At 46.2% G+C, this 1153433-nt stretch overlaps 1 protein-coding gene across 3 annotated transcripts; it reads left to right on the forward strand.

Annotated features, from left to right (window-relative positions):
• The first annotated feature begins 64287 nt into the window (after positions 1–64287).
• LOC141192795 (cyclic nucleotide-binding domain-containing protein 2-like) lies at positions 64288–542353 on the forward strand. 3 transcript variants are annotated; one of them, XM_073662058.1, is made up of 15 exons: positions 64295–64556; positions 79155–79305; positions 92927–92994; positions 168131–168242; positions 169557–169631; positions 180929–181020; positions 259920–260082; positions 306643–306726; positions 328964–329109; positions 337894–337954; positions 396350–396410; positions 402407–402456; positions 467604–467807; positions 511854–511998; positions 542199–542353. In XM_073662058.1, the coding sequence occupies exons 1-15, from the start codon at positions 64513–64515 to the stop codon at positions 542267–542269; spliced, it is 1527 nt and encodes a 508-aa protein (XP_073518159.1). In that variant the 5' UTR covers positions 64295–64512; the 3' UTR covers positions 542270–542353. The 3 variants fall into 3 exon arrangements, with proteins under 3 accessions (XP_073518160.1, XP_073518159.1, XP_073518157.1); XM_073662056.1 differs by having other exon boundaries at positions 64296–64556; positions 511854–511988; XM_073662059.1 differs by lacking the exon at positions 92927–92994 and having other exon boundaries at positions 64288–64556; positions 511854–511988.
• The last annotated feature ends 611080 nt before the right edge of the window (positions 542354–1153433 follow it).

Here is a 1153433-nt window from a genome sequence, read left to right on the forward strand (position 1 = left end):
GAATTCTAGCTTGAAGGAGCTGTAATTCTCCGGGTTCCTCTCGGTGGGCCTCAGCTTCCGGCTGGCGTATGCGATCACCCGTTCTCTGCCCTGTTGGTTTTGGGACAGTATGGCTCCCAGTCCCACATTACTGGCATCTGTGTGGAGAATGAAAGGCTGGCCGTAATCAGGGTAGGCCAGGATCTCATCCCCCGTGAGGGCCATCTTTAGCTGGCGGAAGGACTCCTCTTCCGGTTTATCCCACTGGAAGGGTGGCTTTTGACTTCGGGACTTAGACTGTCCGATCAGGAGGTCCTGCATAGGAGCTGCCATCTTAGTGAACCCGGGGATGAACCTTCGGTAGTAGCCTACCAACCCGAGAAACTGTCTCACCTCTTTGATGTTCGAGGGGCTTGGCCAGCTCTTGATTGCCGTGACCTTGTCAGGGTCGGGGGCCACTCCTTCCGCGCTTACCACGTGCCCTAGGTACTGGACCTTTGGTTTCAGCAGGTGACACTTCGATGGTTTTACCTTCAGGCCATAGCCTGTCAGGGCTTCGAACACCTCGGCCAGGTGCTTTAGGTGGTCCTCGTAGGTTTTCGAATAGACGATCGCGTCGTCCAGGTAAAGGAGGACCGTCTCAAAGTTTCGGTGCCCTAGACAGCATTCCATCAGCCGCTGGAAGGTCCCTGGTGCGTTGCAGAGCCCGAAAGGCATACAGTTGAATTCGCTCAGTCCCATCGGGGTGGTGAAGGCGGTCTTCTCCTTGTCAGCCTCTGCCACAGGAACCTGCCAGTACCCGCTAGTAAGGTCCAGAGTAGAAAAGAAGTTAGCTGATTTTAGTGCGGCTAAAGACTCCTCTATTCTAGGCAGCGGATATGCGTCTTTGTGGGTGATACGGTTGATTTGTCTGTAGTCCACACACATTCTCATGGTGCCGTCTTTCTTTTTCACCAGAACCAAGGGGGCTGCCCAGGGGCTACAGCTATTTCTAATGACCCCAGCTTCTTTCATCTCTCTTAGCATGCCCTTTGCGTTCTGATAATGTGCAGGGGGTACAGGCCTGTGTCTCTCTTTTATTGGTGGGTGGCTCCCTGTGGGGATGTGGTGTTCCATCCCCTTTACTCTGCCGAAGTCTAGCGGGTGCTTACTAAAGACTCTCTCGTACTCCTGTACCACCCGGTAGACTCCTTGTTTTTGGTGCAGGGGAGTGGAGTCAGCACCCACGTGGAGTTTTTGGCACCAGTACTCCTTTTGTTTCTGGGAGCCATTACCCTCCGCCTGTGGAGATGGAGGCAAGGGTTCCACGGCCCTGATAGCTTTGTGTTCGACAACAAACAGTTTGGCGAGTGTAGCGTACCTGGGTAAGTGTACTTCCCTCTCCCCAATGTTGAGGATGCGGACGGGCACCCTCCCATGACGGACATCAACCACCCCCCGGGCTGTCAAAATGGTGGGTCTGCTGTCTGAGTACACGGGTTCTACCATGGCTTGGTAGTCTCTACCTCTCAACCCGATTGCAGTCCAACACCAGATCATCATTTCACTTTTGGGAGGCATGGAAATGGGGAATAGGTCACTCAGTCTTACGCTACCGATCTCACCACCAGACAGTTCTACCTGCTGCCGTCTCACCAGGGCTTTTATCTCCTTGTTGAGGACTCTCTGTTGGCTGGAACTAGCATTCACCGCCACCTGTTGTAGAATTACAATTACCTCTGAAAGACAATTTTCAATTATGTTAGTACCCACAGTTATTTTAGGGTGACTTTCATGACGGTCAATGTCCACGATAATCACTCCCTGTGCCGGTAGTTCAACTTTACCAATTTTAATGGTCATCTCCTTGAACCCCATCTGCGGCACGGGTAAGCCATTACTGGCGATGATGCTCAAGTTACTGTCTAGATACCGTGTGATATCAGCATCAGTCCAATACTGCTTAAAAAGTACATAAGGGATAGTGGTTACTTGCGACCCAGTATCCAGCAAGGCGCTCATGGGGATACCGTCCAGCATCACGGGTAAAACCGGGCGCCCCCCAACGTACTTATTACGCCAATTGTAAGGGCCTGGTGATCTTATGCCTGGGGGTTGGCCCTCTGCCCCAGGTTGGACCCGTTTAAATTACAGTACCTGGAAATGTGTCCGGGCTGGTTGCATCGACGCCAAATGGGCTGTCCATCCTCTGCGTAGCGGTCTGTGGGCCTCCCTCGGAACGACGGGATCCTCCTCTGTCGACGCCACGGGACATCCTCCGGACTTGAAGCCAGCTCGATGGGTCTTGACGGGTCCACTTGCAACGCCTGGACGGTCCTGGTCAACGCCGCGACGCTCCTGGTCAGCTCCTGGACTTGGTGGTGCAGGTCTTTCGACGGGGCTTGGTTCAGGGCCTGTGCATCAGCCCCCACGGGGTCCATAGAGGAGGGCGCCGCCTCCCGGTGGTAGGTGAGAGCAGGGCGCCGGGGGTTTATAGCGCCACTGGTTGCAGATTCACGGAGCACCCTTATGGCCCTGTCCTTAAATTGGGCAAAGGTCAGGTCGGGGTTCCGAAAGAACATGAGGCGCAGTTGGGCCCTGTGGGCGCTAGACAGCAGACCTTCTATGAATTGTTCTGTTAGCAGCTTATCCGTTTCCTGCACACTGCCAGGGTCAGTTTGTTGAATAGCCCTCAGGGCTTCTTGCAGATTTAGGGCATAGTCTCTGATGCTGTCCTGTGCCCGCTGCTTACATCCATAGAACCTCATTTTAATTTCAGCGGAGGTACGTGTGTCAAAGGTACCCCGCAGCCGGGCCAGAATACCCTTCACGGTTCTTTTCTCCTCAGTGGGCCATGATTTTACCTCCCTTTGGGCTGCACCAGTTAACTGCCCTGTTAATATGCTGACCTTCTGTTCCTCTGTCAGGGGGTAAACGTGGAACAAACTGTATAGCCTTTCCTTGAAGTCAGTTAGGGCATGGGGCTCCCCTGAGTATTTGGGCAGCCAGGCCGCTCCAGGGATGTAGGGCAGGGAAAAGGGCATCACCGCTGCTGCGGCTGCGTTGGTGGTAGTGGGGGCCTCTGTGTCCGACATCTTCCTCCCCCCTAGTCAAGCGTGGCCTACCTTCCGACGATCCTCTTCTGTAGGCCGCGGCTCCGCTGCTGCTGCTATGGACGAGGACCTTGCGTCGCGTCCTGATGACGTCAGCGTCGCTGTCTCTCCCTTCCAGGACCTTGCGCAGCGTCGGTGCGTGGGGCGGAGCTTCGGATCTCGCGCGGTTTTGACGTCTACGCCCCTCTTCTTCCCACGCGGCGTCCTGAAGATGGCGTCCGATGGCGGGAAGCAGCTGCGGATGGCGGGAAGACGGCAGAAGACGGCGGGAAATGGTCCAAGATGGCGTCTGATGGCGGGAATCGGCTCCGGATGGCGGGAAACTTCGCCACAGGTAAGTTACAAAAGTCTTTTTCAGGCACGCATTACCCGTTGGTTGCGGGCACGAAATCCTGCCGACTACGCCAAAGCTGACTCGCCCCCTGGGCCGTGGGGCACTCGGATCCGGGCAATAGGGAGACGATGGGGGTAGTAGTGGCGACCCGGTTCCGTGGCTCAGGGTGGTCAGGCCAATGGTAGTCTGCTACGTTCTGCTGATAATGTCCGACTACGCCACCGGTGGATTGCGGTTATTAGGAACCGCCGCTGCATGCAGACCGCTGGGGCTGATGAGGTGTGCAGCTATGGTAGTGTGACTCCCCACGGGAAGAGTGCGGCCCCAGGGCAGTATAATGGATGGTGGGAGTGATGGTAGTGAGAGTCCCAGTGCTGGTAGTGCTGGAGGAGCAAGGAGCACACAGACAACAGGTTGCAGTCCAGGGTCTTTACTGAAACAGGTAAACTAACCCATAAACAGTCCCAGCTAGGAGGGGACCTGGATGTCTGAGAGCAACGGGGAAATTGGCCCTGGTCAAGGTGAGGGTGTAGGCCTACCGTGCTTTCTGCGCTCCTTCTGGCTATCTCCTCGTTATAGGGTAACAGCCCACATTTCCAAGCTTTCCGTGTATTCTCGCCTGTATGGCCTGCGACGTGGGTTCCTTTCTGCTCCCAGCCTTGCACGGCTTTACTGGTCCCTTCAGTTGTGGCAGAGCCTCCAGGCTTCTTAGGCCAAGGAATATACAGTCCCTTGCGGACTGGTTCTCTGCTGGAGGATGTAGAATCCTCTCAGCCTCAGACACCAAAGTCTGGTAAATTAAGTCCTCTTTCTGCCAAGACAGGCTCTCTTTGCCTCTTGTCTCTGGCTTGTGGCTCTCCTCCTGCCACACTTCCTCTTAGGTGCAGTGCAACTTTCTGTCCCTGCTCCACTCTGGGACATGTCTCAGTGCTGAGACAGGCAATCCAGTTCTCTCTAACCCTGCTCTCAGTACCAGCTTTTATAGGGGCAGCCAGCTCCCCCTACTGGCCTGAGACAGGAGGCATTGCATGCTAATGTTCCCCTGACTAGAGAACCTCCCCCTTGCTCTCAGACACAGCTTTAATTACACTTGTGGCATCCAGGCCAGGGTGACACACATGTCCTTAAGATTATCAAAGGTGGCCTCCAGATGATCCAAGGACCACCAACGTACAGTCCTGCTCTCCTCTGGAGACCTCAGTCCCCGGACAAACTGGTCCTTCAGCATTTTGTGTTCATTTTCAATGCTGGTTGGACTGACCTGTTTAAGAGCCCGCAGGGCCCCCTGTAGACGCCAGGCGTAGTCCCGAACATTGTCCTCCGGTTGTTGGGAACAGTTGTAGTACCTCATCCGAAGGTCCGCCTCAGTAAGATCCTCAAAGACAGTCTGTAGCTTTTGAAATATTGCGGACACTGACTTCTGGTCTGCGGCCGACCATGTTTCCACTTCCCGTTCCGCAGCACCGGTCAGCTGTCCCAATACAACAGCTGCTCTTTGTTTACCTGTCATGGAGTACATGTCTAAGATACCACATAGAATCATAGAATCATAGAATGGTAGAGTTGGAAGGGACCTCCTGGGTCATCTGGTCCAACCCCCTGCTCAAAGCAGGATTCACTAGATCATCTCAGACAGATGTCTGTCCAGCCTCTGTTTGAAGACGTCCATTGAAGGGGAACTCACCACCTCTCGTGGCAGCCTGTTCCACTCATTAATCACCCTAACTGTCAAAAAGTTTTTTCTAATATCTAATCTGTGTCTCCTCCCATTTAGTTTCATCCCATTGCTTCTAGTCTTTCCTTGTGCAAATGAGAATAAAGATGATCCTTCTACAATGTGACAGCCCTTGACATATTTGTAGACAGCTATTAAGTCTCCTCTCAGTCTTCTTTTTTGCAAGCTAAACATTCCCAAATCCTGCAACCGTTCCTCATAGGACATGGTTTGCAGACCAGTCACCATTCTGGTTGCTCTTCTCTGAACTTGCTCCAGTTTTTCTATGTCTTTTTGAAAATGTGGTGCCCAAAACTGTACACAGTATTCCAGATGAGGTCTGACCAAAGAGGAGTAAAGACCGATAATGACTTCACGTGATCTAGACTGTATGCTTCTGTTAATACATCCCAGAATTGTATATGCCTTTTTTGCTGCTGCATCACACTGTTGACTCATGTTCAGTCTATGATCTATTAGTATACCTAAGTCTTTTTCACATGTGCTGTTGCTTAGCTCTATTCCTCCCATTCTGTATATGCTTTTTTCATTTTTATTGCCCAGATGTAGTACTTTGCATTTTTCCCTGTTAAAAACCATTCTGTTGGTTGCTGCCCACTGCTCTAGTTTATTTAGGTCTTTTTGAATCTTCTCTCTCTCTTCTCTAGTATTAGCTATCCCTCCTAGCTTTGTGTCATCAGCAAATTTAATCAGTTTACCCTCAATTACTTCATCTAAATCATTGATAAAGATGTTGAACAATACAGGTCCCAGGACGGAGCCCTGTGGTACCCCACTTGAGACATTCATCCAGCTGGATGTGAAGCCATTTACAACCACCCTTTGAGTCCGATCACTAAGCCAGTTATGAATCCACCTAACAGTTGCCTGGTCCATTGCATACTTGGTCATTTTTTCAATAAGGATGGTGTGAGATACTTTGTCAAATGCTTTGCTGAAGTCAAGATATACTATATCTACAGCATTTCCCTGATCCACCCAGTCAGTGATTCTGTCATAGAAGGAAATTAAGTTAGTCTGACATGACTTGTTAGTTACAAACCCATGCTGACTCTGGTTAATCACTTCATTCTTATCCATGTACTTACATACATGTTGTTTAATAATTTGTTTAAAGATCTTTCCTGGTATAGAAGTCAGACTCACCGGCCTATAGTTCCCTGGGTCCACCTTCTTCCCCTTTTTGAAAATAGGAACAACATTTGCTCTTCTCCAGTCTTCTGGGACTTCTCCTGTTCTCCAAGAATTTTCAAAGATTATGGAGAGTGGTTCTAAAATTTCTTCTACGATCTCCTTCAGTACTCTGGGGTGTAATTCATCTGGACCTGGAGACTTGAACTCATTTATGTTAGCTAAATATTCCCTCACAATCTTTCTGTTTACAGATAACTTGGATTCCTCTATTCCTTTAAAAGGACAGTGAAGATCAGTTGATGTTACATTTTCTTTCTGAGAGAAAACAGATGCAAAATAGGAATTAAAAAGTTCGGCCTTCTCAACATCCTCTCTTACCATTTCTCCATTTTCATCCTGTAAAAATCCTATAGCATCTTTGACTTTTCTTTTACTTTTGACATACCCCCAAAATCCTTTTTTATTGCTTTTGACATCTCTTGCAAGCCTTAATTCATTGTCAGCTTTAGCTAACCTGATACGTGCCCTACAGGATCTACAGACTGCATTATAATCTTCTTTAGATATGCCTCCCTCTTTCCATTTAATAATCATTTCTTTCTTTCTTTTTAGCATGTGTTTAAGTTCTGTGTTCATCCATCCTGGTTTCCTTAAATGCTTCCCATTCTTCCTACTTTTCGGGATTGTTAACGATTGTGCTTTGAGAATCTCATTTTTAAAAATTTCCCATCCTTCCTGGACATTTTTGTCCTTAAGGACATCCAGCCATTGGATCCCTCCTATTCTCTTTCTGAGTCTCTTAAAATCTGCCTTTCTAAAATCTAACCTTGAAGTTTGAGTCTTCACATGTCTTCCTCCTCTAGTTATCCAAAATTCTATAATAGCATGATCGCTGCCTCCTAGGGTCCCAGCCACCTTTACCTCCTCAACCATTTCCTCCCTGTTTATAAGGATTAGATCCAAAGTAGCAGATCCCCTTGTTTTCTCCCCTACCTTTTGGAAGATAAAGTTGTCAGCAAGAGAGGATAAGAATTTGCTTGACCTGTTAGTTTTACTTGAGAGAGATTCCCAACAAATGTCTGGATAGTTGAAATCTCCCATGACCACTACGTCATATTTTTTGGAGAACTTGGTCATTTAATACATAAAGAGTTCATCCATATCTTCAGCTTGCCCAGGTGGCCTGTAGTAAATGCCTACAATGGTGTCCTTTCCGTTGTTCTCTCCTTGTATTCTTACCCAAACAGTTTCCACAGAACTCCCAGTCTCTGAAGCTTCAATCTCTGTGCAGATATACATATCTTCCGTTTGAATCCAGACAGGGTATCTGGTTTGCCGTTGTACTGGCAGAGCCACTTTGCTCCAGGAATGTACGGCAGAGTTATAGGAATGACAGGTGTTACAGGCACTGCTGGTGGAGCGGCGGCTTCGGCCTGGTCATCATCGGACGCGGGTTGCACTTCAGGGACGTTGCCCGGCATGTCGGCGTTCTGCTGTTTGTCGGACATTTTGGCGCCCCCCTAGTTAACCGTGGCCTACCTTCTTAGTTTTTCTTCCGGTATGCCGCAGCTCCGCAGGTGACGGTTGTCTTCAGGACCTTGCGTCGCTTGCGTCCTACGTCAGAGCGTTCAGCGACGCTCCTTACAGGACCTGGCGCTTCCTGGTTTGACGTCGAGGCATGGGGCGTGTCCGGGGCTTCGCGCTCTTTTGCAGGTACGCCCCTCAGTTTCCCGCGGTTACGCCCTTCTTCTCGCTTGGCGGCCCAACAATGCCGGCAATCTTCACCACAGTCAAAACACACAGTTCAGAATAAAGGCGTACAGTACCCGGTAGCAACGGGCATAACACTGCGGCGTTGCAGCGGGCACGCAATCCTGTTCGCGACGTCAGAAGAGATGACTAGCCCAGGGGGATGGGGATTACTCTGTACCCGAGCCTTTAGCCTGGCCTTGGGGATGTCGCGGTGGTCGGCTCCCGGGCCCGTACCCTGGGGTCACTCTTTAAAAATGGGATTGTTTGTTAATTTTTATGAAAGTTCGTGACGCCACCTGTGACTTCGGGTGAGAATCACCAGCGCTGCGCAGTCCACTGAGGCCGATGATAAGGCAGCTCGATGGTATAGCTCCCCACAGGTGGAGCTAGGCGTCAGGGCAGCGTACCGAAAAGGGGATGCAAGACAGGCGAGACCCTGCCGGGTCAGAGCAAGAACAGGGACAGACACGATAGTCACTTCAGTACCTTTTACTGATGGAAATTCAGGCACGTCCCGGAGCACTGTAGGGTGAAGGGTGCATGTCAGGATCCTCCCCAATGAGCGGGTTTAGGGCCTCCTGTTTCTTGCCTCTGCGTAGTAAGTTTCTGACCTGCCTGGAGCTAGGCCTAACTTTGTCTCTGTCCTGCGCTGGCTGACCTTGTGGTAGGGCCTTTTCTTGGAGTACACGCTCCCAGTATGCGGGGCCTAAGCATCTCCCGGCTCTGTTACGTATCAGCACTTTAGTGATCCTGGGACCTGTAGTTCTCCAGGGATTCCGGTTTTGCCTTACTGGGTCATAGAGATCCCGGTAAGCTTCGGACCCGGTGTCCGGTAAATGCTTCGGGGTGAGCAAGTTAAGCTCCTCTGTCCCCTATGTACTAACTCTCCACTCGCCTTCGGCCTACTCGGACCCTCACTAGGCTATACACACTACGGCAGCTTGCCGCGCTTCACCGATCTTATGGCGCCGGCACACCTAAAGCTCACTATTCTGAGCTACAACTCAACTGAGCTTGACTCTGTATTCAGACCTGCACTTACTGAACTTTCCAGAGGAACTTCTGAATCACTGAGCTCCACTGCAGACAGACCTTTCTTTGGCTCATCTCCTGCAGGAACTCCTCAACAGACTAAACTGCCTGGTTCCACCTTCCCTCTTTATCTCCCTAACGGGCTCCCTCTGCTGGTCTGAGGTGGAAGGTGGAGATGTGTGAATGTTTATGGGGGCCTCTTGTGGAGGAATCCATCAATGCACACTTCTAGGATCTGTGATACCAAGCGCAGCTGGGCGTCACATACATCCCCTGCCTACTACTAGAGAGAGCTTGTAACTTCTGTATCACCCGTTTTCTACCAAAAAAAGTCTGTGAGTCCTGCTTTCTCCATCACTGATAAAAAAGCCTGTGAGTCCTGCTTCCTCTATCACTGATAAATAAAGCCTGTGAGTCCTGCTTCCTCCATCACTGATATTAAAGCCTGTGAGTCCTGCTTCCTCCATCACTGATACATAAAGCCTGTGAGTCCTGCTTCCTCCATCACTGATAAATAAAGCCTGTGTGTCCTGCTTCCTCTATCACTGATACATAAAGCCTGTGAGTCCTGCTTCCTTCATCACTGATAAATAAAGCCTGTGAGTCCTGCTTCCTCCATCACTGATACATAAAGCCTGTGAGTCCTGCTTCCTTTGTCATTCATAGAGAATGCCTATGTCCTGCATTCCCTACCTACTATCAGATATAGCTTCAGACCTACTCAATCATAGAAAAAAAGCTTATGAGTCTTGCTTTCCTCTCTCAAATAAAGTTATTGACAACTATATCTGTATTCAGAATCAGGAAAAGTTAAGTGTGTAAAAAAGTAAGTGGGTAAAGTGGGACTCACAGGCTTTCTGTATGAAGGGGAATCAGGACTCACAAACTTTCTCTATGAGTGGAGGGCACAACTCACAAGCTTTCTCTTTGAATGGACAGGAGAAACAGAACTTTCTATATGCGCAATAATAAAAATAATAATAATCTTTATTTATATAGCACCAACATATTTCGCAGCTTTGCTTTGCAATACAATGGTAAGTGTACGCTGAGAGCTGGGGATGTGTTTATGGTCTTTAGAGTTTTGTCGGGTGGTCGATTTGTGTCCTCCCTATAAGGGCTCATTCAAACGTCAGTTTTTCACATACGAGTTCCATCCATGTTTTTCACTGATGTGACTCATATCCTTTATAGTCTGAGACTCTTCACGTCTGTGTATTTTTGCAGACCAAGTCGTCTGCACCAAAATATGGAGACCTGTTCTATTTTCATCTGAGTAACACATTTTGATGTGTGAAATTATGTCCAATTTGCCTTTTTTCTCAGTTTTTTTTGTGTTGTTCCAATACACACAAGGTAAATAAACGTGTATAACAAAGCATGTGTAATTGCAATAATTTTCTGGAACAATTTTAAGGGTGCCAATACTTTTGGTCATGACTGTATATGTAGCGCTGGGGTCCTGGGTTCAAATCCCACCAAGGACTACATCTGTAAGGAGTTTGTATGTTCTCCCTGTGTTCCCGTGGGTTTCCTCCGGGTTCTCCAGTTTCCTCCCAAACTTCAAGATATACTGATAGGAAATTTAGATTGTGAGCCCCAATGGGGACAGCGATAATAATGTCTGTAAAGCGCTGCGGAATATGTTGGCTATATAAAAATAAGGATTATTATTAGTGATGAGCGAGCGTGTTCTGGTAACCCTTTTGGCGAGCATGCTCAGATGCTCGCCGAGTATTTGCGGCGTGCTCGAATGTTATGTTTGAGTCACTCTGTGTGCATGATTTGTGACTGTTTGACAGCTTTAATACATGTGAGAAATGCCTAAGAAACAGGCATTCCTCACATGTATTAAAGCTGTCAAACAGTCACAAATCATGCACACAGAGTGACTCAAACATAACATTCGAGCACGCCGCAAATACTCGGAAACTACCCGAGAATTCTCGGAAATCTTTTATTATTATTATTATTATTATTATATATACAGTATATGTAATATATGCACTGTTTTATGTTTTCTACATTTTTAATTAGTCCAATTAGGGGACTTAACCTTGTGATCTCTTGATCATCCGTACAATAACTGTAGTATTGCTTTGTATTGTGAAATCATTGTTCTCTTATGATGATCAGCCACAGACTAGGGTTGAATGGAGATTTGACAAGGCAGATCCGAGGGCCTTCAGAAAGTTCCCAGCTGCCATGCCGACTGATCGTGTTGCATGAATTGGGGTTTTGGTGTCAGTAAGATGTGACAGCCATTATGTTGAAGTCTCATATTTGCCTCTATTTAAGAGGTTAAACTGTGGTGATTGGAGCTAACTCTGATTGCGTCAGTTATAGCTATGTAATAGAGGTGGCAAACACACTGCTTGGGGCAGGCTCAACTATTGAGTCCGTTCCATACAGTGATAGCGCACGACCACTATACATGTACACTAGCCATCGGTAAGGGGTTAGTGACTTTTACTCTGGACACCAGCACCTGAAATCTGATTTTGGTAGACCATTTAATGTGTATGGGGTTATTCTGATTTCCCCCAACATCATATTGAATTTACAATGCCCAATCCTGTATGGAGCACCTTACTTCCCAGATAGTAAGTTATCCCATCTCCATAGGATAAGGTGTAACTTACTTACTAATCTCTAGTGGTCCAACCACTAGGATATCCTACAATTTCAAGAATGTGATTGGGGAACCTAGGATCAGGCAGACCCCTCCTTGTTTGGAGTCGAGGTGCTCATGCTTCATTGTCTATGAGAGTGCTGGAGAGAGTCGAGAATAGCGCTCGGCAATTTCCAGCAGTCCCATAGACAATGAGTGTCGCTGAGGTCGAGCATACGCACCGTGGCTCCATTCGGGAGGGCTTTTCAAAGTCCAGTCCTCAGGGGTTCTACAGCCCCTTTTTCATGATCACTAGGGGCCTCAGTGGTTGGACCCCCAGCAATCAGTAACTTGACCCTTTAGGTCATATGAGTGTATAGTTCTACCCTTGTCCCTGCAGTGACTGATTGTGATAGGTGGCCCTTTGATGGTCGCATTTGATCAGATATTAACCCAATGGAAATCACTTAAGATCAATGGTGGTCAACCCTATGCGTTGGGTTGACCGCCATTGATCTTAAGTGATTTCCATTGGGTTAATACTGTATCTGCCTAATCCCTACAGGACATTGAAATCCGAGTGGGCCAGAGAGGGATTAAGATTTTTGCTTTTCATATTCAGCTTTTAACTTCATTTCAAATCCTGCTGGCTAATTATATGTAAATAGTCACAACAAAGAATCAGCAAATCTCAGAATAATTCATGAACGGAATATACATAATTCAGCAAAACAGGACAATTTCTGAAAATTAAACAACTGTAATTCCCGGTGCTATAATCAGGACAATTTCTTTCTTCAATACTGATTTTTCTTCATAATGCAGGTTAGACTGTGAGGAAAACAATGCCGACACTTGTACATGTCAATTTGTATAAAATAATATACCAAAGACTCCGGCGATACTTATCCGGTGTAACGCGAGACAATGTGCAGTAATGAGGCCGGGAGCGCAGAACGGTGAATGCACTTTTTAACAGTAGGTGACATTTTGCTTAGCGTTGTTGGCAGACTTTTTTACAAAAAACAGTTTTCATATTATATTTCAATTGACTTTGGATTTTTTTGCCATTTTCCCTTGTAAATAAAAAAAAAAAAAAATCCTTTGCTGGTAAGACTTCCTTTTTTTGATTTTCCCCCAAAACGATTTTCCCCACCCATGTCCATGGCCTGTATTTGGTATTGCAGCTTTCACTTAAAGAAACCAGTTGTTTTATTTTTTTTTTCAGAAATCAACAATTCACATGAAAATAAGAAACTTTTGCAAAATATCTTATTAGAATATCTGCTTCTTTCTCCTCCTAGACTCCAAATTCTCAATTAATGGGTAAAGTCTGTCTTCAGTGAATACAGATTGGTACATTACTGGGATAGGAGATGACGATTGGTGCTTAGAAAGTTCTATGGAACTAGCATCGGCATTACAGTCTGCCTCTGGCTCCTCCCCTCTCCATTGAATTTTAAAATCACCAACTGTCTTGATAATGGGAAGATCTTTCTTCTAAAAATACAGATTTTACCCATGAATTGAGCATGAAGGGTCAGTCCTAGAGGAGATAAAAGCAGAATATCCACAGTCTCTTCTTTGTACGTAGGGAACGGTTGCAACTGTAGAAAACTGCACTCACACACAGAGGTCAAGTGTAAGTATAAAGGCTTTTCCAAACTTTTCCAAGCTCATATAACAAAGAAGTCACCTAGCAAAGTTCATAATGCACAAATGCAAAGGATAAAAAACATGAATTAGTAAATCTACCATATTAATGTAAGGGTCGCACGGGCTGAGGTGTTATCTTGCCATCCTATGCACTAGTGACATTAGTTCCTCTGGGTGTGTGATGTTATTTACTAGTAATGTTTCTCAATTAAGCCGCATACTCTTAGATGACATAGGAATTGTAGCGCCGGTGTCTCTGCCTCCTGTCCTTCTCCCCCAGCTGAGACGCCGACCCCCTTACCGCCGCGGCCCCCGGCTGGAGTGTCCCACTCCTCCGTCCTCCTCCTATGCTGCCTCTGCCCGGGGTATGCGCACAGTGCACAGATCCCTGGGCACTGTACTTAGGGCAGGCAAGCGCTCTCTGCCTCTTAAAGGGGCCGCTCACACTGTCCTAAAGTGTCCCCGGCCAATGGCCCGAGGACACTGACTACTTAAGGCACCTCCTCCAACATGGAGGTGCCTGTGCAACATGATAAGTGTGTTTGTTAACAGTCTTGTTAGTTCTCAGGTCCCAGTGCATGTATCGACATTTACCTCCCTGTCTATCAGCCATGCCCGCCTGCTTTTCTACCAGCCGTGCCTGCCTGTTTATCAGCCATACCCACCTGCCTGCCATTCTGCACCTACCTCCTGTTCCTTGGGGGTCAGCTACCATTTACCGGAGGTCAGACCCAGAGAAGCACCTGGTCCACCTTCCTCGTCCTTCCTCGTCCTTCCTCGGATCACGGAGTTGTCTAGCCACTTTACGTCTGAGGTCGGATTTGGTGAGGTGCCTAGTTATGCCCATCCAGGCTCTCCTCGCACAATGGCACAGTGGTTTCACCACCTGCCCCATTACAGGAACCCTCGGATGTATGACAATAGCAAGGAAGGATTCAGTCTATTTTATGAGAATATATTCAATTTTTCTGATGTAACTGTAAGGAAGTGGAAGTGTCGCCCACAGTTCCCCTTGAAGATCTGTGGAGTGATGTAAAGCAGTATTGTCATGTGTCTGTGTTTGAACCCTTGATCCTGTGCTTTGTGGTCAGCTTCTCTGTCTGCCGAACCACAGCAGAGACACCTTTTCTCTGGGTGTTTAGTTTCTGTTATCTTTGCTTCAGTCTTTTTAGGGTAAAAGATGTTTTCATTTATTAATTTGTCTGCCCTACCACCTTTCGGGTGCATCTTTATATACTTTCCCCCTCCTGGTATTTCCTGCTGGTGGTCTCATTTGGATATCCAGCCATACTGCTGTAGTTTAAGCCAGTCAGTGAAAGATCAGATAGGGTTTATCTCTCCGCTGTTTATATTCTTTACCCTGTACCTATTTTCTGTCTTTTAGGATTAGGCGGCATAGTTTCCCTTCTGTAGGTAATTTGCACTCTGCTCTGCCCTCCGGTTCTTTAAGAGGAATGTCTAAGCGTTTGACGGCCTTTCAGGCAGCATAGGTCCGAGTTGCCATCGTCTAGTCTGTGGTTAGGGCTATCTCAGCTCATGCAGGAACCACTAGGGTCTGCAGGGTCAGGATCTCTAGTCTGTACAGATACCAGCGGGGTCGGTTGCAGTTTTAGTTTGTTACCTATTTTATCGAGTGAGTTGCTAAACTATCATAACAATTATGATGTGTTGCGTGTTTAATGATTTGTATTGTTAGTGATAGAGTTATGTTCTGACCAGCACTAAGTAGTCCACAGGGAGAGACACAGTTAATAGTTGGGACTAGCCCAAGAGGGAGGATCTATGTGACAGCACAACAGAGAGTTTCTGGGTGAAATGTCAGATAGGGACGACCCTGCAGTAGTAGCAGACCTTAGGTCTGACTGAGTAGCAGAGCCGCATGCAGTGGGTGTCCTGTGGCAAGAGAGAGACAACCGAGCGGATAGTAAGATCCTACAGAGAAGTGAGTCACAGTCCAGAGTCGGTCCATAGTGAAAGAGAGGAAAGTAAAAAGCACCAGGGTCTGTGGCAGGAAGCTTAGTGGGTCGGGATGGAGTTGTCTGTCAGTCGGGATGGAGAAGGAAGGATAAGCGAGACGAACAGGAAATGCCCCATGTGGTAATTCAGAGGTGTCAATAGAGCGGAAAGCTAAGTAGCGGCCATATTGGCATAGAAAACTCCCCTAAGAGAAGGACACGGAACCGCAGGTGAAAGTATTGGACTCTTGCTTGCGGTACTTTGGTGCCGTTATTGGGGATGAGGAGGTGTCCGAGATAATGTGTAGGGCTGTGTTGAGGCAGAAGAGCTAAGTGAAGTGGAAAGCGAGAGGGACTCAAGGATAGGAAAGAAGAAATGTATGACAATGTTCCATGTAATAACAGAAACGTCCATGAAGATGAATGCCTACTATCTTCTGTACATAGTTCCTCCAAAGTTATTGTTCAGTAAAAATATGTTTATTTATGAACTATGGCCTCTCTCATTGAACTCTGCAACATCTGGTCCTGGCCTGCTAAATAGAGTGGCACCATGCGGTTTGCAGGGGCGTATCGCCATTACAGCTAATGTCCACATGCCCAGACAGGACATTCATTTTCATGTAGCGTGTCGGGATGTGAAGCACGAGTACCTCGCCCATACTTACAGCCCTGCACTACGCTACATAGCTTAAATACAGTAAGTAGCAGGTACAAAGCTTAATCTTTACATCTTCTGCTGTTAGGCTCACCTGGTGAGGTGGATTCTCTAAGTCTCAGGTCTGGGTGGGCATATGGACCCTGGGCGTTCATGCAGCAAGGAGGAAGGCATGTGGGCAGTGAGGCCTTGGCAAACAGGAGTCTCAGGAGCAGCAGGATGGACGAAGTAGAACCCAGCAGAGATGGAAGCAAGTTAAAGCACAGTATCAAAATCTGGAGTCTCAAATTCCAAGACACAGATTTGTATCCTAATGGGCCTTTAAATAAGTCTAGGGCAGTGGTTCCCCAACTCCAGTCCTCAAGACCCACCAACAGATCATGTTTTCAGGATTTCCTTAGTATTGCACAGGTGATGGAATTATTGCCTGTGCAGGTGATGGAATTATTACCTGTGTAATACTAATAAAATGCTGAAAACATGATCTGTTGGTGGGTCTTGAGGACTGGAGTTGAGAACCACTGGTCTAGGGAGCTGATGTCACTGAGCCACACTGGGCAACCTACAAAACTGGATGTAGAGGACAGCACACCAAGGAGAAAGAAGCAGAACCCAGGATACCCAGGACAGGTGTATATGTGTCACCCCAGGCCTGGATGCCACAAATATTAAAGGCTGTGTCTGAGAGCAGGAGGCAGGTTCCCTGGTCAGGGACCATTAGCATGCAGCACCTCCTGTCCCAGGCCAGTAGGGGGAGCTGGCTGCCCCTATAAAAGCTGGAACTGAGGGCTGGGTTAGTGAGACCAGGACCCACTTCTGAAGCATCCAGAAGGGTTCCCAGAGGAAAAGGACAGGTCAGCAGCAGCTGAGGAGTCCGGGAGGCAGAGGAGGATCAGCAAGCCAGGGACAGAGGCGACGAGAGCCGGTCCTGGCTGAGAGAGAACTACACAACCGGACACTGGGGTCCGAGGCTGTCAGGGTTGCAAGCCCGGCAGCAGATAACCAATCCGCGAGGGATTTCAGGTCCCTTGGCCTGAGAAGCCTGGAGGCTCCGCCACACAGAGGGACCGGTACAGCACAGAGAAGCAACAGGTACCTAAGGCCCGAGTTGCAAGCCATACGGGCGTAGTACACGGCCAGCTCAGGGACGTGGGCTATCACACCACGAAAAGGGGGATAGTCAGCAAGGGCAGAGAGAGAACGGTAGGCCTACCCACTCACCCTGACCAGTGGGGCTCGCCCGAATGCTCTCAGACACCCAGGCCCATTCCTACCCTGTACTCCTGTTGGGTCATTAGTACTAACTACAATAAAGACCCTGGACTGTTTGAAGCAGACTCTGAACCCTTATTATTGCGGCCTGCACCATCACCCCCAGTATCCTATTACACTGCCCTGAGGCTACACTCTTCCCGTGGGGAGTTATCCTATCCCTGTGCTGCATACCAACATCAGCCTCAGCGGTCTGCCTTGCAGCGGCGGTCATCCCTGACCGCAATCCACGGGTGGCGTAGTCGGACATTCAAAACCCTACAAATAGACTACCACAGCATTTGGTCTGACCACCCTGAGCCACGGGATCGGGTTGCCACTACTACCCCCAACATTGCACTGAAGCCCGGTTCCGGGTGCCCCACGGCCCAGGGGACGAGTCAGCTTTGGCGTAGTCGGCAGGATTGTGACCAACCCACCACAAACGGGTATTGCGTGCCTGAAAAAGACTTTATACTTACCTGAAAAAGAGGTTTCCCGCCATCCGGAGCCGTTTCCCGCCATCTTCAGCCGTTTCCCGCCATCCTCAGCCGTGTTCCCGCCATCGGGCGCCATCTTCGGGATGCCGTGTGGGAAGAAGAGGGGCGTGGACGTCCAAACCGCGCGAGACCTGAAGCCCCACCCTACGCACCGACGCTGCGCAAGGTCCTGGAAGGAGAGAGAGCGACGCTGACGTCACCAGGACGCGACGCATGGTCCTCGCCCGGAGCAGCACCAGCGGAACCGCGGCCTACGGAAGAGGATCAACGGAAGGTAGGCCACGGTTAACTAGGGGGGAGGAAGATGACGGACGCGGAGGGACCTTCTACCACCAGCATGGCTGCAGCAGCGGTGATGCCATTCTCAATGCCCTACATCCTTCGAGCGGCCTGGCTGCCATAATACTCAGGGGAATCCCATACATTAACTGACTTTAAGGAAAGACTGCACAGTTTATTTAAAGCTTATCCCCTGACAGAAGAACAGAAAGTGAGCATTCTGACGGGGCAGCTAACCGGTGCAGCCCAGCGGGAAGTGAAATCATGGTCAGATGAGGAGAAAAGGACTGTGAAGGACATTCTGACCTGGCTGCGGGGTACCTTTGACACCCGTACCTCAGCAGAAATCAAAATGCGGTTCTATGGCTGTAAGCAGCGAGCCCAAGATAGTATCAGAGACTATGCCTTGAACCTGCAAGAAGCTCTGGGAGCAATCAAGCAAGCTGCCCTGGCAGCGTGCAGGACACCGATAAACTGTTGACTGACCAGTTCATAGAAGGTCTGCTGTCCAGCGCCCACAGAACCCAGCTGCGCCTCATGGCCCTACAGAACCCCGATTTGACCTTTGTGCAGTTCAAGGATAGGGCCATCCGGGTGCTCCGAGAACCCGCACCAAGTGGCGCTCTAGCTTCCCGGCACCCTGCCATCACTTACCACCAGGGGGCGGCGCCCTACCCCGCAGACCTTGTGGGGGCTGATGCACAGGCCCTAAATCCATCCCAGCCTGCGGACCTGCACCATCAGGTCCAAGAGCTAACAAAGAGTGTGGCTGCATTGACCAGGACCGTACAGTCGTTGCAGGTGGAACCGTCAAGACCAATCAAGCTGGCTTCCAGTCCGGAGGATGTCCCGTGGCGTCAACAGAGGAGGATCCCGTCGTTCAGAGGGAGGCCCGCCGACCGTTACACTGAGGATGGACAGCCGATTTGCCGCCGTTGCAGTCAGCCAGGACACATAGCAAGGTACTGTACTTTAAATGGGTCCGACCTGGGGCAGAGGGCCAACCCCCAGGCATAAGGTCATCAGGCCCGTCTAATTGGCGCGATAAGTACGTGGGGGGACGCCCAGTCTTACCCGTAGTGCTGGACGGTATCCCCATGAGTGCACTGCTGGACACCGGGTCTCAAGTGACTACCATCCCCTACGTACTTTTCAAGCGGTACTGGAGTGACGCTGACATAACCCGCTATCCAGACAGTGACTTAAGCATCATCGCCAGCAATGGCCAACCCGTGCCGCAGGTGGGGTTCAGAGAGATGACCATTAAGATTGGTAAGGTGGAACTACCTAAAATAACCTTGGGTACTAATGTGATTGAAAACTGTCTTTCAGAAGTAATTGTGATTTTGCAGCAGGTGGCGATGAATGCGAGCTCCAGCCAACAGAGGGTCCTCCAGAAAGAGATAAGAGCCCTGATGAGACGGCAACAGGTAGAACTGTCTGGTGGTGAGATCGGTAGCGTGAGGATGAGCGACCCGTTCCCCATTGCCATGCCTCCCAAAAGTGAAATGATGATCTGGTGTCGGACTGCAATCGGGTTAAGAGGGAGAGACTACCAAGCCATGGTAGAACCCGTGTACTCAGACAGCAGGCCCACCATTTTGACAGCCCGGGGGGTGGTTGATGTCCGCCATGGAAGGGTGCCCGCCCGGATCTTAAACATCGGGGAAAGGGAAGTACACTTGCCCCGGTACGCTACACTAGCCAAATTGTTTGCTGTCGAACACAATGCTCTCAGGATCGTGGAACCCTTGCCTCCATCTTCCCCAGTGGAGGGTAATGGCTCCCAGAAACACAAGGAGGACTGGTGCCAGAAACTCCATGTGGGTGCTGACTCTACTCCCCTCCACCAAAAACAAGGAGTCTACCGGGTGGTTCAGGAGTACGAGAGAATCTTTAGTAAGCACCCGCTAGACTTCCGCCGAGTAAAGGGAGTAGAATTAAACATCCCCACGGGGAGCCACCCACCAATAAAAGAGAGACACAGACCTGTACCCCCTGCACATTATCAGAACGCAAAGGGCATGCTGAGAGAAATGAAAGAAGCTGGGGTCATTAGAGATAGCTGTAGCCCCTGGGCAGCCCCCTTGGTTCTGGTAAAAAAGAAAGACGGTACCATGAGAATGTGTGTGGACTATAGACAAATCAATCGTATCACCCATAAAGACGCGTACCCGTTACCTAGGATAGAAGAGTCTTTAGCAGCCCTAAAATCAGCTAACTTCTTCTCTACTTTGGACCTTACTAGCGGGTACTGGCAGGTTCCTGTGGCAGAGGCTGACAAGGAGAAGACCGCCTTCACCACCCCGATGGGATTGAGCGAATTTAACTGTATGCCATTCGGGCTCTGCAACGCGCCCGGGACCTTTCAGAGGTTGATGGAATGCTGTCTAGGGCACCAAAACTTCGAGAAGGTCCTACTTTACCTGGACGACGTGATCGTCTATTCGAAGACCTACGAGGACCATCTAAAACACCTGGCCGAGGTGTTCGAAGCCCTGGCAGGCTATGGCCTGAAGGTGAAACCCTCAAAATGTCACCTGTTGAAACCAAAGGTCCAGTACCTAGGGCATGTGGTGAGTGCAGAAGGAGTAGCCCCCGGCCCCGACAAGGTTACAGCCATCAAGACCTGGCCAAGCCCCTCAAACATCAAAGAAGTGAGGCAGTTCCTCGGGTTGGTAGGCTACTACCGAAGGTTCATCCCCAGGTTCACAAAGATGGCAGCTCCAATGCAGGACCTCCTGATAGGTCAGCCTAAATCCAGAAGTCAAAAGCCACCCTTCAAGTGGGACAAGCCGGAAGAGGAGTCCTTCCGCCAGTTGAAGATGGCCCTCACGGGGGATGAGATCCTGGCCTACCCAGATTATGGCCAGCCTTTTATCCTCCACACAGACGCCAGTAATGTGGGGCTGGGAGCCGTACTGTCACAAAACCAACAGGGCAGAGAAAGGGTGATCGCGTACGCCAGCCGGAAGCTGAGGCCCACCGAGAGAAACCCGCAGAATTACAGCTCCTTCAAGCTAGAATTCTTGGCAGTGGTGTGTGCCGTCACAGAACGGTTTAAGCATTACCTGGCCTCCGCAAAGTTCACTGTGTACACGAACAACAACCCGCTGACACACCTGGACAATGCAAGACTAGGTGCGCTAGAACAGCGGTGGATGGCCCGGCTATCCAATTAGGACTTCACAATCAAGTACCGGGCAGGCAGGACCAACGCCAACACAGACGCCCTATCAAGAATGCCCCACCTACCTGAAGGAGAAGAAGACTCGGAAGAGCTGGAGGAAGTAGAGCTCCCTGCGTTCCACCGGTATAGGGCCACTCAGTATTCTCACCGGGTAAGAGACAAAGACCTAACCACCATCATGTTCAACCCCTTACCCCACCACGGCTGGGCTGAAACGCAAGATAGTGACCCTGCAGTACGCCTGGTGAAAGACCTGTTAACCCAGGCAGACGCTAGCCCTGGCCCGAACGCTCCAGAGGAAGCCAAGCAGATATGGAAGGAGAAAAGCAGGCTATTCCTCTACGAGGGTAAGCTGTGCAGAAGGCTTGTCAACCACCGGACGCACGAGCTGACCTGGCACATAGTGGTCCCAAGGCGAGATGCAGCAATGGTCCTGGAGGCCTACCATGACAGAGCGGGACACTTCGGGTGGAAGAAACTGGAGTTCCTACTGAGAGAGCGGTTCTACTGGATCGGTATGAGAGGGGCCATAGAGAAGTGGAGCAGGGACTGCGGCCCATGCCACCTCAGAAGGAAGGACCGTACCAGCCAGAAGACACCCTTAAGGCCGATCGTCACCAGGCAGCCTCTTGAGCTAGTAGCTCTGGACCATGTGAAGTTGGCTCCAAGCCGGTCTGGCTACACCTATGCCCTCACGATTGTGGACCATTACTCCCTGTTCCTGGTGGTGGTTCCTGTTAAAGACCTGACAGCCCAAACAGCGGCCAGAGCCTTCCAGCAACACTTCTGCCGTCCACACGGGTATCCGGAACAGGTCTTGACAGATCAAGGTCCAGCGTTTGAGGCTGAAGTATTCCAGGAGTTCTGCAACCTCTACGGCTGTAGGAAGATTCTGACAACGCCTTACCACCCGCAAACCAATGGGCTGTGTGAGAAAATGAACAATATCGTCATTGATCTCCTCAAGACGTTACCCCTGGAAGAACGTAGCCTGTGGCCGGAGAAGCTGCCAGACCTAATAGACTTGTACAACCATATCCCGGTGAATGCTACAAATTGCACCCCGGCTTACCTGATGCGAGGAAGACCAGGTAAGCTGCCGACAGACCTGGAGATGGGAGTCCTGACACCCGAGGACACCTCCCCAGATGCGGACTGGGATACAGAACGGCGGCTACAGTACAAGAAGGTACAGGAGAGTGTGGAGAGGAGTCTGGCTCAAGCGAGAGAAAAGCAAGAGAGGCTCTTCAACCAACACGCCCCTGCTGGTCCCCTGGAACCTGGTGAGCAGGTCCTGAAGCGGAAGAGAATGCTTCACAAGCTGGATGACCAGTGGGAGAGAGACCCGTACACAGTACTGCAGTCTGACCACAACAACCCGAAGGTATGTGTGATCACCAAGGATGGAGGAGAAACCACTAGCACTGTCTCCAGAGACCACCTAAAACGGTGCCCCGAGCAGCTACAGAGTCCAAGTGAAGATCAAGATGACCTTGAACCCGCAGAGGACAAGAAAGAAATGATCAGCACCGTTCTCGGAGAGTTCCCCCGGTCCTGGACTCGGATAAATGATGCTATAGTGGTACCCGTCCTACACTTCCTTCAGCCTACCCAGCAAGAGCCTACAGGAGAGCAGGAAGAGCAAGAAGAACAAGCAGCCCCAGAGGCAGAAGAACCCATGCCAGCAGCCCAGGAGAGTCAACCCTCTGCTGACAGTGAGCCTGCCATGCCTGCGGTAAGCCAAAGAACCTGCAGACAGCTGCCTGCCCTGCCTGTAAACTCAGCTAGTAGCTGTACCCTAAATGCTAGTGGGGAAAGCCAGGTTAGACCACCACCAGACAGTGGGTTACGCAGGTCAACCAGGAGCACTAAGGGTCAAATGCCAGCTCGCTGGAAGATCTAAATGCATAATGTATATATTTAATGTGTTATGTTTGTACCCTGGTTATTAATAATGTTTCTCCAGTTTTCCTAGATGCAATGGACTGACAGGTTATGGACAGTGAATAACCGGAACTACCATGTAGATAGTTGCACCTGGTGCCCTCTTGTGAAGTTGGCCACAGAAGAAAAACCTGTCCGGAGTGGCCTCCTTGTGGTCCAAAGTAGGTAGCTCAGCCTTGCCGCCATGCCCAAGGCCTGGAACTTGGGGTTTACAGGGACAGGTCCCCACATCGCTCAAAAACTTTGCCTTATTGGGTGAAATGGACACCCGGTCACGGATCATACTGTGACCCTCTTCTTTTTTTGGTGATATGGACACCCGGTCACAGACCATACTGTGACCTAAAGAACTCAATATGTGGTGTTGTTTGTTATTTCTTTCCCTGTTGTGTTTATGGTTATGCATTTTTACCTTGCATTTGTGTTTCTTGTTTAGTCCCGGAGTACTAAAATTTACTAGGGGGGAATGTGTCACCCCAGGCCTGGATGCCACAAATATTAAAGGCTGTGTCTGAGAGCAGGAGGGAGGTTCCCTGGTCAGGGACCATTAGCATGCAGCACCTCCTGTCCCAGGCCAGTAGGGGGAGCAGGCTGCCCCTATAAAAACTGGAACTGAGGGCATGGTTAGTGAGACCAGGACCTACTTCTGAAGCATCCAGAAGGGTTCTCAGAGGAAGGGGACAGGTCAGCAGCAGCTGAGGAGTCCAGGAGGCAGAGGAGGATCAGCAAGCCAGGGACAGAGTCGACGAGAGCCGGTCCTGGCTGAGAGAGAACTACACAACCGGACACTGGGGTCCGACGCTGTCAGGGTTGCAAGCCCAGCAGCAGATAACCAATCCGCCAGGGATTTCAGGTCCCTTGGCCTGAGAAGCCTGGAGGCTCCGCCACACAGAGGGACCGGTACAGCACAGAGAAGCAACAGGTACCTAAAGCCCGAGTCGCAAGCCATACGGTCAGAAGACTGAGAGGAGACTTAATAGCTGTCTACAAATATGTCAAGGGCTGTCACATTGTAGAAGGATCATCTTTATTCTCATTTGCACAAGGAAAGACTAGAAGCAATGGGATGAAACTAAATGGGAGGAGACACAGATTAGATATTAGAAAAAACTTTTTGACAGTTAGGGTGATCAATGAGTGGAACAGGCTGCCACGAGAGGTGGTGAGTTCCCCTTCAATGGACGTCTTCAAACAGAGGCTGGACAGACATCTGTCTGAGATGATTTAGTGAATCCTGCTTTGAGCAGGGGGTTGGACCAGATGACCCAGGAGGTCCCTTCCAACTCTACCATTCTATGATTCTATGATTCTATGATTCTAGTACACGGCCAGCTCAGGGACGTGGGCTATCACACCACGAAAAGGGGGATAGTCAGCAAGGGCAGAGAGAGAACGGTAGGCCTACCCACTCACCCTGACCAGTGGGGCTCGCCCGAATGCTCTCAGACACCCAGGCCCATTCCTACCCTGTACTCCTGTTGGGTCATTAGTACTAACTACAATAAAGACCCTGGACTGTTTGAAGAAGACTCTGAACCCTTATTATTGCGGCCTGCACCATCACCCCCAGCATCCTATTGAAGTGACCGCGGGGAAGGTCGCGCATTGGTATCTATGATCTGGCCAAGCAAGATCCCCACACACAGACTCCATCTTGATAACAGTATCTTTACTCGTATACATTTTTAACACAGCAAAGAAAAAAAAAACAATAAATGACAACCGTAAATATGTACAGTAATAACGTGTAGTGATAAGCTGACCCTCACTGTCCCTACTCACACGTTACCAGTCCTTTACTCCAGAAGGATGTGTCCCCCGTCGCAGGCCTGTCTGTCTTTGCAGGAAGGGGTCCCAGCCGGAGAAAAAAAAACAGGAACAACAAATTACGCTGAAAGGAAGGGAATACTTCGGCCTCTCGCCAGAGGACCCGCTTACAGTCTCTCTGATCCGGATAGCAGCTTTGGTGGATCCCTTATGTAGTCCACACTCCAGTAGCAGGGAGTGTAATAGCTGTATCCCTCAGCAGTGAAGAAGCTGGGGAAGGCCCCGAGGATATGGTGTCAGGTAAAAGAAATCCCGTTGAGAGTCTCTCCTGCGCCACACACGAGGACCTGCACACCGTCCTGGCTCTTTTCACAGACCACAGCAAACTCTTTTCGCGCTTTTTTCTGCTTCCCACTTTGGTCACGTGACTCTCTAGGGCCGGACACAGGAGGCTCAGTCTTTTTCTCTGTCATAGAATCATAGAATCATAGAATCATAGAATGGTAGAGTTGGAAGGGACCTCCTGGGTCATCTGGTCCAACCCCCTGCTCAAAGCAGGATTCACTAGATCATCTCAGATAGATGTCTGTCCAGCCTCTGTTTGAAGACGTCCATTGAAGGGGAACTCACCACCTCTCGTGGCAGCCTGTTCCACTCATTAATCACCCTAACTGTCAAAAAGTTTTTTCTAATATCTAATCTGTGTCTCCTCCCATTTAGTTTCATCCCATTGCTTCTAGTCTTTCCTTGTGCAAATGAGAATAAAGATGATCCTTCTACAATGTGACAGCCCTTGACATATTTGTAGACAGCTATTAAGTCTCCTCTCAGTCTTCTTTTTTGCAAGCTAAACATTCCCAAATCCTGCAACCGTTCCTCATAGGACATGGTTTGCAGACCAGTCACCATTCTGGTCGCTCTTCTCTGAACTTGCTCCAGTTTGTCTATGTCTTTTTTAAAATGTGGTGCCCAAAACTGTACACAGTATTCCAGATGAGGTCTGACCAAAGAGGAGTAAAGACCGATAATGACTTCACGTGATCTAGACTGTATGCTTCTGTTAATACATCCCAGAATTGTATTTGCCTTTTTTGCTGCTGCATCACACTGTTGACTCATGTTCAGTCTATGATCTATTAGTATACCTAAGTCTTTTTCACATGTACTGTTGCTTAGCTCTATTCCTCCCATTCTGTATATGCTTTTTTCATTTTTATTGCCCAGATGTAGTACTTTGCATTTTTCCCTGTTAAAAACCATTCTGTTGGTTGCTGCCCACTGCTCCAGTTTATTTAGGTCTTTTTGAATCCTCTCTCTCTCTTCTCTAGTATTAGCTATCCCTCCTAGCTTTGTGTCATCAGCAAATTTAATCAGTTTACCCTCAATTCCTTCATCTAAATCATTGATAAAGATGTTGAACAATACAGGTCCCAGGACGGAGCCCTGTGGTACCCCACTTGAGACATTCATCCAGCTGGATGTGAAGCCATTTACAACCACCCTTTGAGTCCGATCACTAAGCCAGTTATGAATCCACCTAACAGTTGCCTGGTCCATTGCATACTTGGTCATTTTTTCAATAAGGATGGTGTGAGATACTTTGTCAAATGCTTTGCTGAAGTCAAGATATACTATATCTACAGCATTTCCCTGATCCACCCAGTCAGTGATTCTGTCATAGAAGGAAATTAAGTTAGTTTGACATGACTTGTTAGTTACAAACCCATGCTGACTCTGGTTAATCACTTCATTCTTATCCATGTACTTACATACATGTTGTTTAATAATTTGTTCAAAGATCTTTCCTGGTATAGAAGTCAGACTCACCGGCCTATAGTTCCCTGGGTCCACCTTCTTCCCCTTTTTGAAGATCATCACACCCTGCGCAGGTGCAACCTCTGGCCACAAGGTGGCAACATCATCATGTGTAATCACTTCTGTAACAGGCTCTATATCAATAATCACAGAACAGCCAGAGCCGGCCAGCTCACTACACGCCCCCCCACTCAAAGGTTGGCAGTCCCTGTCAACGACCGGCTCCAGGGCGGCGATGGCTGTGGATGTGACATGGGGCGGCTGGGAAGAGGGCCACACATATTGGTCTCTGTAGGACTGTCCTGGAGGTACCCCTGCAGTGGTCCTCGTTGTCCGCCTAACGGGTTGGATCCCCTCTCTCCTATCAGTCACCCCACTCTCTTTCCCAGTCAACATGTCAGTAGAGGAGGTAATTGGTTCAAGTGCGTCAGTCGGACGGACAGGGGTAGGCATGCGTTCAGTCTCTACATCCCCGGGGTCAGTGTCTCCGACAGTATTAGTGATATCCATCTCTCTAGGTATCACAGTAGGGAAGCCAGGCTGGGAACGGCAGGGGCGCAACATATTACGGTGCAAAGTTCGGATGCTGCCGCTGTCTTCGCCCTGCACTTGATAGACGGGGCCACCGGGGTACGGCTGTCCAATTACTCGATAGACTTCGGTCTCCCACTTGGGCCGGAGTTTCCCTTGCGGCTTCTTTATTCGGACTAGGACCAGTTGACCTACATTCAGTGGGTCTTCTTGTACTGGAAGTGGGTCAGCGTGCACTTGATCCTGAATTTGTCGGCCTACTAGCCGGTAGACAGTCTCCATTCTCTGGCGGTGTGTTTGTAGCCAGGAAGGATAGGTACCACAGGTATCTTCTTTGGAGCTAGACAGTTGCAACTCATGGATGTCTTTGCCTGGACGGCCAAAGAGAAGGGTGTATGGGGTGTATCCGGTGACGGAATGGACCTGATTATTATAGGCCCACAGCAGTTCCGGGAGGAATCGAGGCCAGTCGGGCTTTTTGTCTTCAGCCAAAGTCCGGATCAGTTGTAAGAGGGTCCGGTTAAAGCGTTCACACGCGCCATTCCCTTGTGGATGGTAAGGGGTGGTCCTGGACTTCTTGATTCCATACATCCGTTGGAGTTCTTCAATGACTCGCCCTTCGAAACAAGCCCACTGATCAGAGTGTAGCCGCTCCGGACACCCGTAGACCCGAACGAATTGCTGACAGATAGCCTGTGCAGCTGATTCAGCAGTCTGATCCTTCGTAGCAACAGCGACAGCGAATTTCGTGAAGTGGTCCACCATCACCAGACAGTACTGGTAGCCACTATTCGCCGTTCCGATCAACAGATAGTCCACCATCAACAGCTCGAGGGGCCTCGACGTCTTAATAGTCTGGACGGGGGCACGCTGCTCCGCGGACTTGTGGAATTCACAGGTACGGCATGCTTGACAGACGTTTTCAACCAACTTACGGAGCCCCGGACAAAAAATGAACTGCTGGGTCCACCGGAGGGTCTTGTCTATGCCGAAGTGGCCGTTCCTCCTGTGAGCTTCGCCCACCATCTCATGGGCCAACTGCACCGGGACGACAATCTGCAAACACTCCTCCAGCATATGGGATAAAAGGGCCCTGCGACACAGGACTCCATCTTTCACGATCAGCCGATCCCACTGGGCAAGCAGAGTCAAGGCTCCGGTCGATAGTCGGGTTCTCACTTCGGAGGGCGGTTTCTCTTGTTTATTCACATACTGTTTCAGTAAGACGTGCTCGGGATCTCGATCTTGAAGCTTGGCCCATTCTTGCTGGAACAGGGGAGATCCCACTACGGCTTCAATCCCTCCTACCGCATACTGGCGGCTATCTTCTATTTGCTTTGTGAGCCGGGCAAAGTCAGGCATCTCATCTTCCTCCAACTCTTCATCCCGGTCCCCCACTGGCGGGGATGATGTCACTCTAGACAGGCTGTCAGCATTCTGATTCTCATTCCCCGCTCTGTATTTAATTTTGTACTGGAATCTAGAGAGCCTGGCCATCCAGCGCTGTTCCATTGCCCCTAGTTTGGCATTCTCTAGGTGGGCAAGAGGATTGTTGTCCGTCATGACCAGCACTTCCGCTCTTGTCAGATAGCCAGCAAATTTCTCCGTCATAGCCCAAGTCAGAGCCAGGAGTTCCAAGCGGAAGGAGCTGTAGTTGACGGGATTCTTTTCGGTGTCACGGAGAGACCTACTGGCATAGGCTATCACGCGTTCTTTATTATCTTGAACTTGAGAGAGGACTGCCCCTAGACCTTGAAGGCTGGCGTCGGTGTGCAACTGAAACGGTAATGTGTAGTCTGCATATGCCAGAACAGGGGGTGATGTTAGAGCAGCCTTAAGTGCCTGAAAGGATTTTTCTCGGTCAGGCCCCCAACTGATGCGTCGTCCTCTGGGGCTGTTCGCGGTCCCTCGGAGAACCTCATGCAGTGGTTCAGCAAGCCGAGCAAAGTCCTTGACAAACCGACGGTAGTAGCCTGCTAGCCCCAGAAAAGCCCGGACTTCTTTGACGGTAGTTGGCTGCGGCCACTCTTGAACGGCTGCTATCTTCTCCGGAGAGGGCTGGACGCCTTCGGCCGAGATCCGGTGACCCAAGTAGTCGATTTCCTGCTGGAACAGACGGCACTTGCTGGGCTTCAACTTCAAGCCGTGTCGCCTCAAGCGCTGGAACACTTGGCCAAGCTTGTGAAGATGATCTTCAAAGGTGGCGGAGTATACCACGATGTCGTCAAGGTATATCAGCGTAAACTCAAAGTTGAAGTCCCCCAGACAGCGTTCCATTAGTCTCTGAAAGGTCCCCGGTGCGTTATTCAAGCCAAACGGCATCCGGTCGAACTCATACAGGCCCATGGGAAGGATGAAGGCGGTCTTTTCCCTGTCCTTCTCACTCATTGGAACCTGACAATATCCACTGGCCAGGTCTAGGGACGAAAAATATTTGGCCTTCTTCAGGGCGGTCAGTGACTCTTCGATCCGAGGAAGTGGATATGAGTCCCGGATAGTGCAAGCGTTCAGCCTACGGTAGTCCACGCAAAACCTTAGGGAACCATCTTTCTTTTTGACTATCACCACGGGTGCAGCCCACGGGCTCTGGCTTTCACGTACCACTCCGGCGTGTAGCATAGATTCTAACAGGCTTTTCACCTCCTGGTATTGCTGAGGTGGTATCTGCCGGTACCTCTCGCGGATAGGGGGGGTATCGCCCGTGGGTATCTCGTGCTGGATACTGGTGGTACACCCAAAGTCTGTGTCATGCTTTGCAAAGGAGTCTTGGTGTTCCCGCAGGAGTTCCTCCACTTGAGACACTTCTTGTTTGGTGTACTGAGACGTGTCTAGCTGCACTTTTTCCCGTAGTTTTCTCCCAATGTCTTCATCGTCTACTTGAGCGTTTATGGCTGAGACGGTTACCGTCCAGTCGCCTTCTGTAGACGGGGTGAATTCTAGGGGTCCAATGGGATTCACTTCTGTGGGTAGAGCATATACCCGGGCAAGTTGAGTGCCGGCTTCAAGGGCTAGGCCTACGTCTGCAGTGTTGTTTAGCCTGACAGGGACTCTCCCGTTCCTCACGACGGCTAGAGTGCGAGCAACTAGTGGGTTTAGCTTACCCCCACTTAGGGTCCTCGGCTCGATCAACACTTCAACCCCCTCAAGTTGTCGGTGGGTGTTAAGGGGTAAGGAAATGACTATCTCTTTTTCAGCGGTCAAAGTAATCCGGGTACGACGTGGCACCGTAATGGCGGCTAGGGGTAGTTGTTCCTCTGCCATCTGTTGAAGTCCAACGGTCCGGATTACGCGCTGGAACGCCAGACGAGTCGGCTTATGTTTGGTGACTTTCTGCCAGTATTTGGGTCCTTTTCTTGTCAACAGCATAAGATCTAGGTCTTTCAAGATGTTCATTCCAACTATCACTGGGGTCTCGGAGCCGAAACCTTCCTTGACGATGACGATCCCTCGTTTCCCTAAGTCCTGTCCGCAGGCCTTTGTGTCCATCCAAGCAACTCCGGTCACTGGAATGGGTAGATTATTAGCCGCAATAATCTTAATGGCGGTGTCTGGGTCACGAGCAGTTCTTGGTTTGAGGTAATTTTCGTAAAACTGTTCAGAGATCGTGGTCACTTGTGACCCGGTGTCCATCAGTCCCTGTACGGCAATTCCTTCCAGGACAACTTCAAGTGTCGGGCTATTCGAGGCAAGAGCACTCCGCCATCAGCTCTGTTTTTCCACACCCCTCTCCTTGGCCTCCCCTGCTGCGCGAGCCTCAGCTGCAGGGGTGTCTAGTTTAACGGCGGCCATTGTGGTGAGGCCCGGCGTGGTAGCTCTGCTTGTGGATATGGCTGGGGTTCAATTCGCTGGTCTGATCGAAATTCCCTTCGCTGGGGTGACTGAGGGTTTGTTCGTTGGTGCGACGGAGGTTGTTGCGGAGGGAAGTGTTGAGGACAACGATTTGCCCTATGGCGAGGATCACCGCATGACCAACACTGTCCCACGGGACGACTAGGCTGTCTTCGCTGGTCTCCCTGTCGGTCTAATGTTAACTGTAATATCTGTCTCTGTAAGTCTGCTACCATCTGTTTCAGGTCTTCCGTGTCACTGTTCGGATTTTTAATGTCAGATATGGATCTGCACGCAGCACCTTGAATCCCCACATCCATGACGGGTCCCCTTGAACGTTCTATGGCTTCCTGTTTGACTTCAGCAAAAGTAAGAGCCGGCATCATCCGGATCAAGTCCTGTAACGTGCGGTTAAGATACTGGTCTCTCAGTCCTATTACAAATTGGTCTCTCAGTACCAGGTCACGAGAAGCCATACCAGCTAGTTGCTCCCCTTTTCCACAGGTTTGTTCAAGGAGTACCTGAAGGGCGTTCGCATATTGGAGAATATCCTCCCATTCAAGCTGCATCCGTCTAAAGAACATGTGTCGCAGTGTTCCCTGGTATGTGGTCGGCCCATAGGTGTTCTCCAGCACCGGCACCAAATCATCTACTGTACGCTGGTCCCTGACCGTCTCCAGTCTGACTGTCGTCCATGCCTCCCCCTCTAGCGTCAGTACCGCCATTTCTGCCAAGGTCTTAGGGTCAATATTATACATTTCCCCCAGTATCCATACTTGTTCCGCCCACTCTGGTACAGGGTAGTTTCGTCCGCCAAATTTCCTGACCTGATTCACAATAGACACCGGCGGGGCTTTCTGACTGTACACATGGCCTGGGTGGGAATCTTGTTGGTCACAGATCCTGCCGACTACGCCAGATGAAGTGACCGCGGGGAAGGCCGTGCATTGGTATCTATGATCTGGCCAAGCAAGATCCCCACACACAGACTCCATCTTGATAACAGTATCTTTACTCGTATACATTTTTAACACAGCAAAGAAAAAAAAAACAATAAATGACAACCGTAAATATGTACAGTAATAACGTGTAGTGATAAGCTGACCCTCACTGTCCCTACTCACACGTTACCAGTCCTTTACTCCAGAAGGATGTGTCCCCCGTCGCAGGCCTGTCTGTCTTTGCAGGAAGGGGTCCCAGCCGGAGAAAAAAAAACAGGAACAACAAATTATGCTGAAAGGAAGGGAATACTTCGGCCTCTCGCCAGAGGACCCGCTTACAGTCTCTCTGATCCGGATAGCAGCTTTGGTGGATCCCTTATGTAGTCCACACTCCAGTAGCAGGGAGTGTAATAGCTGTATCCCTCAGCAGTGAAGAAGCTGGGGAAGGCCCCGAGGATATGGTGTCAGGTAAAAGAAATCCTGTTGAGAGTCTCTCCTGCGCCACGCACGAGGGCCTGCACACCGTCCTGGCTCTTTTCACAGACCACAGCAAACTCTTTTCGCGCTTTTTTCTGCTTCCCACTTTGGTCACGTGACTCTCTAGGGCCGGACACAGGAGGCTCAGTCTTTTTCTCTGTCATCACACCCTGCGCAGGTGCAACCTCTGGCCACAAGGTGGCAACATCATCCTGTGTAATCACTTCTGTAACAGGCTCTATATCAATAATCACAGAACAGCCAGAGCCGGCCAGCTCACTACACTATTACACTGCCCTGAGGCTACACTCTTCCCGTGGGGAGTTATCCTATCCCTGTGCTGCATACCAACATCAGCCTCAGCGGTCTGCCTTGCAGCGGCGGTCATCCCTGACCGCAATCCACGGGTGGCATAGTCGGACATTCAAAACCCTACAAATAGACTGCCACAGCATTTGGTCTGACCACCCTGAGCCACGGGATCGGGTTGCCACTACTACCCCCAACATTGCACTGAAGCCCGGTTCCGGGTGCCCCACGGCCCAGGGGGCGAGTCATATAGCATCTGCATTAGCTTTCAGCTTAATGATTACCATGTGGCAGCACATTACTGGTTAACAACAGCAGTTCAGTAATTCAGCAAATGTGGCTTGCATACTTTATCTCTGACAACTGACCTTCACTGACCACAGCCCTCATCAGCGGTACCCATGCCCCGGCATATCAAGTCCAGTATTAGTCCAATAAGACATTCAGGTAGGTCCAGCTTACACGTTACCTCTTCAGCGCCACTTCGCCTCTTCTGTCTCAGGGTTACCCACAACCTACAACTCTACCCCTTTGCGCTTCAATCTGCACCCATTGCAGCTGAGTTCTCATTTTTTTGTTTGTTCCACTACCCAGGATCCAGGATATTTTGGCTGTATTCAGTCTCTTGTGTTTTCCAGTTACAAATCTTGCTACTCAGCACAGTTTTCTCACAGACTAGTATGTGACTGACAGATGCAACATCTTTCCTTTTCATGGTCAACTTTCCCCATCTAATCCCCAGCAACTGCTCCCACTACCTGGCTGTCTAGCTGCTAACCCCTTGTTGTCCCGTCTGCTACAGCCCCCAAATGTGAGTCACTATGTCAAGGAAGCAGAGCCCGGGAGGTCACGCAGATCCACCTGCCATTATCTTTGGAGCAAAAAGCTCACTGCTTCTGCTGCCCCCTATCATCCAGACAATTACGCGATTGACCGACAATCAACCGAGGAGGCCGCAGGTTGTTTCCACTACTAGGCCAGTTATTGGGAAACTAATAGTGAGCATATGGTATATACACCTCCGATTCCAACCTATGGAATATATGTATATACCCCTTATATGGTCACTGCGAATTCCACAATAACCCAAGACTATTCTCTTCTACCACTGGTCATTTTTTATATACAGACCAACTGGATGCCTGGTTCTGGCTTGGTTCTGGTAGCTTATGGCTTTGGGGTGCGGTTTACAGAACAAAAGGAACAGAACTATTAAATGTTAAATTTAATCCAGAATGATAGGCAGTGTTTATAAAAAATCTACAAAGGATTTTACAAAGGGAACAAAACAATACAGCATATAAAGTTACATAAAATAAAAGGGATTAGCTGAGAAACTCACTACGCTGATCACAGAAATGGCTCAGTAAGTGGATGGAAGCAATCCGATTTAAAATTCCTGGTTAACGGGATCAAGCCTACATTGATAGGTATCTTCCTTAGCATTGAACACAGATCATAATTCGCCTTGACCTTTTATCAGCACCTGAGTTACATCCACACATTTCACCTAGATGACCTCACGTGGACCGGGCTGTGGGATGTTCTCACCGTTCAGGACTTTATGAAATTGCCAACATTAACAATATCTTCACTCCAGACCACAGATGTTCGAGATCGCTGCCAGATTTTTTATCGGGATTTTACCTTTCCATAGATAGTAAGCATGACATGGCTGGTGTAGATTTTATGGTTACTATTGATTTGGGGCTTATAGGCAGGTGTCACAGTTATGAAAATATATGTATCTTCTTCCTTGATTCATCCTGAATTTGAAAATGTACGTCCCATAAATATCGGGTTTATACAAGTCCCAATATCTATCTTTTCACCAGTGCCTCAGCATCTGCCAAATATATTTTGATGAAAGGAAATGCATCATGGAGGACAATAGGTATCCTGTCTTAATTACCTGTCCAATCTATAAATCTCTGTCTCACTCAAAACAGACACCCTCTTTAACACTGCAGGGGTCCTTTCCTTGAAAAAGAGCTGCCAGCATTTTAATTAGGATTGTCACTTCCCAGCTACACCTAAGTGTCTACTCCGATTGTCAGCTCTTGTTCATACTGCAAATCTGTATGAGAGAGGAGGAGGGAGGGGGTGAATGTTACGCGCCCCCTGGGCCGTGGGGTACTCGGTGCCGGGCCGATCGTTGCTATGGGAGATGTCACAGTGGCGATGACCTGGTCCGTGACCCATGGCGGTCAATAAAAGGGGATATTTACAGGGGATTTATACTTTTTATATACAGTTTGTGACGCCACTTGTGGTATGCGACTAAAGGGAGCCGCCGCTACGGAGCAGGTCCTCTGAAGCTGGTGTGAATGCAGCAGAGTTGGTTTAGCTCTCCACAGGTAGAGCTTAGCTCCATGGCAGTGTAGATGTTGCTGTATGGTGTAGTGCAGAGGATGGCGCAGATAATGATTACAGAGACAGTAAGGTGCAGTCTTCAGGGTTTACTCACGGTTTCTTAGACTTCCAGTTACCAGTACTAGAGTAACTTCCCATGGCATCTTGTGCTTACTCAGGGAAAGGTTCAGCAAACTCCCAGGTCTCTCCGGAATACGTAACGGGACCCCCTTCTGTGTGTTCCTTCTGGCCGTCTCCCTGCATCTCACACCCAGTGTCTCAGGTCAGTGGCCGCTGACCTTGCCGGGCAACTTCTTCTCTGTCCCCTGGGTCCTCTATGGCCACCTTTCTGGTGATTAGATGTGGCTTGTGGCTGCCGTACCTGAAATACTGCAGCTTCCGGTTTCCTAGTTGAGGCTTAAGAACTTTCCTAGTTTAGGGACCGGTCCCCTCTGTGCGACCTGACCCCTCCACCTCCTGGCAGATTCGGGCGTATGGGTGGCCTCCAGCACTACCCGTACCCCTGGGGTCCCTTCCATGTTCCTGGAGCCTTTCTCCTGCTCCTTTCTCTCTCTCTCTTCAGTCTTGGACCTCTCTGGCTAGGCCCTCCTCCTGAGCAGCGCTCCTACAGAGCTCCTGCTCCCTCTACTTCTCCTCTCAGACTGATCTGTACTGACTGGAACTCCCAAGATGGCTTCCCTCTTTATACTATTCCTAACTAGTGCTCCTCTGATTTACTTCCTCCACACACACCCACTAAATGGTTCATCCTACTTTGGTTCCCCCCACTCCAGCCCGGGACAGGGCTCAGCAGCGCAGCAGTGCATCTTGCCCCTCCTGCCGATCTGGAGTAGTGTAGTGTTGGATGCAGGTGTTAGGGTCCCGGGCAGTACTCCTTCCTTACCTGAGAGTGAGATACCACACCTCTGGGTGAGATGCAGTACCTCTGTGGCGACTGAACCCTCAGGGGCGCCACAAATGCCCCTTCACTACAGTGGCTTTAGAGATCTTAATATTTTATATGACCCACTGCATAAAGTATATTAAACAACACACAGCAACATTGCATTAGAATTATGTCAGTGTCAAACACATAAATTTATTTTCTCTTTACTCGTATGTAACTATTCACATAGTCCCACCAGAAGAATAGTGTAGCCCACTCAGAGCATGCTTCACTTAACTATTGGTATACACAGCATGCCGATACAGTTAAACTCTGTCGAAGAGCAGGGAGCCTGATCTTCCTGCCCTACCACTCTTTGTTCTGTAGTCCGCAGGTCACATTAGCCTACAGAACGGCAGGGGCAAGCACAGGATGTCAGAGTCCTTGTGCAAGGTGGAAAAATATGGTGACATCACTGTGCCGAGACTCTGACGTCTTGAGCGTGCTCTGAAACAATGATGTTGACTGTGCAGGTGGCATCTCCAGGATCTTGGGTTAGTTGTGTAAAGAGTGTTTAATTTTTTGAGTAAGTGCTTGTATGTGCATTATACTGTATGGGGGACTGTGATGGCAATCATACTGTGCAATGGGGGCTGTGGGGACATCATACTGTGCATGGTGGACTGTAGTGATCATAATACTGTGTATGGGGGGTTGTTGTGGCTATCATACTGTGTGTGGGGGCATCATACTGTGTGTGGAAGCTGTGGAGACATCATACTACAGTATGTGTAGGTGTAGGTGTGGCACCCCAGGGGTCTGGTTTCCACAGTAATAGCAGTATTACGTCTGTGAGCAGGTGGGAGGTCTCCTGGGCAGGAATCCTAAGCATGCCACACCTCCTGCCCAGTCCGGAGAGGGGAAGAACTTCCCCTATATAAACTGGGGCTGAGGCAGGGTTAGAGAGAGGAGTTCCAGACAGAGACGGAGTCTGGTCTGGACACGCAGAAACAGCGACAGATAGACCTCAGGAGCTCTGTAGGAGCCAAGGAGAAGCGCCAGGGGCTGTAGCTGTGCAGAGCTCGCCCTGGGAGAAGGTACTAAAACCGGACACAGGAGTCCGAGGCTGTGGGGACTAAGATATACCCAGCAGCAGAATCCATCCGGCAGGGGATTCCAGGTCCTCTGGCCATAAAAGCCCGGAGGCTCAGTCACAACGAAGGGACCAGCACCGCCATCCCAGAGCGGAGGCTAACAGGAGGTCCCAGGTCACCAGCCATATGGGTGAGCACCACACGGTATACCCAGGGACGTGGGCTACTTGTAACCGCCGAAAGCAGGGTAGCCAGGAAGGGTACAGACTAACGGGAAGGCCTACAACTCCACCTGGCCAGGGGAACTCCGGCTTACTCGCAGACTAACCAGGCCCCAACTACTAGCCAGTACTCCCGGGGGAATTTGCCTTGTACCATCAGTAAAGGCCCTGAACTGTACCCTCGCGTTTCCGTGCTTCCTTGTCGCACCGTTAGTGCTGGGACATCCACACCATCACTCCCAACATCATCCACATCCGCTGCCCTGAGGCCATACCTCTCCCGTTGGGGGTTATATCAACATTGCTGCACACCTATACCACCGGCCTCAGCGGTCTGCCCTGCAGCGGCGGTTTCATAACCGCATTCAACGGGTGGCGTAGTCGGACACTAATACCATCATACCAATAACCGCCACTAAGTTTGACCACCCTGGGCGCGGACTGGGTCACCGCCACATGAAGACTACTACCCCCATCGGATCCGGCTCCGGGTATCCCCCGCGCGCACGCGCGCCGCACTACAGCACTGGCCCAGGGGGTGAGTCAATTTTGGCGTAGTCGGCAGGATTACGTGCCCGCAACCACCGGGTACTGCGTGCCTGAAAAAAGAGACTTTTATACTTACCTGTGGTGAAGTTTCCCGCCGTCCGGAGTCGTTTCCCGCCATCTGGAGCCGATTCCCGCCATCCGACACCATCTTCTGCCTTCTTCCCGCCATCCGTGGAGTTTTCCCGCCATTGGACGCCATCTTGAGGGCGCCGCGCGGGAAGAAGAGGGGCGTGGACTCCGAAAGCCCGCGAGAACTGAAGCCCCGCCTCACGTCCGGACGTTGCGTAAGGTCCTGGAAGGAGCCCAGCAGACGCCGACGTCACAGGAGCGCGACGGAAGGTCCTCAACCCTGACGATCCACTGCGGAGCCGCGGCCTACGGAAGAGGATCATCGCAAGGTAGGCCACGGTCCACTAGGGGGGAGGAGAATGTCGGATACGGAGGAGAGCTTCACCGCCACAGCCGCCGCCAGCGCCACCGCTGCTGCGGTCATGCCTTTCACCATGCCCTATATCCCGGGGGCAGCCTGGCTACCCCAGTACTCAGGGGAGTCACATACCCTAAATGACTTCAGAGAAAGGCTGGATAGCCTCTTCCAGGTGTATCCCCTCACGGAGGCGCAAAAAGTGAGCATCCTGGTGGCCCAATTAATCGGGGCAGCCCAAAGGGAGGTAAAGTCCTGGCCACCTGGGAGGAAGAGGACTGTCAGAGACATACTAACCCGGCTGAAAGACACATTTGACACCCGCACCTCAGCCGAAATAAAACTAAGATTTTATGGGTGCAAACAACGGGCACATGAGAGTATAAGAGACTATGCTCTAAACCTACAAGAGGCCCTGAGAGCCATTAAGCAGGCAGACCCTGACAGCGTGGGAAATGAAGATAAGCTGTTGACTGAACAATTCATTGAGGGTCTACTGTGCAATGCCCACCGAACCCAGTTGCGGGCAATGGCCTTACAGGACCCTGACCTGGACTTTGCACAGTTCAAGGACAGAGCCATCCGGGTGCTCCGAGAACCGGCACCAGGTGGCGCTGTGACCCACAGGCGCCCTGCTATCACTTATCACCAGGAGACGGCGCCCTTGTCTGCAGGGCCTGTGGGAGCTGATGCGCAGGCTTTAAACAGTGACCCGGCTACAGACCTGCACCATCAGGTCCAAGAGCTAACTAAAAGCGTTGCCGCGCTAACCCGAACTGTGCAGTCTTTACAGGTTTCTACTGCAGGGAAGATCGAGCTGGCATCCGGACCGGAGGACATCCCGTGGCGCCGACCAAGGAGGACCCCACCGGCCAGAGGAAGACCCAGCGATCGATACAACGAGGACGGACGACCTATTTGCCGCCGCTGCAATCAACCCGGACATGTGGCAAGGTACTGTCATTTAAACGGGCACAACCTGGGGTAGAGGGCCAACCCCCAGGCATAAGACCATCAGGCCCATCAAACTGGCGTGATAAATACGTAGGGGGACGTCCAATCTTGCCTGTGGTACTGAATGGCATTCCTATGAGTGCCCTACTAGACACTGGGTCACAGGTCACCACCATCCCGTACGTGCTCTTCAAGCAGTACTGGAATGATTCGGACATAACCCGCTACCCAGACGACGACCTGAGTATCATCGCCAGCAATGGTCAGCCCGTGCCGCAGGTGGGATTCAAGGAGGTGACCATTAAAATCGGTAAAGTCGAACTGGCGGCACAAGGACTGATTATAGTGGACATAGACCGTCATGAGAGTCACCCTAGAATCACCCTGGGAACCAATGTAATTGAAAATTGTCTTGCAGAGGTGATTCTCATTTTACAGCAGGTTGCCAAGAACGCCAGTTCCGGCCAGCAGCGTGTGCTCCAAAAAGAGATCCGGGCACTGATGAAGCGGCAACAGGTGGAACTATCTGGTGGTGAGATAGGTAGCGTGAGAATGTGTGACCCGTTCCCTATTGCCATGCCCCCAAAAAGTGAGATGATGATTTGGTGCCGGGCAGCTATTGGTCTAAGAGGTAGAGACTACCAAGCAATGGTAGAACCCATCTACTCAGACAGTAGGCCCACCATTTTGACAGCACGGGGGGTGGTCGATGTACGCCATGGGAGGGTGCCCGTTCGCATCATAAATATCGGTGAGAGAGAAGTACACCTGCCCCGGTATGCCACGCTAGCTAAATTGTTCACCATAAACCAGAATTCTGTACAGGCCGTGGAACCCTTGCCTCCATCTCAACCAGAGGAAGGTAACGGCTCTAAGAAACCAATGGAGGACTGGTGTCAGCAACTACATTTGGGTACTGACTCCACTCCCTCACACCAGAAACAGGGAGTCTATCGGGTGGTTCAAGAGTACGAGAGAGTGTTTAGTAAACACCCGTTAGACTTCGGGCGAGTAAAGGGGGTAGAACACCACATCCCCACGGGAGACCATCCTCCCATAAAGGAGAGATACCGACCCGTACCCCCTGCACACTACCAACACACCAAGGGGATGCTTAGAGACATGAAGGAGGCCGGGGTAATCAGGGACAGCTGTAGCCCCTGGGCAGCTCCACTAGTCTTAGTGAAAAAGAAGGACAACGCTATGAGAATGTGTGTAGACTACAGGAAGGTCAACCGTATCACACACAAAGATGCGTACCCGTTACCAAGGATAGAAGAGTCCTTAGCTGCATTAAAATCTGCTAACTTCTTCACTACTTTGGATCTCACTAGCGGGTACTGGCAGGTTCCTGTAGCAGAGGCAGACCGGGAGAAGACCGCATTCACCACCCCGATGGGTCTCAGCGAATTTAACTGCATGCCGTTCGGGCTCTGCAACGCACCAGGAACCTTCCAACGGTTGATGGAATGCTGTCTGGGACACCGGAACTTCGAGACGGTCCTGTTATACCTGGACGATGTCATCGTCTATTCCAAGACCTACGAGGACCACCTGAAACACCTGGCAGAAGTGTTCGAAGCTCTGGCAAGCTACGGCCTAAAGGTGAAACCCTCCAAGTGTCATCTCCTGAAACCAAAGGTGCAATACCTGGGACACGTGGTGAGTGCTGACGGAGTGGCTCCTGACCCTGATAAGATCACCGTGATTAAGGACTGGCCAAGACCCTCCAGCATAAAGGAAGTGCGGCAGTTCCTCGGGTTGGTAGGCTACTACCGAAGATTCATTCCCGGTTTCACCAAAATGGCAGCCCCTATGCAGGACCTCCTGATAGGTCAATCTCGAAAAGCCAAAAACCAGAAGCCGCCCTTCAGGTGGGAAAAGCTGGAAGAGGAGTCCTTTTGCCAGCTGAAGATGGCCCTCCAGGGGGATGAAATCCTGGCATATCCAGACTACAGCCAGCCCTTTATCCTCCACACGGACGCAAGTAACATCGGGCTAGGAGCCGTGCTGTCCCAGATCCAGCAAGGAAAAGAACGGGTAATCGCTTACGCTAGCCGAAAGCTACGACCCACCGAGAGGAACCCTGAGAATTATAGCTCATTCAAGCTGGAGTTCCTGGCAGTAGTGTGGGCAGTGACCGAACGTTTCAAGCATTACCTTGCCTCCTCCAAATTCATCGTGTACACGGATAACAACCCGTTGACACACCTGGACACTGCAAGGCTCGGTGCTCTGGAACAGAGATGGATGGCTCGCCTGTCCAACTTTGAATTGACCATCAAATACCGGGCAGGACGCTCAAATGCCAACGCGGATGCCCTGTCTAGAATGCCGAACTTACCGGACGTAGGGGAAGATCCAGAAGATCTGGAAGAAGTTGAGCTCCCTGCGTTCCACCGTCATGGGATTACCCTGTATTCCAACCGTGTGAAGGACAGGCGCTCCGCGACGTTCAATCCCTTGCCCCACTACAACTGGGCGGAGACGCAAGACAGTGATCCTGCAGTCTGCCTGGTGAAGGAAATGCTGACCCAAGCCGATGCCAGTCTGGACCCAGACGCCCCAGAGGAGACTAAGCAACTGTGGAAGGAGAAAAGTAGGTTGTTCCTCTACAGGGAGAAGTTGTGCCGGAGAATGGTTAACTCTCGAACGCATGAGTTGACCTGGCAGGTAGTGGTCCCCAGACGAGACGCGGCTATGATTCTGGAGGCGTACCACAACGGAGCAGGACATTTCGGGTGGAAGAAACTGGAGTTCTTATTGCGTGAACGGTTCTACTGGGTAGGCATGAGAGGAGCCATCGAGAGGTGGTGCAGAGACTGTGGACCGTGCCACCTAAGAAGGAAGGACCGTGCCAGCCAGAAGACTCCCTTGCAGCCCATCATCACCCGACAGCCACTGGAACTGGTAGCCCTGGACCATGTGAAACTGGCTCCAAGCAGATCTGGGTATGTCTATGCCCTCACAATCGTAGATCATTACTCCCGGTTCCTGGTGGTGGTCCTGGTCAAGGACTTAACGGCTCAAACAGCAGCTAGAGCCTTCCAGCAGCACTTCTGCCGTCCACACGGGTACCCGGACCAAGTGCTGACAGACCAAGGGCCAGCCTTCGAAGCGGAAGTCTTCCAGGAGTTCTGCAACCTGTATGGCTGCACAAAGATAAGAACAACGCCCTATCACCCACAAACTAATGGACTCTGCGAGAAGATGAACCAGGTGGTGATAGACCTCCTGAAAACATTGCCCCTGGAAGAACGCAGTATGTGGCCTGAGAAGCTGCCTGATCTGGTGGACCTATACAACCACATCCCTGTAGGTTCTACCAACTGTACCCCGGCTTACCTAATGAGAGCGAGACCTGGTAAGCTGCCTATCGACCTGGATATGGGAGTCCTGACGCCCGAGGACACCTCGCCAGAGGCAGACTGGGATACAGGGCGGCGGCAGCAGTATCGGAAAGTGCAGGAGAGCGTGGAGTGAAGTCTGTCTCAAGCTAGAGAAAGGCAAGAGAGGGCTTATAATCAGTATGCTCCCGCTGTTCCCCTGGTACCTGGAGAGCAGGTCTTGAAGAGGAAAAGACGGCTCCACAAGTTGGACGACCAGTGGGAGGAGGACCCGTACACCGTACTGCCATCAAGCCATGAGAGCCCAAAGATTTGCGTGATCAGTAAGGATGGAGGAGAAACCACAGCCGTTGTCTCCAGAGACCACCTGAAGAAGTGTCCCGAGCAGCTGCAAAGCCCTGAAGAAGAAGATCGAGAAAACCCTCGACCCGCAGAGGAAAGGGAAGAAATGATCAGGACTGTACTCGGAGACTTCCCCCGGTCTTGGACACAAGTAAACGGTGCTGTCATGGTACCCGTCCTCACCTTTCTCCAGCCAGCCCCGCAAGTGCCTACAGAAGAACCAGTAGAGCTGGAAGAGCAGCCGGCCCAAGAGGCAGAAGAGTCCACACCAGCAGTACAGGAGGATCAACCCTCTGCTAGTAGTGAGCCTGCCGTGCCCCTAGTGAGCCAAAGAGTGCGCAGAAAGCTGCCCAGCCTGCCCATAACACCTCCTACACCCTGTAGTGCAGGACCAGTTAGTGAGCTCCGTAGGTCCACTAGGGTTACCAGAGGCCAGATGCCCGTACGTTGGAGAATCTAAGTTGGCTAGTTGCTTTAACTATTTTATGTTTACCTGTTTTGTTGTAGCCATTGCTAATTATGTTTTTCAGTTACAGGTTTCTTTATATGGACTGACAGGTTATGGACAGTGAGTAACCGGAACTCTGTTGTAAATATGTTTGGAGCGTAACCCAGGAATGGACTACAGACTGTTAAAGACTCGGGGCAGGACAGACCCCTACCTGGTTACGGCTCCCTGTTCTTTGGTGAAATGGACACCCTTATTGCTTCCCGGTTACGGACACGCCGTGACCATCTCATGTATTTAATTGTTATTGTTTATACCCTGTTATGTTTAGTCCGGGAGTACTAAATTTCACTAGGGGGGAATGTGGCACCCCAGGGGTCTGGTTTCCACAGTAATAGCAGTATTACGTCTGTGATCAGGTGGGAGGTCTCCTGGGCAGGAATCCTAAGCATGCCACACCTCCTGCCCAGTCCGGGGAGGGGAATAACTTCCCCTATATAAACTGGGGCTGAGGCAGGGTTAGAGAGAGGAGTTCCAGACAGAGACGGAGTCTGGTCTGGACACGCAGAAACAGGGACAGATAGACCTCAGGAGCTCTGTAGGAGCCAAGGAGAAGCGCCAGGGGCTGGAGCTGTGCAGAGCTCGCCCTGGGAGAAGGTACTAAAACCGGACACAGGAGTCCGAGGCTGTGGGGACTAAGATATACCCAGCAGCAGAATCCATCCGGCAGGGGATTCCAGGTCCTCTGGCCATAAAAGCCCGGAGGCTCAGTCACAACGAAGGGACCAGCACCGCCATCCCAGAGCGGAGGCTAACAGGAGGCCCCAGGTCACCAGCCGAAAGCAGGGTAGCCAGGAAGGGTACAGACTAACGGGAAGGCCTACAACTCCACCTGGCCAGGGGAACTCCGGCTTACTCGCAGACTAACCAGGCCCCAACTACTAGCCAGTACTCCCGGGGGAATTTGCCTTGTACCATCAGTAAAGGCCCTGAACTGTACCCTCGCGTTTCCGTGCTTCCTTGTCGCACCGTTAGTGCTGGGACATCCACACCATCACTCCCAACATCATCCACATCCGCTGCCCTGAGGCCATACCTCTCCCGTTGGGGGTTATATCAACATTGCTGCACACCTATACCACCGGCCTCAGCGGTCTGCCCTGCAGCGGCGGTTTCATAACCGTATTCAATGGGTGGCGTAGTCGGACACTAATACCATCATACCAATAACCGCCACTAAGTTTGACCACCCTGGGCGCGGACCGGGTCACCGCCACACGAAGACTACTACCCCCATCGGATCCGGCTCCGGGTATCCCTCGCGCGCACGCGCGCCGCACTACAGCACTGGCCCAGGGGGTGAGTCATAGGGTGTTCTGGGGACATCATACTGCATGTAGGGGGCTGTGGAGGCTATCAAACTGTGTAGGGAGCTTTGGAGACCATCATATTGTGTGGGGCTGTGTGTATATGTACTTTATTTTTAGTTTATTTTTTACTTTTTTTCTCTGGCGCACTACTACTAGTTTTGAGAGAGAACTCAGGGGGGCATTACTAGCTTATGTGAGGGGACTCATGGGATATTATTTCTGAATGTAAGAGGGCTTGGGGGACATCATTACTGCATGCGTGGATGGACTTAGGTTCTATTATTATTATATGTGGCAGGGCTGAGGGACATTATTATTGTATATGAAGGATTTCAGGGGATGTTATTACTATGCTTTATATGCAGGACCTCAGGACATTATTAAAGTTTTTGGAGGGACTGAAGGGGCAATATTAATTTTCTTGACGCACTTGTGGAATTATTAAATGCTAAGGGGACACTCAGGAGACATTTTTTCTTTTTATGGTCACTTTAGGGACAATATTAATTGTTAAATGAGCACTTAAAAGACATTATTTCTATTGATAGGTGAGCATGCTCGGCATTGCTCAATACCCAATTGAGCATTTGGGTGCTTGATCGAGTACCAAGCACTGCCGAGTATTGCATGGTGCTCGAGTGCTCGGATCCCTGTAATGAGCTCATTTAAATCTGAGCCAACGCTGCATTGAAGCCGGGAATCCCACTGCTGACAAATGCCTCCACAAGCCAATCACTCGGACTATCCTAGCCCACACAGTTGTCCAGTGTACATACCCGATTGAGCATACCTCCCTCTTAATGATCAGGAGCAAGTCCAGAACCATTAGGGTATGTGCACACGTTGAGTATTTGCAGCAGATTTTTCTATTGCAAAAACCAGAGTGCTGGAAGGAAAAATGGTGAGGAAAATAAGCACGTGTTTTTTGCCACGTTTTTACCTGCATTTTTGATGCGTTTTACTTGCGTTCATTTGAACGGTTGCAAAAAAAAAGAAAAAAAAACACTGAAAGAATTGACACGCTTCAGATTTAAAAACAAAAAAACACCTTGAAGGTTCATATCTGCAAGGAAAAAAATAAGCAGCATGTGCATGGGATTTCAGAAATGTCATTCACTTTGCTGAAAATGCTGTGTGTTTACTATGGCAGATACGCTTAAAAAAAAGACAGCAAAAATGTGGCAAAAGCACAATGTGTGAACAAGCCCAATAGATCTTACGGCATTGACCAAGCTATATAAAAAGCTTCCTTTATTTCCAAAATTATTAATATTATTTATTATTATAGCGCCATTTATTCCATGGCGCTTTACATGTGAAAGGGGGTATATATAATAAAAAACAAGTACAATCATTTTTGAAAAATACAAGTCGGTGACTGGTACAGGAGGAGCGAGGACCCTGCCCACGAGGGCTCACAGTGTACAAGGGATGGGTGAGGATACAGTAGGTGAGGGTAGGGCTGGTCGTGCAGCGATATGGTGGAGCGGGGGTTACTGCAGGTTATAGGCTTGTCGGAAGATGTGGGTCTTCAGGTTTCTTTTGAAGGTTTCCACAAAATAAGTGCATGTCACTAGGGAGTGTTGCATGGTGTGGGATTGGGTAACAGCAGTTTCACATTCACTTACGCTTTATCTGGACCTTGTCTTTGGTGTCTGGTAGTGTTGAGCGAGCATGCCCGGTACTTGAGATTTACGAGCATGCTCGGGTGTTTTACGAGTATCTTCAGCGTGCTTGGGTGTTAGGTTTCAGTCACGCCGTGCACATGATTTGTGACTTTTTGACAGCTTTAATACATATGAGGAATGCCTGATTCTTAAGCATTCCTCACATGTATTAAAGCTGTCAAACAGTCGTAAATCATGCGCACGGCGTGACTCAAACAAAATGGCCGAGCACGCTTAAGATACTCGGTGAGCACCCGAGCATGCTCGCCGAAAAGGTTAACAGAACATACTCGCTCATCACTAGTGTCTAGCACTTCTATTTCTTTGGATATCTGAACATGCCCAAGAGATTAGAATCTTTAAATGACTGCAAATTAAATTGTAGACTAATGGAGGCATAGTAGGGCCCTGTAAAAGTTCATGGGAGCTGTACTAGGGCACTGTAAATCTTATTGGTTGTGCATGAGCACTAAGGGGCTTTTATTATGGGCACCAACAAGCACCAATTAACAACATGAGAAGTCGATCATTTAAAGACCTTTATTCAGAGGCTGATTATCCCCATGCAGTTGATCTTGTGATCATGAGGGATCATTGTACGTCAATTGATCTTTGGCACGTTTACACAGACCAATAATCGGAAACAAGTGCTGGTTTAAAGGGTCTTTATTCGGCCAAATTGTCCGGGGCGACCTATGACTATACCAGAGTCCATAAAGCTCCAGTCATTCAGTCCATAAGGCTCCGGTTCTCTATATCTAAATATATGAAAAACTCTTCATTCTTGTCGACATTACCAAGTTCACTTTGTTTAGTTTTCTATTTGTAAAGTCACTTTAGAATGAGAGAAAAGAACATCCAATTTACAATCAGACGCACTAAACAAAACTCTCCAGACTTTACCCTTGGGTTAATGTTTAATTTTCCTCTTTTGAGTTTTTTTTCTTCTTTACTTTTCCTCCTCTCTTCAATGCTCTTTATGAAGCATCTTGATTTTTGAACATGATGGTAGGCACAACAAAAATGTTCCCGTAATTGCACTAACAAGACACTGATGCGATTTCCAGTTTCATCCCATTTATCAGAGCATTGCCTGTAGCTGTGAACATTGCTGGGTAATGGTTTGGGGGTAATGATGCTTCAAAGAGCTTAAAACTGTTGACCTGACATAGCCTCTACAAGTGAATGTCTCCGAGAGGAATCAGCTGTTTTCAGAGCCCGTGGTCGAGAACAATAATAACTAAATATAATTTTGCGAGGACAAAGAAAGGTTTAGATGATACAAAGCAAGAGAACTGGATTGAATTTACTTGGCATCTCGGAGGGCAGAGCATGGTTGTTTTTGAAAATCCGATCATAATTCATGAAAGTTATGGGGTCGGCCCTTTCTGGCGTCTGCACGGGTGATTCGAAGAAGGTGCCAGAATGACTTGTTTGCCCTCACTGGAAACAAACGATCTCTGCTTCAGAGATGATCAGAGGAAACATTATCACAAATGACCAGCTAAGAAAAAAAAATTATAAAAAAAGTCTAATTGGCAAAACTTTCTGCACATTTACTGGCCATTAGTTTAACTTGTTTGGCATCAGTGCCGGTAGCCTTTAATCCCCCTGAACTCCATAAAACATCCATCTACAATGAGGCATGTTAATGAACATCTGTACAAAGTGTTAATAACTGAGTGAACTGGGAAATATGGCACCGGCCAATGCCCATCTCGCGGCTGTCACTTTTGATTTGGTGGTGTTAACATTTTTGATAATCATATCATGGCATTGTGGATATTATGGGTTTGCAGTCCCATGTTCTACATTAGAAATATTACATTCCAAATGATAACGTCTCCAATTTCTGGAGCATCTGTTGAGATTTTGTGAATTCAAAAAGTTTGCGGAAATGTTTCATAACCTAACTGTTTTCAACTATACAGTCATACCATGAAACTGCTCTCTGCCCTGTCTGCTAATGGGGTCTCCAAGTTAGATGACTCCCTTCCTATGATAGGGTTTTAATATTTGAGATAGTATAGGACCGTCCCAATTTGGGTACACTTTGTCATGGTGGAATGGCTTTTATACATTTTTTTGCTCAAAAATAGTGTTTACTAAGTACCCTATGTTATTTATGTGTACCATTGCTTTTTACTTACAACAGGGTTTCTGTTCATTTTGTTTCTAGCTTTTGGTTTTGTTAATTCAAAAAGTCTGCAAAAATATTTTGTGACAGGCCTTTTTGCAACTATGCAGTCATACTGTCACAGGTTTACCACAACAGAAAGGGACCAGAAAATCACACTGTCTGATTTCTCCTACTCCTGCACTGATTAGATTAAACAGTGCAGGTTTCTTCTAGCAGTGCATTGGTTAATCTGTTCAGTTGAGAGATCCTGGAAGCTTTCTTGCTTTGATGATCTCAGCTGTTCAGTGTTGGCCACTTCCTGCTCCTATATGTACTCGCCTCTAGCAAGCAGGAATTGCCAGAGTTAGCTTCATACTTTATGGTTCAGGAATTGGGGGAGTTTTGTTGTTTGAGGAGGCGTTTGGTGGATGTATCTAAAGACTGTTGCTTGGTTTTGGTTGTGTGCAAATCCTCTCCTTCTCCTACTTTGATTTTTCCCATCCTTCACTCCCCAGTGTTCGTCTCTGTTGTTTGTGAGAGCATATTTGTATGATTGGTATTTTCCTTTATCCCTGTACGTATTACCTTGTAAGTCTGGTTGGTGTATTGCCATACACTACTAATCCTCTCTTTCCTGGGTGGGGGAAGGAACATACTAAAGGTGGATTCAGGAGCTCGGCAAGGTACGTGGCCCTGGCATCTTCACCATCAGAAGTAATCTGGGGAGCAGGAATAGCTAGGGCGCCCATAGAGCTAGGGACAGGGAAGGAGCCCCTGGCCCCGGGATACCCGACAACAGAGTTGTCACACATACTATGAAACTGCCCTGTCTACTAATAGGGTTTCCCAGTTAGATAACCCCCTCCTATGTTGTCTACTTTGCCTAATAGGCCTATGTCCTAATGGGATATACCATTTAATTATATAATGAAAAGTTCTAGAAAGATATTTTGTACTCCAACTTTTAGCCAGAAAACTGGTGTAAAAACATTGAAAAGCATCAAAATTTTTGCATTTTCTGCAACTTTCGACATTTTCATGCTAGTTTGAATCTTCTCTGCGGACAAGAGGTGGAGCTGGGGCGGAGCTCTGGGGTCAGGATGTGGCAATTTCCACACAATTCACTATTCTATTTGTGCCTTTTTTAAGTCTTTTTTATATAGTATGTGTCAGCCTGTTTTTTAATGTTTTGTTTTCTGCTTTGTGGTTAGAATTTAGCGATTTCAGATGTTTTCGACTGATTCTTTATGGGCTACTTTTTAAAAAGGTAACCGGATGCCACACGCAGATGGACACGAGGAGGGAACAGTCAATGAAGTATTTATTTCCTCTGATATGATGGAAACTTACAGTAGTTTTGGAGACAGTTAAACAATACGAAACAGAGTAATCACAAGTAAATTATACAATGCGGAACATATAATGAGTCTTTGAACGTCAGGGTAGTCTCTTAGGGATTATGCTTATGTCCCTCTGACAGGGGTGATACATCCATTCCTGTTGAAGCTACTCCGTTAGGGCCTCCTGAAGCAATGGTTGCTTGGCTGCAATTCCTCCTTCCTCCTTCCACCACTCCTCTATTCCTCCTTCCACCACTTGGCCGCAATTCCTCCTAACAAAGTCTACTAAAGCACATTAGGCCTCCTTCATTCCAACCGACCCCAACCCTATCTGTTGTCCTAGCCGAGTTTGGGCTCTGGTTCTTGACCGGCGCAGATCAGGTCCTTGGGCCTTGACCGGCGTAGTCTGGGCTCTGGGTCTGACCTGGTGTCGTTTGGGTCCTGTTTGCAAGTGGCCAGCAATCCCCTGACACACGCTTTCTGCAGAGGCCTGTCACTTTGGCTGCAGCATCTTCTCCTGTGTACATCTGCATCGCTGTTTTCTGTTGCAGCACTGGTGATCCTCACCAGACACCACGGGTGGCGTCACGAACATTCCCCTATCCCATATAACTTCCCCCCTTTCTTTTAAGAGTGACCCCAGGGTACGGGCCTGGGAGCCGGCCACCGCGACATCCCCCGAGATCAGGCAACAACAAGGCCCGGGCGCCGAGTCGTCCCCATCCCCTGGGCGCGTCATCAGCAATAGACATGCAAAAGGAGTTGCAAAGTAATGCAAGAAGAGATGACATTTCTATAAAATATATACAGTGAGTACGGAAAGTATTCAGACCCCTTTAAATTTTTCAGTCTTTGTTTCATTGCAGCCATTTGGTAAATTCTAAAAAGTTCATTTTTTTTCTCATTAAAGTACATGGACAGCATGTGACTTAAATATGAGTGTCTGAGCAAAGGGTCTGAATACTTATGACCATGTGATATTTCAGTTTTTCTTTTGTAATAAATTTGCAAAAATTTCTACATTTCTCTTTTTTTCAGTCAAGATGGGCTGCAGAGTGTACTTTAATGAGAAAAAAATGAACTTTTTAGAATTTACTAAATGGCTGCAATGAAACAAAGAGTGAAAATGTAAAGGGGTCTGAATACTTTCCGTACCCACTGTGTATATATATATATATATATATATATATATATATATATATATAGTCAGAATATGACTGTGTGTGGAGTAGATATGAAAGTGCAAATGCACAAAATAGGTGTGACAATATTTTGTTCAGCATTAAGATTACCGGATTAATACATGAACCACTATTATGTATAGAACTGACTTTTAAATAAGTTTAGATATCGATAGACAAAGTATTACCCCTTATCTTAAAAGGAAAAATTCATAATACAGAGCAAGAGCCTATCAATGTGTGGTTAAGGTATATAATTTAAAGTGCAAGTGGCAATAGAGAATAATAACATACTATGTCCAAAGATAATCCCTATATAGGGAGACCGCTTGCAATAGATACATTGAGGTGTACATTTGAATAGATCATATATATCAAAAGGGATACGATGCAAAACGATATCTACCTGAGTTTAAATTACTTTCTAGATTCACGGTATGCACCCACCCCGATGCGCGTTTCGACGTACCTTCATCAGGGGGTGGTCCAACACACATATATACTAATATATGCAATCATGTACCTATTGTAAATAACTTTCCTTTACAGTCTCTATTTGTGTGTATATGTTTGTCTTTTGATACTTTTTCTACGAGTTAGTAAGTTGTAGGTTTCAAAGTTGTTGTTGTTATTTTTGCAATTTTAGTCATTTAAGAAATTGAGACAACCCCTTTAATGTAGAAGATTGGCCCGTTTCAGAGTATTATAGTTATTATTTGTCCAGATACTCGATTGTCTAAAGCCAATTAGAGCTACACGTGGGGCCATGTGCCCACTTTGTAGGTCTTGTTCTTCACAAACCATGTAGCTCTTTATTTTCCTTGTTATAGTTGCAAGAAACATGGCAGAAGTTGCTTTAAAGAGCAGTTATTTAGTACAAAAGGAGAACAAAGTCATCTATCTAATCAGCAGAGTTTGTTAGTAATCCCTATGGGAGCCTTCATTGGAGTCTTTACATAATGAACTTCAACATCGATCTAAATTACGGTTAGATGAACGAATAGTCAACATCAAAGAAGACGTTCATTTCCTCAAGTGCAGTTCAATGGCACCAAGCGGCTTCACCTTTTGCTGACAATAATTTTAGCTGGGGAGGATTTTATTCCATTGAAGTAATCAGCGGGTGACGGATCTCCTCACAAACGATAAGATGCCTCAAAACAGAAAGAAATAAAAAGGCATAAACACGTTGAACCAGTAACTATTTACTATCCATTCAGAACTTCTTAAACTGGTTAAACTGGTGGTTGAGCAACAGGAACTTGCCCCCTTGATAACAAAATGTTCCCAGATTATTTATCACTTTCTTTTACAACTTAGTAGTGTTGGGGATAATGTTCTTCTAGCAACTTTTCAAGACTAACCTGGATTATGAGAAGTTGAATGTGAAAGATGGATACCAAACTTTTCTATGGCCAAAACAGTACCCCCCCCCCCAGTAAACATATTGGATAAGAAAGCTAAAAAGGTGCTCAGAGAATAAAATTTAGTCTATTTATCAAAGAGAGGAACGATGTTCTCCTAGCTTCCATGCAAAATTAACCCAAATTCCATAAATCAACATACCGATATACCCATCCAAGGAGCTAAAAACTTCTTACAGATTAAAATATGCTCAGACCAGTCAACGATGATGAGGAATAATATTCTCCGAACTATTATAGAATACTTATCCAGACCAGCAAAAATTGAGTTTCACACATGAAACTCAATAATCTTTAGAAATTAGTGTGGATCCTCCCAGTATAATTGACCACGGAGCTGAAAATGTGCATAAAGAATTATGGTAAATGGCATCCCACCCCACTTCCCCTAGAAGAACAACCTATGTAAGAAGTTGAGTTACTTGACTCTCAGGTGTCACATTCAACTTGTTCTAACCAGGGTTGGTCCTCTAGTGAGGAAAATGTAATTTACCATCACTGATGATTAGTCTGAGCATCACTCGTTTTTTGTGCACATTTTTAGCTCTACTGACCATCATAATGGTAGGAGAACCCACATTGATCTACTGTATAACACTCAACTTTTTTAAAGACTGGATTAGTCTTCTACGGGAATCTAAGGAGAAGCTAATTTATTGCAAAGTTGACCAGTCTCTCCATATTTTGCATTCTTACAATTTTTTTATTAACTCCTTGGTCCAAAAATTTTAGAATGGGACCCACTGTAATCTATTGATGAATTGGTTTTCATATGTCAAAGTTAATATATGGGTAACAATATGGATTAAAAACCTTCAAATAGTGCTAACACAGCAAAATGTCAAGAGACTTGTCTTCTTTGACAGTGAATAATGTTCTCCTGAATCCTATTGAATACTAATTCAGGCAAAGAAAATGTAATGTGTGAAAGTCAATAATCTCCATTGATTATTGTGGCTCCTCTTCTCACCATAATGTGGTTAAAGCAGCTAAAATGTGCACAAAGACCAAATACGACACCAACTGGCCATTAGTAAGAGTGAATGATTCTTCCTCTCCAGTTCCCCAAGGTGACTAACCTCTGATATAAGCAGCTGAACATTTCATATGTCACATGAAAGCAAGTTTTTTTCCAGAGATCCAAATGGCTGTCACTACTGACATTAAATGGGTTGTCTCCTACTTGGACAACCCCTTCTGAATCCATATATTTCCACCCAGTAAAATAATAACACTCATACTCATCTCTGGTGCCGGCATTCCAGCAGTGTCAGCACCTGCTATCCGGGGATTACGTGACATTATGTGACGCGATCCCTGAGACCAATCAGCGCTGGCTTCACTCTTTCCTCCTACGGATGTTGTTGACATCCGGAGGAAGTGGAAGATATTGCTGCTGCTCTCTCACTTCCTCCAGTCGTCTTGATTTGTCTGAAGGAGAGGAGAGTGAAGCCAGTGCTGATTGGCCACAGGAATCGCGTGACTTAACAAGGTCATGTGATCTCTGGGAGAGACAGTCCTGACATTGCTGGAACACCGCCGGCAGCGGAATTGATATAGGTGTTATTTTTCTGGGAGGAAACACAGGAATTCAGAAGGGGTTGTTGAAGTAGTAGTCAGCCCCTTTAAGCACCAATGGGCTATAGAAAATGTGCTGAGAGTTCAAAATGTGAACACACTAGTCAACTGTGATTGACTAGTAACCCTTCTACCTCAATCGATTGGTGATTTTAAAAATGTTCAGTGAATAAAATGTGCAGAAACCAGGCAGTAGTGAGAAGTAAAGAAATTCTCTTTGCTTTCATGGAAGAAGCTCTGTTAGAACCCTCCTGTTTGTTTTTTACTTCTTGAGTTTTGCGGTCACGTGACCATCTGCCTTTATATTCCAGCTCAGCCCTTTTGGCTGTGCTGGACTTCAGTGTTTGACTGTTTCTCTAGCCAGGTGCTTCTGTGCCTTTCTCTGTCAGTTCGTTTGGTCCTTCTGGGACCTCTAGTACTTTTTATCTGTTTGTCTTTTTGTGTTCTGCAACAACTTCTCTGTTTAGGAGGTGTCCCATTTTTGTCCCAGTCCTTAGTTCTTTCAGGGACCCCTCCCCTTATGCTATAGGTCTTCGTTCAGACTAGCCGAGGACTAAGGCAGGTCTGTTTGCTAGGAACAGGCAGCCCGCTACATCGTAGGGATTCAGCTTAGTTTTACTGTAGGGACAGTTTTCCCTTATCTTTCCTTAGTACATGTTGCAGATCATAACAAGCTCAATGTCACAATTCTGTTGTAGGATATTCTGGGGCTAGGAGGTCCTTCCCTATCCCTAAAGCTGAGTGCGCCCTAGCTATCCCTGCTCCTCGAATCACTTTTGATGGTGAAGACACTGGGGCCACATACCTTGCTGAGCTCTTAAATCAGCCCTTATCTATCGCCTTCCCCAGCCAGGGAAGGAAGAAGTTGTAGTGTATAAAAATACACAAACCAGACTGACGAGGAAAAAAGTACAGGGATAAATGAAAATACCAATCATACAAATATGCACTCACAAACAACAGAGTGGGACACAGGGAAGTGACGGAAGGAAAAAACAAATAGGAGAGGATGAGGATATGCACACAGTCAAAGCAACAGTCTTCAGAACAACACTCCAAAACGCCTCCCCATACAACCAACACCTCCAACTCCAGAACCAGGCAGTATGAAACTAACACTGGCAATCCCTGATTGCCAGAGGCGAATATATATAGCAGAGGTGAGTGGCTAACACTGAACAGCTGAGACCATCAAAGCAGGAAAGCTCCAGAAGCTCTCAACTGCACAGATTAACCCCTGCACTGCTAGCAGAAACCTGCACTATTTAATTTGATGGCGAAGTGCTTCTAATTAGTGCAGGAGTACATGAAAATAGGAAACCGCGGTCTTCTGGCCTCTCTCTGTTGTGGTAAACCTGTGACACTTAATATGACACGCGAAAGTCAGTGATCTCCATAAATGAACAGAGTATCCAATAGAAGTACCTATATGCTTCATTGTGCTTCACAGGGCCAACCCTCAGCTGACTTTAGCCCCTGTGGTATTTTCTGTTAATGTTCTCATAGCGCTTAAATAATAAGCCATTGGGTTCTCAAAGAATTAAACTTTCGAATATCTTTTCATAGCCTTGGCACAAAATGTGGGATCAAGGGGGCTTATCTCTGGGTTCTCTGGCTCTGCAGGACGTGACATTCTCAAGCGAAGATGACAATCACAGAGCTAATAAATTCAGAGTGTTTAAGTCACCTGCAGATAGATTGGTACGCTAAGAATTTTGATTATTGTCAGTTTAAGGCCACGGCCCCACTATCAGTATTTGGTCAGTATTCGGTCAGTATTTTTTCTCAGGAGTGGGAGCTAAAACCAGGAGGAGTGGGTTTTAAATGCAGAATTGGTGACTTGTTTCTATTATACCTTTATCTCTGATTGTTCCTCACCTGGTTTTGGCTCCCACTCCTGAGAAAAAATACTGACCAAATACCGATACTGGGGCCATGGTCTTAGAGGTGCAATATGCTTTGTGGTTTCTACACTCTTGTGAGGGATTATTCTTGAACATTACCGAATAACCCACTCTAGAAGAACACAGAAAAAATCTGTGCAATTCTCTTACTTGGGTCTCTGTCCATTTCAGAGGTTCCATACCAACGAGATTGTGTTACTTGAAAATGTCTCACACCAATCTCTCAGTCACGCATCAAGTAGCGTCTCATACACACCCTACTCATTAGTGATACGCCTTTTCAGCTCAGAGTTTACTTTCAAAGGCTGTCTCTTCTTTGGTTCTGGTATTTCGAGGGTATTGTCTCTTTCTACTCCACCCCTCCCATATCCCAAGGACTCCATCACTCTGTTGCTTCCTGTGTATCAACGGTCCTGTCTTTTGTTACTGTTCCTTGCATCCCATGAACAGATACATGTTCTCTCCTAGTTCCATCCAGTAAGGAATCTCACTACTGGACTTTCAGACCACGTTACAGGCTCGCAATCACCCTCATTATCTACTCCATATATTTCAGTATCACTGTACCACCAGGCTACACCCTACGTCTATAAGGTAATCAAGGCATACTGTATGTTCCCCACAAAAAGAGATCGAAAATGGACCCATAAGGTTATTATAACTGGAAATGAAAATATACTGGTCAAAAATAGGCTCACCTTAAGTAGTTGTGCTGTGGGCACAATTCCATTGAAGGCGTCTCAGGAATACAAAGCCAGAAGAGACCTCTACCAGTGTCCTATAACCCAGTTGGGTGTGCCAAACCTCAATGGGATGTGAATAGAGTTTATGTATAGTGAAGGACACTCTGTTTGGTGTAGATGACCAGATGGCAATGTAAGAGATGAATAAAAGCTTGCAGGCCTTCCCAGCGCCGCTCTGCTCACCATGCGGTTTTTCCTTATGTCCGGCTGTCCCGCTGAGGCTGCTTCCTACAGAAATGCTGCCCCTGCACGTGGCTTCCATCCATCCTCAGGGAGACATGGCCGGTTTCTGCAGGCATTTAACTCAGCTGTGTCCTGCAGAGATTGGCTTCCCCGGCCTATTCTGTGCAAGCAAGGTTTATATCAGGCAGCACCACCCACCACTCCCTACTCAAATGTTGGTTCCTAGCTAGTTCGTCTCCTAGTGTCCTGTTTGTGCATTTGCTTGTATTGATTCTCCGTTTTTGATCCGGCTTGCCTACTGGTCCTGTCTGACCTCTCCGATCCTGACCCCGGCTATTCCTATTGATCCTATGCTGCCTGCCCTGACCTTAGAATGTCTGACTTTGCTTTGTCTTTGCCCTTCCATACTGCGCCTCTGACCCTCCGGTCATCTGCTGCAGACCCAGGGACTGCCCTGGAGTGGCATCTGGTGACTACTTGTGGCCAAGCCTAACCTCACCACCGGAGGCTCTAGTGAACACCAGGTAGTAGCTTAGTCACGCTCCTCCAGGGTAAGCCCGGCCCATGGTGCAGTAGGTCTATATCCACCAGTGTTTCAATCAGGTACTGGTACAAAGCATTTGAGGCTCTTGAGCCTCTTTCTCAAGTGATGGAATACCTATATCTATAAGAAAATCAGACCACACTTTAGTCTCTACAGGACCATAGGGAATCTCTCTACTAGACCCAATTATAGCCTTCCACAAATTTGAATATACTGCCCTATTCTACGACTGGTTCCCTCACTGGGCTATTTACCATGGCCCTAGAAGTATCCATTCAGGCTGACCATACATGTCAGGCATTAACGGTTATGTGGCAGTCTACTCAAAACACTTGCAAGCCTAAATCTTTTCAGACATAGTTTTATATGCAAATTTCCTCTTCAGAGAGGAAGAGGACTAGATCTCTAGTGCCACCTATTGGAAGTGTCAATCCTAGGAAATTTGCATATTTAATTTTCCAGAGAAGCATTGCATGTTGTATATAAGTCTCCTCACTCTGACATGCCAGGCCTGACTTCTCACTCTCCACAAGGAGAAACCTTACCCCTTAGATCCCAGTCTTAACCCTCTCACCTAGCCAAATCAGATCTCATATTTTGCACTGACAAGAGGCAATTGTTAGAACCTTGCTCTTAGGTTTTTTCCTTTGCTGGTCACATGACCTTGTTGGCCTATTTAATCCTGCTCCGCCCTTCTGGCTTTGCTGGACTTCATTGTATATCTACTTTCTAGCTAGCCTGTGCTCTGTATCCAACTCTGTTAGTTTGCTTGGTCTACAGACCTCTATGTTCTTTATATTTTGTTTGTTCGTCTGTCTGCTACTATTTCTGTTAGGAGGTGTCCATTTTCCTCCCAGTCCTTAGTACTTGTAGGGATTCCATCCCCACTTCTATAGGTCTCCGTACAGACTAGCTTAGGACTTTAGCAGGTCTGATCGCAGGATCAGGTCCCCTGTTACATCGTAGGGATTCAGCTGAGTTCTATCGTAGGGACAGATCTCCTCTCTTTCCTTAGCTCTGGTAGCAGAACATAACAGTAAGTCCAGCCTGCAAATTCTCTAAGGAAAGATTTTTCTGTTCCATCATGGTGTCGGTTCAGGATTTGGCTCATCGCCTGCAGGGACTCTCTCTGGAGGTGGCCGAGCTCCGTCAGCACGTGAGTAACTGTCCTGGAGCACATTTCTTGGAGCCTAAGGTATGTTTGCCGGATTTATTTTTTGGTGAACACCGAGAATTTTTTTCATTTAAAAATGCTTGCTTATTATATTTTCGTTTGAGACCCAAGTCCTCTGGGGATGAATCCCAGCGCATAGGGTTCATAATGTCACTTTTGCGCAAAGAGCCTCAGGAGTGGGCCTTTTCTTTGCAAACTAGTGATACATGCTTCAGATCAGTGGATAGTTTTTTTTCTGCTTTGGGGCTATTATATGATGATCCTGACTGTGTCGCATCAGCTGAGACTGAGTTAAGACGTTTGAGACAGGGATCAGGTAATGTGGAAAAATATTGTACTCATTTCCGTCGATGGTCTACTCAAACAGGGTGGAACGATTCTGCTCTGAAAAGTCTATTTCTTGCTGGGCTCAATGAAAGGGTTAAAGACCTGCTAATTGCTTATCCTACACCTGAAGATTTGCAACAGGCTATGCAATTAGCTATACGGGTGGATAGAAGACTGCGTGCAAGGGTTAATGAAAGCAAATCCTCTGCTATGTCAGTTTTTGGTTATGAGAATGTGTGTACTAACAGTGGTGAACCGATGGAGATTGGATCGGTGGCACCTCGCTCTCAAGAAAAAGACCGTAGATTTTTTGAAGGCTTGTGTTTCTATTGCGGAAAATCTGGTCATTTGATTAAAGGCTGTGAGCTTCGTATGAAGAAAGAAAAAAAAAATGGTCAGTCATGCCCGTATTGCCTGTTTAAATTCCAAGGGTGTATTTTTAGCTGCTTCCACGATTGCTCAGGAAAAATTAATGGAATTTCGGGTGTTTGTCGATTGTGGGTCTACTCTGAATGTAATTGATGGGGGATTCTTGGAAAGACTCAATTTAAAACCCGAACCTTTATCATCCCCCATTGCTGTGGTTTCTGTGGATGGTTCCCCTTTGAAGAATATTACTCTCAAGGTCTGTGAATTTCCTCTCACTATTAATGGTGTTCACCATGAGAAATTGGATTTGGTAGTGTTGAATAACTTGCCTTCTCCAGTAATATTGGGATTGCCCTGGTTAAAATTTCACAATCCTGTACTGGATTGGTCTACCAGTGAAATTAAATCCTGGAGCCATAAATGTTATGACAAGTGTTGTAACGGGCGTATTGCAGCTTTGGATAGGGGAGAATTGCCTGTTCCTATTCAGGATTTTTGGAGAGTTTTTTCTGAGAAGGAATCGCAGGTTTTGCCTCCCCATAGAGACTATGATTGTTCTATTGAATTTGTCCCTGGAGCGACTCTTCCTAAAAGTCGTTTATTTAACCTTACTATTCCTGAGAGGAAGGCTTAGGAGGAATACATACAGACAAGTTTGGCCGCCGGTCACATTAGGCCTTCTAAGTCTCCTGTGGCGGTTGGATTTTTTTTTGTAAAAAAAAAGGACGGCGGTTTACGTCCTTGTCTGGATTTTCGTGAGATTAACAAAATTACTGTACGCAATCCTTACCCACTGCCATTGATTCCTGATTTATTTAACCAGTTAATGGGGGCCAAGTGGTTCTCTAAAATTGACCTTAAGGGGGCATACAATCTGTTGCGCATGAAGGAGGGTGACGAATGGAAGACTGCTTTTAACACTCCTGTGGGTCATTTTGAGAATCTGGTTATGCCTTTTGGTCTTACTAATGCTCCTGCATTTTTTCAGAATCTTATTAATGACATCCTTAGACCTTTGATCGGCAAAAATGTGGTTGTGTATTTGGATGACATTTTGATTTATTCGCCGGATCTGGAGTCTCATTGGCGGAGCGTACGTGAGGTATTACAGTTGTTAATGGACAATTCGCTTTTTGCTAAGCTGGAGAAATGTGAGTTCGCTGTACAGAGAATTAATTTTTTGGGTTACATTATCTCCAGCGAAGGTTTTGAGATGGACCCGGTTAAAGTTCAAGCTGTACAGGAATGGCCTAGGCCTATTGGTTTGAAATCGATACAGAGGTTTTTAGGTTTCGCCAATTATTACAGAAAATTCATAAAAAATTTTTCTAGTATTGTCAAACCTCTGACCGATCTCACCAGGAAAGGTGCTGATGCGGTTCAGTGGTCTTCTGAGGCTATTGAAGCTTTTGTGTATCTCAAGGAGAGGTTCACCTCTGCTCCCATCCTTATGCAGCCTGATGTGACTAAGCCGTTTTTGGTTGAGGTTGATGCTTCCTCTGTGGGGGTTGGCGCAGTATTGTCTCAGGATAACGGGGATGGATTACATCCCTGTGCCTTTTTTTCAAAAAAATTTTCGGAGACTGAACTGAATTGCGATATTGGTAATCGGGAATTATTGGCTATTAAACTCGCATTTGAACACTGGCGCCACTTCTTGGAAGGTGCGGAATTTCCCGTTCAGGTTCTTACGGATCATAAAAATCTGATATATCTTGATGCTGCCAAGCGCCTGAATGCCCGTCAGGCTAGGTGGGCACTGTTTTTCTCGCGGTTTAATTTCTCCGTTACTTACATCCCTGGTACTAAGAATGTTAAGGCGGATGCCTTGTCTCGCAGTTTTTCTCCCATAGTCGGTGCTGAGAAAGAGGAGAACATTTTACAAGAAGGTGTTGTGATAGCTGCTTTGGACTCCGTTTTGGAAGATGAGATTCTTAAAGCACAGGAGAATGCCCCATCTAACACTCCTCATGGGAGGTTGTTTGTGCCTGGGACCTTTAGGAGAGATTTGTTTGTTGAGTGTCATGAATCTCGGTTGGCAGGTCATCCCGGAATCTCTGAGACCAAGAGACTGGTGGGTCGCAGTTTTTGGTGGCCTGGATGGCAGAAGGAAGTCATTAAGTGGGTGCGTCAATGTACTATATGTGCTAGATCTAAGTCCTCACATACTCCTGCTGCGGGGTTGCTTTGTCCTTTGGAGGTTCCCAGTGCTCCTTGGACACATTTGGCTATGGACTTTATAACTGACCTTCCCCCCTCTGAGGGTTTTACTGTCATCTGGGTGGTCGTGGACCGTTTTAGCAAGATGTGTCACTTGGTTCCCTTCGTCAAACTGCCCTGCGCTAAAACTCTCGCTAAGGCCTTTGTCAAGGAAATTGTCAGACTTCATGGCGTTCCTACTGACATTGTTTCTGATAGGGGTCCTCAGTTCGTGGCTCGTTTTTGGCGTGCCTTTTGTGACAGGTTGGGAGTTCATTTATCGTTCTCGTCCGGATATCATCCTGAATCTAATGGCCAGACAGAAAGGAAAAACCAGGATGTTGAGCAGTTCTTGCGTTGTTTTGTGGCAGACAATCAAGAGGGGTGGTCTGAGTTTCTGCCACTTGCTGAATTTGCTCTGAACAATCATACATCTTCTTCTGCTGGTTGTTCGCCTTTTTTTTGTTGTTCTGGGAGACATCCGTCGTTTGGGTCGTTCTCCAAGTTGGGATCTGCCGTGCCTGAGGAGGAGAATTTTTCCGGTGATTTGGAGAGAGTTTGGACGGATGTGCGGGGTAATCTTCAGGAGGCCAACAGAAAATCTAAAGACTACTTTGATAGGAAACGACAGGAGGTTTTGTTCGCTGTTGGTGACATGGTTTGGTTGTCCTCTAGGAATCTGCGGTTGAGGATTCCTTCTAAGAAATTGGGTCCCAAGTTTGTAGGGCCCTTTAAGGTGCTTCAGGTTGTCAACCAATCTGCTGTTAGGTTGGAGGTTCCTACCTCCTGGAGAATTAATCCGGTATTTCATGTCTCTCTGTTAAAAAAAGCTGTTGTGTCGGATGGTGACGCCTCTGCCTCTGTTCCTCCGGTGGTGGAGGACGGGGAATATGAAATTTCTCGCATCCTTAACTCTAGACGGTATAGAGGTAGTTTGCAGTATCTTGTGGCCTGGAAAGGTTTCGGACCCGAGGATAACTCTTGGGTGAGGTCAGATGATGTTTCCGCGTCCAGACTTATCAGAGCGTTTCACAGGAGATTTCCTGATAAGCCTGGTCCTAGGGGATCCGGAGGATCCCCTTAGAAGGGGGGGTACTGTTAGAACCTTGCTCTTAGGTTTTTTCCTTTGCTGGTCACATGACCTTCTTGGCCTATTTAATCCTGCTCCGCCCTTCTGGCTTTGCTGGATTTCATTGTATATCTACTTTCTAGCTAGCCTGTGCTCTGTATCCAACTCTGTTAGTTTGCTTGGTCTACGGACCTCTATGTTCTTTATATTTTGTTTGTTCGTCTGTCTGCTACTATTTCTGTTAGGAGGTGTCCATTTTCCTCCCAGTCCTTAGTACTTGTAGGGATTCCATCCCCACTTCTATAGGTCTCCGTACAGACTAGCTTAGGACTTTAGCAGGTCTGATCGCAGGATCAGGTCCCCTGTTACATCGTAGGGATTCAGCTGAGTTCTATCGTAGGGACAGATCTCCTCTCTTTCCTTAGCTCTGGTAGCAGAACATAACAGCAATATCCTGAAACACCATGTTTGGAAATTGAGATACTGATTTGGCTTTTATCCTAAGTCATATGGCAAGGCTCATTAAAGGGTCGATATTGACTTTTAGGATTGCCACTTCCAATAGGTGGCTCTAGAGTTCTAGTCAACTTCCTTTCTGAAGAGGAAATTTACATATTTAATTTCCCAGAGGAGCATGCAAGGCATTAAAGTGTCCACCTACTGGCGTGCCAGACCTGGCTTGTCACTCTTCACAAGGAGAAACCTTACCACTTACATTCCAGGCATACTTTTAACACTTACCAGGGCTCACTCCATATCGCTCACTCTGAGATGTACTCACTCTAATGCAGGTATCCCTTTCCCTTCACAGGCCTCCCTGACTTGTTTCCCAGTTGCTGGTTCACTACAACCTTTCATTTTCCCCACCCTTTCACAAAGGGACATGTTTCCTTTCCAGTTGATCTAGCACTGTTCAGACTTACAACCCTCTGGTCAAGAATCTAATTTGGTAAAATGGTGCCAAACCCGCAGCTTACAGGGGCTGTCCTCCGCCCACAACTGACAGCGAGGTGGCACAGAGCAATAGCACTACCATTCTCTCTTTCCCAGCTAGCCCTGGAGTCTTATTGGGTTTACCGAATCCACCATACCTCCCCTGTGACCGATACCCAGTCTAGTCACAGCATCACACATGGAGGGCACCGTGGCCCATCCTCCGGGAGACCTATAAAACAAAACTTATATACAGTGCAACAAACAATATATCTCTCGTCAAATTGGAGTCCTTAAAAGAAGCAAGCAACAAATATAGGATACATGTGAAGTTCATGGTCTCCATGTTATCCTCCATAAAAAGCCTCCTAGAGGTGACATGTGGGGCCAAATTATTGGTTGATCCTACAAAAATCTTGCTGAAATTGCTGTACAGAAGATAACTAGAAGTTTTTTGTTAATGCAATTAATCAAATAAAGTGAAATAATTCATCATCTCGGCACCCCGTACAATGAGAATATGTTCTACACTTAATGTTTGCCTTGGAACAATCAGTTCTATGTTTAGCAGAACACAGCCTTCATTTTTCTTCGCCCTGTTGACCATCAGTCATGGAGACATGTGAGTTACTGACTCAACCTCTCTTCCTTCCATTCATCCCCAACGCATTATTTATCCTTAATTTGGAGGTGCTTTTATGTTTAATAGAGTAAATCCTTTTAAACCAGTGTACTATTTCTGTACAAACAGAAACATGGCAACTGCAAGCTTCAGTTTTGCAAAAGTCAACAATCAACATTTCGTTCTATCACTTGGCGGTGAAACATGACCCTCCCAGTACATAATCTCCGATAACATTGTTTACCACTTAGCTGAAGTGCTTGTAATACCTTGGATAAAAATCAGATGGAAACATTATACTGCAGGGAACATGACTATATTAGACAAGGGCCTCCTGGATCCAGCTTGGCATTGTTGCTTCTAACAGAGTGGAGAAGGTATGGACAAAGAGATGACCGCTGAGGTCCCACTTCACCCTGACAAGTAAGTACAACCTAAAGTGCCAGGTTGGGGCGTCAAGCGGATATAAGTCAAGTGCACGGTGAATATAGATCTATGCAAAGAGCTGGAAAGTCGAAAAGGGTTGTCCACTCTTGGCCATCAATATTAAGACCATTTACCATATGTAACGAGCAAAATGGATGGAAGTACTTGTAGAAGATTCCTAAAGATGAGATTTGGACTATGTCTTCACAGCTCTTGGCTTGATTTTGATTGGCGGAGTATACATGTCCTCTGCAACAAAGTTTTGGGCAAGTCGAATCCTTGATTTTACCCAATGGTGGCTGTTAAAGGGTAACTGAACGGTCCGGATTTCACCGCCGTTTATCTAATGTCTGTCATTATCTTATCAATCTTTAGCTTATTCAGTTTAGCGCATCAGTGGCTTAAAGTGTAACTGTCATTACAAAAAAATCCTTTTGACATTTGATAGATACATTTTGAAAGTTTTTATTAATGTGGGAAAGGGTGGCTGAGACTCCCACTGTTCACTAAAATGTAGGAGCAAAATTGCTCAACCAGGCATTGCTTTACTTTGACACTGAAGGTGGACTCTAGTTTTTTATTAGTAGGATAGAGAATAACTTATTTATCTCTGGGGGTCTTAGCACTGGTACCACCTGAGATTCTGGGAATGGGGCTCTGGATTCCAAAAATAGAACCTCGTCTGGAATGAAACAGAGGGTCTTTTCCTCCATCGTCTACAAGACTGCCAGGGTAAGCTAAGAACACTGCTCAGCTATTTCCAATAGTCCCATATTCAGGATCACTGGCGGCCTGACCACTGGATAGGGAATAACTTTCAAATCCCGGGAGCACTCATTTCATTTAAGCAATGTAAAGTATGTACACAGTGACTGCACAAGCAGAACAGTGAGTGCAGCTCTGGAGTATAATACAGGATGTAACTCAGGATCAGTACAGGATAAGTAATGTAATGCATGTACATAGTGACTGCACCAGCAGAATAGTGAGTGCAGCTCTGGAGTATAATACAGAATGTAACTCAGGATCAGTACAGGATCAGTAATGTAATTTATGTACACAGTGACTGCACCACCAGAAAAGTGAGTGCAGCTCTGGGGTATAATACAGAATGTAACTCAGGATCAGTACAGGATCAGTAATGTAATGTATGTACACAGTGACTGCACAAGCAGAATAGTGAGTGCAGCTCTGGGGTATAATACAGGAGGTAACGCAGGATCAGTACAGGATAAGTAATGTAATGCATGTACATAGTGACTGCACCAGCAGAATAGTGAGTGCAGCTCTGGAGTATAATTTAGGATGTAACTCAGGATCAGTACAGGATCAGTAATGTAATGTATGTACACAGTGACTGCACCAGCAGAATAGTGAGTGCAGCTCTGGGGTATAATACAGGATGTAACTCAGGATCAGTAATGTAATGTATGTACACAGTGACTGCACAAGCAGAATAGTGAGTGCAGCTCTGGGGTATATTTTACACAAAGTACATCAAACCTTTATATAGATTTATACTTCTATATACTATAAACTCCTCTGGGCAGGGGCCTTTCACTCTATTGATGAATTGTCATTATTCCTGTTTGTTACCTCCTCAGTTGTAAAGTTGATGCGCCCCCTGGGCCGTGGGGTACTCGGCAGCTGGGCCTCTGGTCGCGGGGGGATATCACGGTAGCTGGCCCGGTCCGTGACCCAGGGCGGTCAGTAAAAGGGGGAATAGTTTATAGGGGATTTGGGAAAGTTCGTGACGCCACCTGTGGAATGCTGCTAAGGGGTGCCGCCGCTGCGGAGCAGTCCTCTGGATCTGGTGTTACGGCAGCAGGGATAGTGTGCCTCTCCACAGGTAGATCTAGGTCCACGGCAGCGTGGGGTGTAATGGATGGTGGTGCAAGGGAGAGACGGCAGGACGGTCCTGGAGGAAAGACGGACACTCACACGGGGGTAAGCTTCAGTACCTTTACTGGTGATGTTGCAGGCACGGTCCAGGGTACTCCAGGTGAAGGGCGCACTTTTGGACTCTCCCCAGTGAGCGGGTATAGGGCCTCCTGATCCGTTGCTTTATTCTCTAAGCTTCTGACCTGCCTGGAGCTAGGCCTAGCTTGGTTACTGTCTCTCTTTGCACCTGCTGACCTGGTGGTAGGGCCTTCTCTTTGGAGATCACTCCCCCTGGACGCTGGGACCTCCGTGACTCCTAGCCCTGGTACTGTAGTCAGCGTTTGGTGAACCTGGGACCTGTAGTCCTCCAGGGGTTCCGGTGGTTCCAGCGTGCTGCCTCTTGCAGCTCTCTGAGCATCAGCACGCTCTCAGCTCAACTCTGAGCTGTGTTCCTCTCTGTCTCTGAACACTGACTGAGAACTTACTGAGCTGCCTAGCTCCACCCTCCCTATATATGTCCCTAACGGGCTCTCTCTGCTGGTCTGAGGTGGTAGGGTGGAGGTATGTGAATGTGTGAGGGCCTCTTGTGGAGAAGTCCATCCATGCACCCTTCTGGGTTCTGTGGCACCAATGCGCAGCAGGGCGCCACAAAGTGATACACAATATTTTGGCCCTTTAAATATATAAAGATGATTGTAAATAAGTTTAAAAAAAGTGTTTCTTGGTGATCATCCTCTATAGAGGGGTAAGAGGATTTCCCATTAGTGGTTGGGTGAATGTAGATTGCAAAAAAAAAACAGTCCAGTGCTTCCTCAGGTTACATCATCCTCAGGTTACAGTATTTCTTCTGTACAATGCTCTTTCTTCAGCTCTGGCTAACTTGAAACCTCATTGAACAATATTGCTACGTATGGTCCAGATTTGCAACACATATTATCAGCAGAATCCTTTCATCACCTCCTCCCCATGTATCTGCCACATCTGTCAAGGTGTAGGGGTAATGCTGGTGAGGAAATGGCAGATACGGGCAGGGTGAGTAGGGAAAACTAGTCTGCCCCTAGACTGGGAACCCTGAATAGCCCTGACTCCAAAGGTATCTCTGATGGTGAGAAGGTTCGGGTCTCCACCCTAAGCCCTAACTCCTCCACAAGCCCTGTGCTAACCCCCCTCACCTCTCTCCACTAAAGAGGGTACAGCAACTTCAAAGGACAGGACATCAGCGGCACAAATGAACAGGTCAGCACAGAACGGCTTCCAGGTAGAGAGTGAAACTCTATCAGCAGCACCACCTGGTAGAAGGAGAGGCTACTTAAAGGCTAGGAGGAGGAGACTCACACATTAACTCACATCCACCAGGACACGGCAATAGAACTGGCATTAACTCATGCAGTACTAGAGGAAATAACACAGTTAAACTTACAGCGGCATCTAGAATAGACCTCAGATACTTAGCGCTAGACAGCGCGTGACAGTACCCCCCTCTTTTAAGAGAGGCCTCAGGACTCAAAACCGGACACGTCCGGAAAATGTCCACATTTCCTGAGTGACGAGATATGAAAAACGTTACGGGTTTCCAACACTGGGGGTAGTTCGAGTTGGTATAACACAGGGTTATAAATGGCCGATATCCTAAATGGACTAATAACCCTGGAGCTAGGACCCCCAGCAGCACGCCTCCCCCTGACGTGCTTGAACAACACCAACACATACTCGTTCACTCTCAGGTCTGGACCTGCATGTTTATTTCCACATCTGCGGTTACAGTCATAGGGCACACATTCAGAATGGAAAACAGCAGCAATGTCCCCCGGGGCCCAGTTCTCCCTCCCCTGGAGAGCACAGTAGGAAGCTCTGTCCCTCCCCGGCCCCTCCTCCTGGAACGACGCCTAGACCCACCATTAATCTGAGGTGCAGTCCGGACTCCACCCCCTTTTCCAGGCTCACTCCCAATCACTTCTGGTAGTAGAGTAGGAGTTGGTGCAACCAGTACAGTAGAAATAGTTGTAACTAGGCAATTACTCACACAGAAAGCCCCCCAACTTACAAATTTTCTGGCCCTCCAGTCAACCACCGGGTTGTGTTTCTCCAGCCAGGGATGGCCCAATACAATGGGAGTGGTCAGGTTCTCCAAGAGGTGACAGGACAGGAGCTCCTGGTGGAGAGTTCCTATGCTCAGGTTCACATTACGCACCACTTGGGAGAGGACCTTCTGGCTGAGAGGAACTGAGTCGATCGAAGTGATGGGAATGGGTCTCACTAAAGCACTGCTGGCGAGACCATGAACCCGAGTAAAACGAGAATCCATCAAATTGACACCCGCTCTGCTATTGACCAGTACTGGTACAGTCTCGGTTTTACCACCTACCACAACCTCGGCAAATAGTGTGAACGGAGACCTAGCGAGGAAGGAAATAAAAACCTTCTGGTCGTCTCCTCCCGAACGACCTGAGGTAGGCTGCTTCTGAGACTGTGTGGTTGTCTTGGAGCGAAGTGGACAAACCTTAATAAAATGGTCAGATTTTCCACAGAAAGAACAAGCTCCACCCACTTGAGGAACAGTAGCCACAGGAGGTTTAACACGAGAACCTACTACCCCCAACTGCATGGGTTCATTGGGTATAGTCTCCTCAGCAGGGATAGGAACAGGAGACAAAGTAGGTCTCGGTCTCTCCCTCAGGCGTCTGTCAACCCGTATGGCTAGGGACATCGCAGCCTCCAATGACTCAGGTGCAGTGTACTGAACCAGAGTGTCTTGCAGTCTAGCTGACAAACACAAGCTGAACTGACTCCTGAGGGCTGGGTTGTTCCACTGGGTGTCAGTCGCCCATCTCCGAAACTCCGAGCAGTACTCCTCCACTGCCCGTGTTCCCTGCTTGAGTTTATGGAGATTAGACTCGGCAAAGGTCACCCTATCAGGTTCCTCACTTCCAGATGAACGTGGCCGGAGCCTGAAATAAAGCTTACAGACTTCACGGAAAACAAAAAGTTTGTCTCTTCCCCCAGAAAACCTATCTGGAAGAGAGACCTTGGGTTCTGGCACGGCCTGAGCATGAGGTAACCCACAACTTGCTGCAGCTGTTGCACTACCTGAGTTCGCAGACCAACTACCTAATCAGAGATGGTCTGCATCAGGCGGGAAAATGCATCAGCTGAAGCAGTCTGAGACATAGTGACTCAAGAAAAATGGTAAGGCTGCTGATAATGTCACGGTGTAGGGGGAATGCTGGTGAGGAAATGGCAGATACGGGCAGGGTGAGTAGGGAAAACTAGTCTGTCCCTAGACTGGGAACCCTGAATAGCCCTGACCCCGAAGGTATCTCTGATGGTGAGAAGGTTCGAGTCTCCACCCTAAGCCCTAACTCCTCCACAAGCCCTGTGCTAATCCCCCTCACCTCCCTCCACTGAAAAAGGTACAGCAACTTCAAAGGACAGAACTTCAGCGGCACAAATGAACAGGTCAGCACAGAACGGCTTCCAGGTAGAGAGTAAAACTCTATCAGCAGCACCACCTGGTGGAAGGAGAGGCTACTTAAAGGCTAGGAGGAGGAGACTCACACATTAACTCACATCCACCAGGACATGGCAATAGAACTGGCATTAACTCATGCAGTAGTAGGGGAAATAACACAGTTAAACTTACAGCGGCATCTAGAATAGACCTCAGATACTTAGCGCTAGAAAGCGTGTGACAGTATCTTTTAGCTTATGGTATCCATTGCTAATCACTACATCTATTGGTTTTCTGGATATTGATTTCTGTTACCGAGCATGTACAGGTGTAATTTCTTGACTCCTGTCCCCTTCAGTCGCTTGTTGCTTCTGCACTGTGGACTCAAGCTGTCAGTCATGGCTCTTTGAGGCAGAAGCAGGGGGATGGTGCATATGTGGAGAGTATATCCCTTTGCCAAGAATGAAATCCATGGTAAAATCCACAGATATGATGCAAATTTCAAGTCCACATGGAAGGTCAATTTCCACTGTGGATTTTCTCAGTGGATGAGATTTTCATAAAATTGCATCTACTTTGAGGGTACTGTAATACACATCCCATTTTCCGCACTAAAACCTGTAGTTCCATGTGGACTTATCTCACGTGATGGTACATTGTTAATGAGCAGTTCAAGTGCAGAAGAAAACAGGTTGCACTGATGCAGCGGAATGGAAAAGTCACTGTAGAGGAGATGCTGAACCGATGTATCAAAACTGGATAAGTGTGGAGTGATGTAGCAGACCTGGATCAGTGAGGAGTGAGGTAGCAGAGCTGGATCTGCAAAGACTAGTGCAGTAGAGTTGGGTTAACAATGGCTGGTGCTGCAGAGCTGGATATATAAAGTAGCAAGACCATTCCAAAATGTAGGAGTGCTGGAACCATGGAGTAGCAAAGTTGTATAGCCAGGTTCATGTAGCTGTGCTGAAACCACAGAACAGTAGAGTTGTTCAGCAGGTTTTGATGTAACAGTTCTAGAACCAGAGAGTAACAGAGTTGTGTTTGTCAGAAGGTTCCGATACAAAAGCTGAGGAACTTCTCCCAGGAAACCAGCTATCTGTATTCCAAGGCAGTAGCCTGCAGCTTGAACTGGGCTAGGCAGCTCAGGAGAGTGATATGATACTGTTGACTTGGGTCATGGCACTGGAGTACCGGAACACCGGAATGATGGACCATTTAAAAGGTGAGTTGTGGGTATTTTTTTAATCACATTGCCTGCTTTGAGCCAACTTTCCTAAAATCCTGGACAATCTTTTTGTTTCTCATGGGCTAACTTTTTGTCACTTGGCCATTGAAATGTCATTGCTTTGCAGACAGCTAGCTAATCACAATGAGAGGAATACACTAAGTAGTCTGATCTTACTGTTATTAGAGGGTCGATATATCACCAAAAGCGAAGGTTTTAGTTTCCATTCCTCTTTATCACCCTATATGATAATAGCAGATCCATCCTTGTCGGTTTATAGTGTCATTACCTTTCCGGCCATTAGATGGCAGTGTATTTCTACCAATCTCAGCTGTACACAGAACTGTGGCAGGTTATAAATGAACATGGTGGATAGTTTGCTCATTCTGGGGTGTTTGGAAGGATGTTATGACCTCAGCACAAGCAAAATGTGTACGGGAAAAAAATAACAGACAGCTGCGAGTGACTTGATTTTTTGTGGTGGTTTTATTGCTTTTCGCTTGGATAAAAAAAATAGAAATATTTCTGCTTCTCTTTCAAATCAACTGGAAAATGCTGATACAATATATGATGGCTGAGTGGAAGCGGCGAGACAAGAACAAATATTGTGATCTGATGCTACTATCAAGATGCTGAGTGTAGAGGTTCCCCAGACTCTTCTATGGTGGGAGATAGTAATATCCAAACATGTCTGCCCCCTCCTATGGGGGTATAAAATAACTCAGGATTGATCTTACGGAAGATAATACGCAGCTCAACTGCTGCTGAACCCCATAATACACCTCAGCTGCTGCAGAACCTCATAATACACCTCAGCTGCTGCAGAACCTCATAATACACCTCAACTGCTGCTGAACCCCATAATACACCTCAACTGCTGCAGAACCTCATAATACACCTCAGCTGCTGCTGAACCCCATAATACACCTCAGCTGCTGCAGAACCTCATAATACACCTCAGCTGCTGCAGAACCTCATAATACACCTCAACTGCTGCTGAACCCCATAATACACCTCAACTGCAGCTGAACCCCATAATACACCTCAACTGCTGCAGAACATCATAATAAACCTCAGCTGCTGCAGAACCTCATAATACACATCTCAGCTGCTGCAGAAACTCATAATACACATCTCAGCTGCTGCAGAACCTCATAATACACCTCAACTGCTGCTGAACCCCATAATACACCTCAACTGCTGCAGAACATCATAATAAACCTCAGCTGCTGCTGAACATCATAATACACCTCAGCTGCTGCAGAACCTCATAATACACATCTCAGCTGCTGCAGAACCTCATAATACACCTCAGCTGCTGCAGAACATCATAATACACATCAGCTGCTGCAGAACCTCATAATACACCTCAGCTGCTGCAGAACCCCATAATACACTTCAGCTGTTGCAGATCCTCATAATACACCTCAGCTGCTGCAGAACCTCTTAACACACCTCAGCTGCTGCAGATCCTCATAATACACCTCAGCTGCTGCAGATCCTCATAATACACCTCAGCTGCTGCAGAACATCCTAATACACATCTCAGCTGCTGCAGAACCTCATAATACTCCTCAGCTGCTGCAGAACCCCATAATACATCTCAGCTGCTGCAGATCCTCATAATACACCTCAGCTGCTCACCTCAGCTGCTTCAGAACCTTATAACACACCTCAGCTGCTGCAGAACCTTATAATACACCTCATCTGCTGCAGAACCTCATAATATACCACAGCCGCAGCAGAACCTCATAATACACCTCAGCTGCTGCGGAACCTCATAAAAAAAACCAGTTGCAGCAGAACCTCATAATACACTTCAGCTGCTCACCTCAGCTGCTGCAGAACCTCATCATCCACCTCAGCTGCTGCAGAACCTCATCATACACACCTCAGCTGCTGCAGAACCTCATAATGCACACCTCAGCTGCTGCAGAACCTCATCATACACACCTAATAATATTATTCAGTGACTGTTTGGATACATATATTACGGCATTATTGTAGTCTATGATTGCAGTCCTGCTCTTCCCCCATTATCCTGCGCTTACTGCTCCGCTTTGCAGAGTTGGTGCTGGCGGTTCTGATCACACTGATATACGGCGCTCACCACAGACTGAGAAATTGGATTTTGATTTAAATGCAAATAATTCGGTGTCCACTTTACATTTATATATTCCTGGAGGTTTGGTGTGTTACAGCGGCAACACTAATCTCCCGCTAAAGTCGGAGCCCTCATTTCTCTCCCGGCCTCATGGAACAGGATTTATTACACTGATTGGAGAATTAGGAGATCACAAGAGCACAAATAACCCAGGACTGTAATATCAAGAGGAACTCCACACAAAGAGTACGACACCTATAACGTAGCATCATAATATAATATATAAAGCTCCACATAATTATAAAAATAAGACATAAGACAAAAAAAAGCAAAGTCTGACCTCTGCAAAGTTATTAAAAACGAATAGGAAAGCTGGGTGACATCAGAATGCTGGGTGACAACCCCTATGAGAGCTGTAGTTGCACCATGCGGGTCGTCACTCTGCTTTTCCACAGACGGTATCATAATCAGGACCAGGACAAGGTATTTTGGTGCCTTAGGCAGATGAAGCCAATAATGCCCTCCCCACACCGCAAAGCAAAGGCATGGGTCAGAGACTAAGGTAGCAGCACCCCTAATACACCTCCCCCTCTCCCTCCGATTTTTTAGGTAACAAGCTCTGATGAACACTTCCACTAAAATTGTTACCATTTTCACAAAAAAATGTCATCAAAAGTAAAAACGTGGCGTACTTTAGGGATGTCACTTAACAGAGAATTTAAAAAGTTAGACACAGAATCAATCATTTTTTTTTGCAGACCATTTACACAATATAGGGAAAGAAATATCGATATTCATTCCCGACGTCCTATATTTTAAATGTCAAGTCCAAGGATAGTCATGGAAACTAATATAGCTTAACAATAATGGGGGCTGTTTTGTTTCAATTAAGATGTCCAGCATTTAGCAGATACCCTAATGGAAAATAAACAGACCCCCATTATAGATAAAGGGATAGGTCTGATGTTTTTTGTGTCCAACATGCGACAAATGCAGCTTGCAAAAAACTGCTATTGGTTCTGTTGATGTGCTTTTGGTGATGGTGGTTCTGGTGACATGTTCATGTAGTGATGGTTGTTCTGGTGCTGTATTCATGTAGTCATGATGATTCTGGTGATATATTCATCACCACAACCATCATCAGTACATGAATATGAAAACAAAATCATCATCAGTACATAATTAGAGTACCAGAGTCATCAATAGTACATGAATATGGTACCAGCAACAACTTTTGTTAATAAATAAGTCACCAGAACCACCATCAGTAAATGAATACGTCACCAGAACCATCATTAGTACATTAGTGCATCACTAGAACTACCATCAGTACATGAATACATCAACAGACCCACCATCTGTACATGAATACGACATCAGAACCACCATCGGTAAATTAATACATCATGAGAACCAGTACATGAATACATGACCAGAACCAAAAGTTCTTGAATACAATCAATTGTAATGTTAAGTCAGCCCCATTAAGAATTGTATCACATGAAACTACAACCCTACCACTCTCAGTATGTCCTTAACAATGGTAAGAAGATAATGGGAGTTTTTATTAACAGCTATCATCAGACTGCGGACCATACAGGAACCAAAGTACTGATGAGACCTAGTAAGTATCACAAATAAACATTTACATCCAGGTACTTTATAGGTGGCATCTTCTCTGGAATCGGCTTTCTTTTCATCTCCATTTTTTCTAGATGCCATGATGACTTTTCACATGCACAGCTGGTATCTGCAGACCGGCCTCTTCTCTGGTCTATTGCAGCACATCCCCACACAGTGCCCTTAAAATAAGAGTGTTATTAAAATGCCCTCTGTATAAAAATATCTGCGAATACTGTACCCTAAATAAGCCTCCTATGGTATATGACCTCCACATTGTCTACTATTATCAGTTATAACTGCCACACCATCCGCTCTTATGAACCACGGCCGATACCATTGGTGTCCCCTCTCCCTCTCTAATTTTCCATTACACTTTCTAAATCTCCACACTGTCCCCCTGCCATGCTAATGTCATGCTAGGTATGGGAAGAACCCAGCGTACGATAATGGGAAAAGGGGAAAAGCCCAGCAACTAGGGAAAGGGGGAGTGGAGACCTCTAAGCAGATCTAACAAATCTCTGACTCCCCTATCGTTCTTAAATAGGTTCCTCACCTATCGCCGAGCAGGATACCTTAGCCCTGGCTGACCGTAGAGCTAGACCCTGGGTAGGGAGGGGAAGGGGTGAGCACTAGTCAGCTCCATTGCAGCTAAAGACAAACAAGGGAAACATACAAGGGGATACATTTAGCTTTGAGGAGACACCAGAGAGATGATGACTACAATCCACAAAGGAACTCCAAGGAGAATCTAGCCGACTACTATAATTCAGACCTGAACAGAGAAATTTACTCTATCACCAGTAAGTCTCTGGAGAAACTGAGTGTATTTAAAGATACAGCAAGGGTGTGTTAATCAGCAGCAGAAGGTGGAGATCACTGCTGGGTCCTAGAGAGGGAGGGATGATGAAAGGATCAAGAAGGTGTCTGCAAGGCAAAGCACAGCAACCTTCTACAGCCGGATCCAGAAGGACTGTCTGTTCAACCTGACACAGCCGTTACAGCTAACTCCTCTCCGTATTTTGCCCCCATTTCACGCTGTCTCCTGTCCATATCCATTCTGTACCCCCTTTTCACACTATGACCTAATATTGCCCACCATACTGCCTTCTTCAAATTGTAGCCACTCCTCACACTGTCCCTCTACACAGTATGATGGTCACCATAACCGACCATACAGTATGATATCCACAACAAGCCCCCAATATATAGTATGGTCATTACCACAGCCCCCCATATAGAGTATGATGTCCACCACAGCCCCCTATAAATAGCATGATGTCCAAAACAGCCCCCATGTATACTATGAAGGCCCCCACAGCACCCTACACAGCATTATAGTCACATAGTTACGTAGGTTGAAAAAAGACCACCGTCCATCAAGTTCATCCTTTCTCCACCAATTGTACATTTTGTCACTAAATTAACTAAAACCCACAACGCTATGTGTACTGAGGAAATCATCCAGCCCTTTTTTAAAAGCTGTTATAGTGTCGGCCATTACTACTTCTTGTGGTCGGCATTCTACAGTCTGACTGCTCTAACTGTAAAGAACCCTTTCCTGTTTATCTGCGGGAATTGCCTTTCTTTCACCCATAATGAGTGTCCCCTGGTCCTTAGTATTATGACCCACAAACAGTATGATATTCACCACAGCCCTCATATACTTTGCTGTCCCCCGCACAGCCCTTCATTTGCCGTCCCTCCGCATAGCCCCTCATTTCATGGTCCCCCGCATAGCCCCTCATTTTATACCCACCCCTCCCAACAGCCCCTCATTTCATTGCCCACCCGCACAGCCCCTCGTTTCATGGCTCCTTACACAGCCTCTCATTTCAAGTCCCCCTGTGCTACCCCACATTTCATGCCCCCCGCAAAGCCTCTCATTTCATGCTTCCCTGCACAGCCCCTAATTTTATGCCCCCATGCACAGCCCCTCATTTTATGCCCCCCAGTACCTGATTTCCTGGCAATGGAATATATGAATTAAAAAAAAAACAACTTATACTCACCTAATCCAGGCTCCCCGTCCACCGTCTCTTCTTCTATCCTGGATAGCAGTGGGTGCTTGATGGCGCGATGACGTCACAGCATCGTGCCAGCCGATGTCCCTTGCGTGTGCCGTCCGTAATAAGGCACAGGCCGGAAGTAACCTGTGTCTTGCTAGAGTTCCTGGAGGGGCAGGGAGCAGATTATAGCTCCTCTGCTCCTGTCCCGGGCAGCACTCACTGAAATTGTATTCGCGTCTTACTGACGCAAATGGGATGGGAATACCCCTTTAAGCATGAAATGAAGAATTCAATGGATTCTCCACCCTTCTTAGTTATTTTACAAATGGTTCACGTCTTCTGGACAAAAGAAATCTACTACTGACTGGGGATAAGGAAGGAAGTGTGAACCATTTAATATTTTTTTTCAATTAAAGGGGGAGGGGACCCTTTATGCTGTGTATTGTTTGCACTTATCCCTCAAACTCCCATATTATGGGTGCAGTGACGGGCGTGCTGCGGAGCATGGACAATTGCAAGCTTGGACTGGCCCACAGAAGAACAGGTGAATTCCCCGGTGGGCCCCTCTGCAGCCCCGCAACATGAGCAGAAGTTTGCCAATACATTAATTTTTAATTCACCATGTACAGACAAAAGCAGGATCTCATCATTCATTCTACAAACTACCTAGTTTACTTTTATGTAGAAGCAGAAGTAAATTTGTGAAAGAGGGAAATATAATATTTGCATGAAGTTGAACAATTGCCCCCCCCCAAGTCAATGTTTCTGGTGGGCCTTTGCCACTTCAGTCCGACACTGGATAGTTATATCTTGCTGCATCCCTGATCTCCGATTGCTGCTGTTTAACTATTTACATACTGCTGTCAATCACTGACAGTGGCATATAGTTAATCATGTCAGCCAAGGTCCTGCTGAAGTCTCCACCGTCGCCATCTTTGACCTTCTAGGAGGACGTAATTTTGTCTGTATAATGCAGCGTATAGAGCAAACGATCAGACGATCACAGTTTCCGGTCCTCTAAGGAGTCTAAAAAGTAAAGTTAAAGAAAAAAAAAAAAAAAAAACACATCAAAATAAACTCTACAGGTTTGGTGTCACTTTAATTGCACTGCCCTGGAGAATTATGCTACCAGATGATTTTTTCCCATACAATGTACAGTGTAAAAAACAAAACTCTGGCCATTTTACCACACTTTTTGCAACTCGTCCTATAAAAAAAAACAAAAACGAGCCATCGTTCGGCTATGTCGGAGGAAAAAAAAAAAAAGTAAGGGGGAGCGGAACAAAATGAAAAGCACAAAAAAAAAGCCAGTCATGAAGGGGTTAAAGTGTGTGGATGAATAATAGAAAGAAAATCACTGTGCGCTGGAGTCTGCATTATGTTATGGTGTTGAGACAGATATATTATATTTTCTGCTGTTTCAGTGCATATGGTAATTTTTCACGTGGGTTGAGGGTCTGCTTGGAAAAAATCTCAGCGTGCGCTAGTTTAATCTCTTTGACGGACCAATAAAATGCATGCAATGTAAAGGCAGCTCCGGCACACCGGTCAGCAATAAGGACGAATATCCGGTGCTGAATGCATTGCCTATCACACCTCGATTGGGAAGATATTCCATGCTGCCATCTGGACCTGACCTAAGGCTAAGCTCAAACTAGCCTATCAAACAATAATCTGCACTTTTTAGGTACTAGGAACCAATTTTCTTCCTGTACAGGGTGAAGGGTGTGCAATGATATCATATGAAGTACAAAAATTAACAGGCTAATGCACCAGGTACTACGAATTCTTATGCGAATTGTAAAGAAGACTTAAAGGGGACCTTTCACTGGGTTTCTATAATTTAAATTGTGCGCCTCCTCCAGTTGCTGCTGTTCCACTGATTCTAGAACAGTTTTTATTTTTCTTCCGTGCTCCTCTGTTCCAAAGTTATGCCCCTTAGTATAGTAATAACGGTACAAGTTTTCCCTTCAAGCAAGGGAACTTTTCTGCGGGCATTTCCTTTTCTCCTCGGATGCTGGCCAATCAAAACAAGGCCGCGCCCACAGGGAAGTTCTGTGGTGCACACCCAGTTACTGAAAGAGACAATTTGCTTCTTTATTACAGGGGGTATAACTTTGGAATGGAGGGACATGGAAGAAAAAGAAAAACTGTTCCAGAATCAGTGGATCAGCAGAAATTGGAGGAGATGCTCCATTTAAATAAAAAAATCAAGTGAAAGATCCCCTTTAAAAGGGCTTGGATATTTAATGTACAGTAGGCTACAACGGTAAACATAGAAAAGATTAATGCATTTTCTGTTTTGTAGCCCTCTACCCAATGAACACCATACTGACACCAATGAGAGAAGAATTGACGATGATGAAGATGATATGGACGCGGCTCTAAATGCGATCCAATATTTATTACAGCCCAGTGATCCCGAAGAATGTAAAACAGAAACTCTCCCGGCAAACAAGGTATGAAGGAAATTATTTTATACGTAGAAGCTCAGTGGCGTGCACAGAAATCAGAGAGCTTTCCAGCATATCTCAGAACGGGCTCCACCCCTGAATAAATGCCCCACCCATGAAACCTCTTTTTAACCCTTTGGTCAGCAAAGTCATACATGTGCAGTGTATGTGCTCCATCACTATACTGAGCAAGATCCATACACCGCGTGTGCCATCGGTTTTATGGTCTGCAATGAGAGACAGGGGCCAAATGAAGGCTCCTGTCACCACCTTCTTGATACTCCTGTGAAGCCCAGCCCATATTTGGCCACCTTCTAAACATCCCAAAATAATTGACCACTGTTTTCTTGGTACTGCTCAATGACCAAAATGGCGAAAGGGACTGAATGTTACATTTAACATTATTTTTTTTAGGCACCTTGACCACACCTTTAATAACCATTACCACCATGCTCACTGTAGAGCCAGTCCCAGTCTGTTTGATGGCAATGACATTGCCTATTTCATCTAGGTTTAATGCAAGCTCCCGCATTGAGATGCTGAAAGGAATCATTATTCACAATAGGTGATGTCACAGCTCACCTCCTCCCCTCTTGTACAATGGCCGATAACACCTCTATATACAGTAGATAACACAGGATCCACCATTCACAATAGGTGATGTCACAGCTCACCTGCTCCTCCTGTACAATGACTGATAACAGCGCTATATACAGTAGATAACACAGGATCCACCATTTACAATAGGTGATGTCACAGCTCACCTCCTCGTCCTGTACAATGACTGATATCTGCTGTATATAGAGGTGTTATCAGTCATTGTACAGCAGGAGGAGGTGACCTGTGACATCACCTATTGTGAATGGTGGATCTTGTGTTATCTACTGTATATAGAGGTGTTATCAGTCATTGTACAGGAGGAGGTGAGCTGTGACATCACCTATTGTGAATGGTGAACCCTGTGTTATCTATATAGAGGTGTTAACACAGGGTTCACCATTCACAATAGGTGATGTCACAGCTCACCTTCTCCCCTTTTGTACAATGACTGATAATACCTCTATATACAGTAGATAATACAGGATCCACCATTCTCAATAGGTAATGTCACAGCTCACCTCCTCATCCTGTAAAATGACTGATAACACCTCTATATACAGTAGATAACACAGGACCTACCATTAACAATAGGTGATATCACAGCTCACCTCCTCCTCCTGTACAATGACTGATAATACCTCTATATACAGTAGATAACACAGGAACCACCATTCACAATAGGTGATGTCACAGCTCACCTCCTCCTCCTCCTCCTGTACAATGACTGATAACACCTCTATATACAGTAGATAACACAGGATCCACCATTCACAATAGGTGATGTCACAGCTCACCTCCTCCTCCTCCTGTACAATGACTGATAACACCTCTATATACAGTAGATAACACAGGAACCACCATTCACAATAGGTGATGTCACAGCTCACCTCCTCCTCCTTCCTTCCCAGCGACGTTTGCACTGATTGGAGCAAGCGCAAAAAATACTTCAGTACAATTCAATCTGAATCAGTCTATTGCTCTTAATGTTCATGAGCCCAACAGGAAGTAGAATACTAAATTGCAATATTTTTAGCTTTGTAAATAAATAAATAAACAAATAAATATATACAGTAATATATATATATATATATATATATATATATATATATATATATGTATATATATATATATTTTGATATATATATTGATATGAAGAGTACATACATTAAAAAAAAAAAACGTTTTACATAGAAATGTGGTGAAAAAAGAGCAGGTAATGACACATGGCCTTTAATATAGGATGTACAGTATTTACTGCACTTTTAGTTTTGCACTTTTCCAGCCCTCTTAACTCTTTTTCAGTAACTGAAGGCGATGACCCACAAGTTCTGTAAATCACATATGTACAATGTCATTTTTCCATCTCGCCGCTGCCGGTGCGACTCGCTCTGGTTGCTGGAAGCTTCTGTACATTTTCTTCCAGCACATGTGGTTCACATTACACCAGACCTGTCATTTGTCATAGGTTCCACCTTTGCGCCCAACAGGCATTACCAGCGATGTGGGTGAAATTGAGACGTGGCGTCTGTATAAAAACCCATATATCATGACTTTAGAACGTGGGCGGGGGGTAGTGCGTTTACTCAGGGGTCAACGATTGATATAAATTAACAATGACTCCCATCGGTATCCACTGTAATGTAAGAGCTGATTGCAGGGTGATGAGGAGATTGACAAATACCAATGAGCATTTATGTATCCCTTTAAGGGCCTGTGTTATAGCAGAAAGAAAAACTCAATATGTGACTGCCTGAGAAAATATTAGGCTATGTTCCCACATTGCGTTTTTTTCAGCGTTTTTTTCTGCAGCAGAACCTGATCTCTTGACAGGAAAGGAGCTGCGTCAAAAGCACAGGTTTTAGTGCATTTCTTGGTGCGTTTTTCAGGATCCCAAAGTTTAGCTTTGCTTCCACCACAGAAGCATGAACACAGGTCACCAATGCAAGACATATGTGAAACAATATTAACCAGAATTACAAATGTAACAGAGGGGGTTAGGTGAATTGTTCAGGAATAGTTTACCCAAGACACTGGCAGTGCATTGAGTTTGTAGGACACTATTTACTTTCACACTATGGTCTGCCATTGAGTTGCTCAGGTATTTTTCAACTTCACACCTCCTTGGGCCACAGTTATTGTTCAATCTGACACCTAGATCAGCCATGTTTACACATCACTAATTTAATTAAACTGTTCTAATGCAAACTGCCATCTCAGTGATCAAGACAAGATGGTAAAATCACAAAAATAAATGAACTTCACATACTGCTCTAATAGCTTATTTTCACTAAAAACGCAGCAAAACCTGATAGCTATGTTCACACTATGCATTTTTTCAGCATTTTTTCCACTACCCATTACTTTCAATGGGTGAAAAACGCAGAAAAAATGCTGAAAGAAGTGACATGCTCTATTCTGCAAAAAAACGCACAAACTACTGATGACACAAAAACCAATGTGTGTGCATGAGATTTCTAGAATCTCATAGACTTTGCTGGTACTGTAAAACGTAGCTGAAAATTTGCTGAAAAAACGCAATGTGTGAACATAGCCTTAAAGGGATTTTCCAGTATTTATGCAAAAAAAAAAGGTTTTCTCATTTTATTAGATAACTCTGTGCAATTTGTTCACCAGCTTGCTGTTAGTGAATGGGCAACTCACACCCATTATAGTGTATAGGGCTGTTTGCATGTTCTTGTTGTTTTGCAGTCCCTGTATCCGTGTAAAAATCATGAATTGTGTGTGTTCATTTTTTACCGGCAGCGCTGATGAAAAGGTTCAATACAAGTCTATGAGTCCGTGAAAATCATAGATGCCGTCCGTGTGCTGTCCGCGATTATCATTGAATGGATGGGAGAAGCTTTGTCATTTATTTATTTATCCATACATGAAAATCACTGACGGTAAAAATGGACAAACAGATCAAAAAAATTGGACCATTTTTTTGTTGCATATGTGAATAAAACATGTCTGAACGAGGCCTTAAAAGGAACCTGACTGCTTCCTGCGGTCCCCTAAACCGCCACCTTGTATTTATTGCTGACTTAAGCCCCTTTTTACTGTCTTATTGATTTTTGCATATGGTAAAAAGCAATTTTTTAAGTGCGGTGGCGATAGGGTAATTAGTGGGAGGCTAGTTGTGGGGGGCAGTGTGTTTCCACAGACTAATCTGTGGATGTGAGTAACACTATTTGCAAAATCGGCTTCATCGCTGCCCCCCTGACAATGCACAGTAATCCGAGTGTGCAAAACCCCGGCTTCATCGTCACAACGCACATATCCAGGGAGGCAGAAGTGATTCAGGACACAGCCGCAAGATTTGCAGAGCCGGTAAGGACGGCTTGATGTGTCCCGTGTCACTGCTGCCTCCCTGGACCTGCGCGGTGTGCCGATGAACCCGGGGTGCACTCTGCGCATTGTCAGGGAGGCAAAGATCTCCAAAGAGCTGGCGGTGATGCCATTTTAGCAAATCATGTTACTCATGATAACATGATTTATATGAAGATTAGTCCAAGGGAAAACAAGGCCCCACGACTAGTCGCCCACTAATTAGTTTGGCGCCACCACAGCTATAAAATAGTTTTTTGCCAAATGCGATAAGAAATAACAAAAAGAGCTTGTTGGGAAGGGTGTAAAGAGAGAAATAAATACATGGTAGAATTTTTGGGGTGCTGGAGGAAGCTGATAGCTTCCCTTTAAAGGGAGCTTGTTAGACAGTTTTTACATATGGCAGAAGAATTATGGCTGTGTAGGGGATTATTATCCCCCAATAAAAAAGATTCATTTTTTTTGCAGAGATCCGATGTGCCAGTCATGAGAAATCTACCATAGAAGCCATATGCAAATCAGGTTGGAAGTGCACTGGGGCGTGTCACTGTGACAATGCACTTGCACTGCTTCTTCACAGTGCACTTCCAATCTGATTTGCATATGGTTTCCATGCTTGATTGCTCATGACTGGCACAATCAGATCACTACCAGCTCATTGTGACCCTGCCCCTATAAGCTAGGCCTTCTCCTAATAAACTAATTACTGTTTGTAACTCCTTTAACCTCTTCAGCTCCAATGCTTCTAAATGATGCAAATTGGCAAATAATTTTGATTAAAAATACTTGAGACTTGACTTTTTCTGCAAAAAAATTCCCAGATATTGTGAGAGACCTGGCAATTATGGAGTACGCCCCAGATGACAATCACAGTGGTCCCACTATATACCCCAGGCTCATGACAACTTTAGGGCATGTATACCCAGATTGCCATGGCTCGTCCCAGGTCTGTTGGTGCTGATAGAACCCCACTTGATAATGATAATATGGCTCTTTTATTTTTTTTTTTAAACCATGGCCCTTTCAGGCACAACAGAATGGGTGCATCCTCAGCACCCTCCAAAACGACAGACGTATCCACAAATTATAAGGACTCTAATTTTTCACTATACATATTCAATATTCTAGCAAAACCCTCAACAAACTGTAATTAACATCACAACCACTTGGAGGCTACATTTATGCACATAGAGTATAAATATCTCCCAACAGAGTATCACGAAATTATGTTTTTTTTGTTTTGTTTTTTTACCCCTTAAGGACCGGACAATTTTTTTCACTTCTTGCGTTTTTGTTCTTTCCTCCCCTTCTTCAAGAAAGCCATAAAGCCTTTTTATTTTTCCCATTGACATGTTTTTCACAAGACAAGCTGTTGTTTTGAATGACATCATTCACCGTATCATATAATATGCTAAAAAAAATAGTAAAAAAAAAATATAAGTGGAACAAAAATGGTGATAAAACACAATACCACAAGTGATATTTTGGGTTTTACTTTTACGGCAATCATTGTACAATAAAAAAGACCCTATAACGCGATTCTCCTGATCAATATGATTACGTGATACCAAACTTGTGTAATATTTTTTTTTTTAAAGTGGTGAAAAACATTTGGGAAATTTGTAAAAAAAAAATTCTGAGATGTGAAATTTCTAATTTGGAACTTTTGATCACTTTTTATTGCATTTTTGGGGCAAATTGCGGCAACTAAAATCCACCACTTCTAATATTTTGATTCCTTTTTCCAATTTTTGCAGTCACCATTATTGATGAATATTATGTTTTATTAGTTTGGGCTATTATACAGGAATACCAATTTTTTTTTTTTATTCTTGGGTAAAAGAAGGGTGATTTACGGTAATCTGTTATATATTTTTTATTTAGTCCCCATTAAAACTGCAATCTTTTAATTTCCACCCTCTGCAATACTTGCAGGATACACAATCTCCTATGAAGCCACAAGATGGGCTAGTCCTTATATTATAGGAGATCTTACATTTCCACACATGGGGGCCTCAAGAAGGCTTCCAGCTGCCATCACAGTCTTGCTTGGCCATCAGAAGTGGTAGTGTCATGCTTTATACCTGGCATTTAAGAGGTTAAACTGACGCGATCTGAGCCAGCTCCAATTGCATTAGTGACTGTTGGGTGCTGACTGTGTATTACAGTCGGTACCCGTGCTGCATTAGGTGTACTCAGCACCAGAGCCCTCTCCATATAGCGCACATGTATGGTGGCAATTGCTAAGGGGTTAAAACTAGTCATCTTGCACCACTTATCTCAGAAATATGTAGAGTCAACAGGAAAAATAAGGAGTGACATTTGATTTTAAAGAGGAAAAATGTCATTGGATTTTTTAATTTAGGCCATGGCTCAACTATCAGTATTTGGTCAGTATTCGGTCAGTATTTTTTCTCAGGAGTGGGAGCCAAAACCAAGAATGGGTGATAAATGCAGAATTGGTGACTTGTTTCTATTATACCTTTTCTCCTAGTGTTCCGCACCTGGTTTTGGCTCCCACTCCTGAGAAAAAATACTGCCCAAATATTGATAGTGGGGCCGTGGCCTAAAACCTAGTATCTCCTCCAATTTCCTCTGCTCTGCTGATACTGGAACAGTTTTCTTTTTTCATCTGTGCCCCTCCGTTCCAAAGTTATGCCCCTCGGTAATAATCGTGGACATTTTCCCTTTAAGAAACTGGGTGTGTACAACAGAACTTCTTTGTGGGCGCGGCCGTGTTTTGATTGGTCATTGTTAGAGGATGAAAAAGCCAACGCCCACATAAGTTTTGTGACGTATGCTCAGTTGCTTGAAGGGAGAATATGCTTGATTATTTCCAGGGGTATAACTTTGGAACGGAAGAGCACAGAAGAAAAACAAAAATGGTTCCAGAATCAGAGAAATCGCGCCAATTAGCGGACGCACTCAGTTTAAACAAAAAAAATCCAGTGAACGGTCCCTTTTAAGCCATTGATTTTGCTATTCTGCAGCTGGTTTGTGTACCAGCCATTAAAACCGCACTGTCCATCTCTGCCGGTTCTTAGTTTATGGTAATGGCGACGTTTCCTTCCCATGGCTGTGATTTCCTCATCATCCACACTTTCAGTTTCTTCTTTTCTTTGAATTAGACTTCACAAGTATCAGCACGCGGCATAAAACAAGCAGACAGTCAATAGACAACCATTTCCAGAGGAGACATAACTCTCAGCAGCCGCCGTGTTTCTGTCAGACGTTAGAAAGAGAAATATGAACATAAGAAAATGACTGGAGCGGAAAAGCAGAGTTTTGCTTGAACCTATCACGGCTCATATTTCACCCTGGTTTACTATTAATAGAGAAAAAGTTTTCCTGCACAAAAATAACTTCAGTCGGGCACAGTAAAAATAGAGCGCTACATCGTCCTTTATTTCCCATCTGTAGATGTAAAAAATAGTAATTTTACCCTACCATGGTTATATGGGAAAAAGACTTAAAGGGGATGAATTTATGATGACCCTTTGTTTTCTGGCATATGTGCACTCGATGTCTTTAATCCAGATGCGATGCCACCAAAGTTTTCACTCACGAATTCGCTTCAGTAAAAAAGCAGGTAGCTTTTTCCTGAAGCCGCTCCTTTGGCGTTTTTGCTCTTACATTTTTTTCCTAGATCTACTATTGTACTATCTACTTCCAACAAAGCCGCCCGAAGTATGAACTCGTTACTTCTCTTAACCGCTCCAGGGTTTCCAAGCTCGACTTCCCGGCTTATAGAGCTAAGAGGACCTCTAGTCCAAGGCAAGGACCAAGCATCGACTATGGCCTCATTGAGAAGTCCACTTTTAACAAACGTGTTCAATCCGTGTTTTTCACGTCATATCTATGAGGCTGTTATTATAGACGTGTTTATTTGCAGATTACGATTTGTCTGAAATAACATGTAGTGTTTTGACATAGGATGCCTGACTTGTGTCTGAAACGCGTTGCACTATTTGTCCATCCTTTTTTTTTTCTCCAATGGATATGTCATTTTAAAGAATCCTGAATAAATGAATTGTCTTTAGCGGAGCGTGTCCGTTTTTCAGATCAAACTCAGCCATTTAAAACGGGGAGTCTGTAAACAAAATGGACAAGACGTGGGTGCCAACCGTGTGCCATCCATGTGTCATCTGTGTGTCATTTGTGTATCATCCGTGTGCCGTCCATGTGCCATCCGTGTTTCGTCCGTCTGGCATTTGTGTGCAGTCCATGTGTCATTAGTGTATCATCCATGTGTCATCCTCGTGCCATCTGTGTTTCATCCATGTGCCATCTGTGTGCCATTCGTCTGTCATTCGTGTGTCGTCCATGTGTTGTTGGTGTATTATCCATGTGCCATTTGTGTATCATCCGTGTGTCATCCATGTGCTGTCCATGTGTCATCTGTGTGCAGTCTGTGTGTCATCTGCGTGCCATCTGTGTATAATCCATGTACCATCTGTCTGTCCTCCATGTGCCGTCCATGTGTTGTTGATGTATCAGCCGTGTGCCATCTGTGTGTCATCTGTGTATCATCCATGTGCCATCTATGTGCCGTCCGTCTGTCATACGTGTGCCATCCATGTGTCATAGGTTTATCATCCATGGGCTATCCATGTGTCATCTGTGTGCCATCCATGTGTCATCCGTGTGTCATTTGGGTGCAGTCCATGTGTCATTAGTATATCATCTGTGTGCCATCTGTGTATCATCCGTGTTTCATCCATGTGCCATCTGTGTGCCGTTCGTCTGTCATTCGTGTGTCGTCCATGTGTCATCCGTGTGCCATCCGTCTGTCATTTGTTCGCAGTCCATGTGTCATTAGTATATCCTCCGTGTGCCATCCATGTGTGTCATCCATGTTTCATCCATGTGCCATCTGTGCGCTGTCCGTCTGTCATTCGTGTGCCATCCATGTGTGTCATCCATGTTTCATCCATGTGCCATCTGTGCGCTGTCTGTCTGTCATTCGTGTGCCGTCCATGTGCCATTCGTGTATCATCCGTGTGCCATCTATGTGCCATCTGTGTATAATCCATGTGCCATTTGTCTGTCATCTGTGTGCCGTCCATGTGTTGTCGGTGTATCAGCCGTGTGTCATCTGTGTATAATCCATGCGCCACCTGTGTGCCGTCCGTCTGTCATTCGTGTGCCGTCCATGTGCCATTCATGTATCATCCGTGTGCCATCTATGTGCCATCTGTGTATAATCCATGTGCCATTTGTCTGTCATCTGTGTGCCGTCCATGTGTTGTCGGTGTATCAGCCGTGTGTCATCTGTGTGTCATCTGTGTATAATCCATGTGCCACCTGTGTGCCGTCCGTCTGTCATTCGTGTGCCTTCCATGTGCCATTCGTGTTTCATCCGTGTGACATCCATATGTCATCTGCGTGCCATCTGTGTATAATCCGTGTTTAATCCGTGTGCCATCTATGTGCCGTCCGTGTGTCATCTGCGTGCCATCTGTGTATAATCCGTGTTTCATCCGTGTACCATCTATGTGCCGTCCGTGTGTCATCTGCGTGCCATCTGTGTATAATCCATGTGCCATCTGTCTGTCACTTGTGTGCCATCCATGTGTTGTTGGTGCATCAGCCGTGTGCCATCTGTGTGCCATACGTGTATCATCCATGTGCTGTCCATGTGTTATACATGTGTCGCCCGTGTATCATCTATGTGCCTTCCATGTGTCATCCGTGTGTCATCCATGAGTCATCTGTGAGTCATCCGTGTGTCATCCATGTGCAGTCTGTAAACTACCGTTTAACGGGTAATAGAAGCTTTTTTTTTCCACACCCAAAAAAAACCCAGATGAAACACTGATGATAAAATTGGACACACGGACCAAACACTGATGAAAATCGGATCCTTCACACTGTTGAAAAACGGTCCAATTTTTCTTTCATTTGTGGAGAAGAAGACAGTGATGATGGGGATAAAATATAGATTTTAATAATTTGCGGAAAATCTGTCGACAGGAGCGGCGCCTAATGACACCGAATGACAGAGAATCGACGTCCTGGAAAAAAGGAAACTTTATAACTTCTGCTGAAAGAGACGCAGGACGAAGAAGAGCCAAGTCAAATAAGGGGAATGGGCTCATTCAGTGAATATTGTAATATGGGAAGAAATTTCTTACACCGTTACCGAGATTTATAAAAGTGTCATTTGGCAGACAGTAGGTCGTATAGAGGAAAAACTTTCTACTTTTACATCTGAATACAGCTAAAGATTTTTTTTTCCTATAGATACTAAGTTCAAAAAAGAAAGGAACCATTATAAAAATTGGAGCAGTTTTTGGCAAACAAGACGGCATTTTGTACTGAAAAAAACAGCTGTAGATCAGATGAGACGAACAATGTGGGTTTCTTAAAGGCAAAATGTGATGTAGACGGGATCTGACATTTATTACAACAACAGATATGTGCACTCAGGATATTTTGGTAAATGTAAGGAAGGAGTTTTTGGATATGTCCACATGGGACCTTTCCACTGCCGAAATGCTGAGGACATGCCACGCATTTTACCCTTTGAATTGACATTAAAAATCCATGATGAAAATTGACCACTGTAGATTTTTCCAGCATGTGGAGATGAGATTTCTGAAAACATGTAGTGAATTTTACAAGCATAAATCCGTGTAGAAAAATTATCCTTGGGGTATGTTCACACGGCATCTTTTTTTTCTGCTGTTTTGTTGTGCCTGAGAGTGCTGCAAAAATAAACACGTTCCATGGTAAAACAACCTAACATATACATTCTTCAGGTTTTTTTCCACTAGAAAGATGTTCTATACTTAAAATACAAGTCACTGAGAAGGTTAAAAAGTTGCCCTGAACCTGCCCCTGCTTTTTCTTGTGCATTTTTTATTCTTTCCACCCAAAAAATTGCTAACGATTTCTTCATTGCTTAATACAGTTCAAAAAACTACTGGAAAATGCCAGAAAAATGCTCAAGGAACAACCAAAACAAGTGAAAAAAAGAGCTTCAGGATTAAAACTCCAGATAAAAGGAAAGGTTTCTGAAGCTTGGAAAACGGACGCAGAAAAAGACGCACACCCATTGAATATGTTCCAACTGAGTTTTTTGAGGAGTTTTTTTTTAGCGGTTCCTCTCCAAAATCCTCCTTAAAAACTTCTTCATAAACTTTTGTAAAACTTTTTTAAATTCATTTCTATGAGAAATCCGTTTTGCTGTTGAGTTTTTTGAGCATTTTTTTTGAAAATCTCATGTTTTTTGATCACCTTAAAAAAACTTGGTATGCACATAGCCCTAGAGGGCATCCACATGGGACATATCAGTTATACAACTGAAGTTTTTTAACCCTTTTCACTTTAATCCACAGCCTAAATTGCAGGGGTCAGTATGTCACATTTGTAACATCGCTCCATTTATTAGTGAACTTTTTTCTAAAATATCTAATATTTGGACTGTGCTCAACAGGTTCCACTATTCTTCTTTTATGATAGGAAAATAAAATTGTCTTGACGTGTTTCATTCATCATGCTTCAAATGGTAGCTATCAGAGATGAGCAAATTGATTTGTTACTAATTATAAATACTTATACGAATTCCCCAAAATTTTGGACTTGTCAGAATCTGAATTTATTTTGGATTTACACAGCCAACTACAATGCCTTTAAAAAGTATTTCATCTGACCAGAGCACACCAAAGTAGAAGTTTTAGGCTAAATACAAAACACTATGTGTGGTGGAAAACTAACACTGCACATCACCCTGAAAACACCATCCCCACCGTCACACATGGTGGTGGCAGCGTCATGCTGTGGGGAGGCTTTTCTTCAACAGAGACAGGGAAGCTGGTCAGAATTGATGGAAAGACGGATGGAGCTAAATACAGGTCAATCCTGGAGGAAAGGCTGTAAAAGACTTGAGACTGGGACATAGGTTCACCTTCCAGCAGGACAACGACCTTAAACATCTTGCCAGAGCTACAATGGAAGGTTTAGATCAGAGCACATTCATGTGTGTGAACAGCGCAGTCACAGTCCAGACCTGAATCCCATTGAGAATCTGTGACAAGACGTGAAAATTGCTGTTCATAGTCATCTCCATCCAATCTCACTGAGAGTGAGCGAGTGCAAAGAAGAAGTGGCAAAAATGTCACCTCTAGATGTGCAAAGCTGGTAGAGACAAAGCCCATCACTCTTCTTGCCCCTCACCTGTCCTACCCCTCACCTGTTCTGCCGCTCACCTGTTCTGCCTTTTCAGCTCCCCGACTAGTCCTCTGCTTGCATCAGATCAGTTTTTGGATCAGTCTTCAATTCAGATTTTCTGGGGCTGACAAGACTTCACACAGTGATTCGGGGCACAATACATGTCATTGACGTTAGCGACGTGCACCATACCTTGTGTGAAGCCTATTCAGCACCAGAAGATCCGGACTGAAGACTAATCTGAAGTCTGATCCAAAGACCGATCTGAAGTAAGTGAAGGACCATCCAGGGAGCTACAGCAGCAAGACAGCTAAGGGAAAGAGACATGAAAAAGAAAACAATTGTAGACTGTGGTGGCCAACAAGAAGTGCAATTCATCTCGGCATCCAGTGTCTACTATGTTCTGGTCTCCAAGAAACATGAGCTGAAAGATGTTGTTGGATCTTCTAACTAGAAGAGCACACCACTACTCGACTTCCTGTCTTTCTTCTTGCCGGACAACCATGCTTCCTCATGATTGACAGTTTGGACTAGCAGCATGGATGTGCCGATGGTCTGCACTGTTGGCTCTCCCATGTTCTTAGCAGAGATAGCTTTACCTCTGTAGCATCGGAGGAATGCAAGGAAACTGAAGCTGGCTGTAGGCCGCTTTAGAGCAGCACTTATAGGTAGGGATGACTGGACCCTTGTAAGTTTGGGTTCTAGTATCCGACCTAACTTTAGTCCAAAGTTCGGATTGGGTACCAGAACTTTACCCGAACTTCAACATGAACCTGAACCCAATTGAAATCTATGGGGACTCAAACTTTGGAATTTGAAAATCTCTCTATGTCTCCTCTCTTCCCACTCGGAGTTCAGCATCGGACTGCTCATGTCTACTTACAAGCTCTGTAAAAAAGAACTTGTAAGCGCTGTACTCATTGCTTAGGAGACTGGTCATCAGTGATAGACTGTCATCTTTAAAATATATGTCTAGGTAAGGGATTAGGTGCTCAGAATTCTAGTATATACAGAATTGGCACACAATTATGGACCTGTTTGGAGTAAAAAAAAAAAAACATTGACTTTCCGGATTGCTACAATGGTCAAGTCATGCGTGACTGTTACTGTGTAAATACCAGATAGCTGCCTTTTATTTCTGTTATTGCTCCTAGCAGGCCTCATTTAAAGGAGTTTTATACCTTCTTCTGCCAAACACTTCTCCATGTGATTGGCCTGAAGGGATTTCTCGTCCTTTTTTACCCATCCCTCAAATTTTGAAGAGCTGAGAGCAATATGGCTTTTATCACAGTGCGCTCTTGTAGCGTGTGTATTACCGTGCAATAATGCAGAGAATCCGATAGTCTAGCACCTTGTCACACTCGGTGTCCTGGATGTTCGGCACTGGATCGTACGGTACACGGGATCCTCAGCCTGAACTGCCGCAGTCCATTTACCACAATGTACAATGTGCTGGAACGTGTCTGATGTAGTAATGCCGATACGATGTAGTAATCTGCGCTCTGTCTCTTCTCATTCTCTCTTACAGCACATCCACAAGTTCCGCACAGCTGTCCTTGTTGTGCAAGTTATTCGCAACCTCATAAAAATTTATAGGTAAGAATTTCATCATCTCCCAAGGTTTACAGGCTGAAATAATAATTACAGGTAGCAATAAAATAATTATTGTAAAGGATGGGAATTAGAAATTCTGTAACAGAGGGAACAGCATTTAATGAATTGAATCGGCTTCTCCAGATTTTAGCATAATTCCTGAAAATGTAATATTGTTTTACGGACACTTCTGGCAAAACTGATTATTCAGTATCGCCTCGAGCATTCTGCACTCCACTACTATTACCACTCTTATAAGTATTTATAGGTTTTGTTTAACATGAACACAATCAACAGCTTTCTGCTGCCGCAGACACATCACAAATTACATTCTGTGTAATACCCCAGAGCTGCACTCACTATTCTGCCGGTGCAGTCACTGTGTACATACATTACATTAGTGATCCCGAGTTACCTCCTGTATTATACCCCAGAGCTGCACTCACTATTCTGCCGGTGCAGTCACTGTGTACATACATTACATTACTGATCCTGAGTTGCATCCTATATTATACTCCAGAGCTGCACTCACTATTCTGCTGGTGCAGTCACTGTGTACATACATTACATTACTGATCCTGAGTTACATCCTGTATTATACTCCAGAGCTGCACTCACTATTCTGCTGGTGCAGTCACTGTGTACATACATTACATTACTGATCCTGAGTTGCATCCTATATTATACTCCAGAGCTGCACTCACTATTCTGCTGGTGCAGTCACTGTGTACATACATTACATTACTGATCCTGAGTTACATCCTGTATTATACTCCAGAGCTGCACTCACTATTCTGCTGGTGCGGTCACTGTGTACATACATTACATTACTGATCCTGTACTGATCCTGAGTTACATCCTGTATTATACTCCAGAGCTGCACTCACTATTCTGCTGGTGCAGTCACTGTGTATATATACATTACATTACTGATCCTGAGTTACATCCTGTATTATACTCCAGAGCTGCACTCACTATTCTGCTGGTGCAGTCACTGTGTACATACATTACATTACTGATCCTGAGTTGCATCCTATATTATACTCCAGAGCTGCACTCACTATTCTGCTGGTGCAGTCACTGTGTACATACATTACATTACTGATCCTGAGTTACATCCTGTATTATACCCCAGAGCTGCACTCACTATTCTGCCGGTGCAGTCACTGTGTACATACATTACATTACTGATCCTGAGTTGCATCCTATATTATACTCCAGAGCTGCACTCACTATTCTGCTGGTGCAGTCACTGTGTACATACATTACATTACTGATCCTGAGTTACATCCTGTATTATACTCCAGAGCTGCACTCACTATTCTGCTGGTGCAGTCACTGTGTATATACATTACATTACTGATCCTGAGTTACATCCTGTATTATACCCCAGAGCTGCACTCACTATTCTGCCGGTGCAGTCACTGTGTACATACATTACATTACTGATCCTGAGTTGCATCCTATATTATACTCCAGAGCTGCACTCACTATTCTGCTGGTGCAGTCACTGTGTACATACATTACATTACTGATCCTGAGTTACATCCTGTATTATACTCCAGAGCTGCACTCACTATTCTGCTGGTGCAGTCACTGTGTACATACATTACATTACTGATCCTGAGTTACATCCTGTATTATACCCCAGAGCTGCACTCACTATTCTGCCGGTGCAGTCACTGTGTACATACATTACATTACTGATCCTGAGTTGCATCCTATATTATACTCCAGAGCTGCACTCACTATTCTGCTGGTGCAGTCACTGTGTACATACATTACATTACTGATCCTGAGTTACATCCTGTATTATACTCCAGAGCTGCACTCACTATTCTGCTGGTGCAGTCACTGTGTACATACATTACATTACTGATCCTGAGTTGCATCCTATATTATACTCCAGAGCTGCACTCACTATTCTGCTGGTGCAGTCACTGTGTACATACATTACATTACTGATCCTGAGTTACATCCTGTATTATACCCCAGAGCTGCACTCACTATTCTGCCGGTGCAGTCACTGTGTACATACATTACATTACTGATCCTGAGTTGCATCCTATATTATACTCCAGAGCTGCACTCACTATTCTGCTGGTGCAGTCACTGTGTACATACATTACATTACTGATCCTGAGTTACATCCTGTATTATACTCCAGAGCTGCACTCACTATTCTGCTGGTGCAGTCACTGTGTACATACATTACATTACTGATCCTGAGTTACATCCTGTATTATACCCCAGAGCTGCACTCACTATTCTGCCGGTGCAGTCACTGTGTACATACATTACATTACTGATCCTGAGTTGCATCCTATATTATACTCCAGAGCTGCACTCACTATTCTGCTGGTGCAGTCACTGTGTACATACATTACATTACTGATCCTGAGTTACATCCTGTATTATACTCCAGAGCTGCACTCACTATTCTGCTGGTGCAGTCACTGTGTACATACATTACATTACTGATCCTGAGTTGCATCCTATATTATACTCCAGAGCTGCACTCACTATTCTGCTGGTGCAGTCACTGTGTACATACATTACATTACTGATCCTGAGTTACATCCTGTATTATACTCCAGAGCTGCACTCACTATTCTGCTGGTGCGGTCACTGTGTACATACATTACATTACTGATCCTGTACTGATCCTGAGTTACATCCTGTATTATACTCCAGAGCTGCACTCACTATTCTGCTGGTGCAGTCACTGTGTATTAGTGTTGAGCCACCCCCGTAGTGTTCGAGTTCAGTTCGGTTCGTCGAACACCTTCGAACACCGTTAAAAACAATGGCAGGCAAACAAAAACACATAGAAACACATAGAAAACACCTTCAAAGGTGTCCAAAAGCTGACAAACTGCTCAGAAGACACAACTAACACATGGAAAAGTGACAAGTACATATAGTCATGCGAAAAGAAAAGAGGTGGAGGAGTAAAAGGAGGGGGAGACACAGATATAGGCATGTCATGCCCTTCTAAAATCCAAAAAGTGAGAAGCCGAGACGGCCAGTCCGCTCCTGCCCGTGCCACCTCCGTGTCGCCGGGTTTGTGCCAGAGCCGCGGTGAACCCTGACGGCCAGCCCCCCTCTCCCAATACTGGTGCCTGTCCGCTGGTGGGTCGAGAGAGCCCCCCTGTGGTGGAGGCAGCTCTAAGCTTTTTAATTTAAATTGTCCCTCTAATTTGAATGAATACACTTTAAATCCATTTACAAGGATCTATTGGAGGGCAAGTCTCATGCCAGCAGCCGCGTAATTCCAGCTCCAGTAGCGTCCACTAAAGCTGCTGCAGTTAAAAAGCTTTTATAAGGATCGAGCTCGGCTGTCCACCGCAAGGCATCCTAGTGCCAGTCCCAGCCCCTATGCCTTGGGGTGCCTCCTGATGCTCTTCACTAAGTATCCCGTGGTCCCGAAGCATTTCCTTTGAAAAAATTAAGTGTCCAAACTACAGGTGGTGTAGCTTGCTTAACAGCCGGGATAATCCGCTGACTAGCAGACACTGCTACTAGGCACAAAGTATTTCCTGGGCTAGATGCAGTTAAAAATTTGTAAGTAGATACTCTCGTTGGATGCTGAGAAAGCATTCCATAGAGTCTCCTGGCACGCCATATATGATTCTCTTAAAAAGCTTGGGGTAGGGGTCTAGGGGACCCTTTTATAGCCAAAATCACGGCCCTGTATCACAATACGTCACCTAGGCTGAAGATAAATGGAACTGTAGCACCGAGGGCTCGGTTGCTACAGACGTATTGCACCTCACCCAGAGGTGTGATATCTCACTCTCAGATAAGGATGGAGTGTGGATCAGGACCCGACACCTGCATGCATTACACCACATTGCCGTGGGGCAGGGCGACCAATATGCCCCTGAGATGGGCACGACAGTCCCTGTCCCTGGCTGGAGTGGGGGGAGGGAACACTGAGGAAGGGGAACCCTGCAGTGCAGGAGCAGGGAGGAAGCAGTTCCTGGGTGCATTGAGAAGGGAGTATAAAAGGTGGGCACCATCTTAGTTCAGTGCAGAGAAGTCTGAGCAGAAGTGGCAGGGAGCAGGGGCTCTGCATGAGCTCTGCTCCGGAGGCGGGCCTAGTAACAGAGGCCCAGGCCTGCAAGAGGGAGAAGGAAGGAAGAGGAGCGGAGAAGGCTCCAGGAACGAGGAATGAAGGGATCCCAGGGGTGCGGACGGGCGAGTCGCCACCGCACGCCCGAATCCACCTGCGTGGAGGGGTCAGGCCAAAGGGGGAGACCGGTCCCCGAACTAGTGGAGGCAGGAAACGACCCTCAGCTAGAAACCGGAGGCTCTGACATTTTATGTGGCGCAGCCCCTTGCTCCACCCGCTAGGAAGGCACCACATAGGGTCAGGGAAACTGGCGCCAAGTTTACCAAGAGGAGGCCCGAGGCAGCCGGACAGAAGTGTTGGTAAGAAAGGCCAGACAAAGGACACACAAAGGGGGTCCTGTGAAGCGCTCCAAAGTTATCTGGGAGTTGTCTGAGCCCCTCACCTGGTGAGCACAGTACGACGTGGGCAGCCGTTACCTGCAGACGTGGTCTGGATAATAAGAACTGTGAGTAAAGGCCCTGAACTGCATCACTGACTCCGTGTCGTTACTGCTGCTGCCCTGCACCATCACCCCCATCCTCCGCATACACTGCCCTGAGGCTATACTCCTCCCGTGGGGAGTTATGCTACGCTCTGCTGCACCCACAACACCAGCCTTAGCGGTCTGCCCTGTAGCGGCGGTTCACTCTGACCGCAATCCACGGGTGGCGTAGTCGGACATTTAAACATCAAAACCACATAAATAGTTCCGCCACTGGTTTGACCGCCCTGAGCCACGGAACCGGATCGCCGCCACGAAGCCTACAACCACCAGCATCCACCAAAAAGGGTCCGGCTCCGGGTGTCCCAAGGCCCAGGGGGTGCGTCAGAACATTTTCATCACCTTTCACAATCACCAATGGGACAAGCCAGGGATGTCCTCTGTCCCCTCTCTTATACATCCTAGTGACGGAGCACCTGCTCTCATCAATTCGCCATAACCCCAATATTAGGTGGATTGAGGTGGGAGGCACCGAGTACAAGTGCTCTCTATTTGCTGATGATGTCCTAGTATATATCACTCAATCACATATATCCATCCCTGCTGTTATGGCTGAAATAGATCACTTTGTTACATGGTAAAATTTTAAAATCAATGCAGCGAAGTCTGAGGCCCTCGATGTCTCCCTCCCTAAATCCATATAGGATTCCATCCAGTCCAACTTTCCCTTTGCCTGGCCCTCACAGGGTATCAAATACTTAGGAATTCCTATTCATAGAGACCTCTCCCATCTATGTTATCTTAATTTTGGGCCCTTTATTGAACAATTCCATACAGACCACGGTTGGCAAGTTAGAACTGTAAGATTCACTACGTGAACCACTGGTGTTTTGTGGAAAAGCACATGTACACCGCGTTCCAAATTATTATGCAAAAAGTGTTTAGGAGTGATAAGGGAAGAATTTGTTTGTTTGTCAGTTAAACTCATTGATGGTGATGTGTGTCAGGGCTCTTTATATCACTGTAAGCAATTGCAGACACCTGTGCTAATTAGTTTGGCAGGTGTGTCCAATGAAAGGCAAGACTACTTAAGAAGGCTCTCTCACATTATTAAGCAGCCTACATTTTCTGCCAAAATGGGAAAGAAAAAGGATGTGTCGGCTGCTGAGAAGCAACAAATTGTGGAGTGTTTAGGTCAAGGCATGACTACAATCAACATTGTGCGATGATCAGGATGAAGTGTCTTGGCAATCAAGAAGTATGTAGCTGATTCACAGTACACACGTGTGCGTGCTGATAAGGGCAAATTGAGGACTCTTTCCTACAGGCAATTACGTCAGGTTGAAACAGCAGCGGCAAAAAAGCCTTGACATAGCAGCAGACAAGTTTTTGAAGCTGCTTGTGCCTCCAACGTCCCCCGAACAACAAGATGCAGGGTCCTTCAGAGGTTTGCAGCTGTGCATATGCCATCCTGTCGACCTCCTCTATCCACTTCACACAAGCAGAAACGGCTCCAGTGGGCCAAACATTACATGAAGACTGATTTCAAAACTGTTTTGTTCACGGATGAGTGCCGTGCAGCGCTCGATGGTCCAGATGAATGGAGTGGAGGATGGCTGGTTGATGGACACCCCACGCAAACACGGCTACAGCGCCAACAAGGAGGAGGTGGAGTAATGTTTTGGGCTGGAATCATGGGGAGAGAGATTGTCGGCCCCTTTAGGATCCCTGAAGGCGCTAAAGATGAACTCCATAATGTATGTGGATTTTCTCAAACAGCACTTCCTGCCATGGTTCAAGAAGAAGAACCGTGTATTTCACAGCAAGATCATTTTTCTGCATGATAATGCACCATCTCATGCTGCACATAAAACATCTGCATCTCTGGCTGATATGGGCATAAAAGGGGACAAACTTATGGTGTGACCCCCATGCTCCCCTGACCTCTACCCCATTCAGAACCTTTGGAGCATCATTAAAAGGAGTGTCTATGATGGCGGGAGGCAGTTCACATCTAAGCAACAGCTCTGGGAGGGTATTCTGTCCTCATGCAAAACAATTGAAGCAGAAACCATCCAAAACCTGACAAATTCAATGGACGAGAGAGTTCAGAAGCTCCTTTCGAACAAGGGGTCCTATGTGAAAATGTAACATCACCTAGAATAAAGTTTTGAGTTGAAAACTGTTTGATTTCAGTTTCTAACAACCTGCTAATGCTTATAATTTCAAAAATGACCATTTTTTTGGTCTTTATTAAAATGAAAAGGTTGATCGAAAAGTTTCGGGGATCTAAGAGTGTGGCAACCCAGTAGTCATGATTACTTCGAATTCTGACAATATGAGGGTCATGCTGCAGGTAGTGCAGCAAGAAGGCACTTATGTGTCTTGCGCATCTCGGAGCCCCAAAATTATTTTCCGGGCTAGATGCAGCTAAAAATTATTTTTAATTTTAAATCTGGTGAAGCTTATTATAGATGGCCTAATAGGATCAGTGCTGCACACTGCTACAAAGCCCAAATTATTTTCCAGTCAAGATACAGATAAACATGATTAGTAATTTGAAAGCTTAAAACGGTTGGTAGGGTGATTTTAACCAATCATCAAGCTTTTACTCTCCCCAGGATGACACAGGGGTAGAAAAGTCGTTTCGGATCCATGATTTGTTCATCTTTATGAACGTGAGTCTGTCTACATTATCAGTGGAGAGCCGCGTGCGCTTATCTGTCAGCACACCACCAGCAGCGCTGAACACACGTTCAGACAGAACGCTGGCTGCGGGGCATGACAAGATCTCCAAGGCGTAAGTGGCTAGCTCCGGCCATTTATCCAGATTGGAAGCCCAAAAAGAGCAAGGGTCCAGTGACACAGTCGTGGCTTCAATGTTTACTTGGAGATACTCCTGTACCATCGTCTCTAGGCGTTGACTATGTGTCAGACTTCTTGTCTCCTGTGGCCTTGCAAAGGATGGGCTAAAAAAGTGGTGAAATGATTCCGCAAAATTGATGTTACCAGCAGATACTGTGGTTCTGTTACGGTTTGAGTGCTGAACACTTGACGGTCCCACGGTTGGCAAGTTGGAACTGTGAGATTCACTACGTGCACCACTGGTATTTTGTGGAAAAGCACATGTAAGATTCTGCAACAGTCTCTGCTGATACTCCTGCATGCGTGCATCCCTTTCTATGGCAGGAATAATTTCTGCAAATTTACTTTTGTACCGGGGATCTAACAGTGTGGCAACCCAGTAGTCAGGATTATTTCTAATTCTCACAATTCGAGGGTCATGTTGCAGGTAGTGCAGCAAGAAGGCACTCATGTGTGTTGCGCATCCAGGAGCACCAAGTCCCTGTTGTGTTGGTGGCGAGGTAGCAATCATGCTTCCTTCCTCTGTCCTCTCCCCCCAACCTCGCACAACAGAAATGTGATCAAGGTCTCCCTCATCTGATGAGTCTTCCATCAGTTCGTCCTCCACTTCTTCCTGGGCTCCTGCACCTTCCTCGCTAGTTTGGCTGCTACCATGCGCCCTGGTAAAATCATCTCCCCCACCCTCACATGCCTGCCGCCTTGGTGCTGCCGACCGTCTGGACCTTGCAGATGTTAGCCCTTCCGCATACAACTCCTCCTCCTCTACTTCCTCCACCTCCTCTTGTGCCACCACCTGACTCCGAATTCTGTTTAACATGTGCTCCAGCATGTAAATCACCGGAATAGTCATGCTGATAATGGCATCGTCAGCACTAAACATCTTCGTCGCCATTTCAAAACTGTGCAGAAGGGTGCATAGGTCCCTGATCTGAGACCACTCCTCCAGCGTGATTTGCCCCACCTCTGAATCTCGTTGGCCCAGGCTATACGTCAGAACGTATTGCACCAGGGCTTGTCGGTGCTGCCACAGTCGCTGCAACATGTGCAGAGTTGAATTCCACCGGGTAGGCACATCGCATTTTAGCCGGTGAAGTGGCAGGCCCAACGACTTCTGTAGAGATGTAAGTCGCTGAGCTGCGGGATGCGAACGGCGGAAGTGAGCACACAGCGACCGTGCCCTCTGCAGAAGGCCATCTAGTCTGGGATAGTGGGCTAAAAATTGCTGGACAACCAGGTTCAACACGTGAGCCATACAAGGCACGTGTGTGACATTGCCCCGGCGAAGGGCCGCACCCAGGTTTGCAGCATTGTCGCACACGGCCTTCCCTGGTTTCAGGTCCAGTGGAGACAACCATTCATGAAATTGGTTCTCCAGAGCTGACCACAACTCCTCAGCTGTGTGACTCACATTTCCCAGACATTTCAATGTAAAAACCGCCTGATGACGTTGAGCCCTACTGCCAGCATAGTAAGGAGGTGTGCAGGATCCCTTCTGCGCAGTTAGAAAGCTTGTGGCATGACCAGACAGGCTTTGGGTGCAGGTGGAAGACCGAGAGGAGGTTGAGGAGGCAGAAGCAGTGGAGGAAAAATGACATAAAGAGGATTGACGCACAACTCGTGGGGACGGCAAGACTTGGACAGCAGCCCCTTGTCCTGCTGTCACCATAGTTACCCAGTGCCCAGTCAGCGACATGTAACGCCCCTGTCCATGCCTACTCGTCCAAGTGTCTGTGGTGAAATGCACCCTGTCACACACAGAGTTTCTCAAAGAAGCGGTGATGTTGTGTGCGACATGCTGGTGGAGCGCAGGCACACCTTTCTTTGAGAAGTAGTGCCGACTGGGCATCTGGTACTGGGGCACTGCGACGGACATAAGGTCTCGAAAATCCTCTGTGTCCACCAGGCGGAAAGGCAGCATTTCTGTAGCCAAGAGCTTGCAGATGGTGAAATTCAACCTCTTAGCTTTCTCATGGCTAGGAGGAAATGGTCTTTTACTTGTCCACATCTGAGGGACCGAGGGCTGGCTATTGTGCTTAGACGGGGTTGATAAGGGTGTCCCCGGCAAACTGCCGGTCTGTGAGGAAGATGCAGGCGGACATGTTAGGTTGCCTTGATCCAAAGGTGGTGCTATCGATGTCGGACAGCGCTCAAGACCAGCTGGTGTTACCACCTCCAAAGAAAATGATGACCTGCCAATCACGCTGGCTGTTGCGGGTAAAGAGGTGGCAGGTCTGCGCCCCAAAACAGGTGTGACTGCTGTCCCCCCAGTCACAGAGGATGAAGAGGCCGCGGATGCACAAGATATGGCAGACGGTGGTTGGCCCGGCCGGCTAGACCGCATTGTAGCACACTGAGCTTCCCACTGCAACTTATGCTTCATGTCCATGTGCCGGTTCATGCATGAAGTACTCAAACTATGTATTTTTTGGCCTCTACTTAGCTTTTGCTGACAAATGTTACAGATAACACGAGTTGGGTCATCTTTATCGATCTGAAAAAATGCCCAGGCTATGCAAGGCTTAGCACCCATGCGACCTGAAGAGCCACCACGACTTGTGGTGAGAGGCAGAGTTGTGTTTGAGGATGCAGTTGTTGACGTGCTTCCAGTACTACGTCTCTGTCCAGGAAGGCGCAACCTGACCTCGTCGTCACTAGCATCTTCCTCCACCTCCTCTGCTGACCTCATCTCTTGGCTGACTGTGGGTTGACAGTAAGTGGGATCTCCGACCTCATCATCATCACCCTGTGCGTTATCACACCCGTCGTCCTCAGAGCCAACCTGTTCCTGCCCTGACAAAAAACTAAAGTTGTCGCTCCAATCAGGTATTTGAGTCTTATCATCGTCTTCCTCATTGTCTCCACCAACAGGAGTTACAGTTTGGGAATGAGGGTCTACATTATGGTCAGAACCTTCTGCGTCTGGTCCTGGATCCGACTCATAAAGATTCTGGGCATCAGTGCAGATCATTTCCTCGTCTGGATTCACAGAAGCGCTGGAGTCGACCTCTGATTCCCAGGCTATAGTATGAGTAAACAGCTCTGCAGACTCAACCATCTGTTCTACCTCATACTCAGACGGGCAGCTGGAGATTTGGGAGCTGTGAGGAAGCAAGTGCGATTTGGGTGACACCTTTGAGGACTGGAGTATTTGTGATGTTGAAGTTGATGTGGAGGAGAGCCCACTTAAAGGAGCACTTGATATCCGTTGAAGCACCTGCTGTTTTTGTGCCTCATCTGGAATTTGTAGCGATTGGCGTGGCCGTAAGAAAGGGATCTTATCACATTGTCCGCTAAAAGAAGTAGACATTTTAGTTTGGCTGGAAGATGGTCTTTCTTCTGCACCTACCCCACGGACACAACCTTTTTTCCCCTTCCCAACACGCCTATTCCCCTTTCCACCAGCAGCAGGCCTTTTTCCACTCATTTTGGTGGTTAACTAATTCACAACTCTGGAGTTGTTTGCACAAAAAAACAATGGATGGTAACCGAGCAGAGCTGAGTGGCCAAACTGTGGTATTAGGCCAAAACTATTGGCTGGGTTAGATGCAGAAAAAAATTATTTTTAATTTGCAACCTGATGGAGGTCAGTATAGATGGACTAATAGACCAAGTCCCACACACCGCTAGAAGCCCAAATATTTTTTCAGAGCTAGATGCAGAAATTTTTTTTATTCAATTTGCAACCTGATGGAGGTCAGTATAGATGGACTAATAGACCAAGTCCCACACACTGCTAGAAGCCCAAATATTTTTTCAGAGCTAGATGCAGAAAAAAAATATTTTTAATTTGCAACCTGATGGAGGTCAGTATAGATGGACTAATAGACCAAGTCCCACACACTGCTAGAAGCCCAAATATTTTTTCAGAGCTAGATGCAGAAAAAAATTATTTTTAATTTGCAACCTGATGGAGGTCAGTATAGATGGACTAATAGACCAAGTCCCACACACCGCTAGAAGCCCAAATATTTTTTCAGAGCTAGATGCAGAAAAAAATTATATTCAATTTGCAACCTGCTGGACGTCAGTATAGAAGGACTAATAGAACAAGTCCCACACACTGCTAGAAGCCCAAATATTTTTTCAGAGCTAAATGAAGAAAAAAATTATTTTTAATTTGCAACCTGATGGAGGTCAGTATAGATGGACTAATAGACCAAGTCCCACACACTGCTAGAAGCCCAAATATTTTTTCAGAGCTAGATGCAGAAAAAAATTATTTTTAATTTGCAACCTGATGGAGGTCAGTATAGATGGACTAATAGAACAAGTCCCACACACTGCTAGAAGCCCAAATATTTTTTCAGAGCTAAATGAAGAAAAAAATTATTTTTAATTTGCAACCTGATGGAGGTCAGTATAGATGGACTAATAGACCAAGTCCCACACACCGCTAGAAGCCCAAATATTTTTTCAGAGCTAGATGCAGAAAATTTTTTTATTCAATTTGCAACCTGATGGAGGTCAGTATAGATGGACTAATAGACCAAGTCCCACACACTGCTAGAAGCCCAAATATTTTTTCAGAGCTAGATGCAGAAAAAAATTATTTTTAATTTGCAACCTGATGGAGGTCAGTATAGATGGACTAATAGACCAAGTCCCACACACTGCTAGAAGGCCAAATATTTTTTCAGAGCTAGATGCAGAAAAAAATTATTTTTAATTTGCAACCTGATGGAGGTCAGTATAGATGGACTAATAGACCAAGTCCCACACGCTGCTACAAGCCCAAATATTTTTTCAGAGATAAATGAAGAAAAAAATTATTTTTAATTTGCAACCTGATGGAGGTCAGTATAGATGGACTAATAGACCAAGTCCCACACACTGCTAGAAGCCCAAATATTTTTTCAGAGCTAGATGCAGAAAAAAATTATTTTTAATTTGCAACCTGATGGAGGTCAGTATAGATGGACTAATAGACCAAGTCCCACACGCTGCTACAAGCCCAAATATTTTTTCAGAGCTAGATGCAGAAAAAAATTATATTCAGTTTGCAACCTGATGGAGGTCAGTATAGATGGACTAATAGAATGATGCTATGCCCAAAAGATTTTACTTCACTAGGTGCAGTAAAAAAATTGGTATTCTATACACAGGTGGTATATCTTGCAACACAGATAGGCTACTCCACTGACTAACACACTCTGCAATAGGCCAAAAAGGATTAGCTTTGCTAGATTCAGCCAAATGCTGTGAAAAAAACTTGCACAGCACTGGCACAGACCTGCCTGGCAAAAACTGATAGGAACTGATGTAACCTAGTCCTGAAAAGGACTCCAATTACAATTAGTCTTTACTCCCACAATCTATCTATTTAAGAGCACAGACCTGCCTGATAAAAGTCGTAGGAAATGCTGTAACCTAGTCCTTAAAAGGACTGCAATCACAACTATTCCCTACTCCCAAGCTATCTGTAGATTTGTGCGAAAATTGGCTTGAAATTAACAAGGTATAGCGCACACAGCAACAGCGGTGCCGTCTAACACGCAGCTGCAGCAGTGAGAAAATGGTGGCGACGGGGAAAATGGCTTGGTCTTATAGGGCAAGGACATGTGACATACACTGCCAATGACACATGCCCTTGCTTGTGTGAAAAAAAGCACTTCGCTCCGTGTGTGCGCTGCTGATAGGCTGACAGATTGCACCTCCCCACTGCAAATGCGGGAAAGAGAAAAAAAAATGGAGATCTTCATTGTTCCTGCAGAGATCCATCCCCTGCCCCTCCCCCCACCCCGCTGTACACTCAAACTGCGTATTAACATTAATTTTCATCATTACTGAGAAAAAATCCAGTTATGATTTTGGTGCACGAACAGTTATCGAACATAACCTCGAACAGCCGAATTTTTCTCAAATTGTTCGTGTTCGCCGACCGGCTCGAACACCGCCCAAAACAGCTCGAATTTGAGATTGGCGAACAGTTCGAGTAGAACAACGCTCATCTCTACTGTGTATATATACATTACATTACTGATCCTGAGTTACATCCTGTATTATACTCCAGAGCTGCACTCACTATTCTGCTGGTGCAGTCACTGTGTATATACATTACATTACTGATCCTGAGTTGCATCCTATATTATACTCCAGAGCTGCACTCACTATTCTGCTGGTGCAGTCACTGTGTATATACATTACATTACTGATCCTGAGTTACATCCTGTATTATACCCCAGAGCTGCACTCACTATTCTGCCGGTGCAGTCACTGTGTACATACATTACATTACTGATCCTGAGTTGCATCCTATATTATACTCCAGAGCTGCACTCACTATTCTGCTGGTGCAGTCACTGTGTACATACATTACATTACTGATCCTGAGTTACATCCTGTATTATACTCCAGAGCTGCACTCACTATTCTGCTGGTGCAGTCACTGTGTACATACATTACATTACTGATCCTGAGTTGCATCCTATATTATACTCCAGAGCTGCACTCACTATTCTGCTGGTGCAGTCACTGTGTATATACATTACATTACTGATCCTGAGTTACATCCTGTATTATACTCCAGAGCTGCACTCACTATTCTGCTGGTGCAGTCACTGTGTACATACATTACATTACTGATCCTGAGTTACATCCTGTATTATACTCCAGAGCTGCAATCACTATTCTGCTGGAGCAGTCACTGTGTACATACATTACATTACTGATCCTGAGTTACATCCTGTATTATACTCCAGAGCTGCACTCACTATTCTGCTGGTGCGGTCACTGTGTACATACATTACATTACTGATCCTGTACTGATCCTGAGTTACATCCTGTATTATACTCCAGAGCTGCACTCACTATTCTGCTGGTGCAGTCACTGTGTATATATACATTACATTACTGATCCTGAGTGACATCCTGTATTATACTCCAGAGCTGCACTCACTATTCTGCTGGTGCAGTCACTGTGTACATACATTACATTACTGATCCTGAGTTACATCCTGTATTATACTGCAGAGCTGCACTCACTATTCTGCTGGAGCAGTCACTGTGTACATACATTACATTACTGATCCTGTACTGATCCTGAGTTACATCCTGTATTATACTGCAGAGCTGCACTCACTATTCTGCTGGAGCAGTCACTGTGTACATACATTACATTACTGATCCTGTACTGATCCTGAGTTACATCCTGTATTATACTGCAGAGCTGCACTCACTATTCTGCTGGTGCAGTCACTGTGTACATACGTTACATTACTGACCCTGAGTTACATCCTGTAGATCTTTTATTATAAAAATGAAAAACATAACAATAATAATAACAGAAACATAACAAAATTAATAACCAGAAAATAAACAATGTAATGAACTGGTCCAGCCGCTCCCTCTCTCCTCACACACATATTATACATATATACACAATAATAACTACCTACACCATGACATCTGGTCCGGTTACCAAACAAATAATAACAATATAATAAACAATAACCGACAAATTATATACATACTAATATATACTTTTTTTTTTTTAAATAAATAAAATAAAATAAATACTAACTATACAAATATATACAAGACCAAACAAACCCCCCCACACTCAAGCCCACCAGTCCCTCCCCGGCACTGACCTGAGAGCTGGTCCTGCGCCTCATGCCTCAGTCCAACGTCCATAGGACAGATCAGGCAGTGCCAGTTTTTCACCCAAATAACCAGTGTCCCACAAGATGAACCCACCTCCCCCCTTTTCCCTCCACCCAACCTAACACCTACACCCAAACCCATATATACAATATATACAGAAACAAACAATACAATAACCACAACTGACAAAGCCCAAGTTCGGCGCCTGCAGCCCTACATCACTGTCTACTGATCAATAAAACAAAAATCTATGGTGTCAGCAGCCGCCCACCACCAGGAGAGGAGATGACCAGACTAGGGCACACTAAAAGAAAAGCCCCTCCAGAGGAGAGCGGCCCTCCGTGTACCCAGTCTCTCATACTCCAGAGAACGCACCTTCACCAGGTCACCGAGTATGGTCATAAAAACATCGTCCACTGGGAGGATTTTCCGCTGCGTCGATACTAAGCACCGTGCGTTCCACGTGTGATACCTAACCACTGCGCTAACTAGAAATAAGGTGCAGCGGTCCCGACCACCCAGGTCCCCGAATGCTCCATAGGCCCATTCCGCATAAGAGAGACCGGCCAGCCGGGGCCAGCCAATGGAGGCGCCCACCCTGTTGTACACCTCTGTGTTAAAGGGACAATGAAGCAGGAAGTGGTCCATGCTTTCAAGCATGGTACCACAATGCTCCCGAGGACAGTTCCTGTCCTCAGAGCTTCTACACTTCAGATTGTCCCTCACACACAGTTTCCCAAGGAAGCAGCGCCAAGCCAAGTCCCAAACCTTCGAGGGGATCCTGATAGAATTCAAAAGATGCAGACCCACCCCAAGATCCCGACTTGGGCAATCCCTGAGCGCCAGAGGCCTCTGAAAATGGGTCAACAGAACCCTTTTGTCAAGGAGCTTCCTTGGCAGAGTCCTGACCTCCCACATTCCCAGACCCCACCGGTGAATTACCTTCAGAACCACGGTAGCGTAAGCCGGGAGATGTCCATGCGGTGTGCGGAGATCCTTCACTTGCCCTCCTGTCTCCCATTCCTGGAAGAAAGGCTGAAACCATCCCTTACAGGAGAATACCCACGGAGGAGCCCTCTCTTTCCAGAGGTTTGCAATATTGATCTTAATGAAGGTATTCACAAGGAATACCACAGGGTTGACCATACCCAACCCTCCTAGTCTCCTCGTACGGTAAGTAACCTCCCTCTTGACCAGGTTCAGTCTATTCCCCCATAACAGTTGAAAGAACAAACTGTAGACCCGAGTCCAGAGAGGCTCTGGCAAGATGCACACACTGCCCAGATAGATCAGCAAAGGGAGCAGGTAAGTTTTGATCAGGTTTACCCTTTCCCTTAGGGTCAAAGACCAACCCTTCCATTGGTTCACCTTCTGAGTGGCGATCTCTAGCTTGCTGTCCCAATTTTGTTTGGGGTAATCCCCCTGGCCAAATTCGATGCCAAGAACTTTTGCAGAGACTTTGGGTTCTGGAAGGGTGTGTCCGGGAGATCAAAACCAGGATCTCCTCCTCCCAGCCAGAGACTCTCACACTTATCCCGGTTGATCTTAGACCCGGATGCCTCCGAGTAGCGATTTACCTCTGACATCAGCCATTCTGCCTCCCCATCAGAGGAAACAAAACGGTGACGTCATCGGCATACGCCACCACTCTCAGAGTGGCTTCCGGTGCTGCCCGGTCCATCCCGATCCCAGCCAACGGTCCACGCTCCACCCTCCTAAGAAGTGGGTCAATCGCAAACACGTACAATCCAACCGTTCACAAGCGGGAAATTCTCTGCCCCAGAGTACAAGGTCTTAAGCCAATCAACAAACCCCCCCGGCAGGCCATACCTCAGAAGGACAGACCAGAGGTACTCATGATTAACCCGATCAAACGCTTTTGCCTGGTCCAATGACAGCATGTACCCCTTCCAGTGGCCAGCCCTACCCTGCTCCACCGCCTCTCGGACACAGAGTACAGCACTAATTGTACTGCGGCCGGGAACAGAGCAATGCTGGGCCCCCGAAAGGAGCTGGGGTGCAAATTTCACCAGCCGATTAAACAGCACCTTTGCCAAAACCTTCCTGTCTGCATTGAGAAGCGCTATGGGACGCCAATTCTCAATGCAAGATGGGTCCTTACCCTTTGACAAGATGATCAGGGCAGACCTCCTCATTGACTTTGGCAGAGTGCCCGAGGAAAGACACTCATTGAATACCTCAGTCAAGAGGGGAACCAAGGCGTCCTTAAAGGTCTTATAGAATTCAGATGTTAAGCCATCCGGACCGGGAGATTTCTTCAGGGCAAGCCCTTCAATCGCCAACTTAACTTCCTCTTCCCTGATCATCTCTGTCAAAACGCTAAGAGAGGGGTCTACCCCTGGTTCGGGGACGGCTTCAGCCAGAAAAGCCGACATCTCATCCCAATCCAGATCCCTCTTCCCCAAGAGGTGCGAGTAGAAGGATCTGACGACCTCCAGGATCCCTGATCTGGATCTTTTCAGGGACCCCGCAGTGTCAACCAGTCCTGTAACAACTTTACTATTCACTGACATCTTGCAGTTTCTATAAGGGTCGCGCGAGCGGTACTTCCCGTAATCCCTCTCAAAAACCAAAGATGCGTGTTTATCATACTGACCCCTCATTAGCAAAGATTTCACTCTGGAGATCTCCTCGCGGCTACCTCCAGTTGAGACAAGATGCTCGAGTTTCCTCCTCAGGCCCTGATACAGGCGGTACCTGTCCAGGCTCCTGAGGCTCGAGAGCTGGCGGAAGAATCTCGCCACCCTTTTCTTAAACATCTCCCACCACTCTGACTTACTACTACAAAGATCCAGTAAGGGTACCTGGCTCTGAAGAAAATCCTCAAAGGACTGTCTTATCTCCGCTTCTTCCAAGAGAGACGAATTGAGCCTCCAAAAGCCTCTTCCAATCCGGGGGGTCTCTGTAACATTCAGGGAAAACAAAATCAAACAGTGATCGGAGAACTCCACCTCAACAACAGATACTGCTGAAGAGACGGCTTCCTCCTTTAAATAAAACCTGTCTATCCTGGACCTACAGTTACCTCTATGATAGGTGAACCCCTCGTGGCCTGCGGTGTGCCAGATGTGGACATCCACCAGGCGAGCCTCACTAGCTATACTATTAAGGGCGACGCTATCATAAGTCAGCTTGCCTCTGGAACCTCCTCTATCCCGGGGCCTCGTGACAGTGTTGAAGTCCCCTCCAAAGACGACCTGCCGACTCGTAAAAAGGTAGGGCTTGATCCTCATAAAGAGACACTTCCGGTCCCATTTAGATTGGGGACCATAGATGTTAATAAGCCGAAGCTCTTGTCCCTTCATGAGGACATCTAATATCAGGCACCTCCCCATTTCTAACTCAATAACCCGTTGGCATTCTACCGGTGCGGTAAAAAGGACCGCCACTCCGCTATACGGCTCGGCCGCAAGAGACCAATAGGAGGGCCCGAGTCTCCACTCCCTCTTAGCTATAAACACCTCTGCCATATTTGGCAGCCTGGTCTCTTGCAAAAAGAAAATGTCAGCTTCAACCCGGCTGAGAAAATCAAAGGCCGCAAATCTAGCCATGTTTGACTTAATGCTGGCGACATTAATGGACGCCAGCGTCAACGGAGTGGGTACCGCCATCATTGGTGATTGAGTTAGATGTCTTTCTTCTTCCCACTCCCCTTATCCTCTGCCTCAGAGGAGGAATCCTTCCCCCTCTTTAATGACACAGAGTTGTCCATTCCAGCATTTTTCCTTCTTTTTTCGTCCTCGTCTCCGGACTCTGGGCCAGTCCCTCCCCCCAAGAACTTTGCATCCCCAGGAGAAGGAGACTCGGCACCCCCTGTAAGCTCCGCTGAAGCCGGAACCTCACCCTCAGCCTCCTCCTCAGAGGAAGAGATGTTATCAAGGGCTTGGAACTGGTTAGAAAGACCAACTAGAGGGGAGTCGGTTTTACCTTCCTTAGGTACCTTGGTCAGAGTGGGAGAAGATGTTTTATCTCCCTTCTTTCTCTTCTTTTTGGTGCCGAGCTTACGCTTGTGCTCTAGCCACCGCTTATTATCCTCATCCATACTTTCATAATGGGAGGATTCTGAAGCAGAGGCAGTTTCCTCCCTGTGGATCCTCCTGACCTCCTCATCCAACTCATCATCCCTCGGGGCCTCAGCAGCAACACTGGCATCCAGGACAGGGGCTGCCCCGGTAGTCAGGGGCTCGCCCCGCTCCCTCTCCTGTCTGCGCTTGTCTAGACGCCTCAGCTGGGCAGGCGTCTTTTTATTGCTTTTCTTCCCTGGCCCCTCAGCTCCCCCACCCCTGCTAGTCCCCTCTCCAGCAGAATCGGCCTCACGGCTTACTCCCACCGGGGCATTAGCAAAGGAGCGAGGACAACGGCTGAATGGGTGGCCTAACTCACCACACAGGTGGCACCTAATCTCCACACAAGAGGCGGCAAGATGGCCGACACCCCCACACAACGCGCATTTCTGCACGGTGCAGTTTGCACTGAAGTGTGTGGGGTCGCCGCACCTGTGACAGAGCTTCGGTTGCCCCTGGTAGAAGACCAGGATACGATCCCTACCCAGGAAGGCAGACGATGGAATGTGGGCAACCGTACCACCTGAACGCTTAAGTTTTACCATAAACGTCCAGGCCCCTGACCAGATACCAAACTAGTCGCGGTTTTTCTTTGGCATCTCCACCACCTCTCCATACCGACCAAGCCACGTCATGATGTCATAGCAAGAAAGCGACTCGTTACGAGTCATCACGGTCACTTTCTTGATCTGGTTTTGGCGAGACACTGCCTGAACGGCAAAGTCTCGCCAGCCGGGCTCATTTTTTGCCAACTCATAATTCGCCCAGAAGAGCTCAAGCCCCTCCGGCCGAACAAAGCTGACATCAAACTCAGGCGTGGAATAGGGATGCATCAAGGCGTAGATGTCAATCGTCTTGAAGCCCATCCTCAGCAGGAGCTCCACAACTTTAGACCTTGGCGGACATGCATCACTGCCCCTCCACTGAAGACGGACCACATTCCTACGCACACTGCCTGGCCCGGCTCTTGGGAGGGACCACACTGTATCTCCCCCTTTTTGCTCTCGGAAGGCCCCGAGGCCATGCCTCTCTATCCAGAAGGATAGATCAACCTCTCGACCCTCTACCATTAGTGATCTCTCCCCCTTCTTTAGAGCCTCCAGAAGGCGCCGTTGCAACATGCCGTCCCCAAAGCCCGGAGACGAGGAGGATGCCCTATTTGCCCCGGAGGTGACACTGGCATAACTCTGGACAGGTGTTGCCACCCCCGGGGGGGCAACCGGACCAGTGACCACATCAGCCCCAACAGTATCACCATTACCCACCTCCATCTCACCCTCCACCAAACCAGCAACCACACCACTAGACAATGAATTATCCTCATTCACCTCCACCACCACATTCATTCCTGCTGGACCAGTAACAATGGTGGATGACCTTTTGACCTCCGCATCAGGCACAAGGGGCTCAGTCACCTCCATAGAACTGGAGGCGACCTCACCCCCGGTCTTATGTGTGCCCTCCACATCATCGGTCGGTAATTTCCGCTGTTTGGCATTTGGTATAATGTGCCACTGATCTCTAGCTGCAGTTAGGCGCCGCTGATCTTTAGCATCAGGATCTTCCGGACCAGCGACGCCAACACAAAATAGCACTTTCGTGGGAGGACCGGAACGCTCAGCCCCAACTGCCCCCTCACACTGCCGCCGCTTCTCAACTAAGTGATCAGCGGCAACAGCATTCAGAGGCGCCGAGGCTACCGGAGCTGCCCCCGACACCGGGCTGCTCCCCCCTCCCACTGAGGAGCGCACCACAGCATCGTGGCCTGATGGAACGCCCGCCACCGGGCTGCCCTCAGTGTCCAGCCTCTCGGCTGATGCACCTCCTGCTACGTCCCACTACTACAAGCAGAGACGGAGCTCTGCGCCTCACTACCGCGCTCTGTAATCTCCCCGCATCTTTGCACCGGATCCACAGCAGAACCCGGGTTGGGCTGGGCAACGGGGCTTATACAGCGAGCTGAGCCTGCCGCCGACTCAGGGGATACCGGGAGGGGGGCATATACGTATCTTACCGCTTCCTGCAGCTTTGGCTTGGTCTTCTTTGCCTTTTTGTGACCCCCAGGTGCCTCTTCTGGTAGATCGTCACCAAGATGGAAGTTTTGGAGGCACACTGGGGACTCCAGGAGCTTAATCTCCGCCATTAGCGCCCCTTCCTGGCCGCTGCTGTCACTGTCCTCCCCAGAGCCGGCAGAACTGCGACCTGATGTCACTGTCGCCTGTCCTGCAGGGAGCTCGCTGCACGTGGCCTGCGGGTGACTTTGCAGGCTGCCAGGTGGGGCTTGCTGCTGGTCATCATCACTCTCATCATCCACCTGGCTCCCAGGCTGCAGCCCTATCTGCCTTTGCTCTCTGGTATCAGCCATTTCTCTAAAGCGGTCTTCATTTATAAGTTTTTCTTTGAAAGGACCACTCTGCTCCCTGATGGTGGCTTTCCTAAGTTCCAGGCGTTGAATTTCACTGCTCAGTCTTTTTACCTCGGCTTGCAGTTTTGCCTTCCTTGGTTTAGAGGCCCCCGCAGCTTTGGCGCTTGTGCAGCGCAGCTCCTCCCGGAGCCTCCTGATGAGCTTACTGGCATCTTCATACTCACGGAGGCGGATCATGACCCGGGAGGCACAGGTGGACACAGACTCCCGGGGTCCCTGCAGCGCCCATTCCCCCTCAGGGAGGTCGGCCTCACCTCCGTGAGCACTCAGCTTTCCTCTGGAAGGAGCGCCATCTTGCACGCGGCTGTCAGGTTTTTCCTCCATGCTGGAAGCCTTGCGGCTTCTGGGGGTCTCCACAATCCCGGGGGGAGTAGGAGCCACATTGCTGCGACTCCTGGTGCAGCGTCTCACCCCCGAGTCCTCTGATGTGCAGGCCGGTTGCTGGTTTCTTCTGCCCCCCGCCGGCCTGGTTCGGGAAGCAGAAGCCTGGGACTTGGCTCCATCACTCATCCCAGAAACCCGCTCCCTCCCTGGGAAAGAGAGAAAGCAGGTCCCCAGGTGGAGAGGTGTTGGTTTCTCAGAGATCAGGAGCTCACAGCAGGATCTGCAGCCACCACACCCGCAATCACCACACTGACTAGCAGCTGATCAGAGCTGCACCCAGTATGTTGCTGGTGCAGTCACTGTGTACATACAATACATTACTGATCCTGTACTGATCCTGAGTTACATCCTGTATTATACTCCAGAGCTGCACTCACTATTCTGCTGGTGCAGCCACTGTGTACATACATTACATTACTGATCCTGTACTGATCCTGAGTTACATCCTGTATTATACTCCAGAGCTGCACTCACTATTCTGCTGGTGCAGTCACTGTGCACATACATTACTGATCCTGTACTGACCCTGAGTTACATTCTGTATTATACCCCAGAGCTGCACTCACTATTCTGCTGGTGCAGCCACTGTGTACATACATTACATTACTGATCCTGTACTGATCCTGAGTTACATCCTGTATTATACTCCAGAGCTGCGCTCACTATTCTGCAGGTGCAGTCACTGTGTACATACATTACATTACTGATCCTGAGTTACATCCTGTATTATACTCCAGAGCTGCACTCACTATTCTGCTGGAGCAGTCACTGTGTACATACATTACATTACTGATCCTGAGTTACATCCTGTAGATCTTTTTATTATAAAAATGAAAAACATAACAATAATAATAACAGAAACATAACAAAATTAAATACCACAAAATAAACAATGTAATGAATTTGGTCCAGCCGCTCCCTCTCCCCTCACACACACATTATACATATACACACAATAATAAGAACTTACACTACAGACTTCTGGTCCGGTTACCAAAGAAAATAATAACCACAAACAATAAATAAAATAAACATAAAATAAACAATAGCTGACAAATATATACAAACTTTTTTTTTTTTAATTAGGCGATGTGCCCACGATGCAGAAATGAAGCAGAAAATTTCTGCAGCATTTCTGCATCTCCCTTGCCAGAAAAAAACGCATGCAGATTGTACATGCGTTTTTCCTGCAGAATACATGCGGATTCACATGCGTTAATGCATGCGTTTCCGCATGTGGACTGACAAGCACTTTCCAGGCGATAGCATCACTTGGAAAGTGCTTGACAACTAAGTCACACTGTATAAATCCATGCAACCGGCATGGATTTATATAGTGTGACCGTAAAAATAAAAAAAATAAAGCTATACTTACCCCCAATGCCGCCGCGTGTGCTGTCGCGCTCCTTCCTGGTTCCTTCCTGGCTTGCCGGCATCTCGCGAGACAACCTGTGGTCACATGACCGCGACGTCATCTCAGGTCCTGGAAGGAGAAGCGCTGCAGGGGCCGCCGGACAGGTGAATATAAACTTTATTTATTATTTTATTCTTTTTTTTACAGGTACAATGGTACCCAGGTCTGGATGAGACTCTCCTCTCCTCCAGAACTAGGTACCATCCGCACATAGAGACGCATAGAAGCCGCTTGTAAAAATGTACAGACACGGATTATATGCGTCTCAATGCAAGTCAATGGCGGCAGTTCCGCTGCGCTTCCGCAAAATTAATGAACATGCTGCGGATTTATGAGCGCTGCAGAAACGCTGCGGAAAAATCCGCAGCATGGGCATTGACATTGCGGAATGCCATTGGGGACCATGGGGTGCGGATTACCAAGCGTTTTTGATGCGTTTCCGCTGCGGAAATTCCGCAGCGGAAACGCATGAAAAAAGCATCGTGGGCACGCAGCCTTAATATTCAATAAATACTAACTATACAAATATATACAAGACTAAACAAAACACCCCACACTCAAGCCCACCATTCCCAACCCCGGCACTGACCTGAGAGCTGGTCCTGCTTCTCATGCCTCAGTCCATGTCCAACGTCCATAGGCCAGATCAGGATCAGGCAGTGCCAGTTTTTCACCCAAATAACCAGTGTCCCACAAGATGAACCCACCTCCCCCCTTTTCCCACCACCCAACCTAACACCTACACCCAAATCCATATCCTTATATACAATATATACAGAAACAAACAATACAATAACAAACAATACAATAACCACAACTGACAAAGCCCAAATTTGGCGCCTGCAGCCCTACATCACTGTCTACTGATCAAAACAAAATCTATGGTGTCAGCAGCAGCCCACCACCAGGAGAGGAGATAACCAGACTAGGGCACACTAAAAGAAAAGCCCCTCTAGAGGAGAGCGGCCCTCCGTGTACCCAGTCTCTCAAACTCCAGAGAGCGCACCTTCACCAGGTCACCGAGTATGGTCCTAAATGTGGCACCCCAGGGGTCTGGTTTCCACAGTAACAGCAATGTTATGTCTGAGAGCAGGTGGGAGGTCTCTTGGTCAGGAATCCTATGGATGCCACACCTCCTGCCCAGTCCTGGGAGGGGAAGAACTTCCCCTATATAAACCTGGGGCTGAGGCAGGGTTAGAGAGTTGAGAGGGAGAGTTCAGCCAGGAGGGCTGACAGGGAGCTGTGGCTCCGGCTGGGCCCAGCTCCTGGGCCATGCCAGAAGTAGAGACAGAGAAGCAGATATAGGAAAAGAACATCAGGAGCTCTGTGGGAGCAGTGTTACAAAGAGTCAGGGGCTGGCAGCTGCAGAGCTCACCCTGACTGAGAAGATTTCTTACCGGACCCGGAGTCCGAGGCTGTGGGGACTAACTCCTACCCAGCAGCAGAATCCGTCAGGCAGGGGATTTCAGGTCCTCTGGCCAAGAAACCCGAAGGCACGGTCACACGCATGGGACCAGCACCGCCGTCGTGGAGCGGAAGCTACTAGAAGGCCCCGAGTCACCGGCCATACGGGTGAGCACCACACGGTACACTCAGGGACGTGGGCTACTTATACTCGCTTCTAGCAAGGTAGCCAGAAGAGTATCGTTAGTTTGGGAGGCCTACAACTCCGCCTGGCCAGGGGAGATCCCATCTGCTCAAGGACTGACCAGGCCCCAACCGCTAGCCAGTACTCCGAGAGGGTCTATCTTTGTCACCAGTAAAGACCCTGAACTACACCGCATCGTCTCTGAGTGGTTCCTGCTACCCCCATCATCCACGTCGGCTGCCCTGAGGCCATACCCCTCCCGTTGGGGGTTATACCATCCACGCTGCACCATCCTTCCACCGGCCTCAGCGGTCTGCCCTGCAGCGGCAGCTCCATAGCTGCATTCAACGGGTGGCGTAGTCGTCCAACATCTACCGCTGATACAGCGCCACTTAGTCTGACTCCCTGGGCACGGACCGGATCACCGCCACGAGACTACAACCTTCAAGAGATCCGGCTCCGGGTAAGCTCCCGCGTGCGCAACGCAGCGCGACACAGGCCCAGGGGCGCGTCAACTTTTGGCGTAGTCGGCAGGATCTCGTGCCCGCAACCACCGGGTACTGCGTGCCTGAAAAAGACTGTTCAAACTTACCTGTGGTGAAGATTCCCGCCATCCGGCGCCATCTTCCGCTTCCTTCCCGCCATCGGTGGAGTTTTCCCGCCATCCGGCGCCATCTTCGGCCTTCTTTCCGCCATACGTGGAGTTTTCCCGCCATTGGACGCCATCTTGAGGACGCCGCGCGGGAAGAAGAGGGGCGTGGACTCCGAAAGCGCGCGAGAACTGAAGCCCCGCCTCACGTCCGGACGTTGCGTAAGGTCCTGGAAGGAGCCCAGCAGACGCCGACGTCACAGGAGCGCGACGGAAGGTCCTCAACCCTGACGATCCACTGCGGAGCCGCGGCCTACGGAAGAGGATCATCGCAAGGTAGGCCACGGTCCACTAGGGGGGAGAAGGATGCCGGATACGGAGGAGAGCTTCACCGCTTCAACCCCCGCCAGCGCCACCGCTGTTGCGGTCATGCCTTTCACCATGCCCTATATCCCGGGGGCAGCCTGGCTACCCCAGTACTCAGGGGAGTCACATACCCTGCATGACTTTAGAGAAAAGCTGGATAGCCTCTTCCAGGTGTACCCCCTCACAGAGGAGCAAAAAGTCAGCATCCTGGTGGCCCAATTAACCGGGGCAGCCCAAAGGGAGGTAAAGTCCTGGCCACCTGGGAGGAGGACTGTCGCAGAGATACTAACCCAGCTAACCGAGGAGGAGCTGCAGTACTACCAATACGAGGAAAGCCAAGAGGACCCGGACGGGTCTGAGGACTACCCTCAGGAGGGAGCACAAAGAGGACATAGCTACTGAAGGGAAGTAGCGTGAATAAAGAGCTGTAAATAGTTACCCGTAAGGGTACAAGGACTGCTGCTAATTAAAATATGGTCCCCGTTGGGATTAGTGAATTGTTCCCCATGTGCCCCTATCTTAAACCAGGCTGAGGACTGTGAGCAGCCATTCCTTATCCCCACTGGCCGAGGACTGAGAGCGGCCATATCCTGTAAATAATTATGTGTTTCTAGTAATTTATGGGAGTCTTTGGTGGATTTACCGGGAATCCTTTGTACATGGTTGGAGCGTAACCCAGGAATGGACTAAAGACTGTTAAGGACTCGGGGCAGGACAGACCCCTACCTGGTTACGTCTCCCTGTTTTGGTGAAATGGACACCTTGCTTTTCTTCAAAACTGCACCCGGTTGCGGACACACCGTGACCATCTTTATGTGTTTTTCTTATTGTATTATTATTGTTTATACCTTGTTATGTTTTTCTAAAAATATGTTTAGTCCCGGAGTACTAAATTTCACTAGGGGGGAATGTGGCACCCCAGGGGTCTGGTTTCCACAGTAACAGCAATGTTATGTCTGAGAGCAGGTGGGAGGTCTCTTGGTCAGGAATCCTATGGATGCCACACCTCCTGCCCAGTCCTGGGAGGGGAAGAACTTCCCCTATATAAACCTGGGGCTGAGGCAGGGTTAGAGAGTTGAGAGGGAGAGTTCAGCCAGGAGGGCTGACAGGGAGCTGTGGCTCCGGCTGGGCCCAGCTCCTGGGCCATGCCAGAAGTAGAGACAGAGAAGCAGATATAGGAAAAGAACATCAGGAGCTCTGTGGGAGCAGTGTTACAAAGAGTCAGGGGCTGGCAGCTGCAGAGCTCACCCTGACTGAGAAGATTTCTTACCGGACCCGGAGTCCGAGGCTGTGGGGACTAACTCCTACCCAGCAGCAGAATCCGTCAGGCAGGGGATTTCAGGTCCTCTGGCCAAGAAACCCGAAGGCACGGTCACACGCATGGGACCAGCACCGCCGTCGTGGAGCGGAAGCTACTAGAAGGCCCCGAGTCACCGGCCATACGGGTGAGCACCACACGGTACACTCAGGGACGTGGGCTACTTATACTCGCTTCTAGCAAGGTAGCCAGAAGAGTATCGTTAGTTTGGGAGGCCTACAACTCCGCCTGGCCAGGGGAGATCCCATCTGCTCAAGGACTGACCAGGCCCCAACCGCTAGCCAGTACTCCGAGAGGGTCTATCTTTGTCACCAGTAAAGACCCTGAACTACACCGCATCGTCTCTGAGTGGTTCCTGCTACCCCCATCATCCACGTCGGCTGCCCTGAGGCCATACCCCTCCCGTTGGGGGTTATACCATCCACGCTGCACCATCCTTCCACCGGCCTCAGCGGTCTGCCCTGCAGCGGCAGCTCCATAGCTGCATTCAACGGGTGGCGTAGTCGTCCAACATCTACCGCTGATACAGCGCCACTTAGTCTGACTCCCTGGGCACGGACCGGATCACCGCCACGAGACTACAACCTTCAAGAGATCCGGCTCCGGGTAAGCTCCCGCGTGCGCAACGCAGCGCGACACAGGCCCAGGGGCGCGTCAACTTTTGGCGTAGTCGGCAGGATCTCGTGCCCGCAACCACCGGGTACTGCGTGCCTGAAAAAGACTGTTCAAACTTACCTGTGGTGAAGATTCCCGCCATCCGGCGCCATCTTCCGCTTCCTTCCCGCCATCGGTGGAGTTTTCCCGCCATCCGGCGCCATCTTCGGCCTTCTTCCCGCCATACGTGGAGTTTTCCCGCCATTGGACGCCATCTTGAGGACGCCGCGCGGGAAGAAGAGGGGCGTGGACTCCGAAAGCGCGCGAGAACTGAAGCCCCGCCTCACGTCCGGACGTTGCGTAAGGTCCTGGAAGGAGCCCAGCAGACGCCGACGTCACAGGAGCGCGACGGAAGGTCCTCAACCCTGACGATCCACTGCGGAGCCGCGGCCTACGGAAGAGGATCATCGCAAGGTAGGCCACGGTCCACTAGGGGGGAGAAGGATGCCGGATACGGAGGAGAGCTTCACCGCTTCAACCCCCGCCAGCGCCACCGCTGTTGCGGTCATGCCTTTCACCATGCCCTATATCCCGGGGGCAGCCTGGCTACCCCAGTACTCAGGGGAGTCACATACCCTGCATGACTTTAGAGAAAAGCTGGATAGCCTCTTCCAGGTGTACCCCCTCACAGAGGAGCAAAAAGTCAGCATCCTGGTGGCCCAATTAACCGGGGCAGCCCAAAGGGAGGTAAAGTCCTGGCCACCTGGGAGGAGGACTGTCGCAGAGATACTAACCCAGCTAACCGAGGAGGAGCTGCAGTACTACCAATACGAGGAAAGCCAAGAGGACCCGGACGGGTCTGAGGACTACCCTCAGGAGGGAGCACAAAGAGGACATAGCTACTGAAGGGAAGTAGCGTGAATAAAGAGCTGTAAATAGTTACCCGTAAGGGTACAAGGACTGCTGCTAATTAAAATATGGTCCCCGTTGGGATTAGTGAATTGTTCCCCATGTGCCCCTATCTTAAACCAGGCTGAGGACTGTGAGCAGCCATTCCTTATCCCCACTGGCCGAGGACTGAGAGCGGCCATATCCTGTAAATAATTATGTGTTTCTAGTAATTTATGGGAGTCTTTGGTGGATTTACCGGGAATCCTTTGTACATGGTTGGAGCGTAACCCAGGAATGGACTAAAGACTGTTAAGGACTCGGGGCAGGACAGACCCCTACCTGGTTACGTCTCCCTGTTTTGGTGAAATGGACACCTTGCTTTTCTTCAAAACTGCACCCGGTTGCGGACACACCGTGACCATCTTTATGTGTTTTTCTTATTGTATTATTATTGTTTATACCTTGTTATGTTTTTCTAAAAATATGTTTAGTCCCGGAGTACTAAATTTCACTAGGGGGGAATGTGGCACCCCAGGGGTCTGGTTTCCACAGTAACAGCAATGTTATGTCTGAGAGCAGGTGGGAGGTCTCTTGGTCAGGAATCCTATGGATGCCACACCTCCTGCCCAGTCCTGGGAGGGGAAAAACTTCCCCTATATAAACCTGGGGCTGAGGCAGGGTTAGAGAGTTGAGAGGGAGAGTTCAGCCAGGAGGGCTGACAGGGAGCTGTGGCTCCGGCTGGGCCCAGCTCCTGGGCCATGCCAGAAGTAGAGACAGAGAAGCAGATATAGGAAAAGAACATCAGGAGCTCTGTGGGAGCAGTGTTACAAAGAGTCAGGGGCTGGCAGCTGCAGAGCTCGCCCTGACTGAGAAGATTTCTTACCGGACCCGGAGTCCGAGGCTGTGGGGACTAACTCCTACCCAGCAGCAGAATCCGTCAGGCAGGGGATTTCAGGTCCTCTGGCCAAGAAACCCGAAGGCACGGTCACACGCATGGGACCAGCACCGCCGTCGTGGAGCGGAAGCTACTAGAAGGCCCCGAGTCACCGGCCATACGGGTGAGCACCACACGGTACACTCAGGGACGTGGGCTACTTATACTCACTTCTAGCAAGGTAGCCAGAAGAGTATCGTTAGTTTGGGAGGCCTACAACTCCGCCTGGCCAGGGGAGATCCCATCTGCTCAAGGACTGACCAGGCCCCAACCGCTAGCCAGTACTCCGAGAGGGTCTATCTTTGTCACCAGTAAAGACCCTGAACTACACCGCATCGTCTCTGAGTGGTTCCTGCTACCCCCATCATCCACGTCGGCTGCCCTGAGGCCATACCCCTCCCGTTGGGGGTTATACCATCCACGCTGCACCATCCTTCCACCGGCCTCAGCGGTCTGCCCTGCAGCGGCAGCTCCATAGCTGCATTCAACGGGTGGCGTAGTCGTCCAACATCTACCGCTGATACAGCGCCACTTAGTCTGACTCCCTGGGCACGGACCGGATCACCGCCACGAGACTACAACCCTCAAGAGATCCGGCTCTGGGTAAGCTCCCGCGTGCGCAACACAGCGCGACACAGGCCCAGGGGCGCGTCACTAAACACATCGTCCACTGGGAGGATTTTCTGTTGCGTCGATACTAAGCACCGAGCTTTCCCCATGTGATACCTAACCACTGCGCTAACTAGAAATAAGGTGCAGCAGTCTCGACCACCCAGGTCCCCGAATGCTCCTTAGGTGTTATGATCTGCAACAAGTACTAAGGAAAGATAGGAGAAAGCTGTCCCTACATTAAGACTAAACTGAATCCCTACAATGTAGCGGGCTGTCTGTTCTTAGCGAACAGACCCGCCTTTGTCCTCGGCTAGTTTGAACAAAGACCTATAGCATAAGGGGAGGGGTCCCTAAAAGAATTAAGGACTGGGACAAAAAAGGGACACCTCCTAAACAGAGAAGTTGTTGCAGAACACAAAAATATTTAGATTTGAGAGTCCTCAGTGGTTGATACCTTTTAATGGCTAACTGAAAAGATGGTAACAAATTGCAAGCTTTCAAGACTACTCAGGTCTCTTCATCAGGCATAGTATACCACAAAATCTGAAGTCACATATTTATAAACAATAAGACACACAAAAAATGCAATAGGTAACACAGGTGATGAAAAGCAGAGTTATTATGGAAGAGATAAACAGCTATAAATATTTTAGCAGTTAATAGATAAGGAGTGTGAAGGTTTTATTGTCCTGTGACTAGGTCCAGTCTTGTGATGGCCTCACAGGTCTGAGAGTCTGAGGAGCACATTCCTTAGTTGATGTAGAATGACATAAATCCATGCGACACATTCATTCCTGCTCTGAAAAGTCACCATCATTTTGTATTCTGAGATTCCTCTTTCTCTTTGAGATTTGAAGTTACAGTTATATGAAAAAGTTTGGGCACCCCTATTAATCTTAAGCTTAATGTTCTATAAAAATTGGTGTTTTTGCAACAGCTATTTCAGTTTGATATGTGTAATAACTGTTGGACACAGTAATGTTTCTGCCTTGAAATGAGGTTTATTGTACTAACAGAAAATGTGCAATCTGCATTCAAACAAAATTTGACAGGTGCATAAGTATGGGCACCTCACCAGAAAAGTGACATTAATATTTAGTAGATCCTCCTTTTGCAAAAATAACAGCCTCTAGTCGCTTCCTGTAGCTTTTAATGATTTCCTGGATCCTGGATGAAAGTATTTTTGACCATTCCTCTTTACAAAACAATTCCAGTTCAGTTAAGTTTGATGGTCGCCGAGCATGGACAGCCCTCTTCAAATGATCCCACAGATGTTCAATGATATTCAGGTCTGGGGACTGGGATGGCCATTCCAGAACATTGTAATTGTTCCTCTGCATGAATGCCTGAGTAGATTTGGAGCGGTGTTTTGGATCATTGTCTTGCTGAAAGATCCATCCCCTGCATAACTTCAACTTTGTCACTGATTCTTGAACATTATTGTCAAGAAAATGCTGATACTGAGTGGAATCCATGCGTCCCTCAACTTTAACAAGATTCCCGGTGCCGGCATTGGCCACACAGCCCCAAAGCATGATGGAACCTACACCAAATTTTACTGTGGGTAGCAAGTGTTTTTCTTGGAATGCTGTGTTTTTTTTCCGCCATGCATAACGCCTTTTTGTATGACCAAACAACTCAATCTTGGTTTCATCAGTCCACAGGACCTTCTTCCAAAAAGAAACTGGCTTCTCCAAATGTGCTTTTGCATACCTCAGCCGACTCTGTTTGTGGTGTGCTGGCAGAAACGGCTTCTTTCGCATCACTCTCCCATACAGCTTCTCCTTGTGCAAAGTGCGTTGTATAGTTGACCGATGCACAGTGACACCATCTGCAGCAAGTTGATGCTGCAGCTCTCTGGAGGTGGTCTGAGGATTGTCCTTGACTGATCTCACCATTCTTCTTCTCTGCCTTTCTGATGTTTTTCTTGGCCTGCCACTTCTGGCCTTAACAAGAACTGTCCCTGTGTTCTTCCATTTCCTTACTATGTTCCTCACAGTGGAAACTGACAGGTTAAATCTCTGAGACAGCTTTTTGTATCCTTCCCCTGAACAACTATGTTGAATAATCTTTGTTTTCAGATCATTTGACAGTTGTTTTGAGGAGCCCATGATGCCACTCTTCAGAGGAGATTCAAACAGGAGAACAACTTGCAAGTGGCCACTTTAAGTAGCTTTTCTCATGATTGCATACAACTGGCTATGAAGTTCAAAGCTCAACGAGGTTACAAAACCAAAAAAAGTGCTTTAGTAAGTCAGTAAAAAGTAAGTAGGAGTATTTAAAACAAGAAAATGATAAGGGTGCCCATACTTATGCACCTGTCAAATTTTGTTTGAATGCAGATTGCACATTTTCTGTTAGTACAATAAACCTCATTTCAAGGCAGAAACATTACTGTGTCCAACAGTTATTACATATATCAAACTGAAATAGCTGTTGCAAAAACACCAATTTTTATAAAACATTAAGCTTAAGATTAATAGGGGTGCCCAAACTTTTTCATATAACTGTACCTTTTAATACCAGTAATTTCATGTCTTTTATGCTGTGATCAGGGGAACAAAAATGCTTGGCTACAGGTAAATCTATTCTTATTTCATTTATTGTGTGGCGATGATGAATCATCGCCACAAAAATCTCTGTATAGATTTCAAACCAATAGGCCTAGGCCATTCCTGCACAGCCTGAGCCTTCACAGGGTCCATCTCAAAGCCCTCGCTGGAGATAATGTAGCCCAAAAAATTAGTTTTCTGCACAGCGAACTCACATTTCTCCAGCTTAGCAAAGAGTGAATTATCACTCAATAACTGCAAAACTTCACGTACACTCTGCCAATGGGACTCTAGATCTGGTGAATAAATCAAAATGTCATCCAAATACACAACCACATTCTTACCAATCAAAGGTCTCAGGATGTCATTAATAAGGTTCTGAAAAAATGCAGGTGCATTGGTAAGACCAAAAGGCATCACCAGATTATCAAAATGACTGACCAGAGTGTTAAAAGCAGTTTTTCATTCATCACCCTCCTTCACTCGTAACAAATTGTATGTCCCCCAGAGATCAATTTTAGAGAACCACTTGGCCCCCACTAACTGGTTAAACAAGTTAGGAATTAATGGCAATGGGTAGGAATTGCGTACGGTAATCTTATTAATTTCACGAAAATCCAGACATGGACGTAAACCCCCGTCCTTTTTTTTAACAAAGAAAAATCCAACTACCACAGGCGACTTAGAAGGTCTAATGTGACCAGCAGCCAGGCTAGTCTGTATGTACTCCTCCAAGGTCTTTCTTTCAGGGATAGTCAGATTAAACGAGCGACTCTTTGGAAGAGTAGCTCCCGGAACAAACTCAATGGCGCAATCATAATCCCTATGAGGAGGTAAAACTTGTGACTCCTCCTCCGAAAAAACCCTCCAAAAATCTTGAATAGGTACAGGTAATTCCCCTTTTTCCACAGCCGCAATGCGACCATTACAACATTTATCATAGCACTTCGGACTCCAAGACTTAATCACATTAGTAGACCAGTCCAGCAAAGGATTGTGCAGTTTTAACCAAGGCAGACCTAAAACGACTGGAGGGGGTAAATTATCTAAAACAACCAAGTCCAAAATTTCTTGGTGAACTCCATTGATAGTGAGGGGAAATGCAGCAACCTTGTGAGTAATACATTTCAAGGGAGTGTTATCAATTGCAATCACAGAAATAGGTGATGATAAAGGTTTGGATTTCAAGTTAAGTGTAACGGGTCTGGGAGGCGGAACCTCTGGGCTACTATACAAGGGAGCGGTCCTTGTAAGGGAGCGGGTGGCGACCAGGCAGGCAGTCACAGCAGGTGACCGGGACAGTCTCTGGGTGTACGGGCAGGAGGTCACGGCAAGTGATCAGGGCAGTCTCTGGAAGAACGGGCTGGAGGTCACGGCAAGTGACCGGGGCAGTCTCTAGGTAAGGGGTAGGTACGACCTGTGATGGCTGAACCTCCAGGTAGGCTAGCAAGGCAGATGGAGGATGTGTGCTCCCAGGTGAGCAAGCGAGAGTCTCTGGAATAGCAGGTGGTCACAGCACGTGACGGCGGAGCCTCCAGGTAGGCAAGCAGGCAGGTAGCGGAGAAGCGCTCCCAGGTGAGCGGGCAAGAGTCTGGAATAGCTGGTGGTCACAGCACGTGACAGCGGAGCCTCCGGGCAGGCAAGCAGGCAGGTAGCGGAGAAGCGCTCCCAGGTGAGCGGGCAAGCTGGTCCATAGACAGACTGACCGGAGTTGTAAGGCAGACCGTCGGACCTCAGGCAAGCAGGCAGGTAGCTGATGTGCGCTCCCAGGTGAGCGGGCAAGTTGGTCCTTAGACAGACTGACCGGAGTTGTAAGGCAGACCGTCGGACCTCAGGCAGGCAGGCAGGTAACAGGAAATCAGGCAGGATTAGGACAGCAAGCTGGCAGGAATCTGGGAGGTAACTGGCAGGTAACTGGCAACGGGACCTGAGGGCTGAAGCAGAGTAGAACGGTGCAACAACATTGCTCGGGCACCTCCATTTTGGAGGAGGTGCCTTATATATGGTAAAGTCCTCCGGCCATTGGCCGGGGACTCCTTATGACGGCGCGCGCGGCCCCTTTAAGAGGAAGGGAGGGTGCGCGCGCGCGCCCTAAGCACAGTGGCCGGGAAGGAGCGCGCGCTGCCAGCAGAGTGGGAGAGGGACGCCGGGCACGGAGCAGAGCGGTGAGGGGAACAGCGTCCCCCCCTTTAGGCCCCCCCTTTTTTAGGCCAGATAGAAATTTAGCTAGGATGAGAGGGGCATGGATGTTCTCCCGGGGCTCCCACGTTCTCTCCTCAGGACCAAACCCCTTCCAATCTACCAGAAAAAAGGTCTTTCCTCTTACCCTTTTGGTGGCAAGAATGTTCTCTACCTCAAACTCGTCCTCAGCAGAAACCGGAGCAGGAGGCGTACCTGTAGACTTGGAAAAAGAGTTAAGCACCACGGGTTTGAGGAGAGATACATGGAAGGAGTTAGGGATCCGTAAGTTGGCCGGGAGTTTCAATTTATAGGCCACCGGGTTGATCTGACTGATGACCTCCAGAGGACCGATGAACCGAGGCCCTAACTTGTAAGAAGGTATCTTGAGTCGAACATATTTAGATGAGAGCCAGACTTTACCTCCTGGACGAAATTGTGGAGGATCCAGGCGTTTTTTGTCAGCGTGTCTTTTCATACGCTCGGATGACAGAAGGAGTGCGGACCGGGTACTCTCCCATATGGAGGAAAATTTGCTAACGAGAGATTCCGCAGCCGGGTTGTCCACAGAGGTGGAGACAGGAAAAGGAATCCGAGGATGCTGACCAAAGACTACAAAAAACGGGGATTTGGAGGAGGATTCGCTCTCGTGATTATTATAAGAGAACTCGGCCCATGGTAGGAGATCCACCCAGTCAGAATGGTGGGCATTAACGAAGTGCCGGAAGTAACTGGTCAGGTTCTGATTGATCCGCTCCACTTGACCATTGGACTGTGGGTGGTAAGCGGAAGAGAAGTCCAGGGTGACGTCTAGTAGTTTACAAGTGGCTCTCCAGAAACGTGAGGTGAACTGTACCCCACGATCCGACACGATGTGGAGGGGCAGGCCATGAAGACGGAAGATGTGGCGGATAAAGTCTTTAGCCAGCTCGGGTGCAGACGGAAGGCCTGGCAGGGGAATAAAGTGAGCCATCTTGGAAAAGCGGTCAGCGACCACCCAAATGACCGTACAACCGGCAGAGACGGGGAGATCAGTTATAAAGTCCATTGCTATATGCTGCCAGGGGGCAGCAGGTACAGGAAGCGGAAGGAGGCGTCCGGCTGGCAGATGTCTCGGGACTTTGTTGCGGGCGCAGGACACACAGGCAGAAACAAAGTCTATTATGTCCTTGTGCAGGGTAGGCCACCAATAGTGCCGGGCAATAAGCTGGAGGGTCTTTTTCTGACCGGCGTGGCCAGCTAGTTTAGACGAATGGCCCCAGTGTAGAATCTTCTCCCGATCAGGTACTGAAACAAACGTCTTACCGGGAGGGAGACGATTTAGACTCACGGGAGCCACCTGCATTACTCTGGCGGGATCGATGATATGTTTAGGTTCTTCCTCGAGATCGGACACCAGAAAGGATCGGGACAAGGCGTCTGCTTTGACGTTTTTGTCAGCCGGGCGAAAATGAAGAACAAAATCAAAGCGAGCAAAAAACAAGGACCACCGGGCTTGGCGCGGGTTAAGTCTCTGGGCATGCTGGAGGTAAGCCAAGTTCTTGTGGTCAGTGTAAATTATTACCGGATGAAGAGCCCCCTCGAGTAGGTAACGCCACTCCTCCAACGCCAGCTTGATGGCCAATAACTCTCGGTCTCCTATGGAATAGTTGCGCTCAGAAGAGGAGAAGAGTTTGGAGAAGAAGCCACAAGTTACCATTCTCCCGGAAGATGATTTTTGAGTAAGTACCGTTCCGGCTCCAGAGGAGGAGGCGTCAACTTCCAGGAAGAACTGCTTGTTGCCGTCCGGGCGATGCAGCATCGGGGCGGAAGAGAAGGCCTGTTTTAGGGAAAGAAAGGCCTCCTCTGCTTCGGGCGGCCACTCTTTGGGATTAGTACCCTTACGGGTGAGCGCGGAAATTGGGGCAGTCCGGGAAGAGAAGTGCGGGATGAAGAGGCGGTAATAGTTGGCGAAGCCCAGGAACCGTTGAATAGCCTTCAACCCCTCTGGTCGGGGCCATTTCTCGATGGCAGACAGTTTCTCAGGATTAATTTGTAGGCCGGTCTGAGAGATAATGTAGCCCAGAAACGGAAGCGAGGTCTGCTCAAAGAGGCACTTCTCATATTTAGCGTAGAGATGGTTCTGCCTGAGCCTGAGCAGGACCTGACGAACATCCCTCCGGTGAGTCTGGAGATCCGGAGAGAAGACCAAGATGTCGTCCAGGTACACCACTACGCAGGAGTAGAGAAGGTCCCGGAAGATGTCATTGATCAACTCTTGAAAGACGGCAGGAGCGTTACAGAGGCCAAAGGGCATTACCAGATATTCATAGTGGCCATCCCGGGTGTTGAATGCCGTCTTCCATTCATCCCCCTGACGGATACGAACCAGGTTGTACGCCCCACGGAGGTCCAGTTTGGTGAAGATTCTAGCCCCCCTCAGACGATCAAATAACTCCGGAATGAGCGGACGGGGGTACTTATTCTTCACCGTGATCTGGTTAAGGCCTCTATAGTCTATACAGGGACGGAGAGAGCCGTCCTTCTTTTTGACGAAAAAGAAGCCTGCTCCCGCCGGGGAGGTAGATTTCCGGATGAATCCCCTGGCCAGATTCTCCTCAATATATTCGGACATCGACCGGGTCTCAGCAGCGGATAATGGATAAATACGCCCACGGGGAGGAGAAGTACCAGGCAACAGGTCGATAGGGCAGTCGTATGGTCTATGAGGGGGTAGTGTCTCTGCCTCCTTTTTATTAAAGACATCAGCATAAGACCAATAAGGAATCGGAAGTCCAGGTAGATTAGCTGGGGTAGGAGAAGGACGGACGGGATGAACGGGAACCAGACAGGTCTTATGGCAGCCCTGTCCCCAGCGAAGGACTTCTCCGGTCTGCCAGTCAAGAACGGGTGCATGTTTCTGGAGCCAAGGTAGGCCTAGCAAGAGGGCGTGAGAGAGTCCAGGCAGAACATGGAAGGAGATACTTTCAGAATGCAGCATTCCCACCTGCAGAGTAATGGATTCGGTGATGAGTTGGATGGGGCGTGGTAAGAGCCCCCCATCCACGGCAGCCACAGACAAGGGTACAGCCAGAGGTTTGGTGGGGATGCGGTATTTCTCTACCAGGGACTGTGAAATAAGATTCCCGGCTGCTCCAGAGTCCAGTTGGGCTAGTTCGAAATAACGGTTCTCCCCGTAGACGATTGAAACTGACAACAGCAGGGATGGAGAGGATTTATTCTTGTCTAGGTGGACCTCTCTGAGCGAACCTAGACACAGGCGTTTCCCGACCTCTCCGGGCAGGCACGGATCCGGTGCTCCTTACTGCCACAGTAGAAGCAGGTCCCCTCGGCACGGCGTAAGTCCTGACGGGTCTTGACCATCTTGGTCTGGTCGACCTGCATAGGCTCAGGAGGGTGTACCTGGTTAGAGACAGAAGGAGTGACGGGTTTCTGAAAAGTAGGAGCTAGACGTGGTAACCTCCTCTCACGGGTGACCTCTCTGGCACGCTCCTGGAACCGTAGGTCAATCCGGGTGGCAAGAGTTATTAAGTCATCGAGAGTGGTAGGAATGTCCCGACCGGCAAGTTCATCTTTAATACGGCCGGACAGACCCTCCCAGAAGACGGAAACCAGAGCGTCGTTATCCCAGGCCAGCTCCGAGGCAAGGGTACGGAACCGTATGGCATATTGGCCCACGGTGAGACTTTCCTGACGGAGGCGTAGCAACGATGATGCGGATGAGGTCTTCCGTCCGGGTTCGTCGAAGACTTTCCGGAAAGCCGTGAGAAAAGCAGGCAAGTTGGACACCAGGGGTCTCCTCTCTCCCATAGAGGATTTAGCCAGGCCAGGGCCTCCCCGGTGAGATGGGACATGATGAATGCAATTTTGGCTCGGTCGTAGTTAAACTGGTGGGACAATAGTTCAAAGTGCAGGGTGCACTGATTTATGAAGCCCCGAGCCTGGGCTGAGTCGCCTCCGAAGCGAGGAGGTGCAGAAAGCCGAGGTCCGGGGTAGGATATCATGGTGTTAGTGGACAGCGGAGCTGCCGGATTGCGAGACATGGCACTGGCGGAGGTTGTTGGTGGAACAGTCAGAGTGTCCAGGCGAGTATTGACATTCCGCAGGTGACCCAGGATGGACTCCTGTTGGGACCTTTGACGGGACAGTTCATGACACAGGTCCGAGAGCGAGGGAGCTTGGGTGCCACCGGGTTCCATGGCCCGAGCAAACTGTAACGGGTCTGGGAGGCGGAACCTCTGGGCTACTATACAAGGGAGCGGTCCTTGTAAGGGAGCGGGTGGCGACCAGGCAGGCAGTCACAGCAGGTGACCGGGACAGTCTCTGGGTGTACGGGCAGGAGGTCACGGCAAGTGATCAGGGCAGTCTCTGGAAGAACGGGCTGGAGGTCACGGCAAGTGACCGGGGCAGTCTCTGGAAGAACGGGCTGGAGGTCACGGCAAGTGACCGGGGCAGTCTCTAGGTAAGGGGTAGGTACGACCTGTGATGGCTGAACCTCCAGTTAGGCTAGCAAGGCAGATGGAGGATGTGTGCTCCCAGGTGAGCAAGCGAGAGTCTCTGGAATAGCAGGTGGTCACAGCACGTGACGGCGGAGCCTCCAGGTAGGCAAGCAGGCAGGTAGCGGAGAAGCGCTCCCAGGTGAGCGGGCAAGAGTCTGGAATAGCTGGTGGTCACAGCACGTGACAGCGGAGCCTCCGGGCAGGCAAGCAGGCAGGTAGCGGAGAAGCGCTCCCAGGTGAGCGGGCAAGCTGGTCCATAGACAGACTGACCGGAGTTGTAAGGCAGACCGTCGGACCTCAGGCAAGCAGGCAGGTAGCTGATGTGCGCTCCCAGGTGAGCGGGCAAGTTGGTCCTTAGACAGACTGACCGGAGTTGTAAGGCAGACCGTCGGACCTCAGGCAGGCAGGCAGGTAACAGGAAATCAGGCAGGATTAGGACAGCAAGCTGGCAGGAATCTGGCAGGTAACTGGCAGGTAACTGGCAACGGGACCTGAGGGCTGAAGCAGAGTAGAACGGTGCAACAACATTGCTCGGGCACCTCCATTTTGGAGGAGGTGCCTTATATATGGTAAAGTCCTCCGGCCATTGGCCGAGGACTCCTTAGGACGGCGCGCGCGGCCCCTTTAAGAGGGAGGGAGGGCGCGCGCGCGCGCCCTAAGCACAGTGGCCGGGAAGGAGCGCGCGCTGCCAGCAGAGCGGGAGAGGGACGCCGGGCACGGAGCAGAACGGTGAGGGGAACAGCGTCCCTGCCTAGCAGAGGGCAGGGACGCCGGCACTACATTAAGTTTTTCCAAAAACCCTTTATCAATCACATTAAGTGTTGAACCACAATCCACAAATACCTGAAATTCAATCAAATCTCCCAGCAAAGTAGTACTCCCAGAAAGAAATACTCCTACAGAGCGTAAACAAGCAATACGGGCGTAACTGACCTTTTTTTTTTCTTTACTTAAATGAACCTCACAATACTTATTCAAATGGTCAGCTTTAACACAATAATGACACAATCCCTCAGCGAACCTCCGGTCTCTTTGCTGAGAGCGAAGTGACATCACCCCAACCTCCATCGGTTCTCCGCCGTCTGAGCAGATTTTCTGGGGACTAGGACCTGACATTACAGGAGTCTTTACCTCATTAAGCCTGAACCTCAGCCTCCTATCTGTTATGCACACGCCCGGGCTAAGCGGCGTGTGCGTGGGATTGGTAGTGATTCCACTGGACCGTGCCGGAGAGTGAATGCCTGGAGGGGCGTGACTAAGTATTCACCCGATCCGACCAGGGTCGCACGACGGCATACGACGCCAGTGCACCAAGGAGGAACCGAGCAGAGGGACCAGGTGCTACTCCAGGACAGACCCCGGACACGGCTGTTGACCCACACAGGGGAATACAGGAACAGGCTGGTAGGCTGGCACACAGACTGGAGGGTATAGGCAGGCACGACTGGTATGCAGGCAGGCGGGTATGCAGGCAGGGGGGTAAAGGCAAGCACAGCTAGAGTGCAGACAGGGAGGCACTAGCAGGTAGGAACACAGGCGGGATAGGACCCAGTACACACCGGGACTCAGGAACAATACAGGCAGAGGGTTACAGGCAAGCACAGCTAGAGTGCCGACAAGGCTGAGCAGGGAGGACAGGGCTCTGTTCACACGGAACAGACAGGAAGGGAAAGACAGAGCCAGATACTCACACAGTACTTGCAGAGACAACAAGCAGGAGTTAGGTACGAGTTCAGACTCTGCAGAAAAAGGAAGGGAATGGACATAGAGGCAAAACAGGTAAAGGACAGGAGAGAGTTCAGACTGGAACTGAGTGTACGGAGGAGACCGACACTGCAGAGGGATACAGGAGCGGGTCTGGGAATACGGCCCCCAGAGAGGCGGAACGAACAGGCAAGGAGCGTGTTCAGACAGGACAGACCAGACACAGGAGCGGGTCTAGGAAAACGGCCACTAGAAGGCGAGAGGAACAGGCTAGGAGCGAGTTCAGACAGGACAGACAAGAGAACACAGAAAGGACTCAGTTCAGACAGGGGAACTAATACCACAAAGCAGGAGACATACAGGACTTAGTTCAGACACGGGAACTAATACCGCAAAGCAGGAGACATACAGGACACAGTTCAGACACGGGAGCTGATACCGCAAAGCAGGAGACATACAGGACTCAGTTCAGACACGGGAACTGATACAAAAAGCAGGAGACATACAGGACTCAGTTCAGACACGGGAACTGATACAAAAAGCAGGAGACATACAGGACTTAGTTCAGACACGGGAACTAATACCGCAAAGCAGGAGAAATACAGGACTCAGTTCAGACAGGCCTGGAAATACAGCCTCCAGGAAAGGCAGACAAGGAAACAAAGACGGGACCTGGCACCTTCAGAGTGCAAGCACACACTGAAGGAAAACACTATGCTCAGGCAGGGATAGAAGGGAGCTGCTGAGCTATATACCAAGTGACAGACAGCAATAGGCTGAGGACGCACAAGGGGTGTGACCCACAGCAGGTACAAAAGGCAGGAAGTGATCGGGCGCCGCCCTTAAGCAGCAGAAACAGACACAAACAGACAGCATGGAGGGAAGCCAGAGAGACATTCTGGACAGGAGATCAAGTGCGCCCTCTTGCACAGTGGGAGATGGACCACCATGCAAGGACGCCGCCAGGTATGTTACAGTACCTCCCCCCTTACGCCCCCTCTTCTTCAGGCCTGCCAGAATCTTCCGCAGGGAATTCGAGGGCCAGTCGTTCACTGGGTTGGAGGGGGACAGAGACTTAAGGGTAATCTCTGCTTCGAGGTACATCTTGTCAAGCTCACAGGAAGAAATAGACGGGTTATCACGTACATAATGAGGAAAAGTCACTGTCTCTTTGTTATCTGGTGGTATCCCGGAGGATTCAGGAAACAACTGGAGGTCCTCCGCCGGGTCAGAAGAGTGCAGAGGCTCAGAGAAAACAACTGCTTCAGAGTACACTAGGTCGGACTCACTGGAGGAAGCAGGCGAGGTATCGGGTACCGAGTATAGGAAAGTCTCTGTCCATTCACCACCAGGTGGCACCCCGAAGGGTTCTGGAGACAGCTGGCGGTCCTCCGCCTGGTCAGAGGGGTGTAGAGACTCACGGGTAACCTCTGCTTCAGAGTACACTAGGTCGGACTCACTGGACGAAGCAAGCGAGGTATCAGATCCAGGATATAGGAAAGTCTCTGTCCATTCACCACCAGGTGGCACCCCGAAGGATTCTGAACACAACTGGAGGTCCTCCGTCTGGTCGGAGGGGTGTAGAGACTCAGGAGTAACCTCTGCTTCGGAGTACACTAAGTTGGACTCACTGGACGAAGCGAGCGAGGTATCAGGTACAGAGTATAGGAAAGTCTCTGTCCTTTCGCTACCAGGTAGCACCCCGAAGGGTTCAGGAGACAACTGGAGATCCTCCGCCTGGTCGGAGGGGTGTAGAGACTCGGAGGTAACCACAGCTTTGGAGCATCCTTGGACATGCACACCGGTTAAAGAGAAAGAAGCATCTGATGCCGGGTGCAGGAAGTTCTCCTGTGTGGAGTCTGGATGGGCAGAAGTCTCTTCGGCCAGGAGAACTGGTGCACTACCCACGCACATTACCCATTGGGGTTTCTCCGGGATACAGGGAGATGAAGCTTCAGTAGGGACTTCAAGGTTGGGGTCAGGAGGTCTCAGGGAGGACAGACCCTGGCGTGACGGCTTGCCTCTAAGTCTAGCACGTCTGGGCTGCCTCTTGAGGTTGAGAGAAGTATTCCGGAAAGCGTAGTCACCCTGTGAGGATTCTGGGTGGGCAGTAGTCTCATTGGGCTGGAGGACTATTGCGCTACCCACACACATTACCCGTCGGGGCTGCTCCGGGATATTGGGAAGTGAAGCTTCAGCAGGGGCTTCAGAGTTAGGGTCCTCGAAGACCATACGAAAGGCCACCAGGAAGGCTTGCAGGTCAAGGATGACAGGATCCCATGCTTCCCATAGGGGGGTGACCCATTTCAAGGCATCACCCGCTAGGTAGTCAATCATAAAGGCCACTTTAGCCCAATCGGAAGGAAAATAGAGAGGGTAGGCCTTAAAGTGTAGCATGCATTGCTCCACAAATGCACGACACTGTCTTGGATCCCCATAGTAACGTGGCGGATCTGCAGGAACGAGGGCTGATAGATCCATCTGGACGGGTGCGTAATTCGCCTGGAACTCAGCTAAAGGGGGAAAAAAATTTATTTATTTTATTTTAATGCATGTATTCGCTGGAAAAACTTCTCAAAGAGCGAAGGCCGTGGGGCTCAACGGGAACCATGGCCTGAGCATGCTGTTATGCACACGCCCGGGCTAAGCGGCGTGTGCGTGGGATTGGTAGTGATTCCACTGGACCGTGCCGGAGAGTGAATGCCTGGAGGGGCGTGACTAAGTATTCACCCGATCCGACCAGGGTCGCACGACGGCATACGACGCCAGTGCACCAAGGAGGAACCGAGCAGAGGGACCAGGTGCTACTCCAGGACAGACCCCGGACACGACTGTTGACCCACACAGGGGAATACAGGAACAGGCTGGTAGGCTGGCACACAGACTGGAGGGTATAGGCAGGCACGACTGGTATGCAGGCAGGCGGGTATGCAGGCAGGGGGGTAAAGGCAAGCACAGCTAGAGTGCAGACAGGGAGGCACTAGCAGGTAGGAACACAGGCGGGATAGGACCCAGTACACACCGGGACTCAGGAACAATACAGGCAGAGGGTTACAGGCAAGCACAGCTAGAGTGCCGACAAGGCTGAGCAGGGAGGACAGGGCTCTGTTCACACGGAACAGACAGGAAGGGAAAGACAGAGCCAGATACTCACACAGTACTTGCAGAGACAACAAGCAGGAGTTAGGTACGAGTTCAGACTCTGCAGAAAAAGGAAGGGAACGGACATAGAGGCAAAACAGGTAAAGGACAGGAGAGAGTTCAGACTGGAACTGAGTGTACGGAGGAGACCGACACTGCAGAGGGATACAGGAGCGGGTCTGGGAATACGGCCCCCAGAGAGGCGGAACGAACAGGCAAGGAGCGTGTTCAGACAGGACAGACCAGACACAGGAGCGGGTCTAGGAAAACGGCCACTAGAAGGCGAGAGGAACAGGCTAGGAGCGAGTTCAGACAGGACAGACAAGAGAACACAGAAAGGACTCAGTTCAGACAGGGGAACTAATACCACAAAGCAGGAGACATACAGGACTTAGTTCAGACACGGGAACTAATACCGCAAAGCAGGAGACATACAGGACACAGTTCAGACACGGGAGCTGATACCGCAAAGCAGGAGACATACAGGACTCAGTTCAGACATGGGAACTGATACAAAAAGCAGGAGACATACAGGACTCAGTTCAGACACGGGAACTGATACAAAAAGCAGGAGACATACAGGACTTAGTTCAGACACGGGAACTAATACCGCAAAGCAGGAGAAATACAGGACTCAGTTCAGACAGGCCTGGAAATACAGCCTCCAGGAAAGGCAGACAAGGAAACAAAGACGGGACCTGGCACCTTCAGAGTGCAAGCACACACTGAAGGAAAACACTATGCTCAGGCAGGGATAGAAGGGAGCTGCTGAGCTATATACCAAGTGACAGACAGCAATAGGCTGAGGACGCACAAGGGGTGTGACCCACAGCAGGTACAAAAGGCAGGAAGTGATCGGGCGCCGCCCTTAAGCAGCAGAAACAGACACAAACAGACAGCATGGAGGGAAGCCAGAGAGACATTCTGGACAGGAGATCAAGTGCGCCCTCTTGCACAGTGGGAGATGGACCACCATGCAAGGACGCCGCCAGGTATGTTACACTATCCACACGAACAGCTAATTGCATGGCATCCTGCAGAGTCTCAGGTGCAGGGAATGCAATTAGCAGATCCTTAACCCTTTCACTCAGACCAGTAAGATATAAACATTTCAGAGCAGGATCAGTCCTTAAGACTTCTGAAGCCCATCTACTGAAGTGTGTGCAATAATTTTCAACATCACCTGACCCCTGATTCAAACGCCTTAGTTCTGCCTCAGCAGATGAGATTCTATCAGGATCGTCATATAATAGACCCATAGAAGAAAAAAATTCTTCTACAACCTTAAGCATGGATCATTAGGTTGGAGAGAAAAGGCTCACCCTTGTGGTTCATTGCGCAAAAGTGACATAATAAAACCAATGCGCTGTGATTCATTCCCAGAGGACCTTGGTCTCAAATGAAAATATAACAAACAAGCATTTTTAAAGGAAAAAAAATCTTGCTGTTTACCATAAAAAACATCGGGCAGTCCTACCTTGGGTTCCACAAAATGCGCTTCAGAACAGCTACTCACGTGTTGCTGGAGCTTGGACACCTCCAGATACAATCCCTGCAAGCGTTGAGCCAAATCCAGGATGGAAACCATACTGTTTTTTGGGCTGGACTTACTGTTATGATCTGCAACAAGTACTAAGGAAAGATAGGGGAAAGCTGTCCCTACAGCAAGAGTAAGCTGAATCCCTTCGATGTAGAGGGCTGCCTGTTCCTAGAGAACAGAGTCGCCTTTGTCCTCGACTAGTCTGAACGAAGGCCTATAGCATAAGGGGAGGGGTCCCTAAAAGAACTAAGGACTGGGACAAAAAAGGGACACCACCAAAACAGAGAAGTTGTTGCAGAACACAAAAAGACAAACTGACAAAAAGGTACTAGAGGTCCCAGAAGGACCAAGCAAACTGACAGAGAAAGGCACCGAAGCACCTGGCTAGAGAAACAGTCAAACACTGAAGTCCAGCACAGCCAAAAGGGCGGAGCTGGAATATAAAGGCAGATGGTCACTTGACCGCAAAACACAAGATGGAAAAAAACAAACAGGAGGGTTCTAACGGTAGGCCCATTCCGCATAAGAGAGACAGGCCAGCCGGGGCCAGCCAATGGGGGTGAGCACCCTGTTGTACACCTCTGTGTTAAAGGCACAACGAAGCAGGAAGTGGTCCATGCTTTCCAGCATGGTACCACAATGCTCCCGAGGACAGTTTCTGTCCTCAGAGCTCCTTCACTTCAGATTGTCCCTCACACACAGTTTCCCATGGAAGCAGTGCCAAGCCAAGTCCCAAAACGTCAAGGGAATCCTGATAGAATTTAAAAGATGCAGACCCACCCCAAGATCCTGACCTGGGCAAACCCTGAGCCCCAGAGGCCTCTGAAAATGGGTCAACAGAACCCTTTTGCCAAGGAGCTTCCTCGGCAGAGTCCTGACCTCCCACATTCCCAGACCCCACCGGCGAATTACCTTCAGAACCAGGGTAGCGTAAGACGGGAGATGTCCATGCGGTGTGCGTAAATCCTTCACTTGCCCTCCTGTCTACCGTTCCTGGAAGAAAGGCTGAAACCATCCCATACAGAATACCCACAGAGGAGCCCTCTCTTTCCAGAGGTTTGCAATATTGATCTTAATGAAGGTATTCACAAGGAATACCAAAGGGTTGACCATACCCAACCCTCCTAGTCTCCTCATACGGTAAGTAACCTCCCTCTTGACCAGGTTCAGTCTATTCCCCCTTAACAGTTGGAAGAACAAACTGTAGACCCGAGTCCAGAGAGGCTCCGACAAGATGCACACACTGCCCAGATAGTTTAGCAAAGGGAGCAGGTAAGTTTTGATCAGGTTTATCCTTTCCCTTAGGGTCAAAGACCAACCCTTCCATTGGTTCACCTTCTGAGTGGCAATCTCTAGCCTGCTGTCCCAATTTTGTTTGGGGTAATGCACCTGGCCAAATACGATGCCAAGAAATTTTGCAGAGACTTTAGGTCCTGAAAGCGTGTCCGGGAGATCAAAACCAAGATCTCCTCCTCCCAGCCAGAGACTCTCACACTTATCCCGGTTGATCTTAGACCCGGATGCCTCCGAGTAGCGATTTACCTCTGACATCAGCCATTCTGCCTCCCCATCAGAGGAAACAAAAACGGTGACGTCATCGGCATACGCCACCACTCTCAGAGTGACTTCCGGTGCTGCCTGGTCTCTCTCGATCCCAGCCAACGGTCCACGTACAAGGTCTTAAGCCAATCAACAAACCCCCCCGGCAGGCCATACCTCAGAAGGACAGACCAGAGGTACTCATGATTAACCCGATCAAACGCTTTTGCCTGGTCCAATGACAGCATGTACCCCTTCCAGTGGCCAGACCTACCCTACTCCGCCGCCTCTCGGACACAGAGTACAACACTAATTGTACTGCGGCCCGGAACAGAGCAATGCTGAGCCCCCAAAAGGAGCCGGGGGCCAGCCGATTAAACAGCACCTTTGCCAAAACCTTTCTGTCTGCATTGAGAACCGCTATGGGACGCCAATTCTCAATGCAAGATGACTCCTTACCCTTTGACAAGATGATCAGGGAAGACCTCCTCATTGACTTTGGCAGAGTGCCTGAGGAAAGACACTCATTGAATACCTCAGTCAAGAGGGGAACCAAGGTGTCCTTAAAGGTCTTATAGAATTCAGATGTTAAGCCATTTGGACCGGGAGATTTCTTTAGGGTAAGCCCTTCAATCGTCAACTTAACTTCCTCTTCCCTGATCATCTCTGTCAAAGCGCCAAGAGAGGGGTCTACCCCTGGTTCGGGGAAGGCTTCAGCCAGAAAAGCCGAAATCTCATCCCATTCCAGATCCCTCTTACCCAAGAGGTGTGAGTAGAAGGATTTGATAACCTCCAGGATCCCTGATCTGGATCTTTTCAGGGAACCCGTAGTGTCAACCAGTCCTGTAACAACTTTACTATTCACTGACATCTTGCAGTTTCTGTAAGGGTCGGGTGAGCGGTACTTCCCATAATCCCTCTCAAAAACCAAAGATGCATGTCTATTATACTGACACCTCATTAGCAAAGATTTCACTCTGGAGATCTCCTCGCGGCTACCTCCAGTTGAAACAAGATGCTCGAGTTTCCTCCTCAGGCCCTGATACAGGCGGTACCTGTCCAGACTCCTGAGGCTCGAGAGCTCTCGGAAGAATCTCACCACCCTTTTCTTGAACATCTCCCACCACTCTGACTTACTACTACAAAGATCCAGTAAGGGTGCCTGGCTCTGAAGAAAGTCCTCAAAGGATTGTCTTATCTCTGCTTCTTCCAAGAGAGATGAATTGAGCCTCCAAAAGCCTCTTCCCATATGGGGGGTCTCTGTAACATTCAGAGAAAGCAAAATCAAACAGTGATCGGAGAACTCCACCTCAACAACAGATACTGCTAAAGAGACGGCTTCCTTCTTTAAATAAAACCTGTCTATCCTGGACCTACAGTTACCTCTATGATAGGTGAACCCCTCGTGGCCTGGGGTGTGCCGGATGTGGACATCCACCAGGCGAGCCTCACTAGCTATACTATTAAGGGCGACGCTATCATAAGTCAGCTTGTCTCTGGAACCTCCTCTATCCCGGGGCCTCATGACAGTGTTGAAGTCCCCTCCAAAGACGACCTGCCGACTCGTTAAAAGGTAGGGCTTGATCCTCATAAAGAGATGCTTCCAGTCCCACTTAGTTTGGGGACCATAGATGTTAATGAGCCGAAGCTCCTGTCCCTTCATGAGGACATCTAATATCAGGCACCTCCCCATTTCTAACTCAATAACCCGTCGGCATTCTACCGGTGCGGTTAAAAGGTTCACCACTCCGCTATACAGCTCGGCCGCAAGAGACCAATAGGAGGGCCCGAGTCTCCACTCCCTCTTAGCGATAAACACCTCTGCCATGTTTGGCAAAAAGAAAATGTCAGCTTCAACCCAGCTGAGAAAATCAAAGGCCGCACATCTAGCCATATTTGACTTAATGCTGGTGACATTAATGGATCACAGCGTCAACGGAGTGGGTACTGCCATCATTGGTGATTGAGTTAGGTGGCTTTCTTCTTCCCACTCCCCTTATCCTCTGCCTCAGATAAGGAATCCTTCCTCCTCTTTAACGAAACAGAGATGTCCATTCCCGCATTTTTCCTTTTTTGTCCTCGTCTCCAGACTCTTGGCCAGTCCCTCCCCCTAAGGGCCTTTCATCCCCAGGAGAAAGAGACTCGGCTCCCCCTGTAAGCTCTGCCGAAGCCAGAACCTCACCCTCGGCCTCCTCCTCAGAGGAAGAGATGTTCTCAAGGACTTGGAACCAGTCAGAAAGACCAACCAGAGGGGAGTCAGTTTTACCTTTTTAAGGTACCTTGGTCAGAGTGAGAAAAGATGTTTTATCTCCCTTCTTTCTCTTCTTTTTGGTGCCGAGCTTACGCTTGTCCTCTAGCCACTGCTTATTATCCTCAGACATACTTTCATAATGGGAGGATTCTGAGGCAGAGGCGGTTTCCTCTCTTTGGATCCTCCTGACCTCCTCATCCAACTCATCATTCCTCGGGGCCTCAGCAGCAAGACTGGCATCCAGGACAGGGGCTGCCCCAGTAGCCCGTGGCTTGCCCCGCTCCCTCTCCTGTCTGTGCTTGTCTAGATGCCTCAGCTGGGCAGGCGTCTTTTTATTGCTTTTCTTCCCTGGCCCCTCAGCTTCCCCACTCCTGCTAGTCCCCTCCACAGCAGAATCAGCTTCACGGCTATCTCCCACTGGGGTCTCGACCGCTTTAGCGAAGGAGCGAGGACAATGGCTGAATGGGTGACCTAACTCACCACACAGGTGGCACCTAATCTCCACACAAGAGGCAGCAAGATGGCCGACACCCCCACGCAACGCACGTTTCTGCACAGTGCAGTTTGAACTGAAGTGTGTGGTGTCGTCGCACTTGTGACAGAGCTTCGGTTGCCCCTGGTAGAAGACCAGGATATGATCTTTGGCATCTCCACCACCTCTCCATACCGACCAAGCCACGTCATGATGTTATAACAAGAAAGCAACTTGTTACGAGTCATCACGGTCACTTTCTTGATTTGGTTTTGGCGAGACACTGCCAGCACGGCAAAGTCTCGCCAGTCTTGCTCATTTTTTGCCAACTCATAATTCGACCAGAAGAGCTCAAGCCCCTCTGGCCGAACAAAGCTAACATCAAGCTCAGGTGTGGAATAGGGATGTGACGCGCCCCCTGGGCCGTGGGGTACTCGGTGGCGGTGACCCAGTCCGGTCAATAAAAGGGGAAATTTACAGGGGATTATAGTTTTTAAAGTTAATGTTCGTGACGCCACCTGTGGTATGTGGCTAAAGGGAGCTGCCGCTGTGGAGCAGGTCCTCTGGAGCTGATGTTAATGCAGCAGAGTTGGTTTAGCTCTCCACAGGTAGCGCTTAGCTCCAGGGCATTGCAGGGATGTTATAGATGAAGTAGGTGTGCAGGGTGGTGCAGAGGATGATGGCGCAGTAATAATTCGCAGAGACAGTGGGGTACAGTCTTCAGGGCTTTACTCACGATTTTTAGACTACAAGTTACCAGGGCCAGGGTAACTTCCCACGCCGTCCTGTGTTTACTCTTGGAAGGGTTCAGCAAGCTCCCAGGTACCTCCGAAGTACGTATCTGGACCCCTTTCTGTGTGTTCCTTCAGGCCGTCTCCCTGCACCTCACACCCAGTGTCCCAAGCCAGTGACCGGGGAACTTGTCGGGCGACGTCTTCTCTTTTCCCTGGGTCCTCTATGGCTACCTTTTTGGCGAGTTAGATGTGGCTGTTGGCTGCAGCACCTGTAATGCTGCACCCTCCGGTTATCTAGTTGAGACTTGAAAAACTCTGCTAGTTTAGGGGCCGGTCCCCTCTCTGCGGCCTGATCCTTCCACGTTTCTGCAGACTCAGGCGCACGGGTGGCATCCGCACTGCCCGTGCCCCTAGAATCCTTTCTGTCTTCCTGGAGCCTTTCTCCCTGTTCCTCTCCTCTCTTCAGTCTGTCCTGGGCCTCTCTCACTAGGCCCTCCTCCTGAGCAGAGCTCCTGCAGAGCTCCTGCTCCCACTACTTCTCCTCTCACCATCTGATCTCACCTCAGACTGGGCTCTCTTCACAAGATGGCTTCACTTTTTATATCCTCCTTCTCAAGTGCTCCCCTGATCAGCTTCCTCCACCCACACCCACTACATGGTTCCCCCTCTCTTGGTTCCCCCCACTCCAGCCAGGGACAGGGCTCAGCTATGTAGCAGGGTATCTTGCCCCTCCTCCTGGCCTAGAGTAGTGTAGTGTTGGATGCAGGTGTTTGGGTCCCGGGTAGTACTCCATCCTTACCTGAGATGGAGATACCACACCTCTGGGTGAGATACAGTACCTCTGTGGTGACTGAACCCGCAGGGGCGCCACAGATGTATCAAGGCATAGATGTCAATCGCCTTGAAGCCCATCCTCAGCAGGAGCTCCACAACTTTAGACCTTGGAGGACATGCATCACTGCCCCTCCACCGAAGACGGACCACATCCCTATGCACACTGCCTGGCCTGGCGGTTGGGAGGGACCACACTGTATCCCCCTTTTTGGTCTTGGATGGCCCCAACACCATACTTCTGTATCTCTCTCCCTTCTTTAGAGTCTCCAGAAGGCGCCGTTGCAACATGCCGTCCCGAGGGCCCAGAGACGAGGAGGAGGAGGATGTCCTATTTGCCCCGGAGGTGACACTGGCATAACTCTGGACAGGCGTTGCCACCACCGGGGGGCAACCGGACCAGTGACTACATCAGACCCAACAGCATCACCATTACCCACCTCCATCTCACCCTCCAACAAACCAGCAACCACACCACTAGACAATGAATTGGCCTCATTCACACCCACCACCACATTCAGCCCTGCTGGACCAGTAACAACGGTGGATGACATTTTGACCTCAGCATTATCAGGCACAAGGGGCTCATTCATCTCCATAGAACAGGAGGCAACCTCATCCCTGGTCTTATGTGTGCCCTCCACATCATCAGTCTGTAATTTCCGCTGTTTTACATTTGCAGTAATGCGCGCTGCTGTGAGGCGCCGCTGATCTTTAGCAACAGGATCATCCTGACCAGCGGCGCCAACACAAAATAACACTTTGGTGAGAGGACCGGAATGCTCAGCCCCGGCAGCACCCTCACACTGCCGCCGCTCCTCAACTCAGTGATCAGCTGCAACAGCATTCAGAGGCTTCGAGGCTACCGGAGCTGCCCCCGAAACCGGGCTGCTCCCCTCTCCCACTGAGGAGCACACCACAGTATCGTGGCCTGACCGAACACCCGCCGCCGGGCTGCCCTCACTGTCCAGCCTCTCTGCTGATGCACCTCCTGCTGCGTCCCTGCTACTACAAGCAGAGACGGAGCTCTGTGCCTCACTACCACGCTGTGCAATCTCCCTGCGCCTTTGCACCGGATCCACTGAAGAACCCGGGCTGGGGTGGGCAACCGGGCTTATACAGCGATCTAACCCTGCAGCTGTACAGGGAGTGGGCATATACGTATCTTACCGCTTCCTGCAGCTTTGGCTTGGTCTTCTTTGCCTTTTTCTGCCCCCCAGGTGCCTCTTCTGGTAGATCATCACCAAGATGGAAGTTCTGGAGGCACACTGGGGACTCCAGTAGCTTTATTTCCGCCATTAGCGCCCCTCCCTGGCCGCTGCTGTCACTGTCCTCCCCAGAGCAGGCAGAACTGTGACCAGATGTCATTGTCGCCGGTCCTGCAGGGAGCTCGCTGCACGTGGCCTGCGGGTGACTTTGCAGGCTGCCTGGAGGGGCTTCCTGCTGGTCATCATCACTCTCATCATCCACTTGGCTCTCAGGCTGCAGCACCATCTGCCTTTGCTCTCTGTTATCAGCCATTTCTCTGAATCGGTCTTCATTTATCAGTTCTTCCTTAAAAGGACCATTCTGCTCTCTGATGACAGCTTTCCTTAGTTCAAGCACATTAATTTCACTTGTGAGCCTCTTTTCCTCCGCCTGGAGTTTAGTCTTCCTCGGTTTGGAGGCCCCCGCAGTTTTGGCGCTTGTGCAGCGCAGCTCCTCCTGGAGACTCCTGACACGCTTAATTGCATCTTCATACTCACGGAGGTGACTCATGACCCCGGAGGCATAGGTGGACACAGACTCCCGGGGACTTTGCAGCCCCCAGCCTTCCTCAGTGAGGTCGGCCTCACCTCCATGAGCACTCAGCTTTACTCCAGAAGGAGGGTCTTCATGCACGCTGTCTGACTTACCCTCCATGTTGGAAGCCTTGGGGCCTTCTCTGTGTCTCCACAGACCCCGGGGGAGTAGGAGCCATATTGCTGTGACTCCTGGTGGAACGTCTCACCCCCGAGTCCTCTGATGTGCAGGCCGGTTGCTGGTTTCTCCTGCCCCCCGCCGGCCTGGTTCGGGGAACAGAAGCCTGAGACTTGGCTCCATCACTCATCCCAGGAAACCCACTCCCTCCCTGGGTAGAAGAGAGCAGATCCCCAGGTGGAGAGGTGTTGGTTCTCACAGACTTCAGAAGCACACAGCAGGATCTGCAGCCACCGCACCCACAATCACCACAGTGAGCAACAGCTGATCAGAGCTGCACTCACTAGTCAGCTGGTGCAGTCACTGTGTACATACATTACATTACTGATCCTGAGTTACCTCCTGTATTATACTCCAGAGCTGCACTCACTATTCTGCTGGTGCAGTCACTGTATACATACATTACATTACTTATCCTGTACTGATCCTGAGTTACATGCTGTATTATACTCCAGAGCTGCACTCACTATGAGTTACATCCTGTATTATACTCCAGAGCTGCACTCACTATTCTGTTGGTGCAGTCACTGTGTACATACTGTAGGGATTCATACTCTCAGGTAGGTATTGGGTAGTGTTCACACAGGCAATGCGGTTTGGTCCCAACAAGTGCAGTTTTATTGCATTCATAAAACTCCAAGGGATTGAAAACCAAAAATGCCCTCTTCTGGCACAAAAGTATTACAGCAAATAAACTGTTCATTTAACAGGGCACATATGTCAGTGCAGGATCACCCAAACAGATTATTCTCCCGGAGCAAACTTCATACACAAAAGAGATACGATCCCACCTTTAACTTGAGTTCCAGCAGCTTCCAGCGCCAAACAGAAGTGTTCATCTCTGGGCACAGTTCACACTGAACAGGCTGCATCTTCCACACAGTCTTCTGCAGCGCCAACACACAGACTGCTCAACTTTCCTATTGGACCCATGCAGTCTCCATTCAGATAGAGACCTCGGCATGTCTCACTCTTAGCTATAGCTCACATTTTGGCTGGTTACTCACCAACTTAATTACATTCGACTTTGCTTCATCCAGCCGACTGATACATGATGAATCCATTTCCTAGTTCTGAGTTAAAGCAAGCCAGGTATACCTAATCAAGGATTGCAGTGCTAGGATTTAACCCTAACCTACCTATCTTTGCTATAATACATTACATTGCTTATCCTGTACAGATCCTGCGTTACATCTTGTATTATACTCCAGAGCTGCACTCACTATTCTGCTGGTGCAGTCACTGTGTACATACATTACATTACTGATCCTGAGTTACATCCTGTATTATACTCCTGAGCTGCACTCACTATTCTGTTGGTGCAGTCACTGTGTACATACATTACATTACTGATCCTAAGTTACATCCTGTATTATACCCCAGAGCTGCATTCACTATTCTGCTGGTGGAATCACTGTGTAGATACATTACATTACTGATCCTGAGTTATATCCTGTATTATACTCCAGAGCTGCACTCACTATTCTGCTGATGTTGTCACTGTGTACATACATTACATTACTGATCCTAAGTTACATCCTTTATTATACTCGAGAGCCACACTCACTATTCTGCTGGTGGAGTTGTGGCGCCCCTGTGGGTTCAGTCACCACAGAGGTGCTGCATCTCACCCAGAGGTGTGGTATCTCACTCTCAGGTAAGGATAGAGTGCTGCCCGGGACCCTAACACCTGCATCCAACACTACACTACTCCAGACCAGCTGGAGGGGCAAGATGTGTCACGCTTCCTGCTGAGCCCTGACCCTGGTTGGAGTGGGGGGAACCAAAGTAGGGGGAACCATGTAGTGGGTGTGGGTGGAGGACGTAGATCAGGGCAGCACTTGTTAGAAGTGGTATAAAAGAGGGAACCATTTTGGAAGACAGGTCAGTCAGAGGAGGACAGTGAAGGGAGCAGGAGCTCTGTAGGAGCTCTGCTCAGAGGAGCGGGCCTAGAGAGAGGCCCAAGACTGGAGACAGAGAGAGAGAGAGGAGCAGGAGAGAGGCTCCAGGAAAATGAAAGGGATCCCAGGGGTACGGGCAGTGATGGAGGCCACCCGTATGCCCGAATCTGCCAGGCGGTGTAGGGATTGAGCCGCAGAGGGGACTGGCCCCTGACCAGTGAGAATTACAAGGTTCAACTGGAAACCAGAGGCTTCTGTACTTTCAGAGTGCAGTTGCCACATCCGCACTCAAGTCGCCAAAAAGGTAACCACATAGGATCCAGGGAATTCCAGGTTGCCCAGAAAGATCCGAGGATACCAGCTTGGGACATTGTTTGGTGAGGCGCAGGGCAAGAAGGGTGAGGGCCAGCGCAGGAAGATGGCTGACTATTCTGCTGGCGCAGTCACTGTGTACATACATTACATTACTTTTCCTGTCCTGATCCTGAGTTACATCCTGTATTATACTCCAGAGCTGCACTCACTATTCTGCTGGTGGTGTTATACTCCAAACCTGTCTTGTATGAACTTTTAAGGCGTGTGGTTTATGGTGTGAATTTATTAATGTTAGGGACTTAAGGTGCAAGGCTTTTAGCATTTGCAGGTTAATGATGTATACAGTGCCTTGCAAAAGTATTCATACCTGTGAACTTTTCCACATTTTTTCACGTTACACCCACAAAAGTAAATTTAGTTTATTGGGATTTTATGTGATACCAACATTAAGTAGCAAGTATTTGTGAAGTGTAGGTGAAGTGATACATGCTTTTCTAATTTTTTTTTTAAACATAAATCTGAAAAGTGTGAGGTGCATTTGTATTCATTACCTAAAAAGAAATCCTGAGTGATCAATTGCCCCCAGAAGTAACATAATTAGTGCATTGAGTCCACCTGCTTGTAATTTATTTTCCATATAACTACAGCTGTTCTGTGAAGACCTCAGAGGTTTGTTTGAGAACATTATGGATCAAACAGCATCATGAAAACTAAGGAACACACCAGACAGGTCAGGGATAAAGTTGTGGAGAAGAGTAAAGCAGGTTTAGGTTATAAAAAAAATAGCCCAAGCTGTGAACATCTCACGGAGTACTGTTTAATCCATCATCTAAATATGGGAGTATGGCACAACTGCAAACCTATCAATACAGGGCCGTTCTCCTAAACTGACATTGCAAACAAGGAGAGCAATAATTAGAGAAGCAGCCAAGAGGCCCATGGTCACTCTAGAGGAGCTGCAGAGATCCACAGCTCAGGGGGGAGAATCTGTCCAGGACAACTATTGGTCATATACTCCACAAATCTGGCCTTTATGGGGGAAAGGCAAGAAGAAAGCGAGTTTTGAAAGTAATCCATAACAAGTCCCGTTTGCAGTTTTCAAAAAGCCACGTTGGGGACACCACAAGCATGTGGAAGAAGGTGCTCTGGTCAGATGAGACCAAAGGAAAAAATTTTTGGCTAAATGCAAAATTTTGTGTGTGGTGGAAAACTAATGTAGCACCCCGAGGGCTCGGCTGCTACAGGGGTATTGCACCTCGAACCAGAGGTGTGGTATTCCACTCCCGGGTAAGGATGGAGTGTGGACTAGAACTCAGTTAGCTGCATGCACCACATACATCCCATTTCCGGGGGACAGATCAACGGTACTCCCACCAGATAGATGTGCAGGTACGACAGCGTCTGTCCCTGGCTGGAGTGGGAGGGGGGGAGGAATATCCCAGTGGTGCAGGAGCAGAGAGGGGAGGGACTCTGGGCATAGGAAGGAGCCCATTGGTGGCTAGTCACCTGGGCTCGGGTGTCAGAGGGAGTATAAAAGGTGGGCACCATCTTAGGAGTTCAGTCAGACAGAAAAAGAGGAGAAGAGTAGTGACAGGGAGCAGCAGCCCTGTCTGGGTGCTGCTCCTGAAGGGAGCAAGAGAGAGAAAGACAAGAGGAAAGGAACAAGGAACAAGGAAGGAATGGAACCTGGAGAAAGGCCCAGAGACATGAAGGAAGAGGGAACCCGAACACGCTAGGAGTCAGCGGGTGAAGAGTTGGCAGATCAGGGTACCGGATCCCGAACTGGTGGAGGCCACTTATCCTCAGCCAGGAACCGGAGGTCGTGGCCACGTCTTGGCGCGACCACTCACTACACTCACCACGAAGGCACGCCACATAGGGTCAGGGAAACCGGAGATAGGTTTCGCCACCAGAAGGCCCGAGGAAGCTGGACATGGGTGGGTCCCTAGTGGGGACGGCCAGAGAAAGGAACGGAGAAAGGAGTTCAAGGTCATACTCTGGAACTGCCTGGGGGTTGGTCGAGCCCCGTACCTGGTGGACGCAGCACGGCTCGGGTCGTCATCACCTGCAGGACTGACACTGATAACATCTGTGAGTAAAGCATTGAAAACTGCAATCAGTCTCTGTGTTCCATCGCACTACCAGCACTAAAGGTACCGGGATGCCCTTTCTATCACTCCCTTCACCCGCACCAGCTGCCCTGAGGCCATACCTCTCCCGTTGGGGGTTATACCACCATTGCTGCACACATACCACCGGCCTCAGCGGACTGTTCTGCAGCGGCGGCCTTGCGACCGCAAATCAATGGGTGGCGTAGTCGAACATTCTAACATCTACTGCTAAAGACTGCCGCTCAGCTTGACTCCCTGGGCACGGACCGGGTCCCCGCCACTCGGAGACTACTACCCCCATCGGATCCGGCTCCGGGTATTCCCCCGCGCACACGTGCGCCGCACTACAGCACTGGCCCAGGGGGCGCGTCACTAACACTGCACATCACCCTGAAAACACCATCCCCACCGTCACACATGGTGGTGGCAGCATCCTGCTGTGGGAAGCTTTTTTTTCAGCAGGGTCAGGAAAGCTGGTCAGAGTTCATGACAAGTTGGATGGAGCTAAATACAGGGAAATCCTGTAGAAAAACCTGTTAGATGCTGCAAAAGACTTGAGACTGGGGACATAGGTTCACCTTCCAGCAGTACAACGACCCTAAACATCCTGCCAGAGCTACAATGGATGGTTTCAATCAAAGCATACTGTATTCATGTATGTGAATGGCCCTGGTAAAGACAGACCCCAAAAGACTGCAGCAGTAATTGCAACAAAAAAAGTATTGACTCGGGGGTGCTGAATACAAATGCACGGCACAATTTTCAGATTTAGAAAATCTTTAGAAAATCCGGCATCATTTCCTTTTCATGTCACAAATACTTTCTACTTTGTGTTGGAATCACATAAAATCCCAATAAAATACATTTAAGTTTGTTGATGTAACGTGAAAAATGTGGAAAAGTTCACTGGATATGAATACTTTTTCAAGGAACTGTAAATACAGCTGCATTTATTTTGTTTCTTTTATGATCCCTGTAATATCCGAGGTCTGTGGTTGCTTGACGTGACATTGTAGCACTTTATCTTTTTACTTCTTCATTGGTAGAAGATGACCGATTTGAGAGCATAATAAGTAAAAAGTAATAGACCAGGGTGGTAATGGTTGATCACTCACAGGCACAACATTTCTCCAAAAAGAACTTTATCATCTCCATGGCATAATATCCTGGTGGCCACAGTGCCACAGTGGATTATAGACCCTTTCATACAGTATGGTGGCTCTCTCCATTTAATATTATATCCCAGCCATCTGTCATCATGCAAGTCGTGTAATATATATTTTTTTACCTTAAATGCCTGTAATTGAGACTAAAAATAATATTTGCAATTTGGTTTCATTAAAAATATTGCATCACTTGCACTTGGCTTTTTCAAGCTCTTTGTTTCCTAACACAATGAACTTTGATGTGTTCTGAGGTCATAAATCAACTGAGATGAGCTCAGAAAAAGCAACAGATAAGGGTTAGAATTCTTCCATTGGATCCTGAAAATGAGCTCACTGACAGTTTCTCAGTTAACTCATTCTGGAGCCAGTAATAGACAGTGCAACCCAGAGACTACAGAAGGAAAACAGTGCAACATTTTTAATGTAACCCAATCACGAAAACCAATTTTTAGCCTAAAAAAAAAATGTTTCTAAAAATGGACAACCCCATTAACGTCCTGGCCCAAAAGCCTTCTCACTCTTTAGTAGGACATCACACACTCCCCTCCACTAAACAATTCCTTGCTCCTTAGGTCAATTTCCTCCAGCATTCCTTCTTCTGGCCTCCACCATGCCTGGGTGGTTCGTGATCAGTCAGAACTTCTCCGATTCTAGGTGCATTTTATTTCCAAGTCCATAATTGTGCTTTGGTGCAACTTTTTGGCAAGCCATTTGACATTCTAATTTACCTTCGCTGTATCATATGCTACTTTGTAGAACTAAATATTATTTGGAAATAAAGTTTTTATAGCATAATGAACCCTTTGTTAGCTTACCCCTTCTAAGGCCACGTTCACACGTTCAGTATTTGATCAGTATTTGACATTAGTATTTGTAAGCCAAAACCAGAAGTGGGAGTAAAATGCAGAAGTGGTGACGTGTTTCTATTATACTTTTCCTCAGATTTTTCTACTCCTGATTTTGGCTCCTGGTGTAAAATACTGACCAAATACTGAATGTGTGAACATGACCTTACGGTGATCGATTGATTCCTGTGAGCGTGTTATCGGGGACCTCTCGATGATCAGTTTTTGCTGTACATGCAATGAAGATTACTGAGCCATTTAGTATATGAACGAGACGGCTCAATCAGAATGGGAGCTGAGGAGAGGGTCCCGAGCAGCCATTTGATCAAATAAGTCATATTAAAATGTGCTGTCTTGATGACAAAACCCTTTAAAACTATTTTTCAGGAGCTCTCCTTACTAAACTCCTAAGAATCTCCTAGATTGGTGATGGTCTAGTGGCACCCCAGGGGTCTGGTTTCCACAGTAACAGCAATGTTATGTCTGAGAGCAGGTGGGAGGTCTCTTGGTCAGGAATCCTATGGATGCCACACCTCCTGCCCAGTCCTGGGAGGGGAAGAACTTCCCCTATATAAATCTGGGGCTGAGGCAGGGTTAGAGAGTTCAGAGGGAGAGTTCAGCCAGGAGGGCTGACAGGGAGCTGTGGCTCCGGCTGGGCCCAGCTCCTGGTCCATGCCAGAAGTAGAGACAGAGAAGAGAAGCAGCTATGGGAAGAAACAACAGGAGCTCTGTGGGAGCAGTGTTACAAGGAGTCAGGGGCTGGCAGCTGCAGAGCTCGCCCTGACTGAGAAGATTTCTTACCGGACCCGGAGTCCGAGGCTGTGGGGACTAACTCCTACCCAGCAGCAGAATCCGTCAGGCAGGGGATTTCAGGTCCTCTGGCCAAGAAACCCGAAGGCACGGTCACACGCATGGGACCAGCACCGCCGTCGTGGAGCGGAAGCTACTAGAAGGCCCCGAGTCACCGGCCATACGGGTGAGCACCAAACGGTACACTCAGGGACGTGGGCTACCTATACCCGCCTCTAGCAAGGTAGCCAGAAGAGTACAGTCAGTTTGGGAGGCCTACAACTCTGCCTGGCCAGGGGAGATCCCATCTGCTCAAGGACTGACCAGGCCCCGATCGCTAGCCAGTACTCCGGGAGGGTCTATCTTTGTCACCAGTAAAGACCCTGAATCACACCGCATCGTCTCTGAGTGATTCCTGCTGCCCCCATCATCCACGTCGGCTGCCCTGAGGCCATACCCCTCCCGTTGGGGGTTATACTATCACGCTGCACAATCCTACCACCGGCCTCAGCGGTCTGCCCTGCAGCAGCAGCTCCTTAGCTGTACTCAACGGGTGGCGTAGTCGTCCAACATCTACCGCTGATACAGCGCCACTTAATCTGACTCCCTGGGCACGGACCGGATCACCGCCACGAGACTACAACCCTCAACAGATCTGGCTCCGGGTAAGCTCCCACGTGCGCAACGCTGCGCGACACAGGCCCAGGTGTGCGTCAACTTTTGGCGTAGTCGGCAGGATTTCGTGCCCGCAACCACCGGGTACTGCGTGCCTGAAAAAGACTGTTCAAACTTACCAGTGGTGAAGATTCCCGCCATCCGGCGCCATCTTCAGCCTTCTTCCCGCCATCGGTGAAGATTCCCGCCATCCGGCGCCATTTTCAGCCTTCTTCCCGCCTTCCGTGGAGTTTTCCCGCCGTTGGACGCCATCTTGAAGACGCCGCGCGGGAAGAAGAGGGGCGTGGACTCCAAAACCGCGCGAGAACTGAAGCCCCTCCTCATGTCCAGACGTCGCGTAAGGTCCTGGAAGGAGCCCAGCAGACGCTGACGTCACAGGAGCGCGACGGAAGGTCCTCAACCCTGACGATCCACTGCGGAGCCGCGGCCTACGGAAGAGGATCATCGCAAGGTAGGCCACGGTCCACTAGGGGGGAGAAGGATGCCGGATACGGAGGAGAGCTTCACCGCTTCAACCCCCGCCAGCGCCACCGCTGTTGCGGTCATGCCTTTCACCATGCCCTATATCCCGGGGGCAGCCTGGCTACCCCAGTACTCAGGGGAGTCACATACCCTGCATGACTTTAGAGAAAAGCTGGATAGCCTCTTCCAGGTGTATCCCCTCACAGGGGAGCAAAAAGTGAGCATCCTGGTGGCCCAATTAACCGGGGCAGCCCAAAGGGAGGTAAAGTCCTGGCCACCTGGGAGGAGGACTGTCGCAGAGATACTAACCCAGCTAACCGAGGAGGAGCTGCAGTACTACCAATACGAGGAAAGCCAAGAGGACCCGGACGGGTCTGAGGACTACCCTCAGGAGGGAGCACAAAGAGGACATAGCTACTGAAGGGAAGTAGCGTGAATAAAGAGCTGTAAATAGTTACCCGTAAGGGTACAAGGACTGCTGCTAATTAAAATATGGTCCCCGTTGGGATTAGTGAATTGTTCCCCATGTGCCCCTATCTTAAACCAGGCTGAGGACTGTGAGCAGCCATTCCTTATCCCCACTGGCCGAGGACTGAGAGCGGCCATATCCTGTAAATAATTATGTGTTTCTAGTAATTTATGGGAGTCTTTGGTGGATTTGCCGGGAATCCTTTGTACATGGTTGGAGCGTAACCCAGGAATGGACTAAAGACTGTTAAGGACTCGGGGCAGGACAGACCCCTACCTGGTTACTGTAACGGGTCTGGGAGGCGGAACCTCTGGGCTACAATACAAGGGGGCGGTCCTTGTAAGGGAGCGGGTGGCGACCAGGCAGGCAGTCACAGGAGGTGACCTGGACAGTCTCTGAGTGAACGGGACAGTCTCTGAGTGAACGGGACAGTCTCTGAGTGAACGGGGCTGGAGGTCACAGCAAGTGACCGGGGCAGTCTCTAGGTATAGGGTTGGTACGACCTGTGGCGGCTGAAGATAGACGAGAGCTCCCAGGTGAGCAGGCGAGAGTCTCTGGATGAACGGGTGGTCACAGCATGTGACGGCGGAGCCTCCAGGAAGACCAGCAGACAGGCGACAGATGAGCGCTCCCAGGTGAGCGGGCAGAAGTCTCTGGACAGGCGGGTGGTCACAGCACGTGACGGCAGAGCCTCCGGGTAGGCAGACAGACAGGTAGCAGATGACCGCTCCCAGGTGAGCGGGCAGGAGTCACTGGACAGGCAGGTGGTCACAGCACGTGACGGCGGAGCCTCCAGGTAGGCTAGCAGGCAGATAGCAGATGTGCGCTCCCAGGTGAGCGGGCAAGCTGGTCCATAGACAGACTGACAGGAGTTGGTAGGCAGACCGTCGGACCTCAGGCAGGCAGGCAGGTAGCTGATGTGCGCTCCCAGGTGAGCGGGCAAGAGTCTCTGGAATAGCTGGTGGTCACAGCACGTGACAGCGGAGCCTCCGGGCAGGCAAGCAGGCAGGTAGCGGAGAAGCGCTCCCAGGTGAGCGGGCAGGCTGGTCCTTAGACAGACTGACAGGAGTAGTAAGGCAGACCGTCGGACCTCAGACTAGCAGACAGGTAGCAAGTAATCAGGCAGGAATCTGACAGGTAACTGGCAGGTAACTGGCAACGGGACCTGAGGGCTGAAGCACAGGTGAGACACAGGTGCAAACAACATTGCTCGGGCACCTCCATTTTGGAGGAGGTGCCTTATATATGATGAAGTCCTCCGGCCATTGGCCGGGGACTCCTTAGGACGACGCGCGCGGCCCCTTTAAGAGGAGGGGAGCGCGCGCCCTAAGGACAGGGGCCGGGAAGGAGCGCGCGCTGAGAGCAGAGCGGGAGGAGGACGCCGGGAAGGAGCGCGCGCTGACAGCAGAGCGGGAGAGGGACGCCGGGCACGGGGCAGAGCGGTGAGGGGAGCAGCGTCCCTGCCTAGCAGAGGGCAGGGACGCCGGCACTACAGTACCCCCCCCTTTAGGCCCCCCCTTTTTTAGGCCAGACAGAAATTTAGCTAGGATGAGAGCGGCATGGATGTTCTCCCGGGGCTCCCACGTTCTCTCCTCAGGACCAAACCCCCTCTAATCTACCAGAAAAAAGGTCTTTCCTCTTACCCTTTTGGTGGCAAGAATGTTCTCTACCTCAAACTCGTCCTCAGCGGAAACCGGAGCAGGAGGCGTACCTGTAGACTTGGAAAAAGAGTTAAGTACCACAGGTTTGAGGAGAGATACATGGAAGGAGTTAGGGATCCGTAAGTTGGCCGGGAGTTTCAATTTATAGGCCACCGGGTTGATCTGACTGGTGACCTCCAGAGGTCCGATGAACCGAGGCCCTAACTTGTAAGAAGGTATCTTGAGTCGAACATTTTTAGATGAGAGCCAGACCTTATCTCCTGGACGAAATTGAGGAGGATCCAGGCGTTTTTTGTCAGCGTGTCTTTTCATCCGTTCGGACGACTGAAGGAGTGCGGATCGGGTACTCTCCCAAATGGAGGAAAATTTGCTAACGAGAGATTCCGCAGCCGGGTTGTCCACCGAGGTGGAGACAGGAAAAGGAATCCGAGGATGCTGACCAAAGACTACAAAAAACGGGGATTTGGAGGAGGATTCGCTCTCGTGATTATTGTAAGAGAACTCGGCCCATGGTAGGAGATCCACCCAGTCAGAATGGTGGGCATTAACGAAGTGCCGGAGGTAACTGGTCAGGTTCTGATTGATCCGCTCCACTTGACCATTGGACTGTGGGTGGTAAGCGGAAGAGAAGTCCAGGGTGACGTCTAGTAGTTTACAAGTGGCTCTCCAGAAGCGTGAGGTGAACTGTACCCCACGATCCGACACAATGTGGAGGGGCAGGCCATGAAGACGGAAGATGTGAGGAATAAAGTCTCTAGCTAGCTCGGGTGCAGACGGGAGGCCTGGTAGGGGAACGAAATGAGCCATCTTGGAGAAGCGGTCAGCGACCACCCAAATGACCGTACAACCGGCAGAGAGTGGGAGGTCAGTTATGAAGTCCATTGCAATATGCTGCCAGGGGGCAGCAGGTACTGGGAGCGGAAGGAGGCGACCGGCTGGCAGATGTCTCGGAACCTTGTTGCGGGCGCAGGACACACAGGCAGAAACAAAGTCTATTACATCCTTGTGCAGGGTAGGCCACCAGTAGTGACGGGAAATAAGCTGGAGGGTCTTCTTCTGACCAGCGTGGCCAGCCAGTTTAGACGAGTGACCCCAGTGAAGGATCTTCTCCCGATCAGGTACTGATACGAACGTCTTTCCGGGAGGGAGACGATTTAGACTCACGGGAGCCACCTGCATTACTCTGGCGGGATCGATGATGTGTTTCGGATCTTCCTCGAGATCGGATACCAGAAAGGATCGAGACAAGGCGTCCGCCTTGACGTTTTTGTCAGCCGGGCGAAAATGAAGGACAAAATCAAAACGAGCAAAAAACAAGGACCACCGGGCTTGGCGCGGGTTAAGTCTCTGGGCATGCTGGAGGTAAGCCAAGTTCTTGTGGTCAGTGTAAATTATTACCGGGTGAAGAGCCCCCTCAAGCAGGTAACGCCACTCCTCCAATGCCAGTTTGATGGCCAATAACTCTCGATCTCCTATGGAATAATTGCGCTCTGAGGAGGAGAAGAGTTTAGAGAAGAAGCCGCAAGTTACCATCCTCCCGGAAGAAGATTTTTGAGTAAGTACCGCTCCAGCTCCAGAGGAGGAGGCGTCCACTTCCAGGAAGAACTGCTTGTTGCCGTCCGGGCGATGCAGCACCGGGGCGGAAGAGAAGGCCTGTTTTAAGGAAAGAAAGGCTTCTTCTGCTTCGGGCGGCCACTGTTTGGGATTAGTACCCTTACGGGTGAGCGCGGAAATTGGGGCAGTCCGGGAAGAGAAGTGTGGTATGAAGAGGCGGTAGTAGTTGGCGAAGCCCAGGAACCGCTGAATGGCTTTCAACCCCTCCGGTCGGGGCCATTTCTCGATGGCAGACAGTTTCTCTGGATCCATTCGTAGGCCGGTCTGAGAAATAATGTAGCCCAAAAACGGAAGCGAAGGTCTGCTCAAAGAGGCACTTCTCGTATTTAGCGAAGAGGTGATTCTGCCTGAGCCTGAGCAGGACCTGACGAACGTCCCTCCGGTGAGTCTGGAGATCCGGAGAGAAGACCAAGATGTCGTCCAGGTACACCACTACGCAGGAGTAGAGAAGGTCCCGGAAGATGTCATTGACCAACTCTTGAAAGACGGCAGGAGCGTTACAGAGACCAAAGGGCATTACCAGGTATTCATAGTGGCCGTCCCGGGTGTTGAATGCCGTCTTCCATTCATCCCCCTGACGGATACGAACCAGGTTGTACGCCCCACGGAGGTCTAGTTTGGTGAAGATTCTAGCTCCCCTCAGACGATCAAATAATTCTGGAATGAGCGGAAGGGGGTACTTATTCTTCACCGTGATCTGGTTTAGGCCTCTATAGTCTATACAGGGACGGAGAGAGCCGTCCTTCTTTTTGACGAAAAAGAAGCCTGCTCCCGCCGGGGAGGTAGATTTCCGGATGAATCCCCTGGCCAGATTCTCCTCAATATATTCGGACATCGACCGGGTCTCAGCAGCGGATAAAGGATAAATACGCCCACGGGGAGGAGTAGTACCGGGTAACAGGTCGATGGGACAGTCGTATGGTCTATGAGGGGGTAATGTCTCTGCCTCCTTTTTATTAAAGACATCAGCATAAGACCAATAAGGAATCGGAAGTCCAGGTAGATTAGCTGGGGTAGGAGAGGGACGGACGGGATGGACGGGAACCAGGCAGTTCTTATGACAGTCTTGTCCCCAGCGAAGGACTTCTCCGGTTTGCCAGTCAAGCACGGGTGCATGTTTCTGGAGCCAAGGCAGACCTAGCAAGAGGGCGTGAGAGAGTCCAGGCAGAACATGAAAGGAGATACTTTCAGAATGCAGCATTCCCACCTGCAGAGTAATGGATTCGGTGATGATTTGGATGGGGCGTGGTAAGAGCCCCCCATCCACGGCAGCCACAGACAAGGGTACAGCCAGAGGTTTGGTGGGGATGCGGTATTTCTCTACCAGGGACTGTGAAATAAGATTCCCGGCTGCTCCAGAGTCCAGTTGGGCTAGTTCGAAATAACGGTTCTCCCCGTAGACGATTGAAACTGACAACAGCAGGGATGGAGAGGATTTATTCTTGTCTAGGTGGACCTCTCTGAGCGAACCTAGACACAGGCGTTTCCCGACCTCTCCGGGCAGGCACGGATCCGGTGCTCCTTACTGCCACAGTAGAAGCAGGTCCCCTCGGCACGGCGTAAGTCCTGACGGGTCTTGACCATCTTGGTCTGGTCGACCTGCATAGGCTCAGGAGGGTGTACCTGGTTAGAGACAGAAGGAGTGACGGGTTTCTGAAAAGTAGGAGCTAAACGTAGTAACCTCCTCTCACGGGTGACCTCTCTGGCACGCTCCTGGAACCGTAGGTCAATCCGGGTGGCAAGAGTTATTAAGTCATCGAGAGTGGTAGGAATGTCCCGACCGGCAAGTTCATCTTTAATACGGCCGGACAGACCCTCCCAGAAGACGGAAACCAGAGCGTCGTTATCCCAGGCCAGCTCCGAGGCAAGGGTACGGAACCGTATGGCATATTGGCCCACGGTGAGGCTTTCCTGACGGAGGCGTAGCAATGATGATGCGGATGAAGTCTTCCGTCCGGGTTCGTCGAAGACTTTCCGGAAAGCCGTGAGAAAAGCAGGCAAGTTGGACACCAGGGGGTCTCCTCTCTCCCATAGAGGATTTAGCCAGGCCAGAGCCTCCCCGGTGAGATGGGACATGATGAATGCAATTTTGGCTCGGTCGGAGTTAAACTGGTGGGACAATAGCTCAAAGTGCAGGGTGCACTGATTTATGAAGCCCCGAGCCTGGACGGAGTCGCCTCCGAAGCGAGGAGGTGCAGAAAGCCGGGGTCCGGGGTAGGATACCATGGTATTAGTGGGCAGCGGAGCTGCCGGATTGCGAGACATGGCACTGGCGGAGGTTGTCGGTGGAGCAGTCAGAGTATCCAGGCGAGTATTGACATTCCGCAGGTGACCCAGGATGGACTCCTGTTGGGACCTTTGACGGGACAGTTCATGACACAGGTCCGAGAGCGAGGGAGCTTGGGTGCCACCGGGTTCCATGGCCCGAGCAAACTGTAACGGGTCTGGGAGGCGGAACTTCTGGGCTACAATACAAGGGGGCGGTCCTTGTAAGGGAGCGGGTGGCGACCAGGCAGGCAGTCACAGGAGGTGACCTGGACAGTCTCTGAGTGAACGGGACAGTCTCTGAGTGAACGGGACAGTCTCTGAGTGAACGGGGCTGGAGGTCACGGCAAGTGACCGGGGCAGTCTCTAGGTATAGGGTTGGTACGACCTGTGGCGGCTGAAGATAGACGAGAGCTCCCAGGTGAGCAGGCGAGAGTCTCTGGATGAACGGGTGGTCACAGCATGTGACGGCGGAGCCTCCAGGAAGACCAGCGGACAGGCGACAGATGAGCGCTCCCAGGTGAGCGGGCAGAAGTCTCTGGACAGGCGGGTGGTCACAGCACGTGACGGCAGAGCCTCCGGGTAGGCAGACAGACAGGTAGCAGATGAGCGCTCCCAGGTGAGCGGGCAGGAGTCACTGGACAGGCAGGTGGTCACAGCACGTGACGGCGGAGCCTCCAGGTAGGCTAGCAGGCAGATAGCAGATGTGCGCTCCCAGGTGAGCGGGCAAGCTGGTCCATAGACAGACTGACAGGAGTTGGTAGGCAGACCGTCGGACCTCAGGCAGGCAGGCAGGTAGCTGATGTGCGCTCCCAGGTGAGCGGGCAAGAGTCTCTGGAATAGCTGGTGGTCACAGCACGTGACAGCGGAGCCTACGGGCAGGCAAGCAGGCAGGTAGCGGAGAAGCGCTCCCAGGTGAGCGGGCAGGCTGGTCCTTAGACAGACTGACAGGAGTAGTAAGGCAGACCGTCGGACCTCAGACTAGCAGACAGGTAGCAAGTAATCAGGCAGGAATCTGACAGGTAACTGGCAGGTAACTGGCAACGGGACCTGAGGGCTGAAGCACAGGTGAGACACAGGTGCAAACAACATTGCTCGGGCACCTCCATTTTGGAGGAGGTGCCTTATATATGATGAAGTCCTCCGGCCATTGGCCGGGGACTCCTTAGGACGACGCGCGCGGCCCCTTTAAGAGGAGGGGAGCGCGCGCGCGCGCGCCCTAAGCACAGGGGCCGGGAAGGAGCGCGCGCTGAGAGCAGAGCGGGAGGAGGACGCCGGGAAGGAGCGCGCGCTGACAGCAGAGCGGGAGAGGGACGCCGGGCACGGGGCAGAGCGGTGAGGGGAGCAGCGTCCCTGCCTAGCAGAGGGCAGGGACGCCGGCACTACAGTTACGTCTCCCTGTTTTGGTGAAATGGACACCTTGCTTTTCTTCAAAACTGCACCCGGTTGCGGACACGCCGTAACCATCTTTATGTGTTTTTCTTATTGTATTATTATTGTTTATACCTTGTTATGTTTTTCTAAAAATATGTTTAGTCCCGGAGTACTAAATTTCACTAGGGGGGAATGTGGCACCCCAGGGGTCTGGTTTCCACAGTAACAGCAATGTTATGTCTGAGAGCAGGTGGGAGGTCTCTTGGTCAGGAATCCTATGCATGCCACACCTCCTGCCCAGTCCTGGGAGGGGAAGAACTTCCCCTATATAAACCTGGGGCTGAGGCAGGGTTAGAGAGTTCAGAGGGAGAGTTCAGCCAGGAGGGCTGACAGGGAGCTGTGGCTCCGGCTGGGCCCAGCTCCTGGTCCATGCCAGAAGTAGAGACAGAGAAGAGAAGCAGCTATGGGAAGAAACAACAGGAGCTCTGTGGGAGCAGTGTTAAAAGGAGTCAGGGGCTGGCAGCTGCAGAGCTCGCCCTGACTGAGAAGATTTCTTACCGGACCCGGAGTCCGAGGCTGTGGGGACTAACTCCTACCCAGCAGCAGAATCCGTCAGGCAGGGGATTTCAGGTCCTCTGGCCAAGAAACCCGAAGGCACGGTCACACGCATGGGACCAGCACCGCCGTCGTGGAGCGGAAGCTACTAGAAGGCCCCGAGTCACCGGCCATACGGGTGAGCACCACACGGTACACTCAGGGACGTGGGCTACTTATACCCGCCTCTAGCAAGGTAGCCAGAAGAGTACAGTCAGTTTGGGAGGCCTACAACTCCGCCTGGCCAGGGGAGATCCCATCTGCTCAAGGACTGACCAGGCCCCGATCGCTAGCCAGTACTCCGGGAGGGTCTATCTTTGTCACCAGTAAAGACCCTGAATCACACCGCATCGTCTCTGAGTGATTCCTGCTACCCCCATCATCCACATCGGCTGCCCTGAGGCCATACCCCTCCCGTTGGGGGTTATACTATCACGCTGCACAATCCTACCACCGGCCTCAGCGGTCTGCCCTGCAGCAGCAGCTCCTTAGCTGTACTCAACGGGTGGCGTAGTCGTCCAACATCTACCGCTGATACAGCGCCACTTAGTCTGACTCCCTGGGCACGGACCGGATCACCGCCACGAGACTACAACCCTCAAAAGATCCGGCTCCGGGTAAGCTCCCGCGTGCGCAACGCAGCGCGACACAGGCCCAGGGGTGCGTCATCTGCATGTAATAGATTTCTGTTATTCACAGCAGCCAATCAGAAGAGGCGAGGCTGCACAATCTAGTACTCTGAACCAATGATGACATGGGGGCGTGTCTCAGACTACTCTAAACTCCCTGTAGACACTGTAGCTAAACTATAGTCACAGATCACAGCTCTGCTCTAATAGAAATGAGCTAAATGGCTGGCAAAGAGTAATATTTTAGAAAAATATATATAATTTATACTTTATATACTTAGTAAATTACTTATCATTTTTAAGCTCACTGCCGGACAGTCCCTTAAATTCCGAACTATTATTTTATTATTATTAACGGATCTCGATCCATGGCAACTTGATGGATGAACGTTCTGTAGGAAGATCGATCTTGTGAAAGTCTAGATAGGACCACCAGGGTCTTATTATTATTAACGGATCTCGATCCATTATGATTTGATGGACAAACGCTCTGTAGGAAGATCGATCCTCTGAAAGTCTAGATAGGTCCACTAGGGTCTTATTTTTATTAACGGATCTCGATCCATGGAGACTTGATGGATGAACGTTCTGTAGGAAGATTGATCTTGTGAAAGTCTAGATAGGTCCACCAGGGTCTTATTTTTATTAACGGATCTCGATCCATGGAGACTTGATGGATGAACGTTCTGTAGGAAGATCGATCTTGTGAAAGTCTAGATAGGTCCACCAGGGTCTTTTATTATTAACGGATCTCGATCCATTACGATTTGATGGACGAACGCTCTGTAGGAAGATCGATCTTTTGAAAGTCTAGATAGGTCCACCAGGGTCTTATTTTTATTAACGGATCTCGATCCATGGCGACTTGATGGATGAACGATCTGTAGCAAGATCGATCCTCTGAAAGTCTAGATAGGTCCACTAGGGTCTTCTTTGCCGTTATCTTATATCAAGCCATCGGGTTGTTGGTCTTCTTCACCTTGTTCATTCTATTCGGAACTACCATGAGAAAAGGGGAATATAAGAGGTAAATTCCCAACATCTCACTAGCAGTCTGGAGATATTTCCATAAAGGCCGTAATGTTTAGTTGGAGCAGTGGAAATTAATTTCCAACACCTCCTCCTCCATATTAAACACTTCATGAGAAAAACATATGTATTTATAGAAACGGTTCCCCGTCGCTTTCCTCCTCCTATAAAATGTCTGTTGAACCCCCGAAAGCCGAGGCTATAACTTCTTCTAAGGTTAAAGAAAGCCTTCACCGGGGTTTATGAGAAAGATTTGACTTTATGTTGTAGACCCGCTACAAAGTGAAGGAAATTGAAAGATTTATATATTCCGAGGGGCGTCCCGGGGGAGCGGCTCACATATGTGGTTTACGTTGACTTTCTTGGAATCTCCTGAAGATAATGATAATGTGCCTTGTAAGACACAACAGAACGGAGTCGGTAATTTGTTGTCTGAGGCTGCTAGATTTTACACTCCGGCTCTGCACAGTCTCAGAGTCTCTATCAGCGCTCCTTCTTAACACGTCTATTTTAAAGCAGCCACAACACTGTCGTAAGGATGTGATAAACCTTCCTGAAAGGCCCAGAAGGGGAACAGAGTCAGCAACGAAATCTGTTACTGGAAATACGATGAGGCTTGTGTACTTTTCATCCTCAATCTATTATGGGTCTGTGGTTTTATGAAAAAAAAACAAAACTCCGGTTTTATTATGTACAAGTGAATATATGGCTCTCAAAAATTGCCCTTATCATAAAACCAGATGCTCAGCGCCCCACGGAGGTACCTCAGGTTCGGCAACCCTATGCCATAGTGCAAACTCTCCTTCTTTATCAGTGCTGAGATACTAGCAAGGAACTAAGGGAAGAATTGGCATCTAAAGCATATCTGTTCTTTCATACAAAATCTGTAGAAAAGCATGGTCTTGGTACCAGTGGCATAACTAGAGTCCTATGGGTCTTCATGCAAAATTTTGACTTTGGCCCCCACCTGCATATTGGTCAGACGTATGAGGTCTTGTTGCATTCTAGATCCTATAAAGACATATGTGTTCGCTCCTGATATAATCATGTCCCCCATCCTGGCACCTTCCTGTAATAATTTACTCCATCCTGATGACTTCTTGTAATAATGTTCCCTATCACAGGCCCCTTCCTCAGATAATGTCCCTCATCGCAGGCCCTTTCTTAGATAATGTCCCTCATCCGAGGCCCCTTCCTGTTATAATGTTCCCCATCCTGAACCCCTTGCTATAATAATGTCCCCCATCCTGGCCGCTTACTGATATAATGTATGCCATCCAGAGCCCCTACCTGTTATAATGTTCTCCATCACAGGCCCCTTCCTCAGATAATGTGCCTCATCGCAGGCACCTTTCTTAGATAATGTCCCTCATCCCAGGCCCCTTCCTGTTATAATGTCCTCTATCCCGAACTCCTTTCTATAATAATGTCACCCATCCTGGCCCCTTACTGATATAATATCCCCCATCCGATGCCCCTTCCTGTTATAATGTCCCCCATCCTGGGTTTCTTCCTGGTATAAAGTCCCCCATCCTGGAACATTCCTATAATAATGTCTTCCATCTTGGTCCCTTGCTGTTATAATGTCCCCATCGCAAGTCCCTTTCTGTTACAATATCCCTCATCCTGGCCTCTTCCTATAATAACGTCCCTCATCCTGGACCCCTTCCTGGTATGATGTCCCCCATCCTTTCCCCTTCCTATAATACCTTTCCCCGCTTCCACAACACTTGGCCATCTTCTAAAGCCGGAGCAGGAACAGGCAGCTGACTGCCGGCCTCTGATTGGCCAGTGGCATGTATCTCACACCATCCTTATTGAAAAAATTACCAAGTATGGAATGGACAAGGCAACTGTTAGGTAGATTCATAACTGGCTTAGTGATCGGACTCAAAGAGTGGTCGTAAATGGCTTCACATCCAGTTGGATGAATGTCTCAAGTGGGGTACCACAGGGCTCTGTCCTGGGACCTGTATTGTTCAACATCTTTATCAATGATTTAGATGAAGGAATTGAGGGTAAACTGATTAAATTTGCTGATGACACAAAGCTAGGAGGGATAGCTAACACTAGAGAAGAGAGAGAGAGGATTCAAAAAGACCTAAATAAACTGGAGCAGTGGGCAGCAACCAACAGAATGTTTTTTAACAGGGAAAAATGCAAAGTACTACATCTGGGCAATAAAAATTAAAAAAGCATATACAAAATGGGCGGAATAGAGCTAAGCAACAGCACATGTGAAAAAGACTTAGGTATACTAATAGATCATAGACTGAACATGAGTCAACAGTGTGATGCAGCAGCAAAAAAGACAAATACAATTCTGGGATGTATTAACAGAAGCATACAGTCTAGATCACGTGAAGTCATTATCGGTCTTTACTCCTCTTTGGTCAGACCTCATCTGGAATACTGCGTCCAGTTTTGGGCACCACATTTTAAAAAAAGACATCGACAAACTGGAGCAAGTTCAGAGAAGAGCGACCAGAATGGTGACCGGTCTGCAAACCATGTCCTATGAGGAACGGTTACAGGATTTGGGAATGTTTAGCTTGCAAAAAAGAAGACTGAGAGGAGACTTAATAGCTGTCTTCAAATATCTCAAGGGCTGTCACATTGTAGAAGGATCATCTTTATTCTCATTTGCACGAGGAAAGACTAGAAGCAATGGGATGAAACTGAATGGGAGAAGACACAGATTAGATATTAGAAATAACTTTTTGACAGTGAGGGTGATCAATTTGTGGAACAGGCGGCCACGAGAGGTGGTGAGTTCCCCTTCAATGGAAGCCTTCAAACAGAGGCTGGACAGACATCTGTCTGAGATGGTTTAGTGAATCCTGCATTGAGCAGGGGGTTGGACCAGATGACCCAGGAGGTCCCCTCCAACTCTACCATTCTATGATTCTATGATTCTATGTATTGCAGTGAAGGGAGCCAGTGTGTCTCTGCACTGCAATTCATATCAGCTGAATGTGCGTCCTCTGATATAAACTCCATAACTCCTCTGAAAGAAACATCTAGTAGTGCATCACATGATCTCTTTCAGATCCCTGCTGACTGTTTTCACAGAACTAGGAACGACTTTAGTTTATGCACAGTTTGATATGGGTTACCCTGAGGATTTGCTCCGGCATATTTGAACGTACCCACCAAGGATGCCAATAGACAGTAAGCTAAAGTTGGTGAAACTGGACAATACCAACCATAATGATTGATCAATGACTGTAGTGAGCAATGCTCCTGTTTTAGCTGGGCCATGTACAGGATGGAGTTTAATGTTTTGGATGTAAACAAGAATGGTAAAAGCCTTGTCTCATCATAACAAATCCTCTCGAAAGTCCAATTAGGGCATAAAGAGGGATAATCTCTTCTAGAGCTGTAGACCAAAGTACTCTACAAGAGTGGCAACGACTATGGCAGCCTCCAACCATTCACCTACATGGCCACCATCTAATTCTATGTTTGAACCATATGCAGCGAAAGCTAAGGTTTGGGCAAGTGGAGATGATCTCATTTCTGTTGGTGAGACAATCCATTAGATCTTCTCAGTTCCTGCTATGGTTTTTGTATGATGCCCAGATCTGGTGATCGTCCTTCTTTTCGTTTGCCATTAGGGATTACGCAGCTTCAAGATCTGAGCCCCTTTCCTTCAGCGAGTACGTTGGTTTTGAAACCGAGAGTGAAAACCTTCTGTTTGATCGTTCCCTCTTCAAGGCTAAAATGGAGGTAAAGTACTAAACAAGACTTTAAAGCAATCATTTTTTTCCCCCAGAGCTTTGTACTGGGGTTTATATAAGGGGGTCTTAAGTAGAGGGCTCTCCTCGATGAGACCTAGGTTCCCTGCTAAGAAATGTGAACAGGGGTTTTCCTATTAGGAAAATATTACACTGACTGCATTGATTGAGAAATAGTTTGGGATTGTATATTGTTCATGGCATCCAACTGAAAAGAACATGTGGGAGGAGCCATGTGAGGAGAACGATAACCAGTTGATTGAGTCACATTGCTCCATCTTAATGTTGTTATTCAACCCTGGGGACTTTGTAGACTTCCAGAGCTGCAATCAGAATTGTGCTGGAGTGTAACTGGATCAGTTAAGAAGACCCCCCACACATTAGGTGGCTGTTGGCCAAACAGCTATTTTGTCCAACTCTCCTATACACAGGAGCGCTTGCTCTGCCGAGTCCTCCTATATTCTCTATGAGAAAACCGCTGTCAGACATCTCTGCTGGCGACTTATCTCAAGGTGAACAAAAGAATCAGCAGTCCAAAATCGGACATGCCAGATACTTAAATAATTTATCCAGGACTTAGTTTTTAGGCCCATAGTAAAAAAAACAAAAAAAAAACAAAAAAAAAACAAAACAGGCAGGTAGTTGTTACCTACCCACTTGTTGTGCCCTTTGCCGATCTCTGCCGGCACAGAGCAGCCACAGACTGCTCCTTACAAGGATTCAGCAGCTTCTGCTCTGTTGACGGGTGTGACTGCCGACATCATGCTAATTTACATCTGGCTCCCTGCTGCGGGACTGTGGGGAGCCAGCTGTTAATCAGCACGATGTTGGCAGTTGTGCTTCATCGACATAGCAGACCGGAAGAGGAAGAGCTGCTGTGTTGACGTTGAGCAGCTGAATTGCTCAGAGGAGCGGTCCATGACCACTCTGTGCCGGTGCCGGATAAAACAGGCTGGTAGTTAACAACTGTCTGCCTGTTTTTTTTTTCCTATCAGCCTAAAAAACTTAGTCCTTTAACTCCGCCAACAATTAATTGTCCAGGGCTGCCATACTCATTAGACTATCGTCCGAATCCGGCACTGTTGTTTCGTTCGGCCGACGTTAGTCTAATGCGTTTGCAGGGCTTTGATATACAACATTATCTGCAGCTCTGGATGTGACTTGAGTAGAACTGATAACGATCAAAAAGTTAAATTAAATGGTTTTAAAAATATGTTATAATTATTTTTTATTAATACATCTTATTAAGTTGTTGCACGCTCTCTTTGTTCATCACACCGACCACATTCTCGTCTGCTTCGTCAAGATGGTTCTTAGCTCTGAAGCCAAACAAATCCTTACGAGCCCCCCGGAAAAGAGGACACCGGAAGAAACTAAACTGGTACGTGACTGATATGTAGGTTTTAGTTCTACCTCCTTGATATCTATTGCTGTAGATATTTGATGAAGTCTATCTTTCTGCTCAATTTTTTTACATAAGTGCAGTCATTAACATCACTAATACCCCAAAAGAGTCCTGGCAAAAATGAGGACCTGGCTGAATATTATTGGCCTCCACCATTAATGACTTTTTGCTATTCTCAGGCTTGGCAAAAAATTTTTGTAAAAAATTTGGACATTTAGTCTTAAGGTTTCTAGGAGGTTTGGAAGATGTCCCAGAAATATGGCAATTTTGGGCGGGAGGGGTGGTTTAAGTGCCCTTTGAGCAGAAATAGTCCTAAATGAGGTGCGTGATGTGGACACCTGTAGCTGTAGGTCTGTGATCAAACTTAGGATCCTGGCATTAGAGAGCATCGTAACAGTGATGGGGAAATTGTCCTCCAAAATGTAGTCATTGTCCGCATAATGGTGAAACACACAATGCCCCATAACAGTGACATGTATAGTGCCCCCATAACAGTGACATCTAAAATGCCCAAAAATTGGTTTCAGACTCATAGAGCTACAATCACATATTGCCTCATAACAGTGTCTCTCATAATGCCCCCGTAATAGGATCGGCCACAGTGTCCATTGTCAGTGACAACCAAAGTGCCCCAATTACTGTGGCAGCTAAATTGGTCCCAAAATAATAAAAGCTACTTAACAGATTCGGCCAAAATCCCTCCATGCAAAGTCATTAAGGTGGCCCTCATAGCAAGGATATCCATAGTGTCCCTCATAACAATGACTTCCATGGTGTCCCCATAGTAGTGACATCCACAGTGCCCCCATAACAGTGACATTGACAGTGCCCCCATAACAGTGACATCCAGTACCCCCATACCAGTGACATCCATGGTGCTTTCATCACAGTGACATCTACAGCATGACCATAATAATGACATCCACAGTGAGCCTATCGGTAACACCCACAGTGCCTCCATAAAATGGCGTGTACAGTGCCCCCCATAGACATCCACAGTGCTTTCACTGTCATATTCACAGTACGCCCATAACAGTGATATCCACAGTGCCCCCCATAATAACAGTGACTTCCACAGTGCCCCTATAGCTGTGATGTCCATGGTGCCTCCATAACAGTGACATCCACAGTACCCCCATCACATTGACATCCATAGTATCCTTAAAACACTGACCTCCATAGTATCCTCCCATCATTGTAAAGACAGTGTCTGCGTAACAGTAACAGCCATAATGCCCCAATATCAAGGACGGTCACGCTGCTCCCTTAATGACAACTACTGTATATTGGCCCCATAATAGTGCTGTGGAGCCACCATAATTATGACAACTTAACCGCTGCAATGTCATCCGTCAGCCACTACACCAATAACCTCTAGAGATACGCCGTGACCGTGCTGGGCACAGTGCCCCCATAACAGTAAGAGTCAGCAACATGTCACCCTTTATGTAGCGTCAGCTATAGAAGGACCACAACAGTAGCAGCCACAATTCCCCTTTATCATTGCCAGCCAGAGCCCCCCACAGAGTCAGACACAGGTCAACCATCGCAGTGACAGCCTGCGGACCCCGACAGCACGGCCACAGCGACATCTTCACTCAGTCACTACAATAGTGGCAGAGACTGATCCCCTTTTGTCACAAGAGTACCCTAATAATGAGCCGAAGCCCCTGGTGACCCCCACCAATCAACTACAATGTGCAGGATCTAAATCCCCTATAGCTCCCCCACAGGTGAAATGAAGCATTACATGTGGACCACTGAAATCAATGGACTCCTCCATGTAAGTCAGAGTTATGATTGTGTGGCACCCCAGGTCTGGTCGCCACAGTGGCAGCAATGTCATGTCTGAGAGCAGGTGGGAGGTTCCCTGGTTGGGGACAATTAGCATGTGACTCGCTCCCTGGGCCGTGGGGCACTCGGATCCGGGCAATAGGGGAACGATGGGGGTAGTAGTGGCGACCCGGTCCGTGGCTCAGGGTGGTCTGGCCAGTGGTAGTCCCTTTATAAGTTTTAAGTGATGTCCGACTACGCCACCTGTGGATTGCGGTCAGTGCGGACCGCCGCTGCCAGGTAGACCGCTGGGGCTGATGATGTATGCAGCTGGGATAGTGTGACTCCCCACGGAAAGAGTGCGGCCCCAGGGCAGTATAATGGATGGTGGGAGTGATGGTGGTGAGAGTCCCAGTGCTGATAGTGCTGGAGGAGCAAGGAGCACACAGACAACAGGTTGCAGTCCAGGGTCTTTACTAGAACAGGTGAACTGACCCACAAACAGTTCCGGCTAGGAGGGGACCTGGATGTCTGAGAGCAAATGGGAAGTTGTCCCTGGTCAGGGTGAGGGTGTAGGCCTACCGTGCTCTCTGCGCTCCTTCTGGCTATCTCCTCCTTATAGGGTAACAGCCCACGTTTCCAAGCTCTCCGTGTATTCTCGCCTGTATGGCCTGCAACGTGGGTTCCTTTCTGCTCCCGGCCTGGTACGGCTTTGCTGGTCCCTTCTGTTGTGGCAGAGCCTCCAGGCTTCTTAGGCCAAGGAACATACAGTCCCCTGCGGACTGGTTATCTGCTGCAGGACGTGGAATCCTCACAGCCTCAGACACCAAAGTCTGGTAAAATGGAGTTCTTTGTCTGCCAAGACAGGCTCACTTCGCCTCTTGTCTCTGGCTTGTGGCTCTCCTACTGCCACACTTCCTCTTAGGGTGCAATACAACTGTCCCTCTCTGCTCTGGGACACGTCTCAGTCCAGAGACAGGTCGTCCAGTTCTCCCTAACCCTGCCCCCAGTTCCAGCTTTTATAGGGGCAGCCTGCTCCCCCTACTGGCCTGAGACAGGAGGTATTGCATGATAATGTTCCCCTGACTAGAGAACCTCCCCCTTGCTCTCAGACACAGCTTTATTATATTTGTGGCATCCAGGCCAGGGTGACACATTCCCCCCTAGTAGAATTTAGTACTCCTGGACTAAACAGTAAACAAAGATAATATACATGACCATAAAACATTATCAGGAAAGTGACGCACAAATTGAGTTCTTAAGGTCACAGTGTGGTCTGTGATCGGGTGTCCATATCACCAACACAACGGGGAGCCTTAACCAGGTGGGGGTCTGTCCTACCCCAAGTCCTTCACAGTCTTAGTTGATTCCTTGGTTAGGCTCCGAACGCAGTCCATACAAAGGTCCCGGTTATAAAAAGTGCATAACCTTTGAGTCCTTACGGTAACTGCAAGAAACTGAAACACAGAATTACCAAACATGCATGTAACTTTGCAAACATTTCAACATTTGGCAACAGGGTTATTTACAATTTTAGTGAACCCTATATTCTCCAGCGAGCGGGTATCTGTCCCTTTGTGCTCCTGGTTGACCTCCTTAACCCACTGTCTGGTGGTGGACCGACCTGGCTTTCCCCACTAGCGTTAGGGGTACAGCTACCAGCTGGGTGTACAGGTAGGGCAGGCAGCTGTCTGCGGGTCCTTTGGCTTACCGCAGGCATGGCAGGCTCACTGTCAGCAGAGGGTTGACTCTCCTGGGCTGCTGGTACAGGCTCTTCTGCCTCTGGAACTGCTTGCTCCTCTTCACCTTCCGGCTCTGGTGCAGGTTGTTGCGCAGTCGGTGGCAGGAAATGCAGGACGGGTACCACTATGGCATCGTTTATGCGAGTCCAGGACTGAGGGAACTCTCCGAGAATGGTGCTGATCATTTCCTCCTTGTCCTTTGCGGGTTCAAGGTCACTTTGATCCTCTTCTGCACTACGGAGTTGCTCGGGGCATCTTTTGAGGTGGTCTCTGGAGACGGTACTAGTGGTTTCTCCTCCGTCCTTGGTGATCACGCACACCTTCGGCTTGTCGTGGCCAGACTGCAGTACGGTGTAGGGTTCCCTTTCCCACTGGTCATCCAACTTGTGAAGCCTTCTCTTTCGCTTCAGGACCTGCTCACCAGGTTCTAGGGGACCAGCAGGGGCGTGTTGGTTGAAGAGTTTTTCTTGCCTCTCTCTCACCTGGGCCAGGCTCTTCTCCACACTCTCCTGTACCTTCTTGTACTGCAGTTGCCTTTCCGTATCCCAGTCCGCATCCGGGGAGGTGTCCTCAGGTGTTAGGACTCCCATCTCCAGGTTTACGGGCAGCTTACCTGGTCTAGCTCGCATCAGGTAAGCCGGGGTGCAGTTTGTAGCATTCACCGGGATATGGTTGTATAAGTCTATTAGATCCAGCAGTTTTTCTGGCCACAGGCTGCGTTCCTCCAGGGGCAACGTCTTCAGGAGATCAATGACTATGTTGTTCATTTTCTCACACATCCCGTTGGTTTGTGGGTGGTAAGGCGTTGTCCGAATCTTCTTACAGCCATAGAGGTTGCAGAACTCTTGGAAGATTTCAGCCTCGAACGCTGGACCCTGGTCTGTCAGGACCTGTTCCGGATACCCGTGAGGACGGCAGAAGTATTGCTGGAAGGCTCTGGCCGCCGTTTGGGCTGTCAAGTCTTTCACCGGGACCACCACTAGAAAACGGGAATAGTGGTCCACGATTGTCAGGGCGTAGATGTATCCTGACCGGCTTGGAGCCAATTTGACGTGGTCTAGGGCTACCCGCTCAAGAGGTTGCTGGGTGATGATGGGCTTCAAGAGTGTCTTCTGGCTGGTGCGGTCTTTTCTCCTTAAGTTACAAGGGCCACAGTCCCGGCACCAATTCTCTACAGCACCTCTCATGCCGACCCAAAAGAACCGTCCTCTTAGCAGGAACTCCAGTTTCTTCCAACCGAAGTGCCCCGCTCTGTCATGGTAAGCCCCCAGGACCATAGCTGCATCCCGCCTTGGGACCACGACTTGCCAGGTCAGCTCGTGTGTCCGGTGGTTGACAAGTCGTCTGCACAGCTTGCCTTCATAGAGGAACAGCTTGCTCTTCTCTTTCCATAGCTGCTTGGCTTCCTCTGGAGCATCCGGATCTATGCGGGCATCTTCCTGGGTCAGCAGATCTTTCACCAGGCGGATTGCAGGGTCACTATCTTGGGTCTCGGCCCAGCTGTGGTGAGGTAGGGGATTGATCATAACGGTGGTTAAATCTTCCTCCTTCACACGGTGGGAGTATTGAGTGGCTCCGTACCGGTGAAACGCGGGGAGTTCTACCTCCTCCAGCTCTTCTGGGTCTTCGTCACCTTAGGATAAGTGAGGCATTCTTGATAGGGCGTCAGCGTTGGCATTGGTTTTGAATGCCCGGTACTTGATCACGAAGTCATAATTAGAGAGACGGGCCATCCACCGCTGTTCCAGGGCACCAAGTCTTGCACTGTCTAGGTGTGTTAACGGGTTGTTATCCATATACACGGTGAACTTTGCGGAGGCCAGGTAATGCTTGAAGCGTTCCGTTACAGCCCACACCACCGCCAAGAATTCTAGCTTGAAGGAGCTGTAATTCTCGGGGTTTCTCTCTGTGGGCCTCAGCTTCCGGCTGGCGTACGCGATCACCCTTTCTCTGCCCTGTTGGTTTTGTGACAGTACAGCTCCCAGTCCCACATTACTGGCGTCTGTGTGGAGAATAAAAGGCTGGCCATAATCAGGGTAGGCCAGGATCTCATCCCCCGTGAGGGCCATCTTCAACTGGCGGAAGGACTCCTCTTCCGGTTGATTCCACTTGAAGGGTGGCTTTTGACTTCTGGACTTAGACTGTCCTATCAGGAGGTCCTGCATAGGAGCTGCCATCTTAGTGAACCCGGGGATGAACCTTCGGTAGTAGCCTACCAACCCGAGGAACTGCCTTACTTCTTTGATGTTCAAGGGGCTTGGCCAGCTCTTGATTGCCGTGACCTTGTCAGGGTCGGGGGCCACTCCTTCCGCGCTTACCACGTGCCCTAGGTACTGGACCTTCGGTTTCAACAGGTGACACTTCGATGGTTTCACCTTCAGGCCATAGCCTGCCAGAGCTTCGAACACCTCGGCCAGGTGCTTTAGATGCTCCTCGTAAGTCTTCGAATAGACGATCACGTCGTCCAGGTAAAGGAGGATCGTCTCGAAGTTTCGGTGTCCTAGACAGCATTCCATCAGCCTCTGGAAGGTCTCTGGTGCGTTGCAGAGCCCGAAGGGCATACAGTTGAACTCACTCAGTCCCATCGGGGTGGTGAAGGCGGTCTTCTCCTTGTCAGCCTCTGCCACAGGAACCTGCCAGTACCCGCTAGTAAGGTCCAAAGTAGAAAAGAAGTTAGCTGATTTTAGTGCGGCTAAAGACTCCTCTATTCTAGGCAGCGGATATGCGTCTTTGTGGGTGATACGGTTGATTTGTCTATAGTCCACGCACATTCTCATGGTGCCGTCTTTCTTTTTTACCAGAACCAGGGGGGCTGCCCAGGGGCTACAGCTATCTCTAATGACCCCAGCTTCTTTCATTTCCCGCAGCATACCCTTGGCGTTCTGATAATGTGCAGGGGGTACAGGCCTGTGTCTCTCTTATATTGGTGGGTGGCTCCCCGTGGGGATATGGTGTTCTATCCCTTTTACTCTGCCGAAGTCTAGCGGGTGCTTACTAAAGACTCTCTCGTACTCCTGTACCACCCGGTAGACTCCTTGTTTTTGGTGCAGGGGAGTGGAATCAGCACCCACATGGAGTTTCTGGCACCAGTCCTCCTTTTGTTTCTGGGAGCCATTACCCTCCACCTGTGGAGATGGAGGCAAAGGCTCCACAGCCCTGATAGCTTTGTGTTCGACAACAAACAGTTTGGCAAGTGTAGCGTACCTGGGTAAGTGTACCTCTCTCTCCCCAGTTTTGAGAATGCGAACGGTCACCCTCCCATGACGGACATCAACCACCCCCCGGGCTGTCAAAATGGTGGGCCTGCTGTCTGAGTACACGGGTTCTACCATGGCTTGGTAGTCTCTACCTCTCAACCCGATTGCAGTCCGACACCAGATCATCATTTCACTTTTGGGAGGCATGGAAATGGGGACTGGCTCACTCAGTCTTACGCTACCGATCTCACCACCAGACAGTTCTACCTGCTGCCGTCTCATCAGGGCTTTTATCTCCTTGTTGAGGACTCTCTGTTGGCTGGAACTAGCATTCACCGCCACCTGTTGTAGAATTACAATTACCTCTGAAAGACAATTTTCAATCGCGTTAGTACCCACAGTTATTTTAGGGTGACTTTCACGACGGTCAATATCCACAATATTTACTCCCTGTGCCGGTAGTTCAACTTTACCAATTCTAATGGTCATCTCCTTGAACCCCATCTGCGGCACGGGCAAGCCATTACTGGCGATGATGCTCAAGTTACTGTCTGGATACCGTGTGATATCAGCATCAGTCCAATACTGCTTAAAAAGTACATAAGGGATAGTGGTTACTTGCGACCCAGTATCCAGCAAGGCGCTCATGGGGATACCGTCCAGCACCACGGGTAAAACCGGGCGCCCCCCAACGTACTTATGATGCCAATTATAAGGGCCTGGTGATCTTATGCCTGGGGGTCGGCCCTCTGCCCCAGGTTGGACCCGTTTAAATTACAGTACCTTGAAATGTGCAAATGGGCTGTCCATCCTCTGCGTAGCGGTCTGTGGGCCTCTCTCGGAACGACGGGATCCCCCTCTGTCGACGCCACGGGAAATCCTCCGGACTTGAAGCCAGCTCGATGGGTCTTGACGGGTCCACTTGTAACGTCTGGACGGTCCTGGTCAACGCCGCGACGCTCCTGGTCAGCTCCTGGACTTGGTGATGCAGATCTTTCGACGAGGCTTGGTTCAGGGCCTGTGCATCAGCCCCCACGGAGTCCATAGAGGAGGGCGCCACCTCCTGGTGGTAGGTGAGAGCAGGGCGCCGGGGGTTTATAGTGCCACTTGTTGTGGGTTCACGGAGCACCCTTATGGCCCTGTCCTTAAATTGGGCAAAGGTCAGATCAGGGTTCTGAAGGAACATGAGGCGCAGTTGGGCCCTGTGGGCGCTAGACAGCAGACCTTCTATGAATTGTTCTGTTAGCAGCTTATCCGTTTCCTGCACGCTGCCAGGGTCAGTTTGTTTGATGGCCCTCAAGGCTTCCTGCAAGTTTAGGGCATAGTCTCTGATGCTGTCCTGTGCCCGCTGCTTACATCCATAGAACCGCATTTTAATTTCTGCTGAGGTACGGGTATCAAAGGTACCTCGCAGCCGGGCCAGAATGTCCTTCACAGTCCTTTTCTCCACAGCGGGCCATGACTTTACCTCCCGCTGGGCTGCGCCAGTTAACTGCCCCGTCAGTATGCTGACCTTCTGTTCCTCTGTCAGGGGGTAAACTTGGCACAAACTGTACAGCCTTTCCTTAAAATCAGTCAGGGCATGGGGCTCCCCTGAGTACTTAGGCAGCCAGGCCGCTCCAGGGATGTAGGGCAGGGAAAATGGCATCACCGCTGCCGCAGCTGCGCTGGTGGTAGTGGGCGCCTCTGTGTCCGACATCTTCCTCCCACCAGTTAAGCGTGGCCTACCTTCCGACGATCCTCTTCTGTAGGCCGCGGCTCCGCTGATGCTGCTCCGGACGAGGACCTTGCGTCGCGTCCTGGTGACGTCAGCGTCGCTCTCTCTCCCTTCCAGGACCTTGCGCAGCATCGGTGTTTGGGGCAGAGCTTCGGGTCTCGCGCGGTTTGGACGTCCACGCCCCTCTTCTTCCCGCTCGGCATCCTGAAGATGGCGTCCGATGGCGGGAAAACGGCTGAAGATGGCGGGAACCGACGGAAGATGGCGGGAGACGGCTGGAAATGGCGGGAAACGGCTCCGGATGGCGGGAAACCTCTTTTCAGGTGCGTGTACAGTCTCTTTCAGGCACGCAATACCCGTTTGTGGCGGGTTGGTTACTATCCTGCCGGCTATGCCAAAGCTGACTCGCCCCTTGGGCCGTGGGGCACTCGGATCCGGGCAATAGGGGAACGATGGGGGTAGTAGTGGCGACCCGGTCCATGGCTCAGGGTGGTCAGGCCACTGGTAGTCCCTTTATAAGTTTTAAGTGATGTCCAACTACGCCACCTGTGGATTGCGGTCAGTGTGGACCGCCGCTGCCAGGTAGACCGCTGGGGCTGATGATGTATGCAACTGGGATAGTGTGACTCCCCACGGGAAGAGTACGGCCCCAGGGCAGTATAATGGATGGTGGGAGTGATGGTGGTGAGAGTCCCAGTGCTGATAGTGCTGGAGGAGCAAAGAGCACACAGACAACAGGTTGCAGTCCAGGGTCTTTACTAGAACAGGTGAACTGACCCACAAACAGTCCCGGCTAGGAGGGGACCTGGATGTCTGAGAGCAAATGGGAAGTTGTCCCTGGTCAGGGTGAGGGTGTAGGCCTACCGTGCTCTCTGCGCTCCTTCTGGCTATCTCCTCCTTATAGGGTAACAGCCCACGTTTCCGAGCTCTCCGTGTATTCTCGCCTGTATGGCCTGCAACGTGGGTTCCTTTCTGCTCCCGGCCTGGTACGGCTTTGCTGGTCCCTTCTGTTGTGGCAGAGCCTCCGGGCTTCTTAGGCCAAGGAACATACAGTCCCCTGCGGACTGGTTATCTGCTGCAGAACGTGGAATCCTCACAGCCTCAGACACCAAAGTCTGGTAAAATGGAGTTCTTTGTCTGCCAAGACAGGCTCACTTCGCCTCTTGTCTCTGGCTTGTGGCTCTCCTACTGCCACACTTCCTCTTAGGGTGCAATACAACTGTCCCTCTCTGCTCTGGGACACGTCTCAGTCCAGAGACAGGTCGTCCAGTTCTCCCTAACCCTGCCCCCAGTTCCAGCTTTTATAGGGGCAGCCTGCTCCCCCTACTGGCCTGAGACAGGAGGTATTGCATGATAATGTTCCCCTGACTAGAGAACCTCCCCCTTGCTCTCAGACACAGCTTTATTATATTTGTGGCATCCAGGCCAGGGTGACACACATGCAGCACCTCCTGCCTCAGTCCAGGGAGGGGAGAGACCTGCCCTTTATAAACTGGATCTGGGGCGGGGTTAGAGAGACAAGTTCCAGACAAGGTTCCAGTGAAGTTGCAGATAGGGACAGGTCAGCAGCAGGCTGAGGAGTCCCTGTAGGCAGAGGAGGAACACGAGGCGAGGAGGGGAGCTAGCAGAGCTCATCCTGGCTAGAGACTTACAAAGCCGGACTCTGGAGTCCAAGGCTGTGAGGGTTATAAGCCCAGCAGCAGAAAACCACTACGCAGGAGACTTCAAGTCCTCTGGCCCAAGGAAGCCCGGAGGCTCAGCCACACGAGAGGGACCACTAGTGCCCCGGAGGGGTGAGAAGTCCGGAAGGCCCAAGTCGCCAGTCATACGGGTGAGAACAACACGATACACTCAGGGACGTGGGTTACCACCACACTACAGCGGGATAGCTAAGAAAGAGTGAAGTCAGCACGGTAGGCCTACAAACTCCACCTGACCAGCGGGATTTCCCAGTTGCTCTCAGACTGACCAGGCCTCCATTGTTAATCTGTGTTCCGGACAGGTCCCTTAACACCACGAACAGTAAAGACCCTGACTTGCATGACAGACTCCGTGTGCTTACTGCTGCTCCCACGCACCATCACCACCAACATCCCTATTTACTGCCCTGAGACTATACTCCTCCCATGGGGAGTTATACTACCCTCAGCTGCACCCACAACACCAGCCTCAGCGGTCTGCCCTGCAGTGGCGGTTCACTCTGACCGCAATCCACGGGTGGCGTAGTCGGACATTTAATCACAAAACCCTATAAATAGACCGCCATTTGGGTTGACCACCCTGAGCCACGGGACCGGGTCCCCGCCATGCAAGGACTACAAACCCCAGCATCCACAAAAGGTCCGGTTCTGGGTATCCCCACACACACACAGCCCAGGGGGCGCGTCAACTTGTCCTCAACAGAGAGAGACCCTCTATGTGGCTGCTCTCTGCTCAACGTCAGACCCCCTCCTAAATAAGACACCACCTCTGAATGACAAAATCTGGCTCTGCTACATCTGCATCTTTTTTTAAATTCTGCATAGCACCCAAAAAACTGCCAAACAGTCAGGGAAGCGCTTGTCTATCAGCCATTAACTATGCATCCAGGTGTAGAAACCATCTGTTATGAGGAATAAATGACATTTACACTGATTTTCCTCCTTATCGATCATCCGGATAATTTTTGGGTGACATATTTTACCGATCATAAACAGTTTCTTTGTCGGCAGGAGTTCTGTCCGTGGAGGCCGCTGCCGCTGAACTTCTGAAGCTTTTTACTATCAGGATTGATTCTTAAGTCAATGAATTGTGTCAATGTCATATAATCTTTCCATATGTATGAGCCCGTCCCTTTAATTACAGGCAATGCTGTCTCTGAGGATGACGGTCAGCTCCTTTGCTGGATATCCGGTTCATATACAGGAGAAAATAGCCAAGGTCGGATGGTACGAATGGTAAGCAAAATCCGTGGAACATATTAAGATTATTTCCTGAAGTCCTTTAAATGGTCCTTGTCAGTTCAACAAACTTCGCATAAATCAATAGTGCAAGCGAATATTTGTGAAATATGCCTTTTCTCCATTTATGAGCCATTTCTTTTCCTCCCCTTTGCAACTTGTTGTTCCCTATAACTCATTTTCAATCAATAAAAACACTGGTACTCACCCCAGGTACCTACACCATTAAAGCAGTGTTGGCACTGGCTCTCTCAGGGCTTGCATGTCACTATGTCACGCGATCACTGTGGCTAATCAGCGTTGGCTTCACTCTCCTCCTCTTCAGACAAATCAAGACATCCGGAAGAAGAGGACAGCCGCAGCTCTCACTTCCTCCTGATGTCAATTCCGTCAATTAGGCCACAGCCCTACTATAAGTACTTGGTCAGAATTTTTTCTCAGGAGTGGGAGTCAAAACCAGGTGAGGAACAATCACAGAAAAGGTATAATATAAACAAGTCACCATTTCTGCATTTATCACCCACTCCTGGTTTTGGCTCCCACTCCTGAGAAAAAATACTGACCGAATACTGACCAAACACTGATAGTGGGGCCGTGGCCTTAAGAGGAGAGTAAAGCCAGCGCTGATTGTCCACAGGGATTGCTTGACATAACAATGTCACGAGAGCTCAGGGAGAGCAAGTGCAGAAATCGCTGCAACGGCACCAGCAACGGATGGTGAATATGGCCACGGCCCCACTATCAGTATTCGGTCAGTATTTTTTCTCAGGAGTGGGAGACAAAACCAGGAGTGGGTGATAAATGCAGAATTGGTGACTTGTTTCTATTATACCTTTTCTCTGATTGTTCCACTCCTGGTTTTGGCTCCCACTTCTGAGAAAAAATACTGACCGAATACTGAACAAATACTGATAGTGGGGCTGTGGCCTAAGTGTTATTATTTTACAGGGGGGAAATATAGGGATTGAGAAGGGGTTGTCCAAGTAGTGGACATCCCCTTTAAATAGGATGCTGTAATCTGATACATAAGGGATCAGTTTAGTCTTTATTGTTTTGACAAAATGTAGTTTATTAGAGTGGATGATGAGTTCAAGCTGCAAGGGGGATGAAAAGATATGGCTCATCAGTGGAGAAAAGGCATATTTCACTGTTCTACCTCACTCTAATGCGGGATTCACAGCCACAATGCTCAGTACTGCTGTGTAATGTCCTCCATGCTGTTATAGCTCCTGATCATGTACGACATAGAGAAGACAGAGGAGCAGGAATCCCTCCTGCCTGTATGTAATGTGCATGGGAGACCTCATGTAGTACAAATGAAGGTTATAATCTATAATGGCCAGAAATAGTGATATTCCTCATACATATACAGTACAGACCAAAGTTTGGACACACCTTCTCATTTAAAGATTTTTCTGTATTTTCATGACTATGAAAATTGTACATTCACACTGAAGGCATCAAAACTATGAATTAACACATGTGGAATTATATACTTAACAAAAAAGTGTGAAACAACTGAAAATATGTCTTATATTCTAGGTTCTTCAAAGTAGCCACCTTTTGCTTTGATGACTGCTTTGCACACTCTTGGCATTCTGTTGATGAGCTTCAAGAGGTAGTCACCGGAAATGGTTTTCACTTCACAGGTGTGCCCTGTCAGGTTTAATAAGTGGGATTTCTTTCCTTATAAATGGGGTTGGGACCATCAGTTGTGTTGTGCAGAAGTCTGGTGGATACACAGCTAATAGTCCTACTGAATAGACTGTTAGAATTTGTATTATGGCAAGAAAAAAGCAGCTAAGTAAAGAAAAATGAGTGGCCATCATTACTTTAAGAAATGAAGGTCAGTCAGTCTGAAAAATTGGCAAAACTTTGAAAGTGTTCCCAAGTGCAGTTGCAAAGACCATCAAGCACTACAAAGAAACTGGCTCACATGAGGACCACCCCAGGAAAGGAAGACCAAGAGTCACCTCTGCTTCTGAGGATAAGTTTATCCGAGTCACCAGCCTCAGAAATCACAGGTTAACAGCAGCTCAGATTAGAGACCAGGTCAATGCCACACAGAGTTCTAGCAGTAGACACATCTCTACAACCACTGTTAAGAGGAGACTTTGTGCAGCAGGCCTTCATGGTAAAATAGCTGCTAGGAAACCACTGCTAAGGACAGGCAACAAGCAGAAGAGACTTGTTTGGGCTAAAGAACACAAGGAATGGACATTAGACCAGTGGAAATCTGTGCTTTGGTCTGATGAGTCCAAATTTGAGATCTTTGGTTCCAACGACCGTGTCTTTGTGCGACGCAGAAAAGGTGAACGGATGGACTCTACATGCCTGGTTCCCACCGTGAAGCATGGAGGAGGAGGTGTGATGGTGTGGGGGTGCTTTGCTGGTGACACTGTTACGGATTTATTCAAAATTGAAGGCATACTGAACCAGCATGGCTACCTCAGCATCTTGCAGTGGCATGCTATTCCATCCGGTTTGCGTTTAGTTGGACCATCATTTATTTTTCAACAGGACAATGACCCCAAACACACCTCCAGGCTGTGTAAGGGCTATTTGACCAAGAAGGAGAGTGATGGGGTGCTACGCCAGATGACCTGACCTCCACAGTCACCAGACCTGAACCCAATCGAGATGGTTTGGGGTGAGCTGGACCGCAGAGTGAAGGCAAAAGGGCCAACAAGTGCTAAGCATCTCTGGGAACTCCTTCAAGATTGTTGGAAGACCATTTCTGGTGACTACCTCTTGAAGCTCATCAAGAGAATGCCAAGAGTGTGCAAAGCAGTCATCAAAGCAAAAGGTGGCTACTTTGAAGAACCTAGAATATAAGACATATTTTCAGTTGTTTCACACTTTTTTGTTAAGTATATAATTCCACATTTGTTAATTCATAGTTTTGATGCCTTCAGTGTGAATGTACAATTTTCATAGTCATGAAAATACAGAAAAATCTTTAAATGAGAAGGTGTGTCCAAACTTTTGGTCTGTACTGTACATGAAGACATATTGTGAAAAGTTACCTTAAATGAAAGTTATGCATTATTCTCATCAAGCCTCACTGAGTTCAACCAACATGTTACTACTCACCATTTTTTATTTTCTTTGTGTATTTTCTGCCTCTGTGTCAGTGTTCACTGCAGTCCTAGCATTCTATTTATGTAGCAAAAGGCTCTAAATGAACAGAGTTGTGGGTAACACCTGTATGTGGAACTGTCATCCTGTGTACAAGGAGCCATAGTAAGGTGCTCAATGAACAATGTAATGCTTTGGCTGAATTCACACTTCCATATACAGTACAGACCAAAAGTTTGGACACACCTTCTCATTTAAAGATTTTTCTGTATTTTCCTGACTAGGAAAATTGTACATTCACACTGAAGGCATCAAAACTATGAATTAACACATGTGGAATTATATACTTAACAAAAAAGTGTGAAATAACTGAAAATATGTCTTATATTCTAGGTTCTTCAAAGTAGCCACCTTTTGCTTTGATGGCTGCTTTGCACACTCTTGGCATTCTCTTGATGAGCTTCAAGAGGTAGTCACCGGAAATGGTTTTCACTTCACAGGTGTGCCCTGTCAGGTTTAATAAGTGGGATTTCTTGCCTTATAAATGGGGTTGGGACCATCAGTTGTGTTGTGCAGAAGTCTGGTGGAAACACAGCTGATAGTCCTACTGAATAGACTTTTAGAATTTGTATTATGGCAAGAAAAAAGCAGCTATGTAAAGAAAAACGAGTGGCCATCATTATTTTAAGAAATGAAGGTCAGTCAGTCCGAAAAATTGGGCAAACTTTGTATTGTACAGGAGGAGGAGGTGAGCTGTGACATCACCTGTTGTGAATGGTGGATCCTGGGTTATCTACTGTATATAGAGGTGTTATCAGTCATTGTACAGAAGGAGGAGGTGAGCTGTGATATCACCTATTGCGAATGGTGGATCCTGGGTTATCTACTGTATATAGAGGTGTTATCAGTCATTGTACAGAAGGAGGAGGTGAGCTGTGATATCACCTATTGTGAATGGTGGATCCTGGGTTATCTACTGTATATAGAGGTGTTATCAGTCATTGTACAGGAGGAGGAGGTGAGCTGTGACATCACCTATTGTGAATAGTGGATCCTGTGTTATCTATTGTATATAGAGGTGGTATCAGTCATTGTACAGGAGGAGGAGGTGAGCTGTGACATCACCTATTGTGAATGGTGGATCCTGTGTTATCTACTCTGTATTGAGGTGTTATCAGTCATTGTACAGGAAGAGGTGAGCTGTGACATCACCTATTGTGAATGGTGGATCCTGTGTTATCTACTGTATATAGAGGTGTTATCAGTCATTGTACAGGAGGAGGAGGTGAGCTGTGACATCACCTATTGTGAATGGTGGATCCTGTGTTATTTACTGTGTATAGAGGTGTTATCAGTCATTGTACAGGAGGAGGTGAGCTGTGACATCACCTATTGTGAATAGTGGATCCTGTTATCTACTGTACATAGAAATGTTATCAGTCATTGTACAGGAGGAGGTGAGCTGTGACATCACTTATTGAGCATGGTGGATCCTGTATTATCACTGTATATTGAGATGTTATCAGTCACTGTACAGGAGGGGGAGGAGGTGAGCTGTGACATCACCTATTGTGAATGGTGGATCCTGTGTTATCTACTGTATATAGAGGTGTTATCAGTCACTGTACAGGAGGAGGAGGTGAGCTGTGATATCACCTATTGTGAATGGTGGATCCTGTGTTATCTACTGTATATAGAGGTGTTATCAGTCATTGTACAGGAGGAGGAGGTGAGCTGTGACATCATCTATTGTGAATGGTGGATCCTGTGTTATCTAGTGTATATAGAGGTGTCATCAGTCATTGTACAGGAGGAGGAGGTGAGCTGTGACATCACCTATTGTGAATGGTGGATCCTGTGTTATCTACTGTATATAGAGGTGTTATCAGTCATTGTACAGGAGGAGGTGAGCTGTGACATCATCTATTGTGAATGGTGGATCCTGTGTTATCTACTGTATATAGAGGTGTCATCAGTCATTGTACAGGAGGAGGAGGTGAGCTGTGACATCATCTATTGTGAATGGTGGATCCTGTGTTATCTACTGTATATAGAGGTGTCATCAGTCATTGTACAGAAGGAGGAGGTGAGCTGTGACATCATCTATTGTGAATGGTGGATCCTGTGTTATCTACTGTATATAGAGGTGTTATCAGTCACTGTACAGGAGGAGGAGGTGAGCTGTGATATCACCTATTGTGAATGGTGGATCCTGTGTTATCTACTGTATATAGAGGTGTTATCAGTCATTGTACAGGAGGAGGAGGTGAGCTGTGACATCATCTATTGTGAATGGTGGATCCTGTGTTATCTATTGTATATAGAGGTGTCATCGGTCATTGTACAGGAGGAGGAGGTGAGCTGTGACATCACCTATTGTGAATGGTGGATCCTGTGTTATCTACTGTATATAGAGGTGTTATCAGTCATTGTACAGGAGAAGGTGAGCTGTGATATCACCTATTGTGAATGGTGGATCCTGTGTTATCTACTGTATATAGAGGTGTTATCAGTCATTGTACAGGAGGAGGTGAGCTGTGACATCACCTATTGTGAATGGTGGATCCTGTGTTATCTACTGTATATAGAGGTGTCATCAGTCATTGTACAGGAGGAGGAGGTGAGCTGTGACATCATCTATTGTGAATGGTGGATCCTGTGTTATCTACTGTATATAGAGGTGTCATCATTCATTGTACAGAAGGAGGAGGTGAGCTGTGACATCATCTATTGTGAATGGTGGATCCTGTGTTATCTACTGTATATAGAGGTGTTATCAGTCACTGTACAGGAGGAGGAGGTGAGCTGTGATATCACCTATTGTGAATGGTGGATCCTGTGTTATCTACTGTATATAGAGGTGTTATCAGTCATTGTACAGGAGGAGGAGGTGAGCTGTGACATCATCTATTGTGAATGGTGGATCCTGTGTTATCTATTGTATATAGAGGTGTCATCGGTCATTGTACAGGAGGTGAGGAGGTGAGCTGTGACATCACATATTGTTAATGGTGGATCCTGTGTTATCTACTGTATATAGAGGTGTTATCATTCATTGTACAGGAGGGGGAGGAGGTGAGCTGTGATATCACCTATTGTGAATGGTGGATCCTGTGTTATCTACTGTATATAGAGGTGTTATCAGTCATTGTACAGGAGGAGGAGGTGAGCTGTGACATCACCTATTGTGTACTTTGTGTCACCCCCACCTCATTGTAGATTGTAAGCTCTTAGGAGCAGGGTCGTCATTATTTTTGCTGTAATTATTGTATTATCTTTAGCTATGTTACTTATGACTGTTGTACATGAACCTGTGAATTGTTAAGCGCTGCGGAATATGTTGGCGCTATATAAATAAAGATTATGATTATTATTATTATTGTGAATAGTGGATCCTGTGTTATCTATTGTATATAGAGGTGGTATCAGTCATTGTACAGGAGGAGGAGGTGAGCTGTGACATCACCTATTGTGAATGGTGGATCCTGTGTTATCTACTCTGTATTGAGGTGTTATCAGTCATTGTACAGGAGGAGGTGAGCTGTGACATCACCTATTGTGAATGGTGGATCCTGTGTTATCTACTGTATATAGAGGTGTTATCAGTCATTGTACAGGAGGAGGAGGTGAGCTGTGACATCACCTATTGTGAATGGTGGATCCTGTGTTATTTACTGTGTATAGAGGTGTTATCAGTCATTGTACAGGAGGAGGTGAGCTGTGACATCACCTATTGTGAATGGTGGATCCTGTTATCTACTGTACATAGAGATGCTATCAGTCATTGTACAAGAGGAGGTGAGCTGTGATATCACTTATTGAGCATGGTGGATCCTGTATTATCACTGTATATTGAGATGTTATCAGTCACTGTACAGGAGGGGGAGGAGGTGAGCTGTGACATCACCTATTGTGAATGGTGGATCCTGTGTTATCTACTGTATATAGAGGTGTTATCAGTCACTGTACAGGAGGAGGAGGTGAGCTGTGATATCACCTATTGTGAATGGTGGATCCTGTGTTATCTACTGTATATAGAGGTGTTATCAGTCATTGTACAGGAGGAGGAGGTGAGCTGTGACATCATCTATTGTGAATGGTGGATCCTGTGTTATCTAGTGTATATAGAGGTGTCATCAGTCATTGTACAGGAGGAGGAGGTGAGCTGTGACATCACCTATTGTGAATGGTGGATCCTGTGTTATCTACTGTATATAGAGGTGTTATCAGTCATTGTACAGGAGGAGGTGAGCTGTGACATCATCTATTGTGAATGGTGGATCCTGTGTTATCTACTGTATATAGAGGTGTCATCAGTCATTGTACAGGAGGAGGAGGTGAGCTGTGACATCATCTATTGTGAATGGTGGATCCTGTGTTATCTACTGTATATAGAGGTGTCATCAGTCATTGTACAGAAGGAGGAGGTGAGCTGTGACATCATCTATTGTGAATGGTGGATCCTGTGTTATCTACTGTATATAGAGGTGTTATCAGTCACTGTACAGGAGGAGGAGGTGAGCTGTGATATCACCTATTGTGAATGGTGGATCCTGTGTTATCTACTGTATATAGAGGTGTTATCAGTCATTGTACAGGAGGAGGAGGTGAGCTGTGACATCATCTATTGTGAATGGTGGATCCTGTGTTATCTATTGTATATAGAGGTGTCATCGGTCATTGTACAGGAGGAGGAGGTGAGCTGTGACATCACCTATTGTGAATGGTGGATCCTGTGTTATCTACTGTATATAGAGGTGTTATCAGTCATTGTACAGGAGAAGGTGAGCTGTGATATCACCTATTGTGAATGGTGGATCCTGTGTTATCTACTGTATATAGAGGTGTTATCAGTCATTGTACAGGAGGAGGTGAGCTGTGACATCACCTATTGTGAATGGTGGATCCTGTGTTATCTACTGTATATAGAGGTGTCATCAGTCATTGTACAGGAGGAGGAGGTGAGCTGTGACATCATCTATTGTGAATGGTGGATCCTGTGTTATCTACTGTATATAGAGGTGTCATCATTCATTGTACAGAAGGAGGAGGTGAGCTGTGACATCATCTATTGTGAATGGTGGATCCTGTGTTATCTACTGTATATAGAGGTGTTATCAGTCACTGTACAGGAGGAGGAGGTGAGCTGTGATATCACCTATTGTGAATGGTGGATCCTGTGTTATCTACTGTATATAGAGGTGTTATCAGTCATTGTACAGGAGGAGGAGGTGAGCTGTGACATCATCTATTGTGAATGGTGGATCCTGTGTTATCTATTGTATATAGAGGTGTCATCGGTCATTGTACAGGAGGAGGAGGAGGTGAGCTGTGACATCACATATTGTTAATGGTGGATCCTGTGTTATCTACTGTATATAGAGGTGTTATCATTCATTGTACAGGAGGGGGAGGAGGTGAGCTGTGATATCACCTATTGTGAATGGTGGATCCTGTGTTATCTACTGTATATAGAGGTGTTATCAGTCATTGTACAGGAGGAGAAGGTGAGCTGTGACATCACCTATTGTGAATGGTGGATCCTGTGCTATCTTCTGTAGCGATTATGATATTAACACTTTAATAGGCAGCTGCTATTTATGTATTTTATATTTGGCTTTTTGAAGTATTGCACACAAAATAAGAAATAAAACAAAATAGTCTATGAAAGCCGATACAGTCCGTCGCTGGGAAAACACATGAAACGCGTTTTGAATTTTTGTAATTTTCTTTCCATGGCTCTGTTCCATCTCTCTGCCAGCGTCGCAATGTAATGGATAACTCAATTCCACTTTAATATTGATGTCGGTATGAGCCATTATGTAACGTGCGGCATTTATGGGTAAATACAGATGTGTACCATGGGAAGCTTCTCACGGAGAATTCATTATGATCCAGAGACGCAACCGATGCTGAAGCCGAGGGACGGAGGAAATACAACAGCTTTAACTGCTGTAAGCCGAGAGGGCGAGGAAATTAAATCTGAGCCTGCGACGAGTGATGATCGAAAATAGAGAGAGATTTTTCATAAACAATGGAGCGGTCAGTAGTAAGGAATACAATAATATCACATGGACTCAGTATGGGGGCCGCCGCCGACGACTAAGTGGGGGCTCGTTATGTTCCGTTACGAGCTCTGATCCGGGATTTGTAAGTCGCTCGCAGCTGCCACATTCCACACCTCGCCCGAGGCCGCCGGCCACAGAAGACAGCGCCGGACGGCAAACACGTGAGGCTGCTCCTGATCGCCCCCTAGTGGCTATTAACACTTCCGACAAATGTATACATGATGTCTGAAAATGAGGTGTTGTAATAAAGTCACATCCCAAAGGCAACAGGTATGAAAGAGCAGCGGGAGAGCTGTAATATCTGTCGGATATAAGAGAAAATTGTATTTTATTGTGTTAATCTCGACACTACGGCTTTCCATCTGGTTTGGGACTATAAATCCCAGCAATCCCAGTCCAGCTGTGGCTCCCTGCTGTGTCTAAACGTACTTTATAACTCTATTTATTATCTATTTAATATCTATCTAATACCTAGCAATCAATCTATCTATCTATTGATTATCTAGCTATCTAATATCTACAGTGAAGGAAATAAGTATTTGATCCCTTGCTGTTTTTGTAAGTTTGCCCACTGACAAAAACATGAACAGTCTATCATTTTAAAGGTAGGTTAATTTTAATATTGAGAGATAGAATATCCCCCAAAAAATCAAGAAAATAACATTGTATAAATTAGATAAATTTATTTGCATTTTGCAGTGAGAAATAAGTATTTGATCCCCTACAAACCATTATGAGTTCTGGCTCCTACAGACCAGTTAGACGCTCCTACATTAAAGACAGCTGTCTTACATAGTCACCTGTATAAAAGACTCCTGTCCACAGACTCAATCAATCAGTCAGACTCTAACCTCTACAACATGGGCAAGACCAAAGAGCTTTCTAAGGAAGTCAGGGACAAGATCATAGACCTGCACAAAGCTGGAATGGGCTACAAAACCATAAGTAAGACGCTGGGTGAGAAGGAGACAACTGTTGGTGCAATAGTAAGAAAATGGAAGAAATACAAAATGATTGTCAATTGACATCGATCTGGGGCACCATGAAAAATCTCACCTCGTGGGGTATCCTTGATCATGAGGAAGGTGAGAGATTAGCCTAAAACTATACGGGGGGAACTTGTTAATGATCTCAAGGCAGCTGGGACCACAGTCACCAGGAAAACCATTGGTAACACATTACGCCTTAAAGGTTTAAAATCCTGCAGTGCCCGCAATGTCCGCCTGCTCAAGAAGGCATATGTGCAGGTACGTCTGAAGTTTGCCAATGAACACCTGGATGATTCTGTGAGTTATTGGGAGAAGGTGCTGTGGTCAGATGAGACAAAAATTGAGCTCTTTGGCATTAACTCAACTCGCCGTGTTTGGAGGAAGAGAAATACTGCCTATGACCCAAAGAACACCATCCCCACTGTCAAGCATGGAGGTGGAAACATTATGTTTTGGGGAAGTTTGTCAGCTAAGGGCACAGGACTACTTCACCGCATCAATGGGAGAATGGATGGAACCATGTACCGTAAAATCCTGAGTGACAACCTCCTTCCCCCCGCCAGGACATTAAAAATGGGTTGTGGCTGGGTCATCCAGCAAGACAATGACCCAAAACATACAGCCAAGGCAACAAAGGAGTGGCTCAAAAAGAAGCACAGTAAGGTCATGGAGTGGCTCCAGACCTTAATCCCATAGAAAACTTATGGAGGGAGTTGAAGCTCCGAGTTGCCAAGCGACAGCCTCAAAATCTGAGTGATTTAGAGATGATTTGTGATTTTCTTGATGTTTTTTGGGGATATTCTATCTCTCAATGTTAAAATTAATCTACTCTTAAAATTATAGACTGTTCCTGTCTTTGTCAGTGGGCAAACTTAAAAAAACAGCAAGGGATCAAATAATTATTTCCTTCACTGTATCTATTTTATAGTATAATATCTCTGATTGCTGTATTTGTGCTCTGTTATCAGTTGCACTGTATTCAATATTTACTGATATATGTCTGTCCTTCCATCATTGTAAACTCTATCTGATGTGTGCCTTTGATCAGCTCTCCGCCCACTGGTGTGGTTCTCAGCTGTTAATTTATCCACAAGCAGCTCCCACAATCCCTCTCACCTGATGCTATAGTCCTCCTATAAATGTAGATGCATCATAAGGGGTGCACGCGGTGTGGGGTGCATGCACGTGTCCTCTTCAGAAAAGTGTCCTATTCGACAAGTGTCTGACAGTCATTTCAATGGCAGTCATTCAGGGCAGGAGTCAGGTAACACACACTTTGTACTCTCTAACTATGTACTTTATTCCTGCATCCATATTCCTGTGTGCTTTTTTTCATCCATATTCACCACCCCATCCCCCCTTCACCACCACTCATCCACATCTGCCCTCACTCCTTCCCTCTCCCATGTACACCTCCCATGCTCTTTTTAATTTCCTGAAAAATCTCACTCCATCTTATCCAAAGATATTGCACAATAAACCACGTCACAAATCCAAAAACTATTTGCTCTCTTTTTACTGCTACTACTCATTTCAGGGGATATCTCTCCTAACCCCAGTCCACCCTCCGCCAACCTCAACCCCTCCCCCACCTCACATCAGAACCCTTCTAACCTTATTAACATCAGTTGTACTCCTTCATCTCCTGCTTTTAATTGTGCACTGTGGAATCCACGGTCTTCATGCAACAAGCTTTCTTTCCTGCACAACTACTTTCTGACCAACTCTCTCAATCTGCTGGCCCTCACTGAAACCAGGATTCAGGAATCTGACACTGTCTTCACTGCCGCTATTTCTCATGGCGGCTTGCATTAATCTCATTCCCCGAGACCTGCAAACAGACTTGGTGGTGGAGTCGGCTTACACCTGTCTCCACAATGCTCTTTCCAGGTCATCCCCCCAGTTCCATCATTCTCATTCCCTTCTTTTGAGGTCCACAACATCAGGCTCTTCCATCCCCTCTGCCACAGAGTAGCGGTCATATAGCGTCTCCCAGGCTCACCCACCCAGTTCCTTGATCATTTTTCTGCCTGGTTGCTGCACTTCATGTCCTCAGTTTTACCAACCCTTATCCTGGGAGACTTCAACATCCCCATAAACAGCCCCACCTCCTCATCCGCATCCCAGATTCTATCTTTAACCTCTTCTCTTGGCCTCTCACAGCTTTCAACCTCTGAGACACACAAAGATGGAAACACCCTTGATTTGGTATTTGTCTGGCTTTGTTCAATCCCCTACTTAGATAACTCCCCTCTTCTCCTCTCTGATCATAACATTCACTCCTTCATGCTCACAAATCCTCGCCCACCCCAGCACACTCCTACCTATCACACATTCAGAAATCTACAAGCTATTAACCCTCATACACTTACAGACTCCCTACACTCATCATTGTCCCCAATCTCCTCTTTTTCCTATCCTGATCTTGCTGTAAATCACTACAATGACACTCTCAGAAGCACGCTGGACCAAGTAGTGCAACTCACCCTCAGAACCTGTAAACACAGAGTAAAACAGCCCTGGTTCACACGGCAAACCTGATTTCTCCAGCAATGCTCTAGAAGTGGTGACCGCCTATGGAGGAAAACTCGCACACTAGAAAACTTTATCCACAATAAATTTATGTTAAAAACCTATAACTCTGCCCTTCATCTCACTAAACAGACCTACTTCACCACCGTGATCTCCTTATTTTCCAACAATCCAAAAAAACTCTTCAACACCTTTCACTCCCTCCTCAGTCCTAAAGCGCAGGCTCCTATCATGGAAATTTGTGCTGAGGACTTGGCCTCCTACTTCACAGAGAAAATAGAGAACATCCGTCAGGAAATCAGCTCCCAGCCACCAAGTGCCGTGACTCCCATCCCTCCCCACATCCCCTCTGGATCACTCTCCACATTTGACCCAGTCACAGAAGACGAAGTCTCCAGGCTCCTCTCTTCTTCTCATCCCACTACATGCACTACTGACCCCATCCCCTCACATCTACTCCAGTCTCTCTCTTCAGTCGTCACTACTCACCTAACCAAAATCTTCAATCTCTCCCTCTCTTCTGGTATCTTCCCCTCCTACTTCAAACACTCCATCATTACTCCATTATTAAAAAAGCCCTCTTTTGACCCTTCCTGCACAAACAACTACAGACCAGTCTCCAATCTTCCCTTCATCTCTAAACTCTTGGAGCGCCTGGTCTACTCCCGCCTTACCAGTTACCTCTCCTCTCACTCTCTTCTAGACCCATCACAGTCCGGCTTCCGCCCCCTATATTCTACAGAAACTGCACTCATCAAAGTAACCAATGACCTTCTGACTGCAAAATATGATGGTAAATACTCTCTGCTCATTCTTCTTGACCTCTCTGCAGATTTCGACACCATTGACCACAACCTCCTACTCTCTATGCTCCACTCAATCGGCATAAAGGACACTGCTCTCTCCTGGTTCTCCTCCTACCTATCTGACCGCTCTTTCAGTGTATCGTTTGCTGGCTCCACTTCTTCCCCTCGGCCTCTCACTATTGGGGTTCCTCAGGGTTCAGTCCTTGGCCCTCTTCTCTTCTCTCTCTACACGGCCCCAATTGTACAGACCATCAGCAAATTTGTTTGCAGTAGCATCTTTATGCTGATGACACACAACTATACACCTCATTCCTTGACCTTACCCCCGCTGTGCTACAGAACACCAGTGACTGTCTGGCCGCAGTTTCTAACATCATGTCCGCTCTCTATCTGAAACTCAATCTTTCCAAAACTGAACTTCTTCTGCTCCTGCTGTCTACTCACCTCCCTATATCTGATATCTCCCTCTCCGTGTGTGGCACTACAATAACACCGAGCCAGCAGTCGCGCTGTCTGGGCGTTATGTTTGACACCAATCTTTCCTTCACCTTCCATATACAATCTCTTGCCCGCTCTCGTCGCTTACACCTGAAGAACATTTCTAGAATCCGCCCCTTTCTCACCTTGGAAGCAACAAAAACCCTCACTGTTGCCCTAATCCACTCCCGCCTTGACTACTGTAACTCTCGATTAATTGGCCTCCCCCTCACTCGACTTTCCCCTCTCCAGTCCATCTTTAATGCTGCAGCCAGGGTCATCTATCTGGCTAATCGTTACTTGGACGCTTCCGCTCTGTGCCAGTCATTGCACTGGCTGCCCATACATTATAGGATCCAATTTAAATTGCTTGTTCTCACCCACAAAGTTCTCCCAATGCGGCACCCCCCTACATCTCCTTCCTTATTTCTGTTTATCGGCCTACCCGTTCTCTACGCTCCGCAAGCGACTTTCGACTAACATCCGCACTAATCCGTACCTCTCACTCCGGCTCCAAGACTTCTCCTGAACTGCACCTATTCTTTGGAATGCTCTACCCCAAAAAATTATAACAAACCACAACTTACACAGTTTTAGGCGCTCCCTAAAAACACACCTGTTTAGGGTGGCCTATCACGTTCCCTAATCAAAGTCCTTTTGATATTTTTATAGCCAATTCATTATTTCTCCAAACATAAGTCTATATCAAACTTCACCGCACCCAAAAGCACTACAAATACTGGCTGGTGAGGAGCTCATGCAGCCTTTATCTATCCCTCTTCCCCTCAAGATGGCTGGACCATCATTGTAAATAAGCCGCTGTACTTTGTGTCACCCCCACCTCATTGTAGATTGTAAGCTCTTACGAGCAGGGACGTCATTATTTTTGCTTTAATTATGGTATTATCTTTAGCTATGTTACTTATGACTGTTATATATGACCCTCTAAATTGTAAAGCGCTGCGGCATATGTTGGCGCTATATAAATAAAGATTATTATTATCTATCAATCTATCTATTATCTATCCCATATATCTCTATCTCATATTTATCTATCTATCTATCTATCTATCTATCTATCTATCTATCTATCTATCTATCTATCTATCTATCTGTCTTAGATCCATCCATTTCTTCTTGTCTTTCTGTCGTTCCTTTTTATAATCATCTAACCTGTACATATGATAATTGCCCGGGATAACGACCCAGTGATGAGTACGCAGGTAGAAGCAGCCCCGCGTACCGTGTATAAAAGTCCCCAGGATGGGAGTTAGTGAATCATTTTGCATGTAATTTTTATTTCAGTTCTCTTATTATCAATCTCCTAAACTTTGTTTTATATTCCATTTACTCATTTTATATCCTTCATCTCAAAGTGACGGCATTACTAGAAGATTGGATTGTTCAGCTCCAGTGTTATAAAGAAGAAATATTCAGATAAAACTTTCAGTACGGCAATTTTTAAACACTTCAAAATATATAATGCGGAAATGAGCCAAGACTTTGCCCTGATTGCAGATGATACTGGAATCTGCGGAATTTAGTTAACGCTTACAGTTAATTCTGGTGGGGAATGCATCTGTCACAACACTGTTGTTTGATATCCCAGGCCTAGGGGCTCCGTCCCTATCCCCAAAGCTAGGGGCATCCTAGCATTTCCTGCTCCCTGGATTATTCTAATGGTGAAGACGCAGGGGCTACGTACCTTGCTGAGCTCCTAAATAAACCCTTTTCTGTCCCTTACCCCACCCAGGAAACTGGGGAGTAGTAGTGTATCAGAATACACAAACCAGAATAGCAAAGGAGGACGTACAGGGATAAATGAAAATACCAATCATACAAAAATGCACTCACAAACAACAGACTGATCACCAAGCAGCAGTCTTTAGAACAAAACTCCAAATGCCTGTCACGCACAGTGTGGGAAAGACTAAGTGCAACATGAAGGCATGAGGGGAAGGAAGCTCAGACACTAGGGAAAGGGGGAGTGGAGACCCCAAGGCAGATCTAATGACACCCTGCTTACCCTACCATCCCTATATTGATTCCACACCAATTGCCGAGCAATTGTCAATCAGAGCAGGAGGGAGGTTGCCACTGGGTCCAAAAGTGAGAAGGATTTAGGAAGATGTCTGCAATGCCAAACTCAGAGACCTTCTGCAGCCAGATGCAGAGAGACTGTCTGTCACATCTGACACACCCATGACAACGCCTCCTCCAACAACCAACACCTCCAACTCCAGAACCAGTATGAACTAACACTGGCAATCCCTGATTGCCAGAGGCGAGTATATAAAGCAGAGGGGAGTGGCAAACACTGAACAGCTGAGACCATCAAAGCAGGAAAGCTTAAGGAACACCCAACTGAACAGATTAACCCCTGCACTGCTAACAGAAACCTGCACTGTTTAATATGATGGTGAAGAGCTTCTAATTAGTGCAAAAGTATGTGAAAACAGACACTGCGGTCACCTGGCCCCTCTCTGTCGCAGTAAACCGTGACATCATCTTTAGAAAATGGTATAATATTTTTCATGTTTTTATTAGAAAACGTTTGTTCATGCTTTTGTTGCTTTTTATGTGACTATCGATCTATCTATTCCATATTTATCTATCCCATATCTATCTACAGTGGTGGCCAAAAGTATTGGCACCCCTGCAATTCTGTCAGATAATACTCAGTTTCTTCCTGAAAATTATTGCAATCACAAATTCTTTGGTATTATTATCTTCATTTAATTTGCTTGCAAGGAAAAAACACAAAAGAGAATGAAGCAAAAATCAAATCATTGATCATTTCACACAAAACTCCAAAAATGGGCCAGACAAAAGTATTGGCACCCTCAGCCTAATACGTGGTTGCACAACCTTTAGCCAAAATAACTGCGAACAACCGCTTCCGGTAACCATCAATGACTTTCTTACAATGCTCTGCTGGAATTGTAGACCATTCTTCTTTGGCAAACTGCTCCAGGTCCCTGATATTTGAAGGGTGCCTTCTCCAAACTGCCATTTTGAGATCTGTCCACAGGTGTTTTATGAGATTCAGGTCTGGACTCATTGCTGGCCACCTTAGAAGTCTCCAGTGCTTTATCTCAAACTATTTTATAGTGCTTTTGGAAGGGTGTTTTGGGTCATTGTCCTGCTGGAAGACCCATGACCTCTGAGGGAGACCCAGCTTTCTCACACTGGGCCCTACATTATGCTGCAAAATTTGTTGGTAGTCTTCAGACTTCATAATGCCATGCACACGGTCAAGCAGTCCGGTGCCAGAGGCAGCAAAGCAACGCCAAAACATCAGGGAACCTCCGCCATGTTTGACTGTAGGGACCGTGTTCTTTTCTTTGAATGCCTCTTTTTTTTCCTGTACACTCTATGTTGATGCTTTTTCCCAAAAAGCTCTACTTTTGTCTCATCTGACCAGAGAACATTCTTCCAAAACGTTTTAGGCTTTCTCAGGTAAGTTTTGGCAAACTCCAGCCTGGCTTTTTTATGTCTCGGGGTAAGAAGTGGGGTCTTCCTGGGTATCCTACCATACAGTCCCTTTTCATTCAGACGCCGACGGATAGTACGGGTTGACACTGTTGTACCCTCGGACTGCAGGGCAGCTTGAACTTGTTTGGATGTTAGTCGAGGTTCTTTATCCACCATCCGCACAATCTTGCGTTGAAATCTCTCGTCAATTTCTCTTTTCCGTCCACATTTAGGGAGGTTAGCCACAGTGCCATGGGCTTTAAACTTCCTGATGACACTGCGCACGGAAGACACAGGAACATTCAGGTCTTTGGAGATGGACTTGTAGCCTTGAGATTGCTCATGCTTCCTCACAATTTGGTTTCTCAAGTCCTCAGACAGTTCTTTGGTCTTCTTTCTTTTCTCCATGCTCAATGTGGTACACACAAGGACACAGGACAAAGGTTGAGTCAACTTTAATCCATGTTAACTGGCTGCAAGTGTGATTTAGTTATTGCCAACACCTGTTAGGTGCCACAGGTAAGTTACAGGTGCTGTTAATTACACGAATTAGGGAAGCATCACATGATTTTTCAAACAGTGCCAATACTTTTGTCCACCCCCTTTTTTAGGTTTGATGTGGAATTATATCCAATTTGGCTTTAGGACAATTCTTTTTGTGTTTTTTCATTGAAGACAAATTAAATGAAGATAATAATACCAAAGAATTTGTGATTGCAATCATTTTCAGGAAGAAACTGAGTATTATCTGACAGAATTGCAGGGGTGCCAATACTTTTGGCCACCACTGTATCTATCTATCTTTCTATCTATTATCTATCTATCTATCTATCTATCTATCTATCTATCTATCTATCTGTCTAATAGATCTTTCATTAAATTCTGCACCCACTAAAAATATTGAGATGACTTTGCGGACTCTAACTGATAGTGAGATGACTGTTAATTCTGTCCTAGTCTATACATTAAAGCTTAAATAAGTTGTCCGGTACTTTAATATTGAAGGCCTATCCTTAGGATAGCTCATCAATATCAGATCAGTGGAGTACAACACTCAGATCCCCATAGATCAACTCTTCTCGATGCCGGCAGCGGTTGGATGTAATCAATTGAGGAGCCGCACAAAGATATGGCCAGCAATATTAAAGTACCGGACAAACCTTTTAAGCTTTTCTGTGTAGACTAGGACAGACTTAACAGAGCCATCTCACTATCAGTAATGGTCAGGGTCATCAAAGTCATCTCATTATCTTTAGTGGGTGGAGGATAATTACACTTTACCCACAGATAAATTTCTGTATGCAACTCCCCTGTCATGTTATAGTCTTTGAGACAGGGACTGTACTTCATCTCTTCCTTTGAGACTATATTAGCATTTGGACACTTTACTGTCCATTAACTCAGTTATTTAAAGTAGATATCAAAGAACAGACTAATAACTGACAGCCAGCATGGTTTAATGAAAAAACAACATGCTGGTTTTTATCAGGAGGTAAGTGCAATCCTGAATGTCGATCATGTGGCTGATGTGATATATCTGGACTTTGCAAAGGTATTTGATAATGAACTGACGCACCCCTGGGCCTGTGTCGCGCAGCGTTGCGCACGCGGGAGCTTACCCGGAGCCGGATCTGTTGAGGGGTGTAGTCTCGTGGCGGTGACCCGGTCCGTGCCCAGGGAGTCAGACTAAGTGGCGCTGTATTAGCGGTAGATGTTGTACGACTACGCCACCCGTTGAATGCAGCGAAGGAGCTGCCGCTGCAGGGCAGACCGCTGAGGCCGGTGGTAGGATTGTGCAGCATGATAGTATCACCCCCAACGGGAGGGGTATGGCCTCAGGGCAGCCGACGTGGATGATGGGGGTAGCAGGAACCACTCGGAGACGGTACGGTGTAGTTCAGGGTCTTTACTGGTGACAAAGATAGACCCTCCCGGAGTACTGGCTAGCGATTGGGGCCTGGTCAGTCCTTGAGCAGATGAGATCTCCCCTGGCCAGGCGGAGTTGTAGGCCTCCCAAACTAACTGTACTCTTCTGGCTACCTTGCTAGAGGCGGGTATAAGTAGCCCACGTCCCTGAGTGTACCGTGTGGTGCTCACCCGTATGGCCGGTGACTCGGGGCCTTCTAGTAGCTTCCGCTCCACGACGGCGGTGCTGGTCCCACGCGTGTGACCGTGCCTTCGGGTTTCTTGGCCAGAGGACCTGAAATCCCCTGCCGGTCGGTTTCTGCTGCTGGATAGGAGTTAGTCCCCACAGCCTCGGACTCCGGGTCCGTGATAGCTTCTCAGTCAGGGCGAGCTCTGCAGCTGCCAGCCCCTGACTCCTTGTAGCACTGCTCCCACAGAGCTCCTGTTGTTTCTTCCTATGCTGCTTCTCTTCTCTGTCTCTACTTCTTCTCTACTCACTAACCCTGCCTCAGCCCTAGGTTTATATAGGGGAAGTCCTTCCCCTCCCAGGACTGGGCAGGAGGTGTGGCATGCATAGGATTCCTGACCAAGAGACCTCCCACCTGCTCTCAGACATAACATTGCTGTTACTGTGGAAACCAGACCCCTGGGGTGCCACATTCCCCCTAGTGAAATTTAGTACTCCGGGACTAAACATATTTTTAAACATAACAAGGTATAAACAATAATAGTACAATAAGAAAAACATATAAAGATGGTCACGGCGTGTCCGCAACCGGGTGCAGTTTTTGAAGAAAAGCAAGGTGTCCATTTCACCAAAACAGGGAGACGTAACCAGGTAGGGGTCTGTCCTGCCCCGAGTCCTTAACAGTCTTTAGTCCATTCCTAGGTTACGCTCCAACCATGTACAAGGATTCCCGGTAAATCCACCAAGGACTCCTATAAATAACTAGAAACACATAATTATACACAAGCAACAAGAAAAACAGGTAACCACAAATAAAACAATTTATACACTTCAAATCCTCCAACGTGCGGGTAACTGGCCTCTAGTGGCCCTAGTGGACCTACGGAGCTGACTGTCTAGCCCTGAACTACAGGGTGTAGGAGCTGTCAAGGGTAAACTGGGCAGCTGTCTACCGGCTCTTTGGCTCACTAAGGGTACGGCAGGCTCACTATAAGCAGAGGGTTGATCCTCCTGTTCTGCTTGTGTGGAGTCTTCTGCCTCCTGGACCGGCTGCTCTTCCAGCTCTACCTGTTGCTCCGTAGGCACTTGGGATGCTGGTTGGAGGAACGTGAGGACGGGTACCACAACTGCACCATTGACTTGAGTCCAGGACCGAGGGAAGTCTCCGAGCACAGTACTAACCATATCTTCCCTTTCCTCTACGGGTCGATGGTCTTCTTGTTCCTCTTCAGGGTTCCGTAGCTGTTCAGGACACTTCTTCAGGTGATCCCGGGATACAATGGCTATGGTCTCCCCTCCGTCTTTACTGATGGTACAGACTTTCGGGTTTTCGTGGCTTGAGGGCAGTACGGTGTACGGGTCCTTCTCCCACTGGTCGTCCAACTTGTGGAGCCGTCTTTTCCTCTTCAAGACCTGCTCTCCGGGTACCAGGGGAACAGCGGGAGCATACTGGTTGTAAGTTTTCTCTTGTCTTTCCCTAGCCTGACAGAGACTTCGCTCCACGCTCTCCTGTACTTTCCGGTACTGCTGCTGCCTCTCTGTGTCCCAGTCTGCCTCTGGTGAAGTGTCCTCGGGTGTCAGGACTCCCATTTCCAGGTCAACAGGTAACTTACCAGGTCTCGCCCTCATTAGATAAGCCGGGGTACAGTTGGTGGAACCTACCGGGATGTGGTTGTATAGGTCCACCAGATCGGGCAGCTTCTCAGGCCACAGACTGCGTTCTTCCAGGGGCAACGTTTTCAGGAGATCCATTACCACCTGGTTCATTTTCTCACAAAGTCCATTAGTTTGCGGATGATAGGGTGTCGTCCTTATCTTCCGGCAGCCATACAGATTGCAGAATTCCTGGAAGACCTCCGCTTCAAAGGCAGGTCCCTGGTCCGTCAGCACTTGGTCCAGGTACCCGTGTGGGCGGCAGAAGTGCTGCTGGAAGGCTCTAGCTGCTGTTTGAGCCGTTAAGTCCTTAACGGGGACGACAACCAAGAACCGGGAGTAATGATCCACAATGGTTAACGCGTAGACGTAGCCACTTCTGCTTGGGGTCAGTTTTACATGATCCAAGGCTACCAGTTCCAACGGCTGCCGGGTGAAGATGGACTGCAGGGGAGTCTTCTGGCTGGCACGGTCCTTCCTTCTTAGGTTGCACGGGCCACAGTCTCTGCACCACCTCTCGATGGTTCCCCTCATGCCTACCCAGTGGAACCGCCCGCGCAGCAGGAACTCCAGCTTCTTCCATCCGAAGTGTCCAGCCCCGTCGTGGTATGCTTCCATCACCATGGCTGCGTCTCTCCGTGGCACCACTACTTGCCAGATTAGTTCATGCGTCCGGGAGTTAACCATTCTGCGGCACAACTTCCCCTTGTAAAGGAACAGTCGACTCTTCTCAGCCCACAGTTGCTTGGCTTCCTCCGGAGCGTCTGGGTCAAGGCGAGCCTCTGGCCGAGTCAGCATCTCCTTCACCAGCCGGACGGCAGGGTCACTGTCTTGCGTTTCCTCCCAGTTGTAGTGAGGCAAGGGGTTAAACGTAGCGGCTTGCTTACTCCTTACCCGATGGGAATACTGGATAGTCCCATGACGGTGGAACGCGGGGAGTTCGACTTCTTCCAGTCCCTCTGGATCTTCTCCTACGTCCGGTAGGTTTGGCATCCTGGACAGGGCGTCCGCGTTGGTATTGGAGCGTCCTGCCCGGTATTTGATTGTGAACTCGTAGTTGGACAGACGGGCCATCCATCTCTGCTCTAGGGCACCGAGTCTTGCCGTGTCCAGGTGTGTCAACGGGTTGTTATCCGTGTACACAGTGAACCGGGAAGAAGCGAGGTAGTGCTTAAAGCGTTCGGTGACTGCCCACACCACTGCCAGGAACTCTAGCTTAAATGAGCTGTAATTCTCAGGGTTTCTTTCGGTGGGTCGCAGTTTTCGGCTGGCGTAAGCAATTACCCGTTCTTTCCCCTGCTGGATCTGGGACAGTACGGCTCCTAGCCCGATGTTACTGGCGTCGGTGTAGAGGATAAAGGGCTGGCTGTAATTCGGGTACGCCAGGATTTCATCCCCCGTGAGGGCCATCTTCAGCTGGCGGAAGGACTCTTCTTCCGGCTTCTCCCATCTGAAGGGTGGCTTCTGGTTCTTGGCCTTCCTGGACTGGCCTATCAGGAGGTCCTGCATAGGAGCTGCCTTCTTGGTGAAACCGGGTATGAACCTTCGGTAGTAGCCTACCAACCCGAGGAACTGCCGCACTTCCTTTACACTGGAGGGACTTGGCCATTCCTTAATTGCGGTGATCTTATCAGGGTCGGGAGCCACTCCGTCAGCGCTCACCACGTGTCCCAGGTACTGCACCTTTGGTTTTAGGAGGTGACACTTGGAGGGTTTTACCTTTAGGCCGTAGTTTGCCAGAGCTTCGAACACTTCCGCCAGGTGTTTCAGGTGGTCCTCATAAGTCTTGGAATATACGATGACATCGTCCAGGTACAACAGGACCGTCTCGAAGTTTCTGTGGCCCAGACAGCACTCCATTAATCATTGGAAGGTTCCCGGTGCGTTGCAGAGTCCGAACGGCATACAGGTAAACTCGCTAAGCCCCATCGGGGTGGTGAATGCGGTCTTCTCCCGGTCCGCCTCTGCTACAGGAACCTGCCAGTACCCGCTAGTGAGATCCAAGGTAGAGAAGAAGTTAGCAGATCTTAAAGCAGCCAAAGACTCCTCTATCCTTGGTAAGGGGTACGCATCCTTGTGTGTGATACGGTTAATTTTCCGGTAATCTACACACATCCTCATGGTGTTGTCTTTCTTTTTGACTAAGACTAGTGGAGCTGCCCAGGGGCTACAGCTATCCCTGATCACCCCAGCCTCCTTCATGTCCCTAAGCATCCCCTTGGCGTTTTGGTAGTGTGCAGGGGGTACGGGTCGATACCTCTCTTTTATAGGAAGATGGTCTCCCGTGGGGATGTGGTGTTCTACCCCCTTGACTCGCCCGAAGTCTAACGGGTGTTTACTAAACACTCTCTCATACTCTTGAACCACCCGATAGACTCCCTGTTTCTGGTGTGAGGGAGTGGAGTCAGTGCCCAAATGTAGTTGCTGACACCAGTCCTCCATTGTTTCCTTAGAGCCGTTACCTTCCTCCGGGGAAGATGGAGGCAAGGGTTCTACGGACTGTATGGAATTTTGATTGATGGTATACAATTTGGCTAGCGTGGCATACCGGGGCAGGTACACTTCCCTCTTCCCGATATTTATTATGCGAACGGGCACCCTCCCATGGCGTACATTGACCACCCCCCGTGCTGTCAAAATGGTGGGCCTACTGTCTGAGTAAACTGGTTCTACCATTGCCTGGTAATCTCTACCTCTCAGACCAATAGCTGCCCGGCACCAAATCATCATTTCACTTTTTGGGGGCATGGCAATAGGGAAAGGGTCACACATTCTTACGCTACCAATCTCACCACCGGAGAGTTCTATCTGTTGCCGTCGCATCAGTGCCCGGATCTCTTTCTGGAGCACTCGCTGCTGGCCGGAGCTGGCGTTCTTGGCAACCTGTTGTAAAAGGAAAATCACCTCTGCAAGACAATTTTCAATTACATTAGTTCCTAGAGTTATCTTTGGGTGACTCTCGTGTTGGTCAATGTCTACAATGATCAGTCCCTGTGCTGCCAGTTCGACTCTACCGATTTTAATGGTCACCTCTTTAAATCCAATCTGTGGCACGGGCTGACCATTGCTGGCGATGATACTCAAGTCGTCGTCAGGGTAACGGGTGATATCCGAGTCATTCCAGTACTGCTTGAAGAGCACGTACGGGATAGTGGTGACCTGTGACCCGGTGTCCAATAGGGCACTCATAGGGATGCCATCCAGTACCACAGGCAAGACTGGACGTCCTCCCACATATCTGTCGCGCCAGTTCGATGGGCCTGATGATCTTTTTCCTGGGGGTTGGCCCTCTACCCCAGGTTGTGCCAGTTTAAAGGACAGTACCTTGCCATATGTCCGGGTTGATTGCAGCGGCGGCAGATGGGTTGTCCGTCCTCGTTGTATCGGTCGCTGGGTCTTCCTCTGGCCGGTGGGGTCCTCCTTGGTCGACGCCACGGGATGTCCTCCGGTCCGGATGCCAGCTGGATCTTCCCTGGAGTGGAAACCTGTAAAGACTGCACAGTTCGGGTTAGCGCAGCAACGCTTTTAGCTAGCTCTTGGACCTGATGGTGCAGGTCTGGAGCCGGGTCATTGTTCAAAGCCTGCGCATCAGCTCCCACAGGCCCTGCCGACAAGGGCGCCGCCTCCTGGTGGTAAGTGGTAGTGGGGCATCTGTGGGTCACAACGCCACCTGGTGCTGGTTCTCGGAGCACCCGGATGGCTCTGTCCTTGAACTGTGCAAATCCCAGATGAGGGTCCTGTAAGGCCATTGCCCGCAACTGGGTTCGGTGGGCATTGTAATATAAACCCTCTATAAATTGTTCAGTCAACAGCCTGTCCTCGTCTCCCACGCCGTCAGGGTCGGTCTGCTTAATGGCTCTCAGGGCCTCTTGTAGGTTCAGGGCATAGTCCCTTATACTCTCATGTGCCCGCTGTTTGCACCCGTAGAATCTAAGCTTGATCTCGGCTGAGGTGCGGGTATCAAAGGTGTCCCTCAGCCGGGTTAGTATCTCTGCGACAGTCCTCCTCCCAGGTGGCCAGGACTTTACCTCCCTTTGGGCTGCCCCGGTTAATTGGGCCACCAGGATGCTCACTTTTTGCTCCTCTGTGAGGGGATACACCTGGAAGAGGCTATCCAGCTTTTCTCTAAAGTCATGCAGGGTATGTGACTCCCCTGAGTACTGGGGTAGCCAGGCTGCCCCCGGGATATAGGGCATGGTGAAAGGCATGACCGCCACAGCGGTGGCGCTGGCGGGGGTTGAAGCGGTGAAGCTCTCCTCCGTATCCGACATCCTTCTCCCCCCTAGTGGACCGTGGCCTACCTTGCGATGATCCTCTTCCGTAGGCCGCGGCTCCGCAGTGGATCGTCAGGGTTGAGGACCTTCCGTCGCGCTCCTGTGACGTCGGCGTCTGCTGGGCTCCTTCCAGGACCTTACGCAACGTCCGGACGTGAGGCGGGGCTTCAGTTCTTGCGCGCTTTCGGAGTCCACGCCCCTCTTCTTCCCGCGCGGCATCTTCAAGATGGCGTCCAACGGCGGGAAAACTCCACGGATGGCGGGAAGAAGGCAGAAGATGGCGCCGGATGGCGGGAAACCTCCACGGATGGCGGGAATCTTCACCACTGGTAAGTTTGAACAGTCTTTTTCAGGCACGCAGTACCCGGTGGTTGCGGGCACGAAATCCTGCCGACTACGCCAAAAGTTGACGCACCCCTGGGCCTGTGTCGCGCAGCGTTGCGCACGCGGGAGCTTACCCGGAGCCGGATCTGTTGAGGGTTGTAGTCTCGTGGCGGTGACCCGGTCCGTGCCCAGGGAGTCAGACTAAGTGGCGCTGTATTAGCGGTAGATGTTGTACGACTACGCCACCCGTTGAATGCAGCGAAGGAGCTGCCGCTGCAGGGCAGACCGCTGAGGCCGGTGGTAGGATTGTGCAGCGTGATAGTATCACCCCCAACGGGAGGGGTATGGCCTCAGGGCAGCCGACGTGGATGATGGGGGTAGCAGGAACCACTCGGAGACGGTACGGTGTAGTTCAGGGTCTTTACTGGTGACAAAGATAGACCCTCCCGGAGTACTGGCTAGCGATTGGGGCCTGGTCAGTCCTTGAGCAGATGAGATCTCCCCTGGCCAGGCGGAGTTGTAGGCCTCCCAAACTAACTGTACTCTTCTGGCTACCTTGCTAGAGGCGGGTATAAGTAGCCCACGTCCCTGAGTGTACCGTGTGGTGCTCACCCGTATGGCCGGTGACTCGAGGCCTTCTAATAGCTTCCGCTCCACGACGGCGGTGCTGGTCCCACGCGTGTGACCGTGCCTTCGGGTTTTTTGGCCAGAGGACCTGAAATCCCCTGCCGGTCGGTTTCTGCTGCTGGATAGGAGTTAGTCCCCACAGCCTCGGACTCCGGGTCCGGTGATAGCTTCTCAGTCAGGGCGAGCTCTGCAGCTGCCAGCCCCTGACTCCTTGTAGCACTGCTCCCACAGAGCTCCTGTTGTTTCTTCCTATGCTGCTTCTCTTCTCTGTCTCTACTTCTTCTCTACTCTCTAACCCTGCCTCAGCCCTAGGTTTATATAGGGGAAGTCCTTCCCCTCCCAGGACTGGGCAGGAGGTGTGGCATGCATAGGATTCCTGACCAAGAGACCTCCCACCTGCTCTCAGACATAACATTGCTGTTACTGTGGAAACCAGACCCCTGGGGTGCCACAGAACCACACACAGCTTTATATTCTAGGTCCAGTAGCAAGGACTAGGGGAAACTATATGCTCATATGTAAAAAACTGTTTAAGGGACAAGAAACAAAGAGTCATAAATTATACATTTTATAAATGGGATCAAGTAAGCAGTGAGGGTCACAAGGATCAGTTTTAGAACCTATTCTTTTGTATTCTCTTTATTAATGACCTCGCAATCTTTGCAGTAGATGAAGGGGATGACGATGAGGGGGAATACATTATGTGTGGAGGAAAGAAGATTCCAGCAGCTAAATGGGAAAGGGTTCTTGACAGTTCGAGCTGTCAAGCTTAAAGGGGTATTCTCATCTCCAAGATCCTATCCCAGTATGTAGCAAGTGTAATAATAATAATATTAGCAAAAACCTCCAATTAGAAATATTGTTTAGTTTTTTCTGATTCGCTATGTCTCTTTCCTCATGTGCAGGCATTGCAGGACCTTAGGTATCCATGGTTACGACCACTAGCAACTAACTGTCACTGTATCAGTGGTCGTAACCATGGATACCTAAGGTCCTGCAATGCCTGAACATGAGGAAAGAGACATAGCGAATCAGAAAAACGATACTACATTTCTAATTGGATGTATTTGCTTATATTATTATTACACCTACTACATATTGGGACAGGATCTTGGAGATGGGAATACCCCTTTATAGTCAGAGAGCGGGTAATGGTAGACACTAAATCAGGATTTATAATTGGGCTGGATGCTTTTCTCACAACAAAGGCTGAGTTCACACGATGCGTATTTCATGCGTTTCCGCTGCGTTTTTGCAGTTGCGTAAACGCCGCGGAAACGCATGAAAAACGCATGGTAGAAGGGAAGCAATGTTCCCCAATGGAAATCCGCATGTGCTGTGCCCATGATGCGGATTTTTCCGCAGCGTGAACGCTGCGGTCAAAAATCCGCAGCATGTCAATTAATTTTGCGGAAACGCGGCGATTTCGCCGCCATTGACTTGCATTAGAACGCGCCAATTCCGCAAGACAGCATTTGTACTTGCGTTATTGGCGCGTTCTAATATGCGGATGGTACCCGAGTGTGGAGGAGAGGAGAGTCTCATCCACACCCAGGTACCATTAAAAAAGCTGTAAAAAAAAGAATAAAAAATCGGCCCGCGCAGCGCTCCCGCTTGGTTCCCGGCACTTGCAGTGAGTTGTAGGACCTGCGGTGACGTCAGAGTCATGTGACGGGTCACGTGACGCTGACGTCGGCAGGTCTTTCAATTCAAAGTTGCCGGCAGCCGGGAACTTTGTAAAGCAGGACAGCGCGGGCCATCAGAGGTAAGTATATACACTCTCTCGGGTCACACTAATAAATCCATGCTGTTTGCATGGATTTATATAGTGTGACCTAGTTGTCAAGCACTTTCCAGGTGATGCTAAAATCGCCTGGAAAGCGCTTGTCAATCTGCATGCGGAAACGCATGTCAATCTGCATGTGGATCCGCATGTATTCTGCAGGAAAAACGCATGCACAATCTGCATGCGTTTTTTCTGCCAGGGAGATGCAGAAATGATGCAGAAATTTTCTGCTTCATTTCTGCATCGTGTGCACATACCCAAATGGTTTTGTGGGTTATAAATATTCCATTATTACCACACCTCCCCGACAATAAAGTGGACCTGTTACTTGCAATAAATAGGTTTTTATTTTACCCGGTGTAATTGCCGCTGTTCTTCTGAATCTGGTGTCATTTTTCGTTTGTTCTTGCTCCTCTCTATTCATAAGATACGGCCTTCTTTTCCCCCATTTATAAATCAAGTCTTTTAACCAACTGGGTGTGGTTCTTAAGTACATGCCCACAGAGAAGAGTTGAGGATTACGCCTACTTGGCTTACAAGACATTTATACAGTACATAGGGAAAAGGGGGCCATATCTCTGTCACGCTGTCTCTGTGTACTGGAGGTAGGGGGCCTAAGCTGACCCTGAGCTGGGGCCCTGACTAATCCCTCTACCTGGAGGTACTGTTAAAGGTACAGAGGTCCAGGCCGCCAGCGTAACCCCTACCTCCTGAGGATCCCTGTACCTAAGTAATCTAGTCCTGAGAAGGACCCCGATCACAACAAAAGGGGACAAGTAATAATATGCCCACACACAGTACTTAGACGAACGAGACAGTACAAGGGAAAAACCAAAACCACCTTGCATACAAAAACTACACAACTACAACAGAGGGAACACCAACGGGAAAGGAGATAAATGATAAAGCGAGGAAGGGAAAAAACACTCCAAATACACTTATCTCTGAAACTCCAAATACCACGATCCGCTCTGTTAGTCTGCATGAAATGCTTTCACCGACACTTCCCTAACAGACCAGCAGGCATTTGAAGGAGTCTCACTACAGCAGCATTGATTGCAGCTGGGCGAGGCTGGACCTCGTCTAGCACAGAGAGAGAGAGAATTAACTCCCTCACTGCCAAAAAACACAAAGCACCAAAAAGTCAGCTGCGAGAAGTCAGGCTGTGTAATCGTGACGATCTTCGTGGCGATACACCCGTGACAGTACCCCCCCTTCTACGAGGGGCCTCCGGACACTCAGGGCCAGGTTTATCCGGGTGAGTTGTGTGGAAGGCCGGAACTAATCGGTCTGCGTTAATATCCGACGCAGGAACCCACATCCTCTCCTCAGGACCATACCCTTTCTAATGAACCAGGTACTGAAGGGACCGGCGATTAAAGCGTGAATCGATGACCCTCGATACCTGGAACTCCAAGTTACCCTTGACCACCACTGGAGGGGGAGGTAAAGGTGACGGTACCACCGGCGCCACATACCTCTTAAGCAACGATCTGTGGAACACGTTGTGAATTTTAAACGTAGGGGGGAGGTCAAGACGGAATGCCACCGGATTAATAATAGAACTGATTCTGTACGGCCCGATGAACCTGGGACCCAGTTTCCAGGAGGGAACCTTAAGTTTTATATTCCTGGTAGACAACCATACCCGATCGTTCACACTTAGGTCCGGACCAGACACTCTCTTCCTATCAGCCATACGTTTGTATCGGTTCCCCATAGTATTCAGATTCTTCAGCACCCCTCTCCATACTGAAGCGAGTGATGAGGAAAATCGTTCCTCCTCAGGAACCCCTGAAGAGCCCCCCCCTACTGAAAGTACAAAACTGGGGGTGAAAACCATATGCCCCAAAAAACGGGGACTTACCAGTGGACTCGCTCTGCCTATTATTAAGAGCAAACTCTGCCAGAGGTAAGAAAGAAGCCCAGTCCTCCTGGTTCTCTGACACAAAACACCGGAGATATGTCTCCAAGCTCTGGTTCATACGTTCCGTCTGACCATTGGTCTGAGGATGAAAAGCCGATGAGAACGACAAATGCATCCCCCGCCGTGCACAAAACGCCTTCCAGAACTTGGACACAAACTGAGACCCCCGATCAGACACCACCTCGGAGGGTACCCCGTGAAGCCTCACAATCTCCCCAATGAACACCTGCGCAAGAGTTTTAGCATTAGGGAGAGCTGGAAGAGCGATAAAATGTGCCATCTTGCTGAACCTGTCCACTACAACGAGTATGACCGTTTTACCCGAAGACGGAGGGAGGTCCGTAATAAAGTCCATAGACAGATGAGTCCAAGGACGCTCCGGGATCTTTAAAGGTAAGAGGGCCCCAGACGGACGGGTATGTGAGGTCTTAGAGCGCGCACAAACCCCACAGGACGCGACAAAAGTTACCACCTCCTTATGTAAGTTAGGCCACCAAAACCGACGCGAGAGGAGATCCACAGTTGCTCTACTCCCCGGGTGTCCTGCAAAAACTGAGTTATGGTGTGCCTCGATCACCTTTTGTCGCAACTGATCTGGAACAAACAGTCTCCCCGGAGGTCCAACAGGGGCGTCCCCCTGAGCCTCCAATACCTCCTCCTCCAGCTCAGAGCATACTGCCGAAACCACCACCCCCTCCTGAAGGATAGGAATCGGGTCGTCCGTATTCCCGGCCCCAGGGAAACTACGAGATAAGGCATCCGCCTTTACATTTTTTGACCCAGGACGATATGTAACGACAAAATTAAACCTGGTAAAAAACAATGACCACCTAGCTTGTCTGGGATTCAGACGTTTCGCGGACTCCAGATATAGCAGGTTCTTGTGATCGGTGATGACGGTGACCGGATGGACTGCCCCCTCCAAAAAATGGCGCCACTCCTCAAAAGCTAACTTAATGGCCAAGAGTTCCCTATTGCCGACATCGTAATTCCTCTCAGCAGACGACAATTTTTTAGAGAAAAAGGCGCACGGATGCCACTTACCAGGGGACGAACCTTGTGACAATACTGCTCCCACCCCTACCTCGGAAGCGTCTACCTCTACAATGAATGGCTGTGACGCATCAGGTTGAATGAGTATGGGTGCCGAGGCAAAACATTTTTTCAAGGAGGAGAATGCTTGACAAGCCTTGTCAGACCACCTAGAAAAATCCGTCCCCTTTTTAGTCATGTCTGTGAGAGGCTTAACCATGGACGAGAAATTACGAATGAACTTCCGGTAATAATTAGCAAACCCCAGGAAACGTTGAAGTGCCTTAAGATTCTCAGGCCGATCCCACTAAAGAACTGCCCGCACTTTCCCAGGGTCCATACGAAAACCGGACGCTGAAACCAGGAAGCCTAAAAACTGGAGTTCCTGTACGGCGAACACACACTTTTCCCATTTGGCATACAGTTTATTATCCCGCAAGATCTGTAACACCTGCCTAACGTGCTCCTGATGAGACACCAGATCCGGCGAGTAAATTAAGATATCATCCAGATATATGACAACAAACTGTCCCACCAGGCGGCGAAAAATGTCATTAACAGAGTGTTGGAACACCGCCGGGGCATTAGTCAGACCGAATGGCATGACAAGGTTCTCATAATGCCCCTCCGGAGTGTTAAACGCCGTCTTCCACTCATCCCCCTCCTTCATCCTAATCAGATTGTACGCCCCCCTGAGATCCAACTTAGAGAACCATTTGGCGCCCACGATCTGATTAAAGAGATCGGAAATAAGTGGGAGCGGATACGGATCTCGGACCGTAATCCGATTAAGTTCACGGAAATCCAGGCAAGGGCGTAGGCCTCCATCTTTCTTCTTAACAAAGAAGAACCCCGCAGCCACCGGTGAAGATGAAGGTCTAATATGCCCCTTAGCCAGACTTTCTGAAATATAATCCTTCATGGCCTGCCTCTCAGGACCAGAAAGGTTATACAACCTAGCTTTAGGTAACTTGGCCTCAGGGAGCAGTTTTACAGAACAGTCATACTCGCGATGAGGAGGTAGTTCCTGGCACCCTTTCTCTGAGAATACATCCTCAAAGTCCGCCAGAAATGGAGGTAAGACCCAAGGAGTAACCGCACCGATGACCGTGTTCATGCAGTTTTTATTACAGAATTTACTCCATTGGCTTATCTCTCTGGTTTGCCAATTAATAACCGGGTTATGCTTAGTTAACCAAGGAAGGCCCAACACTATAGGAGTGGGAAGACCCTCCAACACGTAGCAAGACAACAGTTCTTTATGTATCGCCCCCACTTGAAGTTTTACGTCATGCACAGCTTGCAAAAAACTTCCCTGACCGAGAGGCCTGGCATCGATCGAGAATATGGGGATGGGTTTAGCCAACTCACTCAATCGCATACCTTGAACCCGGGCAAACCGAGCATCAACCAGATTAGCCCCGGCCCCACTATCCAGAAGAACAGATATCCTCTCAGTTCTCGTACCCACCACCACCTCCGCCGGTACGAGAAACTGAGACGAACCTAGGGACGAAATACTTACTCCCAGATTGCCGTCCACCACACAACCTGGGATCAACAGTTTTCCGACGACTCTTCACTCTGCAAGGGACGGGATGGACACCCCCCAATATAATGTCCCTTTCTCCCGCGAGGAGAAACACCTTCCTGTCTTATGGCGCACCACCGGTCCCCTCCCCCGAAATGATGTCCCTCCTAATTGCATAGGCTCCTCTGGACTGACCAGGGGAACCACCATATGAGGGGACCTTGTAGGAGGTGGAGTCATCACAGGGGGTAGAGTTATCCCGCACCTCTCCCGAAGCCGTCTGTCAACGCGAATAGCAAGGGCCATAGCGGCTTCCAGTGACGCGGGAGAGTCATACTGTGCCAACACATCCTGTAATTTGTCAGATAAACCTTGACAAAACTGGCTCCTAAGAGCCGAGTCATTCCACTGGGTGTCCGTGGCCCACCTACGGAACTCTGAACAGAATTCCTCCGCCGGACGATCTCCCTGCTGGATCCTACGTAACTTAGACTCAGCAAGGGAGATCCGATCTGGGTCATCATATACGAGTCCCAGAGCAGCGAAAAACCTATCCACTGACTGGAGAGCCGGGGAGCCCGAGGGAAGAGAGAACGCCCAAGATTGTGGGTCCCCTTGTAGGAGCGAGATGACAATTCCCACCCTTTGTTCTTCACTCCCCGATGACCGAGGCCGCAGCCGAAAGTACAACTTGCATGCCTCCCGGAAAACAAAAAACTTGTCCCGCCCCCCAGTGAACCTGTCAGGGAGAGCTACTTTAGGTTCTGGTCCGGCTTGCTCCTGAGGATACAAAACCTTGGACCTAATGTCCGCCAGCTCCATGGACAAACTCTGCAACTGCTGAGCTAGACCGGCTACTGGATCCATGGTAGCTGGAGAAAAACTAAGTGGTCGGTGAAAATGTCACGCTGTCTCTGTGTACTGGAGGTAGGGGGCCTAAGCTGACCCTGAGCTGGGGCCCTGACTAATCCCTCTACCTGGAGGTACTGTTAAAGGTACAGAGGTCCAGGCCGCCAGCGTAACCCCTACCTCCTGAGGATCCCTGCACCTAAGTAATCTAGTCCTGAGAAGGACCCCGATCACAACAAAAGGGGACAAGTAATAATATGCCCACACACAGTACTTAGACGAACGAGACAGTACAAGGGAAAAACCAAAACCACCTTGCATACAAAAACTACACAACTACAACAGAGGGAACACCAACGGGAAAGGAGATAAATGATAAAGCGAGGAAGGGAAAAAACACTCCAAATACACTTATCTCTGAAACTCCAAATACCACGATCCGCTCTGTTAGTCTGCATGAAATGCTTTCACCGACACTTCCCTAACAGACCAGCAGGCATTTGAAGGAGTCTCACTACAGCAGCATTGATTGCAGCTGGGCGAGGCTGGACCTCGTCTAGCACAGAGAGAGAGAGAATTAACTCCCTCACTGCCGAAAAACACAAAGCACCAAAAAGTCAGCTGCGAGAAGTCAGGCTGTGTAATCGTGACGATCTTCGTGGCGATACACCCGTGACAATCTCAGGAAGGGAGAGGCACAGGAGCGAAAGAAAAACAGCACTGAATTCAGGAGAATAGCGGCTTTAACACCGGGTAAAAAAAATTACATATTTATGGCAAGTGATTGGTTTTCTTTAATAGAAATCGATTAGGGAGTGATTAACTTGAAGGCCTAGGACAAAAGGAAAAATCTGCACCCCCAAACATGTAGTTTACAATTCTTATTTCTTCTTAAGAGGAACAGCCTTTGGGATGAACTCAGGCTCCAACTGCACCTGCTACAGGTATACCCCTCACAGGAATAGGATTCCAGACTACCTTAGACTCCAACAGACAGTGGAGCTTTGGTGAAGTCATTGATCATAGCTGTGTCCTAATAGAGCAGAGGACCTTAGACATTAAGTGGAAGCCTTACCCTTAGTGATGAGCGGTTTGACAGCTTTAATACATGTGAGGAATGCTAAAGAAACAAGCATTCCTCACATGTATTAAAGCTGTCAAACAGTCGCAAATCATGCACACGGGAGTGATTCAAACATATTACCGAGTACGCTGAAGATACTCGGTACTTGCCCGAGTATACTCGCCGAAAGGGTTAACCGAACATACTAGCTCATCACTACTTACCCTCTCTAATTATTCTGCATTTCTGTAAGATTAAAGCTTAGTGGTTTACTATGGGGACATACAGTCGTCCCCACCTGTTGGGTTTCGGAGAGATAATTCTGCATCTGCATATTTGGAGCATTTTCGGCTTCATTTTTGTAAATTTACACAATGTTAAGATTGTACTTTTTAATTTACAAGTGTAAAAAACTGAAATGTCCTTTTATCCTGGCACCGAGTGTAATGGATTGAACTTTATCAATTCATTTTTTTTTTTTTAATTCCCATTATTCAACTTTTAATGGACTATCAGGAGAATTCTTCAGAGATGAAATGAAAGTGAATCAGGCGTCTGAAACCTAGGAGGCATCTTCTTTTAAGTATATATCTAATGAATAGATCTTTCTTTAAACTATGTAGAATAAATGTCAATTATCGGGAGCTGCACAATTACCTCCATAGTGATGGATAATTAAACTGCCAGAGACACCTTGTGAAATATATTCAGAAAAACCTGTTCTGCCGTAAATATTGTACAAGGTAAGGTATCATTCACACATGTCGGTTTCACACTTTTTTTTAGCAGAGGTTTATCTGAAAATTGGGTTTGTTACACAATGTACAGTACCCTGAAAAAGTATTTATATCCTGTGAAATTTTCCACATTTTTTCACATTACACCATTCACAAACTTAAATGTATTTTAATGGAATTTTATGTGATATACCAACACAAGGTGGCAAGTATTTGTGAAGTGTAAAGGAAATGATACATGGTTTTCAAATTATTTTTAATATATAAATCTGAAAATTGTGAAGTGCATTTGTATTCAGTCACCTGTAGTCTAAAACCCTTAATAAAATCCTTTGTAACCAATTGCCTCCAGATGTCACATAATTAGTGCATTGAGTCCACCTGGGTGTAATTTATTCTCAGTATAACTACAGCTATATTTTGAAGGCCTCAGAAGTTTGTTTGAGAACATTAGGGGTCAAACAGCATCATAAAAGCCAAGGAGCACACCAGACAGGTCAGGGATAAAGTTGTGGAGAAAAGTAAAGCAGGGTTAGGTTATGAAAAATAGCACAAGGTCTGAACATCTCAAGGAGCTTTGTTTAATCCATCATCCAAAAATGGAAGGAGTATGTCACAACTGCAAACCTACCAAGACATGGCCGTCCACCTAAACTGACAACCCAAGCAAGGAGAGCACTAATTAGAGAAGCAGCCAAGAGGACAATGGTCACTTTGAAGGAGCTCACAGAGATCCACAGCTCAGGTGGAAGAATTTGTCTACAGGAAAACTATTAGTTATATACTCCAAAAATCTGGCTTTTATAGAAGAGTGGCAAGAAGAAAGCCATTTTTAAAAGCAAGTCATAAGAAGTCCCATTTGCAGCTTGCAAAAAGCCATGTAGGGGACACAGCGAGCATGTGGGAGAAGGAGCGCTGGTTAGATGAGACCAATGGAGAAATTTTTGGGCTAAACGTAAAATGCTATGTGTGGCGGAAAACTAACACTGCATATCCCTCTTGAAAACACCATTCCCACTGTTACACATGGTGGGGGCAGCCTCACGGGGAGGCTGTTCCTCAGCAGGGACTAGGAAGTCGGTCAGAGCTGAGGATAAGATGGATGGAGCTAAATTCTGGACAATCCTTGAAGAAAACCTGTTAGAAGCTGCAAAAGACTTGAGACTGGGAAGTAGGTTTATCTTCCAGCAGAACAATGACTCTAAATATACTGCCAGAGCTACAATGGATGGTTACGATCAAATCATATTCATGTGTGTGAACGGCACAGTCACAGTCCAGATCTAAATCCTATCTGTGAGAAGTCTTGAAAATTGCTGTTCGCAGACGTGTCCATCCAATCTCACTGAACTATAGCAAGTGTGCAAAGAAGGGGCAAAAATGTCTACTCTAGATGTGCAAAGCTTGTAGAGACAGACCCCAAAAGACTGCAGCAGTAATTGCAGAAAAAGGAGGTATTAAAAACTATTAAATCGAGGGGTCTGAAAACAAATGCAAGTCACAATTTTGAGATTTATATTTATAAAACCATGTATCCTTTCCTTTCCACTTCACAAATACTTCATCTTTGTGTTGGTATATCATATAAAATCCAAATAAAAGACATTTAAGTTTGTGGGTGTAAGGTGAAAAAATGTGGAAAAGTTCACGGGATATGAATACTTTTTCAAGGCACTTTAAATAGTGTATATGAAAATTCAAGGAACTTCCCCTCTTGAACTTACTGGCCTTTCACAACAAATTCTACTGAAAGGGATCGTTAATAATCACACTTGACAGCTTTTCTTTGTTGGTGTCCAGGTTGGGCAATCCATCTCACGCTGCATTAAATTTCAGGCATTACCATGCTCCTTTTCCCCATGCCATACCCCTCCAAGTTCATTCTTCCCCACTCTATATCCCACTCCCGACACCGTTAAATTATAAAAGCTCCAAGCTCCAATTTTCCAGGAGGTTTCAGGCAGTTTTGATGAGGCGTGGGAGATGTGCTAACTCTTCTGGGACTCAAGGAGGTCTCTGTTATTCTGAGAGTCTCCCAAATATTCGGGGAGAATTGGCAGGTATGTAAATAATACAGGAATAGATCTTCACAAACTTAGAGGGTGGACCGTACAAGAGAAATGCCTTCAGGTTGTAGCACCCTGAGGATTCGGCTGCTACAGGGGTATTGCACCTCAACCCAGAGGTGTGATATTCCACTCCCGGGTAAGGATGGAGTGTGGAACTGAGCTCAGTCAGCTGCATGCACTACACACATCCCATTTCCGAGGAGCAGACCAACGGTACTCCCACTTAGAAATGTGCAGGTACGACCGAGTCTGTTCCTGGCTGGAGTGGGAGGGGGGTGGATCATCCCAGTAGTGTAGGGGCAGATAGGGGGAGCAGCCTGGGTAAAGTTAGGAGCTCATTGGGTGCTGGTCACCTGAGCTCACACATAGAGGGAGTATATAAGGTGGGCACCATCTAAGATCAGGGTCAGTCTGTGAGAGGTCAGTCAGTCTGTCAGAGTGTAACCTGAAGAGCAGAGCAGAGGAGCAGAGCAGCCCCAGAGCGAGAGTGAGAGAGGAGAGCCAGAAAGACCCAGAGGGGGAGACAGAAAGGAACTCTGAGAACCCAAGTACAACCCCAGGGTGAAGAGTTGGCAATAGGGTACCGGATCCCAAACTGGTGGGGGCTAAAGCATACCTCAGCCAGAGACCGGAGGCCGTGGGCAGGATCTGCCACGGCCACCCACCACATCCACCCTGAAGGCAAACCACGTGTAGGGTCAGGGAACCCAAGGCCAAGGGTCTCCCAACAGAAGGCCCGAGGGAGCTGGACCTAGGTGGATCCCTGGTGGGGACGGCCAGAAGAAAGGACAAGAAGGAGGGCTCAGGGACACGCTCCGGACTTGCTTGGGGGTTGGCTGAATCCAGGACCTGGTGGACGCAGCACGGCTCGGGTGGTCACTCAAGGCCGGAGTGACCGGAATATCTGCAGTAAGTAAACACCCTGAACTGCACAACCCGACTCTGTCTTTAATTATCATCTACGCTGCACCACCACAACCCCCATCCTCTGCACCTGACCCCCTGAGGCCATACCCCTCCCGTTGGGGGTTATACTATCTAAAGCTGCACCAACACCATCAGCCTCAGCGGACCCTGCTGCAGCGGCGGCCGTAGTGACCGCAATCCAACGGGTGGCGTAGTCGACATAAAGAACTTTAGTAACATCAGTAAGGACTGCCACACACTGAGCTTGACACCCTGGGCACGGACCGGGTCACAGCCACTCGGAGACTACAACCCCCATCTGATCCGGCTCCGGGTATTCCCCTAAAGAATATGGCCCAGGGGGTGCGTCAAGGTCATGGTATCTCCAAAGGTGCCCATACACCACAGATAGCTATCTTCTGAACAGTTGTTTGGATAACAGCTTTCACTCCCGTGTCACCAATGCTTGGCTCAGATAAGTGTTCATGGGTTCTGATTGGATTGAGAAGAATAAGCCTCTGCCAGCTACTTATAGATGAGGGGGCATAACAAAAGAATTAGGGGTTGAAATACAACAAACATGAGCCTTCTCTCCTAACACCATCTGTTGGGCGAGAGTCTGGAACCCCCTTATGCAATATGGTTGGCTGGATTCTCAAAATAGGTGGATTTGGCCAACTATTCTCTAATTTTTATAGGGGACTGGAGTCATTAAAGCAAGCTTATTGTCCCAGGACATGACATGCAGCCCACTTCCTCCTGGTAGACAATAGCACAGGAACTGGAATTTACAAGTACATTTTCTTTTTGCATCATATGAGGACGGATAATGGAGATAGTAAAGTGTTGGGCTGATGGTAGGAAGGGTATGGTGGCTATTGCGGAAGGTATGGTTACTGTTACTGCTTTTTGGCTGGTACTAGATATTCTGTGACCATCACTAGTGACACTTTACAGTACATGCCCCTCTTTTGACAGGAATAAACTGGTTGAGTTGTTCAAGCATCACCATGGTTGGGTTGTCGAGATAGTGAAAAAAAGTTTGAGTAGTCTTGGCTCTGATCCTATAAGAGTCACATAGTCATGGGCATAACTACTAGGTTGAGCCACTGTTATTGGTCCCACCCCTGAGGAGGCAGAACTCCATCGTAAAAGGAGTCTGCTGTGTGGGTATGTTAGTGATCATTGTCAATGAAGCAGGATAAAAAAGTATGTACAGTGGGTACGGAAAGTATTCAGACCCCTTTAAATTTTTCACTTTCATTGCAGCCATTTGGTAAATTCTAAAAAGTTCATTTTTTTTCTTATTAAAGTACACTCTGCACCCCATCAAAACAGAAATGTAGAAATTTTTGCAAATTTATTAAAAAATAAAAACTGAAATATCACATGGTCATAAGTATTCAGACCCCTTGCTCAGACACTCATATTTAAGTCACATGCTGTCCATTTCCTTGTGATCCTCCTTGAGATGGTTCTACTCCTTCATTGGAGTCCAGCTGTGTTTAATTAAACTGATAGGACTTGATTTGGAAAGGCACACACCAGTCTATATAAGACCTCACAGCTCACAGTGCATGTCAGACCAAATGAGAATCATGAGCTCAAAGGAACTGCCCAAGGAGCTCAGAGACAGAATTGTGGCAAGGCACAGATCTGGCCAAGGTTACAAAAGAATTTCCGCATTACTCAAGGTTCCTAAGAGCACAGTGGCCTCCATAATCTTTAAATGGAGGAAGTTTGAGACCACCAGAAGTCTTCCTAGACCTGGCCGTCCAGCCAAGCTGAGCAATCGTGGGAGTAGAACCTTGGTGAGAGAGGTAAAAAGAACCTCAAGATCACTGTGACTGAGCTCCAGAGATGCAGTAGGGAGATGGGAGAAAGTTCCACAAAGTCAACTATCACTGCAGCCCTCCACCAGTCGGGTTTTTATGGCAGAGTGGACCAACGGAAGTCTCTCCTCAGTGCAAGACATATGAAAGCCTGCATAGAGTTTGGTCAAAAACACATGAAGGACTCCTAGACTATGAGAAATAAGATTCTCTAGTCTAATGAGATGAAAATAGAACTTTTTGGTGATAATTCTAAGCGGTATGTGTGGAGAAAACCAGGCACTGCTCATCACCTGCCCAATAAAATCCCAACAGTAAAACATGGTGGTAGCAGCATCATGCTATGGGGGTGTTTTTCAGCTGCAGGGACAGGACGACTGGCTGCAATTGAAGGAAACATGAATGCGGCCAAGTACAGAGATATCCTGGATGAAAACCTCTTCCAGAGTGCTCTGGACCTCAGACTTGGCCGAAGGTTCTCCTTCCAACAAGACAATGACCCTAAGCACACAGCTAAAATAACAAAGGAGTGGCTTCAGAACACCTCTGTGACCATTCTTGACTGGCCCAGCCAGAGCCCTGTCCTAAGCCCAAATGAGCATCTCTGGAGAGACCTGAAAATGGCTGTCCACCAACGTTCACCATCCAACCTGACGGAACTGGAGAGGATCTGCAAAGAAGAATGGCAGAGGATCCCCAAATCCAGGTGTGAAAAACTTGTTGCATCATTCCCAAGAAGACTCATGGCTGTACTAGCTCAAAAGGGGGCTTCTACTCAATACTGAGCAAAGGGTCTGAATACTTATGACCATGTGATATTTCAGTTTTTCTTTTTTAATAAATTTGCAAAAATTTCTATGTTTCTGTTTTTTTTTCAGTCAAGATGGGGTGCAGAGTGTACTTTAATGAAAAAAAATGAACTTTTTAGAATTTACTAAATGGCTGCAATGAAACAAAGAGTTAAAAATTTAAAGGGGTCTGAATACTTTCCGCACCCACTGTACATGTGCAGGAAAAAAGAAAGCGAGACAGTGGGAAATTCAGATGCAGTGTAACTTGAGGTTACTAAAAATGGAAAAATACACATACTTGTTGCTGATGTTGGGCATAGTAAGGGGCTTATGCACCACCCCTATAATATCCACCGTAAAGTAGATCAGCTCTGCTGTATATTGTTAAATGGAACAACTTTCTAACTTTTTTCAATATTTTCCACTTCAGCCAAAAATATCATTATTTTATAATGTAAGCTTTAGAAAATTTTTTTTTACTATCTTTTATGGTTTTACTGAAAGTACAGAAAGACATGCCATATCTTTGAGCTGCCCTTTCTGGTGGGCTTCTTTCACGTTCCTTTCATACTGTTCATTACAAAGAATTACCATCAAACACTCAACGTTGTCTTTCCTACATTGCCCTTTGGATCGACCTTGCACGCTGCTCCGTACTTCTAATCAACTAGTAAATTTACTGGTGCTACACAAGCACAGTAGTAGACACTTCTGCCACAAAAGTGTGGGGACTTTGTAGTCTCCAGGATGAGGCAGAACAAAGACCTAAAAATAATATTGAGCTTGGAACATAGGGATTTTGTAGCAAGTTGGCATGTCTGTCAGAACTTACTATCTGTATCCACTTTATTGTTTTTTAGCCTTTTATTGAGTGTATACGCTAACTTTCAAAACTTTTGAATATACTTTTAATTAGGTGAATGTAAATCCTAGAGCAAAATTTATTTCTACTTTTTATAGTGGTTGAAGATTTATTTTTTATACAAGGTTCCAAATTCCCTCATTTAAATGGAAAAAAATCTGTCTCTTTTCAGTCACCACTAGGGGGAGCTGATCAGGTTACCGTATACTGCTTTTACATTTAGCGCATTCATAAAACAGTATGCGTCGAGATCCTTTGCTCCACCTAGTGGTGGCTGCAGGTAGACAGAATTGTATCATTTTATGGGGTTTTCTGGTATTTTAGAAAAGTTTGTCAAAAGTAGGGAACATTACAAAAAAAGAAAAAATAACCATTGCTTACCCATTTAATTTCCCATCACTCCAATGCCGCTGCTCCAGTGGTCCAACTTCCCAATCTTCATGAAGTGATGATATCCTGGATGTCATTCAAAGTCTTAACCCAACCAAACTGACCAGGGACATCCACTTTTGGGTAGGGTTTGCATAAGCCCCACTCTTTGTGATTCCTATTGCGGGATTGTCCCAGCACAATTGGAATTATTGTCAAATATGCCTCAAAACTTCCACACAAATTATAGCCCATATATTGATGCAAGGAAGTGACTCGCCCCCTGGGCCGTGGGGGACTCGGAACCGGGCGATAGGGAGACGTTGGGAGTAGTAGTGGCGGCCCGGTCCCGCGGCTCAGGGTGGTCAGACCAATGGTAGTCTGCTACGTGCTTCAGATAATGTCCGACTACGCCACCAGTGGATTGCGGTTATAAGGAACCGCCGCTGCAAGGCAGTCCGCTGGGGCTGATGATGAATGCAGCTGGGATGGTGTGACTCCCCACGGGAAGAGTGCGGCCCCAGGGCAGTGTAGTGGATGGTGGGAGTGATGGTAGTGAGAGTCCCGGTGCTGATAGTGCTGGAGGAGCGAAAGAGCACCCAGACAACGTACTGCAGTCCAATGTTGTTTACTCACAGTTCAGGTACTCCAGGTCACTTCTGTACAGGTAGTGACCGCCCGAGCCGTGCTGCGTCCACCAGGTGTGGGGTTCGGTCAACTCCCAGGCAGTTCAGGAGCATGGCACAGGACCCCCTTTAATCCTTTCTCTGGCCTGCCTCACCAGTGACCCACTTTTGTCCAACTGCCGCGGACTTGTGCGGTTAAACGTGGGCCCCGTCCTCCGCTGTCCTATATGGTGCCCTTCTAGCAGGTTTGATGAGGTGTCGCACCAATAAATGATCACGACGACCGGTCTTTGGCTGAGGGTAGTTTCTCCTCCACCAACTTGGGATCCGGTACCCTTAATCTGCCTGACCCTTCACCCTGGATTCTCGTGGGTTCTTAGGGTCCCTTCCACCTTCTTGTTCCTGAGCCCTTCTGTTTCTCTGTCTCTCCTTCTCTTTCTCTGTTCCTTTCTGTTCCTTTCTCGTGGAGCTGGGATGAGACTTAATCACAGCTCCCTTTCACATCCTCTCTCTCTCTTCTCCGGCCTCTCTCTAGGCCCGCTCCTGAGTGGAGCTCCTACAGAGCCCCCACTCCCGGTCTTCTCCTCTGACTGAACGAACCTAGATCTAAGATGGTGCCCACCTTTTATACCTCCCTCTGACCATGAGCCCAGGTGACCAGCAACCAATGGGCTCCTTCCTACGCTCAGGAACCAACCCCTATCTGCCCCTACAGCACTGGGTGTTCCACCCCCCTCCCCACTCCAGGCAGGGACATAGTCGGTCGTGCCTGCACTTCTGTCTAGTGGGAGCACCGTTGAGCTGTCCCTCGGAAATGGGGTGTGTGTGCTGTATGCAGCTAACTGAGCCCTGGTCCATACTCCATCCTTACCTGGGAGTGGAATATCACACCTCTGGTCTGAGGTGCATTACCCCTGTAGCGGTCGAACCCTCGGGGTGCTACATTCCCCCCTGGTAAAGCACAGCACGTCCCCTGGCTGGAAAAGAGCAAAAACAGTTAATTACAGGACATGCAAACTTTTTAAAACTTTTCACATCAGAAAACAGGCAACATGGTTCAATTCCCTTTATGGGAAACACTTTTCTTTTCTTGTCACACTATTATAAAACACATACTAATACTTCTGAAACTCTTTTGACATATAAACACTATTAGAAAACATTCACATTACTATCTAGCAGCATATAAAAAACTTTTCATATAAAACATTTGCAGGAAAACATTTTTACAACACATTCTTGGATCCTGGCGGCGGTGCAACTTGCGACCAGATGTGCACTTTTCTTGTAAGTGCAGGAACTTTGGCAAACTTGTAAACACGAGGGACTTGCTGTCCCGAGGTAGACGTGGTAGTCTTTTTATAAAACCAGTAGGGGGCGCTTTAGGAAGCGCAACTATATACAAGGGATTGACCGCTCTCAGTCCTCGGCCAGTTTTGGGAAGGGAATGGCTGCTCACAGTCCTCAGCCTGTTAGGGGAAGAGGGATGGCTGCTCTCAGTCCTCAGCCAGGTTACTTAGGGGATAGGGCAACAATCACACAGTCCTATATCAGTCCCAACGGGGACCACACTCATTTTGTGAAACAGTCCCAAACAGTTCCTTTGTACCCTGACGGGTAACTATTTACATTGGCGCTTCTTCTTACTCTCTATCGTCGTTCTCCATATGCACCTTGCTCCTCCTCGTCATCTTCAGGCCCATCCGGGTCCTCTTGGTACTCAACGTCCAGTAGTGCTGTTCCTCCTCCTCTACTACTCTGTGGACGTGGAGGGCGTACCATCCCTTCACGCCTTGGTGTCGGGTGTAAGACACCACATCACCTGGAAATAGATCCCGCCCTCGATGGCCTTCCGGCAGGTGGCTCTCCACATCTCTCCTCGTCACGAATACATCGCTGATGGTCTCAGGGTCTCGGATGAATCCCCAGCCGCGCTCCATCAGGAACTTCACAACAGTTCCGGTGACTCGTGGACTGCGGGCAGTTCGGGGATCTCGCCGGGCCTTCATTTTCTGCTCCGCGCTCTGGACCTGCAGCTTCTCTTGTTTCACCCGCCGCTCTCGCTGCTCCCTCTCAAACATTTCCAGCTGTTGGCGGCAGGCCTCCTGCCGTTCTACTGCGCCCGCTCGTGTTTCCCTTGTGAACCCCATTAGGTCCTCCCCGGTGGGGTCCCATTCAAACTGGGCGTCCTCCAATGGCAGCTGGGGAATTTCCTGAGGCGCCAGAGCAGGTATGAGGGGCTCAGATGGTACTTCAACCTCCGCGGGCGGGTTCCTCCGAAAGCGGGGGTTGACAAACTCGGGGGGCCAGACGAAAGGCAGCCCATCCGGACTGGTGTATTGGGCGAAGAGATCTGCGCCCAGTGGTGGTACTGCAGCAGCAGGGGGCGCAAGATGGTTGGCGGTGCCCGGGGGCACGTGGCCTTGCGACCAGGCCGTGCTGGTCGTTTCCTTGTTGCTCCCAGGGGTGGTACAGCGGGTGCAGGGGGTTGCGTCGGGGCAGCGGCGCCCGGGGGCGCTAGGCCTTGCGGCCAGGCCTGCGGTGGTGGTTTACTGAGCACGCCCGGGGTCAGAGGGCACGGCGTGGGGCGGGGCTCACTGGCAGCGTCGACGGCCTGGGGGTCGGTTGATGGCGGTGGAGGCACAGTGTCGACGGCGGGTCCAGGTGTGTTGGGCTCCGCAACGGGGTGCAGGGGCAGGTCGGCGGCCCCAGGGTTCGGGGTAGGGGCGTCTCCGTTACCTGCATCCGCTGTCGCGGCCTCCTCCGCGGCGTCGTCTTCAGCCTCCGCTCTGTCTTCACTGCCCTCGGTGGCTGGTGCGCCGCTGGATGTTTCTGGTGCCTCCTGCTGCAGGGTCACAGCCCGCCGGGCCACTTCCTCTTTCCACCCGGCGATCACGTCCTGCTGCGCCAGGACCATCCTCCGGTCCAGCTCCTCCAGCGCCGCCCTCGTGTATTCGGGGTCCTCCTTGGGGAGATGGGCTAGCAGCTCGGTGAGGCTGCATGGTGGTGTAGCTTGCAGCAGGCCCCTTGCCAAAGTGCTGGAGCTTGTTCCCTTCTCCATCTCCGGGTGCGGCCTGGCCAGACTGATCCAGACCACCCCCTGCCCCGCAGTTTTCTTCTCTTTCCGCCCCCATGGGGGGTGGTCCTGGGGCATTCTGCTCACAATCACTCTCAGGGGCAGCCCCCCCACGTTGACGGACATTTCTACAGCCGTGCTCATGGTTGTTGGGGGTGGGCTTCCTCTTTGGCACCATTCTGGGACCCGGCCCACGATGGGAGGCGGCCTCCTCTGGTCTTTTGGCGCGCACATTATGGCGCTTGTTCTTCTGGGGCGGGTGCCATCTTTAGTACAATGAAACAGTCTCTTTTCAGGCGCGCAGTACCCGTGGTTAGCGGGCACGAAATCCCTCCGACTACGCCAAAGCTGACTAGCCCCCTGGGCCGTGGGTCACTCGGAACCGGGCGATAGGGAGACGTTGGGAGTAGTAGTGGCGGCCCGGTCCCGCGGCTCAGGGTGGTCAGACCAATGGTAGTCTGCTACGTGCTTCAGATAATGTCCGACTACGCCACCCGTGGATTGCGGTTATTAGGAACCGCTGCTGCAAGGCAGTCCGCTGGGGCTGATGATGAATGCAGCTGGGATGGTGTGACTCCCCACGGGAAGAGTGCGGCCCCAGGGCAGTGTAGTGGATGGTGGGAGTGATGGTAGTGAGAGTCCCGGTGCTGATAGTGCTGGAGGAACGAAAGAGCACACAGACAACGTACTTCAGTCCAATGTTGTTTACTCACAGTTCAGGTACTCCAGGTCACTTCTGTACAGGTAGTGACCGCCCGAGCCGTGCTGCGTCCACCAGGTGTGGGGCTCGGTCAACTCCTAGGCAGTTCAGGAGCATGGCACAGGACCCCCTTTAATCCTTTCTCTGGCCTGCCTCACCAGTGACCCACTTTTGTCCAACTGCCGCGGACTTGTGCGGTTAAACGTGGGCTCCGTCCTCCGCTGTCCTATATGGTGCCTTCCTAGCAGGTTTGATGAGGTGTCGCACCAATAAATGATCACGACGACCGGTCTTTGGCTGAGGGTAGTTTCTCCTCCACCAACTTGGGATCCGGTACCCTTAATCTGCCTGACCCTTCACCCTGGATTCTCGTGGGTTCTTAGGGTCCCTTCCACCTTCTTGTTCCTGAGCCCTTCTGTTTCTCTGTCTATCTGCCCCTACAGCACTGGGTGTTCCACCCCCCTCCCCACTCCAGGCAGGGACATAATCGGTCGTGCCTGCACTTCTGTCTAGTTGAGCTGTCCCTCGGAAATGGGGTGTTTGTGCTGTATGCAGCTAACTGAGCCCTGGTCCATACTCTATCCTTACCTGGGAGTGGAATATCACACCTCTGGTCTGAGGTGCAATACCCCTGTAGCGGCCGAACCCTCGGGGCGCTACAGAAGTACAAAGTCAATACAGGTAGCAGGCCATATGTACATCATGATCTGCAACATGTACTAAGGAAAGAAAGGGGAAAGCTGTCCCTACAGTAAGACTAAGCTGAATCCCTACGATGTAGCGGGCTGTCTGTTCCTAGCGAACAGACCCGCCTTAGTCCTCGGCTAGTCTGAACGAAGACCTATAGCATTAAGGGAGGGGTCCCTAAAAGAACTAAGGAACAAAAATGGGACACCTCCTAAACAGAGAAGTTGTTGCAGAACACCAAAAGACAAACTGACAAAAAGGTACTAGAGGTCCCAGGAGGACAAAGCAAACTGACAGAGATAGGCACCGAAGCACCTGGCTAGAAAAACGGTCAAACAACATTGAAGTCCAGCACAGCCAAAAGGGCGGAGCTGGAATATAAAGGCAGATGGTCACGTGACCGCAAAACACAAGATGGAAAAAACAAACAGGAGGGTTCTAACAGTACCCCCTTTTTTATGAGGATCCTCCAGATCCTCCAGGCCCAGGCCTATCCGGAAACCTCCTGTGGAAAGCTTTAACAAGCCTAGGAGCAGAGACATCATCCGCCCTTACCCAGGAGTTATCTTTCGGACCGAAACCCTTCCAGGAGATGAGATACTGTGACAGTAAAACCCTCGGACACAGGAAGATCAGTAATAAAATCTATTGTGATATGCGTCCAAGGCGCACTAGGAACCTCCAGAGGGCAAAGCAACCCCGCAGCAGGAGTATGTGAAGCCTTTGACCTAGCACACACCGTACATTGACACACCCACTTGATGACTTCTTTCTGCCATCCAGGCCACCAAAAACTACGACTGATAAGTCTCTTAATCTCCGAAATTCCTGGATGACCTGCCAACCGAGACTCATGACACTCCACAAACAAATCTCTCCTAAAGGTTCTAGGCACGAACAACCTCCCATGGAGAGTGTTAGATGGAGCATCATCTTGAGCTTTCAGAATCCCATTCTCCAAAACGGAGTCCAATGCCGCCACCACAACTCCTTTCTGTAAAATGCTCTCCTCCTCCTCGGCACCAACCGTAGGAGAGAAGCTGCGAGATAAAGCATCGGCTTTAACATTCTTAGTACCAGAGATAGAGGTAACAGAAATATGAAACCGAGAAAAAAAAAGTGCCCACCTAGCTTGACGGGCATTCAAGTGCTTGGCAGCATCCAGATAGATTAAATTCTTATGATCTGTGAAAACCTGAATAGGAAATCTAGTGCCTTCCAAAAAATTACACCAATGTTCAAACGCGAGTTTAATAGCCAGCAACTCCCGGTTTCCAACATCATAATTCAGTTTGGTTTCCGAAAATTTTTTCGAAAAGAAGGCACAAGGATGTACTCCATCCCTATTCTCCTGAGACAAAACTGCTCCGACCTCCACCGATGAAGAATCGACCTCGACCAAAAAAGGCTTGGCCTCATCAGGCTGCATAAGGATAGGGGCAAAACTAAACCTCTCTTTGAGATACGTAAACGCTTCAATGTCCTCAGTAGTCCACTGGAACGTATTCGCACCTTTCTTGGTGAGATCGGTTAGAGGCTTAACAATTACAGAAAAATTCTTAATGAATTTCCTGTAATAATTGGCAAAACCCAAAAACCTCTGTATAGATTTCAAACCAATAGGCCTAAGCCATTTCTGCACAGCCTGAACCTTCACCGGGTCCATCTCAAAGCCCTCGCTGGAGACAATGTAGCCCAAAAAACGAATTTTCTGTACAGCAAACTCACATTTCTCCAGCTTAGCAAATAGTAAATTATCACTCAATAACTGCAAAACTTCACGTACACTCTGCCAATGGGACTCTAGATCTGGTGAATAAATCAAAATGTCATCCAAATACACAACCACATTCTTACCAATCAAAGGTCTCAGGATGTCATAAATAAGGTTCTGAAAAAATGCAGGTGCATTGGTAAGACCAAAAGGCATCACCAGATTCTCAAAATGACCTACCGGAGTGTTAAAAGCAGTTTTCCATTCATCACCCTCCTTCACTCGTAAAAAATTATATGCCCCCCGGAGATCAATTTGAGAGAACCACTTGGCACCCACTAACTGGTTAAACAAGTCAGGAATTAACGGCAATGTGTAGGAATTGCGTACGGTAATCTTATTAACTTCACGAAAATCCAGACATGGACATAAACCCCCGTCCTTTTTTTTAACAAAGAAAAATCCAACTGCCACAGGCGACTTAGAAGGTCTAATGTGACCAGCAGCCAGGCTAGTCTGTATGTACTCCTCCAAGGCCTTTCTTTCAGGGATAGTCAGATTAAACAAGCGACTCTTGGGAAGAGTAGCTCCCGGAACAAACTCAATGGCGCAATCATAATCCCTATGAGGAGGTAAAACTTGCGACTCCTCCGCCGAAAAAAAACTCCAATAATCTTAAATAGGTACCGGTAATTCCCCTTTTTCCACAGCCGCAATGCGACCATTACAACATTTATCTTAGCACTTCGGACTCCAAGACTTAATCACATTAGTAGACCAGTCCAGTAAAGGATTTGTTCAGTTTTAACCAAGGCAGACCTAGAACGACCGGAGGGGGTAAATTATCTAATACAACCAAGTCCAAAATTTCTTGGTGAACTCCATTGATAGTGAGGGGAAATGCAGCAACCTTGTGAGTAATACATTTCAAGGGAGTGTTATCAATTGCAATCACAGAAATAGGTGATGACAAAGGTTTGGATTCAATTTAAGTTTTTCCAAAAACCCTTTATCAATCACATTAAGTGTAGAACCACAATCCACAAATACCTGAAATTCAATCAAATTTTCCTGCAAAGTAGTACTCCCTGAAAGAAATACTTCTGCAGAGCGTAAACAAGCAATACGGGCGTACCTGACCTTTTTTCTTTCTTTACTTAAACAAAGCTCACAATACTTAATCAAATAGTCAGCTTTACCACAATAAAGACACAATCCCTCGGCGAACCTCCGGTCTCTTTCCTGAGAGGGAAGCAACTTCGCCCCAACCTCCATCGGTTCTCCACCATCAGAGCTGATTTTCTGGGGACTAGGACCTGACATTACAGGAGTCTTTACCTCATTCTGCCTAAATCTCAGCCTCCTATCCACACGAACAGCTAATTGCATGGCATCCTGCAGAGTCTCAGGTGCGGGGAATGCAATTAGCAAATCCTTAACTCTTTCACTCAGACCAGCAAGAAATAGACATTTCAGAGCAGGATCATTCCATTTGACTTCTGAAACCCATCTTCTAAAGTGTGTGCAATAATTTTCAACATCACCTGACCCCTGATACAAACGCCTGAGTTCTGCCTCAACAGATGAGATTCGATCAGGATCGTCATATAATAGACCCATAGCCGAAAAAATTCTTCTACAGACCTTAAGCATGGATCATTAGGTTGGAGAGAAAAGGCCCACCCCTGTGGTTCTTTGTGCAAAAGTGACATAATAAAACTAATGCGCTGTGATTCATTCCCAGAGGACCTTGGTCTCAAATGAAAATATAACAAACAAGCATTTTTAAAGGAAAAAAAATCTTGCTGTTTACCATAAAAAACATCAGGCAGTCCTATATTGGGTTCGACAAAATGCGCTCCAGAACAGCTACTCACGTGTTGCTGGAGCTCGGCCACCTCCAGAGACAATCCCTGCAAGCGTTGAGCCAAAACTTGGATGGAAGCCATACTAATCCTCGAATTTCTTTCCTTTAGTTTTTTTGGGCTGGACATACTGTTATGATCTGCAACATGTACTAAGGAAAGAAAGGGGAAAGCTGTCCTTACAGTAAGACTAAGCTGAATCCCTACGATGTAGCGGGCTGCCTGTTTCTAGTGAACAGACCCGCGTTAGTACTCGGCTAGTCTGAACGAAGACCTATAGCATAAGGGGAGTGGTCCCTAAAAGAACTAAGGACTGGAACAAAAATGGGACACATCCTAAACAGAGAAGTTGTTGCAGAACACAAAAAGACAAACTGACAAAAAGGTACTAGAAGGGCGGAGCTGGAATATAAAGACAGATGGTCACGTGACCGCAAAACACAAGATGAAAAAAACAAACAGGAGGGTTCTAACAATGTATGGGTTTGAAAGCCACATTTGTCCACCAAGCCACTAGGTACAGGACTCTGCTTTAGATTATTTTAATAAAGTAAGTAAAATTGTGCATATATATATATATTTTCTAAGCAAACTTACTTCTAAAGGTGCTATTGACATGAAATTCTCTCCAGATGTCAGTAACAACTTGTCCATTCCACACAGGTATAGAAATGAAACCATAGATGTCCATAAAATGTTATGTGTAAGGCTGTGTGCCCACGATGCGTTTTTCAAGCGTTTACGCTGCAGCATTTCCGCAGCGTAAATGCTTGGAAAACGCTTGGTAAACCTTCCCCCATGGTCTCCAATGCAATTCCGCACTTTCAATGCCCATGCTGCGTATTTTTCGGCAGCGTTTATGCTGCGCTCAAAAATCCGCAGCATGTCCATTAATTTTGCGGAAGCGCTGCGCTTTCGCCGCCTTTGACTTGCATTAGAACGCGCCAATTCCGCAAGACAGCATCTGTACTTGCGTAATTGGCGCGTTCTAATGTGCGGATGGTACCCGGGTGTGGAGGACAGGAGACTCTCCTCCACACCCAGGTACCATTAAAAGCTGTAAAAAAAAGAATAAAATAAAAAATAAAGATTATATTCACCTTCCGACGCCCCCGGGACTCCTTCTCTTCGCTTGCCGACAGATCGCGCAGGACTGAAGGACCTGCGTTAACGTCACAGTCATGTGACGGCAGGTCTTTCAGTACAGCGTACCGCAATCGGCCGGCAGCCAGCACAGGAGCGCAGCAAGACAGCGCGGGTCATCGGAAGGTAAGTATAGGTTTATTTTTTTATTTTTAACCATTCTCTCGGGTCACACTATATAAAATCCATGCCGTTTGCATGGATTTATATAGTGTGACCTAGTTGTCAAGCACTTTCCAAGTGATGCTAAAATCGCTTGGGAAGTGCTTGACACCCGCATGCAGAAATGCAAGTGAAGAACGCTTCTCTTCCCCATGTCCCTGGCAGGAAAACGCATGTACAATCCGCATGTACAATCCACATGTACAATCCGCATGTACAATCGCATGTACAATCTGCATGTACAATCCCGCATGTACAATTCGCATGCGTTTTTTTCTGCCAGGGAGATGCAGAATCGCTCAGGAAAAAATCTGGACCATTTCTGCATCGTGGGCACATAGCCTAATACTGAGAAGTAACACGGGGAAAAGGTATTGAACACGCTTACTGAAATTTAATTAATACTTCAAACAAAAGCATTTGCTGGTGATGACAGCTTCCAGACTCCTTGTGTATATAGAAACTAGTTGCAAGCATTGCTCAGGCGTGATTTTGGCCCATTCTTCCACACACTTTGCAAATCCTGAAGGTTCCATGGGCTCCTTCTATGAACTCTGAGCTTCAGTTACTTCCACACATTTTCTATTGGATTCAGATCCAGTTATCGGCTCTGCCATTCTAGCAGCTTTATTTTCGTTCTCTGAAACCAATTGAGGGTTTCCTTGGCTTTGTGTATGTTTGGGATCATTGTCTTGCTGTAATGTCCATACTCATTTCATCTTCATAATCCTGGTAGATGGCAACAGATTTTTATCAAGAATGTCTCAGTACATTTGTCCATTCATCCTTCCTTCAATTGCATGAAGTTTGCCAGTGACGTATGCTGAAAAACAGCCCCACACCACAATGTTTCCACCTCCAAACTTCACTGTTGGTATGGTGTTTTGGGATGATATGCAGTGCCTTTTGGCCTCCAAACATGGTGTGTATTATGACATCCAAAAAGTTCATTTTTGGTCTCATCTGACCAGACTACATTTTCCCAGTATTTCACAGGCTTGTCTAAGTGTTGTTGATCAAACTGTAAATGTGCTTGAACATGCTTTTTGCTCAGCAATGGAGTCTTGCATGGTGAGCATGCATACAGGCCATGGAGGTTGAGAGAATTACTTATAGCTTTCTTTGAAACAATTGTACTTGCTGTTTCCATGTCTTTCTGTAGCTTTCCACAGGTGGTCCTTGGCTCTTGGCCAACTCTTCTGATAATTCTTTTCCCTCCTCTGTCTGAAATCTTGCATGCAGCACCTGGTTGTGGCCGGTTTATGGTGAAAAGATGTTCTTTCCACTTCCGGATTATGGCCCCTACAATGCTTACTGGAAGTTTCAGTAGTTTAAAAATTATTTTGCAACCAATGCCATCATAAGGTTGCGAAGGTCTTGAGACAGCTCACTGGTTTTACGCATCATGATATGTTTCTTGTATGGCACCTTGGTAATGAGACACCTTTTATAGGCCATCAGTTGAACCAGCTGATATTATTTTTCATTAAGTGACAGGATTGCTTTCTAATTACTGATAGATTTCAGCTGGTGTCTGGACTCTCCATGGCTTTTCGCACCTCTCTTTCTTCATGTGTTCAATACTTTTTCCCTGTGTCATTTATCACTATTACACATAACTTAATTTATAGACATCTATGGTTTGATTCTTTGCTTGTATGGATTGGATGGATGGTTAACGACACCTGATGAGAATTTCTTGTCAATAGCACCTTTAGAAATATATTTAATTAGCAGATTGGTGACATGTTCAATATTTATTTCATCTGCTATATATATATATATATATATATATATATATATATATATATATATATATATATCTACTATATAATGGCCTTATCCCGTCTGTCTGTCCGTCCAGGAAATCCCGCGTCGCTGATTGGTCCGGCCGCGGCCAATCAGCGACGCGGGATTTCAGAACAAGCTGGCGGCCCTTAGCGGCTCATCTGCCGCACGGAGGTCAATCAGCGATATTGGCGCGAAATTTAAAACACCGCTTCTCTGATTGGTCTCGGGCAGCCAGCCGCGACCAATCAGCCCTAGCCGCTGATCTCCCAACGGTAGCCGCATGGAGGTCAGCGGCGATGCAGCCGGGAGATGACCAGCGCTAGATGACCGGCCGCCGGCCGCGACCAATCAGCGATGTTGGCGCGAAATTTAAAACACCGCTGTCCTGATTGGTCACGGCCGGAGGCCGCCTCCAATCAGCAACGAGCGCAGTCAGGCCGCGAATTGGCGCCGGATTTGAAACACGCTTCGCTGATTGGTCGCTGCCAGGCGGATGCGACCAATCAGCGATATTGGCGCAAAATTTAAAACACCGCTTCTCTGATTGGTCGCGGCCAGCGACTGGCGCAGCCCGGCCGCGAATTGGCGCCGGATTTGAAACACGCAGGCCACCGTCGGGAGATCAGCGGCGACGCAGCAGGGAGATGACCGGTGCTAGCCGGTCATCTCACGGCTGCTGGCAGCAGAAGTACCCCGACCGGCGGCCTCACTCCCCAGTCCTCCCTTCACACTTGCTGTCGGGAGATCAGCGGCCCTAGACGGTAGCCGCATGGAGGTCAGCGGCGATGCAGCCGGGAGATGACCGGCGCCAGCTGGTCATCTCCCGGCTGCTCGCAGCGGAGGTACCCGCACAGGCAGCGCCGTTCCCCGGTCCTCACTAACACGGTTTGCTGATTGGTCGCGGCCGCCGGCCGCAGCCAATCAGCGATTTTGGCGCCAAATTTAAACAATTGGCGCCGGATTTAAAATAAGTATGCCACCGTCGGGAGATAGCAAGGGGGCCATACAAACCAGGATTAGGGGAATGACGGAGCCTTACAAACCACAATTAGGGGATGAGGGAGCCATACATACCAGGATATGGAAATGTAACAGTAGCTGCTGCATTTCCCACCCTAGGCTTATACTCAAGTCAATAAATTTTCCCAGTTTTTTGTTGTAAATTAGGGGTCTCGGCTTAACTCGGGTCACCGCGCACAGGCAGCATGTGACCCCCGGCTGCAGCTGGCTTTTGCTTCCGCTTATGTCACGACTATTTGCGGCTGCAGCCAAGAGGTCTCCTGTTTCGTGTTCCACGGTGAGTGATGGGCTGTGGGCGGGGTTATCCCCCATCCCGTCACACCCGGCATCCACCGCACTTACATTCATTGACAGAGCGCGCGATGGATGCTGGGTGTGACACGATGGGGGATAACCCCGCCCACAGCCCGTCATTCACCGTGGTACGAAGAACAGGAGACCCCTGGCTGCAGTCGCAAATAGTCGTGGTGTAAGCGGAAGCAAGAGCCGGCTGCAGCCGGGGGAATTACGTGCTGGCTGTGCGTGGTCAGCGATGTTGTCACAAGCAGTATTGACAACATGACGTAATTACAAAATTCATTAGGGGCCCCGGGGGGATACATTGGGGGGTTAATTTAAAATAGTGCACAACCCATTTAAACACTGCTTCGCTGATTAGTCGCGCCCGGTCGGCCGCATACATATTCTAGAATACCCGATGCGTTAGAATCGGGCCACCATCTAGTATATATACAGTACAGACCAAAAGTTTGGACACACCTTCTCATTTAAAGATTTATCTGTATTTTCATGACTTTGAAAATTGTACATTCACACTGAAGGCATCAAACTATGAATTAACACATGTGGAATTATATACTTAACAAAAAAGTGTGAAACAACTGAAAATATGTCTTATATTCCAGGTTCTTCAAAATAGCCACCTTTTGCTTTGATGACTGCTTTGCACACTCTTGGCATTTGGCATTGATGAGCTTCAAGAGGTAGTCACCGGAAATGGTCTTCCAACAATCTTGAAGGAGTTCCCAGAGATGCTTAGCACTTGTTGGCCCTTTTGCCTTCACTCTGCGGACCAGCTCACCCCAAACCATCTCGATTGGGTGCAGGTCTGGTGACTGTGGAGGCCAGGTCATCTGGCGTAGTACCCCATCACTCTCCTTCTTGGTCAAATAGCCCTTACACAGCCTGGAGGTGTGTTTGGGGTCATTGTCCTGTTGAAAAATAAATGATGGTCCAACTAAACGCAAACCGGATGGAATAGCATGCCGCTGCAAGATGCTGTGGTAGCCATGCTGGTTCAGTATGCCTTCAATTTTGAATAAATCCCCAACAGTGTCACTAGCAAAGCACCCCCACACCATCACACCTCCTCCTCCATGCTTCACGGTGGGAACCAGGCATGTAGAGTCTATCCGTTCACCTTTTCTGCGTCACACAAAGACATGGTGGTTGGAACCAAAGATCTCAAATTTGGACTCATCAGACCAAAGCACAGATTTCCACTGGTCTAATGTCCATTCCTTGTGTTCTTTAGCCCAAACAAGTCTCTTCTGCTTGTTGCCTGTCCTTAGCAGTGGTTTCCTAGCAGCTATTTTACCATGAAGGCCTGCTGCACAAAGTCTCCTCTTAACAGTTGTTGTAGAGATGTGTCTGCTGCTAGAACTCTGTGTGGCATTGACCTGGTCTCTAATCTGAGCTGCTGTTAACTTGCGATTTCTGAGGCTGGTGACTCGGATAAACTTATCCTCAGAAGCAGAGGTGACTCTTGGTCTTCCTTTCCTGGTGCGGTCCTCATGTGAGCCAGTTTCTTTGTAGCGCTTGATGGTTTTTGCAACTGCACTTGGGGACACTTTCAAAGTTTGCCCAATTTTTCGGACTGACTGACCTTCATTTCTTAAAGTAATGATGGCCACTCGTTTTTCTTTACTTAGCTGCTTTTTTCTTGCCATAATACAAATTCTAACAGTCTATTCAGTAGGACTATCAGCTGTGTATCCACCAGACTTCTGCACAACACAGCTGATGGTCCCAATCCCATTTAAGAGGCAAGAAATCCCACTTATTAAACCTGACAGGGCACACCTGTGAAGTGAAAACCATTTCCGGTGACTACCTCTTGAAGCTCATCAAGAGAATGCCAAGAGTATGCAAAGCAGTAGTCAAAGCAAAAGGTGGCTACTTTGAAGAACCTAGAATATAAGACATATTTTTAGTTGTTTCACACTTTTTTGTTAACCCTCCGTCACATACAATATCGGTTCTAACGAGTTCACATACAATGTGACTGTCAGGCGCAGGCTAGAAAAATACCTATAATATCTAATGTTTGCAATTTCAGTGCTCTAAAAGTGATCAGTGACCTTCATAGGGATGTAATAAAAGAGACTACACATAATCAGGTGCAAAAAAAACCCATTTACTTAACATAAAACTAATAACTCTGAAATACAAACATTTCAAAACTCCCGCCAAATAGTCCCCAGTTCGACTCTGTCAAAAAACTCTACAAAGAAAATTTATGGAAACAAACTTAATTTCAAGGTACCTTAAGTACTATTAAACACATATTCAATCAGAATTAGATCCTGAAGTTTCCCCAGAAAAATTACACTTGCAGAGCAAAGAGCAAGATTTACACATCATTTTTGCATGTGCCAGGCAGATTGCATTATGACATTTGTGACATTCATAATTAGAAAGCCTTCTGATTCCGCTTCCCGTGGTGCAGGTGGTGCATCTCCTTCTTTTGGGAGGTGGTGCAGGTGGTGAATTTTCACTATCATCTTCTGGGCGGAATCTTTTGAGCTGAACTTGAAGGCGAGAGGGGATACCGATTGTTTTCATACTTCTCCTGCGTAGCTCTCCAAGCACTGGTTCATGGGCCAATTTTTTCAGATAGAATCGTCTACGGAGTGGTTCAAGCTTGTTTTCAAGGTAAATGACTTGTGAATTTATACCACCCAAATTCAACATAGCAAAAAATATGACCATTGGCCAGCGTTTGGTGTTTCTGCTGACGTTGAAAGTTGAGCACATCTGATCAGCTGTATCAACACCCCCTTTGGTTGCATTATAAAATGTAATTATCTCCTGGTTTTTTTGTGCCTCAGTCCCAGGATCGATGGCATCATCATCATGAAGTGTTGATAGAAGAAGTACAATGTTTTTTGCTTGTGGTTCATAGGAAACCAAACAAACTGTGTAGGCAATTCTTTTTTATTTTTTCTTACAGTTCCGACATATGAAAGCTTCTGCATTTTCAGATAATCAATCAGATCACAATTTGAAAACCAATTGTCAGCTGTTATATTGCGACCCGATCCAAATAAGGGCTCAGCCAGTCTTTTTACAACATCACTGGGTTTGTTGCTGACACAGTAAGGACCTTCTGGTTGTTTTCCTGCATAAACTTCCAGGTTGTAAGTGTAGGTCTTACTGGCATCAACAAGGGCATACATTTTTATTCCATATTTGTTAGGCTTTGAAGGAATATATTGACGAAAGGCACATCTACCACGAAAACCAGGGAGCATTTCGTCAATAGTGAGATTCTCCCCAGGGCAATAGCTTTTTTTACAGTTTTCAACAAATTTTTGGAATATATCACGAATTGGAGCAAGTCGGTCATGTGTTTTACGTTCGGTTCGGGTAGTTCTGTCGTCAAACCGAAGGCAACGAATTAGAAGCTTGAATCTGTTTATGGACATAGCAAGGCCAAATTTTTCAACTCCATCCCCATCTTTACTCCAAAGTTCCTCCAAACTTTGTCTATTTGCCCTATAAGCTCCTGCAAGGTATAATAATCCAAAAAAAGCACGCAGTTCTATTTCTCTGTGGCCTTGATGGTTCTGTTGCAGATGAACTTGTCATTTATAATGTCTATATATTGGTTGGTATATGTGACAATAGAGTCCAGAATGTCATCTGTGAATAAACTATTCCAGCATTCAACTGCAGCTTTTGCATTACTTGCAGTTCCTATAACTGCAGGAAGGTGAGTAATAATGTTTTGAGGTTCCCTACGTTTTTTCTGGAGTGGCTTCTTGTTCCATTGTTTTTTTTTATCTTTTCCCATATAATAAGATTCTACATCTTCATCCTCATCACAGTCACCATCTTGCTCTGTTTCAGAATCCACTTCACATACTTCCACCTCATCATGAGAATCAATCTCACTTTCCTCTCCTAAATCCTCATTCAGTGTGGGGTCTGCATCATCTAACAGCATGTTTGTTACTTCCTCAACATCAAGGTTTTTTGATAAATTGTACATTTTCCTCTCCATTTCAGCAGATAATCTGAAGCAAGAGAAGGAATATGTGTTAGGGAACTACTGTATATGCCTGAGCAGCACACTTTCTTTTTTAATCTGCCTTATTTCTATGAAATATCCTCACACTTTGTGCTATACATTCATAAAACAAGCTAAATAAACAATTGTGATGAATAAAAACATAAAATGCCAACCTTATTGAGTGTGACGTGTTCACATACAATGAGCCTGAGAGATTAGCGCAGTTATATCTGTCCTCCTGAAGCTCTGCAATCCAACTGTGGTATGAGGTTTCACAGAGCTGCTAGAGACAGGAGACTACCTGGAGGGAGGGGATTTCCTCACAATCTGGTGAGGAAGGAGAAATGAAAGTAAAAGAGATGTGCCTGTCAGGCCTATTGTATGTGACGGAGGGTTAAGTATATAATTCCACATGTGTTAATTCATAGCTTTGATGCCTTCAGTGTGAATGTACAATTTTCATAGTCATGAAAATACAGAAAAATCTTTAAATGAGGTGTGTCCAAACTTTTGGTCTGTACTGTATATATATATATTTATATATATATATATATATATATATATATATATAGATAGATAGATATATATATATAATAATCAACGAAGATGAGTTTTTCTGACACAACCATTGCCCCTCCTTTCGGATCATGAGGAAAGGTGGTTCGCTCCTGGTTCTTTTAAATCCTTTTGCAGCAGGGTGATGAAAACCTGCCCAGGAGGTCCCTCCCCAGAGGAACCATCTTATGAGCAAACAAAGTGGTTGATTGGTCAAAAATACATTAAAAAGGCACAGAGGGAAATAAAGATCATTCCTCCAATCCTGGGTGGCAAAAAGAGGCACCATAATGGGCACTAATTTTGATCTTACCTATGGGACACTTTCTATTCTACATATGCCACTATTCTGACATTTTAAAGTGGAATTTCACGAGGTTACATTAACAACAACGGCAGATTTCTCTGACACGGAGTGATAATGTATGGCTTTTGACTAAAAAACTTTGTTAGATCTTTCCAGTAATTGAGGTGTTTCAGTGAAGGAAAATTGATTCTGGCAACCTATAGAGACTTCTGATGGAAATTGGTTTTGGCCAAGACTCTTGGTTTCTGTTTATGTGATCTTTTGACATCTGTGACTTCACAGTTGATTATTTTTTGGCTTTATTTTTTCTTTTATTACACATTCGTTGAGGGACAGACTTATGAGGCCATTCTTCAAACATTGCCCTGTATGTAATATAAAATTTACTTAAATTCGCCTGTTTGAAGAAGATTCCATCTAAACTATCATAACTATTTGGAAGTCTCAGTTCAAAGAATTAATGCATGGTATAGAAATAGAGAGGGACCAAAAACATAAAATATTATACTGTACATACAGATTTTTTTCTGTTTCTGTAGAAATCTTGACCAGAAAGACAAAATAAAACAGCAACTTGCTTACTTAGTTTATGCCTAAAAGTCACTGTCATTGAAAATATTAAAATCTCTGAAACCACATTCGCCCCCTACCTCCCCTCTCTCTGATGCAGTAGCAAAAAGGGCTTGCAATCCACAAATTTATTTTAGTAGTTGAATTACACAGTTTAACATATAGAAAATTGGATGTGTCTGGTGAGTGAACCAGCTTAATTAACAGGCAAGAGCTAGTTTTAGGACAAAAGACCCCCGGCAGTACTAATGAGGATGTCTATTGTGCATAAACAAAGAGTTATAGTTTGAACAAGTAATTGAGACAGGGGAAGTCTTTTGGAAGGGTTGGACAACAATAGACTTCAGGTATTTACACATAAACAGAGAGAGCAGTGGAAGCCCTTCTGTCCACAGGAAGTGCATGTTGGATTCAGGTGACACTGTGGTTTCCTGCAGGGATTATATTTACAATAGCCAGCCTAGACTTGATATCTCCCAAAGAAAATGTTGAGTATCGAAGTATGTATAAATCTGATAGTGATGGGACATGCATTTTCAGCATCAGGGCGAACCAGGGAAGAAGATGCCCATTTTCTTATAACTGTAACTCCTGCTTATAAGCCGCAAATCAATAGTGGGCAGACCAGTGACAACAGCCAGCTCATGTTTGGTCTCAATAAAAAATATGGCGGAGATCTCGAACTTCTATAATCATCCAAAGAGGAGTTATTGCATAAGTTGGGATTTTCATAAAATCCTGAAAGGCTGAGGACAGCCCACAACCCAGCCCACATGAGGGGAATCATGGGGGAATGTGTAGGTGTAACTCAGGTGCTCATAAAAGATCAAGGCAAATTATGATCTTTGCTCAATTCTGAGGAAGATACATGTCAGTGTAGACTTGATCCCGTTAACAAGATGTTTTCAACTGGATTGCTTCCGTCCGCTAGCTGACTCATCTCTGTGAGCAATGTAGTAAGTTTATTTTGTTTTATCCATTTTATTTTATGTAACTGTATATTCTGTATTGTTTTGTCCCCTTTATAAAATCTGTTGTATATTTTTCATAAACACGGCCTCATTTTTGATTAAATATAAAATTTAATAATTCTGTTCCTTTTGTTCTGTAAACCATGCCTCGAATCTATACGCTACCTACCAGGCCTCCAGTCAGCTTGTAAAATCCGACTGGTGGTGGCAGCTAATAATCTTTCTTGGGTTATCGTGGACTTCGCAGTGACCATATCAGAGGTATATACATACATTCCATGCATTGTAATCGGAGATGCATATACAATACGCTCACTGTTAGTATCCCGAAAACCGTCCTAGTAGTGGTGACAGCCTTCGGTCTTCTCCGTTATTCATCGGCCAATCGTGTAATTGTTCGAACAGTAGAGGGCAGAAGAGAGCTGTTCGCTCCAATGATCACAGCGTGGTGAGTTAAGTAACAACACCCCTGGATGCGATATCCTGACAGTCACTCCAATGCTCAGTGGTAATGGCTCCTGGGAAATTGCCCCTAAGATCCTGCATCATTCACTAAAGCCAAGAGAGAAAAAAAAAATGTGCTTGAAATAATTAAGCATAAGCCAATTGTCTCTCTTTCTTCAGAAAGTTTATTGCATTGTTATGTCATATTATCAGTGGGAGCTCGGTATGGAGTTCACAGGGTGGGAAGACTGATAATATCTGACAGACGCTTAAATCAGCTTTTCCCCATGATCAAACAGAACGACTCTAACGTGCATAAAAAACAGTGACCTAGTTTCATCTCCAGTCTTTGAGATCGAGGATTTGTTCTTCAGGATACAGTGGGTGTTCTAATGTCTGGATGAAGCCGGGCACTTTACATTTAAAAAAAAAAATTAATGTTGATGCTTAATGAAGTCAATCTCGGAATGCAAAGTTCTACAATGGACAGTTGTTCTGGGCCGACATGTCATGAAGAATTATGCTCAACTGGCATCTTCTTAACTTGATAGTAATTTATGTAGTAGTGAATAAGAGATACTTGCAAGGTTTTTTTTTTGGGCTATTTAGTGGTTTTCGGCTGTTGTCTTTACTTATTTTTTGCTGTTCTTTTCTATTGTCCTTGCAAATTCGGCAATGTTGACCCAATAGAACCTCCTTGAAGCCGTAGGGTCTTAGGATTGAGTTCTTTCAGGTGCAACATCTACATGTTCTTAAATGTATACAAAGATTCCCTTTACTATCCACCCACATTAATAGGCATCCCTCTCATTAAATTGTTAACACCTCCAAGGGACAGGGAAGAATGTAATTGAGCATATACTTGTATAGCAATATAGAATATGCTGTTGCTATGCTGTTGTATTCAAGATTTAGTTAATATTCAATATTAACTTAAAGTGCAGTCTCTCAGCTTTAATTTTGGGGTTATTCACATCCTAATTGGAGTAAGGGTTTAGGAATTACTACAATTTAATATGTAGCTACCTCTTTTTAAAGAAACCAAAAGTAATTCAACAATTATCTCACAGGCTCTTCAATGGGCTGCATGGGCTATTCCCTCGATAATCCATCATCAATTAAGCAGGTAAAGGTCTGGAGCTGATTCCAGGTGTGACATTTGCATTTGGATGCTGTTACTGTGAACCCACAACATCCAGTTAAATGATCTCTCAATGGAAGAAAAACAGACCATCATTGGGCTGGAAAAAAGTAGAAATTCATCAGAGATAGCAGAAATATTAGGAGTTGCCAAATCAACAGTTTGGTACATTCTACAAAAACAAACAAAAAGTTCACTTTTGAGCTTGGGAACTCAGAAGACCTGGACGTCACAGAAGACAACAGTGGTGGATGATCGCATAATCCTTTCCATGGTGAAGAAAATTGCCTTCAGAACATCCACCCAAGTGAAGAACACTCTCCAAGAAGTAGTTGTTTCAGTATCTAAGTCTAACATAAAGAGAAGCAAATACAGAGGGGTCACCACAAGGTGCAGACCATTAATCAGCCTTAAAATAGAAAGGCCAGTTTAGACATTGCCAAAAAAAACATCTAAAGAAGCCACCGAGTTCTGGAAAAGTATTCTATGGACAGACGAAACTAAGATCAACCTGTGCCATAATGATGGGAAGAAAAAAGTAAGGAGAAGGCTTGGAACGGCTCATGATTGAAAGCACAGCACATCCCCTGTAATACATGGTGGAGGCAGGGTGATGACGCAGGCATGCATGGCTCCCAATGGTGCTGGGTCCCTTGTGATTACTGATGATGTGACTGAAGACCGAAGCAGCAGGATGAATTCTGAAGTGCACAGGGCGTTACTTTCTGCTCAGATTTAACCAAATGCAGAAAGGTTGATTGGACGGCGCTTCACAGATGGACAATTGACCCAAAACACACTGCGAAAGCAACACAGGAATATTTTAAGGCAAAGAAGTGGAATATTCTGCAATAGCCGACTAAATCACCAGATCTCAGCCACATCGAGCAGCATTTCACGTGCTTAAAACAAAACGTAAGGCAGAAAGACCCACAAGCAAGCCACAACTGAAGTCAGTTACAGTGAAGGTGGCAAAGCATCACAAAGGAGGAAGCCCGGCGTTTGATGATGTCCATAGCTTCCAGACTTCAGGCCATCATTGTCTGCTGCAAAGGATTCTTTACAAACTATTAAAATGAACATTTTATTTGTGGTAAAGTGAATTTTTCCAATCACTTCAGAGTCCCTGAAATGAGGAGGCTTTGTAGAAAAATGGCTGCAATTCCTAAACGTTTCACAGGATATTTTTGTTCAACCCCTTTAATTATACTTTAAAGTCTTCACTTCAATTGCATCTCAGTGGTTTCATTTTAAATTCAAAATAGCGGCCTGAAGAGCTGAAATAACAGAGATTCGGTCACTGTCCAAATATTTCTGGACCTAACTGTATACAGTATATTTATGCTCAAAAAAATAAAGGGAACACTTAAACAAAACAATGTAACTCCTAGTCAATAACACTTCTGTGAAATCTACCTGTCCAGTTATGAAGCAACACTGATTGTGAACCAATTTCTCCTGCTGTTGTGCAAATGGAACAGACAACTGGTAGGAATGATCGGCAATTAGCAAGATACCCCCTGTAAAGGAGCAGTTCTGCAGGTGGGGACCACAGACCATTTCTCTGTTCTCATCCTTTTTGGTTGTTGTTTTGGTCACTTTTTCATTTTGCCATTGCTCTTACCCCTAGAGGTACAGTAGCATGAGGCGGTGTCTACAGTACAACCCACAGAAGTTGCTCAGGTAGTGCAGTTCATCCAGGATGGCACATCCGTGCGAGCTGTGGCAAGAAGTGTAGCTGTGTCTGTCAGCACAGTGTCCAGAGCATGGAGCAGATACCAGGAGATGTGGAGGGAGCCATAGGAGGGCAACAACCGAGCAGCAGGACCGTTACCTCCTCCTTTGCGCAAGGAGGAACAGGAGGAGCACTGCCAGAGCCCTGCAAAATGACCTCCAGCAGGCCACAAATGTGCATGTGTCTGCACAAACGGTTAGAAACCGACTCCATGAGGGTGGTATGAGGGCCCAATGTCCACAGACGGGGGTTGTGCTCACAGCCCAACACCATGCAGGACGCTTGACATTTGCCACAGAACACCAGGACTGGCAAAGCCACCACTGGTGCCCTGTGCTCTTCACAGATGAAAGCAAGCTCACACTGAGCACATGTGACAGACGTTACAGAGTCTGGAGACGCCGTCGAGAGCGATCTGCTGCCTGCAACATCCTTCAGCATGAACGGTTTGGCAGTGGGTCAGTAATGGTGTGGGGTGGAATTTCTTTGGAGGGGGGCACAGCCCTCCATGTGCTCTCCAGAGGTAGCCTGACTGCCATTAGGTACCGAGATGAGATCCTCAGACCCCTTGTGAGACCATATGCTGGTGCGGTTGGCCCTGGGTTCCTTCTAATGCATGACAATGCCAGACCTCATGTGGCTGAAGTGTGTCAGCAGTTCCTGCAATATGAAGGCTTTGAAGCTATGGACTGACCCGCCCGTTCCCCAGACCTGAATCTGATTGAGCACATCTGGGACATCATGTCTCGCTCCATCCACCAACGTCACGTTGCACCACAGACTGTCCAGGAGTTGGCGGATGCTTTAATCCCGGTCTGGGAGGAGATCCCACAAGAGACCATCCGCAACCTCATCAGGAGCATGCCCAGGCGTTGTAGGGAGGTCATACAGGCACGTGGAGGCCACACACAATACTGAGCCTCATTTTGACTTTTGTTTTAAGGACATTACATCAAAGTTGGATCAGTCTGTAGTGTGTTTTTACACTTTAATTTTGGGGGTGACTCCAAATCCAGGCCTCCATTGGTTAATAAATGTGATTTCCATTGATGATTTTTGTGTGATTTTGTTGTCAGCACATTCAACTTTGTACAGAATAAAGTATTCAATGAGAATATTTCATTCATTCAGATCTACAGTAGGATGTGTTATTTGAGTGTTCCCTTTATTTTTTTGAGCAGTGTATGTATGTCACATTCTTCTTCTTACGAAATTACACTCACTTTAAGTTTCCTAATGCTCATCTATAGTAAGCTACCAAGTGGGAATTTGTTGTTCCACCCATGTATTTTAGGTATTTAGTGTTAGGCTCACAAAGTGAAGTGGATCGACACGGACCCTGGGCGTTGATTTAGCAGGCAGGAAGGCACGTGTGGAGTGAGGACTTGACATCACCAGGAGACCACAGGAGGATAGGTGCAGAGAAGACACAGGAAAGTCCAGAGAAACAAAGGCAGCTGGTACGCAGGGTCACAATCAGATGTAGACCAGAAGCTGATGAAGGAGCCCAGCAAACAGACAGGACTAGGAGTCTTAATACCAAGACACATGTGTTTCTTAGGGGACCTTAAATAGGCCTAGGCAGAAGATATCATGGAGGCACGCCGGGCCACTTTAAAAACCGACGTGGAGCACAGCAAAGGGCAGCAGCCATAAGGGAAAGTGGTGAAACCCTGCCGAGCCGAGGCAGGTGCATAACATTTAGGTCTATATCTTATTTTGTTAAATTTCCCAGGAGCTGGACCCTTGGCAATCCACTGATTATCACAGCACCTCCTTTCTGAAATTGGTTGTCTCTGATGAAGGTTTTGGTGCCAGCAACAGAGACATTTGGTTTAAGCATAAGACAGGACCGTTCCACGAGTTATCACCATTCACACCCTATATGGCTTGATTGATGGCCCTAAGGACAGGAAATACGATCATAAACCATGTCCTAAGGGGTGTTAATTAGAGTTGAGCCACCCCCATAGTGTTCGAGTTCGGTTTGGTTCATCGAACACCCGTATGTTCGCTGAACTGTTCGTCGAACTGTTCGTCGAACACCTTCGAACACCGTTAAAACCAATGGCAGGCAAACAAAAACACATAGAAACACATAGAAAACACCTTCAAAGGTGTCCAAAACCTGACAAACTGCTCGGAAGACACAACTAACACATGGAAAAGTGACAAGTACATATAGTCATGCGAAAAGAAAAGAGGTGGAGGAGTAAAAAGAGGGGGAGACACAGATATAGGCATGTCATGCCCTTCTAAAACCAAAAAAGTGCGAAGCTGACACGGCCAGTCCGTTCCAGCCCGTGCGACCTCCGTGTCGCCGGGTTTGTGCCAGAGCTGCGGTGGACCCTGATGGCCAGCCCCCCTCTCCCAATACTGGTGTCTGTCCGCTGGTGGGTCGAGCGAGCCCCCCTGCGGTGGAGGCAGGTCTAAGCTTTTTAATTTAAATTGTCTCTGTAATTTGAATGAGTACACTTTAAATCCTTTTACAAGGATCTATTGGAGGGCAAGTCTGATGCCAGCAGCCGCTGGAATTCCAGCTCCAGTAGCGTCCACTAAAGCTGCTGTAGTTAAAAAGCTTTTATAAGGATCGAGCTTGGCGGTCCACCGCAAGGCGTCCTACCGCCAGTCCCAGCCCCTGTGCCTTGGGGTGCCTCCCCGATGCTCTTCACTGAGTGTCCCGGGGGCCCTACGCATTTCCTTTGAAAAAATTAAGTGTCCAAACTACAGGTGGTGTAGCTTGCTTAACAAGTGGGATAATCCGCTGACTAGCAGACACTGCTACTAGGTCCAAAGTATTTCCTGGGCTAGATGCAGTTAAAAATTTGTAATTAGATCTACAGGCGGTGGCTACTCCGCTGACTAGCAGACACTGCTACTAGGCCCAAAGTATTGCCTGGGCTAGATGCAGTTAAAAATTTGTAATTAGATACTCTCGTTGGATGCTGAGAAAGCATTCCATAGAGTCTCCTGGCACGCCATATATTATTCTCTTAAAAAGCTTGGGGTAAGGGGTCTAGGGGACCCTTTTATAGCCAAAATCATGGCCCTGTATCGCAATCCGTCAGTTAGGCTGAAGATAAATGGAACATTTTCATCACCTTTCATAATCACCAATGGGACAAGGCAGGGATGTCCTCTGTCCCCTCTCTTATACATCCTAGTGATGGAGCGCCTGCTCTCATCAATTCGCGATAACCCCAATATTAGGTGGATTGAGGTGGGAGGCACCGAGTACAAGTGCTCTGCATTTGCTGATGATGTCCTAGTATATATCACTCAATCACATATATCCATCCCTGCTGTTATGGCTGAAATAGATCACTTTGTTACATGGTCAAATTTTAAAATCAATGCAGCGAAGTCTGAGGCCCTCGATGTCTCCCTCCCCAAATCCATACAGGATTCCATCCAGTCCAACTTTCCCTTTGCCTGGCCCTCACAGGGTATCAAATACTTAGGAATTCGTATTCATAGAGACCTCTCCCGTCTATTTTATCTTAATTTTGGGCCCTTTATTGAACAACTCCATAAAGATCTTACTTCTTGGATGGTGAATGATTTTTCCTGGTTCGGCAGAATAAGTATGCTAAAAATGAACGTCCTACCTAAACTCTTATACCTCTTCCAAACCTTTCCCGTGGTAATTCCCTCAAATTTTTGGAAAAGACTACGCAGTAGCTTTTAGTCTCCCCAGGATGACACAGGTGGGGCAGATGGTGGTTGTCCCGGCCCGCTAGGCCACATTGTAGCACAGTGAGCTTCGCACTGCAACTTATGCTTCATATCCATGTGACGGTTCATGCATGAAGTACTCAAACTATGGATTTTTTGCCCTCTACTTAGCTTTTGGTGACAAATGTTACAGATAACACGAGTTGGGTCATCTTTAGCGATCTGAAAAAATGCCCAGGCTATGCAAGGTTTAGAGCCCATGCGACTCTGCTACTAGCAATACTATCAAATGATTGGCTGGGTTAGATGCAGAGCGTCTGGGTTTGGTTGGAGGTCCCCACAGTCTGCCTAGGCTAGATGCAGTTAAAAATTCTCATTAGATACACCGGCGGTGCAGCTTGCTTCGCAGCTGGGCTAATATGCCCAAAGTATTGGTAGACTCTATACTAAATAAGGAAGGATTCACTGACTGTTGTGGCCCCTCCGTGGGCCGTGGCGATTGGTGGAGATTTGGTGGATGATTATAGGAGAAAGCTCCTTAATAGAGAAAGTTGGTGGATTTATACTTTAAATACACGTGTACCAGTGGGTTTAAACATCAGACATGATTTGATGTATCATTATGAGTGATCATTTATAGATTATTATTATATATATGTTCCTTTTTTCTTATTTTCTTTTTCTTTTTGATTATTTACATTTATATGCATTGTTTCTATGCTATACGATTTTAACATGGTATGTGTGTTTAAATTTCTGATTAACTCAGCCTTGAACAGGTGCATAGCAGGACATGACATATAAATACCACTTCCTTGCTGTTTTTTTGCTATGCAATGATTAAGAACTCGTATATATATTGTGCAGAAAGAAGGGTGAAAATCCGCCCAGGCGGGAGGAAATTGGAGTTTCATAACACATATTTGAACTGGAGAGGTATTAGAGGCCTGCAATGGCTACAGGTACTAATGGAGGTAATCAAGGTAGGGAGAGAATCAAGAGGTCCGGTCATAGTTATACAGGCCGGGGGAAACAACATAGCTTATCACAAGAGTGCATAACTAATGGCAATAATGAAACTAGACACTGAGCGCTTCAGAGAATTTTTCACAAAACTAACTATAGTATGGTCAGAGATTGTGCCGAGAACGGTATGGCAAGGTGCGTGAGACATCACGGCCATCGAACGGACAAGGCAGGTAATAAATATTCGGATGGCAAAATTTATAAGAGATAGAGGCTGTGTAGTGATATGACACCGACAACTGGAAGGAGATAAAGCAGGCCTCATACGGCCCGACGGTGTTCACTTAATGGATATTGGACTGGACATATTACTGTCAGCACTCCAGGACGGAGTGGAACAAGCGTTAAGAGTGATGGATGGGGGTCGGAGTCCTGCATACGAGTAAGCAGGATCCTCCGTGGCCTGGAAATAGAAAGGACATGTTGGAGAGTTACACTTGTTGGCCAACTTGCCGTTGTGGAGACTGGAGACACAGGGCATGCTGCAACAAGCTGAATTATTTTAGAAATAAAATGCATTTCTAATGGAATGAGTATAAACAGTTAATAAAGCTGTGACCGATCCTTACACATCCAGTTGTAAGAGATACATGATTGTATTGTCAATGAAAGGGGGGCGTTAGTGGGCTGAGCGTCTGGGTTTGGTTAGGGGTCCCCACAGTCTGCCTAGGCTAGATGCATTTAAAAATCATTATTAGATACACAGGTGGTGCAGATTGCTTTGCATCTGGGTTACTACGCTGACTAGCAGACACTGAAGCTTTGGAGCAGACCTCTGAGTAAACAACTCTTCAGACTCAACCATCTGTGTTACCCCAAGCCATAGTGTATGTATTTTCTTACGGTTAAAAGGGGGGGGGAGACCCAACCCACCTCTAATTGACGATGGCAACGTCACGTAAAACAAAGCAAGGGGACTCCAAAAAGAGTCTCCATTTTTTCCAAAAATTTGTGGCACAGACACCAATTAAGTGGCATCAATTGCCCCAGAGTTGCTTAAAACGGTTGGTTAGAATGAGTACCACACACTGCTACTATGCCCAAAATTATTTTCCAGACAAGATGCAGCTAAAAATTATTAGTAATTTGCAAGCTGGTGGAGCTTAGTATAGATGGCATAATAGAATGAGTACCACACACTGCTACAGGCCCAAAATTATTTTCCAGACAAGATGCAGCTAAAAATTATTAGTAATTTGCAAGCTGGTGGAGCTTAGTATAGATGGCATAATAGAATGAGTACCGCACACTGCTACAGGCCCAAAATTATTTTCCAGACAAGATGCAGCTAAAAATTATTAGTAATTTGAAAGCTTAAAATGGTTGGTGAGGTGATTTTACGAAATCCTCAAGCTTTTACTCTCCCCAGGATGACACAGGGGTAGAAAAGTCCTTGCGAATCCATGATTTGTTCATCTTTATGAACGTGAGTCTGTCTACATTCTCAGTGGACAGGCCGCGTGCGCTTATCTGTCAGCACACCACCAGAGAGAACCGTTCAGAGAGAACGCTGGCTGCGGGGCATGACAAGATCTCCCAGGCGTGAGTGGCGAGCTCCGGCCATTTATCCAGATTGGAAGCCCAAAAAGAGCAAGTGTGCAGTGACACAGTCATGGCTTCGATGTTTACTTGGAGATACTCCTGTACCATCGTCTCTAGGCGTTGACTATGTGTCAGACTTCTAGTCTCCTGTGGCCTTGCAAAGTATGGGCTAAAAAAGCTGTGAAATGATTCCGCAAAATTGCTGTTACCAGCAGATACTGTGTTTCTGTTACGGTTTGAGTGCTGAACACTCGACGGTCCCACGGTTGTCAAGTTAGAACTGTGAGATTTACTACGTGCACCACTGGTGTTTTGTGGAAAAGCACATGTAAGATTCTGCAACAGTCTCTGTTGATACTCCTGCATGTGTGAATCCCTTTCTATGGCAGGAATTATTTTGGCAAATTTACTTTTGTACGGGGGATCTAAGAGTGTGGCAACCCAGTAGTCAGGATTATTTCGAATTCTGACAATTCGAGGGTCATGTTGCAGGTAGTGCAGCAAGAAGGCACTCATGTGTCTTGCGCATCCAGGAGCACCAAGTCCCTGTTGTGTTGGTGGCGAGGTAACAATCATGCTTCCTTCCTCTGTCCTCTCCCCCCAACCTCGCACAACAGAAATGTGATCAAGGTCTCCCTCATCTGATGAGTCTTCCATCAGTTCGTCCTCCACTTCTTCCTGGGCTCCTGCACCTTCCTCACTAGTTTGGCTGCTACCATGCCCCCTGGTAAAACCATCTCCCCCACCCTCACATGCCTGCCGCCTTGGTGCTGCCGACAGTCTGGACCTTGCAGATGTTAGCCCTTCCGCATACAACTCCTCCTCCTCTACTTCCTCCACCTCCTCTTGTTGCACCACCTGACTCCAAATTCTGTTTAACATGTGCTCCAGCATGTAAATCACCGGAATAGTCATGCTGATAATGGCATCGTCAGCACTAAACATCTTCGTCGCCATTTCAAAACTGTGCAGAAGGGTGCATAGGTCCCTGATCTGAGACCACTCCTCCAGCGTGATTTGCCCCACTTCTGGATCCCGTTGGCTCAGGCTATACGTCAGAACGTATTGCACCAGGGCTTGTCGGTGCTGCCACAGTCGCTGCAACTTGTGCAGAGTGGAATTCCACTGGGTAGGCGCATCGCATTTTAGCCGGTGAAGTGGCAGGCCCAACGACTTCTGTAGAGATGTAAGTCGCTGAGCTGCGGGATGCGAACGGCGGAAGTGAGCACACAGCGACCATGCCCTCTGCAGAAGGCCATCTAGTCCGGGATAGTGGCCTAAAAATTGCTGGACAACCAGGTTCAACACGTGAGCCATACAAGGCATGTGTGACATTGCCCCGGCGAAGGACCGCACCGAGGTTTGCAGCATTGTCGCACACGGCCTTCCCTGGTTTCAGATCCAGTGGAGACAACCATTCATGAAACTGGTTCTCCAGAGCTGACCACAACTCCTCAGCTGTGTGACTCACATTTCCCAGACATTTCAAAGTAAAAACCGCCTGATAACATTGAGCCCTGCTGCCAGCATAGTAAGGAAGTGTGTAGGATCCCTTCTGCGCAGTTATAAAGCGTGTCGCATGACCAGACAGGCTTTGGGTGCAGGTGGAGGACTGAGAGGAGGTTGAGGAGGCAGAAGCAGTGGAGGAACTTCGAGATAAAGAGGATTGACGCATAACTCCTGGGGACGGCAAGACTTGGACAGCAGCCCCTTGTCCTGCTGTCACCATAGTTACCCAGTGCCCAGTCAGCGACATGTAACGCCCCTGTCCATGCCTACTCGTCCAAGTGTCTGTGGTGAAATGCACCCTGTCACACACAGAGTTTCTCAAAGAAGCGGTGATGTTGTGTGTGACATGCTGGTGGAGCGCAGGCACACCTTTGTTTGAGAAGTAGTGCCGACTGGGCATCTGGTACTGGGGCACTGCGACGGACATAAGGTCTCGAAAGTCCTCTGTGTCCACCAGGCGGAAAGGCAGCATTTCTGTAGCCAAGAGCTTGCAGATGGTGAAATTCAACCTCTTAGCTTTCTCATGGCTAGGAGGAAATGGTCTTTTACTTGTCCACATCTGAGGGACCGAGGGCTGGCTGTTGTGCTTAGACGGGGTTGAGTAGGGTGTCCCCGGCAAACTGCCGGTCTGTGAGGAAGATGCAGGCGGACATGTTAGGTTGCCTTGATCCAAAGGTGGTGCTCTCGATGTCGGAGAGTGCTCAACACCAGCTGGTGTTTCCACCTCCAAATAAAATGATGACCTGCCAATCACGCTGGCTGTTGTGGGTAAAGAGGTGGCAGGTCTGCGTCCCAAAACAGGTGTGACTGCTGTCCCCCCAGTCACAGAGGATGAAGAGGCCGCGGATGCACAAGATGAGGCAGACAGTGGTTGGCCCGGCCCGCTAGGCCGCATTGTAGCACAGTGAGCTATCCACTGCAACTTATTCTTCATATCCATGTGACGGTTCATGCATGAAGTACTCAAACTATGGATTTTTTGCCCTCTACTTAGCTTTTGGTTACAAATGTTACAGATAACACGAGTTGGGTCATCCTTATCGATCTGAAAAAATGCCCAGGCTATGCAAGGCTTAGCACCCATGCGACCTGAAGAGCCACCACGACTTGTGGTCAGAGGCAGAGTTGTGTTTGAGGATGCAGTTGTTGACGTGCTTCCAGTACTACGTCTCTGTCCAGGAAGGCGCAACCTGACCTTGTCGTCTCTAGCATCCTCCTTCACCTCCTCTGCTGATCTAATCGACTGGCTGACTGTGGGTTGACAGTAAGTGCGATCTGCAACCTCGTCATCATCACCCTGTGTGTTCTCACACCCGTCGTCCTCAGAGCCAACCTCTTCCTGCCCTGACAAAAAACACAAGTTGTCGCTCCAATCAGGTATTTGAGTCTCATCATCGTCTTCCTCATTGTCTCCACCAACAGGATTTACAGTTTGGGAACGAGGGTCTACATTATGGTCAGAACCTTCTGCTTCTGGTCCTGGATCCGACTCATAAAGATTCTGGGCATCAGTGCAGATCATTTCCTCGTCTGGATTCACAGAAGCTCTGGAGCCGACCTCTGATTTCCAGGCTATAGTATGAGTAAACAGCTCTGCAGACTCAACCATCTGTTCTACCCCATACTCAGACGGGCAGCTGGAGACTTGGGAGCTGTGAGGAAGCAAGTGCGATTGGGGTGACACCTCTGAGGACTGGAGTATTTGTGATGTTGAAGTTGATGTGGAGGAGAGCCCACTTAAAGGAGCACTTGATATCCGTTGAAGCACCTGCTGTTTTTGTGCCTCATCTGGAATTTGTAGCGATTGGCGTGGCCGTAAGAAAGGGATCGTATCACATTGTCCGCTAAAAGAAGTAGACATCTTAGTTTGGCTGGAAGATGGTCTTTCTTCTGCAGAATATACTGTTGCTTTAACACCTACCCCACGGACACAACCTTTTTTTCCCTTCCCAACACGCCTATTCCCCTTTCCACCAGCAGTAGGCCTTTTTCCACTCATTTTGGTGGTTAACTAATTGACAACTCTGGAGTTGTTTGCACAAAAAACGATGGATGGGAACCGAGCAGAGCTGAGTGGCCAAACTGTGGTATTAGCCCAAAAGAATTGGCTGGGTTAGATGCAGTAAAACAATTTTATTACATACACAGGTGGTGTAATTTGCAAGCTGGTGGAGCTTAGTATAGATGGACTAATAGAATAAGTCCCACACACTGCTACAAGCCCAAAATTATTTTCCGAGCTAGATGCAGATAAAAATTATTTGTAATTTGCAAGCTGGTGGAGCTTAGTATAGATGGCCTAATAGAATGAGTACCACACACTGCTACTATGCCCAAAATTATTTTCCAGACAAGATGCAGCTAAAAATTATTTGTAATTTGCAAGCTGGTGGAGCTTAGTATAGATGGCCTAATAGAATGAGTACCACACACTGCTACTATGCCCAAAATTATTTTCCAGACAAGATGCAGCTAAAAATTATTTGGAATTTGCAAGCTGGTGGAGCTTAGTATAGATGGCCTAATAGAATGAGTACCACACACTGCTACTATGCCCAAAATTATTTTCCGAGCTAGATGCAGCTAAAAATTATTTGTAATTTGCAAGCTGGTGGAGCTTAGTATAGATGGACTAATAGAATAAGTCCCACACACTGATACAAGCCCAAAATTATTTTCCGAGCTAGATGCAGATAAAAATTATTTGTAATTTGCAAGCTGGTGGAGCTTAGTATAGATGGACTAATAGAATAAGTCCCACACACTGCTACAAGCCCAAAATTATTTTCCGAGCTAGATGCAGATAAAAATTATTAGTAATTTGCAAGCTGGTGGAGCTTAGTATAGATGGCCTAATAAAATGATGCTATGCCGAAAAGGTTTTACTTGGCTAGGTGCAGTAAAAAAAATTGTATTCTATACACAGGTGGTGTAGCTTGCAGCACAGATACGCTACTCCACTGACTAACACACACTGCAAGAGGCCAAACAGGATTTGCTTAGCTAGATTTAGCCAAATGCTGTGAAAAACACTTGCACAGCACTGGCACAGACCTACCTGGCAAAAAGTCCTAGGAAATGCTGTAACCTAGTCCTCAAAAGGACTGTAATTACAAGTAGTCCCTACTCCCAACCTATCTATTTAAGAGCACAGACCTGCCTGCTAAAAGTCGTAGGAAATGCTGTAACCTAGTCCTCAAAAGGACTGCAATCACAACTATTCCCTACTCCCAAGCTATCTGTATATTTCTGAGAAAATTGGCTTGAAATTAACACTGAAAGTATAGCGCACACAGCAACAGCGGTGCCGTCTAACACGCAGCTGCAGCAGTGAGAAAATGGTGGCGACGGGGAAAATGGCTGGGTCTTATAGGGCAAGGACATGTGACATACACAGCCAATGACACATGCCCTTGCTTGTGTGAAGAAAAGCACTTCGCTCCGTGTGTGCGCTGCTGATAGGCTGACAGATTGCACCTCCCCACTGTAAATACGGGAAAGAGAAAAAAAAAATGGAGATCTTCATTATTCCTGCAGAGATCCATCCCCTGCCCCTCCCCCCGCCCCGCTGTACACTCAAACTGCGTATTAACATTAATTTTCATCATTACTGAGAAAAATCCAGTTATGATTTTGGTGCCCGAACCGTTATCGAACATAACCTCGAACAACCGAATTTTTTTCAAATCGTTCGTGTTCGCCGAACGGCTCGAACACCGCTCAAAACAGCTCGAATTTGAGATTGGCGAACAGTTCGAGTCGAACAACGCTCATCTCTAGTGTTAATCAATACTAATGGTAGTTTTGTAGGGCAAAAAGACCTGACAGGTTACCTTGAAGGTAATGAACAAATTTTAATTCGCTCAGTCCTCTGCCCCCATTCCTGCAATCTTGCCTTCTGTAGGAGTGTTGCTAGTGGAAAGACTGTTGGGTCATGTGTTATGGGTGCTTGAAATTCTGGGACACTTTTTCCCCCAGTCCATAAAAAAAATCTGATATATCTGTGATTTTTTTGAAGCTGGAGAAACTTGTGCAGGTTATTCTGACTGTAATATTTATCATTTTCCAGTTTACAGTGAAGGCATGTCTTCATACCAGAATTATGGGGCTGTAGATATAGATCACTTATAATAATAATGATTGATTGTGTCAGTAAAAAAATATTGTCTGTCTGTGGTTTTCTGATAAGCTGTCTAGAAAAAAATCAAAAGTCCAAGTTGTCAACCCTGGTGCCGAGTGTCTGGGAGAAATTGCCAACAAATCAATCTGCCTTGGCCAGGCCAAGTTCACTGCGACATCACTTTTTAGAGGACATTTCAGAAGTTTTTATTGGTAGTAGTTCGAGTGAGTGCTGAGACCCCATCCAACGCTGAAGAGAAGTAGCATGGTCAATGGTTAAAAGGTCAATAGAGTGTTGCTCTCCTCCAACACTGAAGAAGAGCCCAATGGAAAGTCTATGGAGTCTATCTTTATGTTTGGGTAAGAGCAATGCTCTAGTGTTTCGTAGGAGCTTCAGCACCTGGAATCCAACTATTCAAAACATCTGATCTTTCTCCATGATATGTTAAATGTTTTCTAAAAAATGCAATATATTTGTAATACAAAATTAGTGCAGACATTTTCCCCAGGTGAAACAAGGATTATCTATAACTCTGCCTTTTTTGCTTTTTTAAAAAATGTTGTCCTATGTTAGCCATTTGTAATTTTAGAGTAGGGACTCGCAAGTGTGAGGACCCTTGATGTGGGTTACGAGCTTGTGTATTTTGGCCAAAATATTGACCAATATCTCATGTAATGTATTTATTTTATACATTATTTTTCATCTTTTTATTGCACATTTTTCCATTTTTACGCAGGATGCAGCTAGGCCCTTTACTGTTGGCTGGGTGAATTGGGGCGCCTGTCTTGTGGGGTGCACTTATATACTGCTGTACAGTCCGCCTTATCTTATAGTATGGACGTCATCAATGGACGTCATCAATGTATGACTGGCGTCCTATACCAGCCCCGTCTGTGTGCATATTTAATACTACACAGTCACTCCCTCCATGAATTGGTAGGTTAGTGAATGGTTGCTCCATCAGTATTTTGCACCTGTGCTGCCCCCACCTTTATCACGGGGGTCTGCTGCATCCTGCTGGTGCATTGGTAATCTGACCTGGTGTTGGTAAGGCTGTATCATTTTCTGTGATGTGTGATAGTGCCACCATGTGGCCAGAAAACATGGCTGCTGATTGTTAAAAGGGTTGTCCAGTGCTGTGATTTTCATGACCTATGCACTTATAGGTCACTTGCATCAAATAGGTGAGGGTCTAACACCTGGCACCCCTACAATTTGCCCTTTTCAGTTCCATCGGTGGCTGGATGTACACAGTATATGGACCAGAATAATATAGCTCTGTAGACTGTTTAGTGGCCATTCCCAGGTACTGCAGATCGCCTTCTAACTAAGTGAAAGGGAGCTGAGTTGCAGTACCAAGCACGGCCACTAAAACAGTGTAAAGAGCTGTGCTGACCAGCCGGGACAGCGGGATTGCCCCGTTATATCAGGACAGTCCCGCTGAATCCGGGACAGTTGTGAGCTATGCAGTTTCATGGGTGATATAGCTGGTATCCTGCAAATTTATAATTTATAATCCCAACTAACCATCAACTTAAAGGACTCAGCTGCAAGTCTGTACTGTTTCCGGACTCACTACAGCCTTGTCAGTGCCGCCCCGCGTGGCCTTACCCCGATGGTTGGCACAGTAGGGATGACAACTCTAACATAGGAAGAACTGCGTGGCTATGAAGTAGGAACGTAAACTTTGGTGTTTGGGTTTCAATTAATTTTAGTGAAAGGTGCCGCCATTGAGAAATCGAGTGCGTACACAATTTCCAGGGCGCCCCCCGAGACACGTCTCTTCGAATGAGCATCTGAAAATAAATATTCCCAGAGTATCTGAAATTTTAAGCAACCGAGACGCTATTAGCAAAACTGAACTCTGAAAGTTACGACGAGAAGGGAAAATTTTAAACTTTCTGCTAATTCTTCTTTATTGAACGAGCGCCAGACAGTTGTTAGAATGGAGCGTGATATCTTTAACGTGCTTTGCCGAATTAATATTTATGAAATGCGCGGCTATTAAACAGCCCCGACTTCTCCGTCTGGATGTGCTTTGCATTGTTAACAAATTGCACTAATTTACTTTCTAGTTTTGGGCCTGGAAGAGTCATCATAAGGCAAGGTCACGTCGCTCAGAACTTCTACCTGATTCTCTCGGGCATGGCTGTAGTCACCAAAGTGTCAAGAAGCGAGAAGACAGGGGAGCATTTTTCCAAGACGGTGGCCTTCCTAAAGAAAGGGAAGTACTTTGGGGTATGTGGTCGATGTTTATTATGCCGTTTGCATGATGGAGTCAGAATAAGCCGCTCTGCAGATAAGTGGATGTTTGTAAATTATAATGAGTAATTCATTCCAATTTATGTCCTGTGCGCTGGGGAAACATCCGCCGGCTCCGCGCTGATTTAAAATCAATCAATCAACCTTTAATGAAAACTCTCACACAAAAATCACAAAGCAGGGCTCGGTGCCATCGCTCTACCTGCGCCCGGCCTGAGACTCCAGCAAACTAACTTTGTTTAAAGTGAATGTATCCTCAGAAATTATCCCATTACTTACATCAGGTTTTTATGTTAAATTTATTTTTTAAACATTTTTGGCAATCATTTTTTTTTTTCGTATCACAATCTATAATAAAAAGAAAAGAGAAAAATACTGCAATTTTCACAGTGGCCACTAGGACTATTTTAGACGTACACTTCTTGTTCTTTCAGGAAAACTTTTCAGCAGTCTCATTATCTTCACAGGCAGGATTTTAATGACAGGTAACATAGCTTTACAGAAGAATTAACACAGAATCCATCATTCACAATAAGTGATATCACAGCTCACATCCTCCTCCTGTACAAGGACTGATAACACCTCTATATACAGTAGATAACACAGGATCCACCATTCACAACAGGTGATATCACAGCTCACCTCCTCCGGTAAATGACAGATAACATCTCTATATACAGTAGATAACACGGGATCTACCATTCACAATAGGTGAAATCACAGCTCACCTCCTCCTCCTGTACAATGACTGATAACACCTCAATATACAGTAGATAACACAGGATCCACCATTCACAATAGGTGATGTCACAGCTCACCTTCTCCTTCTGTGCAATGACTGATAACACCTCTATATACAGTAGATAACACAGAATCCACCATTCACAATTGGTGATGTCACAGCTCACCTCCTCCTTCTGTACAATGACTGATAACACCTCTTTATACAGTAGATGACACAGGATCTACCATTCACAATAGGTGATATCACAGCTCACCTCCTCCGGTAAATGACAGATAACATCTCTATATACAGTAGATAACACGGGATCTACCATTCACAATAGGTTATGTCACAGCTCACCTCCTCCTGTACAATGACTGATAACACCTCTATATACATTAGATAGCAAAGGATCCACCATTCACAATAGGTGATGTCGCAGCTCACCTCATCCTCCCCCTGAACAGTGACTGATAATGCTTCTATATACTGGAGATAATGCAGGATCCACCATTCACAATAGATGATGTCACAGCTCACCTCCACCTCCCCCTGAACAGTGACTGATAATTCTTCTATATACTGGAGATAACACAGGATCCACCATTCACAATAGGTGATGTCACAGCTCACCTCCTCCTCCTCCTGTGCAATGACTGATAACACCTCAATATACAGTGATTATACAGGATTCACCATTCACAATAGGTGATGTCACAGCTCACCTCCTCCTCCTCCGGTAAATGACAGATAACATCTCTATATACAGTAGATAACACGGGATCTACCATTCACAATATGTGATATCACAGCTCACCTCCTCCTGTAGAATGACTGATAACATCTCTATATACATTAGATAGCACAGGATCCACCATTCAGAATAGGTGATGTCACAGCTCACCTCGTCCTCCCCCTGAACAGTGACTGATAATGCTTCTATATACTGGAGATAACACAGGATCCACCATTCACAATAGGTGATGTCACAGCTCACCTCCTCCCCCTCCTGTACAATGACTGATAACACCTCTATATACAGTAGATAACACAGGATACAGCATTCACAGTAGAGGACTTTACAGCTCACCTTCTCATCCTCCCTTCACAATGACCTTTGCACATGCTCATTAGAAGCTTCACTAATAAAAGATAGGGAGGAGTCAGTCTATTTCTGCTAATGTACATGTGTATTTTCTATAAGAACAGGAAATATTGATTTAGCATACCCCAGTGTTCAGTGTGAAAATCACAAGATTTCTAATTTTTGTTTACTACAGATTGTGATATGGAACAATCTCACTGTCAAGTTTTTTCAAAACTGCGTTCAAGTACAAGTGTACGTAATACTGATGAAGGCAATGGACGGTCACCAAATATTGTTGTGATCTAGATTTCTCTTTTGTTTATTCATTTTGCAATTTACTGATCGATAAAAATGTATGAACACTTCTATTTTGGAAAGTATTCTTACTTTGCAGCATTTTTTCCACACCTGCCTTTGTATATGTGGGTCTCACTCAAATGTATAGAAGCCATTAGGGTGTATATGGATTCGCCCCAATGGAGGTAACAAATAGAATAGGTCAGAGATATAGGGTGTGGGTAAATGGTGAGCCACATGTTATATATGGGGACAAATTGGTGACAGGTTGTGGACCACAGTTTATATGTGGGAAAGTATCAGGAGATAAGGATGGAGATGTGTGGAGCTGACAGGTTGTGGACCACAGATTATATGTGGGAAGATATCAGGAGATAAGGATGGAGATGTGTGGAGGTGACAGGTTGTGGACCACAGATTATATGTGGGAAGGTATCAGGAGATAAGGATGGAGATGTGTGAAGGTGACAGGTTGTGGACCACAGTTTATATGTTGGAAGGTATCAGGAGATAAGGATGGAGATGTGTGAAGGTGACAGGTTGTGGACCACAGATTATATGTGGGAAGATATCAGGAGATAAGGATGGAGATGTGTGAAGGTGACAGGTTGTGGACCACAGATTATATGTGGGAAGATATCAGGAGATAAGGATGGAGATGTGTGAAGGTGACAGGTTGTGGACCACAGTTTATTTGTGGGAAGATATCAGGAGATAAGGATGGAGATGTGTGGAGGTGACAGGTTGTGGACCACAGTTTATATGTGGGAAGGTATCAGGAGATAAGGATGGAGATGTGTGAAGGTGACAGGTTGTGGACCACAGATTATATGTGGGAAAGTATCAAGAGATAAGGATGGAGATGTGTGAAGGTGACAGGTTGTGGACCACAGATTATATGTGGGAAAGTATCAGAAGATAAGGATGGAGAAGTATGAGGTGACAGGTTGTGGACCACAGATTATATGTGGGAAAGTATCAAGAGATAAGGATGGAGATGTGTGAAGGTGACAGGTTGTGGACCACAGATTATATGTGGGAAAGTATCAGAAGATAAGGATGGAGAAGTATGAGGTGACAGGTTGTGGACCACAGATTATATGTGGGAAGGTATCAGGAGATAAGGATGAAGATGTGTGAAGGTGGCAGGTTGTGGACCACAAATTATATGTGGAAAAGAATAAGGAGATAAGGATGGAGATGTATGAGGTGACAGGTTGTGGACCACAGATTATATGTGGGAAAGTATCAGGAGATAAGGATGAAGATGTGTAAAGGTGACAGGTTGTGGACCACAGATTATATGTGGAAAAGATTAAGGAGATAAGGATGGAGATGAGTGGAGCTGACAGGTTGTGGACCACAGATTATATGTGGGATAGAATAAGGAGATAAGAATGGAGATGTGTGAAGGTGACAGGTTGTGGATCACTGATTATATGTGGGAAAGTATCAGGAGATAAGGATGGAGATGTGTGGAGGTGACAGGTTGTGGACCACAGATTATCTGTGGGAAAGAATAAGGAGATAAGGATGGAGATGTGTGAAGGTGACATGCTGTGGACTACAGTTTATATGTGGGAAAGTATCAGGAGATAAGGATGGAAATTAGTGAAGGTGACAGGTTGTGGATCACTGATTATTTGTGGGAAAGAGTAAGGAGATAAGGATGGAAATGTGTGGAGTTGACAGGTTGTGGACCACAGATTATATGTGGGAAAGTATCAGGAGATAAGGATGGAGATGTGTGGAGGTGACAGGTTGTGTACCACAGATTATGTTTAGGGAGGTAGCAGGAGTTTAAATCAGTTGTTAACCACAGGATATATATGATGAAGTGAAGAGGACAAGCTGCACAGAGATTTTGTTTGGGCGATATCTAGAGATTATGCTAGAAATGTAGGTAGGGAACAGATTTTGGGCCAGAGATTACATGTCAGACATGACAAATTTATAAAGGTAAAGAGAAAATAAGCAAGACTACAGTTTTCGGATAAGTGAATTATTTTGATTTTTTTTCAGAGATGATAATGAAAGGAGAAGCCAAGAGGATAGCAGAGGAGATTAGGACAGAGATGTATGGAGGTAACAGGCTGCGGAAAGGAGGGATGTACCAAGAGATTAGGGCAGAAAAAAAGCTTCTGTATATCATTGGTGTCTTGTTCGGGAAACAGTTGTGATACAATGTGTACAATGTAGGGAACACTGGATTAAATAAACCCAGAAACCAGGAGATCAGTTCTTTAGAACTCATGTTCTACTTGTACTCAAGGGTAGCAGTTACTTTCATTTGACATAGAGATGTCATAGACATAAACACAATTACTGGGTCCTTTCCTTTGTATTCATAGGATTGATTGCTCTATGACCCTCTATACACACCTCCAGTTGTGTATGGCACCGCCGGAGTGGACCTCACACTGCAGTTTTATTCACATCCATTCTAAGGGGGGCTCATAACTGCAGCCCCCTGTCCAGGATAAATGCCATACTGTATGAGCAAGATACTGGGTCTGGACCCTTTTTATATAAAACCATGTCCACCTGCTGAAAAGTGCTACTGGTTCTGTGCATAAGGCAGAGGATATCCAACAGTCCAAGTGAAATAGAGGGGAACCACCAGTGCAATAAAAACTATTCACATACGAGCGTAACACATGTGTTGGAATAGCAGACTATTCTCACAAAATGCAAGTCTTCTGAGGTAGCTATTCTCACAGCAAACATTCTCACGCATCTTCTAACACATGAATCTTCTTGAATCTTCCCCACTTCCCATAGCATTACATGGCTTGTTTGTGACTCGCCCCCTGGGCCGTGGGGCACTCGGATCCGGGCAATAGGGAAACGGTGGGAGTAGTAGTGGCAACCCGGTTCCGTGGCTCAGGGTGGTCAGGCCAGTGGTAGTCCATTATGTGCTGATGATTATGTCCGACTACGCCACCCGTGGATTTGCGGTCATTAGGAACCGCCGCTGCAAGGCAGACCGCTGGGGTTGATGATGTATGCAGCTGGGATGGTGTGACTCCCCACGGGAAGAGTGCGGCCCCAGGGCAGTATAATGGATGGCGGGAGTGATGGTGGTGAGAGTCCCAGTGACTTTAGTGCTGGAGGAGCATGGAGCACACAGACAACAGGTTGCAGTCCAGGGTCTTTACTAGAACAGGTAAACTGACCCACAAACAGTCCCGGCTAGGAGGGGACCTGGATGTCTGAGAGCAATTGGGAAGGTGGCCCTGGTCAGGGTGAGGGTGTAGGCCTACCGTGCTTTCTGTGCTCCTTCTGGCTATCTCCTCCATATAGGGTAACAGCCCACGTTTCCGAGCTTTCCGTGTACTCTCGCCTGTATGGCCTGCGACGTGGGTTCCTTTCTGCTCCCGGCCTGGTACGGCTTTACTGGTCCCTTCTGTTGTGGCAGAGCCTCCAGGTTTCTTAGGCCAAGGAACATACAGTCCCCTGCGGACTGGTTATCTGCTGTGGGATGTGGAATCCTCCCAGCCTCAGACACCAAAGTCTGGTAAATTAAGTCCTTTATCTGCCAAGACAGGCTCACTTCGCCTCTTGTCTCTGGCTTGTGGCTCTCCTCCTGCCACACTTCCTCTTAGGTGCAATACAACTTTCTGTCCCTCCTCTGCTCTGGGACAGGTCTCAGTCCTGAGACAGGTCGGCCAGTTCTCTCTAACCCTGCCCCCAGTTCCAGCTTTTATAGGGGCAGCCTGCTCCCCCTACTGGCCTGAGACAGGATCTACTGCATGCTAATGTTCCCCTGACTAGAGAACCTCCCCCTTGCTCTCAGACACAGCTTTATTACATTTTGTGGCATCCAGGCCAGGGTGACACATTCCCCCGTAGTAAAATTTAGTACTCCGGGACTAAATAATAAACAAGGATTATATGCATGACCATAAAACATTAACAGACAGACGACGCACAGATTGAGTTCTTAAGGTCACAGTGTGGTCTGTGACCGGGTGTCCATATCACCAATACAACGGGGAGCCTTAACCAGGTGGGGGTCTGTCCTACCCCAAGTCCTTTACAGTCTTAGTTCATTCCTTGGCTAGGCTCCGAACGCAGTCCATACAAGGTCCCGGTTATAAAAAGTCCATAACCTTTGAGTCCTTACGGTAACTGCAAGAAACTGAAACACAGAATTACCAAACATGCATGTAACTTTGCAAACATTTCAACATTTGGCAACAGGGTTATTTACAATTAGTGCACCCTATATTCTCCAGCGAGCGGGTATCTGCCCCTTTGTGCTCCTGGTTGATCTCCTTAACCCACTGTCTGGTGGTGGACCGACTTGGCTTTCCCCACTAGCGTTAGGGGTACAGCTACCTGCTGGGTGTACAGGTAGGGCAGGCAGCTGTCTGCGGGTCCTTTGGCTTACCGCAGGCATGGCAGGCTCACTGTCAGCAGAGGGTTGACTCTCCTGGGCTGCTGGTACAGGCTCTTCTGCCTCTGGAACTGCTTGCTCCTCTTCACCTTCCGGCTCTGGTGCAGGTTGTTGCGCAGTCGGTTGCAGGAAATGCAGGATGGGTACCACTATGGCATCGTTTATTCGAGTCCAGGACTGAGGGAACTCTCCGAGAACGGTGCTGATCATTTCTTCCTTGTCCTCTGCGGGTTCAAGGTCACTTTGATCCTCTTCTGCACTACGGAGTTTTCTCGGGGCATCTTTTGAGGCGGTCCCTGGAGACGGTACTAGTGGTTTCTCCTCCGTCCTTGGTGATCACGCACACCTTCGGGTTGTCGTGATCAGACTGCAGTACGGTGTAGGGTTCCCTTTCCCACTGGTCGTCCAACTTGTGAAGCCTTCTCTTTCACTTCAGGACCTGCTCACCAGGTTCTAGGGGACCAGCAGGGGCGTGTTGGTTGAAGAGTTTTTCTTGCCTCTCTCTCACCTGGGCCAGGCTCTTCTCCACACTCTCCTGTACCTTCTTGTACTGCAGTTGCCTTTCCGTATCCCAGTCCGCATCCGGGGAGGTGTCCTCAGGGGTTAGGACTCCCATCTCCAGGTCTATGGGCAGCTTACCTGGTCTAGCTCGCATCAGGTAAGCCGGGGTGCAGTTTGTAGCGTTCACCGGGATATGGTTGTATAAGTCTATTAGATCCGGCAGTTTTTCTGGCCACAGGCTGCGTTCCTCCAGGGGCAACGTCTTCAGGAGATCAATGACTATGTTGTTCATTTTCTCACACATCCCGTTGGTTTGTGGGTGGTAAGGCGTTGTCCGAATTTTCTTACAGCCATAGAGGTTGCAGAACTCTTGGAAGACTTCAGCCTCGAACGCTGGTCCCTGGTCCGTCAGGACCTGTTCCGGATACCCGTGTGGATGGCAGAAGTATTGCTGGAAGGCTCTGGCCGCCGTTTGGGCTGTCAAATCTTTTACCGGGACCACCACTAGAAAGCGGGAATAGTGGTCCATGATTGTCAAGGCATAGATGTATCTTGACCGGCTTGGAGCCAATTTGACGTGGTCCAGAGCTACCAGCACAAGAGGCTGCGTGGTGACGATGGGCCTCAAGGGTGTCTTCTGGCTGGCACGGTCCTTCCTCCTTTGGTGACAAGGGCCACAGTCTCTGCACCACTTCTCTACAGCCCCTCTCATGCCGACCCAAAAGAACCGTCCTCTTAGCAGGAACTCCAGTTTCTTCCAACCGAAGTGCCCCGCTCTGTCATGGTAAGCCCCCAGGACCATAGCTGCATCCCGCCTTGGGACCACGACTTGCCAGGTCAGCTCGTGCGTCCGGTGATTGACAATCTTTCTGCACAGCTTGCCTTCTTAGAGGAACAGCTTGCTCTTCTCTTTCCATAGCTGCTTGGCTTCCTCTGGAGCATCCGGATTCATGCGGGCGTCTTCCTGGGTCAGCAGATCTTTCACCAGGCGGAAGGCAGGGTCACTATCTTGGGTCTCGGCCCAGCTGTGGTGAGGTAGGGGATTGATCATCACGGTTGTTAGATCCTCATCCTTCATGCGGTGGGAGTATTGAGCGGCTCCATACCGGTGAAACGCGGGGAGTTCTACCTCCTCCAGCTCTTCTGGGTCTTCTTCACCTTCAGGTAAGTGAGGCATTCTCGATAGGGCGTCAGCGTTGGTATTGGTTTTGCCTGCCCGGTACTTGATCACGAAGTCATAGTTGGAGAGACGGGCCATCCACCGCTGTTCCAGGGCACCCATTCTCGCATTGTCCAGGTGTGTCAGCGGGTTGTTGTCCGTGTACACGATGAACTTTGCGGAGGCCAGGTAATGCTTGAAGTGTTCCGTCACGGCCCACACCACCGCCAAGAATTCTAGCTTGAAGGAGCTGTAATTCTCCGGGTTCCTCTCGGTGGGTCTCAGCTTCCGGCTGGCGTACGCGATCACCCTTTCTCTGCCCTGTTGGTTTTGGGACAGTACAGCTCCCAGTCCGACATTACTGGCGTCTGTGTGGAGAATAAAAGGGTGGCCATAATCAGGGTAGGCCAGGATCTCATCCCCCGTGAGGGCCATCTTCAACTGGCGGAAGGACTCCTCTTCCGGTTTATCCCACTTGAAGGGTGGCTTTTGACTTCTGGACTTAGACTGTCCGATCAGGAGGTCCTGCATAGGAGCTGCCATCTTAGTGAACCCGGGGATGAACCTTCGGTAGTAGCCTACCAACCCGAGGAACTGTCTCACCTCTTTGATGTTCGAGGGGCTTGGCCAGCTCTTGATTGCCGTGACCTTGTCAGGGTTGGGGGCCACTCCTTATGCGCTTACCACGTGCCCTAGGTACTGGACCTTTGGTTTCAACAGGTGACACTTCGATGGTTTCACCTTAAGGCCATAGCCTGCCAGGGCTTCGAACACCTCGGCCAGGTGCTTTAGGTGGTCCTCGTAGGTCTTCGAATAGACGATCACGTCGTCCAGGTAAAGGAGGACCGTCTCGAAGTTTCGGTGCCCTAGACAGCATTCCATCAGCCGCTGGAAGGTCCCTGGTGCGTTGCAGAGCCCGAAGGGCATACAGTTGAACTCACTCAGTCCCATCGGTGTGGTGAAGGCGGTCTTCTCCTTGTCAGCCTCTGCCACAGGAACCTGCCAGTACCCGCTAGTAAGGTCTAAAGAAGAAAAGAAGTTAGCTGATTTTAGTGCGGCTAAAGACTCTTCTATTCTAGGCAGCGGATATGCGTCTTTGTGGGTGATACGGTTGATCTGTCTATAGTCCACGTACATTCTCATGGTGCCGTCTTTCTTTTTTACCAGAACCAAGGGGGCTGCCCAGGGGCTACAACTATCTCTAATGACCCCAGCTTCTTTCATTTCTCTCAGCATACCCTTGGCATTTTGATAATGTGCAGGGGGTACAGGCCTGTGTCTCTCTTTTATTGGTGGGTGGCTCCCTGTGGGGATGTGGTGTTCTATCCCTTTTACTCTGCCGAAGTCTAGTGGGTGCTTACTAAAGACTCTCTCGTACTCCTGTACCACCCGGTAGACTCCTTATTTTTGGTGCAGGGGAGTGGAGTCAGCACCCACATGGAGTTTCTGGCACCAGTCCTCCTTTTGTTTCTGGTAGCCATTACCCTCCCCCTGAGGAGATGGAGGCAAGGGTTCCACGGCCCTGATAGCTTTGTGTTTGACAACAAACAGTTTGGCAAGTGTAGCGTACCTGGGTAAGTGTACCTCTCTCTCCCCAATGTTGAGGATGCGGACGGGCACCCTCCCATGGCGGACATCAACCACTCCTCTGGCTGTCAAAATGGTGGGCCTGCTGTCTGAGTACACGGGTTCTACCATGGCTTGGTAGTCTCTACCTCTCAACCCGATTGCAGTCCGACACCAGATCATCATTTCACTTTTGGGAGGCATGGAAATGGGGAATGGGTCACTCAGTCTTACGCTACCGATCTCACCACCAGACAGTTCTACCTGCTGCCGTCTCATCAGGGCTTTTATCTCCTTGTTGAGGACTCTCTGTTGGCTGGAACTAGCATTCACCGCCACCTGTTGTAGAATTACAATTACCTCTGAAAGACAATTTTCAATCACGTTAGTACCCACAGTTATTTTAGGATGACTCTCGCGATGGTCAATGTCCACAATAATTACTCCCTGTGCCGGCAGATCAACTTTACCAATTTTAATGGTCATCTCCTTGAACCCCATCTGAGGCACGGGTAAGCCATTACTGGCGATGATGCTCAAATTACTGTCTGGATACCGTGTGATATCAGCATCAGTCCAATACTGCTTAAAAAGTACATAAGGGATACTGGTTACTTGCGACCCAGTATCCAGCAAGGCGCTCATGGGGATACCGTCCAGCACCACGGGGAAAACCGGGCGCCCCCCAACGTACTTATCACGTCAATTGTAAGGGCCTGGTAATCTTATGCCTGGAGGTTGGCCCTCTGCCCCAGGTTGGACCCGTTTAAATTACAGTACCTGGAAATGTGTCCAGGCTGGTTGCATCGACGGCAAATGGACTGTCCATCCTCTGCGTAGCGGTCTGTGGGCCTCCCTCGGAATGACGGGATCCTCCTCTGTCGATGCCACGGGACATCCTCCGGACTTGAAGCCAACTCGATGGGTCTTGACGGGTCCACTTGTAACGCCTGGACGGTCATGGTCAATGCCGCGATGCTCCTGGTCAGCTCCTGGACTTGGTGGTGCAGGTCTTTCGACGTGGCTTGATTCAGGGCCTGTGCATCAGCCCCCACAGAGTCCATAGGGGAGGGCGCAGCCTCCTGGTGGTAGGTGAGAGCAGGACGCCGGGGGTTTATAGCCCACTGGTTGCGGGTTCACGGAGCACCCTTATGGCCCTGTCCTTAAATTGGGCAAAGGTCAGATCAGGGTTCTGAAAGAACATGAGGCGCAGCTGGGTCCTGTGGGCGCTAGACAGCAGACCTTCTATGAACTGTTCTGTTAGGAGCTTATCCGTATCCTGCACGCTGCCTGGGTCAGCTTGTTGGATGGCCCTCAGGGCTTCCTGCAAATTTAGGGCATAGTCTCTGATGCTGTCCTGTGCCCGCTGCTTACATCCATAGAACCTCATTTTAATTTCAGCGGAGGTACGTGTGTCAAAGGTACCCCGCAGCCGGGCCAGAATACCCTTCACGGTCCTTTTCTCCTCAGCGGGCCATGACTTTACCTCCCTTTGGGCTGCGCCAGTTAACTGCCCTGTTAGTATGCTAACCTTCTGTTCCTTTGTCAGGGGGTAGACTTGGAACAAACTGTACAGCCCCTCCTTAAAGTCAGTTAGGGCATGGGGCTCCCCTGAATACTAAGGCAGCCAGGCTGCTCCAGGGATGTAGGGCAGGGAAAATGGCATCACCGCTGCTGCAGCTGCGCTGGTGGTAGTGGGCGCCTCTGTGTCCGACATCTTCCTCCCCCCAAGTTAAACGTGGCATACCTTCCGACGATCCTCTTCTGTAGGCCGCGGCTCCACTGATGCTGCTCCGGACGAGGACCTTGCGTCGCGTCCTGGTGACGTCAGCGTCGCTCTCTCTCCCTTCCAGGACCTTGCGCAGCGTCGGTGCGTGGGGCGGAGCTTCGGGTCTCGCGCCGTTTGGACGTCCACGCCCCTCTTCTTCCCGCGCAGCGTCCTGAAGATGGCGTCCGATGGCAGGAAAACGGCTGAAGATGGCGGGAACCCAATGGAAGATGGCGGGAGTCGGCGTGGAAATGGCGGGAAACGGCTCCGGATGGCGGGAAACCTCTTTTCAGGTAGGTGCACAGTCTTTTTCGGGCACGCAATACCCGTTTGTGGCAGGTTGGTCTCAATCCTGCCGACTACGCCAAAGCTGACTCGGATCCGGGCAATAGGGAAACGGTGGGAGCAGTAGTGGCAACCCGGTTCCGTGGCTCAGGGTGGTCAGGCCAGTGGTAGTCCGTTATGTGCTGATGATTATGTCCGACTACGCCACCCGTGGATTTGCGGTCATTAGGAACCGCCGCTGCAAGGCAGACCGCTGGGGCTGATGATGTATGCAGCTGGGATGGTGTGACTCCCCACGGGAAGAGTGCGGCCCCAGGGCAGTATAATGGATGGTGGGAGTGATGGTGGTGAGAGTCCCAGTGCCGTTAGTGCTGGAGGAGCAAGGAGCACACAGACAACAGGTTGCAGTCCAGGGTCTTTACTAGAACAGGTAAACTGACCCACAAACAGTCCCGGCTAGGAGGTGACCTGGATGTCTGAGAGCAATTGGGAAATTGGCCCTGGTCAGGGTGAGGGTGCAGGCCTACCGTGCTTTCTGTGCTCATTCTGGCTATCTCCTCCTTATAGGGTAACAGCCCACGTTTCCAAGCTTTCCGTGTACTCTCGCCTGTATGGCCTGCGACGTGGGTTCCTTTCTGCTCCCGGCCTGGTACGGCTTTACTGGTCCCTTCTGTTGTGGCAGAGCCTCCAGGTTTCTTAGGCCAAGGAACATACAGTCCCCTGCGGACTGGTTATCTGCTGTGGGATGTGGAATCCTCCCAGCCTCAGACACCAAAGTCTGGTAAATTAAGTCCTTTATCTGCAAAGACAGGCTCACTTCGCCTCTTGTCTCTGGCTTGTGGCTCTCCTCCTGCCACACTTCCTCTTAGGTGCAATACAACTTTCTGTCCCTGCTCTGCTCTGGGACAAGTCTCAGTCCTGAGACAGGTCGTCCAGTTCTCTCTAACCCTGCCCCCAGTTCCAGCTTTTATAGGGGCAGCCTGCTCCCCCTACTGGCCTGAGACAGGAGGTACTGCATGCTAATGTTCCCCTGACTAGAGAACCTCCCCCTTGCTCTCAGACACAGCTTTATTACATTTTGTGGCATCCAGGCCAGGGTGACACATTTGCAGGAATGAGAATATAATCACTTATCTTAAAAGGGTCGTCCCTTTAACAAAATTCATGAGAGATTATAATTATGTGATTACTGGAGACTCCCACAGATCCCGTGAATGTGGGTGCCCAAAGTCCGCCCTTTGAATGGAGCATGTGCAACCACCACTTCCATAGACCGTGAATGGAGCAGTGGTCGCCCATGCTCACTTCTGCTTTACTAACACATTTAGGTCCCACGTTCTCAGGATTTGTGTGAGTCTAAGCAGCCAGACCCCCAGTGATCATATACTGATCACGTATCCTGTGGATAGGTTATATATGACGTTTGTAAGAGAACCCCTTTAAGTCACATATATAAGCCAATGTGGAACTCTTAAAGCCTGGCAAAGCAAATCTTTCCAAGAACTGAACGAGACGAGTACTATTGGGGCTTAGAATTAGATTTAAAAGTTAATTAATTCAAATCTTTTAGCGAAACTTTCAGTAAGAAAGGAAGTTCGGTTTCCACGATTCCCAAATGGTAGGTAAGACCTCGGAGAATCACAGCTTCAAGAAATTTCCAAGAGCGCAGTGATGAGGAGAAGAGAATGCATGATACATCCTTGTAGAGAGGATGCTCGCTAATTAGTGACACCTGATTCCTTTACCTATGGGCTTCTTAATTAACTGGAGCCGAGGATTTCACTGCACTTATTGCAATGTAATAGTAGAGAACTTAAGGGAAGTTAGCAGCCGCACGTCGCCTCCTCTGTGAAAGCTCGCATGTATCTTCTCCCCGCTAGATTTGCATACTTTTTAGAAGATATGCTAATGAGTTAACTGTCTTTGCCTTCCTCGCTGTATGGTAGTTCTATCACATTTGCTAGAAAAATGACTGGTTTTGTTAATTGGCTCTAGAGACTGCCCTCATGGCTTGGGGTTTCACCACACGCCGCCTATAATTGGTCAATTGTAAAAAACATTAAAGAGCGATGTCACAAAGGAAACCTTAAATCTATCTATTTCTCTATCTACAAAAATGAAAAATATAGCAGCATCAGCTTATAAAGTGTTCGGGTACCCAGCCTCCCAGGTAGTTACCTCTTCAATAAAAGACAAAAATGGAGGCAGCTTTCCAAAAATAAGGTGTAATTCTCAAGCCAGAGAAAGGTTCAGACTGGGAATCAAAACTTTGCCTCATGGGCCTATAAAGTCATATATCTATTACACCTTATTTATCTATCCATCTATTTTTATTTTTGTATATACAGTATATATCTATGGAGAAAATTATCGGACACATGTCTTAATCATTGAATTCAGATTTTTCCTTCAGTACCCTTGCCCTTGGTGTATAATATCTGGCCTTCTTGCCCCTTATGTATAACATTCGGCCCCATTGCACCCAGTGAACAACATCCAGCTCAATTACCCCCAGTGTATAATGTCCGGCCCCATTGCCCCCGGTGCATAACATCCAGCCCCATTGCCCCCGCCATGCCGTCTGCCTTAACTAACATATGACAGAATGGCCGGTGGTGCAGAGCTGGTATCAGCTCACTGATACCAGCGTGGTCCTGTAATAGTAACAACCGGGGCAACAAGTCCGTCCCTGACATTTCTTCCTCCTGAATCTTCCCCCATCACCTGTGAGTGATATTATAGAGAAGTGGAAGAGACTGCAGCAACTCAGCCACGAAGTGGAGACCCCGTAACGTTACAGAGCGGGGGCTGAGTGTTGAGGAGCAGAGGGCAGAAAAGTCACCCCTGCTCTGCTGACCCCATAACTGCAGAATCCAGACCTCCTCTAGTATAACATCAGCACAAACACTGCTTCCTCTCCGGGAGCTTCATGGCCGAACAGCTGCCTGCAGCCGTACATCACCAAGCACAATGCCGAGCATCAGATGCTAAAGTGTAAAGTCGCCACCACTGGACTCTGGAGGAGATGTGTACTGTGCAGTCACAGATCGCACTTCTCTATCTAGAGTTTGTTGAATACCAGGAGAACGTTACCTGCCTGACTGCATTTTGCCAGCTGTAAAGTTTTCTGGGAGACGGATGAACTAGAACAGAAACTGTGAGCCCAGTCATCTCGTCCAATCGAAGGAGGGGTACAGTGCCAATCTGCTTGGGCCGGAACTGAGTTCTTTTTGCCCTGAAACCCCTCATCTAAACAAGAGTCTGACTTGTATGTGATGTGCTGTGGAGTTCTTTCTTTACTTGTAGTTCGGGAGTCCTTGTTACCTACTTGTCCATGGGACCGGCTGCAGTTACAGATATGACAGGAGACCATAGGTCCAATTCAACAGGTTTGGCTTTAATGTGCAATTCGGATACATGCAATTGCGGCACACAGAGAGAGGCAGAATCCCCTCCTGATGAAGTTCCCTTTGTCCAGTGTACTATTAGTCCTTGACTCCGTTCTGCCCAACCTGCCCCCGCCTCAACATCTTCTGTTGGTTCCAGGAGCTTCCTACCTAACATAACAGTTTCCATGAGACCCACCATCTTTCCGATTTGCTGTGGCCTTGCTGACATCTTCCTCACAGGAGAGACAGAGACATGACACTCAATGTCTCTTCCGGGCCCTAGGCCAAAGACTGTCCAAGTGCCACACAAAGCTTTGGATGTGTCCTCTTACTATTAGGAGTCTTGTACTGACAGAACCCTTTTGCCTCTCCTGCATCAGCTTTCTTAGAACCCATAGACACTGTCATTATCTAGCATTTCCTAATAAATACACTCACACACTTGATTCTCCTAGACTCCTCACTCCACTCTCCACTGACTATAAACTAGGAAGTGCTTCCCATAAGAACTGATCTAACTCCTCCTAAATAGTGGGCTAGAACCAATGTATTAACTCTATGCTAACCCAAGTGGTGCAAACTGTATCCCTATGCTTTGCATAGTTCCCCTAGTGGACAGACCTCCCCCATTTCCAGGGACGACCTTGAGGATAAATCCTCCAGGTGAATCGAGACACAAATTGGCCATAAGGATAAAATGCAACAACTTAGCTATAGAAATGCTGCAAGGTGCTGTAAAACTCATGCAATATGGTCACATAGATATATGCGGGTGGCACACAACTGCTCTGCTGCCTGAGTGTATGAATCGATCATAGTATTCTCAACATTATAGGAATCAATTGACTGAGCTGGGTGCTTCTTTCTAGTCATGGCATTCAAGTTGCAGGATGGCGCATCTATAAGCCCTGGCAGAAATTATGGAATCACCGGGCTCGGAGGATGTTCATTCAGTTGTTTAATGTTGTTGAAAAAAAGCAGAACACAGACATGGCACAAAACTAAAGTCATTTCAAATGGCAACTTTAGGGCTTTAAGAAACACTAAAAGAAATCAAGATTAAAAATGTGGTACTCAGTAAGGGTAATTTTTTTCAGACCAAGCAGAGGGAAAAAATTATGGAATCACTCAATTCTGAGGAAAAATTATGGAATCACCCTGTAAATTTTCATTTCCAAAACTAAAACCTGCATCAAATTAGATGTGCTCATTAGTCTGCATCTAAAAAGGAGTGTTCACACCTTGGAGAGCTGTTGCACCAAGTGGACTGACATGAATCATGGCTCCAACACGAGAGATGTCAATTGAAACAAAGGAGAGGATTATCAAACTCTTAAAAGAAGGTAAATCAACACACAGTGTTGCAAAAGATGTTGGTTGTTCACAGTCAGCTGTGTCTAAAATCTGGACCAAATACAAACAACATGGGAAGGTTGTTAAAGGCAAACATACTGGTAGACCAAGGATGACATCAAAGCGTCAAGACCGGAAACTTAAAGCAATATGTCTCCAAAACAGGAAATGCACAACAAAACAAATGAGGAACGAATGGGAGGAAACTGGAGTCAATGTCTGTGACCGAACTTTAAGAAACTGCCTAAAGGAAATGGGATTACATACAGAAAAGCTAAACATAAGCCATCATTAACACCTATACAGAAAAAAACAAGGTTATAATGTGCTAAGGAAAAGCAATCGTGGACTATGGATGACTGGGTGAAAGTCATATTCAGTGATGAATCGCGAATCTGCATTGGGCAAGGTGATGATGCTGGAACTTTTGTTTGGTGCCGTTCCAATGAGATTTATAAAGATGACTGCATGAAGAGAACATGCAAATTTCCACAGTCATTGATGATATGGGGCTGCATGTCAGGTAAAGGCACTGGGGAGATGGCGGTCATTACATCTTCAATAAATGCCCAAGTTTACATTGATATTTTGGACAGTTTTCTTATCCCATCAATTGAAAGGATGTTTGGGGATGATGACATCATTTTCAAGATGATAATGCATCCTGCCATAAAGCAAAAACTGTGAAAACATTCCTTGAAAGAAGACACATAAGGTCAATGTCATGGCCTGCAAATAGTCCGGATCTCAATCCAATTGAAAATCTTTGGTGGAAGTTGAAGAAAATGGTCCATGACAAGGCTCCAACCTGCAAAGCTGATCTAGCAACAGCAATCAGAGAAAGTTGGAGCCAGATTGATGAAGAGTACTGTTTGTCACTCATTAAGTCCATGCCTCAGAGACTGCAAGCTGTTATTAAAGCCAGAGGTGGTGAACAAAATACTAGTGATGTATTGGAGTGTTCTTATGTGTGTTTGTTTTTCATGATTCCATAATTTTTTCCTCAGAATTGAGTGATTCCATAATTTTTTCCCTCTGCTTGGTCTGAAAAAAATTACCCTTACTGAGTACCACATTTTTAATTTTGATTTCTTTTAGTGTTTCTTAAAATGACTTTAGTTTTGTGCCATGTCTGTGATCTGCTTTTTTCAACAACATTAAAGAACTGAATGAACATCCTCCGAACCTGGGGATTCCATAATTTTTGCCAGGGGTTGTATTAGGACTTTGGTTTATGGGGTCTTTCACAAATCCAGGACCAATATTATGCAAACATTTTACTCTGCGCTTACTACACTTGCTATATTTTATGGTCCCTTTTGCAAGCAAAAGAATATGCATTTAATTTATCATATTGTACAGTCTAATTAATATTCCCTTATCCTGAGGTTTAATGTGCTCAGATTTCTTCATTTGCTAGAACCCATTTAATAATGTGTTGCGTCGTTAATCATTAGGTCGTGTAGAAAAATCATTATAACGCTTCAAACATTTACAAATCAACCATATTCTCTGGCGTGAGGTTCTTTAAGTGCAAATAGACAAACTCTGAGAATTTTACAAACTCACAAAAAAATCTAAAAATATTACAAACTGACATAGATGTACACATCTTGGAGCCTATAACCTGCTTCAGATTGGGTAATACAGACAAAAATGATGTCTGACAGAGCAGACAGTGATTTTGTCTGTATCAGTACAGTCAATGGCCCCAGCACTGTACTCGAACTTCATTTTTCAGGGCTTCAGACAACAGTCGATATAAAAAGTCTACACACCCCTGTTAAAATGTCAGGTTTTTATCATGCAAAAAAATCATAACAATCACTTCAGAACTTTTTCCATCTTTAAAAGGAATTTGTCAGGCCGGAAACACTGTTAACCTGCAGTTATAGGGTTAATAGCATTTGACAGCAAAAGCCATGGTCCGTAAACAGCTTACAACACAGCAAAGGGATCCCATTGTTAAAAGTTATCAGTCAGGAGACAGAGTGAAATTTTTTTTCCAAGGCATTAGCTATACCATGGATCACTGTGAAATGGTTATCATGAAATGACATAAATTTGGCACAACAGAGACATTACCTAGAACTGGATGTCTCTCTAAAATTGATGAAAAGAAATAAAGAAAATTGGTCCAGGAGTCTGCCAAGAGACCTACAGCAACATTAAAGGAGCTGAAAGTATTTCTGGCAAGTACTGGATCCATACTGCATGTGACAAAAATATCCTGTATTTTTCATATGTCTGGACTGTTGAGTAAGGTGGCACAACGGAAGCCTTTCCTTAGAAATAAAAACACCCAAGCCTGGTTATGTTTTGCTAAAACATTCATTAAACCTGTTACAGTCTCTGGTTATTAGACTAAGGTTGAAGAATTTTTGGCCATAACTTCAAAAGGTATGCTTGGCATAAAGTGAACACTGCACATCACCAAAAGAACACCATACCCACAGTGAATCATAGTGGAAGCAGCATTATGCTTTGTGGTTGTTTTTCAGTAGCTAGAACTGGGGCTTTTGTCAAAGTTTAGGGAATTATGAGCAGTTCCAAATATCAGGTAATTTTGGAAAAATACCCTTCAGACCTCTACTAAAAGCTGAAGATGAAGAGGAATTTCATCTTTCGGCGTGACAACGATCCTAAGCATATTTCCAAATCAACAAAAATAGCTTTGCCAAATGAAGATCAAACTTTTGAAAAGGTCCAGCCAAAGCCCAGAATTGAAAGTCGATGGGTGATCTGAAGAGGGCACTGAACACAAAGATTGCCAATTCTAGATGTGCTGCCATGTGCTGATAGACTCCTACCCAAAAAGACTGAGTGCTGTGTAAAATTCAAAGGGGACGACAAAAAAATATTAATTTACGGTGTGCATGTCAATGTAATGATATTATTTTAGATCTTTATTTTTATTTATTTATTTATTTATTTTTTTTAAAAAGTTTATTTTTAAAGGATTTGTACAGATTATGTACAGTTTGGAAATGATTGTTCTTGGTATAATTTTTTAACATGACAAATACTTGGCATTTTTACAGGGGTGTGTAGACTTTTTATATCCACTGTTAGCTCTGATGGAGCCATTGCTGTTGAGATGACAAGCAATATGTGATTTCTTTGTCATTTTAAGAATTTTTGAGAATGGCTACATTTGTAGTTTGCATAGCCACTGTTAGCCCTGACGGACTAGTAAAACAACAGCATTTTATCACCAATCAGTGGCGTATTGTAGGAGGAGGCACAAGGGTGCAAAGTTTCAAAACCCCTTCCACTACTGTCAAATAATCAAGGAGAAATCCAATAAAGATGAGCATTTCCAGCAAGTGCTGATCCAAGAAGGGATACCCGCCCTGTGGCCAGCGAGCCGGATGAGTAAACTTCGTCCTCTAGGTTGCTGCCGCCAGTTCCTTTGTCGAGCTTGGAAGTCTAGATGACTTTATTAATGACTGCTGCGCTCTGCATAGGCAGCGACCGTGATGACAAAGCCCTCAGTATAATGAAGTGAGCTTTACATGCAGAGAACAGCAGCCAACGAACTCATCTCATCTGCTGCGCTCTGCATAGGCAGCGACCGTGATGACAAAGCCCTCAGTATAATGAAGTGAGCTTTACACGCAGAGAACATCAGCCAAGAAACTCATCTCATCTGCTGCGCACTTCATAGGGAGTGATAGAGATTTAGTTAATAAATCATGTGCTCTGCACTGTGCTCTTCTGCAGCTTCCCTCCTCTAATTGCACTTGTAGTTTTGTGAGGGGAGAGGTAAAGAAATCTTCTAGCAAAGCTGTCTCAATTTTAAAAATGTGTTTCCTGTAACTAGGACAAGGGAAGGGGCATAATTAAAAGTCATGGGGTCCAATAACATAAGTCCTAAATGGGTCTCCCGCAAAAATAGAAAATAAATAATATTTGTCAGGATCACAGAAGATCATATCCCACAAATTTTTAGCCTTTACTAAGTAATGTTGCTCCCTTTGAAACCCTTTTATGTTCCCGCATGCTAAGATACCTCTTTCATGGCCCCCATAAAGTACGGCAAAGTATGACACCCCCCACAGCAACCCTAACAAAGTGTCACACCCCCACAATGACCCTAACATAGTATGTTGGCCCCCCACACACACAGTATGATGACCCCGGTACATCCCTCCATGCAGCATGAAGGCACTCCATACAGTATATGGCCCCACACCCATCCACACAGTATGATGGCCCCAACACAATTCTCCACACTGTATAATGATCCCCAGATAGCGACCCAAACAGTATAATTGTCAACTGCATAGCCCTCCAAACAGTATAATGGCCCCTCACATAGCCCTCCAAACAGTATAATGGCCCCTCACATAGCCCTCCAAACAGTATAATGAACCCCCACACAGCCCTCCAAACAGTATAATGGACCCCCACACAGTCCTCCAAATAGTATAATGGACCCCCACACAGCCCTCCAAATAGTATAATGGACCCCCACATAGCTCTCCAAACTGTATATTGGCCCACGCACAGCCCCCCAAATAGTATAATAAAACCGACGAAAAACCCATTTTGAGAGAGAGGAGTTACAGAAATAGAGGGGAAGAAAAACCTCTTATTAAAAATGATTACCTCAATCTACCTGTTGGTAGTCCCAAAATGACACAAGAGGGATTTATATCATGAAATGTAAACTTTATTGAAACATGTGCATTTATATATTATTACACAAATTCAATAAAAATAGATAAAGAAAAAAGAGAGGATAAAAGGAGGGGGGGGGGACAGCTAAAGAGAGCAGGATAAAGTGATAAAGATCCTGCAAAGGGACTGACATCCCTAAATCAGCATGCTATATGTAACAGATGTAAGTCTGTGCTGCCAGCTAGGTAGTACAAGATTATAATCAAACTAGATGGTGGCCCGATTCTAATGCATCGGGTATTCTAGAATAGGTATGCGGCCGACCGGGCGCAATCAGCAGAGCTGTGCTTAAATTTGGGGCCAAAATCGCTGATTGGTCGCGTTCGGCAACCGCGACCAATCAGCAAAGTGGTGTTTAAATTTGGCGGCAATATCGATGATTGGTCGCGGGCGGCGGCCGCGATCAATCAGCGAACCGTGTTAGTGAGGACTGGAGAGCGTGTTTAAATTTGGCACCAAAATCGCTTAGTCGCGACCAATCAGCAGAGCGGTGTTTAAATTTGGCGCCAATACTGCTGACTGGTCGCGGCCGCTGACCGCGACCAATCAGCAGAGCGATGCATAGCGGGGTTTAAATTTGGCGCCAAAATCACTGATTGGTCGCCGGCCGCGACCAAACAGCAGAGTGTTGTTTAAATTTGGCGGCAATATCGATGATTGGTCACGGGCGGCGGCCGCGACCAATCAGCGAACCGTGTTAGTGAGGACTGGAGAGCGTGTTTAAATTTGGCACCAAAATCGCTGACTAGTCGCGACCAATCAGCAGAGCGGTGTTTAAATTTGGCGCCAATACTGATGACTGGTCGCGACCAATCAGCAGAGCGATGCATAGCGGGGTTTAAATTTGGCGCCAAAATCGCTGATTGATCGCCGGCCGCGACCAAACAGCAGAGTGTTGTTTAAATTTGATGGCAATATCGATGATTGGTCGCGGGCGCGACCAAACAGCAGAGTGTTGTTTAAATTTGGCGCCAAAATCGCTGATTGGTCGAGGCCGGCGACCGCGACCAATCAGCAGAGCGTTGTTTAAATTTGGCGCCAATCTCGCTGATTGGTCGCGGCCGGCGATCGCGACCAATCAGCAGAGCGGGGTTTAAATTTGGCGCCAAAATCGCTGATTGGTCGCCGGCCGCGACCAATCAGCAGAGCGGTGTTTAAATTTGGCACAAAAAGCGCAGATTGGTCGCGGCCGGTGGTTGCGACCAATCAGCAGAGTGAGGTTTACATTTGGCGCCAATACTGCTGATTGGTCGCGGCTGGCGGCCGTGACCAATCAGCAGAGCAGGGTTTAAATTTGGCACCAATAATGCTGATGGGTCGCGGCCGGTGACCGCGACCAATCAGCAGAGCGGGGTTTACATTTGGCACCAATAATGCTGATGGGTCGCGGCCGGCGACCGCGACCAATCAGCAGAGCGGGGTTTACATTTGGCCCCAATGCTGCTGATGGGTCGCGGCGGGCGACTGTGACCAATCAGCAGAGCGTTGCTTAATTTTAGCACAAAAAACGCAGATTGGTCGCGGCCGGTGGTTGCGACCAATCAGCAGAGTGAGGTTTAAATCTGGCGGCAATACTGCTGACTGGTCACGGCCGACAACCGCGACCATTCAGCAGAGCGGTGTTTAAATTTTGCGCCAATACTGCTGATTGATCTCAGCCAGCGACCGCGATCAATCAGCAGAGCGTTGCTTAAATTTGGCGCCAATCTCGTTGATTGGTCGTGGCTGGAGTCCGCAACCAATCAGCAGAGCGTTGTTTAAATTTGGCGCCAATCTCACTGATTGGACGCGTCCTGCGTCCGCGTCCAATCAGCACAGCAGTGTTTAAATGTGGCGGCAAGATCGGTTATTGGTCGCGGCCGCTATTTAAATGTGGCGCCCAAATCGGTGATTGGTTGCGGGCAGCGGCCGCGACCAATCAGCAGAGCGGTGTTTAACTTTAGCGCCAAGATCACTGATTGGTCGGGTGTGGAGAGCACGACCAATCAGCGAATCGTATTGGTGAGGAGCGGGGAGCGGAATCGTATTAGTGAGGACCGGGGAGCGTCGCTGCCTGTGCGGCTACTTCCGCTGCGAGAACCCGGGACATGAGCGGGCGCTCGGAGCAGAAGTATCCCGACCCGCAGCGCTGCTCCCCGGTCCTCCCTTCACACCCTAGCCACTGATGTCCCCACAGTATCCGCATGGTGTTACAAAGGTCCGGACATTTGTGTTAAAAATCACTGATTGGTCGCTGGCACTGCCCGCGACCAATCACCGATTTGGGCGCCAAATTTAAATATCGGCCGCGACCAATCACCGATCTTGGCTCCACATTTAAACACCGCTGTGCTGATTGGTCGCGGCCGATATTTAAATTTGGCGCCCAAATAGGTGATTGGTCGCGGGCAGCGCCAGCGACCAATCAGCGATTTTTAACACAAATTTCCGGACCTTTGTAACACCATGCGGATACAGTGGGGACATCAGCGGCTAGGGTGTGAAGGGAGGACCGGGGAGCGGCGTTGCGAGTCAGGATACTTCTGCTGCGAGCACCCGCTCATGTCCCGGGTTCTTGCAGCGGAAGTATCCGCACAGGCAGCGGCGCTGACATCCAATTGGTCGCGGACGCTATTTAAAATTGCCGCACAAATCGGTGATTGGTCGCTGTCTCGGCCCGCGTCCAATGACTGATCTTGGCGCCAAAGTTAAACACTATTGTGCTGATTGGTCGCGGACGCTGACCGCGACCAATCACCGATTTGGGCGCCAAATTTAAATATCGGCCGCGACCAATCACCGATCTTGGCTCCACATTTAAACACCGCTGTGGTGATTGGTTGCGGCCAATATTTAAATTTGGCGCCCAAATCGGTGATTGGTTGCGGGCAGCGTCGGCGACCAATCAGCACAGCGGTGTTTAAGTTTTGCGCTAAGATCAGTGATTGGTCAGGTCCGAAGACCGCGACCAATCATCGAATCGTCTTGGTGAGGATCGGGGAGCGGCGCTGCCTGTGCGGCTACTTACGCTGCGAGAACCCGGGACATCGCGGGCGCTCGCAGCAGAAGTATCCCGACCCGCAGCGCCGCTCCCCGGTCCTCCCTTCCGCATGGAGGTCAGCGGTGCCAGCGGTCCTTCCGCTGATACCGGCCGGGAGATGAGCGCCTCGCACCGCTCATCTCCCGGCTGCATCTCCGTCCCGCAGATGGGTCCGGCGGTCGGGTTCCTTCTGCTGTTGCCGGCCGGGAGATGAGCGCCTCGCGGCGCTCATCTCCCGGCTGCATCGCCGCTTAACTCCGTCCCGCAGATGAGCCGCTAACGGCCACCATCTTTTTTTAGAAATCCCCCGGCGCTGATTGGCCGCTGCCAGACCAATGAGCGACGCGGGATTTCCTGGACAGACAGACAGACAGACAGACAGACAGACGGGATAAGACGATTATATATATAGATGAAAATCCTAGTCCAGATTCGGCCAAGTGGTTTAAAGTCAAAAATCCACACTGGTGGGACCCTATGGCAAAGGGGGATGTGACATATAACAGTTCCCCCTGTGTAGGATGTCAGGTGTTGAAGGGGTTAAGTGCAAAATACTGAGCAATGCTCTCAGTTGTTATGCTATAACAACACCCACATCAGCAGAACAAAGAAAATGATATCAAAGGATTGACATTACCTTGGGTCATGTTGGCAGAGTCTGGGGCAGCTTAAAGCAAGATGCTGGGGATGTGTAATAGCCTCGACGCGCGTTTCACCCGGAAATGGCTTCATCAGGCCACCACATAGACCTCCAAACAGTATAATGGCCTCTCACATAGCCCTCCAAACAGTATAATGGCCCCTCATATAGCCCTCTAAAAGTATAATGGCCACCACATAGCCCTCTAAATAGTTTAATGGCCACCACACAGCTCTCCTAACTATATATTGGCCCACACCTAGCCCTCCAAATAGTATAATGACCACCACAATGTACTATTTGATTTAATAAAAAAAAAAATACTTCTCTCCGTTCCTCCGCTTCTTCGGTCTCTGCAGCATATGGTCTGAAGCTTTGCACAATGACGTCATCGCGTCCGCTGTGCTGAGATGTCAGAGCTCAGATGCACAGGAAGAATGATGGAGGAGGGAGCGGATGGCTCCCTGATCCATCATTACTTTCAACTGTATCTGCATCCAGGATGCCCAGAGGAACCCCATATTTCATCCTTTAACCTCTATATAGGGATTTAGACTTACAATGATGTCCGTTGGGTTGTGTCTCCAAAGTAGCTGCTGGCTGGAGGAGCCAGCCTGAGGTAGGGTTTGTCAGAACAGAAGAAACAGAACCAGAAGGCAAAAACATTATGAAAAGAATAGCCGGGGTTGGATGTTGGGAGATCAGTCAAAATGTGGTCAAACAGGATAGGGCCAGGATCAAGAGGGATCACAGGCAGACATAGCCAGGGTCACTAGTTGGCACAAGTACTAGCACCGTAGTTCATGGAATAATCCAGATGCAATATACGATACGATACACTTTATTGACCCTGAGGGAAATTACAGTATCACAGCAGCATAACATATACATGAATTACAACATAACAGTGGAATTTTGCAGCTATAATCTTATACATTCCTATTCATGACCGGTCAGTAAATAAGGTGTGGTATTGTCCCATTGGCCACAGAGAAGCTGGCCATAGAGTTTCCTCCATCACCAGCTGCGCCGCCAGAGTGAACATGGCAGCGCTTGGTGACCGAAACAGAAATTGCTGCAGCAGATCCAGGTAGAGACATGACAGGGGGCCCTTGAGGCGTTCTTACTTTTTTGAGGGACGCTCAGAGAATTACAACCATCAAAGAGCCACACTGGGGACTTCTATGGTTACTTCAAGACATCTCTTAAAGTTGAATGTGGCTCTCAAGATAAGAAAGGTTGGCGACTAGTGATGAGCGAGCACTAAAAAGCTCGGGTACTCGTTGCTCGGGTCGAACCGAGCAACGAGCCCAATATAAGTCTATGGGAAACTCGAGCATTTCAGGCGGCTCCCCCCGGCGGTCTGCAGAGGGCCTAAAAATTGCCCAAATCAGTGCTCAAATGACATGGGAACAGCATGGGGAAGACCCCTGGAAGCATCTCTGACTCCCAGATCACTGCTGTTAGCAATGTGGTCAGAGTATTACGCCACTTTTACGGACTCACAATAAAACATATAAAAACAAAACTAAAATGGATTTTCCTGGGAAATATGTTAAGGAACATCCTTTCCAGGGTAATGACTTGTATATAAGGCAAAATAAATATCCAAAAACAATAATACTCCTCCATAACTTGGGCTATGTTCACTTTTTTTTGATGCGTTTTTGCACTTTTGCATTGTTTTCAACCAAGACAAATGCATTCACCAGGAAATGTCATTTTAACATTTTACAACCTTATCTGGCCATGTGGTGTGTGACACATCATCAAACACATGCATAAAGTGCTGAAAAGACATGGGAACAGCATGGGGAAGACCTCTGGAAGCATCTCTGACTCCCAGGTCGCTGCCTAAAAGTGTGCCCATCATAAGTGATCCTTGGCGCATGCGAAGATGCCTCCCGCCATGCACCTGTCATTGCAGACTTGCAACAATCACCGTCCACGTCCTTGTCCCACTGCAGTGTTCAGTTGTCCCTACCCCATTCCTTGGAATGCAAGCGCAAGTATGCAGGCAGCCACCCACCCACAGGCTGCAATACTATACTGCCAAATTTTTGACAGCTGCTTGCACTTGAAATGTGGCCTTTTTGGTTTGTGGAGGCGGAAGCTTTTCATAACCTCATGCCGGCGGCGGCCGGGTGTCCATACTCGGTCCCCAGCTGCCACTATATTTCCCGGTATCGCCTCCGCCTTCCACAAGCACGGGTCCCACAACATTACCAGTGCCCTCCCCAGTGCACTTACTGGGAAGGACCGCCTAACCACAAACACGTGGTCAGGTGAATGTGGCGAGGGACGGTACGGAGCCAGTCCACAACTTTTTTTGCTGAGAGTTGTATTTAGCTCGGTGAAAGGACTGGCATAGAGGGAAACTGTATCTACCCTGCGTGTCATTTCTCCCAGGAAGTCCTGTAATTGAGCTTGTTGCAGAAGCAATGGCAGCTCGTCCAACATCAACTCGCACTTGTCGGTGGTGCTTGGACACACACACATCTTTCTTTGCGCATTTAATGTCTTGAATACAGAGTTGGACAATGGCCTGATCTGTAATGCGTTTTGAGAAATAACATGCATAAGCATGGCCGATCCACATTAAAAAAGCAGCCATAGAGTGTCCGGGAACCTTCCCCCACACTTTTCTTAGCCAGGGCTGCTTTTCGGCAGGGTTGGATGGGTCCACCAGAGAACCGGAGAATCCTCCGGCGGGCCCTGGCTTCTCCTTCAGGAGAGTTCATAGTGCCGAGGTGAGGCCATGATGATGATAGAGGCCACCATCTGCTTAGTTTTCTGTTACTTGGAATGCAAGCGCAAGTATGTAGCCAGCCATCCACCCACCCACAGGCCACAACACTAAACTGCCAGATTTCTGGGCAGCTCTTTGCACTTGAAATATGGCCTTTTAAGCTCGTGGAGGCGGAAGCGTTTCACAACCTTATGCCGGCGGTGGCCGGGTGTCCATACTCGGTCCCCAGCCGCCACTACATTTCCCGGTATCGCCTCCGCCTTCCACAAGCACGGGTCCCACAACATTACCCGTGCCCTCCCCAGTGCACTTACTGGAAGGACCGCTTAACCACAAACACGTGGACAGGTTAATGTGGCCAAGGACGGTACGGAGCCAGTCCACAACTTTTTTTGCTGAGAGTTGTATTTAGCTCGGTGAAAGGACAGGCATAGAGGGAAACCGTATCTACCCTGCGTGTCATTTCTCCCAGGAAGTCCTGTAAAGCTGCTTGCACTTGAAATGTGGCCTGAACATTACTGCTGGTACTTTTCTGTGGGAATTAGCTTGCCTCCTACCAGCCTGGAATATTTCCAGCAAACTATGGTACGACGCCATGGTATTAGCACTGCCCCCAGTACCAGTAGCGAAGCCATCCCCAAATTCCTTCTCAGGAATTTTATTTGGTAAACTGAGTGGCTGGCCAAATACATTTTCTCACAAAGGAGCTGAAGATAGAGTGGCAGTAGGTGCAAATTTCTTCAGCCTTTTAGATATTAGAGGGTGAACGGCAGCACATTGGATCAGTGGTTAGCACTGAGGCCTTGCAGCGCTGGGATCCTGGGTTCAAATACCAGCAAGGACAACATCTGCAAGGACTTTGTATGTTCTCCCCATGTTTGCATGTGTTTCCTCCTCAGTAAAAAAGCAGCCATAGAGTGTCCGGGAACCTTCCCACACACTTTTCTTAGCCAGGACTGCATCTCGGCAGGATTGGATGGTCCCACCAGAGAATCCTCTGGTGTGCCTTGGCTTCTACCTCAGGAGAGTTCATGATAGCGCTAACTTTGCAGCTGCTATGGGGCTCTTGAGCAGGTGAGAAAGGTTAGCCCTCAGAATCAAATCCTCTGGTGGGCACAATGTTTTTCAATCTGAAACAGCTTCTCAGTGGGAGTTGTATTTCACCACAGCCATATTCTTTAGCTCGGTGAAAGGACTGGCATAGAGGGAAACCGTATCTACCCCGGCTGTCATTTCTCCATCACCAGGTTCTGCCCATTGTCACACACGACCATGCCTGGCTGTATGCTCAGCGGTGAGAGCCACAGATCAGGCTGCGATGTTACAGCTTTCAACAACTCTGCAGCGCTGGGCAGTTTGTCAATTAAGCATTAAGCATGCTATCTTCAGCACACCCTGTTGCCGCTTGGCCAAGGCAGTGCTGCAGTGCAGTCAGCTTGTGACTGATGTGGTCATTTCGGAGATGGAGGAGGTGCATGAGCTGAACAATGTGATTACATTGAGGTTAAATTGGTGACACTGTTTTTTATACTAAAGAAAGATCCTATTGTTTTGTTTTTTTAAAGTTAAATTTTTAGACAAATGGATTCACCGGGAAATGTCATTTTAACATTTTACAACCTTATCTAGCAATGTGGTGTGTGACACATCATCAGACATTTCCTGTTTTATTTATGATGGAGGGACTCTGAAAGTCATAAAGTCTATTTTTATAGAGACATCAGACGGCCCTTACTACTCTTAAAAGGCCAGCAGTCGGCCCTAGCTATTGTTAGAGAGCCATCAGCCGGCTATGCTTTGTTGTTCCCATTATTAACAAGTGGGTCTCCTATACTGTTATTGCTTATCCAGTGACTGCAAGGGCTGCCAAAAATTTGGATGCAACCCAATACCCCTTTGAAGTATCATAGAGGAGGGTCTCAGTAAAAAAAATGTTCCCATTATAAAGGAGCGGGTCTCCTATAGTGGTAATGCCCATGCCGTGACTGCAAGGGCTGTCAAAATTTTGGAAAAACCCCACTAAGAATTTAAAGACACATAGAGCAGGGCCACAGTAACAAGGTACGACATGTTCCCATTAGAAAGGAGAGGGTCTGCTATACAGTTATAGGGTATGCAGTGAGTCCAACGGCTGACCAATTTTAGGAAAAACCCCACTAAGAATTTAATGACACATAAAGCAGGGCCACAGTAACGACAAATTCCCATTAGAAGGAGAGAGTCTCCAATAGTGTTGGTCTATGCAGTGAATGCAAGGGCTGCCAAAAATTTGGAGGCACTTCAATGCCTCTTGGAAGAGACGTGGAGGAGGACCTAATAATAAAATGTTCCCATTAGAAAGGAGCAGGCCTCCTATACTTGTAATGCCCATGCACTAAGTGTATGGGCTGACAAACATTTACCCCTGGGGAGTATACATGAGCATACTGTATAATTTTTTTTTTTTTACTGGCATCATAAACACCCTTTAAAAAAATTATGTGGGTGTTGCTTCACGGACCACGGTCACCCTGGTGATATGGTGGTGGAGGATGAGGAGAAGGACGAGGACAAGAGCAAATAGCCCAAATCAGGAAGCGTATACTCATGTGTGGGTGTGAAAAGGTGCATGGGAATACACCTTCCAAGAAAAGACACTGGATTTGAGTTTATGTTACGCTGCTATCATTCGGTGGTGTTGAGAAGTCTGACCCAATCCAGCCCTTGTTCATTTTTATAATTGTCAGCCTGTCAGCATCTTCAGTTGACAGGCGGATGCGCTTATCGGTTATAATTCCACCAGCGGCACTAAAATCCCGCTCTGATAAAATGCTGGCAGCAGGGCAGGCCAGGACCTCCAAGGCATGGAGAGCCAGTTCATTCCACGTATCCAGCTTGGATACCGAATAATTATAAGGCACAGCGAAATCACGGAGGACGTTGGTACGGTCGGCAAGGTACTCCCTCAGCATCTTCCCAAACTTTGCACTCCTTGTGAGCGTACCCCACGCCTCAGGGCCTGTGCGATGGGAGGGTCTGAGAAAACTCTCCCAGAACTTTGACAGTGTTCCCCTGCCTCTGCTGGATTGAAGTTGTGTCTCTCTCGCCTGTACTCCTTGGTTGTCCAACGAAGTGTGCCCTCTGCCGCCAGCGTTTTCAGATGCAAATTTTTTTAATAGTACCGCAACAAGAGCCTTCTGGTACTGCTCCATTTTTGTAGACCTGTCCGCCTCAGGATTAAGAGATATAAAGTTCTCCTTGTAGCGTGGGTCTAGAAGTGTCACCAACCAGTAATGACTGTCACCCAAAATTTTGAGAACGTGAGGGTCATGGGAAAGGCAGCGTAACATAAACTCAGCCATGCGTGTCAGACTACTAACAGGCAAGACTTCCGTGTCCTCACCAAGAGGATAACTGACCATGCTTTCCTCCTCCTTCTCCTCCTGTCTGTCCTCAGGCCATCCACGCTGAACAGACGGTATGACAGCTGTGCAGGTGGTACCATCTATAGTGCATGAAACTAGCTCCTGTCCTTCCTCCTCCTCCTCCTCTTCCTCATTGTCACCCAATCCACATTGGGATGAGATGAGGCTTGGCTGTGTGTAATCACCCTATATGGTTCCTTGCTCCATCTCATCGTGCTCCGTCTGCAATGCATCCTCTTTGATTGTGAGCAGAGAGCGTTTCAGAAGACAGAGAAGCGGGATGGTGACGCTAATTATGGCATCATCGCCGCTCACCATCTTGGTGAAGTCCTCAAAGTTTTGGAGGATGGCACATATGTCTGACATCCATGTCCACTCCTGAGGTCTTATGTGTGGAGTCTGAACTGAATACTGACGGCCTTGTTGATGCTGGTACTCAACAACTGCCCTCTTCTGCTCACAAATCCTTCCCAACATCTGCAGAGTAGACTTCCAACGCGTAGGGACTAGTGTTGAGCGCGCATGCTCGACACTGCTCGTTACTCGCCCGAGCATCACGCTACTCGGGATGTTCGGCGAGCACCGAGCATTTCTGAGTTACTCGGGCGGGAGCTCGGGTCTCCACCCTGCACGTTTGGCGCTCTTTACAGAGCCAATGAACATGCAGGGATTGCCAGCCAGTCACTGTAATGCCGCAGCCATGTTGTTTGTGGGCATTACAGTGATTGGCTGGCCGCACAGCGTCACCTCGAGTATTTAAAACCGGGCGCCGCCATCTTGGACACAGTCGCTCTGGATCAGCCAGTGTAGGGTCAGTGCTGCTGAGTTAGGGAGAGATATATAGTGCGAAATAGGTAGTGTAGGGTCTCTAAAGCCTGCCAAATCAAACAAACAGTCCTTCTCAGGACTAATATCCATCCCAGATATCAGGCAGGCAGGCAGGCTGTACAGGAGACGCAGTGGTTATACCAGCAAACGCTGCATTACAGTCCTGTGTGCTCCTGTTGGTCAAATTGCTAGACTTATCACCCCGGTCTCAGGGGCCAGGAAAAATTATTTTTTTTTCCATCTAAATCCTGTATTTTTTTTTTCCCTCAGTCAGACTGTCCAAATACGCGTCTTATTAACCTTTTGGTATTTCCACCCCCCCCAAAAAAAAAAAATTGAGTGTGTCTGTGACTGTTCAGACACCAATATATCTGTTTAAAAGAGTCTGGTGTAGGCCAGAGAACTAGATCTGTGGTTTTGCAGTTCCACGGGTCAAATCTCTGTATTATCCTGCTTTTGGCATTTTTTGCCATTAAAAAAAAACAGTAATAGTGTCTCCCTGACTGTTCAGACACAAATATATCTGTTTAAAAGAGTCTGGTGTAGGCCAGAAAAATAGAACTGTGGTTTTGCAGTTCCACTGGTCAAATCTCTGTATTATCCAGTTTTTGTCATTTTTTGTCGTAAAAAAAAACAGTAACAGTGTCTCCCAGACTGGTCAGACACCAATATATCTGTTTAAAAGAGTCTGGTGTAGGCCAGAAAAATAGAACTGTGGTTTTGCAGTTCCACCGGTCAAATCTCTGTATTTTCCAGCTTTTGGCCTGTTTTACGTAAAAAAAAACAGTAATAGTGTCTCCCTGTCTGTTCAGTCACAAATATATCTGTTTAAAAGATTCTGGTGTAGTCCAGACAAATAGAACTGTGGTTTTCCTCTTCCACTGTTCTAATCTCGTTTTTATTACCTTTTTTCCATTGATAGTGCGAGTGTAAGCTATTTTACTTCATTTACAATGGGCAAGGCGTGTGGCAAGGGACGTGGAACTGGACTTTCTAGTGATGGTGCGTGTAGAGGACGGGGCCGTGGCCAAGGTGAAAATGTGCCACAACCAACAGCCACATCTTCTCGCTCCCACTTCTTGACCGAATTACTTGGGAAGCACACTACAACACCAGTATTGCAAACTGATCAGTGTGAACAGGTTATTAATTGGATAGCAGATAATACTTCCAGTTACCTGGGCACCACCACCTCCGGTCTGTCTTCCACACGGTCAAGTTTTAGTAGCTGTGAGTCTCGACCGCATACTCCTCCTCACCCTGATGCTCCTTCCTCCCACCATGCCGAGTGTCATCAGACAGCAACTGATCCCACACTTGGACACTCTGAAGAGCTGTTCACTGGTCCATTTAAATATTTGTGCCCCTCGCCTGCTCCGCTTGAAGTGGTGGAAAAGGAGATCCCATGTAGCGATGCCCAAATATTTGAACAGCCACGGCCACAGGAAGTCGACGCTGGCAATATGTCACAAGAGGTGGACGATGACGAGTGTAACGGGTCTGGGAGGCGGAACCTCTGAGCTACTATACAAGGGGGCGGTCCTTGTAAGGGAGCGGGTGGCGACCAGGGAAGACGGGCAGGCAGTCACAGCAGGTGACCGGGACAGTCTCTGAGTAAACGGGCTGGAGGTCACGGCAAGTGACCGGGGCAGTCTCTGGATGAACGGGCAGGAGGTCACAGCAAGTGACCGGGGCAGTCTCTGGATGAACGGGCAGGAGATCACGGCAAGTGACCGGGGCAGTCTCTGGATGAACGGGCAGGAGGTCACGGCAAGTGACCGGGGCAGTCTCTGGGTAAAGGGTAGGTACGACCTGTGATGGCAGAGCCTCCAGGTAGGCTAGCAGGCAGATGGTAGATGTGAGCTCCCAGGTGAGCAAGCGAGAGTCTCTGGAATGGCAGGTGGTCACAGCACGTGACGGCGGAGCCTCCAGGTAGGCTAACAGGCAGGTAACAGGTGTGCGCTCCCAGGTGAGCGGGCAGGAGTCTCTGGAATGGCAGGTGGTCACAGCACGTGACGGCGGAGCCTCCAGGTAGGCTAGCAGGCAGGTAGCAGATGTGCGCTCCCAGGTGAGCGGGCAAGCTGGTCCATAGACAGACTGACAGGAGTTGGAGGGCAGACCGTCGGACCTCAGGCTAGCAGGCAGGTAAGCAGAATATCAGGCAGGAATCAGACAGCAAACTGGCAGGAATCTGGCAGGTAACTGGCAACGGGACCTGAGGGCTGAAGCAGAGTAGTGAACAGTGCAACAACATTGCTCGGGCACCTCCATTTTGGAGGAGGTGCCTTATATATGGTGAAGTCCTCCGGCCATTGGCCGGGGACTCCTTAGGACGGCGCGCGCGGCCCCTTTAAGAGGGAGGGAGCGCGCGCGCGCCCTAAGCACAGTGGCCGGGAAGGAGCGCGCGCTGCCAGCAGAGCGGGAGGAGGACGTCGGGCTCGGAGCAGAGGGGTGAGGGGAACAGCGTCCCTGCCTAGCAGAGGGCAGGGACGCCGGCGCTTTAACGAGACACAATTGCCACGAAGTGAGGAGGAGGATCGTGGTGCGCAAGTGGAAGAGGAGGAGGTGGTGGATGATCTAGTAACTGACCCAACGTGGCAGGAGGACACGCAGAGCGAGGCCAGCAGCACACAGGGGGAGGGAGGCAGAGTACCCCAACAGGCAGTAAGAAGCAGTGTGGTGGCCGCACACAGAAGGCGGGCAACAGTTCCCCATAACACCAACACGAGGGACGTTGCCAGTACAACCGGTAGGTCTTCCAGAGTCTGGAATTTTTTTAAAGACTCTGCTGATAACCCCAAAAAGGTCATTTGTACCACCTGCCATGCCAGCATCAGCAGGGGTGACAAAAGTACCAGCCTGACCACCACCAGCATGATCAGGCACATGGCAGCAAAGCACCCGACTTTGTGGGGCGAACCCCAGGGTCCACGACCAGTGTCAGCGGGAGTCATCACTGCTTCTTCCACTGTTGTGCGTGTAATAGAACCCCATGTTGTGCGTGCAAGGCAATCCCCTGTCCATACTGCATGCAAAGATGTCCCCTCCTCTCAGTCTTCACTTGTTATGGCAGTTTCTCAAGAAACAGCATCAACGTCCACGTGCACGTCCCACTGCAGCGTTCAATTGTCCATATCCCAGAGCTTTGAACGAAAGCGCAAATTCGCAGCCAACGCCCCACAGGCCACAGTCCTAAATTCGCACATTTTACGACTGCTTGCGTTGGAAATGCTGCTGACTCGCCCCCTGGGCCGTGGGGCACTCGGATCCGGGCAATAGGGAAACGGTGGGAGTAGTAGTGGCAACCCAGTTCCGTGGCTCAGGGTGGTCAGGCCAGTGGTAGTTCGTTATGTGCTGTTGATTATGTCCGACTACGCCACCCGTGGATTTGCGGTTATTAGGAACTGCCGCTGCAAGGCAGACCGCTGGGGCTGATGATGTATGCAGCTGGGATGGTGTGACTCCCCACGGGAAGAGTGCGGCCCCAGGGCAGTATAATGGATGGTGGGAGTGATGGTGGTGAGAGTTCCAGTACCGGTAGTGCTGGAGGCGCGAAGGAGCACACAGACAACAGGTTGCAGTCCAGGGTCTTTACTAAAACAGGTAAACTGACCCATAAACAGTCCCGGCTAGGAGGGGACCTGGATGTCTGAGAGCAATGGGGAAATTGGCCCTGGTCAAGGTGAGGGTGTAGGCCTACCGTGCTTTCTGCGCTCCTTCTGGCTATCTCCTCCTGATAGGTTAACAGCCCACGTTTCCGAGCTTTCCGTGTACTCTCGCCTGTATGGCCTGCGACGTGGGTTCCTTTCTGCTCCCGGCCTGGTACGGCTGTGCTGGTCCCTTCTGTTGTGGCAGAGCCTCCAGGCTTCTTAGGCCAAGGAATATACAGTCCCCTGCGGACTGGTTATCTGCTGTAGGATGTGGAATCCTCCCAGCCTCAGACACCAAAGTCTGGTAAATTAAGTCCTTTATCTGCCAAGACAGGCTCACTTCGCCTCTTGTCTCTGGCTTGTGGCTCTCCTCCTGCCACACTTCCTCTTAGGTGCAATACAACTTTCTGTCCCTGCTCTGCTCTGGGACAAGTCTCAGTACTGAGACAGGTCATCCAGTTCTCTCTAACCCTGCCCCCAGTTCCAGCTTTTATAGGGGCAGCCTGCTCCCCCTACTGGCCTGAGACAGGAGGTACTGCAGGCTAATGTTCTCCTGACTAGAGATCCTCCCCCTTGCTCTCAGACACAGCTTTATTACATTTTGTGGCATCCAGGCCAGGGTGACACACTGCCTTTTAGGCTGGTGGAGACGGAATACTTCCGCAACCTTATGGCGGTGGCCGTCCCTTGGTACTCGGTCCCCAGCCGACACTATTTTGCCCGGTGTGCCATCCCCGCACTACACAAGAATGTGTCCCAAAACATCTGCAGTGCCCTCAACAACGCAGTTACCCGGAGAGTCCACCTGACAACGGACACGTGGACAAGTGCTTGTGGCCAGGGATGGTACATCTCCCTGACGGCACACTGGGTAAACATAGTGGAAGCCAGGACCCAGTCGGACCTTGGGACGGAACACATCCTCCCCACACCGAGGATTGTGGGCCCTATGTCAGTCAGAGTTGCCCCCACAGTGTAAAGCTCCTGCGCATCATCCATCTCCTACTCCTCATGTTCAGCCTCCATCTCAGATATCACCATATCAGTTACAAGCTGGAAGCACTGCAGTACTGCCTAAGCCAAGCGGCAACAGGCTGTGCTGAAACTCATAAGCTTAGGTGATAAACCTCACACTGCTTGTGAGTTGTGGACAGCTGTGAAAGAGCAGGCAGATCTTTGGCTGAGACCGCTGAACCTACATCCAGGCATGGTCGTGTGTGACAATGGCCGTAACCTGGTGGCGGCTCTGAGGCGAGGCGAGATCACACACGTACCATGCCTGGCTCATGTGCTTAACCTCGTGGTTCAGCGGTTTCTTACATCATACCCCGTGTTGCCAGATCTGCTCGTCAAAGTACGCCGCCTGTCAGCTCATTTTCGCAAGTCAGCTACAGCTTCCGCCGCCCTTGCTGTGTTGCAGCAGCGTGTGCAGCTTTCGGCACACCGACTGGTGTGTGATGTCTCCACACGTTGGAACTCTACCCTCCACATGTTGCAAAGGATTTGTGAGCAGAAGAGAGCAGTTGTGGAGTACCAGCTGCAACAAGGCCGTCGATATTCAGGTCAGACTCCACACATAAGACCTCAGGAGTGGACCTGGATGTGTGACATATGTACCATCCTGACAAACTTTGAGGAGTCCACCAAGATGGTGAGTGGCGATGATGCCATCATTAGCGTCAGCATCCCACTTGTCTGTCTTTTGCAATGCTCTATGCAGAGAATTAAAGAGGAGGCATTGCAGCCAGAGTATGATGAGATGGATAAAGAAGCCGTAGCGGGCGATTACACACAGCCCAGCCTCATCTCATCCCAAAGTCCATTGGGGGACAATGAGGGAGAGGAGGAAGAGGAGGAAGAACAGGAGCTGGTATCATGCACTGTAGACGGTAGTATCTGTACAACTGTCATACCGTCTGTTCAGCGTGGGTGGCCTGAGGACAGGGGGGAGGAGGAGGAGGAGAAGGAGGAGGAGGAGAGCATGGTCAGTCGTCATCCTGGTGAGGACACGGAAGTCTTGCCTGTTACCAGTCTGGCACGCATGGCTGACTTTATGTTACGCTGCCTTAACCGTGACCCTCGCGTTGTCAAAATGTTGGGTGACAGTCATTACTGGTTAGTGACACTTTTAGACCCCGGCTACAAGGAGAACTTTCACTCTCTTATTCCTGAGGTGGAGAGGTCTAGAAAAATGGGGCAGTACCAGAAGGCCCTTGCTGCAGAACTCTTAAAAAAATTCCCATCTGAACACGCTAGCGGCAGAGGTCACAGTTCATTGCCCAATCAAGGCGTACAGGCGAGAGAGACGCAACTCCCATCCAGCAGAGGCAGGGGAACACTGTCAACGTTCTGGGACAGTTTTCTGAGACCCGCCCAGCTTACAGGCTCCTCCGTGATTCCTCTGTGCCTTTTAATTATTGGGTATCCAAGCTGGACACTTGGTATGAACTCGTTCTGTACGCCTTGGAGGTCCTGGCCTGCCCTGCCACTAGCGTGTTATCGGAGCGTGTTTTTAGTGCCGCTGGGGGAATTATAACAGATAAGCACACTCGCCTGTCAACTGAAAATGCTGACAAGCTGACCCTTATCAAAAATGAACAAGGGCTGGATTGGGCCAGACTTCTCATCACCACCAAATGACAGCAGAGTAACATAAAGTCAAATCCACTGTGTTATTTCGGAAGGTGTATTCCCATGCACCGCTTCACACCCAAAGGGAGGTGATCGCAGATACTCACCTCCTCTTCCGGCCTCCAGAGCTGTCTGCAAAGGCTTCCCGGATGTTGCCATGACCACCCGATGTCGTCATGACAACATCCGGGTCACCAGACAGCAGGAAGATTGTTTGAACATGCGCAGTGCATCTCCAAACAATCTTCTCACTGTGCAGCGCTGATAGCCTGTATGACACAGGGATGGTGCTGCATTCCTGTGCCATGCAGGCGATCAGAGAAAAAAAAGTGAAAGTCCCATAGTGGGACAAAGTAATAAAGTATAAAAACTGTCAGTAAGTGAAAAAAAAAAAAAAAAAAAAAATTGCAAAAATATAAAAAATAAATAAATAAAATAATCCACCAAAAATAAAAATATAATGTACCCATCAATAAATATTATTATAAAAAAAAACAAAAAAAACAATAAAAGTACACATATTTGGTATCGCCGCGTCCGGAACAACCTGACCTATAAAATTGTCCCACTAGTTAACCCCTTCAGTGAACACGGTAAAAAAAAGAAGAAAAAAACGAAGCAAAAAACAATGCTTTATCACCATAGTGCCAAACAAAAAGTGGAATAACACTTGATCAAAAAGACGAATGTAAATAAATATGGTACCGCTGAAAACGTCATCTCGTCCCGCAAAAAACAAGCTGACATACAGCTCCATCAGCCGAAAAATAAAAAAGTTATAGCTCTCAGAATAAAGCTATGCTAAAAAATATTTTTTTCTATAAAATTGCTTTTATTATGTAAAAGTGCAAAACATAGAAAAACGATATAAATGTGGTACCGCTGTAAACGTACTGACCCGAAAAATAAAGCTGCCTTATCACTTTTACCACACGCGGAACAGAATAATAAAAAAAAAAAACAATTCCTGAATTGTTGGTTTTTGTTTATTCTGCCTCCCAAAAATCGGAATAGAAAGCGATCAAAAAATGTCACGTGCCTGAAAATGGCACCAATAACAACGTCAACTAATCCTGCAAAAAGCAAGCCATCACATGACTGTCTGCCAAAATCTGGAAAAATTATAGCTCTCAAAATATGGCGATGCAAAAACTAGATTTTACAAAAAATGTGTGTGACAGCTGTCAGTCATAAAAACCCCATATGATTCTGGTATTGCTGTAATCACACCGACCCGAAGAATAAAGTCGTCTTATCACTTATACCGCACGAGGAACGGCGTCAAAAATAAACTCTTGGGTTAGGATTGGGCTAGGGTTAGGGCTGGGTTTGGGGTTAGGGTTGTGCTAGGGTTAGGGTTGTGCTAGGGTTAGGGTTGTGCTACGGTTAGGGTTGTGCTACGGTTAGGGCTGGGGTTGGGGTTAGGGTTGGGGAAAGGGTTGCGATGGGGTTGGGATTTTTTTCAAAAGTAAGAAAAAAGACGATATGGCGACTAGTGTTGAGCGCAAGTGCTCGCTACTTGAGTTTGCATCGGGTGCTCTGGTATGCATTGAGTATCGTGGGTATTTGAGTGACATGCTCGAGTCTCTGCCCCATATGTTTCGCGGCCAAAAAAACTTTACGGGGATTGCCTGCCATGCACGAGCGATCCCCGCATGTTTTTTTTTGGGTGTCTAATAACCGTGAAACATGCGGAGCAGGGACTCGAGCATGTCACTCGAGCACACGCTGTACATGGTGCATACCTGAGTACCTGATGCAAACTCAAGTAGCGAGCACTTGCGCTCAAGACTAATGACAACTTATTCAATATGATGACCTAATGTAAACAAATTCTGTGTCGTACCTCTGGGTTCAAAATGTTCACTATACACCTTAATAAAATCCTTGAGGGGTATAGTTTCCAAAATGGGGTCACTTGTGGGGGAGCTCCACTGTTTAGGCACATCACGGGCTCTCCAAACGCGACATGGTGTCCGCTAACAAATTGAATGGAAAATCGGCTCAAATTGTTAGCGGACGCCATGTTGCGTTTGGAGAGCTACTGCGTGCACAAACATTAAAGCTCCCCCACAAGTGACCCCATTTTGGAAACTAGACACCCCAAGGCACCTATCTAGATGCATAGTGAGCACTTGGAACCCCCAGGTTCTTCACAAATTGATTCGTAAAAATGAAAAAGTGAAAAAAAAACAATTTTTCATATTTATGAATCAATTTGTGAAACACCTGGGGGTTCCAAGTGCTCACTATACATCTAGATAGGTGCCTTGGGGGGTCTAGTTTCCAAAATGGGGTCACTTGTGGGGGAGCTCCATTAAAACCGTCTTGTTAAGCTACTGCCACCTCCACGTCTTTTCCAAGGGGCATTTAAACTGTCTTGTTAAGCTACTGCGACCTCCACCACTTTTTCAAGGGGCATTGATATTGTCTTTTTATTCCACTGCGACCTCCACGTCTCTTACAAGGTGCATTAAAACCGTCTTGTTAAGCTACTGCGACCTCCACATCTTTTCCAAATGGCATTAAAACCATCTTGTTAAGCTACTGCAACCTCCACGTCTCTTCCAAGGGGCATTAAAACCGTCTTGTTAAGCTACTGCGACCTCCGCCACTTTTTCAAGGGGCATTGATATTGTCCTTTTATTCCACTGCGACCTCCACGTCACCCGGCCGCCCCCAGGTGGCTGGGGACCGTGTGTGGACACCCGGCCGCGGGGTGGCTGGGGACCGAGTATGGACACCCGGCCGCCCCCTGGCAGCTGGGGACCGAGCGTGGACACCCGGCCGCCGGGCGGCTGGGGACTGAGTATGGATACCTCACTGCCGAAGCAGCTGTTATGATCTGCAACATAAACTAAGGAAAGAATGGGAAAAGCTGTCCCTACAGTAAGACTAAGCTGAATCCCTACGATGTAGCGGGCAGCCTACTCCTTGTGAACAGACCCGCCTTCGTCCTCGGCTCGTCTGAACGGAGACCTATAGAATAAAGGGAGGGGTCCCTAAAAGAACTAAGGACTGGAACAAAAATGGGACACCTCCTAACAGAAGTTGTTGCAGACCAAAAAGACAAACTGACAAAAAGTACTAGAGGTCCCAGAGGACTAGGTGACCTAGACAGAGATAGGCACCGAAGCACCTGGCTACAGAGACAGGCAAAAAACACTGAAGTCCAACAAAGCCAGAAGGGCGGAGCTGGAATATATAGGCAGCTGGTCACATGACCGCATAACACAAGATAGCAAAAACTAACAGGAGGGTTCTAACGGCAGCCATGAGGTAGTGGCCAGCTTCCGCCTCCTCCAAACTAAAAGGCCCCATTTCAAGTGCAAGCTAGCAGTATGGTATTGCAGCCTGGGGGAAGTTTCAAGGAGAAATAGGGGCAGCTGGGGACTGTTTATGGACACCCGGTTGCCCCCTGGCGGCTGGGGACCGAGCTTGGACACCCGGCCGCCGGGCGTCTGGGGACTGAGTATGGATACTTCGCTGCTGAAGCTGCCATGACGTAGTGGCCAGCTTCGGCCTCCTCCAAATTAAAAGGCCCCATTTCAAGTGCAAGCTAGCAGTATGGTATTGCAGCCTGGCGGTGGGTGGGTGGCAGGATGCACACTTACGCTTGCATTCCAAGAAAATAAAGCGGATGCTAACTTCTATCATCATCATCATGCTCCTCACCTTGGCACTCTCAACTCCCCTGATGGAGAAGCCAGGGTCCACCGGAGGAGTCTGGTTCTCTGGTGGGCTCGTCCAATTCTGCCCTAAAGCAGGCCAGGCTGAGAAAAGTGTGGGGGGAAGTTTCAAGTAGAAATAGGGGCAGCTGGGGACCGTTTATGGACACTCGGCCTCCCCCAGACGGCTGGGGACCGTGTGTGGACACCCGGCCACAAGGCGGCTGGGGACCGAGTATGGACACCCTGCTGCCCCCTAGCGGCTGGGGACCGAGCGTGGACACCCGGCCGCCAGGCGGCTGGGGACTGAGTATGGATACCTCGCTGCCGAAGCAGCCATGAGGTAGTGGCAAGCTTCGGCCTCCTCCAAACTAAAAAGCCCCATTTCAAGTGCAAGCAAGCTAGCAGTATGGTATTGCAGCTTGGGGGTGGGTGGGTGACAGGCTGCATACTTGCGCTTGCATTGCAAGGAATGGGGGAGGTACAATTGAACACTGCCCTGGGACAAGGACTTGCACGGGGATAGTTGCAAGTCTGCATCTTCTGATGCGGAAAGGATCACTTCTGATGGGCACGCTTTTAGGCAGTGACCTGGGTGTCAGAGATGCTTCCAGGGGTCTTCCCCATGCTGTTCTCATGTCTTTTCAGCACTGTATGCATGTGTCACACAGCACATGGCCAGATAAGATTGTAAAATGTAAAAATGACATTTCCCGGTGAATGCATTTGTCACGGTTGAAAGCAATACAAAAGTGCAGAAATGCATAAAAAATGTTACTTGTGAACATAGCCGAAGGTGTGGAGGAGTATTTTTGTTTTTTATTTTACCTTATACACAAGTCTTTACCCTGGAAAGGAAGTTCCTTAACATATTTCACAGGAAAACCATTTCAGTTTCGATTTTGAACGTTTTATTGTGAGCCCGTTAAAGTGGCTTAATACCTCTGACCATGTTGTTGACAGCAGTGACCTGGGGTTTCCGAAATGCTTCCTGGGGCGATGCCCATGCTGTCCCCATGTCTTTTGAGCACTGTCACTATCGTTTTGGGCACTTTTTAGGCTTTCTACAGACTGCCGGGGGTGCCGCCGCAAAAATGCTCGGGTCTCCCATAGACTAACATTGGGCTCGTTGCTCAAGTCGAGCACCCGAGTATCACGGTGAGCTCGGCCCGAGCTTCGAGCACCCGAGCATTTTAGTGCTCACTCAACACTAGTGGGGACATCACACACCAGTCTGTGAGCCGGAAGCTGCAAACGCTGCTGAAATACTGCAAGGACGGCGGAAGCTGTAGCTGACTTTCTAAAATGGGTGCACAGGTGGCGTACTTTAACAAGCAGATCCGGCAGCTCCGGGTAGGATTTGAGAAACCGCTGAACCATGAGGTTAAGCACATGGGCCAGGCATGGTACGTGTGTGAGCTCACCTCGCCTCAGAGCCGCCACCAGGTTCCGGCCATTGTCACACATGACCATGCCTGGCTGTAGGTTCAGCGGTGTGAGCCACAGATCTGCCTGCTCTTTCAGAGTTGTCCACAACTCTTCAGCATTGTGTGTTTTTTCACCTAAGCATATTAGCTTCAGCACAGCCTGTTGCCGCTTGGCCGAGGCAGTGCTGCAGTGCTTCCAGCTTGTGACTGATGTGGTCATTTCAGAGATGGAGGCTGAAAAGGAGGAGGAGGCTGAGGAGGATGAGGTGCAGGAGCTGTAGACCGTGGGGGCAACCCTGATTGAACTAGGGCCCGCAATCCTTGGCGTCGGGAGGACGTGTTCCGTCCCAAGGTCCGACTGGGTCCCGGCTTCCACTATGTTAACCCGGTGTGTCGTAAGCGAGATGTACCGTCCCTGCCCACAAGCACTTGTCCACGTGTCCGTGGTTAGGTGGACTTTACCGGTAACTGCGTTGTTGAGAGCATGGCTAATGTTTTGGGACACGTGCTTGTGTAATGCGGGGACGACACACCGGGACAAATAGTGGCGGCTGGGGACTGAGTACCGAGGGACGGCCGCCGCCATCAGGTTGCGGAATGCTTCAGTCTCCACAAGCCTAAAAGGCAACATTTCGAGCGCAAGCAGTCGTGACATGTGAGAATTTAGTAGTGTGGCCTGTGGGGCGTTGGCTGCATATTTGCGCTTGCGTTCCAAGGACTGGGGTATGGACAGCTGAACGCTGCGCTGGGACAAGGACATGGACATGCTTCCTAATGCTGCTACTTGAGAGTGTGCAGCGACAGGTGCAGGGCAGGATGCATCTTTGCATGCACCATGGACAGGGGATTGGCTTGCATGCACAACAGCGGAAGAAGCAATGGTGCCACCAGCAGAGACTGTTCCTGGACCCTGGGGTTCAGGCCACAAAGTCAGGTGCTTTGTTGCCATGTTCCTGATCATTCTGGTGGTGGTCAGGCTGGTTGTTTTGCCACCCCTGCTGATGCTCGCTTGGTAGGTAGTGCAAATGGCCTTTTTGGGGCTATTGGCAGAGTCTTTAAAAAACAACCAGACTGGGGAAGACCTAACAATTGTATTGGCAACTTCCTTCGTGTTGGTGTTACGGGGAATGGTTGCCTGCCTTCTGTCTGCGGCCACCGCACTACTTCTTCCTGCCTGTTGGGGTGCTCAGCCTCCCTCCCCCTGCTTGCTGCTGTCCTTGCTCTGCATCTTCTCCTGCCAGGTTGGGTCAGTTACTATATCATCCACCACCTCGTCTTCCACTTCCACACCCTGGTCCTCCTCCTGACTTTCTGGCAATTGTGTCTCATCATCGTCCACCTCTTGTGACACTTTCCCACTGTCGCCTTCGTGTGACCGTGGCTGCTCAAATATTTGGGCATCGCTACACGCGATCTCCTTTTGCCCCGCTTCAAGTGGACCGGGCGAGAGGCCCGAATCTATAAATGGTAAAGTGAACAGCTCTTCAGAGTGTCCAAGTGTGGGATCAGTTGTCTCTGGGTACTCGGCATGGTGGGAGGAAGGAGGATCAGGGTGAGGAATATGCGGTCCAGATTCACGGCTACTGAGACTTGACCGTGTGGAAGACAGGGTGGTGGTGGTGGTGGCTAAGTGACTGGAAGAATTATCTGCTATCCAACCAACAACCTTTTGACACTGCTCTGGGTTCAATAGTGGTGTGCTGCGGTCCCCTAGAAATTGGGACAGGAAGGTCAGGTGAGAAGATGTGGGTGTTTGTTGTGGCACAATTTCGGCTTGCCCACGGCCTTTTCCTCGGCCTCTGCATGCACCATTACCATCACGTCCAGTTCCCCGTCCCTTGCCACGTGCCTTGCCCATTTTAAATGGAGGACAGTATCTTCCACGCTCACTACAAATCACTGAGTTTGGAGTGAACTTATATGTGATCCGTGTGATGGAGAAAACAGAGTTTTAAATACCTGGCCTGTAGGTAAGTAGTTTGAACAGCAAACTGCGGTGAATTGCTTCAATAACACACTAAAGGAAATTTTTAATGGAGGCCAGAAATGGCAGTATTTTCTGACAACGTATATGTGATCCGTTTGAAGGAGAAAACACAGTTTTAAATAGCTGAATTTCTAGCGCTCTAATATGGAAAGGACCTGGCTGTATTCTGCAGTGCCAACAAGCAAATGGCGCAGAATAAATGGTGTTCTCTGGATTGCTTTCTAAGCAAATAATGAGGATTAAGATCCAAAGAAAAGTATTCCTGGCACCTGAGACCTGGGCCTTTGTATAGAAATATCTAACAGCAGCAGAAGGCAGAATTGGAATGGAGCCTAGTGTCCTATGTGCACTGCAGTCTGCTATATACACCGCCTGCCTATATACACTGCCTGCCTGTTATCTCTGCAGATGGATTAGTCCTCAGAAGGACTGTTTATTAAGATGGATATGTGTAATGTACCGTTTTTCTCCCTACACTACCTAATACACAATCAAATCTCTCCCTGACACAGCAGCAGCTCTCCCTACACTGTCTGATCCGGAGTGACTGTGACGAGCATGGCGGTGCCAGGTCTGATATACACCTGATGATGCTGTGCAGCCAGCCAATCACTGTAATGCCCACAACCAACATGGCTACGACATTACAGTACATGGCAGGCAATCCCTGCATGATCATTGGCTCTCTAAAGAGTGCCAAACATGCAGGGAGGGGACCCGAGTTCCCGCCCGAGCAACCCGGAAATACTCGGCGAGCGCCGAGCATCTCCAGCAGTGAGATGCTTGGGCGAGCACCGAGCAGTAGCGAGCATGCTCGTGCATCACTATTGGCGACCCTTGCGCTACAGTATGAGGAGACGGGACAGTAAGAGACGCTTGTGCTAAAACCTGTCCCCACTTCCAGTAGGTTGCCTCTGCCACTGCCACCAGTAGTACAGAGGCCAGCAATTTAGAAACCAATCAGTTCACAGTAACCAATCAGAGCTCAGCTTTCATGTTTTAAATAGCTCTGGCAAAATGAAAACTGAGCTCTGATTGGTTGCTAGGGCCAAACAAGACAGCTTTCATAACTGTGGCCTAGTATCTATCAAGTAAAAATTAGTTTGACAGTACATTATCCAACCAAATATAATGTGGCCTAGCTTGTCACAAGTTTTTCATATTTGGTGGTGGCTCTGTTCCAGATTTTGCATTGGGCCTAGGAGCTTTATGTTACCCCTCTGATTACATGTAAATTTAAACTTGTGAAGTTAATATGATAATAAGATATTTCCATATATAATGATCTAAATGTTTTATTTTTGGTTGACCTTGTTTTGAAGGATGTGGCCATTTTGACTAATACCAAGAGGAATGCAACGGTGGTATGCCATGACTCGGTGTCCTTGCTTGCAATAACTAGACAGGTAAGAACTTATTTTTTTCCTGATTTTCATGATTCTTTCCTGAAAATCAGACCTTAAAGGATTATTCCAAATATTAAAATATTAAAAGTTACTACCTATCAATGTTATAGATGTAATTGTAAAATGTATAAGCCATTTCATAGTGAATATTGAAGCAAGTCTAAGACACTCCAAATGACCCTGGTGCAGGTGGACCCCCTGCTGTGAACAGGTAATTAAAGTGGAGTATCTGATGAATCATGTACCAGGCACCACTGACCGAGGAATGTAGGAGGTGACAGATTTATGGCCAGTGGAGATAACTTATCACCTTTGGCCGCTGCGTGACCAAAAGGGCAATTGTTTTACAACATTGCGTGGTTACAGCAGCACCTTCAAATTAATATCAGTAAGATGGATGACAATATCCATGCCATGTTTTCTTTCTATAGAAGGATAAAATCGTCATAGAAAATATGGCATTAATATTTCCCACCTGGGACCTCCAGCGGCGAAGATATTGTGAAAGTTGGGGAGGTATGTGGGTGTGACTTGTGTTAATAAAAGCAAATACCAAACTATCAATGTCAATCCTGGGAGATAGTTTGCTGTAGTTCTATACCGTTACTTCCCAAAAACAAAGAGCTCCCCTTCATAAGAGTCAAAGCCAATCCTGCAACATCAGGTTTAGTACATTTCTTGTGTTTTTCCTTTAATATTTTATGTAATTGTTTTGTTCCCATTTTGTAACATCTTTCTATATTTTTATAAACACTGCCCACTTTTTAGATTAAATATCTAAAATTGAATAGCTTTGTTCTTCTTGCTCTATAACTTCACCCCAGAAGCAATATGCTATCTTTAACAGGTGTCCAATTAACCTGTATAAACCATTGGTGGTGACATCTAGTTCCGTTTGTTATTGTTGAGTTTGGCAGTGACCGTACTGGGATATATATATATCTATATATATGTATGTATATATACTGTATATAATTATATATATATATATACAGTACAGACCAAAAGTTTGGACACACCTTCTCATTTAAAGATTTTTCTGTATTTTCATGACTATGAAAATTGTACATTCACTCTGAAGGCATCAAAACTATGAATTAACACATGTGGAATTATATACTTAACAAAAAAGTGTTAAACAACTGAAAATATGTCTTATATTCTAGGTTCTTCAAAGTAGCCACCTTTTGCTTTGATGACTGCTTTGCACACTCTTGGCATTCTCTTGATGAGCTTCAAGAGGTAGTCACCGGAAATGGTTTTCACTTCACAGGTGTGCCCTGTCAGGTTTAATAAGTGGGATTTCTTGCCTTATAAATGGGATTGGGACCATCAGTTGTGTTGTGCAGAAGTCTGGTGGATACACAGCTGATAGTCCTACTGAATAGACTTTTAGAATTTGTATTATGGCAAGAAAAAAGCAGCTAAGTAAAGAAAAACGAGTGGCCATCATTGCTTTAAGAAATGAAGGTCAGTCAGTGCGAAAAATTGGGAAAACTTTGAAAGTGTCCTCAAGTGCAGTTGCAAAAAGCGTCAAGCACTACAAAGAAACTGGCTCACATGAGGACTGCCCCAGGAAAGGAAGACCAAGAGTCACCTCTGCTTCTGAGGATAAGTCACCAGCCTCTGAAATCGCAGGTTAACAGCAGCTCAGATTAGAGACCAGGTCAATGCCACACAGAGTTCTAGCAGCCCTACACATCTCTTCAACAACTGTTAAGAGGAGACTTTGTGCAGCAGGCTTTCATGGTAAAATAGCTGCTAGGAAACCACTGCTAAGGACAGGCAACAAGCAGAAGAGACTTGTTTGGGCTAAAGAACACAAGGAATGGACATTAGACCTGTGGAAATCTGTGCTTTGGTCTCATGAGTCCAAATTTGTGATCTTTGGTTCCAACCACCGTGTCTTTGTGTGACGCAGAAAAGGTGAATGGATGGACTCTACATGCCTGGTTCCCACCGTGAAGCATGGAGGAGGAGGTGTGGGGGTGCTTTGCTGGTGACACTGTTGGGGATTTATTCAAATTGAAGATGTCCCCGCTTGCCTGCGGTTTCTTGCATTCCGCCTACTTGCCTGTGGTCTCCCGAATGTCTCCCACTTGCCTGTTGTTAAATGCATCTTGCCTGCCTGTGGTCTCCTAGACGTCTCCTGCTTGCCTGAAGTTTACTACATCCCATTTGCATGCCTGTGGTCTCCTGGAAGTTTCCTACCTGCCTGCTGTTTCCTGTTCCTTGGCTTTTGTGTCCTGCTTGCCTCCTATCTGTTGCACCAATGCCCATGGCCAATGTGCCCACCTGGACCTTGGGCAAGGAGGATCCACCTCACTTGGTGAGACTAACCCAAGGTGAACAGAGGAAAAAAAGATTGAGGAATATCTTGGTCTCCTGTTGAAAACAATGTCAGGTGACCGCCATTTCTCCTCTGCAGCCCTGTATCCCCCTACAAAAACCATGTCATGTGCCTACAACCAATCAGTGGCCTCTGTTTAGTAGAAACCTTCGCAATCCTGTCTGTAAATGTAAAAGTAAATGTGAAGGTTACTGCAGTGAATGCCAGGAGACTGACAAGGAGAATGGCTGAGAGCAGAAGAATGGAACTGGTCCAGGACATGTCTAGATTTTCTTTGTTATTTATATAGTAACCCAGGTCCATTAATAAATAGTCCATTAGTCGACAACTCCTTCAATCAACAACAAAAGGGACGGAACAATCCCCTTTTTCCATGATACCCCTTTGCAGCTGCATGGTTTTCCTTATCTGTACTTGTATGTCCTTATGCCCATCCATCTTCAAGAGACCCAATGGAAAAAAAACAATAGAAAACTTTCTAAACTTCTAGCGATGACAAATGATGATCTCTATTTACAAACAGTAAAGTAAAAAAAGAAAAAAAAAAGAAAGAAAAAAATGTGAAAATTTTTGAAAAATACATCTATTAAAATGAAATTACCTTTCAGTCATAACTTTTGAGCATCAGTATTCAGGAAGAAGCGGTTAATTACTGCCTCGGTTACTTGTCAGCAGCGAAAGCAACATCGTGTGCATTTGGTTTCCTACGTAGTATTTCTAATTTTCACAATGCGCAAAAAATAAATCACGCAGTGTGTAATGAAATCCTCCTTAGTTTACATTGAGCAATATATGAGCGCAGTAATTCACGGCATAATTTTAATATGATGTTCTGATTATTCATTATGGTACCAATTTCAGTCCTGCCAAGTGATTAATGATAAAATATATTCAGAAAGAAAGAGTAATTTCTGCAAATGTTGTAGAATACGAGAGATTGATTATCACCATAATGTTTTACAATTGACTTAGCTCATCATTATATTTTCTACTGGAAAAAAAAAAGGAATAGATATTCTGCAAAACCTTCAGTTCCAGGAATCCATGTCCTTCATAGATCCTGAGCATATACATTCAGCAATCTGCTGCCGCAGCATCACAGGAGACGGTTAAACCCTTAACCCATTACCTCCGTGGCTAATTTTTATTTATACATTTTCTTTTATTTCCATCTTTTTCCAAAAATCAAAACTTTTTTTTTTTCTGTTTAGTGAAAGGGTTTAGTAGTTGCAGCAGATTTTTCCGCTGCAAAAACCCGATTATTGGGAGTAAGAAATGCTGCACAAAGTAAGAGCCTTTTTAATTAGTTTTGACTAGTGTTGAGCCACCCCCGTAGTGTTCGAGTTCGGTTCGGTTCGTCGAACACCCGTGTGTTCGCCGAACTGTTCGTCGAACTGTTCGTCGAACACCTTCGAACACCGTTAAAACCAATGGCAGGCAAACAAAAACACATAGAAACACATAGAAAACACCTTCAAAGGTGTCCAAAAGCTGACAAACTGCTCAGAAGACACAACTAACACATGGAAAAGTGACAAGTACATATAGTCATGCGAAAATAAAAGAGGTGGAGGAGTAAAAGGAGGGGGAGACACAGATATAGGCATGTCATGCCCTTCTAAAATCCAAAAAGTGAGAAGCCGAGAAGGCCAGTCCGCTCCTGCCCGTGCCACCTCCGTGTCGCCGGGTTTGTGCCAGAGCCGCGGTGAACCCTGACGGCCAGCCCCCCTCTCCCAATACTGGTGCCTGTCCGCTGGTGGGTCGAGAGAGCCCCCCTGTGGTGGAGGCAGCTCTAAGCTTTTTAATTTAAATTGTCCCTCTAATTTGAATGAATACACTTTAAATCCATTTACAAGGATCTATTGGAGGGCAAGTCTCATGCCAGCAGCCGCGTAATTCCAGCTCCAGTATCGTCCACTAAAGCTGCTGCAGTTAAAAAGCTTTTATAAGGATCGAGCTCGGCTGTCCACCGCAAGGCATCCTAGTGCCAGTCCCAGCCCCTATGCCTTGGGGTGCCTCCTGATGCTCTTCACTGAGTATCCCGTGGTCCCGAAGCATTTCCTTTGAAAAAATTAAGTGTCCAAACTACAGGTGGTGTAGCTTGCTTAACAGCCGGGATAATCCGCTGACTAGCAGACACTGCTACTAGGCACAAAGTATTTCCTGGGCTAGATGCAGTTAAAAATTTGTAAGTAGATACTCTCGTTGGATGCTGAGAAAGCATTCCATAGAGTCTCCTGGCACGCCATATATGATTCTCTTAAAAAACTTGGGGTAGGGGTCTAGGGGACCCTTTTATAGCCAAAATCACGGCCCTGTATCACAATACATCACCTAGGCTGAAGATAAATGGAACTGTAGCACCGAGGGCTCGGTTGCTACAGACGTATTGCACCTCACCCAGAGGTGTGATATCTCACTCTCAGATAAGGATGGAGTGTGGATCAGGACCCGACACCTGCATGCATTACACCACATTGCCATGGGGCAGGGCGACCAATATGCCCCTGAGATGGGCACGACAGTCCCTGTCCCTGGCTGGAGTGGGGGGAGGGAACACTGAGGAAGGGGAACCCTGCAGTACAGGAGCAGGGAGGAAGCAGTTCCTGGGTGCATTGAGAAGGGAGTATAAAAGGTGGGCACCATCTTAGTTCAGTGCAGAGAAGTCTGAGCAGAAGTGGCAGGGAGCAGGGGCTCTGCATGAGCTCTGCTCCGGAGGCGGGCCTAGTAACAGAGGCCCAGGCCTGCAAGAGGGAGAAGGAAGGAAGAGGAGCGGAGAAGGCTCCAGGAACGAGGAATGAAGGGATCCCAGGGGTGCGGACGGGCGAGTCGCCACCGCACGCCCGAATCCACCTGCGTGGAGGGGTCAGGCCAAAGGGGGAGACCCGTCCCCGAACTAGTGGAGGCAGGAAACGACCCTCAGCTAGAAACCGGAGGCTCTGACATTTTATGTGGCGCAGCCCCTTGCTCCACCCGCTAGGAAGGCACCACATAGGGTCAGGGAAACTGGCGCCAAGTTTACCAAGAGGAGGCCCGAGGCAGCCGGACAGAAGTGTTGGTAAGAAAGGCCAGACAAAGGACACACAAAGGGGGTCCTGTGAAGCGCTCCAAAGTTATCTGGGAGTTGTCTGAGCCCCTCACCTGGTGAGCACAGTACGACGTGGGCAGCCGTTACCTGCAGACGTGGTCTGGATAATAAGAGCTGTGAGTAAAGGCCCTGAACTGCATCACTGACTCCGTGTCGTTACTGCTGCTGCCCTGCACCATCACCCCCATCCTCCGCATACACTGCCCTGAGGCTATATTCCTCCCGTGGGGAGTTATGCTACGCTCTGCTGCACCCACAACACCAGCCTTAGCGGTCTGCCCTGTAGCGGCGGTTCACTCTGACCGCAATCCACGGGTGGCGTAGTCGGACATTTAAACATCAAAACCACATAAATAGTTTCGCCACTGGTTTGACCGCCCTGAGCCACGGAAGCGGATCGCCGCCACGAAGACTACAACCACCAGCATCCACCAAAAAGGGTCCGGCTCCGGGTGTCCCAAGGCCCAGGGGGTGCGTCAGAACATTTTCATCACCTTTCACAATCACCAATGGGACAAGGCAGGGATGTCCTCTGTCCCCTCTCTTATACATCCTAGTGACGGAGCACCTGCTCTCATCAATTCGCCATAACCCCAATATTAGGTGGATTGAGGTGGGAGGCACCGAGTACAAGTGCTCTCTATTTGCTGATGATGTCCTAGTATATATCACTCAATCACATATATCCATCCCTGCTGTTATGGCTGAAATAGATCACTTTGTTACATGGTAAAATTTTAAAATCAATGCAGCGAAGTCTGAGGCCCTCGATGTCTCCCTCCCTAAATCCATATAGGATTCCATCCAGTCCAACTTTCCCTTTGCCTGGCCCTCACAGGGTATCAAATACTTAGGAATTCCTATTCATAGAGACCTCTCCCATCTATGTTATCTTAATTTTGGGCCCTTTATTGAACAATTCCATACAGACCACGGTTGGCAAGTTAGAACTGTAAGATTCACTACGTGAACCACTGGTGTTTTGTGGAAAAGCACATGTACACCGCGTTCCAAATTATTATGCAAAAAGTGTTTAGGAGTGATAAGGGAAGAATTTGTTTGTTTGTCAGTTAAACTCATTGATGGTGATGTGTGTCAGGGCTCTTTATATCACTGTAAGCAATTGCAGACACCTGTGCTAATTAGTTTGGCAGGTGTGTCCAATGAAAGGCAAGACTACTTAAGAAGGCTCTCTCACATTATTAAGCAGCCTACATTTTCTGCCAAAATGGGAAAGAAAAAGGATGTGTCGGCTGCTGAGAAGCAACAAATTGTGGAGTGTTTAGGTCAAGGCATGACTACAATCAACATTGTGCGATGATCAGGATGAAGTGTCTTGGCAATCAAGAAGTATGTAGCTGATTCACAGTACACACGTGTGCGTGGTGATAAGGGCAAATTGAGGACTCTTTCCTACAGGCAATTAGGTCAGGTTGAAAGAGCAGCGGCAAAAAAGCCTTGTCATAGCAGCAGACAAGTTTTTGAAGCTGCTTGTGCCTCCAACGTCCCCCGAACAACAAGATGCAGGGTCCTTCAGAGGTTTGCAGCTGTGCATACGCCATCCTGTCGACCTCCTCTATCCACTTCACACAAGCAGAAACGGCTCCAGTGGGCCAAACATTACATGAAGACTGATTTCAAAACTGTTTTGTTCACGGATGAGTGCTGTGCAGCGCTCGATGGTCCAGATGAATGGAGTGGAGGATGGCTGGTTGATGGACACCCCACGCAAACACAGCTACAGCGCCAACAAGGAGGAGGTGGAGTAATGTTTTGGGCTGGAATCATGGGGAGAGAGATTGTCGGCCCCTTTAGGATCCCTGAAGGCGCTAAAGATGAACTCCATAATGTATGTGGATTTTCTCAAACAGCACTTCCTGCCATGGTTCAAGAAGAAGAACCGTGTATTTCACAGCAAGATCATTTTTCTGCATGATAATGCACCATCTCATGCTGCACATAAAACATCTGCATCTCTGGCTGATATGGGCATAAAAGGGGACAAACTTATGGTGTGACCCCCATGCTCCCCTGACCTCTACCCCATTCAGAACCTTTGGAGCATTATTAAAAGGAGTGTCTATGATGGCGGGAGGCAGTTCACATCTAAGCAACAGCTCTGGGAGGGTATTCTGTCCTCATGCAAAACAATTGAAGCAGAAACCATCCAAAACCTGACAAATTCAATGGACGAGAGAGTTCAGAAGCTCCTTTCGAACAAGGGGTCCTATGTGAAAATGTAACATCACCTAGAATAAAGTTTTGAGTTGAAAACTGTTTGATTTCAGTTTCTAACAACCTGCTAATGCTTATAATTTCAAAAATGACCATTTTTTTGGTCTTTATTAAAATGAAAAGGTTGATCGAAAAGTTTGGGGGATCTAAGAGTGTGGCAACCCAGTAGTCATGATTACTTAGAATTCTGACAATATGAGGGTCATGCTGCAGGTAGTGCAGCAAGAAGGCACTTATGTGTCTTGCGCATCTCGGAGCCCCAAAATTATTTTCCGGGCTAGATGCAGCTAAAAATTATTTTTAATTTTAAATCTGGTGAAGCTTATTATAGATGGCCTAATAGGATCAGTGCTGCACACTGCTACAAAGCCCAAATTATTTTCCAGTCAAGATACAGATAAACATGATTAGTAATTTGAAAGCTTAAAACGGTTGGTAGGGTGATTTTAACCAATCATCAAGCTTTTACTCTCCCCAGGATGACACAGGGGTAGAAAAGTCGTTTCAGATCCATGATTTGTTCATCTTTATGAACGTGAGTCTGTCTACATTATCAGTGGAGAGCCGCGTGCGCTTATCTGTCAGCACACCACCAGCAGCGCTGAACACACGTTCAGACAGAACGCTGGCTGCGGGGCATGACAAGATCTCCAAGGCGTAAGTGGCTAGCTCCGGCCATTTATCCAGATTGGAAGCCCAAAAAGAGCAAGGGTCCAGTGACACAGTCGTGGCTTCAATGTTTACTTGGAGATACTCCTGTACCATCGTCTCTAGGCGTTGACTATGTGTCAGACTTCTTGTCTCCTGTGGCCTTGCAAAGGATGGGCTAAAAAAGTGGTGAAATGATTCCGCAAAATTGATGTTACCAGCAGATACTGTGGTTCTGTTACGGTTTGAGTGCTGAACACTTGACGGTCCCACGGTTGGCAAGTTGGAACTGTGAGATTCACTACGTGCACCACTGGTATTTTGTGGAAAAGCACATGTAAGATTCTGCAACAGTCTCTGCTGATACTCCTGAATGCGTGCATCCCTTTCTATGGCAGGAATAATTTCTGCAAATTTACTTTTGTACCGGGGATCTAACAGTGTGGCAACCCAGTAGTCAGGATTATTTCTAATTCTCACAATTCGAGGGTCATGTTGCAGGTAGTGCAGCAAGAAGGCACTCATGTGTGTTGCGCATCCAGGAGCACCAAGTCCCTGTTGTGTTGGTGGCGAGGTAACAATCATGCTTCCTTCCTCTGTCCTCTCCCCCCAACCTCGCACAACAGAAATGTGATCAAGGTCTCCCTCATCTGATGAGTCTTCCATCAGTTCGTCCTCCACTTCTTCCTGGGCTCCTGCACCTTCCTCACTAGTTTGGCTGCTACCATGCGCCCTGGTAAAATCATCTCCCCCACCCTCACATGCCTGCCGCCTTGGTGCTGCCGACCGTCTGGACCTTGCAGATGTTAGCCCTTCCGCATACAACTCCTCCTCCTCTACTTCCTCCACCTCCTCTTGTGCCACCACCTGACTCCGAATTCTTTTTAACATGTGCTCCAGCATGTAAATCACCGGAATAGTCATGCTGATAATGGCATCGTCAGCACTAAACATCTTCGTCGCCATTTCAAAACTGTGCAGAAGGGTGCATAGGTCCCTGATCTGAGACCACTCCTCCAGCGTGATTTGCCCCACCTCTGAATCTCGTTGGCCCAGGCTATACGTCAGAACGTATTGCACCAGGGCTTGTCGGTGCTGCCACAGTCGCTGCAACATGTGCAGAGTTGAATTCCACCGGGTAGGCACATCGCATTTTAGCCGGTGAAGTGGCAGGCCCAACGACTTCTGTAGAGATGTAAGTCGCTGAGCTGCGGGATGCGAACGGCGGAAGTGAGCACACAGCGACCGTGCCCTCTGCAGAAGGCCATCTAGTCTGGGATAGTGGGCTAAAAATTGCTGGACAACCAGGTTCAACACGTGAGCCATACAAGGCACGTGTGTGACATTGCCCCGGCGAAGGGCCGCACCCAGGTTTGCAGCATTGTCGCACACGGCCTTCCCTGGTTTCAGGTCCAGTGGAGACAACCATTCATGAAATTGGTTCTCCAGAGCTGACCACAACTCCTCAGCTGTGTGACTCACATTTCCCAGACATTTCAATGTAAAAACCACCTGATGACGTTGAGCCCTACTGCCAGCAAAGTAAGGAGGTGTGCAGGATCCCTTCTGCGCAGTTAGAAAGCTTGTGGCATGACCAGACAGGCTTTGGGTGCAGGTGGAAGACTGAGAGGAGGTTGAGGAGGCAGAAGCAGTGGAGGAACTTTGACATAAAGAGGATTGACGCACAACTCGTGGGGACGGCAAGACTTGGACAGCAGCCCCTTGTCCTGCTGTCACCATAGTTACCCAGTGCCCAGTCAGCGACATGTAACGCCCCTGTCCATGCCTACTCGTCCAAGTGTCTGTGGTGAAATGCACCCTGTCACACACAGAGTTTCTCAAAGAAGCGGTGATGTTGTGTGCGACATGCTGGTGGAGCGCAGGCACACCTTTCTTTGAGAAGTAGTGCCGACTGGGCATCTGGTACTGGGGCACTGCGACGAACATAAGGTCTCGAAAATCCTCTGTGTCCACCAGGCGGAAAGGCAGCATTTCTGTAGCCAAGAGCTTGCAGATGGTGAAATTCAACCTCTTAGCTTTCTCATGGCTAGGAGGAAATGGTCTTTTACTTGTCCACATCTGAGGGACCGAGGGCTGGCTATTGTGCTTAGACGGGGTTGATAAGGGTGTCCCCGGCAAACTGCCGGTCTGTGAGGAAGATGCAGGCGGACATGTTAGGTTGCCTTGATCCAAAGGTGGTGCTATCGATGTCGGACAGCGCTCAAGACCAGCTGGTGTTACCACCTCCAAAGAAAATGATGACCTGCCAATCACGCTGGCTGTTGCGGGTAAAGAGGTGGCAGGTCTGCGCCCCAAAACAGGTGTGACTGCTGTCCCCCCAGTCACAGAGGATGAAGAGGCCGCGGATGCACAAGATATGGCAGACGGTGGTTGGCCCGGCCGGCTAGGCCGCATTGTAGCACACTGAGCTTCCCACTGCAACTTATGCTTCATGTCCATGTGCCGGTTCATGCATGAAGTACTCAAACTATGTATTTTTTGGCCTCTACTTAGCTTTTGCTGACAAATGTTACAGATAACACGAGTTGGGTCATCTTTATCGATCTGAAAAAATGCCCAGGCTATGCAAGGCTTAGCACCCATGCGACCTGAAGAGCCACCACGACTTGTGGTGAGAGGCAGAGTTGTGTTTGAGGATGCAGTTGTTGACGTGCTTCCAGTACTACGTCTCTGTCCAGGAAGGCGCAACCTGACCTCGTCGTCACTAGCTTCTTCCTCCACCTCCTCTGCTGACCTCATCTCTTGGCTGACTGTGGGTTGACAGTAAGTGGGATCTCCGACCTCATCATCATCACCCTGTGCGTTATCACACCCGTCGTCCTCAGAGCCAACCTGTTCCTGCCCTGACAAAAAACTAAAGTTGTCGCTCCAATCAGGTATTTGAGTCTTATCATCGTCTTCCTCATTGTCTCCACCAGCAGGAGTTACAGTTTGGGAATGAGGGTCTACATTATGGTCAGAACCTTCTGCGTCTGGTCCTGGATCCGACTCATAAAGATTCTGGGCATCAGTGCAGATCATTTCCTCGTCTGGATTCACAGAAGCGCTGGAGTCGACCTCTGATTCCCAGGCTATAGTATGAGTAAACAGCTCTGCAGACTCAACCATCTGTTCTACCTCATACTCAGACGGGCAGCTGGAGATTTGGGAGCTGTGAGGAAGCAAGTGCGATTTGGGTGACACCTTTGAGGACTGGAGTATTTGTGATGTTGAAGTTGATGTGGAGGAGAGCCCACTTAAAGGAGCACTTGATATCCGTTGAAGCACCTGCTGTTTTTGTGCCTCATCTGGAATTTGTAGCGATTGGCGTGGCCGTAAGAAAGGGATCTTATCACATTGTCCGCTAAAAGAAGTAGACATTTTAGTTTGGCTGGAAGATGGTCTTTCTTCTGCACCTACCCCACGGACACAACCTTTTTTCCCCTTCCCAACACGCCTATTCCCCTTTCCACCAGCAGCAGGCCTTTTTCCACTCATTTTGGTGGTTAACTAATTCACAACTCTGGAGTTGTTTGCACAAAAAAACAATGGATGGTAACCGAGCAGAGCTGAGTGGCCAAACTGTGGTATTAGGCCAAAACTATTGGCTGGGTTAGATGCAGAAAAAAATTATTTTTAATTTGCAACCTGATGGAGGTCAGTATAGATGGACTAATAGACCAAGTCCCACACACCGCTAGAAGCCCAAATATTTTTTCAGAGCTAGATGCAGAAAATTTTTTTATTCAATTTGCAACCTGATGGAGGTCAGTATAGATGGACTAATAGACCAAGTCCCACACACTGCTAGAAGCCCAAATATTTTTTCAGAGCTAGATGCAGAAAAAAATTATTTTTAATTTGCAACCTGATGGAGGTCAGTATAGATGGACTAATAGACCAAGTCCCACACACTGCTAGAAGCCCAAATATTTTTTCAGAGCTAGATGCAGAAAAAAATTATTTTTAATTTGCAACCTGATGGAGGTCAGTATAGATGGACTAATAGAACAAGTCCCACACGCTGCTAGAAGCCCAAATATTTTTTCAGAGATAAATGAAGAAAAAAATTATTTTTAATTTGCAACCTGATGGAGGTCAGTATAGATGGACTAATAGAACAAGTCCCACACGCTGCTAGAAGCCCAAATATTTTTTCAGAGATAAATGAAGAAAAAAATTATTTTTAATTTGCAACCTGATGGAGGTCAGTATAGATGGACTAATAGACCAAGTCCCACACACTGCTAGAAGCCCAAATATTTTTTCAGAGCTAGATGCAGAAAAAAATTATTTTTAATTTGCAACCTGATGGAGGTCAGTATAGATGGACTAATAGAATGATGCTATGCCCAAAAGATTTTACTTCACTAGGTGCAGTAAAAAAATTGGTATTCTATACACAGGTGGTATATCTTGCAACACAGATAGGCTACTCCACTGACTAACACACTCTGCAATAGGCCAAAAAGGATTAGCTTTGCTAGATTCAGCCAAATGCTGTGAAAAAAACTTTCACAGCACTGGCACAGACCTGCCTGGCAAAAACTGATAGGAACTGATGTAACCTAGTCCTGAAAAGGACTCCAATTACAATTAGTCTTTACTCCCACAATCTATCTATTTAAGAGCACAGACCTGCTTGATAAAAGTCGTAGGAAATGCTGTAACCTAGTCCTTAAAAGGACTGCAATCACAACTATTCCCTACTCCCAAGCTATCTGTAGATTTGTGCGAAAATTGGCTTGAAATTAACAAGGTATAGCGCACACAGCAACAGCGGTGCCGTCTAACACGCAGCTGCAGCAGTGAGAAAATGGTGGCGACGGGGAAAATGGCTTGGTCTTATAGGGCAAGGACATGTGACATACACTGCCAATGACACATGCCCTTGCTTGTGTGAAAAAAAGCACTTCGCTCCGTGTGTGCGCTGCTGATAGGCTGACAGATTGCACCTCCCCACTGCAAATGCGGGAAAGAGAAAAAAAAATGGAGATCTTCATTGTTCCTGCAGAGATCCATCCCCTGCCCCTCCCCCCGCCCCGCTGTACACTCAAACTGCGTATTAACATTAATTTTCATCATTACTGAGAAAAAATCCAGTTATGATTTTGGTGCACGAACAGTTATCGAACATAACCTCGAACAGCCGAATTTTTCTCAAATTGTTCGTGTTCGCCGACCGGCTCGAACACCGCCCAAAACAGCTCGAATTTGAGATTGGCGAACAGTTCGAGTAGAACAACGCTCATCTCTAGTTTTGACTCTTTTTTTCCCCCCTTTAATTAGAATGGGTGAAAAGCCACTGCAAAAAAACTCTAAAAGAATTGACACGCTGCGGATTTGAAAGAATGATTTGAAGGTTCAAATCTGCAAAGAACAAATAAGCAGCGGGTGCATGAGATTTTCAGAAATATAATTCATTTTGCTGGTACTGTTTTTCTTTTTCCGCGTGGAAAAATCACTGCAAAAATGCAACGTGTGAATAAATCCCATAAGCGTATGACGGCAAACACAGGAAAAAAGTACGGCGAAATGGTGAAAAAAAATTACTATTCCGTCATTATCATTATCATTATTGCTTTTGTTTTTACAACCTTTTCACAATTACAAAAATGCCAAAACTTGTCATTTAAAAAATAAATAAAAATAAACTTGGTTTGTGCTGCCATTTTTTGAAACCCATACTTTTTATTTTTATTTTTTCAACTGAGGACCTGTATAGGGGCTTGATTTCTTTTTCTTGGAGAACAGTTATTTTTATTGGTACAATTTTGATCACTGAATCTTTAGGGGAAAGTGCGGCAACGGAAAATAGATAATTCTGGTCTTTCAGTTGAGTATGAACTCGACGCCATACATGTACGGCGAATGTCGGGAAGGGGCTAAAGGAGTTTTCCAGCTTTTTATACAGAAGTATAAACAGGCCCAGTTAGTCCAAACATAAAAAATGCACAATATACTCCCCTACTAATCCCGTGATATCTTTGAGCTTCCTCTTGCTATTCTTAAAACTTACATCTAATTAATTAAACTAAAATTATGTACATAAAACAACCCCTTTAAAGAGGTTGTCCTGCCCTTTTTAAAAAAATTGGCCTTGGAAGGACCACAAATAAAAAAAAAAATATGTATACATACCTAGAGATCCCCTTCTCTATAGCATTGCCCGGGAACCTCGTTGGCCTCCAAGCTTTGTCTTTAGGCTCGGGATGGGCATGTGACCACTGCAGCCAATCCCTCACCAACACATCATGGTCATACATGTTCTGTATAGATGGAGGATGAAGCCAAGAAACCCGTTTATAGGGGAAGGGTCTTGACAGCACCTATTTCCAAGGATGCACATACAGCTGAAATGTATTCCTGGCTCTCTGCACTGCAATACATGCCGCCGTTCAATCAGAAGCCGGCAGCTGATGTCGGCAAGCTCGTCACAAACGGCACATGGCAGTGACGTCATGCGCTGCCTGTGATAGGCATGCTGAAGTCAGCTGCTGGCATTTGTTCCCCTTAGACCTCAGTACAGAGCCTCTCACACAGCCAAATCAGATCTCATGCTTTGCACTGACGAGGGGCAGCACCACGAAACACCGTGTCTGCAAATTGAGATTCTGATTTGGCTTTTATCCTAAGTCATATTGCAAGACTCGTTAAAGAGTTGAGAGTGACTTGTAGGATTGCTGCTTCCAGCAGGTGGCGCTATAGACTTCTAGTCCTTTTTCTCTCTCAAGAGGAAATTTGAATATTTAATCTCCCAGAGGAGCATTACAAGGCAAATAAGTCTCCTTACATTGGCATGCCAAGGCCAGTATGTCACTCTACACAAGGAGAAACGTCACTCTTTGGCTCGAAAGAAGGTTTTATTGTAAATGCATAAGCTGAATTTTAAAAACTTGGTAATGCATGGGGTTCCTACTCTCTACCTTCTAAGGGACATATCTCTTCAATTATTGCCTTCATAATTAGGATGTATGGAGGCTTTCGGGTATTTTTCGATATTACCTGATATCTTTTCACTTTGTCAAAAACTGTTTCTTTTCTATTTTATGCCTAATTGTTGTACACTGTCTAAAAGTATTGAATGTAACGTTTAGTATAATGACATCTGCGAGTGAAGTTCATAAGAGGGTTGTTTCAACTTTATAAGGACATTGGACTTCATATAAGGGGGTGAAATATGAGTCAAAATGGAGATCCTCTACCGAGGAAGGGGACCGCCGATTGGCAGACTCAATGGCATGATGTACCACATGGTGACACATAGTAAGGCACTCTATTAACATTTGAACCATCGATTATACTTGCCAACTTTCAGAATTACTCATTTAGGGGATTTGATAGTTCTGTCACTTTTGAAGACCAAGCTATGTTCCACATCCCATTCCCATCTTCTGAATTTGAGTCTAGACACAACGTCTAAGCCTCATGATGTAGTATCCTTGGACCACGTATAGAAAATATTCAGGGAATACTGTTTTTTTAGAGGGAAGATTGATCAACTCTTCCAAAAGTCTAGAGGTCTTCCCTTATTCTGGGAGCCTCACCAATGTTCCATGGGAATTTGCAAGTGTGCCATTGATGCCTGCGTAATCTCAGAACTTGGCAAATGTGGGAAGGTCTCTTGACTTGACGAGGCCAACGTTGATCTGGATAAATATTTCTAGGCTCGTCAAGATAAGGATGAGGTAGACGAAGTTTCCACTATGACTCTATCACTTCAGAGCCCAAAGAGAAAATATTCAGGGGATACTGTTTTTTGGGGGGGGAAGATTGATCAACTCTTCCAAAAGTCTAGAGGTCTTCCCTTATTCTGGGAGCCTCACCAATGTTCCATGGGGATTGGCAAGTGTGCCATTGATGCCTGCGTAATCTCAGAACTTGGCAAATGTGGGAAGGTCTCTTGACTTGACGAGGCCAACGTTGATCTGGATAAATATTTCTAGGCTCGTCAAGATAAGGATGAGGTAGACGAAGTTTCCACTATGACTCTGTAACGGGTCTGGGAGGCGGAACCTCTGAGCTACTATACAAGGGGGCGGTCCTTGTAAGGGAGCGGGTGGCGACCAGGCAGGCAGTCACAGCAGGTGACCGGGACAGTCTCTGAAAGAACGGGCAGGAGATCACGGCAAGTGACTGGGGCAGTCTCTGGGTGAACGGGCAGATGGTCACGGCAAGTGACCGGGACAGTCTCTGGAAGAACGGGCAGATGGTCACGGCAAGTGACCGGGGCAGTCTCTGGGTAAAGGGTTGGTACGACCTGTGGCGGCTGATGGTAGACTTGAGCTCCCAGGTGAGCAGGCGAGAGTCTCTGGATAAACGGGTGGTCACAGCATGTGACGGCGGAGCCTCCAAGAAGACCAACAGACAGGCATCAGATGAGCGCTCCCAGGTGAGCAGACAGGAGTCACTGGACAGGCAGGTGGTCACAGCACGTGACGGCGGAGCCTCCAGGTAGGCTAGCAGACAGGTAGCAGATGTGCGCTCCCAGGTGAGCGGGCAAGCTGGTCCATAGACAGACTGACAGGAGTTGGAAGGCAGACCGTCGGACCTCAGGCAAGCAGGCAGGTAGCTGAAGTGCGCTCCCAGGTGTGCGGGCAAGCTGGTCCTTAGACAGACTGACAGGAGTTGTAAGGCAGACCGTCGGACCTCAGGCTAGCAGGCAGGTAGCGGAATATCAGGCAGGAAAGACAGCAAGCTGGCAGGAATCTGGCAGGTATCTGGCAACGGGACCTGAGGGCTGAAGCAGAGTAGTGAACAGTGCAACAACATTGCTCGGGCACCTCCATTTTGGAGGAGGTGCCTTATATATGGTAAAGTCCTCCGGCCATTGGCCGGGGACTCCTTAGGACGGCGCGCGCGGCCCCTTTAAGAGGGAGGGAGGGCGCGCGCGCGCGCCCTAAGCACAGTGGCCGGGAAGGAGCGCGCGCTGCCAGCAGAGCGGGAGAGGGACGCTGGGCACGGAGCAGAGCGGTGAGGGGAACAGCGTCCCTGCCTAGCAGAGGGCAGGGACGCCGGCACTACAGTACCCCCCCCTTTAGGCCCTCCCTTTTTTAGGCCAGATAGAAATTTAGCTAGGATGAGAGGGGCATGGATGTTCTCCCGGGGCTCCCACGTTCTCTCCTCAGGACCAAACCCCTTCCAATCTACCAGAAAAAAGGTCTTTCCTCTTACCCTTTTGGTGGCAAGAATGTTCTCTACCTCAAACTCGTCCTCAGCAGAAACCGGAGCAGGAGGCGTACCTGTAGACTTGGAAAAAGAGTTAAGCACCACGGGTTTGAGGAGAGATACATGGAAGGAGTTAGGGATCCGTAAGTTGGCCGGGAGTTTCAATTTATAGGCCACCGGGTTGATCTGACTGATGACCTCCAGAGGACCGATGAACCGAGGCCCTAACTTGTAAGAAGGTATCTTGAGTCGAACATATTTAGATGAGAGCCAGACTTTATCTCCTGGACGAAATTGTGGAGGATCCAGGCGTTTTTTGTCAGCGTGTCTTTTCATACGCTCGGATGACAGAAGGAGTGCGGACCGGGTACTCTCCCATATGGAGGAAAATTTGCTAACGAGAGATTCCGCAGCCGGGTTGTCCACAGAGGTGGAGACAGGAAAAGGAATCCGAGGATGCTGACCAAAGACTACAAAAAACGGGGATTTGGAGGAGGATTCGCTCTCGTGATTATTATAAGAGAACTCGGCCCATGGTAGGAGATCCACCCAGTCAGAATGGTGGGCATTAACGAAGTGCCGGAGGTAACTGGTCAGGTTCTGATTGATCCGCTCCACTTGACCATTGGACTGTGGGTGGTAAGCGGAAGAGAAGTCCAGGGTGACGTCTAGTAGTTTACAAGTGGCTCTCCAGAAACGTGAGGTGAACTGTACCCCACGATCCGACACGATGTGGAGGGGCAGGCCATGAAGACGGAAGATGTGGCGGATAAAGTCTTTAACCAGCTCGGGTGCAGACGGAAGGCCTGGCAGGGGAATAAAGTGAGCCATCTTGGAAAAGCGGTCAGCGACCACCCAAATGACCGTACAACCGGCAGAGACGGGGAGATCAGTTATAAAGTCCATTGCTATATGCTGCCAGGGGGCAGCAGGTACAGGAAGCGGAAGGAGGCGTCCGGCTGGCAGATGTCTCGGGACTTTGTTGCGGGCGCAGGACACACAGGCAGAAACAAAGTCTATTATGTCCTTGTGCAGGGTAGGCCACCAATAGTGCCGGGCAATAAGCTGGAGGGTCTTTTTCTGACTGGCGTGGCCAGCTAGTTTAGATGAATGGCCCCAGTGTAGGATCTTCTCCCGATCAGGTACTGAAACAAACGTCTTACCGGGAGGGAGACGATTTAGACTCACGGGAGCCACCTGCATTACTCTGGCGGGATCGATGATATGTTTAGGTTCTTCCTCGAGATCGGACACCAGAAAGGATCGGGACAAGGCGTCTGCTTTGACGTTTTTGTCAGCCGGGCGAAAATGAAGAACAAAATCAAAGCGAGCAAAAAACAAGGACCACCGGGCTTGGCGCGGGTTAAGTCTCTGGGCATGCTGGAGGTAAGCCAAGTTCTTGTGGTCAGTGTAAATTATTACCGGATGAAGAGCCCCCTCGAGTAGGTAACGCCACTCCTCCAACGCCAGCTTGATGGCCAATAACTCTCGGTCTCCTATGGAATAGTTGCGCTCAGAAGAGGAGAAGAGTTTGGAGAAGAAGCCACAAGTTACCATTCTCCCGGAAGATGATTTTTGAGTAAGTACCGCTCCGGCTCCAGAGGAGGAGGCGTCAACTTCCAGGAAGAACTGCTTGTTGCCGTCCGGGCGATGCAGCACCGGGGCGGAAGAGAAGGCCTGTTTTAGGGAAAGAAAGGCCTCCTCTGCTTCGGGCGGCCACTCTTTGGGATTAGTACCCTTACGGGTGAGCGCGGAAATTGGGGCAGTCCGGGAAGAGAAGTGCGGGATGAAGAGGCGGTAATAGTTGGCGAAGCCCAGGAACCATTGAATAGCCTTCAACCCCTCTGGTCGGGGGCATTTCTCGATGGCAGACAGTTTCTCAGGATCCATTTGTAGGCCGGTCTGAGAGATAATGTAGCCCAGAAACGGAAGCGAGGTCTGCTCAAAGAGGCACTTCTCATATTTAGCGTAGAGATGGTTCTGCCTGAGCCTGAGCAGGACCTGACGAACATCCCTCCGGTGAGTCTGGAGATCCGGAGAGAAGACCAAGATGTCGTCCAGGTACACCACTACGCAGGAGTAGAGAAGGTCCCGGAAGATGTCATTGACCAACTCTTGAAAGACGGCAGGAGCGTTACAGAGGCCAAAGGGCATTACCAGATATTCATAGTGGCCGTCCCGGGTGTTGAATGCCGTCTTCCATTCATCCCCCTGATGGATACGAACCAGGTTGTACTCCCCACGGAGGTCCAGTTTGGTGAAGATTCTAGCCCCCCTCAGACGATCAAATAACTCCGGAATGAGCGGAAGGGGGTACTTATTCTTCACCGTGATCTGGTTAAGGCCTCTATAGTCTATACAGGGACGGAGAGAGCCATCCTTCTTTTTGACGAAAAAGAAGCCTGCTCCCGCCGGGGAGGTAGATTTCCGGATGAATCCCCTGGCCAGATTCTCCTGAATATATTCGGACATCGACCGGGTCTCAGCAGCGGATAATGGATAAATACGCCCACGGGGAGGAGAAGTACCAGACCCTCCCAGAAGACGGAAACCAGAGCGTCGTTATCCCAGGCCAGCTCCGAGGCAAGGGTACGGAACCGTATGGCATATTGGCCCACGGTGAGACTTTCCTGACGGAGACGTAGCAACGATGATGCGGATGAGGTCTTCCGTCCGGGTTCGTCGAAGACTTTCCGGAAAGCCGTGAGAAAAGCAGGCAAGTTGGACACCAGGGGGTCTCCTCTCTCCCATAGAGGATTTAGCCAGGCCAGGGCCTCCCCGGTGAGATGGGACATGATGAATGCAATTTTGGCTCGGTCGGAGTTAAACTGGTGGGACAATAGTTCAAAGTGCAGGGTGCACTGATTTATGAAGCCCCGAGCCTGGGCTGAGTCGCCTCCGAAGCGAGGAGGTGCAGAAAGCCGAGGTCCGGGGTAGGATATCATGGTGTTAGTGGACAGCGGAGCTGCCGGATTGCGAGACATGGCACTGGCGGAGGTTGTTGGTGGAGCAGTCAGAGTGTCCAGGCGAGTATTGACATTCCGCAGGTGACCCAGGATGGACTCCTGTTGGGACCTTTGACGGGACAGTTCATGACACAGGTCCGAGAGCGAGGGAGCTTGGGTGCCACCGGGTTCCATGGCCCGAGCAAACTGTAACGGGTCTGGGAGGCGGAACCTCTGAGCTACTATACAAGGGGGCGGTCCTTGTAAGGGAGCGGGTGGCGACCAGGCAGGCAGTCACAGCAGGTGACCGGGACAGTCTCTGAAAGAACGGGCAGGAGATCACGGCAAGTGACTGGGGCAGCCTCTGGGTGAACGGGCAGATGGTCACGGCAAGTGACCGGGACAGTCTCTGGAAGAACGGGCAGATGGTCATGGCAAGTGACCGGGGCAGTCTCTGGGTAAAGGGTTGGTATGACCTGTGGCGGCTGATGGTAGACTTGAGCTCCCAGGTGAGCAGGCGAGAGTCTCTGGATAAACGGGTGGTCACAGCATGTGACGGCGGAGCCTCCAAGAAGACCAACAGACAGGCGGCAGATGAGCGCTCCCAGGTGAGCGGGCGAGAGTCTCTGGATAAGCAGGTGGTCACAGCACGTGACGGCAGAGCCTCCAGGTAGGCTAGCGGACAGGCAGCAGATGAGCGCTCCCAGGTGAGCGGACAGGAGTCACTGGACAGGCAGGTGGTCACAGCACGTGACGGCGGAGCCTCCAGGTAGGCTAGCAGACAGGTAGCAGATGTGCGCTCCCAGGTGAGCGGGCAAGCTGGTCCATAGACAGACTGACAGGAGTTGGAAGGCAGACCGTCGGACCTCAGGCAAGCAGGCAGGTAGCTGAAGTGCGCTCCCAGGTGAGCGGGCAAGCTGGTCCTTAGACAGACTGACAGGAGTTGTAAGGCAGACCGTCTGACCTCAGGCTAGCAGGCAGGTAGCGGAATATCAGGCAGGAAAGACAGCAAGCTGGCAGGAATCTGGCAGGTATCTGGCAGGTAACTGGCAACGGGACCTGAGGGCTGAAGCAGAGTAGTGAACAGTGCAACAACATTGCTCGGGCACCTCCATTTTGGAGGAGGTGCCTTATATATGGTAAAGTCCTCCGGCCATTGGCCGGGGACTCCTTAGGACGGCGCGCGCGGCCCCTTTAAGAGGGAGGGAGGGCGCGCGCGCGCGCCCTAAGCACAGTGGCTGGGAAGGAGCGCGCGCTGCCAGCAGAGCGGGAGAGGGACGCCGGGCACGGAGCAGAGCGGTGAGGGGAACAGCGTCCCTGCCTAGCAGAGGGCAGGGACGCCGGCACTACAGACTCTATCACTTCAGAGCCCAAATAGAAAATATTCAGGGTATACTGTTTTTTTGGGGGGGAAGATTGATCAACTCTTCCAAAAGTCTAGAGGTTTTCCCTTATTCTGGGAGCCTCACCAATGTTCCATGGAGATTGGCAAGTGTGCCATTGATGCCTGCGTAATCTCAGAACTTGGCAAATGTGGGAAGGTCTCTTGACTTGACGAGGCCAACGTTGATCTGGATAAATATTTCTAGGCTCGTCAAGATAAGGATGAGGTAGACAAAGTTTCCACTATGACTCTATCACTTCAGAGCCCAAATTGACCCTGAGGTGGCCCTGATGGATATCTAACTCCATTGTGAACAAAATTGTGTACAATATTTCTGTTCACAGTGAAAAATTGTGAAACTTTACCAGGTTTCGTAGATTTTTCAGGCTTGTGAAATATCCACTTTCCTCTTTTATTAGGATTTCCTGAATATTTTCCTGACCAGTGAATCCCAAGAAGGACCCGATTACATACGCTTGTTGGAAAGCATTGATCTTCTTAGTGGATGGCCTGTTCATAAGCTTCCTTACAATAACCCCAGGATCTGTGTCCACACGTTCTACAGGTCTGTAACTAAAAGCAACATATTGTAATAATAGAATTAAAAGCATTGAAGCAGAGAACAGAAACCTCAACATGGGAACATTTTTCGATAAAATTTATTCAGATCCATTTTCCCCTGATTTGCCCACGCCTACCCTATAAAATCTGAAAATGTGCCATGAGCATCTAAGGCCTTAGGTGCATGACATGCAGCATTTATTAGTGTTGCCAAATCAGGCTCCATATGGTAAAGTTCTTCATATAAGGCATCCAATGGCGAGTGGGACATCTTTATTTCTGTATGCTTCTGAAATTAGAAACATACAGAGGTATAGTGAGTAGAGATGAGCGGTGTTCGACTAGAACTGTTCGCCAATCTCAAATTCGAGCTGTTTTGGGCGGTGTTCGAGTTGTTCGACGAACCCGAACGATTTGCAAAAAATTCGGCTGTTCGAGGTTATGTTCGATAACTGTTCGTGCACCTAAAGCGTGTCCTGCATGTCTGGCGCTATTTAGAGCACCAATCATGCAGGGATTGTCTGCCACTCACTGTAATGCCACAGCCATGGTGGTTGTGGCATTACAGTGATTGCCCAAATCGATGGGAACAGTGCCAACAGTGAAACATGAAAAGCCGGCAATTCAGCAGCGGCATACACCGGTACCCGACAATTTAGAACCGAAAGAATAGAGCTTCACACATAGATTAGATAGATATAAACATGTCAGCCACATATATACGAAGTACAGTGAAAGTGCTGCTTACTGTACTTGTCATTTAGCGTAAAGGATTTATCAAAAAAAATAACAGTGTTTTCATGCACCGTCTCTTTAAAAAAGCCGGCCGGCAATTCAGCAGCGGTACCCGACAATTTATAACAGACAGAATAGAGCATCATACATAGATTAGATAGATAGAAACATGTCAGCCACATATATACGAAGTACAGTGACAGTGTTGCTTACTGTACTTGTCATTTAGCGTAAAGGATTTATCAAAAAAAATAATAGTGTTTTCATGCACTGTCTCTTTAAAAAAGCCGGCCGGCAATTCAGCATCTGTACCCGACAATTTATAACAGACAGAATAGAGCTTCACACATAGATTAGATAGATATAAACATGTCAGCCACATATATACGAAGTACAGTGATAGTGTTGCTTACTGTACTTGTCATTTAGCGTAAAGGATTTATCAAAAAAAATAATAGTGTTTTCATGCACCGTCTCTTTAAAAAAGCCGGCCGGCAATTCAGCAGCGGTACCCGACAATTTATAACAGACAGAATAGAGCATCACACATAGATTAGATAGATAGAAACATGTCAGTCACATATATATGAAGTACAGTGATAGTGTTGGTTACTGTACTTGTCATTTAGTATTAAAATAAAGGATTTATTATTAAAAAAATTGGCGTGGGGTTCCCCTTAATTTTAGGCTCTAGCGGAGGTTAAGCAGACGGCTGGGGCAGATGTTTGAAGCCTGGGAAGGGGGTAATACCCACGGAGCTTCCCAGGCTACTAATATCAGCCCCCAGCTGAATACATAGCCTTTACTAGCTATTAAAATGGGGGGCCCCCCCAAAAAAATGACGTGGGGTCCCCCCTAATTTAATAGCTAGCAAAGGCTAGGCAGACAGCTGAGGGCTGATATTAATAGCCCAGGAAGGGAGCCATGAATATTGGCCCCCTCCCAGGCTAGAAACACCAGCCGTCAGCCGCCCCAGAAATGGCGCATTCATAGGATGCGCCAATTCTGGCACTTAGCCTCGCTCTTCCACGCTGCCCTGGTGCGGTGGCAGGGGGTAATAGGGTTGGGGTTGATGTCAGCTTATAATGCCAGCTGACATCAAGCCCAGGTTAGTAATGGAGAGGCGTCTATAAGACACCCCCATTACTAACCCCATAGTCAAAGTTAAAAAAAACACAAACACCCAGAATAAAGTCCTTTAATTGAAATAAAGACACAATCCTTTATTGTTCTAAATTAAACCATACTTACCGTCACGCCCATTCCAGCTGAAGCCAACGATCTCCTGCAATAAAAGAAAAATAATAAAGCAACCTCATCCTTACCTTTCCATGGTTCCCACGACAGCTTCAGCTCTGCTACATCGAGATGACAGGCTGGACCGCAGCAGAACGCTGCCATCCAGCCTCTCATCCCGCAGACACTGAGAAGCGCAGGCTTACTTGCGCTGCTCAGCGTCTCTCTGTGACGACATCCAGATGAGCCGAGTTCATGTCCAATGAACTCGGCTCACCTCATGCACGTCACTGACAGCGTGGGAAAATTCTCCTGCACTCAGCGCTTCAGCGTGAGAATTCTCCCGCTGAAGCGCTGAGTGCAGGAGAATTTTCCCACGCTGTCAGTGACGTGCATAAGGTGAGCTCATGTCCAATGAACTCAGCTCACCTCCTGCACGTCACTGACAGCGTGGGAGAATTCTCCTGCACTCAGCGCTTCAGTGTGAGAATTCTCCCACGCTGAAGCGGTGAGTGCAGGAGAATTTTCCCACGCTGTCAGTGACGTGCATGAGGTGAGCCGAGTTCATTGGACATGAACTCGGCTCATCTGGATGCCCTCACAGAGAGACACTGTGGAGCGCAAGCAAGCCTGCGCTTCTCAGTGTCTGCGGGATGACAGGCTGGATGGCAGCGTTCTGCTGCGGTCCAGCCTGTCATCTCGATGTAGCAGAGCTGAAGCTGTCATGGGAACCATGGAAAGGTAAGGATGATGTTGCTTTATTATTTTTCTTTTATTTCAGGAGATCGTTGGCTTCAGCTGGAATGGGCGTGATGGTAAGTATGGTTTAATTTAGAACAATAAAGAATTGTGTGTTTATTTCAATTAAAGGACTTTTTTCTGGGTGTTGTGTTTTTTTTAAATACTTTACTAGAAATTCATGGTGGTCATGTCTAATATTGGCGTGACCCCATGAATTTCGGGCTTAGGGCCAGCTGATAATGCCAAGCTGGCCCTAACCCCTTTATTACCCAGTGAGCCACCGCATCAGGGCCCTGGATGAGTTGGGTACAGCGCCAGAAGATGGCGCTTCTATGAACGCGCCATTTTCCGGGGTGGCTGCGGACTGCAATTTGCAGCGGGGGTGGCCCAGAAAGCTTGGGCCTCCCTGCGCTGCGGATTCCAGCCCCCAGCTGCCTAGTTGTACCTGGCTGGACACAAAAACAGGGCGAAGCCCCACGTCAATTTTCTTTAAATTATTTCATGAATTTCCTGAAATAATTTAAAAAAATTGAAGTGGGGCTTCGCACTATATTTGTGTCCAGCCAGGTACAGCAGGCAGGAACGGGCTGCCCCCATCCACCAGCTGCCTATTTGTACCTGGCCGGACACAACAATATAGGGAAGCCCTTTTTTTCTTAATTATTTCATGAATTTCATGAAATAATTAAAAAAAATTGAAGTGGGGCTTCGCACTATATTTGTGTCCAGCCAGGTACAGCAGGCAGGAACGGGCTGCCCCCATCCACCAGCTGCCTATTTGTACCTGGCCGGACACAACAATATAGGGAAGCCCTTTTTTTCTTAATTATTTCATGAATTTCATGAAATAATTAAAAAAAAAGTACGTGGGGCTTCGCCCTATTTTTGTGTCCAGCCAGGTACAACTAGGCAGCTGGGGGCTGGAATCTGCAGCGCAGGGAGGCCCAAGCTTTCTGGGCCCCCCCCCCGCTACAAATTGCAGTCCGCAGCCACCCCGGAAAATGGCGCGTTCATAGAAGCGCCATCTTCTGGCGCTGTACCCAACTCATCCAGGGCCCTGGTGCGGTGGCTCACTGGGTAATAAAGGGGTTAGGGCCAGCTTGGTATTATCAGCTGGCCCCAAGCCCAAAATTCATGGGGTCACGCCAGTATTAGACATGACCGCCATGAATTTCTAGTAAAGTATTTAAAAAAAACACAACACCCAGAAAAAGTCCTTTAATTGAAATAAAGACACAATTCTTTATTGTTCTAAATTAAACCATACTTACCATCACACCCATTCCAGCTGAAGCCAACGATCTCCTGCAATAAAAGAAAAATAATAAACCAACCTCATCCTTACCTTTCCATGGTTCCCACGACAGCTTCAGCTCTGCTACATCGAGATGACTGGCTGGACCGCAGCAGAACGCTGCCATCCAGTCTGTCATCCCGCAGACACTGAGAAGCGCAGGCATGCTTGCGCTCCTCACTGTCTCGCTGTGACGGCATCCAGATGAGCCGAGGTCATGTCCAATGAACTCGGCTCACCTCATGCACGTCACTGACAGCGTGGGAAAATTCTCACGCTGAAGTGCTGAGTGCAGGAGAATACTCCCACGCTGTCAGTGATGTGCATGAGGTGAGCTCATGTCCAATGAACTCAGCTCACCTCCTGCACGTCACTGACAGCGTGGGAAAATTCTCCTGCAATCAGCGCTTCAGCGTGAGAATTTTCCCACGCTGTCTGTGACGTGCATGAGGTGAGCCGAGTTCATTGGACATGAACTCGGCTCATCTGGATGTCGTCACAGAGAGACGCTGAGCAGCGCAAGCAAGCCTGCGCTTCTCAGTGTCTGCGGGATGACAGGCTGGATGGCAGCGTTCTGCTGCGGTCCAGCCTGTCATCTCGATGTAGCAGAGCTGAAGCTGTCGTGGGAACCATGGAAAGGTAAGGATGAGGTTGCTTTATTATTTTTCTTTTATTGCAGGAGATCGTTGGCTTCAGCTGGAATGGGCGTGATGGTAAGTATGGTTTAATTTAGAACAATAAAGGATTGTGTCTTTATTTCAATTAAAGGACTTTATTCTGGGTGTTTGTGTTTTTTTTAACTTTGACTATGGGGTTAGTAATGGGGGTGTCTTATAGACGCCTCTCCATTACTAACCTGGGCTTGATGTCAGCTGGCATTATAAGCTGACATCAACCCCAACCCTATTACTCCCTGCCACCGCACCAGGGCAGCGTGGAAGAGCGAGGCTAAGTGCCAGAATTGGCGCATCCTATGAATGCGCCATTTCTGGGGCGGCTGACGGCTGGTGTTTCTAGCCTGGGAGGGGGCCAATATTCATGGCTCCCTTCCTGGGCTATTAATATCAGCCCCCAGCTGTCTGCCTAGCCTTTGCTAGCTATTAAATTAGGGGGGACCCCACTTCATTTTTTTGGGGGGGTCCCCCATTTTAATAGCTAGTAAAGGCTATGTATTCAGCTGGAGGCTGATATTAGTAGCCTGGGAAGCTCCGTGGGTATTACCCCCTTCCCAGGCTTCAAACATCTGCCCCAGCCGTCTGCTTAACCGCCGCTAGAGCCTAAAATTAAGGGGAACCCCACGCCAATTTTTTTAATAATAAATCCTTTATTTTAATACTAAATGACAAGTACAGTAACCAACACTATCACTGTACTTCATATATATGTGACTGACATGTTTCTATCTATCTAATCTATGTGTGATGCTCTATCTTTCTGTTCTAAATTGTCGGGTACCGCTGCTGAATTGCCGGCCGGCTTTTTTAAAGAGACGGTGCATGAAAACACTAATATTTTTTTTAATAAATCCTTTACACTAAATGACAAGTACAGTAAGCAACACTATCACTGTACTTATTATATATGTGACTGACATGTTTCTATCTATCTAATCTATGTGTGAAGCTCTATTCTTTCTGTTCTAAATTGTCGGGTACAGATGCTGAATTGCCGGCCGGCTTTTTTAAAGAGACGGTGCATGAAAACACTAATATTTTTTTTAATAAATCCTTTACACTAAATGACAAGTGCAGTAACCAACACTGTCACTGTGCTTCTTATATGTGTGACTGACATGTTTCTATCTATCTAATCTATGTGTGATGCTCTATTCCTTCTTGTCTAAATTGTCGGGTACCGGTGTATGCCGCTGCTGAATTTGCCGGCCGGCTTTTTTAAAGAGAGTGTCTTCTGAGCAGTTTGTCAGCTTTTGGACACCTTTGCAGGTGTTTTCTATGTGTTTCTATGTGTTTTTGTTTGCTTGCCATTGGTTTTAACGGTGTTCGACGGTGTTCTAAGGTGTTCGACGAACAGTTCGACGAACAGTTCCTCGAACATCCCGGTGTTCGACGAACCGAACCGAACCCGAACACTACGGGGGTGGCTCAACACTAATAGTGAGACCCAAAGTAATTCTTTCTGCCCCCCATTACAGTTCCCAAAAGTACCAGATTTCACAATGCAAATTGCATACAATAATAATTAGATCTCTTAGATCTGATGAGGCTGGTGTACTTACTGTGAAAATCAACATCAGAATGGCTGTATAATCCTGATGTTAGGATGATCGTTTTACGAGTCCAGCTCTAACTGGACTCATAAAAGGTTCCTTTTAATGCCTGGTGGTAAACTTTTTAAAATAATATTTAACATGGTTTTCAAAGTAAGTACACCACTCTCATTGGGTATAAGAGATTGGTTTAATAATATATGCAGTTTGACATATCCCCTTTAAGTAACCATATTATGGCAATGTGCAAGAGGCCTAAAGGTATATTCGCCAATTTTTAGACAAAGGGTGTGGGAAATTTTGGAACACCCAAATATCTTAAAAACCCCACCTCCTTTGTATAGGCTACATCCTTACCCTTCCTTGTTTCCTTCCCCATGAATGTACGTCTGCATCTGATGGTAGAGCATACTGGTACCACACACGAGAATCCTTCCAGGACCATTGTTTTCCGAATGTATAGCAAATCTGAAAACAAGACCAAATAGAGAAAACTTAAAGGGATTGTCTACTAATGCTAAAGTGCTCTATATAAAATAAAAAAAATGCATATTCATCTTCTAGATCGGCACTGTTCTAGTGATGCCAGCGCAGTGTCTCCTGGCGGGCATGTAACATTATGTGACAGCTGCAGCCAGTCAGCAGGTGCTTAAGGGCTACAGCACTCAATCTTCCAGCTGATGGAAGTAGAAAGGCTGCAGCCCATTAGTGGCCTCTGATAGGCTGCAATGCTCACATGACATAACAATGTTCACAGTGCAGACATCGCTGGTGCAGCGCAGGTCTAGGATAGGAGTATGCGCTCTATTTCATTTGCATGGGTCAAGACGAATACAGCAGTAGTGGACAACCCCTTTTAAGATATTTCCAATGTTGGGATGTTGGTGACCTATCCATAGGAAACTAATCACAAATATCAGATCAGTTGGGGTCTGACACCATGCACCCCCACAATTCAGCTGATTCCACTTATGGTAGTGGTCGGATGCAAACAGTGAATGGAGCCGGAACAGCACAGTAGATCATGTATTCTGAACTGCCATGGTACTTGTCTGGTGGGGGCAGACACTTGTCTCGCTGAGGCAGGCACTTGTCTTGTGGCGTCAGGCACTTGTCTTGTAGCGTCAGGCACTTGTCTCGCTGAGGCAGGTACTTGTCACATGGCGACAGGCACTTTTCTCGTGGCAACAGGCCCTTGTCTCGCTGCGGCAGGCACTTGTCTCGTGGTGGCAGGCACTTGTCACGCTGTGGCAGGCACTTGCCTTGCTGCAGCAGGCACTTGTCACGTGGTGGCAGGCACTTGTCTCGCTGTGGCAGGCACTTGTATTGTGGCAGCAGACTTGTCTCATGGCGACATGCACTTGTCTTACTGCGGCAGGCACCTGTCTTGCTGCGGCAGGCACTTGTCTTGCTGCGGCAGGCACTTGTCTCGTGGTGGCAGGCACTTGTACCGTGGTGGCAGGCACTTGTCTCGCTGTGGCAGGCACTTGTCTTGTGGTGGCAGACACTTGTCTCGTGGCAGCAGGCACTTGTCTCGCTGTGGCAGGCACTTGTATTGTGGCAGCAGACACTTGTCTCATGGCGACATGCACTTGTCTTACTGCGGCAGGCACCTATCTTGCAGCGGCAGGCACTTGTCTTGCTGCGGCAGGCACTTGTCTCGTGGTGGCAGGCACTTGTACCGTGGTGGCAGGCACTTGTCTCGCTGTGGCAGGCACTTGTCTTGTGGTGGCAGACACTTGTCTCGTGGCAGCAGGCACTTGTCTCGCTGTGGCAGGCACTTGTATTGTGGCAGCAGACACTTGTCTCAAGGCAACATGCACTTGTCTTACTGCGGCAGGCACCTGTCTTGCAGCGGCAGGCACTTGTCTGGTGGTGTCAGGCACTTGTCTCATGGTGGCAGGCACTTGTCTCGTGGCAGTAGGCACTTGTCTCGCTGTGGAAGGCACTTGTCTTGTGGTGTCAGGCACTTGTCTCGTGGCAGCAGGCACTTGTCTTACTGCGGCAGGCACCTGTCTTGCAGCCGCAGGCACTTGTCTTGCAGCGGCAGGCACTTGTCTGGTGGTGTCAGGCACTTGTCTCATGGTGGCAGGCACTTGTCTCGTGGCAGTAGGCACTTGTCTCGCTGTGGCAGGCACTTGTCACGTGGTGGCAGGCACTTGTCTATCAGCGGCAGGCATTTGTCTTGCTGCGGCAGGCACTGGTCACATGGTGGCAGGCACTTATCTTGTGGCGGCAGGAACTTGTCTCACTGCGGCAGGCACTTGTCTCGTGGCGGCACCCACTAATTTGGCAGTGGCAGGCACTTGTTTTCTGGTGGCAAACCATGCCTCTTCCTTTGCTAAGCTTGCTCACTTTATAAGTAACTGCCAGCGCATGCCAAAAAAGATAAAAAGTCTCCAAAATGTGGACTAATACCATTTTTGATGCTACAAAACTGACGTAGGAGGCGAAGCAGATATACACAGCCTTGTTATTTGGTAAGTATAGAGCTCTTTCTACATTGCCCAAATGACAAATTTCTCAAATAATTTTTTTTCTATTTTTTGTTGTAGACCAGGTACAGTCATTACAAAAGACTCCAAGACGTCTTCAAAAATCTACGTGATCAAAAGTGTAAGTGAATCAAGTATGCCATTGTATTATTTCTAAAGCATCTATTCCTTAGCACATAACTCCCTGTCCTCACCTTTGTCTTGTGCGCAGAAAATGCAGAGTATTGCAATATGTTAAAGGAGTTTTCTGGTTTCGGAAAACCTCTTGTCCATTGGCTGTAGGTTGTTTAAAAAATACAAATTGTGCTTTATTCCCCCTCCCTGGATCTGACGCTGAGTCTCTACTGCTAATCGCTGTGTCTGTTCTACACTGTGTTCCAAATTATTATGCAAATAATATTTTCTCAGATTTTCCCAAATTACCTATATGAATTGCAGTCATTGTAATTTTCCAGTCAAATAACTATTAGAGTACAATTGAAAGGTTTTTGTACAAACTGCCTATGATAACAGGATATTTTTTAAAAAATAAAATACTCAAACTGCACTCAAAATGCATGTTCCAAATTATTATGCACAGCAGAGTTTTCAACTTTTTCATTTTAATAAAAGAACAAAAAAATGGTCATTTTTGCAATTATAAGCATTAGCAGGTTATTACAAACTGAAATCAAACAGTTTTCACCTCAAAACTTTATTCTAGGTGATGTTGACTCGCCCCCTGGGCCGTGGGGCACCCGGAACCGGGCTTTAGTGCGATGATGGGGGTAGTAGTGGCAACCCAATCCCGTGGCTCAGGGTGGTCAGACCAAATGCTGTGGCAGTCTATTTGTAGGGTTTTGAATGTCCGACTACGCCACCCGTGGATTGCGGTCAGGGATAACCGCCGCTTCAAGGCAGACTGCTGAGGCTGATGTTGGTGTGCAGCACAGGGATAGGACAACTCCCCACGGGAAGAGTGTAGCCTCAGGGCAGTGTAATAGGATGCTGGGCGTGATGGTGCAAGCCGCAATAATAAGGGTTCAGAGTCTGCTTCAAACAGTCCAGGGTCTTTATTGTAGTTAGTACTAATGACCCAATAGGAGTACAGGGTAGGAATGGGTCTGGGGGTCTGAGAGCATTCGGGCGAGCCCCACTGGTCAGGGTGAGTGGGTAGGCCTACCGTTCTCTCTCTGCCCTTGCTGACTATCCCCCTTTTCGTGGTGTGATAGCCCACGTCCCTGAGCTGGCCGTGTACTACGCCTGTATGGCTTGCGACTCGGGCCTTAGGTACCTGTTGCTTCTCCGTGCTGTACCGGTCCCTCTGTGTGGCGGAGCCTCTAGGCTTCTCAGGCCAAGGGACCTGAAATCCCTCGCAGGTTGGTTATCTGCTGCCGGGCTTGCAACCCTGACAGCCTCGGACCCCAATGTCCGGTTGTGTAGTTCTCTCTCAGCCAGGACTGGCTCTCGTCGCCTCTGTCCCTGGCTTGCTGTTCCTCCTCTGCCTCCCGGACTCCTCAGCTGCTGCTGACCAGTCCCTTTCCTCTGGAGCCCTTCTGGATGCTTCAGAAGTGGGTTCTGGTCTCTCTAACCCTGCCCTCAGTTCCAGCTTTTATAGGGGGATCCTGCTCCCCCTACTGGCCTGGGACAGGAGGTGCTGCATGCTAATGGTCCCTGACCAGGGAACCTCCCTCCTCCTCTCAGACACAGCCTTTAATATTTGTGGCATCCAGTCCTGGGGTGACACAATGTTACATTTGCACATAGGACCTCTTGTTCGAAAGGAGCTTCTGAACTCTCTCGTCCATTGAATTTGTCAGGTTTTGGATGGTTTCTGCTTCAATTGTTTTGCATGAGGACAGAATACCCTCCCAGAGCTGTTGCTTAGATGTGAACTGCCTCCTGCCATCATAGACACTCCTTTTGATGATGCTCCAGAGGTTCTCAATGGGGTTGAGGTCAGGGGAGCATGGGTGCCACACCATAAGTTTGTCCCCTTTTATGCCCATAGCAGCCAGAGATGCAGATGTGTTATGTGCAGCATGAGACGGTGCATTATCATGCATGAAAATGATCTTGCTGAGGAATGCACGGTTCTTCTTCTTGAACCATGGCAGGAAGTGCTGTTTGAGAAACTCCACATACATTATGGAGTTCATCTTTACCCCTTCAGGGATCCTAAAGGGGCCGACAATCTCTCTCCCCATGATTCCAGCCCAAAACATTACTCCACCTCCTCCTTGTTGGCGCCGTAGCCGTGTTTGCATGGGGTGTCCATCAACCAGCCATCCTCCACTCCATCCATCTGGATCATCGTGCTTTGCACGGCACTTATCGGTGAACAAAACAGTTCGATGGTCCAGATGGATGGAGTGGGCATAAAAGGGGACAAACTTATGGTGTGGCTCCCATGCTCCCCTGACCTCAACCCCATTGAGAACCTCTGGAGCATCATCAAAAGGAGTGTCTATGATGGCGGGAGGCAGTTCACATCTAAGCAACAGCTCTAGGAGGGTATTCTGTCCTCATGCAAAACAATTGAAGCAGAAACCATCCAAAACCTGACAAATTCAATGAATGAGAGAGTTCAGAAGCTCCTTTCGAACAAGGGGTCCTATGTGCAAATGTAACATCACCTAGAATAAAGTTTTGAGGTGAAAACTGTTTGATTTCAGTTTGTAATAAGCTGCTAATGCTTATAATTTCAAAAATGACCATTTTTTTGTTCTTTATTAAAATGAAAAGGTTGAAAACTCTGCTGTGCATAATAATTTGGAACATGCATTTTGAGTGCAGTTTGAGTATTTTATTTTTTTAAAAATATACTGTTATCATAGGCAGTTTGTCCAAAAACCTTTCAATTGTACTCTAATAGTTATTTGACTGGAAAATTACAATGACTGCAATTCATATAGGTAATTTGGGAAAATCTGAGAAAATATTATTTGCATAATAATTTGGAACACAGTGTAGTCTACAACATTGATGTCACATTGACAGCACTGGAGACAATAAATGAGCTCAGTGCTCTCGTCACATCGGCGTGGCCATGAGTTGGGTGCACCGTTACACCCCCTCAATTTGCGTTTTGGGGAATGCTCTAACTTGTGATGGTCATTGCTTGCTCGTAGAGCGAATGCTATCTAGCATGTGTGCGCATGTGCACCGATACTGGCTGTGCGCACACAGTGGCTGGTAGCGTTCTCCTACCCGGCTCTCTGCAAACGCCGCTCGCTACACTTTTGGGTCTACTAGCGGCATCAGCAGAGAGTGACCAGGGAAGAAATTGCACCCAGCCACTGTGCGGCCGCGGCCAACTCAACCCGTATCAGTGCACATGCGCACACACGTGGTAGCATTTGCTCTAGGAGCAAGCTCTGTCCATCACACAAGCTAGGGCAGTCCCCAAGACGCAAATTGAGGGGGCATAATGGTGCACCAAGGTCATAGTCACGCCGTGCTAGAATCCATTTAAGTAAAAAAAAAAAGTCTCCAAAGTTGGACAAAGTTTCATCGGTACAAATATATAATATTCCAACATGTGCAAAATAACTAGAAACATGAGTAAAAGGAACTGATGAGTGAGGAATATGCGAGCACCGAGCATCCGTGCTTTTCTGTCCTCGCTCTTAAATCAGTATCATTGTAGATGGAGCGTGGCCAAGTGAACGGTCCAAAAGTTTTGTCCTAGCCCTGAAAGCTACTGTGCCCAAGAGACAATTGTTCAATGCCCGGTCCTGCCAAGTTGCAGAAGATTTGTAACTACCTCCTTAATTAGTGCTCATGGTTACAACCTCCTTTAAAGACAAAGTAAGTTGTGTCTCTGAAAGAACCCAGTAACCGCTCCAAACATGGAAACTCCTATTGAGTTCTTCTTAGGCAAAACTTATGTTGGCTGCAGAAATCTAGTAAATTATCTTTTCATTAGATTTCCGAGACTGTAATATCAATGACTTATTCATAAGGAAAGGTCATAAATATCTGATTGGTAGGAGTCTGACTGGCACCTATGTAAAGTAGCTGAATGCTGGCACATGTATGCCTTAAAGTGAACGGCACCGCATGCTGTGAGCAACGAGGCAGTACCAAACATACAGTGCAGAAACCCTAAGGAGCACTAAGCTGAGGGGGACATGATTTTGGGAGGGGTAGACCTTTAATTACTGCAGCTTTGTTTGTATAGCTGTGCAGACTTTAAGCAAGAGTGATTCTGCTTGAAGAGGAAGGATCACAGTATTGTCTGTGCCTGGTGTCTTACTGTGAGGAGGGTGAGGCTTACGTAGAGGAGGTAACGCTCTGACTTGTCTTTCTCTGTTTCTCTCACCTGATAATAATAATCTTTATTTATATAGCGCCAACATATTCTGCAGCGCTTTACAATTCAGAGGTTCATATACAACAGTCATAAGTAACATAGCTAAAGATAATACCATAATTACAGCAAAAATAATGACGACCCTGCTCGTAAGAGCTTACAATCTATAATGAGGTGGGGGTGACACAAAGTACAGGGGCTTATTTACAGTGATGGTTCAGCCATCTTGATGGGATGAGGGATAGATAAAGACTGCATGAGCTCGTCACCAGCCAGTGTTTGTAGTGCTTTTGGGTGCGGTGGAGTTTGGCGGAGAATTATGTTTGGAGAAATAGTGAATGGGCTATAAATATATTGTAAGGCAGCGCTAGTCATCATACTGGGGGTTACTCGCTTCGCTGCGTCAATCAATGCACACGTGTAATGTCTTTACGTTTTTTCTCACAACGCTGCAGTTTATTACTTCATAAGCCACAGTTCACCGGGTCCAACTCTGTGGCACGCCGACACACATATCTACAATATTCATGAGCCAATTGGCACACAGGCCCACTTGCTCCAGGTTACAGCCTACGGCAAGGTAATAAATTATCAATGTCCATATCAATGTCCATATAACACAGGGTATTACCTTTGCCGGGTTTAGTTGCTGCAGTCCCTTTAATCCGCCACCACTGTGGCTTTGTGGCTTCCCAGGTAGGGGTCTCTAGCCGTCATCCCGTCTAAGGCTACTAGAATGTTTCCCTCACACACATCTAGTCGGCGCCTTTCCGGAGTCTTCACCAAGCCTCTGCCTTCCAAGGCCACTAGCATCCACACAGGATCCAGTCTCGGCCTTTCAGGCTGCCAGGCTTCACTCAGCCTCACTAGGCCTCACACCAACGGTGTCCCACACACATGGGAACAGGCCTCATGCCTCTCTCACAGAACACACCTGTCTCCCATCAAGCAGGGTTTATATATGCATCCCGTGCACACACATACACACATACTGACAGGACCTTAACTGTGTGCATAAGGACCTGTGTGATGTCACGGTCATGTGACCAGTCAGTTAAAGGGGAAGGTACATGGTCGGTAAAACACATCCTGGACCATTTACAGTAATGCTAGCAAGCTGCTGCATTACAATATAAAAGGACATCAATTAGGGAACGTGATAGGCCACCCTAAACAGGTGTGTTTTTAGGGAGCACCTAAAACTGTGTAAGTTGTGGTTCGTCCAAATTTCTTGGGGTAAAGCATTCCAAAGAAGAGGTGCAGCTCAGGAGAAGTCTTGGAGCCGGGAGTGAGAGGTGAGGATGTTAGTCGAAAGTCACTTGCGGAGTGTAGAGAATGGGTAGGCCGATAAACAGAAATGAGGGAGGAGATGTAGGGGGGTGCCGCACTGTGGAAAGCTTTGTGGGTGAGAACAAGTAATTTAAATTGGATCCTGTAATTCATGGGCAGCCAGTGCAATGACTGGCACAGAGCGGAAGCGTCCGAGTAATGATTAGCCAGATAGATGACCCTGGCTGCAGCATTAAGGATGGACTGGAGAGGAGAAAGTCGATTGAGGGGGAGGCAAATTAATAGAGAGTTACAGTAGTCAAGGCGGGAGTGGATTAGGGCAACAGTGAGGGTTTTTCTTGTTTCCAAGGTGAGAAAGGGGCGGATTCTAGAGATGTTCTTCAGGTGCAAGCGACAAGAGCGGGCAAGAAACTGTATATGGAAGGTGAAGGAGAGATTGGTGTCAAACACAACGCCCAGACAGCGCGACTGCTGGCTCGGCATTATTGTGGTGCCACACACGGAGAGGGAGATGTCAGATTTAGAGAGGTGAGTAGACGGCGGGAGCAGAAGAAGTTCAGTTTTGGAAAGGTTGAGTTTCAGATAGAGAGCGGACATGATGTTGGAAACTGCGGCCAGACAGTCGCTGGTGTTCTGTAGTACAGTTGGGGGTAAGGTCAGGGGATGAGGTGTATAGTTGTGTGTCATCAGCATAAAGATGGTACTGAAAGCCAAATTTGCTGATGGTCTGTCCAATTGCGGCCATGTAGAGAGAGAAAAGAAGAGGGCCAAGGACTGAACCCTGAAGAAACCCAATAGTGAGAGGAAGGGGGGAAGAAGTGGAGCTAGTGAACGATACACTGAAAGAGCGGTCAGATAGGTAGGAGAACCAGGAGAGAGTAGTGTCCTTTATGCCGAATGAGTGGAGCATAGAGAGTAGGAGGTGGTGGTCAACGAAAGCTGCAGAGAGGTCAAGAAGAATGAGCAGAGAGTAGTCACCATTACGTTTTGCTATCAGAAGGTCATTGGTCACTTTGTATGTGTGCAATATCTATTAGAATGTAGGGGGAAGCCGGACTGTGATGGATCTAGAAGAGAGTGAATGGAGAGGTAACGGGTAAGGCGGGAGTAGACAAAGCGCTCCAAGAGTTTAGAGATGAAGGGGAGATTGGAGACTGATCTGTAGTTGTTTGGAAGGGTCAAGATAGGGCTTTTTTAATAATGGAGTAATGATAGAGTATTTGAAGGAGGGGAAGATACCAGAAGAGAGGGAGTGGTGGAAGATTTTAGTTAGGTGAGTAGTGATGACTGAATAGAGAGACTGGAGTAGATGTGAGGGGATGGGGTCAGTGGTGCATGTAGTTGTCACGGGTGTGTCGCCACGAAGATCGTCACGATTACACAGCCTGACTTCTCGCAGCTGACTTTTTGGTGCTTTGTGTTTTCGGCAGTGAGGGAGTTAATTCTCTCTCTCTCTGTGCTAGACGAGGTCCAGCCTCGCCCAGCTGCAATCAATGCTGCTGTAGTGAGACTCCTTCAAATGCCTGCTGGTCTGTTTGGGAAGTGTCGGTGAAAGCATTTCATGCAGACTAACAGAGCGGATCGTGGTATTTGGAGTTTCTGAGATAAGTGTATTTGGAGTGTTTTTTCCCTTCCTCGCTTTATCATTTATCTCCTTTCCCGTTGGTGTTCCCTCTGTTGTAGTTGTGTAGTTTTTGTATGCAAGGTGGTTTTGGTTTTTCCCTTGTACTGTCTCGTTCGTCTAAGTACTGTGTGTGGGCATATTATTACTTGTCCCCTTTTGTTGTGATCGGGGTCCTTCTCAGGACTAGATTACTTAGGTGCAGGGATCCTCAGGAGGTAGGGGTTACGCTGGCGGCCTGGACCTCTGTACCTTTAACAGTACCTCCAGGTTGAGGGATTAGTCAGGGCCCCAGCTTAGGGTCAGCTTAGGCCCCCTACCTCCAGTATACAGAGACAGCGTGACATTTTCACCGACCCAGTTAGTTTTTCTCCAGCTACCATGGATCCAGTAGCCGGTCTAGCTCGGCAGTTGCAGAGTTTGTCCATGGAGCTGGCGGACGTTAGGTCCAAGGTTTTGCATCCTCAGGAGCAAGCCGGACCAGAACCTAAAGTAGCTCTCCCTGACAGGTTCACTGGGGGGCGGGACAAGTTTTTTGTTTTCCGGGAGGCATGCAAGTTGTACTTTCGGCTGCGGCCTCGGTCATCGGGGAGTGAAGAACAAAGGGTGGGAATTGTCATCTCGCTCCTACAAGGGGACCCACAATCTTGGGCGTTCTCTCTTCCCCCGGGCTCCCCGGCTCTCCAGTCAGTGGATAGGTTTTTCGCTGCTCTGGGACTCGTATATGATGACCCAGATCGGATCTCCCTTGCTGAGTCTAAGTTACGTAGGATCCAGCAGGGAGATCGTCCGGCGGAGGAATTCTGTTCGGAATTCCGTAGGTGGGCCACGGACACCCAGTGGAATGACCCGGCTCTTAGGAGCCAGTTTTGTCAAGGTTTATCCGACAAATTACAGGATGTGTTGGCACAGTATGACTCTCCCGCGTCACTGGAAGCCGCTATGGCCCTTGCTATTCGCGTTGACAGACGGCTTCGGGAGAGGTGCGGGATAACTCTACCCCCTGTGATGACTCCACCTCCTACAAGGTCCCCTCATATGGTGGTTCCCCTGGTCAGTCCAGAGGAGCCTATGCAATTAGGAGGGACATCATTTCGGGGGAGGGGACCGGTGGTGCGCCATAAGACAGGAAGGTGTTTCTTCTGCGGGAGAAAGGGACATTTTATTGGGGGGTGTCCATCCCGTCCCTTGCAGAGTGAAGAGTCGTCGGAAAACTGTTGATCCCAGGTTGTGTGGTGGACGGCAATCTGGGAGTAGGTATTTCGTCCCTAGGTTCGTCTCAGTTTCTCGTACCGGCGGAGGTGGTGGTGGGTACGAGAACTGAGAGGATATCTGTTCTTCTGGATAGTGGGGCCGGGGCTAATCTGGTTGATGCTCGGTTTGCCCGGGTTCAAGGTATGCGATTGAGTGAGTTGGCTAAACCCATCCCCATATTCTCGATCGATGCCAGGCCTCTCGGTCAGGGAAGTTTTTTGCAAGCTGTGCATGACGTAAAACTTCAAGTGGGGGCGATACATAAAGAACTGTTGTCTTGCTACGTGTTGGAGGGTCTTCCCACTCCTATAGTGTTGGGCCTTCCTTGGTTAACTAAGCATAACCCGGTTATTAATTGGCAAACCAGAGAGATAAGCCAATGGAGTAAATTCTGTAATAAAAACTGCATGAACACGGTCATCGGTGCGGTTACTCCTTGGGTCTTACCTCCATTTCTGGCGGACTTTGAGGATGTATTCTCGGAGAAAGGGTGTCAGGAACTACCTCCTCATCGCGAGTATGACTGTTCTGTAAAACTGCTCCCTGAGGCCAAGTTACCTAAAGCTAGGTTGTATAACCTTTCTGGTCCTGAGAGGCAGGCCATGAAGGATTATATTTCAGAAAGTCTGGCTAAGGGGCATATTAGACCTTCATCTTCACCGGTGGCTGCGGGGTTCTTCTTTGTTAAGAAGAAAGATGGAGGCCTACGCCCTTGCCTGGATTTCCGTGAACTTAATCGGATTACGGTCCGAGATCCGTATCCGCTCCCACTTATTCCCGATCTCTTTAATCAGATCGTGGGCGCCAAATGGTTCTCTAAGTTGGATCTCAGGGGGGCGTACAATCTGATTAGGATGAAGGAGGGGGATGAGTGGAAGACGGCGTTTAACACTCCGGAGGGGCATTATGAGAACCTTGTCATGCCATTCGGTCTGACTAATGCCCCGGCGGTGTTCCAACACTTTGTTAATGACATTTTTCGCCGCCTGGTGGGACAGTTTGTTGTCATATATCTGGATGATATCTTAATTTACTCGCCGGATCTGGTGTCTCATCAGGAGCACGTTAGGCAGGTGTTACAGATCTTGCGGGATAATAAACTGTATGCCAAATGGGAAAAGTGTGTGTTCGCCGTACAGGAACTCCAGTTTTTAGGCTTCATGGTTTCAGCGTCCGGTTTTCGTATGGACCCTGGGAAAGTGCGGGCAGTTCTTGAGTGGGATCGGCCAGAGAATCTTAAGGCACTACAACGTTTCCTGGGGTTTGCTAATTATTACCGGAAGTTCATTCGTAATTTCTCGTCCATGGTTAAGCCTCTCACAGACATGACTAAAAAGGGGACGGATTTTTCTAGGTGGTCTGACAAGGCTTGTCAAGCATTCTCCTCCTTGAAAAAATGTTTTGCCTCGGCACCCATACTCATTCAACCTGATGCGTCACAGCCATTCATTGTAGAGGTAGACGCTTCCGAGGTAGGGGTGGGAGCAGTATTGTCACAGGGTTCGTCCCCTGGTAAGTGGCATCCGTGCGCCTTTTTCTCTAAAAAATTGTCGTCCGCTGAGAGGAATTACGATGTCGGCAATAGGGAACTCTTGGCCATTAAGTTAGCTTTTGAGGAGTGGCGCCATTTTTTGGAGGGGGCAGTCCATCCGGTTACCGTCATCACCGATCACAAGAACCTGCTATATCTGGAGTCCGCGAAACGTCTGAATCCCAGACAAGCTAGGTGGTCATTGTTTTTTACCAGGTTTAATTTTGTCGTTACATATCGTCCTGGGTCAAAAAATGTGAAGGCGGATGCCTTATCTCGTAGTTTCCCTGGGGCCGGGAATACGGACGACCCGATTCCTATCCTTCAGGAGGGGGTGGTGGTTTCGGCTGTATGCTCTGAGCTGGAGGAGGAGGTATTGGAGGCTCAGGGGGACGCCCCTGTTGGACCTCCGGGGAGACTGTTTGTTCCAGATCAGTTGCGACAAAAGGTGATCGAGGCACACCATAACTCAGTTTTGGCAGGACACCCGGGGAGTAAAGCAACTGTGGATCTCCTCTCGCGTTGGTTTTGGTGGCCTAACTTACATAAGGAGGTGGTAACTTTTGTCGCGTCCTGTGGGGTTTGTGCGCGCTCTAAGACCTCACATACCCGTCCGTCTGGGGCCCTCTTACCTTTGAAGATCCCGGAGCGTCCTTGGACTCATCTGTCTATGGACTTTATTACGGACCTCCCTCCGTCTTCGGGTAAAACGGTCATACTCGTTGTAGTGGACAGGTTCAGCAAGATGGCACATTTTATCGCTCTTCCAGCTCTCCCTAATGCTAAAACTCTTGCGCAGGTGTTCATTGGGGAGATTGTGAGGCTTCACGGGGTACCCTCCGAGGTGGTGTCTGATCGGGGGTCTCAGTTTGTGTCCAAGTTCTGGAAGGCGTTTTGTGCACGGCGGGGGATGCATTTGTCATTCTCATCGGCTTTTCATCCTCAGACCAATGGTCAGACGGAACGTATGAACCAGAGCTTGGAGACATATCTCCGGTGTTTTGTGTCAGAGAACCAGGAGGACTGGGCTTCTTTCTTACCTCTGGCAGAGTTTGCTCTTAATAATAGGCGGAGCGAGTCCACTGGTAAGTCCCCGTTTTTTGGGGCATATGGTTTTCACCCCCAGTTTTGTACTTTCAGTAGGGGGGGCTCTTTGGGGGTTCCTGAGGAGGAACGATTTTCCTCATCACTCGCTTCAGTATGGAGAGGGGTGCTGAAGAATCTGAATACTATGGGGAACCGATACAAACGTATGGCTGATAGGAGGAGAGTGTCTGGTCCGGACCTAAGTGTGAACGATCGGGTATGGTTGTCTACCAGGAATATTAAACTTAAGGTTCCCTCCTGGAAACTGGGTCCCAGGTTCATCGGGCCGTACAGAATCAGTTCTATTATTAATCCGGTGGCATTCCGTCTTGACCTCCCCCCTACGTTTAAAATTCACAACGTGTTCCACAGATCGTTGCTTAAGAGGTATGTGGCGCCGGTGGTGCCGTCACCTTTACCTCCCCCTCCAGTGGTGGTCAATGGTAACTTGGAGTTCCAGGTATCGAGGGTCATCGATTCACGCTTTAATCGCCGGTCCCTTCAGTACCTGGTTCATTGGAAAGGGTATGGTCCTGAGGAGAGGATGTGGGTTCCTGCGTCGGATATTAACGCAGACCGATTAGTTCGGGCCTTCCACACGACTCACCCGGATAAACCTGGCCCTGAGGGTCCAGAGGCCCCTCGTAGAAGGGGGGGTACTGTCACGGGTGTGTCGCCACGAAGATCGTCACGATTACACAGCCTGACTTCTCGCAGCTGACTTTTTGGTGCTTTGTGTTTTCGGCAGTGAGGGAGTTAATTCTCTCTCTCTCTCTGTGCTAGACGAGGTCCAGCCTCGCCCAGCTGCAATCAATGCTGCTGTAGTGAGACTCCTTCAAATGCCTGCTGGTCTGTTTGGGAAGTGTCGGTGAAAGCATTTCATGCAGACTAACAGAGCGGATCGTGGTATTTGGAGTTTCTGAGATAAGTGTATTTGGAGTGTTTTTTCCCTTCCTCGCTTTATCATTTATCTCCTTTCCCGTTGGTGTTCCCTCTGTTGTAGTTGTGTAGTTTTTGTATGCAAGGTGGTTTTGGTTTTTCCCTTGTACTATCTTGTTCGTCTAAGTACTGTGTGTGGGCATATTATTACTTGTCCCCTTTTGTTGTGATCGGGGTCCTTCTCAGGACTAGATTACTTAGGTGCAGGGATCCTCAGGAGGTAGGGGTTACGCTGGCGGCCTGGACCTCTGTACCTTTAACAGTACCTCCAGGTTGAGGGATTAGTCAGGGCCCCAGCTTAGGGTCAGCTTAGGCCCCCTACCTCCAGTATACAGAGACAGCGTGACAGTAGTAGGATGAGAAGAAGAGAGGAGCCTGGAGACTTTTTCTTCTGTGACTGGATCAAATGTGGAGAGTGATGCAGAGGATATGTGGGAAGGGGGGATGGGAGTCACGGAACTTGGTGGCTGGGAGCTGATTTCCTGATGGATGGTGTCTATTTTCTCTGTCTGTGAAGTAGGAGCCTGTACTTTAGGACTGAGGAGGGAGCGAAAGGTATTGAAGAGTTTTTTTAGGTTGTTGGATAGTGAGGAGATCAGGGTGGTGAAGTAGGACTGTTTGGCGAGGTGAAGGGCAGAGTTATAGTTTTTAACATAAATTTATTGTGGATAAAGTTTTCTAGTGTGCGAGTTTTCCTCCATAGGCGTTTGGCACTCCTAGAGCATCGCTGGAGAAATCGGGTTTGCAATGTGAATCAGGGCTGTTTTTCTCCGTGTTTAGAGGTTATGAGGGTGAGGGGCGCTACTTGGTCCAGGTTGCTTCTGAGAGTGTCATTGTAGTGATTTACAGCCAGATCAGGACAGGGAAAAGAGGAGATTGAGGACAGTGATGAGTGAAGGGAGTCTGCAAGTGTATGAGGGTTAATGGCTTGTAGATTTCTGAATGTGTGATAGGTAGGAGTGCCCTGGGGTGGGCGAGGATTTGTGCATGAAGGAGAGAATGTTATGATCAGAGAGGGGAATAGGGGAGATACCTAGGTAGAGGATTGAACAAAGCCGACAAAGACCAGATCAAGGTGTTTCTGTCTTTGTGTGTCTCAGAGGTTGAAAGCAGTGAGAGGCCAAGAGAAGTGGTAAAAGACAGAAGCTGGGATGAGGATGGGGAGGTGGGGCTGTTTATAGGGATGTTGAAGTCTCCCAAGATAAGGGTTGGTAAATTTGAGGACATGAAGTGCGGCAGCCAGGCAGAAAAATGGTCAAGGAACTGGGTGGGTGAGCCTGGGGGACAGTATACGACCGTTACTCTTAGGGAGAGGGAACGGAAGAGGCTGATTGTGTGGACGTCAAAAGAAGGGAATGAGAGTAATGGAATACCATACTGCTAGCTTGCACTTGAAATGGGGCCTTTTAGTTTGGAGGAGGCCGAAACTGGCCACTACCCCATGGCTGCTTTGGCAGCGAGGTATCCATACTCAGCCCCCAGCCGCCTGGCGGCCGGGTGTCCATGCTCGGTCCCCAGCCGCCAGGGGGCGGCCGGGTGTCCATACTCGGTCCCCAGCCGCCCGACGGCCTGGTGTCCACACACGGACCCCAGCCACCTGGGGGGGGGCGGATGTCCATAAATGGTCCCCAGTCGCCCCTATTTCTCCTTGGAAGTTCCCCCCACACTTTTCTTAGCCCGGCCTGCTTTAGGGCAGCATTGGACGAGCCCATCAGAAAACCAGACTCCTCCGGTGGCCCCTGGCTTCTCCATCAGGGGAGTTGAGAGTGCCAAGGTGAGGAGCATGATGATGATGATAGAAGTTAACGTCTGTTTTGTTTTCTTGGAATGCAAGCGCATGTATGTAGTAGTGGCTAGGCCTGAGGTGGTCAGCGTTTTGGCGCATATCCTACCTCCTCCGAGGATTGCTGGATGTTTTCCTGCTACTATCCCAGTTCTATGACTCCCGTTAAAACAAAGCTTCAGGTGATGAATGGTGGATGAGGTGGTGGCAAAGGAGAAAGAGCAGGAGGAACAGGGACCATTCACATCAATATCAGGCCAGTCAACCACACATGTCTTGTAGGATATGTTTCTGTACAAAAAGGAGCGGTTCGGCTACACAGTTATAGGGCATGCAGTGAGTGCAATGCCTACCAAAAATTTCGAGGCACTCCAATGCCCCTTGGAAGTGACATGGAGGTCAGAGGGCCTTAACTAAACCGTTTTTTCCATACATAGCAATTGGGTCTCCTGTGCACTGTTGGCCTAAGCAGTGAATGAAAGGCTTTCCAAAAATTATGAGGAACTGCAATGCCCCTTGGAACAGACGTGGATAACAGCATATCAAAAACATTCTACCCATTATTGGGGAGTGGGTCTCCCTTAGTGTTCGTCTATGCAATGAAAAGCAAAAGCTGACTAAAATTAGGAGGAAATGCAATGCCCGTTGGAAGAATGGTGGAGGTCGCAGTGGAATAAAAAGACAATATCAATGCCCCTTGGAAAAGTGTTGGAGGTCGCAGTAGCTTAAAAAGACGGTTTTAATGCCCCTTGTAAGAATGGTGGAGGTCGCAGTGGAATAAAAAAACAATATCGATGCCCCATGGAAAAGTGGTGGAGGTCGCAGTAGCTGAACAAGATGGTTTTAATGCCCCTTGTAAGAATGGTGGAGGTCGCAGTGGAATAAAAAAACAATATCGATGCCCCTGGGAAAAGTGGTGAGGTCGCAGTAGCTTAACAAGACGGTTTTAATGCCCCTTGGAAGAGACGTGGATGTCGCAGTAGCTTAACAAGACGGTTTTAATGCCCCTTGGAAAAGTGGTGGAGGTCGCAGTAGCTTAACAAGAAGGTTTTAATGCCCCTTGGAAGAGAGGTGGAGGTCGCAGTAGCTTAACAAGACGGTTTTAATGCCCCTTGGAAAAGTGGTGGAGGTTGCATTAGCTTAACAAGACGGTTTTAATGCCCCTTGGAAGAGACGTGGAGGTCGCAGTAGCTTAACAAGACGGTTTTAATGCCCCTTGGAAAAGTGGTGGAGGTTGCATTAGCTTAACAAGACGGTTTTAATGCCCCTTGGAAGAGACGTGGAGGTCGCAGTAGCTTAACAAAACGGTTTTAATGCCCCTTGGAAAAGTGGTGGAGGTCGCATGAAGCTTAGCAAGACGGTTTTAATGCCTCTTGGAAGAGACGTGGAGGTTGCAATAGCTTAACAAGACAGTTTTAATGCCCCTTGGAAAAGTGGTGAAGCTCGCAGTAGCTTAATAAGACGGTTTTAATGCACCTTGGAAGAGACGTGGAGGTTGCAGTAGCTTAACAAGATGGTTTTAATACCCCTTGGAAAAGTGGTGGAGGTCGAAGTAGCTTAACAAGACGGTTTTAATGCCCCCTGGAAGAGACGTGGAGGTCGCAGTAGCTTAACAAGACGGTTTTAATGCCCCTTGGAAGAGACGTGGAGTTCAGAGTAGCTTAACAAGACGGTTTTAATGCCCCTTGGAAGAGACGTGGAGGTCGCTGTAGCTTAACAAGATGGTTTTAATGCCCCTTGGAAAAGTGGTGGAGGTCGCAGTAGCTTAACAAGATGGTTTTAATGCCCCTTGCAAAAGTGGTGGAGGTCGCAGTAGCTTAACAAGATGGTTTTAATGCCGCTTGGAAGAGACGTGGAGGTCGCAGTAGCTTAACAAGACGGTTTTAATGCCCCATGGAAAAGTGGTCGAGGTCGCAGTAGCTTAACAAGACAGTTTTAATGCAATGCCCCTTGGAAGAGATGTGGAGGTCGCAGTAGCTTAACAAGATGGTTTTAATGCCCCTTGGAAGAATGGTGGAGGTCGCAGTGGAATAAAAAGACAATAACAATGCCCATTGGAAAAGTGGTGGAGGTTGCAGTAGCTTAACAAGACGATTTTAATGCCCCTTGGAAGAATGGTGGAGGTCGCAGTGGAATAAAAAGAGAATATCAATGCCCGTTGGAAAAGTGGTGGAGGTCGCAGTAGCTTAACAAGACGGTTTTAATGCCCCTTGGAAAAGTGGTGGAGGTTGCATTAGCTTAACAAGACGGTTTTAATGCCCCTTGGAAAAGTGGTGGAGGTCACAGTAGCTTAGCAAGACGGTTTTAATGCCTCTTATAAGAGACGTGGAGGTTGCAATAGCTTAACAAGACAGTTTTAATGCCCCTTGGAAAAGTGGTGAAGGTCGCAGTAGCTTAATAAGACAGTTTTAATGCACCTTGGAAGAGACGTGGAGGTTGCAGTAGCTTAACAAGATGGTTTTAATACCCCTTGGAAAAGTGGTGGAGGTCAAAGTAGCTTAACAAGACGGTTTTAATGCCCCCTGGAAGAGACGTGGAGGTCGCAGTAGCTTAACAAGACGGTTTTAATGCCCCTTGGAAGAGACGTGGAGTTCAGAGTAGCTTAACAAGACGGTTTTAATGCCCCTTGGAAGAAACGTGGAGGTCACTGTAGCTTAACAAGATGGTTTTAATGCCCCTTGGAAAAGTGGTGGAGGTCGCCGTAGCTTAACAAGATGGTTTTAATGCCCCTTGCAAAAGTGGTGGAGGTCGCAGTAGCTTAACAAGATGGTTTTAATGCCGCTTGGAAGAGACGTGGAGGTCGCAGTAGCTTAACAAGACGGTTTTAATGCCCCATGGAAAAGTGGTCGAGGTCGCAGTAGCTTAACAAGACAGTTTTAATGCAATGCCCCTTGGAAGAGATGTGGAGGTCGCAGTAGCTTAACAAGATGGTTTTAATGCCCCTTGGAAGAATGGTGGAGGTCGCAGTGGAATAAAAAGACAATAACAATGCCCCTTGGAAAAGTGGTGGAGGTTGCAGTAGCTTAACAAGACGGTTTTAATGCCCCTTGGAAGAATGGTGGAGGTCGCAGTGGAATAAAAAGACAATATCAATGCCCGTTGGAAAAGTGGTGGAGGTCGTAGTAGCTTAACAAGACGGTTTTAATGCCCCTTCGAAGAATGGTGGAGGTCGCAGTGGAATAAAAAGACAATATCAATGCCCCTTGGGAAAGTGGTGGAGGTCGCAGAAGCTTAACAAGACGGTTTTAATGCCCCTTGGAAAATTGGTGGAGGTCGCAGTAGCTTAATAAGATGGTTTTAATGCCCCTTGGAAAAGTGGTGGAGGTCGCAGTAGCTTAACAAGACGGTTTTAATGCCCCTTGGAAGAGACGTGGAGGTCGCAGTAGCTTAACAAGATTGTTTTAATGCCCCTTGGAAAAGTGGTGGAGGTCGCAGTAGCTTAACAAGACGGTTTTAATGCCCCTTGGAAGAGACGTGGAGGTCGCAGTAGCTTAACAAGACAGTTTTAATGCCCCTTGGAAAAGTGGTGGAGGTCGCAGTAGCTTAACAAGATGGTTTTAATGCCCCTTGGAAGAGACGTGGAGGTCGCAGTAGCTTAACAAGACGGTTTTAATGCCCCTTGGAAGAATGGTGGAGGTCGCAGTGGAATAAAAAAGCAATATCAATGTCCCTTGGAAAAGTGTTGGAGGTCGCAGTAGCTTATCAAGACAGTTTTAATGCCCCTTGGAAGAACGGTGGAGGTCGCAGTGGAATAAAAAGACAATATCAATGCCCCTTGGAAAAGTAGTGGAGGTCGCAGTAGCTTAACAAGACGGTTTTAATGCCCCTTGAAAGAATGGTGGAGGTTGCAGTGGAATAAAAAGACAATATCAATGCCCCTTTGAAAAGTGGTGGAGGTCGCAGTAGCTTAACAAGACGGTTTTAATGCCCCTTGGAAAAGTGGTGGAGGTTGCATTAGCTTAACAAGACGGTTTTAATGCCTCTTGGAAGAGACGTGGAGGTTGCAATAGCTTGACAAGACGGTTTTAATGCCCCTTGGAAAAGTGGTGGAGGTTGCATTAGCTTAACAAGACGGTTTTAATGCCTCTTGGAAGAGACGTGGAGGTTGCAATAGCTTGACAAGACGGTTTTAATGCCCCTTGGAAGAGACGTGGAGGTTGCAATAGCTTAACAAGACGGTTTTAATGCCCCTTGGAAAAGTGGTGAAGGTCGCAGTAGCTTAATAAGACGGTTTTAATGCCCCTTGGAAGAGACGTGGAGGTCGCAGTAGCTTAACAAGACGGTTTTAATGCCCCTTGGAAAAGTGGTGGAGGTCGCAGTAGCTTAACAAGACGGTTTTAATGCCTCTTGGAAGAGACGTGGAGGTTGCAATAGCTTAACAAGACGGTTTTAATGCCCCTTGGAAAAGTGGTGAAGGTCGCAGTAGCTTAATAAGACGGTTTTAATGCACCTTGGAAGAGACGTGGAGGTTGCAGTAGCTTAACAAGATGGTTTTTATACCCCTTGGAAAAGTGATGGAGGTCGAAGTAGCTTAACAAGACGGTTTTAATGCCCCTTGGAAGAGACGTGGAGGTTGCCGTAGCTTAACAAGATGGTTTTAATGCCCCTTGGAAAAGTGGTGAAGGTCGCAGTAGCTTAACAAGATGGTTTTAATGCCGCTTGGAAGAGACGTGGAGGTCACAGTAGCTTAACAAGACGGTTTTAATGCAATGCCCCTTGGAAGAGACGTGGAGGTCGCAGTAGCTTAACAAGATGGTTTCAATGCCCCTTTGAAGAATGGTGGAGGTCGCAGTGGAATAAAAAGACAATATCAATGCCCCTTGGAAAAGTGGTGGAGGTTGCAGTAGCTTAACAAGACGGTTTTAATGCCCCTTGGAAGAATGGTGGAGGTCGCAGTGGAATAAAAAGACAATATCAATGCCCGTTGGAAAAGTGGTGGAGGTCGCAGTAGCTTACCAAGACGGTTTTAATGCCCCTTGGAAGAATGGTGGAGGTCGCAGTGGAATAAAAAGACAATATCAATGCCCCTTGGGAAAGTGGTGGAGGTCGCAGAAGCTTAACAAGATGGTTTTAATGCCCCTTGGAAAATTGGTGGAGGTCGCATTAGCTTAATAAGATGGCTTTAATGCCCCTTGGAAGAGACGTGGAGGTTGCAGTAGCTTAACAAGACGGTTTTAATGCCCCTTGGAAAAGTGTTGGAGGCCGCAGTAGCTTAACAAGATGGTTTTAATGCCGCTTGGAAGAGACGTGGAGGTAGCAGTAGCTTAAAAAGACGGTTTTAATGCCCCATGGAAAAGTGGTCGAGGTCGCAGTAGCTTAACAAGACAGTTTTAATGCAATGCCCCTTGGAAGAGACGTGGAGGTCGCAGTAGCTTAACAAGATGGTTTCAATGCCCCTTGGAAGAATGGTGGAGGTCGCAGTGGAATAAAAAGACAATATCAATGCCCCTTGGAAAAGTGGTGGAGGTTGCAGTAGCTTAACAAGACGGTTTTAATGCCCCTTGGAAGAATGGTCGAGGTCGCAGTGGAATAAAAAGACAATATCAATGCCCGTTGGAAAAGTGGTGGAAGTCGCAGTAGCTTACCAAGACGGTTTTAATGCCCCTTGGAAGAATGGTGGAGGTCGCAGTGGAATAAAAAGACAATATCAATGCCCCTTGGGAAAGTGGTGTAGGTCGCAGATGCTTAACAAGACGGTTTTAATGCCCCTTGGAAGAGACGTGGAGGTTGCAGTAGCTTAACAAGACGGTTTTAATGCCCCTTGGAAAAGGGGTGGAGGTCGCAGTAGCTTAATAAGACGGTTTTAATGGCCCTTGGAAGAGACGTGGAGGTCGCAGTAGCTTAACAAGACGGTTTTAATGCCCCATGGAAAAGTGGTCGAGGTCGCAGTAGCTTAACAAGACAGTTTTAATGCAATGCCCCTTGGAAGAGACGTGGAGGTCGCAGTAGCTTAACAAGACGGTTTTAATGCCTCTTGGAATAGACGTGGAGGTTGCAATAGCTTAACAAGACGGTTTTAATGCCCCTTGGAAAAGTGGTGAAGGTCGCAGTAGCTTAATAAGACGGTTTTAATGCACCTTGGAAGAGACGTGGAGGTTGCAGTAGCTTAACAAGATGGTTTTAATACCCCTTGGAAAAGTGGTGGAGGTCGAAGTAGCTTAACAAGACGGTTTTAATGCCCCTTGGAAGAGACGTGGAGGTCGCCGTAGATTAACAAGATGGTTTTAATGCCCCTTGGAAAAGTGGTGGAGGTCGCAGTACCTTAACAAGATGGTTTTAATGCTGCTTGGAAGAGATGTGGAGGTCGCAGTAGCTTAACAAGATGGTTTTAATGCCCCATGGAAAAGTGCTCGAGGTCGCAGTAGCTTAACAAGACAGTTTTAATGCAATGCCCCTTGGAAGAGACGTGGAGGTCACAGTAGCTTAACAAGATGGTTTCAATGCCCCTTGGAAGAATGGTGGAGGTCGCAGTGGAATAAAAGACAATATCAATGCCCCTTGAAAAAGTGGTGGAGGTTGCAGTAGCTTAACAAGACGGTTTTAATGCCCCTTGGAAGAATGGTCGAGGTCGCAGTGGAATAAAAAGACAATATCAATGCCCGTTGGGAAAGTGGTGGAAGTCGCAGTAGCTTACCAAGACGGTTTTAATGCCCCTTCGAAGAATGGTGGAGGTCGCAGTGGAATAAAAAGACAATATCAATGCCCCTTGGGAAAGTGGTGGAGGTCGCAGAAGCTTAACAAGACGGTTTTAATGCCCCTTGGAAAATTGGTGGAGGTCGCAGTAGCTTAATAAGATGGTTTTAATGCCCCTTGGAAGAGACGTGGAGGTTGCAGTAGCTTAACAAAACGGTTTTAATGCCCCTTGGAAGAGACGTGGAGGTCGCAGTAGCTTAACAAGATGGTTTTAATGCCCCTTGGAAAAGTGGTGAAGGTCGCAGTAGCTTAACAAGACAGTTTAATGCCCCTTGGAAAAGTGGTGGATGTCGCAGTAGCTTAACAGGATGGTTTTAATGCCCCTTGCAAGAGACGTGGAGGTCGCAGTAGCTTATCAAGATGGTTTTAATGCCCCTTGGAAGAATGGTCGAGGTCGCAGTGGAATAAAAAAGCAATATCAATGTCCCTTGGAAAAGTGGTGGAGGTCGCAGTAGCTTAACAAGACGGTGTTAATGCCCCTTGGAAGAACGGTGGAGGTCGCAGTGGAATAAAAAGACAATATCAATGCCCCTTGGAAAAGTGGTGGAGGTCGCAGTAGCTTAACAAGACGGTTTTAATGCCCCTTGAAAGAATGGTGGAGGTAGCAGTGGAATAAAAACACAATATCAATGCCCCTTTGAAAAGTGGTGGAGGTTGCAGTAGCTTAACAAGACGGTTTTAATGCCCCTTGGAAAAGTGGTGAGGTGGCAGTAGCTTAACAAGATGGTTTTAATGCCCCTTGGAAGAGACGTGGATGTCGCAGTAGCTTAACAAGACGGTTTTAATGCCCCTTGGAAGAGAGGTGGAGATCGCAGTAGCTTAACAAGACGGTTTTAATGCCCCTTGGAAAAGTGGTGGAGGTTGCATTAGCTTAACAAGACGGTTTTAATGCCTCTTTGAAGAGACGTGGAGGTTGCAATAGCTTAACAAGACGGTTTTAATGCCCATTGGAAAAGTGGTGAAAGTCGCAGTAGCTTAATAAGACGGTTTTAATGCACCTTGGAAGAGACGTGGAGGTTGCAATAGCTTAACAAGACGGTTTTAATGCCCCTTGGAAAAGTGGTGAAGGTCTCAGTAGCTTAATAAGACGGTTTTAATGCACCTTGGAAGAGACGTGGAGGTTGCAGTAGCTTAACAAGATGATTTTAATGCTGCTTGGAAAAGTGGTGGAGGTCGCAGTAGCTTAACAAGATGGTTTTAATGCCCCTTGGAAGAGACGTGGAGGTCGCAGTAGCTTAACAAGACGGTTTTAATGCCCCTTGGAAGAGACGTGGAGTTCAGAGTAGCTTAACAAGATGGTTTTAATGCCCCTTGGAAGAGACGTGGAGGTCGCCGTAGCTAAACAAGATGGTTTTAATGCCCCTTGGAAAAGTGGTGGAGGTCGCAGTAGCTTAACAAGAAGGTTTTAATGCCGCTTGGAAGAGACGTGGAGGTCGCAGTAGCTTAACAAGACGGTTTTAATGCCCCATGGAAAAGTGGTCGAGGTCGCAGTAGCTTAACAAGACAGTTTTAATGCAATGCCCCTTGGAAGAGACGTGGAGGTTGCAGTAGCTTAACAAGATGGTTTTAATGACCCTTGGAAGAATGGTTGAGGTCGCAGTGGAATTTAAAAGACAATATCAATGCCCCTTGGAAAAGTGGTGGAGGTTGCAGTAGCTTAAGACGGTTTTAATGCCCCTTGGAAGAATGGTGGAGGTCGCAGTGGAATAAAAAGACAATATCAATGCCCGTTGGAAAAGTGGTGGAAGTCGCAGTAGCTTAACAAGACGGTTTTAATGCCCCTTGGAAGAATGGTGGAGGTCGCAGTGGAATAAAATGACAATATCAATGCCCCTTAGGAAAGTGGTGGAGGTCGCAGAAGCTTAACAAGACGGTTTTAATGCCCCTTGGAAGAATGGTGGAAGTCGCAGTGGAATAAAAAGACAATATCAATGCCCCTTGGAAAAGTTGTGGAGGTCGCAGAAGCTTAATAAGACGGTTTTAATGCCCCTTGGAAAAGTGGTGGAGGTCGCAGTAGCTTAACAAGATGGTTTTAATGCCCCTTGGAAGAATGGTGGAGGTCGCAGTGGAATAAAAAGACAATATCAATGCCCCATGGAAAAGTGGTGCAGGTCGCAGTAGCTTAACAAGACGGTTTTAATGCCCCTTGGAAGAGACGTGGAGGTTGCAGTAGCTTAACAAGACAGTTTTAATGCCCCTTGGAAGAGACGTGGAGGTGGCAGTAGCTTAACAAGATGGTTTTAATGCCCCTTGGAAGAGACGTGGAGTTCAGAGTAGCTTAACAAGATGGTTTTCATGCTCCTTACAAGAGCCATGCAGTACAGCATATTAAAAACATTATTCCCATTATTGGGGAGTGGGTCTACCTTAGTCTTTGCCTATGCCTTCCAAGCAAAAGCTGCCAAAAATTAGGACAGAGGAACTTGTAATGCTGGCAACACGGACCACGGTCACCCTGGTGGTATAGTGTTGGTGGAGGCTGAGGATAAGGAGAAGAGCAAAAAACAGCCAAAATGAGGAAGAGTATACCCATGTGTGGGTGTGAAGCGGTGCATGGGAATACACCTCCCGAAATAACACAGTGGATTTGACTTTATGTTACTCTGCTGTCATTTGGTGGTTATGAGAAGTCTGGCCCAATCCAGCCCTTGTTCATTTTGATAAGAGTCAGCTTGTCAGCATTGTCAGTTGACAGGTGAGTGCGCTTATCAGTTATAATTCCCCCAGCGGCACTAAAAACACGCTCCGATAACACGCTAGCGGCAGGGCAGGCCAGGACCTCCAAGGCGTACAGAGCGAGTTCATTCCAAGTGTCCAGCTTGGATACCCAATAATTAAAAGGCACAGAGGAATCACGGAGGATGCTGGTACGGTAGGCAAGGTACTCCCTCACCATCTTTTGAAACTTTCCACTCCTTGTGAGAGTACACCGCGCCTCAGAGCCTGTATGCTGGGCGGGTCTCAGAAAACTGTCCCAGAATGTTGACAGTGTTCCCCTGCCTCTGCTGGATTGGAGTTGCGACTCTCTCGCCTGTACGCCTTGGTTGGTCAACAAACTGTGACCTCTGCTGCTAGTGTGTTCAGATGGGAATTTTTTTTAACAGTTCTGCAGCAAGGGCTTTCTGGTACTGCCACATTTTTGTAGACCTCTCCACCTCAGGAATAAGAGAGTGAAAGTTCTCCTTGTAGCGGGGGTCTAAAAATGTCACCAACCAGTAATGACTGTCACCCAACATTTTGACAACGCGAGGGTCACCGTTAAGGCAGCGTAACATAAAGTTAGCCATGCGTGCCAGACTGGTAACGGGCAAGACTTCCGTGTCCTCATAAAGATGACGACTGACCACGCGTTCCTCCTCCTCCTCCTCCTCCCCCCTGTCCTCAGGCCACCCACGGTGAACCGACAGTATGACAGTTGTACAGGTCCTACCGTCTACAGCGCATGATACCAGCTCCTGTTCTTCCTCTTCCTCCTCCTCTCCCTCATTGTCCCCCAATGCACGTTGGGATGAGATGAGGCTGGGCTGTGTGTAATCGCCCATTACGGGTTCTTCATCCATCTCACCATACTCTGGCTGCAATGCCTCCTCTTTAATTCTCTGCAAAGAGCGTTGCAAAAGACAGACAAGTGGGATGCTGATGCTAATGATGGCGTCATCGCCACTCACCATCTTGGTGGACTCCTCAAAGTTTGTCAGGATGGTACATATGTCAGACATCCAGGTCCACTCCTGAGGTTTTATGTGTGGAGTCTGACCTGAATATCGACGGCCTTGTTGCAGCTGGTTCTCCACAACTGCTCTCTTCTGCTCACAAATTCCTTGGAACATGTGGAGGGTAGAGTTCGAACGTGTGGGGACATCACACACCAGTCGGTGTGCCGGAAGCTGCAAACGCTGCTGCAACACAGCAAGGGCGGCGGAAGCTGTAGCCGACTTGCGAAAATGAGCTGACAGGCGGCGTAATTTGACGAGCAGATCTGGCAACTTGGGGTACGATTTAAGAAACCGCTGAACCACAAGGTTAAGCACATGAGCCAGGCATGGTACGTGTGTGATTTCGCCTTGCCTCAGAGCCGCCACCAGGTTACGGCCATTGTCACACACGACCATGCCTGGATGTAGGTTCAGCTGTCTCAGCCACAGATCTGCCTGCTCTTTCACAGCTGTCCACAATTCACAAGCAGTGTGAGGTGTATCACCTAAGTTTATGAGTTTCAGCACAGCCTGTTGCCGCTTGGCTGAGGCAGTACTGCAGTACTTCCAGCTTGTAACTGATGTGGTGATATCTGAGATGGAGGCTGAACATGAGGAGGAGGAGGATGATGATGCGCAGGAGCTGTACACTGTGGGGGCAACTCTGACTGACATAGGGCCCGCAATCCTCGGTGTGGGAAGGATTGCGGGTCCAAGGTCCGACTGGGTCCCGGCTTCCACTATATTTACCCAGTGTGCCGTCAGGGAGATGTACCGTCCCTGGCCACAAGCACTTGTCCACGTGTCCGTTGTCAGGTGGACTCTCCCAGTAACTGCGTTGTTGAGGGCACGGCAGATGTTTTGGGACACATGCTTGTGTAGTGCGGGGATGGCACACCAGGCAAAATAGTGTCGGCTGGGGACCGAGTACCGAGGGACGGCCACCGCCATAAGGTTGCGGAAGGATTCCATCTCCATCAGCATAAAAGGCAGCATTTCCAATGCAAGCAGTCGTGAAATGTGCGAATTTAGGACTGTGGACTGTGGGGCGTTGGCTGCGAATTTGCGCTTTCGTTCAAAGCTCTGGGATATGGACAATTGAACGCTGTGGTGGGACGTGGACGTTGATGCTGTTTCTTGAGAAACTGCCATAACAAGTGAAGACTGAGAGGAGGGGGCATCTTTGCATGCAGTATGGACAGGGGATTGCCTTGCACGCACAACAGGGGGTTCTATTACACGCACAACAGCGGAAGAAGCAGTGGTGACACCCATTGACACTGGTCGTGGACCCTGGGGTTAGCCCCACAAAGTCGGGTGCTTTGCTGCCATTTGCCTGATCATGCTGGTGGTGGTCAGGCTGGTAGTTTTGTCACCCCTGCTGATGCTGGCATGGCAGGTGGTACAAATGGCCTTTTTGGGGTTATCAGCCGAGTCTTTAAAAAAATTTCAGACTCTGGAAGACCTATCGGTTGTACTGGCATCGTCCCTCGTGTTGGTGTTACGGGGAACTGTTGCCTGCCTTCTGTGTGCAGCCACCACACTGCTTCTTCCTGCCTGTTGGGGTACTCTGCCTCCCTCCCCCTGTGTGCTGCTGGCCTCGCTCTGCGTGTCCTCGTGCCACGTTGGGTCAGTTACTAGATCATCCACCACCTCCTCCTCTTCCACTTGTGCACCACGATCCTCCTCCTCACTTCGTGGCAATTGTGTCTCGTCATCGTCCACCTCTTGTGACAAATTGCCAGCGTCGACTTCCTCTGGTCGTGGCTATTCAAATATTTGGGCATCGTTACATGGGATCTCCTCTTCCACGACTACAAGCGGAGCTGGCAAGGGGCCCAAATATGGAAATGGACCAGTGAACAGCTCTTCAGAGTGTCCAAGTGTGGGATCAGTTGCTATCTGACGACACTCGGCATGGTGGGAGGAAAGAGCATCATGGTGAGAAGGAGTATGCGGTCGAGACTCACGGCTACTAAAACTTGACCGTGTGGAAGACAGACCGGAGGTGGTGGTGCCCAGGTAACTGGAAGTATTATCTGCTATCCAATTAATAACCTGTTCACACTGATCAGTTCGCAATACTGGTGTTGTAGTGTGCTTCCCTAGTAATTCGGTCAAGAAGTGGGAGCAAGAAGATGTGGCTGTTGGTAGTGGCACATTTTCACCTTGGCCACGGCCCCGTCCTCTACACGCACCATCACCAGAACGTCCATTTCTACGTCCCTTGCCTCGCGCCTTGCCCATTGTAAATGAAGTAAAATAGCTTACACTCGCACTATCAATGGAAAAAGGGTAATGAAAAGGAGATTAGATCCGTGGAGGAGGAAAACCACAGTTCTATTTGTCTGGCCTACACCAGAATCTTTTAAACAGATATATTTGTGACTGAACAGACAGGGAGACATTATTACTGTTTTTTTTTACGTAAAACAGGCCAAACGCAGGATAATACAGAGATTTGACCCGTGGAACTGCAAAACCACAGTTATAGTTATGTGGCATACACCAGAATCTTTTAAACATATATATTGGTGTCTGACCAGTCAGGGAGACACTATTACAGTCTTTTTTTATGGCAAAAAATGCCAAAAGCAGGATAATACAGAGATTTGACCCGTGGAACTGCAAAACCACAGTTCTATTTTTCTGGCCTACACCAGACTCTTTTAAACAGATATATTGGTGTCTGACCAGTCAGGGAGACACTATTACAGTTTTTTTTATGGCAAAAAATGCCAAAAGCAGGATAATACAGAGATTTGACCCGTGGAACTGCAAAACCACAGTTATAGTTATGTGGCGTACACCAGCATCTTTTAAACAGATAAATTGGCGTCTGATCAGTCAGGGAGACACTATTACTGTTTTTTTTTTACTGCAAAAAATGCCAAAAGCAGGATAATACAGAGATTTGACCCGTGGAACTGCAAAACCACAGTTCTATTTCTCTGGCCTACACCAGACTCTTTTAAACAGATATATTGTTGTCTGACCAGTTAGGGAGACACTATTACAGTTTTTCTTTAAGGCAAAAAATGCCAAAAGCAGGATAATACAAAGATTTGACCCGTGGAACTGCAAAACCACAGTTATAGTTATGTGGCCTACACCAGACTCTTTTAAACAGATATATTGGTGTCTGACCAGTCAGGGAGACACTATTACAGTTTTTTTTTACGGCAAAAAATGCCAAAAGCAGGATAATACAGAGATTTGACCCGTGGAACTGCAAAACCACAGTTATAGTTATGTGGCGTACACCAGAATCTTTTAAACAGATATATTGGTGTCTGACCAGTCAGGGAGACACTATTACAGTTTTTTTAATGGCAAATAATGCCAAAAGCAGGATAATATAGAGATTTGACCCGTGGAACTGCAAAACCACAGTTCTATTTCTCTGGCCTACACCAGACTCTTTTAAACAGATATATTGGTGTCTGACCAGTCAGGGAGAGACTATTACTGTTTTTTCTACGGCAAAAAATGCCAAAAACAGGATAATAAAGAGATTTGACCCGTGGAACTGCAAAACCACAGTTATAGTTATGAGGCGTACACCAGAATCTTTTAAACAGATATATTGGTGTCTGACCAGTCTGGGAGACACTATTACAGTTTTTTTTTATGGAAAAAAATGCCAAAAGCAGGATAATACAGAGATTTGACCCGTGGAACTGCAAAACCACAGTTATAGTTATGTGGCGTACACCAGAATCTTTTAAACAGATATATTGGTGTCTGACCAGTCAGGGAGACACTTTTACAGTTTTTTTTATGGCAAAAAATGCCAAAATCAGGATAATACAGAGATTTCACCCGTGGGACCGCAAAACCACAGTTATAGTTATGTGGCGTTCACCAGAATCTTTTAAACAGATAAATTGGTGTCTGACCAGTCAGGGAGACACTATTACAGTTTTTTTTTATGCCAAAAAATGCCAAAAGCAGGATAATACAGAGATTTGACCCGTGGAACCGCAAAACCACAGTTATAGTTATGTGGCGTTCACCAGAATCTTTTAAACAGATAAATTGGTGTCTGACCAGTCAGGGAGACACTATTACAGTTTTTTTTACGGCAAAAAATTCCAAAAGCAGGATAATACAGAGATTTGACCCGTGGAACTGCAAAACCACAGTTCTATTTCTCTGGCCTACACCAGACTCTTTTAAACAGATATATTGGTGTCTGACCAGTCAGGGAGACACTATTACAGTTTTTTTAACGGCCAAAAATGCCAAAAGCAGGATAATACAGAGATTTGACCCGTGGAACTGCAAAACCACAGTTCTATTTTTCTGGCCTACACCAGACTCTTTTAAACAGATATATTGGTGTCTGACCAGTCAGGGAGACACTATTACTGTTTTTTTTAATGTCAAAAAATGCCAAAAACAGGATAATACAGAGATTTGACCCATGGAACTGCAAACCACAGTTATAGTTATGTGGCATACACCAGAATCTTTTAAACAGATATATTGGTGTCTGACCAGTCAGGGAGACACTATTACTGTTTTTTTTACGGCAAAAAATGTCAAAATCAGGATAATACAGAGATTTGACCCGTGGAACTGCAAAACCACAGTTCTATTTCTCTGGCCTACACCAGACTCTTTTAAACAGATATATTGGTGTCTGACCAGTCAGGGAGAGACTATTACTGTTTTTTCTACGGCAAAAAATGCCAAAAACAGGATAATAAAGAGATTTGACCCGTGGAACTGCAAAACCACAGTTATAGTTATGAGGCGTACACCAGAATCTTTTAAACAGATATATTGGTGTCTGACCAGTCTGGGAGACACTATTACAGTTTTTTTTTATGGAAAAAAATGCCAAAAGCAGGATAATACAGAGATTTGACCCGTGGAACTGCAATACCACAGTTATAGTTATGTGGCGTACACCAGAATCTTTTAAACAGATATATTGGTGTCTGACCAGTCAGGGAGACACTTTTACAGTTTTTTTTATGGCAAAAAATGCGAAAAGCAGGATAATACAGAGATTTCACCCGTGGGACCGCAAAACCACAGTTATAGTTATGTGGCGTTCACCAGAATCTTTTAAACAGATAAATTGGTGTCTGACCAGTCAGGGAGACACTATTACAGTTTTTTTTTATGCCAAAAAATGCCAAAAGCAGGATAATACAGAGATTTGACCCGTGGAACCGCAAAACCACAGTTATAGTTATGTGGCGTTCACCAGAATCTTTTAAACAGATAAATTGGTGTCTGACCAGTCAGGGAGACACTATTACAGTTTTTTTTACGGCAAAAAATTCCAAAAGCAGGATAATACAGAGATTTGACCCGTGGAACTGCAAAACCACAGTTCTATTTCTCTGGCGTACACCAGACTCTTTTAAACAGATATATTGGTGTCTGACCAGTCAGGGAGACACTATTACAGTTTTTTTAACGGCAAAAAATGCCAAAAGCAGGATAATACAGAGATTTGACCCGTGGAACTGCAAAACCACAGTTCTATTTTTCTGGCCTACACCAGACTCTTTTAAACAGATATATTGGTGTCTGACCAGTCAGGGAGACACTATTACTGGTTTTTTTTATGTCAAAAATTGCCAAAAACAGGATAATACAGAGATTTGACCCATGGAACTGCAAAACCACAGTTATAGTTATGTGGCATACACCAGAATCTTTTAAACAGATATATTGGTGTCTGACCAGTCAGGGAGACACTATTACTGTTTTTTTTACGGCAAAAAATGTCAAAATCAGGATAATACAGAGATTTGACCCGTGGAACTGCAAAACCACAGTTATAGTTATGTGGCGTACACCAGAATCTTTTAAACAGATATATTGGTGTCTGACCAGTCAGGGAGACACTATTACAGTTTTTTTTATGGCAAAAAATGCCAAAAGCAGGATAATACAGAGATTTGACCCGTGGAACTGCAAAACCACAGTTCTATTTCTCTGGCCTACACCAGACTCTTTTAAACAGATATATTGGTGTCTGACCAGTCAGGGAGAGACTATTACTGTTTTTTTACGGCAAAAAATGCCAAAAGCAGGATAATACAGAGATTTGACCCGTGGAACTGCAAAACCACAGTTATAGTTATGTGGCGTACTCCAGAATCTTTTAAACAGATATATTGGTGTCTGACCAGTCAGGGAGACACTATTACAGTTTTTTTTTATGGCAAAAAATGCCAAAAGCAGGATAATACAGAGATTTGACCCGTGGAACTGCAAAACCACAGTTATAGTTATGTGGCGTACACCAGAATCTTTTAAACAGATATATTGGTGTCTGACCAGTCAAGGAGACACTTTTACAGTTTTTTTATGACAAAAAATGGCAAAAGCAGGATAATACAGAGATTTGACCCGTGGAACTGCAAAACTACAGTTATAGTTATGTGGCGTTCACCAGAATCTTTTAAACAGATATATTGGTGTCTGACCAGTTAGGGAGACACTATTACAGTTTTTTTTTACGGCAAAAAATGCCAAAAGCAGGATAATACAGAGATTTGACCCGTGGAACTGCAAAACCACAGTTCTATTTCTCTGGCCTACACCAGACTCTTTTAAACAGATATATTGGTGTCTGAACAGTCACAGACACACTCATTTTTTTTTTTTTGGGGGGGATACCAAAAGGTTAATAAGATGCATATTTGTACAGTCTGACTGAGGGAAAAAAAACAAAGGATTTAGATGAATAAAAAAAAGGATTTTTCCTGGCCCCTGTGACCGAGGGATAAGTTTAGCAATTTAACCAACAGGAGCACACAGGATTGTAATGCAGCATTTGCTGGTATAACCACTGCGTCTCCTATACAGCCTGCCTGCCTGCCTGCCTGATATCTGGGACTGTTTGTTTGATTTGGCAGGCTTTAGAGACCCTACACTAACTATTTCGCAGGATAAATCTGTATCACCCCAGGCCTGGATGCCACAAATATTAAAGGCTGTGTCTGAGAGCAGGAGGGAGGTTCCCTGGACAGGGACAATTAGCATACAGCACCTCCTGTCCCAGGCCAGTAGGGGGAGCTGGCTGCCCCTATAAAAGCTGGAACTGAGGGCAGGGTTAGAGAGAACTGGACGACCTAGCTCAGGACTGAGACTAGTCCCAGAGAAGGAGGGACAGTTCAGCTGTAGCGAAGGAGTCCGTGAGGCAGAGGAGAAGCTGCGAGCCAGGGACAGAGGCGACGAGAGCCAGTCCTGGCTGAGAGATCTACACTACCGGGCATTGGGGTCCGAGGCTGTCAGGGTTGTAAGCCCAGCAGCAGAGAACCAACCCGTGAGGGATTTCAGGTCCCTTGGCCTAAGAAGCCTGGAGGCTCCGCCACACAGAGGGACCAGTACAGCACGGAGAAGCAAAAGGTACCTAAGGCCCGAGTCGCAAGCCATACAGGCAAAGTACACTGCCAGCTGAGGGACGTGGGCTATCACACCACGAAAAGGGGGATAGTCAGCAAGGGCAGAGAGAGAACGGTAGGCCTTCACACTCACCCTGACCAGTGGGGCTCGCCCGAATGCTCTCAGACACCCAGGCCCATTCCTACTCGGTACTCCTGTTGGGTCAGTAGTAATACCTACAATAAAGACCCTGGACTGTTTGAAGTGGACTCTGAACTCTTATTACTGTGGCCTGCACTATCACCCCCAGCATTCACCTACACTGCCCTGAGGCTACACTATTCCCGTGGGGAGTTGTCCTACCCCTGTGCTGCACATCAACATCAGCCTCAGTGGTCTGCCTCGCAGCGGCGATCATACCTGACCGCAATCCACGGGTGGTGTAGTCGGACATTCAAAACACTGATAATTAGACTGCCACAATTTGGTCTGACCACCCTGAGCCACGGGATCGGGTTGCCTCTACTACCCCCAGCATTGCATAGAAGCCCGGTTCCGGGTACCCCACGGCCCAGGGGGCGAGTCAAATCTATCCCTAGTTCAGCAGCACCGACCCTACACTGTCTGATCCGGAGCGACTGTGTCCAAGATGGGGGCGCCCGGTTTTAAATACTTGAGGTGACGCTGTGCGGCCAGCCAATCACTGTAATGCCCACAACCAACATGGCTGCAGCATTACAGTTACTGGCTGGCAATCCCTGCATGTTAATTGGCTCTGTAAAGAGCGCCAAACGTGCAGGGCGGAGTCCCGAGCTCCCGCCCGAGTAACCCGGAAATGCTCGGTGCTCGACGAACATCCCGAGTAGTGAGATGCTCGGGCGAGTAATGAGCAGTGTCGAGCATGCTTGCTCAACACTAATAGAAACATGTCAGTCACATATATAAGAAGTACAGTGACAGTGTTGGTTACTGTACTTGTCATTTAGTGTTAAAATAAAGGATTTATTAAAAAAAAAAATAATAGTGTTTTCATGCACCCGTCTCTTTAAAAAAGCCGGCCGGCAATTCATCATCGGTACCCGACAATTTAGAACAGAAAGAATAGAGCATCACACATAGATTAGATAGATAGAAACATGTCAGTCACATATATAATAAGTACAGCGACAGTGTTGGTTACTGTACTTGTCATTTAGTGTTAAAATAAAGGATTTATTAAAAAAAAAATTGGCGTGGGATCCCCCGTAATTTTAGTCTCTAGCGGAGGTTAAGCAGACGGCTGGGGCAGATGTTTCAAGCCTGGGAAGGGGAGTACCGAGCAGTGGCGAGCATGCTCGCTCATCACTAGTCCTAACCATGTGATTCCGTGTGAATTTTTTCAGTTTCTGCATCAATGTCTTCCTATTACTTATGTTGCATCAGCCCGTGAGATTACAACCCCTGGCAAAAATTATGGAATCACCAGGCTCGGAGAATGTTCATTCAGTTGTTTAAAGTTGTTGAAAAAAAGCAGATCACAGACATGGCACAAAACTAAAGTCATTTCAAATGGCAACTTTAGGGCTTTAAGAAACACTAAAAGAAATCAAGATTAAAAATGTGGTACTCAGTAAGGGTAATTTTTTTCAGACCAAGCAGAGGGAAAAAATTATGGAATCACTCAATTCTGAGGAAAAAATTATGGAATCATGAAAAACAAACACACAAAAGAACACTCCAATACATCACTAGTATTTTGTTGCACCACCTCTGGCTTTAATAACAGCTTGCAGTCTCTGAGGCATGGACTTAATGAGTGACAAACAGTACTCTTCATCAATCTGGCTCCAACTTTCTCTGATTGCTGTTGCCAGATCAGCTTTGCAGGTAGGAGCCTTCTCATGGACCATTTTCTTCAACTTCCACCAAAGATTTTCAATTGGATTGAGATCCGGACTATTTGCAGGCCATGACATTGACCTTATGTGTCTTCTTTCAAGGAATGTTTTCACAGTTTTTGCTCTATGGCAGGATGCATTATCATCTTGAAAAATGATGTCATCATCATCAAACATCCTTTCAATTGATGGGATAAGAAAACTGTCCAAAATATCAATGTAAACTTGGGCATTTATTGAAGATGTAATGACAGCCATCTCCCCAGTGCCTTTACCTGACATGCAGCCCCATATCATCAATGACTGTGGAAATTTGCATGTTCTCTTCATGCAGTCATCTTTATAAATCTCATTGGAACGGCACCAAACAAAAGTTCCAGCATCATCACCTTGCCCAATGCAGATTCGCGATTCATCACTGAATATGACTTTCATCCAGTCATCCACAGTCCACGATTGCCTTTTCTTAGCCCATTGCAACCTTGTTTTTTTTTGTGTAGGTAACATAGTAACATAGTAACATAGTTTGTAAAGCCGAATAAAGACTTGCGTCCATCAAGTTCGACCTGTTAGTTCTGTAATTGCTAAAGTTGATCCAGAGGAGGGCAAAAACCCCAAATGATTTGGCCAATCTTCACCTGAGGAAAAATTCCCTCCCGACTCTGAAACCAGCAGTCAGAATAAATCCCTGTATCAACCTACTATTTTATTTTATTTTTAAGTATATGCTGAAATCTGCCTGGTATCTAGAAATGCATCCAGTCCCCGCTTGAACTGGTGTAGTGAATCCGACATTACCGTCTCCTCACTCAGTGAATTCCATATTCTCACTGCTCTTACCGTAAAGAACCCCTTCCTATGCTGGTGCTGAAACCTTTTCTCTTCCAGTCTTAGTGAGTGCCCTCTTGTTACCGTAATATCCCTCCTTTTGAACAAATCTCGGGCAAGATCTCTATACTGTCCCCTAACATATTTGTACACATTTATTATGTCCCCCCTCAACCTTCTCTTTTCCAGGCTGAATAGTCCTAGTTTTGCCAACCTCTCTGGGTATTGCAGTCCCTCCATTCCCTTTATTAATTTTGTTGCCCTCCTTTGTACCTTTTCAAGCTCATTTATATCCTTTCTATATATTGGGGCCCATAACTGATCACAGTATTCCAAGTGTGGTCTGACCAGTGCTTTGTACAGTGGAAGAACAATGTTCTCATCCTTTGCAGCTATACCTCTTCTGATACATCCCATTACCCTGTTTGCCCTTACAGCAACGGCCTGACTTTGGGCACTCCAATTTAGTTTGCTATCAATCAAGATGCCCAAGTCCTTCTCCATCTCTGAATTCCCCAATGATTTCCCATTCAGTGAGTACTGGTGACTTCCATTTTTCCTTCCCATATGTATGACCTTACATTTCTCCTCGTTAAACCTCATTTGCCATTTAATGCTCCACCTACCCAGCTTATCCAAATCCCTCTGTAGGTCTGCACTGTCCTCTTTTGTATTAATTGTTTTACATAACTTTGTGTCATCTGCAAATATTGATATTTTACTATTTATCCCGTTGACTATGTCGTTAATAAAGATATTAAATAACATTGGGCCTAGTACAGACCCCTGTGGTACCCCACTAGTGACGCTTACCCAATCTGAGTATATTCCATTTATAACCACCCTCTGCCTTCTATCCCTTAGCCAGTTAGCTACCCACTTGCAGACATTTTCCCCCAGCCCCATCATTCTCATTTTGTATACCAACCTATTATGTGGCACGCTATCGAACGCTTTTGAGAAGTCGAGATACACGACATCCACTGGTTCCCCCTGATCTACTCGAGAGCTAACCTCCTCGTAGAAGTCAATCAGGTTTGTTTGGCAGGAGCGATTCCTCATGAATCCATGTTGGTTCGGGATTAAAAGATTATTAGCATCAAGATGCTCCGTAATTGCCTCTTTAATGAAGCTTTCAAAAATTTTGCCCACAACGGACGTCAGACTCACCGGCCGATAGTTTCCGGCGTCACTTTTCGCTCCCTTTTTGAATATTGGCACTACATTCGCCTGTCGCCAATCAAGTGGTACAGACCCAGTCTCAACAGAGTCCTTAAATATAAGATATAACGGTCTGTCTATCACATTACTTAGTTCCCTTAGTACCCGTGGGTGTATGCCATCAGGTCCTGGTGATTTGTTTATTTTAATGTTACTGAGGCGTTTCTGTACCCCAGCTTGGGTTAGATTTGTCATACTTAGTGGAGGATTAAGTTTGTCACTTCTCATTTCTCCTGTTAGTTCGATTTCCTTTGTGAAAGTTGTCGAAAAAAAATTATTTAATAGATTAGCTTTATCCTCATCTTTCTCTATGATTTTGCCTTCCTCACTTTTTATCAGTCCAATATTATCCGATTTAATCCTTTTACTATTTATATACATAAAGAACAGTTTGGGATTTGATCTACTTTCCCTAGCAATACGTCTCTCTGTTTCCTCCTTCGCTATTTTTATTTGTTTTTTACAGGTTCTCGTTTTTTCCTTGTAACACATTAGTGCCTCCTTACTGTTTTCCTGTTTTAATCTCTTGAATGCCTCTTTTTTGCTATTTAACGCCCCTTTTACGTTCTTGTTCAACCATATTGGTTTCCTCTTATTTCTGGCCCTTTTATTCCCATACGGTATATATCTCTCGCACTGAGTATTCAGAATTCTTTTGAAGGTTTCCCATTTACTATTCGTATTCCTTTGATTAAGAACTTTGTCCCAGTCAATAAGTTGAAGGTTTTCTATCAGCTGATCAAACTTCGCCCTCCTAAAGTTTAATGTTTTTGTTGTTCCCTTATTGATAACCCTACTGAAGGGCATTTTGAAGTCGATAATATTATGGTCGCTATTACCTAGGTGTTAATGATAGCTTATGTTTAGCTTTTCTGTATGTAAATCCCCTTTCCTTTAAGCGGTTTCTTACAGTTCGGTCACAAACATTGACTCTAGTTTCCTCCCATTCGTTCCTCATTTGTTTTGTTGTGCATTTCCTGCTTTGGAGACATATTGCTTTAAGTTTCCGGTCTTGACGCTTTGATGTCTTCCTTTGTCTACCAGTATGTTTGCCTTTAACAACCTTCCCATGTTGTTTGTATTTGGTCTAGATTTTAGACACAGCTGACTGTGAACAACCAACATCTTTTGCAACATTGCATGATGATTTACCTTCTTTTAAGAGTTTGATAATCCTCTCCTTTGTTTCAATTGACATCTCTCGTGTTGGAGCCATGATTCATGTCAGTCCACTTGGTGCAACAGCTCTCCAAGGTGTGATCTCTCCTTTTTAGATGCAGACTAATGAGCAGATCTAATTTGATGCAGGTGTTAGTTTTGTAAATAAAAATTTACAGGGCGATTCCATAATTTTTTCCTCAGAATTGAGTGATTCCATAATTTTTTCCCTCTGCTTGGTCTGAAAAAAATTACCCTTACTGAGTACCACATTTTTAATCTTGATTTCTTTTAGTGTTTCTTAAAGCCCTAAAGTTGCCATTTGAAATGACTTTATTTTTGTGCCATGTCTGTGATCGGCTTTTTTTCAACAACATTAATCCACTGAATGAACATCCTCCGAGCCCAGTGATTCCATTATTTTTGCCAGGGGTTGTATAAGAACTCTGTAATTGCAATCACAATGTATCTTAGAATGAAGAAATCTTCCTCACTGGACTTTCCGACATATTGATCTCATATGATAGATAATGTGATAAACAGACAATCTGCAAATCATTTTATGTATTAATTTTATTGTCTTACCCCTGAAAAATCTCTAAAAAATGCCGCCACTCTGTGCAGCTTCCTGACTTCTGTCTGTTGTCAAGTATCATCCATCTCTAGAAGCAGAAAAGCTGAGACACCTTGCAGAACATGTAGGCTTTTTTTTGTCTTTCTACAGGTAGTGGGGGCAAATCTTTGTCTCTACAGAAAGTGGGATCAAGTCTTCATCTCTGTACTGGAGGTCAGAGAAATTCTTTGTCTATATACAAGAAGTGGTAGCAGGACCTTTGCCTCTGCTCCTGCTGTCCTATCTGTGAATCTGCACACAGGGATAACCAAAAGGCGGGCTTTGAGCTCATGGGCAGGCAAGTCATTGGACAATGGGAGGAGCCATGCATTTTGGTTATGGAGGAAAATGAAGTTCCAGCACCCATAGTGCTGGCAGAATGTTGATAAAGCAGGAAAAAACATACTCTAAAAATATGAATTTCATGTTGAGAATCAGGACAGTTCCTGGACATACTAGACTGTTATTTGCAGCAAAGGCAGTTTTTTGTTGCTGTGGGGAATGAGGGCAGCAAGACTATACTTTGTTTGTGGAAAAGAACACATATGCTTTAAAGGATACCTGACAAAAACTTTAGTACCACCAAAACATTTATATGAAAGTGTAGCCCTTTAAAAATAAGGCAGTCGATCCATTTATGACAGCGAGAAGTTGCATTTTGGGTCTGGAAGTGCATTGGGACATAACGATGCACTTACAGCTTCTCAGCTTCACACTGCAATTCCTACCTAACAGCAACCCCTGACTGATTGACAGGTCCAGGTCAGTTACTGAGTACCAGAGCTAGTGAACTGTCAGTCAGCCAGAGGAAGGTGCTGTTAGCTAGGCAATACTACCCGAAGCTGAGAAGCTGTAAGTGCATCATCCCAGACATAGCTTCAAAATGTGATTTCTCGCTGCCGGAGCAGCACATTGGGGTCATAAAGACATAGGGCTACAAAGTCATATAAATGGATTTTAGGGATGGGGGGAATTCAAGTTTCTGACAGGTTGCTTTCAAGCTTTTATTTTCGTAGAGATTTGAAGTTTTTCTTCCTGTTGAATAATGGTTACACAGGTTAACAGTTTATAAGAAGCAGAGCCTTTGTATCACAGATATATTTCTACATTTGCTGCACTATTAACATATCTGGATTGTTGGGGATAGTAACAATAGCGCCATTGTTCAGGAACTCTTAAGTGGATTGCGGAGCTTGTTGGCTGCTCTGTAAGAGCTTAATTGTTATTTCATTGTTACATCCCTTTACAATGTGTTATAAAGAAGAGGTGTTACTGCTTCAGTTCCACAGATTCATCCCATTGTCGAGCAAGTTCCTTTATTTTTGTGACTTCAGGTACTGCCATAAAGCTGTCTGAAAACCAAAAGCTTTCATGTTTCAGTTACTCTTGGGAAATGATTGGTTTAATGTAGGTGACTGGGGGGAAAGGGAAAAGGGAATTTTTTTGGAAATAGTGCCATCATTGTCCCTAGGCTGTGTCTGGTATTGCAACTCCGCCCCATTCACATTTGTCAATCACAGCTATCTGTGGCACAGTCATGTCGTCATTCCGCAAACTGTTGTCATGTTCTTTCCACTGATTTGCGGCATTCAAAGCATGAAGCAGTTAAAGGGAACCTTCCACCAGGTTTTTGCTACCTAATCTGAGAACAACATGATGTAGGGGCAGAAATCCTGATTCCACTGATGTGTCACTTACTGAGGCCACTTGCTTTAGTTTTTGTAAAATAATTAGTTTATCAGCAGGAGATTATCACTAGAGGACTACTTAGCCTGGGTCGAGGTTGTCCAACCACACCCACACCATTGACTGTCAGCTTTCTGCTTATGCACAGTGCGCACAGAAAGCTGCCAATCAGTGGTATGGATGAGGCTTTACACAGCTCAGCATTCAGAGAACTGCTAGATCTGCAGCAGAGAAATAGTTTTTAATCAAAACTGCAAAACTCCATAAAGTAAAGTGACACATCACTGGAATCAGGGTCTCAGTCCCTACATCATGCTACTGTCAAATTACATAACAAAAACCTGTTGACAGTTTCCCTTTAAAAGTAGCTCATGAAGACTGAATTCCATTCTTTCACGGCATTGCGTATATTCATTCGGAGCAGACCCTCCTGAAAAAGACATTGTGTGCACATACCCTTACTATTCACTGGAAATAAGGGGCCCTTAAAATCAGTCACAAGCTGTGATGACACAGCATTTATTCTTAATTAGGCCAGATGTACAGTATGTGGTTCATCACCCCATATTTCCACTGCTTCAGAGTCCATTGACGTTGTACTTTACACGACTCATCAGATGACTGGCACTGTGCATGGTGTTAGTCTTTTGGTAAGCTGCTCAAACATATGTGACATACAGAAGTAGTGCCGTTGCTTCAAAAGCATCCAGCAACTAGAGGGCTTAACACAGTCACAGGAGATAACGAGTTTAGCAGAGTCCCAGGAGGATTGTGGAGAACTTGTTATTGTAGTCTGGCTGAAGACGAAGAGAAAGGTAGTGTGTTATCTGTGTCTGACAGAAGGCAACTGAACAGGATTCAGATCAGGAGAGAAACTAAACACAGGTCAGATAAACTCCCTGAGCTTACAGTTAGGAGTATTATTGGGCAGGAAGATAAGGACTGGAAGAAATTGTATCACAGGGATCATCTCCCTCATCAAACCCTCCCTCCCTCCATCTCCATGCAGGATAAAGAATGCTGTGTACTATTGTGTCCTTGTGAAGGAAAAGCCTGTGGTTGTGTATGCATAGAAGTATGCTGCTAAGAGATCTAATCCATGCTGAATTATGCTACTGAAGAGACTGTAATACTGTGCCTTGTGAACAAACTACTGTATTGTTACTGAAGCCGGTAGCTCAAGAAACTCAGACTGTACGGTAATGAAGATTGTTGCTGTAATATCCCTGAATTGCACTGGCCATGCTTCAGATTAAATTCCACTGTTAAACTGTTGAAAAAGACTCTTGTCAGAAGTTTATGGTCAGCAATTGAATCTACTGTGTGCCTGAGAGAAGCTGTAGCCTACGGTTGCCCTGAATAACGGTCCCCCCCAGGATTCCATAGTATTCATGTAACCCGTCTCGCCCTATCTGAACTTAGCGGCGTGCGTGTAACACATGGAAATTCATTTCATGAAGCTCCTAACACCTCATTTCTTGAGTTGATATTACTTTCAGAAGCAGTTTAAAACTTTGCAGTGAATGGTGCAACAGGTAATAGTTATGCACCACACACCCAATGACTAGAGATGAGCGTTGTTCTACTCGAACTGTTCGCCAATCTCAAATTCGAGCTGTTTTGGGCGGTGTTCGAGCCGTTCGGCGAACACGAACAATTTGAGAAAAATTCGGCTGTTCGAGGTTATGTTCGATAACTGTTCGTGCACCAAAATCATAATTGGATTTTTTCTCAGTAATGATGAAAATTAATGTTAATACGCAGTTTCAGTGTACAGCGGGGTGGGGGGAGGGGCAGGGGATGGATCTCTGCAGGAACAATGAAGATCTCCATTTTTTTTTTCTCTTTCCCGCATTTACAGTGGGGAGGTGCAATCTGTCAGCCTATCAGCAGCGCACACACGGAGCGAAGTGCTTTTTTTCACACAAGCAAGGGCATGTGTCATTGGCAGTGTATGTCACATGTCCTTGCCCTATAAGACCAAGCCATTTTCCCCGTCGCCACCATTTTCTCACTGCTGCAGCTGCGTGTTAGACGGCACCGCTGTTGCTGTGTGCGCTATACCTTGTTAATTTCAAGCCAATTTTTGCACAAATCTACAGATAGCTTGGGAGTAGGGAATAGTTGTGATTGCAGTCCTTTTAAGGACTAGGTTACAGCATTTCCTATGACTTTTATCAGGCAGGTCTGTGCTCTTAAATAGATAGATTGTGGGAGTAAAGACTAATTGTAATTGGAGTCCTTTTCAGGACTAGGTTACATCAGTTCCTATCAGTTTTTGCCAGGCAGGTCTGTGCCAGTGCTGTGCAAGTTTTTTTCACAGCATTTGGCTGAATCTAGCAAAGCTAATCCTTTTTGGCCTATTGCAGAGTGTGTTAGTCAGTGGAGTAGCCTATCTGTGTTGCAAGATATACCACCTGTGTATAGAATACCAATCATTCTATTAGTCCATCTATACTGACCTCCATCAGGTTGCAAATTGAATATAATTTTTTTCTGCATCTAGATCTGAAAAAATATTGGGCTTCTAGCTGTGTGTGGGACTTGTTGTATTAGTCCATTTATACTGACCTCCATCAGGTTGCAAACTGCATATATTTTTTTCTTCACTTACCTCTGAAAAAATATTGGGCTTCTAGCTGTGTGTGGGACTTGTTCTATTAATCCATCTATACAGACCTCCATCAGGTTGCAAACTGAATATATTTTTTTCTGCATCTACCTCTGAAAAAATATTGGGCTTCTAGCTGTGTGTGGGACTTGTTCTATTAATCCATCTATACAGACCTCCATCAGGTTGCAAACTGCATATATTTTTTTCTTCATCTACCTCTGAAAAAATATTGGGCTTCTAGCTGTGTGTGGGACTTGTTCTATTAGTCCATCTATACTGACCTCCATCAGGTTGCAAACTGAATATATTTTTTTCTGCATCTACCTCTGAAAAATATTGGGCTTCTAGCTGTGTGTGGGACTTGTTGTATTAGTCCATCTATACTGACCTCCATCAGGTTGCAAACTGAATATATTTTTTTCTGCATCTACCTCTGAAAAAATATTGGGCTTCTAGCTGTGTGTGGGACTTGTTCTATTAATCCATCTATACAGACCTCCATCAGGTTGCAAACTGAATATATTTTTTTCTGCATCTACCTCTGAAAAAATATTGGGCTTCTAGCTGTGTGTGGGACTTGTTGTATTAGTCCATCTATACTGACCTCTATCAGGTTGCAAACTGAATATATTTTTTTCTGCATCTACCTCTGAAAAAATATTGGGCTTCTAGCTGTGTGTGGGACTTGTTCTATTAATCCATCTATACAGACCTCCATCAGGTTGCAAACTGAATATAACTTTTTTCTGCATCTAGCTCTGAAAAAATATTGGGCTTCTAGCTGTGTGTGGGACTTGTTGTATTAGTCCATCTATACTGACCTCCATCAGGTTGCAAACTGCATATATTTTTTTCTTCATCTACCTCTGAAAAAATATTGGGCTTCTAGCTGTGTGTGGGACTTGTTCTATTAATCCATCTATACAGACCTCCATCAGGTTGCAAACTGAATATATTTTTTTCTGCATCTACCTCTGAAAAAATATTGGGCTTCTAGCTGTGTGTGGGACTTGTTCTATTAATCCATCTATACAGACCTCCATCAGGTTGCAAACTGAATATATTTTTTTCTGCATCTACCTCTGAAAAAATATTGGGCTTCTAGCTGTGTGTGGGACTTGTTGTATTAGTCCATCTATACTGACCTCCATCAGGTTGCAAACTGAATATATTTTTTTCTGCATCTACCTCTGAAAAAATATTGGGCTTCTAGCTGTGTGTGGGACTTGTTGTATTAGTCCATCTATACAGACCTCCATCAGGTTGCAAACTGAATATATTTTTTCTGCATCTACCTCTGAAAAAATATTGGGCTTCTAGCTGTGTGTGGGACTTGTTGTATTAGTCCATCTATACTGACCTCCATCAGGTTGCAAACTGAATATATTTTTTTCTGCATCTACCTCTGAAAAAATATTGGGCTTCTAGCTGTGTGTGGGACTTGTTGTATTAGTCCATCTATACTGACCTCCATCAGGTTGCAAACTGAATATATTTTTTTCTGCATCTACCTCTGAAAAAATATTGGGCTTCTAGCTGTGTGTGGGACTTGTTCTATTAATCCATCTATACAGACCTCCGTCAGGTTGCAAACTGAATATATTTTTTTCTGCATCTACCTCTGAAAAAATATTGGGCTTCTAGCTGTGTGTGGGACTTGTTGTATTAGTCCATCTATACTGACCTCCATCAGGTTGCAAATTGAATATAATTTTTTTCTGCATCTAACCCAGCCAATAGTTTTGGCCTAATACCACAGTTTGGCCACTCAGCTCTGCTCGGTTCCCATCCATTGTTTTTTTGTGCAAGCAACTCCAGAGTTGTTAATTAGTTAACCACCAAAATGAGTGGAAAAAGGCCTGCTGCTGGTGGAAAGGGGAATAGGCGTGTTGGGAAGGGGAAAAAAGGTTGTGTCCGTGGGGTAGGTGTTAAAGCAACAGTAACATCTGCAGAAGAAAGACCATCTTCCAGCCAAACTAAAATGTCTACTTCTTTTAGCGGACAATGTGATAAGATCCCTTTCTTACGGCCACGCCAATCGCTACAAAATCCAGATGAGGCACAAAAACAGCAGGTGCTTCAACGGATATCAAGTGCTCCTTTAAGTGGGCTCTCCTCCACATCAACTTCAACATCACAAATACTCCAGTCCTCAAAGGTGTCACCACAATCGCACTTGCTTCCTCACAGCTCCCAAATCTCCAGCTGCCCGTCTGAGTATGAGGTAGAACAGATGGTTGAGTCTGCAGAGCTGTTTACTCATACTATAGCCTGGGAATCAGAGGTCGACTCCAGCGCTTCTGTGAATCCAGACGAGGAAATGATCTGCACTGATGCCCAGAATCTTTATGAGTCGGATCCAGGACCAGACGCAGAAGGTTCTGACCATAATGTAGACCCTCATTCCCAAACTGTAACTCCTGTTGGTGGAGACAATGAGGAAGACGATGATAAGACTCAAATACCTGATTGGAGCGACAACTTTAGTTTTTTGTCAGGGCAGGAACAGGTTGGCTCTGAGGACGACGGGTGTGATAACGCACAGGGTGATGATGATGAGGTTGGAGATCCCACTTACTGTCAACCCACAGTCAGCCAAGAGATGAGGTCAGCAGAGGAGGTGGAGGAAGATGCTAGTGACGACGAGGTCAGGTTGCGCCTTCCTGGACAGAGACGTAGTACTGGAAGCACGTCAACAACTGCATCCTCAAACACAACTCTGCCTCTCACCACAAGTCGTGGTGGCTCTTCAGGTCGCATGGGTGCTAAGCCTTGCATAGCCTGGGCATTTTTTCAGATCGATAAAGATGACCCAACTCGTGTTATCTGTAACATTTGTCAGCAAAAGCTAAGTAGAGGCCAAAAAATACATAGTTTGAGTACTTCATGCATGAACCGGCACATGGACATGAAGCATAAGTTGCAGTGGGAAGCTCAGTGTGCTACAATGCGGCCTAGCCGGCCGGGCCAACCACCGTCTGCCATATCTTGTGCATCCGCGGCCTCTTCATCCTCTGTGACTGGGGGGACAGCAGTCACACCTGTTTTGGGGAGCAGACCTGCCACCTCTTTACCCGCAACAGCCAGCGTGATTGGCAGGTCATCATTTTCTTTGGAGGTGGTAACACCAGCTGGTGTTGAGCGCTGTCCGACATCGATAGCACCACCTTTGGATCAAGGCAACCTAACATGTCCGCCTGCATCTTCCTCACAGACCGGCAGTTTGCCGGGGACACCCTTATCAACCCCGTCTAAGCACAATAGCCAGCCCTCGGTCCCTCAGATGTGGACAAGTAAAAGACCATTTCCTCCTAGCCATGAGAAAGCTAAGAGGTCGAATTTCACCATCTGCAAGTTCTTGGCTACAGAAATGCTGCCTTTCCGCCTGGTGGACACAGAGGATTTTTGAGACCTTATGTCCGTCGCAGTGCCCCAGTACCAGATGCCCAGTCGGCACTACTTCTCAAAGAAAGGTGTGCCTGCGCTCCACCAGCATGTCGCACACAACATCACCGCTTCTTTGAGAAACTCTGTGTGTGACAGGGTGCATTTCACCACAGACACTTGGACGAGTAGGCATGGACAGGGGCGTTACATGTCGCTGACTGGGCACTGGGTAACTATGGTGACAGCAGGACAAGGGGCTGCTGTCCAAGTCTTGCCGTCCCCACGAGTTGTGCGTCAATCCTCTTTATGTCAAAGTTCCTCCACTGCTTCTGCCTCCTCAACCTCCTCTCGGTCTTCCACCTGCACCCAAAGCCTGTCTGGTCATGCCACAAGCTTTCTAACTGCGCAGAAGGGATCCTGCACACCTCCTTACTATGCTGGCAGTAGGGCTCAACGTCATCAGGTGGTTTTTACATTGAAATGTCTGGGAAATGTGAGTCACACAGCTGAGGAGTTGTGGTCAGCTCTGGAGAACCAATTTCATGAATGGTTGTCTCCACTGGACCTGAAACCAGGGAAGGCCGTGTGCGACAATGCTGCAAACCTGGGTGCGGCCCTTCGCCGGGGCAATGTCACACACGTGCCTTGTATGGCTCACGTGTTGAACCTGGTTGTCCAGCAATTTTTAGCCCACTATCCCAGACTAGATGGCCTTCAGCAGAGGGCACGGTCGCTGTGTGCTCACTTTCGCCGTTCGCATCCCGCAGCTCAGCGACTTACATCTCTACAGAAGTCGTTGGGCCTGCCACTTCACCGGCTAAAATGCATGTGCCTACCCGGTGGAATTCAACTCTGCACATGTTGCAGCGACTGTGGCAGCACCGACAAGCCCTGGTGCAATACGTTCTGACGTATAGCCTGGGCCAACGAGATCCAGAGGTGGGGCAAATCACGCTGGAGGAGTGGTCTCAGATCAGGGACCTATGCACCCTTCTGCACAGTTTTGAAATGGCGACGAAGATGTTTAGTGCTGACGATGCCATTATCAGCATGACTATTCCGGTGATTTACATGCTGGAGCACATGTTAAACAGAATTCGGAGTCAGGTGGTGGCACAAGAGGAGGTGGAGGAAGTAGAGGAGGAGGAGTTGTATGCGGAAGGGCTAACATCTGCAAGGTTCAGACGGTCGGCAGCACCAAGGCGGCAGGCATGTGAGGGTGGGGGAGATGGTTTTACCAGGGCGCATGGTAGCAGCCAAACTAGTGAGGAAGGTGCAGGAGCCCAGGAAGAAGTGGAGGACGAACTGATGGAAGACTCATCAGATGAGGGAGACCTTGATCACATTTCTGTTGTGCGAGGTTGGGGGGAGAGGACAGAGGAAGGAAGCATGATTGTTACCTCGCCACCAACACAACAGGGACTTGGTGCTCCTGGATGCGCAACACACATGAGTGCCTTCTTGCTGCACTACCTGCAACATGACCCTCGAATTGTGAGAATTAGAAATAATCCTGACTACTGGGTTGCCACACTGTTAGATCCCCGGTACAAAAGTAAATTTGCAGAAATTATTCCTGCCATAGAAAGGGATGCACGCATGCAGGAGTATCAGCAGAGACTGTTGCAGAATCTTACATGTGCTTTTCCACAAAATACCAGTGGTGCACGTAGTGAATCTCACAGTTCCAACTTGCCAACCGTGGGACCGTCAAGTGTTCAGCACTCAAACCGTAACAGAACCACAGTATCTGCTGGTAACATCAATTTTGCGGAATCATTTCACCACTTTTTTAGCCCATCCTTTGCAAGGCCACAGGAGACAAGAAGTCTGACACATAGTCAACGCCTAGAGACGATGGTACAGGAGTATCTCCAAGTAAACATTGAAGCCACGACTGTGTCACTGGACCCTTGCTCTTTTTGGGCTTCCAATCTGGATAAATGGCCGGAGCTAGCCACTTACGCCTTGGAGATCTTGTCATGCCCCGCAGCCAGCGTTCTGTCTGAACGTGTGTTCAGCGCTGCTGGTGGTGTGCTGACAGATAAGCGCACGCGGCTCTCCACTGATAATGTAGACAGACTCACGTTCATAAAGATGAACAAATCATGGATCCGAAATGACTTTTCTACCCCTGTGTCTTCCTGGGGAGAGTAAAAGCTTGATGATTGGTTAAAATCACCCTACCAACCGTTTTAAGCTTTCAAATTACTAATCATGTTTATCTGTATCTTGGCTGGAAAATAATTTGGGCTTTGTAGCAGTGTGCAGCACTGATTCTATTAGGCCATCTATAATAAGCTCCACCAATAGATCCTTGTAAATGGATTTAAAGTGTATTTAAATCCATTTACAAGTCCTTTTACTCCTCCACCTCTTTTCTTTTCGCATGACTATATGTACTTGTCACTTTTCCATGTGTTAGTTATGTCTTCTGAGCAGTTTGTCAGCTTTTGGACACCTTTGAAGGTGTTTTCTATGTGTTTCTATGTGTTTTTGTTTGCCTGCCATTGGTTTTAACGGTGTTCGAAGGTGTTCGACGAACAGTTCGATGAACAGTTCGGCGAACACACGGGTGTTCGACGAACCGAACCGAACTCGAACACTACGGGGGTGGCTCAACACTAGTGTTCAGCGCTGCTGGTGGTGTGCTGACAGATAAGCGCACGCGGCTCTCCACTGATAATGTAGACAGACTCACGTTCATAAAGATGAACAAATCATGGATCTGAAACGACTTTTCTACCCCTGTGTCATCCTGGGGAGAGTAAAAGCTTGATGATTAGTTAAAATCACCCTACCAACCGTTTTGAGCTTTCAAATTACTAATCATGTTTATCTGTATCTTGGCTGGAAAATAATTTGGGCTCTGTAGCAGTGTGCAGCACTGATTCTATTAGGCCATCTATAATAAGCTCCACCAGATTTAAAATTACTAATCATGTTTATCTGTATCTTGACTGGAAAATAATTTGGGCTTTGTAGCAGTGTGCAGCACTGATCCTATTAGGCCATCTATACTAAAGCTTCACCAGATTTAAAATTAATAATAATTTTTAGCTGCATCTAGCCCGGAAAATAATTTTGGGGCTCCGAGATACGCAAGACACATAAGTGCCTTCTTGCTGCATTACCTGCAGCATGACCCTCATATTGTCAGAATTCGAAGTAATCATGACTACTGGGTTGCCACACTCTTAGATCCCCCAAACCTTTCGATCAACCTTTTCATTTTAATAAAGACCAAAAAAATGGTCATTTTTGAAATTATAAGCATTAGCAGGTTGTTAGAAACTGAAATCAAACAGTTTTCAACTCAAAACTTTATTCTAGGTGATGTTACATTTTCACATAGGACCCCTTGTTCGAAAGGAGCTTCTGAACTCTCTCGTCCATTGAATTTGTCAGGTTTTGGATGGTTTCTGCTTCAATTGTTTTGCATGAGGACAGAATACCCTCCCAGAGCTGTTGCTTAGATGTGAACTGCCTCCCGCCATCATAGACACTCCTTTTAATGATGCTCCAAAGGTTCTGAATGGGGTAGAGGTCAGGGGAGCATGGGGGTCACACCATAAGTTTGTCCCCTTTTATGCCCATATCAGCCAGAGATGCAGATGTTTTATGTGCAGCATGAGATGGTGCATTATCATGCAGAAAAATGATCTTGCTGTGAAATACACGGTTCTTCTTCTTGAACCATGGCAGGAAGTGCTGTTTGAGAAAATCCACATACATTATGGAGTTCATCGTTAGCGCCTTCAGGGATCCTAAAGGGGCCGACAATCTCTCTCCCCATGATTCCAGCCCAAAACATTACTCCACCTCCTCCTTGTTGGCGCTGTAGCCGTGTTTGTGTGGGGTGTCCATCAACCAGCCATCCTCCACTCCATCCATCTGGACCATCGAGCGCTGCACGGCACTCATCCGTGAACAAAACAGTTTTGAAATCAGTCTTCATGTAATGTTTGGCCCACTGGAGCCGTTTCTGCTTGTGTGAAGTGGATAGAGGAGGTCGACAGGATGGCGTATGCACAGCTGCAAACCTCTGAAGGACCCTGAATCTTGTAGTTCGGGGGACGTTGGAGGCACAAGCAGCTTCAAAAACTTGTCTGCTGCTATGACAAGGCTTTTTTGCCGCTGCTCTTTCAACCTGACGTAATTGCCTGTAGGAAAGAGTCCTCAATTTGCCCTTATCAGCACGCACACGTGTGTACTGTGAATCAGCTACATACTTCTTGATTGCCAAGACACTTCATCCTGATCATCGCACAATGTTGATTGTAGTCATGCCTTGACCTAAACACTCCACAATTTGTTGCTTCTCAGCAGCCGACACATCCTTTTTCTTTCCCATTTTGGCAGAAAATGTAGGCTGCTTAATAATGTGAGACAGCCTTCTTAAGTAGTCTTGCCTTTCATTGGACACACCTGCCAAACTAATTAGCACAGGTGTGTGCAATTGCTTACAGTGATATAAAGAGCCCTGACACACATCACCATCAATGAGTTTAACTGACAAACAAACAAATTCTTCCCTTATCACTCCTAAACACTTTTTGCATAATAATTTGGAACACAGTGTACATGTGCTTTTCCACAAAACACCAGTGGTTCACGTAGTGAATCTTACAGTTCTAACTTGCCAACCGTGGTCTGTATGGAGTTGTTCAATAAAGGGCCCAAAATTAAGATAACATAGATGGGAGAGGTCTCTATGAATAGGAATTCCTAAGTATTTGATACCCTGTGAGGGCCAGGCAAAGGGAAAGTTGGACTGGATGGAATCCTATATGGATTTGGGGAGGGAGACATCGAGGGCCTCAGACTTCGCTGCATTGATTTTAAAATTTGACCATGTAACAAAGTGATCTATTTCAGCCATAACAGCATGGATGGATATATGTGATTGAGTGATATATACTAGGACATCATCAGCAAATAGAGAGCACTTGTACTCGGTGCCTCCCACCTCAATCCACCTAATATTGGGGTTATGGCGAATTGATGAGAGCAGGTGCTCCGTCACTAGGATGTATAAGAGAGGGGACAGAGAACATCCCTGCCTTGTCCCATTGGTGATTGTGAAAGGTGATGAAAATGTTCTGACGCGCCCCCTGGGCCTTGGGACACCCGGAGCCGGACCCTTTTTGGTGGATGCTGGTGGTTGTAGTCTCCGTGGCGGCAACCCGGTTCCGTGGCTCAGGGCGGTCAAACCAGTGGCGGAACTATTTATGTGGTTTTGATGTTTAAATGTCCGACTACGCCACCCGTGGATTGCGGTCAGAGTGAACCGCCGCTCCAGGGCAGACCGCTGAGGCTGGTGTTGTGGGTGCAGCAGAGCGTAGCATAACTCCCCATGGGAGGAGTATAGCCTCAGGGCAGTGTATGTGGAGGATGGGGGTGATGGTGCAGGGCAGCAGCAGTAATGACACGGAGTCAGTGATGCAGTCCAGGGCCTTTACTCACAGTTCTTATTATCCAGACCACGTCTGAGGTAACGGCTGCCCACGTCGTACTGTGCTCACCAGGTGAGGGGCTCAGACAACTCCCAGATAACTTTGGAGTGCTTCACAGGACCCCCTTTGTGTGTCCTTTGTCTGGCCTTTCTTACCAACCCTTCTGTCCGGCTGCCTCGGGCCTCCTCTTGGTAAACTTGGCGCCAGTTTCCCTGACCCTATGTGGTGCCTTCCTAGCGGGTGTAGCGAGGGGCTGCGCCACATAAAATGTCAGAGCCTCCGGTTTCTAGCTGAGGGTCGTTTCCTGCTTCCACTAGTTTCGGGGACCGGTCTCCCCCTTTGGCCTGACCCCTCCACGCAGGTGGATTCGGGCGTGCGGTGGCGACTCGCCCGTCCGCACCCCTGAGATCCCTTCGTTCCTCGTTCCTGGAGCCTTCTCCGCTCCTCTTCCTTCCTTCTCCCTCTTCCAGGCCTGGGCCTCTGTTACTAGGCCCGCCTCCGGAGCAGAGCTCATGCAGAGCCCCTGCTCCCTGCCACTTCTGCTCAGACTTCTCTGCACTGAACTAAGATGGTGCCCACCTTTTATACTCCCTTCTCAATGCACCCAGGAACTGCTTCCTCCCTGCTCCTGCACTACAGGGTTCCCCTTCCTCAGTGTTCCCTCCCCCCACTCCAGCCAGGGACAGGGACTGTCGTGCCCATCTCAGGGGCATATTGGTCGCCCTGCCCCACGGCAATGTGGTGTAATGCATGCAGGTGTCGGGTCCTGATCCACACTACATCCTTACCTGAGAGTGAGATATCACACCTCTGGGTGAGGTGCAATACCTCTGTAGCAACCGAGCCCTCAGGGTGCTACAGTTCCTTTTATCTTCAGCCTAGGTGACGTATTGCGATACAGGGCCGTGATTTTGGCTATAAAAGGGTCCCCTAGACCCCTACCCCAAGCTTTTTAAGAGAATCATATATGGCGTGCCAGGAGACTCTATGGAATGCTTTCTCAGCATCCAACGAGAGTATCTAATTACAAATTTTTAACTGCATCTAGCCCAGGAAATACTTTGTGCCTAGTAGCAGTGTCTGCTAGTCAGCGGATTATCCCGGCTGTTAAGCAAGCTACACCACCTGTAGTTTGGACACTTCATTTTTTCAAAGGAAATGCTTCGGGACCACGGGATACTCAGTGAAGAGCATCAGGAGGCACCCCAAGGCATAGGGGCTCGGACTGGCAGTAGGATGCCTTGCGGTGGACAGCCGAGCTCGATCCTTATAAAAGCTTTTTAACTGCAGCAGCTTTAGTGGACGCTACTGGAGCTGGAATTACGCGGCTGCTGGCATGAGACTTGCCCTCCAATAGATCCTTGTAAATGGATTTAAAGTGTATTTATTCAAATTAGAGAGACAATTTAAATTAAAAAGCTTAGAGCTGCCTCCACCACAGGGGGGCTCGCTCGACCCACCAGCGGACAGGCACCAGTATTGGGAGAGGGGGGCTGGCCGTCAGGGTTCACCGCGGCTCTGGCACAAACCCAGCGACACGGAGGTGGCACGGGCAGGAGCGGACTGAACGTGTCGGCTTCTCACTTTTTGGATTTTAGAAGGGCATGACATGCTTATATCTGTGTCTCCCCCTCCTTTTACTCCTCCACCTCTTTTCTTTTCGCATGACTATATGTAATTGTCACTTTTCCATGTGTTAGTTGTGTCTTCTGAGCAGTTTGTCAGCTTTTGGACACCTTTGAAGGTGTTTTCTATGTGTTTCTATGTGTTTTTGTTTGCCTGCCATTGGTTTTAACGGTGTTCGAAGGTGTTCGACGAACAGTTCGATGAACAGTTCGGCGAACACACGGGTGTTCGATGAACCGAACCGAACTCGAACACTACGGGGGTGGCTCAACACTAGTGTTCAGCGCTGCTGGTGGTGTGCTGACAGATAAGCGCACGCGGCTCTCCACTGATAATGTAGACAGACTCACGTTCATAAAGATGAACAAATCATGGATCTGAAACGACTTTTCTACCCCTGTGTCATCCTGGGGAGAGTAAAAGCTTGATGATTGGTTAAAATCACCCTACCAACCGTTTTAAGCTTTCAAATTACTAATCATGTTTATCTGTATCTTGGCTGGAAAATAATTTGGGCTTTGTAGCAGTGTGCAGCACTGATTCTATTAGGCCATCTATAATAAGCTCCACCAGATTTAAAATTACTAATCATGTTTATCTGTATCTTGACTGGAAAATAATTTGGGCTTTGTAGCAGTGTGCAGCACTGATCCTATTAGGCCATCTATACTAAAGCTTCGCCAGATTTAAAATGAATAATAATTTTTAGCTGCATCTAGCCCGGAAAATAATTTTGGGGCTCCGAGATGCGCAAGACACATAAGTGCCTTCTTGCTGCACTACCTGCAGCATGACCCGCATATTGTCAGAATTCGAAGTAATCATGACTACTGGGTTGCCACACTCTTAGATCCCCCAAACCTTTCGATCAACCTTTTCATTTTAATAAAGACCAAAAAAATGGTCATTTTTGAAATTATAAGCATTAGCAGGTTGTTAGAAACTGAAATCAAACAGTTTTCAACTCAAAACTTTATTCTAGGTGATGTTACATTTTCACATAGGACCCCTTGTTCGAAAGGAGCTTCTGAACTCTCTCGTCCATTGAATTTGTCAGGTTTTGGATGGTTTCTGCTTCAATTGTTTTGCATGAGGACAGAATACCCTCCCAGAGCTGTTGCTTAGATGTGAACTGCCTCCCGCCATCATAGACACTCCTTTTAATGATGCTCCAAAGGTTCTGAATGGGGTAGAGGTCAGGGGAGCATGGGTGTCACACCATAAGTTTGTCCCCTTTTATGCCCATATCAGCCAGAGATGCAGATGTTTTATGTGCAGCATGAGATGGTGCATTATCATGCAGAAAAATGATCTTGCTGTGAAATACACGGTTCTTCTTCTTGAACCATGGCAGGAAGTGCTGTTTGAGAAAATCCACATACATTATGGAGTTCATCTTTAGCGCCTTCAGGGATCCTAAAGGGGCCGACAATCTCTCTCCCCATGATTCCAGCCCAAAACATTACTCCACCTCCTCCTTGTTGGCGCTGTAGCCGTGTTTGCGTGGGGTGTCCATCAACCAGCCATCCTCCACTCCATCCATCTGGACCATCGAGCGCTGCACGGCACTCATCCGTGAACAAAACAGTTTTGAAATCAGTCTTCATGTAATGTTTGGCCCACTGGAGCCGTTTCTGCTTGTGTGAAGTGGATAGAGGAGGTCGACAGGATGGCGTATGCACAGCTGCAAACCTCTGAAGGACCCTGCATCTTGTTGTTCGGGGGACGTTGGAGGCACAAGCAGCTTCAAAAACTTGTCTGCTGCTATGACAAGACTTTTTTGCCGCTGCTCTTTCAACCTGACGTAATTGCCTGTAGGAAAGAGTCCTCAATTTGCCCTTATCAGCACGCACACGTGTGTACTGTGAATCAGCTACATACTTCTTGATTGCCAAGACACTTCATCCTGATCATCGCACAATGTTGATTGTAGTCATGCCTTGACCTAAACACTCCACAATTTGTTGCTTCTCAGGAGCCGACACATCCTTTTTGTTTCCCATTTTGGCAGAAAATGTAGGCTGCTTAATAATGTGAGACAGCCTTCTTAAGTAGTCTTGCCTTTCATTGGACACACCTGCTAAACTAATTAGCACAGGTGTCTGCAATTGCTTACAGTGATATAAAGAGCCCTGACACACATCACCATCAATGAGTTTAACTGACAAACAAACAAATTCTTCCCTTATCACTCCTAAACACTTTTTGCATAATAATTTGGAACACAGTGTACATGTGCTTTTCCACAAAACACCAGTGGTTCACGTAGTGAATCTTACAGTTCTAACTTGCCAACCGTGGTCTGTATGGAATTGTTCAATAAAGGGCCCAAAATTAAGATAACATAGATGGGAGAGGTCTCTATGAATAGGAATTCCTAAGTATTTGATACCCTGTGAGGGCCAGGCAAAGGGAAAGTTGGACTGGATGGAATCCTATATGGATTTGGGGAGGGAGACATCGAGGGCCTCAGACTTCGCTGCATTGATTTTAAAATTTGACCATGTAACAAAGTGATCTATTTCAGCCATAACAGCATGGATGGATATATGTGATTGAGTGATATATACTAGGACATCATCAGCAAATAGCGAGCACTTGTACTCGGTGCCTCCCACCTCAATCCACCTAATATTGGGGTTATAGCGAATTGATGAGAGCAGGTGCTCCGTCACTAGGATGTATAAGAGAGTGGACAGAGAACATCCCTGCCTTGTCCCATTGGTGATTGTGAAAGGTGATGAAAATGTTCTGACGCGCCCCCTGGGCCTTGGGACACCCGGAGCCGGACCCTTTTTGGTGGATGCTGGTGGTTGTAGTCTCCGTGGCGGCAACCCGGTTCCGTGGCTCAGGGCGGTCAAACCAGTGGCGGAACTATTTATGTGGTTTTGATGTTTAAATGTCCGACTATGCCACCCGTGGATTGCGGTCAGAGTGAACCGCCGCTCCAGGGCAGACCGCTGAGGCTGGTGTTGTGGGTGCAGCAGAGCGTAGCATAACTCCCCATGGGAGGAGTATAGCCTCAGGGCAGTGTATGTGGAGGATGGGGGTGATGGTGCAGGGCAGCAGCAGTAATGACACGGAGTCAGTGATGCAGTCCAGGGCCTTTACTCACAGTTCTTATTATCCAGACCACGTCTGCAGGTAACGGCTGCCCACGTCGTACTGTGCTCACCAGGTGAGGGGCTCAGACAACTCCCAGATAACTTTGGAGTGCTTCACAGGACCCCCTTTGTGTGTCCTTTGTCTGGCCTTTCTTACCAACCCTTCTGTCCGGCTGCCTCGGGCCTCCTCATGGTAAACTTGGCGCCAGTTTCCCTGACCCTATGTGGTGCCTTCCTAGCGGGTGTAGCGAGGGGCTGCGCCACATAAAATGTCACAGCCTCCTGTTTCTAGCTGAGGGTCGTTTCCTGCCTCCACTAGTTTCGGGGACCGGTGTCCCCCTTTGGCCTGACCCCTCCACGCAGGTGGATTCGGGCGTGCGGTGGCGACTCGCCCGTCCGCACCCCTGAGATCCCTTCGTTCCTCGTTCCTGGAGCCTTCTCCGCTCCTCTTCCTTCCTTCTCCCTCTTCCAGGCCTGGGCCTCTGTTACTAGGCCCGCCTCCGGAGCAGAGCTCATGCAGAGCCCCTGCTCCCTGCCACTTCTGCTCAGACTTCTCTGCACTGAACTAAGATGGTGCCCACCTTTTATACTCCCTTCTCAATGCACCCAGGAACTGCTTCCTCCCTGCTCCTGCACTACAGGGTTCCCCTTCCTCAGTGTTCCCTCCCCCCACTCCAGCCAGGGACAGGGACTGTCGTGCCCATCTCAGGGGCATATTGGTCGCCCTGCCCCACGGCAATGTGGTGTAATGCATGCAGGTGTCGGGTCCTGATCCACACTACATCCTTACCTGAGAGTGAGATATCACACCTCTGGGTGAGGTGCAATACCTCTGTAGCAACCGAGCCCTCGGGGTGCTACAGTTCCATTTATCTTCAGCCTAGGTGACGTATTGCGATATAGGGCCGTGATTTTGGCTATAAAAGGGTCCCCTAGACCCCTACCCCAAGCTTTTTAAGAGAATCATATATGGCGTGCCAGGAGACTCTATGGAATGCTTTCTCAGCATCCAACGAGAGTATCTAATTACAAATTTTTAACTGCATCTAGCCCAGGAAATACTTTGTGCCTAGTTGCAGTGTCTGCTAGTCAGCGGATTATCCCGGCTGTTAAGCAAGCTACACCACCTGTAGTTTGGACACTTCATTTTTTCAAAGGAAATGCTTCGGGACCACGGGATACTCAGTGAAGAGCATCAGGAGGCACCCCAAGGCATAGGGGCTCGGACTGGCAGTAGGATGCCTTGCGGTGGACAGCCGAGCTCGATCCTTATAAAAGCTTTTTAACTGCAGCAGCTTTAGTGGACGCTACTGGAGCTGGAATTACTCGGTTGCTGGCATGAGACTTGCCCTCCAATAGATCCTTGTAAATGGATTTAAAGTGTATTTATTCAAATTAGAGAGACAATTTAAATTAAAAAGCTTAGAGCTGCCTCCACCACCGGGGGGCTCGCTCGACCCACCAGCGGACAGGCACCAGTATTGGGAGAGGGGGGCTGGCCGTCAGGGTTCACCGCGGCTCTGGCACAAACCCGGCGACACGGAGGTGGCACGGGCAGGAGCGGACTGAACGTGTCGGCTTCTCACTTTTTGGATTTTAGAAGGGCATGACATGCCTATATCTGTGTCTCCCCCTCCTTTTACTCCTCCACCTCTTTTCTTTTCGCATGACTATATGCACTTGTCACTTTTCCATGTGTTAGTTGTGTCTTCTGAGCAGTTTGTCAGCTTTTGGACACCTTTGAAGGTGTTTTCTATGTGTTTCTATGTGTTTTTGTTTGCCTGCCATTGGTTTTAACGGTGTTCGAAGGTGTTCGACGAACAGTTCGACGAACAGTTCGGCGAACACACGGGTGTTCGACGAACCGAACCGAACTCGAACACTACGGGGGTGGCTCAACACTACCAATGACTTTGCATGATACATTACTTTTTGACTCACTAACTTTTATTTAATTACCACTTTGAAACTTTCTAAACCAAGGCACCTAGTCAAACTTCCATTCTTCACCTGTAACACCATGATGGAAGATTGGATTCCTGGAATCATTACTGGTTGATAGTGATTATGCAGTCTAGCAGGGTTGAAGAACAGAGTGGACAAGTAGATGAGGAAAGCGTTGGGTCAATACCAGACAGAGTTTAATATGAGAACTACCAGGGGAAGTTTTAGTTGTAGTATCAGGTTTGATACTTGATTATAAGTCAGAAATAAGGGCAATAGCTTGGGTGCTTGTGGTCCTACTGGATGTGAAGTGTTACACGCACACCGCTAGGTTCACATGGGAGCGAGATAGGTTACATGAATTCTTTGGAATCCTGAGGGAACCGTTACTCAGGGCGACTATAGACCATGTGCTGCAGCTTCTCTCAGGCACACAGGGGTATTGACCGTCAGGCACAGACACGTAGGTTGTTTCACTTGCTGACCAGACACACTTGACAAGAGTCCTCATAAAAGGTAGAACAGTAGCATTTAATAGGAAGCCGCACAGCCAGTACAAGTTAAGTCTTATGAGCAACAGGCTCCAGTGACAAACCGTACAGTTTCCTTAGCAGCACAACAGTTCACAGTCTTCTCAGTTGTACAGGACAGCACAGTTCTAATGTAAAGGCACATTAATGACCACAGCCTTCTTTACAGCACAGTGAGATGGAGGGGGGGGGTTGCTGAGGGAGATGATCCCTGTGACACCATTTCTTGCAGTCCTTATCTTTCTGCCTGACAATACTCTGCAAAGTTAGTTCAGGAACTCTACCTCACCTGTTCTTAGCTTCACTCCTGACTTGAATCCTTTTCATTTGCAGGGGCGCTTCTGTGAGATACAGTGCACACAACTTCCCCACAATCCCCCTGGGGCTTTGCTAAAACACTCCCTGTCTCCTGTGACTGTGTTAACCCCTCTAGTTGCTGTATGCTTCTGGAGCACAACACTTCCTGTCTCATGTGCTTGTGTTACTTCTAGTAGTTGCTGAATGCTTTTAAAGCAACAGCACTACTTCTACTACTACTTTGGTGAGTTAGAGTTGAGAAGGAACACCCCTATTCCCAGATTCACCAAAGGCCTTATAACTATTTTTGATGAATCCCACCACTATCATGGTCTAGACCACCATATTGGAGAAACACACTTTCTTCTATCTGAATTGAGAGTGCAATAGCTTGTGCATGCTTTCTGGCAGCTGCAAAGACAGAGTCAATAAAAGGAAAGGTCAAAAAATGTTACAGTATAGCATTTTACCCTGAGACCAGGGCGACACAGAGAAGCTTCATACAGAGCAACATCTGTGCATAGTGTGAGCCACCTTTCTTATCTGAGTATCCAGCAGTACAACTGATTATTATATGATGATGCTTCCCCTTTAAAAGTAATTTTTTGTATTCTAATACCAATTTTTATCTTGCAGGGATCAGTCCGTGTATTAAAAGCCATGACCACTCCAAAGTCACAGCCACCACAGAATGCTTGTAAGTACCGGTTAAACAATTACAGCGGGATCTTAAGAGGACAAATTATTTAACCACGGACAAAATTGCATTTTAATTCTATCACATTATAGCGATGTATCATACTGAGAGATTTAAATTGCAATTTTATGACATTTGAAATGATTTTTTTTTCTTCCTTTATTAGCAGGATGCATTTTCCATTCAATAGTGCAATGTGTTTTTCCTCCGTCCTAACTGATTTAAATAGACAAAATCAATGAATATTACAGGATAAGCTCAATACAGAAAAATGCACTGTAGGTTATTATATGGCAGAGGTGGATAATTCTTTTTATAACAGCTTGTTTTTTCAGGTTTTATGCATTAGAGAATTGAAGTGGAAAAACCAAGTTAATTTTATACTCAGTTGGATGATACCAACTAAAAGAAAAATTCAAGAAACACTTGATTTTGTATTTTATTAATTTTCCAATATATATTTTTAAGAATCAGATCTCCGATGTTTACATGTTTACATGCTCCTGATTCCCTACAGAGACATAAGTATCCTAGCTGCTTGCTGTCACCACTAGAGGGAGCTTAATAGCTTAGTGAATACTGTTTACACATTGAGCTCAATAAGAAAGCTGTATGCAGTAGGACTTTGTGACTCGCCCAGAGGGGGTATGGGAGAAACTCGGTACCCGGGCCTTGACTTTCTGTGGGATGTCACGGCAGTCGGCTCCCGGGCCCGTACCCTGGGGTCACTCTTTAAAAGGGGGTTTGTTAACAGTTTTGTCTCGTGACGCCACCTGTGGTTCCCGGTAATGTGTACCGGCGCTGCTGCTGACCTCCGGGGGTGATGGGATGGCAGCTGGGATGTTTTCTGCTCCCCACAGGCGGAGCGGGCCCCCGGGGCAGGGTTGTTGCAGATGGTAATGCTGGGTGTTGTAGTGCAGGTGCGGTAGCGTGGTGGAACTAACTAACAGAGACAGTGGAGTGCAGTCATCCGAGTTTACTCACAGTTCTTTTTAGGTTCCCAGGTACACTGTCCAGGTGTCAGACTCCCACGTCGCACTGCGTTTGCCAGGCAGGGGTTCAGCACTCCCTCAAGTATATCAGAAGTACTTAACGGGACCCCCTTTCTTTATGTTCCTTCCTTAGCCGACTTCCCGCGCTGGGTCTTCTCCCTCCTGAGAAGCGCCCCGCCACACAAAGTCCCAATCAGGTACCCTGAGATCTCTCTGGGCAACTTGGAGTTCCTGGACCTAACTTGGTGCCCTTCACGGTGGCTTAGGTGCGGTTGTGGCAACTGCACCTTGAAAGTGCAGAAGCCTCTGGTTTTCCAGCCGAGACCTGGAGTAACTCGGCTAGCCCAGGGACCGGTTCCCTTCTTACAGCCTGATCCCTCTGACACTTGGAAGATTTGGGCGTACGGGTGCCGTCCTGCACTCCCCGTACCCCCTGGGATCCCTTCTGTTCCTGGAGCTCTCCTCCCTGACTTCCCTCTCACTCCTGGGCCTCTCTTACAAGCCCCACTCTGGAGCAGAGCTCCTGAAGAGACTCTGCTCCTCTCCTCTTCTCTCTCACTGCATAACTAACCTGCTACTCTAAGATGGCTCCCCTTTATATACACCTCCTATTCAAGTTCTCCCCTCTTCTACGTCCTCCACCCACACCCACTACTGGTTCCCCCTCACTTTTGGTTCCCCCCACTCCAGCCAGGGATAGGGCAGCAGAAGAAGTGCATAATGCCCTTCCAGCCGGCCTGGAGTAGTGTAGTGTTGAGTGCAGGTGTTGGGGTCTCGGGCAGTACTCCATCCTTACCTGAGAGAAGGAGATGCCACACCTCTGGGTGAGGTGCAGTACCTCTGTGGCGACTGAACCCTGAGGGGCGACATATTTGAGCTCCCTCTAGTGGCCAAAATTAATATCCAGCCGCAGACTAATGAGTTAACTAAATAGGAGTGATTAAAAATGTACCAAACAGTACAAATGACGAAACTATTTAATCAAAGGGCAAGGCCACAAGAGAAGTAAGAGATGGCTATGTTCACACATCATGTTTTTTTTGGCGTCAATTTTCTGCAGCAAAATCTGATCTTCAAGGGCATTTTGTTCAGGATTTTTCTTGCAGTTTTTGTGCTTTTTTTGATGCATTTTTGGTGCGTTTTTTCTGCATTTTTTCCACTGTCTTTCTGTCTGTATTTATGCATGCACATACATTTCTATGAAAAAAAAGAACATCGTTCTATTTTGCCATCAAAAACGCTGATACAAATTTTGATGCGTTTTTGATGCCTGTTTTCAGCACCCATTACTTCTTGTAGGTGAAAAAAAGCTGAAAAACCTCTGAAAAAATGCTGAAAGAAGTGACATGCTCTATTTTCCACAAAAAACATGCAAGGCACAAAATCCTGAAAAAAAGCTATGATGTATGAACAGATAATTCTGGTTTCTTATAGACTTTGCTGGTACTGCAAAAAGCAGCTGAAAATTTGCATAAAAAACTGCATCAAAAAAACACTGAAAAAACCATGATGTATGAACATAGCCATAGTGAGAGTGATGGTAGTCTTCACCTGGGGAGATTGTGTAAGGGAGTGTATTCTTCCAGATAGCAATTCAGGTTAGTGGAGAGATCATGGTACCTGGACTGCACATGCTGGAATGAACAGTCCTCAATGGTATAAAATGAATAATAAAATTATACTAACGCGTTTCAGCACTGGACTGGCACCTTGTTCAAGGTAAAAAAGCTTGCGGGAATGAAGAATCCTTGATGGTATAAAATTAATTTGTTTTTATTGCACCAATGCATTTCGGCACCAGACTAGCACCTTTTTCAAGGTAAAATAAACAAAAATTACTTGTTTTTTTACCTTGAAAAAGGCATCAGTCTAGTACCCAAACGCGTTGGTATAATAAAAACCTTCTCAGCCCAGGTACCGTGACATCTCCAATAACGTGGAAAAGATGATAGGGACACTTCAATTCCTTGACTTACAGAGATGCATCCAGTAACAGCAGTCCACATACAGTAAAAGCCTTTAAGCCGGGCACATAAGGATATCATTTCTCATCCGTAGAGGCACACTAGGTGTATTGGTTCTCACGGAGAGGCACTTCACTTTAGCAATCACTTCTCAGGCATGGCCTATAGCTACATGAACCCCTGTATATATCACTCCCCTATTAAGAACTCTGGAGCTCCTTGATGCCTTTCACTTCCACTCATCCTGGAGTAGATGCTTCTCCACCGATAGAACTCTTAAAGAGAACCTGTCATCTGGATTGAGGCGTTTGGGGTTTGCACTTACAGCTCTCCTTATTCCATGTCTGCTGCCTGCCTCCTGTGTCTGACAGATTAGTCATGTTTCAATGACCTATCAGCGACAGGAGGCAGGCAGTGGGCGGGGAATAGGCAGAGAGGTAGGAGATCTGTAAGTGCAGGCCCCGCCCACTGCACCTCAACAATGGTTTTCTCTAAAATAGATAATTAAAGTGGCTTTGCATAAATGCAATTACTTTAGGGTATGAAATTCAGATGACAGATTTTCTTTAAGGCCTCATCCTCAACATCATGCAGGGAGATTGTGGTCTCCAACCCACTAGGACTCATGATCAGCAATTTATAGGTGGACTCCTCATTACCTGCTTCAGAACTATCGTGGGAAGGATTCTGCACTTGACCCTCCTTGCCCAGGACATGCTTCGCTCTCTGAAGGGATGACGCATGTACCAACGGCATACATCCAGCAGTGGCTTTGGCAATAGTCAACTCTATCAGGGCTTCAACCAGACTCCATCAAGTGCAGTGGGCCACATCTCATGTACAACATTGACCCACGTCCAGATGGTCAGAAACATGACATTTTGAAGGAAGATAGTCTTTGAACTACTTAAATTTACCAGAGTGGTGGTCAGGACAGCAGAATTTACTGGTGGGACGCTTAGTCTCATTGGCACAGTCCTTGACCACTACATATTCGGAGGCTCACCTCTGATCCACACTTCGACTCCTGGATGTATCAGATGATTATGTCCCTCTCCCTGGCCACTTCTGGGGTCATTCTCTTTTCTTTCTTTTAGACTGATCCGTTGAACCATCCTTACATGGTTGCTTATGCTGCTTGCCATCAGTCCCCTATCACCTGATAATTGTCCAGAAGTCACTAGTTACTGGCACCTCTCCAGCAGCTGCTGGCCTGTCATGGCTTACAGGTATATTCTCTATACCAGACTATCTCCTAGCTACTACCTTCAATGTTCTCTTCTCATGCTCTGGAGTGCTTCAGATATGTTCAACAGTGTTGCATGCAGAGAATCTCACCCACACCCCTATAGGCTCATGAGTGACCGCGCTAACGATGGGCCCAATGCTTAAGTGCAGCTCCTCCATTCTTCCGAGTGTCTGTAATCTCTGGAGCAGCCGCTACTTAATCTCTTGGCTCCCAGGACCTTCCCCTCACCAGCAGCATAGCTTCATATTTTCTTTGACAAAAGCCATCATCACTGGCAACTTTTCTGAAAAGGAATCTGTCAGCAGGTTTTTGTTATGTAATCTGAGGGCAGAATGATGTAGGGCGGAGACCCTCATTCCAGTGATGTGTCACTTACTATACTGTGTTTTGTTTCAATTGGCCAGGATTAGTTTGGCAGGTCATCGCTTTCCACAGACTAGTCCTGCCTTGGACCCACTAGGCATGTCTAACATCTTCTATGTAATCTACATCATGGCAGCACCATAATATTGTACCTGCATAGGAAGTGCCAGTGGTCCTAGCATGTAGTGGGGTGTGATTAACATCCTGTCACGGGTGTGTCAGAAGTGACAGACAGTCACCCTGCAGTTGGTTGCAGGAGATCTCTTCGTTTGGCATTACAGACACCTTCTTAGAAGCTGTCTCTCTAGGACCGAGCGGCTACCTTCCTCTTGCTAATTAATACCCCAAGCCTGGGTGTTTAAATACCTGCTGTTTGCTAGAGGGAATTGCCGGCGATACTCACGTGACCACTTGTGAAGGCTTGGAGCTAGTGCACTACTTCTTCCTCTCTGGTGCTAAGAGGATGTATGTTTATCTCTCTAAACTCGACTAAAGCTAAGCTATCTTCACTTGTTTGTTCCTCCTTGTTGTCTTTAGTTTTCAGTGGGGATCGACTAGCCCTCATCCCCTCACCTCCCTAGCCAGGGCCAAATGCCAGGGAAAGACAGGGCGAGGTTCATGTGCTTCGATTGGTGCAGAACCAATATAGGGACGATAGTGGAGACAGGGTGATGTAGGGGAGACAGGGTGATGTAGGTCAGCCTAGGAGGTCTCCACTATCCCCTTTCCCTAGAGTCTTGACCCCCTTTTCCCCCTTCCCTTCGTATTGCACTTTGTCTTTCCTACACCTTGTGTGACACATCCTTTACATAATCAACTTCATGGTAAAACCACTGGCACGTTGCTAAGTGTAGTTGGTTTTCTCTGTGCCTAGTGTTTTTCTTAATGATCTTTCATTGCCTGACCTTGGACCTCGTTCTGATCATCCGTATGTTTAAGCCCTTTGCTCTGATCTGCTATCTTCCTGGTATTTTGACCTCAGACCGTTACTTGACTACACCTTTGTCTCTTCCCTCTGTTTATGATGTACCCTCCTGGCTTTTGACCTCAGACTCGTTGACTATTCCAACTCACAGTTTTTCCGTGAGAAGTGACTCAGCGACATAAATAGAGCTATGGGACTTTAAAGTCTTAAAGTCATATACTGAATATCACAATAATAATGGTTTCCAATGATTAGGGGTCTGACGGGTTCAGGGCGATGTTTCCCTAGTGCACTACGCTGAGGGAACTCCACGGCATAGTTCTGATATTTCTACAAATATATGATAAGCGTTAAAGACTGTCTGATTTTAATTGTGAGCATGTCCTGCCTGTATGTATGAAGCCTCTTTAAGTGATCTCCCGTAATGTGACTGCGCTCAACCCTAAGACATACTACCTAAAGTGATACAGCTGCCGCTTGTAACTATATTTTATATATTACAGATCATCTGTCGAGGAAAGATGAGGAATTAAGAAGCAAATCATCAGCAAAGGTAACCAAATGGTTTATATGACGCTATACAGTGCCTACAAGTAGTATTCAACCCCCTGCAGATTTAGCTGGTTTGATAAGATGCAAATAAGTTAGAGCCTTCAAACTGCAAACGAGAGTAGGTTTTATGAACAGAAGCATAAATCTTACAAACCAAAAAGTTATGTTGCTCAGTTGAATTTTATTAAATTTTAAACATAAAAGTGTGGGTCAATTATTATACAACCCCTATGTTTAATATTTTGTGGAATAACTCTTGTTTGCAATTACAGCTAATAATCGTCTTTTATAAGACCCGATCAGGCCGGCACAGGTCTGTGGAGTTATCTTGGCCCACTCCTCCATGCAGATCTTCTCCAAGTTATCTAGGTTCTTTGGGTGTCTCATGTGGACTTTATTCTTGAGCTCCTTCCACAAGTTTTCAATTGGGTTAAGGTCAGGAGACTGACTAGGCCACTCCAACACCTTGACTTTTTCCCTATTGAACCAGGCCTTGGTTTTCTTGGCTGTGTGCTTTGGGTCGTTGTCTTGCTGGAAGATGAAATTACGACCCATCTTAAGATCCTTGATGGAGGAGCGGAGGTTCTTGGCCAAAATCTCCAGGTAGGCCGTGCTATCCATCTTCCCATGGATGCGGACCAGATCGCCAGGCCCCTTGGCAGAGAAACAGCCCCACAGCATGATGCTGCCACCACCATGCTTGACTGTAGGGATGGTATTCTTGGGGTCGTATGCAGTGCCATCCAGTCTCCAAACGTCACGTGTGTGGTTGGCACCAAAGATCTCGATCTTGGTCTCATCAGACCATAGAACCTTGAACCAGTCTGTCTCAGAGTCCTCCAAGTGATCATGAGCAAACTGTAGACGAGCCTTGACATGACGCTTTGAAAGTAAAGGTACCTTAAGGGCTCGTCTGGAACGGAGACCATTGCGGTGGAGTACGTTACTTATGGTATTGACTGAAACTAATGTCCCCACTGCCATGAGATCTTCCCGGAGCTCCTTCCTTGTTGTCCTTGGGTTAGCCTTGACTCTTCGGACAAGCCTGGCCTCGGCACGGGAGGACACTTTCAAAGGCTGTCCTGGCCGTGGAAGGCTAACAGTAGTTCCATAAGCCTTCCACTTACGGATGATGCTCCCAACAGTGGAGACAGGTAGGCCCAACTCCTTGGAAAGGGTTTTGTACCCCTTGCCAGCCTTGTGACTCTCCACGATCTTGTCTCTGATGGCCTTGGAATGCTCCTTTGTCTTTCCCATGTTGACCATGTCTGAGTGCTGTTCACAAGTTTGGGGAGGGTCTTAAATAGTCAGTAAAGGCTGGCAAAAGAGATCTTTAATCCACACATGTGAAGTTCATTATTCTTGGTGCCTGAACTACTTCTTAATACTTTAGGGGGACCAAACAGAATTCTTGTGGTTTGAGGGGTTGAATAATAAATGACACTCTGAATTAACTTTTTACGTTTTAAAAAAAAAAAAAAAAAAAAAGAAAAAAAAATTTGCTGCAGTGCATTTCCCACTTCCAGGCTGATCTACAGTACAAATGTCACAATGCCAAGTTAATTCCGCATGTGTCAACCAGCTAAATCTGCAGGGGGTTGAATAATACTTGTAGGCACTGTATATAGTTAATCAAGGGACGTCCCTTCATATGATCCTCCCATGAGTAAACAAAGTATTGAGCAATTAGAGGGTCTTGCTCTGGAGGGCTGCTGTTTTCTGTGAATTAATGGATCTTCATTAAATTTCCCATTTCCGTTTTTCCTTTTTTGTTTTTTCCTCCTCTTCTTCCTAGAGCCATAACTTTTTTTTATTTCTCTGTCCCCATAGCCGCGTGAAGGTTTGTTTTTTTGCTGGACGAGTTGAACTTTTGAATGACACCATTAATTGTAGTATGTGATGTAATGGAAAGGGGGAAAAAAAATACAAGTGCATTGAAATTGAAAAAAAAGTGCAAATCCACAATCGTTAATTTGTTTTTTTGTTTTAATTGTACTATGTTCGCTATACGTCAAAAGTGACGTGGTAATATGATTCTCCAGGTCAGTACAAGTACGCAGATACCACACGTGTCGTTTTTAGTGGTGAAAAACAAATTGTCAATCTCTAAAAAAATCTATATATTTTTTGCTTATTTCGCCATTTTCCAAGACCCATTGCGTTTTCAATAATGGAGATTTGGGGCCGACTGAGGGCTTATTTTTTGCGCCCTGAGCTGCCATTTTTACTGATACCATTATGGGGTAGATACGATGCTTTGATCGCCTTTTACTGCATGAAAAACATAATTCTGGCATTTCGATTTTAATTAATTTATTTTATATTTTGATAGACCGGACTTTTACAAACGCATTACCAAATATCTATTTTTTTTATTGCTTTAGTTCTCATGGGGCAAAAGGGGGAGGCTTTGAACTTTTGTATTTTGTTTATCTTTTTCATATTTTTTGAAACTTTTTTTTTTTTTTACTGTTTGCTGTATTTAATAGTCCCCTTAGGGGAACTGAAGATGCCATTATCTCATTGCTTGTGTTATACATAGCAGTGCATTAACATTGCTCCATTCTGCTCCACCTGCGACTCTTAGAGGAAGATGATGGCTGATTAAATCAGTCATCATCAGCCGGGAAAGATGTGGACTCGGCTTGCGAGCCCACATCAAAGTCAGGGAGCCTACATAAGACGTAAATGTGCGTCATATGTCGAGAAAGGTTTAATAATGCGTAAACGCTCCTCATTGATGTCCAGGTTTTTACGGTTAGGGGGTTTAATTCTGTAGCATGTTGGTTTATAGGACTTTGGAATAATGGGGACATTCAAATCATGTGAAAGGCAAAGGGACACCAAGAAAAGAAGTGATTTTTTCTTTAATTTTTTTAAAATAAATTCTGACATTGTATACACAGCATTGACCCAGCTGACGTATTTCATAGTCCTATTGACGGGTTGTCAAGAAAAATGCTGCATGCAGACAGGAGACTGAGAAATCCCTCATTGCTCACGGTGCTTTAAAAAGGAAGTATCATAGCAGATAGTCTGTTGACTAGGGAGTCCCTGGGCTAGTAGGTGGACACTAAAAAAAAATAACATAAAAGAAAGAAAAGAAAGAAAAATACTATATATATGTAAAATATGTTAAAAAAAACGAATTTAATAGAAAAAAGGCAAAAAAAAATAAATTATACAAAAAGTTTAGTTATCAAACCAACATGGTCTAAAACATGTTAAAAATGGTCTGGTTATTATTATGAAGATAATAATCTTTCTATATGGGCACTTAATTAGGACCTTACTGGAGAGACGCTAAGAAACATCAACTCTTCCTCTAGTTCTCTATTCATTTGAATGACTGACTTGTAATACTGCTCTTCCCCAGTAGTGGCCACTGTGGGAAAAATGTACGGCTGGCTGCAGCAACCTCAGCGATCATCTGATCATCATCAGGACAGGGTCAATTAAAAAACTTTTTTTTTATTGTGTTACATTAGTAAATCTTATTTCTAAAAATCTAAAGCAAACAGTATCATGTCCAAATAGCTAAAAAGCACCTACTTATTGTCAGGGCAAGATTTTCTATTTCGAATGGCAGATTTACTACATCTGCTATAATAGGAATAGTGATGATACCGTTTAGAAAGTGATGATGTACCCGAGCTGATGAGACTCAATGTACTTTCCTGGCACGTGGTAAAAACAGAATCTTTGACCAGGACATAGTAAAACAAACAAAGGAAAACTTTCTGCCATTTGTTTTATGGCTTAACAATTACATTTCAGGCAATGTTCATTGATCGGCTGCTTTATGTTTAATTCAATAAACAAGATAGCGCTGTTTTGCTGACACACGTTCAATAGCAGAATATAAAGATCCTCTTTTCTCGGCTGCGTGCATGTAATATATGCAAACATTAGTATTGTATTAATGCAGCTTTATGCTCCTTTCACTCTTTATATTTCTCATTACTAATATACACCTGCAATTATTTACTGCTTTTTTAGAACTAGAAGAAAGTTTAAAAAATCTGTTAATTTATTGCAAACTTGTCATTTTAGATAACTTTTCAGAATTAGCTGTCTTTTGTGTGCACATGCTGGTCATTATATGACTTATAGCCCCCATTTTTCAATGGTTTTCTCCTCGGCAGCCTCTATCGCTAATTTCAGTTGTCTCTGAGCTGGTGGGTGGAGAACAGCTGCTATGATGTCTCCCATACACAGCGCAGACAGACATGAGAGATCCCGACTCTCTTGTCTCTAAGTAGCTCATATTCAGAAGAAGCAGCATGGAGGATATTACACAGCACTACTGAGCAGTGTAGATGTGAATCCAGCACAGATAAAGATATGCTCTAAAAATACCTCTTACCTTACCTGGGAACTGGACTGTCACGACACAGCTGATGGGTGACCAGGGATCATGGGCTTCTACCTTGTCACTAACATTAGGGGGCGCCCTAGCTCACCCCTATTCCCCGGGATACCTCTGAAGGAGAGGATGCCGGGGTGTCATGGGCGTGTCAGAGGTGACATACAGTTGCCCTGCAGTGGCGTGTAGGAGATCTTCACGTTTGGCATTGCAGACAGCTTCCTAGATAGGAGGCTGACAATGACTCCAAGTCAGAGCCCAGTATATATAGGAGAGGGGAGTGGCTAACACTGGACAGCTGAGAGGCTAAATGAAAGTAAGCTTCCACTAGCTCACCACTGAGCAGTTTTACCCCTGCACTGCTGAAAGAAACCCGCCCCTTTTAATATCAAGACGAAAGGCTTCTAATGAGTGCAGGAGCAAGAGGAATGAGACGCTGCTGTCTTCTGGCTCCTCTTTGTCACGGTAAATCCGTGACAGTACCCCCCCTTCTACCAGGGACCTCCGGAACCTCAGAACTGGGCTTATGTGGTTGTGCCGCGTGAAAAGACCGGATCAACCTGGCCACATGGACATCAGATGCTGGTACCCACATCCTCTCCTCAGGACTGTAACCCTTCCAGTGCACCAGATATTGAAGCAACCGACAAACTAAGAGAGAATCAATGATCTTGGAAATTTGGAATTCCAAATTTCCATCCACATTGATCGGAGATGGCGGTACTGGTGATGGTACAGAACATTCTTTTTGAGTAGTGACCGATAAAACACATTATGGATCCTAAAGGTGGGTGGCAAAACAAGGCGGAATGCTACAGGGTTGATGATGGCCACAATCTTATAAGGACTGATGAACCTGGGACCCAGTTTCCAAGAGGGAACCTTCAACTTAATGTTCCTTCAGGACAACCACACCAAGTCACCAACACACAGGTCTGGATCCACCACACATCTCCAATCAGCCACACTCTTGTATTCGATCCCATCTTTCTCAGGCTGTTATGAATCCCTTGCCACACAGACATAATAGAAGATGAAAACCGTTCTTCTTCAGGTATCCCTGAAGAACGAGTCCTATTAAAAGAGTTAAACTGAGGATGAAACCCATATGCCCCGAAGAAAGGGGTCTTACCAGTAGATTCATGACAGCGATTATTCACCGCAAATTCAGCTAAACGTAAGTAAGTAACCCAATCCTCCTGATTCTCGGACACAAAACACCTAAGATAAGTTTCAAGATTCTGGTTAACACATTCAGTTTGCCCATTGGACTGCGGGTGAAAAGCTGAAGAGAACGACAGATGGATCCCCAACCGAGTGCAAAACGCCCTCCAAAATTTGGAAATAAATTCAGAAACAATATCGTTAGGGATCCCATGCAATTTCACAATCTCTCTGATGAAAATTTGTGCCAAAGTCTTGGTGTTAGGTAATGCAGGTAGAGCAATGAAATGTGTCATCTTACTGAATCTGTCCGCTACCACCAAAATTACAGTATGCCCTGCCGACACGGGTAGATCAGTGATAAAAATTGACAGATAAATGCGTCCACAGTCTACTGGGAATCGCCAATGGTTGAAGAGACCCAGACGGACAAGTATGAGAGGTCTTAGAACGCCCACAGACATTGCAGGCGGCTACATACTCCCGAACATCCTGATGAACACCTGACCACCAATGCAGAGTAAGAAGATCTGTGGTGGCTTTATTACCGGGATCTACGGCCAAGACCAAATCATGATGTTCACTGAGCACTCTAAGACGGAGATTCACTGGTACAAACAGTTTACCTAAAGGACAGGCCGCAGGGGCATCCCCCTGAGCCTCAACAGTCTCCTTCTCAAGATCGGAGCATATAGATGCAATAACCATCCCTTTTTGAAGTATAAGAACCGGTTCCCATTTATCTCCACCACCAGGAAAACAATGAGATAAGGCATCCGCCTTAATGTTTTTGTTCCTCGACCTATATGTAACGAAAAAGTTAAATAACGCTCATCTTGCCTGCTTAGGCGTTAGACGTTTTGCAGACTCTAAATATACCAGATTCTTATGATCCGTGATTACCATAATCGGATGAACTTCCCCCTCCAGAATATGTCGCCATTCCTAAAAAGCCCACTTGATTGCCAACAGTTCCCTGTTACCAATGTCATAATTTCTCTCAGCGGGTGACAGTTTTTTAGAAAAGTATGCACACGGACGCCATTTACCAGGAGACGCACCCTGCGACAAAACCGCCCCCCACCTCCACTTCAGACGCGTCAAGATCTACAATGAATGGCTGAGTGACGTCAGGCTGTATGAGAATCGGCGCAGATGCAAAACACTCCTTTAAGGTATTAAATGCCTCCCTGGCCGGACTAGACCATTTGGAAAAGTCTGTCCCTTTCCTGGTAATATCCGTAAGAGGTTTACCTACTACCAAAACGTTTTTGATGAACTTGCGGTAGTAGTTGGAGAAACCCCAAAACCTTTGTAATGCTTTTAAATCCTCAGGACGATCTCAATCCAGCACCGCCCGAATTTTCGCCGGATCCATGCGAAAACTGGTGGATGATAAAATATAACCTAGAAAAGGGATCTCCTCAACCGAGAACATGCATTTTTCTGGTTTGACAAATAATTTATTGAGTATCCGTAAGACCTGCCTGACATGTACCTGATGTGACTCAAGGTCAGGTGAATAAATTAAAATGTCGTCAAGATAGATCATCACAAATCTACCTGCCAGGTGACTAAAAATGTCATTTATAAAATGCTGAAAAACAGCGGGAGCATTTGTCAACCCAAATGGCATCACAAGGTTCTCATAGTGACCTTCAGGCGTATTGAAGGCCGTTTTCCACTCGTCCCCCTCTTTAATACGAATGAGGTTATATCCCCCCCTGAGATCCAGTTTTGAAAACCATTTTGCTCCCACAATCTGATTAAATAGGTCCAGGATGAGAGGGAGTGGATATGGATCCCGGACCGTGATCTGATTTAGCTCGCGGAAATCTAGGCAGGGGCGTAAGCCCCCGTCTTTCTTCTTTACGAAGAAAAACCCTGCAGCAACGGGGGATGAGGATGGTCTAATATAACCCTTAGCCAAACTTTTCAAGATATAGTCTTTCATGGCCTGCCTCTCCTGACCAGAGATGTTACAAAGCCTGCTCTTAGGCAGCTTGGCCCCAGGAACCAGATTAACGGCGCAGTCATAAGGACGATGGGAAGGGAGTAGCTGGCACCCCTGCTCTGAGAACACATCCCCAAAGTCAGACAGGTATTTAGGCACAGGCTGAGTATCCAAACTAGCCAGTCGGGCGCCCAAACAGTGTCCTTGACAACAATCGCTCCATTTAGCCACCTCCTGCAACTGCCAATCTACCACAGGGTTGTGGACCGTGAGCCAGGTAGTCCCAGAACCACAGGAGAGGGCATGCCTTCCATCACATAATAGTCAATGCATTCCGAGTGTATGGCTCCTACCTATAGATGTAACCCTCGGGTGACTTGTGAAAAATATCCCTGGCTCAGAGGTGCGGAGTCGATGGCAATTATGGGTATGTGTCGGGGCAGTGTTTGTGGTTTGAGGCCCTGTACCTGGAGGAACCTGGCGTCAATCAAATTAAACCCGCCCCACTGTCCAAAAAGGCCGAAATGGTCACTGTAGTGCCGGCGTCCCTGCCCTCTGCTAGGCAGGGACGCTGTTCCCCTCACCGCTCTGCTCCGTGCCCGGCGTCCCTCTCCCGCTCTGCTGGCAGCGCGCGCTCCTTCCCGGCCACTGTGCTTAGGGCGCGCGCGCGCGCCCTCCCTCTTAAAGGGGCCGCGCGCGCCGTCCTAAGGAGTCCCCGGCCAATGGCCGGAGGACTTTACCATATATAAGGCACCTCCTCCAAAATGGAGGTGCCCGAGCAATGTTGTTGCACCGTTCTACTCTGCTTCAGCCCTCAGGTCCCGTTGCCAGTTACCTGCCAGTTACCTGCCAGATTCCTGCCAGCTTGCTGTCCTAATCCTGCCTGATTTCCTGTTACCTGCCTGCCTGCCTGAGTTCCGACGGTCTGCCTTACAACTCCGGTCAGTCTGTCTAAGGACCAACTTGCCCGCTCACCTGGGAGCGCACATCAGCTACCTGCCTGCTTGCCTGAGGTCCGACGGTCTGCCTTACAACTCCGGTCAGTCTGTCTATGGACCAGCTTGCCCGCTCACCTGGGAGCGCTTCTCCGCTACCTGCCTGCTTGCCTGCCCGGAGGCTCCGCTGTCACGTGCTGTGACCACCAGCTATTCCAGACTCTTGCCCGCTCACCTGGGAGCGCTTCTCCACTACCTGCCTGCTTGCCTGCCCTTGGGTTCTGCTGTCACGTGCTGGGACCACCAGCTATTCCAGAGACTCTTGCCCGCTCACCTGGGAGCGCTTCTCCGCTACCTGCCTGCTTGCCTACCTGGAGGCTCCGCCGTCACGTGCTGTGACCACCTGCTATTCCAGAGACTCTTGCTTGCTCACCTGGGAGCACACATCCTCCATCTGCCTTGCTAGCCTACCTGGAGGTTCAGCCATCACAGGTCGTACCTACCCTTTACCTAGAGACTGCCCCGGTCACTTGCCGTGACCTCCAGCCCGTTCTTCCAGAGACTGCCCCGGTCACTTGCCGTGACCTCCAGCCCGTTCTTCCAGAGACTGCCCTGATCACTTGCCGTGACCTCCTGCCCGTACACCCAGAGACTGTCCCGGTCACCTGCTGTGACTGCCTGCCTGGTCGCCACCCGCTCCCTTACAAGGACCGCTCCCTTGTATAGTAGCCCAGAGGTTCCGCCTCCCAGACCCGTTACAGTTTGCTCGGGCCATGGAACCCGGTGGCACCCAAGCTCCCTCGCTCTCGGACCTGTGTCATGAACTGTCCCGTCAAAGGTCCCAACAGGAGTCCATCCTGGGTCACCTGCGGAATGTCAATACTCGCCTGGACACTCTGACTGTTCCACCAACAACCTCCGCCAGTGCCATGTCTCGCAATCCGGCAGCTCCGCTGTCCACTAACACCATGATATCCTACCCCGGACCTCGGCTTTCTGCACCTCCTCGCTTCGGAGGCGACTCAGCCCAGGCTCGGGGCTTCATAAATCAGTGCACCCTGCACTTTGAACTATTGTCCCACCAGTTTAACTCCGACCGAGCCAAAATTGCATTCATCATGTCCCATCTCACCGGGGAGGCCCTGGCCTGGCTAAATCCTCTATGGGAGAGAGGAGACCCCCTGGTGTCCAACTTGCCTGCTTTTCTCACGGCCTTCCGGAAAGTCTTCAACGAACCCGGACGGAAGACCTCATCCGCATCATCGTTGCTACGCCTCCGTCAGGAAAGTCTCACCGTGGGCCAATATGCCATACGGTTCCGTACCCTTGCCTCGGAGCTGGCCTGGGATAACGACGCTCTGGTTTCCGTCTTCTGGGAGGGTCTGTCCGGCCGTATTAAAGATGAACTTGCCGGTCGGGACATTCCTACCACTCTCGATGACTTAATAACTCTTGCCACCCGGATTGACCTACGGTTCCAGGAGCGTGCCAGAGAGGTCACCCGTGAGAGGAGGTTACCACGTCTAGCTCCTACTTTTCAGAAACCCGTCACTCCTTCTGTCTCTAACCAGGTACACCCTCCTGAGCCTATGCAGGTCGACCAGACCAAGATGGTCAAGACCCGTCAGGACTTACGCCGTGCCGAGGGGACCTGCTTCTACTGTGGCAGTAAGGAGCACCGGATCCGTGCCTGCCCGGAGAGGTCGGGAAACGCCTGTGTCTAGGTTCACTCAGAGAGGTCCACCTAGACAAGAATAAATCCTCTCCATCCCTGCTGTTGTCAGTTTCAATCGTCTACGGGGAGAACCGTTATTTCGAACTAGCCCAACTGGACTCTGGAGCAGCCGGGAATCTTATTTCACAGTCCCTGGTAGAGAAATACCGCATCCCCACCAAACCTCTGGCTGTACCCTTGTCTGTTGCTGCCGTGGATGGGGGGCTCTTACCACGCCCCATCCAACTCATCACCGAATCCATTACTCTGCAGGTGGGAATGCTGCATTCTGAAAGTATCTCCTTCCATGTTCTGCCTGGACTCTCTCACGCCCTCTTGCTAGGCCTACCTTGGCTCCAGAAACATGCACCCGTTCTTGACTGGCAGACCGGAGAAGTCCTTCGCTGGGGACAGGGCTGCCATAAGACCTGTCTGGTTCCCATTCATCCCGTCCGTCCTTCTCCTACCCCAGCTAATCTACCTGGACTTCCGATTCCTTATTGGTCTTATGCTGATGTCTTTAATAAAAAGGAGGCAGAGACACTACCCCCTCATAGACCATACGACTGCCCTATCGACCTGTTACCTGGTACTTCTCCTCCCCGTGGGCGTATTTATCCATTATCCGCTGCTGAGACCCGGTCGATGTCCGAATATATTGAGGAGAATCTGGCCAGGGGATTCATCCGGAAATCTACCTCCCCGGCGGGAGCAGGCTTCTTTTTCGTCAAAAAGAAGGACGGCTCTCTCCGTCCCTGTATAGACTATAGAGGCCTTAACCAGATCACGGTGAAGAATAAGTACCCCCTTCCACTCATTCCGGAGTTATTTGATCGTCTGAGGGGGGCTAGAATCTTCACCAAACTGGACCTCCGTGGGGCGTACAACCTGGTTCGTATCCGTCAGGGGGATGAATGGAAGACGGCATTCAACACCCGGGACGGCCACTATGAATATCTGGTAATGCCCTTTGGCCTCTGTAATGCTCCTGCCGTCTTTCAAGAGTTGGTCAATGACATCTTCCGGGACCTTCTCTACTCCTGCGTAGTGGTGTACCTGGACGACATCTTGGTCTTCTCTCCGGATCTCCAGACTCACCAGAGGGATGTTCGTCAGGTCCTGCTCAGGCTCAGGCAGAACCATCTCTACGCTAAATATGAGAAGTGCCTCTTTGAGCAGACCTCGCTTCCGTTTCTGGGCTACATTATCTCTCAGACCGGCCTACAAATGGATCCTGAGAAACTGTCTGCCATCGAGAAATGGCCCCGACCAGAGGGGTTGAAGGCTATTCAACGGTTCCTGGGCTTCGCCAACTATTACCGCCTCTTCATCCCGCACTTCTCTTCCCGGACTGCCCCAATTTCCGCGCTCACCCGTAAGGGTACTAATCCCAAAGAGTGGCCGCCCGAAGCAGAGGAGGCCTTTCTTTCCCTAAAACAGGCCTTCTCTTCCGCCCCGGTGCTGCATCGCCCGGACGGCAACAAGCAGTTCTTCCTGGAAGTTGACGCCTCCTCCTCTGGAGCCGGAGCGGTACTTACTCAAAAATCATCTTCCGGGAGAATGGTAACTTGTGGCTTCTTCTCCAAACTCTTCTCCTCTTCTGAGCGCAACTATTCCATAGGAGACCGAGAGTTATTGGCCATCAAGCTGGCGTTGGAGGAGTGGCGTTACCTACTCGAGGGGGCTCTTCATCCGGTAATAATTTACACTGACCACAAGAACTTGGCTTACCTCCAGCATGCCCAGAGACTTAACCCGCGCCAAGCCCGGTGGTCCTTGTTTTTTGCTCGCTTTGATTTTGTTCTTCATTTTCGTCCGGCTGACAAAAACGTCAAAGCAGACGCCTTGTCCCGATCCTTTCTGGTGTCCGATCTCGAGGAAGAACCTAAACATATCATCGATCCCGCCAGAGTAATGCAGGTGGCTCCCGTGAGTCTAAATCGTCTCCCTCCCGGTAAGACGCTTGTTTCAGTACCTGATCGGGAGAAGATCCTACACTGGGGCCATTCGTCTAAACTAGCTGGCAACGCCGGTCAGAAAAAGACCCTCCAGCTTATTGCCCGGCACTATTGGTGGCCTACCCTGCACAAGGACATAATAGACTTTGTTTCTGCCTGTGTGTCCTGCGCCCGCAACAAAGTCCCGAGACATCTGCCAGCCGGACGCCTCCTTCCGCTTCCTGTACCTGCTGCCCCCTGGCAGCATATAGCAATGGACTTTATAACTGATCTCCCCGTCTCTGCCGGTTGTACTTTCATTTGGGTGGTCGCTGACCGTTTTTCCAAGATGGCTCACTTTATTCCCCTGCCAGGCCTTCCGTCTGCACCCGAGCTGGCTAAAGACTTTATCCGCCACATCTTCCGTCTTCATGGCCTGCCCTCCACATCGTGTCGGATCGTGGGGTACAGTTCACCTCACGTTTCTGGAGAGCCACTTGTAAACTACTAGACGTCACCCTGGACTTCTCTTCCGCTTACCACCCACAGTCCAATGGTCAAGTGGAGCGGATCAATCAGAACCTGACCAGTTACCTCCGGCACTTCGTTAATGCCCACCATTCTGACTGGGTGGATCTCCTACCATGGGCCGAGTTCTCTTATAATAATCACGAGAGCAAATTCTCCTCCAAATCCCCGTTTTTTGTAGTCTTTGGTCAGCATCCTCGGATTCCTTTTCCTGTCTCCACCTCTGTGGACAACCCGGCTGCGGAATCTCTCGTTAGCAAATTTTCCTCCATATGGGAGAGTACCCGGTCCGCACTCCTTCTGTCATCCGAGCGTATGAAAAGACACGCTGACAAAAAACGCCTGGATCCTCCACAATTTCGTCCAGGAGATAAAGTCTGGCTCTCATCTAAATATGTTCGACTCAAGATACCTTCTTACAAGTTAGGGCCTCGGTTCATCGGTCCTCTGGAGGTCATCAGTCAGATCAACCCGGTGGCCTATAAATTGAAACTCCCGGCCAACTTACGGATCCCTAACTCCTTCCATGTATCTCTCCTCAAACCCGTGGTGCTTGACTCTTTTTCCAAGTCTACAGGTACGCCTCCTGCTCCGGTTTCTGCTGAGGACGAGTTTGAGGTAGAGAACATTCTTGCCACCAAAAGGGTAAGAGGAAAGACCTTTTTTCTGGTAGATTGGAAGGGGTTTGGTCCTGAGGAGAGAACGTGGGCGCCCCGGGAGAACATCCATGCCCCTCTCATCCTAGCTAAATTTCTATCTGGCCTAAAAAAGGGGGGGCCTAAAGGGGGGGGTACTGTAGTGCCGGCGTCCCTGCCCTCTGCTAGGCAGGGACGCTGTTCCCCTCACCGCTCTGCTCCGTGCCCGGCGTCCCTCTCCCGCTCTGCTGGCAGCGCGCGCTCCTTCCCGGCCACTGTGCTTAGGGCGCGCGCGCGCGCCCTCCCTCCCTCTTAAAGGGTTCGCGCGCGCCGTCCTACGGAGTCCCCGGCCAATGGCCGGAGGACTTTACCATATATAAGGCACCTCCTCCAAAATGGAGGTGCCCGAGCAATGTTGTTGCACCGTTCTACTCTGCTTCAGCCCTCAGGTCCCGTTGCCAGTTACCTGCCAGATTCCTGCCAGCTTGCTGTCCTAATCCTGCCTGATTTCCTGTTACCTGCCTGCCTGCCTGAGGTCCGACGGTCTGCCTTACAACTCCGGTCAGTCTGTCTAAGGACCAACTTGCCCGCTCACCTGGGAGCGCACATCAGCTACCTGCCTGCTTGCCTGAGGTCCGACGGTCTGCCTTACAACTCCGGTCAGTCTGTCTATGGACCAGCTTGCCCGCTCACCTGGGAGCGCTTCTCCGCTACCTGCCTGCTTGCCTGCCCGGAGGCTCCGCTGTCACGTGCTGTGACCACCAGCTATTCCAGACTCTTGCCCGCTCACCTGGGAGCGCTTCTCCACTACCTGCCTGCTTGCCTGCCCGGGGGTTCCGCTGTCACGTGCTGGGACCACCAGCTATTCCAGAGACTCTTGCCCGCTCACCTGGGAGCGCTTCTCCGCTACCTGCCTGCTTGCCTACCTGGAGGCTCCGCCGTCACGTGCTGTGACCACCTGCTATTCCAGAGACTCTCGCTTGCTCACCTGGGAGCACACATCCTCCATCTGCCTTGCTAGCCTACCTGGAGGTTCAGCCATCACAGGTCGTACCTACCCTTTACCTAGAGACTGCCCCGGTCACTTGCCGTGACCTCCAGCCCGTTCTTCCAGAGACTGCCCTGATCACTTGCCGTGACCTCCTGCCCGTACACCCAGAGACTGTCCCGGTCACCTGCTGTGACTGCCTGGTCGCCACCCGCTCCCTTACAAGGACCGCTCCCTTGTATAGTAGCCCAGAGGTTCCGCCTCCCAGACCCGTTACAGTCACCTTATTTTTGCCCAGATGGATTTTAGCCAGTAGGAAAAATTGTGACCTTCCCATGGAGGAGACATGTACACCTGGGTTGCTAACCTCCCCACAACCCAGGCTCCTTAGTTTTCTGGCGGCTGTTTACGGTGAGGTAAGGGAGGACAAGCGCCTACGTAATGACTCTTCCTCCCACAGTAATAACACACTCCCCCTTTACGGCGAACTCCAGTTAGATCCCCTGGATGATTTGCCCCACCCAACTGCACGGGCTGCTCAGCTGACTCAGACCAGGATTCCCTTGGCCCTGGTCCTCCTGCATATTGGAGTTACCCTTTGTGTCTCTGGTGAAGATAGCGATCAACCCAGATCGCCAGAGAGATGGCTGCTTCAAGGGAGGTTGGAGTCTTATATAATGCAACGTGTTAGTGTCAGTGGGCCACCTCTGAAACTTAGAGCAATACTCCTCTGCCGGCCGGTCTCTCTGCTGAAGCTGACGTAGCGTGGACTCAGCCAGGGAGACGTGGTCAGGGTCGCCGTAAATATGACCTAGCGCAAGAAAAAATTCCTCCACCATCTGGAGCGACTAGGAGTCCGGCGGTAGCCATGCTTCGGGGTCTCCCTGAAGGAGCGAGATTACTATCCACACCCGTTGTTCCTTGGTACCTGAGGAGGTAGGATGTAATCGGAAGTATAGCTTACAGACTTCCCTGAATACTACAAACATGTCACGCCCCCCAGAGAACCTGTCAGACAAAGCGATCTTGGGCTCCACTAGGGGTTGCCCGGGAGTAACGGTCCCCAAACCTGACGTGTTAGGGCTCTGCAAAACTACAGTGCGTAAGTCTGCCACCTCCAGGCTGAGTTGCTGCAGTTACCCTGTAAGAGCTGAGAGGCTAAATGAAAGTAAGCTTCCAGGAGCTCACCACCGAGCAGTTTAACCCCTGCACTGCTGAAAGAAACCCGCACCATTTAATATCAAGGCGAAAGGCTTCTAATGAGTGCAGGAATGGGAGGAATCAAATGCTGCGGTCTTCTGGCTCCTCTCTGTCGCGGTAAACCTGTGACACAGACTCTGGATTTTCTGTGCACCGCACCCATCCTGAAGCAGCTACCCTCACCGGTAAGCTGATGTAATCCTCCTTTATTTTGCCTTCTACAAATAAAGATAAAACACTTACTGGAAAGCACTAGTTCAGGCACTTGTCTCTTTCTTTCTCCCATCCTGCTCCCCTCTCCACAGATTTCAATAGGCAGCTGTAATTAGATCCCTCAGTGAGCTTAGGCAGCTGTAATTAGATCCCTCAGTGAGCTTAGGCAGCTGTAATTAGATCCCTCAGTGAGCTTAGGCAGCTGTAATTAGATCCCTCAGTGAGCTTAGGCAGCTGTAATTAGATCCCTCAGTGAGCTTAGGCAGCTGTAATTAGATCCCTCAGTGAGCTTAGGCAGCTGTAATTAGATCCCTCAGTGAGCTTAGGCAGCTGTAATTAGATCCCTCAGTGAGCTTAGGCAGCTGTAATTAGATTCCTCAGTGAGCTTAGGCAGCTGTAATTAGATCCCTCAGTGAGATTAGGCAGCTGTAATTAGATCCCTCAGTGAGCTTGTAGTGCCTCTTCTCTCGAGCAGGATGGATTTTAGCAGTAGTACAGACTGAATGATGAGTTCAGGTGACAGAGGAAAGAAGAAGAAATGGCTCACAAGTGGGGAAAAAAAGAACATTTCTTTGATAGGATATATCATAAAGTTTCTCATATTTGTTTGTACTATTGATTTATGCAAAGTTTGTTCAAACAACAGTGCACATTAAAGAAATAGAACAAAAGAGGCAAAATGAATGAAAAGATCACATGATATTCAGAATATCAGACATAGGCCGGTTTTATGTCATAATAATCCACATTTTTAGGTTTTTAGGTCAGTATTACTCCTGAAAGAAACAAACTAAAGTTAGATCATGGTAGAACCATATGTGATTGAAGACCAGTTGAGTAAAAGTATTAATGTTGCGACGGCAATTTGGACCCAGAATCCATCTTGTAAGTACTTTTTGAGACAGAGTCAGGCTTTAGTGATGATAACTACAGTGGGTCTATATTTGTAGTATTTTCATATATCAAACAGGAGGCTGTTTCACCGAGCCAATCTCCGGTCACATCTTATAATAATGGATCTTTATTAAAGATGAATATGCACAGATAGATTTAAACATTTTAAATAAGCATCTTTAAGTACTTATTTGGAAAATCTTGGGCGCGGCCATGATAAGCCAGCACCAATCCCACTCTAGCCAGCCAATACGGATATTGAACAGTGAAAAAAAAAATACTAAAAAGAAATATGTCATCAGAAAATGGCCTATTGATTAAATTGGATTTTATGTTAAATGTAATTTTTAACAAAATATTGCTTTTTTTTCTCAATTTCCATATAAGAATCTATATTAAAAAAAATCAGAACTATTACAATTTTCACATTGACCACTAGGCCTGATATTAGACTCATGCTTCTTGCTCTGTGCAAAAGGATTTTCAGCACTTTCATTATCAAGACAGACAGGATTACAATAACAGGTAAAAGCTCTTTATACAGTAGTCAACACGGAATCTGCCATCCACAATAGGCGATGTCACAGCCCACCTCCTCCTCCTGTACAATGACTGATAACATCGCTATATACAGTAGATAACACAGGATCCACAATTCACAAAGAGTGATGTCACAGCCCACCTCCTCCTCCTGTACAATGACTGATAACACCTCTATATACAGTAGATAACACAGGATCCACCATCCACAATAGGCGATGTCACAGCCCACCTCCTCCTCCTGTACAATGACTGATAACATCGCTATATACAGTAGATAACACAGGATCCACAATTCACAAAGAGTGATGTCACAGCCCACCTCTTCCTCCTGTACAATGACTGATAACATCGCTATATACAGTAGATAACACAGGATCCACCATTCACAATAGGCGATGTCACAGCCCACCTACTCCTCCTGTACAATGACTGATAACATCGCTATATACAGTAGATAACACAGGATCCACTATTCACAAAGAGTGATGTCACAGCTCACCTCCTCCCCCTCCTGTACAATGACTGATAACACCTCTGTATACAGTAGATAACACAGGATCCACCATTCACAATAGGTGATGTCACAGCTCACCTCCTCCTCCTGTACAATGACTGATAACACCTCTGTATACAGTAGATAACACAGGATCCACCATTCACAATAGGTGATGTCACAGCTCACCTCCTCCTCCTGTACAATGACTGATAACACCTCTATATACAGTGGATAACACAAGATCCACTATTCACAAAGAGTGATGTCACAGCTCACCTCCTCCCCCTCCTGTACAATGACTGATAACCCTTCTGTATACAGTAGATAACACAGGATCCACCATTCACAATAGGTGATGTCACAGCTCACCTCCTCCACCTTCCTTATCAAAGATCTTTGCCCAAGCGCATATCCAATCTATACAAATAGGGTCTGAGTCAGTATATCGCTGCAAAAGACTGATAACACCTTTTTATACAGCAGATAATACAGAAAGCAACATTGATAATAAGTGATGTCACAGCTCACCTCCTTCTCCTCCTGTACAATTACTGATAACACCTCTTTATACAATAGATAACATAGGACCCACCATTCACAATAGGCGATGTCACAGCTCACCCCTCCTCCTCCTGTACAATGATTGATAACACAGGATTCACCATACACAATAGGTGATGTCACAGCTCATCTCCTCCTTCCTGTACAATGACTGATAACACCTCTATATACAGTAGATAACACAGGATCCACCATTCACAATAGATGATGTCACAGCTCACCTCCTCCTCCTGTACAATGACTGATAACACCTCTATATACAGTAGATAACACAGGATCCACCATTCACAATAGATGATGTCTCAGCTCACCTCCTCCTGTACAATGACTGATAACACCTCTATATACAGTAGATAACACAGGACCCACCATTCTCAAAGGTGATGTCACAGCTCACCTCCTCCTCCTGTACAATGACTGATAACACCTCTATATACAGTAGATAACACAGGATCCACCATTCACAGTAGATGATGTCACAGCTCACTTCCTCCCCTTCCTTCATAATGACTGATTAAACCTATGTGTACAGTAGATAACACAGGATCCACCATTAACTAAAAGGGTGATGTCACAGCTCACTTCCTCCACCTCCTTTCTCAATGATCTTTGCCCATACTTAGAACATGTCCTGTGCATATTTCTATACAAATAGGGTCTGAATAAGTCTGCCGCTGCAAAAGATCTTCTTGAGCCCAGTGTGAAAACTGCAAAAATATTTTTCTTTTTAATACACTGCATATAGTGAGTGACCTTATTATAGCATTTAAAAAAAGAATTTCAAATAAAAACGAGATTGAAACAATAGGTCACCTTCCAATGGCACATTCCCTTTAAGTCAAAAATATTAATACACATTTCTAAGCTAGGTGCTATCTAATAGTATTACTATTCACATGGAATATGATAGCAATATATTAATCAGTACTAGAAAAAAACACAAAAATATGAAAAATAGTAATAGGTGTTGTGTAAGTGTGCTATTCATAAATGGGCCATGGGACTTGAGATCGGTGACGGACCCAGTGGATCTTGCTCAGTGATCCTGTGGGTAGATAGTAGATATAACTTGTAGGAAACCCCTTCAATTTATTTTATTATTTTTACCAATAAGTCAGGGTGGACTTGGAGGAAAGAAAATGTTTCCTGCTGGATTCTTTCTTTAATTTACCTTTTAAAAAAATTACCTTTACCCACAGATAGGGGAATCCCTCCAGTGTCATGGTTCTGCTGAGCAGAACTTTAAAGGATATGGACCTTCAGGAGGATTTTTTTTTTTGCTTAAATTCATATAGCTTTGATTAAAAATAAACTCAGCAATTAAATCTCATTAAAATCATTGCACCGTTTTCCTTCTATAGCCTTCGTGCTGCACTCTCTATTGCTGGCTGCAGAATGAGTTATCTAAGTATCCATCAGTGAGCTCGCTATCACAAGAGAATTATTTAATTCCTATCTTTGTTCTTTTAAGTTCCTCTCAGCTGATTTAAGATTAGAAATTTCAGGTATCATTTTCATTTTGTCCTAAATCATCTGAAAGGAGCTCAGAAAGAGAAAAATAAGCGTTATAAACTCTCCTGTCAGAACAAAATCACTGACAAATTCTCAGTTAAGTCATTCTGCAACTAGCAATAAACAGTAAAAAACATAAGCTGTAGAAGGCAAATATTTGAATAAACTAATTGCAAAAAAATAGTTCTACTCAAAAATACATGCATTTATGTAAGAATCTGTCATCAGGGTTTCATAGCCTAAACTATTTATATGTGCATGTGGCTCTTTCAAAGACAAGTCCAGCAATTCTGTCACAAAAAGGGGGCTCACTAGATAAGGTGGATCCTCTAACCCAAGGTCCGGTGCAGCAAACGGGTGAGGCACGCAGGACATGGATAGCAGACAAAAAACCCTTTAACAGAAGTATTGAAGGCTGCAGACAGATGACTCAGGAACTGGAAGCCGCAGACAGATAGGTGACGTCCTGAAGACCACAGACAGATAGCACTGGCACTGAAAGCTGCAGACATGTAAATCAGATACGGGAAGCCGCAGACAGCCAGGTAGCAGAGTTACTAGAAGTTGCATGCTTACCGAAGACGTCCGGGAGACCACAGACAAGTAGTAGAGTTACTAGAAGCCGCAGGCTTACCGAAGATGTCTGGGAGACCACAGACAGATAGCAGTGGCACTGAAAGCTGCAGACATGTAACTCAGATATGGGAAGCCGCAGACAGCCAGGTAGCAGAGTTACTAGAAGTTGCAAGCTTATCGAAGACGTCCAGGAGACCACAGACAAGTAGTAGAGTTACTAGAAGCCGCAGGCTTACCGAAGATGTCTGGGAGACCACAGACAGATAGCAGTGGCATTGAAAGCTGAAGACATGTAACTCAGATACTGGAAGCGGCAGATAGCCAGATAGCAGAGTTACTAGAAGAAGCAGACCTTACCAAAGACATCCGGGAGACCACAGACAGGTAGCAGAGTTACTAGAAGCCTCAGGCTTACCGAAGACATTCGGGAGACGACAGATAGGTGGTAGAGTTACTAGAAGACTGCTGGCATGCAGGTAGCATTGTTACTGGAATATGCAGGCTGATTGTAGAGTTTCTGAAGACCACAGGGATATTGGAGACTAAAGGACTGCAAGAGAAAGGCCAACAGGAGATGTCTTGGAGACTGCAGACAGGTTGCAGAGTTACTGAAAAATGCAGTCAGACTTTAGATTGAAGGACTGGAAGCTGCAGGTAAACAAGAGGCATCATGGAGCTAGTGGAAGCCACTGTCAGACAGGCAGCATAGTTACTGGAAGCCACAGGCTGATTGCAGAGTTTCTAAAGACCGCAGACAGACTGGAGACTCAAGGACAGGAAGCCGCAGGAAGACAGGACACATTATGGAGACCACAGAAAGGTAGCAAAATTACTGGAAGTTGCGGGCAAACATGAAGCAGTCAAAATTAAGGAGTAACAAGAAAGTCTAACACCATGGAAGGCCCAAGAGGCTAGGAGACATACTAGAAATCGTAATATATGTTGCAAAGGTCCTAGAAGACCAAAAAGCAGACAGATCTCCAGAGTAAATAGAATGACTGAAAACTATGGAAGCCACAGACAGATAGGAGATGTCAAGGAGAATCTAGCCAGTTAGCAATGGTACTGAAAGCCGAAGACTGGTAGCTCAGGGACTAAAAACCAAAGGCATCCAGGAGATGTACTGAAAACTGTGAACAGGAACTATGCACAAACAAACAAAGTGTTACTAGAAAGTCTTAATAAGAAAGGTGTGTCTTGGGAGGCCTTATATAGACACATGAGAGCATGCCGGGCTACTTGCAAAGCCCGATGTGGAGCACAAGAAAGTTCAGCGAACCAGGGTATAAGGAGCAGAGCCCAGACTCGAATCAGGTGTGTAACAAATACCTTTACATGACCAGTCCATTCCTCAATTACTGTGAAATCAGTGTTTGAATTCATATACAAATGAAACTAAAGAGCTAGGGTAGATCCGAAGCCTTTGTCACTCTAACTCTATTCCTCGCACAGTGCCGCTTCCTACTGCATGACTGAGGACTCCTTGCCTGAAGTCACACAGCATAGAGGCTGTAAGTTAAGCACGAGGAGGCGGCGCTGGGTAGGAAATAGAGCTGGAGTGACAGAAGATTCGGATCTATCATAGCTCTTTAGCCTCATTTGCATATCAATTCAAACTCTGATTTCTCAGTAACTGAGGAACTGACTGGCAATGAAAAGGTATTGTTGGATTCGTCTTTCAAAGAGCTACATGCATACAGTTAGGTCCATATATATTTGGAAAGAGACAACATTTTTTCTAATTTTGGTTCTAGACATTACCACAATGAATTTTAAACAAAACAATTCAGATGCTGTTGAAGTTCAGACTTTCAGATTTCATTTGAGGGTATCCACATTAAAATTGGATGAAGGGTTTAGGAGTTTCAGCTCCTTAACATGTGCCACCCTGTTTTTAAAGGGACCAAAAGTAATTGGACAGATTAAATAATTGTAAATAAAATGTTCATTTCTAATACTTGGTTGAAAACCCTTTGTTGGCAATGACTGCCTGAAGTCTTGAACTCATGGACATCACCAGACACTGTGTTTCCTCCTTTTTGATGCTCTGCCAGGCCTTCACTGCGGTGGTTTTCTGTTGCTGTTTGTTTGTGGGCCTTTCTGTCTGAAGTTTAGTCTTTAACAAGTGAAATGCATGCTCAATTAGGTTGAGATCGGGTGACTGACTTGGCCATTCAAGAATATTCCACTTCTTTGCTTTAATAAACTCCTGGGTTGCTTTGGCTTTATGTTTTGGGTCATTGTCCATCTGTAGTATGAAACGACGACCAATCAGTTTGGCTGCATTTGGCTGGATCTGAGCACACAGTATGGCTTTGAATACATCAGAATTCATTCGGCTGCTTCTGTCCTGTGTCACATCATCAATAAACACTAGTGACCCAGTGCCACTGGCAGCCATGCATGCCCAAGCCATCACACTGCCTCCGCCGTGTTTTACAGATGATGTGGTATGCTTTGGATCAGGAGCTGTACCACGCCTTCGCCATACTTTTCTCTTTCCATCATTCTGGTAGAGGTTGATCTTGGTTTCATCTGTCCAATAAATGTTCTTCCAGAACTGTGCTGGCTTTTTTAGATGTTTTTTAGCAAAGTCCAGTCTAGCCTTTTTCTTCTTGATGCTTATGAGTGGCTTGCACCTTGCAGTGAACCCTCTGTATTTACTTTCATGCAGTCTTCTCTTTATGGTAGATTTGGATATTGATACGCCTACCTACTGGAGAGTGTTGTTCACTTGGTTGGCTGTTGTGAAGGGGTTTCTCTTCGCCATGGAGATTATTCTGCGATCATCCACCACTGTTGTCTTCCGTGGGCGCCCAGGTCTTTTTGCATTGATGAGTTCACCAGTGCTTTCTTTCTTTCTAAGGATGTACCAAACTGTAGATTTTGCCACTCCTAATATTGTAGCAATTTCTCGGATGGGTTTTTTCTGTTTTTGCAGCTTAAGGATGGCTTGTTTCACCTGCATGGAGAGCTCCTTTGACCGCATGTTTATTTCACACCAAAACCTTCCAAATGCAAGCACCACACCTCGAATCAACTATAGGACTTTTATCTGCTTAATTGAGAATGACATAACGAAGGGATTGCCCACACCTGTCCATGAAATAGCCTTGGAGCCAATTGTCCAATTACTTTTGGTTCCTTTAAAAACAGGGTGGCACATGTTAAAGAGCTGAAACTCCTAAACCCTTCATCCAATTTTAATGTGGATACCCTCAAATGAAAGCTGAAAGTCTGAACTTCAACTGCATCTGAACTGTTTTGTTTAAAATTCATTGTGGTAATGTATAGAACCAAAATTAGAAAAATGTTGTCTCTGTCCAAATATATATGGACCTAACTGTATATAAGTAGTTTGGATGTGAGATTTCATATATATGTGTGTATATATATATAAATATATATATATATATAAATATATATATATATATATATTTGTATATATATGTATATACACTGTGTTCCAAATTATTATGCAAATATTATTTTCTCAGATTTTCCCAAATTACCTATATGAATTGCAGTCATTGTAATTTTCCAGTCTAATAACTATTAGAGTACAATTGAAAGGTTTTTGTACAAACTGCCTATGATAACAGTATATTTTTTAAAAAATAAAACATTCAAATTGCACTCAAAATGCATGTTCCAAATTATTATGCACAGCAGAGTTTTCAACCTTTTCATTTTAATTATGAACAAAAAAATGGTCATTTTTGAAATTATAAGCATTAGCAGGTTATTACAAACTGAAATCAAACAGTTTTCAACTCAAAACTTTATTCTAGGTGATGTTACATTTGCACATAGGAGCGCTTGTTCGAAAGGAGCTTCTGAACTCTCTCATTCATTGAATTTGTCAGGTTTTGGATGGTTTCTGCTTCAATTGTTTTGCATGAGGACAGAATACCCTCCCAGAGCTGTTGCTTAGATGTGAACTGCCTCCCGCCATCATAGACACTCCTTTTGATGATGCTCCAGAGGTTCTCAATGGGGTTGAGGTCAGGGGAGCATGGGTGCCACACCATAAGTTTGTCTCCTTTTATGGCCATAGCAGCCAGAGATGCAGATGTGTTATGTGCAGCATGAGACGGGGCATTATCATGCATGAAAATGATCTTGTTGAGGAATGCACGGTTCTTCTTCTTGAACCATGGAAAGAAGTGCTGTTTGAGAAACTCAACATACATTATGGAGTTCATCTTTACCCTTTCAGGGATCCTAAAAGGGCCGACAATCTTTCTCCCCATGATTCCAGCCCAAAACATTACTCCACCTCCTCCTTGTTAGCGCCGTAGCCGTGTTTGCATGGGGTGTCCATCAACCAGTCATCCTCCACTTCATCCATCTGGACCACCGAGATCATTTCATGCATGATAATGCCCCGTCTCATGCTGCACATAACACATCTGCATCTCTGGCTGCTATGGGCATAAAAGGGGACAAACTTATGGTGTGGCACCCATGCTCCCCTGACCTCAACCCCATTGAGAACCTCTGGAGCATCATCAAAAGGAGGGTCTATGATGGCGGGAGGCAGTTCACATCTAAGCAACAGCTCTGGGAGGGTATTCTGTCCTCATGCAAAGCAATTAAAGCAGAAACCATCCAAAACCTGACAAATTCAATGGACCAGAGAGTTCAGAAGCTCCTTTCGGACAAGGGGTCCTATGTGCAAATGTAACATCATCTAGAATAAAGTTTTGAGTTGAAAACTGTTTGATTTCAGTTTGTAGTAACCTGCTAATGCTTATAATTGCAAAAAATGTCAATTTTTTTGTTCTTTATTAAAATGAAAAGGTTGAAAACTCTGCTGTGCATAATAATTTGGAACATGCATTTTGAGTGCAATTTGAGTTTTTTATTTTTTAAAAAATATACTGTTATCATAGGCAGTTTGTACAAAAACCTTTCAATTGTACTCTAATAGTTATTTGACTGGAAAATTACAATGACTGCAATTCATATAGGTAATTTGGGAAAATCTGAGAAAATATTATTTGCATAATAATTTGGAACACAGTGTATATGTGTGTGTATATATATATATATATTTGTATATACAGTATATATGTACTGTGGAGTTGTCTTGCTTTCACTGTTACTATCTCCCCTGTTGTATTACCCGATAAATATACAAAGTTGTGTGACCAGTTTCGGCCTCCCTCCGTCCTGCCGCTCCGCTTCCCTGTACTGATGTGGAATAATTTTGTACCTGAGTGATGATGGCAGGAGGATTGTGTTTGGTGAAATCTGTAGAGGAAATAGAGAAATAACGCTGGAGGCTACTCATCGTACAACAGTACCAGATTAATGAGCGCAGAGAATAGCCGGCTGAAGTCAAATTGTAAACTGTCATGTGACGTTAACTTGAAGATAGCGGATATTGGAAAAACAATGCACTAAATTCATAACTGATTCGGAACAGAGAAATTATTTTATTTTGCAAAGATGAGAAAGCTGAAAAAATAACTGAAGTGCTTAGAAGCTAGGATCACATCGTTTACGCTATTTTTATTCTAAACGAAAGTTTTTTTTTTAATCCTTTTTGCTTGCCACAAACATTATAACATACCCAATAAGGCTAAATGGGAACATGGTTTGTTAAAAAAAAAGAAAGAAAAAAAATATATAATACATAAAAATATATAATACATAAAATATACTTATCAATTAATTGAACACAATAAGCAATTGATAAACCAATTAAAACACTAAAAACGCCAACATTTAAAAAGCTATTATTTCCAAGAAAGTAACTTACTGATCAATGGGGTCCAGCCAATGGTCGTTACAAGCAGTGTCAGACTGAAGAACATTGGGCCCACCAGAGGATTGGATTCTGAAGGCCCACCATTCTCCCCCACTCCTGAGCCCCATAGCAACTGCAAGATTTGCACTATGAACTCTCCTGAAGGAGAAGCCAGGGCCCACCGGAGGATTCTCCAGTTCTCTGGTGGGCCAGTCCAATCCTGGTCCCAAGAACTGGACTCTGCAGAGTTCAACCTCTGCTCCATTCTTTGCTTATGCCGGAGAAAATCGAGCACAGTGTTATTTCTTGTGGCAGATTTTGCTGTGGATTCTTAGCAGATTTCGTAGTGGATTCGTGGCAAAATCCCCCATGGATTTTTTTTCCACTGAAACTAAGTCCCGTGTGAACATCTCCTAATGTGGATTCATGTATTTAGAGCAAATCACAGCTAGTATCAGCTTATTTCCAAAAATGCAATAAATCTACCTGTCCGTGGGTCTGTATGCCGCCCTCCGAATGATTCTCAACAAAGTTGGCATTGTAATAGTTCTGTCATATTTCACGAGTTGGCCCCGGACTCCGCAGCTCTACTTGTTTTATTGCTCCCATTTGAGAAAGCACAAAATCCCTTGGTTTTTCCAAAAGAACATTCTGTTTTTGGCTTTCTGCCTCTAAGTCCAGGTATCGAATGTTTGTGTAATGCCAAAGACAAATGAAGCTGCGAGGTGCCAACTTTTTAGTTTTTTTTTTATAATATCCACAAAAACGAAATAGAGACATCGAGCCTAGATGACATATATATATATATATATATATATATATATATATATTATTATTATTATTTTTTTTAACTCTAGCGAAACTACAGTCAGATGGGAAGTAAAATAATCCTAAAGGATAATTCCTACTAAATTATAAAAACAATAGCAAATCGTAATCCTTAAAGAGGTTTTACATAATTAAAAATCAATCATAACAAGTCTGTTTGCTTTTAGAAATAGCGCCACACCTTTTTATGGGTTGTGTCTGGTATTGCAGGTTAGCCCTGCTTACTTTAAGGGCTCTTTCACATGTCATTGTGTCCGGTACGAGTAGTGACAGTTTCCACTGACACACGCAGACCCATTGAAATCTATGGGTCTGCGCACATGTCAGTGTGTTTCCAGGGACCATGTGCTCCATACACTGACATGTCCATTTTTTTCCAGATGAACGGCCGGCAAAATGTCTCATGCTGAACACACATGGATGACATCCGTGTGTCATCAATGTGATACGTACAGGTGCCTGGGAATCAGTGTACAGTTAGTGCTGTTCCCAAGCGCCGGGTGCTGAATGCTGCCCTCATCATTGTCTCCTGCTGGTGCTGCAATCAGCACCAGCAAGAGACAATGTTGGAAGTAGTAGTGTCTGCTTCTGCAGTGTCCCCATGTAAAAATAAGAATAAAATAATAAAATCCATAAACTCATCAGCTCTAAGTGTCCCCCTTTGTAATTCTCTGACTGCTGACGCCGAGAAGCCGGGGAGAATGAGCTGCTCCAGCGAGCGGCTCCGGAGTTGTGCTCAGGAGCGGTGTCCTGCCACTCACTGAGCGCAGCTCTGGAGTCACCCGCTGGAGTGGCTCATTCTCCCTGTCTCAATTCCTGACCCCCTTGTCTACTAACAATGCAGTTCCTTTAGAGAGAGAAGTCCTGCACAGAGTATCGCCACCTATTAAAAAAGGGGACAGGTGCAGCCGTATCAAGGCTATATCCCTTCTGTCCAATGACTCAATTGCAGCCAAAAATGACATTTTCAGAAGTCCCATGCAAAATGTTGTCTCAGCTCTGGAGCCTATAAGGATAATTTCCATTTGCGAAAGGAAAGTATTCCAGACTACAGCCAATATGACATTTGTGCTATAAAATAGAAAGACCAGACATAACCCCAATTATTTTATTTTTTTCATAGGGTGACAAGTAATTCTTTAAATCCTGGGAGAATTTTTGGACATATACTTCCATTTATAAATTAGACAAAAGGCTAAAAATATCTATCCATACGATCTAAATTCCAGCCGGCCGAGAAAACTGTGACAATCATAAAATATTTAAGGATGAAGAAAAATTGATACAGTTGAGATGAGAAGTTCTATCGAGAGCAAACAAAAGCCGAGCCATCGAAGAAAAAGAAAAAGTAATTTGTGGGGCTCGTATTTGAGCCAGTGCCTATCTAATGGTAGTAGATACGGAAAGGCTAACACAATCGTGTTCATTACTGATAACGCAGGGTGGAAAGTTAAAGTGACAGTGGACATCCATATACAGAAGAAGCAATATACGAGCTGCCAACCTGGTGTTTCTTTATGAAACTTTAGCCTGCACATGCTCATGCTTTTTTCTTTAGGGGAAAGGAAAATTGAAATAAAATGTTCTTCTAATTTTGCTATCCCTTCCTCCCCCAGGTAAGCTACATTTGAACATTAGGACGCACCTGTGACCCCCGACATTTTTTTCCTTTTTTCTCCTCTAATCTTGGGGTGCGTCTTAGGCCAGTTTCACACATCTGGATATTTCCGGTACCTCAAAAAAAACGCACCGGAGATATCCATGTCCATGTGCACCTGTGTGGCATACGTGTGGCAACCATGTGCTACGCGGGTGCCTCATCAGGATAACACGTACCTGCGCTTTGTAATCTTCGGTACAGTTAGTGCTGTTCCCAAGCGCCGGGTGCTGAACGCTACCCTCATCATTGTTCCCTGCTTGTGCTGCGATCAGCACCAGAAGGGGACCATGATGAGAGTAGTAGTCTGCTCCAGCAGTGTCCACTGTAAAAATAAGAATAGAGTAAAAAAATCCTTATACTCACCTGTCCTAAGTGTCCCCCGCTGTAATCCATGCGACCGCTCCACAGAGGAGCCGGGAGAATGACTAGCTCCAGAGAGCGAGCCCCGGAACTGCACTCAGTGAGTGACAGGACACCGCTCGCTGAGCACAGCTCCGGGCCCGCTCGCTGCAAGAGTCATTCTCCCCGGCTCCTTGGCATGATCGGTCGCATGGATTACAGCAGGGGGACACTGAAGACAGGTGAGTATAAGAATTTTTAATTTTATTCTTATTTTTACAGGTGGAGACCCCAGGAGCAGAATACTACTCTCATCATTGTCCCTGGCTGGTGCTGATCGCGGCGCAGGCAGGTGACAATGATGAGGGCAGCATTCTGCACCCGGCACTTGAGAACAGCGCTATATGTGCCACTTATTCCCAAGCACCGGTCCGTGTCACACGGATGGCATCTGTGTGCGGTACATGTTTACACGGACCCATTGACTGGAATGGGTACGTGTGATCCGTTCTGTGGTCCGGTCTAAAACGGATATGTCTACGTGTGGATCACATGAAAACACGGTCTGTGGAAACACACTGACATGTGCGCGAGTGTGTCAGTGTCTGCGGTACTTGTGGAAACTGTCACCACACGTACCGGACACACTGACATGTGAAAGAGCCATTATAGTCCGAAAAATACGGTACATCAAAAAATAACAACAAAGTTTCTGTATTTTTTTCTTTCTTCCAATAAAAAGTTAATAAAAGTTTGGCAATAAGTTCTACTGCATGTGCCCCAAAATCCAGCCACTGACAAATACAATGTATTAGAGAAGAGAGCATCAGGCTAAATTTGAATTTTCCTATTCGCGTGGATTTTCCTGGGAAATTCGATTTGCAAAGAAGTTATTCTTCACAACTTAAATGCCTCTTATTATGGTCTGGATCTCTCGCCAGAGCATAATAAATGTAACATTTAAAAAATAAAAAAATACACTAATACCCCACCGCTCACCTCTCCGGCCGCTCCCTCTCTTCCCTGCCCGGTGTCCGGTACTTCGTACCTCTGTCCCGTTGTATCTCCAGATCGGCGTTCACTCTTGGTAGGAACTTCCAGCTGCAAGTCGTCTCCAGACCATGCGCCGATAACTCCGATGCCCACTTGCAGTCGGAAGCATCAGCCTAGAATGAGTACTGGGCCGGAGATGCGAAGCAATGCCGGTGCAGAGGTCCAGACGGTGGGCAGGGAGCTTCGGTGGGGGGGGGGGGGGGTGGCCTGAGAAGTGAGCATTGATTTGAGCTTTTTTTTCTTACTTTTTAACCTTTTGCTGACCCTCTACTTTTGAGCAAGATGGCTGTGGAATATTTTGGCGCTATAAAAATAAAATTATTATTATTATGGCAGCCGCCACTTTGCGTGGAGCAAATTACAATAAAAACCCATATTCTGTAGAATGCAGATTTTTATAAAATTTGAGTAGAATTCAATCCCATTCTAATTTATCTCTAGCTATGTCGGTGAAAAAATAACAATACTATGGCTACTAGAATATGACAACGAAAAAAAAGAAAAAGTTATATTTCTTAAAAGGCCAGAAATTAACAAATCTTTATGGGGCTAATAAAAATTTGAGAAAATAAATAATGTGCTATGATATAAATGGGACTTGCAGAAATCCATGGGTTTGGTTCCAAAACAATCCCAAATTTCCGCGACAGTCTCTTGCCACCTATGAAACCAACTCCCTATAAAACATACATAAAAGCTTCCGAATGATCAACCGAAATAAAATTTTGTGCACGAAGCTCTATAAAGTTTATACGTGGTAATGATAGGACGTTCCCTTTTTATAGAGATATAATGATCCTTGCTCTGAATGCATGATTTGTTAATATAAGCCAAGAAGGAGCTCCGGTAATAATGGCCACAAAGATTTAACTGCTGTAAGTTATTATGGATTTATAACTGGGGAACGACATCAAACAGGTCTAATTGAATTGGGTTGACTGGGTTTTCTCAGCGTTATGTTAGTGAGAAGCTGAAGTTGATGGTTATGGCTTTGGCATCACCTCCGACACAGATTTTACTCATTACAAGAGTTTGGATTGGCTCATGAAAGATATATATTCTACCGAGATGGGCATGTGGGGAAAGTGGCCTGAAAAGCCTGAAAGTAACGTTGTGCCGTGAAGACAGGGCCAATAAAAACATAGCCAATTCAAATATAGACACTGTATCCATAGATTTCTCCACTCATACAATTTATACAGACGTATGGAAAAGATTACTGATATGATGTCCGTAATTGTATCCCGGTTAGTTTCTGTGTCCTGCAGTCCAAATCGTATCTGGTGCTAATGTGATAGTGATGAGCAGATCAGGCAAAATTCGGATTCGCCTGTTCTTGCGGTTTTTCCTAGGAAATTCGATCTTTGGAGAAACTATTCTCTGCAAATTTAATTTCCCTTAACTGTAATATGTAGAAAATTTTTTAAAAAAATCCTTATGCTCACCTCACCGCTCACCTCTCCAGTCTATCCACTCCTCACCCGTCCGGTCAGCATCGGATCCTCTGACTGCCACTGTGTGCGCTGAAGTCCTGAAATGTCATGACATGCTTCGCGACCTTATGCACGTATGCACAGAACCGGGGATGTTAGCACTTGCGGATGCAAAGAGGACCGGTGAGGAGCTGAAGAGGTGAGCATTAGGCTAGAGTTACACCAGCGTATATTCTCTCATCCAAGAGAATCAGGCCGATTATGCTAATCACACTCCAATCAGAGTTTGATCAGAGTGTGATCAGATTCTCTTGGATGAGGAGAATATGAGAAACAAATTCTCTGTTTTGTCAGTCCTTGAAAATTGGACTGCATTCAGGTGTCATCCGAGTGCAGACCGATGTTTTCCACGCACTCACTGACTTGCATGGTCGAGGACGATCCGATAATCGTATCAAGCTCGGGCATGCTGTGACTTTTTTCCTTGGACCAGCTCGGTCCGGGTACGAAATCGAACATGTGCACGGCCCCATAGCATAACATTAGTCTGAGTGTGATCTGATGTTTTATATATTTTTTTAACCTTTTGATGGCATTTTACTGTCCATTAGAATGGCGCCTAGCCTTTAAATTCTCGCGCTGTGTTAGGATTGTGACACTGAATCACTTCTCACGGACAAGCCGTGAGTCGGGGAAGTCAAGAAATCCAAGGTCAAGAGCCAGGAGGGTACGTCATAAACAGAGGGGAGAGATAAAGGCGTAGTCAGGTCACAGTCTGGGGTCAGAATTCCAAGGTCGGAGTGCGTCAAGGCAAAAGGGATAATACAAAAGCGTAGTCAAAAGGCAAATTAAAGGTCCGGCAACAAAGATCAGAATAACAGAGCACAGAGCAAACACATAACTGATCTTAAAGCTACGACTAGCAATAGTCCCAGCATAGCCAGCCAGTTTAAAGGCCAAGCAAACACCCTGAAAGGGTGAAACCTGAAGGATGTCCAACAGGCTCAGCCTAATTGGGCTTGAAGGAAATCCCATACCTAAAACTGATAGTCAAGGATGACCGAGCTGTCACTCACAATGCTGACAGCTCGACACGCCCCTGCAATCCATAGGATGGCTGAGCTGTCACTCACTGAATCCCTAGGCGGAATCATGAGCGGCGGAATCATGACAAGGATATATGGGAACTACATAAAATGTGCTGACTAGTGAGAGGTCCTAGCTTATTTATATGGATATCCAAAGACAATTAATTAGTCAATGTAATTTCAACTAACTTTGCAGAAATCAATAATACAAAGCAAGAGAAGAAACTGTGTACTGTATTATCAAAGAAATCTGCTTATTTCTCCACTTGTGAGCCATTTCTTTCTCTCTTCTCTACCTCCTATTTATAGTCCATGAACTTTTCCACATTTTTGCACATTTTAGTCAAACTTATTTGTATTTTACTGGGATTTTATGTGATATATCAATGTGGCACCCCAGGAGTCCGGTTGCCACAGTGGCATTGCCTCCCTCACAAGGGGGTGATGTCATGCCTGGAAGCAAGCAGGGATCCCCTAATCAGGTTTTGCTAGCATGCAACACTTCCTGGCTCCAGACCAGCAAGGTGGGGTTCCTACCCTTAGCAACTGGGATCAGGAGGCGGGGTTAGTTAGTGTGAGGAGAACAGACAGGAGTTGAAGTCAGGACGTCGACGAGAAAAGACCTGGGGAGTGGAGCTGCACAGCAGTTCACCCCAGAGGAAGCGCAGAAGAACCGGACACTGGAGTCCAAGGTTGTGGGGCACCGAAGGCCCAGCAGCAGAAACCGGAGGGCAAAAGACACCAGGTCTCCTGGCCCCATCAGACGCCCGGTGACACAGCAGCACCATAGACACCCCAGGAAGGCCCGAGCTGCCTGCCATACGGGTGAGCACAAAGACGTTTTACTCAGGGACGAGGGCCACAGCACAGCTATACGCAGCAGGGCCAAAGAGGTAGCGCAAAAGGGAAGGCCTACAACTCCACCTGGCTAGTTGGATCACCCAACTTGCTTCCAGGCCGCCCGGACCTCTACTACCAGCTAGTACCCGTGCCCCGGTCTGCCTAACCACCGCAAGTAAATATAAGAGGAAACCGCCATTAAGTTGTGGACTGATTATTTACTGCGCCATCCTCTGCACTACACCATAACAGCAACGTCTATACTGCCATGGAGCTAAGCTCTCCCTGTGGAGAGCTAAACCAACTCTGCTGCATTAACAACAGCTCTAGAGGACCTGCTCCGCAGAGGCGGCTCCCTTTAGTCGCATACCACAGGTGGGGTCACGAACAGTATATAAAAGCTATAAATCCCCTGTAAATATCCCCTTTTTACTGACCGCCCTGGGTCACGGACCGGGTCACCGCCACTGTGACATCACCCCTAGCAACGACCGGCCCAGCACCGAGTACCCCATGGCCCAGGGGGCTCGTCAACTTGGCGTCATGAACAGGATTCATGAAACCCGATATAACCGGGTCCTGTGTGCCATAGACTGTACTGAACTGTGTTATCACGTCATTTGCCGTCAGTCGAGGGGACGCAGGAGGCCCCGATCCGGAACCGCCGGGTAAGAGATCCTTCCGCCTGCAGAACAGCATACTGGTAGGTCAGCAGACGCCCAGGACCTGGCTGAGGTTCACTAGGGGGGAGGAGGATGCCCAACCGAGGAGAGGATTCAGCCGCATCCGCCGCCACTGTAATGCCATTATCAATGCTGTATATACCAGAGGCGGCGTGGTTGCCCCAGTACTCAGGGGAGTTGCACACCCTGAACGACTTTGAGGAGAGACTGCGCAGTTTGTTTAAAGTGTACCCCCTGTCTGAGGAGCAAAAAGTCAGCATCCTCATAGGCCAACTAATCGGTGCAGCCCAGAGAGAGGTGAAGTCCTGGCAGGGCAGGGACAAAGGCACTGTCAAGGAAATACTGGCCCGGTTGAAGGATACCTTTGACACCCGCACCGCAGCAGAAATTAAAATGAAGTTCTACGGGTGCAAACAAAGGGTGCAAGACAGGGTACGGGACTATGCTCTAAACCTGCAGGAGACGCTGTGGGCCATTAAATAGGTGGACCTCGACAGTGTGCAAGATGAGGACAGATTGGTAACAGAGCAGTTTATTGAAGGGCTCCTTTCTAACGCTCACGGGACACAGCTGCGCATTATGGCTCTGCAAAACCCTGATCTGGACTTTGCGCAATTTAAAGACCGAGCCATTTGGGTGCTGCGAGAACCAACCCCAGGCGGCACTGCATCCCTCCGGCATCCAGCTATCACATACCACCAGGAGGTGGCGTCCTTTCCCCGTCTGCAAACCTACGCCTTCAGGTCCAGGAGCTGACCAAAAGTGTGGCTACACTACCTAAAACCGTGCAGGCCATGCAAGTGTCTCCAAAGGAAAGAAGCCAGCTGGCTCCCAGTCCAGTTGACGTCCCGTGGCAACGGCAGAGAAGAATTCCACCGACCAGAGAGAGGAACAGCGATCGCTACTAGGAGGACGGACAACCCATCTGCCGCCGCTGTAAAAAGGCGAGGCACTTCGCACGATTCTGTAATCTAAACGAGCAACCCCTGGGGCAGAGGGCCAACCCCCAAGAGTAAGACGACCAGGCCCACAAAGCTGGCGAGACAAGTACATGGGAGGACGACCGGCCCTACCTGTTGTGCTTGATGGCATCCCGATGAACACTGGACACTGGGTTCCAGGTGACAACGATGCCATATATCCTTTATAAACAATACTGGACTGACTCAGACATTACCCGCAGTTCAGATGAACATCTTAGTATCTATGCCAGCAATGGTCAGCCCTTGCCTCAGGTGGGGTATAAAGAGGTGGACATAAAAGTTGGCCGAGTAGAACTGCCATCACAAGGAATGATTATTATTGATATTGATTGCCGAGAAAGTCATCCTATGATAACTATAGGCACCAATGTGATAGAAAATTGTCTTGGGGAAATTATTCTTTTGTTGCAACAGGTCGCAGAGACTGCCAGTCCCAGTGAGCAGCGAGTTCTGCAGAAGGAGATCAGAGCCCTGATGAAAAGACAACAGGTAGAGCTGTCTGGTGGAGAAGTTGGCAGTGTCAGGATGAGTGATCCATTCCCCATTGCAATACCCCCTAGGAGTGAAATGTTAATATGGTGTTGGGCAGCAATCAGTCTCAGAGGTCAAGATTAGCAGGCCCTGGTAGAACTTGTGTACTCTGATAGTAGGCCCACCATCTTGACAGCCAGGGGGGTAATCGAAACCGTCCTGCTGTACCTAGACCACGTAATCGTCTACTCAAAGGCATATGAAGACCACCTGGAGCACCTGGCCGAGGTGTTCAAAGCCCTTTCTGGTTTTGGCCTGAAGGTAAAGCCGTCCAAGTGCCACCTGTTGAAGCACAAGGTGCAGTACCTAGGTCATGTGGTAAGCGCCGAAGGTGTAGCACCAGACCCTGAAAAAGTCACCGTGATCAAGGACTGGCCAAGATCCTCCACTATCAAGGAAGTGCGGCAGTTCCTTGGGCTGGTAGGCTACTACAGGAGATTCATCAAGGGTTTCACCAAGATAGTGGCACCCATGCAGGACCTCTTAATGGGCCAGTCCAAGAAGGCCAAGAACCCGAAACCTCCGTTCAAATGGGGTAAACCAGAAGACGAATCTTTCACTCGACTGAAAATGGCTCTTACTGGAGATGAAGTCCTAGCCTACCCCGACTATGGCCAACCATTTGTACTCGATATGGATGCCAGCAACATGGGATTGGGAGCAGTGCTGTCCCAGGTACAGCAGGGCAGAGAGAGAGTGATTGCCTATGCCAGCAGGAAGCTCCGTCCTACGGAAAGGAACCCTGACAACTATAGTTCCAAAAAGTTGGAGTTTTTAGCCATAGGCTGGGCTGTAACAGAGCGCTTCAAACACTACCTCGCCTCCTCCAGATTTACAGTCTTCACAGACAACAACCCGCTGATGCACCTGGAGACTGCGATGCTTGGTGCCCTAGAGCAACGATGGATGGCCCGACTGTCTAACTACGAGTTTACTATCAAGTATCGGGCGAGGCATAAAAACACTAATGCTGATGCGCTGTCCAGGATGCCCAACTTGCCAGATGGGGGAGAAGACCCGGAAGATCTGGAGGAGATAGAGCTACCCGCTTTCCATCATCATGGGGTGACCCAGTGCACTATGTGAGGGACAAGTGCTCTGCCAGCAGAGAGGCCACGTTCAACCCATTACCCTATCATGGATGGGCAGAGACGCAGGATAGCGACCTAGCTGTTCGCCTGGTAAAGGAGTTGCTGACACAAGCTGACTCGCACCCTGATCCAAATGCTCCACAGGAGACCCAACAGTTGTGGAAGGAGAAGGGCAAACTGTTCATGTGCGAGGGAAAGCTGTGTCGAAGAAGCATCAACTCCCGGACACACAAACTGGTCTGGCAGGTGGTAGTCCCGAGGCGGGATGCGCCAATGATCTTAGAAGTGTACCACTATGGAGCTGGACACTTCGGGTGGAAGAAGTTGGAAGTGCTGCTACGTGAGCTATTCTACTGGGTTGGCATGAGGAAAGCAATCGAGAGATGGTGTCAAGAATGTGGTCCATGCAACCTGAGACGGAAAGACCATGATAGCCAGAGGGCTCCCCTGCAGCCCATAATCACCAAACAACCACTTGATCTGGTAGCCTTGGACCACGTGAAGCTAGCCCCAAGCCGGTCAGGCTATGTCTACGCTCTCACCATAGTAGACCACTACTCCAGGTTCTTGGTAGTAGTGCCAGTGAAAGATCAGATGGCTCAGACGGCAGCCAAAGCGTTCCAACAGCACTTTTGTCATCCGCACGGTTACCCTGAACGAGTGCTTACCGACCAAGGTCCAGCCTTTGAAGCAGAGGTGTTCCAGGAATTCTGCAACTTGTTCGGCTGCAAGAAAATCAGGATGATGCAGTATCATCCCCAGACCAACGGTTTGTGTGAGAAGATGAACCAGGTGGTGATAGACCTGTTGAAGACATTGTCCCTTGAAGAATGTAGCCTGTGGCCAGAGAGTTTGCGAGATTTGGTGGACCTATATAACCAACTCCACCAACTGTACACCCGCTTACCTGATGAGAGAAAGACCTGGTAAGCTACCCATTGACTTTGACATGGAAGTTTTAACACCAGAGACGACATCACCAGATGCAGATTGGGATACAGAGCGGCAGCAACAATACCGCAAGGTGCAAGAATGTGTGGAGAGAAGTTTGTCCCAGGCGAGACAGAAGCAGGAGAAAACTTACAATCAGCACGCACCTGCAGTTCCCTTGTCACCTGGAGAACAAGTATTCAAAAAGAAGAGACAAGTTCACAAATTAGATGACCAGTGGGAGGTTGAGCCATACACCGTCCTACCCTCAAATTACGATAACACCAAAGTGTGCCTCACCAGTAAAGATGGAGGGGAAACTTCAGCGGCAGTCTCAAGAGACCACTTGAAGATATGTCCTGAACAGTTGAAACACAAAGAAGAAGACCAAGACAGCCCTCAGCCCGCAGAAGAGGTGGAAGAAACGGTCCAGACAGTCCTTGGAGCATTTCCCCGGTCTTGGACACAGGTGAACAGAGCAATTGTGGTACCGGTCCTGACCTTTCTCCAAGCGGCCTCACCGGAAGCTGCAGAGGCTCCAGAACAGCAGAGAGACCAATCGGCCTCAGAGACAGATGCTTCATCAGCAGCAGATCAGGAGAATCTACCCCCTGCTAGCAGTGAACCTGTCGTACCCAGGGTGAGTCAAAGAATTCATAGGAGATTACCCAGCCTACTGCTGTTACCTCAGACTACCTGTAGTGTAGTTCACACTGAACCCACCACACCAGGGGTAGACACTAGGGACCAGGGTAGGTCAGTAACAACAAATGTACTACGTAGATCGACCCGGAGTACTAAAGGTCAGCTCCATGCCCGCTGGAGGAACTAAAGTGTAAGAGAACTAAAGAGTATTTTATAAATAGTTGTAATCGTTAATTAATGCTAGAAATATATACAGTATTTGTTAAATTTATGGACAATTGGACCACAGGACTAGGTGTGGTCTGGACAATGTTGGATATAGTTACTAATTGGCCTAGAAAATAAACCACAGGCGTGGCTGAAGACCAGGCCCACCGAAGGAGTGTCCTGAAGCCACGCCCAGGGACGATACACAAAGTGGTTTGATGCGGTTCCCACCAGCCAAATTTCAGTTACCCAGATTGTGGCGTAAAGACTAAGCGCCGCAGTGACTGCTGTACGTTTTTGCTTGGGTTTTTGTAGTTTTTGCTTTTTGAAATTTTGTAAGCTGTTTGAAATGTGAATTGTTATTGTTGATTGTTAATTTTAAAAAGGTATCCTCAGTCCGGGAGTACTGAAGTTAACTAGGGGGGAATGTGGCACCCCAGGAGTCCGGTTGCCACAGTGGCATTGCCTCCCTCACAATGGGGTGATGCCATGCCTGGAAGCAAGGAGGGGTGCCCTAATCAGGTTTTGCTAGCATGCAACACTTCCTGGCCCCAGACCAGCAAGGGGAGCTCCTCCCTTTAGCCACTGGGATCTGGAGGTGGGGTTAATTAGTGTGAGGAGAGCAGACAGGAGTTGAAGTCAGGACGTCGATGAGGAAAGACCTAGGGAGTGGAGCTGCACGGCAGTTCACCCCAGAGGAAGCGTAGAAGAACCGGACACCAGAGTCCGAGGTTGTGGGGCACTGAAGGCCCAGCAGCAGAAACCGGAGGGCAGGAGACTGCAGGTCTCCTGGCCCCATCAGACGCCTAGAGGCTCAGCAGCATGATAGGGCCCAGCACCGCCACGGGAGAGCGACACTCCAGGAAGGCCCGAGCTGCCTGCTATACGAGTGAGCACAAAAACATTTTACTCAGGGACGAGGGCCGCAGCATAGCTATACGCAGCAGGGCCAAAGAGGTAGCACAAAAGGGAAGGCCTGCAACTCCACCTGGCTAGGTGGATCACCCAACTTGCTTCCAGGCTGCCCAGACCTCTACTACCAGCTAGTACCCGTGCCCCGGTCTGCCTAACCACCGCAAGTAAAGATAAGAGGAAACCGCCTTTAAGTTGTGGACTGATTATTAACTGTGCCATCCTCTGCACTACACCATAACAGCAAAGTCTATACTGCCCTGGAGCTAAGCTCTACCTGTGGAGAGCTAAACCAACTCTGCTGCATTAACAACAGCTCCAGAACACCTGCTCCGCAGCGGCGGCTCCCTTTAGCCGCATGCCACAGGTGGCGTCACGAACAGTATATAAAAGCTATAAATTCCCTGTAAATATCCCCTTTTTACTGACCGCCCTGGGTCACGGACCGGGTCACCGCCACTGTGACATCACCCCTAGCAACGACCGGCCCGGCACCGAGTACCCCACGGGGGCGCGTCACCAACATAAAGCAGCAAGTATTTGTGAAGCATAAAGGACAATACATGATTTTCTAATTATTTTAAAAATCTAAATCTGAAAAGTGGGATGTGCATTTGTATTTGGCCCCCTGTTCTCTAATACCCCTAAATAAAATTCCGAGTGACCAACTGCCTTCAGAAGTCGCATAATTAGTAAATTAAGTCAACCTGTGGGTAAATTATTCTCAGTATAACTACAGCTGTTCTGCGAAGGCCTCAAAGGTTTTTTTGATTGAGAACATTAGGGATCAAACAGCATCATGAAAACCAGGGAACACACCAGACAGGTCAGGGATAAAGTTGAGGCAGGGCCATTAATAAAAAAAAATAGCCCAAGCTCTGAACATCTCACGGAGCACTGTTAAATCCATCATCCAAAAATGGAAGGAGTATGGCAGAATTGCAAACCTACTAAGACATGGCCATCCAATGGAGGAGACCCAGAGATCCACAGCTCAGGTGGGAGAATCTGTCCACAGGACATCTATTAGTTGTGTACTCCACAAATCTGTCCTTTATGGAAGAGTGGCAAAAAGAAAGCAAGTTTTGAAAACAAACCGAAAGAACTACCGTTTGCAGTTTGCAAATAGCCATGTAGGGGACACAGAGAGCATGTGGAAGAAGGTGCTCTCATCAAATGGACTAAAGTAGAACTTTTTGGGCTAATTGCAAAGCTCTATGTGTGGCGGAAAGCTAACATGGCACATAATTCTGAAAACACTATCCCCATCGTCACACATGGTGGTGGCAGCATCATGCTGTGGACATGCTTTTCTTTAGTAGGGACAGGGAAGTTGGTCAGAGTTGATGGAAAGATGGATGTAGCTAAATACAGGGTAGTTATTGAAGAAAACCTGTCAGAGACTGCAAAAGACTTTAGACTGGAGATGTAGCTTCACATTCCAGCAGGACAACGACTCTAAAAATACTGCAAGAGCATATGTTTCAGATCAAAGCATATTCTTGTGTGTGAATGGCCCAGACCTAAATCCCATTGAGAATCTGTGGCAATACTTGAAAATTGCTGATCACAGATTCCTCCATCCAATCTCACTGAGCTGAAGAGAGAGTGCAAAAATGTCTCCTCTAGATGCGCAAAGTTGGTAGAGGCAAAAAATGTAGAAAAGTTAAAGGGGTTTGAATACTTTTTCAAAGCACTGTAATATTGTTAGCATAGCATTCCAGCAAGGCAATTAAGGTTGTCTGATCTTTCACTTTTCTGGAGGAAAGTTGCATACATGTGGATGTTCATTTTTTACTGAACCTCATTTATCACATTCATGTGATTTATCTGTCTAGATTATTCTTGTCATTGACTCCTTTTTCTTCTGCAGCAGTTAGGATATCTGGATGTATATTACAATATTATCCCAGATGCAGCGGAACCTCTTTTAGAAGAAAAAGGGTCAGAATTTAGAACTTACCATTGCTGTGCTGAGAATATGAACAGATACGTAGATAAAAGGTTAAAAAAAAAGAAAGAAAAGTACCGAAATCGTCAAATTAAATATACTTGATTGATTTGTTTTTTTAGTGTTTTGACATTTTTTTCTAGATAGGAACAGTCTTCAGGCAATTAAATCTAATGTCAGCTAATTAAAAGAAATCATTTTCCCTCATAAAACATTAGCAGGTAGCTGGAGATAACAGTTGACTCGGGGCAAATACAGCTCTCCAAATAAAATGGAAAAAAGTTTTAGTTTTAGAAAGTTCTTTGAACTGTGGAGAAAAGGGATTATATCATCCTGCAGTCAAAGACATTAATTTGATATTTTTTCTGGCCTCTTTTTGTAGCACTTTTATGCATTCATTTATGATATTTCAATTATTAATTGCTTACATTTATAGGATGCGTTACGTTTATTTCTTAATTCTAGGGGCACGTGCAGACAACCGTATTTTTTAGCAAAGTGCAATCCGATAAACACAACAGATCGCTCTCGGACCAATGTTATTCTAAGGGGTCGTGCACATGTCCGATTTTAGTGTATGTAAACTTTTGACTTTGCAGTAAGTAATAAAAATGCCTTAAAACATTCTCTCTCTCTCATTATTCTGGCATTTGGCAAATATTAAAAATTATAGTAATCCTAATTGACCTAAAACGGGAAAGGTTTATTCTGATTTCATGTCAGATATTGAGAAAAACATGCAGATGCGTCTTTTTATATAGTGTATGGAAACTTCTGGATTCCACTGTATCTCCGTAATCGTACTGACCTGGAGAATTATGTTACTGGATCAAATTTACCGCATAATAAATGCCTAAAAAACAAAATTCATAAAACAGTAGCAGAAAAGTGGATTCTTTTTTTTCCCATTTCACCTCACTGGGAATTTTTTTCTTCCTGTTTTTGCCGTTCATAAACTCCAACACTTCCCACCATAATCAAGCCCTTATAAGACTATGAATGGATAAATAAAAATGTTATGGCTCTTGGTAGCAGTGGAAGGAAAAAATGATGCGAAAATGAAAATTGGCTGCTCCTTTAAAGGGAAGCTGTCAGCAGGATTTCACCCTCAAAGCTATTTATATGTCCATGTAGCTTTTGCAAAGACAAGCCCATCAATAAATTTCTATGGCTAGTCCGCTCCTTCGTTACTGAGAAATCAGCATTTGAATTGATATGCAAATAAGGCTTAAGAACTAGGGTAGATCTGAAGCCCCTGTCACTCCAGTTTTATTTCCCACCCAGCGCCGCCTCCCCTTGCTTGACTGACAGCCTCTATGCTGTGCGACATCAGGCAAAGGAGCCATCAGTCAAGAAGGAGGGAGCAACATTGGGCGGTGAATAGAGCTGGAGTGACGGAGGCTTTAGATCTACCATAGCTCTTCATCCTCATTTGTATATCAATTCAAACACTGATTTCTCAGTAATGGAGAAACGGACTGACTGTCACGGGTGTGTCAGAGGTGACAGACAGTCGCCCTGCAGTTGGTTGCAGGAGATCTCTACGTTTGCCATAACAGACATCTTCTTAGATGAGAGGCTGTCTCTAGGACCTAGCGGCTACCTCCCTCGGGTAATTATCTCCCTGGCCTGGGTGTATAAATACCTGCTGTATTCCAGAGGGAGGTGCCGGCGATATTCATTACTACTTGTGAGGCTTTATCAAGAGCAGTACTTCGTCCTCTCTGGAGCTTGAGGCCGTGTGCACATTTGTTTGGAGTCGTCTAAAGCCAAGCATTCTCCCCCTGTTTGTCTATCCTTGTTGTCTATTGAGTTTAGTGGAGATCGACTAGTGCTCATCTCCTTCCTTCCCTAGTCTTAGCCATACGCCAGGGAAAGTCAGGGCTAGGCATGTGATTAGTGAAGAGCCAATATAGGGATGGTAGTTGAGACAAGGTGACACTAGTCCAGACTAGGAGGTCTCCACTCCCCCTTTTCTCTAGTGTCTGGGCTCCCTTTCCCTCTTCTCGTCTTTCCCACACCTTGCGTGACACTGACCATGTAAAGGTATCGCTGAACTTGTCTTTGAAAAAGCTACATGTACATGCAAGTAGTTTGGGGGTGAAATCTTAATGACAGATTCCCTTTAAGCTGTAATAGGAGTATATTTTGGGATTTCTGTTAATGTAATTTTATAATTTCTAAGCATCTGTTTATATCAATTGTTGTTTATGGTATTCTATGAACAGTGTCACCCATTATACTCCGGTGTATATAGTCCTTCCTGTGGGTTTCTCCTATTAGAATTCTCTTCACAGCATGAGAATATGAACCAAAAGAAATTGTGTATTTTTTTTTTACTTTCTTTCCTTCCTCTTCACCACATACCGTCCTTATACTTCCCATTCCCCTGATTATACAGTACATGCTGCTGAGAGCACTATTTATGCAAATAGCCGAGGCTCAGCTTGAGAAGTCTTTTAAATAAAAAGGGAAATTAGGTGCTTTATGCATTAGGTTAAAATAAATTAATTGTTTTGTTTAATTTATCCCCCGCTGACCCAATTTTACTTAGTGATCAAAGTGGACATTTTTTTTATTATTTACTTATACAAGACATGAAACAGCGGAGACTTTTAATAAACATATTCCCGACAGACCCACAGTATGCGGTTGGGTTGTCGAAAATGCTACTTATGTAAAATAGTGGGACATGTAAAACAATAATGTTTGATTTTTAGTGCAAACTAAAAGTCCATTTCCATGGACCGACCAGAAGCAGTAAATGGCCGCCAGTCGGTAAATATTTACAGATCAGCAATCGTTTAAAACGCTTTTAACAGAGGCCGATCGCGGGAATCTGTAATAGATTTTTTCACGGCAGCACTGGTAATGTTACACAAGATGATGTGCTGCCGAGTAGCAGGCTTAAAAATCATTTTACTCAACAAATAAGTATTTTGCTCGTTCATATGGTGATCGGCAGCCTGTTTACACTGCAAGATTATCAAGAGACAAGCATTCCTAGTAACAATCATTCATGATAATTTTTCAGTGTAAATGCACCTTTAGATTAGAAAGTTGGAAGCTGACTTGCGCAGACAAACGACTACATTTTTGGAGATTGGCGCACATTTAGTAGCCTGTTGGGACAGGCAGAATGGGTGTCAGGTGGATACTATGACAGAGAGAGGCCAGAATACCTCTGCACTAGTTAGAAGTACTTGACCATCGATTTACACTGTGCAGGTTTTTTCCTTGCTAGCAGTGCAAGGGTTAGTCTGCTCAGTGGAAGCTCCTGGAGCTTTTCTACTTGAATTGTCTCAGCTTTTCAGTGTTGGCCACTTCCCTTTGCTATATATTCTTGCCTCTGACTCTTAGGAATTACCAGTTTGGATTTGGAGGTGTAGTACATGGTTGCAGTTAATGTTTGGAGATTGTTCAGGAGATTGTTGCTTGGAGTTTTGTCTGTGTGCACATCCTCATCCTCTCCTATTTGGTTTATCCTTCCTTTAACTCCTCTGTGTCCCGCTCTGTTGTTTGGCATGTGTATTTTATATGGTTGGTATTTTCATTTATCCCTGTCCGTGTTCCCTTGTTTGTCTGGTTGGTGTGTTCCTATACACTTCAGTTTTCCACTACCCTGGGTGGGGGAAGGGACAGATCAGCGTTGATATATGCGCATAGCAAGGCACGACAACCCGGCGTCTCCACCTTCAGGAGTAATCTGGTGGACAGGGATAGACTAGAGTGCCCCTAATTATAGGGACCTGGTTAGCAACCAAAGTCCCAACCCCATTGTGACAACAGGCTTCTATGTGCAAAGAGCAATTGCTAATACTATGACTGTCATTGTTCTCGGCAACGCATGTTCACTTTATACAGTATGATGTGCTGCTGAGCAGTATGATTTTTAAAGAAGCTGAAAGATAATGTCTCCCAATACACAAGTGTTTTGCATGGTTGGGTCATTGGTAGCCTGCTGACCTGGGAAAGGCATATAAGGTAAAGCCTTATATTAATGTACGTCCATCAAAGGGGTACACCCAACGTTCATCAAATTGGTACGCCATGCCACGGCTGATGGGTTCTCTTGAATTGGTCAATTGGTGCACTTAGCACCTTCATTTTTAACGTATTTTCCATAGCAATAATGCATTTCCAATTTCATATATTCAATGTTTGCATATTATAGCATTTCAGAGTGCAGCTATATTTTCTTATTTGCCCGTCCTTTGTACGGTAGCATCTTGATGCCTGTTATAAGGCGATCTATATATGGTTACAGGCAGTGGTGTAACTTCAAGCTTGGAGGCCCCACTGCAAAATCCCCAACACAAACTGCAAACTATCATGGGTCTTATTATTGATTTTTTCATATTGTCCAAAGTAAAGGGACCATTTAGGTCCAACCTAGACTCCAGGGTCTGATTTTAACTGCAACCTGTGAACCCAATATTGTTAGGAACCTGCTTACAGGGACAATTGCACCAATTGCCTGTCCTATTGGTCCTATTTTTTATTATCCCAGGCATTTGTACAAATAATAATCCTATTATAGAGTAGAGATGGTGCAGATACAGTATCTATACCAACAGCATAACTTTCAGATGTATTGCTTGATGCTCTAATGGTACAGCTCTCGGATACTGCAACTCATCTCCGATTTAAGTGAATGTGATCTGTGCTGAGACCCGAGATCCACAATTACAGCTGTGGTGTTCTGGAAATCTACACTTTGTAAGGAATCTCGGATGAACGGCACTCGTGCAATGTAAGGTGCACAAGAAGGGTTCCACCCCAGTATCAGGCAATAGAGGGAATTTTGCACACTTTTTGAGAGTAGATAATTGCGTTTTTCTTAAAATAACAATCCAAAAATGTTCATGACGTTTCAGTCTTACATAATTGGGCCTTCATCAGAAAACTGATTGTTAATAGTAGTAGAGGGCAATGCAAGTTGGAAATGCTGGCAATCTAGCGTGTGCATTGTGTAGTTCTGGTAGCCGAGGGATATAATAACAACTTAGTGGAGAGGAAAGGTCATAAATAGTGTTGAGCGAGCCCAAGCATCTAACTACTCGGGATGTTTGGCGAGCACCGAGCATTTCCGGGTTACTCGGGCGGGAGCTCGGGTCTCCGCCCTGCATGTTTGGTGCTCTTTTTTGAGCCAATGAACATGCAGGGATTGCCAGCCAGTCACTATAATGCCGCAGCCATGTTGTTTGTGGGCATTACAGTGATTGGCTGGCCGCACAGCGTCACCTCGAGTATTTAAAACCGGGCGCCGCCATCTTGGACACAGTCGCTCCGGATCAGACAGTGTAGGGAGAGTGCTGCTGAGCTAGGGAGAGATTTATACTGCGAAATAGGTAGTGTAGGGTCTCTAAAGCCTGCCAAATCAAACAAACAGTCCTTCTCAGGACTAATATCTGTGGCGCCCCTTAGTGTTGAGCCACCCCCGTAGTGTTCGAGTTCGGTTCGGTTCGTCGAACACCCGTGTGTTCGCCGAACTGTTCGTCGAACTGTTCGTCGAACACCTTCGAACACCGTTAAAACCAATGGCAGGCAAACAAAAACACATAGAAACACATAGAAAACACCTTCAAAGGTGTCCAAAAGCTGACAAACTGCTCAGAAGACATAACTAACACATGGAAAAGTGACAAGTACATATAGTCATGCGAAAATAAAAGAGGTGGAGGAGTAAAAGGAGGGGGAGACACAGATATAGGCATGTCATGCCCTTCTAAAATCCAAAAAGTGAGAAGCCGACACGGCCAGTCCGCTCCTGCCCGTGCCACCTCCGTGTCGCCGGGTTTGTGCCAGAGCCGCGGTGAACCCTGACGGCCAGCCCCCCTCTCCCAATACTGGTGCCTGTCCGCTGGTGGGTCGAGCGAGCCCCCCTGTGGTCGAGGCAGCTCTAAGCTTTTTAATTTAAATTGTCTCTCTAATTTGAATGAATACACTTTAAATCCATTTACAAGGATCTATTGGAGGGCAAGTCTCATGCCAGCAGCCGCGTAATTCCAGCTCCAGTAGCGTCCACTAAAGCTGCTGCAGTTAAAAAGCTTTTATAAGGATCGAGCTCAGCTGTCCACCGCAAGGCATCCTACTGCCAGTCCCAGCCCCTATGCCTTGGGGTGCCTCCTGATGCTCTTCACTAAGTATCCCATGGTCCCGAAGCATTTCCTTTGAAAAAATTAAGTGTCTAAACTACAGGTGGTGTAGCTTGCTTAACAGCCGGGATAATCCGCTGACTAGCAGACACTGCTACTAGGCACAAAGTATTTCCTGGGCTAGATGCAGTTAAAAATTTGTAATTAGATACTCTCGTTGGATGCTGAGAAAGCATTCCATAGAGTCTCCTGGCACGCCATATATGATTCTCTTAAAAAGCTTGGGGTAGGGGTCTAGGGGACCCTTTTATAGCCAAAACCACGGCCCTGTATCGCAATACGTCACCTAGGCTGAAGATAAATGGAACTGTAGCACCCTGAGGGCTCGGTTGCTACAGACGTATTGCACCTCACCCAGAGGTGTGATATCTCACTCTCAGGTAAGGATGGAGTGTGGATCAGGACCCGACACCTGCATGCATTACACCACATTGCCGTGGGGCAGGGCGACCAATATGCCCCTGAGATGGGCACGACAGTCCCTGTCCCTGGCTGGAGTGGGGGGAGGGAACACTGAGGAAGGGGAACCCTGTAGTGCAGGAGCAGGGAGGAAGCAGTTCCTGGGTGCATTGAGAAGGGAGTATAAAAGGTGGGCACCATCTTAGTTCAGTGCAGAGAAGTCTGAGCAGAAGTGGCAGGGAGCAGGGGCTCTGCATGAGCTCTGCTCCGGAGGCAGGCCTAGTAACAGAGGCCCAGGCCTGGAAGAGGGAGAAGGAAGGAAGAGGAGCGGAGAAGGCTCCAGGAATGAGGAATGAAGGGATCCCAGGGGTGCGGACGGGCGAGTCGCCACCGCACGCCCGAATCCACCTGCGTGGAGGGGTCAGGCCAAAGGGGGAGACCGGTCCCCAAACTAGTGGAGGCAGGAAACGACCCTCAGCTAGAAACCGGAGGCTCTGACATTTTATGTGGCGCAGCCCCTCGCTACACCCGCTAGGAAGGCACCACATAGGGTCAGGGAAACTGGCGCCAAGTTTACCAAGAGGAGGCCCGAGGCAGCCGGACAGAAGTGTTGGTAAGAAAGGCCAGACAAAGGACACACAAAGGGGGTCCTGTGAAGTGCTCCAAAGTTATCTGGGAGTTGTCTGAGCCCCTCACCTGGTGAGCACAGTACGACGTGGGCAGCCGTTACCTGCAGACGTGGTCTGGATAATAAGAACTGTGAGTAAAGGCCCTGGACTGCATCACTGACTCCGTGTCGTTACTGCTGCTGCCCTGCACCATCACCCCCATCCTCCGCATACACTGCCCTGAGGCTATACTCCTCCCGTGGGGAGTTATGCTACGCTCTGCTGCACCCACAACACCAGCCTCAGCGGTCTGCCCTGTAGCGGCGGTTCACTCTGACCGCAATCCACGGGTGGCGTAGTCGGACATTTAAACATCAAAATCACATAAATAGTTCCGCCACTGGTTTGACCGCCCTGAGCCACGGAACCGGGTCGCCGCCACGAAGACTACAACCACCAGCATCCACCAAAAAGGGTCCGGCTCCGGGTGTCCCAAGGCCCAGGAGGTGCGTCAGAACATTTTCATCACCTTTCACAATCACCAATGGGACAAGGCAGGGATGTCCTCTGTCCCCTCTCTTATACATCCTAGTGACGGAGCACCTGCTCTCATCAATTCGCCATAACCCCAATATTAGGTGGATTGAGGTGGGAGGCACCGAGTACAAGTGCTCTCTATTTGCTGATGATGTCCTAGTATATATCACTCAATCACATATATCCATCCCTGCTGTTATGGCTGAAATAGATCACTTTGTTACATGGTAAAATTTTAAAATCAATGCAGCGAAGTCTGAGGCCCTCGATGTCTCCCTCCCCAAATCCATATAGGATTCCATCCAGTCCAACTTTCCCTTTGCCTGGCCCTCACAGGGTATCAAATACTTAGGAATTCCTATTCATAGAGACCTCTCCCATCTATGTTATCTTAATTTTGGGCCCTTTATTGAACAATTCCATACAGACCACGGTTGGCAAGTTAGAACTGTAAGATTCACTACGTGAACCGCTGTTGTTTTGTGGAAAAGCACATGTACACTGCGTTCCAAATTATTATGCAAAAAGTGTTTAGGAGTGATAAGGGAAGAATTTGTTTGTTTGTCAGTTAAACTCATTGATGGTGATGTGTGTCAGGGCTCTTTATATCACTGTAAGCAATTGCAGACACCTGTGCTAATTAGTTTGGCAGGTGTGTCCAATGAAAGGCAAGACTACTTAAGAAGGCTCTCTCACATTATTAAGCAGCCTACATTTTCTGCCAAAATGGGAAAGAAAAAGGATGTGTCGGCTGCTGAGAAGCAACAAATTGTGGAGTGTTTAGGTCAAGGCATGACTACAATCAACATTGTGCGATGATCAGGATGAAGTGTCTTGGCAATCAAGAAGTATGTAGCTGATTCACAGTACACACGTGTGCGTGCTGATAAGGGCAAATTGAGGACTCTTTCCTACAGGCAATTACGTCAGGTTAAAAGAGCAGCGGCAAGAAAGCCTTGACATAGCAGCAGACAAGTTTTTGAAGCTGCTGGTGCCTCCAACGTCGCCCGAACAACAAGATGCAGGGTCCTTCAGAGGTTTGCAGCTGTGCATACGCCATCCTGTCGACCTCCTCTATCCACTTCACACAAGCAGAAATGGCTCCAGTGGGCCAAACATTACATGAAGACTGATTTCAAAACTGTTTTGTTCACGGATGAGTGCCGTGCAGCGCTCGATGGTCCAGATGGATGGAGTGGAGGATGGCTGGTTGATGGACACCCCATGCAAACACGGCTACAGCGCCAACAAGGAGGAGGTGGAGTAATGTTTTGGGCTGGAATCATGGGGAGAGAGATTGTCGGCCCCTTTAGGATCCCTGAAGGCGCTAAAGATGAACTCCATAATGTATGTGGATTTTCTCAAACAGCACTTCCTGCCATGGTTCAAGAAGAAGAACCGTGTATTTCACAGCAAGATCATTTTTCTGCATGATAATGCACCATCTCATGCTGCACATAAAACATCTGCATCTCTGGCTGATATGGGCATAAAAGGGGACAAACTTATGGTGTGACCCCCATGCTCCCCTGACCTCTACCCCATTCAGAACCTTTGGAGCATCATTAAAAGGAGTGTCTTTGATGGCGGGAGGCAGTTCACATCTAAGCAACAGCTCTGGGAGGGTATTCTGTCCTCATGCAAAACAATTGAAGCAGAAACCATCCAAAACCTGACAAATTCAATGGACGAGAGAGTTCAGAAGCTCCTTTCGAACAAGGGGTCCTATGTGAAAATGTAACATCACCTACAATAAAGTTTTGAGTTGAAAACTGTTTGATTTCAGTTTCTAACAACCTGCTAATGCTTATAATTTCAAAAATGACCATTTTTTTGGTCTTTATTAAAATGAAAAGGTTGATCGAAAAGTTTGGGGGATCTAAGAGTGTGGCAACCCAGTAGTCATGATTACTTCGAATTCTGACAATATGAGGGTCATGCTGCAGGTAGGTGCAGCAAGAAGGCACTTATGTGTCTTGCGCATCTCGGAGCCCCAAAATTATTTTCCGGGCTAGATGCAGCTAAAAATTATTTTTAATTTTAAATCTGGTGGAGCTTATTATAGATGGCCTAATAGGATCAGTGCTGCACACTGCTACAAAGCCCAAATTATTTTCCAGTCAAGATACAGATAAATATGATTAGTAATTTTAAATCTGGTGGAGCTTATTATAGATGGCCTAATAGGATCAGTGCTGCACACTGCTACAAAGCCCAAATTATTTTCCAGTCAAGATACAGATAAACATGATTAGTAATTTGAAAGCTTAAAATGGTTGGTAGGGTGATTTTAACCAATCATCAAGCTTTTACTCTCCCCAGGATGACACAGGGGTAGAAAAGTCGTTTCGGATCCATGATTTGTTCATCTTTATGAACGTGAGTCTGTCTACATTATCAGTGGAGAGCCGCGTGCGCTTATCTGTCAGCACACCACCAGCAGCGCTGAACACACGTTCAGACAGAACGCTGGCTGTGGGGCATGACAAGATCTCCAAGGCGTAAGTGGCTAGCTCCGGCCATTTATCCAGATTGGAAGCCCAAAAAGAGCAAGGGTCCAGTGACACAGTCGTGGCTTCAATGTTTACTTGGAGATACTCCTGTACCATCGTCTCTAGGCGTTGACTATGTGTCAGACTTCTTGTCTCCTGTGGCCTTGCAAAGGATGGGCTAAAAAAGTGGTGAAATGATTCCGCAAAATTGATGTTACCAGCAGATACTGTGGTTCTGTTACGGTTTGAGTGCTGAACACTTGACGGTCCCACGGTTGGCAAGTTGGAACTGTGAGATTCACTACGTGCACCACTGGTATTTTGTGGAAAAGCACATGTAAGATTCTGCAACAGTCTCTGCTGATACTCCTGCATGCGTGCATCCCTTTCTATGGCAGGAATAATTTCTGCAAATTTACTTTTGTACCGGGGATCTAACAGTGTGGCAACCCAGTAGTCAGGATTATTTCTAATTCTCACAATTCGAGGGTCATGTTGCAGGTAGTGCAGCAAGAAGGCACTCATGTGTGTTGCGCATCCAGGAGCACCAAGTCCCTGTTGTGTTGGTGGCGAGGTAACAATCATGCTTCCTTCCTCTGTCCTCTCCCCCCAACCTCGCACAACAGAAATGTGATCAAGGTCTCCCTCATCTGATGAGTCTTCCATCAGTTCGTCCTCCACTTCTTCCTGGGCTCCTGCACCTTCCTCACTAGTTTGGCTGCTACCATGCGCCCTGGTAAAACCATCTCCCCCACCCTCACATGCCTGCCGCCTTGGTGCTGCCGACCGTCTGGACCTTGCAGATGTTAGCCCTTCCGCATACAACTCCTCCTCCTCTACTTCCTCCACCTCCTCTTGTGCCACCACCTGACTCCGAATTCTGTTTAACATGTGCTCCAGCATGTAAATCACCGGAATAGTCATGCTGATAATGGCATCGTCAGCACTAAACATCTTCGTCGCCATTTCAAAACTGTGCAGAAGGGTGCATATGTCCCTGATCTGAGACCACTCCTCCAGCGTGATTTGCCCCACCTCTGAATCTCGTTGGCCCAGGCTATACGTCAGAACGTATTGCACCAGGGCTTGTCGGTGCTGCCACAGTCGCTGCAACATGTGCAGAGTTGAATTCCACCGGGTAGGCACATCGCATTTTAGCCGGTGAAGTGGCAGGCCCAACGACTTCTGTAGAGATGTAAGTCGCTGAGCTGCGGGATGCGAACGGCGGAAGTGAGCACACAGCGACCGTGCCCTCTGCAGAAGGCCATCTAGTCTGGGATAGTGGGCTAAAAATTGCTGGACAACCAGGTTCAACACGTGAGCCATACAAGGCACGTGTGTGACATTGTCCCGGCGAAGGGCCGCACCCAGGTTTGCAGCATTGTCGCACACGGCCTTCCCTGGTTTCAGGTCCAGTGGAGACAACCATTCATGAAATTGGTTCTCCAGAGCTGACCACAACTCCTCAGCTGTGTGACTCACATTTCACAGACATTTCAAAGTAAAAACCGCCTGATGACGTTGAGCCCTACTGCCAGCATAGTAAGGAGGTGTGCAGGATCCCTTCTGCGCAGTTAGAAAGCTTGTGGCATGACCAGACAGGCTTTGGGTGCAGGTGGAAGACCGAGAGGAGGTTGAGGAGGCAGAAGCAGTGGAGGAACTTTGACATAAAGAGGATTGACGCACAACTCGTGGGGACGGCAAGACTTGGACAGCAGCCCCTTGTCCTGCTGTCACCATAGTTACCCAGTGCCCAGTCAGCGACATGTAACGCCCCTGTCCATGCCTACTCGTCCAAGTGTCTGTGGTGAAATGCACCCTGTCACACACAGAGTTTCTCAAAGAAGCGGTGATGTTGTGTGCGACATGCTGGTGGAGCGCAGGCACACCTTTCTTTGAGAAGTAGTGCCGACTGGGCATCTGGTACTGGGGCACTGCGACGGACATAAGGTCTCGAAAATCCTCTGTGTCCACCAGGCGGAAAGGCAGCATTTCTGTAGCCAAGAGCTTGCAGATGGTGAAATTCAACCTCTTAGCTTTCTCATGGCTAGGAGGAAATGGTCTTTTACTTGTCCACATCTGAGGGACCGAGGGCTGGCTATTGTGCTTAGACGGGGTTGATAAGGGTGTCCCCGGCAAACTGCCGGTCTGTGAGGAAGATGCAGGCGGACATGTTAGGTTGCCTTGATCCAAAGGTGGTGCTATCGATGTCGGACAGCGCTCAACACCAGCTGGTGTTACCACCTCCAAAGAAAATGATGACCTGCCAATCACGCTGGCTGTTGCGGGTAAAGAGGTGGCAGGTCTGCGCCCCAAAACAGGTGTGACTGCTGTCCCCCCAGTCACAGAGGATGAAGAGGCCGCGGATGCACAAGATATGGCAGACGGTGGTTGGCCCGGCCGGCTAGGCCGCATTGTAGCACACTGAGCTTCCCACTGCAACTTATGCTTCATGTCCATGTGCCGGTTCATGCATGAAGTACTCAAACTATGTATTTTTTGGCCTCTACTTAGCTTTTGCTGACAAATGTTACAGATAACACGAGTTGGGTCATCTTTATCGATCTGAAAAAATGCCCAGGCTATGCAAGGCTTAGCACCCATGCGACCTGAAGAGCCACCACGACTTGTGGTGAGAGGCAGAGTTGTGTTTGAGGATGCAGTTGTTGACGTGCTTCCAGTACTACGTCTCTGTCCAGGAAGGCGCAACCTGACCTCGTCGTCACTAGCATCTTCCTCCACCTCCTCTGCTGACCTCATCTCTTGGCTGACTGTGGGTTGACAGTAAGTGGGATCTCCAACCTCATCATCATCACCCTGTGTGTTATCACACCCGTCGTCCTCAGAGCCAACCTGTTCCTGCCCTGACAAAAAACTAAAGTTGTCGCTCCAATCAGGTATTTGAGTCTTATCATCGTCTTCCTCATTGTCTCCACCAACAGGAGTTACAGTTTGGGAATGAGGGTCTACATTATGGTCAGAACCTTCTGCGTCTGGTCCTGGATCCGACTCATAAAGATTCTGGGCATCAGTGCAGATCATTTCCTCGTCTGGATTCACAGAAGCTCTGGAGTCGACCTCTGATTCCCAGGCTATAGTATGAGTAAACAGCTCTGCAGACTCAACCATCTGTTCTACCTCATACTCAGACGGGCAGCTGGAGATTTGGGAGCTGTGAGGAAGCAAGTGCGATTTGGGTGACACCTTTGAGGACTGGAGTATTTGTGATGTTGAAGTTGATGTGGAGGAGAGCCCACTTAAAGGAGCACTTGATATCCGTTGAAGCACCTGCTGTTTTTGTGCCTCATCTGGAATTTGTAGCGATTGGCGTGGCCGTAAGAAAGGGATCTTATCACATTGTCCGCTAAAAGAAGTAGACATTTTAGTTTGGCTGGAAGATGGTCTTTCTTCTGCAGATGTTACTGTTGCTTTAACACCTACCCCACGGACACAACCTTTTTTCCCCTTCCCAACACGCCTATTCCCCTTTCCACCAGCAGCAGGCCTTTTTCCACTCATTTTGGTGGTTAACTAATTCACAACTCTGGAGTTGTTTGCACAAAAAAACAATGGATGGTAACCGAGCAGAGCTGAGTGGCCAAACTGTGGTATTAGGCCAAAACTATTGGCTGGGTTAGATGCAGAAAAAAATTATATTCAATTTGCAACCTGATGGAGGTCAGTATAGATGGACTAATAGAGAAAGTCCCACACACTGCTAGAAGCCCAATATTTTTTCAGAGGTAGATGCAGAAAAAAATATATTCAGTTTGCAACCTGATGGAGGTCTGTATAGATGGACTAATAGAGAAAGTCCCACACACAGCTAGAAGCCCAAATATTTTTTCAGAGGTAGATGCAGAAAAAAATATATTCAGTTTGCAACCTGATGGAGGTCAGTATAGATGGACTAATACAACAAGTCCCACACACAGCTAGAAGCCCAATATTTTTTCAGAGGTAGATGCAGAAAAAAATATATTCAGTTTGCAACCTGATGGAGGTCAGTATAGATGGACTAATACAACAAGTCCCACACACAGCTAGAAGCCCAAATATTTTTTCAGAGGTACTGTAGATGCAGATAAAAATTATTTTGAATTTGCAACCTGATGGAGGTCAGTATAGATGGACTAATAGAGAAAGTCCGACACACTGCTAGAAGGCCAAATATTTTTTCAGAGCTAGATGCAGAAAAAAATTAGATTCAGTTTGCAACCTGATGGAGGTCTGTATAGATGGATTAATAGAACAAGACCCACACACAGCTAGAAGCCCAATATTTTTTCAGAGGTAGATGCAGAAAAAAATATATTCAGTTTGCAACCTAATGGAGGTCAGTATAGATGGACTAATACAACAAGTCCCACACACAGCTAGAAGCCCAATATTTTTTCAGAGGTAGATGCAGAAAAAAATATATTCAGTTTGCAACCTGATGGAGGTCAGTATAGATGGACTAATACAACAAGTCCCACACACAGCTAGAAGCCCAAATATTTTTTTCAGAGGTACTGTAGATGCAGATAAAAATTATTTTGAATTTGCAACCTGATGGAGGTCAGTATAGATGGACTAATAGAGAAAGTCCGACACACTGCTAGAAGGCCAAATATTTTTTCAGAGGTACTGTAGATGCAGATAAAAATTATTTTTAATTTGCAACCTGATGGAGGTCAGTATAGATGGACTAATAGAGAAAGTCCGACACACTACTAGAAGGCCAAATATTTTTTCAGAGCTAGATGCAGAAAAAAATTAGATTCAGTTTGCAACCTGATGGAGGTCAGTATAGATGGACTAATAGAATGATGCTATGCCCAAAAGATTTTACTTCACTAGGTGCAGTAAAAAAATTGGTATTCTATACACAGGTGGTATATCTTGCAACACAGATAGGCTACTCCACTGACTAACACACTCTGCAATAGGCCAAAAAGGATTAGCTTTGCTAGATTCAGCCAAATGCTGTGAAAAAAACTTGCACAGCACTGGCACAGACCTGCCTGGCAAAAACTGATAGGAACTGATGTAACCTAGTCCTGAAAAGGACTCCAATTACAATTAGTCTTTACTCCCACAACCTATCTATTTAAGAGCACAGACCTGCCTGATAAAAGTCGTAGGAAATGCTGTAACCTAGTCCTTAAAAGGACTGCAATCACAACTATTCCCTACTCCCAAGCTATCTGTATATTTGTGCGAAAATTGGCTTGAAATTAACAAGGTATAGCGCACACAGCAACAGCGGTGCCGTCTAACACGCAGCTGCAGCAGTGAGAAAATGGTGGCGACGGGGAAAATGGCTTGGTCTTATAGGGCAAGGACATGTGACATACACTGCCAATGACACATGCCCTTGCTTGTGTGAAAAAAAGCACTTCGCTCCATGTGTGCGCTGCTGATAGGCTGACAGATTGCACCTCCCCACTGCAAATGCGGGAAAGAGAAAAAAAAATGGAGATCTTCATTGTTCCTGCAGAGATCCATCCCCTGCCCCTCCCCCCACCCCGCTGTACACTTAAACTGCGTATTAACATTAATTTTCATCATTACTGAGAAAAAATCCAGTTATGATTTTGGTGCACGAACAGTTATCGAACATAACCTCGAACAGCCGAATTTTTCTCAAATTGTTCGTGTTCGCCGAACGGCTCGAACACCGCCCAAAACAGCTCGAATTTGAGATTGGCGAACAGTTCGAGTAGAACAACGCTCATCTCTAGCGCCCCTGAGGGTTCAGTCGCCACAGAGGTACTGCACCTCACCCTGAGGTGTGGTGTCTCTCTTCTCTCAGGTAAGATGGGAGTGCTGCACGAAACCCCAAACACCTTCATCCAACACTACACTGCTCCTTTTTTTTTTCATCTAAATCCTTTTTTTTTTCCTCAGTTAGACTGCACAAATACGTGTCTTATTAACCTTTTGAAATTTTTACCCCCCCCCAAAAAAAAAAATTTGAGTGTGTCTGTGGGTGTTCAGACGCAAATATATCTGTTTAAAAGAGTCTGGTGTAGGCCAGATAACTTGAACTGTGTTTTTCCTCTTCCACGGTTCAAATCTGGGTGTTATCAACCTGCTTGCCTTTTTTCCATAAAAAAAAACTGTTTGGGTGTGTCGCTGACTGTTCAGACACAAATATATCTATTTTAAAAAGTCTGGTATACACCAGGAAATTATAACTGTGGTTTTGCAGTTCCACGGTTCAAATCTCTGTATTATCCACTTTTTTGTCTTTTTTCCATAAAAAAAAACATTTTCAGTGTTGCTCTGACTGTTCAGACACCAATATATCTGTTTAAAAGATTCTGGTGTAGGCCAGAGAAATAGAACTGTGTTTTTCCTCTTCCACGGTTCAAATCTGGGTGTTATCCACCTGCTTGCCTTTTTTCCATAAAAAAAAACAGTTTGAGTGTGTCACTGACTGTTCAGACACAAATATATCTATTTTAAAAAGTCTGGTATACACCAGGAAATTATAACTGTGGTTTTGCAGTTCCACGGTTCAAATCTCTGTATTATCCACTTTTTGTTTTTTTTCCATAAAAAAAAACATTTTCAGTGTCTCGCTGACTGTTCAAACACCAATATATCTGTTTAAAAGATTCTGGTGTAGGTTAGAGAAATAGAACTGTGGTTTTCCTCTTCCTTGGTTCTAATCTCCTTTTTATTACCCTTTTGCCATTGATAGTGCGAGTGTAAGCTATTTTACTTCATTTACAATGGGCAAGGTGCGTGGCAAGGGACGTGGAACTGGATGTTCTGGTGTTGGTGCGTACAGAGGACGGGGCCGTGGCCAAGGTGAAAATGTGCCACAACCAACAGCCACATCTTCTCGCTCCCACTTCTTGACCGAATTACTAGGGAAGCACACAACAACAAGACCACTATTGCGAACTGATCAGTGTGAACAGGTTAATAATTGGATAGCAGATAATACTTCCAGTCACCTGGGCACCACCACCTCCGGTCTGTCTTGCACACGGTCAAGTGTTAGTAGCCGTGAGTCTCGACCGCATACTCCTCCTCACCCTTATGCACCTTCCTCCCACCATGCCGAGTGACATCAGACAGCAACTGATCCCACAGTTGGACACTCTGAAGAGCTGTTCACTGGTCCATTTCCATGTTTGGGCCCCTCGCCTGCTCCGCTTGAAGTGGTGGAAGAGGAGATCCCATGTAGCGATGGCCAAATATTTGAACAGCCACGGCCACAGGAAGTCAACGCTGGCAATTTGTCACAAAAGGTGGACGATGACGAGACACAATTGCCACAAAGTGAGGAGGAGGACCGTGGTGCAGAAGTGGAAGAGGAGGAGGTGGTGGATGATCTAGTAACTGACCCAACGTGGCAGGAGGACACGCAGAGCGAGGCCAGCAGCACACAGGGGGAGGGAGGCAGAGTACCCCAACAGGCAGGAAGAAGCAGTGTGGTGGCCGCAGACAGAAGGTGGGCAACCGTTCCCCATAACACCAACACGAGGAACGTTGCCAGTACAACCGGTAGGTCTTCCAGAGTCTGGAATATTTTTAAAGACTCTGCTGATAACCCCAAAAAGGCCATTTGTACCACCTGCCATGCCAGCATCAGCAGGGGTGACAAAACTACCAGCCTGACCACCACCAGCATGATCAGGCACATGTCAGCAAAGCACCTGACTTTGTGGGGCAAACCCCAGGGTCCACGACCAGTGTCAGCGGGTGTCACCACTGCTTCATCTGCTATTGTGCGTGTAAGAGAACCCCCTGTTGTGCGTGCAAGGCAATCCCCTGTCCTTGCTGCATGCAAAGATGCCCGCTCCTCTCAGTCTTCACTTGTTATGGCAGTTTCTCAAGAAACAGCATCAACGTCCACTTCCCCGTCCCACTGCAGCGTTCAATTGTCCATATCCCAGACCTTTGAACCAAAGCGCAAATTCGCAGCCAACGCACCATAGGCCACAGTCCTAAATTCGCACATTTCACGACTGCTTGCGTTGGAAATGCTACCTTTTAGGCTGGTGGAGATGGAATCCTTCCGCAACCTTATGGCGGTGGCCATCCCTCGGTACTCGGTCGCCAGCCGACACTATTTTGCCCCGTGTGCCATCCCCGCACTACACAAGCACGTGTCCCAAAAATCTGCCGTGCCCTCAGCAGCGCAGTTACTGGGAGAGTCCACCTGACAATGGACACGTGGACAAGTGCTTGTTGCCAGGGATGGTACATCTACCTGATGGCACACTGGGTAAACATAGTGGAAGCCGGGACCCAGTTGGACCTTGGGACGGAACACATCCTCCCCACACCGAGGATTGCGGGCCCTATGTCAGTCAGAGTTGCCCCCACAGTGTACAGCTCCTGCGCATCCTCTTCCTCCTCCTCCTCATGTTCAGCCTCCATCTCAGATATCACCACATCAGTTACAAGCTGGAAGCACTGCAGTACTGCCTCAGCCAAGCGGCAACAGGCTGTGTTGAAGCTCATAAGCTTAGGTGATAAACCTCACACTGCTTGTGAGTTGTGGACAGCTGTGAAAGAGCAGGCAGATCTGTGGCTGAGACCGCTGAACCTACATCCAGGCATGGTCGTGTGTGACAATGGCCGTAACCTGGTGGCGGCTCTGAGGCGAGGCGAGATCACACACGTACCATGCCTGGCTCATGTGCTTAACCTCGTGGTTCAGCGGTTTCTTAAATCGTACCCCGAGTTGCCAGATCTGCTCATCAAAGTACACCGCCTGTCAGCTCATTTTCAGACGTCGGCTACAGCTTCCGCCGTCCTTGCTGTGTTGCAGCAGCGTTTGCAGCTTCCGTCACACTGACAGGTGTGTGATGTCCCCACACGTTGGAACTCTACCCTCCACATGTTGCAAAGGATTTGTGAGCAGAAGAGAGCAGTTGTGGAGTACCAGCTGCAACAAGGCCGTCGATATTCAGGTCAGACTCCACACATAAGACCTCAGGAGTGGACCTGGATGTCTGACATATGTACCATCCTGACAAACTTTGAGGAGTCCACCAAGATGGTGAGTGGCGATGATGCCGTCATTAGCGTCAGCATCCCACTTGTCTGTCTTTTGCAACGCTCTCTGCAGAGAATTAAAGAAGAGGCATTGCAGCCAGAGTATGATGAGATGTATCAAGAAGCCGTAGTGGGCGATTACACACAGTCCAGCCTCATCTCATCCCAACGTGCATTGAGGGACATTGAGGGAGAGGAGGAGGAGGAGGAGGAGGAAGAACAGGAGCTGGTATCATGCACTGTAGACGGTAGTACCTGTACAACTGTCATACCGTCGGTTCAGCGCGGGTGGCCTGAGGACAGGGGGGAGGAGGAGGAGGAGGAGGAAGAGAGCATGGTCAGTCGTCATCTTGGTGAGGACACTGAAGTCTCGCACGTTACCAGTCTGGCACGCATGGCTGACCTTATGTTATGCTGCCTTAAGCGTGACCCTCACGTTGTGAAAATGTTGAGTGACAGTCATTACTGGTTGGTGACACTTTTAGACCCCCGCTACAAGGAGAACTTTCACTCTCTTATTCCTGAGGTGGAGAGGTCTACAAAAAGGGGGCAGTACCAGAAGGCCCTTGCTGGAGAACTGTTAAAAAAAATTCCCATCTGAACACGCTAGTGGCGGAAGTCACAGTTCGTTGACCAACAAAGGCGTACAGGCGAAAGAGACGCAACTCTAATCCAGCAGAGGCAGGGGAACACTGTCAACATTCTGGGACAGTTTTCTGACACCCGCCCAGCTTACAGGCCCTGAGGCGCCGGGTACTCTCACAAGGAGTGGAAAGTTTCAAAAGATGGTGAGGGAGTACCTTGCCGACCGTACCAGCGTCCTCCGTGATTCCTCTGTGCCTTTTAATTATTGGGTATCCAAGCTGGACACTTGGAATGAACTCGCTCTGTATGCCTTGGAGGCCCTGGCCTGCCCTGCCGCTAGCGTGTTTTTAGTGCTGCTGGGGGAATTATAACTGATAAGCGCACTCGCCTGTCAACTGACAATGCTGACAAGCTGACCCTTATCAAAATGAACAAGGGCTGGATTGGGCCAGACTTCTCATCACCACCAAATGACAGCAGAGTAACATAAAGTCAAATGCACTGTGTTATTTCGAGAGGTGTATTCCCATGCACCGCTTCACACCCACAGATGGGTATACGCTTCCTCATTTCGGCTGTTTTTTGCTCTTCTCCTTATCCTCAGCCTCCGCCACCACTATACCACCAGGGTGACCGTGGTCCATGTTGCTGGCATTGCAAGTTCCTCCATCCTAATTTTTGGCAGCTTTTGCTTGGAAAACATAGGCAAAGACTATGGGAGACCCACTCCCCCAAAATGGGAATAATGTTTTTAATATGCTGTGCTGCATGGCTCTTGTACGGGGCATTGCAAGTTACTCCGTCCTAATTTTTGGCAACTTTTGCTTGAAAGGCATAGGCAAAGGCTATGGGAGACCCACTCCCCAATAATGGAAATATTTTTTTAAATATGCTGTACTGCATGGCTCTTGTAAGGGGTATTAAAATCGTCTTGTTAAGCTACTGTGACCTCAACGTCTCTTCCACGGTGCATTGATATTGTCTTTTTAGTCCACTGCGACCTACACCACTCTTCTAAGGGGCATTAAAACCGTCTTGTTAAGCTACTGTGACCTCCACGTGTCTTCCACGGGGCATTAATATTGTCTTTTTATTCCACTGCGACCTCCACCACTCTTCCTAGGGGCATTGATATTGTCTTTTTATTCCACTGCTACCTCCACCACTCTTCCAAGGGGCATTTAAACCATCTTGTTAAGCTACTGTGACCTCCACGTCTATTCCACGGGGATTTGATATTGTCTTTTTATTCCACTGCGACCTCCACCACTCTTCCAAGGGACATTAAAACCATCTTGTAAAACCACTCTGAACTCCCCAGCTCTTCCATGGGGCATTGAAATGTTGTTTTTAATTACCTCTAACCTCCATGACTCTTCCAACGGGCATTGCATTTCCTCCTAATTTTAGTCAGCTTTTTCTTTTCAATGCATAGGCGAAAACTAAGGGAGACCCACTCCCCAATAATGGGTAGAAGGTTTTTAGTACGCTGTTATCCACGTCTGTTTCAAGGGGCATTGCAGTTCCTCATAATTTTTGGAAAGCCTTCCATTCACTGCTTAGGCCAACAGTGTACAGGAGACCCAGTTGCTATAAATGGAAAAAACAGTTTAGTTAAGGCCCTCTGACCTCCATGTCACTTCCAAGGGGCATTGGAGTGCTTTAAAATTTTTGGTAGACATTGCACTCACTGTATGCCCTATAACTGTGTAGCCGAACCGCTCCTTTTGGTACAGAAACATATCCTACAAGACATGTGTGGTTGACTGGCCTGATATTGATGTGAATGGTCCCTGTTCCGCCTGCTCTTTCTCCTTTGCCACCACCTCATCCATCACTCATCACCTGAAGCTTTGTTTTAACGGGAGTCATAGAACTGGGATAGTAGCAGGAAAACATCCAGCAATCCTCGGAGGAGGTAGGATATGCGCCAAAATGCTGACCACCTCAGGCCTAGCCGCTACTACATACATGCGCTTGCATTCCAAGTAACAGAAAGCTAAGGAGATGGATGGCCTCATGATTATGAATAATTTACTCGTTGAGTAGGAGGCCGACCACTGCTGCTGTCTACCTTCTGAACTTTGTGTTGAAGCCTGATTGACCCAGAACCCACAATCCTCTATGTCTGGAGGATGTGTTGCATCCCAGTGTCCAACTGTGTCCCAGCTTCCACAATATTAACACAATGTAAAGGCGTCAGTGAGATGGACCATCCCTGGCCACATTCACTTGTCCACGTGTTTGTGGTTAGGCTGTCCTTCCCACTAAATGCACTGGGGAGGGCACAGGTAATGTTTTGGTATGCGCGCTTGTGTATAGGGCGCACAGGGACAAATAGAGGCGGCTGGGGACCGAGTATGGACACCCGCCCGCCCCCTGGCGGCTGGGGATCGAGTGTGGATACCAGGCCACCGATGCAGCCATGACATGGTGGCCGGCGTCTGCCTCCACAAGCCTAAAAGGCCTCATTTCAAGTGCAAGCAAGCTAGCAGTATGGTATTGCAGCCTGGGGGAGGGTGGGTGGCAGGCTGCACACTTATACTTGCATTCCAAGAAAACAAAGCAGATGCTAACTTCTATCATCATCATCAAGATCCTCGCCTTGGCACTCTCAACTCCCCTGATGGAGTAGCCAGGGCCCACCGGAGGAGTCTGGTTGTCTGGTTGGCTCGGCCAATGCTGCCCTAAAGCAGGCCAGGCTAAGAAAAGTGTGGGGAAGGTTACCGGGACAAATAGGGGTGGCTGGGGACCGAGTATGGACACCCGGCCGCCCCCTGGCGGCTGGGCACCGAGCGTGGACACCCGGCCGCTGGGCGGCTGGGGACTGAGTATGGATACCAGGCCGCCGACGCAGCCATGACGTGGTGGCCAGATTCCGCCTCCACATGCCTAAAAGGCCCAATTTCAAGTGCAAGCAGTATGGTATTGCAGCCTGGGGGTGGGTGGGTAGCAGGCTGCATACTTGCACTTGCATTGCAAGGAATGGGGGAGGTACAATTGAACACTGCCCTGGGACAAGGACTTGCACGGGGATAGTTGCAAGTCTGCAACTTCTGATGCGGCAAGGATCACTTGTGATGGGCACACTTTTAGGCAGTGACCTGGGTGTCAGAGATGCTTCCAGGGGTCTTCCTCATGCTGTTCCCATGTCTTTTCAGCACTGTATGCATGTGTCACACAGCACATGGACAGATAAGGTTGTAAAATGTTAAACTGACATTTCCCGGTGAATGTGTTTGTCACAGTTGAAAGCAATACACAAGTGCAAAAACGCATAAAAAATGCTACTTGTGAACATAGCCCAAGGTGTGGAGGAGTATTTTTGTTTTTGGTTATTTATTTTACCTTATACTTAAGTCTTTACCCTGGAAATGATGTTCCTTAACATATTTCACAGGAAAGCAGTTTCAGTTTCGTTTTTGAACCTCTGACCTTGTTGTTGACATCACTGACCTGGGGGTTAGAAATGCTTCCTGGGGCGATGCCCATGCTGTCCCCATGTCATTTGAGCACTGTCACTATCGTTTTGGGCACTTTTTAGACTTTCTACAGACTGCCGGGGGTGCCGCCGCAAAAATGCTCGGGTCTCCCATAGACTAACATTGGGCTCGTTGCTCGGGTCGAGCACCCGAGTATCACGGCGGGCTCGGCCCGAGCTTCGAGCACCGAGCATTTTAGTGCTCGCTCAACACTAGTCATAATTATCTTAGTTCTGGAAAACCCTTTTAAAGAGGACCTGACTCCAGGCCAAGTGTCAAGTTTTTGCTTAGTTTAATCCTGCTGCTCCCCTGAATATCGTGTTTTCTCCATATGGTTCCAAATATACGGCCCTTTTTATATAGTGCACATTTTTATGGCCTTTACTAAAGAGGCGTAGCTCACAGGGTAATTATGTAGAGCAGTCTAAAGACATACCCCCGAGGATCCGGTGATCCACACCCTCTTGTTAATGACCATAAAACGCTTTAAATAAAAAGGCCATTATCTCTGGAACTGTATGGTAGATTTAAAAAAACTAAATATGGAATATTCCGAGGAGCAGTGGAAATACAATAAAACCCCAAACGGGCCACTCTTGCCCTGGTGACAAGTCCTCTGTAAGCGGTTACATTTAGTGAATACATGTATACAGCAGTGATAAAATGTGTTATTGTAAAGTGATATTTTGAGGAGCAGCTGAATAAATGTTTTTCATCTCTGGTATCTTGATTTTGCAAGGATCAGGAATATGAAGATCCATCAGGTAATTTCATTGAAGTGGAGCATCTACTGCCGCTCTTACAGAAAGAAAGAAAATTGAAAGAGACAGCGAGATCAAGTGCAGCAGCCGCCCGGCAGCCACTCATGTCTGTAACACAAGAAGATGAAAATGCTTCCCAAATATTTATTCACCTCCAAACTCTCCGAGCAGGTGAAGTTTTTGTAAGTATATGCTCAAACTTTGAAAAATTATATAAAAATAATATAGAAATCATATGGTATATAAAGTATAACATATACTGTATATGCAGCCTCAATTGCAAAAGAGTTGAGACAATGTATAAAATGAAAAGAAAACAAGGATGCAATGATTTGGACATTTCTTGTAACCATGTTTTATTCACAACAGAACATAAAAAGATCTGAAGATGAACGTTGGACATTTCTCTATTTCATTTGAAGAAATGAACTCATTTAGAAATTGATGGCAGCAACACATCTGAAAAAGTTGGCACAGGGCCATGTCCAACATTCAGTGACGTAACTTGAGTCTGATGGGCCCCGGTGCAAGATTTGGACCGGGCCCTCCTCATCCTGGTATATATATGTATGTCCTCCATCCTGGTATTTATGTCCCTCATCCTGGCTCCATCCTGGTATACAGTATATATATGTCCTCCATCCTGGTATATATGTTCCCCTTCCTGACCTTATCCTAGTATATACAGTACAGACCAAAAGTTTGGACACACCTTCTCATTTAAAGATTTTTCTGTATTTTCATGACTATGAAAATTGTACATTCACACTGAAGGCATCAAAACTATGAATTAACACACGTGGAATTATATACTTAACAAAAAAGTGTGAAACAACTGAAAATATGTCTTATATTCTAGGTTCTTCAAAGTAGCCACCTTTTGCTTTGATGACTGCTTTGCACACTCTTGGCATTCTCTTGATGAGCTTCAAGAGGTAGTCACCGGAAATGGTCTTCCAACAATCTTGAAGGAGTTCCCAGAGATGCTTAGCACTTGTTGGCCCTTTTGCCTTAACTCTGCGGTCCAGCTCACCCCAAACCATCTCGATTGGGTTCAGGTCTGGTGACTGTGGAGGCCAGGTCATCTGGCGTAGCACCCCATCACTCTCCTTCTTGGTCAAATAGCCCTTACACAGCCTGGAGGTGTGTTTGGGGTCATTGTCCTGTTGAAAAATAAATGATGGTCCAACTAAACGCAAACCAGATGGAATAGCATGCCGCGGCAAGATGCTGTGGTAACCATGCTGGTTCAGTATGCCTTCAATTTTGAATAAATCCCCAACAGTGTCACCAGCACAGCACCCCCACACCATCACACCTCCTCCTCCATGCTTCACAGTGGGAACAAGGCACGTAGAATCCATCCGTTCACCTTTTCTGCGTCGTACAAAGACACGGTGGTTGGAACCAAAGATCTCAAATTTGGACTCATCAGACCAAAGCACAGATTTCCACTGGTCTAATGTCCATTCCTTGTGTTTTTTAGCCCAAACAAGTCTCTTCTGCTTGTTGCCTGTCCTTAGCTGTGGTTTCCTAGCAGCTATTTTACCATGAAGGTCTGCTGCACAAAGTCTCCTCTTAACAGTTGTTGTAGAGATGTGTCTGCTGCTAGAACTCTGTGTGGCATTGACCTGGTCTCTAATCTGAGCTGCTGTTAACTTGCGATTTCTGAGGCTGGTGACTCAGATAAACTTATCCTCAGAAGCAGAGGTGACTCTAGGTCTTCCTTTCCTGGGGCGGTCCTCATGTGAGCCAGTTTCTTTGTAGCGCTTGATGCTTTTTGCAACTGCACTTAGGGACACATTCAAAGTTTGCCCAATTTTTCGGACTGACTGACCTTGATTTTTTAAAGTAATGATGGGCACTCGTTTTTCTTTACTTAGCTGCTTTTTTCTTGCCATAATACAAATTCTAACAGTCTATTCAGTAGGACTATCAGCTGTGCATCCACCTGACTTCTGCACAACACAACTGATGGTCCCAACTCCATTTATAAGGCAAGAAATCCCACTTATTAAACCAGACAGGGTACACCTGTGAAGTGAAAACCATTTCCGGTGACTACCTCTTGAAGCTCATCAAGAGAATGCCAAGAGTGTGTAAAGCAGTCATCAAAGCAAAAGGTGGCTACTTTGAAGAACCTAGAATGTAAGACATATTTTCAGTTGTTTAACACTTTTTTGTTAAGTATATAATTCCACATGTGTTAATTCATAGTTTTGATGCCTTCAGTGTGAATGTACTATTTTCAAAGTCATGAAAATACAGAAAAATCTTTAAATGAGAAGGTGTGTCCAAACTTTTGGTCTGTACTGTATATATATCCCCCATCCTGGTATATATGTCCCCCATCCTTGGCACATCACATTCTGGTATATACTTATATCCACCATCCTGGGCACATCTTGTTACTATGACAGAGTCACTGGCAAAGTACTGGAGTGGAGATATGTAGCACTGAGATTGTTAGCTCCAGTAATTAAACATAGGAAAATGGTTCCAGCACACGAAGGAATAAGGGATTAATCAGGCATCTTTAGTGCTAGGATGATTGAACACCTGTAGAGAGGGAGGAGGTCAGTGGATAAAATTCACAGCCTTTAGAGCAATTGGTGTGGGGGTGGGCCTGGAGGTGAAAGCTCTGAGTTATTTGTTTCACACATGCTAGATGTATTGAGATTGCAGATCTCCTGGACTGAATGTCCTTTGTTAAAGGACATGGAAGCTGGATTCTAAGCCAGGTAGGCTAACCAGCACTATTGTATGGACTTGTTATTTTATGTTTTACCTTCTGCTGGACAAAGGCTGTATTTATGTCTTCTGGTGATGTGGTTTATGAGGTTTATCCTGGGCCCCATCCTGGTATATATATCCCCATCCTTGTATATATGTCCCTTATCCTGGGCCCCATCCTAGTATATATGTCCCTTATCCTGGGCCCCATCCTGGTATATATACAGTATCCCCTATCCTGGTATATGTCACCCGTTCTGCCGATGTTCTTTAATGCATAGAAAAAAAAACAATTATACTCATCTTCATTCCGCTCCACCACTGCGCTGTGTCCTCTTCTGAAGCCGGCTGCTGACTTCAGTGCGCAAGCAACAGGGGCACATGACATCACTGACATGAGCCCCAAGTAACATGCGTGCCGAAGTCAGCTGCTGGCATCTGATTGGCAGGCAGCATATATCTGAGGACGCACATCCAGTTGACGTTTATGCTGGCATCGGTGGGTCCCCACCCACACAGGCCCGGACGCAGTCACGACCTTTGCGATCGTGGTCGCTATGCCCCTACCACCATTGTGTAGAATAATTATTTTGTAAACATCTTGGAAGTAAGGAGACAATTGCTGAAATGTTGGGGTAAGAAAGTTGTCCCTTTCTTGTTTGATGTAGGATTCTCACTGTCCCACAATCCGGTGTAACAGGCCAAATAAACTCCTGTCCAGATTAAACTCAGGCACAGTTTGGCCCAGGCCAGAGTATACCCCGGGGAATAAACTGTCCTTTGCCAAACTATACCCGAGGGTGTAAAATAGCCTCGGCCAAACTATACCCCTCCAGGCTACAACATACCCCTCTATTTTGTAGGCCTTTGTAAATTAGATAGATTTTAGATGCCATTTTTTAATAATCTAAAACTGGCTTCCACGTATTGGGAAGGTATTAGGGTTAATTACTGATGAGCGAGTATGTTTTGTTAACCCTTTCGCCGAGTATACTCGGGCGAGCACCAAGTATTTACAGCGTGCTCGCCCGACTGTTTGACAGCTTTAATACATGTAAGGAATGTGTAAGAAGCAGACATTCCTCACATGTATTAAGCAGTCGCAAATCATGTACACGGGAGTGATTCAAACATATCACCGAGCACGCTGTAAATATTCGGTGCTCGCCCGAGTATACTTTGCGAAAGGGTTAATAAAACATACTCGCTCTTCACTAGTGTTAATCAAATGATAAACATTGTCTTACAGTACAATGTGACTGGTAATGGACAACAGTCATTATATCTGAGATTACACTGTTGTCCATTAAGATAAGAGCTTTTATCTTAGAGCTCAATTGTAGCTTGATTTTATCACTTCACTGGTTTTCTCACCCTGTCTCTGATTGGTTGGAAATAGTGATGAGCGAGCATACTCGCAAGTACTCGGTACTCGCCCGAGCATCTCAGTACTCGAGATGCTTGGAGCTCGCCGAGTACTTGCAAGATGCTCGGGTGGATGCTCGGGTCCCCTCCCTGCATGTTTGGCGCTCTTTAGAGTGCCAATCAACATGCAGGGATTGCCTGCCACTCATTGTAATGCCGTAGCCATGTTGGTTGTGGCATTACAGTGATTGGCTGGCTGCACAGCGTCATCAGGTCTATATCAGACCTGGCACCGCCATGCTCGTCACAGTCACTCCGGAATCAGACCGTGTAGGGAGAAGTGCTGCTGAGCTAGGGAGAAATTTGGTTGTGTATTAGGTAGCGTAGCGAGGAAACAAGTACATTACACATATCCATCTCAACAAACAGTCCTTCTGAGGACTAATCCATCTGCAGAGATATCAGGCAGGCAGTGTATAAAGGCAGGCAGGCAGGCAGTGTATAAATTAGACTGCAGTGCACATAGCACAAGAGGCTCCATTCCAGTTCTGCCTTCTGCTGCTGTTAGATATTTCTAGACAAAGGCCCAGGTCTCAGGTGCGAGAAATAATTTTTTTGGGATCTTAATCCTCATTATTTGCTTAAAAAGCAATCCAGAGAACACCGTTTTTCTGCGCCATTTGCTTGTTGACACTGCAGAATACAGCCAGGTCCTTTCCATATTACAGCGCTAAAAATCTAGCTATTTAAAACTGTATTTTCTCCATCACACGGATCACATATAATTGCGCTGAAAATACTGCCATTTTTGGCTTCCATTCAAATGTTTTTTCAGTGTGTCAGCAAAGTGTTTGGCACCGATTTGCTGTTCAAAATAGTTACCTACAGGCCAGGTATTTAAAACTGTGGTTTCTCCATACATATAACTTCGGTCCAAATTCAGCCTTTTGTAGTGAGCGTGTCCTCCATTTAAAATGAGCAAGATGCGTGGCAAGGGACGGGGAACTGGACGTGATGGTGATGGTCCATTCAGAGGACGAGGCCAAGGCCGTGGGCAAGCTGAAATTGTGCCACAACAAACACCCACATCTTGTAGTCCGACATTCCTGTCCCAATTCCTAGGGGACCGCAGCACACCACTATTGAACCCAGAGCAGTGTCAAAAGGTTGTTGGTTGGATAGCGGATAATGCTTCCAGTCACTTAGCCACCACCACCACCCTGTCTTCCACACGGTCAAGTCTCAGTAGCCGTGAGTCTGGACCGCATATTCCTCACCCTGATCCTCCTTCCTCCCACCATGCCGAGTGCCCAGAGACAACTGATCCCACACTTGGACACTCTGAAGAGCTGTTCACTTTCCCATTTATACATTCGGGCCTCTCGCCTGGTCCACTTGAGGCGGAGCAAGAGGATATTGCATGTAGCGATGCCCAAATATTTGAGCAGCCACGGTCACACGAAAGCGACGGTGGGAAAGTGTCACAAGAGGTGGACGATGATGAGACACAATTGCCAGAAAGTCAGGAGGAGGACCAGGGTGCGGAAGTGGAAGACGAGGTGTTGGATGATATAGTAACTGACACAAACTGGCAGGAGTACAAACAGAGCGAGGACAGCAGCACACAGGGTGAGGGAGGTAGAGCACCCCAACAGGCAGGAAGAATCAGTGTGGTGGCTGCAGGCAAAAGGCAGGCAACCGTTCCCCGTAACACCAACACGGAGGAAGTTGCCAGTACAACTGTTAGGTTTTCCTGAGTCTGGTAGTTTTTTAAAGACTCTGCCGATAACCCCAAAAAGGCCATTTGCACCACCTGCCAGGCCAGCATCAGCAGGAGTGACAAAACTAGCAGCCTGACAACCACCAGCATGATCAAGCACATGGCAGCAAAACACCCGACTTTGTGGGCCGATCCCCAGGGTCCAGGAACAGTGTCTGCGGGTGGCACCATTGCTTCTTCCACTGTTGTGCATGCAAGCCAATCCCCTGTCCATGGTGCATGCGAAGAAGCCTCCTGCCCTGCACCTGTCAAGTAGCAGCATCAGGAAGCAGGTCCATGTCCTTGACCCAGCGCAGTGTTCACTTGTCCTTACCCCAGTCCTTGGAATGCAAGCGGAAATATGCAGCCAACGCCCCACAGGCCTCACTACTAAATTCCCATATTTCACGACTGCTTGCGCTCGAAATGTTGCCTTTTAGGCTCGTGGAGACGGATGAATTCTGCAACCTGATGGCAGTGTCCGTCCCTCGGTACTCGGTCCCCAGCCGCCACTATTTCTCCAGGTGTGCCGTCCCCGCATTACACAAGCACGTGTCCCAAAACATTAGCCGTGCCCTCAACAACGCAGTTACCGGAAAAGTCCACCTAACCACGGACACATGGACAAGTGCTTGTGGGCAGGGACGGTACATCTCGCTGACGGCACTCTGAGTTAACATAGTGGAAGCTGGGACCCAGTCGGACATTGGGAAGGAACACGTCCTCCCGACGCCAAGGATTGCGGGCCCTAGGTCAATCAGGGTTGCCCCCACAGTCTACAGCTCCTGCAACTCATCCTCCTCAGCCTCCTCCTCCTCTTCAGCCTCCGTCTCCGAAATGGCCACATCAGTCACAAGTTGGAAGCACTACAGCACTGCCTCGGCCAAGCAGCAAAAGGTTGTGCTGAATCTAATATGCTTAGGTGACAAACCGCTCAATGCTAAAGAGTTGTGGACAGCTCTGAAAGAGCGTACAGATCTGTGGCTAACACGACTGAACCTACAGCCAGGCATGGTCGTGTTTGACAATGGTCGGAAACTGGTGGTGGCTCTGAGGCGAGGCGAGCTCATACATGTACCATGCCTGGCCCATGTGCTTAACCTCGTGGTTCAGAGGTTTCTCAAATCCTACCCAGAGCTGCCAGATCTGCTTGTCAAAGTACGCCGCCTCTGTGCCCATTTTAGAAAGTCACCTATAGCTTCCGCCGCCCTTACGTGTTTCAGCAGCGTTTGCTGCTTCCAGCTCACAGACTGGTGTGTGATGTCCCCACATGTTGGAACTCTACAATGCAGATGTTGGGAAGGATTTGTGAGCAGAAGAGGGCAGTTGTTGAGTACCAGCTTCAAAAAGGCCGTCGGTATTCAGTTCAGACTCCACACATAAGACCTCAGGAGTGGACATGGATGTCAGACATATGTACCATCCTCCAAAACTTTGAGGACTCCACTAAGATGGTGAGAGTCTATGACGCCATAATTAGCGTCACCAGCCTGCTTCTCTGTCTTCTGAAACGCTCTCTGCTCACAATCAAGAGGATGCATTGCAGGCGGAGCACGATGAGATGGAGCAAGGAACCATACAGGGTGATTGCACACAGCCCAGCCTCATCTCATCCCAACGTGGATTGGGTGACAATGAGGAAGAGGAGGAGGAAGAACAGGAGCTAGTTTCATGCGCTATAGACGGTACTACCTGCACAGCTGTCATACCGTCTGTTCAGCGTGGATGGCCAGAGGACAGAGAGGAGGAGGAGGAGAAGAAGGAGGAGAGCATGGTCAGTCATCCTCTTGGTGAGGACACGGAAGTATTGCCTGTTAGTAGTCTGGCACGCATGGTTGAGTTTGTTACGCTGCCTTTCCCATGAAACGCTGCCTTTCTACAAGGAGAACTTTATATCTCTTATTCCTGAGGCGGACAGGTCTACAAAAATGGGGCTGTACCAGAAGGCCCTTGTTGAGGAATTATTAAAGAAATTTCCATCTGAAAATGCTGGCGGCATAGGGCACACTTCGCTGGACAACCAAGGAGTACAGGCGAAAGAGACACAACTCCAATCCAGCAGAGGCAGGGGAACAATGTCAAAGTTCTGGGAGAATTTTCTCAGCCCCTCCCATCGCACAAGCCCTGAGGCGCGGGGTACTCTCACAAGGAGTGCAAAGTTTGGGAAGATGCTGAAGGAAGTACCTTGCCGACCGTACCAACATCCTCCGTGATTCCTCTGTGCCTTATAATTATTGGGTATCCAAGCTGGATACGTGGAATGTACTGGCTCTCTATGCCTTTGGGGTCCTGGCCTGCCCTGCCGCCAGCGTTTTATCAGGCGGGTTTTTAGTGCCGCTGGTGGAATTATAACTGATAAGCGCATCCGCCTGTCCACTGAAAATGCTGACAGGCTGACTCTTATAAAAATGAACAAGGGCTGGATTGGGCCAGACTTCTCAACACCACTGAATGATAGCAGCGTAACAAACTCAAATCCAGTGTCTTTTTTTGGGAGGTGTATTCCCATGCACCTCTTCACACCCACACATGGGCATACGCTTCCTGATTTTGGCTATTTGCTCTTGTCCTCCTCCTTCTCATCCTCCACCACCATATCACCAGGGTGACCATGGTCCGTGATGCAACAGCCGCATAATTTTTTTAAAGGGTGTTTATGATGCCCGTAAATAATTTTTTTATACAATATGTTAATGTATACCCCCCAGGGGTAAATGTTTGTCAGCCCATAAACTTAGTGCATGGGCATTTCAAGTATAGGAGACCTGCTCCTTTCTAATGGGAACATTTTTTTATGAGACCCTCCTCCTCCGTCTCTTCCAAGGGGCATTGGAGTGCCTTCCAATTTTTGGCAGCCCTTGCATTCACTGCATAGGCAAACACAATGGGAGACCTACTTGCTAATAATGGGAACATTGTTTTCAGGAGGCCCTCCTCTAAGTCTCTTCAAAGGGGTTTTGGGGTGCGTCCAAATTTTGGGCAGCCCTGCCACTCGTTGCATACGCAATAACAGTATAGGAGACCCACTCTTTAGTAATGGGAACAATAAAACATAGCCGGCTGATGGCTCTCTAAGAATAGTTTGGCCTGAATGCTGGCCCTTTAGGAATAGTAAAGGTCTCCTGATGGCCCTATAAAAATAGGCTTTGTGACTTTCAGAGTCCCTCCTTCATAAATTAAACACAATGTGTTTAATGATATCTCACACACCACATGGCCAGATAAGGTTGTAAAATATTAAAATCACATTTCCTGGTGAATGCTTTTGTCACGGTTGAAAGCAATGCAAAAGTGAAAAAACACATCAAAAACGCTACGTGTGAACATAGCCCAAGGTGTGGAGGAGTATTTTTGTTTTTGGTTATTTATTTTGCTTTATATACAAGTCATTACCCTGGAAAGGATGTTCCTTAACATATTTCCCAGGAGAATACATTTTGGTTTCTTTTTTATATGTTTTATTGTGAGTCCGTAAAAATGGTGTAATACTCTGACAACGTTGTTGACAGCAGTGATCTGGGAGTCAGAGATGCTTCCAGGGGTCTTCCCCATGCTGTCCCCATGTCATTTGAGCACTGTTCCCATCGATTTGGGCAATTTTTAGGCCCTCTGCAGACCGCCGGGGGGAGCCACCTGAAAAATGCTCGAGTTTTCCTTAGACTTACCATATTTTTCGGACTATAACACAAACCGGACCATAAGACGCACCTAGGTATGGAGGAGGAAAATAATAAAAAAAAAAATTTAAGCAAAAAATGTGGTCATGATGCACTTTTAAGGGGGAGGCGGTCTTCTGCCTTCCTTTTATATATTGTCCCCATCCCCATCCTGGTATGCCTGGCATTCCTCCATCCTGGTATCCCTGGCATTCCTCCATCCTGGTATGCATGGAACCCCTCCATGATGGTATGCATGGCTCCCCTCATCCCTGTCCTGGTATGCATGGCTCCCCTCATCCCTGTCCTAGTATGCATGGCACCACTCATCCCTGTCCTGGCATGCATGGCACCCCTCATCTATCCCTATCCTGGTATGCATGGCACCCCTAATCCCTATCCTGGTATGCATGGCACCCCTAATCCCTATCCTGGTATGCATGGCACCCCTAATCCCCATCCTGGTATGCATGGCACAGCAATCCTCATCCTGGTATGCATGGCACCCCTCATCCCTGTCCTAGTATGCGTGGCACCCCTCATCCCTGTCTTGGTATGCATGGCACCCCTCATCCCTGTCCTGGTATGCATGGAACCCCTCATCCCTGTCCTGGTATGCATGGAACCCCTCATCCTTACCCTGGTATGTATGGCCCCCTCATCCTTATCCTAGTATGCATGGTCCCCCTAATCCCCATCATGCTTCACATAAAAAAAAAATAAACACTCCTACTCACCTTTCTTCTCTCCTCCAGCGCTGCGTCCTGTCAGCCCGCACTGATCTCTCCATGTGAGCAGCGCATGACGTCACTGCCATGCGCGGCTCACAAGGAGAGACCAGCTGCCGGAAGTCACTGCTCCCCACGCCAGGACTGTGTGCGCGGGGAGCAGTGACTTCACTCTCCTTCATAGCCGACACACAGCGGAGCCGCGCTGCGGCTCCTGCTGCTGCCGGCTATCTCGTGTGCCCACTCATTAAAGGGCATGAATATTCACCCCCTCCCCACGCCCATGGGCGTGGAGAGAGGTTGAATATTCATGCCCTTTAACAGTGGGCACAGGCGATTCCGGCAGCAGCTGGAGCCGCAGTGTTGCTACACTGTGTGCTGCTATTAAGGAGCATGAATATTCAGTGCTCCCCACGCCCCATGGGCATGGGGAGCACTGAATATTCATTTTCTTTAGCAGTGGGGACAGTGTAGGCTGCAGCGGGCGGCTGCTGCCTCCTGTGCCCCGCTCCTCCACTGCTACCCCTCCCCCCACACCCCATATATATATATATATATATATACACTGTGTGCAGAATTATTAGGCAAGTTGTATTTTAGAGGATTATTTTTATTATTGATCAACAACTATGTTCTCAATCAACCCAAAAGACTCATAAATATTCAATCTTATTATTTTTGGAAGTTGGAGTGTTTTTTTTTTTTAGATTTGGCTATCTTAGGAGGATATCTGTTTGTGCAGGTAACTATTACTGTGCCGAATTATTAGGCAACTTAATAAAAACCAAATATAATCCCATCTCACTTGTTTATTTTCACCAGGTAAACCAATATCAGTGCACAAAATTTAGAAATAAACATTTCTGACATGCAAAAACAAAAACCAAAAAAATGAGTGATCAATATAGCCACCTTTCTTTATGATGACACTCAACAGCCTTCCATCCATAGATTCTGTCAGTTGCTTGATCTGTTTTCGATCAACATTGCGTGCAGCAGACACCACAGCCTCCCAGACACTGTTCCGAGAGGTGTACTGTTTTCCCTCCCTGTAGATCTCACATTTTATGATGGACCACAGGTTCTCTATGGGGTTCAGATCAGGTGAACAAGGGGGCCATGCCATTATTTTTTCTTCTTTTAGACCTTTACTGGCCAGCCACGCTGTGGAGTAGTTGGATGCATGTGATGGAGCATTGTCCTGCATGAAAATCATGTTTTTCTTGAACGATACCAACTTCTTCCTGTACCACTGCTTGAAGAAGTTGTGTTCCAGAAACTGGCAGTAGGTCTGGGAGTTGAGCTTCACTCCATCCTCAACCCAAAAAGGTCCCACAAGTTCATCTTTGATGATACCAGCCCATACCAGTACCCCACCTCCACCTTACTGGCGTCTGAGTCGAAGTGGAGCTCTCTGCCCTTTACTGATCCAGCCTCTGGCCCATCCGTCTGGCCCATCAAGAGTCACTCTCATTTCATCAGTCCATAAAACCTTTGAAAAATCAGTCTTAAGATATTTCTTGGCCCATTCTTGACGTTTTATCTTATGTTTCTTGTTCAAAGGTGGTCGTTTTTCAGCCTTCCTTACCTTGGCCATGTCCCTGAGTATTGCACACCTTGTGGTTTTTGATACTCCAGTAACGTTGCAGCTCTGAAATATGGCAAACCTGGTGGCGAATGGCATCTTGGCAGCTTCACGCTTGATTTTCCTCAATTCATGGGCAGTTATTTTGTGCCTTTTTTGGCCAACACGCTTCTTGCGACCCTGTTGGCTATTTGCCATGAAACACTTGATTGTTCGGTGATCACGCTTCAAAAGTTTGGAATTTTCAAGACTGCTGCATCCCTCTGCAAGACATCTCACAATTTTGGACTTTTCAGAGCCCGTCAAATCTCTCTTCTGACCCATTTTGCCAAAGGAAAGAAAGTTGCCTAATAATTAAGCACACCTTATGTAGGGTGTTGATGTCATTAGTCAACACCCCTCCTCATTACAGAGATGCACATCCCCAGATTTACTTAATTGGTAGTTGGCTCTCAAGCCTATGCAGCTTGGAGTAGGACAACATGTATAAAAAGTATCATGTGATCAAAATACTCATTTGCCTAATAATTCGGCACACAGTGTATACACCCCCCAACATTCAGACTATAAGACGCACCCCTCATTTTCCTCCAAAATTTTGGAGGGAAAAAGTGCGTCTTATAGTCTGAAAAATACGGTACATTGGGCTCGTTGCTTGGGTCGAGCACCCGAGTATTCCAATTTGCTCGACCCGAGCAACGAGCACCTTAGTGCTCGCTCATCACTAGTTGGAAAGTCTGCAGATCTCTTGCTATCATACTCAAACACACAGCTACCTTTAATGTGTAACTACTGAGAAGTGCGGTAGGATTCTTTACCTCATTATATCTTTTTGGAAGTCTAATATTTTTAATGATTGAAGTTTTTCTGGTTCAAGTAATAAAAGTCTATGTGTTTAGAACTTTAAGATTTAAAGGGGTATTCCCATCTCCAAGATCCTATCCCAATATGTAGTCGGTGTAATAATAATAATAATATCATCAAATACCTCCAATTAGAAATGTAGTATAGTTTTTCTGATTCACTATGTCACTTACCTCATGTGCAGGTCACTCTCCCCCTAGGACTGTAGGGTACTCGCCACCGGGTCGGTCGGTTCTTTGGGATAGTCACGGGGGTGTGACCCGGTCTGGGTTTTGTGACACCACCAGTGGTATGTGGCTATAGGTGGATGCTGCTGCTGAAAGAGACCGCTGGGGCCGTTGGTCACGCAGCTGAGATGGATTTGCTCCCCACGGGTAGAGCGGGGCCCCAGGGCTACCGGTACGGTTTATGTAGGGGATTGTAGATGTTGGGGTGCAGGACTGAGGGTGCCGATAATGACTAGACGACACAGGAATGGTGGTTTCCTCTACCTTTACTTGATGTTTGATGGTGGAGACCGGGGCACTGGTAACATAAGGTAATGAAGATCCGTGCAGCCTAGAAGCAATTTGGGATCCACCTCTCCAGGTGGGGTTGTAGGCCTTCCTTCTGCGCTGTCCTTTTTGACCCTGCTGCCTAAAGCTATGCTGCGGCCCTCTTTTCTGAGTGATCATTAAATCCTAGCCCGTACGGCAGGTAGCTCGAACCATTTACAGATGTCGCTCCTTCGTGGCATCTCCGGCTCTAGTATGCTGCTGATCCACCGAGTGTTTGGTGGGGCCAGGAGACCTGCAGTCTCCTGCCCTCCGGATTTAGCTTCTGGGACTTCAGTACCCGAACAACCACGGACTCCGGTGTCCGGTTTCTGGCGCTTTTCTCTGGGGCGAGCTTGGTCACAACTCCTCTCCCCAGGTTCTCCCCCATCTTTCACTCACTCTACTCCGTCTCCAACTGACTCTCCTCCGTCTCCAACTGACTCTCCTAACCCCCGCCTCCGGGCCCCAATTTAAAGGGGAAGCTCCCCTGAAACCGGGTTAGACCTCCTCCTTCTGATCTGGAGCCAGGAAAAGTGTTGGATGCTGGTGTTACCTGATAAGAGGACCCCTCCTTGCTTCCAGGCATGGCATCACCCCCTGTGAGGGGGGGGACTCCTGGGGTGCCACACAGGCATTGCAGGACTTTAGGTATCCATGGTTACGTCCACTGATATAGTGTCAGCTAATTGCTAGTGGTTGTAACCATGGATACGTAAGGTCCTTCAATGCCTCAACATGAGGAAAGAGACATATAGTTTTCTGAGTCACTATGTCTCTTTCGTCATGTGCAGGTATTGCAGGACCTTAGGTATCCATGGTTACAACCACTAGCAACAAGCTAACTAGCTGCCACTATATCAGTGGACGTAACCATGGATACCTAAAGTCCTGCAATGTCTGGACATGAGGTAAGTGACATAGCGAATCTGAAAAACTATACTATATCTCTAATTGGAGGTATTTACTAATATTATTATTATTATTATTACAATCCTCAAAAAAATAAAGAGAACACTTAAACAACAGAATATAACTCCAAGTAAATCAAACTTCTGTGAAATCAAACTGTCCACTTAGGAAGCAACACTGATTGACAATCAATTTCACATGCTGTTGTTCAAATGGAATAGACAATAGATGGAAATTATTGGCAATTATCAAGACACCCTCAATAAAGGAGTGGTTCTGCAGGTGGGGACCACAGACCACATCTCAGTACCAATGCTTTCTGGCTGATGTTTTGGTCAGTGTTGAATGTTGGTTGTGCTTTCACACTCGTGGTAGCATGGGACGGACTCTACAACCCACATAAGTTGCTCAGGTAGTGCAGCTCATCCTGGATGGCACATCAATGCGAGCTGTGGCAAGAAGGTTTGCTGTGTCTGTCAGCGTAGTGTCCAGAGGCTGGAGGTGCTACCAGGAGACAGGCCAGTACACCAGGAGACGTGGAGGAGGCCGTAGGAGGGCAACAACCCAGCAGCAGGACCGCTACCTCCACCTTGTGCAAGGAGGAACAGGAGGAGCACTGCCAGAGCCCAGCAAAATGACCTCCAGCAGGCCACAAATGTGCATGTGTCTGCACAAACGGTTAGAAACCGACTCCATGAGGGTGGTATGAGGGCCCGATGTCCACAGATGGGGGTTGTGCTCACAACCCAACACCATGCAGGACGCTTGGCATTTGCCACAGAACACCAGGATTGGCAAAGTCGCCACTGGCACCCTGTGCTCTTCACAGATGAAAGCAGGTTCACACTGAGCACATGTGACAGACGTGACAGAGTCTGGAGTCACCGTGGGGAGCGAGATGCTGCCTGCAACATCCTTCAGCATGACTGGTTTGGCAGTGGGTCAATAATGGAGTGGGGTGGCATTTCTTTGGAGGGCCGCACAGCCCTCCATGTGCTCTCCAGAGATAGCCTGACTGCCATTAGGTACCGAGATGAGATCCTCAGATCCTTTGTGAGACCATATTCTGGTGTGGTTGGCCCTGGGTTCTTCCTAATGCAGGACAATGCAAGACCTCATGTGGCTGGAGTGTGTCAGCAGTTCCTGCAAGATGAAGGCATTGAAGCTATGGACTGGCCCGCCCGTTCCCCAGACCTGAATCCGATTGAGCACATCTGGGACATCATGTCTTGCTCCATCCATCAACGTTACATTGCACCACAGACTGTCCAGGAGTTGTCCACTACTAGGACAATCCCTTCTTGATCTAAATTTTTGGCCCCTATGAAATAAAAAAGCCTATGCTCACCTCCCGTGCCTGTGCCATTCCAGCGGTGTCAGCATTCGCGGTTCTATGACACGTGGTGCTCAGTGCCCAATCAGCGCTGGTGTCACTGTCCTGCTTTCAGACATTTTGAACTTGAAGAGGAAGTCTGGGCACCACGTGTCATACAACCATACGAAAGCCCCGGGGCCCAATCAGCGCCGGCATCACTGCTCCTGCCATCAGACATTTTGAACATGAAGAGGAAGTCAGAGATCAGCTGCAGCCCGGACTTCCTCTTCAAGTTCAAAATGCCTGAAGGCGGAGATAGTGACACCAGCACTGATTGGGCACTGAGCACCACGTGTCATAGAACCGCGAGTGCCGACACCGCTGGAACGGCACAGGCACGGGAGGTGAGCATAGGCTTTTTATTTTATCGAGGCCCAACCTTTAGATCAAGAAGGGGTTGTCCTAGTAGTGTACAACCCCTTTAAAGGTCCGGACTGCAGGCGGCTGCTTCATCACCCAAACTCTTCCTCTGTGAAGCCAAGCTGTTGTGATGGATGCAGCATAGAGTTAGCAGTGTCTTACTGAAAGACATGCTCTGTGGCTTATGCAGGGAGGAAAGAAGGTGAGCTGTGACATCATGTATTGTGAATGGCAGATTCAGTGTTATCTACTTTATATAGAGGCGTTATCAATCACTGTACAGGAGGAGGAGGTGAGCTGTGATATCACCTATTGTGAATGGTGGATCCTTTATTATCTACTGTATATATAAATGTTATCAGTCACTGTACAGAAGGAGGTGAGCTGTGACATTACTTATTGTGAATGGTGGATCCTGTGTTATCAGTCATTGTACAGGAGGAGGAGGTGAGCTGTGACATCACCTATTGTGAATGGTGGATTCTCTTTTATCTACCGTATATAGAGGTGTTATCAGTCATTGTACATGACGAGGAGGAGGTGAGCTGTGACATCACCTATTGTGAATAGTGGATCCTGTGTTACCTACTGTATATAGAGGTGTTATAAGTCATTATACAGGAGGAGGAGGTGAGCTGTGACATCACCTATTGTGAATAGTGGATCCTGTGTTACCTACTGTATATAGAGGTGTTATCAGTCATTATACAGGAGGAGGTGAGCTGTGACATCACCTATTTTGAATGGTGGATCCTGTGTCATCTACTGTATGTAGAAGTCATTGTACAGGAGGAGGAGGCGAGCTGTGACATCACCTATTGTGAATGGTGGATCCTGCAAAAGAACTAAAGCATCCAGTGTTCAAATCAACATGCTCTGAACCCTCTCTCTTATTGCCGTTTCCTCTGTAAATTCTTACCTGTACTCGCAAGATACTTGATATTATTGCTGATATGCGAGAGCCGTCGCATATAGCTCTTTAGGAATGCAGTAGGACTGATGACAACTACAAATTTCTCCATTAATGCATTTTGCTGTGGTCACTAAATCACCTCTAGAAAGCTTCCTTTTGGCAATGTGAGGTTATTGCCCTCCAGTCTGCTGTGACCATTCATGCCTATGACATGCTGAATGCAGCTGCATAGAGGTCAGATGTTAGCCTCTCCTGTGCCTCAGGTTTGAGACATCCTGCTGACAGTCTGGATAACTGTAGCTTCTTTTAGATTCACACTGATCTACAGCTGGTTAGGTTAGACATAATAAGACCAGAAAACCAGAAAACGAATGGTAAGACGAGGCAGGTGCCGGGAAAAAGGAGGTTGTCTTAGAGTGCTGTTGAGAAAGAGGGCACAAGTTTTTACAAGCTGTGTGTGCATGGTTGAATTGGTCAAATTATTTGCTCCACCATTAGCAATCTTGATACTTCTCATACATAATTTGGTCTTTTCTGTGGTAACATACGGATGCGAAACCTGGATGATAAAGAAACAAGACAGAAGTAGAATGTACGCCTTCAATATATGGTGCTGGAGAACGATGTTATCAATACCATGGATGGCAAGAAGAACAAACAAATCAATTTTGGAACAAATCAAGCCAGACATGTCACTGGAAGCAAGGATCACCAAGCTACGACTTGCCTAACATGGACATATCATATTAAGAGAGCAATCACTGGAGAAGGACATCATGGTCGGAAGAAGAGAAGGAACAAGGCGAAGAAGTCCAGCAACCCAATGGCTTGATACTATCAAGATAACGTGAAGATGACCATGGTGGACCTATCTAGGCTTGCACAAGATCGATGTTCCTACAGAGCGTTCATCCATCAAGTCACCAACACTCGAAATCCTTTATAAAAAAAATGGAGGGTGCTAAGTGGTCAGAATCTGCGGTTTCACAATGGAGGTTTTAAGCGAACGCCTTGTAAAGATCTAACACTTTGACAACGAGAAAGCCAAAAAATGATTCCAATCCATCATCCATTTCCTGTTAGGATTGTTCTTTTTAATTAATCTTTTAGTTCTTTACTTTTCAAAATTTTTCTTTTGCTTTTTATCTGTAGATAAAACAGGTTTTAATCTTTCGAATGCCATAAGATCTCATCTTAATTCTAGGCGTTTATACAATGTAATCTACCATATGGAATTAAAATGAAGTTAAGAGATATGTCTGTGCTATTTTCTTCAGGCAATGGCTTACATTATGCAATGCAGCTGAGTAAAGATGTTGGATATGAATTAGTCGGCTCGGGATAAGTGTCTTCTGATGTGCAGTTTCCAATTAAAGTCAGTTATTGTGCCTTCATCGCCATTTTTTTGGAATATTTTATTTCTGATCTTTAACTCTGCTTTGACTAGATAATTATAATTGTATGGGCCCATTAAATTGCATCAGTATGCATGTTTGACATTGAAATGCTTTTATCACAGAATGGAACATGATTAAAGGAACAGGCAGATACAGGGATTTTTGGAAATTGTTTTACCTTACTTAGTCTTCGAGATGTGTCTGGAAAGAGAAAAAAAAACTCTCAGCAGTCACACCACTGAGGAATTACCAAATTACGGAAAAGAGGACTAAACAGCAAAGTATCTTGTTACAGGAGAGTGAAATCTACCACAAAATAACAGATTTCTGGCTACTCTTGATTAAAGGGTCACTACCTCAAGTACAGACATGTGCCACTCACCACCTTGAGTGAGTTGATCAATGGAGGTGCCAGGAGCCAGACCATCACCGATTTGATATTGATGACCTACCCTAAGGATAAGTCATCAATATATATGAGCAAATAGATCCATAACAAATTAAATTTGTTATAAATTTACAGAAAACTTCAAATTCTAGGAAATCTGAATTTTTTTTAAAATTTTATTTGCATGAATCCATAAAAGTGGCAACTAGCCGGATGCCATTTTTCCACATTCAGTTGAGGGATGGGAAAGGTTTAAAATAAAGACATTATAAACACCTGTTCTAAGCTCTCATACCCTTATGCCAAAGCCATAGGTTCTCAGTCCTCGGCTTAGGTCTTTGATCATGCGTCATTGACGTACATCGCCCCCCCCCCCACCCATGTGACCAAATGAGCTTCAGCCCCGGAGGAACCAAAAATGCGGAGGATCTTCATTGGGGTAAGGAATCAGGTGAGGAGGACCTAGAACAGGTGTGTATAATGTTTTTCTTTTTTTAATTTTTTAACTTCTTCTCTTCTTTCCATTAATTATGTTTTGAAGGGATGTCAAAGCATATTAGCAAGAATTGGGGTACTTTTGTTTTGGACCGAATTCTTATACTATCAAATCTACCAGCCAAAATTAATTTCATTCATCTCTATTCATCATATTAATGTCCCAAAAAATCCCTTCAATCCCTGTCAGTATTTGGTTGGTATTTTTCCTCAGGAGTGGGAGCCAAAACCAGGTGAGGAACAATCAGAGAAAAGCTATAATAGAAACAAGTCACCAATTCTGCATTTATCACCCACTCCTGGTTTTGGCTCCCACTCCTGAGAAAAAATACTGACCGAATACTGACCAAATACTGATAGTGGGGCCGTGGCCTAAGGCATGAGCTTACATAGCAATTGAAAGGAGCCATAGCAAAGTTACGAGGCCCCCTTGAGAGCTCTGCAAAATGTTCACATTTTGTTTTAGGCAAAAAAATCTAGAGTGAATAATTTTATAATTTATGTGATAGGAGATTGTGTTTTTTATGCCTTGGATTCTCTTGTTTTAGCCCGTGTGCTAACCCAGGTGTTAGATGCTTCTTGGATTTTTTTTTTATCATTGCTAGAAAACCTTTTGCCAGCTCTAGAGGGAGTATTGCATGCCATTAACCTGGAACTTGAAGGAATATAATAGTTGTCAGCTCCAAATCGAGGACAGGATGGCTTTAGAAATGTGAAGCATGAAGGCTTCACTCCTGAGGAAGCTTGCTTGTGGTTCTGTACCTCATTTGACAATTACTCTTCCCACCACTTTTTATTGAGATCCAGAGAAATATGTAGCGCCCCGAGGGTTCGGTCGCTACAGAGGTATTGCACCTCAGCCAGAGGTGTGATATCCCACTCCCGGGTAAGGATGGTGTGTGGACCGGGACTCAGTTAGCTGCATACAGCACACACACCCCATTTCCGGGGGACAGCTCGATGGTGCTCCCATTAGTACAGTAATGCAGGCACGACAGAACATGTCCCTGGCTGGAGTGGGGAGGGGGGAGGAAAACCCAGTGATGTAGGAGCAGAAGGGGACGGTTTCTGAGCATAGGTAGGAGCTCATTGGTTGCTTGTCACCTGGGCTCATTCACTAGGGGAAGGTATATAAGGTGGGCACCATCTTAGTTCTGGGTTGAGTACAGTGCAGAGAGAGGACAAGTTCAGCCAGAGAGGGCTGACAGGGAGCTGTGGCTCAGTCTGGGCCCAGCTCCACGAGGCAGGCCTAGGGTGAAGGCCAGAGCCAGAAGGAAGGAACAGAAACAGAAAGGAACAGAAACGGAAAGGAACAGCAAAGAAAGAGAAGTACCCAAAGTGTAGAAGGGCCCAGAGACACGAAGGCAGAAGGAACCCTAAGGACCCAGGAGATTGCGGGTGACGGGTTGGCAGAACAGGGTACCGGATCCCAAGTTGGTGGAGGTGACTAATCCTTAACCAAGAACCGGTGGTCGTGATCATTTACTGGTGCGACCCCTCACTACACCTACTAGGAAGGCACACCACATAGGGTCAGGGAAGTGGACACCCAGTCTTCCCAGGAGAAGACCCGAGGCAGCTGGACAGAAGTAGTGTCACTGGTGGGGCACGGCTGACGAAAGGATAGAAGGGAGTCCTGTGCCACACTCCGGAACTACCTTGGGGTTGGCCGAGCCCCCTGCCTGGTGGACGCAGCACGGCTCGGGCGGTCCTACCTGTGCACAAGTGACCTGGATGAGAACTGTGAGTAAAGAACCTGAACTGCAACACCTTGTCTCTGTGCTTTCTCACCGCATCAGCACTACTAGTACCGGGACGCCCCGCACCACAACCACCATCATCACTCTACACTGCCCTGAGGCTATACTCCTCCCGTGGGGAGTTGTACTACACTCTGCTGCACCCACAACACCAGCATCAGCGGTCTGCCCTGCAGCGGCGGTTCATCCTGACCGCAATCCACGGGTGGCGTAGTCGGACATTAAACCATAAAAACCCCATAAATAGACTGCCACTGGTTTGACCACCCTGATCCACGGGACCGGGTCGCCGCCGCAGTGACTACAACCCCCAGCATCCACAAAAAGGCCCGGTTCCGGGTTCCCCACGCGGCCCAGGGGGTGTGTCAAATACACTCTTTGACATTGGAATAACAACATCAAGAAGAAAAAGTATGGAAATGTCAGGATGGATAGACATGTTACTAATCTGTTATTATGAAAAAATGCAAACAACATTTTTGATTTTGATTTATTCAGTCTGGAGTATGAGTACCAAGTGCAGAAATCCCTGCACTTACAGTCTCGGCTGCTATCATTACGGTTATTAATGGTTGTCTGAGGAATGTTTTGCCCCTGAATGCTGTTAGGGGTCCAGGTGGTGGAACCATGGTACAAGGAGGGACCAGTGGGGCGACTCCTATGTGACTGACAGCCAAAGCAGGCAAGCACTGCAGATGAGCACGGCTGTTAGGCAGGCAGCGCAGGAAGACAGGCAGGCTTGGCTGGCAGACTGACCGGCGGACACGGCTGATAGACAGGCTGGCGGGCACGGCTGATAGACAGGCTGGCGGGCACGGCTGATAGACAGGCTGGCGGGCACGGCTGATAGACAGGCTGGCGGGTATGGCTGATAGACAGGCTGGCGGGCAGCACTGGAATCTGAGGGCTGGAGAGAGTGTAAAAACACTAACAACAACTTTGCACAGCCTCCTCCATTTTGGAGGAGGTGCCTTAAATAAAATGTCCTCCTGCCATTGGCTAGGGACATTTTAGGACCCAAGTACAGTGCCCGGGGATATACGTGTGGTGCACACACCCCGGACTGACGTGGCGAGGGAGTCAGACGGAGAGGTGGAGGACGCCTGACCCGGGCCACAGCAGTAAGTGGATCGGCTTCTCTGCCGGGCAGGAGGCAGAGACGCCGATGCCACAAATGCACTCGGGTAAATCATCAAGATCCACTGCTGGCAACTCTTGTGTGATTGCTGACCAATGATGTGTCAGATGTGCTCGATGGAAGACAAGTCTGGAGATGCTGCCGGCCATGCTGACAGTAGTATGAGCAACATGCGGACTAGCGTTGTCATTAGTGATGAGCGAGCATGCTTGCTACTGCTCAGTGCTCGCACGAGCATCTCACTGCTCGAGATGCTCGGCGCTCGCCGAGTATTTCCGGGGTTGCTCGGCGGGAGCTCGGGTCCCCTCCCTGCATGTTTGGCGCTCTTCAGAGCGCCAGTGAACATGCAGGAATTATCTGCCACACACACTAATGCCGCAGTCATGTTGGTTGTGGCATTACAGTGATTGGCTGGCCGTACAGCATCATTAGGTCTATATCAGACCTGGCGCCGCCGTGCTCGTCACAGTCTACTCTGGAATCAGGCAGTGTAGTGAGAGGTGTTGCTGAACTAGGGAGAGATTTGCTTGTTTCTTAGTTAGTGTAGATGTACCAGACTATATTAGAGACACATATCCATCTCAACAAACAGTCCTTCTGAGGATTAATTCAGGTGCATCTCAACAAACAGTCCTTCTGAGGACTAATTCAGGTGCATAGATATCAGTGCTAGGCAGGCAGTGTATGTGGCAGACAGCAGTGCACATAGCAAGAGAGTCCATTCCAGTTCTGTCTGCTGCTGGTGCTTTTACAGATATTTTTAGAAATAGCCCCACGTATCAGGGGCCAGGAATCATTTTTTGGGTCTTAATCCTGATTATTTGTTTAAAAAGCTATCCAGAGAACACCGTTTTTCTGCTCCATTTGCTTGTTGGCACTGCAGAATACAGCCAGGTCCTTTCCATATTACAGCGCTAAAAATCCATCTATTTAAAACTGTGGTTTGTCCGTCACATGGATCATATATATTGACAAGAGGTCACTGTTAAAAATAGTTACCAACAGGCTTCTAATTTAAAACTGTGCTTTGTCTGTCACACGGATCACATATAAGTGCACTGGAAATTTTGCCATTTCTGTACTCCATTGAAATTTTGTTGCAGTGTGTTAGCAGAGTTATTGACACCATTTCACTGTTAAAAATAGTTACCTACTGGCAAGCTATTTAAAACTGTGGTTTGTCCATTACACGGATCACATATAAGTGCGCTGAAAATTCTGCCATTTCTGGCCTCCATTAAAATGTTGGTGCAGTGTGTCAGTGAAGTTATTGAAACTAGGTCGTTGTTAAAAATAGTTACCTACAGGCCAGCTATTTAAAACTGTGGTTTGTCCGTCACACGGATCACATGTAAGTGCGCTGAAAATTCTGCCATTTATGGCCTCCATTGAAATTTTTTTGCAGTGTGTCAGTGAAGTTATTGAAACTAGGTCGTTGTTAAAAAATAGTTACCTACAGGCCAGCTATTTAAAAATGTGGTTTGTCCGTCACACAGATCACATGTAAGTGCGCTGAAAATTCTGCCATTCTGGCCTCCATTGAAATTTTGTTGCAGTGTGTCAGTGAAGTTATTGAAACTAGGTCGTTGTTAAAAATAGTTACCTACAGGCCAGCTATTTAAAACTGTGGTTTGTCCATCACACAGATCACATGTAAGTGCGCTGAAAATTCTGCCATTTCTGGCTTCCACTGAAATTTTGTTGCAGTGTGTTAGCGAAGTTATTGACAAGAGGTTGTTGTTAAAAATAGTTTTATAAAATAGTTACCTACAGGCCAGCTATTTAAAACTGTGGTTTTCCTTCACACATATCACATATCATTGCAGTTCAAATTCTGCCATCTGTAGTGAACGTGGAAAATATTGTCCTCCATTTAAAATGGGCAAGGCGCGTGGCAAGGGACAGGGAAGTGGACGTGATGGTGCATGCAGAAGATGAGGCCGAGGCCATGGGCTAGCTGAAATTGTGCCGCAACAAACACCCAAATCTTCTCGCGCAACCTTCTTGTCCAAATAAATAGGGGACCGCAGAACACCACTATTGAATACAGAGCAGTGTGAAAAGGTTATTGGTTGGATAGCAGATAATGCTTCCAGTCACTTAACCACCACCGCCCTGTCTTCCACACGGTCAAGTCTCAGTAGCCGTGAGTCTGGACTGCATATTCCTCACCCTGATCCTCCTTCCTCCCACCATGCCGAGTGCCCAGAGACAACTGATCCCACACTTGGACACTCCGAAGAGCTGTTCACTTTTCCATTTATAGATTCAGGCCTCTCGCCCGGTCCACTTGAAGCGGGGCAAGAGGAGATTGCATGTAGCGATGCCCAAATATTTGAGCAGCCACGGTCACATGAAGGTGACAGTGGGAAACTGTCACAAGAGGTGGACGATGATGAGACACAATTGCCAGAAAGTCAGGTGGATGACCAGGGTGCGAAAGTGGAAGATGAGGTGGTGGATGATATAGTAACTGACCCAACCTGGCAGGGGGACATACAGAGCGACGACAGCAGTACACAGGGGGAGGGAGGCATAGCACCACAACAGGCAGGAAGAAGCAGTGTGGTGGCCTCAGACAGAAGGCGGGCAACCATTCCCCATAACATCAACACGACTGAAGTTGCCAGTACAACTGTTATGTCTTCCCAAGTCTGGTTGTTTTTCAAAGACTCTGCCGATATCCCCAAAAAGGCCATTTGCACCACCTGCCAGGCAAGCACCAGCAGGGGTAGCAAAACTACCAGCCTGACCACCACCAGCATGATCAGGCACATGGCAGCAAAGAACCCGACTTTGTGGGCCAATCCCCAGGGTCCAGGAACAGTGTCTGCGGGTGGCACCACTGCTTCTTCTGCTGTTTTGCATGCAAGCCAATCCTCTGTCTATGGCGCATGCGAAGATGCCTCCTGCCCTGCACCTGTCATTGTACACTCTCAACTAGCACCATCAGCAAGAACGTCCACGTCGTTGTCCCAGTGTAGCGTTCAGTTGTCCCTACCCCAGTCCTTACCTTTTAGAGTCATGGAGATGGAAGCTTTCCGCAACCTGATGGCGATGACCATCCATCGGTACTCTGTCCCCAGCCACCACAATTTCTCCCGGTGTGCCGTCCCCGCATTACACGAGCACGTATCCCACTGTAAAATAATACTCTTCTCTGTATTATTTTTTCTACTGAGGACTTCTCAAAGTATCAATATCACGATATTCTTATAAAAAAATGTATTTATTTATTCTTGGATTGTCCATTAAAAAGAATCAGATTGCAGCAGGTACATATAATAATTAGTTATAAAGTAATTGTCCATAATTAGCTTAATTGTTGAGATTCACCCATCTTTCCTTGGATCCTGGCTGGTAAATCATGTCTTTGTCCAGCACGTGTCCAGGCCTACATGCCATCTGCTTCTCAGCATGAAGATTCTTCTTGTGGGGTGGGAAGAGCAAGAGAGCCCCCCCTTTCTGTACCATGGGCTTTTATAGCCAGTCGTATGGACACCTGTTCTACATATGGTAGTGAACTAAAAATACACACACAAATAGCGCATGTCAACTAGACACGATGGCTGAGGCATAGAACTCAGATTTAAGAAAAATGATTATCGATTATTAATTATTTAACATTCCCCCCTTTTTGAGGATAAAAAGGACTGAAAAATCCTCAAAAGAAGACAGGTTTATCATTAGGATAACAATCATTTTTTTCCTTTTCTTCTTCCTTGGCAATATTATTAAATTTCCATAATAATAATAATAATAATAATAATATCAATATCTGATTATTGTTATATAATGATGTGAATTCATGTTATGGTAAGCCGTGACTAATATTCATTTAATATGTATAATTATACTTCCCTATATCTAAATTGAAGCAATCGCGGGTTCAATCGTCATCGTCTGATGTCATCGGGTCGTCGTCTCGTCTTCTTCTTGGTTCTTTTATAAAACAGTCTTTAGATGAAAACTCCTTTGAAATAAATGACAGCGTGTAGATATGGTACAGTCCATAATTGTATTCATTATTGTGCAGTCCATAAACTGTGCTCTTTATTAGAAAGATCATGTGTGTCAACTGATAAGAAAACAAAGTCCATGGATGAAATGTAGCTTTAATATCTGTGTGATGTCACCTGGACTTACGTTGGATAGTTCTGGAATCTTCCGTGTCATCCGCACTGGTCTCGTGTCACTTTTGGAACAGATGTGACGTCTTTGGTCAGTAAAGCAAGGGTTAACTTGACACTTCCCTGCTTTATATAGCCCCATAACCAGTACTCAGTCCTTTATGTACAGGACACATATGTCAGGTATTACCTGTTCACCAGCTTTCATTGAAGCGTTGCAGGTGATAAGAAACCACTGGAACGTGATGAAACTTGAGCACAACACAGTTCATATAGGATCATCGTCCTCTGCCGTCCTGGTGATCAGTGGTGAGAATTGTATTGTATGTAATGGACACAGTCTATTATCACTCAGCATTCACACCTGTTACCTTCTGAGACGTCCGGATATCGGTTGCTTCTTCTTGTAACCTTTGAGAATCTCTTTGATTTATAAATATGAAAAGTCTTTATTAAGATACAATTCATAATTGCGATGTCTTGATTGAAGTCTTCATTCCCTAATCTGATACCAAATCTGGCAATTTTTCCTAACCTATAATATCACAGCGTACCATAGCAATCAATAATATCCATCTAATTATTATCAAAACATTAAAATAAATTATGTTTGGAATAATAAACAATAATAGATAATAATTCATTATTAATCAAGTTCTCCATATGATAGAACATTTTTATGTCATAGGGGTAATTACCTTTTCCAACCCATAGGTGTCAGTGTGTTTTGAAACAAGTGTTTATATCTTTATTAAACCAATAATACCAAAGAATGTATACTCCTGAACTAAAATGAATAAATATATGAATGTATGAAGGAATGAATGAATGAATGAATGAATGAATTGTTGTGTTTACTCAGAAAATGTAAACATTTTTCTTACATTAATTCATATCATCATTATATTTGATGAAGCAATATTCTTGTACTTGACATTATCCCATTAAATATTAATGTGTTTTCTCAATTGAAATCTTGAACTGAATTAAAATCAAAAATTGAGAATTAAAAATGAAAAATGGAAAAATAAGAAAATAAGTAAGAATAAAATTTTAAAAATGAAAAATAAAATTAAGAATACAAATGAAAATAAAAATAAGGCCTTTAAATTTTAATGACAAATGCAGAGTAATTATATTCTCCATAAAAAAATACCCTTATATCTCCATTATCTGGATGATTTCATATTTGTCATAACCTTGTATCACCAAAAAATATTAAATTATTAAACTATGCAACTTTGCATGTAATACCCTTCTTAATTATATCATTGTACCTTATTATTGTTTTACCTTTATTAAAATGTGTGGAAAATAAGTATTGATCAAAAGTGATTATGTAATCAGGATCAAAAACACATTTTCCCCCTTAATACCAAAAAATATTATTTTATAAAATTTATGTATATATCAGAACCAAATTAAAATAATTATTCTTCTAGAAATATTTTGCATAAATTTCATATCGATGAGTAGCATAGATTTGTCTAAAGAGAGGTGTGTACCTATTTAGGTAACCATTAAAAATAATATCATAGTTATTCAAGAATATTATCATGTGGAAAAATTAGTCTAAATATAAATTTGCTTTGTAAACCATTTTGATGTGTGGTTGCCCTTATCCACTATTAGTTAAATCAAGAAATAATAATTATTAAAGAAATATAGAAATATATATATGTAGATAAAACCTAATTATGTATTATAATTTCCTCAGAATTAAATATATTTTTGTACCTTCACATAAAGAAACATTTTTTTTTCCAAACATACAAACATACGAGGCCTCTGTCACATCAATCACACTTAGCAGCTGCTGATTTACTCATCTGTCACCTTCACTCTGACATTCACAGATCTGTTCAACTCAAACATTCCACATATGAAGTTTTATATATATATACATATTTAACCCAAAATTGTATCCCAATTTATTAATGCGCATTGTAAACTATCAGTTAAATTGAATATCTTAATATTTCTTTGAATATTCCCCAAGTACATATTATATAATATGAGAGTAAGTCACTGGAATTTCAGACACTTGAAAAAACTCTTGACTTAGATTCTTTTTTCACTGGCTGCCCGGTCCTAAGTTACATCATCTGAAAATAGAATGAATGGGATCTATACTATTTGCTCAAAGTTCAAAGGCCGCAGCTGTCACACGTCATGCTGTAAAGCTACTTTCATTTGCACGAACACTTCATGCACAGAAAATATTAGCAACACAAAAGAATTAATAAGTATTACATATATATTATAGTCCAACTAGATATATTGTTATTATTTTAAAATGTTATAAACATAAAATCATGCAATTTTTCCACTTCCTGTGTGAATAAAGAAATAAATCCATTTTAGAGTTGTTTGATCAAATCCTGCTTTGGAATGAAACCTCTAAGGAAATATAAGAAAGTAAAATTAAATATCAAATTCATACAGAGACAGAATTATTTAAATATCTTATACATATATTGGTTGGTTCTAATGTAATTCAAAATATTGCTACTTAAATTTATATATGAAGTTCTAATTTATTAATTAATATATATATATATTTTATAAACATATATATAAATACAATTATACACAATCTCTACTTAGACAAGCATATATATATATATATATATATATATATATATATATATGAACTATTAGAAACTATGTAGCTACAATTTTACTGTATAAGATTATAAATAAATATTGAGACATTGTAACACTTCTATGCTACATTATAATTACAGTTTTTCCTTAGCCACTCCCTAAACCAAATCTTCTGTCTCTCTCAAATATCTCCAGGAACGCCCTATTTAGGAAAGACATTTTTCTATCCTTCAATACCTCAGAGAACTGCCTGTCCTTCTGTCCACATTCCATGACGTCACTGTGAGCCGGTCGTCTCACCTGTCTCTGTTCATCAGTTTCGGCCATTTTCCTTTCTAGGGAAAAGTCACAGCTTTGCATTTTTAACTCTTTGTGTGGAGATATGGAGTTTTGAATTATCTGATATGGCTTATAACAGATATGAAATCTCCTGCGTATTTGATAGAGTTCACTATGGGGATGACTCAGTCTAGGAGAGTTTGATATTGGCTTTTGATAAGATTTTACCTTTTCTGGTTTTATAAAATTAACTTGATTTATTTTCTTTGCACGATTCTCATGTTTTCTAACAGAATCCAGCAACTGCACACATTTGAATAGGGATTCTTTTTGGGACGCTATAACTCTAGATACTGGATCTAGGAATTTGAATTTTTGTACAAAAGTTTTTATCATATGTTGTACTTTTCCATTTTTGATGAGAGCTTTGTACAACCGTTCAAATATGGACATGAATGTATATGTACATTCCTTCCTACCAATCCTTAGTTTCTGCAGATCTTCTATGTTGGGAAAATCCTTTGTGACACAATAAATCAAATATCTTAATCTGTCCGAATCATTTTCCCATCCATTAGGAGAGTCATTTTCACAGGGCATTAAATGTAAACGTCTGGACAATGTCACAGGAATCCATATTTTAAATAATTGATTCCTCTCCTCATTGGATAAATCAAACTTATCAGAGAAGCTCTCAAATGTCTCTGAATTTCTACAGGCATAGATTTTGACATCATATTTTGGCATGATTTTGTATAGTTTTAGCAAATTTTTCCTCATTTTCATTTGGAGTTGAGCCTGGGTAATTCCTGAATTCTCTGATATTTTTAGTGGCTCTTGTACGTCCGCTCCTCCTACGTCACTCACGTCTCCTCCCACATCACCTAATATGTCAGTTTCTCGTATGTCAGTCATGTCTCCTCCCATGTCAGATTTCTGTATGTCCGTCTCTTGGTCAGACCCAAGGTCACCTTCAGTTACAGACACGTGTCTTACTTCTTGTTCATTTTCCACATTACAGTCAGAATCATTGTCACTATCTGTCACTGTTTCTACACAATTTTCCTGCTTAGAACTTTCAAGTACAAAATTATGAAATACTTGTACAAGATGTAGAATATTCCGCAATTTGTGTTTCTCTCTATTTACCAATTTAGAAGTTAACTGTAAATTCTGCAATTCACATTCTTTGTATAAACTGAGCCACAAAACTTCTATGTCATCTCCTACATTAACTTTGAAATTAATATTACTTTGTTTAGCAAAAGAAGAAATTATATCCATATTTTGCTTACCTTAAGATTCCTTAACTTTTCTTTATCAGCACGTCCTGTCTTCAGTTCGTCTGATTCTGTTCCTTGTTAGTACCTCTGCTTCCCGTTAGTCCTCAGTCTGTAGGCTCCTTTCTGCTTCTCGTGACAAATTAGTGAATTTACTGACACGTGAACAACAGCTGTTCAGCTTGTCAGGACTTCCCCCCGTGTTCACGGAAGAAATTCACTTACTTAATTTTAAAAAAACGAAAAAACAGGGCTGGCTGGCTCACCATTGTAAAATAATACTCTTCTCTGTATTATTTTTTCTACTGAGGACTTCTCAAAGTATCAATATCACGATATTCTTATAAAAAAATGTATCTATTTATTCTTGGATTGTCCATTAAAAAGAATCAGATTGCAGCAGGTACATATAATAATTAGTTATAAAGTAATTGTCCATAATTAGCTTAATTGTTGAGATTCACCCATCTTTCCTTGGATCCTGGCTGGTAAATCATGTCTTTGTCCAGCACGTGTCCAGGCCTACATGCCATCTGCTTCTCAGCATGAAGATTCTTCTTGTGGGGTGGGAAGAGCAAGAGAGCCCCCCCTTTCTGTACCATGGGCTTTTATAGCCAGTCGTATGGACACCTGTTCTACATATGGTAGTGAACTAAAAATACACACACAAATAGCGCATGTCAACTAGACACGATGGCTGAGGCATAGAACTCAGATTTAAGAAAAATGATTATCGATTATTAATTATTTAACACCCACAACATTAGCCGTGCCCTCAACAACGCAGTTACTTGGAAACTTCACCTAACCACGGACACGTGGACATGCGCTTGTGGGCAGGGACGGTACATCTCGCTGACGGCACACTGGGTTAAGATAGTGGAAGCTGGGACCCAGTTGGACCTTGGGACGGAACACGTCCTCCCGACCAAGGATTGCGGGCCCTGGGTCAATCAGGGTTGCCTCCACATTTTACCGCTCCTGCACCTCCTCCTCCTTTTCAGCATCCATCTCCGAAATGACCACATCAGTCGCAAGCTGGAAGCACTCGGCCAAGAGGCAACACGCTGTGCTGAAGCTAATATGCTTAGGTGACAAACCACACAACGCTGAAAATATTGTGGACAGCTCTGAAAGAGCAAGCAGATCTATGGCTGACACTGCTGAACCTACAGCCAGGCATGGCAGTGTGTGACAATGGCCGGAACCTGGTGGCGGCTCTGGGGCGAGGCGAGCTCTCACACGTACCATGCCTGGCCCATGTGCTTAACCTCATGGTTCAGAGGTTTCTCAAAACCTACCCGGATCTGTCTGATCTGCTTCTCAAAGGACGCCGCCTGTGTGCCCATTTTAGAAAGTCACCTACAGCTTCCTCTGCCCTTGCCGTGTTTCAGCAGCATTTGCAGCTTCGGGCTCACAGACTGGTGTGTCCCCATGCGTTGGAACTCTACATGGCAGATGTTGGGAAGGATTTGTGAGCTGAAGAGGGCAGTTGTTGAGTACCAGCATCAACAAGGCCGTCAGTATTCAGTTCAAACTCCACACATAAGACCTCAGGAGTGGACATGGATGTCAGACATATGTACCATCCTCCAAAACTTTGAGGACTCCACCAAGATGGTGAGCGGCGATGACGCCATAATTAGCGTCACCATCCCACTTCTCTGTCTTCTGAAACTCTCTCTGCTCACAATCAAAGAGAATGCATTGCAGGCGGAGCACGATGAGATGAAGCAAGGAACCATACAGGGTGATTAAACACAGTCCAGCCTCATCTCATCCCAACGTGGATTGGGTGACAATGAGGAAGAGGAGGAGGAGCTGGTTTCATGTGATATAGACTGTTTTATCTGCACAACTGTCTGTTCAGCGTGGATGGCCTGAGGACAGGATGGAGGAAGAGGAGAGCATGATCAGTCGTTCTCTTGGTGAGGACACGGAAGTCTTGCCTGTTAGCAGTCTGGCATGCATGGCTGAGTTTACGTAACGCTGCCTTTCCCATGACCCTCGCTTTCTCCAAATTTTGGGTGACAGTCATTACTCACTGGTGACACTTCTAGACCCACGCTACAAGGAGAACTTTCTATTTCTTATTCCCGAGGCGGACAGGTCTACTAAATTGGGGCAATACCAGAAAGCCCTTGTTGCAGAATTATTAATAAAATACCCATCTGAAAATGCTGGCGGCAGAGGTCACAGTTCATTGGACAACCAAGCAGTACAGGCGAGAGAGACGTAACTCCAATCCAGCAGAGGCAGGGGAACACTGTCAAAGTTCTGGGACAGTTTTCTCAGACCCTCCCATCTTACAGGCCCTGAGGCGCAGGGTACTCTCACAAGGAGTGCAAAGTTTGGGAAGATGCTGAGAGAGTGCCTTGCTGACCATACCAACATCCTCCGTGATTCCTCTGTGCCTTATAATTACTGGGTATCCAAGCTGGAAACGTGGAATGAACTGGCTCTCTATGCCTTGGAGGTCCTGGCCTGCCCTGCCGCTAGCGTTTTATCAGAGTGGGTTTTTAGTGCCGCCGGTGAAATTATAACTAATAGGCGCATCCGCCTGTCAACTGAAAATGCTGACAGGCTGACACTTGTGGAAATGAACAAGGGCTGGATTGGGCCAGACTTCTCAACACCACCGAATGATAGCAGCGTAAGCTAAACTCAAAAACAGTGTCTTTTTTTGGGAGGTCTAATTCTATTCCCATGCACCTCTGTCTTCACACACTGACATGGGTATACGCTTCCTGATTTTGTCTTTTTACTCTTGTCCTCCTGCTTCTCCTCTTCCTCCATCACCATATCATTCACCATCCTATCTACCATATCACCTCCTCTACGTGTCTTGCAAGGGGCATTGGAGTTCCTCCAAATTTTTGCCAGCTTTTGCATTCACTGCATAGGCAAACACTATGGGAGTCCACTTCCTAATAATGGGAACATTGTTTTTAGGAGGCTCTCTGACCTCTACATCTTTTCCAAGGGGCATTGGCGTGCCTCCAAATTTTTGACAGCCTTTGCAGTCACTGCATAAGCAATAATAGTATAGGAGACCCACTCGTTAATAATAGGAACAACAAAGCATAACCGGCTGATGGCTCTCTAACAATAGCCAGGGCCAACTGCTGGCCCTTTAAGAATAGAAAGGGCTGCCTGATGGCTCTATAAAAATAGGCTTTGTGACTTTCAGAGTCCCTCCTTCATAAATGAAACAGGATGTGTCTGATGTGTCACACACCACATGGCCAGATAAGGTTGTAAAATGTTAAAATTACATTTACCAGTGAATGCATTTGTCGTGGTTGAAAGCAAAACAAAAGTGCAAAAACGCATCAAACGCTACATGTGAACATAGCCCAAGGTGTGGAGGAGCATTTTTGTTTTTGTATATTTATTTTGCCTTATATACAAGTCATTACCTTGGAAAGGATGTTCCTTAACATATTTCCCCGGAAAATCTATTTTGGTTTCGTTTTTGTATGTTTAATTGTAAGTCCGTAAAAGTGGCGTAATACCTCTGACAACGTTGTTGACAGCAATGACCTGGGAATCAGAAATTCTTCCAGGAGTCTTCCCCATGCTGTTCCCATGTAATTTGAGCACTATTCCCATCGATTTGGGCTATTTTTCGGCCCTCTTAGACCACCGGTGGGAGCCACCTTAAAAATGCTCGAGTTTCCCATAGACTTACATTGGGCTCGTTGCTTGGGTCGAACACCCGAGTATTCCAATTTGCTTGACCTGAGCATTGAGCATCCGAGCATTTTAGAGCTCGCCCATCACTATTTGTCATGTTTAAAAACTGCTCCTGGGACACTTTGGACAAATGGCCCCACCACTGGTTCCCTGACCAAATTAATGTAACACAGAGCTGTTAGTGCATCTGGAATGAAGACTAGAGGGGTCCTGCTACCGTATGTTTTGCCACCCCACACCATAACCCCAGGAGTAGGACCTATATGATGTTCCCTCGTGAAGGTAACTTGATGGCTTTGCCCATGTTGTTTTCATATGGGACTGGAGGTTGGAATGGAGCAATGGAGACACAAATGGAGATCTATCCTCTTGAGCAATGAATCCTGCTTTTGTCTTTGACGCAATGATAGCCAGATATTAGTCTGGAGACCACAACGGAAAAGCCATTGAAAAGGTTTTGCACACAATTTTAGAAGGAACTAAACATGGAGGTTATTCGAAACATCTTGGAGAACTAACTACAAGTCTTCTGTGGATGTCGCTTGTACAAATTTTCATGTGATCCCAGATGCTCGATGATGTTTAGATCCGGGCCCTGTTGGGGTCATATCATCATTGCCAGGACTCCATGTTAATATTTAAGCTCAATATAGTTCTTAAATTCATTGGCTGTTTGTTTGGGGTCATTTTCCTGCTGCAAAATATATATTTTTTAAGACTATGTGCCCATGATGGAGAAATGCTGCATATTTTTTCCGCATCTCCCTGGCAGGAAAAACGCATGCGGATTTTACATGTGTTTTTCCTGCCAGGTAGAAGCGTTTGTCAAGCGTTTTTGCATGCATTTCTGCACGTGGGTTATCAAGCGCTTTTCCAAGTGATTTTAGCATCACTTGGAAAAGTGCTTGACAACTTGGTCACACTATATAAATCCTTGCAACCGGCATGGATTTATATAGTGTGACCAAGTTAATAGTTAAAAAAAAAGAATAAAAATGGTAAAAAGTAAAAAATAAACATTATACTCACCTTCTGATGGCCCCCGGTCTTTTCTCCGCTGCGTCCGGTCTCTTGTATGGCTCGCGGTCGTGTGAAAGGACCTTTCATGACGTCATTTAGTCATGTGACAGGTCACGCGACCGCCGACGTCAGCGGTCGCGTGACCTGTCACATGATTAAATTACGTCATGGAAGGTCCTTTTAGACCATCGCGAGCCGTACAAGAGACCGGACGCATCGCTGAGGTGACTGGGGGCCATCGGAAGGTAAGTATAACCTTTATTTTTTATTTTAAATTCTTTTTTTAACAGGTTCTATGGTACTTGGGTCTGGATGAGAGTCTCCTCTTCTCCAGACCCGGGTACCATCCGCACACTGAATCGCTTAATATCTGCATGTGCACATGTAGTCATGCGGATATTAAGCGATTCAATGCAAGTCAAAGTCCGCAAAATAATGGACATGCTGCGTATTTTTCCGCAATGATAATCCGCAGTGGAAAGTTCGGCAGCATGTGACAGCACATGCGGATTATCATTGGGGACCATGGGGCACGTATTACCAAACGTATTTTAAGCTTTTTCGCTGCGGAAATTCCGCGGCAAAAACGCTTGAAAAACTCATAGTGGGCACACAGCCTTATTATATACATAATATAGAGTTACAGACGTTGCCAACTTCATTGGAGTCGGGCATTGCCTGCAATTGTTATGTTTTTGTGAAAGTTCTTCTTTTGAGTGCTTAATCCATCAGTATATTGAATCTTCCTAGAAGCTATGAAGATTTTATTATTAATCCCATAGAATTTTTCCATTGAGTATACTGAGTAACAAACGTGAATTACAAGAGAAAGGTAATATTCCTATGATATATGGATCTATCTGTACCGCAGAGGACAATATAGATCATGTTATACAGAACGGGATATTGCGAGCTTAACACAACGTCACTGTGCATCCTGAATGATGAAGTGTCATCTACCAGAATGTTATATCACACACATATACTGTAGTTATTGTTTTCCTACCAGAGACATTGCTTTGTTAAGGGATTTGATTAAAAAGGAAAAAAAAAAACTAGGACCCAATCTGGATTGACCAGATTGGATACTAGCACCTAATGCAAAATTTGTAACAGGGCACACCACTCACCATGAGTATACAGTTATATGAAAAAGTTTGGGCACCCCTATTAATCTTAAGCTTAATCTTTTATAAAAATTGGTGTTTTTGCAACAGCTATTTCAGTTTGATATATGTAATAACTGTTGGACACAGTAATGTTTCTGCCTTGAAATGAGGTTTATTGTACTAACAGAAAATGTGCAATCTGCATTCAAACAAAATTTGACAGGTGCATAAGTATGGGCACCTCACCAGAAAAGTGACATTAATATTTAGTAGATCCTCCTTTTGCAAAAATAACAGCCTCTAGTCGCTTCCTGTAGCTTTTAATGATTTCCTGGATCCTGGATGAAGGTATTTTTGACCATTCCTCTTTACAAAACAATTCCAGTTCAGTTAAGTTTGATGGTCGCCGAGCATGGACAGCCCTCTTCAAATGATCCCACAGATGTTCAATGATATTCAGGTCTGGGGACTGGGATGGCCATTCCAGAACATTGTAATTGTTCCTCTGCATGAATGCCTGAGTAGATTTGGAGCGGTGTTTTGAATCATTGTCTTGCTGAAAGATCCATCCCCTGCGTAACTTCAACTAGGTCACTGATTCTTGAACATTATTGTCAAGTATCTGCTGATACTGAGTGGAATCCATGCGTCCCTCAACTTTAACAAGATTCCCGGTGCCGGCATTGGCCACACAGCCCCAAAGCATGATGGAACCTTCACCAAATTTTACTGTGGGTAGCAAGTGTTTTTCTTGGAATGCTGTATTTTTTTGCCGCCATGCATAACGCCTTTTTGTATGACCAAACAACTCAATCTTGGTTTCATCAGTCCACAGGACCTTCTTCGAAAAAGATATTGGCTTCTCCAAATGTGCTTTTGCATATATCAAACTGAAATAGCTGTTGCAAAAACACAAATTTTAAGAAAACATTAAGCTTAAGATTAATAGGGGTGCCCAAACTTTTTCATATAACTGTATCTTCTTCAGTGCCTCCCGCTTCCGGTGACTGCTACCTCGCAGGCCTATATTCTTCAGTGCCTCCCGCATATATTAATCAGATTGTAGAGTGACTACAAAGATCAAATCCCACTATAAAGATCCTATCCGCTCATATATTACATGGACAGCCTATTCGGTAGGAACGTTTTTTGGTGGTGCTCACAGGAATCAGCTTATAATCAGAAAGGGGAAAACTTTTTAAACATATATATATATATAGGCTTAAATGTATGATGATATTCAAGTGGTCCCCCTGTAAAGGAACAGTGGCAGATTATATTGATGAAAACTGAATAATTTTACCTGTAGTTTCTTCATATAACAGTGGCACAACACACTTGATGGTTACAAATGTCATGTAGGGCACTTACGCTTGGTGGTTGCAGTTGCAGCCCACTACTTCAAAGCAGGAATAGATCTCGAGGTCAGTTTGCCATCTGTGCTCCATAACAATCACCAGGTTGTACTTGGAAAAATTAAGATGAACGCGTCTCACTTCATATTCTTCTACCGGTATCAAATGCCACGTGAACCCCTCCTATGCAGCTTATCAACAAGCCCCAAATTACACACTTAAAACTTCAGTCCATTGCTTCTTACACAAGCCAATCTGGTCTCCAGCCAGTCCAGCTACTGTGGAACCAAAAGGACACAATTATCACATAACACAATATGGGCCGCACGGTGGCTCAGTGGTTAGCACTGTAGCCTTGCAGTTTTGGGGTCCTACTGGGTTCAAATTCCACAAAGGACAACATTTGCAAGGAGTTTGTATGTTCTCCGCGTGTTTGCGTGGGTTTCCTCTAGGTTCTCTGTTTTCCTCCCAAAGACATAATGATAGGAAACTTTGATTGTGTTCCCCGATTGGCTCAGTGATAATGATGATGTCTGTAAAGCTCTGTGGAATTAATGGTGCTAATATAATGAGTAAAATAAATAAATAATGTACTTACACAGTATAGAGACTGGTTCCCCTGGTCTTTTAATGCTCTGGTAAGGAGTTTGAACCCATTATAGTGACGCGCCCCCAGGGCCCTGGGGTACTCGGCAGCCGGGCCTATGGTTGCCAGGGGGTATCACGGTGGCTGGCCCGGTCCGTGACCCAGGGCGGTCAGTGCAAAAGGGGAATATTTTTATATGGGGTTTTTGGTATTGTTCGTGACGCCACCTGTGGCAAGAGGAGCCGCTGCTGCGGAGCAGTCCTCTGGAGCTGGTGTTGCGGCAGCAGGGGTGGTGTGGCTCTCCACAGGTAGAGCAAGCTCCAGGGCAGCATAAAATGGTGTGGGTTGCGCTGGGCATTGTAGTGCAGGGAGGGAACGATGGTGCAGATCAAAGAATGGACGGAGGCAGTGCGGTGCAGTCTTCCGAGTTTTTACTCACAGTTCTTATGACGGTTCCACTGGTGCACTGTACAGGTGCTAGCCTCCCACGTCGTACTGCGTTCACCAGGCAGGGGTTCAGCACTACCTCAGGTAGATCAGGAGTACCTGGAAGAACCCCACTTTCTTGTGTTCCTATCTAGACCGTCTTCACGCTGGGTCTTTCTCCCTCCTGCCCTGCGCTTCCCACTCTGAATCCTGTTCGGGTGCTGCGAGGTCCCCCCTGTCCGTCGGAGTTGCACAGACCTGCTTGACCTTACTCCGGTTTTTCCAGCCGGGGCCTGAAGCTGCACGACTGGGCCAGGGGCCGGTCCCCTTCTTGCGGCCTAGATCCTCCTGACACTTGGCAGGTTCGGGGTGTACGGGTGTCTCCTGCACTCGCCGTACTCCCATAGGATCCCTTCTGTAGAACGGAGCCTACTCCCTGTCCCCTCCTGGGCCTCAGTCCTGGGCCCTTATAGTGGAGCAGAGCTCCTACAGAGACTCTGCTCCCCGACTGTTCCTCTGAACCACACTCCTTCTCACCCTTCTACTGTTAAGATGTAGACCTGAAATTTATATATCTACTGTATGAGTGCTCCCCTAAACTTCTTCCTCCACCCACACCCACTACTGGTTCCCCCTGCCTTTGGGTTCCCCCCACCCCAGCCAGAGACAGGGCTCAGCAGAAAACTACATTGCGTCTCGCCCCTCCTGCTGGCCTGGGGTAGTGTAGTGTTGGATGTAGGTGTTGGGGTTCCGTGCAGCACTCCCTCCTTACCTGAGAGAATGGAGACACCACACCTCTGGGTGAGGTGCAGTACCTCTGTGGTGACCGAACCCTCAGGGGCGCCACAATAGGTCAATGCAACTCATATGACCATGTATGACCAACCAGATCCAGCATGTCCTCTCCGCAGCTTTACTGGACGCCCTCATAGTACCTGCTGCTCACAATGCAAAAAATTACTCAAAAAATTTCAGTAACTAAAGACTATAGACTATAAAAAAAAGCACATTCTGAGTTAGAAGACTTACAATATCTCATTAGAAAGCTGACAGATACCAATCTATGATTTTTATATGAAAAATGGAAGATTTTGCAATTTATCACCCTTAGTATTCTATTAACGTAAAGTCTGATCTGGTCTGGAAAGAAAACAAAGTGGGTGTTGAGTTTTGTTTCTAATCTGCTCCCATCCTTCTCTTACATGTATACAAAAGTCTTTGCTTAGTAATAGAAGGTCAGGAATTTAGATGTATATCTTACTGTGTGGACTATTGCTCCTTTATATATTAAATTAGGTCTCCTGCTGTGAATCGGACAATTGCTGGAAGACACCTGAAATCTCTATTAAGAAAACGTTTTTTTAGAAAAATTCTCCAAATCTTAGAGTTCCATAATCCTTGCTTTTATTTTCTTTACATTCAGCTTCATCTTATTAAATAAAGTACTTTGTTAAGAAGCAGAGGAACCTGCTGACCTCATTAATGCAAGAGGGTCAGAAGCACGGCCTACGGGGTACCATGGCGGCTTTCAGATAAATTTCACGTCAATCCCAGGCTTAACCTCCACAGGAAAATAAGCAGCCGTTCTTCACTTAGCTAAGGTCTAAAGATGTATCTGCATTATTAGATGCAGAACAAAGGAATAAAGATTTGGCTGGTTAAAAATAACGAAAAATTGAAGTCAACACACACAGCGTAGAACTAGTTGGAGGAGGTAAAGTTGACAAACACACTTCAAACAGATCAGAGGCTGGTCAGAGCTTGCACCAACTTAGTATTGTGTTCTGCTTAACTTCCGAAAAAGGTCAATATTAATTAGATTTACTAATTATGGAGATATATTTCTGCAAAAATATATATCTTAATCAATATTTTGAAAATTGAGCAAAAAAAAGAAGAAAAGTAAAAAATATGCAGATTGTGAGATACGGAAAAAAAGAATAATAATAAAAAACACAAGCTTGGGGTTCACAAATGTAGACTGTAGTCTGAGACGGTGCCGAAACGTGTATTTAGATATCACTCACCAATTGATTCCCACTTTCTTCATATTTTCCATTTTTTTCAGGTTGCAATTCGGGAGATAAATGCTTTGTATCTCATGAATAGAGATGAGCAGACCCGTGGAAATTCGAGTTCTTGTACCCGACCTGAACTTTATTCCAAAGTTCGGTTTTGGTACCAGGACTTTACCTAAACTTCAACCAGAACTCAAAACCCATTGAAAACAATGAAGACCTGAACTTTTGAGCCGTAATTTTTTTTTTCTCTGTTTCTCTCTCTCTTCCCTCAGAACTTCGAACATTGCAACGGACATCCGGGAGAAGTTTGTGTTCGGTGTTTGGCACCGGACAATAACCGTCCAGTACAAACCTCAAACTTTTGGGTTCGCTCAGCTCACTAATCCTTCACCCATACCCAGCATCCTCCATGTCCCATTCCACAACTCCCTTAGCACAAGAAACCTTCTGGAATTTCTGGTGTCCAGGAGGTTTTGACAGAACTTGGAAATTTCCCGATGTTTCTAACAGGCCATGACGTCTCCACTTTTTTGGGGGGAACCTTCTAAACATTCTGGGAGAGTTAGCAAATATTACCTACTCTTTTCTGATATGATGGGCTGTAGCAAAGCCCCCTTCAGAGTCAAAACCATTAACTCCCTTCTCTGTCATCCCCATTCCCCACCTTACTGAATGTGAAATTTAATATTGGTAGGAGTGAGGGAAAAAATTATCAGGACCCCTGTCCGTGGCCGCTAGGCCAGAGAAATTCCTCCTACTTGCCTGCATTTCTGCACCTCCTCTGAATAGTAGACCCGATGCGATGTCATTGTTGTGGCACGGCACTTGAATGACATTGTCCCGCTGGGGTAGACATATTATTGTGCAACCTATAGAGCCCCACAGGAGCCTAAGATGAAATGGGGACAATATCCACTCCTAAAGCAGGTGTAATTGTGTATTATGATGAACTATTGGACTGTAAAGGGTTCATATACTGTTCTTGCACAAGGGCCCTTTGCTGTTGGTGTCCACCAGTGTTGTGCCAGTCCTACTAATCAGAAGAGGAGGAGGAATGCAGGCAGGTAGAAGGAGGTTCATAGAACTCTGATTTTGTAGCCACTGGCTACCAACATGGCTGTGTCCCATGGATCTTTTTGCTTTACTCTAGATGCTGGAATGCAAAAAACCTTTTGGTCTATTTCAGTGGGTCTGGTGGGATTTGCCAACTTTTCCGAAAGTCAAGAAAGACTTCTCTTTATTGATACAACATTTTCAAGTTAAAAATTGGCTGCTTTACTAATGTTCTGAAGCACAAAGTGGGAAGTTGACACACATGACAATTCACAAAAGGGTGGATACTGTTTCTTCACCCATTTTTAACCTTCAAATTTCAAGTTCTCTGAAAGAAACTCACCTGACAGCTAAAGTTGGAAATTACAGCTCATTAGTAAATCCCCCCCATAGTTATAACAGACAGACATGATGTAGTCTCGGTGAGCACAGAAACTGCAAATCATTCTGTTACACGCTGATTTAAATCTCAAGCGACGATTATTTCGATTGCTTATTTACAGCAGATTTGCTGACATTTCAAGCAGTTGAAACAGTTTAAGATCTAAGTGCAAGCAATTTTCCATAACAAATTTCCTCTCCTCACCACAAAGTCTAAGACACATTGTAAATATATGCAGATATTTCATAATTTTTTTTATAGAATGAATAACGTTTCTGTAGAAAGTTCTGATGGGACAATGACGCTCAAAAGAATTCTATTTCTATTACCATCCTCTTGCGGAACGGTCACTACCAAGGGTGGACTAACCCACTAGGATCTAGGAGAAACTTTGGTACCAAAACAATGATGGGCTCTGAATAGGGGCAGAACGATCGTGGTTGCAACACACTCTTTATAAGATACAGTTACATGTCTGTATTTTGAGGACTTTTAGTTCGTTTTTTTTTTTTAAAAAAAAAAAACAGTTATCCCCCCCTTCAAAAAAATAATTGCACAAGAAATGATAAACCTCAATATAGTCGCTTGTGACAAGCAAACACTCCATCTCTGACTGACACTGATTTTAGATTTTTCTTTTTCTGTAAAATTATTGTGCTGCCTTGCTTCTGCATTTTAGTGCACTAATGTTATAATAGTGTAGAGAGTCACTCGGGAAAATAGGTTCCTGTACAGACTAGAGATCCTGACCCCGCAGTCCCTAGTGGTTCCTGCATAAGCTGAGATAGCCCTACCACAGACTATACAATGGCAACTTGGACCTATGCTGCCTGGAAAGCCTTCGAGCACTTCACATTCCGCCTAAAGAACCGGAGGGCAGAGCAGAGAGATCCCATAGTGATTAAAACAAACCACAAAATACAAAATAAAGGATTAAATACTTACTCTTAGATAATATGCCGCCTACTTGCTAAAAAGAAACAGAAGATAGGTGTAGGGTAAAGAACATAAACAGCTGAGAGATAAACCCTAGCTGGTCTTTCACTGACTGGCTTAATCTATAGCAGTATAGCTGGACATCCAAATGAGACTATCACAAGCAGGAAATACCAGCAGGGGGAAAGTATATAAGGGGCATCCAAAAGGCGATAGGGCAGACAAATTAGTAAATGAAAACACCTGTTACCCTAAAAAGGGTGAAGCAAGGATAACAGAAACTAAACACCAGGAGAAAAGGTGTATCTGCTGTGGCTCGGCAGACAGAGAAGCCGATCACAAAGTCCAGGCTCAAGGGTTCAAACCCAGACGCATGACAATTAAGAATGAAGAAAATAATGTAATAGTAATTCAAATGTAGCAGTACCAATGCCAGCTCCACGATATCATTGATCAATCACACTGAGTCTGGCACTGCTGACACCTCTCCTATCTCTCTTCCCCTATCCATTGACTCATTGTCTTATTTTCAGACTTAACTTCTGTAGTTATAAAACACATTTCTGTCTGGAGTATTTTTCTAATATATTATAGCATTCTCTTCCTGTCTATATTGCTGAGCTGTGAAGTCTGATGTCTTCTGATTATTCTAAATCACCCTGAAATGACTGCTGCATTCCCTATCTTGACTTTTATATAGGCTATGATAGTTTATCATTAATGGCTGCTATACAATGTGATGTGATACCTGCAAGGCATTATAGGGAAGCCCATGCGGTCATGTGTGAAGTCATGTCAGCCTTCTGCAATGTCATTTTTGTAGGTTGCCCAAACATATGAATTTCTCTCTGTCACTGTCGAATATATGAGCCTATATAGATATTAGGCTATACCTGGTAGCCTGGGCTGATTTTATCAAACGGTTCAGTTGCCCAGGGCCACTTTTTTCAGGGCTTTTAAGAGTCGAGTAGAAAAAAAATAATTTCCATTGCCTAAATTGACCCATACAAGAAAGTCTGTTTGGCATACATTGGGCAAAATACTTCAGCACTTTTTTTTTACTACAATTTTCAATGCATTGCATCTTCCAAAATGTATACTCCTCATATGTTTTTTTTAAAATAATTGTGCTCAATGTATTTCATAGGGCAGTGTATAAAAATTGTAAGAAAAAAATTGTAAGTTTATGTGCTGAATGTAAGAAAAACAAATTAGCAAACAGCTGTAAGACCCTTATTCATTATGAATCTAGAGGAGTTTTCTAGAGCTTCCCTTTAATTAATGTGTTTATATAGATTTATGGTTCATTTACAAACTGTGCATTACGAATTATAAAAGGAATAAAAGTCAGGTAATGCAAATATTTCCCTTAATTTTTATCCTACAGGGTCTGGTGTACACCATTTTTGAAAACACATTGGGCATGGCCCTGGTTTCAGATGGAGCAGAGTGTATCGTCATATCGAAGGAATTCTTTAAAAAACAGATGAATGAGGAATACATCCATAAGTTATCAAGACATGTAAGTTCAGGTCCTGTTGAATATTCATATTCAAGATTCTTCTTGGTATGATTTTTACATGACAAAAACCAGTCATTTAAACAAGTTTTTGTCACGTAAAAAAATCATACCCAGAAGAATAATTTTAGAATTTATTGCACCTTGTTCTCATTATATAATCTGTACAAATCCGTTGAGAGGGGGAAATAAAAAGAACAAAACTAAAGCAAAACTGATGACAAAGTGAAGTGAAAAATAATATAAATGGGGGCCAAAGAGCCCAGAAGAACTTCCAAAGAGATTAGAGGAGAACTCCAAGGTCAAGGCCCATCAGTATCAGATCGCACCATTCTTCATTGTCTTGGCCAAAGTGGACTTCATGGAAGATGACCGAGGAGGAAACCACAGTTGAAACAAATTACGAAAAAGTGAGACTAGAATCTGCCAAAATGCATATTGACAATCTATAGAGCTTCTGGGAGAACGTCATTTGGACAGATGAGGCAAACTGGAGCTTTTTGGCATCACATCAACTCAATGTTCACAGATGCTGAAATGAAGCCTATAAAGAAAAGACCATTGCTCCTACTATGACATATAGTGATGTTTTGGTGCTGCGTTGCTGCATCTGGCACAGGTATCTTGAATCTGTACAGATTACAATGAAATCTCAAGAATATCAAGGCAATCTGGAGCGAAATGTGTTGCCTGGTGTCAGAAAGGTCGTTCTGAGTCACAGGTCAACAGGATAATGACCCGAAACACACAGCTATAAAATCCAAGTTTTTGATTTTCTTTCACTCTTAGGCTGTGTGCTCACGATGCTTTTCTCAAGCGTTCAGCGTAAACGCTTGGGAAACGCTTGGTAAACCTTCCCCCATGGTCTCCAATGCAATTCCGCACTTTCAATGCCCATGCTGCGCATTTTTCCGCAGCGTTTGTGCTGCGCTCAAAAATACGCAGCATGTCCATTAATTTTGCGGACACGCAGCGTAATCGCCGCCATTGACTTGCATTAGAACGCGCCAATTCCGCAAGACTGCATCTGTGCTTGCATAATTGGCGTGTTCTAATGTGCGGATGGTACCCGGGTGTAGAGGAGAGGAGACTCTCATCCAGACCTGGGTACCATAGAATCTGTAAAAAAAGAATTTAAAATAAAAAATAAAGTTTATACTCACCTTCCGATGTCCTCCCGGTGTTTTGTCCACGCCGTCTGGTCTCTTGCAATGCTCGCGCTGTTGTGAAGGACCTGCCATGACGTCACTGAGTCATGTGACCCATCACATGACTCAATGACGTCACCGCAGGTCCTTCACAACAGCGCGAGCATTGCAAGAGACCGGACGCAGCAGAGATGACACCAGGAAGACACCGGAAGGTGAGTATAATCTTTTTTTTTTATTTTTTACCATTCTTATTCTTTTTTTTAACTATTACTTGGTCACACTATATAAATCCATGCCGGTTGCATGGATTTATATAGTGTGACCAACTTGTCAAGCACTTTTCCAAGTGATGCTCAAAATCGCTTGGAAAACTACTTGAAAAAACGCATGCAAAAACGCTGAAAAAACGCTTCTCTCTGGCAGAAAAAACGCATGTAAATCTGCATGCGTTTTTTTCTGCCAGAGAGAGGCAAAAACGCTCTGCATCAAATCTATGGGCACATAGCCTCAGACACTCCCTTTCAAATCTCTTAAACAAGAATGAGCATTTTAAAAAGGCAGTCACTTGTACAACAAATTCATACATTTTTTTTCAACTTTTATTCTCCACTAGGGGGACCTAACTATATACATATATTTATACCACCCCCACTGAAGATCAGCCTAAAAACATTTGCAGTTTGCTCCCCCTAGTGGCAGCTGCTCTCAGCATTTTGCACAAACTTTACTTCCTCTGCTACGTATAAAGTGGTCATTGAGATCAGAAGATAACTGGCTCTAAGGTTTCCTGAAGGAGAGGATCTCCAAGTAGCCCTATATTATTCGATTACTCCTGTACTGTGCATCATTCGAGGTTTTCCATGCCATATTACAGTCACTCTCTTTTCTGAGATTCGTAATTTTTTTTTTTCTTTTAATGGTTTAGTTAATTACCTTTTGTATCACCTTTGAGCCTCTTAGGACTTTTGTAAATGGACTAGCGGCATAATTATCTGTTTTGTATTCATCCGCTTCCTAAAGTGACTTCAATTCTGTAAATCTATTTTAATTACTACTTAAGCTTCCTTAAGATATTCCGCCGCACAGTCCGGACAGTCGCCTCATTTAAAGTATTAAAGTATTCACTGAGAATAGAGAAAAAACAAATGACTGCTTCCCCTCTAACCTTCATATCTCGTCACTTTATCCGCAATTATCTAGCGGCTGAATTTTAGAATTCCGGTCAGAAATCGCTCTCATTCAGACTGAATTACATTTTCTGGGACACTTAATGAAGACATTTTGAGTGAAATGAAATACATTCTGATATATTAATTTTTCTTCTTCCAAGGTGACATGAAGAAATGGGACACAATGGTATTTCACGCTTTTTGTGCTGCATTTGCAGAATTTTAAAAATCGGCATTAGTTAACTCCTTCTCTACTTGACCACTTTTTCGTAATTTTGAGCATTTTTTTTTTCCTTCCCTTCTCTTTCAACAACTATAGCTTTTTTATTTTTCCGTCGGCATAGCCATTTGAGAACGTGCTGTTCGCTAGCCAAGTTGTAGTTTTGAACAATGTCTTTCATATGATGCGCTGAAAAATAGGGAAAAATTGCACTTCCGCCATTGTTTTTTTTGGGTTTTGTTCTTACAAATCGGATCATGCGGAAAAATTACCTGGCAATATGATTTTCCAGATCACTACGATTATGCTAATACCAAACATACAGTATATACTCTGTGTTAACCTCCTCTAACTGTCATACAGGCCCTCAAAACACACAGGGACCAATTCAACAAGACTGGTGTAGGACATGCTCATGCTTAGTGCCGTGTGCCAGACGGGCGGGCTTGACCATGCCCTCTCCTGCCCCAACTCCTACCTGGTAGCTCCTCCTGTTCTCCCTCCTTTCACAATCACCTTTGAACACGTTTACTAGATGCTTCAATACATAAGATAGAGGAGTGGTCTGTTCATTGTGGCAAATGTACATGAGATGTTTCCTGAAACCAGGGGGCTGGCAAGTTTTAGACTTCTCTCAGCCCTCTGTATATACAGCCTCATCACTCCTCTCAACCTCTTGATATACAGTCCCTTTCTGCAGAACATCGCTCCCCTTAGCCCCTCTATATTCAGCTCCATCATGTAGTACATCAATCCTCTCAGCCCCTCTATGAAAAGTCCCATGCTACCATACTTCACTCTTATCTGCTCCTCTATATACAGACTAATCCTGCAGTACATCATTATTTTCTGCCATCTATACACAATCACATGCTGCAGTAAATTTCTCTTCTCAAGCCCTCTATATACAGCCAAATACATCACTCCAATTAGTCCCTCTATATACAGTTACATCCCCCTTTACACAGCCCTATGCTACAGTACATCACTCCTCTTAGCCCCTGTATATACATCCCCATCTTGCAGTATATCACTCCTCTCAGTCCCTCTATATACAACCTCATCTTGTAGTACATCACTTCTCTTAGCCCCACTACATATAGCTCCATCCTGCAGTACATCACTCTTCTCAGCCCCCGTATAAACAGCCACTTAAATCAATACATAGCTTCCTTCCTCTACTCATAGTCCCATCTTTTAGTACACTGCTCCTCAGCACCTCTATATACAGCTTCATTTTGCAGAACATAACGCTTTACAGCTCATCTATATACAGCACCATCCCTCTACTCAGCCCCTTTATATATAGTTCCCTCCTGCAGTACATCACTCCTTTCAGCATCCTCTATACACAACACCATCAAGCTGTACATTGCTACTTTCAGTCCATGTATATTCATCACCTACCGTATAGTACTCCTCTCAGTCCCTCTATATATAGCCCCATCCTGCAGTACATCACTCTTCTCAGCCCCCCTATATATAGCTCATCCTACAGTACATCACTCCTTTTAGGCATTATATATACAACCCCTTCCTGTAGTATATCAATCTTCTCAGACCCTCTAGAAACAGCCTATCAATCCTCTCAGTCCAGTGCGCCTCTGCAGGATTAGACAGTATATGGATAGAAGTCCTGGGTAGCAAGTGGCTTGTCTTCAGGAGAACACCACATCCTGCTGCATGGGTGTGTACAACAGACTGATTTTAGTTAGTGTACAGCACCACTGAAGCATGGAGCAGCTGGACAACTGTAAGCAATTTCTAGCCTTGTAACTGCTTGGGGCTACCTGGAGCCTTAGTGGCACTGTACCTTGTATTAAATCTGCTGTTGTTGAATCACAATCTATCAGATGCCCCACACCTGTTTCACATTATGATCTAGCTGTGGCGCCCCTGCGGGTCCAGTTGCCACAGAGGTACTGCATCTCAGCCAGAGGTGTGGTACCCCACTTTCAGGTAAGGAGGGAGCACTACCCGGGACCCAACCACTCACATCCAACACTACATCACTCTTAGGAAAGGTCCAGATAGCTCCTACGGGAGAGCACAGGCCTGGTCCCTGGCAGGGGGATGGAAATAAGTAGAGGAGGTGGGTGGAGGAAGTAGTTTAGGGGAGCACTGAAGGAAGAGTATAAAAGCAGGGTAGAAACATCTAGACAGAGTCGTGTGCTGAGGAGAGAGTTCAGCAAGGGAGGACCGTGAGGAGTAAGGTCCTGACAGCGAGGGGGCCCAGTCAAAGGGGCCCAGGAGGAGAGAGAGGAGAGAAGACCGGAGCAGTGAGAAGGGTTCCAGAGTGAGAGAAAGGATCTTAGGGGCACGGGAAGTTCGGAGTCCACCGGTGCGCAGTAGGGGACCGGCCCCAGACTAGTGGAGTACTTCAAGACTTAGCTAGCAAACTGGAGGTTGCAGTATCTTCATGTGCCGTAGCCAAAATCCATACACAATCGCTGAAAAGGTGGCCATATAGGACAAAGGGGACAGACAGGACGTCGCACAACAAGGCCCGCGGCCCCTGCACTACACTGTCCCTGCCTACACCACCAACATCAAAGATCATCTATTGAACTGCTCTGGGGCCCAGGTCTACCCGTGGAGAGCTGAACCATCTTTGCTGCGTCACCAACAGCCCCAGTGGATCTGAACAGCAGCGGCGGCCACCTATAGCCGCATACCACGGGTGGCGTCACGAATCTTTATTCCCCAATTGACTTTATTTCCCACTCTTCATTATTGACTGCCCTGGGCCACGGACCGGGTCAATGCCACCGTGACTACCCCAGAAAGGACCGGCCCGGCTACCGAGTACCCCACGGCCCCAGGGGGCGCGTCATAGCCACAGATTTTTATATGGAAACGCTGCTAAAGCACCGTACCACAGTAAATAGAGTGCCAGCCAGTCCGCTACTGCCTCAAATGACAGGAAGTTAAAGTCTAAAAATGCCCCAGTGGCCAGTGTGAAAATTGCAAGATTTCTATTTTTTTTTTTTAATTTGTAATACAGATTGTGATATGAAAAAAATAATACTGCCAAAATGAAAAAAATAAATGTTTACCACAAAAACTTGGTTTAACCCCTTCACGACATAGGGCGTATTAGTACGTATCTGTGCCCTGGGACTTATGGACCAGATACGTATTTATACACCCTGGCGATTTTGCCCGCACACAGGCTGTGCAGGCACGATCGCCGCCGGGTGTCAGCTGATTGTCACAGCTGACACCCAGGGCTATGTGCAGGAAGTGTTTCTGCACCGCTCCCGGCACATTAACCCCCGCAATGCTGCGATCGAAGTCGATCGCAGTAGATCGCAGCATTGGGGTGGCAAGGGGAGGTGATCGCCGATACTCACCTCCTCTTCCGGCCTCCAGCGCTGTCTGCCGTGGCTTCCAGGATGTTGCCATGACGACCCGATGTCGTCATGACAACATCCGGGTCACCAGACAGCAGGAAGATTTTTTGGACATGCGCAGTGCATCTCCAAACTATCTTCTCCCTGTCCAGCGTTGACAGCCTGCATGGCACAGGGATGGTGCTGCATTCCTGTGCCATGCAGGCGATCAGAGAAAAAAAGTGAAAGTCCCATAGTGGGACAAAGTAAAAAAGTAAAAAAAAGTGTCATAAAGTGAAAAAAAAAAAAAAATTGTAAAAATATTAAAAAAAAAATAAAAAAAATAATCCACCAAAAATAAAAATATAATGTACCCATCAATAAATATTATTATAAAAAACAAAACAAAAAAACAATAAAAGTACACATATTTGGCATCGCCGCGTCTGGAACGACCTGACCTATAAAACTGTCCCACTAGTTAACCCCTTCAGTGAACACGGTAAAAAAAAATAATAAAAATTGAAGCAAAAAACAATGCTTTATCACCATACTGCCAAACAAAAAATGGAATAACACGCGATCAAAAAGATGAATATAAATAAAAATGGTACCGCTGAAAACGTCATCTCGTCCTGCAAAAAACAAGCTGCCATACAGCTCCATCAGCCAAAAAATAAAAAAGTTATAGCTCTCAGAATAAAGCTATGCTAAAAAATATTTTTTTCTATAAAATTGCTTTTATTATGTAAAAGTGCAAAACATAGAAAAACGATATAAATGTGGTACCGCTGTAAACGTACTGACCCAAAGAATAAAGCTGCCTTATCAATTTTACCACACGCGGAACAGAATAAAAAAAAAAAAAAAAAGCAATTCCTGAATTGATGGTTTTTGTTTATTCTGCCTCCCAAAAATCGGAATAGAAAGCGATCAAAAAATGTCACGTGCCTGAAAATGGCACCAATAACAATGTCAACTCATCCCGCAAAAAACAAGCCGTCACATGACTGTCTGCCAAAATCTGGAAAAATTATAGCTCTCAAAATATGGCGATGCAAAAACTAGATTTTACAAAAAATGCGCCTTTTAGTGTGACAGCTGTCAGTCATAAAAACCCCATATGATTCTGGTATCGCTGTAGTCTCACCGATCCGAAGAATAAGGTCGTCTAATCACTTATACCGCACGAGGAACGGCGTAAAAAATAAACTCTCGGGTTAGGGTTGTGTTAGGGTTAGGGTTGGGCTAGGGTTTGGGGTTAGGGTTGTGATGGGGTTGGGATTTTTTTCAAAAGTAAGAAAAAAAGATGACGATATGACGACTAGTGTTGAGCGCAAGTGCTCGCTACTTGAGTTTGCATCGGGTGCTCTGGTATGCATTGAGTATCGTGGGTATTTGAGTGACATGCTCGAGTCTCCGCCCCATATGCTTCGCGGCCAAAAAAAACTTTGCGGGGATTGCCTGTCATGCACGAGCGATCCCCGAATGTTTTTTTTGGGGTGTCTAATAACCGTGAAACATGCGGGGCAGGGACTCGAGCATGTCACTCAAGCACACGCAGTACATGGTGCATACCTGAGTACCCGATGCAAACTCAAGTAGCGAGCACTTGCGCTCAAGACTAATGACAACTTATTCAATATGATGACCTAATGTTATCAAATTCTGTGTCGTACCTCTGGGTTCAAAATGTTCACTATACCCCTTAATAAAATCCTTGAGGGGTATAGTTTCCAAAATGGGGTCACTTGTGGGGGAGCTCCACTGTTTAGGCACATCAGCGGCTCTCCAAACACGACATGGTGTCCGCTAACAAATTGAATGGAAAATCGGCTCAAATTGTTAGCGGATGCCATGTTGCGTTTGGAGAGCCCCTGCGTGCCTAAACATTGGAGCTCCCCCACAAGTGACCCCATTTTGGAAACTAGACCACCCAAGGCACCTATCCAGATGCATAGTGAGCACTTGGAACCCCCAGGTGCTTCACAAATTGATTCGTAAAAATGAAAAAGTGGAAAAAAAAATACTTTTTCATTTTTACGAATCAATTTGTGAAGCACCTGGGGGTTCCAAGTGCTCCCTATGCAGCTAGATAGGTGCCTTGGGGAGTCTAGTTTCCAAAACGGTGTCACTTGTAGGGGAGCTCCAATGTTTAGGCACACAGGGGCTCTCCAAACGCAACATGGTGTCCACTAACAATTTGAGCCGATTTTCCATTCAATTTGTTAGCGGACACCATGTTGCATTTGGAGAGTCCCTGTGTGCCTAAACATTGCAGCTCCCCCACAAGTGACCACATTTTGGAAACTAGACCCCCCATGGCACCTATCTAGATGCATAGTGAGCACTTGGAACCCCCAGGTGCTTCACAAATTGATTCGTAAAAATAAAATAGTGAAAAAAACAAACACTTTTTCATTTTTACGAATCAATTTGTGAAGCACCTGGGGGTTCCAAGTGCTCACTATGCATCTAGATAGGTGCCTTGGGGGGTCTAGTTTCCAAAATGGGGTCACTTGTGGGGGAGCTCCAATGTTTAAGCACATCAGGGGCTCTCCAAACGCAACATGGCGTTCGCTAATTATTCAAGCAAATTTTACAATCAAAAAGTCAAATGGCGCTCCTTCCCTTCCGAGCCCTGCCGTGCGCCCAAACAGTGGTTTTTCCCCACATATGGGGTATCTGCGTGCCCAGGGGAAATTGCACAACAAATTTTGGGGTCCATTTTTTCTTGTTACCCCTGTGAAAATAAAAAAAAATGGGTCTAAAGTAACATTTTTGTGAAAAAAGTTAAATGTACATTTTTTTCTTCCACATTCCAAAAATTCCTGTGAAGCACCTGAAGGGTTAATAAAGTTCTTGAATGTGGTTTTGAGCACCTTGAGGGGTGCAGTTTTTAGAATGGTGTCACTTTTGGGTATTTTCTGTCATAAAGACCTCTCAAAGTGACTTCAAATGTGATGTGGTCCCTAAAAAAATGGTTTTGTAAATTTTGTTGGAAAAATGAGAAATCGCTGGTGAACTTTTAACCCTTATAGCTCCCTAACAAAAAAAAATTTTGGTTCCAAAATTGTGCTGATGTAAAGTAGACATGTGGGAAATGTTATTTATTAAGTATTTTGTGTGACATATCTCTCTGATTTAAGGTCATAAAAATTAAAATTTTGAAAATTGCAAAATTTTCTAAATTTTTGCCAAATTTCCATTTTTTTCACAAATAAACGCAAGTGATATCGAAGAAATTTTACCAAAATCATGAAGTACAATATGTCACGAAAAAACAGTCTCAGAATCAGGGGGATCCGTTGAAGCGTTCCAGAGGTATTATCTCATAAAGTGACAGTGGTCAGAATTGTAAAAATTGGCCTGGTCATTAACGTGCAAACCACCCTCGGGGGTAAAGGGGTTAAGCAATAGGTCATTTTCAGATAACATCTTCCAATTAAGGCTATTTTAGTCACTATAAAAATCCGTTGCTTGGTTAAACTTTTCTAACTCATATATTCCATCCCATTGACCTTTGCAACCAATATCCCATTGCATTCCTGGTAAATGATGGCGCTGACAAAGACAGCAATGTTCCCTGGAAGCTGTTTTCATGATATTGCTGTATTACCGGAGCTACTCTGCTTCATCAATTGCACTTGCAGGACAAGAGCTCTTTAGGAGCCCGGTTTGTCGATCAGCAAAGATTTATCTAGATTAAATTCCAGTGGTTGGATAGAGACTATAGTTATAAAAACATTAAAAAAAAAACTTTCCCGAATACTCAATGCTTTTCTGCCACTTTCTCAAAAAAAAAAGTGCTGAGGTTTTGATTTTCGTAAGAGCAGCGCTATCAATTTTACTGGGGGCCCCTCTCCCTTCTGATGTAGTTTTGGAACGACGCAGTGTCTCTCATTTCATTGCTACACAGGGAAAAATCATTACAATGTTCACCGAGCGTCTGAACAACCTGAGAAAATCTAAATCCAGGCGACGGTAACGAAGGGAATCACCTCGAAATGATTCGATAAATGCACTAGAAACGATCATTGAAATGTAGAAGAAGATATAAAAAAAAACTAAAAATAAAAATGGAAACGATTTGAAGTTGAGCCACTTTAAGGAAAATAATGAATTATTCAATATTAAAAAATTCATGAAATTCATATGTTCTTGTTTTTCTATTTATTAGAGATGCGGGAATCTGTTAGAGTGGAAATTAATTCTACTTAAATTGTATAAATCTCTATTCTCCAACTTACTAAAAGGAGTAAAAAAGTTTTTCCTTATGCACTGTATTTTCTTTTACCTCCTTCAGGACTCCCAAAAATGAATCCAGGCCATGCAACAGAGAGTTCTTGTAGGCAGCGTCCTCTCTCCTGTAGAGTGTAGGCTCTTATGGGCAGGGTACTCTCTCTCCTGTAGAGTGTCAGCTCTTATGTGTAGGGTCCACTCTCCTGTAGAGTGTCAGCTCTTATAGGCAGGGTCCTCTCTCCTGTAGAGTGTCAGCTCTTATGTGTAGGGTCCTCTCTCCTGTAGAGTATCTGCTCTTATGGGTAGGGTCCGCTCTCCTGTAAAGTGTCAGCTCTTATGGGAAGGGTCTTCTCTCTAGTAGAGTGTCAGCTCTTATGTGCAGGGACCTCTCCCCTGTAGAGTGTCAGTTCTTATGTGAAGGGTTCTCTCTGTTCTGTAGAGTGTCAGCTCTTGTGTGCAGGGTCCTCTCTCCTGTAGAGTGTCAGCTCTCATGGGCAGGTTGCTCTCTCCTGTAGAGTGTCAGCTCTTATGTGCGCGGACCTCTCTCCTGTAGAGTGTCAGCTCTTATGTGCAGGGACCTCTCTCCTGTAGAGTGTCAGCTCTTATGTGCAGGGACCTCTCTCCTGTACAGTGTCAGCTCTTATGTGCGCGGACCTCTCTCCTGTAGAGTGTCAGCTCTTATGTGCAGGGTCCTCTCTCCTGTAAAGTGTCAGCTGTTATGGGCAGGGCGCTCTCTTCTGTAGAGTGTCAGCTCTTATGGGCAGGGTCCTCTCTCCTGTACAGTGTCAGCTCTTATGTGCAGGGACCTCTCCCCTGTAGAGTGTCAGCTCTTATGTGAAGGGTTCTCTCTCTTCTGTAGAGTGTCAGCTCTTGTGTGCAGGGTCCTCTCTCCTGTAGAGTGTCAGCTCTCATGGCCAGGGTCCTTTCTCCTGTAGAGTGTCAGCTCTTTTATGTGCAGGGTCCTCTCTCCTGTAGAGTGTCAGCTCTTATGTGCAGGGACCTTTCTCCTGTACAGTGTCAGCTCTTATGTGCGCGGACCTCTCTCCTGTAGAGTGTCAGCTCTTATGGGCAGGGTCCTCTCTCCTGTAGAGTGCCAGCTCTTATGTGCAGGGTCCTCTCTCCTGTACAGTGTCAGCTCTTATGTGCAGGGACCTCTCTCCTGTAGAGTGTCAGCTCTTATGTGAAGGGTTCTCTCTCTTCTGTAGAGTGTCAGCTCTTATGTGCAGGGACCTCTCCCCTGTAGAGTGTCAGTTCTTATGTGAAGGGTTCTCTCTGTTCTGTAGAGTGTCAGCTCTTGTGTGCAGGGTCCTCTCTCCTGTAGAGTGTCAGCTCTCATGGGCAGGTTCCTCTCTCCTGTAGAGTGTCAGCTCTTATGTGCAGGGACCTCTCCTGTAGAGTGTCAGCTCTTATGTGCAGGGTCCTCTCTCCTGTACAGTGTCAGCTCTTATGTGCAGGGACCTCTCTCCTGTACAGTGTCAGCTCTTATGTGCGCGGACCTCTCTCCTGTAGAGTGTCAGCTCTTATGGGCAGGGTCCTCTCTCCTGTAGAGTGCCAGCTCTTATGTGCAGGGTCCTCTCTCCTGTACAGTGTCAGCTCTTATGTGCAGGGACCTCTCTCCTGTAGAGTGTCAGCTCTTATGTGAAGGGTTCTCTCTCTTCTGTAGAGTGTCAGCTCTTATGTGCAGGGACCTCTCTCCTGTACAGTGTCAGCTCTTATGTGCAGGGACCTCTCTCCTGTAGAGCGTCAGCTCTTATGGGCAGGGTCCTCTCTCCTGTAGAGTGCCAGCTCTTATGTGCAGGGTCCTCTCTCCTGTACAGTGTCAGCTCTTATGTGCAGGGACCTCTCTCCTGTAGAGTGTCAGCTCTTATGTAAAGGGTTCTCTCTCTTCTGTATAGTGTCAGCTCTTATGTGCAGGTACCTCTCTCCTGTACAGTGTCAGCTGTTATGTGCAGGGACCTCTCTCCTGTACAGTGTCAGCTCTTATGTGCAGGGACCTCTCTCCTGTACAGTGTCAGCTCTTATGGTAAGGGTCTTCTCTCCAGTAGAGTGCCAGCTCTTATGTGCAGGGTCCTCTCCCCTGTACAGTGTCCGTTTTTATGTGCAGGGACCTCTCTCCTGTAGAGTGCCAGCTCTTATGTGCAGGGTCCTCTCCCCTGTAGAGTGCCAGCTCTTATGTGCAGGGTCCTCTCCCCTGTAGAGTGTCAGCTCTTATGTGCAGGGTCCTCTCCCCTGTAGAGTGTCAACTCTTATGTGAAGGGTTCTCTCTCTCCTGTACAGTGTCAGCTCTTATGTGCAGGGACCTCTCTCCTGTACAGTGTCAGCTCTTATGTGCAGGGACCTCTCTCCTGTATAGTGTTAGCTCTTATGTGCGCGGACCTCTCCTGTAGAGTATTTGCTCTTATGGGAAGGGTCTTCTCTCCAGTTGAGTGCCAGCTCTTATGTGCAGGGTCCTCTCCCCTGTACAGTGTCAGTTCTTATGTGCAGGGACCTCTCTCCTGTAGAGTGCCAGCTATTATGTGCAGGGTCCTCTCTCCTGTAGAGTGTCAGCTCTTATGTGCAGGGACCTCTCTCCTGTACAGTGTCAGCTCTTATGGGAAGGGTCTTCTCTCCAGTAGAGTGCCAGCTCTTATGTGCAGGGTCCTCTCCCCTGTACAGTGTCAGCTCTTATGGGAAGGGTCCTCTCTCCTGTAGAGTGCCAGCTCTTATGTGCAGGGTCCTCTCTCCTGTACAGTGTCAGCTCTTATGTGCCGGGACCTCTCCCCTGTAGAGTGTCAGCTCTTATGTGAAGGGTTCTCTCTCTTCTGTAGAGTGTCAGCTCTTATGTGCAGGTACCTCTCTCCTGTACAGTGTCAGCTGTTATGTGCAGGGACCTCTCTCCTGTACAGTGTCAGCTCTTATGTGCAGGGACCTCTCTCCTGTACAGTGTCATCTCTTATGGTAAGGGTCTTCTCTCCAGTAGAGTGCCAGCTCTTATGTGCAGGGTCCTCTCCCCTGTACAGTGTCCGTTTTTATGTGCAGGGACCTCTCTCCTGTAGAGTGCCAGCTCTTATGTGCAGGGTCCTCTCCCCTGTAGAGTGCCAGCTCTTATGTGCAGGGTCCTCTCCCCTGTAGAGTGTCAGCTCTTATGTGCAGGGTCCTCTCCCCTGTAGAGTGTCAGCTCTTATGTGAAGGGTTCTCTCTCTCCTGTACAGTGTCAGCTCTTATGTGCAGGGACCTCTCTCCTGTACAGTGTCAGCTCTTATGTGCAGGGACCTCTCTCCTGTATAGTGTTAGCTCTTATGTGCGCGGACCTCTCCTGTAGAGTATCTGCTCTTATGGGAAGGGTCTTCTCTCCAGTTGAGTGCCAGCTCTTATGTGCAGGGTCCTCTCCCCTGTACAGTGTCAGTTCTTATGTGCAGGGACCTCTCTCCTGTAGAGTGCCAGCTATTATGTGCAGGGTCCTCTCTCCTGTAGAGTATCAGCTCTTATGTGCAGGGACCTCTCTCCTGTACAGTGTCAGCTCTTATGGGAAGGGTCTTCTCTCCAGTAGAGTGCCAGCTCTTATGTGCAGGGTCCTCTCCCCTGTACAGTGTCAGCTCTTATGGGAAGGGTCCTCTCTCCTGTAGAGTGCCAGCTCTTATGTGCAGGGTCCTCTCTCCTGTACAGTGTCAGCTCTTATGTGCCGGGACCTCTCCCCTGTAGAGTGTCAGCTCTTATGTGAAGGGTTCTCTCTCTTCTGTAGAGTGTCAGCTCTTATGTGCAGGTACCTCTCTCCTGTACAGTGTCAGCTGTTATGTGCAGGGACCTCTCTCCTGTACAGTGTCAGCTCTTATGTGCAGGGACCTCTCTCCTGTACAGTGTCATCTCTTATGGTAAGGGTCTTCTCTCCAGTAGAGTGCCAGCTCTTATGTGCAGGGTCCTCTCCCCTGTACAGTGTCCGTTTTTATGTGCAGGGACCTCTCTCCTGTAGAGTGCCAGCTCTTATGTGCAGGGTCCTCTCCCCTGTAGAGTGCCAGCTCTTATGTGCAGGGTCCTCTCCCCTGTAGAGTGTCAGCTCTTATGTGCAGGGTCCTCTCCCCTGTAGAGTGTCAGCTCTTATGTGAAGGGTTCTCTCTCTCCTGTACAGTGTCAGCTCTTATGTGCAGGGACCTCTCTCCTGTACAGTGTCAGCTCTTATGTGCAGGGACCTCTCTCCTGTATAGTGTTAGCTCTTATGTGCGCGGACCTCTCCTGTAGAGTATCTGCTCTTATGGGAAGGGTCTTCTCTCCAGTTGAGTGCCAGCTCTTATGTGCAGGGTCCTCTCCCCTGTACAGTGTCAGTTCTTATGTGCAGGGACCTCTCTCCTGTAGAGTGCCAGCTATTATGTGCAGGGTCCTCTCTCCTGTAGAGTATCAGCTCTTATGTGCAGGGACCTCTCTCCTGTACAGTGTCAGCTCTTATGGGAAGGGTCTTCTCTCCAGTAGAGTGCCAGCTCTTATGTGCAGGGTCCTCTCCCCTGTACAGTGTCAGCTCTTATGGGAAGGGTCCTCTCTCCTGTAGAGTGCCAGCTCTTATGTGCAGGGTCCTCTCTCCTGTACAGTGTCAGCTCTTATGTGCCGGGACCTCTCCCCTGTAGAGTGTCAGCTCTTATGTGAAGGGTTCTCTCTCTTCTGTAGAGTGTCAGCTCTTATGTGCAGGGACCTCTCTCCAGTAGAGTGTCAGCTCTTATGGGAAGGGTCTTCTCTCCAGTAGAGTGTCAGCTCTTATGTGCAGGGACCTCTCCCCTGTAGAGTGTCAGCTCTTATGTGAAGTGTTCTCTCTCTTCTGTAGAGTGTCAGTTCTTATGTGCAGGGACCTCTCTCCTGTAGAGTATCTGCTCTTATGGGTAGGGTCCGCTCTCTTGTAGAGTGCCAGCTCTTATGTGCAGGGTCCTCTCTCCTGTACAGTGTCAGCTCTTATGTGCAGGGACCTCTCTCCTGTAGAGTGTCAGCTCTTATGAGAAGGGTCTTCTCTCCAGTAAAGTGTCAGCTCTTATGTGCCGGGACCTCTCCCCTGTGGAGTGTCAGCTCTTATGTGAAGGGTTCTCTCTTTCTTGTAGAGGGACAGCTCTTATGTGCAGTGACCTCTCTACTGTAGAGTGTCAGCTCTTATGGGAAGGGTCTTCTATCCAGTAGAGTGTCAGCTCTTATGTGCAGGGACCTCTCCCCTGTAGAGTGTCAGCTCTTATGTGAAGGGTTCTCTCTCCCCTGTACAGTGTCAGCTCTTATGGGAAGGGTCTTCTATCCAGTAGAGTGTCAGTTCTTATGTGCAGGGACCTCTCTCCTGTAGAGAGTCAGCTCTTATGGGCAGGGTCCTCTCTCCTGTAGAGTGTCAGCTCTTATGTGCAGGGACCTCTCCCCTGTAGAGTGTCAGCTCTTATGGGCAGGGTCCTCTCTCCTGTAGAGTGTCAGCTCTTATGTGCAGGGACCTCTCTCCTGTAGAGTGTCAGCTCTTATGGGAAGGGTCTTCTGTCCAGTAGAGTGTCAGCTCTTATGTGCAGGGACCTCTCTCCTGTAGAGTATCTGCTGTTATGGGTAGGGTCCTCTCTCCTGTAGAGTGTAAGCTCTTATGTGCAGGGTCCTCTCTCCTGTACAGTGTCAGCTCTTATGTGCCGGTACCTCTCCCCTGTAGAGTGTCAGCTCTTATGTGACGGGTTCTCTCTCTTCTGTAGAGTGTCAGCTCTTATGTGCAGGGACCTCTCTCCTGTAGTGTGTCAGCTCTTATGGGAAGGGTGTTCTCTCCAGTAGAGTGTCAGTTCTTATGTGACAGGACCTCTCCCCTGTAGAGTGTCACCTCTTATGTGAAGGGTTCTCTCTCTTCTGTAGAGTGTCAGTTCTTATGTGCAGGGACCTCTCTCCTGTAGAGTGTCAGCTCTTATGGGAAGGGTCGTCTCTCCAGTAGAGTGTCAGTTCTTATGTGACGGGACCTCTCCCCTGTACAGTGTAAGCTCTTATGTGACGGGTTCTCTCTCTTCTGTAGAGTGTCAGCTCTTATATGACGGGACCTCTCCCCTGTAGAGTGTTACCTCTTATGTGAAGGGTTCTCTCTCTTCTGTAGAGTGTCAGCTCTTATGTGCAGGGACCTCTCTCCTGTAGAGTGTCAGCTCTTATGGGAAGGGTCATCTCTCCAGTAGAGTGTCAGTTCTTATGTGACGGGACCTCTCCCCTGTAGAGTGTCAGCTCTTATGTGAAGGGTACTCTCTCCCCTGTAGAGTGTTAGCTCTTATGGGAAGGGTTCTCCCTCTTCTGTAGAGTGTCAGCTCTTATGTGAAGGGTTCTCTCTCTTCTCTAGAGTGTCAGTTCTTATGTGCAGGGACCTCTCTCCTGTAGAGTGTCAGCTCTTATGGGAAGGGTCTTCTCTCCTGTAGAGTGTCAGCTCTTATAGGCAGGGTCCTCTCTCCTGTAGAGTGTCAGCTCTTATGTGCAGGGTCCTCTCTCCTGTAGAGTATCTGCTCTTATGTGCAAGGTCCTCTCTCCTGTAGAGTGTCTGCTCTTATGTGCAGGGTCCTCTCTCCTGTAGAGTATCTGCTCTTATGTGCAAGGTCCTCTCTCCTGTAGTGTCAGCTGTAACTTTTCTCTTTAGAGCTTAAGTATTATAACTAATACTGATCTTTAGGTCCATGTAACTGATGCCGGGAACCTTGGCATTCTCTCTTTTTTATCAATTTTTTAATTTGATTAAACACCGAAATCCAATTGTGCTCATTTACGGGTAATATCATTGTGATGGTAATGCACTGGGAGCTTGTTGTTTACGCTCTCTTTAATCCTGACAGAGACGGGAGGAGGGCGATTTTGACATGATGATTCTATTAAGTCTGACACCTGTCGTTGATTACAGACAGTAAAGTTGAGACCTGATATGAGCCGGCGGCGGCTGAAACTTCTGAAATTAAGTTTTTGAAATATCATCGCTAAACAAGATTTATCTGGAATATCATTCGGGTTTGCAGACTTTGCAGATTAACATTTTGCATTATGATAAGAGCCTATATTTCTCATGAAATTACCTGCTGAGATCACAGCGTCTGATCCAAGGCAGAAGCAGCTATAGAGGCGCCTTAGTTTTAACAAAATTTACAGGCCTTATAAATATTGATGAGCGGACCTGTGGATGTTCGGGTCCGTCGTGTTCCACCAAACTTTAGAAAGAAGTTTGGTTCGAGTATGATCCCGAGCCCCATTCAAGTCAATGGGGGGCCCGAACAGCTGGCGGTTCCCATGCGGTCCTCTGTGTGACAGCATGGGAAATAGTAGCTCTGACCGGCGGTAACCTTACTGATATCACCGCCGGTCACAGACATTGCCGAGTATTGCGGACCACTGTGAGATCCGGCAGTGTCTGCTGCTTTGAAGCTCAGTTTTCGTAACAGGAATCCAATTCCATACACTGGAATTTTGGACGGGGCTCGTCATGGGGCCTCAATGTGGATTACAGTGGACCGGCATGGGAGTTTATCTTTAATAAATTGTTGAAAGAGGGTAATTGTTGGAGTGTTTTTAACAAATAAATACTTTTCTGTGTGTGTTTATTTCTTTTAATATTGGGCTAGTAATGGAGGTGTCTGACTGACATTACTGACATTACTAACCACTGGCCTTGGTGTCAGCCAGCTGCTGGCATCGACCCCCCAAAAAATTACGTTTATTACCACCGAACCAGGGCAATCTGGATGAGCCAAGGCTAAGCGCCATGTTTCTCTCATAAAATATGATGCGCCACTTCTGGGGAGGTTGTGGGTTGGTGTTTATAGGTTGGGAATGGCCTAATAACCATGGACATTCCCAGCCTATTAATATAAGCCCACAGCTGTCTGTTTTCCCTTAACTGGTTATTAAAAAAGGGGGACGCCACGCAGTGTTTTTCATTTATTTATTACTAATAAATAAATGAAAAATACTAATAAATAAATTTAAAAAATTATACCCGGCAGTGTCTGTGACCATCGGTGACATCAGTAAGGCTACCGCCGGTCAGAGCTGCTGTATGACAGTATAGGAAACAGCAGCTATGACCGGCGGTAACCTTGCTGGCGTAACTGCCGGTCATAACTACTAGATCCCATATTGTCGTCCTCTGTGTGTGTGGCGCCCCTGCGGGTCCAGTTTCCACAGAGGTACTGCATCTCAGCCAGAGATGTGGTACCCCACTCTCAGGTAAGGAGAGAGGACCCAACCACTCACATCCAACACTACATCACTCCATTAGGGAAGGTCCAGATAGCTTCTAAGGGAGAGCACAGGCCTGGTCCCTGTCAGGGGGATGGAACTAAGTAGAGGAGGTGGGTGGAGGAAGGAGTTTAGGGAAGCACTGAAAGAAGAGTATAAAAAGCAGGGTAGAAACATCTAGAAGGGGTGAATTCTGCTCAGGGGAGCAAAGGAGGACCGTGTGGAGTAAGGTCCAGATGGCGAGGGGGCCCAGTGGAAGGGGCCCAGTAGGAGTGTGAGGAGAGAACACTGGAGCAATGAGAGGCTCCAGAGAGAGAAGGGATCCTAGGGGCGCAGGAAGTGCAGAGTGCACCTGTGCGCCCGAGTTCAAGCTGACCATGAAGGGATCAGGCCGCAGTAGGGGACCGGCCCCAGACTAGTGGAGGACTGCATGACTCGGCTAGCAAACTGGAGGTTGCGGTATCTTCATGTGCCGTAGCCAAAATCCACACACAATCGCTGAAAAGGTGGCCATATAGGACAATGGGGACAGACAGGAAGTTGCCCGACAAGGCCCGCGGCCACTGGCTCGGGACAATGTATGTGAGGCGCAGGGCAGGAGGGCGAGAGCCAGCGCAGAGAGATGACCTGGAAAGGTACACAGAAAGGGGTCCCATTCAAGTACACCCAAGTTATCTGAGAGTTGGCTGGATCACTTCCCCGGAGGACACAGGACGACATGGGCGGTTATAATCTGGCAGTTGTAACCTGGAGCATCTTAATAACTGTGAGTAAAAACTTGAAGACTGCACCCTGCTGTGTCCTTGACTTAATTGCTGCGACACCGGCCTTGCACTACACTGACCCTGCCAAAAACATCTACCTCATCAAGTCCTATATACTGCCCTGGGGCTTAGCTCTGCCCTTTGAGAGCTGCACCATCTCTGCTGCGTCACAATCAGCCCCAGTGGATCTGCAATGCTGCGGCGGCCCCCTATAGCCGTATACCACAGGTGGTGTCACAAACTTTATCCCCAAAGACTTTATTTCCCCTCTTTTCTTTAACTTATTGACTGCTCTGGGCCACAGACCGGGTCACTGCCACCGTGACTACCCTATAAAGGACAGGATTGGCCCAGCTAACGAGTACCCCACGGCCCCAGGGGGTGCGTCATGTGACAGCGTAGGAACCCGCAGCGCTGTGACCTGCGGTGACTTCAGTAAGGTTATCGCCGGTCAGAGCCGCTGTGTGACAGCATAGGAAACAGCAGCTTTGATCGGCGGTAACCTTACTGACGTTACCACCGATCACAGCCGCTAGTTCCCACATTGTTGTCCTCTGTGTGACAGCGTGGGAACCCGCAGCAGTGTGACCTGCGGTGACTTCAGAAAGGTTACTGCCGGTCAATGCCGCTGTTTCCCACGTTGTCACACAGCGACTCTGACCGGTGGTAACCTTACTGACGTCCCCACCAGTCACAGCCACTGTAAACCCTGTCACTCACGTGGTGCACCGGCCAATTACAGCCATGCCAATACTTGGCATAGCTATGATGGGGCGGAAGTGCCGACAGCCTGAACGCTTTATTTGGGTGCTGAACCTGAACAGTAACACGGACTTCCATTTAGAGGTCCATGTTCAGGGTTCGGTACCAGACAAAGTACGAACCTCAAACTTCCCGTTCAGGTTCGCTCATCCCTAGTTGTAAACAATGCAATACCAGACGCAACCTGTGAAAATGTATCGCACTGTGTTGGGTTTTGTGGCTAGATATGCAGTAAAACATATATTAACACCATGCTCTGTTCATGTATGGTTGCTCAGGTTCAGGAGCTGAGTCTGCACCATTCATTACAGGTGCCAACTGTATTATACTGCTAGCACCTGTTGCTCACATTTGCAATTAAAGTTAGCTCTGATCGCTGCTGTTTAGCCACTCTTATGCTCCTGTTAATCTGGCTCGGTCCCAATGTGGCATTTGCAATCTTGGGATGCCATCTTTGCAGTTGGCTTGCCAACTTTGTACTCCTTGTACTCCTGATCTTTATAGGAGATCGGTAATATCACTATTAAGGATGAGCGGACCCATGAAAGTTCTTGAACCAGAACCCGAACCCCATTGAAAACAATGGAGACCCAAACTTTGGATCTGGAAAGAAAACTTTCTCTCTGTGTAACGGACTTCCTGGAGAAGTCCATGTTCGGCGTTTAGCGCTAACTTTTAGGTTCAGTTTTGCTCATCTCTAAACACTATTGCATAGTTAAGTATTGGAATTTATAGTACAAGTGATAAAACAATCCCAGATTTAAATCCTGTAGGTCCCTAAACAAAAGTTAAAAAAGTATTCACAGTTTTTAAAAATGTAAAACAAATGTAAAAATGTTTCAAAGTTTGACTCACCCCCTTTCTCCAATCCAAAAATTAATATATTACATTTTTCTTTTTAAATAAATGTTTGGTTTTTCCACATTCGCAAAAGTCTGATGTATTAAAATATAAAATTATTTAACCCATATGGTTTAATAGATAAAACCCAAGAAAAAAAAGAAAATGAGCCTATACCCTGTAATAAGTAGATAGGTAAATAGTAATGGTACATGTAAATAACATAGGGTACTCAGTTAACACTATATTGATTTAAAAAAAAAGCGTAAAAGCCATCCAACCACGACAAGGTGATCCATTCGGACGGTCTTAACTGGTCTCTAGTATTAAAACCTCACCTTGTATCAGCTGTCCTCAATATAGATGGGAACTGAGCAGGACGGGGGCCGACTGTTCAGACACCTGCCCATATGGTTTAAAGCAGTAAAGCAAAAAATATCGAAATGTCAGAATTGCCATTTTTTTCAACTGCCACACCTCTCACAAAAAAATGCAATAAACAGAGATCAAAACATCTTAAGTACCCCAAAATTATCGCCATGAAAATGACAGCTTGCTACTAGGGATGAGCAGACCCATTTGGGTCGGTTTGGTTTGGGTACCAGACCTGTACTCAAACTTGAACCTGAATCCGAAACCCATAGAAATCAATGGGGACCCGAACTTTGGAGCTGGAAACTATTGCGCATCTCTACTTGCCACACATAAGGCCCTGACTCACCCAGGGGTATATGGGGGGCTCCCGGTAATGGGTACCGGCGCTGCTGCAGACCGCTGGGGCAGATGTTAGGGCAGCTGAGTTGGTGCGGCTCTCCACAGGCAGAGCACAGCCCCAGGGCAGTGTAGGTGCAGATGGTGATGCTGAGCGTTGTAGTGCAGGAGCGACAGCGTGGTAGAAATAACTGACAGAAACAGTGGGGTGCAGTCAGTTTACTCACAGTTCTTTATGCTCCTCAGGTAGCACTAGATAGCTGACAGTCTCCCACATTGCACTGCGTTTGCCAGGAAGGGGTTCAGCATTCCCTCAAGTATATCAGAAGCACTTAACGGGACCCCCTTTCTTTATGTTCCTTTCTTAGCCGACTTCCCGCGCTGGGTCTCTCCCTCCTGCCCTGCGCCTTGCTACACAAAGTCCGGAACGGGTACCTTGAGATCCCTCTGGGCAACTTGAAGTTCCCGGACCTGACTTGGTGCCCTGTTTGGCGGCTTAGGTGCGAAAGTGGCGACTGCACCCTGAAAGTGCAGAAGCCTCCGGTTTTCCAGCCGAGACTTGAAGTAACACGGTTGGTCCAGGGACCGGTTCCCTTCTTGTGGCCTGATCCCTCTGACACTTGGCAGATTTGGGCGTACGGGTGCCGTCCTGCACTCACCGTACCCCCTGGGATCCCTTCTAATACTGAAGCCTTCCTCCCTGACCCCCCTCTCACTCCTGAGCCTCTCTTACCAGGCCCCAGTCTGGAGCAGAGCTCCTGAAGAGACTCCGCTCCTCAGACTGCTCCTCTCCTCTCTCACTGACTAACTAACTCTCTAAGATGGCTTCCCTATATATATCTATATTCAAGTGCTTCCTGTTCTGTGCCCTCCACCCACACCCACTACATTGTTCCCCCTCACTCTTGGTTCCCCCCACTCCAGCCAGGGACTGGGTAGCAGAAGAAGTGCATAATGCCATTCCAGCTGGCCTGGAGTAGTGTAGTGTTGAGTGCAGGTGTTGGGGTCCCGGGCAGTACTCCATCCTTACCTGAGAGAAGGAGATGCCACACCTCTGGGTGAGGTGCAGTACCTCTGTGGCGACTGAACCCTCAAGGGCGCCACATTCCCCCCCGGCAAAACACAGCACGTCCGCGGGCTGGAACAGAGTAAAACACGATATATTACAGACATGCAATTTTTAGAATGCATTCACATATAAGATTATAAATAAACGCTTTCTTCCCTTTATGGGAGGCACTTTTTCTTAAACGTTACTGGTTACTTTTAGAAAAACATTCTAAAACTTCAAGTATATAAAACATTTTTCATATAAGACATTCTTCTTAAAGTTACAGTAAGTCCCATAACCAGGTGTCCATCTCACTGGTGAAGGTGCAACATGAGCAGCATGAGGGACCCGTCTGAAAACCCTCAACGTAGGCCCTGGGCGTGGCTACAGGGCATAAGTGATCCAGGTGTTGGACCACGTCTTCGGCCACACCAAACGGGTTTTTGTTCAGTGGTCTCTTAATATAAAACCAATTGGGGGCACTTTAATAAGTGCAACTATTTACAACGGACAGTTTCTCGGTTATTCACCGTCCATAACCTACAGTCTCTATACCCTTACGGGTAACTAAGGCATACATTATTTTCAGTTCACACAACAATTAAACTTTAAAGTTTTCCTACTATGGGTAACTATCTTACACAGTGTCCACCCACTCTTACTCAGTAGTGGTGTCCCCGCCTGCGGGTATACTTCTGGTTTTTGCAGGCCGACCCAGCCGGGTCATCAGCCTCAGGCTGCAGGGGCATGTCCTCCTCCTCCTTGACCACATGATACACTTGGAGGGCATACCACCCGCGTTCCCCGTGGTGCCTGGTATACGTGACATGGTCACCGGGGTAGAGATTTCGGTCGGGATGGCCCTGTTCCAGGTGGGGCTCGACATTCCGACGATTAACAAAAATGTCTCTGTCGAAATGCGGATCACGGATAAAGCCCCATCCGGCTTCCAGCTCGAACTTTACTATTAGTCCCTCCGCACGGGGACTAGGCCGGACTGTCTCTGTTTGGCGGACGTGGGCTTTGGCGGCCTTGTTCCTGGCCTCCATTTGTTCCCAGCGCACCCGCCGGGTGCGCCGTTCCTTTGCCAGCTGCAGGAGCTCCTGTCTGCAGAACTTCTCCCTCTGTAGAGCTTGGGCCTGGGTCTCCCTCGGGAACCCCATCAGGTCCCCCCCCTGGTTGTCCCACCTAAATTCTTCTCCTTCTTGGCGGGGACTAGAGGGAGTTTTGCTGGTCCTCGTACTTTGCGGACCAGTCGAAAGAGGCCGCTCTGTACACCCTCTCGGGTGCCAGGGCTGGTGGTGCTGGGAGGGAGCCGAGCAGCAGGTCCACGGAGTCGACGCCCGGGGTTGGAGGTTTCGTGCTCAGGAGTTGCTACTGGGCGTACGCGGCCAGGGACGGAGGGTTTTGCAGGAGGCCCAGGAGCAGGTCAGTGCATTCAGTGCCCGGGACAGGGGAACTTCTCCTACCTGCTCCTGTGCTGCACTCGGCCTACTGGCGCTCCTCAGGCTCCGCCGGGGTTGGTGTGCCACTGGTGATGCGCAGCGCTGGCTGCCACCGGGCTGCGATCTTTGCCAGGAGCTCCTCCTTCCATCTTGTGACCGCCGCTTGCTGGGCCTTTTCTACTCGCTGGCTCAGCTCCTGCACTTCCGCCTGGAGGAATTTGGCATCCTCCGAGGACAGCTTAGATATCGCTCCCTCCAGGGTGAGGGGGGTCGCTAGTTGCTGCAGGCCAGAGGCGGAAGCTTGTTCTTGGCTTCCTTCCATGCTGGCTGCCGGGTGTGATTTGTCTAGACTGGTTAAGACCACACCCTGTCTCCACTGCTTTTCTCCTCCTCCTCTCCCCTTTCGGGGGATGTTCCATGGCAGCCTGTTGTCGGTCACTCCTAGGGACGCCCCCCCCCCCCTTGATAGACACATCTATATACATGGTCACTGTTGCTTGGGGTGGGCCTTGCTTTTGGCGCCATTCTGGGACTCGGCCCACGATGGGAGGTGATTCCTTGTTGTCTTTAAGTACGCACATAATGGCGCCTGTTCTTCTGGGGTGGGCACCAAATTCAATGTAGAAAAACAGTCTCTAGGCGCACAGTACCCGGTGATAACGGGCAAGAAATCCTGTTCGTGACGCCAGGAAGAGTATGACTCTCCCAGGGGGATATGGGGGACTCTGTACCCGGGCCTTGACCTTCTGTGGGATGTCACGGCAATCGGCTCCCGGGCCCGTACCCTGGGGTCACTCTTTAAAAGGGGTTTGTTGCTTGAAGGGGATGAATATTAGTTTTGTCTCGTGACACCACCTGTGGTTCCCGGTAATGGGTACCGGCGCTGCTGCAGACCACTGGGGCAGATGCTAGGGCGGCTGAGTTGGTGTGGCTCTCCACAGGCAGAGCACAGCCCCAGGGCAGTGTAGGTGCAGATGGTGATGCTGGGTGTTGTAGTGCAGGAGCGACAGCGTGGTAGAAATAACTGACAGAAACAGTGGGGTGCAGTCATCCGAGTTTACTCACAGTTCTTTAGGTTCCTCAGGTAGCACTACATAACTGACAGTCTCCCACATTGCACTGCGTTTTCCAGGCAGGGGTTCAACACTCCCTCAAGTATATCAGAAGCACTTAATGGGACCCCCTTTATTTATGTTCCTTTCTTAGCCGACTTCCCGCGCTGGGTCTCTCCTTCCTGCCCTGCACCTTGCTACACAAAGTCCCGAACGGGTACCTTGAGATCCCTCTGGGCAACTTTAAGTTTCCGGACCTGACTTGGTGCCCTTTTCGGTGGCTTGGGTGCGAAAGTGGCGACTGCACCCTGAAAGTGCAGAAGCCTCCGGTTTTCCAGCCGAGACTTGAAGTAACACGGCTGGTCCAGGGACCGGTTCCCTTCTTGCGGCCTGATCCCTCTGACACTTGGCAGATTCGGGCGTACGGGTGCCATCCTGCACTCACCGTACCGCCTGGGATACCTTCTATTACTGGAGCCTTCCTCCCTGACTCCCCTCTCACTCCTGGGCCTCTCTTACTAGGCCCCAGTCTGGAGCAGAGCTCCTGAAGAGACTCCGCTCCTCTCCTCTCCACTCTCACTGACTAACTAACTCTCTAAGATGGCTTCCCTATATATATCTATATTCAAGTGCTCCCCTGTTCTACATCCTCCACCCACACCCACTACATGGTTCCCCCTCACTCTTGGTTCCCCCCACTCCAGCCAGGGACGGGGCAGCAGAAGAAGTGCATAATGCCCTTCCAGCTGGCCTAGAGTAGTGTAGTGTTGTGTGCAGGTGTTGGGGTCCCGTGCAGTACTCCATCCTTACCTGAGAGAAGGAGATGCCACACCTCTGGGTGAGGTGCAGTACCTCTGTGGCGACTGAACCCTCAGGGGCGCCCCAACACAGCACCACCAAAAAAGTTATGGGTAATGGAAAATAGCGACACAACTTTTTTTTTTTTTTTACAATTCTGAATTTTTTTCTAAGAAAAAAAATACCGTATATATAAGTTTGTTATTGCCACAATCTCCAGTCAATCACTTTGTTTTTCGTTCACTTCTGTCCTTCCACTAGGATCTTGCTATCCTCTATCACAGTCTCCTCCTTCATTACGGACACCCAAATCATGCAGCATTACTACTGTCTAGACCTTAGGTCCACTTTCTGCACACACTGGACCCTATCTGATGTTCTGATAGGAAACTGTCTCTGTCCCTTCAGCTTAGCCCCTTGCTCTCTGGGCTAGTCCCAATTGTTTACTCTAACTCTCAGTACCATTGGGCAACACATAATAAACAATATTAACCCATATCACAATTCACATTACATAATACAACATTACACTTATTATTAAGGGAGCAGTATGTCCATCTCCTAACATGTTTCCATCCATATAAGTATATAGAACATTTTTTTGTTTTTTGTAAAATAATTGTATCAAATAATATTCTAAAAATGAGGAAGGAAATTTCAAATATAATAAAATAGTAAAAAAATAAAATAAGTAAACAATTCCACATTTTAGGCTTTGTTTTGGCTTTTTAGTTAATTGTGTAGAAAGAAATGACCCCGGCACCTAGCAGAACGGCCCAGAGTTTGTAACTCAGAGAGGTAATGGGCCAAGACACGATAGAGTATGTGAGAAAAAGAGAGTGCCCGGGTGGGAGTTCAAGAGCGTCAGAGACAGAGAAGATTAGTTCCGACCATACTGGCTATATACTTCCCTAGTGAGGACTGAAGACGTGGAACCGTGGGTTGAGCATAGGACTCTTGCTAACTGGACTGTAGTACTGAGCTGGGCTGTGGTGAAGTAGAAAGGAACGGTGAAGATAGAGAACAAGCGAGTAAAGAGGAAGAAATTGGAAGCTCATCAAGAGAATGCCAAGAGTGTGCAAAGCAGTCATCAAAGCAAAAGGTGGCTACTTTGAAGAACCTGGAATATAAGACATATTTTCAGTTGTGTCACACTTTTTTGTTAAGTATATAATTCCACATGTGTTAATTCATAGTTTTGATGCCTTCAGTGTGAATGTACAATTTTCATAGTCATGAAAATACAGAAAAATCTTTAAATGAGAAGGTGTGTCCAAACTTTTGGTCTGTACTGTATGCCTTGAGCTGTTGCAAATTGTGCAGTAAATCTGGCCCAAAGTTGTTGTTTTTTACACATGATCAAAATAAGTGCAATATTTCTAAAACAGTAGTTTCCTAAAAAATGGCAAAAAGTAGAGTCCTAAAATATGATCTGATCATTAAAGTAAAAAATAGCTAATAAGTCAAAGGTCAAAAGTTATTCCCACAGAATCAAATTATGACCCATAAATAGAAAAGTTCATCAATGTTAACTTTCAATTAATAAGCAATAAGGATAAATCATCAATAATATATTGTTGGTGGTCCTACTTATGGCACCCCCACCGATCAGCTGCCTTTGGGTCAATGGTGCTCTGGTGAGCATCATGCCTTTGTTTAGCTTATTAGCGCCATACATTTTGTAGTGGCTGTTCCTGGTACTGCAGCCCAGGATCATTCACAGATATGCAGTACCAGGCACAGCCACTAGGAAATGTATAGAGCAGCGCCAGTTAAACAGAGAAGGGAACATTTCTGAGCGGTTTCGATCTGATATTGATGACCTATCCTTGTGATAGATCATCAATATCATAGTCCAGGAAAGTAATTTAATCTTATAGTTATGGATTTATTATAATCTGAAGATGTTACTTTTCCCCTTTTGATATAAAAAGTTGTAGCGGCGACTTTATTACACCCGTCTGATATACAGCTAATGCTCAGAGCAAAAATACTCGTCTGCATCCTGGGCTGAAATTTTACGTAAAGACATACTTACTTTGTTAGTATAAATCTGATTTTATTTTACCCTCCAGATTTGACTAAGTTTATAAGTATGGAGAGGAGCATAAATCCAACATATGGTTCTCAGAGTAATAAAACAAGATGAGTTTGGGTTTAGATATCAGGATGTACTTTGATAAAAAGTTTAAAGGTTCAGTAGAAAGTGGAAACAAAAATAATATTATATATATTGTAATATTACAATAATAATATAATATATAATATTTTTTTAATAATAAATACTATCTGGTGGCAGCCATATTGTTCTTCTTGTAATGTCTTTTAATTGGCATAGATAAATCAATAGACTACTGTAGTCTCCAGGAAGTGTTAAAGTACAGTCTCTTCCCCAGAGACTAGGGAGTGACAGAAGAGCTGAATACAGAAACTTTTAGTTGTGTATACTGATACTATCTTGCCTTATCTAGTCCTCCAGGAGCACAATTTTTTTATTTATTTTTTTTAACGACTTGCATTATACTTTAATTTACAGTCTTATTTTTATTTTTTTTAACGGCCTTTGGCTCGATTGCGAGCCATGGCGACTTGATGGATGAACGATCTGTAGGAAGATTGATCTTGTGCAAGCCTGGATAGGTCCACCAGAGTCTTCTCTGCCGTTATCTTGATTGTGTCAAGCCATCAGACTTCCTCTTCACCTTGTTCCTTCTATTCTTCCGACCATGATGTCCTTCTCCAGTGATTGCTCTCTTCGTATGATGTGTCCAAAGTAGACAAGTCGTAGCTTGGTGATCCTTACTTCCAGTGACACGTCTGGCTTGGTTTGTTCCAAAATTGATTTGTTTGTTCTTCTTGCCATCCATGGTATTGATAACATCCTTCTCCAGCACCACATTTCGAAGGTGTCAATTCTTCTTTAGTCTTGTTTCTTTATAGTTCAGGTTTTCACATCCATATGTTACTACAGAAAAGAATAGACTATATATGAGCCGTGTCTTCATCACCAGTGAAATGTTGCTTGATTTGAAGACCTTGTCCAGTGACTTCATTGTTGATTTTCCCATAGCTATTCTCTTGTTGACTTCCGTTGTGACCATCGAGGGGCACAATAGAGCTGTCATTATATTTCCTAGCCTCTAATGTTAATGAGATGACTCTGCTCATCCTGCCTCAGTCAATACAGCAATGCTGACAAGTCAGTTTCAGTAATGAGGAAATAGCCTATGTTGTCTGCTCTAGTGGCCATTGTGAAAAGTGGAATAAAATATTTTATTTTTTAGTAAATCAAATAAATAAAAAACTATTTTTAGATATATTTAAGTAAAATCTATACGACATAGTATGTCATTTTTAGTGGTACTATTCATTTTATTGTAATGTACGGTGAGGGAAATTAAGGGTTTTGGTATACCGAGGTGTAAGTTCAGTTAAAGGAAACCTGTCAGGCACTGTCACGGGTGTGTCAGAAGTGACAGACAGTCGCCTGCAGTTGGTTTCAGGAGATCTCTACATTTGGCATTACATCTTCTTAGAGGCTGTCTCTAGGACCCAGTGGCTACCTCCCTCTGGCTAATTAACTCCCTGGCCTGGGTGTATAAATACCTGGTGTGTTCTAGAGGGAGGTGCCAGCGATATTCATTGCTTCCTGTGAAGGCTTTAGCAAGAGCAGTACTTTTTCTTCTCTGGAGCTTGAGGACGTGTGAGCATTTGTCTGGAGTCGTTTAAAGCTAAGCTATTTTCCCTTGTTTGTCCTTCCTTGTTGTCTATAGTGATTAGTGGAGATCGGCTAGTGCTCATCTCCTCTCTTCCCTAGCCTGAGCCAAACGTCAGGGAAAGACAGGGCGAGGCACGTGTGCGGTGATTGGTGAAGAGCCAATACAGGGACGTTAGGGGAGACAGGGTGACGCTAGATCAACCTAGGGGGTCTCCACTTCCCTCCTTTCCCTAGGGTCTGGGCTCCCTTTCCCTCTTCCCTTTGTGTTGCACTAAGTCTTTCCCACACCTTGCGTGACAGGTACCTTTTATTCATGTATTCCAGTAATATTTTTATTGTGCTTTGAAACTGCATGCACTTGGAAAATATCATCTTATGTACAACATCTCACTGTATAAAAGCACGACAATCCGAGGAGGTGTTTAAACACTGTGACTAGTCCCGGTTCAGTAGCTGTAGTCACACCACCTGAACGTGATTAACAGTCCTTGCACTGCCGGCTACTTCACCGATTGTGTTCCTCTTGACATTTGTCTTCCCTTGTTATAGCTCTTCTCTGAAGTTGGCTTGCCGAGGTATCTGCTCTTGGATCAGCAAGCTATTAAGAGAGCATGACAGGCTGTGCACTGTGCAGGGACTGTCAATCACGTTCAGGGGGCGTGACTGCAGTTATTGAACCCGCACTAGTCTCAGGGAGTAAACCCTTCACTAAAAAGTTCCCTTTAAAGTAGATATTTAACAATGATGATATAATGATAATCTGCTATTCTGTTTTTTGTCTCTTTTTAACAGATTCAGCCATACCCAACCAGAGAAAAGCTGCAGCAGAAAATGCAGGACTATATGAAATGGCAGTCGTTTAAGTCCCATCTTGTCAGAAAGCGGCAATGATGTCACTAGTGATGAATGAGAAGAATGACGACAGCTGAATTATTTATTTTATGCCAGTCACAATAATACTGATTTTAGATGTTGTTACATAATGGGCTCTCTCTATTTAGAGAAGTGGCTCCTTGTATACGAATGAATTCTGCTGAATCCACTCTGCCTATTACAAGTGCGAAGATTATGCCTAGCTAAGCGGGATAAAAAACCTTTCTGCTTTTGTGCCTTTGCCAAAAAAAGTCTTTGCTGAGAAAATGATACCCCATGTCCAACTGGTGGGCCTTAAGTTAAGTTATTTTTCAACTGTTTCATTTACATATGATGCCATTATGTAAAAAAAAAAAAGAAGTGGCATATACTTCCGTATCTTCCATTCCCCAATGCTCGTACTTTGAGCTTGCCATATCCCCCTCCGGTCTCCTCTCCTTCTCTTCCAACATTATTGGCACTTGAGTACTGCAGCCAACTTCCATTTGGCCACTGGCTGGTTGCAGCAGTCACAAGCCAACCATGCTGTAAGAGAAGAAGATGCGACCAGCAGGAGATCGGCAAGAAACTATTTGTCATTTCTTATATTTTACACTGGGGCCACATGTAGAGTTAAAGAAATCGGTGGGATATTCCTTTTTTTATGTAGGGAGATATGCTTAAAAAGGACCTCTTATCTCCTAAAAAAGTAAAAGTAAATCAAAATACAAAGCTTTCTCAAAACAATACACACGTGAATATATTTATATATATTTACACATACATTATATATGCTCATATGTAGGAAAACTAAAAAAATGAAGTTGGGGCTCTCCACTGTGACCCTATTACCACAGCTGTGTGTAACTTCCTGCTTCTTAGCTGTGAACATGGGAACGCAGCGGAGATCTGTGCTATCTTCTTACTAAGATTTGTTTTTAATCTAAATATTGGTCATTAAATAAAACATTTTAAAATATTAAGAAAAATTTCATGTAATAGTCCAAGTCATTCCATTCAAGGCGGCCAAAAATATCAATGTGGGGGAGGCATAATGGACATCATGAGATCATAAAAGAAAGTGGAACTAAAATAATAACGCAAACAACACACAAATTACAATCCATGAAACAGAGAAAGAAAATTTCTTTACAAAAAAGGAACAAAACTTAAATTCTCATTGAGACCACAAGATGTTAAAGAACCCAAGGTGACAATCCAGCGGTACTCAAGTTGTGCAAGAAGGCGTTTGGTATCAACTTTCTTCGAACCACACCGTAACTGATCAATACCCTACATTTTTAGATGACTTGGGTTGCACCTATGACAGTTCTTAAAATATCTGAGGATAGTTTTAAGTTTGGCCACATCATCTGCACTGCTCAAAAAAATAAAGGGAACACTCAAATAACACTTCCTAGATCTGAATGAATGAAATATTCTCATTGAATACTTTGTTCTGTACAAAGTTGAATGTGCTGACAACAAAATCACACAAAAATCATCAATGGAAATCAAATTTATTAACCAATGGAGGCCTGGATTCGGAGTCACCTCCAAAATTAAAGTGGAAAAACACACTACAGGCTGATCCAACTTTGATGTAATGTCCTTAAAACAAGTCGAAATGAGGCTCACTATTGTGTATGACTTTCACGTGCCTGTATGACCTTCCTACAACGCCTGGGCATGCTCCTGATGAGGTTGCGGATGGTCTCTTGTGGGATCTCCTTGCAGACCTGGACTAAAGCATCCGCCAACTCCTGGACAGTCTGTGGTGCAACGTGACGTTGGTGAATGGAGCGAGACATGATGCCCCAGATGCGCTCAATCGGATTCAGGTCTGGGGAACGGCCAGTTCATAGCTTCAATGCCTTCATCTTGCAGGAACTGCTGACACACTCCAGCCACATGAGGTCTGGCATTGTCCTGCATTAGGAGGAACCCAGGGCCAACCGCACCTGCATATGGTCTCACAAGGGGTCTGAGGATCTCATCTCGCTACCTAATGGCAGTCAAGCTACCTCTGGCGAGCACATGGAGGGCTGTGCGGCCCTCCAAAGAAATGCCACCCCACAGCATTACTGACCCACTGCCAAACCGGTCATGCTGAAGGATGTTTCAGGCAGCAGATCGCTCTCCCCGGCATCTGCAGACTCTGTCACATCTGTCACATGTGCTCAGTGTGAACCTGCTTTCATCTGTGAAGAGCACAGGGCGCCAGTGGCGACTTTGCCAATCCTGGTGTTCTGTGGCAAATGCCAAGTGTCCTGCACTGTGTTGGGCTGTGAGCACAACCTCAATCTGTGGACGTCGGGCCCTCATACCACCCTCATGGAGTCGGTTTCTAACCATTTGTGCAGACACATGCACATTTGTGGCCTGCTGGAGGTCATTTTGCGGGACTCTGGCAGTGCTCCTCCTGTTCTTCCTTGCACAAAGGCGGAGGTAGCGGTCCTGCTGCTGGGTTGTTGCCCTCCTACGGCCCCCTCCACGTCTCCTGGTGTACTGGCCTGTCTCCTGGTAGTGCCTCCAGCCTCTGGACACTACGCTGACAGACACAGCAACCCTTCTTGCCACAACTCGCATTGATGTGCCATCCTGGATGAGCTGCACTACCCGAGCAACGTCTTTGGGTTGTAGAGTTCGTCTCATGCTACTGTGGCGCCCCTGAGGGTTGAGTCGCCACAGAGGTACTACAACTGGTGGTGCCTCACTCTCTGGTAAGGAAAGGGTACAGCTCGGGACCCCAACACCTGCATCCAACACTACACTGCTCCAGGCCGGCTGAAGGGCAAGATGCACTGTGTTCTGCTGAGCCCTGTCCCTGGCTGGAGTGGGGGGAACCAGAGTGAGGGGGAACCAAGTAGTGGGTGTGGGTGGAGGAAGGAGTTTAGGGGAGAATTTTGTTAGGAGTATATATAAAGGGAAGCCATCTTTGAGTGCGAAGAGGAGTACTGTGCAGTGAAGTGAATAGTGAGGAGTGGAGGGGAGCAGAGTCTCTTCAGGAGCTCTGCTCCGTAAGTGGGGCCTAGTAAGAGAGGCCCAGGAGGGGAGCAGAGGAGGAAGGCTGCGGTAACTAAAGGGGTCCCAGGGGTAAGGAAGGAGCAGGAAGCCACCTGTATGCTCAATTCTGTCAAGTGACGGAGGGACCAGGCCGCAAGAAGGGAACCGGTCCCTGGGCTGGTCGTGTCACTTTAGGTCTCGGCTAGGAAACCGGAGGCTTCTGGCCTTTATGGTACAGCTGCTACAGCCTCACCCTATTCACCGAGGAGGGCCGCAAGTAGGTCCGGGAACTCCAGGTTGCCCAGAGGGACTTCAGAGCACCCTATCGGGACTTTGTGTGGGGAAGCGCAGGGCAGGAGGGAGAAGACCCAGCGCGGAAAGTCGGCTGAGGAGAGGAACATACATAAAGGGGGTCCCGATAAATACTCTCAAATTGCCGGAGGGACTGCTGAACCCCTGCTTGGTGAACGCAGTGCGACGCCGAAAGCGGTAACTTGTTCAGTGTACCTGTGGAATCTAGAAAGAACTGTGAGTAAAATCGGATGACTGCACTCCACTGTCTCTGTTGGTTATTGCCGCTGCGCCATCATCCCTCCTACGTTACAACGCCCAGCATCCCATCCATCAACTCTGCTCCGGGGGGCCCGCTCCGCCTGTGGGGAGCAGAAAACATCCCAGCTGCCATCCCATCACCCCCGGAGGTCTGCAGCAGCGCTGGTAACCATTACCAGAAACCACGAGTGGAGTCATGAGACAAACTGTTAACAAAAACACTAAAACCCCTTTTTAAAGAGTGACCCCAGAGGATGGGCCCGGGAGCCGACTGCCGTGACATCCCACAGAAGGTAAAGGCCCGGGTACCGAGTCTCCCCCATATATCCCCCTGGGCGAGACACCACTCTACCACGAGTGTGAAAGCACAACCAACATTCAAAAGTGACCAAAACAGCCAGAAAGCATTGGTACTGAGATGTGGTCTGTGGTCCCCACCTGCAGAACCACTCCTTTATTGAGGGTGTCTTGATAATTGGCAATAATTTCCATCTATTGTCTATTCCATTTGCACAACAGCATGTGAAATTGATTGTCAATCAGTGTTGCTTCCTAAGTGGACAGTTTGATTTCACAGAAGTTTGATTTACTTGAAGTTAAATTCTGTTGTTTAAGTGTTCCCTTTATTTTTTGAGCAGTGTACCTCACGGGCTGCTAGTATGGCATGTACATGTTCACAAGTACAAATCCCTTACTCTCTTGATGTAAGGCCTATATAGATAATTTTGCATGTGCAGGTAGCTTAATAGATAACAAATTAAGTACTAAATGAGATATAAATCAGTCATTTTAAATTTTCTCAAACCATCAGTAGATGGAAATGTGGTTGCACAAAGTATCATTTTGCATGCTAAACAGTCCCAACAGGGATAGCATCCCCATTTATATCTGCAAGCATTAAACATATTAGGTGGCTTAGCCACATAATGGGCCCTAACTAAAAGATCCTTCAGGTTTTTACCACGTCGGTCCATCAAAGATGGGGCATCAGGGAGTAATCTAGAAAGGGTTGTTTCGGTCTAATGATCAACCAATGTTTTGCAAGAATCCCTTGCATGGTCTCCCACTGGTGATTGTAGGTGGAAATATATTGTACAATGGAGTCCCTACATGGTTTCTTCGGGTTAGAGCTAAGGAGATCATTTAGACTCTCACCCCTTGCATGATGGTAACCATACTTGATACTCCTTTTACTATATCCCCGTACAAGAAACTTCTTTCAGATCACGAGACTAGCAATAAAAATAATGATCAGAAGAGCAAATGCGTCTCATTCTCAGGAATTGGCCCACTAGAATGGCACGTATAGTTGTGTCAGTGTGAGGACGCATGAAGTAATGCATTGACCGAGCTGTCCTTGTGAAAACATCAGTATGAATCATACCATCCTCCTGAATCCTCAACTATATATCTCGGAAATCAATCTGTCTTTAGTGATATTTATAGGTAAGTTTTATGTTGAAGTCATTATGGTGCAATCCTGACATAAAGGAATCTAAATCACTAACAGTCCCCTGCCAAATGATCAGGAAATTATCAATATACCGGTATCATCCCAGTGCCTGGGAGACAGCATGTGCGTCACCATGGAAAATGTGCCTTTCCCATAGACCTAGGAATAGATTAGCATAAGATGGCGCACATGCCGATCCCATGACGGTACCCCATTTCTGTACGGAAAAACTGTCTTTAAAAGTAAAACAATTATGTGTCAGGATGAAACAAAGCAAGTCCAACACCAAGTTAAGTAATTCCAAATCAAAATTACTCATGCCTAGAAAAAAAACGGGATGCCTCCATCATTATATCCAATCAACGTTCGCAGTCACCAACAACATATGTGAGTCAAGCTGAAGTCCATCCGCACGTCTCGGGACATCTGTAGTGTCTCTGGCATAAGAGGGTAAGGTCTCAACAAGTGGTCATAAAGAATATTCAATGAATTCATAGACTGGATCACAGAGCCATACCATGCCAGAGACAAACGGATGACCCAGCGGATTGATCTGATCTTTATGCACCTTAGTTAGCAAATAAAAAGTGGAGACCACAGGGCATTTAATTATAAGTCCATCAAGAAACTTCTTAGTGTTAATACCATTCTCAAAGGGCCGATCAAGGATATCGCTAACATTCTTGGAAAAGGAATCCAAGGGATTGTAGTAGGGGGTATATGTCTCCCTATTATGCAATTGTTTGAATGCCTCTTTTTCATATTTATCTACCAGCCAGATGATCACATTTTCCCCCTTGTGATCGGTTTAAAAACAACATAATTTAGGGATCTCAATTCCCTCAATGTACTTCTCTGGGTAGGTGTACGATTATCCCTTCTCTTGGTGTTTCTTAATATTCTTGAAATCTTCAGTGACAAGTTTCCACCTAAGGGCATAATGACAAAGAGATGTGGTACATCTGTGGGTGATAGATGGAGGAAAGGTACCTGCAGAGGTCAGTTCGGATTCACTTGCCAGTTGTTCCAGTGTCCGAATCCACAATGCTGATCATACCCAAATCCATATCCCCCTTAGATTTGGAGTGCAGCTTTTTCAAAACAAGTTTGTTTATAGTCTCTTAGCATGGACTTTTTCTTCCCATTTCCTTTTCTTTTCACTGTTTCATATATTATTGTATATGGATGCACTGTCTATTGTAAACATTTTTTCAATTATTTTTTTCGCTCCAGTTTTTTTCAGTTCAGCTTTATTTATAGTGACAGGGGGATTGCCTCAAACACTCCCTTGGGCGTTTTTTTGCTCTTGAAGCCAGTATTTGAATTTGAAACTTTACATAAACTGCATTTCTTTTATGTTATTTATTTGTGGTTCTCCTAATGAAGAAGTAACCTGTACCTTGAAATGCATTGAGAATAAACCACAGTACCTGTTCAACAAATTAAACTTATTCTGGACATTCTCACTCATTGGCACTCCAGCAGTGCAGCATAATACTGTAGCTTCTCCACACTTTTTTTATTACCCTGGATACTTACACATTTCTAACCTGTGACACCAGCTATGCTGGTCCATCATATTGTGCAAGAAGAAACCACATTTTCTTCATAGCCAGTCGCAAAGGGAGTGTGTCACGCACAAAACTGAAACTTAATTCTTTAGGTCAGGGGTGGGGAACCGCCAGCCCAAGGGACGTTTTTGGCCCTTGATGTCTTTTTCTGAACCCCATAAGCAGATTCCCGGGGACCATAGTGCCTAGTGTCTCCTATATGATGTACAGTACAGACCAAAAGTTCGGACACACCTTCTCATTTAAAGATTTTTCTGTATTTTCATGACTATGAAAATTGTACATTCACACTGAAGGCATCAAAACTATGAATTAACACATGTGGAATTATAGACTTACCAAAAAAAGTGTGAAACAACTGAAAATATGTCTTATATTCTAGGTTCTTCAAAGTAGCCACCTTTTGCTTTGATGACTGCTTTGCACACTCTTGGCATTCTCTTGATGAGCTTCAAGAGGTAGTCACCGAAAATGGTTTTACTTCACAGGTGTGCCCTGTCAGGTTTAGTGAGTGGGATTTCTTGCCTTATAAATGGGGTTGGGACCATCAGTTGTGTTGTGCAGAAGTCTGGTAGATACACAGCCGATAGTCCTACTGAACAGACTGTTAGAATTTGTATTATGGCAAGAAAGAAGCAGCTAAGTAAAGAAAAACGAGTGGCCATCATTACTTTAAGAAATGAAGGTCAGTCAGTCCAAAAAAAGAAATGAAGGTCAGTCAGTCCGAAAAATTGGGAAAACTTTGAAAGTGTCCCCAAGTGCAGTTGCAAAAACCATCAAGCGCTACTAAGAAACTGGCTCACATGAGGACCGCCCCAGGAAAGGAAGACCAAGAGTCACCTCTGCTTCTGAGGATAAGTTTATCCGAGTCTCCAGCCTCAGAAATCGCAGGTTAACAGCAGCTCAGATTAGAGACCCCAAACACACCTCCAGGCTGTGTAAGGGCTATTTGACTAAGAAGGAGAGTGATGGGGTGCTACGCCAGATGACCTGGCCTCCACAGTCACCAGACCAAGACCCAATCGAGATGATTTGGGGTGAGCTTGACCGCAGAGTGAAGGCAAAAGGGCCAACAAGTGCTAAGCATCTCTGGGAACTCCTTCAAGATTGTTGGAAGACCATTTCTGGTGACTACCTCTTGAAGCTCATCAAGAGAATGCCAAGAGTGTGCAAAGCAGTCATCAAAGCAAAAGGTGGCTACTTTGAAGAGCCTAGAATATAAGACATATTTTCAGTTGTTTCACACTTTTTTGTTAAGTATATAATTCCACATGTGTTAATTCATAGTTTTGATGCCTTCAGTGTGAATGTACAATTTTCATAGTCATGAAAATACAGAAAAATCTTTAAATGAGAAGGTGTGTCCAAACTTTTGGTCTGTACTGCATATGCTGCAGCCACAGTGTCTGCTATGTGATATTAATACATCAGCCCCAGTGTCTCCTATGTGATGTAAATACATCAGCTCCAGTGTCTCATATGTGATGCATATGCAGCAGCCTCAGTGACTCTTATGTGATCTATATGCGCAAGCCCCACTGTCTCCTATGTAATACAGCAGTCTCGGTGTCTACTGTGTGATGAATATACAGCAATATCGGTGTCTCCTATGTGATGTATATACAGCAGTTTCTGTGTCTCTTATATGATGTATACAACAGTTTTGGTGTCTCCTATGTAATGTATATAGCAGTCTTGGTGTCTCCTCTGTGATGAATATGTAGAAGTTTCTGTGTCTCCTTTGTGATGTATACAATAGTCTTGGTGTCTCCTATGTGATGTATGCAGCAGTCTCGGTGTCTCCTATGTGATGTATACACAGCATTCTTGGTGTCTCCTATGTGATGTATAGATAGCAGTCTCAGTGTCTCATATGTTATGTATAATGCAGACTCCAGCTATCTGAGTTCTATAAATGTTACCTGAGCAGTGATGAATTTTTCTCTTTAAGGAGACCTGCAGTGTAATATGAAGACTTAGGCAAGAAAGTGAAAGAATTGGGAGCGCAGGTGGTCTTCTCATCCATCCTCCCAGTGGATGGCCATGGAACAATGAGGTGGAATAAGATTCTACAGGTGAACAACTGGCTACGTCGATGGTGCCGTCAACAAGGATTTGGATTTCTGGATCACGGAATGAATTACCTATACGATGGACTACTTGCTAGAGATGGGGTGCACCTTACGAAGACTGGAAAACATGTATTTGGAAGTCGCCTTGCTACACTCATCAGAAGAGCTTTAAACTAGAACAATGTGGGAAGGGAAGCAAAAGGCCAGAAAAAGCAATACAGCTGACAAATACTATTGAGATCTCTGCTACTGGAAGTGGAAAGGAAGAACAAAGACAAAACAATTTAAATAATAAAAATATGGGAGGAAGAGAAACCAATCACAAACTAAAATGTTTTTATACAAATGCACAAAGCATGGGCAACAAACAAGGAGAATTGGAACTACTAATACAGGAAAAGGAATATGATGTCATTGGAATCACTGAAACTTGGTGGGACGATACACATGATTGGAATAAAAGGCTAAAAGGATACAACTTATTTGCAAGAAACAGACTTGATAAACGAGGAGGAGGTGTTGCATTGTATGTTAGAAAAGCGTATATCTGCACAGAGATTGAAGCTTCAGAGACTGGGAGTTCTGTGGAAACTGTTTGGGTAAGAATACAAGGAGAGAACAACGGAAAGGACACCATTGTAGGCATTTACTACAGGCCACCTGGGCAAGCTGAAGATATGGATGAACTCTTTATGTATCAAATGACCAAGTTCTCCAAAAAATATGACGTAGTGGTCATGGGAGATTTCAACTATCCAGACATTTGTTGGGAATCTCTCTCAAGTAAAACTAACAGGTCAAGCAAATTCTTATCCTCTCTTGCTGACAACTTTATCTTCCAAAAGGTAGGGGAGAAAACAAGGGGATCTGCTACTTTGGATCTAATCCTTATAAACAGGGAGGAAATGGTTGAGGAGGTAAAGGTGGCTGGGACCCTAGAAGGCAGCGATCATGCTATTATAGAATTTTGGATAACTAGAGGAGGAAGACATGTGAAGATTCAAACTTCAAGGTTAGATTTCAGAAAGGCAGATTTTAAGAGACTCAGAAAGAGAATAGGAGGGATCCAATGGCTGGATGTCCTTAAGGACAAAAATGTCCAGGAAGGATGGGAAATTTTTAAAAATGAGATTCTCAAAGCACAATCGTTAACAATCCCGAAAAGTAGGAAGAATGGGAAGCATTTAAGGAAACCAGGATGGATGAACACAGAACTTAAACACATGCTAAAAAGAAAGAAAGAAATGTTTATTAAATGGAAAGAGGGAGGCATATCTAAAGAAGATTATAATGCAGTCTGCAGATCCTGCAGGGCACGTATCAGGTTAGCTAAAGCTGACAATGAATTAAGGCTTGCAAGAGATGTCAAAAGCAATAAAAAAGGATTTTGGGGGTATGTCAAAAGTAAAAGAAAAGTCAAAGATGCTATAGGATTTTTACAGGATGAAAATGGAGAAATGGTAAGAGAGGATGTTGAGAAGGCCGAACTTTTTAATTCCTATTTTGCATCTGTTTTCTCTCAGAAAGAAAATGTAACATCAACTGATCTTCACTGTCCTTTTAAAGGAATAGAGGAATCCAAGTTATCTGTAAACAGAAAGATTGTGAGGGAATATTTAGCTAACATAAATGAGTTCAAGTCTCCAGGTCCAGATGAATTACACCCCAGAGTACTGAAGGAGATCGTAGAAGAAATTTTAGAACCACTCTCCATAATCTTTGAAAATTCTTGGAGAACAGGAGAAGTCCCAGAAGACTGGAGAAGAGCAAATGTTGTTCCTATCTTCAAAAAGGGGAAGAAGGTGGACCCAGGGAACTATAGGCCGGTGAGTCTGACTTCTATACCAGGAAAGATCTTTGAACAAATTATTAAACAACATGTATGTAAGTACATGGATAAGAATGAAGTGATTAACCAGAGTCAGCATGGGTTTGTAACTAACAAGTCATGTCAGACTAACTTAATTTCCTTCTATGACAGAATCACTGACTGGGTGGATCAGGGAAATGCTGTAGATATAGTATATCTTGACTTCAGCAAAGCATTTGACAAAGTATCTCACACCATCCTTATTGAAAAAATGACCAAGTATGCAATGGACCAGGCAACTGTTAGGTGGATTCATAACTGGCTTAGTGATCGGACTCAAAGGGTGGTTGTAAATGGCTTCACATCCAGCTGGATGAATGTCTCAAGTGGGGTACCACAGGGCTCCGTCCTGGGACCTGTATTGTTCAACATCTTTATCAATGATTTAGATGAAGGAATTGAGGGTAAACTGATTAAATTTGCTGATGACACAAAGCTAGGAGGGATAGCTAATACTAGAGAAGAGAGAGAGAGGATTCAAAAAGACCTAAATAAACTGGAGCAGTGGGCAGCAACCAACAGAATGGTTTTTAACAGGGAAAAATGCAAAGTACTACATCTGGGCAATAAAAATGAAAAAAGCATATACAGAATGGGAGGAATAGAGCTAAGCAACAGTACATGTGAAAAAGACTTAGGTATACTAATAGATCATAGACTAAACATGAGTCAACAGTGTGATGCAGCAGCAAAAAAGGCAAATACAATTCTGGGATGTATTAACAGAAGCATACAGTCTAGATCACGTGAAGTCATTATCGGTCTTTACTCCTCTTTGGTCAGACCTCATCTGGAATACTGTGTACAGTTTAGGGCACCACATTTTAAAAAAGACATAGACAAACTGGAGCAAGTTCAGAGAAGAGCGACCAGAATGGTGACTGGTCTGCAAACCATGTCCTATGAGGAACGGTTGCAGGATTTGGGAATGTTTAGCTTGCAAAAAAGAAGACTGAGAGGAGACTTAATAGCTGTCTACAAATATGTCAAGGGCTGTCACATTGTAGAAGGATCATCTTTATTCTCATTTGCACAAGGAAAGACTAGAAGCAATGAGATGAAACTAAATGGGAGGAGACACAGATTAGATATTAGAAAAAACTTTTTGACAGTTAGGGTGATTAATGAGTGGAGCAGGCTGCCACGAGAGGTGGTGAGTTCCCCTTCAATGGACGTCTTCAAACAGAGGCTGGACAGACATCTATCTGAGATGATCTAGTGAATCCTGCTTTGAGCAGGGGGTTGGACCAGATGACCCAGGAGGTCCCTTCCAACTCTACCATTCTATGATTCTATGATTCTATGATTCTATATTGTACATCTGTTTCTATGTATAAGATTTGACTGAGCACTCCGTCCCTATGCCACAGTAGGGCATCTTATTATCCCACACACAAGCAGACATAGTCCCTTAGAGAGGAGTTCACATTGATAGGGTCCTGGTATTTTTGTGAAATGCCTTAACGTGGCTACCAGGTACACATGAATTGGCCAATTTATGCGCTAAGATTTCTAATTTATTTATATTTTCTACAGCAGTAATGATATTCAAATTTCATATATTTCATGTTCGAATACTTAGCGTTATAGTGTGCTGCTTTGTTTGTTAGTTATATTGTACATCTGTGTTCAGTACGACTTACTGCAGCGAGTTCTTTACAAAACTTATCATCACATAGAGTCACCTGCTCTCCAGACCATTGGAGACCTGGAAAAGCAGTTGCCAGTAACAACATCATCCATATCACCTACCATCACAGCTGCACCAAAGAGAAGCAGCTCCAGCCATCACACTAAGGGTGAATTAATCAAATATTTGACCAAAATACAAGGGTAAATTTCAAGTTGACAATTTTGAACGGCCCCCGAGTGATGATATAAATATCCAAATTGAGCTAGGCAGAAAAAAGGTTCCCCACTAGTGATGAGCGAGCACTAAAATGCTTGGGTACTCGATGTTCGGGTCGAGCAAATTGGAATGCTCGAGTGCTCGGTCCAAGTAACGAGCCCAATGTAAGTCTGTGGGAAACTCGAGCATTTTTCCGGTGGTCTGTAGAGGGCCTAAATATTGTCCAAATCAATGGGAACAGTGCTCAAATGACATGGGAACAGCATGGGGAAGACCCCTGGAAGCATCTCTGACTCCCAGATCACTGAAATTAACAACATTGTCAGAGATATTACACCACTTTTACAGACTCACAATAAAACATACAAAAATAAAACCAAAATGGATTTTCCTGGGAAATATGTTAAAAAACATCCTTTGCAGGGTAATGACTTGTATATAAGGCAAAATAAATAACCAAAAACAAAAATACTCCTCCACACCTTGGGCTATGTTCACATGTAGCGTTTTTGATGCGTTTTTGCTCAAATGCATTCACTGGGAAATGTCATTTTAACATTTTACAAACTTATCTGGCCATGTGGTGTGTGACACATCATCAGACACATGCATACAGTGCTGAAAAGACATGGGAACAGCATGGGGAAGACCCCTGGAAGCATCTGTGACTCCCAGTTCACTGCCTAAAAGTGTGCCCATCACAAGTGATCCGTGGCGCATGCGAAGATGCCTCTGTCATTGCCGACTTGCAACAATCACTATCCACGTCCTTGTCCCAGCGCAGCATTCAGTTGTCCCTACCCCATTCAATGCAAGCGCAAGTATGCAGCCAGCCACCTACCCATCGACAGGCTGCAATACAATACTGCCAAATTTTTTGACAGCTGCATGCACTTGAAATGTAGCCTTTTAGACTCGTGGAGGCGGAAGCTGTCCACAACCTCATGGTGGCGGCGGCCGGGTGTCCATACTCGGTTCCCAGCCGCCACTATTCCTCCCGGTGTCGTCTCCACCTTCCACAAGCACAGGTCCCACAACATTACCCGTGCCCTCCCCAGTGCACTTACTGGGAAGGACCGCCTAACCACAAACACGTGGTCAAGTGAATGTGGCTAGGAATGGTACGGAGGCAGTCCACAGTTTTTTTCTGAGAGTTGTATGTCACCACAGCCATATTCTTTAGCTTGGTGAAAGACTTGGAAAACCATATCTACTCCAGCTGTCATTTCTCCCAGGAAGTCCTGTAAAGCTACTTGCACTTGGAATGTGGCCTTTTAGGTTCGTGGAAGCGGAAGCTGTCCACAACCTCATGGCGGCGGTTGGGTGTCCATACTCGGTCTCCAGCCTCCACTATTTCTCCGGGTGTCGTCTCCGCCTTCCACAATCATGGGTCCCACAACATTACCCGTGCCCTCCCCAGTACACTTACTGGGAAGGACCGCCTAACCACAAACAAGGAGCCAGTCCACCGCTTGTCGGTGAGTTGTATTTTACCATAGCCATACTTTTTAGCTCGGTGAAAGGACTGACTTTTGGGAAACCGTATCTACTCTGGCTGTCATTTCTCCGTCACCAGGTTCTACCCATTGTCAAACACGACCTTGCCTGGCTATATGTTCAGCAGTGAGAGCCACAGATCAGGCTGCTGCTTTACAGCTTTCAACAACTCTGCAGCGGTGGGTTGTTTGTCACCTAAGCATTAAGCATGTTATGTTCAGCACAGCCTGTTGCCGCTTTGCCAAGGCAGTGCTGCAGTGCTTTCAGCTTGTGACTGATGTGGTCTTTCGGAGATGGAGGAGGAGGTGCAGGAGCTGAACAATGTGATTACATTGAGGCTACATTGGCGACTCTGGGTTTTATACTAAAGAAAGATCCTACTGTGTTTCTTTTTTTGTTTTCTTTTACATTATTTTTTAAGACTAATGTACGGAAAAACTGTCTTTAAAAGTAAAACAATTATGTGTCAGGATGAAACAAAGCAAGTCCAACACCAAGTTAAGTAATTCCAAATCAAAATTACTCATGCCTAGAAAAAAAACGGGATGCCTCCATCATTATATCCAATCAACGTTCGCAGTCACCAACAACATATGTGAGTCAAGCTGAAGTCCATCCGCACGTCTCGGGACATCTGTAGTGTCTCTGGCATAAGAGGGTAAGGTCTCAACAAGTGGTCATAAAGAATATTCAATGAATTCATAGACTGGATCACAGAGCCATACCATGCCAGAGACAAACGGATGACCCAGCGGATTGATCTGATCTTTATGCACCTTAGTTAGCAAATAAAAAGTGGAGACCACAGGGCATTTAATTATAAGTCCATCAAGAAACTTCTTAGTGTTAATACCATTCTCAAAGGGCCGATCAAGGATATCGCTAACATTCTTGGAAAAGGAATCCAAGGGATTGTAGTAGGGGGTATATGTCTCCCTATTATGCAATTGTTTGAATGCCTCTTTTTCATATTTATCTACCAGCCAGATGATCACATTTTCCCCCTTGTGATCGGTTTAAAAACAACATAATTTAGGGATCTCAATTCCCTCAATGTACTTCTCTGGGTAGGTGTACGATTATCCCTTCTCTTGGTGTTTCTTAATATTCTTGAAATCTTCAGTGACAAGTTTCCACCTAAGGGCATAATGACAAAGAGATGTGGTACATCTGTGGGTGATAGATGGAGGAAAGGTACCTGCAGAGGTCAGTTCGGATTCACTTGCCAGTTGTTCCAGTGTCCGAATCCACAATGCTGATCATACCCAAATCCAAATCCCCCTTAGATTTGGAGTGCAGCTTTTTCAAAACAAGTTTGTTTATAGTCTCTTAGCATGGACTTTTTCTTCCCATTTCCTTTTCTTTTCACTGTTTCATATATTATTGTATATGGATGCACTGTCTATTGTAAACATTTTTTCAATTATTTTTTTCGCTCCAGTTTTTTTCAGTTCAGCTTTATTTATAGTGACAGGGGGATTGCCTCAAACACTCCCTTGGGCGTTTTTTTGCTCTTGAAGCCAGTATTTGAATTTGAAACTTTACATAAACTGCATTTCTTTTATGTTATTTATTTGTGGTTCTCCTAATGAAGAAGTAACCTGTACCTTGAAATGCATTGAGAATAAACCACAGTACCTGTTCAACAAATTAAACTTATTCTGGACATTCTCACTCATTGGCACTCCAGCAGTGCAGCATAATACTGTAGCTTCTCCACACTTTTTTTATTACCCTGGATACTTACACATTTCTAACCTGTGACACCAGCTATGCTGGTCCATCATATTGTGCAAGAAGAAACCACATTTTCTTCATAGCCAGTCGCAAAGGGAGTGTGTCACGCACAAAACTGAAACTTAATTATTTAGGTCAGGGGTGGGGAACCGCCAGCCCAAGGGACGTTTTTGGCCCTTGATGTCTTTTTCTGAACCCCATAAGCAGATTCCCGGGGACCATAGTGCCTAGTGTCTCCTATATGATGTACAGTACAGACCAAAAGTTTGGACACACCTTCTCATTTAAAGATTTTTCTGTATTTTCATGACTATGAAAATTGTACATTCACACTGAAGGCATCAAAACTATGAATTAACACATGTGGAATTATAGACTTACCAAAAAAAGTGTGAAACAACTGAAAATATGTCTTATATTCTAGGTTCTTCAAAGTAGCCACCTTTTGCTTTGATGACTGCTTTGCAAACTCTTGGCATTCTCTTGATGAGCTTCAAGAGGTAGTCACCAGTAATGGTCTTCCAACAATCTTGAAGGAGTTCCCAGAGATGCTTAGCACTTGTTGGCCCTTTTGCCTTCACTCTGCGGTCAAGCTCACCCCAAATCATCTCGATTGGGTCTTGGTCTGGTGACTGTGGAGGCCAGGTCATCTGGCGTAGCACCCCATCACTCTCCTTCTTGGTCAAATAGCCCTTACACAGCCTGGAGGTGTGTTTGGGGTCTCTAATCTGAGCTGCTATGTGATAGCCACAGTGTCTGCTATGTGATATTAATACATCAGCCCCAGTGTCTCCTATGTGATATAAATACATCAGCTCCAGTGTCTCATATGTGATGCATATGCAGCAGCCTCAGTGACTCTTATGTGATCTATATGCGCAAGCCCCACTGTCTCCTATGTAATACAGCAGTCTCGGTGTCTACTGTGTGATGAATATACAGCAATATCGGTGTCTCCTATGTGATGTATATACAGCAGTTTCTGTGTCTCTTATATGATGTATACAACAGTTTTGGTGTCTCCTATGTAATGTATATAGCAGTCTTGGTGTCTCCTCTGTGATGAATATGTAGAAGTTTCTGTGTCTCCTTTGTGATGTATACAATAGTCTTGGTTGTCTCCTATGTTATGTATGCAGCAGTCTCGGTGTCTCCTATGTGATGTATACACAGCATTCTTGGTGTCTCCTATGTGATGTATAGATAGCAGTCTCAGTGTCTCATATGTTATGTATAATGCAGATGACGCGCCCACTGGGCCAGTGTTGTTTGGGGGATACCCGGAGCCGGATCAGATGGGGGTTGTAGTCTCCGAGTGGCGGTGACCCGGTCCGTGCCCAGGGTGTCAAGCTCAGTGTGTGGCAGTCCTACAGATGTTACTGGATGTTCTTTAGTGTCGACTACGCCACCCGTTGATTTGCGGTCACTACGGCCGCCGCTGCAGCAGGGTCCGCTGAGGCTGGTGGTGTGTGTGCAGCTCAGGTAGTATAACCCTCAACGGGAGGGGTATAGGCTCAGGGGGTCAGTTGCAGAGGATGGTGGTTGTGGAGGTGCAGTGAGGATGGTAATGAAACTCAGAGTCGGGCTGTGCAGTTCAGGGTTTTTACTTACTGCTTTTGTGTTGGTCACTCCGGCCTTGAGTGACCACCCGAGCCGTGCTGCGTCCACCAGGTCCTGGACTCGGCCAACCCCCAGGTGATTCTGGAGCGTGTTCCTGAGCTCCCTTTCTGACTTGTCCTTCTCTCTGGCCTTCCCCACCAGGGATCCACCTAAGTCCGGCTCCCTCGGGCCTCTTGTTGGTAAAACCCTTGTCTCTGGGTTCCCTGACCCTATTCTTGGTTTGCCTTCCGGGTGGATTTAGTGGGTGGTCGTGGCAGATCCTGCCCACGACCTCCGGTCTCTGGCTAAGGATTAGTGCCCTCCACCAGCTTGGGATCCGGTACCCTTGTGCCAACTCTTCACCCTCTGGTCTAATTTTGGGTTCTTGGAGTTCCCTCTTCTCCCCCTCTGGGTCCTTCTTTTCTCCTCTCTCTCACTCTCTTGGCCTTGGAGCTGGCTGAGCTGCTCTGCTTGTCGGACCAAACCTCTACAAAAGACCCTGTTCTAAGATGGTTCCCACCTTATATACTCCCTCTATGTGTGAGCTCAGGTGACCAGCACCCAATGAGCTCCTAGCATTACCCAGACTGCTCCCCCTATCTGCCCCTACACTACTGGGATGTTCCACCCCCCTCCCACTCCAGCCAGGGACAGACGCTGTCGTACCTGCACATTTCTCTAGTGGGAGTACCATTGGTCTCTCCCCCGGAAATGGGATGTATGTAGTGCATGCAGCCTACTGAGCTCAGTTCCACACTCCATCCTTACCCGGGAGTGGAATACCACACCTCTGGCTTGAGGTGTAATACCCCTGTAGCAGCCGAATCCTCAGGGTGCTACACAGACTCCAGCTATCTGAGTTCTATAAATGTTACCTGAGCAGTGATGAATTTTTCTCTTTAAGGAGACCTGCAGTGTAATATGAAGACTTAGGCAAGAAAGTGAAAGAATTGGGAGCGCAGGTGGTCTTCTCATCCATCCTCCCAGTGGATGGCCATGGAACAATGAGGTGGAATAAGATTCTACAGGTGAACAACTGGCTACGTCGATGGTGCCGTCAACAAGGATTTGGATTTCTGGATCACGGAATGAATTACCTATACGATGGACTACTTGCTAGAGATGGGGTGCACCTTACGAAGACTGGAAAACATGTATTTGGAAGTCGGCTTGCTACACTCATCAGAAAAGCTTTAAACTAGAACAATGTGGGAAGGGAAGCAAAAGGCCAGAAAAAGCAATACAGCTGACAAATACTATTGAGATCTCTGCTACTGGAAGTGGAAAGGAAGAACAAAGACAAAACAATTTAAATAATAAAAATATGGGAGGAAGAGAAACCAATCACAAACTAAAATGTTTTTATACAAATGCACAAAGCATGGGCAACAAACAAGGAGAATTGGAACTACTAATGCAGGAAAAGGAATATGATGTCATTGGAATCACTGAAACTTGGTGGGACGATACACATGATTGGAATAAAAGGCTAAAAGGATACAACTTATTTGCAAGAAACAGACTTGATAAACGAGGAGGAGGTGTTGCATTGTATGTTAGAAAAGCGTATATCTGCACAGAGATTGAAGCTTCAGAGACTGGGAGTTCTGTGGAAACTGTTTGGGTAAGAATACAGGGAGAGAACAACGGAAAGGACACCATTGTAGGCATTTACTACAGGCCACCTGGGCAAGCTGAAGATATGGATGAACTCTTTATGTATCAAATGACCAAGTTCTCCAAAAAATATGACGTAGTGGTCATGGGAGATTTCAACTATCCAGACATTTGTTGGGAATCTCAAGTAAAACTAACAGGTCAAGCAAATTCTTATCCTCTCTTGCTGACAACTTTATCTTCCAAAAGGTAGGGGAGAAAACAAGGGGATCTGCTACTTTGGATCTAATCCTTATAAACAGGAAGGAAATGGTTGAGGAGGTAAAGGTGGCTGGGACCCTAGAAGGCAGCGATCATGCTATTATAGAATTTTGGATAACTAGAGGAGGAAGACATGTGAAGATTCAAACTTCAAGGTTAGATTTTAGAAAGGCAGATTTTAAGAGACTCAGAAAGAGAATAGGAGGGATCCAATGGCTGGATGTCCTTAAGGACAAAAATGTCCAGGAAGGATGGGAAATTTTTAAAAATGAGATTCTCAAAGCACAATCGTTAACAATCCCGAAAAGTAGGAAGAATGGGAAGCATTTAAGGAAACCAGGATGGATGAACACAGAACTTAAACACATGCTAAAAAGAAAGAAAGAAATGTTTATTAAATGGAAAGAGGGAGGCATATCTAAAGAAGATTATAATGCAGTCTGCAGATCCTGCAGGGCACGTATCAGGTTAGCTAAAGCTGACAATGAATTAAGGCTTTCAAGAGATGTCAAAAGCAATAAAAAAGGATTTTGGGGGTATGTCAAAAGTAAAAGAAAAGTCAAAGATGCTATAGGATTTTTACAGGATGAAAATGGAGAAATGGTAAGAGAGGATGTTGAGAAGGCCGAACTTTTTAATTCCTATTTTGCATCTGTTTTCTCTCAGAAAGAAAATGTAACATCAACTGATCTTCACTGTCCTTTTAAAGGAATAGAGGAATCCAAGTTATCTGTAAACAGAAAGATTGTGAGGGAATATTTAGCTAACATAAATGAGTTCAAGTCTCCAGGTCCAGATGAATTACACCCCAGAGTACTGAAGGAGATGGTAGAAAAAATTTTAGAACCACTCTCCATAATCTTTGAAAATTCTTGGAGAACAGGAGAAGTCCCAGAAGACTGGAGAAGAGCAAATGTTGTTCCTATCTTCAAAAAGGGGAAGAAAGTGGACCCAGGGAACTATAGGCCGGTGAGTCTGACTTATATACCAGGAAAGATCTTTGAACAAATTATTAAACAACATGTAGGTAAGTACATGGATAAGAATGAAGTGATTAACCAGAGTCAGCATGGGTTTGTAACTAACAAGTCATGTCAGACTAACTTAATTTCCTTCTATGACAGAATCACTGACTGGGTGGATCAGGGAAATGCTGTAGATATAGTATATCTTGACTTCAGCAAAGCATTTGACAAAGTATCTCACACCATCCTTATTGAAAAAATGACCAAGTATGCAATGGACCAGGCAACTGTTAGGTGGATTCATAACTGGCTTAGTGATCGGACTCAAAGGGTGGTTGTAAATGGCTTCACATCCAGCTGGATGAATGTCTCAAGTGGGGTACCACAGGGCTCCGTCCTGGGACCTGTATTGTTCAACATCTTTATCAATGATTTAGATGAAGGAATTGAGGGTAAACTGATTAAATTTGCTGATGACACAAAGCTAGGAGGGATAGCTAATACTAGAGAAGAGAGAGAGAGGATTCAAAAAGACCTAAATAAACTGGAGCAGTGGGCAGCAACCAACAGAATGGTTTTTAACAGGGAAAAATGCAAAGTACTACATCTGGGCAATAAAAATGAAAAAAGCATATACAGAATGGGAGGAATAGAGCTAAGCAACAGTACATGTGAAAAAGACTTAGGTATACTAATAGATCATAGACTAAACATGAGTCAACAGTGTGATGCAGCAGCAAAAAAGGCAAATACAATTCTGGGATGTATTAACAGAAGCATACAGTCTAGATCACGTGAAGTCATTATCGGTCTTTACTCCTCTTTGGTCAGACCTCATCTGGAATACTGTGTACAGTTTAGGGCACCACATTTTAAAAAAGACATAGACAAACTGGAGCAAGTTCAGAGAAGAGCGACCAGAATGGTGACTGATCTGCAAACCATGTCCTATGAGGAACGGTTGCAGGATTTGGGAATGTTTAGCTTGCAAAAAAGAAGACTGAGAGGAGACTTAATAGCTGTCTACAAATATGTCAAGGGCTGTCACATTGTAGAAGGATCATCTTTATTCTCATTTGCACAAGGAAAGACTAGAAGCAATGGGATGAAACTAAATGGGAGGAGACACAGATTAGATATTAGAAAAAACTTTTTGACAGTTAGGGTGATTAATGAGTGGAACAGGCTGCCACGAGAGGTGGTGAGTTCCCCTTCAATGGACGTCTTCAAACAGAGGCTGGACAGACATCTGTCTGAGATGATCTAGTGAATCCTGCTTTGAGCAGGGGGTTGGACCAGATGACCCAGGAGGTCCCTTCCAACTCAACCATTCTATGATTCTATGATTCTATGATTCTATATTGTACATCTGTTTCTATGTATAAGATTTGACTGAGCACTCCGTCCCTATGCCACAGTAGGGCATCTTATTATCCCACACACAAGCAGACATAGTCCCTTAGAGAGGAGTTCACATTGATAGGGTCCTGGTATTTTTGTGAAATGCCTTAACGTGGCTACCAGGTACACATGAATTGGCCAATTTATGCGCTAAGATTTCTAATTTATTTATATTTTCTACAGCAGTAATGATATTCAAATTTCATATATTTCATGTTCGAATACTTAGCGTTATAGTGTGCTGCTTTGTTTGTTAGTTATATTGTACATCTGGGTTCAGTACGACTTACTGCAGTGAGTTCTTTACAAAACTTATCATCACATAGAGTCACCTGCTCTCCAGACCATTGGAGACCTGGAAAAGCAGTTGCCAGTAACAACATCATCCATATCACCTACCATCACAGCTGCACCAAAGAGAAGCAGCTCCAGCCATCACACTAAGGGTGAATTAATCAAATATTTGACCAAAATACAAGGGTAAATTTCAAGTTGACAATTTTGAACGGCCCCTGAGTGATGATATAAATATCCAAATTGAGCTAGGCAGAAAAAAGGTTCCCCACTAGTGATGAGCGAGCACTAAAATGCTTGGGTACTCGATGTTCGGGTCGAGCAAATTGGAATGCTCGAGTGCTCGGTCCAAGTAACGAGCCCAATGTAAGTCTGTGGGAAACTCGAGCATTTTTCCGGTGGTCTGCAGAGGGCCTAAATATTGTCCAAATCAATGGGAACAGTGCTCAAATGACATGGGAACAGCATGGGGAAGACCCCTGGAAGCATCTCTGACTCCCAGATCACTGAAATTAACAACATTGTCAGAGATATTACACCACAGACTCACAATAAAACATACAAAAATAAAACCAAAATGGATTTTCCTGGGAAATATGTTAAAAATCATCCTTTGCAGGGTAATGACTTGTATATAAGGCAAAATAAATAACCAAAAACAAAAATACTCCTCCACACCTTCAGCTATGTTCACATGTAGCGTTTTTGATGCGTTTTTGCTCAAATGCATTCACTGGGAAATGTCATTTTAACATTTTACAAACTTATCTGGCCATGTGGTGTGTGACACATCATCAGACACATGCATACAGTGCTGAAAAGACATGGGAACAGCATGGGGAAGACCCCTGGAAGCATCTGTGACTCCCAGTTCACTGCCTAAAAGTGTGCCCATCACAAGTGATCCGTGGCGCATGCGAAGATGCCTCTGTCATTGCCGACTTGCAACAATCACTATCCACGTCCTTGTCCCAGCGCAGCATTCAGTTGTCCCTACCCCATTCAATGCAAGCGCAAGTATGCAGCCAGCCACCTACCCATCGACAGGCTGAAATACAATACTGCCAAATTTTTTGACAGCTGCATGCACTTGAAATGTAGCCTTTTAGGCTCGTGGAGGCGGAAGCTGTCCACAACCTCATGGTGGCGGCGGCCGGGTGTCCATACTCGGTTCCCAGCCGCCACTATTCCTCCCGGTGTCGTCTCCACCTTCCACAAGCACAGGTCCCACAACATTACCCGTGCCCTCCCCAGTGCACTTACTGGGAAGGACCGCCTAACCACAAACACGTGGTCAAGTGAATGTGGCTAGGAATGGTACGGAGGCAGTCCACAGTTTTTTTCTGAGAGTTGTATGTCACCACAGCCATATTCTTTAGCTTGGTGAAAGACTTGGAAAACCATATCTACTCCAGCTGTCATTTCTCCCAGGAAGTCCTGTAAAGCTACTTGCACTTGGAATGTGGCCTTTTAGGCTCGTGGAAGCGGAAGCTGTCCACAACCTCATGGCGGCGGTTGGGTGTCCATACTCGGTCTCCAGCCTCCACTATTTCTCCGGGTGTCGTCTCCGCCTTCCACAATCATGGGTCCCACAACATTACCCGTGCCCTCCCCAGTACACTTACTGGGAAGGACCGCCTAACCACAAACAAGGAGCCAGTCCACCGCTTGTCGGTGAGTTGTATTTTACCATAGCCATACTTTTTAGCTCGGTGAAAGGACTGACTTTTGGGAAACCGTATCTACTCTGGCTGTCATTTCTCCGTCACCAGGTTCTACCCATTGTCAAACACGACCTTGCCTGGCTATATGTTCAGCAGTGAGAGCCACAGATCAGGCTGCTGCTTTACAGCTTTCAACAACTCTGCAGCGGTGGGTTGTTTGTCACCTAAGCATTAAGCATGTTATCTTCAGCACAGCCTGTTGCCACTTTGCCAAGGCAGTGCTGCAGTGCTTTCAGCTTGTGACTGATGTGGTCTTTCGGAGATGGAGGAGGAGGTGCAGGAGCTGAACAATGTGATTACATTGAGGCTACATTGGCGACTCTGGGTTTTATACTAAAGAAAGATCCTACTGTGTTTCTTTTTTTGTTTTCTTTTACATTATTTTTTAAGACTAATGCATTCATCGGGAAATTTAATTTTAACATTTTACAACCTTATCTGGCCATGTGATGTGTGACACATCATCAGACACATCTTGTTTCATTTATGATGGAGGGGCTCTGAAAGTCACAAAACTTATTTTTATAGGGCCATCAAGCGGCCCTTACTATTCTTAAAGGGCCTGCAGTCGGCCCTTGCTATTGTTAAAGAGTCCTCAGCCGGCTATGCTTTGTTGTTCCCATTATTAATGAGTGGGTCTCCTATACTGTTATTGCGTATGCAGGGATTGCAAGGGCTGCCAAAAATTTGAAGGCACTCAAATGCCCCTTACAAGAGATGTAGAGGTCAGAGAGCCTCCTAAAAACAATGTTCCCATTATTTGGAAGTGGGTCTACCATAGTGTTTGCCTATTCAGTGAAGCAAGGGCTGCCAAAAATTTGGAGGAACTTCATTGCCCCTTGCAAGAGACGTAAAGGTCAGAGAGCCTCCTGAAAACAATGTTCCCATTATTAGGAAGTGTGTCTCCCATAGTGTTTGCCCATGCAGAGATGCAATGGCTGCCAAAATTTGGAGGCACTCCAATGCCCCTTGTAAGAGACGTAGAGGTCAGAGAGCCTACTAAAAGCAATATTCCCATTATTAGGAAGTGGGTCTCCTATAGTGTTTGCCTATGCAGTGAAGCAATGACTGCCAAAAATTTGGAGGAACTCCAATGCCCCTTGCAAGAGACGTAGAGGTCAGAGAGCCTCCTAAAAACAATATTCCCATTATTAGGAAGTGTGTCTCCCATACTGTTTGCCTATGCAATGAAGCAACGGCTGCCAAAAATTTGGAGGAACTCCAATGCCCCTTGCAAGAGACGTAGATATGTTGATATGGTACAGATGGTGGTGATATGGCGGTGGTGGATGAGGATGTGGAGAAGGAGGAGGAAAAAAGAGGAAATGGACAAAATCAGGAAGCGTATACCCATGTCTGGGTGTGAAGACAGAGGTGCATGGGAATAGAGTTAGACCTCCCCAAAAAAAGACACTGTATTTGAGTTTATGTTACACTGCTACCATTTGGTGGTGTTGAGAAGTCTGGCCCAATCCAGCCCTTGCTCATTTTTGTAACAGTCAGCCTGTCAGCATTTTCAGTTGACTGGCGAATGCGCCTATTGGTTATAATTCCACAGACGGCACTAAAAACCTGCTCTGACAAAACGCTAGCGGCAGGGCAGGCGAGGACCTCCAAGGTGTAGAGAGCTAGTTCATGCCACATGTCCAGCTTGGATACCGAATAATTATAAGACACAGAGGAATCACGGAGAATGTTGGTACGCTCGGCAAGGTACCCCCTCACCATCTTCCGAAACTTTGCACTCCTTGTGAGAGTATCCCCAGCCTCAGGACCTGGGAGGGTCTGAGAAAACTGTCCCAAAATTTTGACAGTGTTCCCCTGCCTCTGTTGGATTGCATTTGTGGCTCTTTTGCTTGTACTCCTTGGTTGTGACCTTTGCTGCCAGCGGTTTCAGATGGGAATTTTTTCACTGATTCCTCAACAAGAGCCTTCTCGTACTGCCCCATTTTATTAGGCATGTCCTGCAAAGGAATAAGAGACATAAAGTTTTCCCTGTAGCGTGGGTCTAGAAGTGTCAGCAACCAGTAATGACTGTCTCTCAAAATTTGGACAATGTGAGGGTCACGGGAAAGGCAGCGTAACATAAACTCAGCTATGTGTGTCAGACTGTCAAGAGGCAAGACTTCCGTGTCCTCACCAAGAGGACGACTGACCATGCTCTCCTCCTCATCCTCCTCCTCTTCCTCATTGTCACCCAATTCACGTTGGGATGAGATGAGGCTGGGCTGTGTGTAATCACCCTGTATGGTTCCTTGCTCCATCTAATCATGCTCCACCTGCAATGCATCCTCTTTAAGAGTAGAGAGCATTTCAGAAGACAGAGAAGCGGGATGGTGATGCTAATTATGGCGTCATCGCTGCTCACTTTCTTGGTGGAGTCCTCAAAGTTTTGGAGGATGGTATAGATGTCTGACATCCACGTTCACTCATGAGGTTTTATGTGTGGAGTCTGACCTGAACACCAAAGGCCTTGTTGATGCTGGTAGTCATCAACTGCCCACTTCTGGTCACAAATCCTTCCCAACATCTGCAATGTAGAGTTACAATGCGTGGGAACATCACACACCAGTTGGTGAGCCGGAAGCTGCAAATGCTGCTGAAGCACTGCAAGGGCGTCGGAAGCTGTAGCGGACTTTCTAAAATGGGCACACAGTCGGAGTACTTTGACAAGCAGATCCGACAGATCCGGGTAGGTTTTGAGAAATCGCTGAACCACAAGGTTAAGCACATGGGCCAGGCATGGTACATGTGTGAGCTCGCCTCTCCTCAGAACCGCCACCAAGTTCCGGCCATTGTCACACATGACCATGCCTGGCTGTAGGTTCAGCGGTGTCAGCCACAGATCTGTGTGCTCTTTCAGAGCTGTCCACAACAACTCTTCAGCGTGGTGTGGTTTGTCACCTAAGCATATTAGCTTCAGCAAAGCCTATTGCCGCTTGGCTGAGGAAGTGCTGCAGTGCTTCCAACTTGCAAATGATGTGGTCATTTCGGAGATGGATGCTGAGGAGGATGAGGTGCAGTATCTGTAGAATGTGGGGGCAAACCTGGTTGACCAGGGGCCGGCAATCCTCGGCATCGTGAGGACGTGTTGCATCCCAAGATCCATCTGGGTCCCAGCTTCCACTATGTTAACCCAGTTTGCCGTCAGTGAGATGTACCATCTCTGCTCACAAGCACTTGTCCACGTGTCTGTGGTTAGGTAGACTTTCCTGGGAACTGCATTGTCGAGGACACGGCTAATGCTGTGGTACACGTGCTTGTGTAATGCTGGGACAGCACATCGGGAGAAATAGTGGCGGCTGGGGACCCATTACCAAGGGACGGCATCTTGGCATGCGCCATGGACAGGGGATTGGCGTGCATGCACAACATTGGAACAAGCAGTGGTGTCACCCGCAGACACTGTTGCTGGACCCTGGGGTTCGGCCCACTTAGTCGGGTGCTTTGCTGCTATGTGCCTGATCATGCTGGTGGTGGTCCGGCTGGTGGTTTTGCTACCACTGCTGATGCTGGCCTGGCAGGTGGTGCAAATGGCCTTTTTGGGGTTAACAGCAGAGTCTTTAAAAAACAACCAGACTTGGGAAAACCTAACAGTTGTACTGGCAACTTCCGTCGTGTTGATGTTATGGAGAACGATTGCCCGCCTTCTGTCCGCGGCCACCACACTGCTTGTTCTTGCCTGTTGTGGTGCTACGCCTCCCTCCCCCTGTGTGCTGCTGTCCTTGCTCTGCATGTCACCTTGCCAGGATGGGTCATTGACTTCATCGTCCACCACCTCACCTTCCACTTCCGCAGCCTGGTCCTCCTCCTGACTTTCTGGCAATTTTGTCTCATCATCATCCACCTCTTATGACATTTTCCCACCGTAGCCTTCGTGTGACCGTGGCTGCTCAAATATTTGGCCATCACTACATGCGATCTCCTCTTGTCCTGCTTCAAGTGGACCGAGTGAGAGGCCCGAATCTATAAATGGAAAAGTGAACAACTCTTCGGACTGTCCAAGTGTGGGATCAGTTGTCTCTGGGCACTCGGCATGGTGGGAGGAAGGAGGATCAGGGTGAGGAATATGCGGTCCAGACTCACGGCTACTGAGACTTGACCGTGTGGAAGACAGGGTGGTGGTGACTAAGTGACTGGAAGCATTATCTGCTATCCAATAACCTTTTCACACTGCTCTGTGTTTAATAGTGGTGTTCTGCGGTCCCCTATTAATTGGGACAGGAAGGTCGAGCGAGAAGATGTGAATGTTTGTTGTGGCACAATTTCAGCTTGCCGACGGCCTCGACCTGGTGTAAATAACTTCACTGACACAATACAGCAAAATTTAAATGGAGGCCAATATTTTCCACGTTCACTACAAATTTCTGGATTTTTATCGCTGTAATATGGAAAGAATCTGGCTGTATTTTGCTGTGGCAACAAGCAAATGGAGCAGAAAAACCGTGTTCTCTGGATTGCTTTTTAACCAAATAATCAGAAATAAGATAAAAAAATAATTACCCCTGGCCCCTGATACCTGGGGCTATTTGTAGAAATATCTGTAACAGCAGCAGCAAACAGAACTGGAATGGAGCCTCTTGTGCTGTATTATACACTGCGGACCTAGACTAACAGGACGTTCAATGGACCCTCTTGCTATATGCACTGCAGTCTGCCACATACACTGCCTGCCTAATTCCTGCTATCACCACTGATTATATGCAGCTGGATTAGTCCTCAGAAGGACTGTTAGTTCAGATGGATATTATAGATATATGTTGTGGAATACCTATACTAACTCTAAACAAGCAAATCTCTCCCTGACGCAGCAGCACCTCTTCCTACTCTGCCTGTTTCCGGGGTAGACTGTGGCGAGCATGGCGGCGCCCGGTCTTATATACACCTGATGACGCTGTGCGGCCAGCCAATCACTGTAATGCCGCAACCAAGATGGCTACGGCATTACAGTGTGTGGCAGACAACAATCCCTGCATGTTCATTGGCTCTCTAAAGAGCGCCAAACATGCAGGGAGGAGACCCGAGCTCCCGTCGAGCAACCCCGGAAATACTCGCAGAGCGTCGAGCATCTCAAGCATTGAGATGCTTGGGCAAGTACCGAGCAGTGGCGAGCACGTTAGCTCATCACTATTCCCCACCCTTGATTTAGACCTTCATATATGGGACTTTGCAATATAAAAGCCATACATGTACTGTAGATTTTAGTAAATGTGTTTTAGAGAAAAAAAAAAAAAAGTCTTATGTAAATGAGGGGCTTTGGTGCAAGGGCTCAGAGCTTGTTTCCACACCGTCAATTACAATACCCCATTCTTGACCTTTCCTCTGTAATATTTTCAGAAGTTACAGAGGAACAAAATATTACAGAGTTCTGACAAACTGATTTTTGTTATGGGGACTAAAAATGACATTTAACAGGTTCTTTTACTACCTTTCTGCCATGTGATGTACATGTGCTGGTGTATGAAAGGGGCTCAGGAGTAATACAGCTGAACTTTTCTTGCTGTTAAAATGTTTAAAAATGTAACAATATTTATTCTGTATGGTAAATGGAGAATGCAAGAATTAGCATTTTTTGTTCACTTTACCTCCAAAAAAAGTGCTCAAAAAGGTGTATGAATCCCAAAATGGTACCGATAATAACAACTATTCTCCCTCACACAGTATATTCTGATATCAGTCTCAGAATATGGCAACACAAACCATTTTTTTAATATAGTTAATAGTGTATTTTTTAAAGCAGTAAAACATAAATTCTTTTCATTTGGTATAGCCATAAATGTACTGACCGACAGAAAAAAGGTAACATTTTTTGCTGCAAAATAACCCCAACAATAGTACAAAATGCAAAACTAGAGAAATTCATTTTTTTTTTCATTCTTTCACGTTACAAAGATTTTTTTTTCACTTTTAAGTAAATTAGATTGTAAAGCAAGGAGTACCAAGCTACAACTTGCCTACTTTGGACACATTATACTACGAGCGCAATCACTGGAGAAGGACATCATGGTCGGAAGAATAGAAGGAACAAAGCAAAGAGAAAGACCAGCTACCTGATAGCTTGATACTATCAAGATAACAGTGGAGAAGACCCTCGTGGACCTATCTAGGCTCGCACAAGATCGCTCTTCCTACAGAGTGTTCATCCATCAAGTGGCCATTAGTGAAAGTAAAGTTAAAGTTTGGGGTACATACCGGACACCTAATTTCCATGCACAGGCTCCTTATACGCACTTCTCCCAAAAGTCCGTAATACTGTTCAAGTTCAGCAGCCCGAACAAAGCTTGTTAAAAGGCTGCAGTGCAGCTGGAGAGGGTCAAGTATCCATGGAACTTCCCAGCCTGAGAACACCAGTCCTGACTGGTTATCAAAAATAGAGGGGACCCCACGCCAATCTTTTTTATTATTTAAATAAATCATTTAAAAAAAAAATAATCATTTTTGATAACCAGCCAAGGTAAAGCAGAGAGCTGGGGACTGGTATTCTCAGGCTCGGAGGTTCCATGGATATTTGGCACTCCCCAGCCTAAAAATAGCAGCACACAGCCAGCCCAGAAAAGGTGCATCCATTAGATGTGCTAATTCTGGCGCTTTGCCCGGCTCTTCATGCTTGCCCTGGTGTGGGGTAACATTTTGGGGTTGATATCAGCTGTGTGATGTACGCTGACATCAAGCGTCAGGTTAGCAATGGGGTAGTGTCTATCAGACACCCTCATTACTAACCCATTAAGTGAATAGTTGAAAAACACAGATACACAGGAAAAAAATACTTTATTTGAATAAATACTCCCCCACACTCCCTTGTTTACCCATTTATTAATTAGAAATAAATCCAAAAAGTTTTAATGGTAAACCAATAGAGAAATGTCCCACGACGCCCATCAAATCTTATGGAGTTTTGTTGTAAGAAAGTTCTTAGAACAAGACTCCTTAGTTCACTCCTGTTCAGCGGCAAGCTCATGCCCGCCACTGTCCATGAGTAACTCTATGGAGTCTCTTTCTCAGAACATTCTGATATTAATAGGCTGGGAAGGACCATAGATATTGGCCCCCTCCCATACTAATAACACCAGCCCTCAGCCAACCCAGAAATGGCGCATCCATTAGATTTGCCAATTCTGGCACTTAGCCTCGGCTCTTCCCGATTTCCCTGGTGCGGTGGCAATCAGGGCAATGGGATTGTGGGGTGTAACATATCTGGTGGCGTCCTTGCATGGTGGTCCATCTCCCACTGTGCAAGAGCGCGCACTTGATCTCCAGTCCAGTCTGCTAGCCAGGCTTCCCTCCATACTGTCTGCTTGCCTCTGTTTCTGCTGCTTAAGGGCGGCGCCCGATCACTTCCTGCATCTTGTAGCTGCTGCGGGCACACCCCTTGTGCGTCCTCAGCCTATTGCTGTCTGTCACCTGGTATTTAACCCAGCTCCTCCCTGGAATCCATGCCTGAGCATTGTGTTCTGTCAGTTGGCTTTTAGTCACTGATGTGCCAGGTCCTGTCTATGTTTCCTGCCTTGCGGTATCAGTTCCCGTGTCTGAACTGTGTCCTGTCTGAACTATCTTCTAGCCTGTTGTCTTCTGCCTATCCTGGAGGCTGTATTTCCAGGCCAGTGTGAACACGCTCCTAGCCTGTTCTTTCCGCCTTCTAGGGGCCGCATATCTAGACCCGTTCCTGTATCTTGCCTGTTCCTGTCTGAACACGCTCCTAGCCTGTTCGTTCCGCCTTCTAGGGGCCGCATACCTAGACCCGCTCCTGTATCTTGCTGCTGTGTCTGTTCTTGTTTGAATACTCTCCTAGCATGTTACCTGTTTTTCTCTATGTCCGTACCTTCCCTTTTCCTGCACAATCTGATCCCGTACCTAACTCCTACTCGTTGTCCCTGTACTCCCGTTTGTGAGTTTAGAGTCCACTCGCTACTTCATTGCAAGTATCTTGTGTGTACCTGGTTCTGCCTTTCCCTTCCAGTCTGTTCCGTGCGAACAGAGCCCTGTCCCCTCTGCTCTGCCTTGCTCACCGCTCCGGCGGTTCTTGCCTGCTCTGCCTTGCTCACCGCTCCTGCGGTTTCCGCTCTGCTCTGCCTTGCTCACCGCTCCTGCGGTTTCCGCTCTGCTCTGCCTTGCTCACCGCTCCTGCGGTTTCCGCACTGCTCTGCCTTGCTCGCCGCTCCTGCGGTTTCCGCTCTGCTCTGCCTTGCTCGCTGCTCCTGCGGTTTCCGCTCTGCTCTGACCCTTTGCTCGCTGCTCCGGCAGTCTCGCTCTGGTCTGACCCTTTGCTCACTGCTCCGGCAGTCTCGCTCTGCTCTGACCCTTTGCTCGCTGCTCCGGCAGTCTCGCTCTGCTCTGACCCTTTGCTCGCTGCTCCGGCAGTCTCGCTCTGCTCTGACCCTTTGCTCGCTGTTCCGGCAGTCTCGCTCTGCTCTGACCCTTTGCTCGCTGCTCCGGCAGTCTCGCTCTGCTCTGACCCTTTGCTCGCTGCTCCGGCAGTCTCGCTCTGCTCTGACCCTTTGCTCGCTGCTCCGGCAGTCTCGCTCTGCTCTGACCCTTTGCTCGCTTCTCCGGCAGTCTCGCTCTGCTCTGACCCTTTGCTCGCTGCTCCGGCAGTCTCGCTCTGCTCTGACCCTTTGCTCGCTGCTCCGGCAGTCTCGCTCTGCTCTGACCCTTTGCTCGCTGCTCCGGCAGTCTCGCTCTGCTCCTCTCTCGCTCACCTCTCCAGGCGGCCTTGTCCTGCTCTTCTCTCGCTCACCGCTCCAGGCGGTCTCGTCTTGTTCTGCTCTGGGCGGCCTCACTCTTCTGTGTTTGTCCACCGCATCTGCGGTCTGTTCCTGAGTCCCAGTCTGTACTGGGTCCTATCCACTCGGTGCTCCAACCTGTCGTATCTGCCAGTACCTCCCTGCCTGCATACCAGTCGTGCTTACCAGCATCCGCCAGTCTGCATACCAGCCGTGTCTGCCTATACCCAGCAGTCTGTGTGCCAGCCTAACCTGCCTGTTCCTGTATTCCCCTGTGTGGGTCAACAGCCGTGTCCGGGGTCTGTCCTGGAGTAGCACCTGGTCCCTCTGCTCGGTTCCTCCTTGGTGCACTGGCATCGTATGCCGTCGTGCGACCCTGGTCGGATCGGGTGGATACTTAGTTACGCCCCTCCAGGCATTCACTCTCCGGCACGGTCCAGTGGAATCACTACATATACACGCACATGCCACTCAGCCCGGGCGTGTGCATTACAGCATGCTCAGGCCATGATTCCCGTTGAGCCCCACGGCCTTCGCTCTCTGAGACGTTTTCCAGCGAATACGTGCATCTAGAAGAAATTTTTTTTTTTTGTGCTACAAGCTGAGTTCCAGACGAGTTACGCATCCGTCCAGATGGAGCTTTCTGCACCCGTTCCCGCGGATCCGCCACGGTACTATGGGGATCCAAAGCAAAGCCGTGCGTTTGTATGGCAATGCCTGCTGCACTTCGGTTCTATGCTCCTGATTTTCCTACCGACCAGATTAAAGTGGGATTTATTATGTCCTACCTGGCGAGTGATGCCTTGAAATGGATCACCCCCCTATGGGAAGCACAGGATCCTATCGTCCTGGACCTACAGGCCTTCCTGGTGGCCTTTCTAATGGTCTTCGATGACCCTAACCCGGAGGCTCCTGCTGAAGCTTCACTTCCCAATATCCCGGAGCAGCCCCGATGGGTAATGTGTGTGGGTAGCGCACTAGTCCTCCTGCCCGAAGAGACTACTGCCCACCCAGTATCCACACAGGATGACTACACTCTCCGGAATACTTCTCCCAACCTCAAGAGGCAGTCCAGACGTGCTAGGCGTAGAGGCAAGCCGTCACGCCAGGGTCTGTCTTCCCAAAGACCTCCTGATCCCAACCTTGAGGTCCCTGCTGAAGCTTCATTTCCCTGTATACCGGAGCAGCCCCGACGGGTAATGTGCGTGGGTAGCGCACCAGTTATCCTGCCCGAAGAGACTTCTGCCCACCTAGAATCCACACAGGAGGGCTTCCTGCACCCGGTATCTGATGCTTCACCCATTTTAACCGGTGACCCTGTCCAAGGGTACTCCGAAGCAGTGATTACCTCTGAGTCTGTGCATCTGACGCGCCCCTGGGCCTGCTGTGTCGTGAGGCATCGCGCGCACGGGGGCTTACCCGGAGCCGGATCAGATGGGGGTAGTAGTCTCGTGGCGGTGACCCGGTCCGTGCCCAGGGAGTCAAACTGAGCGGCAGTCATTAGCAGTAGATGTTAGAATGTTCGACTACGCCACCCGTTGAATGCGGCTATGAAGCCGCCGCTGCAGGACAGTCCGCTGAGGCCGGTGGTACGGATGTGCAGCGTGGATGGTATAACCCCCAACGGGAGGGGTATGGCCTCAGGGCAGCAGATGGGGATGATAGTGGTTGTGATGGTGCAGCAAGGAAGCTCAGAGACGTGTGGTGCAGTTTCAAGGCTTTTACTCACAGGTGTTGCTCCGGTCACTTCGGCCAAGAGTGACCACCCGAGCCGTGCTGCGTCCACCAGGTGCGGGACTCGGCCAACTCCCGGGCAGTTCCAGAGCGTGGTCCTGAGCTCCCCTCTCTTCCTTCCTACGGGCCGTCCCCACCAGGGACCCACCTATGTCCGGCTCCCTCGGGCCTTTTGGTGGCGAAACCTTTCCCGGCTTCCCTGACCCTATGCGTGGTTTGCCTTCCTGGTGGATATGGTGAGGGGTCGCGCCAAAACTTGTCCACGACCTCCGGTTCCTGGCTAAGGATAATTAGCCTCTACCAGTTTGGGATCCGGTACCCTTTTCTGCCAACCCTTCACCCGTTCTTGTTCTCTTGTGGGATCTCAGGGTTCCCTCTACTCATGCGTCTCTGGGCTTCTCTTGGTGCTCCTGTTCCTTCTTCTCCTTCCTCTCTCTCTGCCTCAGGCCTTCAGTCCAGGCCTGGCTCTGGAGCTGGGCCCAGCCGGAGCCACAGCTCCCTGTCAGCCCTCTCTGGCTGAACTCTCTCTCAGAACAGACTCTCCTCTGAACAGGACCCTGTCCTAAGATGGTGCCCACCTTATATACTCCCTCTGACACCCGAGCCCTGGTGACAATGCAGCCAATGGGCTCCTACCTATGCCCAGAGTCCCTCCCCTCTCTGCTCCTACACCACTGGGATGTTCCTCCCCCCCCCACTCCAGCCAGGGACAGACGCTGTCGTACCTGCACAACTATCTGGTGGGAGTACCGTTGTTCTGTCCCCCGGAAATGGGGTGTATGTGGTGCATGCAGCTAACTGAGCTCAGTTCCACACTCCATCCTTACCCGGGAGTGGAATACCACACCTCTGGTTGAGGTGCAATACCCCTGTAGCAGCCGAGTCCTCGGGGTGCTACATTCCCCCCTGGTAAATCACAGCACGTCCTCGGGCTGGAAAAGCGTAAAGACATTTAGACATACAAAAATTTTAAAGTGCACTCACATATAAGACATTAACTGAAAACTCATCCCTTTATGGGAGGTACTTTTCTCTTTTAAACGTTGCTGGTATAAACATTTTTAAAACATATTCTTGACCTCCGGCCGCTCTCAGTCCTCGGCCAGTGGATATAAGGGAGTGGCTGCTCACAGTCCTCAGCCTGGTTGGGGATTAGGGGCATATAGGTAACAGTTCTTTAACAGTTCCATACTAGTCCCAACGGGGACCACACTCCAATTAGCAACAGTTTCCACACCCTGACGGGTAACTATATACAGTACTTTGTTTATGCTACTTCCCTTCAGTAGCGGTGTTCTCTCCGTGCTCCCTCCTGAGGGTAGTCTTCAGACCCATCCGGGTCCTCTTGGCTTTTCTCATACTGCAACTCCTCCTCAGTTAGCCGGTGTACGTGAAGGGCGTACGGTCCTTCGGCACACTCATGCCGGGTGAAGCCTTGCGGCAGGGTCTGGGGAAGGCCGCTGTTGATGACGCCCGGGGTCAGAGGGTGCGACTTTGGGCCTGGGCTGGTGGTGGCGGTGCCCAGGGCTGGAGGGCTCGGCTGCAGGGCTTGTGGCGGGGTCTGAAGCAGGTCGGTGTCTGCAGCGCCCGGGATCGGCGGCTCCACCAGGGGGCCCGGGAGCAGGCTGACGCTGGCAGCGTCCGGGACAGGGAGACTCCTCTTACCTGCTCCAGCGACGGCTCCTGCGTCACGCGTCTTCTCCTGGCGCTGGTCGGGGCCGGCGACGACTGGGGCACTGCCGATGCTGGGCAGCTTAGTCTGCTGCCGGTCCGCCATCTTGCTGTCCGTTCCTGGTGTCCTCCTCCCCCCTGGTGGACCGTGGCCTACCTTCCGGAGATCCTCTTCCGTAGGCCGCGGCTCCGCAGTGGATCGTCAGGGTTGAGGACCTTCCGTCGCGCTCCTGTGACGTCGGCGTCTGCTGGGCTCCTTCCAGGACCTTACGCAACGTCCGGACGTGAGGCGGAGCTTCAGTTCTCGCACGCTTTCAGAGTCCACGCCCCTCTTCTTCCCGCGCGGCGTCTTCAAGATGGCGCCCAATGGCGGGAAAACTCCACGGATGGCGGGAAGAAGGCAGAAGATGGCGCCGGATGGCGGGAAAACTTCGCGGATGGCGGGAAGAAGGCAGAAGATGGCGCCGGATGGCGGGAAAACTTCGCGGATGGCGGGAATCTTCACCACTGGTAAGTTTGAACAGTCTTTTTCAGGCACGCAGTACCCGGTGGTTGCGGGCACGAGATCCTGCCGACTACGCCAAAGTTGACGCGCCCCTGGGCCTGCTGTGTCGTGCGGCATCGCGCGCACGGGGGCTTACCCGGAGCCGGATCAGATGGGGGTAGTAGTCTCGTGGCGGTGACCCGGTCCGTGCCCAGGGAGTCAAACTGAGCGCAGTCTTTAGCAGTAGATGTTAGAATGTTCGACTACGCCACCCGTTGAATGCGGCTATGAAGCCGCCGCTGCAGGACAGTCCGCTGAGGCCGGTGGTACGGATGTGCAGCGTGGATGGTATAACCCCCAACGGGAGGGGTATGGCCTCAGGGCAGCAGATGGGGATGATAGTGGTTGTGATGGTGCAGCAAGGAAGCTCAGAGACGTGTGGTGCAGTTTCAAGGCTTTTACTCACAGGTGTTGCTCCGGTCACTTCGGCCAAGAGTGACCACCCGAGCCGTGCTGCGTCCACCAGGTGCGGGACTCGGCCAACTCCCGGGCAGTTCCAGAGCGTGGTCCTGAGCTCCCCTCTCTTCCTTCCTACGGGCCGTCCCCACCAGGGACCCACCTATGTCCGGCTCCCTCGGGCCTTTTGGTGGCGAAACCTTTCCCGGCTTCCCTGACCCTATGCGTGGTTTGCCTTCCTGGTGGATATGGTGAGGGGTCGCGCCAAAACTTGTCCACGACCTCCGGTTCCTGGCTAAGGATAATTAGCCTCTACCAGTTTGGGATCCGGTACCCTTTTCTGCCAACCCTTCACCCGTTCTTGTTCTCTTGTGGGATCTCAGGGTTCCCTCTACTCATGCGTCTCTGGGCTTCTCTTGGTGCTCCTGTTCCTTCTTCTCCTTCCTCTCTCTCTGCCTCAGGCCTTCAGTCCAGGCCTGGCTCTGGAGCTGGGCCCAGCCGGAGCCACAGCTCCCTGTCAGCCCTCTCTGGCTGAACTCTCTCTCAGAACAGACTCTCCTCGGAACAGGACCCTGTCCTAAGATGGTGCCCACCTTATATACTCCCTCTGACACCCGAGCCCTGGTGACAATGCAGCCAATGGGCTCCTACCTATGCCCAGAGTCCCTCCCCTCTCTGCTCCTACACCACTGGGATGTTCCTCCCCCCCCCCACTCCAGCCAGGGACAGACGCTGTCGTACCTGCACAACTATCTGGTGGGAGTACCGTTGTTCTGTCCCCCGGAAATGGGGTGTATGTGGTGCATGCAGCTAACTGAGCTCAGTTCCACACTCCATCCTTACCCGGGAGTGGAATATCACACCTCTGGTTGAGGTGCAATACCCCTGTAGCAGCCGAGTCCTCGGGGTGCTACACATCTCTACTACCTGGCGGAGGACCCCCTGTTGCCTCCTGAATCTTCCGGGATACCACCTGATGACAAATGGAGAGAGAGTTCCCTACACCCGGTACCCGATACTTCGTCCGCTCCGTCCTGTGAGCCTGACCTCAAAGCGGTAGTTAACCCTGAGTCTCTACACCCCTCCGACCAGGCGGAGGACCTCTAGTTGTCTCCAGAACCCTTCGGGGTGCTACCTGGTAGCGAATGGACAGAGTCTTCCCTATACTCTGTACCTGATACCTCGCCCGCTTCACCCAGTGAGTCCGACCTAGTGTACTCAGAAGCAGAGGTTATCCCCGAGTCTCTACACCCCTCCAACCAGGCGGCGGACCTCCAGTTGTCTCCTGAACCCTTCGGGGTGCTACCTGATAGCGAATGGACAGAGACTCTGCGAATGGACAGAGACTCGATACCTGATACCTCGGCCGCTTCTTCTAGTGAGTCCGACCTAGTGTACTCCGAAGCAGAGGTTATCCCCGAGTCTCTACACCCCTCCGACCAGGCGGAGGACCTCCAGTTGTCTCCTGAACCCTTCGGGGTGCTACCTGATAGCGAATGGACAGGGACTCTCCTATACTCGGTACCTGATACCTCGCCCGCTTCTTCCAGCAAGTCCGACCTAGTGTACTCAGAAGCAGAGGTTACCTCCGAGTCTCTGCACTCTTCCGACCTGGCGGAGGACCCCCAGTTGTTTCCTGAATCCTCCGGGGTACCACCAGATAACAAAAAGACAGTGACTTTTCTACACCTTGTACCTGATACCTCGCCCATTTCATCCTGTGAGCTTGACAAGATGTACCCCGAAGCAGAGGTTACCCCCGAGTCTCTGCACCCCTCCTACCCGGCGGAGGACTTCCAGTTGTCTCCTGAACCCTCTGGGGAGCTAGCTGATAATAAGTGGAGAGAGACTTCCTTGTGTGCTGTTCCTGGTACTCCACCCGTTTCGTCTGTTGCTGAGGATGGCTGGATAGGAGGTAGCATCCTAACTACTCAGATGAGACCAGTTTTTCCTGTGGACAGTGGAAGTGATCTCCTTGAAGTGAAGGATTAGCCCTCAAATTCCCTGCGGAACATTATGGCAGGCCTGAAGAAGAGGGGGCGTAAGGGGGGGGGGGTCTCGCGGAGTGCAGTGTGAGACCCGGCAGTGGCTGCTGCTCCTGTCTATGGAGCTGCGTTCTCTGAATGGAGTTCCATAGACTGCGTGAAGAAGACTATTAATATCAGCCCCCAGCTGTCTGCTTTGCCTTAACTGGTTATTAAAAATAAGGGGGGGGCTCAACATCATTTTTTTAGGGTCCCCCTATTTTTATTAACCAGCAAAGGCAAAGCAGACAGCTGGGGGCTGATATTATTAGGTTGGGAAGGCCCATGGATATTGGCCCCTTCCCAGAACAATAAGACCAGCTCACAGCTGCCTGCTTTCCAGTGGCTGGTTATTAAAGATGGGGCAGACCTCACGTCATTTTTTTCATTTATTTATTTACTAGTATTTTTCATTTATTTATTAGTAATAAACAAACTAAAGGATAGAGAACAGCTGCAGGCTGATATTAATAGGCTGGAAATGCCCATGGTTATTCGGCCATTCCCAACCTATACATATCAGCCTGCAACCTCCCTAGAAGTGGCACATCATATTGGATGCGCTAATTCTGACACTTAGCCTCAGCTCTTTCCGATTGCCCTGTTCCTGTGGCAATCGGGGTAATTATTTTTTGGGTTAGTTAGAGAGGTGTGAGACAGACACCCCCATTACTAACCCAGCAGTAAAAATAAATAAACACACACACATGGAAAAAAAAATATCAACAAGCGCATGCGACGCTGATGACAGTAGTAGTCATCAGCCTGACCGGCGGTAACCTTGTCAACGCCGGTCTCAGCCGCTGGCTCACACGCTGTCCACTGTGTGACAGCGTGGGAACAGAGATGGCCAGCAGCTGTCATTGGCAGTGACTTCAGTAAGGTTGCCGCCGGTCAGAGACTCTGTTTCCCACCCTGTCACACAGAGGACAGGTGGGAACCACTGTTCGGGGCCCCCATTCACTTGAATGGGGTTCAGGTTCGGCATGAAGTTCGGTTACCGTTCTGGTACTTGAACTGAACCTGACAGCCATCCCTAGCCGACATGGCTTGAGATTGCGCCAAAAGCCGTTAAATAAATAAAAATAAGATCATAAATTAAACTACAAGTAGTCCCGCATAAAACAAGCTCTTATATAGTTATGCCAATAAAACGAAAAAAAAAAAAAAAATAAAATACATTTTTGAATCTTGAAAGATGGGGGTGAGAGAGGAGAGAAAAACTAAAAATGTACATGATTACGCCAGAAGAATTATGTTCAACTGTGCCACATTGAGAAGTGACCTTTATCATAAGTACCGAAGTCATGGGCTAGCACCGGCGTAAATCTTTATGGGGTCCATAGGATATATCAAGCAGAACCTTTTTGTATCCATTTGTATCCGATCGCCATTATTGTCTCGTTATTTCACCTTATTATTTCCCCAGTTGTGCAACATTGTGGAAAATCTAATTTTACACAAAATAAATTCAGTTTACTAATGGAGCGTAATTCTGATTATGGCAGCCAGCGCCGGCCGCCGTTCCCTTGTACTTGTTAGTTCAAATCTATATCACAGTTGGCTGTGCAGATATCCTCCTGAGAAATTTATTGACACGGAGACATAAAGGGAGAGCAGGCTGAATCTGTCACTCATAATTTACCTCCATCTGGCCGTACTTTTTCTCAGTATCGCATATCCTTTAAAGCTTTGGAGGTCAACGTACCTGGTCCTCAGAAAGATTAATCATATATTTCAAGACATCCGCAAAACATCTGCAAGCAATCCAGGTACTTCTAATCAGAAATCTAATATGACGAGAGGGGCTTGTGTGTGCAGGTAGCCGATAGGGCACAGAAAATGGTTTAATCTTCTGATTAGGTGCGATACAGAGATGTCTCCTAATGATAACACACAGATGTTGGCGGCAGTGAGATTTGCTAAGAAGTTAATTTTTTTTTTAGATGATAGATGTTAAAGGGACTTTCTACATTTAGAGAGTTTTTTTTAGTTAAGTGCTAACAATCAGTTTTTTTGCAATTGGGTTTCATTAAAAAAATTGCACCATTTGTCTTCTATAGCTGCTGATTTGCAGTGTGTATTGCCGGCTGCAGAATGAGATAACTGAGGATCCATAAGTAAGCTCATTCTGAAGGTCTGACAGGAGAGTTTGTAACGCTTTGTAACTTGTAAATTATGACCATAGACCACATAAAATTGAATATGCAGGGAAAGAAAGAACCTGTAAAAGCCAAGGGGTGCAAAATTTGTAATGAAACCCAAATGCAAAAATGATTTTTAGCCACACGTATATCCATTTAAGTAAAGAAAAATAAATTGTCCCCAAGGTGGGCAATCCCTTTAAAGGGACAGTCTGGGTTAAATTGTGTGGTGCTTAAGGGGGTATTTGAATCTTTGCATTTATTGGTGCCCCATGTGGTAATTTTTTGTACCCTTATGCACTGTCATACAGTACCGAATGAAAAGTGCCAGTGACGCGCCCCCTGGGCTGTGGGGTACTCGGTGCTGGGCCGGTCGGTGCAGGGGATGTCACAGTGGCAGTGACCTGGTCTGTGACCCAGGGCGGTCAATAAAAGGGGATTATAGTTTTTATAGTTTAATGTTCGTGACGCCACCTGTGGTATGCGGCTATATGGAGAAGCCGCTGCAGTGCAGATCCACTGGAGCTGATGGTGACGCAGCAGAGTTGGTTCAGCTCTCCACAGGTACAGCTTAGCTCCAGGGCAGTGCAGTGATGATTAATGAGGTAGATGTTGCTGTGCAGTGTAGTGCAGGTGATGGCGCAGATAATAATAATTCTAGGACACAATGGGGTGCAGTCTTCAAGGTTTTACTCACAGTTGTTCAAGACTCCAGGTTACCAAGGCCAGTGTGTAACTTCCCACATCGTCCTGCATTCACCAAGGAAGGGGTTCAGCAGCTCTCAGGTATTTCAGGAGTACTTAAACGTGACCCTCTTCTATGTGCCTTCCTCGGTCGTCTTCATGCGCTGACTCTCACCCTCCTGCCCTGCGCCTCACAATCAGTGTCCCAAGCCGGTAGCCTCGGATCTTGTCGGGCGACCTGCAGTCCCCTGGACCCTATGCGGCCACCTTTTCGGCGATGTGATTGTGGTGGTTGGCAGCTGCACCTTGCAAGTACAGCAGCCTCCGTTTTCCAGCTGAGCCTTGTAGTTCTCCACTAGTTAGGGGCCGGTCCCCTTTGCGGTCTGATCCCTCCACATTCCTGCAGATTTGGGCGCACGGGTGGCATCCGTACTTCCCGTGCCCCTGGGATCCCCTCTGTCTCTGGAGCCTTCCCTCTGCTCCCATCCCCTCTCTCTCTCTTTCCTGGGCCTCTCTTACTAGGCCACACTCCTCTCAACTCCTGCTCCAAGCAGTGGAGCCAGGAGCCTGGACTTCCTCCACTGCTCTCCTGAGCAGGACTGGCTCTCACTGAATTCCTTCTAGATGGTTCTTTGCTTTCTTATACTCCTACTGAAGTGCTCCCCTAAACTACTTCCTCTACCCACACCCACTATATGGTTCCACCCTCCAGCCTGGGACCAGGGACTGTGCTCTCCCTTAGGAGAAATCTCGCCCTTCCCTTTGAAGTGGAGTGCAATGGATGCAAGTGTGTGGGTCCCAGGCAGTACTCCATCCTTACCTTAGAGTGGGATACCACACCTCTGGATGAGATGCAGTACACACACAAACTTTTCCAGTTCACTCAACAATGATGTACCCTTCCGGGTAACTATATACAGTTTAACTTTTCAGTAAGCAGTTCAATAGTGGGGTCCCCTCCAGGGGAACATTGGCCCACAACTAGATGGCCCAGCCGGGTCATCTTCTTCAGATGGCAAGGGTACACTCTCCTCCACCACCGTGTGAACATGGAGAGCGTACCAGCCCCGCTCTCCTCTGTGCCTGCTGTAAATGGGACTCCACGTCCCGCCGATTCACAAAGAGGTCTGTACCAAGTTGCGGTTCCTGGATAAAGCCCTATCCTCCATCCAGGCCGAACTTGACTACGACCCCCTCTACACGTGGATCGGGTATGGCCGGCTTTGCTTTGCGGGCCCGGGTTTTCTCCTCCATATTGCGGGCCTCCATCCTCTCCCAGCGCACCCGGTACCGTTCCGCCTCTAGTTGAAGGAGTTCCCGCCGGCAATGCTCTTCTCGGCGTGCAGCCTCCTTTTGGGTCTCCCGGGGAATTCCCATCAGGTCACGCGCCGGGTTATCCCATCAGAATTGGTCTCCCTCTTCTCTCTGGGCAACCGAGGGTGTGGGAACGGGCAGTAAACGGAGGCTCTGGTGTTCAACCTCCGCGGACCAATCCCAGGCCGCGCGTCCGTACACCCATTCAGGTGTGGGGGCAGGTGGCTCCTGCAGGGGGCCCAGGAGCAGGTCGGTGTTGGAAGCACTCAGGGAAGGAGGTTCCTGTAGGGGGACCAGGGGTAGATCAGCGCTACCGGCGCCTGGGACAGGGATGTTGCTCCTACCTGCTCCCGTGGCCGCTCTGCGGGGGCTGGGGCGCCGCTGGTCGCATGCAGCGAAGACTGCTGCTGGGTCAGCAACTTCTCCAGGAGCTCGGCCCTCCAGATGGCGACGGCAGCCTGCTGGGCCACCTCCATTCTTCTGCCCAGCTCTTGCACTTCATCTCGGAGGGGAGGAATCCAGTATCCTCCAGGGACAGCTTCGTTACGATCCCCTCCAGTTTGAGGGATGATGCACTTGGCTACAGGCCACTGCCCAGAGTCTGAGGCTGGTCTCCGTCCATGTTGCCTGCCAGGTGCGGTCTGGCTTCTCTGCTGGAAACTCCGCCCTGTCTCCAAGGTTTCTTCTCTCCTCTCCCCTTTCTGGGGCGGTCCCATGGCTTCTTGCTGTCGGCCACATCTGGGGGCGGCTTCCCCAGACTAATGGACAGATCCAGGTATATGGCCACAGGCACATGGGGCGGGCTGCGCTTTTGGCGCCATTCTGGGACCCGGCCCACGACTGTTGTCCTTGTTGTCCTTGATAACGCACATAATGGCGCCCGTTCTTCTGGGGCGGGCGCCACATTCAGTATACAACAGGTAGAACTAAGCTCCAGGGCAGTGCAGTGATGATTAATGAGGTAGATGTTGCTGTGCAGTGTAGTGCAGGTGATGGCGCAGATAATAATAATTCTAGGACACAATGGGGTGCAGTCTTCAAGGTTTACTCACAGTTGTTCAAGACTCCAGGTTACCAAGGCCAGTGTGTAACCTCCCATGTCGTCTTGCGTTCACCAAGGAAGGGGTTCAGCAGCTCTCAGGTATTTCAGGAGTACTTAAACGGGTCCCCGTTTTATGTGCCTTCCTCGGTCATCTTCCTGCGCTGGCTCTCACCCTCCTGCCCTGCGCCTCACAATCAGTGTCCCAAGCCGATAGCCTCGGATCTTGTCGGAGACTGTATGGTGACATAAAAGCATTGGGCCTCATTTACTATTACAAAATGTCATACTGTTAATTAAACACCTGTCTTAGTATCCCGATCTCCGCTTACTTACTCTTGGTTCGCTGCCCTCTGTTGTGCTCCACGTTGGGTTTTGCAAGTTGCACGGCATGGATCAATGACATCATCTCCCTAGACCTATTTAAGGCCCATTGTCACACACCTATGTCTTGGAATTGAGACTCTAGTCCTGTATTTGGTGTACTCCACCTTCTTTACTTTTTGTGTTTTTGCTTGCACTCATTCCTGCTTTGTTCCACTTCATCCGTTCTGCTGCTCCTTAGTGTGCAAAGTCCTCCCTGCCCACAGGCCTTCCTTCATTAATGTCCGGGATCCTTGTGCCCACGCGGACCTGAGGCTTAGAGAATCCACATTACCAGATGAGCCTAACACATACTTTTCAAGCTCTAAATACAAAACCATGGAACATTTAAGCTGAAATCCCCTTTACGAATATTTGGCTTAGACATGTAGGTTTAATTCAGCACAACTATCTCTTATAACAACATGTTGCAATTAAGATTTTACTATGAGAGCGCTATTCCTTTTGATGATCATGAAACCACATGACAAATGAGCTGTACAGTCCTAATTATTTAAAGGGTTCTTACTTCCATTTGTGGTCGGAGCTGATAGTCATGCAAATACAACCGATTAATTCAGCGAGAACAGTCAGATACATAAGACAAATTTGTTGGGAAATTCTTCTTTAGCATCATCTCTTCAATATGATGTTACTGCTGCTACTAATATTGTGATATCAAGTCTGAAATGCGTGTTCTCAGGGATAGATGATCAATAATGTTCAATAATACATCTAATAAATGTTTTATTTTCTATATAAATTATACATGGACTTATTTTGTTATTTGTTAACATTGATCACCGAACACAGGTTATTTATTTAGTGGGGAGTTGATTAATAATATATATCCTTTTCAGGCTTATCATTTCAAAAATACTGTTTCAACAGATTCATTTTTATCTGTAGGCTACTTCATATTTTCTTGCTTAAAGGGGACCTGTGTGGATGAGTTTAAAAATCAAACTAGTAGTATATTTGTATAGGTCCTAGGAAAACAATAAAAATGATACCAGTCTTGTAATAATCCGATGTTCCAGTGCTGAGAAATCAGGCTTCAAAGTTCCATATAACTTAGCCTGCTATGACAATGGGGGCGTGTCTGTGTACTTGTTGTGTGTTGACAAGCTCCACATTCCATCCAGGCTAATTTGCATATATTTTCAAAGCTTGATTTCTCAGCACTGGAACATCAGATTACTATAAAACAGGTATTATTTTTATTGTTGTGCTATGATCTTTATAGCCATACCATTAATTTCATTAATAAAATTATCCTGATAAGGACCCTTTAACTGAGTTTGGGTTAAGTATTAGAAAATAATTTCTCAGCAAAGAAGACATACAGCACTTCTTCCTATTTACCTTTTCCTGCAGACCTGCTGGCCTTTAGTATATTTTTGGCAGAACAGTAACAGCACACAAATAAAAATTGCCACTATACAGTACAAATACCATTTCTATATAATGAAAGCCAGTATGGCATTATCAACAGCATTATCATAAGGTCCACATTATTGAGGTTCAATGACTTTCTCACTTTCAGAACTTTTACTACTAAACTAAATGCTTTAATCCTCCCCCCATGTCTATATGGCTTTTCTTACCCATTATATGACTTTTTCATAACCTCATCTCTTTTACTACTTTGCCACTATGAGTGCTATACATTAGATAGTCATGTAAGTAACTTTGTGGGGTTAAATGGTGGACAAAGCATTTGATGTATCCGGGGTCCCAATGTGAAATCTACAATCTACAACAGGGCTCCCCAGCTATCATGCATGATTAATAGTATTGGTCTACCATAAGGGACAAACACAGAGAAAGAGATGATTTGGGCCTCTTCAGTCTCCGATGCAACCCCAACTTCTGCATCCACTATTGTTACCCACTTACTGTAAAAGTGACTTTTATGAGATGTAATCAAGTAATTTGTGGCGATAGCACAAATAAACCTTTAAGATGTAATTGGAAATGGACTTTGTAATTAGGCTTTTAGGCTTTTTACTCCTGCACCATGATCAATATTGCTTAAAATTTCATAGCAAGTAAATTCTAATACTAAAACAGCAGTAATATTTATGAGAGTTATATTTGCAAAATGGCCACATCTTACAGGTTGCTCATGTTTTTTTCCCAGTGCTTCTTTGGCTTAGTGATATACGCCAGAGTTTGCAATCATCCATCTCGTAGGCTGTTTTGTTTTCTGATTTATGATAAAGTGCGTTGTCATTTATCATGGTAAGTATTTGATAGCTGAAGTTTCCATTTAAGATATGTAAAGCAAATGCAAGACGCGGCTACAAATTTAATTTGCTCTACAATCTATCTTTATTACAACACTCAGATCAAACATTGTGAGTTTTTTTTTTTCAGAGAACGCATCATTAATTCCAATAAGTATTGCTATGCTGCATTTTACATTAAGGTGTTCTCATAATGTAATATTTTTCACAAAGCACAGTAAAAAATATTGTAAATATAGAGACTAAGCCCAACGGGAAGTTTCTTGCTTGTATCTTTGTGTCTTTTGTCATCTTTTTCTGCCCATTGGTTAATCTAGCTTTACAAAACAGAATTGTTGGCTTTATTCTCATGTGCTAAAAGTATGTTTCAAGGTAACACCCTACTTCTCCTCAGTGCTGCAGACCCCTGTCTCCCTTGTCTGTGTGCTTCTTACCAGCCCCACCTTATCAAGCTAAACTACAGTCATGGCCAAAAGTATTGAGAATGAGACAAATAGTAATTTTTCCAAAGTTTACTGCTTCATTTTTTGTAATGGCAATTTGCATATACTCCTGAATGTCAAAGAGTGATCAGCTTAACAGCAATTATTGTACTTGCAAAGTCAATATTTGCCCAGAAAATGAACTTTAACCCCCAAAACACATTTCAACATCATTGCAGTCCTGCCTTAAAAGGAGCAGCTAACATTGTTTTAGTGATTGATCCATTAACACAGGTGTGGGTGTTGATGAGGACAGGGCTGGCGATCAATCAGTCATGATTAAGTAAGAATGACATCACTGGACACTTTAAAAGGAGGCTGGTTCTTGGTATCATTGTTTCTCTTCAGTTAACCATGGTTATCCCTAAAGAAACACGTGCAGCCATCATTGCACTGCACAAAAATGGCCTAACAGGGAAGAGTATCGCAGCTACAAAGATTGCACCTCAGTCAACAATCTATCGCATCATCAAGAACTTCAAGGAGAGAGCTTCCATTGTTGTCAGAAAGGCTCCAGGGCGCCCAAGAAAGACCAGCAAGCGCCAGGACCGTATCTTAAAACTGTTTCAGCTGCGGGGTCGGACTACCAGCAGTGCCGAGCTTGCTCAGGAATGGCAGCAGGCTGGTGTGAGTGCTTCTGCATGCACTGTGAGGCGGAGACTCTTTGAGCAAGGGCTGGTTTCAAGGAGGGCAGCAAAGAAGCCACTTCTCTCCAGAAAAAACATCAGGGACCGACTGATATTCTGCAAAAGGTACAGGGAGTGGACTGCTGAGGACTGGGGCAAAGTCATTTTCTCTGAGGAATCCCCTTTTCGATTGTTTGGGACATCTGGAAAACAGCTTATTCGGAGAAGAAGAGGTGAGCGCTACCACCAGTCTTGTCTCATGCCAACTGTAAAGCATCCTGAAACCATTCATGTGTGGGGTTGCTTCTCAGCCAAGGGAATTGGCTCACTCACAGTCTTGCCTAAAAACACAGCCATGAATAAAGAATGGTACCAGAATGTCCTCCAAGAGCAACTTCTCCCAACCGTCCAAGAGCAGTTTGGCGCCCAACAATGCCTTTTCCAGCATGATGGAGCACCTTGCCATAAAGCAAAGGTGATAACTAAATGGCTCATGGAACAAAACATAGAGATGTTGGGTCCATGGCCTGGAAACTCCCCAGATCTTAATCCCATTGAGAACTTGTGGTCAATCATCAAGAGATGGGTGGACAAACAAAAACCAACAAATTCTGGCAAAATGCAAGCATTGATTATGCAAGAATGGACTGCTATCAGTCAGGATTTGGTCCAAAAGTTGATTCAGAGCATGCCAGGGAGAATTACAGAGGTCTTGAAGAAGAAGGAGCAACACTGCAAATATTGACTTGCTGCATTAACTCATTCTAACTGTCAATATAACCTATTGGTACTCATAATATGATTGCAATTATATTTCTGTATGTGATATAAACATCAGACAAACACTAATAAAAACCAGAGGCCAGCAGATCATGTGAAAATATAATTTTGGTGTCATTCTCAAAACTTTTGGCCATGACTGTATATGCGTAGAATTCATGTTATGCTTCTGTGCACTCTCTGCTTCTGTCTGACGTTATATTCTGCCATCTACAACATGATAGCTGCTTGCGTTATTTACATCATTAGCTGGTTCTAGCTCCACAATGGCAGTGCCGAGCTGTGGTTGCCTGCTGAAGATAATTTAGTGTTGTGAAACTGCAATTGCTACTCTGTTGATGCATGTCAGAAGACAATTCACTGTAATATGCATTAATAGAGCCGTATTTGCAGCTTCACATCACCGAACTCCATCCAGTAGGCAACAAATACAACTCCATTAATCTTAGCCTCTGTACACAGAGCACCATTCTGCAGTATATCTCTCCTCTCAGCCCCTGTATATAGTCCATCCTTCAGGATATTACTCCTTTCTGTGCCCCCTGTATGCAGATTCATTTTCAGTATATTTATAATTTCTTTCCTTTGTAAATATAGCTCATCCTGCAGTAAATCTCTCCTCTCTGTCCCTGTACATAGTCCATTCTTCAGGATATTTCTCTTTTCTGTCCCCTCTGTATACAGATTCATTTTCAGTATATTTCTCCGTTCTGTCCTCTGTATATATAGCTCATCCTGCAGTAAATCTCTCATCTCTGTCCCCTGTACTTCCAGCCCCCTCTCCATTCTACAGTATATTTTTCCTATCTGTCCTCTCTGTATACAGCCTATCCTGCAGTATATCTCTCCTTTCAGCCCCTGTATACAGTCCATCCTTCAGGATATTTCTCTTTTCTGTCCCCTCTGTATACAGATTCATTTTCAGTATATTTCTCCTTTTTGTCCTCTGTATATATAGCTAATCCTGCAGTATATCTCCCATTTCTATCCCCTGAGTATACAGCCCACTCTGCAGTATATTTCTCCATCCTACAGTATATTTGTCCTATCTGTCATCTCTGTATACAGCTTATCCTGCAGTATATCTCTCCTCTCAGCCCCTGTATACAGTCCATCCTTCAGGATATTTCTCCTTTCTGTCCCCTCTATATACAGATTCATTTTCAATATATTTCTCCTTTCTGTCTTTTGTATATATAGCTCATCCTGCAGTATAGCTCTCATTTCTGTTTCCTCTATATACAGCCGACTCTGCAGTATATCTCTCCATCCTGCAATATATTTGTCCTATATGTCCACTCTGTATACAGCCTATCCTGTAGTATATCTCTCCTCTCAGCCCCTGTATACAGTCCATCCTTCAGGATATTTCTCCTTTCTGTCCCCTCTATATACAGATTCATTTTCAATATATTTCTCCTTTCTGTCCTTTGTATATATAGCTCATCCTGCAGTATATCTCTCATTTCTGTTCCCTATATATACAGCCGACTCTGCAATATATCTCTCCATCCTGCAATATATTTGTCCTATATGTCCTCTCTGTATACAGCCTATCCTGTAGTATATCTCTCCTCTCAGCCCCTGTATACAGTCCATCCTTCAGGATATTTCTCCTTTCTGTCCCCTCTATATACAGATTCATTTTCAATATATTTCTCCTTTCTGTCCTTTGTATATATAGCTCATCCTGCAGTATATCTCTCATTTCTGTTCCCTATATATACAGCCGACTCTGCAATATATCTCTCCATCCTGCAATATATTTGTCCTATATGTCCTCTCTGTATACAGCTTATCCTACAGTATATCCCTCCTCTCTGGAGCAACCAAAAGCAATACCAAAGTTACTGGGTACAATAAGGTAGAACAGCTAAGAAGACTGAGAATTGGAATAGCTGCAGAGACTGAAAAGTTCATCTTGTGTACAAAGATACTGAATGCAAGTGAAAGAAAAGACCCATCATATAATTGAATTATTCTATTTCACTTAATACAACCTCTAATTTGCTCTGGACAATAAACCACATTTTGCCTGTCAATTTGAAATCTTTGAGTAATTGAGAGCATGTCACAAAGATGCAGATGTAGATTGGTTTTGTTGCAGTTTTACCAGCCAGAAAGTACAAATGATGTAATCAATCTGTAAATCACTTTGTTTCACAATTTAGTTTCTTTACCCCTCAAAAATCAACACCAAAGTGTGACCACTAGGTGTCTCCCTTCTAACTGCCTGTTTTTAAATATATCTCTAGCAAGCACTACATTTACATAAGTGAGGATGGAGAATTTATGTCTTTGCTTACACTGTCCTGTATTGAAGCTGCGTGAAGGTATAATGAAGACTCAGGTTTGGGGGACAGGAAAGCCATTGGATAATAGCTGAAGCAATGCATGATGGGAAGTGAGGGAAAGGAAGTCCAAGCTCCTATAGTGCTGATAGAATACTGATAACCAGAAACCACTCACTGAAAATGAGTGGGAAGTTACTAACCATGATAATAGGGACAGTTACTGGACACAGTAGTCTAGAATGTTAACCAAAAGTAATTTTAACATGATATGGGGGATGTAAGGTCTAGAAGACCACCCAGTAAACTGTGTACCTAGTATATTCCCCCACCAGTGTACTTGGTGCCCAGATTATAGGATGTGTGCAAGGTTGATGTGCCCCTTTAAAAAAGTATGGATACCATGAACCATGTAAAATAGAATAACTTGCCTACTCAGCAATGCAGATGGACACATACAACAGTTCAAATAAATTTTACTCACTGGAAAGCAAAGAGTTTGATGGTTTTAGAATCTCTTTAAAAGGTAACAGGATTCAATTCAGATAAAAAATCAGGAGGAACAAAAAGTAAGTATAGCATAAGAGCAATTTTATTTATACACAAAGTTAAAAAGCATAAAGTGCATAATAGGTTAACATGGAGATCAAAGGACAAAAAGTGTAGTGTGCTAGAGACAATGGCACTCCCACCCTACCATGAACCCACCAAAAATCTCAATTGGCAGCATAATATATCAATCATATAATAATCCAGGAGGATTTCTCAAGATGCCTCTTGAGAAAGTCTGTTAGATTGGCCGTGAAACGCGCGTCGAGGAGCTTGCCTGCCAAACTTTCTTCAACTCTGCCCCCCATCTCATCCCCTGGTAAGCGTTCATTACTAGCGTTTTGTCACATGGAGGGGTTGATCTAATGTCAGGCACCATGTACTTATTCCCTCCTGGATTCTTATGTGATTGATATATTATGCTGCCAATTGGGACGTTTGGTGGGTTCATGGTAGGGTGGGAGTGCCATTGTCTCTAGCACACTGCACTTTTTGTCCTTTGATTTTCATGTTAACCTATTATGCACTTTATGCTTTTTAACTTTTGTGTATAAATAAAATTGCTCTTATGCCATACTTACTCCTTGTTCCTCCTGATGTTTTATCAGTGTTTTTGAGTAGGCATGTGTGTTGCGGGCACGGGATTTTTACCAGTTGCCTAGCAACTATTCAATAATATGTGGGCCGTTGTTTGTAGGATTCAGTTCAGGTAGATAGTTAGTATACAGAAAAGAGCTAACACTTGCAACAATTTGGTTGTATTTGTGACAGTCTGCTGTCAATGTTTTCAGCAGCACTTACTTCACTTCCTTTTTCACAATGCACATCCAGAGTGCTAGTCAGGATCCTACTCAGTTATTGCATCACAATTCCTCACAAACAGACTCTTTTACAGTAAGAAATGAACTTCAACTCTTCCCTCTGCTGTGGCAAATGTTTGCCCTGTTGTTGGATTCAATCTAAGCAATAGGTTTCTGTGCTCACCCTCTCTCATTAATGGCAGCTTTCTCAGCAATGAGGACTTATCTCTTCTTCACGGAGCAGATTACATCAACTGTACTACAAGCTAGACCTTCTTACATGCTTCTCCTGAGGTGGCCTACCAATTGGCAAGTGTTATGCACCCATTACTTTTTAGCTTTCTAAAAACATTGTTTTTACTTAAATGCATGTATTTGGGGCTAAAATAAGTTTTATAAATTGGGCTTAATTAAAAAGATTTGCAAAATTTGGCTTTTGCAGGCTTTCTGTTTCTCTGCACATTCAACTTTGATGTGGTCAATGTCATAAATCAGCTGACAGGAGGTAAAGAAGTTACAAAATTTCCCATTTGACCTCCAGAAGGAGCTCACTGATTGATTCTCAGTTAATCCATTACGCAGCCAGCAGTAGACAGTGAAACACAGAGGTTATAGAAGGCAAACGGTGCAACATTTTTAATGACATCCAAACACAAAAATAATTTTTTGGGCAAAAGTACATGCAATTAAGTATTAGTGAAAGAATTTTACCCAAAGGTGGATAATCCATAGTTGGTCATATATTTTCCCTGCAGCGGCCACTGTAGGTCAAATGTAGTATTACACACTGCCAAATTAATGGCCGGCTGTCACGGGTGTGTCAGAGGTAACAGTCACCCTGCAGTGGGTTGCAGGAGATCTCTACATTTGGCATTACAGACAGTTTCTTAGATAAGAGGCTGTCTTTAGGACAAAGTGGCTACCTCGCTCTTGCTAATTAGCTCTCCGGCCAGGGTGTCACCAGCTAGATCCATTTCTACTTGTGAAGCTTAACAGGAGCAGTACTTTGTCCTCTCTGGAGCTTGAGGCCGTGTGCTTATTTGGAGTTTTTCTAAAGCTAAGCCATTTCCCCTGTTTTGTCCACCCTTGTTGTCTATAGAGTTTAGTGGAGGTTGACTAGTGCTCATCTCCTTCCTTCCCTAGCTGTTGCCATATGCCAGGGAGAGTAGGACGAGGCACGCGTGTGGCGATTGCTGAAGAGGCATTATAGGGACGGTAGTTGAGACAGGATGACGCTAGACCAGACTAGGAGGTCTCCACTTCTCCCCTTTCCCTAGTGTCTAGGCTCCCTTTCCCTTTTCCCTCTGTGTTGCACTTGTCTTTCCCACACCTGGCGTGACTCCGGCCACGTAGAAAACAGATGGACCGGATCTAACGTCATACATACTGTATGCCCCTGCATGTGATATGGAAAGGGATTGTCCTTGTGAGACTCTTCCTTTACCATTTGTTTAGAAGATTTGCACAAATTTGCATCAATAGTTTCCTCTTATTTATTATATTGGCAGTCTGAACCATAATCAGATGCTCATAATAGGTTCGGTTTGGCGGTAATACGCTTACGTGTGTGTTTACTGTTTTCTGCAAATTCCACATGATAATCCAGTTTGAGCACTAATGTCAATATTACAGCAAATGAAAATGTAATCATATTTTTTTACTTAACCTTGGTTCGGTCTTGAGGATTTGTCATTAATTGAAATTGGTTTTGCTCAGTAATGAAAACAGTACCCTGACTGAATAAGAACGACTTTCCATGTCAAGGTATACAAAATTCATCTGGTCACCTGCATATTTATACTGTTCACCCGGCCCATGGCCGTAGTTCCCTGAAATGCTTTAATTGCAATTTATGGCTTTTTTTTCGAACATTCCTACTACTGCAATATCAGGAAGCGGACAACATCTTAGTCAAGGGATCAGGTATAGTGCTGTGGCCCTCAGCTCTATCAAATTACCAGCCCCTGCTAGTAGATATTTTTCCTCTTTGTAGCAGACACAAGCAACACTCGGAAATGGTAAGGAGCCAGGTGACATAACCCGCCAACCTAACCACTAGGAAAATTCAGAATGCAATACAACACCAGCACCATGGGTGCAATCACAGCAGAGTGAACTCTCTTGGCTTGGCACTATCCAAATCAGCAAGGTTCATCAGGAATGGACTTAAATCAGCAGAGTGGCAACTGGTATTGCTGTCCCAATATCGGTGAGGACACATTCTTGGCAGTTACAAAAAATATTAAGACACAGAGCTTGGTGGTTACAAAATAGAGTAAAGACACAAAACTTAGTGGTTACACATCAGAGTTGAAGCACAGAGCTTGGTGGTTACAAAACTGAGTAAAGACGTAAAGCTTGGTGGATTCCCATCGGAGTTGAAGCACAGAGCTTGGTGGTTACAAAACAGAGTGAAGACACAAAACTTGGTGGTTACACATCAGAGTTGAGGCACAGAGCTTGGTGGTTACAAAACAGAGTAAAGATGCAAAACTGAGTGGTTATGCATCAGAGCTGAAGCTCAAAGCTTGGTGGTTACAATACAGTAAAGACACAAAACTTTGTGGTTATACATCAGACTTGAAGAACAGAGCTTGGTGGATACAAAACTGAGTAAAGACACAAACCTTTGGGGTTATACATCACAGTTGAAGCACAGAGCTTGGTGGTTACAAAACTGAGTAAAGACGTAAAGCTTGGTGGATACCCATCGGAGTTGAAGCACAGAGCTTGATGGTTACAAAACAGAGTGAAGACACAAAACTTGTTGGTTATACATCAGAGCTGAAGCTCAAAGCTTGGTGGTTACAAAACAGAGTAAAGACACAAAACTTTGTGGTTATACATCAGAGTTGAAGAACAGAGCTTAGTGGATACAAAACTGAGTAAAGACACAAAACTTTGGGGTTATACATGAGAGTTGAAGCACAGAGCTTGGTGATTGCAAAACAGAGTGAAGACACACAATTTAGTGGTTACACATCAGAGTTAAAGCTCAAAGCTTGGTGTTTACAAAACAGAGTAAAGACACAAAACTTTGTGGTTATACATCAGAGTTGAAGCACAGAGCTTGGTGGTTACAAAACAGAGTAAAGATACAAAACATGGTGGTTACACATCAAAGTTGAGGCACAGAGCTTGGTGGTTACAGAACATCAGCAGGAACAGTCTCTTAACTCTGTTTACTATTAGACTCTAAAGTAACGACTGAAGATTTTGGCAGGCTTGCTCAAAAAGTTCAAAGCTGATTCATGGGATAGTGGCAATTCAAAATTATCATGCCTGATCTAAGTGTCACGACTTGCCTCGGCAGGATCATCTTCAACCACAGACCCTCCTCACTGAAAATAACTCAGGATAGCAAGTAGACCTTGGCTGTGGAGCACTCAACACAATTCACTCCTTTAGCTCATTATATCACTGTATGACCTCTGACCATCTTGAAGATGTTCTCAGATGATCTCTGTTGCTCTCTACAGCTGTCTGGATTTCATGACTCTGACTCTCAGTAAAGAAGAACCGTAGCACTACCGGTATGGTGCACGAGTAGGGTCCCAAACCAGAACTTATGTGAAAAAACCTCGGCACTCAAAATGGTTACTTTTGATGCAAATTTTTTTTAATGCAGTCCAGGAAAACAACAAATGTTTCGGCCAATATGGCTTTCATCAGTGCAATTTAGATCCGGATCCGCAGACCTGTGTAAAGGTATAATAAGTACCTCATGAAGGAGAGTGTGGCTTGGTACGTAAAGTGAGGCTAACCGCTGTTGCATACCTGCGTCGCGTGTTTGTGGGAGAGACGGGTGACTGGAAGACGGCATCCACCGCTTGTCCGTGTGTCCGCCATGATGGATGTGAGCATTGGCACATTTAAATAAACGGAGGGCGGAATTCATTTGGGATGCCTCTCTTATGCTTGAACAGGAGGGCGGGAGTGACAGGAGAAGCGGCTAATGGCCATATATGGGCCGGGGACTTGTTATGCATGCGGCCTATCGCCACAATCGTATTGGCCGGATGGATGCTTCCCCTGTATGAGAGAAGGGGGGCGGGAGTAACCTGGCCGCATATAGGGCGAGGACTATCAATGCGTGCGGCTATTTGCCACAATTCTATTGGCCGGAGTGAGAGGGCAAATGCTCGTGACATCACCGGAAGTGACATGGGGCGTTGTCCAGAACCGCCTACAGGAGTGATGCGGTGCAGGACGTGCAAAGCAAAACAGAGCCTGGGCGAATGCTTTCCATTGACAGAGACCTGCAGGTAGTAGGTATTCTGAAAAAGAAAATAGTTTTAGGAGAGTACTAACGTAAGAAGTTCAATACAAAGGTCAATGATTTTGGGGTCTGTTTGAGAATGTTCTAGCAATTTCCACGCCGCATTAATGCCCTGATCGTGGGTAATGGAGGTATATAGATTTTTTACATCAAATGACACTAGAAGAGCCCCAGGAGGGACCTGTTTGATTTTGGTCAAGACCGTAAGAAAGGCACTGGTGTCAAGTAAATACGACGGGAACATGTTTTTTGCTGTTTAATGAATATTTATTTCTTAAGGACCAGTGTATACTAATGTGTGTTACCTTAATGAGTGGTTATGCAATATTATTTTACTGATACTTATATTCTATATTACAGATGACCTTATGTGGAATATCCTCTGCCCTTTATCACCTTGGGTCATTCTTCACCTGGATTCATTCTTCATCTGGATCCATCACCTTATCCACATGTGCGCCTGTTCTCCTGTGTTTCCTATACTTCCTGCCTGTGGAACACATGGTTCCTTTCAATGGAACGCATTCGCCCAGGCTCTGTTTTGCTTTGCACGTCCTGCACCGCATCACTCCTGTAGGCGTTTCCGGACTGCGCCCTACATCACTTACGGTGATGTCACGAGCATGTGCCCTCTCACTCCGGCAAATAGAATTGCGGCAAATAGCCGCACGCATTGATAGTTCTCGCCCTATATGCGGCCAGGTTACTCCCGCCCCCCTTCTCTCATACAGAGGAAGCATCTCCGGCCAATACAATTGCGGCGAGAGGCCGCATGCATAACAAGTCCCCGCCCCCATATATGGCCATTAGCCGCTTCTCCTGTCACTCCCGCCCTCCTATTCAAGCATAGGAGAGGCATCCCAAATGAATTCTGCCCTCCGTTTATTTAAATGAGCCAATGCTCACATCCATCATGGCGGACACACGAACAAGTGGTGGATGCCGCCTTCCAGCCACCCGTCTCTCCCACTAACACACGACACAGGTATGCAACAGCTGTTAGCCCCACTTTACGTACCCAGCCACACTCTCCTTCATGAGGTACTTATTATACCATTACACAGGCCTGCGGATCCGCAGCACCTGTGACAGAGCATCTCCACCCCCTCCAGTCCTGTTCTCACCTGCGGTCTGGTAGGTTTCTTTTTCCTTACCAAATATCTATATGCTTCATCTGAACCAACTTTTTGCATTGTTCTGAGTTGTTTCTATGAACAAGACACTATGATTACCCCCCCATGTATTTACTTGATTTTGCTTGTGTTTATTTGTTTCTATTGTTTACTTTGTTTTATTTGGTTCCTTTTATATTTTGTCTATCTAGATTGCACTGATGAAGGCCATATTGGCTGAAACGTTTGTTGTTTTCCTGAACTGCATTAAAAAATTTTCTGCATCAAAAGTAACCATTTTGAGTGCCGAGGTTTTTTCACATAGACTCTGACTCTCAGACTCACCAAAACACCACGACAACTACTTCCCACGCCTCTCTCAGCACAATCCTCTCTCCTGCTAGTTGATGTTCTTCTTAATCCCCTGATCGCCCCCCGTCCATATTTAACTGATCCCCCTGACCACATTTAAATTGACCCCCCCGTCCTCATTTAATTGATCCCCCAACCACCCCGTCCATATTAAATTGATCCCCCCGACCACATTTAACTGATCGATCCCCCCCAGCCCATAATCAATTGATCCCCCTTGTCCATATTTAATAGATTCCCCCTGTCCACTTTTACTGATCCCCAGTCCCTATTTATTTGCCTTATCCCCATCCATATTTAATTAACCCCCTGTCCATAATTAATTGATTGATTCCCCAGTCCACAATTAATTATTTCCCTAGTCCATTTTTATTGATCCCCAGTCCATAGTTAATTGACACACCGTCCATACTTAATTAATCCACCTGACCTACTTAGCTGATTCCCCCGTCCATACTTGATACTTAATTGATCCCTCGTCCATACTTAACTGATCCCCCGCCAATATCTAATTGATACACTTGCACATCCCTAATTGATCCCCGTCCATACACCTATATATAAATAATTGTGTTTTGTACTTGTATATATATACTGACTGTATCCCCATATTTAGAATGACGTCCATGTTGGTCGGAGCCGTGCAGTGTACATCTTGCGCAATGTATGCATTACGTGAGCAACCGCTCGAGGATCCATACTGCTTCGAGAGATGTGAGCATATCGTGCACTTGGAAGCCCAAATTCTGGATCTAAGTGCTCAGATAGCGATACTGAGGAGCATCGACAACATGGAACGGAGTTTGCTGCTCACCGAGCAGACACTCAATGGGTCAATACTGGGGGTGGAGCATAGAGGGGAAGTGCAGGCTGAACAGGCAGGGAGCTGGATAACAGTTACGAGGGATAGAGGGAAGAAGTATAGGAAGGCTGGTTCAGAACCGGCATTATTGGAGCACGACAGATCCTCTGACCGCCGGGGTAGTGTATGCTCCAATAATGAGGGGGAGGGGGGAAGTGTAGGGCAGGCAAGACAGGTTCTGGTAGTGGGTGACTCTATTATTAGGGGGACAGACAGGGCAATCTGTCACAAAGACCGGGATCGCCGAACGGTGTGCTGCCTCCCTGGTGCTCGAGTCCGGCACCTCGCGGATCGGGTTGACAGGTTACTGGGTGGGGCTGGCGAAGACCCAGCGGTCATGGTCCACATCGGCACCAATGACAAAGTGAGTGGTAGATGGAGGGTCCTTAAAAATGATTTCAGGGACCTAGGTAGGAAGCTTAGGGCAAGGACCTCCAAGGTAGTTTTCTCAGAAATACTACCAATCCCGCGAGCCACACAGGAGCGCCAACGGGAAGTTAGGGAGGTGAATAAGTGGCTAAAGAGTTGGTGCAAGGCAGAAGGGTTTGGGTTCATGGAGAACTGGGCCGACTTCGCGGTCGGCTACAGGCTCTACCGTAGGGACGGGCGGCACCTCAATGGGGAGGGTGCAGCGGTGCTGGGGAAGAAGATGGCTAATAGGTTGGAGGAGTTTTTAAACTAGAGACGGGGGGGAAACCAAGGAAATAGGTGGGATGTGAGGCAAGTAAGGGGGAAGGGGAGAAGTGAATATAATGAGGGTGGAGAGGGGGGTGGGGATAATACAGTTAGATCGTTAGAGAAGAATAGGATGCTAAATAACCCCAAAGTTTTATCTTGCATGCTGACCAACGCAAGAAGCCTGACCAATAAGGCGGATGAGCTGCGGGCGGTTATATCGGAGGAGAGGTATGACATCGTAAGTATAACAGAGACTTGGCTAGACGATAGCTACAACTGGGCGGTAAATTTATTAGATTATACTTTATTTAGAAGGGACCGGAAACAGGGGAAAGGCGGAGGAGTCTGCTTATATGTAAAGTCATGTCTAAAACCCAGACTAAGGGAAGATATAGGAGAGGGAGAAGAGGTGGTCGAGTCCATGTGGGTAGAGATAGAGGGGGCACAAAATAATAATAAAATATTACTGGGGGTTTGCTATAAGCCACCAAATATAACAGAGGAGAATGAGAATCTGCTATTAGGACAAATAGACAAAGTAGCAAAACATAATGAAGTGATTGTAATGGGGGATTTCAACTACCCGGATATTGACTGGGAAACAGAAACCTGTACATCTCAGAAAGGAAAAAGGTTCTTGACAAATATTAAGGATAATTATCTCTCCCAACTAGTGCAGGAACCAACGAGAGGGAAGGCCGTGTTGGACTTAATATTGACTAATAGGCCTGATAGAATAACTGAGGTACAGATAGGGGGGCACCTAGGTAATAGCGATCATAATATTATCGACTTCAAAATGCCCTTCAGTAGGGTTATCAATAAGGGAACAACAAAAACATTAAACTTTAGGAGGGCGAAGTTTGATCAGCTGATAGAAAACCTTCAACTTATTGACTGGGACAAAGTACTTAATCAACGGAATACGAATAGTAAATGGGAAACCTTCAAAAGAATTCTGAATACTCAGTGCGAGAGATATATACCGTATGGGAATAAAGGGCCAGAAATAAGAGGAAACCAATATGGTTGAACAAGAACGTAAAAGGGGCGTTAAATATCAAAAAAGAGGCATTCAAGAGATTAAAACAGGAAAACAGCAAGGAGGCACTAATGTGTTACAAGGAAAAAACGAGAACCTGCAAAAAACAAATAAAAATAGCGAAGGAGGAAACAGAGAAACGTATTGCTAGGGAAAGTAGATCAAATCCCAAACTGTTCTTTACGTATATAAATAGTAAAAGGATTAAATCGGATAATATTGGACCGATAAAAAGTGAGGAAGGCAAAATCATAGAGAAAGATGAGGATAAAGCTAATCTATTAAATAATTTTTTTTTCGACAACTTTCACAAAGGAAATCGAACTAACAGGAGAAATGAGAAGTGACAAGCTTAATCCTCCACTAAGTATGACAAATCTAACCCAAGCTGGGGTACAGAAACGCCTCAGTAACATTAAAATAAACAAATCACCTGGACCTGATGGCATACACCCACGGGTACTAAGGGAACTAAGTAATGTGATAGACAGACCGTTATATCTTATATTTAAGGACTCTGTTGAGACTGGGTCTGTGCCACTTGATTGGCGACAGGCGAATGTAGTACCAATATTCAAAAAGGGAGCGAAAAGTGACGCCGGAAACTATCGGCCGGTGAGTCTGACGTCCGTTGTGGGCAAAATTTTTGAAAGCTTCATTAAAGAGGCAATTACGGAGCATCTTGATGCTAATAATCTTTTAAGCCCAAACCAACATGGATTCATGAGGAATCGCTCCTGCCAAACAAACCTGATTGACTTCTACGAGGAGGTTAGCTCTCGAGTAGATCAGGGGGAACCAGTGGATGTCGTGTATCTCGACTTCTCAAAAGCGTTCGATAGCGTGCCACATAATAGGTTGGTATACAAAATGAGAATGATGGGGCTGGGGGAAAATGTCTGCAAGTGGGTAGCTAACTGGCTAAAGGATAGAAGGCAGAGGGTGGTTATAAATGGAATATACTCAGATTGGGTAAGCGTCACTAGTGGGGTACCACAGGGGTCTGTACTAGGCCCAATGTTATTTAATATCTTTATTGACGACATAGTCAACGGGATAAATAGTAAAAGATCAATATTTGCAGATGACACAAAGTTTTGTAAAACAATTAATACAAAAGAGGACAGTGCAGACCTACAGAGGGATTTGGATAAGCTGGGTAGGTGGAGCATTAAATGGCAAATGAGGTTTAACGAGGAGAAATGTAAGGTCATACATATGGGAAGGAAAAATGGAAGTCACCAGTACTCACTGAATGGGAAATCATTGGGGAATTCAGAGATGGAGAAGGACTTGGGCATCTTGATTGATAGCAAACTAAATTGGAGTGCCCAAAGTCAGGCCGCTGCAGTAAGGGCAAACAGGGTAATGGGATGTATCAGAAGAGGTATAGCTGCAAAGGATGAGAACATTGTTCTTCCACTGTACAAAGCACTGGTCAGACCACACTTGGAATACTGTGCTCAGTTATGGGCCCCAATATATAGAAAGGATATAAATGAGCTTGAAAAGGTACAAAGGAGGGCAACAAAATTAATAAGGGGAATGGAGGGACTGCAATATCCAGAGAGGTTGGCAAAACTAGGACTATTCAGCCTGGAAAAGAAAAGGTTGAGGGGGGACATAATAAATGTGTACAAATATGTTAGGGGACAGTATAGAGACTTTGCCCGGGATTTGTTCAAAGGGAGGGATATTACGGTAACAAGAGGGCACTCACTAAGACTGGAAGAGAAAAGGTTTCAGCACCAGCATAGGAAGGGGTTCTTTACGGTAAGAGCAGTGAGAATACGGAATTCACTGAGTGAGGAGACGGTAATGTCGGATTCACTACACCAGTTCAAGCGGGGACTGGATGCATTTCTAGATACCAGGCAGATTTCAGCGTATACTTAAAAATAGAATAAAATAGTAGGTTGATACAGGGATTTATTATGACTGCTGGTTTCAGAGTCGGGAGGGAATTTTTCCTCAGGTGAAGATTGGCTAAATCATTTGGGGTTTTTGCCCTCCTCTGGATCAACTTTAGCAATTACAGAACTAACAGGTCGAACTTGATGGACGCAAGTCTTTATTCGGCTTTACAAACTATGTTACTATGTTTGCAAACTATGACCTCTCTGCAGTTTACAGACACTCCACTTCATCCTATAGTCTTAGTCCACCACTTCCATGCAGTCTCTCTCATTTGCACGTCATTTTTTTTATCCTGAATTTTTTTTTCTATCTGTAAAGATTTTAGCATCTCACTCCAGACAAAGAATCGGTGACTTTTGCTAGCGAAGGAAATCACTCGCTTGCAAAGTCAGCATTGGTATACACATACTGCTTATAATACATGCAAAAGCAAATGCTTGATTTCGAAGAGCCGCCTCTTCGAAAAATCTCAGTGTGCCTCAATGTAGACCCAAACCGGTTGCTAAAATGCAGCTAATTTAGGCGGCGCAGAACAGTGAATAATGATTACTCTCTCATTTCCAACCATCTCAGATCCCAAATTAATTATTTATAAGTGTTGAAGTCCTGATACTTTTGTATGATTTATTTCATGCATTTCTATTGTGCTTACATTGATTGCTTTTTTCAAAAAACCGGCATCATTAATGCAAATACACTCGTAGCTTCTACCTCCATTCAAAGGCACCTTTCCATAGTTTTCTAAAGATTCATCCATCACTTTTCTTTGCTTTGAATTATAATCTATTATGTGTTTCCTAGGTAGTTTTCTTTTTTTTTTTTTTTTTTTACGTCTTTGCGGCAAAATCCTCTAAAAAAAAAGGAGGATAAAGGGAGGCCTGTCGAGTGGGACTTTATCAAAGTCTTTTCTGAAACTCCAAATAGCGGCTTTTACACAACAAGGCTTGCATTGAAATCGCTGATATTTCTACGCTTTTGGCTGGAGATCTGAAGCAATGTGTAGTCGTTTGCTAAGGAGAATAAAAAAAATGGCTTACTTAAATGAGAGAAGAGAAAGAAATTTAGAAAAAGGTAAAACTGAAAAATGTGGTAACAAAAATCCAGATATATTGTATGAATATAGGAATGTACAGATACAGGAAAGCCGAATTTGCCATGTAACTGTAGTGCGCTACTTTCTGTTCCCGTTTCTCTACGGTTTACTATGTACAACAAAACAGTGCATAATTATAAGCGCAATATAGTATACTAGTATACACCTAAATAAAAGTGCCATACATTGACTATACAACACTTCCATACAGCTGCCTACACAAAATGCTGCCACCTCCATAATCTGCAAAAAAATATACACAGTACAATTGTAGCGTGGCGCGGGGTGGTATATGCGGGTGAGGAACTCGTCTCCTTTTACGTCCCAATGCGCTACATGTAAGTGTGGGTCCTGGTTGGGTGTGTGGACTTGTGCTGTGAGGACATCACCACCGTAGAGGCTGCATATAGCCGGCGATATGGGCTGGCCAGGACAACAGGTTCCACCATTCAATAAAGGAGACCATCGTTCAAACATAGTCTTTACTGAACAATAACTTGGCAAAGCTTATGTACAAAGGATAGCAATTACAAAGTCTTATGGATGTTTCCTCTATGGTAAAAAGTATTTTCCCCTTAAACTATATCCTTCCTCTCACCCCAGGGCTCTGCAGCTAGTCTGTTTTGTCCTACGTCGCCACAACCCAGCCTGAATGCCACAGTCTTTATCAACAAGTCTCTCTACTTCCTCAGCGTTTCCGCCTCCTATTTCTTCCACTACTGGCGCCCTGGATCTATCGCTTGGGACCACCAGTCCCATGAACTCAGTCATGTTTAGGTCTGTTACCTTCGGTGTTGCAAGCTCGGCATCCTATCCACGGATGGCCCCTGTGACAAATCAGTTACCTCTTCTATAGGTTCTCGCTATCCTTGTCTTTAGTCTCCTCTTACTGTGGATCACCCCAATGGCAGCACTGCTCAAGTTACCTCTCAACTCTAACTCCAACTCACTATATTCAGGAAGCAGCCACTTGCCCTATCACAAAATCCCCTCCCACTATGAGCTAGTTCCAAACAATAACTGTCTCCTAACTTACCCTAATGTCACTACCTATGCTACAGTCAACTATCTACGTTATATATTACCAGCATTAACTCTATCACTAGCAGCACATATTACAATTCACATTATACAGAGTATTTACAAAAGACGTAGGATACAGCTTCAGATGACATTAAAACTTGTTTCTTCAAGGGGGAAACGTGGGTGGCATAACCATATTATTACACAATGTCTAAGCAGTAGTGTCACACAATGCTTAAATAAACACTACCATACAGTGTTTTCCTAAATGGGGAAAATTGCAAAGTGCTTGTAAAAACCATCATCTTGGCAATTTATCTCTTGTAAAAAAAAATCAGAATGAAGGCTTTTTTATTTCTGATAGTTTAATGATTGTCACCTCTGCAGTCTATAAGCGTTGGATGGTCTCCTAGGCAAACAGAGCAGAGCTTACAAGTTTTATGCTATTCAGCTTGTAAGCGCTGATCTGATTGGGCTATATTGTTGGATTTGGCCAGCTTCAGTCCCCCTGCAAAGCTGCCTGTAGCATGGGAGAGTGCACAGATCAGCGCAACCGGTTGCACACAATGAAGTCCATGTGTAACTGTTTCTTTTGCTCATTGTCATAACTTTAGTAAGTCAAAAGTGTACTGCGAGCGATTGTCGCCCCACTTCCCTTGATTGCAGTTATATTGAGTACATATATACTCAGTAGGGGCAATAACAAACACAGGAGAAAGCTCATACGACGAGTTTCACTATATGGATTGTAAAAGTTGTCAATGCTAAAAAAAAAAAAACTAGAATTGCAAAAAAAGATTGGCAGGAAGCTGGTCCAGCAGTCACTTTGGTAGTCTTTGCCCACTGGATCAGAACCCTGCTATGTTATCATGACCTGCAGCAGCTTTGCCGTCTCTCCTGATTAGTAGGCTCAATGGCATAACAGCTGTGGTTGCAGAGGGTGCGACCGCGACTGGACCCGTGAGGGAGGGGGGCTCGCCAAGGGTGCTATTTTAGCCTGATGTACATCCGAGAGGAAGAAAATTAAAATAATAATTTCTCTTTTTTTTTTAAAGTTGTTGGAGAAGAGCAGTAGAGCAGGGACATTATTACTGAAAGGGGAACAGGATGGAGGACATTATACCAGCAAAGGGAGACATCAAACCAGAAAGGGCTCCAGGATAGATATTACACAAGGATAGGGGACATTATTACTGGAAGTGACCTAAGATGGGGGGCATTATACTAGATATGGGTGAGGATGGAGGACATTATTAATAGAAGATGCCCAGGATGGGGGACATTACACGAGAAAGGGGCACAGGATGGGAGAAATTTAGTACTAAAAGGGGCTCATGATGAAGACATTATTACAGGAAGGGGGCTTGAATGGGGGATATTATTACATGAAGGGGCCCTGAATGGGGTTATTATTACAGGAAGGGGCCAGGATTAGGGACATTATTACAGGATAGAGGGCAATATTACATGAAGGGGGCAAACATTTATGTCTTCACAAGATCTGGAATGCTACAAGGGCCCATACATCTGACAAACATGCAGGTGGGGGCTGAGGTCCAAATTTTGCACCAGGGTCCATCTGACTCTAATTTCACCACTGCCTGTGACATCATTATGTTGTGACTTGTGCATAGCATTGTGGGTATCAAATAATCAAAACAAGCACCAGAGGTTAACAGGGCTTTGGACCGGAAGCCATAGACTAAGGATGTTGCCCCTGGATCAACTCTATAATTAAGACATGATACTTGGTGTCATGATGTAGAGGCCAAGGAGCACCTCTGGCTCTTATAATGATTAAAGAATTATTTCCAAAATCATAAGTTTCCCCCTTATTCCTGGGATAGGGTATAACTTACTGATCAATGGAGGTCCAACTGCTGGCCCTCCAGCAACACCGGAAACAGATCTCTGCAGAGCCCATATTGGATGAAAAGGAGATGAGCATGCTCAACCTCTACTCCATTCTTTGAGTATGGGAGTATAAGAAATAACGGAGGTCTGTATTCTGGACCATGTGCACCTCTGTCCCACTCAAGGCAGGGCTCTGCAGTGCACATATCTGGAGATCCAGAGCCCTCTTCTCGGGGATCGTTGGGGGTTCCAGTGGTCGGATTCATAGTGATCAGTAAGTTACCCTCTATACTATGCTTACGATTTTTAGAAAGTTCCTTTGACGAAATGTGAAATCTAGGATCCCCCTACTGAGGTTCTATAGAAGTAATGTAACATGTTGACATGTCTTTGTGGTAATGAGCTCATATTTATGACAGTGTAAATTTCTCCTGCAATGACTTAGTCCGGCCATTAGGGGTCAGCAAGGAACAAGTAAAGAAAAAGCCCGGGAAACACAGAACCAGGAAGTTCTCTACAGAAGGCAACGTGCGTGCTGGTGCTGTTTGGACTTGGAGAGCTTGTACAGATTGGAGCCAGACTTTGTCTTCAAGGAGAAGCTGTGCCTTGTGAGTAACTGAGATATGTGACCGGTCACCGACTGTGTAGTCAGTTAGGGAAAGCTAGTTAGTGCAGGGGCGGACACAGACTGTAGTGGGCCCCTGTGCAAGAAATTTTGGGGGGCCCCCCCTGCCCTTCATAAGGCAACAAAGTTATGTAAACATAACCCCCCATGTGCATCTCTCACCCCCCCATGTGCAGCTCTCATCCCACCCATGTGCAGCTCTCACCCCCCGTGCATCTCTCATCCCCCCCATGTGCATCTCTCATCCCCCCCATGTGCATCTCTCATCCCCCTCCGTGCATCTCTCATCCCCCCCATGTGCATCTCTCATCCCCCCCATGTGCATCTCTCATCCCCCCCCATGTGCATCTCTCATCCCCCCCCATGTGCATCTCTCATCCCCCCCCATGTGCATCTCTCATCCCCCCCCCATGTGCATCTCTCATCCCCCCCCATGTGCATCTCTCATCCCCCCCCATGTGCATCTCTGATTCCCTCCACTCCTAGTTAATTAATTGTATTTAAAAAAAATAAAACTTGTTATACTTACCCCCATGCAATCCCTGCAGAATCCTGGCGCTCGTCCACGTCGCTGCCACCAGGTTCTCCTGACGTTCGGCCATGTGACGGCGCCACATACATAGCCATCAGCTTTTGTTTTGGCCAAAAGATTTTTAAAGCCGCCACCACGATAAGGTAGACTCTTCTGGGCGGGCCCTACTCTAACCTATTAAAATTTTCTTAAAATATCCAATACTCTTTTTAGATATATTTTTATTTAGTTTTCTTTAAGGGAATGTGTCATATACATTTTTTTTTTAAATGACCAATAATACCACATACAGGGAATACCGCCACACCATGACCAGACCACATATTACCACAACATAGTGACCGAATAATACCACACAGAAGGGAGAAAAACTGCCACACCATGACCAGACCACATATTACCACTACATTACTAATATTACCACCACATTACTAATATTACCATAAGTGTCATTATACACGGGAGCTCTATACATGGTATGTATAACGTAAGTGTCCAGGTAATCTAGTGATCACCAGTGAAATTATACACAGGAGCTCTGTATATAGTGTCAGTGTACAGGTAATACAGTGACATTATACACAGGAGCTCTGTATATAGTGTACAGGTAATACAGTGATCATCAGTGACATTATACACAGGAGCTCTGTATATAGTGTCAGTGTACAGGTAATACAGGGATCACCAGTGACATTATACACAGGAGCTCTGTATATAGTGTCAGTGTACAGGTAATACAGTGATCACCAGTGAAATTATACACAGGAGCTCTGTATATAGTGTCAGTGTACAGGTAATACAGTGATCACCAGTGACATTATACACAGGAGCTCTGTATATAGTGTCAGTGTACAGGTAATACAGTGATCACCAGTGACATTATACACAGTGTACATGTAATAGACTGACTCACCGGTGACGTCTCTAGGTGAAGTCCTTCATCTTCGCTTTTCTCCTTCATCCAGCACAGACCGCCATCACTCGTCTCTGCATAAAATAACACAGTTATCTAGAGCACATTCCCCAACTTCTACATTACGCAGCTGAATACAGACGTGCATCCACCATCAATATATGGTTAGTTATTAGGCAACCTACCATTCCAAATATAAATTGTAATCCACCACTGTGCCCCCATTAACTGTAAATAGGCACTTAATATATAATTTAATTAGAACCTCTACTCTTTCCGCCAATTTGTTACCAGTCACACTCCTGCATCCGCAACGCCCCCTACTCTATACTTCCTGCTCCCCGCATTCAATATTTACATGCACCCCCTGCCCCAATTCATTATATCATGTCCGTGCTCTCCCCACCCCATCATCATTTATCATTTACTCTCCCCCACCCCACATTCGTTATGTGCCCCTCTCTCATCCCCCTCCCCCACATGTGCCCCTCTCTCATCCCCCTCCCCCACATGTGCCCCTCTCTCATCCCCCTCCCCCACATGTGCCCCTCTCTCATCCCCCTCCCCCACATGTGCCCCTCTCTCATCCCCCTCCCCCACATGTGCCCCTCTCTCATCCCCCTCCCCCACATGTGCCCCTCTCTCATCCCCCTCCCCCACATGTGCCCCTCTCTCATCCCCCTCCCCCACATGTGCCCCTCTCTCATCCCCCTCCCCCACATGTGCCCCTCTCTCATCCCCCTCCCCCACATGTGCCCCTCTCTCATCCCCCTCCACCACATGTGCATCTCCCATCTCATCCCCCTCCACCACATGTGCATCTCCCATCTCCCCCCCCCACACACATGTGCATCTCCCATCTCCCCCCCACCACACACATGTGCATCTCCCATCTCCCCCCCACACACACATGTGCATCTCCCATCTCCCCCCCCCACACACACACATGTGCATCTCCCATCTCCCCCCCCACACACACACATGTGCATCTCCCATCTCCCCCCCCCACACACACACACATGTGCATCTCCCATCTCCCCCCCCCACACACACACACACATGTGCATCTCCCATCTCCCCCCCCACACACACATACACACACACACACACACACATGTGCTTCTCCCATCTCTCCACTCCTAGTTAATTGTATTTTAAAAAAAATAAAACTTGTTATACTTACCCCCATGCGATCCCTGCAGAATCCTGGCGCTCGTCCAAATCGCTGACAGCAGGTTCTCCTGACTTCCGGCCATGTGACGGCACCGTCACATGACCGGAAGTCAGGGGAATCATCAAGGCGCTGCTGCAACAGCGCAGCTCAGCGCTGAAATGTCCCGGACCCGGCGCATAGCATGGGGCCCCGGAGAGAGACGCACAAGAGGGGGGCCCCCGAGGGGGCCCCTACCGGCCGGGCCCCATACTGGAGTCAGGGCAGTCATGCCCTGATGGCGGCCCTGCTGGAGGCTGGAGGGGCCCCCTCTCCCTCGGGGCCCCCGTTCAATGAACCGGCTGCACGGGCGGTAGTTCCGCCCCTGAGTTAGTGATTCCAGTGTGCTGAGAACTGCCTGGTGTATATCACTGCTGATGGACTGAGCAGGCTTGATCCAGAGATTGTGAAGGATCTGGTACTCTAAGACTCTGTGCACGTGGATACTACAAAGGAGCCCTGTTGGGAACTACACTTTGGGACTGAGATTGATTCCAATTCCTGCTTACACCTGAATGTGCTGGAGAGCTTGGTGAGAAGGAGAAGCTGATGAAACCCTGTGGCCGGAGATCAGGGTCTAGTTAAAGGTTTACACTGTGTTCCAAATTACTATGCAAATAATATTTTCCCAGATTTTCCCAAATTACCTATATGAATTGCAGTCATTGTAGTTTTCCAGTCAAATAACTATTAGAGTACAATTGAAAGGTTTTTGTACAAACTGCCTATGATAACAGGATATTTTTTAAAAAATAAAAAACTCAAACTGCACTCAAAATGCATGTTCCAAATTATTATGCACAGCAGAGTTTTCAACCTTTTCATTTTAATAAAGAACAAAAAAATGGTCATTTTTGAAATTATAAGCATTAGCAGCTTATTACAAACTGAAATCAAACAGTTTTCAACTAAAAACTTTATTCTAGGTGATGTTACATTTGCACATAGGACCCCTTGTCCGAAAGGAGCTTCTGAACTCTCTCGTCCATTGAATTTGTCAAGTTTTGGATGGTTTCTGCTTTAATTGTTTTGCATGAGGACAGAATACCCTCCCAGAGCTGTTGCTTAGATGTGAACTGCCTCCCGCCATCATAGACACTCCTTTTGATGATGCTCCAGAGGTTCTCAATGGGGTTGAGGTCAGGGGAGCATGGGGGTCACACCATAAGTTTGTCCCCTTTTATGCCCATAGCAGCCAGAGATGCAGATGTGTTATGTGCAGCATGAGACGGGGCATTATCGTGCATGAAAATGATCTTGCTACGGAATACACGGTTCTTCTTCTCTTCTTGAACCATGGCAGGAAGTGCTGTTTGAGAAACTCAACATACATTATGGAGTTCATCTTAACCCCTTCAGGGATCCTGAAAGGGGCCGACAATCTTTCTCCCCATGATTCCAGCCCAAAACGTTACTCCACCTCCTCCTTGTTTGCGCCGTAGGCGTGTTTGCATGGGGTGTCCATCAACCAGCCATCCTCCACTCCATCCATCTGGACCATCGAGATCATTTCATGCAAGATAATGCCCCATCTCATGCTGCACATAACACATCTGCATCTCTGGCTGCTATGGGCATAAAAGGGGACAAACTTATGGTGTGGCACCCATGCTCCCCTGACCTCAAACCCATTGAGAACCTCTGGAGCATCATCAAAAGGAGTGTCTATGATGGCGGGAGGCAGTTCACATCTAAGCAACAGCTCTGGGAGGGTATTCTGTCCTCATGCAAAACAATTGAAGCAGAAACCATCCAAAACCTGACAAATTCAATGGACGAGAGAGTTCAGAAGCTCCTTTCGAACAAGGGGTCCTATGTGCAAATGTAACATCACCTAGAATAAAGTTTTGAGTTGAAAACTGTTTGATTTCAGTTTGTAATAACCTGCTAATGCTTATAATTTCAAAAATGACCATTTTTTTGTTCTTTATTAAAATGAAAAGGTTGAAAACTCTGCTGTGCATAATAATTTGGAACATGCATTTTGAGTGCAGTTTGAGTATTTTATTTTTTGAAAAATATCCTGTTATCATAGGCAGTTTGTACAAAAACCTTTCAATTGTACTCTAATAGTTATTTGACTGGAAAATTACAATGACTGCAATTCATATAGGTAATTTGGGAAAATCTGAGAAAATATTATTTGCATAATAATTTGGAACACAGTGTAGTTTGTTAACTGTTTGTATATGGATTAAGTCTGAGAGATTTCTCTTTGCTCTTGTAAGAAGAGAAACTGTACACTGTATAGGTAACGCGTTGGCTAAATATATATATATATGAGTGTTCTCTAAGGGGAAAACAAGGGTACCCAGATCTCATTGTATTAGTGCGGGAGGGGGGTGTAAGGTTATATTCCTGGGAGGACCACGTGCCACGACCGCGGTGACGTCCTGGGTAGGCCCTGTACTGAATAAGGGTGGGAGCGGCATAGCCCAGGGGTAGTTTGGCTCATCCCCACGAGATTGGCACTTGGGCTCTCTCGGGCTGCATAACTTGTAAATTGTGTTAGTGGCTGTTGTGGCCCATATTTTGTAGAATTGTTTAACCTTGTCATTCTTGTGATCAGTAAAAAAGAAAGTGTTCTGCCACTATACAGGGTCGGAGTCATTCATAGCAGCGCCGTATTCCTCATACACATTCGACCGGTGTTCCGGTCGTTACAGTAACAGCTGCACAAAGCGGTGGAGAATAGAATGTGACAACTCTTCTAAGCACATTTTGGAATCAAGTGGTTGTCAAGACTGTTTACTCTTTGATCATGACCAACTATGTTAAACTACTAACGACATATGGAGCGGTGGGTGATTAATTTGATCAGTTCACTTTCTTTGGTGTCCTGGGTTCAAATCCCACCAAGGACAACATCTGCAAGGAGTTTGGATGTTCTCCCTGTGTTTGCGTGGGTTTCCTCCGGGTTCTCCCACACACCATAGACATACTGATGGGGAATCTAGATTGTGAGCCCCAATGGGGACAGCGATGATAATGTCTGTAAAGTGCTGCGGAATATGATGGCGCTATATAAGTATAACAATAACAGTATATAGGAGGGCTTATTCCCAGTGCTCTAAATATTGGATAATCAGATATGGAAAATGTTAGCAGTATTTAAGCACCAAAGAATGAATTGATATTACCGCCCCCTATGGACAGGGATATGAAATGCAATTGCTTTTTACCCTGCATACCACCCAAGAGGGCATTTGGGCAATGGAACCAGCTGGCGATAAATGTATTTCATGGCTTTATCTTGCAAAACACGCTGAGACAATTACAAGATTGTTGTCAAAGCAGTTGTGAAATAAGCTTAGGACTCTTTTTTTAATATCTGGGGATGGGGGGACTGAGGAAATGAAAGATGATATCCACCTTGTCAGCATCCACGGGATTCATGCTGTTCAATTAAGAAAGTGGTTTACATTCATCCAGTAATCCCTTCCCCCGCTCGCTCTATGCAGATAGACAACATCTTTTTTTTTTTTGCTGATATATCAACTTCGTACAGGAAAATGATACTTTGTGATTAAAATTTGCAGAGATTAGCTCATACGATGCAGATGCCAGACCTGTTATCAGCAGACGGACTTATAAACCCCCCGTCCCCCCGTCCCCCGGAGAAGAGCAAGGAACAGAAGCGGGTTTTGTCATTTAGATTTTTTAATAATTCTCGAGTTATCTCTGCCGCCTTCCATTAAATGTATAATTATTTTAGATTGTTTTTTTTTTTATTATCAGATACAATGTAGCGATTAACCCATTACCAAACGGCAATTTTTCATTTTTGTGCTTACTGTTCTTTTTACCTATCCTTTTTCCAAAAGGCATAACTTATTTATATTTTCATGGATGTAGACATATGAGGGCTTATTTTTTTGGTGGAACGAGTTGCAGTTGTGAATAACTCTATTCAATTTACCATATATTGTCCTAAAAACTGGAAAACAAAATTCCAAGTGAAGTGAAATGGTTAAAAAAAAGAAACAAACAAAAATTTTCAGCATTTTTTGAGGATTTTGTTTTTAGAGAGTTCATTGTGGAGTACAATATCAATTATATCAAATTTATACAGTACTTTTTTTAGATTTTTAACTGTATGAGGCTGTTTTTGGACAAGCCAGTGTTTATACTGATACCCTTTTGGGTACATGTAACGTTTTGATTGCTTTTTATTTCATTTTTAGGGAGAGGTGCTGTGATGAAAAAACAGCAATTCTGAAGTTTTCATTTTTTTCTTCTCTTTATGGCTTTGACCATACTTTTTTGTATTTTCATAGATCTGACAAACTGAAGCAGTAAATTAATATATATATATATAAATTATTTAATTTATTTATTTTTCAATTAAAAAAGGAAGCTGATCCAAACTTTTTTTTTTACTTCTTTCTTTTTTTTATATTTCTATTATCAATTTTCTTAATTTTAGTTGATTTTTTTAAAATTTACTTGGGATTTTAAATTTTAACCTTAATAATGGTTGTCCAGTGAATACATCAGTGTTACCCAACTCCGGTCCTCAAGAGCCACCAACAGATCATGTTTTCAAGATTTCCTTAGAATTTCCCAACTGATAATTGCATCACCTGGGCAGGAAATAATTCCATCACTTGGGCAGCACTAACGAAATCCTGAAATCATGACCTGCTGGTGGCTCTTGAGGACCGGAGTTGGGAAATACTAGAATTCATGATCAATGGAGGTCAGATCGCTAGGACCAACACTACTCTGTAGAATGGGGAATTTTTTTCCTCAACATAGAACTTATATTCCTGTTACGAAATATAGTGACAGGTCAAATTTCCGTCTGTATATCTATCCGTTCTCTATGGGACTGCCAGAAAAAAAACAACCTAGCGAAGCACTGGGTGACCCTATTAGGAATGAATGGAGTAGCAGTTGTACAAGCTCTATTCTGATGGGGACAAAAGTTTCCCATTCTGTGGATTGGTGAAGGTTCGAAAGGTTGGACCACCACTGATCAACTAGTTATAACCTGTGGTGTTTCAGAGAAAACATACTTTTAAAAGCTTCCCAGGGACTAAAAAGTCAGAGACTCGACTAGTCCAATGATGTCTACAGCCATCTTATCCCTGTCCCACTCTCCTAGACACATAGTACCTGTCAATCAACTGGAGTGAGCTGGGGAGACTCCAACCAAGGGTCAGCATCATAGGTGTGTCATCCTCAGCCAATTTTTCAAACCATATTTTCTCTGAAAACTCTGCATCATTATAGGCTTTCCTACTTTTGCACAAGTACATTTTTTTAGAGTAATTTACTTTTATATTATCACATTCTGGAAGACTTTATTTTTTTATTTTTTTTTTTCATTGATGTAGCTTGATGAGGAGTTGTCCTTTTCAGGGTGACTTTTTTGATAATATTTTGTATAACTTTTATTTCTTTGTTTGGAATGTGGGATTAACATTAATAACAATCTGCAATTTTTTTTATTATTATTTTTTACAACCTTTACATGCTGGAGAAGTAACATTTTAGATTTATTTTATGGGTTGTTTAGTTGGTAGCAATAGAAATGGTGAGGGTGTTTGAGTTTTTTTTAGCACTTTTATATTTTTTTCCATTTTGTAAGTAGAAACAGTTTGTTAACTTTGGATTTTTTTTTCAATATTATGAGTATTTTATGTAAATTTTCTTTAATATTTTTTTCATGGCGTACATAGCAGACCATGGGGATGGAAGGAGAGAAAGGCCATGTCAGCCTATTAACAAAAAAATAAAAAATAAAATATACTCAGAAGAAAAAAATTCAAAGTTAAACAACGTTTTCTTCTTACAAAATGGAAAAAATATATAAAAATGCCAAAAATACTCAGAAAAGTTGTTACCACATAAACCCGTAGATGCTATAGTTGTTACTGACCGCAGTCTCTCTAATCTCCAGTCCTGGCCATGTCAAGCTGTAATATACAGCTCCAGTGTTCACATCATCTCCTGTTCTGTACAATTATGGCATTGTGCGTTAGGCACATAAAACGTCTCCAGACAAAAGGTGATTTTAGGAAGTTTGAGATCCCAGAGATTAGTTAAAATTTTTGGAGGATTGTAGAAATGTTCACATTCCCTGCAGCACCACCACAGAATATATGAGATATTACAATTTTTTTTTAAGGAAATTAGTGAACTGTCCATGAAATGCATGGACATGGTGTGGAGACACGAGGGTCAGTGAGGGTTCTTCTCTGTTGGCCTGGATGTCTTTAGAAAGACAACATGGACCAGGGCTCATTCTACTGAACGCCCGTATTCCTTCCCTGTGAGTAAAATACTACTCTGAAAACACAGGGTGAGAGTATCACACTACTGTAATACTTTATTGGATCACCAACAGTCAACAACATATAGGCACATTCCTTCCTCTGGCTTGCTGGGTATTAGAACCTCTGTGACTTCAGGGCATCCAGGGCCAATTACACCAACCAGTAGCACTCCACTTTTGGCGGGAACCTACAGAGAGGAGGCTGCGGCAAGCTGAGGAAGCTGAAAGAGCACAATGAGTTATGTGACTTTGAGGCATCCAGGGCCAACTACACCAACAGGTAGCACTCCACTTTTGTCGGGAACCTACAGAGAGGAGGTAGTGGCAATCTGAGGAAGCTGAAGGAGCACAATGAGGTGTGTGGCCAGCTGAAAGGATTGTCCCAACTTGTGCTCTCCAAACGTCTTTGTGGGATCAGTGAAGGGCAGCGGAGCAGTTCTGTAATCCACCAGCTGTAGCTATGGTTCCTGGGCTGATGGCCTGTAGAGTAGCCCCTTTTAAATCCAACAGGTCTCATTCAGGGCATTCTCCCACAGGATTGGGAGAAGGTGGTGGGAGGTAATCTCTTATTATTCAATTGTTCAAATAGACTGCATATTTGCCCCTCAAGTTATGCAGAATAGTACACTGCAGGTGGCTGATGGAATACATAATCAGCAGGCATTCCACAAATTAACATACAACAAGGGTCAACAGATAGAATCACATGAAACAATGGCTCATGTCCCTTGAGGTAATGAACAAAGGAACAATACGTCTGGCATAATTAAGAATGATTCACAGTGACTAGATTAACGCTGTGTCAACACAGTTGGATCCCCCAAAGTGTTAGATGTTCTAGATGGCAACTTTTTGTTTTGGCTTAACCCCTTTTAGTTATCATACAGCAACAGTACAAAGAGCAAAGGGCAGCAAGTTCCAAACCTCTCTTAACACATTTTAGATTTCAGTTTTATTTAGTTTGAGGTTCCAAAAGGTTCATTTCGGATCAGTTTTCCAATATTCCCAAATGGACTGTAATATACTGCAGTATTTTTGTATATAGAACAAGCGATCGTAGGTTCACATTCCCTAAGGTGACTAAAAACAAAGTGTAAAATAAAAAATAAAGACTTTAAAAGTAAAAAAGTTTGTATCACCTAATTTTTTCAGATTTAAAAATAAAGAAATAAAAAAATATTGTATTAAAATATATAGTTAACCTGTATGGTTATCAGCATAAAGAAAAATCAAAACACCAAAATAGCCATTTTTCAGTTATTGCTCCCCCCTAAAAAATTCATTACAAAGTGACCAAAAATACATACTGTATGTGCTCCAAAATGGTATCAATAAAAACCATCAGCTAGCCATACAAAAATCAAGCCATCACATAGCTCTATAGACAGAAAAGTAAAAAAAAAAGTTACACTTCTGAGTAATACCACAAACTTTTTTTGTTTCTACAAATTTCCAATTTTTTTATTTCACTATTTAAAAAAAATATATAAAAACTATACCTGTTTGGTATCGCTGTAAATATACTGATCTGGAAAATTATGTTGACTGGTAAATTTTACCACATAATGGACAACATAAAACATTTTTTATAAGGGGGCATGTTGGAGTCAGACTAAGGAGCGTCTGGTGAATGGTGTATGCCCTGTGCGCCTTGTCACAAATCTTACTCAAGTCATGAATTAGACTGTAAGATTGCTCTCATTGGGAAAACAAGATAATCTGGTAGTTATGATTAGTGTTGAGTGAGCACTAAAATGCTCGGGTGCTCGAAGCTCGAGTCGAGCTCATCGTGATACTCGGGTGCTCGACTCGAGCAACGAGCCCAATGTTAGTCTATGGGAGACCCGAGCATTTTTGCGGCGGCACCCCCGGCAGTCTGTAGAAAGCCTAAAAAGTGCCCAAAACGATAGTGACAGTGCTCAAATGACATGGGGACTGCACGGGGATCGCCCCAGGAAGCATTTCTGACCCCCAGGTCACTGCTGTCAAAAATGTGGTCAGAGGTATTAAGCCACTTTTACAGGCTCACAATAAAACGTTCAAAAACGAAACTGAAACGGTTTTCCTGTGAAATATGTTAAGGAACATCTTTCCAGGGTAAAGACTTGTGTATAAGGTAAAATAAATAACCAAAAACAAAAATACTCCTCCACACCTTGGGCTATGTTCACAAGGAGCATTTTTTATGTGTTTTTGCACTTTTGTATTGCTTTCAACAGTGACAAATGCATTCACCGGGAAATGTCATTTTAACATTTTACAACCTTATCTGGCCATGTGCTGTGTGACACATACATACAGTGCTGAAAAGACATGGGAACAGCATGGGGAAGACCCCTGGAAGCATCTCTGACACCCAGATCACTGCCTAAAAGTGTGCCCATCAGAAGTGATCCTTGCCGCATCAGAAGATGCAGACTTGCAACTATCCCCGTGCAAGTCCTTGTGCCAGGGCAGTGTTCAATTGTACCTCCCCCATTTCTTGCAATGCAAGCGCAAATATGCAGCTAACCAACCACCCATGTGCAGGCTGCAATACTATACTGCTAGCTTGCACTTGAAATGGGGCCTTTTAGATTGGAGGAGGCTGAAGCTGGCCACTACCTCATGGCTGCTTCGGCAGCGAGGTCTCCATACTCAGTCCCCAGCCGCCACTATTTGTCCCGGTAACCTTCCCCACACTTTTCTTAGCCTGGCCTGCTTTAGGGCAGCATCGGACGAGCCCACCAGACAACCAGACTCCTCCAGTGGGCCCTGGCTTCTCCATCAGGGTGTTAGAACCCTCCTGTTTGTTTTTTCCATCTTGTGTTTTGCGGTCACGTGACCATCTGCCTTTATATTCCAGCTCCACCCTTGTGGCTGTGCTGGACTTCAGTGTTTAACTGTCTCTCTAGCCTGGTGCTTCGGTGCCTTTCTCTGTCTAGTTCGCTTGGTCCTCTGGTACCTCTAGTATATTTTTGTCAGTTTGTCTTTTTGTGTTCTGCAACAACTTCTCTGTTTAGGAGGTGTCCCATTTTTGTCCCAGTCCTTAGTTCTTTTAGGGACCCCTCCCTTAATTCTATAGGTCTTCGTTCAGACTAGCCGAGGACTAAGGTGGGTCTGTTCACTAGGAACAGGCAGCCCACTACATCGTAGGGATTCAGCTTAGTCTTACTGTAGGGACAGCTTTCCCCTATCTTTCCTTAGTACATGTTGCAGATCATAACAGTAAGTCCAGCCCAAAAAACTAAAAGGAAAGAAATTCGGGGATCAGTATGGTTTCCGTCCAGCATTTGGCTCAACGTCTGCAGGGATTGTCTCTGGAGGTGGCCGAGCTTCAGCAACACGTGAGTAGCTGTCCTGGAGCGCATTTTGTCGAACCCAAGGTAGGACTGCCTGATGTTTTTTATGGTAGACAGCAAGATTTTTTTTCCTTTAAAAATGCTTGTTTGTTATATTTTCATTTGAGGCCAAGGTCCTCTGGAAATGAATCACAACACATTGGTTTTATTATGTCACTTTTGCGCAATGAACCACAGGGGTGGGCCTTTTCTCTCCAGCCTAATGATCCGTGTTTAAGGTCTGTTGAAGATTTCTTTTCTGCTATGGGGCTATTATATGACTATCCTGATCGAATCTCATCTTCTGAATCAGAACTCAGATGTTTGAATCAGGGGTCAGATGATGTTGAAATATATTGCACACACTTCAGGAGATGGGCTTCAGAAGTTAAGTGGAATGATCCAGCGCTGAGATGTTTATTTCTTGTTGGTGCATTCCCTGCACCTGAGACTCTGCAGGATGCTATGCAGTTAGCTGTTCGTATAGACAAGAGACTGAGGTGCAGGCTCAATGAGGTAAAGACTCCTGTAATGTCAGTTCCTAGTCCCCAGAATATCTGCTCTGACGGCGGAGAACCGATAGAGGTTGGGGCAATGTCACTCTGCTCTCAGGAAAGAGACCAGAGGTTTATCGAGGGATTGTGTCTTTATTGTGGTAAAGCTGACCATTTGATTAAGTATTTTGAGTGTCGTTTAAGTAAAGAAAAAAATAAGTCAGTTACGCCCGTATAGCTTGTTTACGCTCTGCAGGAGTATTTCTTTCTGGGAGTACTACTTTGCAGGGAGATTTCTTTGAATTTCAGGTATTTGTGGATTGTGGTTCAACACTTAATGTGTGTAATGCACACGCCCGGACTGACTGGCGTGTGCGTGTATATGTAGTGATTCCACTGTGCCATGAAACGGAGAGTGCCTGGAGGGGCGTAACTAAGTATCTGCCCGATCCGACCAAGGTCGCACGACGGCATACGACGCCAGTGCACCAGGGAGGAACCGAGCAGAGGAACCAGGGTCTACTCCTGGTCAGACTCCGGACACGGCTGTTGACCCACACCGGGGAATATAGGAACAGGCAGACTAGAGCGCAGGCTGGGCAGGGTCCAGTACAGACTGGGAGACAAATTTGAAACCGCAGACGCGGTGAACAGGGCTGAGCAAAGCGAAAACCGCAGATGCGGTGGACAGAGCTGAGCAAAGCGAAAACCACAGACGCGGTGGACAGAGCTGAGCAAAGCGAAAACCGCAGACGCGGTGGACAGAGCTGAGCAAAGCGAAAACCGCAGACGCGGTGGACAGAGCTGAGCAAAGCGAAAACCGCAGACGCGGTGGACAGAGCTGAGCCAAGCGAAAACCGCAGACGCGGTGGACAGAGCTGAGCAAAGCGAAAACCGCAGACGCGGTGGACAGAGCTGAGCAAAGCGAAAACCGCAGACGCGGTGGACAGAGCTGAGCAAAGCGAAAACCGCAGACGCGGTGGACAGAGCTGAGCAAAGCGAAAACCGCAAACGCGGTGGACAGAGCTGAGCAAAGCGAAAACCGCAGACGCGGTGGACAGAGCTGAGCAAAGCGAAAACCGCAGACGCGGTGGACAGAGCTGAGCAAAGCTAAAACCGCAGACGCGGTGGACAGAGCTGAGCAAAGCGAAAACCGCAGACGCGGTGGACAGAGCTGAGCAAAGCGAAAACCGCAGACGCGGTGGACAGATCTGAGCAAAGCGAAAACCGCAGACGCGGTGGACAGAGCTGAGCAAAGCGAAAACCGCAGACGCGGTGGACAGAGCTGAGCAAAGCGAAAACCGCAGACGCGGTGGACAGAGCTGAGCAAAGCGAAAACCGCAGACGCGGTGGACAGAGCTGAGCAAAGCGAAAACCGCAGACGCGGTGGACAGAGCTGAGCAAAGCGAAAACCGCAGACGCGGTGGACAGAGCTGAGCAAAGCGAAAACCGCAGACGCGGTGGACGGTGCTGAGCAAAGCGAAAACCGCAGACGCGGTGGACAGAGCTGAGCAAAGCGAAAACCGCAGACGCGGTGGACAGAGCTGAGCAAAGCGAAAACCGCAGACGCGGTGGACAGAGCTGAGCAAAGCGAAAACCGCAGACGCGGTGGACAGAGCTGAGCAAAGCGAAAACCGCAGACGCGGTGGACAGAGCTGAGCAAAGCGAAAACCGCAGACGCGGTGGACAGAGCTGAGCAAAGCGAAAACCGCAGACGCGGTGGACAGAGCTGAGCAAAGCAAAAACCGCAGACGCGGTGGACAGAGCTGAGCAAAGCGAAAACCGCAGACGCGGTGGACAGAGCTGAGCAAAGCGAAAACCGCAGACGCGGTGGACAGAGCTGAGCAAAGCGTAAACCGCAGACGCGGTGGACAGAGCTGAGCAAAGCGAAAACCGCAGACGCGGTGGACAGAGCTGAGCAAAGCGAAAACCGCAGACGCGGTGGACAGAGCTGAGCAAAGCGAAAACCGCAGACGCGGTGGACAGAGCTGAGCAAAGCGAAAACCGCAGACGCGGTGGACAGAGCTGAGCAAAGCGAAAACCGCAGACGCGGTGGACAGAGCTGAGCAAAGCGAAAACCGCAGACGCGGTGGACAGAGCTGAGCAAAGCGAAAACCGCAGACGCGGTGGACAGAGCTGAGCAAAGCGAAAACCGCAGACGCGGTGGACAGAGCTGAGCAAAGCGAAAACCGCAGACGCGGTGGACAGAGCTGAGCAAAGCGAAAACCGCAGACGCGGTGGACAGAGCTGAGCAAAGCGAAAACGGCAGACGCGGTGGACAGAGCTGAGCAAAGCGAAAACCGCAGACGCGGTGGACAGAGCTGAGCAAAGCGAAAACCGCAGACGCGGTGGACAGAGCTGAGCAAAGCGAAAACCGCAGACGCGGTGGACAGAGCTGAGCAAAGCGAAAACCGCAGACGCGGTGGACAGAGCTGAGCAAAGCGAAAACCGCAGACGCGGTGGACAGAGCTGAGCAAAGCGAAAACCGCAGACGCGGTGGACGGTGCTGAGCAAAGCGAAAACCGCAGACGCGGTGGACAGAGCTGAGCAAAGCGAAAACCGCAGACGCGGTGGACAGAGCTGAGCAAAGCGAAAACCGCAGACGCGGTGGACAGAGCTGAGCAAAGCGAAAACCGCAGACGCGGTGGACAGAGCTGAGCAAAGCGAAAACCGCAGACGCGGTGGACAGAGCTGAGCAAAGCGAAAACCGCAGACGCGGTGGACAGAGCTGAGCAAAGCGAAAACCGCAGACGCGGTGGACAGAGCTGAGCAAAGCGAAAACCGCAGACGCGGTGGACAGAGCTGAGCAAAGCGAAAACCGCAGACGCGGTGGACAGAGCTGAGCAAAGCGAAAACCGCAGACGCGGTGGACAGAGCTGAGCAAAGCGAAAACCGCAGACGCGGTGGACAGAGCTGAGCAAAGCGAAAACCGCAGACGCGGTGGACAGAGCTGAGCAAAGCGAAAACCGCAGACGCGGTGGACAGAGCTGAGCAAAGCGAAAACCGCAGACGCGGTGGACAGAGCTGAGCAAAGCGAAAACCGCAGACGCGGTGGACAGAGCTGAGCAAAGCGAAAACCGCAGACGCGGTGGACAGAGCTGAGCAAAGCGAAAACCGCAGACGCGGTGGACAGAGCTGAGCAAAGCGAAAACCGCAGACGCGGTGGACAGAGCTGAGCAAAGCGAAAACCGCAGACGCGGTGGACAGAGCTGAGCAAAGCGAAAACCGCAGACGCGGTGGACAGAGCTGAGCAAAGCGAAAACCGCAGACGCGGTGGACAGAGCTGAGCAAAGCGAAAACCGCAGACGCGGTGGACAGAGCTGAGCAAAGCGAAAACGGCAGACGCGGTGGACAGAGCTGAGCAAAGCGAAAACCGCAGACGCGGTGGACAGAGCTGAGCAAAGCGAAAACGGCAGACGCGGTGGACAGAGCTGAGCAAAGCGAAAACCGCAGACGCGGTGGACAGAGCTGAGCAAAGCGAAAACCGCAGACGCGGTGGACAGAGCTGAGCAAAGCGAAAACCGCAGACGCGGTGGACAGAGCTGAGCAAAGCGAAAACCGCAGACGCGGTGGACAGAGCTGAGCAAAGCGAAAACCGCAGACGCGGTGGACAGAGCTGAGCAAAGCGAAAACCGCAGACGCGGTGGACAGAGCTGAGCAAAGCGAAAACCGCAGACGCGGTGGACAGAGCTGAGCAAAGCGAAAACCGCAGACGCGGTGGACAGAGCTGAGCAAAGCGAAAACCGCAGACGCGGTGGACAGAGCTGAGCAAAGCGAAAACCGCAGACGCGGTGGACAGAGCTGAGCAAAGCGAAAACCGCAGACGCGGTGGACAGAGCTGAGCAAAGCGAAAACCGCAGACGCGGTGGACAGAGCTGAGCAAAGCGAAAACCGCAGACGCGGTGGACAGAGCTGAGCAAAGCGAAAACCGCAGACGCGGTGGACAGAGCTGAGCAAAGCGAAAACGGCAGACGCGGTGGACAGAGCTGAGCAAAGCGAAAACGGCAGACGCGGTGGACAGAGCTGAGCAAAGCGAAAACCGCAGACGCGGTGGACAGAGCTGAGCAAAGCAAAAACCACAGACGCGGTGGACAGAGCTGAGCAAAGCGAAAACCGCAGACGCGGTGGACAGAGCTGAGCAAAGCGAAAACCGCAGACGCGGTGGACAGAGCTGAGCAAAGCGAAAACCGCAGACGCGGTGGACAAGGCTCTGTTCACACGGAACAGACTAGAAGGGAAAAGCAGAACCAGATACCCACAGGGTACTTGCAGAGAAGTAGCGAGTGGACCACAAACTCACAAACGGAAGTACAGTGATAACGAGCAGGAGTTAGGTACGAGTTCAGACTCTGCAGAAAAAGGGAAGGTACGGACATAGAGAAAAATAGGAAAGGGGCTAGGAGAGTATTCAGACAAGAACAGACACAGCATCAAGATACAGGAGCGGGTCTAGGTATGAACGAACAGGCTAGGAGCGTGTTCACACAAGCCTGGAAATACAGCCTCCAGGATAGGCAGAAGACAACAGGCTAGAGAGCGTGTACAGACTGCAGATTAGAGTACACAGGTAGGACACAGTACAGACACGGAAACAGATACTGCAAGACAGGTAACATACACAGAACCTGGCATGTCAGAGACAAAAAGCCAACTGACAGGGCAAGATGCTCAGGCATGGGTTAATTGGAGCAGCTGGTTTAAATACCAGGTGACAGACAGCAATAGGCTGAGGACACACAAGGGGTGTGCCTGCAGCAGGTACAAAAAGCAGGAAGTGATCAGGCGCCGCCCTTAAGCAGCAGACACAGAAGCAAACAGACAGCATGGAGGGAAGCCAGAGAGACACCCTGGACTGGAGATCAAGTGCGCGCTCTTGCACAGTGGGAGATGGACCACTATGCAAGGACGCCGCCAGGTATGTTACAATGTGATTGATTAAGGGTTTTTTGAAAACCTTAAATTGAAATCCAAACCTTTGTCATCACCTATTTCTGTGATTGCAAGTGATAACACTCCTTTGAAATGTATTACTCACAAGACTGCTGAATTTCCCCTCACTATCAATGGAGTTCACCAAGAAATTTTGGACTTGGTTGTTTTGGATAATTTGCCCTCTCCGGTTGTTCTTGGATTGCCTTGGTTAAAACTGCATAATCCTTTATTGGACTAATCTACTAATGTGATTAAATCTTGGAGTAAGAAGTGCTATGATAAATGTTGTAATGGTCGCATTGCGGCTGTGGAAAAAGGGGAATTACCGGTACCTATTCAAGATTTTTGGAGGGTTTTTTCGGAGGAGGAGTCGCAAGTTTTACCTCCTCATAGGGATTATGATTGCGCTATTGAGTTTGTTCCTGGAGCTACTCTTCCCAAGAGTCGCTTGTTTAATCTGACTATCCCTGAAAGAAAGGCCTTGGAGGAATACATACAGACTAGCCTGGCTGCTGGTCACATTAGACCTTCTAAGTCGCCTGTGGCAGTTGGATTTTTCTTTGTTAAAAAAAAGGACGGCGGTTTACGTCCATGTCTGGATTTTCGTGAAATTAATAAGATTACCGTATGCAATTCCTACCCATTGCCGTTAATTCCTGACTTGTTTAACCAGTTAGTGGGAGCCAAGTGCTTCTCCAAAATTGATCTCCGGGGGGCATACAATTTGTTACGAGTGAAGGAGGGTGATGAATGGAAAACTGCTTTTAACACTCCGGTGGGTCATTTTGAGAATGTGGTGATGCATTTTTTCAGAACCTTATTAATGACATCCTGAGATCTTTGATTGGTAAGAATGTGGTTGTGTATTTGGATGACATTTTGATTTATTCACCAGATCTAGTGTCCCATTGGCAGAGTGTACGTGAAGTTTTGCAGTTATTGAGTGATAATTCACTCTTTGCTAAGCTGGAGAAATGTGAGTTCGCTGTGCAGAAAATTAGTTTTTTTGGGCTACATTGTTTCAAGCGAGGGCTTTGAGATGGACCCTGTGAAGGTTCAGGCTGTGCAGGAATGGCCTAGACCTATTGGTTTGAAATCTATACCGAGTTTTTTGGGTTTTGCCAATTATTACAAGACATTCATTAAGAATTTTTCTGTAATTGTTAAACCTCTAACCAATTTCACCAGGAAAGGTGCAAATACGGTCCAGTGGACTACTGAGGCCATTGAAGCGTTTGAATATCTCAAAGAGAGGTTCAGTTCTGCCCCTATCCTTATGCAGCCTGATGAGACCAAGCCTTTTTTGGTCGAGGTCGATGCTTCATCGGAGGTGGAAGGAGCAGTTTTGTCTCAGGAGAACAAGGGTGGAGTACATCCTTGTGCCTTCTTTTCAAAAAAAATTTCGGAAACCGAACTGAATTATGATGTTGGAAATCGAGAGTTGCTGGCTATTAAACTTGCGTTTGAACATTGGCATAATTTTTTGGAAGGCGCTAGATTTTCTATTCAGGTTCTCACAGATCATAAGAATTTGATCTATCTGGAGGCTGCCGAGCGCTTGAATGCCCGTCAAGCTAGGTGGGCACTTTGTTTTTCTCGGTTTCATTTTTCTGTTACCTATATCCCTGGTACTAAGAATGTTAAAGCCGATGCTTTATCTCGCAGCTTCTCTCCTACCATCAGTGCCGAGAAGGAAGAGAGCATTTTACAGAAAGGAGTTGTGGTGGCGGCTTTGGACTCCGTTTTGGAGAATGGGATTCTGAAAGCTCAAGATGATGCTCCATCTAACACTCCCCATGGGAGGTTGTTCGTGCCTAGATCCTTTAGGGGAGATTTGTTTGTGGAGTGTCATGAGTCTCAGTTGGCAGGTCATCCAGGAATTTCGGAGACTAAGAGACTTATCAGTCGCAGTTTTTGGTGGCTTGGATGGCAGAAGGAAGTCATCAAGTGGGTGCGTCAGTGTACTGTGTGTGCTAGGTCAAAGGCTTCGCATACTTCTGCTGCGGGGTTGCTTTGCCCTCTGGAGGTTCCTAGTGCGCCTTGGACATATCTCACAATGGATTTTATTACTGATCTTCCTGTGTCTGAGGGTTTTACTGTTATCTGGGTGGTCGTGGACCGTTTTAGTAAGATGTGTCATTTGGTTCCATTCATTAAGTTGCCCTGCGCCAAGCCACTCGCTAAGGCGTTCCCACGGATATCGTTTCTGATAGAGGACCTCAGTTTGTGGCTCGCTTTTGGCGTGCTTTTTGTGACAGGTTGGGAGTCCATTTGTCATTTTCTTCTGGTTATCATCCTGAGTCTAATGGACAGACTGAAAGAAAGAACCAGGATGTTGAACAGTTTTTGCGTTGTTTTGTGGCGGACAATCAAGAGGTGCGGTCTGAGTTTCTGCCTCTCACAAAATTTGCTCTTAACAATCATACATCCTCCTCTGCTGGGTGTTCTCCTTTTTATTACTGTACTGGGAGACATCCGTCTTTTGGTTCGTTCTCCAAACTAGGGTCGGTGGTGCCGGAGGAGGAGAATTTTTCCGGTGATTTGGAGAGAGTTTGGACTAATGTACGTTGCAACCTTCAAGAGGCTAACAAGAAGTCCAAGAAGTATTTTGACACGAAATGTAAGGAGGTTTTGTTTACTGTGGGTGACACTGTTTGGTTGTCCTCAAAGAACCTGCGGTTGAGGATTCCCTCTAAAAATCTGGGTCCTAAGTTTGTGGGTCTATTTAAAATGCTTCAGGTTGTTAACCCGTCTGCTGTTAGGTTGGATGTCCCTACTTCCTGGAAGATTAATCCTGTGTTTCATGTTTCCTTGTTGAAAAAGGCTGATGTATCTGATGTATCTGATAGGGACGTCACAGTTCCTCCTGTGGTGGAAGACGGCGAATATGAAATTTCTTGTATCTTGAATTCTAGATGGCATAGAGGGAGATTACAGTATCTTGTCTCCTGGAAGGGTTTCGGTCCCAAAGACAACTCCTGGGTAAAGACGGATGATGTCTCTGCTCCTAGGCTTGTTAAAGCTTTCCACAGGAGGTTTCCGGATAGGCCTGGGCCTGGAGGATCCGGAGGATCCTCATAAAAGAGGGGATACTGTTAGAACCCTCCTGTTTGTTTTTTCCATCTTGTGTTTTGCGGTCACGTGACCATCTGCCTTTATATTCCAGCTCCGCCCTTATGGCTGTGCTGGGCTTCAGTGTTTGACTGTTTCTCTAGCCTGGTGCTTCGGTGCCTTTCTCTGTCAAGTTCGCGTGGTCCTCTGGGATCTCTAGTACATTTTTGTCAGTTTGTCTTTTTGTTTTCTGCAACAACTTCTCTGTTTAGGAGGTGTCCCATTTTTGTCCCATTTCTTAGTTCTTTTATGGACCTGTCCCTTAATTCTATAGGTATTTGTTCAGACTAGCCGAGGACTAAGGCAAGTTTGTTCACTAGGAACAGGCAGCCCGCTACATTGTAGGGATTCAGCTTAGTCTTACTGTAGGGACTGCTTTCCCCTATCTTTCCTTAGTACATGTTGCAGATCATAACACAGGGAAGTTGAGAGTGCCAAGGTGTTTTCTTGGAATGCAAGCGTAAGTGTGCAGTCTGCACCCACCCACCCCCAGGCTGCAATACCATACTGCTAGCTTGCTTGCACTTGAAATGAGGCCTTTTAGATTTATGGAGGCAGACACCGGCCACCATGTTATGGCTGCGTCGGCGGCCTGGTATCCATACTCAGTCCCCAGGCGCCCGGCGGCCGGGTGTTCACACTCGGTCCCCAGCCACCAGGGGGCGGCCGGGTGTCCATACTCGGTCCCCAGCCGCCCTTATTTGTCCCGGTGCGCCTTATACACAAGCGCGCATACCAAAACATTACCTGTGCCCTACCAAAGTGCATTTAGTGGGAAAGACAGGATAACCCCAAACACGTGGACAAGTGAATGTGGCCAGGGATGGTCCATCTCAGTGATGCCTTCACACTGGGTTAATATTGTGGAACCGGGGACACAGTTGGACATTGGGATGCAACACGTCCTCCAGACATAGAGGATTGCGGGTCCTGGGTCAATCAGGCTTCAACACAAAGTTTAGAAGGTAGACAGAAGCAGTGGTCGGCCTCCTACACAATGAGTAAATTATTCATGATCATGAGGCCATACATCTCCTTAGCTTTCTGTTCCTTGGAATGCAAGCGCATGTATGTAGCAGCGGTTAGGCCTGAGGTGGTCAGCGTTTTGGCGCATATCCTACCTCCTCCGAGGATTGTTGGATGTTTTATGACTCCCGTTAAAACAAAGCTTCAGGTGATGTATGATGGATGAGGTGGTGGCAAAGGAGACCATTCACATCAATATCAGACCAGTCAACCAGTCAACCACACATGTCTTGTAGGATATGTATGTACCAAAAGGAGCGGTTTGGCTACACAGTTATAGGGCATACAGTGAGTGCAATGCCTACCAAAAATTTTGAGGCACTTCAATTCCCCTTGGAAGTGACATGGAGGTCAGAGGGCCTTAACTAAACCATTTTTTCCATTTATAGCATCTGGGTCTCCTGTTCACTGTAGGTTTAAGCAGTGAATGGAAGGCTTTCCAAAAATTATGAGGAACTGCAATACCCCTTGAAACAGACGTGGATTACAGCGTACTAAAAACCTTCTACCCATTATTGGGGAGTGGGTCTCCCTTAGTGTTTGCCTATGCATTGAAAAGCAAAAGCTGACTAAAATTAGGAGGAAATGCAATGCCCGTTGGAAGAGTCGTGGAGGTTAGAGGTAATTAAAAACAACATTTCAATGCCCCTTGGAAGAGCTGTGGAGTTCAGAATAGTTTAACAAGATGGTTTTAATGCCCTTTGGAAGAGACATGGAGGTCACAGGAGCTTAACAAGATGGTTTTAATGCCCCTTGGTAAAGTGGTGGAGGTCGCAGTGGAATAAAAAGACAATATCAATGCCCCTTGGAAGAGTGGTGGAGGTTACAGTGGAATAAGAAGACAATATCAATGCCCCGTGGAAGAGACGTGGAGGTCACAGTAGCTTAACAAGATGGTTTTAATGCCCCTTGGAAGAGACGTGGAGTTCAGAGTGGTTTAACAAGACAGTTTTAATGCCCATTGGAAGAGACTTGGAGGTCCCAGTGGAATAAAAAGACAATATCAATGCCCCTTGAAGAGACGTGGAGGTCCCAGTAGCTTAACAAGATGGTTTTAATGCCCCTTGGAAGAGATGTGGAGGTCACAGTGGAATAAAAAGACAATATCAATGCCCCTTGGAAGAGACGTGGAGGTCCCAGTGGAATAAAAAGACAATATCAATGCCCCTTGGAAGAGACGTGGAGGTCACAGTAGCTTAACAAGACAATTGTAATGCCCCTTACAAGAGCTATGCAGTACAGCATATTAAAAACATTATTCCCATTATTGGGGAGTGGGTCTCCCATAGTCTTTGCCTATGCCTTCCAAGCAAAAGCTGCCAAAAATGAGGACGGAGGAACTTTCAATGCTGGCAACACGGACCACAGTCACCCTGGTGGTATAGTGGTGGAGGAGACTGAGAATAAGGAGAAGAGCAAAAACGGCCAAAATGAGGAAGCATATACCCATGTGTAGGTGTGAAGTGGTGCATGGGAATACACCTTCCGAAATAACACTGTGGATTTGACTTTATGCTACTCTGCTGTCATTTGGTGGTGATGAGAAGTCTGGCCCAATCCATCCCTTGTTCATTTTGATAAGGATCAGCTTGTCAGCATTGTCAGTTGACAGGCGAGTGCGCTTATCAGTTATAATTCCTACAGCGGCACTAAAAACACACTCCGATAACACGCTAGCAGCAGGGCAGGCCAAGACCTCCAAGGCATACAGAGCGAGTTCATTCCAAGTGTCTAGCTTGGACACCCAATAATTAAAAGGCACAGAGGAATCACGGAGGATGCTGGTACAGTCGGCAAGGAACTCCCTCACCATCTTTTGAAACTTTCCACTCCTTGTGAGAGTACCCCGCGCCTCAGGGCCTGTAAGCTGGCCGGGTCTCAGAAAACTGTCCCAGAACGTTGACAGTGTTCCCCTACCTCTGCTGGATTGGAGTTGCATCTCTCTCGCCTGTACGCCTTGGTTGGGCAACAAACTGTGACCTCTGCCGCTAGTGTGTTCAGATGCGAATTTTTTTAACAGTTCTGCAGCAAGGGCCTTCTGGTACTGCCCCATTTTTGTAGACCTCTCCACCTCAGGAATAAGAGAGTGAAAGTTCTCCTTGTAGTGGGGGTCTAAAAGTGTCACCAACCAGTGATGGCTGTCACCCAACATTTTGAGGGTCACGGTTAAGGCAGCGTAACATAAAGTCAGCCATGCGTGCCAGACTGGTAACAGGCATGACTTCCGTGTCCTCACCAATATGATGACTGACCATGTTCTCCTCCTCCTCATCCTCCCCCCTGTCCTCAGGCCACCCACGCTGAACCGACGGTATGACAGTTGTACAGGTACTACCGTCTACAGCGCATGATACCATCTCCTGTTCTTCTTCTTCCTCCTCCTCTTCCTCCTCCTCCTCTCCCTCGTTGTCCCCCAATGCACGTTGGGATGAGATGAGGCTGGGCTGTGTGTAATTGACCGCTACGGCTTCTTGATCCAGCTCATCATACTTTGGATGCAATGCCTCCTCTTTAATTCTCTACAGAGAGCGTTGCAAAAGACAGACAAGTGGGATGCTGACGCTAATGATGTCGTCATCGCCACTCAGCATCTTGGTGGACTCCTCAAATTTTGTCAGGATGGTACATATGTCAGACATCCAGGTCCACTCCTGAGGTCTTATGTGTGGAGTCTGACCTGAATATTGACGGCCATGTTGCAGCTGGTACTCCACAACTGCTCTCTTCTACTCACAAATCCTTTGCAACATGTGGAGGGTAGAGATCCAACATGGGGACATCACACACCAGTCGGTGTGACGGAAGCTGCAAACACTGGAAGGGCGACGGAAGCTGTAGCCGACTTCTGAAAATGAGCTGACAGGCGGCGTACTTTGACGAGCAGATCTGGCAACTCGGGGTACGATTTAAGAAACCACTGAACCACGAGGTTAAGCACATGAGCCAGGCATGGTACGTGTGTAATCTCGCCTCAGAGCCACCACCAGGTTACGGCCATTGTCACACACGACCATGCCTGGATGTAGGTTCAGCGGTCTCAGCCACAGATCTGCCTGCTCTTTCACAGCTGTCCACAACTCACAAGCAGTGTGAGGTTTATCACCTAAGCTTATGAGTTTCTGCACAGCCTGTTGCCGCTTGGCTGAGGCAGTACTGCAGTGCTTCCAGCTTGTAACTGATGTGGTGATATCTGAGATAGAGGCTGAACATGAGGAGGAGGAGGAGGATGATGCGCAGGAGCTGTACACTGTGGGGGCAACTCTGACTGACATAGGGCTTGCAATCCTCGGTGTGGGGAGGATGTGTTCCGTCCCAAGGTCCGACTGGGTCCCGGCTTCCACTATGTTTACCCAGTGTGCCGTCAGGGAGATGTACTGTCCCTGGCTACAAGCACTTGTCCACGTGTCCGTTGTCAGGTGGACTCTCCCAGTAACTGCATTGTTGAGGGTACGGCAGATGTTTTTGGACACGCCCTTGTGTAGTGCGAGGATGGCACACCGGGCAAAATAGTGTCGGCTGGGCACCGAGTACCGAGGGACGGCCACAGCCATAAGGTTGCGGAAGGATTCCGTCTCCACCAGCCTAAAAGGCAGCATTTCCAACGCAAGCAGTCGTGAAATGTGTGAATTTAGGACTGTGGCCTGTGGGGCATTGGCTGTGAATTTGCGCTTTCGTTCAAAGCTCTGGGATATGGACAATTGAACGCTGCAGTGGGACGTGGACGTTGACGTTGATGCTGTTTCTTGATAAACTACCATAACAAGTGAAGACTGAGAGGAGGGGGCATCTTTGCATGCAGTATGGACAGGGGATTGCCTTGCACACACAACAGGGGGTTCTCTTACATGCACAACAGCGGAAGAAGCAGTGGTGACACCCACTGACACTGGTCGTGGACCTTGGGGTTCGCCTTGGGGTTCGCCCCACAAAGTCGGCTGCTTTGCTGACATGTGCCTGATCATGCTGGTGGTGATTAGACTGGTAGTTTTGTCACCCCTGCTGATGCTGGCCTAGCAGGTGGTACAAATGGCCTTTTTGGGGTTATCAGCAGAGTCTTTAAAAATATTCCAGACTCTGGAAGACCTACCGCTTGTACTGGCAACGTCCCTCATGTTGGTGTTACGGGGAACGGTTGCCCGCTTTCTGTCTGCGGTCACCACACTGCTTCTTCCTGCCTGTTGGGGTACGCTGTCTCCCTCCCCCTGTGTGCTGCTGGCCTCACTCTGCGTGTCCTCCTGCCACGTTGGGTCAGTTACTAGATCATCCACCACCTCCTCCTCTTCCACTTCTGCACCACGGTTCTCCTCCTCACATCGTGGCAATTGTGTCTCGTCATCGTCCACCTCTTGTGACAAATTGCCAACGTCGCCTTCCTGTGGCCATGGCTGTTCAAATATTTGGCCATCGCTACATGGGATCTCCTCTTCCACCACTTTAAGTAGAGCAGGCGAGGGTCCGACTCTGGGATCAGTTGCTGTCTGACGACACTCGGCATGGTGGGAGGAAGGAGCATCAGGGTGAGGAGGAGTATGTGGTCGAGACTCACAGCTACTAAGACTTGACTGTGTGGAAGACAGACCAGAGGTGGTGGTGCCCAGGTGACTGGAAGTATTATCTGCTATCCAATTAATAACCTGTTCACACTGATCAGTTCGCAATAGTGGTGTCGTTGTGTGCTTCCCTAGTAATTCGGTCAAGAACTGGGAGCGAGAAGATGTGGCTGTTGGTTGTGGCACATTTTCACCTTGGCCACGGCCCCGTCCTCTGCACGCACCATCACCAGAATGTCCAGTTCCACGTCCCTTGCCACACGCCTTGCCCATTGTAAATGAAGTAAAATAGCTTACACTCACACTATCAATGGCAAAAATGTAATAAAAAGATTAGAACCGTGGAAGAGGAAAACCACAGTTCTAATTTCCTGGTGTATACCAGACTTTTTTAAATAGATATATTTGTGTCTGGACAGTCAGCGAGACACTCAAACTGTATTTTTTTATAGAAAAAATGCAAAAAAGTGGACAATACAGAGATTTGAACCGTGGAACTGCAAAACCACAGTTCTAGTTATCTGGCCGAAACCAGACTCTTTTAAACAGATATATTTGTGTCTGAACACTCACAGACACACTCAATTTTTTTTTTTTTTTGGGGGGGGGGATACCAAAAGGTTAATAAGATGGGTATTTGTACAGTCTGACTGAGAAAAAAAAAATATCTGCTTGATATCTGGGATGGATATTTGTTTGATTTTGCAGGCTTTAGAGACCCTACACTACCTATTTAAAAAGTATAAATCTCTCCCTAGCTCAGCAGCACTCTCCCTACACTGTCTGATCCGGAGCGACTGTGTCCAGGATGGCGGCGCCCGGTTTTAAATACTCGAGGTGACGCTGTGCGGCCAGCCAATCACTGTAATGCCCACAACCAACATGGCTGCGGCATTACAGTGACTGGCTGGCAATCCCTGCATGTTCATTGGCTCTGTAAAGAGCGCCAAACATGCAGGGCGGAGACTCGAGCTCCCGCCCGAGTAACCCGAAAATGTTCGGTGCTCGCCGAACATCCCGAGTAGTGAGATGCTCGAGTGAGTACCAAGCAGTGTCGAGCATGCTCGCTCAACACTAATTATGATACCTTTGAATGGCTAACAAAAAATAAAATAAATGATGTTACAAGGCAAGCTTTCGAGACAACTTACGTCCCTTCCTCAGGCATGGTATATCTATATATATAATCGTCTTATCCCGTCTGTCTGTCTGTCTGTCTGTCTGTGTGTCTGTCTGTCCAGGAAATCCCGCGTCGCTCATTGGTCCACCAGCGGCCAATCAGCGCCGCGGGATTTCTGAAAAAAGATGGCGGCCGTTAGCGGCTCATTTGCGGGACGGAGCTCAGCGGCGATGCAGCTGGGAGATGACCGGCGCGAGGCGCTCATCTCCCGGCCGATACCAGCAGAAGGAACCCGACCGCCGGACCCATCTGCGGGACGGAGATGCAGCCGGGAGATGAGCGGCGCGAGGCGCTCATCTCCCGGCTGGTAGCAGCGGAAGGACCGCCGGCGCCGCTGACCTCCATGCGGAAGGGAGGACCGGGGAGCGGCGCTGCGGGTCGGGATACTTCTGCTCCGAGCGCCCGCTATGTCCCGGGTTCTCGCAGCGTAAGTAGCCGCACAGGCAGCGCCGCTCCCCGGTCCTCACAAAGATGATTCGATGATTGGTCGCGGTCTTCGGACCCGACCAATCATTGATCTTAGCGCAAAACTTAAACACCGCTGTGCTGATTGGTCGCCGACGCTGCAAGCGACCAATCACCGATTTGGGCGCCAAATTTAAATATCGGCCGCGACCAATCAGCACAGCGGTGTTTAAATGTGGAGCCAAGATCGGTGATTGGTCGCGGCCGATATTTAAATTTGGCGCCCAAATCGGTGATTGCTCGCGGTCAGCGTCCGCGAACAATCAGCACAATAGTGTTTAACTTTGGCGCCAAAATCAGTGATTGGTCGCGGGCCAAGACAGCGACCAATCACCGATTTGTGCGGCAGATTTAAATAGCGGCCGCGACCAATTGGATGTCAGCGCCGCTCCCCGGTCCTCCCTTCACACCCTAGCCGCATGGATGTCAGCGGCGCTGCCTGTGCGGATAGTTCTGCTCCGAGAACCCGGGACATGAGCGGGCGCTCGCAGCTGAAGTATCCTGACCCGCAGCGCCGCTCCCCGGTCCTCCCTTCACACCCTAGCCGCTGATGTCTCCACTGTATCCGCATGGTGTTACAAAAGTCCGGACATTTGTGTTAAAAATCGCTGATTGGTCGCTGGCGGTGCCCGCGACCAATCACCGATTTGGGCGCCAAATTTAAATATCGGCCACGACCAATCACCGATCTTGGCTCCACATTTAAACACCGATGTGCGGATTGGTCGCGGACGCTATTTAAATTTGGCGCCAAAATCGGTGATTGGTCGCGCCCAGTGTCGGCGACCAATCAGCACAGCGGTGTTTAAATGTGGCGCCAAAATCGGTGATTGGTCGCGGCCGATATTTAAATTTGGCACCCAAATCGGTGATTGGTCGCGGGCAACGCCAGCGACCAATCAGCGATTTTTAACACAAATGTCCAGGCCTTTGTAACACCATACGGGTACTGTGGAGACATCAGCGGCTAGGGTGTGAAGGGAGGACCGGGGAGCGGCGCTGCGGGTCGGGATACTTCTACTGCGAGCGCCCGCTCATGTCCCTGGTTCTCGCAGCGGAAGTATCCGCACAGGCAGCGCCGCTGACATCCATGCGGCTAGGGCGTGAAGGGAGGACCGGGGAGCGGCGCTGACATCCAATTGGTCGCGGCCGCTATTTAAAAGTGCCGCACAAATCGGTGATTGGTCGCTGTCTTGGCCCGCGACCAATCACGGATCTTGCCGCAAAAGTTAAACACCACGGTGCTGATTGGTCGCGAACGCTGCCCGCGACCAATCACCGATTTGGGCGCCATATTCAAATATCGGCCGCGACCAATCACCGATCTTGGCTCCACATTTAAACACCGCTGTGCGGATTGGTCGCGGACGCTATTTAAATTTGGCGCCAAAATCGGTGATTGGTCGCGCCCAGCGTCGGCGACCAATCAGCACAGCGGTGTTTAAATGTGGAGCCAAGATCAATGATTGGTCGCGGCCGATATTTAAATTTGGCGCCCAAATCGGTGATTGGTCGCGGGCAGCGCCAGCGATCAATCAGCGATTTTTAACACAAATGTCCGGACCTTTGTAACACCATGCGGATACTGTGGGGACATCAGCGGCTAGGGTGTGAAGGGAGGACCGGGGAGCGGCGCTGCGGATCGGGATACTTCTGCTGCGAGCAGTCGCTCATGTCCCGGCTTCTCGCAGCGGTAGTAGCCGCACAGGCAGTGGCGCTCCCCGGTCCTCACTAATACGATTCCGTTCCCCGCTCCTCACCAATACGATTCGCTGATTGGTCGCGCTCTCCGCACGCGACCAATCAGTGATCTTGGCGCTAAAGTTAAACACCGCTCTGCTGAGTGGTCGCGGCCGCTGCCCTCGACCAATTACCGTTTTGGGCGCCACATTTAAATAGCGGCCGCGTCCAATCACCGATCTTGCCGCCACATTTAAACACTGCTGTGCTAATTGGTCGCGGACGCCAGCCGCGACCAATCAGCGAGCTTGGCGCCAAATTTAAACAACGCTCTGCTGATTGGTCGCGGATGCCAGACGCGTCCAATCAGCGAGATTGGCGCCAAATTTAAACAACGCTCTGCTGATTGATCGCGGTCGCTGGCCGCGATCAATCAGCAGTATTGGCGCAAAATTTAAACAACGCTCTGCTGATTGGTCGCGGCCGTCAGCCGCGACTAATCAGCGATTTTGGCGCCAAATTTAAACCCCGCTCTGCATCGCTCTGCTGATTGGTCGTGGTCGCCGGCTGCGACCAATCAGCAGTATTGTCGCCAAATTTAAACACCTCTTTGCTGATTGGTCACGGTCGCGACTAATCAGTGATTTTGGTGCCAAATTTAAACACGCTCTCCATTCCTCAGTAACACGGTTCGCTGATTGGTCGCGGCCGCCGCCCGCGACCAATCAGCGATTTTGGCACCAAATTTAAACACCACTGTGCTGATTGGTGGCGGCCGCCATCCGCGACCAATCAGCAAGATTGGCGCCAAATTTAAACAACGCTCTGCTGATTGGTCGCGGTCGCTGGCCTCGACCAATCAGCAGAGCGATGCAAAGCGGGGTTTAAATTTGGCCCCAAAGTCGCTGATTAGTCGCGTCTGACGGCCGCGACCAATCAGCAGAGCGTTGTTTAAATTTTGCGCCAAAATCGCTGATTGGTCGCGGCCGGCGGCCTCGACCAATCAGCGATTTTAGCGACCTCACCAGCGATGTCGCTGTGTGTGACACTTTGCAACGATCAGGCCCCTGCTGTGAGGTCGCTGATCGCTGCAAAGTGTCCTGGACCATTTTTTGGTCGTTGGCCTCCCGCTGGCCAGCACACATCGCTGTGTGTGACCAGCGGGACCAACGATCTGGCTGGTAACTATGGTAAACATCGGGTTACTAGGGGCACGCGCGCACTTAGTAACCCGCTGTTTACCATGGATACCACTCTGCTACGGTAAGCGGAGGCTCCCGCGCACCGTAGCAGAGTGGTATCCATGGTAAACAGCGGGTTACTAGGGGCACATGCGCACTTAGTAACGCAATGTTTACCATAGTTACCAGCCTGCTCCTGCTTGCAGCAGGCTGGTAACGGGAGCAGGACATCGTGGAACGATCCTTTCCACAATATCGCTGCTCCCCTGATCGCTGGTGAGCCTGCCTGTTTGACAGCTCACCAGCGATGTATTAGCGATGCAGCAACGATCCCTGACAGGTAGGCTGCATCGCTTAGTGTGACGGGGCCCTTAGACTGTGTCATGCCCCTGTTCCACCCCATCTCCACCCGATTTTAGCAGAACTGGGGGCAAAACATGAAAACGCTAAAAGTTGCAAGATTTAATATCACCATATGAGGTCTTGTTCTTGGTTGTGAAAAATGTACAATTTGGCCATTTTTGGGGTTTTTGTCTTCATGGTGTTCAGTGTACAGTATAAATGACCTTACATCATGATTCTACAGGTCATTTTGCAATACCAAAATTGCACATTTTCTTTTTATTTAAATGATGAAAAAAACTTCAGAAGTTTGCACAAAAAATATGGTTTGTGTTGCCATTTTCTGGGACTGGTAAAGTTTTTTGTTTTCCATTGATGGATCTCTATGAGGGTTTGTTTTTTGCATGGTGAACAGACATTTTCATTGATACCATTTTGGGGTCCATGAAACATTTTGATTTTTTAATGTTATTTTTTTAAGAAGTAGTGGTGACTGAAAAAAATATAATTCTAGAGTATTAATTTTTTTTATCAATCGGGTTAATTAATTTAATATTTTGATGATCCAGACTTTTATGGAGGCAGCAATACCAAATATGTTTATTTTTTATTTTCTCAGTTTCTTTATTTTTAATGACCGGAAAGTGGGTTGATTTTTATTATATATTTTTTTTATATTTTATTTTGATATTTTATTATTTTTTTTATTATTTATTCCCATTCAGGTTACTTGAACCTGTGATTCTCCAATCACTTTTATTGTTTAGGACCAAGAGAGCAGTGATGGGGGCTTCCAACAGGCTCCCCAGCTTTCATTGACACTTATTGATATCCCACGATCGTGTCACAGGGCAGCCGATGATAGCTGGCGCATATGTGCCTTGAACTTGGCGTCATTTAAATGGCGCTGTCAGTGATTGACAGCAACTTCTAAATGGTTAGTAACTTCTGCCAGACTGAAGCTCCAGTCCCGGCTGTAAAAGACAGATGCCGGCCATGTAATACAGCCGGCATCAGCCATGTGTGGAAGGACCACAGCTGCTTAGCCTGCAACGCACAAGGTCACCCCAGCGCAGGATGTACTGTTATTAGTTGTACTTTGCTGGAGGAAATCGTCAATGAAATTTTGTTTTTTAAATAGTGATGAAGGGGAAACTCTGGTTGATAAAGGAAAATGCCCAATATGGCGGCATTATTTATTTTGTATAGTTTGGCAGGAATATTTATGTGTCCTTACCTTAGAGTTGAATGAAAAATTTTCAGGGCTATGACCTAGCGCCCATGTCAGTAGTCTGCAGTTGCCAGACTGGAGACTTGTGAACCTCCTCCTACCTGCCGACATCCAGTTGCCTCATCTGCTTAGTAGGTGTGACATCATGTGTGTCACTCTGCAATAGTGACAGCACACCAGGTCTACTAATTAGAAGAGGCACGGGGGATGACAACAGATAGGAGGTTCGAAGGGCTCTGGTCCGGTGGTCACTGGACCGGGGTCCTGCAAATGTTTATGCTCAGTTGTCACGCAAGGTGTGGGAAAGACTAAGTGCAACACAAAGGAAGAGGGGAATTGATCCCAGACTCTAGGAAAAGAGGGGAGTGGAGACCTCCTATGCTGATCTGACATCACCCTGTCTCCCCTACCGTTCCTATATTGGTTCTTCACAAATCGCCACACAGGAACCTATCCCTGTGTCCCCCTAGCACTTGGCCCTGGATAAGGAAGAGAGGGGTGAGCACTAGTCGATCCCCACTAACAACTAAAGACAACAACGTAGATAGACACGGGGGAAAGATAACTTAGCTTGAGCCGACTTCACAGAGATAACACACACGTCCTCTTAGCACCAGAGAGGAAGTAAACAGACTGCACTCGCTCCAAGCTTTCACAAGGAAACATGTGAATATCGCTGGCACCGCCCTGTAGCAAAGTGAAACTATGTAAACACCCAGGCAAGGGTGTCAGGAGGGAGGTAGATGCTGGGTCCTAGAGTGAAACAGCTAAGAAGGTGTCTGTAATGCCAAATGAAGAGATCTTCTGCAACCAACTGCAGGGTGACTGTCTGTCACATCTGACACACCCGTGACATCAGCTCTATGTGTACGACATTAGCCATGTGTACAGTATGACAGCACTACTGTATATGCATGCACTGTATGTAACATCATGGGCACTGACTATGTCTATCAAGTGCAGCCTGCAGACACTGCCAGATCAGCTGAAAACAACATTTGTACATAAAAATGTTAACATCTGAAATGATTTTTGTCCTTTTTTTCTCTTGTCTTTATTTAGTAATCTGACCAGTAACCACTCAATGAAAGATGCCTCCTTATCTCCATTGTTTGACTGAATTGTGTAAACTCTCTAAGTGCCTGAAAACTAATGTGTTTTCCTTCGGTGACCTTCTAATGCATCCAGACTCTTTTATATTTTCCCATAAACGCAGACAAATCAAACCTTCTGTTACTTCCTTCGGCAGCAGATTCTAGCCACTTTATTCGGATTTTGGGTACATGCTACACTTCAGAACCCGATGTCCTCAGCAAATTACATTTCTATTTATACTCTGGTTATGCCACTTATTTGAAACGTTTGATGGCAGCATCTTTGTTGCAATGAGCAAAGGGAGAAAGATGTCAAACCACAAACTTCTCCCATTTTAACAAAATTCCACATTTTATTGACAGAATTCAGGTTCACATAGGTTCTGATTCATCAATGCAATTACACCGGAATTCTGGTGTAAATCGCTTTAAAAAGTCACAAAATTGGAGTAATATTTCTAGTTGTCCACTACCTTATCAACCATTTTTTAAATGAAGTATTCCACCTTGTGCAATAAAAATAGCAGATTCTCACCGTACACTTTGGCTTTGTTCCAGCGATGTCAGCGCTAGTGTTGAGCCACCCCCGTAGTGTTGGGGTTCGGTTCGGTTCGTCGAACACCGGGATGTTCGAGTAACTGTTCGTCGAACTGTTCGTCGAACACCTTAGAACACCGTCGAACACCGTTAAAACCAATGGCAGGCAAACAAAAACACATAGAAACACATAGAAAACACCTTCAAAGGTGTCCAAAAGCTGACAAACTGCTCAGAAGACGCTTTCTTTAAAAAAGCCGGCCGGCAATTCAGCAGCGGCATACACCAGTACCCGACAATTTAGACAAGAAGGAATAGAGCCTCACACATAGATTAGATAGATAGAAACATGTCAGTCACATATATATGAAGTACAGTGACAGTGTTGCTTACTGTACTTGTCATTTAGTGTAAAGGATTTATTAAAAAAAATAATAGTGTTTTCATGCACTGTCTCTTTAAAAAAGCCGACCGGCAATTCAGCATCTGTTCCCGACAATTTATAACAGAAAGAATAGAGCATCACACATAGATTAGATAGATAGAAACATGTCAGTCACATATATATGAAGTACAGTGACAGTGTTGCTTACTGTACTTGTCATTTAGTGTAAAGGATTTATTAAAAAAAATAATAGTGTTTTCATGCACCGTCTCTTTAAGAAAGCCGGCCTGCAATTCAGCATCTGTACCCGACAATTTATAACAGACAGAATAGAGCTTCACACATAGATTAGATAGATAGAAACATGTCAGTCACATATATATGAAGTACAGTGATAGTGTTGGTTACTGTACTTGTCATTTAGTATTAAAATAAAGGATTTATTATTAAAAAAAATTGGCGTGGGGTTCCCCTTAATTTTAGTCTCTAGCGGAGGTTAAGCAGACAGCTGGGGCAGATGTTTGAAGCCTGGGAAGGGGTAATACCCACGGAGCTTCCCAGGCTACTAATATCAGCCCCCAGCTGAATACATAACCTTTACTAGCTATTAAAATGGGGGACCCCCCCAAAAAAATGACGTGGGGTCCCCCCTAATTTAATAGCTAGCAAAGGCTAGGAAGACAGCTGGGGGCTGATATTAATAGCCCAGAAAGGGAGCCATGAATATTGGCCCCCTCCCAGGCTAGAAACACCAGCCGTCAGCCGCCCCAGAAATGGCGCATTCATAGGATGCGCCAATTCTGGCACTTAGCCTCGCTCTTCCACGCTGCCCTGGTGCGGTGGCAGTGGGGTAATAGGGCTGGGGTTGATGTCAGCTTATAATGCCAGCTGACATCAAGCCCAGGTTAGTAATGGAGAGGCGTCTATAAGACACCCCCATTACTAACCCCATAGTCAAAGTTAAAAGAAAACACAAACACCCAGAATAAAGTCATAGAATCATAGAATGGTAGAGTTGGAAGGGACCTCCTGGGTCATCTGGTCCAACCCCCTGCTCAAAGCAGGATTCACTAAATCATCTCAGACAGATGTCTGTCCAGCCTCTGTTTGAAGACGTCCATTGAAGGGGAACTCACCACCTCTCGTGGCAGCCTGTTCCACTCTTTAATCACCCTAACTGTCAAAAAGTTTTTTCTAATATCTAATCTGTGTCTCCTCCCATTTAGTTTCATCCCGTTGCTTCTAGTCTTTCCCTGTGCAAATGAGAATAAAGATGATCCTTCTACAATGTGACAGCCCTTGACATATTTGTAGACAGCTATTAAGTCTCCTCTCAGTCTTCTTTTTTGCAAGCTAAACATTCCCAAATCCTGCAACCGTTCCTCATAGGACATGGTTTGCAGACCAGTCACCATTCTGGTCGCTCTTCTCTGAACTTGTTCCAGTTTGTCTATGTCTTTTTTAAAATGTGGTGCCCAAAACTGTACACAGTATTCCAGATGAGGTCTGACCAAAGAGGAGTAAAGACCGATAATGACTTCACGTGATCTAGACTGTATGCTTCTGTTAATACATCCCAGAATTGTATTTGCCTTTTTTGCTGCTGCATCACACTGTTGACTCATGTTCAGTCTATGATCTATTAGTATACCTAAGTATACTTAGTCCTTTAATTGAAGTAAAGACACAATCCTTTATTGTTCTAAATTAAACCATACTTACCATCACGCCCATTCCAGCTGAAGCCAACGATCTCCTGCAATAAAAGAAAAATAATAAAGCAACATCATCCTTACCTTTCCATGGTTCCCAAGACAGCTTCAGCTCTGCTACATCGAGATGACAGGCTGGACCTCAGCAGAACGCTGCCATCCAGCCTGTCATCCCGCAGACACTGAGAAAGAAGCGCAGGCATGCTTGCGCTCCTCAGTGTCTGACTGTGACGGCATCCAGATGAGCCGACAATGAACTCGGCTCACCTCATGTATGTCACTGACAGCGTGGGAGAATTCTCGCGCTGAGTGCAGGAGAATTTTCCCACGCTGTCAGTGACGTGCATGAGGCTGATATTTAAATTTGGCGCACAAATCGGTGATTGGTCGCGGGCAGCGTCCGCGACCAATCAGCACAGTAGTGTTTAACTTTGGCTGCAAGATCAGTGATTGGTCGCGGTCAAGACGGCGACCAATCACCGATTTGTGCGGCACATTTAAATAGCGGCCGCGACCAATTGGATGTCAGCGCCGCTCCCCGGTCCTCTCTTCACACCCTAGCCGCATGGATGTCAGCGGCGCTGCCTGGTTGGATACTTCCGCTCCGAGAACCCGGGACATGAGCGGGTACTCGCAGCAGAAGTATCTCGACCCGCAGCGCCGCTCCCCGGTCCTCCCTTCACACCCTAGCTGCTGATCTCCCCACAGTATCCGCATGGTGTTACAAAGGTCCAGACATTTGTGTTAAAAATCGCTGATTGGTCGCTGGCGCTGCCCGCGACCAATCACCGATTTGGGCGCCAAATTTAAATATCGGCCGCGACCAATCACCCATCTTGGCTCCACATTTAAACACCGCTGTACTGATTGGTCACGGACGCTATTTAAATGTGGCGCCAAAATCGGTAATTGGTCGCGCCCAGCGTCGGCGACCAATCAGCTCAGCGGTGTTTAAATGTGGAGCCAAGATCGGTGATTGGTTGCGGCCGATATTTAAATTTGGCGCCCAAATCGGTGATTGGTCGCTGGCAGCGCCAGCGACCAATCAGCGATTTTTAACACAAATGTCCAGATCTTTGTAACACCATGCGGATACTGTGGGGACATCAGCGGCTAGGGTGTCAAGGGAGGACCGGGGAGCTGCGCTGCGGATCGGGATACTTCTGCTGCGACCAGTCGCTCATGTCCCGGGTTCTCGCAGCGGAAGTATCCAACCAGGCAGTGCATGAGGTGAGCTCATTCATGTCCAATGAACTCAGCTGACCTCATGTACATCACTGACAGCGTGGGAGAATTCTCACGCTGAAGTGCTGAGTGCAGGAGAATTCTCCCACGCTGTCAGTGACGTGCATGAGGTGCGCCGAGTTCATTGGACATGAACTCGGCTCATCTGGATGCCGTCACAGCCAGACACTGCAGAGCGCAAGCATGCCTGCGCTTCTCAGTGTCTGCGGGATGACAGGCTGGATGGCAGCGTTCTGCTGCGGTCCAGCCTGTCATCTCGATGTAGCAGAGCTGAAGCTGTCGTGGGAACCATGGAAAGGTAAGGATGAGGTTGCTTTATTATTTTTCTTTTATTGCAGGAGATCGTTGGCTTCAGCTGGAATGGGCGTGACGGTAAGTATGGTTTAATTTAGAACAATAAAGGATTGTGTCTTTATTTCAATTAAAGGACTTTATTCTGGGTGTTTGTGTTTTTTTTAACTTTGACTATGGGGTTAGTAATGGGGGTGTCTTATAGACGCCTCTCCATTACTAACCTGGGCTTGATGTCAGCTGGCATTATAAGCTGACATCAACCCCAACCCTATTACCCCCTGCCACCGCACCAGGGCAGCGTGGAAGAGCGAGGCTAAGTGCCAGAATTGGCGCATCCTATGAATGCGCCATTTCTGGGGCGGCTGACGGCTGGTGTTTCTAGCCTGGGAGGGGGCCAATATTCATGGCTCCCTTCCTGGGCTATTAATATCAGCCCCCAGCTGTCTGCCTAGCCTTTGCTAGCTATTAAATTAGGGGGGACCCCACGTCATTTTTTTTTGGGGGTCCCCCATTTTAATAGCTAGTAAAGGCTATGTATTCAGCTGGGGGCTGATATTAGTAGCCTGGGAAGCTCCGTGGGTATTACCCCCTTCCCAGGCTTCAAACATCTGCCCCAGCCGTCTGCTTAACCTCCGCTAGAGCCTAAAATTAAGGGGAACCCCACGCCAATTTTTTTAATAATAAATCCTTTATTTTAATACTAAATGACAAGTACAGTAACCAACAATATCACTGTACTTCATATATATGTGACTGACATGTTTCTATCTATCTAATCTATGTGTGAAGCTCTATTCTGTCTGTTATAAATTGTCGGGTACAGATGCTGAATTGCCGGCCGGCTTTCTTAAAGAGACGGTGCATGAAAACACTATTATTTTTTTTAATAAATCCTTTACACTAAATGACAAGTACAGTAACCAACACTGTCACTGTACTTCATATATATGTGACTGACATGTTTCTATCTATCTAATCTATGTGTGATTCTCTATTCCTTCTATTCTAAATTGTTGGGTACAGATGCTGAATTGCCGGCCGGCTTTTTTAAAGAGACGGTGCATGAAAACACTATTATTTTTTTTAATAAATCCTTTACACTAAATGACAAGTACAGTAATCAACACTGTCACTGTACTTCATATATATGTGACTGACATGTTTCTATCTATCTAATCTATGTGTGAAGCTCTATTCTGTCTGTTATAAATTGTCGGGTACCCTGCTGAATTGCCGGCCGGCTTTTTTAAAGAGACGGTGCATGAAAACACTATTATTTTTTTTGATAAATCCTTTACGCTAAATGACAAGTACAGTAAGCAGCACTTTCACTGTACTTCGTATATATGTGGCTGACATGTTTATATCTCTCTAATCTATGTGTGAAGCTCTATTCTTTCGGTTCTAAATTGTCGGGTACCGATGTACGCCGCTGCTGAATTGCCGGCTTTTCATGTTTCACTGTGGGCACTGTTCCCATCGATTTGGGCAATCACTGTAATGCCACAACCACCATGGCTGTGGCATTACAGTGAGTGGCAGACAATCCCTGCATGATTGGTGCTCTAAATAGCGCCAGACATGCAGGACACGCTTTTGGTGCACGAACAGTTATCGAACATAACCTCGAACAGCCGAATTTTTTGCAAATCGTTCGGGTTCGTCGAACAACTCGAACACCGCCCAAAACAGCTCGAATTTGAGATTGGCGAACAGTTCTAGTCGAACACCGCTCATCTCTAGTCAGCGCCCGGTCTCCCGGGACACTTTTGACATGGTTGTGCCACTTGAGCCCTACAGACAACCAGAGCCTGCTCACTTCCCTTGAATGAATGTCGGACAAGCAACAGAAGCAAATGCACAGCACCCCAATAGCGACCTCTGATTGGCTGCATTGGTCATGTGCCATAAAAATGTCACGTGAGACCCGGGAGACCCGGCGCCGGGGCGGGAAGTGAGTATCTGCTATTTTTATTTTACAAGGGAGACTACTTCAATTAAAAGGGGATTGCCCAGGTAATAGAAAACCCTTTCAAGTGATGAGTGCTTCTTAATAAATTAGCCGTATCTTACTCCAGTTTTTCATTATTACTGGCATGCACAATACCAATTTTCATGAATAAGGTAATATTGATCCATACAATAGTGTCAGACATATGTAGGTTCCTTATAATAGTCCCGGCCACATGACAGAACCCATTGCTCAAAATACATTTTAATTCTAGTCACGTATTTTTAATGATGCCCTTTCAGGGGGTTGTTGTAGATTTTTCTCATAACCATGTCCACTTTTAAAGGCCAAACCTTCTCTACCCATTTCCTGCTAAATGTGCAACTGGTTGCTGGGCTTCATCTGATGAGGCTTAGCAAACACTGTCAAGATTTGCCAACTTTTCCAAGAGTTTGGGGCGTACTTCACTTTATCAAGGAACTACCTGGACATTGTGGGAAAGTTGAGATGTATGCAATAACATGAGGGGTGAGTCTGTAGAATCAAGGCACTATCTGAGATGAGGTCGCCATGTCGCTGGTCGGTGGGCTTACACTATTTTGATCAAAACTGTAAACTAAGCACCACACATTTTTTTTAGGTACGTACGTACGCCCACCTGAATATTAATTTGATTTTACATATCTGGACGTCTCTTAGGGAAATCCGGGAGCTCTCCTCTTTTCACAGGAACCTTCTCAATGTAATGGCAGAGATGATAAATTTTTATATACAGCTCTGACATTCATTTTATGAAGCGGTTTTTCATGCAGAATGACGATAGCATTACTTATTTTGTGCAGAATGGCAGGGGTATTTTTATGTAGTGCTTGGCAATATATTAGTGAATTCAATATAATAATATTGTTTATCAACTGCTCTAGCTTTTATTATATATAGTTTTTGTGCACAATATGATGTTACTATTTATTTTGTACCATATGGCAGTGTTATTTGTATGTACTGCCTGGTAACATTAGTTACGGTATGTGCAATATTTACATACACTATACTGTATGATAACATTGATATCTACAGCTCTGGCTTTTATTATATGGTTTTTTTTGTGCACAGTATAACGGTACTATTTATTTTGTAAAATATGGCAGTGTTTATATGTACTGCATGACAATATTAGTGATGTGAAATATTTGCATACACTGTGTAGTAACATTGCTTATCTACAGCTCTGATTTTTATTATATGTATTTTTCTGCCCAATATGACTATTTATTTTACACAATATAGCAGTGTTATGTGTGTACACATCGTAACAATTGTTATGTGCATTATTTGCATACACTATATGGTATTATCAACAGCTCTTGCGTTTATTATATGTATCTTTTGTGCACAATATTACCGTGCTATATATATTGTGCACTGTGACAGTATTATCTGTATGTACTGCCTTGTAACATTAGTTATGTGCATTATTTGCATACACTATATAGTAACATTGTTAATCCACAGTTCTGACTATTATTGTATGCATTTTTTCTGCACAATATGACGGCACTATTTATTTTGCACAATATGGCAACGTTATCTGCATGTTCTGCCTGGTAACATTAATTTTGTGCAATATTTGCTTACACTATATAGTAACATTGATTTCTACAGCTCTGGCTTTCAATATATGTATTTTTTGTACACACTATGACGGCACTATTTATTTTATGAAATATGACAATGTTATTTAGGTGTACTGCATGATAATATTAGTTAAGTACAAAACATGGTTGAATGAGCTACTTGCACTGAATGGTTGCAAAATGTTATATCAACTATATATAGAGGGCAACATTAAAGGTATTGTCCACCTTTTTTTTCCTTTCTTAAATTCATGTCATTGGGGCTAAAAAAAAACATTTTTACTATTGGGTTTCATTAAAATTTTTACATCATTTATCTTCTATAGCCTCTACGTTGCACTGTCTATTGCTCGCTGCAGAATGAGTTTACTGAGAATTTGTCAGTGAGCTCATTCTGACGGTCTTACAGGGAGTTTGTGATTCTTTCATCTGTTCTTTTAGCTGTTTTATGACCAGTTAAATGTTCAAAGAAACTAAGATCCTGTAAAAGCCAAACGATGCGAAATTTTTTGCAAAAATTATTTTTTAGCTCCATATACGGGCATTTAAGGGAAAAAAAAGCAAAACTCTCCTTTAACATAATCCAAAATAAAAGGTTACATTAATGTATATATACATAAACACGTTAGGATTTACAATGGCCTTACGCTGCTCGTTTCAGATGGCAACAAATGGCCTTTACTGACCTTTTTTATTATTTCTTTTCCTCCCGCAGGATCCCCCCATAGTCAGTTATAAACATATTATTAGGAGATTGCCCAGTGGTATGGCACGGTATATTCATGAGACATAAAACTAATATCTCATTCACTTCAAAATGTTTATTTAGAGCAAACCGAGGATAAAGATGATTCTATTTTAGGTCTAAGACTTAAATTCATTTCTTTCTTTTTTTCCCCCCTCAAATAGTGAAAAAAAAACTTTGTCTCTGTAGCCTTAAGCATCTGTATTTCAAAGAAATTGAAAATTGCATCCATTCTCATTCATAGCCTAGGGGTGGCACAGGAATAGCAACAAAAATGTAATTTTGTGGGATCTAGTTCTAATGAAATCACCTGTGATGTTGAATATTCCCACCGCAGCTGAACTGAATGAAGATCGTGCTGAAATAAGGAGATACTAACTGTACCGTTACAATTATTCAGGAGGAAAAAAAAAATATTTGCATTCCACGAGAAATGTAAAATTTGCTACTTTACATTTTCGAGAACGTGCGCGGCGCCGTCATGACTTTTATTAATATTTGCTCTAGCAGAAGTGTGTACATTTCATGCCCAAAGGACCTTCCCACCGCGGTTATTACATTTTCTTCTGTATACTTTAAAAACACACATGAGCCTTCATGGATTTCATATTAATAATTTTATTTGGAAAAATTGCGATCTATGCAGGGTTTAAAGAGGGATTCTGTAACCCTTTCCTCTCCACGATACTGTCAAAATTTGATTCACCAGACTTTGCTAGAATCCGGCAGGAAATTCGATTTAGGGATCATTCACATGTTCGATTTTTCCACGAACGAGAAAAAACTGACCTATTACTTTGTTCAGAGTTTAATCCTAGTGCCATCCGTTTTTCTCATAAGTGGAGAAATAAAAAAAAAAATTCTCTACCTTCTCCATTCTTAAAGTCCGTGACAATCGGACCACACTCAGATGTCATCCAAGGGAGGTCTGATTTTTTGATGGACCCATAAATGTGCATTGCCGATTTTGATCTGACCCTCAGATCAAAATCGGACGTGTCTCGGTAATTTTTCGTGGACCTCTCGGTCCATGAAAATTCAAGGTCATATGAATGGCCCTATAGACTATCACAGGTATGAGTGCTATCTGCGAAAAACATAGTTTCTACTCGTACGTGAAAATTTGACGTGTGTATGAATTTATTTGGCTCGAATCGAATTGACGATGCAAGCTGTTTATTGTGCATTAAGATTATTCGAGACCCCAATGTATAATAAATGGAGGGGTTTAAAAGTAAAAAAATATTCTCACCTGATCCCTCACCTGTCCTGGCACCACAGCTCCCTGCTTGTTCTTTCACTGGCTTGGTTCCTCCTTCCGGCTCCTGACTACTCTTCTGTTGTCAGGAATCCAATTATATTGCAAAATTCAAAGCTAATCCATTTACCTTAAAATTCACCTGAATTTCTCCATAAACCAATCTACTTGTCTCTAGTCATGATTGAGGTTTAAGTGGCAAAAAAAATGAATAAAAAGCAATCAGAAAATCATATGCACCATGTCATGAGGTGGTGTGAAGCCCAGGTAGTCCCGGAAGTGCCAAGGAGTGAAGACGGAAGAGAAGACCAAAGATGTAGGAAGGAATGGAGCCAGCAGAGGAACAGGCAAGAAGCTGCAATGTCAGGACAGGTGAGGAGCAAGATGAGTTATTTTTTTGTTTGTTTTTGTGCCTTAAAAAATAATAGTAATTAAATTTTTCTAAAAAGAGTCAAACAAGCTAGCAGTCAGCAGGACGTCATTTTGCTTGAACTCAGTGGATCAAATGATAAAAAAAATTTGTTTTTGGTAAATTTTATTTTTTTTGTAAAACTTGAAGCAACTTCAATTAGAATCAAATAGATTTTACCACCTCTAGACATGACTGAAGTTTAATTTCCAAAAGATGGAATAAAAAGTAGTCGGAAAATTACATGCACCCCAAAATGGCACCAACTCATCAAAATAGATGCATTCTAAAAGTGGTAAAAGGGGCTCTCTCATGAAGGACGTGTGGACTTTACAGGGAATGTATTGTCAGGAAATTATGCATTACTATATTAATTATTATTATGATTTTCCAAAAAACTTTCTATTTTATTAGGGCAAATTTCTTGAATTTTTGATTTGGGCAGATTACAATACAGGGGAATGGAGTGAGGTGGTATGATTTGATTTGCATCAAATAAATTAAATGCAAACTGAATCTTTCAGGAAGTGGTTAAAAAAATATTAAACTCCTGTGCTCATCTCTCCTCAGCCCACCCTATATCACCATCACCTCTGCTGTCGCTCCCCGCCTCTGTCCTCTGCTGCCATTCCCCGCCTTTGTTCTCTGCTGCCGCACCCCGCCTCTGTCATCTTCTGCTGCAGCTCCCCACCTCTGTCCTCTGCTCGGCTCCTTCTTCTTCTTCCTCCAGTCTTCTGGCTGATGCCGATACTGATTAGATCCCGTGCTGTCTTATGGGATGGCATGAGATCAAGACAGCAACAGCAGCAACAGCTAAAAGAATGGACAAAGAAGAAGGTAGAGGCGCTGATCAGAGTAACGGCAGCAGAACAGTTATAGGGAGGACTGAGGAGAGGTGAGTACAAAGTTTATTATTTTATATATATATATATATATATATATATATATATATATATTATTTTATAACTCCTTCCCGACCCTCAGAATGCAGCAAAATGGCAGCCGGCATCCATCGTGAAGGATTTGAAACAAAGTAATTGCACATAAAATTCAGATTTGCCTGTTTCCAGTAGTTTAGGTTAAGGCTGCGTGCTCACTATGAATTTTCCTAGCGTTTTTGCCGCGGAATTTCAGCAGCGAAAAAAACGCTTAAAAAACGCTTGGTAATACATGCCCTATGGTCCCCAATGATAATCCGCATGTGCTGTGCACATGCTGTGGAAATTTCCGCTGCGGATAATCATTGCGGAAAAATACGCAGCATGTCCATTAATTTTGCGGACACGCAGCGTAATTGACTTGCATTGAATCGCAAATTATCCGTGTCAGCACATTTGCACATACGGATATTAAGAGATTCAATGTGCGGGTGATACCCGGGTCTGGAGAAGAGGAGACTCTCCTCCAGACCGGGGTACCATAGAACCTGTTAAAAAAAGAATTTAAAATAAAAAATAAAGATTATGCTTACTTTCCCCCGGTGTTTTCTCCGCTTCGTCTGGTCTGTTGTATGGGTCACGGTGGTGTGAAAGGACCTGCCATGACGTCATTAAGTCATGTGACAGGTCACGCGACCCCCGACGTCAGCGGTCACTTGACCTGTCACATGACTCAATGACGTCACCGCAGGTCCTTTCACACCACCGCGAGCGATACAACAGACCAGACGGAGTGGAGAAAACACCGGGGGCCATCGGAAGGTAAGTATAATCTTTATTTTTTACCATTTTTATTCTTTTTTTTTAACTATTACTTGGTCACACTATATAAATCCATGCCGGTTGCATGGATTTATATAGTGTGAACAAGTTGTCAAGCACTTTCCAAGTGATGCTAAAATCGCTTGGAAATCGCTTGACAACCCGCATGCAGAAATGCATGCAAAAACGCTTGACAAACGCTTCTACCTGGCAGGAAAAACGCATGTAAAATCTGCATGTGTTTTTCCTGCCAGGGAGAAGCGGAAAAAATCTGTAGCATTTCTGCATTGTGGGCACTTAGCCTTATTCTAAATTAATTTAAGTTTAATTTAATATTAATTACTTTAAATTTGTTTCACCCATCTCTACTTTCTATATTTTTTTAATTAAAATCTATACATTTTGGAGTTTTCAAACTGGCCACTGAGCATCATCACTTCTCTGTTTCTCTGCTATCTATCAAAAAATTCTCATTCATAAATCTGGTTTGTGCACATTTTTTAACAGTTGGCAACATGCACTGTACATTAAGCCCACTCCCCATAGACAATAGACATTTGGCCGATAAAAATCTCTCCACAGTCCTCCCCACACAGGAATACTCGCCTCAGGACTGATGAGTTACAGGTACATATTTTGGAGAGTAAAATACAAGTATAAGTGACGGGGACAGGACAGCTCCTCCTCCCTCTCTCTGCGCAGTATCTACTGCACAGGACACAGAGCATGCCCACAACATTCTCCCATAGAAATATACAGTATGTAGGTTGAATAAATATATTTTTTATATTTTTTTTACAATATAATATTGATGTGTATTAGTGAAGATTTTCTCACAGCACCAAATATTCCCTTACATTTCCGTTATTAATAAACCAATCCTTCTATGAGTTTCTTTTTTCTCTTTGCAATCTGGTCAGAAGCATTTGCATCCATTAACATTTATGATTATGTTCATGAATCTCCCTAGATTTAGAAATCTAACTCTTGAATCTGTTAGCTGGCACCGATCACTTATTAGGCAGAACACAGCCGCAGCACATCTATAAAATTAGTCTTCTAATCTTTATAATGTGGACAGATGTTCCGCAACAACAACAAAAAATCCAATTTATCCCGGAGCCGTTAATAGCGGGAAATATTAGCCCTCTGATCATTTATAGACAGTCTGTTCTGAGTAACTATCCAGTAGCATTTTGTGTTTTATTTAAATGCTTCGAATTTCCTTTTGCTTTATGGCCTATGGGTGTAAATCTTGCATATCTGCCAATTTTTTATTATTACATCGGAACAAATGTTTTTGCTGGAGACATTTTAGGCCTACATGTATTTTTTGTATAACAAATATAATAAAGCTCAAAATACACGTGTACTCCGCAATAGTAACACATAGACATTCGGAATGATGACAGCAGCAGAAGAAGAATCTTTTGATGCTATGGAAAGCATTGACCGGTCACCGCAATATTAAGACAATGCTGGACAGTATATTACAACCTGCCCACTAATAAAATACTCATCATGAAAATGATTGCTATAGGTTTACTGGAGAAGAGCTGATGGGTTGCAAGGCTTAGGGCTAAACCCAGGAGTGGAGTCTATGGGATTATTTCGTATTCACACTTTAACACTAGGGTGGCACGGCGACTTTGGCAGCAATAACTGTCGCACGGCCAAATTTGTTTAGTGTCACTGCTACATTTCAGTGGAAGACAAGTGATTGGGGTCGCATTGCAATCTTTAGGGTACAAGCAAGATTAACCCCTTTACTACGGGACCAATTTCCATTTTTGTTTTTTTCATCCCCTTCTTTCCAGTGCCATAACTCTTTTAATTTTCTGTCCACATGGATGGCTTGTGTTTTTGCGGGGTGAGTTGTACTTTGGAATGATACCATTCATTTTACCACAGTGTACTGGAAAATAGGAAAAAAATTCCAAGTGGGGAAAAATTGTGAAAAAAAACCCAAAAATCTGTTTTGGGGAATTTTTTTTTTCTTTGCAGTGTACATTTTGTGTTAAAAAAAATACCTTGCAGTATGATTCTGCTATTCAATATAATTACGGTGATACCATATATGTCCAGTTATTTTATTAGTTTAGAGGTGAAAAAATGAGAAGTTTAAAAAAGAAAAATTATTTTTGCTTGTGTCATCATTTTCCGAGACCTGCAACCTTTCCATTTTTTGGCCGATGTAGCTGTGTGATGGCTTATTTTTGCAAGGCAAAAAAGACGTTTTTATTGATACCATTTTGAGATTGATGTGCAGCTTTTATTGCTTGTTACTGCATTTTTTTTATGGAATTGCAGCCACCCAAAAAAATGTAATTTTTCAACTTTTTTCAATTACGGTGTTTACCGATCGGGTTAATTATTTTTATATTTAGATAGATCGGACTTTTTTGAACGCAGCGATACCAAATATGTTTATGTTTTATTAATATCTTTATTTTCAATCTGTTTTTAATCACTTGATGCTATAAACTTAATGGGAAAGAGTATAAACAACTGGGTAGAAAGGCAAAATGAGCAATTGTAAGTTCACAGTGCCATAAAATATAATGATTGCAATATATTAATAGGGTAAAATTTTGATGGCAGTGCTTCTTTAAGCATGATTTCTCCTCTTTGGTTTTAAAGAACCCTTTTAGGCTGTCATAAATGTCTCAAAGGTCATATGGAACCATATTATGGCCGTGTACAAAAGGACTCAAAATTAAGTTTTATTAACTGGAGTATAAAACAAAAAGTATATCATAAATATGAAACGAAAAGTAATATGAAATCTACGCAGAAAATAAAAAAAAATGAAAATGGACATTTTTGAAATGATATCAGTTTAGAACGTCATCATTTTCTCTAGGCAAAAACCCTAGACTTTGTCCCGAGAAACGAACCAACTGTTGCCTCCGCTATGCCAATTTTCCGAAACTGAAATCTCAGACTTATTAAATCCTCTGTGTCACTGCAACAATAAATTGATCCAAGCTGATCTGGACTATGATGGAATAAAAGTTTTACAAGCCTCAAAAACAATTGACCCATAAACCAAGTGTTCGCGTATGTTGTAAAAGTTGTATCAAGTTATCGTTCAGACCTATAAAAGGCCATATTGCTGCAGAGATATTATCTGGTTATGGTATATTGCTGGTATTTCGGCCTTGTGTTTGATTTACAAGTTCTTTTATACGAAGCCTCAACTTTGGATCTGAACATTTGATTGTCTTTACTGTTATGACTAAGGTGTTCTTTTACTGAAACTATAGAAGATCATCAGTCTTTGGCAGCTCGAATATATTCATCAGGCTTAACGTAAAGCAATGCTATGACGAGAGCTTATACTGTTGTTCTATAAATTCATCTTATGGAAAAATTAAAGAGCCAACATTATGTTAAATATCATTCCGTCTTTTTGGAAAGTTAAGCCCACAAATTTAATGCCCTGAGTTATATGCAAACTAGCTAGGGAAAGTAACTTAAAGTGATTCTCCATGAAAAAATGCGCAATGTCGCTTTTGTCTTTTGACAATTTTCATAATTCTCATAGAAGTGAATACTGATGCGAACCCATCTCTCGATTCCCAGGTGTAAGAGAAATCATCAGAAAATAACCTACCGTTTAAATCAGGTTTTTCTGTTAAAATGTATTTTTTTTTCATTTTTGGCAATGTTTTTTTTTTGTACCACATATTTTTAAATAAAAAATTAGAAATCTTGCAATTTTCACGCTGGCCACTGGGGCATTTTTTAGACTCTTACTTCCTGTTGTTTCAGGAAACAACACATGAACATTAGCCACAATGGACAGAGTCACTGTCTGACCCCATATTTTGTATTGAAGCATCTAATGAGCATGTGAAAAAGTCATTATGAAGGGTGGGGGAGTAGGGGGAGCTGTGACATTAATTACTGTGATTGGTGCTTGGAGGCATTATCAGTCATTGTAACACTGCTTCCGATCATAAAAAAAACTGCTGTAAAGTGTTCCCGAAAGTACAGGAAGTGTGATCCTAAAATTTGGAAGCCGTGGTCAGTCAATTTTTCAATGCCGTAGCTGCCATTAATGGCCAATAAGATAAATAGATGTATCAATGTATTACCTAGTAGGTTCTTACAAAGTTGCTGTTCATAAAGGGGATTCCAATTAGGAAAACCCTATGACATCCATAATCTCTAGTGGGGTAGATAGATAGGGTATTTGCCTTTGCTTCCTTACATCAGGCTGTTATTGGGTTTAGCAGAAAAAGTAAGTCTTAGTGATCATGGTCTCCTATTGCAGTCAGAGCAGTGGGGGGGGGGGCTTCTGCTGCAGCTGGTTGCCTTACAGTCAGACAAATGTTTCCTAGGTAAAGGAAAATGAATGGCCATCCCATAGACCATGAACTAAATGGTGGTGGACATGTGGGACCACATCTCCATTCTGATGGGGCTTTTCAGAGCTCTGTTCTTGGGATCAGTGGTGTCGTAAATTGGGAGTCCAATCATTGTCAATTTATTTTCCATCCTGTGGATAGTTGATGACTTGTCATGATAACAGAATATCTTGAAATCCTGATAAAGGAATTTTAGACTCTTTGATCTCATGGCTCCAGTTTTATTCCTTAAAGGGAAGCTGTCATCAGAATATGAGCTATTTTTTAATTAGCTTTTAATGTTACATGTATATTAAAAAAAAATGCCAATTTTTTTTCATATCACGATCTTTAATAAAAAATATTAAATAGTAATGTTGCAATTTTCACAATGGCCACTGGGGCCTTTTCACACTCATAATTACTGTCTAATCTGAAAGAGTTTTCAGCAGGCTTCTTATCATCAGAGGCAGGGTTACAATGACAGGCAACACTTCTATACACAGCTGATAACATAGAATCCAGCATGTCCCAGCTGACCCTGCACCCCTGTCCATTCAATATGACCTTTGCACATGCTCATGAGATGCTTCTATACAAAAGTTAGAACCATTGTGTCTAAAGTACATGTGTTGTTTCCTGAAACAACAGGAAGTTATAATCTAAAAAAAGCCCCAGTGGTCAGTGTGAAAATTGCAAGATTTCTATTTTTCAAACAGATTGTGACATGGAAACAAAAAAGAAAACATTGCCAAAATATGCAATATTTAAACAATAGGTAATTTTCTGATGACAGCTTCCTTTTAAACCACCAAGCTGCCAATTTGGATAAATATACAAAAAGCATTTACAGGCAGAACAGTTATGTAGGAATTCTGCAAAAACCCTTGGGTGCGTTGTGTTTTAAACAATATCTTTATACGGCTGATGTAGCAAATTCCATCCTGTAAAGCTTTTTATACTGCTACTTTAGTTTGCCATTAAACCAAGTCAATCAGTCGGGATATGTAAACATTATCACGTCAGTGCGGTACTAAAACCAAAGAGTGGCGCTTTTAATGAATTCTTATCTTCGGAGGATTACAAATGAAATTTATTGTCCAGTCTAAATGACTTTTTCTCGTTTTATGTCAAGAAGTTGGATAAAACTGTCTCTACGAAGTAAGCGATGTTTATAAATGTAGAAAAGGCTTCCGCTACCGTCTTCTACCAAAGATCTTAAAGTTTATGGTTATAGAAGAGGCAATATCATAATTGTTTGGATGTTAAATGTTACATAGAGCTGCCGTTAATCCACTTCATAGGAATTTTTAAAAGTCACATTCCATATTTAAGAAAAAATCTAATTTTTATGGCATAATTTACCCCAAAAATTAAGTTTCGAAATGTTGCAGGCAGCAATTAATTCTAGTGTGTAGCAAATGAACTCTCTCCTGGAAGGAAAGAAAACTATCTTGCTACTTTTATCTAGCTTTGCAAGTACGTTTATCACCCTTTAACCGCTTCCCAACTGGTCAATTTTTCATTTTTGCGCTTTTTTGTTTTTTCTTCCCTTTCTTCCAAGAGCCATAACTTTTATTTTTCAGCTGACATAACTGTATAAGGGTTTAATTTTTGCAGAACGAGGTGTAGTATTGAATAATGACATAATTCATTTTATCCTATAATACGTTGGAAAACAGGAAAAAAAATCGAAATGCAGTGAAAGGACACAAAATAACATGATTCCTTCCTTGTTTTTGGGATTTCTTTCTTTTTAGGATATTAATTTTGCAGTAAAAATGACCTGGTAACATGATTCTGCTTTTAAGTACGATTACAACGATTCAAAAGATTTATATCTTTTTTTTTCTTCTTTATGTGGTGAAAAAAAGTGGGAAAATTGTAAAACAAAAAAATGATTGTTTTTTATTACATATTTTCAGCGAGACATGGATTTTCGATTAAGTTTTGATTTTGATGGATCAGACTTTTATGGACATATCAATACCTAAAATTCTTATTTTTTTATTTCTTTACTGTTAAAGGAAGATTATTCAAATTTTTTATTATTTTTTATTGTCTGGCATATTTTTTTATTTATTTTTTACTTTACTTTTTATATCCTTAAGGGAACCTGCGGCAGTATTGCAGTGTATAGCTCAAATGATATTCTCCTATGATAGAACCAGTAAGGATTTGTGGACTTGTTCAAACTGCTGATTATTGAAGATGCCAATTTAAAAAAATCAATTAGACGTGCGGTTTTATTCGACGCGTTTTGAAGTATAATACACTTCTTCCTGTCTAATTAATATCCTCTTATTGGCGCCTTCAATAATCAGCAGCTTAAACAAGTCCACAAATGCTTCCTGTTTCTATTGCAAGTAGTTTGACGAACCGGGGATGCACATTTTAAAACGCACAATTCTATGGATCAGAGTAGCATAATGTGCTTTTCTTAATTCTGAATGTTTATCGGATAAGACCCTATTGTGCTATTTTTTCTCAACCCTATCTAATTCTCCTATGATGTCTGGCCACAGGCTTGAAACATACAAAACATAGGAAGGTAGTGTGGGAAGGGACCTCCAGGGTCATCGTGTCCAACCACCTGCTCAATGCAGGATTCACTAAACCATCTCAGACAGATGTCTGTCCAGCCTCTGTTTGAAGGCTTCCATTGAAGGAGAACTCACCACCTCTCGTGGCCGCCTGTTCCACTCATTGACCACCCTCACTGTTAAAAAGTATTTTCTAATATATAATCAGTATCTTCTCCCATTCAGTTTCATCCCATTGCTTCTAGTCTTTCCTTGTGCAAATGAGAATAAAGATGATCCTTCTACAATGTGACAGCACTCGAGATATTTGTAGACAGCTATTAAGTCTCCTCTCAGTCTTCTCTTTTGCAAGCTAAACATTCCCAAATCCTCTAACCATTCCTTATAGGACATTGTTTGCAGACCAGTCACCATTCTGGTCACTTCTTCTTGAACTTGCTCCAGTTGACTTCGCAAAAGAACAAAGATGGCAGCCGTGAGGGCCTTAAGTAGGCGCCCTTCTTCCATGATAACCCATCAGTCTCCCTTGATTACTCTACTTAAATGCTGCTGTCTTTAAATGACAGTGACATTTGAATAGTTAAACAGCAGTGATCGGAGCTCATCTCTAGAGATGAGCGGTGTTCGACTAGAACTGTTCGCCAATCTCAAATTCGAGCTGTTTTGGGCGGTGTTCGAGTTGTTCGACGAACCCGAACGATTTGCAAAAAATTCGGCTGTTCGAGGTTATGTTCGATAACTGTTCGTGCACCAAAAGCGTGTCCTGCATCTCTGGCGCTATTTAGAGCACCAATCATGCAGGGATTGTCTGCCACTCACTGTAATGCCACAGCCATGGTGGTTGTGGCATTACAGTAATTGCCCAAATAGATGGGAACAGTGCTCACAGTGAAACATGAAAAGCCGGCAATTCAGCAGCGGCATACACCGGTACCCGACAATTTAGAACTGAAAGAATAGAGAATCACACATAGATTAGATAGATAGAAACATGTCAGTCACACATATAAGAAGCACAGTGACAGTGTTGCTTACTGTACTTGTCATTTAGTGTAAAGGATTTATCAAAAAAAATAATAGTGTTTTCATGCACCGTCTCTTTAAAAAAGCCGGCCGGCAATTCAGTATCTGTACCCGACAATTTAGAATAGAAGGAATAGAGAATCACACATAGATTAGATAGATAGAAACATGTCAGCCACATATATACGAAGTACAGTGACAGTGTTGCTTACTGTACTTGTCATTTAGTGTAAAGGATTTATTAAAAAATATAATAGTGTTTTCGTGCACCGTCTCTTTAAAAAAGCCGGCCGGCAAATCAGCAGCGGTACCCGACAATTTATAACAGACAGAATAGAGCTTCACACATAGATTAGATAGATAGAAACATGTCAGTCACATATATATGAAGTACTGTGACAGTGTTGCTTACTGTACTTGTCATTTACTGCAAAGGATTTATTAAAAAAAATAATAGTGTTTTCATGCACCGTCTCTTTAAAAAAGCCGGCCGGCAATTCAGCATCTGTACCCGACAATTTAGAATAGAAGGAATAGAGAATCACACATAGATTAGATAGATAGAAACATGTCAGTCACATATATAATAAGTACAGTGACAGTGTTGGTTACTGTACTTGTCATTTAGTATTAAAATAAAGGATTTATTATTAAAAAAAATTGGCGTGGGGTTCCCCGTAATTTTAGTCTCTAGCGGAGGTTAAGCAGACGGCTGGGGCAGATGTTTGAAGCCTGGGAAGGGGGTAATACCCACGGAGCTTCCCAGGCTACTAATATCAGCCCCCAGCTGAATACATAGCCTTTACTAGCTATTAAAATGGGGGACCCCCCAAAAAAAATGACGTGGGGTCCCCCCTAATTTAATAGCTAGCAAAGGCTAGGCAGACAGCTGGGGGCTGATATTAATAGCCCAGGAAGGGAGCCATGAATATTGGCCCCCTCCCAGGCTAGAAACACCAGCCGTCAGCCGCCCCAGAAATGGCGCATCCATAGGATGCGCCAATTCTGGCACTTAGCCTCGCTCTTCCACGCTGCCCTGGTGCGGTGGCAGGGGGTAATAGGGTTGGGGTTGATGTCAGCTTATAATGCCAGCTGACATCAAGCCCAGGTTAGTAATGGAGAGGCATCTATAAGACACCCCCATTACTAACCCCATAGTCAAAGTTAAAAGAAAACACAAACACCCAGAATAAAGTCCTTTAATTGAAATAAAGACACATTCCTTTATTGTTCTAAATTAAACCATACTTACCGTCACGCCCATTCCAGCTGAAGCCAACGATCTCCTGCAATAAAAGAAAAATAATAAAGCAACCTCATCCTTACCTTTCCATGGTTCCCACGACAGCTTCAGCTCTGCTACATCGAGATAACAGGCTGGACCGCAGCAGAACGCTGCCATCCAGCCTGTCATCCCGCAGACACTGAGAAGCGCAGGCATGCTTGCGCTCTGCAGTGTCTGGCTGTGACGGCATAAAGATGAGACGAGTTCATGTCCAATGAACTCGGCGCACCTCATGCACGTCACTGACAGCGTGGGAGAATTCTCCTGCACTCAGCACTTCAGCGTGAGAATTCTCCCACGCTGTCAGTGACGTGCATGAGGTCAGCTGAGTTCATTGGACATGAATGAGCTCACCTCATGCACGTCACTGACAGCGTGGGAGAATTCTCACGCTGTAGCGCTGAGTGCAGGAGAATTTTCCCACGCTGTCAGTGACGTGCATGAGGTGAGCTGAGATCATTGGACATGAATGAGCTCACCTCATGCACGTCACTGACAGCGTGGGAAAATTCTCCTGCACTCAGCGCTTCAGCGTGAGAATTTTCCCACGCTGTCAGTGACGTGCATGAGGTGAGCTCATTCATGTCCAATGAACTCAGCTGACCTCATGTACGTCACTGACAGCGTGGGAGAATTTTCACGCTGAAGTGCTGAGTGCAGGAGAATTCTCCCACGCTGTCAGTGACGTGCATGAGGTGCGCCGAGTTCATTGGACATGAGCTTGTCTCATCTTTATGCCGTCACAGCGAGACACTGAGGAGCGCAAGCATGCCTGCGCTTCTGAGTGTCCGCGGGATGACAGGCTGGATGGCAGCGTTCTGCTGCGGTCCAGCCTGTCATCTCGATGTAGCAGAGCTGAAGCTGTCGTGGGAACCATGGAAAGGTAAGGATGAGGTTGCTTTATTATTTTACTTTTATTGCAGAAGACATTGGCTTCAGCTGGAATGGGCGTGACAGTAAGTATGGTTTAATTTAGAACAATAAAGAATTGTGTGTTTATTTCAATTAAAGGACTTTATTCTGGGTGTTGTGTTTTTTTAAATACTTTACTAGAAATTCATGGTGGTCATGTCTAATATTGGCGTGACCCCATGAATTTCGGGCTTAGGGCCAGCTGATAATGCCAAGCTGGCCTTAACCCCTTTATTACCCAGTGAGCCACCGCACCAGGGCCCTGGATGAGTTGGGTACAGCGCCAGAAGATGGCGCTTCTATGAACGCGCCATTTTCCGGGGCGGCTGCGGACTGCAATATGCAGCGGGTGGGGTCCAGAAAGCTTGGGCCTCCCTGCGCTGCAGATTCCAGCCCCCAGCTGCCTAGTTGTACCTGGCTGGGCACAAAAATAGGGCGAAGCCCCACACATTTTTTTTTTTAATTATTTCATGAAATTCATGGAATAATTAAGAAAAAAAGGGCTTCCCTATATTGTTGTGTCCAACCAGGTACAAATAGGCAGCTGGTGGTTGGGGGCAGCCCGTCCCTGCCTGCTGTACCTGGCTGGACACAAATATAGTGCGAAGCCCCACGTCAATTTTTTTTGAATTATTTCATGAAATAATTTTTTTAAAAAAGGGCTTCCCTATATTGTTGTGTCTGGCCAGGTACAAATAGGCAGCTGGTGGTTGGGGGCAGCCCGTTCCTGCCTGCTGTACCTGACTGGACACAAATATAGGGCGAAGCCCCACGTCAATTTTTTTTAAATTATTTCAGGAAATTCATGAAATAATGAAAAAAAAATTGATGTGGGGCTTCGCCCTATATTTGTGTCCAGTCAGGTACAGCAGGCAGGAACGGGCTGCTCCCAACCACCAGCTGCCTATTTGTACCTAGCCGGACACAACAATATAGGGAAGCCCTTTTTTTCTTAATTATTCCATGAATTTCATGAATTTAAAAAAAAAATACGTGGAGCTTCGCCCTATTTTTGTGTCCAGCCAGGTACAACTAGGCAGCTGGGGGCTGGAATCTGCAGCGCAGGGAGGCCCAAGCTTTCTGGGCCCTACCCGCTGCAAATTGCAGTCCGCAGCCGCCCCGGAAAATGGCTCGTTCATAGAAGCGCCATCTTCTGGCGCTGTACCCAACTCATCCAGGGCCCTGGTGCGGTGGCTCACTGGGTAATAAAGGGGTTAAGGCCAGCTTGGCATTATCAGCTGGCCCTAAGCCCAAAATTAATGGGGTCACGCCAATATTAGACATGACCACCATGAATTTCTAGTAAAGTATTTAAAAAAAACACAAACACCCAGAATAAAGTCCTTTAATTGAAATAAACACACAATTCTTTATTGTTTTAAATTAAACCATACTTACCGCCACGCCCATTCCAGCTGAAGCCAATGATCTCCTGCAATAAAAGTAAAATAATAAAGCAACATCATCCTTACCTTTCCATGGCTCCCACGACAGCTTCAGCTCTGCTACATCGAGATGACAGGCTGGACCGCAGCAGAACGCTGCCATCCAGCCTGTCATCCCGCAGACACTGAGAAGCGCAGGCATGCTTGCGCTACTCAGTGTCTGGCTGTGACGGCATCCAGATGAGCCGAGGTCATGTCCAATGAACTCGGCTCACCTCATGCACGTCACTGACAGCGTGGGAAAATTCTCACGCTGAAGCGCTGAGTGCAGGAGAATTTTCCCACGCTGTCAGTGACGTACATGAGGTGAGCCGAGTTCATTGTCGGCTCATCTGGATGCCGTCACAGTCAGACACTGAGGAGCGCAAGCAAGCCTGCGCTTCTCAGTGTGTGCGGCATGGCAAGCTGGATGGCAGCGTTCTGCTGCGGTCCAGCCTGTCATCTCGATGTAGCAGAGCTGGAGCTGTCGTGGGAACCATGGAAAGGTAAGGATGAGGTTGCTTTATTATTTTTCTTTTATTGCAGGAGATCGTTGGCTTCAGCTGGAATGGGCGTGATGGTAAGTATGGTTTAATTTAGAACAATAAAGAATTGTGTCTTTATTTCAATTAAAGGACTTTATTCTGGGTGTTTGTGTTTTTTTTTTAACTTTGACTATGGGGTTAGTAATGGGGGTGTCTTATAGACGCCTCTCCATTACTAACCTGGGCTTGATGTCAGCTGGCATTATAAGCTGACATCAACCCCAACCCTATTACCCCCTGCCACCGCACCAGGGCAGCGTGGAAGAGCGAGGCTAAGTGCCAAAATTGGCGCATCCTATGGATGCGCCATTTCTGGGGCGGCTGAGGGCTGGTGTTTCTAGCCTGGGAGGGGGCCAATATTCATGGCTCCCTTCCTGGGCTATTAATATCAGCCCCCAGCTGTCTGCCTAGCCTTTGCTAGCTATTAAATTAGGGGGGACCCCACGTCATTTTTTGGGGGGGGTCCTCCATTTTAATAGCTAGTAAAGGCTAGGTATTCAGCTGGGGGCTGATATTAGTAGCCTGGGAAGCTCCGTGGGTATTACCCCCTTCCCAGGCTTCAAACATCTGCCCCAGCTGTCTGCTTAACCTCCGCTAGAGACTAAAATTACGGGGAACCTCACGCCAATTTTTTTTTAATAATAAATCCTTTATTTTAATACTAAATGACAAGTACAGTAACCAACACTGTCACTGTACTTATTATATATGTGACTGACATGTTTCTATCTATCTAATCTATGTGTGAAGCTCTATTCTGTCTGTTATAAATTGTCGGGTACAGATGCTGAATTGCCGGCCGGCTTTTTTAAAGAGACGGTGCATGAAAACACTATTATTTTTTTTAATAAATCCTTTGCAGTAAATGACAAGTACAGTAAGCAACACTGTCACAGTACTTCATATATATGTGACTGACATATTTCTATCTATCTAATCTATGTGTGAAGCTCTATTCTGTCTGTTATAAATTGTCGGGTACCGCTGCTGAATTGCCGGCCGGCTTTTTTAAAGAGACGGTGCACGAAAACTCTATTATATTTTTTAATAAATCCTTTACACTAAATGACAAGTACAGTAAGCAACACTGTCACTGTACTTCGTATATATGTGGCTGACATGTTTCTATCTATCTAATCTATGTGTGATTCTCTATTCCTTCTATTCTAAATTGTCGGGTACAGATGCTGAATTGCCAGCCGGCTTTTTTAAAGAGACGGTGCATGAAAACACTATTATTTTTTTAAATAAATTCTTTGCAGTAAATGACAAGTACAGTAAGCAACACTGTCACAGTACTTCATATATATGTGACTGACATGTTTCTATCTATCTAATCTATGTGTGAAGCTCTATTCTGTCTGTTATAAATTGTCGGGTACCGCTGCTGAATTGCCGGCCGGCTTTTTTAAAGAGACGGTGCACGAAAACACTATTATATTTTTTAATAAATCCTTTACACTAAATGACAAGTACAGTAAGCAACACTGTCACTGTACTTCATATATATGTGACTGACATGTTTCTATCTATCTAATCTATGTGTGATGCTCTATTCCTTCATGTCTAAATTGTCGGGTACCGGTGTATGCCGCTGCTGAATTGCCGGCCGGCTTTTTTAAAGAAAGCGTCTTCTGAGCAGTTTGTCAGCTTTTGGACACCTTTGAAGGTGTTTTCTATGTGTTCCTATGTGTTTTTGTTTGCCTGCCATTGGTTTTAACGGTGTTCGACGGTGTTCTAAGGTGTTCGACGAACAGTTCGACGAACAGTTCCTCGAACATCCCGGTGTTCGGCGAACCGAACCGAACCCGAACACTACGGGGGTGGCTCAACACTACTCATCTCCTGCCGCTGCTGTTAAAGTAAGATGCCAGCTGTATTACGCAGACTACATCTTTCTAGTAAGGTGCAGGCTCCTGGGCACCTGAACCTGCTTCATACATGGAGACTCAGCATGGCATGCACTATTACTTCACATGTTGAAGAGGAGTTACTTGTCAAGAGCATCATATTGTGCCATCCAAACTCTGCTCTGCATTGAATAGGGCAACATCTTAAAACAGCTGAATGTAAATGGGTTTGAAAGCAGAAACCCTTCCACAATTGAACCCATTTTGGAAACTAGTGATGGATCACACTTCTGTATTTGGCATCTAATGGACGAGTCTGGGTTTAGAGGGCTATGTAATACCACCACTGCATGGAAATATTTAACTAGTCTTACTTGCTCTAGAAAAATCAGCTGTTTGTGCAGGATCAGCGACGATCTGCTGATCACCTCAGCAGCCATGTTAGGGAAGAGACAATCCAATGTGAGATTCTCGTGAAATGCAGTATCATTTCTATTCTAACAATGTTCAAATCTCATCGAAGTCAACCTAAATCTTAAAAATGTTATAAAACAATTATATTTTTGTTGGTAAATTTAAAAAAAAATAATTCTTCCCAAACTGTGTTGTTGTTTGACTCGTGAACTCGGAGGCTGTTTTCTCAACTGAGACAGATTGCTTTAAGTTTCATGCTATGCAGCAAGATGCGGCATCTGTTTTATCAGTTAGCAATAAATATCTTTTGTTAATAATACAGCAGAGCTCTCTTGAAAGTGATTTTTAGTGATACCGTGTTTGATCTACGTCCCCGAAGAGCGGAAAAGCTAGACCTCAAAAATGAGAGACACAGAGAATTTGGCAAGGAAATTTCGCTTCAAAGATTAGACCTTTACAATGGCAACCTGATCTACTGCCACACATTTTATCATAAAACACAAAACTCATTCTTGCTCGCGTCTAATTAACTCTTATAAAATATAGTTTTCCTGGAGGCGGCTAGGTAGGCTGTATAGACACTGCGAAAAAGTACACAAGACATTCACCGGAGATGATGAGGAAAGCATATGGAGGTGGCCATCAATTCTACGCAGTGTCGTAAAAAAATAAACTTACAGTACTGTTAAAGAATTTGCCCCCATACTGACTTCTAATTTTGTCAAACTAAGGAAAATGGAAGAACAATTCTTACCCAACACCTATACAATCAATGGAAAAAAGTTGTTTTGTAGTAAAAATCAAGAAAAAATGCATTTCATGACTGGGTGGAGATCAGCTTTAGTGAGCAAATGTGTCTAAATTCAATTTCGGCAGTTCGCTCAAATTTGTCCAAGTAATTCTACTTGTATAAAACCTATTGCATACAAATTGAATGTATATTATTTTATAATAAGATCTTTACAGATCCAAAAGGATAATATATATATATATCTATATATTGTGGTAAAGCGGCTTGCTTGGCTGTACATGGAGGTAGACATGGAACACTGTTTCTTTAAATTTCAGGTTGGTTTATTAAAACATGTCATAAGCCACCGTGGAGTCCATAAAGTTAACACAGCCCATTTGGCATAATGGCAAAACAAAACCAGAAAAAGATACAGCACAGTCTGTACAATGGCCGGGGTCCGGCCACTCAGGGTTAGCCACACACGGTTCAGATTTAGACCATCACATGCAAGCTCCTCTCTGGAGCAAGCCTCTCCAGATACTGAACCCCACCTGAGTCAAAAGGCTGGGTTTTTATAGCCCAGACCACACACTGAGGTGAACATATGGAGAATAGTGTTGAGCCACCCCCGTAGTGTTCGAGTTCGGTTCGGTTCGTCGAACACCCGTGTGTTCGCCGAACTGTTCGTCGAACTGTTCGTCGAACACCTTCGAACACCGTTAAAACCAATGGCAGGCAAACAAAAACACATAGAAACACATAGAAAACACCTTCAAAGGTGTCCAAAAGCTGACAAACTGCTCAGAAGACATAACTAACACATGGAAAAGTGACAAGTACATATAGTCATGCGAAAAGAAAAGAGGTGGAGGAGTAAAAGAAGGGGGAGACACAGATATAGGCATGTCATGCCCTTCTAAAATCCAAAAAGTGAGAAGCCGACACGGCCAGTTCGTTCCTGCCCGTGCCACCTCCGTGTCGCCGGGTTTGTGCCAGAGCCGCGGTGGACCCGGACGGCCAGCCCCCCTCTCCCAATACTGGTGCCTGCCCGCTGGCGGGTCGAGCGAGCCCCCCTGTGGTGGAGGCAGCTCTAAGCTTTTTAATTTAAATTGTCTCTCTAATTTGAATGAATACACTTTAAATCCTTTTACAAGGATCTATTGGAGGGAAAGTATCATGCCAGCAGCCGCGTAATTCCAGCTCCAGTAGCGTCCACTAAAGCTGCTGCAGTTAAAAAGCTTTTATAAGGATCGAGCTCAGCTGTCCATCGCAAGGCATCCTACCGCCAGTCCCAGCCCCTATGCCTTGGGGTGCCTCCTGATGCTCTTCACTGAGTATCCCGTGGTCCCGAAGCATTTCCTTTGAAAAAATTAAGTGTCCAAACTACAGGTGGTGTAGCTTGCTTAACAGCCGGGATAATCCGCTGACTAGCAGACACTGCTACTAGGCACAAAGTATTTCCTGGGATAGATGCAGTTAAAAATTTGTAATTAGATACTCTCATTGGATGTTGACAAAGCATTCCATAGAGTCTCCTGGCACGCCATATATTATTCTCTTAAAAAGCTTGGGGTAGGGGTCTAGGGGACCATTTTATAGCCAAAATCACGGCCCTGTATTGCAATACGTCACCTAGGCTGAAGATAAATGGAACTGTAGCACCCTTAGAGCTCGGTTGCTACAGACGTATTGCACCATGGTTTCTGCTTCAATTGTTTTGCATGAGGACAGAATACCCTCGCAGAGCTGTTGCTTAGATGTGAACTGCCTCCCACCATCATAGACACTCCTTTTGATGATGCTCCAGAGGTTCTGAATGGGGTAGAGGTCAGGGGAGCATGGGGGTCACACCATAAGTTTGTCCCCTTTTATGCCCATATCAGCCAGAGATGCAGATGTGTTATGTGCAGCATGAGACGGTGCATTATCATGTATGAAAATGATGTTGCTGTGGAATAAACGGTTCTTCTTCTTGAACCATGGCAGGAAGTGCTGTTTGAGAAACTCCACATACATTATGGGGTGACACCTCTGAGGACTGGAGTATTTGTGATGTTGAAGTTGATGTGGAGGAGAGCCCACTTAAAGGAGCACTTGATATCCGTTGAAGCACCTGCTGTTTTTGTGCCTCATCTGGAATTTGTAGCGATTGGCGTGGCCATAAGAAAGGGATCTTATCACATTGTCCGCTAAAAGAACTAGACATTTTAGTTTGGCTGGAAGATGGTCTTTCTTCTGCAGATGTTGCTGTTGCTTAAACACCTACCCCATGGACACAACCTTTTTTCCCCTTCCCAACACGCCTATTCCCCTTTCCACCAGCAGCAGGCCTTTTTCCACTCATTTTGGTGGTTAACTAATTCACAACTCTGAAGTTGTTTGCACAAAAAAACAATGGATGGGAACCGAGCAGAGCTGAGTGGCCAAACTGTGGTATTAGGCCAAAACTATTGTCTTGGTTAGATGCAGAAAAAAATTATATTCAATTTGCAACCTGATGGAGGTCAGTATAGATGGACTAATAGAACAAGTCCCACACACTGCTAGAAGGCCAAATATTTTTTCAGAGCTAGATGCAGAAAAAAATTATATTTAATTTGCAACCTGATGGAGGTCAGTATAGATGAACTAATAGAACAAGTCCCACACACTGCTAGAAGGCCAAATATTTTTTCAGAGCTAGATGCAGAAAAAAATTATATTCAATTTGCAACCTGATGGAGGTCAGTATAGATGGACTAATAGAACAAGTCCCACACACTGCTAGAAGGTCAAATATTTTTTCAGAGCTAGATGCAGATAAAAATTATTTTTAATTTGCAACCTGATGGAGGTCAGTATAGATGGACTAATAGAACAAGTCCCACACACTGCTAGAAGGCCAAATATTTTTTCAGAGCTAGATGCAGATAAAAATTATTTTTAATTTGCAAGCTGATGGAGGTCAGTATAGATGGACTAATAGAACAAGTCCCACACACTGCTAGAAGGCCAAATATTTTTTCAGAGCTAGATGCAGATAAAAAATATTTTTAATTTGCAACCTGATGGAGGTCAGTATAGATGGACTAATAGAACAAGTCCCACACACTGCTAGAAGGCCAAATATTTTTTCAGAGCTAGATGCAGAAAAAAATTATATTCAATTTGCAACCTGATGGAGGTCAGTATAGATGGACTAATAGAACAAGTCCCACACACTGCTAGAAGGCCAAATATTTTTTCAGAGCTAGATGCAGAAAAAAATTATATTCAATTTGCAACCTGATGGAGGTCAGTATAGATGGACTAATAGAACAAGTCTCACACACTGCTAGAAGGCCAAATATTTTTTCAGAGCTAGATGCAGATAAAAATTATTTTTAATTTGCAACCTGAAGGAGGTCAGTATAGATGGACTAATAGAACAAGTCCTACACACTGCTAGAAGGCCAAATATTTTTTCAGAGCTAGATGCAGATAAAAATTATTTTTAATTTGCAACCTGATGGAGGTCAGTATAGATGGACTAATAGAACAAGTCCCACACACTGCTAGAAGGCCAAATATTTTTTCAGAGCTAGATGCAGATAAAAAATATTTTTAATTTGCAACCTGATGGAGGTCAGTATAGATGGACTAATAGAACAAGTCCCACACACTGCTAGAAGGCCAAATATTTTTTCAGTGCTAGATGCAGAAAAAAATTATATTCAATTTGCAACCTGATGGAGGTCAGTATAGATGGACTAATAGAACAAGTCCCACACACTGCTAGAAGGCCAAATATTTTTTCAGAGCTAGATGCAGAAAAAAATTATATTCAATTTGCAACCTGATGGAGGTCAGTATAGATGGACTAATAGAACAAGTCCCACACACTGCTAGAAGGCCAAATATTTTTTCAGAGCTAGATGCAGATAAAAATTAGTTTGAATTTGCAACCTGATGGAGGTCAGTATAGATGGACTAATAGAACAAGTCCCACACACTGCTAGAAAGCCAAATATTTTTTCAGAGCTAGATGCAGATAAAAATTATTTTTAATTTGCAACCTGATGGAGGTCAGTATAGATGGACTAATAGAACAAGTCCCACACACTGCTAGAAGGCCAAATATTTTTTCAGAGCTAGATGCAGAAAAAAATTATATTCAATTTGCAACCTGATGGAGGTCAGTATAGATGGACTAATAGAATGATGCTATGCCCAAAAGGTTTTACTTCACTAGGTGCAGTAAAAAAATTGGTATTCTATACACAGGTGGTATATCTTGCAACACAGATAGGCTACTCCACTGACTAACACACTCTGCAATAGGCCAAAAAGGATTAGCTTTGCTAGATTTAGCCAAATGCTGTGAAAAAAACTTGCACAGCACAGGCACAGACCTGCCTGGCAAAAACTGATAGGAACTGATGTAATTTAGTCCTGAAAAGGACTGCAATTACAATTAGTCTTTACTCCCAACCTATCTATTTAAGAGCACAGACCTGTCTGATAAAAGTCGTAGGAAATGCTGTAACCTAGTCCTTAAAAGGACTGCAATGACAACTATTCCCTACTCCCAAGCTATCTGTAGATTTGTGCGAAAATTGGCTTTAAATTAACAAGGTATAGCGCACACAGCAACAGCGGTGCCATCTAACATGCAGCTGCAGCAGTGAGAAAATGGTGGCGACGGGGAAAATGGCTGGGTCTTATAGGGCAAGGACATGTGACATACACTGCCAATGACACATGCCCTTGCTTGTGTGAAAAAAAGCACTTCGCTCCGTGTGTGCGCTGCTGATAGGCTGACAGATTGCACCTCCCCACTGTAAATGCGGGAAAGAGAAAAAAAAATGGAGATCTTCATTGTTCCTGCAGAGATCCATCCCCTGCTCCTCCCCCCGCCCCGCTGTACACTCAAACTACGTATTAACATTAATTTTCAGCATTACTGAGAAAAAATCCAGTTATGATTTTGGTGCACGAACAGTAAATCGAACATAACCTCGAACAGCCGAATTTTTCTCAAATCGTTCGTGTTCGCCGAACGGCTCGAACACCGCCCAAAACAGCTCGAATTTGAGATTGGCGAACAGTTCGAGTCGAACAACGCTCATCTCTAATGGAGAACAACCTCCCGCTCTATGGTTGTTCTCATAAAACACGCCTTTTTAAACATGGTTGATTAACCCTCTCTGCATATACAGTATATATATAAATGTATAGCCATCCAGCCCTCACATGTCCTGCCACTTAATCCCACTTTAACTCAGTAGTGTATTTCGGTCTTCTGTCTTCTTCTTCTTCACTGGGCCATCTTTGGCGTTTTCTGGCACCCAGAATTCATGGCATCTCCTGCACTGACTAGGCCTCAACATTATCGCATGTACCAAGCAATGTGATAACTTCATGTCCTAGTCAGCACAGGAGAATCTAAAGTTGACAGAAGATGCTGAAGATGCACTGGAAGACCCCAAAGATGACCACACCGTTGACTGAACAGAGGAAGACAGGTGAGTGCTGGGTATTATTTATTTATTTATTTAACCTTTCTACTGCATTTTTGATACCTAAACCAAAGAAATGAGCAGGAACATAAGTTGTAAAACTGTGGCCACTCAACAGACAAAAGAAAAAACCCATATGAGCATATACCCTGTAGTAAGTAAATAGTAATAGTACATGTCAATAACATGGAATGCTTAGTTAATACTATTTTGATCAAAAAGCGCAAGAGCCACCCCACCGCGACAAGGTGACCCATTGGGACAGTCCTATCTTCTAGTGTTAAAACCTCACCTATTGTCAGCCGACCTCAATATAGATGGGGACAGAGCAGGAAAAGGGCACAACTGTTCAGACATCTGCCAGTGGAAAGTTATACAGATGAAATGCTTAGGTCAAAGAGGGGAAGCCACGTCTTTGTTTGTACAAAGTACAAGACTCTACAGCAAAACCTAAGAAATGAGCCGTTTTTTCTGTAGTTTGTACAAACAGTAGCTTGGCTCCCCTAAGCATTTCATTTATATAGCTTCCCATGGGCAGGTGCCTGAACAGTCAGCTTGGATCCTGCTCTGCTCCCATCAGTATTGAGGTCAGCTGTCGCAAAGTGAGATTTTAATACTAGACGACAGGACTGTACATCTTGCCTGTTAATTTTTTTTTATCAAAATAGTAACTAAGTACCCTATGTTATGTACATGTACTATTACTATTTACCATATTTTTCGGACTATAAGACTCATTTTTTTCCTCCAAAATTTTGGAGGAAAGTGGGGAGTGCGTCTTATAGTCTGGATATATGGTTGTGGATGATTGTCTGGCAGTGGATAGTGAGGAGGAGGGGGATGGCAGTGAGTCACAAAGGCAGTAGCTGCCTGCTTCAACTCACACTGTGCCTGCTGCAAAAGAAAAAGAATATTCACTGCTGCCAACGCCCATAGTCCCTATCACCTCTATATACTGAAGCCGGTGGTGTGAGGGACTATGGGCATGGGGAGGAGTGAATATTCATGCTCTTTAATAGTGGGCACACTGTTAGCCGCAGCCGCGGCTCCTGCAGCTGCTCGGTGAGCTAGTGTGTCAGCTACTGAAGAGCATGAATATTCACTGTTCTCCACTCCCATGGTAGTTGATAACAGTGAATATTCATGCTCTTTAGTAGCGGGCATATGAGCGGTGCCTGCGGCTGACACAGTGCCCACTATTAATGAGCATAAATATTCACTCCACCTCACGCCCATAGTACTGGGCATGGGATGGAGTGGGTCTTTTGGCAGCAGACCTGAGCGTGAGAGGATGCATGCTGATGTCAGCTACTGGCAACAGGACGCAGCGCTGGAGCAGAGGGGAGATGAGTAGAATCCTTTATTATTTTTATGTGTGCTGCGTGAGGGGACCATGTATACCATGATGAGGTTGGGGGTACAATGAATACCAGTATGGGGATGCGGGGTGCCATGAATACCAGGATGGGGATGGGGGAGTGCAATATTTACCAGGATGGGGATGAGAGGGTGCCATGAATACCAGGATGGGAATGGAGTTAGTGCCATATATAGCAGGATGGGAGGCCATATATACCAGGATGGAGGGCCATGTATAACAGGATGGAGGGCCATGTATACCAGGATGGGGGGCTTATATAACAGGATGGAGGGCTATGTATACCAGGAAGGGGATGGGGGCATTTATACCAGGATGGGGGTGGGGGCCACGTATATCAGGATGGGGGGGCATATATACCAGGATGGGGCATATTAGTTCAGAATTGGGGGACATTACCCCTATAACAGTGTCAGCAGCACACTTCCCCCCATAACAGTGCATCGTGACCACATTTTTTTTTCTATTTTCATCCTCTAAAACCTTGATGCGCCTTATAGTCCGAAAAAAACGTTACTTATTTACTTTCTAACAGGTATATGCTCATTTTGTTTTTATCATGGGTTTTGATTTTTCATACCAGCAAAATAAAGGCCAGGCACCAATTTACTGGATTTGCGCGAATGTCACAAGTTGAAGCGCATGAAAATGTTTTGTAAAATTCAAGGAATTTTTAAAGGGGCTGTCCGTACTTTTAAAAAAAATGCCAGTGTGTTTTAATGATAAATACAACCTTCTTTCTAATTACCTTGTGCTGCTGATACTGCCTGTGAGAGGCGCTATCGGTGTCTAGACTTTTTAATCTAGACAGTATTTTAACGTCCATAGGCTTTGTATACGAAATGAAGATATTCTGTCAAACTGTAATAATCTACGTTATATGAGATTATAATCAAAGAGGGTAAACCAGGTAATAGGTAAGAGATACAATGGGTGAGGGGAGGTGGAGAATAGAAGGGTAGGAGGTGGGGAGGGGGAGTTGGAAGTGGGAATGTTTTGTCCGAGAAGTTGAGGTTCATATTTTATATTTTATAGACAAGGAAAGTTGTTGAGCCAAGGAAGCCAGATCTCAACAAACCACTTATGATTCTTCAGCTCCCAATTCGCCAGTTCCTCTAGTCCATGTATTTGATCCACTTTTGCTTTCCAGAGTTGTATATTTGGAGCGATATCTGATTTCCACATGGTTGGTATAATAACTCTAGCAGAAGCTAGGAGTTGCCTCAGAAGAATTTGTATATTTTTGAGCATATCTTCTGGGAACAGATGTAATAGACAGACTTCTGGGGATAAAGGCAATTGTAGTTGAAGAATCTTATTTACTGTGCGGATTATTTCCATCCAAAATGGCCTAATTTTTGGACATTTCCACCACATGTGCATCAGTGTGCCTACTTCTGTGGAACACCTCCAGCAATTAGGGCTGAATTCTTCTTTAAATTTGTGCAGTTTTGCCGGGGTCATATGCCATCTGGTAAGAACTTTATAATTGTTTTCTTCTAATCTGATGCATCTAGACACCAATTTCGGGGCAAGTAATATTCTTTTGATTTCGGGGGGGAGAAAGACCTGTTAAGATCTGTCTCCCATTTAAAAAGGAAGGAAAGTTTTCCTAAAGAGTCTGAGGAGGATAATTGTTTGTAGAGTTTCGCTAAGGTTTTCTTTGGTGGGTTTGTTACAGTGATAAGAGTTTCAAAGTCTGCTATTTCTCTGTTTAGGTTGGGGGCTTTCCATATAGATTTGAGTCTAAGGGAAAAGGTATGAAAGAGAAATGGGTTAATCGTGTTAGTACTAGTGTTGAGCGAGCACTAAAATGCTCGGGTGCTCGAAGCTCGGGCCGAGCTCACTTTGATACTCGGGTGCTCGACCCGAGCAACAAGCCCAATGTTAGTCTATGGGAGACCCGAACATTTTTGCGGCGGCTCACCCGGCAGTCTGTAGAAAGCCTAAAAAGTGCCCAAAACGATAGTGACAGTGCTCAAATGACATGGGGACAGCATGGGGATCGCCCCAGGAAGCATTTCTGACCCCCAGGTCACTGCTGTCAACAACGTGGTCAGAGGTATTAAGCCACTTTTACAGGCTCGCAATAAAACGTTCAAAAACGAAAGTGAAAGTGCTTTCCTGTGAAATATGTTAACCCCTTAACGACCATGGGTCTTTCTGTTTTTGTGTTTTCCTTTTTTGCTCCCCTTCTTCCCAGAGCCAGAACTTTTTTAATTTTCGTTCAATATGGCCATGTGAGGGCTTATTTTTTGCGGGACGAGTTGTACTTTTAAACACCATCACTGGTTTTACCATATCGTGTGCTGGAAAATGGGAAAAAAATTCCAAGTGCAGTGAAACTGCAAAAAAAATGCAATTCCACAGTTGTTTTTTGGGTCCTTTTTTTACCACGTTCACAGATTGCTAAAACTGACCTGCCATCATTATTTTCCAGGTCGTTACGAGTTCATAGACACCAAACATGTATAGGTTCTTTTTTATTTAAGTGGTGAAAAAAAAATCCAAAGCTTGCTAAAAAAAACAAAAAAAATGACTCCATTTTCCGAGACCCTTAGCTTCTCCATTTTTCGGGATCTGGGGCCAGGTGAGGGCTTATTTTTTGCGTGCCGGGCTGACGTTTTTATTGATACCATTTTGGGGTAGATCCGATGTTTTGATCGCCCGTTATTGCATTTTATTGCACAGTTGTAGCGACCAAAAAAACTTAATTCTAGCGTTTAAATTTTTTTTCTCGTTACGCCGTTTACTGATTGTATTAATTCTTCTTTTATATTGATAGATCGGGCGATTCTGAACGCGGCGATACCAAATATGTGTATGTGTTTTTTTTTTATATATATATATATTTTATTTTGAATGGGGCGAAAGGGGGGTGACTTAAACTTTTATATATTTTTTATTGTTTTTATTTTTTTAAAAACTTTTTTTTTACACTTTCTGCTTGCTTCTATAGTCTCCAGAGTAGACTAGAAGCAGCAGTTGTCTGATTGCTTCTACTGCATACAAGCGATGAGCAGATCGCTTGTATGCCGGAGAAATGCTCACTTGCTATGAGCGCCACCTAGTGGTCAGCGCTTGAGACATGACAACCACAGTTGTGGTCATGCCCACCCATTGGTGACCCGCGATCACGTGACGGGGTCACTGATGGGCGGGGCTTAGGACTCCCGGAAGCGCGAGTTAAATGCCACTGTCAGAGATTTAACATGTTAACAGCCGCGGGTGGATTGCGATTCCAATAATCAGCTGACATGTGCTCGCTTCAGTGCGGGCTCACCGCCGGAGCCCCCGCTGAACCGGCCTTCCCGACCTGGTGCGTACTATTACTGACCAGGTCGGAAAGGGGTTAAGGAACATCCTTTCCAGGGTAAAGACTTGTGTATAAGGTAAAATAAATAACCAAAAACAAAAATACTCCTCCACACCTTGGGCTATGTTCACAAGTAGCATTTTTTATGCGTTTTTGCACGTTTGTATTGCTTTCAACCGTGACAAATGCATTCACCGGGAAATGTCATTTTAACATTTTACAACCTTATCTGGCCATGTGCTGTGTGACACATGCATACAGTGCTAAAAAGACATGGGAACAGCATGGGGAAGACCCCTGGAAGCATCTCTGACACCCAGGTCACTGCCTAAAAGTGTGCCCATCAGAAGTGATCCTTGCCGCATCAGAAGATGCAGACTTGCAACTATCCCCGTGCAAGTCCTTGTCCCAGGGCAGTGTTCAATTGTACCTCCCCCATAACTTGCAATACAAGCGCAAGTATGCAGCCTGCCACCCATCCACCCCCAGGCTGCAATACCATACTGATAGCTTGCTTGCACTTGAAATTGGGCCTTTTAGGCATGTGGAGGTGGAATCTGGCCACCACGTCATGGCTGCGTCGGTCGCCTGGTATTCATACTCAGTCCCCAGCCGCCCGGCGGCCGGGTGTCCACGCTTGGTCCCCAGCCGCCAGGGGGTGGCCGGGTGTTCATAAACGGTCCCCAGCCGCCCCTATTTGTCCCGGTGCGCCTTATACGCATACCAAAACATTACCTGTGCCCTCCCCAGTGCATTTAGTGGGAAGGACAGCCTAACCACAAACACGTGGACAAGTGAATGTGGCCAGGAATGGTCCAGCTCACTGACGCCTTCACACTGGGTTAATATTGTGGAAGCCGGGACACAGTTGGACACTGGGATGCAACACGTCCTCCAGACATAGAGGATTGCGGGTCCTGGGTCAATCAGGCTTCAACACAAAGTTCAGAAGGTAGACAGCAGCAGTGGTCGGCCTCCTACACAACGAGTAAATTATTCATGATCATGAGGCCATCCACCTCCTTAGCTTTCTGTTCCTTGGAATGCAAGCGCATGTATGTAGTAGCAGCTAGGCCTGAGGTGGTCAGCGTTTTGGCGCATATTCTACCTCCTTCGAGGATTGCTGGATGTTTTCCTGCTACTATCCCAGTTCTATGACTCCCGTTAAAACAAAGCTTCAGGTGATGAATGATGGATGAGGTGGTGGCAAAGGAGAAAGAGCAGGAGGAACAGGGACCATTCACATCAATATCAGGCCAGCCAACCACACATGTCTTGTAGGATATGTTTCTGTACCAAAAGGAGCGGTTCAGCTACACAGTTATAAGGCATACAGTGAATGCAATGCCTACCAAAAATTTCGAGGCACTCCAATGCCCCTTGGAAGTGACATGGAGGTCAGAGGGCCTTAACTAAACCGTTTTTTCCATTTATAGCAACTGGGTCTCCTGTACACTGTTGGCCTAAGCAGGGAATGGAAGGCTTTCCAAAAATTATTAGGCACTGCAATGCCCCTTGAAACAGACGTGGATTACAGCGTATTAAAAACCTTCTACCCATTATTGGGGAGTGGGTCTCCCTTAGTGTTCGCCTATGCATTGAAAAGCAAAAGCTGACAAAAATTAGGAGGAAATGCAATGCCCGTTGCAAGAGTCGTGGAGGTTAGAGGTAATTAAAAACAACATGTCAATGCCCCTTGGAAGAGCTGTGGAGTTCAGAGTGGTTTAACAAGACAGTTTTAATGCCCCTTAGAAGAGACGTGGAGTTCAGAGTGGTTTAACAAGACAGTTTTAATGCCCCTTGGAAGAGATATGGAGGTCACAGTAGCTTAACAAGATGGTTTTAATGCCCCTTGGAAGAGACGTGGAGTTCAGAGTGGTTTAACAAGACAGTTTTAATGCCCCTTGGAAGAGTGGTGGAGGTTACAGTGGAATAAAAAGACAATATCAATGCCCTGTGGAAGAGACGTGGAGGTCACAGTAGCTTAACAAGACGGTTTTAATGCCCCTTGGAAGAGTGGTGGAGGTCGCAGTGGAACAAAAAGACAATATCAATGCCCCTTGGAAGAGTGGTGGAGGTTACAGTGGAATAAAAAGACAATATTAACGACCCTTGGAAGAGACGTGGAGGTCACAGTAGCTTAACAAGATGATTTTAATGCCCCTCACAAGAGCCATGCAGTACAGCATATTAAAAACATTATTCCCATTATTGGGGAGTGGGTCTCCCATAGTCTTTGCCTATGCCTTCCAAGCAAAAGCTGCCAAAAATTAGGACAGAGGAACTTGCAATGCTGGCCACATGGACCACGGTCACCCTGGTGGTATAGTGGTCGTGGAGGCTGAGGATAAGGAGAAGAGCAAAAAACAGCCGAAATGAGGAAGCGTATACCCATGTGTGGGTGTGAAGCGATGCATGGGAATACACCTCCCGAAATAACACAGTGGATTTGACTTTATGTTACTCTGCTGTCATTTGGTGGTGATGAGAAGTCTGGCCCAATCCAGCCCTTGTTCATTTTGATAAGGGTCAGCTTGTCAGCATTGTCAGTTGACAGGCGAGTGCGCTTATCAGTTATAATTCCCCCAGCGGCACTAAAAACACGCTCCGATAACACGCTAGTGGCAGGGCAAGCCAGGACCTCCAAGGCATACAGAGTGAGTTCATTCCAAGTGTCCAGCTTGGATACCCAATAATTAAAAGGCACAGAGGAATCACGGAGGACGCTGGTACTCCCTCACCATCTTTTGAAACTTTCCACTCCTTGTGAGAGTACCCTGCGCCTCAGGGCCTGTAAGCTGGGCAGGTCTCAGAAAACTGTCCTAGAACATTGACAGTGTTCCCCTGCCTCTGCTGCATTGGAGTTGCGTCTCTCTCGCCTGTATGCCTTAGTTGGGCAGCGAACTGTGACCTCTGCCGCTACCGTGTTCAGATGGGAATTTTTTTAATAGTTCTGCAGCAAGGGCCTTCTGGTACTGCCCCATTTTTGTAGACCTCTCCAACTCAGGAAAAAGAGAGTGAAAGTTCTCCTTGTAGAGGGGGTCTAAAAGTGTCATCAACCAGTAATGACTGTCACCCAACATTTTGACAATGCGAGGGTCACGGTTAAGTCAGCGTAACATAAAGTCAGCGATGGGTGCCAGACTGGTAACGGACAAGACTTCCGTGTCCTCACCAAGATGACGACTGATAGTGTTGAGCGATCACTAAAATGCTCGGGTGCTCGAAGCTCGGGCCGAGCTTACCGTGATACTCGGGTGCTCGACCCGAGCAACGAGCCCAATGTTAGTCTATGAGAGACCCGAGCATTTTTGCGGCAGCACCCCCGGCAGTCTGTAGAAAGCCTAAAAAGTGCCCAAAACGATAGTGACAGTGCTCAAAAGACATGGGGGCAGCATGGGGATCGCCCCTGAAAGCATTTCTGACCCCCAGGTCACTGCTGTCAACAACATAGTCAGAGGTATTAAGCCACTTTTGCGGGCTCACAATAAAACGTTCAAAAACAAAACTGAAACGGTTTTCCTGTGAAATATGTTAAGGAATTTCCTTTCCAGGGTAAAAACTTGTGTATAAGGTAAAATAAATAACCAAAAACAAAAATACTCCTCCACACCTTGGGCTATGTTCACAAGTAGCATTTTTCATGCGTTTTTGCACTTTTGTATTGCTTTCAACCGTGACAAATGTGTTCACCGGGAAATGTCATTTTAACATTTTACAACCTTATCTGGCCATGTGCTGTGTGACACATGCATACAGTGCTGAAAAGACAAGGGATCAGCATGGGGAAGACCCCTGGAAGCATCTCTGACCCCCAGGTCACTGTCTAAAAGTGTGCCCATCAGAAGTGATCCTTGCCGCATCAGAAGATGCAGACTTGCAACTATCCCCGTGCAAGTCCTTGTCCCAGGGCAGTATTCAATTGTACCTCCCCCATTCCTTGCAATGCAAGCGAAAGTATGCAGCCAACCACCCACCCACCCGCAGGCTGCAATACCATACTGCTAGCTTTCACTTGAAATGGGGCCTTTTAGTTTGGAGGAGGCCGAAGCTGGCCACTACCTCATGGCCGCTTCGGCAGCGAGGTATCCATACTCTGTCCCCAGCCGCCCGGCGGCCGGGTGTCCACGCTCGGTCCCCAGCCGCCAGGTGGCGGCCAGGTGTCCATACTCGGTCCCCAGCCGCTCTGATTTCTCCTGTCACCTTCCCCCACACTTTTCTTAGCCTGGCCTGCTTTAGGGCAGCATTGGACGAGCCCACCAGAGAACCAGACTCCTCCGGTGGGCCCTGGCTTCTCTATCAGGGGAGTTGAGAGTGCCTAGGTGAGGAGCATGATGATGATGATAGAAGTTAGCATCTGCTTTGTTTTCTTGGAATGCAAGCGCATGTATGTAGTAGCGGCTAGGCCTGAGGTGGTCCGCGTTTTGGCGCATATCCTACCTCCTCCGAGGATTGCTGGATGTTTTCCTGCTACTATCCCAGTTCTATGACTCCCATTAAAACAAAGCTTCAGGTGATAAATGATGGATGAGGTGGTGGCAAAGGAGAAAGAGCAGGAGGAACAGGGACAATTCACATCAATATCAGGCCAGTCAACCCGATATGTCTTGTAGGATATGTTTCTGTAACAAAAGGAGCGGTTCGGCTACACAGTTATAGGGCATGCAGTGAGTGCAATGTCTACCAAAAATTTCGAGCCACTCCAATGCCCCTTGGAAATGACATGGAGGTCAGAGGGGGTTAACTAAACCTTTTTTTCAATTTATAGCAACTGGGTCTCCCGTGCACTGTTGGCCTAAGCAGTGAATGGAAGGCTTTCCAAAAATTATGAGGAACTGCAATGCCCCTTACAAGAGCCATGTGTGGCACCCCAGGGGTCTGGTCACCACAGTAATAGAGATATTACGTCGGAGAGCAAGTGGGAGGTTTCCTGGTCAGGATCCCTTAAACATGCAACATCCTCCTGCCCCAGTCCTGACGGCGGTGCTGGTCCCTTGCTTGTGACTGAGCCTCCGGGCTTCTATGGTCAGAGGACCTGAAATCTCCTGCCGGCTGGTTTCTGCTGCTGGATTTATAAGTCCTCACAGCTTCGGACTCCTGTGTCCGGTTCCTATTGTCTTCTGCCAGGGCGAGCTCTGCTCAGCTTCCAGCCCCTGGTCTTTAGCTCCTAGCTCCTACAGAGCTCCTTGCTGTTACTTTCCCTTGCTCTCACTCTGACTCTGACTGTTCTCTGACTCACTCAACCCCGCCCCAGATCCAGTTTATAAGGGCAGAATTCTCCCCTCCGGAGACTAACAGAAGGCCCCAAGTCACCAGCCATACGGGTGAGCACTACACGGTACACTCAGGGATGTGGGCTACTTCTACCCGCTTACAGCAAGGTAGCCAGGAAGAGTGCAGACAGACGGGGAGGCCTACAACTCCACCTGGCCAGGGGAACTCCTGCTTGCTCACAGACTGACCAGGCCTCTTATGCTAGCCAGTACTCCCGGGAGGGTCTACCTTATAATCATCAGTAAAGACCCTGAACTGCACTGCAAAGACTGTGAGTCGTTCCTGCTGAGCTCGTGCACCATCACCCCCATCATCCACACTCACTGCCCTGAGGCTATACTCCTCCCGAGGGGAGTTATCCCATTCTATGCTGCGCACACAACACCAACCTCAGCGGTCTGCCTCGCAGCGGTGGTACTCCCTGACCGCAATCCACGGGTGGCTTAGTCGGACAATTAACCTCAAAACCTAATAAAAACTGCCACTGGTTTGACCAGCCTGAGCCACGGGACTGGGTCACCGCCACGGAGACTACAGACCCCAGAGACCCGGCACCGGGTATCCCACAAACGTGTACACACGGCCCAGGGGGCGCGTCACATGCAGTACAGCATATTACAAACATAAGTCCCATTATTGGGGAGTGGGTGTCCCATAGTATTTGCTTATGCCTTGCAAGCAAAAGCTGCCAAAAATTAGGACGGAGCAACTTGCAATGCCCCTTACAAGAGCCATGCAGTACAGCATATTACAAACATAAGTCCCATTATTGGGGAGTGGGTCTCCCATAGTATTTGCTTATGCTTTCCCAGCAAAAGCTGCCAAAAATTAGGACGGAGCAACTTGCAATGCCCCTTACAAGAGCCATGCAGTACAGCATATTACAAACATAAGTCCCATTATTGGGGAGTGGATGTCAGATAGTATTTGCTTATGCCTTGCAAGCAAAAGCTGCCAAAAATTAGGATGGAGCAACTTGCAATGCCCCTTACAAGAGCCATGCAGTACAGCATATTACAAACATAAGTCCCATTATTGGGGAGTGGGTCTCCCATAGTATTTGCTTATGCTTTCCCAGCAAAAGCTGCCAAAAATTAGGACGGAGCAACTTGCAATGCCCCTTACAAGAGCCATGCAGTACAGCATATTACAAACATAAGTCCCATTATTGGGGAGTGGGTGTCCCATAGTATTTGCTTATGCCTTGCAAGCAAAAGCTGCCAAAAATTAGGATTGAGCAACTTGCAATGCCCCTGACAAGAGCCATGCAGTACAGCATATTACAAACATAAGTCCCATTATTGGGGAGTGGGTCTCCCATAGTATTTGCTTATGCTTTCCCAGCAAAAGCTGCCAAAAATTAGGACGGAGGAACTTGCAATGCTGGCACCCTGGTGGTATAGTGGTGGTGGAGGCTGAGGATAAGGAGAAGGGGGTCTAAAAGTGTCACCAACCAGTAATGACTGTCACCCAACATTTTGACAACGCGAGGGTCACGGTTAAGTCAGCGTAACATAAAGTCAGCCATGCGTGCCAGACTGGTATTGGGCAAGATTTCCGTGTCCTCACCAAGATGACGACTGACCATGCTCTCCTCCTCCTCCTCTTCCTCCTCCCCCCTGTCATCAGGCCACCCACGCTGAACCGACGGTATGACACTTGTACAGGTACTGCCGTCTACAACGCATGATAGCAGCTCCTGTTCTTCCTCCTCCTCCTCTCCCTCATTGTCCCCCAATGCACGTTGGGATGAGATGAGGCTGGGCTGTGTGTAATCGCCCGCTACGGCTTCTTGATCCAGCTCATCATACTCTGGCTGCAATGCCTCCTATTTAATTCTCTGCAGAGAGCGTTGCAAAAGTCAGACAAGTGGGATGCTGACACTAATGATGGCGTCATCGCCACTCACCATCTTGGTGGCCTCCTCAAAGTTTGTCAGGATGGTTCATATGTCAGACATCCAGGTCCACTCCTGAGGTCTTATGTGTGGAGTCTGACCTGAATATCGACGGCCTTGTTGCAGCTGGTACTCCACAACTGCTCTCTTCTGCTCACAAATCCTTTGCAACATGTGGAGGGTAGAGTTCCAACGTGTGGGGACATCACACACCAGTCGGTGTGCCGGAAGCTGCAAACGCTGCTGCAACACAGCAAGGGCGGCGGAAGCTGTAGCCGACTTGCGAAAATGAGCTGACAGGCGGCGTACTTTCGCGAGCAGATCTGGCCACTCGGGGTACGATTTAAGAAACCGCTGAACCACGAGGTTAAGCACATGAGCCGGGCATGGTACGTGTGTGATCTCACCTCGCCTCAGAGCCGCCACTAGGTTACGGCCATTGTCACACACGACCATGCCGGGATGTAGGTTCAGCGGTCTCAGCCACAGATCTGCCTGCTCTTTCACAGCTGTCCACAACTCACAAGCAGTGTGAGGTTTATCACCTAAGCTTATGAGTTTCAGCACAGCCTGTTGCCGCTTGGCGGAGGCAGTACTGCAGTGCTTCCAGCTTGTAACTGATGTGGTGATATCTGAGATGGAGGCTGAACATGAGGAGGAGGAGGAGGAGGATGCGCAGGAGCTGTACACTGTGGGGGCAACTCTGACTGACATAGGGCCCGCAATCCTTGGTGTGGGGAGGATCTGTTCCGTCCCAAGGTCCGACTGGGTCCCGGCTTCCACTATGTTTACCCAGTGTGCCGTCAGAGAGATGTACCGTCCCTGGCCACAAGCACTTGTCCATGTGTCCGTTGTTAGGTGGACTCTCCCAGTAACTGCGTTGTTGAGGGCACGGCAGATGCTTTGGGACACGTGCTTGTGTAGTGCGGGGATGGCACACCGGGCAAAATAGTGTCGGCTGGGGACCGAGTACCGAGGGACGGCCACCGCCATAAGATTGCGGAAGGATTCCGTCTCCACCAGCCTAAAAGGCAGCATTTCCAATGCAAGCAGTTGTGAAATGTGCGAATTTAGGACTGTGGCCTGTGGGGCGTTAGCTGCGAATTTCCGCTTTCGTTCAAAGGTCTGGGATATGGACAATTGAACGCTGCGGTGGGACGTGGACGTGGACGTTGATGCTGTTTCTTGAGAAACTGCCATAACAATTGAAGACTGAGAGGAGGGGGCATCTTTACATGCAGTATGGACAGGGGATTGCCTTGCACACACAACAGGGGGTTCTATTGCACGCACAACAGTGGAAGAAGCAGTGGTGACACTCGCTGACACTGGTCGTGGACCCTGGGTTTCGCCCCACAAAGTCGGGTGCTTAGCTGCCATGTGCCTGATCATGCTGGTGGTGGTCAGGCTGGTAGTTTTGTCACCCCTGCTGATGCTGGCATGGCAGGTGGAACATATGGCCTTTTTGGGGTTATCAGCAGAGTCTTTAAAAAAATTCCAGACTCTGGAAGATCTACCGCTTGTACCGGCAACGTCCCTCGTGTTGGTGTTACGGGGAACGGTTGCCTGCCTTCTGTCTGCGGCCACCACACTGCTTCTTCCTGCCTGTTGGGGTACTCTGCCTCCCTCCCCCTGTGTGCTGCTGGCCTCACTCTGCATGTCCTCCTTCCTCGTTGGGTCAGTTACTAGATCATCCACCACCTCCTCCTCTTCCACTTGCGCACCACGATCCTCCTCCTCACTTCCTGGCAATTGTGTCTCGTCATCGTCCACCTCTTGTGACAGATTGCCAACGTCGACTTCCTGTGGCCGTGGCTGATCAAATATTTGGGCATCGCAACATGGGATCTCCTCTTCCACCACTTCAAGCGTATCAGGCGAGGGGCCCAAATATGGAAATGGACCAGTGAACAGCTCTTCAGAGTGTCCAAGTGTGGGATCACTTGCTGGGGTATACCACACTTTTTTAAATAGAGATATTTGCGGCTGAACAGTGAGCGACACACTTAAACTGCTTTTCTTTAGATACCAAAGGCCCAAAACTGGATAGTACAGCGATTTGACCCGTGGAACTGCGAAACCACACTGGGATGTCGGGCCTACACAAGACTATTTTCAACAGATATATTTTTGTGTCACAACAGTCAGGAGACACTACTGTTTTTCTTTACGGAAAAAACTACCAAAACCTGAATAATAGAGATTTTTTACCGTGGGATGGCAAAACCACAGTTATTGTTTACTGGGGTATACCACACTTTTTTAAATAGAGATATTTGCGGCTGAACAGTGAGCGACACACTCAAACTGCTTTTTTTTTAGATACCAAAGGCCCAAAACTGGATAGTACAGCGATTTGACCCGTGGAACTGCAAAGCCACACTTGTATTTCTCGGGCCTACACCAGACTATTTTCAACAGATATATTTGTGTCTGAACAATCAGGAGACACTATTTATTTTTTACGGCAAAAAATGCCAAAAGCAGGATAATAGAGATTTTTTACTGTGGAACAGCAAAACCACAGTTATAATTTACTGGTGTATACCAGGCTTTTTAAAATATATATATATTTGCGGCTGAACAGTGAGCGACACACTCAAACTGTTTTTTTTAGATACAAATGGCCCAAAAGTGGATAATACAGAGGTTTGTACCATGGAACTGCAAAACCACACTTGTATTTCTCGGGCCTACACCAGACTATTTTCAACAGATATATTTGTGTCTGAAAAATCAGGGCGACACTATTATTTTTTTTTTTTACAGCAAAAAATGCAAAAAGCAGGATAATAGAGATTTTTTACCGTGGAACAGCAAAAGCACACTTCTGTCTCTCTGGCCTACACCAGACTATTTTCAACAGATATATTTGTGTCTGAAAAATCAGGGAGACACTATTATTATTTTTATACAGCAAAAAATGCCAAAAACAGGATAATAGAGATGTTTTACCGTGGAACATCAAAACCACAGTTATAATTTACTGGTGTATGTATACCAGACTTTTTTAAATATATATATTTGCGGCTGAACAGTGAGCGACACACTCAAACTGTTTTTTAAAGATACAAATGGCCCATAGAACTGCAAAACCACACTTCTATTTCTCTGGCCTACACCAGACTATTTTCAACAGATATATTTGTGTCTGAAAAATCAGAGGCACACTTTTTTTTTTTTGGGGTGGGGGGGTGGGGGGCACCAAAAGGTTAACAAGATGGGTATTTGTACATTGTGAAGGAGGAAAAAAAAAGAGGCTTTAGATAAAAAAAAAGGATTTTCCCTGGCCCCCGGGACCTGGAGCTAAGTCCAGCAATTTCAGCAACAGGAGCAGCACACAGGACTGTAATGCAGCGTTTGCTGGTATAACCACTGCGTCTCCTATACAGCCTGCTTGCCTGCCTGATATACCTGGGATGGATATTAGTCCTGAGAAGGACTGTTTGTTTGATCTGGCAGCCTTTACAGACCCTACACTAACTATTTTGCAGGATATATCTCTCCCTAAATCAGCAGCGCTGTCCCTACACTGTCTGATACGGAGCGACTGTGTCCAAGATGGCGGCGCCCGGTTTTAAATACTCGAGGTGACGCTGTGCGGCCAGCCAATCACTGTAATGCCCACAAACAACATGGCTGCGGCATTACAGTGACTGGCTGGCAATCCCTGCATGTTCATTGGCTCTGTAAAGAGCGCCAAACATGCAGGGCGGAGACCCGAGCTCCCGCCCGAGTAACCCGGAAATGCTCGGTGCTCGCCGAACATCCCGAGTAGCGTGATGCTCGGGCGAGTACCGAGCAGTGTCGAGCATGTTCGCTCAACACTAGTTAGTACCTATGAGTTGGCCTAATTCTTCTCTGGAGGGGGTGTATCCTCTATCTAGTATTTCTTGTAGAAGTGTTGTAGAGTTACATATAGAGCTATGGGTTGTAGCGATTTGTGTTGAGGGGGAGAGAAGTAGGTCCCTTATTTGCAAAAGGGGGGATAGGTAGGGAGAGCAAAGTTGCATGATGTGTGCTTGAGACCATATTTTGTATGTTGTAATGGTAAATGGGTTTTTATTTAGGTCTGGCTTTCTTTTATTGGGTGCAGGAAATATGAGTTGTCTGAAGGGGAGTATAATGTTCTCTTCCTTTATTTTGATCCAGGATTTGTGCGATGGCGTCTGATCCAATCAAGGATCCTTTGAAGGTGGATGGCATGTTGAAATGTGCAGGGGTCTGGCAGGTCCATACCACCCCTATGATGTTGGTGAGATAGTATTTGAAGGCTAATTCTGGGTTTCTGGTTGTGCCAGAGAAAACGGCTAAATATTTTTTGTATGTCTGAAAAGAGGGATTTCGGAAGTTGGACAGGAATGGCCTGTATCAGATAAGTAATTTTGTTCCAAATAAGGCTTCTAAGTAGATTTTTTCTACCTGTCCAGGAGATATATGGGATATTCCACGTTTGAGTAAGTTTGGCAATGTTTTGTTGGAGGGGAGGGAAATTTAATTTGAAGAGATCTTGTAATTTAGCAGAAATCATGATCAAATGGATGGCGGAGACCAGTCAAATGGAGAATTCGATTCTAATTGGGTCTTTAAGGGGATAGGGATATTTATATTTAATACCTGTGATTTATTAAACTTTACGTTGATGTTAGATATAGATCCAAAATCGTCCAGTAGCTCTAGTATTGCCGGGAAAGCAGACGTTGGGTTGGAAATCATTACTAACAGGTCTTCAGCGTACGCAGCCACCTTATGTTCCGAGCCTGCACATCAGATACCCGCAATTCTCCTGTCTTCTCTTATTTTTTGCAAAAAGGTTTCGAGGGTAATTATGAAGAGAAATGGGGAGAGGGGGCATCCCTGTCTGGTGGCGTTGAGAATATCAAAGGAAGAGGATAGTTGACTGTCAACTAGAACTTGTGCAGTAGGACTGCTGTACATTGAGAAGATTGCCTTGACGAATTGTTCTAGGATATTGAACGCTGCTCATGCTTCTCTCATATACAGCCAGTCAACGCGGTCAAACGCCTTTTCTGCATCTGTTCCTAGAAGTACCAAAGGCACCGACTTGGACTGAGCATAGTGGACAATTAGGATCACACGGTGAATGTTGTCCTTTCCCTCTTTGCCAGGGACGAATCCTACTTGATCTGGGTTTATCATGTTAGGTAGTAATGGTCTCAGTCTGTTGGCAACAATTTTTGCATATAATTTAAGATCTGAGTTTAGCAATGATATAGGTCTATAGCTACCGCATAGGGAATTGTCCTTTCCTTCCTTGGGAATGATAGAAATCCTAGCTGCGAGTGTTTTTGTGTAGAGAGGAGTTCCTTCCAAAGCTTCATTAAAGAGCCTCACTAGGTAAGGGCTAAGGGCTAAACTGAAGGTATTGTAGTAGAAGGAGGAAAGGCTGTCTGGACCTGGGGATTTATCTTTTGTGCAGAAGATATTACATCCACGACTTCTTTTTCTGTGATTGGGGAGCATAGGAGGTTCACCTGGTTTTCTGAGATCTTATGGAGAGAGGTATTTTTTTAGAAATTCTCAGACTTTTTCCCTCTTGTTTAAAGTGGGCTCTTGTCTCTGTGCTTCTAGGTTATATAGGCTTTCGTAGTACTTTTTAAATTCAGAGGCTAGCTCTTCTATTTTATAGATAGTTAGGTCTGTGTTGGTTTTTAGGCGGGAGATGAAAGATTTTGTTTTTCTGTTTCTTACTTGGGACATCATAAACTTGGTCGGTTTATCACCGTGGGCGTAATATTTATATTTGGCATATTGATAATGCTTTGCTGATTGAAGGTTCAAAAGAGTGCTTAGCTTAGTTTTCAGGTCACTTAGATGAGAGATTTGCGATAGCAAAAGGGTTTTTTTATGCTGTTTTTCAATGCGCTAAATCTCATTAAGCAGATCTTGTTGTTCCTTCTCTTTTTTTCTTTTTAACATAAGCGGCCAATGATATAAGTTCGCCCCTAATATAAGATTTGTGCGCCTCCCACAAGGTTTGGAGTGACACCTCTTCGTTATCGTTATTTAGAAAAAATTCCGATAGTTTCTGGGTCAGCACTAGTGTTGAGCCACCCCCGTAGTGTTCGAGTTCGGTTCGGTTCGTCGAACACCCGTGTGTTCGCCGAACTGTTCGTCGAACTGTTCGTCGAACACCTTCGAACACCGTTAAAACCAATGGCAGGCAAACAAAAACACATAGAAACACATAGAAAACACCTTCAAAGGTGTCCAAAACCTGACAAACTGCTCAGAAGACACAACTAACACATGGAAAAGTGACAAGTACATATAGTCATGCGAAAAGAAAAGAGGTGGAGGAGTAAAAGGAGGGGGAGACACAGATATAGGCATGTCATGCCCTTCTAAAATCCAAAAAGTGAGAAGCCGAGACGGCCAGTCCGCTCCTGCCCGTGCCACCTCCGTGTCGCCGGGTTTGTGCCAGAGCCACGGTGAACCCTGACGGCCAGCCCCCCTCTCCCAATACTGGTGCCTGTCCGCTGGTGGGTCGAGAGAGCCCCCCTGTGGTGGAGGCAGCTCTAAGCTTTTTAATTTAAATTGTCCCTCTAATTTGAATGAATACACTTTAAATCCATTTACAAGGATCTATTGGAGGGCAAGTCTCATGCCAGCAGCCGCGTAATTCCAGCTCCAGTAGCGTCCACTAAAGCTGCTGCAGTTAAAAAGCTTTTATAAGGATCGAGCTCGGCTGTCCACCGCAAGGCATCCTAGTGCCAGTCCCAGCCCCTATGCCTTGGGGTGCCTCCTGATGCTCTTCACTAAGTATCCCGTGGTCCCGAAGCATTTCCTTTGAAAAAATTAAGTGTCCAAACTACAGGTGGTGTAGCTTGCTTAACAGCCGGGATAATCCGCTGACTAGCAGACACTGCTACTAGGCACAAAGTATTTCCTGGGCTAGATGCAGTTAAAAATTTGTAAGTAGATGCTCTCGTTGGATGCTGAGAAAGCATTCCATAGAGTCTCCTGGCACGCCATATATGATTCTCTTAAAAAGCTTGGGGTAGGGGTCTAGGGGACCCTTTTATAGCCAAAATCACCTAGGCTGAAGATAAATGGAACTGTAGCACCGAGGGCTCGGTTACTACAGACGTATTGCACCTCACCCAGAGGTGTGATATCTCACTCTCAGATAAGGATGGAGTGTGGATCAGGACCCGACACCTGCATGCATTACACCACATTGCCGTGGGGCAGGGCGACCAATATGCCCCTGAGATGGGCACGACAGTCCCTGTCCCTGGCTGGAGTGGGGGGAGGGAACACTGAGGAAGGGGAACCCTGCAGTGCAGGAGCAGGGAGGAAGCAGTTCCTGGGTGCATTGAGAAGGGAGTATAAAAGGTGGGCACCATCTTAGTTCAGTGCAGAGAAGTCTGAGCAGAAGTGGCAGGGAGCAGGGGCTCTGCATGAGCTCTGCTCCGGAGGCGGGCCTAGTAACAGAGGCCCAGGCCTGCAAGAGGGAGAAGGAAGGAAGAGGAGCGGAGAAGGCTCCAGGAACGAGGAATGAAGGGATCCCAGGGGTGCAGACGGGCGAGTCGCCACCGCACGCCCGAATCCACCTGCGTGGAGGGGTCAGGCCAAAGGGGGAGACCGGTCCCCGAACTAGTGGAGGCAGGAAACGACCCTCAGCTAGAAACCGGAGGCTCTGACATTTTATGTGGCGCAGCCCCTTGCTCCACCCGCTAGGAAGGCACCACATAGGGTCAGGGAAACTGGCGCCAAGTTTACCAAGAGGAGGCCCGAGGCAGCCGGACAGAAGTGTTGGTAAGAAAGGCCAGACAAAGGACACACAAAGGGGGTCCTGTGAAGCGCTCCAAAGTTATCTGGGAGTTGTCTGAGCCCCTCACCTGGTGAGCACAGTACGACGTGGGCAGCCGTTACCTGCAGACGTGGTCTGGATAATAAGAACTGTGAGTAAAGGCCCTGAACTGCATCACTGACTCCGTGTCGTTACTGCTGCTGCCCTGCACCATCACCCCCATCCTCCGCATACACTGCCCTGAGGCTATACTCCTCCCGTGGGGAGTTATGCTACGCTCTGCTGCACCCACAACACCAGCCTTAGCGGTCTGCCCTGTAGCGGCGGTTCACTCTGACCGCAATCCACGGGTGGCGTAGTCGGACATTTAAACATCAAAACCACATAAATAGTTCCGCCACTGGTTTGACCGCCCTGAGCCACGGAACCGGATCGCCGCCACGAAGACTACAACCACCAGCATCCACCAAAAAGGGTCCGGCTCCGGGTGTCCCAAGGCCCAGGGGGTGCGTCAGAACATTTTCATCACCTTTCACAATCACCAATGGGACAAGGCAGGGATGTCCTCTGTCCCCTCTCTTATACATCCTAGTGACGGAGCACCTGCTCTCATCAATTCGCCATAACCCCAATATTAGGTGGATTGAGGTGGGAGGCACCGAGTACAAGTGCTCTCTATTTGCTGATGATGTCCTAGTATATATCACTCAATCACATATATCCATCCCTGCTGTTATGGCTGAAATAGATCACTTTGTTACATGGTAAAATTTTAAAATCAATGCAGCGAAGTCTGAGGCCCTCGATGTCTCCCTCCCTAAATCCATATAGGATTCCATCCAGTCCAACTTTCCCTTTGCCTGGCCCTCACAGGGTATCAAATACTTAGGAATTCCTATTCATAGAGACCTCTCCCATCTATGTTATCTTAATTTTGGGCCCTTTATTGAACAATTCCATACAGACCACGGTTGACAAGTTAGAACTGTAAGATTCACTACGTGAACCACTGGTGTTTTGTGGAAAAGCACATGTACACCGCGTTCCAAATTATTATGCAAAAAGTGTTTAGGAGTGATAAGGGAAGAATTTGTTTGTTTGTCAGTTAAACTCATTGATGGTGATGTGTGTCAGGGCTCTTTATATCACTGTAAGCAATTGCAGACACCTGTGCTAATTAGTTTGGCAGGTGTGTCCAATGAAAGGCAAGACTACTTAAGAAGGCTCTCTCACATTATTAAGCAGCCTACATTTTCTGCCAAAATGGGAAAGAAAAAGGATGTGTCGGCTGCTGAGAAGCAACAAATTGTGGAGTGTTTAGGTCAAGGCATGACTACAATCAACATTGTGCGATGATCAGGATGAAGTGTCTTGGCAATCAAGAAGTATGTAGCTGATTCACAGTACACACGTGTGCGTGCTGATAAGGGCAAATTGAGGACTCTTTCCTACAGGCAATTACGTCAGGTTGAAAGAGCAGCGGCAAAAAAGCCTTGTCATAGCAGCAGACAAGTTTTTGAAGCTGCTTGTGCCTCCAACGTCCCCCGAACAACAAGATGCAGGGTCCTTCAGAGGTTTGCAGCTGTGCATACGCCATCCTGTCGACCTCCTCTATCCACTTCACACAAGCAGAAACGGCTCCAGTGGGCCAAACATTACATGAAGACTGATTTCAAAACTGTTTTGTTCACGGATGAGTGCCGTGCAGCGCTCGATGGTCCAGATGAATGGAGTGGAGGATGGCTGGTTGATGGACACCCCACGCAAACACGGCTACAGCGCCAACAAGGAGGAGGTGGAGTAATGTTTTGGGCTGGAATCATGGGGAGAGAGATTGTCGGCCCCTTTAGGATCCCTGAAGGCGCTAAAGATGAACTCCATAATGTATGTGGATTTTCTCAAACAGCACTTCCTGCCATGGTTCAAGAAGAAGAACCGTGTATTTCACAGCAAGATCATTTTTCTGCATGATAATGCACCATCTCATGCTGCACATAAAACATCTGCATCTCTGGCTGATATGGGCATAAAAGGGGACAAACTTATGGTGTGACCCCCATGCTCCCCTGACCTCTACCCCATTCAGAACCTTTGGAGCATCATTAAAAGGAGTGTCTATGATGGCGGGAGGCAGTTCACATCTAAGCAACAGCTCTGGGAGGGTATTCTGTCCTCATGCAAAACAATTGAAGCAGAAACCATCCAAAACCTGACAAATTCAATGGACGAGAGAGTTCAGAAGCTCCTTTCGAACAAGGGGTCCTATGTGAAAATGTAACATCACCTAGAATAAAGTTTTGAGTTGAAAACTGTTTGATTTCAGTTTCTAACAACCTGCTAATGCTTATAATTTCAAAAATGACCATTTTTTTGGTCTTTATTAAAATGAAAAGGTTGATCGAAAAGTTTGGGTGATCTAAGAGTGTGGCAACCCAGTAGTCATGATTACTTCGAATTCTGACAATATGAGGGTCATGCTGCAGGTAGTGCAGCAAGAAGGCACTTATGTGTCTTGCGCATCTCGGAGCCCCAAAATTATTTTCCGGGCTAGATGCAGCTAAAAATTATTTTTAATTTTAAATCTGGTGAAGCTTATTATAGATGGCCTAATAGGATCAGTGCTGCACACTGCTACAAAGCCCAAATTATTTTCCAGTCAAGATACAGATAAACATGATTAGTAATTTGAAAGCTTAAAACGGTTGGTAGGGTGATTTTAACCAATCATCAAGCTTTTACTCTCCCCAGGATGACACAGGGGTAGAAAAGTCGTTTCGGATCCATGATTTGTTCATCTTTATGAACGTGAGTCTGTCTACATTATCAGTGGAGAGCCGCGTGCGCTTATCTGTCAGCACACCACCAGCAGCGCTGAACACACGTTCAGACAGAACGCTGGCTGCGGGGCATGACAAGATCTCCAAGGCGTAAGTGGCTAGCTCCGGCCATTTATCCAGATTGGAAGCCCAAAAAGAGCAAGGGTCCAGTGACACAGTCGTGGCTTCAATGTTTACTTGGAGATACTCCTGTACCATCGTCTCTAGGCGTTGACTATGTGTCAGACTTCTTGTCTCCTGTGGCCTTGCAAAGGATGGGCTAAAAAAGTGGTGAAATGATTCCGCAAAATTGATGTTACCAGCAGATACTGTGGTTCTGTTACGGTTTGAGTGCTGAACACTTGACGGTCCCACGGTTGGCAAGTTGGAACTGTGAGATTCACTACGTGCACCACTGGTATTTTGTGGAAAAGCACATGTAAGATTCTGCAACAGTCTCTGCTGATACTCCTGCATGCGTGCATCCCTTTCTATGGCAGGAATAATTTCTGCAAATTTACTTTTGTACCGGGGATCTAACAGTGTGGCAACCCAGTAGTCAGGATTATTTCTAATTCTCACAATTCGAGGGTCATGTTGCAGGTAGTGCAGCAAGAAGGCACTCATGTGTGTTGCGCATCCAGGAGCACCAAGTCCCTGTTGTGTTGGTGGCGAGGTAACAATCATGCTTCCTTCCTCTGTCCTCTCCCCCCAACCTCGCACAACAGAAATGTGATCAAGGTCTCCCTCATCTGATGAGTCTTCCATCAGTTCGTCCTCCACTTCTTCCTGGGCTCCTGCACCTTCCTCACTAGTTTGGCTGCTACCATGCGCCCTGGTAAAATCATCTCCCCCACCCTCACATGCCTGCCGCCCTGGTGCTGCCGACCGTCTGGACCTTGCAGATGTTAGCCCTTCCGCATACAACTCCTCCTCCTCTACTTCCTCCACCTCCTCTTGTGCCACCACCTGACTCCGAATTCTGTTTAACATGTGCTCCAGCATGTAAATCACCGGAATAGTCATGCTGATAATGGCATCGTCAGCACTAAACATCTTCGTCGCCATTTCAAAACTGTGCAGAAGGGTGCATAGGTCCCTGATCTGAGACCACTCCTCCAGCGTGATTTGCCCCACCTCTGAATCTCGTTGGCCCAGGCTATACGTCAGAACGTATTGCACCAGGGCTTGTCGGTGCTGCCACAGTCGCTGCAACATGTGCAGAGTTGAATTCCACCGGGTAGGCACATCGCATTTTAGCCGGTGAAGTGGCAGGCCCAACGACTTCTGTAGAGATGTAAGTCGCTGAGCTGCGGGATGCGAATGGCGGAAGTGAGCACACAGCGACCGTGCCCTCTGCAGAAGGCCATCTAGTCTGGGATAGTGGGCTAAAAATTGCTGGACAACCAGGTTCAACACGTGAGCCATACAAGGCACGTGTGTGACATTGCCCCGGCGAAGGGCCGCACCCAGGTTTGCAGCATTGTCGCACACGGCCTTCCCTGGTTTCAGGTCCAGTGGAGACAACCATTCATGAAATTGGTTCTCCAGAGCTGACCACAACTCCTCAGCTGTGTGACTCACATTTCCCAGACATTTCAATGTAAAAACCGCCTGATGACGTTGAGCCCTACTGCCAGCATAGTAAGGAGGTGTGCAGGATCCCTTCTGCGCAGTTAGAAAGCTTGTGGCATGACCAGACAGGCTTTGGGTGCAGGTGGAAGACCGAGAGGAGGTTGAGGAGGCAGAAGCAGTGGAGGAAAAATGACATAAAGAGGATTGACGCACAACTCGTGGGGACGGCAAGACTTGGACAGCAGCCCCTTGTCCTGCTGTCACCATAGTTACCCAGTGCCCAGTCATCGACATGTAACGCCCCTGTCCATGCCTACTCGTCCAAGTGTCTGTGGTGAAATGCACCCTGTCACACACAGAGTTTCTCAAAGAAGCGGTGATGTTGTGTGCGACATGCTGGTGGAGCGCAGGCACACCTTTCTTTGAGAAGTAGTGCCGACTGGGCATCTGGTACTGGGGCACTGCGACGGACATAAGGTCTCGAAAATCCTCTGTGTCCACCAGGCGGAAAGGCAGCATTTCTGTAGCCAAGAGCTTGCAGATGGTGAAATTCAACCTCTTAGCTTTCTCATGGCTAGGAGGAAATGGTCTTTTACTTGTCCACATCTGAGGGACCGAGGGCTGGCTATTGTGCTTAGACGGGGCTGATAAGGGTGTCCCCGGCAAACTGCCGGTCTGTGAGGAAGATGCAGGCGGACATGTTAGGTTGCCTTGATCCAAAGGTGGTGCTATCGATGTCGGACAGCGCTCAAGACCAGCTGGTGTTACCACCTCCAAAGAAAATGATGACCTGCCAATCACGCTGGCTGTTGCGGGTAAAGAGGTGGCAGGTCTGCGCCCCAAAACAGGTGTGACTGCTGTCCCCCCAGTCACAGAGGATGAAGAGGCCGCGGATGCACAAGATATGGCAGACGGTGGTTGGCCCGGCCGGCTAGACCGCATTGTAGCACACTGAGCTTCCCACTGCAACTTATGCTTCATGTCCATGTGCCGGTTCATGCATGAAGTACTCAAACTATGTATTTTTTGGCCTCTACTTAGCTTTTGCTGACAAATGTTACAGATAACACGAGTTGGGTCATCTTTATCGATCTGAAAAAATGCCCAGGCTATGCAAGGCTTAGCACCCATGCGACCTGAAGAGCCACCACGACTTGTGGTGAGAGGCAGAGTTGTGTTTGAGGATGCAGTTGTTGACGTGCTTCCAGTACTACGTCTCTGTCCAGGAAGGCGCAACCTGACCTCGTCGTCACTAGCATCTTCCTCCACCTCCTCTGCTGACCTCATCTCTTGGCTGACTGTGGGTTGACAGTAAGTGGGATCTCCGACATCATCATCATCACCCTGTGCGTTATCACACCCGTCGTCCTCAGAGCCAACCTGTTCCTGCCCTGACAAAAAACTAAAGTTGTCGCTCCAATCAGGTATTTGAGTCTTATCATCGTCTTCCTCATTGTCTCCACCAACAGGAGTTACAGTTTGGGAATGAGGGTCTACATTATGGTCAGAACCTTCTGCGTCTGGTCCTGGATCCGACTCATAAAGATTCTGGGCATCAGTGCAGATCATTTCCTCGTCTGGATTCACAGAAGCGCTGGAGTCGACCTCTGATTCCCAGGCTGTTAGAACCTTGCTGTTAGTTTTTTTTTTCCTTTGCTGGTCACATGACCTTGTTGGCCTATTTAGTCCTGCTCCGCCCTTCTGGCTTTGCTGGACTTCATTGTATATCTACTTTCTAGCTAGCCTGTGCTCTGTATCTAACTCTGTTAGTTTGCTTGGTCTACGGACCTCTATGTTCTATCTATTTTGTTTGTTCGTCTGTCTGCTACTATTTCTGTTAGGAGGTGTCCCATATTCCTCCCAGTCCTTAGTACTTGTAGGGATTCCCTCCCCACATCTATAGGTCTTCGTACAGTCTAGATTAGGACTTTAGCAGGTCTGATCGCAGGATCAGGTTCCCTGTTACATCGTAGGGATTCAGCTGAGTCTCATAGTAGGGACAGATCTCCTCTCTTTCCTTAGCTTTGGTAGCAGAACATAACAGTAAGTCCAGCCAGCAAATTCTCTAAGGAAAGATTTTTTCTGTTCCATCATGGTGTCGGTTCAGGATTTGGCTCATCGCCTGCAGGGACTCTCTCTGGAGGTGGCCGAGCTCCGTCAGCACGTGAGTAACTGTCCTGGAGCACATTTCTTGGAGCCTAAGGTATGTTTGCCGGATTTGTTTTTTGGTGAACACCGAGAATTTTTTTCATTTAAAAATGCTTGCTTATTGTATTTTCGTTTGAGACCTAAGTCCTCTGGGGATGAATCCCAGCGCGTAGGGTTCATAATGTCACTTTTGCGCAAAGAGCCTCAGGAGTGGGCCTTTTCTTTGCAACCTAGTGATTCATGCTTCAGATCAGTGGATAGTTTTTTTTCTGCTTTGGGACTATTATATGATGATCCTGACCGTGTCGCATCAGCTGAGACTGAGTTGAGACGTCTAAAACAAGGATCGGGTAATGTGGAAAAATATTGTACACATTTTCGTCGTTGGTCCACTCAAACAGGGTGGAACGATTCTGCCCTGAAAAGTCTATTTCTTGCTGGGCTCAGTGAAAGGGTTAAAGACCTGCTAATTGCTTATCCTACACCTGAAGATTTGCAACAGGCTATGCAATTAGCTATACGGGTGGATAGAAGACTGCGTGCTAGGGTTAATGAGAGCAAATCCTCTGCTATGTCAGTTTCTGGTTATGAGAATGTGTGTACTAACAGTGGTGAACCGATGGAGATTGGATTGGTGGCACCTCGCTCTCAAGAAAAAGACCGTCGTTTTTCGCAAGGCTTGTGTTTCTACTGCGGAAAATCTGGTCATTTGATTAAAGGCTGTGAGCTTCGTATGAAGAAAGAAAAAAAAATGGTCAGTCACGCCCATATTGCCTGTTTAAATTCCAAGGGTATATTTTTAGCTGCTTCCACGATTGCTCAGGAAAAATTAATGGAATTTCGGGTGTTTGTTGATTGCGGGTCTACACTGAATGTAATTGATGGGGGATTCGTGGAAAAACTCAATTTAAAACCTGAACCTTTGTCATTCCCCATTGCTGTGGTTTCTGTGGATGGCTCCCCTTTGAAGAATATTACTCTCAAGGTCAGTGAATTTCCTCTCACTATTAATGGTGTTCACCATGAGAAATTGGATTTGGTAGTGTTGAATAACTTGCCTTCTCCAGTAATATTGGGTTTGCCCTGGTTAAAATTTCACAATCCTGTACTGGATTGGTCTACCAGTGAAATTAAATCCTGGAGCCATAAATGTTATGACAAGTGTTGTAACGGGCGTATTGCAGCTTTGGATAGGGGAGAATTGCCTGTTCCTATTCAGGATTTTTGGAGAGTTTTTTCTGAGAAGGAATCGCAGGTTTTGCCTCCCCATAGAGACTATGATTGTTCTATTGAATTTGTCCCTGGAGCGACTCTTCCTAAGAGTCGTTTATTTAACCTTACTATTCCTGAGAGGAAGGCTTTGGAGGAATACATACAGACAAGCTTGGCCGCCGGTCACATTAGGCCCTCTAAGTCTCCTGTGGCGGTTGGATTTTTTTTTGTAAAAAAAAAGGACGGCGGTTTACGTCCTTGTCTGGATTTTCGTGAGATTAACAAAATTACGGTACGCAATCCTTACCCACTGCCATTGATTCCTGATCTGTTTAACCAGTTATTGGGGGCCAAGTGGTTCTCTAAAATTGACCTTAAGGGGGCATACAATCTGTTGCGTATGAAGGAGGGTGATGAATGGAAGACTGCTTTTAACACTCCTGTGGGTCATTTTGAGAATCTGGTTATGCCTTTTGGTCTCACTAATGCTCCTGCATTTTTTCAGAATCTGATTAATGACATCCTTAGACCTTTGATCGGTAAAAATGTGGTTGTGTATTTGGATGACATTTTGATTTATTCGCCAGATCTGGAGTCTCATTGGCGGAGCGTGCGTGAGGTATTACAGTTATTAATGGACAATTCGCTTTTTGCTAAGCTGGAGAAATGTGAGTTCGCTGTACAGAGAATTAGTTTTTTGGGCTACATTATCTCCAGCAAAGGTTTTGAGATGGATCCGGTTAAGGTTCAGGCTGTGCAGGAATGGCCTAGGCCTATTGGTTTGAAATCGATACAGAGGTTTTTGGGTTTCGCCAATTACTATAGAAAGTTCATAAAAAATTTTTCTAGTATTGTCAAACCTCTGACTGATCTCACCAGGAAAGGTGCTGATGCGGTCCAGTGGTCTTCTGAGGCCATTGAAGCTTTTGTGTATCTCAAGGAGAGGTTCACCTCTGCTCCCATCCTTATGCAGCCTGATGTTACTAGGCCGTTTTTGGTTGAGGTTGATGCTTCCTCTGTGGGGGTTGGCGCAGTATTGTCTCAGGATAACGGGGATGGATTACATCCCTGTGCCTTTTTTTCAAAAAAATTTTCGGAGACTGAATTGAATTACGATATTGGTAATCGGGAATTATTGGCTATTAAACTCGCATTTGAACACTGGCGCCACTTCTTGGAAGGTGCGGAATTTCCCGTTCAGGTTCTTACGGATCATAAAAATCTGATATATCTTGATGCTGCCAAGCGCCTGAATGCCCGTCAGGCTAGGTGGGCACTGTTTTTCTCGCGGTTTAATTTCTCCGTTACTTACATCCCTGGTACTAAGAATGTAAAGGCGGATGCCTTGTCTCGCAGTTTTTCTTCCATAGTCGGTGCTGAGAAAGAGGAAAACATTTTACAAGAAGGTGTTGTGATAGCTGCTTTAGACTCCGTTTTGGAAGATGAGATTCTTAAAGCTCAGGAGAATGCCCCATCTAACACTCCTCATGGGAGGTTGTTTGTGCCTGAGACCTTTAGGAGAGATTTGTTTGTTGAGTGTCACGAATCTCGGTTGGCAGGTCATCCCGGAATCTCTGAGACCAAGAGACTGGTGGGTCGCAGTTTTTGGTGGCCTGGATGGCAGAAGGAAGTCATTAAGTGGGTGCGCCAATGTACTATATGTGCTAGATCTAAGTCCTCACATACTCCTGCTGCGGGGTTGCTTTGTCCTTTGGAGGTCCCCAGTGCTCCTTGGACACATTTGGTTATGGACTTTATAACTGACCTTCCCCCCTCTGAGGGTTTTACTGTCATCTGGGTGGTCGTGGACCGCTTTAGCAAGATGTGTCACTTGGTTCCCTTCGTCAAACTGCCCTGCGCTAAAACTCTCGCTAAGGCCTTTGTCAAGGAAATTGTCAGACTTCATGGCGTTCCTACTGACATTGTTTCTGATAGGGGTCCTCAGTTCGTGGCTCGTTTTTGGCGTGCCTTTTGTGACAGGTTGGGAATTCATTTGTCGTTTTCGTCCGGATATCATCCTGAATCTAATGGCCAGACTGAAAGGAAAAACCAGGATGTTGAGCAGTTCTTGCGTTGTTTTGTGGCAGACAATCAGGAGGGGTGGTCTGAGTTTCTGCCACTTGCCGAATTTGCTCTGAACAATCATACATCTTCTTCTGCTGGTTGTTCGCCTTTTTTTTGTTGTTCTGGGAGACATCCGTCGTTTGGGTCGTTCTCCAAGTTGGGATCTGCCGTGCCTGAGGAGGAGAATTTTTCCGGTGATTTGGAAAGAGTTTGGACGGATGCGCGTGGTAATCTTCAGGAGGCCAACAGAAAATCTAAAGACTACTTTGATAGGAAACGACAGGAGGTTTTGTTCGCTGTTGGTGACATGGTTTGGTTGTCCTCTAGGAATCTGCGGTTGAGGATTCCTTCTAAGAAATTGGGTCCCAAGTTTGTAGGGCCCTTTAAGGTGCTTCAGGTTGTCAACCAATCTGCTGTTAGGTTGGAGGTTCCTACCTCCTGGAGAATTAATCCGGTCTTTCATGTCTCTCTGTTAAAAAAAGCTGTTGTGTCGGATGGTGACGCCTCTGCCTCTGTTCCTCCGGTGGTGGAGGACGGGGAATATGAAATTTCTCGCATCCTTGACTCTAGACGGTATAGAGGTAGTTTGCAGTATCTTGTGGCCTGGAAAGGTTTCGGACCCGAGGATAACTCTTGGGTGAGGTCAGATGATGTTTCCGCGTCCAGACTTATCAGAGCGTTTCACAGGAGATTTCCTGATAAGCCTGGTCCTAGGGGATCCGGAGGATCCTCTTAGAAGGGGGGGTACTGTTAGAACCTTGCTGTTAGTTTTTTTTTTCCTTTGCTGGTCACATGACCTTGTTGGCCTATTTAGTCCTGCTCCGCCCTTCTGGCTTTGCTGGACTTCATTGTATATCTACTTTCTAGCTAGCCTGTGCTCTGTATCTAACTCTGTTAGTTTGCTTGGTCTACGGACCTCTATGTTCTATCTATTTTGTTTGTTCATCTGTCTGCTACTATTTCTGTTAGGAGGTGTCCCATATTCCTCCCAGTCCTTAGTACTTGTAGGGATTCCCTCCCCACATCTATAGGTCTTCGTACAGTCTAGATTAGGACTTTAGCAGGTCTGATCGCAGGATCAGGTTCCCTGTTACATCGTAGGGATTCAGCTGAGTCTCATAGTAGGGACAGATCTCCTCTCTTTCCTTAGCTTTGGTAGCAGAACATAACACAGGCTATAGTATGAGTAAACAGCTCTGCAGACTCAACCATCTGTTCTACCTCATACTCAGACGGGCAGCTGGAGATTTGGGAGCTGTGAGGAAGCAAGTGCGATTTGGGTGACACCTTTGAGGACTGGAGTATTTGTGATGTTGAAGTTGATGTGGAGGAGAGCCCACTTAAAGGAGCACTTGATATCCGTTGAAGCACCTGCTGTTTTTGTGCCTCATCTGGAATTTGTAGCGATTGGCGTGGCCGTAAGAAAGGGATCTTATCACATTGTCCGCTAAAAGAAGTAGACATTTTAGTTTGGCTGGAAGATGGTCTTTCTTCTGCACCTACCCCACGGACACAACCTTTTTTCCCCTTCCCAACACGCCTATTCCCCTTTCCACCAGCAGCAGGCCTTTTTCCACTCATTTTGGTGGTTAACTAATTCACAACTCTGGAGTTGTTTGCACAAAAAAACAATGGATGGTAACCGAGCAGAGCTGAGTGGCCAAACTGTGGTATTAGGCCAAAACTATTGGCTGGGTTAGATGCAGAAAAAAATTATTTTTAATTTGCAACCTGATGGAGGTCAGTATAGATGGACTAATAGACCAAGTCCCACACACCGCTTGAAGCCCAAATATTTTTTCAGAGCTAGATGCAGAAATTTTTTTTATTCAATTTGCAACCTGATGGAGGTCAGTATAGATGGACTAATAGACCAAGTCCCACACACTGCTAGAAGCCCAAATATTTTTTCAGAGCTAGATGCAGAAAAAAAATATTTTTAATTTGCAACCTGATGGAGGTCAGTATAGATGGACTAATAGACCAAGTCCCACACACTGCTAGAAGCCCAAATATTTTTTCAGAGCTAGATGCAGAAAAAAATTATTTTTAATTTGCAACCTGATGGAGGTCAGTATAGATGGACTAATAGAACAAGTCCCACACGCTGCTAGAAGCCCAAATATTTTTTCAGAGATAAATGAAGAAAAAAATTATTTTTAATTTGCAACCTGATGGAGGTCAGTATAGATGGACTAATAGACCAAGTCCCACACACTGCTAGAAGCCCAAATATTTTTTCAGAGCTAGATGCAGAAAAAAATTATTTTTAATTTGCAACCTGATGGAGGTCAGTATAGATGGACTAATAGACCAAGTCCCACACACCGCTAGAAGCCCAAATATTTTTTCAGAGCTAGATGCAGAAAAAAATTATATTCAATTTGCAACCTGCTGGAGGTCAGTATAGAAGGACTAATAGAACAAGTCCCACACACTGCTAGAAGCCCAAATATTTTTTCAGAGCTAAATGAAGAAAAAAATTATTTTTAATTTGCAACCTGATGGAGGTCAGTATAGATGGACTAATAGACCAAGTCCCACACACTGCTAGAAGCCCAAATATTTTTTCAGAGCTAGATGCAGAAAAAAATTATATTCAGTTTGCAACCTGATGGAGGTCAGTATAGAAGGACTAATAGAATGATGCTATGCCCAAAAGATTTTACTTCACTAGGTGCAGTAAAAAAATTGGTATTCTATACACAGGTGGTAGATCTTGCAACACAGATAGGCTACTCCACTGACTAACACACTCTGCAATAGGCCAAAAAGGATTAGCTTTGCTAGATTCAGCCAAATGCTGTGAAAAAAACTTGCACAGCACTGGCACAGACCTGCCTGGCAAAAACTGATAGGAACTGATGTAACCTAGTCCTGAAAAGGACTCCAATTACAATTAGTCTTTACTCCCACAATCTATCTATTTAAGAGCACAGACCTGCCTGATAAAAGTCGTAGGAAATGCTGTAACCTAGTCCTTAAAAGGACTGCAATCACAACTATTCCCTACTCCCAAGCTATCTGTATATTTGTGCGAAAATTGGCTTGAAATTAACAAGGTATAGCGCACACAGCAACAGCGGTGCCGTCTAACACGCAGCTGCAGCAGTGAGAAAATGGTGGCGACGGGGAAAATGGCTTGGTCTTATAGGGCAAGGACATGTGACATACACTGCCAATCACACATGCCCTTGCTTGTGTGAAAAAAAGCACTTCGCTCCGTGTGTGCGCTGCTGATAGGCTGACAGATTGCACCTCCCCACTGTAAATGCGGGAAAGAGAAAAAAAAATGGAGATCTTCATTGTTCCTGCAGAGATCCATCCCCTGCCCCTCCCCCCGCCCCGCTGTACACTCAAACTGCGTATTAACATTAATTTTCATCATTACTGAGAAAAAATCCAGTTATGATTTTGGTGCACGAACAGTTATCGAACATAACCTCGAACAGCCGAATTTTTCTCAAATTGTTCGTGTTCGCCGACCGGCTCGAACACCGCCCAAAACAGCTCGAATTTGAGATTGGCGAACAGTTCGAGTAGAACAACGCTCATCTCTAGTCAGCACCTTGCAGTTGTCTGGGTCCTTTAGTAATAATTCATTTAATTTCCAATTATATTCTTTTTTTGGTATATTAGGGGTAATTAAGCAAACTTCAATTGGGGAGTGGTCCAAAAAAATATGGGAACTTATTTTAGGATGAAGGAAATGGTCTGCATAATGTGTTTGGACTAGAATGTAGTCTATCCTTTGGTAGGAATTATGGAGAGCTGAAAAATGAGTGTAGTCTTTGGTAGTGGGGTTGGTGATTCTCCAAATATCTATTAGATGATTTTTTTGGAATCTATCTTTAAGTTTATAGAGAGCTTTCTGCGAGAAAACTGATTTCCCTGAGGATGTGCTGGTTCAAGTGCGATGTTAAAGTCTCCTCCCAAGATTAGAACTCCTTCCATGAAATCTTGAAGTAAATCTATTATTTCAATGAGCCAGGTGATCTGACCATTGTTGGGTGCATAGATATTTCCAATAGTTATAGGTGTAGGTCCTATTGTGCCTTTTATAAAGATTTATCTACCCTCTTCATTCTTTAGTTGATCAAGTGGGATCACCTGATTCTGACTTCAGTAGTCCATTAAGGAGTTAGGAGCTTTGTCTCTGAACCTGTCTGCATCTTGTATTTATTTAAAAAAATATTGTACTAGTACGTTTAAAATATTCAAGCTAAGGTCACTGTAGTAAAAATATAGTAACTCTTAAAGAAGCACTCCTCCTCCTCCCATCAAAGTTTTTATCCTCTTAATACATTGCAATCATCATATTATTTAGCACTGTGTACTTACAATTGCTCATTTTGCCTTTCTACCCAGCTAATTCTTCTCTTTTCTCTGCTCTATGTCGAAACAGGAAGTCTCTTGTCCCTGCAAGAGTCATTCCTCTCTTCAACTTCTGATCCAACTGCTCTGCTCCTCCCCCCACAAAGTACTTTTGCAGTGACTCATGACTTGTGCAGAGAAAATTGACCACCTGTTTCTACATAGAGCTTAGAAGGATTCAGCTAGTCAGAGTATAATCATGTGATGTCACAGACCTAATGGAAAAGAGAATTATCTGGATAGAAAGGCAAAATGAACAATTGTAAGTACACAGTGCTATATAATATGATAATTGCAATATATTAAGAGGTTAAAAATTTTGATGGGAGTGCTTCTTGAAGAGTATAAACTGAACTCTGAATTCTATACCTTAATCCTATATCCTAAATCTAGAATGTGGAAACCGTAGATCTGAGCCTTAGTCTTTATAGCTAAAGGATGAGCCTGTTGAGATCCCACTGTTTGCCCCAGACTCTTCTTCACTGTCTGTTATGGCAGAAGACAAGATAAGTAAATAAATTTGGGTTGAATTGAATTCTACTCGAATTTTTTTTAAAAAATCTGCATTTTTTTAAATTTTTGTATATCACTTCTGCGCAGAATTCACAAAATGTTGCTGCCTGCCATTTTTCTGAACCATAATGGACCATCAAAAGGTTATAATATAATTAAAAAAATTCTCAACTTACCTACCACTCACCTCCCTGGGTTCTACGCTCCTCACCATCATCCATCTAGTCTTCTACGCATATTCTGATCCCCGCCACGAGTGCTGAAATCCTCAGGACTCTCACACTAAGCCAGGACTTCCAACTCTGAAGAGTACTGGGATGGTTCTGCCCATGCATGTGCAAAGTCACAACTCACATAGTGATGACATGATGCTGTGACCTTTCTTGCGCTTGCGCAGAACCCTCCCATACTTCATCAGAGTTAGAGGTCCCGGCTCAGTGTGAGGTCCCAGAATTTCAACCAGAAGTTGTGATTAGTACTGGACAGATAATGGTGAAGAGGACTAGAGAGGAGAGCAGTAAGTTGAGACCCCAGAGCATAATAAGGGACAATAAATTTGCTAAGAATAACATCTACAAACAAGCAAATTTGAATTTCGACTGGTCCATTTAACTCGACAGTAGACTCTTCCCCGCTGTCTACCTCATTTCTAGTACCGTGTTCTCCCTGTAAATTCCGCTCTGCTTTTCTTTGACAAACTCAGCTCTCTTATATTCCAATATTGTGTTTCATGAACCCTTTACATGAACTTGTATAAAACAATTGAAGGAAAACATTTTCTAAAAATGCCATCCATTGCTACTCATTCTTACTCATTCAAAGAAGTATATTTTTAGGTGGTAGTGTACCACCTTTCATGATGCTTCATTGGAGTTCAATTTGGACTTTGGCTAATTTTCTTCAAAAACAATATGTTGCTTTTTTTATCCATTCAGGTGGATCTGCCTTCATCACTTTCGTCCTGTCTAACCTGTTTGCAGATCATGGTCTAATGCAGGAGCGTCCCAGTAGGGCATACAGAAGTTTTCCCACCGTCCCCAGTTCAATAGAAAAAGTCATTAGTATAGACCCCTTAATGACACAGCCAATGTTTTCGTTTGTGCGCTATTCATTCTTCCAAGAATAAAAACTTGTTTATTTTTACAACCACACAGACATATGGGGGATTGTTTTTTTTTTTTCAGGGGTTTGTTGTAATTTTGGATGACCCCAATCATTTTACCATCTAATGTACTTAAAATGGGGGGGAAAAAAATCCAAATGAGGTGAAATGGTGAAAAAATAAACCTGTAATTATGATGTAATATTTTGTTTAATTTTTACAGTGTTTCCCGTGGGGTAAAAATGACAACATGATTCTTCAGGTCAGTACGATTACGGCAATATCAAATAGTTTGTTTTTTCTTATTTTATTTGATGAAAAAAAAAATCTGAACTTTGTAAAAATGGGTCCAGAGTGTGGGAATAAATGCCCAACTGGGATCGCAACGCATAAATGTAGCAATCGACATTGACGATAACATTTAAATGGTAAAACAGCAGAGATCAGAAAGAGCTGGGCACCTGCTCCATACACCTGCACCCCCTATGACCTACTATTTTGTTCTAGGGAGGGTAAGGGTTAAAAATGGAACTTGCGTAACAATATTTGTGTTTGGGAAAACAAACACCCCTGATTCTCCCAGGAACACCCCCAATCATCCTGAGAAAGTCCAATTTGAGACAGAATCTTCATTAAACGCAATTCTTTAGGGCCTGAGATAGACTAAATCTTTTGGTATATGGGGATTCACGATCTTGAAAGTATGTCTCTGAACTTATGTTGGGACTAGAGATGAGCGGTGTTCGACTCAAACTGTTCGCCAATCTCAAATTCAAGCTGTTTTGGGCGGTGTTCGAGTTGTTCGACGAACTCGAACGATTTGCAAAACGTTCGGCTGTTCGAGGTTATGTTCGATAACTGTTCGTGCACAAAAAGCGGAACTGGATTTTTTCACAGTAATAATTTCGAGATGCTCGGGCTGGAGCTCGGGTCCCCGTCCTGCATGTCTGGCGCTATTTAGAGCACCAATCATGCAGGGATTGTCTGCCACTCACTGTAATGCCACAGCCATGGTGGTTGTGGCATTACAGTGGTTGCCCAAATCGATGGGAACAGTGCTCACAGTGAAAAATGAAAAGCCGGCAATTCAGCAGCGGCATACACCGGTACCGACAATTTAGAACAGAAAGAATAGAGCATCACACATAGATTAGATAGATAGAAACATGTCAGTCACATATATAAGTACAGTGATAGTGTTGGTTACTGTACTTGTCATTTAGTGTTAAAGGGATTTATTAAAAAAAAAAAATAGTGTTTTCATGCACCAGTCTCGTTAAAAAAGCCGGCCGGCAGTTCAACATCAGTACCCGACAATTTAGAACAGAAACAATAGAGTATCACACATAGATTAGATAGATAGAAACATGTCAGTCACATATATAATAAGTACAGTGATAGTGTTGATTACTGTACTTGTCATTTAGTGTTAAAATAAAGTATTTATTAAAAAAAAAAATTGGCGTGGGGTTCCCCGTAATTTTAGTCTCTAGCGGAGGTTAAGCAGACGGCTGGGGCAGATGTTTGAAGCCTTTGAAGGGGGTAATACCCACAGAGCTTCCCAGGCTACTAATATCAGTCCCCAGCTGAATACCTAGCCTTTACAAGCTATTAAAATTGGGGACCCCCCAAAAAATGACGTGGGGTCCCCCCTATTTTAATAGCTAGAAAAGGCTAGGCAGACAGCTGGGGGCTGATATTAGTAGCCCAGGAAGGGTGCCATGAATATTGGCCCCCTCCCAGGCTAGAAACACCAGCCGTCAACCCCCCCAGAAATGGAGCATCCACAGGATGTGCCAATTCTGGCACTTAGCCTCGCTCTTCCCACTGCCCTGTAGCGGTGGCAGTGGGGTAATAGGGCTGGGGTTGATGTCAGCTTATAATGCCAGCTGACATCCAGCCCAGATTAGCCTTTGCTAGCTATTAAAATAGGGGGGACCCCACGTCATTTTTTTTTGGGTCCCCCATTTTAATAGCTAGTAAAGGCTAGGTATTCAGCTGGGGGCTGATATTAGTAGCCTGGGAAGCTCCGTGGGTATTACCCCCTTCCCAGGCTTCAAAAATCTGCCCCAGCCGTCTGCTTAACCTCCGCTAGAGACTAAAATTACGGGGAACCCCACGCCAATTTTTTTTTAATAAATCCTTTATTTTAACACTAAATGAAAAGTACAGTAATCAACACTATCACTGTACTTATTATATATGTGACTGACATGTTTCTAACTATCTAATCTATGTGTGATGCTCTATTCTTTCTGTTCTAAATTGTAGGGTACCGATGATGAATTGCTGGCCGGCTTTTTTAAAGAGTGCATGAAAACACTATTATTTTTTTAAATAAATCCTTTAACACTAAATGACAAGTACAGTAACCAACACTGTCACTGTACTTATTATATATGTGACTGACATGTTTCTATCTATCTAATCTATGTGTGATTCTCTATTCTTTCTGTTCTTAATTGTTGGGTACCGGTGTATGCCGCTGATGAATTACCGGCTTTTCATGTTTCACTGTGAGCACTGTTCCCATCGATTTGGGCAACCACTGTAATGCCACAACCACCATGGCTGTGACATAACAGTGAGTGGCAGACAATCCCTGCCTTAGGTTTTAACGGTGTTCAAAAGTGTTCGACGGTGTTTGACGAACCGTTCGAGGAACATGCCGGTGTTCGACGAACCGAACCGAACCCCAATACTACGGGGGTGGCTCAACACTAGTTTGGACTTTCACCTTTGACTAGTAATGTATTTACTGTATTTATTTATTTTATTTATTTATCTAGTAATTTATTTGTATAGTAAATTATTTCTAACACAATTATTAGAGATGACCAAATCTTATGAAATTAGAATTATCCAGTTTGGCCAAATTTATACTAAAAATTGAATTTGCAGCAATCAATTTGCCACGAATTGCAAGTGCTACAAACTCTCCAATTGCAATGAAAAGACATGTGTAAAATTCATGGTCTCCTAGGACCAGGGGTGGATTAAGAGTAAAAAGGGCAGTGTAGAAGGCGCGGCCCCCTCCCCACACACACACAACTGATGTATCACGTGACATGTCACATGATCCCCTGTGATAGATCATGTGATAGTTCACATGAAATTAATTTGGCACAATATTAATATATTAATTATAATATTTTTTTTTACATTAATTGTATGACTTAATATTGAGCACAATTAAGTATGCTGACATCCCCTATATACAGTATGAGACCCTAGACACAATATGAGCTGCCACAATCCTCCTATACACAGCAGGAGTAGCCATCTATACACAGCGGTAGGCCGCTTGTGGCCATCTATACACAGCGGGAGGCCACACGTAGCCATCTATAAACAGCAGGAGGCCGCACGTAGCCATCTATACACAGCGGGAGGCCGCACGTAGTCTTCTATACACAGCGGGAGGCCGCACGACGCCATCTATACACAGCGGGAGGCCACATGTAGCCATCTATACACAGCGGGAGGCCACACGTAGCCATCTATACAAAGCGGGAGGCCGCACGTAGCCATCTATACACAGCGGGAGGCTACACGGCGCAATCGATACGCAGCAGGAGGCCGCACGTAGCCATCTCTACACAGCGGGAGGCCGCACGTAGCCATCTATACATAGCGAGAGGCCGCACGGAGCCATCTATACGCAGCGGGAGGCCGCACGTAGCCTTCTATACACAGCTGGAGGCTGCACGGAGCCATCTATACACAGCAGGAGGCCGCACGATGAAATATATACACAGCGAGAGGTCCCACGTAGCCATCTATACACAGCAGGAGGCCGCACGTAGCCATCTATACAAAGCAGGAGGCTGCACGGAGCTATCTATACACAGCGGGAGGCCGCACGTAGCCATCTATACTCAGCAGGGGGCTGCACGGAGCCATCTATACACAGCAGGAGGCCGCACAACGCCATCTATACACAGCGGGAGGCCACGTAGCCATCTATACAAAGCGGGAGGTCGCACGTAGCCATCTATACACAGTAGGAGGCCGCACGTAGCCATCTATACACAGAAGGGGGCCGCACTTAGCTATCTATACAAAGCAGGAGGCCGCACGTAGCCATCTATACACAGCGGGAGTCCACACGTAGCCATCTATACACAGCGGAGGCCGCACATAGCCATCTATACACAGCAGGAGGCCACACGTAGCCATCTATAGACAGCGGGAGTCCGCACGTAGCCATCTATACACAGCGGGAGGCCACATGTAGCCATCTATACACAGCGGGAGGCCGCACGGCGCCATCGATACGCAGCAGGAGGCCGCACGTAGCCATCTATACACAGCGGGAGGCCGCACGTAGCCATCTCTACGCAGCGGGAGGCCGCACGTAGCCATCTATACACAGCGGGAGGCCGCACGTAGCCATCTATACACAAAGGGAGGCCACGCGGTTCCATCTATACACAGCGGGAGGCTGCATGGTGTCATCTATGCACAGCGGGAGGCCACAGCAGGAGGCCGCACGTAGCCATCTATACAGAGCGGGAGGCTGCACGTAGCCATCTATACACAGCGGGAGGCCGCACGTAGCCATCTCTACGCAGCGGGAGGCCGCACGTAGCCATCTATACACAGAGGAAGGCCACGCGGTTCCATCTATACACAGCGGGAGGCTGCATGGTGTCATCTATGCACAGCGGGAGGCCGCACGTAGCTATCTATATAAAGCAGGAGGCCGCACGTAGCCATCTATACACAGTGGGAGGCCGCACGTAGCCATCTATACACAGCGGGAGGCGGCACGTAGCCATCTATACACAGAGGGAGGCCGCGCGTAGCCATCTATACACAGCGGGAGGCCGCACGTAGCCATCTATACACAGCAGGAGGCCACGCGCAGCCATCTATACACAGCGGGAGGCCGCACGTAGCCATCTATACACAGCAGGAGGCCGCACGTAGCCATCTATATGCAGGAGGAGGCCGCACGTAGCCATCTATACACAGCGGAAGGCCACACGGTGCCATCTATACACAGCAGGGGGCCGCACGGCGCCATCTATACTCAGCAGGAGGCCGCATGTAGCCATCTATACACAGCGGGAGGCAGCACGGCGCCATCGATACGCAGCAGGAGGCCGCACGTAGACATCTATACACAGCAGGAGGCTGCACGTAGCCATCTATACACAGCGGGAGGCCACACGATGCCATCTATACACAGCAGGGGGCCACACGGACCCATCTATACACAGCGGGAGGCCGCATGTAGCTATCCATACACAGCAGGGGGCCGCACGGCACCATCTATACACAGCAGGAGGCTGCACGTAGCCATCGATACAAAGTGGGAGGCCGCATGTAGCCATCTATACACAGCGGGAGGCCACACTTAGCCAACTATACACAGCAGGAGGCCGCACGGCGCCATCTACACACAGCGGGAGGCCGCACGGCGCCATCTATACACAGCAGGAGGCTGCGCGGCGCCCCCCAGAGACAGCGGAAGGCTGCACGGCGCCCTCCCAGAGACAGCGGGAGATCGCACGCAGTTACGCACACACACAAACATATACACAAATATACAGTACAGACCAAAAGTTTGGACACACCTTCTCATTTAAAGATTTTTCTGGATTTTCATGACTATGAAAATTGTACATTCACACTGAAGGCATAAAAACTATGAATTAACACATGTGGAATTATATACTTAACAAAAAAGTGTGAAACAACTGAAAATATGTCTTATATTCTAGGTTCTTCAAAGTAGTCACCTTTTGCTTTGATGACTGCTTTGCACACTCTTTGCATTCTCTTGATGAGCTTCAAGAGGTAGTCACCGGAAATGGTTTTCACTTCACAGGTGTGTCAGGTTTAATAAGTGGGATTTCTTGCCTTATAAATGAGCTTGGGACAATCAGTTTTGCTGTGCAGAAGTCAGGTGGATACACAGCTGATAGTCCTACTGAATAGACTGTGAGAATTTGTATTATAGCAAGAAAAAAGCAGCTAAGTAAAGAGAAACGAGGGGCCATCATTACTTTAAGAAATGAAGGTCAGTCAGTGCGAAAAATTGGGAAAACTTTGAAAGTGTCCCCAAGTGCACTGGCAAAAACCATCAAGCGCTACAAAGAAACTGGCTCACATGAGGACCGCCCCAGGAAAAGAAGACCAAGAGTCACCTCTGCTTCTGAGGATAAGTTTATCCGAGTCACCAGCCTCAGAAATCGCAGGTTAACAGCAGCTCAGATTAGAGACCAGGTCAATGCCACACAGAGTTCTAGCAGCAGACACATCTCTTCAACAACTGTTAAGAGGAGACTTTGTGCAGCAGGCCTTCATGGTAAAATAGCTGCCAGGAAACCACTGCTAAGGACAGGCAACAAGCAGAAGAGACTTGTTTTGGCTAAAGAACACAAGGAATGGACATTAGACCAGTGGAAATCTGTGCTTTGGTCTGATGAGTCCAAATTTGAGATCTTTGGTTCCAACCACCGTGTCTTTGTGCGATGCAGAAAAGGTGAACAGATGGACTCTACATGCCTGGTTCCCACCGTGAAGCATGGAGGAGGAGGTGTGATGGTGTGGGGGTGCTTTGCTGGTGACACTGTTGGGGATTTATTCAAAATTGAAGGCATACTGAAGATGGCACGTTCCCTGAGTTTTTCCAACAAGATGGTGCACCACCACATTATGGGTGTCAGGTCGGAGCATTCCTACATGAACAGTTTCCTGGAAAGTGGATTGGTCGTCGTGGGCCAGTTGAATGGCCACCAAGGTCTCCCAATCTGACCCCCTTAGACTTTTATCTTTGGGGTCATCTGAAGGCAATTGTCTATGCTGTGAAGATACGAGATGTGCAGCATCTGAAACAACGGATACTGGAATCCTGTGCTAGCATTTCTTCTGCGGTGTTGCTATCAGTGTGTCAAGAGCGGGAGAAGAGGGTTGCATTGACAATCCAACACAATGGGCAGCTCTTTGAACACATTTTATAAGTGTTCATAAACTTGTAAATAACTCATGAAAGAATAAAGTTACGTTAAAACCAAGCACGCCGTTGTTTTTCTTATGAAATTCTCAATAAGTTTGATGTGTCACATGACCCTCTTCCCATTGAAAAAAATAAAGTTGGATCCAAAATGGCCTACTTCAAAATGGCCGCCATGGTCACCACCCATCTAGAAAAGTTTTCCCCCTCCCATATACTAATGTGCCAGAAACAGGAAGTTGATATCACCAACCATTCCCATTTAATTTAGGTGTATCCATACAAATGGCCCACCCTGTATATTTGAAGACGGCCGAACGTATTGTGGAGTATATGATGATACAACATAGCAAATAAAATGAGGCATTTTGTAGAAATTAGCTAATTAAATCAGTAGGCAAAATATAATTCCAAGGTGGCCATAAACGTTCTAAACAGACCGCGTGACACATTGTGCGAATAAAGCCTGGGCCGACTACTGAAAATAGCTCATTATTAAAACAATGAGTTATCAGGACGCCTGGAACGTCTTATCATTTGTGATATCACCAATCAAATTACCGTACAATGAAATAAAAAGCAAAAGAACCGCAATCTGTAATTAGGTCTTTTATTTGTTTTTATCTAGAAAATTCCCAGAGAAATATATTTTTTTCTTGCCCGCAAGCCTACTACGCTATACTAATTCTATTACTTGCATTCTAATACAACAGAAAAGAAAATCCAGGAAAGTAAATTGTTTATGTATTCTGGTCCATTCTGGGCTTTTTCAGTTTTTTCTTTATTTAAATAGATTATTGTAATACATGTATAATAATTACACAACTGGCACTGCTGCAATGCCCAGGATCAGAGCTAACTCCAATCCCAGCTGCTTAAATAGATTTAGGTTATGTGCACAAGTGTCTGCAGCAAAAACCAGAAACTTGGGAGGAAAAACTCTCCATAAATTGGGTGCATTTTGATGTGTTTTTGCTTGTGTTTTTCCCCATTTAATTGAATGAGTGCCAAACGCTGCAAAAACGCTAAAATGATTGACATGCTGCAGATGGTTCAGATCCGCAAGGAAAAAATAAGCAGCACATGCATGAGATTTCAGAATCATCATTCCCTTTGCTGGTGCTTTATGTACCGCATTTTGTTGTACCCTTGACAAATGCATGGAAGTAATGCAGCAAAAAAAGCAGCGTGTGAACAAGCCCTTAGGCTGAAACATTAAGGTTTTTTTTTCTCATGGTGAAGATTAAAATTTCAAGTTAATAGCAAGGCTACAACGTTTGTACAAATTCCGTGACAAGATGATCTGGCGATCTATGCATTTCAAGTGCTTAAAGGGGTTGTCCACTACTAGGACAACCCCTTCTCGATCTAAACGTTTGGCGCAGATAAAACAAAAACACTTATACTCACCTCCCGTGCCGGTGCTGTTCCAGCAGTGTCGGCACTCACATTCCCATGGCTCCCATGAGGTTGTTATGACACGTGAGCCTGGCACCCAATCAGCGCTGGTGTCACTGTTCCCGCCTCCAGACAAATGGAACATCAAGAGGAAGTCAGGACCGGGCTGCTCTCTGACTTCCTGTTCCTGTTTGATTTGTCTGAAACTAGAGACAGTGACTCCAGCGCTGATTGGGTGCAGGGCTCACATGTAAAAAAATTGTGTGGCAACAGATTATCATCAAACACTTGTGTTCTTGAAATATTCTGTTCCACCCAGAGTTATACCAAAGTGCCTTACATACTATGACATCCATCCATCATTCTATGCAGGCAAAATTTTAAAATAAATTCTCTCACTGAATCCCAAAATACATATAAACCCCGGATTAAACCTTTTAATAAATTAGGACTGCAGGATAAATCTTACAATTATCTGAGCCCCCAGACCGGAACCAAAAATTAATTCAGACCCTCATACTCCAGATATGACCTCAAAATTAATACAAAAATCAGAGAACAAAATTATTAAAGATCGTAGACTAGATCCTTCTATTTATTTAGCATTCCTAGCACACGTTCTGTTTTACTTTTTTTATTTCTTGCCACCACTACATATAGGGTTTTATATAGGGCTGTGTGGCAAAAAAGTGGTGAAAAAATAGTTAAAAATGTCGGCGCATGTCTCATTTCTGTTAAAATTTGCTACTTTTTGGGCGGGATTTGCTGAAATTCTATGCAGTTCTTAGGGGAAGTGGTTGAGGTGTCCAGCAACCCAACAAATTTATGCCAAAAATGGGCAAATCTGCTCTTTACCTTTCTAGCGCATAGGATTACCTCCAAAATTAGGTGCTACATACTCCAATGCAATTTAGATAAAGACTGGCACATAAAATACCAATCTTAATAGATTCCTTCATAGTGTACTATGTCCAGGCTAGAATCAGCACCTCCTATGCGGTGGCACCTACACAGAGGACAGTATGTAATAGTGATCAAATCTAATAAATAACGACTGGCCCTCATCCCGTTTGCATCCATGGGCTTCACAAAAGCCATATTGGTAGATTAGTTTATTGTCTTAGTCTTCATAACATATTCAGATCTGTCATTTTTTGTCTTTTGTCTTAACTCGACATATCCCAAGATAAGTAGCATGATATTACCAATTAAAAAAAGAAAAAGAAAAAAAGATGATATTCTGTTGGGAGAGGTCTATGGATATACAGTGGTGGCCAAAAGTATTGGCACCCCTGCAATTCTGTCAGATAATACTCAGTTTCTTCCTGAAAATGATTGCAATCACAAATTCTTTGGTATGATTATCTTCATTTAATTTGCTTGCAAGGAAAAAACACAAAAGAGAATGAAGCAAAAATCAAATCATTGATCATTTCACACAAAACTCCAAAAATGGGCCGGACAAAAGTATTGACACCCTCAGCCTAATACTTGGTTGCACAACCTTTAGCCAAAATAACTGCGAACAACCGCTTCCGGTAACCATCAATGAGTTTCTTACAATGCTCTGCTGGAATTGTAGACCATTCTTCTTTGGCAAACTGCTCCAAGTCCCTGATATTTGAAGGATGCCTTCTCCAAACTGCCATTTTGAGATCTCTCCACAGGTGTTCTATGGGATTCAGGTCTGGACTCATTGCTGGCCACCTTAGAAGTCTCCAGTGCTTTCTCTCAAACCATTTTATAGTGCTTTTGGAAGTGTGTTTTGGGTCATTGTCCTGCTGGAAGACCCATGACCTCTGAGGGAGACCCAGCTTTCTCACACTGGGCCCTACATTATGCTGCAAAATTTGTTGGTAGTCTTCAGACTTCATAATGCCATGCACACGGTCAAGCAGTCCAGTGCCAGAGGCAGCCAAGCAACCCCAAAACATCAGGGAACCTCCGCCATGTTTGACTGTAGGGACCGTGTTCTTTTCTTTGAATGCCTCTTTTTTTTCCTGTACACTCTATGTTGATGCTTTTTCCCAAAAAGCTCTACTTTTGTCTCATCTGACCAGAGAAAATTCTTCCAAAACGTTTTAGGCTTTCTCAGGTAAGTTTTGGCAAACTCCAGCCTGGCTTTTTTATGTCTCGGGGTAAGAAGTGGGGTCTTCCTGGGTATCCTACCATACAGTCCCTTTTCATTGAGGCGCCAACAGATAGTACGGGTTGACACTGTTGTACCCTCGGACTGCAGGGCAGCTTGAACTTGTTTGGGTGTTAGTCGAGGTTCTTTATCCACCATCCGCACAATCTTGCGTTGAAATCTCTCGTCAATTTTTCTTTTCCGTCCACATCTAGGGAGGTTAGCCACAGTGCCATGGGCTTTAAACTTCTTGATGACACTGCGCACGGAAGACACAGGAACATTCAGGTCTTTGGAGATGGACTTGTAGCCTTGAGATTGCTCATGCTTCCTCACAATTTGGTTTCTCAAGTCCTCAGACAGTTCTTTGGTCTTCTTTCTTTTCTCCATGCTCAATGTGGTACACACAAGGACACAGGACAGAGGTTGAGTCAACTTTAATCCATGTTAACTGGCTGCAAGTGTGATTTAGTTATTGCCAACACCTGTTAGGTGCCACAGGTAAGTTACAGGTGCTGTTAATTACACGAATTAGAGAAGCATCACATGATTTTTCAAACAGTGCCAATACTTTTGTCCACCCCCTTTTTTGGGTTTGGTGTGGAATTATATCCAATTTGGCTTTAGGACAATTCTTTTTGTGTTTTTTCATTGCAGACAAATTAAATGAAGATAATAATACCAAAGAATTTGTGATTGCAATCATTTTCAGGAAGAAACTGAGTATTATCTGACGGAATTGTAGGGGTGCCAATACTTTTGGCCACCACTGTACGTGTCTATATGTGGCCACCCAGTGGTTGTGATGGGGGTTGCAGCTTGTCAAATACGCAGAAAGTTATAATAAAAAGTAAAATATGAAATGTTACAAAAGTGCGAATAACTCAATAGTTTACCAGTTAGAACTTTTAATATCAAAGATCTTTTCCATAATTGGTTATGACCTTGATGACTCCGTATCATAGTGTTGTGATCTCTCCGCTCCTCTAATTTCCCCGCTCCATACTATTTCTCTGTATCCATCTTAGCCAGTGGCATTTCATCCTTCCCTGGAATGAGATCAGAATTGTGTCTTGATAGATAATTTACACCTCTTCTGTACAGTTATTTATCACCGAATCCGAGTCGACGTCATTGTGCCTGGAACGTTCTTTTCTATAACTTCTGAAACGCCAGTTTTATATGATACATAATCTGCAGCGATAGATAAGTAGGCCAGAATTAATTTCAATGAGGTTCAGTCTCAGTTCAGTAATTTATCTTCTGCTCGCTCTGGCAGCAAATATATCAATCTATACTTTATAGAAATGCTGCCTGGAGATACAGGGTGACAAGTGACTCGTTGTAAACTTTATGGGAGATTATCGCTGTTATCCTTTTAGCTGCTGAGCGGAGAAGATTTATTCGGCGGTAACAATGCATATTTTACAGGAAGAATGGTAATAAGAAAACAGGTGAAACTAATATATGACACAAAGCAAGGTAATGTCATAAAACCTCTCCCGTAATAAGGCATAATTTAATGTAAAATAGTATGATGCGTGAGGCCAAATCATCTCCCGTGAGGAGCCACAAAAAGGTCTCTCTGACTTAGAGATTCAATCGTAAAAGCATATGTAACCCCTCCCCTGCTTAACCCAATTACACCCTTCCTAATTAATTTTGTCAAACAATACTTCTCAACAAAGTGGGATATGGTTTCATCACTGTGGGGCATCCTCTTTTTCTTAGCTACATCACTATAACTGAGCCATATATTAACAGTCAATATTCAGCAATTTTTTATCCATTGCAGTGCCCGTTGAAGAGTCCCAACTGTACTAGAATAATTCAGATTCTTAAAAAATATCCTACCATATGACACTGATCATTTTTGCAAATTGGCTCTTCTTAAAGAATAAAAGTTCCAGCTTTTGGGAGCAGCTACGCATTGTGGAGTAGAGTCTGGTTGGGCTAAGTCATGTGGCAAGGCTCGTTAATGGGTTGGGCATTGTAGATGTCATGCAAGGTGTGGGAAAGACTTAGTGCAACACAAAGGGAAAGGGAGCCCAGACTATAGGGAAAGGGAGGAGTGGAGACCTCCTAGGCTGATCTAATATCACCCTGTCTCTACTAACACGGCGGCACGGTGGCTCAGTGGTTAGCACTGCAGCCTTGCAGCGATGGGGTCCTGGGTTCAAATCCCACCAAGGACAACATCTGCAAGGAGTTTGTATGTTCTCCCTGTGTTTGCGTGGGTTTTCTCTGGGCTCTCTGGTTTCCTCCCACACTCCAAAGACATACTGATAGGGAATGTAGATTGTGAGCCCCAATGGGGACAGCCATGATAATGTATGTAAAGGGCTGCGGAATATGTTGGCACTATATAAATAAAAAGATTATTATTATTATTTATTACTAACGTCCCTATATTGGTTCTTCATCAATCGCTCACCCTGTCTTTCTTTGGCATTAGGCTCTGGCTAGGGAAGGGAGGGGGATGAGCGCTAGTCAATCCTCACTGACAACTAAAGATAACAAGCAACAAGGGGGAACAAACAAGGGAAGATAGCTTAGCTTTAAGTCGACTTCAGAGAGATGAACATCCGTCCTCATAGCTCCAGAGAGGAAGAAGTAATGCACTTGCTTTGAGCCTTCACAAGGGGTAATGTGAGTATCACCGGCACCTCCCTCTAGCAGACAGCAGTTATTTACACACCCAGGCTAGGGCATTGATTAACAAGAGGAAGGTAGCCTGGATCCTAGAGAGACAGCCTCTAAGAAGGTGTCTGTAATGCCAAACGAAGAGATCTCCTGCAACCAACTTCAGGGCGACTGTCTGTCACTTCTGATACACCCGTGACAGTAGGAGAGCTACCTTCAAGTGGTGGGATTGAAGACCTTACTACCCAAAGAACTAATTAGGTTACTGTAACTTTTTTTTCCAATGAGTATTGGCTGACCCATAAATCTCCCCACACCAGTCTGGCAATTTCCATGTGGAGAACCAGTACTTTCTAGATCTCTATAACTATTCTAGTACAGCCACCAATTAGTAGGTTCATGGTGACAAAAGAATTGTTGGTATAGAAACATCAAGAGAATCACATTCCTCAAGTTCAACCCTAGAAAAGTGGGTTACATCTAAGAAATCAAGCAGAAAAAAACCCTAAAAAACAATTTTTCAGATCAGAAAGATAAAAATATCCTTATGAAGCATGAGCTAATTTTTCCATAAACAGGAATCTCATGGGATGGTCAGATTGTTTTATATCAGAGCAGCCTTAGTGATCACCTTTTTTTGACAGGATCCAGCCACTAGACCCTTGCCAAATTTTGATTAGTATTACATGTCTGTGTAGCACCCTGAGGATTCGGCTGCTACAGGGGTATTGCACCTCAAGCCAGAGGTGTGATATTCCACTCCCGGGTAAGGATGGAGTGTGGAACTGAGCTCAGTTAGCTGCATGCACTACACACATCCCATTTCCGAGGAACAGACCGATGGTACTCCCACTAGAGAAATGTGCAGGTACAACAGAGTCTGTTCCTGGCTGGAGTGGGAGGGGGGTGGAACATCCCAGTAGTGTAGGGGCAGATAGGGGGAGCAGTCTGGGTAAAGCTAGGAGCTCATTGGGTGCTGGTCACCTGAGCTCACACATAGAGGGAGTATATAAGGTGGGCACCATCTTAGATCAGGGTCAGTCTTTGCAGAGGAGTCTTTTGTAGAAGGCTGGTCAGTCTGTCAGTCTTTTGCAGAGCAGTGGAGGAAAGCAGAGGAGCAGAGCAGCCCCAAGGCCAAGAGTGAGAGAGGAGTTTGAAAGACCCAGAGGGGGAGAAAGAAGGAACTCCAAGAGCCCAAATTAGACCAGAGGGTGAAGAGTTGGCAACAGGGTACCGGATCCCAAGCTGGCAGAGGCTACAGCACACCTTAGCCAGGAACCGGAGGTCGTGGGCAGGATTGATCTGCCACGATCACCCACTAAATCCACCCGGAAGGCAGACCACGAATAGGGTCAGGGAACCCAGAGCCAAGGGTTTACCACCAAGAGGCCCGAGGGAGCCGGACATAGGTGGATCCCTGGTGGGGAAGGCCAGAGAAGAGGACAGGACAGAAAGGGAGCTCAGAACCACGCTCCAGAACTACTTGGGGGTTGGCCGAGTCCAGGACCTGGTGGACGCAGCACGGCTCGGGTGGTCACTTAAGGCCGGAGTGACCGGTACAAGAACAGCAGTAAGTAAACAAACCCTGAACTGCACAGCCCGACTCTGACTCTCATTACCATCCTCACTGCACCTCCACAACCACCATCCTCTGCACCTGACCCCCTGAGGCTATACCCCTCCCGTTGGGGGTTATACTACCTGGGCTGCACAAACACCATCAGCCTCAGCGGACCCTGCTGCAGCGGCGGCCGTAGTGACCGCAATTCAACGGGTGGCGTAGTCGACATAAAGAACTTTAGTAACATCAGTAAGGACTGCCACACACTGAGCTTGACACCCTGGGCACGGACCGGGTCACAGCCACTCGGAGACTACAACCCCCATCTGATCCGGCTCCGGGTATCCCCAACAACACTGGCCCAGGGGGCGCGTCATCTGCTTTTCAAATAAATGGACGTCCATGTAATCAGACCACAAGAAGCTTCTCACGGGGGGAGAACCAATTCTATGGCGTTATAATAGGGTGACAGTCAAAAATTTTTTGTAAAAACTGTATATGCACTAATAAGTAGAGATTGGCAAACTGATTCGAAGTGAATAGAAGTTGCTGCAATTTGCACCAAAATGTTAAATTTATCTGAATCCTAATTATTTAGCAATTTGATTTCTCCTAATCCAGCCAAATGGCAGCCAGTTGGTGTTAAAAATATTATGTTCATCCTTCACTAGTTCCAGTAGCATAACTCTCCACCTGGTCCTCCACTGGCTCTTTATACCTCTGGTTCAAGTCTTCTTCATCTTTAGTCATCAGCAACTAGGCACCATGCGATGTCATGACATACGTTTCCCCGCACATCATGAAATTATAGGGTAAAGTACATGACATCTAGAGATAAGCAATTAAATTCGAGTGGATCTGAATTGTACCTGAATTTTACAAAAATTAGCATTCACCAAAATGCAGATTTTTTTTTAATTCACTTCCGCGTGGATTCAGCAAAATGACGACTAGTGACTGCCATTTTTCTAAACTGTAAAAGGCCATCAAAATGTAAAAAAAATAAAAAAACAAAAACTTTATACTCAGCTCCTCGGCCTCTCCGCTCCTCACCACCACCTGTTTTTGTTGCATCTTCAGATTGACGTTGGCAGCTGTGAAATCCTCGGTTTTGCTAGATCTAAGAGGGCCCTGCGCATGTGCCCACAAAGATCGATGCTCACATCGAGACATATGACGAGGACTGAATGGGTGATGGTGTGGAGTATAGGGGCCGAAAATGGCCTAACGGTGTTAGGACAGCGCCAGCACCCCTGCACATTAGTCCCCTTGCTCCTCTCGGCAAAGGCGCCGGTGTGTTCACTTACCCTCCCGCACTGCTCTGGTCCCCGTAGCATGTGCTTCCTCCCAGGACCTGCACACGGTATGCAGGTTTCCTGGAAATGTGCTTAGGGCATACATGCTCCCTGCTTCTTATAGGGGCAGCGCGCGTGCTTCTGAAAATGGCTGAGACACATCAGGTATTTAAGCTATCCTCCCCAGTCCATTAGTCTAGTCAAAGTCTAACCACACAATGAGGGGCTCTAATGAAGAACCAGGTGGTCACTTAGTTACGCCCCTCGAGGCTCTCACTGGACTGCAACATAGTGGTTCCACAACCATGTGCGTAACAAACGGTAAGGTTAATATAAGGATTTTTATTATTTTTTACATTTTACATTTATTATTCTCTAGGGTGCAAAGAGATCCATGAGCATAATAAGGGACGTTTCATTTTTTCCAGGGAAAAAAAGCACAAACAGGCAAATTCAAATTTTACCTGATCCACCACCCATCTCTAATGACCTCATGTCAGAGGGTGAAAACTGAAGAGAGCGAGCCACTGGAGGATCATAGTTACATATTACATAGTTACATAGTTTATAAGGCCGAAAAAAGACAAGCGTTCATCCAGTTCAGCCTATTTCTTGTGCACTGCAGCTATTCCGCAGCGTTGATCCAGGGGAAGGCAAAAAAAACCCATGCGGTATAGGCCAATTTACATCATTGAGGAAAAATTCACTTCCCGACACCAATCTGGCAGTCAGATTAAATCCCTGGATTAATTAACTATCACTAAGCATAAGATGTAATTTTATTGTTCTCAAGAAAGGCGTCCAGGCCTCTCTTGAACTCATTAAGTGAGTTGGACATCACCACTTCCTCTCCCAGAGAGTTCCAGAGTCTCACGGCTCTGACTGTAAAGAATCCCCTTCTATGCTGGTGCAGGAACCTCCTTTCCTCCAGACGCATAGTGTGCCCCCTTGTTTTTGTCACCATCCTTGGTATAAACAGGTCATGAGAGAGATCTCTGTACTGCCCCCTGATGTATTTATACATGTTTATGAGGTCTCCCCTAAGCCTTCTCTTTTCCAACGTAAATAGGCCTAATTTTGACAACCTCTCTGGGTATTCTAGTCCCTCCATTCCCTTTATTACCTTAGTTGTCCTCCTTTGTACCCTCTCTAGCTCCAATATGTCTTTCCTGATCAGGTACGGAGCAGCAGACATGAGATAGCTAAAGGTTAAAATGAGTATTTTTTTTTTTTTTTTTACAACATTTTACAAACAATTGGGAACCATTCAATTAGTATTGGATGAATTTATTTTAATCATATTCCCATTTGAGTAAATTCAAATTTTGGCAGATTGGTTCATCTCTACCAATAGCGCATGAGGACTGGGTTTATCCCATGTGGAGACAACCTAATAAGCATAATAATTACTTATCTGACTCTCTATTCCCAAGTTGCCATCAAAGTCATATGGAGGAAATGCAGGGCTATTTTATATAGATGCTTCCTCTGATTGTTAGCTTTAGTTCTAGATTAAAAGGAACCTGTCATCAGAATGCCCCAAAATAATGACCTGTGTATAAAGGTGCTTTAATGCTGATTAAATACTTACAATTCATGCAGAAATCAGTTTTGCTGTATTGGAGAAATCCATAGTTGAAATTGTATGCAAATGAGTTGTGAGTGCAGTGGGCGGCACTGCATGTACAGCTCTCCTGCACTCTCTGCTTATTCTCCACCCACTGTCAGTCAGAGACATGAGGAGATAGGAGAACTATAAGTGCAGTGCCCGCCCACTGCACTTACATCTCATTTGCATATAATTTCAACTATGGATTTTTCTAAAACAGCAAAACAGATTTCTACAATAAAGGTAAAGTTTCAATCAGCATAAAAGCGTCTTTATACACATGCCATTAGTTTGGGGTATAAAATTCTAATGACAGGTTCAATTTAAGTGGCCACACCAGTAAGGTCAGTTTGGACAATGCTCTACAAAAGGTCATTTTTGGCGCCTGTGGTCAGATCATATTTCTTCTCTTATTAGAATTGCAGCATAAATAAATGTCTAATTCCGACCCCGACCCACGAGCTCCGCAGGTTGTAGAGCGGAATGACAAAATGGATCAATCAAATTATGCATCTCACTCACGAGAAGATTGCTTTCACAATTAATTTCCAGGATAATTTCTCCAGCAGATTTTTAGATGGCTGCGGAGCTGCACTTTCCTAATATTCTGTCATTTGACTCCTCGTATAATTCAATGAATTAATCACAGAAAAAAATATGATGTTTTCAGTCAATGTAACAACTCTCAGTGAAGGTGTTACATGTTATCTGATTGCCTGAATTCATTTTCAGATTTAATTGGTTCACCGTGGTTTTCATAAATTACAGCAAATCTTTGAGTGACTATAAATTTAAGAGATGACAGACTGTCCTTAGCTGAAATATATGCTTTACTTCATCTACAGATAACATACAGAAACCTCTATGAAAAATGTGGTGAAGCTAGAAATATTTACCCCCCACCCCTACAGGAGGAAAAGAACACTGCAGCAGTGTAAGTGCTTGTATTGAGCAGTTACTTCTTCCTTCATAGAAAGAAAGCTTACTATTTTGGCCATTGTTTTATTTTTTTTTTTACAGCAAAACATTTTTTTCTGTCATTTTTGCAAACAAAACAGTGCAAAAAGCCTGACAAAAACAACTACAAAGCTGTACCAAAAAATATTAAATATTGATAAATAGTATATTAAAGGAGTAAAATTACAAAGTGCTTGTCAAAAAACAACAACTATGCAATAAACCTATTATTAAAAATATTCTCCATTTTCGTAAGTGGAGAGATTTTTATTGAAATCTATCAGAGGTGGCTAATTTCATAGGAAGAAGTCTTTCCTATAGAACTCGAAAGTGCTGCTCTGAAGCTGGCCAAATCACTGAATCAGGCCAGCTTTAGTGCCCCTGCGCTCCTCCCATAATCTAATGAAGTGCAAAGTTATGAGTGGAGTCATGGCTATAACGATGGTCCGGACTGCCAATAATCAGAAGCACACCAAACTGCAGATAAGAGGGAACACACAGACCAAAGGCAACTGGCACTGTGGCAAGACGTGCCGGAGGACTCCTGGAACAGTGAGGACCAAGACAGCAGACAGTAGTAGTGCACAGCAGAAGACACAGAGCCAGAAGTGACACACACAGAAAGTGAAGATGTATAGACATCTAGGACATATAGGACTAGCAGAAGAAATTGCAATGCAAATAAGTCTTAAGATGAGTTAGTTATGCTTACAGCAGACGAAGGGTTAATCAGGAAACAATTGGATGGTGGCAAAGTCCAAAGCACATGGTAACTGAATACAAAGCACACTTTCCTTTCTGTAGGTAATTTTCACCCTGCTCTGCCCTCTGGTTCTTTAGGAGAAATATGAAGCACCTGAGGGTCTTTCAGGCAGCATAGGTCCAAGCTTCCATCTTCTAGTCTGTGGTTAGGGCTGTCTCTGCTCATGTAGGAACCATTAGGGACTGCGGGTCAGTATCTCTAGTCTGTACAGGAACCGTCAGTGTCACTTTCATTTTTTAAGTTGTTACCTATTTTCCCAAATGAGTTGCTACTCTACCATAGCAGCCTACTCAATTCTCAGACATACATGAGCGTTTAGTTGACTTTGGATCACTAAGGTTTACTGTGCAAGTTGTAAATCCTGAGATGGAGCACAGAACAGGGCGGTCACCATATGGGAATGGAGCGGAGCCTGGTCCAGATGCTGAAATAGGTATCAGCCCTCCAGCAAACAGTAAGCCAAGAGACAAGGATCAGTGTTCTTTTAAGATAGAAGATGAGAACAAGCCTTGAATGAAGGCTAAATCTTTATTTTCACACCTCCCTCCACCATTTATTTACAATTAAGTCCCCGGACTATGTCTCCTTGTGTTCTTCCTGCTTTGAGTCTTCCATTTTTAAGTTCAAATTACCTTATATAACATATATTAAAATGTATAGATAGATAGAAATATAGATAGATAGATAGATCGATCGATAGATAGACAGATAGATAGATAGATAGTTAGATAGATAGTTAGATAGATAGATAGTTAGATAGATAGATAGATAGATAGATAGATAGATAGATAGATAGATAGATAGATAGATAGATAGATAGATAGTACTGTGCAAAAGTTTTAGACAGGTGTAGAAAAATACTGCAAAGTTTTTTGCTGGAGAGCAGAGCAATAATGAGTGTCTGCAGGAACAGACTGCACACAACTGCGCTGGGGGGGGTCCTGAAAGTCTTCAGCTGCATTTCAGCAAATGGACAGAGGATTTAGTCAGGATTAATGGTGTCCTCAATGCTGAGAAATTCCGGCAGATACTTATGCACCATGCAATACCATCAGGGAGGCATCTGATTGGCTACCAATTTATTCTGGACAAAGACACTAAACATCCTGCCAATGTCATTAAGGAGTCCTGGAAGTGATGATCCGGCCCCCACAGAGCCCTGATCTCACATCATCCAGTCTTTCTGGGATCACATGAAGAGACATAAGGATTCACACAAATTACATCCACAGAAGATCTATAGTTGGTTTTCCATGATGTTTGGAACAACCACTTTGACCAGCTCCTTCAAAAACTGTGTTCAAATACAAGTGTACCGAGAAAAATGGATTAATGTAAATAGCAGTCATCAAATATTGATCTAATTTAGATTTCTCTTTTGTTCATTCGCTTTCCATTTTGTTAATAGATAAAAATAACCTAATACTTCTACTTTTTAAAATAATTTTTACTTTACAGTATTTTTTCTACACCTGCCTAAAACTTTTGCACATTAGCGTATAATAGATGGATAGATAAATACATAGATAAATGGATAGATAGATAATCACTGGTGAATACCTATTTTTTGTATAGCGGCCTCTGTAGAGGAAATCTGTGTCAGAATTCCTGTTGTCCTTCTACAGTTTGACCACTAGTGGCTGCTATTGTTCACCTTAATAATTGTACTGCAATCCCACTCTTTACCACTAGAGGCTGCTGTTGCGTTCTGCAATTGTCCTTTACTAAAATGGCAGATTGTGAACCTGTGGGATCCATCTTGTTTCCTGTTTGGGCCTACTTAAAGTCACATGGATCTCTCACTTATTGCTTGAGTATTGTGACTAGCTGTTAGCCTAGTTCAGTATCCAGCAGTACTACACCATTATCATAACAGGATACTCAAGTCAATTGTTCAAAATCATTTTCCAGGGCATTCTATACCTCCTATTTATCCTATTGAAGTGAATGAGCAAGAACATTGCACAGATGAAAAGGTCCTGGATTCCAGAATATTCAGAAACAAGCTTCAGTACCTAATAAAGTGGCAAGGGTACAGCCCTGAAGCTAACACCTGGGAACCTGTAGAAAATATCAATGCTCCTTGACTGCTTAAAGAGATTCATCAAAAATACCCACGCAAACCAGGCCAAGCATTGTCCAGAGGCTGCTGTTTAAAGGGGGGAGTAATGTCAAAATTCCTGTTGTCCTTCTACAGTTTGACAACCAGTGACTGCTATTGTTCACCTTAATAATTGTGTTGCAATCCCACTCCTTACCACTGGAGGCTGCTCTTGTGTTCTGCAATTGCCCTTTACTAAGATGGCAGATTCTGAACCTGTGGTATCCATCTTGTTTCCTGCGTGGGCCTACTTAAAGCCGCATGGATCTCTCACTCATTGCTTGAGTATTGTGTTTAGCTGTTAGCCTAATTCATTCTCCAGCTCCTGAACATTCTTACCCAGACTGTTCTCACCTATCTACGGATTGTTTCCTACAACCCCTTTGCTAAACTCCAAGAACTTTTACTACTACTTGCTGTTCCTGCACGTGCTCCTCCGGTCACTGGTTTCCAGCAGTACTACGCCAGTATCATAACAATCTGGCAAGACATGGTAGCCACCAGTCTATATACTAAATAGATGCCTATGTAATATAAGTGTCACAATTCCTCCTATCTGTGTGTCTGGACGCAGTGAGTGACACTTCAGCAGTCCAATCGGAGGTTGGGGAGTGCTGAGCTGACAGTGTGTTGAGTGACCGTCCAACTGCCCTATCAGGGCCGTGCCGTGCCCGGGCTTCTTCCTCAGAGCTCTTATTCAGAGTGATTACCTGGCTATTTAGCTGGCTTTCTGCATCCAATTACTGCCAGTTTTAGCTTATGCTCGGAGTTGTCTGGGTGCCTTGTGTCCCTGTGCTCAGTCTCAGATCTATTGTTACCTGACCATTGACCGTGTCTCTGACCATCCGTTTGCCTAGCCCCTCTGTCTTGATCCACTATCTTCCTGGAATCCTGACCTTGTACCTTGACCTGACTATGTTTTTTTCTTACCCCTTTGTTTATGACAAGCTCTTTTGATATTTAACCCCCGAGCTCTTGACATCCTAACCTCACGGCTTGCCATGAGTAGTGACTATCATAACAATATAGATATGCTGGTTCTGCCAGAGAGGTTAACTGCTCTTTACAGACGTTTTTTCCATTCGTCACAGCATGATGTCTATATATAGGGTGGTCATGGTGAGAGAAATTGAACCCTTTTAAGTTCATTCCCCTTGTAGTAGGAATTGTTCATCCCTAGTTGTATTACACGAATCCCACAAATCATTTGTAAATCTGTTGCTTTACATCATGCGCAGCATTTGCTGAACTCTAATCTCCAAGCAATTGCTTTAATTTTACAGCATTTCTTGTAAAGTGACACCTCGAGAATCACAGAATAGTAATGACTTCATCACACCTTCATGTTATCTTTCACTTCTCCTCGTTATCATGCTATGTTACACACAGCTTTAATTCTCCCAGTGATCATCTCTGGGAATCAGTAAACTTTATTTCGATGAATATTTATAACAGCAGAACTTTGATATTTAGAAGTTGAGTATTTCTCAGTTCAACAAGTTTATGGGTCATGCAAAAAAGTGCATCAATGTATTATTAGGGGCATAGATACTTGCTGCTTTCTCCTTCCTTATCTTTTCTCTTAGTTTGATATCACATATAAGTGAGTGATACAAAAAAAACATGAAAAACAACCTTTAGAAAACATGATTTTGTGATACTCTATCGGGAGATGTTCATGATATACGTGTGTCGACAAGTGTCCACCAAGTGGTTGTGATGAGTATTGCAACCTGTAGAAGGTTTTAGGATCATGTTATGATGTTTGATTGAACTTTGTGAACCCATAACCAAAGATCGAGGTTGGTACATCGAAAAGCAGCTTATTCTACCTGGGGAAAACATGACTAGCCCTAAAATTACTATGCAGCTGCTTATGAGGGGAAAATGTAGGAATACATTCATATAGATGTCCACCCTATAGAAAATAAAGACTGGGCTTATCTTGATAAGATGACCCCTTAAAGGGAATGTATCACCAAAAAATTGTTTAAACCCCTAAAAGAATGAGACAAATTTCATTTTTTGCGCTTTTGTTTTTTTCCACCCTTCTGCCAAGATCCATGACTTTTTAACTTTTCCATCAACTCAGTTGTATAAGGGCTTGTTTTTTTTTGCAGGATGAGCTTTAATATGAATTACACCATTCATTTTTTCTTGCAATGTACTGGAGAATGGGGAAAAAAATTCAGTGTACAAGATTGCAACCCCCCCACTTGCCTATCCCTGCAATTCTAGTCTATATCTATTTCACATATCCATTATATCTATATGGATCTATTGGTTATCATGCCGATCATATGGAATGTGAAAGATTTTGGCCCAGGAAACAGGTCCTTGCCCAATGTGCACATTTTTAAGGTTTTGTGTTTGCTGAATAATAAAGATTTATATTGTTAAAATTTTGGAAGAGCAACCAATATTTCGTACTTGGTATTCCTTCTTTTGTATTACATACTGTAGCTTTACACGTATGCTATGTTGGTTAGCGCTTCATTTATATACAGTTGGTATCCGCTCCATTGGATTTTTTTAATCTTTTAATGAACTTAAACTCTGGCCTCGGGGGCAACCTTTAGACTCATACTTCCTGTTACTTCATAAAGAGTTTTCAGCAGTCTCAGTATCATCACACAGGATCCAGCATTCACAATAGATGATATTACATCTCACTTTCTCCCCTCTTGTACAAAAACAGGATCCACCAATTACAATAAGTGGTGGTCATAGCTCACCTCCTCCTCCTATATAAAGATTAATAACACCTCTATATTCAGAAAATAACACAAAATCCACCTTAACAATAGGTGTTGTTACAGCTCACCTCCTCCTCCTGTACAATAACTGATAACACCTCTATATACAATAGATAACACAGGATCCACCATTCACAATAGATGATGTCACAGCTCACCTCCTCCTCCTGTACAATGACTGATAACACCTCTATATACAATAGATAACACAGGATCCACCATTCACAATAGATGATGTCACAGCTCAGCTCCTCCCCCTCCTGTACAATGAATGATAACACCTCTATATACAGTAGATAACACAGGATTGACCATTCACAATAGATGATGTCACAGCTCACCTCCTCCTCCTGTACAATGACTGATAACACCTCTATATACAATAGATAACACAGGATCCACCATTCACAATAGATGATGTCACAGCTCACCTCCTCCTCCTCCTGTACAATGACTGATAACACCTCTATATACATTAGATGACACAGGATCCACCATTCAAAATAGGTGATGTCACAGCTCACCTCCTCCTCCTGTACAATGACTGATAAGTGATAACACCTCCATATACAGTAGATAACACAGGATCCACCATTCACAATAGGTGATGACACAGCTCACCTCCTCCTCCTGTACAATGACTGATAACACCTCCATATACAGTAGATAACACAGGAGCCACCATTCACAATATGTGATGTCACAGCTCACCTCCGCCTCCTGTACAATGACTGATAGCACTTCTATATGCAGCAGATAATACAAGATCCACCGTTCACAATAGGTGATGTCACAGCTCACCTTCTCCACCTCCCTTCACAATGACCATTGCAAATGCTCATTTGATGCTTCAATACAAAAGTTAACATTTAACTCTATTCATCGCTGCTAATGTTTATGTGAAGTATGTCTCTAAAAAAGTCCTCATGACTAGTGTAAAGGTTATGATCTGAGAAAAAAAAAACATTGCCCAGATCTTTTAAAAAATAAATTTAACACACACACACCTGATTCAAAGGACATATTCCATTTTATAGCTATTTTCTCTTATTTTGGTACACTTTCACTACAGATGTCAATTGTCTCTTACAAATATTTATTGCATGTGTCTAATCAATGAGCTGTCAGTGCTGCAAATTTCAACATTGTATCAGAATACACTAATAATCTCAAACAATCTACCTAATGTCTCACCTTCTGAACATACCACTTTTATTTCCTAAAGGAGGGTTTTATAATTACTTTTTTTTAGATTGGCTTTACGTGCAGCTACCTGACACCAGAAGCATATAATTACATATTTTCCTTTGCTTTCGTAGTCCCATAGAATAGTAATGTTTTATGTTCAGAATATTTAAACACGAATTGATACATTGTCGTTTGTGAGCTTTCTATCCTTCGAATCAACAACCTTTTATCCGCTGTTCTTTTCTATCCTCCCACGGGCTTTTTTGTAGTTGCTTTTTTAAGTGTCCGCAGCGAGGAAACACTTTCTGTGTAATGACAGGGTATAAGAATAGAAAGAAGAGAACAAGTACTGTGACGAGTGGCGGGAGGTAAGAACAAGACACAGAACAGCTTGTAAAAGAAAAAGAAGAAGTGGCCACTGGAATTGTATAAAAAGTTTCTCTGTACATGAAACATGAGTGTCTAAGGAGACGGGAGTACTTTTTTTTTTTAATAAGCCTCAACTAAAACAGAAATAACTCTTGTTTTCCAGAATTATTACCCCTGTGCAGCACATATGTGTATTCCCTTACAGACATCAAAGTGACTATTTAGCAGTGAGGAATCTGATGACGTGACATGAATATATTGAAGGCGCTACACAATTAAAGCTTTATAGGAAGAAAATGTAAAATGTGATGTTTTTGCAATATGTATCCTATCACTGCACCTTCTTTGGCTGCTTTCACTTATTTTACATCCCTGAAAACAGTCAGCAAACTGCTGTTGTTGATGATTCTGTTGTGCTTATTATAAACAAAGGAGAAGTTAAAGTGACCTGAGGCTAAATTCACACAATCGTATTGTCGGTACTGTCCATGAAAAAACTGACCAATATTAGTTAACTTTGCCTGTTCACATAACAGTTTTATTTTTCGTGGACCGAATTTGTGTGGCACCCCAGGAGTCCGGTTGCCACAGTGGCATTGCCTCCCTCACAAGGGGTGATGCCATGCCTGGAAGCAAGGATTGGTTCCCTAATCGGGTATACTAGCATGCAACACTTTCCTGGCTCCAGACCAGCAAGGGGAGCTCCTCCCCTTGACAACTAGGATCTGGAGGCTGGGTTAGTTAGAGTTAGTGAGAGGAGTTGAAGTCAGGAGAGCGAAGAGGAAAGACCTGGGGAGTGGAGCTGCATGGCAGTTCACCCCAGAGAGGGAAGCGCAGAAGAACCGGACACCATAGTCCAAGGTTGTGGGGCACTGAAGGCCCAGCAGCAGAAACCAGAGGGCAGGAGACTGCAGGTCTCCTGTGCCCCATCAGATGCCCGGAGGCTCAGCATCACCATAGGGCCCAGCACCGCCACGTGGGAGTGACACTCCAGGAGGGCCCGAGCTGCCTGCCATACGGGTGAGCACAAAGACGTTTTACTCAGGGACGAGGGCCGCAGCACAGCTATAAGCAGCAGGGCCAAAGAGATTAGCGCAAACGGAAGGCCTACAACTTCACCTGGTGAGGTGGATTCCCTACTTGCTTCCAGGCCGCCCGGACCTCTATTACCAGCTAGTACCAATGTAAGGTGCCCCAGCGAGGTAGTCGTGGGCAAGCTGTAGCAATTCGTGTCCTCCTTCTGATGTGTGGCTGTGTATGTGGTGCTCTCCACTTACTTCAAACCATTGGATCGCGGCTGTCTCCAGGCATTTCTCATCTGGGACCAGGGCAGCAATAAATTCAGAGGACACGAGATTCTTAACCATAACTTGGACTTTACTTGGGGAAGAGGAATATGTACAGTATTTACAGGCAGATATAATGGATAAGGCCCGACAGGTTATTATCTCTCTCACAAGCGCTGGCAACATCTTCAGCCCTGGTTCCCTCTTTAAGTGAAACATCTCTGTGACTCTAATCTCTAGCCCAAGAGACTCTTCTGCAATACCAGCAGTGTTCCAGATCCAATATCTCCCCCACGTCTTAGCCTGGAGTCCTACTTATCTTCCTCTGCTTCCTGCAGACTAGAAGTGCCCCGGGTTCTCAATACCTCTGAGTTTCTCCGGCCGGCTAACAGGACTCTTGCGTAGGGAGACTTTTACACTGGTAATCCCACTGTCTGAGGGTATGGAGCTCCCGTCTACCCTAGCAGCCACCATATAGTCAGGCTGCCCGTACAGTTCACTGTCCTATCTCTTACTGAATATCTCTTCCTGCTTCTGGAAACTAAGCAGGGATTTTCCTAAAGTGCCCACCCTCTGTGGACTGTCATAACACAGCATTAACCCCATCACTGTCTGTAACACTGCTAGCAGATTACAGGTATTGCAGCCCACAAGGAATTATGCCAGAAACAAGCTCTACAACACTCAAGGCTTGATCAGGGCACTAAGTTCCCCCTCTACTCTACTGACTGGACCACTCAAGCTAAACCCCTTAGCTTGGCCTACCAACAATTCAGAGAGGTCTAACTACAGGAACACTTCTTTTAACTACCTCAGTGCCAAGGGAAGGCTACGTCCTTCCCCACTATTACACCCGTGCCCCAGTCTGCCTAACAACCACAAGTAAAGATGAGAGGAAACCGCCATTAAGCTGTTGACTGGTCATTATCTGTGCCATCCCCTGCACTACACTGCACAGCAACATCTATAACGTCACCACTTCCTGCCCTGGAGCTAAGCTCTGCCTGTGGAGAGCTGAACCAACTCTGCTGCGTCATCATCAGCTCCAGAGGATCTGCACCGCAGGGGCGGCCCCATATAGCCGCATACCACAGGTGGCGTCACATTTTATATGTATATAAAAACTTTATTCCCTTTTCTTTATTCCCCTTTTATTGACCACCCTGGGTCATGGACCGGGTCACCGCCACTGTGACATCCCCCAGCACCGACCGGCCCGGCTACCGAGTACCCCACGGCCCAGGGGGCGCGTCAACTTGGCGTCACGAACAGGATTCACGAAGCCCGGTATAACCGGGTCCTGTGTGCCACAAAGACTGTGTACAACTGTATAAACTGCAGCCATTACTGTAGCACATGCAGAGTTAATGATATGTGGGGTGTTCCATTGTGGGTGGAGCCTCAGAAACGGCGCCAAAATAGGCCGCTCCCACTTGCATAGACTGTACCAGAGTTGTCTTTCACTCAGGCTGAAAGGTACCAGCCTTCCCCTTTGCATCAGACTGAGGGGGGGGATTGTCGCCTCCCCCTGCAGAGGGCTGTGTGATCACATCCATCCATCCATCCATGGTGCTGCGGGCCATTAAACAGGTAGACCCCGACAGTGTACGAGATGAGGACAGATTGTTAACTGAGCAGTTTATTGAGGGGCTCCTGTCTAACGCTCACCGGACACAGCTGCGCATCATGGCTCTGCAAAAAAATGATCTGGACTTTGCACAATTTAAAGACCGAGCCATCTGGGTGCTACAACAACCAACCCCAGGTGGCACTGCATCCCTCCGGAGCCCAGCTATCACATACCACCAGGAGGTGGCGTTCTTTTCCCCAGCACCTGTGGAGGCTGACGTGCAGACCCTAGATAATGACCCGTCTGCAGACCTGTGCCTTCAGGTCCAGGAGCTGACCAAAAGTATGGCTACACTAACCAAAACCATGCAGGCCATGCAAGTGTCTCCAAAGGATAGGATCCAGCTGGCTTCCAGTCCAGATGATGTCCCGTGGCAACGACAGAGAAGAATTTCACCGACCAGAGGGAGAAACAGCGATCGCTACGACCAGGACGGACAACCCATCTGCCGCCGCTGTCAAAAGGCGGGGCACCTCGCAAGATTCTGCAATTTTAAACAAGCAACCCCTGGGGCAGAGGGCCAACCCCCAGGAGCAGGGCCGGCGTCAGCACCCGGCGCACCCGGGCAAGTGCTGGGGCCCTGAGCAGGCAGGGGGGCCCACTGGCGGTCACGCACCCCGCTGGGCTATGGGCGGAGGATAGCAGTGTCAGCGCCCGCCCTTCTCGCCGCTTGCTCAGGGCCCCGGCAGCTGAATACTTACCTCTCCCTGTGCCTCCGCAGATCTGCTGTCTTCCTGCTCTGCGCTCCCTGTGACGTCTCAGGTCAGAGAGCGTGGTGACGTCTTTCCACCGCACGCTCCCCTGAGCCGTCACAGGGAGCGCAGAGCGGGACGACGCCGGCAACACTGGAGTCCGGACACGAGCAGCAGGCAGCAGGTGAGAAGGAGGGAGGTGAGTATTTGATTTTTTTTTTTTTTTAATGTATGGAGGCATGGGGCATAATATGGGGGGGGGTGACATCCTCCATGGGGCATAATATGGAGGGGTGACATCTTGCATGGGGCATTATAAAAAGAGGGGGGGGTGACATCCTGCATGGGGCCTTATAAAGAGGGGGGGTACATCCTGCATGGAGCATTATAAAGAGAGGGGGGTGTGACATCCTGCATGGGGCATTATAAAGAGAGGGGGGGTGACATCCTGCATGGGGCATTATAGAGAGAGGGGGTGACATCCTGCATGGGGCATTATAGAGAGAGAGGGTGACAGCCTGCATGGTGCCTTATAAAGAGGGGGGGGTGACATCCTGCATGGGGCATTATAAAGAGAGGGGGGTGTGACATCCTGCATGGGGCATTTTAAAGAGAGGGGGGTGACATCCTGCATGGGGCATTATAAAGAGAGTGGGGGGTGACATCCTGCATGGGGCATTATAGAGAGAGGGGGTGACATCCTGCATGAGGCCTTATAAAGAGGGGGGGTACATCCTGCATGGGGCATTATAAATAGAGGGGGGTGACATCCTGCATGGGGCATAATATGGGGGGGTGACATCTTGCATGGGGCATTATAAAGAGAGGGGGGTGACATCCTGCAAGGGGCATTATAAAGAGAGGGGGGTGACATCCTGCATGGGGCATTATAAGGAGAGGGGGGGTGACATCCTGCATGGGGCATTATAAAGAGAGGGGGGTGACATCTTGCATGGGGCATTATAAAAAGAGGGGGGTGACATCCTGCATGGGGCATTATAAATAGAGGGGGGTGACATCCTGCATGGGGCATTATAAAGAGAGGGGGGGTGACATCCTGCATGGGGCATTATAGAGAGAGGGGGTGACATCCTGCATGGGGCATTATAGAGAGAGGGGGTGACATCCTGCATGGGGCCTTATAAAGAGGGGGGTACATCCTGCATGGGGCATTATAAAGAGAGGGGGGTGTGACATCCTGCATGGGGCATTATAAAGAGAGGGGGGGTGACATCCTTCATGGGGCATTATAAAGAGAGTGGGGGGGTGACATCCTGCATGGGGCATTATAGAGAGAGGGGGTGACATCCTGCATGAGGCCTTATAAAGAGGGGGGGTACATCCTGCATGGGGAATTATAAATAGAGGGGAGTGACATCCTGCATGGGGCATTATAGAGAGAGGGGGGTGACATCCTGCATGGAGCATTATAAAGAGAGCGGGTGACATTCTGCATGGGGAATTATAAAGAGGAGTGGTACATCCTGCATGGGGCATTATAAAGAGGAGGGGTGACAGCCTGCATGGGGCATTATAAGGTGGGGAACAGCCTGCATGGGGCATTATAAGGGGGGGGGACAGCCTGCATAGTGCATTATGTGGGGGGAACAGCCTGCATGGAGCATTATAAGGGGGGGGAGCCTGTATGGGGCATTATGTGGGGGGTAACAGCTTGCATGCAGCATTATATGGGGGCCAGTATCCTGTATGGAGCGTTATAAGGGGACCAGTATCCTGTATGGAGCATTATATGGGGGCCAGTATCCTGTATGGAGCTTTATAAGGGGACCAGTATCCTGTATGGAGCGTTATATGGTGGCCAGTATCCTGTATGGAGCTTTATAAGGGGAACAGTATCCTGTATGGAGCGTTATATGGGGAACAGTATTCTGTATGGAGCCTTATATGGGGGCCAGTATTCCGTATGGAGCCTTATATGGAGGCCAGTATTCTGTATAGAGCCTTATATGGGGGCCAAGTATTCCGTATGGAGCCTTATATGGGGGCCAAGTATTCCGTATGGAGCCTTATATGGGGGCCAGTATTCCGTATGGGGCCTTATATGGGGGCCAGTATTCCGTATGGGGCCTTATATGGGGGCCAGTATTCCGTATGGGGCCTTATATGGGGGCCAGTATCCCGTATGGGGCCTTATATGGGGGCCAGTATTCCGTATGGGGCCTTATATGGGGGCCAGTATTCCGTATGGGGCCTTATATGGGGGCCAGTATTCCGTATGGGGCCTTATATGGGGGCCAGTATTCTGTGTGGAGCGATTCGCTGGTTTCTGAGCTATTGTGGAATTTACAATAGATATCACTCATGTAATGTAAGAAGTGAAATCTTTGCATTGTACTATATATATATATTTCTCTGCGGTATCTGTGCATCATGAATCGTGGTATGTATTAAAGGGGCCCACTGAGACTCTTTCGCCCGGGGCCCATAAAAACCTGGAGCCGGCCCTGCCCAGGAGTAAGACGAAAAGGCCCACAAAGCTGGCGAGACAAGTACAGTACGTGGGAGGACAACCGGTACTACCTGTTGTGCTTGATGGCATCCCGATGAACACTGGGCACTGGGCTGGACACTGGGTCCCAGGTGGCAACGATGCCATATATCCTTTATAAACAATACTGGACTGATTCAGACATTGCCCGTCGTCCAGATGAACATCTTTGTATCTATGCCAGCAATGGTCAGCCCTTGCCTCAGGTGGGGTATAAAGAGGTAACCATAAAAGTTGGCCGAGTAGAATTGCCATCACAAGGAATGATTATTATTGTTGATATTGATCGCCGAGAAAGCCATCCTATGATAACTATAGGCACCAATGTGATAGAAAATTGTCTTGAGCAAATTATTGTTTTGTTGCAACAGGTCGCAGAGACTGCCAGTTCCAGTCAGCAGCGAGTTCTGCAAAAGGAGATCAAAGCCCTGATGCAAAGGCAACAGGTAGAGCTGTCTGGAGGAGAAGTCGGCAGTGTCAGAATGGGTGATCCATTCCCCATTGCAATGCCCGTAGGAGTGAAATGATAATATGGTGTCGGGCAGCAATAGGTATCAGGGGTCAAGATTATCAGGCCCTGGTAGAACCCGTGTACTCCGATAGTAGGCACACCATCTTGACAGTCCAGGGGGTAGTCGATGTCCGCAAGGGGAGAGTACCGATACGCATCCTGAATTGTGGGGAGAAAGAGGTTAATTTACCCCGGTATGCTACCATTGCTAAGCTGTTCACTGTCAGTAACAATGTAATAAAGGCAGTGGAACCCTAGCCTCCGTCCAAACCGGCAGAGGATAATGGCTCCAAGGGGCAGGTGGAGGATTGGTGTCAGAAGCTACAAGTAGGCACTGACTCCACCCCTTTGCACCAAAAGCATGGAGTATACCGGGTGGTCCAAGAGTATGAGCGAGTCTTTAGCAAACACCACTAGACTTTGGGCAGGTAAAAGGGGTCCAACATCATATCCCCACAGGAGATCATCCGCCCATTTAAGAGAGGTACCGGCCTGTACCCCCAGCTCACTATCAATGTGCTAAAGGAATGTTACGGGAGATGAAGGAGGCTGGGGTGATCAGAGATAGTTATCGTTAGAAAGAAGGATGGTACAATGAGGATATGTGTTGATTAACAGGCAGATTAACCGCATTACACGCCTACCCAATACCCAGAATTGAGGAATCATTAGCTGCACTAAGATCCGCTAATTATTTCTCCACTTTGGATCTCACCAGTGGGTACTCTCAGGTTCCTGTGGCAGAGGTGGACAAAGAAAAGGCCACGTTTACAATACCAATGGGCCTCAGCAAGTTCAACTGCATGCCATTCGGGCTCTCCAACGCCCCAAGAACCTTCCAGTGGTTAATGGAGGGTTGCCTAGGACACAAAAACTTCGAAATCGTCCTGCTGTACTTAGACGATGTAATTGTCTACTAGAAGACACATGAAGACCACCTGGAGCACCTGGCCGAGGTGTTCGATGCTATATCTGGTTTTGGCCTGAAAGTAAAGCTGTCCAAGTGCCACCTGTTGAAGCCCAAGGTGCAGTACCTAGGTCATGTCGTAAGCGCCGAAGGTGTAGCACCAGACCCAGAGAAAGTCACCGTGATCAAGGACTGGCCAAGACCCTCCACTATCAAGTAAGTGCGGCAGTTCCTTGAGCTGGAAGGCTACTACAGGAGATTTATCAAGGGTTTCACCAAGACAGTGGCACCCATGCAGGACCTCTTAGTGGGCCAGTCCAAGAAGGCCAAGAACCCGAATCCTCCGTTCAAGAGGAGTAAAACAGAAGAAGAATCCTTCACTCGACTGAAAGTGTCTCTTACTGGAGACTAAGTCCTGGCCTACCCCGACTATGGCCAACCCTTTAAACTCCATACGGATGCCGGCAACGTGGGATTGGGAGCGGTGCTGTCCCAGGTACCGCAGGGCAGAGAAAGAGTGATTGCCTACGCCAGCAGGAAGCTCCGGCCCATGGAAAGGAACCCCAACAACTATAGTTCCTTTAAGTTGGAGTTTTTAGCCATAGTCTGGGCTGTAACAGAGCGCTTCAAACACTACCTCGCCTCCTCCAGATTTACAGTCTTCACAGATAACAACCCGCTGACGCACCTGGAGACTGCGAAGCTTGGTGCCCTAGAACAACGATGGATGGCTCGACTGTCCAACTACGAGTTTACCATCAAGTATCTGGCGGGGCATAAAAACACTAATGCTGATGCGCTGTCCAGGATGCCCAACTTGCCAGATGGGGGAGAAAATCCAGAAGAGCTGGAGGAGATAGAGCTACCCGCTTTCCATCGTCACGGGGTGACCCAGTGCTCCCACTGTGTGAGGGACAAGCGCTCCGCCAACAGAGAGGCCACGTTTAAGCCACTGCCCCACCATGAATGGGCAGAAACGCAAGATAGCGACCCGGCTATCCGCCTGGTAAAGGAGTTGTTGACACAAGCTGACTCGCCCCCTGATCCAGATGCTCCACAGGAGACCCAACAGTTGTGGAAGGAGAAGGGCAAGCTGTTCATCTACGAGGGAAAGCTGTGTCGAAGAAGCATCAACTCCCGGACACACAAACTAGTCTGGCAGGTGGTAGTCCCGAAGCGGGATACGCCAATGGTCCTAGAAGCGTACCACAATGGAGCAGGACACTTCGGGTGGAAGAAGTTGGAAGTCCTGCTACGTGAGAGATTCTACTGGGTTGGCATGAGGAAAGCAATCGAGAGATGGTGTCGAGAATGTGGTCCATGCAACCTGAGACGGAAAGACCGCGATAGCCAGAGGGCTTCCCTGCAGCCCATAATCACCAAACAACCACTTGAACTGGTAGCCTTGGACCACGGGAAGCTAGCCCCAAGCCGGTTAGGCTATGTCTACACTCTCACCATAGTAGACCACTACTCCCGGTTCTTGGTAGTAGTGCCAGTGAAAGATCAGACGGCTCAGACGGCAGCCAAAGCTTTCCAACAGCACTTTTGTCGTCCGCACGGTTACCCTGAACGAGTGCTTACCGACCAAGGTCCAGCCTTTGAAGCAGAAGTGTTCCAGGAATTCTGTAACTTGTATGGCTGCAAGAAAGTAAGGACGACGCCGTATCATCCCCAGACCAACGGGTTGTGTGAGAAGATGAACCAGGTGGTAATAGACCTGTTGAAGACGTTGCCCCTTGAAGAACGTAGCCTGTGGCCAGAGAAGTTACCAGATTTGGTGGACCTATATAACCACATCCCGGTGAACTCCACCAAGTGTACACCAGCTTACCTGATGAGAGCAAGACCTGGTAAGCTACCCATCGACTTAGACATGGGAGTTCTAACACCGGAGACAACATCACCAGATGCGGATTGGGATACCGAGTGGCAGCAACAATACCGCAAGGTGCAAGAGTGTGTTGAGAAAAGTTTGTCCCAGGCGAGACAGAAGCAAGAGAAAACTAATAATCAGCACGCACCTGCCATTCCCTTATCACCAGGAGAACAGGTACTTAAGAGGAAGAGACGAGTCCTTAAATTAGACGACCAGTGGGAGGTTGAGCCATACACCATCCTACCCACGAATTACGATAACACCAAAGTGTGCCTCATCAGTAAAGATGGAGGGGAAACTTCAGTGGCAGTCTCAAAAGACCACCTGAAGATATGCCCTGAACAGTTGAAACACAAAGAAAAAGACCAAGACAGCCCTCAGCCCACAGAAAAAGTGCAGGAAATGGTCCAGACTGTCCTTGGAGCATTTCCCCAGTCTTGGACGCAGGTGAACAGAGAAATTGTGGTACCGGTCCTGACCTTTCTCCAAGAGGCCTCACCGGAAGCTGCAGAGGCTCCAGAACATCTGGAAGACCAGTCGGTCCCAGAGACAGATGCTTCATAAGCAGCAGATCAGGAGAATCTACCCTCTGCTAGCAGTGAACCTGTCGTACCCAGGGTGAGTCAAAGAATTCGTAGGAGATTACCCAGCCTACCGGTGTTACCTCAGACTACCTGTAGTGTAGTTCAAACTGAACCCACCACACCAGGGGTAGACACTAGGGACCATGGTAGATCAGTGACAACAAGTGTACTACGTAGATCGACCCAGAGTACTAAAGGTCAGCTCCCTGCCGGCTGGAGGAACTAAAGTGTATGTTATGTATAGTTTTAACCGTTAAATAATCTTGGATATATATAGTTGTTAAATTTATGGACAGTTGGACCACAGGACTAGTTGTGGTCAGGACAATATTGAAAATAGTTAGTAAGTGGCCTTGAAAATAAACCGCAGGCGTGGCCGAAGATCAGGCCCAATGACAGAAAGCCCTGAAGCCACTCCCAGGGACGATACACAAAGTGGGTTGATGCGGTTCCCACCAGCCAAATTTCAGTTACCCAGATTGTGGCGTAAAGACTAAGTGTCGCAGTGACTGCTACCAATTTTTGTTGGGTTTTTGTAATTTTTGACATTGTAAATTGTTATTAACTGTTAATTCAAAAAGGTATCCTCAGTCCTGGAGTACTGAATTTAACTAGGGGGGAATGTGGCACTCCAGGAGTCCGGTTGCCACAGTGGCATTGTCTCCCTCACAAGGGGTGATGCCATGCCTGGAAGCAAGGAGGGGTCCCCTAATCAGGTATACTAGCATGCAACACTTTCCTGGCTCCAGACCAGCAAGGGGAGCTCCTCCCCTTAGCAACTAGGATCTGGAGGCGGGGTTAGTTAGAGTTAGTGAGAGGAGTTGAAGTCAGGAGAGCGAAGAGGAAAGACCTGGGGAGTGGAGCTGCACGGCAGTTCACCCCAGAGAGGGAAGCGCAGAAGAACCTGAGTCCGGAGTCCGAGGTTGTGAGGCACTAAAGGCCCAGCAGCAGAAACCGGAGGGCAGGAGACTGCAGGTCTCCTGGCCCCATCAGACGCCCAGAGGCTCAGCAGCACCATAGGGCCCAGCACCGCCACGGGGGAGCGACACTCCAGGAAGGCCCGAGCTGCCTGCCATATGGGTGAGCACAAAAACGTTTTACTCAGGGACGATGGCCGCAGCACAGCTATTAGCAGGGCCAAAGAGATTAGCGCAGAGGTAAGGCCTACAACTTCACCTGGCGAGGTGGATTCCCAACTTGCTTCCAGGCCGCCCGGACCTCTACTACCAGCTAGTACCCGTGCCCCGATCTGCCTAACCATTGCAAGTAAAGATAAGAGGAAACCGCCATTAAGTTGTGGACTGGTCATCATCTGCCCCATCCCCTGCACTACACTGCACAGCAACATCTATAACGTCACCACTTCCTGCCCTGGAGCTAAGCTCTGCCTGTGGAGAGCTGAACCAACTCTGCTGCGTCATCATCAGCTCCAGAGGATCTGCACCGCAGCGGCGGCCCCATATAGCCGCATGCCACAAGTGGCGTCACGAATTATATATATATAAAAACTTTATTCCCTTTTCTTTATTCCCCTTTTATTGACCGTCCTGGGTCACGGACCGGGTCACCGCCACTGTGACATCCCCCAGCACTGACCGGCCCGGCTACCGAGTATCCCACGGCCCAGGGGGCGCGTCATTTGCGCATTAAAAAAACACAACTTACTCTAGAATTCTGTTCAGATCAACTGTATAGCCTCCGTTTTTACTGCTACATTGCCATTATTAACCTAGGCCATGTACATTTTAAAATGTCGATTAATTTATAAAAACGGATGTCACGCGAATTTCATACGGACATTCATTCGCACTGATTGTGTATGGATGAAAATCGATCGAGTTTTGTGGATGAAATGACTTTGTATACACTTAGCCTAAGGCCTCATTCACACATCAAATTTTTTCGCGCACGAGATTATTTTGATCAGGCTCCGATCAGAGTTGGATTGGAACTTGATCAGAGTGTGCTATGAGGGTCATCTGATTTTCACGTACATGGAAAAATTGAAAAAAAATTTCTCCACTCTGACAGCCCATGAAAATTGGACCGCACTCCGATGTAATCTGAGTGCAGTCCAATTTTTTCCCGCACCCATTAATTTGCATTGCTGATTGTAATCTGACCCCCAAAATCAAACATATCTCCGATACTTTCCATGGACGGATGGAAGGAGGGATTCGGACAAGGATAGCCCCATACACTATACAAGTAGAAGTGCTATCTGTGAAAAACACAGCAAGCACTCATACGTGAAATTCGAATGTCTGAATGAGGTCTTAAGACTTGAACCTGCTGACTCCATAAAAACCTGGAAATCCATTTGAAATCCCTTTAAAAATTCTTCAGAGTAAAAGCTCACTCAGACATCAGTTTTTTTCACTTAGGCCATGGCCCCATTATCAGTATTTTTCTCTCTCAGGAGTGGGAGCCAAAACCAGGTGAGGAACAATCAGAGAAAAGGTATAATAGAAACAAGTCACCAATTCTGCATTTATCACTCACTTCTGATTTTGGCTCCCACAACTGAGAAAAAATACTGACCAAAAACTGACTAAATACTGATAGTAGGACCGTAGCCTTAAAGGGAATCTGTCAACAGGTTTTTGCTATGTAATTTGAAGAACTGCAGGACATAGAGGCAGAAACACAGAATTCAGGGATGTGTCACTTGTCAAAGTATGTTCTGTTGTTTACTAACTGTGAAGGATTTATTACTATGACTAAATACTGATAGTAGGACCGTAGCCTTAAAGGGAATCTGTCAACAGGTTTTTGCTATGTAATTTGAAGAACTGCAGGACATAGAGGCAGAAACACAGAATTCAGGGATGTGTCACTTGTCAAAGTATGTTCTGTTGTTTACTAACTGTGAAGGATTTATTACTATGAGGTTAACATTGCCAAAATAGTCTGCCCTCGCCCCCTCCTGTGATAAGCGGCTCAGTGTCTATAGACTTTGTATACAGAGTCTGGTGTAGGCGGGGTTAGCTTTCTCAGCTCCGCTTCATTCTAAATCTAAAAGTTCTGATTGTATCAGAACGGCTTCATCCAGTAAACTAAGTGATACATCGATGGATTCAGCTTTTCTTTGCCAACATTATGCTGCACTCAGATGAATTAGCAAAAACCTGCTGACAGATTCTCTTTAAGAGAAACACAGGCTGAGATTTCATCCGAGTGTTATCCAAGTTTCATTAGAGTTTGGTTCCGATTTTTATTAGTTTTTCTCATATGTGGAGAAAAAAAAAGCTTCTCTATTTCTCTCTACTCCTCTCTAAGGCCGGGGTCACACGACCGATGATTCTCTCATGTGAGATAATCGGCTCGATTATGCTAATGATTATGCTCTGATTAGAGTTTGATCCCATTGTCATCTGAGTGCGATGCAATCCTCTTACATGAGGGGATTGGATCACAGGTGTGTAGAAGACGGAGAACTTAATTTCTCCATCTTCTCCATTGTTTGTTTCCGTGTATATCGAACTGTACTGGGATGGCATCTGAGTGCAGTCCCAAGTAGAGATGAGCGTTGTTCGACTCGAACTGTTCGCCAATCTCAAATTCGAGCTGTTTTGGGCGGTGTTCGAGCCGTTCGGCGAACACGAACGATTTGAGAAAAATTCGGCTGTTCGAGGTTATGTTCGATAACTGTTCGTGCACCAAAATCATAACTGGATTTTTTCTCAGTAATGATGAAAATTAATGTTAATACGCAGTTTGAGTGTACAGCGGGGTGGGGGGAGGGGCAGGGGATGGATCTCTGCAGGAATAATGAAGATCTCCATTTTTTTTTCTCTTTCCCGCATTTACAGTGGGGAGGTGCAATCTGTCAGCCTATCAGCAGCGCACACACGGAGCGAAGTGCTTTTTTTCACACAAGCAAGGGCATGTGTCATTGGCAGTGTATGCCACATGTCCTTGCCCTATAAGACCAAGCCATTTTCCCCGTCGCCACCATTTTCTCACTGCTGCAGCTGCGTGTTAGACGGCACCGCTGTTGCTGTGTGCGCTATACCTTGTTAATTTCAAGCCAATTTTCGCACAAATCTACAGATAGCTTGGGAGTAGGGAATAGTTGTGATTGCAGTCCTTTTAAGGACTAGGTTACAGCATTTCCTACGACTTTTATCAGGCAGGTCTGTGCTCTTAAATAGATAGATTGTGGGAGTAAAGACTAATTGTAATTGCAGTCCTTTTCAGGACTAGGTTACATCAGTTCCTATCAGTTTTTGCCAGGCAGGTCTGTGCCAGTGCTGTGCAAGTTTTTTTCACAGCATTTGGCTGAATCTAGCAAAGCTAATCCTTTTTGGCCTATTGCAGAGTGTGTTAGTCAGTGGAGTAGCCTATCTGTGTTGCAAGATATACCACCTGTGTATAGAATACCAATTTTTTTACTGCAACTAGTGAAGTAAAATCTTTTGGGCATAGCATCATTCTATTAGTCCATCTATACTGACCTCCATCAGGTTGCAAATTGAATATAATTTTTTCTGCATCTAGCTCTGAAAAAATATTTGGGCTTCTAGCAGTGTGTGGGACTTGTTCTATTAGTCCATCTATACTGACCTCCATCAGGTTGCAAACTGAATATAATTTTTTTCTGCATCTAGCTCTGAAAAAATATTTGGCCTTCTAGCAGTGTGTGGGACTTGTTCTATTAGTCCATCTACACTGACCTCCATCATGCTGCAAATTCAAAATAATTTTTTGTCTGCATCTAGCTCTGAAAAAATATTTGGCCTTCTAGCAGTGTGTGGGACTTTCTCTATTAGTCCATCTATACTGACCTCCATCAGGTTGCAAATTAAAAATAATTTTTATCTGCATCTAGCTCTGAAAAAATATTTGGCCTTCTAGCAGTGTGTGGGACTTTCTCTATTAGTCCATCTATACTGACCTCCATCAGGTTGCAAACTGAATATATATTTTTTCTGCATCTACCTCTGAAAAAATATTGGGCTTCTAGCAGTGTGTGGGACTTTCTCTATTAGTCCATCTATACTGACCTCCATCACGCTGCAAATTCAAAATAATTTTTTGTCTGCATCTAGCTCTGAAAAAATATTTGGCCTTCTAGCAGTGTGTGGGACTTTCTCTATTAGTCCATCTATACTGACCTCCATCAGGTTGCAAATTAAAAATAATTTTTATCTGCATCTACCTCTGAAAAAATATTTGGGCTTCTAGCTGTGTGTGGGACTTGTTCTATTAGTCCATCTATACTGACTTCCATCAGGTTGCAAACTGAATATAATTTTTTTCTGCATCTAGCTCTGAAAAAATATTTGGCCTTCTAGCAGTGTGTGGGACTTTCTCTATTAGTCCATCTATACTGACCTCCATCAGGTTGCAAATTAAAAATAATTTATATCTGCATCTAGCTCTGAAAAAATATTTGGCCTTCTAGCAGTGTGTGGGACTTTCTCTATTAGTCCCTCTATGTCTGTTTTCTGCGTCTTTCTGCAGAGTCTGAACTCGCTCCTAAATTCCTTCTCGTCGTCTCTGTACCTCTGTTGTGAATTTAGTGTACGTTCGCTACTTCTATGTAAGTACTGTGCGTGCTTCTGGTTCTGCCTTTCCTTCTCCGTCTGTTCTTTGTGAACAGAGTCCTATCCCCTTGCCTTGTTTACCGCTCTGCGGTGTCCGCTCTGCTCCTGCTTAGCTTGCCGCTCTTGCGGTTTCTGCTCTGCTCCTGCCTTGTTTACCGCTCTGCGGTGTCCGCTCTGCTCCTGCTTAGCTTGCCGCTCTTGCGGTTTCTGCTCTGCTCCTGCCTTGTTTACCGCTCTGCGGTGTCCGCTCTGCTCCTGCTTAGCTTGCCGCTCTTGCGGTTTCTGCTCTGCTCCTGCCTTGTTTACCGCTCTGCGGTGTCCGCTCTGCTCCTGCTTAGCTTGCCGCTCTTGCGGTTTCTGCTCTGCTCCTGCCTTGTTTACCGCTCTGCGGTGTCTGCTCTGCTCCTGCTTAGCTTGCCGCTCTTGCGGTTTTCACTCTGCTCTTGCCTTGCTTGCCGCTCCTGCGGTTTCTGCTCTGCTCTTATCTTGCTTACTGCTTCTGCGGTTTCCGCCCTGCCCTGCTTCTGCCCGCTGCTCCGGCAGTCCTGTCCTGCCCTGCTTGTGCTCGCTGCTCCTGAAGCCCCGTCCTGCTCTGTTCTTGCCCACCGCTTCGGGCGTTCCCTCTCTGCTGTGGTTGTCTACCGCATCTGCGGTTCTGTGACCCAGTCTGTACTGGGTCTTAACCTCTCTGTGCTCCAGCCCGTCCTTTCGGCCAGTACCTCCCTGACTGCATACTCGCCTGTATCCACCCATCTGCATACCTGCTGTGTTTGCTTACATCCACCAGTCTGTGCCAGCCTAACCTGCCTGTTCCAGTAATCCCAGCGTGGGTCAAACCCCGTGTCCGGAGTTTGACCTGGAGTAGCACCTGGTCCCTCTGCCCGGTTTCTCCCTGGTGCACTGGCGTCGTATGCCGTCGTGCCACCTTGGTCGGATCGGCCAGATACTTAGTCACGCCCCTCCAGGCACTCTCCGGTCCATGGTCCAGTGGAACCACAACACCCGCACACGCCAGTCAGTACGGGCGTGTGCATAACACTGTGTGTGGGACTTGTTCTATTAATCCATCTATACAGACCTCCATCAGGTTGCAAACTGAATATAATTTTTTTCTGCATCTACCTCTGAAAAAATATTTGGGCTTCTAGCTGTGTGTGGGACTTGTTCTATTAATCCATCTATACAGACCTCCATCAGGTTGCAAACTGAATATAATTTTTTTCTGCATCTACCTCTGAAAAAATATTTGGGCTTCTAGCTGTGTGTGGGATTTGTTCTATTAGTCCATCTATACTGACCTCCATCAGGTTGCAAACTGAATATAATTTTTTTCTGCATCTAGCTCTGAAAAAATATTTGGCCTTCTAGCAGTGTGTGGGACTTTCTCTATTAGTCCATCTATACAGACCTCCATCAGGCTGCAAATTAAAAATTATTTTTATCTGCATCTACCTCTGAAAAAATATTTGGGCTTCTAGCTGTGTGTGGGACTTGTTCTATTAGTCCATCTATACTGACCTCCATCAGGTTGCAAACTGAATATAATTTTTTTCTGCATCTAGCTCTGAAAAAATGTTTGGCCTTCTAGCAGTGTGTGGGACTTTCTCTATTAGTCCATCTATACTGACCTCCATCAGGTTGCAAATTAAAAATAATTTATATCTGCATCTAGCTCTGAAAAAATATTTGGCCTTCTAGCAGTGTGTGGGACTTTCTCTATTAGTCCATCTATACTGACCTCCATCAGGTTGCAAATTAAAAATAATTTTTTGTCTGCATCTAGCTCTGAAAAAATATTTGGCCTTCTAGCAGTGTGTGGGACTTTCTCTATTAGTCCATCTATACTGACCTCCATCACGTTGCAAACTGAATATATTTTTTTCTGCATCTACCTCTGAAAAAATATTGGGCTTCTAGCTGTGTGTGGGACTTGTTCTATTAATCCATCTATACAGACCTCCATCAGGTTGCAAACTGAATATAATTTTTTTCTGCATCTACCTCTGAAAAAATATTTGGGCTTCTAGCTGTGTGTGGGACTTGTTCTATTAGTCCATCTATACTGACCTCCATCAGGTTGCAAACTGAATATAATTTTTTTCTGCATCTAGCTCTGAAAAAATATTTGGCCTTCTAGCAGTGTGTGGGACTTTCTCTATTTGTCCATCTATACTGACCTCCATCAGGTTGCAAATTAAAAATAATTTATATCTGCATCTAGCTCTGAAAAAATATTTGGCCTTCTAGCAGTGTGTGGGACTTTCTCTATTAGTCCATCTATACTGACCTCCATCAGGCTGCAAATAAAAAATAATTTTTATCTGCATCTACCTCTGAAAAAATATTTGGCCTTCTAGCTGTGTGTGGGACTTTCTCTATTAGTCTATCTATACAGACCTCCATCAGGTTGCAAACTGAATATAATTTTTTTTCTGCATCTAGCTCTGAAAAAATATTTGGCCTTCTAGCAGTGTGTGGGACTTTCTATATTAGTCCATCTATACTGACCTCCATCAGGTTGCAAATTAAAAATATTTTTTTGTCTGCATCTAGCTCTGAAAAAATATTTGGCCTTCTAGCAGTGTGTGGGACTTTCTCTATTAGTCCATCTATACTGACCTCCATCAGGTTGCAAACTGAATATATTTTTTTTCTGCATCTACCTCTGAAAAAATATTTGGGCTTCTAGCTGTGTGCAGGACTTGTTCTATTAGTCCATCTATACTGACCTCCATCAGGTTGCAAACTGAATACAATTTTTTTCTGCATCTACCTCTGAAAAAATATTTGGGCTTCTAGCTGTGTGTGGGACTTGTTCTATTAATCCATCTATACAGACCTCCATCAGGTTGCAAACTGAATATAATTTTTTTCTGCATCTACCTCTGAAAAAATATTTGGGCTTCTAGCTGTGTGTGGGACTTGTTCTATTAGTCCATCTATACTGACCTCCATCAGGTTGCAAACTGAATATAATTTTTTTCTGCATCTAGCTCTGAAAAAATATTTGGCCTTCTAGCAGTGTGTGGGACTTTCTCTATTAGTCCATCTATACTGACCTCCATCAGGTTGCAAATTAAAAATAATTTTTATCTGCATCTAGCTCTGAAAAAATATTTGGCCTTCTAGCAGTGTGTGGGACTTTCTCTATTAGTCCATCTATACTGACCTCCATCAGGTTGCAAACTGAATATATATTTTTTCTGCATCTACCTCTGAAAAAATATTGGGCTTCTAGCAGTGTGTGGGACTTTCTCTATTAGTCCATCTATACTGACCTCCATCACGCTGCAAATTCAAAATATTTTTTTGTCTGCATCCAGCTCTGAAAAAATATTTGGCCTTCTAGCAGTGTGTGGGACTTTCTCTATTAGTCCATCTATACTGAACTCCATCAGGTTGCAAATTAAAAATAATTTTTTGTCTCCATCTAGCTCTGAAAAAATATTTGGCCTTCTAGCAGTGTGTGGGACTTTCTCTATTAGTCCATCTATACAGACCTCCATCAGGCTGCAAATTAAAAATTATTTTTATCTGCATCTACCTCTGAAAAAATATTTGGCCTTCTAGCTGTGTGTGGGACTTGTTCTATTAGTCCATCTATACTGACCTCCATCAGGTTGCAAACTCAATATATTTTTTTTCTGCATCTACCTCTGAAAAAATATTGGGCTTCTAGCTGTGTGTGGGACTTGTTCTATTAATCCATCTATACAGACCTCCATCAGGTTGCAAACTGAATATAATTTTTTTCTGCATCTACCTCTGAAAAAATATTTGGGCTTCTAGCTGTGTGTGGGACTTGTTCTATTAGTCCATCTATACTGACCTCCATCAGGTTGCAAACTGAATATAATTTTTTTCTGCATCTAGCTCTGAAAAAATATTTGGCCTTCTAGCAGTGTGTGGGACTTTCTCTATTTGTCCATCTATACTGACCTCCATCAGGTTGCAAATTAAAAATAATTTATATCTGCATCTAGCTCTGAAAAAATATTTGGCCTTCTAGCAGTGTGTGGGACTTTCTCTATTAGTCCATCTATACTGACCTCCATCAGGCTGCAAATTAAAAATAATTTTTATCTGCATCTACCTCTGAAAAAATATTTGGCCTTCTAGCTGTGTGTGTGACTTTCTCTATTAGTCTATCTATACAGACCTCCATCAGGTTGCAAACTGAATATAATTTTTTTTCTGCATCTAGCTCTGAAAAAATATTTGGCCTTCTAGCAGTGTGTGGGACTTTCTCTATTAGTCCATCTATACTGACCTCCATCAGGTTGCAAATTAAAAATATTTTTTTGTCTGCATCTAGCTCTGAAAAAATATTTGGCCTTCTAGCAGTGTGTGGGACTTTCTCTATTAGTCCATCTATACTGACCTCCATCAGGTTGCAAACTGAATATATTTTTTTTCTGCATCTACCTCTGAAAAAATATTTGGGCTTCTAGCTGTGTGTAGGACTTGTTCTATTAGTCCATCTATACTGACCTCCATCAGGTTGCAAACTGAATACAATTTTTTTCTGCATCTACCTCTGAAAAAATATTTGGGCTTCTAGCTGTGTGTGGGACTTGTTCTATTAGTCCATCTATACTGACCTCCATCAGGTTGCAAATTGAATATAATTTTTTTCTGCATCTAACCCAGCCAATAGTTTTGGCCTAGTACCACAGTTTGGCCACTCAGCTCTGCTCGGTTCCCATCCATTGTTTTTTTGTGCAAACAACTCCAGAGTTGTGAATTAGTTAACCACCAAAATGAGTGGAAAAAGGCCTGCTGCTGGTGGAAAGGGGAATAGGCGTGTTGGGAAGGGGAAAAAAGGTTGTGTCCGTGGGGTAGGTGTTAAAGCAACAGTAACATCTGCAGAAGAAAGACCATCTTCCAGCCAAACTAAAATGTCTACTTCTTTTAGCGGACAATGTGATAAGATCCCTTTCTTACGGCCATGCCAATCGCTACAAAATCCAGACGAGGCACAAAAACAGCAGGTGCTTCAACAGATATCAAGTGCTCCTTTAAGTGGGCTCTCCTCCACATCAACTTCAACATCACAAATACTCCAGTCCTCAAAGGTGTCACCGAAATCGCACTTGCTTCCTCACAGCTCCCAAATCTCCAGCTGCCCGTCTGAGTATGAGGTAGAACAGATGGTTGAGTCTGCAGAGCTGTTTACTCATACTATAGCCTGGGAATCAGAGGTCGACTCCAGCGCTTCTGTGAATCCAGACGAGGAAATGATCTGCACTGATGCCCAGAATCTTTATGAGTCGGATCCAGGACCAGACGCAGAAGGTTCTGACCATAATGTAGACCCTCATTCCCAAACTGTAACTCCTGTTGGTGGAGACAATGAGGAAGACGATGATGAGACTCAAATACCTGATTGGAGCGACAACTTTAGTTTTTTATCAGGGCAGGAACAGGTTGGCTCTGAGGACGACGGGTGTGATAACGCACAGGGTGATGATGATGAGGTTGGAGATCCCACTTACTGTCAACCCACAGTCAGCCAAGAGATGAGGTCAGCAGAGGAGGTGGAGGAAGATGCTAATGATGACGAGGTCAGGTTGCGCCTTCCTGGACAGAGACGTAGTACTGGAAGCACGTCAACAACTGCATCCTCAAATACAACTCTGCCTCTCACCACAAGTCGTGGTGGCTCTTCAGGTCGCATGGGTGCTAAGCCTTGCATAGCCTGGGCATTTTTTCAGATCGATAAAGATGACCCAACTCGTGTTATCTGTAACATTTGTCAGTAAAAGCTAAGTAGAGGCCAAAAAATACATAGTTTGAGTACTTCATGCATGAACCGGCACATGGACATGAAGCATAAGTTGCAGTGGGAAGCTCAGTGTGCTACAATGCAGCCTAGCCGGCCGGGCCAACCACCGTCTGCCATATCTTGTGCATCCGCGGCCTCTTCATCCTCTGTGACTGGGGGGACAGCAGTCACACCTGTTTTGGGGTGCAGACCTGCCACCTCTTTACCCGCAACAGCCAGCGTGATTGGCAGGTCATCATTTTCTTTGGAGGTGGTAACACCAGCTGGTGTTGAGCGCTGTCCGACAACGATAGCACCACCTTTGGATCAAGGCAACCTAACATGTCTGCCTGCATCTTTCTCACAGACCGGCAGTTTGCCGGGGATACCCTTATCAACCCCGTCTAAGCACAATAGCCAGCCCTCGGTCCCTCAGATGTGGACAAGTAAAAGACCATTTCCTCCTAGCCATGAGAAAGCTAAGAGGTTGAATTTCACCATCTGCAAGTTCTTGGCTACAGAAATGCTGCCTTTCCGCCTGGTGGACACAGAGGATTTTCGAGACCTTATGTCCGTCGCAGTGCCCCAGTACCAGATGCCCAGTCGGCACTACTTCTCAAAGAAAGGTGTGCCTGCGCTCCACCAGCATGTCGCACACAACATCACCGCTTCTTTGAGAAACTCTGTGTGTGACAGGGTGCATTTCACCACAGACACTTGGACGAGTAGGCATGGAAAGGGGCGTTACATGTCGCTGACTGGGCACTGAGTAACTATGGTGACAGCAGGACAAGGGGCTGCTGTCCAAGTCTTGCCGTCCCCACGAGTTGTGCGTCAATCCTCTTTATGTCAAAGTTCCTCCACTGCTTCTGCCTCCTCAACCTCCTCTCGGTCTTCCACCTGCACCCAAAGCCTGTCTGGTCATGCCACAAGCTTTCTAACTGCGCAGAAGGGATCCTGCACACCTCCTTACTATGCTGGCAGTAGGGCTCAACGTCATCAGGCGGTTTTTACTTTGAAATGTCTGGGAAATGTGAGTCACACAGCTGAGGAGTTGTGGTCAGCTCTGGAGAACCAATTTCATGAATGGTTGTCTCCACTGGACCTGAAACCAGGGAAGGCCGTGTGCGACAGTGCTGAAAACCTGGGTGCGGCCCTTCGCCGGGGCAATGTCACACACGTGCCTTGTATGGCTCACGTGTTGAACCTGGTTGTCCAGCAATTTTTAGCCCACTATCCCAGACTAGATGGCCTTCTGCAGAGGGCACGGTCACTGTGTGCTCACTTCCGCCGTTCGCATCCCGCAGCTCAGCGACTTACATCTCTACAGAAGTCGTTGGGCCTGCCACTTCACCGGCTAAAATGCGATGTGCCTACCCGGTGGAATTCAACTCTGCACATGTTGCAGCGACTGTGGCAGCACCGACAAGCCCTGGTGCAATACGTTCTGACTAGAGATGAGCGTTCTTCTACTCGAACTGTTCGCCAATCTCAAATTCGAGCTGTTTTGGGCGGTTTTCGAGCCGTTCGGCGAACACGAACAATTTGAGAAAAATTCGGCTGTTCGAGGTTATGTTCGATAACTGTTCGTGCACCAAAATCATAACTGGATTTTTTCTCAGTAATGATGAAAATTAATGTTAATACGCAGTTTGAGTGTACAGCGGGGTGGGGGGAGGGGCAGGGGATGGATCTCTGCAGGAACAATGAAGATCTCCATTTTTTTTTCTCTTTCCCGCATTTACAGTGGGGAGGTGCAATCTGTCAGCCTATCAGCAGCGCACACACGGAGCGAAGTGCTTTTTTTCACACAAGCAAGGGCATGTGTCATTGGCAGTGTATGTCACATGTCCTTGCCCTATAAGACCAAGCCATTTTCCCCGTCGCCACCATTTTCTCACTGCTGCAGCTGCGTGTTAGACGGCACTGCTGTTGCTGTGTGCGCTATACCTTGTTAATTTCAAGCCAATTTTCGCACAAATATACAGATAGCTTGGGAGTAGGGAATAGTAGTGATTGCAGTCCTTTTAAGGACTAGGTTACAGCATTTCCTACGACTTTTATCAGGCAGGTCTGTGCTCTTAAATAGATAGGTTGTGGGAGTAAAGACTAATTGTAATTGGAGTCCTTTTCAGGACTAGGTTACATCAGTTCCTATCAGTTTTTGCCAGGCAGGTCTGTGCCAGTGCTGTGCAAGTTTTTTTCACAGCATTTGGCTGAATCTAGCAAAGCAAATCCTTTTTGGCCTATTGCAGAGTGTGTTAGTCAGTGGAGTAGCCTATCTGTGTTGCAAGATATACCACCTGTGTATAGAATACCAATTTTTTTACTGCACCTAGTGAAGTAAAATCTTTTGGGCATAGCATCATTCTATTAGTCCATCTATACTGACCTCCATCAGGTTGCAAACTGAATCTAATTTTTTTCTGCATCTAGCTCTGAAAAAATATTTGGCCTTCTAGCAGTGTGTGGGACTTGTTCTATTAGTCCACCTATACTGACCTCCATCAGGTTGCAAACTGAATATATATTTTTCTGCATCTACCTCTGAAAAAATATTGGGCTTCTAGCTGTGTGTGGGTCTTGTTCTATTAATCCATCTATACAGACCTCCATCAGGTTGCAAACTGAATATAATTTTTTTCTGCATCTAGCTCTGAAAAAATATTTGGCCTTCTAGTAGTGTGTGGGACTTTCTCTGTTAGTCCATCTATACTGACCTCCATCAGGTTGCAAACTGAATATATTTTTTTCTGCATCTACCTCTGAAAAAATATTGGGTTTCTAGCTGTGTGTGGGTCTTGTTCTATTAATCCATCTATACTGACCTCCATCAGGTTGCAAACTGAATATAATTTTTTTCTGCATCTAGCTCTGAAAAAATATTTGGCCTTCTAGTAGTGTGTCGTACTTTCTCTATTAGTCCATCTATACTGACCTCCATCAGGTTGCAAACTGAATATATTTTTTTTCTGCATCTACCTCTGAAAAAATATTTGGGCTTCTAGCTGTGTGTGGGACTTGTTGTATTAGTCCATCTATACTGACCTCCATCAGGTTGCAAACTGAATATATTTTTTTCTGCATCTACCTCTGAAAAAATATTGGGCTTCTAGCTGTGTGTGGGACTTGTTGTATTAGTCCATCTATACTGACCTCCATCAGGTTGCAAACTGAATATATTTTTTTCTGCATCTACCTCTGAAAAAATATTGGGCTTCTAGCTGTGTGTGGGTCTTGTTCTATTAATCCATCTATACAGACCTCCATCAGGTTGCAAACTGAATATAATTTTTTTCTGCATCTACCTCTGAAAAAATATTGGGCTTCTAGCTGTGTGTGGGACTTGTTGTATTAGTCCATCTATACTGACCTCCATCAGGTTGCAAACTGAATATATTTTTTTCTGCATCTACCTCTGAAAAAATATTGGGCTTCTAGCTGTGTGTGGGACTTGTTCTATTAATCCATCTATACAGACCTCCATCAGGTTGCAAACTGAATATATTTTTTTCTGCATCTACCTCTGAAAAAATATTTGGCTTCTAGCTGTGTGTGGGACTTGTTGTATTAGTCCATCTATACTGACCTCCATCAGGTTGCAAACTAAATATAATTTTTTCTGCATCTACCTCTGAAAAAATATTGGGCTTCTAGCTGTGTGTGGGACTTGTTGTATTAGTCCATCTATACTGACCTCCATCAGGTTGCAAATTGAATATAATTTTTTTCTGCATCTAACCCAGCCAATAGTTTTGGCCTAATACCACAGTTTGGCCACTCAGCTCTGCTCGGTTACCATCCATTGTTTTTTGTGCAAACAACTCCAGAGTTGTGAATTAGTTAACCACCAAAATGAGTGGAAAAAGGCCTGCTGCTGGTGGAAAGGAGAATAGGCGTGTTGGGAAGGGGAAAAAAGGTTGTGTCCGTGGGGTAGGTGTTAAAGCAACAGTAACATCTGCAGAAGAAAGACCATCTTCCAGCCAAACTAAAATGTCTACTTCTTTTAGCGGACAATGTGATAAGATCCCTTTCTTACGGCCACGCCAATCGCTACAAATTCCAGATGAGGCACAAAAACAGCAGGTGCTTCAACGGATATCAAGTGCTCCTTTAAGTAGGCTCTCCTCCACATCAAATTCAACATCACAAATACTCCAGTCCTCAAAGGTGTCACCCAAATCGCACTTGCTTCCTCACAGCTCCCAAATCTCCAGCTGCCCGTCTGAGTATGAGGTAGAACAGATGGTTGAGTCTGCAGAGCTGTTTACTCATACTATAGCCTGGGAATCAGAGGTCGACTCCAGCGCTTCTGTGAATCCAGACGAGGAAATGATCTGCACTGATGCCCAGAATCTTTATGAGTCGGATCCAGGACCAGACGCAGAAGGTTCTGACCATAATGTAGACCCTCATTCCCAAACTGTAACTCCTGTTGGTGGAGACAATGAGGAAGACGATGATAAGACTCAAATACCTGATTGGAGCGACAACTTTAGTTTTTTGTCAGGGCAGGAACAGGTTGGCTCTGAGGACGACGGGTGTGATAACACACAGGGTGATGATGATGAGGTTGGAAATCCCACTTACTGTCAACCCACAGTCAGCCAAGAGATGAGGTCAGCAGAGGAGGTGGAGGAAGATGCTAGTGACGGCGAGGTCAGGTTGCGCCTTCCTGGACAGAGACGTAGTACTGGAAGCACGTCAACAACTGCATCCTCAAACACAACTCTGCCTCTCACCACAAGTCGTGGTGGCTCTTCAGGTCGCATGGGTGCTAAGCCTTGCATAGCCTGGGCATTTTTTCAGATCGATAAAGATGACCCAACTCGTGTTATCTGTAACATTTGTCAGCAAAAGCTAAGTAGAGGCCAAAAAATACATAGTTTGAGTACTTCATGCATGAACCGGCACATGGACATGAAGCATAAGTTGCAGTGGGAAGCTCAGTGTGCTACAATGCGGCCTAGCCGGCCGGGCCAACCACCGTCTGCCATATCTTGTGCATCCGCGGCCTCTTCATCCTCTGTGACTGGGGGGACAGCAGTCACACCTGTTTTGGGGCGCAGACCTGCCACCTCTTTACCCGCAACAGCCAGCGTGATTGGCAGGTCATCATTTTCTTTGGAGGTGGTAACTGTTAGAACCTTGCTGTTAGGTTTTTTTTCCTTTGCTGGTCACATGACCTTGTTGGCCTATTTAATCCTGCTCCGCCCTTCTGGCTTTGCTGAACTTCATTGTATATCTACTTTCTAGCTAGCCTGTGCTCTGTATCTAACTCTGTTAGTTTGCTTGGTCTACGGACCTCTATGTTCTATCTATTTTGTTTGTTCGTCTGTCTGCTACTATTTCTGTTAGGAGGTGTCCCATATTCCTCCCAGTCCTTAGTACTTGTAGGGATTCCCTCCTCTGAGGGTTTTACTGTCATCTGGGTGGTCGTGGACCGTTTTAGCAAGATGTGTCACTTGGTTCCCTTCGTCAAACTGCCCTGCGCTAAAACTCTCGCTAAGGCCTTTGTCAAGGAAATTTTCAGACTTCATGGCGTTCCTACTGACATTGTTTCTGATAGGGGTCCTCAGTTCGTGGCTCGTTTTTGGCGTGCCTTTTGTGACAGGTTGGGAATTCATTTGTCGTTTTCGTCCGGATATCATCCTGAATCTAATGGCCAGACAGAAAGGAAAAACCAGGATGTTGAGCAGTTCTTGCGTTGTTTTGTGGCAGACAATCAAGAGGGGTGGTCTGAGTTTCTGCCACTTGCTGAATTTGCTCTGAACAATCATACATCTTCTTCTGCTGGTTGTTCGCCTTTTTTTTGTTGTTCTGGGAGACATCCGTCGTTTGGGTCGTTCTCCAAGTTGGGATCTGCCGTGCCTGAGGAGGAGAATTTTTCCGGTGATTTGGAAAGAGTTTGGACGGATGTGCGTGGTAATCTTCAGGAGGCCAACAGAAAATCTAAAGACTACTTTGATAGGAAACGACAGGAGGTTTTGTTCGCTGTTGGTGACATGGTTTGGTTGTCCTCTAGGAATCTGCGGTTGAGGATTCCTTCTAAGAAATTGGGTCCCAAGTTTGTAGGGCCCTTTAAGGTGCTTCAGGTTGTCAACCAATCTGCTGTTAGGTTGGAGGTTCCTACCTCCTGGAGAATTAATCCGGTCTTTCATGTCTCTCTGTTAAAAAAAGCTGTTGTGTCGGATGGTGACGCCTCTGCCTCTGTTCCTCCGGTGGTGGAGGACGGGGAATATGAAATTTCTCGCATCCTTGACTCTAGACGGTATAGAGGTAGTTTGCAGTATCTTGTGGCCTGGAAAGGTTTCGGACCCGAGGATAACTCTTGGGTGAGGTCAGATGATGTTTCCGCGTCCAGACTTATCAGAGCGTTTCACAGGAGATTTCCTGATAAGCCTGGTCCTAGGGGATCCGGAGGATCCTCTTAGAAGGGGGGGTACTGTTAGAACCTTGCTGTTAGGTTTTTTTTCCTTTGCTGGTCACATGACCTTGTTGGCCTATTTAATCCTGCTCCGCCCTTCTGGCTTTGCTGGACTTCATTGTATATCTACTTTCTAGCTAGCCTGTGCTCTGTATCTAACTCTGTTAGTTTGCTTGGTCTACGGACCTCTATGTTCTATCTATTTTGTTTGTTCGTCTGTCTGCTACTATTTCTGTTAGGAGGTGTCCCATATTCCTCCCAGTCCTTAGTACTTGTAGGGATTCCCTCCTCACATCTATAGGTCTCCGTACAGACTAGATTAGGACTTTAGCAGGTCTGATCGCAGGATCAGGTTCCCTGTTACATCGTAGGGATTCAGCTGAGTCTTATAGTAGGGACAGATCTCTCTTTCCTTAGCTTTGGTAGCAGAACATAACAGTAACACCAGCTGGTGTTGAGCGCTGTCCGACATCGATAGCACCACCTTTGGATCAAGGCAACCTAACATGTCCGCCTGCATCTTCCTCACAGACCGGCAGTTTGCCGGGGACACCCTTATCAACCCCGTCTAAGCACAATAGCCAGCCCTCGGTCCCTCAGATGTGGACAAGTAAAAGACCATTTCCTCCTAGCCATGAGAAAGCTAAGAGGTTGAATTTCACCATCTGCAAGCTCTTGGCTACAGAAATGCTGCCTTTCCGCCTGGTGGACACAGAGGATTTTCGAGACCTTATGTCCGTCGCAGTGCCCCAGTACCAGATGCCCAGTCGGCACTACTTCTCAAAGAAAGGTGTGCCTGCGCTCCACCAGCATGTCGCACACAACATCACCGCTTCTTTGAGAAACTCTGTGTGTGACAGGGTGCATTTCACCACAGACACTTGGACGAGTAGGCATGGACAGGGGCGTTACATGTTGCTGACTGGGCACTGGGTAACTATGGTGACAGCAGGACAAGGGGCTGCTGTCCAAGTCTTGCCGTCCCCACGAGTTGTGCGTCAATCCTCTTTATGTCAAAGTTCCTCCACTGCTTCTGCCTCCTCAACCTCCTCTCGGTCTTCCACCTGCACCCAAAGCCTGTCTGGTCATGCCACAAGCTTTCTAACTGCGCAGAAGGGATCCTGCACACCTCCTTACTATGCTGGCAGTAGGGCCCAACGTCATCAGGCGGTTTTTACTTTGAAATGTCTGGGAAATGTGAGTCACACAGCTGAGGAGTTGTGGTCAGCTCTGGAGAACCAATTTCATGAATGGCTGTCTCCACTGGACCTGAAACCAGGGAAGGCCGTGTGCGACAATGCTGCAAACCTGGGTGCGGCCCTTCGCCGGGGCAATGTCACACACGTGCCTTGTATGGCTCACGTGTTGAACCTGGTTGTCCAGCAATTTTTAGCCCACTATCCCAGACTAGATGGCCTTCTGCAGATGGCACGGTCGCTGTGTGCTCACTTCCGCCGTTCGCATCCCGCAGCTCAGCGACTTACATCTCTACAGAAGTCGTTGGGCCTGCCACTTCACCGGCTAAAATGCGATGTGCCTACCCGGTGGAATTCAACTCTGCACATGTTGCAGCGACTGTGGCAGCACCGACAAGCCCTGGTGCAATACGTTCTGACGTATAGCCTGGGCCAACGAGATCCAGAGGTGGGGCAAATCACGCTGGAGGAGTGGTCTCAGATCAGGGACCTATGCACCCTTCTGCACAGTTTTGAAATGGCGACGAAGATGTTTAGTGCTGATGATGCCATTATCAGCATGACTATTCCGGTGATTTACATGCTGGAGCACATGTTAAACAGAATTCGGAGTCAGGTGGTGGCACAAGAGGAGGTGGAGGAAGTAGAGGAGGAGGAGTTGTATGCGGAAGGGCTAACATCTGCAAGGTCCAGACGGTCGGCAGCACCAAGGCGGCAGGCATGTGAGGGTGGGGGAGATGGTTTTACCAGGGCGCATGGTAGCAGCCAAACTAGTGAGGAAGGTGCAGGAGCCCAGGAAGAAGTGGAGGACGAACTGATGGAAGACTCATCAGATGAGGGAGACCTTGATCACATTTCTGTTGTGCGAGGTTGGGGGGAGAGGACAGAGGAAGGAAGCATGATTGTTACCTCGCCACCAACACAACAGGGACTTGGTGCTCCTGGATGCGCAACACACATGAGTGCCTTCTTGCTGCACTACCTGCAACATGACCCTCGAATTGTGAGAATTAGAAATAATCCTGACTACTGGGTTGCCACACTGTTAGATCCCCGGTACAAAAGTAAATTTGCCGAAATTATTCCTGCCATAGAAAGGGATGCACGCATGCAGGAGTATCAGCAGAGACTGTTGCAGAATCTTACATGTGCTTTTCCACAAAACACCAGTGGTGCACGTAGTGAATATCACAGTTCCAACTTGCCAACCGTGGGACCGTCAAGTGTTCAGCACTCAAACCGTAACAGAACCACAGTATCTGCTGGTAACATCAATTTTTCGGAATCATTTCACCACTTTTTTAGCCCATCCTTTGCAAGGCCACAGGAGACAAGAAGTCTGACACATAGTCAACGCCTAGAGACGATGGTACAGGAGTATCTCCAAGTAAACATTGAAGCCACGACTGTGTCACTGGACCCTTGCTCTTTTTGGGCTTCCAATCTGGATAAATGGCCGGAGCTAGCCACTTACGCCTTGGAGATCTTGTCATGCCCCGCAGCCAGCGTTCTGTCTGAACGTGTGTTCAGCGCTGCTGGTGGTGTGCTGACAGATAAGCGCACGCGGCTCTCCACTGATAATGTAGACAGACTCACGTTCATAAAGATGAACAAATCATGGATCCGAAACGACTTTTCTACCCCTGTGTCATCCTGGGGAGAGTAAAAGCTTGATGATTGGTTAAAATCACCCTACCAACCATTTTAAGCTTTCAAATTACTAATCATGTTTATCTGTATCTTGACTGGAAAATAATTTGGGCTTTGTAGCAGTGTGCAGCACTGATCCTATTAGGCCATCTATAATAAGCTCCACCAGATTTAAAATCAAAAATAATTTTTAGCTGCATCTAGCCCGGAAAATAATTTTGGGGCTCCGAGATGCGCAAGACACATAAGTGCCTTCTTGCTGCACTACCTGCAGCATGACCCTCACATTGTCAGAATTCGAAGTAATCATGACTACTGGGTTGCCACACTCTTAGATCCCCCAAAATTTTCGATCAACCTTTTCATTTTAATAAAGACCAAAAAAATGGTCATTTTTGAAATTATAAGCATTAGCAGGTTGTCTGTATGGAATTGTTCAATAAAGGGCCCAAAATTAAGATAACATAGATGGGAGAGGTCTCTATGAATAGGAATTCCTAAGTATTTGATACCCTGTGAGGGCCAGGCAAAGGGAAAGTTGGACTGGATGGAATCCTATATGGATTTGGGGAGGGAGACATCGAGGGCCTCAGACTTCGCTGCATTGATTTTAAAATTTTACCATGTAACAAAGTGATCTATTTCAGCCATAACAGCAGGGATGGATATATGTGATTGAGTGATATATACTAGGACATCATCAGCAAATAGAGAGCACTTGTACTCGGTGCCTCCCACCTCAATCCACCTAATATTGGGGTTATGGCGAATTGATGAGAGCAGGTGCTCCGTCACTAGGATGTATAAGAGAGGGGACAGAGGACATCCCTGCCTTGTCCCATTGGTGATTGTGAAAGGTGATGAAAATGTTCTGACGCACCCCCTGGGCCTTGGGACACCCGGAGCCGGACCCTTTTTGGTGGATGCTGGTGGTTGTAGTCTTCGTGGCGGCGACCCGGTTCCGTGGCTCAGGGCGGTCAAACCAGTGGCGGAACTATTTATGTGGTTTTGATGTTTAAATGTCCGACTACGCCACCCGTGGATTGCGGTCAGAGTGAACCGCCGCTACAGGGCAGACCGCTGAGGCTGGTGTTGTGGGTGCAGCAGAGCGTAGCATAACTCCCCACGGGAGGAGTATAGCCTCAGGGCAGTGTATGCGGAGGATGGGGGTGATGGTGCAGGGCAGCAGCAGTAACGACACGGAGTCAGTGATGCAGTCCAGGGCCTTTACTCACAGTTCTTATTATCCAGACCACGTCTGCAGGTAACGGCTGCCCACGTCGTACTGTGCTCACCAGGTGAGGGGCTCAGACAACTCCCAGATAACTTTGGAGCACTTCACAGGACCCCCTTTGTGTGTCCTTTGTCTGGCCTTTCTTACCAACACTTCTGTCCGGCTGCCTCGGGCCTCCTCTTGGTAAACTTGGCGCCAGTTTCCCTGACCCTATGTGGTGCCTTCCTAGCGGGTGTAGCGAGGGGCTGCGCCACATAAAATGTCAGAGCCTCCGGTTTCTAGCTGAGGGTCGTTTCCTGCCTCCACTAGTTCGGGGACCGGTCTCCCCCTTTGGCCTGACCCCTCCACGCAGGTGGATTCGGGCGTGCGGTGGCGACTCGCCCGTCCGCACCCCTGGGATCCCTTCATTCCTCGTTCCTGGAGCCTTCTCCGCTCCTCTTCCTTCCTTCTCCCTCTTCCAGGCCTGGGCCTCTGTTACTAGGCCCGCCTCCGGAGCAGAGCTCATGCAGAGCCCCTGCTCCCTGCCACTTCTGCTCAGACTTCTCTGCACTGAACTAAGATGGTGCCCACCTTTTATACTCCCTTCTCAATGCACCCAGGAACTGCTTCCTCCCTGCTCCTGCACTACAGGGTTCCCCTTCCTCAGTGTTCCCTCCCCCCACTCCAGCCAGGTACAGGGACTGTCGTGCCCATCTCAGAGGCATATTGGTCGCCCTGCCCCACGGCAATGTGGTGTAATGCATGCAGGTGTCGGGTCCTGATCCACACTCCTTCCTTACCTGAGAGTGAGATATCACACCTCTGGGTGAGGTGCAATACCTCTGTAGCAACCGAGCCCTCAGGGTGCTACAGTTCCATTTATCTTCAGCCTAGGTGACGTATTGTGATACAGAGCCGTGATTTTGGCTATAAAAGGGTCCCCTAGACCCCTACCCCAAGCTTTTTTAAGAGAATCATATATGGCGTGCCAGGAGACTCTATGGAATGCTTTCTCAGCATCCAACGAGAGTATCTAATTACAAATTTTTAACTGTATCTAGCCCAGGAAATACTTTGTGCCTAGTAGCAGTGTCTGCTAGTCAGCGGATTATCCTGGCTGTTAAGCAAGCTACGCCACCTGTAGTTTGGACACTTAATTTTTTCAAAGGAAATGCTTCGGGACCACGGGATACTCAGTGAAGAGCATCAGGAGGCACCCCAAGGCATAGGGGCTGGGACTGGCAGTAGGATGCCTTGCGGTGGACAGCCGAGCTCGATCCTTATAAAAGCTTTTTAACTGCAGCAGCTTTAGTGGACGCTACTGGAGCTGGAATTACGCGGCTGCTGGCATGAGACTTGCCCTCCAATAGATCCTTGTAAATGGATTTAAAGTGTATTCATTCAAATTAGAGAGCCAATTTAAATTAAAAAGCTTAGAGCTGCCTCCACCACAGGGGGGCTCGCTCGACCCACCAGCGGACAGGCACCAGTATTGGGAGAGGGGGGCTGGCCGTTAGGGTTCACCGCGGCTCTGGCACAAACCCGGCGACAAGGAGGTGGCATGGGCAGGAGCGGACTGAACGTGTCGGCTTCTCACTTTTTGGATTTTAGAAGGGCATGACATGCCTATATCTGTGTCTCCCCCTCCTTTTACTCCTCCACCTCTTTTCTTTTCGCATGACTATATGTACTTGTCACTTTTCCATGTGTTAGTTGTGTCTTCTGAGCAGTTTGTCAGCTTTTGGACACCTTTGAAGGTGTTTTCTATGTGTTTCTATGTGTTTTTGTTTGCCTACCATTGGTTTTAACAGTGTTCGAAGTTGTTCGAAGAACAGTTCGACGAACAGTTCGACGAACAGTTCGGCGAACACACGGGTGTTCGACGAACCGAACCGAACTCGAACACTACGGGGGTGGCTCAACACTAGTCCCAAGTTTTACTCTCTCCCATAGACTTGAATGGGTGAGTGAGATCTGATTTGGATGCACTCGCAGCATGCTGCAATTTTTTTCTCATGCTGAAACCCAGATCTGCCTTGCCCCATGGTATAACACTGGTCCAAGTGCTATCCAATAAAACATCTGAAAGCATTTGTCCGAGTTATACGGCCATTTGAGCGAGGCCTAAGGCTATTGTCACATATTGCGTTTTTTTCAGCCTTTTTTTGATGCAGTTTTTTTATGCAAATTTTCAGATGCTTTTTACAGTACCAGAAAAGTCCATGAGATTCCAGAAATCTCATGCACACACCTTGTTTTTTGTTTGATCAGTAACTTGTACTATGCATGTTTTTTTACACAATAGAGCAGGTCACTTCTTTCAGCGTTTTTTCAGCATTTTTCACCCATTGAAAGTAATGGGTAGTGAAAAAAAAACTAATGTGAGCATAGCTATCAGATATTGCTACGTTTTTAGCGAAAAAATCAAGCACAACAGTATGTGCATGCATTTCTTTTTGTGATTTTACCATCTTGTCTTGGTCACCTGAGATGGCAGCTTTGATTAGAACAGTTTAATTAAATTAGTGATGTGTACACAGGAAACATTGGCTGAGCTAGGTTTGAGATTGCACAATACCTGTGGCCCAGGGAGGTGTAAAATTGAACAATGCCCTGAGCAACTGAATGGCAGACTACAGTGTGAAAATAAATAGTGCTCCCCTGGCGGCCTGGAGAGGGCCTAAAAATTGCCCAAATCGATGGGAACAGTGCTCAATTGACATGGGAACAGCATGGGGAAGACCCCTGGAAGCATCTCTGACTCCCAGATCACTTCTGTCAGCAATGTGGTCAGAGTATTACTCCACTTTTACGGACTCACAATAAAACATACAAAAACGAAACCAAAATGGATTTTCCTGGGAAATACACTGCTCAAAAAAATAAAGGGAACACTTAAACAACAGAATATAACTCCAAGTAAATCAAACTTCTGTGAAATCAAACTGCCCACTTAGGAAGCAACACTGATTGACGATCAATTTCACATGCTGTTGTGCAAATGGAATAGACAATAGATGGAAATTATTGGCAATTATCAAGACACCCTCAATAAAGGAGTGGTTCTGCAGGTGGGGACCACAGACCACATCTCAGTACCAATGTTTTCTGGCTGATGTTTTGGTCACTTTTGAATGATGGTTGTGCTTTCACACTCGTGGTAGCATGAGACGGACTCTACAACCCACAGAAGTTGCTCAGGTAGTGCAGCTCATCCAGGATGGCACATCAATGCGAGCTGTGGCAAGAAGGTTTGCTGTGTCTGTCAGCATAGTGTACAGAAGCTGGAGGCGCTACCAGGAGACAGGCCAGTACATCAGGAGATGTGGAAGGGGCCGTAGGAGGGCAGCAACCCCGCCTTTGTGCAAGGAGGAACAGGAGGAGCACTGAGAGAGCCCTGCAAAATGACCTCCAGTAGGCCACAAATGTGCATGTGTCTGCACAAACGGTTAGAAAACGACTCCATGGGGGTGGTATAAGGGCCCAACCTCCACAGATGGGGGTTGTGCTCACAGCCCAACACCGTGCAGGACGCTTGCCATTTGCCACAGAACACCAGGATTGGCAAAGTAGCCACTGGCGCCCTGTGCTCTTCACAGATGAAAGCAGGTTCACACTGAGCACATGTGACAGATGTGACAGAGTCTGGAGATGCCGTGGAGAGCGATCTGCTGCCTGAAACATCCTTCAGCATGACCGGTTTGGCAGTGGGTCAGTAATGGTGTGGGGTGGCATTTCTTTGGAGGGCCGCACAGCCCTCCATGTGCTTGCCAGAGGTAACCTGACTGCCATTAGGTACTGAGATGAGATCCTCAGACCCCTTGTGAAACCATATGCTGGTGCAGTTGGCCCTGGGCTCCTCCTGATGTAGGACAATGCCAGACCTCATGTGGCTGGAGTGTGTCAGCAGTTCCTGCAAGATGAAGGCATTGAAGCTATCGATTGGCCCACCCGTTCCCCAGACCTGAATCTGATTGAGCACATCTGGGACATCATGTCTCGCTCCATCCACCATCACGTTGCACCACAGACTGTCCAGGAGTTGGTGGATGCTTTAGTCCAGGTCTGGGAGGAGATCCCGCAGGAGACCATCTGCAACCTCATCAGGAGCATGCCCAGGCATTGTAGGGAGATCATACAGGCACTTGGAGGCCACACACAATACTGAGCCTCATTTTGACTTTTTTTACGGACATTACATCAAAGTTGGATCAGCCTGTAGTGTGTTTTTCCACTTTTGGGGGTGACTCCAAATCCAGGCCTCCATTGGTTAATAAATTTGATTTCCATTGATGATTTTTGTGTGATTTTGTTGTCAGCACATTCAACTTTGTACAGAACAAAGTATTCAATGAGAATATTTCATTCATTCAGATCTAGGATGTGTTATTTGAGTGTTCCCTTTATTTTTTTGAGCAGTGTATGTTAAGGAACATACTTTCCAGGGTAATGACTTGCATATAAGGCAAAATAAATAACCAAAAACAAAAATACTCCTCCATAACTTGGGCTATGTTCACACGTAGCGTTTTTGATAATTTTTTGCACTTTTGCATTGCATTCAACCAAGACAAATGCATTCACCAGGAAATGTCATTTTAACATTTTACAACCTTATCTGACCATGTGGTGTGTGACACATCATCAGACACATGCATACAGTGCTGAAAAGACATGGGAACAGCATGGGGAAGACCTCTGACAACATCTCTGACTCCCAGGTCACTGCCTAAAAGTGTGCCCATCCTAAGTGATCCTTGGCGCATGAGAAGATGCCTTCCGCCATGCACCTGTCGTTGCAGACTTGCAACAATCACCGCGCACGTCCTTGTCCCACTGCAGCGTTCGGTTGTCCCTACCCCATTCCTTGGAATGCAAGCGCAAGTATCCAGCCAGCCACCCACCCACAAGCTGCAATACTATACTGCCAAATTTTTGACAGATGCTTGCATTTTAAATGTGGCCTTTTAGTCTCGTGGAGGCAGAAGCTTTTCATAACCTCATGCCGGCGGCGGCCGGGCGTCCATGCTCGGTCCCCAGCCGCCACTATATTTCCAGGTATTGCCTCCGCCTTCCACAAGCACGGGTCTCACAACATTACCCGTGCCCTCCCCAGTGCACTTACTGTGAAGGACCGCCTAGCCACAAACATGTGGACAGGTGAATGTGGCCAGGGACGGTATGGAGCCGGTCCACAACTTTTTTTGCTGAGAGTTGTATTTAGCTCGGTGAAAGGACTGGCATAGAGGGAAACCTTATCTACCCTGCGTGTTATTTCTCCCAGGAAGTCCTGTAATTGAGCTTGTTGCAGAAGCAATAGCAGCCCGTCAAACATCAACTCGCACTTGTCGGTGGTGCTTTTACACACACATTTTTCTTTGAGCATTTAATTTCTTGAATACAGAGTTGCGCAATGGCCTGATCTGTTGTAGCATCGGCGTCCCTGCCCTCTGCTAGGCAGGGACGCCGTCCCTCTCACCTCCGCGCTCCTCACGTGGGTCCCTCCAGCGCTCCTCTCTCTGTCGTCGCAGCGGCGTCTCTGCCCCATATCAGACAGGGACACCGTCTCTCTCGCCCCCCGGCTCCTGGCGCGGCTTCTCCCTGCGCTCCATTCCCTGCTGTGGCCGGCGCGTGTTCCTCCTCCAGCAGAGTGCTTAGGGCGCGCGCGCGCACACTCCCCCCCTCTTAAAGGGACTGAGCGCGTCTTCCTAAAAAGTCCCCGGCCAATGGCCAGAGGACTTCCCACATTTAAGGCACCTCCTCCAAAATGGAGGTGCCCGAGCAACAGTTGTCGCACTGTGTCTTCACCTCTGCTTCAGCCCTCAGGTCCCTCCGCTAGCCTGTCTAGTCCAGCCTGATTCCTGCCTGTCACCTGTCACCTGTCTGCTACCTGCCGGCACCTGCTGTATCTCTCTACCTGCTTACCTGGAAGCACCTGCCAGCACCCGCTGAGTTTATCTACCTGCTTATCCGGAAGCACCCACCAGCACCTGCCGCGGCTATCCACCTGCTTACCCGGAAGCACCTGCCAGTACCTGCCGTGTCTATCTGCCCGCTGGGTTGAAGGTACCTGCCGTCTACCCAGAGACTGTCCCCGTCACTTGCCGTGACCTCCTGCCTGTCTACACAGAGACTGTCCCCGTCACTTGCCGTGGCCTCCTGCCTGTCTACCCAGAGACTGTCCCCGTCACTTGCCGTGACCACCTGCTTATCTACCCAGAGACTGTCCACGTCACTTGCCGTGACCACCTGCCTGTCTACCCAGAGACTGTCCCCGTCACTTGCCGTGACCACCTGCCTGCTTACCCAGAGACTGTCCCCGTCACTTGCTGTGACTTCCTGCTTGCCTTCCCTGAGAGTTACCCGCTTTCTTACAAGGACTTCCCCTTTGTTTTGCAGCTCAGAGGTTCCACCTCCGGATCCGTTACATCTGTAATGCGTTTTGAGAAATAACATGCATAAGCATGGCCGATCCATATTAAAAAAGCAGCCATAGAGTGTCCGGAAACCTTCCCCAACACTTTTCTTAGCCAGAGCTGCTTTTCGGCAGAGTTGGACGGGCCCACCAGAGAACCGGAGACTCCTCCGACGGGCCCTGGCTTCTCCTTCAGGAGAGTTCATAGTGCCGAATTAAGGCCATGATGATGATATAGGCCATCATCTGCTTAGTTTTCTGTAACTTGGAATGCAAGTGCAAGTATGCAGCCAGCCACCAACCCACCCACAGGCCGCAATACTAAACTGCCAGATTTCTGGGCAGCTCTTTGCACTTGAAATATGGCCTTTTAAGCTCGTGGAGGCGGAAGCTTTTCACAACCTCATGCCGGCGGTGGCCGGGTGTCCATACTCGGTCCCCAGCCGCCACTATATTTCCCGGTATCGCCTCCATCTTCCACAAGCACGGGTCCCACAACATTACTCGTGCCCTCGCCAGTGCACTTACTGGGAAGGACAGCCTAACCACAAACATGTGGACAGGTGAATGTGGCCAGGGACGGTACGGAGCCAGTCCACAACTTTTTTTTGCTGAGAGTTGTATTTAGCTTGGTGAAAGGACTGGCAAAGAGGGAAACCGTATCTACCCTGCGTGTCATTTCTCCCAGGAAGTCCTCTAAAGCTGCTTGCACTTGAAATGTGGCCTGAACATTACTGCTGGTACTTTTCTGTGGGAATTTGCTTGCCTCCTACCAGCCTGGAATATTTCCAGAAAACTATGGTACAACACCATGGTATTAGCACTGCCCCCAGTATCAGTAGCGAAGCCATCCCCAATTTCTTTCTCAGGAATTTTATTTGGTAGACTGAGTGGCTGCCCAAATACATTTTCTCACAAAAGAGCTGAAGATAGAGTGGCAGCAGGTGAAAGTTTCTCCAGCCTGTTAGATATTAGAGGGTGAACCACAGCACATTGGATCAGTGGTTAGCACTGAAGCCATGCAGCGCTGGGATCCTGGGTTCAAATTCCAACAAGGACAACATCTGCAAAGACTTTGTATGTTCTCCCCGTGTTTGCTTGTGTTTCCTCCTCAGTAAAAATAGAGTGTCCGGGAACCTTCCCCACACACTTTTCTTAGCAAGGACTGCTTCTCGGCAGGGTTGAGCTGTCCCACCAGAGAATCCTCTGGTGTGCCTTGGCTTTTACCTCAGGAGAGTTCATGATAGCGCTAACTTTGCAGTTGCTATGGGGCTCTTGAGCGGGTGAGAAAGGTTAGCCCTCAGAATCAAATCCTCTGGTGGACACAATGTTTTTCAATCTGAAACAGCTTCTCAGTGGGAGTTGTATTTCACCACAGCCATATTCTTTAGCTTGGTAAAAGGACTGGCATAGAGGGAAACCGTATCTACCCCGGCTGTCATTTCTCCGTCACCAGGTTCCGCCCATTGTCACACACGACCATGCCTGGCTGTATGTTCAGTGGTGAGAGCCACAGATCAGGCTGCTGTGTTACAGCTTTCAACAACTCTGCAGTGCTGCGTGGTTTGACAATTAAGCATTAAGCATGTTATCTTCAGCACAGCCTGTTGCCGCTTGGCCAAGGCAGTGCTGCAGTGCTGTAAGCTTGTGTCTGATGTAGTCATTTCGGAGATGGAGGAGGAGGTGCATGAGCTGAACAATGTGATTACATTGAGGTTAAATTGGTGACGCTGTTTTTTATAGTAAAGAAAGATCCTATTGTTTTGTTTTTTTTTACGTTATTTTTAAAGACAAATGCATTTACCGGGAAATGTAATTTGAACATTTTACAACATTATCTGGCAATGTAGTGTGTGACACATCATCAGACACATCCTGTTTTATTTATGATGGAGGGACTCAAAATCTTAAAGCCTATTTTTATAGGGCCATCAGACGGCCCTTACTATTCTTAAAAGGCCAGCAGTCGGCCCTCGCTATTGTTAGAGAGCCATCAGCCGGCTATGCTTTGTTGTTCCCATTATTAACAAATGGGTCTCCTATACTGTTATTGCGTATCCAGCGACTGCCAGGGCTGCCAAAAATTTGGACGCAACCCAATACCCCTTTGAAGAGACATAGAGGAGGGTCTCAGTAAAAAAAATGTTCCCATTATAAAGGAGCGGGTGGTAATGCCCATGCTGTGACTGCAAGGGATGCCAAAATTTGTGAAAAACCCCACTAAGAATTTAAAGACACATAGAGCAGGGCCACAGTAACGACAAATTCCATTTAGAAAGCAGAGAGTCTGCTATACAGTTATAGGGTATGCAGTGAGTCCAACGTCTGACCAATTTTAGGAAAAACCCCACTAAGAATTTAAAGACACACGGAGCAGGACCACAGTAATAAGTACGACATGTTCCCATTAGAAAAGAGAAGGTTCTCTACACGGTTATAGGGTATGCAGTGAGTCCAACGGCTGACCAGTTTTAGGAAAAACCCCACTAAGAATTTAAAAACACATAGAGCAAGGCCACAGTAACAAGGTACAATATGTTTCCATTAGAAAGGAGAGGGTCTGCTATACAGTTATAGGTAGTGTTGAGCATTCCGATACTGAAATATCGGGTATCGGCCGATATTCGCGGTATCGGAATTCCGATACTTAATTCCGATGCTTTTACAATATCGAATACCGGAATCGGAAGTTCCCTTAATGCCTGCGCTCTGCAGTGTCTCTGAAGGATGACAAACTGGATGGCAGCGCTCAGCTGCGATCCAGCCTGTCATCAGAATGCCATCCCAGCGTGGGAGAATTCTCCTGATTGTTGAAAAGCCGGCGCGTGGTAAAAAGCCGCCGGCTTTTAAACAATCACACAGCCCCATACTGCTTCCCCGCAGCCTCCCACCCCGATCCTCCGCTCCCCTCGCCACCTCCCATCCCGATCGTAAGTTAGGACCGGGCGGGGAGCGCAGCACCAAGGAGCGGGGAGCGAAGGACCCGGGCGGAGAAGCCGGCAGTGAAAAGACTTCACCGCCGGCTTTCCCGTTCTGTGCTGCGTTTTCCCGCCGGTTATTTCAAATGAACAGCTGAGGTATCAGGTGATGCCGATCAGCTGTTCATTTGAAGTAGCCGTGGTGCCCTCAGAGGGTTCATGTGAGTTCATGCTTGACTGCATTGCATGAACTCACGTGAACTTTCCCACGGCCACACAGGTCAGCCTCACCTCCCAGACCGGTCATGATTGGTGTGTGTGCGCGAGTGTGTGCGGGTGTGCGCGGTGTCTGTGCGTGTGTCTGCGAGTGTGTGCGGGGTGTCTGTGTGATGTCTGCGGGTGTGTGCGATGTCTGCGGGTGTGTGCTGTGTCTGTGCGATGTCTGCGGGTGTGTGCTGTGTCTGTGCGATGTCTGCGGGTGTGTGCGGTGTCTGTGCGATGTCTGCGGGTGTGTGCGGTGTCTGTGCGATGTCTGCGGGTGTGTGCGGTGTCTGTGCGATGTCTGCGGGTGTGTGCGGTGTCTGCGGGTGTGTGCGGTGTCTGTGCGATGTCTGTGCGATGTGTGCGAGATGTCTGCGGGTGTGTGCGGTGTCTGTGCGGTGTCTGGGGGTGTGTGCGTGCAGGCAGACATAGGCCGATGTGACACTACTACTCCCATCGGCCTATGTCTGTCCCCCGTCCACTCGTGCCAGCAGGATCAGCTCGATGGGAGCAGTAGTTCCCATCAGCCTGATCCTGCTATTTAAATTGCCCTACTGTGTCCCCAATAAATGTTAAATACATGTCATTGGTGGCCAGTGGTTACCTACAATAAATTAGTTCATACATTACCTGTCCCCGCCGATCGCCACCTAAAATAAAGTAAAAAATGAAAAACTACACCTATACTCACCTAGACACCTAATTCCCCGAAGCCATCGATCTCCTGTAATAAAATAATAAACCACAACCTTATCCTTACCCCTCCGTAGTAGTCCAAGAGTGTCCCACGATGATCTCCAGTTTAGAACAGCCACATAGAATGTGACCGCTCTGAACCGCTGCCGCCGCTAGAATGATGGGGCCGTAAAGCAGCCCCGTCACTGCATAAGCGGGTTCACCGGAGTTCAGGCAGTGCTGCTCCGGTTAGCTGCTTTACGGCCCTGCTGTATCGTGAGAAATTCCCACGGTACAGCAGTGCCATAAAGGAGGTCTCCGGAGCAGCGCTGACTGAATGCACTCCGGTGACCTCAGTCAGTGGCTCCCGCTGCCGGGAGCAGACGTGTTCCCGGCAGCGTGAGCTTACAGCAGCCATGCACAGCTGTCACCATCTCCAGATGTGACAGCTGTGCATGGGAGATCAGCGCAGGAACGTGGACAGGTAACTATTTTTTTTTAGTAAACTAAGAATTAAATAAAATGGTGTGTTTTATTTCAAATACATTATTTTTTTCTGGGTGTAGTGTGTTTTTTCTTTTTAACACTTTGTAGGTTAGTAATGGGGGTGTCTTATAGACGCCCATCATTACTAACCTGGGCTTCATGGCAGCTGGCGCTGACATGAACCCCAGCCCCATTACCCCCTGCCACCGCATCAGGGCAGCGTGGAAGAGCGAGGCTAAGTGCCAGAGTTGGCGCATCCTATGGATGCGCCATTTCTGGGGCGGCTGACGGCTGGTGTTTCTATCCTGGGAGGGGGCCAATATTCATGGCACCCTTCCTGGGCTATTAATATCAGCCCCCAGCTGTCTGCCTAGCCTTTGCTAGCTATTAAAATAGGGGGGACCCCACGTCATTTTTTTGGGGGGGTCCCCCATTTTAATAGCTAGTAAAGGCTAGGTATTCAGCTGGGGGCTGATATTAGTAGTCTGGGAAGCTCCATGGGTATTACCCCCTTCCCAGGCTTCAAACATCTGCCCCAGCCGTCTGCTTAACCTCCGCTAGAGACTAAAATTATTGGGCATCCCACGCCAATTTTTTTTTTAAATAAATCCTTTATTTTAACACTAAATGACATTTGAGGAGTTAATAAAGATGCAGTCCCTAAATTATTATTTATTTTTTAATTAATTTTTCCCAAAAATTTTGACGTGGGCTTTGCCATATTTTTGTATGCCAGCCAGGTACAGCATCCAGCTTCTATGAACGCGCCATTTTCTGGGGTGGCTGCGGACTGCAATTTGCAGTGGGGGGGAGGCCCAGAAAGCTTGGGTCTCCCTGCGCTGCAGATTCCATCCCCCAGCTGCCTAGTTGTACCTGGCTGAACACAAAAATAGGGAGAAGCCCCACGTATTTTTTTTTAAAATTATTTCATGAAATATTTTTTTTAAAAAAGGGCTTCCCGATATTGTTGTGTCCGGCCAGGTACAAATAGGCAGCTCGTGGTTGGGGGCAGCCCGTTCCTGCCTGCTGTACCTGGCTGGACACAAATATAGTGCGAAGCCCCACGTCAATTTTTTTTAATTATTTCAGGAAATTCATGAAATTCATGCGCTCCTCAGTGTCTCTCTGTGACGTCATCCAGATGAGCCGAGTTCATGTCCAATGAACTCAGCTCACCTCATGCACGTCACTGACGCGCTTCAGCGTGAGAATTTTCCCACGCTGTCAGTGACGTGCATGAGGTGAGGTCATGTCCAATGAACTCGGCTCACCTCATGCACGTCACTGACAGCGTGGGAAAATTCTCCTGCACTCAGCGCTTCAGCATGAGAATTCTCCCACGCTGTCAGTGACGTGCATGAGGTGAGCTGAGTTCATTGGACATGACCTCACCTCATGCACGTCACTGACAGCGTGGGAAAATTCTCACGCTGAAGCGCTGAGTGCAGGAGAATTCTCCCACGCTGTCAGTGCCGTGCATGAGGTGAGCCGAGTTCATTGTCGGCTCATCTGGATGCCGTCACAGAGAGACACTGAGGAGCGCAAGCATGCCTGCGCTTCTCAGTGTCTGCGGGATGACAGGCTGGATGGCAGCGTTCTGCTGCGGTCCAGCCTGTCATCTCGATGTAGCAGAGCTGGAGCCATCGTGGGAACCATGGAAAGGTAAGGATGAGGTTGCTTTATTATTTTTCTTTTATTGCAGGAGATCATTGGCTTCAGCTGGAATGGGAGTGACGGTAAGTATGGTTTAATTTAGAACAATAAAGAATTGTGTGTTTATTTCAATTAAAGGACTTTATTCTGGGTGTTTGTGGGTTTTTTTTTAACTTTGACTATGGGGTTAGTAATGGGGGTGTCTTATAGACGCCTCTCCATTACTAACCTGGGCTTGATATCAGCTGGTATTATAAGCTGACATCAACCCCAGCCCTATTACCCCACTGCCACCGCTACAGGGCAGTGGGAAGAGCGAGGCTAAGTGCCAGAGTTGGCGCATCCTATGGATGCGCCATTTCTGGGGCGGCTGACGGCTGGTGTTTCTAGCCTGGGAGGGGGCCAATATTCATGGCACCCTTCCTGGGCTATTAATATCAGCCCCCAGCTGTCTGCCTAGCCTTTGCTAGCTATTAAATTAGGGGGGACCCCACGTCATTTTTTTGGGGGGGTCCCCCATTTTAATAGCTAGTAAAGGCTAAGTATTCCGCTGGGGGCTGATATTAGCAGCCTGGGAAGCTCCGTGGGTATTACCCCCTTCCCAGGCTTCAAACATCTGCCCCAGCCGTCTGCTTAACCTCCGCTAGAGACTAAAATTAAGGGGAACCCTACGCCAATTTTTTTTTAAATAAATCCTTTATTTTAACACTAAATGACAAGTACAGTAAGCAACACTGTCACTGTACTTCATATATATGTGACTGACATGTTTCTATCTATCTAATCTATGTATGATTCTCTATTCCTTCTATTCTAAATTGTCGGGTACAGATGCTGAATTGCCGGCCGGCTTTCTTAAAGAGACGGTGCATGAAAACACTATTATTTTTTTAAATAAATCCTTTACACTAAATGACAAGTACAGTAAGCAACACTGTCACTGTACTTCATATATATGTGACTGACATGTTCCTATCTATCTAATCTATGTGTGAAGCTCTATTCTGTCTGTTATAAATTGTCGGGTACTGCTGCTGAATTGCCGGCCGGCTTTCTTAAAGAGACGGTGCATGAAAACACTAATATTTTTTTTAATAAATCCTTTGCAATAAATGACAAGTACATTAAGCAACACTGTCACTGTACTTCTTATATATGTGACTGACATGTTTATATCTATCTAATCTATGTGTGAAGCTCTATTCTTTCTGTTGTAAATTGTCGGGTACCGGTGTATGCGCTGATGAATTGCCGGCTTTTCGCATAATACATTCTACATTATTCTTAGTTGTTTTACTTCATGTAGAATTAACCTACAAGGAAAGAAAGGGTTTATTTTCATTCCGATATTTCTGTCCCATTGACTTGCATTGGTTTCCGGTATCGGAATCGGCGATATCCGATACTTTTTGAGTATCGGTCCGATCCAATCCGATACGATATTTCCTGATATCGGAAGGTATCGCTCAACACTAGTTATAGGGTATGCAGTGAGTCCAACGACTGACCAATTTTAGGAAAAACCCCACTAAGAATGTAAAGACACATAGAGCAGGGCCACAGTAACAAGGTACAACATGTTCCCATTAGAAAGGAGAGGGTCTGCTATATAGTTATAGGGTATGCAGTGAGTCCAACAGCTGACCAATTTTAGGAAAAACCCCACTAAGAATTTAAAGACACACAGAGCAGGGCCACAGTAACAAGTACGACATGTTCCCATTAGAAAGGAGAGGGTCTGCTATACAGTTATAGGGTATGCAGTGAGTCCAATGACTGACCAATTTTAGGAAAAACCCCATTAAGAATTTAAAGACACATAGAGCAGGGCCACAGTAATGACAAATTCCCATTAGAAAGGAGAGAGTCTCCCATAGTGTTGGCCTATGCAATGAATGCGAGGGCTGCCAAAAATTTGGAGGCACTTCAATGACCCTTGGAAGAGACGTCGAGGAGGGACTCATAAAAAAATGTTCCCATTAGAAAGGTGCGGGCCTCCTATACTTGTAATGCCCATGCACTAAGTGTATGGGCTCACAAACATTTACCCCTGGGGGGTATACATGAACATACTGTATGAAATTTTTTTTTTAAGGGCATCATAAACACCCTTTAAAAAAATTATGTGAGTGTTGCATCATGGACCACGGTCACCCTGGTGATAGGGTGGTAGAGGATGAGGAGAAGGAGGAGGACAAGAGCAAATAGCCAAAATCAGGAAGCGTATACCCATGTGTGAGTGTGAAAAGGTGCATGGGAATACACCTCCCAAGAAAAGACCCTGGATTTGAGTTTATGTTACGCTGCTATCATTTGGTGGTGTTGAGAAGTCTGGCCCAATCCAGCCCTTGTTCATTTTTACAAGAGTCAGCCTGTCAGCATTTTCAGTTGACAGGTAGATGCGCTTATCAGTTATAATTCCACCAGCAACACTAAAAACCCGCTCTGATAAAACGCTAGCAGCGCGGCAGGTCAGGACCTCCAAGGCATAGAGAGCCAGTTCATTCCACGTATCCAGCTTGGATACCCAATAATTATAAGGCACAGGGGAATCACGGAGGACGTTGGTATGGTCGGCAAGGTACTCCCTCAGCATCTTCCCAAACTTTGCCCTCCTTGTGAGAGTACCCCACGCCTCAGGGCCTGTCCGATGGGAGGGTCTGAGAAAACTCTCCCAGAACTTTGACAGTGTTCCCCTGCCTCTGCTGGATTGAAGTTGTGTCTCTCTCGCCTGTACTCCTTTGTTGTCCAACGAAGTGTGCCCTCTGCAGCCAGCGTTTTCAGATGGGAATTTCTTTAATAGTTCCGCAGCAAGGGCCTTCTGGTACAGCCCCAATTTTGTAGACCTGTCCACCTCAGGAATAAGAGATAGAAAGTTCTCCTTGTAGCATGGGTCTAGAAGTGTCGCCAAACAGTAATGACTGTCACCCAACATTTTGAGAACGCGAGGGTCATGGGAAAGGCAGCGTAACATAAACTCAGCCATGCATGCCAGACTACTAACAGGCCAGACTTCCGTGTCCTCACCAAGAGGATGACTGACCATGCTCTCCTCCTCCTCCTCTCTGTCCTCTGGCCATCCACGCTGAACAGACGGTATGACAGCTGTGCAGGTAGTACTGTCTATAGTGCATGAAACTAGCTCCTGTCTTTCCTCCTCCTCCTCCTCTTCCTCATTGTCACCCAATCCACATTGGGATGAGATGAGGCTTGGCTGTGTGTAATCACCCTGTATGGTTCCTTGCTCCATCTCATCGTGCTCCGCCTGCAATGCATCCTCTTTAATTGTGAGAAGAGAGCGTTTCAGAAGACAGAGAAGCGGGATGGTGACGCTAATTATGACGTCATCGCCGCTCACCATCTTGGTTGAGTCCTCAAAGTTTTGGAGGATGGTACATATGTCTGACATCCATGTCCACTCCTGAGGTCTTATGTGTGGAGTCTGAACTGAATAGCGACGGCCTTGTTGATGCTGGTACTCAACAACTGAACTCTTCTGCTCACAAATCCTTCCCAACATCTGCAGTGTAGAGTTCCAACGCGTAGGGACATCACACACCAGTCTGTGAGCCGAAAGCTGCAAACGCTGCTGAAGCACGGCAAGGGCGGCGGAAGCTGCAGCTGACTTTCTAAAATGGGCACACAGGCGGCGTACTTTAACAAGCAGATCCGGCAGCTCCGGGTAGGATTTGAGAAACCGCTGAACCACAAGGTTAAGCATATGGGCCAGGCATGGTACATGTGTGAGCTCGCCTCGCCTCAGAGCCGCCACCAGGTTCCGGCCATTGTCACACACGACCATGCCTGGCTGTAGGTTCAGCGGTGTGAGCCACAGATCTGCCTGCTCATTTATAGCTGTCCACAACTCTTCAGAATTGTGCAGTTTTTCAGCTAAGCATATTAGCTTCAGCACAGCCTGTTGCTGCTTGGCCGAGGCAGTGCTGCAGTGCTTCCAGCTTGTGACTGATGTGGTAATTTCGGAGATGGAGGCTGAAGAGGAGGAGGAGGCTGAGAAGGAGGAGGTGCAGGAGCTGTAGACCGTGGGGGCAACCCTGATTGACCTAGGGCCCGCAATTCTTGGCGTCGGGAGGACATGTTCCGTCCCAAGGTCCGACTGGGTCCCGGCTTCCACTATGTTAACCCAGTGTGCCGTCAGCGAGATGTATCATTCCTGCCCACAAGCACTTGTCCACATGTCCGTGGTTAGGTGGACTTTACCAATAACTGCGTTGTTGAGAGCACGGCTAATGTTTTGGGACTCGTGCTTGTGTAATGCGGGGACGGCACACCGGGAGAAATAGTGGCGGCTGGGGACTGAGTACCGAGGGACTGCCGCCGCCATCAGGTTGCGGAATGCTTCCATCTCCACGAGCCTAAAAGGCAACAATTCGAGCGCAAGCAGTCATGAAATGTGACAATTTAGTAGTGTGGCCTGTGGGGCGTTGGCTGCATATTTGCGCTTGCTTTCCAAGGACTGGGGTATGGACAACTGAACGCTGTGCTGGGACAAGGACATGGACGTGCTTCCTGATGCTGCTACTTGAGAGTGTGCAATGACAGGTGCAGGGCAGGAGGCGTCTTCGCATGCACCATGGACAGGGGATTGACTTGCATGCACAACAGCGGAAGAAGCAATGGTGCCACCAGCAGACACTGTTTCTGGACCCTGGGGTTCAGCCCACAAAGTCGGGTGCTTTGCTGCCATGTGCTTTGCTGATGCTGGCCTGGCAGGTGGTGCAAATGGCCTTTTTGGGGTTATTGGTAGTGTCTTTAAAAAACAACCAGACTCGGGAAGACCTAACAGTTGTACTGGCAACTTCCTTCGTGTTGGTGTTATGGGGAACGGTTGCCTGCCTTCTGTCTGTGGCCATCACACTTCTTCTTCCTGCCTGTTGGGGTGCTCTGCTTCCCTCCACCTGTGTGCTGCTGTCTTCGCTCTGCATGTCCTCCTGCCAGGTTGGGTCAGTTACTATATCATCCACCACTTCGTCTTCCACTTCCGCACCCTGGTCCTCCTACTGACTTTCTGGCAATTGTGTCTCATCATTGTCCACCTCTTGTGACACTTTCCCACCGTCACCTTCTTGTGACTGTGGTTGCTCAAATACTTGGGCATCGCTACACGCGATCTCCTCTTGCCCCGCTTCAAGTGGACGAGGCGAGAGGCCCGAATTTATAAATGGAAAGTGAACAGCTCTTCAGAGTGTCCAAGTGTGGGATCAGTTGTCTCTGGGTACTCGGCATGGTGGGAGGAAGGAGGATGAGGGTGAGGAATATGCAGTCCAGACTCACGGCTACTGAGACTTGAACGTGTGGAAGACAGGGTGGTGGTGGTGGTGGCTAAGTGACTGTAAGCATTATCCGCTATCCAACCAACAACCTTTTGACACTGCTCTGGGTTCAATAGTGGTGTGCTGCAGTCCCCTAGAAATTGGAACAGGAAGGTCAGATGAGAAGATGTGGGTGTTTGTTGTGGCACAATTTCGGCTTGCCCACGGCCTTGTCCTCGGCCTCTGCATGCACCATTACCATCACGTCCAGTTCCCCGTCCCTTGCCACGTGTCTTGCCCATTTTAAATGGAGGACAGTATCTTCCACGCTCACTACAAATGAGTTTGGTGCGAACTTATATGTGATCCGTGTGACGGAGAAAACAGAGTTTTAAATACCTGGCCTGTAGGTAAGTAATTTGTACAGCAAACTGCGGTTAATTGCTTCAATGACACACTAAAGGAAATTTTTAATGGAGGCCAGAAATGGCAGTATTTTCTGACAGTGTATATGTGATCCGTTTGACGGAGAAAACACGGTTTTAAATAGCTGGATTTCTAGCGCTGTAATATGGAAAGGACTTGGCTGTATTCTGCGGTGCCAACAAGCCTATGGTGCAGAAAAACGGTGTTCTCTGGATTGCTTTTTAAGCAAATAATGAGGATTAAGATCCAAAGAAAATTATTCCTGGCCCCTGAGACCTGGGCCTATTTCCAGAAATATCTAACAGCAGCAGAAGGCAGAATTGGAATGGAGCCTTTTGTGCTATATGCACTGCAGTCTGCTATATACACTGCCTGCCTATATACACTGCCTGCCTGTTATCTCTGCAGATGGATTAGTCCTCAAAAGGACTGTTTGTTAAGATGGATATGTATAATGTACGGTTTTTCTCCCTACACTACCTAATAAAGAAGCAAATCTGTCCCTGACACAGCAGCCGCTCTCCCTACACTGTCTGATCCGGAGTGACTGTGACGAGCATGGCGGCGCCAGGTCTGATACAGACCTGATGACGCTGTGCGGCCAGCCAATCACTGAAATGCACACAACCAACATGGCTACGGCATTACAGTGCATGGCAGGCGATCCCTGCATGTTCATTGGCTCTCTAAAGAGCGCCAAACATGCAGGGAAGGGACCCGAGTTCCCGCCCAGCAACCTCGGAAATACTCGCCGAGCGCAGAGCATCTCGAGCAGTGAGATGCTTGGGCGAGCACCGAGCAGTAGCGAGCATGCTCGCTCATCACTATTCCTGAACAATTCACCTCCCCCACTATTACATTTGAAATTCTGGCTAATATTGTTTTACATATGTCTTGCATTGGTGACCTGTGTGCATGCTTCTGTGATGGAAGCAAAGCTGAACTATGGGATCCTAAAAAACGCAGCAAAACCTGCGTTTTTGACACAGCTTCTTTCAGGTTTTTCTGTAGAAAAAAAAACGCTGAAAAAATGCAATGTGTGAACATAGCCTAAGGGTTCATTCACATATCAGTTTTTTTAATGCATGAAAACAACTGACCGAGTTTCATCAGTGATTTCAGTCAGAAGTTTGGTTAATGTTTCATCAGAGTTTTATCAAAGTTTGGTCTGAGTTTCATCTTTAGTACGTGGAAAAAAAAATGTCTTCACCTTCTCCTATCTAACAGTCCAAGTTTGGTCTGATTTTCTCAGAGACCCATAGATTTTGCATTGTCGATTTTGACCCATCATTGGGATCGATATCGGACATGTCTACGGCGCGATTTTGACTACTCCGTCCGCGAAAAATCACAGACATGTGAATGACCCCATTCACTATTATAAGTACAAGTGCTCTCTGTGAAAACTATTGATAACATTCTTACGCAAAAAACTGACATGTGAATGAGCCCTGACAGTCCATGACAATCAGACCATATTCGGATGGCATCCGAGTGCTGTCCGATTTTTACACGGACCCATAGACTTGCAATGCTGATTTTGACCAGACACTCAATCAATATGGGATATTTGACTGACATGGGAACAGACCCTTTCCCTATTATAGGAAAAACACGGAATGTACTTTCGTGCAAAAAAATGGACATGCTAATGGGCCCTTACATAAAGCATACAATTATGCTGCATAACCTAAAAATATTCCCTTCTTATCATAGCGCTACTGTAAACCCCATATACTTTGATTTCTCCTTTACTTTTTCTTATTTTTCCTGCTTGTGGCTTTTTCGCTTCCCTTCATCTAATCTCCGGAGTTGATATCATTGCTATATTGGCTGCAAAAGTTCTAAAATATACATTAGTTATGTTGCTTGAATGTTATTGATTTACACAGCTTGAATTTAATAGATCTAAATCCCCCAATTAGACGCCCGGCACAATTATTCACCGCTTCAAAGTCAAGAGGATTTCTGTTCAAAGAAAGGGACACAATTTTTACAGTTTAGGAACTGATACAAAGTATCCAAAGGTTAATTCCACCTTTGTGCGACTTTCTAATTATTAAAGCCATGAAGCTTGGAAAATGTGTGATTGCTTTTTTTTTTTTCTTTCTCTATTTGCTAATGGATATCGCATCCACTGATGTGCTTGAATTCCACAGTTTTCATATCCCGCTTTATACATTAAGAGAAATTAATACTCTACCTGCATTTTAAGTGCTCTTGGTTAAATCCCCACTGGTGATATACAATAAAACATGCTGCGTTCATTTCCACTTTCAGGGGGATATGCTACAATTAGGTAACTGCAAACATTGGAAGGAAATGGTGAGACGCCTTGGGAGCTATGAGACTAAAATAATTTTTATATCAGATTATAAAATCAGAGCAAAATATGTTGCTCTTTCAAGGTCAGTCATAAAAGGGAAACCATCAAGATGCAGCTGTTTACAGGGTCACACTAAATGAACTTTAAATGCTGGGTAATAACATTTACAGGAACGCTAAACACGGAAAATGCAGAAAAAGTTTTAACAATATTCAAACAATTCCTTCTTTAATCTTCTCTGTTCACTTCATTCTATTTTATATCTGCAGATTAAGACTGAAAAATATATAAATAAATATTCTCTGTGTCTCAGGAGCTCAGCCACGTATCCCGCCTGCTCTTCATTTTATAGTGTCTGGCTGTAAGACAATTGACTGCAGCAGGAACTCCCCCCCTTTGATTTGCCTCCAATAGGACTAAAGATCATGACAAAGGATATTCTCAAGTTGTCTCATGAGCATCTCTGAGCTCTGCAGTCTCCTTACTTCCTGGTTTCTGGTGGCAGGGCAGGCGCTTCTCCTTGTGTGACAGTCCTGGTGAGTAACAGACCTACAGTGTTAGTAGAACTGTAAAGCTCGGCCCAAGCTCTGCTGTAACACAAACAACCATTAGTGGCTTGTTCTGGAGTGTAGACTGCTATCACTGCATTTATACATAATGATAATGGCATTTGAACAAGCTCACAGCTCAGTAAAATGAGAGCCATGATAAGGAGCACTTGTCTGGGAGAACCCGATGCTGTGGGCTGGTGATTTTGCAAGGTTTATAACAGCAGCTTGTCAGGAGCTGAGAAGAAGGGGGGGAAAAGGTGAGCAGCTAGCTGCTGTATAGAAATGAATTGGCTAGAGAAAGATGGCTGGCATATTAAGAGTTAACAACTCTCCTTGAATGTAGCTACTCTGCACACTTGGCCAGCATCTGAGCAGGCATTAGTGGCTCAGCACCATGGAAACCAACTGTACACTTTATAAGATAAAAGCTCTCATTGCAGGATAATGACAGCAGAGAGAAAAATCAAGTCAAGTACAAACATGCTTATTTTCATGCTATCTAACTAAAGGAATGTAATAACTTGAGAACACCCTTTTAAGCTATGCCTCTTGACAAAAGAAATGACAATGGAACTGTTCAGCCGGAAATTAACCCGTACAAAATTGACTGTTTTAGGATTATACTAAATATACTGCTGTACAAATAAAAAAACCTGGGAATCTGAACTGAAACGTAAATTGATGTGCATGCAAAATGTAAATGCATGTTCACATAAGGCCACTAGACAGAGAAAAACCAAAAACAAGCAAAATACCAAAATAACTGGAAGTAAATGGATAAATCGCACAGTGCAAAAATAATAATAAATAATAAAGGGTATTTAGTTAACATAATTTTGATCAAAATAATGTAAAAGCCATCCCACCACGTCACGGTAACCCTTATGGGACAGTCCTAACTCTAATATTTAAAACCTTACCATTTGTCAAGTGGCATACATATGGATAAGGGCAGAGAGACTGAACCTGTAGTAGAAGCGTAGACCTGAGAGGCAGAATGAACCTTTCAGCTCAGACAAAGGGCGGCCACACCCTTAAATGCACTAAAGCACACTAAACCAAAAACAAGCAAAATACCCAAATAACATGATCAAAATTATGTTAACTAAATACCCTTTATTATTTATTATTATTTTTGCACTGTGCGATTTATCCATTTACTTACAGTTATTTGGGTATTTTGCTTGTTTTTGGTTTTTCTGCTGTACAAATAATCAGAAAAACTATATTTTATTTATTTTTTAAAATATTCATTTCTAGGTTTAGGGTTTCCTTAACCCACAGGTATAATCTAAAGCTTCTGAGCTCTATTACAAAATCTTTAACCCAACACCCTCCCCCACACCTTCCATGTAAAACTGCTGTCCTATGTAGTGGATGGCCTTTGGGGCCCCCACACAAGGGACTGAGTCCAATTGCTACCTCTGTGTTCCTTATATCTATATCTCTCATTGAACTGGAAGCTTCTGAAGTTACCATTGGTAACTTACCAATGTCTCTTTAGTCATATGATTAGTCAACTATGGATAAGTTTTTCAGATGTTATATTATACTTAATTTATTAAAGGGTTTTTGGTTTTGGTTAATGTGATATTCTAATGTTATTAAATTGCTTTAGTTAGACAACATGAAAAAAGCAAAATAGCCAAGTTTGACTTGGTTTCTATATCTGTTGTGGCTCATCTGCCCTGAGAGTTTTAATGTTATATTGTATACAGTTTTTTTCCAAAAAGCTTGACCAAGTATGTATAGTAATTGCATTTCAGGAGAGGAGTGAACTCTTAAGGACTAAGTCAGCTCTCTCAAGCCCATTGATTTTTATGCCGCAGTTATCTGCTCAACTCCCTTCTCCTCCCTTTCAGCTCCTGACAAGCTGCTGTTATAAATTTTTCAAAATCACCAGCCCCACCATCAGCAGGTTTCAGACCAGTTCTCCTAATCAAAGCTCTCAGTTTCCTGAGCTATGTGCTTGGTCAAATGCCCTGTTAGCTCTATATTCAAATTACTGATAAATGTACACTTCAGAACAAACCACTGATAGCTGATTCTGCTATCTAAATAGACTGTTTAGTGGCCAGTGTAAACATGCGCCTACCAACCAAACATGCATGCCAATTTAAATTCCAGTTCATTTCTTTCGATTTTGCCATTAGTTAATATCAAGCAAAAATATTGTAAATAATGAAGAATTTAAACAGAAAAAAAAACATTACACAAAGTTGAAGAACATTATTTATACAGTGATTAAATGGGTATTCTCAATTTGTGTATTCAGCAGCTCACATCTCTGCAGTCTTGCTACTTCCTAGCTTCTAGAGCATGAAGAGGAGCACTTCTAGTTGTGTGTCAGTTCTAATCAGTAGCAGAGCTGTAGCATTAGCAGAATCAGCTATTAGAGGTTTGCTCTGAGGTGTACATTTATCACTAAATTTGAATATAGAGCTAACAAGGCATATGACCAAGCACATGGCTCAGGAAAGTGAGCGCTGCCTCCTTTTTGAAATTTCGTGCCGTCGTCACTATCATTGCATGGGTGGCAGGTGCGCAGTGTGAGATTCCACATCTGGTCTTCTGGTCTTCAATAAAATGGAGTTGGCGCATGCGCAGTTCGAGATCGCGGCTCACATCAAGGCTCTCATGTGCCAATCCTGGCACCATTCTATTGAAGACCAAATGTGGAATCTCACACTGAGCATGTGCCGCCCATCCAATGATGGTGGCAGTGGTGCAAAATTTTAAAATGGAGTGTCCTCCCACAATCACTGCAGCATACAGCTTGACATGCCCACCAGCACAACTGAGGGCCCTTAGTTACATTATTGTGCACCAAATATGACAGGCTGTTGTCCTGGCCAACATTATAGTCATTGCCATTTTCACTTTAGCTGTATGCCTCATCCCCTGCCTACATCAAGTCTATGTCCTCCTCTGCTTTAACCTACTCCTCCTCCCCCTTCTTTTCATCCTCCAAATCATGCAACATTTGACATTAACCTTCAGGGTCCCCAACAGACACAGGACAATGCTGTACAGGTGCAATTTGGTGATCTTCCTCTATCCTCTCTTGCATGCTGGTGAGTGGTTTTTCCATGATTACTATTAGCCGGATTACATTGCTGAATTCACAAGTGTCCCTACTGACAAATTTGGTCCCCTCTTCAAAGGCCTTCAGTATGTGACACGCATCCATCAATAGCTACTAATGTCGGATCTCAAAGTAACCCAATTTGACTGCTGAATGATGTAGTCGGTCACTACTCTATGATGTTCATACAAATGCTGCAACATATACAGTGTCAAATTCAGAAGAGGTGTACTTTTAGTACGATATGCAATAGAGGAGGATGACAATGATGATTTGGCTCCAGTTCTCTCTCTTGATGTATGTGACGCGCCCCCTGGGCCATGTTGTTAGGGATACCCGGAGCCGGATCAGATGGGGGTTGTAGTCTCCGAGTGGCTGTGACCCGGTCCGTGCCCAGGGTGTCAAACTCAGTGTGTGGCAGTCCTTACAGATGTTATTAGTTCTTAGTGTCGACTACGCCACCCGTTGATTTGCGGTCAATACGGCCGCCGCTGCAGCAGGGTCCGCTGAGGCTGGTGGTATGTGTGCAGCTTCGGGTAGTATAACCCCCAACGGGAGGGGTATAGCCTCAGGGGGTCAGGTGTAGAGGATGGTGGTAGTGGTGGTGCAGTGTGGATGGTAAGAAGACTCAGAGTCGGGCTGTGCAGTTCAGGGTTTTTACTTACTGCTGTTCTGTTGGTCACTCTGGCCTTGAGTGACCGCCCGAGCCGTGCTGCGTCCACCAGGTCCTGGACTCGGCCAACCCCCAAGCAATTCTGGAGCGTGGTCCTGAGCTCCCTTTCTGACTTTCCCTTCTACTGGCCTTTCTCACCAGGGGTCCACTTATATCCGGCTCCCTCGGGCCTCTTGGTGGGTGCACCTCTTCGGGGTTCCCTGACCCTATACCTGGTGTGCCTTCCTTGTGGACTTGGTGAGGGGCTGCTCCACATGTAATGTCGCAGCCTCCGGTTCTTAGCTGAGGGTTGTTTCTCTCCTCCACTAATTTGGGATCCGGTTCCCTTGCGTGCCAACCCTTCACCCTTCTGGTCTAATTCTGGGTTCTTGGGGTTCCTTCTTCTCCCCCTCTGGGTCCTTCTCTTCTCCTCTCTCTTCTCTCTGCAGGCGCTCCTGGACCTCTCTCAGGACTCACTAACCCTCTACAGAAGACTGACCCTGATCTAAGATGGTTCCCACCTTATATACTCCCTCTATGTGTGAGCTCAGGTGACCAGCACCCAATGAGCTCCTAGCATTACCCAGACTGCTCCCCCTATCTGCCCCTACACTACTGGGATGTTCCACCCCCCTCCCACTCCAGCCAGGGACAGACACTGTCGTACCTGCACATTTTCCTAGTGGGAGTACCATCGGTCTGTCCCTCGGAAATGGGATGTATGTAGTGCATGCAGCTAACTGAGCTCAGTTCCACACTCCATCCTTACCCGGGAGTGGAATATCACACCTCTGGGTTGAGGTGCAATACCCCTGTAGCAGCCGAATCCTCAGGGTGCTACATATGTAGAATAAAAGAGTGCAATAGGGTTTTATCCAAGCGAGGAATATGATATAAGATGAAATTAAGGAACTGCACACCTATCGGGGTTGTGTTAACCCCCAATGGAGGAGTCAAGATGAATCAGCTGCTGCAGCACCCTCAGATCAGGAGTCCTGTCATAACAAACAATTGATAGGAGAATGAGGGGGACAGTCTGTGCTTCCGATGTAGATAACAAGAAACCAGGGAACAGCAATGATTAGAGATGAGCGGTGTTCGACTAGAACTGTTCGTCAATCTCAAATTCGAGCTGCTTTGGGCGGTGGATTTTTTCACATTATGCAGGGATTATCTGCCACTCACTGTAATGTCACAGCCATGGTGGTTGTGGCATTACAGTGGTTGCCCAAATCGATGGGAACAGTGCTCACAGTGAAATATGAAAAGCCGGCAATTCATCAGCGGCATACACCGGTACCCGACAATTTAGAATAGAAAGAATACAGCATCACACATAGATTAGATAGATAGAAACATGTCGGTCACATATATAATAAGTACAGTGACAGTGTTGGTTACTGTACTTGTCATTTAGTGTTAAAGGATTTATTAAAAAAAAATAATAGTGTTTTCATACACCGTCTCTTTAAAAAAGCCGGCAGGCAATTCAGCATCGGTACCCGACAATTTAAAACAGAAAGAATAGAGCATCACACATAGATTAGATAGATAGAAACATGTCAGTCACATATATAATAAGTACAGTAATAGTGTTGATTACTGTACTTGTCATTTAGTGTTAAAATAAAGGATTTATTAAAAAAAAAATTGGCGTGGAGTTCCCCATAATTTTAGTCTCTAGCGGAGGTTAAGCAGACGGCTGGGGCAGATATTTGAAGCCTGGGAAGGGGTAATACCCACGGAGCTTCCCAGGCTACTAATATCAGCCCCCAGCTGAATACCTAGCCTTTACTAGCTATTAAAATGGAAGACCCCCCAAAAAAATGACGTGGGGTCCCCCCTATTTTAATAGCTAGCAAAGGTTAGGCAGACAGCTGGGGGCTGATATTAATAGCCCAGGAAGGGTGCCATGAATATTGGCCCCCTCCCAGGCTAGAAACACCAGCTGTCAGCCGCCCCAGAAATGGAGCATCCATAGGATGCACCAATTCTTGCACTTAGCCTCGCTCTTCCCACTGTCCTGTAGCGGTGGCAGTGGGGTAATAGGGCTGGGGTTGATGTCAGCTTATAATGCCAGCTGACATCAAACCCAGGTTAGTAATGGAGAGGCGTCTATAAGACACCCCCATTACTAACCCCATAGTGAAAGTGAAAATAAACACAAACACCCAGAATAAAGTCCTTTAATTGAAATAAACGCACAATTCTTTATTGTTCTAAATTAAACCATACTTACCATCACGCCCATTCCATCTGAAGCCAATGTCTTCTGCAATAAAGGTAAAATAATAAACTAACCTCATCCTTACCTTTCCATGGTTCCCAGGACCGCTCCAGCTCTGCTACATTCACATGACAGGCTGGATCACAGCCGAAAGCTGCCATCCAGCTTGCCATGCCGCAGACACTGAGAAGCGCTGGCATGCTTGCGCTCCTCAGTGTCTGGCTGTGACGGCATCCAGATGAGCCGAGCTCACCTCATGCACGTCACTGGCAGCGTGAGAAAATTCTCCTGCGCTTGCAGTGAGCGTGAGGAGAATTCTCCCACGCTGTCAGTGACGTGCATGAGGTGACCTGAGTTCATTGTACATGAACTCGGCTCATCTGGATGGCATCACAGCCAGACACTGAGGAGCGCAAGCATGCTTGCGCTTCTCAGTATCTGCGGCATGGCAAGCTGGATGGCAGCTTTCGGCTGCGATCCAGCCTGTCATGTGAATGTAGCAGAGCTGGAGCCGTCCTGGGAACCATGGAAAGATAAGAATGAGGTTAGTTTATTATTTTACCTTTATGGCAGAAGACATTGGCTTCAGCTGGAATGGGCGTGATGGTAAGTATGGTTTAATTTTGAACAATAAAGAATTGTGTGTTTATTTCAATTAAAGAACTTTATTCTGTGTGTTTGTGTTTTTTTTTAACTTTGACTATGGGGTTAGTAATGGGGGTGTCTTACAGACGCCTCTCCATTACTAACCTGGGCTTGATGTCAGCTGGCATTATAAGCTGACATCAACCCCAGCCCTATTACCCCACTGCCACTGCTACAGGGCAGTGGGAAGAGCGAGGCTAAGTGCCAGAATTGGCGCATCCTGTGGATGCAGCATTTCTGGGGCGGCTGACGGCTGGTGTTTCTGGCCTGGGAGGGGGCCAATATTCATGGCACCCTTCCTGGGCTATTAATATCAGCCCCCAGCTGTCTGCCTAGCCTTTGCTAACTATTAAAATAGGGGGGACCCCACGTAATTTTTTGGGGGGGTCCCCCATTTTAATAGCTAGTAAAGGCTAGGTATTCAGCTGGGGGCTGATATTAGTAGCCTGGGAAGCTCCGTGGGTGTTACCCCCCTCCCAGGCTTCAAACATCTGCCCCAGCCGTCTGCTTAACCTCCGCTAGAGACTAAAATTACGGGGAACCGCACGCCAATTTTTTTTTTAATAAATCCTTTATTTTAACACTAAATGACAAGTACAGTAATCAACACTATCACTGTACTTATTATATATGTGACTGACATGTTTCTATCTATCTAATATATGTGTGATGCTCTATTCTTTCTGTTCTAAATTGTTGGGTACCGATGCTGAATTGCCGGCTGGCTTTTTTAAAGAGACGGTGCATGAAAACACTATTATTTTTTTTAATAAATCCTTTAACACTAAATTGCAAGTACAGTAACCAACACTGTCACTGTACTTCTTATATATGTGACTGACATGTTTCTATCTATCTAATCTATGTGTGATGCTCTATTCTTTCTGTTCTAAATTGTCGGGTACCGATGCTGAATTGCCGGCCGGCTTTTTTAAAGAGAGTGTCTTCTGAGCAGTTTGTCAGCTTTTGGACACCTTTGAAGGTGTTTTCTATGTGTTTTTATTTGCCTGCCATTGGTTTTAACGGTGTTCGACGGTGTTCGACAGTGTTCTAAGGTGTTCGATGAACAGTTCCACGAACATCCCAGTGTTTGACGAACCAAACCCGAACACTACGGGGGTGGCTCAACACTAGCAATGATAAGATCAAGTGGTTTATTCTCTACGCATTTCAAAGTTGAACCAACGTATTCATCAGAAGAACCGCCATAGCAAATCCTGAATGAAGTAGTAATAAATTAATTTACAACTTAGGTTCTCCTGAGGAAAAAGTTGGTTTAACTTAGAAATGCATAGAGAATAAACCGCTTGATCTTATCATTACTGTTTCCCAGTTTCTACATCGGCAACGCAGACTATCACCCTCATTCTCCTACCAATTTTTTCATTGGATATATATGTTTTGTCTGAAGGTGGGGAGACTGAAGTGATTGGCTGCAGAGATTGTGTGACACAATGACGTTATGTGATCCCTGAAGATAGCCACTGCCGACTCCGCTGAAATGGCGTCGGCACCAAATTTGAGTATGTATTATTATTTCATAAGGGGAAAACATAGGGATTAAGAAGGTTTTGTCTGAATAGTGGACAACCCCTTTAAAGTGCTGTTGCTGCAGTGTATAACAGATGTATAAGTCAGTCACTCACTGAGTGGTGATGATGAGATGCTACAACAATTCACTGTATATCAAGTGCATCTTGGATTTCTATTCACAGACTGAGACTATTGACGCGCCCCCTGGGCCATATTCTTTAGTGGGAATATCCGGAGCCGGATCAGATGGGGGTTGTAGTCTTCCGAGTGGCTGTGACCCGGTCCGTGCCCAGGGTGTCAAACTCAGTTGTATGTGGCAGTCCTACAGATGTTATAAGTTCTTTATTGTCGACTACGCCACCCGTTGTATTGCGGTCACTACGGCCGCCGCTGCAGCAGGGTCCGCTGAGGCTGATGGTGTTGGTGCAGCTTTTGATAGTATAACCCCCAACGGGTGGGGTATAGCCTCAGGGGGTCAGGTGCAGAGGATGGGGGTTGTGGTGGTGCAGCATAGGTGTTAAAGGACGACAGAGTCGGGTTGTGCAGTTTAGGGTATTTACTCACTGCTGATGTTCCGGTCACTCCAGCTTCAAGTGACCTCCCGAGCCGTGCTGCGTCCACCAGGTCCTGGACTCAGCCAACCCCCAAGCGAGTCCGGAGCGTGACCCTGAGCTCTCCTTCTGTCCTTTCTCTGGCCGTCCCCACTATTGATCCACCCAGGTCCAGCTCCCTCGGGCCTTCTGTTGGGTGACCCTTGGCCTTGGGTTCCCTGACCCTCCACGTGGTATGCCTTCGTGGTGGATGTGGTGGGTGGCCGTGGCAGACGCTGCCCACGGCCTCCGGTCTCTGGCTGGGGTGTGTTTTTGCCCCCACCAGCTTGGGTTCCGGTACCCTGATGCCGACTCTTCACCCGTGGATTGAATTTGGGTTCTTAGAGTCCTCTCTTTGTCCCCTCTCTGGGTCTTTCCTTCTTTCTCCTCTCTCTCTCTTTGGATCTGCTCTGCTCCTCTTCCTGTGACTCCTCTGCAAAAAGCTGACAGACTGACCCTGTTCTTTGATGGTGCCCACCTTATATACACCCTCTATGTGTGAGCTCAGGTGACCAGCACCCAATGAGCTCCTATCTTTACCCAGGCTGCTCCCCCTATCTGCCCCTACACTACTTGGGATGTACCACCCCCCTCCCACTCCAGCCAGGAACAGACTCGGTCGTACCTGCACATTTCTAAGTGGGAGTACCGTCGGTCTGCTCCTCGGAAATGGGATGTGTGTAGTGCATGCAGCCTACCGAGCTCAGTTCCACACTCCATCCTTACCCGGGAGTGGAATATCACACCTCTGGGTTGAGGTGCAATACCCCTGTAGCAGCCGAATCCTCAGGGTGCTACATTCCCCCCTGGTAAATCACAGCACGTCCTCGGGCTGTAAGACAAAACATCCACAAACATACATTTTTTTTCATAAAACATAAACATAATAAAACATCATATAAAACTTTTCATATAAACATTCTCTCTTCTTTTTCTGGTTCCTCCTCCGGACACTGTGCAACGTGTGTCCGGGTAAAGTGCGACAGTCTCTTAGAAAAATGGTTTTCCTATAAAACCGGTAGGGGGCGCTTTAGGACGCGCAACTATATACAGGGGTAGTGGCCGCTCTCAGTCCTCGGCCAGGTAATGGGAATAGGGATGACCGCTCTCAGTCCTCGGTCAGTGGGATTTAGGGGTTAAACGGGTAACAGTTCACACTTGCTGGTCCCAACGGGGACTATATTTAGCAACAGTTACAGTTTCAGTTTATGGTGCCCCGACGGGCAACTATATACAGCTCCTGCTTCGCTGTACTTAACGACGGCGTCCTCCTGCTCTTTCTTTATCGTTACCTTTGGCTCTAGTTTCAGACCCGTCCGGGTCCTCTTGTTCTTCCTCCTCACACCGCAGCTCTTCCTCCGTCAGACGATGCACATGGAGGGCGTAGGGTCCTTTGGCACACTTGTGCCGGGTGAAGGTGACCTCGTCCCCGATGTAAAGGTCACGACCTCTGTGTCCCTCCGGTAGGTGGGACTCAACGTCTCTCCTGGTCACGAAGACGTCGCCTAGGGTGCGGTGGTCTCGGATGAAGCCCCACCCATGCTGCATATTAAACTTTATCACAGTCCCGGTGGTGCGGGGACTATGCGCTGCACGGGGGTCTCTCCTGGCCCGGCTCTTCTGCTCCGCGCTCCTTATTTGAGCTTGCTGTTCCCGGACCCGCCTCTCTCTCCGCTCCCTCTCAAAGTCCTCGAGCTGTTGGCGGCAGCACTCAGCACGCTCCGCTGCAGCTGCCCGAGTCTCTTGAGTGAACCCCATGAGATCTTCTCCGGTGGGGTCCCACTCGAACTGCGCTTCTGCTAGCGGGGGTGAGATCCTCTTTACGGGCTTTGGAGCCGGGATCAGGGGTTCATCCAGGGGTCTCTCTCTCCGGAGTCGGGGATGGTGGAACTCCGGTGGCCATATAAATGGCTGCCCATCCGGGCACGTATGCTGGGCGTACAGGTCCTCTCCCAGATGCGGCACTTTAGGTCTTATGGGCGCGGTGGTGCTAGCGCCCGGGTTGCCCGGGCCTTGCGGCCAGGCCTGGGGTATCTGGAAGGTGAAGGGCACCGTAAGGACGGCGGCGCCCTGGGCTACTTGGCCCTGCGACCAGGCCGGTGGCTCCGCGGAGGTAGGGGGCGCTGTTGGTATTGCGGCGCCCGGGGGTACTAGGCCTTGCGACCAGGCTGGTGGTACTTCCTGCTTGGTCACGCTCGGGGTCGAGGCGTGTGACGTCACAGGGGTCGCGGCTCCCGTTTGAGGCCTAGTCTGCGGCGGTGACGTTGCAGCGACGGGCACGGCAGGATAGACTTCGGGCTCTGCGACGGGGAGCTGGGGCAGGTTCGCGGTTTCCCGGTTTGGGGTATAGACGTCCCCTTTACCTGCCTCCACTCGTTCGGCTCCCTTCTCGGCGCCGTCTCCGGCCTTCAGTCCTCCCGCGCCATCCTCAGAGGCGGTCGGTCTCCTCGTCTTGGGTGGCGTGCTCCGCTGACGGGTCTCGGTCTGCTGGGCCATCTCTCGGCTCCACTCCGCCAACGTCTCTCGCTGCACCCGGGCCATCCTCCTTGCGAGGCCCTCCAGAGCGGTCTGCGCACACTCCCGGTCTCGGGGGAGCTGTGCTAGGACCTCCACTAGTCCTAGTGGGGTCGTTGTTTCCAGCAGGCTCCTGACCAACGGGTCGGTGCTGCTCTGCTCTCCTTCTGTTGTTTCCAGCAGGCTCCTGGCCAGCGGGCCGGTGCTGCTCTGCTCTCCCTCCTCTGTTTCTAGCAGGCTCCTGGCCAACGGGCCGGTGCTGCTCTGCTTTCTCGCCATCTCCGGGTAAGCTCCTCCGATATTCTTCTCCCGGCTTCTTGCCTCCGGGTGCGCTCGCTCTAGACTGCTCCAGGCGGCACCCATCTTTGTTCTCTCCTTTCGTCTCCTCCCCCTTCGAGGGCGGTCCCGGGGCCACTTGGTGACTGTCAGCTCCAGGGGCTGTTCTTTCACGCTGACAGACACCTCTAGCATCACAGTCTCTGTTGGTGGGGGCGGTTTCCACTTTTGGCGCCATTTTCGGTCCTGGCCCACGATGGGAGGTGGCCTCTTGCCATCCTCTGGCACGCCCATAATGGCGTCCGCTCCCCCAAGGCGGGAAATCTTCGGAAATGGCGGGAATCGTCTCCCAGTGGCGGGAAACTCTGCAGATGGCGGGAAAAAGCTGTTAATGGCGGACAACCGGCGGGAATCGACCTGTGATGGAGTCCGATGGCATGGACCCTCCGGAACCGGCAGGAGACTTCTTTTTGAGGTAAACTCGTTCTTTTCTTCAGGCACGCAGTACCCGGTTGTTGTGGGCACGTAATCCTGCCGACTACGCCAAAGTTGACGCGCCCCCTGGGCCATATTCTTTAGTGGGAATATCCGGAGCCGGATCAGATGGGGGTTGTAGTCTTCCGAGTGGCTGTGACCCGGTCCGTGCCCAGGGTGTCAAACTCAGTTGTATGTGGCAGTCCTACAGATGTTATAAGTTCTTTATTGTCGACTACGCCACCCGTTGTATTGCGGTCACTACGGCCGCCGCTGCAGCAGGGTCCGCTGAGGCTGATGGTGTTGGTGCAGCTTTTGATAGTATAACCCCCAACGGGTGGGGTATAGCCTCAGGGGGTCAGGTGCAGAGGATGGGGGTTGTGGTGGTGCAGCATAGGTGTTAAAGGACGACAGAGTCGGGTTGTGCAGTTTAGGGTATTTACTCACTGCTGATGTTCCGGTCACTCCAGCTTCAAGTGACCTCCCGAGCCGTGCTGCGTCCACCAGGTCCTGGACTCAGCCAACCCCCAAGCGAGTCCGGAGCGTGACCCTGAGCTCTCCTTCTGTCCTTTCTCTGGCCGTCCCCACTATTGATCCACCCAGGTCCAGCTCCCTCGGGCCTTCTGTTGGGTGACCCTTGGCCTTGGGTTCCCTGACCCTCCACGTGGTATGCCTTCGTGGTGGATGTGGTGGGTGGCCGTGGCAGACGCTGCCCACGGCCTCCGGTCTCTGGCTGGGGTGTGTTTTTGCCCCCACCAGCTTGGGTTCCGGTACCCTGATGCCGACTCTTCACCCGTGGATTGAATTTGGGTTCTTAGAGTCCTCTCTTTGTCCCCTCTCTGGGTCTTTCCTTCTTTCTCCTCTCTCTCTCTTTGGATCTGCTCTGCTCCTCTTCCTGTGACTCCTCTGCAAAAGGCTGACAGACTGACCCTGTTCTTTGATGGTGCCCACCTTATATACACCCTCTATGTGTGAGCTCAGGTGACCAGCACCCAATGAGCTCCTATCTTTACCCAGGCTGCTCCCCCTATCTGCCCCTACACTACTTGGGATGTACCACCCCCCTCCCACTCCAGCCAGGAACAGACTCGGTCGTACCTGCACATTTCTAAGTGGGAGTACCGTCGGTCTGCTCCTCGGAAATGGGATGTGTGTAGTGCATGCAGCCTACCGAGCTCAGTTCCACACTCCATCCTTACCCGGGAGTGGAATATCACACCTCTGGGTTGAGGTGCAATACCCCTGTAGCAGCCGAATCCTCAGGGTGCTACACTATCACTCCAGTTTTCAATCTGGTACATCAACACTGAAGTAGTACACCACAATCGCATTAGGCTTTTATCTACCCCTATCCTGAATGTCTGAGCTCCTATACCTACACAACGCAAGCGTAAAATGGCGTTATTTAGGCAGCCCCTATGTTTTGTACTGCCTGTGATAACCTCCCTGTTTGACTGTGCTACACCATGTGACAGGATTGCTCAAATGCATCCTCAGCAGATCAATGCTCTCATCTCTAATTGTATCCACTTCTCAGCTGAGAGCAGGACTAGCTATGGACTGGTTTGCTGTCAATGAATGTAAACAAAAAGTGTTTTAAATCACTGACTGCAAACTAATATCTAAAAAAATTGTAACAAATATAAATTTAAAGTATATTAGAGTTGTATAAACTTTAATTTATACACCTACTAAACTTTATTTACAGTTAGGTCCATATATATTTGAACAGAGACAACATTTTTCTAATTTTGGTTCTAGACATTACCACAATGAATTTTAAACAAAAGAATTCAGATGCAGTTGAAGTTCAGACTTTCAGCTTTCATTTTAGGGTACCCGCATTAAAACTGGATGAAGGGTTTAGGAGTTTCAGCTCCTTAACATGTGCCACCCTGTTTTTAAAGGGACCAAAAGTAATTGGACAGATTAAATAATTGTAAATAAAATGTTCATTTTTAGTACTTGGTTGAAAACCCTTTGTTGGCAATGACTGCCTGAAGTCTTGAACTCATGGACATCACCAGACGCTGGGTTTCCTCCTTTTTGATGCTCTGCCCGGCCTTCACTGCAGTGGTTTTCAGTTGCTGTTTGTTTGTGGGCCTTTCTGTCTGAAGTTTAGTCTTTAACAAGTGAAATGCATGCTCAATTGGGTTGAGATCAGGTGACTGACGTGGCCATTCAAGAATATTCTACTTCTTTGCTTTAATAAACTCCTGGGTTGCTTTGGCTTTATGTTTTGGTATCATTGTCCATCTGTAGTATGAAACGACGACCAATCAGTTTGGCTGCATTTGGCTGGATCTGAGCACACAGTATGGCTCTGAATACATCAGAATTCATTCGGCTGCTTCTGTCCTGTGTCACATCATCAATAAAAACTAGTGACCCAGTGCCACTGGCAGCCATGCATGCCCAAGCCATCACACTGCCTCCGCCGTGTTTTACAGATGATGTGGTATGCTTTGGATCATGAGCTGTACCACGCCTTCGCCATACTTTTCTCTTTCCATCATTCTGGTAGAGGTTGATCTTGGTTTCATCTGTCCAAAGAATGTTCTTCCAGAACTGTGCTGGCTTTTTTAGATGTTTTTTAGCAAAGTCCAGTCTAGCTTTTTTATTCTTGGTGCCTATGAGTGGCTTGCACTGTGCAGTGAACCCTCTGTATTTTCATGCAGTCTTCTCTTTATGGTAGATTTGGATATTGATACGCCTACCTCCTGGAGAGTGTTGTTCACTTGGTTGGCTGTTGTGAAGGGGTTTCTCTTCACCATGGAGATTATTCTGCGATCATCCACCACTGTTGTCTTCCGTGGGCGCCCAGGTCTTTTTGCATTGATGAGTTCACCAGTGCTTTCTTTCTTTCTCAGGATGTACCAAACTAGATTTTGCCACTCCTAATATTGTAGCAATTTCTCGTATGGGTTTTTTCTGTTTTTGCCGCTTAAGGATGGCTTGTTTCACCTGCATGGAGAGCTCCTTTGACCGCATGTTTATTTCACACCAAAACCTTCCAAATGCAAGCACCACACCTCGAATCAACTATAGGACTTTTATCTGCTTAATTGAGAATGACATAACGAAGGGATTGCCCACACCTGTCCATGAAATAGCCTTGGAGTCAATTGTCTAATTACTTTTGGTCCCTTTAAAAACAGGGTGGCACATGTTGAGGAGCTGAAACTCATAAACCCTTCATCCAATTTTAATGTGGATACCCTCAAATGAAAGCTGAAAGTCTGAACTTCAACTGCATCTGAATTGATTTGTTTAAAATTCATTGTGGTAATGTATAGAACCAAAATTAGAAAAATGTTGTCTCTGTCCAAATATATATGGACCTAACTGTATATGTAAAACACCTTTAACCCTGTAAGGACTGACCTTTTTCGAGCCTTAGTTCCTTCATGATATAAAACATACTGTACATCTACGGCATATGTCTTGTTCCTGACTTTGACACAGGTTTGCACGCCGAGCCCACATTTTTCCCAGCAGATGCTGGCTGAATTAATTTGTGTATCACAATGAACATGAACCAAAGAAAGCTAAGGGGATTAGAAAGAAAGTCATAGAAAAGCATGTTAAAGGTAAAGTATAAGATGTCTCCAAACAGCTTGATGCTCCTGTTACTACAGTTGCACATATTATTCGGAAGTTTAAGGTCTACGGGACTGTAGCCGAGCTCCCTGGATGTGGCCACAAGAGGAAAATTGCTGACAAACTGAAGAGAAGGATAATATGAATGGGAATCAAAGAGTCCAGAACAACTTACAAAGAGATTAGAGGTAAACTCCAAGGTCAAGGTCCACCAAAGTCCGACCACACCATCAGTCGCTGTCTTGACCAAAGTTGACTTCATGACCGAGGAAGAAACCACAGTTGAAAGAAAAACATTGAAAAGGGAGACTGGAACTAGCCAAAATGCATATTGACAAGCCACAAAGATTCTGGGAGAACGTACTTTGGACAGAAGAGACAAAGCTGGAGCTTTTTGCAACTCACATCAGCTCTGTATTCACAGAATGCAAAAATGAAGTATAGAAAAAAAGTGCATTGTACCTCTTGTGACACATGGAGGAGGCTCGGTAGTTTTGGGCTGCTTTGCTGCATCTGGGACAGAAGGTCTTGAATCTGTGCAGGGTACAATGAAATCTCAAGATTATTAAGGCATTCTGGAGCGAAATGTGCTTCTCAGTGTCAGAAAGCTTGGTCTGAGGCGCTTGTCATGGGTCATCCAACAGGATAATGACCCACAACACACAGCTAAAAACATCATAAAATGGTTGAGAGCAAAGCATCAGACTCTTCTGAAGAGGCTTCTTTGAGCCCTGACCTAAATCCGAATGAAATTCTATGGACGGAACTGAAACCTGCAGTCTGAAAAAGGTGTTTTCACTAGAGATGAATGAATAAAGTTCGGGGTTCAGCACCTAGTGTCAAGGTGCTGAACTCCGAACACGGATTTCTTCTAGCAGTTTGGGGAGGAGAGTAGAGAGAGAAAGATTCTCCAGCTCCAAAGTTCGGGTCCCCATTGATTTCTATGGCGTTCGGGTTCTGATTCCAGTTCGGGTACAGTTCTGGAACCCGAACCGAACTTTGAACAAAAGTTCGAATGAACTCTAACTTCCACGGGTCTGTCCATCCCCATTCTTCACACCTGAGACAAGGAGCAGTTGGCTTACAAGGAGTGGCCAAAATACCTGTGGACGGGGACAAAAACATCATTGAGAGTTACAGAAATCATTTGTTTATCGTGATTACTTCAAAAGGTTGTGCAAGAAAATATGAAGTTAAGGGAACCATCATTTTTGTCCAGGCCAGGTTCATTGGTATTTTTTTCTTTTGAACCAAAATACAAAAACTAAAAAGCAAAGTCTAATTCTCATTAGTTGGTATTCAGTACATTTAAACTGAAAATTTAGTTTCACGTTCTTTCAATGACCATTGTGGGTTTTACTTACTTTAACAGAAGGTTACCAACAATTTTTTCCATGTGTGTACATGTAAAATAAAAACCTGATGTGAACAATAAATGTTTACTTAAAAAAAAATTCCCCCATTGGTGTCCAAATATAATAGTAAATTAAATATAAAATCAATAAAAATACCTAAATAAAGATTGTTTTGTGTATCGTTTCTATGTATTAACCTGCACCTGCTTATTTAGTTATCAGGGAATACAATAAGGCTCGGCCGTGCTCCCTGTACAAGTTATCTTATTTTCTACAAATCCTCTGGAGGGAAAAGCTGAACAAACGTCTTCTGTGTAAATATTTCCAAACAGAAACTAGCGGCCCACTCACCTTCTAAAGCCCCTTTTGTCCGGAATTTCAAATCCCAATAATGACACAAACATTACAAATGAACCGTGTTTATATGAATTGCTTTAACCACGCACTTAATATATCTCCCGCTTTCACCATTTTGAGGGTCCAAAGTAAAAAAAAACTCTCAAAAGAGCAGGAGCCCATAGAAACTCTGCTTCTCTCATTGATTTGAAGACAGAATAGCCCAAATTAAGAAAACAACAGGAATAACATGTGCTGCCATTCTGTTCCCCGGCAAAACCATTTATCACAACATGAAAACTTTTCCATTTGAAAAGAACTTGTCGGAGCAAAATAAGCAGCGCTTGGAATTATATATTAGCTGCTGAACGTCTTGGTTTTGAAGGTGAAAGCAAACAATTGAAGAGCTGTAACAAAAAAAAAAAGAAAGAAAATCGCTCTACAGTATTGTGATGGCTTAAATTTGGTAAAGAAGTTTGAAGATAATGTCAGAGGTGGACTGTGATCTCGACGCGCGCTAGTTTTTATGTCTTAGGTATGGTTCATTTTGGTGCACACTGGTCCGTTTCTCTTATTTCTTTTCTTCGTAGTGACGTTTTACATTTTTCTTGTGGATTCTATTGATGGAGAGTCCGACTTAGAAGCCTGAGAGTTGAATAGTGTATAGAAAAAAAGATGAAAACGAAGGAGTGGGTTGTTACACTGTATGAATAATACAAAGTGCAAGACGTGTCCATGGTTGGAGGAGTTCTGTTGTCTACGTCTTTTGACAAATTGAAGGGTAAGTATTTTTAGAGAATGGAAATGTCCACACCACTTTTATCTAGATGTGAGGGCAGAACACTAAGAGAAAATCACAAAGTAACAATGTCAAAGATGAACCACGGTGAAGACAAGGAATCATACATTAATGGCCTGTTCTACAGTATATAAGTAAGCGGTGAGAGATGAATAGGCTGATATATATCTATGAGAAATAAATCAGTTTTCAAAAGTGGGTGCACAGGAACCCAGATGGTAAGAGGCCTGTAGCGTCGGCGTCCCTGCCCTCTGCTAGGCAGGGACGCTGTTCCCCTCACCTCTCTGCTCCGTGCCCGGCGTCCTCCTCCCGCTCTGCTGGCAGCGCGCGCTCCTTCCCGGCCACTGTGCTTAGGGCGCGCGCGCGCTCCCTCCCTCTTAAAGGGGCCGCGCGCGCCGTCCTAAGGAGTCCCCGGCCAATGGCTGGAGGACTTCACCATATATAAGGCACCTCCTCCAAAATGGAGGTGCCCGAGCAATGTTGTTGCACTGTTCACTACTCTGCTTCAGCCCTCAGGTCCCGTTGCCAGTTACCTGCCAGATACCTGCCAGATTCCTGCCAGCCTGCTGTCTTATTCCTGCCTGATATTCTGCTACCTGCCTGCTAGCCTGAGGTCCGACGGTCTGCCTTACTACTCCTGTCAGTCTGTCTAAGGACCAGCTTGCCCGCTCACCTGGGAGCGCACATCAACTACCTGCCTGATTGCCTGAGGTCCGACGGTCTGCCTTCCAACTCTTGTCAGTCTGTCTATGGACCAGCTTGCCCGCTCACCTGGGAGCGCACATCTGCTACCTGCCTGCTAGCCTACCTGGAGGCTCTGCCGTCACGTGCTGTGACCACCTGCCTGTCCAGTGACTCCTGCCCGCTCACCTGGGAGCACTCATCTGCTGCCTGTCTGCTAGCCTACCTGGAGGCTCTGCCGTCACGTGCTGTGACCACCCGCCTGTCCAGAGACTTCTGCCCGCTCACCTGGGAGCGCTCATCTGCCGCCTGTCTGTTGGTCTTCCTGGAGGCTCCGCCGTCACATGCTGTGACCACCCGTTTATCCAGAGACTCTCGCCTGCTCACCTGGGAGCTCACGTCTACCATCAGCCGCCACAGGTCGTACCAACCCTTTACCCAGAGACTGCCCCGGTCACTTGCCGTGACCATCTGCCCGTTCACCCAGAGACTGCCCCGGTCACTTGCCGTGACCATCTGCCCGTTCACCCAGAGACTGCCCCGGTCACTTGCCGTGACCATCTGCCCGTTCACCCAGAGACTGCCCCGGTCACTTGCCGTGACCATCTGCCTGTTCATCCAGAGACTGCCCCGGTCACTTGCCGTGACCTCCTACCCGTTCTTCTAGAGACTGTCCCGGTCACCTGCTGTGACTGCCTGCCTGGTCGCCACCCGCTCCCTTACAAGGACCGCCCCCTTGTATAGTAGCCCAGAGGTTCCGCCTCCCAGACCCGTTACAAGGCCCCTCTGTCGTGGTAAAATAGTTAAAGAGGCTATCTAGGCTTGGGGTTCAAGTCTGCAGTCACTCTATGTCTATGCTGTCAGGATTCTCTGCTGCAGGCACCGAGAGTGATTATTTGCATATATGCGGTCATGTGACAAGTCTAGTCAGAATGTGTCCAGTAGTATGCAAATCACATTCTTGTGGTCACATGACCACCCATTCCCGGTGCCGATATCAGAGAATCCTGACATCACACATTGTGGGGATTCACAAGTTTGCAGTCACGTAGAGTGACTGCAGACTTGAGCCCGAAACCTGGACAACCTCTTTAATAGTTTATTGCTCCCCATTATAGAGGTTGTACCAAGTTTGGAACTTAGCCCCTATCCACAGGATAGCGAAAAACTTCCCGATCACTGGGGAACCAACCTTCACCTATCCAGGTAAAAGATCTGTGAAGAGCCCTGTCTGAATGGAATGGAGGTCTAGCATGAGCACTTCTGCTCAATTCATTCTCTATGGGACCACCGGAGATAACCGTGTGCTGCACTCGACTGGACTTAGGCACTTGAATTACGAATGAATGGAACATAGGTTCGCAAGCTCAACTTCGACTCGGCACTCCTGAGCTCCATTCTCAGGATCGGTGGGGGTTCCAGTGGTCAAACCTGTAACAATCAGGAAATTAACCCCTATCCTATGGATTAAGAATACGTTGCAAACTTTAAAGGGCTCATCCAGATGTCAGTTTTTCATGTATGAACATTATACTTGTTTTTCACGAATAGAACACACACAGGGGAAGGTGAAGAAACTTTCTCACCCGAGAAAAACTGCATACTGTTATTGCATGGGGCCCTCGACTTTCTGTGTTTGCTGTTGGTAAGAGCAATAGGAGGCAAATGTTAGAGAGGATCCACCATCAGGAACTGTTGCCACCGAGCTGCCTCAACACAGGATCCTCTGTAAATCACCTCCTACTGCAAATTTACATCAAGGCTCCTTCTGTGGTATTATTGGAGCATAGTATAGCACTTACATTTGGGCACTGTTTGATACAGTTATTTGTTGTATGAATTACGGTATTGTGCACGGTATTTTAATATTATTCACTATTATTACTTGTGCACTCTATGGCAGTTTTATATTTGCATTGTATTTAGAATTGAACAGCAGAATTCGCAGGATCTGGTCCGGTGGCCATGTTGGTAGTCCATGGCCACTGATCAAGAGCACTGCTAAATTCCTACAACCTGCAGCAGTGTGATGTACACATGGTGTTGCTGGGACCTACTATTCAGCAGAGAATTTGGAGATGCTGCATGTAGGATGATCAGTTATCTCTTCTAGAAGCCATGGACTAAAGACATTGTCACAGGACAAGGGTCTTGTGAATCAACTGTACAGGGTGGGCCATTTATATGGATGCACCTAAATGAAATGGGAATTGTTGGTGATATCAACTTCCTGTTTGTGGCACATTAGTATATGGGAGGGGGAAAACTTTTTCAGATGGATGGTGACCATGGCGGCCATTTTGAAGTTGGCCATTTTGGATCCAACTTTATTTTTTTCAATGGGAAGAGGGTCATGTGACACATCAAACTTATTGAGAATTTCATAAGAAAAACAATGGGGTGCTTGGTTTTAATGTAACTTTATTCTTTCATGAGTTATTTACAAGTTTATGACCACTTATAAAATGTGTTCAAAGTGATGCCCATTGTGTTGGATTGTCAATGCAACCCTCTTCTCCCACTCTTGACACACTGATAGCAACTCTGCAGAAGAAATGCTAGCACAGGCTTCCAGTATCCACTGTTTCAGATGCTGCACATCTCGTATCTTCGCAGCATAGACAATTGATGACCCTAAAGATAAAAGTCTAAGGGGGTCAGATCGGGAGACCTTGGTGGCCATTTAACTGGCCCACGACGACCAATCCACTTTCCAGGAAAGTGTTCATGTAGGAATGCTCGGACCTGACACCCATAATGTGGTGGTGCACCATCATGTTGGAAAAACTCAGGGAAGGTGCCATCTTCAGTGCATAAAGAGGGCAACACATCATCAAGCAGCAATTTCAGATATCCAGTGTAGAGATGAGCGTTGTTATACTCGAACTGTTCGCCAATCTCAAATTCGAGCTGTTTTGGGCGGTGTTCGAGCCGTTCGGCGAACACGAACAATTTGAGAAAAATTCGGCTGTTCGAGGTTATGTTCGATAACTGTTCGTGCACCAAAATCATAACTGGATTTTTTCTCAGTAATGATGAAAATTAATGTTAATACGCAGTTTGAGTGTACAGCGGGGTGGGGGGAGGGGCAGGGGATGGATCTCTGCAGGAACAATGAAGATCTCCATTTTTTTTCCTCTTTCCCGCATTTACAGTGGGGAGGTGCAATCTGTCAGCCTATCAGCAGCGCACACACGGAGCGAAGTGCTTTTTTTCACACAAGCAAGGGCATGTGTCATTGGCAGTGTATGTCAATTGTCCTTGCCCTATAAGACCAAGCCATTTTCCCCGTCGCCACCATTTTCTCACTGCTGCAGCTGCGTGTTAGACGGCACCGCTGTTGCTGTGTGCGCTATACCTTGTTAATTTCAAGCCAATTTTCGCACAAATCTACAGATAGCTTGGGAGTAGGGAATAGTTGTGATTGCAGTCCTTTTAAGGACTAGGTTACAGCATTTCCTACGACTTTTATCAGGCAGGTCTGTGCTCTTAAATAGATAGATTGTGGGAGTAAAGACTAATTGTAATTGGAGTCCTTTTCAGGACTAGGTTACATCAGTTCCTATCAGTTTTTGCCAGGCAGGTCTGTGCCAGTGCTGTGCAAGTTTTTTTCACAGCATTTGGCTGAATCTAGCAAAGCTAATCCTTTTTGGCCTATTGCAGAGTGTGTTAGTCAGTGGAGTAGCCTATCTATGTTGCAAGATATACCACCTGTGTATAGAATACCAATTTTTTTACTGCACCTAGTGAAGTAAAATCTTATGGGCATAGCATCATTCTATTAGTCCATCTATACTGACCTCCATCAGGTTGCAAATTGAATATAATTTTTTTCTGCATCTAGCTCTGAAAAAATATTGGGCTTCTAGCTGTGTGTGGGACTTGTTCTATTAATCCATCTATACTGACCTCCATCAGGTTGCAATCTGCATATATTTTTTTCTTCATCTACCTCTGAAAAAATATTGGGCTTCTAGCTGTGTGTGGGACTTGTTCTATTAAACCATCTATACAGACCTCCATCAGGTTGCAAACTGAATATATTTTTTTCTGCATCTACCTCTGAAAAAATATTGGGCTTCTAGCTGTGTGTGGGACTTGTTCTATTAATCCATCTATACAGACCTCCATCAGGTTGCAAACTGAATATATTTTTTTCTGCATCTACCTGTGAAAAAAATATTGGGCTTCTAGCTGTGTGTGGGACTTGTTCTATTAATCCATCTATACAGACCTCCATCAGGTTGCAAACTGAATATATTTTTTTCTGCATCTACCTCTGAAAAAATATTGGGCTTCTAGCTGTGTGTGGGACTTGTTGTATTAGTCCATCTATACTGACCTCCATCAGGTTGCAAACTGAATATATTTTTTTCTGCATCTACCTCTGAAAAAATATTGGGCTTCTAGCTGTGTGTGGGACTTGTTCTATTAATCCATCTATACTGACCTCCATCAGGTTGCAAACTGAATTAATTTTTTTCTGCATCTACCTCTGAAAAAATATTGGGCTTCTAGCTGTGTGTGGGACTTGTTCTATTAATCCATCTATACAGACCTTCATCAGGTTGCAAACTGAATATATTTTTTTCTGCATCTACCTTTGAAAAAATATTGAGCTTCTAGCTGTGTGTGGGACTTGTTGTATTAGTCCATCTATACTGACCTCCATCAGGTTGCAAACTGAATATATATTTTTCTGCATCTACCTCTGAAAAAATATTGGGCTTCTAGCTGTGTGTGGGACTTGTTGTATTAGTCCATCTATACAGACCTCCATCAGGTTGCAAACTGAATATATTTTTTTCTGCATCTACCTCTGAAAAAATATTGGGCTTCTAGCTGTGTGTGGGACTTGTTGTATTAGTCCATCTATACTGACCTCCATCAGGTTGCAAACTGAATATATTTTTTTCTGCATCTACCTCTGAAAAAATATTGGGCTTCTAGCTGTGTGTGGGACTTGTTCTATTAATCCATCTATACAGACCTCCATCAGGTTGCAAACTGGATATATTTTTTTCTGCATCTACCTCTGAAAAAATATTGGGCTTCTAGCTGTGTGTGGGACTTGTTGTATTAGTCCATCTATACAGACCTCCATCAGGTTGCAAACTGAATATATTTTTTTCTGCATCTAGCTCTGAAAAAATATTTGGCCTTCTAGCAGTGTGTGGGACTTTCTCTATTAGTCCATCTATACTGACCTCCATCAGGTTGCAAATTGAATATAATTTTTTTCTGCATCTAACCCAGCCAATAGTTTTGGCCTAATACCACAGTTTGGCCACTCAGCTCTGCTCGGTTCCCATCCATTGTTTTTTTGTGCAAACAACTCCAGAGTTGTTAATTAGTTAACCACCAAAATGAGTGGAAAAAGGCCTGCTGCTGGTGGAAAGGGGAATAGGCGTGTTGGGAAGGGGAAAAAAGGTTGTGTCCGTGGGGTAGGTGTTAAAGCAACAGTAACATCTGCAGAAGAAAGACCATCTTCCAGCCAAACTAAAATGTCTACTTCTTTTAGCGGACAATGTGATAAGATCCCTTTCTTACGGCCACGCCAATCGCTACAAATTCCAGATGAGGCACAAAAACAGCAGGTGCTTCAACGGATATCAAGTGCTCCTTTAAGTGGGCTCTCCTCCACATCAACTTCAACATCACAAATACTCCAGTCCTCAAAGGTGTCACCCCAATCGCACTTGCTTCCTCACAGCTCCCAAATCTCCAGCTGCCCGTCTGAGTATGAGGTAGAACAGATGGTTGAGTCTGCAGAGCTGTTTACTCATACTATAGCCTGGGAATCAGAGGTCGACTCCAGCGCTTCTGTGAATCCAGACGAGGAAATGATCTGCACTGATGCCCAGAATCTTTATGAGTCGGATCCAGGACCAGACGCAGAAAGTTCTGACCATAATGTAGACCCTCATTCTCAAACTGTAACTCCTGTTGGTGGAGACAATGAGGAAGACGATGATAAGACTCAAATACCTGATTGGAGCGACAACTTTAGTTTTTTGTCAGGGCAGGAACAGGTTGGCTCTGAGGACGACGGGTGTGATAACGCACAGGGTGATGATGATGAGGTTGGAGATCCCACTTACTGTCAACCCACAGTCAGCCAAGAGATGAGGTCAGCAGAGGAGGTGGAGGAAGATGCTAGTGACGACGAGGTCAGGTTGCGCCTTCCTGGACAGAGACGTAGTACTGGAAGCACGTCAACAACTGCATCCTCAAACACAACTCTGCCTCTCACCACAAGTCGTGGTGGCTCTTCAGGTCGCATGGGTGCTAAGCCTTGCATAGCCTGGGCATTTTTTCAGATCGATAAAGATGACCCAACTCGTGTTATCTGTAACATTTGTGAGCAAAAGCTAAGTAGAGGCCAAAAAATACATAGTTTGAGTACTTCATGCATGAACCGGCACATGGACATGAAGCATAAGTTGCAGTGGGAAGCTCAGTGTGCTACAATGCGGCCTAGCCGGCCGGGCCAACCACCGTCTGCCATATCTTGTGCATCCGCGGCCTCTTCATCCTCTGTGACTGGGGGGACAGCAGTCACACCTGTTTTGGGGCGCAGACCTGCCACCTCTTTACCCGCAACAGCCAGCGTGATTGGCAGGTCATCATTTTCTTTGGAGGTAGTAACACCAGCTGGTGTTGAGCGCTGTCCGACATCGATAGCACCACCTTTGGATCAAGGCAACCTAACATGTCCGCCTGCATCTTCCTCACAGACCGGCAGTTTGCCGGGGACACCCTTATCAACCCCGTCTAAGCACAATAGCCAGCCCTCGGTCCCTCAGATGTGGACAAGTAAAAGACCATTTCCTCCTAGCCATGAGAAAGCTAAGAGGTTGAATTTCACCATCTGCAAGTTCTTGGCTACAGAAATGCTGCCTTTCCGCCTGGTGGACACAGAGGATTTTCGAGACCTTATGTCCATCGCAGTGCCCCAGTACCAGATGCCCAGTCGGCACTACTTCTCAAAGAAAGGTGTGCCTGCGCTCCACCAGCATGTCGCACACAACATCACCGCTTCTTTGAGAAACTCTGTGTGTGACAGGGTGCATTTCACCACAGACACTTGGACGAGTAGGCATGGACAGGGGCGTTACATGTCACTGACTGGGCACTGGGTAACTATGGTGACAGCAGGACAAGGGGCTGCTGTCCAAGTCTTGCCGTCCCCACGAGTTGTGCGTCAATCCTCTTTATGTCAAAGTTCCTCCACTGCTTCTGCCTCCTCAACCTCCTCTCGGTCTTCCACCTGCACCCAAAGCCTGTCTGGTCATGCCACAAGCTTTCTAACTGCGCAGAAGGGATCCTGCACACCTCCTTACTATGCTGGCAGTAGGGCTCAACATCATCAGGCGGTTTTTACATTGAAATGTCTGGGAAATGTGAGTCACACAGCTGAGGAGTTGTGGTCAGCTCTGGAGAACCAATTTCATGAATGGTTGTCTCCACTGGACCTGAAACCAGGGAAGGCCGTGTGCGACAATGCTGCAAACCTGGGTGCGGCCCTTCGCCGGGGCAATGTCACACACGTGCCTTGTATGGCTCACGTGTTGAACCTGGTTGTCCAGCAATTTTTAGCCCACTATCCCAGACTAGATGGCCTTCTGCAGAGGGCACGGTCGCTGTGTGCTCACTTTCGCCGTTCGCATCCCGCAGCTCAGCGACTTACATCTCTACAGAAGTCGTTGGGCCTGCCACTTCACCGGCTAAAATGCGATGTGCCTACCCAGTGGAATTCAACTCTGCACATGTTGCAGCGACTGTGGCAGCACCGACAAGCCCTGGTGCAATACGTTCTGACGTATAGCCTGGGCCAACGAGATCCAGAGGTGGGGCAAATCACGCTGGAGGAGTGGTCTCAGATCAGGGACCTATGCACCCTTCTGCACAGTTTTGAAATGGCGACGAAGATGTTTAGTGCTGACGATGCCATTATCAGCATGACTATTCCGGTGATTTACATGCTGGAGCACATGTTAAACAGAATTCGGAGTCAGGTGGTGGCACAAGAGGAGGTGGAGGAAGTAGAGGAGGAGGAGTTGTATGCGGAAGGGCTAACATCTGCAAGGTCCAGACGGTCGGCAGCACCAAGGCGGCAGGCATGTGAGGGTGGGGGAGATGGTTTTACCAGGGCGCATGGTAGCAGCCAAACTAGTGAGGAAGGTGCAGGAGCCCAGGAAGAAGTGGAGGACGAACTGATGGAAGACTCATCAGATGAGGGAGACCTTGATCACATTTCTGTTGTGCGAGGTTGGGGGGAGAGGACAGAGGAAGGAAGCATGATTGTTACCTCGCCACCAACACAACAGGGACTTGGTGCTCCTGGATGCGCAACACACATGAGTGCCTTCTTGCTGCACTACCTGCAACATGACCCTCGAATTGGGAGAATTAGAAATAATCCTGACTACTGGGTTGCCACACTGTTAGATCCCCGGTACAAAAGTAAATTTGCAGAAATTATTCCTGCCATAGAAATGGATGCACGCATGCAGGAGTATCAGCAGAGACTGTTGCAGAATCTTACATGTGCTTTTCCACAAAATACCAGTGGTGCACGTAGTGAATCTCACAGTTCCAACTTGCCAACCGTGGGACCGTCAAGTGTTCAGCACTCAAACCGTAACAGAACCACAGTATCTGCTGGTAACATCAATTTTGCGGAATCATTTCACCACTTTTTTAGCCCATCCTTTGCAAAGCCACAGGAGACAAGAAGTCTGACACATAGTCAACGCCTAGAGACGATGGTACAGGAGTATCTCCAAGTAAACATTGAAGCCATGACTGTGTCACTGGACCCTTGCTCTTTTTGGGCTTCCAATCTGGATAAATGTAAACATTGAAGCCATGACTGTGTCACTGGACCCTTGCTCTTTTTGGGCTTCCAATCTGGATAAATGGCCGGAGCTAGCCACTTACGCCTTGGAGATCTTGTCATGCCCCGCAGCCAGCGTTCTGTCTGAACGTGTGTTCAGCGCTGCTGGTGGTGTGCTGACAGATAAGCGCACGCGGCTCTCCACTGATAATGTAGACAGACTCACGTTCATAAAGATGAACAAATCATGGATCCGAAACGACTTTTCTACCCCTGTGTCATCCTGGGGAGAGTAAAAGCTTGATGATTGGTTAAAATCACCCTACCAACCGTTTTAAGCTTTCAAATTACTAATCATGTTTATCTGTATCTTGGCTGGAAAATAATTTGGGCTTTGTAGCAGTGTGCAGCACTGATTCTATTAGGCCATCTATAATAATCTCCACCAGATTTAAAATTACTAATCATGTTTATCTGTATCTTGACTGGAAAATAATTTGGGCTTTGTAGCAGTGTGCAGCACTGATCCTATTAGGTCATCTATACTAAAGCTTCACCAGATTTAAAATTAATAATAATTTTTAGCTGCATCTAGCCCGGAAAATAATTTTGGGGCTCCGAGATGCGCAAGACACATAAGTGCCTTCTTGCTGCACTACCTGCAGCATGACCCTCATATAGTCAGAATTCGAAGTAATCATGACTACTGGGTTGCCACACTCTTAGATCCCCCAAACTTTTCGATCAACCTTTTCATTTTAATAAAGACCAAAAAAATGGTCATTTTTGAAATTATAAGCATTAGCAGGTTGTTAGAAACTGAAATCAAACAGTTTTCAACTTAAAACTTTATTCTAGGTGATGTTACATTTTCACATAGGACCCCTTGTTCGAAAGGAGCTTCTGAACTCTCTTGTCCATTGAATTTGTCAGGTTTTGGATGGTTTCTGCTTCAATTGTTTTGCATGAGGACAGAATACCCTCCCAGAGCTGTTGCTTAGATGTGAACTGCCTCCCGCCATCATAGACACTCCTTTTAATGATGCTCCAAAGGTTCTGAATGGGGTAGAGGTCAGGGGAGCATGGGGGTCACACCATAAGTTTGTCCCCTTTTATGCCCATATCAGCCAGAGATGCAGATGTTTTATGTGCAGCATGAGATGGTGCATTATCATGCAGAAAAATGATCTTGCTGTGAAATACACGGTTCTTCTTATTGAACCATGGCAGGAAGTGCTGTTTGAGAAAATCCACATACATTATGGAGTTCATCTTTAGCGCCTTCAGGGATCCTAAAGGGGCCGACAATCTCTCTCCCCATGATTCCAGCCCAAAACATTACTCCACCTCCTCCTTGTTGGCGCTGTAGCCATGTTTGCGTGGGGTGTCCATCAACCAGCCATCCTCCACTCCATCCATCTGGACCATCGAGCGCTGCACGGCACTCATCCGTGAACAAAACAGTTTTGAAATCAGTCTTCATGTAATGTTTGGCCCACTGGAGCCGTTTCTGCTTGTGTGAAGTGGATAGAGGAGGTCGACAGGATGGCGTATGCACAGCTGCAAACCTCTGAAGGACCCTGCATCTTGTTGTTCGGGGGACGTTGGAGGCACAAGCAGCTTCAAAAACTTGTCTGCTGCTATGACAAGGCTTTTTTGCCGCTGCTCTTTCAACCTGATGTAATTGCCTGTAGGAAAGAGTCCTCAATTTGCCCTTATCAGCACGCACACGTGTGTACTGTGAATCAGCTACATACTTCTTGATTGCCAAGACACTTCATCCTGATCATCGCACAATGTTGATTGTAGTCATGCCTTGACCTAAACACTCCACAATTTGTTGCTTCTCAGCAGCCGACACATCCTTTTTCTTTCCCATTTTGGCAGAAAATGTAGGCTGCTTAATAATGTGAGACAGCCTTCTTAAGTAGTCTTGCCTTTCATTGGACACACCTGCCAAACTAATTAGCACAGGTGTCTGCAATTGCTTACAGTGATATAAAGAGCCCTGACACACATCACCATCAATGAGTTTAACTGACAAACAAACAAATTCTTCCCTTATCACTCCTAAACACTTTTTGCATAATAATTTGGAACACAGTGTACATGTGCTTTTCCACAAAACACCAGTGGTTCACGTAGTGAATCTTACAGTTCTAACTTGCCAACCGTGGTCTGTATGGAGTTGTTCAATAAAGGGCCCAAAATTAAGATAACATAGATGGGAGAGGTCTCTATGAATAGGAATTCCTAAGTATTTGATACCCTGTGAGGGCCAGGCAAAGGGAAAGTTGGACTGGATGGAATCCTATATGGATTTGGGGAGGGAGACATCGAGGGCCTCAGACTTCGCTGCATTGATTTTAAAATTTGACCATGTAACAAAGTGATCTATTTCAGCCATAACAGCATGGATGGATATATGTGATTGAGTGATATATACTAGGACATCATCAGCAAATAGAGAGCACTTGTACTCGGTGCCTCCCACCTCAATCCACCTAATATTGGGGTTATGGCGAATTGATGAGAGCAGGTGCTCCGTCACTAGGATGTATAAGAGAGGGGACAGAGAACATCCCTGTCTTGTCCCATTGGTGATTGTGAAAGGTGATGAAAATGTTCTGACGCACCCCCTGGGCCTTGGGACACCCGGAGCCGGACCCTTTTTGGTGGATGCTGGTGGTTGTAGTCTCCGTGACGGCGACCCGGTTCCGTGGCTCAGGGCGGTCAAACCAGTGGCGGAACTATTTATGTGGTTTTGATGTTTAAATGTCCGACTACGCCACCCGTGGATTGCGGTCAGAGCAGTAATGACACGGAGTCAGTGATGCAGTCCAGGACCTTTACTCACAGTTCTTATTATCCAGACCACGTCTGCAGGTAACGGCTGCCCACGTCGTACTGTGCTCACCAGGTGAGGGGCTCAGACAACTCCCAGATAACTTTGGAGTGCTTCACAGGACCCCCTTTGTGTGTCCTTTGTCTGGCCTTTCTTACCAACCCTTCTGTCCGGCTGCCTCGGGCCTCCTCTTGGTAAACTTGGCGCCAGTTTCCCTGACCCTATGTGGTGCCTTCCTAGCGGGTGTAGCGAGGGGCTGCACCACATAAAATGTCACAGCCTCCTGTTTCTAGCTGAGGGTCGTTTCCTGCCTCCACTAGTTTCGGGGACCAGTCTCCCCCTTTGGCCTGACCCCTCCACGCAGGTGGATTCGGGCGTGCGGTGGCGACTCGCCCGTCCGCACCCCTGAGATCCCTTCGTTCCTCGTTCCTGGAGCCTTCTCCGCTCCTCTTCCTTCCTTCTCCCTCTTCCAGGCCTGGGCCTCTGTTACTAGGCCCGCCTCCGGAGCAGAGCTCATGCAGAGCCCCTGCTCCCTGCCACTTCTGCTCAGACTTCTCTGCACTGAACTAAGATGGTGCCCACCTTTTATACTCCCTTCTCAATGCACCCAGGAACTGCTTCCTCCCTGCTCCTGCACTACAGGGTTCCCCTTCCTCGGTGTTCCCTCCCCCCACTCCAGCCAGGGACAGGGACTGTCGTGCCCATCTCAGGGGCATATTGGTCGCCCTGCCCCACGGCAATGTGGTGTAATGCATGCAGGTGTCGGGTCCTGATCCACACTACATCCTTACCTGAGAGTGAGATATCACACCTCTGGGTGAGGTGCAATACCTCTGTAGCAAACGAGCCCTCAGGGTGCTACAGTTCCATTTATCTTCAGCCTAGGTGACGTATTGCGATACAGGGCCGTGATTTTGGCTATAAAAGGGTCCCCTAGACCCCTACCCCAAGCTTTTTAAGAGAATCATATATGGCGTGCCAGGAGACTCTATGGAATGCTTTCTCAGCATCCAACGAGAGTATCTAATTACAAATTTTTAACTGCATCTAGCCCAGGAAATACTTTGTGCCTAGTAGCAGTGTCTGCTAGTCAGCGGATTATCCCGGCTGTTAAGCAAGCTACACCACCTGTAGTTTGGACACTTCATTTTTTCAAAGGAAATGCTTCGGGACCACGGGATACTCAGTGAAGAGCATCAGGAGGCACCCCAAGGCATAGGGGCTCGGACTGGCAGTAGGATGCCTTGCGGTGGACAGCCGAGCTCGATCCTTATAAAAGCTTTTTAACTGCAGTAGCTTTAGTGGACGCTACTGGAGCTGGAATTACGCGGCTGCTGGCATGAGACTTGCCCTCCAATAGATCCTTGTAAATGGATTTAAAGTGTATTTATTCAAATTAGAGAGACAATTTAAATTAAAAAGCTTAGAGCTGCCTCCACCACAGGGGGGCTCGCTCGACCCACCAGCGGACAGGCACCAGTATTGGGAGAGGGGGACTGGCCGTCAGGGTTCACCGCGGCTCTGGCACAAACCCGGCAACACGGAGGTGGCACGGGCAGGAGCGGACTGAACGTGTCGGCTTCTCACTTTTTGTATTTTAGAAGGGCATGACATGCCTATATCTGTGTCTCCCCCTCCTTTTACTCCTCCACCTCTTTTCTTTTCGCATGACTATATGTACTTGTCACTTTTCCATGTGTTAGTTGTGTCTTCTGAGCAGTTTGTCAGCTTTTGGACACCTTTGAAGGTGTTTTCTATGTGTTTCTATGTGTTTTTGTTTGCCTGCCATTGGTTTTAATGGTGTTCGAAGGTGTTCGACGAACAGTTCGACGAACAGTTCGGCGAACACACGGGTGTTCGACGAACCGAACCGAACTCGAACACTACGGGGGTGGCTCAACACTAATCCAGTGGCATTGAGGTTTCCATTGATGAAGAATGGCTCCACTATCTTTGTACCCCATATACCACACCATACCATCAAGATATGAGATGTCACAGCTCACCTCCTCCTCCTGTATAATGACTGATAACACCTCAATATACAGTAGATAACACAGGATCCACCATTCACAATAGGCAATGTCACAGCTCTCCCCCTCCTGTACAATGACTGATAACACCTCCATATACAGTAGATAACACAGGATCCACCATTCACAATAGGTGATGTCACAGCTCACCTCCTCCCCCTCCTGTACAATGACTGATAACACCTCTATATACAGTAAATAACACAGGATCCACCATTCACAATAGGTGATGTCTCAGCTCACCTTCTCCTGTACAATGACTGATAACACCTCTATATACAGTAGATAACACAGGATCCACCATTCACAATAGGTGATGTCACAGCTCACCTCCTCCTCATGTACAATGACTGATAACACCTCTATATACAGTAGATAACACAGGACCCATCATTCACAATAGGTGATGTCACAGCTCACCTCCTCCTTCGCTAAAAAGTTGTTTTGGCTCAAAGTTTTTAATTTTCAAAAGAGCTATTAATAGTAAATTGACCATACAGTTTGTTACTCAATTTCTCCTGAGTCCCCACATATAATCGGGAACTACTTTTGAGGCACAGTGCAAAACTCAGAAGGGAAGAAGCGTCATATTGGAATTAAGATTTTGCACTGATTTGACGGTGCCATGTCACAATGGCAGAGCCCCTGAGGTGCCAGAACAGCAGAACCCCCAATAAGTGATCCCATTTTACAAACTACACCTCTCAATGAATACATCTAGGGATGCAGTGTTCATATTGACACCAGGTGGGTCACAGAATTTTATGCCATTGTGTAGTGAAGAAAAATAATTACATTTTTACCAAAAAAAATGTTCTATTAGTACCAGATTTTACATTTTCACATGGGGAATTGGGTAAAACTGGCAACAAAATTTGTCACACAATTTCTTCTGAACTTGGCAATACCCCATATGTGGCTGTACAGTACTGCTTAGACACATGGCAAGAATCGGGCAGAAAGAAGTGCTATTTGACTCTTGGAGAACAAATTATCGTTGAATAGTTTGCAGACTCAATATACAAAGTCCCTAAGTGCCAGAAGTGCAGAATCCCCCCTCAAGTGACCCCATTTTTTAAATTACACCCCTCTGGGGATTTATCTACCGGTGTAGTGACGATTTTGACTCCATGGGTGTTTTCCAGAAGCGTAATTGATGTTGCTCAGTGAAAATTGCAAATCTACCAATGTAATGCCCATACATTGTAGTGCCCAGTACATTATAATGCCTGTACATTGCAGTGCTCATATATTGTAGTGCCTGTACATTGTAGTGCCCAATACATTATGCCCAGCTCATGCTTCTGGAGACATGCACCCATAAATTAGGTGGGTTCTCATCGGTACAGAAATGCCAAACATGTGGATGCTAACTGAAGTTAAGGCACACTGAGGCTCAGAAGGGAGGGGGGCATTTGGATTTGGGAGTGCAGAATTCACTGGATTTCTTTTGAGGGGGCGAAGAGCCATAGCTCTTTTCCATAATCTTTGTACTTCTAACGTGGAAGCCCCTATATTTCCAATAACAGATGACGGACCTGAGTGTGGACTTGCATTTTTTGTGGAATGAGTTGAAGTCTTTGTTGGGAGCATTTTATATAACATCACAATTGAATCACATTTAACCTGCACTCTATGCTGGGCACTTATATCGGGGTTTCCATCTAAATCTCCGACTGTCGTGATTCAGATGAAACCTCCAAGGGATCCATACACTTTAATGAGGCAGTAGAGTTACTCTGAACTCCGTCTGGCCTCTGTTCAGCAGCCTCCTTTTCATACGTGCACAAAACTGTGGCCGACGGCACTATTATGCATGCTTAAAAAGATGAACACCGCTGGGTCACAGGCCAGACGGCGTCCACAGTTTCCCCATCTGTCTCATTACAGGGGTTATTATTATTCATTATTATAGCGACATTTATTCCATGGCGCTTTACATGTGAAAAAGGGGGTATACATAGCAAAAACAATTACAATAATCTTGAACAAAAACGCAATGACAAACTGGTACCGAAAGAGAGAGGACCCTGCCTGCGAGCGCTCACAGACTACAAGAGATGGGTGAGGATACAGTAGGTGAGTGTAGAGCTGGTCGTGGAGCAGTATGGTGGAGCGATGGTTACTGCAGGTTGTAGGCTTGTTGGATGAGGTGGGTCTTCAGGTTTCTTTTGAAGGTTTCTAAGGTAGGCGAGAGTCTGATGCTTTGGGGTAAAGAGTTCCAGAGTAGAGGAGATGCACAGGAGAAATCTTGTATGCGATTATGGGAAGAGGAGATAAGAGGGGAGTGGAGAAGGATGTCGCGGTTCTGTCTGAATCTCGTGTTTCAGAGAATTACACGGAAACACTGGTGTAAGTGCTCAGAGTATGGCTCAGGATAAATGTGCGCCGAGCCTTACTGCGTTCTTTGGGAGGCAGAATGAACAAATCAGAAGCAGGTGAAGAATAGAATTGGTTCTATTTATTTTTTGCATCGTTCCTCGTGTGGTATAAGTGATTAGACGACTTTATTCTTCGGGTCGGTGTCATTACAGCGATACCAGATCTATATCGGTTTTTATATTTGGCAGCTGTCACACACTAAAAAATGCTTGTTATTGCAAAAGCTAATTTTTGCATCGCCATATTTTGAGAGCTATATTTTTCCATATTTCTGCCGACAGCTTGTTTTTTGTTGGACAAGTTGACGTTTTTATTTGTACCATTTTAGGGCATATAACATTTTTTGATCGCTTTCTATTCCAATTTTTGGGAGGCAGAATGAAAAAAATCCAGCAATTCAGGAATTGTTTTTTAAATGCCTTTACTTGTATACTAAAATTGATAAGGCAGCTTTATTATTCGGGTCAGTACGATTACAGTGATAGCAAATTTATATAATTTTTTATGTTTTGCCGCTTTTACACAATAAAAATAATTTTACAGAAAAATAATTGATTTTGCATTGCTTTATTCTGAGAGCTATAACTTTTTTATTTCTTCACTATTCGAGCTGTATGGTGGCTATTTGCAGGACAAGATGACATTTTCAGTGATACCGTTTTTATATCCATCTGACTTTTTGATCGTGTTTTATTCCACTTTCTTTTTGGGAGTATGATGAAAAAGCATATTTTTTTGCCACTTTTTTTATTATTTTTTTTACGATGTTCACTGATGGGGTTAATTAGTGTGACAGTTTTATAGGTCGGGTCGTTTCGGACATGGCGATACCAAATATGTTTTTTTTTTACATAAATATGTATATTTATTGGTATATTTTTTTTCTTGTTTTTTTTTGTTCTTTATTAAATGATTTATATTTTTGATATTTTTACTATTTTTTTCACTTTTTTAGTTGGTCCCTCTATGGGACTTTAACTTTTAGTACTCTGATTATTGGTAAAATGCATTGCAATGCATCAGTATTGCAATGCATTATGCCTGTCACTGCTGCACTGACAGATCGCCTCTTCTAACAGGCCCTCACAATGATGTCAAGGGGGCACCAATCAGAATGGAGGGGGAGCTCCCTCCCTCTCCCAGCCTTCTAAATGCCGTAATCGATATGGATTGTGGCATTTAGGGGTGTAAATGGCCTGGGGAGGTGCGGGCACCACTCCTGGCAGTGACAGCCAGGTCTCAGGTATCACTTAAGCCGAGCTCCTAGTGGCAATCGCGAGAGCACAGCTCCTGTGTCCCACAGGATCGCCATGACATACCCATATGTCAAAGGTTGGGACCGTCTATCCGATCATGACGAAATGGTACGTCAAAGATCATGAAGGGGTTGACTCATTGGACTTTCAGACATTGGTCACTTAATCAAACCTATTCAATCATAGTCTTAACCCCTTTGCCCCCGAGGGTGGTTTGCACGTTAATGACAGGGCCAGTTTTTAAAATTCTGATCACTGTCACTTTATGAGGTAATTACTAGAGATGAGCGTTGTTCTACTCGAACTGTTCGCCAATCTCAAATTCGAGCTGTTTTGGGCGGTGTTCGAGCCGTTCGGCGAACACGAACAATTTGAGAAAAATTCGGCTGTTCGAGGTTATGTTCGATAACTGTTCGTGCACCAAAATCATAACTGGATTTTTTCTCAGTAATGATGAAAATTAATGTTAATACGCAGTTTGAGTGTACAGCGGGGCGGGGGGAGGGGCAGGGGATGGATCTCTGCAGGAACAATGAAGATCTCCATTTTTTTTTCTCTTTCCCGCATTTACAGTGGGGAGGTGCAATCTGTCAGCCTATCAGCAGCGCACACACGGAGCGAAGTGCTTTTTTTCACACAAGCAAGGGCATGTGTCATTGGCAGTGTATGTCACATGTCCTTGCCCTATAAGACCAAGCCATTTTCCCCGTCGCCACCATTTTCTCACTGCTGCAGCTGCGTGTTAGACGGCACCGCTGTTGCTGTGTGCGCTATACCTTGTTAATTTCAAGCCAATTTTCGCACAAATATACAGATAGCTTGGGAGTAGGGAATAGTTGTGATTGCAGTCCTTTTAAGGACTAGGATACAGCATTTCCTACGACTTTTATCAGGCAGGTCTGTGCTCTTAAATAGATAGGTTGTGGGAGTAAAGACTAATTGTAATTGGAGTCCTTTTCAGGACTAGGTTACATCAGTTCCTATCAGTTTTTGCCAGGCAGGTCTGTGCCAGTGCTGTGCAAGTTTTTTTCACAGCATTTGGCTGAATCTAGCAAAGCTAATCCTTTTTGACCTATTGCAGAGTGTGTTAGTCAGTGGAGTAGCCTATCTGTGTTGCAAGATATACCACCTGTGTATAGAATACCAATTTTTTTACTGCACCTAGTGAAGTAAAATCTTTTGGGCATAGCATCATTCTATTAGTCCATCTATACTGACCTCCATCAGGTTGCAAACTGAATCTAATTTTTTTCTGCATCTAGCTCTGAAAAAATATTTGGCTTCTAGCTGTGTGTGGGTCTTGTTCTATTAATCCATCTATACTGACCTCCATCAGGTTGCAAACTGAATCTAATTTTTTTCTGCATCTAGCTCTGAAAAAATATTTGGCTTCTAGCTGTGTGTGGGTCTTGTTCTATTAATCCATCTATACTGACCTCCATCAGGTTGCAAACTGAATATATTTTTTTCTGCATCTACCTCTGAAAAAATATTGGGCTTCTAGCTGTGTGTGGGTCTTGTTCTATTAATCCATCTATACAGACCTCCATCAGGTTGCAAACTGAATATAATTTTTTTCTGCATCTAGCTCTGAAAAAATATTTGGCCTTCTAGCAGTGTGTGGGACTTGTTATATTAGTCCACCTATACTGACCTCCATCAGGTTGCAAATTCAAAATAATTTTTTGTATGCATCTAGCTCTGAAAAAATATTTGGCCTTCTAGTAGTGTGTCGGACTTTCTCTATTAGTCCATCTATACTGACCTCCATCAGGTTGCAAATTAAAAATAATTTTTATCTGCATCTACAGTACCTCTGAAAAAATATTTGGGCTTCTAGCTGTGTGTGGGACTTGTTGTATTAGTCCATCTATACTGACCTCCATCAGGTTGCAAACTGAATATATTTTTTTCTGCATCTACCTCTGAAAAAATATTGGGCTTCTAGCTGTGTGTGGGACTTGTTGTATTAGTCCATCTATACTGACCTCCATCAGGTTGCAAACTGAATATATTTTTTTCTGCATCTACCTCTGAAAAAATATTGGGCTTCTAGCTGTGTGTGGGTCTTGTTCTATTAATCCATCTATACAGACCTCCATCAGGTTGCAAACTGAATCTAATTTTTTTCTGCATTTAGCTCTGAAAAAATATTTGGCCTTCTAGCAGTGTGTCGGAGTTTCTCTATTAGTCCATCTATACTGACCTCCATCAGGTTGCAAATTAAAACTAATTTTTATCTGCATCTACAGTACCTATGAAAAAATATTTGGGCTTCTAGCTGTGTGTGGGACTTGTTGTATTAGTCCATCTATACTGACCTCCATCAGGTTGCAAACTGAATATATTTTTTTCTGCATCTACCTCTGAAAAAATATTGGGCTTCTAGCTGTGTGTGGGACTTGTTGTATTAGTCCATCTATACTGACCTCCATCAGGTTGCAAACTGAATATATTTTTTTCTGCATCTACCTCTGAAAAAATATTGGGCTTCTAGCTGTGTGTGGGTCTTGTTCTATTAATCCATCTATACAGACCTCCATCAGGTTGCAAACTGAATCTAATTTTTTTCTGCATCTAGCTCTGAAAAAATATTTGGCCTTCTAGCAGTGTGTCGGACTTTCTCTATTAGTCCATCTATACTGACCTCCATCAGGTTGCAAATTAAAACTAATTTTTATCTGCGTCTACAGTACCTCTGAAAAAATATTTGGGCTTCTAGCTGTGTGTGGGACTTGTTGTATTAGTCCATCTATACTGACCTCCATCAGGTTGCAAACTGAATATATTTTTTTCTGCATCTACCTCTGAAAAAATATTGGGCTTCTAGCTGTGTGTGGGACTTGTTGTATTAGTCCATCTATACTGACCTCCATCAGGTTGCAAACTGAATATATTTTTTTCTGCATCTAGCTCTGAAAAAATATTGGGCTTCTAGCTGTGTGTGGGTCTTGTTCTATTAATCCATCTATACAGACCTCCATCAGGTTGCAAACTGAATATAATTTTTTTCTGCATCTAGCTCTGAAAAAATATTTGGCCTTCTAGCAGTGTGTGGGACTTGTTCTATTAGTCCACCTATACTGACCTCCATCAGGTTGCAAATTCAAAATAATTTTTTGTATGCATCTAGCTCTGAAAAAATATTTGGCCTTCTAGCAGTGTGTGGGACTTTCTCTGTTAGTCCATCTATACTGACCTCCATCAGGTTGCAAACTGAATCTAATTTTTTTCTGCATCTAGCTCTGAAAAAATATTTGGCCTTCTAGCAGTGTGTCGGACTTTCTCTATTAGTCCATCTATACTGACCTCCATCAGGTTGCAAATTAAAAATAATTTTTATCTGCATCTACAGTACCTCTGAAAAAATATTTGGGCTTCTAGCTGTGTGTGGGACTTTTTGTATTAGTCCATCTATACTGACGTCCATCAGGTTGCAAACTGAATATATTTTTTTCTGCATCTACCTCTGAAAAAATATTGGGCTTCTAGCTGTGTGTGGGACTTGTTGTATTAGTCCATCTATACTGACCTCCATCAGGTTGCAAACTGAATATATTTTTTTCTGCATCTACCTCTGAAAAAATATTGGGCTTCTAGCTGTGTGTGGGTATTGTTCTATAAATCCATCTATACAGACCTCCATCAGGTTGCAAACTGAATATAATTTTTTTCTGCATCTAGCTCTGAAAAAATATTGGGCCTTCTAGCAGTGTGTCGGACTTTCTCTATTAGTCCATCTATACTGACCTCCATCAGGTTGCAAATTGAATATAATTTTTTTCTGCATCTAACCCAGCCAATAGTTTTGGCCTAATACCACAGTTTGGCCACTCAGCTCTGCTCGGTTACCATCCATTGTTTTTTTGTGCAAACAACTCCAGAGTTGTGAATTAGTTAACCACCAAAATGAGTGGAAAAAGGCCTGCTGCTGGTGGAAAGGGGAATAGGCGTGTTGGGAAGGGGAAAAAAGGTTGTGTCCGTGGGGTAGGTGTTAAAGCAACAGTAACATCTGCAGAAGAAAGACCATCTTCCAGCCAAACTAAAATGTCTACTTCTTTTAGCGGACAATGTGATAAGATCCCTTTCTTACGGCCACGCCAATCGCTACAAATTCCAGATGAGGCACAAAAACAGCAGGTGCTTCAACGGATATCAAGTGCTCCTTTAAGTGGGCTCTCCTCCACATCAACTTCAACATCACAAATACTCCAGTCCTCAAAGGTGTCACCCAAATCGCACTTGCTTCCTCACAGCTCCCAAATCTCCAGCTGCCCGTCTGAGTATGAGGTAGAACAGATGTTTGAGTCTGCAGAGCTGTTTACTCATACTATAGCCTGGGAATCAGAGGTCGACTCCAGCGCTTCTGTGAATCCAGACGAGGAAATGATCTGCACTGATGCCCAGAATCTTTATGAGTCGGATCCAGGACCAGACGCAGAAGGTTCTGACCATAATGTAGACCCTCATTCCCAAACTGTAACTCCTGTTGGTGGAGACAATGAGGAAGACGATGATAAGACTCAAATACCTGATTGGAGCGACAACTTTAGTTTTTTGTCAGGGCAGGAACAGGTTGGCTCTGAGGACGACGGGTGTGATAACACACAGGGTGATGATGATGAGGTTGGAGATCCCACTTACTGTCAACCCACAGTCAGCCAAGAGATGAGGTCAGCAGAGGAGGTGGAGGAAGATGCTAGTGACGACAAGGTCAGGTTGCGCCTTCCTGGACAGAGACGTAGTACTGGAAGTGTAGCACCCTGAGGATTCGGCTGCTACAGGGGTATTGCACCTCAACCCAGAGGTGTGGTATTCCACTCCCGGGTAAGGATGGAGTGTGGAACTGAGCCCAGAGAGCTGCATGCACTACACACATCCCATTTCCGAGGAGCAGACCAACGGTACTCCCACTTAGAAATGTGCAGGTACGACCGAGTCTGTTCCTGGCTGGAGTGGGAGGGGGGTGGAACATCCCAAGTAGTGTAGGGGCAGATAGGGGGAGCAGCCTGGGTAAAGATAGGAGCTCATTGGGTGCTGGTCACCTGAGCTCACACATAGAGGGAGTATTTAAGGTGGGCACCATCAAAGAACAGGGTCAGTCTGTCAGCCTTTTGTCAGAGCAGAGTAGAGGAAGAGGAGCAGAGCAGTTCAAGGCCCAGAGAGAGAGAGAGGAGAAAGGAAGAAAGACCCAGAGGGGGTGAAAGAAAAGGACTCTGAGAACCCAAAGTCCATCATCGGGTGAAGAGTTGGCAACTGGGTACCGGATCCCAAACTGGTGGGGGCTAAAGCACACCCTAGCCAGAGACCGGAGGCCGTGGGCATGATCTGCCACGGCCACCCACCACATCCACCCTGAAGGCAAACCACATGTAGGGTCAGGGAACCCAAGGCCAAGGGTTTCCCAACAGAAGGCCCGAGGGAGCTGGACCTAGGTGGATCCCTGGTGGGGACGGCCAGAAGACAGGACAGGAAGGAGGGCTCAGGGTCACGCTCCGGACTTGCTTGGGGGTTGGCTGAATCCAGGACCTGGTGGACGCAGCACGGCTCGGGTGATCACTTGAAGCTGGAGTGACCGGAACATCAGCAGTAAGTAAATACCCTAAACTGCACAACCCGACTCTGTCTTTAATTACCATCTATGCTGCACCACCACAACCCCCATCCTCTGCACCTGACCCCCTGAGGCTATACCCCACCCGTTGGGGGTTATACTATCAAAAGCTGCACCAACACCATCAGCCTCAGCGGATCCTGCTGCAGCGGCGGCCGTAGTGACCGCAATACAACGGGTGGCGTAGTCGACATAAAGAACTTTATAACATCTGTAGGACTGCCACATACTCTGAGCTTGACACCCTGGGCACGGACCGGGTCACAGCCACTCGGAGACTACAACCCCCATCTGATCCGGCTCCGGGTATTCCCCTAAAGAATATGGCCCAGGGGGTGCATCAACTTTGGCGTAGTCGGCAGGATTACGTGCCCACAACAACCGGGTACTGCGTGCCTGAAGAAAAGAACAAGTTTACCTCAAAAAGAAGTCTCCTGCCGGTTCCGGAGGGTCCCCGCCATCGGACTCCATCACAGATCGATTCCCGCCGGTTGTCCGCCATTAACAGCTTTTTCCCGCCATCTGCAGAGTTTCCCGCCACTGGGAGACGATTCCCGCCATTTCCGAAGATTTCCCGCCTTGGGGGAGCGGACGCCATTATGGGCGTGCCAGAGGGTGGCAAGAGGCCACTTCCCATCGTGGGCCAGGACCGAAAATGGCGCCAAAAGTGGAAACCGCCCCCACCAACAGAGACTGTGATGCTAGAGGTGTCTGTCAGCGTGAAAGAACTGCCCCTGGAGCTGACAATCACCAAGTGGCCCCGGGACCGCCCTCGAAGTGGGAGGACTGAGAAGAAGAGAGCAAAGATGGGTGTCGCCTGGAGCAGTCTGGAGAGAGCGCACCCGGAGACAAGAAGCCTAGAGCTGAGTCCAGGAGAAGCTTACCCGGAGATGGGAGAAGAGCAGAGCAGCACCGGCCCGCTGGCCAGGAGCCTGCCGGGAACAGCAGAAGGAGAGCAGAGCAGCACCGACCCGTTGGTCAGGAGCCTGCTAGAAGCAACGACCCCACTAGGACTAGTGGAGGTCCTAGCACAGCTCCCCCGAGACCGGGAGTGTGCGCAGACCGCTCTGGAGGGCCTCGCAAGGAGGATGGCCCGGGTGCAACGAGAGACGTTGGCGCAGTGGAGCCGAGAGATGGCCCAGCGGACCGAGACTCGTCAGCGGAGCACGCCACCCGAGACGAGGAGACAGACCGCCTCTGAGGATGGCGCAGGAGGACTCAAGGCCGGAGACGGCGCCGAGAAGGGAGCCGAACGAAAGGAGGCAGGTAAAGGGGACGTCTCTACCCCAAACCGGGAAACCGCGTACCTGCCCCAGCTCCCCGTCGCAGAGCCCGAAGTACCCCCTGCCGTGCCCGTAACCGCAACGTCACCGCCACAGACTAGGCCTCAACCGGAAGCCGCAGCCGCGACCCCTGTGACGTCACACGCCTCGACCCCGAGCGTGACCAAGCAGGAAGTACCACCAGCCTGGTCGCAAGGCCTAGTACCCCCGGGCGCCGCAATACCAACAGCGCCCCCTACCTCCGCGGAGCCACCGGCCTGGTCGCAGGGCCAAGTAGCCCAGGGCGCCGCCGTCCTTACGGTGCCCTTCACTTTCCAGGTGCCCCAGGCCTGGCCGCAAGGCCTGGGCAACCCGGGCGCCGCCACCACCACCACGCCCATAAAACCTAAAGTGCCGCATCTGGGAGAAGATCTGTTCGCCCAACACACATGGCCGGACGGGCAGCCCTTTGTCTGGCCCAGGGAGTACTACGAACAAGAGCTCCAAAAGAGGGCAAGGCCCATGTGTGAACCCCTGATCCCGGCTCCAAAGCCCGTAAAAAGGATCTCGCCCCCGCTAGCAGAAGCGCAGTTTGAGTGGGACCCCACCGGAGAAGACCTCATGGGGTTCACTCAGGAGACTCGGGCAGCCGCAGCGGAGCGTGCAGAGTGCTGCCGGCAGCAGCTCGAGGTCTTCGAGAGGGAGCGGAGAGAGAGGCGGGTCCGGGAACAACAAGCCCAGATAAGGAGCGTGGAGCAGAAGAGCCGGGCCAGGAGAGACCCCCGTGCAGCGCATAGTCCCCGCACCACCGGGACTGTGATCAAGTTTAACATGCAGCATGGGTGGGGCTTCATCCGAGATCACCGCACCCCAGGCGACGTCTTCGTGACCAGGAGAGACGTTGAGTCCCACCTACCGGAGGGACACAGAGGTCGTGACCTTTACATCGGGGACGAGGTCACCTTTACCCGGCACAAGTGTGCCAAAGGACCCTACGCCCTTCATGTGCATCGCCTGACGGAGGAGGAGCTGCGGTGTGAGGAGGAGCAAGAGGACCCGGACGGGTCTGAAGCTTAAGGTAACCACAAAGAAAGAGCAGGAGGACGCCGTCGTTAAGTACAGCAGAGTACAAGCTGTATATAGTTGCCCGTCGGGGCACAGTGAACTGCTGATAATATAGTCCCCGTTGGGACCAGCAAGTGTGAACTGTTTACCCGTTTATCCCTTAAATCCCACTGACCGAGGACTGAGAGCGGTCATTCCTCCCTAATACCTGGCCGAGGACTGAGAGCGGCCATATCCCTTGTAAATAGTTGCGCGTCCTAAAGCGCCCCTACCGGTTTTATAGGAAAACCATTTTTCTAGAGAAACTGTTGCACTTTTCCCGGGCACACGTTGCACAGTGTCCGGAGGAGGAGCTAGAAGCGAGGAAAAGTCTACAAGAATGTTTTATATGAAAAGTTTTATTGATATATATATATATAATGTTTTATATGATGTTTTATATGTTTATGAAAAAAAAAAAAAATGTATGTTTTGGTGTTTCATATCTTACAGCCCGAGGACGTGCTGTGGTTTACCAGGGGGGAATGTAGCACCCTGAGGATTCGGCTGCTACAGGGGTATTGCACCTCAACCCAGAGGTGTGGTATTCCACTCCCGGGTAAGGATGGAGTGTGGAACTGAGCCCAGAGAGCTGCATGCACTACACACATCCCATTTCCGAGGAGCAGACCAACGGTACTCCCACTTAGAAATGTGCAGGTACGACCGAGTCTGTTCCTGGCTGGAGTGGGAGGGGGGTGGAACATCCCAAGTAGTGTAGGGGCAGATAGGGGGAGCAGCCTGGGTAAAGATAGGAGCTCATTGGGTGCTGGTCACCTGAGCTCACACATAGAGGGAGTATTTAAGGTGGGCACCATCAAAGAACAGGGTCAGTCTGTCAGCCTTTTGTCAGAGCAGAGTAGAGGAAGAGGAGCAGAGCAGTTCAAGGCCCAGAGAGAGAGAGAGGAGAAAGGAAGAAAGACCCAGAGGGGGTGAAAGAAAAGGACTCTGAGAACCCAAAGTCCATCATCGGGTGAAGAGTTGGCAACTGGGTACCGGATCCCAAACTGGTGGGGGCTAAAGCACACCCTAGCCAGAGACCGGAGGCCGTGGGCAGGATCTGCCACGGCCACCCACCACATCCACCCTGAAGGCAAACCACATGTAGGGTCAGGGAACCCAAGGCCAAGGGTTTCCCAACAGAAGGCCCGAGGGAGCTGGACCTAGGTGGATCCCTGGTGGGGACGGCCAGAAGACAGGACAGGAAGGAGGGCTCAGGGTCACGCTCCGGACTTGCTTGGGGGTTGGCTGAATCCAGGACCTGGTGGACGCAGCACGGCTCGGGTGGTCACTTGAAGCTGGAGTGACCGGAACATCAGCAGTAAGTAAATACCCTAAACTGCACAACCCGACTCTGTCTTTAATTACCATCTATGCTGCACCACCACAACCCCCATCCTCTGCACCTGACCCCCTGAGGCTATACCCCACCCGTTGGGGGTTATACTATCAAAAGCTGCACCAACACCATCAGCCTCAGCGGACCCTGCTGCAGCGGCGGCCGTAGTGACCGCAATACAACGGGTGGCGTAGTCGACATAAAGAACTTTATAACATCTGTAGGACTGCCACATACTCTGAGCTTGACACCCTGGGCACGGACCGGGTCACAGCCACTCGGAGACTACAACCCCCATCTGATCCGGCTCCGGGTATTCCCCTAAAGAATATGGCCCAGGGGGTGCGTCAGAAGCACGTCAACAACTGCATCCTCAAACACAACTCTGCCTCTCACCACAAGTCGTGGTGGCTCTTCAGGTCGCATGGGTGCTAAGCCTTGCATAGCCTGGGCATTTTTTCAGATCGATAAAGATGACCCAACTCGTGTTATCTGTAACATTTGTCAGCAAAAGCTACGTAGAGGCCAAAAAATACATAGTTTGAGTACTTCATGCATGAACCGGCACATGGACATGAAGCATAAGTTGCAGTGGGAAGCTCAGTGTGCTACAATGCGGCCTAGCCGGCCGGGCCAACCACCGTCTGCCATATCTTGTGCATCCGCGGCCTCTTCATCCTCTGTGACTGGGGGGACAGCAGTCACACCTGTTTTGGGGCGCAGACCTGCCACCTCTTTACCCGCAACAGCCAGCGTGATTGGCAGGTCATCATTTTCTTTGGAGGTGGTAACACCAGCTGGTGTTGAGCGCTGTCCGACATCGATAGCACCACCTTTGGATCAAGGCAACCTAACATGTCCGCCTGCATCTTCCTCACAGACCGGCAGTTTGCCGGGGACACCCTTATCAACCCCGTCTAAGCACAATAGCCAGCCCTCGGTCCCTCAGATGTGGACAAGTAAAAGACCATTTCCTCCTAGCCATGAGAAAGCTAAGAGGTTGAATTTCACCATCTGCAAGTTCTTGGCTACAGAAATGCTGCCTTTCCGCCTGGTGGACACAGAGGATTTTCGAGACCTTATGTCCGTCGCAGTGCCCCAGTACCAGATGCCCAGTCGGCACTACTTCTCAAAGAAAGGTGTGCCTGCGCTCCACCAGCATGTCGCACATAACATCACCGCTTCTTTGAGAAACTCTGTGTGTGACAGGGTGCATTTCACCACAGACACTTGGACGAGTAGGCATGGACAGGGGCGTTACATGTCGCTGACTGGGCACTGGGTAACTATGGTGACAGCAGGACAAGGGGCTGCTGTCCAAGTCTTGCCATCCCCACGAGTTGTGCGTCAATCCTCTTTATGTCAAAGTTCCTCCACTGCTTCTGCCTCCTCAACCTCCTCTTGGTCTTCCACCTGCACCCAAAGCCTGTCTGGTCATGCCACAAGCTTTCTAACTGCGCAGAAGGGATCCTGCACACCTCCTTACTATGCTGGCAGTAGGGCTCAACGTCATCAGGCGGTTTTTACTTTGAAATGTCTGGGAAATGTGAGTCACACAGCTGAGGAGTTGTGGTCAGCTCTGGAGAACCAATTTCATGAATGGCTGTCTCCACTGGACCTGAAACCAGGGAAGGCCGTGTGCGACAATGCTGCAAACCTGGGTGCGGCCCTTCGCCGGGGCAATGTCACACACGTGCCTTGTATGGCTCACGTGTTGAACCTGGTTGTCCAGCAATTTTTAGCCCACTATCCCAGACTAGATGGCCTTCTGCAGAGGGCACGGTCGCTGTGTGCTCACTTCCGCCGTTCGCATCCCGCAGCTCAGCGACTTACATCTCTACAGAAGTCGTTGGGCCTGCCACTTCACCGGCTAAAATGCGATGTGCCTACCCGGTGGAATTCAACTCTGCACATGTTGCAGCGACTGTGGCAGCACCGACAAGCCCTGGTGCAATACGTTCTGACGTATAGCCTGGGCCAACGAGATCCAGAGGTGGGGCAAATCACGCTGGAGGAGTGGTCTCAGATCAGGGACCTATGCACCCTTCTGCACAGTTTTGAAATGGCGACGAAGATGTTTAGTGCTGATGATGCCATTATCAGCATGACTATTCCGGTGATTTACATGCTGGAGCACATGTTAAACAGAATTCGGAGTCAGGTGGTGGCACAAGAGGAGGTGGAGGAAGTAGAGGAGGAGGAGTTGTATGCGGAAGGGCTAATATCTGCAAGGTCCAGACGGTCGGCAGCACCAAGGCGTCAGGCATGTGAGGGTGGGGGAGATGGTTTTACCAGGGCGCATGGTAGCAGCCAAACTAGTGAGGAAGGTGCAGGAGCCCAGGAAGAAGTGGAGGACGAACTGATGGAAGACTCATCAGATGAGGGAGACCTTGATCACATTTCTGTTGTGCGAGGTTGGGGGGAGAGGACAGAGGAAGGAAGCATGATTGTTACCTCGCCACCAACACAACAGGGACTTGGTGCTCCTGGATGCGCAACACACATGAGTGCCTTCTTGCTGCACTACCTGCAACATGACCCTCGAATTGTGAGAATTAGAAATAATGCTGACTACTGGGTTGCCACACTGTTAGATCCCCGGTACAAAAGTAAATTTGCCGAAATTATTCCTGCCATAGAAAGGGATGCACGCATGCAGGAGTATCAGCAGAGACTGTTGCAGAATCTTACATGTGCTTTTCCACAAAACACCAGTGGTGCACGTAGTGAATCTCACAGTTCCAACTTGCCAACCGTGGGACCGTCAAGTGTTCAGCACTCAAACCGTAACAGAACCACAGTATCTGCTGGTAACATCAATTTTTCGGAATCATTTCACCACTTTTTTAGCCCATCCTTTGCAAGGCCACAGGAGACAAGAAGTCTGACACATAGTCAACGCCTAGAGACGATGGTACAGGAGTATCTCCAAGTAAACATTGAAGCCACGACTGTGTCACTGGACCCTTGCTCTTTTTGGGCTTCCAATCTGGATAAATGGCCGGAGCTAGCCACTTACGCCTTGGAGATCTTGTCATGCCCCGCAGCCAGCGTTCTGTCTGAACGTGTGTTCAGCGCTGCTGGTGGTGTGCTGACAGATAAGCGCACGCGGCTCTCCACTGATAATGTAGACAGACTCACGTTCATAAAGATGAACAAATCATGGATCCGAAACGACTTTTCTACCCCTGTGTCATCCTGGGGAGAGTAAAAGCTTGATGATTGGTTAAAATCACCCTACCAACCGTTTTAAGCTTTCAAATTACTAATCATGTTTATCTGTATCTTGACTGGAAAATAATTTGGGCTTTGTAGCAGTGTGCAGCACTGATCCTATTAGGCCATCTATAATAAGCTCCACCAGATTTAAAATTAAAAATAATTTTTAGCTGCATCTAGCCCGGAAAATAATTTTGGGGCTCCGAGATGCGCAAGACACATAAGTGCCTTCTTGCTGCACTACCTGCAGCATGACCCTCATATTGTCAGAATTCGAAGTAATCATGACTACTGGGTTGCCACACTCTTAGATCCCCCAAACTTTTCGATCAACCTTTTCATTTTAATAAAGACCAAAAAAATGGTCATTTTTGAAATTATAAGCATTAGCAGGTTGTTAGAAACTGAAATCAACCATTTTTCAACTCAAAACTTTATTCTAGGTGATGTTACATTTTCACATAGGACCCCTTGTTCGAAAGGAGCTTCTGAACTCTCTCGTCCATTGAATTTGTCAGGTTTTGGATGGTTTCTGCTTCAATTGTTTTGCATGAGGACAGAATACCCTCCCAGAGCTGTTGCTTAGATGTGAACTGCCTCCCGCCATCATAGACACTCCTTTTAATGATGCTCCAAAGGTTCTGAATGGGGTAGAGGTCAGGGGAGCATGGGGGTCACACCATAAGTTTGTCCCCTTTTATGCCCATATCAGCCAGAGATGCAGATGTTTTATGTGCAGCATGAGATGGTGCATTATCATGCAGAAAAATGATCTTGCTGTGAAATACACGGTTCTTCTTCTTGAACCATGGCAGGAAGTGCTGTTTGAGAAAATCCACATACATTATGGAGTTCATCTTTAGCGCCTTCAGGGATCCTAAAGGGGCCGACAATCTCTCTCCCCATGATTCCAGCCCAAAACATTACTCCACCTCCTCCTTGTTGGCGCTGTAGCCGTGTTTGCGTGGGGTGTCCATCAACCAGCCATCCTCCACTCCATCCATCTGGACCATCGAGCGCTGCACGGCACTCATCCGTGAACAAAACAGTTTTGAAATCAGTCTTCATGTAATGTTTGGCCCACTGGAGCCATTTCTGCTTGTGTGAAGTGGATAGAGGAGGTCGACAGGATGGCGTATGCACAGCTGCAAACCTCTGAAGGACCCTGCATCTTGTTGTTCGGGGGACGTTGGAGGCACAAGCAGCTTCAAAAACTTGTCTGCTGCTATGACAAGGCTTTTTTGCCGCTGCTCTTTCAACCTGACGTAATTGCCTGTAGGAAAGAGTCCTCAATTTGCCCTTATCAGCACGCACACGTGTGTACTGTGAATCAGCTACATACTTCTTGATTGCCAAGGCACTTCATCCTGATCATCGCACAATGTTGATTGTAGTCATGCCTTGACCTAAACACTCCACAATTTGTTGCTTCTCAGCAGCCGACACATCCTTTTTCTTTCCCATTTTGGCAGAAAATGTAGGCTGCTTAATAATGTGAGAGAGCCTTCTTAAGTAGTCTTGCCTTTCATTGGACACACCTGCCAAACTATTTAGCACAGGTGTCTGCAATTGCTTACAGTGATATAAAGAGCCCTGACACACATCACCATCAATGAGTTTAACTGACAAACAAACAAATTCTTCCCTTATCACTCCTAAACACTTTTTGCATAATAATTTGGAACGCAGTGTACATGTGCTTTTCCACAAAACACCAGTGGTTCACGTAGTGAATCTTACAGTTCTAACTTGCCAACCGTGGTCTGTATGGAATTGTTCAATAAAGGGCCCAAAATTAAGATAACATAGATGGGAGAGGTCTCTATGAATAGGAATTCCTAAGTATTTGATACCCTGTGAGGGCCAGGCAAAGGGAAAGTTGGACTGGATGGAATCCTATATGGATTTGGGGAGGGAGACATCGAGGGCCTCAGACTTCGCTGCATTGATTTTAAAATTTTACCATGTAACAAAGTGATCTATTTCAGCCATAACAGCAGGGATGGATATATGTGATTGAGTGATATATACTAGGACATCATCAGCAAATAGAGAGCACTTGTACTCGGTGCCTCCCACCTCAATCCACCTAATATTGGGGTTATGGCGAATTGATGAGAGCAGGTGCTCCGTCACTAGGATGTATAAGAGAGGGGACAGAGGACATCCCTGCCTTGTCCCATTGGTGATTGTGAAAGGTGATGAAAATGTTCTGACGCACCCCCTGGGCCTTGGGACACCCAGAGCCGGACCCTTTTTGGTGGATGCTGGTGGTTGTAGTCTTCGTGGCGGCGACCCGGTTCCGTGGCTCAGGGCGGTCAAACCAGTGGCGGTACTATTTATGTGGTATTGATGTTTAAATGTCCGACTACGCCACCCGTGGATTGCGGTCAGAGTGAACCGCCGCTACAGGGCAGACCGCTGAGGCTGGTGTTGTGGGTGCAGCAGAGCGTAGCATAACTCCCCACGGGAGGAGTATAGCCTCAGGGCAGTGTATGCGGAGGATGGGGGTGATGGTGCAGGGCAGCAGCAGTAACGACACGGAGTCAGTGATGCAGTCCAGGGCCTTTACTCACAGTTCTTATTATCCAGACCACATCTGCAGGTAACGGCTGCCCACGTCGTACTGTGCTCACCAGGTGAGGGGCTCAGACAACTCCCAGATAACTTTGGAGCACTTCACAGGACCCCCTTTGTGTGTCCTTTGTCTGGCCTTTCTTACCAACACTTCTGTCCGGCTGCCTCGGGCCTCCTCTTGGTAAACTTGGTGCCAGTTTCCCTGACCCTATGTGGTGCCTTCCTAGCGGGTGTAGCGAGGGGCTGCGCCACATAAAATGTCAGAGCCTCCGGTTTCTAGCTGAGGGTCGTTTCCTGCCTCCACTAGTTCGGGGACCGGTCTCCCCCTTTGGCCTGACCCCTCCACGCAGGTGGATTCGGGCGTGCGGTGGCGACTCGCCCGTCCGCACCCCTGGGATCCCTTCATTCCTCGTTCCTGGAGCCTTCTCCGCTCCTCTTCCTTCCTTCTCCCTCTTCCAGGCCTGGGCCTCTGTTACTAGGCCCGCCTCCGGAGCAGAGCTCATGCAGAGCCCCTGCTCCTTGCCACTTCTGCTCAGACTTCTCTGCACTGAACTAAGATGGTGCCCACCTTTTATACTCCCTTCTCAATGCACCCAGGAACTGCTTCCTCCCTGCTCCTGCACTACAGGGTTCCCCTTCCTCAGTGTTCCCTCCCCCCATTCCAGCCAGGGACAGGGACTGTCGTGCCCATCTCAGGGGCATATTGGTCGCCCTGCCCCACGGCAATGTGGTGTAATGCATGCAGGTGTCGGGTCCTGATCCACACTCCATCCTTACCTGAGAGTGAGATATCACACCTCTGGGTGAGGTGCAATACGTCTGTAGCAACCGAGCCCTCAGGGTGCTACAGTTCCATTTATCTTCAGCCTAGGTGACGTATTGCGATACAGGGCCGTGATTTTGGCTATAAAAGGGTCCCCTAGACCCCTACCCCAAGCTTTTTAAGAGAATCATATATGGCGTGCCAGGAGACTCTATGGAATGCTTTCTCAGCATCCAACGAGAGTATCTAATTACAAATTTTTAACTGCATCTAGCCCAGGAAATACTTTGTGCCTAGTAGCAGTGTCTGCTAGTCAGCGGATTATCCCGGCTGTTAAGCAAGCTGCACCACCTGTAGTTTAGACACTTAATTTTTTCAAAGGAAATGCTTCGGGACCATGGGATACTTAGTGAAGAGCATCAGGAGGCACCCCAAGGCATAGGGGCTGGGACTGGCAGTAGGATGCCTTGCGGTGGACAGCCGAGCTCGATCCTTATAAAAGCTTTTTAACTGCAGCAGCTTTAGTGGACGCTACTGGAGCTGGAATTACCGCGGCTGCTGGCATGAGACTTGCCCTCCAATAGATCCTTGTAAATGGATTTAAAGTGTATTCATTCAAATTAGAGAGACAATTTAAATTTAAAAGCTTAGACCTGCCTCCACCACAGGGGGGCTCGCTCGACCCACCAGCGGACAGGCACCAGTATTGGGAGAGGGGGGCTGGCCGTCAGGGTTCACCGCGGCTCTGGCACAAACCCGGCGACACGGAGGTGGCACGGGCAGGAGCGGACTGGCCGTGTCGGCTTCTCACTTTTTGGATTTTAGAAGGGCATGACATGCCTATATCTGTGTCTCCCCCTCCTTTTACTCCTCCACCTCTTTTATTTTCGCATGACTATATGTACTTGTCACTTTTCCATGTGTTAGTTATGTCTTCTGAGCAGTTTGTCAGCTTTTGGACACCTTTGAAGGTGTTTTCTATGTGTTTCTATGTGTTTTTGTTTGCCTGCCATTGGTTTTAACGGTGTTCGAAGGTGTTCGACGAACAGTTCGACGAACAGTTCGGCGAACACACGGGTGTTCGACGAACCGAACCGAACTCGAACACTACGGGGGTGGCTCAACACTAGTAATTACTCTGGAACGCTTCAATGGATCCCCCTGATTCTGAGATTGTTTTTTCGTGACATATTGTACTTCATGATAGTGGTAAAATTTCTTCTATATCACTTGAGTTTATTTGTGAAAAAATGGAAATTTGGTGAAAATTTTCAAAATTTTAATTTTTGTGCCCTTAAATCAGAGAGATACTGTATGTCACACAAAATAGTCAATACATAACATTTCCCACATGTCTAATTTACATCAGCACAATTTTGGAACCAAATTTTTTTTTGATAGGGAGCTATAAGGGTTAAAAGTTGACCAGCGATTTCTCATTTTTCCAACAAAATTTACAAAACCATTTTTTTAGGGACCACATCACATTTGAAGTGACTTTGAGAGGCCTTTATGACAGAAAATACCCAAAAGTGACACCATTCTAAAAACTGCACCGATCAAGGTGCTCAAAACCACATTCAAGAAGTTTATTAACCCTTCAGGTGCTTCACTGGAATTTTTCGAATGTAGAAGAAAGAAATGAACATTTAACTTTTTTCACAAAAATGTTACTTTAGACCCCAATTTTTTTATTTTTGAAAGGGTATCAGGAAAAAATGGACCCCAATATTTGTTGTGCAATTTCTCCTGAGCATGTCAATACTCCATATGTGGGAGCAAACCACTGTTTGGGCGCACGGAAGGGCTCGGAAGGGAAGGAGCACAATTTGACTTTTTGAATGTAAAATTTGCTTGAATAATTAGCGAACACCACAGAATTTGATAACATTAGGTCATCATATTGAATAAGTTGTCATTAGTCTTGAGTGCAAATGCTCGCTACTTGAGTTTGCATCGGTTACTCAGGTATGCACCATGTATCGTGAGTGCTCAAGTGACATGCTCGAGTCCCTGCTCAACATGTTTCACGGTTATTAGACACCCAAAAGAAAACAATATGCAGGGATTGCTCATGCATGGCAGGCAATCCCCGCAATTTTTTTTTGTCTGTATAACAGCTGCAAAACATATGGGGCAAGGACTCGAGCATGTCACTCGAGCACCCGCTATACTTGGTACATACTGTACCTGAGCACCCGATGCAAACTCAAGTAGCGAGCACTTGCTCTCAACATTAGGTGCTATATCATCGTCATTTTTTTCTTTACTTTTGAAAAAATCCCAATCCTAACCCTAACCCTAGCATAACCCTAACCCTAGAGTTTATTTTTTACGCCGTTCCTCGTTCGGTATAAGTGATTAGACCGCTTTATTCTTCGGGTCGGTGCGATTACAGAGATACCAGAGATGTTTTTATTATTGACAGCTGTCACACACTAAAAGACGATTTTTTTTGCAAAGACTAGTTTTTGCATCGCCACATTTTGAGAGCTATAATTTTTCCGTATTTCGGCCAACAAATTAATGTATTGACTTATTTTTTGCGGGACAATTTGACGTTTTTATTGGTACCATTTTTGGGGACGTGACATTTTTTGATCGCTTTCTATTCCGATTTTTGGAAGGGAGAATAAACAAAAAACAACAATTCAAGAATTGTTTTTTTTTTTATATATACCGTTCCGCGTGTGGTAAAATTGATAAGGCAGCTTTATTCTTCAGGTCAGTACATTTACAGCAGTACTGCATTTATATAGTTTTTTTATGTTTTGGCGCTTTTACACAATAAAAACTATTTTATAGAAAAAATATTTTTTTCGCATCTCTTTATTCTAAGAGCTATAACTTTTTTATTTTTCGGCTGATGGAGCTGTATGGCAGCTTGCTTTTTGCGGGACAAGATGACGTTTTCAGCGGTACTATTTTTATTTGCATTGGTTTTTTTAATCGCGTTTTATTGCATTTTCTGTTTAGCAGTATGATGATAAACCATGTTTTTTTGCTTTGTTTTTTTTTTTTTTTTTTTTCTTCACTAAAGGGGTTAACTAGGGGGACAGTTTTATAGGACAGGTCGTTCCGGATGCGGCGATACCAAATATGTAATATGTATACTTTTATTGTTTTTTGTTTTTTTTCCACAATAATGTTTATTTATGGGTACAATATATTTCTATTTTTTTGGATTATTTTTTTCATTTTTTTTTAAATATTTTTAAAACTGATTCTTTTTTTACTTTTACAACTTCTCCCACTATGAGACCTACACATTTTATTTTCAGATCACCTGTATAGCACAGGAATGCAGCAGCATCCCTGTGCTATACAGGCTGTCACTGCTGCAGATGCAGAAGATACTTTGGTCATGCACTGCACATGACCAAAGTATCTTCCTGCTGTCTGGTGACCCGGATGTTGTCATGACCACGTTGGGTCGTCATGGAAACATCCGGGAATCCGCGGCAGACAGCGTTGGACACCGGCAGGAGAGGTGAGTATCGGCGATCATCTCTCCTTGCCCCCGCGATGCTGCGATCGACTTCCATCGCAGCATTGAGGGGGTTAATGTGCAGGGAGCGGTGCAGGACCACTCCCTGCACAAAGTACCGGGTGTCAGCTGTGACTATCAGCTGACACCCGGCGGCGATCGCCCCGCACGGCTTGTGTGCGGGTGCGATCGTCATATGACTTAATAGTACGTCTTTGGTCCAATCGGCCCAGGTCACCACGACGTACTATTAGGTAACACATCAGAAAGGGGTTAAAGGCTCAGAACTCAGGCTTGGACTGGCCCACAGGAGAACAGGAGAATCCTCTGGTGGGCACCGCCCTCTTATATGAGCAGTACTTGACACAATATACTTGAATCACTATGTACAGACGAAGGCGGAATCTTATTCATTTAATAATCTACCCTGGCCATTGTTATATAAATTTGTGATTGAGGATAATGTCACATTTACATGTAGCTGAAAAGTGGGGCCCTGGAGTTGGTAATTGGTGGGTCCTTGGCACCCCAGTACTTCACTGGGCTCATTAATTGTAATATAATCCTGAATCTACCAATATAATTTGAGGAGTCGGGGGAAATCCCTTACGAACCTCCCCTCCTGTCTCCATCCCCTTACTTTTTTTTCTTTCTCTATTTTTTCTTTTTTCTTTAAATTTCCTTTTTCCACCTCTGTCTTCCATTACAATCCTGAGGCTACATCCGTCCATCATCTCTTCCTACTTGATCGAGACATGGTGATGGGACCAAACTGTATGAGTTCTCAGTGTTAGGCGAACCTTGAGTGGTAGATCCACTAAGCCTCAGGTCCGGTTGGGCACACATACCCTGGGTATTGGTGCAGTGGGCAGGAAGACACATCGGAAGCGAGGACTTGGCACATGAAGCAACTCAGGACCAGTGATACAGGTGAAGTAGAACAAGACAAGGATGAATGAAATATGAATTAAGTCCAACAGAAGTTTGTTAGTTTGCTGCAACCAATGGATAAATGCAGAGATGGCAGAGCGAGGGTGAACCTGCTGAGCTGTAGGTATACAGGATCAAAGAGTTGGAGCACAAATGGTGGAGCGCGCCAAACACAGGACAATAGAGTCTTAATTAGAGATGAGCGTTGTTCTACTCGAACTGTTCGCCAATCTCAAATTCGAGCTGTTTTGGGCGGTGTTCGAGCCGTTCGGCGAACACGAACAATTTGAGAAAAATTCGGCTGTTCGAGGTTATGTTCGATTATTGTTCGTGCACCAAAATCATAACTGGATTTTTTCTCAGTAATGATGAAAATTAATGTTAATACGCAGTTTGAGTGTACAGCGGGGTGGGGGGAGGGGCAGGGGATGGATCTCTGCAGGAACAATGAAGATCTCCATTTTTTTTTCTCTTTCCCGCATTTACAGTGGGGAGGTGCAATCTGTCAGCCTATCAGCAGCGCACACACGGAGCGAAGAGCTTTTTTTCACACAAGCAAGGGCATGTGTCATTGGCAGTGTATGTCACATGTCCTTGCCCTATAAGACCAAGCCATTTTCCCCGTCGCCACCATTTTCTCACTGCTGCAGCTGCGTGTTAGACGGCACCGCTGTTGCTGTGTGCGCTATACCTTGTTAATTTCAAGCCAATTTTCGCACAAATATACAGATAGCTTGGGAGTAGGGAATAGTTGTGATTGCAGTCCTTTTAAGGACTAGGTTACAGCATTTCCTACGACTTTTATCAGGGAGGTCTGTGCTCTTAAATAGATCGGTTGTGGGAGTAAAGACTAATTGTAATTGCAGTCCTTTTCAGGACTAGGTTACATGAGTTCCTATCAGTTTTTGCCAGGCAGGTCTGTGCCAGTGCTGTGCAAGTTTTTTTCACAGCATTTGGCTGAATCTAGCAAAGCTAATCCTTTTTGGCCTATTGCAGAGTGTGTTAGTCAGTGGAGTAGCCTATCTGTGTTGCAAGATATACCACCTGTGTATAGAATACCAATTTTTTTACTGCACCTAGTGAAGTAAAATCTTTTGGGCATAGCATCATTCTATTAGTCCATCTATACTGACCTCCATCAGGTTGCAAATTAAAACTAATTTTTATCTGCATCTACAGTACCTCTGAAAAAATATTTGGGCTTCTAGCAGTGTGTGGGACTTGTTCTATTAGTCCATCTATACTGACCTCCATCAGGTTGCAAACTGAATATATTTTTTTCTGCATCTACCTCTGAAAAAATATTGGGCTTCTAGCTGTGTGTGGGTCTTGTTCTATTAATCCATCTATACTGACCTCCATCAGGTTGCAAACTGAATATATTTTTTTCTGCATCTACCTCTGAAAAAATATTTGGCCTTCTAGTAGTGTGTCGGACTTTCTCTATTAGTCCATCTATACTGACCTCCATCAGGTTGCAAATTAAAACTAATTTTTATCTGCATCTACAGTACCTCTGAAAAAATATTTGGGCTTCTAGAGTGTGTGGGACTTGTTCTATTAGTCCATCTATACTGACCTCCATCAGGTTGCAAACTGAATATAGTTTTTTCTGCATCTACCTCTGAAAAAATATTGGGCTTCTAGCTGTGTGTGGGTCTTGTTCTATTAATCCATCTATACTGACCTCCATCAGGTTGCAAACTGAATATATTTTTTTCTGCATCTACCTCTGAAAAAATATTTGGCCTTCTAGTAGTGTGTCGGACTTTCTCTATTAGTCCATCTATACTGACCTCCATCAGGTTGCAAACTGAATATATTTTTTTCTGCATCTACCTCTGAAAAAATATTGGGCTTCTAGCTGTGTGTGGGACTTGTTGTATTAGTCCATCTATACTGACCTCCATCAGGTTGCAAACTGAATATATTTTTTTCTGCATCTACCTCTGAAAAAATATTGGGCTTCTAGCTGTGTGTGGGTCTTGTTCTATTAATCCATCTATACTGACCTCCATCAGGTTGCAAACTGAATATAATTTTTTTCTGCACCTAGCTCTGAAAAAATATTTGGCCTTCTAGTAGTGTGTCGGACTTTCTCTATTAGTCCATCTATACTGACCTCCATCAGGTTGCAAATTAAAACTAATTTTTATCTGCATCTACAGTACCTCTGAAAAAATATTTGGGCTTCTAGCTGTGTGTGGGACTTGTTGTATTAGTCCATCTATACTGTCCTCCATCAGGTTGCAAACTGAATATATTTTTTTCTGCATCTACCTCTGAAAAAATATTGGGCTTCTAGCTGTGTGTGGGACTTGTTGTATTAGTCCATCTATACTGACCTCCATCAGGTTGCAAACTGAATATATTTTTTTCTGCATCTACCTCTGAAAAAATATTGGGCTTCTAGCTGTGTGTGGGTCTTGTTCTATTAATCCATCTATACTGACCTCCATCAGGTTGCAAACTGAATATAATTTTTTTCTGCATCTAGCTCTGAAAAAATATTTGGCCTTCTAGTAGTGTGTCGGACTTTCTCTATTAGTCCATCTATACTGACCTCCATCAGGTTGCAAATTAAAACTAATTTTTATCTGCATCTACAGTACCTCTGAAAAAATATTTGGGCTTCTAGCTGTGTGTGGGACTTGTTGTATTAGTCCATCTATACTGACCTCCATCAGGTTGCAAACTGAATATATTTTTTTCTGCATCTACCTCTGAAAAAATATTGGGCTTCTAGCTGTGTGTGGGTCTTGTTCTATTAGTCCATCTATACTGACCTCCATCAGGTTGCAAACTGAATATAATTTTTTTCTGCATCTAGCTCTGAAAAAATATTTGGCCTTCTAGTAGTGTTTCGGACTTTCTCTATTAGTCCATCTATACTGACCTCCATCAGGTTGCAAATTAAAACTAATTTTTATCTGCATCTACAGTACCTCTGAAAAAATATTTGGGCTTCTAGCTGTGTGTGGGACTTGTTGTATTAGTCCATCTATACTGACCTCCATCAGGTTGCAAACTGAATATATTTTTTTCTGCATCTACCTCTGAAAAAATATTGGGCTTCTAGCTGTGTGTGGGACTTGTTGTATTAGTCCATCTATACTGACCTCCATCAGGTTGCAAACTGAATATATTTTTTTCTGCATCTACCTCTGAAAAAATATTGGGCTTCTAGCTGTGTGTGGGTCTTGTTCTATTAATCCATCTATACTGACCTCCATCAGGTTGCAAACTGAATATAATTTTTTTCTGCATCTAGCTCTGAAAAAATATTTGGCCTTCTAGTAGTGTGTCGGACTTTCTCTATTAGTCCATCTATACTGACCTCCATCAGGTTGCAAACTGAATATAATTTTTTTCTGCATCTAGCTCTGAAAAAATATTTGGCCTTCTAGTAGTGTGTCGGACTTTCTCTATTAGTCCATCTATACTGACCTCCATCAGGTTGCAAATTAAAACTAATTTTTATCTGCATCTACAGTACCTCTGAAAAAATATTTGGGCTTCTAGCTGTGTGTGGGACTTGTTGTATTAGTCCATCTATACTGACCTCCATCAGGTTGCAAACTGAATATATTTTTTTCTGCATCTACCTCTGAAAAAATATTGGGCTTCTAGCTGTGTGTGGGTCTTGTTCTATTAATCCATCTATACTGACCTCCATCAGGTTGCAAACTGAATATAATTTTTTTCTGCATCTAGCTCTGAAAAAATATTTGGCCTTCTAGTAGTGTGTCGGACTTTCTCTATTAGTCCATCTATACTGACCTCCATCAGGTTGCAAACTGAATATATTTTTTTCTGCATCTACCTCTGAAAAAATATTTGGCCTTCTAGTAGTGTGTCGGACTTTCTCTATTAGTCCATCTATACTGACCTCCATCAGGTTGCAAATTAAAACAAATTTTTATCTGCATCTACAGTACCTCTGAAAAAATATTTGGGCTTCTAGCTGTGTGTGGGACTTGTTGTATTAGTCCATCTATACTGACCTCCATCAGGTTGCAAACTGAATATATTTTTTTCCTGCATCTACCTCTGAAAAAATATTGGGCTTCTAGCTGTGGTGGGTCTTGTTCTATTAATCCATCTATACTGACCTCCATCAGGTTGCAAATTCAAAATAATTTTTTTCTGCATCTAACCCAGCCAATAGTTTTGGCCTAATACCACAGTTTGGCCTCTCAGCTCTGCTCGGTTACCATCCATTGTTTTTTTGTGCAAACAACTCCAGAGTTGTGAATTAGTTAACCACCAAAATGAGTGGAAAAAGGCCTGCTGCTGGTGGAAAGGGGAATAGGCGTGTTGGGAAGGGGAAAAAAGGTTGTGTCCGTGGGGTAGGTGTTAAAGCAACAGTAACATCTGCAGAAGAAAGACCATCTTCCAGCCAAACTAAAATGTCTACTTCTTTTAGCGGACAATGTGATAAGATCCCTTTCTTACGGCCACGCCAATCGCTACAAATTCCAGATGAGGCACAAAAACAGCAGGTGCTTCAACGGATATCAAGTGCTCCTTTAAGTGGGCTCTCCTCCACATCAACTTCAACATCACAAATACTCCAGTCCTCAAAGGTGTCACCCAAATCGCACTTGCTTCCTCACAGCTCCCAAATCTGAGTATGAGGTAGAACAGATGGTTGAGTCTGCAGAGCTGTTTACTCATACTATAGCCTGGGAATCAGAGGTCGACTCCAGCGCTTCTGTGAATCCAGACGAGGAAATGATCTGCACTGATGCCCAGAATCTTTATGAGTCGGATCCAGGACCAGACGCAGAAGGTTCTGACCATAATGTAGACCCTCATTCCCAAACTGTAACTCCTGTTGGTGGAGACAATGAGGAAGACGATGATAAGACTCAAATACCTGATTGGAGCGACAACTTTAGTTTTTTGTCAGGGCAGGAACAGGTTGGCTCTGAGGACGACGGGTGTGATAACGCACAGGGTGATGATGATGAGGTCGGAGATCCCACTTACTGTCAACCCACAGTCAGCCAAGAGATGAGATCAGCAGAGGAGGTGGAGGAAGATGCTAGTGACGACGAGGTCAGGTTGCGCCTTCCTGGACAGAGACGTAGTACTGGAAGCACGTCAACAACTGCATCCTCAAACACAACTCTGCCTCTCACCACAAGTCGTGGTGGCTCTTCAGGTCGCATGGGTGCTAAGCCATGCATAGCCTGGGCATTTTTTCAGATCGATAAAGATGACCCAACTCGTGTTATCTGTAACATTTGTCAGCAAAAGCTAAGTAGAGGCCAAAAAATACATAGTTTGAGTACTTCATGCATGAACCGGCACATGGACATGAAGCATAAGTTGCAGTGGGAAGCTCAGTGTGCTACAATGCGGCCTAGCCGGCCGGGCCAACCACCGTCTGCCATATCTTGTGCATCCGCGGCCTCTTCATCCTCTGTGACTGGGGGGACAGCAGTCACACCTGTTTTGGGGCGCAGACCTGCCACCTCTTTACCCGCAACAGCCAGCGTGATTGGCAGGTCATCATTTTCTTTGGAGGTGGTAACACCAGCTGGTGTTGAGCGCTGTCCGACATCGATAGCACCACCTTTGGATCAAGGCAACCTAACATGTCCGCCTGCATCTTCCTCACAGACCGGCAGTTTGGCGGGGACACCCTTATCAACCCCGTCTAAGCACAATAGCCAGCCCTCGGTCCCTCAGATGTGGACAAGTAAAAGACCATTTCCTCCTAGCCATGAGAAAGCTAAGAGGTTGAATTTCACCATCTGCAAGCTCTTTGCTACAGAAATGCTGCCTTTCCGCCTGGTGGACACAGAGGATTTTCGAGACCTTATGTCCGTCGCAGTGCCCCAGTACCAGATGCCCAGTCGGCACTACTTCTCAAAGAAAGGTGTGCCTGCGCTCCACCAGCATGTCGCACATAACATCACCGCTTCTTTGAGAAACTCTGTGTGTGACAGGGTGCATTTCACCACAGACACTTGGACAAGTAGGCATGGACAGGGGCGTTACATGTCGCTGACTGGGCACTGGGTAACTATGGTGACAGCAGGACAAGGGGCTGCTGTCCAAGTCTTGCCATCCCCACGAGTTGTGCGTCAATCCTCTTTATGTCAAAGTTCCTCCACTGCTTCTGCCTCCTCAACCTCCTCTCGGTCTTCCACCTGCACCCAAAGCCTGTCTGGTCATGCCACAAGCTTTCTAACTGCGCAGAAGGGATCCTGCACACCTCCTTACTATGCTGGCAGTAGGGCTCAACGTCATCAGGCGGTTTTTACATTGAAATGTCTGGGAAATGTGAGTCACACAGCTGAGGAGTTGTGGTCAGCTCTGGAGAACCAATTTCATGAATGGTTGTCTCCACTGGACCTGAAACCAGGGAAGGCCGTGTGCGACAATGCTGCAAACCTGGGTGCGGCCCTTCGCCGGGGCAATGTCACACACGTGCCTTGTATGGCTCACGTGTTGAACCTGGTTGTCCAGCAATTTTTAGCCCACTATCCCAGACTAGATGGCCTTCTGCAGAGGGCACGGTCGCTGTGTGCTCACTTCCGCCGTTCGCATCCCGCAGCTCAGCGACGTACATCTCTACAGAAGTCGTTGGGCCTGCCACTTCACCGGCTAAAATGCGATGTGCCTACCCGGTGGAATTCAACTCTGCACATGTTGCAGCGACTGTGGCAGCACCGACAAGCCCTGGTGCAATACGTTCTGACGTATAGCCTGGGCCAACGAGATTCAGAGGTGGGGCAAATCACGCTGGAGGAGTGGTCTCAGATCAGGGACCTATGCACCCTTCTGCACAGTTTTGAAATGGCGACGAAGATGTTTAGTGCTGACGATGCCATTATCAGCATGACTATTCCGGTGATTTACATGCTGGAGCACATGTTAAACAGAATTCGGAGTCAGGTGGTGGCACAAGAGGAGGTGGAGGAAGTAGAGGAGGAGGAGTTGTATGCGGAAGGGTTAACATCTGCAAGGTCCAGACGGTTGGCAGCACCAAGGCGGCAGGCATGTGAGGGTGGGGGAGATGGTTTTACCAGGGTGCATGGTAGCAGCCAAACTAGTGAGGAAGGTGCAGGAGCCCAGGAAGAAGTGGAGGACGAACTGATGGAAGACTCATCAGATGAGGGAGACCTTGATCACATTTCTGTTGTGCGAGGTTGGGGGGAGAGGACAGAGGAAGGAAGCATGATTGTTACCTCGCCACCAACACAACAGGGACTTGGTGCTCCTGGATGCGCAACACACATGAGTGCCTTCTTGCTGCACTACCTGCAACATGACCCTCGAATTGTGAGAATTAGAAATAATCCTGACTACTGGGTTGCCACACTGTTAGATCCCCGATACAAAAGTAAATTTGCCGAAATTATTCCTGCCATAGAAAGGGATGCACGCATGCAGGAGTATCAGCAGAGACTGTTGCAGAATCTTACATGTGCTTTTCCACAAAATACCAGTGGTGCACGTGGTGAATCTCACAGTTCCAACTTGCCAACCGTGGGACCGTCAAGTGTTCAGCACTCAAACCGTAACAGAACCACAGTATCTGCTGGTAACATCAATTTTGCGGAATCATTTCACCACTTTTTTAGCCCATCCTTTGCAAGGCCACAGGAGACAAGAAGTCTGACACATAGTCAACGCCTAGAGACGATGGTACAGGAGTATCTCCAAGTAAACATTGAAGCCACGACTGTGTCACTGGACCCTTGCTCTTTTTGGGCTTCCAATCTGGATAAATGGCCGGAGCTAGCCACTTACGCCTTGGAGATCTTGTCATGCCCCGCAGCCAGCGTTCTGTCTGAACGTGTGTTCAGCGCTGCTGGTGGTGTGCTGACAGATAAGCGCACGCGGCTCTCCACTGATAATGTAGACAGACTCACGTTCATAAAGATGAACAAATCATGGATCCGAAACGACTTTTCTACCCCTGTGTCATCCTGGGGAGAGTAAAAGCTTGATGATTGGTTAAAATCACCCTACCAACCGTTTTAAGCTTTCAAATTACTAATCATGTTTATCTGTATCTTGACTGGAAAATAATTTGGGCTTTGTAGCAGTGTGCAGCACTGATCCTATTAGGCCATCTATACTAAAGCTTCACCAGATTTAAAATTAAAAATAATTTTTAGCTGCATCTAGCCCGGAAAATAATTTTGGGGCTCCGAGATGCGCAAGGCACATAAGTGCCTTCTTGCTGCACTACCTGCAGCATGACCCTCAAATTGTCAGAATTCGAAGTAATCATGACTACTGGGTTGCCACACTCTTAGATCCCCCAAACTTTTCGATCAACCTTTTCATTTTAATAAAGACCAAAAAAATGGTCATTTTTGAAATTATAAGCATTAGCAGGTTGTTAGAAACTGAAATCAACCATTTTTCAACTCAGAACTTTATTCTAGGTGATGTTACATTTTCACATAGGACCCCTTGTTCGAAAGGAGCTTCTGAACTCTCTCGTCCATTGAATTTGTCAGGTTTTGGATGGTTTCTGCTTCAATTGTTTTGCATGAGGACAGAATACCCTCCCAGAGCTGTTGCTTAGATGTGAACTGCCTCCCGCCATCATAGACACTCCTTTTAATGATGCTCCAAAGGTTCTGAATGGGGTAGAGGTCAGGGGAGCATGGGGGTCACACCATAAGTTTGTCCCCTTTTATGCCCATATCAGCCAGAGATGCAGATGTTTTATGTGCAGCATGAGATGGTGCATTATCATGCAGAAAAATGATCTTGCTGTGAAATACACGGTTCTTCTTCTTGAACCATGGCAGGAAGTGCTGTTTGAGAAAATCCACATACATTATGGAGTTCATCTTTAGCGCCTTCAGGGATCCTAAAGGGGCCGACAATCTCTCTCCCCATGATTCCAGCCCAAAACATTACTCCACCTCCTCCTTGTTGGCGCTGTAGCCGTGTTTGCGTGGGGTGTCCATCAACCAGCCATCCTCCACTCCATCCATCTGGACCATCGAGCGCTGCACGGCACTCATCCGTGAACAAAACAGTCTTGAAATCAGTCTTCATGTAATGTTTGGCCCACTGGAGCCGTTTCTGCTTGTGTGAAGTGGATAGAGGAGGTCGACAGGATGGCGCATGCACAGCTGCAAACCTCTGAAGGACCCTGCATCTTGTTGTTCGGGGGACGTTGGAGGCACAAGCAGCTTCAAAAACTTGTCTGCTGCTATGACAAGGCTTTTTTGCCACTGCTCTTTCAACCAGACGTAATTGCCTGTAGGAAAGAGTCCTCAATTTGCCCTTATCAGCACGCACACGTGTGTACTGTGAATCAGCTACATACTTCTTGATTGCCAAGACACTTCATCCTGATCATCGCACAATGTTGATTGTAGTCATGCCTTGACCTAAACACTCCACAATTTGTTGCTTCTCAGCAGCCGACACATCCTTTTTCTTTCCCATTTTGGCAGAAAATGTAGGCTGCTTAATAATGTGAGAGAGCCTTCTTAAGTAGTCTTGCCTTTCATTGGACACACCTGCCAAACTAATTAGCACAGGTTACAGTGATATAAAGAGCCCTGACACACATCACCATCAATGAGTTTAACTGACAAACAAACAAATTCTTCCCTTATCACTCCTAAACACTTTTTGCATAATAATTTGGAACGCAGTGTACATGTACTTTTCCACAAAACACCAGTGGTTCACGTAGTGAATCTTACAGTTCTAACTTGCCAACCGTGGTCTGTATGGAGTTGTTCAATAAAGGGCCCAAAATTAAGATAACATAGATGGGAGAGGTCTCTATGAATAGGAATTCCTAAGTATTTGATACCCTGTGAGGGCCAGGCAAAGGGAAAGTTGGACTGGATGGAATCCTATATGGATTTGGGGAGGGAGACATCGAGGGCCTCAGACTTCGCTGCATTGATTTTAACATTTTACCATGTAACAAAGTGATCTATTTCAGCCATAACAGCATGGATGGATATATGTGATTGAGTGATATATACTAGGACATCATCAGCAAATAGAGAGCACTTGTACTCGGTGCCTCCCACCTCAATCCACCTAATATTGGGGTTATGGCGAATTGATGAGAGCAGGTGCTCCGTCACTAGGATGTATAAGAGAGGGGACAGAGGACATCACTGCCTTGTCCCATTGGTGATTGTGAAAGGTGATGAAAATGTTCTGACGCACCCCCTGGGCCTTGGGACACCCGGAGCCGGACCCTTTTTGGTGGATGCTGGTGGTTGTAGTCTTCGTGGCGGCGACCCGGTTCCGTGGCTCAGGGCGGTCAAACCAGTGGCGGAACTATTTATGTGGTTTTGATGTTTAAATGTCCGACTACGCCACCCGTGGATTGCGGTCAGAGTGAACCGCCGCTACAGGGCAGACCGCTGAGGCTGGTGTTGTGGGTGCAGCAGAGCAGCAGTAACGACACGGAGTCAGTGATGCAGTTCAGGGCCTTTACTCACAGTTCTTATTATCCAGACCACGTCTGCAGGTAACGGCTGCCCACGTCGTACTGTGCTCACCAGGTGAGGGGCTCAGACAACTCCCAGATAACTTTGGAGCACTTCACAGGACCCCCTTTGTGTGTCCTTTGTCTGGCCTTTCTTACCAACACTTCTGTCCGGCTGCCTCGGGCCTCCTCTTGGTAAACTTGGTGCCAGTTTCCCTGACCCTATGTGGTGCCTTCCTAGCGGGTGTAGCGAGGGGCTGCGCCACATAAAATGTCAGAGCCTCCGGTTTCTAGCTGAGGGTCGTTTCCTGCCTCCACTAGTTCGGGGACCGGTCTCCCCCTTTGGCCTGACCCCTCCACGCAGGTGGATTCGGGCGTGCGGTGGCGACTCGCCCGTCCGCACCCCTGGGATCCCTTCATTCCTCGTTCCTGGAGCCTTCTCCGCTCCTCTTCCTTCCTTCTCCCTCTTCCAGGCCTGGGCCTCTGTTACTAGGCCCGCCTCCGGAGCAGAGCTCATGCAGAGCCCCTGCTCCCTGCCACTTCTGCTCAGACTTCTCTGCACTGAACTAAGATGGTGCCCACCTTTTATACTCCCTTCTCAATGCACCCAGGAACTGCTTCCTCCCTGCTCCTGCACTACAGGGTTCCCCTTCCTCAGTGTTCCCTCCTCCCACTCCAGCCAGGGACAGGGACTGTCGTGCCCATCTCAGGGGCATATTGGTCGCCCTGCCCCACGGCAATGTGGTGTAATGCATGCAGGTGTCGGGTCCTGATCCACACTCCATCCTTACCTGAGAGTGAGATATCACACCTCTGGGTGAGGTGCAATACGTCTGTAGCAACCGAGCCCTCAGGGTGCTACAGTTCCATTTATCTTCAGCCTAGGTGACGTATTGCGATACAGGGCCGTGATTTTGGCTATAAAAGGGTCCCCTAGACCCCTACCCCAAGCTTTTTAAGAGAATCATATATGGCGTGCCAGGAGACTCTATGGAATGCTTTCTCAGCATCCAATGAGAGTATCTAATTACAAATTTTTAACTGCATCTAGCCCAGGAAATACTTTGTGCCTAGTAGCAGTGTCTGCTAGTCAGCGGATTATCCCGGCTGTTAAGCAAGCTGCACCACCTGTAGTTTAGACACTTAATTTTTTCAAAGGAAATGCTTCGGGACCATGGGATACTTAGTGAAGAGCATCAGGAGGCACCCCAAGGCATAGGGGCTGGGACTGGCAGTAGGATGCCTTGCGGTGGACAGCCGAGCTCGATCCTTATAAAAGCTTTTTAACTGCAGCAGCTTTAGTGGACGCTACTGGAGCTGGAATTACCGCGGCTGCTGGCATGAGACTTGCCCTCCAATAGATCCTTGTAAATGGATTTAAAGTGTATTCATTCAAATTAGAGAGACAATTTAAATTAAAAAGCTTAGAGCTGCCTCCACCACAGGGGGGCTCGCTCGACCCACCAGCGGACAGGCACCAGTATTGGGAGAGGGGGGCTGGCCGTCAGGGTTCACCGCGGCTCTGGCACAAACCCGGCGACACGGAGGTGGCACGGGCAGGAGCGGACTGGCCGTGTCGGCTTCTCACTTTTTGGATTTTAGAAGGGCATGACATGCCTATATCTGTGTCTCCCCCTCCTTTTACTCCTCCACCTCTTTTATTTTCGCATGACTATATGTACTTGTCACTTTTCCATGTGTTAGTTATGTCTTCTGAGCAGTTTGTCAGCTTTTGGACACCTTTGAAGGTGTTTTCTATGTGTTTCTATGTGTTTTTGTTTGCCTGCCATTGGTTTTAACGGTGTTCGAAGGTGTTCGACGAACAGTTCGACGAACAGTTCGTCGAACACACGGGTGTTCGATGAACCGAAGCGAACTCGAACACTACGGGGGTGGCTCAACACTAGTCTTAATCCCAAGACACAGGTGTTTATCCTAGTGAGCCTTAAATAGGCCTAGGGAGATGATATAATTGAGCAATGCTGGGCAACCTGCAAAACCAGATGTGGAGCACAACAGATGGCAGTGAACCCAGGGGAAGGAAGCAGAGCCTGAGATACCCAATACAGGAGTGTAACACTTAGATTCTACTACAAGTTGGGGAAGATATAAGATCTTTCTAGTTATTTTATTTCAATGTATCTGATCATCATTTTATTTTGCCCTGCCCTATGAGGCTGGATTATATGTTTTTTTCCTCTCTTTTATTATAAAAAATAATGCGCTGAGCCCTCACTGAACCGAGCACATGTCAGCTGATTCTTACAGCTGACATGTGCTCGCAACAGCCGCGGGTGGAATCACGATCACCCGCGGCTGTTAACATGTTAAATGCCGCTGTCAATCTCCGACAGCGGCATTTAACGCGTGCTTCCGGGTTGCGCGTCATAAGCCCCGCCCATCGGCGACCCCGTCACGTGATCGCGGGTCACCGATGGGTGGGCATGACAACCCAGGGTCTGCAGCAGACGCCTGTGGTTGTCATGATCTGGTCGCTACGAGCGCCACCTAGTGGTCGGCGCTCATAGCACAGGACCATTTCTGCTGCATGCAGGGGATCTGCTGGTCCCCTGTATGTAGCAAAGCTGATCAGACAACTGCTGCTTCTAGTCTCCTATGGAGACTATTGAAGCATGCAGTAAGTGAAAAAAAAAAGTTTTTAAAAATATAAAAAAAAATAAAAAAATATAAAAGTTTAAATCACCCCCCTTTCACCCCATTCAAAATAAAATATATAAAAAAAAACCTACATAGACATATTTTGTATCGCCGCGTTCAGAATCGCCCCATCTATCAATATAAGAAAAGAATTAATCCGATCGGTAAACGGTATAACGAGAAAAAAATTCTAAATGCTGGAATTATGTTTTTTGGTCGCCGCAAAATTGCAAAAAAATGCAATAATGGGCGATCTAAATATCGGATCTACCCCAAAATGTTATCAATAAAATCGTCAGCCTGGCACGCAAAAAATAAGCTCTCAACCAGCCCCAGATCACGAAAAATGGAGCCGCTACAGGTCTCGGAAAATGGCGCTATTTTTTTTTTTTTACCAAATTTTGGAATTTTTTTTCACCACTTAAATATAAAAGAACCTATACATGTTTGGTGTCTACGAACTCGTAATGACATGGAGAATAAGAATGGCAGGTCAGTTTTAGCATTCAATGAACGTGGTAAAAAAAATAAATAAGAAACAACTGTGATATTGCACTTTTTTTGCAATTTTACCCCACTTGGAATTTTTTTCCTGTTTTCCCGTACACGATATGGTAAAACTAATAATGGCGTTGAAAAGTACAACTTGTCCCGCAAAAAATAAGCCCTCACACGGCCATATTGACCAAAAAATAAAAACGCTATGGCTCTGGGAACAAGGGGAGCAAAAAACGAAAAAGCCAAAATGACAAAACCCAAGGTTGCGAAAGGGTTAAAAATTTTGCATGTCAAATATCCCTGTTTTGCTTTGTTCCAGCCCGCGGACGTGCTGTGTTTTACCGGGGGGGAATGTGGCGCCCCTGAGGGTTCAGTCGCCACAGAGGTACTGCACCTCATCCAGAGTTGTGGTGTCACCATTCTCTCAGGTAAGGAGGGAGTGCTGCACGGAACCCCAAACACCTGCATCCAACACTACACTGCTCCAGGCCGGCTGGAGGGGCAACATGCAGAGCGCAGCTGCTGAGCCCTGACCCTGGCTGGAGTGGGGGGAACCCAAAGGTAGGGGGAACCAGCAGTGGGTGTGGGTGGAGGAAGTAGTTAGAGGGAGCACTTTGTAGGAGTATAAATAGGGAAGCCATCTTAGGGTGGCAGGTTAGTTGAGTGGATAGTTCTAGGGAGCTCTTCAGAGGAACAGCTCGGGAAAGTTCAGAAGAACAGTCCGGGAGCAGAGTCTCTGTAGGAGATCTGCTCCACAAGTAGGGCCAAGTCTGGAGGCCCCAGAGGGGAGCAGGGAGTAGGCTCCATTTTGAGAAGGGATCCCAGGGGGTACGGCGAGTGCAGGAAGGCACCCGTATGCCCCGCATCTGCCAGAAGACAGAGGGATCGTGGCCGCATTCTAGTCCCTTGAGGGTCAAGCAAGTCTGTGTAACTCCGACGGACAGGAGGGACTTCAGAGTACCCGAACAGGATTGAGAGTGTGCAGCGCAGAGCAGGAGGGAGAAAGACCAGTGTGAAGTCGGTCAAAATAGGAACACGAGAACGTGGGGCTCTGCCAGGTATTCCCAAGCTGCCTGAGGAAGGATTGAACCCCTGCCCGGTGAGCGCAGCGCGACGCGGGAGGCTGTAATCTGACAGTGCACCCTGTGGAACTAAAGAACTGTGAGTAAAGACACGGATAACTGCACCGCACTGCCTCTGTCCAGTTATTTCGTCCGCGCCATCATTCCCTCTCTGCACTACGACGCCCAGCGCAACCTACGCTCTCTCACTTCACTGCCCTGAGGCCTGCTCCACCTGTAGGGAGCCGTTCCATCACAATCTGCCCTAACATCTGCCTCAGAGGACTGTTGCAGCGCTGGTGATCCTCACCAGACACCACAGGTGGCGTCACGAAAAACCCCAAAAACCTCCATATAAAACTTAATCCCCTTTTGTTAACTGCCCTGGGCCACGGGCCGGGCCAGCCACCGTGACATCCCCCGGCAACCAGAGGCCCGGCTGCCGAGTACCCCACGGACCAGGGGGCGCGTCATTTGCAATTTACTTAAAAAATGTTTAAACTGAAAAGTATATTAAGCATGCTCTGTGACATATAAATATAGGTCTTTGAGCGAGGAGGAAATAAGGATCTATCGTAACCATCTATTGTCAATGGTGCTTGTAGAAGATTGATTTAAAACGATTGTGACAGGTTTCCTTTACATTTCAAATATAAATAAATACAAATAATACAGGGAAATAGTTCTATACGGATTCAAATGTGGTAATTTTATAAGGGAATTATTTTACACCTTTTTCTAAAAAAAAAAAAAATGACTAAACTATTAAAAAATAAATTCTATAGCGTAAACCAATGGATTCTATATGAAGGCCAATGTTGAGTATAAATTGAACAACAAAAATGACGTAAAAGAAGACTTATCTAAGTTTGAAATAAGTTTAGTAAATTAATGAATGCAAAATCACGTAAAATAAAGCTCATACATCTTCTAGAGTATGAAAACATGAAAAAAAAATAAAAGAAATACCCATGTGTCTGACATTAAAAGGAACGCAAATTCAAAGATAGGCAAACTATATAGACGCTTAAAAAGCGCACTAAGAGCTCTTAAAATATCTTCCTTCTTGTTCAAAGCCAGATGTTCACAAAAGAGTTACCAAACGACTTGTAAAATATAGTAAATAAATGGAACCAAAAGCAATTGTCCTTGCTTGTCTGCTCAAGGTCATACGGTAGATTTTCTCTAAAGGCAAAACTTTTACATCCACTAGTGGAATTCTACTCTGCATTTTATGAAGTTTCCTACAAGATGAGGAAAGAATATACAACTGGAAAAGTCAACATTCAATTTTTTGGTGAATTTTAATAACTACAGTACGTACATGTTGAGTAACTCCTGAGTTACATTCTATATTATACTCCAGAGCTGCACTCTCTATTCTGCTAGTGGACTCACTGTGCACATACATTACATTATTCATTCTGAGTTACATCCTGTATTATACTCCAGAGCTGCACTCACTATTCTGCTGGTGCAGTCACTGTGTACATACATTACATTACTGATCCTGTACTGATCCTGAGTTGCATCCTGTATTATACTCCAGAGCTGCACTCACTATTCTGCTGGTGCAGTCACTGTATACATACATTACGTTACTGATCCTGTACTGATCCTGAGTTACATCCTGTATTATACTCCAGAGCTGCACTCACTTTTCTGCTGGAGCAGTCACTGTGTACATACATTACATTACTGATCCTGCACTGATCCTGAGTTACATTCTGTATTATACTCCAGAGCCGCACTCACTATTCTGCTGGTGCTTTGTGTACATACGTTACATTACTTATCCTGTACTGATCCTGAGTTACAGTTGTGCTTAAAATATTACATACTCCAGCAGAATTTTTCCTTTCTTGGTCTTGTTTCAGAGAATATGAATGATAACAAAAAAAACTTTTTCTCCACTCATGGTTATTGGTTGGGTGAAGCCATTTATTGTCAAACTACTGTGTTTTCTCTTTTTAAATCTTAATGACAACCAAAATCATCCAAATGACCCTGATCAAAAGTTCACATACCCTGGTGATTTTAGCCTTATAACATGCACAGAATTTGACATAAATGGGTTTGAATGGCTACTAAAGGTAACATCCTCACCTGTGACCTGTTTGCTTGTAATCAGTGTGTGTGCATAAAAGCTGAGTGAGTTTCTGGGATCCAGACAGACTCTTGCATCTTTCATCCAGCCATTGACGTTTCTGGATTGTGAGTCATGGAGAAAGCAAAAGAATTGTCAACGGATCTACGGGAAAAGGTAGTTGAACTGTATAACACAGGAAAGTGATACAAAAAGATATTCAAGGAATTGGTAATGCCAGTCAGCAGCGTTCAAACTATGATTAACAAATGGAAAATCAGGGGCTCTGTAAAAACCAAACCAAGGTCAGGTAGACCAATAAAAATTTTGGTCACAACTGCCAGGAAAATTGTACGGGATGCAAAGAAAACCCACAAATAACATCAGCTGAAATTCAGGACTCTCATATCTAGAGGTGTGGCTGTTTCAAGATGCACAATAAGGAGGCACTTGAAGAAAAATGGGCTGCATGGTCGAGTCGCCAGAAGAAAGCCATTACTGCGCAAATGCCACAAAATATCTCACCTACAAAACGCCAAACAGCACAGAGACTAGCCTCAAAACTTCTGGAACAAGGTCATTTGGAGTGATGAGACCAAAATTGAACTTTTTGGCCACAACCATAAACATTACATTTGTGTGGCACCCCAGGGGTCTGGTTTTCCACAGTAATGTAATGTTATGTCTGAGAGCAGGTGGGAGGTCCTTTGGTCAGGGATCCTGTGCATGCCACACCTCCTGCCCAGTCTTGGGAGGGGAAGAACTTCCCCTGTATAAACCCGGGGCTGAGGCAGGGTGAGTCAGACAAGGAGAGTGGAGACAAGAAGCAGCATAGGACACAGCAGAGTTACAAGGAGTCAGGGGCTGGCAGCTGTAGAGTTCGCCCTGACTAAGAAGATTCTTTAGCGGACCCGGAGTCCGAGGCTGTGGGGACTAACTCCTACCCAGCAGCAGAATCCGACAGGCAGGGGATTTCAGGTCCTCTGGCCCAGAAGCCCGAAGGCACGGTCACACGCGTGGGACCAGCACCGCCATCGTGGAGCGGAAGCCATTAGAAGGCCCCGAGTCACCGGCCATACGGGTGAGCACCACACGGTACACTCAGGGACGTGGGCTACTTACATCAGCTTCTAGCAAGGTAGCCAGAAGAGTACAGTCAGTTTGGGAGGCCTACAACTACGCCTGGCCAGGGGAGATCCCATCTGCTCAAAGACTGACCAGGCCCCGTTTGCTAGCAAGTACTCCGGGAGGGTCTATCGTTGTTACCAGTAAAGACCCTGAACTACACCGTACCGTCTCTGAGTGGTTCCTGCTACCCCCATCATCCACGTCGGCTGCCCTGAGGCCATACCCCTCCCGTTGGGGGTTATACTATCACGCTGCACAATCCTACCACCGGCCTCAGCGGTCTGCCCTGCAGCAGCAGCTTCCTGGCTGCACTCAACGGGTGGCGTAGTCATCAACTATTTACTACTAATAGACTGCCGTCTAGTTTGACTCCCTGGGCACGGACCGGGTCACCGCCACGAGACTACAACCCTCCACTGATCCGGCTCCGGGTAGGCTCCCGCGTGCGCAACGCAGCGCGACACAGGCCCAGGGGCGCGTCAACTTTGGCGTAGTCGGCAGGATTTCGTGCCCGCAACCACCGGGTACTGCGTGCCTGAAAAGCAAAGACTGTTCAAACTTACCAGTGGTGAAGGTTTCCCGCCATCCGGCGCCATCTTCTACCTTCTTCCCGCCATCCGCGAAGTTTTCCCGCCATCCGGCGCCATCTTCGACCTTCTTCCTGCCATCCGTGGAGTTTTCCCGCCATTGGACGCCATCTTGAGGACGCCGCGCGGGAAGAAGAGGGGCGTGGACTCCGAAAGCGCGCGAGAACTGAAGCCCCGCCTCACGTCCGGACGTTGCGTAAGGTCCTGGAAGGAGCCCAGCAGACGCCGACGTCACAGGAGCGCGACGGAAGGTCCTCAACCCTGACGATCCACTGCGGAGCCGCGGCCTACGGAAGAGGATCATCGCAAGGTAGGCCACGGTCCACTAGGGGGGAGGAAGATGTCGGATACGGAGGAGAGCTTCACTGCCCCAACCCCCGCCAGCGCTACCGCTGCTACAGTTATGCCCTTCACCATGCCCTATATCCCGGGAGCAGCTTGGCTACCCCAGTACTCAGGGGAGTCACATACCCTGCATGACTTTAGAGAAAAGCTGGATAGCCTCTTCCAGGTGTACCCCCTCACAGAAGAGCAAAAAGTGAGCATCCTGGTGGCCCAACTAACCGGGGCAGCCAAAAGGGAAGTAAAATCCTGGCCACCTGGGAGGAAGACTGTCACAGGGATACTAACCCGGCTGAAGGACACCTTTGATACCCGCACCTCAGCCGAGATTAAGCTTAGATTCTACGGGTGCAAGCAGCGAGCGCATGAGAATATAAGGGACTATGCACTAAACCTACAAGAGGCCCTGCGGGCCATAAAGCAGACCGACCCTGATGGGGTGGGAAACGAGGACAGGCTGTTGACTGAACAATTTATAGAGGGTTTATATTGCAATGCCCACCGAACCCAGTTGCGGGCAATGGCCTTACAGGATCCCCATCTGGACTTTGCACAGTTCAAGGACAGAGCCATCCGGGTGCTCCGAGAACCGGCACCAGGTGGCGTTGTGACCCACAGACGCCCCACTACCACTTACTACCAGGAGGCGGCGCCCTTGTCAGCAGGGCCTGTGGGAGCTGATGCGCAGGCTTTGGACAATGACCCGGCTCCAGAACTACACCATCAGGTCCAAGAGCTAGCTAAGAGCGTTGCTGCGCTAACCCGAACTGTGCAGTCTTTACAGGTTTCCACCCCAGGGAAGATCCAGCTGGCATCCGGACCGGAGGACATCCCGTGGCGTCGACCAAGGAGGACCCCACCGGCCAGAGGAAGACCCAGTGACCGATACAGCGAGGACGGACGACCCATCTGCCGCCGCTGCAATCAACCCGGACATATGGAAAGGTACTGTTCTTTAAACGGGCACAACCTGGGGTAGAGGGCCAACCCCCAGGAAAAAGATCACCAGGCCCATCGAACTGGCGCGACAGATATGTGGGAGGACGTCCAGTCTTGCCTGTGGTACTGGATGGCATTCCCATGAGTGCCCTACTGGATACCGGGTCACAGGTCACCACCATCCCGTACGTGCTCTTCAAGCAGTACTGGAATGACTCGGATATTACCCACTACCCTGACGACGACTTGAGTATCATCGCCAGCAATGGCCAGCCCGTGCCACAGATCGGATTTAAAGAGGTGGCCCTCAAAATCGGTAGAGTCGAACTGGCCGCACAGGGACTGATCATTGTAGATATTGATAAACATGAGAGTCACCCAAAAATAACTCTAGGAACTAACGTAATTGAAAATTGTCTTGCAGAGGTGATTTTCCTTTTACAGCAGGTTGCCAAGAACGCCAGCTCCGGCGAGCAGCGGGTGCTCCAGAAAGAGATCCGGGCACTGATGCAACGGCAACAAGTGGAACTCTCCGGCGGTGAGATTGGTAGCGTAAGAATGTGTGACCCTTTTCCTATTGCCATGCCCCCAAAAAGTGAAATGATGATTTGGTGCCGGGCAGCTATTGGTCTGAGAGGTAGAGATTACCAGGCAATGGTAGAACCAGTTTACTCAGACAGTAGGCCCACCATTTTGACAGCACGGGGGGTGGTCAATGTACGCCATGGGAGGGTGCCCATTCGCATAATAAATATCGGGGAGAGGGAAGTGTACCTGCCCCGGTATGCCACGCTAGCCAAATTATATACCACTAATCAAAATTCTATACAATCTGTGGAACCCTTGCCTCCATCTCACCCGGAGGAAGGTAACGGCTCTAAGAAAGACATGGAGGACTGGTGTCAGCAACTACATTTGGGTACTGATTCCACTCCCTCACATCAGAAACAAGGAGTCTATCGGGTGGTTCAAGAGTATGAGAGAGTGTTTAGTAAACACCCGTTAGACTTCGGGCGAGTCAAGGGGGTAGAACACCGCATCCCCACGGGAGATCATCCTCCCATAAAAGAGAGGTATCGACCCGTACCCCCTGCACATTACCAACACGCCAAGGGGATGCTTAGAGACATGAAGGAGGCTGGGGTAATCCGGGATAGCTGTAGCCCCTGGGCAGCTCCACTAGTTTTAGTCAAAAAGAAAGACAACACCATGAGGATGTGTGTAGATTACCGGAAAATCAACCGTATCACACACAAGGATGCGTACCCCTTACCAAGGATAGAGGAGTCATTGGCTGCTTTAAGATCTGCTAACTTCTTCTCTACCTTGGATCTCACTAGCGGGTACTGGCAGGTTCCTGTAGCAGAGGCGGACCGGGAGAAGACCGCATTCACCACCCCGATGGGACTTAGCGAGTTCACCTGCATGCCGTTCGGACTCTGCAACGCCCCAGGAACCTTCCAACGATTAATGGAGTGCTGTCTGGGCCACAGAAACTTCGAAACGGTCCTGTTGTACCTGGACGATGTCATCGTATACTCCAAAACTTATGAGGACCACCTGAAACACCTGGCGGAGGTGTTCGAAGCTCTGGCGAGTTACGGCCTAAAGGTGAAACCCTCCAAGTGTCACCTCCTGAAACCAAAGGTGCAATACCTGGGACACGTGGTGAGCGCTGACGGAGTGGCTCCCGACCCCGATAAGATCACCGCAATTAAGGGATGGCCAAGCCCCTCCAGCGTAAAAGAAGTGCGGCAGTTCCTAGGGTTGGTAGGCTACTACCGAAGGTTTATTCCCGGTTTCACCAAAAAGGCAGCGCCTATGCAGGACCTCCTGATAGGCCAGTCCCGAAAGGCCAAGAACCAGAAGCCGCCCTTCAAATGGGAAGAGCTAGAAGAAGAGTCCTTCCGCCAGCTGAAGATGGCCCTCACGGGGGATGAAATCTTGGCGTACCCGGACTATAGCCAGCCCTTCATCCTCTACACCGACGCCAGTAACATCGGGCTAGGAGCCGTACTGTCCCAGATTCAGCAGGGGAGAGAACGAGTAATCTCCTATGCCAGCCGAAAACTGCGACCCACCGAAAGGAACCCCGAGAATTACAGCTCATTTAAGCTAGAGTTCCTGGCCGTGGTATGGGCAGTCACCGAGCGCTTTAGGCATTACCTCGCTTCTTCCCGGTTCACCGTATACACGGATAACAACCCGATGACACACCTGGACACGGCAAGACTCGGTGCCCTGGAGCAGAGGTGGATGGCCCGTCTGTCCAACTACGAGTTCACAATCAAATACCGGGCAGGACGCTCCAATACTAACGCGGATGCCCTGTCCAGGATGCCCAACCTGCCGGACGAAGGAGAAGATCCGGAGGGACTGGAAGAAGTTGAACTCCCTGCGTTCCACCGTCATGGGACTATCCAGTATTCCCACCGGGTAAGGGGTAAGCAGGCTGCTACGTTGAACCCCTTACCCCACTACAACTGGGCGGAAACGCAAGACAGCGACCCTGCCGTCCGACTGGTGAAGGAGATGCTGACTCGGCCGGAGGCTCGCCTTGAACCAGACGCTCCGGAGGAAGCCAAACAACTATGGGCGGAGAAGAGTCGACTATTCCTTTACAAGGGGAAGTTGTGCCGCAGAATGGTCAACTCTCGGACGCATGAACTACTCTGGCAAGTAGTGGTGCCACGAAGAGACGCAGCCATGGTGATGGAGGCATACCACGACGGAGCTGGACACTTCGGGTGGAAAAAGCTGGAGTTCCTGCTGCGCGAGCGGTTCCACTGGGTAGGCATGAGGGGAACCATCGAGAAGTGGTGCAGAGACTGTGGCCCGTGCAATCTGAGAAGGAAGGACCGGGCCAGCCAGAAGACTCCCCTGCAGTCCATCGTCACCCGGCAACCATTGGAACTGGTAGCCTTGGATCATGTAAAACTGACCCCAAGCAGAAGTGGCTACGTCTACGCGTTAACCATCGTGGATCATTACTCCCGGTTCTTGGTTGTCGTCCCCGTCAAGGACTTAACGGCTCAAACAGCAGCTAGAGCCTTCCAGCAGCACTTCTGCCGTCCACACGGGTACCCGGACCAAGTGCTGACGGACCAGGGACCTGCCTTTGAAGCGGAGGTCTTCCAGGAATTCTGCAATCTGTATGGCTGCCGGAAGATAAGGACAACACCCTACCATCCGCAAACTAATGGACTTTGTGAAAAAATGAACCAGGTGGTAATGGATCTTCTAAAAACATTGCCCCTGGAAGAACGCAGTCTGTGGCCTGAGAAGTTGCCCGATCTGGTGGACCTATACAACCACATCCCGGTAGGTTCCACCAACTGTACCCCGGCTTACCTAATGAGGGCGAGACCTGGTAAGTTACCTGTTGACCTGGAAATGGGAGTCCTGACACCTGAGGACACTTCACCAGAAACAGACTGGGACACAGAGAGGCAGCAGCAGTACCGGAGAGTACAAGAGAGCGTGGAGCGAAGTCTCTGTCAGGCTAGGGAAAGACAAGAGAAGACTTACAACCAGTATGCTCCCGCTGTTCCCCTGGTACCCGGAGAGCAGGTCTTGAAGAGGAAAAGACGGCTCCACAAGTTGGATGACCAGTGGGAGAAGGACCCGTACACCGTACTGCCCTCAAGCCACGAGAACCCGAAGGTCTGTACCATCAGTAAAGACGGAGGGGAAACCACAGCCATTGTATCCCGGGACCACCTGAAGAAGTGTCCCGAACAACTGAGGAACCCTGAAGAGGAACAAGAAGACCATCGACCCGTGGGAGAAAGGGAAGATATGGTTAGTACCGTGCTCGGGGACTTCCCTCGGTCTTGGACTCAAGTCAATGGTGCAGTTGTGGTACCCGTACTCACCTTCCTCCAACCATCATCCCAAGAACCTACGGAGCAACAGGTAGAGCTGGAAGAACAGCCGGTCCAGGAGGCAGAAGACTCCACACGAGTAGAACAGGAGAATCAACCCTCTGCTTATAGTGAGCCTGCCGTACCCCTAGTGAGACAAAGAGCCGGTAGACAGCTGCCCAGTTTACCCTTGACAGCTCCTCCACCCTGTAGTTCAGGGCCAGACAGTCAGCTCCGTAGGTCCACTAGGGCCACTAGAGGCCAGTTACCCGCACGCTGGAGAATTTGAAGTGTAAAAATAGTTTTATTTATGTTTATCTGTGTATTGTTGCTTGTGTATAATTTTGTGTTTCCAGTTGTTTTTAGGAAACCTTGGTGGATTTACCGGGAATCCTTGTATATAGTTGGAGCGTAACCCAGGATGGACTAGAGACTGTTAAGGACTCGGGGTAGGACAGACCCCTACCTGGTTACGTCTCCCTGTGTTGGTGAAATGGACACCTTTGCTTTTCTTCAAAGACTGCATCCGGTTGCGGACACGCCGTAACCATCTTATGTGTTTTTCTTATAGTATTGTTATTGTTATACTTTGTTATGTTTTTCTAAATGTGTTTAGTCCCGGAGTACTAAATTTCACTAGGGGGGAATGTGGCACCCCAGGGGTCTGGTTTTCCACAGTAATGTAATGTTATGTCTGAGAGCAGGTGGGAGGTCCTTTGGTCAGGGATCCTGTGCATGCCACACCTCCTGCCCAGTCTTGGGAGGGGAAGAACTTCCCCTGTATAAACCCGGGGCTGAGGCAGGGTGAGTCAGACAAGGAGAGTGGAGACAAGAAGCAGCATAGGAAACAGCAGAGTTACAAGGAGTCAGGGGCTGGCAGCTGTAGAGTTCGCCCTGACTAAGAAGATTCTTTACCGGACCCGGAGTCCGAGGCTGTGGGGACTAACTCCTACCCAGCAGCAGAATCCGACAGGCAGGGGATTTCAGGTCCTCTGGCCCAGAAGCCCGAAGGCACGGTCACACGCGTGGGACCAGCACCGCCATCGTGGAGCGGAAGCCATTAGAAGGCCCCGAGTCACCGGCCATACGGGTGAGCACCACACGGTACACTCAGGGACGTGGGCTACTTACATCAGCTTCTAGCAAGGTAGCCAGAAGAGTACAGTCAGTTTGGGAGGCCTACAACTACGCCTGGCCAGGGGAGATCCCATCTGCTCAAAGACTGACCAGGCCCCGTTTGCTAGCAAGTACTCCGGGAGGGTCTATCGTTGTTACCAGTAAAGACCCTGAACTACACCGTACCGTCTCTGAGTGGTTCCTGCTACCCCCATCATCCACGTCGGCTGCCCTGAGGCCATACCCCTCCCGTTGGGGGTTATACTATCACGCTGCACAATCCTACCACCGGCCTCAGCGGTCTGCCCTGCAGCAGCAGCTTCCTGGCTGCACTCAACGGGTGGCGTAGTCATCAACTATTTACTACTAATAGACTGCCGTCTAGTTTGACTCCCTGGGCACGGACCGGGTCACCGCCACGAGACTACAACCCTCCACTGATCCGGCTCCGGGTAGGCTCCCGCGTGCGCAACGCAGCGCGACACAGGCCCAGGGGCGCGTCATTTGCCTATGATGAAAGGCCTATGATGAAAGGAACACCATTCCTACAGTAAAGCACGGAGGTGGATTGCTGATGTTTTGGGGATGTGTGAGCTACAAAGGCACAAGAAATTTGGTAAAAGTTGAAGGAAAGATGAATGCAGCATATCATCAGCAAATAATGGAGGCAAATTTGCACTCATCAGCCCCGAAGGTGCGCATGGGACGTACTTGGACGTTCCAACATGACAACGATCCAAAACACAAGGCCAAGTCGACCTGTCATTGGCTACAGCAGAGCAAAGTAAAGGTTCTGGAGTGGCCATCTCAGTCTCCTGACCTCAATGTCATTGAGCCACTCTGGGGAGATCTCAAGCGCACAGTTCATGCTAGACAGCCCATGAATTTACAGGAACTGGAGGCTTTTTGCCAAGAAGAATAGTCAGCTTTACCATCTGAGAAAATAAAGAACCTCATCCACAACTACCACAAAAGACTTCAAGCTGTCATTGATGTTAGAGGGGGCAATACACGGTATTAAGAACTGGGGTATGTAAACTTTTGATCAGGGTCATTTGGATGTTTTTGGTTGTCATTAAGATTTAAAAAGAGAAAACACAGTAGTTTGACAATAAATAGCTTCACCCAACCAATAACCATGAGTGGAGAAAAAGGTTTTTTGCTATCATTCATATTCTCTGAAACAAGGCCAAGAAAGGAAAAATTCTGCCGGGGTATGTAATCTTTTGAATACAACTGTACATCCTGTATTATACTCCAGAGCTGCACTCACTATTCTGCTGGTGCAGTCACTGTGTACATTCATTACATTACTGATCCTGTACTGATCCTAAGTTACATCCTGTATTATACCCCAGAGCTGCACTCACTATTCTGCTGGTGCAGTCACTGTGTACATACATTACATTACTGATCCTGTACTGATCCTGAGTTACATCCTGTATTGTACTCCAGAGCTGCACTCACTATTCTGCTGGTGCAGTCAATGTGTACATACATTACATTACTTATTGTTACGGATCCGGGTGGTGGAACCTCTGTGCTGCGGTGCAAGGAGGGACCCAGAGGGGCGTAACTAAGTATCAACTCGGACCGACCCTGGTCGTATGGACTCCGTGACCAGGGAGGGACCGAGCAGAGGGACCAGGTGCTACTCTGGGGATGACCTTGTAAGAGAGCTGGTGACTCCCATGGGTCGGATGGCTGAGACTGACCGATACTGCAGATGGGCACAGCAGGCAGGCTGACGAGAGGTCTGGGTAGATGAACTGGCAGAGAAAGAAGGCGACAGGCGGAAGTCTCTAGGTAGGCTGTCAGGTGGTCACAGCAAGTGACAGGCGGGAGCCTCTAGGTAGGCTGACAGGTAACAAGCAGGTGCTCTCAGGTAACAGGCAGGCGGGCGAAGCCCATAGACAGACTGGCGGACTAAATGGAAGACAGACTGTCGGGCTGGAGAGTAGTCAGGCTGGCGGACTGGACTGATAGTCAGGCTAGCAGCGGGACCTGAGGGCTGAAGCAGAGGTAAGTACACTGTGCATCAGCTATTACTCGGGCACCTCCATTTTGGAGGAGGTGCCTTATATATGGGAGGACCTCCGGCAATTGGCCGGGGGCTCCTTAGGGTGCCCTAAGCACAGTGCCCGGGAAGCTGCACATGCCTGCAGCAGAAGCAGGAAGAGGAGCACTGGAGGACGCCAGGCAGGGAGAGAGGCGGTGAGAGGGACGGCGTCTCTGCCTGGCAGAGGGCAGAGACGCCGATGCTACATTACCCCCCCCCCCCCACCCACCCCTTACGCCCCCTCTTTTTTAGGCCAGAAAGAAATTTTTCAAGAAAAAATCCTCTGGGCCAAAACCCTTCCAATCCAACAGAAAAAAAGTTTTTTCCTCTTACCCTCTTGGTGGCCAGAATGTTCTCTACCTTAAAAACGTACTCAGCAGAAACCGGAGCAGGGGGAGTACCTGGATTGTTGGAAAAAAAATTAAACACAACAGGTTTGAGGAGAGATACGTGGAAGGAGTTGGGAATCCGTAAGGTGGCCGGGAGTTTTAACTTGTAGGCCACTGGGTTGATTTGTTTGAGGACTTCAAATGGACCGATGAACCGAGGACCCAACTTGTAGGAGCGTATTTTGAGCCAAACATGTTTGGAGGAAAGCCAAACCTTGTCGCCCGGACGGAATTGAGGCGGATCCAGACGTATCTTGTCAGCATATCTCTTCATCTGCTTGGACCTAGTATTCTCCCAAATGGTGGAAAATTCGCTGACCAGAGACTCCGCGGCAGGGTTGTCCACAGAAGCGGAGACGGGAAACGGAATCCGGGGATGTTGACCATAGACTACAAAGAACGGGGACTTGGAAGTCGATTCGCTCTCATGGTTGTTGTAGGAGAATTCGGCCCATGGTAGGAGGTCCACCCAATCGGTATGGTGAGCATTAACAAAGTGCCGGAGGTAGCTGGTAAGGATCTGGTTGATACGCTCCACTTGGCCATTGCACTGTGGATAATAAGCGGAGGAGAAATCCAGGGTGACATCCAGCAGCTTACACGTAGATCTCCAGAAGCGTGAGGTGAACTGAAGCCCTCGATCCGACACAATGTGGAGGGGTAGGCCATGGAGACGGAAAATGTGAAGGAAGAAGTCCTTAGCCAGCTCTGATGCAGACAGGAGACCAGGCAGAGGAATGAAGTGGGCCATTTTAGAAAAACGGTCGGCGACCACCCAAATGACTGTACAGCCGGCAGAAACAGGGAGATCTGTAATAAAGTCCATAGCAATGTGTTGCCAAGGGGCAGCAGGTACGGGAAGAGGCAGGAGGTGACCGGCAGGAAGATGCCTGGGAACTTTGTTGCGGGCACAAGACGAACAGGCCGAGACGAAGTCTACTACATCCTTGTGCAGGGTGGGCCACCAGTAATGCCGGGTAATGAGCAAGAAAGTCTTCTTCTGACCGGCATGGCCGGCTAGTTTAGATGAATGACCCCAGTGAAGAATCTTCTCACGATCTGGAACTGCTACAAACATCTTACTGGGTGGGAGACGAGTCAGATCTAAGGGGGCCATACTCATTACTTTGGAGGGGTCGATGATGTGCGTAGGCTCCTCCTCTAGATCGGAGGACAGGAAGGATCGGGACAAGGCATCAGCTTTAACATTCTTGTCCGCCAGGCGGAAATGTAGGATAAAGTCGAAGCGAGCGAAGAACAAAGACCACCGGGCCCGACGCGGATTGAGTCTTTGGGCATTCTGGAGATATGCAAGATTTTTGTGGTCAGTATAGATAATCACTGGGTATAGAGCTCCTTCAAGCAGGTAACGCCACTCCTCCAGCGCCAATTTGATGGCTAGCAGTTCTCGATCTCCTATGGAGTAGTTGCGCTCAGACGAGGAGAAGAGTTTGGAGAAGAAGCCGCAAATTACCATTCTCCCGGAAGATTTTTGGGTGAGCACCGCTCCGGCTCCGGAGGAGGAAGCATCAACCTCCAGGAAGAACTGTTAGTTGCAGTCCAGACGGTGCAGCACTGGGGCAGAGGAGAAGGCTTGCTTTAAGGAAAGGAAGGCCTCCTCAGCTTTGAGCGGCCATACCTTGGGATTTGCTCTCTTACGGGTGAGCGCAGAGATGGGAGCAGTCCGAAAAGAGAAGTGCGGAATGAAGAGACGGTAGTAGTTGGCGAAGCCCAGGAATCGCTGAATCGCCTTCAACCCCTCCGGACGGGGCAATTTTAAGACAGCAGAGAGCTTCTCGGGGTCCATTTGTAGACCTGTCTGGGAGATAATATAAACTAGGAACGGAAGGGAGGTCTGCTCGAAGAGGCACTTCTCAAATTTGGCATACAGGTGATTCTGCCTGAGCCTAAGCAGGACCTGACGAACATCCCTCCGGTGTGTGGGAAGGTCCGGAGAGAAGACCAAGATGTCGTCCAAGTACACCACCACGCAGGAATATAGAAGATCATGGAAGATGTCATTGACTAATTCTTGGAAGACGGCGGGGGCATTGCAGAGACCGAAGGGCATTACACGGTATTCATAGTGACCGTCCCGGGTATTGAATGCCATCTTCCACTCGTCTCCTTGACAGATCCGGACCAGGTTATACGCCCCACGTAGATCCAGCTTGGAAAAGATCCTAGCACCCTTAAGGCGGTCAAACAACTCGAAGATGAGTGGCAGGGGGTATTTGTTTTTGACCGTGATTTGGTTAAGACCTCGACAGTCTATACAGGGGCGTAGTGTACAATCCTTCTTCTTGACGAAGAAGAATCCAGCTCCAGCGGCAGTGTCTCTGCTTCCTTTTTGCTGAAGACATCTGCATAGGACCAGTAAGGTGCTGGTAAACCGGGTAGATTAGCCGGGGTGAGGGGCAGACGAACCGGGCGGACCGGAACCAGGCAGGTCTCATGGCAATCCTGCCCCCAACGGAGAACTTCACTGGATTGCCAGTTCAGCACGGGTTCATGTCTCTGAAGCCAGGGTAGACCTGGCAATAGGGAGTGAGAGAGACCGGAAAGCACATGGAATGAGATCCTTTCAGAGTGCAGCATTCCCACCTGCAGGGTTATAGGTTCTGTGACGAGCAGGATGGTCACCAGAAGGAGTCTTCCATCCACGGAGGCGACTGCCAATGGTTTAGCCAGAGGTTTGGTGGGAATGTGATATTTCTCTACCAGGGACTGGGAAATGAGTTTCCAAGCAGCTCCAGAATCAAGGTGTGCAATTTCAAAGTAGCGGTTCTCTCCCCAGGAGATGGAGACAGACAAAGTCAGGGAAGGAGAGGGTTTACTTTTGCCTAGGACGACCTCTCCGAGCGGTCCTAGGTACTGGCGTTTCCTGGCTTCACCGGGCAGGAACGCATGAAGTGCTCCTTACTGCCACAATAGAAACAGCTCCCCTTGGCTCGGCGTGACTCTTGGTGAGATTTGACCATCTTGGTCTGGTCGACTTGCATAGGTTCGGGCTAGTGTGCCCGGGGAGCAGCTAATTGAGAGACAGGTCTCTGGAAAGTCAGAGCAAGACGAGGAAATCTTCGCTCCCGGGTAGTCTCTTTAGCACGTTCCAGGAAACGGATGTCAATCCGGGTAGCTAGCGACACCAGGTCATCCAGGGTGGTAGGAATGTCCCGGCCAGCCAACTCATCCTTGTCCTGGCCGGCCCTCCCAGAAGATGGACACCAGGGCCTCGTTGTCCCAGGCAAGTTCAGAAGCGAGGGTACAGAACGGTATGGCATACTGGCCCGCGGTGAGACTCCCTTGGCGGAGACGGAGCAAAGAGGAGGCAGTAGAGGATTTTCGTCCTGGTTCATCGAAGACTTTCCGGAAAGCAGCGAGGAAAGACGATAGATCGGACACCAGGGGATCCCCTCTCTCCCACAGGGGATTAAGCCATGCCAGCGCTTCCCCAGTGAGGTGAGACATGATGAACGCCACCTTGGCCCGGATGCAGGGAAACTGATGTGCCCAAAGTGCAGGGTGCACTGGTTTATGACACCCTGAGCTAGAGAGGGGTCGCCTCCAAAACAGGAGGTGCAGAAAGCAGGGGAACTGGGTTGGATGCCGTGGTATTGGTGGGCAGCGGCGCTGCCGGAGCGGGAGTCGCACGACTCGAGGTGGACACAGGTGGAATAGGCAGTGTGTCCAGGCAGGAGTTGACACTCCGCAGGAAGTTCAGGATGGTTTCCTGTTGGGATCTCTGACGAGAAACCTCCTGGTACAGGTCAGAGAGCAAGGAGGCTTGGGGGCCACCGGGTTCCATGGCCCGAGCAAACTGTTAAGGATCCGGGTGGTGGAACCTCTGTGCTGCGGTGCAAGGAGGGACCCAGAGGGGCGTAACTAAGTATCAACTCGGACCGACCCTGGTCGTACGGCGGCTAACGACTCCGTGACCAGGGAGGGACCGAGCAGAGGGACCAGGTGCCACTCTGGGGACGACCTTGCAAGAGAGCTGGTGACTCCCACGGATCAGATGGCTGAGACTGACCGATACTGCAGATGGGCACAGCAGGCAGGCTGACGAGAGGTCCGGGTAGATGAACTGGCAGAGACAGAAGGCGACAGACGGAAGTCTCTAGGTAGGCTGTCAGGTGGTCACGGCAAGTGACGGGAAGGAGCCTCCAGGTAGGCTGACAGGTGGTCACGGCAAGTGACAGGCAAAAGCCTCTAGGTAGGCTGTCAGGTGGTCACGGCAAGTGACGGGCAGGAGTCTCCGGGTAGGCAGACAGGTGGTCACGGCAAGTGACAGGCGGGAGACTCTAGGTAGGCTGACAGGTAACAGGCAGGTGCTCCCAGGTAAGCAGGCAGGCGAAGCCCATAGACAGACTGGCGGACTGAACGGAAGACAGACTGTCGGGCTGGAGATTAGTCAGGCTGGCGGACTGGACTCATAGTCAGGCTAGCAGCGGGACCTGAGGGCTGAAGCAGAGGTAAGTACACTGTGCATCAACTAATGCTCGGGCACCTCCATTTTGGAGGAGGTGCCTTATATGTGGGAGGACCTCCGGGAATTGGCCGGGGACTCCTTAGGGCGGCGAGCGTGGCCCCCTTAAGATGAAGGGAGCGCGCGCGCGCGCCCTAAGCACAGTGCCCGGGAAGCTGCGCAGAGGGCAGAGGGCAGAGACGCCGATGCTACACTTATCCTGTACTGATCCTGAATTACATCCTGTATTATACTCCAGAGCTGCACTCACTATTATGCTGGTGCAGTTACTGTGTACATACAGTACATTACTGATCCTGTACTGATCCTGAGTTACATCCCGTATTATACTCCAGAGCTGCACTCATTATTCCGCTGGTGCAGTCACTGTGTACATACATTACATTACTGATCCTGTACTGATCCTGAGTTACATCCTGTATTATACTCCAGAGCTGCACTCACTATTCTGCTGGTGCAGTCAATGTGTACATACATTACATTACTGATCCTGTACTGATCCTGAATAACATCCTGTATTATACTCCAGAGCTGCACTCACTATTCTGCTGGTGCAGTCTCTGTGTACATACATTACATTACTGATCCTGAGTTACATCCTATATTATACTCCAGAGCCGCACTCACTATTCCGCTGGTGCAGTCACTGTGTACAAACATTACATTACTTATCCTGTACTGATCCTGAGTTTCATCCTGTATTATACTCCGGAGCTGCACTCACTATTCCGCTGGTGCAGTCATTGTGTACATACATTACATTACTGATCCTGAGTTACATCCTGTATTATACTCCAGAGCTGCACTCACTATTCTGCTGGTGCAGTCACTGTGTACATACATTACATTACTGATCCTGTACTGATCCTGAGTTACATCCTGTAGATCTTTTTATTATAAAAATTAAAAACATAACAATATTAATAACAGAAACATAACAAAATTAATAACCACAAGATAAACAATGTAATGAAACTGGTCCAGCCGCTCCCTCTCTTCTCACACACATATTATACAGATATGCAGAATAACAACTACTTACACTATGACCTCTAGTCCGGTTACCAAACAAATAATAACAATATAATAAGTAAAATATACAATAGCCGACAAAATTATATACAAACTAATATATATATATATATATATATATATATATATATATATATATACATACACACACTTTTTTTTTTTATAAATAATATAAAATAAATACTAACTATACAAATATATACAAGACAAAACAAAACATCCCACACTCGAGCCCACCATTCCCAACCCCGGCACTGACCTGAGAGCTGGTCCTGCGTCTCATGCCTCTGTCCATGTCCAATGTCCATAGGCTAGATCAGGATCAGGCAGTGCCAGTTTTTCACCCAAATAATCTGTGTCCACAAGATGATCCCACCTCCTCCCTTTTCCCACCACCCAACCTAACACCTACATCCAAATCCGTATTCTTATAAACAATATATACAGAAACAAACAATACAATAACAAACAATACAATAACAAACAATACAATAACCACAACTGACAAAGCCCAAGTTCGGCGCCTGCAGCCCTACATCACTGTCTATTGATCAAAACAAAACAAAAATCTATGGTGTCAGCAGTAGCCCACCACAAGGAGAGGAGATGACCAGACTAGGGCACACTAAAAAAAAAGCCCCTCCAGAGAAGAGCGGCCCTACGTGTGCCCAGTCTCTTATACTCCAGAGAACGCACCTTCACCAGGTCACCGAGTATGGTCCTAAACACATCGTCCACTGGGAGGATTCTCCGTTGCGTCCATACTAAGCACCGTGCGTTCCACGTGTGATACCTAACCACTGTGCTAACTAGAAATAAGGTGCAGCGGTCCCGACCACCCAGGTCTCCGAATGCTCCATAGGCCCATTCCGCATAAGAGAGACTGGCCAGCCGGGGCCAGCCAATGGAGGCGCCCACCCTGTTGTATACCTCTGTGTTAAAGGGACTATGAAGCAGGAAGTGGTCCATGCTTTCTAGCATGGTACCACAATGCTCCCGAGGACAGTTCCTGTCCTCAGAGCTCCTATACTTCAGATTGTCCCTCACACACAGTTTCCCATGGAAGCAGTGCCAAGCCAAGTCCCAAAACTTCGAGGGGATCCGGATAGAATTCAAAAGATGCAGACCCACCCCAAGATCCCAACTTGGGCAATCCCTGAGCACCAGAGGCCTCTGAAAATGGGTCAACAGAACTGTTTTGTCAAGGAGCTTCCTTGGCAGAGTCCTGACCTCCCATATTCCCAGACCCCACCGGCGAATTACCTTCAGAACCATGGTAGCGTAAGCCAGGAGATGTCCATGCGGTGTGCGTAGATCCTTCACTTGCCCTCCTGTCTCCCATTCCTGGAAGAAAGGCTGAAACCATCCCCTACAGGAGAATACCCATGGAGGAGCCCTCTCTTTCCAGAGGTTTGCAATATTCATCTTAATGAAGGTATTCACAAGGAATACCACAGCATTGACCATACCCAACCCTCCTAGTCTCCTCGTACGGTAAGTAACCTCCCTCTTGACCAGGTTCAGTATATTCCCCCAAAGCAGTTGGAAGAACAAACTGTAGACCCGAGTCCAGAGAGGCTCCGGCAAGGTTTTAATCAGGTTTACCCTTTCCCTTAGGGTCAAAGACCAAGCCTTCCATTGGTTCAATTTCTGAGTGGCGATCTCCAGCCTGCTGTCCCAATTTTGTTTGGGGTAATCCCCCTGGCTAAATTCGATGCCAAGAACTTTTGCAGAGACTTTGGGTCCTGGAAGGGTGTCCGGGAGATCAAAACCAGAATCTCCTCCTCCCAGCCAGAGACTCTCACACTTATCCCAGTTGATCTTGGACCCGGATGCCTCCGAGTAGCGATTTACCTCTGACATCAGCCATTCTGCCTCTCCATCAGAGGAAACAAAAACGGTGACGTCATCGGCATAAGCCACCACTCTTAGAGTGGCTTCCGGTGCTGCCCGGTCCATCCCGATCCCAGCCAACGGTCCACGCTCCACCCTCCTAAGAAGTGGGTCAATCGCAAACACGTACAGCAGCGGGCTCAAGGGACAACCCTGGCGAACACTACACCCAACCTCAAAAGAGCTGCCAATCCAACCGTTCACAAGTGGGAAACTCTCTGCCCCAGCGTACAAGGTCTTAAGCCAATCAACAAACTCCCCCGGCAGGCCATACCTCAGAAGGACAGACCAGAGCTACTCATGATTAACCTGATCAAATGCTTTTGCCTGGTCTAATAGCAGCATGTACCCCTTCCAGTGACCAGCCCTACCCTGCTCCACCACCTCTCGGACTCAGAGTACAGCACTAATTGTACTGCGGCCCAGAACAGAGCAATGCTGGGCTCTCAAAAGGAGTCGGGGCACAAATTTCACCAGCCGATTAAACAGCACCTTTGCCAAAACCTTCCTGTCTGCATTGAGAAGCGCTATGGGACGCCAATTCTCAATGCAAGATGAGTCCTTACCCTTTTACAAGATGATCAGGGCAGACCTCTTCGTTGACTTTGGCAGAATGCCCGAGGAAAGACACTCATTGAATACCTCAGTCAAGAGGGGAACCAAGGCGTCCTTAAAGGTCTTATAGAATTCAGATGTTAAGCCATCTGGACCGGGAGATTTCTTTATGGCAAGCCCTTCAATCGCCAACTTAACTTCCTCTTCCCTGATCATCTCTGTCAAAACGCCAAGAGAGGGGTCTACCCCTGGTTCGGGGATGGCTTCAGCCAGAAAAGCCGACATCTCATCCCAATCAAGATCCCTCTTCCCCAAGAGGTGCGAGCAGAAGGAACTGACAACCTCCAGGATCCCTGATCTGGATCTTTTCAGGGACCCCGCAGTGTCAACCAGTCCTGTAACAACTTTACTATTCACTGACATCTTGCAGTTTCTGTAAGGGTCGGGCGAGCGGTACTTCCCATAATCCCTCTCAAAAACCAAAGATGCATGTCTATCATACTGACACCTCATTAGCAAAGATTTCACTCTGGAGATCTCCTCGCGGCTACCTCCAGTTGAGACAAGATGCTCGAGTCTCCTCCTCAGGCCCTTATACAGGCAGTACCTGTCCAGGCTCCTGAGGCAAGAGAGCTGGCGGAAGAATCTCGCCACCCTTTTCTTGAACATCTCCCACCACTCTGACTTACTAATACAAAGATCCAGTAAGGGTACCTGGCTTTGAAGAAAATCCTCAAAGGACTGTCTTATCTCCGCTTCTTCCAAGAGAGACGAATTGAGCCTCCAAAAGCCTCTTCCCATCCGGGGGGTCTCTGTAACATTCAGAGAAAACAAAATCAAACAGTGATCGGAGAACTCCACCTCAACAACAGATACTGCTGAAGAGACGGCTTCCTCCTTTAAATAAAACCTGTCTATCCTGGACCTACAGTTACCTCTATGATAGGTGAACCCCTAGTGGCCTGGGGTGTGCCGGATGTGGACATCCACCAGGCGAGCCTCACTAGCTATACTATTAAGGGCGACGCTATTATAAGTCAGCTTGTCTCTGGAACCTCCTCTATCCCGGGGCCTCGTGACAGTGTTGAAGTCCCCTCCAAAAACGACCTGCCGACTCATAAAAAGGTAGGGCTTGATCCTCATAAAGAGACACTTCCAGTCCCACTTATATTGGGGACCATAGATGTTAATGAGCCGAAGCTCCTGTCCCTTCATGAGGACATCTAATATCAGGCTCCTCCCCATTTCTAACTCAATAAGCCGTCGGCATTCTACCGATGCGGTAAAAAGGACCGCCACTCCGCTATACGGCTCAGCCGCAAGAGACCAATAGGAGGGCCCGAGTCTCCACTCCCTCTTTGCTTTAAACACCTCTGCCATATTTGGCAGCCTGGTCTCTTGCAAAAAGAAAATGTCAGCTTCAACCCGGCTGAGAAAATCAAAGGCCGCAAATCTAGCCATATTTGACTTAATGCTGTTGACATTAATGGACGCCAGTGTCAATAGAGTGGGTACCGCCATCATTGGTGATTGAATTAGATGGCTTTCTTTTTCCCATCCCCCTTATCCTCTGCCTCAGATGAGAAATCCTTCCCCCTCTTTAATGATACAGATGTGTCCATTCCCACATTTTTCCTTCTTTTTTCGTCCTCGTCTCCGGACTCTGGGCCAGTCCCTCCCCCCAAGGACCTTGCATCCCCAGGAGGAGGAGACTCGGCGCCCCCTGTAAGCTCTGCCGAAGCCGGAACCTCACCCTCGGCCTCCTCCTCATAGGAAGAGATGTTATCAAGGGCTTGGAACCAGTTAGAAAGACCAACCAGAGGGGAGTCAGTTTTACCTTCCTTAGGTACCTTGTTCAGAGCGGGAGAAGATGTTTTATCTCCCTTCTTTCTCTTCTTTTTGGTGCCGAGCTTACGCTTGTCCTCTAGCCACCACTTATTATCCTCATCCATACTTTCATAATGGGAGGATTCTGAGGCAGAGGCGGTTTCCTCCCTGTGGATCCTCCTGACCTCCTCATCCAACTCATCATCCCTCGGGGCCTCAGCAGCAAGACTGGCATCCAGGACAGGGGCCGCCCCAGTAGCCCGGGCTCGCCCCGCTCCCTATCCTGTCTGCACTTGTCTAGACGCATAAGCAGGGCAGGTGTCTTTTTATTGCTTTTCTTCCCTGGCCCCTCAGCTCCCCCACCCCTGCTAGTCCCCTCCACAGCAGAATCGGCCTCACGGCTGTCTCCCACCGGGTTCTCGACTGCATTAGCGAAGGAGCGAGGACAATGGCTGAATGGGTGACCTAACTCACCACACAGGTGGCACCTAATCTCCACACAAGAGGCAGCAAGATGGCCGACACCCCCACACAACGCACATTTCTGCACGGTGCAGTTTGCACTGAAGAGGGTGAGGTCGCCACACCTGTGACAGAGCTTCGGTTACCCCTGATAGAAGACTAGGATATGATCCCTACCCAGGAAGGCAGATGATGGAATGTGGGCAACCGTACCACCTGAACGCTTAAGTTTTACCATAAACGTCCAGGCCCCTGACCAGATACCAAACTTGTCGCGTTTTTTTTTTGGCATCTCCACCACCTCTCCATACTGACCAAGCCACGTCATGATGTCATAACAAGAAAGCGACTTGTTACGAGTCATCACGGTCACTTTCTTGATTTGGTTTTGGCGGGACACTGCCTCAACGGCAAAGTCTCGCCAGCCGGGCTCATTTTTGCCAACTCATAATTCGTCCAGAAGAGCTCAAGCCCCTCCGGCCGAACAAAGCTGACATCAAACTCAGGCATGGAATAGGGATGTATCAAGGCGTAGACGTCAATAGCCTTGAAGCCCATCCTCAGCAGGAGCTCCACAACTTTAGACCTTGGAGGACATGCCTCACTGCCCCTCCACCGAAGACGGACCACATTCCTACGCACACTGCCTGGCCCGGCTGTTGGGAGGGACCACACTGTATCCCCCCCTTTTTGCTCTCGGAAGGCCCCGAGGCCATGCCTCTCTATCCAGAAGGATAGATCAACCTCTCGACCCTCTGCCATTAGTGATCTCTCCCCCTTCTTTAGAGCCTCCAGAATGCGCCGTTGCAACATGCCGTCCCCAAAGTCCGGAGACGAGGAGGAGGAGGATGCCCTATTTGCCCTGGCGGTGACACTGGCAGAACTCTGGACAGGTGTTGCCACCACCGGGGGAGCAACGGACCAGTGACTACATCAGCCCCAACAGCATCACCATTACCCACCTCCATCTCACCCTCCACCAAATCAGCAACCACACCTCTGGACAATGAATTGGCCTCATTCACACCCACTACCACATTCATTCCTGCTGGACCAGTAACAATGGTGGATGACATTTTGACCTCAGCATCATCAGGCACAAGGGGCTCAGTCACCCCCATAGTGCTGGAGGCGACCTCACCCCTGGTCTTATGTGTGCCCTCCACATCATCAGTCGGTAATTTCTGTTTGGCATTCGGTATAATGCGCCGCTGATCTTTAGCCGCTGTGAGGTGCCGCTGATCTTTAGCATCAGGATCTTCCGGACCAGCGACGCAAACACAAAATAACACTTTCGTGGGAGGAAACTAAGCGACTAAGCAACTAAGTGATCAGCGGCAACAGCATTCAGAGGCGCCGAGGCTACCGGAGCTGCCCCAACACCGGGCCACTCCCCCCTCCTACTGAGGAGCGCACCACAGCATCGTGGCCTGACCAAACGCCCGGGCCGCCCTCACTGTCCAGCCTCTTGGCTGATGCACGTCCTGCTGCATCCCTGCTACTACAAGCAGAGACAGAGCTCTGCGCCTCACTACCACACTGTGTAATCTCCCCGCGCCTTTGCACTGGATCCACAGCAGAACCCGGGCTGGGCTGGGCAACGGGGCTTATATAGCGAGCTGAGCCTGCCGCCGACTCAGGGGGTACAGCGAGGGGGGCATATACATAGCTTATTGCTTCCCGCAGCTTTGGCTTGATCTTCTTAGCCTTTTTCTAGCCCCCAGGTGCCTCTTCTGGTAGATCGTCACCAAGATGGAAGTTTTGGAGGCACACTGGGGACTCCAGGAGCTTTATCTCGGCCATTAGTGCCCCTCCCTGGCCGCTGCTGTCACTGTCCTCCCCAGAGCCAGCAGAACTGCGACCGGATGTCATTGTCGCCTGTCCTGCAGGGAGCTCGCTGCACGTGGCCTGCGGGTGACTTTGCAGGCTGCCAGGTGGGGCTTCCTGCTGGTCATCATCACTCTCATAATCCACCTGGCTCTCAGGCTGCAGCCCCATTTGCCTCTGCTCTCTGTTATCAGCCATTTCTATGAAGCGGTCTTCATTTATCAGTTTTTCTTTGAATGGACCACTCTGCTCTCTGATGGTGGCTTTTCTTAGTTCCAGCTCATGAATCTCGCTGGTGAGCCTCTTTACCTCCACCTAGAGTTTAGCCTTCCTCGATTTGGAGGCACCTGCAGCTTTAGCGCTTGTGCAGCGCAGCTACTCCTGAAGTCTCCAGACGAGCTTACTCGCATCTTCATACTCATGGAGGGGGATCATGACCCGGGAGGCATAGGTGGATACAGATGCCTGGGGACTTTGCAGCCCCCAACCTTCCTCAGTGAGGTCGGCCTCACCTCCGTGAGCACTCAGCTTTCCTCCGGAAGGAGCGCCATCATGCACGCCGCTTTCAGGCTTTACCTCCATGCTGGAAGCCTTGCAGCTTTTCTGGGTCTCCACAAACCTAGGGGGAGTAGGAGCCACACTGCTGCGACTCCTGGTGGAGCGACTCACCCCCAAGTCCTCCTATGTGCAGGCCGGTTGCTGGTTTCTTCTGCCCCCTGCTGGCCTGGTTCGGGAAGCAGAAGCCTGGGACTTGGCTCCATCACTCATCCCAGGAAACCCACTCCCTCCCTGGGTAGGAGAGAGAGCAGATCCCCAGGTGGAGAGGTGTTGGTTCTCAGGAGAGCTGGAGCACACAGCAGGATCTGCAGCCACCACACCCACAATCAGCACACTGAGCAGCAGCTGATCAGAGTTGCACTCACTAGTCTGCTGGTGTAATCACTGTGTACATACATTACATTACTGATCCTGAGTTACATCCTGTATTATACTCCAGAGCTGCACTCACTATTCTGCTGGTGCAGTCACTGTGTACATACATTACATTACTTATCCTGTACTGATCCTGAGTTACATCCTGTATTATACTCCAGAGCTGCACTCACTATTCTGCTGGTGCAGTCACTGTGTACATCTCCCAGCATGCCCTGGTAGCCTGCCGCTGATTTAGTTTAATGAGAGGAAGGAGTTTTGAGAATACAAATGTTTGAAACGTTTCCATTAATTTGTCCTGAAATGATTTTTTTGTTTCCTATAGGTCACAGGTCATTATTGTGTTTTATGTCTACAAAATTACATTGTTGTTCACAATGGAGTTAAATAAGAAAATACAGGATTTTTTCTTTCTCTACATTGGGGACTTTTAAGACTTTATATTTAAAGATGCAGAATAAATTGAAGAGAGAATCCTCTGGTAGAATATATATGTAGCAGATTATACAATGTGCAATGTTCTCCGCATGGGAATTTTTTTTTTTTTATAAAATATCCCCATGGACGAGGAAACATAATACTGAAAACCTGAACTGTTAAGAACAAATAATGAGCAGCGGAGACCCGTACATTCACTTGGGCATTCTGTATAATGAGAAGACACGGATATTTATGAGACAAGTCGGTAAAATATATCTTGGTGTAGAATATGTATGACTTTTCAAGACCATTTTAGTCCACAGACACTAGGTTTTTTTTCATTAGGAAACTTCATGACTATAATTTATATGCAGTTTATAATGTTCATGATATATTTTGATTACATGATTAATACATTAGTATCACCAGTATTCACCATGATATGCTCATGTCAAGGGTACATTTGGATATTTTGGGAAACCTTAGGTAGTTTGCAGAAAATTAAGGGGGTATTCCAATCTCCAAGATCCTATCCCAATATGTAGCGGGTGTAATAATAATAATAATATTAGGAAATACACCCAATTAGCGATGTAGTATAGTTCTTCTGATTAGCTACAGTATGTCACATAACCAATGTGCAGGGCATTGCAGTAGCTTAGATATACATAGTTATGACCACTAACAACTAACCATCACTATCTGACTGGTCGTTACCATGGATTTTTAAGCTAATGTAATGTCCTGCACATGGGGTAAGCAACATAGCTAATCAGAAGAACTATGCTACATTTCTAATTGGAGGTATTTGCTAATATTATTATTATTACACCTACTATATATTGATATAGGATCTTGGCGATGGGAATACCCTTTTAAGGTGTACAATATCTTTTTTGCTAGGAGCCAACTGTAAAAGTTCTAAAAGTTCAGAAACAATAATTTCATGTTTTTGGACCAGGTGGGCATAAAATGTGTTGGTTTAAATTAATGCGATCCACCTGTTTAGGAAACCCATTGCCATAGTGTATATCTTAATAGTAGTATTGTCAACTTTTCAAGACCTACTTCTAGGACAGGAATGATTTAGCCATAACCATGCCCTCTTTTTAAAGCCATTCTTCTCCACAATCTGCACCTGTCTGCCTCTATTGTCCCCGCTACACCGCTTCATGTTCCATTCCCAGCCTCCACAAAACCTTCTGAATTTGATGTTTTTTGGAAGGTTTAGAATTAGAGATTTCAGTAACAAGTTGATTTGTCCACTTGTCTTAAGTCTGGGTGGTCTTTCCTTATTCCATGACCCTACTGTGGGATATTTGGCATGTAGGGTTAAAGGAGACCTTTCACTATAATTTTTAAAACTAAAACTGAGTGTCAGGGTTCCATCAGACGACATCAGGGAGATCACGCAATATCTCACCGTTGCCATCACGCTGCCAGGATTTTGTCAGGGATTCGCGAGCACACGATCCAGACGACTCACTACTTAGGTATCGGCAAGTGACCAGTGAGCGTATGGCATCACAACTACGGATTTCAACTCTTGGAATATATGTATACACCTCGTACGGTCAATGTCAGCTTCACAATAGCCGCAAATCAAATTTAATTATTATTATTCACTGCCACCACCACCCAGATTTGAAATATAATACAGGCCTGGTGGGACGCCTGCATTCTTGTAGCGTATATGGCTTTGGGGGAGGGAACTATTACAGGACAAAAGAAACATAACTATTAAATTTTATATTTAATCCAAAAGGGAGGCAGTGTTATGAAAAATATACAAGGTTTTATAAAGGAGACATTACAATACATATGCAGTTACATAAATAAAACAGGATAAAAGAAGAAACTTACTATACGTTCACAGGGACAAATCAATATAGTTGGAGGGGAGCTCTCCTATGATTTGACTGTTCTCGAACAGGATCCGTTGCTATATTAAATATATACTCCCGGCAAAGAATGCTAATTTATCCTCCGTGGACTCTCTTATGCCTAAAGGGAGACCGGCCCACACACGCCCTGTGCTGACATCACGGGGGCTGGTCTCCTGCCTGCACATTTTATTTAAGATACCTGGTTTTTGGGATAACTTAGCGCTGGTTGATCCCAGAAGCCCAAAAAGTGATACCATATTTTCTATTATGATTTTACCTTCATTTAGAGACCACACATGGCATAGTTGTGATCTGCTAGTTTGTTACTTTTGCGCCATAGCCCCCTGGATGGGATTACGGCTACAAAAAAATAAGCATCTTGTTCCTTAGCTGACCCTGCCACTAAAAATATGGGTCCCATTATTAGCAGAGTTATGGAACTTCCAATATTCCAGATTTCGCATCGGCTCCAAACCTCCTGGGAACTTGCGGCTGGGAATTGTTCTGGTTATTTATGAGTGTGTTTGAAGCCTAACGAGCTATTTCCTCTTTCCTTCAATCTCTGCCCATCTGCTGAAGGTGTTAATTTGCAGAGAGACAGATGCTGGACTGTCAACTCTCCTCTTGTGACAAATGGTGGATAAGGGAGGGGTGAGAGGTAAAAGGGGTTTGGGAAAAATTGTTAATATGTTATTAATATCTCCCTGACACTGTGTACCTCTTTTAATTGTCACTGCTCCACTAATCATAGGACAGTATTTAAATTCTTCTGAGTTCCTCCATTCCAAAGTTATCATTATCATTAAACTGATGTCACATTACATAGCAAAAATTTTGTGACAGATTCCCTTTAATGAAATATGCAATTAGCCTCTTCAGAGAAGAGTGCCAACTATTGGAAATAGTAATTGTAAAAGTCAACATCGACCCTTTAGCAAGCTTAACCATGTGACTTAAGATAAAAAAATCAAACCATAAACTCCATTTGCAGACTCATGTTTTGGGGTTTTAGTCTCTCATCGGTGCAAAGCTGGAGATTTGATTTGGCTGCATGAGAGGCCTCTGACAAGGGTCTTAGGAGGAATATGTGAGGAATATTTCTCCTTGTGGAGAGTGCTAAGCCGGCATAATGAGATATATAAGCCATGCCATGCTCCTCAGGGAATTTAATATGCAAATAATCTGTTTAAAGAGAAAGAAGATTTGAACACTAGCACCACCTTTTGGATGGAACAATCCTTAAAGTCAATATTGACCCTTTAACGAGCCTAGCCCCATGACTTAGGATATGAAGCCAAACCAGAATCTCTGTTTTCGGGGTGTTTGCCCCTCATCAGTGCAAAGCAGGAGTTGTAATTTGGCTGTATGAGAGGCCTCTGACAAGGGATCTAAGAGGAAACGTTTGTGAAGAAAGCCAAGCTGGTGTAAAGAGACTTGTAGGCCATGCAATGCTCCTCTGGAAATTTAATTAAAAAGAAAACAAAAAAATGTCCCCAATGTACAGTAAAGACCAAAAGTTTGGACACACTTCTCATTTAAAGATTTTTCTGTATTTTCATGACTGTGAAAATTGTACATTCACACTGAAGGCAATAAAACTATAAATTAACACATGTGGAATTATATACTTAACAAAAAGTGTGAAACATCTGAAAATATGTCTTATATTCTAGGTTCTTCAAAGTAGCCAACTTTTGCTTGGATGACTGCTTTGCACACTCTTGGCATTCTCTTGATGAGCTTCAAGAGGAAGTCACCGGAAATGGTCTTCCAACAATATTGAAGGAGTTCCCAGAGATGCTTAGCACTTGTTGGCCCTTTTGCCTTCACTCTGCGGTCCAGCTCACACCAAACCATCTCGATTGGGTTCAGGTCGGGTGACTGTGGAGGCCATGTCATCTTGCTTAGCACCCCATCACTCTCCTCCATGGTCAAATAGCCCTTACACAGCCTGGAGGTGTGTTTGGGGTTATTGTCCTGTTGAAAAATAAATGATGGTCCAACTAAACGCAAACCGGATGGAATAGCATGCCGCTGCAAGATGCTGTGGTAGCCATGCTGGTTCAGTATGCCTTCAATTTTGAGTAAATCCTCAACAGTGTCACCAGCAAAGCACCCCCACACCATCACACCTCCTCCTCCATGCTTCACGGTGGAAACCAGGCATGTAGAGTCCATCCGTTCACCTGTTCTGCGTCGCACAAAGACATGGTGGTTGGAAACAAAGATCTCAAATTTGGACTCATCAGACCAAAGCACAGATTTCCACTGGTCTAATGTCCATTCCTTGTGTTCTTTAGCCAAAACAAGTCTCTTCTGCTTGTTGCCTGTCCTTAGCAGTGGTTTCCTAGCAGCTATTTTACCATTAAGGCCTGCTGCACAAAGTCTCCTCTTAACAGTTGTTGAAGAGATGTGTCTGCTGCTTGAACTCTGTGTGGCATTGACCTGGTCTCTAATAGTGTTGAGCCACCCCCGTAGTGTTCGAGTTCGGTTCGGTTCGTCGAACACCCGTGTGTTCGCCGAACTGTTCGTCGAACTGTTCGTCGAACACCTTCGAACACCGTTAAAACCAATGGCAGGCAAACAAAAACACATAGAAACACATAGAAAACACCTTCAAAGGTGTCCAAAAGCTGACAAACTGCTCAGAAGACATAACTAACACATGGAAAAGTGACAAGTACATATAGTCATGCGAAAATAAAAGAGGTGGAGGAGTAAAAGGAGGGGGAGACACAGATATAGGCATGTCATGCCCTTCTAAAATCCAAAAAGTGAGAAGCCGACACGGCCAGTCCGCTCCTGCCCGTGCCACCTCCGTGTCGCCGGGTTTGTGCCAGAGCCGCGGTGAACCCTGACGGCCAGCCCCCCTCTCCCAATACTGGTGCCTGTCCGCTGGTGGGTCGAGCGAGCCCCCCTGTGGTGGAGGCAGCTCTAAGCTTTTTAATTTAAATTGTCTCTCTAATTTGAATGAATACACTTTAAATCCATTTACAAGGATCTATTGGAGGGCAAGTCTCATGCCAGCAGCCGCGGTAATTCCAGCTCCAGTAGCGTCCACTAAAGCTGCTGCAGTTAAAAAGCTTTTATAAGGATCGAGCTCGGCTGTCCACCGCAAGGCATCCTACTGCCAGTCCCAGCCCCTATGCCTTGGGGTGCCTCCTGATGCTCTTCACTAAGTATCCCATGGTCCCGAAGCATTTCCTTTGAAAAAATTAAGTGTCTAAACTACAGGTGGTGTAGCTTGCTTAACAGCCGGGATAATCCGCTGACTAGCAGACACTGCTACTAGGCACAAAGTATTTCCTGGGCTAGATGCAGTTAAAAATTTGTAATTAGATACTCTCGTTGGATGCTGAGAAAGCATTCCATAGAGTCTCCTGGCACGCCATATATGATTCTCTTAAAAAGCTTGGGGTAGGGGTCTAGGGGACCCTTTTATAGCCAAAATCACGGCCCTGTATCGCAATACGTCACCTAGGCTGAAGATAAATGGAACTGTAGCAACCTGAGGGCTCGGTTGCTACAGACGTATTGCACCTCACCCAGAGGTGTGATATCTCACTCTCAGGTAAGGATGGAGTGTGGATCAGGACCCGACACCTGCATGCATTACACCACATTGCCGTGGGGCAGGGCGACCAATATGCCCCTGAGATGGGCACGACAGTGCCTGTCCCTGGCTGGAGTGGGGGGAGGGAACACTGAGGAAGGGGAACCCTGTAGTGCAGGAGCAGGGAGGAAGCAGTTCCTGGGTGCATTGAGAAGGGAGTATAAAAGGTGGGCACCATCTTAGTTCAGTGCAGAGAAGTCTGAGCAGAAGTGGCAGGGAGCAGGGGCTCTGCATGAGCTCTGCTCCGGAGGCGGGCCTAGTAACAGAGGCCCAGGCCTGGAAGAGGGAGAAGGAAGGATGAGGAGCGGAGAAGGCTCCAGGAACGAGGAATGAAGGGATCCCAGGGGTGCGGACGGGCGAGTCGCCACCGCACGCCCGAATCCACCTGCGTGGAGGGGTCAGGCCAAAGGGGGAGACCGGTCCCCGAACTAGTGGAGGCAGGAAACGACCCTCAGCTAGAAACCGGAGGCTCTGACATTTTATGTGGCGCAGCCCCTCGCTACACCCGCTAGGAAGGCACCACATAGGGTCAGGGAAACTGGCGCCAAGTTTACCAAGAGGAGGCCCGAGGCAGCCGGACAGAAGTGTTGGTAAGAAAGGCCAGACAAAGGACACACAAAGGGGGTCCTGTGAAGTGCTCCAAAGTTATCTGGGAGTTGTCTGAGCCCCTCACCTGGTGAGCACAGTACGACGTGGGCAGCCGTTACCTGCAGACGTGGTCTGGATAATAAGAACTGTGAGTAAAGGCCCTGGACTGCATCACTGACTCCGTGTCGTTACTGCTGCTGCCCTGCACCATCATCCCCATCCTCCGCATACACTGCCCTGAGGCTATACTCCTCCCGTGGGGAGTTATGCTACGCTCTGCTGCACCCACAACACCAGCCTCAGCGGTCTGCCCTGTAGCGGCGGTTCACTCTGACCGCAATCCACGGGTGGCGTAGTCGGACATTTAAACATCAAAACCACATAAATAGTTCCGCCACTGGTTTGACCGCCCTGAGCCACGGAACCGGGTCGCCGCCACGAAGGCTACAACCACCAGCATCCACCAAAAAGGGTCCGGCTCCGGGTGTCCCAAGGCCCAGGGGGTGCGTCAGAACATTTTCATCACCTTTCACAATCACCAATGGGACAAGGCAGGGATGTCCTCTGTCCCCTCTCTTATACATCCTAGTGACGGAGCACCTGCTCTCATCAATTCGCCATAACCCCAATATTAGGTGGATTGAGGTGGGAGGCACCGAGTACAAGTGCTCTCTATTTGCTGATGATGTCCTAGTATATATCACTCAATCACATATATCCATCCCTGCTGTTATGGCTGAAATAGATCACTTTGTTACATGGTAAAATTTTAAAATCAATGCAGCGAAGTCTGAGGCCCTCGATGTCTCCCTCCCCAAATCCATATAGGATTCCATCCAGTCCAACTTTCCCTTTGCCTGGCCCTCACAGGGTATCAAATACTTAGGAATTCCTATTCATAGAGACCTCTCCCATCTATGTTATCTTAATTTTGGGCCCTTTATTGAACAATTCCATACAGACCACGGTTGGCAAGTTAGAACTGTAAGATTCACTAGGTGAACCACTGGTGTTTTGTGGAAAAGCACATGTACACTGCGTTCCAAATTGTTATGCAAAAAGTGTTTAGGAGTGATAAGGGAAGAATTTGTTTGTTTGTAAGTTAAACTCATTGATGGTGATGTGTGTCAGGGCTCTTTATATCACTGTAAGCAATTGCAGACACCTGTGCTAATTAGTTTGGCAGGTGTGTCCAATGAAAGGCAAGACTACTTAAGAAGGCTGTCTCACATTATTAAGCAGCCTACATTTTCTGCCAAATTGGGAAAGAAAAAGGATGTGTCGGCTGCTGAGAAGCAACAAATTGTGGAGTGTTTAGGTCAAGGCATGACTACAATCAACATTGTGCGATGATCAGGATGAAGTGTCTTGGTAATCAAGAAGTATGTAGCTGATTCACAGTACACACGTGTGCGTGCTGATAAGGGCAAATTGAGGACTCTTTCCTACAGGCAATTACATCAGGTTGAAAGAGCAGCGGCAAAAAAGCCTTGTCATAGCAGCAGACAAGTTTTTGAAGCTGCTTGTGCCTCCAACGTCCCCCGAACAACAAGATGCAGGGTCCTTCAGAGGTTTGCAGCTGTGCATACGCCATCCTGTCGACCTCCTCTATCCACTTCACACAAGCAGAAACGGCTCCAGTGGGCCAAACATTACATGAAGACTGATTTCAAAACTGTTTTGTTCACGGATGAGTGCCGTGCAGCGCTCGATGGTCCAGATGGATGGAGTGGAGGATGGCTGGTTGATGGACACCCCACGCAAACATGGCTACAGCGCCAACAAGGAGGAGGTGGAGTAATGTTTTGGGCTGGAATCATGGGGAGAGAGATTGTCGGCCCCTTTAGGATCCCTGAAGGCGCTAAAGATGAACTCCATAATGTATGTGGATTTTCTCAAACAGCACTTCCTGCCATGGTTCAAGAAGAAGAACCGTGTATTTCACAGCAAGATCATTTTTCTGCATGATAATGCACCATCTCATGCTGCACATAAAACATCTGCATCTCTGGCTGATATGGGCATAAAAGGGGACAAACTTATGGTGTGACCCCCATGCTCCCCTGACCTCTACCCCATTCAGAACCTTTGGAGCATCATTAAAAGGAGTGTCTATGATGGCGGGAGGCAGTTCACATCTAAGCAACAGCTCTGGGAGGGTATTCTGTCCTCATGCAAAACAATTGAAGCAGAAACCATCCAAAACCTGATAAATTCAATGGACGAGAGAGTTCAGAAGCTCCTTTCGAACAAGGGGTCCTATGTGAAAATGTAACATCACCTAGAATAAAGTTTTGAGTTGAAAACTGTTTGATTTCAGTTTCTAACAACCTGCTAATGCTTATAATTTCAAAAATGACCATTTTTTTGGTCTTTATTAAAATGAAAAGGTTGATCGAAAAGTTTGGGGGATCTAAGAGTGTGGCAACCCAGTAGTCATGATTACTTCGAATTCTGACAATATGAGGGTCATGCTGCAGGTAGTGCAGCAAGAAGGCACTTATGTGTCTTGCGCATCTCGGAGCCCCAAAATTATTTTCCGGGCTAGATGCAGCTAAAAATTATTTTTAATTTTAAATCTGGTGGAGCTTATTATAGATGGCCTAATAGGATCAGTGCTGCACACTGCTACAAAGCCCAAATTATTTTCCAGTCAAGATACAGATAAACATGATTAGTAATTTGAAAGCTTAAAACGGTTGGTAGGGTGATTTTAACCAATCATCAAGCTTTTACTCTCCCCAGGATGACACAGGGGTAGAAAAGTCGTTTTGGATCCATGATTTGTTCATCTTTATGAACGTGAGTCTGTCTACATTATCAGTGGAGAGCCGCGTGCGCTTATCTGTCAGCACACCACCAGCAGCGCTGAACACACGTTCAGACAGAACGCTGGCTGCGGGGCATGACAAGATCTCCAAGGCGTAAGTGGCTAGCTCCGGCCATTTATCCAGATTGGAAGCCCAAAAAGAGCAAGGGTCCAGTGACACAGTCGTGGCTTCAATGTTTACTTGGAGATACTCCTGTACCATCGTCTCTAGGCGTTGACTATGTGTCAGACTTCTTGTCTCCTGTGGCCTTGCAAAGGATGGGCTAAAAAAGTGGTGAAATGATTCCGCAAAATTGATGTTACCAGCAGATACTGTGGTTCTGTTACGGTTTGAGTGCTGAACACTTGACGGTCCCACGGTTGGCAAGTTGGAACTGTGAGATTCACTACGTGCACCACTGGTGTTTTGTGGAAAAGCACATGTAAGATTCTGCAACAGTCTCTGCTGATACTCCTGCATGCGTGCATCCCTTTCTATGGCAGGAATAATTTCGGCAAATTTACTTTTGTACCGGGGATCTAACAGTGTGGCAACCCAGTAGTCAGGATTATTTCTAATTCTCACAATTCGAGGGTCATGTTGCAGGTAGTGCAGCAAGAAGGCACTCATGTGTGTTGCGCATCCAGGAGCACCAAGTCCCTGTTGTGTTGGTGGCGAGGTAACAATCATGCTTCCTTCCTCTGTCCTCTCCCCCCAAGCTCGCACAACAGAAATGTGATCAAGGTCTCCCTCATCTGATGAGTCTTCCATCAGTTCGTCCTCCACTTCTTCCTGGGCTCCTGCACCTTCCTCACTAGTTTGGCTGCTACCATGCGCCCTGGTAAAACCATCTCCCCCACCCTCACATGCCTGCCGCCTTGGTGCTGCCGACCGTCTGGACCTTGCAGATGTTAGCCCTTCCGCATACAACTCCTCCTCCTCTACTTCCTCCACCTCCTCTTGTGCCACCACCTGACTCCGAATTCTGTTTAACATGTGCTCCAGCATGTAAATCACCGGAATAGTCATGCTGATAATGGCATCATCAGCACTAAACATCTTCATCGCCATTTCAAAACTGTGCAGAAGGGTGCATAGGTCCCTGATCTGAGACCACTCCTCCAGCGTGATTTGCCCCACCTCTGGATCTCGTTGGCCCAGGCTATACGTCAGAACGTATTGCACCAGGGCTTGTCGGTGCTGCCACAGTCGCTGCAACATGTGCAGAGTTGAATTCCACCGGGTAGGCACATCGCATTTTAGCCGGTGAAGTGGCAGGCCCAACGACTTCTGTAGAGATGTAAGTCGCTGAGCTGCGGGATGCGAACGGCGGAAGTGAGCACACAGCGACCGTGCCCTCTGCAGAAGGCCATCTAGTCTGGGATAGTGGGCTAAAAATTGCTGGACAACCAGGTTCAACACGTGAGCCATACAAGGCACGTGTGTGACATTGCCCCGGCGAAGGGCCGCACCCAGGTTTGCAGCATTGTCGCACACGGCCTTCCCTGGTTTCAGGTCCAGTGGAGACAGCCATTCATGAAATTGGTTCTCCAGAGCTGACCACAACTCCTCAGCTGTGTGACTCACATTTCCCAGACATTTCAAAGTAAAAACCTCCTGATGACGTTGAGCCCTACTGCCAGCATAGTAAGGAGGTGTGCAGGATCCCTTCTGCGCAGTTAGAAAGCTTGTGGCATGACCAGACAGGCTTTGGGTGCAGGTGGAAGACCGAGAGGAGGTTGAGGAGGCAGAAGCAGTGGAGGAACTTTGACATAAAGAGGATTGACGCACAACTCGTGGGGACGGCAAGACTTGGACAGCAGCCCCTTGTCCTGCTGTCACCATAGTTACCCAGTGCCCAGTCAGCGACATGTAACGCCCCTGTCCATGCCTACTCGTCCAAGTGTCTGTGGTGAAATGCACCCTGTCACACACAGAGTTTCTCAAAGAAGCGGTGATGTTGTGTGCGACATGCTGGTGGAGCGCAGGCACACCTTTCTTTGAGAAGTAGTGCCGACTGGGCATCTGGTACTGGGGCACTGCGACGGACATAAGGTCTCGAAAATCCTCTGTGTCCACCAGGCGGAAAGGCAGCATTTCTGTAGCCAAGAGCTTGCAGATGGTGAAATTCAACCTCTTAGCTTTCTCATGGCTAGGAGGAAATGGTCTTTTACTTGTCCACATCTGAGGGACCGAGGGCTGGCTATTGTGCTTAGACGGGGTTGATAAGGGTGTCCCCGGCAAACTGCCGGTCTGTGAGGAAGATGCAGGCGGACATGTTAGGTTGCCTTGATCCAAAGGTGGTGCTATCGATGTCGGACAGCGCTCAAGACCAGCTGGTGTTACCACCTCCAAAGAAAATGATGACCTGCCAATCACGCTGGCTGTTGCGGGTAAAGAGGTGGCAGGTCTGCGCCCCAAAACAGCTGTGACTGCTGTCCCCCCAGTCACAGAGGATGAAGAGGCCGCGGATGCACAAGATATGGCAGAAGGTGGTTGGCCCGGTCGGCTAGGCCGCATTGTAGCACACTGAGCTTCCCACTGCAACTTATGCTTCATGTCGATGTGCCGGTTCATGCATGAAGTACTCAAACTATGTATTTTTTGGCCTCTACTTAGCTTTTGCTGACAAATGTTACAGATAACACGAGTTGGGTCATCTTTATCGATCTGAAAAAATGCCCAGGCTATGCAAGGCTTAGCACCCATGCGACCTGAAGAGCCACCACGACTTGTGGTGAGAGGCAGAGTTGTGTTTGAGGATGCAGTTGTTGACGTACTTCCAGTACTACGTCTCTGTCCAGGAAGGCGCAACCTGACCTCGTCGTCACTAGCATCTTCCTCCACCTCCTCTGCTGACCTCATCTCTTGGCTGACTGTGGGTTGACAGTAAGTGGGATCTCCAACCTCATCATCATCACCCTGTGTGTTATCACACCCGTCGTCCTCAGAGCCAACCTGTTCCTGCCCTGACAAAAAACTAAAGTTGTCGCTCCAATCAGGTATTTGAGTCTTATCATCGTCTTCCTCATTGTCTCCACCAACAGGAGTTACAGTTTGGGAATGAGGGTCTACATTATGGTCAGAACCTTCTGCGTCTGTTCCTGGATCCGACTCATAAAGATTCTGGGCATCAGTGCAGATCATTTCCTCGTCTGGATTCACAGAAGCGCTGGAGTCGACCTCTGATTCCCAGGCTATAGTATGAGTAAACAGCTCTGCAGACTCAACCATCTGTTCTACCTCATACTCAGACAGGCAGCTGGAGATTTGGGAGCTGTGAGGAAGCAAGTGCGATTTGGGTGACACCTTTGAGGACTGGAGTATTTGTGATGTTGAAGTTGATGTGGAGGAGAGCCCACTTAAAGGAGCACTTGATATCCGTTGAAGCACCTGCTGTTTTTGTGCCTCATCTGGAATTTGTAGCGATTGGCGTGGCCGTAAGAAAGGGATCTTATCACATTGTCCGCTAAAAGAAGTAGACATTTTAGTTTGGCTGGAAGATGGTCTTTCTTCTGCAGATGTTACTGTTGCTTTAACACCTACCCCACGGACACAACCTTTTTTCCCCTTCCCAACACGCCTATTCCCCTTTCCACCAGCAGCAGGCCTTTTTCCACTCATTTTGGTGGTTAACTAATTCACAACTCTGGAGTTGTTTGCACAAAAAAACAATGGATGGTAACCGAGCAGAGCTGAGTGGCCAAACTGTGGTATTAGGCCAAAACTATTGGCTGGGTTAGATGCAGAAAAAAATTATATTCAATTTGCAACCTGATGGAGGTTAGTATAGATGGACTAATACAACAAGTCCCACACACAGCTAGAAGCCCAATATTTTTTCAGAGGTAGATGCAGAAAAAAATATATTCAGTTTGCAACCTGATGGAGGTCTGTATAGATGGATTAATAGAACAAGTCCCACACACAGCTAGAAGCCCAATATTTTTTCAGAGGTAGATGCAGAAAAAAATATATTCAGTTTGCAACCTGATGGAGGTCAGTATAGATGGACTAATACAACAAGTCCCACACACAGCTAGAAGCCCAATATTTTTTCAGAGGTAGATGCAGAAAAAAATTATATTCAGTTTGCAACCTGATGGAGGTCTGTGTAGATGGATTAATAGAACAAGACCCACACACAGCTAGAAGCCCAATATTTTTTCAGAGGTAGATGCAGAAAAAAATATATTCAGTTTGCAACCTGATGGAGGTCAGTATAGATTGGCTAATACAACAAGTCCCACACACAGCTAGAAGCCCAAATATTTTTTCAGAGGTACTGTAGATGCAGATAAAAATTATTTTTAATTTGCAAACTGATGGAGGTCAGTATAGATGGACTAATAGAGAAAGTCCGACACACTGCTAGAAGGCCAAATATTTTTTCAGAGCTAGATGCAGAAAAAAATTAGATTCAGTTTGCAACCTGATGGAGGTCAGTATAGATGGACTAACAGAGAAAGTCCCACACACTGCTAGAAGGCCAAATATTTTTTCAGAGCTAGATGCATACAAAAAATTATTTTGAATTTGCAACCTGATGGAGGTCAGTATAGGTGGACTAATAGAACAAGTCCCACACACTGCTAGAAGGCCAAATATTTTTTCAGAGCTAGATGCAGAAAAAAATTATATTCAGTTTGCAACCTGATGGAGGTCTGTATAGATGGATTAATAGAACAAGACCCACACACAGCTAGAAGCCCAATATTTTTTCAGAGGTAGATGCAGAAAAAAATATATTCAGTTTGCAACCTGATGGAGGTCAGTATAGATGGACTAATACAACAAGTCCCACACACAGCTAGAAGCCCAATATTTTTTCAGAGGTAGATGCAGAAAAAAATATATTCAGTTTGCAACCTGATGGAGGTCAGTATAGATGGACTAATACAACAAGTCCCACACACAGCTAGAAGCCCAAATATTTTTTCAGAGGTACTGTAGATGCAGATAAAAATTATTTTTAATTTGCAACCTGATGGAGGTCAGTATAGATGGACTAATAGAGAAAGTCCGACACACTACTAGAAGGCCAAATATTTTTTCAGAGCTAGATGCAGAAAAAAATTATATTCAGTTTGCAACCTGATGGAGGTCAGTATAGATGGATTAATAGAACAAGACCCACACACAGCTAGAAGCCCAATATTTTTTCAGAGGTAGATGCAGAAAAAAATATATTCAGTTTGCAACCTGATGGAGGTCAGTATAGATGGACTAACAGAGAAAGTCCCACACACTGCTAGAAGGCCAAATATTTTTTCAGAGCTAGATGCAGATAAAAATTATTTTTAATTTGCAACCTGATGGAGGTCAGTATAGATGGACTAATAGAGAAAGTCCCACACACTGCTAGAAGGCCAAATATTTTTTCAGAGCTAGATGCAGACAAAAAATTATTTTGAATTTGCAGCATGATGGAGGTCAGTGTAGATGGACTAATAGAACAAGTCCCACACACTGCTAGAAGGCCAAATATTTTTTCAGAGCTAGATGCAGAAAAAAATTAGATTCAGTTTGCAACCTGATGGAGGTCAGTATAGATGGACTAATAGAATGATGCTATGCCCAAAAGATTTTACTTCACTAGGTGCAGTAAAAAAATTGGTATTCTATACACAGGTGGTATATCTTGCAACACAGATAGGCTACTCCACTGACTAACACACTCTGCAATAGGCCAAAAAGGATTAGCTTTGCTAGATTCAGCCAAATGCTGTGAAAAAAACTTGCACAGCACTGGCACAGACCTGCCTGGCAAAAACTGATAGGAACTGATGTAACCTAGTCCTGAAAAGGACTCCAATTACAATTAGTCTTTACTCCCACAATCTATCTATTTAAGAGCACAGACCTCCCTGATAAAAGTCGTAGGAAATGCTGTAACCTAGTCCTTAAAAGGACTGCAATCACAACTATTCCCTACTCCCAAGCTATCTGTATATTTGTGCGAAAATTGGCTTGAAATTAACAAGGTATAGCGCACACAGCAACAGCGGTGCCGTCTAACACGCAGCTGCAGCAGTGAGAAAATGGTGGCGACGGGGAAAATGGCTTGGTCTTATAGGGCAAGGACATGTGACATACACTGCCAATGACACATGCCCTTGCTTGTGTGAAAAAAAGCACTTCGCTCCGTGTGTGCGCTGCTGATAGGCTGACAGATTGCACCTCCCCACTGTAAATGCGGGAAAGAGAAAAAAAAATGGAGATCTTCATTGTTCCTGCAGAGATCCATCCCCTGCCCCTCCCCCCACCCCGCTGTACACTCAAACTGCGTATTAACATTAATTTTCATCATTACTGAGAAAAAATCCAGTTATGATTTTGGTGCACGAACAATTATCGAACATAACCTCGAACAGCCGAATTTTTCTCAAATTGTTCGTGTTCGCCGAACGGCTCGAACACCGCCCAAAACAGCTCGAATTTGAGATTGGCGAACAGTTCGAGTAGAACAACGCTCATCTCTAGTCTCTAATCTGAACTGCTGTTAATCTGCGATTTCTGAGGCTGATGACTCGGATAAACTTATCCTCAGAAGCAGAGGTGACTCTTAGTCTTCCTTTCCTGGGGCGGTCCTCATGTGAGCCAGTTTCTTTGTAGAGCTTGATGGTTTTTGCAACTGCACTTGGGGACACTTTCAAAGTTTTCCCAATTTTTCGGACTGACTGACCTTCATTTCTTAAAGTAATGATGGCCACTCGTTTTTCTTTACTTAGCTGCTTTTTTCTTCCCATAATACAAATTCTACCCGTCTATTCAGTAGGACTATCAGCTGTGTATCCACCAGACTTCTGCACAACACAGCTGATGGTCCCAACCCCATTTAAGAGGCAAGAAATCCCACTTATTAAACCTGACAGGGCACACCTGTGAAGTGAAAACCATTTCCGGTGACTACCCCTTGAAGCTCATCAAGAGAATGCCAAGAGTCTGCAAAGTAGTCATCAAAGCAAAAGGTGGCTACTTTGAAGAACCTAGAATATAAGACATATTTTCAGTTGTTTCACACTTTTTTGTTAAGTATATAATTCCACATGTGTTAATTCATAGTTTTGATGCCTTCAGTGTGAATGTACAATTTTCATAGTCATGAAAATACAGAAAAATCTTTAAATGAGAAGGTGTGTCCAAACTTTTGGTCTGTACTGTATGTCCATGTCTTTTAAGGTCTCTCTCCTGACTATTTGACTATTTGATGGGAATCCACAAGTAGCATCTATAACCTAATGAAGAAATTTATAAACCTTTTTTTCCACCAAAATCTCTTTCTAGATTGAACATATGAAAAGCAAAAACACAACACAATATTTTCCCAAACACATATATTCTCAATAACCCAAAGCATGAAAAGATAGAAGACAATTTATTTACAGTTCATCAGACCATGAAATGAGAGTGACACCTATCAGTTACATAGTCTGGAAGCTGATGAAACTGAACAATGTTATAATTTCATGCTCCACAATTTCGCTTCAAGATATTTGCTAATTTGCTGACATCTCAGGAAGATAATGCTGACTCTTGCATTTTGATCACGATTTGATTAAGTTGGATAGTCCTTGAGATGAGAAGTCATGAGCTAAGATGGTAATTTTCACTAATTTATACAGAGTATTTGATGGGTGGTGGGGGGTTAGACAGGCATCAAGCATGCCAGATCATGGGCAAATAATGGATTATATATTTAGAACATGGGAAATTCATGAGCTACATTTCAATCATCTCAGGAACCGAAATCCGGATTTAAAAATCTTCAAAAGTTTTAGAGATTTTCCGATTTTTAGAGATTTATATACATTTGTTTCTCCAAAAACTCATATCCTACCTTTAATTCCATATTGAATTCCAGCTCAAGAATAGGATAAGCCAATGTGTCTGGTCCGTGCAGATGTTTTAACCCTAGAGAAAAGTGAATTTCCCCAAATTGTACTCTGACCAATTCACTCACTTCTCTAAGGGAAGGGGGTATCAATTAACATGAAATCAGAACTTGTAAACTCATCTCTTCTTAGTTTCTGTCACGGGTGTGTCAGAAGTGACAGACAGTCGCCCTGCAGTTGGTTGCAGGAGATCACTACGTTTGGCATTACAGACATCTTCTTAGAGGCTGTCTCTAGGACCCAGGGGCTACTTCCTTCTGGCTAATTAACTCCCTGGCCTGGGTGTATAAACACCTGGTGTGCTCTAGAGGGAGGTTCCGGCGATATTCATTATTCCTTGTGAAGGTTTAGCAAGAGCAGTAACTTTTCCTCTCTGGAGCTTGAGAATGTGTGTGTACATTTGTCTGGAGTCATCTAGAGCTAAGCACTTTTCCCCTGTTTGATTATCTAAAGGCATAATTAACAGTAGATATGAGAGGATGAGGCAAAATTCAAATTTGCCTATTTGCATGGATTTTCCCAGGAAATTTGATTTGCGGAGAAATCATTAAATGTCCCTTATTGTCTAGGTCTCTCCAGACCCCAGAGCATAATAAACGTAATATGTACCGCTCCTCACCGTCCCCCATCCGGTCCTGGTGTCATCTTCTGATTCTTAACGCTTGTGCTGAAATCCCTGACCTCTCACACTGAGCGGAGACTCTTATGAGGACCAGAGTGGTTCTACAAAAGCCTGCAAAAGGTCACTACGTCATGATGTGCGCCATGACTTTGCACCTGTAAGTGCAGAACAGCATCGAGCTTCATCGGAGTCGAAAGTCCCTGCTCAGTGTGAGAAGTTGGGGAAAAAATTGGGCCGATGCAAATTTTTGTAAAATTCAAGTATAATTCAATTCCACTTGAATTTATTCATTTATCTTTAGTTACCATCAATGATTTTGGCAATTTCGGGATGTTTCACCCCCACTCGGGAGAGTCTATTTGTAAGCGGGCTTTGTCTATACCGAAGGCCTTTTCATCTGGGACAGCCCCAAATTTTCAGAACTGGCAAATCTGGAACAGTTGGTGAGATTACTCTACACCATAGGTCTTTAGCTGCATTTAGTATTGTGATTCAGTTCTAATCAATAGAATGGGTCCGAGCTGCAATTCTAGATACAATTCAGACAATACAGACCTTTTTTTCTAATCTCACACAACTTCTTGCCCAGATCTTGTGGTAACTTTTATATTCATGCCAACGCCACATAACGCTATTAACTGAAGCAAAGTAACAACGTCTCCAAGTGTAAAATGTGCCTTTGATACATTTGTTATCTGCACCTGGACTGATGGCGGCTGCTGATTGCAGCTCTGAAGTTCATGGTGTCAGATCCCAGCATTATCTTCTGTCATCCGCTGCGTCTAACTGATGGGCTGCAACTGATCTCCAGAGGCAATTGCTGAAGATGACCCCGGCCTTTATCTGTGATGTCCAGATCCAGAGGCTGCAGCTTATAAGAAAAGAATATGCAACTAATACAATCAATTCTGGAATTGTAACGTTTTTTTCCATGTATCTGTACTAAATATTGCTATTACTTTCATGATATCTCCTGTTCTGCTATGTACCTGCAAGACATATATTGCACTGTGTTCTACCTGTACTGAATATATAGTACTGCTGCTCACCTACATTACATGTGCTATACTGCGCTCTATCTGTACTATATGTACTGTACTGCTTTCTATCTGTACTGAATATATTGTACGGATGCTTACCTACATTACATGTACTATACTATGTTCTATATGTACTATATGTACTGTACTGCGCTCTACCTGTACTAAATATATTGTACTGCTGCTTACCTACATTACATGTACTATATTGTGTTATATCTGTACTACATGTACTGTACTGCTCTCTGCTTGCACTATATGTATTGTACTGCTCTCTACCTTTACTAAATATATTGTACTGCTGTTTACCTGCATTGCATCTATCTGTACTACATACACTGTACTCCTTTCAACTTGCACTATATGTACTGTACTGCTCTCTCTATATATATTCAATCTACTGTATTTCTGTGTATCTGCATTCCATGTACTATACTGCTTTCTGCCTATATTGCATGTACTGTACTGCTCTCCTCTATACATGCGTTACATATACTGTACGGATCTCAACATATATTACAAATATTGTACTACTTTCTACTTGTACTACATGTACTTTACTACCTCTATTTTGTATACTGTACTGCTCTCTACCTGCACTACATGTACTGTATTTATCTCTACATGCACTTTACTACTCTCTCCCTTTATTTTGTATACTGTACTGCTCTCTCCCTGTACTCCATGTACTGTACTTATCTCTCTCTACATGTACTACATATAAAGTACTGATCTCTCCTTGTATTACATGTACTGTACTGGTCTCTACCTGTACTATATGTACTGTACTTATCTCTACCTGCACTACATATAATGTACTGCTGTCTGCATGTATTACAAATACTGGACTGCTTTCTATCTGTACTATATGTACTATACTACTCTCTACATGTTGGATATACGTGCGAGTGGCTGCCATTTAGCATAAACCTCATGGGAATGGGGCATCATCCCCCCTGTTTGCACTGAGCACTTTATCACTATCTCCACTGCCACATCTGCGGAGCAGTTTGCACGAGGCACCTTACTGAGAATACCAACATGATTCACCTAAGCTGAGTCTCTCTTATTAGGCATTCATATAGTATTATCTGCATTTATAGGGTATGTGGCTCCTGATGAGCCGATTAGCAGGAGAAACGCGCCCGCGTCGAATGATACATACCTGCATCTGGATTTGTATTTAGCGGTCTAGTTGTGGGGTTGGTTTATTTGCATTTCTGATCTTGTCCCTATGAATAGGAGGGTCCGAGGACACCTCCATACTACATCTCTTGACTTTCTGGCTGACTAGTGAATCTTTTTATGCTTATTGTGCTTGAAGATTGGTCTATTGTATATATTGGTATAAAGTGACATCTATTTTCTGGTTTGGTGAGGGATGCAGGAATATTCCCTGCGATCATTTTTGTCAATAATACACATATACTTGTTCTGTATTTACAGCCAGATTGAGACTTATATACAGTGATAATTGACTCCCACCGCTCTCACCTAATCAGGGACTTATAGGGTCCTTTACGGTGAGCCGACAAGGAGCGGGGGCACCATTTGAGTTCAAGAGGGTGCCAACCTTCGCTGTGAGGTAGGGACAAATTAGGGCATTGCCTCTTCACCACTTTATGAGAATCTCTTTTTTTAGGCTGAGAATATTTTACAGCCTTTTTTTTGGTGTTTTTTGTTTGTTTTTTTGAGGGTCAGTTACATTTGAACTTTTAATGATACCAATAAACATACATTTTAGGTGTTTTTCTCTGTGAAATTGTTTAAATACTATACACTTCCATTATAATCTGTGATTTTTTATACTCTCTACATGTACTACAAATTCTGTAATCCTCTCTACCTGTATTACAGATACTGTACTGATCTCTACTAGTGATGCACGAGCATGCTCGCTACTGCTCGGTGCTCGTGTGGCGCCCCTGAGGGTACCCACAGGGGTACTGCACCTCAGAATGAGGTGTGGTATCTCCTCTCCAAGGTAAGGATAGAGCACCACACAGGACTCCAACCACACACTCAACACTACACCACTTCAGTTCTGTAAGGGGGCCTAAAGCACCATAGTGCTGCCCCGGTCCTGAATGGAGGAGTTGGGGGGAACCAAAGTTAGGGGGAACCACGTAGTGAGTGAGGGTGGAGGAAGCACTTTACTTTAGCACTTAATAGAATCATATATAACTGGAGGCCATTTTAATAACCGGGTCTGTAGTCGTAGGTCTTTGGGACGGCAGGTCAGTATAAAGCTGCGGCCGGCTGCAGGCTCCACGGTTCCCGGTCTCAGGCCTCGAGACGGGGGACTGGGGCAGAGTTAAAACCGGCTCTGTCCCCGGTCAGAGTTCAACCAAGAAGGCCCAGGAGGGGAACAGAGGAGTTAGGCTCCACAGGTGAGAGGATCTCAGGGGGTGCGGAAGGAGCGAAGTCGCCACCTGCATACCTTATTCTGGCCCAGCCAGAGTGACCCTGCCGCAAGAGGGGGTACCGGTCCCCGATTATCTGACTTTGCACTTCACGTCTCTGTCGGAAAAGTCCGGAGGCTTATGTGGATCCCAGGGGGATACGGACGGAGAAGAGTCGGCACCTGTATGCCCTAATCTGAGTTCATCCAGAGGGACCCGGCCTTACGCCACGTTCTCACCATTAGTCATCAAGAAGGGCACCCAGTCGGTCCGGGAGCTACACGCTACCCATCAAGGACATCGCAGTACCCGTACGGGACACAGTGGGGGACACAAGGAGGGAGAAGTTCACCAGGAGAGGAACACTTTAGAGCGGGGGTCCTGTCAAGCGCTCCTGAACTACCTGGAGTGTGCTGAACCCCACCCTGGTGGCCACAGCTCGCCGTGTGACAGCAGAGAGAAGCTCTGAGCTGAGAAAGCACTACCGTGAGTAAAGACTTGGATGACTTCAAATACTGCCACTGCTTGCTCTTTCCTCCGCGGCTCTGCACTCGCCAACGCTCTATTCCGCATCCATCCTTCTTTACGCTGCCCTGAGGCCCCGCTCCACCTGTGGGGAGCCGCACCAACTAAGCTGCCTGAACATCGGCCTCAGAGGACTGTAGCAGCGCTGGTGATCCTCACCAGACACCACGGGTGGCGTCACGAACATTCCCCCTTCCCATACACCTTTTCTCTCTTTCTCATTGCTTTAAAGAGTGACCCCAGGGTACGGGCCTGGGAGCCGGCCACCGCGACATCCCCCAAATCTAACAGCAAGGCCCGGGCGCTGAGTAGTCATCCCCATCCCCTGGGCGTGTCACTCGGGTCCCCTCCCTGCATGTTTTAGAGAACCAATGAACATGCAGGGATTGCCTGACATGCACTGTAATGCCGTAGCCATGTTGCTTGTGGGCATTACAGTGATTGGCTGGCCACACAGCATCATCAGGTCTATATCAGACCTGGCGCCGCCATGCTCATCACAGTCACTCCAGATCAGACAGTGTAGGGAGAGCTGCTGCTGAGCTAGGGAGAGATTTTATTGTGTATTAGGTAGTGTAGGGAGAAAAACCGTACATTACACATATCCATCTTAACAAACAGTCCTTCTGAGGACTAATCCATCTGCAGAGATGGCAGAGAGGCAGGCAGGGTGTATAGGCAGACGGTGTATATAGCAGACTGCAGTGCATATAGCACGAGAGGCTCCATTCCAATTCTGCCTTCTGCTGCTGTTAGATATTTCTAGACAAAGGCCCAGGTCTCAGGGGCCAGGAATGCTTTTCTTTGGATCTTAATCCTCATTATTTGCTTAAAAAGCAATCCAGAAAACACAATTTTTTCTGCGCCATTTGCTTGTTGGTACTGCAGAATACAACCAGGTCCATATTACAGCGCTAGAAATCCAGCTATTTAAAACCGTGTTTTCTCCGACAAATGGATCACATATACGTTGTCAGAAAATACTGCCATTTGTGGCCTCCATTAAAAATTTCCTTTAGTGTGTCATTGAAGCAATTCCCCGCAGTTTGCTGTTCAAACTACTTACCTACAGGCCAGGTATTTAAAACTCTGTTTTCTCCATCACACGGATCACATATAAGTTCGCTCCAAACCCAGTCATTTGTAGTGAGCGTAGAAGATACTGTCCTCCATTTAAAATGGGCAAGGCACGTGGCAAGGGACGGGGAACTGGACTTGATGGTAATGGTGCATGCAGAGGCCGAGGACAAGGCCGTGGGCAAGCCGAAATTGTGCCACAACAAACACCCACATCTTCTCGCCTGACCTTCCTGTCACAATTTCTAGGGGACCACAGCACACCACTATTGAACCCAGAGCAGTGTCAAAAGGTTGTTGGTTGGATAGCGGATAATGCTTCCAGTCACTTAGCCACCACCACCACCACCCTGTCTTCCACACGGTCAAGTCTCAGTAGCCGTGAGTCTGGACCACATATTCCTCAGCCTGAACTTCCTTCCTCCCACCATGCTGAGTACCCAGAGACAACTGATCCCACACTTGGACACTCTGAAGAGCTGTTCACTTTTCCATTTATAGATTTGAGCCTCTCGCCTGGTCCACTTGAAGCAGGGTAAGAGGAGATCGCGTGTAGCGATGCCCAAATATTTGAGCAGCCACGGTCACACGAAAGTGACGCGCCCCCTGGGCCAGTGTTGTTTGGGGGATACCCGGAGCCGGATCAGATGGGGGTTGTAGTCTCCGAGTGGCGGTGACCCGCTCCGTGCCCAGGGTGTCAAACTCAGTGTGTGGCAGTCCTACAGATGTTGCTGGATGTTCTTTAGTGTCGACTACGCCACCCGTTGATTTGCGGTCAATACGGCCGCCGCTGCAGCAGGGTCCGCTGAGGCTGGTGGTGTGTGTGCAGCTTCTGGTAGTATAACCCCCAACGGGAGGGATATAGCCTCAGGGGGTCAGTTGTAAAGGATGGTGGTTTTGGTGGTGCAGTGAGGACGGTAATCAGACTCAGAGTCGGGCTGTGCAGTTCAGGGTTTTTACTTACTGCTGTTGTGCTGGTCACTCCGGCCTTGAGTGACCGCCCGAGCCGTGCTGCGTCCACCAGGTCCTGGACTCGGCCAACCCCCAGGTAATTCTGGAGCGTGATCCTGAGCTCCCTTTCTGACGTTCCTTTTCTCTGGCCTTCCCCACCAGGGATCCACTTATGTCCGGCTCCCTCGGGCCTCTTGTTGGTAAAACCCTTGTCTCTGGGTTCCCTGACCCTATACTCGGTGTGCCTTCGCAGTGGATTTAGTGGGGGGTCGTGGCAGATCCTGCCCACAACCTCCGGTCTCTGGCTCAGGATTAGTGCCCTCCACCAGCTTGGGATCCGGTACCCTTGTGCCAACCCTTCACCCTTCTGGTTGTATTTGGGCTCTTGGGGTTCCCTCTGTCTTTCTCTCTGGGTCCTTCTTTTCTCCTCTCTCTCTTCTTTCAGGACTGCTTGACCCTCTACAACAGACTGACTGGTAACTGTCTGCCTGTCTGACCCTGATCTAAGATGGTTCCCACCTTATATACTCCCTCTATGTGTGAGCTCAGGTGACCAGCACCCAATGAGCTCCTAGCATTACCCAGACTGCTCCCCCTATCTGCCCCTACACTACTGGGATGTTCCACCCCCCTCCCACTCCAGCCAGGGACAGACACTGTCGTACCTGCACATATACCTAGTGGGAGTACCATTGATCTGTCCCCCGGAAATGGGATGTATGTAGTGCATGCAGCCTACTGAGCTCAGTTCCACACTCCATCCTTACCCGGGAGTGGAATACCACACCTCTGGAGTGAGGTGCAATACCCCTGTAGCAGCCGAATCCTCAGGGTGCTACAAAGGCGACAGTGGGAAAGTATCACAAGAGGTGGACGATGATGAAACACAATTTCCAGAAAGTCAGGAGGAGGACCTGGGTGCGGAAGTGGAAGATGAGGTGGTGGATGATATAGTAACTGACCCAACCTGGCAGGAGGACATGCAGAGCGAGGACAGCAGCACACAGGGGGGGGGGAGGCAGAGCTCCCCAAGAGGCAGGAAGAAGCAGTGTGGTGGCCGCAGACAGAAGGCAGGCAACCGTTCCCCGTAACACCAACACGAAGGAAGTTACCAGTACAACTGTTAGGTCTTCCTGAGTCTGGTTGTTTTTTAAAGACTCTGCCGATAACCCCAAAAAGGCCATTTGCACCACCTGCCAGGCCAGCATCAGCAGGGGTGGCAAAACGACCAGCCTGACCACCACCAGCATGATCAGGCACAAGGCAGCAAAGCACCCGACTTTGTGGACCGAACTCCAGGGTCCAGGAACAGTGTCTGCGGGTGGCACCATTGCTTTTTCCGCTGTTGTGCATGCAAGCCAATCCCCTGTCTATGGTGCATGCGGAGACGCCTCTTGCCCTGCATCTGTTGTTGCACACTGTCAAGTAGCAGCATCAGGAGGCACGTCCATGTCCTTGTCCCAGCGCAGCGTTCAGTTGTACATACCCCAGTCCTTGGAATGCAAGCGTAAATATGCAGCCAACGCCCCACAGGCCACACTACTAAATTCTCACATTTCACGACTGCTTGCGCTCGAAATGTTGCCTTTTAGGCTCGTGGAGACGGAAGCATTCCGCAACCTGATGGCGGCGGCCGTCCCTTGGTACTCGGTCCCCAGCCCCCACTATTTCTCCCGGTGTGCCGTCCCCGCATTACACAAGCACATGTCCCAAAACATTAGCCGTGCTCTCAACAATGCAGTTACCAGTAAAGTCCACCTAACCATGGACACGTGGACAAGTGCTTGTGGGCAGGGACGGTACATCTCGCTGACGGCACACTGGGTTAACATAGTGGAAGTCGGGACCAAGGCGGACCTTGGGACGGAACACGTCCTCCTGACGCCAAGAGTTGCGGGCCCTAGGTCAATCAGGGTTGCCCCCACGGTCTACAGCTCCTGCACCTCATCCTCCTCAGCCTCCTCCTCCTCTTCAGCCTCCATCTCCAAAATGACCACATCAGTCACAAGCTGGAAGCACTGCAGCACTGCCTAGGCCAAGTGGCAACAGACTGTGCTGAAGCTAAGATGCTTAGCTGAAAAACCGCACAATGCTGAAGATTTGTGGACAGCTCTGAAAGAGCAGGCAGATCTGTGGCTCACACCGCTGAACCTACAGCCAGGCATGGTCGTGTGTGACAATGGCCGGAACCTGGTGGCGGCTCTGAGGCGAGGCGAGCTCACACACGTACCATGCCTCGCCCATGTGCTTAACCTTGTGGTTCAGCGGATTCTCAAATCCTATTCAGAGCTGCCGGATCTGCTTGTTAAAGTATGCCGCCTGTGTGCCCATTTTAGAAAATCAGCTACAGCTTCCACCGCCCTTGCCGTGCTTCAGCAGCGTTTGCAGCTTCCAGCTCACAGACTGGTGTGTGATGTCACCATGTGTTGGAACTCTACACTGCAGATGTTGGGAAGGATTTGTGAGCAGAAGAGGGCAGTTGTTGAGTACCAGCATCAACAAGGCCATCGGTATTCAGTTCAGACTCCACACATAAGACCTCAGGAGTGGACATGAATGTCAGACATATGTACCATCCTCCAAAACTTTGAGCACTCCACCAAGATGGTGAGCGGCGATGACGCCATAATTAGCATCACCATACCACTTCTCTGTCTTCTGAAACGCTCTCTGCTCACAATCAAAGAGGATGCATTGCAGGCGGAGCACTATGAGATGGAGCAAGGAACCATACAGGGTGATTACACACAGCCAAGCCTCATCTCATCCCAACGTGGATTGGGTGACAATGAGGAAGAGGAGGAAGAGGAGGAAGGAAAGGAGCTAGTTTCATGCATTATAGACGGTACTACCTGCACAGCTGTCATACCGTCTGTTCAGTGTGGTTGGCCAGAGGACAGAGAGGAGGAGGAGGAGGAGAGCATGGTCAGTCATCCTCTTGGTGAGGACACGGAAGTCTTGCCTGTTAGTAGTCTGGCAAGCATGGCTGAGTTTATGTTACGCTGCCTTTCCCATGACCATCGTATTCTCCAAATTTTCAGTGACAGTCATTACTGGTTGGTGACACTTCTAGACCCACGCTACAAGGAAAACTTTCTATCTCTTAATCCTGAGGCGGACAGGTCTACAAAAATGGGGCCGTACTAGAAGGCCCTTGTTGCGGAACTATTAAAGAAATTCCCATCTGAAAACGCTGGCGGCAGAGGGCACACTTCGCTGGACAACCAAGGAGTACAGGTGAGAGAGACACAATTTAAATCCAGCAGAGGCAGGGGAACACTGTCAAATTTCTGGGAGAGTTTTCTCAGACCCTCCTATCGCACAGGCCCTGAGGCACGGGGTACTCTCACAAGGAGTGCAAAGTTTGGGAAGATGCTGAGGGAGTACCTTGCCGACCGTACCAACGTCCTCCGTGATTCCGCTGTGCCTTATAATTATTGGGTATCCAAGCTGGATACGTGGAATGAACTGGCTCTCTTGCCTTGGAGGTCCAGGCCTGCCCTGCCGCCAGCGTTTTATCAGAGCGGGTTTTTAGTGCCGCTGGTGAAATTATAACTGATAAGCGCATCCGCCTGTCAACTGAAAATGCTGACAGGCTGACTCTTATAAAAATGAACAAGGGCTGGGTTGGGCCAGACTTCTCAACACCACCGAATGATAGCAGCGTAACATAAACTCAAATCCAGTGTCTTTTCTTGGGAGGCGTATTCCCATGCACCTTTTCACACCCACACATGGGTATACGCTTCCTGATTTTGGCTATTTGCACTTGTCCTCCTCCTTCTCCTCATCCTCCACCACCATATCACCAGGGTGACCGTTGTCCGTGATGCAACACCCACATAATTTTTTTAAAGGGTGTTTATGATGCACATAAAAAATATTTTTTATACATTATGTTCATGTATATCCCCCAGGGGTAAATGTTTGTCAGCCCATACACTTAGTGCATGGGCATTACAAGTATAGGAGGCCTGCTCCTTTCTAATGGGAACATGTCGTACCTTGTTACTGTGGCTCTGCTCTATGTGTCTTAAAATTCTTAGTGGGGTTTTTCCTAAAATTGGTCAGCCGTTGGACTCACTGCATACTCTATAACTGTATAGCAGACCATTTCCTTTCCAATGGGAACATGTCGTACCTTGTTACTGTGACCCTGCTCTATGTGTCTTTAAATTCTTAGTGGGGTTTTTCCTAAAATTAGTCAGCCGTTGGACTCACTGCATACCCTATAACTGTATAGCAGACTCTCTCCTTTCTAATGGGAATTTGTCGTTACTGTGGCCCTGATCTATGTGTCTTTAATTTCTTAGTGGGGTTTTTCCTAAATTTGGTCAGCCGTTGGACTCACTGCATACCCTATAACTGTATAGCAGACCCTTTCCTTTCTAATGGGAACATATCGTACCTTGTTAACTGTGGCCCTGCTCTATGTGTCTTTAAATTCTTAGTGGGGTTTTTCCTAAAATTAGTCAGCCGTTGGACTCACTGCATAACCTATAACTGTATAGCAGACCCTCTCCTTTCTAATGGGAATTTGTCGTTACTGTGGCTCTGCTCTATGTGTCTTTAATTTCTTAGTGGGGTTTTTCCTAAATTTGGTCAGCCGTTGGACTCACTGCATACCCTATAACTGTATAGCAGACCCTCTCCTTTCTAATGGGAATTTGTCGTTACTGTGGCCCTGATCTATGTGTCTTTAATTTCTTAGTGGGGTTTTTCCTAAATTTGGTCAGCCGTTGGACTCACTGCATACCCTATAACTGTATAGCAGACCCTTTCCTTTCTAATGGGAACATATCGCACCTTGTTATTGTGGCCCTGCTCTATGTGTCTTTAAATTCTTAGTGGGGTTTTTCCTAAAATTAGTCATCCGTTGGACTCACTGCATACCCTATAACTGTATAGCAGACCCTCTCCTTTCTAATGGGAATTTGTCGTTACTGTGGCTCTGCTCTATGTGTCTTTAATTTCTTAGTGGGGTTTTTCCTAAATTTGGTCAGCTGTTGAACTCACTGCATACCCTATAACTGTATAGCAGACCCTCTCCTTTCTAATGGGAACATGTCGTACCTTGTTACTGTGGCCCTGCTCTATGTGTCTTTAAATTCTTAATGGGGTTTTTCCTAAAATTGGTCAGCCGTTGGACTCACTGCATACCCTATAACTGTATAGCAGACTCTCTCCTTTCTAAATGGAATTTGTCGTTACTGTGGCCCTTCTCTATGTGTCTCTAAATTCTTAATGGGGTTTTCCCCAATTTTGGAAGCTCTTGCAGTCACAGCATGGGCATTAACAGCGTCACCAATTTAACCTCAATGTAATCACATTGTTCAGCTCATGCACCTCCTCCTTCATCTCCGAAATGACTACATCAGTCACAAGCTGACAGCACTGCAGCACTGCCTTGGCCAAGCGGCAACAGGCTGTGCTGAAGATAACATGCTTAATGCTTAATTGACAAACCGCCCAGCGCTGCAGAGTTGTTGAAAGCTGTAACACAGCAGCCTGATCTGTGGCTCTCACCACTGAACATACAGCCAGGCATGGTCGTGTGTGACAATGGGCGGAACCTGGTGACGGAGAATTGACAGCCGGGGTAGATACGGTTTCCCTCTATGCCAGTCCTTTCACCGAGCTAAAGAATATGGCTGTGATGAAATACAACTCCCACTGAGAAGCTGTTTCAGATTGAAAAACATTGTGCCCACCAGAGGATTTGATTCTGATGGCTCACTTTTCTCACCCACTCAAGAGCCCCATAGCAGATGCAAAGTTAGCGCTATCATGAAGTCTCCTGAGGTAGAAGCAAAGGCACACCAGAGGATTCTCTGGTGGGACCATTCAACCCTGCCCAGAAGCAGTCCATGCTAAGAAATGTGTGTGGGAAGGTTCCCGGACACTCCATTTTTACTGAGGAGGAAACACACGCAAACACGGGGAGAACATACAAAGTCCTTGCAGATGTTGTCCTTGCTGGGATTTGAACCCAGGATCCCAGCACTGCCAGGCTTCAGTGCTAACCACTGATCAAATGTGCTGCGGTTCACCCTCTAATATCTAACAGGCTGGAGAAACTTGCACCTGCTTCCACTCTATCTTCAGCTCCTTTGTGAGAAAATGGATTTGGGCAGCCACTCAGTCAACCAAATAAAATTCCTGAGAAGGAAATTGGGGATGGCTTCGCTACTGGTACTGGGGGCAATGCTAATACCATGGCGTCGTACCATAGTTTGCTGGAAATATTCCAGGCTGGTAGGAGGCAAGCAAATTCCCACAGAAAAGTACCAGCAGTAATGTTCCGGCCACATTTCAAGTGCAAGCAGCTTTAGAGAACTTCCTGGGAGAAATGACATGCAGGGTAGATACGGTTTCCCTCTTTGCCAGTCCTTTCACCGAGCTAAATACAACTCTCAGCAAAAAAAGTTGTGGACTGGCTCCGTACCGTCCCTGGCCACTTTCACCTGTCCACGTGTTTGTGGTTAGGCGGTCCTTCCCAGTAAGTGCACTGGGGAGGGCACTGGTAATGTTGTGGGACCCGTGCTTGTGGAAGGCGGAGGCGATACCGGGAAATATAGCGGCGGCTGAGGACCGAGTATGGACACCCGGCCGCCGCCGGCATGTGGTTATGAAAAGCTTCCGCCTCCACGAGCCTAAAAGGCCATATTTCAAGTGCAAGCAGCTGTCAAAAATTTGGCAGTATAGTATTGCAGCCTGTGGGTGGGTGGGTGGCAGGCTGCATACTTGCGCTTGCATTCCAAGGAATGGGGTAGGGACAACTGAACGTTGCAGTGGGACAAGGACGTGGACGGTGATTGTTGCAAGTCTGCAAAGACAGGTGCATGGCGGGAGACATCTTCGCATGCACCAAGGATCACTTATGATGGGCACACTTTTAGACAGTGACCTGGGAGTCAGAGATGCTTCCAGAGGTCTTCCCCATGCTGTTCCCATGACTTTTCAGCACTGTATGCATGTGTCTGATGATGTGTCACACACCACATGGCCAGATAAGGTTGTAAAATGTTAAAATAACATTACCTTGTGAATGCATTTGTCTTGGTTGAAAGCAATGCAAAAGTGCAAAAACACATAAAAAACGCAACGTGTGAACATAGTACCAAGTTGTGGAGGAGTATTTTTGGTTTTGGTTGTTTATTTTGCTTTATATACAAGTCATTACCCTGGAAAGGATGTTCCTTAACATATTTCCCAGGAAAATCCATTTTGGTTTCGTTTTTGTATGTTTTATTGTGAGTCCATAAAAGTAGTGTAATAATCTGACCACTTTGCTGACAGCAGTAATCTTGGAGTCAGAGATGCAACCAGGGGTCTTCCCCATGCTGTCCCCGTGTCATTTGAGCACTGTTCCCATCGATTTGGGCAATTTTTAGGCCCTCTGCACACTGCCGGGGGGAGCCGCCAGAAAATTGCTCGAGTTTACCATAGACTTACATTGGGCTCGTTGCTCGGGTTGAGCACCCAAGTATTCCAATTTGCTCGACCCGAGCAATGAGTACCCGAGCATTTTTGTGCTCGCTCATCACTAATCTCTACCTGTACTATATGTACTGTACTACTCTCTACCTGTATTGCAAATACTGTACTGCTCTCTACCTGTACTACCTGTACTGTTCAGCTCTCTACTTGTACTACATATACTGTACTGCTCTCTACCTGTACTACATATACTGTACTGCTTTCTACCTATACTACATGTACTGTATGGATCTCTACCAGTACTTCATGTACTGTACTGTTCTCTACCTGTATTACATATACTGTACTACTCTCTACCTGTATTACAAATACTGTACTGATCTCTACCAGTACTATAAGTACTGTACTACTCTCTACCTGTATTACAAATACTGTAATGCTCTCTACCAGCACTATAAGTACTGTACTACTCTCTACCTGTATTACACTGTATTGCTTTTTATCTGTACTATTAACAACTCATACTACATGTATTGTACTTTTTTCTTCCTATACTCAATGTATATTACTGCTCTCTAACTGTACAATATGTACTATACTGCTCATTGCCTGTATTGCTTTACCATTACCTGTACTATGTGTACTGTACTGCTTTCTACCACTATCTGTACTATATGTATTGCTCTCCTTCTATACTTCATGTACTGTACTGACCTATGTATATAAAACATTTCCTGAACTACACTGCTCAAAAAAAATAAAGGGAACATTCAAATAACACATCCTAGATCTAAATGAATGAAATATTCTCATTGAATACTTTGTTCTGTACAAAGTTGAATGTGCTGACAACAAAATCACACAAAAATCATCAATGGAAATCACATTTATTAACCAATGGAGGCCTGGATTTGGATATCCCCCCCAAAATTAAACTGGAAAAACACACTACAGGCTGATCCAACTTTGAAGTAATGTCCTTAAAACAAGTCAAAATGAGGCTCAATATTGTGTGTGGCCTCCACGTGCCTGTATGACCTCCCTACAACGCCTGGGCATGCTCCTGATGAGGTTGCGGATGGTCTCCTGTTGGATCTCCTCCCAGACCTGGAATAAAGCATCCGCCAACTCCTGGACAGTCTGCGGTGCAACGTGACGTTGGTGGATGGAGCGAGACATGATGTCCCAGATGTGCTCAATCGGATTCAGGTCTGGGGAACGGGCGGGCCAGTCCATAGCTTCAATGCCTTCATCTTGCAGGAACTGCTGACACACTCCAGCCACATGAGGTCTGGCATTGTCCTACATCAGGAGGAGCCCAGGGCCAACCGCACCAGCATATGGTCTCACAAGGGGTCTGAGGATCTCATCTCGGTACCTAATGGCAGTCAGGCTACCTCTGGCGAGCACATGGAGGGCTGTGCGGCCCTCCAAAGAAATGCCACCCCACACCATTACTGACCCACTGCCAAACCGGTCATTCTGAAGAATGTTGCAGGCAGCAGATCGCTCTCCACGGCGTCTCCAGCCTCTGACACGTCTGTCACATGTGCTCAGTGTGAACCTGCTTTCATCTGTGAAGAGCACAGGGCGCCAGTGACGACTTTACCTGTGACGCCTACTTCTCTACTCACTAGCCCACCCTGAGAGATGGGGGGTACTCGGAACCGGGTCAGATGTTGGGGGTTGCAGTCGTGGCCTTGGCCCGGTCCGTGCCTAGGGTCGTCACATCAAAATAAGGGCCAGGAGGGACGGTGGTAATCGAGTGGATTCAATGACTACGCCACCTGTGGAGTCTGGTGATTCGCCACCAGTGCTGCGGCAGTCCTCTGAGGCGGGATGTAGTGGCAGCATGTTATGCACACGCCCGGGCTAAGCGGCGTGTGCGTGTGATTGGTAGTGATTCCACTGGACCGTGCCGGAGAGTGAATGCCTGGAGGGGCGTGACTAAGTATTCACCCGATCCGACCAGGGTCGCACGACGGCATACGACGCCAGTGCACCAAGGAGGAACCGAGCAGAGGGACCAGGTGCTACTCCAGGACAGACCCCGGACACGGCTGTTGACCCACACAGGGAAATACAGGAACAGGCTGGTAGGCTGGCACACAGACTGGAGGGTATAGGCAGGCACGACTGGTATGCAGGCAGGCGGGTATGCAGGCAGGGGGGTAAAGGCAAGCACAGCTAGAGTGCAGACAGGGAGGCACTAGCAGGTAGGAACACAGGCGGGATAGGACCCAGTACACACCGGGACTCAGGAACAATACAGGCAGAGGGTTACAGGCAAGCACAGCTAGAGTGCAGACAAGGCTGAGCAGGGAGGACAGGGCTCTGTTCACACGGAACAGACAGGAAGGGAAAGACAGAGCCAGATACTCACACAGTACTTGCAGAGACAACAAGCAGGAGTTAGGTACGAGTTCAGACTCTGCAGAAAAAGGAAGGGAACGGACATAGAGGCAAAACAGGTAAAGGACAGGAGAGAGTTCAGACTGGAACTGAGTGTACGGAGGAGACCGACACTGCAGAGGGATACAGGAGCGGGTCTGGGAATACGGCCCCCAGAGAGGCGGAACGAACAGGCAAGGAGCGTGTTCAGACAGGACAGACCAGACACAGGAGCGGGTCTAGGAAATCGGCCACTAGAAGGCGAGAGGAACAGGCTAGGAGCGTGTTCAGACAGGACAGACAAGAGAACACAGACAGGACTCAGTTCAGACACGGGAGCTGATACCGCAAAGCAGGAGACATACAGGACTCAGTTCAGACACGGGAACTGATACAAAAAGCAGGAGACAAGAGACGGGACCTGGCACCTTCAGAGTGCAAGCACACACTGAAGGAAACACTATGCTCAGGCAGGGATAGAAGGGAGCTGCTGAGCTATATACCAAGTGACAGACAGCAATAGGCTGAGGACGCACAAGGGGTGTGACCCACAGCAGGTACAAAAGGCAGGAAGTGATCGGGCGCCGCCCTTAAGCAGCAGAAACAGACACAAACAGACAGCATGGAGGGAAGCCAGAGAGACATTCTGGACAGGAGATCAAGTGCGCCCTCTTGCACAGTGGGAGATGGACCACCATGCAAGGACGCCGCCAGGTATGTTACAGTACCTCCCCCCTTACGCCCCCTCTTCTTCAGGCCTGCCAGAATCTTCCGCAGGGAATTCGAGGGCCAGTCGTTCACTGGGTTGGAGGGGGACAGAGACTTAAGGGTAATCTCTGCTTCGAGGTACATCTTGTCAAGCTCACAGGAAGAAATAGACGGGTTATCACGTACATAATGAGGAAAAGTCACTGTCTCTTTGTTATCTGGTGGTATCCCGGAGGATTCAGGAAACAACTGGAGGTCCTCCGCCGGGTCAGAAGAGTGCAGAGGCTCAGAGAAAACAACTGCTTCAGAGTACACTAGGTCGGACTCACTGGAGGAAGCAGGCGAGGTATCGGGTACCGAGTATAGGAAAGTCTCTGTCCATTCACCACCAGGTGGCACCCCGAAGGGTTCTGGAGACAGCTGGCGGTCCTCCGCCTGGTCAGAGGGGTGTAGAGACTCACGGGTAACCTCTGCTTCAGAGTACACTAGGTCGGACTCACTGGAGGAAGCAGGCGAGGTATCGGGTACCGAGTATAGGAAAGTCTCTGTCCATTCACCACCAGGTGGCACCCCGAAGGGTTCTGGAGACAGCTGGCGGTCCTCCGCCTGGTCAGAGGGGTGTAGAGACTCACGGGTAACCTCTGCTTCAGAGTACACTAGGTCGGACTCACTGGACGAAGCAAGCGAGGTATCAGATCCAGGATATAGGAAAGTCTCTGTCCATTCACCACCAGGTGGCACCCCGAAGGATTCTGAACACAACTGGAGGTCCTCCGCCTGGTCGGAGGGGTGTAGAGACTCAGGAGTAACCTCTGCTTCGGAGTACACTAAGTTGGACTCACTGGACGAAGCGAGCGAGGTATCAGGTACAGAGTATAGGAGAGTCTCTGTCCTTTCGCTACCAGGTAGCACCCCGAAGGGTTCAGGAGACAACTGGAGATCCTCCGCCTGGTCGGAGGGGTGTAGAGACTCGGAGGTAACTACCACTTTGGGGTACCCATTGTCAGGCTCACAGGACGAAGCGGACAAAGTATTGAGTACCGGGTGTAGAGAAGTCTCTCTCCATTTGTCATCGAGTGGTATCCCGGAGGGTTCAGGAGGCAACAGGGGATCCTCCGCCAGGTAGTAGAGGTGCACAGACTCTGAGGTAACCACAGCTTTGGAGCATCCTTGGACATGCACACCGGTTAAAGAGAAAGAAGCATCTGATGCCGGGTGCAGGAAGTTCTCCTGTGTGGAGTCTGGGTGGCCAGAAGTCTCTTCGGCCAGGAGAACTGGTGCACTACCCACGCACATTACCCATTGGGGTTTCTCCGGGATACAGGGAGATGAAGCTTCAGTAGGGACTCCAAGGCTGGGGTCAGGAGGTCTCAGGGAGGACAGACCCTGGCGTGACGGCTTGCCTCTAAGTCTAGCACGTCTGGACTGCCTCTTGAGGTTGAGAGAAGTATTCCGGAAAGCGTAGTCACCCTGTGAGGATTCTGGGTGGGCAGTAGTCTCATTGGGCTGGAGGACTATTGCGCTACCCACACACATTACCCGTCGGGGCTGCTCCGGGATATTGGGAAGTGAAGCTTCAGCAGGGGCTTCAGAGTTAGGGTCCTCGAAGACCATACGAAAGGCCACCAGGAAGGCCTGCAGGTCAAGGATGACAGGATCCCATGCTTCCCATAGGGGGGTGACCCATTTCAAGGCATCACCCGCTAGGTAGTCAATCATAAAGGCCACTTTAGCCCAATCGGAAGGAAAATAGAGAGGGTAGGCCTTAAAGTGTAGCATGCATTGCTCCACAAATGCACGACACTGTCTTGGATCCCCATAGTAACGTGGCGGATCCGCAGGAACGAGGGCTGATAGATCCATCTGGACGGGTGCGTAATTCGCCTGGAACTCAGCTAAAGGGGGAAAAAAAATGTATTTATTTTATTTTAATGCATGTATTCGCTGGAAAAACTTCTCAAAGAGCGAAGGCCGTGGGGCTCAACGGGAACCATGGCCTGAGCATGCTGTTATGCACACGCCCGGGCTAAGCGGCGTGTGCGTGTGATTGGTAGTGATTCCACTGGACCGTGCCGGAGAGTGAATGCCTGGAGGGGCGTGACTAAGTATTCACCCGATCCGACCAGGGTCGCACGACGGCATACGACGCCAGTGCACCAAGGAGGAACCGAGCAGAGGGACCAGGTGCTACTCCAGGACAGACCCCGGACACGGCTGTTGACCCACACAGGGAAATACAGGAACAGGCTGGTAGGCTGGCACACAGACTGGAGGGTATAGGCAGGCACGACTGGTATGCAGGCAGGCGGGTATGCAGGCAGGGGGGTAAAGGCAAGCACAGCTAGAGTGCAGACAGGGAGGCACTAGCAGGTAGGAACACAGGCGGGATAGGACCCAGTACACACCGGGACTCAGGAACAATACAGGCAGAGGGTTACAGGCAAGCACAGCTAGAGTGCAGACAAGGCTGAGCAGGGAGGACAGGGCTCTGTTCACACGGAACAGACAGGAAGGGAAAGACAGAGCCAGATACTCACACAGTACTTGCAGAGACAACAAGCAGGAGTTAGGTACGAGTTCAGACTCTGCAGAAAAAGGAAGGGAACGGACATAGAGGCAAAACAGGTAAAGGACAGGAGAGAGTTCAGACTGGAACTGAGTGTACGGAGGAGACCGACACTGCAGAGGGATACAGGAGCGGGTCTGGGAATACGGCCCCCAGAGAGGCGGAACGAACAGGCAAGGAGCGTGTTCAGACAGGACAGACCAGACACAGGAGCGGGTCTAGGAAATCGGCCACTAGAAGGCGAGAGGAACAGGCTAGGAGCGTGTTCAGACAGGACAGACAAGAGAACACAGACAGGACTCAGTTCAGACACGGGAGCTGATACCGCAAAGCAGGAGACATACAGGACTCAGTTCAGACACGGGAACTGATACAAAAAGCAGGAGACAAGAGACGGGACCTGGCACCTTCAGAGTGCAAGCACACACTGAAGGAAACACTATGCTCAGGCAGGGATAGAAGGGAGCTGCTGAGCTATATACCAAGTGACAGACAGCAATAGGCTGAGGACGCACAAGGGGTGTGACCCACAGCAGGTACAAAAGGCAGGAAGTGATCGGGCGCCGCCCTTAAGCAGCAGAAACAGACACAAACAGACAGCATGGAGGGAAGCCAGAGAGACATTCTGGACAGGAGATCAAGTGCGCCCTCTTGCACAGTGGGAGATGGACCACCATGCAAGGACGCCGCCAGGTATGTTACACAGCAGAAGATGGTACTACTCCCCACTGCTCCGCCTAAGGACAGAGAAGACGGATCAGGGGGAGTCGTAGTGGGTGGTGCGGTGTGGTGTTGCGCTGAAATAAGGGACCGAAGGCAATGGATGCAGTCTTCCAAGCTTTTCTCACGTTGGTAGGTGTCAGCTTCTCTTTGCTCCTCACGGCGTGCTGCGGCCACCAGGAAGGGGTTCAGCACACCCCGGGTAGTTCGGGTGCCACAATCAGGACCCCCTGCACCAGAGTGTTCCTAGACTTTCCCACTAGGTCCTCTCCTGTCCGTATGTGGTGCGTGTTACAAGGCTGAGTCTCCCTCTGGCTATACACAGAACAAGGGTACGGGTGGCGTCTCCACTCCGTCCGTTACCCTGTGGGATCCTCCAAGCCTCTGGGCTTTTCTGACTAGGACATGAAGTAGCAGAGCCAGATATCGGGGGCCGGTACCCCTTTTGCAGCAGGAGTCCCTCTGGCTAGGCCAGAATAGTGAGGACAGGTGGCGTATGCCGCTCCGTCTGCATCCCCCCTGGGATCCTTTTGCCTGTTGAGCTTGTCTCCTCTGCTCCCCTCCAGGCCTTCTTAGGTAGGGACCTTGACCGGGTAGAGACAACCGTTAACTCTAGCCCGCTCCTTGCCTCAAGGCCAGAGAACGAGGACCGTGTATCTTCAATCAGCTGCAGGTTCACACAGAAAGCCACGTTCAGTGATGAAGATCACAATCAAAGACCATAAGCCCAAGATGGCCGTTTATTAAATATGAATTTTGTGGTGTAACTAAAGTGCGTCCTCCACCCTCACCCACTACATTGTTTCCCCCTAACTTTGGTTCCCCCCCATCTCCTCTTATCCCGGCTGGGGCAGCACCCTGGTGCATATAAGCCCCCCTCAGGTGGGAGAGGTGTAGTGTTGGATGGATGGCTGAGCCCTGAGAGGTGCTCCTTCCTTACCTCGGAGAGGGGATACCACACCTCGGTCTGAGGTGCAGTACTTCTGTGGCGACTGAACCCTCAGGGGCGCCACATACCAATCCTGGTGTTCTGTGGCAAATGCCAAGTGTCCTTCACGGTGTTGGGCTGTGAGCACAACCCCCATCTGTGGACATCGGGCCCTCATACCACCCTCATGGAGTCGGTTTCTAACCGTTTGCACATTTGTGGCCTGCTGGAGGTCATTTTGCAGGGCTCTGGCAGTGCTCCTCCTGTTCTTCCTTGCATAAAGGAGGAGGTAGCGGTCCTGCTGCTGGGTTGTTGCCCTCCTATGGCCCCCTCCACGTCTCCTGGTGTACTGGCCTGTCTCCTGGTAGCGCCTCCAGCCTCTGGACACTACGCTGACAGACACAGAAAACCTTCTTGCCACAGCTCGCATTGATGTGCCATCCTGGATGAGCTGCACTACCTGAGCAACTTCTGTGGGTTGTAGAGTCCGTCTCATGCTACCACGAGTGTGAAAGCACAACCAACATTCAAAAGTGACCAAAACATCAGCCAGAAAGCACTGGTACTGAGATGTGGTCTGTGGTCCCCACCTGCAGAACCACTCCCTTATTGAGGGTGTCTTGATAATTGCCAATAATTTCCATCTATTGTCTATTCCATTTGCACAACAGCATGTGAAATTGATTGTCAATCATTGTTGCTTCCTAAGTGGACAGTTTGATTTCACAGAAGTTTGAGTTACTTGGAGTTATATTCTGTTGTCTAAGTGTTCCCTTTATTTTTTGAGCAGTGTACTTTCTATCATTACTTATACTGTTCTACCTTGTAAGTGTAAGGGGTCTACTTGTACTTTACTGTTCTCTGTTTATACTAATGATACATAATGAACTACTGCCTGTACCATATGTACCTTGCTACTCTCTATCAGTGCACAGTAAGTGGCTCCTTTGGACATTAGTTCATGATGACTCTATTATGTTTTTTTTCCTGTTTATCTACTGAATGGTAATTTTAAGAAGCACAGTGCATACATTTCCTGACAAGTTGTAAAATTACATGTTTTTTTTTACAATGTGAAAATTGTTGGTTTAGGTTCTAAAAATACATCTTAAATGGCGTATCATAAGGTGAGCGCTAAAGCTGGAAGGAAATGCTCATTTTCAAAAAAATGACTTCTTTTCTCCAAATTTATATTGGATACAAGAGGAAAACAAAGTACTTTAGAAAATTGCTACCTCTGGTGATTGTGTGGGTTTAAGAGCCCTAAAAAAAAAAAATAAAAAAATCAATAAAGCCCAAAGAAATCCTTAGAGTCTGGAAATGTGTAGTAGACATCCAGAAGGGTGGAACCATATAAACACTTGTATTAAATAGGAGCGAGGCCACATACGAAAGAGATTAGTTATTGTCAATCGGTGATTTACTTCCAGCTAACTAGTGGCTGATTGTTGATCCTTTTAACTTAAGAAAATAGCCATATAACTTGTCATGTACTGGAGAGTGTTTTTAAGGCAGTAAATTCTCCATCACTTTTCTCGTCTTGGCAGATGTTTGGATGGTTTTGGCAGACGTGAGCGTCGCTTGGTTTTCGGGGATTTTATAAATAGATTTCCTTTTTTTTTTTTTCTCCATTTATTCTCTGCCGCACACAATAAAATGCGTGGAGCAAAAATGACCCTATTCTAATTACAAGCTGGGAGCGTAAAACTCGCATGGGCAGTAAGTGCGGCCCTCCGTACACAATTTTGGTTTAGAATGTTATTTTTGGTTACATTTTGATTTAATTATTGGTTTGGATATTTTGATATAAATTCTAGAGTAGAAATTCTATTCTCTTTCTTTTCTTTTTTTTTTCATAAAGTACTTTGCAAGCCTTTATACTCAAATTTTTGGCATCAGTGTATTTTTGCATAACTTTAGCCAAAAAAATAAGAGTTCCAGCTATTGTGCCTATTTATCGATCATACTAGTCTTAGTGCTGATGATATTGTGCCAACCACAATGTCTCTATTATAATGCTGGTTCTAGTCCTGATAACAGTGTGGCGCCCCTGAGGGTTCAGTCGCCAGAGGGGTACTGCACCTCAGTAGAGGTGTGGTATCTCCTCTTCCAGGTAAGGATGGAGCATTTCTCAGGACCCTATTTTACCACTCAACACAATACCACTCCTGTCCTGTAGGGGGCCTAAATGCACCAGAGTGCTGCCCCGGCCCGGGATAGAGGAGATGGGGGGAACCAAAGATAGGGGGAACCATGTAGTGGGTGAGGGTGGAGGACACACTTTTAGGGTACACTCTTTGATTCATATATAACCAACAGCCATCTTTAGTTCAAGGTCTTTGATTGTGATCTTCGTCTTTGATTGTGGCCTTCTGCTAAAGTCCAGCAAGTGTCTGCAGCTGACTGAAGATACACGGTCCTCGTTCTCTGGCCTTGAGACGAGGAGCGGGTCAGAGTTAACCACTGTCTCTACCCGGTCAAGGTCCTGACCTAAGAAGGCCTCGGAGGGGAGCAGAGGAGATAGGCTCCACAGGCAAAAGGATCCCAGGGGATGCGGACGGAGCGGCTTACGCCACCTGTATTCCTCACTCTGGCCTAGTCAGAGGGATTCCTGCTGCAAGAGGGGTGACCGGCCCCCGATATCTGACTTTGTTACTTCACGTCTCAGTCAGAAAAGCCCGGAGGCTTAGTGGATCCCAGGGGGATACGGACGGAGCGGCATACGCCACCTGTATCTCTCACACTGCGTTCACCCAGTGGGACCCAGCCTTATACTACGTTCGCACCACGCATACAGTCAGGAGAAGACTTAGTGGGAGAACTTACCAAGGAGAGGAACACACACCAGAGGGGTCTCGACAGGTGCTCCTGATCTACCTGGAAAGTGCTGAACCCCCTTCCTGGTGGCCGCAGCACGCCGTGAGTAGCAGAGGGAAGCTTTCCGGCTAAAGTTGATTTGAATGTGAGTAAAAACCCTGGATGACTTCAAACCCCGCTTCAGCCTGTTATTTCCGGCGCGGCACTGCACCCACCATCACCAAACACTGCCCTGAGGCCTGCTCCGCCTGTGGGGAGCCGTCCCATCTTAGCTGCCCATAACACCAGCCTCAGTGGACTGTTGCAGCGCTGGTGGCCCTCACCAGACACCACAGGTGGCGTAGTCAAAATACCACTCATCCTAAAAGAAGCCCATTATTTTTATGTGACAGCCCTGGGCACAGAACGGGTCTAGGCCACGACTGCATCCCCTTAACACCAGCAAGAGGCCCGGCTCCGAGTACCCCACCGCTCAGGGAGGGCGTCACAACAGCAATAAATAGATATATTTTCTGTAGTACAGCTTACAAATAGTAGTTTTAAGTCACAAAAAAAGCTAACAAAGGCCAACAAACCTATTTTTTTTTTAAATGTGATCTATCTAAAGGATACCCATGTCATGAAATTGATGTAACTCTTTTTGATATCCAAAAATCAATCTACAACAACACATACAAAATAGTCCAGTATAATGATAGGAGAAATCGTGACAGGTACCTATCTGAGTGACTGGCTGCAGTGCATGATAGTTCTGTCATCCAATCTAGGACAGGGGTGGGCTGAGCTATCAGTATGGTGATGGACAGCTCAACCATCCAATCTTCAGACTTCAGACTTGGCTACCAGACAAGGAGATTATACGGGTTCTCTGTCCTGCCACGATTTAAGGAAGTCAACATGGTAAATTTGGTAGGGCTTCCTCTTCCCCATTTGGTGGATTTTATACTTGACTTCCCCCACTTTCTCTACCACCTCATAGAGGCCCTGCCACTTGGCCAGGAACTTGCTCTCCACTGTGGGGACTAACACAAGTACTTGGTCTCCTGGGTTGAACTGTCTCACTCTGACTGACCTATTATACACCCTGGACTGTGCCTCCTGTGCCATGAGGAGGTGTTCCTTCACAATGGACGCCACGTTGGCAATCATCTCTTGCATCTGGGCAATATGCTCCACCATGCTCCTATAGGGAGTGGTCTCAGCTTCTCAGGACTCTTTTACCACATCCAGGAGTCCTCGAGGGTGTCTGCCATAAAGTAGTTCAAACGGGGAGAAGCCTATGGAAGCTTGGGGAATTTCACTGATGGAGAACAACAGATAGGAAAGCAGACAGTCCTAATCTTCGCCATCCTTCTCCACTGCTTTCCTCAACATCGTCTTCAAGGTTTTGTTAAACCTCTCCACCAGTCAGTCTGTCTGGGGATGGTACACTGAAGTTCTGAGCTGGGCAATTTGTAGTGTCTTGCACAATTCCCTCATGACCTTCGACATAAATGGAGTTCCTTGGTCTATTAGAATCTCCTTAGGCAACTCCGTTTTGGAAAATATATGGACTAACGCCCGGGCTATACACCTGGCCGAGGAGTTTCGTAGTGGTATGGCCTCCGGATACCGTGCAGCATAATCCAATACCACTAGGATATACTGATGCCCTCGGGAGCACTTGATCAGGGGCCCCACTAGATCCATTGCTATGCATTCAAAAGTTCAAATGGCACTTCGATGACAGGTAGTTGTACTAGGGGACTGCAGAAGTGGGCTACCGGGGAGGCTAGCTGGGATGTGGGGCAGGAACGACAATAATTCATTATTTATTTGTAGCAACCTGGCCAGTAAAACCTCTGGAGAATCCGTTCCTGAGTCTTATCTGTGCCCAGGTGACCACCCAACACATGGGAATGAGCCATGTCTAGTACCCTCCGTCTATAGGGCCCTGGCATTAGCAGCTGTTCTTTTACCTCATCCCTTGGCTTGGTTACTCTGTACAGCAAATCCCCATTCACAGCAAAATGAGGGAACCGACTGTCAGCCCCTGGCTCCTGAGGCACTCCATTTAACAAGCTAACATTTTCAAACCCCCCATTCAAAGTTAAATCTCTGAGTTGGGCAGTTCCAAAGTTTCCCTCGGACAACTCCAGCTTAGGGATGTTGGCCTCAGGGGATGCTACCTCATCCTCATCGCCCACAGATACACACACATGGGAAACTCATCCGTCACAGCCTGCGGCGAGGTTTCTTCAGAGGTGATCTGGCTGTCGTCCGAGCAACCAGGTGTCCCCGCTTTCCCCCACATGTCCCAGAATAATGCAAAGTCCCGTCCGATTATTATTGGGTGTATCAAGTCTTTAACGAATCCCACTTCCTGAGATGTGGTGCCACAGTCCGTGTTTACATTCACCCGGGCCACAGGATAGTTTTTAGCATCCCCATGGATACACCGGACACCCACCACCTTCCCAGGAACCAGCCGATGAGGGAGTGTGGCTCTTATCAGGGTTACCAAACTCCCTGAGTCCAACAGTCCAGACACTTGCATCCTGTTTATGGACATTGAGCACACCTGAAGGCCTTCGCCATGTTGAGGAACTGCACTGCGTTCGGGGTAGGCAAAATAGGAGCAACACCGGCCTATGTTGCAGTCCATTGGCTCAGAGTTCATAGGACACCGGGTGACTATATGGCCAGGGGCATGACACCTGAAACAGAGGAACGAATGGGACTGCTTACCCAGCCACGATTCAGCTGCCTCCTGGGACTTTGGACGCCCACCCAGTGAAGATTTGGTCCACTTCTTATGGGAGCCCCAGAAAGGTGATCTAAGCCCTGCTTGACCACCCAGAGAACCCTCTACCACCTGGTACCTCTCTACTAGGCCCACCAGGTCGTCTGCATTTTGGGGATCTCCCTGGGCAATCCAGGACTGAATCGGCTTGGGCTGTGAATGGATAAACCGGATGACCTCTCTCTCGACCATCTGGGCTGGGGAACAAGTCTCTGGCTGCAGCCATTTCTGTACCAGGTGCAAAAGATCAAACATTTGTGACCAAGGAGGTTTGTCCCTGTGGAAGTCCCAGAGGTGGACTCGTTGTACCCTGACTGCCAGGGTTATGCCCAGCCATGTCAGGATCTCAGCCTTAAGCTTGCTATTCTCCTTAGCATCCTGTAGGGCCAAATCGAAATACGCCTTCTGTGGTTCCCCGCTCAGATATGGCACTAGAACCTCTGCCCACTGCTCCGGTGGTAGTCTCTCACGGTTCGCCACCCTCTCAAACACGGCCATAAATGCATCGATGTCATCCCCCGGAGTCATCTTTTGCCACGTCCCTCTCACAGTTTTCCTCACCTGGGTCTTGTTGCTTCGGCCTGGAGGTGGTGCGGCTTCTCTGACACTGACAGCCTCTGCCAGGAGCGTCATCTGTTCCTGCTGCCTGCTGTCGCTGCTGCTGCATCTGTTGCTGTTAAAGCTGGAATTGCTGTATCAACAATTTGTTGCTCTCCTGTTGAGCTTGCTGCTGATACATAGTCTTCCTGCACCAGTTGCTTTATCAGCTCCTCCATACTGCCGGATGACCCTTGCTGGCTGGTGGCCTTCACCCACGACATATACGGTTTCCTGTTGCAGTCACATTGCCCCTTGGGATTCACACGCGTGCTTCTAGCACCAATTGTAGGGTTTTGTACTCACTCAGCCGCGTTAGAGGTAGGCACAGGATACTGTCTCTTTAAAATATCCAAGGCAGGTTTATTCAGGCTTCATAAACCGCACTTTCAAAGCAAGCAAAACACAGCCTTCTCCGGCATAAAGTAGCAAAGCAGAAAAAATGAACAGTCCATATAGCACGGCCTCAGCCATTTAAATGAAGTGCTTTTCCTTCCCTTCAGCAGGGTCTGAGCAGCATATGCAAGGTCTGCTCTCCTTGCACAACACACACCCAGACTGAGACAGCTGCAGCTGTCTTAAATGAGACCTTCTAAGACCTGAACTGGAGGTAAGTGAGCAGCCGATCCTGCCCAGCTCTTTCAGCTGCTCTTAAAACCCGGCCTCATATGTGTGCTGGAGCCTGCTCTCCGAGTCCTACATCACCGAAGCTAGGCACCTCGGGGACACATACCTCTTGTCCACGATTTGTTCGGCTGCAACCTTACAACGCCTAATATAAAGAAAGACACCATGGGATCACAGGTCAGACAGCGTCCATGGTACCTACATCTGCCTCATCTGCCGGGTGTTCCATCTGAATCACGTATTTCAGAGATTTACACAGAAACCCCGGTGTAAACGCTGAGCGCAGAGGGCAGGTTAAATGTGAGCCGATCCATACTGCGATCTTAGGGAGGCAGAATGAACAAATCAATAGCAGGTAAAGAATTGGTTTTATTTATTTTTTACGCCGTTCCTCGTGGGGTATAAGTGATTAGACGACTTTATTCTTCAGGTCAGCTGTCACACACTAAAAGACGTTTTTTTTGCCAAGACTAGTTTTTGCATCGCCATATTTTGAGAGCTATAATTTTTCAATATTTTGGCTGAAAGATTGTAAGTGCTTGTTTTTTGCAGGACAATTTGACGTTTTTATTGGTACCATTTTCGGACACGTGACATTTTTTGATCGCTTTCTATTCCGATTTTTGGGAGAAGAATAAAGAAAAATCAACAATTAAGGATTTTTTTTTATGCCATTCCGTGTGTAGTAATATTGATAAGGCAGCTTTATTCTTTGAGTCACTATGTTTACAGCGGTACCGCATTTATATAGTTTTTTTACACAATAAAAACAATTTTATAAAAAATAATTTTTTTTGCATCGCTTTATTCTAAGAGCTATAACTTTTTTATTTTTCGGCTGATGGAGCTGTATGGTGGCTTGTTTTTTGCAGGATAAGATGACATTTTTATTTACATTCTTTTTTTATCGCGTTTTATTCCACTTTTTGTTCGGCGGTATGATGATAAAGTACCGTATTTTGCTTTGTTTTTTTAACATTTTTTTTTACCATGTTCAATAAAAGGGTTAGCTAGTGGGACAGTTTGATAGGTCAGGTGATTACGGACAAGGTGATACCAAATATGTGTACTTTTATTGTTTCTTTTTTCAGAATAATATTTATTTATGGGTACAATATATACCGTATATATATATTTTTTTCTTATTATTTTGGGATTTTTAAAAAAAATATTTTTACAACTTTTTTTTTTTACTTTTTTTTCACATGTTTACTTAGTCCCACTATGGGACTTTCACTTTCTGCTGTACGATCGCAGTTATAAGGTATAGAAGTGCAGGTTCACTGCTATACCTTATAGCTGTCAGCCCTGCAGACACAAGATAGTTTGATCATGCACTGTGCAAAGTGTTGATATAATATTGTCAGACGAAGTGCCTCTATAATAATGACAGTCCCAGCACACATAGTGCTTTTCTAAGAGCCCTTATATTATTGCTAACCATAGCATTATTGGTATTGATATAATAGTGTCAGCCACAGTACAACTATAATAAAACAAATTCTGGTGCTAGTTTAATAGTGCTTAATATAATGTATTGTTTCCAGTCCCATTGATGTCACACTGCCTCTATGGTAATATTATCCCCAATGCTATTGTAAGAGTACTGTGCGCAGTGCCCTAATAATAGTGCCAGCGTCAGTGCTGACGTAAAAGTGCCAGTTACAGATCCACTGTAAAAATATCAATCTTGTTGCTATTGTGATGTTTTAAGTTTGCAAACTTTTTTTGTGGTGCTTTCATTTACTTTTTTACTATGCATTTTTTTTAGCTTATAAGAAAATGTATGAAAAACATCAAAGTTAGAGCTTGCAGTGTTACAAAAAAAAAAAAAAAATCAGTAGTAACTAACTTCCATCCATAGTATCTGGTGTTGGCATGACAAAATTAAAACATACAACTGGGCATAAAGTATACCTATAAACTTCAATATGAAAAAAGAGTAAAAGAAAAAAAAAGAATACATACAAGTGTATGGAAAACAGCTTGCAGTACCATTCACTGCCACTTGGCAGTCTTGAGCTGTGGAACTTCTGGAGCACTGCAGCCCCTTCAATCTGCTGGTAGAGTGGAGGTGCTGATAGTCAGACCACAGCTGAACAAGTCATCAACTTTAAAGGGAATCCATTGGCAGGTTTTTGCCATGTAATCTGAGAGCAGTGTGAGGTAAGGGGAGAGATCCTGATTCCAGGGATGTGTCACTTACTAGGCTGTTTCTATAAAATCCGTGTTTTATCAGCAGGAGATTATCACTACAGGACTAGTTGTCTCGTGCCTCCTAGTCCAACCACGCCCCCATCACTGATACACAGTGTACACAGGAAGCAGCCAATCAGTGGTGTGGGCAAGGTTATATACAGTCATATGAAAAAGTTTCGGCACCCCTATTAATCTTAAGCTTAATGTTTTATAAAAATTGGTGTTTTTGCAACAGCTATTTCAGTTTGATATATGTAATAACTGTTGGACACAGTAATGTTTCTGCCTTGAAATTAGGTTTATTGTGCTAACAGAAAATGTGCAATCTGCATTCAAACAAAATTTGACTGGTGCATAAGTATGGGCACCCTTATCATTTTCTTGTTTTAAATACTCCTGCCTACTTTTTACTGACTTACTAAAGCACTTCTTTTGGTTTTGTAACCTCATTGAGCTTTGAACTTTATAGCCAGGTGTATGCAATCATGAGAAAAGCTACTTAAAGTGGCCACTTGCAAGTTGTTCTCCTGTTTGAATCTCCTCTGAAGAGTGGCATCATGGGCTCCTCAAAACAACTGTCAAATGATCTGAAAACAAAGATTATTCAACATAGTTGTTCAGGGGAAGGATACAAAAAGCTGTCTCAGAGAAACCTGTCAGTTTCCACTGTGAGGAACATAGTAAGGAAATGGAAGAACATAGGGACAGTTCTTGTTAAGGCCAGAAGTGGCAGGCCAAGAAAAACATCAGAAAGGCAGAGAAGAAGAATGGTGAGATCAGTCAAGGACAATCCTCAGACCACCTCCAGAGAGCTGCAGCATCAACTTGCTGCAGATGGTGTCACTGTGCATCGGTCAACTATACAACGCACTTTGCACAAGGAGAAGCTGTATGGGAGAGTGATGCGAAAGAAGCCATTTCTGCAAGTACGCACAAACAGAGTCGGCTGAGGTATGCAAAAGCACATTTGAAGAAGCCTATTTCTTTTTGGAAGAAGGTCCTGTGGACTGATGAAACCAAGATTGAGTTGTTTGGTCATACAAAAAGGCGTTATGCATGGTGGCAAAAAAACACAGCATTCCAAGAAAAACACTTGCTACCCACAGTAAAATTTGGTGGAGGTTCCATCATGCTTTGGGGCTGTGTGGTCAATGCCGGCACTGGGAATCTTGTTAAAGTTGAGGGACGCATGGATTCCACTCAGTATCAGCAGATTCTTGGCAATAGTGTTCAAGAATCAGTGATAAAGTTGAAGTTACGCAGTGGATGGATCCTTCAGCAAGACAATGATCCAAAACACCGCTCCAAATCTACTCAGGCATTCATGCAGAGGAACAATTACAATGTTCTGGAATGGCCATCCCAGTCCCCAGACCTGAATATCATTGAACATCTGTGGGATCATTTGAAGAGGCTGTCCATGCTCGGCGACCATCAAACTTAACTGAACTGGAATTGTTTTGTAAAGAGGAATGGTCAAAAATACCTTCATCCAGGATCCAGGAACTCATTAAAAGCTACAGGAAGCGACTAGAGGCTGTTATTTTTGCAAAAGGAGGATCTACTAAATATTAATGTCACTTTTCTGGTGAGGTGCCCATACTTATGCACCTGTCAAATTTTGTTTGAATGCAGACTGCACATTTTCTGTTAGTACAATAAACCTCATTTCAAGGCAGAAACATTACTGTATCCAACAGTTATTACATATATCAAACTGAAATAGCTGTTGCAAAAACACCAATTTTTATAAAACATTAAGCTTAAGATTAATAGGGGTACCCAAACTTTTTCATATGACTGTAGAGCTCATCATTCCGAGCTTCCGAGAAAACTGTGATTCTATCACAACCGCTGCACCCAGTAAACTAAGTGACATATCGCTGGAATCAAGGTCTCAGCCCCTACATCATGCCGCTGTCAGATTACATAGCACAAATTTGCTGACAGATTCCCTTTAAAGTCCACAGAAATCTCCTTTAATAGAAGGGGAGTGTATGAGCATGAATATGGCTGTAAGTTAAGGTTGGAAAACCCCATTAAACATATATTGTAAAGAAAAATAATTACTATACAGTACAGACCAAAAGTTTGGACACACCTTCTCATTTAAAGATTTTTCTGTATTTTCATGACTTTGAAAATTGTACATTCACACTGAAGGCATCAAAACTATGAATTAACACATGTGGAATTATATACTTAACAAAAAAGTGTGAAACAACTGAAAATATGTCTTATATTCTAGGTTCTTCAAAGTAGCCACCTTTTGCTTTGATCACTGCTTTGTACACTCTTGACATTCTCTTGATGAGCTTCAAGAGGTAGTCACCGGAAATGGTTTTCACTTCACAGGTGTGCCCTGTCAGGTTTAATAAGTGGGATTTCTTGCCATATAAATGGGGTTTGGACCATCAGTTGTGTTGTGCAGAAGTCTGGTGGATACACAGCTGATAGTCCTACTGAATAGACTGTTAGAATTTGTATTATGGCAAGAAAAAAGCAGCTAAGTAAAGAAAAGCGAGTGGCTATCATTACTTTAAGAAATGAAGGTCAGACAGTCCGAAAAATTGGGAAAACTTTGAAAGTGTTCCCAAGTGCAGTTGCAAAAACCATCAAGCACTACAAAGAAACTGGCTCACATGAGGACCGCCCCAGGAAAGGAAGACCAAGAGTCACCTCTGCTTCTGAGGATAAGTTTATCCGAGTCACCAGCCTCAGAAATCGCAGGTTAACAGCAGCTCAGATTAGAGACCAGGTCAATGCCACACAGAGTTCTAGCAGCAGACACATCTCTTCAACAACTGTTAAGAGGAGACTTTGTGCAGCAGGCCTTCATGGTAAAATAGCTGCTAGGAAACCACTGCTAAGGACAGGCAACAAGCAGAAGAGACTTGTTTGGGCTAAAGAACACAAGGAATGGACATTAGACCAGTGGAAATCTGTGCTTTGGTCTGATGAGTCCAAATTTGAGATCTTTGGTTCCAACCACCGTGTCTTTGTGCGACGCAGAAAAGGTGAACGGATGGACCCTACATGCCTTGTTCCCACCGTGAAGCATGGAGGAGGAGGTGTGATGGTGTGGGGGTGCTTTGCTGGTGACACTGTTGGGGATTTATTCAGAATTGAAGGCATACTGAACCAGCATGGCTACCACAGCATCTTGCAGGGGCATGCTATTCCATCCGGTTTGCGTTTAGTTGGACCATCATTTATTTTTCAACAGGACAATGACCCCAAACACACCTCCAGGCTGTGTAAGGGCTATTAGACCAAGAAGGAGAGTGATGGGGTGCTACGCCAGATGACCTGCCCTCCACAGTCACCAGGCCTGAACCCAATCGAGATGGTTTGGGGTGAGCTGGACCGCAGAGTGAAGGCAAAAGGGCCAACAAGTGCTAAGCATCTCTGGGAACTCCTTCAAGATTGTTGGAAGACCATTTCCAGTGACTACCTCTTGAAGCTCATCAAGAGAATGCCAAGAGTGTACAAAGCAGTGATCAAAGCAAAAGGTGGCTACTTTGAAGAACCTAGAATATAAGACATATTTTCAGTTGTTTCACACTTTAAGTATATAATTCCACATGTGTTAATTCATAGTTTTGATGCCTTCAGTGTGAATGTACAATTTTCATAGTCATGAAAATACAGAAAAATCTTTAAATGAGAAGATGCATCCAAACTTTTGGTCTGTAATGTACATATCTTCATATTTATCAGTGACCTGATGATAAATGTATGAGCTGTAAATATTCTACCATTATTGTCAGGAAGCACTTAGTGCTAATTTTTTCCACTGTCTTCTTTTTAAGAGACGGTATGCAAATTATGTAGGGAAATTATATAATTTCCAAACCCTGGTAATTGTCAGGACCCGTGCTATGTTACCAAACCAGACAAACTAAAATTACAATTTTTTTCATGGAAGAAAAAATAAATAAATTAAAAAAAAAAATTAAAAAAAATATTCCATCCCATGATTGAAAATTCCAGTGAAATGTAAAAGCGGCATTACAATGTTTAACATTTGAAATAGAATAAAAGAGTTCGGTAATAATAAAATTTTAACGCAATCCAGCTTTCATTTCTCAATAGCATGGTTCTGAAGTTGTAATCCACTTGCCCTTGGGAAAGAACATTATTTTAGATTATTCATACTATTTTATCTATGGTGTTTTTGTTAACTCTTTGTGGAAGTTTGGAATCTAAGGAATGCCAGAACTTAAAATGCATTGAAACCTAAAATAATTTTTGAATTAAAAAAAAAAAAATTCAATTTGAATTTCTTACATATTATTTTTGGTAGTTTAAACGTCTTGAAGATTATACTATTTTAAACATTTAGCACTGCATTAAATGTCTCATTATTTTTTTTTTTATCACAGCACAGAATTTATTTGCTTGCTAGTGCTATAATGCTGCATTAGGGTATGTGCACACGATGCAGAAATGCTCAGGAATTTTTCCTGAGCGTTTCTGCATCTCTCTGGCAGGAAAAAACGCATGCGGATTGTACATGCGGTTTCCTGCCAGGGACATGCGGAAATGAAGTGTTCTTCACTTTCATTTCCGCATGCGGGTTGACAAGCGCTTCCCAAGCGATTTTAGCATCACTTGGAAAGTGCTTGTCAACTTCACACTATATAAATCCATGCAACCGGCATGGATTTATATAGTGTGTGATGTCAAAAAATAAAAAATAAATATATACTTTACCCTCTGATGGCCCCCGGTGTCCTGCTTCGCTCGGTCCCGGCTGCCGGCAGTGAAGACTGTAGGACCTTCCGACGTCAGCGTCACGTGACCCGTCACATGACTCTGACGTCAGCGAAGGTCCTTCATTCAACCGCGAAGTGCGCGGGAAGCCGGCAGGACGCAGCGCGGGCCGTCAGAAGGTGAGAATATATATATTTTTTATTTTATTCTTTTTTTTTTAATGGTACCTGGGTCTGGATGAGAGTCCTCTCATCCACACTCGGGTACCATCCGCACATTAGACCGCATGAAAAGCGCATCAACATATACAGTGATGCGGATTCCATGCGGTCTAATGCAAGTCAATGGCGGCAAAAGAGCAGCGTTTCCGCAAAATTAATTGACATGCTGCGGATTTTTGACCGCATCGTGTGAAAACGCATCGTGTGAACTCAGCCTTAAAGGGTCTTTTTTTAAAGCAAAAGTAGCATTATCTATGCAGATGTTAGAGTTTCATTGTTTAATTAATGTATCTTTATTCATTTGATTTAGGCAGGATAACCACCCTGCCACCAAAAATAATTGGATATATTTATATAGCGTTACCAAATAAGTGGTGATTGTAATAGTTATTTTGTTGTGAATGTTTTGTAAAATAGAATGTGTAATTGAAAACGCCATACTTTTATATTACTTCATGCCCCTTTTTGCCCTTTACTGTGATAGTTTTGAATATAGTATTATTCTAGTAAGTGCTTCATTATAATATATTAAAGATATATCGTATATCTATATGAATATATATATATATATATATATATATGTATATATATATATATATATATATATAGTGCCTACAAGTAGTATTCAACCCCCTGCAGATTTAGCTGGTTGACACATGCGGAATTAACTTGGCATTGTGACATTTGTACTGTAGATCAGCCTGGAAGTGGGAAATGCACTGCAGCAAATTTTTTTTTTTTTTTTTTTTTAAACGTTAAAAGTTAATTCAGAGTGTCATTTATTATTCAACCCCTCAAACCACAAGAATTCTGTTTGGTCCCCCTAAAGTATTAAGAAGTAGTTCAGGCACCAAGAATAATGAGCTTCACATGTGTGGATTAAAGATCTCTTTTGCCAGCCTTTTCTGACTATTTAAGACCCTCCCCAAACTTGTGAACAGCACTCAGACATGGTCAACATGGAAAAGACAAAGGAGCATTCCAAGGCCATCAGAGACAAGATCGTGGAGGGTCACAAGGCTGGCAAGGGGTACAAAACCCTTTCCAAGGAGTTGGGCCTACCCGTCTCCACTGTTGGGAGCATCATCCGTAAGTGGAAGGCTTATGGAACTACTGTTAGCCTTCCACGGCCAGGACAGCCTTTGAAAGTGTCCTCCCGTGCCGAGGCCAGGCTTGTCTGAAGAGTCAAGGCTAACCCAAGGACAACAAGGAAGGAGCTCCGGGAAGATCTCATGGCAGTGGGGACATTGGTTTCAGTCAATACCATAAGTAACGTACTCCACCGCAATGGTCTCCGTTCCAGACGAGCCCGTAAGGTACCTTTACTTTCAAAGCGTCATGTCAAGGCTCGTCTACAGTTTGCTCATGATCACTTGGAGGACTCTGAGACAGACTGGTTCAAAGTTCTATGGTCTGATGAGACCAAGATCGAGATCTTTGGTGCCAACTACACACGTGACGTTTGGAGACTGGATGGCACTGCATACGACCCCAAGAATACCATCCCTACAGTCAAGCATGGTGGTGGCAGCATCATGCTGTGGGGCTGTTTCTCTGCCAAGGGGCCTGGCCATCTTGTCCGCATCCATGGGAAGATGGATAGCACGGCCTACCTGGAGATTTTGGCCAAGAACCTCCGCTCCTCCATCAAGGATCTTAAGATGGGTCGTAATTTCATCTTCCAACAAGACAACGACCCAAAGCACACAGCCAAGAAAACCAAGGCCTGGTTCAAGAGGGAAAAAGTCAAGGTGCTGGAGTGGCCTAGTCAGTCTCCTGACCTTAACCCAATTGAAAACTTGTGGAAGGAGCTCAAGAATAAAGTCCACATGAGACACCCAAAGAACCTAGATAACTTGGAGAAGATCTGCATGGAGGAGTGGGCCAAGATAACTCCACAGACCTGTGCCGGCCTGATCAGGTCTTATAAAAGACGATTATTAGCTGTAATTGCAAACAAGGGTTATTCCACAAAATATTAAACATAGGGGTTGTATAATAATTGACCCACACTTTTATGTTTAAAATTTAATAAAATTCAACTGAGCAACATAACTTTTTGGTTTGTAAGATTTATGCTTCTGTTCATAAAACCTACTCTCGTTTGCAGTTTGAAGGCTCTAACTTATTTGCATCTTATCAAACCAGCTAAATCTGCAGGGGGTTGAATACTACTTGTAGGCACTGTATATATATATGTATACAGTTGGAGATGTGGTACTCACAAAGGTTCACTTTCCAATGTTTTCTAGTTCCGTCCTAAAATAAAACCATTCTGGAAAGAGATAGAATCTACTTTACGAGACATAGGACTCACTAAATATATTTTAAATCCTACTGTAGAAAGTATTACTATCCTGCCCATCAAAACACTTCAAGCCTAGAAAACACGACTTGCTAGCACTCATGTTGGGAGCTGCAAAACCCCTTATTACTCTATACTGGAAACAACTAACATCCTCCACTCACTCCTCCACTTTAAAGACCTCTCTACTTGGAAATCCCACATCCATTCACAGTTCCTTAAAATCTGGACACCTTGGACAAAAAATGCATCAGACAGCACAAAAAAACACACAATCCGCATCACACGTACCCTAATATTTCACACTTCCTCCCTTCCCATTCACATTCCTTATGACCCATTATCCACCTTATGGTCCCTTTTCTTCAACTGATATTTTATCCACACTTTCTTTTATTCACATAATTTTATTCCTAACCAGTTAACCACATGGTCATGGACTTTCCTGACTCCGCTACCTACCGTTCCTGATGTTTAAGCTTAGGCTTATTGTTTTTTGTATTATGGCCTTGTTGTATTTTTAAGAAATATAATATCATTTTATATGATCAGTTTTATTTATGTTGATATTTGATCTATAAATAAAGAATTAGGGTATGCGCACACGGTCAGTAAACGCTGCGGTTTGGCCGCAGCACAGTTGCGCTGCGTGCAAACCACAGCGGCCAGATGTTGCAGCATAGTGGATGGTATTTATACAAATCCCATGTCCACTATGAGTCTCCGTGCTCCTGCGGCTTACCCGTGGAGACGGACATGCGGCGCGTCTTCACAGACCGCAGCATGTCAATTTCTCTTGCGAAGACGCTGGTCTCCGCAAGAGAAATTATATCACTGTAATGTATAGGCTGTGGTGCACGCAGGTGAATCCGCATGTGTTCATTGATTACATACAGATTCACCTGCGTTCAGCGCTTTGGGCGTAGCATAAAGTATGCTGCGTTCAAAACGCAGCTAATACCAACTGTCTGCACATACCCTTATTAAAAAATAAATATGCACAGTCACCTGTGAAGGCAAACCACGGGTCAGTCGACAGCAGTTTCCACTTTTGTCTACTCCAAGGCTGTCAATATGGTGACATTCTCTTTCTACCCTCTATCAGATTTGATTGAAACACTGATCTGTTTTTCTCATAAGAAACATTTATCACCTATCCATAGAATACAGTGGCATGTAAAAGTGTGGACACCCCTGGTCAAAATTACTGTTATTGTGAACAGTTAAGCAATTTGAAAATGAAATGATCTCTAAAAGGCCTGAAGTTAAAGATGACACATTTCCTGTGTATTGTAGGCAAAAAAAATATGTATATTTCTATCTTTTACATTTTATAAATTACAAAAACGAAAATGGGCCGAAGCAAAAGTTTGGGCACCCTGCATGGTTAGTACCTAGTAGCCCCCCTTTTGCAAGTATCACAGCTTATAAACGCTTTTTGTAGCCAGACAAGAGTCTTTCAATTTTTGTTTGGGGGATGTTCATCCATTCTTCCTTGGAAAATTCTTCCAGTTCTGTGAGATTACTGGGTCGCCTTGCATGCACTGCTATTTTGAGGTTGAGCCACAGATTTTCAGTGCTGTTTAGATCAGAAGACTGTGAGGGCCATTGTAAAACCTTCAGCTTGCGCCTTTTGAGGTAGTCTATTGTAGATTTTGACGTGTGTTTAGGATCATTATCCATTTGTAGAAGCCATCTTCTTTTAAACTTCAGCTTTTTACAGATGGTGTTATGTTTGCATCAAGAACTTGTGAAAATTTAATTGAATCTATTCTTCCCTCTACCCGTGAAATGTTCCCTGTGCCATTGGTTGCAACACAACCCAAAAGAATTATTGATCCACCCCCATGCTTAATGGTTGGATAGATGTTCTTTCCTGAAATTCTGTGCCCTTTTTTCTCCACACATACCTTTGATCATTGTTGCCAAAGAGTTCTATTTTAATCTCATTGGTACACAAGACTTGTTTCCAAAATGCATCAGGCTTGTTTCGATGTTCTTTTGCAAACTTCTGATGTTCAATTTTATTGTGAGGAAGCAGGAGAGGTTTTCTTCTGATAACTCTTCCATCAAGGCCATATTTGTGCAGGTATCTCTGAACAGTAGAACAATGTACCACAACTCCAGAGTCTGCTAAATCTTTCTGAAGGTCTTTTGCAGTCAAGCGGAGGTTATGATTTGCCTCTCTAGTAGAGATGAGCGTTGTTCTACTCGAACTGTTCGCCAATCTCAAATTCGAGCTGTTTTGGGCGGTGTTCGAGCCGGTCGGCGAACACGAACAATTTGAGAAAAATTCGGCTGTTCGAGGTTATGTTCGATAACTGTTCGTGCACCAAAATCATAACTGGATTTTTTCTCAGTAATGATGAAAATTAATGTTAATACGCAGTTTGAGTGTACAGCGGGGCGGGGGGAGGGGCAGGGGATGGATCTCTGCAGGAACAATGAAGATCTCCATTTTTTTTTCTCTTTCCCGCATTTGCAGTGGGGAGGTGCAATCTGTCAGCCTATCAACAGCGCACACACGGAGCGAAGTGCTTTTTTTCACACAAGCAAGGGCATGTGTGATTGGCAGTGTATGTCACATGTCCTTGCCCTATAAGACCAAGCCATTTTCCCCGTCGCCACCATTTTCTCACTGCTGCAGCTGCGTGTTAGACGGCACCGCTGTTGCTGTGTGCGCTATACCTTGTTAATTTCAAGCCAATTTTCGCACAAATATACAGATAGCTTGGGAGTAGGGAATAGTTGTGATTGCAGTCCTTTTAAGGACTAGGTTACAGCATTTCCTACGACTTTTATCAGGCAGGTCTGTGCTCTTAAATAGATAGATTGTGGGAGTAAAGACTAATTGTAATTGGAGTCCTTTTCAGGACTAGGTTACATCAGTTCCTATCAGTTTTTGCCAGGCAGGTCTGTGCCAGTGCTGTGCAAGTTTTTTTCACAGCATTTGGCTGAATCTAGCAAAGCTAATCCTTTTTGGCCTATTGCAGAGTGTGTTAGTCAGTGGAGTAGCCTATCTGTGTTGCAAGATATACCACCTGTGTATAGAATACCAATTTTTTTACTGCACCTAGTGAAGTAAAATCTTTTGGGCATAGCATCATTCTATTAGTCCATCTATACTGACCTCCATCAGGTTGCAAACTGAATATAATTTTTTTCTGCATCTAGCTCTGAAAAAATATTTGGGCTTCTAGCAGTGTGTGGGACTTGGTCTATTAGTCCATCTATACTGACCTCCATCAGGTTGCAAATTAAAAATAATTTTTTTCTTCATTTAGCTCTGAAAAAATATTTGGGCTTCTAGCAGTGTGTGGGACTTGTTCTATTAGTCCTTCTATACTGACCTCCAGCAGGTTGCAAATTGAATATAATTTTTTTCTGCATCTAGCTCTGAAAAAATATTTGGGCTTCTAGCGGTGTGTGGGACTTGGTCTATTAGTCCATCTATACTGACCTCCATCAGGTTGCAAATTAAAAATAATTTTTTTCTGCATCTAGCTCTGAAAAAATATTTGGGCTTCTAGCGGTGTGTGGGACTTGGTCTATTAGTCCATCTATACTGACCTCCATCAGGTTGCAAATTAAAAATAATTTTTTTCTGCATCTAGCTCTGAAAAAATATTTGGGCTTCTAGCAGTGTGTGGGACTTGGTCTATTAGTCCATCTATACTGACCTCCATCAGGTTGCAAATTAAAAATAATTTTTTTCTTCATTTAGCTCTGAAAAAATATTTGGGCTTCTAGCAGTGTGTGGGACTTGTTCTATTAGTCCTTCTATACTGACGTCCAGCAGGTTGCAAATTGAATATAATTTTTTTCTGCATCTAGCTCTGAAAAAATATTTGGGCTTCTAGCGGTGTGTGGGACTTGGTCTATTAGTCCATCTATACTGACCTCCATCAGGTTGCAAATTAAAAATAATTTTTTTCTGCATCTAGCTCTAAAAAAATATTTGGGCTTCTAGCAGTGTGTGGGACTTGGTCTATTAGTCCATCTATACTGACCTCCATCAGGTTGCAAATTAAAAATAATTTTTTTCTGCATCTAGCTCTGAAAAAATATTTGGGCTTCTAGCAGTGTGTGGGACTTGGTCTATTAGTCCATCTATACTGACCTCCATCAGGTTGCAAATTGAATAAAAAAATTTTCTGCATCTAGCTCTGAAAAAATATTTGGGCTTCTAGCGGTGTGTGGGACTTGGTCTATTAGTCCATCTATACTGACCTCCATCAGGTTGCAAATTAAAAATAATTTTTTTCTGCATCTAACCCAGCCAATAGTTTTGGCCTAATACCACAGTTTGGCCACTCAGCTCTGCTCGGTTACCATCCATTGTTTTTTTGTGCAAACAACTCCAGAGTTGTGAATTAGTTAACCACCAAAATGAGTGGAAAAAGGCCTGCTGCTGGTGGAAAGGGGAATAGGCGTGTTGGGAAGGGGAAAAAAGGTTGTGTCCGTGGGGTAGGTGCAGAAGAAAGACCATCTTCCAGCCAAACTAAAATGTCTACTTCTTTTAGCGGACAATGTGATAAGATCCCTTTCTTACGGCCACGCCAATCGCTACAAATTCCAGATGAGGCACAAAAACAGCAGGTGCTTCAACGGATATCAAGTGCTCCTTTAAGTGGGCTCTCCTCCACATCAACTTCAACATCACAAATACTCCAGTCCTCAAAGGTGTCACCCAAATCGCACTTGCTTCCTCACAGCTCCCAAATCTCCAGCTGCCCGTCTGAGTATGAGGTAGAACAGATGGTTGAGTCTGCAGAGCTGTTTACTCATACTATAGCCTGGGAATCAGAGGTCGACTCCAGCGCTTCTGTGAATCCAGACGAGGAAATGATCTGCACTGATGCCCAGAATCTTTATGAGTCGGATCCAGGACCAGACGCAGAAGGTTCTGACCATAATGTAGACCCTCATTCCCAAACTGTAACTCCTGTTGGTGGAGACAATGAGGAAGACGATGATAAGACTCAAATACCTGATTGGAGCGACAACTTTAGTTTTTGTCAGGGCAGGAACAGGTTGGCTCTGAGGACGACGGGTGTGATAACGCACAGGGTGATGATGATGAGGTCGGAGATCCCACTTACTGTCAACCCACAGTCAGCCAAGAGATGAGGTCAGCAGAGGAGGTGGAGGAAGATGCTAGTGACGACGAGGTCAGGTTGCGCCTTCCTGGACAGAGACGTAGTACTGGAAGCACGTCAACAACTGCATCCTCAAACACAACTCTGCCTCTCACCACAAGTCGTGGTGGCTCTTCAGGTCGCATGGGTGCTAAGCCTTGCATAGCCTGGGCATTTTTTCAGATCGATAAAGATGACCCAACTCGTGTTATCTGTAACATTTGTCAGCAAAAGCTAAGTAGAGGCCAAAAAATACATAGTTTGAGTACTTCATGCATGAACCGGCACATGGACATGAAGCATAAGTTGCAGTGGGAAGCTCAGTGTGCTACAATGCGGTCTAGCCGGCCGGGCCAACCACCGTCTGCCATATCTTGTGCATCCGCGGCCTCTTCATCCTCTGTGACTGGGGGGACAGCAGTCACACCTGTTTTGGGGCGCAGACCTGCCACCTCTTTACCCGCAACAGCCAGCGTGATTGGCAGGTCATCATTTTCTTTGGAGGTGGTAACACCAGCTGGTCTTGAGCGCTGTCCGACATCGATAGCACCACCTTTGGATCAAGGCAACCTAACATGTCCGCCTGCATCTTCCTCACAGACCGGCAGTTTGCCGGGGACACCCTTATCAACCCCGTCTAAGCACGATAGCCAGCCCTCGGTCCCTCAGATGTGGACAAGTAAAAGACCATTTCCTCCTAGCCATGAGAAAGCTAAGAGGTTGAATTTCACCATCTGCAAGCTCTTGGCTACAGAAATGCTGCCTTTCCGCCTGGTGGACACAGAGGATTTTCGAGACCTTATGTCCGTCGCAGTGCCCTAGTACCAGATGCCCAGTCGGCACTACTTCTCAAAGAAAGGTGTGCCTGCGCTCCACCAGCATGTCGCACACAACATCACCGCTTCTTTGAGAAACTCTGTGTGTGACAGGGTGCATTTCACCACAGACACTTGGACGAGTAGGCATGGACAGGGGCGTTACATGTCGCTGACTGGGCACTGGGTAACTATGGTGACAGCAGGACAAGGGGCTGCTGTCCAAGTCTTGCCGTCCCCACGAGTTGTGCGTCAATCCTCTTTATGTCATTTTTCCTCCACTGCTTCTGCCTCCTCAACCTCCTCTCGGTCTTCCACCTGCACCCAAAGCCTGTCTGGTCATGCCACAAGCTTTCTAACTGCGCAGAAGGGATCCTGCACACCTCCTTACTATGCTGGCAGTAGGGCTCAACGTCATCAGGCGTTTTTTACATTGAAATGTCTGGGAAATGTGAGTCACACAGCTGAGGAGTTGTGGTCAGCTCTGGAGAACCAATTTCATGAATGGTTGTCTCCACTGGACCTGAAACCAGGGAAGGCCGTGTGCGACAATGCTGCAAACCTGGGTGCGGCCCTTCGCCGGGGCAATGTCACACACGTGCCTTGTATGGCTCACGTGTTGAACCTGGTTGTCCAGCAATTTTTAGCCCACTATCCCAGACTAGATGGCCTTCTGCAGAGGGCACGGTCGCTGTGTGCTCACTTCCGCCGTTCGCATCCCGCAGCTCAGCGACTTACATCTCTACAGAAGTCGTTGGGCCTGCCACTTCACCTAAAATGCGATGTGCCTACCCGGTGGAATTCAACTCTGCACATGTTGCAGCGACTGTGGCAGCACCGACAAGCCCTGGTGCAATACGTTCTGACGTATAGCCTGGGCCAACGAGATTCAGAGGTGGGGCAAATCACGCTGGAGGAGTGGTCTCAGATCAGGGACCTATGCACCCTTCTGCACAGTTTTGAAATGGCGACGAAGATGTTTAGTGCTGACGATGCCATTATCAGCATGACTATTCCGGTGATTTACATGCTGGAGCACATGTTAAACAGAATTCGGAGTCAGGTGGTGGCACAAGAGGAGGTGGAGGAAGTAGAGGAGGAGGAGTTGTATGCGGAAGGGCTAACATCTGCAAGGTCCAGACGGTCGGCAGCACCAAGGCGGCAGGCATGTGAGGGTGGGGGAGATGATTTTACCAGGGCGCATGGTAGCAGCCAAACTAGTGAGGAAGGTGCAGGAGCCCAGGAAGAAGTGGAGGACGAACTGATGGAAGACTCATCAGATGAGGGAGACCTTGATCACATTTCTGTTGTGCGAGGTTGGGGGGAGAGGACAGAGGAAGGAAGCATGATTGCTACCTCGCCACCAACACAACAGGGACTTGGTGCTCCTGGATGCGCAACACACATGAGTGCCTTCTTGCTGCACTACCTGCAACATGACCCTCGAATTGTGAGAATTAGAAATAATCCTGACTACTGGGTTGCCACACTGTTAGATCCCCGGTACAAAAGTAAATTTGCAGAAATTATTCCTGCCATAGAAAGGGATGCACGCATGCAGGAGTATCAGCAGAGACTGTTGCAGAATCTTACATGTGCTTTTCCACAAAACACCAGTGGTTCACGTAGTGAATCTTACAGTTCTAACTTGCCAACCGTGGTCTGTATGGAATTGTTCAATAAAGGGCCCAAAATTAAGATAACATAGATGGGAGAGGTCTCTATGAATAGGAATTCCTAAGTATTTGATACCCTGTGAGGGCCAGGCAAAGGGAAAGTTGGACTGGATGGAATCCTATATGGATTTAGGGAGGGAGACATCGAGGGCCTCAGACTTCGCTGCATTGATTTTAAAATTTTACCATGTAACAAAGTGATCTATTTCAGCCATAACAGCAGGGATGGATATATGTGATTGAGTGATATATACTAGGACATCATCAGCAAATAGAGAGCACTTGTACTCGGTGCCTCCCACCTCAATCCACCTAATATTGGGGCTATGGCGAATTGATGAGAGCAGGTGCTCCGTCACTAGGATGTATAAGAGAGGGGACAGAGGACATCCCTGCCTTGTCCCATTGGTGATTGTGAAAGGTGATGAAAATGTTCTGACGCACCCCCTGGGCCTTGGGACACCCGGAGCCGGACCCTTTTTGGTGGATGCTGGTGGTTGTAGTCTTCGTGGCGGCGATCCGGTTCCGTGGCTCAGGGCGGTCAAACCAGTGGCGGAACTATTTATGTGGTTTTGATGTTTAAATGTCCGACTACGCCACCCGTGGATTCCGGTCAGAGTGAACCTCCGCTACAGGGCAGACCGCTAAGGCTGGTGTTGTGGGTGCAGCAGAGCGTAGCATAACTCCTCACGGGAGGAGAATAGCCTCAGGGCAGTGTATGCGGAGGATGGGGGTGATGGTGCAGGGCAGCAGCAGTAACGACACGGAGTCAGTGATGCAGTTCAGGGCCTTTACTCACAGTTCTTATTATCCAGACCACGTCTGCAGGTAACGGCTGCCCACGTCGTACTGTGCTCACCAGGTGAGGGGCTCAGACAACTCCCAGATAACTTTGGAGCGCTTCACAGGACCCCCTTTGTGTGTCCTTTGTCTGGCCTTTCTTACCAACACTTCTGTCCGGCTGCCTCGGGCCTCCTCTTGGTAAACTTGGCGCCAGTTTCCCTGACCCTATGTGGTGCCTTCCTAGCGGGTGGAGCAAGGGGCTGCTCCACATAAAATGTCAGAGCCTCCGGTTTCTAGCTGAGGGTCGTTTCCTGCCTCCACTAGTTCGGGGACCGGTCTCCCCCTTTGGCCTGACCCCTCCACGCAGGTGGATTCGGGCGTGCGGTGGCGACTCGCCCGTCCGCACCCCTGGGATCCCTTCATTCCTCGTTCCTGGAGCCTTCTCCGCTCCTCTTCCTTCCTTCTCCCTCTTGCAGGCCTGGGCCTCTGTTACTAGGCCCGCCTCCGGAGCAGAGCTCATGCAGAGCCCCTGCTCCCTGCCACTTCTGCTCAGACTTCTCTGCACTGAACTAAGATGGTGCCCACCTTTTATACTCCCTTCTCAATGCACCCAGGAACTGCTTCCTCCCTGCTCCTGCACTGCAGGGTTCCCCTTCCTCAGTGTTCCCTCCCCCCACTCCAGCCAGGGACAGGGACTGTCGTGCCCATCTCAGGGGCATATTGGTCGCCCTGCCCCACGGCAATGTGGTGTAATGCATGCAGGTGTCGGGTCCTGATCCACACTCCATCCTTATCTGAGAGTGAGATATCACACCTCTGGGTGAGGTGCAATACGTCTGTAGCAACCGAGCCCTTGGTGCTACAGTTCCATTTATCTTCAGCCTAGGTGACGTATTGTGATACAGGGCCGTGATTTTGGCTATAAAAGGGTCCCCTAGACCCCTACCCCAAGCTTTTTAAGAGAATCATATATGGCGTGCCAGGAGACTCTATGGAATGCTTTCTCAGCATCCAACGAGAGTATCTACTTACAAATTTTTAACTGCATCTAGCCCAGGAAATACTTTGTGCCTAGTAGCAGTGTCTGCTAGTCAGCGGATTATCCCGGCTGTTAAGCAAGCTACACCACCTGTAGTTTGGACACTTAATTTTTTCAAAGGAAATGCTTCGGGACCACGGGATACTTAGTGAAGAGCATCAGGAGGCACCCCAAGGCATAGGGGCTGGGACTGGCACTAGGATGCCTTGCGGTGGACAGCCGAGCTCGATCCTTATAAAAGCTTTTTAACTGCAGCAGCTTTAGTGGACGCTACTGGAGCTGGAATTACGCGGCTGCTGGCATGAGACTTGCCCTCCAATAGATCCTTGTAAATGGATTTAAAGTGTATTCATTCAAATTAGAGGGACAATTTAAATTAAAAAGCTTAGAGCTGCCTCCACCACAGGGGGGCTCTCTCGACCCACCAGCGGACAGGCACCAGTATTGGGAGAGGGGGGCTGGCCGTCAGGGTTCACCGCGGCTCTGGCACAAACCCGGCGACACGGAGGTGGCACGGGCAGGAGCGGACTGGCCGTCTCGGCTTCTCACTTTTTGGATTTTAGAAGGGCATGACATGCCTATATCTGTGTCTCCCCCTCCTTTTACTCCTCCACCTCTTTTCTTTTCGCATGACTATATGTACTTGTCACTTTTCCATGTGTTAGTTGTGTCTTCTGAGCAGTTTGTCAGCTTTTGGACACCTTTGAAGGTGTTTTCTATGTGTTTCTATGTGTTTTTGTTTGCCTGCCATTGGTTTTAACGGTGTTCGAAGGTGTTCGACGAACAGTTCGACGAACAGTTCGGCGAACACACGGGTGTTCGACGAACCGAACCGAACTCGAACACTACGGGGGTGGCTCAACACTACTCTCTAGTAATCCTACGAGCAGCTCTCACTGACATTTTTCCTGGTCTTCAAGACCTTATCTTGACTTCCACTGTTCCTGTTAACTGCCATTTCTAAATTACATTTAGAACTGAGGAAAGGGCAACTTGAAAACGCTTTGCTATCTTCTTATAGCCTTCTCCTGCTTTGAGGGCCTCCACCATTTTCATTTTCAGATTGCAAGCCAGCAGCTTAGAAGAACCTATGGCTTCTGTGGCTTCTGTTCTTTGGCATAAGGTTAGAGGAGGCTGGGTTTTTTGCATCACCTGGCCTTTCCTAACGATGATATTGATAGTGATGAAGTCATAACTCTAAAAGACTAATTAAGGTCTGGAACCATGGTCAAAGCTATCTGAGCACATAAATCTGCAAGGGTGCCCAAACTTTTGCATTGGCTGATTTACTTTTTTGTAATTTATAAAATGTAAAAAATGACAATATAAATATATTTTTGCCTAAAATACAAAGGAAATGTGTCATATTTAATTTTAGGCTTTTTAGAGATCACTTAATCTAAAACTTGCTTAACTGTTCACAATAACAGTAATTTTGACCAGGGGTGCCCAAACTTTTACATGCCACTGTAGATGATAAATGTATGATTGCTGAGGGTCTGTTGGCTGTGTGTGAATGGAGCAGTACTGAGCATGTGCGACCACTACTTCCATAGAACTGAAGTGGAGGTCGCACATGCTCACTACAGCTCCATTCAAACATAGGACCTTAATATCCCATTGATGTGCTAATTGGGGTTCCAGGTGATCATACATTCATCACCTTTCCTCTGGTTGAGTTGAATGCTTATTATGGGATGGGACAACTCAAGATCTGAGTTTCCTTCAATCTCAGCACTTATGGGATAAACACTGTTGTGTGTTGAAGCCAAGTTTAGTAGCAGTGGCAATGCAATCATCAGTTGGTATTCCTTAAAGAGAACCTATAGCTTGCTGTAGAAATAATGCAATCATCAGTTGATATTCCGTAAAGAGAACCTATAGCTTGCTGTAGAAATAATGCAATCATCAGTTGATATTCCATAAAGAGAACCTATAGCTTGCTGTAGAAATAATGCAATTATCAGTTGATATTCCGTAAAGAGAATCTATAGCTTGCTGTAGAAATAATGCAATCATCAGTTGATATTCCGTAAAGAGAACCTATAGCTTGCTGTAGAAATGTAATTTTTTTACCTGTTGTAAATGCCGCTGTTCTCCTGAATTTGATGTTTCTCTTTTGTTTCTGCACCTCTCAGTTCCTGAGATATGGTCCTTTTTCCCACTATGTAAATCTAGTATTTTTAGCCAAGTAGGCGTAAGCCTTAACACTTCTCTGTAGGTATATTTGCTGACCACACCCACTTGGCTAACAAATTTAGATTTATATGCATTGAAGATGGGGCCAGATCTCAGGAGCAGAAAGGCACAGGAACAAAAGAAAAACAACGCCGGATTCAGGAGAACAGCGGAATTTACACAAGGTATAATAAATTACATATTTATGTCAAGTAAAAGGTTCTTTAACAAATGCCCGTAGTGTACTACGACATTAAGGCATAGGAAGAGGTAAGGTAGAATTGTCTTCTTTTGACAATTTTTTCCTAACAAATATATCTTTGAAGTTTATCCTAACATTTCGAAAGATATAATGTCACATTAGCAGCAATTTATTCATTTGATCCCGCAAATCTTAGGTTTGTTTGAAATAAGAAAATGGAAAAACAACAAAAGTAATATTTTTCCCTCTTAACATGAGCATCACGTGACACAACTAAAAAGCCAGACGTGGAATTTCTTTCTTTCAATTTCACAGCATCCTGCTGCTGTTAGGAAATATCTCCCAGTGGATTCTGCAGCGCCGCTTCCATCAGTGATTCCTTTTGATCATAATCCGTAGCTATGGTTTTGCCTTTTTTAACAGTCTGAGCCAAGGATGTTTATATATTTTATGTATCAAAATCTTAAGACTAACAGAAAAATATAAGACTTTAAAAATATATCTAGCCAGACGAGACAAAAGAAACCAATGTAAGACGTAACTTGCACAGTTTAAAATCTCCTTCTAGGTTGTTTCATCTATGTCTTCTATTGCCTAAATATCTATTCTACACTTTACATTCACCTTAAATATGCACCAATTTTAACATTAAAAATAAATTTTTTTGAATTTGATAAAATAATTAAATTCCAGAAGAAAAAATGCTTCTCATCTATGTAGCTACTCTGTAAGTCCATGCACTACCCCTTAAAGGGTGTGTCTCTTTTAAGGCGTGGAGATGCTGACAACATCCCCTTGAAGATCTGATGATAAGATAATGCATTGACATGTTTGATATCTTGTTTTATCTATTTTGTGGCCTGCATCACTTAGTTAACCAGTAGACAGGGATAACTATTGGAGCCAGACCATGGTTGGGTGAGTTAAGCTGGCATAGAAAATTCAGGTTCCTGTTTACGAGGTAGTTAATGGAGAGTACTGAAAAGAGAAGCACCTTTGGTGCAGCAGATCTGCATTGAAAAGGGTGTTGTGTGTTAAGAAGGGAGACCATACTCAGATAGCAAGTTCAAGAGTGAACAAGTATCAAGTGGCAGAAGGATTTCTTATCTCAGGCAAGTGGGAGTCTACTGCAATCATTATCTCTACTAGATAAGAATTGAAACTATAGCCAGACCTGAGGGTCACATAGAAGACTGGCCAGGCTGGAACACCTGCTCTCCTAGGGTAATTGAACAGGCAATTAGGCACATCCCTGTGTCTGAGTATTGAATCTTTAACATTTTTAGTTGCTATTTTGAGTTTGCCACAATCCACTGTATTTTGTTGCAATCATCTCCTCAAACTGTTGTGATTTTTTGCACCTACCGCTCCTCAAGACCTGCTAGCCATTGTTTGCAGTAAGCATCTCAAATTTCTTCTTAAAGACTGTTTACATCATGCTAAATTCAGCTTTGCAAAATCCTGTGATTTCTATAATGTGCACCTACTGATGCTTAGTCCTGCTGGTTAACCAACCACTTGTTGCTTGATGATTTACTAATTGTTTGCTGCACTGTATCTAAGAGGCTGATCACATTACTGCTTCTGCTCTCCTGTGACTGTCACTCATTGCTCACTGGTTTCTGGTGTGTCCTGCTTGCCTATTGTCCAGATCTACAATGCTGTATCATTTCCCTCAATCAGTGTGTTTACCCTTACCTGTGGCTTAGTGGAGCAATCTCTCCAGGTGAGTTTAAGGGCTCACTTACACTGGTGAGTAGCTAGCGTATAACTCAGATCAGTGCAATCCGATGTTTCATCAGATAGCTCTCACTCCAACTCTAGACTATGGAGTAGTACCGACCAGCACTTATTTTCTCATGCTTAATGTTGTGATTGGGAGCGTACAGTACATTGGACGGCGTGCACCCACACAAGTCTATAGGAGAGTGCGAAATTTCGGACTTCACTCTGATGCCATCCGAGTACAGTCCGATATATGTCAACTCACATAATGGAGAAGATGGAGAAATTAAGTTCTCCATCTTCTCCACACCTGTGATTCGATTCTCTCATGCAAGAGAATCAGATCGTAGTTAAATAACACTCAGATCACGCTCGCAGCAGAGTTGAAGTTGAGGGTTCATTTGTATATATGATCTGTTTCTCTTTCATGAGAGAATCATCGGATGCTAGTCGCAAGTGTGAGCAAGCCCTAACACTGGTGAATTTGAACAATATAGGATTCCCTTCATGCAAATTACCTAAAATATTACATATCAAATGACCTTGGGTGCAATCAGACAGGCTCCCTCATAATGCCTTTGTCATAGAAGTAATTGTAAAATGCATAAGCTATTTCAGAGTTGATAGTGAATATTGAAGGAAGGCTATGACCTCCAGATGACACTTATTTTTATTCCAGATAACCCCCTTCCTCCTGCAAACAGATAATTAAAGTTGGTTATTTGATGGATCATAAATACAAATTCCTCTCCCAGCTTGCAGAAGAATAGGGGAGGTGAAAGATTTATAGCGGCTAGAGATAACTTATCACATTTAGCCTCAGCGTGAATTGAAAGGCAAGCAGACTACTTAAGTTAGACCCCAGTTATGAATATTGAGGTTTTTGTGAATGGCATAGATATGACAGATATGAAAGACATATGTTTGACATCATGACAAAGTGACAAACGTAATGCATTGTCTTACATTGCTGGGCGTTCCTGGCAACACCTCCAAATGAATACTGGTCAGACGGATTACAATATTCATACCATGCTCCTATCTATAGAAAGATAACATCGTGATATGAAATATGACATTAATATCTCCCGCCTGTGACCTCCAGGAGTGAAGATATTATGGAATTTGGGAATCCCATAACTTTCTAAATACTGAGCCATAACCAACCCAGCTATACGTCATCGAAGGGGAGGTATGTGGGTGTGACTGTAAATAAACGCAAATGCCGAACTATAACCTTTGCCTTTCCTGGGGAAGACACAGTGCGCCGTGGTTCTGTCCATTTCTCCAAAAAGGAGTGCTTTCCTCTGCTACAAATATCATCATTGCTGTGACATCAGGTTTAGTACATTTCTTCTGTTTATAATTTTTATTTTATGTAATTGTATAAACTGTATTGTTTTGTTCCCCTTTTGTAACTCGTATTTGTATAATTTTAAAAACATTGCCTACATTTCGAATTAAACATATTAAAACTAATAGCTTTGTTCCTTTTGCTCTATAAACCGCACCACCCTTGAAGCAATACGCTATCTTCAACGGTTGCCCAATCTGCCTGTATAAACGATTGGTGGTGGCAGATAGTTCCGTTTGTTATTGTGGAGTTTGGCAGCGACCGTACTGGGGTATATATATTTATATATTCCATGCATTGGAATCGGATATGTATATACTATACGCTCACTGTGAGTTCCCCAATAACTGGCCTAGTAGTGAAAGCAGCCGCGGCCTCATCCATCACTCGTCAGTCAAGGTGTAAGTGTCCTGACAATTGGAGGCGGCCCACCGTGTTTCTCCTGACATATTGGTGGCAGTGAAAGGATCATGGTGATCTCTCCGGTATTCTCCTAGACAAATTGTTGGCAGCAGTGAAATCTGAGTGATCTCTCCGGTGTTCTCCTTGACAAATTGGTGGCAGCAGTGGAATCTGCATGATCTCCCTTTTGTTATCCTTGACAGCCTCGCAGCTATCACATTTTAAGATATAGCACGGCCAATCAGAGAGGACTATCATAGCTTGTAAAAAAGCAAAAGCAAGAAAACCAACAGCCATCTTATGATGAATCTGAAAAGTGAAAGGACGTCAAACATTAAAGGTCAGCCATAGAGATAGGGACACAAAGCAATAAAACACTGTAGAAACTGTACAGATAGCGTGTGTGACAGCATAGAAATCAAGAAGATAAGTATGTGACGAAAAGATAATATTGCAGATTTAATTGATAGGGAGAAAGCTAAGAAAGTCAATCAAGTCTGTAAGGCCAGGGCAGGGAGGGACACATAGCTGTTTGCTTCTGCTGCTTACATGAACAGAATGAGTGGTTATAGTGTTGCTGCTCCAACTTACTCACATTTTTTGCATTTATGCAGAAGCAAGCCACCAATATTGCTGAAATAAACAGTGTGCATGCCATCAGCAGTGCTGATTTTATGCACCCTGATTTATTAGTCTAACTTGACCTCTGTGTGTTTTCCACTTTTTTTTCAGGGCAATTAGAGGCTTTGATGAACCTTCAATTTGTAGCTAATCAAATTCACAGCAAATCAAATTTCCTCGTAAATTTTGGCAAAGCCGAAAAATTCCAATTTCAATAGATTTGTTCTGTGCAAATTGTCTCTTCAGAGAGGAAGAGGACTTGAACTCTAGTGACACCTTTTAGAAGTAGCGATCCTAAAAGTCAATATCGACCCTTTAACAAGCCTTGTAACATGATTTAGGATAAAAGTCAAATCGGAATTTCAACTTGCAGAGTTCAAATGCAAAGTATGAGATCTGATTTGGCTGGGTGAGAGACTAAGACAGGGATCTAATGGGGTAAGTTTCCTCCTTATGGAGAGCGACATGCCCTGTCTGGCATGCCAGTATGAGGAGACTTAAACGTCTTGGGAAATTAAATACGCAAATTGTCTCTTCAGAGAGGAAGAGTACTCGAACGCTAGTGCCATCTATTGGAAGTTGCAATCCTACAAGTCAATATCGACCCTTTAATGAGTCTTTCAACATGACTTAGGATTTGTTCATCAATTGAAATTATTTTTGGAAAGCAAGGCTACTGTTATCAATCATTATGTATCTGACTCAGAGACAGGATACGCTTCACTGCTTCCTGATGAAAAGAACAGCTCAGATTGAAGGCTGTCAAGGAGAGCATCATCATTTTGGATACCAAGTGAGGGGGATTTTGAACCTTGGAAGATCAGAGTGGAATAGAGCAAGTAATACTCAACTGCACACATGCAGGTAAGTCACACAAGACCACACAGATGTATTTAATACTCAACATTTAGTCAGGAAACTAGTGAGCTTTAAGGGTAACAAGAACATTACTTTGCCGCCACCTCTATGGTGCCGCCTGTGGCAAGCTTCTCTGTATGTCTAATTGCAGGTATAAAACTGATCTAAAATAGGAACCAAGTTATGATGGACCAAAATCACCAGCATGATAAAAAATGTATATGACTAATTAAATTGTCTATCATTCTCCTTAACATTGTGTACATCAGAGGCTTAATATTGTGTAGGTTGGTGTCTATCAACCTACCTGTCGCTTTCAACTTGGAGTTGGAGTTTTGCCGCTGTTGAAGAGCCCAAGTTTGGATGCCATTATTGTACATAAATGAGTGATCCCTTTATTGTCTAATTAATATTTTGGCCTTTTCATGAATTTTCATTTTTGAAGATTCATCTAGTGGTCGTTTTATGCATGAGAACCTGTGCGGATACTCTGACATATTCTGTTCTAGCCTATGATCAGGTATACAACACAATGTGGCTGCTTTTAATTAAACATTGAATAATTAGCAAGAGTGAATTTTTTTTTTCCCTAGACCTGAAATTTAGGATAAATCACCTTTTTGTGAAAATGCTAATTTTCGATTCCTCATTTGGAGATGAACAGCTGTGTTGTATTTTCTACCGAATTTAAAGAGTAATTAAACCTTTTCCCATCTGAAACTTTTAATTGTTTTTACACATGCTTTGGCTTGGCAGAACAGGGCAAAAAAAAATCTAATCAAGGATTGGAAATGACATGCTTGGAATGTCATACACCGGTGATTATCATTTTAAATGTAAATGATTAACCCAAAGAACAGTCATGCATTAAGTCACCTGAATTCCAATGAGCCCAGTAGGGAGATTACTTTGCAAAGATACCTACCTACCTATGGGTTTACAGTAAAGTGGATCTGACACAACAGTTCACAACACAATTATTAAATACATCTTTTAGACCTGATGAGGCTGGCGTACTTACTTGATCAATGTTTTTGAAATATATTAAAATGAGCTTTTTTTCAGTTCTGTTCTAGCTGGCTCATTTTAATATCAGGATTGAGTAGTCGAGGTGAGCAAATCAATTCAAGGCAAATTAAACTTGCCTTGAATTTTACAAATAATTCATAATTGCCAGAATCAAGTTGTTTTTTTACATCTGACTTCAATGAATTTAGAAAAAATGACAGCAATAAGCTGCTACTTTGCTGGATTTGCTTTTGGTGCTGGGATGGGGTAAAAAAAAAATTATATCCACGTCACTCAGCTCTCACTTGTTCTGCAAAAAACCCCGTTCCAGTCTCTCGCCATGTTCAACGGTATCTTCAACACCACTGTTTAGGTCTTCTACCTTGTTCACTGACATCATCCCCAGAGTAACCTATTCAGTCTAGTGAAGCCGAAAGAACTTAGCCAGTGTAGTTAGAGACCGGGGAATCTAGTCAGACTTGTCAATGCCAGGGGCACCTAGTTAACCTAGTCAGTGACAGAGGCACCAAGTCAGTCTAGTCAGTGCTAGAGGAACCAAATTAGCTCAGTCAGTGCCAGGGGCACCTAGTCAGCCTAGTCAGTGCTGGAGGAACCTAGTCAGTCTAGTCAGGGCCAGAAGAACCTTGTCAGTCTAGTCAGTGCCAGGGGCACCTAGTCAGTCTAGTCAGTGCCAGAAGAACATAGTCAGCCCAGTCACTGCTGGAGGAACCTAGTCAGTCTAGTTAGTGCCAGAAGAACCTAGTCATCCTAGTTAGTGCCGGGGGAAACCTAGTCAGCCTAGTCAGTGCTGGAGGAGCCTAATCAGTCTAATCAGTCTCAGAAGAACCTAGTCATCATAGTTAGTGCTGAGGAAAACCTAGTCAGCCTTGTCAGTGCCAGAAAAAGCTAGTCAGCCTAGTCAACATCAGAGGCACCTAGTTAAAATAGTCAGTGTCAGAGATATCTAATCAGCCTAGTCAGTGACAGAGGAGCCTAGTTAGTGACAGAAGAACCTAGTCAACCTAGTTAGTGATAGAGGCATCTAGTCAGTGCCAGAGGAACCTAGTCAACCAAATCAGTACCAGAGGAACCTAGACAGCCTATTCAATGCCAAAGGAACCTAGTTAATGTAGTCAGTGCCAGAGACATCTAGTCAGTAGTGAGTGACAGAGGCACCTAGTCAGTGCCAGAGGAACCTAGTCAGCCTAGTCAGTGCGAGAGGCACCTAGTCAGCCTAGTCAGTGCGAGAGGCACCTAGTACACTTAATGAGTACCAAAGACACCTAGTCAGGCTAGCCAGTGCCAGAGGAACCAAGTCAGCCTAGTGTGTAGATATCTAGTCAGCTTAGTCAGTGCCAGAGGAACAGGTACTATAGAACATTGCATATTTTACAATACAGAAATGCGCAGAAAAAATGCATAAAATGCAAAATGTGCTCATGCCCACTTTCTGCAAAATCACAGTACTGAAGTATGGAGAGAAAATTATAGGCTGGGGCTTCACCCTTCATGTTTGTATTAAAAATCATTTTTTTGGGATAACTTATCCCTGGTTGATCCCAGAAGCCCAAAAGTGGTACCATATTTTCTATTATGATTTTACCTTCATTTAGAGACCACACATGATATAGTTGCAGTCTGTTATTTTGCTACTTTTGCACTACAGCTCCCTGGTTTGGCTTACAGCAATGAGAAAATATGCATATTGCTGCTTGGCTGTCCCTGCCACTAAAAATATAGGTCCCATTATTATCGGAATTATGAAACTTACACTATTCCATATTCTGTATCGGTGCCGGTGAGACTATATACTTCCTTTTGAAGCTCGGGAAGCAAGCTTCAACAGTTACACATAAATTATTGCAAGCCTGCGTCTAATCAACCCCTGCGTCTGCCAAGGGGAAAGATGCTTGTATTTTAATTAGGTTGTAGCTTTGCAAGTCACTTCTACTGTAGGTGATAATTTGCAGAGGGACAGATGCTGGACTGTCAGCTCTCCTGTGACAAATGGGGAATAAGGGAGGGGAGGGGGGGCTTGGGAGAAATGATTAATATTCTCTTAATACCTATGACTGGGTAGTAGAAAAGATTTTCAGTTTTTCTCAATATTTCCCTGACAATTATATTTTGATAGATCTGACTTTTTTAATGCAGTGATATCAGATATATTTAATTTTTCTATTTTTTTATTTCTATATTTTTAATAGTAAAAAAGGGGGGTGATTTGAGCTTTTATTCATATATATATACAGTACAGACCAAAAGTTTGGACACACCTCATTTAAAGATTTTTCTGTATTTTCATGACTTTGAAAATTGAAATTGTACATTCACACTGAAGGCATCAAAACTATGAATTAACACATGTGGAATTATATACTTAACAAAAAAGTGTGAAACAACTGAAAATATGTCATATTCTAGGGTCTTCAAAGTAGCCACCTTTTGCTTTGATGACTGCTTTGCACACTCTTGGCATTCTCTTGATGAGCTTCAAGAGGTACTCACCGGAAATGGTTTTCACTTCACAGGTGTGCCCTGTCAGGTTTAATAAGTGGGATTTCTTGGCTTATAAATGGGGTTGGGACCATCAGTTGTGTTGTGCAGAAGTCAGGTGGATACACAGCAGATAGTCCTACTGAATAGACTGTTAGCTGCTTTTTTCTTGCCATAATACAAATTCTAACAGTCTATTCAGTAGGACTATCAGCTGTGTATCCACCAGACTTCAGCACAACACAACTGACGGTCCCAACCCCATTTATAAGCCAAGAAATCCCACTTATTAAACCTGACAGGGCACACCTGTGAAGTGAAAACCATTTCCGGTGACTACCTCTTGAAGCTCATCAAGAGAATGCCAAGAATGTGCAAAGCAGTCATCAAAGCAAAATGTGGCTACTTTGAAGAACCTAGAATATAAGACATATTTTCAGTTGTTTCACACTTTTTTGTTAAGTATATAATTCCACATGTGTTAATTCATAGTTTTGATGCCTTCAGTGTGAATGTACAATTTTCAAAGTCATGAAAATACAGAAAAATCTTTAAATGAGAAGGTGTGTCCAAACTTTTGGTCTGTACTGTATATATAAATATATTCTTATCTTTTACGTTATTTTTTAGTTAAAATCGGGGACTTTGAACCTTCGATCATCCGGTCTGTCATACTACATATTACAATATCACAATATTACAGTATATAGTTAAAGTAGATATCTTGGACTTTAAAAAAAAACGTGCCTAAGCACTAACAAGCAGGCAGTTGCTGACATAGGCAAATACCTGCCTATGTACTCGACAATGGTCACTGACCGCTCATGCCAGAGATTCAGCTTCTCCCTATCAACAGAGCAGCAGTTTTTCTTCCTGTTGACAGGGCGGGACTACTGGTGTCATGCTGATTGACAGCTGACTTCCACCAATTAGGCAGTTGGGAGTCGGCTGTCAATCAGGATAACACCAGTAGTCCTGCCCTGTCAACAGGAAGAGAAAGCGGTGCTCTGTTGACGTCACATCAGCGGACGTCTGTGCTGGCGGAGAACAACGCCGGGCAAAACAGGCAGGTGAGAAGTAGAGATGAGCGGTGTTCGACTTGAACTGTTCGCCAATCTCAAATTCGAGCTGTTTTGGGCGGTGTTCGAGCCGTTCGGTGAACACGAACGATTTGAAAAAAATTCGGCTGTTCGAGGTTATGTTCGATAACTGTTCGTGCACCAAAATCATAACTGGATTTTTTCTCAGTAATGATGAAAATTAATGTTAATACGCAGTTTGAGTGTACAGCGGGGCGGGGGGAGGGGCAGGGGATGGATCTCTGCAGGAATAATGAAGATCTCCATTTTTTTTTTCTCTTTCCCGCATTTACAGTGGGGAGGTGCAATCTGTCAGCCTATCAGCAGCGCACACACGGAGCGAAGTGCTTTTTTTCACACAAGCAAGGGCATGTGTCATTGGCAGTGTATGTCACATGTCCTTGCCCTATAAGAACCAGCCATTTTCCCCGTCGCCACCATTTTCTCACTGCTGCAGCTGCGTGTTAGACGGCACCGCTGTTGCTGTGTGCGCTATACCTTGTTAATTTCAAGCCAATTTTCGCACAAATCTACAGATAGCTTGGGAGTAGGGAATAGTTGTGATTGCAGTCCTTTTAAGGACTAGGTTACAGCATTTCCTACGACTTTTATCAGGCAGGTCTGTGCTCTTAAATAGATAGGTTGGGAGTAAAGACTAATTGTAATTGCAGTCCTTTTCAGGACTAAGTTACATCATTTCCTATCACTTTTTGCCAGGCAGGTCTGTGTCAGTGCTGTGCAAGTTTTTTTCACAGCATTTGGCTAAATCTAGCAAAGCAAATCCTTTTTGGCCTATTGCAGAGTGTGTTCGTCAGTGGAGTAGCCTATCTGTGTTGCAAGCTACACCACCTGTGTATAGAATACCAATTTTTTTACTGCACCTAGTGAAGTAAATCCTTTTGGACATAGCATCATTCTATTAGTCCATCTATACTGACCTCCATAAGGTTGAAAATTGAATATAATTTTTTTCTGCATCTACCTCTGAAAAAATATTTCGGCTTCTAGCAGTGTGTGGGACTTGTTCTATTAGTCCATCTATACTGACCTCCATCAGGTTGCAAATTAAATATATTTTTTTTCTGCATCTAGCTCTGAAAAAATATTTGGCCTTCTAGCAGTGTGTGGGACTTGTTCTATTAGTCCACCTATACTGACCTCCATCAGGTTGCAAATTGAATATAATTTTTTTCTGCATCTAGCTCTGTAAAAATATTTGGCCTTCTAGCAGTGTGTGGGACTTGTTCTATTAGTCCATCTATACTGACCTCCATCAGGTTGCAAATTGAATATATTTTTTTTCTGCATCTAGCTCTGAAAAAATATTTGGCCTTCTAGCCGTGTGTGGGACTTGTTCTATTAGTCCATCTATACTGACCTCCATCAGGTTGCAAACTGAATATAATTTTTTTCTGCATCTAACTCAGACAATAGTTTTGGCCTAATACCACAGTTTGGCCACTCAGCTCTGCTCGGTTCCCATCCATTGTTTTTTTGTGCAAACAACTCCAGAGTTGTGAATTAGTTAACCACCAAAATGAGTGGAAAAAGGCCTGCTGCTGGTGGAAAGGGGAATAGGAGTGTTGGGAAGGGTAAAAAGGTTGTGTCCGTGGAGTAGGTGTTAAAGCAACAGTAACATCTGCAGAAGAAAGACCATCTTCCAGCAAAACTAAAATGTCTACTTCTTTTAGCGGACAATGTGATAAGATCCCTTTCTTACGGCCACGTCAATCGCTACAAATTCCAGATGAGGCACAAAAACAGCAGGTGCTTCAACGGATATCAAGTGCTCCTTTAAGTGGGCTCTCCTCCACATCAACTTCAACATCACAAATACTCCAGTCCTCAGAGGTGTCACCCCAATCGCACTTGCTTCCTCACAGCTCCCAAATCTCCAGCTGTCCGTCTGAGCATGAGGTAGAACAGATGGTTGAGTCTGCAGAGCTGTTTACTCATACTATAGCCTGGGAATCAGAGGTCGGCTCCAGCGCTTCTGTGAATCCAGACGAGGAAATGATCTGCACTGATGCCCAGAATCTTTATGAGTCGGATCCAGGACCAGACGCAGAAGGTTCTGACCATAATGTAGACCCTCATTCCCAAACTGTAACTCCTGTTGGTGGAGACAATGAGGAAGACGATGATGAGACTCAAATACCTGATTGGAGCGACAACTTTAGTTTTTTGTCAGGGCAGGAACAGGTTGGCTCTGAGGACGACGGGTGTGATAACACACAGGCTGATGATGATGAGGTTGGAGATCCCACTTACTGTCAACCCACAGTCAGCCAAGAGATGAGTTCAGCAGAGGAGGTGGAGGAGGATGCTAGTGACGACGAAGTCAGGTTGCGCCTTCCTGGACAGAGCCGTAGTACTGGAAGCACGTCAACAACTGCATCCTCAAACACAACTCTGCCTCTGACCACAAGTCGTGGTGGCTCTTCAGGTCGCATGAGTGCTAAGCCTTGCATAGCCTGGGCACTTTTTCAGATCGATAAAGATGACCCAACTCGTGTTATCTGTAACATTTGTCAGCAAAAGCTAAGTAGAGACCAAAAAATACATCGTTTGAGTACTTCATGCATGAACCGGCACATGGACATGAAGCATAAGTTGCAGTGGGAAGCTCACTGTGCTACAATGCGGCCTAGCCAGCCGGGCCAACCACCGTCTGCCCCATCTTGTGCATCTGCGGCCTCTTCATCCTCTGTGACTGGGGGGACAGCAGTCACACCTGTTTTGGGACGCAGACCTGCCACCTCTTTACCCGCAAAAGCCAGCGTGATTGGCAGGTCATCATTTTCTTTGGAGGTGGTAACACCAGCTGGTGTTGAGCGCTGTCCGACATCGATAGCACCACCTTTGGATCAAGGCAACCTAACATGTCCACTTGCATCTTCCTCACAGACCGGCAGTTTGCCGGGGACACCCTTATCAACCTCGTCTAAGCACAACAGCCAGCCCTCAGTCCCTCAGATGTGGACAAGTAAAAGATCATTTCATCCTAGCCATGAGAAAGCTAAGAGGTTGAATTTCACCATCTGCAAGCTCTTGGCTACAGAAATGCTGCCTTTCCGCCTGGTGGACACAGAGGATTTTCGAGACCTTATGTTCGTCGCAGTGCCCCAGTACCAGATGCCCAGTTGGCACTACTTCTCAAAGAAAGGTGTGCCTGCGCTCCACCAGCATGTCGCACACAACATCACCGCTTCTTTGAGAAACTCTGTGTGTGACAGGGTGTATTTCACCACAGACACTTGGACGAGTAGGCATGGACAGGGGCGTTACATGTCGCTGACTGGGCACTGGGTAACTATGGTGACAGCAGGACAAGGGGCTGCTGTCCAAGTCTTGCCGTCCCCACGAGTTGTGCGCCAATCCTCTTTATGTCAAAGTTCCTCCACTGCTTCTGCCTCCTCAACCTCCTCTCGGTCCTCCACCTTCACCCAAAGCCTGTCTGGTCATGCCACAAGCTTTCTAACTGCGCAGAAGGGATCCTGCACACCTCCTTACTGTGCTGGCAGTAGGGCTCAACGTCATCAGGCGGTTTTTACTTTGAAATGTCTGGGAAATGTGAGTCACACAGCTGAGGAGTTGTGGTCAGCTCTGGAGAACCAAGTTCATGAATGGTTGTCTCCACTTGACCTGAAACCAGGGAAGGCCGTGTGCGACAATGCTGCAAACCTGGGTGCGGCCCTTCGCCGGGGCAATGTCACACACGTGCCTTGTATGGCTCACGTGTTGAACCTGGTTGTCCAGCAATTTTTAGCCCACTATCCCGGACTAGATGGCCTTCTGCAGAGGGCACGGTCGCTGTGTGCTCACTTCCGCCGTTCGCATCCCGCAGCTCAGCGACTTACATCTCTACAGAAGTCGGTGGGCCTGCCACTTCACCGGCTAAAATGCGATGTGCCTACCCGGTGGAATTCAACTCTGCACATGTTGCAGCGACTGTGGCAGCACCGACAAGCCCTGGTGCAATACATTCTCACGTATAGCCTGGGCCAATGGGATCCAGAGGTGGGGCAAATCACGCTGGAGGAGTGGTCTCAGATCAGGGACCTATGCACCCTTCTGCACAGTTTTGAAATGGCGACGAAGATGTTTAGTGCTGACGATGCCATTATCAGCATGACTATTCCGGTGATTTACATGCTGGAGCACATGTTAAACAGAATTCGGAGTCAGGTGGTGGCACAAGAGGAGGTGGAGGAAGTAGAGGAGGAGGAGTTGTATGCAGAAGGGCTAACATCTGCAAGGTCCAGACGGTCGGCAGCACCAAGGCGGCAGGCATGTGAGGGTGGGGGAGATGGTTTTACCAGGGCGCATGGTAGCAGCCAAACTAGTGAGGAAGGTGCAGGAGCCCAGGAAGAAGTGGAGGACGAACTGATGGAAGACTCATCAAATGAGGGAGACCTTGATCACATTTCTGTTGTGCGAGGTTGGGGGGAGAGGACAGAGGAAGGAAGCATAATTGTTACCTCGCCACCAACACAACAGGGACTTGGTGCTCCTGGATGCGCAAGACACATGAGTGCCTTCTTGCTGTACTACCTGCAACATGACCCTCGAATTGGGAGAATTAGAAATAATCCTGACTACTGGGTTGTCACACTGTTAGATCCCCGGTACAAAAGTAAATTTGCAGAAATAATTCCTGCCACAGAAAGGGATGCACGCATGTAGGAGTATCAGCAGAGACTGTTGCAAAATCTTACATGTGCTTTTCCACAAAACACCAGTGGTGCACGTAGTGAATCTCACAGTTCCAACTTGCCAACCGTGGGACCGTCGAGTGTTCAGCACTCAAACCGTAACAGAAACACAGTATCTGCTGGTAACATCAATTTTGCGGAATCATTTCACCACTTTTTTAGCTCATCCTTTGCAAGGCCACAGGAGACAAGAAGTCTGACACATAGTCAACGCCTAGAGACGATGGTACAGGAATATCTCCAAGTAAACATTGAAGCCATGACTGTGTCACTGGACCCTTCCTCTTTTTGGGCTTCCAATCTGGATAAATCGCCGGAGCTCGCCACTTACGCCTTGGAGATCTTGTCATGCCCCGCAGCCAGCGTTCTGTTTGAACGTGTGTTCAGCGCTGCTGGTGGTGTGCTGACAGATAAGTGCACGCGGCTCTCCACTGATAATGTAGACAGACTCACGTTCATAAAGATGAACAAATCATGGATCCGAAACGACTTTTCTACCCCTGTGTCATCCTGGGGAGAGTAAAAGCTTGATGATTGGTTAAAATCACCTCACCAACCGTTTTAAGATTTCAAATTACTAATCATGTTTATCTGTATCTTGGCTGGAAAATAATTTGGGCTTTGTAGCAGTGTGCAGTACTGATTCTATTAGGCCATCTATACTAAGCTCCACCAGATTTAAAATTAATAATAATTTTTAGCTGCATCTAGCCTGGAAAATAATTTTGGGGCTCCGAGATGCGCAAGACACATAAGTGCCTTCTTGCTGCACTACCTGCAACATGACCCTCAGATTGTCAGAATTCGAAGTAATCCTGACTACTGGGTTGCCACACTCTTAGATCCCCCGCACTCTTCGATCAACCTTTTCATCTTAATAAAGACCAAAAAAATGGTCATTTTTGAAATTATAAGCATTAGCAGGTTATTAGAAACTGAAATCAAAAAGTTTTCAACTCAAAACTTTATTTTAGGTGATGTTACATTTGCACATAGGACTAGTGTTGAGCCACCCCCGCAGTGTTCGGGTTCGGTTCGTCGAACACCGGGATGTTCGAGGAACTGTTCGTCGAACTGTTCGTCGAACACCTTAGAACACCATCGAACACCGTTAAAACCAATGGCAGGCAAACAAAAACACATAGAAACACATAGAAAACACCTTCAAAGGTGTCCAAAAGCTGACAAACTGCTCAGAAGATGCTCTCTTTAAAAAAGCCGGCCGGCAAATTCAGCAGCGGCATACCCCGGTACCCGACAATTTAGACAAGAAGGAATAGAGCATCACACATAGATTAGATAGATAGAAACATGTCAGTCACATATATAATAAGTACAGTGATAGTGTTGGTTACTGTACTTGTCATTTAGTGTTAAAATAAAGGATTTATTAAAAAAAAAATTAGCGTGCGGTTCCCCGTAATTTTAGTCTCTAGCGGAGGTTAAGCAGACGGCTGGGGCAGATGTTTGAAGCCTGGGAAGGGGGTAATACCCACGGAGCTTCCCAGGCTACTAATATCAGCCCCCAGCTGAATGCCTAGCCTTTACTAGCTATTAAAATGGGGGACGCCCCAAAAAATTGACGTGGGGTCCCCCCTATTTTAATAGCTAGCAAAGGCTAGGCAGACAGCTTAATAGTTCAGGAAGGGAGCCATGAATATTGGCCCCCTCCCAGGCTAGAAACACCAGCCATCAGCCGCCCCAGAAATGGCGCTTAGCCTCGCTCTTCCCACTGCCCTGTAGCGGTGGCAGTGGGGTAATAGGGCTGGGGTTGATGTCAGCTTATAATGCCAGCTGACATCAAGCCCAGGTTAGTAATGGAGAGGCGTCTATAAGACAGTCCCATTACTAACCCCATAGTGAAAGTTAAAAAAAACACAAACACCGAGAATAAAGTCCTTTAATTGAAATAAACACACAATACTATATTGTTCTAAATTAAACCATACTTACCGTCACGCCCATTCCAGCTGAAGCCAACGATCTCCTGCAATAAAAATAAAATAATAAACCAACATCATCCTTACCTTTCGATGGTTCCCAGGACAGCCGAAAATTCATGGGGTCACGCCAGTATTAAACATGACCACCATGAATTTCTAGTAAAGTATTTAAAAAAACACAACACCTAGAATAAAGTCCTTTAATTGAAATAAACACACAATTCTTTATTGTTCTAAATTAAACCATACTTACCGTCACGCCCATTCCAGCTGAAGCCAACGATCTCCTGAAATAAAAGAAAAATAATAAAGCAACATCATCCTTACCTTTCCATGGTTCCCATGACAGCTTCAGCTCTGCTACATCGAGATGACAGGCTGGACCGCAGCAGAACGCTGCCATCCAGCCTGTCATCCCGCAGACACTGAGAAGCGCAGGCTTGCTTGCGCTCCACAGTGTCTCTCTGTAAGGGCATCCAGATGAGCCGAGTTAATGTCCAATGAACTCGGCTCACCTCATGCACGTCACTGACAGCGTGGGAAAATTCTCATGCACTCAGCGCTTCAGCGTGGGAGAATTCTCACGCTGAAGCGCTGAGTGCAGGAGAATTTTCCCACGCTGTCAGTGACGTGCATGAGGTGAGCTGAGTTCATTGGACATGAGCTCACCTCATGCACGTCACTGACAGCGTGGGAGAATTCTCCTGCACTCAGCGCTTCAGCGTGAGAATTTTCCCACGCTGTCAGTGACGTGCATGAGGTGAGCCGAGTTCATTGGACATGAACTTGGCTCATCTGGATGCCGTCACAGAGAGACGCTGAGGAGCGCAAGCAAGCCTGCGCTTCTCAGTGTCTGCGGGATGACAGGCTGGATGGCAGCTTTCTGCTGCGGTCCAGCCTGTCATCTCGATGTAGCAGAGCTGAAGCTGTCGTGGGAACCATGGAAAGGTAAGGATTATGTTGCTTTATTATTTTTCTTTTATTGCAGGGGATCGTTGGCTTCAGCTGGAATGGGCGTGATTGTAAGTATGGTTTAATTTAGAACAATAAAGAATTGTGTCTTTATTTCAATTAAAGGACTTTATTCTGGGTGTTTGTGTTTTTTTTTAACTTTGACTATGGGGTTAGTAATGGGGGTGTCTTATAGACGCCTCTCCATTACTAACCTGGGCTTGATGTCAGCTGGCATTATAAGCTGACATCAACCCCAGCCCTATTACCCCACTGCCACCGCTACAGGGCAGTGGGAAGAGCGAGGCTCAGTGCCAGAATTGGCGCATCCTATGGATGTGCCATTTCTGGGGCGGCTGACGGCTGGTGTTTCTAGCCTGGTAGGGGGCCAATATTCATGGCACCCTTCCTGGGCTATTAATATCAGCCCCCAGCTGTCTGCCTAGCCTTTGCTAGCTATTAAAATAGGGGGGACCACACATCAATTTTTTGGGGGGTCCCCCATTTTAATAGCTAGTAAAGGCTAGGCATTCAGCTGGGGGCTGATATTAGTAGCCTGGGAAGCTCCGTGGGTATTACCCCTTCCCAGGCTTCAAACATCTGCCCCAGCTGTCTGCTTAACCTCCGCTAGAGCCTAAAATTATGGGGAACCCCACGCCAATTTTTTTTTAAATAAATCCTTTATTTTAACACTAAATGACAAGTACAGTAATCAACACTGTCACTGTACTTCATATATATGTGACTGACATGTTTCTATCTATCTAATCTATGTGTGATTCTCTATTCCTTCCATTCTAAATTGTCGGGTACCGCTGCTGAATTGCCGGCCGGCTTTTTTAAAGAGACGGTGCATGAAAACACTATTATTTTTTTTAATAAATCCTTTACACTAAATGGCAAGTACAGTAATCAACACTGTCACTGTACTTCTTATATATGTGACTGACATGTTTCTATCTATCTAATCTATGTGTGATGCTCTATTCTTTCGGTTCTAAATTGTCGGGTACCGGTGTATGCCGCTGCTGAATTGCCGGCTTTTCATGTTTTACTGTGTGCACAGTTCCCATCGATTTGGGCAATCGCTCTAATGCCACAACCACCATGGCTGTGGCATTACAGTGAGTGGCAGACAATCCCTGCATGATTGGTTCTCTAAATAGCGCCAGACATGCAGGACACGCTTTTGGTGCACGAACAGTTATCGAACATAGTTAGTAAAGCCGAATAAAGACTTGCGTCCATCAAGTTCGACCTGTTAGTTCTGTAATTGCTAAAGTTGATCCAGAGGAGGGCAAAAACCCCAAATGATTTGGCCAATCTTCACCTGAGGAAAAATTCCCTCCCGACTCTGAAACCAGCAGTCAGAATAAATCCCTGTATCAACCTACTATTTTATTCTATTGTTAAGTATATGCAGAAATCTGCCTGGTATCTAGAAAAGCATCCAGTCCCCGCTTGAACTGGTGTAGTGAATCCGACATTACCGTCTCCTCACTCAGTGAATTCCATATTCTCACTGCTCTTACCGTAAAGAACCCCTTCCTATGCTGGTGCTGAAACCTTTTCTCTTCCAGTCTTAGTGAATGCCCTCTTGTTACCGTAATATCCCTCCTTTTGAACAAATCCCGGGCAAGGTCTCTATACTGTCCCCTAACATATTTGTACACATTTATTATGTCCCCCCTCAACCTTCTCTTTTCCAGGCTGAATAGTCCTAGTTTTGCCAACCTCTCTGGGTATTGCAGTCCCTCCATTCCCTTTATTAATTTTGTTGCCCTCCTTTGTACCTTTTCAAGCTCATTTATATCCTTTCTATATATTGGGGCCCATAACTGAGCACAGTATTCCAAGTATGGTCTGACCAGTGCTTTGTACAGTGGAAGAACAATGTTCTCATCCTTTGCAGCTATACCTCTTCTGATACATCCCATTACCCTGTTTGCCCTTACAGCAGCGGCCTGACTTTGGGCACTCCAATTTAGTTTGCTATCAATCAAGATGCCCAAGTCCTTCTCCATCTCAGAATTCCCCAATGATTTCCCATTCAGTGAGTACTGGTGACTTCCATTTTTCCTTCCCATATGTATGACCTTACATTTCTCCTCGTTAAACCTCATTTGCCATTTAATGCTCCACCTACCCAGCTTATCCAAATCCCTCTGTAGGTCTGCACTGTCCTCTTTTGTATTAATTGTTTTACATAACTTTGTGTCATCTGCAAATATTGATATTTTACTATTTATCCCATTGACTATGTCGTTAATAAAGATATTAAATAACATTGGGCCTAGTACAGACCCCTGTGGTACCCCACTAGTGACGCTTACCCAATCTAAGTATATTCCATTTATAACCACCCTCTGCCTTCTATCCTTTAGCCAGTTAGCTACCCACTTGCAGACATTTTCCCCCAGCCCCATCATTCTCATTTTGTATACCAACCTATTATGTGGCACGCTATCGAACGCTTTTGAGAAGTCGAGATACACGACATCCACTGGTTCCCCCTGATCTACTCGAGAGCTAACCTCCTCGTAGAAGTCAATCAGGTTTGTTTGGCAGGAGCGATTCCTCATGAATCCATGTTGGTTCGGGGTTAATAGATTATTAGCATCAAGATGCTCCATGATTGCCTCATTAATAAAGCCTTCAAAAATTTTGCCCACAACGGATGTCAGACTCACCGGCCGATAGTTTCCGGTGTTACTTTTTGCTCCCTTTTTGAATATTGGCACTACATTCGCCTGTCGCCAATCAAGTGGTACAGACCCAGTCTCAACAGAGTCCTTAAATATAAGATATAACGGTCTGTCTATCACATTACTTAGTTCCCTTAGTACCCGTGGGTGTATGCCATCAGGTCCTGGTGATTTGTTTATTTTAATGTTACTGAGGCGTTTCTGTACCCCAGCTTGGGTTAGATTTGTCATACTTAGTGGAGGATTAAGCTTGTCACTTCTCATTTCGCCTGTTAGTTCTTTTTCCTTTGTGAAAGTTGATGAAAAAAATTTATTTAATAGATTAGCTTTATCCTCATCTTTCTCTATGATTTTGCCTTCATCACTTTTTATCGGTCCAATATTATTCGATTTAATCCTTTTACTATTTATATACGTAAAGAACAGTTTGGGATTTGATCTACTTTCCCTAGCAATACGTCTCTCTGTTTCCTCCTTTGCTATTTTTATTTGTTTTTTGCAGGTTCTCGTTTTTTCCTTGTAACACATTAGTGCCTCCTTGCTGTTTTCCTGTTTTAATCTCTTGAATGCCTCTTTTTTGCTATTTAACGCCCCTTTTATGTTCTTATTCAACCATATTGGTTTCCTCTTATTTCTGGCCCTTTTATTCCCATACGGTATATACCTCTCGCACTGAGTATTCAGAATTCTTTTGAAGGTTTCAAATTTACTATTCGTATTTCCTTGATTAAGAACTTTGTCCCTGTCTATAAGTTGAAGGTTTTCTTTCAGCTGATCAAACTTCGCCCTCCTAAAGTTTAATGTTTTAGTTGTTCCCTTATTGATAACCCTACTGAAGGGCATTTTGAAATTGATAATATTATGATCGCTATTACCTAGGTGCCCCCCTATCTGTACCTCAGTTATTCTATCAGGCCTATTAGTCAATATTAAGTCCAACACTGCCTTCCCTCTCGTTGGTTCCTGCACTAGTTGGGAGAGATAATTATCCTTGATATTTGTCAAGAACCTTTTTCCTTTCTGCGATCTACAGGTTTCTGTTTCCCAGTCAATATCCGGGTAGTTGAAGTCCCCCATTACAATCACCTCATTATGTTTTGCTACTTTGTCTATTTGTCCTAATAGCAGTTTCTCATTCTCCTCTGTTATATTGGGTGGCTTATAGCAGACCCCCAGTAATATTTTATTATTATTTTTTGCCCCCTCTATCTCTACCCACATGGACTCGACCCCCTCTTCTCCCTCTCCTATATCTTCCCTTAGTCTGGGCTTTAGACGTGACTTTACATATAAGCAGACTCCTCCGCCCTTCCCCTGTTTCCGGTCCCTTCTAAATAAACTATAATCTGTTAAATTTACCGCCCAGTCGTAGCTATCGTCTAGCCAAGTCTCTGTTATACCTACGATGTCATACCTCTCCTCCGATATAAGCGCCCGCAGCTCATCCGCCTTATTGGTCAGGCTTCTTGCGTTGGTCAGCATGCAAGATAAAACTTTGGGGTTATTTAGCATCCTATTCTTCTCTAACGATCTAAATGTACTATCCCCACCCCCCTCTCCACCCTCATTATATTCACTTCTCCCCTTCCCCCTTGCTTGCCTCACATCCCACCTATTTCCTTGTTTCCCCCCCCCCGTCTCTAGTTTAAAAACTCCTCCAACCTATTAGCCATCTTCTTCCCCAGCACCGCTGCACCCTCCCCATTGAGGTGCAGCCCGTCCCTACGGTAGAGCCTGTAGCCGACAGCGAAGTCGGCCCAGTTCTCCATGAACCCAAACCCTTCTGCCTTGCACCAACTCTTTAGCCACTTATTCACCTCCCTAACCTCCCGTTGGCGCTCCTGTGTGGCTCGCGGGATTGGTAGTATTTCTGAGAAAACTACCTTGGAGGTCCTTGCCCTAAGCTTCCTACCTAGATCCCTGAAATCATTTTTAAGGACCCTCCATCTACCATTCACTTTGTCATTGGTGCCAATGTGGACCATGACCGCTGGGTCTTCGCCAGCCCCACCCAGTAACCTGTCAACCCGATCCGCGATGTGCCGGACTCGAGCGCCAGGGAGGCAGCACACCGTTCGGCGATCCCGGTCTTTGTGACAGATTGCCCTGTCTGTCCCCCTAATAATAGAGTCACCCACTACCAGGACCTGTCTAGCCTGCCCTACACTTCCCCCCTCCCCCTCATTACTGGAGCATACACTCCCCCGGCTGTCAGAGGATCTGTCGTGCTCCAATAATGCCGGTTCTGAACCAGCCTTCCTATACTTCTTCCCTCTATCCCTTCTAACTGTTACCCAGCTCCCTGCCTGTTCAGCCTGCGCTTCCCCACTAACCTCCACCCCTAGTGTTGACCCATTGAGTGTCTGCTCGGTGAGCAGCAAACTCCGTTCCATGTTGTCGATGCTCCTCAGTACCGCTATCTGAGCACTTAGATCCAGGATTTGGGCTTCCAAGTGCACGATATGCTCACATCTCTCGCAGCAGTATGGATCCCTGAGCGGTAGCTCAGGGAATGCATACATTGCGCAAGATGTACACTGCACGGCTCCGGCCAACATGGACGTCATTCTAAATATGGGGATACAGTCAGTATATATGTACAAATACAAAACACAATTATTTATATATAGGTGTATGGACGGGGATCAATTAGGGATGTGCAAGTGTATCGATTAGATATCGGCGCGGGATCAGTTAAGTATGGACGGGGGATCAATTAAGTATCAATTAAGTATGGACGGGGGATCAGCTGAGTGGGTCAGGTGGATTAATTAAGTATGGACAGTGTGTCAATTAACTATGGACTGGGATCAATAAGTATGAATTGGGGAAATAATTAATTGTGGATTAGGGAATCAATCAATTAATTATGGACAGGGGGTTTTATTAAATAGGATGGGGGGTAAAGCAAATAAATAGGTATGGACGGTGGGTCAATTAAGGACTGGGGATCAATAAGTATCAATAATATCAATAAATATGGACTGGGGAAATAATTAATTGTGGTCTGGGGAATCAATCAATTAATTATGGACAGGGGTTAATTAAATATGGTGGGGGATAAGGCAAATAGATAGGGACTGGGGATGAGTAAAAGTGGACAAGTGGAATCTATTAAATAGGACAAGGGGGATCAATCAATTATGGGCTGGGGGGTCAATCATTTAAATGTGGTCAGGGGGATCACTTTAATATGGACGGGGGGTGGTCGGGGATCAATTAAATGAGGACGGGGGGTCAATTTAATGTGGTCAGACGGATCAGTTAAATATGGACGGGGGTGTTCAGGGGAATCAATTTAAATATGGACGGGGGGGTAATCAATTAAATATGGACTAGGGAATACAATACAATTACAATACAGATACAAATACAATACAGTACAGTACACACTTGGGTTCAGTAGGGCCGCTTATCGCGGCCTCCTGCCCCTCACTCACCTCCTCTAGGGACACTGCACGCTATCACAGCGCGCTTGTCCCTCCGGTCGCCTCTTACCGGTCCTCCTGATCACCTCCTGGTCACCACCACCTGGCACCCTCCGCTGACCGGCACTGCACGCTGCCACAGCGCTCTCTTGCGCTCGTCCCTCCGGTCGCCTCCTACTGGTCCTCCCGGTCCGCTCGGTCACCTCCGCCTGGCTCTCCTCCCTTCCCAGGAGCTCTCTCCACACACAGCACAACTCTTGCAGCACACGGCAGGCTCCGCCTCCACCACTTCCACCACATAACCTCGAACAGCCGAATTTTTTGCAAATCGTTCGGGTTCGTCGAACAACTCGAACACTGCCCAAAACAGCTCGAATTTGAGATTGGCGATCAGTTCTAGTCGAACACCGCTCATCTCAACATAGGACCACTTGTTCGAAAGGAGCTTCTGAACTCTCTCGTCCATTGAATTTGTCAGGTTTTGGATAGTTTCTGCTTCAATTGTTTTGCATGAGGACAGAATACCCTCCCAGAGCTGTTGCTTAGATGTGAACTGCCTCCCACCATCATAGACACTCTTTTTGATGATGCTCCAGAGGTTCTGAATTGGGTAGAGGTCAGGGGAGCATGGGGGTCACACCATAAGTTTGTCCCCTTTTATGCCCATATCAGCCAGAGATGCAGATGTGTTATGTGTTAGAACCTTGCTCTTAGGTTTTTTCCTTTGCTGGTCACATGACCTTGTTGGCCTATTTAATCCTGCTCCGCCCTTCTGGCTTTGCTGGACTTCATTGTATAACTACTTTCTAGCTAGCCTGTGCTCTGTATCTAACTCTGTTAGTTTGCTTGGTCTACGGACCTCTATGTTCTATATATTTTGTTTGTTCGTCTGCCTGCTACTATTTCTGTTAGGAGGTGTCCCATTTTCCTCCCAGTCCTTAGTACTTGTAGGGATTCCTTCCCCACATCTATAGGTCTCCGTACAGACTAGCTTAGGACTTTAGCAGGTCTGATCGCAGGATCAGGTCCCCTGTTACATCGTAGGGATTAAGCTGAGTTCTATCGTAGGGACAGATCTCCTCTCTTTCCTTAGCTCTGGTAGCAGAACATAACAGTAAGTCCAGCCTGCAAATTCTCTAAGGATAGATTTTTCTGTTCCATCATGGTGTCGGTTCAGGATTTGGCTCATCGCCTGCAGGGACTCTCTCTGGAGGTGGCCGAGCTCCGTCAGCACGTGAGTAACTGTCCTTCAGCACATTTCTTGGAGCCTAAGGTATGTTTGCCGGATTTATTTTTTGGTGAACACCGAGAATTTTTTTCATTTAAAAATGCTTGCTTATTGTATTTTCGTTTGAGACCCAAGTCCTCTGGGGATGAATCCCAGCGCATAGGGTTCATAATGTCACTTTTGCGCAAAGAGCCTCAGGAGTGGGCCTTTTCTTTGCAACCTAGTGATACATGCTTCAGATCAGTGGATAGTTTTTTTTCTGCTTTGGGACTGTTGTATGATGATCCTGACCATGTCTCATCAGCTGAGACTGAGTTGAGGCGTTTGAGACAGGGATCAGGTAATGTGGAAAAATATTGTACTCATTTCCGTCGTTGGTCTACTCAAACAGGGTGGAACGATTCTGCTCTGAAAAGTCTATTTCTTGCTGGGCTCAATGAAAGGGTTAAAGACCTGCTAATTGCTTATCCTACACCTGAAGATTTGCAACAGGCTATGCAATTAGCTATACGGGTGGATAGGAGACTGAGTGCAAGGGTTAATGAGAGCAAATCCTCTGCTATGTCAGTTTCTGGTTATGAGAATGTGTGTACTAACAGTGGTGAACCGATGGAGATTGGATCGGTGGCACCTCGCTCTCAAGAAAAAGACCGTAGATTTTCTGAAGGCTTGTGTTTCTATTGCGGAAGATCTGGTCATTTGATTAAAGGCTGTGAACTTCGTATGAAGAAAGAAAAAAAAATGGTCAGTCATGCCCGTATTGCCTGTTTAAATTCCAAGGGTGTATTTTTAGCTGCTTCCACGATTGCTCAGGAAAAATTAATGGAATTTCGGGTGTTTGTTGATTGTGGGTCTACTCTGAATGTAATTGATGGGGGATTCTTGGAAAGACTCAATTTAAAACCCAAACCTTTATCATCCCCCATTGCTGTGGTTTCTGTGGATGGTTCCCCTTTGAAGAATATTACTCTCAAGGTCTGTGAATTTCCTCTCACTATTAATGGTGTTCACCATGAGAAATTGGATTTGGTAGTTTTGAATAACTTGCCTTCTCCAGTAATATTGGGATTGCCCTGGTTAAAATTTCACAATCCTGTACTGGATTGGTCTACCAGTGAAATTAAATCCTGGAGCCATAAATGTTATGACAAGTGTTGTAACGGGCGTATTGCAGCTTTGGATAGGGGAGAATTGCCTGTTCCTATTCAGGATTTTTGGAGAGTTTTTTCTGAGAAGGAATCGCAGGTTTTGCCTCCCCATAGAGACTATGATTGTTCTATTGAATTTGTCCCTGGAGCGACTCTTCCTAAAAGTCGTTTATTTAACCTTACTATTCCTGAGAGGAAGGCTTTGGAGGAATACATACAGACAAGTTTGGCCGCCGGTCACATTAGGCCCTCTAAGTTTCCTGTGGCGGTTGGATTTTTTTTTGTAAAAAAAAAGGACGGCGGTTTACGTCCTTGTCTGGATTTTCGTGAGATTAACAAAATTACTGTACGCAATCCTTACCCACTGCCATTGATTCCTGATCTGTTTAACCAGTTAATGGGGGCCAAGTGGTTCTCTAAAATTGACCTTAAGGGGGCATACAATCTGTTGCGCATGAAGGAGGGTGACAAATGGAAGACTGCTTTTAACACTCCTGTGGGTCATTTTGAGAATCTGGTTATGCCCTTTGGTCTTACTAATGCTCCTGCATTTTTTCAGAATCTTATTAATGACATCCTTAAACCTTTGATCGGCAAAAATGTGGTTGTGTATTTGGATGACATTTTGATTTATTCGCCGGATCTGGAGTCTCATTGGCGGAGCGTACGTGAGGTATTACAGTTATTAATGGACAATTCGCTTTTTGCTAAGCTGGAGAAATGTGAGTTCGCTGTACAGAGAATTAGTTTTTTGGGCTACATTATCTCCAGCGAAGGTTTTGAGATGGACCCGGTTAAAGTTCAAGCTGTACAGGAATGGCCTAGGCCTATTGGTTTGAAATCGATACAGAGGTTTTTAGGTTTCGCCAATTATTACAGAAAATTCATAAAAAATTTTTCTAGTATTGTCAAACCTCTGACCGATCTCACCAGGAAAGGTGCTGATGCAGTTCAGTGGTCTTCTGAGGCCATTGAAGCTTTTGTGTATCTCAAGGAGAGGTTCACCTCTGCTCCCATCCTTATGCAGCCTGATGTGACTAAGCCGTTTTTGGTTGAGGTTGATGCTTCCTCTGTGGGGGTTGGCGCAGTATTGTCTCAGGATAACGGGGATGGATTACATCCCTGTGCCTTTTTTTCAAAAAAATTTTCGGAGACTGAACTGAATTACGATATTGGTAATCGGGAATTATTGGCTATTAAACTCGCATTTGAACACTGGCGCCACTTCTTGGAAGGTGCGGAATTTCCCGTTCAGGTTCTTACGGATCATAAAAATCTGATATATCTTGATGCTGCCAAGCGCCTGAATGCCCGTCAGGCTAGGTGGGCACTGTTTTTTTCGCGGTTTAATTTCTCCGTTACTTACATCCCTGGTACTAAGAATGTTAAGGCGGATGCCTTGTCTCGCAGTTTTTCTCCCATAGTCGGTGTTGAGAAAGAGGAGAACATTTTACAAGAAGGTGTTGTGATTAGTGTTGAGCCACCCCCGTAGTGTTCGAGTTCGGTTCGGTTCGTCGAACACCCGTGTGTTCGCCGAACAGTTCTTCGAACTGTTCGTCGAACACCTTCGAACACCGTTAAAACCAATGGCAGGCAAACAAAAACACATAGAAACACATAGAAAACACCTTCAAAGGTGTCCAAAAGCTGACAAACTGCTCAGAAGACACAACTAACACATGGAAAAGTGACAAGTACATATAGTCATGCGAAAAGAAAAGAGGTGGAGGAGTAAAAGGAGGGGGAGACACAGATATAGGCATGTCATGCCCTTCTAAAATCCAAAAAGTGAGAAGCCGAGACGGCCAGTCCGCTCCTGCCCGTGCCACCTCCGTGTCGCCGGGTTTGTGCCAGAGCCGCGGTGAACCCTGACGGCCAGCCCCCCTCTCCCAATACTGGTGCCTGTCCGCTGGTGGGTCGAGAGAGCCCCCCTGTGGTGGAGGCAGCTCTAAGCTTTTTAATTTAAATTGTCCCTCTAATTTGAATGAATACACTTTAAATCCATTTACAAGGATCTATTGGAGGGCAAGTCTCATGCCAGCAGCCCCGTAATTCCAGCTCCAGTAGCGTCCACTAAAGCTGCTGCAGTTAAAAAGCTTTTATAAGGATCGAGCTCGGCTGTCCACCGCAAGGCATCCTAGTGCCAGTCCCAGCCCCTATGCCTTGGGGTGCCTCCTGATGCTCTTCACTAAGTATCCCGTGGTCCCGAAGCATTTCCTTTGAAAAAATTAAGTGTCCAAACTACAGGTGGTGTAGCTTGCTTAACAGCCGGGATAATCCGCTGACTAGCAGACACTGCTACTAGGCACAAAGTATTTCCTGGGCTAGATGCAGTTAAAAATTTGTAAGTAGATACTCTCGTTGGATGCTGAGAAAGCATTCCATAGAGTCTCCTGGCACGCCATATATGATTCTCTTAAAAAGCTTGGGGTAGGGGTCTAGGGGACCCTTTTATAGCCAAAATCACGGCCCTGTATCACAATACGTCACCTAGGCGGAAGATAAATGGAACTGTAGCACCGAGGGCTCGGTTGCTACAGACGTATTGCACCTCACCCAGAGGTGTGATATCTCACTCTCAGATAAGGATGGAGTGTGGATCAGGACCCGACACCTGCATGCATTACACCACATTGCCGTGGGGCAGGGCGACCAATATGCCCCTGAGATGGGCACGACAGTCCCTGTCCCTGGCTGGAGTGGGGGGAGGGAACACTGAGGAAGGGGAACCCTGTAGTGCAGGAACAGGGAGGAAGCAGTTCCTGGGTGCATTGAGAAGGGAGTATAAAAGGTGGGCACCATCTTAGTTCAGTGCAGAGAAGTCTGAGCAGAAGTGGCAGGGAGCAGGGGCTCTGCATGAGCTCTGCTCCGGAGGCGGGCCTAGTAACAGAGGCCCAGGCCTGGAAGAGGGAGAAGGAAGGAAGAGGAGCGGAGAAGGCTCCAGGAACGAGGAACGAAGGGATCTCAGGGGTGCGGACGGGCGAGTCGCCACCGCACGCCCGAATCCACCTGCGTGGAGGGGTCAGGCCAAAGGGGGAGACCGGTCCCCGAAACTAGTGGAGGCAGGAAACGACCCTCAGCTAGAAACAGGAGGCTGTGACATTTTATGTGGCGCAGCCCCTCGCTACACCCGCTAGGAAGGCACCACATAGGGTCAGGGAAACTGGCGCCAAGTTTACCAAGAGGAGGCCCGAGGCAGCCGGACAGAAGGGTTGGTAAGAAAGGCCAGACAAAGGACACACAAAGGGGGTCCTGTGAAGCACTCCAAAGTTATCTGGGAGTTGTCTGAGCCCCTCACCTGGTGAGCACAGTACGACGTGGGCAGCCGTTACCTGCAGACGTGGTCTGGATAATAAGAACTGTGAGTAAAGGCCCTGGACTGCATCACTGACTCCGTGTCATTACTGCTGCTGCCCTGCACCATCACCCCCATCCTCCGCACACACTGCCCTGAGGCTATACTCCTCCCGTGGGGAGTTATGCTACGCTCTGCTGCACCCACAACACCAGCCTCAGCGGTCTGCCCTGGAGCGGCGGTTCACTCTGACCGCAATCCATGGGTGGCGTAGTCGGACATTTAAACATCAAAACCACATAAATAATTCCGCCACTGGTTTGACCGCCCTGAGCCACGGAACCGGGTTGCCGCCACGGAGACTACAACCACCAGCATCCACCAAAAAGGGTCCGGCTCCGGGTGTCCCAAGGCCCAGGGGGCGCGTCAGAACATTTTCATCACCTTTCACAATCACCAATGGGACAAGGTAGGGATGTCCTCTGTCCCCTCTCTTATACATCCTAGTGACGGAGCACCTGCTCTCATCAATTCGCCATAACCCCAATATTAGGTGGATTGAGGTGGGAGGCACCGAGTACAAGTGCTCTCTATTTGCTGATGATGTCCTAGTATATATCACTCAATCACATATATCCATCCATGCTGTTATGGCTGAAATAGATCACTTTGTTACATGGTCAAATTTTAAAATCAATGCAGCGAAGTCTGAGGCCCTCGATGTCTCCCTCCCCAAATCCATATAGGATTCCATCCAGTCCAACTTTCCCTTTGCCTGGCCCTCACAGGGTATCAAATACTTAGGAATTCCTATTCATAGAGACCTCTCCCATCTATGTTATCTTAATTTTGGGCCCTTTATTGAACAACTCCATACAGACCACGGTTGGCAAGTTAGAACTGTAAGATTCACTACGTGAACCGCTGGTGTTTTGTGGAAAAGCACATGTACACTGCGTTCCAAATTATTATGCAAAAAGTGTTTAGGAGTGATAAGGGAAGAATTTGTTTGTTTGTCAGTTAAACTCATTGATGGTGATGTGTGTCAGGGCTCTTTATATCACTGTAAGCAATTGCAGACACCTGTGCTAATTAGTTTGGCAGGTGTGTCCAATGAAAGGCAAGACTACTTAAGAAGGCTCTCTCACATTATTAAGCAGCCTACATTTTCTGCCAAAATGGGAAAGAAAAAGGATGTGTCGGCTGCTGAGAAGCAACAAATTGTGGAGTGTTTAGGTCAAGGCATGACTACAATCAACATTGTGCGATGATCAGGATGAAGTGTCTTGGCAATCAAGAAGTATGTAGCTGATTCACAGTACACACGTGTGCGTGCTGATAAGGGCAAATTGAGGACTCTTTCCTATAGGCAATTACGTCAGGTTGAAAGAGCAGCGGCAAAAAAGCCTCGTCATAGCAGCAGACAAGTTTTTGAAGCTGCTTGTGCCTCCAACGTCCCCCGAACAACAAGATGCAGGGTCCTTCAGAGGTTTGCAGCTGTGCATACGCCATCCTGTCGACCTCCTCTATCCACTTCACACAAGCAGAAACGGCTCCAGTGGGCCAAACATTACATGAAGACTGATTTCAAAACTGTTTTGTTCACGGATGAGTGCCGTGCAGCGCTCGATGGTCCAGATGGATGGAGTGGAGGATGGCTGGTTGATGGACACCCCACGCAAACACGGCTACAGCGCCAACAAGGAGGAGGTGGAGTAATGTTTTGGGCTGGAATCATGGGGAGAGAGATTGTCGGCCCCTTTAGGATCCCTGAAGGCGCTAAAGATGAACTCCATAATGTATGTGGATTTTCTCAAACAGCACTTCCTGCCATGGTTCAAGAAGAAGAACCGTGTATTTCACAGCAAGATCATTTTTCTGCATGATAATGCACCATCTCATGCTGCACATAAAACATCTGCATCTCTGGCTGATATGGGCATAAAAGGGGACAAACTTATGGTGTGACCCCCATGCTCCCCTGACCTCTACCCCATTCAGAACCTTTGGAGCATCATTAAAAGGAGTGTCTATGATGGCGGGAGGCAGTTCACATCTAAGCAACAGCTCTGGGAGGGTATTCTGTCCTCATGCAAAACAATTGAAGCAGAAACCATCCAAAACCTGACAAATTCAATGGACGAGAGAGTTCAGAAGCTCCTTTCGAACAAGGGGTCCTATGTGAAAATGTAACATCACCTAGAATAAAGTTTTGAGTTGAAAACTGTTTGATTTCAGTTTCTAACAACCTGCTAATGCTTATAATTTCAAAAATGACCATTTTTTTGGTCTTTATTAAAATGAAAAGGTTGATCGAAAAGTTTGGGGGATCTAAGAGTGTGGCAACCCAGTAGTCATGTTTACTTCGAATTCTGACAATATGAGGGTCATGCTGCAGGTAGTGCAGCAAGAAGGCACTTATGTGTCTTGCGCATCTCGGAGCCCCAAAATTATTTTCCGGGCTAGATGCAGCTAAAAATTATTTTTAATTTTAAATCTGGTGGAGCTTATTATAGATGGCCTAATAGGATCAGTGCTGCACACTGCTACAAAGCCCAAATTATTTTCCAGTCAAGATACAGATAAACATGATTAGTAATTTGAAAGCTTAAAACGGTTGGTAGGGTGATTTTAAACAATCATCAAGCTTTTACTCTCCCCAGGATGACACAGGGGTAGAAAAGTCGTTTCGGATCCATGATTTGTTCATCTTTATGAACGTGAGTCTGTCTACATTATCAGTGGAGAGCCGCGTGCGCTTATCTGTCAGCACACCACCAGCAGCGCTGAACACACGTTCAGACAGAACGCTGGCTGCGGGGCATGACAAGATCTCCAAGGCGTAAGTGGCTAGCTCCGGCCATTTATCCAGATTGGAAGCCCAAAAAGAGCAAGGGTCCAGTGACACAGTCGTGGCTTCAATGTTTACTTGGAGATACTCCTGTACCATCGTCTCTAGGCGTTGACTATGTGTCAGACTTCTTGTCTCCTGTGGCCTTGCAAAGGATGGGCTAAAAAAGTGTTGAAATGATTCCGCAAAATTGATGTTACCACCAGATACTGTGGTTCTGTTACGGTTTGAGTGCTGAACACTTGACGGTCCCACGGTTGGCAAGTTGGAACTGTGAGATTCACTACGTGCACCACTGGTATTTTGTGGAAAAGCACATGTAAGATTCTGCAACAGTCTCTGCTGATACTCCTGCATGCGTGCATCCCTTTCTATGGCAGGAATAATTTCTGCAAATTTACTTTTGTACCGGGGATCTAACAGTGTGGCAACCCAGTAGTCAGGATTATTTCTAATTCTCACAATTCGAGGGTCATGTTGCAGGTAGTGCAGCAAGAAGGCACTCATGTGTGTTGCGCATCCAGGAGCACCAAGTCCCTGTTGTGTTGGTGGCGAGGTAACAATCATGCTTCCTTCCTCTGTCCTCTCCCCCCAACCTCGCACAACAGAAATGTGATCAAGGTCTCCCTCATCTGATGAGTCTTCCATCAGTTCGTCCTCCACTTCTTCCTGGGCTCCTGCACCTTCCTCACTAGTTTGGCTGCTACCATGCGCCCTGGTAAAACCATCTCCCCCACCCTCACATGCCTGCCGCCTTGGTGCTGCCGACCGTCTGGACCTTGCAGATGTTAGCCCTTCCGCATACAACTCCTCCTCCTCTACTTCCTCCACCTCCTCTTGTGCCACCACCTGACTCCGAATTCTGTTTAACATGTGCTCCAGCATGTAAATCACCGGAATAGTCATGCTGATAATGGCATCGTCAGCACTAAACATCTTCGTCGCCATTTCAAAACTGTGCAGAAGGGTGCATAGGTCCCTGATCTGAGACCACTCCTCCAGCGTGATTTGCCCCACCTCTGAATCTCGTTGGCCCAGGCTATACGTCAGAACGTATTGCACCAGGGCTTGTCGGTGCTGCCACAGTCGCTGCAACATGTGCAGAGTTGAATTCCACCGGGTAGGCACATCGCATTTTAGCCGGTGAAGTGGCAGGCCCAACGACTTCTGTAGAGATGTAAGTCGCTGAGCTGCGGGATGCGAACGGCGGAAGTGAGCACACAGCGACCGTGCCCTCTGCAGAAGGCCATCTAGTCTGGGATAGTGGGCTAAAAATTGCTGGACAACCAGGTTCAACACGTGAGCCATACAAGGCACGTGTGTGACATTGCCCCGGCGAAGGGCCGCACCCAGGTTTGCAGCATTGTCGCACACGGCCTTCCCTGGTTTCAGGTCCAGTGGAGACAACCATTCATGAAATTGGTTCTCCAGAGCTGACCACAACTCCTCAGCTGTGTGACTCACATTTCCCAGACATTTCAATGTAAAAACCGCCTGATGACGTTGAGCCCTACTGCCAGCATAGTAAGGAGGTGTGCAGGATCCCTTCTGCGCAGTTAGAAAGCTTGTGGCATGACCAGACAGGCTTTGGGTGCAGGTGGAAGACCGAGAGGAGGTTGAGGAGGCAGAAGCAGTGGAGGAAAAATGACATAAAGAGGATTGACGCACAACTCGTGGGGACGGCAAGACTTGGACAGCAGCCCCTTGTCCTGCTGTCACCATAGTTACCCAGTGCCCAGTCAGCGACATGTAACGCCCCTGTCCATGCCTACTCGTCCAAGTGTCTGTGGTGAAATGCACCCTGTCACACACAGAGTTTCTCAAAGAAGCGGTGATGTTGTGTGCGACTTGCTGGTGGAGCGCAGGTACACCTTTCTTTGAGAAGTAGTGCCGACTGGGCATCTGGTACTGGGGCACTGCGACGGACATAAGGTCTCGAAAATCCTCTGTGTCCACCAGGCGGAAAGGCAGCATTTCTGTAGCCAAGAGCTTGCAGATGGTGAAATTCAACCTCTTAGCTTTCTCATGGCTAGGAGGAAATGGTCTTTTACTTGTCCACATCTGAGGGACCGAGGGCTGGCTATTGTGCTTAGACGGGGTTGATAAGGGTGTCCCCGGCAAACTGCCGGTCTGTGAGGAAGATGCAGGCGGACATGTTAGGTTGCCTTGATCCAAAGGTGGTGCTATCGATGTCGGACAGCGCTCAAGACCAGCTGGTGTTACCACCTCCAAAGAAAATAATGACCTGCCAATCACGCTGGCTGTTGCGGGTAAAGAGGTGGCAGGTCTGCGCCCCAAAACAGGTGTGACTGCTGTCCCCCCAGTCACAGAGGATGAAGAGGCCGCGGATGCACAAGATATGGCAGACGGTGGTTGGCCCGGCCGGCTAGACCGCATTGTAGCACACTGAGCTTCCCACTGCAACTTATGCTTCATGTCCATGTGCCGGTTCATGCATGAAGTACTCAAACTATGTATTTTTTGGCCTCTACTTAGCTTTTGCTGACAAATGTTACAGATAACACGAGTTGGGTCATCTTTATCGATCTGAAAAAATGCCCAGGCTATGCAAGGCTTAGCACCCATGCGACCTGAAGAGCCACCACGACTTGTGGTGAGAGGCAGAGTTGTGTTTGAGGATGCAGTTGTTGACGTGCTTCCAGTACTACGTCTCTGTCCAGGAAGGCGCAACCTGACCTCGTCGTCACTAGCATCTTCCTCCACCTCCTCTGCTGACCTCATCTCTTGGCTGACTGTGGGTTGACAGTAAGTGGGATCTCCGACCTCATCATCATCACCCTGTGCGTTATCACACCCGTCGTCCTCAGAGCCAACCTGTTCCTGCCCTGACAAAAAACTAAAGTTGTCGCTCCAATCAGGTATTTGAGTCTTATCATCGTCTTCCTCATTGTCTCCACCAACAGGAGTTACAGTTTGGGAATGAGGGTCTACATTATGGTCAGAACCTTCTGCGTCTGGTCCTGGATCCGACTCATAAAGATTCTGGGCATCAGTGCAGATCATTTCCTCGTCTGGATTCACAGAAGCGCTGGAGTCGACCTCTGATTCCCAGGCTATAGTATGAGTAAACAGCTCTGCAGACTCAACCATCTGTTCTACCTCATACTCAGACGGGCAGCTGGAGATTTGGGAGCTGTGAGGAAGCAAGTGCGATTTGGGTGACACCTTTGAGGACTGGAGTATTTGTGATGTTGAAGTTGATGTGGAGGAGAGCCCACTTAAAGGAGCACTTGATATCCGTTGAAGCACCTGCTGTTTTTGTGCCTCATCTGGAATTTGTAGCGATTGGCGTGGCCGTAAGAAAGGGATCTTATCACATTGTCCGCTAAAAGAAGTAGACATTTTAGCTTGGCTGGAAGATGGTCTTTCTTCTGCACCTACCCCACGGACACAACCTTTTTTCCCCTTCCCAACACGCCTATTCCCCTTTCCACCAGCAGCAGGCCTTTTTCCACTCATTTTGGTGGTTAACTAATTCACAACTCTGGAGTTGTTTGCACAAAAAAACAATGGATGGTAACCGAGCAGAGCTGAGTGGCCAAACTGTGGTATTAGGCCAAAACTATTGGCTGGGTTAGATGCAGAAAAAAATTATTTTTAATTTGCAACCTGATGGAGGTCAGTATAGATGGACTAATAGACCAAGTCCCACACACCGCTAGAAGCCCAAATATTTTTTCAGAGCTAGATGCAGAAATTTTTTTTATTCAATTTGCAACCTGATGGAGGTCAGTATAGATGGACTAATAGACCAAGTCCCACACACCGCTAGAAGCCCAAATATTTTTTCAGAGCTAGATGCAGAAATTTTTTTTATTCAATTTGCAACCTGATGGAGGTCAGTATAGATGGACTAATAGACCAAGTCCCACACACTGCTGGAAGCCCAAATATTTTTTCAGAGCTAGATGCAGAAAAAAATTATTTTTAATTTGCAACCTGATGGAGGTCAGTATAGATGGACTAATAGACCAAGTCCCACACACCGCTAGAAGCCCAAATATTTTTTCAGAGCTAGATGCAGAAAAAAATTATATTCAATTTGCAACCTGCTGGACGTCAGTATAGAAGGACTAATAGAACAAGTCCCACACACTGCTAGAAGCCCAAATATTTTTTCAGAGCTAAATGAAGAAAAAAATTATTTTTAATTTGCAACCTGATGGAGGTCAGTATAGATGGACTAATAGACCAAGTCCCACACACTGCTAGAAGCCCAAATATTTTTTCAGAGCTAGATGCAGAAAAAAATTATTTTTAATTTGCAACCTGATGGAGGTCAGTATAGATGGACTAATAGAACAAGTCCCACATGCTGCTAGAAGCCCAAATATTTTTTCAGAGATAAATGAAGAAAAAAATTATTTTTAATTTGCAACCTGATGGAGGTCAGTATAGATGGACTAATAGACCAAGTCCCACACACTGCTAGAAGCCCAAATATTTTTTCAGAGCTAGATGCAGAAAAAAATTATTTTTAATTTGCAACCTGATGTAGGTCAGTATAGATGGACTAATAGACCAAGTCCCACACACTGCTAGAAGCCCAAATATTTTTTCAGAGCTAGATGCAGAAAAAAATTATTTTTAATTTGCAACCTGATGGAGGTCAGTATAGATGGACTAATAGACCAAGTCCCACACACCGCTAGAAGCCCAAATATTTTTTCAGAGCTAGATGCAGAAAAAAATTATATTCAGTTTGCAACCTGATGGAGGTCAGTATAGATGGACTAATAGAATGATGCTATGCCCAAAAGATTTTACTTCACTAGGTGCAGTAAAAAAATTGGTATTCTATACACAGGTGGTATATCTTGCAACACAGATAGGCTACTCCACTGACTAACACACTCTGCAATAGGCCAAAAAGGATTAGCTTTGCTAGATTCAGCCAAATGCTGTGAAAAAAACTTGCACAGCACTGGCACAGACCTGCCTGGCAAAAACTGATAGGAACTGATGTAACCTAGTCCTGAAAAGGACTCCAATTACAATTAGTCTTTACTCCCACAATCTATCTATTTAAGAGCACAGACCTGCCTGATAAAAGTCGTAGGAAATGCTGTAACCTAGTCCTTAAAAGGACTGCAATCACAACTATTCCCTACTTCCAAGCTATCTGTATATTTGTGCGAAAATTGGCTTGAAATTAACAAGGTATAGCGCACAGAGCAACAGCGGTGCCGTCTAACACGCAGCTGCAGCAGTGAGAAAATGGTGGCGACGGGGAAAATGGCTTGGTCTTATAGGGCAAGGACATGTGACATACACTGCCAATCACACATGCCCTTGCTTGTGTGAAAAAAAGCACTTCGCTCCGTATGTGCGCTGCTGATAGGCTGACAGATTGCACCTCCCCACTGCAAATGCGGGAAAGAGAAAAAAAAATGGAGATCTTCATTGTTCCTGCAGAGATCCATCCCCTGCCCCTCCCCCCGCCCCGCTGTACACTCAAACTGCGTATTAACATTAATTTTCATCATTACTGAGAAAAAATCCAGTTATGATTTTGGTGCACGAACAGTTATCGAACATAACCTCGAACAGCCGAATTTTTCTCAAATTGTTCGTGTTCGCCGACCGGCTCGAACACCGCCCAAAACAGCTCGAATTTGAGATTGGCGAACAGTTCGAGTAGAACAACGCTCATCTCTAGTTGTGATAGCTGCTTTGGACTCCGTTTTGGAAGATGAGATTCTTAAAGCACAGGAGAATGCCCCATCTAACACTCCTCATGGGAGGTTGTTTGTGCCTGGGACCTTTAGGAGAGATTTGTTTGTTGAGTGTCACGAATCTCGGTTGGCAGGTCATCCCGGAATCTCTGAGACCAAGAGACTGGTGGGTCGCAGTTTTTGGTGGCCTGGATGGCAGAAGGAAGTCATTAAGTGGGTGCGTCAATGTACTATATGTGCTAGATCTAAGTCCTCACATACTCCTGCTGCGGGGTTGCTTTGTCCTTTGGAGGTTCCCAGTGCTCCTTGGACACATTTGGCTATGGACTTTATAACTGACCTTCCCCCCTCTGAGGGTTTTACTGTCATCTGGGTGGTCGTGGACCGTTTTAGCAAGATGTGTCACTTGGTTCCCTTCGTCAAACTGCCCTGCGCTAAAACTCTCGCTAAGGCCTTTGTCAAGGAAATTGTCAGACTTCATGGCGTTCCTACTGACATTGTTTCTGATAGGGGACCTCAGTTCGTGGCTCGTATTTGGCGTGCCTTTTGTGACAGGTTGGGAGTTCATTTGTCGTTCTCGTCCGGATATCATCCTGAATCTAATGGCCAGACAGAAAGGAAAAACCAGGATGTTGAGCAGTTCTTGCGTTGTTTTGTGGCAGACAATCAAGAGGGGTGGTCTGAGTTTCTGCCACTTGCTGAATTTGCTCTGAACAATCATACATCTTCTTCTGCTGGTTGTTCGCCTTTTTTTTGTTGTTCTGGGAGACATCCGTCGTTTGGGTCGTTCTCCAAGTTAGGATCTGCCGTGCCTGACGAGGAGAATTTTTCCGGTGATTTGGAGAGAGTTTGGACGGATGTGCGTGGTAATCTTCAGGAGGCCAACAGAAAATCTAAAGACTACTTTGATAGGAAACGACAGGAGGTTTTGTTCGCTGTTGGAGACATGGTTTGGTTGTCCTCTAGGAATCTGCGGTTGAGGATTCCTTCTAAGAAATTGGGTCCCAAGTTTGTAGGGCCCTTTAAGGTGCTTCAGGTTGTCAACCAATCTGCTGTTAGGTTGGAGGTTCCTACCTCCTGGAGAATTAATCCGATATTTCATGTCTCTCTGTTGAAAAAAGCTGTTGTATCGGATTGTGACGCCTCTGCCTCTGTTCCTCCGGTGGTGGAGGACGGGGAATATGAAATTTCTCGCATCCTTAACTCTAGATGGTATAGAGGTAGTTTGCAGTATCTTGTGGCCTGGAAAGGTTTCGGATCCGAGGATAACTCTTGGGTGAGGTCGGATGATGTTTCCGCGTCCAGACTTATCAGAGCGTTTCACAGGAGATTTCCTGATAAGCCTGGTCCTAGGGGATCCGGAGGATCCTCTTAGAAGGGGGGGTACTGTTAGAACCTTGCTCTTAGGTTTTTTCCTTTGCTGGTCACATGACCTTGTTGGCCTATTTAATCCTGCTCCGCCCTTCTGGCTTTGCTGGACTTCATTGTATAACTACTTTCTAGCTAGCCTGTTGTAACGGGTCTGGGAGGCGGAACCTCTGAGCTACTATACAAGGGGGCGGTCCTTGTAAGGGAGCGGGTGGCGACCAGGCAGGCAGTCACAGCAGGTGACCGGGACAGTCTCTAGAAGAACGGGCAGGAGGTCACGGCAAGTGACCGGGACAGTCTCTGGAAGAACGGGCTGGAGATCACGGCAAGTGACCGGGGCAGTCTCTGGGTGAACGGGCTGGAGGTCACGGCAAGTGACCGGGGCAGTCTCTAGGTAAAGGGTAGGTACGACCTGTGATGGCTGAACCTCCAGGTAGGCTAGCAAGGCAGATGGAGGATGTGTGCTCCCAGGTGAGCAAGCGAGAGTCTCTGGAATAGCAGGTGGTCACAGCACGTGACGGCGAAGCCTCCAGGTAGGCAAGCAGGCAGGTAGCGGAGAAGCGCTCCCAGGTGAGCGGGCAAGAGTCTCTGGAATAGCTGGTGGTCACAGCACGTGACGGCGGAGCCTCCGGGCAGGCAAGCAGGCAGGTAGCGGAGAAGCGCTCCCAGGTGAGCGGGCAAGAGTCTCTGGAATAGCTGGTGGTCACAGCACGTGACGGCGGAGCCTCCGGGCAGGCAAGCAGGCAGGTAGCGGAGGAGCGCTCCCAGGTGAGCGGGCAAGCTGGTCCATAGACAGACTGACAGGAGTAGAAAGGCAGACCGTCGGACCTCAGGCTAGCAAGCAGGCAGGTAGCTGATGTGCGCTCCCAGGTGAGCGGGCAAGCTGGTCCTTAGACAGACTGACAGGAGTTGTAAGGCAGACCGTCGGACCTCAGGCTAGCAAGCAGGTAGCAGGAATAACTGGCAGGAAACAGACAGCAAACTGGCAGGACTCTGGCAGGAATCAGGCAGGTAACTGGCAACGGGACCTGAGGGCTGAAGCAGAGTAGAACAGTGCAACAACATTGCTCGGGCACCTCCATTTTGGAGGAGGTGCCTTATATATGGTGAAGTCCTCCGGCCATTGGCCGGGGACTCCTTAGGACGGCGCGCGCGGCCCCTTTAAGAGGGAGGGAGAGCGCGCGCGCGCGCCCTAAGCACAGTGGCCGGGAAGGAGCGCGCGCTGCCAGCAGAGCGGGAGGAGGACGCCGGGCACGGAGCAGGGAGGTGAGGGGAACAGCGTCCCTGCCTAGCAGAGGGCAGGGACGCCAGCGCTACACCTGTGCTCTGTATCTAACTCTGTTAGTTTGCTTGGTCTACGGACCTCTATGTTCTATATATTTTGTTTGTTCGTCTGCCTGCTACTATTTCTGTTAGGAGATGTCACATTTTCCTCCCAGTCCTTAGTACTTGTAGGGATTCCTTCCCCACATCTATAGGTCTCCGTACAGACTAGCTTAGGACTTTAGCAGGTCTGATCGCAGGATCAGGTCCCCTGTTACATCGTAGGGATTAAGCTGAGTTCTATCGTAGGGACAGATCTCCTCTCTTTCCTTAGCTCTGGTAGCAGAACATAACATTATGTGCAGCATGAGACGGTGCATTATCATGCATGAAAATGATCTTGCTGCGGAATACACGGTTCTTCTTCTTGAACCATGGCAGGAAGTGCTGGTTGAGAAACTCCACATACATTATGGAGTTCATCTTTACCCCTTCAGGGATCCTAAAGGGGCTGACAATCTCTCTCCCCATGATTCCAGCCCAAAACATTACTCCACCTCCTCCTTGTTGGCGATATAGCCGTGTTTGCGTGGGGTGTCCATCAACCAGCCATCCTCCTCTCCATCCATCTGGACCATCGAGCGTTGCACGGCACTCATCCGTGAACAAAACAGTTTTGAAATCAGTCTTCATGTAATGTTTGGCCCACTGGAGCAGTTTCTGCTTGTGTGCAGTGGATAGAGGAGGTCGACAGGATGGCGTACGCACAGCTGCAAACCTCTGAAGGACCCTGCATCTTGTTGTTCGGGGGGACATTGGAGGCACCAGCAGCTTCAAAAACTTGTCTGCTGCTATGACAAGGCTTTTTTGCCGCTGCTCTTTTAACCTGACGTAATTGCCTGTAGAAAAGAGTCCTCAATTTGCCCTTATCAGCACGCACACGTGTGTACTGTAAATCAGCTACATACTTCTTGTTTGCCAACACACTTCATCCTGATCATCGCACAATGTTGATTGTAGTCATGCCTTGACCTAAACACTCCACAATTTGTTGCTTCTCAGCAGCCGACATATCCTTTTTCTTTCCCATTTTGGCAGAAAATGTAGGCTGCTTAATAATGTGGGACAGCCTTCTTAAGTAGTCTTGCCGTTCATTGGACACACCTGCCAAACTAATTAGCACAGGTGTCTGCAATTGCTTACAGTGATATAAAGAGCCCTGACACACATCACCATCAATGAGTTTAACTGACAAACAAACAAATTCTTCCCTTATCACTCCTAAACACTTTTTGCATAATAATTTGAAACACAGTGTACATGTGCTTTTCCACAAAACACCAGTGGTTCACGTAGTGAATCTTACAGTTCTAACTTGCCAACCGTGGTCTGTATGGAGTTGTTCAATAAAGGGCCCAAAATTAAGATAACATAGATGGGAGAGGTCTCTATGAATAGGAATCCCTAAGAATTTGATACCCTGTGAGGGCCAGGCAAAGGGAAAGTTGGACTGGATGGAATCCTGTATGGATTTGAGGAGGGAGACATCGAGGGCCTCAGACTTCGCTGTATTGATTTTAAAATTTGACCATGTAACAAAGTGATCTATTTCAGCCATAACAGCAGGGATGGATATATGTGATTGAGTGATATATACTAGGACATCATCAGCAAATAGAGAGCACTTGTACTCGGTGCCTCCCACCTCAATCCACCTAATATTGGGGTTATGGCGAATTGATGAGAACAGGTGCTCCGTCACTAGGATGTATAAGAGAGGGGACAGAGGACATCCCTGCCTTGTCCCATTGGTGATTATGAAAGGTGATGAAAATGTTCTGACGCGCTCCCTGGGCCTTGGGACATCCGGAGCCGGACCCTTTTTGGTGGATGCTGGTGGTTGTAGTCTCCGTAGCGGCGACCCGGTTCCGTGGCTCAGGGCGGTCAAACCAGTGGCGGAACTATTTATGTGGTTTTGATGTTTAAATGTCCGACTACGCCACCCGTGGATTGCGGTCAGAGTGAACCGCCGCTGCCGGGCAGACCGCTGAGGCTGGTGTTGTGGGTGCAGCAGAGCGTAGCATAACTCCCCATGGGAGGAGTATAGCCTCAGGGCAGTGTATGCGGAGGATGGGGGTGATGGTGCAGGGCAGCAGCAGTAACGACTAGTGTTGAGCCACCCCCGTAGTGTTCGGGTTCGGTTCGGTTCGTCGAACACCGGGATGTTCGAGGAACTGTTCGTCGAACTGTTCGTCGAACACCTTAGAACACCGTCGAACACCGTTAAAACCAATGGCAGGCAAACAAAAACACATAGAAACACATAGAAAACACCTGCAAAGGTGTCCAAAAGCTGACAAACTGCTCAGAAGACACTCTCTTTAAAAAAGCCGGCCGGCAAATTCAGCAGCGGCATACACCGGTACCCGACAATTTAGACAAGAAGGAATAGAGCATCACACATAGATTAGATAGATAGAAACATGTCAGTCACACATATAAGAAGCACAGTGACAGTGTTGGTTACTGCACTTGTCATTTAGTGTAAAGGATTTATTAAAAAAAATATTAGTGTTTTCGTGCACCGTCTCTTTAAAAAAGCCGACCGGCAATTCAGCATCTGTACCCGACAATTTAGAACAGAAAGAATAGAGCTTCACACATAGATTAGATAGATAGAAACATGTCAGTCACATATATAATAAGTACAGTGATAGTGTTGCTTACTGTACTTGTCATTTAGTGTAAAGGATTTATTTAAAAAAATAATAGTGTTTTCATGCACTGTCTCTTTAAAAAAGCCGGCCGGCAATTCAGCAGCGGAATTGGCGCATCCTATGAATGCGCCATTTCTGGGGCGGCTGACGGCTGGTGTTTCTAGCCTGGGAGGGGGCCAATATTCATGGCTCCCTTCCTGGGCTATTAATATCAGCCCCCAGCTGTCTGCCTAGCCTTTGCTAGCTATTAAATTAGGGGGGACCCCACGTCATTTTTTTTGGGGGGTCCCCCATTTTAATAGCTAGTAAAGGCTATGTATTCAGCTGGGGGCTGATATTAGTAGCCTGGGAAGCTCCGTGGGTATTACCCCCTTCCCAGGCTTCAAACCTCTGCCCCAGCCGTCTGCTTAACCTCCGCTAGAGCCTAAAATTAAGGGGAACCCCACGCCAATTTTTTTAATAATAAATCCTTTATTTTAATACTAAATGACAAGTACAGTAACCAACACTATCACTGTACTTCATATATATGTGACTGACATGTTTCTATCTATCTAATCTATGTGTGAAGCTCAATTCTGTCTGTTATAAATTGTCGGGTACCGCTGCTGAATTGCCGGCCGGCTTTTTTAAAGAGACGGTGCATGAAAACACTATTATTTTTTTTGATAAATCCTTTACGCTAAATGACAAGTACAGTAAGCAGCACTTTCACTGTACTTCGTATATATGTGGCTGACATGTTTATATCTATCTAATCTATGTATGAAGCTCTATTCTTTCGGTTCTAAATTGTCGGGTACCGGTGTATTCCGCTGCTGAATTGCCGGCTTTTCATGTTTCACTGTTGGCACTGTACCCATCGATATGGGCAATCACTGTAATGCCACAACCACCATGGCTGTGGCATTACAGTGAGTGGCAGACAATCCCTGCATGATTGGTGCTCTAAATAGCGCCAGACATGCAGGACACGCTTTTGGTGCACGAACAGTTATCGAACATAACCTCGAACAGCCGAATTTTTTGCAAATCGTTCGGGTTCGTCGAACAACTCGAACACCGCCCAAAACAGCTCGAATTTGAGATTGGCGAACAGTTCTAGTCGAACACCGCTCATCTCTAGTAACGACACGGAGTCAGTGATACAGTCCAGGGCCTTTACTCACAGTTCTTATTATCCAGACCACTTCTGCAGGTAACGGCTGCCCATGTCGTACTGTGCTCACCAGGTGAGGGGCTCAGACAACTCCCAGATAACTTTGGAGGGCTTCACAGGACCCCCTTTGTGTGTCCTTTGTCTGGCCTTTCTTACCAACCCTTCTGTCCGGCTGCCTCGGGCCTCCTCTTGGTAAACTTGGCGCCAGTTTCCCTGACCCTATGTGCTGCCCTCCTAGTGGGTGTAGCGAGGGGCTGTGCCACATAAAATGTCACAGCCTCCGGTTTCTAGCTGAGGGTCGTTTCCCGCCTCCACTAGTTTTGGGGACCGGTCTCCCCCTTTGGCCTGACCCCTCCACGCAGGTGGATTCGGGCGTGCGGTGGCGACTCGCCCGTTAACACCCCTGGGATCCCTTCGTTCCTCTTTCCTGGAGCCTTCTCCGCTCCTCTTCCTTCCTTCTCCCTCTTCCAGGCCTGGGCCTCTGTTACTAGGCCCGCCTCTGGAGCAGAGCTCATGCAGAGCCCCTGCTCCCTGTCACTTCTGCTCAGACTTCTCTGCACTGAACTAAGATGGTGCCTACCTTTTATACTCCCTTCTCAATGCACCCAGGAACTGCTTCCTCCCTGCTCCTGCACTACAGGGTTCCCCTTCCTCAGTGTCCCTCCCCCCACTCCAGCCAGGGACAGGGACTGTCGTGCCCATCTCAGGGGCATATTGGTCACCCTGCCCCACGGCAATGTGGTGTAATGCATGCAGGTGTCGGGGTCCGGATCCACACTCCATCCTTACCTGAGAGTGAGATATCACACCTCTGGGTGAGGTGCAATACCTCTGCAGCAACCGAGCCCTCGGGGTGCTACAGTTCCATTTATCTTCAGCCTAGGTTACGCATTGCAATACAGGGCCGTGATTTTGGCTATAAAAGGGTCCCCTAGACCCCTACCCCAAGCTTTTTAAGAGAATAATATATGGCGTGCCAGGAGACTCTATGGAATGCTTTCTCAGCATCCAACGAGAGTATCTAATTACAAATTTTTAACTGCATCTAGCCCAGGAAATACTTTGTGCCTAGTAGCAGTGTCTGCTAGTCAGCGGATTATCCCGGCTGTTAAGCAAGCTACACCACCTGTAGTTTGGACACTTAATTTTTTCAAAGGAAATGCTTCGGGACCACGGGATACTCAGTGAAGAGCATCAGGAGGCACCCCAAGGCATAGGGACTGGGACTGGCGGTAGGACGCCTTGCAGTGGACAGCCGAGCTCGATCCTTATAAAAGCTTTTTAACTGCAGCAGCTTTAGTGGACGCTACTGGAGCTGGAATTACGCGGCTGCTGGCATGAGACTTGCCCTTCAATAGATCCTTGTAAAAGGATTTAAAGTGTATTCATTCAAATTAGAGAGACAATTTAAATTAAAAAGCTTAGAGCTGCCTCCACCACAGGGGGGCTCGCTCGACCCACCAGCGGACAGGCACCAGTATTGGGAGAGGGGGGCTGGCCGTCAGGGTCCACCGCGGCTCTGGCACAAGCGGAGGTGGCACGGGCAGGAACGGACTGGCCGTGTCGGCTTCTCACTTTTTGGATTTTAGAAGGGCATGACATGCCTATATCTGTGTCTCTCCCTCCTTTTACTCCTCCACCTCTTTTCTTTTCGCATGACTATATGTACTTGTCACTTTTCCATGTGTTAGTTATGTCTTCTGAGCAGTTTGTCAGCTTTTGGACACCTTTGAAGGTGTTTTCTATGTGTTTCTATGTGTTTTTGTTTGCCTGCCATTGGTTTTAACGGAGTTCGAAGGTGTTCGACGAACAGTTCGACGAACAGTTCGGCGAACACAAGGGTGTTCGACGAACCGAACCGAACTCGAACACTACGGGAGTGGCTCAACACTAGTTAGAAGCAACTACCTTCCTGTTAGTTTTTTAAGTCCGGGATATCCCCTTTAAAATACCGGATTCCTCTGTAGCTCAGCCTATAGCTGAGCTTCATCGGAGTACCAAGATGTCAGTAATGGGAGACTTCAGCAGGCTGTCATAGTAACTCATCAGTGCACTGCAATTGGGTCATGGGGTGCCGATAGGAGGCGGAAATTGCGAGCAGTGGCGCGCGTTCCATTTAAACACTGCTGCCATAATAGCTGCAGCTATTAGAGACAGATCCCGGCTAGTTAATATAGCCGGCATCTGTCACGTGTGGAGAGAGCTCAGCTCCTGAGACCTTTCCACAGTTTTCCCCTGTAATCACGTACATGCATTAAAAGGTTAAATGCAGCTATTGGAGATTGACTTTGGCATTTAAGGAGGTAAACAGCAGGGATCGGACCTAGGCATGTTCACACTGGGACTGGAAGAGATTCACGGGATAACCCCTGCCCATAATCCATATTACAATTGACCTCCATCATCCAAAGGGTCGATCAGACCTCACCGATAATAAAGTCCGCTAATTTTCCATTACTTTCCATGAGGGGAATGCTCCTTTAAGAATATATTAAAAAAGTCTTTATCATATAATTTACTAATATTTTCCGAGTCATAAACATTCTCCTGAATTCTGCTCTCGCTCCGGGTAGAAGGAGGTCCCTTATTTATTATCACCTACAATACACATATAATTACAGTAAATAAATTCCTTTTCAGACTGTACAAATAGGTTGTAATAATCCGGCCGAGCCACCCGCCGCGTAAATGGAAGCAAATCACAGCATTATAATTATCTCCGCTCATATCTTCTTATTAATGTGAAGTCAATGCAATATCAAGGATGAAGTTAGTTTTCCGTATATTACACAATTCAATCATATAAGATTATCTCTGAACCGTGAAGCAATGAGGACAAAGGATCTTATGATTTGCCGAAAAAAAAAAAGTTCTGCAGCCTCGGGTAGACTTAATGATATATAGAGAGTGAGTAACGCCACACTCCCTGTGATCCATCACTGCTCATCTGACAGATCCATAGTCTGATACGATTTATATTTTATACGCTTCACTCGAATAGCGCACTACTCCTGCATTATCAAGGAGGGAACGATGCGGAGGGGAGAGAGAGCCATCTCCAAGATACGTATCAATCACCATCACACCAGGATTTAATCTCTTATCATAAGCTAAATCTAACAAAGTGTCCGCTGCTTCACAAATGAAAAACTTGGAGCCATGGCAATAAGTTGCAGAAGGGCGTCTGTAAAACACGCATTGGCATTTACAGCCATGACATACGGTAAAACGCTGTCTAATGTACCGGCCAAGGGTGCTGACTTCCATGGCGTTGATTAAGGTGTTGATTTCTAATTACAGAGAGTGTCTCATATACAGTGGTGAGAAAAAAGTTTGCCCCCTTTCTGATTTCTTATTCCTTTGCACGTTTGTCACACTTAAATGTTTTAGCTCACAAAACAAATTTAAATATTAGAGAAAGATAACACAAGTTAACACAAAATGCAGTTTTTAAATGAAGGTCTTTATTATTAATGGAAAAAAATCCAAACCTACCGGTGCCTGTGGGAAAAAGTGATTGCCCCCCAACCAAAACATAAATTAACTGTGGTTTATCACATCTTTGAAAAGCTGAGTTCAATTTCCCTAGCCACACACAGGACTGATTACTGCCACACCTGTTCTCAATCAAGAAATCACTTAAATAAGATCTGCCTGACAAAGTGAAGTAGGCCAAAAGATCTTCAAAAGCTAGACATCATGCTGCGAGCCAAATAAATTCAGGAACAAATGATAAACAAAGTAATTGAGATGTATCAGTCTAGAAAAAGTTGTAAAGCCATTTCTAAAGTTTTGGGACTCCAGTGAACCACAGTGAGAGCCATTATCCACAAATGGCAAAAACATGGAACAGGGGTGAACCTTCCCAGGAGTGGCAGACCAACCAAAATTACCACAAGAGTGCAGCGACAACTCATCGAAGAGGTAATGTAACAACATCCAAAGAACTGCAGGCTTCACCTGTCTCAGTTAAGGGCAGTGTTCATGACTCCACCATAAGAAAAAGACTGGACAAAAATGGCATGCATGGCAGATTTCCAAGATGAAAGCCACTGCTTAGCAAAAATAACTTAAAGGCTCATCTCAGTTTTGCCAGAAAACATCTTGATGATCCCCAAGACATTTGGGAGAATACTCTTTGGACTGACGAGACAAAAGTTTAACTTTTTGGAAGGTGTATGTCTCATTACATCTGGCGTAGAAGTAACACAGCATTTCAGAAAAGGATCATCATACCAACAGTAAAATATGGTGGTGGTAGTGTGATGGTCTGGGACTGTTTTGCTGCTTCAGGACCTGGAAGACTTGTTATGGTAAATGGAATCATGAATTCTGCTGTGTATCAAAAAATCCTGAAGGAGAATTTCCGGCCATCTGTTTGTAAACTAAAGTTCCAGTCCACGGTCATCAGGGCATCACCTGCTTGTCTGTGGTTTCCAGTCACTGAGTTACTTGTAGGGGGTTTCCAGTAACCTTTCTACCTGTCTGTGGAGGATCTCACCTACCTCTCTCTGTGGTTTCCAGTATCAACATGCCTGTGGTTTCCACTATCAATCCACCTGTGCTTTCCAATATCAACCTGCCTGCAGTTTCCAGGACTTTTTCCTGGGCGTCTGCGGCTTCCAAGGTATTAGACTTTGTCACTATGGAGTTTTGTCTGCTACCTGTCCCTTGTCTTCCAGGACATGTTCTATGTGCCCGCCTGTTGATTTCGGGATGTTCCCCTGGATTTCAGGATGTTCCCCTTGTCACTTCAGAGTTTTATTTGCTACCTATCTGCATCGTCTCCATGACGCAACCTGTTTGCCTATGTTCTTCAGTAACTCTATCTGCTGGAGGTGTTCAGTAGCTCTGCAATCTGTCTGTGGTTCCAGGACTTTATTAAACTTCTAGTTTGCATTGTACTCGTCCGTGTTCTTCGTGCTCCATCTGGCTGCTGCACCGACACCCGTGGCCCATGTGTCCACACAAACCTTGGGCACAGAGCATCCACTTTACCGTGTGAGCCCGCTGTTGGTAACAAAAACAGGTGCTAAGAGAATGAAGACAGAGAGGCAGAGATCAGAGGAGCCGGAGATCTGCATCTGTGGTGACATTTCGATTATCCTCCAGCTTTCTCAAGCACACAATCCTTTTCCTGTTCAGGAGATCTGGAGCCCCACCAATCTGTTTGTAATTACATGGGCAAGGAAATATATAAAAACATTACAAATGTTTAGTTACTCTCTTCAACCTATATGGCTATGGGAGAACTGATGGTAACCTAATCTTCACTGCTGTGTTGCACACTATCTATACATTTTCTTCAATATTTTATGTTTTTTTCACCCTATCTCTAAGGTTAAGAGTTAAGACGGACTTAGGAAGAGTAAGAGTGTGTCACCCTGGCCTGGATGCCACAAATGTATAATAAAGCTGTGTCTGAGAGCAAGGGGGAGGTTCTCTGGTCAAGGACCATTAGCATGCAATACCTCCTGTCCAAGGCCAGCAGGGAGAGCAGGCTTCCCCTATAAAAGCTGGAACTGGGGGCAGGGTTAGAGGAGAACTGGACAACCTGTCTCTGGAGTGAGAGGTGTCCCAGAGCAGGGACAGACAGTTGTGTTGCAGCCTAAGAGGCCGTGTGGCAGTAGGAGAGCCACGAGCCAGGGACAAGAGGTGAAGCGAGCCTGTCCTGGCAGATAGAGAAGCTAATCTACCGGACTTTGGTGTCCGAGGCTGTTAGGATTCCAAGTCCTACAGCAAATAATCAGTCCGCAGGGGACTGTATGTCCTTTGGCCTAAGAAGCCCGGAGGTTCCGCCACAGCAGAAGGGACAGGTGAAGCCACACCAGGCCAAGAGTAAAAAGGGACCCAAGTCGCCAGCCATACGGGCGAGAAGACACGGTGAGCTCAGGAACGTGGGCTATTACACCACGAGGAGGGAAATAGCCAGAGAGAGCGCAGAGAGCACGGTAGGCCTACACCCTCACCCTGATCAGGGCCAGCTTCCCACTTGTTCTCAGACATCCAGGCCCCCTCCTAGCCGGGCCTGTTTTTGGGTTGTTTCACCTGTTCTAATAAAGACCCTGAACTGTTTAAGAGGCCTCCATTTCCTGGCTATTGCTGTCGGAATCATCCCCTCCATCATCCATTATATACTGCCCTGGGGCCATACTCCTCCCGTGGGGAGTTGTACTATTCAGCGCTGCACATCTACATCTGCCCCAGCGGTCTGCACTGCAGCGGCGGTTAACCCTGACCGCAATCCACAGGTGGCGTAGTCGGACATTGCAAAACATAGTAGACTACCACTGGTCTGACCACCCTGAGCCACGGACCGGGTTGCCACTACTACCCCCATTATTGCCCTGTTGCCCGGATCAGAGTGCCCCACAGCCCAGGGGGCGAGTCAGCTTTGGCGTAGTCGGCAGGATTGTGACCAACCTGCCACAAACGGGTATTGCGTGCCTGAAAAAGACTGTACACGTACCTTAAAAAGAGGTTTCCCGCCATCCGGAGCCGTTTCCCGCCATTTTCAGCCGTCTCCCGCCATCTTCAGCAGCTTCCCGCCATCTTCAGCCGTTTTCCCGCCATCGGAAGCCATCTGCAGGACGCCGCTCAGGAAGAAGAGGGGCGTGGACGTCCAAACCGCGCGAGACCCGAAGCTCTGTCCTACGCACCGACGCTGCGCAAGGTCCTGGAAGGGAGAGAGAGCGACGCTGACGTCACCAGGACGCGACGCAAGGTCTTCGTCCGGAGCAGCACCAGCGGAGCTGCGGCCTACAGAAGAGGATCGTCGGAAGGTACGCCACGCTTAACTAGGGGGGAGGAAGATGTCGGACACGGAGGCGCCCACTACCACCAGCGCTGCGCCTCATGTTCTTTCAGAACCCTGATCTGACCTTTGCCCAATTCAAGGACAGGGCCATAAGGGTGCTCCGTGAACCCGCAACAAGTGGCACTATAAAACCCCGGCGCCCTGCTCTCACCTATCACCAGGAGGCAGCGACCTCTTCTATGGACTCTGTGGGGGCCGATGCACTGGCCCTGAACCAAGCCCCATCGAATGATCTGCACCACCAAGTCCAGGAGCTGACCAGGAGCGTCGCGGCGTTGACCAGGACTGTCCAGGTGTTACAAGTGGACCCGTCAAGACCCATCGAGTTGGCTTCAAGCCCGGAGGATGTCCCGTGGCGTTGACAGAGGAGGACCCCGTCGTTACGACGGAGGCCCACAGACTGCTACGCAGAGGATAGACAGCCCATTTGCCGTCGATGCAACCAGCCCGGACACATTTCGAGGTACTATAATTTAAACGGGTCCAACCTGGGGCAGAGGGCCAACCCCCAGGCATAAGATCACCAGGCCCTTACAATTGGCGTAATAAGTACGTTGGGGGGCGCCCGGTTTTACCCGTGGTGCAGGACGGTATCCCCATGAGCGCCTTGCTGGATACCGGGTCGCAAGTAACTACTATCCCTTATGTACTTTTTAAGCAGTATTGGACTGATGCTGATATAACACGGTATCCAGACAGTGACTTGAGCATCATCGCCAGTAATGGCTTGCCCGTGCCGCAGATGGGGTTCAAGGAGATGACCATTAAGATTGGTAAAGTTGAACTGCCGACACAGGGGGTGATTATTGTGGACATTGACCGTCGTGAAAGTCACCCTAAAATAACTGTGGGTACTAACATGATTGAAAATTGTCTTTCAGAGGTAATTGTAATTCTACAACAGGTGGCGGTGAATGCTAGTTCCAGCCAACAGAGAGTCCTCAACAAAGAGATAAAAGCCCTGATGAGACGGCAGCAGGTAGAACTGTCTGGTGGTGAGATCGGTAACGTAAGAATGAGTGACCCATTCCCCATTTCCATGCCTCCCAAAAGTGAAATGATGATCTGGTGTCGGACTGCAATCGAGTTGAGAGGTAGAGACTACCAAGCCATGGTAGAACCCGTGTACTCAGACAGCAGGCCCACCATTTTGACAGCCCGGGGGGTGGTTGATGTCCGTCATGGGAGGGTGCCCGTTCGCATTCTCAACATTGGGGAGAGGGAGGTACACTTACCCAGGTACGCTACACTTGCCAAACTGTTTGCTGTCGAACACAAAGCTATCAGGGCCATGGAGCCTTTGCCTCTATCTCCACAGGCGGAGGGTAATGGCTCCCAGAAAAAAAAGGAGGACTGGTGCCAGAAACTCCATGTGGGTGCTGACTCCACTCCCCTGCACCAAAAACAAGGACTCTACCGGGTGGTTCAGGAGTACGAGAGAATTTTTAGTAAGCACCCGCTAGACTTTGGCCGAGTAAAGGGAGTGGAACACCACATACCCACGGGGAGCCACCCACCAATAAAAGAGAGGCACAGACCTGTACCCCCTGCACATTATCAGAACGCAAAGGGCATGCTAAGAGAAATGAAAGAAGGTGGGGTCATTAGAGATAGCTGTAGCCACTGGGCAGCCCCCTTGGTTCTGGTAAAAAAGAAAGACGGCACCATGAGAATGTGCGTGGACTATAGGCAGATCAACCGTATCACCCACAAAGACGCATATCCACTGCCTAGAATAGAGGAGTCTTTAGCCGCACTAAAATCAGCTAGCTTCTTTTCTACTTTGGACCTTACTAGCGGGTACTGGCAGATTCCTGTGGCAGAGGCTGACAAGGAGAAGACCGCCTTCACCACCCCGATGGGACTGAGCGAGTTCAACTGTATACCCTTCGGGCTCTGCAACGCACCAGGGACCTTCCAGAGGCTGATGGAATGCTGTCTAGGGCACCGAAACTTCGAGACGGTCCTACTTTACCTGGACGACGTGATCGTCTATTCGAAGACCTACGAGGACCATCTAAAACACCTGGCAGAGGTGTTCGAAGCCCTGGCAGGCTATGGCCTGAAGGTGAAACCATCAAAGTGTCACCTGTTGAAACCGAAGGTCCAGTACCTAGGGCACGTGGTAAGTGCAGAAGGAGTAGCCCCCGACCCTGACAAGGTCACGGTAATCAAGAGCTGGCCAAGCTCCTCAAACATCAAAGAAGTGAGGCAATTTCTCGGGTTGGTAGGCTACTACAGAAGGTTCATCCCCGGGTTCACTAAGATGGCAGCCCCTATGCAGGACCTCCTGATAGGACAGTCTAAGTCCAGAAGCCAAAAGCCACCCTTCAAGTGGGACAAGACGGAAGAGGAGTCCTTCCGCCAGTTGAAGATGGCCCTCACAGGGGATGAGATCCTGGCCTACCCCGATTATGGCCAGCCTTTTATTCTCCACACAGACGTCAGTAATGTGGGGCTGGGAGCCGTACTGTTGCAAAACCAACAGGGCAGAGAAAGGGTGATCGCGTATGCCAGCCGGAAGCTGAGGCCCACTGAAAGGAACCTGGAGAATTACAGCTCCTTCAAGCTAGAATTCTTGGCAGTGGTGTGGGCCATCACAGAATGGTTTAAGCATTACCTGGCCTCCACAAAGTTCACCGTGTACACGGACAACAACCCGTTGACACACCTGGACAATGCAAGACTAGGTGCCCTAGAACAGCGGTGGATGGCGCGACTCTCGAATTATGACTTCGTGATCAAGTACCGGGCAGGCAAAACCAATGCCAACGCTGACGCCCTATTGAGAATGCCTCACTTACCTGAAGGTGACGAAGACCCAGAGGAGCTGGAGGAGGTAGAACTCCCCGCGTTTCACCGGTATGGAGCCGCTCAATACTCCCACCGCGTGAAGGAGGAAGATTTAACAACCGTTATGATCAATCCCCTACCTCACCACAGCTGGGCCGAGACCCAAGATAGTGACCCTGCAATCCGCATGGTGAAAGACCTGCTGACCCAGGAAGACGCCCGCTTAGAACCGGATGCTCCAGAGGAAGCCAAGCAGCTATGGAAAGAGAAGAGCAAGCTGTTCCTCTATGAAGGCAAGCTGTGCAGAAGACTTGTCAACCACTGGACACACGAGCTGACTTGGCAAGTCGTGGTCCCAAGGCGAGATGCAGCTATGGTCCTGGGGGCTTACCATGACAGAGCGGGGCACTTCGGCTGGAAGAAACTGGAGTTCCTGATAAGAGGCCGGTTCTTCTGGATTGGCATGAGAGGGGCTGTAGAGAAGTGGTGCAGAGACTGTGGCCCTTGTAATCTAAGGAGGAAGGACTGCACCAGCCAGAAGACACCCTTGTGGCCCATCGTCACCCAGCAGCCTCTTGAGCTGGTATCTCTGGACCACGTCAAATTGGCTCCAAGCCGGTCAGGAATCCTGCTTTGAGCAGGGGGTTGGACCAGATGACCCAGGAGGTCCCTTCCAACTCTACCATTCTATGATTCTATGATAGGATACGTTTATACCCTGACAATCGTGGACCACTATTCCCGATTTCTAGTGGTGGTCCCTGTAAAAGACTTGACAGCTCAAACGGCGGCCAGAGCCTTCCAGCAATACTTCTGCCGCCCACACGGGTATCCGGAACAAGTCCTGACACACCAGGGTCCAGCGTTCGAGGCCGAAATCTTCCAAGAGTTCTGCAACCTCTATGGCTGTAAGAAGATTCGGACAACGCCTTACCACCCACAAACCAACGGGATGTGTGAGAAAATGAACAATATAGTCATTGATCTCCTGAAGACGTTGCCCCTGGAGGAACGCAGCCTGTGGCCAGAATAACTGCCGGACCTGATAGACTTATACAACCATATCCCGGTGAATGCTACAAACTGCACCCTGGCTTACCTGATGCGAGCCAGACCAGGTAAGCTGCCCATAGACCTGGAGATGGGAGTCCTAACACCCGAGGACACCTCCCCAGATGCAGACTGGGATACGGAAAGGCGACTGCAGTACAAGAAGGTACAGGAGAGTGTGGAGAAGAGCCTGGCCCAGGTGAGAGAGAGGCAAGAGAGACTCTTCAACCAACACGCCCCTGCTGGTCCCCTAGAACCTGGTGAGCAGGTCCTGAAGCGAAAGAGAAGGCTACACAAGCTGGACGACCAGTGGGAAAGGGAACCCTACACAGTACTGCAGTCTGATCACGACAACCCGAAGGTGTGCGTGATCACCAAAGATGGGGGAGAAACCACTAGTACCGTCTCCAGAGACCACCTAAAAAGGTGCCCCGAACAACTATGGAATGCAGAAGAGGATCAAAGTGACCTTGAACCCGCAGAGGACAAGGACGAAATGATCAGCACCATTCTTGGGGAGTTCCCGCAGTCCTGGACTGAATAAACGATGCCATAGTGGTACCCGTCCTGCATTTCCTGCAACCAACTCAGTAGCAACCTACACCAGAGCGGGAAAGTGAAGAAGAACAAGCAGCTCCAGAGGCAGAAGAGCCTGTACCAGCAGCCCAGGAGAATCAACCCTCTGCTGACAGTGAGCCTGCCATGCCTGCGGTAAGCCAGAGGACCCGCAGACAGCTGCCTGCCCTGCCTGTAAGTCTAGCCAGTGACTGTACCCTAAATGGTAGTGAAGAAAACCAGATTAGACCACCACCAGACAGTGGGTTACGCAGGTCAACCAGGAGCACAAAGGGGCAGATACCTGCTCGCTGGAAGATATAGGGTGCACTAAAACTGTAAATAACCCTGTTGCCAAGTGTTGAAATGTTTGCAAAGTTACATGCATGATTAGTAATTGTGTATTTCAGTTTCTTACAGTTGCCGTACGGACTCAAAGGTTATGAACTTTTAATAACCGGAACTTTGTATGGACTGCGTTCGGAGCCTAACCAAGGAATGAACTAAGACTGTAAAGGACTTGGGGCTAGGACAGACCCCCACCTGGTTAAGGCTCCCGGTTGTTGTTGGTGACATGAACACCCGGTCACAGACCACACTTTGACCTTAAGAACTCAACCTGTGCGTCACTTGCCTAATAATGTTTTTATGGTCATGCATAAGTATTCTTGTTTCTTTTTTAGTCCCAGAGTACTAAATTTTACTAGGGGGGAATGTGTCACCCTGGCCTGGATGCCACAAATGTATAATAAAGCTGTGTCTGAGAGCAAGGGGGAGGTTCTCTGGCCAAGGACCATTAGCATGCAATACCTCCTGTCTCAGGCCAGCAGGGGGAGCAGGCTGCCCCTATAAAAGCTGGAACTGGGGGCAGGGTTAGAGGAGAACTGGACAACCTGTCTCTGGAGTGAGAGGTGTCCCAGAGCAGGGACAGACAGTTGTGTTGCAGCCTAAGAGGCCGTGTGGCAGTAGGAGAGCCACGAGCCAGGGACAAGAGGCGAAGCGAGCCTGTCCTGGCAGATAGAGAAGCTAATCTACCGGACTTTGGTGTCCGAGGCTGATAGGATTCCAAGTCCTACAGCAAATAACCAGTCCGCAGGGGACTGTATGTCCTTTGGCCTAAGAAGCCCGGAGGTTCCACCATAGCAGAAGGGACCGGTGAAGCCACACCAGGCCAAGAGTAAAAAGGGACCCAAGTCGCCAGCCAAACGGGCGAGAAGACACGGTGAGCTCAGGAACGTGGGCTATTACACCACGAGGAGGGAAATAGCCAGAGAGAGCGCAGATAGCACGGTAGGCCTACACCCTCACCCTGATCAGGGCCAGCTTCCCACTTGTTCTCAGACATCCAGGCCCCCTCCTAGCCTGTTTTGGGTCATTTCACCTGTTCTAATAAAGACCCTGAACTGTTTAAGAGGCCTCCGTTTCCTGGCTATTGCTGTCGGAATCATCCCCTCCATCATCCATTATATACTGCCCTGGGGCCATACTCCTCCCGTGGGGAGTTGTACTATTCAGCGCTGCACATCTACATCTGCCCCAGCGGTCTACACTGCAGCGGCGGTTAACCCTGACCGCAATCCATGGGTGGCGTAGTCGGACATTGCAAAACATAGTAGACTACCATTGGTCTGACCACCCTGAGCCACGGACCGGGTTGCCACTACTACCCCCATTATTGCCCTGTTGCCCGGATCCGAGTGCCCCACAGCCCAGGGGGCGAGTCAAGAGTATTAGGCAATGGTCACACTATCAGTATTTGGTTAGTATTTCACATCAGTATTTGTAAGCCAAAATGGAGTGGGTGAAAAATGCTGAAATGGTGATGTGTTTCCATTATACTTTTCCTCTAATTGTACCTCATCTCATTTTGGCTTACAGATACTGATGTGAAATATTGACCATATACTGATAGTGTGACCATAGCCTTAGTCAGAAAGCCACAGAGAAGAATGTTGCAATAGTTGAGGCAGGAGATGATTATGGCATGCACTGACATTTTAGTAGATTCTGGGTTGAGGAACGGACGAATTTTGGATATATTGAGTTAAATGCGGCAGGAGGTGGTGAAGGCTTGCATATGAGGTTTGAAGGACAGGATAGAGGGTTACTCTGAGGCAGTGGACTTCAGGGGAAAACATGATGTCATTTACTGTGATAGATAGAACAAGTAGGAGGATGAGTGAGTTGGAGGAAAGATGATGAGTTCAGTTTTGTCCACGTTGCGTTTCAGAAACAATGATGAGAAGAAGGAGGACTTGGCTGATAGATGCTCCTGGATTTTGGACAGAAGTGACATCTGACCAGAGAAGAAAGTTTTATACAGGCTATGATAGTCCCTCCTGATTGACTGAGCTATACCATGTGATGTGATAAATGCAATTTTTGGGAAGCCCGTGCGGCCATGTCCGAAGATGACTGAGCTTTCTCTGGCTGATCCAATCTTCTGCAATTCATAAAACGCCACCGTCCCTATTAGATAATTCACGGAAGTTATATGAATTTGCCAGGATCAGTAAGTTTGCAAAAAAAATTAGACACAAATTAATTTTGCATCGAATCAATTCGATTATCTCGCCTCACAACCTTATATACAATATACCCCATGACGAAGGCCATTGCCGAAATGCGTGTTGGGTTGGATGACACTAAGCAGAAAGTCACCAGCTAACTATTACACTACAGTAAGTTCAGTCCCTACTATCCTTTGCTTGATTTTTGCACTGGCCACTCCTGCAGCTTGCCAACTAGTGATATATGCCGTATTGATAGTCATATACTTAACTTTATGTATGGTATCATATATTTATTGGTATTGTATTACATCGTAGAAATTTGACTTCCCATTGTGGTATACTGTTTTTATAGATTTTGGGTGTACGCCCCTATATTTTTGCATTTCCAATTATTGTCTTCCTGTTGTTAAATAAAGTTTATTTACTTTGTAACACATTTTGACTACACTGGGCTTCAATGATCGGTTCGCTTGTAGTTCTCTTCTCCTTATTGTTATTTTACGGACTGTCTGGATTTCGCCACCACTGTCCCATGCATCACTTAGTGTGGTTTCTTTTTATATACTCACAAATATAGTAATTACATATTTACTATCAACTTTCATGCCACACTTACATACTATTTTCCTTGTACCTCTACAATATATTTCCATAGATTTTAATGGCTGCAGCATAGCCAAAACATACAGGGAAGATCTTACTTAAAGGAGTGGTCCACTTTCAGGAAATCTTCATTCCCTGCTGCAGCTTTTTATAAAATAACATACCGCTCTTTATTCACCCATCAGAGTCCAGCACTGAGTCTCTATCACTGCTCCCGGTGTCCGGTTTTAACTGCGCTAACGCCACGTTGACAGTATAGCAGTCAATTAGTCAGCTCAGTGACTCTACCCTTGTAGACAGAACTCTCTCTACAGAGCCGCTGAGCTCACTGATTGGGTGTTTCGCTGTAGATGTGACATCAGCACCTTAGTGTCATGCTAGATATGGAAAGAATCCGGCGTATGAAGACGGGAAAAGGGGGGAAGACCAGCAACTATGGAAAGGGGGAGTGGAGACCCCTAAGCAGATATAACAACACCCTGACTCCCCTATCATCCCTAAATAGGTTCCTCACCTATCGCCAAGCAGGATACCTTAGCCTTGGCTGACCCTAGAGCTAGACCCTAGGTTGGGAGGGGGAGGGGTGAACACTAGTCAGCCCCACTGCAACTAAAGACAAACCAGAGAAACAGACAAGGGAATACACTTAGCTTTGAGAAGTTCCCAGAGAGATCACAACAACAATCCACAAAAGAACTCCAAGGAGAATCCAGCCGACCACCAGAACTCCAGACCAGAACATACAGTCATGGCCAAAAGTTTTGAGAATGACACCAAAATTATATTTTCACATGATCTACTGGCCTCTGGTTTTTATTAGTGTTTGTCTGATGTTTATATCACATACAGAAATATAATTGCAATCATATTATGAGTACCAATAGGTTATATTGACAGTTAGAATGAGTTAATGCAGCAAGTCAATATTTGCAGTGTTGCCCCTTCTTCTTCAAGACCTCTGTAATTCTCCTTGGCATGCTCTCAATCAACTTTTGGACCAAATCCTGACTGATAGCAGTCCATTCTTGCATAATCAATGCTTGCATTTTGCCACAATTTGTTGGTTTTTGTTTGTCCACCCGTCTCTTGATGATTGACCACAAGTTCTCAATGGGATTAAGATCTGGGGAGTTTCCAGGCCATGGACCCAAAATCTCTATGTTTTGTTCCATGAGCCATTTAGTTATCACCTTTGCTTTATGGCAAGGTGCTCCATCATGCTGGAAAAGGCATTGTTGGGCGCCAAACTGCTCTTGGACGGTTGGGAGAAGTTGCTCTTGGAGGACATTCTGGTACCATTCTTTATTCATGGCTGTGTTTTTAGGCAAGACTGTGAGTGAGCCGATTCCTTTGGCTGAGAAGCAACCCCACACATGAATGGTTTCAGGATGCTTTACAGTTGGCATGAGACAAGACTGGTGGTAGCGCTCACCTCTTCTTCTCCGAATAAGCTGTTTTCCAGATGTCCCAAACAATCGAAAAGGGGATTCATCAGAGAAAATGACTTTGCCCCAGTCCACAGCAGTCCACTCCCTGTACCTTTTGCAGAATATCAGTCGGTCCCTGATGTTTTTTCTGGAGAAAAGTGGCTTCTTTGCTGCCCTCCTTGAAACCAGCCCTTGCTCAAAGAGTCTCCGCCTCACAGTGCGTGCAGAAGCACTCACACCAGCCTGCTGCCATTCCTGAGCAAGCTCGGCACTGCTGGTAGTCCGATCCCGCAGCTGAAACAGTTTTAAGATACGGTCCTGGCGCTTGCTGGTCTTTCTTGGGCGCCCTGGAGCCTTTTTGACAACAATGGAAGCTCTCTCCTTGAAGTTCTTGAAGATGCGATAGATTGTTGACTGAGGTGCAATCTTTGTAGCTGCGATACTTTTCCCTGTTAGGCCATTTTTGTGCAGTGCAATGATGGCTGCACGTGTTTCTTTAGAGATAACCATGGTTAACTGAAGAGAAACAATGATACCAAGAACCAGCCTCCTTTTAAAGTGTCCAGTGATGTCATTCTTACTTAATCATGACTGATTGATCGCCAGCCCTGTCCTCATCAACACCCACACCTGTGTTAAAGGATCAATCACTAAAACGATGTTAGCTGCTCCTTTTAAGGCAGGACTGCAATGATGTTGAAATGTGTTTTGGGGGTTAAAGTTCATTTTCTGGGCAAATATTGACTTTGCAAGTACAGTAATTGCTGTTAAGCTGATCACTCTTTGACATTCGGGAGTATATGCAAATTGCCATTACAAAAAATGAAGCAGTAAACTTTGGAAAAATTACTATTTGTCTCATTCTCAATACTTTTGGCCATGACTGTAGGCTTTCACTCTATCACCATCAACTCTTTGCATTTAAAGATCCAGCAAGGGTGTGTTAATTATCAACAGAAGGTACAGATCACCACTGGGTCCTAGAGAGGGAGGAATGATGAAAGGATCAAGAAGGTGTCTGCAAGGGAAAGCGCAGATGCCTTCTACAGTCGGATCCAGAATGACTGTCTGTCAAACCTGACACACCTGTGACACTTAGCCAATACCAGAGAGAGAGAGAATGATCAGCCCCCCTCTGAAGATCATTCTAAGTAATTATAGTGTGTTATGATGATGCATTTCTCAACTGTAGTAATGATTTGTAAAGTATACTGTGAAAAGTATTGCTAGCTGCAGAAGTTTGGAGTAACAAAGGGATAGCCATTAGTGGGAAGCTCAGGAAGGAGCTTCAGCTATATAAGGGTGCCTGTAGTTACAACACAAGTGAACATCTGCCAGATAGGGAGCAGAGTCTATCAGAACAGGGATCCAGTTAAAAAGTGGCAGAAGTATTATTCTAGAAGTGAATAGAGCTTAGTGGGAAGCTGGGAGAGGCCGGAATGGGAACATAGATTTGGTAGTAGTCCTGAGACTGCTCTGGGCAAGGCAAGGTCATTTTGATACAGTGGTGGTTTACAAGTTATTTTTTGCCTCATGGGCGTGGAAATAGGCGAGGCCGGCGTAGCTTCTGTCACCGCTTAATACATAGTGAGGGGTGGCTGAAACCACGCTTCAGCACTGACTAACGACAAGTTCTGTACTGATATACTGATATACTGCTGAGCCGGCTGACAGTCAGTCCGGGGTCATGGTTACAGCTGATGCTCACAAAGTACTGAGTGGTGACTGTAGCCACGCCTATGTGACTGAAAGCCCAAGGCTACCGGAGGAATAAAGTTAATTTCTTCCAGGCAGCGGGGCTCTCATTGTGGGCAGCAAGGCAGAATGCTATTAACCTGCAGATTAACCCCATATCCGCATGTTAATAGCGTTTTTTTCACGTGACAGGTTCCCTTTAAAGCTGAGTTGTGATTGGTTACAGTGGCCAACAAAAAAAGTCGTTTCTTTTTTGATAGTTTTGATATACATTGCTATAACCAACCTGAAATGGCTATATTCTCTTAATAATAATGATTAGAATAGTAATTGTATCCAGTTTTAATAAATTCCTTTTTTGCCTCTTTTACTTTATCATTCTAACAGTATATTATATTTTATATTTTGCCTACACATATTCTGATTCTAATAGTTTCCATGCTGAATGCCTGCTGAAACGAAGAACATTTCGCTTCTAGAATTCTGTGCCTCATCTATTCAGAAATAACGTAAAATGAATTGTATGATACATCCTTAATAGTTATAAGTTTATGAAGCAATTACCCAAACTTGGCAATTTGTCTGCATTATGTGGTATTATCGGTTGGATTTCTCCAGTTTACGCTATCACATAGATATTATCCCACAGAATAAGAAAGTGATTCAGTGAAACATTCTAAAACTTTTTTTTTTCCTTCACCAAATTGAAGAAATTACTTTTACGATATGAATGTGCATGATATATCTATTTCAATGAGAATATTATTCCTCTGAGCAAAGAAGGCCATTAGTAAAAATGTCACTGATTTGCTCCGACACTGGATATGGCATTTTATTGGATTTTTGTTTAAATCCTGGTTTGAGCTAATATATTATATTTTAAAGTAAAATGACCATGCTAAGTTTAGACAGAAGAAAAACTTTTGTGATGTCCCATGAGAGTACACAGAATATATAAGATCAAAACTCAGAATGGGCTCCAATCCCAGGTTATGACAAATATACCTGTATTAAAGTTAATGTCCTCCATCCCAATTTTACGAGGTTCTACCTATATCTACCTGTAAGTGGGTAAGAAGTTGTTTATGGCTCTTTGACTGTAAATATGGCTCCCAGTTTGATTAAATCGTGGTTAGGAATAAAATGATCCTGCAGAAAAGCATAATAGTTATAGTTCCTCAAAGAGGGCACATTACGTAACAGAATAAAGGCACAGGTCTTGTTGGTTACATGCCAAAGTTGAGGCACTGAGCCTGATGGTTGCACAAAACCGGATATAGTTTTTTTACTTGGTGGTTATACTTCAAGAGGGCACAGATCTTAGCAGTTACACTATTAAGAGGCACAGCCCTTAGTGGTTACATTAGTAAAAGGCACAGAACTTGGTAGTTGTACTACTAGGAGACATTTAACTTTATAGTTATGCTACTATGAGGTACAGAGCTTAATGGTTATACTAGTAATGAGGGCATGTTATGTAGCAGTAAGTAGGCACAGTTTTTGTTTACACACCAAAATTGAGACACTGAGTCTGATGGTTATGCAATACTCGGAGTTGTCTTTATGCTTTGTAGTTAAACTACCAAGAGGCACAGAGCTTAGCAGTTACACTAGTAAGAGAAGCAGACTCTGGTGGCTTGTGGTTAGTTTTGGTAATTGGGCCAAAGCTTTTTATTAGACAGGAATTATTTTATTTAGTTTTCATTAATATATACAGAACAGACCAAAAGTTTGGACACACCTTCTCATTTAAAGATTTTTCTGTATTTTCTTGACTATGGAAATTGTACATTCACACTGAAGGCATCAAAACTATGAATTAACACATGTGGAGTTTTATACTTAATAGTGTTGAGCGAGCACTAAAATGCTCGGGTGCTCGAAGCTCGGGCCGAGCTCACTGTGATACTCAGGTGCTCGACCCGAGCAATGAGCCGAACATTTTTGCGGCGGCTCCCCCGGCAGTCTGTAGAAAGCCTAAAAAGTGCCCAAAACGATAGTGACAGTGCTCAAATGACATGGGGACAGCATGGGGATCGCCCCTGGAAGCATTTCTGACCCCCAGGTCACTGCTGTCAACAATGTGGTCAGAGGTATTAAGCCACTTTTACAGGCTCACAATAAAACGTTCAAAAACGAAAGTGAAAGTGCTTTCCTGTGAAATATGTTAACCCCTTAACGACCATGGGTCTTTCTGTTTTTGTGTTTTCCTTTTTTGCTCCCCTTCTTCCCAGAGCCAGAACTTTTTTAATTTTCGTTCAATATGGCCATGTGAGGGCTTATTTTTTGCGGGACGAGTTGTACTTTTAAACATGCGTTTTTGCACTTTTGTATTGCTTTCAACCGTGACAATTGCGTTCACCGGGAAATGTCATTTTAACATTTTACAACCTTATCTGGCCATGTGCTGTGTGACACATGCATACAGTGCTGAAAAGACAAGGGATCAGCATGGGGCAGACCCCTGGAAGCATCTCTGACCCCCAGGTCACTGTCTAAAAGTGTGCCCTTCAGAAGTGATCCTTGCCGCATCAGAAGATGCAGACTTGCAACTATCCCCGTGCAAGTCCTTGTCCCAGGGCAGTGTTCAATTGTACCTCCCCCATTCCTTGCAATGCAAGCAAAAATATGCAGCCAACCACCCACCCACCTGCAGGCTGCAATACCATACTGCTAGCTTTCACTTGAAATGGGGCCTTTTAGTTTGGAGGAGGCCGAAGCTGGCCACTACCTCATGGCCGCTTCGGCAGCGAGGTATCCTTACTCTGTCCCCAGCCGCACGGCGGCCGGGTGTCCTCGCTCGGTCCCCAGCCGCCAGGTGGCGGCCAGGTGTCCATACTCCGTCCCCAGCCACCCTGATTTCTCCTGTCACCTTCCCCCACACTTTTCTTAGCCTGGCCTGCTTTAGGGCAGCATTGGACGAGCCCACCAGAGAACCAGACTCCTCTGGTGGGCCCTGGCTTCTCCATCAAGGGAGTTGAGAGTGCCTAGGTGAGGAGCATGATGATGATGATAGAAGTTAGCATCTGCTTTGTTTTCTTGGAATGTAAGCGCATGTATGTAGTAGCGGCTAGGCCTGAGGTGGTCCGCGTTTTGGCGCATATCCTACCTCCTCCGAGGATTGCTGGATGTTTTCCTGCTACTATCCCAGTTCTATGACTCCCGTTAAAACAAAGCTTCAGGTGATAAATGATGGATGAGGTGGTGGCAAAGGAGAAAGAGCAGGAGGAACAGGGACCATTCACATCAATATCAGGCCAGTCAACCAGATATGTCTTGTAGGATATGTTTCTGTAACAAAAGGAGCGGTTCGGCTACACAGTTATAGGGCATACAGTGATTGCAATGCCTACCAAAAATTTTGAGCCACTCCAATGCCCCTTGGAAATGACATGGAGGTCAGAGGACGTTAACTAAACCTTTTTTTCGATTTATAGCAACTGGGTCTCCCGTGCACTGTTGGCCTAAGCAGTGAATGGAAGGCTTTCCAAAAATTATGAGGCACTGCAATGCCCCTTACAAGAGCCATGTGTGGCACCCCAGGGGTCTGGTCACCACAGTAATAGAGATATTACGTCGGAGAGCAAGTGGGAGGTTTCCTGGTCAGGATCCCTTAAACATGCAACATCCTCCTGCCCCAGTCCTGGGAGGGGAGAATTCTGCCCTTATAAACTGGATCTGGGGCGGGGTTGAGTGAGTCAGAGAACAGTCAGAGTCAGAGTAAGAGCAAGGGAAAGTAACAGCAAGGAGCTATGTAGGAGCTAGGAGCTAAAGACCAGGGGCTGGAAGCTGAGCAGAGCTCGCCCTGGCAGAAGACAATAGGAACCGGACACAGGAGTTCAAAGCTGTGAGGACTTATATATCCAGCAGCAGAAACCAGCCAGCAGGGGATTTCAGGTCCTCTGGCCATAGAAGCCCGGAGGCTCAGTCACAAGCAAGGGACCAGCACCGCCGTCGTGGAGCGGAGCCTAACAGAAGGCCCCAAGTCACCAGCCATACGGGTGAGCACTACACGGTACACTCAGGGACGTGGGCTACTTCTACCTGCTTACAGCAAGGTAGCCAGGAAGAGTGCAGACAGACGGGGAGGCTTACAACTCCACCTGGCCAGGGGAACTCCTGCTTGCTCACAGACTGATCAGGCCTCTTATGCTAGCCAGTACTCCCGGGAGGGTCTACCTTATAATCATCAGTAAAGACCCTGAACTGCACTGCAAAGACTCTGAGTCATTCCTGTGCGCTCGTGCACCATCACCCCCATCATCCACACTCACTGCCCTGAGGCTATACTCCTCCCGAGGGAAGTTATCCCATTCTATGCTGCGCACACAACACCAGCCTCAGCGGTCTGCCTCGCAGCGGTGGTACTCCCTAACCGCAATCCACGGGTGGCGCAGTCGGACAATTAACCTCAAAACCTAAGAAAGACTGCCACTGGTTTGACCAGCCTGAGCCACGGGACCGGGTCACCGCCACGGAGACTACAGACCCCAGAGACCCGGCACCGGGTATCCCACACACGTGTACACACGGCCCAGGGGGCGCGTCACATGCAGTACAGCATATTACAAACATAAGTCCCATTATTGGGGAGTGGGTCTCCCATAGTATTTGCTTATGCTTTCCCAGCAAAAGCTGCCAAAAATTAGGACGGAGGAACTTGCAATGCCCCTTACAAGAGCCATGCAGTACAGCATATTACAAACATAAGTCCCATTATTGGGGAGTGGGTGTCCCATAGTATTTGCTTATGCCTTGCAAGCAAAAGCTGCCAAAAATTAGGACGGAGCAACTTGCAATGCCCCTTACAAGAGCCATGCAGTACAGCATATTACAAACATAAGTCCCATTATTGGGGAGTGGGTCTCCCATAGTATTTGCTTATGCTTTCCCAGCAAAAGCTGCCAAAAATTAGGACGGAGGAACTTGCAATGCCCCTTACAAGAGCCATGCAGTACAGCATATTACAAACATAAGTCCCATTATTGGGGAGTGGGTGTCCCATAGTATTTGCTTATGCCTTGCAAGCAAAAGCTGCCAAAAATTAGGACGGAGCAACTTGCAATGCCCCTTACAAGAGCCATGCAGTACAGCATATTACAAACATAAGTCCCATTATTGGGGAGTGGGTCTCCCATAGTATTTGCTTATGCTTTCCCAGCAAAAGCTGCCAAAAATTAGGATGGAGCAACTTGCAATGCCCCTTACAAGAGCCATGCAGTACAGCATATTACAAACATAAGTCCCATTATTGGGGAGTGGGTCTCCCATAGTATTTGCTTATGCTTTCCCAGCAAAAGCTGCCAAAAATTAGGACGGAGCAACTTGCAATGCCCCTTACAAGAGCCATGCAGTACAGCATATTACAAACATATGTCCCATTATTGGGGAGTGGGTGTCCCATGGTATTTGCTTATGCTTTCCCAGCAAAAGCTGCCAAAAATTAGGACGGAGCAACTTGCAATGCCCCTTACAAGAGCCATGCAGTACAGCATATTACAAACATAAGTCCCATTATTGGGGAGTGGGTGTCCCATGGTATTTGCTTATGCTTTCCCAGCAAAAGCTGCCAAAAATGAGGACGGAGGAACTTGCAATGCTGGCACCCTGGTGGTATAGTGGTGGCGGAGGCTGAGGATAAGGAGAAGAAGATTAAACAGCCGAAACGAGGAAGCGTATAGCCATGTGTGGGTGTGAAGCGGTGCATGTGAATACACCTCCCGAAATAACACAGTGGATTTGACTTTATGTTACTGTGCTGTCATTTGGTGGTGATGAGAAGTCTGGACCAATCCAGCCCTTGTTCATTTTGATAAGGGTCAGCTTGTCAGCATTGTCAGTTGACAGGCGAGTGCGCTTATCAGTTATAATTCCCCCAGCGGCACTAAAAACACGCTCCGATAACATGGTAGCGGCAGGGCAGGCCAGGACCTCCAAGGTGTCATTCCAAGTGTCCAGCTTGGATACCCAATAATTAAAAGGCACAGAGGAATCACGAAGGACGCTGGTACGATCGGCAAGGTACTCCCTCACCATCTTTTGAAACTTTCCACTCCTTGTGAGAGTACCCCGCGCCTCAGGGCCTGTAAGCTGGGCGGGTGTCAGAAAACTGTCCCAGAACGTTGACAGTGTTCCCCTGCCTCTGCTGGATTGGAGTTGCATCTCTCTCGCCTGTACGCCTTGGTTGGGCAACGAACTGTGACCTCTGCCGCTAGCGTGTTCAGATGGGAATTTTTTTAAGAGTTCTGCAGCAAGGGCCTTCTGGTATTGCCCCATTTTTGTAGACCTCTCCACCTCAGGAATAAGAGAGTGAAAGTTCTCCTTGTAGCGGGGGTCTACAAGTGTCACCAACCAGTAATGACTGTCACCCAACATTTTGACAACGCGATGGTCACGGTTAAGGCAGCGTAACATAAAGTCAGCCATGCGTGCCAGACTAATAACGGGCAAGATTTCCGTGTCCTCACCAAGATGACGACTGACCATGCTCTCCTCCTCCTCCTCCTCTTCCTCCTCCCCCCTGTCCTCAGGCCACCCACGCTGAACCGACGGTATGACACTTGTACAGGTACTACCGTCTACAACGCATAATAGCAGCTCCTGTTCTTCCTCCTCCTCCTCTCCCTCATTGTCCCCCAATGCACGTTGGGATGAGATGAGGCTGGGCTGTGTGTAATCGCCCGCTACGACTTCTTGATCCATCTCATCATACTCTGGCTGCAATGCCTCCTCTTTAATTCTCTGCAGAGAGCATTGCAAAAGACAGACAAGTGGGATGCTGACACTAATGATGGCGTCATCACCACTCACCATCTTGGTGGCCTCCTCAAAGTTTGTCAGGATGGTACATATGTCAGACATCCAGGTCCACTCCTGAGGTCTTATGTGTGGAGTCTGACCTGAATATCGACGGCCTTGTTGCAGCTGGTACTCCACAACTGCTCTCTTCTGCTCACAAATCCTTTGCAACATGTGGAGGGTAGAGTTCCAATGTGTGGGGACATCACACACCAGTCGGTGAGCCGGAAGCTGCAAACGCTGCTGCAACACAGCAAGGGCGGCGGAAGCTGTAGCCGACTTGCGAAAATGAGCTGACAGGCGGCGTACTTTCACGAGCAGATCTGGCAACTCGGGGTACGATTTAAGAAACCGCTGAACCACGAGGTTAAGCACATGAGCCAGGCATGGTACGTGTGTGATCTCACCTCGCCTCTGAGCCGCCACCAGGTTACGGCCATTGTCACACACGACCATGCCGGGATGTAGGTTCAGCGGTCTCAGCCACAGATCTGCCTGCTCTTTCACAGCGGTCCACAACTCACAAGCAGTGTGAGGTTTATCACCTAAGCTTATGAGTTTCAGCACAGCCTGTTGCCGCTTGGCGGAGGCAGTACTGCAATGCTTCCAGCTTGTAACTGATGTGGTGATATCTGAGATGGAGGCTGAACATGAGGAGGAGGAGGATGCGCAGGAGCTGTACACTGTGGGGGCAACTCTGACTGACATAGGGCCCGCAATCCTTGGTGTGGGGAGGATGTGTTCCGTCCCAAGGTCCGACTGGGTCCCGGCTTCCACTATGTTTACCCAGTGTGCCGTCAGAGAGATGTACCGTCCCAGGCCACAAGCACTTGTCCACGTGTCCGTTGTCAGGTGGACTCTCCCAGTAACTGCGTTGTTGAGGGCATGGCAGATGCTTTGGGACACGTGCTTGTGTAGTGCGGGGATGGCACACCGGGCAAAATAGTGTCGGCTGGGGACCGAGTACCGAGGGACGGCCACCGCCATAAGATTGTGGAAGGATTCCGTCTCCACCAGCCTAAAAGGCAGCATTTCCAATGCAAGCAGTCGTGAAATGTGCGAATTTAGGACTGTGGCCTGTGGGGCGGTAGCTGCGAATTTCCGCTTTCGTTCAAAGGTCTGGGATATGGACAACTGAACGCTGCGGTGGGACGTGGACGTGGACGTTGATGCTGTTTCTTGAGAAACTGCCATAACAAGTGAAGACTAAGAGGAGGGGGCATCTTTACATGCAGTATGGACAGGGGATTGCCTTGCACACACAACAGGGGGTTCTATTGCACGCACAACAGTGGAAGAAGCAGTGGTGACACCCGCTGACACTGGTCGTGGACCCTGGGTTTCGTCCCACAAAGTCGGGTGCTTTGCTGCCATGTGCCTGATCATGCTGGTGGTGGTCAGGCTAGTAGTTTTGTCACCCCTGCTGATGCTGGCATGGCAGGTGGAACATATGGCCTTTTTGGGGTTATCAGCAGTGTCTTTAAAAAAATTCCAGACTCTGGAAGACCTACCGCTTGTACTGGCAACGTCCCTCGTGTTGGTGTTACCGGGAACGGTTGCCTGCCTTCTGTCGGCGGCCACCACACTGCTTCTTCCTGCCTGTTGGGGTACCCTGCCTCCCTCCCCCTGTGTGCTGCTGGCCTCACTCTGCATGTCCTCCTTCCACTTTGGGTCAGTTACTAGATCATCCACCACCTCCTCCTCTTCCACTTGCGCACCACGATCCTCCTCCTCACTTCCTGGCAATTGTGTCTCGTCATCGTCCACTTCTTGTGACAGATTGACAACGTCGACTTCCTGTGGCCGTGGCTGTTCAAATATTTGGGCATCGCAACATGGGATCTCCTCTTCCACCACTTCAAGCGTATCAGGCGAGGGGCCCAATTATGGAAATGGACCAGTGAACAGCTCTTCAGAGTGTCCAAGTGTGGGATCACTTGCTGTCTGACGACACTCGGCATGGTGGGAGGAAGGAGCATCAGGGTGAGGAGGAGTATGCGGTCGAGACTCACGGCTACTAAGAGTTGACCGTGTGGAAGACAGACCGGAGGTGGTGGTGCCCAGGTAACTGGAAGTATTGTCTGCTATCCAATTAATAACCTGTTCACACTGATCAGTTCTCAATACTGGTGTTGTTCTGTGCTTCCCTAGTAATTCGGTCAAGAAGTGGGAGCGAGAAGATGTGGCTGTTGGTTGTGGCACATTTTCACCTTGGCCACGGCCCTGTCCTCTGCACGAATCATCACCAGAACGTCCACTTCCACGTCCCTTGCCACGCGCCTTGCCCATTGTAAATGAAGTAAAATAGCTTACACTTGCACTATCAATGGAAAAAGGGTAATAAAGAGTAGATTAGAACCGTGGAAGAGGAAAACCACAGTTATTGTTTACTGGGGTATACCACACTTTTTTAAATAGAGATATTTGCGGCTGAACAGTGAGCGACACGCTCAAACTGCTTTTTTTTTAGATACCAAAGGCCCAAAACTGGATAGTACAGCGATTTGACCCGTGGAACTGCGAAACCACACTGGGATGTCGGGCCTACACAAGACTATTTTCAACAGATATATTTTTGTGTCACAACAGTCAGGAGATACTACTGTTTTTCTTTACGGAAAAAACTACCAAAAGCTGAATAATAGAGATTTTTTACCGTGGGATGGCAAAACCACAGTTATTGTTTACTGGGGTATACCACACTTTTTTAAATAGAGATATTTGCGGCTGAACAGTGAGCGACACACTCAAACTGCTTTTTTTTTAGATACCAAAGGCCCAAAACTCGATAGTACAGCGATTTGACCCGTGGAACTGCGAAACCACACTGGGATGTCGGGCCTACACAAGACTATTTTCAACAGATATATTTTTGTGTCACAACAGTCAGGAGACACTACTGTTTTTCTTTACGGAAAAAACTACCAAAAGCTGAATAATAGAGATTTTTTACCGTGGGATGGCAAAACCACAGTTATTGTTTACTGGAGTATACCACACTTTTTTAAATAGAGATATTTGCGGCTGAACAGTGAGCGACACACTCAAACTGCTTTTTTTTTAGATACCAAAGGCCCAAAACTGGATAGTACAGCGATTTGACCCGTGGAACTGCAAAACCACACTGGGATGTCGGGCCTTCACAAGACTATTTTCAACAGATATATTTTTGTGTCACAACAGTCAGGAGACACTACTGTTTTTCTTTACGGAAAAAACTACCAAAACCTGAATAATAGAGATTTTTTTACCGTGGGATGGCAAAACCACAGTTATTGTTTACTGGGGTATACCACACTTTTTTAAATAGAGATATTTGCGGCTGAACAGTGAGCGACACACTCAAACTGCTTTTTTTTTAGATACCAAAGGCCCAAAACTGGATAGTACAGCGATTTGACCCATGGAACTGCGAAACCACACTGGGATGTCGGGCCTACACAAGACTATTTTCAACAGATATATTTTTGTGTCACAACAGTCAGGAGATACTACTGTTTTTCTTTACGGAAAAAACTACCAAAAGCTGAATAATAGAGATTTTTTACCGTGGGATGGCAAAACCACAGTTATTGTTTACTGGGGTATACCACACTTTTTTAAATAGAGATATTTGCGGCTGAACAGTGAGCGACACACTCAAACTGCTTTTTTTTTAGATACCAAAGGCCCAAAACTCGATAGTACAGCGATTTGACCCGTGGAACTGCGAAACCACACTGGGATGTCGGGCCTACACAAGACTATTTTCAACAGATATATTTTTGTGTCACAACAGTCAGGAGACTCTACTGTTTTTCTTTACGGAAAAAACTACCAAAACCTGAATAATAGAGATTTTTTACCGTGGGATGGCAAAACCACAGTTATTGTTTACTGGAGTATACCACACTTTTTTAAATAGAGATATTTGCGGCTGAACAGTGAGCGACACACTCAAACTGTTTTTTTTTTTTAGATACAAATGGCCCAAAATGGATAATACAGAGGTTTGAACCGTGGAAGTGCAAAACAACACTTCTGTTTCTCTAGCCTACACCAGACTATTTTCAACAGTTATATTTGTGTCTGAAAAATCAGAGACATGCTTTTTTTTTTGGGGGGGGGGGAGGGGGGACACACCAAAGGTTAATAAGACGGGTATTTGTACAGTGTGAAGGAGGAAAAAAAAGGAGGATTTAGATGGAAAAAAAAGGATTTTTCCTGGCCCCCGACACCTGGTGCTAAGTCCAGCAATTTGAGCAGCAGGAGCACACAGGACTGTAATGCAGCGTTTGCTGGTATAACCACTGTGTCTCCTATACAGCCTGCCTGCCTGGTATCTGGGATGGATATTAGTCCTGAAAAGGACTGTTTGTTTGATCTGGCAGCCTTTACAGACCCTACACTAACTATTTCGCAGTTTATATCTCTCCCTAAATCAGCAGCGCTGTACCTACACTGTCTAATCCGGAGCGACTGTGTCCAAGATGGCGGCGCCCAGTTTTAAATACTCGAGGTGACGCTGTGCGGCCAGCCAATCACTGTAATGCCCACAACCAACATGGCTGCAGCATTACAGTGACTGGCTGGCAATCCCTGCATGTTCATTGGCTCTGTAAAGAGCACCAAACATGCAGGGTGGAGACCTGAGCTCCCGCCCGAGTAACCCGGAAGTGCTCGGTGCTCGCCGAACATCCCGAGTAGCGTGATGCTCGGGCGAGTACCGAGCAGTGTCGAGCATGTTCGCTCAACACTAATACTTAACAAAAAAGTGTGAAACAACTCAAAATATTTCTTATATTCTAGGTTCTTCAAAGTAGCCACCTTTTGCTTTGATGACTGCTTTGCGCACTCTTGGCATTCTCTTGACATAAGACATATTTTCAGCTGTCTCACACTTTTTTGTTAAGTATATAATTCCACACATGTTAATTCATAGTTTTGATGCCTTCAGTGTGAATGTGCAATTTTCATAGTCATGAAAATACAGAAAAATCTTTAAATGAGAAGGTGTGTCCAAACTTTTGGTCTGTACTGTATATATATTTATTAAAGGATTATATTTGGTCTTCTTCTTCTACTATTTAATGAAGTTATCCAGTAAGTGATACCTCTTTTAGCGTCTCAAAATAAATCTGTTAAATTGTTTTCTTCAGATTTATTGCATGTTCAGAGCTTAGAAAAAAGTTTTCTTGAGTTGACCTCAGCACATTAGATGACTATTGGATAAATATTTGTTTGCCCGACACAGCTATTTCTGTTATACAACCCTATACACATGCACACTTGGTGTTTCTCACCTGTCTTGGATTCAGTGCTGGGCTCTGCATGTTCCTTCTCCTATGGTGGACTCCCTTTATGCCATGCTGGGTCACTTTGGTAACCTAACATGCACCTCTGTTGTCATTATCTAAGGCCCTTAAGTTCAGCTCAGGCGGCTATTCACCACATGCATATTCAGATAGTAGTGTGCACTGCTACCACATGCTTTCCAGGAGTCAGGCTACTCTTCCCACTTGGCTTTGCTAGATCCAGGTGCCTGATTATCTACTCAGCTACTCCTAAATGCTATCTAGCATCCAGCTACAACTTCCAACCCAGCTCTGCTCTTCCTGGTGCTGTTTGCACACTCTACTCTGCTGTATGAAGGTACCTGCCCATCTACTTGCCTCTGATATTCCAAAGTGTTGTCCATAATCTCATCTCCAATACATTTAACATACTTGCCAGCCTACTCATTTCTGCTATTCAAAGGTGCTGCTTACATCCTCAACTCTCCTGCAACAAGGTGTCTGATTTGCTTTATAACATTGCAATTACTTTGTTCTAGCTTCACTCTTACAACAAGACACCTGATTGGCTACTCAACTCTGCTACTTAACAATGCTTTCCTTTGTGCTATTCACACTCCTGCAAGGTGCCTTATTGCCTACAGAACGCTACTGTTCTTGTGTGTATTCACACTCCTGCATCAAGATTCGGTCTGCTGATCCACCCACCTGTACTGGTCTCTTCTGTTCCATGTACCATCCAGTTGTCCTGCTTCACTGCATCAATGCCTCTAGCAGGGCTACTCATCCTGACCTACAGCTTAGCACCCCACCTGGTCAGCCCATAACTCTCAGTTTGGTCCCAGTGAGAAGATGGAAGAAAGCTGCGTCCAGACATTTGTAGTTACAACTTACCTATCCTGTGAGCAAAACAATTGGGTTATTGAAGTCCAACTGTTTGATTCTTATGTTCCTTGGCATCTGCTGTGGGAGAAAGTTGGGAGGCTTCCATATACATTAGGTTGTTGAAAGGTCCCGATGGAATTAACATGTGTGGCTGACAAACATTCTCTGACCGTGGCCAGAAAATTGTGCACATTGACCAAATGGTCATCAATGGCCTTGTTTCTTTGGATCGTCAAGGACATACCTATTAAAATTAAAATGCAAAAAAATTCAGTATGTTTTTAAGAAAAACATTCCCATGAAATATGTTTCCATATTTTATGTCCTGGTATCAGCGCTTTTAAAGCTTAGCTGCAGTCAAGGTGATTTTAATGGTTCTTCTCCTCTCACACTTTTTAATGAGCTTTACATAATCTGAATGTTAATTATGCAAATTGTGCTATTTGTGTGGGATTTAATGACCTATGCACCATTAAACAAACATTCAGAGCACATTCATTTTTTAACTCATGTTTGTGTCTTACTCAATCTGCAACATGTGTAATATGATTTACTTATCTCGCTCTCTCCACAGACTTTAAGAAGTTGTAGCAAACATTGATATGGTGGAAAGGGGTCACAAGCAATGGATAAAAATTATGTGGCTACAGTAGGTGTCGTAAAGGGATCAGGTCCATTACAGTTTAGTTTTGTCCCCATTTTAAAGGATAGCGACAACATTCATAGCCAGGAATGTAGCTTCCCCAGGTGTACAGATGTATCCTTTCTTACCTTATCTCTTAGACTCTTTTCAGGTCTGCTGACGTGTTTTTAGATTAGTACAAACTTAGACTAGAAAATTAGACAAATTTACCACAAGTCACTTTAGTGGAGAAATCATGGTACTTGGGCTGCGCTTGAAGAAATGAAGAATCCTCAATGGTATGAAATAAAGGTTTTTATTAACAAACACGGCGTCTTTTTCAAGGTATAAAAACAGTTGTCACATTTGTTTGTTTTCTTAACCTTAAAAAGGTGCCAATCCGTTGTCGAAACGTGTTTGTTAATAAAAACATTTATTTCATAAGATTGAGGACTCTCCATTTCCGCCAGCGCAGCCCAGGTACCATGATCTCTCCACTAAAGTGAATTGTTATCTTCCAGGGGCGGGACCGCAGAAGCGGATTCTAAGGTTATTATTGGTGCTGTGTCCCTACACAACCACCCCAGGTGAGCAATACCATCACTCTTACCCTCTCTTATTTCTCTTGTGGTATTGACCCCTTGTGCACTTATGTCCCAACCAGACCTCAACAAATTTAGCGCATTGGCTCAGGATCGAGGGTAAATTTGATGCATCTTTAGACTGTTCAATCTAAAATTTTAACCACTATGTACAGGTGTTTCTCACTTAATTAGAATATCATCAAAAAGTTAATTTATTTCAGTCCTTCAATAAAAAAAAGTGAAACTCTTATATTATATAGAGTCATTACACACAGAGTGATCCATTTCAAGTGTTTATTTTTGTTAATGTTGATGATTATGGCTTACAGCCAATGAAAACACAAAAGTCATTATCTTAGTAAATTATAATAATTAACAAAAAAAACCTGCAAAGGCTTCCTAAGTGCTTAAAAAGGTCCCTTAGTCTGTTTCAGTAGGCTCCACAATCATGGGGAAGACTGCTGACTTGACAGATGTCCAGAAGGCAGACATTGACCCACTCCACAAGGAGGGTAAGCCACAAACGGTCATTTCTAAAGAAGCTGGCTGGTCACAGAGTGCTGTATCCAAGCATATTAATGGAAAGTTGAGTGGAAGGAAAAAGTATGGTAGAAAAAGGTGCACAAGCAACTGGGATAACCGCAGCCTTGAAAGGATTGTTAAGAATAGGCTATTCAAAAATTTGGGGGAGATTCACAAGGAGTGGACTGCTGCTGGAGTCATTGCTTCAAGAGTGTTACGGATCCGGGTGCTGTAATCTCAGTGCTGCGGTGCAAGGAGGGACCAGAGGGGCGTAACTAGGTATCAACTCGGACTGACCAAGGTCGTACGGTGGCTCAATCGACTCCGTGACCAGGGAAGGACCGAGCAGAGGGACCAGGTGCTACTCTGGGCCAGACCTTGTATGAGAGCAGGTGACTCCCACGGGTCAGAACGCTGGAACTGACCGATACAGCAGATGAGCACGGCAGGCTGACGGGTGATCCGGACTGGCAGACATGGCAGGTAGCAAGCAGGAGCCTCCAGGTAGGCTGGCTGGTAGGCACGGCAGGTATCAGGCAGGTGCTTCCAGGTAAGTGGGCTGGCAGGCACGGCAGGTAACAGGCAGGTGCTTCCAGGTAAGCAGGCGAGCAGGGCCCATAGACAGACTGGTGGACTGGACTGTAGACAGACTGTCGGGCTGGAGAGTAGACAAGCTGGCGGACTGGGCTGGTAGTCAGGCTGGCGGACTGGGCTGGTAGTCAGGCTGGCGGACTGGACTGGTAGTCAGGCTGGCGGACTGGACTGGTAGTCAGGCTGGCGGACTGGGCTTGTAGTCAGGCTGGCGGACTGGACTTGTAGTCAGGCTGGCAGGCTGGACTTGTAGTCAGGCTGGCGGACTGGACTTGTAGTCAGGCTGGCAGGCTGGACTAGTAGTCAGGCTAGCTGCGGGACCTGAGGGCTGAAGCAGAGTTTAACACACAAAGCTACAACCTTGCACGGGCACCTCCATTTTGGAGGAGGTGCCTTTTATATGAGAGGTCCTCTGGCCATTGGCCGGGGACTCCTTAGGACGGCGCGCACAGCCCCTTTAAGAGGGAGGGAGCATGCGCGCGCGTGCCCTGAGCACAGTGCCCGGGAAGCTGCGCGCGCCGGCAGCAGCAGAAGCAGGAGCGCCGGAGAACGCCGGGCGGGGAGCGCGGCGGTAAGAGGGACGGCGTCTCTGCCTGTCAGGGGGCAGAGACGCCGATACTACAAATAGCCACCACACACAGATGTATCCAGGACATGGGCTACAAGTGTCGCATTCCTTGTGTCAACCTCTCATGACCAATAGACAACGCCAGAAGTGTCTCACCTGGGCCAAGGAGAAAAAGACCTGGACTGTTGCTCTATAATCCAAGGTGTTATTTTCAGATGAAAGTAAATTTTGCATTTCTTTTGGAAATCAAGGTCCCAGAGTCTGGAGGAAGAGTGGAGTCCCAGTCCAAGCTGCTGGAGGTCTAGTGTGAAGTTTCCACAATCAGTGATGGTTTGGGGAGCCATGTCATCTGCTGGTGTAGGTCCACTGTGTTTTATCAAGACCAAAGTCAGCGCAGCCGTCTACCAGGACATTTTACAGCTCTTCATGCTTACCTCTGCCGACAAGCTTTTTGGAGATGGAAATGTCATTCTCCAGCAGGACTTGGCCCCTGTCCACACTGCCAAAAGTACCAATACCTGGTTTATAAACAACAGTATCACTGTGCTTGATTGGCAGCAAACTCGCCTGACCTTAACCCCTATTGTCAAGAGGAAGATGAGACACCAGACCCAACAATGCAGACGAGCTGAAGGCTGCTATCGAAGCAACCTGGGCATCCATAACACCTCAGCAGTGCCACAGGCTGATCGCCTCCATGCCACATTGCCCCATTGATGCAGTAATTGATGCAAAAGGAGCCCCGACCAAGTATTGAGTGCATTTACTGAACATACATTTCAGTAGGACAACATTTCTGATTTTAAAAACATTTTTCAAACTGTTATAAAGTATTCTAAAGTAGCGTTTGGTACAGACTGTATATAGAGCGTTAAAAAATAACCTTTAATAAATACCTTTAAAAACTTTTTGAATACAAAAAAGTACGAAAAATAGTGCTCACACACGTGATGCAAAATAGCCCCTGTGTCCGACAGGGAACTATAAAGAGGTGCCTGTATATTTACCACTTCTTTCCAAATCAAATGGCGACCAGAAACACCTTCTCTTTTTGTATGGTATATGTCTTGTGGTTCTTTCCCTAGAAGATCTCAATATTTGAGTTGCTACCAGTAGTATTGTGCATTAAAGGGAAAAGGACACACATGTATAAGTGTAAGAAAACTTGCGTCTACTATTTGTCTCTCACAGTCACAGATCAAAATAGTACAAAACCTCCAGACGTCCCAACACAAAACTGTGGCTGAATGCACTTAGACATATAATACCATACACAGCAGCAGCCTGGATATGTATTGGATGTAAACTATGTATAATCACATCCAATGATAGAAAACAGTTGCCTGAATAATTTGCTTTACAGGCAGGTTACTGTCAAACCATGATGCACACTTATAGAAAATAACACCGTCTTACAATATAGCACCAGGCATCACGCTGTACTACCTCGGTGCAGACAAGTATTCCTTAGTGAAATAATAAATGGAACAATCTCACCCCTATTTTGCCACAATCATTCAGGGATCACTCCTGGCAAATCCTCTGTCCTTATATAGGAATGGCTAATGGGGGAAAAAATTGTCTTCAAATCGTACTCCCAACGCGTTTCGTCGGCTATCAGGGGAGAAATATTTGGGGTCTGCCACAAACAGACCGCATCATGAGATCGAACACTTGCCTCCTAATAAGATCACCATGTGTGTTGTTTTAAATAGAGCCGCGCCATCTTGGCTCCGCCCACGGCGAGTGACGCGGATCCGGTCTGTGGACCACATCGCCGGCTTGTGAACGCACTTCCGGCATGGTGGAACACACTTTGTGATGCAATTTCCGGTGCTTGAGTTCCACCGTCCGGGAAACTGAGTGCGCATCCGCCGGAGAATAGTGGGAGTATTCCATACTCCTGCAAGAATACAGCAGCGGCAGCCATCACGCTGCCAAAGCGCAGCAAGGCTGACCTCAGTGTCACCCTAAGGCCAAAAAACAAACCGGTCAGCCTAGTGACCTAGGTACCCAGAAATGTACCCACTGGTCACACCCATCAAATAGAATTTAGCTAGATTCTACCTCTCAGGCAGAAATACTTTGGCAATGTCTTTCTTACTTGTTAGGAATTAAAAAATGCAGAAAAACTTATAGACGTTGAGGCTCTTTATTCATCTATCCCGCACGAGAAGGGCATGATGGCTGTAGAACATTATCTGAACGCGAGAGGTTGCCAATATGAGAGACATAATAGGTTTACCCTAAGTGCGTTAAAATTTTGTTTGACAAAAGACGTGTTTTTCATTATTCTATTTGTGCCATATTTTAAATATGCTCAACTGTTTTTTTTATTTTTCTTCCCACTTTGTGGGCAGAGTTTAGTGAATCCAAATTTTTCACTTGATTCATCCATTGCAACTTGCTAAAGAGCCATAAAATTTGATGCAACCCCGTAGAGTAATTTTGAGTATGCCATTTTTTTGTGAATTTTTTGCACTATTTTACAAAATGTGACACTTTTGGAGCCAAAAAATTGTAAAAACAGTTCAAGACAGAAAAGAAGACCATTTTTTACTTTTGCAACAAATTCATGAATTGCGTGCACCATTTTGAAGACTTTTGCACAGAAAATGGCAACTAGTACCACAAGACAAGTGTTACGGATCCGGGTGGTGGAACCTCTGCGCTGTGAAACAAGGAGGGACCAGAGGAGCGTAACTAAGTGCCAAACCGGACTGACCCTTGCCACATGGCGGCTTAGTCGACTTCGTGAACCAAGGAGGGACCGGGAAGGTGAACCAGGTGCCACTCTGGGACCGACCTTGTGTGAGAGCAGGCGACTCCCAAGGAACTGATGGCCAAGGCCGACAGGCACAGCAGATGAGCACGGCTGGTAGACAGGCAGGTGATGCGGGTAGATAGGGACTGTCGATAGGCAGGCAGGTGGGCACGGCAGATAGACAGGCAGGCGGATACGGCTGATAGACAGGCTGGCAGGCACAGCTGATAGACAGGCTGGCGGGCACGGCTGATAGGCAGGCGGGCACGACTGATAGACAGGTTGGCGGGCACGGCTGATAGACAAGCTGGCGGGCACGGCTGATAGGCAGGCTGGTGGGCACGGCTGAAAGTCAGGCTGGCGGGCACTGGAACCTGAGGACTGAGGAGATTGTTAGCACACAAACAACAATCTTGCACAGGCACCTCCATTTTGGAGGAGGTGCCTTATATAAGGGAAGTCCTCTGCCCATTGGCCGTGGACTCTTTAGGACAGCGCACGCGGCCCCTTTAAGAGGGAGGGAGCGCACGCGCTCCCTAAGCACAGTGCCCGGGGAACTGCATGTGGTGCGCTCACCCCAGGCAGACGCATGAGGGGAGCCAGAGGATGCCGGACCGGGACCGCGGCGGTGAAGGGATCGGCGCCTCTGCCCGGCATCTTGGCCATGGTGTTGATCATCAAGCTGTAACCTTCAACATGGAACCCCACCCCTGTACAGTAGAACTAAATTTCTTGTCATAATAAGTATTAAAAACACAAATGTGGTGCAAGGAGTCTTGGGCAGACAAGAACCCAAATCTAGAGAAGAGTCGAGTGACCAAATCCGAGAGAAGAAACGAGTGACCAGACCTGAGTGAGGGATCCATTGACCAGACCCAAGAGAAGCAAGCGGAACATGTGAGAGGGACATTCATGAGATCCGCAACATGATCAAAGCAACATTTTAGTGGAAAAAATGGTAATATTTCATTTACTCAGCCCAATGCTATACAAGTAAATGAATCGCCTGATGGTTAAAAATGCTCCCTACTCCTCTAGATGAATTCTTTGAGAGTTTTAGTTTCCAAAATAGGGTTTCTGCTGTTTTAGCATGTCAAGGGCTCTTCAAATGTTACATGGTGTCCGAATCTTATTCCAGACAAAATGGAGTCCCTTCCCTTCCAGCTAAAACAACATTTTTGTGGGAAAAATTTTACTTTTTATTTTCACCACTTAACGTTATAAATTTCTGTGAAGCACCTGGGGGTTTAAGGTGCTCATCACACATCTAGATAAATTCCTTGAGGGGTCTAGTTTCCAAAATGGGGTCACTTGTTGGGCGTTTGCACTGTAAATGCACATCAGGGGCTCTGCAAACGCTACATGGCGTGGATTCCGGCCAATTTTGCATTTCAAAAGTCAAATGGTACTCCTTCCTTTCCAAGCCCTGCCATGCACCCAAACAGTCGTTTTCCACCACATATGGGGTATCGATGTACTCAGGAAAAGTTGCAGAAAAAATTTTGGGATCCATTTTCTCCTGTTACCTTGTGAAAATAAAAAAAATGGGGCCGAAACATTTTTGTGGAAAAATATTATTATTTTTTTTCACTGCTCAACTTTATAACATTTTGTGAAGCACCTGGCGGTTCAAGGTACTCACCAAACATCTAGATAAATTCTTGAGGGGTCTAGTTTCCAAAATAGGGTCACTTATGAGGGTTTCTACTTTTTAGTTACATCAGGGGCACTCCAAACGTGATATGGCATTCGCTATAGATTCCAGCCAATTTTGCATTCCAAAAGTCTAAAAAGCTCCATCGCTTCCAAACCCTGCCGTGTTCCCAAACAGTAGTTTTCCCCCAAATAACGGGTATCGATGTACTCAAGAGAAATTGTACACCAAATTTGATGGTGCATTTTCTCCTCTTAAGCTTGTGAAAATGCAAAATTTGGGCTAAAGTAACATTTTTGTGTGAAAAAGTAAAATGTTAATTTTTTCCTTCCACTTGTTTTAATTCCTGTGAAGCACCTGAAGGGTTAATAAACTTCTTGAATGTGGCTTTGAGCACCTTGAGGGGTGCAGTTTTTAGAATGGTGTAACTTTGGGGTATTTTCTGTCACATGGGCCCCTCAAAGTCACTTCAAAAGTGATGTGGTCCCTAAAAAAATGGTTTTGTAAATGTTGTTGGAAAATGAGAAATTACTGATAAACTTTAAACCCTTCTAACTTCCTAACAAAAAAAATTAAGTATGCTTTAAAAATGATGCTAATGTAAAGTAGACATGTGGGACATGTTATGTATAAATTATGTTGTGTGATATAACTCTCTGGCTTAAGGGCATACAAATTAAAAGTAAACACAAAAAATATTGCCCTAAATTTACCACAAACATGAAGTACAATTTGTCACGGAAAGGCATGTTCAGAATCAGTGGGATTCGTGGAAGGGTTCCAGAGTTGTTGCCTCATAAATTGACACTGGTCAGAATTAAAAAAATTGGCCTGGTCAGGAAGGTGAAAACAGGCTTTAGTGAGAAAGGGTTAAGAGGCTCATGTTGTTTTACGCACTTTATTGTGTATTGTTTCTCACATAGATGTACATGAGGCTGAAGTATGGACAGGTAAAATTTCTATGAAAAGTTGAATTAGGGTAAGTCCTGTGGAATCCATTCCACTTGTGGGACCTCGGCAACGCATTCCAACACTGTGCATATATATATAATGAATATATACATTTGTGTATTTTATATGTGTGTACTGTGCACATACCTGTGTAACGTGTGTATATAAAGTATGTGTGATATGTATGCATGTGTGTGTAGTTTATATGTGAAAGTATACATGTGTACCTTGCCTTGTATGTGTATGTACAGGGTGGGCCATTTATATGGATACACCTAAATTAAATGGGAATGGTTGGAGATATCAACTTCCTGTTTGTGGCACATTAGTATATGGGAGGGGGAAAACTTTTCCAGATGGGTGGTGACCATGGCGGCCATTTTGAAGTCAGCCATTTTGGATCCAACTTTATTTTTTTCAATGGGAAGAGGGTCATGTGACACATCAAAACTTATTGAGAATTTCATAAGAAAAACAATGGTGTGCTTGGTTTTAACGTAACTTTATTCTTTCATGAGTTATTTACAAGTTTATGACCACTTATAAAATGTGTTCAAAGTGCTGCCCATTGTGTTGGATTGTCAATGCAACCCTCTTCTCCCACTGTTGACACATTGATAGCAACACAGCAGAAGAAATGCTAGCACAGGCTTCCAGTATCCGTTGTTTCAGATGCTGCACATCTCATATCTTCACAGCATAGACAATTGCTTTCAGATAAAAGTCTAAGGGGGTCAGATCGGGAGACCTTGGTGGCCATTCAACTGGCCTACGACGACCAATCCACTTTCCAGGAAACTGTTCATGTAGGAAGGCTCGGACCTGACATCCATAATGTGGTGGCGCACTATCTTGTTGGAAAAACTCAGGGAACGTGCCATCTTCAGTGCATAAAGAGGACAACACATCATCATGTAGCAAGTTCAGATATCCAGTGGCATTGAGGTTTCCATTGATGAAGAATGGCCTCACTATCTTTGTACCCCATATACCACACCATACCATCAAGATACGAGATGTGCAGCATCTGAAACAACGGATACTGGAAGCCTGTGCTGGCATTTCTTCTCCGGTGTTGCTATCAGTGTGTAAAGAGTGGGAGAAGAGGGTTGCATTGACAATCCAACATAATGGGCAACACTTTGAACACATTTTATGAGTGGTCATAAACTTGTAAAAAACTCATGAAAGAATAAAGTTACGTTAAAACCAAGCACACCATTGTTTTTCTTATGAAATTCTCAATAAGTTTGATGTGTCACATGACCCTCTTTCCATTAAAAAAAAAAAAAGTTGGATACAAAATGGCCAACTTCAAAATGGCCACCACCCATCTGGAAAAGTTTTCCCCCTCCCATATACTAATGTGCCACAAACAGGAAGTTGATATCACCAACCATTCCCATTCAATTTAGGTGTATCCATATAAATGGCCCACCCTGTATATATGCACAGGGACGTTTTGCAATAAATATATGTGGCTCCCTATAAAATTGACCCTGGTATGTGCCTAAAAAAATTGGAACAGTAAATTGAAGGGATTGAGACAAATGTAAATGGTAACAAATCTGTGCAATGCTGCAAAATATGTTGCTGCTAGCGATGAGCAGATCTGGGAAAATTTAAATTTGCCATTTTGTACATTTTTTTCTCCAGTAAATATGATTTATGTAGACGCTATTTTCCATGAATTTAATGTCTCTTATTATGCTCTTGGGTTTTTACAGACCCCAGAGCATAATCAATTTAATTTTTTTAAAAAAATCTTATGCTCACTTCGACGCTCACCTCTCCAGACCCTCTGCTCCTCAGTGTCACCAATCCGGTCCTCATCATATCGTCTTATCCCAGCCATTAGCTCTGAAAAACTCAGTCACCTTGCACTGAGCTGGGACTTCCGGCTCTAATGAAACTTGGGAGGGTTTTGCGAAATTGCTCGTGCATGTACAGACCCACCGGGGCCTTATTAGAAGTCCTTGCTCGCTTTGAAGGGTTGGGGTTTTTCAGTGTTAGCGGCAGGAAACAGAAGATGCGATGAGGACCTGATGGGTGACGGTGAGGAGCAGAGGGTACGGAGAGGTTAGCAGTGAGCTAAGTATAAGGATTTTAATATTTTTTTAACCTCTTGATGGTCCTTTACGGAATCCTCACAGAAGCAAATTACTAACAATCTGCATTTTGGCAAAAGACTTAAAATTTGCAAAGAATTCAATTTCATTCATTTTGATTCGCTCATCTCTAGTTGCTGCTATAAAAGCGATGCTTAAAATAAAAAAAATAATATCTTAATTTATAAAAAAAAAAATAGAACCGGGTACACAAATATGCGTTTGTTCATCCAGCACAACCCTCAAAAAATATATTTATATATTTCTATATAGGTTAAAAGATCATCGAGACAACATGTCAACACGTGAAATATAGGGGAGGACATAATAAGTCCATTAGGAAAGGAACAAACACAGTTTAAGTCGTTTTCTACAGAAAAGGACAAATGTACATTTCAGTATTTCTCCACATTTCTTTGTGTAACCGGTGTTTGAATTATTAATCCGATGCATTTTTCTTTCCGTTTCCCAGCTGACATCTGTAAATGTAATGGTGATTTCTGTTCTATTAGGAGCGCCTTATTCTTCTATCTCTCAGCAGCCACAGCTCCGGTCTTTTTAATCTCTGCCTATTATTTTTTTTCTCTCCATCCTTCTGGGTATTATCAATTTTTTAGGTAATTTATGTATTTTTAAAAACATTCCTCGGCGCTCATCTGCATTGCCTAATGAATGTGTGAGTTACCGCTTTAGAAAATCTTTCATGTATAATTTCTGTATTGTCTTCGGACGAGGCGGCCGTGACACAAAGTTAATGGGCCTCTTTCCGCCCAATAATTCTTCATGTTTTTCATATTTAACTTCCTCGGCTTGGAACATCACGTGCGGATTTACAGATTAATGTATTGATTTTTTCCTCCGGCATTTTACTGCATAATAATTGGAAGATATTGTAGTTACCTAAATTCTACATTTATCGGACAAATGAAATTTATATTTGATTATAATTTCTCTTTCATAACAAAAAAAAAAATCTTTGTATTGCTCTGTAATTAGTTATCGAAATAAAGTAGCCTGCTCAAGAGAGCATAAAATATCTGCTGGAGTCGGAAGTGGCGGAGAGAATTTTATATTTTTGTGATCATTCATTAATGGATAGAAAATTAATAAGAAGTATGCCAATGTCAGATAAAAAAGGCATACTAGGCACTTAAAGGAACATACAATTGATATATATAATTCGTTTCTAAAACGACTCTTTAATTGTATTTGCCTTAGTTTTTTTACAAAGTTTATTTTTCTTTTCTGTTTTTGGTGTTTTAATAGTCAAGAATTATATTAATTTTGTCTTAACTGCAATAAATATCAGCTCCTCGTACTGACTTCCTGTTTAGTTTGTCTCTTTGGTGAGCGACAGCCAATCCAAAGAGGTAATGCTGCAGGGAGGCGGGGGAGGGCAGAAGCCTGAACCAATGATGAGAAGGGAGGTGTGCTTTAGACTACCCTAGACTGTCTAAAATAACCCAGACTCGTATCAACAATTTCAAAAATCTATAGAGCAAATAATAATCACAGAGACAAAGGGAAAGTATAAAAAAAGCCAATACAACAATATTGTGGTATACTTAATTAAACACAATAAATTATCATAATGAAATACTAACATACAATTAAAGGTATTCTGTCAGCACAGAATGACTGTTCAAACCAAGCAAAGGCGCTCGGTGCACCCTTGGAGTGGCCAAACATTTAAGTGCACCTTCCCATTTACCTTTTTCCATCTAGCTCTGCCTTTTCTGGCTCTGTAAATCCAGAGCTGTCACTAAAGAAGAAGGGGTGGGTGGCACAGAGGGAAAACAAGTAGGTGTGAAGGTGCACTTAATGAAGCACTCCCCTCAAAGTATTTATCCTCCTAATATATCAAAGTTATCATATTATATAGCACTGTGTACTTACAATTGCTCATTTTGCTTTTCTACCCCGATAATTCTTCTCTTTTCCATTAGGTCTATGACATTATGCAAATAAAAACTGACTAGCTGAATCCTTCTAAGCTCTATGTTGAAACTGAAGGTCAATTTTCTCTGCACAAGTCATGAGTCACTGGAAAAGTTAATGGCAGGGGGAGGAGCAGAACAGCTGGGTCAGGAATTGAAGAGGGGAGTGATACATGCAGGGACAAGAGACTTCCTGTTTCTACACAGAACAGAGAAAAGAGAATAATTAACTGGGCAGAAAGGCAAAATGATTATTATTATTATTTATTATTATAGCGCCATTTATTCCATGGCACTTTACATGTGAAAAAGGGGTATACATACATGAACTATTACAAAGATCTTTAACAAAACGTGACTACAACTGGTACAGGAGGAGCAAGGACCTTGCCCGTGAGGGCTCACAATCTACAAGAGTTAGGTGAGGATACAGTAGGTGAGGGTAGAGCTGGTCGTGCAGCAATATTGTGGAGCAATAGTTACTGCTGGATGTAGGTTTGTCGGAAGAGATAAGTCTTCAGGTTCCTTTTGAAGGTTTCCATGGTAGGCGAGAGTCTGATATGTTGGGGTAAAGAATTCCAGAGTAGGGGGGATGCACGGGAGAAATCTTGTATGCGATTGTGGGAAGAGGAGTTAAGAGGGGAGTAGGGAAGGAGATTTTGTGAGGATTGGAGGTTGCGTGCAGGTATGTACCGGGAGACTAGGTCAGAGATATAAGGAGGAGACAGGTTATGGATGGCTTTGTATGCCAGAGTTAGGGTTTTGAACTGTATTCTCTGGGCAATGGGGAGCCAGTGAAGAAATTGATAGAGGGGAGAGGCCAGGGAATAGCATGGGGACAGGTGGATTGGTCGGGCAGCAGAGTTTAGGATAGATTGGAGGGGTGCGAGAGGGTTGGAGGGGAGGCCACAGAGCAAGTGGTTGCAATAGTCGAGGCGGGAGATGATGAGGGCATGCACTATTGTTTTTGCAGTTTCGTAGTTGAGGAATGTGCGGATCCAGGAGATTTTTTTTTGGAGTTGGAGTCGACAGGAAGTAGAAAGGGCTTGGATATGTGGTTTGAAGGAGAGATCAAAGTCTAGGGTTACCCCAAGGCAGCGATCTTGAGGAACTGAGGAGAGTGGACAGCCATTGATGTTGATAGATAGGTCAGGTGAGGGGGATGAATGAGATGGTGAAAAGACAATGAATTCTGTTTTATCCATGTTAAGTTTTAGAAATCTGTCAGAGAAGTAGAATGAGATAGCGGACAGACATTGTGGGATTTTGGTTAGTAGGGAGGAGATATCGGGTCCAGAGAGGTAGATCTGTGTGTCGTCAGCATAGAGGTGGTACTGAAAGCCATGAGACTCTATGAGTTGTCCCAGGCCAAAGGTGTAGATGGAGAAGAGCAGGGGTCCTAGGACTGAACTTTGGGGGACACCAACAGATAGGGGGTGAGATGAGGAGGTGATGTGTGAGTGGGAGACACTGAATGTCCTGTCTGTTAAGTATGAGGAGATCCAAGATAGGGCCAAGTCTTTGGTACCAAGAGATGAGAGAATCTGTAGTAAGAGGGAAAAGAGGGAATGGTCCACTGTGTAGAAGGTAGATGACAGGTCTATGAGGAGGAGGACAGAGTAGTGTCGCTTGGATTTGGCGGTTAGTAGGTCGTTGGTGACTTTAGTCAGGGCAGTCTCAGTAGAATGGTGTGGTTAGAAGCCAGATTGGAGGCGGTCAAAGAGAGAGCAGGAGGAGAGGTGGGAAGACAATTCAGAATGGACGTGTTGTTCCAGTAGTTTTGAGGCTTAAGGGATAAGTGATATGGCGCGAAAGCTAGTTAGAGAGGATGGGTCAAGGGAGGGCTTTTTGAGAAAGGGTGTGATCGACGCATGTTTGAAGCATGAGGGGAAGACACCAGTTGTTAGTGACAGGTTGAAAAGGTGGGGAAGGTTTGGGATGAAGACTTTGGTAAGGTTGGGGATGAGATGGGACAGGATTGGGTCAAGTTCACAGGTAGTAAGGTGTGATTTGGAGAGTAAAGAGAAAAGTTGGTCTTCCGTAATGGTGGACAAGCTGGTTTTGAAGGAGAAGGATTGAGTAGGTGTGAGGAGGGGCTGGGGGGACTTTAGGAAAAAGCTTTGTCTGATGGTGTCAATCTTCTACTTGAAGAATGAGGCAAAGTCTTCGGCTGAGATGAGAGGAGAGGGGGGAGGCGCAGGGGGATGTAGGAGAGAATTGAAGGTGTTGAATAATTGTTGAGGGTTGTGAGACAGGGAGGATATGAGAGATGAGAAGGATGTTTGAAGGTAATGAGGGACTGTTTGAATGCGATGATTTGCTCATTGGAGTGGGACCTTTTCCATCTATGCTCAGCAACCCTGGAGGCGCGTCGCAGCTCTTTGGTTAGGCTGGTATGCCAGGGTTTTCTGTTGATTGTGCGAGCTTTGGTATGTGTGAATTAATTATATGTGCACAGTGCTATATAATATGTTGACTGCAATATATTAAGAGGATGAAAACTGTGAGGAGGGCTTCTTTCAATGTTTGGCCATACCAAGGATGCACCGAGCGCAGTTTTTACAGATACTGTCTTCTATATATCAGTTCCCGGAGGCGGTGAATGGTGTATTCAATTTTACCCGTACTACCTTTTGTGGACTGTATCATACATGTATTCCCCATCTTATATCACATGCCAAGGAAAGGCATCCTCATCACAGTGGAACAGTCCAAGGGCATTATATATTTACCTTGCCATGCGTCGTGATATTCTCTCCGGCCAGATACAGCCAATTGGTTCTTCTCAGCAATGCATGCGCAGTGTGCTCTATCATCCAGCCGCTCAAAGATCTTGATTGACTACCCAATGGAAAGACCTGACTGATATGACAATCAAGGGGACCGTTCCAAGGACAAATTTAGCATCCCATCAGCAACTCTAGTGCCTTGTTTAAAGTTCATTCAGGATAGTGTTACACGCACGCCGCTAGGTTCAGATAGGGGTGAGACAGATTACCTGAATTCTTTGGTATCCTGGGGGAACCATTACTCATGTCGATTATAGACCTTGTGCTGCAGCTTATCTTAGGCACACAGGGGTATTGACCCTCAGGCACACACCTGTAGGTTGTTTCACTTGCTGACAAGACACACTTGACAAGAGTCCTCATAAATGATGGAACAGTAGCATTTAATAAGAAGCCGCACAGCCACTGCAAGTTGTCTTATGAGCAACAGGCTCCAGTGACAAACAGTACAGTTTCTTTAGCTTCACAGCAGTTCACAGTCTTCCCAGTAGTACAGGACAGCACAGTTCTAATGCAAAGGCGCATTAATGAACACAGCATTCTTTATAGCACAGTGAGATGGAGGAGGGGGGAGGGTATGCTGAGGGAGATGATCCCTGTGACACCATTTCTTCCAGTCCTTATCTTTATGCCTGACAATACTCTGCACTGCTAGTTCAGGAACTCTACCTGACCTGTGCTTAGCTTCACTACTGACTTGAATCCTTGCAGGGGCGCTTCTGTGAGATGCAGAACACACACACCACCTTTCTCTTCGGCTCCAGCCAGACAGTAAAAAACTTCCCCACAATCCCCCTTGGGCTCTGCTTAAACTCTCCCCTTCTCCTGTGACTGTGTTAACCCCTCTAGTTGCTGGATGCCTTTAAAGCACCAGCACTACTTCTGCATGTCACGCTATTCCCTCCTTTTTGAATGTCGTCCTCGACATTCCTCGTAATTGGTCAATCTGACCAATTCTGAGACAGTGGTGAAAGATGGATAACTTTATATACACATTGGCATTGTGAAATTGGTAAAAAGATCATAAACATTGATAACAACAACCTAATCTTACAACCTTTTTCTTGTAGGATGCCTCTAAGAAATAAACAATTAACACAATTAAAACAATCAGCATCTCTTCAGCTGGAGCTTTTCATACGTTTTCAACCAGCTCTCTCTCTCTATGCTTTAACAGTTCTTTGTTTCTACAAAGTCTTTTAAGGAAAACAAAGCATGAAAACAAGTTTTTCCAGTAGGCAACATCTTCCATACTGCCTCTCGGTGGTGAATACCACTCAAGTGGGCTTACCTGGTCCACAGGCAGAGACACCTGTTTCCGGTCGACAGTCCTTGGCACTTGACTTGGTTCACCCAGTGTCTCATACGTCTCATAGTCCTCAGAGACCACAGGTTCTTCGGTCACAGAAGTTTCTTCGACCGCACTCATTTCCCGTGCTTCCTCAGATGCTCTTGGAGCTGCCTCTGTAAGTTCCTGTACTTCTCCTGAGTCGCTTGTTTCCACATGGTCTGGTTATTCCGCTCCTCCTGAGTGTCAATTGGTCTCTTCAGGGGCCAGTGTTCGATCATCAGATCTGAATTAGACTTCATCTGTACTCCTTGGTACAAACTCTGGAGCCTCAGGACTTAGTTCACTCTCCTGAGGATGGTACATCCCTCTCCATGCCGGTCCGTGAAATACGATGGTGTACTCTTTTCATCGGAACTTTCCAGGTCACTATCCACCTCCAGAGCTTCAATCTGTGGTGGTCCCTTAGTCGATCTCGGACGGTCGGTCTACTTCTGGGAAGTCTTGTTGTGGTGGGAGATAATCACAGGGTAGAAGTAAATTCCGATGGACTATTCTGGTTTTCTTGTCTCCTGTTTCCAATCGGATTTCATACACTGGGCTGTCATCAGCTTTCCTCCTTACGACCACATACATCTTGTCTTCCCAGTATGAATGACGTTTTCTTGGACCGCCTTTTTCACATACGTTCTTGACTAGCACCCGGCTTCCCGGTGCCAATTCTGCTCCATAACATTTTCAATCATAGTACTCCTTACTCTTACTCTGTCCTCATGTAACCACTTTGGATGCTATGTTGTATGCCTCTGCCATCGGTTCCTTTAATTTCCAAAAGTACTCCGGATACGTTTTGCAAGTCTCTTAAACCGGAGTATCGAACATGATGTTGATTGGCAGTCTTGGCAATCGTCCATACAATAGGAAATAGGGTAAGTAACCCATTGCATCGCTCTTTGTACAGTTATAGGCATGTACCACTTTTGACAGAGAACTCTTCCAGTCTTTCTTCTCATCAGCTGTTAAAGTGCGCAACATCGTCAATAATGTCCGGTAAAAACGTTCCACTTGACCATTACCCTCTGGGTGATAGGGCGTTGTGTGGGATCTCTGAATTACACAGTACTTTCATAGCTTGGCAATGAGCTGGTTCTAAAATTCTCTTCCTTGGTCGTGATGTAACCTCCTAAGGAACCCAAACCTCAAGGCAGAATCATTGAAGATCTTCTCTGCCGCTATTCGACCCGATTTATTGGTGGTGGCATATGCTTGAGCAAATCGAGTGAAATGGTCCATTACCACCAAGATGTATTTGTAACCACCCTTGCATGTCTCGAGATGTAGAAAGTCTATTGAGACCATCTCAAATGAATACATAGTTTGGATGTTGCCCATAGGTGCCCGGGTTGATGTGTTGGGACGTTTATCTTTCAGACACCCACACTCCCTGGTCACGTGCCTGTCAATATCTCTCTGCATGTATAGCCAGAAGAAACATTCATGGATCAAGTTGGTTGTCCTTTCCACTCCCAGGTGTCCCATGTTTTCATGGACTTCTTTGATGACCAACCTATGGAATACTCCGGGTAGTACCAACTTTCGGTTTTGTCCTCTTTTACGATACAGGATACTGTCTTCACCGAGGTAGAGCTTCGTCCATTCTTTAATTAAAACAGATACTGCTAGTGACTCATTGTCTCTCTGTCGTTTACTTGGAAACTGATTTTTGGTCCACATAAAGTAGTATTCTCCCAATTATCTGATCTTCCCATTGTGCTCTATGGATTTTCCCCTTTGGTATAACTCATGGTAAAAATTATGGAATCCCCGGGCTTGGAGGATGTTCATTCAGTTGTTTAATGTTGTTGAAAAAAAGCAGATCACAGACATGGCACAAAACTAAAGTCATTTCAAATGGCAACTTTAGGGCTTTAAGAAACACTAAAAGAAATTAAGATTAAAAGTGTGGTATTCAGTAAGGGTAATTTTTTTCAGACTAAGCAGAGGGAAAAAAATTATAGAATCACTAAATTCTGAGGAAAAAATTAGGGAATCACCCTGTAAATTTTCATTTCCAAAACTAACACCTGCGTTAAATTAGATCTGCTCGTTAGTCTGAATCTAAAAAGGAGTGAACACACCTTGGAGAGCTGTTGAACCAAGTGGACTGACATGAATCATGGCTACAACACGAGAGATATCAATTGAAACAAGGGAGAGGATTATAAAACTCTTAAAAGAAGGTAAATTATCACGCAATGTTGCAAAAGATGTTGGTTGTTCACAGTCAGCTGTGTCTAAAATCTGGACCAAATACAAACAACATGGCAAGGTTGTTAAAGGCAAATATACTGGTAGACCAAGGAAGACATCAAAGCGTCAAGACCGGAAACGTAAAGCAATATGTCTCCAAAAAAGGAAATGCACAACAAAACAAATGAGGAACGAATGGGAGGAAACTGGAGTCAATGTCTGTGACCGAACTGTAAGAAACCGCCTAAAGGAAATGGGATTTACATGCAGAAAAGCTAAACATAAACCATCATTAACACCTAAACAGAAAAAAACAAGGTTACAATTAGTGTTGAGCCACCCCGTAGTGTTCGAGTTCGGTTCGGTTCGTCGAACACCCTTGTGTTCGCCGAACTGTTCGTCGAACTGTTCGTCGAACACCTTCGAACACCGTTAAAACCAATGGCAGGCAAACAAAAACACATAGAAACACATAGAAAACACCTTCAAAGGTGTCCAAAAGCTGACAAACTGCTCAGAAGACACAACTAACACTTGGAAAAGTGACAAGTACATATAGTCATGCGAAAAGAAAAGAGGTGGAGGAGTAAAAGGAGGGGGAGACACAGATATAGGCATGTCATGCCCTTCTAAAATCCAAAAAGTGAGAAGCCGACACGGCCAGTCCGCTCCTGCCCGTGCCACCTCCGTGTCGCCGGGTTTGTGCCAGAGCCGCGGTGAACCCTGACGGCCAGCCCCCCTCTCCCAATACTGGTGCCTGTCTGCTGGTGGGTCGAGCGAGCCCCCCTGTGGTGGAGGCAGCTCTAAGCTTTTTAATTTAAATTGTCTCTCTAATTTGAATGAATACACTTTAAATACATTTACAAGGATCTATTGGAGGGCAAGTCTCATGCCAGCAGCCGCGTAATTCCAGCTCCAGTAGCGTGCACTAAAGCTGCTGCAGATAAAAAGCTTTTATAAGGATCGAGCTCGGCTGTCCACCGCAAGGCATCCTACTGCCAGTCCCAGCCCCTATGCCTTGGGGTGCCTCCTGATGCTCTTCACTGAGTATCCCGTGGTCCCGAAGCATTTCCTTTGAAAAAATTAAGTGTCCAAACTACAGGTGGTGTAGCTTGCTTAACAGCCGGGATAATCCGCTGACTAGCAGACACTGCTACTAGGCACAAAGTATTTCCTGGGCTAGATGCAGTTAAAAATTTGTAATTAGATACTCTCGTTGGATGCTGAGAAAGCATTCCATAGAGTCTCCTGGCACGCCATATATGATTCTCTTAAAAAGCTTGGGGTAGGGGTCTAGGGGACCCTTTTATAGCCAAAATCAGTGCCCTGTATCGCAATACGTCACCTAGGCTGAAGATAAATGGAACTGTAGCACCCTGAGGGCTCGGTTGCTACAGAGGTATTGCACCTCACCCAGAGGTGTGAGATCTCACTCTCAGGTAAGGATGGAGTGTGGATCAGGACCCGACACCTGCATGCATTACACCACATTGCCGTGGGGCAGGGCGACCAATATGCCCCTGAGATGGGCACGATAGTCCCTGTCCGTGGCTGGAGTGGGGGGAGGGAACACTGAGGAAGGGGAACCCTGTAGTGCAGGAGCAGGGAGGAAGCAGTTCCTGGGTGCATTGAGAAGGGAGTATAAAAGGTGGGCACCATCTTAGTTCAGTGCAGAGAAGTCTGAGCAGAAGTGACAGGGAGCAGGGGCTCTGCATGAGCTCTGCTCCGGAGGCGGGCCTAGTAACAGAGGCCCAGGCCTGGAAGAGGGAGAAGGAAGGAAGAGGAGCGGAGAAGGCTCCAGGAATGAGGAAAGAAAGGGATCCCAGGGGTGCGGACGGGCAAGTCGCACCGCACGCCCGAATCCACCTGCGTGGAGGGGTCAGGCCAAAGGGGGTGACCGGTCCCCGAAACTAGTGGAGGCAGGAAACGACCCTCAGCTAGAAACCAGAGGCTGTGACATTTTATGTGGCGCAGCCCCTCGCTACACCCGCTAGAAAGGCACCACATAGGGTCAGGGAAACTGGCGCCAAGTTTACCAAGAGGAGGCCCGAGGCAGCCGGACAGAAGGGTTGGTAAGAAAGGCCAGGCAAAGGACACACAAAGGGGGTCCTGTGAAGCGCTCCAAAGTTATCTGGGAGTTGTCTGAGCCCCTCACCTAGTGAGCACAGTACGACGTGGGCAGCCATTACCTGCAGACGTGGTCTGGATAATAAGAACTGTGAGTAAAGGCCCTGGACTGCATCACTGACTCCGTGTCGTTACTGCTGCTGCCCTGCACCATCACCCCCATCCTCCACATGCACTGCCCTGAGGCTATACTCCTCCCGTGGGGAGTTATGCTACGCTCTGCTGCACCCACAACACCAGCCTCAGCGGTCTGCCCTGCAGCGGCGGTTCACTCTGACCGCAATCCACGGGTGGCGTAGTCGGACATTTAAACATTAAAACCACATAAATAGTTCTGCCACTGGTTTGACCGCCCTGAGCCACGGAACCGGGTCGCCGCCACGGAGACTACAACCACCAGCATCCACCAAAAAGGGTCCGGCTCCGGGTGTCCCAAGGCCCAGGGGGTGCATCAGAACATTTTCATCACCTTTCACAATCACCAATGGGAAAAGGCAGGGATGTCCTCTGTCCCCTCTCTTATACATCCTAGTGACGGAGCACCTGCTCTCATCAATTCGCCATAACCCCAATATTAGGTGGATTGAGGTGGGAGGCACCGAGTACAAGTGCTCTCTATTTGCTGATGATGTCCTAGTATATATCACTCAATCACATATATCCATCCATGCTGTTATGGCTGAAATAGATCACTTTGTTACATGGTCAAATTTTAAAATCAATGCAGCGAAGTCTGAGGCCCTCGATGTCTCCCTCCCCAAATCCATACAGGATTCCATCCAGTCCAACTTTCCCTTTGCCTGGCCCTCACAGGGTATCAAATACTTAGGAATTCCTATTCATAGAGACCTCTCCCATCTATGTTATCTTAATTTTGGGCCCTTTATTGAACAACTCCATACAGACCACGGTTGGCAAATTAGAACTGTAAGATTCACTACGTGAACCACTGGTGTTTGTGGAAAAGCACATGTACACTGTGTTCCAAATTATTATGCAAAAAGTGTTTAGGAGTGATAAGGGAAGAATTTGTTTGTTTGTCAGTTAAACTCATTGATGGTGATGTGTGTCAGGGCTCTTTATATCACTGTAAGCAATTGCAGACACCTGTGCTAATTAGTTTGGCAGGTGTGTCCAATGAAAGGCAAGACTACTTAAGAAGGCTGTCCCACATTATTAAGCAGCCTACATTTTCTGCCAAAATGGGAAAGATAAAGGATGTGTCGGCTGCTGAGAAGCAACAAATTGTGGAGTGTTTAGGTCAAGGCATGACTACAATCAATATTGTGCGATGATCAGGATGAAGTGTCTTGGCAATCAAGAAGTATGTAGCTGATTCACAGTACACACGTGTGCGTGCTGATAAGGGCAAATTGAGGACTCTTTCCTACAGGCAATTACGTCAGGTTAAAAGAGCAGCGGCAAAAAAGCCTTGTCATAGCAGCAGACAAGTTTTTGAAGCTGCTGGTGCCTCCAACGTCCCCCGAACAACAAGATGCAGGGTCCTTCAGAGGTTTGCAGCTGTGCATACGCCATCCTGTCGACCTCCTCTATCCACTTCACACAAGCAGAAACGGCTCCAGTGGGCCAAAAATTACATGAAGACTGATTTCAAAATTATTTTGTTCACGGATGAGTGCCGTGCAACGCTCGATGGTCCAGATGGATGGAGTGGAGGATGGCTGGTTGATGGACACCCCACGCAAACACGGCTACAGCGCCAACAAGGAGGAGGTGGAGTAATGTTTTGGGCTGGAATCATGGGGAGAGAGATTGTCGGCCCCTTTAGGATTCCTGAAGGGGTAAAGATGAACTCCATAATGTATGTGGAGTTTCTCAAACAGCACTTCCTGCCATGGTTCAAGAAGAACAGTGTATTCCACAGCAAGATCATTTTTATGCATGATAATGCACCATCTCATGCTGCACATAAAACATCTGCATCTCTGGCTGATATGGGCATAAAAGGGGACAAACTTATGGTGTGACCCCCATGCTCCCCTGACCTCTACCCCATTCAGAACCTCTGGAGCATCATCAAAAGGAGTGTCTACGATGGCGGGAGGCAGTTCACATCTAAGCAACAGCTCTGGGAGGGTAGTCTGTCCTCATGCAAAACAATTGAAGCAGAAACCATCCAAAACCTGACAAATTCAATGGACGAGAGAGTTCAGAAGCTCCTTTCGAACAAGGGGTCCTATGTGAAAATGTAACATCACCTAGAATAAAGTTTTGAGTTGAAAACTGTTTGATTTCAGTTTCTAATAACCTGCTAATGCTTATAATTTCAAAAATGACCATTTTTTTGGTCTTTATTAAAATGAAAAGGTTGATCGAAAAGTTTGGGGGATCTAAGAGTGTGGCAACCCAGTAGTCAGGATTACTTCGAATTCTGACAATATGAGGGTCATGTTGCAGGTAGTGCAGCAAGAAGGCACTTATGTGTCTTGCGCATATCGGAGCCCCAAAATTATTTTCCGGCTAGATGCAGCTAAAAATTATTATTAATTTTAAATCTGGTGGAGCTTAGTATAGATGGCCTAATAGAATCAGTGCTGCACACTGCTACAAAGCCCAAATTATTTTCCAGCCAAGGTACAGATAAACATGATTAGTAAATTTAAATCTGGTGGAGCTTAATATAGATGGCCTAATAGAATCAGTACTGCACACTGCTACAAAGCCCATATTATTTTCCAGCCAATATACAGATAAACATGATTAGTCATTTTAAATCTGGTGGAGCTTATTATAGATGGCCTAATAGAATCAGTGCTGCACACTGCTACAAAGCCCAAATTATTTTCCAGCCAAGGTACAGATAAACATGATTAGTAATTTGAAAGCTTAAAACGGTTGGTGAGGTGATTTTAACCAATCATCAAGCTTTTACTCTCCCCAGGATGACACAGGGGTAGAAAAGTAGTTTCGGATCCATGATTTGTTCATCTTTATGAACGTGAGTCTGTCTACATTATCAGTGGAGAGCCGCGTGCGCTTATCTGTCAGCACACCACCAGCAGCGCTGAACACACGTTCAGACAGAACGCTGGCTGCTGGGCATGACAAGATCTCCAAGGCGTAAGTGGCTAGCTCCGGCCATTTATCCAGATTGGAAGCCCAAAAAGAGCAAGGGTCCAGTGACACAGTCATGGCTTCAATGTTTACTTGGAGATACTCCTGTACCATCGTCTCTAGGCGTTGACTATGTGTCAGACTTCTTGTCTCCTGTGGCCTTGCAAAGGATGGGCTAAAAAAGTGGTGAAATGATTCTGCAAAATTGATGTTACCAGCAGATACTGTGGTTCTGTTACGGTTTGAGTGCTGAACACTCGACGGTCCCACGGTTGGCAAGTTGGAACTGTGAGATTCACTACGTGCACCACTGGTGTTTTGTGGAAAAGCGCATGTAAGATTCTGCAACAGTCTCTGCATTGAGGTGAAGGGTGCATTGCTGGAAAAGGAAAAAAAAAAAAAAAAAAAAACTCTTTAAATCTCTTAGTTTGCGAGTGTGAACGAGCTGCGTGTGTCCGGAGCGCAAGTGCGAACGAAAGTAAGTGTGTGACTTGTTTTTCAGTGAAGAGGTATTGGGAATCCTGCAGAAAATACCTGTGTGAATTGCGGTGAGTGCTGCATTGTGACCTGCTGAGTGCTTTTCTACCTGTTTAGATTTATTGGGCTTTTTAAAACCTATTTGCTCACTACAGTTTTAGTTTCTTAGTTTACTACCTGTGTATTTAAGGGTTAACTACATTGCACTAAAATCCTGAGGTGTAGATTTACTCACAAAGGGTTAATTAAGGGGAAGGGGTCATAATAAACCTCTTTAAATCTCTTAGTTTGCGAGTGTGAACGAGCTGCGTGTGTCCGGAGCACGAGCTGCGTGTGTCCGGAGCGTAAGTGCGAACGAAAGTAAGTGTGTGACTTGTTTTTCAGTGACTTTGGATTCAGGGAGTTTGGAAGGGAGGACTTAGGACTGAATTGCTGACTGTATTTCATTCTTTCTTCATTCTTTCTTTACTTTACTTTTTTCTTAATTAATCCACCTGACCTACTTATCTGATTCCCCCGTCCATACTTGATACTTAATTGATCCCCCGTCCATACTTAACTGATCCCCCACCGATATCTAATTGATACACTTGCACATCCCTAATTGATCCCCGTCCATACACCTATATATAAATAATTGTGTTTTGTACTTGTATATATATACTGACTGTATCCCCATATTTAGAATGACGTCCATGTTGGCCGGAGCCGTGCAGTGTACATCTTGCACAATGTATGCATTCCGTGAGCAACCGCTCGAGGATCCATACTGCTGCGAGAGATGTGAGCATATCGTGCACTTGGAAGCCCAAATTCTGGATCTAAGTGCTCAGATAGCGATACTGAGGAGCATCGACAACATGGAACGGCGTTTGCTGCTCACCGAGCAGACACTCAATGGGTCAATACGGGGGGTGGAGCATAGAGGGGAAGTGCAGGCTGAACAGGCAGGGAGCTGGATAACAGTTAGGAGGGATAGAGGGAAGAAGTATAGGAAGGCTGGTTCAGAACCGGCATTATTGGAGCACGACAGATCCTCTGACCGCCGGGGGAGTGTATGCTCCAGTAATGAAGGGGAGGGGGGAAGTGTAGGGCAGGCAAGACAGGTTCTGGTAGTAGGTGACTCTATTATTAGGGGGACAGACAGGGCAATCTGTCACAAAGACCGGGATCGCCGAACGGTGTGCTGCCTCCCTGGCGCTCGAGTCCGGCACATCGCGGATCGGGTTGACAGGTTACTGGGTCGGGCTGGCGAAGACCCAGCGGTCATGGTCCACATCGGCACCAATGACAAAGTGAGTGGTAGATGGAGGGTCCTTAAAAATGATTTCAGGGACCTAGGTAGGAAGCTTAGGGCAAGGACCTCCAAGGTAGTTTTCTCAGAAATACTACCAATCCCGCGAGCCACACAGGAGCGCCAACGGGAAGTTAGGGAGGTGAATAAGTGGCTAAAGAGTTGGTGCAAGGCAGAAGGGTTTGGGTTCATGGAGAACTGGGCCGACTTTGCGGTCGGCTACAGGCTCTACCGTAGGGACGGGCTGCACCTCAATGGGGAGGGTGCAGCAGTGCTGGGGAAGAAGATGGCTAATAGGTTGGAGGAGTTTTTAAACTAGAGACGGGGGGGGAACCAAGGAAATAGGTGGGATGTGAGGCAAGCAAGGGGGAAGGGGAGAAGTGAATATAATGAGGGTGGAGAGTGGGGTGGGGATAGTACAGTTAGATCGTTAGAGAAGAATAGGATGCTAAATAACCCCAAAGTTTTATCTTGCATGCTGACCAACGCAAGAAGCCTGACCAATAAGGCGGATGAGCTGCGGGCGCTTATATCGGAGGAGAGGTATGACATCGTAGGTATAACAGAGACTTGGCTAGACGATAGCTATGACTGGGCGGTAAATTTATTAGATTATAGTTTATTTAGAAGGGACCGGAAACAGGGGAAAGGCGGAGGAGTCTGCTTATATGTAAAGTCATGTCTAAAACCCAGACTAAGGGAAGATATAGGAGAGGGAGAAGAGGGGGTCGAGTCCATGTGGGTAGATATAGAGAGGGCAATAAATAATAATAAAATATTACTGGGGGTCTGCTATAAGCCACCAAATATAACAGAGGAGAATGAGAATCTGCTATTAGGACAAATAGACAAAGTAGCAAAACATAATGAAGTGATTGTAATGGGGGATTTCAACTACCCGGATATTGACTGGGAAACAGAAACCTGTAGATCTCAGAAAGGAAAAAGGTTCTTGACAAATATTAAGGATAACTATCTCTCGCAACTAGTGCAGGAACCAACGAGAGGGAAGGCCGTGTTGGACTTAATATTGACTAATAGGCCTGATAGAATAACTGAGGTACAGATAGGGGGGCACCTAGGTAATAGCGATCATAATATTATCGACTTCAAAATGCCCTTCAGTAGGGTTATCAATAAGGGAACAACAAAAACATTAAACTTTAGGAGGGCGAAGTTTGATCAGCTGATAGAAAACCTTCAACTTATTGACTGGGACAAAGTACTTAATCAAAGGAATACGAATAGTAAATGGGAAACCTTCAAAAGAATTCTGAATACTCAGTGCGAGAGGTATATACCGTATGGGAATAAAAGGGCCCGAAATAAGAGGAAACCAATATGGTTGAACAAGAACGTAAAAGGGGCGTTAAATAGCAAAAAAGAGGCATTCAAGAGATTAAAACAGGAAAACAGTAAGGAGGCACTAATGTGTTACAAGGAAAAAACGAGAACCTGCAAAAAACAAATAAAAATAGCGAAGGAGGAAACAGAGAAACGTATTGCTAGGGAAAGTAGATCAAATCCCAAACTGTTCTTTACGTATATAAATAGTAAAAGGATTAAATCGGATAATATTGGACCGATAAAAAGTGAGGAAGGCAAAATCATAGAGAAAGATGAGGATAAAGCTAATCTATTAAATATTTTTTTTTCGACAACTTTCACAAAGGAAATAGAACTAACAGGAGAAATGAGAAGTGACAAGCTTAATCCTCCACTAAGTATGACTAATCTAATCCAAGCTGGGGTACAGAAACGCCTCAGTAACATTAAAATAAACAAATCACCTGGACCTGATGGCATACACCCACGGGTACTAAGGGAACTAAGTAATGTGATAGACAGACCATTATATCTTATATTTAAGGACTCTGTTGAGACTGGGTCTGTACCACTTGATTGGCGACAGGCGAATGTAGTGCCAATATTCAAAAAGGGAGCGAAAAGTGACGCCGGAAACTATCGGCCGGTGAGTCTGACGTCCGTTGTGGGCAAAATTTTTGAAAGCTTCATTAAAGAGGCAATTACGGAGCATCTTGATGCTAATAATCTTTTAATCCCGAACCAACATGGATTCATGAGGAATCGCTCCTGCCAAACAAACCTGATTGACTTCTACGAGGAGGTTAGCTCTCGATTAGATCAGGGGCAACCAGTGGATGTCGTGTATCTCGACTTCTCAAAAGCGTTCGATAGCGTGCCACATAATAGGTTGGTATACAAAATGAGAATGATGGGGCTGGGGGATAATGTCTGCAAGTGGGTAGCTAACTGGCTAAAGGATAGAAGGCAGAGGGTGGTTATAAATGGAATATACTCAGATTGGGTAAGCGTCACTAGTGGGGTACCACAGGGGTCTGTACTAGGCCCAATGTTATTTAATATCTTTATTAACGACATAGTCAACGGGATAAATAGTAAAATATCAATATTTTCAGATGACACAAAGTTATGTAAAACAATTAATACAAAAGAGGACAGTGCAGACCTACAGAGGGACTTGGATAAGCTGGGTAGGTGGAGCATTAAATGGCAAATGAGGTTTAACGAGGAGAAATGTAAGGTCATACATATGGGAAGGAAAAACGGAAGTCACCAGTACTCACTGAATGGGAAATCATTGGGGAATTCAGAGATGGAGAAGGACTTGGGCATCTTGATTGATAGCAAACTAAATTGGAGTGCCCAAAGTCAGGCCGCTGCTGTAAGGGCAAACAGGGTAATGGGATGTATCAGAAGAGGTATAGCTGCAAAGGATGAGAACATTGTTCTTCCACTGTACAAAGCACTGGTCAGACCACACTTGGAATACTGTGCTCAGTTATGGGCCCCAATATATAGAAAGGATATAAATGAGCTTGAAAAGGTACAAAGGAGGGCAACAAAATTAATAAAGGGAATGGAGGGACTGCAATACCCAGAGAGGTTGGCAAAACTAGGACTATTCAGCCTGGAAAAGAGAAGGTTGAGGGGGGACATAATAAATGTGTACAAATATGTTAGGGGACAGTATAGAGATCTTGCCCGGGATTTGTTCAAAAGGAGGGATATTACGGTAACAAGAGGGCATTCACTAAGACTGGAAGAGAAAAGGTTTCAGCACCAGCATAGGAAGGGGTTCTTTACGGTAAGAGCAGTGAGAATATGGAATTCACTGAGTGAGGAGACGGTAATGTCGGATTCACTACACCAGTTCAAGCGGGGAATGGATGCATTTCTAGATACCAGGCAGATTTCAGCGTATACTTAAAAATAAAATAAAATAGTAGGTTGATACAGGGATTTATTCTGACTGCTGGTTTCAGAGTCGGGAGGGAATTTTTCCTCAGGTGAAGATTGGCTAAATCATTTGGGGTTTTTGCCCTCCTCTGGATCAACTTTAGCAATTACAGAACTAAAAGTAGAGATGAGCGGTGTTCGACTAGAACTGTTCGCCAATCTCAAATTCGAGCTGTTTTGGGCGGTGTTCGAGTTGTTGGACGAACCCGAACGATTTGCAAAAAATTCGGCTGTTCGAGGTTATGTTCGATAACTGTTCGTGCACCAAAAGCGTGTCCTGCATATCTGGCGCTATTTAGAGCACCAATCATGCAGGGATTGTCTGCCACTCACTGTAATGCCACAGCCATGGTGGTTGTGGCATTACAGTGATTGCCCAAATCGATGGGAACAGTGCTCACAGTGAAACATGAAAAGCCGGCAATTCAGCAGCGGCATACACCGGTACCCGACAATTTAGAACAGAAAGAATAGAGAATCACACATAGATTAGATAGATAGAAACATGTCAGTCACACATATAAGAAGCACAGTGACAGTGTTGCTTACTGTACTTGTCAATTAGTGTAAAGGATTTATCAAAAAAAATAATAGTGTTTTCATGCACCGTCTCTTTAAAAAAGCCGGCCGGCAATTCAGCATCTGTACCCGACATTTTAGAATAGAAGGAATAGAGAATCACACATAGATTAGATAGATAGAAACATGTCAGCCACATATATACGAAGTACAGTGACAGTGTTGCTTACTGTACTTGTCATTTAGTGTAAAGGATTTATTAAAAAATATAATAGTGTTTTCGTGCACCGTCTCTTTAAAAAAGCCGGCCGGCAATTCAGCAGCGGTACCCGACAATTTATAACAGACAGAATAGAGCTTCACACATAGATTAGATAGATAGAAACATGTCAGTCACATATATAATAAGTACAGTGACAGTGTTGGTTACTGTACTTGTCATTTAGTATTAAAATAAAGGATTTATTATTAAAAAAAAATTGGCGTGGGGTTCCCCGTAATTTTAGTCTCTAGCGGAGGTTAAGCAGACAGCTGGGGCAGATGTTTGAAGCCTGGGAAGGGGGTAATACCCACGGAGCTTCCCAGACTACTAATATCAGCCCCCAGCTGAATACCTAGCCTTTACTAGCTATTAAAATGGGGGACCCCCCAAAAAAATGACGTGGGGTCCCCCCTAATTTAATAGCTAGCAAAGGCTAGGCAGACAGCTGGGGGCTGATATTAATAGCCCAGGAAGGGAACCATGAATATTGGCCCCCTCCCAGGCTAGAAACACCAGCCGTCAGCCGTCCCAGAAATGGCGCATCCATTGGATGCGCCAATTCTGGCACTTAGCCTCGCTCTTCCACGCTGCCCTGGTGCGGTGGCAGGGGGTAATAGGGTTGGGGTTGATGTCAGCTTATAATGCCAGCTGACATCAAGCCCAGGTTAGTAATGGAGAGGCGTCTATAAGACACCCCCATTACTAACCCCATAGTCAAAGTTAAAAGAAAACACAAACACCCAGAATAAAGTCCTTTAATTGAAATAAAGACACATTCCTTTATTGTTCTAAATTAAACCATACTTACCGTCACGCCCATTCCAGCTGAAGCCAACGATCTCCTGCAATAAAAGAAAAATAATAAAGCAACCTCATCCTTACCTTTCCATGGTTCCCACGACAGCTTCAGCTCTGCTACATCGAGATAACAGGTTGGACCGCAGCAGAATGCTGCCATCCAGCCTGTCATCCCGCAGACACTGAGAAGCGCAGGCATGCTTGCGCTCTGCAGTGTCTGGCTGTGACGGCATAAAGATGAGACAAGCTCATGTCCAATGAACTCGGCGCACCTCATGCACGTCACTGACAGCGTGGGAGAATTCTCCTGCACTCAGCACTTCAGCGTGAGAATTCTCCCACGCTGTCAGTGACGTGCATGAGGTCAGCTGAGTTCATTGGACATGAATGAGCTCACCTCATGCACGTCACTGACAGCGTGGGAGAATTCTCACGCTGTAGCGCTGAGTGCAGGAGAATTTTCCCACGCTGTCAGTGACGTGCATGAGGTGAGCTGAGATCATTGGACATGAATGAGCTCACCTCATGCACGTCACTGACAGCGTGGGAAAATTGTCCTGCACTCAGCGCTTCAGCGTGAGAATTTTCCCACGCTGTCAGTGACGTGCATGAGGTGAGCTCATTCATGTCCAATGAACTCAGCTGACCTCATGTACGTCACTGACAGCGTGGGAGAATTTTCACGCTGAAGTGCTGAGTGCAGGAGAATTCTCCCACGCTGTCAGTGACGTGCATGAGGTGCGCCGAGTTCATTGGACATGAGCTTGTCTCATCTTTATGCCGTCACAGCGAGACACTGAGGAGCGCAAGCATGCCTGCGCTTCTGAGTGTCCGCGGGATGACAGGCTGGATGGCAGCGTTCTGCTGCGGTCCAGCCTGTCATCTCGATGTAGCAGAGCTGAAGCTGTCGTGGGAACCATGGAAAGGTAAGGATGAGGTTGCTTTATTATTTTACTTTTATTGCAGAAGACATTGGCTTCAGCTGGAATGGGCGTGACGGTAAGTATGGTTTAATTTAGAACAATAAAGAATTGTGTGTTTATTTCAATTAAAGGACTTTATTCTGGGTGTTGTGTTTTTTTAAATACTTTACTAGAAATTCATGGTGGTCATGTCTAATATTGGCGTGACCCCATGAATTTCGGGCTTAGGGCCAGCTGATAATGCCAAGCTGGCCTTAACCCCTTTATTACCCAGTGAGCCACCGCACCAGGGCCCTGGATGAGTTGGGTACAGCGCCAGAAGATGGCGCTTCTATGAACGCGCCATTTTCCGGGGCGGCTGCGGACTGCAATATGCAGCGGGTGGGGTCCAGAAAGCTTGGGCCTCCCTGCGCTGCAGATTCCAGCCCCCAGCTGCCTAGTTGTACCTGGCTGGGCACAAAAATAGGGCGAATCCCCACGCATTTTTTTTTTAAATTATTTCATGAAATTCATGGAATAATTAAGAAAAAAAGGGCTTCCCTATATTGTTGTGTCCAACCAGGTACAAATAGGCAGCTGGTGGTTGGGGGCAGCCCGTCCCTGCCTGCTGTACCTGGCTGGACACAAATATAGTGCGAAGCCCCACGTCAATTTTTTTTTAATTATTTCATGAAATAATTTTTTTAAAAAAGGGCTTCCCTATATTGTTGTGTCTGGCCAGGTACAAATAGGCAGCTGATGGTTGGGGGCAGCCCGTCCCTGCCTGCTGTACCTGGCTGGACACAAATATAGTGCAAAGCCCCACGTCAATTTTTTTTTAATTATTTCATGAAATAATTTTTTTAAAAAAGGGCTTCCCTATATTGTTGTGTCTGGCCAGGTACAAATAGGCAGCTGGTGGTTGGGAGCAGCCCGTTCCTGCCTGCTGTACCTGACTGGACACAAATATAGGGCGAAGCCCCACGTCAATTTTTTTTAAATTATTTCAGGAAATTCATGAAATAATGAAAAAAAAATTGATGTGGGGCTTCGCCCTATATTTGTGTCCAGTCAGGTACAGCAGGCAGGAACGGGCTGCTCCCAACCACCAGCTGCCTATTTGTACCTAGCCGGACACAACAATATAGGGAAGCCCTTTTTTTCTTAATTATTCCATGAATTTCATGAATTTAAAAAAAAAATACGTGGAGCTTCGCCCTATTTTTGTGTCCAGCCAGGTACAACTAGGCAGCTGGGGGCTGGAATCTGCAGCGCAGGGAGGCCCAAGCTTTCTGGGCCCCACCCGCTGCAAATTGCAGTCCGCAGCCGCCCCGGAAAATGGCGCGTTCATAGAAGCGCCATCTTCTGGCGCTGTACCCAACTCATCCAGGGCCCTGGTGCGGTGGCTCACTGGGTAATAAAGGGGTTAAGGCCAGCTTGGCATTATCAGCTGGCCCTAAGCCCGAAATTCATGGGGTCACGCCAATATTAGACATGACCACCATGAATTTCTAGTAAAGTATTTAAAAAAAACACAAACACCCAGAAAAAAGTCCTTTAATTGAAATAAACACACAATTCTTTATTGTTCTAAATTAAACCATACTTACCGCCACGCCCATTCCAGCTGAAGCCAATGATCTCCTGCAATAAAAGTAAAATAATAAAGCAACATCATCCTTACCTTTCCATGGCTCCCACGACAGCTTCAGCTCTGCTACATCGAGATGACAGGCTGGACCGCAGCAGAACGCTGCCATCCAGCCTGTCATCCCGCAGACACTGAGAAGCGCAGGCATGCTTGCGCTACTCAGTGTCTGGCTGTGACGGCATCCAGATGAGCCGAGGTCATGTCCAATGAACTCGGCTCACCTCATGCACGTCACTGACAGCGTGGGAAAATTCTCACGCTGAAGCGCTGAGTGCAGGAGAATTTTCCCACGCTGTCAGTGACGTACATGAGGTGAGCCGAGTTCATTGTCGGCTCATCTGGATGCCGTCACAGTCAGACACTGAGGAGCGCAAGCATGCCTGCGCTTCTCAGTGTGTGCGGCATGGCAAGCTGGATGGCAGCGTTCTGCTGCGGTCCAGCCTGTCATCTCGATGTAGCAGAGCTGGAGCTGTCCTGGGAACCATGGAAAGGTAAGGATGAGGTTGCTTTATTATTTTTCTTTTATTGCAGGAGATCGTTGGCTTCAGCTGGAATGCGCGTGATGGTAAGTATGGTTTAATTTAGAACAATAAAGAATTGTGTCTTTATTTCAATTAAAGGACTTTATTCTGGGTGTTTGTGGGTTTTTTTTAACTTTGACTATGGGGTTAGTAATGGGGGTGTCTTATAGACGCCTCTCCATTACTAACCTGGGCTTGATGTCAGCTGGCATTATAAGCTGACATCAACCCCAACCCTATTACCCCCTGCCACCGCACCAGGGCAGCGTGGAAGAGCGAGGCTAAGTGCCAGAATTGGCGCATCCTATGGATGCGCCATTTCTGGGGCGGCTGAGGGCTGGTGTTTCTAGCCTGGGAGGGGGCCAATATTCATGGCTCCCTTCCTGGGCTATTAATATCAGCCCCCAGCTGTCTGCCTAGCCTTTGCTAGCTATTAAATTAGGGGGGACCCCACGTCATTTTTTTGGGGGGGTCCTCCATTTTAATAGCTAGTAAAGGCTAGGTATTCAGCTGGGGGCTGATATTAGTAGCCTGGGAAGCTCCGTGGGTATTACCCCCTTCCCAGGCTTCAAACATCTGCCCCAGCTGTCTGCTTAACCTCCGCTAGAAACTAAAATTACGGGGAACCCCAAGCCAATTTTTTTTAATAATAAATCCTTTATTTTAATACTAAATGACAAGTACAGTAACCAACACTGTCACTGTACTTATTATATATGTGACTGACATGTTTCTATCTATCTAATCTATGTGTGAAGCTCTATTCTGTCTGTTATAAATTGTCGGGTACAGATGCTGAATTGCCGGCCGGCTTTTTTAAAGAGACGGTGCATGAAAACACTATTATTTTTTTTAATAAATCCTTTACAGTAAATTACAAGTACAGTAAGCAACACTGTCACTGTACTTTATATATATGTGACTGACATATTTCTATCTATCTAATCTATGTGTGAAGCTCTATTCTGTCTGTTATAAATTGTCGGGTACCGCTGCTGAATTGCCGGCCGGCTTTTTTAAAGAGACGGTGCACGAAAACACTATTATATTTTTTAATAAATCCTTTACACTAAATGACAAGTACAGTAAGCAACACTGTCACTGTACTTCGTATATATGTGGCTGACATGTTTCTATCTATCTAATCTATGTGTGATTCTCTATTCCTTCTATTCTAAATTGTCGGGTACCGCTGCTGAATTGCCGGCCGGCTTTTTTAAAGAGACGGTGCACAAAAACACTATTATTTTTTAATAAATCCTTTACACTAAATGACAAGTACAGTAACCAACACTGTCACTGTATTTCATATATATGTGACTGACATGTTTCTATCTATCTAATCTATGTGTGAAGCTCTATTCTGTCTGTTATAAATTGTCGGGTACAGATGCTGAATTGCCGGCCGGCTTTTTTAAAGAGACGGTGCATGAAAACACTATTATTTTTTTAAATAAATTCTTTGCAGTAAATGACAAGTACAGTAAGCAACACTGTCACAGTACTTCATATATATGTGACTGACATGTTTCTATCTATCTAATCTATGTGTGAAGCTCTATTCTGTCTGTTATAAATTGTCGGGTACCGCTGCTGAATTGCCGGCCGGCTTTTTTAAAGAGACGGTGCACGAAAACACTATTATATTTTTTAATAAATCCTTTACACTAAATGACAAGTTCAGTAAGCAACACTGTCACTGTACTTCATATATATGTGACTGACATGTTTCTATCTATCTAATCTATGTGTGATGCTCTATTCCTTCATGTCTAAATTGTCGGGTACCGGTGTATGCCGCTGCTGAATTGCCGGCCGGCTTTTTTAAAGAAAGCGTCTTCTGAGCAGTTTGTCAGCTTTTGGACACCTTTGAAGGTGTTTTCTATGTGTTCCTATGTGTTTTTGTTTGCCTGCCATTGGTTTTAACGGTGTTCGACGGTGTTCTAAGGTGTTCGACGAACAGTTCGACGAACAGTTCCTCGAACATCCCGGTGTTCGACGAACCGAACCGAACCCGAACACTACGGGGGTGGCTCAACACTAACTAACAGGTCGAACTTGATGGACGCAAGTCTTTATTTGGCTTTACAAACTATGTAACTATGTAACTATGTAACTATATACTCCTGCATGCGTGCATCCCTTTCTATGGCAGGAATAATTTCTGCAAATTTACTTTTGTACCGGGGATCTGGCAGTGTGGCAACCCAGTAGTCAGGATTATTTCTAATTCTCACAATTCGAGGGTCATGTTGCAGGTAGTGCAGCAAGAAGGCACTCATATGTGTTGCGCATCCAGGAGCACCAAGTCCCTGTTGTGTTGGTGGCGAGGTAACAATCATGCTTCCTTCCTCTGTCCTCTCCCCCCAACCTCGCACAACAGAAATGTGATCAAGGTCTCCCTCATCTGATGAGTCTTCCATCATTTCGTCCTCCACTTCTTCCTGGGCTCCTGCACCTTCCTCACTAGTTTGGCTGCTACCATGCGCCCTGGTAAAACCATCTCCCCCACCCTCACATGCCTGCCGCCTTGGTGCTGCCGACCGTCTGGACCTTGCAGATGTTAGCCCTTCCGCATACAACTCCTCCTCCTCTACTTCCTCCACCTCCTCTTGTGCCACCACCTGACTCCGAATTCTGTTTAACATGTGCTCCAGCATGTAAATCACCGGAATAGTCATGCTGATAATGGCATCGTCAGCACTAAACATCTTCGTCGCCATTTCAAAACTGTGCAGAAGGGTGCATAGGTCCCTGATCTGAGACCACTCCTCCAGCGTGATTTGCCCCACCTCTGGATCTCGTTGGCCCAGACTATACGTCAGAACGTATTGCACTAGGGCTTGTCGGTGCTGCCACAGTCGCTGCAACATGTGCAGAGTTGAATTCCACCGGGTAGGCACATCGCATTTTAGCCGGTGAAGTGGCAGGCCCAACGACTTCTGTAGAGATGTAAGTCGCTGAGCTGCGGGATGCGAACGGCGGAAGTGAGCACACAGCGACCGTGCCCTCTGCAGAAGGCCATCTAGTCTGGGATAGTGGGCTAAAAATTGCTGGACAACCAGGTTCAACACGTGAGCCATACAAGGCACTAGAGATGAGCGGTGTTCGACTAGAACTGTTCGCCAATCTCAAATTCGAGCTGTTTTGGGCGGTGTTCGAGTTGTTCGACGAACCCGAACGATTTGCAAAAAATTCGGCTGTTCGAGGTTATGTTCGATAACTGTTCGTGCACCAAAAGCTTGTCCTGCATGTCTGGCGCTATTTAGAGCACCAATCATGCAGGGATTGTCTGCCACTCACTGTAATGCCACAGCCATGGTGGTTGTGGCATTACAGTGATTGCCCAAATCGATGGGAACAGTGCCAACAGTGAAACATGAAAAGCCAGCAATTCAGCAGCGGCATACACCGGTACTCGATAATTTAGAACCGAAAGAATAGAGCTTCACACATAGATTAGATAGATAGAAACATGTCAGCCACATATATAAGAAGTACAGTGACAGTGTTGCTTACTGTACTTGTCATTTAGTGTAAAGGATTTATCAAAAAAAATAATAGTGTTTTCATGCACCGTCTCTTTAAAAAAGCCGGCCGGCAATTCAGCAGCGGTACCCGACAATTTGGAATAGAAAGAATAGAGAATCACACATAGGTTAGATAGATAGAAACATGTCAGTCACATATATATGAAGTACAGTGACAGTGTTGCTTACTGTACTTGTCATTTAGTGTAAAGGATTTATTAAAAAAAATAATAGTGTTTTCTTGCACTGTCTCTTTAAAAAAGCCGGCCGGCAATTCAGCAGGGTACCCGACAATTTAGAATAGAAGGAATAGAGCATCACACATAGATTAGATAGATAGAAACATGTCAGTCACATATATAAGAAGTACAGTGATAGTGTTGATTACTGTACTTGTCATTTAGTGTTAAAATAAAGGATTTATTTAAAAAAAAATTGGCGTGGGGTTCCCCGTAATTTTAGTCTCTAGCTGAGGTTAAGCAGACGGCTGGGGCAGATGTTTGAAGCCTGGGAAGGGGGTAATACCCACGGAGCTTCCCAGGCTACTAATATCAGCCCCCAGCTGAATACCTAGCCTTTACTAGCTATTAAAATGGGGGACCCCCCCCCAAAAAATGACGTGGGGTCCCCCCTATTTTAATAGCTAGCAAAGGCTAGGCAGACAGCTGGGGGCTGATATTAATAGCCCAGGAAGGGTGCCATGAATATTGGCCCCCTCCCAGGCTAGAAACACCAGCCGTCAGCCGCCCCAGAAATGGCGCATCCATAAGATGCGCCAATTCTGGCACTTAGCCTCGCTCTTCCCACTGCCCTGTAGCGGTGGCAGTGGGGTAATAGGGCTGGGGTTGATGTCAGCTTATAATGCCAGCTTCCCAGGCTTCAAACATCTGCCCCAGCCGTCTGCTTAACCTCCGCTAGAGCCTAAAATTACGGGGACCCCCACGCCAATTTTTTTTTTAATAAATCCTTTATTTTAACACTAAATGACAAGTACAGTAATCAACACTGTCACTGTACTTCATATATATGTGACTGACATGTTTCTATCTATCTAATCTATGTGTGATGCTCTATCTTTCTGTTCTAAATTGTCAGGTACCGAGGCTGAATTGCCGGCCGGCTTTTTTAAAGAGACAGTGCATGAAAACACTATTATTTTTTTAAATAAATCCTTTACACTAAATGACAAGTACAGTAACCAACACTATCACTGTACTTATTATATATGTGATTGGCATGTTTATATCTATCTATGTGTGATGCTCTATCTTTCTGTTATAAATTGTCGGGTACCGCTGCTGAATTGCCGGCCGGCTTTTTTAAAGAGACGGTGCATGAAAACACTATTATTTTTTTAAATAAATGGTTTACACTAAATGACAAGTACAGTAACCAACACTGTCACTGTGCTTCTTATATGTGTGACTGACATGTTTCTATCTATCTAATCTATGTGTGATGCTCTATTCCTTCTTGTCTAAATTGTCGGGTACCGGTGTATGCCGCTGCTGAATTGCCGGCCGGCTTTTTTAAAGAGAGCGTCTTCTGAGCAGTTTGTCAGCTTTTGGACACCTTTGAAGGTGTTTTCTATGTGTTTCTATGTGTTTTTGTTTGCCTGCCATTGGTTTTAACGGTGTTCGACGGTGTTCTAAGGTGTTCGACGAACAGTTCGACGAACAGTTCCTCGAACATCCCGGTGTTCGACGAACCGAACCGAACCCGAACACTATGGGGGTGGCTCAACACTACAAGGCACGTGTGTGACATTGCCCCGGCGAAGGGCCGCACCCAGCTTTGCAGCATTGTCGCACACGGCCTTCCCTGGTTTCAGGTCCAGTTGAGACAGCCATTCATGAAATTGGTTCTCCAGAGCTGACCACAACTCCTCAGCTGTGTGACTCACATTTCCCAGACATTTCAAAGTAAAAACCGCCTGATGACGTTGAGCCCTACAGCCAGCATAGTAAGGAGGTGTGCAGGATCCCTTCTGCGCAGTTAGAAAGCTTGTGGCATGACCAGACAGGCTTTGGGTGCAGGTGGAGGACCGAAAGGAGGTTGAGGAGGCAGAAGCAGTGGAGGAACTTTGAGATAAAGAGGATTGACGCACAACTCGTGGGGACGGTAAGACTTGGACAGTAGCCCCTTGTCCTGCTGTCACCATAGTTACCCTGTGCCCAGTCAGCGACATGTAACGCCCCTGTCCATGCCTACTCATCCAAGTGTCTGTGGTGAAATGCACCCTGTCACACACAGAGTTTCTCAAAGAAGCGGTGATGTTGTGTGCGACATGCTGGTAGAGCGCAGGCACACCTTTCTTTGAGAAGTAGTGCCGACTGGGCACTGGGGCACTGAGACGGACATAAGGTCTCGAAAATCCTCTGTGTCCACCAGGCGGAAAGGCAGCATTTCTGTAGCCAAGAGCTTGCAGATGGTGAAATTCAACCTCTTAGCTTTCTCATGGCTAGGAGGAAATGGTCTTTTACTTGTCCACATCTGAGGGACCGAGGGCTGGCTATTGTGCTTAGACGGGGTTGATAAGGGTGTCCCCGGCAAACTGCCGGTCTGTGAGGAAGATGCAGGCGGACATGTTAGGTTGCCTTGATCCAAAGGTGGTGCTATCGATGTCGGACAGCGCTCAACACCAGCTGGTGTTACCACCTCCAAAGAAAATGATGACCTGCCAATCACGCTGGCTGTTGCAGGTAAAGAGGTGACAGGTCTGCGCCCCAAAACAGGTGTGACTGCTGTCCCCCCAGTCACAGAGGATGAAGAGGCCGCGGATGCACAAGATATGGCAGACGGTGGTTGGCCCGGCCGGCTAGGCCGCATTGTAGCACACTGAGCTTCCCACTGCAACTTATGCTTCATGTCCATGTGCCGGTTCATGCATGAAGTACTCAAACTATGTATTTTTTGGCCTCTACTTAGCTTTTGCTGACAAATGTTACAGATAACACGAGTTGGGTCATCTTTATCGATCTGAAAAAATGCCCAGGCTATGCAAGGCTTAGCACCCATGCGACCTGAAGAGCCACCACGACTTGTGGTGAGAGGCAGAGTTGTGTTTGAGGATGCAGTTGTTGACTTGCTTCCAGTACTACATCTCTGTCCAGGAAGGCGCAACCTGACCTCGTCATCACTAGCATCCTCCTCCACCTCCTCTGCTGACCTCATCGACTGGCTGACTGTGGGTTGACAGTAAGTGGGATCTCCAACCTCATCATCATCACCCTGTGCGTTATCACACCCGTCGTCCTCAGAGCCAACCTGTTCCTGCCCTGACAAGAAACTAAAGTTGTCACTCCAATCAGGTATTTGAGTCTCATCATCGTCTTCCTCATTGTCTCCACCAACAGGAGTTACAGTTTGGGAATGAGGGTCTTCATTATGGTCAGAACCTTCTGCGTCTGGTCCTGGATCCGACTCATAAAGATTCTGGGCATCAGTGCAGATCATTTCCTCGTCTGGATTCACAGAAGCGCTGGGGTCGACCTCTGATTCCCAGGCTATAGTATGAGTAAACAGCTCTGCAGACTCAACCATCTGTTCTACCTCATACTCAGACGGGCAGCTGGAGATTTGGGAGCTGTGAGGAAGCAAGTGCGATTGGGGTGACACCTTTGAGGACTGGAGTATTTGTGATGTTGAAGTTGATGTGGAGGAGAGCCCACTTAAAGGAGCACTTGATATCCGTTGAAGCACCTGCTGTTTTTGTGCCTCATCTGGAATTTGAAGCGATTGGCGTGGCCGTAAGAAAGGGATCTTATCACATTGTCCGCTAAAAGAAGTAGACATTTTAGTTTGGCTGGAAGATGGTCTTTCTTCTGCAGATGTTACTGTTGCTTTAACACCTACCCCACGGACATAACCTTTTCTCCCCTTCCCAACACGCCTATTCCCATTTCCACCAGCAGCAGGCCTTTTTCCACTCATTTTGGTGGTTAACTAATTCACAACTCTGGAGTTGTTTGCACAAAAAAACAATGGATGGGAACCGAGCAGAGCTGAGTGGCCAAACTGTGGTATTAGGCCAAAACTATTGGCTGGGTTAGATGCAGAAAAAAATTATATTCAATTTGCAACCTGATGGAGGTCAGTATAGATGGACTAATAGAACAAGTCCCACACACAGCTAGAAGCCCAAATATTTTTTCAGAGGTAGATGCAGAAAAAAAATATATTCAGTTTGCAACCTGATGGAGGTCAGTATAGATGGACTAATAGAGAAAGTCCCACACACTGCTAGAAGGCCAAATATTTTTTCAGAGCTAGATGCAGACAAAAAATTATTTTTAATTTGCAACCTGATGGAGGTCAGTATAGATGGACTAATAGAGAAAGTCCCACACACTGCTAGAAGGCCAAATATTTTTTCGGAGCTAGATGCAGAAAAAAATTATTATGAATTTGCAACCTGATGGAGGTTAGTATAGATGGACTAATAGAGAAAGTCCCACACACTGCTAGAAGGCCAAATATTTTTTCAGAGCTAGATGCAGACAAAAAATTATTTTTAATTTGCAACCTGATGGAGGTCAGTATAGATGGAATAATAGAACAAGTCCCACACACTGCTAGAAGGCCAAATATTTTTTCAGAGCTAGATGCAGAAAAAAATTATATTCAGTTTGCAACCTGATGGAGGTCAGTATAGATGGACTAATAGAACAAGTCTCACACACAGCTAGAAGCCCAAATATTTTTTCAGAGGTAGATGCAGAAAAAAATTATATTCAGTTTGCAACCTGATAGAGGTCAGTATAGATGGACTAATAGAACAAGTCCCACACACTGCTAGAAGCCCAAATATTTTTTCAGAGCTAGATGCAGAAAAAAATTATATTCAATTTGCAACCTGATGGAGGTCAGTATAGATGGACTAATAGAATGATGCTATGCCCAAAAGATTTTACTTCACTAGGTGCAGTAAAAAAATTGGTATTCTATACACAGGTGGTATATCTTGCAACACAGATAGGCTACTCCACTGACTAACACACTCTGCAATAGGCCAAAAAGGATTAGCTTTGCTAGATTCAGCCAAATGCTGTGAAAAAAGCTTGCACAGCACTGGCACAGACCTGCCTGGCAAAAACTGATAGGAACTGATGTAACTTAGTCCTGAAAAGGACTGCAATTACAATTAGTCTTTACTCCCACAACCTATCTATTTAAGAGCACAGACCTGCCTGATAAAAGTCGTAGGAAATGCTGTAACCTAGTCCTTAAAAGGACAGCAATCACAACTATTCCCTACTCCCAAGCTATCTGTAGATTTGTGCGAAAATTGGCTTGAAATTAACAAGGTATAGCGCACACAGCAACAGCGGTGCCGTCTAACATGCAGCTGCAGCAGTGAGAAAACGGTGGCGACGGGGAAAATGGCTTGGTCTTAATTGCAAGGACATGTGACATACACTGCCAATGACACATGCCCTTGCTTGTGTGAAAAAAAGCACTTCGCTCCGTGTGTGCGCTGCTGATAGGCTGACAGATTGCACCTCCCCACTGTAAATGCGGGAAAGAGAAAAAAAAATGGAGATCTTCATTATTCCTGCAGAGATCCATCCGCTGCCCCTCCCCCCGCCCCGCTGTACACTCAAACTGCGTATTAACATTAATTTTCATCATTACTGAGAAAAAATCCAGTTATGATTTTGGTGCACGATCAGTTATCGAACATATCCTCGAACAGCCGAATTTTTCTCAAATCGTTCGTGTTCGCCGAACGGCTCGAACACCGCCCAAAACAGCTCGAATTTGAGATTGGCGAACAGTTCGAGTCGAACAACGCTCATCTCTAGTTACAATGGGCTAAGGAAAAGCAATCACGGACTGTGGATTACTGGATGAAAGTCATATTCAGTGATGAATCGCGAATCTGCATTGGGCAAGGTGATGATGCTGGAACTTTTGTTTGGTGCCGTTCCAATGAGATTTATAAAGATGACTGCATGAAGACAACATGCAAATTTCCACAATCATTGATGATATGGGGCTGCATGTCAGGTAAAGACTGTTAGAATCCTCCTGTTGGTTTCTTTCTATTTTGTGGTCACGTGACCTGCTGCCTATTTATTCCAACTCCGCCCTTCTGGCTTTGCTGGACTTCAGTGTTACTTTGACTCTTAATCTAGCCAGGTGCTTTGTACCTATCTCTATAGTTTATTGGTCCTTGGACCCCTAAGTATTTTTGTCTGTATGTCTTTTTGCTCCGCTACAACTTCTGCTAGGAGGTGTCCAATTTTGTCCCAGTCCTTAGTACTTTTAGGGACCCCTCCCTTATATCTATAGGTCTGCGTTCAGACTAGCTGAGGACGAAGGCGGGTCTGTTCACAAGGAACAGGTTATCCGCTGCATCGTAGGGAATCAGCTTAGTCCTATTGTAGGGACAGTTTTCCTATCTTTCCTTAGTTCTTGTAGCAGATCATAACAGTAAGTCCAGCCCAAAATTAAAAAGAAAAAATCCTAAGTAAAGAGATCCGGAGGTCAGCATGGTGTCTGTTCAGGAATTGGCTCAACGCCTGCAGGGATTGTCTCTTGAGGTGGCCGAGCTCCAGCAACACGTGAGTAGCTGGCCTGGAGCGCATTTTGTTGAACCGAAGGTAGGACTGCCTGATTTTTTTATGGTAAACAACAAGATTTTTTTTCCTTTAAAAATGCTTGTTTATTATATTTTTGTTTGAGACCCAGATCCTCTGGGAATGAATCACAGTGCATTGGGTTTATCATGTCACTTTTGCGCAAGGAACCACAGGGATGGGCCTTTTCTCTCCAACCTAATGATCCGTGTTTTAGATCAGATTTTTTTTCTGCTATGGGGTTGTTGTATGATGATCCTGATCAAGTCTCTTCTGCTGAGACACAACTGAGATGTTTAAAGCTGGGGTCAGATGATGTTGAAAATTTTTGTACACACTTCAGAAGGTGGTCTTCTGAAGTGAGATGGAATGATTCGGCGTTAAAATGTTTGTTTCTTCCTGGTTTAAGTGAAAGGGTTAAGGATCTGCTGATTGCTTTCCCTGCACCTGGAAACTTGCAAGAAGCCATGCAATTAGCTATATGGGTGGACAGGAGACTGCGTGCCAGTGTTAATGAGGAGAAAACTCCTGCTATGGCAGCTCCTAGTCATCAGAGGGTCTGCTCGGACGACGGAGAACCAATGGAGATTGGGGCGATGTCACTCCGCTCTCAGGAAAAAGACCACAGGTTTTCCAAGGGATTGTGTTTTTATTGTGGTAAATCTGACCATTTTGTTAAGAACTGTGAGCTTCTGTTGAAGAAAGAAAAAAAAAGGTCAGTTACGCCCATATTGCTTGTTTAAACTCTAAGGGAGTATTTCTTTCAGGGAGTACCTCATTGCAGGAGGAGTTGATTGAATTTCAGGTATTTGTGGATTGTGGTTCTACACTGAATGTGATTGATAAGGGTTTTTTGGAAAAACTTAAATTGGAACCCAAACCTTTGTCATCTCCTATTTCTGTGGTTGCTGTTGATAACACTCCTTTGAAATGTGTTACTCACAAGGATTTTGAATTTCCCATCACTATTAATGGTATTCACCAAGAGAATTTGGATTTAGTGGTATTAACTAATTTACCTTCTCCAGTAGCTTTAGGTTTGCCTTGGTTAAAACTGCACAATCCTTTACTGGACTGGTCTACTAATGAGATTAAATCTTGGAGTCCTAAGTGTTATGATAAATGTTGTAATGGTCGCATTGCTGCTGTGGAAAGAGGGGAATTACCGGTACCTATTCAAGATTTTTGGAAGATTTTTTCAGAGGAGGAGTCGCAAATTCTACCTCCTCATAGGGACTATGATTGCACCATTGAGTTTGTTCCTGGAGCTACTCTTCCCAAGAGTCGCTTATTTAATCTTACTATCCCTGAAAGAAAGGCCTTGGAGGAATACATACAGACGAGTTTGGTTGCTGGTCACATTAGATCATCTAAGTCACCTGTGGCTGTTGGATTTTTTTTTGTAAAAAAAAAAAAGGACGGCGGTTTACGTCCATTTTTGGACTTTTGCAAAATTAATAAAATTACTGTACGCGTTTCCTACCCACTGCCGTTAATTCCTGACTTGTTTAACCAGTTAGAGGTGGGCCAAGTGGTTCTCTAAAATTGATCTCCGGGGGGCTTACAATTTGTTGCAAATGATGGAGGGTGATGAATGGAAGAATGCTTTTAACACCCCGGTGGGTCATTTTGAGAATCTGGTTATGCCTTTTGGTCTTACCAATGCACCAGCGTTTTTTCAGAACCTTATTAATGACATCCTGAGACCTTTGATTGGTAAGAATGTGGTGGTGTATTTGGATGACATTTTGATTTATTCGCCAGATCTGGAGTCTCATTGGCAGAGTGTACGTGAGGTATTGCAGTTATTAAGTGACAATTCACTTTTTGCTAAGCTGGAGAAACGAGAGTTCACTGTGCAGAGAATTAGTTTTTTGGGCTACATTATCTCCAGCGAGGGCTTTGAGATGGACCCGGTGAAGGTTCAGGCTGTGCAAGAATGGCCTAGGCCTATTGGTTTAAAATTGATACAGAGATTTTTGGGTTTCGCCAATTATTACAGAAAATTCATTAAGAATTTTTCTATAATTGTTAAGCCGCTGACCAATCTCACCAGGAAAGGTGCGAATACGGTCCAGTGGACTACTGAGGCCATTGAAGCTTTTGTGTATCTCAAGGAGAGGTTCAGTTCTGCCCCCATCCTTATGCAGCCTGATGAGACCAAGCCTTTTTTGGTCGAGGTTGATTCTTCTTCGGTGGGGGTCGGTGCGGTTTTGTCTCAGAAGAACAAGGATGGGGTTCATCCCTGTGCTTTTTTTTCGAAAAAATTTTCTGAAACCGAACTTGATTACGAAGTTGGTAATCGGGAATTGCTGGCCATTAAACTCGCATTTGAACACTGGCGTCATCTCTTGGAAGGTGCTGAATTTCCCATTCAGGTTTTCACTGATCATAAGAATCTGATCTATCTAGATGCTGCCAAGTGCTTGAATGCCCGTCAGGCTAGGTGGGCTCTTTTTTTTCGCGGTTTAATTTTTCTGTTATTTACATCCCGGGTACTAAGAATGTTAAAGCTGATGCTTTATCTCGCAGCTTTTCTCCCATGGTTGGTACCGAGGAGGAGGAGAGCATTTTACAGGAAGGAGTTGTGATAGCAGCAGTGGACTCCGTTTTGGAAGATGGGATTCTGAAAGCCCAGGAGGATGCCCCATCTAACACTCCCCATGGGAGGTTGTTTGTACCTAGAACCTTTAGGAGAGAGTTGTTTGTGCTGTATCATGAGTCTCGGTTGGCAGGTCATCCAGAAATTTCTGAGACTAAGAGACTGGTAGGTCGCAGTTTTTGGTGGCCTGGGTGGCAGAAAGAAATCATTAAATGGGTGCATCAATGTACAGTGTGTGCTAGATCAAAGGCTTCACATGCTCCTGCTGCGGGGTTGCTTTACCCTCTGGAGGTTCCAAGTGCACCTTGGACGCATCTTGCTATGGATTTTATTACTGACCTTCCTGTGTCCGAGGGTTTCACTGTCATCTGGGTGGTCGTGGACCGTTTTAGCAAGATGTGTCACTTGGTTCCTTTCATTAAACTACCCTGCGCTAAGACACTCGCTAAGGCTTTTGTCAAGGAAATCGTCAGACTCCATGGCGTTCCCACTGACATTGTTTCTGATAGGGGACCTCAGTTTGTGGCTCATTTTTGGCGTGCTTTTTGTGACAGGTTGGGAGTCCATTTGTCATTTTTATCTGGGTATCATCCTGAGTCTAATGGACAGACAGAAAGAAAGAACCAGGATGTTGAGCAGTTTTTGCATTGTTTTGTGGCAGACAGTCAAGAGGGGTGGTCTGAGTTTCTGCCACTTGCTAAATTTGCTCTTAACAACCATACTTCCTCTTCTGCTGGGTGTTCTCCGTTTTTTTGTTGTACTGGGAGACATCCGTCATTTGGTTCGTTCTCCAAATTGGTGTTGGCTGTGCCGCAGGAGGAGAATTTTTCCGGTGATTTGGACAGAGTTTGGACTGATGTACGTTGTAACCTTCAAGAGGCTAACAAAAAGTCTAAGAAGTATTTTAACAGGAAACGTCAAGAGGTTTTGTTTACGGTTGGTGACATGGTTTGGTTGTCCTCAAAGAATCTGCGGTTGAGGATTCCTTCTAAGAAATTGGGTCCTAAGTTTGTGGGACCATTTAAGGTGCTTCAGGTGGTTAACCAGTCTGCTGTTAGGTTGGAGGTTCCCTCCTCCTGGAAGATTAATCCGGTGTTTCATGTTTCCTTGTTGAAAAAAGCTGATGTATCCAATAGGGATGCCACTGTCACAGTTCCTCCGGTGGTGTAAGACGGTGAATATGACATTTCTCGTATCCTGAATTACAGAAGGCATAGAGAGAGATTGCAGTATCTCGTCGCTTGGAAAGGTTTCGGTCCTGAGGATAACTCCTGGGTAAGGGCAGATGATGTCTCTGCTCCTAGACTTATCAGAGCGTTTCACAGGAGGTTTCCTGATAGGCCTGGGCCTGGAGGATCCGGAGGATCCTCATGGAAGAGGGGGTACTGTTAGAACCCTCCTGTTAGTTTTTTTCTATTTTGTGGTCACGTGACCTGCTGTCTATTTATTCCAGCTCCGACCTTCTGGCTTTGCTGGACTTCAGTGTTACTTTGACTCTTAATCTAGCCAGGTGCTTTGTACCTATCTCTATAGTTTGCTTGGTCCTTGGACCTCTAAGTATTTTTGTCTGTTTGTGTTTTTGCTCCACTACAACTTCTGCTAGGAGGTGTCCAATTTTGTCCCAGTCCTTAGTACTTTTAGGGACCCTCCCTTATATCTATAGGTCTGCGTTCAGACTAGCTGAGGACGAAGGCTGGTGTTAGAACCTTGCTGTTAGGTTTTTTTTCCTTTGCTGGTCACATGACCTTGTTGGCCTATTTAATCCTGCTCCGCCCTTCTGGCTTTGCTGGACTTCATTGTATATCTACTTTCTAGCTAGCCTGTGCTCTGTATCTATCTCTGTTAGTTTGCTTGGTCTACGGACCTCTATGTTCTATCTATTTTGTTTGTTCGTCTGTCTGCTACTATTTCTGTTAGGAGGTGTCCCATATTCCTTCCAGTCCTTAGTACTTGTAGGGATTCCCTCCCCACATCTATAGGTCTTCGTACAGACTAGATTAGGACTTTAGCAGGTCTGATCGCAGGATCAGGTTCCCTGTTACATCGTAGGGATTCAGCTGAGTCCTATAGTAGGGACAGATCTCCTCTCTTTCCTTAGCTTTGGTAGCAGAACATAACAGCTGGTCTGTTCACAAAGAACAGGTTGCCCGCTGCATCGTAGGGAATCAGCTTAGTCCTATTGTAGGGACAGTTTTCCTATCTTTCCTTAGTTCTTGTAGCAGATCATAACAAAGACACTGGGGAGATGACTGTCACTACATCTTCAATAAATGCCCAAGTTTACATTTATATTTTGGACAGTTTTCTTATCCCATCAATTGAAAGGATGTTTGATGATGATGACATCATTTTTCAAGATGATAATGCATCCTGCCATAGAGCAAAAACTGTGAAAACATTCCTTGAAACAAGACACATAAGGTCAATGTCATTGCCTGCAAATAGTCCGGATTTCAATCCAATTGAAAATCTTTGGTGGAAGTTAACAAGGCTCCAACCAGCAAAGCTGATCTAGCAACCACAATCTGAGAAAGTTGGAGCCAGACTTATGAAGAGTACTGTTTGTCACTCATTAAGTCCATGCCTCAGAGACTGCAAGCTGTTATTAAAGCCAGAGGTGGTGCAACAAAATACAAGTGATGTATTGGAGTGTTCTTTTGTGTGTTTGTTTTTCATGATTCCATAATTTTTTCTTCAGAATTGAGTGATTCCATAATTTTTTCCCTGTGCTTTGTCTGAAAAAAATTACCCTTACTGAGTACCACATTTTTAATCTTGATTTCCTTTAGTGTTTCTTAAAGCCCTAAGGTTTCCATTTGAAATTACTTTAGTTTTGTGCCATGTCTGTGATCTGCTTTTTTTCAACACCCGACTGGGGGTGATCTTGTTCTCTCGCTTTTATGGTGGTTTCCACCGTCAACAGACACCACAATGGTTTTTCTTTCTCCTGATAAGCTTATACTGCTTGGGTAGTGCTCTCAATTGCTTCCAGACTGACTTCCTCCGAGCATTCTTGCATGAACTCCTCAGGCTCTAGTGGCATTCTTGACAATTCGTCAGCATCCGAATTGCATTTTCCTGGCCTGTAGTTAATGCTGAAATTGAAGTCAGCTAGTTCAGTGACTTGTTGCATTCAGTTTGGCTGTAGTAAGGACACAGGTCAAAGTGTTGTTGTCAGTGTATATCTCAAACTCTTTGCTATAGTAGAGGTAGCCCATTTCAGTGCCAGGAACTCCAATTTTCCAGAATGTAGATGGTAATTGTTCTCGGCATCTGTCAATGTTCTAGAACCGTAACCGATGACTCTCAATTTTCCATCTTTATGTTCATACAGGGCAGCTCCCAGTCCAACTTGAGAAGCGTCATAATGAAGAACAAATGGTAAATTGAAATCAGGATATCCCAAGATGGGTGGTTTTACCAGGTAGTTTACTAGTTCTTCCAATACCTCCTGTGGTCTGCTGTCCAGAGAATGGGCTGTTGGGATGAAACGGCGCTGTTTCTTTTAAGCCGGGTCCTGCCCGCATTATTCTTTTTCTCCATGGGTGTTGTTGTCTCTGTCGTCCCCCCCAAGAGGAGACATAGTGGGGCGGCCATCCTGGAGAAGTTCCGAACATAGTAAGTACGATAGTAAGAGAGGAATCCTAATATCTGCCTCAACTCCCCGACAGTAGAGGGCCGCTTGTCTTTTAAAGCCAGTACCGGAGCGATTTCTGCTAGGTCCATGGTATATCCTTCTCTGGACACAATTTTCCCTAGGAATCGGACTTGTCTTTTGAACAGTTCACACTTCTTTGGGGTCAACTTAACTCCGTGTTGTTGATACCATTGTAATACAGTCCTCACGTGTTCAACATCTCCCGGAAGGTTTTGCTGTGTACCACATTGTCATCCAAGTACCGCTGGCAACTATTGTCCCTCAATCCTTCTAAACACGTCTCCATGTTCCTCTGGAATTCTGCTGGAGCTGAACTGAGCCCAAACGATATGCGGATCCACTCATATAATCCCCACGGTGTGATGAATGCTGTCAAGGGTCTACTGGACTTTTCAACAAACCATTGGTGGTATGCCTTATCGAGGACAGAGAACCAGGTGTTTCCTGATAGGCTATCCAGCATATCTTGGACCTTTGGTATCGGGTTTCGATCAGGCACTGACTTTCGGTTTAGTTCCCGGTAATCACAACAGAGTCTCAGTGTACCGTCCTTCTTCCTAACACAGACAATAGGAGAGGAATAAGATGACTGACTTTTGGACCCAACCTCTGTTGGTGAGATCTTGTAAATATTCTTTCACTTCACGGAGTAATGGTTTTGGCACAGACATGTAACTTCTGGTAACTGGGGTTGTGACTTTCAAATTGATTTTCAACTGCAATGATGGGATACAGCCTATATCAGAGTCATCTTTGGAGAATGCATGATACTCTTCTCTCAGCATCTGTTTTGCTATCGCTAGATCTTCAGTACACAAATGTTCCAAGGGTACTGGTGGATCCCAGGACACCGAGGTGGGTTGTGCAATTTCTTCCCCTGGGCAACTCCTGTTCCTTGGTGGGGAGACTAAATTCACTGTAGACCCCTGGGCGGGTCTCTCCCTGGCTGGATATACCGTTTTAATGGTTTCGATGTGACATAACACAGTCTTTGCATCCAGTCTAATTTTGTGATTTGTAGTATTCATCACCGGTATTGTCACTCGAGCAAACCCACCAGTAAGAATCATAAGCACAGTCTCACCTTGAACTAGGCCTTCTGGAAGTTCTGAGCAGTCTTTTGGCTCGTACAGCTTTTTCTGGACTTTTCTTCCCTGTTCTACCCAGACTCCACACCTCACCCCCACCATTTGGTTTGCAGTGATGATGATTGGGCGCCAGCCTACCTTGACTTCTTTTAGGTCCATTGTATTCTGTGCTTTCTTTACTCTATGAATCACATTTTCCGCCACGGCGTTGGGTATGGCAAGCGATGTGGCGATTGCATCTACCACCAGTGTCTCTGACTTGTGTTTCGTGATGACCTCACTGATTACATTATAACCCAGGATAGGATCCTCTGCCACGTTCTGATCACTGGTCATGAGAAAAGGTACCAAAAGCTCAATGGTGTTGCTGTTCTTCGTGGCCCTGAGTTGGAAAGTCACTTCCACCCAGCCTATGAAAGGGATTTTGGTCGGGTTGACAGCTTTGCCGTGGCATTCCACTGGTCCCAAGAGTTCTTTTAGTGCCCGAAGGCAAGTATGTGGCAGATAGCACCTTCTCCATTCTTCATTTAAAAGGCTCGCATGGGCTCCTGTGTCCCACAGTGCTTTTACTAGGAGTCCATCTAGCTGGCACTGTATAAAGCACCTTTCATCGATTAGGCTGATGAGGCTATCTTTACTGACCGAGGAATCCTCCTCCCAGGAGTACATCGTTTGACCTCCACACTGGGCATTAAGTAACTGATGACCCTATCTCCCTTGCAGCTGTTGTAGACGGAAACACACTTGGGGATAGTTCTGATGTAGCCGTTTTACCTCATGTGCCATTCTGGGGTTTGGTGAGAATTGTATTTGCTTCTGGGGCCTCCTCCATGTCGCGATTACCAGTTGCCCTACACTGGCAACCTCCTGTCTTTTAACCCAAACGACCGTGACCATTGGCACTCCTTGGCATAATGTCCTTCCTCGCATCTTAGACAGTGGACATATACCATACTCTGATTTGATAAATGACACGCTTCACAAGCCGGGTATCTTCTGTTTTGGAACCCACTCCTGGGTCTGAGGGACACATGTTCTGGCCTGGATCGAATCAACTTTTTCACCTCAATCAACTCGGCTCGCAGTTCTCCTATTACTTCCTCCTAGTCAGCGCTGGCAGTCCTCTCTTTTATTGGTGCTTTAAGGTTCCCTCTCAGAGGTGGCACTGGAGGGTCTCTATGATGATCTTCGGACTGGCCACCGGGGGTCTCCAACTTCAGCTGACTCATTTTGGTGATTTTAGGAGCAGAGCCTTTATTTAACTTCTGTTTGCTCTCTGACTCCAAACTAGCGGCCTCCTTCATTTTTTTCAATTAGGACTTCGTCTAAAATGCCAGGATCTTCCAGCTACTGTTTCAGCTGCAACTTGATATCTTTGCTGTTTAATCCCGTTCCCAATGATCTCAAGAACTTCTTCTGGACTAACCAAGCATCAAACTTCTCTTCCGCTTCTACATCTCTGGATGCAAACAACAGTCTATCTTTCAGTTCAATTGCTCTGAACAAGAAACTTTGGGGTGATTCATTATTTTTCTGTCAGAGGTTAATGAGTCGGTGGAACAATTCTGAAGTACTCTCTTCTTTATAGTGCCTTTTTAAAATCATCTTCAGCTGTGGTAAGGTCAATTGACTCTTCATTTCTAGCATACTACGGAGGTTCAGTCCTGGGCTAATTGCTTTCACCACCCCCTCAACAATCTAATCTGGCTGGTAGCCTTTCTGTAATCCTGCAACGATCTGGCGCAACAAGTTCATATAAGACATTTTCTCTTTCTGTTCACACTCTCCTATCTGTCCCAGGATCTTGAATTCTTTCCTTATGGTGATTTGTGGTGTTAGAGAGGACTGTCTCCCTATTTTATCTACCCTGAGCAGGTTAAAGGTCCTGTCTGAGTCTATCACCCGTTCAGAGGTTTTGGTCGATTCCTGCAGGGCTGTTGTTAGGGCTTTGAATTGTTCTTTCAATTCCTGCAGTTCAGTCTGTGGACTGAGATTCCCGCTTTTGGTAATTGGTGCCAGCCCTCCATCCTCCAACTTCAACCTGGTTAGAAACTGTGTTAGGTCCTGGAGGAATGTCCCCATGACGTCTTCAGATTCTTTCTCCCCCAGCTCATCCATTTTTTCATTAATGGCAGCTAACAGTGTTGTGTGCTTTGGAAATCTGTTCTACTGACATCTTTATATGTTCTGCTACTGTTCTCAATTCTTCACAGGTTAACTGAAGAAGCAACTCACTAATTCTGTCCATTTGTATTTCCACATCCATTGCTGCTAGTGAGTTTTTCTTTAGGGCTGGTCCCCTTTAACTGCTGTAGCAGAGTTGAGTTGCTGTGCTGCTGTGTTTTTCGAGACACTTTTCCTCTTTTCCTCTACATGCTAATTCCCACTCAGGATTCCCTGTATGGGCCACCAATGTTACACACACGCCGCTAGGTTCAGATAGGGGTGAGACAGGCTACATGAATTCTTTGGAATCCTGGGGGAACCGTTACTCAGTGCGATCATAGACCATGTGCTGCAGCTTCTCTTATGCACACAGGGGTATTGACCCTCAGGCACAGACACGTACAGTGGTGGCCAAAAGTATTGGCACCCCTGCAATTCTGTCAGATAATACTCAGTTTCTTCCTGAAAATGATTGCAATCACAAATTCTTTGATATTATTGTCTTCATTTAATTTGCTTGCAAGGAAAAAACACAAAAAGAATTGTCCTAAAGCCAAATGGGATATAATTCCACACCAAACCTAAAAAAGGGGGTGGATACTGAGTTTTCTGTGCCGATTTTCCCCATAGACTTGCATTAGATATAAAAAATCCACAGGCAAAAAAAGTCCATTTCTGCAGCGGAAACACATTAAAAATGCATGTAATCCGCACTTAAGTCTATGAATAAAGTTTTGTTATCAAGTATCAAAAACAAAGAATAACACACCAAAAAAAGACAAAAAAAGCAGCATCAAAAGCACGATTAAAATGCACGTTACAAAATGCAATGAAAAAACGCAAGTAACCTAACGTAAATAATAGGTGCAGAAATTCTGTAAGAGTCAAAAACTCAACAAAACCTAATCGTAGGAAAGTAGCCTAAAGGTACAGATTACCTGATGTTTCAAAGACCCCATTGAAGGAATTTTGGGGGCGTTGGATCGCGATGAGGGATTTCTTTTAAGTTGATTCAGCAGAAAGAAAAAGTTTTTCTTTTGCTTTGTTTTCTATTTCTCATTTCTCTTGAATCCCCTTCTGTCTTTGGCTGGAAAAGCTGCATCAAAGTCTGCAGTGCCATTTTTCAAAAACTGCTGTGTGTGCAACCACCCTTATGGTCCAAAAAAATGCCTACAGTGTATAGCTGTAATTCCTAACCTCTATTGAATGGATTCAGATCTATAAATATGTTTTCAATTTTCCAAAGCTCCAACGCACACGTGCCAGCAACAAATAATCCCCATGTTTATGGTGTGTAGATTGCGAATTCTCCTCTGAACTTCCTGCACAGCTTTTCAGTCTGATATGTCGTATAGAGATATGTCCATCTGTTTCTAGCAATTTTAAAGTGCCATGAAATACAAGTAATTGCCTTATATTCACTGCCAGCTGTTTGGCTTCCACAAATTGACGGAGAGGTTTGTTGTTATGTTTTATCTTTGTTTTGCATATACTTGATTCTTTTCAATCCGATATTAAACACTCCTCTTAATTTCCATCTTTTCGGCTCTATTTTTAAGCTTTGTGTGCACATGTTCTGCTACATCAACCTAGAGATGAATGAACATAAAGGCTTTGTAGACGATGAAATGGAGAAGATGTGTTGAATGGTGAGGGGCGAGATTTAGACGCAGGATGTTTAATTAGCGTTTACGGATAATGGAGTATTTTTTTTAAGCTCAGTCGCAGCATAAAAATATAAAAATGTGAAATTGTATCTGAAATGGAGGCAGACTTGTGGAAACGTGGTTTCCTTGGTTTTCATTGTATCGAATGTTGTAGGCAACGAGCAAACAAGCTATATCAGCTGATTTCGTGCCTACTACTTCACTCCTTCGTTTCATACTTGCCAAGGCTCCAAGGATAAGGGCAGAACTACCAGAAAACTTGACAAATCTCCCAATTTCACCTCCAGTGGGAGTTTTGTGTACAGAAACTGCTCCTGCTGTCATTGAACAGACATTCAGAGCAGCAGACATTAATGATTCTTTTGCTGCTCTGCTCTGTACTAAACCTCCCAGCAGACTTTGCTCCTCTTTGCATCCTAGAAGAAAAGGAGTAGCCGAGTAGAGATGGATTAACTGGGCAAATTGGAGAAGAAAGGAGGAGCTAGCTTGGCAAAAGGACATGTGTGTGGTCATCCACTGCAGACTGGTGAGAGTGTGACACTGTAGCGCAAAGAGTAGAGGCACAGAGTGAGTGCTGACAGCCCCGCAGCTCAGTGTGTGAGGAAAGGGGATAAATCCTGGAGCTGACCCACATCTGCAGACCGGCCAAGTTACCAAGAGATGTCTACCTCCACCTGGCCTACCCAAGATAAGGATTCTGCCCCCCACTATATGTGTTTCCAGGTATCTGAATGCTATAGTCCTAAGCTGGAGACCAGTGTAACCCCAGATATGCTACTTCAAGGAGTGAGTAGCTATTGCTGGAACTTGTGGTTCCACAGTTGAGGAGTTTATAACAGAACTACTTGCTAAGGGTGTATTGCTGGAACTTGTGGTTCAATGTGCAAGGGGTTTATAAGAGGATCATCCAGGAAGTGGATTTTGCTCTTATTGAGTTATTAAGTGCAACAATGGTTCCTGTACTCATGCCAACATCCGCAGCAACTTGGCCTGAATGTTGAACTGTATTAATTGCACTGCTGCAGTCATTTGTGGGTTAAGTGCTATTGGTTAGGGGTGTGTGTGCTGTCACTTAAAGGGGAAGTGTCATCCTTAACTGTGGGCCAGCAGCATAGATAGAAGTAAGGAAGTTATGGTGTGATAGCTGTACTGTTTGTACCCACCCCCAGGGATTTCTCTGTGATATCACAACATTCAGGCCTGCTGCAAAGAATATCCTTTACCTTTAAATGTATCACATATCCGTTGGGTTTGTGTGACATCATTTTTTTGCTATTCCTTGTTATGTCCCCGGCCTTTTACACCATCTAACCACTATTAATTAAGCTGTTGGGTTGTTTTAACCCTGCTGTTCTGTTCGGGTCCATAGGACCCGAAATAAAATTTGAGACCCTGCAGATTATTTATTATGCGGATCTGAAACTTGTGATTAATTGACTTTTCCTCATTTGAGGGGGTTCTTACTATGAGTGTTGTTTTTTTTTTGTTTACTTTTTGCTACACACTGATTGTTACACTTGTACTGTTCGGGTCAATATGACCCGATAACATTTTATACTGTTCAACAGGTCACTAATTATTTCTGCCTGCAAAATGTATTTGTTTTCCCGTGTACTTCATCTCATTATTCATAAGGGTGGAGGTTTCACTGTTCTTATCAGTGGGCAAGTACTCATCCAGTAATTTTTCTTTCAATTCTGTGAGAGAGGACACTGAGCTGTGAATACCCATCTTTAGAGGTATGTAGCATATAAGCTATGCGTTTCTTCTCAAATTATTCAATTCTGTTCTTTAGATTGCATATTGTAAAGCCATTTTTTGATTACTGTTTCATGATGTAAGCTAATGTGTGCCCGTCTAAAGGTACCCTTAGGCTTGTGTAGACTGAATGTTTGTCTAGGAGGGGGTGTATTCTCACTGATGTGATATATTGATCGCATGGATGAGCATTGAGTACAGATTTGAACAGGGTTTGTTTTAGGGCCCGATCACACACAGATGCACCCTGCGATTGCGACGCTGCAACGTCACAAACGCGAGGCTCAAGCATCGCAAGCGTAGCGGTCACACTGCACTTTCCTCATCGCTGGGAGAGTGATGGGGCCTTACTGTAGTATATAAGCTCTTTTTGTTGTGAAACTGGTTATAGATTTTTTTCTCTTTCATTATTATTTATTTATATAGTTAGTTTTTTTCATTATTTTTCATTTGTTGTTTTATAAAATATGTTAAGACAAAGTTATATTTAGTTAGATTTCATGTTATAGTAATAGAAATCTAAAACATGTTTGTTATTTGTGTGCAAAATGCTATAAAGCGAACATAATTGCAAACAGTCCGTGTAATCTTTTTCTGAAAAAAAGAAATAAAAATTAAGCTTTAATTTCATTTTTCATTTGTTTATGATCAACCATGTTCACATACAGTTTAATAATGAAATAGGTATTCAAATAAAACACTTACAGTAGCTAAAATCAACATTTTTATAGGTCGGGTCATATTGACCCAACCTATAAATCTCATCTCTTGTGTGTACGGAGCTTTACAGGGGGTTTCCAGAGTCAACACTTGGTAAAAGGGGAAGACCCTCTTGTATTCCCCTAGATCTCCTAGCAAGATTTGTGTGGAGGCACTGCATCATATTGAGGTGGGCACTTCTGAACACCATGCCCTTGGAGGTGGCTTAAGGGGGTGTTACACACAGAAACCACAAAAAGCATACACTTTTTGGAGGTTTCTTGTGCTTGACTTTTGAATGTTTTATCATTAGAGCCCCAATATTCAAAAACAATTTTATGGGGTGTTGGATGGTTAACAGGGCTTGAGTGAATTTGACAAAAACATTTGGGGGTAAATTTCCATGAAATGCCCTGCAGATTTAATTTACTTAAAAAAGATATCAGTTAATAGGAATATGCTCTGAAGTCTTTCCATAGCCAAAGCCTAATAAACGGAGGTAAAGGTAGGGGTTAAAAAGAAATGATCACATTATACTCCCCTGTCCTTGGTCCTCACCTAACTCTTTATGTCGCCTCTGCTGTCATTCAGTTCCAATGCATGTCATAAGTAGTGTTGAGCGATACCTTCCGATATCGGGAAATATCGGATCGGATTGGATCGGACCGATACCGAAAAAGTATCGGATATCGCCGATTCCGATACCGGAAACCAATGCAAGTCAATGGGACAGAAATATCGGAATGAAAATAAAGCCTTTCTTTCCTTGTAGGTTAATTCTACATGAAGGAAAACAACTAAGAATAATGTAGAATGTATTGGGGGAGGTGGGGGAGACAATAAAGGCATAGAGGTTTAGCCCAATCAAATGGAATAGCAGGAATTAATATTTTTTTTAAGACGTTCTGAGTTACGGAAATATTGACTATGTTAAGTATTTTTATATTTTGTCAGATATTTATGTTTCACTACTTCCATGCTCTTCAACTTCTTTTTTACTTCTCCCACACTTTCTCCTTCATCATCCTCAGCATCTTTTTCATCCACTTCTTCTTCACCTTCTTCATCTTCTTCTTCTTCACCTTCTTCGTATTATTCTTTTTTTTTTTACATTCTTCATATTCTACTTCTTCATCTTCTTCATATTCTTCTTCTTCATCATATTCTTATTTGTGACAGGCATTCCTGTAGTTGTTATCTATAAAAGGTTGGACATTACACCTTTCGTTCTGCCCGTCACAAAAGATTTACAACAGGATTTGTCCGCGTTCAGTTTGGCCTGCAGCAGCAGGTCTTTTCCAGGGGCACCACGAGGAGGAACGGACTCACCCCCATACACTGCTTAGTCATCTTCTGCTTATAATTTAGATATTATCTTTTGCTCTGATTTTTAGTCTTATGCTTAATGTTCTTCCGCTTTTTGTTCTGCAGCTTCTTGTATTTCTGCTTCTTGGTTTTCTGTCTCTTGTTCTTCTGTATCTTGGTGCTTGTCTTCTCTTCTTTGTCCTCTTGGTCAACTTCTTCAGGGTCATCTTCTTGGTCTTCTTCGGGGTGGTCTTCAGGGTCGTCGTCTTCGGGGGTCCTCGTCTTCGGGGTCCTCGTCTTCTTCGGGTTGGTCTTCTGGGTCCTCGTCTTCGGGGTCCTCGTCTTCTTCGGGGTGGTCTTCAGGGTCCTCGTCTTTTTTGGGGTGGTCTTCAGGGTCCTCGTCTTCTTCGGGGTGGTCTTCAGGGTCCTTGTCTTCTTAGGGGTGGTCTTCAGGGTCCTCGTCTTCAGGGTCGTCGTCTTCGGGGTCCTCGTCTTCTTAGGGTTGGTCTTCAGGGTCCTCGTCTTCAGGGTTCTCGTCAGGGAGATCCAGAGTGATTACCAAGAACCATTTCAAAAAGCTTGAACTTGGAAATGTAGCAGAAGGTACAAGAAAGCTGAGGAACTACCAAGGACCAGCTGACGGTACTGGAACCCGGATGGGTAGCAGAAGGTACAAGAGCCAATGGAACTGCCGAAGACCAGCTGACGGTACTGGAACTCGGTTACTAAGCAGGAGGTACCTGTGCCAGAAAGCACTACCAAGGACCAGCAGACGTTGGTGGAACTTGGATACCGAGAAGGAGGCACCTAATCCAAAGGCACTGCCGAGAACCAGCTGACGGTACTGGAACCCGGATGGGTAGCAGAAGGTACCCATGTAAAAAAAAGTTCAAGGCCGCGAGCCGGCCGCAGTTACCAAATCCCACAGTCCTACAGGGGGTGCTTGTCCTATTGGCACTATGGAACCAGCCTTCATTGCCAGATCCCGCAGCCCACATAGGAGTCACCTAAACTGCAGGCACCATAGAGTCGGCTAACCCGACCGCAACACGACAGGACAACGCATTGGAGGCAAAGTGACGTTGACACTACCCGGAAACAGCTGGCGTGCTGGAACCAGGCTGGGCAGGAGGGAGTACCCGTGCCAAAGTCACTGCCGAGAACCAGCTGACGGTACTGGAACCCGGATGGGTAGTAGAAGGTACAAGAGCAAGTGGAACTACCGAGAACCAGCTGGCGGTGCTGGAACCCAGGGTAAATACTAAAAACAGAGTGGAGTCAGAGGTGTAATTGGAGCAAGTTTTAAATCCGTAGTACAGTGGATGTGGACAAAGCAGGAGAATTTGCCGGACACACAGCTGGGGATCAGCTGACGTTACTGAACCCCAATAACACGGCAGCAAGTGTTGACTGTGCAGACGGCACTTCCGAGCGCCAACTGGCGGTGTTGGAGCTCAGGGATAATACTGAAAACAGAGGAGCCAGAGGTGTAATTGGAGCAACTTTAAAATCTGTAGTAGTGAGAATGTGGACAGAGCAGGAGAAATTGCCGTCCGCACAGCAGGGGAACAGCTGACGTTACTGAACCCCAATAACACGGCAGCAAGTGTTGACTGTGCAGACGGCACTTCCGAGCGCCAACTGGCGGTGTTGGAGCTCAGGGATAATACTGAAAACAGAGGAGCCAGAGCTGTAATTGGAGCAACTTTAAAATCTGTAGTAGTGAGAATGTGGACAGAGCAGGAGAAATTGCCGTCCGCACAGCAGGGGAACAGCTGACGTTACTGAACCCCAATAACATGGCAGCAAGTGTTGACTGTGCAGACGGCACTTCCGAGCGCCAACTGGCGGTGTTGGAGCTCAGGGATAATACTGAAAACAGAGGAGCCAGAGGTGTAATTGGAGCAACTTTAAAATCTGTAGTAGTGAGAATGTGGACAGAGCAGGAGAAATTGCCGTCCGCACAGCAGGGGAACAGCTGACGTTACTGGACCCCAATAACACGGCAGCAAGTGTTGACTGTGCAGACGGCACTTCCGAGCGCCAACTGGCGGTGTTGGAGCTCAGGGATTACAGTTCAGGTGATAGAAACATGAACAGAACAGGAGACCTGGATACTGTTGCCAACCAATTATTTATTCTGGAAAAGGACTGGCAAATTTATGAGAGATCCAGGCCTTGTTCATTTTGAGAAAAGTAAGCTGGTCAACGTTATCGGAGGATAGTCGCATGCGACGGTCTGTTAGTACACCACCTGCGGCACTAAAGACGCGTTCCGATAATACACTAGCAGCAGGGCAAGCTAGCACCTCCAATGCATACTGACTAAGCTCTGGCCATGTATCCAGCTTACAGACCCAAAACTTGAAGGGAGAAGAGCCGTCTGGGAGTACACTAAGAGGGCAAGACATGTAGTCTGTCACCATCTGACGGAAACGTTGCCTCCTGCTGACTGGAGCCGTCTGTGATGGTGTAGACATTTGTGGCGGCGGGGACACAAAACTTTGCCACATTTCGGCCATACTGGTCTTGCCTTGTGCTGAGGCGCTGCTTCTGCTCCCTCTTTGTGCAGAGCTTCCTCCACTGCCTCGACGCACTGAGCTGCTTTGTAAAGCACTAGCAGCACTGCTCTCGGTTGGAATGGAGAACATGATGGAATGCACCAGTGCTTCTTGGTACTCCCGCATTTTACGCTCCCGGTTCAACGGTGTTATGAGGCTTTGTAAGTTGTCCCGGTAGCGAGGATCTAGGAGGGTGGACACCCAATAATCAGCCCTGTTGAGAATGTGGGCGATGCGGCGGTCGTTTCTCAGGCACTGCAGCATGAAATCAACCATGTGCTGCAGACTGCCAACTGGCCAAGAAACGCTGTCCCCTGCTTGAGGCGTGATCTCTGCCTGCTCTGCATCACCCCACCCTCGCTCTAGATACTGACTACTAGAGCATTGTGTACCTCCCTCCTCTGGACAGATGTCTTCCTCATCCATTGACTCCTCCTCATCCTCCTCACAAAGTGTCCCCTGCCTAGGCCTTTGTGAGGAACCACGTTGCGCAGACTGTAGAGAAGCAGATGGCATTTGTGACTCCTCATCCTCCACCTCTTCCAAAACCTCGTCCCTTAGTGCTTGCAGTGTTTTTTCAAGCAGGCAGATAAGGGGGATAGTCATGCTGACTAGTGCATCATCTGCACTCGCCATCCGCGTGGAATAATCGAAGGCACGCAAAACGTGGCAAATGTCCTTCATAGAGGCCCACTCAGTGGTGGTGAAGTGTGAACGGCGCGCACTGCGACTTGTTTGCGCCTGCTGCAGCTGGTACTCCATTACTGCTGCCTGCTGCTCACACAACCTCTCCAACATATGTAACGTTGAATTCCACCTGGTGGGTAGGTCACATATGATGCGATGTTCCGGAAGACGTAATCGGCGCTGCAGAGCTGCAATGCGTGATCTTGCATTGCTGGAACGCCGCAAGTGAGCGCACTCTATGCGGACCTTGTGAAGCAGTGCATCAAGATCCGGATAGTCCCTCAAAAAACTCTGCACGACCAAGTTGAGCACATGTGCCAGACATGGGATGTGAGTGAGGTTGCCTAGGCCCAGAGCTGCCACCAGATTTCGGCCATTGCCACACACTACCATGCCTGGCTGGAGATTCGCTGGCACAAACCACATGTCGCTCAGCTGCTTGATGGCATTCCAGAGCTCCTGCGCTGTGTGGCTTCGATTCCCCAAAGAAATTAATTTTAATACGGCCTGTTGACGTTTGGCCACAGCTGTGCTCATATTGGTCACCATAACAGGTAACCGTTCACGGGTCGATGTGGAGGTAGACCGTGACGGCTCCTGCAGCGCTGATTCAGAGGAACTGGAGTATGAGGAGGAGTCAATGTGTACAGACTGGATTCCTGCAATCCTTGGAGTTGGCAGAACACGTACAGCGCCACTCTCAAGATTTGTACCCGGCTCCACAACATTTACCCAATGGGCAGTGAGGGAAAGGTATCGTCCCTGTCCATGCTTACTGGTCCACGCATCGGTGGTCAGGTGGACCTTGCTACTGACGGCGTTTTGTAGCGCATGTTTAATTTTTCCCTCCACATGATGTTGCAGGGCAGGGACGGCTTGCCTGCTGAAATAAAAGCAGCTGGGCACGTTGTATTGTGGGACTGCCAATGCCATAAAGTTACGGAATGTGTCAGTCTCCACCAGCCTGAATGATAGCATTTCAAGGGCCAGTAGTTTAGCAATGCCAGCATTCAGAGCCTGTGCTCGGGGGTGGTTTGCCGAGTATGGGCGCCTTTTCTCCCATGCCTGTGCTAACGATGGCTGTAGACTGGCCTGGGAGTGTGAGGATGACTGGGAAAGTGGTGCTGTGGGTGGAATTACACTGTGTCTCTGTACAACAGTGCCAGAGATTCTTCCATGGCGATCCTGTGAGCTGGAGGAAGAGGCTACAACACGAGCTGAAGAGGTGGTAGGTTGCGCTGTAGGTTGGCCTAGGTCTTCAGTGTGTTTTTGTAACTCCACCACGTGCTTGGTCCGCACATGTTTCCACATATTTGTGGTATTGAGGTTGCTGACACCTTTCCCTCTTTTCACCTTCTGATTACACAGCTTGCATTTGACAAAGCAAATGTCATCTGCAACTGTGTCAAAAAAGGAACAGGCACTGCAAGTCTTGGGAGCGCCCGCCTTGGATTTTGGAAGAGCCATGCTCCTAATGGGTGCCGAAGTGGAGGCTACAGGCAACCAAGTCTGCCCCCTCCCTCTCCCTCCTTTTTGGGCCGTTCGGGGAATCTCTTCCTGAGAGCTGCTCCCACCACCTTCCTGTCCCTCACGCCATGATGGGTCAAGGACCTCATCATCTACACCACCCTCTTCAAACAACTGCTTCTCCTGGGTAGTCTCGACAGCACAGTACGCACCAGAAAGTGGCACCTGAGTCTCATCATCAGATGCGTACTGAGGTGTGCTGCTGACCATAGGCACTGGCCCACCCGCCTCTTCAGATTCAGAGAGACAAAACGGTTGCGCATCACTGCATACTACCTCTTCTTCAAATTCTCGAATTCTGCTTGGCTGGCCCCCTCTTTCCAAGCCAAGAAATTCAGAGAACAGAAGTAGAGATGGCTCCTGTCCAGGGCTCTCTGACTGCCTGGGCAATTTGGCAGGTGGTGAAGAGACAGATGGGTGCTCTTCAGTGCTCGGGACCTGAGAGGATCTGGAACTAATTGAAGTCGATGCATTAGCTGCCATCCATCCGACAACGGCTTCAATTTGGTCCTCGCGCAGCAGTGGGGTACGGCTAGCTCCTACAAAGCTGCGCATAAAGGACTGTTCCCTGGTAAAACTGGGGGATGCTGAGTCACTGGTGCCCGCAGCAGGCACAGAATCCCCACGTCCTCTCCCTGCAGGCACAGAATCCTCACGTCCTCTCCCTGCAGAAACTCCACGCCCACGCCCACGACCACATGCCTTACTCCCTGCCTTCTTCATCTTGGTAGACTGATAAAGATAGGCAGAAAAGTACTAAGGGCTTAGTGTGCTTATTCCTGAACAGCTGCTAACAGGTATAAGAAACACAAATTTTATAAAGTGTGGACTAGACTTTAATATGAGCTAATGTGGCCTACACAACTGTAAAGTGGAGTGTTTGGTGAACTTTATTTAGGTTTTTTTTGTCACAAAAAGACACTGGATGTGCCCAAAGATGTAATACCGATAGTATCACAAACTTTTTGTAGCTATTACAATGTAGGAAGGTAACCTACAATGCAATAGATGAGGCTGCAAAAAATAGGCTAATACTAATCTGGCTGGGGCTGCAGGGCCCAATGCTGCAGAAAGGCTCCTCTAACTACTCCTATATAGTGTGTTTGGAACCAATTTAGCTGAATACGGATGGAACCACCACACTAATAGGAGAAATCAGGAAAAATTATGAATTGGCAAAAAAGGACAATGTATGAGGCAGTGACACACACTGAGTGCACTACAACCAGACGGGGTTGAAGCACACACTACAGGGTGAGCTGCACTCACACACCAGACCTTGCAGACAGCGGTGAACAGTACAGATGCAGAGCACTGTGCACTAGCGCTGCAAGACCAAAAAAATTTCTCTATCTACTCCTATATAGTGTGTTTGGAACCAATTTAGCTGAATACGGATGGAACCACCACACTAATAGGAGATATCAGGAAAAATTATGAATTGGCAAAAAAGGACAATGTATGAGGCAGTGACACACACTGAGTGCACTACAACCAGACGTGGTTGAAGCACACGCTACAGGGTGAGCTGCACTCACACACCAGACCTTGCAGACAGCGGTGAACAGTACAGATGCAGAGCACTGTGCACTAGCGCTGCAAGACCAAAAAAATTTCTCTATCTACTCCTATATAGTGTGTTTGGAACCAATTTAGCTGAATACGGATGGAACCACCACACTAATAGGAGATATCAGGAAAAATTGTGAATTGGCAAAAAAGGACAATGTATGAGGCAGTGACACACACTGAGTGCACTACAACCAGACGTGGTTGAAGCACACACTACAAGGTGAGCTGCACTCACACACCAGACCTTGCAGAAAGCGGTGAACAGCAGAGAACTGTGCACTAGCACTGCAAGGCACAGCGATTTATAAAGTAGCTTGGGTAAAGCAGAATAGAGCAAATAGGTAGCTAAAACTGTCCCTCAGAACAACAGCATCCTATCCCTAACTGAATTCACAGCAGAGTGAGCTCAAAATGGCGGCGGCGGCTTTTATAGTGCATCATGACATCATTTCAGCAGCCAATCACAGCCATGCCATTAGTTAAGATGCCTACATGCCTAACAGGATGTGCCCACACTTCTTAGGATCCTCATTGGCTGAATAAAATGAAAATGGCTCAATGCATTATGGGAACTTCCGATTCCGGTATACGATATTGCAAAAGTATCGGAATTAAGTATCGGAATTCCGATACCGCGGATATCGGCCGATACCCGATATTTCAGTATCGGAATGCTCAACACTAGTCATAAGGTGTAAGGAATCTGGTGAGGACTTAGGACAGGTTAGTGTATCACGACCATGGTGATTTTCCATTTTTGCGCTTTAAATTTTTTCCTCCCCTTTTTCCAAGAGCATTAACTTTTTTTTTATTTTAACATTGACATAGACGTCTGAAGGTTTGGTTTTTGTGGGACAAAAAGTTTTACTTTTGAATGGCTCCATCGATTTTATCAGGTTACATTCTGTAAAGCAGGAAAAAATCCAAGTGCGTTAAAATAAATGAAAAAGCACAATTCCGCAGTTGCTTTTTTTTTATATTTATATTGTTCATTATGCAGTGAAAAATGACATGGAAATATGATTACGTTGATACCAAACATGCATAGTTTGTCTCTAAGTGGTGGAAAAAAAATGAGTTTGTGTCGCCAATTTCCTAGAGCCATTTTGCAATGATGTACCTGAATGAGGGATTGTTTTTTTTGCCGTGAGCCGACATTTTTATTGATATCATTTGGGTGTAGATGCAGTGTTTTGATCGACACTTATTGCATTTTTTTTTTGCACAGTTGCTGAAAAATCAGTTGTGGTGTTTTGATTTTTTTCTCTTTATTCTGTTAGATCGGATGGTGTCTGAACTACACCTGACGAAAATATCTTGGAAAGGCAAGTATTTAAGGGGTCATCTCCTGGCTATTCAGACTGCCTCCCTTGCCTCCCGGTTTCCTGTTTGTGTGGGTGGGGCACTTGGTGATTGACAGTTTGGACCAGCGGCATGATTGCTCCATTTGCCGGAGGCATCTAAGCCTTTTCAGTACTGGAAGAGTGCTTGCTGGATGTGGGCACCTTCTGGGCAGCACTTACAAGATGTACAGCAAAGGTTTGTGTTCCTTCTCTGATAGACTGCAGAGGTCCCTGGAAACCTAGGCTAAATGTAATGATTGCATAATTTATACATAATACTATTATGTCCTAGCTAGTATATAATATTATTGCCACAGGAGCTCTAAAGGGGGCTCAACTCTGCTCACCACATGATAATATAGTCCTGACAGATGAATCAGACCTAGGCACGTGTGCACATCTATATAACTCTGCTCTAAGTGACATGGTGACCCAGGAAGGGTTAAAACATTTATATACCCTGTTGCATTTCTCCCTGCACCCTTAAGTGTGTCTACTTCCCATCTACACTCTACAGGAGAGAAAGAGGAACCCACTGACCATAACTGCTTACACTCTACAGGAGAAAGAGAGGACCCAGCTGCCCATAAGAGCTTAAACTCTACAAGAGAGAGAGAGAGAGAGGACCCTGCTAACTATAAGATCTTACACTCTACAGGAGAGAGAGAGAGGACCTCGCTGATCATAAGATCTTACACACTACAGGAGAGAGAGGACCCCGCCGCCCATAAGAGCTTACACCCTACAAGAGAGAGAGAGAGAGAGGACCCTGCTAATTATAAGAGCTTACAGTCTACAGGAGAGAGAGGACCCTGCTGACCATAAGAGCTTACACTCTACAGGAGAGAGAGAGAGGACCCCACTAACCATAAGAGCTTACACTCTACAGGAGAGAGAGAGGAGCCCGCTGACCATAAGAGCTTACACTCTACAGGAGAGAGAGAGAAGACCCCACTGACCATAAGAGCTTACACTCTACAGGAGAGAGAGGACCCCACTGACCATAAGAGCTTACACTCTACAGGAGAGAGAGAGGACCCCGCTGACCATAAGAGCTTACACTCTACAGGAGAGAGAGGACCCCACTGACCATAAGAGCTTACACTCTACATGAGAGAGAGAGGACCCCGCTGACCATAAGAGCTTACACTCTACAGGAGAGAGAGGACCCCACTGACCATAAGAGCTTACACTCTACAGGAGAGAGAGAGGATCCCATTGACCATAAGAGCTTACACTCTACAGGAGAGAGAGGACCCCGCTGACCATAAGAGCTTACACTCTACAGGAGAGAAAGAGAGGACCCCACTGACCTTAAGAGCTTACACTCTACAGGACAGAGAGAGGACCCTGCTGACCATAAGAGCTTACACTCTACAGGATAGAGAGGACCCCACTGACCATAAGAGCTTACACTGCACAGGAGAGAGAGGACCCCGCTTACCATAAGAGCTTACACTCTACAGGAGAGCGAGAGGATCCCAATGACCATAAGAGCTTACACTCTACAGGAGAGCGAGAGGATCCCAATGACCATAAGAGCTTACACTCTACAGGAGAGAGAGAGGACCCCGCTGACCATAAGAGCTTACACTCTACAGGAGAGAGAGGACCCCACTGACCTTAAGAGCTCACACTCTACAGGATAGAGAGGACCCCACTGACCATAAGAGCTTACACTGCACAGGAGAGAGAGGACCCCGCTTACCATAAGAGCTTACACTCTACAGGAGAGCGAGAGGATCCCAATGACCATAAGAGCTTACACTCTACAGGAGAGAGAGAGGACCCCGCTGACCATAAGAGCTTACACTCTACAGGAGAGAGAGGACCCCGCTGACCTTAAGAGCTCACACTCTACAGGAGAGAGAGACTTACCCAGTGACTCTAGAGATGGAAAATGACTCTGTCAAACAAACTGTGCTCCTCAGGGAACTATTGATCTGTGATGGCCGCGGTACTGACCACCACTGTACAAGGGATGATAATCCGCTAGATATCATAGCTGCAGGGCATTATGGGGAGGCCATGTTGCAACGCAAAAATAGCCTGCTCTCTCGTGCTTCAGCATTATGGGAAATATCGGCAGGCAAGTTTTTTTTATGTATGTGACCCACAAATCAAATTTCAAAATTTTTACATTCGCATGAAATTGAGTCAAATCGAACTGCTCATCTCCTCGTATATAGTATAAAAAAAAGTTTGTTTGCTCTTTGAACAAAGCGTCTGTGTATTATGATAAATATTCTCACTGTTTTACTGCTGTCATAAGGAGTCTCCAAGATCTCTGAGTCGGAAATCTCTCTCTGAAGATGAATGGTTTTCTAAACCATAAAAAACAATCACAGAAAGTTAAACCATGACCCAACATTGACACGACTCACTGTGTACAACATGCTTATCAATGTTCATAACCTTACTGCCACCATGCCGGTTAGTTAGTATGAGAAAAGAGACCACCGATGAAGACAATGACCTGGATTATGCACGTATTGACTCCAATCAGCTGCTTGATGTAAGGACCCCTCACTGTGACTTTGAACGAGCAGAATATAAGTTCTCTGACAATTTACAAATCTCTCGAAGGATTTGGCAGCTCTAAACAACAGGGCGCGAAGGTTAATGAAGTATATGGAAGACTTACTGCTATAAGTAAGATCTACTTGAGCGTAAATTACATCTCAAACAGTAAATGCAACTGTGAAAATCCCAATTCAGCTCTTTCAATGTTGCAAAAATATATTTATGATGATGAAGTGTCTGTCCGGGAAAAATGTGTTTCTTTTTCCAGAGATTTGCTTGAAAGACCCTGTGATTAACGAACTACCAAAGGGACGAGGTTGTTGGATTTCTCTTTATTAAACTTATTGTTTTTTTTTTTTATTAAATTTTTTTTTATTATATTCAAAAATAAATTTTTATACAAAACAATCTTAGCTGCAAGGTTAAGTGGGTTGTCCAGGTTTGGGACTGGTAGGTGACTGCAAACTTGTGAATCTTCACAGCCCGCACACTGGGCACTGTCAGGATTCTCCAGTGCAAGTGTCAGAAGCGGGCAGTCATGTGACTAAGTATGTAATTTGTATACTTGTGGTCACATTCCATCTAGGCATGTCCGGCCTTGTTCAATTCACTTGCAAATCACATAATTTCAGGTCACACAACTTCAGGCTCCCGATACCGGAGAATTCTGATAGAGCAAACACTGCATGCTGTGATGATTCACAAGTCTACAGTCAGAGAGAGCAACTACAGACTTGAACCCCAAGACTGGACAACACCTGTTAGTCAAAATCGACATTGGGGTCAAGTTTCTCAAACTTAAAGGTTGAAGCTCTTCTAGGGATGGGAACTCTGGGCAAATTTCCAGTTTGTCCCTTCCCTTCACCCAATGCTTGCCCTGTATACAGTCATACTGCAAAAACTGTCAATCACCACCATCTACTCTATATCATGCAATGTACTGATTAGACACTATGCAAGGCAAAGTAGGTTCCTTTTACAGTTCCTTAAAGGAATTGGCCCAAGTCAACAAGTTATCACTAGTGATGAGCGAGTATGTTTGGTTAACCCTTTCGGCGATTATGCTCGGGCGAGTACCGAGTATCTTCTGCGTACTCGGCGATATGTTTGAATCACTCCCGTGCACATGATTTGCGACTGTTTGACAGCTGTAATACATGTGAGGTATGCTCGTTTCTTTCGCATTCCTCACATGTATTAAAGCTGTCAAACAGTCGCAAGTCATGCAGACGGGAGTGATTCAAACATATCACCGAGTACGCTGAAGATACTCTGTACTCGCCCGAGCATAGTCGCCGAAAGGGTTAACCGAACGTACTCGCTCATCACTAGTTATCACATATCCTGTACTTATTGATTTCTGGGGACATGAACACTAGAACCCCATTGATTTTCAGAATGCTTTGTTAGAATGGAGTGATGTTACTTTTTGTATTTGCTAAAACACCAATCATCATGTTCTGAAGTGCCTCACAGACCCCATTGGGGCACACAGTCTAAATTCCCTATCGGTTTGTCTTTGTAGTGTAGACTAACTAGAGGTTAGGACCATCCCAATTGTGATACACCTTGATGCTGGTGGGATGGCTTTTATGCTTGTTTTGGTAAAAAACAGGGCACCCAATGTTATTTATATGCACTATTGCTTTTACTTACAGCAGGGTATATGTTTATTTTGTTTCTGTCTTGGGTTTTATTCACTTTTACCTGCCCAGACCCCCGTAATTACTGAGAAGGGGGTTTTGAAATGTCTTACTAAAGAAGCCCTCCTCCCATCAAAGTTTTTATCCTCTTAATATGTTGCAATCATCATATTATACAGCACTGTGTACTTACAAGTGCTCATTTTGAAATTCTACTCAGCTAATGTTTCTCTATTATCTGCTCTATGTAGAAACAGGAAGTTTCTTGTCCCTGTAGAAATCATTCCCCTATTCACCTCCTGACCCAGCTGCTCTGCTCCCCCCTGTCATTGAATTTTCCAGTGACTGATGACTAAGAAAGGGAAAAGTGACCTCCTATTTATGCACAGAGCTTAGAAGGATTCAGCTAGTCAGTTTTTAATCATTTGATGTGATAGACCTAATGGAAAGGAGAAGAATTATCTGGGTAGAAAGGCAAAATGAGCAATTGTAAGTACACAGTGCTATATAATATGATGATTGCAATATACTAAGAGGACAAAGACTTTGATGGGAGGAGGGCGTCTTTAAATGCAAGCAAACTGCTTCATTCATTGCCTATGGGACCGTTAGAGATAGAGTATAGATCTCAGGTATCTCCTGTTTCATACACAGTGAATAGAGCCACGGTGCACATGCAAGTCCAAAACTCCTGACTGCAAGGTGGTTGAGCAGATAGATCTATTGCTTTGCGTCGCTGGGGTCCAGGGTTTAAATCTCCCCAAGACATCTACAAGGAGTTTGTGGGTTTCCTTCTACACTACAAAGACATACTAATAGGGGATTTAGACCCAATGGGGTCTGTGAGGCGCTGCAGAACGTGATGGTGTTTTTTTTAGCAAACTCAAACAGTAACATCACTCCATTTTAACAAAGCATTCTCAAAATCAATGGCGCTCTAGGGCTCAGGTCCCCAGCGATCAATAAGTGCAGAATACGTGATAACTTGTTGACTCAGGCCAATTCCTTTAAGGGACCGCGTACAGGCGCTATTTAAGACACGCCAGAATATTCAAAGCAATGAATTATGAACGCACCTGATATTGCCACTATATGGGGAATAAATGAGGTCATTCCATCTCACAGTTTTGTATTTTATACCGTGTATGTTTCCTTTGTCTTGAAACTTTATACAACAAAGTATCACGGTGCGTCCATGGATATCCTGCAGATGTGACGGCTTCCACCTGTTTATGGGACCTCTGTTGTCAACTGGAACAGGTGATAGCCTCCAGGGTGGTTCAGCACTGAGCACTGGAACATTTGACCATTTTGTACATGTTAACGACAGATGGCGGGGTACAGCATTTGGTGACAATGCCATAAATTATTAGCAGTTGGCTTTCTTGGTTTATTTCCAGATTTAATCTTTATTACACTATATTAAGGCGTAAAATGATTTTATAGATTCATATATTAAGGTTTTGGATGTGAATGTAAACTCATAAAAACACACAGGCACATTAGTACTCGGTCAGGATTGGTGGAAGCCCCTGGAAAATATTTGATCCAAGGCCCTCCAGTAATTGCAATGGATATTCTCAAAACTTTTTAATTTTTCCAACAATATAGACATATAGACATATGAGGGCCTAATTGTTTTCAGAATGATTTGTAGTTTTTAATGGCGCCATTAATTTTACCATATTGAATGAAGGAATATTGCAAAAAAAAAAGTGCGGTCGAATAGTGAAAAATGCAATTCTGCTGTTGTTTTCTTGGTTTTATTTTTATGGTGTTAATCATGCAGTAAAAAGGACCTGGCCACATAATTCCCCAGGTCAGTACGACTATAGAAATACCAAACATACACTTTTTTACTATTTAAGTTGGTTAAAACAATTTGGAACTTTGTAAACATGGAACAAAAATGGTTTTCTGAGACCCAATAACTTTTTTATTTTCTAATAGAGCAGTGCGAGGGCTTGTTTGTTGCATGATGAGTTGATGTTTATATTTGTATCATTTTATGGTAGATTCATTTTGATCGCTTCTTATTGCATATTGTTTGGTAACCTATACACACAACCCTAATAACAAAAGCATATAATATCAGTGGATCAAAAAGGCTAAATAACCTATGAAGAGACATTTATCCACTGCAATTAGTTAAACAAATCGGTTTTATTGAACAATATATCAAAAATATATTTCATATACATGTATACGATAAAAAGAATATCAAATGGGGAGGCACATAGTACATGTTATCAGGATAATATCAGACAAGGGGTAAAAACACTATAACAATGTCAAAGACATATACATACAGTGGGGAAAATAAGTACTTCATACTCTGCCGATTTTGCAAGTTTTCCCACCTACAAAGAATGGAGAGGTCTGTAATTTTTATCGTAGGTACACTTCACCTGTGCGAGTCAGAATCTAAATATAATATCCAAAAAATCACATTGTATGATTTCTACATAATTAATTAGAATTTTATTGCATGAAATAAGTATTTGATCTCCTACCATCCAGCAGGAATTCTGGCTCTCACAGACCTGTTAATTTTTCTTTAAGAGCTTATTTACCCTAAATAGTTTACCCATGTACTCTCCATCATTATCTCTCAATATCCCTGGTTTTCTCTCAAAACAAATTAATTTTGACAATTTGTCAGCAGAAGATGTAAAAGTTTTTTCTAAACCTAATGATGTGGGCAATAATACTGATATACAATCTGCATTACAAAATCTATTTAAAACATTTGAGATACACACAAGATCTTGGTGGAAAGTGGCTAGCTTGGACATTTATTTTAAACAGAGATTCGTTTACCGAAGTCTTCGTATTCCCATATTACCAAATTCACATACAGAAGATATTGGACTTTTTGAAGGGCTGGGAAAGACTTCTGACTGAGAATTCATTACGGATGATCAAATACCTATTAGAATATGAACATTTTTCTACAATTTGCGTAATACTTGAAAAAGAATTTGAACAAATTAAAACGTTTGTGACCAATTCCGATTTTAACGATTTGGAACTGAAGTTACAAAAAAAATCTAGAAAACTTCCAAAAAATCATAAAAGAACGTAAACATAAAACAATTTATTAGAGATCTTAAAGATTTCCAGACAGGTACTGAATATCAGAAGCTCTACAATAAACAAGATAGGAGTAACAACTATAAAAAAAAATCTACAAGTGATTTTTCAGAGGGTGATTTATCTGAATCAGACGACCAGCCATAGCTCGAATTCACTCTATTTCTCTAAGTTCAAGAATTATTCAGACAAAAAGAGATCTAGTAATCTCAAATTCGAGCGGTTTTGGGCGGTGTTCGAGCCGGTCGGCGAACACGAACAATTTGAGAAAAATTCGGCTGTTCGAGGTTATGTTCGATAACTGTTCGTGCACCAAAATCATAACTGGATTTTTTCTCAGTAATGATGAAAATTAATGTTAATACGCAGTTTGAGTGTACAGCGGGGCGGGGGGAGGGGCAGGGGATGGATCTCTGCAGGAACAATGAAGATCTCCATTTTTTTTTCTCTTTCCCGCATTTGCAGTGGGGAGGTGCAATCTGTCAGCCTATCAGCAGCGCACACACGGAGCGAAGTGCTTTTTTTCACACAAGCAAGGGCATGTGTCATTGGCAGTGTATGTCACATGTCCTTGCCCTATAAAACCCAGCCATTTTCCCCGTCGCCACCATTTTCTCACTGCTACAGCTGCGTGATTAGACGGCACCGCTGTTGCTGTGTGCGCTATACTTTGTTAATTTCAAGCCAATTTTCGCACAAATCTACAGATAGCTTGGGACCAGACAATATGAACTGAGGTCTAAGATGGCAGACATACAAGAAACAGAGGCATGTTCACACTAGCAAAAAAGAAGCAAGACAAAAATATATCTCATACCCTACCATAATTATATATAAATGTAAAGCAAAATTGCATAATAAATATAGGGTACTTAGTGAACTATTTTTGATCAAAAAAAGTATACAAGCCGTCCCACCAGCGGCAAGGTGACCCTAAATTGGGACGGTACCTATACTGCCTATATTAAAAACCTTACTGTATATCAAAGTTGAAGTAATGCATATAAAAGGGTAGACAAATAGGACCGGGTCCCAACTCCAGACCACCTAGGCCCGTGGTAAGCTACATATATACCAATCAGCTCAACAAAGGGCATGCCACACCCTTAAATTGCACAGAATGCAAACAAGTCAAAAAACCAGACAATGTGAACTGAGGTCTAAGATGGCAGACATACAAGAAACAGAGGCATGTTCACACTAGCAAAAAAGAAGCAAGACAAAAATATATCTCATACCCTACCATAATTATATATAAATGTAAAGCAAAATTGCATAATAAATATAGGGTACTTAGTGAACTATTTTTGATCAAAAAAAGTATACAAGCCGTCCCACCAGCGGCAAGGTGACCCTAAATTGGGACGGTACCTATACTGCCTATATTAAAAACCTTACTGTATATCAAAGTTGAAGTAATGCATATAAAAGGGTAGACAAATAGGACCGGGTCCCAACTCCAGACCACCTAGGCCCGTGGTAAGCTACATATATACCAATCAGCTCAACAAAGGGCATGCCACACCCTTAAATTGCACAGAATGCAAACAAGTCAAAAAACCAGACAATGTGAACTGAGGTCTAAGATGGCAGACATACAAGAAACAGAGGCATGTTCACACTAGCAAAAAAGAAGCAAGACAAAAATATATCTCATACCCTACCATAATTATATATAAATGTAAAGCAAAATTGCATAATAAATATAGGGTACTTAGTGAACTATTTTTGATCAAAAAAAGTATACAAGCCGTCCCACCAGCGGCAAGGTGACCCTAAATTGGGACGGTACCTATACTGCCTATATTAAAAACCTTACTGTATATCAAAGTTGAAGTAATGCATATAAAAGGGTAAACAAATAGGACCGGGTCCCAACTCCAGACCACCTAGGCCCGTGGTAAGCTACATATATACCAATCAGCTCAACAAAGGGCATGCCACACCCTTAAATTGCACAGAATGCAAACAAGTCAAAAAACCAGACAATGTGAACTACGGTCTAAGATGGCAGACATACAAGAAACAGAGGCATGTTCACACTAGCAAAAAAGAAGCAAGACAAAAATATATCTCATACCCTACCATAATTATATATAAATGTAAAGCAAAATTGCATAATAAATATAGGGTACTTAGTGAACTATTTTTGATCAAAAAAAGTATACAAGCCGTCCCACCAGCGGCAAGGTGACCCTAAATTGGGACGGTACCTATACTGCCTATATTAAAAACCTTACTGTATATCAAAGTTGAAGTAATGCATATAAAAGGGTAGACAAATAGGACCGGGTCCCAACTCCAGACCACCTAGGCCCGTGGTAAGCAACATATATACCAATCAGCTCAACAAAGGGCATGCCACACCCTTAAATTGCACAGAATGCAAACAAGTCAAAAAACCAGACAATGTGAACTGAGGTCTAAGATGGCAGACATACAAGAAACAGAGGCATGTTCACACTAGCAAAAAAGAAGCAAGACAAAAATATATCTCATAACCTATCATAATTATATATAAATGTAAAGCAAAATTGCATAATAAATATAGGGTACTTAGTGAACTATTTTTGATCAAAAAAAGTATACAAGCCGTCCCACCAGCGGCAAGGTGACCCTAAATTGGGACGGTACCTATACTGCCTATATTAAAAACCTTACTGTATATCAAAGTTGAAGTAATGCATATAAAAGGGTAGACAAATAGGACCGGGTCCCAACTCCAGACCACCTAGGCCCGTGGTAAGCTACATATATACCAATCAGCTCAACAAAGGGCATGCCACACCCTTAAATTGCACAGAATGCAAACAAGTCAAAAAACCAGACAATGTGAACTGAGGTCTAAGATGGCAGACATACAAGAAACAGAGGCATGTTCACACTAGCAAAAAAGAAGCAAGACAAAAATATATCTCATACCCTACCATAATTATATATAAATGTAAAGCAAAATTGCATAATAAATATAGGGTACTTAGTGAACTATTTTTGATCAAAAAAAGTATACAAGCCGTCCCACCAGCGGCAAGGTGACCCTAAATTGGGACGGTACCTATACTGCCTATATTAAAAACCTTACTGTATATCAAAGTTGAAGTAATGCATATAAAAGGGTAGACAAATAGGACCGGGTCCCAACTCCAGACCACCTAGGCCCGTGGTAAGCTACATATATACCAATCAGCTCAACAAAGGGCATGCCACACCCTTAAATTGCACAGAATGCAAACAAGTCAAAAAACCAGACAATGTGAACTGAGGTCTAAGATGGCAGACATACAAGAAACAGAGGCATGTTCACACTAGCAAAAAAGAAGCAAGACAAAAATATATCTCATACCCTACCATAATTATATATAAATGTAAAGCAAAATTGCATAATAAATATAGGGTACTTAGTGAACTATTTTTGATCAAAAAAAGTATACAAGCCGTCCCACCAGCGGCAAGGTGACCCTAAATTGGGACGGTACCTATACTGCCTATATTAAAAACCTTACTGTATATCAAAGTTGAAGTAATGCATATAAAAGGGTAGACAAATAGGACCGGGTCCCAACTCCAGACCACCTAGGCCCGTGGTAAGCTACATATATACCAATCAGCTCAACAAAGGGCATGCCACACCCTTAAATTGCACAGAATGCAAACAAGTCAAAAAACCAGACAATGTGAACTGAGGTCTAAGATGGCAGACATACAAGAAACAGAGGCATGTTCACACTAGCAAAAAAGAAGCAAGACAAAAATATATCTCATACCCTACCATAATTATATATAAATGTAAAGCAAAATTGCATAATAAATATAGGGTACTTAGTGAACTATTTTTGATCAAAAAAAGTATACAAGCCGTCCCACCAGCGGCAAGGTGACCCTAAATTGGGACGGTACCTATACTGCCTATATTAAAAACCTTACTGTATATCAAAGTTGAAGTAATGCATATAAAAGGGTAGACAAATAGGACCGGGTCCCAACTCCAGACCACCTAGGCCCGTGGTAAGCTACATATATACCAATCAGCTCAACAAAGGGCATGCCACACCCTTAAATTGCACAGAATGCAAACAAGTCAAAAAACCAGACAATGTGAACTGAGGTCTAAGATGGCAGACATACAAGAAACAGAGGCATGTTCACACTAGCAAAAAAGAAGCAAGACAAAAATATATCTCATACCCTACCATAATTATATATAAATGTAAAGCAAAATTGCATAATAAATATAGGGTACTTAGTGAACTATTTTTGATCAAAAAAAGTATACAAGCCGTCCCACCAGCGGCAAGGTGACCCTAAATTGGGACGGTACCTATACTGCCTATATTAAAAACCTTACTGTATATCAAAGTTGAAGTAATGCATATAAAAGGGTAGACAAATAGGACCGGGTCCCAACTCCAGACCACCTAGGCCCGTGGTAAGCTACATATATACCAATCAGCTCAACAAAGGGCATGCCACACCCTTAAATTGCACAGAATGCAAACAAGTCAAAAAAACAGACAATGTGAACTGAGGTCTAAGATGGCAGACATACAAGAAACAGAGGCATGTTCACACTAGCAAAAAAGAAGCAAGACAAAAATATATCTCATACCCTACCATAATTATATATAAATGTAAAGCAAAATTGCATAATAAATATAGGGTACTTAGTGAACTATTTTTGATCAAAAAAAGTATACAAGCCGTCCCACCAGCGGCAAGATGACCCTAAATTGGGACGGTACCTATACTGCCTATATTAAAAACCTTACTGTATATCAAAGTTGAAGTAATGCATATAAAAGGGTAGACAAATAGGACCGGCTCCCAACTCCAGACCACCTAGGCCCGTGGTAAGCTACATATATACCAATCAGCTCAACAAAGGGCATGCCACACCCTTAAATTGCACAGAATGCAAACAAGTCAAAAAAACAGACAATGTGAACTGAGGTCTAAGATGGCAGACATACAAGAAACAGAGGCATGTTCACACTAGCAAAAAAGAAGCAAGACAAAAATATATCTCATACCCTACCATAATTATATATAAATGTAAAGCAAAATTGCATAATAAATATAGGGTACTTAGTGAACTATTTTTGATCAAAAAAAGTATACAAGCCGTCCCACCAGCGGCAAGGTGACCCTAAATTGGGACGGTACCTATACTGCCTATATTAAAAACCTTACTGTATATCAAAGTTGAAGTAATGCATATAAAAGGGTAGACAAATAGGACCGGGTCCCAACTCCAGACCACCTAGGCCCGTAGTAAGCTACATATATACCAATCAGCTCAACAAAGGGCATGCCACACCCTTAAATTGCACAGAATGCAAACAAGTCAAAAAACCAGACAATGTGAACTGAGGTCTAAGATGGCAGACATACAAGAAACAGAGGCATGTTCACACTAGCAAAAAAGAAGCAAGACAAAAATATATCTCATACCCTACCATAATTATATATAAATGTAAAGCAAAATTGCATAATAAATATAGGGTACTTAGTGAACTATTTTTGATCAAAAAAAGTATACAAGCCGTCCCACCAGCGGCAAGGTGACCCTAAATTGGGACGGTACCTATACTGCCTATATTAAAAACCTTACTGTATATCAAAGTTGAAGTAATGCATATAAAAGAGTAGACAAATAGGACCGGGTCCCAACTCCAGACCACCTAGGCCCGTGGTAAGCTACATATATACCAATCAGCTCAACAAAGGGCATGCCACACCCTTAAATTGCACAGAATGCAAACAAGTCAAAAAACCAGACAATGTGAACTGAGGTCTAAGATGGCAGACATACAAGAAACAGAGGCATGTTCACACTAGCAAAAAAGAAGCAAGACAAAAATATATCTCATACTCTACCATAATTATATATAAATGTAAAGCAAAATTGCATAATAAATATAGGGTACTTAGTGAACTATTTTTGATCAAAAAAAGTATACAAGCCGTCCCACCAGCGGCAAGGTGACCCTAAATTGGGACGGTACCTATACTGCCTATATTAAAAACCTTACTGTATATCAAAGTTGAAGTAATGCATATAAAAGGGTAGACAAATAGGACCGGGTCCCAACTCCAGACCACCTAGGCCCGTGGTAAGCTACATATATACCAATCAGCTCAACAAAGGGCATGCCACACCCTTAAATTGCACAGAATGCAAACAAGTCAAAAAACCAGACAATGTGAACTGAGGTCTAAGATGGCAGACATACATTTATTATGCAATTTTGCTTTACATTTATATATAATTATGGTAGGGTATGAGATATATTTTTGTCTTGCTTCTTTTTTGCTAGTGTGAACATGCCTCTGTTTCTTGTATGTCTGCCATCTTAGACCTCAGTTCACATTGTCTGGTTTTTTGACTTGTTTGCATTCTGTGCAATTTAAGGGTGTGGCATGCCCTTTGTTGAGCTGATTGGTATATATGTAGCTTACCACGGGCCTAGGTGGTCTGGAGTTGGGACCCGGTCCTATTTGTCTACCCTTTTATATGCATTACTTCAACTTTGATATACAGTAAGGTTTTTAATATAGGCAGTATAGGTACCGTCCCAATTTAGGGTCACCTTGCCGCTGGTGGGACGGCTTTTATACTTTTTTTGATCAAAAATAGTTCACTAAGTACCCTATATTTATTATGCAATTTTGCTTTACATTTATATATAACTATGGTAGGGTATGAGATATATTTTTGTCTTGCTTCTTTTTTGCTAGTGTGAACATGCCTCTGTTTCTTGTATGTCTGCCATCTTAGACCTCAGTTCACATTGTCTGGTTTTTTGACTTGTTTGCATTCTGTGCAATTTAAGGGTGTGGCATGCCCTTTGTTGAGCTGATTGGTATATATGTAGCTTACCACGGGCCTAGGTGGTCTGGAGTTGGGACCCGGTCCTATTTGTCTACCCTTTTATATGCATTACTTCAACTTTGATATACAGTAAGGTTTTTAATATAGGCAGTATAGGTACCGTCCCAATTTAGGGTCACCTTGCCGCTGGTGGGACGGCTTGTATACTTTTTTTGATCAAAAATAGTTCACTAAGTACCCTATATTTATTATGCAATTTTGCTTTACATTTATATATAATTATGGTAGGGTATGAGATATATTTTTGTCTTGCTTCTTTTTTGCTAGTGTGAACATGCCTCTGTTTCTTGTATGTCTGCCATCTTAGACCTCAGTTCACCTTGTCTGGTTTTTTGACTTGTTTGCATTCTGTGCAATTTAAGGGTGTGGCATGCCCTTTGTTGAGCTGATTGGTATATATGTAGCTTACCACGGGCCTAGGTGGTCTGGAGTTGGGACCCGGTCCTATTTGTCTACCCTTTTATATGCATTACTTCAACTTTGATATACAGTAAGGTTTTTAATATAGGCAGTATAGGTACCGTCCCAATTTAGGGTCACCTTGCCGCTGGTGGGACGGCTTGTATACTTTTTTTGATCAAAAATAGTTCACTAAGTACCCTATATTTATTATGCAATTTTGCTTTACATTTATATATAATTATGGTAGGGTATGAGATATATTTTTGTCTTGCTTCTTTTTTGCTAGTGTGAACATGCCTCTGTTTCTTGTATGTCTGCCATCTTAGACCTCAGTTCACATTGTCTGGTTTTTTGACTTGTTTGCATTCTGTGCAATTTAAGGGTGTGGCATGCCCTTTGTTGAGCTGATTGGTATATATGTAGCTTACCACGGGCCAAGGTGGTCTGGAGTTGGGACCCGGTCCTATTTGTCTACCCTTTTATATGCATTACTTCAACTTTGATATACAGTAAGGTTTTTAATATAGGCAGTATAGGTACCGTCCCAATTTAGGGTCACCTTGCCGCTGGTGGGACGGCTTGTATACTTTTTTTGATCAAAAATAGTTCACTAAGTACCCTATATTTATTATGCAATTTTGCTTTACATTTATATATAATTATGGTAGGGTATGAGATATATTTTTGTCTTGCTTCTTTTTTGCTAGTGTGAACATGCCTCTGTTTCTTGTATGTCTGCCATCTTAGACCTCAGTTCACATTGTCTGGTTTTTTGACTTGTTTGCATTCTGTGCAATTTAAGGGTGTGGCATGCCCTTTGTTGAGCTGATTGGTATATATGTAGCTTACCACGGGCCTAGGTGGTCTGGAGTTGGGACCCGGTCCTATTTGTCTACCCTTTTATATGCATTACTTCAACTTTGATATACAGTAAGGTTTTTAATATAGGCAGTATAGGTACCGTCCCAATTTAGGGTCACCTTGCCGCTGGTGGGACGGCTTGTATACTTTTTTTGATCAAAAATAGTTCACTAAGTACCCTATATTTATTATGCAATTTTGCTTTACATTTATATATAATTATGGTAGGGTATGAGATATATTTTTGTCTTGCTTCTTTTTTGCTAGTGTGAACATGCCTCTGTTTCTTGTATGTCTGCCATCTTAGACCTCAGTTCACATTGTCTGGTTTTTTGACTTGTTTGCATTCTGTGCAATTTAAGGGTGTGGCATGCCCTTTGTTGAGCTGATTGGTATATATGTAGCTTACCACGGGCCTAGGTGGTCTGGAGTTGGGACCCGGTCCTATTTGTCTACCCTTTTATATGCATTACTTCAACTTTGATATACAGTAAGGTTTTTAATATAGGCAGTATAGGTACCGTCCCAATTTAGGGTCACCTTGCCGCTGGTGGGACGGCTTGTATACTTTTTTTGATCAAAAATAGTTCACTAAGTACCCTATATTTATTATGCAATTTTGCTTTACATTTATATATAATTATGGTAGGGTATGAGATATATTTTTGTCTTGCTTCTTTTTTGCTAGTGTGAACATGCCTCTGTTTCTTGTATGTCTGCCATCTTAGACCTCAGTTCACATTGTCTGGTTTTTTGACTTGTTTGCATTCTGTGCAATTTAAGGGTGTGGCATGCCCTTTGTTGAGCTGATTGGTATATATGTAGCTTACCACGGGCCTAGGTGGTCTGGAGTTGGGACCCGGTCCTATTTGTCTACCCTTTTATATGCATTACTTCAACTTTGATATACAGTAAGGTTTTTAATATAGGCAGTATAGGTACCGTCCCAATTTAGGGTCACCTTGCCGCTGGTGGGACGGCTTGTATACTTTTTTTGATCAAAAATAGTTCACTAAGTACCCTATATTTATTATGCAATTTTGCTTTACATTTATATATAATTATGGTAGGGTATGAGATATATTTTTGTCTTGCTTCTTTTTTGCTAGTGTGAACATGCCTCTGTTTCTTGTATGTCTGCCATCTTAGACCTCAGTTCACATTGTCTGGTTTTTTGACTTGTTTGCATTCTGTGCAATTTAAGGGTGTGGCATGCCCTTTGTTGAGCTGATTGGTATATATGTAGCTTACCACGGGCCTAGGTGGTCTGGAGTTGGGACCCGGTCCTATTTGTCTACCCTTTTATATGCATTACTTCAACTTTGATATACAGTAAGGTTTTTAATATAGGCAGTATAGGTACCGTCCCAATTTAGGGTCACCTTGCCGCTGGTGGGACGGCTTGTATACTTTTTTTGATCAAAAATAGTTCACTAAGTACCCTATATTTATTATGCAATTTTGCTTTACATTTATATATAATTATGGTAGGGTATGAGATATATTTTTGTCTTGCTTCTTTTTTGCTAGATAGCTTGGGAGTAGGGAAGAGTTGTGATTGCAGTTCTTTTAAGGACTAGGTTACATCATTTCATACGACTTTTATCAGGCAGGTCTGTGCTCTTAAATAGATAGGTTGTGGGAGTAAAGACGAATTGTAATTGCAGTCCTTTTCAGGGCTGGGTTACATCAGTTCCTATCAGTTTTTGCCAGGCAGGTCTATGCCAGTGCTGTGCAAGTTTTTTTCACAGCATTTGGCTAAATCTAGCAAAGCAAATCCTTTTTGGCCTATTGCAGAGTGTGTTAGTCAGTGGAGTAGCCTATCTGTGTTGTAAGCTACACCACCTGTGTATAGAATACAAATTTTTTTACTGTACCTAGTGAAGTAAAAACTTTTGGGCATAGTATCATTCTATTAGTCCATCTATACTAACCTCCACCAGGTTGCAAATTCAATATAATTTTTTTCTGCATTGAGCTCTGAAAAAATATTTAGGCTTCTAGCACTGTGTGGGACTTGTTCTATTAGTCCATCTATACTGACCTCCATCAGGTTGCAAATTCAATATAATTTTTATCTGCATCTAACCCAGCCAATACTTTTGGCCTAATACCACAGTTTGGCCACTCAGCTCTGCTCGGTTCCCATCCATTGTTTTTTTGTGCAAACAACTCCAGAGTTGTGAATTAGTTAACCACCAAAATGAGTGGAAAAAGGCCTGCTGCTGGTGGAAAGGGGAATAGGCGTGTTGGGAAGGGGAAAAAAGGTTGTGTCCGTGGGGTAGGTGTTAAAGCAACAGTAACATCTGCAGAAGAAAGACCATCTTCCAGCCAAACTAAAATGTCTACTTCTTTTAGTGGACAATGTGATAAGATCCCTTTCTTACGGCCACGCCAATCGCTACAAATTCCAGATGAGGCACAAAAACAGCAGGTGCTTCAAAGGATATCAAGTGCTCCTTTAAGTGGGCTCTCCTCCACCTCAACTTCAACATCACAAATACTCCCGTCCTCAGAGGTGTCACCCCAATGGCACTTGCTTCCTCACAGCTCCCAAGTCTCCAGCTGCCCGTCTGAGTATGGGGTAGAACAGACAGTTGAGTCTGCAGAGCTGTTTACTCATACTATAGCCTGGGAATCAGAGGTCGGCTCCAGAGCTTCTGTGAATCCAGACGAGGAAATGATTTGCACTGATGCCCAGAATCTTTATGAGTCGGATCCAGGACCAGACGCAGAAGGTTCTGACCATAATGTAGACCCTCGTTCCCAAACTGTAACTCCTGTTGGTGGAGACAATGAGGAAGACGATGATGAGACTCAAATACCTGATTGGAGCGACAACTTTAGTTTTTTGTCAGGGCAGAAACAGGTTGGCTCTGAGGACGACGGGTGTGATAACACACAGGGTGATGATGATGAGGTTGGAGATCCCGCTTACTGTCAACCCACAGTCAGCCAAGAGATGAGGTCAGCAGAGGAGGTGGAGGAGGATGCTATTGATGACGAGGTTAGGTTGCGCCTTCCTGGACAGTACTGGAAGCACGTCAACAACTGCATCCTCAAACACAACTCTGCCTCTGACCACAAGTCGTGGTGGCTCTTCAGGTCGCATGGGTGCTAAGCCTTGCATAGCCTGGGCATTTTTTCAGATCGATAAAGATGACCCAACTCGTATTATCAGTAACATTTGTCAGCAAAAGCTAAGTAGAGGCCAAAAAATACATAGCTTGAGTACTTCATGCATGAACCGGCACATGGACATGAAGCATAAGTTGCAGTGGGAAGCTCACTGTGCTACAATGTGGCCTAGCCGGCCGGGCCTACCACTGTCTGCCACATCTTGTGCATCCGCGGCCTCTTCATCCTCTGTGACTGGGGGGACAGCAGTTACACCTGTTTTGGGACGCAGACCTGCCACCTCTTTACCCGCAACAGCCAGCGTGATTGGCAGGTCATCATTTTCTCTGGAGGTGGTAACACCAGCTGGTGTTGAGCGCTGTCCGACATCGATAGCACCACCTTTGGATCAAGGCAACCTAACATGTCTGCCTGCATCTTCCTCACAGACCGGCAGTTTGCCGGGGACACCCTTCTCAACCCCGTCTTAGCACAACAGCCAGCCCTCGGTCCCTCAGATGTGGACAAGTAAAAGACCATTTCCTCCTAGCCATGAGAAAGCTAAGAGGTTGAATTTCACCATCTGCAAGCTCTTGGCTACAGAAATGCTGCCTTTCCGCCTGGTGGACACAGAGGATTTTTGAGACCTTATGTCCGTCGCAGTGCCCCAGTACCAGATGCCCAGTCGGCACTACTTCTCAAAGAAAGGTGTGCCTGCGCTCCACCAGCATGTCGCACACAACATCACCGCTTCTTTGAGAAAGTCTGTGTGTGACAGGGTGCATTTCACCACAGACACTTGGACGAGTAGGCATGGACAGGGGCGTTACATGTCGCTGACTGGGCACTGGGTAACTATGGTGACAGCAGGACAAGGGGCTGCTGTCCAAGTCTTGCCGTCCCCACGAGTTGAGTGTCAATCCTCTTTATCTCAAAGTTCCTCCACTGCTTCTGCCTTCTCAACCTCCTCTCGGTCCTCCACCTGCACCCAAAGCCTGTCTGGTCATGCCACAAGCTTTCTAACTGCTCAGAAGGGATCCTGCACACCTCCTTTTTATGCTGGCAGCAGGGCTCAACGTCATCAGGCGGTTTTTACTTTGAAATGTCTGGGAAATGTGAGTCACACAGCTGAGGAGTTGTGGTCAGCTCTGCCACCTGCACCCAAAGCCTGTCTGGTCATGCCACAAGCTTTCTAACTGCTCAGAAGGGATCCTGCACACCTCCTTTTTATGCTGGCGGCAGGGCTCAACGTCATCAGGTGGTTTTTACTTTGAAATATCTGGGAAATGTGAGTCACACAGCTGAGGAGTTGTGGTCAGCTCTGGAGAACCAGTTTCATGAATGGTTGTCTCCACTGGACCTGAAACCAGGGAAGGCCTTGTGCGACAATGCTGCAAACCTGGCTGCGGCCCTTCGCCGGGGCAATGTCACACACGTGCCTTGTATGGCTCACGTGTTGAACCTGGTTGTCCAGCAATTTTTAGCCCACTATCCCGGACTAGATGGCCTTCTGCAGAGGGCACGGTCGCTGTGTGCTCACTTCCGCTGTTCGCATCCACATGTTAAACAGAATTCGGAGTCAGGTGGTGGCACAAGAGGAGGTGGAGGAAGTAGAGGAGGAGGAGTTGTATGCGGAAGGGCTAGCATCTGCAAGGTCCAGACGGTCGGCAGCACCAAGGCGGCAGGCATGTGAGGGTGGGGGAGATGGTTTTTCCAGGGCGCATGGTAGCAGCCAAACTAGTGAGGAAGGTGCAGGAGCCCAGGAAGAAGTGGAGGACGAACTGATGGAAGACTCATCAGATGAGGGAGACCTTGATCACATTTCTGTTGTGCGAGGTTGGGGGGAGAGGACAGAGGAAGGAAGCATGATTGTTACCTCGCCACCAACACAACAGGGACTTGGTGCTCCGGATGCGCAAGGCACATGAGTGCCTTCTTGCTGCACTACCTGCAACATGACCCTCAAATTGTGAGAATTAGAAATAATCCTGACTACTGGGTTGCCACACTGTTAGATCCCCGGTACAAAAGTAAATTTGCAGAAATTATTCCTGCCATAGAAAGGGATGCACGCATGCAGGAGTATAAGCAGAGACTGTAGCAGAATTTTACATGTGCTTTTCCACAAAACACCAGTGGTGCACGTAGTGAATCTCACAGTTCCAACTTGCCAACCGTGGGACCGTCGAGTGTTCAGCACTCAAACCGTAAAAGAAACACAGTATCTGCTGGTAAAATCAATTTTGCGGAATCATTTCACCACTTTTTTAGCCCATCCTTTGCAAGGCCACAGGAGACAAGAAGTCTGACACATAGTCAACGCTTAGAGACGATGGTACAGGAATAACTCCAAGTAAACATTGAAGCCATGACTGTGTCACTAGACCCTTGCTCTTTATGGACTTCCAATCTGGATAAATGGCCGGAGCTCGCCACTTACGCCTTGGAGATCTTGTCATGCCCCGCAGCCAGCGTTCTGTCTGAACGTGTGTTCAGCGATGCTGGTGGTGTGCTGACAGATAAGCGCACGCAGCTCTCCACTGATAATGTAGACAGACTCACGTTCATAAAGATGAACAAATCATGGATCTGAAACGACTTTTCTACCCCTGTGTCATCCTGGGGAGAGTGAAAGCTTGATGATTTGTTAAAATCACCTCACCAACCGTTTTAAGCTTTAAAATTACTAATCATGTTTATCTGTATCTTGGCTGGAAAATAATTTGGGCTTTGTAGCAGTGTGCAGTACTGATTCTATTAGGCCATCTATACTAAGCTCCACCAGATTTAAAATTACTAATCATGTTTATCTGTATCTTGGCTGGAAAATAATTTGGGCTTTGTAGCAGTGTGCAGTACTGATTCTATTAGGCCATCTATACTAAGCTCCACCAGCTTTCAAATTAATAATAATTTTTAGCTCCATCTAGCCCGGAAAATAATTTTGGGTCTCCTAGATGCGCAAGACACATGAGTGCCTTCTTGCTGCACTACCTGCAACATGACCCTCAGATTGTCAGAATTCGAAGTAATCCTGACTACTGGGTTGCCACACTCTTAGATCCCCCACACTCTTCGATCAACCTTTTCATTTTAATAAAGAACAAAAAAATGTTCATTTTTGAAATTATAAGCATTAGCAGGTTATTAGAAACTGAAATCAAACAGTTTTCAACTCAAAACTTTATTCTAGGTGATGTTACATTTGTACAAAGGACCCCTTGTTCGAAATGAGCTTCTGAACTGTCTTGTCCATTGAATTTGTCAGGTTTTGGATGGTTTCTGCTTCAATTGTTTTGCATGAGGACAGAATACCCTCCCAGAGGTGTTGCTTAGATGTGAACTGCCTCCCGCCATCATAGACACTCCTTTTGATGATGCTCCAGAGGTTCTGAATGGGGTTGAGGTCATTGGAGCATGGGGGTCACACCATAAGTTTGTCCCCTATTATGCCCATATCAGCCAGAGATGCAGATGTGTTATGTGCAGCATGAGACGGTGCATTATCATGCATGAAAATGATCTTGCTGTGGAATACACGGTTCTTCTTCTTGAACCATGGTAGGAAGTGCTGTTTGAGAAACTCCACATACATTATGGAGTTCATCTTTACCCCTTCAGGGATCCTAAAGGGGCCGACAATCTCTCTCCCCCTGATTACCGCCCAAAACATTACTCCACCTCCTCCTTGTTGGAGCTGTAGCCGTGTTTGCGTGGGGTGTCCATCAACCAGCCATCCTCCACTCCATCCATCTGGACCATCGAGCGTTGCACGGCACTCATCGGTGAACAAAACAGTTTTGAAGTCAGTCGTCATGTATTGTTTGGCCCAGTGGAGCCGTTTCTGCTTGTGTGCAGTGGATAGAGGAGGTCGACAGGATGGCTTACGCACAGCTGCAAACCTCTGAAGGGCTCTGCATCTTGTTGTTCGGGGGACGTTGGAGGCACAAGCAGCTTCAAAAACTTGTCTGCTGCTATGACAAGGCTTTTTTGCCGCTGCTCTTTTAACCTGACGTAATTGCCTGTAGGAAACAGTCCTCAATTTTCCCTTATCAGCACGCACACGTGTGTACTGTGAATCAGATACATACTTCTTGATTTTGCGATGATCAGGATGAAGTGTCTTGGCAATGTTTATTGTAGTCATGCCTTGACCTAAACACTCCACAATTTGTTGATTCTCAGCAGCTGACACATCCTTTTTCTTTCCCATTTTGGCAGAAAATGTAGGCTGCTTAATAATGTGGGACAGCCTTCTTAAGTAGTCTTGCCTTTCATTGGACACACCTGCCAAACTAATTAGCACAGGTGTCTGCAATTGCTTACAGTGATATAAAGAGCCCTGACACACATCACCATCAATGAGTTTAACTGACAAACAAACAAATTCTTCCCTTATCACTCCTAAACACTTTTTGCATAATAATTTGGAACACAGTGTACATGTGCTTTTCCACAAAACACCAGTGGTTCACATAGTGAATCTTACAGTTCTAACTTGCCAACCGTGGTCTGTATGGAGTTGTTCAATAAAGGGCCCAAAATTAAGATAACATAGACGGGAGAGGTCTCTATGAATAGGAATTCCTAAGTATTTGATACCCTGTGAGGGCTAGGCAAAGGGAAAGTTGGACTGGATGGAATCCTGTATGGATTTGGGGAGGGAGACATCGAGGGCCTCAGACTTCGCTGCATTGATTTTAAAATTTGACCATCTAACAAAGTGATCTATTTCAGCCATAACAGCAGGGATGGATATATGTGATTGAGTGAAATATACTAGGACATCATCAGCAAATGCAGAGCACTTGTACTCGGTGCCTCTCACCTCAATCCACCTAATATTGGGGTTATGGCGAATTGATGAGAGCAGGTGCTCCGTCACTAGGATGTATAAGAGAGGGGACAGAGGACATCCCTGCCTTGTCCCATTGGTGATTATGAAAGGTGATGAAAATGTTCTGACGCGCCCCCTGGGCTTTGGGACACCCGGATCCGGACCCTTTTTGGTGGAAGCTGGTGGTTGTAGTCTCCGTGGCGGCGACCCTGTTGCGTGGCTCAGGGCGGTCAAACCAGTGGCGGAACTATTTATGTGGTTTTTATGTGTAAATGTCTGACTACGCCACCCGTGGATTGCGGTCAGAGTGAACCGCCGCTGCAGGGCAGACCGCTGAGGCTGGTGTTGTGGGTGCAGCAGAGCGCAGTATAACTCCCCACGGGAGGAGTATAGCCTCAGGGCAGTGTATGCGGAGGATGGGGGTGATGGTGCAGGGCAGCAGCAGTAACGACACGGAGTCAGTGATGCAGTCCAGGGCCTTTACTCACAGTTCTTATTATCCAGACCACTTCTGCAGGTAACGGCTGCCCACGTCGTACTGTGATCACCAGGTGAGGGGCTCAGACAACTCCCAGATAACTTTGGAGCGCTTCACAGGACCCCCTTTGTGTGTCCTTTTTCTGGCCTTTCTTACCAACGCTTCTGTCTGGCTGCCTCGGGCCTCCTCTTGGTAAACTTGACGCCAGCTTCCCTGACCCTATGTGGTGCCTTCCTAGCGGGTGTAGCGAGGGGCTGTGCCACATAAAATGTCACAGCCTCCAGTTTCTAGCTGAGGGTCGTTTCCCGCCTCCACTAGTTTCGGGTACCGGTCTCCCCCTTTGGCCTGACCCCTCCACGCAGGTGGATTCGGGCGTGCGGTGGCGACTCGCCCGTCCGCACCCCTGGGATCCCTTCATTCCTCGTTGCTGGAGTCTTCTCCGCTCCTCTTCCTTCCTTCTCCCTCTTCCAGGCCTGGGCCTCTGTTACTAGGCCCGCCTCCGGAGCAGAGCTCATGCAGAGCCCCTGCTCCCTGTCAATTCTGCTCAGACTTCTCTGCACTGAACTAAGATGGTGCCCACCTTTTACACTCCCTTCTCAATGCACCCAGGAACTGCTTCCTCCCTGCTCCTGCACTACAGGGTTCCCCTTCCTCGGTGTTCCCTCCCCCCACTCCAGCCAGGGACAGGGACTGTCGTGCCCATCTCAGGGGCATATTGGTCGCCCTGCCCCACGGCTATGTGGTGTAATGCATGCAGGTGTCGGGGTCCTGATCCACACTCCATCCTCACCTGAGAGTGAGATATCACACCTCTGGGTGAGGTGCAATACCTCTGTAGCAACCGAGCCCTCGGGGTGCTACAGTTCCATTTTTCTTCAGCCTAGGTGACGTATGACGATACAGGGCCGTGATTTTGGCTATAAAAGGGTCCCCTAGACCCCTACCTCAAGCTTTTTAAGAGAATAATATATGGCGTGCCAGGAGACTCTATGGAATGCTTTCTCAGCATCCAACGAGAGTATCTAATTGCAAATTTTTAACTGCATCTAGCCCAGGAAATACTTTGTGCCTAGTAGCAATGTCTGCTAGTCAGCGGATTATCCCAGCTGTTAAGCAAGCTAAACCACCTGTAGTTTGGACACTTAATTTTTTCAAAGGAAATGCTTCGGGACCCCGGGATACTCAGTGAAGAGCATCAGGAGGCACCCCAAGGCATAGGGGCTGGGACTGGCGGTAGGACGCCTTGCGGTGGACCGCCGAGCTCGATCCTTATAAAAGCTTTTTAACTGCAGCAGCTTTAGTGGAAGCTACTGGAGCTGGAATTACACGGCTGCTGGCATGAGACTTGCCCTCCAATAGATCCTTGTAAAAGGATTTAAAGTGTATTCATTCAAATTAGAGAGACAATTTAAATTAAAAAGCTTAGACCTGCCTCCACCACAGGGGGGCTCGCTCGACCCACCAGCGGACAGGCACCAGTATTGGGAGAGGGGGGCTGGCCGTCAGGGTCCACCGCAGCTCTGGCACAAAGCCGGCGACACGGAGGTCGCACGGGCAGGAACGGACAGGCCGTGTCGGCTTCGCACTTTTTTGGTTTTATATCTGTGTCTCCCCCACCTTTTACTCCACCTCTTTTCTTTTCGCATGACTATATGTACTTGTCACTTTTCCATGTGTTAGTTGTGTCTTCTGAGCAGTTTGTCAGCTTTTGGACACCTTTGAAGGTGTTTTCTATGTGTTTCTATGTGTTTTTGTTTGCCTGCCATTGGTTTTAATGGTGTTCGAAGGTGTTCGACGAACAGTTCGACGAACAGTTCGGCGAACATACGGGTGTTCGACGAACCGAACCGAACTCGAACACTACGGGGTTGGCTCAACACTAATCTAGTGTCCAAACAACCGATGATTCAAAGTAATCTATCATGTTCCAGTACGATTCCATCCTTGGAATCATATTCGGATTTATCACTCTTGCAACCAGTATCTATGCAGATCCAGAATGCTCCATCACTGAACCTTACAACAATGCCCACAGTAGATACCAGTACAGATACACAATCTGCAAATTTGACTACACAATCTATACTCATGAAGTTTCTTACAACACCAACAACATCTTTTTTAGGGGCATGCCAAATCCAACTACGGGACAGGTCCAAAATGGGCATATCAGCAACCAATGAAACCCATGAAAACAACGATTTGCAGATATTTAATCTGTCATCAATAACATTAACAGATCAACAAAAATCTATTCTTAATAAAGGTTTTTCTTTTACTATGGCCACTAAAATTGACATTTTTAGCTGGGTTAAAGACATAAATCTATTTGTGAGAAAGCTTCCCTTACATAAATTGCATAACTTCCAAGATAAAGACTTAAAGACTTGTCTTCTCAAAAGAGAACAAGAGTCAGTTGGTGCATTGAATGAATTGTTAGTGGAAAATGAGGTGGGCACACTTATGTGTACAGGCTACTTTACGTCTCTAAAACCAAAGTCGACCCTCTATTTTGTCCTATCCAGCTATTGCAAATTTTGTGGACTCACAAAAGATATATAGAAATTGAGATCTGTATCAGGATTGCATGGCGACAATGTTTCCCCCTTTGAACAAAAAGAGATCGATTCACTCCGCAACAATGAGAATATAATGATAAAAGCAGCAGATAAGGGGGTAACATTGTCCTCATGGATAAAAAGCAATATGTACAAATGGTTGAATGCATTTTGTCTGACACAGGGACATATGCGAAGTTGAAAGCAGATCCTACAAAGCAATATTTGGAAAAATTGAAAAATATTCTAGAAAATGGTAGGAAAGGGGGTTTGATTAGTAAGGATGAACAAAAATATATTTTCAATAAACACCCAACCATCGCAACCTTTTATGCACTCCCCAAGGTGCATAATAGCAAGATCAACCCCCCTGGAAGACTTAGTCTTGGGGAATTCCTGCCTGACAGAAAGGGCAAGTGAATATGTGGACAAGATCATACAGCCCTTTGTTTTTACACTGCCCTCCTTTCTTAAAGACACTAAGGACACAGTTCGAAAATTGCAGAATTTGTCGGTGTCAAAAAACACCTTTATAGCAAGCCTAGATGTGGAGATGCTTTATAGTATCATCAAGCAGTAGAGTTCTTTCTACAAACACAAGGTTCACATCTTCGGGAACACAATCAGTTTGTAATTACTTTACCTAAGTTTGCTTTGGAGCATAATTTTTTCTTTTTAATGGTGATATCTTCCACCAGCTCGAGGGTGCCGCTATGGGGACGGTTTGTGCCCCGGCATATGCAAATCTATAACTGGGCTGGCGAGAGGACCAAATTGTGTTTAATGAAGAACTTTCATTTTTCACTAGTCACATTTTACTTTGGGCACGATATATAGAAGATATATTGATTTTTTGGGAAGGGTCTGAAACACTTTTTTTCTGATTTTGTCCACATTCTTAATGACAACACGATTGGTCTAAGATTTACTCATGAAATTAATATGAGACAAATTAATTTTCTGGATTTGACCATATGGATAGATGACTGCGGAGATATTCAAACAAAGACATTCCAAAAGGATACCTCGACTAATAATCTTCTCCACTGGGACAGTTATCATCCCATCCCATTAAAAAGTGGTATTTCAACTGGCAAATATCTGAGAGTTGGTCGCAATTGCTCCAGAGGTGCAGATTTTTAACTGAGTGCTCAGAACAATACAAACATTTTAAGGAAAGAGGCTATCCCTCTAAACCCATGAAAAAAGCCTTCCATCGGACATCACATATGCAGAGAAATCTGCTTTGCAGGATAAAAGAATATACTAAAGGCATGATCGACATCTTTTTAGATGTATTTGTACTTTTGATGAAAGAGCATGTATGATTAAGAAAATAATGTCAAAACACTGGCATATGTTAAAAGCGGATAAGGATTTAAAAGTGGTGATCTCCCCTTATCCTACAATTACTTTAAAAAGGGGACTGAATTTACAGAATTTACTCTTTTCGTCGAAAAGAAAGAACATAAGACATCCTGGCTTCAAGGTAAGATTACAGTTTCACATAAATGTGGACATTGCAAGGCTTGTGATTTTATTCCATTTGTCAAACAAATTCAGGGCTCAAAGAGTACGAAAATGTACACCATTAATGAATTTATTAATAGTACCACTGCAGGTATCATCTATGTCTCCCTGTCCCCTACTGTATGTAGGCAAAAAAAGTCAGCAGTTTAGAAGACATATTGGCTCGATTAGAAATAGTTTGGATACTTCGATCTCACGTAACATGAGATTTCATCATAGTACTGATCCTTTTGACATTCAATTTTGGGGAATCCAAAAATGTGTATTAAAACAGAGAAAAGGCGATCTCGATAAACTCCTTTTAAAGGAGGAGGCCAGATGGATATACCATTTAGGTACCCTAAGACCCTCGGGTCTTAATGAGGGTTTCTCGTATAGTGCTTTTTTTGTAAGTTTTTCTTTTTCCTTTGTTTTGGTATTCTCAGTATTATATTCTCACTTCTAATATAGTATTGTAATTTGAATGACTAATGTAATAAAATGGAGAGTACTTACATATGCTATTAATTAGCATATGTGTTATATTTTCTAAGTAATTGTTAGGGTGATTATTATAAATAATTTTATCATCTATATATAGCCGTTATACCTCTTATGCTCTATCATGTTATAGATATATGCACTATGAATTGTACAAAATTGCTGGGTATATTGATTATATTATCCATAATTCTGCTCTTAGTGTCTCATAATATACATAATATATTTATGGGATGCATTAAAATTAGAAGAAAAATAGTAAATGAATATCTATTGGTCCTCTTATATAAGAAATTTTTCTAGTATTGGTACCTTCTTGAGTAGTAATTACATAGTTACATAGTTAGTAAAGCCGAATAAAGACTTGCGTCCATCAAGTTCGACCTGTTAGTTCTGTAATTGCTAAAGTTGATCCAGAGGAGGGCAAAAACCCCAAATGATTTAGCCAATCTTCACCTGAGGAAAAATTCCCTCCCGACTCTGAAACCAGCAGTCAGAATAAATCCCTGTATCAACCTACTATTTTATTCTATTTTTAAGTATATGCAGAAATCTGCCTGGTATCTAGAAATGCATCCAGTCCCCGCTTGAACTGGTTTAGTGAATCCGACATTACCGTCTCCTCACTCAGTGAATTCCATATTCTCACTGCTCTTACCGTAAAGAACCCCTTCCTATGCTGGTGCTGAAACCTTTTCTCTTCCAGTCTTAGTGAGTGCCCTCTTGTTACCGTAATATCCCTCCTTTTGAACAAATCCCGGGCAAGGTCTCTATACTGTCCCCTAACATATTTGTACACATTTATTATGTCCCCCCTCAACCTTCTCTTTTCCAGGCTGAATAGTCCTAGTTTTGCCAACCTCTCTGGGTATTGCAGTCCCTCCATTCCCCTTATTAATTTTGTTGCCCTCCTTTGTACCTTTTCAAGCTCATTTATATCCTTTCTATATATTGGGGCCCATAACTGAGCACAGTATTCCAAGTGTGGTCTGACCAGTGCTTTGTACAGTGGAAGAACAATGTTCTCATCCTTTGCAGCTATACCTCTTCTGATACATCCCATTACCCTGTTTGCCCTTACAGCAGCGGCCTGACTTTGGGCACTCCAATTTAGTTTGCTATCAATCAAGATGCCCAAGTCCTTCTCCATCTCTGAATTCCCCAATGATTTCCCATTCAGTGAGTACTGGTGACTTCCATTTTTCCTTCCCATATGTATGACCTTACATTTCCCCTCGTTAAACCTCATTTGCCATTTAATGCTCCACCTACCCAGCTTATCCAAATCCCTCTGTAGGTCTTCACTATCCTCTTTTGTATTAATTGTTTTACATAACTTTGTGTCATCTGCAAATATTGATATTTTACTATTTATCCCGTTGACGATGTCGTTAATAAAGATATTAAATAACATTGGGCCTAGTACAGACCCCTGTGGTACCCCACTAGTGACGCTTACCCAATCTGAGTATATTCCATTTATAACCACCCTCTGCCTTCTATCCTTTAGCCAGTTAGCTACCCACTTGCAGACATTTTCCCCCAGCCCCATCATTCTCATTTTGTATACCAACCTATTATGTGGCACGCTATCGAACACTTTTGAGAAGTCGAGATACACGACATCCACTGGTTCCCCCTGATCTACTCGAGAGCTAACCTCCTCGTAGAAGTCAATCAGGTTTGTTTGGCAGGAGCGATTCCTCATGAATCCATGTTGGTTCGGGGTTAATAGATTATTAGCATCAAGATGCTCCATGATTGCCTCATTAATAAAGCCTTCAAAAATTTTGCCCACAACGGACGTCAGACTCACCGGCCGATAGTTTCCGGTGTTACTTTTTGCTCCCTTTTTGAATATTGGCACTACATTCGCCTGTCGCCAATCAAGTGGTACAGACCCAGTCTCAACAGAGTCCTTAAATATAAGATATAACGGTCTGTCTATCACATTACTTAGTTCCCTTAGTACCCGTGGGTGTATGCCATCAGGTCCTGGTGATTTGTTTATTTTAATGTTACTGAGGCGTTTCTGTACCCCAGCTTGGGTTAGATTTGTCATACTTAGTGGAGGATTAAGTTTGTCACTTCTCATTTCGCCTGTTAGTTCTTTTTCCTTTGTGAAAGTTGACGAAAAAAATTTATTTAATAGATTAGCTTTATCCTCATCTTTCTCTATGATTTTGCCTTCATCACTTTTTATCGGTCCAATATTATTCGATTTAATCCTTTTACTATTTATATACGTAAAGAACAGTTTGGGATTTGATCTACTTTCCCTAGCAATACGTCTCTCTGTTTCCTCCTTTGCTATTTTTATTTGTTTTTTGCAGGTTCTCGTTTTTTCCTTGTAACACATTAGTGCCTCCTTACTGTTTTCCTGTTTTAATCTCTTGAATGCCTCTTTTTTGCTATTTAACGCCCCTTTTACGTTCTTATTCAACCATATTGGTTTCCTCTTATTTCTGGCCCTTTTATTCCCATACGGTATATACCTCTCGCACTGAGTATTCAGAATTCTTTTGAAGGTTTCCCATTTACTATTCGTATTTCCTTGATTAAGAACTTTGTCCCAGTCTATAAGTTGAAGGTTTTCTTTCAGCTGATCAAACTTCGCCCTCCTAAAGTTTAATGTTTTAGTTGTTCCCTTATTGATAACCCTACTGAAGGGCATTTTGAAATTGATAATATTATGGTCGCTATTACCTAGGTGCCCCCCTATCTGTACCTCAGTTATTCTATCAGGCCTATTAGTCAATATTAAGTCCAACACTGCCTTCCCTCTCGTTGGTTCCTGCACTAGTTGGGAGAGATAATTATCCTTGATATTTGTCAAGAACCTTTTTCCTTTCTGCGATCTACAGGTTTCTGTTTCCCAGTCAATATCCGGGTAGTTGAAGTCCCCCATTACAATCACCTCATTATGTTTTGCTACTTTGTCTATTTGTCCTAATAGCAATTTCTCATTCTCCTCTGTTATATTAGGTGGCTTATAGCAGACCCCCAGTAATATTTTATTATTATTTTTTGCCCCCTCTATCTCTACCCACATGGACTCGACCCCCTCTTCTCCCTCTCCTATATCTTCCCTTAGTCTGGGCTTTAGACGTGACCTTACATATAAGCAGACTCCTCCGCCCTTCCCCTGTTTCCGGTCCCTTCTAAATAAACTATAATCTGTTAAATTTACCGCCCAGTCATAGCTATCGTCTAGCCAAGTCTCTGTTATACCTACGATGTCATACCTCTCCTCCGATATAAGCGCCCGCAGCTCATCCGCCTTATTGGTCAGGCTTCTTGCGTTGGTCAGCATGCAAGATAAAACTTTGGGGTTATTTAGCATCCTATTCTTCTCTAACGATCTAACTGTACTATCCCCACCCCCCTCTCCACCCTCATTATATTCACTTCTCCCCTTCCCCCTTGCTTGCCTCACCTAATTCCTTGGTTTCCCCCCCCCATCTCTAGTTTAAAAACTCCTCCAACCTATTAGCCATCTTCTTCCCCAGCACCGCTGCACCCTCCCCATTGAGGTGCAGCCCGTCCCTACGGTAGAGCCTGTAGCCGACAGCGAAGTCGGCCCAGTTCTCCATGAACCCAAACCCGTCTGCCTTGCACCAACTCTTTAGCCACTTATTCACCTCCCTAACCTCCCGTTGGCGCTCCTGTGTGGCTCGCGGGATTGGTAGTATTTCTGAGAAAACTACCTTGGAGGTCCTTGCCCTAAGCTTCCTACCTAGATCCCTGAAATCATTTTTAAGGACCCTCCATCTACCACTCACTTTGTCATTGGTGCCAATGTGGACCATGACCGCTGGGTCTTCGCCAGCCCCACCCAGTAACCTGTCAACCCGATCCACGATGTGCCGGACTCGAGCGCCAGGGAGGCAGCACACCGTTCGGCGATCCCGGTCTTTGTGACAGATTGCCCTGTCTGTCCCCCTAATAATAGAGTCACCCACTACCAGGACCTGTCTAGCCTGCCCTACACTTCCCCCCTCCCCCTCATTACTGGAGCATACACTCCCCCGGCGGTCAGAGGATCTGTCGTGCTCCAATAATGCCGGTTCTGAACCAGCCTTCCTATACTTCTTCCCTCTATCCCTTCTAACTGTTATCCAGCTCCCTGCCTGTTCAGCCTGCGCTTCCCCACTAAGCTCCACCCCCAGTGTTGACCCATTGAGTGTCTGCTCGGTGAGCAGCAAACTCCGTTCCATGTTGTCGATGCTCCTCAGTACCGCTATCTGAGCACTTAGATCCAGGATTTGGGCTTCCAAGTGCACGATATGCTCACATCTCTCGCAGCAGTATGGATCCCTGAGCGGTAGCTCAGGGAATGCATACATTGCGCAAGATGTACACTGCATGGCTCCGGCCAACATGGACGTCATTCTAAATATGGGGATACAGTCAGTATATATGTACAAGTACAAAACACAATTATTTATATATAGGTGTATGGACGGGGATCAATTAGGGATGTGCAAGTGTATCGATTAGATATCGGCGCGGGATCAGTTAAGTATGGACGGGGGATCAATTAAGTATCAATTAAGTATGGACGGGGGATCAGCTGAGTGGGTCAGGTGGATTAATTAAGTATGGACGGTGTGTCAATTAACTATGGACTGGGATTAATAAGTATGGACTGGGGAAATAATTAATTGTGTAAGTAATCTATGATCATTGTTTGTTAGGCTGATAATTATACTTGAGTGCAGATTTTTAGGACCTTGCAGGTATGTATTTTGATTGGTCCATATGAAAGCAGGTATGCACCAGCAGAAAGGACCTTCCTGTTAAAGCGTCATGATTGGTCCATGTCACCAGTCACGTCATCCTATTCGTTTATGTACATAGGCTATATATAGAAGGCATTTGTGACCGGCCGCCATTAGTGTTTGTGTCCCTTCCCCTGATGACACAGTGTAAACGGTGAAACATGTAGAGGGGACTTATTTTAATAGTTTGCCCTTATTTGCTTATAAACCATGGCACCAAGATGCCATTGATTTAGGAATAGCATAAAATTTTGCTCAATTTAAAGTGTCAAATTAGCAAATTGGGGACAAAGAAATTTTAATGTTTTTTTTCCTACAACCTCCTTTTTATATATATTTAATAAAAGCTAAGTTTTAGGTCCTGTTAGGGAGGGTTATTTAGTGTTGGTTCTCCCCTTTTGATATGTGTCTAAGAAACCTTCCTACTCTGCATTTAGATCTACAATTTTGTCCCTGGTGTCCTTAGGCAGCTCTATGGTCTTGGCCATGGTGGAGAGGTTGGAGTGTGATTGATTGAGTGTGTGGACAGGAATCTTTTATACAGCTAACCAGGTCAAACAGGTGCAATTAATACAGGTAATGAGTGCAGAGTAAGAAGGCTACACCCTCCAGCACTCCACCCACCTGCCTGTGGTGGTTTTAATTGAAGCAGGATCCTACCTACCCATAAATGTAGGCTTTAGCCTAGGAGAGTGTTCACACTAGATAGGTTGCCAGCAAACCGGAGATCGCCTTGTCGTTGGCTACTGGGCATGCATGAATTGGCCAAATTATGTGCTAATCATCTCCATTTTTTCTTATTATGTAGAGCAGTAATGCAATTCAAATTTCTTATAGTTCATGTTTACATGCTTTAGCACTACAGAGTGTAACTTTATTTGTTTGGTAATTGTATATTGGATGGCGTGAATGTTTGGGTTTCTTTATAGCAGGTTCGCTGGGTACGAATAAAGCTGGGCTGGTGGTTTTACATGATTTTATACTATTTATTATTTTTTGCTTTTAACATACTATATATATATATATATATATATATATATATATATATATATATACACACGCATACAGTATATATAGTTATATGGTGATGATTATTTTTACATGATTTTATACTATTTATTATTTTATGTTATTAAAAAAAAATATATATATATATATATATAGTTATATGGTGATGGTTATTTTTGGTTCCTCCATTTTTGTTTTTCATTTTTGTTTCTTTCATTATTAAGTTTTGTTCGAATTATTTTGTTTCATTAATGTTATTCAAATTTTTCTTTTTGAGTTAGGTGAAGAATTTTTTTTCCATTATGTTTTTTTTTATTTTCATTTATTTGGTTGAATTTATTTGTGCATTATATTTATTTGATTTGTGTATGATTTATATATGTTACCTTGTTTCTGTATGCTTATGATTGAAAGCATTGTATTTATGTCTTGTTCTGTTGTATTAATGTATGCTTATGTTTTGTAAATGTATCGGAGTTGTTGTTTTTTTGTATGGAATTATTTGTTTTTTCTTTAATGTATTTCTTCTATACATTTAGAAAAAAACTTCCAGACATTTTCCTGGAGGCCAATGGGATCTGGCTAAACATCAGAAGAGGGATATGTGAGGGTGAGTATTATTTATCAATCTTAATTTTGTTTTATTTATTTATTTTACTCACTTATATAGCTCCATTTTTTTTCTACTTTAACTAGTCCAAGCGATTTTACAAATAGTTATTCTCCCAAGGACTACAACTTTAAATTAAAGCTGGTGGTCATGATGGAGAATGCGGTGAAGTTGGCCCCCAATGTTACAGGCAATCAGTATACCAGCTATGGGTAGAACATGTATTATTGTATTTGTTTATTGGTAAATATTAGTGTTGAGCGAGCATGCTCGACACTACTCGGTACTCGCCCGAGCATCTCACTACTCGGGATGTTCGGCGAGCACCGAGCATTTTCGGGTTACTCGGGCGGGAGCTCGGGTCTCCGCCCTGCACGTTTGGCGCTCTTTACAGAGCCAATGAACATGCAGGGATTGCCAGCCAGTCACTGTAATTCCACAGCCATGTTGGTTGTGGGCATTACAGTGATTGGCTGGCCGCACAGCGTCACCTCGAGTATTTAAAACCGGGCGCCGCCATCTTGGACACAGTCACTATGGATTAGACAGTGTAGGGAGAGTGCTGCTGAGCTAGGGAGAGAGTTATACTGCGAAATAGGTAGTGTAGGGTCTCTAAAGCCTGCAAAACCAAACAAACAGTCCTTTGAGGACTAATATCCATCCCAGATATCAGGCAGGCAGGCAGGCTGTATAAGAGACGCAGTGGTTATACCAACAAACACTGCATTACAGTCCTGCGTGCCGCTGCTGCTGCTCAACTTGCTAGACTTAGCCCCAGGTCTCAGGGGCCAGGAAAAATCCTTTTTTTTTCATCTAAATCCACTTTTTTTTTTTCCCTCAGTCAGACTGTACAAATACCCGTCTTATTAATCTTTTGGTATTCCCCCCCCCCAAAAAAAAATTAAGTGTGTCTGTGAGTGTTCAGACATAAATATATCTGTTTAAAAGAGTCTGGTTTCGGTCAGATAACTAGAACTGTGGTTTTGCAGTTCCACGTTTCAAATCTCTGTATTATCCACTTTTTTGCCTTTTTTCCATAAAAAAAAACATTTTGAGTGTCTCCCTGACTGTTCAGACACAAATATATCTATTTTAAAAAGTCTGGTATACGCCAGGAAATTAGAACTGTGGTTTTCCTCTTCAACGGTTCAAATCTGGGTGTTATCCACTTTTTGCCTTTTTTACATAAAAAAAAAAAGTTTGAGTGTCTCGGTGACTGTTCAGACACAAATATATCTATTTAAAAAAGTCTGGTATACGCCAGGAAATTAGAACTGTGGTTTTCCTCTTCCACAGTTAAAATCTGGGTGTTATCCACCTTTTTGCCTTTTTTCCATTAAAAAAAACAGTTTGAGTGTCTCGCTGACTGTTCAGACACAAATATATCTGTTTAAAAGATTCTGGTGTAGGCCAGAGAACTAGAACTGTGGTTTTCCTCTTCCACGATTCAAATCTCTGTGTAATCCACCTTTTTGACTTTTTTACATAAAAAAAAACAGTTTGAGTGTTTCGCTGACTGTTCAGACACAAATATATCTGTTTAAAAGATTCTGGTGTAGGCCAGAGAACTAGAACTGTGGTTTTCCTCTTCCACGGTTCAAATCTGGGTGTTATCCACCTTTTTGCCTTTTTTACATAAAAAAAAACGTTTGAGTGTCTTGCTGACTGTTCAGACACAAATATATCTGTTTAAAAGATTCTGGTGTAGGCCATAGAAATAGAACTGTGGTTTTCCTCTTCCACGGTTCTAATCACCTTTTTATTACCCTTTTGCCATTGATAGTGCGAGTGTAAGCTATTTTACTTCATTTACAATGGGCAAGGCGCGTGGCAAGGGACGTGGAACTGGACGTTCTGGTGATGGTGCGTGCAGAGGACGGGGCCGTGGCCAAGGTGAAAATGTGCCACAACCAACAGCCACATCTTCTCGCTTCCAGTTCTTGACCGAATTACTATGGAAGCACACAACAACACCACTATTGCCAACTGATCAGTGTGAACAGGTTATTAATTGGATAGCAGATAATACTTCCAGTCACCTGGGCACCACCACCTCCGGTCTGTCTTCCACACGGTCAAGTCTTAGTAGCCGTGAGTCTCGACCGCATACTCCTCCTTACCCGGATGCTCCTTCCTCCCACCATGCCGAGTGTCATCAGACAGCAACTGATCCCACAGTTGGACACTCTGAAGAGCTGTTCACTGGTCCATTTCCATATTTGGGCCCCTCGCCTGCTCCGCTGAAGTGGTGGAAGAGGAGATCCCATGTAGCGATGGCCAAATATTTGAACAGCCACAGCCACAGGAAGGCGACGCTGGCAATTTGTCACAAGAGGAGGACGATGACGAGACACAATTGCCACGAAGTGAGGAGGAGGACCGTGGTGCGGAAGTGGAAGAGGAGGAGGTGGTGGATGATCTAGTAACTGACCCAACATGGCAGGAGGACATTCAGAGCGAGGCCAGCAGCACACAGGGGGAGGGAGGCAGAGTACCCCAACAGGCAGGAAGAAGCAGTGTGGTGGCTGCAGACAGAAGGCTGGCAACCGTTCCCCGTAACACCAACACGAGGGACGTTGGCAGTACAACCGGTAGGTCTTCCAGAGTCTGGAGTTTTTTTAAAGACTCTGCTGATAACCCCAAAAAGGCCATTTATACCACCTGCCAGGCCAGCATCAGCAAGGGTGACAAAACTACCAGCCTGACCACCACCAGCATGATCAGGCACATGTCAGCAAAGCACCATGTCAGCGGGTGTCACCACTGCTTCTTCCGCTGTTGTGAGTGTAAGAGAACCCACTGTTGTGCGTGCAAGGCAATCCCCCTGTCCATACTGCATGCAAAGATGAACCCTCCTCTCAGTCTTCACTTGTTATGGCAGTTTCTCAAGAAACAGCATCAACGTCCACGTCCACGTCCAACCACAGCGTTCAATTGTCCATATCCCAGACCTTAGAATGAAAGCACAAATTCGCAGCCAACGCCCCACAGGCCACAGTCCTAAATTCGCACATTTCACGACTGCTTGCATTGGAAATGCTGCCTTTTAGGCTGGTGGAGACGGAATTCTTCCGCAACCTTATGGCGGTGGCCGTCCCTCGGTACTCGGTCCCAAGCCGACACTATTTTGCCCGGTATGCCATCCCCGCACTACACAAGCATGTGTCCCAAAACATCTGCCGTGCCCTCAACAACGCAGTTACTGGGAGAGTCCACCTGACAACGGACACGTGGACAAGTGCTTGTAGCCAGGGACGGTACATCTCCCTGACGGCACACTGGGTAAACATAGTGGAAGCCAGGACCCAGTCGGCCCTTGGGACGGAACACATCCTCCCCACACCGAGGATTGCGGGCCCTATGTCAGTCAGAGTTGCCCCCACTGTGTACAGCTCCTGCGCATCATCCTCCTCCTCCTCCTCATGTTCAGCCTCCATCTCAGATATCACCACATCAGTTACAAGCTGGAAGCACTGCAGTACTGCCTCAGCCAAGAGGCAACAGGCTGTTCTGAAACTCATAAGCTTAGGTGATAAACCTCACACTGCTTGTGAGTTGTGGACAGCTGTGAAAGAGCAGGCAGATCTGTGGCTGAGACCGCTGAACCTACATCCAGGCATGGTCGTGTGTGACAATAGTGACAATGGCCGTTACCTGGTGGCGGCTCTGAGGCGAGGCGAGATCACACACGTACCATGCCTGGCTCATGTGCTTAACCTCGTGGTTCAGCGGTTTCTTAAATTGTACCCCGAGTTGCCAGATCTGCTCGTCAAAGTACGCCGCCTGTCAGCTCATTTTCAGAAGTCGGCTACAGCTTCCGCCGCCCTTGCTGTGTTGCAGCAGCGTTTGCAGCTTCCGGCACACTGACTGGTGTGTGATGTCCCCACACGTTGGAACTCTACCCTCCACATGTTGCAAAGGATTTGTGAGCAGAAGAGAGCATTTGTGGAGTACCAGCTGCAACAAGGCCGTCGATATTCAGGTCAGACTCCACACATAAGACCTCAGGAGTGGACCTGGATGTTTGACATATGTACCATCCTGACAAACTTTGAGGCGTCCACCCAGATGGTGAGTGGCGGTGATGCCATCATTAGCGTCAGCATCCCACTTGTCTGTCTTTTGCAACGCTCTCTGCAGAGAATTAAAGAGGAGGCATTGCAGCCAGAGTATGATGAGAAGGATCAAGAAGCCGTAGCGGGTGATTACACACAGCCCAGCCTCATCTCATCTCAACGTGCATTGGGGGACAATGAGGGAGAGGAGGAGGAGGAGGAAGAACAGAAGCTGGTATCATGCGCTGTAGACGGTAGTACCTGTACAACTGTCATACCGTCGGTTCAGTGTGGGTGGCCTGAGGACAGGGGGGAGAAGGAGGAGGAGGAGAGCATGGTCAGTCGTCATCTTGGTGAGGACACAGAAGTCTTGCCCGTTACCAGTCTGGCACGCATGGCTGACTTTATGTTACGCTGACTTAACCGTGACTCTCGCGTTGTCAAAATGTTGGGTTACAGTCATTACTGGTTGGTGACACTTTTAGACCCCCGCTACAAGGAGAACTTTCACTCTCTTATTCCTGAGGTGGAGAGGTCTACAAAAATGAGGCAGTACCAGAAGGCCCTTGCTGCAGAACTGTTAAAAATATTCCCATCTGAACACGCTAGCGGCAGAGGTCACAGTTCATTGCCCAACCAAGGCGTACAGGAGAGAGAGACGCAACTCCAATCCAGAAAAGGCAGGGGAACACTGTCAATGTTCTGGGACAGTTTTCTGAGACCCGCCCAGCTTACAGGTCCTGAGGCGCGGGGTACTCTCACAAGGAGGGGAAAGTTTCAAAAGATGGTGAGGGAGTACCTTGCCAACCGTACCAGCGTCCTCTGTGATTCCTCTGTGCCTTTTAATGATTGTTTATCCAAGCTTGACACTTGGAATGAACTCGCTCTGGAGGTCCTGGCCTGTCCTGCCGCGAGCGTGTTTTTAGTGCCGCTGGGGGAATTATAACTGATAAGCGCACTCTCCTGTCAACTGACAATGCTGACAAGATGACCCTTATCAAAATGAACAAGGGCTGGATTGGGCCAGACTTCTCATCACCACCAAATGACAGCAGAGTAACATAAAGTCAAATCCACTGTGTTATTTCGAGAGGTGTATTCCCATGCACCGCTTCACACCCACACATGGGTATACGCTTCCTCATTTTGGCTGTTTTTTGCTCTTCTCCTTATCCTCAGCCTCCACCACCACTACACCACCAGGGTGACCGTGGTCCATGTTGCCAGCATTGCAAGTTTCTGCGTCCTAATTTTTGGCAGCTTTTGCTTGGAAGGCATAGGCAAAAACTATGGGAGACCCACTCCCCAATAATGGGAATAATGTTTTTAATATGCTGTACTGCATGGCTCTTGTAAGGGGCATTGCAAGTTCCTCCGTCCTAATTTTTGGCAGCTTTTGCTTGGAAGGCATAGGCAAAGACTATGGGAGACCCACTCCCCAATAATGGGAATAATGTTTTTAATATGCTGTACTGCATGGCTCTTGTAAGGGTCATTAAAATCATCTTGTTAAGCTACTGTGACCTCCACGTCTCTTCCAATGGTCATTGATATTGTCTTTTTATTCCACTGGGACCTCCACGTCTCTTCCAAGGGGCATTGATATTGTCTTTATTCCACTGTGACCTCCGCGTCTCTTCCAAGGAGCATTAAAACCGTATTGTTAAGCTACTGTGACCTCCACGTCTCTTCCAAGGGGCATTAAAACCGTCTTGTTAAACCACTCTGAGCTCCACGTCTCTTCCAAGGGGCATTAAAATCATCTTGTTAAGCTACTGTGACCTCCATGTCTCTTCCAAGGGTCATTGATATTGTCTTTTTATTTCACTGGGATCTCCACCACTCTTCCAAGGGGCATTGATATTGTCTTTTTAATCCACTGCGACCTCCACGACTCTTCCAAGGGGCATTGATATTGTCTTTTTATTCCACTGTAACTTCCACCACTCTTCCAAGGGGCATTGATATTGTCTTTTTATTCCACTGCGAACTCCACCACTCTTCCAAGGGGCATTGATATTGTCTTTTTATTCCACTGCGACCTCCACCACTCTTCCAAGGGGCATTGATATTGTCTTTTTATTCCACTGTAACCTCCACCACTCTTCCAAGGGGCATTGATATTGTCTTTTTATTCCACTGGGACCTCCACCACTCTTCCAAGGGGCATTGATATTGTTTTTTTATTCCACTGGGACCTCCACGTCTCTTCCAAGAGGCATTAAAACCGTCTTGTTAAACCACTCTGAACTCCACGTCTCTTCCAAGGGGCATTAAAACCGTCTTGTTAAGCTACTGTGACCTCCACGTCTCTTCCAAGGGGAATTAAAACAGTCTTGTTAAACCACTCTGAACTCCACAGCTCTTCCAAGGGGCATTGAAATGCTGTTTTTAAATACCTCTAACCTCCACGACTCTTCCAACGGGCATTGCATTTCCTCCTAATTTTAGTCAGCTTTTGCTTTTCAATGCATAGGCGAACACTAAGGGAGACCCACTCCCCAATAATGGGTAGAAGGTTTTTAGTACGCTGTAATCCACGTCTGTTTCAAGGGGCATTGCAGTTTCTCATAATTTTTGGAAAGCCTTCCATCCACTGCTTAGGCCAACAGTGTACATGAGACCCAGTTGCTATAAATGGAAAAAACGGTTTAGCTAAGGCCCTCTGACCTCCATGTCACTTCCAAGGGGCATTGGAGTGCTTCAAAATTTTTGGTAGGCATTGCACTCACTGTATGCCCTATAACTGTGTAGCCGAACCGCTCCTTTTGGTACAGAAACATATCCTACAAGACATGTGTGGTTGACTGGCCTGATATTGATGTGAATGGTCCCTGTTCCTCCTGCTCTTTCTCCTTTGCCAGCACCTCATCCATCATTCATCACCTGAAGCTTGGTTTTAAAGGGAGTCATAGAACTGGGATAGTAGCAGGAAATCATCCAGCAATCCTCGGAGGAGGTAGGATATGCGCCAAAACGCTGACTACCTCAGGCCTTGCCGCTACTACATACATACGCTTGCATTCCAAGGAACAGAAAGCTAAGGAGATGGATGGCCTCATGATCATGAATAATTTACTCGCTGTGTAGGAGGCCGACCACTGCTGCTGTCTACCTTCTGAACTTTGTGTTGAAGCCTGATTGACCCAGGACCCGCAATTCTCTATGTCTGGAGGACGTGTTGCATCCCAGTGTCCAACTGTGTCCCGGCTTCCACAATATTAACCCAGTGTGAAGGTGTCAGTGAGATGGACCATCCCTGGCCACATTCACTTGTCCACGTGTTTGTGGTTAGACTGTCCTTCCCACTAAATGCACTGGGGAGGGCACAGGTAATGTTTTGGTATGCGCACTTGTGTATAAGGTGCACCGGGACAAATAGGGGTGGCTGGGGACCGTTTATGGACACCCGGCCGCCCCCAGGCGGCTGGGGTCCGTGTGTGGGCACCCGGCCGCGGGGCGGCTGGGGACCGAGTATGGATACCAGGCAGCCGACGCAGCCATGACGTTGTGGCCAGATTCCGCCTCCATATGCCTAAAAGGCCCAATTTTAAGTGCAAGCAAGCAGTATGGTATTGCAGCCTTGGGGTGGGTGGGTGGCAGGCTGCATACTTGCGCTTGCATTGCAAGGAATGGAGGAGGTACAATTGAACACTGCCCTGGGACAAGGACTTGAACGGGGATAGTTGCAAGTCTGCAACGACAGGTGCAGGGCCGGAGGCATCTTCGCATGAGCCATGAACAGGGGGTTGGCGCGCACACACTACAGCAGAATAGGCTGTCCTTCCCACTAAATGCACTGGGGAGGGCACAGGTAATGTTTTGGCATGCGCGCTTGTGTATAAGGTGCACCGGGACAAATAGGGGCGCCTGGGGACCGAGTATGGACACCCGGCCGCCCCCTGGCGGCTGGGGACCGAGTGTCGACACCGGGCCGCCGACGCAGCCATGACATGGTGGCCGGCGTCTGCCTCCACAAGCCTAAAAGGCCTCATTTCATGTGCAAGCAAGCTAGCAGTATGGTATTGCAGCCTGGGGGTGGATGCGTGGCAGGCTGCACACTTAAGCTTGCATTCCAAGAAAACAAAGCAGATGCTAACTTCTATCATCATCATCATGCTCCTCACCTTGGCACTCTCAACTCCCCTGATGGAAAAGCCAGGGCCCACCGGAGGAGTCTCTGGTTGTCTGGTGGGCTCGACCAATGCTGCCCTAAAGCAAACCAGGCTAAGAAAAGTGTGGGGAAGGTTCCCGGGACAAATAGTGGCGGCTGAGGACTGAGTATGGAGACCTCGCCGCCGACGCAGCCATGAGGCAGTGGCCAGCTTCGGCCTCCTCCAAACTAAAAGGCCCCATTTCAAGTGCAAGCTAGCAGTATAGTATTGCAGCCTGCGGATGGGTGGGTGGTTGGCTGCATATTTGCGCTTGCATTGCAAGGAATGGGGGAGGTACAATTGAACACTGCCCTGGGACAAGGACTTGAACGGGGATAGTTGCAAGTCTGCATCTTCTGATGCGGCAAGGATCACTTCTGATGGGCACACTTTTAGGCAGTGACCTGGGTGTCAGAGATGCTTCTAGGGGTCTTCCCCATGCTGTTCCCATGTCTTTTCAGCACTGTATGCATGTGTCACACAGCACATGGCCAGATAAGGTTGTGAAATGTTAAAATGACATTTCCCAGTGAATGCATTTGTCACGGTTGAAAGCAATACAAAATTGCAAAAACGCATAAAAAATGCTACTTGTGAACATAGGTTTCGGGAGTATTTTTGTTTTTGATTATTTATTTTACCTTATACACAAGTCTTTACCCTGGAAAGGATGTTCCTTAACATATTTCACAGGAAAACAATTTCAGTTTCGTTTTTGAACGTTTTATTGTGAGTCTGTAAAAGTGGCTTAATACCTCTGACCACCTTGTTGACAGCAGTGATGTGGGGGTCAGAAATGCTTCCTGGGGCGATTCCCATGCTGTCCCCATGTCATTTGACCACTGGCACTATCGTTTTGGGCACTTTTTAGGCTCTCTACAGACTGCTGGGGGTGCTGCCGCAAAAATGCTCGGGTCTCCCATAGACTAACATTGGGCTCGTTGCTCGGGTCGACCACCCGAGTATCATGGTGAGCTCGGCCCGAGCTTCGAGCGCCCGATCATTTTAGTGCTTGCTCAACACTAGTAAATATATAAATTCTATAAATACAAATTATGGCCGTCACCCACCTATCTGGAAAGATGAAGGGTGCTGGTTTTAATTTTGGGAGCAGAAAATGGGGTCTGGGTTAGGAAGTTGCAGTAGATGAAAATCCGGCACTCTTGGCAATAGGTGTCCAAGCACTCGTGGTACATATGAGTGTCAAGTTCTTTCTTTATTGAGTCGGCTGTAGAGTTGAGCCACCCCTGTAGTGTTCGGGTTCAGTTCGGTTCGGCGAACACCGCTGTGTTCGCCGAACTGTTCGTCGAACACCGTCGAACACTGTTAAAACCAATGGCAGGCAAACAAAAACACATAGAAACACATAGAAAACACCTTCAAAGGTGTCCAAAAGCTGACAAACTACTCAGAAGACACAGCTAACACATGGAAAAGTGACAAGTACATATAGTCATGCGAAAAGAAAAGAGGTGGAGGGGTAAAAGGAGGGGGAGACACAGATATAGGCATGTCATGCTCTTCTAAAATCAAGAAAGGCTGGAGTAAAAATCTAAAATCAGCCTACCAACACCCAGATGTCGTGACAAGAAAATTAAAAAAGAAATATCTTTAGGTAGAATGGCGGTTCCATTCAGAACACTTTCTTTACAAGACGTAGTGGTATCCCCGTTGTGAGCTGTGCCAAAAACGGAACCCAATACATTCGGACTAATCCACCATTTGTCATATCCAAGGGGCAGGTCAGTAAACGACAACATCGACGCGGAACCAAGTACAGTAGTATATACTGTACATCCTTTGACAAGGCAATCAGGCGGATCAAGAAGTTGGGAAGGGTCACCCTAATGGCCAAAACAGACATTGATGCGGCGTTCCGGTTACTTGCTACCTGTGCCTCCGAATAGTGTCCACCTATTGGGCTGCTTCTGGGAAGGAGCATACTATATAGATCGCTGTTTGCCCATGGGGTGGTCCAGATCCTGCTCACTATTTGAGGCGTTTAGTTGCTTCCTCGAATGGGTTGTAATGGACGTTTCTAAGGGGGCACATATTATCCATTACCTCGACAACTTCTTATGCCTGGGCCCAAAAGATTCGCCACAGTGTGAATACACGCGGTAGTCCACCTGTGAGAAGGAGAGAGCTGGAGGGAGAGCGGACACCACAGAGCCGAAGGGTTAGATGGAGAACGGAAGAAGGAAAGAGGGCGAGGGAGGTAAGGGAGTACAGTGGAAGGCCGACCTGAGCTCCCCCACATTCCTGCTGGGCGGGGAACAGCCCTGGGAAGAAAAGCCGCTTGCGCATCCCTTTGAGGTTATGGGCGCGAGCGGGCAGAGCGACTACACTGGAGTGCGAAGCCGACACGGCCTGTCCGTTCCTGCCCGTGCGACCTCCGTGTCGCCGGGTTTCTGCTAGAGCCACGGTGGACCCTGACGGCCAGCCCCCCTCTCCCAATACTGGTGCCTGTCCGCTGGTGGGTTGAGCCCCCCCCGCAGTGGAGGCAGGTCTAAGCTCTGTAATTTAAATTGGCTCTGTAATTTGAATGAGTACACTTTAAATCCTTTTACAAGGATCTATTGGAGGGCAAGTCTTATGCCAGCAGCCGCGGTAATTCCAGCTCAAGTAGCGTCCACTAAAGCTGCTGCAGTTAAAAAGCTTTTATAAGAATCAAGCTTGGCGGTCCACCGCAAGGCGTGCTACCGCCAGTCCCAGCCCCTTTGCCTTGGGGCGCCTTCCCGATGCTCTTGACTGAGTGTCCCAGGGGCCCGAAGCATTTCCTTTGAAAAAATTAAGTGTCCAAACCACAGGTGGTGTAGCTTGCTTAACAGCTGGGATACTCCGCTGACTAGCAGATACTGCTACTAGGCCCAAAGTATTGCCTGGGCTAGATGCAGTTAAAAATTTGTAATTAGATACACAGGCGGTGGCTACTCTGCTGACTAGCAGACACTGAAGCTTTGGAGCAGACCTCTGATTCCCAGGCTATAGTATGAGTAAACAGCTCTTCAGACTCAACCATCTGTGTTACCCCAAGCCATAGTGTATGTAGTTTCTTACGGTTAAAAGGGGGAGGGGAGACCCGACCCACCTGGAATTGACGACGCCAACGTCATGTAAAACACAGCAAGGGGACTCCAAAAAGAGTCTCCATTTTTTCCAAAAATTGTGGCACAGACACCACTTAAGTGGCATCAATTGTCCCAGAGTTGCTTAAAATGTTTGGTGAAGTGATTTTCCAAAATCCTCAAGCTTTTAGTCTCCCCAGGATGACACAGGTGGGGCAGATGGTGGTTGGCCCGGCCCGCTAGGCCGCATTGTAGCACAGTGAGCTTTGCACTGCAACTTATGCTTCATATCCATGAGACGGTTCAAGCATAAATTACTCAAACTATTGTTTTTTTGGCCTCTACTTAGCTTTTGGTGACAAATGTTACAGATAACATGAGTTGGGTCATCCTTAGCGATCTCAAAAAATGCCCAGGCTATGCAAGGTTTAGAGCCCATGCGACACTGCTACTAGCAATACTAGCAAATGATTGGCTGGGTTAGATGCAGTAAAAAATTGTTATTAGATACACAGGCGGTGCAGCTTGCTTCACAGCTGGGCTACTACACCCAAATTATTGCCTGGGCTAGATGCAGTTAAAAATTCTTATTAGATACACAGGCGGTGTAGCTTGCATCACAGCTGGGCTACTACGCCCAAAGTATTGGTAGACTCTATACTAAATAAGGAAGGAGTCACTGACTGTGGTGGCCCCCCCGCGGGCCGTGGCGATTGGTCTGCCCCTTATAATAATAATAATAATCTTTATTTTTATATAGCGCTATCATATTCCGCAGCGCTCATCCGTACTCAACGAATTCTCAAACATCTCCCGTTGGTTTGGCGTCCCATTATGCCCAACAAAAACCATAGGCCCCACAACAAAGCTATCGTTCTTAGGCATCGAAATTGACACCACAGCAAGGTTGTTCCGCCTCCCATGGGAAAAAATACCAAAACATTGCACCTGATCGAGGGTTTTTGCGGAGTATGGAAAGTAACACTACAGCAGATACAAGTATTACTAGGTCTCCTCGTGTTTGCGAGCCGGGTGATGCCAGTCGGAAGGGTTTTTTCCCACACAGCCTTCCCTGGTTGCAGGTCCAGTGGAGACAACCATTCATGAAACTGGGTCCCAGAGCTGACCACAACTCCTCAGCTGTGTGACTCAAATTTCCCAGACATTTCAAAGTAAACACCGCCTGATGCCTTTGAGCCCTGCTGCCAGCATAGTAAGGAGGTGTGCAGGATTCCTTCTGCGCAGTTAGAAAGCGGGTGGCATTACCAGACAGGCTTTGGGTGCAGGTGGAGGACCAAGAGGAGGTTGAAGAGGCAGAAACAGTGGAGGAACTTCTAAATAAAGAGGATTGACGCACAACTCGTGGGGACGGCAAGACTTGGACAGCAGCCCCTTGTCCTGCTGTCACCATAGTTACCCAGTGCCCAGTCAGCGACATGTAACGCCCCTGTCCATGCCTACTTGTCCAAGTGTCTGTGGTGAAATGCACCCTGTCACACACAGAGTTTCTCAAAGAAGCGGTGATGTTGTGTGCGACATGCTGGTTTGAGCGCAGGCACACCTTTCTTTGAGAAGTAGTGCCAACTGGGCATCTGGTACTGGAGCACTGTGACGGACATAAGGTCTCGAAAATCCTCTGTGTCCACCACGCAGAAAGGCAGCATTTCTGCAGCCAACAGCTTGCAGATGGTGAAATTCAACCTCTTAGCTTTGTCATGGCTAGGAGGAAATGGTCTTTTACTTGTCCACATCTGAGGGACCGAGGGCTGGCTGTTGTGCTTAGATGGGGTTGAGTAGGGTGTCCCCGACAAACTGCCGGTCTGTGAGGAAGATGCAGGCAGAAAAGTTAGGTTGCCTTGATCCAAAGGTGGTGCTTCCGATGTCGGAGAGTGCTCAACACCAGCTGGTGTTTCCACTTCCAAATGAAATGATGACCTGCCAATCACACTGGCTGTTGTGGGTAAAGAGGTGTCAGGTCTGCGTCCAAAAACATGTGTGACTGCTGTCCCCCCAGTCACAGAGGATGAAGATGCACAAGATGGGGCAGACGGTGGTTGGCCCGGCCCACTAGGCCACATTGTAGCACAGTGAGCTTCCCACTGCAACTTATGCTTCATATCCATGTGACGGTTCATGCATGAAGTACTCAAACTATGGATTTTTTGGCCTCTACTTAGCTTTTGGTGACAATTATTACAGATAACACGAGTTGGGTCATCCTTATCAATCTGAAAAAATGCCCAGGCTATGCAAGGCTTAGAGCCCATGAGACCTGAAGAGCCACCACAACTTGTGGTCAGAGGCAGAGTTGTGGTTGAGGATGCAGTTGTTGACGTGCTTCCAGTACTCCGTCTCTGTCCAAGAAGGCGCAACCTAACCTGATCGTCAATAGCATCCTCCTCCACCTCCTCTGCTGACCTCATCGACTGGCTGACTGTGGGTTGACAGTAAGTGGGATCTCCAACCTCGTCATCATCACCCTGTGTGTTCTCACACCCGTCGTCCTCAGAGCCAACCTCTTCCTGCCCTGACCGAAAAGTCAAGTTGTCGCTCCAATCAGGTATTTAAGTCTCATCATCGTCTACATCATTGTCTCCACCAACAGGAGTTACAGTTTGGGAACGAGGGTCTACATTATGCTCAGAACCTTCTTCATCTGGTCCTGGATCCGACTCATAAAGATTCTGGGCATCAGTGCAGATCATTTCGTCGTCTGGATTAACAGAAGCTCTGGAGCAGACCTCAGTTTCCCAGGCTACAGTATGAGTAAACTGCTGTGCAGACTCAACCATCTGTGTTACCCCATACTCAGACGGGCAGCTGGAGACTTGGGAGCTGTAAGGAAGCAAGTGCAATTGGGGTGACACCTCTGAGGACTGGAGTATTTGTGATGTCAAAGTTGAGGTGGAGGAGAGCCAACTTGAAGGAGCACTTCATATCCGTTGAAGCACCTGCTGCTTTTGTGCCTCATCTGGAATTTGTAGCGATGGGCGTGTCCGTAAGAAAGGGATCATATCACATTGTCCACGAAAAGAAGTAGACATCTTAGTTTGGCTGGAAGATGGTCTTTCTTCTGCGGATGTTACTGTTGCTTTAACATCTACCCCACGGACACAACCTTTTTTTCCCTTTCCAACACGCCTATTCCCCTTTCCACCAGCAGCAGGCCTTTTGCCACTCATTTTGGTGGTTAACTAATTGACCACTCTGTAGTTGTTTGCACAAAAAGCAATGGATGGAAACCGAGCAGAGCTGAGTGGCCAAACTGTGGTACTAGTCCAAAAGGATTGGCTGGGTTAGATGCAGTAAAACAATTTTATTAGATACACAGGTTGTTGTAGCTTGGTACAGATGGGCTACTACAATGAGTAACAGACACTGCTACAGGCCCAAAAGTATTTACTGAGCTAGATGCAGTAAAAAATTGTTATTAAATACAAAGGTGGTGTAGCTTAGTACAGATGGGCTACTCTACTGACTACCAGACACTGCTACTATGCCCAAAAGGTTTTACTCGGCTAGATGCAGTAAAAAATTGTTATTAAATACAAACGTGGTGTAGCTTGGTACAGATGGCCTACTACAATGAGTAACAGACACTGCTACAGGCCCAAAAGGAATTACTGGGCTAGATGCAGTAAAAATTATTAAATACAAAGGTGGTGTAGCTTGGTACAGATGGGCTACTACAATGAGTAACAGACACTGCTACTATGTGCAAAAGGTTTTACTTGGCTAGATGCAGTAAAAAATTGTTATTAAATACAAAGGTGGTGTAGCTTGGTACAGATGGGCTACTACAATGAGTAACAGACACTGCTACAGGCCCAAAAGGATTTAATGGGCTAGATGCAGTAAAAAATTGTTATTAAATACAAAGGTGGTGTAGCTTGGTACAGATGGGCTACTCCAATGATTAACGGACACTGCTACTATGCCCAAAAGGTTTTACTTGGCTAGGTGCAGTAAAAAATGGGTATTAGATACACAGGTGGTGTAGCTTGCAACACAGGCTACTCCACTGACTAACACACACTGCTAGAGGCCCAAAAGGATTGGCTTAGCTAGATTTAGCCAAATGCTGTGAAAAACACTTGCACAGCACTGGCACAGACCTGCCTGGCAAAAAGTGCTAGGAACTGCTGTAACCTAGCCATCAAAAGGGCTGCAATTACAACTAATCCATACTCCCTAAACCTATCTGTCTATTTAAGAGCAAATTCGCTTGCAATTCACACAGTTACAAAGTATAGCGCCCGCAGCAGCAGTGGTGCCGTCTAACACTCAGCTGCAGCAGTGAGAAAATGGTGGCGACGGGGAAAATGGCTGGGTCTTATAGGGCAAGGACATGTGACATACACTGCCAATGACACATGCCCTTGCTTGTGAGAAAAAAAGCAGTTCGCTCCGTGTGTGCGCTGCTGATAGGCTGACAGACTGCACCTCCCCACTGTAAATGCGGGAAAGAAAAAAAAAATGGAGATCGGCATTATTTCTGTAGAGATCCATCCCCTGCCCCTCCCCCCGCCCACTCTACACTGAAACTGTCTATTAACATTGATTAACAGTATTACTGTGAAAAAATCCAGTTACGATTTTGGTGCACGAACAGTTATCGAACATAACCTCGAACAGCCGGATTTTTTGCAAATCGTTCGGGTTCGTTGAACGGCTCGAATACCGCCCAAAACAGCTCAAATTTGAGATTGGCGAACAGTTCGAGTCGAACACCGCTCATCTCTAGTCGGCTGTTCTTCAAATTCTGCCATAAATTTGGAAATATTCATTCTAGAACTTAAAAAAGCTGAACAATGGTATCGAGTCAGGGGAAGATCATGATATTGGCGCTTTATAAAGGCTCCTCACTTGTTTCATGACTTGTATACCCAAATTTCCTTCGGTCCCCGCAGTTCCACTGCGAAAGTCGGACTCAAACAGCATCACATTGTAGCCTCAGATCTTTGTAAGCACTGAATAGTAATGCTCCCAAGACTTTAATCTTCAGTCTGCTCTTGGCCTGTGATCTGTAGCGCTGGAGGCAAACCACCCTCAGCCGCCTAGACATCATGTTGTTTTGATGGTGAATACACCTGGAGACGAGGCGTCCGCTGACACATTTGCATTTGATGTGCTGGAGGAATGGAACTTTGAAATGTATATTGATCAAGCTACAGGCAATACAATAAGTAACATCATCTGATACAGAGGTCAACCTCAGCGCACAAATACACTTATGGGTAATGATCGCATTATTTCTGCCTATGCTTGTATATTGTGCAGAAAAAAATCAAATTAATACATTATTATTTAGTGCACTGATTTCATGCATCTGTCATTGTTGATGTCAAACAATCACTAGGCTAGTAACAGATAAAATAAATTGCAAAAAAAAAATGAAAATAATAAATACATAAAAAATATTTGTAAGATATCTTACTGGGGAAATAGCATTCCTAATATAGCCTACATATAGTTTGCTTTTCTCTATCTGTATGCTCTCCAAAAATGTTCAGAAAACTCCTCAGTTCCTATGTAGTGTAATAAAGTTATCAAATAAATTGGAGACAGGGAGGAGGGGTATGAAGCTGCAGTTTCTCTGTTTGTAAAACTAAAAGCTGTGAGAGGGGAGGAGGAGCAACAGGAAAGTGACAGCTGATTGGCTCAGAACACAGGCCTATCATCATTAGGAAGAATCCACTAACTTATGAAATGTAGAGACAGAAAATATGACTTTTCTACTCCAACACATTTCTGTCCACACTAAAAAATAACCTACATCTACAGCTGCCCAAAGAGGTATTGTGATTTTTAGACTTTGAATGTAAACTGTACTTTTTGAGAACTTTACATAAATTAAAATTACAAATTAATACAAGGAACTTTTAATATCCAATTTTCTCTTCCCTGTTGCATTCTGCACTCAGAAAAATAGCAAAAATCCATAGTCATCAAAACAAGACTGACTGTCAACTAACTGAGAGATCAGATTATAGTCTCCTACTGAAGCCTATGAAGGAGAGAAAGAGAGAGGAGCAGAGTGAAAGGAAGAAGCAAGTAAGAGTTTCTCACCCCTGTGCTGGATTCCCAGCTATACTGCTCAGGACTGACAACTATATCCAACTTTGGACACAAGGTTACTGGGGCTGGAGAAATTAAAACAAGCTGAACCCTGACAACATTCACAAGGCAGTCCCATGGTTGCCGTAACTGGTGCCTGTGCATATTTGTATTAGCATAATATGTTGCCAGTATATAGTGATTAAAAAAAAAGTTTTAACATTTTATGTTATCCTCATTCAACCAGTACCCCATTCAGGCTGTTGTCTGACCAGAAATGAATGATGTGGTAGTCCCCCAAATACAATTTATGCCCTAAATAAAAATGTAATTATACTTTTTTTGAGCACTATCTGTCTGCAGAATCTCCAGTGAGTCTTATAGAATTTAGCCCTTATGATTACAAGATATCAGTATATGCTTTGTGATAAAGCTTCAGCCTCTCTCCCCTGCCTCCTGCTGATCTAACAGGGGCAATACTTTCACAAGCAGGAGTCAGGGGAGACAGGCTGAAGCTTTATCACAAAGAATATACTGATATCTTGTAATCATAAGGGACAGAAATTATTTGCCTTTGATCTATCAATGCTGCTCTTAGATAAGAAAGAGCAAATGTGATTAAAAGAGATGCCATCCCTCTGTATTTCCAGAGACAGAGGCATCATGGAAAATAGTTTATGCTGTATGATAAAATTGCTGTAGCGCAGCTTTAAAAACATATTTTAATCGACATTCTGCAGATCATTGTATTCCATCTACTTGCTAATCCAAATTCATAGTAGCTGTATAGATTTTATTTTTATTTTTTTTGGTTGGGGTACCTTTAGCTTTCCTAATCTCTGGCCAAGATTGGGTTACATTGCCTTGTGTGTTGCTTGCAGTAAATATCCTTCAGACACATTTTGCTTGCATGCTGGAGCTCTAAATTAAAGGTGTTCACAAGGTTAGTGCACCACCGGTTTATTACTGAGGCAGCTGGTGTTTGTCAGAGAGGCTACAACTTTTCAAAAGATTCATTAAGTTGCTATTTGCAGGTTCAAGCTTTGTCTCTGGATAGGTGATTTTGGCAAGCAATATTCCCTCTGTACAGTGTCAGCTGAGCCTTCTATTCCATTAGTGCTTTTATGCTGTTCAGTTTCCTCCAGATGCGCCCAGGTTTTTTCTTCTTTTTTTTTAAGTGTTACATCTTAAAAGCATAGAATGCATGGAATGCCAAATGGCATAAGATGGCACCTTTCTATTGTCTATATCCGTGCCCAAATCCTTTAGCATTGTTACTGTAGAGTTAAAGCCACAACTTTAGACTTTGGCTGCACTGAATCACTGAAGCTATTAAAAGTATTGAGATGACAGGATAAAATTATGGCTGCAGTATAGTAATAAAAAAATACTGTACACTTCTAGATATCATTACAGGTTTGGCCTAATACTATTGTGCAATGGGTTTTCCATCAAAACTGTTTTCGCATAAAGTAGTAGTTGTGAATATTTTAACAAGTAAATACTTTTATCTTTTTTTTTACTTTTTTTGTGCCGTGATACAAAACTTTGTAAAAAAGGTATTTTTAAGTCTTATTTTTTCATGTTTTCAAAACTTTATTGAACTTTTAAACTTTTTTTTTTCACTTGAGCGTGCAATCTTCTTCCAGCTTCGACAATACATTGCAGTAAGTTTGTATTATATTATTATATGCCAGCCGTTACCTGAGGCAGGTTCTAGTGGGATGGTGTACATATCTGACTTGGAGACCATTGGCTTCTCCCTGCGATTACAACCCATCATGACCCTGGGATCATGTCACATGAGTGCCAGTATAGACTTGGAGCTCCCTTCCTCTGTAAAACCACCTAAATGCCATTGTTGGTATTGACCGGAGCACATAAGGGGGTTAAAGATTTGAGAACAAAGTTATTTCTGGCATTACTAAAAAGTAGTAAAGTCTTTAAATTAAAAACATAATTGATTGCCGATGGAATAGGTGGAGTCAAAATAGAAAAAAAAATAACCTGGCCTAACTTCCAGTTAAAGTTTATTCTTTAACACTGCAGAAAAAGGAATTGCCTAAAGAACGGAATAAAAGAACGCAGCAAGGGTAATATTATTTTTATATGCAAGCGTAGTCTGTAATTCGAAATGCCAACCAATAGCTGCGGAGCAGGAAGTGATGTAATTTGAACCGCCAACCAGTAGCTGCGGAGCAGGAAGTGATATCAGAAAAGGAGGAGTTGTTTTATCAAAGTTTCTTGCACCCCTCTGTGGTATTAAGAACCAGATGCTGTTAAACGTGCATTAGAGTAAAGGAATTAACAAACCTAGTACTGTTTGTTTCATGATTTATTTATTATTAATATTTTTTTACTTTAAGGCCAAAATTGGCTTTTTCTTTAAGGACTTAATTGGACAAAATAATTCATTAAAGAGTTAAACCAAATGGTCTAATGAGAGCTAAAGCTCTTCCTTCTTAATTTCTGGAAGGTATACATGATGAACGGCTTGTATATTCTTTATGAATGAGAATAAGCATATACAGTGTGATTAATCCTTTATCTTCACCAGTCACATTAACAAAACTCTTCATTACTTTGCTATTTGTCAAATCCTTTGCAACCCTTCATTGAAGCTCTTATGACACCGTAAAGCTCAACGGTCGGCTTAGCTCTCCTGCTCGTAGTGCCTGCCAATCAGGACTTGAGGATAAATTGGAAGCCATGCTTCAAAAAACATATGCTCCATGCAGACGTATCCTGATGTAATTTGCCTTAGTAATCCTCGGGGACGTTTTCTTCCCTAATGCGTTGCTGTTCTGTCTCACAGCTTTCTGTTATTGTTCTCACAGGGACCAAATAGGCATCGATGTCCCAACATTTCTTGTCTGAATGCCATGCAAAATTGTGTTCACACCTCATCATATGTGTTACTTGCACCCCATGCCAGAAATCCATTAACTGTTGTAAACTTTCATCAAGTTTTTTTTCATCCATTATCTTATTAGAACGTTTTTTGTTTCTTTTCATTTCTTCAAAAATGTATAGGTTGAATTGGTTTCGAATAACCATCTGGAAAGATGCTGACATCAAAAACGATTACCTAATTTTACAATAATGCTGTTCTTCATTGTTCTTAGTAAGGTCATAGCCCTAAAAGTACAGGTCATTTGAAAACTATTTAAAGCGGTTTTCTTATGAAGCAGGCTGTTCATTGCTAATCCAATTTTTCTGATCTATAGTGATCAAATGGTTGCTGATGTGATGCATAGATGCCGTGGGTCCAACAGAAGCTCCTATTACAAAGTGGCTTGTTCCTGAGGCACATACAAATGGGCTCCTTCCTAGGAACTAAGGTCATCAGAAATATTCTTTGTTCATGTGGAGGCATATAATGGCATGAAAAAAGGAGGTTTCTGAAGACTTTAGAAGAGAGTTATTGAAGCTCATCAGGCTGAAAATGCAATTATAAGGTTACAATACAATTAGTAACAAGCTTGGACTCCACCAATCCACAGTCAGACAGAATGTGTACAATTGAAGGAAATTAAAGACCACTGTTACCTTCCCCAGTGAGTGGTGGCCTACAAAGATCACTCCAAGGGCAAGGTGTATAATAGTCACAAAGGAACCCAAGGTAATTTGTAAGCAATTAAAGGCCTCTCTCTACTAATGGATACAGAGAGAACAATATATGGGCCCTTTGCTGTCAAATAGCTCATAATACTTAATTCCACTTGCTTTTCAAATGGAAATGGGTCCCTTTACCTCTTGTGCGGCTGCACAGATTGCACCGAAGGTATGTCCGCCCCAGCCTTACTCATATTAGTTAATATTAATGTTCATAAGTCCACCATCAGACACACTGAAAATCAATGGTATGCATAACAGGAATTCAAGGAAAGAATATAACTACTATAATACTGTCCCATACGTACAAGGATATACCAAATATAATACTGCCCCCTATGTACAAGAATATAACTACTATAATACTGCTACTATGTACAATACTGCCCCTATGTACAAGAATATAACTACTACAGTACTGCCCCTATGTACAAGAATATAACTACTATAATACTACCCCCTATGTACAAGAATATAACTACTATAATACTGCCACCTATGTACACGAATATAGCTACTATAATACTGCCCCTATGTACAAGAATATAACTACTATAATACTGCCCCCTATGTACAAGAATATAACTACTATAATACTGCCCCTATGTACAAGAATATAACTACTATAATACTGTCCCATACGTACAAGGATATACCAAATATAATACTGCCCCCTATGTACAAGAATATAACTACTATAATACTGCTACTATGTACAATACTGCCCCTATGTACAAGAATATAACTACTACAGTACTGCCCCTATGTACAAGAATATAACTACTATAATACTACCCCCAATGTACAAGAATATAACTACTATAATACTGCCCCCTATGTACAAGAATATAGCTACTATAATACTGCCCCTATGTACAAGAATATAACTACTATAATACTGCCCCCTATGTACAAGAATATAACTACTACAGTACTGCCCCTATGTACAAGAATATAACTACTATAATACTACCCCCTATGTACAAGAATATAACTACTATAATACTGCCCCCTATGTACAAGAATATAGCTACTATAATACTGCCCCTATGTACAAGAATATAACTACTATAATACTGCCCCCTATGTACAAGAATATAACTACTATAATACTGCCCCTATGTACAAGAATATAACTACTATAATACTGCTCCTATGTACAAGAATATAACTACTATAATACTGCTCCTATGTACAAGAATATAACTACTATAATACTGCTCCTATGTACAATAATATAACTACTATAATACTGCCCCTATCTAATAGAATATATCTACTATAATACTGCCCCTATGTACAAGAATATAACTACTATAATACTGCCCCTATGTACAAGAATATAACTACTATAATACTGCCCCTATGTACAAGAATATAACTACTATAATACTGCTCCTATGTACAAGAATATAACTACTATAATACTGCCGCTATGTACAAGAATATAACTACTATAATACTGCCCTCTATGTACAAGAATATAACTACTATAATACTGCCCCTATGTACAAGAATATAACTACTATAATACTCCCCCTATGTACAAGAATATAACTACTTTAATACTGCTCCTATGTACAAGAATATAGCTACTATAATACTGCCCCTATGTACAAGAATATAACTACAATAATTCTGCCCCTATATACAAGAATATAAATACTATAATACTGCTCCTATGTACAAAAATATAGCTACTATAATACTGCCCCATGTACAAGAATTTAACTACTATAATACTGCTCCTATGTACAACAATATAACTTTTATAATACTGCCTCCTATATACAAGAATATAGCTACTATAATATGCCCCTATGTATAAGAATATAACTACTATAATACTGCCCCCTATGTACGAGAATATAACTACTATAATACTGCCCCCTATGTATAGGAATATAACTACTATAATACTGCTCCTATGAACAAGAATATAACTGCTATAATACTGCCCCTATGTACAATAATAAAACTACTATAATACTGGCGCTATGTGCATGAATATAACTACTATAATACTGCCCCCTTTGTACAAGAATATTAATACTATAATACTGCCCCATATGTACAAGAATATAACTACTATAATACTGGCGCTATGTGCAAGAATATAACTACTATAATACTGCCCCCTTTGTACAAGAATATAACTACTATAATACTGCCCCATATGTACAAGAATATAACTACTATAATACTGACCCTATGTACAAGAATATAACTAATATAATACTGCCCCCCATGTACAAGAATATAACTATTATAATACTGCCTTCTATGTTCAAGAATATATGTACTATAATACTGTCCCTATGTACAAGAATATAACTACTACAATACTGTACTCCATGTACAGGAATATAACTGCTATAATACTGCCCCCTATGTACAAGAATATAACTATTATAATACTGCTCCTATGTTCAATGCTGCCTCTATGTACAAGAATATAATTACTACAATACAGCCCCTATATACACAAATATAACTACTATAATACTGCCCCAATGTACAAGAATTTAACCACTATAATACTGCTCCTATGTACAATATAACTTTTATAATACTGCCCCCTATATACAAGAATATAGCTACTATAATATGCCCCTATGTATAAGAATATGACTACTATAATACTGCCCCTATGTACAATAATATAACTAATATAATACTGCTCCTCTGTACAAGAATATAACTGCTATAATACTGCTCCTATGTGCAAGAATATAACTACTATAATACTGCTCCTATGTACAAGAATATAACTACTATAATACTGCCCCTATGTACAAGAATATAACTACTATAATACTGCTCCTATGTACAAGAATATAACTACTATAATACTGCCCCTATGTACAAGAATATATCTACTATAATACTGCTCTTATATACATGAATATAACTACTATAATACTGCTCCTATGTACAAGAATATAACTACTATAATACTGCTCCTATGTACAAGAATATAACTACTATAATACTGCTCCTCTTTACAAGATTAGAACTACTGTAATAATGCTCCTATGTACAGGAATATAGCTACTATAATATTGCCCCCCTATGTAAAAGAATATAACTGCTATAATACTGCTCCTATTTACAAGAATATAACTACTATAATACTGCTCCTATGTACAAGAATATGACTACTATAATACTGCCCCCTATGTACGAGAATATAACTACTATAATACTGCTCCTCTTTACAAGATTAGAACTACTGTAATAATGCTCCTATGTACAGGAATATAGCTACTATAATATTGCCCCCCTATGTAAAAGAATATAACTGCTATAATACTGCTCCTATTTACAAGAATATAACTACTATAATACTGCTCCTATGTACAAGAATATGACTACTATAATACTGCCTCTATGTACAAGAATATAACTACTATAATACTGCCCCTATGAACAAGAATATAACTGCTATAATACTTTCCCCTTTGTAAAAGAATATTACTACTATAATGATCTTTTTATTTAAAACTGACAACCAAATATTACAGAATAATTACATTAAAATCACAAAATAATAAATATTAAAGAAAATAAATACTGTGCTGTTACTTCACTTACACAATAATATTAGATAACATTGATTAATCCCGCCACATGAATGTTCCTCCAGTTCACATTACCTGAGTTAATCTTTATGTCCTTCTTATACACTGACTTGAGACTTTCCAGGATCTTATACCTGACACTATCACAGGACAGGACCTCCTTAGTGATGAGCAGGCAGCACCGTGCACACCACAGATGATAGATGGTCACCACATTTATTACATATAGTGAGCTTCTGTTATACGCCCTGAGCTCAGGCTGGAAGTCTCCGTACAGCAGCTGACCATACGACTGTCCCACCAGGTGCGGTAACTTTAGGGACAAGGACACACACTCCCATACCTGCATACTGAAGGGACACTCTAGAAGCAGATGCTCCATAGTCTCCTGTATACGGGGACACTCTTCTCTAAGACAGGATCTGTCTGATACATTCCTGCACTTTAGGTTATCTCTGACGTACATCTTACCATGGAGCCCCATCCACGCCACATCTCTCATATGAGTGGGAATTCTGGGATCTAGTACGTTTTTTGCAGCCTGTTTTACATCTAGACTTGGGGCGCCCCTCAATTGAACATGGACACTAAAGTGAGATGACAGCACGTTCTTATACAACTCCTTCCTACTGAGCTGCCTGACGTCCTCATACAGGATCCTCCATCTAATAACCTTACTTATTACATGGACACCATACCAAGAAACATTATTCTTTAGTCGGCCTGAGATTCTCTTGATGGGGTCCCCTACCGACCACACGGACACAAACTGCTGGATCTGGCTCTTAAACAAACAAGACCATGGCGTCTTCTCTGAATTCTTACAAAAAGAGAAATTCTTCATAAGAAACATGAGATTAAAGAAGAGCTCAGGACAGGGCATGGAGAGACCACCCTCCTTATGGGGGAGATAGACAATGTTTCTCCTGACCACATTCACTCTGTTACCCCACAAGAAGTGAAAGAAGACATTGGTAAGTCTGGGGAGTAACGCATCGGGCACAGGGAACACCACACTGATATAGAGGAAGAGCGGGAGCAGGAAGGTCTTCAGCAGGCGGACCTTCACCAGATACGTCAGCTTCCAGTGTCTCCAGCTCTGCACCTTCTGCTCACACACCACCAGCTTCTCCTCCCAGTTCACCTTCCCATCATCTACAGCTCCAAACACTACTCCCAAAATCTTTATCTGACCCTGAA

The sequence above is a fragment of the Phyllobates terribilis genome, unplaced genomic scaffold (assembly GCF_046119375.1).
Source record: "Phyllobates terribilis strain yellow unplaced genomic scaffold, ASM4611937v1 Scaffold_2__4_contigs__length_985480577, whole genome shotgun sequence".
NCBI classification, from domain to species: domain Eukaryota; kingdom Metazoa; phylum Chordata; class Amphibia; order Anura; family Dendrobatidae; genus Phyllobates; species Phyllobates terribilis.

What these genes read in the sequence shown, in the direction of transcription:
- LOC141192795 (XM_073662056.1), top strand. Translation starts at nt 64,513, where the DNA reads ATGGACAAAGAGATGACCGCTGAGGTCCCACTTCACCCTGACAA. An exon ending in AAACTCTCCCGGCAAACAAG is followed by an intron (nt 79,306 to 92,926) that starts GTATGAAGGAAA and finishes TCTCTCTTACAG; the next exon opens with CACATCCACAAGTTCCGCAC. An exon ending in TCCATAAGTTATCAAGACAT is followed by an intron (nt 511,989 to 542,198) that starts GTAAGTTCAGGT and finishes TCTTTTTAACAG; the next exon opens with ATTCAGCCATACCCAACCAG.